This window comes from Eubalaena glacialis, chromosome 2, assembly GCF_028564815.1.
Source record: "Eubalaena glacialis isolate mEubGla1 chromosome 2, mEubGla1.1.hap2.+ XY, whole genome shotgun sequence".
Lineage (NCBI taxonomy): Eukaryota > Metazoa > Chordata > Mammalia > Artiodactyla > Balaenidae > Eubalaena > Eubalaena glacialis.
Window position 1 is genome coordinate 15,733,911 of NC_083717.1, and position 928,376 is coordinate 16,662,286.

Sequence of the window (928,376 nt, forward strand, 5' to 3'; positions counted from 1 at the left end):
GCAAGCAGAAATAATAAAGAATAGAGCAGAAATGAATGAAATAGGGAATAGACAAACAATAGAGAATAATCAATGAAAAACAAAAGCTGGTTCTTTGAAAAGATCAATAAAATTGACAAATCTTTAGCTAGATTGACCAAGAAAAAAAGAGAGAAGACTCAAGTTACTAGAATCAGAAATGAAAGAGGAGACATTACTATTGCCTTATAGAAATAAAAAGGATTTAAAGAGAATACTATATACACTTGTATGCCAACAACTTAGATAATTTAGATGAAATGGACAAAATTTTTAAAATGTATGAACTACTGAAATTGACTCCAAAAAATAAAAGGCAATCTGACTGGACCCTATAACATAAAGAGACTGAGGAAATAGTTTATTTAAAAATCCAACAAAAAAGCCCAGACTCAGATGGCTTTGACACTAAATTCTACCATACATTTAAAGAAAAATGGAAAACAGTTATTCACAACTTCTTCTTAAAATTAGAAGAGGAGAAAACACTTCCCAACTCTTTGTATGAGTCCAGTATTACCCTGATATCAAAATCAAAAACATTTTAAGAAAAGAAAAATACAGACCAGTATCTCTTATGAACATAGGTTCAAAAACCCTCAACAAAATACTAGTACACCAAATCCAGCAACATAAAAAATGAATTATACACCATGACAATGGGATTTATCCCAGGAATGCAAGGCAGGTTCAACATTTGAAAATAATACATTACATCAATGTAGTAAAAAATAAAAGTCACATAGTCATCTCATTAGATGCCAAAAATGCATTTGACAGGATCTAATACCTTTTGATAATAAAGACACTCAACAAATTAGGAATAGAAGGGATCATTCTCAACTTGACAAAGGGCATCTATTGAAAAATCACAGCTAATATCATAGTTACTGATAAAAAGCTGGATATCCCCTAAGATCAAAAAAACATAAAGATATCCTTCCTCACTGTTTCTGTTCAACATTGTAGTGGAGGTTTTAGTAAGGGCAATTAGGCAGGCAAAGGAAATAAAAGTCATCCAGATTGGAGAGGAAGAAGTAAAACTATCTCTATTTGTAGATGACATAACCTTATGTATAGAAAATCCTGACGAATTCACTAAAAAGAATGAGAACTAATAAATAACAAGACAAACAAGTGAACTGAAAGAAACAATTAGAATAAACAAGTTCAGTTAAGTTTGCAGGATACATTATCAGTATACGAACATCAATTTTATTTATATTGACTTGCAATGAACAATCCAAGAATGAAATTTTAAAAATCTTTTTATGATAGTGTCAGAAAGAATTAAATACTTAGGAATGAATTTAATAAAAGAAATATAAATCTTATACTCTGAAAATTACAAAGCAATAGTAAAATAAATTAAAGAAGATGTAATAATTGGAAAAGTTCCTTGTTCATGGATCAGAATACTTAATATTTTATGATGGCAGTACTTCCCAAACTTATCTACAGATGCAACACAAACCTCATAAAAATTGCAGCTGACTTCTTTAAGAAATTAACAAGCTGACTCCAAAATTCATATGGAATTTCAAGTCACCCAGAATAGCCAAAATAATTTTGAAACAATACCAAAGTTAGAAGATGCATACTTCCCTATTTCAGGAGTTACTGCAAAGTTTGAGTAACCAACACAGTGTGGTATTGGACCAAGGATAGACATATAGATCAGTAGAATAGAATTCAGAGTTCAGATATAAACCTATGGTTTATAGGTTTATAAACCTATATATGGTCAACTACTTTTCAACAAGGGTGCCAACACCATTCAATGGGAAAACAATCACCTTTTCAATAAAAATGGCTAAGACAACTGGATATCCATTTGCAAAAGAATGAATTTGGTCCCCTTCCTCACACCATATACAATAATTTACACAAAATGGATTAGTCTAAATGTAAAAGCTAAAGCCATAAAAGTCTTAGAAGAAAACATAGAGATAATGTTAATGACCTTGGATTTGGCAGTGGATTCTCAGATATGACTGCTCCAAAAGCAGGAGCAACAAGACAAAAAATAAATAAATTGAACTTCTTGAAAATTAAAACTTTTGTGCTTCTAAGGGCACCATCTAGAAAGTGAAAATACACCTGCCAAGATGGCAGAAGATATTTGTAAATCATGCCGATATTGTTGACCATGAAGGTGGAGCAAGAATACGGAGAAAGAACTTCTGGCACCTTTGTTCCCATTCTAAGCATGAGGTAATGATAAACAACTGCTATATGTGTTTGAAGTCTGTGGGAAAAGGTTAGGAGAGCAGCAACAAAACCCAAAACAAGCCAAGTCCTGATTAGAATAACAACCCCACACAGTAGAAGCATGACAAAAGAAGAGGTATGCTCATTTTCAGGCATAAATACTATTTACTTTAGTCTCTGCTATTCTACATATGATATCCAGCATTCAATGCAAAATTATCAGACAAAAAAGCAAGAAAAGCCAATCCATAATCGAGGTAATCAGGAGATCCAGTTTCAAAATGACCGAGATGTTAATCTGATAAGAGAATTTAAAATAACTATAATTAGTATAAATCTTGCTGAAAAAGTTGATAGCATGTATGAACAGATGCAAGATTCAGCAGGCTGAAAGAAACTATTTTAAATCTCAAATGAGAACACTAAAAATAAAACATACAATGTCAGAGATGGAGAATTCCTTTAATGGTATCATCAGCAGACCAAACACAGCTGAGAAAATAACTAAATTTGCAGGTACATCAATAGAAATTATCCAAAGAGAAACTCAGAGATAAAAACTGTGGGAAAAAAATAACTCAGAACAGAGCACCCAAAAACTTCAGGACAATATCAAATGGTCTAACATACATGAAATTTGAATCTCGGAAGAAGAGAGAAAGAATGAGAGAGAATAAGAGAATGAAGAGATAATGGCCAGAAAATTTTTCAAAATTTATGAAAAAAAGCCACAGATCCGTGAATCCCAAAGAACCTCTAAAAGGATAAAGTCCCCAAAACACACCTACACACATTAGAGTCAAACAGCTAAAACTCAATGATAAAAAGAAAAATATGGAAAGCAAACAGAAAAAACAAAAAAATACATTACATAAAGAGGAACAAAGATAATAATGTCACCGCTCTTTTCATTAGAAACTATACAGCCTAGAAGAATACGGAATGGCATCTTCTTCACTCTTCTTCAAAGTAATGATAGAAAAATCTCTCAACACAGACTTTGATACTCAGCAAAAATATCTTTTAAAGAGTGAATGCAAAATAGAGACTTTTTTCAGGGAATCAAAAGCTGAGAGAACTTATGGCCATCAGGCCTGTGTTAAAAGGAGTGTTATAGAAAGTTATTTAGACAGAGAAGTATGATGTCGGATGGAAGTTGAGACCTACCTAGAGAAATAGTGGAGTGGAAAGGGTAAAAATAATGGTAATTTACAGTAGTTTTTTTCATAATTTTAGTTGCTTTAAAAGATAATGCAGGGCTTCCCTGGTGGCGCAGTGGTTGAGAATCTGCCTGCCAGTGCAGGGGACACGGGTTCGAGCCCTGGTCTGGGAAGATCCCACATGCCACGGAGCAACTAGGCCCGTGAGCCACAATTACTGAGCCTGCGCGTCTGGAGCCTGTGCTCCGCAACGGGAGGGGCCGCGATGGTGAGAGGCCCGCGCGCCGCAATGAGGGGTGGCCCCCACTTGCCGCAATTGGAGAGGGCCCTCGCACAGAAACGAAGACCCAACACAGCCATAAATAAATAAATAAATAAATTAATTAATTAATTAAAAAAAAAGACAATGCAGAAGAATTAACAGTGCATTGTGTAGTTTTGACATATATAGATGTAAAAATTATGACAAAAATAGCATATAGGATTAAGAGGGAGGGAATGGAAGAATACTATTGTAGGGTTCTTACACTATACATGAAATTATATTTCAAGGTTGACGTACATTCTAAACTCTACAGCAATCACTTAAAAATAATATAATAATTTACCTATATAATACAGGAAATCTCTAGAATAAAAAGTGCTATACTTTTAAAAAATCTTGTTAATTAATGAAGACTGATGCTCTCTTCTTATAAAGCATTTGCTATAAATTGAAAGAACAAATATATTTTAAGTGTTTAATCCTAAAGTCAGTAAACTTTATCTTTTTTCTCTTTACAAATACAAATATAAAATAACTGGGATTAATATAGTAAAGACAAGGACAAGGTAGACAATATTTTGTTCTATATATACTTTCAGCACTATGGAACACAGTAGTGGAAGTTTAAAAGTATTTTATTCTAAGCAACAAGCAATAAGATGAAATGTTCCACTTTCTATTCCTTACCATGGTAGGAAAAATAATAAACTTGCATTATAAAATCACCTTCCAGGGTATCATGTTTCAAAATATACCAGACAGTGTGAAGAGCCCAAGACAATAAGAGGAATTTTAAATGTAGAGCTTTTATTGGAAATAACATTGTTTATTTGTTCCTAATACGTTTTACTTCATTTTCATTTATGCTGATATTTTGGATCCAAAAGCATAGGGAAAATAGAATATTTGTATTTTGAGTTGCCATAAAACACATTCCATTCCAACAAAACAAAACAAAAAAACTTGAGCTTTTAATCCTAATATAAGCCTTCCTATTTTTTCAACTTCCAAATTATAGTTATTGCTGTAATATGATTGATAGAAACACATCAAGCACTGGCCGTTTTCTTGCATTAATTGAACTACATTCATTCTAATCTTTGGGTTGCTAATGGTTTATGCTCTGCATCAGAATGAGCAGCCACTGGGCTAGTTTTCTGAAATTCCCATCCCCCTTTCTTTCTTTTCAGTTCTGCTTCTAGATGCTGCAGTAGATCAAAGCTTTTCAAAAGCAGCAACATGCTCATTGTCTTTCGAGTCATGGTATGATAGAGAGTGACGAAGAGGAACAAGAGTGTTTGGAACAGCTACAATAGTATCCATTATGCATCAATCATAGAAGGACGAACTGAATTGTGCGGAATTGATATGTGCCTATTGTCGAAGCTTTTTCTGTAACATCAGCTAGAAATAATCATTCCGAGGCAGGCTTTCCTGGGAAAGATATCCTCTCTCTTTTGGACGTGTATTTTCAGTATGGTAGGCGGTGCTGCGGTTAATGTAAGGCACATCAAATGAGTAATCCAGTTTCAAAGAATTGGTTTTAATTGCGGTGGCAATGCTAAATGACCAAGCATTGGAATGTATAATACCAAGCATGGAACTGGCACTCCTTTGAATTAGAAATTGTCTATTTTCATATTTATATCTGGCAAGCACCTTAAGTACGGAGAAATGCAAATGCTTCAGGGAGCTGCAAATGGGGATCTGCCAAATAGGTATCCATTAAGAGCAAAATGTCTAGCATTCTTGAGAGTCTTGAAATTCGTTTTCAGAAATCTCTAGATCATGAAAATCCTACCTGGCACAGGCATAATTTGTCTTGTCTTTATACTTAGGGCACTGGATACTTCGCACCATTTTCTCCTGCTAACATTTATAATTTTAATTGATAATGTTCAATATTTTATTCTACTTAATTTTACAATATAATATCTCTGATTATGCTGTACTTCATCGAATGTGCTTCAAAAAGTGAAATTCCAAAGTCTTTTTCTAATAAAAATTTCCCAGGGGATTCATTTTGTAGAAAGATGTAAAAATTTATTAAAAACTAGGGGGATTTTTATAGTTTTATAGGCACTACAAAAAACCCATAAATTTTCTGATAGGCACATTATTAAAAATGTAAGTCAACCGATTTTAAGTTTATAGCTTCTCTGTAAGTTCCCTAATGTTTTTTACACGGAGGGGAAGATCTGCCTCCAGTCTGTTGCAGTGGGTTTTCTTGAGGAACAGAGCCCCCTGAACCCAAGAACTGTGCAGACAGAGAGGAGGTCACCTAAGAATCTGACTACTAGAAGCACTCCCTGTCTTGGCTCAGCTGGGCAGGTGTGGAGAGGTGACTTCTTTCCATGATGGCCATGGTAAAGCTGTCTTAGATTTGGATAAAGTAGAGAAGGTAGCAAAAGAAAGGATTAAGGCCTCAATCTTATGATTTGACACAAACCAGAATGATATGATCTCTCTCTCTCTCTCTCTCTGTATATACACACACACATCTATATACACCCATCTGTATTTGTATCTATAGCTATCTACATCTATCTCTATCTCTATCTCTATCTCTATCTCTATCTCTACATTGTTCTTAAGAGCCTAACTTGCATCAATAGTTTGTTTGCTCCATCATTGCAAATCTATTGAATTGCATGTTGTCTGGACTGAGGACGGTTCCTTTCTCTCCATACAATGTAACACCTATGTACAGACACAGGATAGAATTATTCATGGGCCTGAGTATGCTACTTACCTACCTGGACAGAATTAATCTCATTTAAATGAATACATTTCCTACTTAGCACACTGGGAAATCATTACTAAATTGTGGACACACTTAAATAAATTATTATCATCCTTGATACTAATGTCATTATAATGTCAAGTTCTATCATAAGTCTGCTTTAATTTAGCACTAAATACCCTCCACTTCTTGAAAATTGTTGCCATGTGAAGATTAATAATGAATAATATTGAGACCTTTATTTTATTTATCTTGTTTCCAAGTTTAATACAATTCAGTACTTAAAATGTTTACATCTGAAATAAAAGTAAGGCCGTGTAAATTGATTTCTGAGCAATAATATATTTCCTAATCTTCACCATGAAATGTTTATTAGGAAAGTCAGAGTTAAGTGGAATTGTGTTCATTGGGAACAAATACAATTTGGCAAAGTTAAGAGGACTTGTGTTCTACTATATCAAATCTATGAAAAATTTGGCAAATAAATATTTTTTGTGACTCTTCATGACTTATTTTAAAGAATTTCAAAAATTTCACTCAGTGTTAATTAACCTTCTATGAGTTTTCATTTTTAAAGGTTTCTAAAACTGAAGTTTCTAAAAGTTAACCATCCTGCTCTTACAGTCTGTTCTCATATCACAGAATGCTTTCTGAAAATCTATAAAAATAATATTTTTACATTACTTTAATGATATTTTTATTAAAACAACTTTTCATTGATATGATTAATCCCTAATAATGGACAATATACAGAATGTATCTGTAAAAAGGAATGAAGGAATTACTAGAAAGCTGAAGGGATAGATTTTGTAATCCATTCTTGGTCTACAATCACAGGTCACTGTCTAAATGAAGATCTGAACTTTACATTCTTATTCTATTATTTTCTCAGCCAATTCTTAATATGTTTCCCACACCTATGATCTATGAAAAATGTAACAAAAAACCATTGCAGGTCCCATGTAACAGCACTGTTATGGACTGAAAGTTTGTATTCTCCAAAATTCACATGTCCAAGCACTAACCATAATGTGATGGTATTTGGAGATAAGGCTTTGTGAAAGTAATTAGGTTAAGATGAGGTCATGAGGGTGGGGCCTCATGATAGGATTAATGCCTGGAAAAGAAAAGGCACAAGGAGAGTTTATTTCTCCTTGTCTCTGCCCTAACACAAGGAAGAGGTTGTGTGAGCACACAGATAGAAGGCAGCTGCCCTAATTCCAAGAGAAGAGACCTCAGAATGAAACCTACATTGCTGGCACCTTGATGTTGGACTTCCCAGACTCTAGAACTGTAAGAAATAAATTTTTGTTGTTTAAGCCACCCAGTCTAAAATATTTTTTGTTACAGCAGCTCAAGCTGACTAAGGCAAGCCCCAATTTATGCTTCAGTTGGTTTTCTTTGGTTGTTAACAACAGAAACTTACCCTGACTAACTTAAGCAAGACAAAGGTATATTGCTTAATAGACTAATTCCCATCAGAAAAAAATCAATTAGCCTGCCTGAGAGTTGGTAAAATTTAATCCAGGACTTTGGTATCAATTTTTGTAACTAACATGAGTCAAAATTATATTTTTCTTTGCTATTTGCTATTTGTGATCTCTTGAATCAATTTTTATAATTGGCATTTCCCTAGAAAATTATTAATTTTATCCAGGTTTTCAAATTCATTAATATTCACTAATACAAATTACTTTTTTATAATAATTTATTTTTTACACTTTTATTAAAATATAATTGACATAAGACATTGTATTAAAGTGTATTACATACTGATTTGCTGTATGTGTGTACTGTGAAATGCTAACCACAATAAGTTTAGTTAGCATCTGTCACCACACATAGTTACAGTTTTTTTTCTTGTGATGAGAACTTTTAAGATCTACTCCCTTAGCACCTTTCAAATATGCAATACAGTGTTATTAACTGTACTCACCATGCTGTACATTATATCCTCAGAACTTACTTATAACTGGAAGTTTGTGCCTTTTGACCACTTTTACCTATTTCCCCTACCTCCCACCCCAGCCTCTGGCAACCATCAAACTGTTCTCTGTATCTATAAGTTCATTTTTGTTTTGTTTTATTTTGTTTTTAGATTCCACATATAGGTGAGATCATACAGTATTTGTCTTTCTCTGTCTGACTTATTTCACCTAGGTCACAAACAACCAGAGGAGAAAAAAAAAAAAGAAGATATACAATGGCCAGTAAGCACATAAAAAGATGCCCAACATTATTAGTTATTAAGAAAATCCAAATCAAAACCATAAGATACCTCTTCATAAAAACTAGGGTAGCTATAAAAAATATATGGACAATAACAAATCTTCATGAAAATGTGGAGATACTGGGACCCTAAACATTGCTGGTAGAAGTGTAAAATGATGTAGCAATTATAGAAAACAGTTTGGCTGTACCTGAAAAAGTAAACATAGAGTTAATTTATGATCCACAATTTCACTCTTTGGTATATACAAAAGAGAGCTGAAATCATATGTTCACATAAAAACTTGTACATGAATGTTCATAGCAGTTCTACTCAGAAAAGCCAAAAAGTGGAAACAATCCTGATGTCCATCAATTGATGAATGGATAAAAAAATGTGGTATATCCATTCAATGGAATATCATTCAAAAATGAAAAGTAATGAAGTACTTATACATGCTGCATGATGGATAATCTTGAAAACATTATTCTACGTGAAAGAAATCAGACATAAAAAAGTCACATATTGTATGATTCCATTTCTATTAAGTATCCAGGTCAAATCTGCAGAGACTGAAAGTAGATAAGTGATTGCCAGGGGATTTGAGGAGCCGGGAATTGGGAATGACTGCTAAAAAGCATACAATTTCTTTTGTGGGGGGTGATAGAAATATTCTGGAATTAGTGAGCGATGATGAATGCATAGTAGTTGAATATACTAAAGACCTTTGAATTTTACAATTTAAAATAGTAAATTTTATGGTATATGAATTATATCTCAAAAACATTTAAAAATGCATAGTTCATGAATTATCACAAAGATCATACTTGTGTAACAGCACCTAAGTCAAAAAGAGTAGGGCATTGCCAATATTGCATATCTCCTTTCATGTTTTACCTTCTGGACTTTCACACCTAAATACTGTTCCTAATATATATGATATTTTTGCATCTACCCTATTTTACTCAACATTATGCTAGTGTAATTCATCACTGTTGTTGCAAGTACCTGTAGTTTGTTCACTTTCATTGTTATATATTTTTCTAGCTTATTAATATGCTACACTTTATTTAATATATGTATATACAATGGACAGATATTTGGAATTTTCCCTATTACAAATAATGCAAGAATCATCATTTCTTAATGCACATATGTATGCAATTTTGTTGATTGCACATTTTATTGGATGCATATATTTATTGGATTCACATATGTATGCAATTCCTGAAGAGGGTGAATTGCTGGGTTATGGGGTATGCATATGCTCAGCCTTAGTAGATAATTACAAACAAATTTACACCATCCCCAGCAAGTATGAAGGGTTCAGATGCTTCATTTCCTTGTCATTGTATACTTTGTATAGGCAGCATCCTTGGTATTTGCTCACTGCCTTAGTTAACTCAGGCTGTCATAACGAAATACCATAGACTGGGTGGCTTAAACAATAAACATTTATTTCTCACATTTCTGAAAGCTGAGTAGTCCAAGATCAAGGTGCCAGCAAGGCAGGTTTCATTCTGAGGCCTCTTCTCTTAGCTTGTAGGCAGCCACCATTTTACTTCATGCTCACATGATCTCTTCTTTGTATGCTTAAGGGAGGAGAGAGAGTGGGCAAGCTCTCAGGTTTCTTATCTTATAAAGTCACTAATCCCATCATGAGTGCCCCCCACTCATGACCTCATACTAAATTGTGGGAGAGGGGCACAGATATTCAGTCCGCAACAGCAACATTTGGTATTGTCAGCCTTTTAAAATTTCAGCCATTCTATCTTGCATATAGCAATATATATTAGCCTAACATCTAATGTTACCTAGTGGCACATTTAGTTTGGATTTGCCTGATGACTTATAAGGTTAAGGATTTATTCATATGTTTATTGACTCATTTTCTTTTGTAGACTTCCTATTCAAGTGGCTTGTCAATTTTTTTCTTTTTTCTTTTTTGATTTATAATGTTTTAAAACATATTAGACATATAAGTTCTTTTTTTGGGCTTATGGGCTGCAAATAACTTCTCACACCTTGTGTTTCATTCTTCACTGTCTCAATTTTGTTGAGCAGAAGTTTCTAAATATAATGTCATCCAATTTATTGATTGTTAATTATGGTTAATTTTTTGGTTGTTTAAGAAGTCCTTCCCTTCTTGGAGATAATACTCACATTTTTTTATATATTATATTCTAGGTCAGTCTGGGAGGTTAATTGTTGTGCCTTTTACCTTTACATATACAGTAAAATCCACCTAGAGACGATTTTCATGTAAAGTGTATAGTGGGAGTCAGATTGCCCTTATTTTTCTAAATTGAAACAGAAGTTCGAGCCTATCATTGAAAATGTCCTCCTTTTTGCACTGTTCCACAATGCCACATGGGTAAGTCAGGTACCCATATATATAGTATTTGTTTCTGGGATCTCTATTCTGTGTCATTGGTCGATTTGGTTATCTTTATGCCAACACCACAATGCACTAATTATTCTAACTCTGTATATGATATACAGTAAAGAACTCCTCAGACCATATTCTTTCAGAGTTTCCTGGCTAAATTTGGCCCACTGTGTTTCCATATAAATTTGAGTCAGCTTCTCAGGTCTTAACCATCTGACAGGAATTTGATGGGGATTTTATTGACTTTACAGATTAATTTGGAAAAATCAAATATTGTATCTATTTATAGGCCTATTTTAATATCTCTCAATATTTTAGGCCATATATGTCTTTTGTAAGATTTATTATTCCAATGTATTTATTTTAAATTTATTATAATAGTTTCATTTAAAATAATTTGTTTTCTGTTTGTTCAAGATATATATTCAATTGAACATTATATATTATTCTTGTATCTAACAAACTTGTTATACTATCTATAATGACAATATATTTTTTCTTTTCCAATACATATATATATTTTTTTTTTCTTGTTTCATGTCTTATTTTCTCACTAGGATCACCAGTAAACAGTTCAAATATTTTAAAAGAAGTGGTAATAGTGGCCATTCTTGGCTCATTCCTAATACCAAATTGAAATCAACATTCCCCCATTAAGTATAGTTGTGAGTATTTTTGTAGCCGCTTTTTATCACATTAGGAAAATTCTCTTTTTAGTCTTCTAAGATATTTTTTATTATGAACAGATGTTGTAGTGACCAAATGCTTTTTATGCATATATTAAAATGATCATGTGCTTTTTTTCTCATTCTGTTAATGATTGATTTTTAAAGTTAAACTTAGATTCGTGGAATAAATATGAAAACAGTAATATATTATATTCATAATAAAAAGTATATATTTAGTACTTCACATCTGTTTTTATGAGTAACATTGACCTAAAATTTTCCTTTATTGTGATGTCTTTGTCAGAGTTTGTATCGAAATTTTGCTGTCCTCATAAAATGTGTTAGGAAGCATTATCTCTTTTCCTGTTCTCTTGAAGTGTTTATATGTCTGGCATTATTTATTTTTTTAAAGTATTATAATATTTGCTAGTGAATCTTATGAACCTAGAGTTTCTGAAGGAAGATTAAGTATGGATCAATTACTTTAACTGGTATAGGATTACTTAGGTCTTCTATTTCTTAAGTTTGTTTTAGAAATTTGTAATTTTCCAGGAATTTGTTTATTTCCTCTAGATCTTGATATTTTTATATTTTTGGTTGTAAAGTTCTTTTGTCTTTTTTTTTTTTTTTTTTAACAATAGTGTCATTACCCTCTTATTTCTAGTATCTGTAATGATTTTATCATTTCCATTTCTGACATTGGCTATTTGTACATTATCTTTTTTCTTTGATTTGTTTCCTAAGGGCTTTTTCATTTCATGCTTTATTTCCCCAAAGTTTCATCAGGGGGTTATTACTCTTTTTAAAGAAACAACACAGTTTTATTGATCCACTTCATTTTATATATGTTTTCTATTTTATTAATTTCTTACCTTAGATATTTGAAGAAACTGGGGTGCTAACAATGTAGAGAAGAGTTATGAGATCAGCATCGAGGGGAGGATAGAAGTCCCAGATGGGATGAATCCACATTATATAGAGTGTTTGTTACTTACCTCTCCTCTCATTGTCTCACTGCCTTGTCTTACTTCTTTCACTGTAAATATTTCTTTACAGATATTTGTTGAACAAATTAATGACAATATAGTTATCCTACAGTGACTAATTTTTTTCTTTAGCCATTAGTTTATGGTTAGTGATAGACTAATTGTCTGTTATTAAAAAAATAAAATAAAAAGCTAGATAGAGAAACGAGGTTTCTTATTCCTGATCTCTTATGCTGACATTTCTTTTATTGGCCCCAAATTATATACTGACTGCAGATAATTATGCTAATTTCCTCAGCTGATTTCTTAGTAACACAACTCTGAGAAAATATTATAAAACTCTGAGGAAGTTGTCTTGAAAGGGGCAAGAACCAGGCCTAAATAAATAAACATTTTAAAAATTAGAATAAAAAGCTCTTTATTATTGCTTCCACATTCTAGAGAAGAGAATGTGTTCTTTACTCTCTCAGAATGTTTAATGACATGTATCAGTGTGAATTTTTAAGTGGATCTTTAAGTATCATAGTCATTCATTCATTCTTTTATTTATTTGCATGCATACTTTGATTCATAGTTAATGAGTTCTTTAATTCAAGATATGGCATGTAACCAGTTTCACTGAAATTTCACAAAGTGGGTGCTTGTAGAAAGTGGCATCTTTTCACTTCTAATTATTTAAAGAGCAAGGTCTTGAATTTGATGATTACTTATTTTAGACATTAACCCTTGAACTGGTTTTCTAGATACAATAGCAAAGAAATCCCAAGCATTCTGCAAGTTGATACAAAGAAACGCAGAATAACTACTTTTAAGACTCACAAAGCTGTCATTGTTCAGACAGTGAAATATATACTTGAAATCTTATTTTTTAAAAGGCTTTTTGAAAAAAAATTCAGAGTCCTTTTATGGATGTTCCCTGGTTTTTATTTTTAAGAATAAAGTTTAAGACTACTTATTGCGAAAGACATTGCCATGAATATAGTAGTTGGTTTACCTAAAGTACATGCCCTTAGATGCAAAATACAAGGCGGTTATTATTTAAAGGAGTCATGAATCTTCAGTTCTTGGTGTGATAAATGTGAAAAATGATTGACAGTCATGAAGATGAAAAGGGAAAAGCAAATTTTTACACAATTCTTTCAAAATGCCATCTAAATGTAGAAAAAAGTAGGCAAAGATGATATGGGTATAACAGAATGATATGTTATATTTATATGCCAAGAAAGCACTATTAAAATATGCTTCTTTATCACATATGTTTGCTAGTTTGCTTACAGCTAAACATGCTTTGTCTTATTTATAACATTACTATGCTAAAATTTGGCTGATTCTAGTTAAAATATACATACTGGGAAATATTTTTAGTGCTTATTAGATTTATAGAGATTACTGCTGTGCTATTTACAGGAAAATATTTCAATATTGTTCTAAGCCAGTGCTCTCAGAGAGAACTTTATGTGATGATGGAAATGTTCTCTGTGTTGTGCAATACAGTGGCCACAAGCCACATGTGGCTACTGAGCACTTGGAATGTGGCTAGTACAACTAAAGAAATGCATTTTAAAATTTTATTTAATTTTAGCTAATTTAAATTTCATATTAAATATCCACATGTGGGTAACATAATATACAGCACATTATTTCCATGTATGTGAGTTAAAACACATAAACTACTTAGAACAGTATTTGGCAGACAATTAGTACTTATTAGCTTGTTATTAATGTTGCTATTGTTATTAATATGCTTAAAGTATATTTTGGGAAAGGGCAGGTTGGTCACGTGAATCCAGTTAACAATAAGATATTGTCTTAAATATCTGTGCACTCAAAGTCCTAAGAATCTGTCAGCACTACTCATTAGTATCTGTTCTCCTTACATCCACCAGCTTAAAAAAAAAATTGTTTTCAATAGATTCTCTGTCCATTGTGAAATTTGAGATGTTTTTATGATTTAAAGCTGAGTTATATAATTTGTGGACTCTGTATACTTCCTGTTGTCCCTTCCTCTACTTTTCTTCTTCCTTTGCCTATTTTAAAAATCACAATGGTGCAAATCTGGACTTATATCAAAAAGTTTTTGGAGGAAGAAATATGCAAATAAAAATAAATTTTTTTTCTAAATCTTACATTAAATTATGAAAACAACATAAGCATCTACCTCTTCTACTTATTGGAAAAGAAAAATCAATTTTATTCTTTTAGTATGATAGAATTGCCATATTTGATTTAAATATTCTAGAGCACATTTAACTTGCTCCCGAAGAAAATTTTGAACACTTTTAAGAGTATCTTCATTTTTAGGCTCTGTAGATTTTCTGTCATTAGTCTCAATCAGGAGCTACATATGTTATGAATTCCCTCAATATTCCTATGAAACAAGTCAATTTAAGTTGGATAATCATTTTTATTATCTCTTTTGCACTTTCTCTACATTTTTCATGCAGTAGCTTTGAGGTCTTTACTAAAACCATACCTGAATTTTAATTCACTGCTTCTTTAAGAGGTTAGGCAAAGATCCTGATTATATTTGTTTTGTTTTTAACAAATTTATTGGAGTATAATTGCTTTACAGTGTTGTGTTAGTTTCTGTTGTATAACAAAGTAAATCAGCTATATGTATACATATATCCCCATATCCCCTCCCTCTTGCATCTCCCTCCCACCCTCCCTATCCCACCCCTTCCCACTAGCTATCTATTTTACATTTGGTAGTATATATACGTCAATGCTACTCTCTCACTTCGTCCCAGTTTACCCTTCCCCCTCCCTGTGTCCTCAAGTCCATTCTCTACGTCTGCGTCTTTATTCCTGTCCTGCCCTTAGGTTCATCAGAACATTTTTTTTTTTTTAGATTCCATATATATGTGTTAGCATGCAGTATTTGTTTTTTTCTTTCTGACTTACTTCACTCTGTATGACAGACTCTAGGTCCATGCACCTCACTACAAAAAACTCAATTTCGTTTCTTTTTATGGCTGACTAACAGTGCATTGTATATATGTGCCACATCTTTATCCATTCATCCGATGATGGACACTTAGGCTGCTTCCATGTCCTGGCTATTGTAAATAGAGCTGCAATGAACATTGTGGTACATGACTCTTTTTGAATTATGGTTTTCTCAGAGTATATGCCCAGTAGTGGGATTGCTGGGTCATATGGTAGTTCTATTTTTAGTTTTTTGAGGAACTTCCATACTGTTCTCCATAGTGGCTGTATCAATTTACATTCCCACCAACAGTGCAAGAGGGTTCCCTTTTCTCCACACTCTCTCCAGCATTTATTGTTTGTAGATTTTTTGATGATGGCCATTCTGACCCGTGTGAGGTGATACCTCATTGTGGTTTTGCTTTGCATTTCTGTAATGATTAGTGAGGTTGAGCATCCTTTCATGTGCCTGCTGGCCATCTGTATATCTTCTTTGGAAAAATGTCTATTCAGATCTTCTGCCCATTGTTTAATCGGGTTTTTTTTTTTTTGATATTGAGTGGTATGAGCTGTTTATATATTTTGGATATGGATATTAACCCCTTATTGGTCATGTCATTTGCAAATATTTTTTCCCATTCAGTAAGTTGTCTTTTCATTGTGTGAATGGTTTCCTTTGCTGTGCAAAAGTTAAGTTTAATTACGACCCATTTGTTTACTTTTGCTTTTTGTTCCTTTTGCCTTAGGAGACAGATCCAAAAAATCTTGCTACAATTTACGTAGAGTGCTCTGCCTACATTTTCTTCTAGAAGTTTTATGGTTTCAGGTCTTACATTTAGTTCTTTAATCCATTTTGAGTTTATTTTTGTTGATGGTGTGAGAAAATGTTCTAACTCCATTCTTTTACATGTAGCTGTCCAGTTTTCCCAGAACCACTTACTGAAGAGAATGTCTTTTCTTCATTGTATATTTTTGCTTCCTTTGTTGTTGATTAATTGACCAGAAGTGTGTGGGTTTATTTCTGGGCTATTACGTTCAGAACAACAAAGCTTCTTAACATATATTTTAGCATTATTTTTTATATCTATGTAAAGATAGATGTTAAATGATTATTTGAATGAAAGGAAGTTTAGGATGATAATTTATCACATTCTTTCCAAAATGCAGAAATAAATTTTACTCATGGTTATGTTGTTAGGATTACTATGATTTGTCCACCCACTCCTGCTAGTTAGTTTGTATACTAAGTCAGTTCAACTTTGTTTCTAAGGTCAATGGCATCTAAATAAGCATTTTAAAACTTCTTTATATTCAGGATCTGAAACAATTTGGTTCATCCTTTAAAAAACATAACCATAATAAAATGAAAGGAAAACAAGAAACTTAAGTGGAACATTTTATTAAAATATTCACATATATAATGAAGATAAGGTTCTGATTCAGATTCCATGAAAACATTCAATATATTCCATAAGAAAATTTATTTGTAAATGTAATAATTAGAGTAGTATTCTGAATCCCTCCTATTTTTACTATTGCATGAGTTTCTATCAGATTTCACGGACTGGAATACAAGATCATACTTGATCTTTTTTTTGTTTGTTGGTTGATTGGTTGGTTTTTCTTTTTCTTGCCACACCATGCAGCATGTGGGATCTTGGTTCCCCAACCAGGGATCAAACCCGCGCCCCCTGCAATGGAAGCGCAGAGTCTTAACCACTGGACCACCAGGGAAGTCCCAAGCATACTGGATCTTGATGGTACTATTTGAGATGATTAGATACAGTCTCCAGGCTTCCTGATGTTGTGTCATATAATGGATTTGAGAAGGAGTATATAGAACTCTAAAGAAAAACACATTGAAAAAAGTTACGATTTTAGGCATTAAAATAAGAGACTTCTTTCCAGATCATGGAGATTGAGGTGAATTTTTAGTGGATTTTCACTGCAGTAAAAACTAGAGCATCACCAACTCCTACTTCAGCACCTCCAGTCCACACTGCCTGAACCACTGACACAGGCCTAGTCTTGGTGTATGCCCAGCGTCCTCTGGTGGCATAGGAGCCACTGCCGCATCCTCACCTCTGGTGGGATGGGGGAATGTAGTGGCCAGGATCTTGACTGCTTCTTTCTATGGTGCTGGTTTCTCTAAGTCTGCTGTTTTGATTATAGTTAGGTTAAACAAAACAAAACAAAAAATTTTTAAAAAACAACAACCAACAGCTTTCAGCTCAGAGAATTATATTTTGCAGTGTATATTAGAAAATCTAAAACATGGAAAGTTGTATAGGACAAACAACCTCATTTCTTCAACAAATAAACTGCAAGGGGGAAATAAGAGAGAGAAAATGAAACCTAGAGATTAAAAGAGACTTAAGAGACATGTCTACCAATTTGGATGCATATACCTTATATGGATCATGATTTTAAAAATATAGCAACAATAACAAAGTATAAAACCCCCTACTTACTTATGAGACAGTTGGGGTAGGTTGAACACTGATTGAATATTTGATTGTGTCAAGGAATTATTATTAAATGTTTAAGCGTGTTACTGTGGTTACATATTTTTTATGTTCTTATCCTGGTACAACTGAAGTCTGTACAGGTAAAATTAAATGATATCTGGAATTTGCTTAAAAACACTCTTGTTGACACCAAGAGTGAACCATAATGTAAACTATGGACTCTGGGTGATAATGACATATCAGTGTAGGTTCATCAATTGTAAGAAATCTACCCCTCCGGTGGTGGATGTTGATAATGGGGGAGGCTATGCATGGGTGGGGGCAGGGAGTATATGGAAAGTTTTAGGTTCTGCCCTGAACCTAAAACTGCTCTAAAGAAAATTTAGTCTATTTAAAAAAATATCACCACCATTCTGGTGGGTGAAGGGAATAGGTGGCAGTAGAGGTGAAACAAGAATGACCACGGGTTGATAATTGTTGACGTTGGCTGATGGGTATGTGGTTTTCATTATACTATTCTCTCAATTTCTATATCAGAATATGAGAATTTTCTCTAAGAATGTTCAGAAGAGTATTTTCGGGGAAGTCTATTTCTCTGTTACAATGTCAGAGAAGGTGCACTTAGTTTAATTAATACAAAGTCATCTGTTTCTGAAACAACAGAAATCAAAATAGCAACAAAATTCTAGAGCTATGACAGGATTTCTTCCTTAGCCATTCTTAATGGAAAGAAAAAAACATGAAAGAGGAATGATAAATATAAAAATGTCAAATTTAAAACACATTTTAATTCCTTACATCATTTGTAACTTTCAGATACTAAAAGTTAAACTAAGCTAAAGATTAAAAAGATTAAGTTTTCTTTTCTTTAGTAAAAATGAAAATAGGTTTATATTACACCTTCCTACTTTGTCAAGAAGATGTATTACATTTTGTTTCTTAAATATTCATTTATTTATTTGTTTATTATCCATTAAGTAGGGCTACATTTTCATTTTTATTCTATGACTTGACTGACTTGGCAAATCATCCAAATTAATTCTCTCTGTGTTCTGGGAAATATCTTACTTCTTCCTTTCATTCCTAACAAAACAATACTAAAAGTGTATATGACATCATTATTGAAGATGCAATGCCCTTAATTTCTCCTTTCCTCTTTTTAAGTTATCAGGTAACAGAAATAAAAAAAGTCAAGGGTTGTGTTAGACTTCAACCACATCACTCAAAAATACTAGAAACCACCTGATCTGAAACCTTTGCTACTCGGTTTCAGCAACAGTAACAACTGTTTTTTGGAGGATATTCATTAAAAAAATAATAGGAGAAAATGAAAGCTGGCTTTCTATGTGCTCACTTTCACAAGAGAATGAATTTGATACAATATTTCTAAAATCAGATGTAAGGAAGCTTTCATACAGAAGAAGTGATGTGTTATGGCTAATCCTGTTTTATACCCAGATGGATGCTCATATTACCTATTTAAGAAAGGGATGAGAGAAATTTTATTATACTAGCCATTTTCTCTCTAGCCTACTTCATATTGCACTGATAAGGAGTAGCCCTAAAAAAGGCCAAGAAAGATGTAACACACTTTACTTTCTCCTTTCTGTTTCTAAGTTATCAGGTAACGACCCTCACAGCCCACACCTGAATTGAAAGAGAGCACAGAATGCTATTCTCCCTTTTGTGTTTGGGAATCAAATACGAAGAACAGTCAATGAAGAGTTACTGTGAGTAGATGACTAATACTTTGTGGGTTAAATTGATATTTTCCAGATTTGTCAGCTCTATTTGGGTATGAACAGTGACCACAAAGCCATTTAACAGTGAACTGATTCTACAAGCAGATCGAAACCATCCTGAAATGGAAAATTCTCATTGCATATTTAGAGAGACTGAAACTCCTTCCCATCCCATCTCTTTAGTGGAGAAATAACTCCACTAAAACACATCTTTTAACCATGATATGGGAACATGTCCAGACAACACTGTGTGTGTGTGTGTGTGTGTGTGTGTGTGTGCGCGCGCGTGTGCAGGCTTGTTCCCCGTTCTGAAACAATACAGTTCATTACCACTTACCTCTGTTTTCTCTGGGTTGCTCCAGTTCCCATAAATTTGATTAACAAATGCACAGTTAACACTTCTTTTAGTTTTCCTTAAAGCACCCAGGGCCACAAAAAGAAAAGTAAGTATTAAAATGCACCACAGGACATTTTCAGGCTATTATCTGATAGAAATCTTTGGGAGACACATTATCTAGCCAGTGTACTTATTTTTATGAAGGTATTTTCATAAGTAAAGACTTTTTTGCAGGATACCAAGGCAAACACATTCTTGAAAGCAAATGTAATTTGCCCTCTGAATATTTAAATCCAAAAAAACCCAAGCACATAAAAAAAAGTTGTTCTTAAAATTGATTGCTTAAATATTCAAATAATACCAAGGTGTACAAGATTAGAAAGAACAATGTTATATAAAGTTGAATTGGTTATAAGGAAAGGCCACCTTGAAGTCCCATCGACTTCAAGAGTTGCCAAACCCACCACATCCTGAGGACTATTTTCCACGACAGTGTCTGTCATAGAGATTTGTATGTAGTGCATGTCATAGTATTTAACATTTTAAACAGCAAATTTAAATATGAGCATTTTGAAGAGATCTTTATGTTAGTATTTCCTTTCATGGATCATAAAGAGGCATGTCCTTGGTAATCTCACATACTGGTCTAGATCTGCAGAATTTACTCTGATTAACTGAGCTCCTAAATGATCATTTCCTTTTTATACTTCAGTTACTTAAGAGTCAATAGACTTATCAGAAGACAACTAGCCTTGGTATAGCTGGTCACAACTGATGAAGAAAAAGTGCTCATCACAGGAAATAAATAAATATAACCAGATAACTAAATACATCCTATTGAAGATATAAGGAAAATCCCAAATATGCGCACACACACACACACATACACATGCATGCATACACACACACACGTACACATACACATAGTGGAGAATGGAAGACCGATTCCAGGATGATTGCCAGTGTCTTGAGGAGGCAACCAGGAAGAAAAAATATATAATGCATGACTATTTTTGCCCAGAGTATAATGACAATAAATGTTTGTCAGTAATGTACCCTTAAATCCTAAAAGAAAAGATAATAAAGAGGAAGTCTCACTGATTTACTCTTTGAGAAGAAATTGTCAGAGGTATGACCTCTTATTTCATCTACCAAACCGCATGGTCCTCTTCTAAAAAATAACAGTGTTCATGAGCCCAATAGCATAATCAGGGTAATTGTGTTTGGCTGACAATACATTGTCCCTGTGGATTCAGTGTCTTCTAAGCTTCCTGACCTCCGCTGTTTCTATGTAATTGGCTTAAATATTCAGTAGCTTAACCAGTTCACCTTCATTGCATCTATGTTTTGGTTATTGATGAAGAGGGCCATAGCAGCCATTTTTGTGAGTTATTTTGTGAAAAAAAAAAAAAATCATAGATATACTCTTAAATGGTGAGGCAACAAGTTAATTCCTTAACCACTAATTGAAAACTTATGAGTTGCTCTAATTAAATTGAATGAGTGGTGCTTGATTCTTTGCCTTTTCTCTCTCCAAGACTAGTCATTGTTACGTTCTCAGAGTAGTAAGCTCAAAAATTGGCATAGTTAGAGCAAGAGCCTAGACAGTGCTGCTCTCAAAACTGAGACTAGGTGGGACGTGAAGTGGTGTTTTGAAATATGTCAAAATGTGAAAGCAAAGGCTGGTACAGGAGAAACAGCATGCAGGGAGGGAGGATTAGAACAAAATGGAAATTAGGAACTAGGTAAAGACGGGACAGCCACAAACACTGACAGCTCAGAAAAATTATTCTTGGCTGAAATCAGGCATGAAATCGGGAAACAGGAGGAAACCCAAACCATAAGGCTAGACAGGACAGATGGTCCAAAGACTGGGCAGGCAACCAGGAACTGGAGGGACAGGCTCGGCTGTCAGTTGGATAGAACTGAGGCACATGCAACACAAAAGATTTCGATATGAGGTGATTATTTTTGGCTTTGAACTGCTGAGACCCCAGATGACCTAAACCAATATTGGCAGGCAGAAGCCAAGTAAATTGATCAATTTTCCAACCCTATTGATTCAGCTATTGAAGCTACTTTTCTTCTGAAGGATTTTAAGTCTTAAATAATTTTCTATTAAAATAGAGTGGCCAGCCTTTGGGGATTGCGTGACTATAAAGAAAGAAGGGTGATACATAAGTGTCAGGATACGGAGTTGTAATAAAACAAGAAAGGGTCACAGTAGGAGTAGTGGAAGGTGAGCAAATTTGTTTACTTCAAATTATGTTTATTAGTAATCTCAAACTTTTATTTTTCCCAGATCAAGTGTATGTCTCCCAACATTGGAAATCCCTGAATTGTTGGGCTTAATTCTTAATGTCTTTCCTATTTAAAAGGTAAAATATTACCCACTGCCCATAGATACTTCCATTAAGAAAAATTTTAAATGTCAACTCCATATATTTACCATTTCAAGTTCTATGATATAATTTTCCACCTTCATCAATTATATAAATTCAAACATAAACAATTTTACTTAAAATGATGGATCCTGATATGAGGAAAACAAAATGTTTGACTATGAAGTTTTCTACCACTTCTAACACTGTATGGTGCGATGATAGTCTGCATTAGGATAAAAAATGCTTGTTTAACTTACTGTATCTGTCATTAGGCAGACAGCTCTTTAAGAGCTGAGGTTTCAAAGAATGGAGCGACCTCTAGGAACCAGCAAGGCATTGACTTAGAAGCTTAGAGTAGAGGAAAGGAAGCTGCATGGATCACATGAGTTTTCCTCCCCTAACTTGTGATGAATTCACTTAAATTATTATTAAGCTCTGGCTACATCCAATATGTGCAGGCACTGTATAAGGTGGCATTGTGAGGGGGCTAAACAGAGAAAATATTTCTGATGCAAGTTTCCAATTTAAATTTAGTGAGAATATGAACACCTCTAAAGGAATTGACTTCATGGCTTATTAACTAACAAAATTGTTTTAGTGTTGATTAAAAACATGGAAGTATTTAAAATAGATATCTGAAATCACTGTAGATGGGCAATGAAGAAAAACAAAAAATAAAACAAAACTTATCTATGTTGCATCCAGTAAACATGACTTTCACACACCATACACTTCACCCATTTAAAGAATATAATTCAAGTTTTTTAATAAAATTAATTTTATTAATTTAAAAAACTGTAAAATATATATAACAAAATTTGCCATTTTACCCATTTTTTAAAAGTGTACAATTCAGTGGCATTCACTGCATTCACAGTGTTGTGCAACCATTACCATTACCTATTTCTAAAACATTTTCATCAGTAGAAACGGAAATTCTATGGCCATTAAACAATAAAAACTGTTCTCCTCTTCTTCCAGCCCCTGGTAACCTCTAACTTACTTTACACCTCTATGAATTTACCTAGTCTAGGTACTTCATATGAGTGGAATCATACAATATTTATCCTTTTGTCTGACTTATTTCACTTAGCATAATGTTTTCAAGGTTAATCCATACTGTAGCATGTATAAGAACTGCAATAATTTTTATGGCTGAATAGTATTCCATTGTATGCATATGCTACATTTTGTTTATTCATTCATCTGATGATGGACACTTGAGATGTTTCCACCTTTTGACTATTGTGAATAATGCTGCTTTGAACATTGGCGTATAAGTATCTGGGCCCCATTTCAACTCCTTTGGGTATATAACTAGGAGTGGAATTGCTGGGTCATATGGTAATTCTATTTTAAGTTATGAGGAGGCACCGAACTGTCTTCCATAGCAGTTGTACCATTTTACATTTCCACAAATAATGTATGCAGGTTTCTATTTCTCCACATCCTCACCAACACTTGTTATTTTCTATTTTATTATTACTATTATTGCCGTCCCAAAAGGTGTGAAGTGGTATCTAATTATAGATTTGATTCATATTTCCCTAATGACTAATGATGTTGAGCATCTTTTCATATGGTTATTGGCCATTTGTATATCTTCTTTGAAGAAATGTCTATTCAAGTATGCTTATTTTTTTTAATTGGGTTGTCTGTCGATTTGTTGAGTTGTAGGAGTTTTTATATATTCTGTATATTAAACTCTTAACATATATATGATTTCAAATATTCCCATTCTGTAGGCTGTCTTTTCACTTTCTTAAGACCCTTTGATGCATGAAAGTTTTTGATGAAGTCCAATTTATTTTTTTCTTTTGTTTCTTATACTTTTGGTGTCATATATAAGAATGCATTGCCAAATCCCAGGTTATGAAGATTTACTCCTATGATTTCTTCTAAATGTTTTATGGTTTTAGCTCTTATATTGAAGTCTTTGATCTGTTTTGAGTTAATTTTTGTGTGTGGTATGAGGTAGGGGTCCAATTTCATTCTTTTGCATGTAGAAATCCAGTTGTCCCAGCAACACCTGTTGAAGAGACTGTTCTTTCCTTATTGAATGGACTTGTCAAAAATCAACTGGTCACAGATGTATGGGTTTATATTTGGATTCTTAATTATAACCCATTAGTCTCTATGTATATTCATATGCCAATACCATATTGTTTTGTTTGCTGTGGCTTTGTGGTAAGTTTTGAAATCAGGAAGTGTGAGCCCTCCAACTTGATCCTTTAACAAGACTGCTTTGGCTTTTTGGTGCCCTTGCAATTCCATGTGAATTTGAGGATCAATTTTGCATTTCTGCAAAAAAGGCTGTTGGAGTTTTAATAGGCACTGTGTTGAATCTGTAGATTGCTTTGGGCAGTACTGACATCGTGACAATATTGTCTTCCTATCCATAAACTTGAAATGTCTTTCCACTTATTTAGGTTTTCTTTAATTTTTTTCAGTAATGCTTTGTAATTTTAATCACCTCCCTGGTTAAATTTATTCCCAGGTATTTTATCCTTTTAGATGCTATTCTCAAAAGTGATTGCATTCTTAGTTTTTTTTTCTGATTGTTTATTGCTGGTATTTAGGAGCACACCTGATTTTTGTGTGTTGATTTTGTATATTGCAACTTTGCTGAATTCATTTAGTAGCTCTAGTAGCTTTTTGGTGGATTCTTTGGGATTTTCTGTATATGCATGATCATGTCATTTGTAATAGATTTATTTATTCCTTTCTAATTTGGATGGCCTTTTTTTTTTCTTTTTCTTGTCTAATTACTCTGGTTAAGGTTTCTTATTGGTAAACACATTTATCTCTGCTTAGTGGAGCTATAAAACCTTCATTAATATAAAAATAAATTGTAATGCTAGTATATAAGGCAAATTATTATGGCAATGTTTGGACAGTTTTGGGTAGAGTCTGATTGTCACTTAATGTGAAGCCTTTAGACTGGATAAGTGAATAAATCTTTATCTAGGTTGAAAGAAAAACAAGGTGACAGTGAGCATAGGTGTCACTCTGCATGTTGAAGAATGGCTATCAGGAGGGTTACAAAGAAAGAATGACAAGACAGTGCCTGAATTGTTTTTATTGACAAGTCTATACTTCAAAATAAACATCAATTTACACATATTGTAAGTTTATTAATTAATAATTTTAATCAGCTTTTATAATTTGTCTTACTGAGTATGTCTTATTAATTATTAATTTTATTTACTAAATTAATTGTTTTTGGTTATCAATCAGTGGTTTACTTTCTTTCTGTTAAGAACAGACATGTTTTTCTCCAATTTACTGGTATGTCATTTCGTGTGTCTGAGAAACTACTCACGCTTCTTAGTCAAATCCACCAAACACCTAGTGGTAGTCCCCACTACCATCTCATGGGAGTAAATCTGTCACAATGTATTCATATTTAAAAAAGGCTTAGAAAATGTTCAGATGAGCTCAAAACTTTAGCACAAATTATAAAAGTAAGGTGGAATGCCATTTAAGATGGCCATGCATGATGATTCCTGTTACGTCCACGTGGATTGCATTATAAAACTCTACTGTAAAAACCTGTCTACTAAAAAGTATGGAGAACAACACTTTCTGAAATTGGGTAATCCTAATGCAGCTATCAAGGTGATTTGAAGAGATAAATGTGATAATTTATTTACCAAAAGATATTTGCTGTGCATGTGTGTGTGGAGGAATTTGCTCTCATGCTTCCACTAAAGAAATGATTTCTATATTTGTTTCTAAATGCTGAAGAACATTTTAAGACCCAAGAAATAACTGTCCTGAGTTAAGGGCCTGAAGGAAAATGATGTCTATAATGTGGTGACTCACTCCTTAAGGTGGTGAAATGCTAGAATGCTGATTATGTTATTTATCATCTTTCATGTTTATTTAAATTTATCCAACACTTCTAGGACACATACTATCTATCAAACACTGCATTAGGTCCTATACTTACAAAGTTGATCATTATTTGTTCCTGCCTGTAGAATTTCTTTTGGAGGGTGGCAGCTTGCTAGATTTCTGTCTCTTAGATTAAATTACATTTATAAAATGCCTACCACAAGTAGATGCCCACTAACAGTCCAGTGCTATTCTTTTACCTTCTTTTCTTATTCTCTCCTTTTGTCATTTACATCTTCTTTTAAACTTCCTACTTGTTTCTCCTGACCCCCAAACTTGGGACCAATGAAAGGACATTGGGATAAAGGAAAAAAATAAGGAAGTGGCAAAATTAGTAATAATACTCATTGTAGTACTTTTAATTTTTTAAAATAAATTTATTTATTTACAGCTAGCAAGGACCTTTGCAATCATCTTGTTCATGCCTTTTTTACAGATGGAGCAAATGAGGTTCTTCCCCCACTAGATTATAAGTCCTCTGGAGGATAAGGACCTTGTCTGGTTTACTCTTCTCTCTATCACAGCACCTAATACAGTACCTAGTGCGGCAGGAATCAACTGAATGTTTATAGAAAGAATAACTTAATGAATGCACATAGTCCGAAGGCTTAATGATGGAAAAAAAGCCACTAACCAGCTCTCTACCCTGTTCTTCCATGCCTACTCCCAGCAATATACTTCATCAATACTCAGAGAGAAAAGACATTCATTTTTACTATTGTTACCATGGAGTCACATTTGTATTTAGATTTCTGTTCCACTTAGCCCAAGACTTTAAGTGGGCCAGGAGCCTACTTTTGACCTCTGTCTCTTTCCATTTTTGTTTTTTTTTTTCAGCTGGTTAAGTGCCAGCCCAGAGGAGCAGCCTGGGGGCTTTCCTGAAGATGAGCAAAGTATAATAGAATAGGGATGGTCCTTCTATCTATTTCATTACATGGAAACTGAAAAAGTCATATTATTGGAGAAAAATTAATTTGGTACAAGTAACTCATTTTACAATATTTGAAAAATAAAGGTCTGTGTCCCTTATATCGCATATATATCTCTGAAAAATAAGAGGTATGAAATATCCATGTATAAATATCAGGGGTTGATGTGAGTTTTCAGGCTATGAAGTATTTGATTTGTTACTGCTGGGGAAAAATGTTTTCTAACCATAAAAGTACATGTGACATATTTTTTTAAAAAAGGGCCCATCTAAATTATGAAATACAATCATTTCACTGGTGGAAATGGAATTCATTTATTCTGGGAGTCATGCCTACTATATTAAATTTTGCTTAGCCTGATAAATGGTGAATCTGGAGTGTCTCAGAGAAGTAAATCTCAATTCTTCTCTACTCATTTCCACCTATGTCATTTTAAACTCTTCAATTAGGTTTTTCCAAATGTTTCCAGTCCTAAGACTTTCTATGAAGTCTTTCTGAGTGTGCTAATCTTTCACATAAAGGGAAAATACATTATAAAATCCTAACAAAAATAATATATTTCTGGTCCCCACTTTTACTCATATCTATTTTTAATGTTCATTAAACATATTTCTGTCAAGAAGAGATCTTTTTAGAAATGTTTGTTTCTTAGGGTACTAATAATGTTTTTTTCTCTCTCATTATAAAAATTAATGAGTAATGCTCTAATTTTTGCTTCCTGATTTTAGAACCTATAAAAATGAGTTATTCTTTTTTTGTTTTGTTTTGGTTTGTTCATTTTTAACTTGTAGTAATAGGAGGAGATTGGTGCACTGCATTTCCTGTGCAATTATCAGTGCCAAACGATTCACACACATCATCTTTCTTTTCTCAAAACCTTAGACAAGTTTTATTTTACACCTGGTCTCTGACTGTTTCCAATCCAAATTTTAGCCTGTCTGAATAGACTGTTTTTAAGGAGAGGTATCACACATTTTTAAATTTAGACACTACTTTGTCCTTTTTGTAATGAGAGCAACTTTATGGCAGTTTGCAAAGATAAGCACAATAGAAGAATATAAACCAAATGAGAAGGGACTTCGCTGGTGGTGCAGTGGTTAAGAATCCGCCTGCCAACGCAGGGGACGTGGGTTCGAGCCCTGGTCTGGGAAGATGCCACATGCTGCGGAGCAACTAAGCCCATGCACCACAACTACTGAGGCTGCATTATAGAGCCCATGCTCTGCAACAAGAGAAGCCACTGCAATGAGAAGCCTGGGTACCGCAACCGAAGAGTAGCCCCCGCTTGCCACAATTAGAGGAAGCCCACACGCAGCAATGAAGACCCAACACAGCCAAAAATAAATAAATTTAAAAAAAAAAGACAAATGAGAAACAGATAGGAAGTGGAGAAAGGAATTCTTAGAACTGGAAAATAGAGTTGAGCCAGAGGGAAAGAGATGGGGACAGTATATGACATCGGTATGGTAAGAGTCTATTTACTTACTTAATGTCGGATACAAATTTGACTTTAAGATTCTCCAATTAAAATTTAAGCAGGACAAAAGAATCACATAGGTCACACTTGCAAAAAACAAACAAACAAACAAGAAAAAAAACACAGTTGCTTAGAAGCACATCTTCACCAACTCAGGAGAGAAGACTTTCATGGTATGCATCCTGTCACTATACTCTAGGCTCACAAGGTAACAAGTGCCCACAACATTATTTTAGGAAGACCAGCAATGGGTTTCACTAGGTTGTTTCAACAAATATCTTTCAAAATATCAGACTGAGACTATGACAAAGTGTGCCTCAGTAAAACTATCTAGGAGAGGGTGGTAGCAAGAAGGGAGAGGGATTAAATGGAACACTTGAAGCACAACAGTGTGTTAGAGAATTTGATTTGGGGAGCATTTTTTTTTGGCTGCACTGTGCAGCATGTCGGGTCTTACTTCCCTGACCAGGGATGGAACCCAGCCCTTGGCAGTAAGAGGAAGGAGTCCTAATGACTGGACAGCCAGGGAATTCCCATGAGAGGCATTTTAATATGGTTGTGTTTATCATAAAAAAGCCAGCACCAAGATTACAATTTGTAGTGTGTAATTACAGTGTGGCACATTAAATCTGTTATAAGAATCTATAGATAGTAAAACTGTCACTGTTTGCAGATGACATGATACTTTACATAGAGAATCCTAAAGATGCTACCAGAAAACTACTAGAGCTAATCAATGAATTTGGTAAAGTAGCAGGATACAAAATTAATGCACAGAAAGCTCTTGCATTCCTATACACTAACAATGAAAAATCTGAAAGAGAAATTAAGGAAACACTTCTGTTTACCATTGCAACAAAAAGAATAAAACACCTAGGAATAGACCTACCTAAGGAGACAAAAGACCTGTATGCAGAAAACTATAAGACACTGATGAAAGAAATTAAAGATGATACAAACAGATGCAGAGATATACCATGATCTTGGATTGGAAGAATCAACATTGTGAAAATGACTATACTACCCAAAGCAATCTACAAATTCAGTGCAATCCCTATCAAACTACCCATGGCAATTTTCACAGAACTAGAACAAAAAATTTTACAATTTGTATGGAAACACAAAAGACCCCGAATAGCCAAAGCAATCTTGAGAAAGAAAAACAGAGCTGGAGGAATCAGGCTCCCTGACTTCAGACTATACTACAAAGCTATGTAATCAAGACAGTATGGTACTGGCACAAAAACAGAAATATAGATCAATGGAACAGGATAGAAAGCCCAGAGATAAACCCATGCACATATGGTCACCTTATCTTTGTTAAAGAAGGCAAGAATATACAATGGAGAAAAGGCAGCCTCTTCAATAAGTGGTGCTGGGAAAACTGGACAGCTACATGTAAAAGAATGAAATTAAAACACTCCCTAACACCATACACAAAAACAAACTCAAAATGGATTAAAGACCTAAATGTAAGGCCAGATACTATAAAACTCCTAGAAGAAAACATAGGCAGAACACTGTATGACATAAATCACAACAAGATCCTTTTTGACCCACCTCCTATAGAAATGGAAATAAAAACAAAAATAAACAAATGGGACCTAATGAAACTTCAAAGCTTTTGCACAGCAAAGGAAATCATAAACAAGACAAAAAGACAACTCTCAGAATGGGAGAAAATATTTGCAAATGAAGTAACTGACAAAGGATTAATCTCCAAAATATACAAGCAGCTCATGCAGCTCAATATCTAAAAAACAAGCAACCCAATCCAAAAATGGGTGGAAGACCTGAATAGACATTTCTCCAAAGAAGATATACAGATTATCAACAAACACATGAAAGGATGCTCAACATCACTAATCATTAGAGAAATGCAAATCAAAACTACAATGAGGTATCACCTCACACTGGCCAGAATGGCCATCATCAAAAAGTCTACAAACAATAAATGCTGGAGAGGGTGTGGAGAAAATTGAACCCTCTTGCACTGTTGGTGGGAATGTAAATTGATATAGCCACTATGGAGAACAGTATGGAGGTTCCTTAAAAGACTAAAAATACAACTATCATATGAGCCAGCAATCCCACTACTGGGCATATACCCTGAGAAAACCATAATTCAAAAAGAGACATGTATCACAATGTTCATAGAAGCACTATTTACAATAGCCAGGACATGGAAGCAACCTAAATGTCCATTGACAGGTGAATGGATAAAGAAGATGTGGCACATATATACAATGGAATATTACTCAGCCATAAAAAGAAATGAAATTGAGTTATTTGTAGTGAGGTGGATGGACCTAGAGTCTGTCATACAGAGTGAAGTAAGTCAGAAAGAGAAACACAAATACCATATGCTAACACATATATATGGAATCTAAAAAAAAAATGGTTCTGATGATCCTAGGGGCAGGACAGGAATAAAGATGCAGACGTAGAGAATGGACTTAAGGACACGAGGAGGGGGACGGGGAAGCTGGGATGAAGTGAGAGAGTAGAATTGACAAATAAACACTACCAAATGTAAAATAGATATCTAGTGGGAAGCAGCTGCATAGCACAGAGAGATCAGCTCGGTGCTTTGTGACCACCTAGAGGGGTGGGATAGGGAGGGTGGGAGGGAGACGCAAGAGGGAGGGGATATGGGGATATATATATACATAGAGCTGATTCACTTTGTTACACAGCAGAAACAAACACAACATTGTAAAGCAATTATACTCCAGTAAAGATGTTAAAAAAAAAAAAGACTATTGTACTCACTTTGAATGGTGACAGGTGGTAACTAGACTTATGGTGGAGATCATATTTTAATGTGTAAAAGTATCAAATCAGGTGTGTTTTACACCTGAAACTAATATAATACTGTGTGTCACTTTAAATTAAAAGTTAAAAATAAAAAGGACAGTTAAAAAAAAAGAATCTATAGATAGAATAAAATTGCACATCATAAAGCATTATAAGAAAGAATAAACTGAGTCTATAAATCATCCTTTTCTCATTGAATGTATACTCCTGTAAAATACTGTATTACCTGACCACCACTAAAGAAAAAAGGGAAGACATCATGAGTAGTAAACAAAAATATTCACCTATATAATGGTCTCTATCTTTGGCAAGATGATGACATTTTTTTTAAAAAAAGAATTACAACAAACAATCTGTAACACAGGACAGAAAGAAAGAAAAGAAGCAAGTCAATTTGAAAAAGCAGGGATAATTTAGGGGGGATGTCCATGAGCTCAAGTTTTCATTTCCCAGTCCTTAAGGAAGAAGCTGAACCAAATGTTTTGGGTGAAAAAGTTCAGAAAGAATTGGGTTTGGAAATATAACCAGAAATGCCCCAAAAGGGAGAGGAAAGGATCAATCATCCAGGGTCACAAAACCAAACCACTGGGACACCAAAGTTTGCTAAACTCATTCCCATGATACAGCAGCTGCCATATTTTTCTCTTAGTCTTTTGAGGCAGGAAATAAATATCACTAACCACAAAACATGTCACTGTTTAATACGATCTTGCTGTGGCAGAGTGCTTACATGGGAACATGCCCAGGAACATGGAAGCAATTAGAATGCATAAAGCTGACCCAGGTTCCTGTAGCTTAACCCTAAGGAGACCCCATGTTGCCAATGGGAAGGCAGTCTCCACCGACTTCTAGCACATTCACAACCACCTAACATGAACCGGACACACAGTAGAACACAGACTTTCAAGATGAAAGGTGCATGTACATGTGTGCATATTGATAAAAGTTTGGAAGAAGACACATCAAAATGGTAACAGTCTCTATCTCTGGGTGGTGACATTCAATGTAATTTTTAATTCTTTTCTGGCACTTTGTTGTATTTTCCAAATTCTATTCATTAGGCTGCTGTATATCAGAATCTTGGGAGTGGGGTGGTGATTTTACAATTTGGAAAAGATCATGAGGTGTTTCCCCTGCACGAGCTCCTCGCCTCCACCCTGCCCTGGCTCCTTGTAAATCATTTGCCTGAAAGGTAAGATCCCTACCGCAGTCTTTCCTGGCTCCTCTCTTTTCAGCATTTCTTCTCAACATCTACCTGCCGTCCCTGCTGCACTTCTTAGGGGTTTTAAGTAGGTCATAATTCCTGTTTTTGCTCTTAAATACCCTCCTCATTGGCCAGAGCCTTTGCCAGCTCTGGAGCCGGATAAACCGTTTCTCTTCTTTGTACTCCCCTGTGGAGTGTGCGTTTTACTATCAGGATATATGGTATTTTTGTTAATTGGAATGAAATATTTTTCCCTGTAAATTGCTCCATATGAAAACTCACTCTAATTTCCTTATTGAATTCCCTTAGACACGTAATCTCTTTGCTTAAAAACCGATTGCAGTATTGAAGTTAATTATCAGTCTTTGTGATTTTCCCTATTAATTACCTAGCGACTGGCTTCTTTCTAAATCTTTTGACAATTTAAAGTTGACAACGCTATGTAAGAATCTGTCTAGAAAAATGAACTTAGTTGCATTTATCTATTTACATTCATGTCTCTCCCACTTGAATGCTAACTTCCTATGGGCAGAGATAAAATCTTTATTTTCCAATTTATCTCAGAAACGTTACTTGAGTCCCAGATATGTGCCATGTACTCTACTGCAGAGCTACTCAGAGTGTGATTTATGTATGGTAATGGTCTTATTCTGTTTATGGTTCCGTGATGAGATAAATACAAAAATTGAGGATAGGTGTTTAGAAATGTTTGTAGCTATTTGACAGAGTAAATTTATGTCTGTTGAGGCTCAGAATAAGAAATTTAGACTAGTATTTTGTGTGTCTTTTAATCTCACTTTTCCAATACTTCTTACAAAAGCATTGGTATGTGATGGATTGAAAACAAAACAAAGCAAAACACATCCGGTCCTTCATCACACATAGTTTTGCTGGCTCTGTTCTATTAACACTGGGTGTTCAAATATGAGTAAATACACATTTGCCTGGCTAACTTTTTGCTAGCTACGTCTTCTGAAAATATTTTCTCTTCCTTTCTCTTTGAATGAATGTGATACCTCAAAGTCCCACAGTTGGAAAGGGCCAAGTACTATATAACTTTCTTCGATCATAATGAAATATTTTTTCATGTAAATTGCTCTATATGAAAACTCCCTCTAATTCTCTTATTGAATTCCCATAGACACATAATCTGTGTGATTGAAACTGATTGCAATGTTGAAGTTAATTATCAGTCTTCGTGATTTCCCTTAGCAGTCACCTAGCAACTTGCTTCTTTCTAAATCATTTTAGACAATCTAAAGTTGACAACACGATATGACAATCTATCTAGAAAAACTTACTTATTTCATTATGACTTACAAATACCTACAAATTCCTTTAAATATACCCTATTTTGGATTTATTAATACATTTACTTAAAACTCTCTTTGGTCTATGAATTAGTTCAGCTTATAATACTTAAAATTTGAAAAAAGCAATAAAATTGCATTTTCTTGTAGTTATTTTAGAACAACTTATTTTTAAAACATAAAGAGAAATTATAAGTACACAAGCACATGATTAGCATCCTATGTAGATTTCTTAAAAATAGTCTATCCCTGTTGTTTCTCAGTAAATTTCCTATCATTTTTCCTTACCTGACCTATGTTTTATTCACACTAACCACACCATTCTCCATTACAGCTTGTGCCTTGACACAAGCTGTTCTGTCTGCTCTTCCTCATTTTCATCTTGGGGATTTCAATCCATGAATTCAGACTTGAGTGATGCAGCATATACTCACTAAATCCTTCCTCAATTTCCCCACCATATTATTTTCACCTTTGAAAGAGACTTGGCCTCTCTTTTACCTGTGTTTCTCCAGAGCTTTGTAGGAAGCAACTGCATGTGTTTCATATATGCTTGTTGAAGAATTGACATTATTTGCTTTTCTATATGCTGTCTCCACCAGAGTGTAAATTATCATTTACTTCTATATTCCCAGTGACTAGCACAGTGCCCAGCACATAATAGATGCTTAATAAATTTTTGCCAACAAGTACATAAATGAATCGCTGAGAGTTTCTGATATATGTGTTTCTTTTCACAAAGACAAAAATAAGCTGGTCTTTCAAGTTCTCTTGTCATTCTGTCCTTTGATTCATTAGTGAACTAGAAATTCCAACACAGTAAACAGATTGTTGAACTTGTAAGAGTGTCCCTAAGGATGCTGTTAAGGAGAAATTGTGTGAAACATAATTGAAAGCAGAAAAGAGTCTATCAGGAGGATGGCAAAGCAGTTATGAAGAAAAATTATGAAGCTGATCCCATCTTCCCCTCTTTGAAATTCCCTACCCTCTAGTAACATTAATAAAGAACAACATTTAGAATTCTGATTCTCCAGCAAAAGGAACTAAATGTATTTGCTACATGCCATAGCAGAGCTAAATGATTTGCTAATAGCACACACCTCACTTTTCTTTACTGCCTTCCTGTCCTTCCTCATTTAAACAGGTTACGTCTTTCAAGGAGCAACGCTGATTTCCTACAACACATTCTTCTACTCTGATTGCTTGGATATGAGGAAACACATGCAACATTGAAATATTTCAGGACTGAAATGCTGTCTTCCTGCTAATGTAAGATTTATAGTGAACAGAGAGAAGACGCTGAAAAGGGCCTTGAATCCTGCCCTGGGGACTATTTCTGCCAAATAGTCACCTGTATTAAAATGGCAAAGTAGCTATCTTCAGATCAAATAATTAGAACATGGGGCTATTATACAGTAAAGTGCTCTTTATATTTTTTACACAGAATTTATTTCTTAGACTATTTGGAGTCTGCATCCAATGACAATAGATTTGAAACAACTTGGGAGAGTTTGCAGTGACAACACACACACGTACACACCAATGAAGCTTGCATTATTCCAGACTTACATTCCTGACACATTGCATGTAAGCTGATTTTGCATAATCAAATAATATAATAAATGACCAGGGAACTGGTTATTTAAAGAGCTACTACTTATTTAGTAAAAATAGCAAATCATTTTGAAAGTCATGTGAAATTTCTAATTTTGTTCATTTGATAAATATGAATATTACTTTAAGAGTTAATCTATGTACTCATGAAAGAAAGTAGAATGAGAGTAATAATATCCTTATATATAAAACTGGTAATTAGATTACCAGTTATATTGATTAGATTAGATTGTCAGATGCCAGGCACTGTTTTCAGAAACTTCAGGGTGAAATCTGTCACACATATAGATATCCAAATTAAATGGTATAGTGTGAGGACAATATTGAGAGGAGTGAATATCGTCACTTTTTAAAGTAAGTTGAATTTCCTGCCTCCCTGAAATGCCCAGGTGTTTTGATGCCCAGTTTCTTCCATAGATTATGAATGTTCATACTTATAGGTTTTTGGTATTCTCTAATGTCCTTCATTAATATTCTAGGATGTAAGCTTCTGACTATGGGCTGATTTTGTAGCCCATCATGGACCCCAGTAATGATTTTGCTAAGGGTCACACATGTAGGGCTCATTTGGGATTCCTTTATTTGCTTTCAGCTTCTGTAGAATGGCATGAAGGTCAATCAAGTTAGATTGAAATTCTTCAAGAATACCAAACAATGATATCCTAACTTTAAGAGTCATCTGTGAGTATTCTAGTAGGAATAAATCCTGGAGCATTGAGGCCGAGTAAAATATTTCTTGGAAAATAAAATGTTCATTTGGGCTCAAACATCCTACTGGAAACAGGCTGAGACATTTGATTTAACAGATATTTACTACAATGAATTTCTAAGGAATATCAATATAAATAGGACAAGGACCCTACCACTAAGAGGCTCACAATCTGTTATGGGAGACATCAAATCAAAAGTCAATGTGACGAGGGGAAAACAAGGCTGAGAACAAAGCGCTTTGGAAGCTCAGAGGTAGGAGTGCTTACTTTTTGTCCAACATGACTTGGGAAAATTCGCAGATGACACAACTTCTGTGGTTAGCCTTTGTGAAAGTTTTCCCTTTTTATGTTTTATTTTTATGGCAAAGGAAGAAGTAAGCCTAGCATTTCTGAAAATTTGTTCTATCTTCCTTTGATCAACAAGTTCTTCTTGGCCATTAGAGTCTGGAAAGAGGCAGCTGGCACCACTCATTCAATGTCTTGGGCATAATCAGCCCATAGAGCCTGAATTCCAAGACTCTGATGTATTACTGCAAATCTACAGATCCTAGCCATCTTATTTTTCATCTGCCCTACATGTTACTTATGAAATGCACACTGTGTGTTAGGCAAGGAGCAGAGTAAACAGACACTGCTGTCTCTGCTTCCCAGAGATTTTATCAGTGGATAGAATTATAACCGAGTCCCAGATATTGCTGTTTTTAACCATCAGTCAGTTGCGTGGTCAAGACCACCATACAGAAAGATTTGCCAAGTGCCTGGTTTAATACCGTAAGTTAGATACTTTAAAAATTTTTTAAAATAAGCATTAACTCTCTCAGAATGCAAAGATAAAGGTAGGACACTACTCAGTTACATAAAAGGCACTCCAATAGCTGAAAGGCTTAATGCAGTTACATTACAACAAGGGAATACTCAGGGCCCAAAGGACCAAACTCTGAAGTCTATTTAAAGATAAGTAAATAAATAAAAAGAATAGTAAACATAATATATAGTCATGCCCTAAATTGTGGAGGTGGCCTATATACATGACACACATTTGGGAAAAATTTAGTTCAACTTCCTCATTTTATGTATAAGAAAATACAGAGTGTCAAAATAGTTTTCTTCCCTGTTGCCCAACCTGTTTTTCTTACTGGATCTTTGGATCTCTGTTAGTGGCATTACCAACTGTGCAGTTGCCTAGACATGACATCCTCGGATCAACTTTGACCCCTGCTTTTTCCTCACCTCCTATGTTAGGTCAGTCACCACTGCTCAAGTTCAAGTTCTCACTGTCTCTCATCTAACCTCTCAAACAGGCTTATGTCCTCTAGACTGCAGATCGCTTTCTTAATCTTTTCCTAATCTGTTCTCATGCTCTGCATTCTTTTTTTAACCATAGATATGATCTTGTCATTCTTCTTACATTCTTAAAACACTTCTTGTCATTCTTAAAACACTTCCCTGGCTTGCATCAGTTAAGGCCCTAGCAGGAAATAGCTGACATACTCAAACTGGGAAATTTGAGGAGCGTTTGATCAAGTGACAGTTTGCAAAGGTTTGGCCAGAATATAAAGAAACCAGTAGCAATGGTGCAGTAGGCTGGGCCAATGACATCATGCCTGTTAACCACCCTAGGCTGGAAAGAGGCAGACTGAGAAGGGTACAGCTGTGGAATGCATAGGGGCTCCTCATGGACCTGTCACTGCCAGCAGCCAGCTGGAACCATGCTGCAGGCAGGAGCCAGGGTTATGAATACCCAGCCCCCTCTCTCTTTCCTCCCTCAAGGTGCTCCACTTTGGCCAAACATATTATAAATTCAGATGAATATAAATTCAGCCCATTAATGCAGTGCATAGAGGTCAGGTCTCCAGATCCACCTTCTACCCTCTCCATCCTGTTTGGTGGAGAAGTGTAGAGGGTGGACTTGGGGGGACAGACAGAAGATAGCCAGCACTCAGCCCAATTTTTAAAAATAAGTTGAAATCTCCTTAAAATAGGCATTCAAAACTTTTAACCACCTCTCTACCATATCCTTTTCTTAAGTGTAATCTAATTTGTTCTCCCACCCCCATTCTATAGCTATGTCAGCCAATTTGAAAACCATAAGTTTCCACATTCTCTTTTATTTTCAGGAACCCTCTTTCTTCATCTCTGCCTGGCTTCTCCATCCTTCAAGTCTTTATACGATTGCTACCTTCCCTTTCCAGCCCTCTTCATCCATCTGAATTGCTGGCTCCCCAGAATATATCACCTCTATGTGATATGCCAAGGCTTGCCCCGGTGCACTACTCACTCCACTCTGAATAAGAGGAGTTCTGACTTCATGAAATTCCCGGCCACAGGGTAGGGAATGGGACTCTTCTGAGAGGAGCAGAGATGTGATCAGTTTGGGACAAAGACTCTTTTTCCGTTGAGGCCTCTTTTATGGGCCTGTTCTACCATTTCAGGATTAAAAAAACAAACAAACAAAGGTGAGGATGAAGGGAAAAGTATAAAAGAATAGGCTGCATAAGATTCTTATTTAAAAAAAAAAAGAGAGAAGAAAAAGAAGGAGGAAGAGGAGAAATCATCATTATCACACATGGTCCAATCCCGTTTTTAAGGGGAAGATTTTGAAACCCTGCTCTCCATTTGGCTTTTCTAGCTCAAAGTAAACATTTAGCAGGGTTTGGCGGAGCATGGCCAATGTATGCACAAAGGACTGAGACTGGGGAGTTCGGTTTGTGGATCTTAACAGCTGTACTTCTTGAGGGCAAATGCACATGTGGAGAGAGCAAATGTTCGCAAGCGTTATGAGACGACCTTGGTCATTGCCACTAGTGGAATTCCAGTTTGCTAAGACTAAGTATTCATTTCAGGGATGAAGGACAGGCTCACTAGTGACATTCTAGCTGCAAGAGCAGCTGAATGCCTTGAGGCAGAGAGTAAGTAAGGTTTTGATTTTGACTAAGAATAAATACCCATCGCTGGGTCCAGGTTAGGTCTATGCCAGGATCTCACAATGGAAGAGAAGCAAAACTTCTGCCTCCAAAGAGCCACATTATCATACAGGGTGTCAGCAGTGGGAAAGGGTCTGGGAGAAAGAATAATATTACAGAGATAGATATTTTATTTGGAGGTCAGGGCCACTTATTCAATAAATCTCAAACAAGAACATCTGTAATTCTCATGGGCAGCTGGTATAGCTTTTGGGATCCTAGTAACCTTCTTTCTTATCAGAAATACAAACAACAATCATTCTTTTGATCCTTCTTTCCTTCCATCTTACCCCCAAAGTATTTTGTTTTACATTTCTACCGTTACACATGCCATAGTCAAATATATATTATAATGGAGTTATGAGTCAGAAAGCATATAAGATGATAATCTTATATACCTTTGAGCTTTCTCAAGACTAGCACATATTTGTGGCATTGAATAATGAGGCATTCCCAAGATCACATTCAGGTCTTATAATTTCCTAATCAGCAATCTTTTTACTGTTGCACATACATACAATCCTATGAAATTACTTAGAAAATTTTTAGAAAAGACATAGACATATCTCATTTCTCAGCATAACTGAATGAAATAGGTTTGTTAATTTTTAACTTTTGTTAGTGTATTTATTAAATTAACACAATTCTTTAGGAGTAAGTGCCACAATGCAGCATAATAAACAGCAATTTATTGCATATTTTCCCCCAGGCAAAGATGATATAATCCAAAATAGGAAAGCTGTGGGTGTTATGTGGCTTCAGCAAATTAAGAATAAATAGTCCACTATTTATTTTGTATCCTTTAATCTAGATTTCTAGGTGTAGGCAGGATTGTCACATCTACTTTGTATGAACCACAAACAGCTCTAGAAGGCTGCTACATTTGTTGCTTCCTCTAAAGTGTCATGAGTAAAAATCTGGTGGATTTTGGACCATGGGGACAGGTGTAGTGGATACCTTTCAGAGACCTTTCATGATGACCCCTCCCCCCACCCAGCAGCCATATTTGTACTATTAATCCTGCCCCATAGCTCACCCACAGTTGATTTGACCAGAAATGGGATCTTGACCCAAGTGGGCTAATCAGAGGGTTATCCTTTGGAATATGGAACGGAGACGTAAAAACAAAGATATAGTCTCGTCACAGATCTGGGGACATAATGAGTAACAAACATCCATTCTCTAGTCCACACCTTTTTCTTATATAGACAGAGGGAAAAGGAAGTATGTCTTCAGAGAGAGAACCAACAAGAATGAAGCAAAAAGCAGAGATGAGAGGCAGATGAAGAATACTGCTGGGTCCAGGCCTTCCTGAGGTCTGACCTCTTTATTCCTACCCTTGTGCTCTGGAAGACATGTGCATTGTTACACTAAATTCTTTATTTTGATTAAGGTGCTTGAGATGCTTTCTTCCCCTGCAATCAGAGTGTCCTCACTAATACATTCAATGGCAAGTAGCTAACAGAAAGGTCAGAGAATGTATAATAAAATCCAGGAACTGCATCTCTAAAAACAACTTTAAGAGTCTCGTTGCTGTGCTTAGCATTGTCTGAGCATGCAGTGCTCCATCCTATGTTTTTTGTTTGTTTGTTTTTTGTTTTTAATTAATTAATTTATTTATTTATGGCTGTGTTGGGTCTTCGTTTCTGTGCGAGGGCTTCCTCTAGTTGTGGCAAGCGGGGGCCACTCTTCAACGCGGTGCGTGGCCCTCTCACTGTCGCGGCCTCTCCCGTTGCGGAGCACAGGCTTCAGACGCGCAGGCTCAGCAATTGTGGCTCACGGGCCTAGCCGCTCCGCGGCATGTGGGAATCTTCCCAGACCAGGGCTCGAACCCGGGTGCCCTGCATTGGCAGGCGGATTCTTAACCACTGCGCCACCAGGGAATCCCCATCCTATGTTTTTAAGAAATTAATACAAAAACGTTTCTTTCAAGTCACTGAAGGGCCTCTTATGCTACAGATTCTTTTTATAAAATCTAATGAAAAATCTTAAGGTTAAGGTTTATTTAGAGAGGATGATGAATTTCCTGCTTACATTAATTCCTGCCTATCTCAAAGTTTTGGTATTATTTTCAAGGTGAGTCATTGTTATCATTTAGCCATCTCTTGGCCAAGCATTCTAACTTGCTTTAGGGCTTAAAAGATTTCATGCAAAAAGACATTTTTTAAAAGTTAATGTGCAACATTTTAATTTAAAAGTAATTAGTAGACAGGAGCAATGTCTTTGGTGATGGTCAGAAGTATGGATAATGTTCAATAAAGTATAGATAGCCTTCAATGGGTGTGTATTGGGTATCAGTTATGCATACAATGCTAGAAACTGGGGATGTAAAGATAAGAACTGGTTAATATGGAAACAGTTTAGTAGTAACACTACATAATAGAGCTATAACTGTCATCTTTAGGATAACATGCTGACAACTCAGTGACTAACCCTAAAGGGATGCCAGGATATTTTTGCTTAATATCAAAAATACATGAGTTTGTATAGCTCTGCCAGGCAGAGGGTGTGAAAAGCCATGCACTTTGGGGAAATGGTGAGACTTTTCCCAAGGCTAGGGTGTATGTGGAGGGTGCAGATGGTGGAAAATTAAACTTGGTGCAGTGGTCTTTGAACCCTGCCACTTGAGTTTTCCCTAAAATAATTTAGAAAAATATGCATCTCCTTTTACATTTTCATGTTAATATCTAAAATTTTTATGATAAGTTTAGTGGTTGCAAAGAATATAATTTCTGAAATATTTTATATTGAGTTCTTTAAAATTATGGAATTTGTCTGCCATCTCATCTAAATGACAAAGCCAGTCCTGCTAACTATCCAATCAACCAAATCAGAAAAAGACTGACTTCATTGTTAAACTCAGATGCATATGTTAAAATGTGTCCCAGGGAATCTAAAAGAAAATGGTGCAAATGGACTTATTTAGAAAACAGAAACAGACTCACAGACATAGAAAATAAACCAAAGGGGAAAGGGTGGGGGGAAGGGATAAATTAGGAGTTTGGGATTAACAGATACACACTAGTGTATATAAAATACTGTACTGTACTACTTTATGGCACAGGGAACTATATTTGATACCTTGTAAAAACCTATAATGGAAAGTAATCTGAAAAAGAATATATGTAATATGCACATATAACTGAATCACTTTGCTGTACACCAGAAACTAACACAACATTGTAAAACAATATACCTCAATTAAAAAGAAATCATGATTTCAAAATCTAAGTGGGAAAGGAGAGAAAGAGGAAGAGAGACAGAGAAAGATTGGGAAACTGAGAAGATAAATTTGGCAAAGATTCATCTCCTGTTCCCCTTTCAATATTGCTTATCTCAAATCTCTTTTGCTACAGGAATCTCTTTTTGGTAAGTTTCAGGATAAGTGTAAGGTAATGAGGACATCTGGGAAAGAAGACACAAGAGAGGCAATGCCCTGGGGCCAAATGCACCTTTCTTAGTCAGAAGAGAATCTCTGAAGTTTGAGCATCTGTAAATTGACTCCCTTGAAACTATTTGTGCCACAAATCCTTGAGAAGTCTCTGAGGCCTCAGGGTAAGCCTCCCCCAATCCAAAGGACTGGCAGAGGGATGGTGGCAGCTCTGGGTTGGGTCTTCCCCACCTTTGGGCCGAGGCAGGTCCAAAGTAGGAACTTCCTCACTGCGGCCTCTGGGGCAGGGTGTGCAGTGAACAATTCAAGAGATCACTTACAAGAGAAATACAAATATCACTGTCTGGAGTGATATTTGTTTGGGGAAGTTATAGGGAATAAAAGCACTGTCTTGAGATTTTGGAAATCAGAAGAGAAGGTACTAGTGAGAGAGAAGAGGGCAGGGCGGGAAATCAGCAGTGAGGAGCAAAGAGGAAGAGAAAGTGTAGAATTACAGAAGAATGACAGAAATGGAAGAGAGAAAGGAGAGGTGGCTCTGTCAGGCTGGGCTGTGGTGCCACCAGTGTTCGCCTGAGAGGTCTCTCCATAGCCCTGACAGTACAGGCTGTCCAGTAGGAATCTGGAGAAGGTGTGAAATTTAGGGTTGTTTCTGAGGACTCCCACGGGTTGTGTTAATATGACAGCTTATTTATATACTGCAATGATTAATTTTATGTGTCTACTTGGCTAGGCTATGGAGCTCAGTTGTTTGCTCAAACACTAGTCTAGATGTTGCTGAGAAGGAATGTGCAGATGTGATTAGCATTTACAGTCAGCAAACTTTAAGCAGATTACCCTCCGTAATGTGGGTGGGCCTCATTCACTTATTTGAAGGCTTTATGAGAAAAGACTGAGATTTCTTGAAGAAGAAAGAATTCTGCCTCAAGACTGCAGCAGAAAATCCTACCTGTGTTTCCAGTCTGATAGCTTGCCTGGCAGATTTTGGACTCAAGCCTGCACCATCAACTCTTACTTGGATTTCCAGCTTGCAGGCCTGTCCTGCAAGTTTCAGGCTTGCCAGTCCCCACTATTACAGGAGCAAATTCCTTGAAATAAATCCCTCTCTCTTCATATATTACATTATTAATTTTCTTATTAATACAATTAAAATATAGAAATTATTTCATTAATATTAATAAATATAATTTATATATTTATAAATTTGCTGAGGAGCAATATATTTATATATTGCAATATATTTATATATATATATTATTTTTTATATATATATTATTTGCTGAGGAGTAATAATATTTATTATATATTTATTATATATATTTATATATATATAAATGTAATATATGAATATGTAATTCTTTATATAGAGATATATGTTAATTTGAGATATCTTTATATATTATATATTATATACTGATATATTTAAACATGATAAGACAATATAGTAATATAACAATAGTTATATAATAATTACCAATGTATTAATGATATATATTGTATAATATATTATGTTTATACATTAAGTATATATTATGTATTTGATATTTAAAGATATATATATACACAGAGAGAAAGAGAGAAACAATAGGATATCTAACTAGCTAGCTAGCTTTCTATCTATCTATCTTATCTTTCTGTTTCTCTGGAGAACGCTAATACATGTATTTCCTAGCACAAAACCAGTATTTCACTTAGTAGCTTTGTTTCTGTTTTTCCCCACTACGTTAAGTCCAGACTGATTTTCATTCATATTTGTATCCACACTGTCTGACATATTTTAGGCACATAAGAAACCACTAAAAAATTAATAGGGGACTTCCCTGGGGGTGCAGTGGTTAAGAATCCACCTGCTAATGCAGGGGACACGGGTTCGATCCCTGGTCCTGGAAGATCCCATGTGCCATGGCGCAACTAAGCCCAGTGTGCCACAACTACTGAGCCTGCGCTCTAGAGGCCATGCGCCACAACTACTGAGCCCACGCACAGCAGCTACTGAAGCCTGCGCATTCTAGGGCCTGTGCTCCACAACAAGAGAAGCCACCGCAATGAGAAGCCCGCGTACCACAACAAAGAGTAGCCACCTCTCACCACAACTAGAGAAAGCCTGCGTGCAGCAACGAAGACCCAACGCAGACAAAAATAAATTAAAAAAAAAAAAAAGAATTAATAGATGAGTAAGATCTTCTTAATAGTAATGGATTAAAATGTATTTTTTTTCTAACGAACACTATAATTCTATAATAAATTTGCCTTAATTGATGATATCAAGATTGGTGTCTGTTAATTAACATGATTGCAGACTGGACATCTGAGGAGAATTCAAGTGGGAGGCACATACAAGTTGGCACCAACGAAAATGCAGTTATCCAGTGCTCTGTGACACAGAGATCTGCAGCAAATCTAAATCTCTGACCACAAACTCAGGTGTGCAAGAGATGATGCATTTAAAGGAGGCAAGGACATACAATGGAGAAAAAACAGCCTCTTCAATAAGTGGTGCTGGGAAAACTGGACAGCTACATGTAAAAGAATGAAATTAGAACACTACCTAACACCATACACAAAAATAAACTCCAAATGGATTAAAGACCTAAATGTAAGACCAGACACTATAAAACTCTTAGAGGAAAACATAGAAAAGCACTCTTTGACATAAACCACAGCAAGATCTTTTTTGACCCACCTCCTAGAGTAATGGAAATAAAAACAAAAATAAACAAATGGGACCTAATGAAACTTCAAAGCTTTTGCACAGCAAAGGAAACCATAAACAAGACGAAAAGACAACCCTCAGAATGGGAGAAAATATTTGCAAATGAAACAATGGACAAAGGATTAATCTCCAAAATATACAAAGAGCTCATGGAGCTCAATATCAAAAAAACAGTTCAATTAAAAAATGGGCAGAAGACCTAAATAGACATTTCACCAAAGAAGACATACAGATGGCCAACATGCACATGAAAAGATGCTCAACATCACTAATTATTAGAGAAATGCAAATCAAAACTACAGTGAGGTATCACCTCACACCAGTCAGAACGGCCATTATCAAAAAATCTAGAAACCATAAATACTAGAAAGGGTGTGGTGAAAAAGGAACCCTCCTGCACTGTTGGTGGGAATGTAAATTGATACAACCACTATGGAGGTTCCTTAAAAAACTAAAAATAGGGCTTCCCTGGTGGCACAGTGGTTGAGAGTCTGCCTGCTGATGCAGGGGACACGGGTTTGAGCCCTGGTCTGGGAGGATCCCACATGCCGCAGAGCAGCTACGCCCGTGAGCCACAATCACTGAGCCTGCGCGTCTGGAGCCTGTGCCCCGCAACGGGAGAGGCTGCAACAGTGGGAGGCTCACGCACCGCGATGAAGAGTGGCCCCCGCTTGCCGCAACTGGAGAAAGCCCTCGCGCAGAAGCGAGGACCCAACACAGCCATAAATAAATAAATTAATTAATTAATTAAAAAAAAAAAACTAAAAATAGAACTACTATATGACCCAGCAATCCCACTACTGGGCATATACCCCGAGAAAACCATAATTCAAAAAGAGTTACGTACCACAATGTTCATTGCAACACTATTTACAATAGCCAGGACATGGAAGCAACCTAAGTGTCCATCGACAGATGAATGGATAAAGAAGATGTGGCACATATATACAATGGAATATTACTCAGCCATAAAAAGAAATGAAATTGAGTTATTTGTAGTGAGGTGGATGGACCGAGAGTCTGCAATACAGAGTGAAGTAAGTCAGAAAGAGAAAAACAAATACCGTATGCTAACACACGTATATGGAATCTAAAAAAAAAAATGGTACTGATGACCCTGGGGGCAGGACAGGAATAAAGACACAGACGTAGAGAATGGACTTGAGGACATGGAGGGGGGGAAGGGTAAGCTGGGACGAAGTGAGAGAGTAGCATTGACATATACACACTACCAAATGTAAAATAGATAGCTACTGGGAAGCAGCAGCATAGCACAGGGAGATCAGCTCGGTGCTTTGCAATGACCTAGAGACGTGGGATAGGGAGGGTGGGAGGGAGGCTCGAGAGGGAGGGGATATGGGGATATATGTATGCATATGGCTGATTCATTTTGTTGTACAACAGAAACTAACACAGTATTGTGAAGCATTTATACTCCAATAAAGATCCATTAAAAAATTTCATTAAACCTTATTCTTAGCCCTTACCTTGTTCAGTTTATGGGAAAGTCAATCGCTTTCATTATTGGGGTGATGTGTTTCCCATACAGGTGATGGGAAGATGGGTATTGGGTAGGAAGCCCCAGGGTCCTGAAGGGCACTGTAGGTTGTGAGATCTTAGTTATGCATGAGCCCAGCCCACAGAGGTCCTCCAGGTGCAGCAGCTCTTGGCCTCTGTTCTGTATGTTGGCTAGAACATGGGAGTCTTGGTCTGGAACACGGGTGCTTAGAGCCAGCCTCCCTAAGCAAGTCAAGAAAGGATCCCTTTGGCAGTTCTGCTGCCTTCCCCAGGCACTACCAGAAAGTGGGACATCCATCGCCTCATGCCTTTTTAATTTGGGGAGAATGTCGGATTCTGTTTTCTGGTGTCATCAAAAATGTTCCTAACATAATTGGAAAAGTAAACTTAATGCTTTTTATTTAAAACAAGAGTGATTATCATTAAGTAGCTCTTGCTTTCTACCCAGAAAAATAAATCCATAAAGTATGGAAAACTAAAGTTACCAGTATGTAATATGGGGTGAAAGGAAAATATAGCAAATGAAATGTCTCAGAAAATTGGTCTGCCACAGCAATCAAAGGCATCACTTACCTTACTGGTACTTTTCTCTTGGCAAGAAAACACAAGACCGCTACTGTTATATGAGTCGTCAGGAAAGCTAATCCAATACCCAGGAGGGTCCATATATCTGGAATTTCAAACCAATGAAAAATGTAAATATTCAGTGAAAAATATTAGAGACTCCAAAACTCAAGTGACCGTGGTCACAATGTAACCTACTGTTCTGAGTGTCCGTGAAATCAGCAATGGGAGGGTTAACCTTGATATGGCAACGATTTCCCGTCCATCCTTGTCCACATCTGGAAACGAGATAAAATGTAATAGTTGGCAAAAAAAGAAGTGGAAACATATTTTAGCAGTATTGTCATGGAATAAAATGATGAATGTCAATAAACAGTGAGATACCAGGAATGTGGGTAACTTTGATATGAAACCAAAAATGTTAAACCAAAGCAAAAAGATAATTAAATTGTATTCTTACATTATTGTGTAAGATGATTTTTTTAAAATATTTATTCCTTTCTTAACTTTATCTGTAAGGTGGGGACTTGATTTCTTTATCTATAAGGTGGGAACAAGGCTAATTTCTTGTTTTCAAAAATTGACTTCACTTTTCACCAGTGTCAAATATTACTTTACTTTTTCATTTGACTCAAACTCAAAAGCTAGCACATTTTTCAACAGTGAATGGATTTCAGTTCTTTCAGATACCAATAGAGAATATTCAAATTATAGATTAACATAAATATAAATCAGTATTTTTATTTCTCGTTACAAGGGGATGATCCTTCAAGTTCATAGATTTGGAATCAGGTTAAGGATCAAATTGGATATACCATCAGTCCTAGAGGATTTCACTACCTCTGCTATATTTAGGGACATACGTGATGAAACTTGTAACACTAGGGACATCTCCTCTGATATGGATGGCCTTCAGAAAGTTCAGAATTGGAGACTAGCTTGTGCCTCAAAGGGAGACGAGGTTTATTTCTAAGCAGTGAATGTGTCAGAATTTCTCTGGTGGAATGTGTTTGCATATGAGTGTGAAAGCTTATGTATACATTCTTGTTTACCAAAAATAACAGGATACAAATTAAGAAGGGTTTGGTTGAATTTCCTGCCAAATTCATGGTACATGCTATAAAATAGGATTAAAAACTAGCTTTTGAATGTGTGTGCTTAAAAGTGGTGTGTTAGAAGCAATGCTTCTTCAGCACACAGTTAATTTTTTTTTTCTCAGTCTCTCTTTTGAATTTGAAAATCTGAATGACCAATAGCAATTTCTTCAAAAGAGCAATAGCTTGTCTAAATATAAAAAGCTTAGTGGTTCAAGGAGGCCCATAAGAATGCCTTCTTTCCTTAGTAAATACTCTTTAAAAAGTAGAAATTGAAGATAATTTGATTGTTTTTGATGTCTCTGACATTCAAATTAAAATAAATTAGAATGTTTAAGATTGGAGTATTTGTTTTTTATTCTCATAAACCTTAATATGTATTCCTTATCAGTTCTCAGGCTGGCAATGTGAATCTGCATGTAAGTCCTTCACATTTTGCCTGGACTCCTTTAAAATCTTCCTGAATGGGGTGGGTCCTCAATGCTTGTCTTGGAACACGGAGACCTGCAGTGATGGTATGCTAGAATTGGCACGCTGAAGTTCCTTTCGCTTTGACCAATGGCAGTGAAAGGAGTTTCTCTGGTCCCATCTCCCTGAGGACTGCAAGCTAGAAGTGAAAATTGAGCATCCTGTCTGCTCTACAGTTTGGTGGACTCGTCTCCTCCAAGGTGACCACAGATCTCTATTAAAGATCATTGAGACGTTTTAAAAAGAAAAGGCTAGTCATCTTCTCTATTACTTTTCACAGGCAATCTGGGTAGGGAAGCGTAGACATTTCACTCAACTATTTATTTCTCCTCAGCAAATCAGCAATATTAGCATACCAAAGGAAAAATAAGAGACTGACTTTTCCTGAAGAGATAATACAAAGATTGTTGTTTTTAGTAGTAGCGTGTTGGGTAATATCATAGTTGTTGGGGGTGAAGGGCGAAGGCTCTTGTGGGGAGAAATCAGATAGGGTAAGTGGATGAGATATTGGGAAGAACTGGGTGTGCTTTGGCTAAGTGGACGCCAGCCAACCAGAGCAGACCAGTCCCAGTGGCCATTCCAGGCACAGCCGTGGGAAAGCTGGGTGGCTGTTAGAGTCCGGTGGGTATGGGGAGTGCTGCATAATTGGTGCCAAGAGTGAGGTCCCTAAAAGAATGGGGCAATGAGATTCACCTTATTTGCTTGACAATTAAGGACTAGATAGCGCTTTTTAGGTAATGTTTTAGCTATTTTATGATTAAACAAGATCAAATGCAATGGTGATTCCACGTCTTGTGTAATCCAAAAGGATCCATAAGGACGATAAACATTTTATAATATTTGTGCTAAAGACTAGGATACCTCAGTCTAAATTAGAATGCATGTTCGTTTTGTTTTAATGTCAGGAAAAAAGAAATGTTAGATGTGAGGAAATTATTTTGGAGGTCTTTTTCATAATGAGTCATAAGAATCGGTTTAATGAAAAAAAATTAACTGATAACTTGACAAAAGGGAAGAAAATGACTTGTTTTTATTCAGAAAGCACCCATAAGAAAAAGCTTTTAAGGAAAATTTGATTTATTCTGAGCTAATCTGAGGCTGTGTGTTTTATCACTTATTTCATATACCTGATGAGTGTAAGTCTAACACTGGAGAATTTCAGCCTTATTTTTAGAATGATGGAAGTTCACACTACCACTTAATTATCCCCCAGATTCATTTAACCACCCACGCTCCTTCCCTTCCCTCCACCAAATCATAAGCATTTCTATGGTTTGGTTGGGATGGAACCACAACCTGACCTCTAGAGTTAATCTCATTTTCCTTGGTGTAGCCTTTTGTCTCAGGACCCTGTCCAATGCATTCCTAATCAACAGTGATTGGTTCATAGAGAGACATGGATGTAAGTTTGTCCAGTAAGAATTTTGTCACCAGTGGGTACATATTGATGGATATTTGTGGTAAGAAATATCCTCTGCCCAACTCTGATGTGAAAAAGGAAGAGTATAGCCCTGTGAAGCTACCATTTTGTTACAAAAGCAAGCCTGAGGATAAAACAAACAGGAAGACAGAGCCTAGGAAATCATGGAGAAATGGAGGAACAAACTTAATGGCATTGAAAACTTTTCAATCCATTCCTGTTTCAAGCCTGCTCTGGGTTTAGACCTTTTAGATACATGAGTCAATAAATTCTTTAATTGTTTGAGCCAGTTTGAGTTTGGTCTTCTATTACGAGCACACACACAAAACCAGTTTTCCTACTCTTTCATTTTGATCCCTGAAGTTCTCCTCATTAAATCAATAATCTTTTATTCAAAAAAATATTTATTGAGTGTCTACTGTGTACAAGATAGTCTGCTAGATATAAAAAGGATGGGCAAGACATGCTTGAGAATTTGTAGGAGCATAAACTTGGGAGATAAAAAACACATTTAAAAATAAATAAGAGACAAAGCAGAAAATAAAATATATGAAGTATAAGAAAGGTAAAGAAAAGTGCTAAAGAAGAAGATGAAAAAAATAGCTTCAAGAATCTATTTTTCCAGAGCCAGAAAGTGAAAAAATGTGTAGTCCCAACTAGACATGAACAGAACAGGTGATATATTAAGTTATATTTATTCCAAAGCATTATAAATTTATGTATGTATTATATAACAATGTTTCAGTGAAAAATGGTCATCTAAGTATATAGATATCATCTATGACTGATGGGATCTCGAGAGATATGTTTGAATTATGTTCAGATTATTAATGGGATGCTAAACTAACCTCTGGATTTCCCAATTCTTTACTGCAGTATATTTTTTTTAGCCATACTTACTCTAATTTTATAGTTTTTTATGTCTGTAGAAGGAAAATCCCTTCATAAGGAGCATGCATTTTGAATATAGTCCAGATTAGATTTATCATTTAGCATTAGAGCAGTAGACTTGTTTTTCTTTTTATTAGGCATGTTTACAGCAACACGTTATGATTATTAAAATCATTTTTGTTTATAGAAACCAATATCATCCTACAATGACATTCATGCTTCAGAAAACTACAATATACTAAGCCCCATAGAGATTGAATTGAACACCTGCTGTGTGCTAAACAATATTCTAAATGCTTTAATGTATTACTTGTGAAACACTAATGTTACAAGATACGAGTTATTTCCCCATTTCATAGTTGAGGAAATAAAGGCCCAGAGTGGTTGAGCAGTAAGTCACCAGAGGTACACTCTGAACTAGACTTTAAACTACATCTCTGGCTCTCGTGTGATGCTCTGTTCACTACATGGTTTTGCTTCCCATGGTCTTCCTAAAGTTGGAATATAGTTGTTTATAATAGCAGTCAACTTCGCAATTTTTGTCTGTTAGGAGAGAAACAGTGGGGATATTCCTGAGCCTCATGGTCTGAAAACTCCCATTTATCACATTAAGCTTTACCTTGGAAACATCTAGGTGTAGGGGAGGCAGATGTAGAGCTGGGAAAAGAGTAAGTAATGAGAGTCAGGGCACCTGGATTTCAGGCTAGACTCTGCCACTTTCTAGCTATGTGGCTTTAGGAGAGTCAAATCACTTCAGTTTCCTATTTATAAACAGTAAGACTTACAACTTACCTAACAAGATGTGTAGGAGAATTAAATAAAACAATGCATGTGAAAGTACATTGTTAACTGTAAAGTGTTATCTGTGTCAGGCTCTTTGATACCCAGCCTTTTGCTTTCTGGTGTAAATCATGGTCCTGACCATTCCCTGCCCTAACATACTGGCCCTCCAGGGAGCTGGCATCTGACAACTGCCCTGTCTCCATCCCTGCCTGAGCATCAGTAAGACTTAGGGAGCAGTGAAAAGACATTGCTACAGCTTCTGTTTTCATGACTTATTAATTATGCCATTTAAAAAGCATTTTTACATCTGAATATGCCTGGAGGTTCTTGAGCCAGTTATACAGGGAGGGGAAGGAAAAGCAGGTGTTTAGGATGCTCGCTGCTTGTGATGAACATTTCTTCCCCCCGCCCCGCCCCGCCCCATCCTCTGTGGTTTCTACCCGTCGGAAGTACTCCAAGGGGGAGAAAGTAGTGCCGTCCCAACTTTGCATGAAAGCATCAGCTCAGACCGAGTGCTTTCTGATCCCTAGGCTGAGCCTGTGCCAGCAGAAGGGGAGTGGGACAATTGAGGTAGCCCCTAATGGGCCATCCTTGTTGTCATGGATGAATTCATTTTAACAGAAAACAAGAAAGCAGGAGAAGCCACTAAATAATCTCTGAGTCACAAAGCACTGAAATTCCACATTGAGTACCAGTGATTAATTTGCTTGGACTAATTTCCTCCTTGACTAATTAGCTGCAGCATATTTTATAACATTTAGAAGTATTAGGTAGAGCCCTCTTGAAAGAGAAAGATAAACCTCCCACTCTATCCATGCATAAGGGCCTGTTTTCTTAACACAAACAGGAGAAAGGGAGAAATAAAATGTGATTAGACTCTTTCAGCCACAGCCAACACCCTAATCTTTCCTAAATTCTAACAGGTCTTCTGCTACTAGTAGGTAATAAGTGAGGAGTTATAATAAAATAACAACTTATTTCTGGGTGTGCTTGGGAACACCCATTCATTACTAACACCTGGAACAAAAGATCTCCCATCCTTTCTGCCATTTGTGTGCAGGTCCCAGTTCATCTGTCTCATTGCCAGGAAAAACAAATGAGGAGCCACACATTTTCTAAGAATGTGTTCATGGATTAATTTGGTGGGAACCAGCAGAGGGTTTACTCTGTCCTTTTTAAACTACTTGAATTGTTCAAATAAGTCTAAAGTAACGAAAGACAAATTTTATTTGTCAGTTATTTCATAGCATGTTGATATTTGAATATTTAACTTTAGATTTTAATTAGCTGACCTGATCCAATACTTTTTAGTGATTCAGGATAATGGGGAGAACACACTGGATTGCATTTTTCCTAACAATTATGAAACCCTTTAAAGGGAATCTTAATCTTATTGTGAAATATGACATTCCAAGCATCAGAAAGAGATAAGAATTTTATGTTAAAAAAAAAAAAGATGTATAAGTTTAAAAGTTTCTGAATCCCCATATCCGTTCTCCACTTCATCATCTCAATCACCAAAATTTCATCAATTTACCTGCTAGACATCTCATACATACATCCTCCTGCCCCATCCTGCTTTGGCCACATGGCCAAAGGCCCTCATGGCTCCAGTGCTGTAACAGGTTCCTAACTGGGTTTCCTGCCTATAGACTGATGTCACATCATGTAACTTCCCTGATTCTAAGCCTTCACTGCTTTTACACAGCTGTGAGAATCCTGTCTAGATGAAGTGGTTTCATACAGAGGCTCTACTCCAATAGGGCCTCTTGATGGCACAGCAGGTTTGATCTCAATTCTCCCTTTGCTCACACACCCTTTACTCTTATTTGAAACCCCTTCACTTAAGATACTCTTTCACACTCCTAGGACTTTCTAGGACACCCTTTCTCATTAGCTGGAAGATGGCTTCACTTCTTATCAATCTAGCCAACTCATATTTATCCTTAAGGACACAGACCAAATAACATGTCCCCCTGGAAGCCTTCTTTATGCTCCTGCCTAACTTAAATGGACCATCTTTGGTTCTGGGACACTCTGCAAACTCCCATGACAGCACTTAACACATAGTACTGTAATTGTTGGTTTCCTTACAAATTTTTCTAGACTATAAATTTTTCTAAGGTAAAGACTGTACCTGTTATACTCTTGTATGCTCCAATGAGCACAATCCTGCTCACAGATATTTACTGAAAATATTCACAGTCATCACAATAATGGTAGTTAAGTGGATAATGTGTTACAGTTATCAAAGCACTTTCATTTTAATTGAAGTCCAAATAGTCCAAATGGTATCTTGTTTAACCATGGTAACAGTCATTTACAACTTTAGTATGTAACAGAATCACCTGGAATGTTTGCTAAAACAGATTGCTGGCCCATGCACAGAGTTTCTGATTCAGTAAGTCTGAGGTGACTCCAGAATTCCATTTCTAACAATTTTTTAGGTGACGCTGACTCTGCTGGTCTGAGGCCACACTTTGAGAACCACTGCCTTAGAACACCCCTTGAAGTTAAGTGTTATTGTTCCCAATTTACAGAGAGGAAATGGAAGCTCAGAGAGCAATGGTTTTGTAAGTGGTGAATTCAGGTTCTCGAAACTGCTTCGCCTATGTTCTTGTCATTGCACCATATGAATATTTGTAAAATTCTTACTATATTCCATTTCCTAACAAAAAGCAGCGTATATATGATCAGATTTTGTCCTTAGGGGATGATTACTTGAAAATACAAATCACATGCTCCTGTGTGTCTTTTACTGCTATTTCCACTTGGATTGGTAGTCAAGTTGCACAGAATTGCAAATGTAGGAAGGAAGCACATTCATGTTATTTCAAATTATTACAATAGAAACAACTTTAACTACTTCAGAGAAGAAATAAAGCAGATAAAAATTGTCCTTCTTTTTCCCTTTTGCTCATACATATAGCTGATGTGACACTAAAAAAACCCCAGAAAACTCCTGAAATTGATGTTTTGAGCTTCCCACTTCTGCTTTTTTTTGCAACTGTTATGAAGTATTATTTCCCTGAAGTTGGATGGAAGGGGGCAAAAAGAAAGAAGAAATAGAAAAGAAACTAAATAATTCACAAACTGGGCAACTGAAAATGGCTGCAAGTCAATAGAAACCAGTCTTGTTCTAAGATGAAGAGGATAAAGGCATTAAAGTTTTGCTGTGGAGTGTAAACTAGCAAGAAATAGGTTTCTGAACTTCTTCTCCTGTCATCCTATGAAGTGTGAAAGAATTTTCCTTTAAAACATAGATTGTGACTTAATTCCAGCAAGGCTTTATTCTTGTTTTCTCTCCTTCATTGAATATATGTGCATTGAAATACATACGAAAACACACAAGATGGTAAGGCTGAAAATTAGAAAGAACAAACAATGAATTGTCAGCCTCTGGAAGGAACGTCCACTAACCAGAGTACTCACAAAGCCCAGGGTGAGAATCCACAGGTGTTTAGGACTCGCTTTGACCTTTTGGTGAAGTAACAAGGTCCTCTACTTGCTCAGTACAAAACAAAGAATCTTCTAATGACTTTCCAGTCAACTGAGAAAAAAGTCTAAACCCTGCACTCTTTGTTCAGTGAGTAATTATTGAACACCTTCTGTATGCTAGGCCTTGTTCTAGGTGCATCATAATCTATTAGACCACATGTTGTCTGGTAATGCTCTTCCCTAAACACACTAAGCTTGTTCTTGCCTCGGGGACTTCATGTTTTCTGCTTTTCCTGACAGTTAAGTAGTGTGCCCAAATCTTGGAATAGCTTGAACTTCCATGGAATTGTGATCTTGACTCAAATTACACCTTCTCAGAGAGGCCTTAATCAGCAAGTTTATCTAAAATACATCACTGCCATCATCCCTTCCCCATCCCTTCCTAGCAACCTGCTTACCCTAATGATTTTTCTTCATTGCACTTGTTACTATTCAAATTTAATGCACACATGCACACACAAGCATATATATTATACATGTGTGTATATTTAACATATATTTGTAAGTGTAAATGTTAATATGTAAATATATATAGATTATATATAATGTATATAAAATAAATTTATTTATGTATTATGTGTATATACATACATATTTATATACTAAGCTCTATAAACAGAAACTTGAAAACCTCAATGAAATGAATGATTTTGCAATGATACTATAAATTATACAATTAATGTAAGCAGTAGAAATCTAGAGTAGTTCAATAACACATACGATATTGAAAAAGCCTTAAAAACTGCTTCAAGACCAGGCTATTTGGCTGTTTTGTCCTCTCCAAGTTTCGAGAAAAGGTGATTCTCATGCTTTATGTGCCGTTTCAGAGAATAAAAAGCTACCCAATTTACTTCAGAGATCTAATGCTTGTCTGGTAACAGAACCTCAAAAAATATTATGCACAGAAGAAAACCTGGGAGCAATGTCACTTATAGATGCCAAAATCCTAAATAAATTACCAGCAATCTGAATATAAGAGTACATTGTGCTGTAAGATTTATTAAACACTTGCTTTTCACTGGGTATGTAGTTTTAACTCATGGGTAAAAGGCAAATCAATCTGTACAAGAAGCAGAGGACCCTGTGAGAGAGAAGTAAAAATAGTAGAAGAACCTATTGTTCTAAATTATCCACAGGTTCCTTTCAATAAAGTTTCTATCTCTGAATCACTCTACTGATGAACTTTCTAAAGTTGTTAATGCATAAATAATCCTCATGTTATATAAACTCTTCTAAACATAGAAAATGGATAATAACAATAGAACCATTTTGTTATTAATGAAAAATCTCCTAACGTATTTCTTGGTTTAGATCAATTTACTGGTGAATTCTCTCAAATGTTTAATAAACAGATAATTCCCAGCTAATTATCTCTGCCAATTACTTACCCTCAAATTTCTTTATAAGATTTGTAATTAGAAATTTATAAAATTTCTAATTCCCTTCTAAACATATGAAAAAGGCAGGTTAACTAATTTGTTCCATAAAGTTACATATATCTGCTACATAAATCAAGTATAGCACACCCACAAAATCATAGATCGATCTCCCTCAAAGATGTGCAAAAATCCCCAAATACAATACAGAAAAAAATTATTACCCAAACACATATATTTCCATTGTTTATATATCTTTGTTGTTAGAGTATGTGATGATTTCTTAAAACTTCACACCCTTAGACATAATGAAGAATGATGGTCCTTCATGTGTAACACCTGGTGAGGATGGAGCTCTGGAAGACCACCTCTGTGGGCAGAACCTCTGAATAAGAATAGGGTGGTGCAGCTGGCAACGGAAGAAAAATGACTCTGTTAGAGGCTATTTCACCTTGTGAAAATCTCATAAATTTTAAGGATAATAGGTCGTTAACCACCTGGCTTGGGATACTCTGGGTACTTAGCAGGAGAAAGAAATTGGAAAAAAGAAAAAGTCAGGGCAAGAACAAGCTGGTGATGCTGATGGATCTTTACCAAAGAGATGTTGCCTCATCTCTCCTTAGGTTTCAGCAGTTTCTGTTACAATAAATCCTGATATTAGATGATTTTGTGACACCCCATCTACAGAGCAATAAGCATTTCCCGTTAAATTAAAAAAATATATATAGTTTAAATTATTTCTGAGCACCTTACTACATTTGCAAGGAAATAAACATGCACTAAAAATGGAATTTTTAAGCAATTAGAACTGACATGTAGCATGTATTGGTTGTGATTACGTTACTAAATATTTAACTATTTTAGTAGGATGTTTTATTTATATATATATAATATAAACACAGATTAGTGCAAAATAATTAAATATGTCTTTTCATTAGATTTGCATTGCATATTTGTATTAAATCAAATGTTTTTTTAAAAAGTATTCAAGTAATTGTCACGCTGTATGTCCAATATTGTGTACCATATATTACGCACTAAAATATCTTTTTAAAAATCATTGTGTTGTTTTGAAACAAAGATTTGATACTTAATTCATTTGTTTGAAGATATTTATTGAGGGCCAGGTGCTATGTCCAAAGTGTTGGGATAGCAGCATAAAAGCCAAAGTCCTGCCCTCACAAAGTGTACATTTTATTGAGGGAGGGGGTTGTAGAGAAAGACAATAAGCAAATATATCAGTAACTACGTTTATGGTGGAATTAGAGAGGTTGCAGTGCCAATGGAAGGACCAAGTTGGAGACAGCGAGCGTGGACAACACTTTGAAGCAGATAAGATGGATTTATTGGGAGCTGGAATAGCAAGTGGGAACAAGTGAGGGTTGTGTTGTCTTCTTTTTTTTAAGGGTATAGCTACAGAGCATGTTTGTTGATAATTCAGTAGATATGGAGAGGTTTCTGTCTGATAGAGAGAGAGGGGGTGATGAAATTCTTGGGGTGTGGAGAAGGAATGGGCTCCAGAGCCCATGGGGAACAGGGTCTTTTCTGAGAGAGGATATGGATAAGAATGGGTCATTTGCTGATGGAAAGACTTGGGAGTTCTCTGCTAACAAATCTTATAAAGAAATTTGAGGGTAATTAATTGGCAGAGGTGGTACTTTGGGGTGGGGGGCTTGAGGAAGAGAGGAAAATGCGTGAAACTGGAGTAATTTCTGACTCAAAAAGCACTCAATCTAGAGACATATAACAGCATGTTCAAGCAGTGCTGAGTGCTCATTTGAGGTCATAAATATGACCTCAAACAGTTGGGGTTACGGTTAGGGTTAGTGTGTGTATATGTGTGTGTGTGTGTGTGTGTGTGTGTGTGTGAGATCAGGGGGATTTTGTTATATTTATATTTTCATTACAGTATTGCATGCATATGGTTCAAAAACTCAAGTTGCACTAAAAGTCTTAAGCTCCTAAGACAAATAATTTCAATCTCCTTAACTGTTTCTTCTAGTGTGAACCTCTATTTTTATTAATGATACACATATGTGGTGGTTGTTGATTTATCTATTTTATTGTTATAGCTAAAAATTTCATTGTGTTATAAAACCAGCAGCTCCTTACTCACTGCCTCTTAGAGCCCTCCTCCACCACTCCATATAATTAAATCCATATTCAGGGTTTATAATATTATTACTACATAAATATTGCTGTTAACTGCTGAGCCAATAGTGTATGAAAATTAACCATCTGTTTACTTTTTTTTTTTTTGCTTTTTTCCTGGAGCTAATTATCCAATTTATTTTAATTTGCTAAGTTTTCTAGGCTTTATGGCTGATCCTTAATCTCTCCAATAACTTCTAAATACAATTTTCCACTAGATTAAAATATCAGACAGACTATTAATACACTGTTTCTTTTGGAGACTTCCAAAGTCCCCTTTGGGTTGATTCTTTGGGCCAACCTGGACTGCTTACTCTCTAGACCTGCTTTCCAGGGACTTTTCTGGGACTTCTCTTGAACATCACCCCGGTGTCCTGGATCCCATTTCCTCCTCTTCCTTGGTTTCCTCCTTCATTTTGCAAGGGCACAGACTATGTGGGATGTTCATTTTTTGAGATCTTTTGTTTGAAATACTACACTCATATTCAATTTTTAGTTTGGAACTCAGTTTTGAAAATCATGTTACCTAATAAATAAGCCAGAAGATGTATTGTCTTCTGGATCCCTCCATTCTCTTCTAGTTTCCAGTGTTTCTTGGATTATTCCTCATTCTTTGTATGTGAACTGTTACATTCATGGAGAGTGTTGTGATCCCCAGGTTTTCTGAACTTCCCCCATGGAGAGTCTTTGTAGGGTTCTTTTTTCATTCACTGTACCTGACACTTCATCAATCTGGGGAAGTTTTTGCATTATTTCTTTTACAGTTCTCTTCCTACTTTATTTTCTCTGTTCTTTCTTTCTGAAACTCTTATTTTATAGATACTAACCTTCTGAATTGATCCTTAAATTTTCTTATTTTTATCACATATTTTCCTTGTCTTTATATTCTATTTTTTAGGAGAATTCTCTGCCTTTATCTGCCAACATTTTTATTAATGTTTTAAAATTCTGAGAGATATTTTAAATTTCTTTAAGCTCTTTTTTCTCTAATTATTTATTTTTTATAGACACCGGGTATAATATATTTCCTAACTCTCTGAGCACATTAAATAGAATTAAACATTTTTCTTTAGATTCCCCACACTGTTTCTGTTTCATATGAATTCCATTTTTCTACTTGAATCTTTTGATTTCTTAGTTGTATCTGTCTTTTATATTAGCATCTTTCCTCTACCTTTGGTTATTCTTAGCTTTCTAGGTGTTAAGAGTAAAGCCCTGAAAAGATGATCACTGGGTCTCTAGCATGGGCTGAACTGGTTGACTAATGGGCTACATTTTAAGGCAACAAGCCTCCTTTTCTTGGCACTGCCCTATTATAGAATTTGTACGTCTTTATTCTGGTGTCATTTAGCCTCTCAATTGAGAGAGACTTCAGTCTTTCACTGTGTGGTGGTGGTGGAAGTTTGGCATGGGGAAGATATAAAATTAACTGCTGGAGTTTTGGGGGCTGTGAAGGAAAAGGAAAAGAAAAACAAGGTTTTCATCATTAAAAATGCAAACTGGCAATTCTTGAAGCAGCAGCTCATGGCTGTTCTCTGCTGAACCTACTCTTCTTGCATCCAGAGTGACACAATTTCTCCAGAGGATACATCTCCTGAATGGGTGGGTACAGCTGGGGTTTGGATATCTAACAACTCCTTACAGGCTTTCAACAAGTTATTTTCCAACGCAGTGCTCCATTCTACCATTGAGGTACTCAGTCCTCCAAATGTTGGGCCCTGTTGGGTGTCTATGGGGTAAATGCACTTATGCCTCATTGGAAGCCCCTTCTGCAGGTGGTTAGGCTTCAGCTTGTTCCACTCAGATAAGTCATCCTTCACCTATGTTTCCCTTTCAAAATGTTATCAACTTCTCTTATCTTTTGTTGTCTATTCATCACTGCCTCGTCCTTGTGGATTTATATGGCTTTTATTCTTTGCTGATATTTTGGTGATTATTTTTTTCTCCCTAGGACTTAGAACAGTATGTGCTAATTATACTCTTTCATATTAAAGTAGTCTGTGATTGTATTAACAGATGCTACATTTTTAAGATACATTTTCTTTTAAAGGAAATAATGAAGGAATGGGTGTTGCATTGAATCCATATGTAGGTTGGAAAGTTAATTCAAAACCTCAAATTTTCTATCTGAAGCACCTATTTTGTCCATTGTGGTGCCAGCCATGGTACCACAGTGGTATATGCACTGTTTCTCACAATAGAAAGCGAGGCTGTCTCCCTTGGTTTGCTCTCTGTGATTACATTGTTGTTAATATCAATCTGTCATTTGTTTTCCTTTCTACCAAAGAAAAATTGTTAGTGTGTTAGGAATGATGGCATTGGAATAACTGATGTTATCTACCACCTCCTCCCACATGGAAACAAAAGAACCTGGGGAAAGATAGTTTAACAAGAAAGTCCAACTGTAAAACAGTTCTTTAAAGAACTATGATCACTGTAGCTAATTAGTTTCCTTTTTTAGGAAAACGTAGGGAAGTAGAAAAACCTTCTAGAATTAATGCCACTATTTTCATAGCATGCTATTTTGTTTGATTGGGAGCTTATGGGAGAAAATATTTGATGCTTTCAAGTGATTACAATTACTGTGAACTCTCAAAAGCAAAGCAAACCAAAGAAAAAACAGAACTGTTTTTTTCAAATAGAGAAAGGTGAAGGTAGCTTATAAAATAATTTGGGCATTTTGAAATGATACCTGACTTCGGTAAATACACCTGGTATCCTCTTCTTCCATTTTCATACCCTCATCACGAATATGTAATAACTAGTTAAGAGCGTCTTTTCCCTCCCAGCCTCCAAGGCCCAGGATGGTGGCAGTAGTGACTGTCTTGTTCACTGCTTTATCTGCAGCCTGGGACAAGAGATGCTTTGTGGTCACTCAGTACACACGTTTTGAATTAAACTATGCCGAATGCTTATAACTTCTTGTATGGATATCTCTGATGACCCCCTAAAAGAAGAAAACTCAGAAATCCCAAACTAAAATTGATAGTCCACCTGTTGCCAGAGACTGGGAGAAATTTCTTCAAATAACAATTCAGGCAGATTACAACAAACATACCCAAGCTTCGACATCTTGTGTAAGCAGACTTTAATTGTAAGCTTAGTCTGTGCCTAGCAGAGAACAAGGAGTCATTTTATTACTGCCAAGGTGTGCTTTCATCTCTCTATGTCTTTTCAGTGGAGGGAAGCCCCAGAAAGTACCATGACCCAAAGATACTGATTTTGGGGCACATTATGTCCTGTGAGATAAAGCCCTCACAGCAAGTCACAGAAGGTGACTATGGAATTAGGTAGAAAATCCTCCAATAGCTCAGGCTATGCTGTGCATTGTATCTTAAACAATTCAGCATCAAGTCAGCAACACATTCATCAAGTCGGCAGATCCAAGGGCCAGTTAGCATCATGAAGGAGAGCTGAAAATGGGTTGGCTTGTGCCCATCACCAAACTCCCCATTTGATTGGAGACGGGCTTCATATAACCCAGGCAGAAGGGGAGTGGGGACGTGGGCGCCTGATATACTCTGTTTACTGACCTCAGTCCACAAGGAAAAATAAATATGCCACCTTAAATATTATGTTAGGAAAAGGTGAAAGGACCATTATCCTAAAGATCCAGAGAATGATCTACTGTAAGAAGAAATGGCTTCTATGAAGCAGACAAGTGGTGGAGAGAGAAGAAAATGAAATAAGTATGAACAGGAATAAGATAAGGAAGAGTATGTGGAAATTTAAAACAAAAGAGTTAAAAAATTAAAATTAAATTATATGTTGGAGGTAATGAATATAGAAATAGGCATTTCAAAAAATAGTTTATTGATAAAGAAAATAAATTTGAGAATCTCATCCAGTATGTAGAAGATAAAGATAATTACTTCATTTGTGCTTCAGTTTCCTCATCTGTAAAATACGTAAACATAATAACACCTATACCTTACGGCTTGACTCACTTAATATATGTCAAAGTGCTTATAATTGTACTTGATACATATTAAGCATTCTGTGAATGTTAGCTATTATCATAAACAAATATTGAGCTCCTAATATATGCAGTGTGCAGGGCTAATTATTAGAAATATAAAGGCTAAAGCAACTGACATATTGATGAAAAGTTAATCAAACGACTAGCAGAGCAAATATCAAAAGACTGAAATAGATAGGAAAGAGCTCCCTATCCTAACATGACACTGATGGCTAAAGAGTAAAAAGTAGGAAAATACACAGATGAGTCGTTGTTATAGTCAGTTCAGCAAACAGGCAGATTTCTGCTTTGCTGATTAAAACACTTACAAGATATCAAACCATTTGTCTTCCAGAGTAAACATTTAGCTCAACTGATTTTTCATTTGTTCTTTAAAATATCATGATTGTTTTTAATGGCATTCCTCTAACAAAGCAGTGCAGCAATATGATTACTTATACAGGTAAACTACCAAGAGACATGTAGAGTTTTTTCACATGTGGTCAACATGACAGTGAAAAATAACTGGTATGAAATTAGAGGCTGTGCCGAGTACCATGGTGGGTAAATAGGAGAGGGCGGTAAAAATCCGCACTGAAAGGGCCCTTATTGCTCTTCTGGTCCAAGTTGCTGTCCCCATTCTCATTTATATATAAGGAAATTGGAGATCAGAGAAGTGAATTAACTGCGTAGAAATGACCCAGTTGGGACTGCAGCCATCACAGCCCACAACTCTTGATCCTCAATATCAAGATCTCTACATTATTTTGTCCAGTTATCAAAATAGCCCTATGAAGCAGTCAAGACAAACATTGTCATCCCATTTTAAAGATGGAGAAATGAGTGTTTATAGAAGTCTCACAAGCAATAATAGCAGAAGACAAGTGTCACCTAAACTCTTAGTGAGGGGGATCATGAAGGTTTTTAATGATTCATGACGTGTACATTTTGAAAGTAGTGGTATATTTAACCGATTGTTGAATAAATGTGTATGTAATCTGTAATATTGATTCCTCTCTCTTAATTCCTTTATTTCTAAAGGAAACAAACAAAAACAACTCTTCATTTGTCCTTGCAGTCATTTCTTGGTGACTGAAATGACTAGGTATTTCAATCACCAAGGTGGGGCTTGGTGGGGCTTCACCTCAACTAGGTATCTGGACCACCAGTACAGAGGTCCCGGATGTGGACACTGGAAAATGCTTTCACTGTGTTTTCTGGAGAAGCCACCCTGAACTCTGCATTCTCAAGAAAGAGAGAAGCACAGTTCTGAGGACTGTGTGGGAGAATGCACATTGTTAGGATGTGGAAAAAGGGAATGAATTCAATGAAAAATAAAAATCCAATTAGTGCAAAGGCCAAATCAGTCAACAAAGCAAAAGTTGAAGACAGGTTAAAGAGAAAAAGCATTGGATTAGATGATCAAGGGTGGTTGAACAACTGTGCCAGCACACCAAAAGACACGGGGTAAAGGTATGAAAAGATTGGGAGGGAATGAGGATAGCAGGTTGAATGTACAAATGGAGAAATTTGGTGACGGAAGGTAGGAGATACACAAAAACATCACTAACCATTTTGGCCAAACATTGTTTGATCCATATCTATACTAGTATTATATATTGATTCAGCAGCAACTATTCTCTTAGATTCTATAAATTAAAAAAAGTCTGAAGAGATAGTTCACAATAGAATAGAACTCCAAGTGTTTGTAAGCAGAGTGAGGAAAACCAACTGAGCGAAAAAGATTGAGGATGTCATACAGAGAAGAGTCCCAAAGGAAAATGGTTCATGAAGACAAGGTCAAGAACAGTATTGGGCAATCTGATGGACAACCCTAATGAATACATTGTTGTCTGCTGTAAAATCATCATGCTACACATAAAGCAGGTATATAGCTTAGAAACATTTCCTAGAATGCCAATTTTCTATCTATTTGGGAAGCTATTATAAGATTACATGGAGGTTGCAGATAAACAAATGCATGAGGCTGGAGGTTAGTTTTGAGTCAGACAGAAAAAACAAAGTTCGTGTGTGAAATATTGCCAGAGTTCCCTAGATCACAAGAGCAAAAGGAATACAGAGAATGAATGGTGGCAATTCAGCAAGAAGAAATTGGCCATTAATAGTATTTTAAATTCTATTTAATAAAGAAAAACATTTATTTATAGAATGGTAAATTGGAACTTTAGGTGAATCTGTTTCATTATTGTCTCAAAAAATATTAACTATAAAAGCTATATATTGGCCTTTGTGGACAATACCAAATAAAGCATTCTAAAAGAATTGATCTATTATAGATATTTTTTTCAAATATGAGATGACAAATGGTTAGCAAAATTAAACATAAAAATGACCTGGGATGCTTAGACACTCCAATATATATAAGGTTTAATATTTGGGTCAAGACGTCAGATACTCTGATTTTTGATAAGCTCTGTTAAAGGATAGAGTTTTTTCTTAGTGCCAATCTACCAAATAATTATAATAGCTGCAAGAATCCAGCACTACCTATGTACTTGGCATTGTTTCAGATGTTCTATCAGTATTAGCCCAGTTAACATTTATACCTACATGATGAGGTAGGTGCTGTAACAATCTACAATTTACACATGAAAATAGTGAAGAGAGAGTAATTAACTTGTCCAAACTCCTGCAGCCAGCTAGTATCAGAGCCAGTATATCAACTCAGACACCCTGAACCTTAAATTCTATACACTTAATCATGACACTGTACTGTCTCAAATCAAGTTCACACACAATTAAGGTAAGTGGCCCTCTAGTGGAGCAGACGTGTGCGGAAAACTGTAAGAAGGGAAATCAGAAAGGCGGTAACAGGTCTTCCTACTAGAGTCACTACCTACCTTAAAAAATTGCCTTATCCTACTGGTGTTATTTTCAGCAATGGGTATGACATATGTCTAGATATATCTCACACAGCAATCATTTTATCGCAGTTAGGTATAATGGGAATAATTGTGGATAAAACAATTGTCTTATCTCCACAAACGCACGTGCCATCTTGGGATCTCTAGGTTCTGTGATATCAAGTGTATCTTCAAGTCATCAACAGTTACATTGAAGAAAGTCAGGCTCAGAGTAGTAAATATATGGAGAAATCAAGGCCAGAAATGGTTTATAAAATCACTTCCCTCTTCCTGCATACAAAGGTCAAAATCCTAGAAACAGACCCTTCCAAGTCTTACTGCAGAAATTTAAAAGTCCTTCAATTTGCATTTCATTTTTAGAATTAATTTGACCAGAAGACTGAGGGAGAAGTATAACAACAAACCCCCAAACTGAGGCACATGTTTCCTTTTGATCTCAGGTGCAGCTTCTGTAACTTTTGCAGCATTATTCTGTCTACAAATCCCCACTATTTGTAATTTTTATCCCACACAACAGAGCAAAATATTGACCAACTATGTCATGTTCTTTGTTCTTTAAAACGAGTCTTTAGATTCACATAAATTCTGTGATTATTGTAAAGTTATTACCAGCGGAGAAGGACTGATTCCTTTCTGTTAAATAAACAGGAAAAAAGTTGCAGTTCTTTACGTTCTACCAAAGCCAAATACCTCAAATCTTCATAAGACTTTCGTGTAGCAGGTGGGGCAGGAAGCTGAAATAGTCCATAAATGTTCAAGACCTCAGGCCCAGCACACACTGCTGTGTCTATCTTTTACATTTCTTGCTTGCATCTAATTCTCTTGATAGTCACTTCCTGATTTCCTCTCTGTATGAGGATATTTTCAGCTTCAATTTTCATCCTGCCTCATTTTCTCTTTTACTGTATTCAACGACAGAGGTAGTTTCTTTTGGGAACTTTGTTCCCTAACCTCTTTTTACTTTAAGAACATTGAGTTTTAGATTCATCTGAAAGTTATTTGTTTGCAATTGGGAGTAAGTGAAAGCATACAAATGTAGCCATTTATTACAACAAAGGTTTCCTTTCCAAAATATAGTGAGAACAAGAAACTGCACTATTTAATATGATTCTCCTTTTGGGTTCATCTATGTAGAAATATGGATAATGGTCATTTGTCCCAGCCAAAGACAGCCTTTATATCTGTTTTCCCTGGTGCTTACCATATAAATCAGCAAAGCACGAATAACATGAAACAGGCCTTCACTTAAAGGCTTGAACGATGACTGTGCTTGGTGAAATGTGTTATGCTACACATCTTGCTAATAAGATGCATAAAAAAAAACTCCCCATTTTTGGATGAAATTGTTTTCTTTCCCTTTTCTTAATCTTGGTTTAGTCTTTTATCCATCAAAATTGTTTCTTCCCACCAGGGGGAGCATGCAAGGGGAAACATTACTCCTGCCAGGTGGATGGCAGTGCATATGGGAGGTGATAAATCATTTTGTCATTTTGAGGAAATCACAAATTCATCTGCCCCACAGGAGACAATATTATGCGTAAAGTCTGTGGCTGCCTATTCTTAATGCTGTACATGTCAGGAAGCCACTCAGTATATCCATGATAACCTTGCTCACTGTTAACAAAAATATTCATTAAACTGTTAACATGAGATTATGGTCCCACTTGGATTTACCCATCTGGGTGACTGTTGGAATCAAGGATCGTTTCTCAGCAACAAAGACATGTTCAAATCTCTCTCCATCAAGGATTCCAAAAAAAAATAGAGGAAGGAGAAAAGACCTATATGATATTTTAGGTTCCTTTCTATCATCTATACACGTCTTTCTCTGTATTTCTATTATCCTGTTTCATTCGTTATAAAGTTAGTTAATTAATTAATTGGCTAATTAAACCCTGGACTGTGAGAGCTGTAATGGTGAAAAAAAGTCACATTTATCTTCATGGTTAGCTGCTACGTCAGTGAATTGAGAGGCACCTGGGTTTAAGGGAATGACGCTCGTAATTTGTAGAATATCCAAAGGGTGCCACAGCAAACGAAACTAGCTAAAGTCTTTAGACAACTGAAAACTTTATCCTGCATACATTTGCATATATATTCATAATGATAATTAGGAGCCACCAGCAATGTTGTGGAATTCAAAAGTTTTTTATTATTAATGGAAAAACTGTATTAAAATGGATCACCATGGACCACTAAAGAATAACCTAGATATTATTCTGAAGTGTAGACAGACTGTTCAGAAGTTACCTTTGAATTATCTGCATCGAGGTAAAGAAGAACAAAGTCTTCTTAAAGTACAAAGAAAAAGAAAGGAAATTAACAAAGGTAAACGTGAATAGAGGAGGGCAAATGAACTTTAAACTCTTTCCCAAGGATTCTTCTCTGCTATCTTTTCTTCCCCATTTTTAAACCTACAGAAAAATGCAACTTTGAGGAAAAATCATATTTAGTAATTGTTTAGGTTTATTCTTGCTAGGGATCAGAGGATTCTTTGCATTTTTAAACTGAAAGTAATTTTCATTTTTAAGAAGTGTCATTAGCTTCTAATATTTACCCCATATGTTTTATTTTTGAAACACTTGTCAGGTCTATATCTCATGTACCTTCCCAATTCACTGAGCCTGCTCTATGTAAGGTGGCTGGTAGCATTCTAGTTGTTCACAAGTGGACGATTTCTAGGCTTTATCTTACTGGGCTCTTCACCATTTGACAGTTCAGACAACATTGGTTGAAATTCTCTAAGATTCTCTGGTTGAGTCCTCCCTAGGACTTCATGACATCAACTCTCCCAGATATCGTCCTTACTCAGATTCTTCCTTATATTCTTTTCTGCATTCTGCCCATCCTTTGTGTTTATGTACTGATGATTCCAAAATTAAAACCTCTAGTTCCAAGTGTTGAGAACTACCTGCACATCATGATTGATACACATTATCTTGTTCGTTATATATATGAACCCTAAAGGTAGAAATTATTCTCATTTTATAATTGAAAAACTGAGGTTCAGAGAGGGTAAGTAACTTGCCTAGGTCATGCACCTAGACAATTAGTAGAGTGGTAACATTTTTTAATTACTAGAGTGGTAACTCAAACCAAAGACAGTTTGTCCAAAAGCTTCAGCCCCAGCCATCACACCACACTGCTTCTGATCAAGAATCTCATCTAAGTGGCAGACGCTCATACTGAATTCCTAGAGGATACCTCCATATAGATATTCCACAGGTGCTTCAGAATCAGCATATCCAAGGTGGAATTCAACAAATTCCTGCAAAACCTTCTAATGCACTTGCCTTTCTTAGTTCAGAGACTCTTATTCCTTGCAACCTAGTTCTAGAAATCTGAGTGTTATCTTTTTTTTTTTTTAGCCACACCACAGGCATGTGGGATCTTAGTTCCACAACCAGGGATCGAACCTGTGCCCCCTGCAGTGGAAGTGTGGAATCTTAACCACTGGACAGCCAGGGAAGTCCTCTGAGTGTTATCTTAAGCTGTTCATTTTCACTCATCCCTATATCTGATCAGTTTTCAAGTCTCACTGATTTCTCTTTTACATATTTTTATTTTTGTAGCTTCCTCTTTGTTCTCAGAGCCATAGCCATCATCCAGGCCCTCATCTTTCCCCACCTGAATTTAATTCAGTGGCCTCCTAACTGATCCTTCTTGCTTCAGTGTACCACTGACACACACTCTATTCCCAGAGCAACCCCTATCGTGCATAGGGATTTGTATAACATTCAAATCCAAGAATGTCCCTTCCCATTTCTCCCAGGCTTACCCTCCTATGTGGCACACAGGAACCTTCGTGATCTGGATACTGTCTGCCTTTAGAAGTTTAGCTCCCACGCCTTTCTTACATGGGCCACGTACTTGATCAGCACATTGAGGAAATATGTCTTTACACATTTGCTCCCTTCTTCTTAGAATATGTAACTCCTTGCCTGTTTAGTAAACATCGATTTATTTTTCAAGATTCACCTCAAAGGCACTTCATATAAGAAGTGAGAGGCACAGCACACATCCCACATCCCATTATAGAAATTGAACACTCCAGACTTTTGCTTTTCCAGTTTCCATGGCAGCTAAGATGTCAAATCCTGGCTTTGTTTGCTGCTAATGTTGTGACTTCTTTCAATGTTCTCATCCATAAAATGAGGGTATCTATAGTATTACTCCACAGAGGACTTTTGAGAATCAGTTGAGATAATGCATAAAAAGTGCTCAGCAAAATGCCCGGCGCTGAAAAACTCTAAAAAAAAATCATACCATCTAAATCATATGGATAACCTCCAGGAAAACAAAAATGAGTCTGCTTTCTGAAAATAAAAACCTATATTATCAGAACTGTATTTTAAAAAAACTCATGTAGAAAGGATTCTTGTCACCCTTAATGCAGCATTAATAATGAGTGCTTATTCTAAATGGAAGGCTCACTATTTAGAAAGAGCTATGACAAAATCCCTGCTGGCAATAAACCAACAGAATATGTTGGCAGAATATAACTAGGAATGCACAAAGATATTCACCATCTACTTATATTGTTCATTTTTTAAAAAATAGAAAAGTAAATTAAACCTTAACTTTAATTAGCCTGACTAGAGGATTTGGGGTTTTATGGATCTTTGCAAAGAGCCGTCTTTTCATTGATTTTCTCTATTGTTCTGTTTTCAAATTCATTGATTTCTGCTCTAATTCTTATTATTTCTTTTCTTCTACTTACTTTGGTTTTAATTTGCTCTTCTTTTTAGTTTTCTAAGATAGAAACAGATTATTAATTTCAGATCTTCCTCTTTTCTAATATATTCATTCAATGCTATAATTCTCTCTCTAAGCACTGCTTTCACTGCATCCCACAAATTTTGATGTTATATTTTTGATTTCATTTAGTTCAAAATACTTTCCAATTTCCCTTGAGTTTCCTTCTTTGACCCATGTGTTATTTAGAAGCACATTGTTTAATGTCCATGTATTCTGGGATTTTCCAGTTATCTTTCTGTTACTGATTTCTGTTCTTTCAAATTTAAGGTGTGTTTTATGACCCAGAATGTGGTCTATCTTGTTGAATGTTCCATGTGAGCTTGAGAAGAATGTGTTCTGCTATTGTTGGATGAAGTAGTCTATAAATGTCAATTAGATCTAGTTGACTGATGGTGTTGTTGAGTTCAACTATGTCCTTCTGATTTTCCTCTTGCTATATCTGTCCATTTCTGATAGAGGGGTATTGAAGTCTCCAACTATAATAGTGGATTTACCTGTTTCTCCTTGCAGCTCAATCAGTTTTTGCTTCATGTATTTTAACACTCTATTGTTAGGTGCATAATACATTAAGGATTGTTACGTCTTCTTGGAGAATTCACCCCTTTATCAATATGAAATTCCTTTCTTTATCCCTGATAATTCTCCTTGCTCTGAATGAAGTCTGTTGTGTCAGAAATTAACATAGCTACTCCTGCTTTCTTTTGATTAGTGTTAGCATGGTATGCTTTTCTCTATTCATTTACTTTTAATCTATATGTGTTTTTATATTTAAAGTGGGTTTCTTGTAGAAAACATATAGTTGGGTCTTGTTTTTGATCCACTCTGACAATCTCTATCTTTTAATTGGTTCATATAGACCATTCATGTTCAAAGTGGTTATTGATAGTATTGGAATAATATCTACCATATTTGTTACTGTTTTCTATTTGTTGCCCTTATTCTTTGTTGCCCTATTTTTTCTTCTACGCTTCTGCCTTTTTAATTCAACATTTAAATAACTGAGTTTTCTCTCCCTTCTTAGCATATTGGTTATACTCTTTTTAAATTCTTTTTAGTGGTTGCCCTACAGTTGGCAGTATATATTTGCAGTTAATCCAAGTCCACTTTCGAATAACGGTAAGTGGTAACTTCACGAGTAGTGTGAGTATCTTTTAATAACAAAATAATCCTAATTCTCTTTCCTGCCCCTTGTATCATTGCTGTTATCTATTTCACTTATATATAAACATATATAATAAAATATATTGTTGCTATTATTATTATTATTTTTTTTAATAATGAAGCTGCTTTTCTTTCTTTTTTTTTTTTTAATTTAGGGAAGGCTCTTTTATTTATTTAATTTATTTATTTTTGGCTGTGTTGGGTCTTTGTTTCTGTGCGAGGGCTTCCTCTAGTTGCGGCAAGCAGGGGCCACTCTTCATCGCGGTGCGCGGGCCTCTTCACTATCGCGGCCTCTCGTTGCGGAGCACAGGCTCCAGACGCGCAGGCTCAGTAGTTGTGGCTCACGGGCCTAGTTGCTCCGCGGCATGTGGGATCTTCCCAGACCAGGGCTCGAACCCGTGTCCCCTGCATTAGCAGGCAGATTCTCAACCACTGTGCCACCAGGGAAGCCCTGTTGCTATTATTTTCAACTGTCATCTGTTAGATTAAGAATAAGAAAAATAAAAGTTTTTATTTTAGTTTCACTTATTCCTCCTTTGATGCTGTTCCTTATTTTGTGTAAGACCCTAGTTTCTAAAGTATATTATTTTCCTTCTCTCTAAAGGACTTTTAACATTTCTTATAAGGCATGTCTTCTGGAAACAAATTCCCTCAATTTTTGTTTGTCTGAGAAAGTCATTATTTCTCCTTCACTTTTGAAGAATAAATTCATGGGACCCAGAATTCTAGGTTGGTAATTTTTTTCTCTCAACACTCTATTTCATTCCACTCTCTTCTTATTGTGTGGTTTCTGAGAAGTCAGATGTAATTCTTATCTTTGTTCCTCTATAGGTAAGGTATTTTTTTTCCCCCTGACTTCTTTCAGAATTCTTTATCTTTGATTTTCTGTAGTTTGAAAGTGATATGCCTAGGTGTAGTTTTGGGGGCATCTATTCTGCTTAGGGTTCTCTGAGCTTCCTGGATCTATGGTTTGGTGTCTGGCATTAGTTTTAGGAAATTCTCAGCCATTTGCTTTTTTCAAATGTTTCTTCTGTTCCTTTCTTTGAGTATTTGAGAATTCCCATTATGCATATGTTACACCTTTTGTAGTTGTCACATAGTCCTTGGATATTCTGTTCTGTTTTTTTTGAGTCTGTCCTCTTTGCTTTTTGGTTTTTGAGGATTCTAATGATATATATTCTAGCTCAGACATTCTTTCCTCAGCGGTTTCCAGTCTACTAATGAGCCCATCAAAGGCATTCTCCACTTCTGTTACAGTGTTGTTTTTATTTTTTCTAGCATTTCTTTTGGCTCTTTCTTAGAATTTCCATCGCTCTACTTACATTGCCCGTCTCTTCTTGCATATTGTTTGTTTTATGCATTAGAGCCATTAGCACATTAATCATAGTTGTTTTAAATTCCTAGTGTGATAATTCCAACATCTCTGCCATTTCTGGCTCTGATGCTTGCTATGTCTCTTCACATTGTGTTTTTTGCCTTTTGCTATGCCTCGTAATTTTTTTGTTGATAGCCAGGCATAATACACGGTAAAAGGAACTGCTATAAATGAGCCTTTAGTAATGTGGTAGTAAGGTGTGGGGGGACGGGAAGCATTCTATAGGTCTATGATTAGGTCTCAGTCTTTCAGTGAATCTATACCTCTGGACTGTGAACTTCACAAGTGTTTTTCAGGTTTTTTTTTTTTTTCTCCCCCAGGTGAGACAGGATAGCTAGAACTGGCTGGAGTTAGCTATTTCCCTTCATCCTGGTCAGTTAGGCTCTGGTTAACTAGTTTCCCCGGAGGGCAGGCCTTATTAAGAAGGACTGAGTGCTCTGGAGTATTCAACATAGTTCCTTTTCCCCTCCCTCTGCTGGAAGCATGTGTGGATTTTTCTCTGATATTTATTGTGGGAAACTTGTTGAGCTCCTGGAGATAAATCTCACAATATTGTGGGGGCTCCCTGTGACTGAGTCCCTCTGGAGTTTTCAACTCTCAGACCTGTCCACACTGAGTCTCTGAAAAATCTGTCAATTAAAATTCAGTCTTTCCTACCCCAGCACTGGTTCCTGCAGTGGTTTCTGCTTGTGATTTCTGCTTGGTAAACCTCGACTGCCTGTATTTGCCTGTCTCTGCCATCTTGGGAGCATCAGCTTGCCTTGTCCTCCCCTCTTTTAAGCTCCAAAAAGAGTTGTTGACTTTTCAGTCTGTTGAGCATTTTACTTGTTATTATCTAGTCCATCTCGAATTTTTAACTTAGTATAGGTTCCAAATGTCTGCTCTGCAGTTGTTGGGTATAGCATTCTATAAATATCATTTAGGTTCAGTCGGTTGATAGTGTAGTTCAAATAATCTTTATACTTATTAAATTTTTGTCAACTTGTTCTATCATTTACGGAGTGTGAATTTATCTATTTCTCACTTTAGTTTAGCCACTGTTGGCTTCATGAATTCTGAAGCTCTGTATTAGTTGTACATGTATGTAGATAATTAAATCTTCTTAGTTAATCCCCCTCTTATCATTATAAATGTGTTTCTTTAGTATAGTATTTTTTGTCTTGAAGTCTATTTTATCTGATATTAATAGAACCAAGCTTTCTCATTCTTACTGTCTGTATAGTACATTCTTTCCAATTCTGTTACTTTCAACCTATTTGTGTCTTTTAAATTACTGAGTATCACCTGTAGACAGGATACAGTTGGGTCTTGATTTTCCATCCAATCTGAGAATCTTCCTTCTAATTTGAATGTTTAGTCCATTTACATTTAATGTAATTTTTTTATTAATTAATTAATTAATTTTTGGCTGCATTGGGTCTTCGTTGCTGCGTGCAGGCCCTCCTTAGTTGTGGTGAGTGGGGGCCACTCCTCGCCACGGTGTGCGGGCCTCTCACTGTGGTGGTCTCTCCTGTTGCAGAGCACGGGCTCCAGGCACACAGGCCTCAGCAGTTGCGGCACGCGGGCTCCAGAGTGCAGGCTCAGCAGCTGTGGCATGTGGGCCCAGCTGCTCCGCGGCATGTGGGAACCTTCCGGACCAGGGCTTGAACCCACGTCCCCTGCATTGGCAGGCAGACTCTCAACCACTGCACCACCAGGGAAGCCCCATTTAATGTAATTTAATGTGACTATTGATAATGTTATTTGTTTCCCATTTGTTCCTTCTTTTTGTTTTGTTTTTGGTTCTTTTCATGCTTCATCCCTACTTTTGCCTTCTCTGAATTAACTGAATATTTTTTGGTAGTCCATTTTAGTTCTTCTATTGACTTTTTAGCTATACCTTTAAAAAAATTGTTTTAGTAGCTGTTTAGGGCTACAAATATGCATCCTTAACTTATCAATTTCTAATTAGGGATACTTCAACTTCCACTTCTCAATTAAATTTCCTATTTCCATTTCACAAATGTAATAAACTCACAACTCCGTTTACCTGCCTCACCTGGTCCTTTTGCTATTGTTATTTACCTCACTGTATATCTCTTATTTCCTAACTTATAATCATACTGTTTTGCTTTAAACAGTCAGTTGTCTTTTAAAGAAAAATGAGGTGGGGGGGAAACTTTGTCTTTTATATATATTACTTAGTTGCCACTCCTAATGCCCTTATTTTTTCCCCATAGATGCAAGTTTCCACCTCATATTATTTCTCTTCAGCCTGAATGATATTCTTTTGCATTTCTTATAGTACATAGCTGCTGATGACAGATTTTCTTAGTTTTTGTTTATCTGACAATATACTGTATTTCACCTTTGTTTTGAATGATATTTTTACTGAACTGTTTCTTTTTCTTTCATTACTTTAGATTTTAGTCCATTGTCTTACTGCTTCTGTTGCTTCTGACAGGAAGTCAACCTTCATTTGTTTCTTTGTTTCTCTGTATATAATGCATACTTTTTTTTTCTCTAGCTGCTTTTAAGATTTTTCTCTTCGTTTGATTTTCAGCAGTTTTACTATAATGTGTTTAAATGTGGGCTTCTTCATATTCATCTTGCTTGGGGTTTGCTGAGTTTCTTGAATCTATAAGTTGACGGTTTTCACTAAATTTGGCAAGTTTTTGGTCTTATGTCCTTAAATATTTTTATGGACAATTCTCATGCTCTTTTTCTGGGGCTCTTCTTATAAATATGTTAGATAATTTCATATGTTATACTATTTAACACATCCCTAAGGTTCTGTTCACTTTATTTGTCAATCTTTTTTTCTCCACATTTTTCAGATAGGATAATTTCTATACTCCAGGTGACTGAATCTTTCTTATGCCACCTCTAATCTCTTAATCTTATCTAGGGAATTTTTTATTCCAGATATTGGACTTTTACATTCTATAATTTCCATTCTGTTCTTTTTTATATTCTCTGCTGAGATGCCACGTCTGCTTACAAATTAAGACCATATTTTCCTTTAATTCCTTGAACCTATTTATAATAGCTGCATTAAAGTCTTTGTTAAATGCAAAAGTCTTTGTTAATTGGAGTATTTGGGGGTTGGTTTCTGTTGACTAACTTTTCCCTTGATTGTGAGTTACCTTTTTCTTCATCTCTGCATATCTGTATACTGGGTGTTGCTGATTATATATTGATGAGACTCTGGTCATCTCCCTCTGAAGAGTATTGTTTGCTTTTCTTTTTTCCTAGTAGACAGCTCAATTATTAATTGATTACCTTGAAACTCATTAAGTCTTGATTTTAAGCTGTGTTATGTGTTATGGTTGATCTGTGGGAAACCTAAGGAGTTCCCCAAGCTCCTCTAACTTGGCATGACTCAACCTTCAACTTTCTCTCCTTGGCACATTTGTCAAGGTTTGGTTTTAGGCCCTGTTGGGATGGTTTAGATTAGGCCTTATTCTGAGATGTGGTCCTTAATGCTAAAATGAGGCTTTATCTCATGTCTGATTTTACATATCTCAGATGAATAACAGTGGTGTTAACAAGTTGTTAATGAGGTCTTTCCACTGTGACTGAATTGGACTCCCAACACCCCACCCTTGACTTCTAGAATTTCTTTTCCATTTTTGACCTCATAACAGTTGTTCTCTGGTAATCCTTGAGTAGTTTCACACTGTGCATGTAGAGCCCAACCTTCACAGACTTCCGGACCTCTCATCTTCATAGCTTCCTTCTAACTGGTGCCTTGCTTTGCAAATTCCAGTAGCCTCAGTTGCCCTAATCATCATGCTCTGCTTAAACACCTGCTTTCTGTGCCACAGTTGGGAAATTATGTCCAGGCAGAGAGTCTATGAAATTGTGAGCCTTGCCTCATGAGTGTCCCTTCTCTCAGGGTTTGCAGACCTGTGCTGCCTATTAGTCCAATGTTTGAAAATATTTGCATCATGTATTTTACCCAGTTTTGTCATTGTTTACAATGAGATGGCTAGTCTGGTATCAGTTACTCCATAATAGCTAGAAGCAAAAGTCCTAATATTTTATATTGTTGATTAAAATATTCTATTTAGTATATTTCTGCAGTATTTTTGATACATAAGATATCTATATCCCAGGCTAAATCCTCTTGCTTTACCAGTTGCCCAATTTACTTTGAATTTCCATATATAAATTAGATTACTCTATGTCCTGGTGTGATACAGTAAGAAATATATATTTTGGTCTTTGTCCTTAGTTTCTGACACAGAGTTTCTAAAACCTTTGGAGTTGCCTTAGTAACAGGGTTGACAGGAGCATCTTTTGATATTCATAACAACTCCTTTTGACCACATCTGAGTTTATGCTAATGAGGTGACTCCTGGTGGGCCCTTAGATAGCGTCAGCATACAGTGTGGTTGCCAGAGGAACCAAGCACTGGATTAGATGGTTGGAACTTTCAGCCCTACCCCTGGACCTCAGGAAGGGGAGAGGAGCTGCAGATTTGAGTTCAAACACCAATGGCTAATGATTTAATCAACAATGCCTATGTATTAGAACCTCGATAAAAACCCCTAAATGATGGTGTTTGGAGAGCTTCCAGGTTGGTGAACATATGGAGGTGCTGCAAGGGTGGCATGCCCAGAGAGAGATGGATATTCCATGTCCTTCTCCCATACCTTGTCCAAGACATGCATTCCGTTTGGCTGCTCCTGAGCGGTATCCTTTGTAATAAACTGGTTATAGTAAGTAAAGCGGTTTCCCGAGTTCTGTGAACTGCTGTAAGAAATGATTGAATTTGAGGAGGACATTGTGGGAAGCCCCAATTTATAGTTGGTTGGTCAGAAGTATGGGAGGCCCAGCACTTGTGATTGGTACCTGGAGTGGGGGCTGTCTTGTGGGACTGAGCTCTTTAACTTGTAGGATCTGGTGCTAATTCCAGGTAGATGGTATTAGAATTGAATTGAATTGTTGGACACACAGTTGGTCTCTTGAGAGTTGGAGAAGTGGTTGGTGTCAGGAAAATACAACAGCTGGTGTCATAAGTGTTGTGAATGAAGACAGTTCAGACCTGATTTACCTGGAGCAGTCTTAGCTAATTTATCCTGCTTAAATTGTGCCCACTTTCACATTCCAACATGTTCCAGTTATGAGAATACATTATATGGTCACCTTACTTACCTATACATCCCTGCTCAGGTACAGCCAATCCATAATAGTGACTTTCCTATGGAAAGTTAAATTGCCATGTACTCCTAAGGAGAATGGGCATGTGAAACTCCTTTAGGTTGGTTTTATTCAAACAGGTTGGTATAATAGTGGTGTGCTAAGGAGAACACAAAACATGATAGAAATGCTATACCTAATTTTATGGGCATCAGTTATACTAAAACAATCTTGAAAAACATTATTGTATATATGGAAATAGAGATATACCATGTATGCATCTCAAATTTTGCTAACTTCTTAAAGATAAAGCAGGAGACTATCAGAAAATGTCACATTTGCAGTAAGCTTCTACAGGCTGTACTCCGAAACTTCTCCAGGGATATGCTTTTGTTTCTTTCTGCTACTAGGGCTTACCTCTAGGTCACCTGAGGACATTTTTCAAACCTTATCCAGCTTTTAAAAATCTTGTCTGTGCCTTTCCTCTGTCTGCCCATAGGTCTTTTATCACTCAGTGCTCAGCACAGTTCTTATAAGTTTTCTGTTAAGAACTACATATATGGGGCTTCCCTGGTGGTCCCGTGGCTGGGACTCCACACTCCCAATGCAGGGGGCCAGGGTTCGCTCCCTGGTCAGGGAACTAAATCCCACATGCTACAACTAAGAGTTTGCATGCTGCATGCCACAACTGAGGATCCCGCACACCACAACTAAAGATCCCGTATGCTGCAACGAAGATTCTGCGTGCCACAACTAAGACTCAGCTGAGCCAAATAAAAAAATAAATAAAAAAAAAAGAACTACATATATATCCAGCACATTTTATGTCTTAAACAATAAAGCAGCACACACTTCTGTCCTTTTTTACTCCTGAACCAGGACAAGTGAAAGGCCGTACATAGGTAACCCCATTCAACAAACCAATGGCTTTATGAAAAAAATGTATTATCATTTGCTTTATTATTTTTTTAAAGCATGCATGTGCCAACAGTGCCCTGAGTGCCAGGGACACAGACATAAACAGTACTTAGCTCTGTAACTGAGAAAATAACAGAGGGAAGCTTTAAAACCTACTTTAAACCTAAAATATTTTATATTCTACAAATATTTTGGGTCATTGGTTAACCAAAAGTTGGAAACAATGTAGTAGCCGAGATGTGGAATGAGTTTTCCTATTAATAATCCCAGCCAGCAGCCACATGCCAGCAGCCTCCCTAATGAACTGCTGAAAAAGGAAATGCTAACCTTTGGATGTGTCTCAGAGAAAATAAACAAAAGAAGAAACAGTGTCGTTTTTTAAGAAGAAAAGAAAAGAAAATTGCTGAAAACTGGATCCATATTTAACTTAGCAAAACTTTGCTTTTCCTTGTTTACATGAGCTACAAAATTTGCATTTTAGTCAACAAAGGAAACGCCAATAAAGGAAAACCAGAATTTGTTTTTGTAGGAAAAAAGATACACCATTGTTTAATGTACTATTTAGGAGCTAAGAAAATAATTTGCTTCCTACCCATTTTTTAATATACTGAATTCAGAGATCATTGTTTAAGATTTTACAAGATATAATGGCACCATTAAACAAGAAAAAAGGAAGAAAATTATCTGATAATGTCCTTCAATTAGAACTGATACATAATTTATTCCAAGTTATAATCAGTACAAGATAATTATTTATATATTGTTATCAAAATACAATTTTTACTTATCCCCAAAGACAACGTATAGCTTTATAAATGGTTGCTTTTCTACATATGCACCAGAAGGCTAATTATAAGGGTTAAGGGTTAGGAGAATATTATTTATAGTCAGAATGGGTTTACTTTCTGTTGCTTGTTAGCTGCATGACTTTGGGGAAGATACTAAATGTGTTTGATCCTCAGGTTCATCATCTGAAAACAACACCCTCATGGACTTTCTATTCTTAAAATTAAAAGAGACAGTTGTACCTGACCCATAGTATTCAAAAGTGATGGCCATTTATATTATTAAATGATAATATGTATCCACTAACACAACTGTTTTGGTCTTGTCCTGAGCTCCTGTCATGAGATAAGATCTTGCTAAGTGCTAATTTTTAAGGTGATCCTCACTTAAGAACTCTGTTTTATTACATAGAATCAGATGCTGTCTTGCCTGTAAACATAAAGGCCATATATTTACATAGAGCCCACCCTCCTCCCCCATCACTGCACTTAATCCAGTTGAATGAACTGCTTTCCCTAGTCCCTCTCTGATGCCCACAAGCAGAGCAACTGGAAGGGTAAGTTCCCTTCAACACAGCAGATTGATAGGCAGTTGTGGTGGGCATCTCCTAAGCCTTGTCTCTTTCAAATGAATAACAATGGGGTTTCTTTATTCGATCACTTACCTAAAATGAGCTCAGAAGATAGTATCCCACAGGATCCCTGGTTCGTGTACTTCCAGGATCTATAAGCCTACAGAGCACTACCTTTGAGTCTTCTCCCCCTTTAAAATCAAGATTTGGGAAGGGAAGTGTTCGGTTAGGGTTTTGGCCGAAAACAGTTGACATAGTCCTTTCGGTTCACTGAAGAGGGTTTAGTAAAGGGATATTTTACAAAAATGAAGGCAAGGCTTAGGCAAAGCCACAGGGACAGAGCTGTATATCAGGACAATTAACAGTAGGAAGCTGAAGGGACAAGAGGAGAGAGCTCTTTCCTGAGCTCAGAAATAGAACTGTAGCAGAGGAGGTTCCTGGTCAGAAGCTATGTCTTAGAAGGTACAGCCAGCCTGCAACAACCCAGGAGGTAGGGGTCCAGGAAAATAATCTCATTCTCCTCCTGCTCTCTGCTCTCTACCAGTGCATCCCCACAGCTGAATTCAATTAGAAGCCAAAGGGCAAGGGAGCCTGTTGACACAGTCCAGGAAGGTCAGCATCGCCGGAACAGAGCGTGGGAACAGAGAGTGGAGAATAGATATGGGGGCAAATGGAATACGTGCTGCAATGAGGGGACAGAATATGCAGTATTCCTGGTCTTGACACTGCATGCTAATAAATATGCCTCTTTTCAAAAAATCCTAATGTCAAACATTTAATTTGATCTGTTAGTGGAGTCAGGGGCCAAAATAGGAAGAATGGGTGCTGATTTTCCCCCTCTATTAACAGAATTCATATGAGATTACATTGAAAAGTATGTTACATTTATTGGACAATTTAATCAAGTACAATTTTGGTTAACTGAAGAAATAATATGCACAGTCTTATTCACATAAACTTACATCATTTTATCTTACCCAAATGACTAATAATTACCATACTAGTTGGTATGCAAAATTTTTCCTACAAAGGAGGGAATATACAAAAGAAATGCAAAGGCAAACTAGACTTGACCATTACCCACAAGGAGATGATAAGAAGCTATGTTCACACTAACTACAAAATTCTTACAGCTACTAAGTCACAATATGAATCAAGTTCAGTGAGAGCCTGAAGAGACAGCTTTCCGGAGGCAATGGCAATGGCTTTGTTTGCATAACTCTGAGACCACTCCTTGAAAGCTCCCTCTAACCTCACAGCCATATCCCCTTGCTGAGTAATACATGGGTGCCAATTATCTTTAGTTCTTCCACTCTAGACTCTCAAACTTGAGGCATCTAACCGAGGACTTCAAATTTTAAAAGGCCCAGATCTTCTCATAGGAACGTTACCTAAATTGAACTTGAGGATTTCTGTGCAGATTATATACTTTTTGTTCTTAGCTCTTTCTAAATCACTCAGACTATTGCACCTAGCCTTAGAAATAGGTTTGTTCAGTTGGATTATATGTGTATTTACAGTACTGATTATTTTGATCTTTTTCCCCTGCCATTCTATTCAATAAACTTCTAGCTTGTTTTTATATTGTTTATTTTACCTTTGTTTTTTTTTTTTACTTTTACTGAAAAATTGGAAGTAACAATGTAGGAGAGTCAACTACGTAGGTAGGTAGAGTTTTAAATTAAAAAAAAAAAAACCGTCAATATGTTTGGTTGCTTAGATTAGCTCTTTATAAGTAACTTCTATACCTCTAAATGGATTTCAAAAGAAGCGGCACCAAGCCCCAGTCAAAAATGTATCCATTTTGCTAACTCTGAAGATCACAGAGTTCAATATACCTTCACAGAAGAGTGATAAGATTAGCCACTAAGACAGTCCAATAGATTTTCTGAAATAGTCTGTTATCCTGTTTTTACAATGATTCAAGCCAATATAGGGAGATGCATAAATATACAAACAAAAACATTGTTTTGCTGGCCTAACCCTTAAAAACAAAGTATGTGGTAAAGTTTCAATAAATTTAGTCTGGGGTTGAGTTTGACATATATCATTCAAAAATATCTTAAAACTGTGCCACAAATGATGACAATTAGTTTTAATGTTAAGGAAAAGTATGCATTAACCTTTATTCACTCAAAGATAATCTCCAGTTCCTACCATTATGGGCTTACTTGTTATTATCAATAACAAAAGGACAGGGTTTAGATGTATGGACTGTAATACAACTTGGGTCATTTAATATATGTTAAATGTACAGTTTAACTCAGAGGAAGTCATGTCTAGTGGTTGGGAAATATTTTGTATATATACTTGTAATAAAATTTTGTACCAGGCATTAAAAATCAACTGATGAGCTTGCATAAGAGACAGGCAAACCCACATTAGATTGTAAGGTAGCTACAATGCTCATTCTCTCCTAACAAAGTATTTTCACTCCAAGAATATAACAAATGGTTTCTATCATTCCTTAAAGGTCTTACTTTTTCCGTAATTTGTCTGTTGGATCCTATATGTAATCTGTAATGGAGAATTAGAGCCCCACAAACAAAAGTTCTAAACAAAGTCTAATACTGTACTGGGGAAAAAACATTTGGTCAAAAAGTAAAACGAAACTATTAATGTCTTAAGATGCTGTCTTTGCTTGTAAGAACCATACTCTTTTATAAAGTATTATCCACTGCCATTTCCTTTCTGTATTTCAGAATTCACTTTTCCTTGTGAATGTAAAGCCTTTGTCTGATGATCAAAAAGCAATGGGTGTACATATAATTATTGCTTGGTACTGCAATACATAGAGTTTATTTATAATATCTTTAGTGGTATTCATTATTCACTTTAACCATTTTATCTAACAATAAGATTTTGAATGTTAATTCTAGAATGTCCTTATGTATTACTTGCTGTTTATAAGATTCATCATACTATATATGCTATCATATAAAAATATAACCCACCATCATAGGATTTATACTACATTAAACATACCTTTGGGATGTTTAAATCTGATCATTTTCTCTTTTTTTCTCTTATTTAAACCTATTTTTGTCTTCCTTTGGGACCATTAGTAAAAATGAATGTCCAAGATAAAAAACACAGATGGCATTAAGATGATAATATGAGTAGAAAGCAATTCCTAAATGATTTCTAGTTGGATATGAAAATAAAATGAAAACCACATAGCACTAATTTTTTTTTCAAAGACAAAACTCCATTATTCTGACAAATTCCTTCTTCATCTTTTTTCCTTTTCATATGAAAAACAAAAAATTATTATAGAATTTCCACATCTCAGCTCTTTTGCTGTGTAATACCATGAAATACAGTTATTTCTGGATTGTGTAGAAAGGGGAAAGGGGGAAACTAGATAAGTTCAAGAAACAAAATGACAGGAACTTTTTAACCACAGAGTAACAGTGACCCAGAGAGATACAAATTAGAATTAGATGCTGTTGGATACCACATTTTCCAAAATAGTCTAGTGTTATGAGAATCCATAAAGTATCAGAATATTTTAAGTACAGAATATGGTTAGGGTAGAAAGGAACATTAATAATATGTTGAGTGTTAAGTTTCAATTGTGGTTTTTGAAAGACCCCATAGACGTTTATCTATTTAAAAAATTAAAACAGACTTTCTTTTTCTCCTTCTTCTTCCTCAGGATTGGAGACACCCTTGGATACCGCAACAGGACTTCAGGAAATAGCAGCTGAGGAGTAGGACACAATGAAGCAGTACCCCCTGGTGGGCATCATACTCAATGGGGGAATTACTGCAATACTTTCAAGTTGAGGGGAGGGGAGGTGACTTGCGCTAGTTTCATTTAATTTGCCCAGCTCTACTGTGAAAATCACCTCCATCTCTACTACCATCACTCCTAAAAACATCCTATATATTCTGATATATGTGATATATAGACACAAAACCACACGTTGACTCCTTAGGGCAATAGCAACTGAGGTTTATTTAATGGTGACTCAAACTATATCCTACCCTGCTAAGCTAAAAACATACAAATTATCTGTATTCTGAAAGTAATACGGTTGTTAGCTGCTGGCCAGAGGTGTATACATTGCAAATATGATCAGAGAAAATATTAATGTTCGATTGTTGTATATTCATACTCTTATTTAATGCCTTCTGCCAATGAAATAATTTGTATCTGCCATTTCTCACACTGATTTTATGGTGGAAGACTAGAGATGTATGCTCAGGTTCCTGTGCACTCAAGGAATGGAACACTGAGATCTCAGTGACCCTTTCAGGTATACTGTGGAGGGTCAAACTCGATTTTGAAGTGTTATTTATTTACTTATTTTTGCGTATTTCCCAAACGTATGGTGTGAGCTGGGGAAAAGTTGCTTTAAAGGGTATGGGAACCTCCATGTGTGGTGGGCAGAGTTATTTTACAGGATTCTTGTGGGGATCAAAGACAAGTGCCTGTTGAATTTGAACTACTTCATTTCAGCCATTTTTCTATTCAAGGGCATGTAAAGATGACTACATCCTGCCAGCATCCTAGAGACAAATAAGCACATGAGTTTCATCCATCTATGTAGGATTGAACTCTATTTGGTGATGCGATGGATGCTTTTTCTAAAATAAAAGTGCAGTATCAAGATTAAATGTTTTTCTTTGCTATATAATTTTTTAAAGGAGAATAACACTGTATATTTTTGACACTGTATTTGTTTCTATGTTTGAACTTCTGGACCGTTCTTCACTTCAACATCCTAACTTTTACTTTCTGTATAGTTGTATACCTTATGGAGCTCTGAGCTATTTCTTTTTTTTTTTTTTTTCCCCTCAGATAAAGCAAAGTTTAAGAATTTAGTTTTCATGAGGCTTCAATTAAGAAGAAAAAACCCTAGCCTTCCTGTTACTCTGGTCACCCACATGACAAAAAGGAAGTTAAACTGTTTGCTGACATGTCTCTTATGGTTTGAGTCTGGGCTTCCTTCTCTAGGACTCTTGCCAAACACTCAGCTTCCACAGACAATCTTTTGTGGGAGGTGACCTCATTGGAATCTAAGAGCAAAGGCTAAAAAAAATGCCATAATAATTGCAAACAAACCCTAGTTCTGGTGAGGGATTGGTTGGTTCACATTCCTGAAGTAGCTGGAAATATACTTTCTGAAGATTTAATAGAATAGTAGGTCTCTTCTCTTGAAAACAACTCTTCTAGACTCTCAGGTTCCTGTTTACAGTACCACCACTTTCCAAGTTGTTAAAAAGGGTTAGGGTAATCTTTCATTCTTCCTTCTTCTTTATCATCTATCTCTCATATTTATTTAATTAGTAAGTTCTAAAATCTCTTTTCCAAAATTAATTTTCTGCTACTCCCTTAATGCAGTATCACTTTACTTTTAGGTGAATGGTGTGCCTGTAACTTTTATGATTAATTTCAGTCTCTTTAAGCATTCTCTCCACTTTCATCCCCACCTAACTTTTTGTCCTGTGCCTTTAACACACTTCACATGTTTTCATAGTCCATGGAGAGAAATCAATAGAGGAAAAAATGTGTCCACTGGCATATGACCTTATTCACTGCCTTTGTTTAAACATTTAGCTTTAAATATCCTTGGTTTTCCTTTTGTTGATCTTTAGGACTAAAACTTTTGCCTTCTCTCCTGAATTCTTTGATCTGTTATGTGATGCTGTCTTTCTCGTACTGAGTGGTTCCTCTCTGGGAAAGTGATCCCAAATTTGTTTTGGAGATTACATCTTGGCATACTAGTATTGTGACTTAACCCCACGTGCCCATCCCAGCATGTGGCTGGTATGTTTGCTGATTCATTTCTTATTTCTGTAAATAAAATGGGACATTAACCTTCCTAAAACAGAACTTTGACCATATGACTAATGTGGTTATAAACCATCAATGACTCCCCTTTGACTCTGGATCTGGAACCAGGTAGACCCGATATCCAGTTTTGTCATTCACTAGCACAGTGGCGATCTCCTGAACCTCACTAGGAATAAGTTACTTTATCTAGTAACAATTGATAAATTCAGTTTATGAGTATTTCACTTCTGATTTTTGCCTTTGTGTTTAGAAGTAAACGTGCTCTACACTTCCTCTGATTTGTCCTTATCCATCATTGGTATCAATATTATCCTAAGTCTCATAAAGTAAATAGGATGGTTTTTCTATTTCCTTTTATTTTTCTGAAATCATTAGTATAAAATAGGGATAATTTTTCCATGAAATTTTGGTAAAGCTCATTTTTAAAACCATCAGATATGGGAATCTGCTTTGTAATTGTTTTTTAAATTAACATATGTTTTCTTCAATTTTCTAAATATATGATATATTTCACATTAAAAGAGGAAAGAAAAAAACTTGTCTGGTTTCAATGGCCACTTGATGGGAATACTTTTTGTTTATTTGATTTATCTAAGGTGATTATTTTTGTTTCTTCAGAAGTCATTTTTGAAAATTTAATTTTTTGAGATAAATCCCAATTTTATGTATTTTTAAAAAGGTATTAGCAATGCAACATAGTAATCTCATACTCTAAAAAATTAATTCAATCATGGAAATGAAGTTTCCTTGTAACTTGATCCATTTTTGCTATATGTACTTTGATGCTGTCTTGTTATGTGCATTTAGGTTCATGAGGAATTATTCTTTTATTCACCTTTATTCCTATATAATACTTTTTTTCCTTTCCATTCCTATTTTAATTTTTTGCCTCATTTTTATTTAGTTTACTTCTATAGCAGCTTTATTTTTATTTATTTTTTCCTGGGTGTGTTTTACATCCCCCCTTTTTCTCTTCAAACTTTTTGTATATATCCCCTTAAGGAGCACGTAATTGGATATTTTTTAAACCAATAATATAATTGATACCATTAAATAGTCAATTTTCATCTGTTTAAATGTATTGTGATTACTGATGTTTCAATATTTTTATTATTTTATTTTGTGCTTCCTGTTTAGTATTGCTTTTATTTGTTTCACTTTTTTCTCCTCTTATGGTTTTTGTTGGTTGGTAGACTGCCATTTATTTTCTTCTATCTTTTTCTTGGAAGTACACATTTTATTTTTATTCTTTGCTGGCTATCTTTATATTTTAAAATATATTCATAGTTTGAAAGCAGGAACTCTAACAGATATTTGTATACCCATGTTAACAGCAGTGTTATTCACAACAGCCAAAAGGTATAAGAAACCCAAGGGTCCATTGATGGATGAATGGATAAACAAAATGTGGTAGGTATATCCATATAATGGGATATTATTCAGCTTTAAAAATGAAGGGAATTGAGACACATGTTACAACATAGACGAACTTTGAGGGCATTATGCTAAGTGAAATAAGCCAGTGGACAAATACGATATGATTCCACTTATATGAGGCACCTAGAGTAGTCAAATATATAAGAGACAGAAAGTAGAATGGAGGTTGCCAAGGGATGGGGTTAGAATGGAAGTTATTGTTTAAGGGGTACAGAATTTCAGTTTTATAAGATGAAAAGTGTTCTGCAGATGGATGGTAGTGATGGTTGCACAACAATGTGAATATACTTAATACTACTTAACTCTACACCTAAAAATTGGTTAAATTGTATGTTATGTATATTTACCACAATAAAACTATGAAAAATATATTCATAACTAATATTTCTCAAGCAAATCCTAAAGTAATTTGGAATGTTTATCTTCTTCTGAAATGAAAAAAGAATTTAGCCCATATAACTACCTTCTGAACTCTCTCTTTCCTCTTTAATGTTATTCCTTTCCAGATTTTAGCTCTGACTTTTAAAAACAGGTATTCTTTTTAGAGTTAATAGTTAATAAATTTATAGAAGGGTTTACCAACTTCTTTAATCACCATTGTTTTGTGAATCTACACTTTTCCTTTGCGATAAAGTTTTCTCTTTGTTTAAGTACTTACCAAGGAATTGTTTCTTTTATTGGAAAGTCTATGGGTAATAAATATTCCTGATCTTCATATGACTGACAATGTCTTTATTTCACTCATGCCTTATTTTAAAGAGTTTACTAGGGCATGAAATTCTAGTTTGACAATTATGTTCCCTCGGCATTTTCCATCTGTTGTCATTTGGCATCCTTAGTCTTGAGAGAAATCCATGGTCAATTTAATTGCTAAAGATTTATAAGTACTTTGTATCTTTTCTTCTAAATGCTTTTATCAATAAACTATTCTCTTTCCCCTGATATCCTGCAATTTTTCTATGACTCATTAAGGAGTGGATTTTGTTTTTCTGTTTTGTTTTTCATATTGTGTAGTACTTCATGTGCTAAATTTGAAGTCATAATTTTACTCAAATGAAAAATATTCTTAGCATTTTTACTCTTTCAATATTGCTTTTCTAATATTCTATTTTTCTATGTTTCTAGAAATCATAGTGGTGTATATTGAAGCTCATCAATCTATCCTTCATATATCACAACTATCCTTTCATATCTTTAATTTTTTTGTTTTTCTGTGTTATATTGAGTTAATTTGTTAATATATCTTCCAATTTACTTATTCTCTCTTCAACTGTGTTCAACTTAGAATTGGATTTTATTTTAAATTTCCATGACTAGTTTTCAGTTCATTTTTTGTTGAATCATAGTTGCCTTTTTACTTGAAAAAAATTATTTTGCTTTTTTTTGTGGGTCATACTTCTTCCTTTAGGTTTTTGAGGCTCTTTAACATACCCATTTAAAATTTATTTTAAATTGCTTTTTTATTTCACCAGGAGTATATTTCCAAATTGTTGATTTTCCTTACTCTCTCTCTTATGATTAGGTTTTCTTATTGCCTTAGAGTGTTATTTGGTGAGCTCATCATGAATTAGAGTTCTCTCTCATGATTCTCCCCTGTGTAGTGGTTTTAGGTTACTTTTCTTAAGTTGCCTTTCATTCTCCTATCAAGTCTTATTGTTTCAAGGCTACTGTGCTGGCATGATACCAGAGATCTCAGATTTGTAGTTCTTGCTCCCATAGGTGGCTTGGCCGAAGTACTAGGTGCAAGGCAATCTGTGCTCTTTGCTGTGATAGGCATTCAGCTTTATAAAAGGTGCAGATCAAAGCCACAACTGAAATTTTCTTTTATCCTAATTTCATGAGTGCAGAATCTTGCTTTCATATCTCATTTCATATATTCTTCCACCAAACTGGAAGTATTTCTGGTACTGATTCTTCTTCAGGAGTTAAATGTCCAGTCAATTTTGCCCATTTTATAGCACTTTTTATTTGGCTCTCACCAAATAAGTCTCTGGAACCAAACTCTTCTTACTAAATTTTTATAGTTTACTTGCCTTTTAATAGCATATTATTTCTCATAGCTGTGCAGTCATATTTGAGGACCCTGAGTCTAGTTCATCCTGTTCAATCTGCATATGAGTTCTATGGAAGAAACTTCTGGGCACCATATCTGTTCTCTCCTCATTCCAAAGCAAACAAACAAACAAACAAAACCCTGAAAAATGCCCAACTGAAAACTAGTAAACCTGTGCATTGCACAGGCATGGCTTTTGGAATATAATAAAAATAAAATCCATTTTGTCTTCCATGGTCTTTAAATCTAGTACAGGTAAATAAAAATTCCAGTAGCCCTCATGACTTTCCTGCTCACTTTAGGTAAATCAATAATGTGATGGTCACTTTCAGTGCCTTGTTTTGGTGATTTGAATGCTTAATCTTATGTAATAATCAAAACCCCAAACTTAAACTTGTGTTTCTTCCCCTCCCTTAGCAGGGGCCAGCTTTAAGAGGGCTGCCCCATTGGAGAAAAGGTGAGCTGGCATTTTCTTTCTCCCTCAGCTCCTCCTCTCCCAGCTGCTTCTGGTCTACCTGGCATGGGAGTCTGGGGAAGGCCAGGGGAAAACAGATAAAGTATATTCTTACTTGAGTTGTTCTTCCAGTTCTCTGGGCCTGGCAAGTGTTTAAAGAATCTGGATTTTTCAGAAGGCTGTTTTGCAGTCCTTTGTCTTTGGGGTCCCCTCAGCTTCTGGCAAAACCACCTTGAGGAAACCATTTTTAGAACCACTAGGCTGACATTACTAACATGAGTAGAACATTCTGTCTTCCGGATTTGTATACTTTTGACTTACTTATAAGAGGAGGAATGCAGCTGTTTTCTGATGTCCCCTCTACTGCTTCACTCTGCCCTTACACTGTAGGACAACAGCCACTACCAACCACCTGTAGGTATCTCATGTGCATGACAAACTCCAGTCTATGAGCTCTTAAACGATAGGAAACATATCAGTGCTCTCCAAGAGGTCTCGTTGAAGCCAATTTCACTGTGCTTTGCCTTGAGGGATGGAGTGGGACTCAGCATAGCCAAGAAATCTTCATAAATCCACTCCTTCAAAATTCCCCTCTCAACAATTTTAATAGCCTCAGTGTTGCACAAGGTGTCTAAAAGAATCACAATATCTTAACAACTTGATAATCTTACTTTTACCCCTTAATCTAAACTGCCACTGAATATCTTGTCACAGGTCATTTCTTTGGGAAATGAGACAGATGTGGAAATTGTTAGATGGGGCTTCTGGTTAAGCCTCTTTTCCCCGTCTGTCCTATCGTTTTTTGAGTTGTCTGGAAAGGGGTCATGATGGAGGATCAGGCCCAGAATGTAAGGTCAGAAGAATCATAGATTTGCTTTTGGCATCTTTGAAGAAGTGAAACAATGCCAGTAGTTATTTATCTCCAAAATTTTTATTATTAAAAAATATTTTTTGTCCTTAGGTTTTTAAGTCACTGTAGTCAGATCTGTATTAGTAGAAACTGGATGGGCTTTCTAACTGATACATATACTATTGTTACTGAGTCTAAGCTCGTACTGCTTGCCGCATGACAGGCCAATAATCGAGAGATGAGTTGTCGGGGCAAGGAATAACGACTTTATTTGGAAAGCCAGCAAACCGAAAAAACAGTGGGCTCATGCCCGAAAGAACCATCTTGCCTGAATTAGAATTCAGGCTCCTTTTATGCTAAAAGGGGAGTAAATCAAACACTTCCTGCTTCCCATCAGCCTCCAGAGGAGATGTGTTCATTTCTTTCTCCCTGCAGTCATTCACAGGCGGGCCTGGTCAGGATGTTTCTTGTGAGCTAAACAAAGGTATTTTAGCTTAATGCTCATTACCTGGGAGTCAGGGTTCCCAGAGATGGGCCATTATGTATAATTTAAGCTTATAGGCAACATTCCTTTAGTAATTAGCTTGTTAATAGAATACTACAAAAGGTTCTCCCCTATTACACTATGATAGAGAGAGGTTAAAAGATTTACTGAGGTCACTCTACAGGTCACTCCCTTCTACGCCCTTATCTGTGGCCTGGGATAAGAACCACTATGGGTTACTTCCTTATCTATGGTCCCTGGTTGGCTTTCTGTTGGGTTTAGCCAAGGGGAAACAGAAGTTGGAGTTTGAAGGGCGGGAGAAGAGAGAATTTGCATATGTTTTATCTGTCTCCTCCAGCTTCTCTGCCAAGGCAGTTGCTTCCACAACTCCCACTCCTGCTACAAGGCCCCCTCCCCACAGTTCCAGCTCTCACCAGGAACTGGGTATCTACGACCTACTCCTTGTTCCCTCAGTGTAGCCTTTCTACTGTTGCTAGTCTCTTGGAGTCTCAACATCACTTGTCATTTCTTAAACCTTGCCTATACCTTCATTAAAGTAAGTATTCTTGAAAGTTTTGTTATTTTAGCCATCTGGAGTGAATTGTCTTTTCTGATAGACTCCTGACTAATACTGCTATATAATTATTAAATGTAGTCAAGGCAGATCTTCTAATTATAAGTCCACTCTTTCTTCTCTTATACCTCACAATATTTCATATACTTGACACTGAATAAATGACTAAGTTTTATGTATTGTGATATTTTACCATAAAAATAAATTTAAAAAATAGCAAAATACTTGTCAATATGGATATATATTTGTTCCCTAGGGTGATTTATCCTAGTGAAAAATGTACCATAAAAAGAATATATTATATATCACCTATCAACATATACCTTTTTTTGTATAGAGCTTGTGTCCCTCCATAACCAATAGGAAAAGACAATGCATTATAACTTACATTGCTACAGAGAAAATTCTTGTAGTATCATTTTAAATTCCAACAAAATGGAAAAGAATAATATATGTAAAGCCTTGTTTCCTTTATTGAAGTCTTTAGTCAAACTAAACACATTCTCATTCTGACATTCTAACAAGAGAATAGTGTTTTTCAGTTTTATCTACAAAAGGAAGAAAGCAATTATTAGAAAATATTCTTATTCCAAAATTAGAATTCCCCATATATATTCAGAAAGCATGCCACTTTAGTCCTCTACATTGTCAGATAGTGGTGACACTAAAACGAAAGTTTTGCTGTGAAGGGATCTTATATGTTTTCATTCTGGATCCCCAAGCAATAAATTCAGAAGGGATACATTTCTCTTTAACACCAAAATGCCTGTTCTCTCTTTTATCTTTTTTTCTTGCTACTCCTTTGGTATTTACTCCAGTGTATTTGTGTGGTCAGTCATTGCCCACATAGAGAATGAAAAGGCAAGAACGTCTACCAACACTATCATACTTTCCATAAAATTATTTGTTCCGTATTGTGTGTTACTTTTTCTAGTTTTCATATATCTGACTCTCACAAGTTTTTACGTATCAATACATAGTAAACAGAAGGATAATATGGACCTATAGACTTACAGCTTATATAAAATCTAGCCACTGATAATGAGTAGTGATAATTTAATCCTAAACTTAGAGACATAAACAAGTTCCGTTACCTCCTTCTTCCTCCTGGCGAAAATAAGGAAAATAAACAAAGTCTTTCTCTGAAGAATACAAAGGGATGCCCTACATCTCAGAGTTACAGATGGACAGCAGATTAAGGCAATGGCAAACATAAACTAGGGCTTTCAGAAGATGAGAAAAGTCCCACGGGGGTTTCAAAATTAAAATGCATTGAACTACTTAGATGTGTCAACATTTCACTAGAAAGAGGAAGAAGTTCAAAAAGTTCTACCTCATTTGCTAGAATTTGCTTCTGTAAGGCAGAGATCAGCCACCTAGCAACACCACAAAAGATTCTACTCTGACATAGTTTAACTCATGCTGGTTGAGCAGGAAGAAAAGCTATGTAGGATCAGGGCAGAACTGGATGGCCTGTAGTTCCAGTGCCACTAGGGAGTCTGGTTTGGGAAATTGTGAAATTCAGTCTGAGGAATGACTTTTTGTCAGCATTCTTCGAAGCTCAGGTCTCTGAGCACCTCTGCTGGGCTCTTTCTCTCACATTCAATAAACTGCATTGGAAACACGCACACACACACACACACACACTTATCACGCACGGTGAAGAAAGAAAGGATGTCATTTCCAATCAATGACTACCCCATTAAAGTTCAATTGTGCATATGTTAGGAAAAGTGATAAAGTAAAAACTGTGTCGATTAAGAGGAAACATTTTCCTATGCAGCTATTTTAGGATTGGTGAAGTACTGAGCTTTCCCAAGTTCCTGATCTTCACAATATAGACAGCTATCTCTTGTTCTCTCTTTTAAAGCCAGTCCGTTGGCATTAGATCCTGCCCCAGAAATAACCCACCACTTTTCTTCCAGGAGAAGAGAAATATCTACTTAACAGTCAGGTCATACCAGAGACTTTGGAAAATATCTGGATCACAAATCCCTGTCAGCAACGACCAGTGAACGAAATCTGGGCCATGTCCTTCCTTGGAGGATGTCCTCCCTGGATGAGTCCACAGGTCATTCAAGAGGCACTTGCATCAGATTGTCAAAGCAATGCCGTTTTCAGCTGTGAAAGCTTACAGCTGGCATGGAAAGTCTAAAAACAATTGGACAATTAAGTGTACCAACACATCACGAGGCTTCCTTTCTGGGAAAGGGTCAGAGAAGGAAAATTAGGTATTACTGTGCTTTTGATTTTCATGACTCTCTGGGCGTATGTGAGCGGAGAAGAATCTAGCTCTGGGAGTGAGGCAGGGAGGGAGGCTTGGGGAGAGAGGTTATTTGCTTCATCTTCAATCGCATTCCTGGCCTGCCTGGCTTGTCTGACTCTGCACGAGGCACAAAGTGTGTAATGCTTTCTGACAAGAGGGGAGGAAAACCGAGGGACAGGCACATTTCATCTCAGAGCCACTGCTGAAAGCAGCCAGCTGGCTCTGCCTTTTACTGTAAGAGGTGTTATTTTTTAAATATTGTAACCGTTTTTAAGATCTTTTTGGAAAAATGCGTTTCTAAGCTACTAAAGCAGTTCTTGTTAAAATACAAATGCAGAAACTAAAATATGAAACTGCCCTTTCCTCCAGAGCCAGCCTCCTTCTAGACAGGTCACTGACAACTCTGAATACTTTGATGTGTATGCTGTTAAACTTGTTTTGCATTTTCACATACTTTCTGTCCCCTGCATAGTATTTTAATAAGCATATTATTTTGGAATTTGCACATTTCACCTAACAACACAGACACGTTCCTATGTCAGGATTTATATTTCCATTAAAAAAATTGTTACATAGTATCCTACATATAAATTTGTTTTCAAAATAGTACTGCACAATATCAAAATCAACACATTTATCTGCATATTTCTTGTTAATATGACAGTAGGCTAGATTCCTAGGACTGAGGTGGCTGAGTTTAAGAGTATGAATATTAAAAATCTTGAATGGATATTGCCACTTTGTCTTTCCTACAAGTTTCTTTTCCTAAATGTTGTATGTTTAGTTTCCTAAATATACGGGTTATATTCTTATAATCTGTGTAAAAGACGGTCAGTGTTTCTACATTCTCACAAATAGTAGATATTACTAAACTTCTTTTTTTGTCACTTTGATAGGTTAAACCAAGGTTTCAAAGGTTTAACTTTGCACTTATTTATTAAAGAGGGTTGAATTTTTTTAGATATGTGTTGACCATTTATATTCTTTCTTCTGTGAATAATCTTTGTCTATCATTTATTGTATAATTTTTATTGCTTTGAGGGAACACTACATATTATAGCTAATCCCCATCTGTAGTATATACGGTATATCTTTCTTGTGGCCTGTAACTGTGTTTTTAAAAAATTTTGTTTATGGTGTCTTTCACCATTACTGCAGTTTTATTTTTGTTTAGGAACCATCCATGTGGTCAAATTTCCAAAGCTGTTCATCTTTTCTTTTATGGCTGCTAGTAAGCTTATAAATGACTTCCATTCGCCAAGATTTTAAGCTATCCCCTTATTGTATATTTTCTCTAAGAATTTTTGTAAGATTTCCCTATTTATACCTTTAATAAATCTGGGATTAATTCCTTGGGTATAATGTCAATAACAATTTATATTTTAAATAAATGGCTAACCAACTGTCCTAACACCAATTATTACATAGTTCAACCCATCCACTCTCATCAACTTGAAATGCCACCTATTTTACATTAATTTCACATAGTTACATCAACCTATTAGTAGACTCTTTACCTGTTCCAATAGTCTCTTTGTCTCTTTCTGTCCCAGCTCCACAATATTTATTACCATGACTTTATGACAAGCTTTACTATGAAGTTCAGCAAATACCAATCCTTAACTTTGTCTTTAAATATTATATTTATTTTTCTGGTGAACATTAAGACCCATTGGTCTATTTCAAAAATAAATAAAAATCTAAAACACTAAAAATGTCCTTTGTTAACTGTCATTTGTACACTACTGAATATGGTTAATTCTAGAAAGTAAGTTCATTTGCTTCTTTCTTATCCATTTGATCAGGTCTTTGAGTGTCCTTCATTTGTACCTTCAGTTTTCTTTATGTGGGTCTTAAACATTTACAGTTAAGTGTAGGCCTGTATATATTATAATAACACAGCTATTTCAGAATGGAGCTCTTTTCTAATTATCTTGCTCAATTATTTTTCCTACTGATGAAAAGGAAATTTACTTAGTCTTGCATATTATCTTGTATCCATCTACCTTGCTGAACCCTTTTTATCATTCTAATAGTGTCACAGTTAATTTGCTTGAATTTCCTAGACTGTGAATATCTGCAATAATATTTGTCTTTCTTCTTTTTCAATATGTCTCACTCTTACTTCTTTTTTCTTGTTCCTTTGGTTAAAACCTCTTGAGAAAATAGAATAATCTCAGTGGCAGCAGATCCTTTTTTTCTTATTCCTGGATTTAAGGGAAAATACTTTCAGTTTTTTAAAATAGATACACAATTGGAAGAGAGGGACTACATCTTTGCCTTTTAAAATTTCTACTGTGTCATTTAAGCTACTCAACTTTAATACCTCTGCTTGGGCCAATTTTGGTAATTTATATTTTCCCATAAAATTGTTTCTTCCATGTGTTGGCTATGAAAAAACTACAACCACATGGCCTCTTAAGCTTACTACACAAAAGATATCTAAATGCCCTCCTCTTTAAATTGACTTCTTGAAACTTTGAAATAATTTTCATTTACAGAACATTCAAGTGTTATTATAAATATATTTGTTAGTTCTTAGCACTTGAGTACTATGTTTGAAAAAAATAAAAACAGAGGCCATGACATTAAATTTTGATCATTTGTTCTGTATTCCACCAGTAAAGAACTATTGTTGGTTGTTATGGAGATGATTTCAACAATGTTAAATAAGAAACTGGCAAACGGATTACTAGTGCTTCCCACTTAGATACATTTTAAAAAGTGTTCTTAAGTAAATAAAATGATTATGAATTACACATTTCAGCAGTACAAAAGCTCTTTTCAATTCACAGCTCCATCATGGCGGAGAATGCTGGTTTCTTAGCGAATGTTCATTTTCCCCTCCTCCTTATAAAAAGGTTAGGTAATTTATTCAAAGTCATGGAGTTAGTAAATGGTGGATGGAGTTCATACCCAAACCCAGGTTTACGTGGTTTTAGGGTCATATCCCTGTCCTCTTTTGTATACTGCATACAGGATACGGCTCATATGCATGTGGGTTCAGGAAAATAGAGAGGAGGTTCTACACAAGTTGGGACATAAAAGATAAATCTGGAGTTTTTCAGGTAGTCAAGGTGAGAAAGAGTAATATGGGCAAAAAGGAACAACATGAACACTCATAAGAATACTAGAAGTGCACAGTACGTTAAAGAACAGAAAACAGCCAAATGCAAATAAAGCTTAGTTCTAGAATTTCTTCAGGTATTTGATTCAAATCTATACTCATTGAATCTTGCAATCATAGAATCACGAGCCACCTAGTCAAATCCCCAAAGAGGCAAAATACCACGATGGTTCATAACTTAGGAGTACAGATGCTGGCCAGAAGACTGAGGTTTAAACCTGAACTCTACCACCTTTCTTGCTCTTTGTCTTTGGTAAAATTACTTAATTTCATGGTCTCATCTCCTTACCTGCCAAATTAGACACCGTATCATCTGCTCTGTAGGTTTATGTGAAGGCCAAAGGCGTGTCAAACACTTAAGAGGTGCCTGATGTGTGCCAGTAACATACCTCAGATTTTTAACATTTGCGTCAAATGAAAGAAAAGCCATAGGATGGTTCTAGCAACTATGACTACATATTTTCATTTTCCTTTAGCCTGCCCCAGGCAACACCTGCCCCACACCTGGTAGAAGGGACACTCCTTAACTGTTCCAATTGTACTCTGTTGTGTGGATGTACCATAGTTTATTCAGCCACTCTCCTATATGCGGGCATTTAGGTTGTTTCCAATATTTTGAAATTATAAAAATGCTTACAGCGAGTAACCTTGTGGACATTCATTCTCATAGTACTGGAATTGTACCAACAGTATAAATTCTAGAAGTGGAATTGTTAGGTTCAAAAAGTAAATGAATATGTAGTTTTTTTAGATGTTGCCAAATTCATTTCCATAAAAATTATACCAGTTTGCATTTCTACTAGCAAAGTGCTTATTTCTTTATATCCTTACCAACAGAATACGCTGCTCATCAGAGAGGTGGGGAATAGCATCTTAGTATGGTTTTAATTTGTCTTCATCTCATGAATGAAGTTGAATTATTTTCATATGTTTAAGCATAATTTTACATATTTTTAAACTAATCATCATCCATTTTCTTAATGTGATGTTTGGACTTCCCCATATTTTAAAACAGCTCTTTAAGTATTAAGGATATTTTCATTTTTCTGAGATATATGATACAAGCATTTTCTCTCAGATTGCCAGCTGTCTTTTGATGTTGCATATTGTATATTTTGTGCCATGCAAAAGATTCTTTCTAACCAAACTTTTATGTAGTCAAATTTATCAGTATTATATTTGATTGCATTTGGACTTGAGTCATTGAAAAAAGCTTTATTCTTACATCCAGATTATAGAGGAATTCACCATGTATGTAAATGGTTTTAAATTCACCCTAGTATGTATAGTTTCACTTTGAATTCTGATCTACCTGTGTGTATGGCGTGAGGTATTGTTCTAATTTTTATCTTTTTCCAAATAGCTAACTAGTTGCCCCAACACTGCTTGAAAGCCTATCCTGTTCAGTGACTTAAGATGCCATCTTTACCATTTACTAAATTTTCATGTGCAATTGGATATATTTCTAGAATTTTTACTCTATTCTGTTAGTCTGAAATGTCTATAATGCCTATTCAAGTTCCTGTACCACATTGCTTTAATAATAAGGACTTAATTCTGTTTATACTAGTTGGGCTACTCAGCCTCTAGTAGCTTGTCTTTTTCAGTGTTTAACCAGTTAATTCCATGTTTATTTTTCCATAGGAACTTTAGTACCAAATTGTTTACCCCAATTTGTTGGTATTTTTGTAGGGATTGTGTTAAATTTATAGATTAACCTAGGGAGAACCAAGGTCCTTAAGATGTTGCATCAGCTACCCAGAAAAGGAAAATGTCTTTCTACTTGTTTAAGACTTTTGGGATTGTTTTTAAACATACAGGTTTGCTTTTATTTTTTAAATTTATTCCTAAATATTTTATCTTTTTATTTTTGTTGTGAGTAGGGTTTCCTTTTCCACTCTTTCCTCTAGTTTTGTGTATACAGACTATTGATTTCTGAATGCTAATTTTATATCCTCCAAACTTATTGAATTGATTTTAACTTTTGAATTAATATTTATGATTATTTTCTAAGGTTTTCCAGGTATACTGTCATGATAATTTAACTTCTTTCCTAATTTTTATGCTTCTTTTTTTGTTTCTTTGTCTTGTTTTGTTTTTGGTCAAATTGTGTCGACTACTATCTCTCATAAAAATGTTAAATATCAGTGAAGATAGTGGTCATATGTGCCTTGTTCCTAACATCTTCATGGAAATGCCTTTTGTGATTCTCTATTAAGATGCTGAATTTAGGAATAAAGAATTTATATTTTATAATATTAAGGAAGCATCAATTGGATATCAATTCATGTTTTCCTTAATGCTTTTTTTGAAAAGACTTAAGACTTTTTTTAAAACCCTGGAGAAAATCATAATAGGTTTCTTTGTCTCTCTGTTTTCAGAAGTCTAATGCTTGACTAATCCCTTTTCCTTATTATTTGGTCTTTTTCCCTAGAGGTCATGAGGATATTTTTCTTTGGTTTAGAGCTTAATATTTTTACTAGGCTACATCTTGGAGTTGCTAGGTTTGTGTCAAATTTCCCAGGTAACTGTTGGCCCTTTCATTATGTAAATTCAGGTTTTCTTTCATTGCTGAAAGTTTTCTTGGATTATAGTTTTAAATATTAATTCTGTCCCATTGTTTTGCTTTTCCTTTTTAGGGACTCAAACTGAAGTTGATCTTTGAACAACTTGGGGTTTAAGGACTCCAACTCCTGCACAGTTGAAAATCCATGCATAACTTTACAGTCAGCCCTCTGTATCTGAAGTTCCATATCCTCAGATCCAAGCATTCATGAAACGTGTTGTACTGTAGTGCATATTTTTTTGGAAAAAATCTGCATATAAGTGGACTTATAATCTGCATATAAGTTGTGTGCAGTTCAAATCCATGTTGTACAAGGGTCAACTGTACATCCATATTCTTTGTCTTCCACTTCAAATACTTTCTCTTTGATTCTTTTTACTTTATCTTATTTTCATTCCCTTGGTTATTTCCCCACCTTTGTTCACAATTCCTTAATAAATTTAATTTGAATATGTCCTCCCTTGGGAGAACTGTAATTTAGTCTTTCTTTCTTTTTTATTTAATTTCTTTCCTGAGTTCCATTGATTCTTATTCAATTCTTACTGTTTTGTGGTCCATTTGTACTTAGACTTTGAATTTCTCAATTAAGAATTTTTTTCCAATATCCCTAAATGTTTTTTCTGACAATATTTAATTCACTTTGGAGTTGGGATCTCAGAGTATTTTCTTTTTTGCTTCATCTTTCTTTCTTTCCTTCTTTCTTTCTCTCTTTGGTGGGGGAAGGAGAGTGTTCATAAGCTAAATTTTATTTTAAACAGTGGTTTTGTAGAGATGGAAATTGCATTTATTCTTCATTTCAACCCTAGGGCTGTAGATTTGAGGTAGTTTACAAGATTCCTAGGTTAAGAGCACCCTCTTCTGTCATTGTAGAATTCCCAGAGTTTCTTTAATGGGTGACATTTTTCTTTTTTGGTATCCATGCTGTCCTACAAACTGGAGAGTAATTTCTTTTTAGTATAATGAGCACATCATAGGCTCACTCAATATATTGGGTTGGCCAAAAGATTAGTTTGGGTTTCTCCGTAAGGTGTTATGGAAAAACCCAAACGAACTTTTTGGCCAACCCAATACTTCTTGCAGCACACATAGAAAGTACCCAATAGTTCCTCTGTGGTTGATAGTTTGGGTTATGGTGAGGCCATACGCTCATATCAATAATTTAAGAACATATTTAAACGTATTGATATTTTTTCCTTGAAACTTCAGAACTTTCTATTTGTATTCATTTGTTCATCCTTCATTCAATATATCATTCAAATGGTTCTTACAATGTCAGGTATGAATTTGGTACTAGTCATGAAAAGGTATGGAAAACATATCTTTTGAAGACAATGGTCTTCAGAATGTTTGCCCACACACCCCAAAAGAGTATTTGAAAAAACTTTGTAGTCCCTTTAATTTTAAGTCAACGTTAAATTTTTTTCCTCTTAACTTTAAGAAATTGCAAAGGATGCACTCTCCAGGCTACTATAAATAAAACTCTTAGACCGCTCAAATGTAGACACTGAAATGTAAATACCATGGTGATTGGATACACATCATCTTCCAACAAAAAATACGTGAAGACATTTGCCTTTAATATTTAGAATTTTTAATAGTTCCTTCTCCTCCTTAAACTAGTATTTTGATTTCCCTTTCCAACTGATTTTTATCCTTCATAATATAGATTATTTTTTAAAATTTTCAGTGAGCATAACTGTCTAAGAGTTTATCATTACATATAGAACTAGTAAAAATTGGGAAAAACATTTTGATAGTCATAAAAAATAAAATTGCATTGGAAATATATTTCTTAATAGGATAGGTAGGGCAGGTTTTAAATAGGTAATTTCGTAAAATGAACACTTGTAAAAAAACATAATGAGGGAAGCAATAGCGGAGCCCAGAAGGAGCAATGAGCCATTCTTCCTCGTTGGTATGGGAAAGGATTCCCAGAGAAAATGCCATTTATATTGGATCTTAAACATTAAAAGGCATCTTTTGGGAAAATAAGGTAGAAAAAGAAAACTCTAGTCAGAGGGAACAGTGTGTGCAAAGCTTGGAGAAAGAGGAGAAGACGGCCTGTCAAGGCAAAAGATCTTTTTGGACATGTTAAATGTGTGATGCCTATTAGATATCTAGATGCAATCTGGTGTCTTTTTGGGAACTGAATTTAAGAAAGTGGAGTTTAGTGGAATAGGTTTGGGCTGCTGATAAATTGTATTCAAAGCCAATAAATTAACCCAAGCTTAGATGAGATCATATAGTAAGTGAGGGTAGGAAGGAAGAGAAGAATTTCAAGCACTGAGGATTGGAGCACTACAGTATTGCAGGAAAAAGAAGGAACAAGTAAAGAAAAGTGAGTGATGGCCAGTGATATCCCCAAAATCAGGTAAAGGAAAAGGGTAATTCACTCTCAAATACTCCCATGTAGAGAAGGTAACAAATGAGAAATTACCATTTTTATTGCCTTTTAAATTCCAGGTTAAAGTGCCTTTCTAATATAAGGGCTTCCTAGAAATGGTATTTAAAATTTCCAAAAGGTATTTTTTTTTTTGTCACCCGTCTATTTTTTATTTCTTTTGGATATCTAGGAATTTTTGCTTTCTGTATTTTGTTACTATGTCATTTGATACATAGAGATTTTTGCCTGTTGTAACTTTTTAGAGTGTATCATTTTAATTTAACGATATAGCCTTTTAAAAATGTGCTTATACTATAATTCTGTGGGGTTTTTGATATTAATAAGGTCATTACTGTGTATTTTTATTTTTATTAGCCAAATCATTTTTTCTTACCTTTTGTTTCAGTTCTTCTTCTAGATATATTTCTTGTTTAAATGAAATTATGCATGAAATATAAATATAATATAAAATGTTTATGTAATAAGAATATATATGAAATAAATATATATAGTAAAATTCTATATATGTATGTAATTATATATGTATTTTAAATCTGATGTTGCTTCCTATGTCTTTCTTTTAGCCTGGCTAACTTGATTTTCTTTTCTTTCTTGGAACCTCTTTCCTGCCCTCCATATTAATTCGGAATTTATATTACACAGCTCACTCTATTTTTCTAATAAACATATTGGTATAATTGAAATAATGATCGAGCGTCCTTAAGTGAGGAATAATTTACCTCTTTCGGCTCACGGTTTGCGTCTTCAGCCCTCAAACATGCCAAGCTGTTAATGTTTCTCAAGTAATGGAAAACCATGGTTCACCTAGTAGTTTCTACTCTTGTGGATAATTACAAGCTCCTAGCAACACAAATGACCTTATAAAGTCTCTCTCCTCTGGATTATAGATAAAACCTTAGATTCCAAGAGGAAATCCAAAGGTTTTTGTGAGAGGCTTCCTCAGGAAACCATGAAATTCTTGTATTCACAATGGCCTGGATGAGAGGTGGGCTTTGGCCTTCTGTCCTTACTTCTTTGGGTGACAAAGACAATGAATTCCCACTCTTGGGAATAAGAGAATAGGGCTTGACATAAAGCCATTACCTTTCCACAGTGCCCCAGTTACTCTAAAACTATATTCTAAAGCTGTCTTCACTTAACCTTAAATCCAAAAATGACTACCTGTATGTGACAAATGAACTGGACACTAAATTTAACTGGAAATGAATCTGACACTAAGTGCAATTAGAAACAATTTCATCGTTATTTGGCATTTCATTAAGACACATTATGCTTAAAGTAAGGAATTGTGCAAGGATAAGTCGAAGGATGGGTATTGCAAGATACTGTGAAACAAAATATTTAAGAACCAAATGACCGGGACTCCCCTGGTGGCACAGTGGTTAAGAATCCGCCTGCCAATGCAGGGGACACGGGTTCCATCCCTGGTTTGTGAAGTTCCCACATGCCGCAGAGCAACTAAGCCCGTGCGCCACAACTACTGAACCTGCACTCCAGAGCCCGCGAGCCACAACTATGGAGCCTGCGTGCTGCAACTACTGAAGCCCACGAGCCTACAGCCTGTGCTCCACAAGAGAAGCCACCGCAGTGAGAAGCCCGCACACCACAACGAAGAGTAGCCCCTGCTTGCCACAACTAGAGAAAGCCCGCACACAGCAACGAGGACCCAACGCAGCCAAAATAAATAAATAAATAAATAAATAAATAAATAAATAAATAAATTTATTAAAAAAAAATAAGAACCAAATAACCTGTAGTAGGATTAATGGGGTTAATTAAATGATGACAAGCCCATATATTAAATACTGTATACTACACAGCATAAAACAGTGGCATAGTAATACTGATGGCTAGCATTCCTGTAATGTCTTTTATGTGTGAGGCTCTGTGCAGAATGTCTTACATATATTAACCCCTTTAAATCTCATAACTGCTCTATGAGGTAAGTGCTGTTATTTTCTCCATCTTACCAAAGAAGAAGCAGAAACACAGTCAGATTGAGGGATTTACCCAAATATTAGACAGCTGGTAAGTAGTGGATCTAGAGTCACGTTTACTGACGTGGAAGAACAGCATGATATTTCATGAAGAGATTTAAAAAAAACACAGCACAAAGTATATTGCAAAGTGTAATTCACATTTCGGTAAGAAATAAATGTGTGCTCGTGTGTGCATGTTTGTGAAAGGAAAGCCATATGGATATAAGCCATACTACTCAAGAGTAGGATTTAGGTGTTGGGATTTCTACTTTTTGCCTCATACACTATTTTATGCTTTTAAAAAATTTTATTGCAATACACATGTATCACTTTTGCAGTTCACAATTTAAAGAAATAAAAATCTGAATGAAGAGACTACCATATTATACTATGAAAAAAATGTTCAAAAGTCTTTTTTTTTCACCCCTACATAGCGGATAGCACTCAGTCCAGACAGTTATTTTGATGGTAATTACAGTTATTTAGCTATTTGCAAAGTATTATTTACTATCAAAAGTAACATATTAAAATACTTCATTAGCTTTCTGGTTAGTGAATTCCTTTATACATTTTGCTGCATTCATTTCCTTTCTTTGGTCCATCTCTCTGTCAATCCTCCTGTCACATCTTCTCCCCACATTAGAGTTTTCTCACTTGAGAGAAAGAAGTGTCGAACATCACCATCTGGATTTCAATTTTTAAAGCTTATTTAAGTACATGAGGACGTTGCCGAGAACGCAAAACTCTTTGCTTGCTCAGCTGAGACTAAGTACAGGGGGAGCTTTCTGGTCTAACCATCAGGGTGAGAAGACAAAAATTCAAACGTCCTTACTGTAAACAGCTGACACTAAATAACATTACCCACTCAGTTGACGTTTAATAAACATTTACGCCATCATTCTCAATTTCTTCCAGGAGATTTTTAGCAATTAATATTACTTATTCTGTATTTCCATCAAGTTATAGTTTGTGGTAAGTTAATTTCCATGGAAACCGACACAGGGAAAAGTATAATTTTGCTAAGATGTTGTGAGATAAATTATGCAGTGCATTTGAGAGCCAAATACTTTGAGAAACCCATTAATATTTCCATTTCAACAATGTTAAAACAGTGTTATATTTCATCATAAAATTTTTTGTTATTGTTTTACTTGGTAGAGGTTTTTGCTTTTTTTAGGGATAAACAACTTTTCCTAAAATATGAGTGTTGACTCAGAAGGATATAAGAATCTAAACAACTATTAATCAGTTTTTTTCCAGATACTTCTGTGTGCTTTGTTATGACTTGAGTATCAACCTGAAACCATTTCTCTAATAAGCAAGGTAATATATCCATCGGTCTGTTAGATTAACAAGTCATAAACACTAATATAATGGAATATGCATCATTTCCTTTAGAATTTATGAAACAGTTTGCACAATTTCCTAAAGGGTGAGGGAAAAAAAAATCAAGCCATCTTTGATATGCAATATAAATAATTCCCAGAAGAAATCACAAGGACTGTCTTTGTTTATTTTTGCTTTAAGTATGCAAGTATATTCCTTATCTCTACCTTAACTTTAGCTACTCATAAGCATCCATTGAAAAAACCGGAAAAAGGTTTTATTTATGAATTAATTTTATCCTTGTCTTGTTAGAAAAGAAAAATATGGAATTTGAAATAAAAAGGGAGATAGGAAATACAGACACTAAGCTCATCTGAAATAGGATGATACCCATATAAAACATTTTTATAACCTGATGTAAATATTAAAAAAAGGAATAATGAGTATTATTAAAGCCATATATCCCATACAATATAAAATGTTGAGAGACATAAAATCATGTGAAATAATTGATAATTTTCTAAAATACACTCACATCTTTCTTTCTCTTATTGAGACAGATAAGTGTAAATGGTGTCATTATCCACTATTTTTACCTTAATAACCACATGTTCATTCATTAGATCAGCCTCAAGAAAAATAAGACGACAACAATACATGTTAAAAAAAAAAAAAAAGGCAATGGTTCTTACCGACACACAGGACCGTTTTTCTCCAGTACACAAGTCCCACCATTTCTGCAGTAATCTCTTGGACACTCTAAAACAAAGCATTCGAAAACCCCCAGTTAATTATAAATATTACTAGGAAGAAGGAGAATGTATTACTGTTAGTCGTTGCATTAAATCTAATCATGGAGAGTCAATTGCTTCTAGTTGCTAAAAGCACAGAATTCTTTTAGGTTACTTTCCTGAACCCCCCAAATTTGTTCGATGCCGCCTGCTGTCCTGGACGTGTTCATTCTCTTTACATGCGCAGTGCTTGACCACAAGACTTTTTTCTCCCATGGATTAGGTACAATCTACTTATTTAGAATGTCTGCATGACATATTTGCGATTACACTGAAATGTTTTCTTTACTGAAACATTTCTTCAGCTACACACTGCAGTCACTGTACCACGGCAGACAAATGCTTTGCATGGGTGACTGTCATTTTGACAAGATGTCACTTGTGTGCACGCTCTTGTCCTAGCTCCACGTCCGTGACAGATGTCAGCACAGCTCAAATGGATCCTCGATGCCCTGGTCCTGCTTATTTTGCTGCTCGTATCATTCCTGAGTTCTAGGTTAGCATGAACATTTATTTTCAAAGGTGGTTTGTTTATAGGTTAAAAAGAAGCTAAATAGTTTCATGTAGTCACGGTTGTAGAAGTGATTAGCGATTTCAGCTCTTTCCTTTACACTGTCTCCTTGTATTGTCACTACGAAATCCTGATCCATTAAGACCTGTCAATTTCCTTACTTAATCCGCTAGTTACTCTTCTTGGCTTTTTTAATACCTCCTCTCTTGTAGGAGACCATTCTTCCCTGGTTGGGCTACCATAACCCTAATACTTGATGGAAACCTACACTGCCTTTAATTTGTAATTCAACACATCTATTCTGAGTCCCTGTTCAATGTCTGGCACTTGGCTAGGCACTGGATATGGAATGATAAATAATATAGGAAGCTTACACAGCTGTTAAGGCTGCGGGCACTGGAGCCAGACCACCTGAGTTGAAATTTCAGCTCAATTTATTAGCTGTGTAATACCGAGTAAGGTAACTAATCTCTCCGTGCCTCAGGTTTCTCTCTGTTAAACAGGGTTAAAAACAGTACCTATCTCACAGGGCTGTTGAGAATGTTAGAACACTAGGCTCATAGTATGTGTTTAAGAAATGTTGATCTAAAAATGATATAGGCACAGTCTCTGCTCTCATTGACCTTCCACCTTCATGGAGGATGCAAAAAAGTGACGAGGGGATTAAAATACAGTATTAAAAGTAGTCTAATTTGGGATGAATGTAACAAGGGTAATGGGAACACCAAGGAGAGCACATAAGTCAGAGTTGGGGAATAAGGAAAAGCTTTCCAGAAAAAATTTATTTGGGCAGGTGTGTGTGTGTGTGTGTATGTGCGTACCTGTGTGTAAAGGTAAGCATAGAGACACAGAGGCATGAGAAGAGAGTGTGGTGTACTTGAGAAACTGAGGGAAGTTCAGCCTGGTTGGATTGTTGGCAATATGAAGTATAGTAAGTATGAGAGAAGGTCAGAGACACACAGGGGCCAGATCATCTGGGTTCAGTGAAGAGTTTAAACTTTATCCTAGGAGACCAGGATTTTAAGAAGGGAAGTAGTATGCTTTGTGCTTTAGAAAGATAATTCTGGCTACAGAGTTTACAGTCAACAGAAGGGCCAAGAGTAAAATCTGAGAACACAGTTAAGTCTTTGGTAGCAATCCAGGAATGCCTGAATGAAAGGGATGGGGTGGGAGCATTCAGAGTTGTGGGAATTTATAAGATATTTAAATGTTGGGATTGAAACATCTTGGTGATTATTTGGGAAAGTCAAGGATGATGTTCACATTTCTGACTGGGCTACTGGTTAATTGATGGCTTGATTCCCTGAGTTGGGGGATTTATGGGAAAGGAAGATTTTAAAGGGAAAGATGCTGTGCTGTAGGTGCCTAAGGGACATCCAAGTGGAAGTATTCGGTGGGCAGGATTTGTAGGTCTGAAGCCAAGATGAAATAATAACACACAGAGAGAAGCCATTTACTTGGGTAGAGGAAGAATGATGATCCTGAGGCATAGTAGGAAAGTAAAGAGGAGAAATAGAAACATTATGTAGGCAATATTCATTGAAGGAAAACGTGGGAGGATAGGGCATCTCGAGAGAGTCAGATTGTCATGCCAGTCTCTGAATGTTCAGAAGGGGATAGAAGAGGCATTAGGAAAGAGGAAAATAGGGAAGGAGGGAGGGTGCATTTTGGGAAAAAACTTGAAATATACCATGTGTTTGGTATCTTGTTTGCTTCAAAAGTTTTCAGTGTTTTGCTTTCCCAGGGGTATATTTCCCATCTTGCCTTCCGCAAATCTTCCCATTTAACTGTAAGAGGGAAGTGCAGTGCTGGAGATGAGTGTAAAGACCTACACCCCTCAGGCTTCGGGGGCAGACTCAGCTGAACACAGCAGATGTGAAACTGCCTTCATAAACAAGAAATTAGCTGGTCTGACTAAAAATAGCCCATCAATATGATAAAGCATAAATAGATACATACCTTGTTAGAGAAACCATTTTATGGTTATTTTGGGTCTTAGGTACAATTTTAATCTTCCTCAAATAAGAGTTGTGTTTTAGAAAAAAATCAGTAGAGTGTCTGATACTGCACAACATCAAAATATACACAGCTGCACATTTTTTTCTGGGGTCATTAAAATTTGCTTTGATGCTTGCTTTACATCAGAATGATTCTGTGGGAATCTAAATATGTATTTTCTTGCACGAGATAGTGGAGCACAGTGGAAAGAACACAGGCATTGGCTGCAATAAAGAGTGAATCCTGGTGTTTGGGTGGACAGAAGATTTGTAGATTATCTCTGTGAGAAGTTTTTCTAAGTTTCTGCCTTAGACCCAGGTTCTTTAACCAGAAGATGGAAAGACACAGTACAAGTATTTTCATCTTTAATTTACTCAAAACAATTTACAACAGAGAGCAGATGAAATGGGGAAAGACATGGGTACACTAGCTAGTAATGAAGAGACTAAATATTTTTAGTAGATAATAGTTGGGACCTAGAAATCCATAAGTGCAATATTAGAATTAGCGCTATTATTGTCTCACTGCCTTGTACCCTCTTGAATTGGTTATTATGACCACGTGTCTGGAAGCCAATAGGACTCACAGTTAACTACGTGGAAATATCACTCTGTAAAGGATTCACATTCAATCCCACTCTGGTGTGTTACTTTGGATGAGCAGAAAAACACATATAAGCTGGACAAGTGATCAGTATAAAAACAAAAGTAACTTTTAAGCTTAAATCTAAATAATTTGCAGTTAGGCACACACACAAACATATATATTTTATTTTTTTTCCTTCTAAATTGCATGGAGACTAGGGAAGTGATGGCTATTCCATGCTGGACTGTTGGGAAGACTGATAATCATGTGAGTCCTGGCTTTTCCCTCGGTGATACTCGGTTTAGTTAATGAGTTATGTGTTGTCGTTGGGCTAGGTATTTTAGGTATAAGGTTCATCATGTTTGAAGTGAGGATGACCTTTTTTATAGGACTGTTGGGAGGATAAAATTAAATTTATTTATTACAATTTTACACTAGTGAATGGTATGCATAAAGTATTAAATGATTGTTCTCATCCATCTCTCTATATTTGGAGGTTCTTTGAGCTTGCCATGAAACCTAATTTCTATTACCACTGCTCTCTCTCCAAATTCTTCTCTTTCTTTTATTTTCCCTCTTCTATCATCATGATCACCATCACCACTACTGTTTACTGAAGACTTGCTCTTTGTCAGAGACTGTCCCAAGAGTTTTACTGGTGTTACTTCATTTATTCCTCACAACATCATGTGGTATATCCCATACTTACCTTTTTTTTTTTTTTTTTTACAGAGGAAGAAACTGGTCAATAATATAATTTGCTCAAGTTAATAGCAAGGGAGCACCAGATATTCAACTAAATTCTGGTCCTCTAATTCTAAAGCCTGTTAGTATAAAAATGTCAAATATTATTCAGTTCAGAATTTCTATCACCCCTTGTGTTTCTTGATATTATGGGATCAAGAACCCCTTTGAATTGTATGGTATTTATGCATTGTCATGGATTAAATATATATATATACACACAATAAACTGCATGTCGTTTCAGGAGCTCTATGGATTATAAGAGTTCACCAGAAGCTTGTGCAGCAAACCAAATTCCTCGTGGGCACGGACTGTTTCTTTATCTTGAAATCCCAGCACAAGAACTGCAGGAGGGATTAACCATATATCAGAAACTTGAAGTAGCTTCACAGTGCTTGTATGAGACGTTTTGTGTTATGTTTTGGTTTGGTTTTCAAAAACTTCTGGGGCTTCCCTGGTGGCGCAGTGGTTGAGAATCTGCCTGCCAATGCAGGGGACACGGGTTCGAGCCCTGGTCTGGGAAGATCCCACATGCCGCGGAGCAACTGGGCCCGTGAGCCACAACTACTGAGCCTGCGCGTCTGGAGCCTGTGCTCCGCAACAAGAGAGGCCGCGATAGTGAGAGGTCCGCGCACCGCGATGAAGAGTGGCCCCCGCTCATTGCAACTAGAGAAAGCCCTCGCACAGAAACGAAGACCCAACACAGCCATAAATAAATAAAAATAAATAAATTTAAAACTGACACTGTTTTAAAAACAAAAACAAAAAAATACTTCTGAAACTTTGTTAAGCTATATTGTTATTATTCATATATTAAGTTAATAATATCTCATCCTATAATTGTATATTTTTAGTGCCTTTCCCTAATTCTCCTTCAAACAGGTGATTATCATAATTATAGTATCACCTTAACATAACCTTTATTAACCTCTACTACTGCAAATGACTGGAAAAAGACTTTCAATTTACATTAACTCGGATGTATCCTGTTCAATAATTTTCTGTTGCCTAAGCAACCAAAAGTTGCAGATAATATGCCTTTTTAATGTAATTTGGGAATAGATAGGACTCATTGAAATATACTTAACCTGCAACACTCATGCAATGCCTGAGCTTGATGTTTTTGTTAATGACTTAAACCTTGAGGTGAGGGGAGACCAGATGCTCACCATCTGTTGTGTGACCACTGGGAGAATTACTGGATGCTGTAAGGACTGGCCTCATAAATGTCTATGAAATGCTGACCTTAAAAGAATATGATGCTTGAAAAGAGAGAGGAAGGTGGAATGTGCATGGGCACAGCATGGATGAGACTTAAAGGCTTTCTTAAAAACAGTGACTTTATCATATTTGATTGACAAACTAAAAAGCATAGAAAATATAAATAAGAGAATGCATAATGTAATACGGATCTTATTTCTGAGAACTGTTTCACTAGTTCTTTATTTCATTTTAACCCAATAGCTGTGGCAATATGACCTATAATTTGTAAATGAACTAAACGAATTGGTGAGTGACAGAAATGATGGACAACAAAAATGTGTTCTATATTATTACCTATAGGTTGTCTATCACACAGGATGAATGACAGGTCTTCTGTTTTCTGTTTCTTCATATTTTTAAATATAGAACATGTCAAAGCAGACAATGAACCGTAACATGTTATAATATATTTGTTCTCATATAGGTCTATCCCGAAGAAAATCTCATTTTTATGTAAATACGTTTGGGTACTGGACATAAGTGCTGTGTCTTAATAGTTTCAAAGAATGGAATTATCTCATTAATATCTTTCTTACTCTCTGAAGAGAGTAACAGAATTTCCTTTCGGGTATCTAATCTGATGTATAAGCATGCATAGTAGAGAAGTAATGCCAAAGAGCATTCATCTTCACATATTTTATGGAATCAGATTTGTGCACTTCTTGATTTCCCTTTGTACTCATAAAATTCAGTGCTGCACAAGTACTCATTTTTAGTAGCATTAAAAAAAGATACTTTTTGCACTATGATTTTATTTGAATTATCATGCTTTTGTCACTTATAACATTCTTCTATCTTGAAAGATACAAAAAATATATTCTTTCCTAGTTTTGATATGAAATATCCCCAATTTATTTAGAAAATATGATTGAATACATCTTTTATCACCAATTTATATTATTGTTTAGTTGTGACATTTACATTGCCCCTAACTATCTTTTATTTTATATATCTCCTGCATGAAATAAAAATTCAACTATTCAGGAGAGATGCTAACAATGGACTATAATAAATTAGAGACTATTAAAGCAGTTTTGATAAAAGTATAATCACAAAAACACATTATCAGATCTTATAAACGTTCTAGGGTCAGAAGAAAGAAAAATGTTTAAAAGTTAGTCTGAAGTTAAATAAATTGACTTTTAAGCATGACTAGATCATGCAAATAGGGAGCTCTTATGAAGAAGTGAGAAAAAATTACAATTTAAAAAAATTAATAACATATTAGATTGTGTAGGGGTTTCCCTCTTATAGAAACCAGCAATTTGCATAGAAGAGATTATTAAATGCTAATGATGTTAACTTATATTATATTAAATTAAAATGGTTTGATTTTTATTTCGTGAACATGGTTTATGTAGAGTATACATGAATTCATTATATTATATACTTGTACATTTTTAATAAATGTAGCAAATTAATGTTAACATTCTTCCTGCCCCCAAACCAATAACAGTAATTCAATTATTCCATACTTGATATTATTTAGAATTTCAAGTTTTAATATTTTTATTGTGTGCAGGTTAAGTTATTGGCTTATATTACAAAGAATTTTAATGGATATACAGTACCTAAGCAGCTGGACTCATCAGGTTGGAAATCCATGCAGTCGGCAAAACCATCACAGCGCTTGTGTACTGGGATACAGCTGTTAGAAGAGGCACACATCAAAGCTCCCTCAGAACAGTTTTCATTGGCTGAAAAAGAGAACAATAATTATCACTGTTTTTAAAAAACAAATTTCTTCTAATAAAATAATAAGACAGTTTATTGTTTTACCCCTCATTTTTCTAGCCCTACATTTAAACTATATATTAGAGTTCTTGGTGAAGGAAACTTCAATTTATTAAATTGAAATTTATTAAATTAAAAATTTCTTCACAAAAAGTTTGTCAATAGAATCATCTCCCAGTTGTGCATTATGTAGTATTATTCATGTATGTGTGTATAAAATGCATTGTGTGTACTATATAGTCCAAACTGATTTTAGACTAGAGTCAACTTTAATATCAAGGCAGATCTCTTTGTACTTCTGTTGCTCCCCTAACATCTCTATATTACGTGCAACTGAACTAACAGAGACTGTAATTTGTTTGAATGTTCATCCATTTCCAATTGGGTTATAAGTCATGGGTAGTCACTGGGTATCTGTTAGAGCTGGGTAGTGATGTAGATCACTGCAGCCTAAGGTAATATGAGTATGTGCCTTTATAGCAATGCCAATGCATGATGTAGGTATTTTACTAATTTCAGAGTCTCTTGTTGGCTTGATTTCAAGGGACAAGCATACGTCTTGTGCATAGGACTTTGGTTGTTTCAGAAAATTGTCCTTATCAATGAACCCATCAATGATACTGACAGTTCAATGGCAATCTAGTTCTGCAAAGTACTTGACCTCCCTTGGATGCTACTCTTAGTCCTATAACTGTTTTCTTGTGTTCCTCCCTCTTGCTCTCTAGTCTCTTCAGGATTACAACTTCCTGTAAGGCAGTGGACTGTTCTACACTCCTTTTACAAGTTAGGGCTAAACCAGAACCCTTCATTCCAGGCCACCATCATGCATCTCCAGTCTCCTGTTTGCTTCAGAACCTGCAAACCAGCAGGCCTGGTTCTATTCCAGTTTTGTTCCAGCCCTATATTAATCATGTCCTTGAGCCTTTTTAGGGTCATTTCTTCTATCTAGCATTGTTATGTGTTTGGAGTAGAGGGAAAGTGTCAAAGAATGAACCTACTGCACCATCTTGTCAGGATTTCTGGATTGATTTCAAAAGCACTGAATAATAATGATACTGATCTAAGCTGCATTTCTATTCCTGTTTCTTTGAGCCCTGGGGTTCTGCAGAGATATGTGGAAGGCAGCAGGGAAGAGCCAGGGCTTTCTGGCACTTACCCCAAGTTCAACAAGAATAGCTCTGCTTCTCTCTGATGTACTTAATGGTTTCATATACAATATCTTATTTGAACATTTTAACCCAAACCTATTGCCAAAAATTTAAAAAGGATTGATCTGGAAAGTTACTTCTACTAGAATAAAGACAATTAAGTTCAAATTTCTCAAGCTAAATTGATAGTTTAGAAGACTCAGGAGTAAATATCCCCATGCATGGGTCTTGCACAGATTTTGTCAGTTACGTCACAAATTTTTCTTTTTTTTAAGTTATTTATGGGCTGGAAGGAGTTGTTTATTTGAGTTATCATAGGTTACTGACAAAGTTCAGTTTGAGAACTGCCTATCGAAATTTATTGTCAAGTGGAACATAAAAATGTTTTTTAAGGCACCCCAATGTACATTGCAGCACTATTTATAATACCCAGGACATGAAAGCAAACTAAATGTCCATCAACAGAGGAATGGATAAAGATGTGGTACATATATACAGTGGAATATTACTCAGCCATAAAAGGAACAAAATAATGCCATTTGCAGCAACATGGATGGACCTAGAGATTGTCATACTGAGTGAAGTAAGTCAGACACAGAAAGCCAAATATCATATGATATTGCTTATATGTGGAATTTTAAAAAAGGATATAAATGAACTTATTTACAAAACAGAAGTAGAGTCACAGATATAGAAAACAAACTTATGGTTACCAGAGGATAAGGAGGGGGAGGGATAAACTGGGAGATTGGGATGACATATACACACTACTATATATAAAATAGATAACTAATAGGAACCTACTGTATAGCACAGGGAACTCTACTCAATACTCTATAATGGCCTATATGGGAAAAGAATCTAAAAAAAGAGTGGGTATATGTATATGTATAACTGATTCACTTTGCTGTACACCTGAAACTAACAGAACATTGTAAATCAGCTATACTCCAATAAAAATTAAAAAAAAAAGAGTATGTATTTCCATTGACTAAAAATGCTGGATCTGAAAAATTAAAGTGTTACTCTTCATTGAGCAATTCTTCCTGCTAGAACATTAATTCACACCAAAAAATATTATTGAGGTGCCACTATAAGTAAGACATTATGCTTAGCACTTCCACTAGTGAGTGCAGGAGAGAAATTTTTAAAAACAGTAACCAAAACATATACAGCAACAAAACCAAGATAACAATACAAGAATGATTAATGGTTCAAAATAATAATAAGAGAAATGTCATACAGCCAGGCTTAGTTAGAAAAGCATTGCTAAAGATAAGTATGATAAAAATAAGAGATTCCTTTAGTTTAGGGAAGTCTATAAAGGGTGAAAGTAAGAATAGAGTCTTGAGATATGTTTTAAATTTTAATGTTTCCAGAGAAAAGCCATTTAACAGAGTGGGAATCAAGTCTACAGATTGGGAATCAATAAGTTTGATACTGGAACAGTGAGTAAAAGCAGTTTGCCTCGGACTGGGGAGTCTGTGTGAAGAGGCAGGACAGACAAATATAAAAAATGAGGTTGAAACCGGATTGTAGAAATGGCTAAGGTGCCAGGAGAAGAGATGATCTTTAAGCTTTTCCAAAGGGTGACATAATTTTAGGATATGTAATACATCAACAAGATAAATAATATTCCAAACCAAGTAAACTAAGAAATAGAATAATTTTCCAACTCCTATAAGATGAAGAGATGTTTGTAAAAAATGAATGTGTGAATATATACATGTCTCAATATATCCATGTATGTGTATGTATTCATATTTTTTTATCATTGTTTTTCATTGCAAGGAGCTGAGGGACCATACAAGATAATAGTTTTATGGTTTTAAACAATATAATGTGCTGAAATTTGTATACAAAGATGATAGATACTCATCTACTTGTAAAGCATTATTTTGGACCCTTCTTCTCTCAGAAATACTAATCCAATCCATATTCCTTAACCTAATTGCCAGTGTGACTGAGAGCTTATTTTCAAGTTGACTGTACAATGAAGAGTTCTAACTTGTAAGCGGTATAAATGCTCAACTATGGCCCAAACAGCATTGAAACACATAAAAAGTGTATAAGAAAATAAATGGTTTCATTTGTAGAAAGTTTTACTTTTTCCTTTTAATCGAAAGTTTAGTTTAGATAGTTAAAAATTGGCCTTTCACTTTATGAAATTTGAAACTAAAAGCTTAGTTTCTGTGGCATTTTAAATGGTATAACATTAAAGTTAGTATTTATTAATTTCCTTTTAAAAGTGGGTTGAAAATAAATTATGTATGCAATTAATACTTATTGACACCTATACAGCAAAGGACTGAACGCAACAAAGCAAATGGAATCATTAGTTTCTTTTTATCCTCCATTATTAACACATATACAACAAAAACATTTTCCAAAATTAGTCCAAATAAGTTATAAATAAAATTTATAGGAAGCTCAGGTTTCAAAATGTTGCCCTGGAAAATACCTACTTTTGCCACATTCTCTTTCAAACATTATGGTTTAATGTCTATAAAAATACTTATTTCAATCTGTCATCATCCTAGAGGTTCATACTCTTTCTAATCGAAATAAGGTAAGTAACACAGAGAATTTTATGGCTTTTAGCTCATTCACTCAGGTAGATGATACATTAAAGATAAACAATTCATGAATGGCTCATCGGAGTTACCTCCGTAAAGCAAAATCCCTTTTGAAGATTATAGTTGCTGCGTAAGAAATATACACAAAAGTAAGGCATGTATGACTATGGGTGTGTATCCATTTACTACTAAAATGAAACTCATGTATGTAGCAGATTAACGTTTCTAACAGCAAAGAAACTATGGTCTTGGCCATGGGAATAAAGGCTGCAAGCCCTTCAAGGCAGACACACACCTAGCATGGAGCAGGATGGATATGTATTCTATCCCTGAACTAAAATCAATCACTACTCTTATTGAAATATCTTAGCAGTTTAAATAATTTTAATAGAACTATAAATATAATTTAAAGTGGAAAGGATAATAATTTATTATGTTTGTATTATGCACTTTACCATATTAATTCCTTTAATTCTCCAATACCTCTGTAAAAAAGACTTAATCTCTATGATTTTAATGTCGAGTAAACTGAGGAACACTCTTGTTAGAAGCTGTCAAATGCAGAGGATGATCTTTACAGTGTGATGGAGAAGCACCAAAGGATGCTGAGATCATAGCTAACAAATTGAAAGGCCAATAATAAAACTGTTGATGATAAAGGCTGATCCACAAGTCTTAGGAGCATGATCCATTCCCAATCTTCAGAAGTGACACTCAACTTGATAAGACGTATCCACTACTATTGGAACATAAAGTTAGATAATAGGAAAACTATCCACTTCTCCATCTGTTTTTCCCAGTTATCTCTATTACTGATGGATAATGTGCCTCTCCTGAGCCATTCTCCATCTTCTCTCCCTGCTCTGAGCCCTGGGAGGTTGAACTCTAAGGATACATCAACGTGCTTCTTTGCCTTCTAGCTTTGGTTGGGTTTGGTTGATAGGTAGCACCAGCAAGAGGTTGATGCAGAGAGAAGGGACTGTGAGATCACCATTGGTTAGCTGCTCCGTAACCAAATGCCATGCCTTTTATCAAGTAGCTCTCCTTGACTCTCGATTCAGGCAACTGTTCCCTCCTCTCACATCCTTTGCTCTAGAGATGATAAAAGGCCCCGCTGTTACTATCCCTTATGGTTTCCCTATGCATATTATTTCCCTAATAAATAATCCCTTTATTAAAACAATCTCAAATTATACAATATCAACGTGTCATCTATTTCTTGCTAGGATATTGACCGATACATCTGATGAAATCAAAATCTTCTTGGTGAATAGATTGCTATCAGAGGAATACCTATGAGAAGAATGCTCCTGGTTTTGTGTTATTTTCCCATATAATTAAACCATACTTATTTTTCCATTTATTTTAGGGAAAGGAAATATTTTTGGTAAAAGTATCACTTCAGTTTATAAAAAAACATGTTTCCAGTGGAAAGACAACATTAAATATGAATTATTTTTAAATTTGGACTCATCACATGCTTTGTTTAAGCATTCTGATCACTAAACATGTACTTTTGCAAGAATAAAAGGATTTCAAGTATCAATTGCTATCGATTTTCCTGCACAAAATTGCAAACTTTTCAGAATTCTATTCCTACAACATTTAAACATGTGCAAGCCTCACAAAACAAACAAACCAAAGAACCAAACCTCTTATTTTATCCTATATCCCACTCGAAATGCCAGCTTCTTGAAGTTTTCTGTAGCCGGTTTCCCTCTGCCATTTCCCATCTTCTCCACAAAAGACTGACATCACAATTCTGCCCTACCACTCCAAGCATGTTCTTGCTCCAAGACCACTAGCAACCATTTTTGCTTTTTCCCAGCCTGTATTTTTTAGTCCTTATCTTACATGATCTCTCAGAAACATTTGAACCTTTGAATACTCTCTGATACGTAGGCTTTCTACCTTTGATTTAAGATCATCACTCTCTTTTGTTTGCCCTCCTATGTCTATGACCACATCTCCGTGTCTTTCGATGTTTGGTTTTTCTTAACTGTCCTTTAGGTGTTCCTTAGGATTCTGTCTGCCACCTTACCTTTTTCCTCTCTCCATTATCTCACCTATATCTGCAGCTTGAATCATCGTATGCTGATAGCTATGTGTCTTTATATATCTTCCTTTAGCTCATTCCTGAGCTCCAGACATCCATTTATAAACACATCCTGAACGTTCCACGTGGATGTGCCACAGATACCATAAATACAACATGTTTAAAAATGAAGCTGCATTCTTACCCTAAGAGGTCCTTCTCCTCCTATTTTTCCCAGCTCAAGGAATGGCTGATTAGCTGTCTTGTTGCCCACATCAGAAACTTGGAAACTATTCTTGATTACTTTCTCCTCCTCTTCACTTGAATGTCTCTTAAATCTATTCATAATCTTACCTCATGCCATTAATCTACTCAATCCCTTTATATTTCCACTGTAACATCTCCTAACCAGTTCCCCATCCTCACTGCAATCCATTCCATTTACTACTTAAACACTTCTTCCTGGCATGATGGGGTGGACTCTTCAAGACCTAGTCCCTGCTTATCTCTCCCAACCTATTTCTGCAAAAGTCCCTGTACCACAAACTCTACTCTAGTTATATGGAATATGTTTCAATCAAACAACTTTTTCTCTATTCTTGGAACATTCTCCACTGGAATCAAGCATCTCTACTTGCCTAATGACTACCTGTCTTTCCAAATTTGGCTCTGCAATCATTTTTCTTGTTAAAATTTATAGACTCCCTAGCACCATAGTTAGGCAGTACCCTATGTTATTCAATAACACTGTTTTTATCTCTGTCACAGAACTTATCACATGGTATTCCAACTATCACTAATCTCCTTCACTAATATGTAATGTATCTAACAACCTGAGCTTGTACCATGTCATGTCCATCTGGATCATCAATGTCCAATACAACATGTGGCATAAAATACATCCTTAATTAAGATTTGTGAATGAATGAATGAAGGAAGGAAGGAAGGAAGGAGAGCTTATAAAATACCATTCTAAATAAATAGGTGAGCCCAGAGGGGGGGAAAAAACTGTTATGCTTTCAATTGTTTGGTAAATTGTCACCATCAGATGCTTTTATTCTGTAATTTTGCTCTAGCATTTTGTCCATGGTTTATTTTCATGCAATTTTCCCTACAGAGTCCTAACTCAATAAATATTTTGGACACGGAGAGAAGCAATTCTTTTACAATGCCGTCTATTCCTAATGTGGACTTATTTCCCCTTAGGAGCAGAATTTCGTATATTACTATCCCATCAAACACCAATTTTCCAACATATGTCTAAAAGTACAAGGATACAGTACCTTCCTAAGCTTCTCTTTACATAGCATTGTTATTTGAAGTCAAATACCATATGACTATATTGAACTGATGTCTATCAGCCAAATTCCATTAGAGCCTTGATGGGATAAGTAACTTGGCTTCCTCTTCCTCATTCACCTCCATTTGTTTAACTTGCTCCTAAGAAAATATTATAATACCTCACAAATCGGCTTTATTATAGAAAGAACATACATGTAGGAAATAACAGGGAGATAGAAAGCCAATCTCCAAACCTAAACCAGCAAAATAAATTCACTGATTTAAGGCTAAAACCTTCAAAAATCCAAAAGTCATCTTCCTTTTCCTTTATTCATCTTCACATCTTTTCCAATAGTTATCATAATTATGGATGCCCACACAAAACAGGGCACTGAAATACCCTTCTATTTCTCCCAATATCCCCCTCTTACAGTTACCTTCCAAACTTTACTGCTCCCCACCCCCCCAAAAAAGTGGCCACTAACATAGGGCTTATGGAGCTCTATCATTGCAGCCCAAATACAGTATGATATAATGTGAAACCAAGCAAACAAGTAATTAAATACAATGTTAGTGATGCTTTGACTCCACCATGATTATGAGCTCACCTTAAAGATTTGTGTAATTTGTATAATTACTTAATTAACACTCTTCCTTCCCTATCTGACATAGGCTAATTATAATAAAGACAGAAGTTGACGGATGCAGGACTGGGAATTTTACATGCATTCTCTCAAATCTTCACAGCCCTGTAAGTTAGGTATTACATGGATGGTAAGACTGACTCAAATAATGTTGCAGATTGTACAGGTAGTAAGTGATAAGGATAAGGTCAACCCTAATGTCTCACAGATTTACTTCTGCATTAACTCTTTCTGTTTTTGTTTTTTTTTTAATTTATTTATCTTTGGCTGCGCTGGGTCCCCGCCGCTGCGCGACAGCCCCCCTGACCACGGCGAACCTCCCTGCCGTGGAGCACGGGCTCCAGGCGCATGGGCCCCAGCAGCTGTGGCACGCAGGCTCCGCAGCCGTGGCTGGCGGGCTCCAGAGCACAGGCTCCGTAGCCGTGGCGCACGGGCCAAGCCGCTCCGCGGCATGCGGGATCATCCCGGACCAGGGCCCGAACCCGCGTCCCCCGCACTGGCAGGCGGACCCCCATCTGCATTAACTCTAATGACATAACATCTACCCAGGTCCAGGTCCATCCCCTAGCTACATCTATTCACTACAATGGATATTTGCCCATTTGCTCGAGCCATCTTCATGAACATTTAGGGTGGGAAGAAATTATAATTACACGTCTTCAATCCATTCCCACAAACATTTGTTAAAAAGATAATGGATACATAAGAGCATCCCCTATATGAATGACCCAGTTGTAAATAAAAAAGGAAATCAGACACATTTAACGGAGATTAGTGTGACTACAAATAAAATGTTTCCAGAAATGCTAAGCAAGGACAATATGCTTTGTTTAGCAATATAACACAAACAACTATGTTACTGAGGATACGATCATGGTAATACTCTAGAGAACTTTGTTTTATCTGTCATGCTCTATCATTTCCAAACAGCATTTCTCCCCTGGCACACTGGGTGAATGAAAATAACTCACAGCAGCCGGATTCGTCTTCATTAAAGTGACAGTCAGGCACGCCATCACATAGCAGGAGGGATGGGATACACTCGTTGGCAGAGCACTGGAACTTCATTTGACCGCAGAGCTGAGGAGGGGGGCTGAGAGAACAATCCATTTCATCAGATCCATCCATGCAGTCTTCCTGTCCATTACATTTCCCTGAGAGGGGCACACACTGGAGTGTGTAGATGCAAGAAAACTGATCAGCTTCACACGGTGACGGCTGTATTGTGACAGGACCTAAAAAGAGAGCCAGTCATTTTCACGTTAGGGGAGTTATCTCTCTGTCTAGTGTTGAAACATTATAGGATATTCTCATTCTCGCATAAACATTTAGCTAATTTAAGTAAATCAATTTTCTATTAGGAGTAAAATGAACTCTAACAAAACAGGCCAACATGATTAGAGAATACACCTTATCTTAACCTCAGAAACATTTATATAAAGGGCATCATTACTGTGAAAAAATGATCCTTTCAAATTAAAGAAATTTTGATTCATGCTCTTAAATTTGATCATCAGATTTTCCTTGAGGAGTAAAGATACTTTTATACAGTAAGTTAGGCACTTTGAAAAGTTGCAATCACAATTTAAAAATTTAAGTAAATTGGCATTATGTCATTATATCAGTATATAGTTTAGTAACAGTTTCTTAGTGGCCTCAGCTAGGGGAATTTGGTTCCTGAGAACTTGGGGAGGACTGAGTCACAGAACTGAGGTCTGCTACGGTTTTGTCACACTGCTCTTTGCCCTTGAGTCTTGATCACATTTCAAAGGTCTAAAAAGTGCAGATATGTGTAGCCATATCTAAAGTGCAGATGCAATCATAGTTTAAGCTAAGATATTACACTAGTGAGAATCTTCAAGATAATGTGATTCACACCCAACCAACCCATTTTATAGATGAGGATACTGAAGCTCATAAATTTTTAGCATCCAAAGACATGATGTAAATTTAGTGAGATTTTATCATGTGAAACTATTCCATAGCAATGGTTTAAGTCAACACTTAAAGCATGAGCAAAGAGTGTTGACTTGCTGCTGTTTCTAGAGGTCAGGGGATATCTGTGAACATACAGGATTGCACTAATTTGCTGGAACATTCTTATACTTCGTATTGTGGAACAGTATTCGTATTAGTGGAACAGTTCTTATACTTCGTATTGTCTCTGGGACAGATGTTGATGGGCTCATCAGTATTTTAAGGGAAAAGAAAATCAAAAGCAGTGGGGACCAGTTCAGGAATACCTTATTTTGTGTTTTTTACATTTTAAAACTACTATTATTTATGGATAATATAAGAATGATTTGTTTTATACATAAGGATGGTGGTGTGAATTCATTTTAGAAATGAAATTTAAAAGTTACTCTCCTTTACCACTCACTCAGTAGTGGTGACATATCTAGAATATATTTAAATTCAAACTCTGTGATGAAAGTCATGTATCTAAGACAATCTTTGTTCATGGAAATAAGCATATTTAAGTGGGAGAGGGATAAATGTATGACTTTGAGACATTTGTGTCATATTCTTATTTAACTACCTAAGTCATAGCAGTGCATACAATTGCAGTGTTCCAATGGAAACATTCTGAATTCAAACTTAGAAAGTAAATTGGATTTTAATTTTTATAAATTTACATGTATAACTATATATATCTTTTGATATTTAACTATTTAACCATGGTCAAATAGTTTCTCTTCATTCTTTTTATTAATCTCACATTGAAGACAGGGCAGACATCCTTACTTTCGTTTTTTTCTCATATATTTTATGGACTAAACTTTCATCTTTATATACTCACCTCAAGGTTGAACATCAACTGTAGGTTGAAAAGGCTGAATAAACGTTTTGCATGTGATGAAAATCTAGAACCAACCTTAGTAATACACCTATTACTTAGCTAAGCTAAGGTACCAACCTTTTGTGACAAAACACAAGGGAATAATTTTCTCTATTTCAAGACAAGCTTCTCGCCTTATTCAAAATGAGTTGCATGTGTGTGTTCCTTTATATTTTTGCTTACATCAGATATGCAAAGTAAAGTTCTCTCTTTTATTTGGAGGCAGCAATTCTGTTAAATTCTATAATCATTTATATCAAAAGATATTCAAACTCACTTGTTCTAGGTCCTTCTTTACAAGAAACCTGGTGGGCTTTATTGTCTGTAGTGGATTCTGTCTTGCATTGTCTGGAGTTTTCTATCAAGATCAAGGCCCTCATGCCCCCAGCTGCTGGGAGGTTACCAGATGACAGCTCACAGCTGAGTCTACCTCTAGGATTTTCCCTCTAAAGTCACACAGCCTCGCAGGATCGGCTCCTTTCATTGGCGAATTGGGGAAGATGGTCCAGCCCCTAGGCATCAGTTTGGGACCAATGCAGCTCCCGAGCTCCCCACGGCATCAGCGTGAGACCCCCTATGGCACCTGTATCAGAGTTCAACCCTCCCTCTGCCCAGTCCTGCTTCCTTCACTTCACAGGGGTTGTTCCTGGGAGAATTTCCAATAAACCTTTTGCACAGGAATCAGGGCCTCAGAGTTCACTTCCCTGGGAACCTAAGATACTATCCTACCATCAAAATGCATCTTGTTTTAAATTAAACGCCCTCCCCACACTGCCGAATCGCTTCTCAAATTTTCCGTGGAAATACTTTTGATGCAAGAGGAACTTGAACTTGCACTCCTAAAGGGAGTCTAGGTAGACCCTTAGCCAGAAGTAGTTCTCCATAAGCTCAACATTTCTTTTAAGTCTCTTGTTTTATCTGATGAAAATTCTACATTCTACGACATAGGACATTCAAGTTTTTTCACTATAAAAGACTTCCTCCAGGAATTCAAATAAAATGAATACTCTTGGAAGATGTACTATGTATATCTTCTGAATTGAATGCTTTCTACTGCATACTCTCTTTGAGAAGTTAAGAAGGTTTCCCTAAAATTTTAATATTAACATGTTTATTCTTGGGTATCACCCATGGAGTTACCTAATTAAGACAGTTAATGTCTCGCTCATATAATTCTATAAAAAATGAACGATATTAATTGTTCTCTTTTATAACCTGAAAAAGGTTAGCACCACCTTAAATGCATATTACTAAGCGAAAACAGTCAATCTTAAAAGCCTACATATTGTCTGCCTCCAGCTATATAATATTCTGGAAAAGGCAAAACAGTGGATATTGTAAAATGGTCGTTGGTTACCCAGAGATGGTAGAAAGGAAGGGAGGAACAAGGGGGGATTTTTAGAGCTGTAAAACTCTTCTTTATGGCTCTGTAATGGTGGATACATGCCATGGCACAGACTGAATGTTTACATCCCCCCCAAATTTCGTATGTTAAGACATAATTCCCAATGTGATGACATTTGGAGGTGGGGTTTTGGGAGCTGATTAGGTCATAAGAGTGGAGTCCTCATGAATGCAATTAGTGCTCTTATTAAAACTGGCCCTTGCCCTTTCCACTTTGTGAGGACCCAGCAAGAAGGCACTGTTTAGGAAATAGTTTTGCACCAGACACCAAATCTGCCAGCATATTCGTCTTGGACTTTCTAGCCCCCAAAACTATGAGAAAGAAATATTTGTTGTTTGTAGGCATCCGAGTCTATGATATTCCGTTACGGCATTCTGAACAGATTAAGACATGCCATTATACATGTGTCAAAACTCACAGAAATTGTAATACCGAGAGTGAATGCCAATGTAAACTATGGGCTTTGGGTGACAGGGATGTGTCAATGTTGATTAGTCAGCTGTAACAAACGTAACATTATGGTGCTGGAAGGTTGATTATGGGGGAGGCAGGTATACCCAAACTCTCTGTAATTTACACCTAATTTTGCTGTGAAATGAAAACTGTTTTAAAAAATAAAATGTGTGTGTGTATGAATCTCAGCACCAATATCCCTCAGAATCTACATTCTAGCCCAAGCTCTTCACTAGTGATGGAAAGGGTGGAGGAGAGACACAGGGCAGTGGATGTTGGGTTACCTACAACATGAAGCTGTGATGGAGCTCGCTCTCTCCCCCAACACACAGAGGCTGCAGACTCGAAAGAAAATCAAGAATATATTTTCCGTGCTAGGGAAAATCAAGAGCTGAAGAAGCAGAACATATTAAGAGGCCCCCAAAGAGTTATCATTGTTACTCAGCATCAATATTTGCCACAATGATAGTGAATTCCTTCCTAACTATGAATAGTGATACCACTGCAAATGTCTGTAATTGCATAAATGAAGAATTTTCTGCCTTCATATAACCTCAAATAATCTAAAACATACATGAATGTGGAAACATATACAAAAATATGAAATGTTAGAGCAGTTGCTGGTCATTTCCTTCTTGTCATGAGGCCTGGAACCCAGAGAGACCCCAGAGGATAAGAGATACATTCCTCTTTTATCATCTCCAGATGGTCCTACACTATATTTCCTGGTCTGACATATCTGTGCTGGTATGGCCCCTTTTATACGCAATGTTGGGCCAGGTTATATACTTGACCTAATTTAATGCTATTGTTCACTGATAGCTCTATTCCATATTAACTGAACTTTATTTAATAGTCAAAGAATTCCCCAAATGTTAAACTCTTAACTTCTACTTTAGGGCCAATATTATTAAATAATTCCCCTTTTAATTTCTGCTTCACATTGCTTCCAAAATACATTTCCCAAAGGAAGAATCCTGTTCAAAACTGGTTCCCCAATGCCTCACAGGGTGAAGTGCGCTGTCCTTACCAGATTAAGGTCCACTGTCCTGTGGTTATTCAATGACCAAACTCCTGACTCAGCCTCACCTATATTCTCCCAACAAAGCCTAAAATTGCAGAGGAAATCATGACTATTTCAATTATGACTGTATTGTACTCTTTGCCGGCTGGGATGGGGCAGGAAGGAGAACGCTGTTGTCATTCCTGTGAGTGGGAAGGTTTTCACTTACAGATATCATGAGTGGGTGTTTTGGTGCCTATGATTACATCTTTGTCTCAGTGTAGAAGGCTTGAGATGGAGAGTGGGAAGCTGTCTCTTCATCACACACCACAAATATACACAATTGAAGGAAATCTAAGAGTCTTAGGCAATCTGTCTGTGAGGGAATATTGCCGAATTTCAAGTACACTTTGGGGACACCTGTTTTACATGTCTCAGGCAGGTCAAAGGAGAGAGAGGCAGGTACTGAGATGGAGATATCGAGGTGGGCAGTAGAGAAGACCACTCAGGAGTTAGACATGGCGGTCTCTCAGAGATCTCCCAGCTGTATTGTCTTGACTGCCTCGATGAAAGAGAAACTAGAGAAAGTGGCTGTGATACCCCATAACTTCCAGTTAACAGGGCATCAGCACTAAACACAAAGACAAATACATACAACTATGTTTAACTTAATATTAACTTCTGAGGAATATGAATAAGTAGCTTTACCTAAAGTTTGGAGTGTTCTACATGATTGAATTAGTTTTACTTTTAAAACCACATAATTTTAAGACTAATTTCTGCCTTTCTAATAAAATAATTTAAAATGTATAGCTGTATAGCTGAAACTAACACAATACTGTAAATCAACTATACTCCAATAAAAATTGAAAAAAAGAAAAATAAACTTGAAGTCAAAAAGAACTACTAGAAATAGTAGTTCATTCATTGCTTAATAATAAACAAAAATTGATTTATTAAGAAGATAAAAAAATGATTAATGTGTGTTGGGTTATCTTGCCCCATATGAAACCCTACATGAGGCACACCCAACTAACATTACCTTATAATCAGAAAGAGCAGAAAGGGCAAAATGCAAGATCTGGATATTTTAGCACTTGAACTGACCTCTTAATTGATCAATCATCTGCTCCATCGGGCAGAGAAGACCAACCATGGGCCTGTCATTCCTTTAGACCCCTTTTTATCAAAAACTGGTTATTTCTCTAAACTCATGCTTTCCATTTTGACCAAGTTTATATTAGTGAAAATGATAACTCATACATATAAACCTATTTATTTACTCTTTGTTAAGCCAAGAAACTTGTTTTTTGTTTTCTATTTTCCCAGTTCCAACTATTTCCACAAAGAGTAACTGGTCTTTTCTGGGTAAAATGTTCTCATATGCCAATAAGATGCTATCAGAAAAACTGGTCATTCTGTTGAAGTCACTTGTTTTCAATGAAAAAAAAAAACTTTTCTTAAAACAGATTTTTTTATTGAAGCAGTGTCACTTTCTTATTTTATTTCTTAGGCAACAAACAAACAAGCTTGTTTTCATAAAGTCTGAATGTTTTCCAGATAACAACATATGTGTTCCAGGAAATCAGGAAACCCATAATAGAAGTAGACTTTAATAGCCCAAGAGAACAAAACAGGCCCAGATTGACCTTGGCTATTGAAAAACTCCCAGAATCCCTCAGACATGCTTGGTCTGGTAAAACACTGGCCTGCTGAATATTTCCAAGTAAAAAGAAAGGAGCAAAGGTTATGATAATTTTCAAAAATGACTATATGGTAGAGAAATGACTAACTCACCATACTATATTTTATTTTAAATATACATATATATTTATATACTATGGATATATAAATATATATGATTATGTGGTAAACATCATTGTTCATATAAAAGCATTCACCTTTAAGACAGTGTTGGGACAGTGAACTGTGGTTTATCTTCACATTCAATATGAGGAACTTGTCAAACCCAGGCTAATGGAGTATGGTTCCTACTGGGACTGATTTTTCCATGGTTGTCATTTAGATTTCTTCCCCCTAATTCAAAAAAATTCCTTCCAGCCTGAAGATCAGCAGGAAACCCAATAAGAACCACCTCACAGTATAACAGACAAGCTCCACCAAATGTAGTTAAGAGGGAATCCAGATCTTACTCCCATAAGCCTGCTTGGTATTAGCTTTTAATGCCATTTTCCAGTTCTTGTGTTTTTTCCTTCTAATCTAATGTCCCTTCCAGGAATAAAGGGGAATTACCCCATCATTTGACAAACTGGGAGGACTTCACGACCCTGCAATAATAGATTTAAAACCTAATAATATTCTATAAGCCGATAAGCGAATCAGGATTGACTGATAATCATTTTCATTCAGCTTTTTGTACATTCATCATTATTTGTTTAAAAATTAGGCCCATGAATCACTAACTGAATCAAAATTATAAAAATGACCCATGCGTTAAAACCATGTTCTAAATCATTTATCTACAGTACTATAATATCTCTTCCGATATAAAATGGATATCTACTCTATATCATACACTTATTTCAAATTTATATTTTTATCAATCAACCTAAAGTTAAAGATAGTCATACTCACTAAAATTTTCTTTAAAAGACAAGATAATGACAATGGAGATTTTTCAATGGAGAGGAACTGAAAATGACAGAAAACAAGCTACACTTATCACAAAATACCATGTAAGATATATTACAGGAGAGCTGCAAACTTAAGGCCTTAACAATCTGGAACAGAGTTTGGTTTCCTGCTGGGAATATTAAGGATAAACTCATGAAGAAGGTGGCTTTTGCTTTGCCCTTGAAAGTGAAAAAGGATTTACACAAGAGGAGATAAAGGGCAGGGCATCTCCAGCCTGAGAGCAGTAAGATTAAAGTCAACGAGATGAGAGGACAGAATATGGGACATGACTAGAGAAAGGCAAGAGGTCCTATTTTAAGGGATCATTTCATAACCAGAATCAGAGAGATAAGACAGGAGCTGCGACAAAGGATAAGAAACATATTCAGTAGGCAATTGAGAGCCTCTAAGCATTTTTCTTCTTTATAACTTGTATGAATTTATGTATTTTGATTAGTCTCAGTTTTATTTCATCTCTCACCATTGGAGTATAGATAGAAAATTTATTGTTTCTGGTCAGCTTTGTAAATTGGTCCAAATGGTTGCAGAATATTCAAGCTCGATTATGATTTTTTAAAAAAGAAGAGGAATGGTCGTCAGCCAGAGGTGGCTGATGTGGAAATTAGAAATGAAAGTGTAACGTACAAGACTCTGAAGTGCAGACATATGATTTGGGCTTGGTCAACAGTATGCTTCCAACTAACTCCTTTAATTTTGAGGGAATGACAAAGGGACGGTTAGAGATTACTCATAATGGTGGCAGGAAAGTAGATAGCCCAGCTCTGAAGGAAGTATTCATAGGCAGTGGACTTAGGTAGTTTCAGCCTCTGGTTTACTCAGTCTTACTCACTTCCCACTTATTTTTCTGTCTTAGATTCTCAGTTTTACATTTAATTTTTGGAGCAATCCAATATTCTTTCAATAAACTTATTTTCTGCCTTTAAGTTAGCCCGAGTCAGGTTCTGTTGTTTGCAATAAAAAATTCTTTTTGTTATCGTGGTGAATAAGAAAAATGCAAGGTCTACTTTTCTGGAACTTACACTACAGTAGGGGCTAGAAGATTAAGTCGGTAGTTCCGTGTGTGTGTAAATTAGATAAATCAGTTACGCAGCCGTAACAGGGATTCCGATGAGTAATAAGAAGGCCCTGAAGTAGAGTCTGAGCTGTAAAATGGAACTGAGGGGGAAACAAGAAGGCAGAATCTCTGGTTTCAAAGTGGATATTGAGAAAAAGATAAAGGCACTAAAAAATTGATGACATCTCTTTATGGTTCATAACCAAGAGGTTTTTGAGGCTTTTTAAAAAAATATCAACTCATACAAATGGTACAAATATCCTTATTATGAGATAAGTTTTCATTGGCAAACTCTTCATCCATTATGAGAAGTAAATGTGCTCATTCTTTGCCCTGGACCACAGCCATAGTTTTCACTCCTCTGTCCAGCTGGGAGGAAGCGAGCATCATTAACCCTGAGGCTCCTTCCTCTGACGTGTGTGTATGGCAGCCTGTTGTACTGCTTCGCCAAAGCTGACTGCGTGCTTTTCTTCTCAAATACACCTTCAGTGAGGTCATACTGGCAACCTGAAATTAACCATGCTGGGGTATTTAACCAAGGAAATAGGGAAATGCTACACATCAGGGATTTTTTTCCCCCTTGAGAGCTAGTCTACCAACACACCACTGAATATTTCTCATGAATATTCATTGATGGGGCTTCCCTGGTGGCGCAGTGGTTAAGAATCCGTCTGCCAATGTAGAGGACACGGGTTCGAGCCCTGGTCCGGGAATATCCCACGTGCCACAGAGCAACTAAGCCTGTGCACCACAACTACTGAGCCTGCGCTCTACAGCCCGTGCGCCACAACTACTGAAGCCTGCGCACCTAGAGCCCATGCTCCGCAACAAGAGAAACCACCGCAATGAGAAGCCCGAACACCGCAACGAAGAGTAGCCCCCACTCACCGCAACCAGAGAAAGCCCGTGCACAGCAACAAAGACCCAACACAGCCAAAAATAAATAAATAAATAAATTTATAAAAAAAATATATATATATATTCATTGATGGCTCAATAAGTTACTTCCATATACTTGATGCTGCCTTCAAGTCAAATGAAATCATCTTAGAACTATAGTTTTAGAGCTGAGAGAGTTTCAAATGCACTTTATAATATTTTAAGCTTCCACGTATGCATCATTATCCCAATATGTCCTTAGTTTGTAAATTCCTGGAGAGCTGGCGATAATATTATAGGCACATATGTCCTTCCAATCTAAATCCAGGGCAGCACACAGTAGATTCTCAACTTTGACTAAATGAAGGGCAGACTTACTCAAGTTCACAAATACAGCAAGCAGCAAGAAGTCTTCTGTGTCTTCCTGCAATGACATTTCTGCCATAACCCTAGATCCCTTTGAACTCCCTCCTCATTCTCTCTGGACTCTCTTCTTTTCTATGTCATTCTCTATGCCTTCCTTCTGCCTTCCTGATCCTCTTTTACAAACCAAGTCCCATGTGATCATAAGACGGTAGACCTGAAAGGGACTTAAGAGATTGTCTATATCATTTCCCTGATGACAAAACATGGTCTAAGGACTTTAAATTAGTTTCTTAAAATTATACTAGTATTTAGTGATACAGTCATGATTTAGACTCATGTCTCCAAATTTTTAGTATAGTTGTCATCTTTCTATCACTGCATATAGCCACACAGAATCTACTGGATTCTCTCTGTGTCTCTCTTTGTCTCTGTCCCTCTTACCTCCCAAACAAGGGTTTGAAAATAAGACTGGAGGCAGAGCTCATTGGTGGTAGTGAAAGGAGGTACCATATGTTGATAAATTCAGTTGATGACTTTTACTTATTCATCTACTCATTTGACATATTTCTTTATTCATAGGACATGTTTATTTAGTATCTCCTATATAACAGGACTCTTCTAGGCATGTAGAATACATCACTGAAGATGATATAAATGATGAAGATGATGAAAACAGACAAATGTCTCCATCTTTAAATAATTTGCATTCAAGAGAATATATCTGTCCTGGAAATGCTCCAGAATAATACTTGCTGCTCAAATTCAGAGATGTGAAACAAGAATGAAAATCTCTATTCCAGAATGACGTGAGAGCCACTGTCGTTTAGCAGTGATAATATAAACAAGGAGAACTTGTGGCTGCTTATTCCCCTTGAATGCCTTATGAATTTCATTATTTGTTTGGCACCTTGCTAGTTGCTGTCATTTTATATTTACCAAGTCAATTTAAAAAAGGATGCCCTAGGATAATATTTCTTTTCTTTGGAATTGCATTCACTTCCTGAAGATCATTTTCTTTCAATTTAACAAAAAAATCTAGTTGGAAAGTTTGTTCATAAAGTTAATTCCTAAAACTGGAGTTTTCTTAGATTTAAAATCCATAGCAGCATCCCTTGTTATTTACTGTGTATTTAAATAATGGAGCATCAGACTCAGTACGTTTCAATTAGGAATGTTAATTAGTAGAAGACAGTATGTTGCAGAATTATTCTTAGGTTTTTTTTGACTGAAATAGTTAATGCTTCACAAAACAGAAGTAAAGTCATGGATGTAGAAAACAAATTTATGGTTACCAGGGGATAAGTGGGGGGAGGGATAAATTGGGAGATTGGGATTGACATATACACACTACTATATATAAAATAGATAACGAATAAGAACCTGCTGTATAGCACAGGGAACTCTACTCAATACTCTATAATGGTTGGTGTGGGAAGAGAATCTAAAAAAAAAAGAGTGGATATGTGTATATGTATAACTGATTCACTTTGCTGTACACCTGAAGCTAACACAACACTGTTAATCAACTACACTCCAATAAAGATTTTAAAAAAATTAGTTACTGCAACTCTTTTCAGGAAAGGCACGTTTCCTAAATCTTGATGATAATTATTTCATGGATAAGAAAAATGGGGTCAAATGGGTAGTAAGTGTTTTAATGACAATTTGAACCCAGTTCTTGGTTATAAAGTAGACATCAGTGTTCCCAGTTGTATTAGTTTCCTAGGGCTGCCATAACAAAGTACCACAAACTGGATGGCTTAAAATGATAGACATTTATTCTCTCACAGTTGCATAGGCCAGAAGTCTGAAATTCAAGGTGCTGACAGAGACACACTATCTCTGAAGGCTCTAGGGGAGAACCCAGTCCATTCCTTTCTCTTAGCTTCTGGTTTTCCTGGCCATCCTTGTCATGCCTTTACTCAGAGATGCATCACTTCAATCTCTGCCTCCTTCATCACATGATGTTCTTCCTGTGTGTCTGTTGCTGTGTCCCTTCTCCTCTCCTTAGAATGACACCAGTCATATTATATTAAGGGCCAACCCTACTCCAGTATGACCTCATCTTAACTCGCATCTTAATTACATCTGCAAAGACCTTACATCCAAATAAGCTCACATTTTGAGGACCTGGGAAGGCCATGGATTTGGAGGAGGACACTATTCAACCCAGAACACCAAAATAATCTGCTTCCTACCTATCATTCCCCTTCCAGCTGTGTCTACTGGTATTTGCCCCCTTATTAGACTCCTGAAAAAAATTCTGTAGATATGCACCATATCTTCAAGTATGCTACATTTTCTCACTCACTGTTGCTTCAAATACTGTACAAAGTCTTGTATAGTTTTAAAGGCAGCAATGTCCTACCAGCCCTGTAAAATGTTTCTTCACCAGGGAGAAAAATGTGTTCCTTCTTGTTTCAAATTATAGAACAAAAATAGAAAACACCTTCCACCCCTGGAAACTCACATGGTTAAAAAAACCAGACTCTATGAAAATAAATGCATTTCTCTGCTGACTCAGAATTGCTGGAGATGCTTTATTGCATCAAGGATGTCTCCATTTAGAAAATGTTTCCCTGGGAAACCTGAAGTAATTAAAGGAAGGATAGAGAAGTAATAACGCAGAAACTAAAGATCTGTGGGGTAGGGGAGGGGTCGCCATTATAGGGCAATCTTCTAAATGGAAAGAAAACTACAGGTACTTATGGCGACAAATGCTGTAGTTCTACATCCCTTCATATTATGGGAGAGTGTATCTTATTGGGGGGGTGTGGGGAGAATGGTCAAAACAACCAAAAAACCTAATATGAGGTTGAAATGAAGTTGAGAGTTTTTAATCTTAGGATGCTGTTTTTAATCTTAGGATGTTAATCTGGACATCAGAAAATGTAATATGCTAAATGTAAAAATCTGGATGTCTTATTATAGATTTGGAGAATATTATCTAAGTCAATTTAGCTTGCTTAGTTCATTTGAATCAAGACTGAGCTAATTAAGGAAAGATGGAAGCAGCAAGTATTCAATAGTTTTGATGGTAGAGTATTTTTCACATTCTCTGAGAGCTGAATGAAGAAGGACACACATAGATATTCTACTGGAAACATTTATCTAATCTTTATCTTGCTTTGTTCAACAAATATTCATTGTAGAAGGCCCTGTACCATCTGAATTTTAACATTTTTTTACAACTATATTCCATTGGAAAACTGTGTCCCATCCTGGGCATATTCATGCAATAAAAATAGAATATTTGGAGGGAACTTCATTGAAATTTGATCAGTTTTAAATTTTATGTGATAATAATGCTTCCTTTATACAGCATTACTAGGAAATGAAGTTTTCCCTGCTAAGTGCTAACACTTAAAAGACCATTTTTACCAAACGTTTCTGAGGCATAAATATATAATTGCTATTTTTTTCTTCTTAAAAAACCTTTAAAAATTCCGTGTGAGGAGAGTGACATCAGAAAGATGGTAGAATAGGAGGTCCTTAGCTCACATCCCTCCAACCCCAAACAACAAACTAGCAGTCATCCATGGACAAAAGTGCCTTCGTGGGAGCTTTAGGATCCTGGCAGGAGTTGTGAAACTCTGGTGAAGCCCAAGACCAAGGAGAGCTGCTTTGAGAAGGGAGGCCCATGCTCTGGTGGCAGGTTCACTGAAAGTGGTCCTGGATACAGACCAAAAGTAGCCCCATTTCCCAGTGGACTCAGCTACAGCCATGCTTGGCCACAGTTCTACAACCAGCCCAACCTGCCAAGAGATGTGGGAGGAACCATGCCTGTCTGTGCCCCATTAAGAGGCCGGCTGACCTTGGACTTGACTGCAGATCCTGCAGCAGTCCTATGACCCAGTTCCAGCCCTGCTCTACTGCATTCCAGGAGTTAGTCTTGTCTACACACATTTGTGCCCCTGGAAGCAGGCCCGCTGACGTCAGTCCTGGCTGTGGACCCTGGAGCTGTCCTGTGACTCAGGTCCAGCCCTGTTCTGCCACGGTTCAGTTCCTGCTCACTCAGGAACCAGGAGGAGCACTGTGTGTGCTCCCAGTAACAGGCCTGCTGGCTTCAATCTGACTATGGTCCCTGAGGCAGCCTAGTGACCTGGCTTGAATCCTGCAGCATGTGATTTCCAGAGAACAAGAGAGAAAGAGAAAAAGGCAGAAAGTTTACCTAGAGAAATAATGGCCAAAAACCTCCTAAATCTTGGAAAGTACATGGAAATCCAGACTGATGAAGCTCAAAAGTGCCCAAACAGGATCAACTCAAAGAAGTCTACCCAGATACACATTATAATTAAATCATTAAGAGTCAAAGAAAAGAAAGAATTTTGAAAGCAGCAAGAGCAAAGTAACTTGCCACATACAAAAGAACCTCCATAAGGCTATCAGCAGATTTCTCAGCAGGATTTTTCAAGGGTTTTTTCCTGAGATGAATGGTGACAAAAATAATTTGGTTGCAGATACAGGCACATTTGGAGGAGGGAAAGAGAAAATTAAGGAAGTTCGTTATAAACGGGCTCTATTTTCTGTTCAAAGGATATAAGAACATTGGCAGAGTGAAGAAAGTTCAAGGAAGAGATGAGGATTTGAGGATTGTTGTAGAAAAGTAGTGCCAGGCAATGGTCCTAAATGTGCATCTAGGACTGTTGAGAGTCCAGCTAACGTGATAAGTTGAAATTTTTAGTGGTCCCAATGAGTATGACCAGTAGCAGTTTGGAAAATGCAAATGGCTACGGCTACTGTAAGTCAATTTCAAAGATTGATAAACCCATTATGACAGAACATGAGCTAGATACTTGTATCTATTCTACAGGGATGGCCTGATAAATAAATGTGTTAATACTTGCAAAGTACTTAGCAGAGTTCCTGGCACATAATTAGGACCCAAATTTATGTTAAAATGAAAAAAATAGGACAGAATTCAAAGTGCCTGATTAAGAATGGAATTGAGGTGTTAGATCATTAAATCTGAGACCATTAGGGGAAAAGTATAAAGAGGTCATTTTATGGAAAAAAACAGGAAACATTGCAAATCTAGAGTTGTATTTTTTCTTATTACTTACGTTGGAAAACAGGTTTAGGAGGAGTAATCAAAAAGTAGAAGACATAATGATTAGATTATATTTTTCAACCCTAAATTTTCCGAGGGGATGATAAAGTTCATAATATAACTATGGGAGTTGGTTAATGAGGAAAAATATTTATGAAAGTGACTAGAATTTAAGAGGCCAATGTTTCACACAGTTTGATTCACCTGCAGGTTGAGATTGCCCAGGATTTAGAATCCAGTGGAAAACCATGAGAAAAAGAAGAACCCAGATGTGTGGCTTTAAAAGAGAAGAAAATTTTGAATAAAGGCTGTAAGAACAGAATTTTGAAAGAGGCATGGAGTAGTCTGAAAGGCAATGACCCTACTCTCTAATGTTGATAACGTGAAGAATTTATAAGAGAACAAATAGCCACTTAAGTGGAAGCATCTTAAACATTAGAAATTCAGATTTCAGTTAAGGGGATGATTTCTAAGAAAAGGAGTTACTGACAAGATTTTTTTTTTCTTTATGCAATAGAATAAGAGTTCTAGATTGTAGTGTAGAAACAGAAGGGAAATGGCCCAGGGAAAGGGAAAAGCTAATATGGATGGAAAAGACAGTCTGGAAGATGACAGGTGAACAGACGAATCTTTACCTCGTGCAGTTGTTGTGAACCTTTGGAAATAAAGAAAGTAGACAATAAAGCTATATTGATGGAACTAAATTTTCTCTGGGTTTCTTAAAGAATTTTAGTCAAAGCTATTTTGTTGCCTAGAGGATATGAAAATTTCATGATAAAGTTTCATGGGGAGAAAAACTTTACCTCCGACAGTATATACTGTTCTTTCCACAATGTATGAGTAGGACTGGACGTGAAAAGAAATGCAATGCCTCAGAAATTCCCCATTCTTCTATATTCAGATATTTAAAACAATCCTTGCACATCCCATTTTCTGAAGGGATGGCTTACCTCCAAATATACATTCTGGGGTAAAGGAGATGTCATCAAGGGCAATAAAGATGTTCTCTTTTCCGCTCAGATCAGCTTCAAATGCCACCTTAAATGGACTGTTACTGGAGAGAGGTACATGTCCATACATCCAACCGGTTCTTTTATTGCCAATCACTGACCACACCAGGATGTTTAGTCCAGATTCCTCAACAGTATACACCTAAAAATAGGGAAGAAAAAGAAACAAACAGAGAAAAATCAACTCTTCATTGTTTGGATGTTAGAGGCGTATGGGCATCCAGGTTGTTGATGAAAGAATGGAATCTAGCAATGCGACAGCTCAATAATAATACTTTTAATCATCCTTGATGTACAATCTGTTCTGTAACATAGTGGGCAAGATCCAGCTTATACTCAGGCAAGCTGTGGTTATAAAGTGAGACTATGGATGTTATATTTACTTTGGTGACTTAGACCTTCGTTTAGTTTTGACATATCGATTTCTGTGTACCAAATTAGACACGGCCCCAAACTGTAACTATCTCAAGTATCTAAAAAGCTGGCGGAGGTGTACAACTAGAATTTTTCACCACTTAAAAAAACTTCATCCATCTCGACTAAGGTGTGTTACTGTAGAAAATCCTCATAGTAAATGAATATGAGAGTAAACAAGTCATTTCAGAAACCAATCTGCAGAAAATATTTAACATTTTGACAGACAGAAAATCTACCTGAATTAACTAATGTCAATATTCAGGACTTTTTAAAGTATAAGGACTAACAGATTCAAAAGGAAGAGAAATAGAAATAGAGCTTGTTTTGAAACCAACCACCATGACAAGTTCTGATCCTTTTTTAAACAATAAAAACAATTCAGAACAAAACAAAAACAGACATTTCCTAGTGCTCTTCAAAAAAATCTATTTAAACAACAAAAAATAAAGTTGAAAAGATACTTTCCTACATTTTTTTGCACCAAAATTTTATGATTACCATTTCCTTAGTTGCTATACATATGTATAATATATACATATATATTATACATATATAATGTAGTTTTAAGGTACTTCAGCAATCACTTATACAATCTTTTCTTTTACACGGGAAAAATAAGACTCAGAGTAAAGAAAACTCATGGATGGTAATTTTCTTCTATTGCAATATTCTTTTTCTTCAATGACATTTCCCTTTACTGAAAAATCTTACTTCCTCACTTTTTTCTTAGTGTCAAAATTTATCTACAGATAATTTATCCTATAAAAATCTATCCAAAATTTATACTATTAGAAGGAGAGGACAATATCACTCATCCTGTTACACATGATATTATATTGACATTCTAGGAGTCTTACCAAAAACCACCAAATAATTCAGACCAGAAATTAAGCATATTGTCAATGTGCACCACTACAAAAAGTCTAAGGTCAAGTCAGAAATCCAACTCTTAATGGACATTAAACATAATACCAAAAATAAATCAAGATGACAGACTAAAAAAAAAAAAAAGAAAAAGAAAAAGAAAAACTTGCCTGAAGCTTGGAAACCTGAAAAGTGAGACTTTAACACCAACATTTTGGAAAAGCAGACAGTTCTTAAGTAAAAATTACCTTTCATATTTGATTTCTTGAAAAATAAAATAAGCTAAGATTCAATATGAAAGGAATTTGGGTCAGTTGACTGTTTCCCGTCTCACACATAAGCAAACACTCACTCCAAACAGTCTTCAGTTCCAAGATTTAGTGAATACTTAGTTTTCAAATTCATACAAACTTCCCCCATTTTTTAAAAGTTAAAAATAAATATGTATGAAGCTTCTGACTGACCTTGATAACAGGACAACTCTACAAAACCAAACTAAATTGAGCCCTCCTTTTGCATAAATCCTGGATTACATCACAGAGATTTAAAAAGAAATAGCTTTATTTTATTTATTTTATAACTCTTTTTCTGGGAAAATCATTTCAGAAAACCAAATTTCATGAAAATATAACACAACCTTTTCTGGTTTTATCCAAAACTCTAGCATACGTGTGTTTTATTTATTAATGTATCATTTTTATTGTTTTAACACTTCATTTTATTCTCTACTTTCAGTCTTTTTAATCTTCAATTGATCCTACATGCTCTTGACAAATTCCCTTTCCATCCATTCTCCTTTTACTCTACTTCTCAAAACCCCACCATGACATCTCCTGGCCATCTCTCTTGTACCCTCTCATCATGAGCATTAACTCTCCAATATATGTCAACCTATTTTTATCCCATTATTTCATCCTACTACAGTCCAAATTAATTATGGTCGAGTTTACTAACTCACTACTTAATTTCAACAAAACTTTTTGACAAGTTCATTAGGTGTTTCAATAGTAATATATATTTATGGAACCACCAGTGTATTAAATTGAACAACTGCATGTCATGTAAAGTGATTTTTGTAGCCACAATGGCCAATGGAAAAACTAGAAGAATCGTTTATGGACTCCTTTTAATGCTGGATTTTATTTATGGCCAATGGGACACCCACTAAAGACTAAAATTATGGTATGTATTTTTTGCCTTTCAACAGAAATAATACTCACTGTCTCCTGAGATTTTTTTGTGTGTGTATGTGTATGATAATGCTCAGCAAAGTATTTATTTCAAAAAACTTTTAAACAACTATCACTTTGAAAAATTAAAGTGGCTAATATTTTCAAAACTAATTAATTCTAAATTCCTTTGTTTCTAATTTTGTACTTTATTACACAAATTTTACTGAAAAGCAATTCATGTTGCAATAATAACATTATTTGAAATAGCTTTCTAAAAATCAACTGCTAGATAAATAATCTGGTTACTTCTATTTTGATAGTCTATGTTTTGGTTGAACACTCACCATTAATATAATAATTGTTAACATTATATACTTAAAACAACCATTGTTACCCTGATTTTTATTATAAAAGCAAAATGTATTCAAAGAATATATAAAGATATAATGAAGTTTATATATTGATATTATAATCAAGTTTACATTATATTCAAAGGTGATATTATAATCCAAGCTTATAATGTAGGGTAGGAAAAACTTAAAGAGAACTTGCTAAATCAAAAACATAGTCAGAATAAAATAATATTATACCATTTAAATACAAATATTATAATATTAACCAGTTAAATTTATGTCAAGGATTTGAGAAAGCAACTCCTCAGCATTTATTTAGAATGAACATTCCTCTGGAGGAAAACACTCAGCAACAGGTAATAGAAAATATGGGAGATGATGATTAAATTCCAGAAGAGTATGGCTCTTAGAGACCAGCTTCCTCAACAATATCCATGTATCTAGGTTGTCCAGGTAAAGAATTAAAAGAACTCGACCAGTAGCTTTTCCTAAAGTTCCTCTCCTGCAACTAGTCAGTCTCCAGGTTCCTGAAACATTGAAGGCAGGTCCCAGTGCTGATTTAGAGACTCTGAATGGACACTTTTGGATAACGGAAACATTTATCCATTTCATCACATACTTAGCTCATTAAAGTTAGGGTGTAAAATGCATCAGTGAGAGGAAATCTTGGCTTTACTTGGCCCTCAGTTACTCTCAGCTGTTCTGCTAGGTGTCTGCTCTTTAATCACTACTGATAGGCCAAAGCAATGAACTGAACTGTGCTTAATCCTTAGCAGTGCACAATTTCTCATGGTTTCATTTGAAAACACTCAAATTTTATATGAGAGGAAAGAAAATAATCAAAAGTAATGAAAAGGGAAATTTCCCTCAAAAGGGAAGTTATAGGCTTTACATTCATTTAATAAAGGATATAAATAACAATAATATTGCCCATATTAATAAAATTTAGAACATTCACATATGTTATGTTATATGAACACTACCACATGTGTAGATGTAGGGTAAGACTATTAACTTCCCTTTACAGATCTGGGGTTAGAAATGTAGAGAGAGGTTAGACAACTCATTACATGTGTACAGCACAGACCTCTAGTCTCCAGGACAGCAATGTAAGGAGCTTGGAAATTGTTACTCTAGTCCTCACGACAAGAGAAAAGCTGAATAAACTGAAAATCAACAACTCTTCTTAAATTCTTCAGTGAATTGAGGTCACAGAGCAATCATAACTGCTGCCTCCAAAATTGGAGAGAGAGACAGGTAGATGCTGAGATCACAACTTACTAAAGCAGAAACCAAGGGACAGAAACCCCTGTGGAGACCAGTAATGAGGTCGAAAAGCCTAAACTGTAGTTGATGAATTGCTGGAGACTCACTGTGGACAAGTTTGAAAGTTAAAAAATCTTGGGTGGCAGGGGGCAGTGGGGAGGATCTCCAAACTTTTGTGAGTTAGACCTCCAGGAGTCCTATCAGGTCCTCACAGGGAAAAATCACAGAAAAATTTCCCTCCATTTTTTGGCAGGAGGAGGGGAAAATATACCCAGAAATATACTTAGAGCATTCTGTTCTTCTCAGCAAGGCTTACCCTCAAGACAAATTATTTAAAAAGAGCTTAACTGACTAGGTTCATCGGAGCCTAACCGAATTGGGGAAAAGAAAATACCCAACTCCAGTCCCTGGTAGTTTTCCATGCAGGGGGAAATTACCAATTCAGCTCTCTCTAGTCTTCCTGTATTACCTAAGGAGTGAAAAAAGTAAAAATCTGAGGGGAAATTATAAAGAATAAAACCCAGGGGTAGTAAAGGACTCACTAAAAGACTGAGACCTAATCGTAGCCCTACAGAGAGCTTTCTCTCACCCCACAACTTACCAACATATACGTAGGGTTTCTATGTAATAATAGAGGGATTCAACTTAAAGAACAGTACATTGTAGACCTTATTTAGGAAGAAATCTCTCTGGAAACCCAAAGACAGCAGAGGAGACAAAAACAAGGACAAAAGGGAAAATTAGAGCCCTGATCCTACGGTTAGAGCAAACAGCAAACACAGCTTAACCTCTAGCCAGATGAACATAAAACCTCATACTAAAGGCCTAATTTTTACCCAGTACATCATGTCAGGCTGTCAAGGCACAGACTAAGCATCAGAACCAGATTTAGGTACGGTGGAGATGTTGAAATTATCAGACAGGAAATTTAATACAAGTATGATTAATAAGCTAAGGGCTCTAATGGAAAAAGTGGACAACATGGAAGAACAGATGGACAATGTAAGCAGAGAACTGGAAACTCTAAGAAAGAATCAAAAGGAAATGCTAGAAATTAAAAAAAAAAACACTCTAACAGAAATGAACCATGCTCCTGATAGGCTCATCAACAGACTGGACACAGCAGAGGAAAGAATCAGTGAGCTTGAAAATACATCAATAGACAATTCCAAATCTGAAATGCAAAAAACAAACAAACAAAAGAATGGAACAGACTATCCAAGAATTGTTGAATGGTTATAAAAGGTATAACATGCATAATGTGAATACCAGTAGGAGAAGAAAGAAAGAATAGAAAAAATATTTAAAGTGATAATAAATGATATTTTCCCAAACTTAATGATAGACAACAAACCACGGGTCCTGGAAGATCTGAGAACATCAACACGATAAATACCAGCACTAGAATTTATCTACTCTGAGGCACATGATATTCAAACTGCAGAGAATCAAAGGTTAGAGAAAATCTATCTAATGAAAGAAGCCAGAGGGAGAAAACAACTTATACAGCAGCAAGGATAAGAATTACATCAGACTTCTCTTCAGAAACCATGCCAACAAGAAGACAGTGAAACAAAATATTTAGAGTGATGAAAGAAAAACTCCAACCTGGAATTCCACATCCAGTGAAATTATCCTTCAAAATAAAGGAGAAAGAAAGATTTTCTCAGACAAATAAAAATTGAGGAAATTTTTTGCTAGTAGATCTGCCTTGCAAGTAAAGTTAAAAGAAGTTCCTTAGAGAAAAGGAAAATGATATGGTCAGAAAATCAGATTACATAAAAAAAAGAAAAGTGTTAGAGAAGGAATAAATAAAGGTAAATAAAATATTTTACTTTTCTTATTATTAATTGATGTAACAGATAATAGTTTAGTCAAAATAATAATAACAAGAATGTATTCAGTGATTTTAGCTTTTGGGCAAGTGAAATGTATGGCAGCACATTATGAGAAGGGAGGGAGGAATTGAGAATACTGTGTACTTGCACTACTCATGAAGTGGTATAGTGTTATTTGAAAGTGGACTTGGATTATTAGTAAATGCATGTTGCAAACTCATGGGCAAACAATAAAAAAAGGTTTAAAAAGAAGACATGCTAAGAGAAGAGAAAAAAGGACTCATAAAAAATGCTCATTTAAAACGAAGGAGGCAAAAAAGAGTATAAGACACAGGCACACAAAAAGAACAGTTAACAAATGTAAAACAGTAACATATGCTAGGTATTGACTCAACTATCAATAATCACTTTAAATGTCAGTTTTCTAAATATACCAATTAAAAGACAGAGATTGTCAGAGTGGATTAAAAAGGAAGACTCAACTATGTATTGTCTATAAGAAACTTAAGTTAAATATAAAGACACAGGTAGATTAGAAGTAACAGGATGGAGAAAGATATACCATGCTAATGCTAATGAACAGAAAGCTGGAAAAGCTATATTAATTTTGGGCAAAACAGACCTCGGAGAAAGAAAACTATTATGGATGAAGAGGGCATTACACAATGAGAAAGTGGTCAATTCTCTAAGAAGACAACAATCCCGAATGTGTATGCACCCAACAACAGAACATCAAATACTTGAGAAAGTACAACTTGAAAAGTGGTACAACTGCAAGGAGAAGTAGACGAATCCACTCTTACAGTTGAAGACTTCAACATCCCTCTATAAGTAACTGACAGAGCGGGAGGCATTAAATCAGTAAGGGCATAGTTGAACTGAATAACATCAATCAACTGGATCTAATTCATTGGTAGACTACGTCATCCAGAAACAGCAGAATACACATTCTTCTCAGACTCATAGGGAACACTCACCAAGATTGAAGACATCTGGGCCATAAAACACACTATAGCAAATTTAAAAGAATAGAATCATACAATGTATCCTTTCAGATCACAGTGGAGTTTAACTAGAAATAAGTAACAGGAAAATAGCTGAAGAAAAATGCCAAATACTTTGAGATTATACAACACGCTTCTCAATAAAACATGGGCTAAAGAAGGAGTCACAAGAAAAACTAAAAGTATTTCAAACCAAATGAAAATGGAAATACAATTAATCAAAGTTTGTGGGATAGTGAAGCCATGTTTTCAGGGAAATTTCATAGAATTAAATTCATAAAGTAGAAAGTAAGAAAGATCTAAAATCAATAATCTAAACTGGTTCTTGGAAGGGAACAATAAAACTGATAAACTAGCTAGGTTACCTAAGGAAAAAAAGAGAGAAGATACAAATATAAATATCCGAAATGAAAGAGTAGCCATCATCATTGATCCCCTGAAAGAATAATAAAGGGTTATTAATTATTAACAACTCCATGCCCACAAATTTGATAATCTAGATGAAATTGATCAATTCCTTGAAAAGCACATCTATGAAAACTCACACAAGAAAAACACATAATGTGAATAGGCCTTTACCTATTAATGAAATTGAATCAATCATTAATAAACATTCCAAAAGAGAAAGCAATAAGCCCAGATGGGTTTGATGGTGAATTCTACCAAAATTTTAAGGAAGAAATGGTATCAACTCTCTACAGTTGTATCCAGAAAATAGAAGCAGAGGAAACATTTCCAAATTCATTCTATGACACCAGCTTTACCCTAATACCAAAATCAGACAAAGAGACTACTAGAAAGGAAAACTATAGGCCAATATCTTCCATGAACATAAATGCAAAAATCCTCTAAAAAATATTAGCAAAATGAATCCAACAATGTATAAATGAATTATACACAACCATGAGGTAGAATTTATTTCAGGTATGTTAAGTTGGTAAACATTAGAAAATCGATTAATGTAATCTATCATATCAGCAAGCTAAAGAAGAAAAATCATATAATTTTATCAATAGATGCAGAAAAATCATATGACAAATTTTAACATCCATTCATGATAACAACTCTTAAGAAGCTAGGAATAGAGGGGAACTTCCTCAACTTGGTAAAGAACATCCTACAAAGAACCTATAGCTAATCTCATTCTTATTTTTATGTCACCAGTTTTTATTTTTATTTTTTAATGAAGAACATAGATGTTTTATGTTCTGAGTCCTGTTTTTCATTGTCATCACACATTCATTTACCATTTCATTCATTCAGTTAATAAATATTTATTGAGTTTTGGCTAAGTACCAGGCATTGTTTCACGTACAGCAGAAAAATCTTAGCTCAGTCTTACAGTCTTACCATAGTAGTAAATTTGTGCTATCCAACTTACTTATAAGCTTCTTTTTCAATATATTTAAAGTTAAATTTTTTTTTTTCAATATGTGTCTGAAATTGGAGTTCTTTAAATCACTTCTGCCTGGTATATGGTGAGAAACTGGAGACTTTCCTGTTCAGATCAGGAACAAAGAAGGATGTCTGCTTTCACTGCTTCTTTAAACATTGTACTGAAAAACCGACATAATGCAATAAGAGAAGAAAAGGAAATAAGAGGTATACTGATTATAAAGAAATAAAAATGCCTTTGCTTGCAAGTGACATGACTGTCTATGTAGAAAATTTCAAAGATGCAACAACAATGAAAAAACTCCTGAAACTAATAAGCAATTATAGCAAGGTTGTAGGATACAAGGTTAATGTACAAAAGTCAATTATTTTCTTATATTCCAGCAATGAACAGTTGGATTTGAAATTAAAAACATAATACCATTTATATTAGCACTGAAAAAAGAAATATAAATGTAAAAATGTAAAGTACATGGTCTATATGAAGAACACTACAAAACTGATGAAAAAACTATCTAAGTAAATGGATGATATTCCATGAGGAAGACTCAACATTGTCCAGATGTAAGTTCTTCCCTACTTGATGTATAGATTGAATTCAATCCGAGCCAAAATCTCAGCAAGTTATTTCAGGGTTATTGACAAATTCATTCTAAAGTTTATAAGGAAAGTCAAAATACTTAGAATAGCCAACACAATATTGAAGGAGAAGAACAAAGTCGGAGGACTGACATTACCTGACTGCAAGATTTTCTATAGAGGCACATTAATTAAGACAGTGTGGTATTGGTGAAAGAATAGACAAATTGATCAAAGGAACTGACTATAGAGCCCAAAACAGACCCACATAAATATGGTCAACTGATCTTTGGCAAAGGAACAAAGGCAATTCAATGAGGAAGGTTAGTGTTTTCAACAAATGGTATTAGAACAACTAGATCCATGTGCAAAAAAGTGAATCTAGATTCAGAGCATCCATGTTTCACCAAAATTAACTCGAAATGGTTCACAGACCTAGATGTCAACTGCAAACTATAAAACATCTAGAAGATAACATAAAAGAAACTATAGGTGATCTTGAGTTTTGCAATGACTTTTTAGATAGAAAACCAAAATCATGAACCATGAATGAAAAAATTGGTAATTGGACCTCAATGAAATTAAAAGTTTCTGCTCTGTGAAAGACACTGTTATGGGTATGAAAACATGACCCAGAGATTGGAGAAAACATCTTAAAACATATATCTGATAAAGGACTATTACAAAATATATAAAGTACTTTTAAAACTCAAAAATAAAACAAACAACCCAATTTAAAAATACACAAAATGTCCAACAGATACCTCACTAAAGAAGAAATACAGGTGGCAAATAGGCATAGGATAAAATGTTCAACGTCATACGTCATCAGAGAAATACAAATTAAAACAATTATAACACATATTAGAATGGCTAAAATCCAAATCACTGAAAATACCAAATTTTCTCAAGGAGCAACTGGAACTCTTTTTCATTGACGGTGGAAATGCAAACTGGTACAACCACTCTAGAACACAGTTTGGCAGTTTCTCACAAAACTACACACATCCTTACCACATGATCCAGCAATTGCGCTCCTTGATATTTACCCAAAGGATTTGAAAACTTATATCCACACAAAAACCTCCATATTAATGTGTATCGCAGCTTTATTTATAATTGTCAAAACTTGGAAGCAACCAACAGGGTTTTCAACAGATGAATAGTTAAACTTTGTTATATCCATACACTGGAATCTTATTCAGTGATAAAAGAGAAGTGAGCTATCAAGCCACAAAAAAGACATGGATAAACGCATATCTCTAAGTGAAAGAAGCCAATCTAAAAGGGCTACATACTGTATGATTTTAACTATATGAATTTCTGGAAAAGATAAAACTGTGGACACAGTAAAAAATGATCAGTGGTTGCCAGAGGTGTGGGAGAGGTAGGGAAGGATGAATAGATTGAGCACAGGGGAATTTTAGGGCAGTGAAACTATTCTGTATGAAACTGTGGGCACACATCATTATACATTTGTGAAAACCCATGGAATGTACAGCATGAAGAGTGAACCTTAATGTAAACTATGGACTTTAGTTAATAATAAAGAGCTGGGCTTCCCTGGTGGCGCAGTGGTTGAGAATCTGCCTGCCAATGCAGGGGACGCGGGTTCGAGCCCTGGTCTGGGAGGATCCCATATGCCGCGGAGCAGCTGGGCCCGTGAGCCACAATTGCTGAGCCTGCGCGTCTGGAGCCTGTGCTCCGCAACAAGAGAGGCCGCGACAGTGAGAGGCCCGCGTACCGCGATGAAGAGTGGCCCCCGCTTGCCGCAACTAGAGAAAGCCCTCGCACAGAAACGAAGACCCAACACAGCCATAAATAAATAAATAAACAAATACTTTAAAAAAATAATAATAATAAAGAGCTAATATTGGCTCATTGACTGTAACAAATATACTAGAGTAATGCAAGATGTTAATAATAGTGAAAACTTGGAGCTGGGGTTAATGAGAGTGGGTACGGTGTACAGGAACCGTCTGGGCATTCTGCTCAATTTTTCTGTAAACCTAAAACTGCTAAAAGAAATAAAGTCTATGAATCTAAAGAATATTTTTAAAAACCCAAAATATACACAGTAGAGAATGACAGAGCTAGTGTGGAATTTTCCTGATTTGCTTTGATTCACTCAATTGCCTATTCTGTTGGAAAAACACAATTGCCTCATCCATTTCAATGCCAATTAAAGCAATTATTCAAATGGTCACTTGGTCCTCTAAACACATTTATTCATACTCTCTTTCCTCCCTACCCTCTTTCCATCACACTTTCTATTTCCAATTTTGGACATTTAAAAAAGTCAGGTGGCACATCGCCTCTAAGCTTGCCAATGTCAGCTCCTTTTCCCAACTCCCTCTTTAAGACCAAGCTCCTTTGCCTGATCAGAGGCAAGAATTATCAAAGTACCAGGTATATTAAGCTATCAAAGGAGGCACTTAAGAACTCAGTAATAGCAACTTTCTAGAACTGGGTCCCACAACAAAGGTAATAAAAATGTCCTTGCAATGGTATAAAAGTTTTTTCAAGACCTCTCCCCATTCCCCTTCCTCTGTGTCTTCTTACTCTCTCCTCCCTCCCTGTGCTCTAGCCACAAGACTCCCTTGCCCACCTCCCTAAACCCCACGAACACTCCTGACTTGGGTCTTGGCACTGTTTTTTTCTCTCTGTCTGTTCTCCCACTCCGGGCCCTGTATCTGCATGGCTCACAGCCTCACCTCCTTCAAGCGTTTGCCCTAAGCTTACACCCTTAAAGCGGCTCACTCTGACCATACCCAGCCCCACCAATCCTCTTACACTGCTTTACTTTGTCACAGATTCTTGAAAAAGACTACTCAGCTTACTCACTGATCCCATTTCCTGCTGTTTAATGGCAGTTTCCCCATTATGACATAAATTCTACGAGAACAGGGACTTGTCTGTTTTGTTTATTTATGTATGCCTTGAACACTGCCAGGTACATAATAGGGGCTCAGTAAACATTTGCTAAAGAATGAAAGAATAAAAAAGCTAAAGATTTGAGAACTTTGGAGTTGGACAGGATCTTGGAGATCGTCTAGTCAAAAACTTTACAGGGACTAGAGACCAAGTAACTCGCTGACCAGTGGTGGAAGTAGAAGCAGCATTCTCATTGTTTCTCACTGCACAAGTTCTACCTTGGCAAATTCATCATTTTACCTGATAAAGAAAACGTATCTACTTATAAAAATCAGGATTATTCAGGTACTGCCGTGAGAGCTAGCAATACCCTAATCACTATTTTTTACAAATAGTTCCTTGTTCGCACTAAAACATCACCACAATTTTCTTTCTGGGTTAGGCGGTCAGTGAGTTATAAATAAGCTATGGTGTCTTAAAATTTAAAAATACACCATAGGTAAGTAGGGGAATGGATGATTTTTTTTTAAAAAAAAAAACCTTAGAACAATCAGAATTTGAACTGCAGAACAATCTACATTTCAGCTCTGTCCCTAAAGGCTGAGGAAATAGATCACTCTTTTTTTCTTTGCCTTTCTCATTGGAGATGAGAAAAAGGGAATCCAGTTTGTTCTGTAACATCTCAGAGCAAATTAAATGAGTTCACTGACATGAAAACCCTGTTCAAACTATAAAGGACCAGCCAAATTGGCTGGTGAATATTTGTGGTAAAAGGAGGCATTTCTGGTCCCTCTATCATATTTAAGAAGCATATAACTTTCCTTCAGGGTTTTACCTACCTATAAATAAGAAGGCTGAACAGTGTTATGGTCAGGGGCTAGGACCCAGATTCTAATTCTGGCTCTGCCAATGCTAACTGGATGTCCTAGGCTAAATTATGTAATCTTTTCAAGCTTTGATTTCTCTTTTGTTAAATGGAAGAAATATTGATATCTTCCTGATATGTCTGTTATTAGGTTTAAATTAAAATAATGTATATAAAGTAAGTACCAAGACTAAATACATTTCCTTTTTATTATTATTCAAGAGCTTGCTATTACACATCATATATCATCCATTCAGAAAAAAAGAGTTAATATAGTAGGATAAGTCATGTTAATAAGAAAGTTAACTAGGCAATTTCACCATAACGAGCTGACAGATTCATGGGATTTTAAAAAATGATTTCAGGGCACAATTTCAGGTTTTTCAGATTTTTTACAAACGTATCACTAGGGTGCTTGTAAATAAGGGGAATGAGAACCAGAGAGCTTTAGAAACTCTCTAAATTTCTAGTCATTAGCAACTTAGAAAGCTGGGTCTAGGACCTAGGTTTCCAGTCGATTGCCTTTCCTGAACATCACTTGTTTGCAATAAACATCACTGGCTGTATCAGAGGAAGAAGAGCTGAGAAAAATTACAGCTACCATGCATGTGGAAATTGAAGTGGCTGATTTGTATTTAGCTCTACAACATTAACTTCACATTCTTTGAAAGAGACAGACTATTTAGGAGTAATCAGAAATAAAGCACCAACCAAATGTTTCTCAATAGTAGAATGACCTGTGTAGCATTCAATGTTAGCCTGATACCTCCATGTTTTTTCTCCCAACTAATCACTGTACAGACTACCTTCAAAATGCCTTCAAAACATCTTCTCTCAAAATGAAGGAAATTTTGGACTGTAAAACAGCAAACAGAAAAAAAAAAGGGGAGTTTACTTTTTTAGTGTATTCTGCAAAATTGTAAATATTTGGAAAGATGGTTCCTGGTTCTGACGGCTAACTGAAAACATATGTTTACTTATACACCCCAAGAACGTTCCACTGCAAAGACAGGAAAAATACTGAAAGAAATCCACAGAAGCACAGGAAAATTAGGAGCACATCTACCAACATACAAAAATAGTAAGGACTTTCTGGAAGTTTAAAATCGAATGGAAACTGTTGGTTGAAATTACATAAACAAAACTGAGGAACTTGCAAACATCTACAGGTGAAAAAAAGACCAACAAAAAAGTGACTGTTCCCAGTGGAATTCTGGAATAACTCTAAGAGGTGGACAGCATAGAGAAGAAGCTATGCATGTGTCACTAGCTCATAATTAATCAAAGAACTCCATAAAAAGCCAGATCAGTCCTTATGTTAGGAGTTACTGATGCAGGCATTCATACCTAGGACACACAGGGTGGATAAATACTGCTGGCGTGGGAGATCTGACACAGGAGTTTTCACGAAAGGGCACTGAGACCAAAGAAGTGAGGTGGTGGCCTTGTGACTGCCACAAAGTACCTGTACCTCCCTCAACAGATAAACAAGCCAGCAGTACATCAGAAATGTAAGTCCACTAGAAAATGCATCTCCTTCTTTACACCAGAGCAATAAAACTGGAGATCTTGAATTAGAATGCATATTCACTGCTAGGAAAATAAAATTTCTTACTTGGTCTGATGCAATGAAATACACATGGTAATATTATCCAATCTAGACTCATCCACATATAGGAACAGAAAACCAATAGTAAGTAACCTGACAGTTGAGGAAAATTCTGAAAGACAGGAATTAAATTGAGACCAGTATTGACCACCATGAGAACAACTGCTAATAGAATAAATGGGGAAATATATAAAGAAATGTAATTAATTCCCTTGAGAGATTGAAGTGTCCATCATATCTATAAAATAGAACAAACTAATATGAAAAAGAAGCATTCAGAGTTCTTGGAAATTAACGAAATGATTGCTAAAGTAAAGCCCCCAGAGATGAACTGCATAGCAGAATCGATACGGATTAAATCTCACAAAGTGAACTGGAAAACTGAACCAAGTGATCTTCCCAAGACCACAGTGTCAGAGGACCAAGGGATGAAAAATTTGAGAATATATGATAGAGGATAGCAAGGATAGATCCAGAAGTTTCCACATCAGTCTAATAGATGTTTTTAGAAGGAAATAATTAAATAAATTACAGATGAAAACCTCCCGGAGGTGAAAAATGATGAGAGCCCATCAAATTCCCAGGAGAATTTATCAACTCCAAGGATTAAAAGAATATTTTACCCACTTCTTGCGAGAAAAGTAGGACATGTGAAAATCCTGGAGGAGAAATAATCAGTCAGATAGCTGTCTTCTACATGGCAGATAGATACCGGACATTAGAATACAATGCAGTAGTGCCTTCAATTACTTAAGGAAAAATAATTTTGAACCTAGAAGTTCATACCCAAACTATCTTTCCAGTATGGATCCATGATATGTTTCTTTCAGCCAATCAGGAACTCAAAAAACTTACCAGCCATGCACTGTTTCTGAAATACCTATGAATAAAACATGCTATGGGCTGCATGTGACCCTCAAAGTTCATATGTTGAACCCTAAACCCCAGTACTTTAAAATGTGACTGTATTTGGAGATAGAGCTTTTAAAGAGGTAATTAAATTAAAAGGAGGCCATTAAGGTGAACCCTAATACAATCTTGCTGGTGTCCTCATAAGAAGAGGAAATTTGTACATTGGAGGAGTTATTAAAAATGCACCCACGTAGAGGAAAGACCAGGACATGGTGAGAAAGCAACCATCTGCAAGCCAAGGAAAGAGGACTCAGAAGAAATCAAAACTGCCGACTCCTTGATCTTGGACCACCAGCTTCCAGAACTGTGAGAAAATAAATGTCTCCTGTTTAAGCTACCGAGTTTGTGATATTTTGTTATGGCAGCCCCGAGCAAACTGATATACATATCAAACAAAAAGAATCCAATATAGTGGACTGCAGAGGAATTAATAAAGAGTAGTGAGCAAAGGTAACTGTAAAACATATAGTTTTACTTGATAATTATATACTGGTGAGGTCTAAGGCATTTTAAAGAATACGATTGCTAGGAGAGTAGATGAATTATTTACACCATGAATCTAATGTTCCAACAAATTTTAGTAAGTCATAGAGCTGTTTGGGAGGATGAGCCAGGTCAGTAAAATTTTGCCAAAGGTCTTCTTTTATTTGAGGGGTGGGTAGGTTAGAAGTATGCAATTAATTTTCAATAAAAATGGATAAATATTTTGAATAGATTTACTAAAAATTAAATGTCCACTTTAGAAAAAAGATACAGCAATTAAAACTTACAAACACTGGGAATAAGGAGGAATAAAGGAAATACAATCACTCTAATTAAAGGCAGAGGTAAAGGGGAAAATAATGAAAGAAGAAAAAGACTAATAGAAAACACACACGAAAAATGTTTTGTACATATGTGAAAGCACTGAATTGATTTATTAAAAAAAAACAGAAGCTCAGATTACGGAAAAAAATAATCCAGCCATATGCTGTTTATAACTGACATAACTAAAGTCAAGAGTCATGGTATTGTTAAAAATAAAGGGATAAGTAAGATGTTAAGGCATTTATTTATTTTTTATTTTTTTTAACATCTTTATTGGAGTATAATTGCTTTACAGTGGTGTGTTAGTTTCTGCTTTATAACAAAGTGAATCAGCTATACATATACATATAACCCCATATCTCTTCCCTCTTGCGTCTCCCTCGCTCCCACCCTCCCTATCCCACCCCTCTAGGTGGTCACAAAGCACCAAGCTGATTTCCCTCAGCTATGCAGCTGCTTCCCACTAGCTATCTATTTTACATTTGGTAGTGTATATATGTCCAGGGCATTTATTTTTTAAATGGTAAGAATGTCCATATTATTAACAGACAAAATAAGATTTCAGGAAAATATAAAGGAGGTATTTAATATTGATAAAAGTTATAATTCCTTGAGCACCTATAACTGTCTTGAATCTTCATGCATTCAACCATATGGCTTTGAAATATAAGGGCTGAGACCAATAAGAACAGAAAGACAAACTGAGACTTTATACTGGAGGAACTTAAAATACTTTTTTTCCCTAAATTGACAAATTAAGTAGATAACAGTGAGTAAGGATGTAGAGGATTATGATTCAATTTATCTCTGTGTTTCTATCATCTCTCTGTGCATCTATCTTTGCATCCAAAGAAGAAACAATCATTCTTTCATACATCTGTAGAAAATTTACAAATGCATATATGAACTTAACATATTATGAAAGCATGTCAAATCAACAGGGGGAGGACACAGTATTGAATCAGTGATGTTGGAAGAACGAGCTTCCTATTTGGAAAGAAAATCATGAATTTCTAACTTCTCACCATACATATGCAAAATCAATTATAAGTGGACGAATTAGTTAAATCTAAAAAATCAAAATTATGAGATAACTTAAAAAAAATGAGAATATTTTATTTTATGACAGGAAAGGGCTTCCTAAGCAAAGCATTAAGGCCAAAATCTACAAAGAAAATAGAGACTGACAGATTTCACAAAATAAAAATGTAAAAGAAAAGTTGCTGTAACTATGAATCTGTTAAATATTTTTTTTTTTGGTTTGGTTTGGTTTTTTTTAAGAAGCAATATTCAGCTTGGGACCCAGACTTCTAAGCGAAGCTGACTTTTGGTTCTTTCTCAAGGTGACTTTGCACCTAGCCTGCTTGTAGGCAGGTGTAAGAAATACCTTCTTTTGCAAATTCTCATGTCTCTGTCCTAAAACTGTGACTTGATTTTAATTTTTAGCAGCATAACTCTTCAACTTGAGGTCACTTTTCTTTTCCTGCTTTTATTATATTCTAAATGGAAAGTCTAATTTGAAGGTCATATTCGATTAGCTCCTTCTTCTGAGTGTCACCCTTTGCATCTCATGTAGTGCCATCCCAGCCTGATAATTTATACTTTAATAGAAACTTGCAGCAGTGTTTTTTTACCATCCTGATGTTTATTTTTCTATTATCTACAATAAAAGATACACAGCACATGTCAGCATCGTTTCCTCTATCTGTCCTATCCAAGTATCTTTGCTGTCAAGGTCTGTGTGCCCACCTCTGCTAAGTTAACATAAGCTCATGATTCTCACTACGTAATGGATGATATGTTGTGTTTGACACACTATCCTCGGTGTCCCTCATCACAGGGTCCTGAGGGTCATGCAAACTGCTTGACAAAATGCCTGACACATCAGATACAACCTTACCTTTCTTCTCTTCTATTCAATAAGACCTGTCAGATTAAATACAGCATACTGATATAATATAGGGAGAATCTTGAATCTATACTCAAAAAGGGAGGAAATCACTAAAAAGTACTCGGGTTCATTTTAACTACTGTTCTTGCGTATTACCTGTGTCACATCTTACAAATGACTGCAACACAGCAGTGTGTGTGACACGTTGAGAATTACTGCCCTAGTACATTACTAGCCATGTTTACGCTAAATTAGTATGAAATGCTCAAATGTAGGGTATAATCTAGAGCTTCGACAAGACTGTTTAGAGGGCAGAAATTTGCTAAGTATGCTCAATGACTCCTACACATACTTCCAACCTTTTATGCCTGGGGATATCTGCATATATTATTGTTTCTGCTTTTAAACACTATCTAATGTTGTTCTCAAAAGCTGCCTATGATAAGCAGTGTACCACCACCTGTGGAAATAATGACCATGAGGTTTAGCATGTAACAGGAATGAGAGAGAACTGGTTAGTCTGGGACAGTTAAAATGCATATAAAAAAGGAATAGAATTATTGACCGAATACTGATAGTGACTCTCAACAACGTTCACAATAACATAACATCATAAAAAATGCATTGTTAAATTAAGCCCTAATAATAAAAGGATTAAACAAAAAAATCTGATGTGTAAATTGTCTTAAGCATATGCCATACAAACTAGTAGCTATTTAATTTTGTATATATATTTCTATATGAATACAAGTACATATTCAACTTTTTAAAATATATTTTTTCCTTTCTGAAACTTAACATTTTTCTCCTTTCTCTTTTTACTCCACATATCACTGGAAGAATTTCTAGAGCACTAGTGATAATTAAGAAATGGGCCAGGTCCTCATCTATGTGGTAACATCTCATGTTACCAGAACCAGAACCTTTGGGGCAAGTCATTAACACAGGTTACCATTTTGTAAATTATTACTTCATTGCACTAAGTGGTAACCCAGTGCCCTGATTAAGTGAATGTAAATCTAAAATGCATTTCCTTTGTTAACTAGGAACTGTTCATACACAATATTTCATTGATTCATTATTCAATTATTTCTGATTATATTATTATATATAGTGATAAGGGTAGTTGCTGATTGAGGTATCAGAGGTCCTTTCCAGAATATCTCGTAGTACCTGGCCCTCGCTGGTGTACTGTGCACCATCCCCCAGAGGGCCCAAGGTCATCCTGCATTTAAGAAACAAGGCTGAATTGAAGTGAGACTCTTTTCCTTCTCTGCTAAACTTCCTATTCTGAAGTTCATGAGCCTGGAAGCATCACAGGGAATAAACAGAAGTTCCTCCTGCATTTATCCTAGAAAATGGGCCCCTGAAAGGTCCAACTCTTCTAAAAGGACAGCTATAGGTCTAATGACAAACCCAAGAGGACTCCGAAACTGACCAGAGGAGGCCTGGATCAGTCTGACAAAGAGGATATATGTTGTCTGGTAGCTCTTATCCGTGGTGAACGGCTCATTCACAAGTTAATCATCAAAAACAGCAGCACAAAAGGATTAAATGGTATGTCACACAGGCAATTATAGGAAAAAGAAATACCGATAGCATCTCCCACACCACCTCACACACACTACACATTTAGGGAGCACATTTAGGACGACAATTTAAATAACTGTTACACTAATTTTTTTTGTTTTTTGTTACATTTGTAATTCAAATCAAATTTATACTGAAAACTACAATATGTAGAACCGGAAATATGCAAAGCACCTTTTAAAGAACCAGATTTCAGTAACTATTGGTAGAAAATAAAAGATGATTTTGAATAATAAAATATGGAAAATAAAATACGCCATAAAAAACCCATCTAGTTCTGAGAGGCAGTAAGCATAGTAATTAAAAGCATATGCTGGAGCCATTTCGTAAATAGCTCTGTGACCTTGAACAAGTTCCTGAAGCTTTCTGTATCTCATTTTCCTCATCTGTTAAAATGTAGGTAATGTCATTACTTGCCTCATGGAAGGTGTGAGGATTAGATCAATCAATACATGTAAACGACTTCAGTGTATGGCATACAGTAACCCTCCTATATTATTCTCAGCTTTTTTCTTTTTTTTTTCCTCTGATCTTACTATCTTCCTAAATATCACATTAAAACAAAACAAAGCAGAATTCACAAGCATGCGGCCACCGCAATAATGGCTTCCCGAATGGAATATTTACATGCTAAATTCCATAGGTTTTAGCAGAAATCATGTAGCTCTAAAACTCAACTTTAAAATAAAGACCACTTCAACCTGGTGGCTAACTGTTCTGATATATGAACAATAGCCTTCTAGAAGCCCATTTAGATATATTAACCCATCTGTTAACACTGAAAGAAGTTTTAGGGAATAGTTCATTTTTTCCCCCCTGAGCAATTAGAAATTTCTATAAATTACAAAAAGTATTATGAAAAGTATTAATTATAAAAGTTCACTTCCTTTTTGTGTCTTTAAAAAAATGAGTCTGGAGTAAAACAAGGATATTAGTCATTTGCAGAGACATTCTCTTGTCCTGTGTCAAACTTTACCTCTTTCCATAGATATTAAATAACTCACCTGAGCTAGCATTAAATATCAGAACAAGCCAGAAGCTAGAAAGATGAACTACTGAAACTAAATAATCTCATGGGAAATTAATTTGGTTTCACTTAGGGCTCTTTTGGCAATGTGAATCAGAAAGAGACCAGAACCATTTTAAAGAGTGCTTTTAATTTAATATGTAGGTAGGTAACTGAAAGACAGAAAGAAACTGACCTAGAAAATAAAGTATGTATTAGCATTGTTCCATAATTTGTGAGCCTGTGAATCAAGGGATACTGATGCCTGTATAGATATCTTATTATTCTGAATATTATTCATTCACTATCCTGAATATTATTCACTTATTATACTACCAGGCTTTCCAGTTCCTGTAAAACATTTCCTCCATCATGCAGCACTCTACTTTACAGGCTGGGATAAAACTGAATTGTTTGGCTTTTTACCCTAAAAAGTAATAGGGACAACATAATTGAATTGCACTTTGATCTCATCAACTGTATCTCTTCTTTGACTGCACTAGCTTTATATGATGTCCTTCACTAATATACTAATAAAATTAAAGTGTGCTTTATTTAGAAAATAATCTTAATATGCCAGTGAAGATCTAAGTCTTGTTCATTATTTGTAGCAATTGTTTTCCAGTTTATCTTTATACTCCACTTTAAACCAAGCCATATCTTCTCTGCCGGAGACCCCTGGAAATCATCTTCTAACTTGTCTCCCTGTTTTACTTCCACTTTCTGGTCTCCTCCTACCCCCAGGTCCTGTCCTTTTTCCCCTCAGCAGCCAAACAGATCTTCTAAATTTTCAAATGAGCTGTTATTATCCCTCAATTTTAAACTCTCTGCTATGGACTTAATGAGTCCCCTCAAATTCATATTGAAGCCCTAATCCCCAATGTTTTGGTTTTGGGAAGTAGGGTCTTTGGGAGGTTATTAGCTCATGAGGGTGAGGTCCCTGTGAATGAGATTAGTGTCCTTATAAGAAGAGACACAGAGAGATGATCTCTTTCTGACAGGTGAGCACACAGTGAAAAATCAGGAAGAGGGTTCACAACAGGAACCAAATTGGCCCATACCTTGATCTTGAACTCCTCAACCTCCAGAACTGTGAGACATAAACTTCTGTTGTTTGAGCGATCTAGTCCATGTTAATTTGTTATAGCAGGCTAAGCTACGAGACTCTCCAATGACTTCCCGTGATTCTTACAATAAAATCTAATCTCTTGACCATCCTTACAAGGCCCTGAAGGAGCTGGTTCCCATCTATCTCTTAGCGTCTCTCGTTTCTTGCTTATTTTGTGCCAGCTATACTGGCCTTCAGATACCTCCCACTTTTGAGCTTTTCCATTAGCTTGTTTCCTCTGCCTAGAACATTCTTACTTCAGTTATTCACAAGAATGGATCTTTCTGGTTTTTCAAATCTAAATTCAAACTTCATATTTTTCAGAGAGACTTTCTTACCATTCAATATAAAATAACTCTCTCAGCAGACCATGAGTAATTATTTATAACAGAAAACAGTTTACTTTGTTCCAGAGTATTGTATCACAAATTGAAGTTTTCATATTTGTGTTTTTTTAATTTGTTTTCTGTCCCCCCCTACTAAACAGTAAGTTTTTAATAAGTTAATGTAAGGAGGACAAGTTTAAACTGAATGAAGCTCACTCAAAATTTTTCATTGTTTTATCAGATAATGTCTTCAAAAGATTTGTGTTTTCATTTGGGTGGGCACTTAGGGCTGAGTTATAAAATATAAACTAACATATTTCAAATAGAGGAACTTTAATATAGGCAATGGGTACAAAGTTTATGGAAGAGATGAGAAACTACCAAGGAAATTATGAGGCAACCTCTAGATTAGTATGTACAGAAAGATGTCTCCAACCTGAAAACTAGAGGGTCAAAGGGAGGGAATAGTGAAGCTAACTTGCTGGAAGAAGATGGCATTTGGCAGGCATCCTTGGTGGGAGCCAGAGCCAGGGAAGCAGGGACTCTCTAGGGGAACTGAGTCACAGATGAGATGCAGCAGAAACTCAGCCAGAGAGACAGAGACAGAGACAGATATAGATATAGAGACACAGAGAGAGAGAGAGAGAGAGAGACAGAGAGAAGGAGAGGGAGAAAGACAGAGAGAGGAGGAAGGCTTGTCTCCTCTTTCTGCCCTCAGATCTTTGGCCAGTACCTTCCGTTGGCCAAACTTATTCAGGAATGCAGACAGCAAAGGACTCGGGAAAGTATAGTTCTCTGGGATACAGAACAGAGCACAGAAGGGCAAGGAATACATAGCACTTAATACAATTTCATAAAATTTGTGCTGACAAGAAAGCATTCTCGCACAATCTGCAAGTTGAAATCTCTTTTAGGAATACCTTGTTATTTTTATGGCCTCATAGATGCTCTATCATGAAACTTCACTTTAGGGTTTTTTTTGCCATATCCTTTCTAAAGGATTTGTGTAATCAGTGTAAGAAATAGTTTCAGATTAGCACAGTTATAATCTACCATATGCTCCAGAATTGTATTTGTTATTTATTAACTCAAGAAGTCACCTATTTATGGCATATCCTAGGGCAGTGTCTTTCAACCTTTTCAAACATGAAGACCCTTTAGAAATATACATTTTTCTCATTAGAAAGGTAATACATGTTTAATGTAGAAAAATTATAAAATAAGAGTAAAAGTAATGAAAAAAATCTTTTCATTTCACCATCTAGAGGTAATTACTTTTACCATTTTAGTGTCTATCCTTCCATATATTTTTCATACATATATATATATATATACACACACACACATACACAGATACAGATATTTATTAAATTAATATATAGATATAGATATTCATATGTTAACATATACAAAATTAGATATATTTTTATATGGCATTCTAAAATACATATTTGTTAATTTGGTTACTTTGGTTATTAATGAATCATAAATACCTCTCTTTATCATTAATTATTCATTCATAGAATTAATTTCTCCATAGTATTTCATTGTAAGAGTGAATGTACTATATTTCACCAATTCTTAATATTTGACATACAGGTGGTTTCAAATATTTCCTACTATAAACAACAGTGAGATGAAGAACCTTATAAATAAAACATCATGCATATCTATCTTTATTTCTTTATAAATATTTATAGATGTGGAATGTTTTGGTAGGTAGTATAAAATTTATAAAGCTTTTAATTTCCAAAATGCTCTTATAATTGCATATTGATAGCAATGACTATCTATTTCTCCACATCCATGCCCTCAGTGAATATTATCATTTATTTCATTCTTTAAAACTTTCTTTTTAATATGAAAAAGAGGAGGTTCTTCCTCACCACAAATCCAGATAATATTAGCTGGACTTCTGGTTAATTTAGAAAATACATGCACAAAGTTGGGTTCTCAGACCTTTTGTAAGAAGCTATCTGTCCATCAGACTTGCCAATGCTGTAACTACAGATGGTTCTTTCAAATGCAACACATCAGTGGAAAAACCCCACCGTAGAAAATGTTGTAAAATGTGACACTGTTATACCCAAATTAGAGATGAAAAGAAAGAATTAACTTGCATGTGAACGAACAGCATGTTGCTGGAAAGCCTTGATTTAAAGGGTAAAAAGAACGGGTTTCCACTTAATTGATTCACTCACATATAAAAATATGGCACACTCAGGAAGTTTTTCAGTCTGGGAATAACTCAAGATTAAAAGCAATAGTTGAGAAAGAGACTTGCCACAGGAAATGTGATCAGCCCGAGACATAAGGACACGTTAGGAAAACAGTTTCTCCCTGGGTGTCTGTCACAGTTAGGAATTTTTCAATAGCAAGTAACAAAAAGAATTTTACTGGCTCAGGTAAAGTAGGCTCCAGGATTTAAACAAAGCAGGCACAATTTTGTTTCCTCCTTTTTTTTTTTTTAGTCCTACGTCCCTCTGTGTGCTAGCTTCTTTCTCACACAACCTCTCTCCCCACATTGGGAAAGATGGCTTCCAATAGCCCCAGATTTAGCCTACTTCCTTGGGACTTGCAACACAGAAGAAAGAGAAAGCTTCTTATAAACATTGCATCAAATACTGTAAATGACTATGATTGGCCCCGCTTGGGTCATCTACGGAGGCGGTAAAAAAAAAAAAAGCCATGGTGACAGTCAAACCTACCAAGACAATCTGGAGTAGGGCAGGGCAGTTCCTCTACAAAACCTGGGTGTCAGCCTGACTACCATTGGCCTCCACTGTTCTTTCCAGTAGACCTCTCTGAAGGCAGCCCAGAGTAGAAAAGCATTGCTACACTTAACTGCTGGCCTCCAGTGAGAAAAACCTGTACTCACCAAAAGCAAGCTATCAGAAATCAAGACTTGAGGCCAACATTTCCATTTCAAAGGTTAATTGTAGAAGCATGGATTAAAGCAGTGGGCTGTTTAACTAGGTAACTGAACTAGTTGACTGTCTTAGTTAGACTTTAACATTTGAATTTTGGGAGACAAAAACATTCAGTCTATAGCACTGAATGACCAGCTGGTGAAGAGCTAAAGGATATACGGACACTGTTTTTGAATTGAGGAAGCCACATTTTGTTAGAAAGTGACTGGAATCTGCATGCATTCCATTGAATGGTTCATTGGCCTTTCCATTTCTTATTTGCTTCCGTGTGTAACAAATAACCATTGACTAGTGTCCTCTTCAATTGCAGCATCGGTGTTTTAAAATGTCGGTAAAAACAACATGTTAGAGAGTCTTTTTTAAGATCAGTAGTTATAAATTACCCTGGACAAAATTTAGCATAAGCAAAAGGCTAATCTACTGAATATTCACATACTGTATGTAAAAACAATGAAAAAAAATGCAGTTTTCTCATGATCTACATAGACTCACATGTATTGAAACTGTTAAAAATGAATCTCTTTTACTGTTGTTTTTACTGGCTTCTCTTTAGGAAAATGGACATTTAAATAGAATCCGTATAACTCCTCCACTTTCTTTGCATGTTTTTATTTTTACTTGATAAGAGCTCTCTTTCCTATCAATGGCTAGAATTGATAAGGCCATTTATTCTTTCTTTCCCTCATGTTTCTCCTTAGACATCTCTGAATACTGCAGAAAATCTGAGAAACAATGCTGGATAAAGGATGTCAGACTTTTGAAATCAGATTTTTGGCTAGTTGTGTAATCATGGAAAAATTACTAAGCCACTTTGAGTTTCAGTTTCTTTACTGAAAATTTGGGAAAAAGATACTACCTCATCAGGTGAATGTGAGAATTAAAACTGATAACACATATAAAGTTAAAATGAACAGCCAGAAAGATAGGAATCACTTAATAATAGCTGTTATTATTTATAAGGGACAATGTTTGAGATAAAGACAAAAATTCCAAATTGTATTTATCCCAATAATAAATGACTGTATAATTTCAAATCAATAACACTACATGTTGTGTTCTGATATACAATCTTTTAATTAGAAATTAAGATTTCAAAATTGGTTCCTAATGAATGAAAAGCTCATTCATTGATCTCTCATGCAATAAGAAGTATAAATGCAGCAACTTGTTTCTTTAAAAACATTTGCATTTGGTGCAGATTCTTATATTAAATTAGTTAAAAATGAAGCAGGTATGTTGTTTTTAGTGTGAGCTGATATATATTTATAATCTTAAGTGTGCTTTGCCTTTACTTTGTGGAAGAAAATTCTCTCCATTATTATCCCTCTCATCACATTTCTTCATTGTCCCTATCTAAGTTGTTATTAGAAGATATATGTAGAATCTGCCCATTATCTTTTATCTCTAGATAGTCTTTTAAATAGCATGAGCCATAATTGAGTTCAGGTGGCAGCCGTGAATGAGATAAATCTTGCATGAGATTAAGATGAATGACAGCACTGCTTGCCAAAGTCCCATCGCCCCAGAAAGAAATGAGAAGTTAATAGAATCAGGATGGGTGTTGTCTGACTACTAAAAAAAAAAAAAAATGTTTAAACATATGCTCTGAATATTTCAGTGAAAGACAAATCTCTATCTTCCTTTTGTACCTTTAATACTCCCATGCTCCTGGGATCGACCATGTAGAACCAGAACCGAACAGTACACATTCCGAGGCTTGCTGGGAAGCATTGAGAAGTAGCGATTCTTGCAGTGTATCCTTCTTTGGGGCCAGATGAGTTGACATACAGGAAGTGCTGGCCACTACCTTGTAACAGATGAATATATTTTTTATTTAGTGAAATATGTTTTATAGCATGAGGCAGAATATATTTAAATCAAGTACAGATTTCATTTTTTCCCCAAACACACACACACACACAGAAAATTAAACACAACTCATTTTCTTTTTGTCAGTTATAGATCAATAATATTTAATTCTTTGAACCAATATTAAAAAGAGTGTCACTATGATTATGTGATTCATAAAATTCACCTTGGTATGCGACTTGTGCATAAAGTGATCAAATAGTTGTGTTGACTCTGAAAGTGTATTCCTTTTCTCCTAGTTTGCTCAAACCTGTCTGTCAGTTTCAAGTACATAAAATATTTTGTATGCTGTATGTAGAGCAGGTTCAGAGGCTGCTGGGGCTGATTGATATTGTATCTCATTTTTGGTTGTTCCGATTCCCACACTGACCAAAGTAACAGTGAATGGTAGGCAAGAACTGCAAAGTGAAATGTAATTCTGAAAGTCACCACGTTATTTTTCTGAGCAATAGATAACTTCTGTTCTTCTCAACTGCATTAGTATGTGAAAGATCTCTCCATTTAAACACAACTGGATATTATTTTTCTGCCGACATCATCAAAATTCATCATAGTTATTATTCCCTCTGTGGCATTCACTGGGGGAGAATGAAAAAAAAAATATATATATATATACACTTTCTTATGTTAAATATTTATTTGTAGTTCTAAACTAAGGCTATTAACATATTTTCTAATTAAAAATATTTTTTTCCTGTGGTATTTATTATTGTTACTGAGATATATGCTCTTAAATCATAAATTGTGAGTTAACAGTATGCCTTTTCCAGAGTGTCATATAGTTGGAATCATACAGTACATAGCCTTTTTAGATTAGCTTCTTTCAGTTAGCAATATGTATCATTCAGGGCTCTTCCATGTCTTTCTGTGGCTTGAGAGCTCATTTATTTTTATCACTGAATAACATTCCCTTGTATGGATGTACCACAGTTTGCTTATCCATTCACCTATGAAGAACATTTTGGTTTCTTCTAAGCTTTAGCAAATATGACTAAAGCTTGTGTAAGCATCAGTGTGTTAAGCTTTTGTGTAGACAGAAGTTTTCAACTCATTTGTGAGTATACCAAGGTGCACAACAGCTGGATCTTATAGTAAGACTATGTTTAGTTTTGTATGAAACTGACAACCTGTCTTCCAAAGCTGGCTGTCCCATTTTGCAGTCCCATCAGCAATGAATGAGAGTTCCTGTTTCTTCTCATTCTCATCCACATTTGGTGTTATCAGTGATTTGGATTTAGCTATTGCAATAGCCAATACTTATTGGTGTTCTCTCTTGAGGGCAGGTCTTGTTATTAAGAACACATTGTTCTGGGTAAATTTCAAAATGGCTACTTTTCCCCTCCACCAGCTCAAAGCAGAGAGGAGGTCTCTATCTTCACTGTGAGAAATGGCAGGACTCCTGAAGTTAAAACTTACAGAAGTGTTGAGCCCCCTAACACTGAATCCCCTGGGATTTTTTAATCTCTCAAATGTGTGCACATTGAGCCTGCAACAATTCATCAGTTATAGTTTAGGATTTCCTACCCCAGTTCTGATTCCTGCAGAGGTTTCTCTTCATGAGCTTCTGCCCCCGGAAGCTGTGATTCTGTTTCTCCTGTTTGTCTCCAATTTGGAGGCAGTGGTTTGCCTTTGACCTCAATTCTCTAACAGATCAGGAAGAGTTGTTGATTTTTAGTTTATTCAGCTTTTTGTCTTGTTATGGGAATGGGAATAATGACTTCCAAACGACTTACATGTCAGATGAGAAACTGAAAGTGACTTGTATCTATTTTTTAAAAAATGTTCCTTACTGAAAATATTTCTCTCGCTAAGAATCCTTAGAATGTCTGGCAAAATAAAGAAAAAAATCTTAATCAAGAAAAATAACCAAGGAACATGACATGTGAATTATTATAGCAAGATTTTCCTCAATATAAAAGAGTGGTAGTGGAAATAATTTGAAAAGTTGAAAAGTCTCCCTATTGCATCAGTGAACAGTCTTCTATCTTCATTGTCCTATGAAATATATTTTATGTGCTAGCAAATATTGGATTAGGAAAATTGTACACACTATTTTAATTCAGCAATGAAACAGTTTTCTAAGTTTTCTTTCACATTTCTCTGCAAGGATGTCACTTGTTTGTTTTCTTGTTTGGAAAATGAAGACATATATGTGGCATGCACAACCAAGATACACCTACACTCCATCTGTCAAACCTACCAAGAACCGTGGCTTATTCATTAAGAACATGCATTCTTTAAATCCATGCTATTTTTTAAAATTTAATTTAATTAATTTATTTTTTATACAGCAGGTTCTTATTAGTTACCTATTTTATACATATCAGTGTATATATGTCAATCCCAATCGCCCAATTCATCACACCACGACACCACCCCCGTCACCTTCCCCCCTTGTAAACCGATGCTATTTTGATTAAACAAGAACATCTAAGTTTTCCTTCATCTTATTACTTTTTACACTCTTGATGACTTCCAGTACATTTAGACTACACTTTATGAAACATGCTTTAAAACATTACCCTGAATGAGGAAATATAATACAATTAGCTATAATAATTACTTTTTTATATAGTTAAGACTTTATTGAAAATATGGAATCTATTCAACCTACACTGGATGTAAAGAAATAGCCTTGATCTAGTTCCAAACAAGGTAAATTAATGTTAACTATGTTTGTATGAAACTATTCCACATTTAGTAGCTCAGCTCTTAAATAGTATGGCATACATAATGAGACTGATGAACTTCTAACTCAAAAGCAGATTATGTTTAATTCAGACAGCAAATATATTTCATTCTATGGTTTACTGCTAACCTGATGCTGCAGATCAAATATTTAGGGCAGCGAGAAAAAAGTAATTGTGTTCACTGACACATATTTAATCTGTTTTACAAAGTTAGGAATTCTGATTTAAAACCCTGTATTTCAGTAAATTTATTCCTCTAACTACAAAAATACATTAAAACGTCACTAATTTGGATGTTTCTCTTGAATAATTTTCATCAAAAATATTTAGTTTTAAAAGGTAAATTTTAAGTTTGCCCAGCAACCTGAGTTCAGTCTAACCAAGTTCTCCATTCTTAGTCATTGCCTATAGGCTCCCAGAGTGACTTAGATCACAGCATCCTTAGTGTCCCAATACCTTTTTCACAGCAGCCCAGGTGGGGAGCAATACTGCAGTTTTGTTTATTAAGTATTTAAGTCCAAAGAACTTAATGCTTATTGGTATTCCAACAATATTACAGGCATCTAAAAACTAAAACACACAAACTGAAAACAAATTACTTCATTCTTAATTAGCCACAATTACTTTCTATTGGAATGTGTGCCTACTGGGCACACATTATCAAACCTTGAAATCAGATCGAACACCCTCACCTTCATTCCTTATTTCACATTTATCTTCCCCAGTACTTACTTTTTCTTACAGTGACTACTGAAAAGCAGTTTAGCAAAGATACATCACTGAAAAGAACGTGGGACAATCTGATGTTTCTATTTTAGGGCTATATCATGGAACTCAGTGTAAAAAAAAAAACAGCAAAAAAACTATAGTTCACTGGGGATGACAATTATCCATCATTTCACTGCAGTATACTTATTTCAGTACAAGACAAACAATGTTATATACGGCGTAACATCAAAGTTATCCAATTATTAGTTAGGGGACTCGGGGTGAGTTTCCAAAGCACACCTCACCTGGCCTCTTCTGATTTGCATATTCAATTTTGGTCTTACAAAATCCTACAGTCAAACACAAAAATTAGAAAGTCAATTCCTGTGTGATGTATTAGTGCATGTAAATGTAAAGTTTTATCCATTAAAAAATTTCAGATTGCAAAACCGTGCATGGCAATTTAGAAGCCACCATTGCAAATTTGGTCTTTGGGGATTTTAAATTCTAGAACTCAAGCATATGTAAGTCTGACTTTGTAAATGGAATAGACTTGTTGCAATGTCATATTTTTCTGGAGAATCATCAAGGTGAAAAGTTGCTTAGCCTCTTAAAATTATTAATAGAAATTTATGAATTATCCAGGAACTATGTACTGTATCACAACATTATAAAACCTTACACTGAATTATATTTTCAGAAATAGACTCGTTCTTTATCTAGCAAGCTCAGACTAGACCTGATTTCGAACATTTATAAACTTTCAGTTGCTTCATTGAGAATTACCTGTTTATATCTAGCAAAATCCTTGGGGAAGGTCAATCTAGCCTCCCACACAAAGTTCAGAACTTGTTAAAGCAGATAATAAAACTGAAAAGTCTCAACTGCCACAACATAGTTAGAATTTAATGATAAATCATTAAACCAGCTTTATTTAAATGTAACTATATGGAATGATCGACAACATTCATTCGTGGGACAGATTTCTACAGAAGCAGAATTTTTTGTTTGTTGGTTTGACTTTGGACTGTTTCACAGCTTTCTACTGCGCATTTAAAATGTTACTTAACTCTCATATATTAGACAGTATGCATTCAATTAATAGTAAATAGTAAAATTTGTAAAATCTATCATACTTTAATTAAAATTTGTAAAATCTATCATACTTTAATTAAAGTAAAATTTGTAAAATCTATCATACTTTAATTAAACACTACTAGATGTAATACTCTAGAACATAGGCATTCACTAAATATTTTCTGAATTTTACCTCTCCCCATACTTTCTGCCTCCTGATATTTTCTGTAAATTTTCAGATTAATACTTCAATTTTGCTTGTACAGGTGTAATGATTACAAGTTCTTAAGATTCTTAGGGTATAGCTTTTATATTTCACATCTTATTTAGTTAAAATAAGAACTGGATAGAAATTTCTCATTAATGTTCAATTTTTTACCTTAAAAACTTTAAAGAATTGGACATGTTTTCAAAAATTGACTTAGTGTCAAATAGGGCAAATTCAGCATCAAAGTGTACTTTGTTCAAATCACTACTGTTTCTTGACATTAGAGGCCAAAATATACTAGCCACATTGAGAATCCATCACCATGCTTCATGGACGTTCTTTTTTAACTTTGGTGTCTGTAGAGAGTAAAGATTCTAATTTGTCTTTTAGATGTTATTAGCTACAATCTTGAGTTTTCAAAAATGTTTCATTGAGTTATTATGCCATAAGGTAATAAATTTGACATGTCTTTTTAAAATAGACAGTTAATACTTTCAAAAGAAAGCTGTATTTTTAAAGCTCCAGTGCCCTCAGCAGAATCATACTCGTTTGCACTAGGGTCAAATCATAAAAGACAATTTCCCACTTCAAGTGATCTGAATTCATTCCCTGTTTTAAATTGTAGGCAATTTTCATCTTTTTTTTTCTTGCTCATAAAATAAAGTTGCCTAATGTTTTTTTTTTAAATGCGATGCAATATGTCTCTCTTTCAAGATAGCAATTCTCCCTTCCTCAGATTCAGACTTACTTAGCTGGGCTCTACATTCTCTATAATTTCTACCTGTCTCTCACTCTGAACTAGAAGGGTGCATAATGACTATCGGTTGAAATGCCCTCAATCTCTTTTTTTACTTTCATTCCCCCCGCCCCCAGATTTTCAAGGTGCTGGCTATTTGCATCTGCAAGTTTTACAGCCTGTGAAATGTAAACACACTCAGAGAACAAAAGTTTCCTCAAAGTTGTCAAAATGGCAACCACAGATACAGCGCCTCTCAAGTCAAATGAAATTTTCTCATGGTATTTGATAGACATTGTCTGTCATTATATCACTTCTATTTGCTTTTTGTAGAGCTGTGCAATGAATAGATTTGGCATTTCTTTATTTTTACCCTTTCCAACAGTTTATTCTATAGACATTATTCTCTTGAGAGTCATTATTACCTATTTTTTAAAACACGCTTTTCAGCTGAATGTCTCATTTCAGTACTATTTACTATTACCAAATTTGGTGCTGCAAGTTTTTCCCCTCAGTATGCAATGTTCTGATATAAAAGTGAAGCTTCTAGTTGTGACATGCCAACACAGGGTAGATTCATCTTATTTTGAAAGCTTCTAATTTGCTCAGAAGCAAGAATGTCTCAATCACACGAAGATGAAATATGAATGGAATTGGCTGGTTCTTCCTATAAGTAGGAATTTCAAAGGACTCTGTAGTTCTTAATTCTTATACTAAAAGAACACTGAACAACATCTTTATGTGTCTTTTCTTGTCAAGATGCCTTTGGAAATATTATTGGCTTAATAGCATTTCTGTAACTTGATTTCATTTGCCAAGTTGAGATTAAAAAGTAAAATAAAAATATAAATCATAAACCCTTTTCTTTAGGTAAGTGAGATATGGTAAGAACTTTGATTTTGTTTGATCTATTACATGGAAAGCAAATAAGAAGAGAATATTTATTTTTATGGAAACAGAAAACAGGATTATCATATTCTTTTAATAAAAAAATAGCAGAAACTGTGGGCTGGATATTCCACTAGTTAAGCCTGCAGGTACTGGAGGCTTTGATTCAAATCCTGACTCTTCCACTTATTAGGTATGTGACCTTGGGCAGCCTATTTAAATTCTCTAGGACTCAGAAGCAATAAGATAATTATAGTAGATACTTTAGCCTCATGGGGTTGCAGTAAAGATTAAACAATACACTACATGTAAAGTGCTTAGAACACAGCTGCAAATTATTGTTACTCTCATGAAAAATTTAAAGAATAGATATAAATATGATTTTAGCAGTGGAAATAATCATTTAATAATTGATTAAATCATCAATCACAAGTTACTGATTGGATAACTATTATATAGAAGACACCATGTCTTGCATTTGGATGTTAGGGAGATGGACAAGTTATGACTGGGAAAATATGAAACATACCCAAAAGACTCTAAGAATAAAAGCTAACAATATGTACTATTTAGAAGATAAGCTCTGGGTCAGACTAGCTGGGTTCTAATCCAAACTCTGATACTTGTGAGCTTTATGACTTTGGGCAAAACACTAAATTCCCACTGTCTCTCATATTCATCATCTATCAAATGGAGATGATAATAATAATAATAATAATAATAATGATATACAGCTCATTGGGGTTACTGTGAGCATATAATACCAAGTATTGATGTAGATCATAATTGCTATGCAGTTCAACAGATAAAAGGTGGCTTAAATTTGGTGGCTATAGAAAGACTTCATAAAAGATGGTAGATTATATTAGGATATTAAAGAATACAGTGGAGATGAAGTAGGCAAAGAAAGTTGTATAGGAGTGGGAAAAGATTATTCTAAAAAAAACAACGGGGGAAGACTTCTGGTTTCCAGTCCAGCATGTAAGGAGCTTCGAAAGCATCAGTTTCATCTTCACAGCAACAAAAACTCAAAAAACTCTTCTTAGATCCTTCAGAGAATAGAGATCACAGGGGAAACTGCCGCCCCAAAACTGAAGAGACAACAGGCAGATATAGACAGTGACAACTTAGCAAAGCAGAAACCTGGGGAAAGGAACGGTGGCTGGAGCCTGTACTGGGTGAGGAAAAGGTAAACTGCAATTAACAAATTGCTGGAGGCTCAGTGTGGGAAAGCTGGAGGGATATGAACTCCAGGGGGACCAGTCTTAGGGGCACCCCAACAATGTCACCTCCAGGAGCCCTACCAAGATCTCACGGTGAAGACTGGAGAGAAAAGTCTCCTCTGCTTCTTACAGGGAGAGGGGAAAAAGTAGCCATTTGGAAGTGTGTCTAATTTTCTTGGCAAATTCTAGATTTCCTGTCTCACCTAAGGGGTCTGGGGTGGGGTCGGGTAGGGTGAGAGTAGTCACAGTGAAAGGACGCAGACTCACTAGAAGACTGAGCTCAAACCATAGGACTGTAGAATGCGTCCATTCCCCTGACCTTACACTCAGCACCTTTCCACCCCATCATCACATCCGTAGGGCTCTGACATACTAACAGGGAACTGTACTGAAAGAGCATCATCTCTCAGACCTTATTTAAGAAGTTTGGGGCACGAAGATACAAGGGAGACAAAAACAAGGACACCAGAGGAAACTTTACCTTCTGTCATCTACAGCTGCAGTAACTAGTAAACACAACCTTACTCCTAGCCAGATAAACAAAAAACCTTATACTACAGGCCTGCTTACCTTGATTCCTTCAAACCAATTCATCATGTTCACCATTGACACAAAATTACAGGTCATACTAAAAAAATGATATGGCCCAAAGTTGACATTTATAATACCCAAAGCATATTTGAGGGATAAGAACACAGTTTGTAGAAGAATAATAGATGAAATCAGAAATGCAATTTGGGAAAGAACATAGGAAGACTTTAAAGCCAGTTAAAAGGCAATGAAGAGCTTCTGATGATTTGGAGACTAGGAGTCATTATTTAGGGATATTAACCCTGCATCAATGTGAAGAGTGGCCTGGTTTAGGAGAATATTTGCATGGAGATGAGTTGCCTTGACATGTGCAATAGCCCAGGAGTTAACTAAGATGACAGAGGTGGAGATGCAAAGAAAGAAAAGGATATAAGTGGAGAATGAAGAGGTGACAATTTGCAATTCAGAGAGAATTAACTGTGTTGATGATAATGTCAATAACTGAAATAATAAAATCAGGAGTAGGAGATTCTTTCTTTTTTTTTTTTTTAAACATCTTTATTGGAGTATAATTGCTTTACAATGGTGTGTTAGTTTCTGCTCTATAACAAAGTGGATCAGCTATACATATACATATATCCCCATATCTCCTCCCTCTTGCGTCTCCCTCCCACCCTCCCTATCCCACCCCTCTAGGTGGTCACAAAGCACTGAGTTGATCTCCCTGTGCTATGCAGCTGCTTCCCACTAGCTATCTATTTTACATTTGGTAGTGTATATATGTCCATGCCACTCTCTTACTTCGTCCCAGCTTACCCTTCCCCCTCCCCGTGTCCTCAAGTCCATTCTCTACATCTGAGTCTTTATTGCTGTCCTGCCCCTAGGTTCTTCAGAACCATTTTTTTTTTTTTTTTTTTAGATTCCATATATATGTGTTTGCATACGGTATTTGTTTTTCTCTTTCTGACTTACTTCACTCTGTATGACAGACTCTAGGTCCATCTACCTCACTACAAATAACTCAATTTCATTTATTTTATGGGAGATTCTTTCTTAAAGGAAGGTAAGTATGAGTCTGAATATGTGACTTGGAGATACTGGCAATTGAAAATATGGGACGAGGTTGTGGAAATGAGGGCTACATAAATGCAGGAATGAGCAAAGTTTGAGCACTGAGAGAATAAAACCTCTAAGTAAGCAAAATATGTAGGAAGAGACATAAAAAGGTCAAAGTCAGAATATTGGGTGAGACTCACAATTAGGTCTTAGAAGGAGAAAGAAAAAGCACAAAATATGAATATAACATTAGGGGAAAAATCACAGGCCTCTGTACTGAAAACACAGGTGAACGCTTCAAGAAGGTGTGGCTTGATCAAACGCAGCATTAGAAGAATCAGGTCATTATGATTCTGAAATCAATAAAGTCCTCAAAGACAGCTAGAATACAAGCTCCATGAGGGTCAGGAATGTCTTTGATAAACAATTATCTCTACAGTTTTACATCAGTGACCAATAATTATATGCTGAAGAAATAATATTTTTGCAGAAGACAGATTGTAAGGAGTCAAAGAAGATGTGTGTAGTGAGGTAGGGGATACAAACAATGTGGGGGAAATGGTAATTGGAGATTAAAAAAATAAAAAACAATAATACTTAGATGGGAAACAAAGTTAAGGTTAGGTAGTTAGGTATTTCATTTTGTTTGTTTTTTAAGGTAAGAGAGAATTGTGATGCTTGAAGGCACAAAGTAGTGATAAAGAGGCAATTTAAGGACACACAAAAAAGGAAGTAAATACAAGGAGGCAAGGTTCTGAGAAGATAGAGAGGGATAAGCTTAATGGTTCATTATTTTATTGAGAAATAAAGTCTGTAAATAAATATGCATTTAGTAAATTCCTTTTAGAGAAACTATGATTCCTGGATACTTGTAAAATGATAACTAACCTGAAAGATTTTCAGATTATTTATTCAGGGTTTAATCTTGCCCTACAGGATTCTAAAAGAATTGCTTCATTCACATGCCTTTCACTGAACACCATGTCTCACAGATGATACCTCCTGGCATTTCAAAAAAAAGAAAGCATCATCTGGGTCCTACCTGAAACAATTATTAAGTATTCCTGGAAATATTTTAAGTGAACACAGACAAAACAAAGACAAAGAAACGAAAAACAGAAATTAAGATTTTGTTTCTCCCCAGAGGCAGAAAAACGTTGACATAAATTGGTTGGGGTATTGATTCAAATGGAACACGTGGGGACTTCCCTGGTGGCGCAGTGGTTAAGAATCTGCCTGCCAATGAAGGGTACACAGGTTCGAGCCCTGGTCTGGGAAGATCCCACATGCCACAGATCAACTAAGCCCATGCGCCACAACTACTGAGCTTGCGCTCTAGAGCCCACATGCCACAACTACTGAAGCCCGCGCACCTAGAGCCGTGCTTCGCAACAAGAGAAGCCACCTCAATGAGAAGCCCACGCACCACAACAAAGAGTAGCTCCGCTCGCCGCAATTAGAGAAAGCCCACGTGCAGCAACAAAGACCCAACACAGCCATAAATAAATAAATTAAATAAATAAATAAATAAATAAAACACAAATGGTACATGTGGATGATTGGTAGTGGTTCAAGGTTTGACACCAGCAGTGCTTTTTGGCAACAAAATGGAAATCACTGTCAGCTCATGAGAGTTTTTAAGACACATAGAGGACTTATAGATGATCTGGGCTTGTTCTTGCTGTCTAAACATCACCAAAGTCAAGTTTACCCTTTGTCTCAGAGTAAAATAAGGAAAAGAGGAATAACCCTGGCTTAACCATTCACTTCATGAAGAGAACTGCCCTTGTTTTCTCACTTCATGAAGATGAAGTGAGAAAGAGAACTGCCTTTATTCTAACTCTGGTTAACAAACAAACGATGAGTGTCATTCATTGCCCTTTTGCAATGGTTTAGAGAAATCTAAACCTGCAAGACATATTCTGAGATTTATCAGCCAAAAAAGTCTCCTTGTTTTTTTTCCTTGGCATTGCTGTATATTTGGAGTGGAATGTTTGTAGTTCTAAAAAGTAACACAAGACAAAGAGAGTAGAAATGATACTGAACTGTGGTAAGAAAATGGCAACTAGAGTAAATAAGAAATATAGAAAAAAATACTTGTTTGCTTTGAGCTATTTTATACTGATAAAATGCCATCTTCCAACATTTTTGTGTTTTAGAAGAGCAACTACTGAGTATTCTTCACTTATCTGATCATCACATTTTACATTTCAGGAAGTTTTGAGAATGTCATGTTAAGCCTTAGAGACTAAGGATTACAAATGTAGGCTTTTGCTTTAGAGGGACATGGGTCCCAGTGCTGGATTCCACAAGTGTCTTCTGTGTGGCTGGGGGCAAGTTATTTATTCTCTCTGTGCACCCATTTCCTCTGCTGTAAAACTTCAAGGTATTGTGAGGATTAAACAAGAAAGCCAGAAGAAAGCCAGGGACCTGGTGATCGGCACTCAGTGAATACCAGCTACACAGACACAACAATTTTTGACAACAAGACTTGTTCTATTTAGTTACATTTAACAATTATCAATTTTTAGTAGTAAAAAGAAATAAATGATAACAATAAAAAACCTCTCTTCATCTGTACTGTATGAAAGTAGACTAGTACTCTTTCATTCTAAAGTATATAATTACTGAATTAATACATTTTTAGAAAATATCAGAGCCAAACTACCTTTACAAGATGATATTAAAGGTTACCAAAAGTTATAATTAAGTCAGAAAAATATGTTATGCTATTTATTATTACTCACTTTATCCTAATATTCTGTCTCCTTTTACCTAATGCTTATATGTTTTGGGGGCATCACAGGAGAAAAGTAAAGGGGAAAGAAAAAGGAGGTACAAATAGCAGGAAATGAGAAAAAAATACTAATATTCATAATTTACATACATTCTATAATGCATAACTTGAGCATAAAGAAAAAATATTGACAACGAGAGAAAGTTAGAATAACTACATAAATATTTTGTAGTTATGCTAAACATAAAGGGATCTGTCTAGGCCAAGTCAAAGAAACAGCTCTAAAATTAAGTAGAACAGAGAAAGCTTTCAAAAGAATCTGAGATAAATTCAGAGATCCCACATGATACCAGATCCAATTATGGGGATAATGCTGTCTAATTCATTGTTAAAGCAGAGCATCCAAAGGAAATCAATTTATATGACCAGTAAAGGCCCAGGTGGCTGTGCTGGCCATGCTGATGATCATGCTGATGGTCATAATTGTGGTGATGGTTGTAGTGGTGGTGGCGTTTGAGATTCATGATGCAGTGATTGCCACTATTTTCAACTCAATTCTGTAGTAAGACAAAGTTCTTCCTATTCAAGAAGCTTCAGAATATGGCTGTCTAGTAGTGAAAACCTATAGTGTTGATCCTGTGCAGCCCCATGTATGACCCTGTCTCTTTTTCGGGATCTAATTATCTCATGATAATCCTTTCCCAGGCAGGCAGATGCCCAGTTTTCTTTAGATGACAGTACTCTGATTTTATCCTGGGAGAAAAAGCTACTTCTGTGAGCAGTTGTGTCTGAAACACTGGTCCTGGCAGGGAAATACAAAGGGTGGGGCCAGGTTCCCAGCTCAGCCAGGTGTTCTGAGTGCTGTTCCTCAGTCAGTTACTCTCAACAATTCTTCATAACATTTCTCGGTATTTGTATTAGCTCGGGCTGACATAACAAAATACCACAGACTGGGTGCTTAAACAATAGAAAGCTATTTTCTCACTGTTCTAGAGGCTCAAAGTCCAAAATCAAGGTGCTGGCAGGGTTGGTTTCTCCTGAGGCCTCTCTCCTTGCTTGCAAATGGCCACCTTCACTGTGGGTTCTCACAGGGCCTTTATGCTGTGTAGGTGCCTCCTGGGGTCTCTTCCTCTTTTTTATAAGGGCACAAGTTCTACTGGATGAAGGCCCCAAATTTATGACCTCATTTGACCTTAAAACCTCTTTAAAGGCCCTTTCTCCAAATGCAGTCACATTGGGGGTTAGGGCCTCAACATCTGAATTTTGGGAGGGGGGGACACAATTCTGTCCAGGACAGTGCTTTTGATTTTAATCTTAGAATATTTGTGTAGCTTCCTTGGGAAGATCTACAGTGAACCATGTTTCCCTAGGATGGGATTTCTGCTGTTTTTACTCCATTCTTTCTGATCCCATCAGCTTTTTTTTATTCCCTTCTGGAATACCTCAAACATTTCTGGTCCAAGGATTGGAATTTTTAAAAATGTGTTACAGTACAGTTATCTCTTTCTGCATGTGTATGTATGTGTGCATGAGTGTGTGTGGACATGATTAAAGTGAGTGGTCTGATAAACATGTGATCGAGGGCTGGCTTTTGTGTATAACACACCATATCCCTGACCAAGCCTCCACCCTCCCTACTCTATCAGAGACCAGGGTGAGATGCTGATATAAATCTAGAAGGAATAGAGGTTAACTGGCCCCAGATACGGATGTTAAGGAGATTCAGACAGAGCTGTATAAGGATGAAGGAAGATAGTGATGTCCTGGGAATGGGCTTGGATGAGGCTCCAAACACCAGGGGTTCATTTCTGGCTTGGTTCCTCAGTATACAGGCTCAGAGAAGACCTTCAACTGCTCTTGTTCCTCATCTCTAGTGTAGGAATAATAATATCTGTCCTGTCTGCCCAATAGGAAGCACAGTTATCACCCGTTAGCCTGCAGGGCTCTGTCAACCAAGTACCAACTAAGTTCTGTTTGTTGAACACTTAATACTTTAAACTGCTGTCATACACATTAGAGCATTAGTGTCCCTAAGATTGTTTGTGGGTACTTTTTGACCTTGGGCTGTGAACACAGAATTGCACAACAGTAAGCATGTGGGTTATATCAGGCAGCACATTCCATTCCAGTTACCTTCCGAACATTTACTTAATTCAGTTCCCAACACACTGTGTGTGGTGTTTAGTAGGCACTCAGGAAATACACGTTGCCTTAATTAATCCAAAATATTTGCAATAAATACAGAAGGAGATAGATCCAGGTCACATGAGGCCTACACAAGTATTCATCAAGTGCTATTCAAGTTTAAATGCTGGAGAGAATACAAAAATAGCAAAAGATGTGACTTCTGCCCTACCGGAGTTTACAGTCTAATTGTGGAGATGGTTAATTTATTATAACATTAAAAAGAAAATAAAGTTATGAGGGAAGCGAATAAAAAAGAGACGGCAGCCTTTTGCATTTTACCTCTGTTAATTCATGTCACGCAAATGTCATTCTTGTCATTAAATCCCGTGTATACTAAGCCCAAACACTATTTATTCATGTGCAGACTGGAGAGTGGATTAATGCTTGTAGTTTCTCTCTACAACTTTGGCAATGGCTCCAAAAAGACTCATAAATAGGCCTGTGATGGGCACTGAAAATGTCCTCCTTATGTATCTAATGCTTCATCTTGGTAACAATAAGTGAAAAGATCCATAAATGCAGCTTTAATTAACAGCGATGTTGTGATGCTTAGAAACAGACGGTAGGCTCTTTGAATCTGCTGGCCTTCTCATAAAGAATTTTGTTTTTCCCAGAGGGTCAACATTAATTAGTGTCCTTATAATCTACTTAGCAGCCCATTGTCTCAGTGATGCCTAAACAAGTTTAGTGAGCCGTAGTGGTGTAGCCAGGATGATATAATCAGAGTGCTTTGAAAAGAGCACTCTGCAAAAATATACTGTCTTGTGTAGTGATTAACAGGGAGGATAATAAAGTATTCTGTCAGAATGATTAGTTTTCCTTATCTGTGGATGACATTACTTGTATACCATATTGCATAAATAACCAGATGGAAAACTTTTTATGTGGTCTTTAATGAACTCACACAAGCTATAAAAGTTCAAAAAAAGAAAATAAACACAACTATTAATAGTCCTTAATTGTTGCATTAAAAGGTATCGACAGATTACTCATGTTTGTCTTTTGGGACAATGTGTGGAAACTTTCTCATGTCCATCGATTATACTTCTACTTTTTTTTAAACTGAGCCTACAATACTTTTTGTCCCATTAGTAGTATTATACAAGCAGACATGCTCGGTAATTTTCAAATATTGTCTTAAGAGAAGGAAAGATTGCTGCAGATGTTATCAAAAGAACCCACCAGCATTTGTTATCTAGATGTTACTGTCTGGATCTTAGTAGGAAATAAAGATTGGTTTATTTCTTACAGTTTCTCAAGGAACAGAAACTAATATTTATCCTCAGGAACTATCAGAAAAGTAAAAAAAGTTCCATCTAAATGTATATTGATTACTGTGATGTTTAATATTAGGAAATACTTTAAGAATTTATATTAGATAATTTTATAAATTATGGTATATCCAACAAGTAGAATACTATGATATAATAAAAACTATGTTGCTAAACATATTTCATAACATAAACTTGTTCGCACTATGTTTTTTAAATTACTAAATCAAGTAGAAACTTTCTTTTTATTGGCCAATATGTGCATTAAGAAAGAATGGCAGGATACACAAATATGAAGCTTAAAGGTGGTTATATTACTCTACTGGAACAACTAGGGTTTTCTTTTTTCTGGTTATTTATATTTTAAAAATTTTAGAAAAAGATGTATTACTCAGTAATGTAAAATTGATGAAAAGAAATACTGAAGAAAAAAATAAATATTAAAAGAGTGAAATACAATAGTTCAGGCTTTTTAAGGAGTAAAACTTAAAAATATCCACCACATTTTCCACACACACATAAATGTGCGACCATCATGTACGTTAGAGTTTCCTTTGAGGTGTGATTCCTGGTTTCAATTATTTTCTTTTCATTTTTGGATTTATTCCTCCTCTCCTCTACTCCAACCTTATCACCCATCCAAGTAATTCATGTTAATAAACGAGTATGTATCCTTTTTCATCCTCTTTTCCACGTTCACGTAGTTATCCTGGAAATATCTAGGTATGGAGTTATACATATGCACAGATGGGGGGGGCAGTCATTGTTTGTTTTAGAAATATTAGATCACACCATATCATCATTTTGCATGTTGCTTTACTCCTTGTAGACTATCTTTTGGAAATCCCTGCAAATCAGCTGTATGGCACTAAACTCTCTTTTTAGTGGCTGCGTGATATTTGTGTGTTATGGATGTAACCAGTTATGTTGGCTGTTCCTCTAGGTTCTCAATTTTGGCCCCTTGGGGATAGTTGTCAATTTCTGAAGCCGTTTTGAGTTGTCAGCACCCGGGAGAGGAGTGATGCCGGTATCAAGTGGGTAGAGGCCAGGAATACTGCCAAGCATCACGCAGTGCACAGGGCAGCCGCACAACAATTAATTAGATTACCCGGAACATCACTAGAGTCCAGGCTGAGTCACCCACCAGGCACACTCTGATCGCAGGGTGTTTGGCACTGGCTGTCCCTGGGGCTGGAACACTCTTTCCTTAGGTACCTACCTGTATCACTCTCTCACTTCCGTCAAGTCATTTTTCGAACGGCATTTTCTCAGTGCAGCCTATTCTGACCAGCTTATTTAAATTGCCATCCTCCCCCAACCCATCCCCTGGCCTTCCCAATCCTACTTCCTCTATTCTTTCTTTCCTCTAACTTCTAACAGGCCATATAACTTATGTACTTATTATGTTTATTTATTATTGTTTCCCTCTGTCTAGAATGTGAACTCCACTGTGGCAGTGATTTTTGTCTGTTTTATTCACTAATGTATCCCCAGGACCTAGAACAGTGCCTGGCACTTAATAAATGAACAAATAAAAGAACAAAGGAATGAATAAACGATTGTATGAATGATGCATGTTCATTTTATTTCTCATTTTTTTCAACTGCAAACAATGCTGACGTAAATATCCTTACACACATGTACTTATGTCTTGGTCCTTGTATTTCTATGTGGCCAGAATGCTTTCCAAAACAGAAAATTCCCCATAACCATCAATGAGTATCCTTCTGTTCCCCCAACTCCATCTCTCAATCATTTGTAAGTGGCTTTTGAAAATCTCTTCCCATCTGATTATTTTAATTTGCATTTTTCTGATGAATTGTGAACTTGAGCATCATTTAATATATTTGTTGATTATTTGAATTTGATCATCTGTGAACTGGCTAGGCAAATCTTTCCTGGTTGTTAAAATTGCCATTTCTAATAAGTTTGTGAGAGTTATCTGTATATATAGTCTACCTGTAATATGTAAAGAAAAAAACTTCAAATCTATTATATGCCTGTTGATTTTGTTTATGAAATTTTTAGATCATAGCTATAATTTTATATCTGGGCTTTTGGAAGTTAGATACTGCCTTTAAATTGCACATAGTTTACCCTATGTTTTCTTGGTAAGAGTTTTATTATTTTAATTTGTTACATCTACATCTTTAATCCATCTGGAATATATGTTGTATATGAAATATATAGAAGAAAAACTGGAATTTAATTTCATTTCCTTCCAGGTGGACAACCAGCTATGCCAGCATCATATTAAATAATACAACTTCTTCCCACCGAATTGGCCTTTGTTATATACTAAATCCTCCTAATTACTTACCTAAGTGTCTTGATTCTCTGTCCTGTTCCATTAACCTATAACATGGTATATACTAATCTCATTTTTTTTTTAAGGAAAAAAAACTTGATGAAAGGCAGAAAAAATACAACTTGACAGGTCGAAAGGAATAGAAATATTCAATCTGAAGCTGAATTAGGAAACAGCTTTAAAATGAGAATGAACATCCGTGCTGTAATTGAACATCATGATATTTTCATGGAATATATAAAGGCTAAAATTACTGTTCTCTTTTCACTGGACATAAAATGGCTGAGCCAATCTTGTATACTTTTTCTATGAAAACTTATTTTAACTCCATGTGTTCTTGTTCTTTTTCACTGTTCTATGCCTCAGTTTTTTTGAGGAGGTATTAGCTAGTGTTCTCCAGAGAAACAGAACCAATAGGATGTTGTGTAAATATAGCCAGGCATTTATTATAGGAACTGGCTCATGTGATTATGGAGGCTGACAAGCCCCACATTTGCAGCGTGGGCTGGCAGGCTGGAGACCCAAGAAAGCCAACAGGGCAGATAAAGTCCAAAGGCAGGCTGTTGGTGAGATACCTCTTGCTCAGGGAGGCTGGTCTTTTTCGTTCTATTCAGGTCTTCAACTGATTGGATGAGGCCCACCCACATTACGGAGGGTAATCTGCTCCAAGTTCACCAATTTAAATGTTAACCTCACCCAAAAACACCCTCCAAGTTGACACTTAAAATTCACCGTCACAAATATTTAAGATTATTTTTTATCCCAAAGAAAAGCTAGATTTTATCCCTAAGAAAAGTTTTGTCCCTAAGAAAAGTTATCACTGAAAAAAGTTATTTTTAATTCCTAAGAAAGTTTGATTCCTAAGAAAAGTGTTGAGTATCAGGCAAGATTTCAGGGTAAAAGTAAACAAGAATATAAGCTTCCTTCTACTCTGACTCTATTAATTGGAAAACCATTTAAGATTACATTGATCTCATGTCACAGGCAGGAAGCAAAACTTGTTCAGAGTTTGCTGATGCTCATTCTTTTTATCACCACTTACCTTTTAAATCTCTGCCCCTGTACTTCAGAGGGTCTGGAATGAAATTGGTGGCAAGCTAGCGATCATCGTGGCAGCATGCCAACTGTACACCTTTGCCTACTGCATGCATTAATCTGAATGTCCCCTACTTGTCCCTGCCCCAACTGGGGACTTTTAGGCCACCTTTAGGGTAGGGTAAATAAAATCTGTGAGTCTCTTAAATAGAGTCATTGATTTCCTTGTTGTAGCAATATCAGTTCTAGGTCTATTAAATAATTCAGGGGTTAAATGGAAGGAACTAACTCTCATTTCACAAAGGCTATTGAGCTCTACCCCCACAAAGACATAAGGAAGGTGCTCTGACATTCACTCAAATAGTTAAAGCAAATTTCCAGCCCAGTGAACTACATGGCCTGACTATCTCTACTGCATTTACCTGGTGTGTGATCAAGGTCTGGACTCAATGCTTCAGTAGGAATTCTGCTGCCAATGGCCCAATCCAAGTCATCTTGAGAGTCTTGAGTAAGACTGCAAGCTGTGGTCCAGCTTCCTGAAGTTATTTCAAAATTGCAGCTTCCTGTTGTGCTTGTATACTGGCCTAAGGAAACAAAAATATTAATGGAATGTTGTGGAAATGTATGTCACACTTGATATTACACTACATTTGTGACGATTTAAAATTAGTATTTGCATACTCTGTTTATTTAAAAATTTAAAGAACCAGGGTATTTGCACTTATTGGAAATACCAGTTGTACACTGAAACTTTTTTTATCACAGGGTCTAGAAGCAGTGCATGAATACTGTCATTTAGCCATTAAGGATTTACATGGATTGACTAATAACATTTTAGATGATAGATAAAACTGTATCTACACATGAACAATGCACAAAACATTATGATAATATAGATAATTCAGGTCAAATAAATCAATATTTCCAGTTGTCTGGATGTTTAACTCCGTCCCTCTGTCCACTCTGGTGTTTGAACAGCATAGACCATTAGAGAGGAAAAGTCATTAACTAAAGAAAAGGTGCCTTTGGTAGAAGTAGTAAACCATATAGGATGCAAACTCTCTCAGCATACCATACCCATCACCCACGTACAACATTTCAGAGCCAGTCACTAAATAATGAAAGAAGTTCTCTTCTAAAAGTGTTGATTCATAACTCATTAAAAAATTAAGTTGTTCACAATGAGAAAAATTACTAGATAATAACTGATTGTCTACTACCTAGTCATCTGTGAAAAGTGCCTTCATAATACCCTGATACTGCTTTCATTTTTCTTTAATTTTCTTTTTGCATAGCAGTTATTATTTTTGAGCATTCACTGTAAAAACTGTGTTACAGAGACAGAATGAATTATTGGATGGTTTCATCAGTATGAATCAACTGAGGTTGTCATTGACTTTTTTTTTTTTTAGAAAGATGAAGTTTGTATTATTTTTAATGTTTCTTCTCCAGATGCTTTCTTGTTCATAACTTTTTCTTAACATAAAACTATTATTAGCATATATAGAAACTTGGCCAGCAAGGAAAAACTTGCTATTAAAATGGATGCCAAACATTTGGCAAAACAAAGCTTTAATATTTTTATAGAAAATTTTCTGGATCTCTAAGAGTATTTTCATAAAATCTCAGCATTTTACTTCTCTGGCATGATTGCATCTTATCCTTAAAAACTAGAATCGTTTTTAATTATATACATTTCTTTCATTCATTCTACATGACTTATGCTCCATTGGTTTTTATATGCTTATTTATGGGCTCTGTATATCCTTTTTATGCCATGCTTATACATAGGTTTATACCATGCTTATATAATATGGATAAAAGTGAGGAATGTGGTTCTCCAGGTGTTTAGTTAACACAACCGCAAACATGTAGAATCTTCCAATGTTACAAACAAGACAGCCATTGTGTGTTTGTTAGAATGATGTCACACACAGGTTCTATAGTATTTCTGTGTAACTGACTCCCCAACACATAGGCCCTACGATAATTGTTCTTTTTCTATTCTCTGTGACCACTCTTGTCCTTCCTCTTCCACCGTATTTAATATATGACTTTATCATTGACTCTAAAGATATCTACACAATCAGGATTCATTCTCTTACATTTCAGCCTCTCTAACTCAAATTATATCACTTTTACTTTTCCCTTTTCTAGGGTTAACCTTGGTTTATGATCTCAACTGCTTACCAAACACTGTTATTAGCATTCCACAGCTGCATTTATTTCAAAGTTATACAACTTTTCCACATCTTTCAATCACACATTCTCTACTAATTCCTTTCTTATATTGCAGAGTCAGCTGGGGTGCCCCTCTTGTTAAAAAATTACATAATTAAAAAAAGTCTCACTCTATGTATCTTCACTCATTCTTTCCCATAGCCTTTCATACTTTTGTGCAGATGACCTACAAATCTACAGCTACAATGAAATGCAGGTGTTTATCTACAAATGTTTGTTGAACATTCCACTTGGAATATGCAATTATCATCTCAAAACCAACAAGCCTAAAATGAACTCATCATTTATCCCTCCAAATGGGTTCTTCTCTCTGAGATTACTGATTAATTTCATAGCATGAATCTTCTCTCTTTTTCTAAAGATTCAAACTATGAAGTTATCTTTGATTCTGCATTCTTTATTTCCATATCTAATCTATCACCAACACCTATAGATTCCCCCTTCGAGAACTTGTTTAATTCATTCCTTTCTTTGCAGCTCCATAGTCCCTGTTCCAGCTCCATTGGTTCAAGCCCCTGGTTTATGTTAAGAGCCTCTTTCTTTAGTGTAGCCTTCATCCTATCAACCTTATACACCCAAACCACATTATTCATCTTTAAGACTGCTCTCATGTTATTTCCCTTGCTCAAAATATTCAGGTGTTCACATTATTTGAAAATGCCCTCAAAACCTCTAGGCTTGAATACAATAACCTTTCTGTTGATGCAATGTTTTTTTAGGCTCAAATCTGTCTTGTCTCCAAAACTGCCTCTACTTCAATGAAATTTTTCAGAAAAACTTCTTTTGAATAAAACTGACTTTTTTTCAACTTTTATGTTGAAGTACTTCTCTCTCTCTCTCTCTTGTTTTGCATATGTTCTCTAGCAATTCGATGCTCATTTGTCAGTCCTTCCTTCCCTCTCTTGTTCAGGACAGAACTGCAGTTTTATCTAGGAATTCACCTTCTTTCACTCAGATATTTGTCTGAAGAGCGAAACGGCCCCCTGTAACTCCAGAGGTGGCTCATGGTTTATCTAAGCAATCATGATGCGATGTTCAAACTTCCCTTGTCTTGACTGGTTTAAGATAGTCTTGGGATGCTTTTCTAGACAATGAGACTTACTAGGGAAAAGACACCTAGGAAAAGGTTTCTTTATTCTTAAAAATAAATCAAAAGGAAGAAAACCTATTTGTCCTTTCTCAGGATATCATTGCAAAGATGCGATGCTTGGGACTAAAGAGATTCTATGGGGAGCTGACTTTATAAGAAAATCCATTATCTGAAGATGGCAGAACATAAAGAATGAAGGAGGGCATATAGTTCTATATGTTTGATGACAAAAGTTACTAAATTAACCAACTCTAGAGCTCCCTTGCTTTTGGACTTCTTGCTATTTGAGATAATACATTTTCCTTATTGTCTGTATCAGTTAGAGATGCATTTAGTTTCAAGTAACTGAAAACCCAAATAATAGTAGCTTAAACAGCTACTATTCATTTATCTCAATTAACAATATGTCAGGAAGGTGTCAGTTTAAGGTTGGCATTGTGACTGTGGTTCAAATGTGTAGTTATGAAGCACACATTTTCCATCTTTCCTTTCTGTCATCTTGTCATCCTCATGCTCATTCATGGTTGCAAGATGATGCTGCACCTTCCAGCATTGAAAAATTCAAATATTCAAGGCATTGAAAGGAATGGGAAGAGGAAAGAAGAAAAAAGCATTTTCCTATTCTGGTGCTTTTTCTTTTTGAAAGGGATACCTTCCCGAAATTCCCACGTATATCTCACTGGCGGGCGAGTGCTCACGGGCGGCTACAAAGAAGTTTGGAGAAGATGGTACCTGTGGCTGGTCATGATGTTGCCCTGGATAAAGCTGCAGTTCTGTTTCTAAGGAACAAAAAGAAATGGATAGGCAACAAGCAGGGACTGCTATGATGTCTACACCTGTCAAGGTTGGAATTTCTGTTACAAGTGTATTAATTAATGTATCTTCTCCATTCCATCTAGCAAATAATACTCTTTCTTGAATGTCCAACTTATGTACTATCTTTCTCTTTCCAGATCATGTCAGTTCTCAGGGTCTGTGTGTGTGTTTTATAACAGTAATCACAGTTATTACTATTCGTTTGGCAACTTATTACTTCTTTATTTTGCACTGCCACCTTAATTGTTGTTTACCATTGAATTACTGTAAACATTTCCATGTGATCAGGTATTATTATTGAACTGCATTATATAAGCCGTGATTCCATACTAATTACTGAATGATAGCTGATATGAAGACTTTGTAATATTAATATTTCTTGATGATTAATATGTATCAATATTTTCAAAATGGCTATTGCTTTAGAAAAAATATTTTCCAAATTGTGATCTTTATTATGATCCCTTGAATGGATTCAAAGTATTACTAACACTGTTTTAAACGACTGGCATTTTTCCACTGGTACAATATTCAGCCATATTGTTGTAGGTCAGTATAAATATTAATCAACTGAGTTATATTAAAGAGATGGCTCTGTAATTAATTATTTTTAATTCTCACATCCACATAGCAACCTTATTTTGCCATACCATGATACATAACATAGAACTATTAAACAGTTTCTCCTCATTGTGAAATGCCTTCTTGGAAAGCTGCACTGAGAAGGATTTTGGAGAATCTGGGTACAGTGGGGAAGAGTGACATGACTGACTAATGATGTTTATCACTGTAAGATGCAGGAGAGAAAGTACTCATCCCATTCTGTGCATCCTTAGCCTAGAGTACAAGGCACACTTACTACATGTTTTAGGTAATAATTTCCTCCATGAAAAAAGCATGTTTTCTAACTTAACTGTTTCTTTTAAAAAGAATTGATCTTATTTGTTATCAACCATGCATTTTTGCAACAAGAGGTAGCGATGCAAAAGAAGATTTTATCTTTGCTCATAACCTAAGGCAAAAATTAGTCATGAGGAATAGCTGCATTTATTGTTTGATAAGTATAAAGGACATGTAAATAAGGCATTCACAATGACTGACAAATTTCAAGAGAATATAAAAATAATGGCATGGAAGAAGCTAACATTAATCCTGAAAGACTGAACATATATATTCTTTACATTATTTCATTTAATTCTCAAAGCACTCTGTATGTTATTACACGTACTATATAGATAAGGAAATTGAGCCTCTGAAAATTTAAATAATTGCCCAACAAATGATGGTCAAAGTCAAAATGAAGACTTCAGTTTAATAACCCAAAGGTCAATTGTTTCCTTATATTTCTCCAAAGGTCTCTTTGAAAATGTTGTAATTTATTCCATTATCCACAATAGATTCTCTGCCTGCAGGAATCCAGCCCTGATGCCTCCAATATATCCAAAAGACCATCAATATAAAATATTGATGGAGTCAATTTGCAGCATCAATAAGTCACCTGTATATCTCTGTGTGCTGTGCAATGTTCCTTTTGGAGATGAACAAAATCTATCAAGAAATTTTAAGAAAAGTGATTATTTCATTTGTCAACATATTGCTTTTATTTTAATAAATTCAAATACTTTTTGCAGTTGTCCATCAAAGTCATGGGTAACACTAACAGACATGGATATGTAATTGACTTCAGTTTCTGATAATCAAAACTGCCTTTGTGTGTTTTATATCAATACCTCAAATAGCTGTGGGGAAAAATAAAAATCATATAAGGTACTCTGAGAAGAAAAATGAGTGAAGCAAAAAGAACATGGGCAGCATTCACATTTGAAAAACCAAAATACCTGTAACTCTTTCTGATGTTTTTAGGTCTATTTTTATATTTCATATACAGATGTACACACACACACACATATTTTTCTTCATATGTACTCCCCACATAAGCTGTGATAACCTTATTCCTGATAGCACTTGTTACACTTAAAAAATAATCAGGAATCTTTTCATTTACTACCTTTTCAAAAAGCAAAGAACATTATATTTAATACATTTTTCCCTCTAGTTTTTTTTTTTCCACAGTAGAAAGTGAATTTTTGAAGCCTAACACAATGTCTTGTTCATTTTTATATACCCAATGTTTAGAAAGTTGTTCCTAGCCCTGCTAGGAATAGGAATAAACGGAAGAGTATAATTTTTATATAAACATTTTCAATATATGTACATTTTTACATGAGAGGAAGATATTTACTGTCTGTAATAAGTTTTCTATATGCATGTGATAGCTGTCCTTCTCACCCCACTGGATTATGTATGTCAATGCCATCATATTCAAATTATTTTTTCTTTAGAACCTTCATAAATCTGGCCAACTTTCTAATGTTTTACTGGTGATTATTAAATGCTCTATTTGTTATGTCTTGTGGGGAAAATGGTGATTTCAAAATGCTTCAGAGCATTGTTTTAGAACTCTATTGAAGTCAATTCCTAACAGTCAATATAAAAAATATATATGTTTTTGGTGCACTTAAAAGAAGCTAGAAGTAACACTAGAAAGTATTATTTAATGTATTATAAATTTCATTTGAGAATATATATATTATAAAGGAAATAAATATTTTATGAAATTAAGATTATAATACTGTAGTATTCATAATACAGTTTTAAAAAGTACCAATCATTTTCACTTTCTTTTATGCTTGACTTAAAATTAAAAGATAGGATGAATATTGAGGATAATATAAAGTAAAATAAGTAAAATAAGCCGGTCACAAAAAGACAAACACTGTGATTCCACTTACATGAGGCACCTAGAGTTGTCAAATGCATAGAAACAGAAAGTAGAATGGTGGTTGTCAGGGGCTGGGGGATGGGGAGAATGGAGGGTTATTGTTTAATTGGTACAGAGTTTTAATTTTTCAAGATAAAAAAAGTTCTGGATATGGGTTCTGGATGCCCTCTAAGGGAAAAACCTTTCTGATGACACTTATGCAAGCTGGCATAAGTGTGAAGCTGTGGTGTTGGCTGCACAACGATGCAAATATACTTAACGCCACTGAGCTGTACAGTTACAAAGGTTAGAATAGTAAATTTTATGTTACATATATTTTATGTATACTTTACCACAATTAAAAAAAATAGCGAATGCAAGAGAGAGAAATGAACACTTCAGAAGCAAACATCCCAAGGAATGAAAATAACACTGAGCTAAAAATAAACATTTAAACGTGCCTTGTGTAGTACGCCTTCCCTGTGCATGTGTGATATTTTCCCACTGAGAAATGGAGTCTATTCCCTTCCTCTCTTTGAATCTAGGCTAGACTTTGTTATTTGAATGACCATTAGGAAGAGCCAGGAGGGACATTCTGGAACTTCTGAGGCTAAGTCATACAAACTCTTTGCTATTTTTCCTCAGGCTCTTGGAATGTTTGCTCTTGGAACTTTCTGTGAATGAAGAATGTTGCCTGCCATGTCAGTAAACAAAGGACACTGTAGCCGTCAGCCACTACCACTGCCCTGAGGGAACTCAGGGTAGAAACAACAGGATGCCCGCCATCAAGCCCTCAGTCACTGCAGCCCCCCGTGCACCCTGAGGGGATTTAGGATGGGAAAAACCTGGATGCTGGCCCTAGATAGCTAAGGTGTACAGCAAAGGAATGACTTCACTGAGCACAGGCTCTTGCATCTTCCCAAACACAGAAAAGCACTAAATTCCTTAACTTGAGATATCTGGTTTTCTTTAATTAACAGTAATCTTTTGATGTTTGGGCTCCCTGGTCTTTGCTGCAAAACTCCTGTATATCCTGGCTCCCCCCGGTACCTCTTGGGAGCAATCCCTCAGAGGGATCTGAGAGGCTGCCTCCTGGGCTTACGTCCTCAGAAAGTCTGCCAATAAAACATACTTCTTAACTTTTAGGTCGTGCATTCTTTTACAGTCGACACATGGTAAAAGCCAATCCCGTGTAAGATGTCTGACTAACCTGTGATAGCCCAAGCCACAGGGATTGCCCTGGAGGTTGATTCCATGTTGATCCAGACAGAGGAACCAAAGAGTACACATGTGCCAAACATGTAGGGGATAAAGGCATCTTGGAAGTGATCCTCCAGGTCCAGTTGTACCAGTCTGAGCCATGTGGATCAGAGACAAGCTGCCTAGCCGATTCCTTCCTGAATGAATGATCCACAAAATTGCAGGCAAAAACTTGTTTAGGCCACTAACTTTTAGGGTAGTTTGTTATGCTGCAAACATTAACGGCAACAGGCAGCCTGTATGGTATCAAGATTTCATATGAATGCTCATCAGTAAGATATATGAAAAAGAATTCTTTGGATTTAAATATGTGTTCATATTTAAAAATTACACACTTGGCTTTATACATGAATTTAAAAATCATTTGAATTAAAGTTTGAATAAAAAAACCAAAGTGGTTCTCGTATTCCTCTTTTTCCAGGGCTATGTAATTATTAAAATTAATCATTAAACTAGTATTTATTCAAAGTGTTCTTTTTTCACCTCATCTATAAAATCAGTCATTTTTTTGGGAAAAAGGAATGGAATCAGTAATGAGAACTGATGAAGAAATGTAGGCTCTGCTAGTTCAGTTTCTGACAATTTTAACCGTGATTCTGCACACAGTTCTATATAATGACATGACGGGAAATTTTGGTAACATGATTTGCTATAGATTTGTTGCAGTTTTTAGTCTGGGGGTAAAAAGGATGGAAGGGCTGCCATTTAAATATTTGCATAGAGAAGCTGGAAAGATGTTTTGTCTATTCTAAATCTACTCTGGTGCATGAAAAGAACATTTCTTCTCAGTCATCAATGCCAATAAGTTACTCTGCTAATAAAGTGAAAATCTGTGCTGAACTCGCAGCGTTACAACAGACAAATACACTTACCACAGTGAGCTTCATCAGACCTATCGGAGCAGTCTGGTTGATAGTCACAGACCAGGTGGGATGCAATACACTTCTCGTTGTGGCACAAGAAATCAGTGGCTTCTGGGCAAATCTCAGAAGTCTCTCCCACTGGGGGGAAAACAAAATAACAAACACAAACATCATTTGGTGATACCTGCATCAAATTTGAATACTCCTTTTAGTTCCCACACTATTAGATAAGTTAAAGATTTTAATTGTTGTCCAAGGTAGACGTGTAGACAACTCCCCATCTCTCAGTCCCACCTGGAACTGTTCAGCAAGTAACATACATTGTACTTCCAAAATATCTTTTAATCAGTCAAGGGCTTACCATAAACCCAAACTCCCAATCAAGGCATTAAAAATAGTTTGGTTTTTGGCTCCAGCTTAGTTTTCCAGGCTCATTTTCTGCAACTCTTCTCTTAAGCACCTGCAGGTAAACTATATCCTAGGACTGAGGGCTTCACAAATATGCCACTTGGTCTGCATTTTGCCACGTGTTCACAAATGCTGCTTCCTTTACCTGTACTGACCATTCATTCCCTCTTGTGGTCTTGGTGGTCTGTTCAACCTTAGGACTCAAGGAAACAACTTCTCTCTCTACCCTTGTCTTGCCTTTCTCTTTGCCATCCAAGCCTCTGGTCGGACACTCCCTATTTCATGCTGCCTAAGGATACTTTTATTCCTATATTAAATGCTTACCACCTTGTATAAGAGCTGTTTACACTTCTGTCTGTCCTCCCAGACTCTAAGCTCCTTCGACACAGGAGTTTTTGCTGTGTTTTCTTGGGCCTAACACAACACCTAATATACAATTTGTGCTTTATAAATGCTGGTTATAATAACTGAAGGCATAATGGTTTCATCTAAAGGGGGCTTAGAAAAGCAAATTGACATAGAATTTTCAAAGCAATTCACATGTTGGCATATCATTTCAACTGATATGAAGTCTAATCATTTCAACTGATATGAAGTCTAATGATAATATTTTATAGCTTCAAAGTGATATAAAGGTCTGAAACTATCTTTATCAAATTCAACAAATTAAATAAAGCTTAGCAATTCCTTTGTTACATAGATTACTATGGGTTCAGGATAGGGTGTCTGCAGTGGGGGTAGGTTACTCAAGGTTAGGGAGTATTTTCATGAAGGAAAATAGTAAAACTCTACAGATTTCATAAAAGTGCATTTCCATAGTCTTTCCATAGTCATCCCCAAAATACAATAGCTAAAACCTCAATAATTTCCAGAAATAATTTACCAGTAAAATGTAGTCTAAATACAAAGATTGAGAGAGGGCATCTAAAAGAACAGCCAATATTTATTAGATCGTGGGTATCAGTAAGGTGAAGAACTAAAGGTCGTGTTCTTTGAGTGATTTAGAAACTTTGCCACATAATTTTAATTAACACTAGTGAGAATTTACAGTTAACCCAGAGAACTATGTGGACATTGTTTAGTATGCAAGTCTATGTATTGGAGATTATTTTATTTCTCTATGCCATAGGCTGTAGAGTCATAAAATTACTCCACAGAGGATATGGGTTTTGACTTATAATCTAAATAATTGGTTCTTTAGTTTAAAAAAAATGACTGAAATAGACTCCATCTCTAAATGAGGCTTATTACCTTAATATAGAATAGAAAAAACATGAAGAGGAATCAAGTCAATGCTTTGAATTATAGTAAACTGAGCATAAACCAGAGTATCTATGGTATATGGGTTGCACGGATTAAAAATAAAAAGAGACTGCAATTCTAAGAAAACTAGATCTTCTTTAAGACAAGAATACAGTCAGACTGCTGTTAGCAAAAACAGCATGGTAAATAGAAGAGGAACATTATTTTAGTGAGAATGTCTTGCATGTGTTTAGCCATTTTCAATTTCTTCATTTAGCCAAAATGATAAAAGCAGTACCTATTAACCTGGTCAACAAATATATGAAATGAAAGATAATCTTACATATACTATAGTTAATGATATGTGAATGGAAAGAGCATTGGTGCTCATAAGCGAGTTGAGCGAGTTGAAGATGACCTGGCTGGCAGAATACGGCACATGAAACAGACTAAATATTTATTGTAGCTTAAAAAATAAAGGTTGACAGAGTCCAAAAGACCTAAAACTAAAACATGATAAATGGAAAAATCCTAGGAAGAAGAAAATGTCTGCAAAATAATGTAGCCATAAGAATCGAATATTTAATCCACTAAAAGCATGAGGAACATATAGGACTAATCCACTGTGGATTTGAATACACTGTCCCCAAAGTTAAAGTGACGTCAGTTGAAAACTCACATTATTCTTCTTTGAAATAGAATTTACAGTAAAGAAATCCTTGCCCATATAAATTTGTATTTGGATTAAAACAGCTTTGTGCACAGGATTTATTACATAGAATTAGATATATTCATTCTACAGATTATATTTGTGGGTACACACTTGTTTTATCATCTCCTTCAAGTGATGATATTCAGTATGCTCTGGGATTTCAGACAGTAAATTTCCCGTGGGCACACATTTTTGGCACCTTTATTTCTCATGCAGAATATTACCACATGAAGGACATAAAAGATGTGATGGCAATGGCCAGACTCCCCCTCACTGAAGACCATGTTATTCAGGCTCCTTAGGCTGAAGGAGACTGAATAACCATGACCATGTCATGTCTCCTTAGGCTTCTCTTCACTGTGACAGTTTCTCAGATTTTCCTTGTTTTTGATAACTTTTACAATTTGTACAGTACTGGTCAAGTATTTTGTAGGATTTCTATTGGAATTTGATTTTTCCCCCTTATAATTTAGGTAGGATTATGGATGTAGGGGAGGAAGACTACAGAAGTAAAGTGTTATTTTCATCACATCATGACCAGGGCACATACTATGACACAACTTGTCACTGTTCATGTTGACCTTGTCTACCTGGCTGATGTAGTTCTTGTCATATTTCTCTACTTTAAAGTTACTTTCTTTTTTCTATCTCTTTCAATACAATATTTCTTTGGAAGGAAGTCACTGTGTGCAGACCACATACTGGAGTGGAGATCTATACTTCCCTCCTTGAGGGTAGAGAATCTACATAAATTAGTGTTCTTATATATGGGAGATTGGTCTTTTCTCTCCCATTTATATATTTATTTAGTAATTTATATCAATATGGACTCAAGGATATTTATTTTACAATTTGAGTCATAATACAATGCTACTTTATATTTTTATTGCTCAAATTGGCAAAGGGGAGCTCTTTCAGTTGGCTTCCACGTCCCTTTGACATACTACCATCAATGTAGCCTTTTTTTTTTTTTTTGCACACTGCTTTCTGTTCTAACACTGTAAGTTGCTTCAGCCTTACCTTGTATTTTTCCCAGCCCAGTCCTAGAATCAGCCATCAGTCATTTCTCCGAGCAGCCCTGGTTCCTTTTATTGGAGAATGCTGTTGGAAACCAAAATCTGGGTACTAGGATGCCCCCTGCTACTGGGGTGTCATTGTTTCTATGCTATGATAACTTGAGGAGTCATGCCATTTTTCAATTACAGAAAATGATCAATTTTATTTCTTCAAGTACTATCTTTCCCTAAGTCTCTGTTTTCTATTTCTGGAACTTTTTTTTTTTTTAACATCTTTATTGGAGTATAATTGCTTTACAATGGTGTGTTACTTTCTGCTTTATAACAAAGTGAATCAGCTATACATATACATATATCCCCATATCTCCTCCCTCTTGCATCTCCCTCCCACCCTCCCTACCCCACCGCTCTAGGTGGTCACAAAGCACCGAGCTGATCTCCCTGTGCTATGCGGCTGCTATTAGAAGTGTTAGATTCACTTATTCTATCTTCAATGTCTCAATTTCTGTTCATATTTTTTTTTCTCTTTACCTTGCTGTGTTGCATTTTGGTGAGTAAGCTCACACTTATTTGATGATTTATCCTTCAGCTGTGCCTCTAATCTGTTTAACTTTTCCATTGATATTTATTTCAGTTATAATTTCTGGAAGTGAAATTTAATTATTTTATTTAGTGTCCTGCCTATTTTATTTTATGCTTTCCTTTTTCTGTATTATGATCCCAATAGCATGTGGTCCCAACAGCATAAATTTACACTGGCTTCATGCATTATCCTTGAAGTTTCAGTGGTTCTAGAAATTTTAATATTAATGTGTTATTTTTGAGTTCTCATTCTCACAGCATGTACTGTCTTATATGTGGTATGGCACAAGTTTTAGGGTTTTGGTTTCATGTTGGTAGCTCCTGTTCTGTTTATCTATTTTTCTTTAATTTTTTCCAAGTCCCTGGACAGACAACAAATTTCTCTGGGCTTTCTCTGGAAAGGACCAGGCTTTATGCAAGGGTACATGTCTAGCTCTCCTATTCTGATATAGGTTTAAAACTTCCAGTCTCCAGATACCATTTTCTAAGTCCAGGTTCCCAAGTCCTTTAAGCCACTGGGAAGTTAGCTTCCATCTATGATCTATGTTTGAGTCCCCTCTTTGGTTCTGGAACTGGTATATTTTCTTTTCTTTTTCAAATTTCAGTTTGGAGTATTAATAAGTGCTTTATAAAGATATTTTTATATGTTTGTAGTGAGTGGGAAGCACATCCTATGATACGATTTTGTTAATTTTTCTGTAGTCTAATTTTCAATATAAATTTAATATTTAAAAACTGTTAAAACCTTACATCATGAATTCTAAAAATAATCTCAAGAAAGTCCCATAAAACAATTTTCTCCAAATCATGCTCCTTATTATAAAAAGAAACCCTCTGAAATTGGCATATATCATTTTCTTTATCTTGTGTTCCTATAAAGGTAAACATATATGAACATTTGAGTGCGTTCATTGAAACAGAAACATAAAGATATATTTGTAGTGGCTAGAAGAGGGAATTTTTTCATAAACATAGTTTCTTTTTGTTTGTTAATATATACATTTTCCTTGTCATTTGTCTGTTTTAACTTGTTGATAAATTATCTTTGGATAGTTTTTATTGTAGGTATGCTTCAAAAGTTTTATCATTCTAAGTAAAAGTTTCCCTCTAGTTAAAGCTGGTAATACTGGACAGTAATATTGAATGATTGCTAGTGGAAAGTCAAAATATGTGTGGCCAATGTATTGATCTGAACCTCCATTCTCATGAAAGCTCTGTAACCTTAGGTAACTCATTTACTATCAATCTCTAAATGAAAACAATGGTAATCACTCTCTCATAAAAAGTACTATACCTTTAAATCTAGTGACATCATCCATTTAGTATCTTTACTTATTCATCCTAGAAACATATATTGAACAGTTGTCAGACACCATGGTGGATAGTTCTTACCATCAAAGAATTTATAATCTGGTAGTGAAAAGTTATGTGTAAAACAGGCTGTTTAGTGCTGTAATGGAAGATATTTAATGGCTTGCTGTCAGAGGACAACAAAATGTAGCCCTAGTTTGCACTGGTGTGTTAATAAATATTTAATACATTTATTCAGCGCTGACCTTTCAAAATGCATATCATCTCAGCTTGTCATGTAGCCAATTAGAAAAAGAGGCCAGACCACTCAACTGAGAAGAAGCAGGTCCTTTATAAAACTCCATTCATTTCAGTTTCCTTATCAAGTACATTTGGCCACATGTTGCAAATACAGAAGATTCAATGTTATCTGAAGAATAACACTTGGGTAAAAAAAAAAAAAAGGGGGGGGGAAATAGGCTCAAGAAAAAAATATTTTGGGAAAGATCACGCACCTGAAATCTTCCTTCACAGATGAACTGCTTATTTCACCTGACGGCTCTCTTGTTCTAGAAATAGGATCAGGGGCAAGTTTGCAAATAAAAGGAAATCTCAACACTGCTGATGACTACATATCTCATGACCAGGATTTTTAAATGTCCAGAAAATAACAATAAATACCTTTCATATTTTCTATTCAGGGTGAGCATTTAAATCTATCTTATGTTAGAAAAATTGCTAGGTTTCAAGAAGGTCACTGCACATATCAGACAACTGAGAGCAACACATCTGAATGTGTAACCTCTGTGAGCTCAGTGACAGCAAAGTACAGTTTGTGCCAAAATTATCAGAAGTGTTATCAGAGTTACTGGACCATGTCTTAGAGGATAGCAAGAGCTTAGGAAAATATAAAAAATGCAAATCCACTTGTGCTACACAGAGGCAAGGTGTATACGAAGTGGAAAATATCTTAAAGATCAACTTTTCAGCTTTTTAAGCAAAAAGGTGACTTTATAAACTGATTCTATATTTGTTTGAAAGAAAATTATATATGTCAACCTCTCTTGTCAGACATGCAACTCAGATTTTTATCTTTAGCTTTTTTTTAGATCTGGATATATTTTAAATATCTAGTTTTCTAAATCATTAATTTAAAGGTTTAGACAAAAAACCTTTTTAGAAGGTTTACAATGAAGGAAAAGGAAATAATAAGAAAATAAAGCAAAATCAACAACAAAACTCAGAAGTGATGTATTTGACAATGATCAGTATGTTCTTCCGCTTTAAGAAGCACTTTTAGTGGGTTAGTGATTCAAAAGTCCTTATCCACCCCTCATCTCTTTTCAGGTCCTAATGCTCCATTAAAAGAACCCTTGCTTCATTTTCTGGTAATTTCCTAACTACCATTTTAAAAGAAATGTTGACCCTTCCCATTCTGGATTTTACTTCTGCATCTGATATACCAAAAATGTCTTCCTTTCTGTGACCCTCAATTCCTTTAGCTCCTGGCCACCATATTCCTACTACTCCATCACATCTTAACCCTCCTTCTCTCTCTTGGCTCTTTTTCCGGTCCAGGTCTTTAATGCCAATGCAGCAAATTGTGACCCTTTGTTCTTCTTTGGGCATCACATTTACTGTCATGATTTTACCTGACATCTGGGGGTTGATGACCTGATATCTACAACCCAATCTGTCCCTTTTCCTGAGTTTAGTCACTTAGGATACATTTCCTGCTGGATTTCTCTATAACATATCAGACACACTAAACGTGACCCAAAAATGCACTTTCTTCTCTCTTTTTGCCTCCTACTTTATCTTTCTCTATTTCTTGACTCACACTAAACCTCACAATGCCCATCTGTGGATGGTACACAGAAGCATAACATCTTTTCTCACCTACTTTGGTCCTTACTCTTGTTTTTACGCCTTCATCCTGTCTCATCCGTGGGGTGGAGATGGCTGGCTGTTTACAACATATACCTTCAAATTTCTACAGCAGACGGTTGTTGCTGGGTAGCAGCTGCTCAGCCAGGCACTTGACTTCTCAACACCATGTGCAACCAGGTGGGGCCTCAAGGGTGAGTTCTAGCCAGTGGAGTGTGAGTGGAGGTGATACTCACCACTTCCAGGCAAAGCCACACAAACTTCTACGCACAGCTCGTCACGTTCTTTTCCTCTCTCGGTTGGATAGAAACAACGTGATGTTCACTAGGGTGGACCTTGAAGGTCAGAGACTAAAGACCTGCCTGGGGCCCTGAATAAATGCATGAGAAGAGTGCTCCCCCTAATCTGTTCACCTGCTAACTACTGCAAGCTGAATAAGAAACGAACTTGAACTGTGATCTAGCTGTAGCCTCCCCTACTATAACTGGTATACAATGAGGATGATTCTGTTGATGAATATGGTGGCTCTGACTTTTAAGGAGACTAGATTGCATGTCTCATTCTGTTTAAGCACATTACATATATAAACTCATTTAATTCCGAAGATAGCTCCACGAAGCAGGTACTATAATTTTCTGTCTTATTAAAATTACTGAAGGTCATACAACTACTTCATAGCAAAGCCAGAATTCATGCTTTGACTACAGCCTTTACTCAACCAATAAACCCCATTCCTCCTCTCATCCTGCGCAAATATCCAATCCCATAAGCCATAAGTTAAGTGTTACTCTTTCCAAGTCCCATTTATCCATCCAGCTCTGTTGGTGCTCTGGATAATATCAATTATAGCACGTGGTATTGAAATACAGTACACTGATACATTTCCTGTTGGATTTATCCACTATACAACAGAAAACTAGACATGTTTCTTCTGGAAAAAAAAGGAAAGAATCCTTAAAGGAAGGAACTGTACTGTATTCATTACTACATCCCTAATACATAGCACAGATCCCAGGGACCTTTTGGTGATTAAGTAACATTTGCTGAACTGTGTTTAAATGTGTAAAATTGCCTGGACTTTACCACTACAATCAGAATAGGTGGTTAATTAAACATAAAATAAATTCTAAACATGCTATGAGTACTAAGGACTAAGAATTACATTTAATGAATTTAAACTATATTGGGCAAAATCATTCCTATAGAACTTCACAGTTAAAAATGGTTACAAGAAAACTGTCAACTCTTGAAAACTGTTTAGAGGATAAATAGGCTGCAGGATAATTATTGTCACTGCCTAAGATAATTTCTGAGATGTAATATATACTGTGAGCTTGATAGTCTATATAAGCGCAGGTAATGATGCAATTTATTGGTTTCTACACAGACAAGTAGGCCCATGGAGTGTGATGACACAAGACAGAAAGCAAAGATAATCTAAAGAGAAGTGAGGCACAGGAACCTGGAGTATGGAGACAATAAATACTCTTTGTGAGGAAGACGACTTTGGCGTGAGACATAAAATTGTAAGGAAAGAAAAAAACTCACCCAAGGAAATTGTAATCATCATTCACAAGTGGCCCTTTATTAAGGATGTCTGTCTACATGCTGGATTCCAACTCTAACTTGAAGAAGACCCATAATGGATGGAATATGTCATCTGTTTAGACCTAATTAAAATTTTCTAATTGCTGTATTAAGAGCGGAGTACACACTTTGCTCAAGTTTATCTCCATTCCACTGGAGATGAGGTGTAAGAGGAAATTTGCACATCAAAGCACCAAAGTCATATATATCTGATAGAAAACGGCACAGGAGGCAAATGCAATTGCTTATTTAGCTTTTGTCTCAGAATACTATTTTTTTTCCCTTGCTCAGGTAACTTTTGCATAGAAATTATACAGAAGTACTTGCTGATTTGCTGGAAATATTAGTACATAGTAGGGATACACGCTTATTTAAATATATTTTATAATAAATAGTTGATTCATTTTGACCAAATTGAAAACAACTATTTTTACACATCTTACTACCCAAGTCAGTAATTATCATGTGTGTTTGCTTCTTGTTCTCCTACACCTACTATGGAGTGACAGAATAATCATTAAATTGAGAGGCAATAAGCTGTATTTCTGTTCCCACAGTGTCAAACCTCCAAGTAACCTGGAATGAAATCGTTCAAACACTCTGGATCCCTAAGTTCTTTCCACTCTAAAGTTCTAGGGGTTTTGGGCTTCCCTGGTGGCGCAGTGGTTGAGAATCTGCCTGCCAATGCAGGGGACACGGGTTCGAGCCCTGGTCTGGGAAGATCCCACATGCCGCGGAGCAACTGGGTCCGTGAGCCACAACTACTGAGCCTGCGCGTCTGGAGCCTGTGCTCCGCAACAAGAGAGGCCGCGACAGTGAGAGGCCCGTGCACCGCGATGAAGAGTGGCCCCCACTTGCCACAACTAGAGAAAGCCCTCGCACAGAAACGAAGACCCAACACAGCCAAAAATAAATAAATTAATTAATTAAAGTTCTAGGGGTTTTGAATACTATCTCAAAGACACTTTCTTAGTTAATTCACTAGAAATTCTCTGGTTGCTTTTTAAAAATATAAATGCAAGTACAAAAATGCTGTAACAAGTAATCTAAGATTATTATTTTCAGCCATCCAAAAGCACATTTCTCTTATGAGCTAAAATGTATGATGAAAATTCCATTAAAATTGTTGGGCATTAAAGAGTTAAAAGTTACTCATGTATAATGTCTCAGCTATAGGCTGCCCCACTCCAATATCTATACTTCCACTAGAATGAAGAGATCAAGAGTTGTATAAAGCCCAAGAGTTTACCAGCATTGATCCTATATAAATAAAATGTGGGAATAACTGGAAAAAACCAAAACACTAACATTTTTACATACAAAATACATAAAAATAATTAGGCAAAAAACTTAGTTTAATGAGATGGAGAATGTGGAAGTCTGTGTTGAAATGTAGAGACATATTTCTGAAGTGTACATACCTCCCAAGAGCAGATTATGAATCATCTGTGTTTAATGTGTGAGAATATATCACATGGATATAAAACATGAATAGTTAGGGTCTTATAAAATATGTTATAGACTGATGTTCAAAATAAACACAAGGTGAATGAGCTTCCTGGTTCAAGGTGATGACGCAGGCTATGGCAATAGGTCCACCTTTAACATGCACAGGATCTGCAGTGGACACCCCAGTCTGTAGGTACAATGCCATCTTCATCTCCATAGTCATCTCATAGCTAACCCTGCAGCTCAGGGTATGCATACCAGCAGTGCAGTCCCTTCATGAGAAGACAGAACTGGGGAAGAGGTGCGGAAAGACCCCTGAAGCCAGCTTGGAGCTGCATGATCAGAGTAATCTGAGATTTAGAACTGGGAACATAGGCTCTGAGTGGGCATGTACTTTTAGCTCTCAACAGACTCCTTGCCAAATGGGGCGGGGTGTGGCCTGAGGAAGAACAGAAAAGAGCCAGCTAATGTTCATCACCCAGAATCTCAGTGTGGTGTTACATAGCTGATTGATCAAAGGAGAGATAACCGATTAAAGATAAGCCAACAGGATTATTGCATTTGGGATTGAATGTTGTACCAAGACACACAGAAATAGCAGTTCTGGGGGGCACAGGTGTCTAATGGGCACTTCACTTGAGCAACTTCCCATGAGCCCCTGTTACTTAGGTCCTTGGAGCTTATTCTTTTCAAGGATGGCTTACACAATTGTTTCTTCAATTCTCTGATCCATCCCAGAATCTTTAGAAAAAATGACCTCGATTTATTTGATTGGTAAAATTGGTTTCTAGTACATGCACTAAAAAAGGATATAAACTGTTAATTGCATCTATTATTACCCTATCTTGGTCCCACTTTAGGAGTGCTGCAACAATAATCAATGATATGTGTAATAAAGGAAAACAATACCACTTCGAGGAAATATACGGCCTCCTAAAAATATAAGATTCTAGAACCTCGCTGATATTGATACCATTAATGAGTTTTAATGAAGAATAAGAGATTTTGAAGTGCTGAGCAATCTGATTCAGACTTCTGAATTAGTTTGTCTTGTCTACTATTTGTATAGCAAGGTCACTGCAGGACACTGTTAAATAATTTTCAATTTACATGCAAATTCCAGCATCAAACTGTGATCAAGTTATGTTTTTCTGCATAAAACGAATACAAATAAGTCTAATCACCGCATAATATTATCTTTGACCCTTTCCTTTGAACTCTGCCATATATGTGAGATGTATAAAAATTTAATTTGCACTGTATTTTTGACATAATATTTCATTCAAATCTTTGAATTTAATGTTTACTGAATTTAATTTAATGTTTACTGTGGACTAAAGAAAAATATTTTGATGCACTTTTTAATTGTTTACAAAGAGTTTAGCCACAACAAAGAAACTTTACGATATTTTTTAACAAAATCTTAAAATCTCCCTGAGTAATATCTCTACCAGTTGTGTCATTTGGCTAAATTAATTAATCTCTCTGAGGCTCAGATTCCTCATCTGACGAATGGAGATACTGAAGTTCCAACATGAATAACAGAGGTGTATGAACATTAAATGAGATCATATATGCAAAGTTTTCAGTACATGCTTGACATTTAGTAATTAGTTATTTAATGTTACTTTTTCCAAATTTTTTCTTGATTCTTGAGAACCTGCCCTCTCAGAACCTTAGTTTCTTTATCTATAAAGTGGGTTCTTACAAGATTTAGTGAAAGGACTTCCCTGGTGGCGCAGTGGTTAAGAATCCGCCTGCCAATGCAAGGGACACAGGTTCGAGCCCTGGTCCGGAAAGATCCCACATGCCGCAGAGCAACTAAGCCCGTGCACCACAACTACTGAGCCTGCGTCCCACAACTACTGAAACCTGCGCGCCTAGAGCCCGTGCTCCGCAACAAGAGAAGCCACCGCAATGAGAAGCCCACGCACTGCAACGAAGAGCAGCCTCCGCTCGCTGCAACTAGAGAAAGCTCGTGTGCAGCAACGAAGACCCAACGCAGCCAAAAATAAAAATAAATAAGGAAATAAATAAATTTATATGTAAAAAAACCAAGATTTAATGAAGGTAAAACATATAAAGCTGGTAAAACTGTCCTTGATTTAGAGATATTAAAAGTTCTAATTATTTTTGTAGTCATCCTAGGTCAGCATTCTCTCTACAACAAAACGCTTCTTTGAGAGATCATTAATAACATTTTACACTATCATTTACTTTCTAAATAGTGTTAGAAAACGCTATCAGTATTAAGAGTTATTAATTTTTCACTTACAGTGGATTGGGTACTGGTTTAATCACTTTGCAAGGATTAAATCAATAGATTTCCACAATAATTTAATTGTATAGAAAAGGCATAGAGTGGTTAAGTAACTTGTCCCAGGTCACACACCTGAGAAACAGTGAAGTTAAAATTCAAACTGAGCTAATGATTCCAACGCCTATGATGTTATATAACCTCTAAGCTATTGCTTTTCCAATCAAAATGGTGATGAAAGAATATAATTTAAATTGCATATTCCATGTTTTTAAGGAAATTTGAAAATGTTTAAAAGTATTTAAAAATACAGTATTTCTTGGAATATGAGGTAATTCTGAGACTAGAAACACCTGGAAGCTCACTGGATCCACTGTCAAATTCAACATAATATTTAAATTGCTTAATATGTTACATAAGTTATTTTAAAGATAAACTCACCGAACAGTATATTATGTCCAAAAGAATAAAGCAGGACTTGACATCTTGAGAAAAGATGTACATTTTAAGTAGCTAAACATTAAAAAATGATATAATTTTCCATAAAATACATTATAAAACACTGCAAAATACCTTTGTGTTAGTAATGTATTTTACATTTACATTTTAAAATATTTTAAATAATATTGATAGAAAATCTTTTTTTCACTTCCTTTTTTTGGCAGTATGAGATTTTAGTCACTGTATTAAGGCCAACTGAGAGAAAATATCTACAATCTGTAATAAAATACTGAAATATATTTTCAAATGCAAGACTCTTCAAAGTCAGAAATGAAATGAATTCAGCCAACTGGAATTTCTATTGAAATCTGGAGATAACTTCACGGGCTAAGGACTACCCAGGGAAGGAGATTTATTGGAGGTTCCCACACAAAACTGGAATCAATAGGGTTTATATTTGCAGCTTTAGAGTAAATGAGAAATAAACCTGCCTCTCAGAAGTGGTGGAGATATAGATATACATGAATCACCTGAATATCTATCTCTCTATCTATCTATCCATCTCTATAGATATATACCTATAGGAGATCTCCCTCTCTCTCCCTCTCTCTCTTTCTCTCTCTCTCTCTCTTTCTCTCTCTCTCTATATATATATCTCCTGAATCTAGAATTTATACAGAATAACAAAAGGCTAACAGGAGCCAAGACACTCCTGAAAAAGAAAATCAAAATCAAGAGACTATGTACTTCAGATAACAAAACTTATTTAAACATTATAATAAATAAGAGGTGTGGAATAACAGAGATAGACTCATAGACCAGAGAACATAATAGAAGACCTAGAACTGAACCCCATGTGTTTAGATATTTGATTTTTGGCAGACTTGGCATGCACATCAGAAGGGAAAGAATGGACCTATCATGTATAAGCAGTCTTCAGGCTAAGTTATGGGTGCATCAGAGAGTACATAAAAATTGTTGCAAGGGAGATAAAGGCATACAGTTTTAAGGAAATCAATTTCTAGATCTTCATTTCCAAATATGAAGCTTGAAATTGATGTGCCAAGAATGCACCTATGATCATCTTGGTTCTCCTTCACACACTCTTTCACAACCACACTCCACGCTTTATAGAAGATAGAGCTTTGCATCTTTCCCTCTATTTGACATTCAAAAGTATACATGGCAAGTTGTGACAGTAGAAACATGATAATGTTTAGCTCATTTAAAGCCTCACTTCTTTTATTCCCTATTTTCAAAGAATGTTTCAGCCTGATGGAGTTTCATGAGATTGAAGGGAAAAAATATTAGCATGAAACAATTTTATCATACAATGCTATTTACTAACAACGCATTCAAAACTAAAAATAAAGCTATATTTTAAAATGAATAAATCTGAATATATAAGTACAAATATAAATAACTTTGATATTTTTAAGCTCCCATCGAAGTGTGAAAGTTTGATACAAATTAGCATTGCTCACAGTGGAAGCTAGGGAAACATGCACATCCATAGAAAAATGACTGATGTACTGTGAATAGCCGGAAGTTAAATGTTCATTTCAGCATATCAGAAAGTTGATTCCCTGTAATGACATCACTGTGCTTCATGAATGAATGTGACGGCAGAAGCCATTGTTCAACAGAGTGCATCAAAAATCATGGTAGATTAAAATAATGCTATGCCTTAGAGCAAAGAAAGGTATGTTACTACTGAGATTACAACAAGCGAAGAAGAGCTTGTTGAAATTTAGACACTTTTGCACAAGTATATTTGGACTTACATTGGGAATAAGGTATTTTTATAAATGTTTATATATTTGTATTTACATTTGTTTATTTTTTCTGATATAGCTGCTCAATGACTAAGCAGAAGGGTGCCCTTATTGCTCATATTCATTCCTTTACTCTTTTTAAAAGTATTTGCTTAAAGTTCAACAGCAAAAAAAACACACAAATAACATGGACACAGGACTTGAAAGATATTCCTCCAAAAAAGATACACAAATGGCCAAGAAGCACTTGAAAAGATGCTCACCATCACTAATGCAAAATAAGGAAATGCAAATCAAAACCAAAATGAGGTGTGACTTTACACCCATTAGGATGGCTACTATATTTTTTAAAACCCCCAAAACAAAAAACTCTGGAAAATAACAAGTTTTGGTGAGGATGTGGAGAAATTGGAATGCTTGTGTAGTGTTGGCAGGAATGTAAAATAGTGCAGTCACCATAAATAATATTGAGTTGGCCCTCAAAAAATTAAAAATAGAATTACAATATGATCCAGCAATTCCACTTCTGAACATATACATAAAATAATTGAAAGCAGGAACAAGAACAGATATTTGTACACCCATGTTCATAGCGGCATTATTCACTATAGCCAAAAGGTGGAAGCAAACCAAGTGTCTATTTTGGTTTTTTAAAGATTTTTTTGATGTGGACCACTTTTAAAGTCTTTATTAAATTTGTTACAATGTTGCTTCTGCTTTATGTTTTGTTTTTTTGGCCGTGAGGCATGTGGGATCTTAGCTCTCCGACCAGGGATCGAACCTGCGCCCCCTGCATTAGAAGGCAAAGTCTTAACCACTGGACCGCCAGGGAAATCCCCCAAGTGTCTATTGACAGATGAATGGATGAACAAAAAGTGGTATATACATATAATGGAATATTATTCAGTCTTAAAAAGGAGAGAAATTCTGATATATGGTACAACATGGATGAACTTTGAGGTTATTATGCTAAGCAAAGTAAGCCAGTCACAAAAGAACAAATACTCTTGTGATTCCACTTGTATGAGGAAACTAGAGTAGTCAAATTCACAGAGAAAGAAAGTAGAATGGTGCTTGCCAGGGGCTGAGGGTAGGGGGAAATGGGGAGTTATTGTTTAATGGGTACAGAGTTTCAGTTTTGCAAGATGAAAAGATTTCTTGGATGGATGTTGGTGATGGCTGTACAACAATGTAAATATACTTAATGTTACTGAATTGTACACTTAAAAATGATTAAGCTGGTCAATTTTATGTTCTGTGTATATTGCCACAATTTTTTTAAAAATTAAAAATATTTGCTGATTGTCTACTGATAGGCACTGTTCTAGGAGCAGGTATTATAGCAGAGCCTGACTTCATCCTCTGCTTAAATTTGGAAACATTTTTACTGACAAACAAGCTTTGGATTGCCAAAAACATTTAACCTTGATTTACATAGAATATAGGATGTTGCCATTAAAATGTAAAATACTATTGTCTAGGATATTAAACTTTCATATTTTTAAAAGAGATATATAAGGAATAAGGTATAAATTAATATTCAGCAATTATTGCATCTAGAAGTGGGACAGCTGTCTTGAGGATGTGTATTTACACACTTACGTAAATTTTAAAGATATACTCAGGCTTATTATGATGAAAACCAGCTGGTTTGAAAATGAGAACTATTTTGAATTTTGTCTAAAGCTTTTTCTGCACCTATTGAGATGATCATGTGATTTTTTTTTTCTTTTATTTGTTAATGTGGTGTATCACATTGCTTGATTTGTGATACTGAACCATCCTGGCATGACTGGAACGAATCCCACTCGATCATGGTGTATAATCCTTTTACTGTGTTGCTGAATTCAGTTTGCTAATATTTTGTTGAGGATTTTTGTGTCTATATTCATCAGTGATATTGGCCTGTAATTTTCTTTTTGTGCAATGTCTTTGTCTGGTTTTGGTATCAGGGTGATACTGGCTTCTTAAAATGAGTTTGAAAGCATTCCTTCCTCTTCAATTTTTTTTTGAATAGCTTGAGAAGAAAAGGTGTTATGTCTTCTTAAAAGTTTGGTAGAATTCACCTGTGAAGCCATCTTTTCATGTACTTTTGTTGTTGTTGTTTTTTATTACTGATTCAACTTTATTACTGGTAACTGACCTATTCATATTTCCTTTTTCTTCCTGATTCAGTCTTGGGAGACTGTATGTTTTAAGGAATTTATCCATTTCTTCTAGGTTGTCCATTTCATTGGAGTTTAATTGTTCATAGTACTCTCATAATCATTTGTATTTCTATGGTGCTGGTTGTAACTTCTCTTTCATTTCTGATTTTATTTTATTTATTTATTTTTTTAAATAAATAAATAAATTTATTTATTTTTGGCTGCGTTGGGTCTTCATTGCTGCATGTGGGCTTTCTCTAGTAGTGGCAAGCGGGGGCTACTCTGCAGTGTGCAGGCTTCTCATTGCGGTGGCTTCTCTTGTTGCAGAGCATGGACTCTAGGCGCACGGGCTTCAGTAGTTGCGGCATGCAGGCTCAGTAGCTGTGGCACACGGGCTTAGTTGCTCCGCAGCATGTGGGATCTTCCCAGACCAGGGCTGGAACCCGTGTCCCCTGCATTGGCAGGTGGATTCTTAACCACTGCGCCACCAGGGAAGTCCCCATTTCTGATTTTATTAATTTGGGTGTTCTTTCTTTTTTCTTGATGAGTCTGGCTAAAGATTTAACAATTTTATTTGTCTTTTCAAAGAACCAGCTCTTTGTTTCACTGATCTTTTCTTTTGTTTTTTTTTTTTTAGTTTCTATTTCTGATCTCTATTATTTCTTTCCTTCTACTAACTTTAGGTTTTGTTTATTCTTCTTTTTCTAGTTCTCTTAGATGTATGGTTATATTGTTTACTTGAGAATTTTCTTGTTTCTTGAGGTAGGTCTGTATTGCTATAAATGTCCTTCCTGGAACTGCTTTTGCTGTGTCTCATAGATCCTGGATTGTTGTGTTTCCATTTTCATTTGTCTCCAGGTATTTTTTTTTTTTAATTTCCTCTTTGATTTTTTCAGTGACCCATTGGTTGTTTAGTAACATGTAAAGTATGCTTGAATCATGTGGTGAATAAACTTATTTTATCACAAATAATTGACAAAGGTATATTAAAATTATTTGTTTCAAATTTCTCACATCTTTGAGTATATTATGTTTAAAAAGGAGCCACTAAATGGAAGAGTAAAAAGGATTACTAATAGTGTCTTTTTAAGTCTTGTTACATAAATCATTCTTGGATATTATTCCCAGAAATTGAGAGAATGAATAATTCTACTGACTATATTATAATAAATGCTTTTATAAGTCAAGTGGTTTCTAATTTGTCACTTCCAAAAATTTGAATTGACTTAGTTTTCAGATGCTAGATCAAAAAATAATTTTTGATTATAAAATATTGTGATTTTTGACTTATATTTTTGGCAATCCAGTTCAAGCACTTGAAGGACGATGCTGTAACAAAATTCAGTCTTAACAAACATCACAATCTTATGTGAATAAGGTTTCTTAGCACTTATTTCAGTAAAAGCAAAAATTAGAAATAGAATTAAATTCTTTCTTATTCTAGGAATATTCATTCATAAATACATAAAATTGAGGTAATGAATGAGTCACAGTTTCATGCGTAGTGAAGAATCTCAAAAAAACTTTAGCTAAAAAAGAAGCAAGTCACCAAAAATACATACAATTTTACAACATGACTCTATTTACATAAAGTATGAAACTGGACAAAATTAAATAATATGATTTAGGAATATAGTTATGCCAAAACTAAAATTAAATTCAAGAAGATGATTATCATAAAAGGCAGGGTAATGATTTCCTCTAGCGGAAAAATATATGATTGGAGAAGTGCATATAAGGATTTCCGAAGTACAGGTAATAAGCATAATTTCTGCAGAGTAACTTGGGGGAATCATTTTATTTTAATATTAAGCTAAAAATACACATTTAAAATACACTTTTATATGTATAATAAGGGCTCATATAGCTGGCTGCAGATTAGAATTATCTGAAGCTTTAAAAATTATGGATGCCTGGAGCTCACATCCAGAGATAATGATTTAATTGGTCTGGGAATGGGGCCTGGGAAGAGATATTCTTTTAAGCTCCCCAAGAGATTTTGGTGTGAGGCCAGAGTTAAGGGCCACAAACACTGATGCATTTCACAGTAGGAAGTAAACCTGGTTAAAAAAAAAGAAAGAAAAAGAAAAAAGAAAGAGTGGGGGAAAAGAGAGAGAGAGAGAAAGAGGTTGACCAATCCTGGAAAGTTGGAGATTCTGAATTTTTCAGATCATCTAAACACTGGGGCTATGTTTTATGCCTTTTTGAAGGCCTCCATATGCTTTACTGAGCATACGTTATGTTCTCATGATCTCTTTCAGACATCGCATAACGTATTGGGCAATTGCATCCAATGCTCAAAGAAAGCTGTATTCCACTCAACTTCATTTCAATGTGTTTATAATATTTAATATATGAGATAACTTTCAATGATTCAACCCATAAAAATATATCTAGGCATAAAATAACACACTAAAATGACCTAGAAATATATTAACAAGAGTAAAAAATCAATTAATGAATAATAAAATTATTAATTGATTAATACTTTCATATTTTTGTTTTCTTTTTTTATTAGTTCAATCAACACATTTAGCTTTTTATAGATTAAAAGACCCTTTTAATACTTTGGGCTATGCTTATATTTAAAGCAATTAAGGAAATGAAAGCATCACCCTTCCAAATGAATTCCCATGAGTCTTTGATAATCAGGATAATCACCTAATTCCACATTTTAATTTCCACTAGATTGGGACAATTAAGAGAATTCTAATTAACCACTAAGAACTAAACAACTGAAATGAATGTAGGGTGTTCCCTCAGTGCAAAGTACAACAGATTAAAAAAGAAAAGAGTAGATTACAATATTAGGAAAGTAAAATGTACCAGCATGTTGCAAAGGAAAAAGCAAACAAACAAACAAACAAACAATCTTACAGTGACTTTTCTTTCTGGTAGAACACTTGGGAAGAAGGAATAACCAAAAATATAAAGCATAATTAAAGTTAATAAAAATATATGTGGTGATGAAGTAGTATGGTTCAAGAACATTTAAATATAAGCACCAAAATGTAAAGATGGAAAACAGAAAGAAACATGAAGAGTATTTAATCTCAGGGTGTTTCTTAAGCTAAACAACAAAGCAAACTTATAAAGTAAAATCTTGATTAAATTAGATTAAATAAATTGGATGAGGATGTTTTCATCAAAAGTACCATAAACAATATCAAAAGACAATAAAAAGCAAGAAAAGCATACTTAAAATATATCTTATAAAAGAATGTTTATATAATTAGTGAAGAAAAAGCATGTCCAAATCAATACAAGAAGCAAACAGCTCAACAGAAATTTTTGACAAGGAAATGAATGGTCAGTTCTCAAAAGATGAAATGTGAATGACCAACGACAGGCTTACTGGTTTAAAGAAAAAGATATAACTGCATTATTAACCACACATGTAAATTAAAATGCTATATCATTTGACCTACTAAATTAGAAAAAAACTCCTTGCAGAAATCGAATGAAAACCGATGTTGAGCAGGATTTAAAGAAATAGATAAATTAATTTATCTAAACTAAAAAGGCAAAGCAATCTTGATGGAAGAGATGGGGGTTTAAGAAAGGTTCAAGGTGTTGAATTATGGAGACAGGCAAACATGGCCAAAGGCTGAGGAGAACTAAGCAATAAGCAACCTTAACAGGTGGCATGTGAAGAAACAGCAAACAACAGTGGATGAAGGGTTGCCAGTGGAAATTTACATTTTAATAATCATTCTTATTGACATTATATATTAAAGTCATAATTTTGTATACCCTTAGGCTGGGATATTACCTAGTAGGAACTGGTGGTAGGCTAGTCATTCTCTAAACAAACGTCCATTTCCTTCCTCATCCTTAGTTTTGAATAAACACATTTCCTAGATTTCCCTCCAGTTTGACCATGCAACAAAATTTTGGCTAATTAGTTATAGGTGGAATTGATGTGCAACAGCTTCAAGCAAACCTTTTAAAGGACAGTTGGTATGTGCCCTTTGCTTTTTTCTCCTACCTTATTTTTTTCCTGCCAGCTGGGTGGTTGACATCATGACTGGAACTAAAGCATCCATCCTGAACTAGTGTCTCCCCCCACTAGTTCATTCAGCCATCTTCCCCTCTCTATTTCTGTTGCAATACTCTAGTGCAATTTATTACTTTTTACCTACTCCATTAGACCAGCCATCTATTGGAATAACCAACTCATCTGTGTACTTACTTGTGGAGGTATTGTATTAGTACTTGTTGAATGAATACTATTCTAAGAATACGTGTTCAGTGAGTCGAGAGTGGACTTGTTTACCCCACTCCCTCCATCTGATGACTCCCCCTCATCCCCTCATCCATATGGTCACCAAGGTGGGAGCTCAGTAGGCATGTTTGTACATATCCCTGACATCAGACGAGTTAACTAGTCTGAAGATGGCTGTTTGACCCAAGATAGGTCAATTGTAATCACCTACCAGAGAATTTAGAAATATAACTAATGGGTTTTTGCAACAGTGTTTTGAGGCTCTTGAATCCTGCAGTGTAGTCACATTTTCTGCCTATGTATGGTGAAGCATAGAAAGCTGGTTCCACAGAGAGGGGCCCGAAACAGATGTGCAGAGGGAAGCAGTTAAAAGAGACAAGAGGCACAGAAAGATCACAGCTCAAGTTCCCTCTTTTTAATCCCTGGTTTTAGAACCTTCCTGAAGCTGAACTGCGCTCCTTAGCTTGGGTTTCCTGAGGTTTCTCATACCCTTAAATAAACTCTTTATATTTGACGCTACTGGCGATTAAACTAGACCTAATTAAACTAGAGGCTTCCCAGAAATGATCATGAGGATGTATAAAGACTGAAAGGCCAAAAATTAAATGAGTGGAAAGAAATCCAAACCACAGTTTTTTTTGTTTTTTTGTTTTTTTTTTGCTGAGCTCCTTCCTGACCTTTTAATCAACAGTTTAAAACTGTATTTCCCAGTTCCTCTGAGGCAACTTTCCAAACAATTTGTGTGACTCATTTTGCTCAAATCCCTCAAGAATCCCTTCTGTATTAAACATCTTTATTCCCTTCTTAAAAGAGATGTGCTGGGTCTAGTTTCATGATGTCAACCACAATGGTAGGTGTTCAATATATATTAGTTTCCTTCTATTGTCTTGAAGTTCATGTATGCTACGCAGGTCTCTGTAAAACAGTGAAGTTTGTATGCAACTAATCAGCGAAGGAATTAAGTCAATACAACACAGAATTTGCGTGGATGCCTGCATGATTCTTCCCTCTACAGTAATGTCTTGTGCCTCCAAGGCATAGCAGATGAGAGGGAAGGACACTATCACAGCTGAGCCGGAGAGCCACAGAAGAATGACGGGCTGTTGAGTATACACCTCACCCTGTCTTTCTTTTCTCTGTTTCTCCACATGCTCTCTTTTGGAAATGCTTATTTGTTGTATGTTTTTTAAAATTTTTCCTGGTCTTTTGTCACTTTTCCCATGTCTCCATAATTCAACAGCCTTAAACTCTTTTTTACACCACCCTTTCATCAAGATTCCTTGCATCGTACCCTACCCACCTTTTTAGGTAAAGTAGTACATTTGCTGAAAAGTTCCTCTATTTATTAGGATTTTAAAATGCTTTAAACTGTGCCTGTATTTTTATTATGGTTGCTTTTGTTTATACTAGTGCTATATAACTCGGTTATCTATGCTTATAGTGGTTTGACCTAATCCTGTTTTCCCATAAGCCCTTTTATGTGATCATTCAAAATAGGACATTTTTTAGAAACTCATGCATGCCTCTGTGTATATGTATGTGTGTGTGTGTTTCATCAAATAGACAAAAAATTGGTTTCTGGCCCTGGCCTAATATTTGTGCATGTATAAATACCTGTGGATTTAGTTGAAACCTATTTATGTTTGAACCACCTGGATATAAATTTATTGAGTTCCATGTCTACTTATTTTGAGTACACCTGTAGCTTGCATATCCTATATATATATATACACACATTTGTTTCAGGACTGAAGAGTTTATCTTTCAATAGTGTAATGAAAGAAATATATATATATCAGTGTAAAATGGAAGTCTGATTGATAAACAATATTCATTTTGATTAGAAAATAATTAATAAAACATAATTTAGTAAAAATTGAAATGCCATATTGTCACAAATTCTCTATGTAATGGTCTTACTGACCTAGATATTAAGTGGGGAAATGTTCATTGTAATTGAAACAAATTCTACTTAGAAATTGCATGAATAGAGGATAATGTTAGGATTCAGATTTACAGTAGCCTTCATTTGAACCTAGGGACATTTCAAGGGCTATTTAAGGCTTACTAAAACGTATGCTCAAGTAATTATATTTTCTTAATATTATGAACGAGCCAAGTTATATCATTGTGCTTGATTATAATCAAGTATAATCACATTAATTATAATATTCAGTTTATCACTATGATATGATTACAGTTACATCTTTAAATGTAGACCTTTTGGCATTGAAATGCTAATTTTATCAAGATTATTGAAAGATAAAGTAATATCTGATATTTTCTAGGTATGTAATAATGGTTGCCTTGAACACAACATTAAAGTAATTAGATCCATTCATGGTTTTGATTTTTTAATTTAAAATCGCTGATTAAAGATATAATAAACTCAATTACTTAGTCCTATTGTCTAAAATATGGTCATGGAACCAGGAATAAGAATCTATTCCCTGATTTTACGAGAAGCAAATAACTTGGCTCTCAGGCTTAATGAAGAACAATGTTGTTGGTTGATCATGACAAGGAAGTCTCTCCCCTGAGGCCTGGCTCAAATCAACTCAAGCAGTAAAGCAAAGTGAGGGCTACAGCTGTCAATGACTGGAAGGAGAGGGTTGATGCCACAAGGACTCTCTCTACTTATTGGTTTTGAATTTTGTTTAGTGTGGACTTCATTTTCTGACTATTTTCCCCATAAGACTGGAGTCAGGGATGCTGTTAGATGTTCTTTCTTAACATATTTGGAGTATCAGAATCTGAAGGGTACATATATTTTTTATATCATAGCCCTAACTGTAAATAATATTCTTCTATTTAAGGTAGGAAATTGCATGGTGTGTTAGTTAGAACTGACTAGATTATAAGACACTTAAAAAATAATCTCCATATCTCAAAAACACCATTTTTTGGGTCACTTGCTATATATGTCTAAAACAAGTTGGCAGAGGGACTTTCCTCTACAGACTCAAGGGGACCAGGCAGATGTAGATACATCACCTGGAAAATGAGGTGTCCTCTACCACAGCAGCAGAAGGGAGACCAGGTGGGTTGTACACCAGCTTGGAAATGCTTCAACCTGGAAGTGACACATCTCACTTCCTCACAGCACTCTGGCCAGAGCTTTTTTACACAGATCCACCTACCTGAAAGGGTCTGGGACACATGGGGGAGAAAATGGATATTTCGAAAATAGTAAATATCTCTATAACGTACAATGGTAGGTTTAAAAATTTTGTAGTAATTTGTTTATAAATCAATGAATTGAGATCACCATTCTTCCCTTTTGATAAAGAATTAAACTTTTGAATCAATAAAAATTAGTTACCTTTCTTTGACTGAAAAGTCAAAATGCTTAATTTCTGCATAATATACGGTATATACTTAGTAAGTATGCATTTATGTATGGATGGATATCTTATTGATACTGATATGTAAGTTGGGAGAGGAATATAATCAGGATATATATTAATTATAATGAAATATTTTTAAGCATGACTTTGATACTTTTTGTTAATCAAGAAAAGATATTTGCAGAAATGTAAAGTAGTTACTTCAAGTTAAGACTACTTTTTCATAGTCTTTTTCAGGACTATTTGAGAACCACTGGGCATTTCACCAGCCAACAGATAAAGTTTCACAGAAAGTATCAGGTTTAATTTAAAGATATGAATTGGCTCTGACATATAGAATATATTTAACAAATTACATCAATTCTTGGCAGAAATTTTTAGCCTTATGTACAAAAGGTGTTTAAGAAAACCTAGAATAAAAATAGTTATATATAATCAGATAAAGAAAGAAACTGCTGTGAACTGGATCTCATCCAAGTCCTATAACATTCGTTCATAAAGTCTGTTTTATTTTCCCTCCCTCCTCTTACTGAAAAACTTTCTGAATCCAAAATAAAACAAGTCTGTAACAATGAAGACTGGTTGAACATTAAATTTTTAAAAAACAGGATTTACCATGTTTAAAATATTTCAACTAGTGTTACTAAAACACATCATTGTTAGGAGTACAAGTGATATGTCTGATATTGCCTGTTTTCTTTCAAGAGCATTTGAAACAACTGGCAAACTAGATGTGGCAGGTGTTGTCTGATTGCTTTTATGCCATAGTATTCATCATGATTTTAGTAGTATTCTATGCTGTTATGGCTAAATATGGCTGTTTCTGTGCCATTAAGCATCAGTAAAGAAATCAAGCTGGCTGGTATTATTTAGTGTAACCTCTGGATCCCTCAATTTTCCAGAGTTGTAATGAAGATTAAATTAAACATGATGGTGAGGATTTCAATGATAATCATGTCTAACATTTACTGAGTAGTTACTACGAAGAGAGTTACTCTTCAAAGCTCTTGGCATATATTAACTTGTTAAATCCTCACAATTACCCTGTAAAGTAGGTTCGATTTTTACTGCCATAAAGAAACTGAGATAAAGAGTTGATAAGCACTTATTCAAGGTCACACAGCAACTAAGTGGCAGAGACAGGATTTAAACCTAGGAAGCCTGACTCCAGGGTCTGCTTGCTTACCCTCTGTGCTGTGAGATGATCGTTAGTACAGAGCAGGTGTTTCTGATGACAAAGTTCTGCATGATGAGGCCCACTGCCATCTCCCCACCCTTAGTTCCTCCTGCTCCAGCAAAACGCTCCCTCCTAGTAAGTCTGCCTTGCTGGTCCCGAGACCTGGAGTGCTTTTTTCAGGGCATTTGCGTGGTTGCCTCTTAGTACATTTAAGCCTTTGCTCAACTGTAACTTTCAGAGACTGTTTCTGACTACTCTAATCAGGGTAATAATTCTCCCTCACTTTCTCCCTATATCATTCACAGCACCTAATACTACATGACACAATATTACACATTACTTTGCTTGTTGTCTGCATCAGCCAGCAGAATGTAACTCAATGAGGGCTCTGTTCTGAATTTTCACACATATAACAAGATTTGAATAAATGTTTTCTATCAATCCATCTGTCTGCCCATCTATTTGTCCATCTATCTATCCATCCATCCATCCACCCATTCATCCATCATGTATGTACCCTTACATTATACAGCGCTACATATTATCTAGCCATTAGTTATTAAAAATAAAAGTCACTTTTAATTATTTCATTAGGGTGAGATATTTATTTTTTCTACTGACTATCATCTTCCTTTCTTTTTTCTTTTCTGACACACATTTACTTTAAAAGAAAATTGTGGGAGACCTAAATGCAGCACTTGGAACACTCACGTGTTGAGAAGAAATACAGCTTTTCATCTAAACTAAGTGAAGAAGCTAAGTTTTGAAGTCACTCTACAGGGTTCTGTGTATAGATTTATGTATCTGTGAACTCTGTATAGAGCAATCACTGTTTTGTGATCTCCCAAGTTCAGTTTAATTCAGAGTGATGCTGCCCTGAAATCATTATCATCAAGCCACTATTTTTCACTCCAAATCAATTACTGCTGACAGTACACTTAGGAGTCATACATACAGTTTTCAAGGGGTTACAATAAAAAGGAAAGTCTTTTCAAGTTATGTGTGAAGACAATGTACTAAACATCTGAAATTATAATGATTCTGTCTTCTCTTACTTTATCCCCAAGGTATTTCTTTCCTTTCACATTTAGGATTATCTAGGGAACACGATGTGCTTTGCTCTGTATGAATTTAGAGACAGACAGAGTAGCTACTGTGCTACTGTCTACTTAGAAGATTTTATTGACTTCTGGAAGCATTTGCTAGTCCCTGAATTATTTCTTCCTTTTCCCCCAATGGAAAACTGGTCATCATTCAGCTGGATCTTCCAGATTTTTCAGTGGAAAAGGCAACGTCTTATAATGTTCTCGGCTCCCACCCTGAGGTCCTGGGTTTACCAGTGTCTTGGAGACTGTTCACAGAGCAGTCCTGGCAGCAGAAGGCATGGTGGCGGGGGAGAGGCACACGGGGAAGAGGAGGAAATGCCGGGTGTCAAGAAAGGGGCAGTGAAAGTGGAAATGGAAAAATCAGGAAAGCCAAACGCTGTGTGACACAGGCATTTCAGCCCTGCTCCGAGGAGGTGCACACAGTTCATTGCACAGAGTTTCCTGCAGGCTAGCCAAGCGATAAAGGCTTGCTGGACATGTGAACGGAACAGAACAAGCTTTTAAACGTTGATATGTTTAAAGGTGTTGTCCCTAGAACAATGTCAAGATTTTTGCCAATGTTATTCATCTATATTTTAGCCAAAAATATTCAGTGCTTTCTGTACCCCATGCATTCTTCAAAGTACTTCATATAAAGTAAATGATTTAATCCTTGTGAGAGTTCTTTGAGGTGGAAGCAGTATTCTCACCATTTTCCGGCTGAGAAAAATAAGACAAAGGAAGATTACATAACTTACCTAAAACCATGGAGCAGGTACAAGTGGGTAAACCAGGATTTGCACCTAATGGTCTTGTTGCAAAACTGACATAAATGCTATTTAGTATTAATAGTAGACTCAATAAGTATCAGCTGGATGACTGTATGTAATAAATGATTGCACTTAATAACTAATGTTGATTGAAAATGAGTAACCATTTAAATTTAGAATTGGCACTTTTATAAATTACAGTGATGGAATATTCCTTTCCTCTCTATATGAATTCTCTTTCTACTTTTCTATTCCACAGAATGGTGGTTGCATTTTATAAGATTTTTGTACAAATCATCTTTAAGTCAACTTGAATTTAAAAAGAGGAAATACTGAATTCATAATGTCACTTTTTAAAAATGAATAAGCTACTTGCTTCCAAAAAGGAGATACGCTTCTTAATGTATCTTTGGACAGAACAAAGATATGCCTATTCTTTTACTTTATTTTTCTTTTTAGAAAAATACAATAAATTTGATAGTAAATTGAAGATAGCACCATGATGTGTTCAGAATGCAAAGAAATAAAAAAGCATATATCTAGCTTTATGTTGGCCATGTACTAAATATTATCTAATAAACTGAGTTATACGTTTCTGAATGGAAAGTAAAAAATAAATATGAAGCTCAAGTAGCTTTCTTATTTGCGGGTAAGGTAGATAACCATCAAATATATATCTCATCTATATCCTCTACCTTCTCCACTTTCACTCTTAATCAATTTAAAACTTTGTTCTGCATTACTTTGAAGTCTAAAAAACTATGCAAAGATTACAGAGTTGTCAGAAAGTCCAAGAAAAATTTCAGAGGTAGTCTGTTAGGACCCTAAAAAGGATTATAAGTCTATAGATTCTATATAAATCTATAAAAATATGATGATTTGCTTTTTGAAATTTCCTGGCTCTATTCCCCTCCAGCTCTTTGATGTGGTCTTCACTATCCTTCATCTGTATTTAGTCTATTTAATTTTGATTCTACTCCCAGGGATGCTTTTATTTGTTTGTTCATTTTTTGTTTTGTTTTTGAATGCGGGGCTACTGTCCTAGAAAGGAATCCTGATGGATCCATTTGAGTTTTCATGGGGTCTAGACTGCTCTAGCCCCGCAGACCTAACCACAGACCCCTTGGACCCACTTATTCTAAAAGTGGGTGAAACCCCTCCCAGTTTTACCTGTCATTCTCAAACCACGTGACTGCATTTTTCCAGTGAATATCTGTTGGCCCTTTCGTGATTCTCCTGGCTTCTCTCTTATAGACATAAACAGCATACAGATCCTGTTTATACTGGGTTTTATAGGGATGTATTTTCACTTAATTTTGTTGCATATGTTTTCCATAGCTTATAGGCTTTGTTAACTAGGCTTTGACTTTTTAAAAAAATTTATTTAAAATACTCTTTAAAAATTGAAGTATAATTTACATACCATTAAGTTCACCCATATAAAGTTTACAATTTAATGGCTTTAGTATATTTATGAAGTTGTATTACAATCACAATAAAAATTTAGAATATTTTCATCACCCCATAAAGAAACCCCATATTCATTAGCAGTCACTCCCTACCCCATACTCTTTAGCCTTAAGTAACCACTAATCTACTTCTGTCTCTACATATCTGCTATCCTGGGCATTTCATATAAATGGTATCATACACTATGTGCTCTATTGTGATTGGCAGGATGTGACAGAGAAATGAACACTGTCATTTTTTAAGTTCTTCGTCTCAAGTGGGGAACAGCAACAATTCCATGATAGATTTTATGGTGACCTGTTTGCATATGATTTGAAGCTGGTTTCCTAACATGGGGCGATAAAGCACCACTTGAAAATATGGCATAGTTAATAATAATGATGATGGAATACAACAAAAAATGTAATACATAAATTTTACTATGTGCCAAGACTATTCTAAGCACTTCTCATATATTAACATATTTAACATTCACAGAAATCTATGACGGAAGTGCTATCTTTATCAACCCCATTTTATTGATGAAGAAACTGAGACAAAGTGAAATGAAGAAACTCACCCAAGCTAGTCGGTGGCAGAGCCAGATTCCACATCCAGGTAGTCTGACTGGACACCTTGTTCCTAACCACTATTCTACACTGCCTCTCTGATGTTTAGGTGTTTTGTCAGATACCATTCTCTTCCAAATTGGCAATACTAGAAAACAACATAGGGTAACTTATGCTCTAATTTGCTTCCTGTTACTCATTTTTCACAGCACTGCTATTTTACTGGCATATAATTTAAAACTAGGGGGACAAAAAAAAATCATTGTTTTTTAGTTCCAAACATAGTCTTTTAAACTTTTGCAAAATACTTTTTTTTCCTATCTTAACTAAAACATAATTTGAAAATCCTCATTATTTGTAGCAGGCTGGCTATTTAAAAAATGGTTACTTCTTCCTAAAATATATTCGACATACAGTTGACCATATTCACTACAATTAACCAAAATTTGCCTTTTTACTTATGACAAAGAAAGCCTTAAAGTAGTATATCACTAAATGTATAAGACATTAAAGTATTAGTCAGTACGGTGAATGTTTGATCAACTTGAACGAAATGAGTTATAATCATGTAAATTTTCACAGGACTTTAAGAGAAGAAGGGAAACAGTCCACATTTCTACATGAAACTGGGCAGAGCTGGGATAATAACTCTCAGTTTTCTTCCGTCCTGAATCAGCCCATCCAAGAATCATTCTGCTTCCCTTGAGAGGAAAAGAGTCTCTCCTGTTTAATAAAAGCTTCTTTCTTTCTAAAAATCTTAGAAAAAGCTTTGAAGAATTTTTCCTTTTGCACTTGCCAGAATCATTTATAAGTTGAGTAACAAACTCTAATAGAAATTTTGCATTACTAGGAAAGTTACTAGAAAAAGAGTTTAAAAAGCACGTTCTAAGATACCTTTTCATGATTATATTTTCAGATCCCATTTTCTGTGGTCCAGGAACCCTCTCCTAAACATCTCCAAGCCCAAACCCTGTCTTTTGCTTGACATGGACACCTGGGGCTCTGTGTTCCCCGTGTGTTCCCTAGGGTGCGTGAATTCTGATTTTATGTAATATATTCGTACCTATGTATATGTGTGTGTATGTATGTGTATATGTATGCATGTATGTATATATATATATAGTAGCTGAGTATCAGCTGCCTTTGCTGGAAACATGGTGGGGTGTGTGGGAGAGACTCAAACTCCAAAAGACTGACTTCTAAGCAGAATCCTTTTCACCAGCCCTGGTCATAAAGAGAGCAAATGCTTTAACAGCACCAAAAACCAAAGTCACATTTTTGAACTGCCTTGGTGTAGTGATATTTTAATATGAAAGCAGCAACAGAATTAAACAGCATTCAGGTTTAGCTCTTCAGTCCCAGGGGCTTGCCTCTAAGTGAGTCAGTGTAAGAAACCACAGAAGGCATATCTTTCATGGGCAGGATATATCACACTGTACTATTTTGGAAATCAGATAGAATGACTCCTCAGAAAGAAACTTTGCCAGCTGTGAAACTGTACAAATGTATTTATAATTATTTTTGACATTTTCTGGGTAGTTTTGTAAAGAAAATCTAAGTGTAATTATACTTCACATTTAGAAGCATGATAAATGATAGCATATTTTTTCAAGTTACTATTCACTTGCTAGGGTAGCATTTTAAATCCCTTAAGCATAGCTCTCAATTTAAGTTCTGCTTGAATTATACCTGGTTGTATGTATTTCTTATATATCCACTAACTTCCAGCTTTCTAACTCTTTTTACTGATTCATTTAAAATTAATTAAATTACATAAATGTATGTGAATATTAGGCTTACATTTTAAATTTTGCTGAAAATTAATTCAAAGGACAACACTGCTGCATGTTAGAAAGGGGATGATGCAGAAGGAAGAGAGGAATTACTTGTGTAATTAAAGGAAGAAGAAACTATTCTCTCTTAACATGTAACTAAGTTCAACCATTATGAAATTATCTCTTTCGATTGATTTTTATGTATGTACAAAATATGTAACTGCAGAACAATTTATAAATATGCAGCAAAGATAAAATGGCTAGATTATAAATGTGCTTCCAAACGGCAGCGCTTTCCAGAAACTTACCAGTCATGCAGTTTTCAAATTCAATGTCATCAATTGCAGCTCCTCCTCCCAGATCCCTTGTTCTGATACCTTGAAATATGACTTCAAAATTCCTTAACTTTCCTAGAAGGATGACAGCCTTTTGCCAATGATCACCAGAGTTCTGCTTACTTTCTTGCCATACTTTTGATAGTCCTTTCTCTGTCTGAAGGTAAAGAAGTTTGCATTAAGGCAAATAATTAAACACAAAAGAAGGAAAAAACAACAACAATTATTTAGAACAGAAGCATTTGATCAGTGAAAACTGATTAAAAAAACTGATAATATTCATGATATACTTTACCTCATCAAAACAGAGGCTCATTAATCTACTAAGTATTCCCAAAAGCAATACTAGCAAGATTAGCAGTAAACTTGTTTCGCTATTTTCAGAGACATCATTATTAGAAAGTGGCCTACTCAGTTTAAATCAACTTCTTGCTTGCACACAAAATTCTCAATGGATATTTGATGGAATCTGAACAGTTTACAGAAGCCCTGGGTTTACAGCTCTAGGTACCCTTCCCACCAACTTTCTACTCACATTCTTGAATCATTGGTATTGCACCTTCCTTTACAGAGCTTAAATAACTTACATAAGGAAAGAGAAAAGAGAGATAAGAGGAGGAATATGTGGGAGAAATCACATATCCCTGATGGATATGATAAGAAATTGTGAAGTGAATTGAGCACAGAGGGCAAGTGATCATTTCTAGGACCAGATTTCAAAAGTTCTATTATATGATTATATGATTTTGGATATTTATAAAATTCTACTATAATTATTATATGAGCACCAACAATAATTATTTTATACCAAATTATTCAATGGTAAAGGAAAAATTAATTTTCTAAGAAAACTTGTTTAAATATCTCCTCTTGAGACAAAAGTTTCCTTCAGCAACAGAATACAAAGAAACTATAAGGGATGCACGCATGCACAGTTGGGGCAAATTATGAACAATAAGATACAAAAAGACTGAAACCCAACTGCCACTTCTGAGGTGCCAGGAGCAAAAGCAGGGGACTGTGCATGATTCCTGCACACAGCACCACCAAGGGGGTGGGCAGACCACCTAAGCCATTCCTCCAGCCCGACCCCATACCCTCACGCCATTTAAGGGACCCCCCCCACCTCAGGGAGCGAGCAAGGGAACCTGGCACTTGTTTTCGCTCGCTTGTGCTGTAGCATGAGTCCCAATAAAGCCTTGCCTGAATTTCTCGTCTGACCTCTTATCAATTTCTATTGATTAAATAGTTCAAGAACCTGGGTCAGTAACACTCTGAATGTCTAAGGATGGTCTGCTAGCAGTACAACATCCTAATATACGAACAATCCTGGTATAACATGACATGACATGACAAGATATGACATGCCATGTAGCATAACCCTAATGACACAAAAAAATGATACCAACAGTAAAACAGAGTATAAGTCAGTCGAGCACAAGGGCAAGGCTTAGACTGTATATGTTGCTCTTTGCTATTCTGGGCATAGCCCTTATTGGGAATTAGAGGTTAACACATCATGATGATGGATATACAGCAAAGAAAGAGAAAAAATATATATAGAATTATGTTTATGGTTAGGCCCCCAAAATTAATATTTCAGGGTCCAGTATTGTGTTTTCATGATGAATTCACAAGTAAACTTTGTCACTGAAGCTTATCATCAAAACAGTGGAATAGAAGAGAATATTTAATGGAACGGCATCTAGAAAAGCAAGCAAGATGTTCCAATTGATTTATAGCACACAACAGTGATATACATAATCTACGGATTTTTTTAAAAAATGTACACTAAAGAAAAAAAGAGAAATGCTTGAAGAGGGGTTCCAAAAGAGTTACACATTCATAGATCCATGCTTTAGGGGAACTAATGTTAATAAATGTGGCTGACACTTTGTTCTGTTAAAGGAGATACAGATCAATCAAGCGGCTCTTCTGTAGAATAACAGAAAGTAGAACTCTGTATCAGTTACTCTAAAACTAACTTTGCAAAACAACTAACAGTGCATAGAAAGAGCTTTCAACATCCTCCCCAAAACAACAAACACATTTTTACACCCAGAGACACACGTAGCTTCTTCACTGAAGGGGATGGGAAAGTCACACCTAATTAATGGAATTTCGTATCTTTTTAATGACTAAGGAAGAGAAGCTTTTTCAACGTTAGTCTTTGACTGTCAGTGATGTCTTAGTGATTTGGAACCAAAGGAATTATTAGTTAAATTAAAGATTAAAGTAGAGGGCATCTAACACTTAGCAATATAACAGGCATAGATAAAAGTCTGTTTTAATTAACAAACTTAATTCACTTTGCTAATTTTTCCTATTAGTCGGTTTCAGCAACTCATGCACTATGCCAATCCCCAAAAGGGTTTTCAACAAAGAAGGTTGTGTGATCACTTTAACCAATAAAATACAAACCATTTCTTTACTCTGACAACTGGCTTTCTAATAAATGAGATTTAAATAATATACTCATTGTCATTTTCTGTGGTAGGAAAAAAATGAGGGTTAAGTCTTTAGAAAACCAACCATGGATCAACCTAATGATGGGTTATTGTAATATATCATTCTAATATATTTGCTCTCATTCAACTCTGGATATAACATACCAAATCCTATTCCCATAATTAGCAAAAGTATTAATCCAAATGTGCAATGGAGATTTATTTATTTATTGACTCATCCAGCCAGTGCTTTTCATCATTTATTCAGCAAATATTTGATGCTCACACAGTTGCCATATACTACATTAGACACCAGGAATAAGAAGATGAAAAGAGAGGAAGCCTACCCTGTGATGGTAATCATTTAATAGAGGTGAGTCGTAAAAGTAAATTACCATAAAATTACTATAGAAACATAAAACAGAGCAACTTTTAAAGAAGTGGTTATATATCCATTCCCCCAATTGTTGTTCTGCACACATTGTTGCTTTATTTAGTTAAAATTCTGATATCAATTCTTTCTAAATACTTTAAGAAAAGAGAAAAATCTCTCAATTCCAATCATGACTTTGCTACTGCCCAAGGATACATTTATTGCGTTCATGTGGTTGTTACATTCAAGAACCCAAGGCAGTAAACATTTGAAAAGTGAGTAAACACACTAATAACTGTAAAAAATAGACATTAATACAATAATGGTTAAATTATAGAAATTGAAAAAATACTTTCTTCTTACAATTCAACATTTTACACAACTTTGAATTTATTTCCCGAAAGTATTATGCATATCGATGATTTACCTTATGTATTGCATATTTGTTTTGGCAGTATGCTTGTCTTCCTGCTTTATGCCAGTCTCATTCCCTTTGGGTTATGTAAAGAAAGGCAATAAGAAATGCTAAAAAGATAGAGCCACTTCAAGTTATAGATCTGTATTAATGGAGTATAGCCACTTGGAATTTTTTTCATATGTTTGAGGTAAAGATATAAATTTTCCCCAAATTATGAACCAATATTTCCAAAACCAATTGATCAAAACTCTTTCCTCCACTGACACCTTTAACATATTTTGAACCTGTTTCTACAGTTTCTAGATGAATTTCTGATTTCTATTCCTCCATCAATGTCATACTTATTAAGCCACTAGATTTTCTTCTTCTGGGAAGATTTGAGTGGACTTCCTTTTCTATATTCCTCCTGCTATGAACAACTAAAACCCCTGGAGATCATATATAAGTATGTATAAACAGAAGAAGACTCTGAAAAGTGGAGAGAAGGCAGATTAGCTAGGGACATTGGGACTCAAGGGAGCACAAGGTGGTGAGTTTCCTAGCTTTTCCTTTTGCATCATATATTCCAAAATTGACACAAAAATCTGACAACCTGGAAATGAAACATCAGGAGACTACTTTCTTTAGCCAAGGGACCAGGAAAGGGGAAGTCCAGCGAGAATGAAAATATTTAGGTAATAATAGCTCTACAACAGCCAAATACCATAGAAAAATTACTATCTGACCCCCATTCCCAATAGCAAAGGCTGACCAGAGAGCCTAGACTTTCACCTATATCATGCCTCAAGGGCCCCAAGACCTCTCCTTCCAAGATTTTTTTCAAATGAAGGAAAGCTAAAAGAATACATCACCTGTAGACCTACCCTAAATGAATGGCTAAAGGAACATTTTAAACAGAAAGAAAATGATAAAAAAAAGAAATCTTGGAACACCAGGAAGGAAGAAAAAATAGCAAAAATATTAGTAAATACAATAAAATTTCCTTATCCTCTTTAATTTCTAAGTTATGTTTGATTGGTTAAGAAAAAATTAAAACACTGTCTAATATGATTCTAAATGTATATAAAGGAAATAATTAAGGCATAAATATTATAAATGGGTGAGAATAAAGACACGTAAAGGGAGTTAAGCTTTCTACACTTGAGTTGGTTAAATCTTAATGTTATAATTTAATAGGTCACATTTTTATCCTCAATTTTTTTTTATTCTTTTGGTTTTCTCATACATTCACTCTCCCAAATGAATCTTAGAATAATTTAATGCATAACTGAAATATTTAAATATTGAATTATTTTACCCTGAGATATCATTTATGTTTCAACTGGTTTAGGTCTCTTTTTATGCTACTAACTAAAATTTTATAGTCTTTAATATAAATAACTTAACACTTATTATAAATTTATCTCTAGATATATTACAGTGTGTGTTATAATGGTGATACTTCTCCATTACGGTTTTCGGACTACTGATGATACAAAGAAACAATCATATTGTCAGGATGGTGAGCTAACAATGGCTGGTGGCTCCATCACCCACTATCAATCCTGAAAAACTACAGAATCTACTGGGAAGGATGGATTTGGGGAACAGTAAAAGGAAAAGAAAGGGGGGGGAAGGAAGGAAGGAAGGGAGGAAGAAAGGGAGGGAGGGAGGGAGGGAAGGAGGGAAGGAGGGAGGAAGAAAGAAAAGAAGGAAGAAAGAAAGAAAGAGACAAAAACTGAGAAACACCTGGGAAGGCTATACGTTGTCTTGAACACCGGTGTCGAATAGTGGGGGTGGTGATGGTGGTGGTTTGCAGCAGTCTGGGGAAGAAGGTGGCTGGAAATAGCAATAAGAGTGTAGGTTGTAGTCGAGAGCCCCTGTATGGTCATGTTTTCCTTCCTCCTTGCTTGGAACAATGATTGCCAGACTCTTCAGAAAACAGTAATTCAACTTCAGGCTGTAATATCTGTGAGGTATCAAAGCAGTTAAAAACCTTGCTCAAATGAAGAGGTGATAAGTCCACTCTTCCTACCCAATTCCCCTTCAAATTCTTAGGGATGTGAATTACAATCTACAGAGTTTGCCACCTACACTTCTGCTTCCAATATTCAAATGCTCAAATGATGATAGGAGAAGAGATGCTGCCCAGTGGCAACTAATGGAAGTGATCAATAGTTGTTTTGTGGTACTTAGGTCTCTCTGCTGTAAGGCTCACCCTTCATTCACATTTCCTTAAATTCACCTGGATGGACACAGGTGAATTTAAGCTGGTATTCTGCTTTTTCCTAAATCACCAGAGAGCAACTCACATTACTATAGATGCAAGAGTTCACAGGCCAAAGTAACTAGACTCTGAGAGGCCAAATATCTACTAAAGGATGACAATAAACTGAACAACATATAACATCTAAAGCAGAATTTTAAAAACAGATGGAATCAGAGTCTTAACAGGCTTTGTGCAAGGTTTTCTTTGCTGGGCAAAAGCTTTTAAGTTTAATTAGGTCCCATTTGTTTATTTTTGTTTTTATTTTCATTATTCTAGGAGACGGATCCAAAAAAATATTGCTGTGATTTATGTCAAAGAGTGTTCTGCCTAGTTTTCCTCTAGTTTTATAGTATTCGGTCTTGCATTTAGGTCTTTAATCTATTTGCAGTTTATTTTTGTATATGGTGCTAGAGAATGTTCTAATTTCTTGGATAATGATGCCTTTTAAGATACAACAAAACACCAAGGACATGATCTATGAAAAAAATAATTGTTAAACTGGAGTTCATTAAAATTAGAAACTTCTAGCCTGTGAAAGGCAAAATCAAAAGAATTAGAGACAAGCCACAAACTGGGGGAAAATATTTGCAAAAAATACTTCTCAGAAAGACTGTTATCCAAAATACACAAAAACGCTTAAAACTCAACAATAAAACAAACAACCTGATTTAAAAATAGGGCGAAGACCTTAACAGATACCCCTCCAAGGATGATATACAAATAGCAAATACACATATAAAAGGATGCCCCACATTATATGTCATTAGAGAAAAGCAAATTAAAACAGTAATGATATACTACTGCACATATGAGAAAGGCCAAAATCCAGATCATTGACAACACCAAATGCTGGTAAGGAAGTAGAGCAACAGGAATTCTCAAATTGCTAGTGGAAATGCCAAATAGCAGAGCTACTTTGGAAGACATTTTGGCAGCTTCTTACAAAACTAGTCATACTCTTATCATATGATCCAGCAATCTCACTCCTGGGTATTTATCCAAAGATTGCAAACTTATTTCCATACAAAAACTTGCACATGGATGTTTATAGCAACTTTATTCATAAATTATGCCAAAACTCAGAAGAAACCAAGATGTCCTTCAGTAGGTGACTGGATAAATAAACTGTGGTGCATTCATACAATGGAATGTTTTTTTTTCAGCGCTAAAACGAAATGAGCCATCAAGCCATGGAGGAAACGTAAATGCATATTACTAAGTGAAAAATGCCAATCTGGAAAAGCTAGGAAAGGCAAAATCACGGAGACAATAAAAGGATCAGTGGTCACCAGGAGGAGGGGGAGAAGAGATGAAGAGACAAAGCACACAGGATTTTTAGGACAGTGAAAATACTCTGCATGGTATTACATATACCACTATATACTTTTGTCCATACCCATAGAATGTACACCAAGAGTGAATCCTAAAGTAATGGACTTTGGGTGACGATGACGTATCCAAGTAGGTTTAATAAAAAACCTTAGTAAAAAAATGTATCATTTTGGTGAGTGATGTTGATCATGAGGGAGGCAGGGAGTAGATGGGAAATCTCATTTGTTGTAAACCTAAAATTGTTCTTTAAAAAATAGTTTGTTTTTTTTTAAAAAAGAAACTACCAGAAATCTTAAGGAAGTTTAAGAAGTAGTTGGAATGGGTAATTTGAGAACATGAAGGATTGAGGGATATTAAAAAAATAATTGATTTCAGAAAAAAACTGAACTAGGATTGAAACTTCTAGAAGCCAAATATGAGATATGAAAGATGAAATGGAATTATTATCTCAAAATACAGTATGTGTCATACTGATGTGCCTCCAGTCTCTAAAGTCAGACAGTCAGGTTTAAACCTGAGCTCTGCCCCTACTAGCAGTTATTTCATCTATAAAATGGAGAGTAAATGTGTTTATCTCACAGCATTGCTGTGAGGATTAAAATAAGTAATGTTAACAGAGAACCTACATTAGTTGTTGATATTATATTGTAATAATATTTATTATTAACAAATGCAAAAATGCTAAATGCAAAAATAAAGAGAATTAAACATTATGAGTGAAAAGATAAGAGACGTGAGTAGATTTAGAAAGTCCACATTTGAATGCAAGAGTTCCAGGAAAAAAGAGAGAATAGATTTTGGAGGAGCAATAATCAGAAAGAACAATAAAAGAAAATTTCTGAGATCGGAACAACTCAAGATTTTAAGATCAAGGCACTTCCTGGTGAAATCTCTAAACTCAGAGTTTAAAAGAAAATGTCTCAAACTTCCAGAAATAGGAAGTAGTTTACTTACAAAAAATGAGAATTATATTGGTAATCAGGGTCCTCTCAACTAAAATATTAAGTATAGAAAACAGTGGAGCAAAATTTTCAGGCTTCTGAGGAAAACAAAGCAGAAGCAAAAGAAAACGAAGGATAAACAAAAATGGTGATCCTAGAACCTACACCTAAGCCAACAGATCTGTGTTAACTACAAAGGTAAAAGCATAAAAATTGTGTTCTTGTCCTTTTGAGGTGCTTGTCATTTATTCCTGCTGTGGAAATGTCTAGAACAAATCACACTGCCTTTGCCAATATTCATAGCACCTCTAATGTTAGAAGGATCATTATATTCACTCTAATATACTCCTCTAGAATACCACTGCCATGAAAATTGTCATGACATTCTGGAAAAGCCAGAACTATAGAGATGGTAAACAAATCAGTGGCTGCCAGTGATTCAGGGTGTGGGAAGGGAATTGAATAGGTAAAGCATAGGGAATTTTTTAAGGCCATGAAACTTTTCTGTAGAGCATTATAATGGTAAATGTAAGACACTGAGCATTTGTCAAAACCCACAGAATTTTACAGTAAGAAAGTAACCTTAATGTATGCAATTAAAAAAACATCTTTAGGAGGTTGCAATATCCCAGGAAGGAAGGCAAAATGTGACCAAACTATATAAATGTATTACAAATGTATGAAACAAGGTCATTGAGGTTAAGACTCATGTCTATTGCAACAGAAAAATGATATTAAGGAAAAATAGAAGATCTGAATAAAGTATGGACTTCAGTCACTACTAATGTATTATATTGGTTCATTAATTGTGACAAATGTGTCATCCTAATGTAAGATATTAATAATAGGGGGAACTTGGGTGTGGAGTATACAGGAACTCTGTGCAATCTTTGAAACAGTTACACGAATCTAAAACTATTCTAAAATAAAACATTTAAATAATTGCCATTTTAAAATATATAAATGTATATATTTATATGAAAATATACAGTGTAATTCCCATGAGTAACTAAAAATTATCAAGTCAAATTTGAGAAAGTCAGAAAAAGTAAGAAGTATAAGAACTATTTGATCTCCACTCATTTTTAAGATAATAGAGCACAGCTTCCAAATATTCCACTTAAATAAAACTTTCTTTTTGTGTTTGGCATGTTCGTGAGTTATTTTTGCTATTAATTTTTTTTGAAATTACATCAACTTTTTAAAAATTTAAATAAACATAATGCTCACAAAAGATTAAGCACATAAATGATACATAAAAAAGATGCAATGTCATACAGGAATCATTCTGAACCAAACAACAACAACAAAGTCATTTAATACATGTTTGGTCCTAATCACTGGTATAGCAACCAAATTTTGTCTTCTGCCTCTAGATAAGACTAAAATATTGATTAATGATGCCACATGGTATTAAAACCCTTCATTGCCATAATAAAATATTTTTTAATTATCTTTTAAGAAATGGAAAGGAGTGGCTAGAATTTAGTTATAATATCTGTATCTAGCAGATAAATATTTATAATTCTTTAAATCACCTAAATATTAAGTATTTGAAAAAGTAAATACTAGAAATTTATAGTCTTTAAACCTCCAAACATTTTCAAATATTTAAAGTTTATATATAGTTTAATCCTATTTTGAATTTTCAAAAATAGAATGAAATCAAGTACAGGCTATTTTAAATGTGCATCAAATCTCTTCCACAGAAATATCTTGCAAACAGCTATTTTTCTGGGAGTAAAATCTGTGGTCAGTGGCTCTTGCGTTTACAGGAGGTTTTCTGCCCTGACAGAATGATTTTGAAGTTTTGACTAATATGCTCACTGAATAGACATGTGTGGTTTTAGACGTACGTTTGTTGAAAACATTTTAAACAGTATGTCCTCATGATTTCCTAGAATAATGTTCCTTTAAATTTAAAACATTTATTTCTTGATAATTTTCTTTCAAATTTTAGGCAACCGATATGGGGATCTTAGACAATGTAGGCAGTTTAATGCAAAGCATAGAGATCAGTAAAGCTGCAGTTGTATAATTTCTTACAATCACTTTTTTTTTTTTTTTTTTTTACCATTCCAATCTTTCTGTTTTCCAGGGTTTCCAACTACAGAATCATAACCTCATTTACACTGTACAAGATAGAAAGTTTAGTTTCTCTTTCATTCATACACATACACAAATTTGATATGTATATTTCCCAGTATGAGTGATTATCTTTTTCCCTTCAAATGTCACCTTGGAGAAGCCTTCCCAGGACCTTCAGGGTGGGTTCCATTCTCACTCATATGGCATCACCCTGCTTTAATGTTTATTGCACTTTCACCTCTCATTTTCCAATATCATCTCGTGTTTTAATTATTTCAATAATTCTTCATTGTCTGTCTTCACCACTACAATTTAAAGTCCATGAGGACAAGAGCCTTCTCCATCTTATTAACCTCTGCATCTCCCATGCCTAAAACAAGTTTGGCATTGTGTAGGCACTAAAAAAGCATTTGTTTAATCAATGAATACATACTTAATTCAAACTGGTGAATTAAGATGTTGCATGGAATTGTTAGTCCTAGCTGAAAATTGGCTTCTTTATAAAAATTCTACTGGATTTCAGATTCTTTCTCTGATATAGGTAAAAACTAGTTTTAATGGGTTTAAATTGCATAGCTTGTCATAACAAACATTTAAGAATTCACTAACAGATATGTTCTCTAAACAGTGAGTTACTATATTCATAGAGGTAATTTCCTCAGACATACTGTAATTGTTTTAAATCTTAGTTGATACAAAAAGGAGTAAGAATTATTTATAATAAGAAATAGGCTGTGGAGCTGATTGTTCTGACAAAGTTACATTCAGAATGAGTCTTGAAAGGTCTTTACTCACTTTAAAGAAAGGGCTCGCTAACCCAATTAAGCTTCCCAATCTATGATATTCAAGGTGATTTCCTACTTAGTGGTTGATGGCTTGTTTCTACTGTCTTTCACACTACCTTTGGTTCCTGAAGGAGAAAAACATTCATATGGTTGAACATAGAAGAACAATGGGAAAAAATTTAAAATGAGGAGTATTTAGGAAGCATCTGACAGGTAGAATAAGAAGAGGTGGCAGCAAGGTCTGGAGCAGAATGTCAGTCATGAATGATTGTATGGCACGTTGCCGTTCATGAGGGTTGATAACCACTCGATGCAAACAGAACAGCATTTTATGACAAAATTATTGGACATAACTCAGCTCACTGTCTTCCTCCAGGGGTGGGGAATAATGAGAGAGAAAATAAAACAAATATATGTGTGTGAAACAGCAAATGTGTACAAAGCAATGACAAACCTCAAGGTAAGATCCTTGTGCAAAGTTTTCTTCCAAAAGGGACACTGGTATACAGTGTTTATACAATGTGAATAATGGTCTTTCAGTAGATTATTTAAAAAAATAAAATTCTCAATTTAAAATAGTAAATAGTAGGCACAAAATTATAGGTATAAAGGTATTACTACCCAGAAAAGTATATATTATGTGTGTATAAAGAATGAGAATGTTCTGACTTGCATAAATCATTGGATTCACCAAAACAGGAATGCTGTTTGGTATTTAACAAAGTCAAATATATCCACACTTTTACTCTGAAAATATATTAACGAAATAAAAAGTGAATTGAAAAAAGGATTACAAACCTAAAATCTGAGCATAAAGATGAAAAGATAATACTAGTATGAGAATTAAATCAATAACAAAAGAATAAGTCTAGTCATCAATTCACACAGGATAGGAATTAAGTAGGATAAACAAAGGTTTATTAATTACAGATTAGAACCCCAACATGATAAAATGAATTTATCATTTTTCTACTTACTTAACCCGTATACTGAGTATCAAGTCTAGGTCAGACACCCTTCTACTTGCTGATAAAATGTTATAATGATAGAAACACAACCTAATATTCAGCTTGTTTTACATAATCTCAAAGCCGACATGTTTAACTTGCTCACTACATTTTAATATTCCCTATTGCAAGTAATGAAAGAAATGAATAGCTATGATTCACATGAATGTTGAATTTTAATTTAAATCAATTATTATTAGGTTCTTGTATAGGCCATTAATTGACATGGGTGTCAAGAAGAAAAATAAGAAGCTGTTATGATTTAAGGGACTCACAAATAAATGGAAACAAAACCACCATGCAACTGTTTAACTTGAGTGTGAGCAAATCCTATTATATTACAGAAAAATAATATAGTACTTTGGTGGGGTTGCAGTAAAATGAAGGACCTGTGTGAAATTAGGAAGGTGTAATAAAGGGCATAGCATTTGAAATGGGCTTTGAAACTGAACAGAATATCAACAAGTACATAAAGTATATGAGGACATTCCAAGTAAAGAAAATCACATGACTGCAGACAGTGGGGTATGGAAGTACTGGAATATTTGGGGAACTCTGAATAGTCTGTATGGTCTGTAGACCATACAATGGGAAGTGTCTTTAATTCCATTGTGAGGGTTTAAGAGCTCAATCCTGTAGCCAATGGAAAGCCACCTACAATTTTTTTTTCTTAAAGTTCTCCTAACTAGGGATCAAACCTGGGGCCCAGCAGTGAGAATGCCAAATCCCAACCACTGGACCACCAGGGAATTCCCTACAATTTTTAAATAAGGGAGTAACCTGACCAGATCTGCTTTAGAAAGATCTGCTCTTTAGTAGAAAGAGCTGAAGACCCTGGGCAGGATGGATTCATGGCAATTAATCCTGGAGCTATGGAGGAAAGAAATGGATGCCATATACAAGTAGACTTGGCTAGGGCAGGTGTCATCAAGAAGGTATGAAATGTGGGGAGCAAAGGCTGAGGGGTCTAAGAGTAGATATTACTATGGAATGAATGGGAGACTTACGGGGCTGCATTGAAGACCTAGTTGAAATTGGAAATCAAATTCCTAATGGAACTGATCAATATAATACACGGCTTTCCCAGTCGTCCAAAAGCAAAACTAGAAATCAGATAAAGATTGTGGAAAATGTGGATGTGAAATGTGTAAAGCAGAGCTGAGAAAACTTAGGGCTACAGCATTTGTCAGAAGAAGGCACATGCTTAGAAATCAGCCTCTACATACAGAGTGACTCTGTTTGAATCTTAGCTATGTCACTTACTAGTGTGTGACTTTGGGCAAGTCACTCAATTTATTCCAGCCTCTGTTTCCTTAGCTGTGAAATGGAGATGACAGCAAAACTCATTCACAACCCTTTATTTCAAACCTCTGTGACAAAAAATGAGATTTTTTAATTCAGAATTTTTCAAAATTTAGGCAGATATTATGGTTCACATACTATATTTTAGGTGTATGTCCAGCAAGTTTTTACTATCAATTCCCTAATAAAATATATGAATACTTTGGAAGTAAAATATATGACTATTTACATTCAATGGGATAAATAAAGACTACCAATAGCCTCATGTCAGTTTGTATCAGGTTTTCATGTGGCGTGAGTTAAAACATTTTTAAAAAAATTTCAGAGCTTTTTATATTTTGAATTTATGGGTAGGGTAGTGTGTGAACCGGTAGCACCTAATTCATAGGGTTGTGATGATTAAAGGAGTATGTAAAGTATATGTAAAGGATTTTGAAGATCACCTACCACATGGGAAATGATAGCTCTTATGATGGGGATGATGGCTGTGACCATGACAAAGAAGAGGCAGAGATTAAGAGAATAAGGAGGATTGGGGGTCACCATGAGATAGAAGATAATGATTAGTAATTTGAGAGATAAAGTAACAAAAGGTAGTATTCAGAGATTAGCATTTCAGAGTTAAAGAATTCAGAATTAGAGCAATTTCAAGTAAAGAAATATTTTCTGAGGTGTTGCAGGAAGCAGGTGAACATATTGCTTGTGCTTTATAAAGAAGGAATACCTTTGATGAAATTAACAAAAAATGTAGCATGCAGTGAAAAGTAGGTAAAACTTTTAGAGACTATCCATCCACTCACCTCCTAATCACCAGCACTTCGTCTCCCAAAGGCTCTCTCCCTACCTGAAGAAGACATGAAGGTAGTAATGGAAAGTGATATTAGGTCAAACTGTTCTTTATTCTGTCCACAAGGTGGGGACATTGACCTAGAACAGTTGACACTGGTCGGAGCTTCTCAACAGGTGGTGAGAAAGAGGTCAAGTCTTTCTAGCTCCTGATGTTTCTAGATCAGGAAGTTATTGTATGTGATTTGATATTTGGCCATCTTGCACATGTATGTGTATGGTTCTATGTAGTATACATATGTATCTTTTTGGGATGAACTCATTCATGGGAAATTCCATGTCTTATTTCTCTGTGTTCCTCTATCAAAGATGCCTAGTACAACTTGTCTTATATAGCAGATGCTCAATAAATCATAAAATATCTGATCCTCTTTGGCTTTCATGCGTATGTACTGTATATAAATTATAATAATATTAACATAGGAGCTACAATTATACTGGGGTCTTAGATACAGTCTCTATGATGCTCATAACAATCCTGAAAAGTACCTATTATGAATCCATTTTATAAATAAGAAAACTGAGGCTCAGAGTACTTAGGACTCTTGAGACTGAGAACACATACCAAGAAATATAAGGATAGAGCAGAGGTTGGACTCAGACTTGTCTGAATCTAATGCTCATGCCACCACCTGCTACCTGGAACAGGAAAGCCACGCTAACAAGAGGTCTAATGCCGCATGGTTTAAGCCTCCGCTAAGCCAAATGGAATATTTCTCTTTAAAAAGGTAATAACAACACTCAGTCTATAAATTATTATCTGAACATTTTAGCTGCTGAAATGCCAGGGTAAGAACTAAAAAATGAAAGTTTGATTTGGTTTAGCCTTTCAATTTATTATGCATATAAAAAATATGAGAGACATGCTCATTAAGGTTTAATACAAAGAGCTGTGTATGCCCCTTGAAGCCTCAGGCAACAGTACCGAGACCCAAATGCCCATGAATGGCGGATTAATTACTCAGCAATAAATGGTAAGAAGTTTACTAAGGACAAGAATAAGAAATAATTATTGCATTTATTTATTCATGTCCTTGTTCCAAGGATGAAAGATGGGGATACTAGAGTATAACAAGATGAAAGTAAGTGATAAAAATGTGGTTAAGGGAAAACTCATGCGGTAAAAATTGGGCAAATCCTAGTACACTGACCTAGACGTTGGCCACAGATATTCCTCGTAGCCGCACCTGTTAGTAAACAGAAGCTGCAAACACACACACGATCTAAAAGAGGAGGGTAATTAGAAAAGGGAGAACATGTTTAAAAGGATGAAAAAAACATAAAGTTCTATCCATAGATTTGAGGTGCTAGAATTTCCTCTCATCTATTAAAGACTAGTATTCCAAAACTGCTTGTGGGCTTAGCAGTAACGAATGTCACAGCTTCCAAGAATGAGGTTTGGATGGCAGAACACTGCTGCTTTCTGTAGGTATTTCCTATCCCTTAAGCCACATGGTAAGTGATAAATGAATTAAAATGTCTCACTATTTTCAAACTTGACTTATCTATACTTACTTTATTCTGAGCACAATGGAGTATAATGGAAATAACCCCTATCTGGACTAATTAGGTATGTTTTTCAACCACTACGAGCCTCATTTTCCTCATCTGAAAAATGAAAACTATCATATTAACCTTGCAGTCTTTTGTAAGGATTGGAGATCAAGTGCTTGAAGCATCTAACACAATGTCTGACATAGAAGACATTCACATTTTACCAATATATGTTCATACATGAATATTTTATTAAGATCTCTAGCAAATTAAAAATATATTTTTAAAATATAAATCATAATTGTTTAAACAGTAACATCTCTCACCCTATTTATTTCCAGTGAGATGTTTTGGGAGTGAGATGAAGAAAAATAAAAATAAGAAAAATGTATATATATATATATACATCTTCATACTCAAGGATTAGATTAGTGCTCTAGGATTTGGTGGGGAGGGGAGACTAATGAATGGGCTGGTAGCTTGTGGCTCAAAGGAGACTCTAAGGACAAACAGTTTCTCTGCAATCATCCCACTCCACAATGCCCAGGACCACAGAGGTCTACACGTAAAATCCATCTGTCCTCTCAAGAAGTAGAGCCAAATACCCACTGAAGGTCTTTTCCCTCTTATTTCCCTCTCCAGTTCTAAGCAACTCAGGACAATGTACAGAGCTCTTCCTATACAATAGACAGAAAAGGCACAGAATCATTCATTTTTTGATTCACCCTTGCAGTTCACGACAACTCACCAACAACAGTCACACCCTTTTTCTGATTCCACACGTCAACCTCTAGTTAAAAAAAAAAAAAAATATATATATATATATATATAAACACATGTAGATACGTATGTATACACATACATGTACATACACATAACACCATACTGAGTATATATACACACACATATGTATATCTACCATAACTTATTCAATGCTACTATTTCTTGAGAGTCACTAGAAGCCATTCTTTCTTTCCACAGGGGTAAGGCACTAACAATAAAGGGAAGAAGGAAGAAATCATGAATAACAGGTGAAGTCAAAACTGAGGTAAAAATCAAAATAAACAGCCAAACCTCCACTATTAGGCTAAGAATAAGGAAAAGACTGATTTTTTCTTGACATCTTGATTGGGGTATAATTGCTTTACATTGTTGTGTTAGTTGCTGCTGTATAACAAAGTGAATCACCTATACATATACATATATCCCCATATCCCCTCTCTCGAGTCTCCCTCCCACCCTCCTTACCCCACCCCTCTAGGTGGTCACAAAGCACTGAGCTGATCTCCCTGTGCTATGCGGCTGCTTCCCACTAGCTATCTGTTTTACATTTGGTAGTGTATGTATGTCAATGCCATTCTCTTACTTCGTCCCAGCTTACCCTTCCCCCTCCCCGTGTTCTCAAGTCCATTTTCTACATCTGCGTCTTATTCCTGTCCTGCCCCTATGTTTTTCAGAACCTTTTATTCCCCCTAGATTCCATATATATGTGTTAGCATACGGTATTTGTTTTTCTCTTTCTGACTTACTTCACTCTGTATGACACACTCTAGGTCCATCCACCTTACTACAAATAACTCAATTTCATTTCTTTTTAAGGCTGAGTAATATTCCATTGTATATATGTGCCACATCTTCTTTATCCATTCATCTGTCAATGGACACTTAGGTTGCTTCCATGTCCTGGCTATTGGAAATAGTGCTGCAATGAACATTGGGGTACATGACTCTTTTTGAATTACGGTTTTCTCAGGGTATATGCCCAGTAGTGGGATGGTTGAGTCATATGGTAGTTCTATTTTTAGTTTTTTAAGGAACCCCCATACTGTTCTCCGTAGTCGCTGTATCAATTTACATTCCCATCAATAGTGCAAGAGGGTTCCCTTTTCTCCACACCCCCTCCAGCGTTTATTGTTTGTAGATTTTTTGATGATGGCCATTCTGACTGGTGTGAGGTGATACCTCATTGTAGTTTTGATTTGCATTTCTCTAATGATTAGTGATGTTGAGCATCCTTTCATGTGTTTGTTGGCAATCTGTATATCTTCTTTGGAGAAATGTCTGTTTAGGACTTCCGCTCATTTTTGGATTGGGTTGTCTGTTTCTTTGATATTGAGCTGCATGCGCTGCTTCTATATTTTGGAGATTAAGGCTTTGTCAGTTGCTTCGTTTGCAAATATTTTCTCCCATTCTCACGGGTGTCTTTTCATCTGGTTTATGGTTTCCTTTGCTGTGCAAAAGCTTGTAAGGTTCATTAGGTCCCATTTGTTTATTTTTGTTTTTATTTCCATTTCTCTAGGAGGTGGGTCAAAAAGGATCTTGCTGTGATTTATGTCATAGAGTGTTCTGCCTATGTTTTCCTCTAAGAGTTTTATAGTGTCTGGCCTTACATTTAGGTCTTTAATCCATTTTTAGTTTATTTTTCTGTATGGTATTAGGGAGGGCTCTAATTTCATTCTTTTACATGTAGCTGTCCAGTTTTCCCAGCACCACTTACTGAAGAGGCTGTCTTTTCTCCATTGTATACTCTTGCCTCCTTTATCAAGGAGGCAAGAGTATATTATTTTATTCTGTTTGCTAGCACTTTGTTCAGGATTTTTGCATCTATGTTCATCAGTGATACTGACCTGTAGTTTTCCTTTTCTGTGACATCTTACTCTGGTTTTGGTATCAGGGTGATGGCAGCCTCGTAGAATGAGTTTGGGAGTGTTCCTCCCTCTGCTATATTTTGGAAGAGTTTGAGAAAGATAGGTGTTAGCTCCTCTCTAAATGTTTGATAGAATTTGCATGTGAAGCCATCTGGTCCTGGGCTTTTGTTTGTTGGAAGATTTTTAATCACAGTTTCAATTTCAGTGCTTGTGATTGGTCTGTTCATATTTTCTATTTCTTCCTCGTTCAGTCTCGGAAGGTTGTGCTTTTCTAAGAATTTGTCCATTTCTTCCAGGTTGTCCATTTTATTGGCATATAGTTGCTTGTAGTAATCTCTCATGATCCTTTGCATTTCTGCAGTGTCAGCTGTTACTTCTTTTTCATTTCTAATTCTATTGATTTGAGTCTTCTCAAATCTTTTTGTCTTGATGAGTCTGGCTAATGGTTTATCAATTTTGTTTATCTTCTCAAAGAACCAGCTTTTAGTTTTACTGATCATTGCTATCGTTTCCTTCATTTCTTTTTCATTTATTTCTGACCTGATCTTTATGATTTCTTTCCTTCTGCTAACTTTGGGGGTTTTTTGTTGTTCTTCTCCTTTCTCTAATTGCTTTAGGTGTAAGGTTAGGCTGTCTACTTGAGATTTTTCTTGTTTCTTGAGGTAGGATTGTATTGCTATAAACTTCCCTCTTAGAACTGCTTTTGCCACATCCCATAGGTTTTGGGCCATCGTGTTTTCATTGTCATTTGTTTCTAGGTATTTTTTTACTTCCTCTTTGATTTATTCAGTGATCTCTTGGTTATTTAGTAGTGTATTGTTTAGCCTCCATGTGTTTGTATTTTTCACAGATTTTTTCCTGTAATTGATATGTAGTCTCATAGCATTGTGGTCGGAGGAGATACTTGATACGACTTCAATTTTCTTAAATTTACCAAGGCTTGATTTGTGACCCAAGATATGATCTATCCTGGAGAATGTTCCATGAGCACTTGAGAAGATAGTGTATTCTGTTGTTTTTTGATGGAATGTCCTATAGATATCAATTAAGACCATCTTGTTTAATGTATCATTTAAAGCTTGTGTTTCCTTAGTTATTTTCATTTTGGATGATCTGTCCATTGGTGAAAGTCGGTGTTAAAGTCCCCTACTATTACTGTGTTATTGGCATTTTCCCCTTTTATGGCTGCTAGCATTTGCCGTATATATTGAGGTGCTCCTCTGTTGGGTGCATAAATATTTACAGTTGTTATATCTTCTTCTTGGATTGACCCCTTGATCATTATGTAGTGTTCTTCTTTGTCTCTTGTAATAGTCTTTATTTTAAAGTCTATTTTGTCTGATATGAGAATTGTTACTCCAGCTTTCTTTTGATTTCCCTTTGCATGGAATATCTTTTTCCATCCCTACACTTTCAGTCTTTATGCGTCCCTAGGTCTGAAGTGGGTCTCTTATAGACAGCAATATATACGGGTCTTGTTTTTGTATCTATTCATCCAGACTACGTCTTTTGGTTGGAGCATTTAATCCATTTACATTTAAGGTAATTAATGATATGTATGTTCTTATTACCATTTTCTTAATTGTTTTGTGTTTGTTTTTGTAGGTCTTTTCCTTCTCTTGTGTTTCCTGCCTAGAGAAGTTCCTTTAGCACTTGTTGTAAAGCTGGTTTGGTGGTGCTGAATTCTCTTAACTTTTGTTTGTCTGTAAAACTTTTGATTTCTCCATCGAATCTGAATGAGATCCTTGCTGGGTAGAGTAACCTTGATTGTAGGTTTTTCCCTTTCATCACTTTAAATATGTCCTGCCACTCCTTTCTGGCTTGCAGAGTTTCTGCTGAAGGATCAGCTGTTAACCTTATGGGGATTCCCTTGTATGTTATTTGTTGCTTTTCCCTTGCTGCTTTTAATATTTTTTCTTTGGATTTAATTTTTGATAGTTTGATTAATATGTGTCTTGGCGTGTTTCTCCTTGGATTTATCCTGTATGGGATTCTCTGTGCTTCCTGGACTTGATTGACTATTTCCTTTCCCATATTAGGGAAGTTTTCAACTATAATTTTTTCAAGTATTTTCTCAGTCCGTTTCTTTTTCTCTTCTTCTTCTGGGACGCCTATATTTCAAATGTTGCTGCATTTAATGTTGTCTCAGAGGTCTCTGAGACTGTCCTCAATTCTTTTCATTCTTTTTTCTTTATTCTGCTCTGTGGTAGTTATTTCCACTATTTTATCTTCCAAGCCACTTATCCGTTCTTGTGCCTCAGTTATTCTGCTATTGATTCCTTCTAGAGAAATTTTAATTTCATTTATTGTGTTGTTCATCATTGTTTGTTTGCTCTTTAGTTCTTCCAGGTCCTTTTTAAACGTTTCTTGTATTTTCTCCATTCTATTTCCAGGATTTTGGATCATCTTTGCTATCATTACTCTGAATTCTTTTTCAGGTAGACTGCCTATTTCCTCTTCATTTGTTTGGTCTGGTGGGTTTTTACCTTGCTCCTTCACCTGCTGCATATTTCTCTGTCTTCTCATTTTGCTTAACTCACTGTGTTTGGGGTCTCCTTTTTGCAGGCCACAGGTTCGTAGTTCCTGTTGTTTATGGTGTATGCCCCCAGTGGGTTAAGTTGGTTCAGTGGGTTGTGTAGGCATCCTGGTGGAGGGGACTGGTGCTTGTGTTCTGGTGGATGAGGCTGGATCTTGTCTTTCTGGTGGGCAGGATCGCGTCTGGTGGTGTGTTTTGGCGTGTCTATGAACTTAATATGATTTTAGGCAGCCTCTCTGCTAATGGATGGGGTTGTGTTCCTGCCTTGCTAGTCGTTTGGCATGGGGTGTCCAGCACTGGAGCTTGCTGGTCATTGAGTGGAGCTGGGTCTTAGCACTGAGACAGAGATCTCTGGGAGTGCTCTAGTCAATTGATAGTATGTGGGGCTAGGAGGTCTCTGGTGGACCAGTGTCCTGAACTTGGCTCTCCCACCTCAGAGGCTCAGGCCTGACACCCGGCTGGAGCACCAAGGCTCTGTCAGCCACACAGCTCACAGCTCAGAAGAAAGGGGAGAACAAAAAGAAGAAAGAAAGAAAAATAAAATAAAATAAAGTTATTAAAATAAAAAATTTTAAATAATTATTAAAATTAAAAAAAGCAACCAAACCAATAAACAAATCCACCAATGATAACAAGCACCAAAAACTAAACTAAGATAAACATATAAATCAGAAACTAGTTAGTCACATACAGCAACCCCCAAGTCTACAGTTGCTCCCAAAGTCCACCTCCTCAGTTTTGGTATGATTTGTTGTCTATTCAGGTATTCCACAGACACAGGTACATCAAGTTGACTGTGGGGATTTAATCTGCTGCTTCTGAGGGTGCACGGAGAAATTCCCCTTTCTCTTTGTTCGCACAGCTCCTGGGGTTCAGCTTTGGATTTGGCCCTGCCTCTGCATGTAGGTTGCCCTCTGGCGTCTGTTCTTCGCCCAGACAGGATGGGGTTAAAGGAGCCGCTGATTCGGGGGCTCTGGCTCGCTCAGGCCGGGGGGAGGGAGGGGTAAGGAATGCGGGCGAGCCTGCCGTGGCAGAGGCCGGCGTGACATTGCAACAGTCTGAGGCATGCTGTGTGTTCTCCCAGGGAAATTGTCCCTGGATCATGGGACCCTGGCAGTGGCGGGCTGCACAGGCTCCCAGGAGGGGAGGTGTGGATAGTGACCTGTGCTTGCACACAGGCTTCTTGGTGGCGGCGGCAGCAGCCTTAGCGTCTCATGTCCGTCTCTGGTGGCCGCGCTGATAGCCGCGGCTCACTCCCGTCTCTGAAGCTCGTTTAGGTGGTGGTCTGAATCCCCTCTCATTGCACACCCTGAAACAATGTTCTCTTGCCTCTTAGGCAGCTCCAGACCTTTTCCCGGACTCCCTCCTGGCTAGCTGTGGCGCACTAGCCCCTTCAGGCTGTGTTCACGCGGCCAACTCCAGTCCTCTCCCTGGGATCTGACCTCCGAAGCCGGAGCCTCAGCTCCCAGCCCCCGCCCGCCCCGGCGGGTGAGCAGACAAGCCTCTCGGGCTGGTAAGTGCTGGTGGGCACCGATTCTCTGTGCGGGAATCTCTCCGCTTTGCCCTCCGCACCCCTGTGGCTGCGCTCTCCTCCGTGGCTCCGAAGTTTCCCTCCCCGCCCACCCCTGTCTCTGCCCACGAAGGGCCTTCCTAGTGTGTGGAAACTTTTCCTCCTTCACAGCTCCCTCCCACTGGGGCAGGTCCCATCCTTATTCTTTTGTCTCTGTTTTTTCTTTTTTCTTTTGCCCTACCCAGGTACGTGGGGAGTTTCTTGCCTCCTGGGAAGTCTGAGGTCTTCTGCCAGCATTCAGTAGGTGTTCTGTAGGAGTTGTTCCACATGTAGATGTATTTTTGATGTATTTGTGGGGAGGAAGGTGATCTCCACGTCTTACTCCTCCACCATCTTGAAGGTCCTCTAATTTCTTATTTATTTATCAACTGATAGGAACGCTGAAGCTCAGATGCTCTCCTCAGAAAGTTCAAGATTCAGATTCCAACTATGGCACGGATAGCAGCCAATGGCAAGATGGCACAGAGGCAAATTCCACACCTGTCAACTCTACTGCCTGTTGGGGGGGGGGGTCAAGACTGATTTTTAAAGAATAATTGAAAGGGCTGGGGTTTACTTCACATTGTCATTAGCTGTTTAAGGGCAGGTCACCACTGTCTTGCAAAGCCCCTCTGGCAGATGCAAAGATAGGGAGGAAATAGCCCCCAATCATTTTTTTAATGATGTGATTAAATATACAACTACAATATGTAAGAAGACAGAGCCCAAAATAATTCAGGTCAACCATTCCTACGCTTTTTGGAAAAGTGGTCCCCCTGTTCCAATCCTATCCTCTTACCCTTTGTTGCATTATTTTTAAAATTTTATTTCTTTGAATCTCTTGACATTCAGTTTTAATGAGCCATCCTTTTGTCAGCTAGAGACCCAGACTTCTCTGGTACCTGATGTTGATCTGGTGGCTGGTATTGGCTGCCAAGCAAACTCAGCTCAGAATTTTATCACTTTTGGATAAAGGCCATTTCAAGACTCAGAGAGCAAGAACTAATGTGATTTTTAAAGCAAATGTTAATACTTAAAGCCAACACAATTGGGGCAGTTTTGAGTACAAAAGCAGATTATGGTGAACTGTCCATTTCACAAAAGCAGCAAATACCTTTCTGTAATATTTTAATTGTGGCACTGAAAGTGACTTTAGCTCTGGTTTTTGAAGTGTCCCAAGTAAAGAGGCAAACCTCATGATAATGTATGTTTCTGTGTAGGACAGTCAGTGATGTCTCTTTTTTAGTTTTGTTTGAGTTGAAATCAGTTAAGATTACATTAAGGAACAACTGTCATCATTCCAGAAATATGAGCTAGATTTCCTAACTCTTGGCGCAATTGATTTAACTGACTGTATATTCTAAACAAATTGCTTTTCTTGTTTTCTTTTGTTTGCTTTCTTTTGGCTGTACATGTTACATCAATCTCTTCTGTGATTGGTTTCATCCATATTTTTATGTCATCCCTGTTAGATGAATGCCCAACATAAATGATTCACATGACATAATCATCTCATTTCACGCTTATTTTTCATCCTGTTCCTATGTCAAACTGTGTTCATTGTTAGAATGGTCGTCCTTATGCTGATTGCAATCAGACTTCCTGGTGCATCCTGGCCCCCATGAATGACAGAAGGAAGTGCTTCAGGGTGACATGAAGGTGCAAGGCTTTTTCAGCCTTGTTAATAGTTAGGCTCTTCGCATCACATTGGGAAGGAACACACAGCCTTCCACCCCAGGCCTCAACCCCTGATTTCTCCTCCTTTCATTATTGACACCAAGGTTAGTTGTCTCATCTCTCTAAAAGCATGATGACCTGCCACTAGAGTACCTCAATACTCTGATATTCTTCCATGGACACTCAAAGTGCCACATGTACTATACTTCTTGCAGGCAGAATGACTCAATGCTTACTGCACTTAGTTTAAACTTTAGCATCACCATTGGCATAGAGAACTTCATTGTAGGGTCGTTTTTTTGTGTGATTTTAGTATCATATTAACTTGAAACCCTATTACTCCTAAATCATGATCATTTGAGTTAAACTACCTTAAAGATAATAGAAATAATTATTATGATATTTGTGCCTAGAGTAGTAGTAAATTTCTATCTCCCGAAGAAACAGTTTTACTTAGTAAAACTAAGTAAATTTCATTTTACTATGGAATGGTGAGAATACACAATATCTAGATCTGTGCTTTGTTGGAAGAGTATAAGCAATTACAACTTTATAAAATATTCTAAGCCAGATTTAGCTGAACCTCATACAGCAATTATTAGGCTTCACAAAACTTCTTCAATTGGAATGAGTACTTTTTTTGGTCAAATCTCAGTCTTTCCATTCTAAGGGGCATCTTCCAACCTGACATCATGGCCCAGGCAGCCATGAGTGCAAAGTGAGCACTGCACGGTCTCAAGAATCTCATTATGGGCTCCACTCTCAGGAGTGGATTAGTTACAAACACTACCACTAGGAGCATAGCCTGATTAGTGATGGAATTGCCCAAAAGTGGGACAGAAAGTGAGTGCAGACCCAAACTACTTCTCCTGGGGGCCTTCTTGGAGCACACGAGTGAAGAGTGAAAATGCTATCATTATTCTGCACTTTGCATTTCAGAAATGTCCAGCCCAATTAGTGAGGCTTCATAAACTTCCCACATGGAAAGGAAAATTCAGATGAATAAACTTCAGGAAAGCAATCTAGAGAGAAAGTGAAATCTGGCTTAGAAGATTATATAATGCATTAACTATTTTACATTGTTCCAATAAACCACAGATCCAGAATATTCTACATCTCATCACTAGGTATAAAAAAATGCAATTCTCATTTGGTACATTTCACTCTGAACCTGTAGCTTTGGAGCCAGAAAGCAATTACTACACTATGCACAGATATTATGGGGTAATAATTATCTTTGTCATTCTTAAATTCTCTCTAGCAGGCTGGCTCATAAGCCTTCAAGCTTTCGTTTCATGACTTCGCCAAAAATTGTAGCTATCCTGGTTTTAGTCTATGTGTTGCTGTGTTTATTTTTTGCATATGGCGTTTTTAACATCTAAAAGACATTTATCTTGCTAATACTTTTATTATTGTTTTGTTTGAAATTTATTTCTCATACATTGATTACTATGTTCTGGAATAAGGGTATTTTATTGATCATAAAATTGCAAAGATATTGCAGAGTGACATTCCATCTCAGGGCTTCACCGTCAATTTTAATGAATATTATTAGTGCCAACATGAGGTTAGGAGAGAATGTAAATGTGACGGAGCCCACAGAGAAGCCATAAGACTTTAAGAGTTAAAGAAATGGATTTTCCTTTTCAAAATTTCTTCCTGGAAGAAATGTTATGTTTTCTGCACTAGTATCTTTATCGGTCTTCCAGAGGATTTTGTTCATGACTGGAATCATTCACTGTTCTTTGCTGTGTTTTCATTATTTTTTGTCGCATCATCAAAGGCAATTTGCTACAGATGGGTCCAGTCATATGCTCCTTCCACCCTTCTTCTTGGCACGAGCGCTCTAACCTTGGCTCTGGTCTTTGAAATCCCTGTCTCTAAGCCAAACGCTGGACATGTCTTTCAAGTTAAGGGTTTTAACCCTGTCCTGGTCCAAAAAAAATGCCATAACAATCTGCCATTGAAGACTAGAGATGGATAGGATGAATTACCAAAATATTCTTTCTTACTGACAAGCTGGCACTCTGAGAGTAGAAAAAGCATAAATGGTATTTTTAGCTATATTAATTTCAGTGGATTATACAGGATATTTTAACTAGAGCAGTAATTAATCATTGCTGCATTTGGTCAGATTTGCAGTCATAAAATGTGTTTCTTTCTTATACTTGTCAGTGTGCAAAGCTTTTAAACATTCTCTACTTCTGGAGTAATTACCCAGGGACACAGTAATTATAGGACTTTGGTGTCTGTAATGTCTTGTACTCATTTCACTGTGGCCTCTAATCAAGAATTAAAAGTGCTCTCTTTTACGATTCCCTGTCTTCTCCTACAATGACTTCAGGTGAATCAGGTATTACTTATTATTCCCTATTTAAGTTAGTGAGTTTCTTTACACATCTCCAAAGCCAGGATTATAATGTCAGTGCTTAGAACCAGAATGCATTAGAAAGCCAGGGTTCAAATGCTGGCTCTTATTAGCAGAGTTTCTGGAACATAGTGTATAACAAATTCTAGGTTTAACACACACACACACACACACACTCACAAACACACACACAGACAGAGCCATCAGAAACATCTATGGTGACAGGAAAAGATAACAATGAATATTAAAACTTGTATTCTTCCACTTAATAAAGGGCAGTGAAAGTAACAGATACAATTCTGATTATTGAAATTCCTACAAAATGAGGACTTGCCTTATTTTATACATTAAACACAAGCAAAAGTTTCTTTCAGAGTCACATAGAGAAGATGTCTTCTCCTCTATGTAAGAAAAAAAATGTATATTTCTATTCCCAAAGTCATACCTAGAAGTAGTATATTAGGCTGAAAAATATAACCTTTAACTATTTTTAGTTTAGAATCTTCTAAACCATGGCATTTATGTTTGAAAGCAATGCGAACGTGTGTGTGGCAGTGAGGTGGGGCGAGTGGTGTGTATTTTATCCATCTACCTATCCATCTATCTATGTCATTTAGCTAACTAGGTTACTAGATGGCTAGCTGAATATATCTAGCTCCTAAGCGCAAATATAATGATAGCTTATCAGCACATAGTTATTTTTGGAGATCTACATTTATACTAAGATTTTGCATTCTTTATGATGAATTCATAGGAGTTCATGAATACAGAGAAAGTTGTCAAGACCTTTCATAGGTTAGTATGTTTTCCTTAAGAGAAGTGAATCCATAGGGCAAGGGGGAGGGGGTCTATGCATGTGTTTGCTGTTGTAACCCCAGTGCCACGCACACTACAGGTACTCAGTAACTATTTGTTGAAAGATAAGGAAATGGTATTTCCACTACATCACATATTTACATGATGTGATATGTAACATAATACATGTTACATTACATATATACATATATCTAACATATATACACATATATGATGTATGTACCCTATATATTAGATATAAATTATATATATTACATATACATTTTATATCTGTATCTATATACAGCCACTCTGAATTGAGATCTCTACACTCTACACTGTGGTAAAGGAATGAGTAAAAATAGCATTCAGCAACTATACAAATCATACACAAAAATGAATGATGTCAGTCTAGAAAAAGCATATTGTATTCATTTAAGGATATTTCTTAAAGCATATTCTATCCATTTAGATGTGCTATGTATGCTTACTTAAGTTACAGTGTTAGATATTTGTGCTCATGTGAATTATTATAGTAAGGTTAATTAACAACTTCACTTAGAAGGAAATTTGATTCACTGCCTAGAATTGAGACAGCCTTTATTTTATAGTGTGTACTTGTCCTGTCATATTGATATATTATTTGATTTCAATGGGCATTAAGCACCAAATAGTTCCCTCTCATTGTGTTATGTGTCATAACAAATATAAAAGTGTAAAATGCGTTTTTGAAACTCTATTTACAACCACTCTGGGAAACATAAGTCATATACACATGAAGCTATTATAAAATCAGGGAACTTAAAAGCATGCACCAGAATCAAAGTTGAATTTGTATATGTTAAACTTATTGGAAATTCAATTCATTAAGTCATTTGATGTGAGACAAGGAACAAAACAATCAACATTTAAAGCTATATGAAGAACAAGAAAACATAAGGAGACTCGAATAAAGAGAATAAGGAGGCAAAGATCCTGGAAGAAGAGTTAGGAAAAGATATGAAGAGGAAAAGATGGAGAAGTTAGAGTATAACCATGAAGGTATAGTATCCCATAAGATAAGACAAGGAAAAGAAAGTGTTTCCAAGCAATGATGGCCACAGATGTCAAAGACTGCTGAGCTGCCAAGCAATTTGGGCCTAGAAAAGTGCTAATTGGCTTTGGTGAGATGAAACTGGTAACCTTTCCAAAAGAAGATTCAGTGCAGTTTTGGGAAGATGAATACAAGTTGGTTGAGGAGTGAATATAAGTTGAAGAAATGAGAGCAAGAATAACAACTTTTTAAGAAGTTTTACTGTGAAGGGAAGCCAAGTGAAGAGGTGGTAACTAAAGCAAGAAATTCGATAGATAAAGGAGTTTTAAAAGATTTAAAAAGCTGATTGGATGACGCAGTGAGAGGGTGAGACTGAAAACAGGAGAAAGGGCATCATCATGGGAGCAAGTACAGAAGGAAGGAGGGATTACAATCCAGAACATACCCAGATGCTAACCGGAGAGGAACTGAACGAGTAGGGATGTCAAAGTTGGTCAGTGTCAACAGCTGAGAGTAATACGCGAGCTTTACAGGTTTGGATTTTTTTTTTTTTTTTCAGCTGGGAATGAGGAACTGCTGAATATATATGAGCAAATGAGAACACTCAGCATTTACATCAATGAAGTTTAAGCTGGGAGTGGATATCAGGATGTCCCTGTGGCAGCCAGCCTCCAAAATGACCCCACTCTCCATCCTCTTGTATTTACTGAGTTCTAGCCTGACAGACCTTTGTGTAGCCCCCTCTCACATTGAAGAGTGCTGGCCTATATAACCATGGGTAATTGTGGAAATGACAGTGTGTGACTTCTGAGGCTAGGTTGTAAAGACATTGTGACTCCTGTCTTGTTCCCTTAGGCAAATTCGTTGACTATAACCAGTGCTATCTTAGAAACATATAGTTTGTTTACAGCCAGAAACAAGCCACAAAACATCCCTTACTTAGATTACATTATTTTTCCTTAAAAACCCCATTTCATTTAGTAAGTGAATATCTGAGTACCTCTCTTTATCAAGCCCAATTCCTGATGCTTGAGATCCATCTGTGAACAAAATAGACAAAAGTCCCTGACTACTTCAAAACAAAGTTTATTGTCCAGAGATCACAAAGACCACAAGCACACCCTTTCCTATTGGCAGTATTACATAGCCAGGGTTTTTCACTTCTTAAAATTCTTAAACTATCCCCATAAAACATGAAAACTAAACTAGGATCTTTTAAAAAAATACTTCTGTGAAAGTCTGCAGAAATCATCCATTCTCTAGGATCTATTTCTTAATTAAAAAAAAATACCCAACCATTAACATGGTCTGGTAATTTGTGTATGTTCTATTAAAAAAAAAAATCCTGCTTCCTTGTCGGGTCTACATGTAGAAATGGCATTTTGATTGCCATTTATCATGTTTAAATATGCTAATTAACTTAATTAGCCTGAAGACAGTGTAATAATACATTATTTATGAAAATACAAATCATCTTTAACAGATTCTCAAGAATCAGAGGGATTATATCTTTGAATTATTGATTTTACCTAATAACTCAGAAGGGGAATCCCAATACCATTAACTATTTTTTTTGAAAAGTTTATTTAACCAACCTTCATTTAAATGAATGCAAATCTTCTACAGATCTGAAGGTATGATCAATGCCCAAACAGAAGAATCCTCTTACGGCTGTGTCGTATTAGTATATGTGCTTAGCTGGTTGGCAGTATGTGGGTGGCTACTGAGGTTCTTGTCATGCCCACCCACGTTCCCCATACCCTGCCCATTTCCTGGTGGGCATCCATTAATTTTAGCTCTTTGACTCAACAGACTCGTGGACCACCCTTCATGCCCACAATATCTGATTTAGAAGTCTCCTTCTCATCCAGTCCTACTTCTTTGGTTTTGAAGATATGATGCTATTTTTGGTAAGAGTCCATAGTGTTCCATGACCAATTCCTTAGAGCATGTCTCTAGAACCTCCATAACGTCTTAAGTCCTATGGTTTAGTTTAAACCTCTGGGATGGAGGAACCTGAACATGGGACTGGGAAGTGCCAGCAGTCTGAGTTTCTTATGGAGGGATACCTGCCTTAGGGAGGGACACAGTGTGAAGACCTGGGACTCAGCTCAGAATCTTCCGGCTAAAAGCTGAGGTCTGGCCAGAGACACAAAATAAAACAAATAAACAAAGAATACGTAAATGAAAAAGGAGAATACTGATGTGTCAGGAAGGATCTACCACTGAGGGAGAAAACAAAAAAAACTTAAGGAAAATGCAGAAAAGTAAGATAGAGAAAATCAATCCAAGGGAGAATAAAGAAGGAATTTTTAATTATGAAGGATTAGGGGAGGCGGTTAGTTAGAAAAGTTTGGTGTTTTCAAATAAAAATGTTTCCTTCAATTAAAATCCAAATAAATAAAATGAACCTAATTGTTGGTGTGGGCAATATACCAATACCAAGCGGAAAAAAATGAAAAGTGTTGAAATACAATTAAATAAACAGAAAAGTACAATAAACATTCAAGGACTTTGAGATTGCTCATGAATTCCCTTTAGTCTCCACATCTCTCCATCTACTTTATCACTACCAAAATAAATTTAATTTTCCTCACATGTCAACATACAAAAATAAATCTAATAATTAGTGATGTTGAGCATCTTTTCATGTGCTTCTTGGCCATTTGTATGTCTTCTTTGGTGAAATGTCTATTTAGGTCTTCTGCCCATTTTTTAATTGGGTTGTTTGTTTTTTTGATACTGAGCCCCATGAGTTTGTACATTTTGGAGATTAATCCTTTGTCCGTTGTTTCATGTGCAAGTGTTTTCTCCCATTCTGAGGGTTGTCTTTCCATCTTGTTTATGGTTTCCTCTGCTGTGCAAAAGCTTTTAAGTTTAATTAGGTCCCATTTGTTTATTTTTGTTGTTATTTTCATTACTCTAGGAGGTGGGTCAAAAATAATCTTGCTGTGGTTTATGTCAAAGAGTTTTTCCTATGTTTTCCTCTAAGAGTTTTATAGTGTCTGGCCTTACATTTAGGTCTTTAATCCATTTGGAGTTTATTTTTGTGTATGGTGTTAGGACACAGGACGGGGGAAAGGGAAGCTGGGGTGAAGTAAGAGTAGTAATGACATATATACACTACCAAATGTAAAATAGATAGCTAGTGGGAAGCAGCAGCATAGCACAGGGAGATCAGCTCAGTGCTTTGCAACGACTTAGAGGGGTGAGAGAGAGAGGGTTGGAGAGAGGCTCAAGAGGGAGGGGATATGGGGATATATGTATGCATATGGCTGATTGACTTTGTTGTACAACAGAAACTTAGCACAGTGTTGTGAAGCAATTATACTCCAATGAAGATGTATATATATTAAAAAAGTAAATCTAAAAACTCATCTTATTCAGGGCATGTTTTCCATTTGGTTTAGTCATCTCTAACTCAACACATTTAAAAATCATTGTATCCACCAAAGATTATTCTGACTGTCCCATGTGCTTAATTATATTTTTGGCATTTAAAAGAAAAAAAAGATGTTTTCTATACCTATTATTTTAATTTCAGATGTAGAGCCATATTATGGTTTCAATAGGGTTTTATAGACTAGTTTCTGAAACAAACCATGATTTACAATATTGTTTCTACAGAAAAATGTGTTGCAAGTCCCAACCAGTGGATTTACTGATGATATTTTGGAAAATAAATCATTCACACATTTGAGGCTGCCTAAGAACAATATGATGTCTGAAGTATTTGGCCTGTAGTAAAGTATTAGAGTGCATCAAGATACTCCCTGCATTTTTCATATTTATGTAGTAAACTATGCCATGTATAAATTTTCCAAGCAATTTCATAAGACTCCTATTGTTCAAGAAAATCGCTAGCCTACAGAATTCTTGGGGGGAAGAGGTGACTCAGAGGATGCTGGTTACAATACTGATTATCAATAGCTGTCATTAAGTCCTTACACTTGCCCTATATACTGAAATGTAATCATTACATCCTTTCCCAGAACTTTAACATATTTCTGAGAGTAATTACCAAATTTTCACTTCCAACTCCAACATCTTTCTGGCCACATGTACATAATTCAGATTACAAGCTGTGTGTCACGTAAACACTAAAACACAACCTAACACTAATTCATCAGCTTCGTCCCCCACACTAGGTTGATCTTCTTCCTTATTTCTCTATTCTTCCTACTTATAATTTTTTACCCTAATCACTCACACTAAAAGTTAGGATTGTTGTACGTCTCTTTACCTGGCTTCCCAATTTCAAGTCACAAACCACTTAGTTGACAATGTGTTTTCAAAAATGTATCCTATGGTTTCCATCCTATTTGTGACAAAACGGTTTATCAATTATTTCTTTATGACAGTTTTAAATTACACCTGAATGGATTTTACTCTTTCCCCCCTTATAGTGCATCCCATGTGTTAACGTTACAATAACCTTCTGGAAAAGGAGTAGAGATAATTTATCCAGGAGTCTAATTACTGAACACAGTATGCCATCATATAAAACTCTGCATGGTCTAGAACTAGGAGACCTTCACTGAAAAAACTACTAGATGATGTACCACATTTAAAAGGAAATTGAACTCAGAGGGAAGGAGTTAGGAGCAATGATGGGGAAAGAAACTGGTAAACACTCTATTTAAAAAAAAAAACAAAAACTTGCTGGCTATGTAGTGGGGGTAGAAAAACAAGGAGAAAATAGAGAAAAATAATCTGGTAGATGGGTGGAGAAGTGTGGGGATACACATTAATGTTTCCTAAAATTCTTATATTTTTCATGATTAAAATAGAAATAGTCAAATTAAATTGTGTCCACTAAATAAACAGATATTTAGCATATAATTTTCAAAGCACAGGTCAAAAATTGCAAAAATGAGAATCTCTCAAAATCAATCTAATAGAAAGCAGGAAATTGGCAAAAGAAGCCCAGGGCAAGCATAGTAACTGAGAATTATTATTAAAGTATTTTTTTTTTGTGCTTTCTCTGAGAACATAAATCTATCAGTGTCTCAGACCTAAATCTGTACTGTTGCCAAACAATAAAAAGTTAAAGCCATTTTACAAAATGTCAGTGTAAAATTATTAATAGGCCCCAAATTTCAAAACTATCTAGTAGTAGTTCATTGTTATCACGGGCTATGAAGTCAGAGAGACTTAAAAATTTTGAGCTTAAGTTCCTCATTTGTAACATGGGTAACTGTTTCATGATACTTTTAAGGGAATTATAGTACATCATGTATTGACATATGGTGTGCCTGCACATAGAAGGTACTCCAAAATTGATGTTTATTATCACTTTTTTTCCCAAAAGTTTCAATCCATGTATAGGAGTTCAATTTATAGGAATAAAATTATCTTCTAAAATACATCATACAAGAATGACATTTTTTCCCTGTAAAATGAAACCTTTGATCTACATAGCAATAACTTTTAATTTACTCAATGCATTAAGTATCTATACTTAACATTACTATGAGAGAGAATAAGTAATACACAAATCATGGATTTCCCTAGACAATGAGTAGGATTTTCATGGGAAAAATGGCAAGAGATTACTATTTTTATTAGTAAAACTAACATGATAATTCTTTGACTTTCTAGTGGCTGACTCATCCTCCTCATGGCTCATTTTCCTACATTGATTTGTGAGTTCATTTCATTAGGTTGTGTGTTTAAGTTCTGAATGTGTCCCTATGGGGCTTTAAGTTCAACCCTACAGGTTCCAGTTGTCCTACATTTATTTTAATGCTAATTTCTTAGCTCAGCACGTCTCCATCATGCAGATAGTATACATTGGGATTTCTCATTGAAGCATTTTACAAATCTGGGTTTTCAAGTTATTTTGGAGACCTTTTAGCCCCACACAAGACCCCTGAAAATTGGCAAATTTCCCTGTTGCTTTTCTTTGCTGGTTGACGGAGTTTTTCTAGTACTGTTTTTATTAATTATTGATTCAATTTATGCAGGGTAATTTATGTGAGCCCAAACCCACTTGCCCTTCCTTAAAAGAGTAGATTCCATTCTAAGCTTTTTCTAAGACAGTCAGGTATTATGCAATTTACTTAGGCAATGATCAATATGAAGTAAAGAGATCTGAGAACGTGTGTGTACCGTTCTCCCACAAAGCTCATACTTTCTTTAAAATTCTTTAATATAGTTTTATAATTAAATAGCAAAATTTTCTCATACCAAACTCCAAATCACTGTTATGCTTAGAGAAGTCTAGGAAAGTACTTAGTGTCTCTTGGTTGTCTGCCTGCTAGTTGTTGAGTGAAGGCTGTGTGTGGAATTCATAAATCTCTACATCCTACAAACTGAGAGACAGCCTTATGTGATGGTTAAGAGCTTGAGTCCTCAAGCTGGACTGTCTAGATGTACACTCCAGCTCAACCACTTCCTCAATTTAGCAAGTTAATGCGTACCCTGTAATGTAGTTATCCCATCTTAAGAAGAGTATTACAGTAACACCCTTTTCACTGAGTTAGTGTAAAGAATAAATGAGATAATGCATTTAGTTAAAAGGGTGCTTAGTTAATAGGAAGAGAATAAGAATAGCTACCATTCATTGCTCCATTAAGCACACATTTATGCCTATTACCTGTTAGGTGGTGTTTGGATAATACTGGTATTAGAGAACCCTAGGTAAATGCTAGCAGCTGCTGCAGCTACCAGTTTTCAGAATTAGCTATATCTATTCACAAACCTAAATATTTTAAATTATGATCTTCATATCTTAGCTGAAAAGGGTGAGATGATGGAGTCTAAACAATATCTCCCTATAACCCTGAATTTGATACATTCAGGGCTGGTCCATACATCATGATAGACAATTGCTACAGCATACTTTAAAAACATCCTTCTTCCACTCACTGTTGCCTAAGAGGGTGACCCAATATTCAACTTCTTTTCAACCCAAAAACTGTCCACCATCATACCATACTAAATCATGTACTCATTGACAATACTTTCCTGAAAATCAAATTGTAGCACATTTACCAAAAACTTCCAGTTGAGAGACAGTTAATGAAACTAACCTGGAAAAAAACCTTTATGGTCAAATAACATCAAGAGAGACTATGTTGCTAGGAAACATTGACACCAAGAAGGTTCTTTCTTTAATGTTCTTTTACCAAAGTTCAATTTTTGATAGAGTGGGTGTTCAAGTCTGTAACCTCTGAGCTATCCCACAAGCTAAATGGAATTCTTAGAATAATAAATTAATGATCAATTTGCTGCTATCATGTAACATTTATTCCCAACTATGGCTGGTTTAAAACAGGTCCTCACTAAACACTGGAAGGAAGGAAGGAAGGAAGGGGAGGTAGAGGGAGGGAAGACAGTTCACTAACTTCTATTTCCACTCTCCTTGCTTTTACCAGCAAGGTTATTTCCTGAAGTGTACAATGTTCACACTTAGCTGAGAGATTTAATTTAGATTTCCAGAGGTCAAGAGCCAGGCTTGTACTATGCAATTCTTTTGATCTGAAATGCCTGACTACAGCTTCATCCCAAATGCAAATTATTTCACCTCAAATTTTAAAGTAGTGAGAAGAGTGTCTGTTTCCTAGACTTGACATTCACAAGGACTGCTTCAAGGTTCATTTAGAGTGATTTGAAATGAGGTAAAAAAAATCTAAACTAAACTTGGGTACAAAGTATCAAAAACTATTTACCCAACATTACTAATTTTTTAGAGAAATGAAAATCAAAACTACAATGAGGTATCATCTCATAACAGTCAGAATGACCATCATCAAAAAGTCTACAAATAATAAATGCTGGAGAGGGTGTGGAGAAAAATGAACCCTCCTACACTGTTGGTGGGAATGTAAATTGGTGCAGCCACTGTGGAAAACAGTATGGAGGTTCCTTAAAAAACTAAAAATAGAACTATCATATGATCCTGCAATCCCACTCCTGGGCATATATCCAGAGAAAACCATAATTTGAAAAGATAAATGCACCTTAATGTTCACTGCAGCACTATTTACAATAGCCAAGACATGGAAGCTACCTAAGTGTCCATCAACGGATGAATGGATAAAGAAGATGTAATACATACACACGATGGAATATTACTCAGTCATAAAAAAAAACCAAATGAAATAATGCCATTTGCAGCAACATGGATGGACCTAGAGATTACCATACTAAGTGAAGTCAGAGAAAGACAAATATCATATGATATCACTTATATGTGGGATCTAAAAAAAAAAAATGATACAAATGAACTTATTTACAAAACAGAAGCAGACTCACAGACATAGAAAACAAATTTGTGGTTACCAAAGGGAAAATGTGGTGGGGGGGGATAAATTAGGAACATGGAAGTAACACATACACTCTACTATATATAAAATAGATAATCAACAAAGACCTACTATATAGCACAGGGAACTATACTCAATATCCTGTAATAACCTATATGGGAAGAGAATCTGAAAAAGAATATATATATGCATACATATATGTAGCTGAATCACTTTGCTGTACACCTGAAACTAACACAACATTGTTAATCAACTGTACTTCAATAAAAAAAAACTAATTAATTAAAAAGAAACATTTACCATACTATCAGCTAAAATCTAAAACCCAACATGGGATAATATAGGCAATATGAAAAGCAAAGTGTATGAAAATAATACATTTGAAAATAAGGATTGCTAAAATAAGAGTAAAATTGACCTGTAAGTAGCCACAAATATTATCTGTGTATTAATTTCAGAACATGGCTTATAACAGACATAGAGCAAGCTACCAATTAACCAAAATCTGGAACACCATAAACTAAGATTATTAGTGTCCATTTGTGGTAATATAATGACCTACAGATTCCACAGAGCTAAATATAATGTCATGATTAAGAAGATGGAAATACTTTCACATTGTATAAATTGCAGAGAAAGTTTAGCTGTATATAAAATGAAACAAAATCACCATTTGGATTTGAATCTAACATTTAACGATTATTTTAAATTAAACTTCTTACTCTGAGATAATTGTAGATTCACATACAGTTTTAATAAATAATACAGAGATACCCTTTGCTCAGTTCCCCCAGTGAAAACATCTTGTAAAACTCTAGTACAGTATCATCACCAGGATGCTGACATTGGTACACAACATTCTGTCACCACAAGGATCATTCCTATCCCTCACTGTCCTCTTGTAGCTGCACCCACGTCTCTCCCACCTCTATCCCTTCCTTAACTCTTAGCAAGTATGAATCTGTTCATTTTTTAATAAATTCATCATCTTAAAAATGTTATATAAATGGACTCATATAGTCTACAAACTTTGGGGATTATCTTCTTTCACTCAGCATAATTCTCTGGAGATAGATCCAGGTTCTTGCATATATCAATAATACATTCTTTTATCACTGAGTCAGTATCCATGGATGTACCATAGTTCATTTATCCACTCACCCACTGAAGGACATGTGGGTTATTTCTAGTTTTTGGCTATGACAAATAATGCTGCTATAAACATTTGTGTACAAGTTTTTGTGTGAACATAAGTCTTCCTTTCTCAGGAAGGAACACCTGGGAGTTTAATGACTAGATCATATGGTAGCTGAATGTTTATTTTTTTTTAAATTTGTTTAAGAAACTGCCAAACTGTTTTCCAGAGTGGCTGTACCATTTTGTAGTCTCCTCAGGAACATATGAGTGACCCAGTATCTCTACATCCTTCTTAGCCTTTGGTGTTGACATTTATTTATTTATTTTTGTTTTAACTATTCTGATAGGTATGTAGTGATATTTCATTGTGGATTTAACTTGTATTTCCCTAATAGCTAATAATGTTGAAAACCCTTTCATAATTTTTTTGTCACCTATTATAGTCTCTTTAGTGAAATGTCTCTTCATGTCTTTTGCCCGTTATCTAATTAAATTGTTTATTTTGTTCGTTAATGTATTTCACTAATGTATGATCTTCACTGTTTGAACATACCACACGTTATTTGATGGAGTCTATATATGCATTAGGAGGATAGAATATGTGTGATTCCTTGAAAAGACTCAAAGGAGGGTCAAAACTGAAGTGAAGGAGCAAAGATGGGAACCAGAACGTGCTGAAGGAAGAGCATGTAAGTTTGATATTTGCTTTTCCTTTTGTGCTATGGGAATAGTCATATTCAGTCATTCTTCTATTGACTGACATTTGGGTCAGTCCTAGCTTAAAGCTTTTATAAACTCTCTGCTTTGAATTTTTTTCATGACTCTTGGACACACAAGCAATTATTTCTCTAGAGAATACACAAACAAGAAACAGAGCTGGGTAATGGGATATATGCCATCTCAATTTTACTTACTATTGCAGTTATTTTCCAAAATTGTTATACCAATTTACACTCCTACCGAGAACATACAAAACATTTCATTGCTTGTTCTACTTTCTTGGCAACACTCGGTATTGCCTTTTAAATTTTTGCTCAGAAATTGCATACAAATAATAGTTGCTTGTGTTTCGATTTGCATTATCCTGATTACTACAGTGGGGGAGCATCTCTTCATATGTTTAGTGGCCGTTTGTACCTCCTCTTAGGTGGAATACCTATTTATGTCTTTTGCCCATTTGGCTATGCTTTAGCAATCTGCAGGAATTCTTTATTTATTTATAGAGGAAATAGTGTAAGTTGGTTTAAAGTACAGATTCTGGATCTTAAATCTTGAGACTTAATCCAGGCTTATGTCCAGCCAGGTTTTAGAATGGATGGGGGTACAATCAAGACCAGAGGTAAAGGAGTTAGCCTTCATCAGCTAAGAGAGATCCCACCTCATTTAAAATAGGAAGAAAAGTTGTACTTGTATTTGGAGAAAGAAGGTGGACACAAGGGTTATACATAGAAAACTAAAAAAAAAAAATCTAAAATCGTATTAATCATTAGATTATCCTCCTCACATTCAGTGCTTTATTGGAGAACTGGTACTCTGATAACAAAGTGTGGGCATTGGATTTTTTCTCCGTACAGAGCTACTGAATGAGTTGTCTATGGCACTACATCATGTTAACACACTTCTATGTGTGAGATATGGTGATTATTTGAACATTTGTCATGTGGGAGATGGGGAATAATGTTTTTTTAATGGACTATGTTGGCATATCTCAATGCCCTTCCTTTACTTTAAAAATAAATATCTTAGTTTTACCTAGGTATGTATTTGTCATGAATAACCCACCTCATGACAATATTCTGCTCTTCTAAACATTATCTCCTAAATGACAGACATCCTTAGCCAGGTTACGGGAAGCAAACAATAACAGCCTGTGCTCTAAGCTTAACGCCTGATGGAATCTCATCATGGCTCAGCTATCAGTGAACACAGGCACAAAGTTCTATGCATCCAAACAGACAATGTGTGAAAATAAACACAGATAATGAATTCTGGCATCAAGGAGAAGGACACTTAAATGGAAATAATATGAAAACTCCTGTTTAGACAAGTCACAGAACACATTTTTGGATGATACATATATTCATACAGTTTATTTTTGACAAAAGAACAAAAATAAATACTCGAAATTTTACTTTTTCTCCCTTTCCTAAGCTCACTTTTCATTAGGAATTAATAGAAAAAAATGACCTAAAACTTGTTAAATGCTTTTTAGTTTCCAAAGCACACTCTCACCTATCATTATTTGGGTTTGATGATCCTAAAACTGCTTTAGCTCATATTATGACCATCATTTTATACACATACACACACACACACACACACACACACACACATATATATATATATATATATATATATATATATATATATGGTGGCTCATAGATGCTAAGTGATTTACCCAAGGTCATGAGTAATAAGCGGCACATCTGGGATTCAAATCTATGTCTCTCTCTCTGGCTACATGTCCAGTAATCTTCTGACATATCCTGAAGCCCACTGTGAAATTCTGTCAGTTAAATACCTCACACCTTGGGAGAAGAGCTGATATAAGTTGTGGTGTCTTTTGATCACTCTGGCAAAAAGGAGAAAAAATGCATCCAAAGTCAAGAACAACTGCTATGTTTAGGAGTGGTGTTACCTGAAACTGGCGTCTATCTATGCATTGGAAGGACAGATCATGTGATTCCTTGAAAGGCTCAAAGGAAGGTCAAAACTGAAGCAAAGGAGTAAGACTGAGAACTAATTTTGTTTCCCTTCTTACTTTCCAAAATACTCATTAGATCCAAGCCTTCCGTAAAATCTATGACATACACCTAAGTCTTGTGTTGGTGGTTTTGTTTTGAATGAATGGATAAGATCAAAGGGGAATGTGGTTTTCTATGTTTAGTGAAAACAGCAAGGTAATTGTAGCAGAGCATCAAGTCAGGGGTCTCAGAGTTCCAGACAGAAACTAGAACAGAATAATCAATGGCTGAAAACATTGTTGAGAGTTTCAGGTAAAAGTACACCATGCTGAGAAGCAGCTTGCTGGTAAGCAATTCACTGGGGGGTATAAAAATAATCTCAAAAATATTAGATAATGGTTACCTTTCAAAGGGGAGAGAAAAGGGGAGATGGCCCTTCTTATGAAAATAAATTTCCATAAAAGTAATGATTTTGTTCATGCAGCTCCTTCTACATTCTACTTGTAGTTCTTACTTCCTTCTTCAGATATAGCAAGGAAGTTTTTTTTTAAAGATTCTTTTGATGTGGACCATTTTTAAAGTCTTTATTGAATTTATTACAGTATTACTTCTGTTTTTATATCTTTTGGTTTTTTGGCCACGAGGCATGTGGGATCTTAGCTCCCCAACCAGGGATCAAACCCGCAACCCTTGCTTTGGAAGGTGAAGTCCTAACCACTGGACCACCAAGGAAGTCCCAAGGAAGATGTTTTAAGTATTCTTACCAAATTCAGAAATATTAAGAAAATTAAAGTAATGTCAATACATGCAAAAGATTACCAATGCCTCATTTCCAGCCTCAACTATTCTCAAAAATTAACCTTTTGCAAGATTGATTTTTTTGTTGTCATTATGAAATTCCTACTGAATAAAAGGCTAATTATTTTCATGAATATATACATAGACTTTTTATTCACATGGATATATTCATAGGCCATTACAAGGAAAACATTAGTAAGTTTCTTTCTCTTCTCTGTGTATAGGATTTCATGTATTTTCAAAGCAATTATCATATATGAGAAGGTACAAATGGATGAATTGAGTACTGTGCCTTGTATAATGATTCTGATCTTAGTGATTCACTTTGAAGTTTTTAAATTTAACAGAACTTTTCAAAAGTGCTGACTTAAAAAAAGTTAATACACATTATGTGTGTGCAAAAATATAATATGGAGCTATCACTTCCCCCCAGAGATCTAGGAAAACAAAGTGAATCTACAGTCATCCATCAGTCATTCAAAACCATGCACTGCCATTTATTCAGCTCTAGGTCACTGTCCAGCTATGCCTGCATTTATAAAATTTTCTTAGAAATTTAATAGTATCTAAGCTACTCAGAAAAATCCTTTATGTTTGGGGCTAGAAAGTTTGGAGGAAAAAAATGGGAGATTTTCAAGAAAGCAGGATATCTCAGAAACTTCTAATGTGAAATAGAAAATACCACATCTTAGCTACAGATACATTATCTGGAAAAAAATTATCTGGAGCTCCAGATCAACAGTGTGCCTTTAATCATTTTATAAAGTATAAAAATATTTTTCAAGTACTGAGGTATCTGTTTGAAATATTGTATGAGTTTTTGCAAATGATGTTTATTGCTGTGTGGATAGAGTAGTAATAAAAAAGCATAAATGCCCTATAAAATCACTACTAACTGTATATCTGTAAAAATAAAACTGTTCACAATCTTTCCTCATCTAAGTAAACAAAGTAAATTGCAAAAAAAAAAAAAAAAAAAATTCAACTATATGTCCCCATCATATTTTGTGCTCAAATGTAGAAAGAAAATGAAAAAGAAAAAAATGTCCTCTAACTTTGACTATTTCTTTTTCTTAATTTATCTTCTGTTTAGACATCTTTAGGAAAAAAAAAAACAAACCTCAAAAGGAAAAAAATTGCTTGGCAAAAACTTAGCTTGTTTAGTGCCATTTGAAGTATTATTTTCTGCTTTTCAATATATATGTGTTTCTGTATGTGTGTTTCTGTATGTTTTTTGACTACAAAGAAAAATTAGCTCCAATTTTAATGAAGCTAAGAAAGTTATTATTTTCATCCTAACTTATAACTTTTCTCAAAAATAATTTAAATATCCCCCCCTGGAAAATTGAGTCCTCCTCCTCTAAATTAAATAATTTCCTCACCATTCTGTCATAATTCAGAAGCCATATGCATCTCTAACTTTGGTGAGATTTTATTTGCTGAATGACCCCCAGTGAAGTCAAAAAGAGTCAAGTTAACTCATTAAAAATATGACCGCTAAAAGTCCTTAGGGTTCATGAATGCTGATGAAAAGAAATCCATAAATTCACAGAAAATATTATTTCACCCTTCTCTTTAACCTCAAGTCTCTATGTCACTTCAATTGCTAGCACTCAGAATAATGATCCCTCAGCTCATAAAACTGAAGAAGTATGCTCTCGTGCCACCCGGAGGTTAGCATAAAAGAGGACAAAGCAATGTACAATGATCATCTGTAGGATGTAGTAAATGGCACATCTTGAATTGAAAATAAAATTGATCCGTATTTGTAATCCGTAACAGTCTTCAATGACTCAGTCATGGAAATGTGCATGTTAAAGTCGTGATATATGACTACATGATATAGGAAATAAAATGTTAAATTCTTGATCCATAAAGTAAATCCATAAATAAATGGTCTAATTCATAAAAAGAACAGTAATTCAGTGAAGTCCATGCTTATCTTTCTATTTTTCCATTCTTGAGAGAATAACATCAACCACAGGGTTTTAAATTAGGACCACAAAGGTAGTGGTTTTATAAAGAATAAAGACTCAGTCTAGACTGCATAGATAATTCCATCCTTATGTCCCATCCCAAATTTTCCCCCAGATCTTCCATTTTGTAAATTCCTTTTATTATATACTTACATATTGTTCTCCTTGTTTATATTTAAGTTCATTGAGATATTAGAAATCTGTCTTATTTATTCTAACAAGTATTTTATGTGCCTAAAACGAACTATTTATTATGGAGGAAACAAAAATAAATTGTACTTGTATCCTACCTTCAAGATAGTGGTAGAAAGTGACAAGGGTCAGAAGAATGTAGAAAAAGTCATAGATTTTTAAAAGTTATGGATAATGAAAAGGCATGGATAAGAGCATAGAAGATAAATGTGAATGGATAACATGTGGCACTATTTACTTGATGAGAAATATTTTAAGGGAAAAATTAAGTTTAGCAATGGTGTTAAAAGTTGGAAAGCTTGCCCTTACAAATGATGAAGAATGATATCCCTCACAAAAGAAGAAGGTTCCCAGAACACCACAAATGGGACTTGCAGACAGGCATGTAGGAGGGTACAACATACACTTTTTAATGGGGTTAAAAATTAGTTCTTGGGGAGTAAAATCTTAGATATTATAATGGTGTGTGGCCTTCCAAAGTTCAATGTTACCCAGAAAAATCTTATTCTTCAATATTTAATTAATCTTGTTGGGTTTTTTTAATATCACATGAGCAGCAGTGACACGGAAAATTACATAAAATGTGTGCAAGACGAGTGCTACAAAATGCTGGTGAATAGATGGTTCTGACTGGAGAACCTTCTCTTGATTGATTGTTCAATCTTAAGGTCATATCATGAGAAGTAACCACTGTGGGCCTATTGGCTGCCATTGACTGTTTTGTCAATGCTGTTTATGTTTAAGGCTAAGTGATTTTGTATATAACTTGGTCTATAAGAACTAAATGAAGAATTTATATATTTTTAATTTAAATCTACAAAAGCTATTCAACCCATCATGTCAATTGCTGAAAAGAAAATAATGTTAACAACGCTTGAATGAATATCTAGCAGCTATGCTGAAATGTGTTTTCTCATTCAAGCAGAAGTTACAGTTAAGTTCATTAAAAATAATCTTTAAGAATTTGATTTTTCAATTGATTTTCTTCTGCTGTTCAAAAAGCAGTTTGGGATTATTTTAAATTTGATTAACGCTATGACTAGTGTTTATACAAATTGCTAATCTACATTTATAATTTGGAACATTATTTAATATAAATGTATTACAAGTTACTCAATAAATATGGTTATAAAGTTAAAGCTAAAGATAATAAAAAGTCAGAAATGACTGAAAATTACAAAAACAGTAAAAGTAAGCAATACTGTATTAAATAACAAAAATAAATTCATAGTACCAGATAAACAAATGTATGCTGTAAACTTTAAAGGGTCAAATAAATGCTTACTTTATTATTATCATTAATATTATATCTTTAGTCACTACCTGATAATTGGTAAATTCAGAATCCACTGAATACATCTTAGACTTCTCTACCTTTATGCATTCTTTCATTTGAAATATTCTCCCTTCTTTCCTCTATTTATCCAAATTCTTCTTTCCTTTCAAGATCCAGTTCAAATTTCTCTTATTTCCTCTAAACACTTTCATTCCACAAATATTTTAATAGCTTTTGAATTCCTAGAATATTGGATGGTTTGTTCTCTATAGTTGGCATTTAATTATATATGGAAATCCTGTACGTTCACTCATTCATTTCAAACACCTATTATATGTTATACATGAGGCCCTATGCTACATGCTACAGATAAGACAGTAAACAAGGCAGATAGAGTCTCTGTACCATGAAAGCTCCCTAGCCATCAGACAATAGAGCTCTACACATAGACAGTCAGGATGCAGTGTGGTGGGGTCATGAGATGTAGACTCAGTGGTATGGGAACACATGCCACTCATTTAGGACCCACCCTGTGGACCTCAGAGAGCTTCCTGTTCCAGGAATATGGCACAGCAAGTCATAAGTCATCTTCTCAGAAAGAGGACAACTTCAAAAGAGGGTAATTAAATATCAAAGAACATTCAGTTTTGGTGGGAGAGCTCCAACTGTTTCTGATAGACTGAGTACCACACTGCTGCTTTTTGCCGACAGTTAAGTCCACTCTAAACTCACAAGCTCCATGAGCGCAAGGCATGTATATTCAGTAGAAGTTCACGGAAGACTGATTTAAATGCATGAATGGAAGCAAGGGGTGAAAAGAGTTGGGATTGAGCTTGCAAAGAAAAGTCGTAGTCCTAAACTAGGAATATTGTTAGTTAGCAGTAAACAGTCTAAGTTAGTACACAGTACATCCAAACTGCCCAGCTTTTCTTTATTTACATCTCTCCCATAATGGGATCCACAGAGGAAGGATCACAGCAGAATTTGCTACACTGCTTTGTTGACACAATTTACAGATTATTAGAAAAAATTCCTGACTTCTTTAGAAGATGTGGAGAGATGCACCAATCTGGAAAAAGTAAATTAAATATTTCTTCATTGTTAAAAATAGGTTTTAGGGGCTTCCCCGGTGGCGCAGTGGTTGAGAGTCTGCCTGCCAATGCAGGGGACACGGGTTCGAGCCCTGGTCTGGGAGGATCCCACATGCTGCGGAGCCACTAGGCCCGTGAGCCACAATTACTGAGCTTGCGCGTCTGGAGCCTGTGCTCCACAACAAGAGAGGCCGCGATAGTGAGAGGCCCGCGCACCGCGATGAAGAGCGGCCCCCGCTTGCCACAACTAGAGAAAGCCCTCGCACAGAAACAAAGACCCAACACAGCCATAAATAAATAAAATAAAAAATATATATATATAATCAAAAAAAAATAGGTTTTAAACATTTGTTGTAACTAAAATTCACCAGAGATTACAGATAGGAATGTGCTACCTATTCACCTCTTATAGAGATAAGATTGCCAACATTATTAGGATTTTCATGTTCATTTTGATAATACACACAAGGGTGAATCATAGGGTTTTTCTCTACTCCAATTCTGTGATCTATAATTGGTAAAACATATCACCAACCTTGTAGCAGCCTCTGAGTCAGGCGTGTGATTCAGTTACAGCAGTCAGCCCACAGATAAGCAATTCTAACCAATTTTAGTAGAAACGTGTGTTGCAAACTCCAAAGAAAATTAACTGAGCAGGCGTTAAAAATTAATTGACGAGAACTTATGAGTTCCAGAAAGAGTTACTATCAGGTGCTGAAGACTATTTTAATTTTTCATGCACTGCCTCCACTCCCCCAAATGAAATAAAATGAAAAGGAATGTTTTGCCATGGTAAACTGGTTTTAAACAGTTAAGATGCAAATACTATCGAGAAGTAAGCAAAAGTTGAAAGGAAATTAACCTGCCCTCAGGATTCCTACATAGGGCAGTCCATATACAACAATCGCACCTATGAAGTTTCTGTCGGCAGGTGAGTAAGCAAGTGAAGCTACTGGCCAATTATACCTTAAAATTAATTTAAAAATTAAAGTTAAATTTAAAAATGAGGTAAGTTACAATATTGTTTTTCTACCCTTTCTTCTCCCAGATCTTATATTACACAGAAAGTCAATAGCGTGACTACTTATGACATTTGAAAAGACACTCCTGAATCTGGATGACAAATCTCGCAATATTTTAATCCATCAGCAGTCAGTTTGCAAGTTGCTGACTCTACCTGGCTGTGAGCCTGATAACCAGCGGCTGAAACAGCTCTTTGCTGTGGCAGCACCTAAGCTCATTTAAAACTACCCTGCTCTGAACTTGGTTCAGATTGAATGTTATCTTCATTTTATGTTTATGTTTCAATGCCTTTATGTTTCAATTATTGGGAACTGGAGTTGCTTTTCCATGCAGAAAGTTCCTACTCAGATAAGGTATGTTGATTATAAATGTAAACACTGAACATATAAGGTAGATACCCTTACAAAATAAAAAATTCTCAAGACCCCTTATACACAGAATATTGGTTTTCAAGAGGGTTGGAACATGGATGAGGGAAATACATCTTTATTTTTACTAACTTCAACTAAAATTTGGTATTTTCTTCAATTGTGAATACAGGCAACAAATCATAAGTATTAATAGTACCTGTGACTTTCTCACCAATAATAATAACAAATATTTTAATATCACTTTAAAGTGCCATGATTATCTCAAAAATATCACTTATGCTTATTACCCTTTGAAATAGTAGCAATTATTTCATCCTCTGCTAGATTTTGTCATTTAACACAAGTTTACTAAGTCACAATTTTGGATTTAAAAAAATATTTTAATAATTAGTATTAATTTAACTTGTTTCTTTGTAATTCTAGTATTTTATGCATTTATAACAGTATGCTGAGAAGTAATTCAGAAGTTCATCAGACTGCCAAAGAAGTCTGTAACACACACAAACACATACACAGACTATTGATTAAGAACCCCTGATCTTGAAGATTTCTGCTGTTAATTTAGAGGTCTCAGTTTTCAAAGAGGGAAAAATAGTTATCAAGTTTGATCATACTAGAAAGCAGAGAGAAAGAGAAAGAGAAAGAGAGAGAGAGGGGAAGATTCTGAAAAAATAGATGTTTGCAACAGTTTTAAAGATTTTGTGTTTGAATAAAAATTAAGAGCTTCCATCTAGCTAGTTTTGTTCTTATAAAAATCAAATTACATTGCTTCCAATTCATTCTTTCTTCACCAACATTAAAATGTAACTACTAAACATGACTTTGAAATTTTTGAATTATTTAGATATGAGGTAGAGTGATTTAGATAAATACGGTTATTATTACTAGATGTTGACAAGCTGTTAAAAAACAAACAAATGAAACTACAGAAGCTGCTAAACACAAAGTAATCCCCTCCCCTCTCTAACATGTGTGAGGACAGGCCTGTGGATTTATTAATATGCAGAGATGGAAATCTCTAATTTGTATGATCTCAGAGCCACTGGAAAACTTTGATGAACAGTAATATATTTGCCTCCTGGGTATGAGAATGTTTTAAAATCTAACAGCAGAAGTTGAATGCAGTGGTTTAGAGCATGAATTTTGGAGTTAGAATTGGCTTTAATCCTGATGATACCACTTATTATTTATGGGACCTGGGTCTCAATTTCATGGTCTGTTAAATTAGGACAAAATATCTACCTTACAGATTTACTCTGAAGATTAAGTGAATTACTATGTGTAAAAAAAGACTTAGCACATTGTATAGAAAAAAGAAATTGGCCACGATATGGAAGTAACCTAAGTGTCAATCGACAGATGAATGGATAAACAAGATGTGGTGTGTGTATATATATATGTATATACACATATACACACAAATGAAATTTTGCCATTTGCAACAACATGGACGGACCTAGAGAATATTATGCTATGTGAAATAAGTTAGAGAAAGACAAATACTGTATGTTTTCACTTATATGTGGAATCTGAAAAATAAAACAAATGAATGAATATAACAAAACAGAAACAGACTCATAGATACAGAGAACAAACTGGTGGTTACCAGTGGGGAGAGGGGTGGGGAGAGGGGCAAGATAGAAGAAGGGATTAAGAGGTAAAAAGTACGAGGCATAAAATAAATGAGATACATGGATGAAATGTACAGCATAGTGAAAATAACCAATATTTTATAATAGCTTTTAATGGAGTATATCCTATAAAAATATTGAATCACTCTGTTGTACACCTGAAACTTATATAACACTGTAAATCAACTATATTTCAATTAATAAAAAGAAAAAAGAAATCAGTTAATAACTAGAGGCTTGTCACAAGAGCAGTAGTGGGAACAGAAAGGGAAGTGAAACAGCAGTAACAGTAGTGAGAACAATCTTTAGCGCTGACCATATGAGTCTCTTGAAAAGTAAAACTCTGGGATCAATTTAACTAAGTTGTTAGCATCTTAATAGAAATCTTAATAGAAGGGACTCCACTGGCTGCCTGTGAGTCCTAGTGGGCAGCACTAGGAGGTAAAGGAAGAAGTGAGAATTGAGAAGTTTAGAAAAATCTCACTTAGTCAAAAATAAACCTGGAATAAATATTGCCATGTTCTCTAAGGAACATTTATTTTACATAAATCATGGCATTGTGATCTTGTGGCAACTAATTAATAAAACTCTGGGTGTGTTGATCTCTTGCAAGGCTATAGCTTGAAATGCAAAGATTAACTTTTCTCCCTTGATTTGGTCAAGGTCACTAATATAGTAGCGCCCAAACTACGCAGATTGAATTGTTAACGTGCTGAAACAATTCCAGAAAAGCAAATAAAGTTCTGGTACTAAAGTTTAGTTTAATGGATTTACAGCCCCCAATGCACATGAGAGTCTTTGAAAAATCGATTTTCTCTATCCAGCTTCCATGTATCCTCTCTACCCATATTCTCTACATCCTTTACTCTGAAATAATGAATAAAATCCCAACAACATGACTAAAATAGCATCAGATATTCAGTAGGCTGAAGAGATCAAAAGATGCCTAAATATAAAAATCTGTCTGACATACTCTTAGGCATGTTAGTATTAGCAATTAGTTGTAAACCTCCTCACATTAGGACTGTGGTGAGTGTGTGTGCCGGGGACAGGGCAGTGGTGGGTTAGGATGGATGGAGAATGCCCACTTTTGTCAGTTGACTCTTAAACCCAACTGATGCTCATTGTTTGCTAGGTTGAGGGTAAAACAGAACCAGAACTTCCAGGCTTCTAAGTAGGCAAAGGAATCTGGCCCTTCCTTTGTTGATCTGACATTTTCCACTAACTATTGAACAAAATCTGTATTTCCATATTGAATATGATTTTTAGATAGAATTTCCAGGAAGTATGTAAGAGCTCTGAATTAGAAGTCAGAAAAATTGAATTTACATCTTAACTTTTTTCTTAAAATACATATGAGCTGGGACAAGAAATACAACCTCATAATATTAATTCCTTCATCTGCAAAATGAATAGTTTAAACATATTTCAAAGGACCCCACCAGCTCTAAAATTCTCTGAATCACTAAGCAAGATAAAGCAATAAGCTAATTTAATTACGTTCTTGCAGCATAACTAGGTTGCTATAATCAGGAGGGCTCTCCTGAAATACATTATTTTTCTCCACTTCTGGCTTGAATATATTGTTTTCTATCACGATGGCATAATGGATAGTCCTGAACGCCTTCAGTCAAATAGATTCAAATTCCCTACAGCATGCAGTCATCTTGATTAAAATATCAACAGTTTATCAAAGATGGAGTATTTCTAAAACACAATAATGGCCTTCAGGTAGCAGGTGTTCCTGCATTTTATTCACAGGGCTAGTTGAAAAGATGCAAAGGTCTTTTGTTTCGTGATGAGACTAGATAGACTTTTTACCTATGAAAACACTTTATCAAACACAAGTAAATTTTAAAATTCCCCAAAAATTCTTTTTAGCATATTAAAATCGACATATTGCTCATAATTAATTAACCCCATCAGAAAACAAGTGACCAGAAAAATGTGTAAAATTAAATATATTTGTAAAAACAAGTTAATTTTTATGTTGTGGAACTCTTACTCTACCCCCGAACATTTGTTTCATATTTTGTTTTAAATCTTAGATGGTTTGAAAAGTAATACATTTAAATTTAATGCAAAATTTAATACTGAATGTAAATGAGTTAAATGGTAGGTAAAAATGATAGACGTTATCAAACATACTATTTTTAAAATGAATTATTACTAAATTCAGAAAAAGATATGACCCATGAATTTTAATTTAGATTATGAACTTTCAATCTTCTCTCATAGAAAGACAGAAACCAGATTGTGTAACATTCTAATCTTAATTTTTATAATACCTGAGTTCAAGTCCTAGCTCATCCACTTACTTATAACCTTGGACTTCCTACTTAGGCCATCTGAGTTTTGACTGACTCACCCATTAAATGAACACAGTGGAATGGCAGGGGTCACAAGCAATTCCCATGGACTAAATCCCACTTACAAAGTGGATTGGCCCAAGCCAAGGGTAGCTAATAATCCTTCTACCTGGTAGACTCTTTGTTCTCATTTAAAAAAAAAAAAAAAAAAAGCAAACTATTGTATTTTAAAAAGTAATTTCTCTTGAAAAACTGTAGCTACTTCATTTTATTGTGTGTGCTTTACATTTATAACTAAAGCAGACTTCAAGGAAAGAAAAAAATTAAGGTTAATTTCTCAATAAGATGCTCTTTCCCTCTTCTCAGAATTCACCAATCACTTTAAGACCCAAAGATTACATTTGATTTAATTACATCTCTTTAGTGAAAAGTAGTCTTCACGTGACTGAAAGCAAGAAATATAGAAGGAAAATATAATATAGACAATATGTAAAATAGTACTGTTCTTTACTGAGTGTTTCCTAAAGCAGTAGCTTTGCCTTGCTGGGGTTTCCCTGAGTTCACTCCTTTATAACAGGATAGTTTAAGAATCACACATATCCATTATAAGAATTATTATTCATTTTTCCCCTTAAAAAATGATTCTGTGCAATGAATATGGATCTCAGTAAAACAGAATCTCTATTTCATTATGAAGAGTAGAAAACTCAGTATTATCAGTGAGGAACACTGGGGATAAGGGTGAGGGGTAAACACATAAGTTTGGGATGTAAACATACCTGGATTCAAACTCCCATCTGTCACTGACTGGCTATGTGGCTATAGGATGATTAGGTTATTTCTATGGGACCCTCTTTAGTAAAATGGGGCTCACTTTATTTACCTCAGAGGGTTGTGTTAAGAATTACATGAAATAGTGTGTGCTGGTAAATGTAACTCTCAGTATGTATTATTCTGGTTGTGATCTGTAATTGATACTACCCTTTAAAACTAGATTGTCATTAAATTCTTGGTCAGTGGTTACATGCCTTTTGCATCTGATTGCATGTATATATTTCAGACCTAGATTTCAGATTCTCCAGATTAGACTTTAATGTCGTGCATGAGGCATAACAGCCATTCCTGCACAAGAATTATCTCAGACAAGGGGTGTCCTGAGCCCAGCACCGGGCTCTGCAATCCCTTCATCCAGCAGTCCCTTCTCTGAAGAGCTGAGAGACATAAGGACTAAAGCCTCAAGGCTTTGCCTTAAATATTTTATAATGTATCTATTGAAATAGAATAAATATAAATGAACAGCCAGTGAGCAGGAAGAATTTCTGGAGTTGTAAGGGATACTCAGAAAAAAAGGAATAATCATGGTGGGCAAAAGCGGTCAAGGAATGTTTTGTGAAAGGCTGAATCTACCAGATTGTGTTGGACTTGGTATGGAGGGAAGAGGGGAACACAGAAGGAGGCATTCCTGAGGAAAGGCAGAGGAAACTGGGCCAGGGGCAACATATGCATAGATTGGGAACATTTTAAAAGATGAGGAATAAAGAAAGAAAGAAAAGGTAGCATCCCTGCCCCTACTGTGTTTGCCATCTGGCTAGGACAATTTCCAACTAATGAGCAAGGTAAAAATCCAGCATGGTTCCACACAGAGAGAAGCCTAAGAAGTACTTTGTAATGATGATCAAAAATATGTATTGTTAATTACCAAAAATGAAACAATTGACCTAAAATTCATGGATATAAAATCAATATATATTACGAAAGATTTCTCTCCTTTGTAATAAATGTCACTGAATAATAATAGGCATATTTTTTTACATGTTTTTTTAATACAGTAGGAAAACGGGTCTCTAAAGATGCTGTCAAATGTCCATAGGAATCAACTGGAGGAACCACGGGAGCTCAACGTGACTTGATAGGAAGACTTATATCTCAAAATAGTTTAATTTTGCATTTTATAGTAATATAAAGTTTATTACTATAAGAGAGGAGAAATGTAAATATGAGTGAAACAAATAATAAAAGCAAAATCCAGTGCACCAAGTCCTTCACATGGTACTGTTGAAAAAAGAGAAAAGAGCCTCAAAATGGAGTCACTTGTGCTAAGCCCCATGACAGGAAACTAACACTTAACACTTAACCTAACTGCAGTTTCAAGTTCCCTCAGGACTAATCATAACCAGTCAGCACTAGGAAAGTAATCTGCCCAACAGAACCCTTCCATCCTCCTCCGAAGGGCAACCTTCCCTGAAGCAATGCATTTTTTGCTAGTAATTTCCTTTTTCTGCCCCCTTTCTGCCTTTAAAAACCTCTCCTTTTCCACAACTTGGCAGGGCTCCTTTCTATTTATTTGCTACATGGGATGCTGTCCAATTCATGAATCGTTCAATAAAGCAATTTGATCTTTAAATTTACTCAGTTGAATTTCTGTTATTGAGCAGTACAGACCATATAATCCAGTATCACATTCAATAGAGTACTGGCAAAATACTCTTACAAGAACTTGAAGCCTTACATTTCAGTAAGTTTTCATATTTAAATATAAGAATAAATCACTGTGGTATTGCTGCACATATTTTATTAGGCAGGCCTTTCTGCATTATTATAGAAGAGTCCTAACATATAAAGGTAACTCAGGATTTAGATAAAACATGAACTATGCAGCATTAGCTATTCAGATATATGAGGCCTTTGGTATTCTGGTCAGGCATTTTCTATCAGTGTCAGGGCACTTCACCGAAGCCCATGTGTGATAAAACAGCAACGGCCTCTAGAGCATGGTTTTAGAGTAAGCTTTCTTGGAATTCTAACGAGGTTCTTGAAATGAACACACATGTGTGCACACACACACACACACATACACACACACACACTTATCTGCTTTTTGCTGCTGTTGTAACTTGCCAAAGAGTAAAGGTATATGAACCACGTCTCATTAATATTAATGTATACTTTGGTATTTTGGTCCCTGAACACTGTCACTCTGTTAAACGAAATTAAAGCCCTGACAGAAACATCTAATTAACCCACAGTAAGAAAATGCATTACTGTGTCACAGTTAATAAGCAGTTCAATGTAATCATACCTTCATCATTCTCCTGATCGGTTCTGTCCTTTGCATGGTGTGTGCTTAGAACCAGAATGTCTAATATTAATTCCCTTAATGATTGCTCATATATGAGTTAAAATGGATAGCTGCTCTCCTTTCAGATGTACAAATAATCTAGTTTCTTTTACTGAGAAGGACTGGGAAAGAAATACCTAAACTTGTGTGTCTTAGACTTACTGTTACCATAAAAGGAGTCTCTGGGATTCAGTCATAACCACAGGGTATGACACTGGGCTCAAAGCTGGTTCCCACGTCCAGTTTACCAAACTCCACAGAGCATCTGAACCACAAGTAGCCGTTCCCTCTGATGGGATGGCCAGGTAAGCAGAGTTGTGATAATCTCCCTTTGGCCATGTGCTGTCTCTAGGAAACTTCACTAAGCTCAGAGGCATTGCAGGAGAAGATCCTACCTTAATGAGGACCTGAATGGACCCTGTGGCTTTTGTGGATATAAAATACCAGAAGCTCATGGTACAGGCAGCGCTGGCTTCTTGCCACAGACCACTCTTGAGGTGTGCTTCTTCGCCCCGAAGGCCCACCGGAGTAGCCTCCAGATACAAGAAGTGCCCTGGGAACAAGATGAGATTCAGATAACGCAAAAATGACATTGAGGGGATTATGTTAGCTTTTCCATCTTCGGGTTTTTAATTACATTTCTATGATCTGAACTGCCAAAGGTATTTCTGCTTGAAAGAGAAAGGAAATCTAATAGCGTTGCCTCTGGCTCACTGACAGAACAATTTCCAACTGTCTCTGTTTTAGCAAAGTACTTCACGGTATGCAGATTAACTGATCTGACAGGATATTTATGCCATGGACTCAACAAGAGAGTTATAGAAATTACTTCATGGACTCCCCAAACTCTCCAGTTATTGTAAAACAATGCAAAGATTGTCTATGAAATACAAATAGAGGGATATGACATACTTTCAAAAATTCAGTCATCTGTTGAGTACATAAATGAAATGCTGAGGATTTTAATATATAACACACAAGGAAAGATACTGAGTTTTCTGCTTGTGTATCCAAATATCCAAAACATCTTATGTATGTATAGCTGAGTGTTTGAATGAAACTTACACCTACCTTTCTTTGGCATGGTTGGTCTGGCTTGGAGAGCTTTGTTTTATCACAGGCCTGTGAAATGTCAATATTTCCTACTCTGTAGCATCCAGGAATTCAGGATCTCTTCTTTATTCTCCTAATGTCTGTTGCCCCTTGACCAATGAATCTGAGACCTGACCTCAGCTCACTGTAAAAATGAGCCATACCTAGGACCCTTCACATAGATGATCTTACAGCTACAACTGCACGCCTCTACAGCTTTCTAACTGCTTTCCCCTTCATACAGATCATCTCATTTGGTCTTGACAATCCCTGTTTGGTACACAGGGCAAATTCTATTATCTCCATTGGACAGATGAGAAGTTTGAGAATCTGAAAAGTTAAATGACTCTCTAATGATCAAATGAGTGGCAGAATTCACGGTTATTGATTACAAGTATGTGTCATTTAGGAAAGGTACCTGAGAGCAGCATATATTATCATCTATCTACAATTATCAAAGTAATATTCAATTTTAATTACTCACTGTTATATGTTAAATGGTGTCCCCCCAAAAGATGTGAAAGTCCTAATTCCAGGCCCTGTGACTGTGACCTTATTAGGAAATAGGGTCTGTGCTGATGATCGAGTTAAAATAAAGTCATGAGGGTGGGCCCTAGTCCAATAAGACTGTTGTAATAAAAAGGGGAAACTTAGACACAGAGATAGACATGCATAGAGGGAAGACAATGCAAAGACAGAAGGAGAGTACCACCTACAAGCCAAGTAGTGTCTGAAGCTACCAGAAGCTAGGTGAGAGGCATGGAACAGATGATTCTCCTTCAAGGACCTCAAAAGGAACTAGCCCTACTGACACCTTGATTTCAGATTTCTAGCCTCCAAAACTGTGAGACAATAAATGCCTGCTGTTTACACCACCCAGTCTGTGGCAGTCTGTTACGCAGTCCCGGGAGACAAATACACTTGTTAAACGTTCAACTTAGTTGCCCTGGCACCACGGTGGTGTCGCCAGATGCTCTCAGAGAAGATAACGTGATGCTCACTGTCAATGTGATTAGAGTGTCTGGAACAACCTAATAACCTACCATGTTCATTTCCAAGTGTGTGGTCTCTGGGAGGTCTTAGGCTTTGAGGAGAGCCAACCCCCAAAACCCAATCAAAGTTTTCAGCCAAAGAGTTTTGCCAACCACACCAGCCTTTTTCAAAAGTACAGGAGCTACCGCAGTCATTTTCATCAGTGTAATCTCCACAGTCGTCTATAAAATTACAGCTTTGCTCCGGTTTATAACATTTGCCGTTCTGACATTCCCGATAACCATACGGACAGTAACCTAAAAAACAGAAAACAAACAAAGAAAGGATGAGGAAACACTCCTAACACATTAGTGAGGTTAGAAGGTAGTAAGAGTAGATTCCCTTTAATATGTAAAGAAACATGGTGTCCTTAGGAGTTTGGGGCATCTGACCCCTACCTCTCTCTCTCCTAATCCCCTCTAGGTTCTGGTCTATAGATCACTCACAAGCATCATTCAAAATGAAAAAAAAAAAAATTAAGCATCAATTTATTGATCTAGGAAAGTACCCCAATCCTCCTCAAATACAGCACTTCCTGTAAGCTAGACTCAAAAAATATAAAAGGCAAAGTGAGGCTTTCCATTTTTTATCCTGAAACAAAACCTTTAGGGTAGTAACAGTTTATATATTACAGGGTATTTGAAAGTACATTCCATCAGCATCCTTGCACTCCAACATTTATCAGAAGCCAAACTTATATGATACTTCCTCAGAAGCAGGGACATGAATATACAAGTAATATCCAACTTTCCAACAGATTTTTTTTCTCCAAAACACTTATTTATTTGTCAGTTGTTTGGAATTTTAGGAGCAATTTCCTGACAAAGCAATGTCAACCATAAAGACTTTTCCACAGAGTTTAAGATAAAGAGCAATGCTTTTGAACAACTGAGTTTGAACTGATTCTGATACTTATCAGTTATGCGACTTGGATCATACTTACACTTGATGAGCTTTAGTGTCCCTATCTAAAGAGAAAGAAAAATAGTAAAAACTAGAGAAGTTAAGCTAATTAGAGAGACTAGTTTATATCACCAGTGCCTAGAACAGTGCCTGGCCCTTCATAGGCAATCAGTAAATATTAGTTAAATAAATGAATGAGCCAAAGTGTTTTGGAAATGATAAACCAGTTCAACATGCACAGTCAAGGTACTATTATTGTCCTGCTCCAATATTACAATAGAACATAACCACCACGGGTGACAATATTTCAGCAGGAAAAGTTGTTCCGAGATCCAGCTTGGGACATCAGCTTCACATTTGCTTTGTGACACTATAGTATCTGAAAGTTTTTTCCTTCCCATCTTCCTTGTCTGCCAGTTAGGGGAGCTGGTAATACCACTTTCTACTTCATTTTTAGATGGTAGCTTCCATGGCCTGACGCAGAGTGTCTGAAGATTGTGGACTGGTGTGCATTAGAGGTAGGAAGTGATTCAGGGATTTAATGGAAGGTGTTCTGGGAATTGGAAACTCCTGCTGATAAAATCTCATAGCAAAGCTTTTATGTTCTGGATCGGTCTCACATTTTAGAAAATAGATGGCTAAGAGAGAAGAAGTGGCAGGAGAGGAATGGAAGGCCATGTAGAAACCACTGGGGAAGAGGCTGGTGTTCTGAAGCCTCCTAGCCATTTTGTGTGCTAAACTCTTCTTGGACTGCACGCTCAAGATTGCCTAATTAAATGGCCTTTACACTTGCAAAGCCTTTGAAAATAAGTTTCAACCATGCATTCTGTCTCTAACAAAACTTTCTTGTCTGGGTTAATTGCTACCATTTTCTTTTCTTGCAGTGTGGGATTAAACTATTTTTATTTAGGTGCCCAGTTCAGCTAGCAGATTGGAGGTTAAGACAAAATACCTTTGATGTTTCAATTACAGAGCTTGACTCAGAATTGTAACATTAAAGTATTTTTGAGCTTTAATGGAAATGGAGATCACTTACATTAACCCTCTCATCTATAGATGAGAAAACTGAGGATTATAGATGTTAAATGACTTGCTGATTTTTCAAGAGCAGAAATGCAATTTGGACCCAGGTCTGCTGTCTTCAGAATTATTTTTTAAAAATCCATTGACTTGAAGAGCAGTGATAGGTCAACTATTGCAAACACAAGACCACCGAGGGACAGAAATGGTGGTGTTGACTACTAGATGCAGTATCTCTCATGGATCTGTTGAGAACCTGAGAAATTACTAGATCATTTGATGTTACACGATTGATATTTGTATTGATTCTGTCAATTCCAATTTGTTTGGGGAGTAAAAACAAATTTACTGGTTTTAAAGACGCTTTTCTCCAAAGCAAGTGAATCAAGCTAAAATCCAATTCTTTTAAAACACACAAGAAAATAATTTGGACATGTTTCTAAATGGAAACATAGAGCCTGATATATCCCACAATCAATATAGCTAGTATTTTAAGATAGTCACAGTGATTAAGTTTTATATATCTAAAACATAAATACCTGCATAATTTAAAAATACAGTAATCCGAATATTACCCAAGATTAATTTTGAACAGAAAGCCCTCTATGTTAATAAAGAAAATTTCACTGCTATAATGCATTCTATTCATAAAATAACAAACAACATTTTTTGGTAAACATCAAGGGAAGTTATCAACTAATGTTATTTACCTATTTCTAAATTACTTTCCATGCCTGTTGTTTTGTCCAAAGAAATCAGCTACCTGAAAGTAGGATGTATACCTTTAAATGATTCTGATATTAAGGCTCTTATGAAACTGTGTTCATTTTTACAGAAAAAACTATTGTTTAAATTAGGCAGTGACCCTGTTGATAGGCAGTTTAATTTTGTAAGAAAGAACAAATTATAAAAGTTAAAAACCTCCCATGTAAACCTTAGAGACATCTGAAACTTAATACGCTTAAATTCAAACTCTGATTCTTCCCCTCCAAACTTTCTCACTGAACAGTCTTTCTCATCTGTATTAATGGCAACTCCGGCTATTCAGAGAAAAAGTATCTTGTAAGGAGCTCTGTACGGTAGAGTCTGACTCCACTTTTTGATGTATGACTTGATTGCTGAGAGCCCTTCCCATTGTGTTCCACATCTGGGAAAGCTGGTAAGAAAGTCCAGGTGCTCCCCCTGTTGGTAGAAGATTCAAACTACGCAAGGCCCTACCGGTGCACAGGAATCCTTAGCCAGGCCCCACCACCTAACCACCATAAAACTCTATCCCAGTTTTCTTTCCTTGTTCTCTAAAACTACTTTTGGACATACCTAGGAGCTACCTTGATTTCCTAGAAAGCCTCATTATGTGAGTAACAGACATTTTCAAACCATCTTGGTGTGTATGTGGCGTCATCAGTCTTGATATCTGAACCAAATTTTGGATGACAGACCATCTTGTAATTGAGGATGGCCCCAAGTTCTAGGAGCTGTAATAATAATATACACAACATTTAATCTCATAACTCACATGTAATCTTTCAGTGAATTCTGTCAATTGTCAATCCTACCATTAGAATATATATCTCATTACCTCTACTGTTACTATTTTGGCTCAAGCCACTATCATTTTTTTGTGATTGTATTGCAGTGCTTTCCTTCCTGATCTCTGCACCCAACCCTTGCCCTGTATGGTCCATTAAACAATAAAGAACCATGCTGAGGTTAATAGATATAAGCTATTATATATAGAATGGATAAAAAACAAAGTCCTATTGTTGAACTATATTCAATATCCTATGATAAACCATAATGGAAAAGAATATAAAAAAGAATACGTGTGTGTGTGTATATATATATATATATATATATATACACACACATAACTGAATCACTTTGCTGTACAGCAGAAATTAACACATTATGCATCAACTATACTTCAATAAAAATATTACAAATATTTACAAAAATATTTACATGGTGATATTTTAAATAAATTGAATGTTACTTCTCTGCCCCAAACTCTACGTTATTTAAATACTATTCCCCATTACAAGGAACTAGGTCTTCTTGGGAAAATGGTCTGTTTGGAGCTAAGGAAAAGAAAGTCCAAGATGAGCCTGGGAATTTTTTTGTGTGTGTGCCAAAAATTAATGAAGTTCTCCAAAAATTACATCATTATGATGAAAGGTTGAACTACTGGTCAAATCAGAAATAACTTCAGCATCAAAATACATAATGAGAGGACTCTGGCTCTTAGCACACGTAGTAAGAAAGAGTAAGAAGGTATGAAATTATCCCCAGCCATAAACAACTAGAAACCTGGGAAAAATCTATGAAACAAGTGTTCGCAGACACTGCACAACAGAAAGCACAGGACTGTGACCTCTTAGAGAAAGGGAAAAAAAGGCAAATCCTATATAGGATCATGCCAGACTTCTTCTTGGAGGAACTTTCTAGACTGTAGCTCCAAAATGGTCAGCCCAGCAGAAAGTGAGGTTGCAGTGAGTTGAGAAGACAGAGTCTCAGACAGATAGAATTTGCAAGGCAGGGTGGTGGAGGAACAGGAGGTATGTAGCTAAGGAGATCCAGAGATATGCTTAAGGCTTTGCTGAATTCTAATTTTCATGTTTGCAGGCTAAAATCCACAAAGAGAGACAGAGAACAACTTCTAAGAAAACAATAACTAGGAGATATAAGCTGAATAATTACCAGAATTTACAGAAGGCCAGATATCTTTGAGTTACTGCCAGCCAGAGTGGAGAGTCCTTGGCGAATAAACAGGGCATTCAGTAGGAAATCCAGAAAGGGTACAATTTAGTAACAAGCAAAGAGACTCTAGCAGGAAGTAGTCTCTAGACCACGGATTGGAACTATAGTCTCAGGACCAAATCTGGCCTACCACCTGTTTAAGTAAATAATGTTTTATTGGGACTTAGCCATGCCCACTTGTTTATACATTGATATTATCTATGGTTATTTGCACATTGAAATGGTAGTTGAGTAGTTTCAGTCAGGACCATATGACCTGCACAGCTGAACATATTCACTCTCTGAACATACTGTTCTCTTAACCTCAACTTGTTTTTATTTATTTATTTATTTATTGTTATTTTTAATTTTTTGGTAAGAACACTTAAGTTCAACTCTCTTAGCAAATTAATTTTAATTATACAACACAGTGTTATCAGCTATAGTCACCATGTTATACATTAGGTTCTTAGACCTTATTCATCTTTTTTTTCTTTTAATATTTATTTATTTATTTGGTTGCACTGAGTATTAGTTGCGGCAGGCAGGCTCCTTAGTTGTGGCTCCAGGACTCCTTAGTTGCGGCTCAGCAGCTCCTTAGTTGCAACACGTGGGCTCCTTAGTTGTGGCATGCTAACTCTTAGTTGCATGCGTGTGGGATCTAGTTCCCTGACCAGGGATTGAACCCGGGCCCCCTGCACTACGAGCGCAGAGTCTTATCCACTGCGCCACCAGGGAAGTCCCTCAACTTGTTTTTAAACTAGACTGCTTTAAAAAGAAGACTAAATAAAGTTTCCCTTAAGTTAAAAAAAAAAAAAAATTGACTGTAAAAATTTGCTGACTTCTATCTTAAACCTGTCTTTACAAAAACTTAAAAATAAGACTTAAATGGACCAAACAGAACTGTAAGCAACTTAAGTGTCTCTAGAACAAAGTTCAATGCTTTTTAAAGGAATTTACCAAACTTCAGCACTTAGCAACATAGAATTCACAATGTCTAGCATCAAATTAAAAATTAAGAGCATATGAGGAAGTAGGAAAATGTGATCTAAAACCAGGAGAAAAATCAGTCAATAGAAGCAAATATAGATAAAACAGAGATGATGCAATTATCAAAGAAGTTAAAGCAGCTATCATAAATGTGCTCAATGTGTTCACCTACAATTCTATAAAATCTACAAAAAAGCTATTTGTACCAGCAAGTAAGTTTAGCAAGGTTACATGTCATCAATATACAAAAATCAATTACATTTCCATATGTTAGAAATAAATAACTGGAATCTGAAATTTTAAAAAATCCTTTAAAATGGCATCCCAAAACATGAAATTCTAGGGATAAATTTAACAAAATACATGCCCAGCCTTTACACTGATAACTACAAAATATTGATAGGAAAAGAGACCCTAAATAAATGGAGATACATATCAGTTTTGTGGATTATAAAACTCAATATTGTTAAGAACTCAATTCTCTCCAAATCTAACTATAATTTCAATATAACCCCAATCAAAATTTCAGTAGGATTTTGTATAAATTAACAAAATGATTCTAAAATGTGTATGGAAATGCAAAGCACTTACATTAGCTAAAAAGTTGGCAGACTTACAGTACCTGATTTCTATATACACTGTAAAGCTATAAAAATTAACACTGTATGGTACTGACTTATGTACAGACAGATTGGTTAGTGGATCTGGATATACAGTTCAGAAATAGACTCACAAATATATGATCAACTAATTTCCAAAAAAGCTGACAAGTCATTTTCACCCAAAAATGCATAAACTGAATCTAATTATGAGGAGAAATCAAAAAACATGAATTGAGGGATATTCTACAAAATAAAAGGTCTATACTTCTCAAAGGTATCAATGTCAAAAAAGACAAAGAAAGGCTGAGTAATTGTTATAGATTAAAGAAATCTAGAGATACATAAAAACTAAATGTAATGCATGATCCTTGATTGGATCCTGAAAATGTAGTCAATAGAAGCAAAAATAGATATGACAGAAATGATGGAATTTTCAAAGAAGTTAAAGCAGTTATCATAGATGTGCTCAATGTGTTCATCTATGATTCAGGTAAAAAGCAAAAATTACATAAAGGATATTTTTGGGGCAATTGGTAAAGTCTGAATGAGGCCTATAAATTGGATAATCATATTGTATAAATATTAAATTTTCTGATTTAATCATTATACATTTAAGTGACTGTCCTCTATTTTAGAAAACAGACTATGAATTATTTAGAGGTAAAAGGACATGATGATGTCTGCAATTTACTCTGAAATGACTCAGAAGAAAGTAAGTGTATATATAAAACAAATGGGCCAACTGATAATAATCTGTGAATCTGTATGTAGTATATGTTTGAGTTCTCTGTATAGTTCTTGCAATGTCTCTCTCAACTGGAAACTACTACAAAATTTTTTAAAATATAAAATTTTGAAAGTTAAAAAAGTAAAATCTTCCAATGGCACCCCATCTCACTCAGAGTAAAAACCTCAGTCCTTGAAGTGGCCCACACGTACTGTACAGCCTTGCCCCATTCTCTCTCTGGTACACTGCCCTCCAGCAAAGGACTACAAGGCACACATCTATAGTTGAAAGCAAGCTGGGTTTATTACTCGTAGTGATGGAGAACAAATACCCTCGGGAACCACACGGCAGCTCAGTAAGAGAGTATTAGAAATGACTTATTATAGGATTAGGGCTTTGGTTAGGTTATTTTGGGGAGGTGCCAAGAAAGTGGAGTTTTGCTCCAGATTGGGTGCTGTCAGGAAGCAGGGATAACTGGGTGCTGTCAGGAAGCAGGTATCTTAATAATTCTTATATAACAAAGGGAAGACTAGAATAGGCTAAAGTTATAATTGGTTAGAAACAGGTTTCATTCATATGAGTAAAGATAGGGGAATGTTTGGTCATTCTTTTTGCTGAAACAATGTCCATGTTTTGTCTGTGTTCAAGCACAGTCACAGAGTGATCTGGTTTTCATCTTGCTCCATCATGGTACCAGAATGGCTTTGTCTGATGCTGACACTCTCTGAAATTGTTTACATTAAACAGGAGGAACACCAGCTCATAGCAACCCCAAGGCCTAGCTGACAGTTCCAGGCCAGGTCCTGAATGTCAGGGGCTGCGTTTCTTTTTCTCACTTTGTAATTCTATTTATGTGGCAAGAGAGTTCAGTGGAGCAGCCAAGCCTTCTAGGTGATATGAGGATAGAAAATAAAACCCTTTGGTTATTGACTTTGCAGTAGGTAAAACATGGCAGACCAGTTGCTTTGGGAGATGCTGAAACATTTGAAAGGCCTTCCTATTTGTTATTTTTTAAGCCTCTTGATATTTTCCCAGAGTAACTTGCAGCAAAAACTTGAAAATACCAAGTTGCTGTGGGATCTCCTTTAATGTTAGCATGAAGGAGAGAATACGTGGAAAGAAATTCCATAAAATAGATCATGGTAGCCTTAAAGAATTGACAAAACAAAACAAAACAAAACAAAACAGGTAGAGGAATCATGATTTGCATTAAGAAAACGAGGAAAGCATGGAAGGAAGTCTAAACAGAAAAGAAGCCTCCAGGGTTCAAGGAGAAGGAACTAATGTGATTCCAACTGACTGTGACTGCAGTATTGCTGAGGCTTTAGTTTAGAACAGCAGCATTCCATACTTACATGTTTCCTGGGCAATGCTTACTAGCCATAGGCTCAGCCCTCAACTGGGAATAAACTGTCTTTTAGCCAAAATACTGTGCCTGCAGCCTCCATCTTCTTCATTCCAAATAGTAGCAATCCAAATACTCAAAGAGCACTTTCTAACTGTCTTGATCAGGGTGACAAAATTTGTACTAACAAAGTTACCACTCATGTTCATTCAAAAAGATATTTTCAGAAAGAACAATTTCTCAACTTCTTAATTACTCATTTTTAATACTTTACATCGAAGAAATGTTAGGCTGACATTACATGCTAACATTCACCTACCTCTCTATTAGAAGAGCACACAAATAAGAAATACAAAGGAACCTATAAAGATAAATGTTTCTTAATAATTCTGACTTGGAAAAAATTTCTAATGTATTGGTGGTGAACAATTTGCATACCTTGAGTTTTGAGTGTATCATATTTAGTAAGGTAAAGTAATGAGTTTAATCATTAAGCATCATCATTTTCTGAAGTCTTAAATTCAACTATCAGAGAAGGGACATGAAGACAGTCCAGTGGATTATTTTTGCTGTCAGGAAATGTAAACTATAATAATCCTTTGTTTTCTTTCAGTGTACCTAATAGAGGCTTTGCATATTTACAGAGAATTATTTTTATGTAAGACATCGCAAATGGAGCTGCTGCCATAAGACAGAGCTAGAGCCACAAGTATGACCTAGGGCTAAATCTCAAGATAAAAATCACTTTAGGAAAACTCTATTTTGTACTTTTATGCAGTCGAAGTTTTCAATCCTTCCTTGAATGGTTTTTGACAATCCAACATTAAATAAAAATCTTCCATATGTTTTCTAGTGTTATATGATTACTATATGATTTCATTTTTTAAAAGATTTTAAACCTTTGATGCACCTGAAATTTACTTTGGCTACAAATGAACAACAAGATTTTTAAAGTGAAAAAGAGGAATACATACACAGGCACAACATACACATGTGCCGGTGTATTTATTGAACGTCGCTGGAAAGATACATAAGCAATAAACAATTCCTCTGGAATTAGAAACATAAAGGCTGAAGTCAGAAGAAAATGATTTTTTAATCTATGCCCCTTTTTGGTTATACCGTGTGTGTGTGTAATGAAATAAATATTTGTTTTATTTTAAAAAGAAATAGGCTAGAACAAAGGCCTGAACACGCCAGGGCCTTATCCCAGGTTAAAGAAAGGGTTGAAGTAGTAAAGTTATACTATAATTGGGAAATCCAAAGGCTGAAGCTCCTTTGAGGAGTATTAACCTGAAATGAGCGGCAAGAATGTTGACAATTTTCTGGACACCACGGTTTATGGGAAGTGGAACCCTCCACTCCAGATGGCTATGGAAGAAATGTTGAAATTAAGGGAGAAGCAAATTTCAGTTTTCAAAAGGAGATACAAGGAATGAAATGCCCTGGGAAAATATCTAAGATCTATACTAAATATAGGGTCGTTTATGAGTTGCAAAAGGTAGAGCAAAAAGGGAAAGTGAGTAGTGATAAAAGAGAACCCAAGAGAAATTCAGTAGTCCCCCTTGATTCCTGTTTCTCCCTCATTTCCCATATTCAATCAGTCACTAACAGTTTCTCGTTTTACCTTCTAAATATCTCTTAAATCATCCACTTCTCTCAAGGGATACTCATCTCTCTCCTTGACTAATGAAATAGCTTCCTAACTGATTGCTCTGCATCTATTCTGGTCCTCCTGAAATTCATAGCCCACATTGCAAGTCCAGTGATGTTTTCAAAATGCAAATTGGATCACCATCCTGCTTGAAAGCTTTTCATGGGTACCTATCACAGTTAGGGAAAAGACCAAATTTGCTAAGGTGATGGAGAATCAACTCAAAGTCTGTTTGCTCCTCACCTTTCCAGCCTTCTCTCTGATCATGCTCTCCCCCTCAACTCCCCACCACAAACCTACTGGCCTTTTTCCAGCCCCGCCAGCCACAGACACTTTATACATGCTGGACCACCTGCCTCCTGAACTTCCCTTTGAAAATCTTGCAGATTTCAGCTCAATCTCTACTTCCTGCAGGAAGTCTTGATTGTTCAAATCCCTCTACTATAACCTCTTAACATAACAGGCAGCTCTTCTTCAAGGACTTTAATAACACTGTGTTGTACTTGTCTGCATGGTTATTTGCATTATGACTCTTTCCACCCTAGTCAGTAGGGTCCAGAGGGGATAGAAACTGGCACGTATTTCAAAGGACTCACTATACATTTGCTGGCTGAACAAAAAAATGAATGAGTGAGTATGAACGAACTGAATAAAGCAAGGAGGAGGGCATATAGTGAGTGAGTGAGAGCCTCCTAGGAGATGGTTGACTGGAAGATGAGTTGATATTCTGGTTGTTGGACAAGGATGACAGGGATAGGGCTGTGTTTGGATTGATGAACTTTGAGATACCAAGACGGAGGCTATTATACAGAGTCAATCACCTTGGACCTATTTGCTGTGATGAAAATAAACATTTCTGGGTTTTTTTTTTTCCTTTTGTTTTGCAGAGTAACAGTAGCTATTCAGTTTGTTCAAAAGATACATTTTTTAATACTTTAAGCAAAGATTTACCTATTATGTCTATAGACAGAATTCATTATAGTCACAATCCCAATTTAATACCACCTTTATGCAATTTGATCCTATAACAAAGCAATTTCCATTTGTAAACACTGCTGACCTGGCTAATAAAAATTCTATGTAATGAAACTGAGACAATTATCTAATTCAAAGGGGAAAATAAAACAGACCATCTAAGCTAAATTCTATTAATAGGAAGCAAAACAAATCCACAGTATTTGTGTGCCTAAATGCTACTCCCATTTGTGCAGTATATTATGTTTAAAATTATGTTTGAATTTGTTTTGGTTTATGTATTTTTGACTTAGTATACATCATTCATAGTGAGTAGAGTGCAAAATCCTTTTAAAACAGGATTAAAATATAGGCTCCCTTTCCTTAAAATATGTATCATCTAACTCGGGTAAAACTAGTTTTCAGTATTTGTGTGTATGTACCTGTGTGCATGTGTATGTGTATATATGCTACATATGTGTTGTACAATTCACACATATTACATATATACAAGTGTGTATATCTTGTGTATGTACATATGAAAGTATTACATACATGAATATGCACATATATTAAAATACGGTTAAAATGACTGAAGAGCAATTTTAAAGTGAATGGTAAAATTAATCATAATGATAACTACTATTTATTAATCACCTCCTATATGCTGTGCTTTGTGCTAAGGATTTTATGACTATTATCTCTAATATTCATAACAACATTGTAAGAAATGTTATCTCCATTTTCAAATGTGGCAATTACGGATAAGAAGGCTAAAGTACAATTTCCAATGTTATAAAATCAACCTTGCAATCTATATAACATATACATACATATAGTATGTGTCCGAAAAAATTTCCTAAATTTATTAAAATTTATCACACATGTACAAAACAAAATAATACCATATTAATAACAGGTTGTAATGGCTAATGATCGAATTATCAAATATTTAATTCTGTCTGGCTCTGTGGTAGGTGTTTGCTGTGCATAAATCATGTAATCATCAAAATCACCCCTTTGGCACACTGAACATCTATTACGATGTTGGACTAGACAATGTATCTCATATTATCAAATACCTAATCTGATTAACCCACTCCAATCCAGTATGCTCCAGGGAAAGGCTAAAAGCCCTAATCTCAGATGTCCACTTGAGCCGTGAAGTTTGGTTGCTGTGTCACCAGTGATTCTCAAGAGCCTAATGGGAATAGTATGACTGTTCCATTCCTTTGTGTGGGGATGATAAGAGAGAGAATATCCAAAGCCCCTTGTTTAACACTGAATGGGCAGCAACAATCATCAACATGGGAGCCCTGAGTGCACTGCTTCCAGATTTGTTGGAGAATCTTCCAACAAAATGTAAGAATAAACAAATCAAGGAGCTAAAATGGTTAGGATCACCAAATATTTCATCCGGCCAACGCCAGCCTCTTGTATTGAGGGCAAGTCATTTTGTCTATTACTTTAAAGCCCGATGAGCTGATACACATGACAAAGAATGAATAAACAGAATCTCAGAGGTTGCTATAGGTACATTCTATTAGTATTTTAATATTTTATTTCTTTTCAGTAAGAATTGAAGTGGCCAAATGGGTAAACTGATGGAATCGGAAGATAAAGAGAAACTAGTACAATGAATCTAGTTACAAGCTTACAACACAAAATCATCCTGCAGAGTTATAATAATTGTGCTACAAGAGTAGCACTCTGAGAGTATTATAAAAGCGAGGCATAAGGAATTATAAAATATCAGTATCTGTAAGATTAAAGTCACACTATTTGCTTAGGAGAACCACAGCATTCCCTGACACAAGGTTGTAAAGAAATTTCTCTCATGGGTCTTCAGTATTGTAAAGTATATACATATTAAGAAAATAAAAAAGAAGAAGAAGTAAGCTAAAGCTAAGGAGCTAAGGGAATTAATCTTTATAACAAGCTTTCACTAAGACCAAAAGTATCACAAGAGTCTTCATGCCATTGTTTCATTTACTCCTTTATACAATAAAGAATTAACAGTCACCTCCTCTGTGCCAGGCACGCTGCTTTGGCACAGGGAGCATAGCAGTGGGAAGACAGTGTTTGTCCTCATGGTGTTTCTCCTCCACTGGAGAAGAAAGACAATGACGGAACACACATATAGAGAGAATGATAGTAAGTGGAGTGTGGGTGGAAGAGGGGGTGGTCCTTTGTAGTCATCTTTAAAGAAATAATACTTAAGTAGAGAACCTGAATAGAGTGAAGGAGAAAGCCATGCAAGTTGGCTGAGGGAATCACAAGTTCAAGGTCCTATAGTGGGAAAGAGCTTAGAGTCATGGAGGGTCGTCAAGAAGGCCATATGGCTAGATCCTAATGAGCACGGTTCTGAGCTGTGGGAGTGGATTTAGAGGGGGCCAGGAGGAGGGCTCTATGTTCACAGTAAGGACCTTGGCTTTACTCTGAGATGGGAAGCCATTGGCAGCTTTTGCCTATAATTAATACCACCCAGAAACAAATATTAAAAAAAAAAATCCTTGACTGGCACATGGAAAGAGTAGCATGAATACCTAAAAGGAGACCCATTAGGAGGCTATTATAGTTAGGGATGAAGTAGGTTCAGACTAGCAGGAATAAGAGTATTAAATAAGCAGCGCCTGGAACATAATGAGTAATCAACACATGTGAGTTGTTATCATTGGCATTAGAAGGGTAGCAGGGTTGATGGGGAAAACTGGCTGAAATCAGGTAATATTTTAAAGACAGAGCCACAGAAATTTCTGATAGATTAAAGGTGGATAACCAGCATGGGAGAGGTCAAGAACTGCTTTTAGGTTTTTGGTATGAAAATCTGGCTGAATGATTTAAGCATTTATTCACGTGTGGGTTTTGAGTAAAATCTGAGGCAGAATAAACTCCTATTCCATTATTATTTGCAAAAAAAGAGAAATTAATATCATACTAGACAATAACATAAATACCTTATTTTTATAGAACATTAACACATATTATCTTATATTACCCTCATCTCAATTTCCAGGGAGATTAGAGACCAGGATTCCTTTGTATAGATGAGAAAATTGAGGTTGAGGGAGGTGTAAATGGCTTCAAAGACGATAAATCCACCAAGACATATTATCACGGCATAGCACGCACTGGCAAATATCGACTATCTGCTGTTTTCAAGTGTTCTCTCTGGAGAACAATAATGCTGAATCTTCCTTGAAATTTACTGACAAGTAACCATATATATGATGTATTTAAAAAGAGAAGGGGGAAGAGTCATACATTGTGTGGGATAGGTTGAGAGATGGAATGAAGACTGAAACAATTTAAGTAATGAAGCTAATCAAAGGTAAACAAATAATTTCCTCCTGAAGTTTTTGAAAAATACAAGAAAAAACTTAAGTAACAAAGAATCAATGGAAAAAAAAATCTAGATTTTTTTCAGGTTGTCTGCTGCATAATCGAGAGGTCAAAAAATTTTGATGACTATATGTAAATGCCAGATAGTTTTAGGACTATGAATTCCAGTTTTGGTGAGAGAAAGCTAATTGCTAATAGTTAACTAAGCATAGCAGCTAAAGTCACCACATTAAGGTCAATTCACAGGCCTTAGTGATTCCAAGTCTGGTCTTAATCACTTCCTTTAACTTTCCTGTACAAAATTTTCCATTACTAAAATTGTTGTTAAAACTGACTTCATTTACAAGGCTGTTTTGAAATATAAATAAATGATTGTAAGATGTTTTGGAAAAAATGGATCACTACTTAAATAACTATATAAAACCAAATTTAGGTGAACACATGCTTTGGTTAAAAAAATGAAAACACCGTTTAATAGTCATCACTTTCATTATCATAACTAAAATTAACTGAATGCCAACCAAAGCTGGACATTTTATACATATTATCCCTAATTCTCACAACACTGGAAAATAAATATTATCTTGATTTTACACCAATATTAATTAACTTGTGCAAATTCACATTATTGGTATGTGGCAGAGCTGGGATTTAGACCCAGATGGATCTAACACTGAGGTATGCGTTCTTTTTCATTATAGCTCATTATATAAAATCCTAGGCCAAATAGAAAAACTAACAAATAACAAGAAGCAAAAGACGACATCTCCGTCCTAATAGAGTTTATAAATAAAAACAATGTACACAGTTAAACTAAAGGTTCACTGAGAATACAAATCAGTATATGATGGGAGAACTGAATGGCATAAGTGAATTCTATGAAAGATCAGTGACACCAGGAGACGTAGCACTGGGGTCACCAGCGATGGCTCCACAGAGGAGTGCGGTACTTAACCACCTTAAAAAGAAGAGTAGGATTCATGGAAGAAACATAGAGAGCAGAAAATGCCTTTCCAGCAATCAGCAAGTGCTATGAATAATGAGAATTATGATTCACAGCATGCTTGTGGATAAGAATTAAATCAACCTTGTTTGAGATCCAAACTAATATTTTTGTAGCATTTATAATTTACAGAGCACTTTCATATGTGTGTGTACCTGTAGAAGTGTATGTGCATGTACATGCATGTACACATGTGTATGATGGTACTTATTCTGCATCAAACCTTAAGAGCAATCATGTAGAGAGTAAACTAGTCAATACTGGAGCCAGAACTCAAAATCTGTGCCCTCTCACTCCAAAATTCATGTATGGAATTAGTAGAGATATGATCATATAGGATTCTCAGCTGTCTGCTTGGTGGTCAAAACATTTCCTCACTCCTCTTCTTTAATGGGATTTAGTCTAAACTCCTGTGCACATCATTCAAAGACATTCACATGCCAGTCCCAGCCCATCTTCTAGCATCATTATTTCAAATCCTCACTATACCATCACCTTTTCATTCAACCAGATATCTGTCCATTCCTCTAAACACACATGGACCTTTATGTCCCTGAGTCCTTGATCATGTTCTTCCTAGTTTTAAGTATATATTCCTCTCTCTATTAAAAGGCTACTATTCCATTAGATCAAACTAATCCCACTTTACCAGATCCCTCATTCTTTTTTTTTTTTTTTTTTTGGTCTTAATGAATTACTTTATTACTTTATTTATTTAACATCTTTATTGGAGTATAATTGCTTTACAATGGTGTGTTAGTTTCTGCTTTATAACAAAGTGAATCAGTTATACATATACATATGTTCGCATATCTCTTCCCTCTTGCATCTCCCTCCCTCCCACCCTCCCTATCCCACCCCTCTAGGTGGTCACAAAGCACAGAGCTGATCTCCCTGTGCTATGCGGTTGATCCCTCATTCTTTAGGAAGAAAATATAAAGAAAGAAACTGGGTGTGGTAGTCTGAACAATGACTCATCATAATGTTCCTGCCCAAATCTCTAGTACCTGTGAATATGTTATTTTGTGTGTGTGGGGTCGGGGTGGGGGGAAGATGTGATTTTGGCAAATGTGATTAAAGGTAAGGATCTTGGGATGGGAATATTATCCTGGATTATCCAGGTGGGCCTGATCAGATCACATAAGTCCTTAAAAGCAAAAGAGGAAGGCAGAAGAGTGAAGTACAAAAACTGAAGAAGAGGCAGAAAAGAGTCAAATTATGAGAGGGACTTGACCCACTATTACCAGCTTTGAAGATGCAGCAAGAGGGCCACTAGCCAAGGAATGCGGGTGGCCTCTAAAAGTTGGGTATGACCTGCAACTGATAGCCAGCTAGGAAATGGGGACCTCAGCCCTACAACCACAAGGAACTGAATTCCACCAAAGACCTGAATGAGCAAAGAGGCAGATTCTCTCCTAGAGCCTCTGGCAGGAGTACATCCCTAAAGACACTGTGATTTTTCACTCAGTGGGACCCATGCCAGACTTCTGACCTAAAGAGCTGTAAGATAATAAATTTGTTTTCTTTTAAAGCCACTAAACTTGTGGTATTTTGTTATGGCAACCATATAAAACTAATACAGTGGGACAGGGATGTTGGAATTAGGCAAATATGAGTCTGAATCTCACTTTTATTCATACGCTTTTGGGTAAGTCATATTTTCATTGAGTTATATCATTTGTAAAAGGAAGCTAATCTTACACACACACAAAAATGCATCTAAAATGCCAAACAGTGCCCTGGTACACCATACATGGCAGACTATCAACAAATGATGGCTGCTATCATTATTACTATTACTTTATTATTTGTTTATTTTGGGGTGACTCTTATAACACTGATGTTTATCATAATACTATAGCACACAGTAGGATTTTTAAAAGTCATTATTCATTTACAAGGATGCCTCTTCTACTAAACCCTAAGCTCCTTAGAGAAGAGCAAGAGGCTTATGATATTTATCTTTGCATCACTAGAGCCTAGAACACTTTCATGTATACACTGTCCACTCAATAAACATATGTTGAATAGAACCAAAGTGGAATACCCATCTAAGAAGTCTGAACTTTAACTTTTAGCATAGGAAAGCTATTCAGTAATTCTCAGCAGAGAGTGATGTGGTCAGAGTATTGTTCTAGAAAGTTTAATCTTTTTAAACTGACTGATGAATTGAAATTGGCAGTGACTGGAGGCAGTGAGACTAGTTAGGTTTCAATTAGTTAGTCTCTTTCATTTGATACTTAACATATTAGGAAGCTGACGCAGAGAGGTGAAGGGACTTACTTAAGGCTCTATTTTTAACTCTGAGCTGACAAAGGGCTAAAACTCATTAAAAAAAATTCAAGTCCAATATTCTTCCCACCATATAGCATTGCTACTTGCGGTTCAGAGTCTGATGGTGAACTTTAATGCAGAATCCTAAAAAGCACCTGCCAGACAGTACCCACTTTTCAAAGCATAATGTGAAATTAACCAGGGACAGCCTCCCCTGGTCCAGTTTAATTTCCAAGGAAGCACCAATTCAGAGGACTGAAACTGGACATAAAATCATGTAAAGCTATTCCTGTCAGTATATGCCTACAGTAGTTTCTGGTTACATTAGGTCTCATAAGACTAATAATATTAAGAATAATGAAGAACCAAGTATAATAATAATTACTGGAGGCAGAATTATAAATAGAGATCATCTAACCTAATAGGATTCTTTGAATCAAAGGGAACTGTTGTGGGCCTTAGGATGGTTTTTAGAACAACCAAACCAGAATGCAAATAAACTAGATTATATGTTTCAAATACACTGAGGCAAAATATAAAATAAAAATATTCTTTAAAAATTTTAATATTAAGTTTAAATTCAGCTACAATAAATGATAAATTCTTTTAAAATATATATCTTGAATTGGGGTCCAGTTCATGTTGGACCTGGTAGGAAACGTACAATTTAAGCTATGATCCCTACCTTCTGTGAGCTTAAAGTCTTCCTAGTAGAATAAGACATTCATACATGAAACATAAAATAAACAATAAAGACTTGTTTGCCTATATCTGGTCCAAGGCAAGAGTCTTTTAGAGTAGTTATTGGGGCTGGATGGCTGCTGCCACCCAGTGGACATTATCAGCTTTCAGTTTGGCCAAGCCATTGATAAACCAAGTCCACGCATCTGTGAGAAATTCCTGGAAGGACTACCAGGGTGCCAAGGTAGTCAAGGCTTCCTCTGTTATTGATCGAGGGGGAGATAAAGGTTCTAAAGATGTGCCTGTGACATTTTTACCTAAGGAAGACACAACTGCAGAACCAGATGGGGGTGTCTCTTGAGTATACCATCTCCATCTCATAAGAGAAGACGGTTGAACCTTTCCAACTCCATGGTTAGCACCTGAATGGCCCCCCACGCCGGTATGGGAATATTTGGACACAGTGTTACCTGGAAATCCTCTGAAAGGTACTTGGTCTCCAAAAGTTCCCATTAGCAGGCCGGTGTCTATTTCTTGAATGAATGTATTGGGTAGACCTACAGAGAGGCACTGAGTCCAGTACCTAAAGGGAACCTCCAGGCAGAAGCTGCCTCCAATTGCCAGAGGCTGAAATCAGTTTAGTTATCAGTAACAGATACCTGTAGTTCAGAGGGGGCCCTGGGGAATTTAGGTCCCAAGAGGAATGATGCCGGGACAGCCTGTTGCACTGTCTCTAGCACTGTGTGCTGCTCAAGACCCCAGCTAAAAAGTCGGCACATTTTCTGGTCAACTTGTACAAAATCCTTAGATGAGGCAAACATTGTTTCTAATACCCAAACAGTCGATTTGGTGCTGGACTTCCTTTTTGCTGGTAGAGGGGGACACAGGGCAAGTACATTTATTCTTTCCCATCTTAGGGATCAGTCTCTGAGCCTCAGCTTATACTGTTTCTCAGAATTTGACCTGTATGTCAAGAATTGTGAAGGGTCTGAGATTCTACCTGAATTGCAAGCTAATAAGTGAGCCTGTCATTGTTTGAATGGATGCTACTTATTAGAAAACAGAAGACTCCTGGATCAGAGGTGGACAGTTTATCATTCACAGTAACAGAAGTAGCCAGAGTATCATCACTTTTGCATGTGTTAGTTCTCTGAATCTCAATTTCCACAGGATGAAGTGAAGAAGAATATACAGCACCTGCACAAGTAAAGGGCTGCATTACAAGACAGGAACTCTGAGCATAAACAACCTGAATCTTGATAATGGCAGTAAGCACGCCTGCCCTTTGCTTCAGAAAGAGAAACTCGACATTCCAAGGCTCTTAGCAAACCTGAACTTTGCTTTGGGGGGAGACAATGCTTGTATCTTCCAAGGCTGTTTATTATACAAACATCCATATAAAGATGGTTCAAAACAAAGAACAGAAATGTGCAGAAATGCAAGGCATCCATGGAAAATTGTCTCCCAACATTGGGTGACTGGTCCCTAATATTTCACCAGTACTAATGAGTCATTTCTGGGGTCTCATGTGAGTTAGTATCCACTCTAAAGCCATTGTCATTTATTCTTTTTGAGGTCTATCATCATTATATCATCTATATAATAGAGCCAATTAACCTGTAAGGGAGAGGGCTGTTTGTCCTATGTCTCAGTCCATCCACGGGTGAATTCAAACACTCTTGTTGTTTGCCTGCTTCACTTAAAATAAAATAGGTGAATTCAAACTCTGTTAGCATATTAATTATGTTTTGGAGGCCTAACCAGGTGATGTCAAATTGATCTTGATCTGGTACCAAAGGGATCAAGACAAAGGCATGAGCAATGGCCCTGGTGGCGTAACAGATACTGTCAGTTGTACATTTGCTTCAGTTATAGTCACAATGTCTGAAAAGCTAGGGCTACCTTAGCCACACTAAATTCAACTGGTAACAGTCAACAGTACACTTTTAACTGGGCACGCAGGGTTGATATTTTGAGATACTGCATCTTTCAGCAAAGGAGCTCTGCTGTCTTGAAGTCATTAATGAAAGCTGTGGTCTCCTTTTCTCTCCCTGGAATGCTGTATTGTTTTTAATATAACATGGGAAGCCTATCTGGTGGTCTGTTAGGCACTGGTCCCACTACTGCCTCCCCACAAGATGCTCTTTGCAGTCAGCTAAGCCCCACCTGGATTTGATGAGCACTCACGGGATAAACAGGTAAAACATCAGTGCCAATTATACTTTCGGAGGCAGCCATGGTGGAAGACAGCAAGCGTCTGAATCATCTTCTCCAAATGGTTGCAGTTACTTCCCTTCCTGATTCTATTACATTTCCAAATCCAGCCAAATTAATGCCTGGCTCTCACCTTTCAAGAGAACATGATATTCAAATAACATAAACGTTTGTATCCATCACTTTTTGCCTGTACCCTGTCGTACCTTCACTGGGACGTAGGGTCTTCTGTTTCACCTGGAGATGGGAAACCTGAGGCCCACCCTTGATCTCCCTTTTCCTTGAAAGCTGTCAAATCAGGATATTGGGACCTAGGGTCAGATAGTGGAGGAGCTAAAGGAGTAATTTGTTCTAAGGGCCACAACCTTGCCTTAGTTTCTCCAGTATAGGAAGACTCATGTCTATGGAAGAGTTTGGTCCTACAGAGGCACCTTCTGTTTCAACCAGTTGCACAATTGCCTGATTGGCTTGGATTACAGACTTTGCTGGCTTAGGGGACAGTCTATCTTGATTCTGGGCATCTTTTTGCTCAAAATATAATCAAGCAGGATCCTATGGGGCCTTCTGTGACAGACCCCTTCCTCCATGTCCTCTGCCTGCCTCTTGTTTGTAGAAAGCTGTAATCACAAAAGCCTGGTTCAAGAATTAATGATTGAAAGGATGTGAACATGTAGTGACAAAAGTAGCAGTTGGGCCAGGAGAACTCGTAAGAATTTAAACAGTAAATCAGCCATATGGCAGTCACAGAATCTTTAGCTCCTCCCTGAAGTACCCAGATAACAGTATCTGATGCACATTTCCTGTGTTGTTTTACAGATGCTAAAACCCCCAGCAAACGGAAGTTAACTACTTGATGGCCATGAGCACATAGCCGTTAGACCTACTGAACCCTGAGGGTTGATAATGTTGACTCCTGTGTCACTGCCCTATTACCTCACCATCAACAAATCAGAAAATGGTGTACAAGCTGATCACATACCTTGTGACTCCATTCTCTCACCTTGCCATTAAAATTGCTTCTCTGAAACCCATCCAGGAGTTCGGGTCTTTTGAGCATGAGCTGCTCTGCTCTCCTTGCTTGGCCCTGCAATAAAACTTTCTCGGCTCTAAAATCTGACATTTTGGTGTGTTTGGCCTCACCGTATGTTGGGCACATGAACGTAAGTTCGACAACAAAAATGATCACAGCCTCCTACATAGGGTCTCCTGGTACCTACGACAAATTTAGTGGAGTCCTTCACAATGGGGAGTAGGGTGGTTGGAGCAGATCTTAAAATTTATCAATTATTCTCTGTGTGAGGGACTCATGATCAGGGCTGTCATTCTATCAAATTATGTAGCCAGAATGAAGCAGCTTTGACTAACATCCTCCATGGGATTGTATAAAATTTTACTGGCCTTGGAGAAGTATCCCTGTGTTAGTTATAATATAGTCATAGAAAGAGGAATCCAAAGTAGCGAGCTTTGTTGTGGGGCGGATTCTGTCCCCAACTGTATCATTGTGGCTTGCAGCATGAGGTCATATGTGAGATGACCCAGGTGCTGCCATTCACCCTCTAAGAACATAACCTTTCTCATATTCTCAGAGAGGCACCAGCCAAGGCTCAAACAGCTCTGCAGTCTATTGTCTAAAGTGGTCCTGGATTTCCCTTCCTTTGCTCTAATTATAGGTCAGCATCTCAGTACTACACAGGCACCCTGACATCCAGTGATGGCTCTACACGTGCTACCTCGGAGGCACCTAAGACCTCGGGCTCAACTCTTTTTGAAACAAGCAGCAAACAAGCCAGTTCCTCTCCCCCATGGAGGAACCAGTCATACTATATATAGTCACTCTCTGGTCACTTGACCTACTTAATTGTCTTTGTGACTAGCTACAGAGACTGTTCAACATCAAGGCATAGGTTGGCACACTGAACAAGGACATGAGTAGCGCTGATGGTAGACTTTCTCTCCCAACAATAGATGAAAACTAAGGAGTAGTTGTTGAATTATTTGCAGAAGCAATGGCAAAATGGAGTCAACTATTATCACATGATGCATGCTATGCTAAACTCTACTTTTCTGGATTTTAATACTATATATTGTAATAAAGTTGATAAACTTTGAGATGGCAAAGTAAAGCCAATACAAATACACATCTATAAACTTGAAAAAAGTCCTAATTTTTTAGTTGATTTAAGGGACTGCTTTTTAGTAAAGGATACAAAGTTAACACAAACATTAGTATAAGAATATATGAATTTGTTCCTTTGCCCAAGAGGATAACCAATCACTGCATATGTGAAATGTGCTTATTTGACTCCCTCCTCCCTAAAGCCCAACCCCAACTCCTTTCTTGACACTAAGAAACAGGAAATATAAACAAAACCCAGAAAGGAACCTCCTTTGTCCCTTTCTCACATTTACTTCCTAAGAAGACAACTTAAACCTACTCATCACCTGAGCCTCTTGTTCCTATTACCTTAAGCAATACCCACCATGCTTCATGACTACAAAGGCATCAGCAAAAAAAAACCATCTGATACACAATCAAAATGGGGACTGAGTAAATACAAAATATTTTTGATGTATCATTTAAAACCAACATTCCATTTCTAGGATTGTATATGAGGAATTTGATAGCAATTACAGCTCACATGTGTCTTGCATGTTGTAGGCACTCTAAATACATAAGTTGAACTGCAATCTGGTCCTAAGAATATTCACAATTTTGATGAGAATTGCTTGTTGGTCTTGGAGTAGTCAGAATACACGCAGAAAATGAATAAGATGAAACACAATGAATACTAGTCAAACTATCACAAAATATTTTAAGTAGTGCAGTAGACACATAGAAAACCACTTGGAGAGCTATGATTTTCATTCAATTAGCAAAGACAGCTGTGGAAATCTTATGATTTATTTTGATGTCTTTCAATGCAATTTCCCAAGTGATAAGGGTCATGCTTCCAGTTTTACTATCCATATCAATCATGTATTATTTAAAGAGAGGACAAGAGGGAAGGATGGAAGAGGGAAAAGGCGAGAAAAGGGAAGAGGGGGGATGAGTTTATTTAAAAAAACAAACTTATTCTTAGCTCTTTATTGCTGAAATAAATGATATTAACAACAAAGAGTAACAGTGACATGGTACACAACCACATCCTCATCAATTGTAGTCTTCCTTATTTCTGTGACTTTTGCAGTTAAGGCTTTGGTGTTTGGTGTGCTTTATGGTTCCTAGCTCTCCAGGCACATGAGGCTTAATTCTATTTCCTGTTATGTACTCACTAAATATTTCTCCTCTATAACCATGCCCACCATTTAAGGGTTCTTTTAGAGAAGGAAATGAATGGCAGCATAACCTCAAGCAGGTATTTATCTGGTAGCCTTATACACTGGTTTTAGTATATAAGACAAACTACTCTGTGGCTAGTTTGTAAAAAAGAGCTCTTGAGTGTTCTCCATGGTACATAAAGTCAGAGTGGAGCAATTCATTTACTTCCTATTCCTTTAGTGTTACTGGTCTCTGGGCTGTGCACTCACTTGACAGGACAGCAAAGGAAAGTGTTCTTACTCCCAACAACAGATTGTACAAAGGACTCAGGAAACATTTTTAGAAGAGATTGGAATTAGGAGAATTTAGGTAAAATGGACACATTTAAAACTGATTGAGAGATGCATTGGAGTGGCACCTATTGAAATCATTTTGATAGGCAGTATTTTCATTTCAATTCAGTTCAAAATGTTTTTGAGTTTCTCTTGTGATGTCTTCGTTGAAAACTGATTTATTTAGAAGAGTATGACAATTTTGTATATTTGGAATATTCCAGATATGACAATATTAATGCCTAATTAAGTTCCATTGTGTTTACAGAACATGGTCTGTATGATTTCCATTCATTTAAATTTACTGCGACTAGATTTAGGGTTCAACATCTTGCCGAATGTTCCATGCGCACTTGAAATCAGTGTTTCTTCTACAATTGCATGTAAATTTTCTATTCTCATGTTACAGATTTCCACAAATTTGGCAGCTTACACAACACACATTTAGCTCAAAGTTCTGGTTGTTAGAAGTCTGGACAGGCTATACTGGGTTCTCTGCTTAAGGTCACACAAGGCTGAAGTCAAGGTGTTGGTTGGGCTGGGCTCTTATCTGAAGACTTCGGGGAAAAATATTCTTGGAAGGTCATTCAGGTTATTGGCAGAGTCCAGTTACTTGAAACTGTAGTTGTGAGATCCCAGTTTTCTTGCTGGTTGTCACCCAGGGACTGCTGTTCTGCTCCTACAAGCGACCTGCACTTCATTCTCAAAATCAACAATAACTTCTACCTACCACCCAGAGAAAATGCTCTGCTGTTAAAGGGCTCACTTGAGTCAAGCTCAGAGGGATAAACTGACTGGAGACTTTCATCACACAGGTAAAACACCTGGATTAGTGTTTGACTGAACAAACATGGAACAGGAATCTCGGTGGGGATGGAAGGGCACCATTACAATTCTTCCAGCCACACACTGGGTGAAGGGTCCCATAACTGTGAATTATGACAAAATGGTTGATGATGTTTTATAAGTCTTCAACGTCTTTACTGATTTATATCTCTTGTTCTTTCAATTACTGAGAACAGAATGCTAAAATTTCCTAGTACAATTGTAATTTTTCCATTTCTCCTTTCAGTTCTCTCAGTTTTCCATGTATTTTGAAATTTTGCTGTTGAGTGCATACTCTTTTAGGAATGTATCCTTTTCTTATTAGCTGATCCTTTTGTGGTTATAAAATTTCCCTTTTTACAGCTGGTAATATTTCTTGTTTGGAAATATATTTTGTGTGAAATTATTACAGCCACTCCAGCTTTCTTATTATTAGTATTTTCATGCTATATCCTTTTCTATCCCTTTTTGAAATTTAAATTTTTTTAAAAAAATTATTTGCTTATTTATTTATTTTTATTTTTGGCTGTGTGGGGTCTTCGTTGCTGCGTGCAGGCTTTCTCTAGTTGCAGCGAGCGGGGGCTACTCTTTGTTGCAGTGTGCAGGCTTCTCATTGCAGTGGCTTCTCTTGTTGCAGAGCACAGGCTCTGGGCGCACACGGGCTCAGTAGTTGTGGCTTGCGGTCTCTAGAACGCAGGCTCAGTAGTTGTGGTGCACGGGCTTAGTTGCTCCGTTGCACGTGGGATCTTCCCAGACCAGGGCTCGAATCCGTGTCCCCTGCAATGACAGGCGGATTCTTAACCACTGCGCCACCAAGGAAGCCCTGTTTCTTTGTTTTTAAAGTGAGTTTCTTGTAGCAGCATGTAGTTGGATCTTGCTTTTTAACCCAATACCTGCTTTTTGATTGTTTAGGGTATTTAAAATAATTGACGATTGTACTTAAATCTCCCTTATTATTAATTGTTTTCTATTTGCCCCATGGAGTCTTTCTTGCCTGTCTTTCTCACACTTTCCTTAGCCTCTATTTTGTATTTTCTTTTTATTACACAAGCATTATTTTGCATTTTCTTTCTTGCATTATGTCCTTCATTTCCTTTTCTTCCTCTTTTTAAAGTTTGAGTATTTTTTAATAATTCACTTTATCACCTCTATTGACTTATTACTTTACTATATTTCTTACTTTGGTTTAAAATTATGCATCTTTAACTTATAATAATAGTCTACTCTTAACTAATATTATCTCTGTTCAAATATAAGAATCTTACAAAAGTATGCTTTATTATCCATGCCCTCCCTTGTGCTTGTGTTCCACATATTTTACTACTTTATTGTTGTTTTTGTTCAATCCCACAATTCATTGTAGATATCATTCTCTTAAATAGTCAATTATATCTTAAAGTCTTTTTAATGAGGAAAAATATGCAATATTTATACACGTATTTAGTATTTCTGGTGTTCTTTATTTCTTGTTTAGATCTGAGTTTCTAGATGATATTATTTCCTTCCACTTGTGGAAAACCCATAAACAATTCTGTAGTGTGTCTAGGGTGGTGAAGAATTCTCTCAGCTTTTAAAAAAGTTGCAGTTTCATTTTGATGGCTTTTACAATCCTTTCTTGATATTGTTTCAGCAATTTTTTTACTTATGTCTTAGTGGCTTTCTTTTTATGTAACCTACTTGGTATTCACCAAGATTCTTGAATCAGTGGGTATACAGAATTCACCAAATATGTGGATGTTGTAGATATTTTTTTCAAATTATTTCCTACCCTCTGCTTCATTCTAGGGTTCAAACTACCTGTATTTTAATTCAGTTGATATTGTATTGAAGGTCACTAAAGTTCTGTTTATTTTTTTCAACATTTTTCTCTTTCTCTGCTTTAATTTGGATTATTCCTTTGCTATGTCTTCAAGTTCACTGATCTTTTTTTCTGTCACGTCTAACCTTCTGTTAATCCTACCTACTGAATTTTTATATAGCAGTTTTTTCATCTCTATAAATTCCATTTATTTTTTTCTATGTATCTTCCATTTTTCCTCATTATGTTCATATTTTTCTTTAAAATTTTGATTATTTTTATAACTAATGCCTTCGTTTCCTTCTCTAATAGTAATTCTATTATCTCTGTCTTTTTTGAGTCTGTTTCTATTGATTAATTTTTCTTGTTATTGTTCCTTTTTTGACTTTTTTTAATCATATCTAGTAAGTTTTGATTGCATGATGGACATTGAAAATATAACTTTATTGAGTATCTCATCGTTTCTTTCACTTAAAGAGTCTGGCCTTGAGAGTGGCATCAGCAAGATGGCAGAATAGGAAGTCCTAGCCCTTCTCACCCACAGAAGCACCAATCTGATAATGACATGTGAACCAAAATACCTTTATGAGAATTCTAGAAGCCAGGTAAGTAGTTACAGTACTCCAGGCAAGCACAAAACTGACAACAGCCACGTTGCAATGGATAGCAGAGCAATTTCACTTTACCTGCATCAGCCCCTCCCCACAACTGGCACAGCTCAGTACCAAGAGAGATTGCATTTGCCTTCAATTTCCTTCCTGGGGGAAAGAGAGAGTGGAGTGTGCATCCAGTGTCCTAGCCTTTCCCTGCACTGCCTGAGGGACGGGTTTCTATCTCACCTCACACATAGCATTGATACAACTGGCATAGTTTTGATGTCTGGAGGCTGCTAAGAACAAATAAATGGTGCTGGCAGCTTACCACTGCCAGCATGACTGTGAGATTGGGAGAAGGTGCACACCTTGTGGCTTATGGACGTAGGGAAAGAGTGGAGCTTATCTCCAACATCCTGCCCTTTCAGTGCACTGACCTAGGGACGAGTTTCTGTCTTGCCTCACCTGGAGTGCTGAGGGAATTGGCATAGTTTGGATGTGTTGGAGCAGCTAAAATAAAGTAAAGGGCTGGGAATCTTACTGTATCCACCATGGCTCTGCAAGACTGGGAAAAGGTGCACAACCTTAGGCTTCCGCCCCAGGCAGAAGGGAAAGGAGTGGAGTATGCTTCCAACACCCCATCCTTTCAGTGCACAGCCCAAGGGACTGGTTTCTCTCTCACCTCACCTGAAATGCTGATGGAACTAGCATGGTTTGGTGGGGGCAAATAAAAACAAAGGAAAAGCGACTGGTAGCTTACCATGCCCAGCACAGCCTTGAAACACAGGGAGAAGGTGCAGAACTCAAGGTTCTCCACAAGTGAGGAGGGAGAGCCCACACTACAGCAGTAAGACGTGAGAAGGCACAAGAGATTATGGTATCTTGTGAAAAAAGAAACCAGTACATCTTTCTATTTAGGAATTTATACTCACAAGTCCAGAAATCACAATCCATAGAAAAATTTTGAGAAGCTCCTAGACTCTCTAGCTGGGCTCACTGTTGAAGGTCTTTTCCTGTTGAAACTAGACTATAAGACTGGGAGAGGTGAATATTTCTTCAAAGGAACCAAACAGAAATTCTGGAGCTGAAGAATATAATAATGTACTGAAAAATTCAATAGAGAGCTTCAGCAGTAGACTTGATCAAGCAGAAGAATCAGCAAACTCAGAGAGAAGTCATTTAAAATTATCCAGGTGAAGGAACAAAAAGAAAGAAAACCAGAAAATTCACAGATATGTGGAATTTAACACATTCTTGAACAACCAATGGGTCAAAGAAGAAATAAAAAAAAGAAACTAGGAAATATCTCAAGAAAACTGAAAACATAACAAAATTTGAACTACAGCAAAAGTAGTACCAAGAGGGAATTTAGAGTGAAAAATGGCTACATTATAAAGACCAAAGAATTCAAACAACCTAACTTTACACCTCAAGGAACCAGAAAAAGAAGAACAAATTGAGCCCCAAAATAAGCAGAGGTATTAGAGCAGAAATAAATGAAATTGAGACTAGAAAGAAAATAGAAAGGATCAAAGAAACTAAGATTTTTTTTTAAGATAAGCAAAGTTGACAAAGTCTTAGTCTAACAAAGAAAAAAGAAAGAAGACAAAATCTGAAATGAAAAGAGAAGACATTAAAGCAAACATCACAGAAATACAAAGGATCATAAGAAAGTGCTATGAACAATTATATGCCAACCAATTGGATAATCTAGAAGAAGTTAATAAACTCCTAGAAACACACAACCTACCAAGACTAAATGATGCGGAAATAGAAAATCTGAACAGAGCAATTACTGGTAAGGATTCAATTGAAAACCTCCCAACAAACAAAAGCTAAGAACCAGATCGCTTCACTGGTGAATTCTACTAAATACTTAAAGAAAAAGTATTATCAATCCCTCTCAAACTCTTCCCAAAAGTTGAATAGGAGGAACATTTCCAAACTCATTTTAAGGCCAGCATTACCCTGATACCAAAACCAGACAAAGACACTAAAAGAATAAAACTACAGGCCAACATGCCTGATGAATATATACGCAAAAATCCTCAACAAAAATACTATTATATCAAATTCAGCAGCACATTAAAAGGATCACACACAATGAACAAGTGGAGTTTATCCCTGCAATGCAACTGATGGTTTAAATTATGCAAATAAATTAATATGATATCCTACATTAATAAAATAAAAGATAAAAATCACAGAATCATCTCAGAGGAAAAAAATCATTTGACAAAATTCAAAATCTGTTCATAATGAAAACTCTCAACAAGTTAGATATAGAAGATACTTCAACATAACACAGGGTGTATATGACAAGCCCCCAGCTAACATCATACTCAATGGTGAAAAACTGAAAGCTTTTCCTTTATGATCAGGAACAAGAAGAGGAAGCCTGCTTTCTATCCAACATAGTACATCTCTGTTTTCAGATGGTATGATCTCATGTTTAGAAAACCTTAAAGACTCCATTAAAAACTGTTAGAATTAACAAACAAATTCAGTAAATTAGCAGGACACAAAGTAAAAAATAATTTAGTTGTGTTTTTATACTCTAACAACAAACTACCTGAAAAGGAAATTAAGAAATAATCTCATTTACAATAACATCAAAAAGAATTAAATACTTAGAAATAAACTTAACCAAGGAAGTGATAGACTTGTACACTGAATTTTAAAACATTCATGAAGGAAATTTTAAAAGATACAAATAAATGGAAAGATATCCTTTGTTCATGGATTGGAAGAATTAAGATTGTTAAAATTACCACAAAAAGCAACCTACAGATTCAGTGAAATACTTATCAAAATCAATCCCAATGTCATTTGTCACAAAAAAATCAGTCCTAAAATTCAAATGGAACCACAAAAGACTCCGAATAGCCCAGTCAATGTTGATAAAGAGAAACAAAGTTGATGGCTACATATTTTCTGATTTCAAAATATATTGCAAAGTTCCAGTAATAACAACAGCATGGTACTGGCATAAAGACAAACATACAGACTGAAGGAACACAATGGAGAGCCCAGAAATAACTCAGGCATATGTGTTCAACTGATCTTCAACGTGAGTGCCAAGAATACACAATGGGAAAAGGATAGCCCCTTCATCAAATGGTTTAATTAATTAAACACTCTCCTAAATTTTGCTAAGAACTTATACAAAATCATTGTTTCTCTCAAAAATTTTGTTATAAAACAATGTATTAGTTTGTGTTCTTCCAGAAGGTGACTCAAGACAAGGATTTGCACTGGAGTAGTTTAATTGAGATAATTATTTGAGAGGTAAAGAAAACACCACTAAGTGAGTAGAGAAATAAAAAGGAAAGATAGGCAGGCAATTAAGATGGATAATCAAGCTATTTGCGACTGTGGATAGGAGGTTACTCCCACTCAAGAATATGGGGGCAAGTTTAGAGCATGTTTCAGATATTTGCCCTCCTCCACCGTATGCAGGCAAGAAAGCAGGGTATTTATACACCTGCTCACATCACTCATGGGCTCAGCCTGCTGGGCAGCCAGGCATTGAATTCCTGGCACTACTTACCTGATCCATTGGATCGGCCAATAAATTCGTTTGGTTTTAAGTAAATATAAAAGACACATTTTTCATTTTCACAAAGAACTTTATTGAACGTATTCACTAACCGAATGAACTTTCTGGCCAATCCAATACCTGGCTTCTGTGGTCAGAGGATGCTCACAAGCAAAGCAGTGTAAGTTCTGGCATTTGGAAGCCGGGTTTCATACTCTGAAGTAGTAAGGACAAGGGGTTATGGATAGGGGGCTGTCAGGGTCTACTCTTTTGATTCCTTAGTGTTATGTAATTATTCTGAGTGGTGGACTCTTTTTCACACATCCTTACAGTGTGTACCCTTAGGAGATTTAATTCATCTCTCCAAGATTACTTAACGCTACCTACCTCATGGAGTTTATACCAAGATCAAATGAGAGAATGTTTATCTCAGAGACAGGCACATAGTAAAAAGCTGATCGTTTTTTGACCATCTTCTAATTCTTGTTGAGGGAAGTATAAGGATGTTCAGTATTGGGTGTTGTGATAGATTCTATTGGAAATTTCATGGGTCCCTGCTTGATTTTTAATGAATGATCAAGCAACCTTGGGTGGTGACTAAGTGTCAGCAGGAGAGCAGGAAAAAGCACTATTTTTGTGGTTTTCTAGCTGAGAGCTTCATGTCTGTGCTAGAGGATTTTTGTTTTGTTTGTTGTTTGGGTCTCCTGCCACCCCCTATGTTTGACATGGTAACAGAAATTATTGGCGGCCCTATATTTTGACCTGGCACGATTGTCCAAATTAATTACGAGCAGAAGTGCACAGCCTCTTGTGTCTCCATCCCCAAGTGTCCTCTAAATACCCCCATTGCCTCCTCCATTCCGGCAACTGCTTATAGGAATTAGCAGCTGCCACCTGGCTTCTTCTGGAGTCTCTTCCACTGATGTCCTATATGAGGTGTTTTTGTTCACATGTGTAAAGCATGGGATGAGCTAACCTTTTCTCCAGATGTTCCTCTCTGAAGTACACTGAGAAGAAATTCCTCAGTAAGTCTGGTCTGGACATGCTGCCTGTACCCAGCTTCCAATGCTCATGCAGATTCCTACTCCCCCCCGGCCACTATTCATATTATAGGGACCATGGAAAGAGCATCTGAAGAAGTCTTCCTTTATAATTTTTTAGACCTACTAATTTAAAACATAGTAATAGTGCTATACCATTTTGTACCTAATTCTTCTCTACTTATTTTCATATTAGGACTTGTCTTTCCAACGTTTCTGCAAGTTCCTTGAAGACCAGTGCATAAAGTTATTTTCTTTATATCAAAGTCAAGCACAGAAGTGTTTGTATAGGTACTTGTCAATGAATATTTCATTGATTATATTATATATTCTTTTTGTGATTGAGTGTAAGAGTTCAGTTACATTCTGCTTGAGGTACAATATGCTCTCTTTGTTCCTCTAGAAAATATGATTAAAATGGGCCTTATTTACCATTAACGTTATGGTCTCCAGATAGTACCCACTTTGACTAAAGATGCTATAAATGTGTATGGATCTAGCAATAGATGCCTATCTAAATTGGCTTGGTATTCTAGTATGCATAATAAATAATAGATTGAATATCACTATTGTTTGATTTCAACATCTTGATGATGCCTTGTCAAACTATTATATAAACACATTGGAAATCATCTTAAAACAAACAAACAAAAAATAACTTTGCTTAAGATGCTCTACACCGTTATTACTGAATCACATCCATACTATCAACTGTAGAAATCTTTAGTGTGCTGTTATCTTAATTGAAAATGTCAATATCATATTTCTTCTTCCTTTATGTAACACCTAATTGAACTACCAATATGTCTCTCTTTAGGACATAAAATGTGTTAAGGAACATGTTGGTTGTGTGTTAAACATGTTAAGGCTTAGATCAGTAGAATTTTCACAAATAATTAAAAGAGATGCCAATGGATACTAACATTTAGTTACCACTAAATACCACTTAAACAAAGGATTCTTCAAAAGTAAAGACTTCCCTTGGTGAGGAAAAAAATTGTACCATGCTTCTTGTCTCTCCATCCTATTTCAATACCACCATCATTAACATAAACTTGAATATTACTTTTCAAAAGAATTATGTGTAAAAATATCTGGTCCATACAATCCACATTGGCTTGTCTACATAAACCAATGCACCCAAGGCTTCTTAGCTCCTCTATCCACTTCCCAGTAAGATTAGCTTACAGGAATTAGAAATAACTACTTCTACTAAGCACAATGATCCCTAACAAAGATTCAAAAATAAAGGAACTAACCAGATATTACTTATGTGTCATGTTTTCTTCTTCTGTGTCTCACTTTGTATGGTGTCTTTAAGATCTTAGCACATTAATCAGTTCTTGCTTTTGCCCCTATAGCAGAATGCTTATCTTTACATCTTTATATCCAATGCCCTTAGCTTTATTTTGTGCTCATTTTTCTTTATTTTCCATTTTCAGATACGCTGTATTTTTATATTTATGCACATTTGTCTGACAAAAGAATTTTTAACTTGAAATTGTGACAATACTCCCACGTTCATTGAACTTAGTAAGAAGAGGAACCAGGTAAGAGTAACTTTATGCTATTGAACTCATTCTATCATCCCTGCAACAAACATTAACTTAGGTCTGTTTGTCCAGAACAATGTTAAGCACAGTGGTTAAAAATACAGAATACTCTATTGTAAAACTGGATTTCTCTAGTATCTGGAGGATTACAAGAATTGCTTGTCTCTATAATGTCTTATTTACATTCAGCCGTAAATATTTCTGACAGTTTTTTTAATCTTCCATGCCGGTTATGAGATTGAACCCTATGACTATATTGGAATGGTCATGCTACATAGCACTTCATGGACACAAAATATTTGCTTGATGGCTTCACTGAAAGGTTAGTCATAAAAAATAAAAGAAAATAGCTATAAAATTTGGTGGCCTCATGTTTATGTTTTGTATTAAGCGTTGGCTGTTTTCAGCTTATTCTTGTTGCCTTCACTTCAGGCCTCCTGCCAATTTATTCTGTCCTTTCTGCTTGGCATGCCTTCGTTAGGCAAATAACCCATACAAAAACATTGTTTTGTAAGTGTGTGTATGCGTCTGTCAATTGTTAAAGGTCAACGTTTACCAAATTGTTTAATGTTTTTTAAAAAATTTTTGCAACTTCCTATTGCATCTTGCGTCTTACATACAAAGCATGTCTGTCAGCAAGAAGCCAAACATACGTGACCATCACAAAGGTAGTGGAATTAGCAAAGGTTTTTTGTAGAATATGCTAGGAGGGGAATTGTGGTTTTGCCTCTGTCTTAGCTCTCTTAATCTGTTTAACACTCAGGAAAATGTCTTTGGTAAACTGTAACCTACCAGTGTATTTGTAAGGACTAGTGAAGGTAAATTTTCTAGCAATGTCGCTGTTATAGTTACTCATGTTTTTTCTCCTCCTTCTCTCCTCACATCATTCTGTTGGGGAGGGTATGTGTCTATTATGATGTAACCAAGACTACTCCCATCTAGTTATCAAAAATGCCTCCAGATTTCTGAGGTCACTGTTATGGAAAACCTGGAGATTTCTCTGGATTATAAACATGTGTAATTAATGGATTCCTCACTCACATAAATGCTACCTATTCTCCCTTTTAGTAAAAGTAAAATACAGACTACTATGTTTCTTATGCCAGAAACCCAAGCTTTATCTTGATTATATCCCAGATTCTACCAATCTCTATGTCCAGTTGCTTCTACAACCTAAATATCTCTTTAATCCATTTCTCACCATAGTGGGCAACAATCAACTACTCTCTGGCCTATTGCATTAGGGAGAATTATCCAATACTTGAGAATAAAACACAAAAGAGGACTGTACGCCCTTTCAGTATCATACTGGGACACTAATAAGCCCACCCAAAGATTATTTGATTTTTTAGGAGAATGTATCATTTTTGGCTTTGCTATTTACTATTAAGGGATAGACTCTAGGAAATTACATAGTAACTTGTAGGCTTGTGATCAGTAGAGATACAAATCATTTCTGACCAAAAAAAAACTCACCAAAAACCAAAAAAAAAAAGTTCCAAAAAAGTTCTCTAGTTTTTTGTCCTTTAGGAAATTAACCAAATTTGTCTCTAACCAAAAAAAAAAATTTTTTTTTTGGTTCCTCAAATGCTGTTTGAATCCATTTTAAGATCTTGGTGAGTTCACTCATTAATTTACTGGTTAAATAATTTTGACATTTATTTCTTTTCTATTTCCATGAGAGTTATGTTTTAACTTTTGAAAATTATACTGTGATGACTGTAACAGTCTTTATTGCTCATCCTAATCTGGTTGCCACACTATTGCTGGAGTGATATATCTAATAAGCAAATCTCATCATACATGTATGTGCATATATACTTCAATATAAATATTATTTAAGTGCTTCCTCAAATCAATTATAAAATAAGATGCAACATTAGAGTATGTAACTTCCTCTAAAAATGTACATAGAGCTTCAGAAAATATACTAACTAGATTTGTGATACCTTGAAGAAAACAGCCTATACCATTTGTGCTGCTGGGCTTTATACCAATTTTCAAATCTTTAATGTGAACATTTATCATGAAGAATATTACACTGAAATTTTTTTTTGAAATCCTCTGTCACCTCAACTGAGTGCTTTTTATTTTTTTATTATTATTTTTTTATTGGCATATAGTTGTTTTACAATGTTGTGTTAGTTTTGACTGTACAGTGGAGTTTCCTGTGCTATACAGCAGATTCTTATTAGTTATCTATTTTATACATATTAGTGCATATATATGTCAATCCCAATCTCCCAATTCATGCCACCACTACCCTCCTGCTTTCCCCCCTTGGTATACACTGAAATTTTTATTTTATCTGAAATAGGCTATACCATTAATATAAATTGAAATCTGAGCTGTAGACACTGGCAAGATTATGCAATATAATTTGCAGTATATTAAAATGTTCTCTGTATTATAAGAAAATGGATTTCTGCATCACTACTTTATTGTACCACGCATGCAGTCTAAGTAACTAAAGCATTGAAAGAAATAGTACTGTGTGTTTAGAAATGCAGTCTAAGCCATTGAAAACATTTAAAAAGTAGCTAATGCATGCACATATTTAAATAATCTTTCTTTGGAAAGGCAATAAAGATGCCAAAATTAAAGTCCCTTCACAAATAGCTTCTCAAACAACTTCCTGTGCAAACAATAATTTATGCTAAGTGAGCAGTAAAGAACTGCAATTCATTCAGTTCAATTGCTTTTGCATTATCCAATGTGGGGGAGAAACAACCTAGTAAGAAATTGTTTTGAATTCATAAATGTGTGTTCTTGTATATTCAGTGCAAATCTAACCAATAGAAAATTCCAATTTTTCAGTTTCCATGCTGACCTATATTTTCACTCTGAAGTCTGGGTCAGAGGCACAAAACAGAGTGAAAACTGCCAAAGCTTCTTGGCCAACTGACATTCATAATTTTTAGAAAAACATTGTAAATAATGTCCAGCCTATAGATCCAAGGGCAATTAATTCAATGTGAGGAACAATACATATTAAAGTGTGAAGAAACTTAGAAGTCATTTCCTTAAAAAGTGTTATAGAGATGTTTTCCCTTACAGCTTACCTTGTCATTCATTTTTGGTGTGTGTTTAGAATATACTAAAATGCAAGAAGTAGATTTTCTGGAAAAAACTGAGATCAACTTCTGTCTTTCTTTTCTGTCTATTGAAACAACATAAATTTCAGCAACGGCTTATTTTTTTCCACAAAAGTGTAAATTCACCTTTTTAAAGAATTTTAATCTTTAAAAGTCTACTTGAGAATAAGCATTTGGCCAGGGGACTTTAATTCACAAGCATACTCCTTTTATCAACATCAATGGTCTTACTATAGATTATCTATGAAGACTATAATCACAATGAAAAATACATGGTTTGATGGTAATTCCAGTCTTGAGAAACCTAACGATTTTTTTTAATAACTAGAACAGTCTTATCTATTCATCATACATAACCTCTCTTATCCTGATAAAATTTCCTTTAAATTACTTGTAATTTTTATTAAAATGATACATAAATGGAGTTTTAAAAGTTGAAGACTATTTCAAGTAGCCCATGTCTCGTTCCACCCTCACTATATTGCCTTACTTTGCATACATTCATTTTTAACTCTTTTCTATTTTGTTTGGTATTTTCTGATGTGTCTAAATAAGATATTTATAATGTTAATTCTTGATTTTTCAATTTTAGGCATAATCTATTGTTTTTGTCCTATGGGGAATAAGGATATAAGTCATGCTACTCCCTTCCCCAACACATATATTCTCTTTCCACATATATTCGTGAATTGTTATAATTTTTTGTTAAATTCATACTTATTATATTGTGCATATATGAATATATGTTCATATTATTATAGCTATACAAATATTGTTCTTGACTTAATCACATATGTATATTTACATTTATAATACAGTAAAGTTCTTAAACAATTATTATTTTTCCTGTACTTAACTATTTCCTATTTTTCTTTCACTTGAATATATAAATTAGATATAAAATTCCTCTAAATAGAGTCAAATCTATGAAGTAATTGTCCACTTGTATGTTTTCTGGAAGATATTGCTATTGCAATTTATGCCTCCTGACCCAATCTTAGTTGACTGCCTTGTGGACCTCCTGCATGCCCATATCTGTGGGAGTTCCCCTTGGCTTTCTTCTCAATCTATTTAGGAAATAATTAGTGAGCTCCTACTATGTGACAGGCAGTAAAAAAACAAACAAACAAACAAACAAAAAAACGGGGGCAATTTAAAATATGCTTTTAAAGCAATTTAAAAAATGCAACTTAAATTTCTGTGAGAGGAAATACAAAGTAAATCTATAAATATGTGTGATATATATGCTATGAAAGATGAAGTCACTATAAGAAAAATTACCAAAAAAGGAAGTTACAAAGCAATGCTTTTCATTAATATAAATAATAGATAATAAAGGACAAATATTATATGATTTTCTTCTTCACAGATTCAAAAAGAACATTTGACAAAATTTAATACCCAATCATGATTAAATGTCTTAGAAGATTAGGAATAGGAGGAAACGTCTTTCAACTTTAGATAAAGCTGTACATTAAGCATGCACAGGCAACATCATACTTAATGGAAGAAAGAATGCTCCCTGCTAAAATCAGAAACAAGGCAAAATGTATCTGACCACCACTTATTCTAGATATTGTACTGGATATTCTAGCCAGCAAGAAAAATAAATAAAAGCTTGAAGTTTGGAAAGAAAGAGTAACATTGTGTTTTATCACATGTTCCATGATTTGAAGTCATAAAAAACTTATGAAAAGGATACTATTAGAACTAATATGTCAATTCTGCAAAGATATAAATTTATCACACAAAAATCAATTATAGTTTCATAAATTAGCAATGAACCTCGTAAAATAAGATAAAATAAAACATTGCCAATAACAGTAGCACTAAAACATTTAAAAGTTAGAGGTATTTTTTGGAGAATTTTTGTAAGTGGACAAGATCGATACAATTAAACTACAAAGCATGGTTTAACATCCATGAATCAATCAACATGATACAACACATTAACAAAACAAAGGATAGAAATCATACGATTATCTCAGTAGACAGAGAAAAAACTTTTGACAAAATTCAACATTCATTTATGATAAAAACTCTGAGCAAAGTGGGTATAGAGGGAACGTACATCAACACAATAAAGGCCATATATGACAAACCCACAATTAACCTCACACTCAGTAGTGAAAAGCAGAAAGATTTCATCTAAAATCAGAAACAACACAAGGATGCCCACTCTTGACCACTTTTATTCAACATAGTATTGGAAGTTCTAGCCACAGCAATTAGGCAAGAAAAGAAAAAAAGGCATCCGAACTGGAAAGAAGTAGAACTGTCACTATTTGCAGATGACATTATACCATATGTAGTAAACCCCAAACACTCCAGCAAAAAACTATTAGAACTAATAAATGAATTCAGTAAAGTTGTAGAATACAAAATTAATTAATATCCAGAAATTTGTTGCATTTCTATACATTAATAATGACATATCAAAAGAGAAATTGAAAAAAATCCCATTTATAATTGCATCAAAAAGAATAAAATACCTAGGAAAGATCTGTACTATGGAAACTATAGAACAGTCAGGAAAGAAATTGAAGATGACACAAATAAATGGAAACATATACAGTGCTCATAGATTGGAAGTATCAATATTGTTAAAATGTCCATACTATCCAAAGCAATCTACAGATTCAGTGCAACCCCTATCAAAATACCAATGAGATTTTTCAAAGAACTAGAAAAAATAAACCTAAAATTTGTATAGAACAAAAAAAGACCCTGAATAATCAAAGCAATCTTGATAAAGTAAAACAAAGGTGGAGGTATCACACCACCAGACTTGAAACTATACTACAAAACTATAGTAATCAAACCCATGTGGTACTAGCTCAAAAACAGACACATAGATCAATGAAACAGAAGGGAGAGCCCAGAAATAAACCCATGCTCATATGGTCAATTAACCTATACCAAAGGAAGCAAGAATATACAATGGTGAAAGGAGAGTCTCTTCAAAAAATGGAGATGGGAAAACTGGAGAGCTACATGCAAAAGAATAACACTGGACCACTTTTTACACTACATATAAAAATAAACTCAAAATGGATTAAAAACTTGAATAGAACACCTTAAATTGTAAAACTCATAGAAGAAAACATTGGCAGTAATCTCTTAGACATTGGTCTTAGCAATATTTTTGTTGGATCTGATTCCTTAGGCAAAGGAAACAAAAGCAAAAATAAACAAATGGGACTACATCAAACTAAAAAGCTTTTGCACAGCAAAGGAAACCACCACCACCAACAACAACAAAAAATGCCACCTAATGAATAGGAGAGGATATTTGCAAATGATATGTTGGATAAAGGGTTGATAGCCAAAACATATAAAGAACTCATACAACTCAGTATAAAAAACAAAAACAAAGAAACCAATTTAAAAAATGGGCAGAGAAGCTGAATAGACATTTTTCCAAAGAAGCATGCAGATGGCCAACAGGCACATGAAAACATGCTCAATATCACTAATCATCAGGGAAATGCAGTTAGAAAACACAAGCTATCACTTCACACCTGTCAGAATGGCTATTATCAAAAAGGCAAGAAACAACAAGTGTTGGTGAGGATGTGAAGAAAACAGAAGCCTTTTGCACAGTTGGTGAGAATGTAAACTGGTGCAGCCACTGTGTAAAACAGTATGGAGATCCCTAAAAATTTAAAAATGGAACTACCAAAGAACCCAGAAATTCCATTTCTGTGCATTTATATGAAGAAAACAAAAACACTAATTCAAAAAGATGTATGTACCCCTTGATTTATTGCAGCACTACATGCAATAGCCAAAATACGGACGCAACCTAAGTGTCTATCAATAGATGAATGGATAAAGAAATTGTGAATAAGGGAATTCCCTGGCAGTCCAGTGGTTAGGACTCCACACTCTCACTGCTGAGGACCTGGGTTCAATCCCTGGTTGGGGAACTACTATCCCACAAGCCACATGATGTGGCCAAAAAATAAAATGAAGTGAAATGAAATGAAATGAAATGAAATGAAATGAAATAAAGTAAAATAATAAAGCTTCTTTTTTAAAAAAAGAGATTGTGAATATGACTCAGCCGTGAAAAAAAAGAAAATGAAATGTTGCCATTTGTAGCAACATGGATGGACCTGGAGGGTATTAAGTAAAATAAGTAAGACAGAGAAAAACAAATACTGTATGATTTTACTTATATGTGGAATCTAAAAAACCACAGGAAATGAACAAACAAAACAGAAACAGAATCACAGACACAGAGAACAAATTGGTGGTTGCCAGAGGGGAGTGGGTTGGGTCGAAGGGTGAAATAGGTGAAGGGGATTAAGACATACAAACTTCCAGCCATAAAATAAGTAAGTTATGGTGATGTAATGCACAGCATAGGGAATATAGTCAATATTAGTGTTAACAACTTTGTATAGTGACAGATGGTAACTAGACAATGTGGTAATCATTTCATAATGTATAAAAATATTGAATTACATTAGTTTCATTGTACACCTGAAACTAATATAAAATTGTATGTTAATCATAATACAATTAAATAAGTAGTTGGAATAGAGTTACTTGTGCTAGTACTTTACTATTTGATTCCTATATAGAGTAGGTTTCAAAAATAATATTTTAAAATATTGTATGATTCCACCTACATGAGGTACCTAGAGCAATCGAATTCTTAGAGATAGGAAGCAAAATGGTGGTTACCAGGGGCTGGGAGCACTGGTAAATGGGGAGGTATTGTTTTATGGTTATAGCATTTCAGTTTGGGATGATAAACAGTCCTGGAGATGGATGCAGCGATGATTACACAACAATGTGAATGTACTTAATGCCACCCAACCATACACATAAAAATAGTTAAAATGGTAAATTTTATGTTACATATTTTTTACCACAATAAAAATTAAAATGAAAAAAATATCTAACAGAAAACAATGGCCAAACTAAATCTGGATATCCAGTGCAACTACCTTTCAAACATTTATGTTGAAATTAAAACATTTAATCTAATTAGAATTTACTATCAAAAGATGGTCACCAAAGGATCTTCTTCTAGATATATTTCAAGGAGCAAGGAGATAATTTCAGAAGGAAGATCAGAGATCTAAATAGAAACAAATAAGGAAGAAAACTGGATCTAAAAATTTTACGCCTTTTTCCTTTACTAAAGTTTTTTTAGGTAAGATTTCAAAGAAAGAATATGTATATCTTGACACAAAATTTTATATCAGCAATTTGGGGCTTTTAAATGACATTCTGAATAGATAATTTTATTTTGATTTTCTATCCATATGTCTGTTAAAGCAGACAATGTGCAATAATAAGATCAAATATCAGTTAAAATAATAGCACCAGATATTCTAATTCCCAATATTCTTTCCACAAAGTAATAGAAATAATTTATGTAGAAAAAAATCCTAAATTGAATAAAGGACATGTTCTTGGAACAATGATATAGTTAAAAATTAAACTGCATATCCCTCCTCTACTACATTAGTAGAGTAGAGCCAATGGGCATTTCAAATGAAGCTGAAATTTTCCAACATATTAAGTTCATTGGGACATAAAATATATTTGATTTCACAGGATCATATTTTTCTTCCAAGAGAAATGTAATGTATGTTGTTTCACTTACATTCAACCATTAAAATAGCTTATCATACAACCTTTCTTGGTTTTTATTTAACTAGAATATACTTCGGGGGCTCAAACAGTAAAAAGAGTTTAATTTTGGCTTGATAACCAAGATAATGCCAACAACATTGTAATTTCTAAATTTGCTTATAATATAAATATTTCAGTAAGGATCAAGTTTATGAGAAACACAAACACATATATTATTTAAGAGAATGCAAATGTAGTGTTTTGTTTTAGAGTTCCTATGAACCAAATTGTAAATGTAAAGGAACATATCTAAGATACAAAAGCATATTATTGAGAATTATGTAACAATATCACTATTACCAATCACTTAACAGGAAATGAGATAATCATTACAAGCTAATATATCAGGTACTAAAATTTAAATCATTTCAGTAGTTATTCAACAAATACAGTGTAAGGCATTACCAGTTCAAAGTTCAAAGAACACTGTCTTTAGATAATTCCATCCTTGACTTTCATTATGATCCTAACACTTTAACCAAAAAGAAGTGATTTCCAGGTCCCAATCATTTCTTATTCTCTCATACAAACACTGGGTTTTCCTTCCTTCTCCCATGCTTTTTTTTCTTTTTTCTTTCTGTTTCCCTTCCCAATCTTTTCCATCATGCCCTAGGATTCAATTTGTAAAGAAACTCGCTATATTTTCAAGGCTGGTGATCCTCCAAACTACAGTCTACAGCCAAAGTTATCCTTTCTAAATGGAAGTCAGATCATGTCACTCCTTTTAAAATGTTGCGTGGCTCTTCATTTCATTCAGAGTAAAAGCCAAAGTCCTTATAATAACCCACAAAACCTACCTCCCCATTGTGTCTCTGATCTCCTATTTCACCACTTCCACTCTGATTCCTCTCCAGCTACACTGGCCTCTTTTTATACATGTCAGGCATGCCCTGCCTTGGGGACATTCGCCTTCCTATTCTTGGAATGCCCTTTGATAATGGATTGGCTAATACCCAAGCCTCCTTTAAGTCTTTGCTCAAATAACCTCATTACATTAAATTTTCATTGTCTGTTTTTATCTGTATTATTTACATGATCTGATTAGATTCAGAAGAAGTGAGGTTCTGTTACCATTAGAAGAAAGTTATTACTAGCACTCCACTCTACTCAGTTATCATTTAAATATTACCTGTAGTTACCTAGAAAGCAGTGTTCATTAAAAGCGAAACTGTACAAATCCAAGTGGTAGTTTCCGTAGGACAATGTGCAATGCATAAGAAATTCAGGCATTACCGGAGTGAGCTGGCTACATTGGAGTTTATAGCCAGAGAGTTTATAAAAAGAAATTACTGGCTCAGAACTTTCAGTTCTTGGTTTAAGGCTTGGTCAGAGATTCAGGATGTTGCCGCGATGGCCCTAAAGGAATTTCTTTTTGCCTGTAGGCACGAGGTTGATGTAGGCAAAAATCAGACACAGAGTTTGACTTACCAGATTGTAGAATTATAACAGAGGGTTGAAATCAAAGCTGGCAAGCAAGGTTTTTTAAGTGACATTTGGCACACTGGCTGGGAAGAAGTTCTATCATTAGAATCAGAATGGCATGTTTAGAAAATTCATACAAACACAAGTGATCCAAACAATAAAATCAAACGTTTGCTACCAAATGCTGAGATCAGTCAGCATTTAAAAGCAGATAATACAAATCACTCTAAATATTTAAAACAGAAAGTGATTTCATAGAGAGACTTATATATCTAAAAAACTGTTGAAATAGTTGGAGAAGTGATGTATAGTGAGTTCCCACAGGAATGACTCCCGTAATTGACTCCCCAAGAGACCAACTGCCGATACAGAGATCACAGAACATTGTTCCTGGTGACAGGTGGAAAATTAGAGATCTTCTAAGAGTAACTAGGGACAAGCCAACATCCAAATAAACATCATAATTACATAGCATGTAACAATTGAAAATAATAAGTTCCTTTATTAAGATATACATTTTGGCTGCTGTTCCAAACCACAAGATAAAAGTGACAAAGTGAGAGTTTCTTCCCCTCTCACTTAATAGGGTGAGCTAAACAACCATGGGCTGATGTCCTAGCTCTTTGGTGTTTGGGAGACCAGACTCCTTCTATTTGTTGGGCGCTAAAGAGGCAATTACTCAACCTCATGAACTAAGATCACAACCACATTCCAGCCTGTGGGGAGAAGAGATGGAAAACGGAGGGAATGTCTCTTCTTTTTAATTGTACAACCTATAGGGTGCATGTAGTATCTGTTCAGATTCCACTGGCTAAAATTTAGTCACATGGTCTATACCCACTGAAAGGGAAACTGAGAAATATAGGGTTTTTTTTTTCAAATTAAAGATGGGTTGATAAGAGTATAAGGTCAACATATAAAAGGCAATTATATTTGCATATACCAGTAACAAAAACAAAGAGAAAATAAAATTTTAAGAGACTATTTTTGAAAATCATTTGCCTTTAGCATTTAAAATATTATATAATAATGCTCCTTCCATAAAAACTATAAAACATTACTGAGAAAAATTAAAGATTACCTAAATATGTGTTTATCCTTACCATATACAAGGTTAATATTTTAAAAATCAATTGCTTTTCTATATTACAGCAACAAAAAGAAAACAAAAATTTAAAGATACCACTTACAAAAATTATAATTTTCAAAAGCATAAAAAATATTAAACACCCTTACCATAAATTATAATACATTATTGAATATTTCAATCTACGGAAATAACATGTTTTTCCATTTATTGCAGCAGTGAAATGTTTAGCCATGTGCCTATCTAAATATAGGTATAGCTTACATACTACAAGAAAAATAAATGGCTATTTCAGAACAAATAGCAGACTACCACAGCTTCAGGCTTGGGTGATTCAATAAAAAATGACACCTTGTTTAGACAGCAGAACTTACTTTTATATAGTTAACTTGTACAATAATCCTACTGTAGTAAAGCTATATGAAAGAATAAACTTTAATAAAAATTCATTAGTTGCTTACCAAATAAAGAGAATTTAAAAATTGATATTACGCCAATATTAACTAATATGAATTATAATTAACAATATGCAATATTAACACTTTATTATTACTACCTTATACTAAAACATTCTAAGATTTTTAAATAAGACATAATGATGTCATTTATTTAAATTTTACTCAGCAGCTTCTCCCTCATATGTAATGAGGGAGAAACTCCTGGACAAATATTTATAAAACAGCTTATCAAAATTAATTTTATTATTTTTTTCTTTTTTTTACTGAGGTATATTTGATGTACAATATTAATAAATTTCAGGTGTACAACATAGTGATTCACAAGTTTTAAAGCTTATATTCTATTTATAGTAATTATAAGATATTGGCTATATTTTCTGTGTTGTACAATATATCCTTGTAGCTTATTTATTTTAAAAATAGTAGTTTGTACCTCTTAATCCCCATCCCTATCTTGCCCCTTCCTCCTAACCTCTCCCCACTGATAACCACTAGTTTTTTCTCTATATCTGTGAGTCTTTTTTGTTAGATTCACTAGTTTGTTTTATTTTTTAAATACACACACACACACAGACATAAAAAGATGAAATTTTGCCATTTACAATGGCATGGATGGACTTGGAGGGCATTATGCTAAGTGAAATGAGTCAGATAGAGAAAGACAAATACTGTATGACATCACTTATATGTGGAATCTTAAAAATAAAAAATAAAACAATAAATAAAACCATAACTAATTTTAAATACTCTAAAAATGTTGGCTAGCATTTTCAGGAATGTTCTTTATACAAGTTGTAGAGAACTTTATACAATATCTGTTCTATTATATCTGAAATTAGAAGAAGGATAATTTATAAAATATAGTTATCACTAGCAATAGAGAGATTTGGGACATAAGAAAGAGGAGGGCTGGGCAGGCACCTTGCTACCATAGTGAGGAAATTTTAGTTCTCCTTGGAACAAATATGTAAAAAAGCAGAAGGATTCCAGAAAAAAAAATGTATTGTACTAAAGGAGAAAGGAGAGGCTATAGAGTTAGTTAGGCTATTATTATTATATCCATGAACATGAGATGAGTATTTTTTCAACAGACGTAGGTAGCACAAAAGAAATACAGCTTTCAGACTTTAAAAGTCCCAGTCCAGCTCTGCCAATTCAAATCTGAACCCTCACAAGTCCACGTGCTGTCCAAACGTATCTACCATCATGTCCCCTTGAAAACTTCAAGTATAGCTCCTTCCTACATACCGTTAGTAACGTGTTTCTAAAATTCAATTGTTCTGTTTTGAAATGCTATATCCATAGCCAATTTCCCATTATTTAAGTGTGAAAAATTATAATGCATGACACATCTACCCATCTAACCCCAACTAAGTTCTAAAAATGCAAATGAAACTCAGAGGAACACCAATAAAGGTATTATGTTTACCCCTACATTTATAAGAGCCATAAATTCTTTCAAGCCAGTGATGTCTATCATTTTGATTAGCTGGTGTTTTGAGTCTTCCTTAGACTAACATTACATGTTTACATGAACAAACTTAGTACTGAATGCTTCAGTGAGATATTATAAGAGCTCTTTAATTATTTTTTAAACCTACGTGTTCGAAGCCAGCTCTTTTGTGAGAGTAAATTCTTTGAAGGGAATAGGAGGGGCAGAGGAGGTCTGAACCTTTGCTTTAAGCAATGAATGGAACACGATGAAGGAAAACTAGCAAGTATACAACATGCTTTTAAGAAATTTCAACGTATGCACACTTTAATTTCATAATCCTTTCAGCAGGGAAGAGGACTCGCTGGGAGAGTACATTTACTAAACACTGACTGTATGCCAATGGTTGTTTAAAACATACTATACATGATCTCAACTATCTTTCAAATCACTCAGAAATAGATTCCAAGAGCCCTATTTTTATAGATAAGAAAGATAAGAGAGAGGTTAGTAGATCAGGTGACATTTCATAGGTAGTAAGCAGTACAAAAGTCCAAATTCATCTCTTTAAACCTCAAACACATGCACTTTGCACTAAACATTGTGTACAGGGTCCACTAAATTATAAAGCCAAGTATAATCAGCCAGATTTCCCTAACTCAGGACTCTGAGTTGCTATGTCAGCATTCTCATCAGTAGAATGAATAAATGGATAAATTACTGCCAAGTATTTCAGGGAAATACTTGACCTCAAAGAGAAGCTAATCCATTCAGCCCCCATTGCCTTACATACATTTTCTTAAACAAAAGTTGATTCCCATGTTATATCCCAAAATATAATTGCTGTATAACTCATATTTGGAAATTACTATGGGGATTTAAAATACACATGCACATGCCCACACAAATTAAGACTTGATCCCTGTCATTATACTTAAATTTTTTATTAAATATCTGCCAATAACACAGAGAATATGATAGTGGCTGAATCTGCATATGGACATTTAGAAGAGGAATCTTGGTTATCTTTTTCTTATTAAAATTCTTTAAACAATTATTTTTATCCATCATCATTTAGCAATTAACAAAATTGCCATCAAAATACGCTCTCAAATATAACTTCTAGAGACTCAATAATAACTTAAAATTATTTTTGCTAATAAAACTCTGGGTCTTATTTGACTGATTAGAATCACTGATTCCAGATTCAGTTCAATTGCATCTTCCTAAATATATATGTTTTGCCTCCTCTTGTCTTTTCTATTTTAACCTGTCCTTGACGAAGTTGTTAGCCTACGTACATGAATATAGATGAAAAGTGTGCATGAATTAAAGTCACTTCCAAAAGTTTAATGGATGTAGCTACTGCTTGTGGAACATAACGCCATTTACCCTTCTTTAATCTGTGAAAGTCCCAAGTTAAGTGTTTTTGCAGTAATGAGAAACTGAGAAACATTAAACATTTTAAAGATACACACATACATACACATCAGTCATGACAAATCAAAAATACTGAATTAAAGATGTTTTCAATAAATGATAAGATTGAATGATTACAATGTAATATAAAATAATTATACGTTTGTGATCTCTGCAAGAAAGAAAATTTTGCTAAAACAAATGGTAGAAATATATCCTTAATAAAATGCAAATAATGGAGGCTTACACTCAAATGTCTACTCTATCTAAGGAATACTGGTAAAGATGCCCAAAATATAGGATAATGTAAAATGATATGATTTTTATTGAATAAATGCCTACCATATACCAGACATGAGACTAGGCAAATTATGTAGGCGATTACCTCTTTTTATTTTTAAGAGTCTAAGAATCTAAGAAATAGGTCCTCTCTGCTTTATAGATGAGGAAATTGAGTCTCAGAGAAGTTGTACAACATATAGCTAGTAAGAAGAAAGTCTGAAATTAGTACCTGGTCCACTAGAACATGGTACCTGTGCTTTCCCATTTAGCCTGGGAGTATATTTTTTTGCTTCTATTCAAATAAGAATACAACTGCAATTCTTGAGAATTCACAAATTTTACCCCGACTAATGGAACCCCATTGTCAGGGACAGACATGAAAGTGCCCTACCGTATTCACTTCATCTCCTGTGCTGTCCACTGGGGTAGCCACTAGCCACGAGTGGCTATTGAACAATCAAAATGTGGCTAGTCCAAATTGAGATGGGCTGCAGGTATAAAATACACACTGGATTTAAAGACGTAATATGAAAACAAGAATATAAAATACCTCATTATTATCTTATATTGCTTTTGTGTTAAAATGATAATATTTTGGGTATACTGAGTTAATGCAAATATATTCTAAAAATTAACTTCACTTTTTTTAAACATAACTACTAGCAAATGTAAAATTACACATGTGGCTTACATTTGTGGCTTTTATTATACTTCTGCTAAACGTCCGTGATATTCCTGAATTCTCTTGCACCAACTTTCATTAATATCAATAAAAATCAGTTTGGCTTTTCCTTTTTATTTGTTCAGGATACCCCCCAAATATATTTAAATACATATATCCTTATATACACAAGTGTATACATATATACACTTATATACATATATGTACACATACATACTGCCTTCCTTTAAAATGTCAGAGACTCCAAAAAGAGTCCTCTGAACTCACGATGCAGTCATAGTTTTCCTGAATCATTTCACAGTTTGAGTCTGAAAATGCTTAGCTTTTCACTTCTACCAAGAGAAAGGCATATACTTTTAATTTCTGGAGGTACATAAAGGTACATCGAGTAGTTTTTAGGAATGTTAACTCCATAAGCATTTCTTTTATTTGCTGCATTTGAATGTAAGCATCACAGCTGAGATAGCTATGAAAACATTAAATTATTTCACCTCAATTTTCAGAATGCTCCTGATAATATAAATAATGGCAATTGGTTTTTTCAGTTCATTGGTTTTTTTTTTGTTTTTTTTTTGGCACAGACTCTTTCTACTGCAGCCATCCCTACCAGTTATCATACCTCCTATGAATGAATACTGTCTCTCTTTTTGGCTCACTTTGTATTCTTTCATTCTTTTATGTGTGCTTGTTTTCTAAGACCATTCAATATCCTTTCAGTGTATGTTCATTTTGAGGAAGAAAATTGATATTCAAGGTGGTCCCAGTATAGTTCCCGTTTAAAACCCAGTTTAGCTTTATAAAGAAAATTATCTGAGATACTTCTACACAAGGTCCTGCTTCAGTCAAACTACCCGCCCACATCCACCTCCAAGGTTTGCATGACACAATCTCTGCTCTGCCTAGTGCCTTAGGGCCTGGCCACAGTGCTCTCCCCACCTCATTCATTATATGGTCCGACTGTGCTCACACTTGGTCTCCCTGTGTCGCAAAGGGTTTCCCTTCTATGAGCTCCAAGTGTGGTTCCAAACTCCTGCCCATACTGTGCAGAAGTCTCAAACTAGCTCCCTCCACTGGATGTTTTATCTTCTTTACATCCTCATAAAGTTTTATATATTTCTCCTGGCACTTTATTATATCCAACCTAATATTAGAGTTATTTGAGACGTTTTTCCTATTCTCCATTACCATGTTGAGATATTCTTAAGAGCAGAGATTCTCTTAATTTCTATTCATCAAAATTTTTAATAAACACCTAAAATAGCAAAAGGATATACAAATTACTCTAGCAATATATACCCTTAATTTTATAATTAATATATAATTTATACCACTTTGTATATATTTTTAAATTTTCCTTTTGGAAGCCTTTTTTTGTTTGTTTAAGAAACTTTATTCCAGATTTCACAGATTTAAAAATTTTAAATTCCCAATGAGATTGGTTTGTTCCTCTGACATCCCACTTAGTAGTTGTTCGCTGAAGTTTAAAGTGGTTCAACATAAAACTTTTGCTCCCTCACTACTTGGATGCTATGAGATTACTTTTTATTATGATCAAAAATTTCTTATTTAAAAGGCCAGACCTGTACAAGAGCTAGCATAGCTGCCAACAAACCGCCTACACAGAATGAAAGGTGAAGGTTTTCTCAAGAAAGTAGATTAGGGGTGGAGTCAAGTTGGCATACTAGGAGGATACGGAATTCGCATCTCCTCACAACTAGGTCACCTACCAGGGACCACAGACACCTAAGGGGACAGGAGGAAGCCCCAGTGACCAGGTAGGATGTGGGGCATGGGGGGAGTGAAGGGGGAGGAGAAGTGGAGGCAGGCGTCCCTGAGGGGTGGCTGGGGGAGGGGAAGGGATCCCATGCCCAAAGGGGGAAATTGGGGAACCGTTGGGAGGGCAGAGGATCAAAAGAGACCGTGGCCAGGTTTCCTCTGCCCACTTGGGCCCCAGGAACCTGTTGAGATGCCAGGCCTGATCCTCTGCCCACCTAGGCCCCCTCCAGCCGCACACATCCTGAGGGAGTGGGAGGGAGGGAAGGGGGAGCAAAACTAAAGGCCGGACCTCTGGGATCAGCATGCTTGAGGGGCAGCTAGGGGAGGTGAGGAGTTCCTACACCCAGCGGAACCCACCCACGGTTAGGGGTAGAAGGGCGACGGGGAGACCCTGGGGGAGATGGTGGGGGAGGGGCACGAAGGAACAGAAGGGAACGTGGCCAGTGCTTTCCCTGTCCACTTAGGCACCGGGCAGCCTGTTGGGTTCCCGGGCCTAAACCTCTGCCCCTGGAGCCTCCCTCCTGCCACGTAGAGCCCAAGCCCCGCCCCTACACCCCCACCTAGGGCCCCACCTCTACACTCGGAGACCCCCTCCAATGCGCTGGGCCTAAACCATACCCACATACCCTCACCCAGCGCCTTACCTCCAAACTCCAGAACTCCACACTCCAGAGGCACTCTTTTCGACATGCTGCCTCTCCCCTTCTGCACAGGTCCTAAGCAGAGGCCCCGCCACATACTTGAACATCGCTCCCCCACCTGCCTAGGTCCCGCCTCACCCTAAACCGTGCCCCTGCCTAAGTTCCACCCCCGCCTAAACTCTGTCCAAATAGCCAAGGGTTTTTTTTTTTTTTTTTCCCCTCTTTTAGATTGGGGTTCTGTTTTACCTTGTAGATTCATTCCTATTGATTCTTTTATATATTTTTTCCTAATAAATCTTTTATTTTTCTATTTTATTTTATTCTTTATACTTTGTTCTTATCTATCCTTTTGGCTTGTTCCCCGCCCCCTTTTTAAAAAATTTTTTTTATCTTTTATATTTTCTGTTGTGGATTTATTTTACCTTGTTGCAGTTATTTCCATTACAGTTCTATTTTTCCTAATATATTTTTTATCTTTCTAATTTTATTTTGTTTTTTATTCTTTGATATTGTACTGCTCCTTTTTTTCTTTCCTCCTTTTTTTTTTTTTTTACCGTGCCACGAAGCCTGCAGGATCTTGGTTCCCAGGCTGGATTTGGACTGGAGAGCCTATAGTGGGAGCTCCAAGTCCAAAATGCTGGAATAACAGAGAACCTCAGACCCAAGGAAATATTAATCAGAGTGAGGGCTCCTGGAGGTCCTCATCTCAGCACCAAGACCTGGCTCTATCCAACTGCCTGAAAACTCCAGTGCTGGACGTCTCAGGCCAAACAACCAGTAAGAGAGGAATACAGCACCACCCATCAAAGAAAAAAAAAAAGAAAGAAACGACAAAATAATATGTTACAGAAGAAGGAGCAAGGTAAAAACCTACAAGACCAAATAAATGAAGAAGAAATAGGCAACCTACCTGAAAAAGAATTGAGAGTAATGAGAGTAAAGGTGATCCAAAATCTCAGAAATAGAATGGAGAAAATACAAGAAATATTTAACAAAGATCTAGAAGAACTAAAGAGCAAATAAAGACTGATGAACAACACAGCTGGTGAAATTAAAAATACTCTAGAAGGAATCAGTAGCAGAATAAATGAGGAAGAAGAACGGATAGGTGACCTGGAAGATAAAATAGTGGAAATAACTACCACAGAGAAGAATAAAGAAAAAAGAATGAAAAGAATTGAGGACAGTCTCAGAGACCTCTGGGACAACATTAAATGAACCAATATTCAAATTATAAGAGTCCAGAAGGAGAAGAAAAAAAGGGTATGAGAAAATATTTGAAGAGATTATAGTTGAAAACTTCCCTAACATAGGAAAGGAAATAGTCAATAAAGTCCAGGAAGCACAGAGAGTCCCACATAGGATAAATCCAAAGAGAAACATGCCAGACACATATTAATCAAACTATCAAAAATTAAATACAAAGAAAAAATATTAAAGGCAGCAAGGGAAAAGCAACAAATAACATACAAGGGAATCCCCATAAGGTTAACAGCTGATCTTTCAGCAGAAACTCTGCAAGCCAGAAGGGAGTGGCAGGACATATTTAAAGAGATGAAAGGGAAAAACCTACAGCGAAGATTACTCTACCCAACAAGGATCTCATTCATATTCGATGGAGAAATTAAAACCTTTACAGAGAAGCAAAAGTTAAGAGAATTCAGCACCACCAAATCAGCTTTACAACAAATGCTAAAGGAACTTCTCTAGGCAGAAAACACAAGGGAAGGAAAAGACCTACAAAAACAAACACAAAACAATTAAGAAAATGGTAATAGGAACATATATATCGATCATTACCTTAAATGTAAATGGATTAAATGCTCCAACCAAAAGACATAGACTGACTGAATGGATACAAAAACAAACCCATATATATGCTGTCTACAAGAGATGCACTTCAGACTTAGGGACACAAAAAGACTGAAAGTGAGGGGATGGAAAAAGATATTCCATGCAAATGGAAATCAAAAGAAAGCTGGAGAAGCAATTCTCATATCAGACAAAACAGACTTTACAAGAGACAAAGAAGGACACTACATAATGATCAAGGGATCAATCCAAGAAGATGATATAACAATTGTAAAGATTTATGCACCCAACATAGGGGTACCTCAATACATAAGACAAATGCTAACAGCCATAAAAAAGGAAATCAACAGTAACACAGATATAGTAGGGGACTTTAACATCCCACTTTCACCAATGGACAGATCATCCAAAATGAAAATAAATAAGGAAACACAAGCTTTAAATGACACATTAAAAAAGATGGACTTAATTGATATTTATAGGACATTCCATCCAAAAACAACAGAATACACTTTCTTCTCAAGTGTTCATGGAACATTCTCCAGGATAGATCATATCCTGGGTCACAAATCAAGCCTTGGTAAATTTAAGAAAATTGGAATCATATCAAGTATCTTTTCTGACCACAACGCTATGAGACTACATATCAATTACAGGACAAAATCTGTAAAATATACAAACACATGGAGGCTAAACAATACACTACTAAATAACCAAGAGATCACTGAAGAAATCAATGAGGAAATCAAAAAATACCTAGAAACAAATGACAGTGAAAACACGATGGCCTAAAACCTATGGGATGCAGCAAAAGCAGCTCTAAGAGGGAAGTTTAATGCAATACAATCCTACCTCAAGTAAAAAGAAAAATCTCAAATAACCAACCTAACCTTACACCTAAAGCAATTAGAGAAAGAAGAACAAAAAACCCCAAAGTTAGCAGAAGGAACGAAACCATAAAGATCAGATCAGAAATAAATGAAAAAGAAATGAAGGAAATGATAGCAACGATCAATAAAACTAAAAGCTGGTTCTTTGAGAAGATAAACAAAATTGATAAACCATTAGTCAGACTCATCAAGACAAAAAGGGAGAAGACTCAAATCAACAGAATTAGAAATGAAAAGGAGAAGTAACAACTGACACGGCAGAAATACAAAGGATCATGAGAGATTACTACAAGCAACTCTATGCCAATAAAATGGACAACCTGGAAGAAACGGACAAATTCTTAGAAATGCACAACCTTCCAAGACTGAACCAGGAAGAAATAGAAAATATGAACAGACCAATCAGAAGCACTGAAATTGAAACTGTGATTAAAAATCTTCCAACAAACAAAAGCCCAGGACCAGATGGCTTCACAGGCGAATTCTATCAAACATCTAGAGAAGAGCTAACACCTCTCCTTCTCAAACTCTTCCAAAATATAGCAAAGGGAGGAACACACCCAAACTCATTCTATGAGGCCACCATCACCCTGATACCAAAACAAGACAAAGATGTCACAATAAAAGAAAACTACAGGCCAATATCTCTGATGAACATAGATGCAAAACTCCTCAACAAAATACTAGCAACAGAATCCAACAGCACATTAAAAGGATCATACACCATGATCAAGTGAGTTTATCCCAGGAATGCAAGGATTCTTCAATATACTCAAATCAATCAATGTGATATACTATATTAACAAATAGAAGGCTAAAAACCATATGATCATCTCAATAGATGCAGAAAAAACTTTCGACAAAGTTCAACACCCATTTATGATAAAAAGTCTCCAGAAAGTAGGCATAGAGGGAACTTACCTCAACATAATAAAGGCCATATATGACAAACCCACAGCCAACATCGTTCTTAATGGTGAAAAACTGAAGCCATTTCCTCTAAGATCAGAAACAAGACAAGATTGCCCATTCTCACCACTATTATTCAACATAGTTTTGGAAGTTTTAGCAACAGCAATCAGAGAAGAAAAAGAAATAAAAGGAATCCAAATCAGAAAAGAAGTAAAACTGTCACTGTTTGCAGATGATGTGATACTATACATAGAGAATCCTAAAGATGCTACCAGAAAACTACTAGAGCTAATCAATGAATTTGGTAGAGTAGCAGGATACAATATTAATGCACAGAAATCTCTTGCATTCCTATACACTAATGATGAAAAATCTGAAAGAGAAATTAAGTAAATGCTCCCATTTACCATTGAAACAAAAAGAATAAAATACCTAGGAATAAACCTACCTAAGGAGACAAAAGACCTGTATGTAGAAAACTATAAGACATTGATGAAAGAAATTAAAGATGATACAAACAGATGGAGAGGTATACCATGTTCTTGCATTGGAAGAATGAACACTGTGAAAATGACTATACTACCCAAAGCAATCTACAGATTCAGCGCAATCCCTATCAAACTACCAATGGCATTTTTCATAGAACTAGAACAAAATCTATCACAATTTGTATGGAAACACGAAAGACCCCGAATAGCCAAAGCAATCTTGAAAAAGAAAAATGGAGCTGGAGGAATCAGACTCCCTGACTTCAAGCTCTACTACAAAGCTACAGTAATCAAGACAGTATGGTACTGGCACAAAAACAGAAATACAGATCAATGGAACAGGATAGAAAGCCCAAAGATAAACCCATGCACATATAGTCACCTTATCTTTGATAAAGGAGGCAAGAGTATACAATGGAGAAAAGACAGCCTCTTCAATAAGTGGTACTGGGAAAACTGGACAGCTACATGTAAAAGAATGAAATTAGAACACTTCCTAACACCGTACACAAAAATAAACTCAAAATGGACTGAAGACCTAAATGTAAGGCCAGACACTATAAAACTCTTAGAGGAAAACATAGGCAGAACACTCTATGACATAATTCACAGCAAGATCCTTTTCGACCCACATCCTAGAGAAATGGAAATAAAAACAAAAATAAACAAATGGGGCCTAATGAAAACTTAAAAGCTTTTGCACGGTAAAGGAAACCATAAACAAGATGAAAAGACAACCCTCAGAATGGGAGAAAATATTGGCAAATGAAGCAACTGACAAAGGATTAATCTCCAAAATATACAAGCAGCTCATGCAGCTCAATATCAAAAAAATAAACAACCCAATCCAAAAATGGGCAGAAGACCTAAATACACATTTCTCCAAAGAAGATATACAGATTGCTAACAAACACATGAAAAGATGCTCAGCATCACTAATCATTAGAGAAATGCAAATCAAAACTACAACAAGGTATCACCTCACACCAGTCAGAATGGCCATCATCAAAATATCTACAAACAATAAAGGCTGGAGAGGGTGTGGAGAAAAGGGAACTCTCTTGCACTGTTGGTGGGAATGTAAATTGATACAGCCACTACAGAGAACAGTATGGAAGTTCCTTAAAAAACTAAAAATAGAACTACCATATGACCCAGCCATCCCACTACTGGGCATATACCCTGAGAAAACCATAATTCAAAAAGAGTCATGTACCACAATGTTCATTGCAGCGCTACACTAGCCAGGACATGGAAGCAACCTAAGTGTCCATCGACAGATGAATGGATAAAGAAGATGTGGTACATATATACAATGGAATATTACTCAACCATAAAAAGAAATGAAATTGAGTTATTTGTAGCGAGGTGGATCGACCTAGAGTCTGTCATACAGAGTGAAGTAACTCAGAAAGAGAAAAACAAATACTGTATGCTAACACATATATATGGGGTCTAAAAAAAAATGGTTCTGATGAACCCAGGGGCAGTACCGGAATAAAGACACAGATATAGAGACTGGACTTGAGGACACGGGGCGGGGGAAGGTAAGCTGGTATGAAGTGAGAGAGCAACACTGACCTATATACATTACCAAATGTAAAATAGATAACTAGTGGGAAGTAGCTGCATAGTACAGGGAGATCAGCTCGGTGCTTTGTGACCACCTAGAGGGGTGGGATAAGGAGGGTGGGAGGGAGACTCAAGAGGGAGGGGATATGGGGATATACGTTTGCATATAACTGATTCACTTTGTTATACAGCAGAAACTAACACAACATTGTACAGCAATTATACTCCAATAAATACGTTAAAAAAGAAAAAGAAAGTAGATTAGTGTGAGGTATCTGAAATGCTTTTACATTAAATTCACATAAGTATACTTATCCCTCAACACAGTCTTGAAATGTTTCTTTTCCTCTGTACTATTCCATATAGTGCTGGAAACATCAGGCAAGGAGCCTGGCTTAACTATGTGTCAATGGGAAAATATTTATCTAGAAACCTACTCTTAACCAAATTAAAACACTCCCTTTAAAATGTATGAGGAAGTTATGGCAGAAATGGCAGTGTTCCCCATTCCACCCACCATGTTAAAAGTCAGTACAAACAAATTAGTTCATTCTTCTTAAAGCACTTTTGTTTTTGTTAATTATAAGATATAATTTATATACAAAATTAATGGCACTTTTATTTTCTATTCCAAACTCATGGTTTAAATATTAATATATGTCATATTATCAACTGATAAAATTTGTTTTTTTGTTTTTTGTTTTTTTTGCCACACCATGCAGCATGTGGGAGCTTAGTTCCCAGGCCAGGGATTGAACCCAAGGCCCCTACATTGAGAGTGCAGAGTCTTAACCACTGGACCGCCAGGGAAGTCCCAAAATTTGTTCTTTTGTCATTTTAACACTATATACTGCATTTTCATCTCATTCTCTAATATTTTATATGAGTTAATGCTACTTGCTATTTCCACTTCTTACAATATTGTCACTGTATGTATTATATTGGACACCTACCAATAATCTAATTATTTAGACAAATTACCCCTAAATTTTTACATGAATGGATGGACATATTCAATCATCTAAACTATTTAAATATATAAACTCAACATTCAAATGAATAAAGTATTGGTCTAAAAAGAATAAAGTAAATAACGTAACCACAGTAACATCTAATTAAAATTGAGTAAGTCTGTTCTTGATGTTCTTATATTGTATTAAGAGTGAATTGATATTTACTAAGGACTGAATTCTGAATCAGACTGAAAACAAAGGAGTCTTAGTTTATTGATCTAAGAAGAAATTGACTAAACTAGGAAGTGGGGAACTGGTAAATATACCAAAGCTTGGAGAAATGTTGGAAGGCAAGTTTATGAGTAAAGCCTTGAAAGATAACATTTTAGATCAGAAAGATTTTTCTTTATGAAAACAATGATTTACTAGGTGTTTATGTCACTTCTTTTCCATTTCCTTCCTTCCCACCTACCACTCTGTAAAAGCACCACACAAACAAATTAAAATGTACCTGCTGGAAGAGGCATTTTGAGTTCCTCTTTCATGGAGTGATGGAATGATAGACAGTTCTTTGTAAGCACAATGTCATCCAGTGCAATATCTCCATGGTGGCCTTTCCCAACTCTGCCTTCAAATTTGAGTTGGAAGTCCTCATCACCAGACAGGGATAGTTCTTCCCGCTTCCAGAAATTGCCTTGTTCTACAGTGAGGTTAAGTAGGACCTTCGTTTGGTTTGAGACTGATACCTGGATCAAAGTGAGCGCTCCAATGCCATGTCCATACATGTGATAATGAAAAATTATCTGTAACCAAGAATCAGTATATTATATATAATTAGTATAATTAATTTCACCTTATTTTCAATTATATCATATTGTCCTCTCCTTTCTTAACAGATTCCTGAAGGAAAATTAGATCTGTATGTTCTATTGCTCTGTGAGTACTCTACCAATGAATGAAATTAGGCCAGCCTTAAATCATATGTTGCAAAACATGGAAAATAGTACAATAAGGATCAAAGAGAAACTCAGTTGAAAAATGAGCAGAGTTCACTTCCTTTCTGTGACTTATAAAAGTAGGATTCCTCCAAAAACTCTTAAGATCCACTGTCAAAGGAATAAAAATATCATTAAAAAGTGATGTATTATATAGAAAGGCTTTTCATGATTAAGAAATATCAGGTACTAAAGAAAATCATTTCTAATCTCATGAAACTTAAGTCATTTTCTTCAAAATAGCAGAGTACTTTATTGCTTATTCCACCACATCCTTGCACTTGAAACACATTTTTAGTTCTACAAGATCCTCAGGGCTGTACTATACACAGCAAAACCACCAGAATAGCAATTTCTAAATTTTACTTGAAATGCTTTAGAAGAGCAGACTTGAGAGTTGTACCGCCAAGTAAAAATTAATGTAAGTATTTCCAGGGATTAACATTTCAATGTTTCAAAGAAGGAGTTTACCAGATTTTTAGTGATTGTTACACAGATGGAGAAAGACAGGGGAAATTCTAGGAGGAAGAAGAATATGAGTTAGGAACAATAGGGACTGAGAGTGTTTTTAAGCTTTTGTCTTGTCTTTTTTATGAATGAGGGAAAAGAGTAATGGTGGGTGATCTTCACACAGGAAAATCACATTTTGGAAACACTAGCACTCATGGATATTATATTCTAGAGAAAGAAAAATGAAATGTGTTTAAAGGGTAAAGAATGTGATTGGACAATATATGCAATGCATACTTCAAAGAGCACCAAGAAGAGCTAAGCCATGTAAGTAACTCTATGCAAATTTCCTAGCTGATGAATAATACCTGAATTTCAGGTATTATTCTATGATCCAAAAATGTTTCTTCTATTGATTAATCCATTACTGTTGGAAAACATGAGCTCTATGACCACTTTGGCTTGTTTGGGGAGGACTGGTCAAACCTGAGTGTCACACAGTGAGAAACAAAAAGAGTCTGAGGACAGTCTCTTGAGCAGCGTCAATAGGAAAGAGAGGAAACTACCCAACAGGCATAGCACATGTCTGTCTGGAGCCCTTGCAGTCATAGGTGTGGTCTTCCCAGTATTCTCCCTTGTTTTGTCTTCTTATTTGCACAGAAAGCATAAGGCATATGTTTTATGTCACAGTAAATACTTCCTTATCTTCTTGAGGCCATTTTCTGAATGACGCCATTGGGCCAACATGCAAACAAGCATCTAAATACTCCATTTCTACAGAGAACACTTGATGACAATGTAACCTAATCACAGGGCAACATGAGTGAATAAAAATCTCTTAAGTATTAAATTCTTCTAAGGAGGCATTTTCACTGGAAATTTCAGTTACTCAGAGGTTTGATCTCTACCCTCATCAATCTATGTCTGCATCCCTTCCTGCCTCCCACCCATCCCTCAAAAGGAAGAAAAATCTCCAATATGATTTTTTCTGCCTGAAGTTTTCCACAAGGTCAAGTGACAGAAAGGATTTTCATGAAAATATGGAAGGTCACTCTGCTTACCTGATAAACAAATTTTTATATATGAGAGACCCAATCATTCCCAGCATGACCTTTCCTTACTTCTTTGTATTCAATCTATATCATAAATATTCATAAAGTGAACCATTCATCATTAATTTTTTGACATTTCTCCTAGACATACTTCATTATTCTCACACAGGTGTTTAAAACAGTGGGAACTATAGTGCTGGGACCAGGGAAAAATAGAGATGAATGAGATCCTCAGTAACTACAGTATGAAAAAAAAAATCTTTTGAACATTCTTAGAGGAAGTCTAAAAAGAAAAGCTAAGGAGTCTGTTTTCGATGTCTTTCAAATTACTCAATACTTTCTTGAAAATAAACCCCAGCATACCAGATTTTATATATGTTGAGTCTATATCTATAAATCTATATACCCATAGATATTCTGAAATTTTCAAATTAGTTCTAGTCTTAGAAATCTAATTAAAAATTAAACATGAAATATATACAATTTCAGTTTGACTTCTTTGCTTTTCTAAAACTCAACGTTTGCAAAACTAATTAAATAAAGTTTAATATAATTGTGTATGATTCATTACATCCATTCTGGACTGCTGACTGAGTTATGTCTTTAAAACTCTGAGCGTGTCACTTTCTTGCAGAAAATCTATGAAATTTGCCTGAAGAGAGAAGAGAGATGTGATTACTCCCTGAGAATTAAACTATGAAATCAATTTAAGATGACACAGAAAAGCTCCTAAGACAAACTGAAGGTTTAACATGTATTAAGACTGGGAAAATGGTAGGATGTAAAGGATGGTCAGTATAAAACAGAGAAACATCTGTAATAAGTACAGGTACAGCTGGGGAGCCTTTGAGCAAAGATTTAATATGCTCCCTTCTGGGGTTAGGGCTCTCTATTGTGGAGACAGATACACAAGAATATTACAATTTGAAGATAATAAAGATTTGAATCATGTTATTGTCTCCCAGCCTGATTCTTCGATCGGCTAGCAACTTTCTGAATATAATTTGTTTTCCTTTCAGTGTTCAGACATTGGGGAATATACCAGTCAGAATACATGTGTTCAGAGCTTATGGAGATTGCATTTCTTGCCGTAAATATAAATAAATGGCAAATTTATTCATGCATTAATCTTTTATAAGCAAGATTCTGTGAAGTCATCTCTGAGTGCTTAATTTATATGTAAAGATAAATTTAGCCCCTAGCCTAGCTGACTCAAATCCTTTGGGGACTAAAAATAGACAATCATGCAAACAATAAATAAAGTGAAGGTCCTTGCATATGCATAGTCATCATATGAAGATCCATACAACTCTATTTATACTTTTAACACTCTATAAATGTTTTCTTCAAATTTCCACAGCATAATGGCTAAACCATTTTTTCTTCCTGCCCCTAGAAATTCTACTTTTTAAAGGGTCAATTTCAGTCTTTCCTTTTCCATGAAGACGTCTTCAAACATTTTATCATGGTGCCAACTATGACTCATATTAGTTCTTGGAAATATTTAACTTTATACTATTTCTCATTGTTTAATTCTCTTTCTTATGGTGAAATTCCCATAATTCCAATAAGTACCAAGTTCCCTGAGTGGACACAACTGATATTTTACTTCTTTTGTTCTACCCATGGTTATGGATAATAACCACGACATTTTCCAATGGTTTCCAAAATTCCTTGTCTATGGAACTTATCCACAGGATAAATTCTTCCAACAGCTCTAATGATCCTTCCCTTTCACCCTTACTTCACTTTCTCCCTCCCTCACATATTCCAAGTTGAATACATTCAAACTCATTTGTTGGTCTGGTGCCGGCCGTTTCATTTTCTGTACTTAACTCCATCAGAAGTTGTTCATAATATTTCTGGGTTTCTTCCCATACCTTACAGTTTTTGCTTCTTCCGCTTATGACTGGGCTTGAAATTCTGGCTGCTCTCATGGGCTGCTGAGGGAACAAGCTCTTTATGAAGATGTAATGACCAGATGAATTTCGCAAGGTGTGATCAGCAGCTGGCTCTGTGCCTGAGGCAGGGATGCTGCTAGCCTTCAGATTCCAGTCAAAGTCGTCATCCTGCTCCTGCTCCCAGGAGCAAAGATCGAACTCAAAATCACAGCACCCACTGGAGGTACCTGGAAAACATTTCCCAATTTATGGTGGAGAGAAAAAGGAAATTAGTAGATAAAGCATGCAATCACAAAGTACAGTAATCTTATTAAACACACTCATGTTTCAGGATCTTTGAACTTGCTACTCTCTCTGCCTGGCTTCTTTCCCAAATGGCCTGTCCACTCACTTCTATCAGATCTGTATTTGAGCATCACCTTCTCAGTGGGTCCTTATTTATCAGCGTACGTAAAATCTCCTATCCTCAACTCTGTCCTGCTTCACTTGTTTATTTTTATTTTGGGCACTTTTCTAACACATTATATGTTTTACCTACTTATTTTTTGTCTTCCCCCACTCCTCACTCATCAGAATGCATGTGTTATAAAGGAGAGAATTTGCTCAGTTTTATTGTTATATTCCCAGTGCCTGGCAAATAATTGCTCAATTTGCTGAATAAATAAATGAACTTTTAAAAAAGAAAAAAAATACAGTAATCTTATGTAGCTTTTGTATATAGAATGGATAAACAACAAGGTCCTACTCTATAGCACAGAGAACTATATTCAATATCCTGTGATAAACGATAATGGAAAAGAATATAAAAAAGAATGTATATATATGTATAATGGAATCACTTTGCTGTACAGCAGTAATTAACACAACATTGTAAATCAACAATACTTCAATTAAAAAATTGAAAATATTGCAGTAATCCTGCCACATCATGTAATGTTAGAAACCTTACAATATTATCCTGACAGCAACATTAAAATAGAATAGTTTAGTTTGTTACACACAGCTATTTCCATGGCTCATTTAAGTTTATTTCTTCAATAGTCTGGTCCCTGTGTCAAAATCCATGAGAAAATATTCCAGCATTACACACATTTCCTCCTGCAAACACCTATTTGGCCAATGTAATTTATTTCTTCTCTCTTCTCATCTTTGCTTCTCAGATCTTGGTAGGGAATTTAGGAAGTTTATTATTCTGCAACACAGTTTAGCTGGGAAATACTTCCTAAAGCAAAAGTTATTAATCATTGTAATTATTTTTTAAAACATAGACTTATTTTAGAGATAAGAAAATTGTGAAACAGAAAAGTAAGGTTAAAACTGTAATGATTTAATCTATTATAATAAGTTGCAGAAATTAAATATGTTGAGTTACATTAAATACCAACTATCTCCCAGGTATTTTAAAAATATTTTATTATTAACATTGCTTAAGTTTTTCTTCCATTTCCAGGATAGTAAGAATTCTAAGTCCAACTATGTCCTTATTGATTTTCTGCCTGCTGGATCTATCCATTTCTGATAGAGGGGTGTGAAAATCTCCAACTATGATAGTGGATTCATCTCTTCTCTTTGCAGTTCTAGAAGTTTTTTATGTCACACAGGTTGACATTCTGTTGTTAGGTACATACACGTTAGGGATTGTCATGTTCTTAGAAAAGTGACCCCTTTACTGTTGTGTAATGCCCTTATTTATCCCTGATAATGTTCCTTGCTTTGAAGTCTGTTCTGTCTGAAATTAAAATAGCTATTCCTGCTTTCTTTCGATTCATGTAAGCATGGTATATATTTCTGCATACGTTTACCTTTAACCTATAAATATCTTTATATTCAAAGTGGGTTTCTTGTAGACAACATGTAGTTGGGTCCTATTTTCTATTCAACTGTTAATTCAGTTTTTAAATTACATTTGAAATTTATTTTGAAAATTTACTCTGTCCTAAAATAGACTGTAATTCCTACAGCCTCTTTTAGTTCAGAATACTAAAGTTCTCCTAAGTATCCTCTCAAAGGACTGGGAAGTAAATCTCACTAAAATAATAATGAACCCCAACTCACCATCTTGTTTATAATCTGAACTCTTATCTTGGTTAAGAATATAAAATGAAGTAACTAATTCAGTTGCCCTTATGTTGGAAAATTTAGCAGCCCATGAGGACCAGATTTCCATATAGACCAGCAACTAGAAAGGCCATCTGTATAAGGAAATGATGCGTGTTGCTGAAAAACAGATTTGTTTAAAAAAAAAATCATACAAATACTGCTACATGAATCTCCATAGTGTAAATCATATATTTGCTTTTGATATTTACTATAGTTTTGAAGATATATTTCCTTGGAAAGTTTAATTCTAAAATATCAGTGGAGGAAAACACAGCAAGCAGGCCTAAGCTGTTTGAATTTCACATCACTATGGTAAGAGGGAGCAACTTATAATTTCATTTTCTACTATTTCCCACAGGTGCCATGTGAGACAAGTAGCAAATAGTCTTCTGTGCGGATGCCAATTCCTGGCATTTCATGGAGCAATTAATGCCAGTGCCAGACAGGTGTGCCATCAGGAAGAAAATGATCCCTTTGTCTACAGCTGTACCATCAGTCAAACCAGTTTCTCCCTTTCCAAATGCTATAATTTTTCCATCGATCAATATCTTTATAAGTATAAAAATGTTTCATTTAAAACAGACATAATTTTGAAAGAACACAACCTTATGCCTTTTAAGATCCTACCATCAAATTTTTAAAAGATATCATTCTATTCATTTATTCTTTTCATATAAAATTTTTATTTATTTTTTAAATTGATAGTTTCTGTAAAAGAGTGTATGTTACAGGTGTACAATGTAGTGATTCACAATTTTTAAGTTATACTCCATTTATAGTTATTATAAAATATTGGCTGTATTCCCTGTGTTGTATAATATATCCTTGTAGCTTATTTTACACCTAATAGCTTGTACCTCTGACTCCCCTACCCCTACATGGCCCCTCCCCCCTTCCCTCTCCCCACTGGTAACAACTAGTTGGTTCTCAGTATCTGTGAGTCTGCTTCTTTTTTGTTTTATTCACTAGCTTGTTGTATTTTTTAGATTCCACATGTAAGTGATATCATGCAGTATGTCTTTCTCTGTCTGACTTATTTCATTTAGCATAATGCCCTCCAAGTCCATCCCTGTTACTGCAAATGGCAAAATTTCATTCTTTTTTATGGCTGAGTAGTATTCCATTGTGTGTGTGTGTGTGTGTGTGTGTGTGTGTGTGTGTGTGTGTGTGTGTATACCACATCTTCTTTATCCATTCATCTGTTGATGGACACTTAGGTTGCTTCCATATCTTGGCAACTGTAAATAATGCTGCTATGAACATTGGGGAGCATGTATCCTTTTGAATTAGTATTTATTGAGCATATTCTATAAATAAAGCACATTTAAGAAAATGGGAAACTGCTTGGAAACAGGGCTTCTGTGTATTGAGCATAATGTATATCAGGGCCTGAGTAGTCTCTTCATATGTTTTATTTCACTTAATTCCCACATCTCTACATAATTGTTACTGTTCGTACTTTGGTTTAAGAGATAGCTGGAGTTCAGAGTTAAAGTACTTTGCTTAGTATTACCCTGTAAGTAGCAGAACTATGAGGTGAAGAATGATATGACACAGCCCCTGTACCAGGACTCCCCTTTATAATGTGGTATGCAGCAGTTGGGGATGGCGGCTGCAATAAAATAAATCTACAAACAATGAAGGATAAGAAAATGCATATGTCTATAAAGAAATGCTCTAAAAGACCTCCTCCCCTAGGGTAGGTAGCTACATGAAGATGGCAGTCATCCAGTTTGGCTTGATTCTTCTTGAGGTGGCATGATGTCATTCATCACTTCTTTTAACTCTGTTCATATGAATATGAACGTTCTATGGATGTCAGTTTGCTCTGCAAAGGAAGAATGTTCTTCAAACTTGCTAAGAGAATATGATAAATCCTATAAATTATATCTCTCTCTGAGAGATTTAAAAATACACTAGCATATTAAAGGCTCCATGAATTCCAACAATATAGAAACTATTTCTTTATACAACAAGTATATTCCCAATTTATTTGACTAAGGAACCTTTTTACTTACTTGTTTATTAGAACGATGAACATCTTTAGATTACTACACTACTGATAATGCACAGAGCAAGTTCACAAATCCTCATTAAAAACAAACTAGCAAAAAGCATAATTAGAGAAGTTCATTTCCATCAGTTCTGAGTGGGGCACTTTTCTAGCTATGTGACTTTGGGAATTGTATTCATTTCTTAGGGCTGCTGCAACAAAGTACAACAAACGGGGTGGCTTTAAACAACAGAAATTTATTCTCTCTCAGTTGTTCAGGCTAAAGATCTGAAATCAAGGTGTCAGCAGTACCATGTTCACCCTACCGGCTCTAGGGGAGAATCCTTCCTTACCTCTTTCTAGCTACTGGTGGTTACTGGCAATCTGAGCATTCCTTGGCTTGTCCACACCACTCCAGCCACATGGCATTTGCCCTGTGTGTTATCACATCGTTTTCCCTCTGGGTGACTCTGTTCATATTTCTTCTTATAAGGACACCAATCATTGGGTCTGAACCCACCTAATCCAATATGACCCCACTTTAATTCATTACATCTGCACAGACCCTGTTACCAAGTAAGGTCACATTCACAGGTTCTAGTTGCAATTTAGGGGGGTACACTATACAACCCATTACTGGAATGTTTACATTTTTTAAAGTAAATCTCTTGGGCTTTTAAGGTATATAATCATATCATTAGAAAATAATTATAAATTGCTAAGAGAGAAGATCTTAAAAGTTCTCATCACACACAAAAAATTTGTAACTATGTATGAGGATGGATGTTAACTAGACTTACTGTGGTAATCATTTTACAGTATATACTCATATTGAATCCTTATGTTGTACACCTGAAACTAATATAATGTTATATGTCAATTATAATTCAATAAAAAAGAAAATAAATATAATTTGGTATTCCTTTATTTCATTTCATGTCTTACATATCAACCACGACCACAAAAAGAATACAAATAGTAATATAGTGTCAAGTAGTTCTTGACATGATCTTGATTTTAATGGGAATACTTCCATTGTTTCCTTCTTTAATTTGATATATCATTTTAAATATGTTAAAGTAATACCATTCTATGTATATTATAATAAATGGTTGTTAAATTTAAGTGAATATTTTCAGAACCTATCAGTTTATTGTGACATGTTTCAGTGGCTTATTTGTTACATGAACAGTTGTTACTTTAAAATATCCTTAAAATGTTGCAAGATCCTCATCTCAAAGCAGATGATATAATTATTACATTACTGAATTTAGTTTGCTCATATTTTAAGTTTTGCACATTTATATTCACAGGGAATTTTAACTATAGTTTTCATACTTTTCTGATTTCTGGAGGCTTCACTGTCAGTGATACATTAGCTTCATAAAATAAATTCTATCATTTCATATGGTTGGAATAGTTTATTTGGACATTATCAGTTCATTAAAATTTGATAGAACTCAGCAGTATCTATCCCAGGAGACAAAATTGGAGGACGTTTGTTGATAACTTTATTTGATAGTTAATGGTCTATTCAGGTTTTCTCCTTCATTAGTTTGATTTTGGTCATTTTTCTCCTAAAAAATTAACCATTTCATTGACATCTCCAAACTAGTGCAGTTATTGGTCTCCATATATTTATTAATTCCCCTTTAGCAAACCTGCATTTGTGTTTTTCCTTTTTTAAAATTAAAAAATTGGAGTTTTGTCTATTTTGAAAAATAACATACTCCTGTATTTATCATTTGAATTGGTTTTGTTTCCACGTTAGTATTTCTTTCTCTTGATTTTCTCAATATGACGTTATTCTTTGTAACATTTTATTTTGAAATAATTTCAAGCTCATAGAAAAGTTGCAAGAATAGTATAAGTATTTTCCATCTATTCTTTAACTAAATTCACAAATATTTCTATTTCCCCATTTGTTCTATCTACATATGGATATACATCTCTATACATGCATTTTCAGAAGGATTTGAAAGTAAATTAGAGATAGTCATTTTATCAACACTTTCATGTTTCTTTCCTATAAACAAAGATGTTTCCTTACATAATGACAGTAAAATCGTAGAACCAGAAAATGGGACATTAATATCTAATCCACAGTTCATATTTAAATTTGTCAATTATCCTACCTAATTCCTTTATAGTTATCTTTTCCCTTGGTTCAGAATCCAATCCAAGATAGATCATACATTATATTAAGTTGTCATGAATCTTTTTCTTCCTTTGCCTGGATATATTCCATGAGGGCAGGCCAGTTATTTTAGCAAGTATTTGAATTTGTGTTGGAGGAATCCTTATGATTAGATTCAGGTCATGCATTTTAGCAGGAATACCACCGAAGTAAACTTGGATCCTTCTCGCACATGGTATCAGGAGGCATGATATTAATTTGTCCTAATATCCTTGGTGTTCACTTTGAACAACTGGTTAAGGTGGAATCAGTCACATCTCTCTACTGAAAAATAACTCTTTTTCCTTAAATAATTATTCATTTGTATGCAAATACAGGTGACAATGAAAATATGCTTCCCTTGTCAAATATTTAGCAACTAGTTTTAACTTCCACTAATGATTTCCTTCCTCCCTTCCTCCCTCCCTCCCTTCCTTTTTTTCTTGTGGTAAGAACACTTAATGTGAGATCTACCCTCTTAACAAAATTGTATATGTATAACACAGTGTTGTTAACTACAGGCACTACGCTGTACAGCAGATCTCTAGAACCTTTTCATCCTGAGTAACTGAGACTGTGTACCCACTGAATAACAGCTCCCCATTTTCCCTCTCTCCCTAGATCCTGGCAACTACCACTCTACTCTCTGCTCCTATGAGTTTGACTCTAGATGCTTCAAATAAGTGCAGTCATGCAGTGTTTGCCCTTTTGTCACTGTCTTATTTCACTGAGGACATTCCAGGTTCATTCATGTTATCATATATGGTAGAACTTCCTTCTTTTTACGACTGCATAATATTCCACTATATGTATATACCACGTTTTCTTTATTCATTCATCCATCAGTGTACATTTAGCTTGTGTCTATATCTTGGCTACTGCGAATAATGCCGCAATGAACATGGGAGTGCAGATATCTCTTCAAGATCTTTATTTCAATTCTTTTGGATATATACTCAGAAGTAGGATTGCTAGATTATGTGGTCTACCCATTATTTTCTAACAGTTCATTACACATAAGTTGGTTTTCTAATGTAAAGAAGAGCTTTGCCTTCACTTTATTTATTTAATTACTTATTTAGTTTTTAATTTATACTTATATTTACATTATTTTCACTCTATTCCCAGCCTTAGGGTGAAAGTATTCAATATTTCACTTTAAGTATGATATTAGCTATATGTTCTTCACAGCTCTCCTTTGTCAGTCTGAGGAAGCTCCCTTCTGCAAAAAGCTCCTTGTTTACAAAAAGTTTTATCACGACAGAGTATTGAATTTTTATTGATGCCTTTCCTGAACCTAAATGAGAAGACCACATGAATTTTCTTCTTTCTTCTGTTAAGGTGTGGATTTTTTTCATTATTTCATTTTTTGAACATTAAGTCAAACATATCCCTTTGTAAAATATATTATTAAAGATTTTTGTGTCTGTGTTCATCAGGGTAATTGATTTCTAAATTTCTTTTCTTATAGCTGCTAGTCTGACTTTGGCATCAGCCTTATACTGGTATCATAAAATGAGTTGGGAAGTGTTCCCTTTTCCTAATTTATGTTCTGAGAGTCCTGGGTAAGTTGGTATTATTTTACAAGTTTGATAGATTTCACCCATGAAGTCATCTGAGATTAAATATAGATATGTGGAAAATGTTTTATTATAAATTCAATTTCTGTAACAGATGTAGTCTTATTCAGATTTGTTTCAGTTTTGTCTTTTTAAAGTTTTTGCTCATTTCTTCCAAGCTGTTGAATTTTTTAGGAATGAAGTTATTATTTATAATAGCTATTCCTTATTATGCTTTTAATGTCAGTAGAGTTTGTGGTGATCTTTACTCTTTTGTTCCTGACATTAGTAAATTGTGTTTTCTGTCTTTAATTTTAATCAGTTTATTCAGGGATTTATTAATCTTTCAAATAAACAATTTTGGCCTTTTTAATATTCTCCTTTTGTTTAAATATTTACTATTTTTTATTTGTGCCCTAATCTTTACTTTTTCCTTCCATATAATTACTTTGTGTTTGATTTCATTGTTTTTTTTTTTTTTTCAATCTTCTTAATTTGGAAACTCAATGATTTTTGATCTTCCTCCTTTGTAATATAAATACTTACTGCTATGTATTTCCTTTTAACCACTGATTTAGCAGGAATTGTAACCATATTTTATTCATCTGTGAATTTTAATTATCATTCATTTTGAAATACTTTCCTCTTTATGTTTGTGATTTCTCCTTTGGATGCATTCATTATTTTTCAGTGAGTTATTTCTCTGCCAAAATTTGGACATTTTATAGATATATATTATTATTGATATATCAATTATGGTGTGATCAGATAGCATACTCTGTTAATATTTAATCCTTTGATATTTATTTATACTTGTTTTATGCCTTAGCATGTGGTCATTTGGTGTGAACATTCCATTCACACTTGGAAAAGAATGTGTTTACTGAGGAGTGAGCTATAGCTAAATTAGATAAAGGTAGTTGCTAGTACAATTCAGATTTCCTATATCCTTATGAATATTTTGTCTAGGCATTCTGTGAATTCATGAGAGAGGTGACCAAATTTCTGACCAGAATTGTGAATTTTTATATTTTTATTTTAGTTCTGTCAGATTTTATTTCAGGCATTTTGAAGCTTTGTTTAAAATACATATTTTTGATTGTTAACGTCTTCTTGATAAATTGATTGCTTTATTATAATCCAATGTCCCTCTACCATTTCTTATGTTCTTTTTCCAAAAGTCTATTTTTATATTAATTTAGAAACTATGAATGCCTTTTATTTGCTTTTTCAAGAGAAATATTTTAAATATAAATTCAGAGATAGGTTAAAAGTGAAAGGATATAAAAGTACACACCAAGCAAATTGTTGTATCATGTTTTTTAAAAATCCATTCATAAATCTTGGCATTTTAATTGGTGTATTTAGGCTAGTTACATTTGATATAATTAATGTTATTGCAAGATTTAGATCATTCTTTTATTATTTTTATATACATCCATTTCTTAATTATTATCTTCCTCCTTTTCTGCCTTTTTTGAATATTTTTAGTATTCCACTTCAATTCTTTTTTGGGTTTTTAGCTATATCTCTTTATATTATATTTTAATAGTTGGTCTAATGATTGTAATATGCCTACTTAACCATCAAAATCCAGAGTTAATATTGCTCTTCATGCAAAATTTAAGAACCTTGGTAAAGTTTAGTTCCATTCACCTGCTGTTAATTGTGCTATTTTGTCATATATATCTACATATGATATAAAAGCTTCAATACTGTGTATGTCTTCTTTTAAAAGCATGCTTTTTAAAGAATTTAATGAAAGAAAAGAGAAAAATTTAGTCTTGTATATTAACTCACGTAATTATAAACTCTTATTCTCTTTATTTCTTCCTGAAGATTCAAGTTTCAACCTGGTGTTATTTACTTTCAGGCTGAAAAATATCCATTAGCACTTTTTATAGTGTATGCTGAAGTATGATGGCATCTCCTATTTTCCATTTATCTGAAAATGTTTTATTTTGCCTTAGTTTTGGGAAAATATTTTCACTGGATACAAAATTCTTTGTTGACAAGTCCTCTCTCCAACCCCAGTTTAGCATTTTAAATATATTCTTCTAATATCTTTGGGCCTCCATTTTTCTTTTGACAAGAAATAAGCTATCAAGCATATCATTGTTTCATTTTTAAGTTGTTTTTTACTTTTCTGGTGTCTTTCAAGATTTTCTCTTTTATTTTGGTTTTTATCAGTTGAAATAGAAGGTACTAAGATGTGGTGATTTTCATTTTCTTTGTCTTGATCTTCCTGATCATTTTATTTAAGTTTATGTTTTCCATAAATTTGGAATTTTTTGATAATTATTTATTCAAATATTTTTCTGTTTCCCCCCCCACCTTATGTTCCTTCATTTACATGTATATAAGAATGTTTTATGTTGCCCTGTGGATCACTAAGGCTCTGATCAATTTATTTTCATTTTTTTTTCTTCTTAAGTAATCAGATAACTTCCATTTAGTAGATCTGTCTTCAAGTTCAGTGATATTTCTCCTGTTGTCTCTAATCTGTCTTTAAGGTCATCCAGTAAATTTTTATTTCAGGTATTTCACTTTTCAATTCTAGAAATTCCCTTTGGTTCTTCCTCCTATTCCTTTTTATCCTCCTTCTCCTCTTTTTCTCTCTCACTTCCTCCTCCTCTCTCTCACTTCCTCCTCCTCTCTCTCTCTTCATCTTCATTTTTATTTCCTTGCTGAGATCTTCTATATCTGCTTATTCATTATTGTGATATTCTTATTAAGTCCTGGAACACATTTGTAATACCTGCTTTAAATCCACTGTTTACTAAATCTCAGTTTTCCATCATCTTGGAATCAATTTCTATTAATTTTTTTCTCAAATATAGGTCAAAATTTCCTCTTTCTTGATATGTGTAATTTTTTTTACTTGTATGCTGAAATTGTAGATGATACATTGTAGCAAATTTGGGTTATGTCATGCTCTTTAAATGTGTGTTATATTTTTTCTCACAGTTTTTGAGAGGTCTTTTTAGTCCAATCAGGCTTAGTTTTATTATTTTTAGGTTAGACCTATTGAAAATTTCAACTTATTCCTAGGTTATGTTGCTTATTAATAAATTGGGTTTTTACTGTAGTATCATTTTAAAGCTTGAAGTGTTTAGTACCATCTCAATTCTGGCTGTGCTGGAATTTTAATGTGTTCCCAAATTGCATGCCCTCTAGAATAACTATTGATCTCTCTCTCAGTCCTGCACCATGTCATCTCTCCTCATGGGGTCTCACTCTGTGCATGTACAGTCTAACTCTTAGCCAAGTTAATCCCCATAAAATCTTCTAGAACAGTTGTTTTTGCCCAGTTCTCTTTCCTCAGGTATTCAGCCACTTCAGCAGCCAGGAATTATTTCTCTCTCAGCTTAGTGGCACTGCTACTATTTTGGGGTTCTATCTCTGTTCTGTGGAAGAAGACTTTCATCATAAGAAATGTGACAGTCAGTGGGTGATCATGGAGGTCACCTTTTGCATTCCTGTCTCTCAAGGTCACAGTTCTATGCTGCCTTTTGTGTAATGCCTGAAAACATTTGCCTCATATATTACGTCCCATTCTATTGCTCTTGACAAAGAATAAACCCAGTATCAGCTTTTTCTATCATGAATGTATGCATAAGTCCCTCAACATTATTTGATATTCTAATGTCATAAGTTTTCTGATTCTTTTATTAGTAATCTATTGCCATAATAAAAATCTTATATGATACACTCACACATTGGGGGAGAGAAAGAAAGAGAGAGAGAGAGACTGATTCATATATATATATATACACACACACACACACACACACATATATATATATATATATATATATATATACACACACCCCTCAGGGTAAAAGTATGCATGCATATAATATGTTATGATATCTAACCTTTTCATATTTATTGTTTTCTTTTAAATATACTTTTTATTGTGGCAAATCAAAAAATTTTTATTTCTCTTTTATTCTATATTCATTTAAGAGTATAAAATTATGTATCTAACCGACTCAACATTTTAGCTTAAACTTTTAAATTAATATTTAGTTTTATATTTTGACTGTATTTTGATCAAATAATATGGATTATACAACTTTTCTATATGGAATGTATCGACTGTCTCCTAAATTGTGATGAATCTGTAAATATACCAAATATGGTTGAAATAATGCTTTTATTTATAAGGTCCAAAATTTCATATATATATTAATATATGTATAACTATCATATTTTATTATATATAAATAAAATATATATTTTATATGACTTATATATACAAATAAAATATATATCATATTTATTATATATATATCATATATATAACTCTATCATATTTTTCCAAATATTCTATGCCTTTATTATTTATTTACTTTTGCTTATCTTATCAGCAAAAGCCGACAGGGGATTTTGAAATATGATTCAACAACTGGATTTTCATCTTTTTCTTGTTGTACTGCTAACTGTTTTGCTTCATATATTTGGTTATGTCATTTTAAGCAGAAAGCTTCAAAACTATATTTTCATTCTAGATTTCACCTTTTAACACTCAATAATTTTGATTCCGAAATTAATGTTTAATTGACTACTCTTTAATTGCATCATAAATCTTTGTCCATGTTTCTAGTCTGTTTACATCACTAGCTACACTTTTTAGAGTTCACTAACAACACTCTTTTTATATCATGATTTACTAAGTTCTTACTTTTAATTTAGCTTAATTTTAAGTAGCTTAAATATTTTTAACTCTATGAAAGTTATATTTCTTATATATATTAACTATTATTTATATATATCTATTGTCTATATATATTATATATATACATATTATTTATATTATATATATCCATTGTCATCATCACCAATTAAACATAGTATTAATTCTCATCCCCTGTCATATCCCTTATTTCCTCTCAGTCTTTTCATTTTATTGAATATTTCTTCTTTGTGCTGAGACAGATTTTCAAATTTGTATTCCTTGGCAACAATTCACTTTTCCATAATGTCATTCCAGCGTAAAATTTCATTTAGGATTGTAATTGCTTTACTTATAATTCTTCCTTGTCTTATCCAATTTCATCTTAATCTTTTCTCTCTTATGGTCCTCTTCTCATATTTCACACAATCCATAATTTCTTATAACATGTTGAATACGCATGACATATATATTTGATTTATCTGGGTAATTGTAATAAATACATTTTATAATTAGATCCCTCTGACGCTCCTAATTTTTGTTGTTGTTTTATTGGTCCCCATTTAAATAATGTTCCAGAGCTGGTTTTTGTCAAAAGATGGAGTGTGTAGCTTTCCTTTGGCTCATTTAATATTATTTGTTCATTTGTGGAAGCCCTTTCTCAGAACTATGCCTAGAGTTCATGCACTGTTCACATTGCAATTTCTAGTACACAGTAGATTGTAATTAATGTAATGTTTTATAATAAGGTGGAACTATTTCTTACCCCACTTCCTGGTCTATGACTCTTTAATCAACAGAACACAAAACAATCATAACAGCGACAACTCAACAAACCAGAAAACCTACACTTATAACTTGCACCAATTCCTAGCATGTTCTTGACTGCATCCTTTTTCAATTCCTGTATTTTAAATTCAAATGACAGTCCTCACTAGTCCTGTATGAGTCAAATGCAGCCTCTTCACTTATTTTGTCTCTCACTTCAGGGAATCAATAATTTGGGGATAACAGAAATATAAATAGGTCTTCTTTTGATAAAATTATGGAGGGAAAACTGACTCTTAAGAAATTGGACACTAGTTCATGTTACTAAAAAAAAATGTAGTTATCTTCATATTGACGAGTGTAATTCAAAAGCTGTAGATATATAATTTTATTTCTCTTCATATAGGTAGAGGAAACACATTTGATTTTTTAAAAATATTTAACTGAAGGAAGGTTATGGAGGGTATGTAAATATACAAGTAGACTGTTTACATTGACTACATTAGCCTGGATAAGCTCAGTGATTGGTAGAAACCAAAATAATGGAATTTTAATATGAAAAAATGGCAAATCCCGCCGTTCAGTTTAAAATGTAAATGGTTGAGACAGGTGTGGGCCAGGGTGACTACAGGTGAGGAAGAGATTTAACACCATTACATGTGAAAAGTAAGGTCCAAACCTATATTCCCCTCACATTCTAACACTGACAAAGTGATACCAATTACCTTCTTGTTATTAAATATAATAGAAATTTCTCAGGACTTATATCATTTGATGTTTACACACTTGACAATGTCACATATTTCTTCTTAGAATTATAACTTTCCTGACCTTCTGTGGCACCAATGTCTGTTCTTTTCTTTTCCTTCCAGGCAATCTCCTTCTGTCTGCTTTGTAAGCATCTTTGTCTTAAATATCGGTGTTAGTTGGGGTTCTATTCCTATGCTATTCCTTCTTTTCCCACTGTATCTACCTTCCCTATGTGATATTATCCACTTAATGGATATATATATATATCAATATCAATATATATATATATATCCACTATATATTGATGTTCCCCAATTCTTTTCTTTTTTAACATCTTTATTGGAGTATAATTGCTTTACAGTGGTGTGTTAGTTTCTACTGTATAACAAAGTGAATCAGCTTTATGTATGCATATATCCCCATATACCCTCCCTCTTGTGTCTCCCTCCCCCCTCCCTATCCCACCCCTCTAGGTGGTCACAAAGCACCGAGCTGATCTCCCTGTGCTATGTGGCTGCTTCCCAGTAGCTAATTATTTTACATTAGGTAGTGTATATATGTCCATGCCACTCTCTTACTTCGTCCCAGCTTCCCCCTCCCCATGTCCTCAAGTCCATTCTCCACATCTGTGTCTTTATTCCTGTCCTGCCACTAAGTCCTTCAGAACCTTTTTTTTTTTTAGATTCCATATATATATGTTAGCATACGGTATTTGTTTTTCTCTTTCTGACTTACTTCACTCTGTATGACAGACTCTAGGTCCATCCACCTCACTACAAATAACTCAATTTCATTTCCCTTTATGGCTGAGTAATATTCCACTGTATATATGTGTCACATCTTCTTTATCCATTCATCTGTTGATGGACACTTATGTTGATTTCATGTCCTGGCTATTGTAAAAACTGCTTCAATAAACATTGTGGTACATGACTCTTTTTGTATTACGGTTTTCTAAGGGTATATGCCCAGTAGTGGGACTGCTGGGTCATATGGTAGTGCTATCTTTAGTTTTTTAAGGAAGCTCCATACTGTTCTCCATAGTGGATGTATCAATTTACATTCCCACCAAGAGAGCAAGAGGGTTCCCTTGTCTCCACACCCTCTCCAGCATTTATTGTTTCTAGATTTTTTGATGATGGCCATTCTGACCGGTGTGAGATGATATCTCATTGTAGTTTTGATTTGCATTTCTCTAATGATTAATGATGTTGAGCATTATTTCATGTGTCTGTTGGCAATCTGTATACCTTCTTTGGAGAAATCTCTATTTAGGTCTTCTGCCCATTTTTGGATTGGGTTGTTTGTTTTTTTGATATTGAGCTGCATGAGCTGCTTGTAAATCTTGGAGATTAATCCTTTGTCAGTTACTTCATTTGCAAATATTTTCTCCCATTCTGAGGGTTGTCTTTTGGTCTTGTTTATGGTTTCCTTTGCTGTGCAAAAGCTTTTAAGTTTCATTAGGTCCCATTTGTTTATTTTTGTTTTTATTACCATTTCTCTAGAAGATGGGTCAAAAAGGATCTTGCTGTGATTTATGTCATAGAGTGTTCCGCCTATGGTTTCCTCTAAGAGTTTTATAGTGTCTGGACTTAAATTTAGGTCTTTAATCCATTTTGAGTTTATTTTTGTGTATGGTGTTAGGGAGTGTTCTAATTACATTCTTTTACATGTAGCTGTCCAGTTTTCCCAGCACCACTTATTGAAGAGGTTGTCTTTTCTCCAGTTTATATTCTTGCCTCCTTTATCAAAGGTAAGGTGACCATATGTGCATGGGTTTATCTCTGGACTTTCTATCCTGCTCCATTGATCTATATTTCTATTTTTGTGCCAGTACCATACTGTCTTGATTACTGTAGCTTTGTGCTAGAGTCTGAAGTCAGGGAGCCTGATTCCTCCAGCTCCGTTTTTCTTTCTCAAGATTGCTTTGGCTATTTGGGGTCTTTTGTGTTTCCATACAAATTGTGAAAGTTTTTGTTCTAGTTCTGTGAAAAACGCCATTGGTAGTTTGATAGGGATTGCATTGAATCTGTATTGCTTTGGGTAGTATAGTCATTTTCACAATGTTGATCTTCTAATCCATGAACATAGTATATCTCTCCATCTATTTGTATCATTTTTAATTTCTTTCATCAGTGTCTTACAGTTTTCTGCATACAGGTCTTTTGTTTCCTTAGGTAGGTTTATTCCTAGGTATTTTACTCTTTTTGTTGCAATGGTAAACGGGAGTGTTTACTTAATTTCTGTTTCAGATTTTTCATCATTAGTGTATAGGAATGCAAGAGATTTCTGTGCATTCATTTTGTATCCTGCTACTCTAAAAATCCATTGATTAGCTCTAGTAGTTTTCTGGTAGCATCTTTAGGATTCTATGTATAGTATCATGTCATCTGTCAACAGTGACAGTTTTATTCTTCATTTCCGATTTGGATTCCTTTTATTTCTTTTTCTTCTCTGATTGCTGTTGCTAAAAATTCCAAAACTATGTTGAATAATAGTGGTGAGAATGGGCAATCTTGTCTTGTTTCTGATCTTAGAGGAAATGGTTTCAGTTTTTCACCACTGAGAATGATGTTGGCTGTGGGTTTGTCATATATGGCCTTTATTATATTGAGGTAAGTTCCCTCTATGCCTACTTTCTGTAGACTTTTTATCATAAATGGTGTTGAATTTGTCAAAAGCTTTTTCTGCATCTATTGAGATGATCATATGGTTTTTAGCCTTCAATTTGTTAATATGGTGTATCACACTGATTGATTAGAGTATACTGAATAATCCTTGCATTCCTGGGATAAACCCCACTTGATCATGGTGTATGATCCTTTTAATGTGCTGTTGGATTCTGTTTGCTAGTATTTTGTTGAGAATTTTTGCATCTATGTTCATCAGAGATATTGGCCTGTAGTTTTCTTTTTTTGTGACATCTTAGTCTGGTTTTGGTATCAGGGTGATGGTGGCCTCATAGAATGGGTTTGGGAGTCTTCCTCCCTCTGCTATATTTTGGAAGAGTTTGAGAAGGAGAGGTGTTAGCTCTTCTCTAAATGTTTGATAGAATTCGTCTGTGAGCCATCTGGTCCTGGGCTTTTGTGTGTTGGAAGATTTTTAATCACAGTTTCAATTTCAGTGCTTGTGATTGGTCTGTTCATATTTTCTATTTCACCCTGGTTCAGTCTCGGAAGGTTGTGCTTTTCTAAGAATTTGTCCATTTCTTCCGGGTTGTCCATTTTATTGGCATATAGTTGCTTGTAGTAATCTCTCATGATCCTTTGTATTTCTGCAGTGTCAGTTTTTACTTCTCCTTTTTCATTTCTAATTATGTTGATTTGAGTCTTCTCCCTTTTTGTCTTGATGAGTCTGGCTAATGGTTTATCAATTTTGTTTATCTCCTCAAAGAACCAGCTTTTAGTTTTACTGAACTTTGCTATTGTTTCCTTCATTTCTTTTTCATTTATTTCTGATCTGACCTTAATGATTTCTTTCCTTCTGCTAACTTTGGGGTATTTATTGTTCTTCTTTCTCTAATTGCTTTAGGTGTAAGGTTAGGTTGTTTATTTGAGATGTTTCTTGAGGTAGGATTTTTTTTTTTTTTTTTTTTTTTTTTAGTTTTGGTTTTTTTGTTTTGTTTTGCTTTTTTTTAATTTTATTTATTTATGGCTGTGTTGGGTCTTCATTTCTGTGCGAGGGCTTTCTCTAGTTGCGGCAAGTGGGGGCCACTCTTCATCATGGTGCGCAGGCCTCTCACTATCGCGGCCTCTCTTGTTGCGGAGCACAGGCTCCAGAAGCGTAGGCTCAGCAATTGTGGCTCACGGGCTTAGTCGCGCCGTGGCATGTGGGATCTTCCCAGACCAGGGCTCAAACCCGTGTCCCCTGCATTGGCAGGCAGATTCTCAACCACTGCGCCACCAGGGAAGCCCTTGAGGTAGGATTTTGTTGCTATAATCTTCCCTCTTAGAACTGTTTTTGCTGCATCGCATAGATTTTGGGTTGTCGTGTTTTCATTGTCATTTGTTTCTAGGTATTTTTTGATTTCCTCTTTGATTTCTTCAGTGATCTCTTGGTTATTTATTAGTGTATTGTTTAGCCTCCATGTGTTTGTATTTTTTTCAGATTTTTTCCTATAATTGATATCTAGTCTCATAGCGTTATGGTCGGAAAAGATACTTGATACAATTTCAATTTTCTTAATTTACAAAGTATTGATTTGTGACCCAAGATATGATCCTGGAGAATGTTCCATGAGCACTTGAGAAGAAAGTGTATTCTGTTGTTTTTGATGGAATGCCCTATAAATATCAATTAAGTCCATCTTGTTTAATGTATCATTTAAAGCTTGTGCTTCCTTATTTATTTTCATTTTGGATGATCTGTCCATTGGTGAAAGTGCAGTGTTAAATTCCCCTCTTATTATTGTGTTACTGTCAATTTCCTTTTTTATGGCTGTTATCATTTGCCTTATGTATTGAGGTGCTCCTATGTTGGGTGCATAAATATTTACAATTGTTATATCTTCTTCTTGGATTGATCCCGTGATCATTATGTAGTGTCCTGTATCTCTTGTAATAGTCTTTATTTTAAAGTCTATTTTGTCTGATATGAGAATTTCTATTCCAGCTTTCTTTTGATTTCCCTTTGCATGGAATATCTTTTTCCATCCTCTCACTTTCAGTCTGCATGTGTGCCTAGGTCTGAAGGGGGTCTCTTGTAGACAGCATATATACGGGTCTTGTTTTTGTATCCATTCAGCCAATCTATGTCTTTTGGTTGGAGCATTAAATCCATTTATATTTAAGGAAATTATCGATATGTATGTTCATATTACCATTTTCTTAATTGTTTTGGGTTTGTTATTGTAGGTCTTTTCCTCTTCTTGTGTTTCCTGCCTAGAGAAATTCCTTTTAGCATTTGTTGTAAAGCTGATTTGGTGGTGCTGAATTCCCTTAGCTTTTGCTTGTCTTAAAGATTTTAATTTCTCCATCAAATCTGAATGTGGTCCTTGCTGTGTAGAGTAATCTTGGTTGTAGGTTTTTCCCTTTCATAAGTTTAAATATGTCTTGCCACACCTTTCTGTCTTGCAGAGTTTCTGCTGAAAGATCAGCTGTTAACCTTATGGGGATTCCCTTGTATGTTATTTGTTGCTTTTCCTTTGCTGCCTTTAATATTTTTTCTATTTTATTTTTGATAGTTTGATATGTGTCTTGGCATGTTTCTCCTTGGATTTATCCTGTATGGGATTCTGTGTGCTTCCTGGAGTTGTTTGGCTACTTCCTTTCCCATATTAGGGCAGTTTTCAACTATAATCTCTTCAAATATTTTGTCAGACCCTTTCTCTTCTTTCTTTCTTTCTTTCTTTTTTTTTTTTTTTTTTTGATCGTACACGTTCTCTTTTATCCTTTGGCTCAAAGGTGATACCATTGGTCAGAAGCAGCCTCATGTCCTTTCCAAAAGCAAGGGGTCTTGGTGAAATCATCTTTTGTATGTCAAGAATGAAATGAGAACTGTATAATGTCTACTGCAGCCTTTCTTTTCATCAAATACTCTTTTTTTCTGAATTTTATATTTATTTTTTTATAGAGCAGGTTCTTATTAGTCATCCATTTTATACACATCAGTGTATACATGTCAGTCCCAATCTCCCAATTCATCACACCACCACCCCCACCGCCCCACCGCTTTTCCCCCTTGGTGTCCATACGTTTGTTCTCTACATCTGTGTCTCAATTTCTGCCCTGCAAACCAGTTCATCTGTACCATTTTTATAGGTTCCACATATATGTGTTAATATACGATATTTGTTTTTCTCTTTCTGACTTACTTCACTCTGTATGACAGTCTCTAGATCCATCCACATCTCAACAAATGACCCAATTTCATTCCTTTTTATGGCTGAGTAATATTCCATTGTATATATGGAATATATATTCCACAACTTCTTTATCCATTAGTCTGTCAATGGGCATTTAGGCTGCTTCCATGACCTGGCTATTGTAAATAGTGCTGCAATGAACACTGGGGTGCATGTGTCTTTTTGAATTATGGTTTTCTCAGGGTATATGCCCAGTAGTGGGATTGCTGGATCATATGGTAATTCTATTTTTAGTTTTTTAAGGAACCTCCATACTGTTCTCCATAGTGGTTGTATCAATTTACATTCCCACCAACAGTGCAAGAGGGTTCCCTTTTCTCCACACCCTCTCCAGCATTTGTTGTTTGTAGATTTTCTGATGATGCCCATTCTAACTGGTGTGAGGTGATACCTCATTTTAGTTTTGTAGTTTTGATGTGCATTTCTCTAATAATTAGTGATGTTGAGCAGCTTTTCATGTGTTTCTTGGCCATCTGTATGTCTTCTTTGGAGAAATGTCTGTTTAGGTCTTCTGCCCATTTTTTGATTGGGTTGTTTGTTTTTTTGATATTGAGCTGCATGAGTTGTTTATATATTTTGGAGATTAATCCTTTGTCTGTTGATTCATTTGCAAATATTTTCTCCCATTCTGAGAGTTGTTTTTTCGTCTTGTTTATGCTTTTCTTTGCTGTGCCAAAGCTTTTAAGTTTCATTAGGTCCCATTTGTTTATTTTTGTTCTTATTTCCATTACTCTAGGAGGTGGATCAAAAAGATCTTGCTGAGATTTATGTCAACGAGTGTTCTTCCTATGTTTTCCTCTTAGAGTTTTATAGCGTCCGGTCTTACATTTAGGTCTCTAATCCATATTGAGTTTATTTTTGTGTATGATGTTAGGGAGAGTTCTAATTTCTTTCTTTTACATGTAGCTGTACAGTTTATCCAGCACCACTTATTGAAGAGACTGTCTTTTCTCCATTGTATATCCTTGCCTCCTTTGTCATAGATTAGTTGACCATAGGTGCATGGGCTTATCTCTGGGCTTTCTACCTTGTTCCATTGATCTATATTTCTGTTTTTGTGCCAGTACCATATTGTCTTGATTACTGTTGCTTTGTAGTATAGTCTGAAGTCAGGGAGTCTGATTCTTCCAGCTCCGTTTTTTCCCCTCAAGACTGCTTTGGCCATTCGGGGTCTTTTTTGTCTCCACGCAAATTTTAGGATTTTTTGTTCTAGTTCTGTAAAAAATGCCATTGGTAATTCGATAGGGATTGCACTGAATCTGTAGATTGCTTTCGGTAGTATAGTTATTTTCACAATATTGATTCTTCCAATCCAAGAACATGGCATATCTGTCCATTTGTTGGTATGATCTTTAATTTCTTTCATCAGTGTCTTATAGTTTTCTGCATACAGGTCTTTTGTCTCCCTAGGTAGGTTTATTCCTAGGTATTTTATTCTTTTTGTTGCAATGATAAATGGGAGTGTTTCCTTCATTTCTCTTTCAGATTTTTATCATTAGTGTATAGGAATGCAAGAGATTTCTGTGCATTAATTTTGTATACTGCAACTTTACCAAATTCATTGATTAGCTCTAGTAGTTTTCTGGTAGCATCTTTAGGATTCTCTATGTATAGTATCATGTCATCTGCAAACAGTGACAGTTTTACTTCTTCTTTTCCAATTTGTATTCCTTTTATTTCTTTTTCTTCACTGATTGCCATGGCTAGGACTTCCAAAACTATGTTGAATAATAGTGGTGAGAGTGGACATCCTTGTCTTGTTCCTGATCTTAGAGGAAATGCTTTCAGTTTTTCACCATTGAGAATGATGTTTGCTGTGGGTTTGTTGTATATGGCCTTTATTATGTTGAGGTAGGTTCCCTCTATGCCCACTTTCTGGAGAGTTTTTATCATAAATGGGTGTTGAATTTTGTCAAAAGGTTTTTCTGCATCTATTGAGATGATCATATGGTTTTTATTCTTCAATTTGTTAATATGGTGTATCACATTGATTTATTTGCGTATATTGAAGAATCCTTGCATCCCTGGGACAAATCCCACTTGATCATGGTTCATGACCCTTTTAATGTGTTGTTGGATTCTGTTTGCTAGTATTTTGTTGAGGATTTTTGTATCTATATTTATCAGTGATATTGGTCTGTAATTTTTTGTGTGCGTAGTATCTTTGTCTGGTTTTGATATCAGGGTGATGGTGGCCTCATAGAATGAGTTTGGGAGTGTTCCTCCCTCTGCAATTTTTTGGAAGAGTTTGAGAAGGATGGGTGGTTAGCTCTTCTCTAAATGTTTGATAGAATTCGCCTGTGAAGCCATCTGGTCCTGGGCTTTTGTTTGTTGGAAGATTTTTAATCACAGTTTCAATGTCATTACTTGTGATTGGTCAGACCCTTTCTTTTTTCTTCTTCTTCTGGGACCCCTATAATTCAAATGTTGGTGCATTTAATGTTGTCCCAGAGGTCTCTGAGACTGTCCTCAATTCTTCTCATTCTTTTTTCTTTATTCTGCTCTGCAGTAGTTATTTCCACTATTTTATTTTCCCCATCACTTATCCATTCTTCTTCCTCAGTTTTTCTGCTAATCATTCCTTGTAGAGAATTTTTAGTTTCATTTATTGTGTTTTTCATCATTGTTTGTTTGCTCTTTAGTTCTTCTAGGTCCTTGTTAAACGTTTCATGTATTTTCTCCATTCTATTTCCAAGATTTTCAATCATCTTTACTATCATTACTCTGAATTCTTTTTCAGGTAGACTGCCTATTTCCTCTTCATTTGTTTGGTCTGGCGGGTTTTTACCTTGCTCCTTCATCTGCTGCATATTTCTCTGTCTTCTCATTTTGCTTAACTTACTGTGTTTGGGTTCTCATTTCGCAGCTGCAGGTTTGTAGTTCCCATTGTTTTTGGTGTCTGCCCCCAGTGGATAAAGTTGTTCAGTGGGTTGTGTAGGCTTCCTGGTGGAAGGGACTGGTGCTTGTGTTCTGGTGTATGAGGCTGGATCTTGTCTTTCTGGTGGGCAGGTCCACGTCTGGTGGTGTGTTTTGGGGTGTTTGTTAACTTAGTATGATTTTAAGCCGCCTCTCTGCTAATGGGTGGGGTTGTGTTCCTGTCTTGCTAGTTGTTTGGCAGGGAGCGTCCAGCACTGTAGCTTGCTGGTCGTTGAGTGGAGCTGGGTCTTAGTGTTGAGATGGTGATCTCTGGGAGAGCTCTTGCCGACTGATATTACATGGGGCCAGGTGGTCTCTGGTAGACCAGTTTCCTGAAGTCGGGTCTCCCACCTCAGAGACGCAGGCCTGATACCCGGCCGGAGTACCAAGACCCTGTCAGCAACATGGCCAGGTACATCGGGTGTTTCTTGCCTTTTGGGAAGTCTGAGGTCTTCTGCCAGCATTCGGTAGGTGTTCTGCAGGAGTTGTTCAACATGTAGGTGTATTTTTGATGTATTTGCAGGGAGGAAGGTGATCTCCATGTCTTAGAGGAAGGTGATCTCCACGTCTTACTCTGCCATCTTGAAGTTCCTCTGATATTCCCCAATTCTATGTCTCCTGCGGAAATGCCTCTCCCAGGCTCAGATGTCTATTGGCCACATCTCCATTTTTAAGATCTTACGATATCTCAAACACAAATTAAGCAAAATCACATCTTTTAAAACCTCCTTATCCTTTTGCTTCATTAATTAAGAAGAGTGAATGAAACTGCCAGTTATTCACTTGTCCAACCCAGAAATCCTCCACAGTAAATTAATCATCAGATCTGTAGACTTTTCTCCCAAATATTTATTCACTTCTTTCCATCTTCATTGAATGCACCTTGTCATCATTATCTCTTGAGTGAAATACTGGAATAGTCTCCTGACTGATCCTCCTGCCTCCAAAATTGCTATCATCTACACTGCTCTTCAGAGTGATTTTCCTAAAATCCAAATTTGATATTATTCCTCTGTATAAAATCCTAAAATGTCTCTCTGTTACTCTAAGTTAAAAGACGTTTCTTAACACAGATGACCAAGTACCCCTGCTTGTCTCTCTGGACTCATTCCTAGCTACTCTCCACTCTCAAACGAAACGCTCCAGACATGCTAAGCTTTGTCTCCACAAACTCATCAGGATCCATCTTTCCTCTGGTTTTTGCTACCACCCTTTGTAATTCCTATCATCTGGAACCTTCTTTACTATTCTTTATTTAACCAATTCCCTATTCATTCTTCATAGATATAATCAACACAAGCTAACTTAAAAAATAAAAACTAAAGTATTAAAATTCTTAAGATTTGTGAATGTTATGCAAAAAAATGACACAATATTCTGATAATTTACTCATAATTAGAGTACTGTGGTATTTGCTGAATATTTAATTCCCATGTTTATGGGAAACTTTGAGAATTTAAACCATCCAATGAGAGGGAGACTAGATAATAGAGGCCTTGAACTGTGCACATAAAATGCTACTAAAGGATTCTAAGAATACATATACTGACATCATAACTGTGAACATGAGAAAGGGGAATGTGAAAAAACGTGCAGAATCAATGGTACCTGTTTCTAAATCTTAAAGTTGTATTATTATGAAGAACTACAAGTAGTAAGAAATATTATCATCAAAAACCCATACTGAGCAAAGATGGAAACGTAGATTCAATATTAGGAAAATCATTATATCAAGGGGTGCCTGACAGTTGAAAAGGCTTTTTATGTGAGACAGAGTATTCTCTCCTATGAAAGTGTTCAAACAGCAATCAGGTGATTTTTCCTTTCCCACCTCCATTGTCTGCCAGATCAGAGAAGTTATAGAAATGATTCCTTCATTGGTTGGTGACTCATTTACCAATTCAATCAATAGCAATTCAGTAGATGTTGGAACTGATTCATCAATAAACATGTCTTAGTGGAGTTCTCTCATATATTAATAGACTGTGATAAGTGCTAGGATATAGATAAAAAATTTACGATACATTGTAACTGAGTAAAAGTGAATCCTTCACAGAAGTCTTAGTGTTAGATCCCTGTTTCAAGGAGCATGGAGTAACTTCTTTTATTCTCTCCAACTCTATGATTCTTTGATTTTATGATTCAATAACTTGAACTTTATATCATATTTTGACAAGTTGTTTATACTGTATTTATAAAAAGGTTACTAGCTATACCTATTATTTCTAGATTTTTCTTCTTAATGAATTAGTATTTCCAGTCTCAAAGGAATGTCAAAGAAAAGAGAGAGAAGACACAAATTACCTATGACAGGAATGAAACAGGGGATATCATAGACCCTATGGATATTAAAAGGATGATATAAGAATACTATTAATAACTCTAATGCATTAAATTGACAACTTCTATGAAATGGACCTATTCCTTGCAAAGAACAAACACAAAATGATTTGAGCAGCTTTATAACTTTTAAGGAAATGGAACTCATAATTTTAAAATTCCTGAAAAGAAATCTCCAGGCTCAGATAGTCTCACTGGAGATTTCTACCAAATCTTTAAGGCACACAGATCAGAAAGGAAGACATAAAACTGTCCCAATTTTCAGATGACATGACTGTCAACATAGAAAATCTAAGGAATGTATTATAAAACTTTGAGAACTAATACATGACTCAGCAAGGTTGCAGGACACATGATCTACATATAAAATTAATTGTTTTTATATACCATCACTGAATATGTAGAAACCAAAATTTAAAATGTAATATCATTTATAATCCTTTAAAAAATGAAATACTTAGGTGTAAATCTTATAAAATATGTACAGGACTTGTAAGCCAAAAACTACAAAACACAGGTGAAAAGAAATCAAAGTCTAAATAATGGAGAGACAAACTGCTCATGGATTGGAAGACATCCTATTAAAGATGTTACTTCTCCCAAACTGATATATGTATTTAATAAAATTCTTGTCAAAGTTTCATCACTTTTTTTGGTAGATATAGAGATGATTTTTTTTTAAATGTGAAAGCAAAGCCAAAGGAACTGGAATAACTAAGGCTATTTAATTGAAAAAGAAAAATAAACTAGAAGGACTCTCTCTACCTAATTTTAAGATTTATTATAAAGCTTTAATTTTCAAGACTGTGTGGGACTGATGAAGGAACAGACTCTTGGATCAATGGAACAGAACCAAAACAGCTTCACACAAGTACAACCAACTAACATTTGACAAAGGTGCAGATGCAGTTAAATGAAGGGAGGACAGCTTTGTTAATGGTGATGAAGCAACTGGATAACTATTGGCCAAAAAAAAAAAAAAAAAGACCCAAACTTCACACCTTATACAAAAATTAACAAAATGGAGCATACACTTAAATGTAAAATATAATACTATGCAACTTTTAGAAGGAAAGATCGAAGAAAATCTGGGACCTAGAACTCAGTGAAGTGTTTTTGACCGTGATATCAAAAGCATGATCCCTAAAAGGAAAGATCAATAAACTGGACTTCATCAAAATTACTCTTTCCCTGTAAAGAGAATGTAAAGATAATCTAAAGTCTATGAGAAAACATTTGCCACTCACACATCTGCCGAAGGACTTATATCTATAATATATGAAGAACTCTCAAAACTCAACAGTTTGAAAAATTCTGATTAGAAAATGGGCAGAAGACATGAAGAAACATTTCACCAAAGAGGATATACAGATAACAAAGAAACACATGATAAGATGTTCAACACCACTAGCTATCAGGGAAAACGCAAATTAAGACCCTGATGAGATATTATCCTATACCTATAAGGAGAGCAATAATAAAAATAAAATAGTTACAATACCAAATGCTCGCAAGGATGTGGACAAACTGGATCTCTCACACATTGTTGGTGGTAACGTAAAATGGCATAACCACTCTGGAAAATAGTACTATGGTATGTTACATCCATGCCATGGAACATGAGTCAGCAATAAAAAGGAACAAATGATTTACACACACAACAACTTGGATGGGTCTCAGGGAGATTATGCTGAATGAAAAAAAGACAGTCTCAAAAGGTCACAAACTGCATTTACATATTTATATAACTTTCTCAAAATTACGAACTATAGGGATGGAGAACAAAATAGTGGTTTCCCAAGGTTAGGGATGGTGAGAATAAATGTAATTATAAAGGAATAGCTCAGGGGAGATTTTGGTGGAGACAGAATATTTGATTGTAGTGTGATGATTACATGAGTTTTCACATATAATAAAATGCCATAGAACTATACAGACATATTGAACCATATTGTGTCCTGGTTTTGCTATTATACTCTACTATAAAATGTAACCACTGAGGGAAACTACATGAAGGGTACACAGAATTTCTCTGTACTATCTTTGTAACTTCCTATGAACCCACAATTATTTCAAAATTCAAAAAATTAATGTCATGTGCCAATTATAATTGGGTGACATCATCAGGAAATTGTGATACACTGATTTCCTTTGTATTGCCTTATTCTATGAAGTAATAATAATAAATTCTGTAAACAATACTTTCCAAACTGTTTCACAGAACAATTGTTCTATAAGGAGTATACTTATTTCCATGTAAAAAAAAAAGAGTTTGCAGGTAATTTGGAAAAATCCTATTTATAATACCAGGTTTTCAAAAATTCTCATAATTTTTTCTTCAGTGATGACTACCTGATTTCATAATTCTGAAAATATTACCCTAATGCATGTCACTTTACAACACTGAATTCATGAGAAAGGGATCAGTGTTGATAATCTTGGAAAGACAGTGAAAGCTTTCTAAGCCTCACTCACTAGGCTACAGCCTGCAAATAATGAATTCCTGAAGCTTAGTACAGCAGATCCTTCACAGGAAGCCTGGTTTATTAACGTTATGATACCTGACCTACTTTTGAACATAATCTCCCAAAGAAAACAAAAGCTATTCATAGTGCATGATTAATAAAGTCTCTGAAAATACACTAGCTGTTTTCAAGGTGATGTAAAAATCCATGTTGGCATTAGTATTTAAATACCCTAACTAAATTATTTCCACCTCACCCATCCAAAAGTGCTTTGTACTTATTCTAACTCCTATTTGCAAGGTGAATGTTTATGTACCTATTTCTCTAACTAGACAAGAAGCTCCACAATTCTTCAGGTAATATCTTATTTTTCTTTGTTTTTGCTCCAGGGCCACTTATATTAGAGATGCCCAATGTTTAACCAAATAAATAAATGTCCAGTATGCAAGGCTAGGTCAGGATGGTGTACACTGGTGCCAGTAGAGTCCCACAGAGGCACTCTACACCTTTAAATTCATTTTTTGCCACAACTGAGCACAAATTCTGATATGCTAAAAAGTTTTAGATGGAGCACTGGATATGGTGTAGAAGTAACAGCTATAATATAACCTTACTGTGAGTAAAAATCACATATATATCATAGCATCAAACAATAGCCCCTTCTCCCCCCAAAATTCATCAGTTTACTTGAAACAGAGAGAATTCTGCTGTAACAAATGAGAAAGGGTAGTCAGGATGTAAATGAGTCAACTCAAATATGTCCTGAAGGATAACTGTTCAGGGGAATTACAGTTACACATTCATAGAAATCAAAGGAAATTGTTAGTGATGTGGTTATAATATAGAAAGGACCGTGCTTTAATTATTGCTGACTTTTTAAATGTTCTTGAATTTTTAAAAAATTCATTCAAATACATCAAATATCACTTGGCACAAATCCATTATTTTTCCATCTCTTTTGTTTGTTTGTTTTTTAACATCTTTATTGGAGTATAATTGCTTTACAATGTTGTGTTAGTTTCTGCTGTAAAGTGAATCAGCTATATGTATGCATATATCCCCATATCCCCTTCCATCTTTATTTAAATGTCAATTTCTCAGTGAGAACTTTTCTGATGGCCCTATTTAAAACTATAACCACCACTCCAAGCATCTTCTTTCTCACTTTTCCCTATTTTACTTTTTGCCAGAGCACTTATCATTATGAAATATGCTGTGTTATTTTACTTACTCTGTTTTGTCTGTCCCCTTCCACTACCACCAAACATAATGCAAGCTCCATGAGAGCAGGAAATTTGTCTGTACTGTTCACAGCATTATTCTTAGTAACTAGAACAAACCCTCGCACATAGTAGATGCTCAATAAATATTTGCTGAATAAATGCATGAACGTCAATTCTTTAAAACTTCTTAAAATCGCCAATAAGTTATATCAGGCAATTAAATACATACGTAGGCATTAAATCTTGACTTAACTATAAATGGTTCAATTAAATTCATTAAGAAAATATACACAGAATCATTTTTAATATTTAAAAAGCTAATTATTGCCCCTATTAAAATCCTGATATATTTGTATATGTCAATAAGGAAACAACGAATAAAATAAGAGCTCTTCCTTCTCACCAGGAAACTTTTTCAAATGTTTGTATTGTTTAGATGATTGCTTCTCAAATTTTAGTGCACATATACTTGTTAAAATGCAGTTTATGATTAAGTCTGGGGTGGGGCCTGACTTCTGACAAAAATGCTGTTTGTCTCTAGACCAAGATTTGAGTAACTGAGTTTAGATAATTTTTCAGCAGTGTTAAATTGCACATTGATGTAACATTAAAAAATGATATTTTTAAAAACATTCATCCAATAGGAAAAAATGTGTTTAAAAATATTTGTAATGACTTCAGCAAGGTTACTATAAGTAACTGAGTATAAGAGTTTGATTTATTGTTAATCACGTGTTCTTTCACCAAGAGGGAACCCTAACGTAAACTATGGACTGTGGTGATAATGACATCTCTCGTGTAACAAATCACCACTCTGGTGGGGGACATGATAGTCTGGGGGGGTTGTGCATGTGTGGGGATTAAGTTTTGCTGTGAACCTACAACTCCTTTAAAAAATAAATTCTATTGAAAAATTTAAAAGACAGCCTCCAGAATGAGAGAAGATATTTGCAAATCATACATACGATAAGGGCTTAATATCCAGAATATATAAATAACTCTTACAACTCTACAATAAAAAACACACAATCCTGTAAAGAAAAGCACAAAGAACTTTGACAGTTCTCCAAAGAACATACACAAATGGCCAATAAGCACAAGAAAAGATGATTAACATTGTAGTCATTAGGGAAGGACAAATCAAAACCACAATGAGATTCTACTTCATACACACTAGGATGGCTATAATTTAAAAAAAAAAAAAAAAGAATGAAAATAACAAGTATTGGCTAAGTCCCAGATCTCCTTCAAGAATTTGCCCAGGAGGGGGAATTAGATGAAGGGAGTCCAAAAGTACACACTTCCAGTTATAAGATAAGTAAGCACTAGGGCTGTAATGTACAACATGATGACTATAGTTAGCACTGTTGTATGATATATTTGAAAGAGATTAGATCCTAAGAGTCCTCATTTCAAGGGAAAAAACATTTTTTTCCTCTTTTTATTTTTTTGTACCTATATGAGAAAATGGATGTTAATGGATTACCACTAAACTTACTGTGGTAATCATTTCGCAATATAAATAAGTCACAATGATGTATACCTTAAACTTATACAGGGCTGTATGTTAATCATATCTCAGTAAAACTGGGGGGGGGGAATGAATAAGTAAAATGAAAAAAAATTGTTTAAATATCTTTCATCAGGCCTATCCTCATCAAGCTCCCTAAAATATTGCTATTTGCTCTTCCTCCATTTTTCATCTCCTTTAACTTACTCTATATTTTCTCATAGAAAATGTACCACTTATCACCTTCTGACAAACTCTGTAATATACATACACACAAACACACACACATGGATATTCTGTGTGTGTGTGTATGTGTGTGTGTGTAGAGGAAGAGAGAATATTTTCTGTTTAACACAGGAGAATGGGTAATATGATTTTTGTCTGTTTCATTTATGGATGTACACTAGATATCTCAAACACTGCTTGACATATACCTTTTCAGTAAATATATGTTAAATTAACTTGATATTTTTGTCTTCTCGATTTCTCTTGATCATTCTTGACAGGGTCTTGAAAATGTTATCAGTCTTTCCAAATCCTCTCTCTCTGACATTTGTGTTCTATTCCATTAATTTGTATTATTAGCTAATTAATTTCTTTGGTAAGGATTTAAGTATATAAATTTTTCACTAAGCATTTTCTTAACTAAATACCACAGGTTTTTTAATGCACTATTATTATTATTATTTATTTAAAACATTTTCTAATTTTACTGTAATTTTTTTGGTGAGGAGATGGGTTATTATAAGTGTCTTCTAACTAACAGGGAATTTTCTAGCTTTTGTCTTACAACTGATTTCCAGCCTAATTCAAAAGACGTAATCCATGTCACTTTAATCCATTTAAAATTACTGAAGTTTGCTTAGTGCTTAATAACATATATTCTGTGTGGACTTGAAATAGATGTCTGCAGTTGGGAAATACAGTATTACATGTGCCCATTAGGTTCAGATTCCTTACTAATTATTCTGGTCAAATATCCTGCATCCTTACTAATCACAGTGCAGAATTAAATTATTTTGAGCATGCCTGAGATACTCTTGTGTATCACCAATAAATATGCTAATTGGAAAGTACAGAGAAACAAAAATATGATTGTTTGCCAAAGGAGCCTCTATACCAATGGCAAAATATGTTCAACTAAGATTTCAGATTTCTCAGATACACAAATCACTTTCTTTTTGACTATGTCCTATATTTTAGATATATTTATATTATAAAGCAAAAAAAAAAATCAGTTTAATCTTTCTGCCAAATCTTGCTTTCTGAGCCTGTATTTGTCTACAGAAAATTAAAGCCACAGGTACTTTTGTTTTATAAAGGATTATTTTCTTTTCCTTTGTCAGAGATAGTCTATGCCTTTACAAAGAGCTCAGCAGTTTCATTCTTTCTTCTATTCCTAGGTGGTGTATTTATGCCAAATGATATTTTAGACGTTTTTTTAGAGTTGTGATACATGTTCAGCCTTCACTTAGACTTCTCACAAAAAAAAAAACAAAAAAAACCCCAAACAAACAAAAAACCTCACACAAGTTCCAAAGATCATGAAACGTTAAGCCTAAATTCTTGGTTGGTTGTCAGCCAAACTTCTGAGATCAGTTGCTATGGTGATTTTTTTTTTAAGTTTTTCTTCCTATTCTTCTGGGTCTAATTAAGCATCAAAGTTTATAGTATATGCAGGAAAAATAACAGCACTCATAATTCATATAGCAGGTTCTAGCCACTCTATAATTAAAACATTTAAAACCATTAACATAGGAATACAATTGAATTTTTAAATACATAATAAAATAAGCAGTGTTATATAAAAAGAAATCATATTCATGTAATAAGAACCAATATCAAAATGTGGGTTACTTTTAAGGTTTGTTCTAACTTTTTGGTTGTTTATTTGTTCTAAGGAGCTGAAAAAATTTTCTTCTTCTTATATAATATCTGGAACTAATTCATCTCTCTTCCTCTAGTATTACTGATATCACAGCCCCATTCCAATGTTAAAGTGATTTGGCAATCAGTTCACCAGAAAGCACCTTCTGATAAAACTTTCCTTCCAAGGGCTTGTAATTACTTTTGTCTTTATTTTCCATACAAAAGAAATACCAAGACAATAAATTTCAGCACATTTCTCTGACCTTCTTAGTATATCAGTATACCATCCCAAACACAGATAGAGGATTCCTAGAAATATTCGCAAAGTTATTATCTAAATACAAAGAGTTCAAGGAAAATTTAGCCAGAAATAAAATACTTTAAACACTGAAAAAATTGCATTAAATCATATCTTGGGAAAGAGATAAGTTGGCAACATGACAAATAAAATTCAAAAGCATAATATCTGTTCTGTTCGACTGATAACCTAATAGATTTGTGAGATACTCAAATGAAAATGGCAATGAAGAAAATGTAAAAGCATTTGATGCAGAAAATAACTAAAAATGCAGCAAAAATATTCATAAGATAAAGGTAAAAATTAATACAGGATACAAGATTAGCCAAACAGTTTTGCTTGGTTCATATAATAGTAATAATTGATATTATAAGATATAATCCACACTTGAAGAAACAAATAGTTATTGGATATACACAGGATTTCTACATCTACAACTTTTTTGGTTTTCCTAAGATTCAGTTGTACACAGAGGTGGTATGGTAGCTTGGGCAAAGCAGTGAATCATAAATCAAAGTACTTGGAAACTAGGATCAACTCTGTCAGTACCAGTTTTATGAAATTTGACCAAATCTTAGCCACTCTTGTTCAGCAGCTTTATCCATGGAATGCACTAATAATATCTGTCCCACTTACCCGTCGGGTTTCTGTGAAGATCAAGTGGAGATTAGTAGATAGAAGGGCTTTGAAAGTTAAAAGTTCTACGTAAATGTGAGCTCTTATTATACTGACGTTGTTCTTGTGATTCCAGATTTGGTTTCAAGAGGCAAAAAAGAGATCAAACTGTAATACGCTAGCTCAGAAATTATTATTGGTAATAGTGAAATAATTTGTCAACCTTAATTCTGACAATTTGTATTCACCTCATTTGCAATGAAATGAGGCAACAACGCACTGTGTTCCATGATTTTACAGACTTCCCTGAATGAGCACACATGGCCCATTTAGCTAAGGATATTTTAATAGGTGCCGTTTATTATGATCTCTTGTAACAATATTACACAGCTGATATGTATTTCCCTTAGGAGATCACGTTGTCTATTTTATACATTATCTGGATATTGATTTTTTGTTTTTTTAGCCACTTATTCCAGCTCATAATTGACCCAAGGGAATGACAACTCCCTGAAATCCGTCAAAGCACAAAGGCTTGTCAACCTTGCATGAATTGCCGTTGATGGACGTTTTGCTTGCCTTCTTTCCAAAAATTTATTTCATATGGAAAATACTTGTTTGCATTCCGTTTGTCTTTGAAGACACCTGTTTTCCAGTTAATCTCCAATTCTTCACATACAAACAGAAAGCCATTGATTAGTTTTAAATGACTTTCGGTTCTAAATTAAGTATTGAGAGGGAGAAAGGAATGTATTTAAATGGTTAAATCACCTTACCTGCCTTGGCTGCTGAGTTATATATACTCTGTATTTTTCATCAATGAACCCATTGCACAGAGGAAGGTTGTGGGAGACAAAGGCAAAAGTAAGGAGACAGAACACTTCCACTCACCACAGATGAAAGGAGTCTCATCTGAATTATCAGCACAATCGTTCACAAAATCACACAGCTTGTCCCTGGCAATGCAGTGCTTGTTAGCGCATGTGAATTCTTGAGCCGTACACGTTCTGTCTGCACTAAGTAGGGGGGAACAATCTTGAAAGGAAATATCATCCACTGCTACATCTCCTATGTAACTGATACCACGTTTTGCCCTGAAGACAATCTTTAAAAAAAAATAAAGCCAATATCAGTTGACTCGTCCATCAAGAATTCAAAACTTGGGGCAAACAGTAAATACAGTACAGAACTTAAGGGCTTGAATCTGATAAAAATGATCCCGTAATCACTACGATGAAACTGACCCAGGAAGTTTGAGGGATATCAAAGATCTCTACCACACTCAACAGGCAAAGAATGTGGGAGTGGCAACACCACGGTCTCTTGTCTAGAGTTTTAGGATACAGGGCCTAAGAAACTGGCAGGAGTCACCTACCACTGCAGCCTCTACAACTTGCAGACCCAAAACAAGACCTGCTCACTTCTGACAGCCTCATCACATGTGGAAGCAGGAGGTCAACCAGGTGACGGAATGCACCAAGAGACAGAAGATGCAAGCATATCTTTTACTTTATTTCATCCACTTCTTGCCATTCCTCTGATCTGTTCAACTCAACTATTTGAAATCGAAAACATGTCTAACCTCAAAACTATGAATTTTTTAAATTGGCCACATCTTTGGACTTGAAATGATTGTGATTTGCCTTTGATTAATGTATGTGATGAATGAAATTCTCCTGTGTGCCACTGCTGGACAGTGAGATCCCACTTCTACGGACTTTGATAGAACTGATGAAAAATAGTCACAGGACTCACTAAAGTTTCCAAAGTGAAACTAATTCAGACAGCTTCTATTGAATTTGTCTGCAAGCTAAATAAGTATTTGTGTGTTAACGTAAGAAATATTCATATATTTTAAAGTAAATTTAGGACAATTAGAGATGCGTTAACAAGAAATACCTATTTACCTCCATGATTTTTATACAGAATAGTTATTGTCATCAAACTCCCAAACATCTTTTTACCAAATCTAAACAATTATTTTTCTTGAAAGAAGTAATTAGTTTTTCCTTAAGATGTGTTATGCTTTTATACTATTGTATGAAAACCTGGTTGTTTTCCTTTTAAGATGAGAGAATAGAATAAGTGAAAATCATGCCTTTCACATTATTAAAAAAAAGCAAATAAACGTACAATTTTTATATAAATTCATGTATCAAATTTACATAAAAGGCATACAGTTTTTTTTCTTCAGAGCAGATGTGCTGGAAAAGAAAAATAAATTTGTAAGATAGATTAAGAGCTTGGATGTGATTAAGACGAGGTGAAACTAGAAAGAATAATGACTACAACTCTTTTATAAGAAAATTGAGCCCAAGAAAAACATGGATACACAAATTGAAAAAGGTACTGTATTATCTGGATATATCTGAACATTTAATTTAAATCTGTGAGGCAATGCTCTGTGATTAAGAAATCAGATAATCCAATGCCACACAATGTTGGCTAAGATTCCATAGACTTTAATACTGAATGTGATTAAACTTTTTTTCAAGAGCAATTATGATATTTTTTTTTCCGGTAAAATAAAAGCTGAGTCAATCATTTTGTAAAATTTAGGAAGCAATAGAGCATAGCATTTGTATTATGGAGTTGTAGATGACCTGCCTGTGTTTAAAGCGTATCACTGCCATTGTAGTTATATAAGTAGGGCAAGTTACCCAAGTTCTAGGTATTTCTGTGCCTAATCTATAAAATGCACATAATAAAGGTAGGTACCTCATACAGTTACAGGAGTAAATTTTTTGTTCATAGAACAGAACTTAGCACTTAGTAAGTGCCAGGTATGTGATTGCTCTAGTTATAAAAATTATTATAATTAAATGTTATGTTTAAATTGGGGGTTCCCAAATATAACTCTGAAAACTACCCAATGCTGTATACTTTTACTCAAGGGTTAAAGGCACTCATGTTTCTGAGGCTAAAGGGACTGATACTGTAAAAATGGAAGAACCATGGATAGTATGTGTGTCTCACTACTATTTCTCCAGTGCGTAGTAATGTGCTTGCACATAGTAGGTTCTTGATATGCTTTTACTGAAGGAATGAATGAATCACATTAAACATCAAATATTCAGAAACCACTAATATTTCATTTTAAGATTCAAACAACATGGGCATATTTCTCTTCAAATTTCAATACGTGAAAAATTAAATTTCAGAAAGGCTAAATTAATAATTGATTCCTCTGCTTAAATCCCTCTTAATGTTGTTTTGAACATGATTTTACCATGCAAATATTCTACTTGCACAGACTAGTTAAGAATTCACTGCCCGAAGTGCAAGCCGATGCCTGGCAGCAGCACAGCCTTCCGCACGTTCTTGCTGATGATTCTTCTTGCCTCAGTTAAAAGGTCTTGGAGGTTAAACAGGTGGAATCCTCTTAATGATAAATTTCATACTGTGCAAGGCCACTAAACTGCTGTCCAATCTTTTCTCCTTCAGGTTGAACTTACTTCTTATCCATTTCCTAAATTATCTACAAATGACCCATAAGAAAACTGGGTCCCAGCAAGAGGTCAAAAATACATGGGATTTATTATAGCTAACATTCTAAGAAATTGGAGATAATGTTGTATCAATGCCTTTAAACAGCTGTATCTAGCCGGTGCTTCCAGTGGAGTTGAAAGGGGCTGATCTATCAGATATGGCATGTGATTGTAGAGACAGTTACTGAATATTCACAGCTGATTCGGTTACTCTCGCTACATATTGCATTTCCAGTCCTCTGTATAATTAGCAAAGATATTATACCCTGTATCTATAGATAAGTGGCTCTAAATTCAAGGAATTAAGCCCTGTGCTGTTATGACTAAGAAAAAATGTTCTCTGACATAAATGGCTCTGGATTCCCACTCTCCCTTATCTAATCTTAAATCTTAATAGCCAAGTTTTACCTTCCAATAAACACCCCTTCTGCCAAAAACAAAACAAAACAAAACAAACAAACAAAAACTCCAAAAGCAAAAAACACACACATCCATGGAGCTCCTGTTTTCCTGATAATCCATAAAAAACTAAATTTCACACTAAATATTTTGGCACATAATTACTTTCAGTTTAAACCTTTTACTCTATGTATTACTCGTTCTTTTCCTTTATTTTTAGGTCTTATCCTCCTAATATTATTGTAATCTGCATGAAGACAAATACAGCATCACCCAATTCTGTGCCTCTGAAAATATTTTTCAGTCAAGTAAATCTATTTTCTCTAATAAGGTTCAACAATATAGCGTGCTTTCAAAGGTCTCTTTAATTGGGTTTGAAATAAACTAATGTAATTACTCTGCAGTCTCTGAGAATATATTTGCAAAATAGTGGGAGGTGTTCTTAATATGTAGGAGGCTGATTGTGGAGGCAGGAGACGGCTGTCACTAAAATGAGATGTTCCTAGAAAAATGGTTGCCTCTTTGGGAAAAAAAAATAGGGCATTTCAGAACCACAAATTCCTTATGGAAAATGCTGTATGGAGTGGTAAACGTTCATACAGCACATCAGAAAGGGAAAGAGAGACAAGAAGACAAGGGGTAGAGGAAATAAATTAAAATTAAAGAATCAACAAAACTCAATCATCACCTAAATACTTGGATTACAAACCTGTATATGGGAATGAACGCCTAAAAACACCTCTATTTTTTTCCACTGTGCACCTTGCTGTCCTCTTTGAGCCCACAGTTTAGAAGTAACATTGTCTTTCTTGCTGAGTACCTGCAGAGATAAATCAAGTAAGAAGTGTTGAAATATTTTACCTTGACAAATTCTAAACATGTAGAGTTCTCCCAGTAATTTTTTTTCATTTTAATACCAACATGAATCCCTGAAAGAAAAGCTCAGACATTTTTCATTAGATGTCTTTGTTTTCTAGAACAGCACTGTGCCCCCAGGGTACCTCATGAGCTTTGTGTAATAAAGTTGTGCATGAATATCTGTCAGTCAAGTCTGAAGTTATCTGGGCACCATTTGATTAAGAACTGTTAACTACCTTAGTTTTTAAAAATCTGACAGCAAGAACAATTGGAAGTCTCAATATTAAATAATATTCATGTAGTCACATGAAAAGCACAGAATTATTTACTAAACACAGTTTTGAGAATGACATTAGGTTCAGTGGGGATGGTGATGTTACAGTGGGAGTCCATTCAATTCCAACAGCACGTATGGGTGATGTGAGTGGGCACCTACTCATCTAAGCCAGCAAGAGCTCCCCACCCAACAAACTCTCACCAGTACTACTGGACCCTCATTCTAAAGGGAAATTGAGACTCATCTCAGCAGACAAATTATCATGGCTCTTCTTTTAGAACGACACAAAATGAGCCATCAAGAAAGTAATTAAATAGGGAAGAGCAGTAGAGTTCCACATTTTAAAATAACTGACTTAGATGATGTATTTAATTATTTCACAACACTAATTTTTAACAATACAATGTGTATAACCAATTCATTACTCACATAAAGGGTTTGGGGAGGTTTTGACTTTTGAAAGTGAAGGTAACTTTGAATGCTTTCATGATCAGTTTTTTAAAAATTAAGTGCAAATGGTTATTTCTATAGAGCTAGAGTTTCTAGAGTCATATAAAAAGTCATATGTGGCTAACAAAGATGTCACTAAACTCTTGAATTCAAGTTGAATCAACATATTATTAAAGTCAAGAAAATAGAATTTCTAAAAAATATAAAAATCATTTTTGAAGGATACTAAAAAGAATGTATAGGAATTAGATCTTCTTTGTATGAATACTGCTCTATATACAAATCACTAAGGAAAACTGTGTTCATGCAACATATTAATGCAATATTTAATGTTATTTTACTCAGCTGTGCACAAAATAAGTGTCACATGTATTACCATTTTAATTATTTGATAATTAACTACTTATAAAATTTTAAGGTTGTTTTATAATTTTTCATCTACTAACACAAAATCTTATTTTGAAAAAATGAAAGCCTATTTCAGATAATTAATCTCAACCACAAAATATACCTGGTAAGTAATTCTCATTTTTCTGATGCAAACCCTGTAGTTAGCTGTATTGATTGTTTTGTCTAAAACCATTTTTAAAAACTCAATGCGACACAAATGGTAAATTGTCACATCAATCCACAAGACTACTTGGATGCTTTCAGATTATTAAACATGCACACATACATATACACAAACAAGTTTACTCTTAAACTGTTTTTGGTGAGAAGTTTCACCTATAATAAACAAAACTATTCTTCTAAAATTGCTTTATAAATTTAACATGTTTCCAATAAAAAAAGTAACAGCATTTTAAAAATAAGATATGTTTATCTAATTTGAGGAGGAAAATAATATTTAATATGGCCAGGAAAATCCTAGAATAAGACAGTTAAAAAATGAGAAAAAATACCTAATATTAAAATCACATCAAGCTACTAGGAAAGAAGTGGTTGGTTACGCAGCTGATCTGCAGTCTATTTCTATTTATTGGGGAAAAATAAAGCAGGTAGCCCAAGTGTAATCTCTTTGCAAATATACTAAACATAGACTTCTTGGAAAACAAATTAATGCTATTTGACAGGGGGAGAGACCTTATCTATGGCTGCTTTTAGCGAGATATTCCTGGTCTAAAACTGCTCATGTAAACAACTCTGAAATCTGGGGATTTATTTTTCAGACATGGCTTCTTGGAAAATGTCACGTAAGCTATGAAACAGAGTATAAACGGAGATGCTTCAAAATTGAGTTGGCTTCTCTGTGTAAATGATGTGTCTATACATATACTTACAAACATTATCTATTATATAAGGCATGTCTAATAGGGGAAGACAGGATCTAGGGGATCTGCATTAAAATTGCAGAACCTCTTTCTGTTTTGTCCGTATAACTTGGTCATCTAAAAGAAACCAGGACCCCCTGGAAAAATAGTTACCTCCAGGGATGGAACGGGATAACAAAAATATGAGTCTGGAACATCTTCTTGTCCAGAAAGAAAGGAAATGATCAAAGAATGATTGGACTTGTCAAAGAGACATAGAAGTCAGTTTAAAGGGTCTCCTATAACTGTATCTGGGACAAATTAAGAACAAATAAATAGTAATAGTGTTGACAACAAATTGGATAAAATAGGAATCCATGAGTCCACACTGATATAAATCAATAAATGGAGAATTTTTTTAACAAGAGAAAACCAACCTACAAATGTAGACAGAATAATGGAGTTAGACACAAATAGGCAATCATCATAGTAAAATTAATGCGGCAAAAAATACTAAAGGAAGCAAAAATTAGTGGGTATAATTGAGTTGAGATCAGGATTTTACATACTCTCAAAATATCTCATCGCAAAATATTTATTGATAACAAAGGGAACAAAAGTACTGAGAACAATAGACATCATGTACTAACCAATGGGATGCAATAAAAAGAATACAATATTGGTGATACTACAGGGGAAAAAAATGCTTAACATTGAACAAATCCAATTTGAAGGACATTTCACAAAATGACTGGATTATAACCTTTAAAAGTATCAAGATCATAAAGTTTAGGGGAAATGAAGGAATTACTTCAGTTTTAAAGACACTAGGGACTTCCCTGGTGGCATGGTGGTTAAGAATCCACCTGCCAATGCAGGGGACACGGGTTCCACCCTGGTCCGGGAAGATCCCACATGCCACGGAGCAACTAAGCCCATGCGCCACAACTACTGAGCCTGAGCTCTAGAGCCTGCGAGCCACAACTACTGAGCCCACATGCCACAACGACTGAAGCCTGCGTGCCTAGAGCCTGTGCCCCACAACGAGAAGCCACCGCAATGAGAAGCCCATGCACCATAACGAAGAGTAGCCCCCCTGCTCGCCACAACTAGAGAAAGCCCGCACACAGCAACGAAGACCCAACACAGCCAAAAATAAGATAAAAATAAATAAATTTATAAAAAATAAAAAATAAAAAAATAAAGACACTAGAAAGAAATAACAATGGAGTGTGATAAGTAATTCTGTATCAAACTCAATTTTTCCTATAAAAGATGTTATTGGGACAATGGGCAAAAAACAGAATCTCTGAGTGAAAGGTAGAATGCAGTTGTCTGTGAGATTCTTGCAACCTTTTGTGAGTATGAAATAATTTAATTTCTTTTTTTTTTTTTTTTTTTACAAAAAAACAATTTGAAAGAGAATATTGGAGAATGTAGCATCACTATATCAAAGACAGCATGAAGGCACATCCGAATATCACCAAAATGTGTATATTCATTTGATTGTGTTATTCTCAGAATATTGATACTGAAACCTATATGACATATTTCAAGGGTAAAACAGTGTTACACAGAAGCTGCAACCTCAGAATAAAGACCATAATCATAAATAGTATAGTTTAAAGAAATCCTATTAGCCATTCAGGTCCAATTCTACTAAAGCTTTTTTTCAATCATACTGTTTTCAAACCAGTGAAGTGTTGGTAACTGTCCATTTTCATTTATTAGCAGACTACATATTTTAATAACACTAAATTATACAATATGAATTTTTGTAGAAGAAATTCAGAAAATGCAATTGCCTAAGCAGTACCTGGAGAGAACCAACTGTGGCACCATTCATATGAGTCCAGAACACCAGGGTACATTTTGGTCCCGTGCGTGAAATAACAGGAGTGAGGATGTCAGCCATGTCACCAAACTTTCCATTTGAGCTATCAGCATAGAGGTACCAGCCATCTGCGGTATTTCTGGGGAAAGAATGATGCATTTATCAGGTAAAAAAAGAAAATCATAAAATACAGTTTGTCATTAACCATATTTTATTGTTCTAAAATTTGTCCTAAAAGTATAACAATGTTTTTAGAACAATGGTGATGCATAAATAATTCTACTATTTTGATTTTGAATCCATGTGTCCATTGGTACAATGTACAAAAATTATGGTAAAGGTTGAAATCATTAGGCCTAATATGTAATAACTTGGTTGATTTTTTTATAATAATACTGCTGATACTCTGATCAGTTTTGTAGAGTTTTTTTATGTGGGTAAAATGAGACATTGAAGCATTGAATACATTTAGAAGAGGCATAAAAAGAACAAAAATATAAATAATTGAAGTATGAAAAAGAGAAAGGAAACTGTCTTGGAGTTCTACTCACTGGTCTAAAAGGCTTTCAGGTTCAAATTTATTTTATCTATTAATTTAGGTCAGTTTTACTTAAACATATTTTAATAAGCAGGTAGATAACCTTTTAATGTTGTTTTAAGTAAAGAAGGGTATTTATTGGTTCACATAACTGAAAAGTACAGGGGATACACTAGCTTCAGGCACAGTTGGATCCAGGGGCACAAACACCGTTATCAGGACTCAAGTCTCTCCATCATTTGGCTTAAGTGGGTAGATAATTTTTAAGTGTGTCTTTTTTTTTCCCCTAGTTCCAAACCAGAGAGGGAAAATAATGATGGAAACACTTAAATATCAATGTAATCTTGCCATAAGGGATAGAGTTTATGCCCCCACTTTAATTACCAATTCAAAAAAGAGATAATAAAACATTAAAGACATGCTATGTAACACACAGCTTTTCGAAATATTAAATAAGGAAGTGACTCCTCAAAATTTGGACATTCTGGCACTATTTATTTATTTATTTATTCATTCATTCATTCATTTATTTATTTATTGCTGTGTTGGGTCTTCGTTTCTGTGCAAGGGCTTTCTCCAGTTGTGGCAAGCGGGGACCACTCTTCATCGCGGTACGCGGGCCTCTCACTATTGCGGCCTCTCTTGTTGCGGAGCACAGGCTCCAGACGCGCAGGCTCAGCAATTGTGGCTCACGGGCCCAGTTGCTCCGCGGCATGTGGGATCTTCCCAGACCAGGGCTCGAACCCGTGTCCCCTGCATTGGCAGGCAGACTCTCAACTACTGTGCCACCAGGGAAGCCCCCTATAGCACTCTTTAATTTCTTTGATTAATTATATTTTACACCACTTTTTCACCACATGTGATACTAGTACCATGGAGTTTAAACTTGCTACTTACTAAAACCAATTTGAAACTTTTATCATTTTTTTTTGAGGAAAGACATGAATCATTAATAGAAAATAGATGGAGAGAAAGAGAGAGGTATTCACTCAGTCACCACGTATTTATTGAGTCAGTCTTTCCAGTGTTACTTGTCCAAGGCACTGGGAATGTGCTGTGGGCAAAAGACATGGCAGGGTTGGCCTCTGACCTCAGCACTTACTAGACGGGCAACATTAGCAGGTTATTCAACCTCTCTGAACCTATCGGTTTCTTCATTTATAAAACAGGATAGCTCCATGTTATTACTAGGAGTTAGAAATAAAATAAGTGGACTTTCTATCACAGTACTGGCCCATCTTATATATTTAATAAATGGTAGATGTGATTTGTGATTATGTTTATGTCATTAGTTGCTGCTAATAAAGAATTTAGTGCCCTGTGAACTACACAGGGTATGAATTAACACTGATTTTAAGAGCTAGGATTATTATATTAATTTGTCTGAATTGTGTGTCAATGAATAAAAAGTTCCAGCTTTGTTCCTTGTGTGTGTTTAATATCCCAGGACCCCACAGATGCTGAGAACAAAGATGAATACATGAATTATTCATTGGTTCACAGATTCACTGTGATCCAGCACAATTTTAGTAGATATATTTTCCCCAAAATCGACACACTGATTCTAAGCTTAATATGGAAATCCAAAGGACTAAGAATAGCCAATTTTATCACAAAGGAGAACAAAGTTGGAGAATTTACTCTATCAGATACTGATTCATTATAATGGTAGAATAATCAAGACAGGGTGGTATTGAAGCAAAGGCGGAAAAATGGGCCAGAGAAATGGATAAAAGAGTCCTGAAAATTCTACATATATTTATACATCTGATATATGAAAAGCTTAGCTCTTCAGAGCAGTGAAGGAAAGGACAATCTTTTCAATGTGGATTGAATAAATTAGGTAGAATTGTGGGAAAAAACTTGTGGGGAAAAAACAAACCTTGACCCCTATTTCACAGCATTCAAAAATAATAAATTACAGGTAGAATGTACCTGAAATGTGAAAGGTAAAACAACAAAGCTTGCCTAAGATACGTAACAATATCTTCATGATATGAGACTGAGAATTAATTTTTAATAATATATAAGGATTACTATCCATAAGGGGAAATACAAAAAATAGGACTGTATTCAAATTAAGGATTTCTGTTTATCAAAGATACCAATATGATGATCAAGGCCAACCAGTGAATGGGAGAAAACATTTGCATCCCATTTAACAAATGTTACACTTACTATCTACTATATGTCACGCACTATGCCAGATGTTCAACAATGCCTGTGTGTGTGTGTAGTGTGTGTATGTTTTTATACATACATATTATATAACTACATACATACAAGGAAGAACAGAATGAAATGTCCCCAAATGCTAATATGTTTTTATCTTTGTTTGGGGGCCACGGCTATTTTGTTTCCTACACAGTGCCTGGTTCACAGTAGACTCTCCCAAAGTACTTGATAAACAAAATACACAAGGTAGTTTAAAATCAGTACAGCACATGTGGAAATAAATAGACCAAGGGAGTGACAGAACTGTAGAGTCAGATGAAATTACACAGAAAAAGTTGATAATAATATATTCCAGGCTGGGGGAGAAAAAAACATAAAAAGACAGAACAATGTTAGAGACCATGGAAGAATTAAGTGACTAAAAGTCACAATTCTAGTAATGATAAAAGCATCTACTCAATGGTTCTTCAACTGGAGGTCCCTGTACTAATTTCCCAGAAACTACACGATGAAAAATGTTAATGTTTAATTTCCCCAATACAGTATAACTTGAGAAAATTCAGTCACAATAATAAATTTAAAATAAATTATTGAAACAATTCTTTATAATTATATATCTTTGAAATATATATATTTCAACTGCAAGGAAAATGAAAAAAGGGAGACATGCCAGGAGATCAATTTGAAAAATGCAAATAACAAAACTGCATTTGTGTTTTTACACTGCCCCACAAACACCGTACTAGTGTAAAAGTATATCATTCGGTCGCCAGTCTTTTATGCATTAATTGGGGGCACATGATGTATGTATGATTCCTAATGGAAAAATGAAGAATTATACAAACACTTGCCTATGTCTGAGATGAGATTATCTGAGCATGTACCTGCAAAGGAAATCAACTGCCCTCCTGGGATGAACACAGCAGTAATGATCACACCTAACAGTGCTGTCACTCATAAAATATCAGCATCTCTCTACCAGCCTTCAAATTGTCATTTCTCATACAGGGCTGGAAGTAGGATGTTTTATAGAAATATGCCTTTCCTAACAAAACACATCATAAACCACACAGTAGTAAAGGTTTAAAGAAAGCAGTGCTTTACACTCAGGTGTTGCAAAAATAAAGATCCCAGGCGATGATGTATAAGTCATTAAAAAGCTCATTTATTAAAAGAGATCTGATTTACAGTCCAAGCTATTTTAAAGAAAGTTGCCTAAGCCTCATAGGATAATCAGTTTCTAAAGTCTTAATATTACACAAATTAAGCAATTTAAAAATTGACATTTTTCCCCCTTATTTGAGAATCTCCTGGGTATTCACCCTAATTAAATTAATAAGAAAAAATCCCCTTGCATGGACAAATAAAAATATTCTTGAGTTAGGTCAACTGACCTTTAATACTTGTACAGTATAAGGGACATATTCTTAAGGCTTATCCTTTGGGTTGAGATATAGCCTGTGATTGATTATGATAATGTAGGCTGTTATAATATACCTGATGGGATATGAGCTACTGAAAGTTGTCATGAACTTGATTACTCTCATGAGTAACAGAAAATACAAGCTGTTCAACAGTACAATCCTCCTAGGGGTTTCCATAGTATTACCCTCGTGTCTGTGGTACACCAACCTTGCTATGTGCAACTGCTCCCCGCCCCTCCCACCAACTCCACGGCCTGACCCACCAACTGCTGGAGCTTCTTAAATAAGACGGAACACTCAGAGTTCTTAGGTGGGGTTTTTAGAATATAAATTAAGGAAAAAGGAACATTCCTTCTTGAATGTCAAGGCATGCTTCCCCTCCAACCTCCCACCCCACCAACCAAGGTTTGAAACCGGCTCTGTCGGACTCCAAAATTCCACACACGCCCTCTAGACTCTGCTGGAGTATTGCAGAAGAGACCAAACAAACAAACAAAAAAGTTTCTGTTTGACCTTATTGGTCCTTTATAATATACATCTGATCCAACCATCCTGCTAGAAATCTTCAACACACCTTTACTGACTCAAAGTGAGATCCTTGAACTAAACTGTATGTTCCTGGATTGCAAGTAAATAAGAAGCCTCAGTAAAATACACATCAATTCATTACACACACTGTCAGATCAGCTGACACTTTTTTTCATAGTGAGACTTTCTTGATAATTGAAGCAGTGAATTAATTTGCATTCTGGTGCAAGCTCTTTTATATCGTTATGTATTTGTAACTAACAGTCCACAGGAGGTGGGAGATAGATGGGCCCCTGGGCCAGACAGCTGGTGCTTGTCAAGTGGAGTAAAATTGAAGCTTTGTTCTCACCCAGGAACTCCAAGGACAAAGCTAGTGGCAGAAGCTGAGCTCCGCTGAAGTAAAGAGATAAGGTGTCCACTCCTGAGGTCAAGGAAGACTTCCCTCTGCACATGTGCAGGAAGGCTTCTTGGGGGTCAAAAAGGGAGGGGGGCACCACCCCATAATATGTGTGCATATGCACCCACAGGCCTCTGTGGTGGGATCAATCTTAGCAAAAAGTTGCGCACGCATGTTGGGGAGGGTCCTGGAAACATTCAGGTGTGAAAAAAAGAAACGAGAAAATTGGCCAAAGGTAAACAAAGACCTGGAAGGACTGTCCTGTGTAAGTGATTTAAATCACGTCTTTACGGCACTCCTCATTCAGGATGCCCCCAGTCCCCTCCAGGTGTGTATCCCTGCTTTGCTTCTGACTTACTGCTCTCCTTCTTAGAGAGGACACCATACCCTTTCTCTCTGGGTGTGTATTTCTGCCTTGCTGCTGTCTTAAATAAACAAACTGTTTGTCTGTGTGCTCTCCCACATCTTATGCTGTGTCTCCAATAATAAACTTTGCACCTGTTTTTACAGTTTTTGCCTCCTTAAAACATTCTTGCTTTCAAATGGGGGAAAGAGCTAGGGCCACTTTGCTTCTAGCCCCTAGCCCCTGGTGGTCTAGTGGCTAGGATTCCTGGTTTTCATCCAGGCTAACCAGGTTCAATTCCTGGGCAGGAAACTAAGATCTCCCTTCAGGACCACTCACTGCTGTCTCTCCGAAATCACCCAGAGTGGTCTTTCATACTGAATTGGTATATAACCGGGGTCAGAGAATATTTTTCTGTAAAGGCCATACAGTAAATATTTTAGGCTTTGTGGGCCATACGGTCTTTGTTACAACTATCAGCTCTGTCTTTGTGGCATAAAAGCATCTATGGACTGCTTAAATTAATGATTATAGCCATGTTCCCAATACAACTATATTAACAAAAACAGGTATCAGACCAGAATTGGCCCACAGGCCATAATTTGTTCACCACCATTCTATGGATAAAATTCTCAACTCATCAGGATCTGAGAAATAACTTTCTATACTAATATCCAGCTTCATCTTTCATATATTACTTTACTCAGACACCAAGATTTATACCCATCGTATGTGTTCATGGAGTTACTGGGATACATCATGTACTTTATTTTCTCTGTCTCCCTTACACTGGTCTTTCTCCTGGGCACACATATAACCTCTACTCTTGGTCTTTCCTCTATACTACTTTGATTTACCTTCCACAACATATCTCAAGTACGCTCTCATTTCCAAGCCTTCTTAAATTCCTACACTCAAAATTCCCTGATTGAAAATCACCCCCTCACTTAAAAATTCCATATCATTTTATACATAACTTTTTAGATGCATTTTTCATATTAGATTTTAATTCATTGAATATGAAGTTATATGCCCCACTAGATCATAAATATACCAAGGCACATATTTTAACTTATTTATTAAAGTATCTAGAACACCTTATAAAATGGCTTAAACTCAAGAATATGTTGCTAAATGAGATATTTCTTGCTTTTCTATAACAAAATTCTCCTTTACACATACAATTTGCATCTCAATTTTGAAAAAGGATTTACAATTTTAGCAGCTTTTGAATTTCTCTTTCCTAGTCTTATGAAACCAAAAAGAAAAAGCATTTGTTGAAATTTTATATAACCACCTGTTTTACCAATTCAAATTCAATAACAAAGGTATTACAGTCAACTACTTTAATTAGGACCACCCATGGTTCTTGTTTCAATATTGTACAACATTCACTGGAGAATAGCTCTTTGTGAGGCAAGAAGAAACACATTTAAAAAATAACCAACTGATAAGTTTAAAACTCTAAGAAATTACACAATGTAGTTATATTTATTTATGATCTAATTCCAAAACAGGAATTTAGAAGGCTCACTAAAGTATGTATATTCTTTGTTAAATAGATTTCAGGTCAAAGAAACACTAGCTTCTACAATGTATAAAATATTGGAATTTTTAGAATCAGTCTTTAAATTAGTAAGCCTTTAAATTAGGGAGTATTAAATAATAGTTTATTATTTGATACTCACAACAAACCTAAGAAGATAGGATTATACATTACTATTTCATACATGAGGTATCTAAAATTAAACAATTTCCCAATGGTAATTCCCTTGGTAAATATTGAAGTCAGGACTGGAGTTAGATTCATCTCCCCATATTTTTTACTCTAAACTAGTTGTCCTCTAAGGATGGTGTCTGAACCAGCAGCATCAACATCACCTGGAAACTTATTTAAAGTGCCAGTTCTTGGGCCCTATCTCAGACCTACTGAATCAGGAACTCTGGGGTAGGGCTCAGCAATCTGTTTAAAAATTGTTTCAGCTTATTCTGCTGCATGCTAAATTTTGAGAACCACTGCTCAAAACCACTGATACTAACAGTTAAGAGTATTTACAATTCCAAGTTGTTAAATCAAGATGCTAATCCAAAAGGAATACATAGAAAAACAGCTATTCAAGCTTCATCACCCTTCCTAAAATAAACACTGTGGGGAAAATAACTATAAGATTAAAGAATTTTTTGACATTTGTTATTACAATACCTCATTTTCCATTATGTAATGTGCAGAAAACAGCTCCTATGTTCTAATAGTAGAAGGAGGAGAAGAAGAAGAAGAGGAAGAGGAGGAGGAAGAAGAAGAAGAAGAAGAGGAGGAGGAAGGAAGGAGAAATGAGGAAGAAGGAAGAGAGGAGCAGGAGAAGGAGAAGAAGAAGGGGAAGGAGAACGAGAAGGAGGGGAAGGAGAAGGAAAAGAAGAAGAAGAAGAAGAAGAAGAAGATGAAGAAGAAGAGGAAGAAAGAAGAAGAAGAAGGGGAAGAAGAAGAAGAAGGGGAAGGAGAAGGGGAAGAAGAAGGAGAAGAAGAATGAGAAGGAGAAGGAGAAGGAGAAGGAGGAGGAGGAGGGTATTCTGTAGTGGAAAGAACTTGGGGTTTTAGGAGGAGGAGAAGGAGAAGAAGAATAAGGAGAAGAAGGAGAAGGAGAAGAAGAAAATGGTTGGGAGAATTATGGGTTGAAATTCTTAGTCGAGTGTATTTGAGAAACACAGGGCACAACTCAAGGGTTCCATTTAAACACACACACGTGCACACACACACACACACACACAGTTTGATGTAAATAGTCCTTCAGGAGTTCTGTAGACAAGAACTGTAGCCATTATATTCTTTTTTTTTTTTTTTTTTTAAACTCATGCATCCCTAATGTATTTGAACAACAACAACAAAAAGTCTGGCACATGGTAAGTACTCAATAAGTATTTGTCAGCTGAGTAAATAAAAAATACTAATGACTTGTTTTTGAGAATCACTAAATACCTTTTAATAAAATTTTTTGACCTAGCTTTCAAAACAAGTTAGAATAATTTAAATTTTTGAGAATTTTAAAATTAAAAAATGCATCATAGTTATAAGAAATGACTCATATTTATGCAAGAATTTACTCACATGTAATTGTGAATGAAAACTCTATTTGCTCCAGAGAAAACAGACTTCAAAGTAAAGAAAGTTATCAGGGATAAAGAAGGTATTACGTAATGACAAAAAGTTCAATAGTTCAAGAAGACATAACAATCCTCAACATATCTGAGCCTAACAACAGGTGTCAAAGTGAGGCAAAAACTAATAAAACTGCAAACAGAAATAAATGAATCCACTATCGTTGTTAAACACTTCAACACCCCTTTATCAAAGATGAACACACACAGCAGGCAAAAGAACAGTAAGATACCCATTTGCAAAATAATGAAGTTGGACCTTTACCTTATATCATACACAAATATTAACTCAGACTAACTCACAACCCTAAACATAAGAGCTATAAAACTCTCAGAACAAAGCCTAGGGGAAAAGCCTCATGACATTGAATTTGGCAGCTATTTCTTGGATATGACACCAAAAGCAAAGGCAACAAAAGAAAAAATAGATAAACTGAACTACATCAAAATTAAAGATTTTGTGCATCAATGAACACTATCAACAGAGTGAAAAGTCAACACATAGAATCTGAGAAAATATTTGCAAATCATAACCTGATAAGAGATTAATATCCAGAATATATAAAGAACTCCTACAACTCAACAACAAAAAAACAAGAAACCCAATTCAAAGTGAGCAAAAGAATTTAACAGATATGCAAATTACCAATAAGCACATAGAAAGATGGTCAACGTCACTAGCATTAGGGAGATGCAAATCAAAACCGCAATGTGATATGACTTCACACCCATTATCTTGGATATTGTAAAACAAAACAAAACAAAAAATAAATGTTGTCAAGAACGTGGAGGAAGAAATGCTTGTTATATATGTAAAATTTTATGTTACATATATTTTATCGTAATAAAAATATTTTAAAAGATTTATTTTAATAGGAAGCAAATTAAAGATCTTATCACCTTTCAGGAGAGAAAAAGCATTAGCTCTATTCAAATCCAATATTTAATATCTTCCAATACTTTGCTTTATTCCTCTTACCATAATTATATAAAGAAAACATAAAGACTTTTTATCTTAAGTATCATATATATAAATATACCCTCAAATCTCTAATTTACCCAGTGGATATTACAAGTATTATCATTTTCTATAGGTTCCATGTCATGAAAAAGATTGAGAAGCCCAGCTATATTCCAGCTTCCTTTCGTATCTATTGGCTAATTTAGTTGTAGGAATATAGGAATTGAAAGTCAAAGGAGAAATGAGAGTAAGCAGAAGTATAGCACTCTGTCTCAAAAAAGTAATATCTGTAATGGGGAGATAACAACTGCTTGGAAAATCTTCCTTTGAAAAGCAGTTCGGCTTATTCCATAATCTAAAATCAGTATAAGCCTGCTAATGCCAAAGGGATAAAATCTATGTACAAGCAGTCTATGTTAACAGGTAATAGGCTTGTGAGATGTAAATGACAATCACAGGTACGCAAACGGGTCAGGTTTTCCAGTCAGATTCTGACTCCTTCAACATTACCAGGGTCTGAAAAAAAGTGAGCTGTCCTATGCTCAAAATTTAAATGATTCCTGTATTTGAATACTTTTCAAGATGATTAAAGCTATGGTGCCTTGAGATTAAACACTTCTCCCTTTGCACCATTTTTTCCTAAAACGCCACACTGTACTACAGATTAAATTAGTAATAAAGCATGAGTAAGAAGCAGCTATGATGTCTAAAACTACCTGCTCTCCTGTGTTACACACAGAAAGCTGACCCTCAGATTTGTGCATTTGTAGAGAGAGCAGATGATTTGGTTCTGGTTCTTAACCTCCTCACAATCACATTTATCAAAGGGGATTCATGTTGTGCCATTTCTTCTCTGTGAGCTGCCACCAGAGTTCAACATCAGTATTCTAACACCTGTATACTTTGTTAAGGATGATCATGAATTATCATTCTTTGACCTTTACATTATTCTACAGCATTGCTCATCAGCAATTGCTGTTATCAGTTATTTATAGTATCACTGGTCTGTGATGGAAAGGGCAATCTAAATTCTGAATATATAAAAGATGGAGATCATGTTAGAAGCATTTGAAAATGTAAACAAACACTATCACAGTGTTTTGCGGCTGATTCTGTTTTTCTAATAACGTGAATACAGAATGTCACAACTGGAATCTTTACTAAGGCAATGCTAGTAATGAAACAGAAATGGTACAAGCTATGACAGTTAAGTCCTGTTAAGAGGGAAATCTTTTTTGAATGGAACATGAATAGTGAATGGGTCTAGTCCAGGATAATTCTGGAGCAGATTTTTCCACTTTATAAAAAGCCTCTCATGTCCTTTCATTTTACACCGGTCTTTGAAATACACCAATTCTATTGATTAGAACTACTGGGTGTTCATATTTATGTTTCAGAAATTTTGTTGATAAAAACTGAATTACTGAATTTAATATTTAAATTGAAAAATAATTTAATAGTAAATAAAATAAAACTCATTTAATTTTTAAAATCTACGTTTTCTAATTAACTCACTAAAAGCTTTCCCAGAATACTATTTTGAGTTCATGACATCCTAACCAACAGTATAACAGTGCTTGGTTAGAAAACTTTGTATTTAACTTAAAAGAGACTGAAAAGTAATCCCTGGCAGGAAATTTAGATCCCACTTTAAAGAGAATATGAGAAATTTTTATTTTAAACTTAGTGATTTCCCCAAAGAAATTCTAGGTCAAGATATTTTTCTTGTCTTTCTTCTCTTTTACAAGAAACTGCATACATCTCATGTAAAATATATCCAAAGTTAATAAAAGTAATATATCCGTGCATATGAGTTAAGAATATAACAGATCAGGAAATAATCCATAAAAGCACTATAATTCTATCTATAGCAGCTTAGAAAAGAGAACTAATTTTATCCTCAAAATTTTATTATTGCCACCAATCTCCTCTGGCTTTGCTTTCAGCTTTGCTTTATCTTTTAAGGACTCCTACATTGGTCCAAATATTAAATGTTTCAACTGTGCTGTCTTATCATCACTCCTCTTTTCTCACAGTCACTTGGAATGAGACCAGCACTATGGTAGGTGTTATAAAACAGTCAAATTGTCAGCACCCTTTTCCTTGAGATACTTACAGTATCATGAAGCAGTTAGACAAGTAAATTAACATTGGTGGTATTCCGGGACACGTGCTGTACTACAGCTAATACCCAAAGAAGAACTATTTGGATTTGACTGGAGACAGGGATCAGTGAAAGTTTCCCAGAAGAACTGACTTTCAACTAAGTTTGAAAGGATGGTTAGGAGACTGTCGAATGAAAGTACCATGGCATGACACAGAGTCACATTTAGAGAATAAATAGATTTGCTGGATGAACGGGAGAGTGGGCTGTTGATGATGGGACCAAAATAAGGAGCCTGAGTCAGACAAGAAAACATCTTAATGATGGATGTATTAACTAACCTCACTCTGGTAATCATTTTGCAATATGTACATATATAGAATCATTACATTGTACAACCTAAGCTTACACAATGTTATATGTCAGTTTTATCTCAATAAAGTTGGAAACAACAAAAAAATTATAATACCAAGCTAAGGAGATGAAGAACATCGACTTGGATATTTGCTAAAGAACTCAAAAACAAAATCAGGTATCTTTTTCTGTTCCCACAGAAAGGTCATAATTGGACTTCTGCCAACCCAGGCTTCCAAGTTAAAAACTAACAGTGCTCTTTAGCAGCTCTTTGTTTTTTGCCTTGCATTTCCAATTAATCCAACTGTATTGCATTTATGTGATACATGTATTACATCAAATTATATAGCCTTTCCTCTTTTTTGTCCTTCCTAATTTCCCTCCTTACTCATCACTTAGAGTATTTCAACAATGGAATAGCTACCAAGCACAAAGTGACATGCTACTCCAGCCAGTCATTGTTACCAATAACTTTAGAAAAGCAAATCCAAGCACATCTTTCCCTTCATTAACTGTCTGTTTTATCACTCTACTATTGCAGAATAGCCCCAACTCTGAAGACCGCTATAGAATGAATGCCCCAGGTTCCATTAGCTTCTAACTTCCAATTAGAATTGGCTGGTGTAAGACACCGGCAGAAGACTGAAGGGTGGAAGGAAAGAGCATTCAGGGTATTTATTCCCACAACCCCATCCCCTTCCCTCTCTGCCTCACCATGGTTGTGGCAGGGAGACACAAAGTGAAGAGGAGGTGGGCAGTCCACCCGAAAAAGAATTCAGAGTAATGATAGTAAAGATGATCCAAGATCTCGAAAAATGAATGGAGGCTCAGACCGAGAGGATACAAGAAATGTTTGATAAAGAGATAAAAGCTTTAAATAACAAACAGAGATGAACAATACAATAACTGAAATGAAAAATACACTAGAAGGAATCAATAGCAGAATAAATGAGTCAGAAGAAAGAATAAGTGAGCTGGAAGACAGATTGGTGGAAATCACTGCTGCAGAACAGAATAAAGAAAGAAGAATGTAAAGAAATGAGGACAGTCTAAGAAACCTCTGGAACAACATTAAACTCACTGACATTCACATTATAGAGGTCTCAGAAGGATGAGAGAGAGAAAAAGGGCCTGAGAAAATATTTGAAGAGATAATAAACTGAAAACTTCCCTAACATGGGAAAGGAAATACTCACTCAAATCCAGGAAGCGCAAAGAGTCCCAGGCAGGATAAACCCAAGGAGGAACACATCGAGACACATATTAATCAAATTGACAAAAATTAATGACAAAGAGAAAACTAACATTTATTACTGCTCCATGATGGGTATAACTGCTACTTTATCTTGGCTTGGTGAATTTCTGTGCAGCTCTTTAAAGCCAGCTCAAAAATTACTTCTCGTAACACTTTTTTTTTCTTTGTGTACTATCAACCCTCCTTCTTCTGCACCCAAATAACACTGTACCTTCTGTATGACCCTTGTATTCTGTTTTAAATGATATTTAATTTTTAAAATTTCTCTTATCTCCTAGATTTTAAAATCCTTGCATCTCCTTCTATTACTTGCATAAAGTATTTCTCATAACTGATATGCAAAAATATCTCTTAAATTGCATCATAATGTGTCTTCAGAAGTAACACCTCTTAGGGAATATAAATGACGTCATGAATATAGTTTACACATTTATGAAGCTGTGTATGATGGCACTACAGTCATAAAAATTTGACTAGATATATGGAGACAAATCTGAAAAAAAACAATGATGATACAGTTTTTAAAATCTAGAATCTGACCCAAACATTATCCCAGAATGTATTATTTGTACTGTTAGGCCACAAATAAAATATCTAAATATTTTTAGTTGTCTAAAGAAAACATCATGTATATATACTTGTTCTTTTAATCTTATGATTATAGAATTTTAAGAACTCTTTCTAATTATTTTATGCTGAATAGTAATAATGAGGAAAATGGAATTACTTTATAAAAATGAAAATAGTTATGTCAATAATAAATTATTCCAATTAAAACAAAGTTCACAGAACTAGTGCATTTTAGTGAGATCATTCATATTACTTACACTTCCTTAACTTAATTTTTATTGTTAACTCTCACCTTGTTCTCAAAATGTACTGCTATTTACAAAAATACGTGATACGGTATAACATCATAAACTAAAAGATACATATACACAAATATATATATTTTGTTCTTACCTCATATATACATATGAGGTAAGAACAAAAGAAAATAAGGATTCAGACACTAAATGGAGCCACAGGTAAAACTAGATCACAAAATGCATTCTGTAAGTTTTATAGAATCACTAATATTAGACTAAAATTTTCATTCTTTCTATGAGTCAATATGAACAGGGAAGTATAAATAGTAAAAAAATTCAGAGCCTCAAGAAAATACGAAGCCAAAGTGACTGTATTAGCCTTTGGCATCAATGATTTCTTACAGTCACAGGGAACATTCACACACTCTTGATGGTCTACTTTTCTCAATATGACAGAAAGTTGATAAAGGTAAAAAAATAAGCAAAGTTAGAAACCCATTTTGGAGCCATTCATGTATGAGTACCAGGGCAAAAAAAAATAATCCCCAGAGGTTATGTTTTGGGTTATTGGTATCTTTTAACAGTGTCTCCAGGTAAGTCCAATGTGCTGCCAATCTTGAGAACCAGAGCTTGACTAAACAAATGGGTCTTCAAAGCGTGGCTGCCAGGCCAGCAGCACCAGCAGCACCCGGGAACTTAAAAATGTAAATATTAGGGTCCACCCCAGACCTACTTAATCAGAAATTCTGGAGTGAGCCCAAGATTCCTGTGTTTTAATAAGCTCTCCAGGTGATTCTGATGCATGCTTGAGAACCTCTGGACTAAAACAATCCCCAGCAAAGCAAAATAAGATTGCCTTATACCAACAAAATTTGTGTTTTGGACATCAAGAATAAAAGAAGGCAAGAATGGATTTGGGCACTGGACATTTCTTATTGTTTTCTCTCCAGGTTACCGTCACTAACACTTCACCTATCTTCCCTTCCTTTTTCTTCAGAATTATTTATAGAGTACCAGTTTTCTGTTTCTCCATCTCCTGTGGCATAAAACTGCAATCAAATCAGGTCAGAACCACCTAGAGGGGTGGGATAGGGAGGGTGGGAGGGAGACGCAAGAGGGAGGGGATATGGGGATATATGTATACATATATTCACTTTGTTATACAGCAGAAACTAACATAACATTGTAAAGCAATTATATTCCAATAAAGATGTTTAAAAAAAAATCAAGTCAGAAATCTTAAAAATGTTTGGTTTTTAAGCAGGAGATATTCCCAAGATGTGGGATAGTGTTTAAGAGCACAGATTTAAGCATCTGTGATTTGGATTCAAAGGTTCCAGCTCCCAAGCTTACTAAATAGTGTGCACAAAGGCAAGCTGTTTAACATCTTTAACCCTTGGTTTGCTGACATGTAAAACAGGGATAATTATACAAGCCTGCAAAGTTCACTGGGAGGACTTAATGTGGATTATGTATGAAAGGCATCCACCTAATGCCTATCACATAATAAACACTCAATTAGTATTGCTTTCATTTCTAAGATGCTTCACTATTTGAAAGCTACCACTGCTCATTTGTCAGACCTCCCTGTTAGTTTTGTGTAGTCAAAGAGGACATGCTGGGGAACACAGGCCTATGTAAATATCAGAATTGATAAATTTATAAACTTGGCATTTTCTCCTTTTCATTAACAGCCTCCACTTAACTGTTTAGGTATTATTCTTTGAAATAGGCAAATCAAAGGTAGGTTTTAAGTATAAATTAGATATAATTTTTAATTCTATTTAAAGTTTATTAATCATAAATAAATCACCTGAAGTTTCCAGAGAAAAATGATTTAAAGAAGATATAATTGAACTCATATAACATCCTTCCATTAGCCAATACATTAACGACAAATTGGTGAGCATATTGGCATTAGTACCTATTATGTATAAAACTATGCATGTTTTTTTAATAAATACATTTAAAGTATTTTTTTGTAGATACTTTTAAAATAAGCACCGTGGAGTCAATCTATGAAGAGATATAGTCATTCATTTGGGCATGAAAAGATAATAGTTATTCTATATGTCATACCTCAATCTTTCATTCTTTGGTTATTTGGCCATTAATACAGAACAAAAATAAAACAAATGTTTTTTTGTAAACTATTTTTAATAAACTATTTTTAGCCGATCTGCTCCACCTGAATAACTCAGGCAAAAGTACTCTTCTTGGATAGTAATGTTACGAAGAACTTGAAGAAAATTAGTTCTAAACAGCAAATTTACTGAGCTTTGCTCAAACCATGAGATTAAGGAACTATGTTTTGAATTTCATTATGTCTGCAATTTCTAAAAGATAGACTTTGTAACATCAATGTAAATAATTCTTCGGAGAAAGTCTGTGCCAGATAGGATTACTAAATAAAAACTACCTTTGCTCATAGTTTATGGTTGAATTTAAGTATCATATAAACTCTCAGGAACAATTTATGTTCTCAATGTCAGAGATATTTGAGTGGCTACCTTAAAGTCATATCACCTTGCAAATAAATATCTTTTTCAATATGCACACACAGGCATCACATTTAAGCAAAAACCTTCACACCATAAAGAAAATGCACTGTCTTTCCTTACTTGTATCTCTGTGTCTATTGAATGAACACACAACAAATGTAGGAGACAATAGAGACAATAAAAATAAATAAATTTTTTTATTCTAAAGCCTTATGTAGACTTTGGTAACTCTTGTTCAATTTATTTTAATATCTCAAAACCTAAAGTTTAAATTCAATTCAGTAAATTTCTTTTAAATGGACAGAAGTTTTAAAAAACCACTTTTATGGTAATCCTTTGTGATTGAAAACATTAAACTAAGTTAATAATGTTTACAATGAAGTTCGAAATGTCAAATTGAAAGTAGAACTAAATCAAGCAGGTTCAGGTGAAGAAATGTTTCCATTAGAATAAAATTACCTAAGGAGTTTAAATACAGATTACAGTAAGAGATGAATTTAGCTAAATAGGAAGCCACTTTATAAACTCAAAAGAAGCATCTTCAAAGCACTTTACTTAGCGCTTGTATTTAGGAAAAGGGAAAATACTAAGTGACTGGATTCTAATGAGACTTACAACCTAGTGGAAAAAGGAAAATAAACCCAGATGGATATATGCAGAAAACTCAATTGATGGAATTAATGTTAAATATTTGGAAAGTAACGATAGCCATGAAGAATATCACTGAAATAAATTACAACTCGAAACAGAAAAACGTTTCTCATTCCATCTCAACCACTTCTATCCTCCACTTGCAAATACAGTTTTCTTAACAAATATTCTGAAGTTTAAATGATACTACTTCCTTCCTGGCATCTTGATCACAGCAAAATATGCTCTCCACTATCACCATCAACTTCTGGTCAAGGTTCTCAATCGACTTAATTTTGATATCAATACTCAGTGCCCTTAAACCTTAATATAATGACGTTGCTTTGGGGATTTATAATGTTATTTTCTAGACATATTCTGCACATAATACTTTTTCACACTATTTTCCACTGCCATCAAAGATATGATGCCGACATCAGAAGCAAGTTAACTGTTACTTTCTCCAGAGTGATAACTTGTTTGCATTTTTTTCCTTTATTTTTGTGAATTTTTCTATTCCCTTTTAGAGAACCATTCTCTTCCCCTTATGCCTGATAGTAATTCATAGTGTACTGGGAGTGGAATGTGTTACAACATAGCAGAAAATTCTTCTCTGTTACCCTAAAGAGGCAATCACTCATCATCAGTGTCAAGCAAAATGGCATTACCTCTGCCCTCCTGAGCTTGCGGTCCAGGAAAGACATACAAGGTCTTTACTTTATAGAAATAGTGTTTCTCTCTAGTTCATGTCAATAAAACCCCTTCACACAGTTGGGAGACATAACTACGTACATCCTAAGAATTTTAAGATGTCAAAAATATGATAAACGGTAACAAAAGGCCAATAAAAAATTGGGGAAAATCTCTACAACATTCGTAACAGATAAAAAATCACCTCACTGCTTTAAAAGATCTTATAAATCAGTAAGAAAAAACAAGCACTACAAACTGAAAACCAAGCAAAGGGCACAAACAGGAAACACACACACAGAAATACACTTGGACAAGGTACAAAGAAAAAAAAGAGGTTACCCTCTCTTTGTATTAAAGAAATGAAAACATACAATTAGCTGCTACTTTAACCTATTAAATTGGAAAATACAAAAAAAAAAAAATTAAACATTCCAGTGTTTGGCAAGCATACAGAAAAACAGACACCATCATGCACTGCTTTCAAAAATGGTACATTTTGCAAAGTAACACAGAATTATAAATCAAATGTTTTAAAATATAAATAACAACAAATATAAAAATTCTACTCTGTACTCTCAAGATATAATCTACCATGTGTGTAAAGCTGCATAGTGTTCAGTGCAGATTGATTAAATCTGTGTATACCACAGGGCCCACATCACAAAGGGGATGAGAAACCACCTCACACCAAAGGGCCTTCATCAAAAAGGGGATGAAAAACCACCTCACACCACAGGGCCAACATCACAAAGGGGATGAGAATCCACCTCACACCACAGGGCCCACATCACAAAGGGGATGAGAATCCACCTCACACCACAGGACCCACATCACAAAGGGGATAGGAATCCACCTCACACCACAGGGCCCACATCACAAAGGGGATGAGAATCCACCTCACACCACAGGGCCCACATCACAAAGGGGATGAAAAACCACCTCACACCAACGGCCCACATCACAAAGGGGATGAGAATCCACCTCACACGACAGGGCCCACATCACAAAGGGGATGAGAAACCACCTCACACCACAGGGCCCACATCACAAAGGGGATGCGAAACCACCTCACACCACAGGGCCAACATCACAAAGGGGATGAGAATCCACCTCACACCACAGGGCCCACATCACAAAGGGGATGAGAATCCACCTCACACCACAGGACCCACATCACAAAGGGGATGAGAATCTACCTCACACCACAGGGCCCACATCACAAAGGGGATGAGAATCCACCTCACACCACAGGGCCCACATCACAAAGGGGATGAGAAACCACCTCACACCACAGGGCCCACATCACAAAGGGGATGCGAAACCACCTCACACCACAGGGCCCACATCACAAAGGGGATGAGAATCCACCTCACACCACAGGGCCCACATCACAAAGGGGATGAAAAACCACCTCACACCACAGGGCCCACATCACAAAGGGGATGAGAATCCACCTCACACCACAGGGCCCACATCACAAAGGGGATGAGAATCCACCTCACACCACAGGACCCACATCACAAAGGGGATGAGAATCTACCTCACACCACAGGGCCCACATCACAAAGGGGATGAGAATCCACCTCACACCACAGGGCCCCCATCACAAAGGGGATGAGAATCCACCTCACACCACAGGGCCCCCATCACAAAGGGGATGAGAATCCACCTCACACCACAGGGCCCACATCACAAAGGGGATGAAAAACCACCTCACACCACAGGGCCAACATCACAAAGGGGATGAGAAACCACCTCACACCAAAGGGCCACATCACAAAGGGGATGAGAATCTACCTCACACCACAGGGCCCACATCACAAAAGGGATGAGAAACCACCTCACACCAAGGGCCCACATCACAAAAGGGATGAGAAACCACCTCCCACGACAGGGCGCACATCACAAAGGGGATGAGAAACCACCTCACACCACAGGGCCCACATCACAAAGGGGATGAGAAACCACCTCACACGACAGGGCGCACATCAAAAAAAAAAAATCTGTGTATAATCAAAAGCAACTCAGAAATCAAATAGTGAGGAATTAAATTAGTGAATTATGGTGCATCCTGTTAATGGAAAACTATTGCCCCATTAAAAAAAGTATTGGTAAATAATTGCTTATAGATTGTAAATAAAATTAAAAGCATATTAAAAAAATGTGATTGATAGAACCTATTTTTTGCTAAATATATATGTATATATGCACAGTGCTTTTATCATAGTGGCAAGATTATAGTTGTTAACATTACTTTCCTTTCTTATCTGTATTTAAATATTTCCCTACAGTAAAAATACATTTCTTCTTTTGTGGAAAAAAGGTATTTTTGTAACAATAAAAAAGTCAAATTCTTAGAATAATCAGTAAATGGTCTTTACCCATAGTATTATTTTAGTTCATTTATAGTAGCCACTAAAATTCAAAGTTAGAGAGTCTTTTCAGGTATTATTAAATACAGAGACACAACCAAGTTAGACCCATAGACCTGAGGGTCCACAGTGGGCCTCTCTTTCTGCTGGGCATTACACATCTATTCATGTGTATGCTGGTTTCATGTCTGATTAAGCTTACTATTCGCACAGACCAGATGCTCAGGAAATACATGCCTAATGTAAGAATGAATTGTGTGCCTAGTCAAGGCTACTTCTCCTCCAGACCATAAGGATCTTTGAGTATTTGATGTATCTGCATATACAAATGTCATTAGATCATATTGATGTTGGTTCATATGTGATATAGTATATTCATATTTTCAAGTCCTTGTCTTAATATAAGAATTAAATCTAATTTATCTTTACTTAGTTGAGAAAACATATTTTTTCCTCCACATTTTGTATAACTATAACAATTTTGTGCAGGAGTTGGAATGCAAATAAATTTATTTCATCTTAATGTGGTTAAAGGGAAGGCACATTCAAAAATTATATAATGAAAATGAATTTTTAATTTCTGAATGCAATTGTAACCATGATATAAAAGTTATTTATTTTATTATTAAACAGTGATCTTTGGTAACATAACATAAATCATACAGTGTATTATGAATACATTCTTAAAACCTTACCATGTACAGCAATTATATATTACCTAACCTCTGTATATATATTATTTTAGGTACGGTTTACAAGTATTATTTTCAGCATAGATTTCTCTTAAATTCCATGTTTTCAAGTCATTGTAGTTAATTTTTTAAATTATTATCAAGCTAAATTACACTGAAATAAAATTAAAGTGATTTAAAACAAATTATTGATATGTATGCAAAAATAAAGAATAGGTGCTTAACTCAAGGTCAGTCTAAAATAGAAGCAATTTTTCTTGTGTTTTAGAGGTGCAATTATGCTTTATATTCAGTCCTGTGAAAACACTGCCAGAAATGCTATTTCCCACCAGTATTAAAACACTTAAGAGAAAATTACTACGGTTAATTTTTTTTTGCCTGTTTGCATTTTTATTTTTATTTTAGCAAAACTGTTTCTAAAGCCTGGTATTTAACCATTACTCTGGATTTATAAAACTGGATCTTTTTAGAAATTATATTGGGGGAGTGTTAAGGCATCTAAATCGGCCTATAAAAATTGGCTTACCAGAGAAGGCTCCGAGAAAGCAGTAATTCTGGCATTTCATGTCTGAGACTAAAGCTTCGAAAATTGTTACTGTTGCAGAGCAGAAAACATTAAAATATTTTCAGTTTTACTGAAGCTTTATCCACATTTATATCCAGCACTTAGATACATTATGATATGCACAGTTATGTCACAGAGACAGCTTGCATTATTTATGTGGCTTTTAGTTTACAGTGATGTCAAGCCTGTACAAATGCATAATGTAGATAGGAATGTAGGTGCATCTGCAGCAGCGGGAACTATAACTCATTTCCACCTGAAAGACAATGATCAGTGTCGTGAAATAAAAAGAAAAATTTAAGAAAAAGTACTTCTACTTCATAAACAAGCAGCACAAAATTGTGTTCTATCTAATCTGCATTTTGAATGAGATGGCTCATATTCAAATAGTTTCTCAACAGTCTGTAAGCAAACCTAAAAATGCAAAATATTTAAAAATATCTGTTTTTTCCAGATGATAATAAAATTGGTACGCTTGGTTTTGACCCAAAAGAAAGACCGAGACCATTTTTTAGAGGTAGAGAAGAGAACACATAGGTAAAAAGATTTAAGAGAAATGGCTGGGTGTTTTACAATGAAAGAGGCAGCATAGAGGGTGTCTTGAGTTATTAATAATATTAATAAACACACAAACATTTTCGGAGGTACTTGATCCACGCTTTGAGAAACTTCCCTAAAGTTTCTGTGAGCACAGTTAGAAACTATAGACCCAGAATATGCATACGTACTCTACTAGGCATACTTCCATATGAACAATAAATAGGAAGAGCTTAATCTTGCTTGAGGGAATGATTTAAGACTGCTAAGAGATCTTAATATTAAACCTTATTTAACCAACAGATGGGCATTTACTGCAGTCAAATAAAATGGATTTGAGGGCCAAGGGCTCAAAATGTTGCTCTCCTTAGCTTCCAGCTGTGAAAAGGAAGTTGGGTGAAAAAAAGGCTTTCCTATGAGTAAAAAATGATCATAAAATTTATGGTATTTAGCTACAAGCCAATTTACCAATTTGCATACTAATGTAAAACTGCCTTGGCTTATTGAACTGATTATGGAGGTCAGAGTACAGGATTCTGAGATCTTATGAAAATACAAACCACGAGGAGTCATTACACAACACTTCCAAATCTTCAATGTTCTAAACATATTTAAATTTGAATTAGCTACAAAGCTCAGATGCTAGGTAATCCAAATACCTTGATTCAATGATAAGCAAATAACAATTTTTTAAAACAATTCTCAGCTGAGTAAGACTAATGTTTTTGCCAAGTTTCCTAGTAGTTCCTGGAGCATGAATGGATATAAACTCATTTTTCTTCTGTGATGTGTGTGCGTGTGTCATTGTTGTTGTTGTTTAACTAGATTAGGGTGCTTTTCCCAAAATACCAAGAAAAGAATTTTTCTATTAAATATTCCCTCTCACTGCATAAGTTAGAGGAAACAGAAATTTCATCCAACTCCAATCTCAAAAGAACATGCAAATTGCAGCTGATGATATTTACATTGAAGGGGTTTTTACTTTATTTCTTCTCTGGTTGTAGTTGAGAACAATATTTATTTCTAAATAAACATTTAGATTCCAATCCTAGGGAAAAAAATCATGCCAGGTGCCCTTAGTTGGTCCCTGCTGAGTGGGATGAAGGGAGCATCCACTCACCAAGCCCCGTGCTAAGACCATGGCCGCACAGAAGAAGCCCTAGAAGAAGAGATGACTATTTCTAATTCATATACAAATGCTGAATGCACCAGTTGTATGGAATGGTGTTACTCTCCCACGAACAAACAAGTAAAAAATAAAGATGCAACCCTTAATTTAGACCCAGAGTGCACTTTAGATCCTCAGGTACAAAGAACAGTCCATTAAAGTGTGAACACAAAACAGTAGATTGTGTCTTGGACTATGACTTTTAACTTGTTTTCCATCATGGAAATGAAACGGTAAAAGCTAAGACCTTACCGAAGACTCATCTGCACAATGAAAACTTCCCTACATATTCCTACCCCACCATGACTCTTCTAGATGTTTTATTGCTTCGTTAGGTGTATGAAGTGAGAGAATATTTTGAAATATACTAACGTGATTTTTTTTTTCTTTTGCACTTGCTTATGAATGTCCCTTACCAACCCAAGCCAGAAGCAATCTTTACCTTAGGGTGAAGTGGAATCACAGAAAGTGAAGAGAAAGAAAGAACTGGTGTAGAGCTTTTTGATTTTCAAAACTGGTCTTGAAAACTGTTTCAGACACAGTAGTCTAAAAACCTGGCTTTAAATCTCTAGAGCCAGATACCTGAGAGAGAAAAGCATTTTCTAAATGGAAAAGCTCCCCTTTAAATATAAAGAAAAAAACCCATAATTTGGACAAACTGCGCTTGGAGTTCTACTATAACCCATAGAGTAGAATAAATGATGCATAAGAACTATTTCACAAAGTAAAAAATGTCAGACCTTCCTTGGATGAAGAAAGAACCTAGAGAGAAGGGGAGAGGAAAACCAGAGAAGATAGAAGCTTAGGAACTGCCCCCTTCTCCAGGATTTTGTCATGTAGAGCACATCCATTAAACAGTATCTGATTATTAAGTATTCCTATTTAAAATATATTTAATTTTGTGCCTTGTAGCCTTTAATTATAAAGCATAAATATATTGATCCTAATCATCAACTAACTCACTCAACAAATAACTACTGGGACTTAATACATAATGAGCCTTAGAAATAATGCAATAATGGGAATCACCATCCTTGAAATTCCTCAAGGAATTTGCAGTCTATTGGAGGCAGGGGGTGAGAGTCAGAGACAAGTTAAAAGCCGATTATATTCCTTTGCTTATATGCTGCCATATTTCTGTTTATACTTTTACCACCTAGAAGTGAGATTCTAGTCTGCCTTTTTCTTTACAGAAATAGTTTATTAATGAAGTATGGCTTATTTGCATGAGCCACAGAAACTTTCTGAAATTACCCTGTGCTTTTTTATGTCAGAAGCAGCCCAAGGAAATTTTGTATCCTGAAATTTCAAAAATTACTTGCCAACTGTCAAATGTGATCAAAACAAAGCAGTATGAATATCTACTACTCTATATACTTTGGGCAACCGGGCTGCAGACGTTTAAATAAAATGATGGTAAAACTGGAACCATTTTAATAGAACAAAAAGAACAAAAGGGAGCTCAGAAAGCCAGGGTGAAAAAGTCAGCCCAGGGAAAGAAAAATCATTGTACACTTAAGATAACCATGGTCCTCTTGAGTGCAAGGTCAAGTTGGCCAGGGCAATGATGGACTGGACAGTGGATATACCTTTAGTTTTCTTTGAAGCAGCAGCCTAGGAACTGGGGGTCATGAAGCTTTAACTGAGGAGAAGTGTGAAGGCATAAAGGTTTGGAAAAGATTCTCTGTAATATAAATGGGGATTCCTTTGCTGTCTTCAGTAACATTGCCTTGAAATCAATAAAACGAAAGAGGAAGAATGGGATCTTGTAGGAAGTGAGCACTCAATATATTTGTGGACTACAAAACAGGGGAAAGGTATGAGTTATTAAACCTCGAAAGAAAAGACCAAAATAAATGATGATAAAGAGCAAAGACTGGAAGAAGAGGGAAAGGGGCAAGGTGTTGGAGGAGGAGCTGAAAAAGGAAGAAAAGGAGAAAAGAAATTTGGAGGGGAAGGAATGAATAGATAATTCTAAAACAACTTATTAACAGTGCTTTTCGATGAGTGGTGATATTACAAATAATTTTTCTTTATTTATTCATGCTTTTCTCTGGTGTCTATGACTTTTATAAGAGCATTTACTATTTTTTAATTAAAAATTTTTTTAATTTTGTAAGAAAGAGTACACTTAGCCCACTTATGCTCTCACTTAAACCTTCATCTTTACAAGAGCACTAACTTAGGGTAAGGTGGTGTGGCAGGAATTTGGGAAATGCTTAATAAATAGTCCCTAACAGACATGTTCCAAATGCGTGGTCACTTACGTTGTATGATCCACCGACGGCCTGTGATTTTCCTCCCCATGATGAATACTGGTTCCATTACCAAGTCCCCACCTGAATGTGTTTGAATCTTGAATTACTTTTTCTGAGATTGGCTGGTACCATTTACACAGGCTTCCTTTTTCAAAGCTGCAAACTTCCATAGCTTGAATAGGATGGGACAGAGATAAGATGAGCTAATCACAATAAATGTATTAATAAATGGCGATTTCCATCTGCATCAGCACGTTCTTACTCTTGGGGTTTCTTTAAATTATAATCTAACTTTTAAGCATAACTGAAATAATTAGGCGAATTGTTTACATAATCACTAGAAGAGTTTTAAAGAAATCTAGGTGTATTATATTCAAATATCTATATTAACTGAAATGTGGAGATAAACACACATACTGAAGATTCTGCTTTCATAGAGAAGTGAGATTTTAATTCGCTCTGAAAGCAGCAATTTAAGAATTGCCACTCTCTTCCGACACAGCACTTACATTGCTTATATGACCTCCGAGTTCTGATAAGTCTGTTCTTTTTTCACAGTATTATCGCAAAGCTAAATCCCAAATTCCAAATTACTTAAATTCAAAGCTACAAGATTTACAACAGCTTTTATATTGAACCTCTTCCCTTGAAAGTTTTCAATATTCTTGTAATGACTGTATTCTAATATCAAACAAAATTAAAAGTCCAGTGATTTTTTAAATCCATAAGTTGTGTGTGAAAACAAATGCTCTCTTTTTCTCTCCTCCTCTCTCTCTCCTTCTCTCTCTGATGTGTTCATGTATCTGTCTGTCTTAAATCCTCTACTTCTTGAATAAAAGAAAAGATTCAATTCAATGAGGTCTTGTGTATACAATGGAAAGCCTGGTGTGTACTCCAGGTTTTGTTTAGTTTTTTTGTTTTTTTTTTTTTTAATTTATTTATTTATTTTTGGCTGTGTTGGGTCTTCGTTTCTGTGCGAGGGCTTTCTTTAGTTGTGGCGAGCGGGGGCCACTCTTCATCACGGTGCGCGGGCCTCTCACTGTCGCGGCCTCTCTTGTTGCGGAGCACAGGCTCCAGACGCGCAGGCTCAGTAGTTGTGGCTCACGGGCCCAGTTGCTCCGCGGCATGTGGGATCTTCCCAGACCAGGGCTTGAACCCGTGTCCCCTGCATTGGCGGGCAGATTCTCAACCACTGCACCACCAGGGAAGCCCGTACTCCAGGTTTTAAATGGCATAAACGGTGATGGCATAGGCTACCACTACTATCACTTAGAAACTTGGGTTCATGATTTAACATAAAATTTGAGAAGGAAAACTCCATCAAAAAAAGTGATTTTAATCATGACATTCAGGTGTGTTATTTAATCTCTGATATTAATATTGATCATATAATTATACTTATTTTGTGAAGAGATTTAGAATTCAATAGAATCCTGTTCATCATATTATTAAAAAAGATTTTAAAAATTGTAGATTTTTTAAAAATTAGAGGACATAGAGTTTCAGGCAAGCTAAGATCTGCTGTACAACATTGTACCTACAGTCAACGATACTGTACTGTACACTTAAAAATTTATTAAGAGGGTAGATCTTATATTGTATTATCACAATGAAAAAATTACAAAATATGACTGTAGATGACAAGCAGATTTATCACAATAGTTCATTTTACAAAGAGATGGCGAAGGCAAGACACAATTTGTTCAGAAATAAACTGTAATAATTCATGTTTAATCAAAATAAATAAATATCCCCATGATTTTAATAATTTAATAGTAGACATTCATTCAGGACATTTACAGAACTTACCAAAACTTCCCATCCAATCATAAACGGCACTACTAAAGTTTCAAAGTTGAACTAAGAAGAAAGTCAGTATTTACTAAAGATGCTCACTAGGTGTAATTAATTAGATTTTGTGTAAACTTTTACAAAGACGACTTATGTGTGATCAGAAGAGGATTTTAGTGTCTTCCCATGAGGGAGTCTGAATACCACAGCATCATCCATTATATTATCTTACATCTGTGATGCACAGTACATCTTCCTGACCACCTTGAGTTAATTACTGTCCCATCTTATTCACAGAGTGAATTAGCTTTGATTTTATGAGGTTTTTTGGTCTGGATTAGTTTATTGTGTATTTGTTATTTTTTAAGTTTTAGAATTCCTTGACGAGGCTGACATGAGACAAATTAGAATTTCACTATACGCTGTATTATCTGTATGTTCTAAACTGTCAGTATTATCAAGACACTTGAGCAATATTATGGTAAATTCACATACAACTTAATAAAGAGCAGGGAAGGGGAAAAAAATCACAAGTGTTTATTCCTTCTGATCCTCTGTTTTGCCCATTCAGACACAGACTAATTTTTCTCCTCTCAGTTTGTATCTTTGACTGAGAAGTTCACTTCTAAATTAAATAATTTGCCTTGATCCATTTAGGAGAAGCCATAGATTGGCAAGTGTCAATAAATGAAAACCATCTTTCAACAGTACCTAGCCGTTGAAGTGTCCACATGTATTAGGATTGGTTTTCTTATTCACTCTGCACATGTGACATAGTATTCATTTTATGTGTGCATTTTGACAATGGCAAAATTTGAGCAGATTCATCTAATTTGAGGGTATTATGCTTCTTCCCTAAACATTTCTATTTAGTGATTGTGACAAACAGAGACAAAAAGGGGGATGAATAAAAATGATAAATGATAGCTCTGGAATCAAGCTAAGTCCATGAAAACAAGTATTTTGAATTTAAATATTAATTTAAAGACACCTCTTGTTGGACATGATACAAGAATGTATGCTGATTCTTCTATCATTTTCTATACAAATAGTCTTTATGTTAAGAAACTGCTTTAAGCCAGGTTGAAATTTTCTAACTAGGACACTATGCCACGCTACTTGAGATAACACTAGTATTTTCTTATCAGTTTTATGGCTATATTTAATGCAAAATTTAGGAATTCACGTACCGCAGGATGATTCATCTGATTTGTCAGGGCAGTCATATCTAAAATCACATTTCTGGATATTTTCAACACATTGACCATCAGACCTGCAAACAAATTCATTGTCGGTACAGTTGTGTGGAGGTAAGGTTACTGGAACTGAAGTTTCTGGTGGAGTTGGAAGGTCCACTGGCAAATTACCTTGAAATAATAGACAAGTATCATTTTGCAGATTTTTCCATTTCTTTAAAGATTTCACACAATAAACTTTATTAAGTATGCTTCAACATTATAAAGAATATTTGATAGTATTTGCTAATCTGCTGAACTTCTTTATGTAAGCATATAAGTTGGGGTTCATGGCTTTAGTCATGGCAAATAACTTTAGATATCTTTGATTACAAAAATAAGTGAAGGTGCAGATGGAAATTATTGAACAGCTCTTCAGAGCTCACTGAACAAATGGGAGGCTCAAGAACAGGGCTTGGAAGATCAGCAGGAACCAAGCGAATCCCAGGTGCTGGCGTAGGAACCAGAGTCAAGGTCAGGTTAAACCTCCTCGTCCACTAGGTGAATAAACTTTGTTCTTCCACTGCTACAATGAACTTAACATCTCCTCTTTGTTTCACATATCCCCACACAGTTGGGATCCAAGGTTGCTAGATAGACCCAAACCAAAAGTATTCACCCAGAAATATTTAAATAAGCTATAATTTCTGATATTACAGAGTTTAGAAGAAATTTATAGAAGTTGATTGATTTAGACAGTAAGCTATCCAATAAGCACTTATTAATAACATCTGTGTCATATACATGGTCGATGTAGTGGATTTAAAGCCAAACATGCTGTCGCTGCCATAAAAGAGTTTACAGACTAGTGGATAAGGCAGTCAGGAAATTCTTTCATTACAGTTCCATGGGATAAGTTTAGGATAGAGATTTTAACATGATGGAGGCAAGAATGACACCTATCCCTTAACTCCTGTATTCACATCCACAGACCATGGTATATGGTGGGTACACTATCATTGTGAAGTGAGTGAATAGCTATACAGATGGATGGAAGGATGAAGGAGGGATGGAAGGATGGGAGGAGGGATGGAAGGATGGATGGATGACAGAGTGAATGAATGAATAGATGAACAAAGGTTAAGATTGTACAGTATATTAAGAGAACACAGGAAAAGTCTGTATCAGATGGGGAAGACTTCCTGGCATGGTGATGTTTAAACTAAGTTTTTAGTTTTGGGTTTTTTTAACTTTTTATTTTATATTGGAGTATAGTTGATTAACAATGTTTTATTAGTTTCAGGTATAAAGCAAAGCGATGCAGTTATACATATACACTTTTTAGCTTTAAAGGATGATTTGTTGCTGGGTACATAAAGAAGGGTACAAGGTCTTTTGAGGCAAGGAGAAAAGACTCATGTGAAGACAGAGGAATATATTTTCCTGTTGTTTTCTGGAATACTGTGAGAGTTTGACAAGAAGACTATCTTGGGATATGGTAAGAATGCATCTGATGGAGTCATTAGATACGGGACTAGAGAGGAGAGGGTTATCAGGTCACAGCTAAGTGGGACCAACTAGGATTTTGAAGTAAATATAAAAAGCTGTGGAGAAACACCAAGATATAAAATTTCCACTTCAAGAAGTACTTATCAGGCATTAGCGTGGAGAATGATTTGCTGGTGGCTCTGACATGGGGACGAGAGAACAGCTGAGCTTTTACTTTAATTCCAGGCAACTAATAAACCAAAGCAGAGATGTTTTGCAGGGGACAGCAAAGACCTGAGCAATATTACACATCCAGTGTCTAGAGGACTGGGGATTTGGGTGCTTTGGGGAATTTGAGGAGAGTCCAATAAAGAGTACTTTATTTCTTAGCTCAGGTTTTGAAGCAATTAAGAACTAAGACTGAAGTGTAGGGCAGCTAGTAGATCAAAATATCAACCTTTTTACGGATGAAGTTGATACTGGAAAAAAATAGCCTATATCTGTAGGCAGGTAATCTTTCAGAGTGTGCAACTCAGACATAAACAGACTAAGTTATAACCTGTGCTGGAAACTTCTATACAGAAGCTGACCATTGTGAACCACAGCAAGGAGGAGCTGAGCAGATCTCATGCTTCCTTCAGCTAACTCTCTCCAAAAAAAGAGGAAACTAAGAGACCAGGTATGCATGCGCAGGCTCTCCTTGCAAACTCAACAATCCATTGTTGCTTTTCCAGTTTACATTAGCGTTCACTGTTGGTGTTTTACATTCTGTGGGTTTTAATAAATGCATAATGACAGGCTCCCACCATTAGCGTGTCATACAGAATAGTTTCACTACGCTAAAAAACCTCTATGCTCTGCTTATCTGTCCGTCCCTGCCCCCAATCCCTGGCAAATATTGATCCTTTTACTGTCCCCATAGTGTTTTCCAGAATGTTATATAATTAGAATCATACAGTATGTAGGCTTTTCATGTTGGTTTCTTCCACTTATTAATATGCATTTAAGTTTACTCCAAGTCTTTTCATGGCTTAATAGTATGTTTCTTTTCAGCACTGAATAGTATTCATTGTCTGGATATTAATCCAGCACTGAATAGTATATCCATTGTCTGGATATACCACAGTTTATTAATTTCCTACTGAAGAACATCTTGGTTGACTGGGCATCTTTTCATATACTCATTTGACATCTATATATCTGCTGTGGTGAGATGTCTGCTCAGATCTTTTGCCTGTTTTTTAATCTGTTGATTTTCTCACTGTTGAGCTTACAGTGTTCCTTGTATATGTTGGATAACTCCTTCATCAGATAGGTCTTCTTCTCCCAGTCTGTGAACTGTCTTCTCCATCCCTTAAAAATGTCGTTCACAGAGAAGTTTTCAATTTTAATCAAGTATAATTTATCAATTATTTCTTTAAATGATTTTCCTTGGTGTAGTATCTAAAAAGTCATCACTATAACCAAAGTCATCTAGATTTTCTCCTATGTTATCTTAGGAATTTTATAGTTTTGCATTTTAGATTTAGGTCTACAATCCACTCTGAGTTCACTTTTGCGAAGGGTATAAAGTCTGTGTCTAGATTCTTTTTTTTTTTTTTTCACATGGATGTCTAGTTCCAGCACCATCTTTGGAAAAGACCATCTTTTTCCCATTGAATTGCCTTTACTCCTTTGTCAAAGATTAGTTGACTATATTTACATGGGTAGATTTTTGGCTCTCTATGCTCTTCCAATGATATATTTCTCTGTTTTTTCACCAATACCACACTGTCTTGATTACTGTAGCTTTATAATAAGTCTTGAAGTTGGGTAGTGTCAGTCCTCCAACTTTGTTCTCCTTCAATATTGTGTTGGATATTCTGGGTCTTTTGCCTCTCGATATACACTTCAGAATTAGTTTTTCTATATTCACAAAATAATTTGCTGGGATTTTGATTGAGATTACATTAACTCTATAGATCAAGTTAGGAAGAATTAACATCCTGAATATAGTGAGTCTTCATGCATGTTTTTGTATCCTTATCTCAAACATACATGTTCCATTTAAAATATATACTATTTTGTGTCTTAGAAAATTTTACATAAATAATATTCATATTTATTTTGAATTTGCAATCTTGACTCAAAACATATTTTTCAGATTTATCTCTATTGCTACATACAGAATCAATTCATTCATTTAACTGGTTAGGGTATTCAATTAAATGAATACCTGGAGTCAAATATTTATTGTATGAATAGTCTGTAGCTGGTATATCTCTTCTCAAGCAGAACAGTAAGAATATCTATAAAGTGTGCTACAATGGATGTCTTTGTACATTTCTCTTTGCAAACATATGCCAGAGTATTTCCAAGGCAAGGTACCTTGAAATGAAATTTCAAAGTTACAGGGTATGTAATCAGTCAACTTAAGTAGTTGTTTTCAAAGGTGGTTTATCCATTTCCACCCAGAAACGTGTGCATTTCTCATATTCCAGCCAACAGTTGGCATCATCAGATTTTTTTTAACGTTTGCCAGGGTAACAGGTCTGAAATAATAATTCCTTGATATTCTAACTTGTATTTCCCTAATTATTGAGACTTTTTTTAGGGGCCACACAAGTATCTTACTCTCGTTTTTGACTAACTATTCACATACCCTGCTCTTTTTCTCTACTGAATCCATTGTCTTTTTCTTATTAATTTACAGGTTTAAATTAATCCCATATTCTCCATACTAATCCTCAATCATTTGTCTAAGTGACAAATACGCTCTCCTAATCTAGTCTTTCCATTTTCTATGGTGTCTTTCAGAATAAAAAAACTCTAATTTGAATATATCAATCATTTCCTTTATGGTTTGTGCTTTAAAATTTCACCAAAAAATAATCTTCCCTATTCTAATATCATAAATATGTTTTCTATAATTTCCATAAAATTTTGATAGTTTTATTTTTCATATTTAGATCTTTCCTCCATCTGGGCTCTACTGTTATCTATTATCTGTGATGAGAATCTAAATACAATTTTTTTTCACATGAATGGCCACTTTTTGATCTATTAATCTATTGGCGCAACTCAAACTTCTCTCACTTATCATTTTATATTTTATTATGAAATATATTATACATATATAAGAATGGACATAAAATATATGCCTGGTTTAAAGAAGAAGGAGAATAGCCATATATTTACCTTCCAGTTTATGGAAATGAAATTCACAAACAGTTTTGAACCCTCCAGTGTTTCTCTGCTGACTCCATCCCCTCATTGGCATCTCTCCTGGTTCACAGTACACTGAAATTTGTGTTTTTTATTTCTTTGCTTTCATTTGTGTTTACATCTTCTTCATTTGCATATATACCAAATAACATCTTACAGTGCTTACTTATTAGCTTATGTGACTAAATAACTTATTGTGAAATTCTTAGAATAGTGACCATATACATGGAGCACCATGTACGTCCTTTTTAAATAAATAAAATGTTGTTTAGATTCAAACTTTAGATGAATGGACTCCATTCTCTATATAATCTGCAACTTGATTTTTTCCTGAACATTGCACATTCATCCATCCAAACTAATGTGTGTTCTTGCAGTTTAGCTGTGTTGACTGCTGTATAATGTTTCACTATATGAATATGTAACATATGTTATATAGCCATTCTACCATCAGTAGTTTTTGAGTTGACTCTGAGGTTTTGTTTCTTTGTACATTTCTCCTGCGGTACCTACGTGTGGAATCGCTTGGTCACAGAGGATGCACATCTAACTTTACTAGATAATGCCAAACTGCTTTCAAAAGTAATTGTATCAATTTCTATACTTCTCAGTAGTGTATAAACATTCTGGTCATACCACATGCTCATCATCCACTGGTATATCTAGAATTACCCACACGTTTGCCATTTTCTTTGCTGTCTCTTCTCTTTTGCATCTCAGCCCTTGTTGAGCTCATTCTGTCTCCTTTAAATGTTCACATTTACATAGTTCATTTGGTAGGAGTCTGGTGCAGTGAAATCATTTTTTGTTTGTTTTTGGATGTCATGCTCTGAGTGCCTATTTTCACCCTCATTCCTGAAAGAATTTTGCTTTGCTCTAGACTAACAGTTATTTTTTCTCAGAACTTTGAAAATAATTTCAACTGTCTTCCTACTTCCATTCTTGCTATTGTGAAGTCATCTATTAATCTGATTGCAGTTCTTTTGTAACTGTATTTTAATCTCTGGCTATTTTTACCATAATCTTCTCTTTCATTAAGTTTTTTCTAATTCATTTCCATAAGCCTAGACCTGGATTTATTCTAATATTTTGCATGAGGTTGAATAGGCTTCTTAAATCTTATGTTAATTCTTAGCCATTATATCTTTGAAAATTGCTTCTCCTCCATTTTCTTTATTCTCTCTCTGGAACTCCATTAGCTTTTATGATCTATCCTTCAAGTAAATCTATCCCTTCCATTTTCCTTTTCTATCTCTCTCTGCTGCTCCCTGAAATTTCCTCATAGTTATTCTCCAGAAGACTAATCACAGCATCGAATCAGCTATTTAATTCATCCACTGGGATTTTTATTTCATTGATTTTATTTCTCACTTCACGATGGCCAATTTGATACTTCTTTCAAAATTTTCTGGGTTTTTTTTTTTTTTGGACAACATCATGCTATTTTCTTATGGCTTAGAGTCCTTTAATATTTTAAATTATTTATTAGTTTTCTATTTGTTGCATAACAAATTTCCACAAACCTTAGAATTTTAAACTAATAAACACTTATTATCTCACACAACTTCTGTAAGTCTGAAACGCAGAAGAGGCTTAGCTTGGTGGGTTCTAATTCAGGGTCTCATAAGATTACTGTCAAGATGTCAGCCAAGGCTGCAGTCATCTAAAGACTTGACCAGGGATGGAAGACCTGCTTTCCAAGGGGGCTCATGCCTGGGAATTTAGGCTACTGTTGGCAGAAGGTCTCAGTTCCTGGGCTTTCTCCATAGGGCTGCTTGTGTATCCTTCGGACATGGTGTCTGACTTCCCCCAGAATGAGTGATCCAAAGGAAGACAGCAGAAGCCTAGCTTTGGAAATCACACCCAGTCATTGCCACATGGGTCATTAGTTACACAGGTCAGTCCTACTCAATATGGGAGGGGCCTGGTCCACAGATCATGAATACCAAGAGGTGGGGATTACTGGGGGCTATTTTGGAGGTTGGCAACCATAATGTTTTGTGCTTGATTTTTATGTGAGAATCCTTTATCATCTAGTTTGTAGAAGAGTCCTTCTAGATTAACTTTGAGTTGTTCCTTTTGGAACACCACTGGCACCTCCACCTAGGGATGATATACCCCTTTTGGCCCTCTTCTCTCCTTTTCCTGCCTCTCATCCATCCTATATTCTCTTTACTCCCTAACTTTGGCAATCACATTATGCTTTCTGTTCTATTTTTCCATTTTCTATTTCTCTCATGTGGGCATTTCTCTTTTTTAACCTCAGCTTAACATTTTTAAAAATGCATGTTATATTTGACATTTCTAGGTATATGTAGTGTTACAGTTTTCAGATCATCTGGTCTGCCACATTATTAAAATCAGTAGTCTTAACTGCATCTTTAGGCCTGGTTTCAATTTATACTAGGAAACAGTCCCTCACTTAAGAAGAAATCATAGACATGCGTGGCTATCTTAGAAAAAGGAGGTAGATGAGTCCATACTCAGGAAAAATAGAGACAACTCATTTTCTATCTCACAAATGATCCAGGTAAAATGACCTGGATCCCAGGTAGGTAAAAATATCACTACTCTAAAAAAGAAATAGGAAAATCTTAAAATTCTTTGTCCTTTCCTCATTACTCTTTGTTATTCTACCAGAATTAGTGAATCTTAAAAGATAAGTGTAATATGTTTGTATTTGAGAGCACCAAAAGAATTATTGGAAGAAAGTGTTTCTTACTCCAAAGTCCAATTCTGGAAATGGTGGTATAACTGGAAAGATGGAGTTGCCACTGATTCCTTGGGATCTGCCATGTAGAAGTAAAACAGAGCCCAGACACATGGTTAGACCAAGACATCATTTGGAGCCTGAGGCATGGCAAGGACTGCAAGTCTCCTGACACATCTCTGACCCTCACAGATGGTTTATACTTTCATGTAAGGAACAAGAAGTCAGTTTGTTTTACTCTGCTATGACTCAGAGAAGTATTTCTTATTAAAGAATCATGTTCTTAACTCAGGTGATACAAGAAATGACTTCATACAGTATAAGGATAGACTTCACATTTTGAAAATATATAAATTGTGAACAACCTTAATAGTAAAACATACCTAGAACAATAAGCCCATCTTAGTCAGTCTGGGCTGCTATAATAGAATCCCACAGACTGGGGGGCTTAGACAACAATTTATTTCTCACAGTTCTAGAGGCTGAAAGTCCAATATCAGGGTACCAATGTGGCTGGGTTCTGAGGGCTCTCTTCCAGGTGATGTCCTTACATGGCCTTCCTTGGTACATGCATGCAGAGAGAGAGAGATCTCACATCTTTTCCTCTTCTTATAAAAGCACTAATCCCATCATGAGGGCATCAACTTCATCAACCCAAATTACCTTCCAAAGGCCCCACCTCCAAATACCATCACATTGGGGGTTAAGGTTTCAACATATGAATATTGGAACATTCACTCCATAGCAAAACTTGTGATTCTTTTTAAACCTATGATTGTTTAGAAATGCTGAAGTTGGTAGCAATGGTAGAGTTAATACTCTTAAAATAAAAAACACTAAAAGCTTTGCAGATGAGACAAAATTGAAAGGTGAAATGCAAATAACTGAACACCAAGAAGCAGAGATTAGTCTGGTTTGATCTGATTTTCTTCCACATCCCTAAGCCAAAGGGAAACCAACTCACCTGCACAGCTGTCACCCTAGATGACTCAGGCTCCAGATGGACTCAATGTTCTAATTCCTTGCTCTGTGAATTCCTTGTAACAACTATGATATACTTCATGCTACCCTAATATAATCTTTCTGGTAAAAATATATTTTCCAACTGTTTTATACTAGACTTCCCTCCTTACAGCTATTCCCACACTGGTAATTAAACAAGTAAAACTGATATTTTAACATCCTGAGCCCCTGATAAATTATTGCCAGCTTTAGACATATCACAACTGTGTGAATTACTTGACTAATATGCATGGTTGTTCTTTATCTCCAAGGAACAATGCATATGTTTTTCTTGTGACTTCTGATGTTAAGAAATACATTTAATTTAAAAATCTAAAAGTCTACTTGAGGCTTAAACATAATCAATCTTCAGAACAATAAAAAATTTGAATGTCAATATTATGACATAGTATGAGTGTGTTTCATGTTTGGTAATTGCAATCATTGTTGCTTTTGTTGTGGTCATCCATGTACAATGCTTGGTGTCAGTCTATTTATCTCTTGTAAAAATAAAATACAGTGTGTGTGTGTGAAAAAAAATAATAAAAACATAAAAATAAAAGAGAGGGAGTAAAACTTACCTCTTCATACTATCTTCTTGAGAAAAAAAAAAAAATTTTGAAATATCTACAGCACCAGGAGAAAAGCGTCTCCTAGTTTTCCTATTGCACTTAACATAATAACCTGGAGTTATAACCACAAGCTGAAACGACTATATTTAGCATAATCGTACTAAAGTGTCTGTGCTAGGTCTACTTCCTAGGATAGTAGGTTTTACTGAAACATAGCTACTCTTTGGATATGATTTAACAATTGTGACACAGCTCTTTGCCTCATATTACGCATTGCCTCTTGTTTTTTCTTTCTCCAGTAGCAAATCAGCTCTTTTTGAAATATTTTTGCTCTACCACATGGATTCAATAAAATTTTCCAGGTAGCACAAGATATTTTCCATATTTAAAGACATTCTACTATCTTTCAAAGATAGTTATTTGTCGAATTTTATAAACTAAATAAATTCAGTTATTTGTCGAATTTTATTTTCTAGAAACTTATTGAGTTGGCCAAAAGTTCGTTTGGGTTTTTCATAAGATCTTATAAATAAAATACTAAGTTGCATGGACCATAGGCTTTGGGCAAAATTTTTCCCTAGGTATATGCTAAATCACTTTACGACACTACACCAAAGACACTAAAACCAGAATATTTTAGATTACAATCACTGAGTCTCAAATTTCTTCATTTTTGCCTTGAAGTCTTTTACTGAACTGCAAATATTTCCAACATTTCTAAAATTTTCTTCAGAGTCTGTATTTCCTTTTGAAAAACATGGATAAAAGAGGACCTCAAAGCAAAATGCTTTCATTTAATTTACTACCCTGAGAAAAATGTAATGGATACACCAAACAGCTTAGTATTAGAAGGTAAAAAGCTGCAGGTGATATCTGAAAAATGAACACAAAAGAATTCACACATTTTGCCACTGAAACAAACATTACTCTTTGCAGAAGGAAGGGAGACTTGATCAAGCACAAATAAAGCTGGTGAGATATTGAGGTGAAGGAGGAGGGATGTCAAAAATTCAATCAACTCAGCCAGTTTAGCAATAACAACAACAAAAACCATTCGGTGGGTAGGGGAGGAACATCATAAAAATTGTCAAGCATTCTCTAAAGAGTTACCATACTTTCTCAATTTTAAGGTATCATCAGTTGCAAGATATGCCACTGACTTAGTAACAACTTTCCTGGGAAAAGCAAAACACTAATACCTTGGATAGTGATACTCATTCTAATAATTAGTAGTTCTAGTAACTAATAAATCTAATACGCATGCTGAAATTCTGAAATTTTAACTTCGATGAAAAGTGCATAGGTATTTTTTTTCAGTTTGCAAACAGTGTGTTGTGATGCTATGTCGTCACAGATTTATTTTTCCAAATAACCCAGCTATCTCACCATTAATCTTGGACACAAGAAAGAAAACTCCTGTTGCATGTGTTCTGCTAAAAGAAACACACTCCTTGCTTTTCTGATGGAAGATGGAAGGAATAATGCAAAACAGATACTTCCTTTGGGATAATATTTTAAAATCTGAATGTCTGGCAACAATTCTTCCTAAATAATCTACTCTGAAGGTCTAATTCAAGGTGAAGGGAAAGCTATTTAACTTTGCCATTATTCCGCATCATTATCTACTCTGGGAACAGACAACATCTTCACACACTGATGCAAAGAATCATAGGATTCTACTGCATGGTTAAGATTGTCTACTTTCCCTAGAAATGTAATTAATCTTGCATAAACAGCTGTTTCTCTATTTTCCTCCTGAATTAGATTTAAAATGGTAATCTATGTCATCAAAGTATTGAAACAAAGGAGATTCGATCCATAGTTGAGAATGGATTTGAAAATTGTTAGAAACAACTAGAAGTTAGAAAATGAGAGACACTTGACCTAGAGGAGCAAGTAATGATGGTCTAGGACAAAGTGAAAAGAAACTAAGTTTATGGCATAAAAACTATTGAGGAAAATTAATAAATGTCTGCAGTTAAGAAGCTCAGTCATTCGAGTCAACACTGCTTTGAACCAAGGTCATGGCAGAGGTAATGGAAAAAGTAGAACAGATGTGAGAAATATTTTGGAGTTTAAGGGGAAACTTAAAAGTTTAAGGGGAAAGCCAAAAATGACTATGGTATTTCAATCCTGGGTTGCTCGAGGATACTGAGGTCATCAAAAGGAACAAGGGAGACGTAGGGGAAAGAGAAGTTGATTTTGAGGAAATAGGTAAAAATGAAATAATCTACTCCTTTTTAGTCACTTTTAGTATAAAATAAAATTACAGGTTACAAATCTGCTCTTTGGACATGAGGTCAATAGTTTGTGTTTTTTTAGTTTTTTATTTGTTTTGTTTTGTTAATCAAGGAGGAAACATGCTGTAGATAATGTTCATATTGAAAGCAAATCAATGTCTGTAAGTGAACCTACGCGGACTGATCCCACCTCAGCTAACATGATGTCATGACAAAACACTGACTGATAATCAAGAGCAATATTTCTATTAAAACCTAATTTTTATTTTCGTTTTCATCTTATGGTAAGATCACATCAGCTTCCTTTATGAAACCTATGGCTTCAGCAGGCTTTGTGGTTTCTGCCCAAAGTTTCTTTTGCTATGAAGCCAACATGAAAACCACGCAGTTGAGTCTTTAAAATTCCAAATTTTTCTTCCAAAACTTAAAGCAGAAAATTGGGACTAACGGTGTGTAACTGATATTTCACATCTCTGCCCTTGTTTCTGGCAGCTCTTTTCCCTCTACCTTGGAAACATCAGCCACAGAATGCATGTAGCAGGATAATTAAAGCAGCAACAGTAGCAACAATGACTTGTGTTCCCTTTCTGTATTCTTTTTTGTTCCCCTCTGCCACTGGGGTCACAGCCATTCTCCCTAAGCAAAGAGTGGGAGGCGATTTGGCCCTGAAATCAGACCCCTTAGGTGAAAAATCTCATTCCTACCCTCAACTGTGCATTCTTACCCAGGTCACCGATGCTCTTTAAGTTTAGTTTTTCACACCCATTAAATGGAAATTGCTTTCTCTTCCTTGGGCGGTTAATGTATTTGATGAACAATATAATAATAGTGATAAACATTATGATCCAAAGAAGCAGACATTGTACTCTGCCACTTTATAGCTAGATAGCCTTGGGCTGGTTATCTCCTTCTCAGTTTGCTCCATAAAATTGGGATAACAAAGGCATCCATCCTATTCAACATTCAAGATCTCTTCACCCGTGATGGACCAGGCACTATTTTATACTCTTAAAAGAAAATAGGATTATATGAGATGATACACAGAGTGATAGATGGTATTAATGTAACCATTTATCAGCTCCCTCCCTTGTAAGGACTTTCTGTATTCTCTGCCCCTGCCAAGCTCCCTGTCTGTGGCAAATACTTCCCTGCGCCATTGTTGGGCTTGATCACTTGACTTGCTCTGACCAATGGAAGTGAATACACATGATGCCCTAATAAAAGCTTTAAGTATGCTTTCTTTTTCCAACCCTCTGACTTAAAAACAGAATGTGTCAGACAGGGACTTGGTCCATCAGCCTGGGTCGCATATAGACAGGACCCACAGAACAGAGATACATAGATTGGCACTACATAGAATTATACCGAGCTATGAACAAGAATTACATGTGTTTGCTGTTATTATTCTCGCCAAACGACATACTTAAGAGTAAGAAATAAATGCCTGTGGTTGTAAGCCACTGAGATTTGGCTGTCAACAGAAGCTGACATATAACATAGTGTCTTACATATAGAAGTAATTAACATTTTAACAATAATAATAATAAACTAAAATATATAAACACTTAAAAAGATATGAACATCTCTCCACCTATCCACCCACCTATCCAATAGATGTTTATTGAGTATTACTATGTGTCAGATACTGTTTACTCTACTGAAGGTATGGCAGTGATCAGATAAAAGCCCTGCTCTCATGCCACTAACATTATTATGGCGGAAATAAAATTTGACTATAAGGGGATATGTGTTGTGGAGAAAACACAGGGGAAGGAGACAGAAAATGTCAGGTAAGGAGATAAGAAGAGATTGTGTGTGTGTGTGTGTGTGTGTGTGTATGTGTGTGTGAGAGAGAGAGACACAGATTGAGAGAAGGTTTCACTAGAGAAATTTTCCAGCAGAGATCAGAAAGAAGTAAGGGGGTGAAGGGGATCTCTGGGGGAAATACATTCCAGGAAGAGAGAATAGCAGGTATAAAAGCCCTGAGGCATAAATGGGTTGGAGTGCTCAAGGACCAGCCAAGAGGTCTTGTAGTTGAGAGACATCAATTAGAGGCACATTGGTAGAAGGTAAAGTCAGAGCCGTATGAGAGGGCAGGTCATTTATTCCTTGGAAGTTATTGGAAGAAGTTTGGCTTTTGTTCTGAATGAGATGGGATGTCATAGGAAGACTCATGATAGGGTAACATGAGCTTATGTAAGTTTGAAAAGGATCATTCTGGCTGCTGTTTTGAGAAGAGATTATGTGGTTCAAGGGTAGAAGCAGATAGATCATTTACAAAGCAACCACAATAATCTGTATAGAGACCACAGTGGCTTGGACCAAGGGGAGAGTATCGAGAGCAACGAGAAGCAGTAGACTCCGGATGTATGTGAAGGTAGTGGCTGATCAGATTTGTTGATGAAAAAGAAGCAACTGGAGATAAACTATCATTTACTGAGACAGGGAGGCGTGCAAGAATGGTCAGATTGAGGAAGCAATGGGTCATCAAGAATTTACTTTTAGACACTGAGGGATAAAGGTAAACTTGTTGAATTTTGATTTCCTTTTGCTGGCTTTCCAGAGAGGGGTTTGGCTTTCTGCAGAGTTTCATAGAAACCACTGCACAGAGAATGGTAATTAATCCTGCCAGAATGATGAGGTGGAGAACCACAGGTGTGACATTAGCTACAGCAGAAAGAACTGGAATCCAGCCCTATGATTATGTCTGGGGAGAGGCTGGTACTCCTCTGACCAATAATGCTACACTGTGATGGACCAGGGCTGCAGGTTAAGTTTTCCGCACATGAAAGTGCTCTCCACATGGATTACTGTGATTGATTTTTAAATTATCCAGCCTCTGATCACTCTAGGAAGGAGACTGTGCTTTCCCTTGTCATGCAATTAAAGAGTCTACAACCTCAGTCCCAGGAGTTCGAATTTCAGCCCTTTTAGATCACTATGTACTGCCTAGAATGAGTTTCCCCTGGGGTGTGTTTGTTTTAGGTTATTTTCCCTAGTTATCTTTGAGATGCCTAGTACATCTAAGTTTGGATGTTGAGTAGGTGGTTAGTATCTAAGTCAGGAGTTCAGAGGAAAGGTTGAGGATGGAGATATAAATTTGGAAGATAAGTATTAGATTTTTAATGGAAAGAAGTCTATAACTTGGAAAGGAAATGGCTGGCAACAATCCTCAGGAATATTTAAAGTGCAGCCCGAGAGTAAAACATCACTGAAGGTACCTGAGAGGTTATTAAAGTCTCCAAAACAATGTGATTATAAGGCAACCAATTCTGTTCTTATAACCCCCCAAATATGATGGAATTACAGTTTAACTTCAGACACAATTTCCTAATATTTTGCATATGATAAGACACAAACACAACTGATTCAAACCTCTTTACTATGTTTGCAAAGATTTTAGACTAATTACTAGAAAAGATTCACAACCTTTTCCAGGGTTAATATATTAGTAGAATAGAGTAGAACTGAGAGTATTTTTGAATATTTCTGGAAATGAAATATTGATTTCCTTGGCAGTTTTTTCAAGTAAACAGGTTTGAAAAAACTCATATACTAAAATATCTTTCCTTACCAGGGTAGAGGATGCAGTCCATAAATGACAAATCATCAACTGCAATGTCTCCAGTGAAGCCATCTCCCACTGAAGCTTCCACTGAAATCTAAGAATAATATAAGAAATTTGTTAATACTGTGAAGGAAATTAATTTCTGGAAACTCATGGTTGAAAAGGAATTCAGAATTTACCTAAAGAAAACTCTCTTCTGAACCATTAAAAACATACTTTGCAAAAGTCTCCATAAGTAGGTATCTTGTCTCTACCTGAATACTTCCAGTAATAGGACGCTCCACACCTTACTGGGCCCATTAAATCCATGAAGCCCATTCTGCTTCTGGTGAGTACTGATTTTTTGAAATTTCAGTATATCAGATTGATATCTACTTCCTTATAACTTTCAACCATTAATTCTAGACTGGTCCTGCTTTCTTCTGAGCCTTTAAGTATCTGAAGGCAAATTACTGAACCTTTTCCCACCGTTGCCCCAGTAGTTCAGCTGTTTCCAAGGTTAAACCTCTTCATCCTTCAAGAAACCAAATTTGTTGCCAGAGGTACTCTCTAAAATGCACATTTTGAAGAGCTTTAAAATTTTTCTCCCATCGACCTTATTCTGTAACATTTTATGGAACTGGCTAATTGTTATTAGATCTCCTTCAGAACCTCATTAATCACAGTGAACTCAGGTGACATCGGTGCTGTTACAGGAGCTGCAGTTCCACTGAAACTCCAGTAAAATGTGAAATATTGACAAACCACTATAGTATATGGCAGATTGTGATTAGGGCTGAGATTTACTATAATAGAATTAATCATGATGAATTATTTTAATACTTATGCAAATATGCTGCATACTTACTAGGAATCCTGCTATAATTTAATAATGAAGAACATTAAGCAAACTCAAACCTAAAAAACACATTCCTTTTTTCCACTATTATATGAATATATGTTTGTTTCATTTTTCCTCACAAATGCTATACGTGGACGTTGAAATTTTATTTCATTTTTCAAATTCTATCCTCCATTAAAAGTTGTTTCATACATTATTTATTCCTAATTAAAGAAGATAATTAAAAGGTCAAATTACTGACCTTAAGTCTCTTGACATCTTCCACCAACTTTCTAGGTTTTCTTGAGAATTACTAGAATTTTCTCCTTTATTTGTCACTGAGGAAATGATTCAATTTGGAAAAGGTTTATTCACTTAATTAATGGGCAAATATAGTTCACCTAATACTGCCTGGGGAACAGGCAGTCTCCTACTGCTTTAAAATGGGTCACTGCAAATATAAAATGCACTTCTTTTCACCACCAGCATGATTAAAAGAAATATTATAAGCAGAGAAAACAAAAACACAAAAAGAATACTCAGTACAAAATCATACAATTATTCTAATAAACAAAAAGCCAGCAGTCAGAATTTGGCAGAACATACTGTAATAAAATATCTTCTGTTTTATAGGGAAAAAAAAGACTGCAGTTGGGTGAACAATAGGGAAAAGGTGTAAGCAAGGACTGATTAATAACTAATACACTAATTAATTACAAATACATTCTTTGGATCAATATTTGTCTATCCCAATACAACACAGGACATGGTAATAAAAAGCTCAGAAGATGCAAGAAAAGGAAAAACTAGGATAAATAAAAATAAACACTACCAACGTGACTACACTGCTCATGATCATCTTAGTTTATTCATGAGAAGGGATAGAAAATTGATATAACATAATCTCAAGTCTATGAAAAGCATACCTGTACATATAAATATCTGTAAACTAACTTTAGGGATATATACACATACATAGCTCCATTTGAGTGTGTAGATGGACTTAACTGTTCCAAAGCATTCCTTTTGTTGTCTTTATATGGTCACAAGTTAAAGAATTGGCCATTTGTGAAAGTTACAAATTTTCTCATTTATGGTCTACACCAGGTGAGCAGCATTTCTGAGTGGATGTTGTCTACACAAGGAGTATTTGTATTGGAGTTTACTTCATATTACATGATAAGCATTTTGATATTGCTTCTACTAGCATTCATTGCCAAAGGGAAGACACAGAAGTAATCCAAGGCAGTGACAGTTGGGTCTTGCTCTAAGACACAATTTAATCACAATTTTTTACCAAAATATCTTCAATTTTCTAGTCTCTAAATGGTAGCATTCTTGAGAAAGAGTGAACAATAATTTCAAGCTGAGATACTAAAAAATGTCAATTTGCATATATAACTGCAATCTTAGCCTCTTTTGAATATTTAATTAAGCCAGTCATTAAAAAAAAGCCTACCTGATAACAAATCACACTTTGAGAAAAAGTTATGAATGCTGAAGTTCAATTTTACTTCTGTCCTGTATTTAATTTAGTCTTGCAAAAACTTTTGCAAATTACCCTAAGAAAATAGTCACAAAAAAGAGCAAACCCAAGTGTGTCTATTCTGGAAAATCCACTTTCACTTTTGGTGTTTTTCCAATAAATGGAAGGGTATTAAAACACTAATGTTATTGTATGTGAGGCAGTATTGCCACTCTAGACATTAGGGAAGCCAAATTTTACTCTTAAGTTTCATTAGCACCTTACTGAATGACTTAAAGGGCAATTGAAAATTCCAGTTTGGTCTGAATGACCTGCATTATCTGAAGAGGCCAATTCTACTTACATTAGAACTATTACTGCCGTGGAAGTTTTCTAAAATAATCCAGCTATTCTAAGTTGTTCTTCTCATGGGCTGTTGTATGCTCCAAATAAAGATGGCGTGGCCTTGTCAACTACCTTGGAAATTTTAGTTCTAATATAACCAAAGACTCTAATCTTAATAAGGCTCTAAAGACTTGTCTTAACAGATTTTTTTTTCTATATTTAGGAAACTTTGAATTATTCATCAAAATATTTAAATGATATGAAAACTATTATCATACATATGTAAGACAGAATTTAATCATAATTTTTACCAAAATATCTTCGATTTCCTAACATATATATAATTAACACATATATATATATACACTTATAAATAAAATAGTCTCTATTAACTCATAAGAAAGAAAAATGGAATTGACTCAGCCTGCCACCTAGTTTAACCAACCTGTGTTTGGAAAAAAATATGAAATTCCAGCATAATATACCAATTTTTAATATAACACATCTTCAGAAGGACTTGAAAGAAAGGAATTGTTTAAAATTTATAAAAAGCATGTATCCTATGTGGAGCAACTGGAACTCCAATGCATTACTGATGGGAATCCAAAATAGTACAGCCACTTTGGAAAATGGTTTGGTAGAGATAAACCCATGCACTTATGGTCAATTAATCTATGATAAAAGAGGTAAGAATATACAATGGAGAAAAGACAGTTTCTTCAATAAGTGGTTCTGGGAAAACTGGAGAGCTACATATAAAAGAATGAAATCACAACATTCTCTAACTCCCTATATAAACTCAAAATGGATTAAGGATCTAAATCTAAGACCAGAAACCATAAAACTCCTAGAGGAAAACATAGGCAGAACACTCGTCGACAAAAATCGTAGCAATATTTTTTTTGGATCTGTCTCCTAAAACAAAGACAATAAAAAATAAACAAATGGGACCTAATTAAACTTAAAAGCTTTTCACAGCAAAGGAAACCACTGACAAAATGAAAAGACAACCTACTGAATGGGAGAAAATATTTGCAAATGATGTGACCTATCACGGGTTAATAGCCAATGTATATAAACAGCTCATACAACTCAACAACAGAAAAATAAATAACCCAATTAAAAAATGGGCAGAAGAACTGAATTTTTCAAAGAGGAAATGCAGATGGCCAACAGGCACATGAAAAGATGCTCAACATCACTAAGCATGAGGAAAATGCAAATCGAAACCACAATGAGATATCACCTCATACCTGTCAGAATGGCTATCATCAAAAAGAACACAAATAACAAATGTTGGTGAGGACGTAGTGAAAAGGGAACCCTCCTACACTGTTGGTGGGAAAGTAAATTGGTGCAGTCACTGTGGAAAACACTATGGAGGTTTCTCAAAAAACTAAAAATAGAACTACCATATGACCCAGCAATTCCATTCCTGGGTATATATCTGGAAAAAAAAAAAGTACTGTATTTCTTCTTTGCTAATGTCAGGCTTTACAATATATGGATTGCTAAGAATTTTTTTTTCTTTGAGTGTCTACTTTGGTATTGTGCCAACTGTTTCCTTGGTTACCAAGCAGGAAAAAAGTCTGGAGTTTCTCACCATCAACGACAGAAGAGACTAAATGGTGATGACCCAATTCCCATGAGTTTAGTTTAACCCAAACAGTGCTTTCAAGTAGAACAGTTTGCCAAGTACTTTTAAAGTAGGATATTTCACAAGAAGATACTGCCTGTAGTTGCCACAATCCCCATTACTCCCTATCACACCTAACTCTAAGGCGGAGTGTCAGTTGCCATTAAATATTTTACACCTGAACTACTTCTCTTAATTCACATCCCTTGCTTTCGGGGGCACTTGGGTTTGCAATTCCTTTTGCATACTAGTTAGGTCAGAAACCATGAAGGGTCTGAGACTTTACCCTACTCGCAAGCTAACGTTAGCTTGCCCCTGTTTCATATATATATACTGACAGAAGACACAAGATCCTTGATTTACAGAGATAGCAAAACTCATCAGCCAGAGAAATATCTTCCACTGGTTCTCCACTTCCCACAGGGAAACATGATAAGTGCCAGATGTTTCCCTGCATGAGTGGTGGGTTGCACCATAGAAGAAGAACCCCAACATTAGGAATTTCTAGCTGTTATAGGCTGCTGGCACATCTGAAGGAGAGGGAGGAGGAGAAGGAGGAGGTGAAGCAAGAGGGAAGGAAGGGGAGGGGCAGTACGTAGGTAAATTACTCCAGAATGTAAGCAAATATCTCAGGGTAAACTCTATGCAATACATCCTTTGCTCAGAAGCTGAATAATGCAGGACACAAGAAATGCATGGAGAACTGTCTCCCAATGGGGAAGCTGGACAGTGCTACATTGCTGATATATTTAATTTGTGGAAGTATGATGATCCCTTCACGTATGTGTAAATTGAAATGCTTATCTAAATTCAGCCTCCTTTCCTCTTATACCTCATTTTATACTATTCTGAACTGAATGAGTGTAACTTGTTAAGAGTCTCTCAGAGATGGCCACCCACCTGCTGTTACCCCAGGTCCTCTTCCACCCACAAAATCTTTTCCCATCAGAGCTTCTGCTATATTAAGAGTAGAGATTCTTTTTAAATAAATTTATTTATTTATTTATTTATTTATGGCTGCGTTGGGTCTTCGTTGCTGCATGTGGGCTTTTCTCTAGTTGTGGCAAGCGCGGGCTACTCTTTGTTGCGGTGCACAGGCTCCTCATTGCGGTGGCTTCTCTTGTTGCAGAGCATGGGCTCCAGGTGCCCGGGCTCAGGAGTTGCAGCACGCAGGCTCTAGAGAGCAGGATTTAGGGCACAGGCTCAGTAGTTGTGGCACATGGGCTTAGTTGCTCCATGGCACGTGGGATCTTCCCAGACCAGGGAACGAACCGGTGTCCCCTACATTGGCAGGCAGATTCTTAACCACTGCACCACCAGGGAAGTCTGAGAGTAGAGATTTAAAAAAAGAAAATAAAATCAAGGAGGGAAGGATGTGGCTGAAGAAATAAGGTCACTGAAAATTTCATTCATGTTTCTTTATTTAGACAGAATTTTGTTTTTCATCTTGAATGAAAGAAACCTAAAAAAAATCATCTCTGAGTTATTCAGGTCATATTAGATTGATTTGCTTTCCACGGTTTTAAAGGGTTGGCAAATCACAAAGGTTATTTCTGTTACTTTTTTCTCTAAGCCATTTTAGATGTACAGGAAGGGCCAAAATTTGGGTGAGTTTTTTTCCCCCTCTAATTCTTCACAGTGCCTTTGTGGAACTTGCCTAACTGGATTTTAAAAGGGATAAATGTTGATCAATTTGAAATTAATTTGCTACCTGAAACTCTACAAACTCACATGCTATTTTAAAGCATCTTCCAGGGACCCATATAGCACATAACCCATTTCACATCTCATCTATTATGTGATGAAGACAAATGAATAGTTCTCAATTTCCCTAGTTCTAAGAATTTATACAGAACCTATTTGATTGGACGTTACAAGACGCATTTAATTGAAAAAAGCCTGATCAATATTAGAGAGAGAAAAGGGATGCACGTTTAGAATTACTGACTTAAAAGTTTGGAAAACTGTGTTTTTATTATTTTAAAATGATGCAATAAGGTATAATAGCATTTTTTTTAAACATCTTTATTAGACTATAATTGCTTTACAATGGTGTGTTACTTTCTGCTTTATAATAAAGTAAATCAGTTATACATATACATATTCCCCATATCTCTTCCCTCTTGCATCTCCCTTCCTCCCACCCTCCCTATCACACCGCTCTAGGTGGTCACAAAGCACCGAGCTGATCTCCCTGTGCTATGCGGCTGCTTCCCACTAGCTATCTATTTTACGTTGGTAGTGTATATATGTCCATGCCACTCTCTCACTTTGTCCCAGCTTACCCTTCCCCCTCCCCGCATCCTCAAGTCCATCCTCTAGTAGGTCTGCATCTTTATTCTCGTCTTGCCCCTAGTTCCTCTGACCATTTTTTTTTCTTTTTTGTTTTTAGATTCCATATACATGTGTTAGCATACGGTATTTGTTTTTCTCTTTCTGACTTACTTCACTTTGTATGACAGCCTCCAGGTCCATCCACCTCACTACAAATAACTCAGTTTCGTTCCCTTTTATGGATGAGTAATATTCCATTGTATATATGTGCCACATCTTTATCCATTCATCTGTTGATGGACACTTAGGTTGCTTCCATGTCCTGGCTACTGTAAATAGAGCTGCAATGAACATTATGGTACATGACTCTTTTTCAATTATGGTTTTCTCAGGGTATATGCCCAGTAGTGGGATTGCTGGGTCGTATGGTAGTTCTATTTTTAGTTTTTTAAGGAAGCTCCATACTGTTGTCCATAGTGGCTTTATCAATTTACATTCCCACCAACAGTGCAAGAGGGTTCCCTTTTCTCCACAACCCCTCCAGCATTTATTGTTTATAAATTTTTTGATGATGGCCATTCTGACCAGTGTGAGATGATATCTCATTGTAGTTTTGAATTGCATTTCTCTAATGATTAATGATGTTGAGCATTCTTTCACGTGTTTATTGGCAATCTATATATCTTCTTTGGAGAAATGTCTATTTAGGTCTTCTGCCCATTTTTGGATTAGGTTGTTTGTTTTTTTGATATTGAGCTACATGAGTTGCTTGTATGTTTTGGAGATTAATCCTTTGTCAGTTGCTTCATTTGCCAATATTTTCTCCCATTCTGAGGGTTGTCTTTTCGTATTGTTTATGGTTTCCTTTGCTGTGCAAAAGCTTTTAAGTTTCATTAGGTCCCATTTGTTTTTGTTTTTATTTCCATTTCTCTAGGATGTGGGTCAAAAAGGATCTTGCTGTGATTTACATCATAGAGTGTTCTGCCTATGTTTTCCTCTAAGAGTTTGATGGTGTCTGGCCTTACATTTAGGTCTTTAATCCATTTTGAGTTTATTTTTGTGTATGGTGATAGGGAGTGTCCTAATTTCATTCTTCTACATGTAGCTGTCCAGTTTTCCCAGCACCACTTATTGAAGAGGCTGTCTTTTCTCCACTGTATATTCGTGCCTCCTTTATCAAAGATAGGGTGACTATATGTGCATGGGGTTATCTCTGGGCTTTCTATCCTGTTCCATTGATCTATATTTCTATTCTTGTGCCAGTACCATACTGTCTTCATTACTGTAGCTTTGTATTATAGTCTGAAGTAGGGAGCCTGATTCCTATAGCTCCATTTTTCTTTCTTAAGATTGCTTTGGCTATATGGGGTCTTTTGTGTTTCTATACAAATTGTGAAATTTTTTGTTCTAGTTCTGTGAAAAATGCCATTGGTAGTTTGATAGGGATTGCATTGAATCTGCAGATTGCTTTGGGTAGTATAGTCATTTTCACAATGTTGATTCTTCCAATCCAAGAACATGGTATATCTCTCCATCTATTTGTATCATCTTTAATTTCTTTCATCAGTGTCCTATAATTTTCTGCATACAGGTCTTTTGTCTCCTTAGGTAGGTTTATTCCTAGGTATTTTATTCTTTTTGTTGCAATGGTAAATGGGAGTGTTTTCTTAATTTCACTTTCAGATTTGTCAGCATTAGTGTATAGGAATGCAAGAGATTTCTGTGTATTAATTTTATATCCTGCTACTTTACCAAATTCATTGATTAGCTCTAGTAGTTTTCTGGTAGCATCTTTAGGATTCTCTATGTATAGTATCATGTCATCTGCAAACAGTGACAGCTTTACTTCTTCTTTTCCAATTTGGATTCCTTTTCTTTTTCTTCTCTAATTGCTGTGGCTAAAACTTCCAAAACATGTTGAATAATAGTGGTGAGAGTGGGCAAACTTGTCTTGCTCCTGATCTTAGTGGAAATGGTTTCAGTTTTTAAACATTGAGGACAATGTTGGCTGTGGGTTTGTCATATATGGCCTTTATTATTTTGAGGAAAGTTCCCTCTATGCCTACTTTCTGGAGGGTTTATATCATAAATGGGTGTTGAATTTTGTCAAAAGCTTTCTCTGCATCTATTGAGATGATCATATGGTTTTTCTCCTTCAATTTGTTAATATGGTGTATTACGTTGATTGATTTGCATATATTGAAGAATCCTTGCATTCCTGAGATAAACCCCACTTGATCATAGTGTATGATCCTTTTATTGTGCTGTTGGATTCTGTTTGCTAGTATTTTGTTGAGGATTTTTGCATCTATGTTCATCAGTGATATTGGCCTGTAGTTTTCTTTCTTTCTGACATCTTTGTCTGGTTTTGGTATCAGAGTGATGGTGGCCTCGTAGAATGAGTTTAGGAGTGTTCCCCCCTCTGCTATATTTTGGAAGAGTTTGAGAAGGATAGGTGTTAGCTCTTCTCTAAATGTTTGATAGAATTCGCCTGTGAAGCCATCTGGTCCTGGGCTTTTGTTTGTGGAAGATTTTTAATCACAGTTTCAATTTCAGTGCTTGTGATTGGTCTGTTCATATTTTCTATTTCTTCCTGGTTCAGTCTTGGAAGGTTGTGCCTTTCGAAGAATTTGCCCATCTCTTCCAGGTTGTCCATTTTATTGGCATATAGTTGCTTGTAATAATCTCTCATGATCCTTTGTATTTCTGCAGTGTCAGTTGTTACTTCTCCTTTTTCATTTCTAATTCTATTCATCTGAGTCTTCTCTCTTTTTTTCTTGATAAGTCTGGCTAATGGTTTATCAATTTTGTTTATCTTCTCAAAGAACCAGCTTTTAGTTTTATTGATCTTTGCTAACCTTCCCTTCATTTCTTTTTCATTTATTTCTGATCCGATCTTTATGATTTCTCTCCTTCTGCTAACTTTGGGGTGTTTTTGTTCTTCTTTCTCTAATTGCTTTAGGTGTAAGGTTAGGTTGTTTATTTGAGATGTTTCTTCTTTCTTACAGTAGGATTGTATTGCTATAAACTCCCCTCTTAGAACTGCTTTTGCTGCATCCCATAGGTTTTGGATCATTGTGTTTTCATTGTCATTTGTTTCTAGGTATTTTTTGATTTCCTCGTTGATTTCTTCAGTGATGTCTTGGTTATTAAGTAGTGTGTTATTTAGCCTCCATGTGTTTGTATTTCTTACAGATTTTTTCTTGTAATTGATATCTAGTCTCATAGCATTGTGGTCAGAAAAGATACTAGATACGATTTCAATTTTCTTAAATTTACCGAGGCTTGATTTGTGACCCAAGATATGATCTATCCTGGAGAATGTTCCATAAGCACTTGAGAAGAATGTGTATTCTGTTGTTTTTGGATGGAATGTCCTATCAATATCAATGAAGTCCATCTTGTTTAATGTATCATTTAAAGCTTGTGTTTCCTGATTTATTTTCATTTTGGATGATCTGTCCATTGGTGAAAGTGGGGTGTTAAAAGTCCCCTACTATGATTGGGTTACTGTTGATTTCCCCTTTTATGGCTGTTAGTATTTTCCTTATATATTGAGGTGCTCCTATGTTGGGTGCATAAATATTTACAATTGTTATATCTTCTTCTTGGATTGATCCCTTGATCATTATGTAGTGTCCTTCTTTGTCTCTTGTAATAGTTTTTGTTTTAAAGTCTATTTTGTTTGATATGACAATTGCTACTCCAGCTTTCTTTTGATTTCCATTTGCATGGAATATCTCTTTCCATCCCCTCATTTTCAATCTGTATGTGTCCCTAGGTCTGAAGTGGGTCTCTTGTAGACAGCATATATACGGGTCTTTTTTTTGTATCCATTCAGCCAGTCTATGTCTTTTGGTTGGAGCATTTATTCCATTTACATTTAAGGTAATTATTGATATGTACATTCTTATTACCATTTTCTTAATTGTTTTGGGTTTATTATTGTAGGTCTTTTCCTTCTCTTGTGTTTCCTGCCTAGAGAAGTTCCTTTAGCATTTGCTGTAAAGCTGGTTTGGTGGTCCTGAATTATCTTAGCTTTTGCTTGTCTGTAAATGTCTTAATTTCTCCATCAAATCTGAATGAGATCCTTGCTGGGTAGACCAATGTTGGTTGTAGGTTTTTCTCCTTCATCACTTTAAATATGTCCTGTCACTCCCTTCTGGCTTGCAGAGTTTCTGCTGAAAGATCAGCTGTTAACCTTATGGGGATTCCCTTATGTGTTATTTGTTGTTTTTCCCTTGATGCTTTTAATATTTGTTCTTTGTATTTAATTTTTGATAGTTTGATTAATATGTGTCTTGGTGTGTTTCTCCTTGGATTTATCCTGTATGGGACACTCTGTGCTTCCTGGACTTGATTAACTATTTCCTTTCCCATATTTGGGAAGTTTTCAACTATAACCTCTTCAAATATTTTCTCAGTCCCTTTCTTTTTCTCTTCTTCTTCTGGGATCCCTATAATTCGAATGTTGGTGCGTTTAATGTTGTCCCAGAGGTGTCTGACACTGTCCTCAATTCTTTTCATTCTTTTTTCTTTATTCTGCTCTGCAGTAGTTATTTCCACTATTTTATCTTCCAGGTTACTTATCTGTTCTTCTGCCTCGGTTATTCTGCTATTGATCCCTTCTAGAGAAGTTTCAATTTCATTTATTGTGTTGTTATTCACTGTTTGTTTGCTCTTTAGTTCTTCTAGGTCCTTGTTAAACGTTTCTTGTATTTTCTCCATTCTATTTCCAAGATTTTGGATCATCTTTACTATCGTTATTCTGAATTCTTTTTCAGGTCGATTGCCTATTTCGTCTTCATTTGTTAGGTCTGGTGGGTTTTTGCCTTGCTCTTTCATCTGCTGTGTGCTTCTCTGTCTTCTCATTTTGCTTAACTTACTGTGTTTGGGGTCTCCTTTTCACAGGCTGCAGGTTCATAGTTCCTGTTGTTTTTGGTATCTGTCCCCAGTGGCTAAGGTTGGTTCAGTGGGTTGTGTAGGCTTCCTGATGCAGGGGACTAGTGCCTGTGTTCTGGTGGATGAGGCTGGATCTTGTCTTTCTGGTGGGCAGGTCCACGTCTGGTGGTGTGTTTGGGGGTGTCTGTGGCCTTATTATGATTTTAGGCAGCCTCTCTGCTAATGGATGGGGCTGTGTTCCTGTCTTGCTAGTTGTTTGGCATAGGGTGTCCAGCACTGTAGCTTGCTGGTCGTTGAGTGAAGCTGGGTCTTGATGTTGAGATGGAGATCTCTGGGAGATTTTCGCCATTTGGTCTTACGTGGAGCTGGGGGGGTCTCTTGTGGACCAGTGTCCTGAACTTGGCTCTCCCACCTCAGAGGCACAGCCCTGATGCCTGGCTGGAGCACCAAGAGCCTTTCATCCACACGGCTCAGAATAAAAGGGAGAAGAAAAAGAAAGAAGATAAAATAAAATAAAATAAAATAAAGTAAAATAAAATAAAATCAAGTTATTAAAATAAAAAAAAAAAAAAAAAAAACGGACAGAACCCGAGAACAAATGGTAAAAGCAAAGCTATACAGACAAAATCACACACAGAAGTATACACATACACACTCACAAAAAGAGAAAAAGGGGAAAAAATAATATATCTTTGCTCCCAAAGTCCACCTCCTCAATTTGGGATGATTCGTTGTCTATTCAGGTATTCCACAGATGCAGGCACATCAAGTTGATTGTGGAGCTTTATTCCGCTGCTTCTGAGGCTGCTGGGAGGAATTTCCCTTTTTCTTCTTTGTTCGCGCAGCTCCCGGGGTTCAGCTTTGGATTTGGACCCACCTCTGCATGTAGGTCGTCTCAGGGCGTCTGTTCCGCGCTCAGACAGGATGGGGTTAAAGGTGCAGCTGCTTCGGGGGCTCTGACTCGCTCAGGCCGGGGGGAAGGAGGGGCACGGATGCGGGGCGAGCCTGTGGCGGCAGAGGCCGGCGTGACGTTGCAACAGCCTGAGGCGCGCCGTGCGGTCTCCCGGAGAAGTTGTCCCTGGATCACGGGACCCTGGCAGTGGCGGGCTGCACAGGCTCCCGGGAGGGGCGGTGTGGAGAGTGACCTGTGCTCGCACACAGGCTTCTTGGTGGCGGCAGCAGCAGCCTTAGCGTCTCATGCCCGTCTCTGGGGTCCGCGCTGATAGCCACGGCTCACGCCCGTCTCTGGAGCTCCTTTAAGCGGCGCTCTTAATCCCCTCTCCTCGCGCACCACGAAACAAAGAGGCAAGAAAAAGTCTCTTGCCTCCTCGGCAGCTCCAAACCTTTTCCCGGACTCCCTCCCGGCTAGCCGTGGTGCACTAGCCACTTCAGGCTGTGTTCATGCAGCCAACCCCAGTCCTCTCCCTGCGATCCGACCTCCGAAGACCGAGCCTCAGCTCCCAGCCCCCGCCCGCCCCGGCGGGTGAGCAGACAAGCTTCTCGGGCTGGTGAGTGCTGGTCGGCACCGCTCCTCTGTGCGGGAATCTCTCCGCTTTGCCCTCTGCACCCCTGTGGCTGCATTCTCCTCCGTGGCTTCCGAAGCTTCCCCCCTCCGCCACCCGCAGTCTCCGCCCGTGAAGGGGCTTCCTAGTGTGTGGAAACCTTTCCTCCTTCCCAGCTCCCTCCCACTGGTGCAGGTCCCGTCCCTATTCTTTTGTCTCTGTTTTTTCTTTTTTCTTTTGCCCTACCCAGGTACGTGGGGAGTTTCTTGCCTTTTGGGAAGTCTGAGGTCTTCTGCCAGCGTTCAGTAGGTGTTCTGTAGGAGTTGTTCCACATGTAGATGTATTTCTGATGTATTTGTGGGGAGGAAGGTGATCTCCGCGTCTTACTCTTCCGCCATCTTGAAGCTACTCCAATAGGATTTTAATAGAATAGAATGTAATACTGTCCGAGTGGTTGGTTCACATGTGCCAAAATTAAATTCTTATTTAAGAAACACAGTACTAAAATTCCTAAAGGTTATCTTTCTTCAATTAACACTCATTTTTTCTACCCTCCACATCATTAAAAATAATATTTAGAGGAAAAGGAGTGGAACTGCAATGCATTATTTTAATATAGAGTAAGCCTTTTTATAAAAATAATCACGTGCCCCTCATTCTCCTCATGAAAGGAAGCTCCAAATTTACCCCTACCTCTATGCAGGTGCTTCTTAAAACTGATCTCGACCAAAAGTGAGAAAATCAGATCACACATTTAAACCCAAATGATAACACACATTTGTCCTTTGTTCCAGTTCTGCATCTCATAATAGCCGCCCAATGATGAGTGTCAATTACAAATCCCATTTCAAGTCTCAGTTTAGATATTACTTCCTCAGAAAAGCCTTCCTTAATCACTCAAGCTGAAGGTATTTTCCTTTAAAAACTTCTCACAATTTTTAATTATATCAGTATGTGTGCATGTCAATGTCTGTCTCTTCTTGGAGATTTTAAGGACAAGCAACATGAAGCTCACTGAGGGACACACAAAGCTGTACAAACGGCACCCAGCACCCTGATGAGTGAGCACTTGACTATGTTAGGGAAAAACAAAACTTCTCATTTCAACTAAAACTATAGACGTTACTCTTGATGTCATACTTCATTGCCCACATTTCAAACGGCAAATGATTATGAAAGAGACAAAAAGGTGCAACATATACTGATTTGTCCCAGTATTTCATATGATACACCTAAACTGTTGACAAATCCTGCTTCTTTTTTCTTTTACAACTCCCTGTGTCTTTCTCTTCTTTACACAGCCCTCTTCCTGGATTCCAACTCAGTGTCTACTTGTATTTATATGGTTTTGCTAACTTCTTTCTTCTTTTTCCTAAATTTACTTCTACATTTCCAGACCCTTCTTCCCTTCAACTTCCAGCTATTCCTGAAGCATCACTTTCTACCTGGAATAATACAAAGTTTATTTATTGGAGGATTTCTTCTAAGCTATCTATACACATTTGATAGCTATATCAATTATATGCACACTTATGCAACATTTTAAAAGATCTTTTAAATTATTTAAATTTAAGTGCAGAATGGGGCCTTACAGAGCATTTAGAATCCAAAACCTTTGTTTTCTGTTTGAATGAATGAGACCCAGAAAGTTTAAATAATTCACCCATAGTCTACAGATACGCTCAGTTGGTAAAATAATGTCCAAAACATTAAAAAAAAAAAAAAAAAAAAGTCTCATTCTTGACTGGTTTAAAAATCCCAAATGCTTTAATCAAATTTTCACTTTTCATTTTTCCTTCTACTTTTATTAGGCTTCTAAACTTTTTTACTAATCTGATAGCAATGATAGGAGTTAAACAATGGGGGAAGCTATGCAAATAATACAAGACCAATTCAGGTAGTTCTTTGTATTTAGATAATAATGAATCCTGATTATAGATATGTAACATCTACTAAGTGTTTAGCACTGTAATAATATTAATAATAAAATATCTTCTATATGTGTGACACTTTAAGTTTGTGTGGCACATTAATACTCATTATGTCATTTGTATTTCAAAGTCTTAGCATAGATGAGAATGTCCCATATAAATGTTCTTCCAAAGCAAACACTTTTTTCATTTTAGATTTTTTAAGTATCACATTAGTTAAAATAATTGCTTTTGAAACCAGTGCTTTTAATAACATTTTTTTCTTTAAAAAGTTATGATATGTCATTTGAGATTTATCTTTTAAGTATTTGCTATTGTCAGATACATGTGCATTTTCTAATTGTTCTTCAAATTTGACTTCTTGAAATAAAAATCTGATTTTATAGTTATCTTTCTTATTACTTACAGGGGGAAATGTAAGTATCCCCATGGGGGATAGTAAAATGGTGTTTGAGTGTATTTTGATTGTTAACTTTAACACAATGAGCATTATAATGTAGTTTAGGGGGAAAATATCTAGCTCATCAAAATCCATAATTTTACATATATTTGTGCTTAGGGTAAGGCTAAAGTATATAACAGACCTTGTTACTGAACTGCAGAATTACAAGAACAGCATACAGGAATATCCATAAGTGTTGCAAACTCTTTAACATAGTAACTAAATATCACTCCTTAACTGCTTGGAAAGTGGATTATTTTAATTATAGAAATCTAAAGCAAAATCTACATAGTGTTTTACACCCTGGGAAGTCCTTGCAACCCAAGTTATGCTTGACTATTTAAGAAATATCTTTATTAAGTTATATTATTTCTTACAATAAAAATATTAAGAGAATATTTTAATGAAGCTATTAAATTTTCTATCATGCTACGGGTCATTAATTTCTTAAGTTTTAAATTTTTTTCTCAGTTTGAGAAGATGTGGCAGCTAGCACAAAAACTACTCTTTCAATGTGAAAGCTGTTCAGCTTTTCTATGTAAAAACTCTTTAGACATCGATCTATGTGTAGGAAGAACTTTCTGCATCTTGAGTCTGTGCGATTGGGTGCATTATCTAGTCTGGCCGGGCAAATTCAATTTTCTTGTGCGTGTGTGTGTGTGTGAGTGAGTACTCAAAATTTTGCCATATATTGTTCATAAAAATGTTCACCACGGCTTCCCTGGTGGCGCAGTGGTTGAGAATCTGCCTGCCAATGCAGGGGACACGGGTTCGAGCCCTGGTCTGGGAAGATCCCACATGCTGTGGAGCAACTAGGCCCGTGAGCCACAACTACGGAGCCTGCGCGTCTGGAGCCTGTGTTCCGCAACAAGAGAGGCCGCGCTAGTGAGAGGCCCGCGCACCGCGATGAAGAGTGGCCCCCGCTTGCCACAACTAGAGAAAGCCCTCGCACAGAAACGAAGACCCAGCACAACCAAAAATAATTAAATAAATATTTTTTAAAAAAAAATGTTCACCAAACGGGGTAGCAGCCCTTTTCACTATACACATTTGTATAATAGGATTCCCAATGTTGGTCAAAAGCAAAACAAAAACAAACAAACACATGATTGATACAAAGCCACATCTTCATATTAAACTAAGTGATAGAGAACATCCCTCACTTCTGATGATTTTGCTAACTTTTTTTTCTAAACTCATAAAGCATTGCATTTTTTGTACAAACAAAACTAAAAATCAATTTCTGACAAATTAGTGTATCACTTCCCCTTGAAAACAGGGAATTTATTCTCAAAAGCTCTCTCTTTGCACTCTGATGGCTCAACAGGACAGCTTTCATCCCAGTTCTGCCTGAGGAAAATATCCACACTCAGTCACCTCGTCTACATCTGACAGGAGTTAAGCCTAAGTTTTCTTTTTCGTTCTTGCCCTCTGGTGTCCAGTCTCTGTCCCCAGGTTTCTTTTTAAGAGGATGAGTTAGTCTCCAGCAGTGCCTCAAACCAGAACTGACTCTAGGGCACTGGGTCAGAAATCCCAGATCAATTTCCATCCGGGGTTTTCTCCTTCATACCGAGCCATTCTGCAGCAGAAGAAAACATGCACTAGTGTCTCAAGCCAGCCTTCTCTCAGTGTCTGCTTCCTGACACAGTCACCTTGGGTCTGGTCTTCAGTGACCCAGGCAGTTTCTCCAGAAACTGAAAATAAACTAAAAATGCCAATTTATTAATGTAAAATAAAAACATAACTAGAAATGTGTCTGACTACCTATGCCAGCTGGTCACCAAATTAAGGTCATCAAATTAAGGTCATCAGGAGAGGAAATCTTGAACAAAATCAAGATCAGAAGCATGTTTGGTGAATAGACAGTAGAGGGAAGGCAGTGTGGAATATTCTGAAGAGACAGTATCAGCAAGCTAACACAGTCAGTTGTCTATCAGATAGAAAGGGAGAATGTCCTCTGGCAGAATTAAAAACAGATAAAATCTTCACCAGTAAGCAAAGCTTGTGCTAGAAGTGTAAAACATCATAATTTATTATAATTCAGCTATCTTCTATTAACTACATTTAAGTTGGTGTTTTTAAATACAGTTTAAGAGAGAAAATAGGCCTCTTGATGCCATTTAAGAGATAAGCTTGAATGAATAGTCACACTTACAGTACATCTTCAGGTATTTTTAAAATAAATTCATAAATAAATATAAAATAAATAAATATAAATAATAAATTATTTTTAAAATAAATTAAATAACTGTGACACCTAATTTAGATATCATTTAATATTTCCTAAACTTGTCTTACCATCAGAATCACCAAGGGTTTTTATTAAAAATGCAGGTTCTTAGGACTCTCCTCTGGGGCTTCTGATATAGTACATGTAAAGATTGAGAATCTGTATTTTTTTTTAAATGCTCCAGATGGTTCTGATAATTAGGAACATTGAGAACTACTAATCTAATCCTAATGCTGTGTCTGAAAGGATAAAGTGGATTCCTAGAGAAATAAAATCCCTTGCTAGATAACTTAGACACTTTACACACACACACACACACACACACACACACACACACACGCCTTAGAGATAAAAAGTATTCTACCTAATAACTGAGACAAGACATAGTATATGAATGCCTCTTAAACCAGATTCTGTCTACTCAGTGCTACCAGGAGAATGTACATTACACACAGATTTGTTTCTCAAAAGGAAAAGTTTGCTTTTTCCTAAACTCTGGAGATCTTTAGTTTTATCTTGTAGCCTCCTGTATATCAACTAAAGCCTTGAGAGAAAATTATTTTCAATTTTGATAAGCCCCCTCTTTCTACTTCCTAAGAATCTATTCCTCTAGGTGTCTACCATCACCTCTGCTATACCTAAAAATAATACTGCATCTCACAGTGAGCTCTCAGCACTCAGGCTTATGCAGAATATGAGCGTCCTTTAACGGTAATATTTCAATGTTGAAACAAAATTAAAACTAGCACAATATGCAAGCCACTTAGTACAGACTTCATTTAAACCTGCTTCTCATCTCCAGGATTTTAAGAGGTATGCTGGGCAATGCTGCAAGTTCACGGATAGAAATCAACAGTTACCCTAATGCAATGAACATCAGTTGAGATACCATCCTCACTGCCCCGTCCTCATTGTCCTGGTTCAATGGGGCCTCTGCAGGAGGTACAGACAGGCGTCCACAGGACAGGGACAGCTGTCTTTGTTCTTAACTCACACCCAAGGCTACAATGTTTTCAACAGGTGTTAAAGAGACCAAGACACAAAACCATTAGTCTACATTTTTTCTGGTAGGTAGATGAACTTTGCAATAATTAAGTCTCAAAGTAAATCTAAAATCTAAATATACATATAAAACAGTTTGCTTTCTGAATTGCACGTTGACATATCTGCTGGTTCTGTAGAAAATGCAAGTAAGCAACGGCCTTTAAAAACAAAAGTCATGAGCCCTGAAGCTCTCCTAATTTTGAATCCCATGGAAACCAAAGTTTCATCTCTCACTAATCTCTTAAAAATTAATTTTACATAAAATTATCTAAGTAAGCAAGGGAAGGTAAGACACCTGAGGAAGCAGTGAATGGAGGAATAAATGTATTAAATCATGCATACAAACGGCATGGTGTGACGTGGTAATACAAAAATCAATATCACCTAACATCTTAAACCTTGGGTTAAAGAGACTATTCTTTAAAAACTAGACAGTTTAGGACACAGTGTTAGGTAGGAGAATGGAAAGTCATACCATACAGATTATTAAAAGTGTTTCCTTTGGCGTAATTTAAGGATAGGACATTCACTTCCATATAATTCATAAGAATCTGAGAGTTAAAAATAAGGTTGCCCTGTCAAACCCTCACTTTCATGCTCTTTTGCATCTCCTCCATCCTTGTGTTAGTGACTTCTTTTCAGCCTCTTCTATTAAGCCTTCGCAGAACATATATTTTGTTTTCACCTCATCAGAAAACCATTACTTCACATCCTAGCCTTCTGAGTCGGCAGAAGACCGTTTGTTTTCCAAGCTTGTTTTTAGTATGTATTCCTAAACCTAGATGATTGGGAAGAATTGATACAATTCCCCATATACCTTTCAGTTAATAATCAGTGTGATCTGTCTACAGGGTAAGAGAAAAAAGGCCTGAAAGTGTTGTCTAATTATGCAGTCTTTTAAACAAACGTAAACAAATCATAATGCTTGGAAATATTCAAAAGTTATGTTCAAACTGGTAATTGGTAATGAGGCAACATGAGAAAAACAGAAACAAAACAAAGAATCATGTCTAAGGATGACATACAATTTCTAAGATCAACAACAACAATAATCCTATTTCTATTACAATATTGAAAGAATATAATGATCTTGTGGAATCCATAGTGGCATATTGTAAAGATCAGGGTTCAACAAAGTCATAAAGTTTTTTTTTTCTTTAATTGGAAGCTTCATTAAAAAAAAAGTTTGTTTTCTCAATTGGAACACAGCCATACCAATTTTTTTTCTCTCAATTTGTTTTTAAGTCTCTAAGTTGCCTTCACTCTACCATGACTCTGTTGAGTAGTCACAGAGCAACCCTATGGCTCATGGTGCCTAAAATATTTACTACCTCGCTCTTGACGAGAAAAGTCCGCAAACCCCTGGTATAGATTAAAAGTGTTTTGACTGTCAGAATCAATAACAATTGAAAGGTTCTTTCACAGGCTTTCATTTTTTAAGTAAATAATTTAAAAATATAAAAATATCTTAAATCACTTAATCCTGAATAATTTAGGCTAAACTGTTTTGAACTTGCCGTTTTTAGAAACCTTATTTCCTTTCTATCAAAGTTAAAAAGTTTTGCGTTCAATTTAGATCCAAAACCGGAAAAAAAATGTGTTAGGAATATTTGTAGATGCTGTCAATTTTAAACGCCTTAGATAAACTTTTGAAATACAAAATATATTTTATGTACTCTACTCTTAGGTATAACCTTGGGTGAGCCCTGCTTTTAGGTGAAGCTTACAAAAAGGAAAGGCATAACCGTGACAAGATTTTAAAGTATTTTGGAAAATTATAGCTTAATCTGTAAAGCCAAATTTTCTATATAGTAACCTTCCATTTTATGTGCTTTGGTGGTTTTAGAGGCAGGAGCCTAGGTTTTGGAGCTATAAATAGAATATCAATGTATTTTACCTAATATAAGGTTAAATACTGAAAGTACATATTTTGAGACGTTAACTCAGGAAGAAAGAATGAGGAGAGTGAGACATGGAAGGAAGCAAGGCTGCTTATAAGGATGACTTATCAACTTGGCTATCACTGTGATGGAAACTAATGGGCCATGAAAACAAATGCAAAATGTAGCAAAAGACAAATGAGTAAAAGTTAAATTTATTGTACCAAAAATACCACTTAAATCTGAGCTACTGAAAACACAAACTAAAATTAACTCATATTTTACACCAAACAGTAGTTCCAAGTCGATGTAAAGTTCTCCAACACTGCATAAATTGTGGCAGCAGTATAGCACTATAATTTGCAATATAAGAATAACACTAGGAATTGTAGTTCCAAATGCATAAAGTTGACTTAGCTAGAATGACACATAATACACCTACCTTGATCATTAGCAGTTATCTGAGCAAAGATAATGCCAAGAGTTATAGAGGAAGCTGTCACTACCTATGAGAGCAGAGAAGCCAAGAAAGTAGCAAGAATAAATCTTAGAATGTAATCAAATCAAAGATCCCAAAGTCAGGGACAGCAACATAGGAGGGGCAATAGAGTCTTGGAGGTCAAAACAAGTAGTTACACAACGTATTTGATAAAGAAAAATACAGCCTTATCCTAAGATAGAGCCTGGGTGCTCCCTAGCTTTTTTGACACTTCCTAGTATATTTTAATTGCTTTTGACTGTGTTATAATTAAGATGAAGTTACAGCCAGGAACACAGTGGGCAAAGGACTGCTCTGTACTGATTGAAGCAATAATCGGAGCCCTGCAGTTAAAAGGATGATCATACTTATGATACATACAAATGAAAACCATAGTAATCCTGCTAATAATAGAAAATATATTTATATGCATTTGCCCATATACATATGAGCATGGAGACACAGAAGTATGCAAATAGCCTATACCTGATAAGGATGTATTTATATACAAGGACACACATTCCAGATTTTCCAGAATAGTCCTCATTTCAAATATCATAAAGTAGTCTCTACGAACCTCTCAAAAGTCCTGAAAATTTCAAAGTTTCCAAATGCAAATAAAATTTCCATAGATAGCAACTCGCAGAGAAATTGAGAAGAAAAAAGTCCTTTGTCAGATATTCAGTGTAAAGCCTTTAGGTACTTCACAGAATTCCCCAATAGATCATAAGTTTGGGATTATGGGGACTGACTTCTATTTTTCACCATTTTTACAATTTTTCTCCATCTTCATTCTCCACCCTTAACCCTCCTGGAGACTGGTTCAGGGATCAGTAAACATCTTTAACCTTAAACGTTTTTAAGAATTACATTTATGCATGTTTTTTTTTTCTCCCCTTGGCAGAAGGCTTTATATCATAAAATGTAAAGAACATCTTCTACACAAGTGCAAAATGGGCCTAATCATTTTTAAGTTCAATAAAATGTTCCAGATGGTAACAATGAAATATTGTGTTTCCAACACAAATAATGACATGACAAAGCAAACTAGAATGGGTGTTTGGGTAAAAAAAAAATGTTACTTGGAAGATGATTTCTTGAATTCTATTTCAAGAAATTAGCTTTCAAAAGTTTATAATCAGATTTCAGTTTGGCCATAGTTGACAATGCTGTTTTGAAAATAATTTCCGTACACGTCCTAGAGCAGTTAAAAACGGCAAGCCTGATAAAAGAGGGGGTAATTTTGCGAAGACCAAGAACACTGAGTTTCTTTTAGACACCGAAATTCTGGGAAGCACTAGAATAATAATCACCTACAATCTCCTTTTATCTTATAAAGGAACGTTTTACTAAAAATTTTAATATAAAAATTTGGATTGAACCAAAATCATCAATCTGACATGTTTAAGAAGGAAGGAGGCATTGTGTCCCTAATCTGTTGTGAGTTGATACATTCTATAAACAATTCTGGAAGGAGGCTGCACTCAGAGCATAAATTGGTATATATCGCTTTGTTCTCACAGATAGCGACACAATATTTTCTGCTGAATGCGAAAAAGTTTAAAGGCATAAATCAAGATAAAGCAATCACCTGACAAAGAATTACAGAGAGGTCCCATACCTTTTTCTTGGCAAACACTGACACATTGATGTTCTACTGAAGATAAAAGCCAAAATCATGTGTCATTAATATAAGCAAGCAAAACTATTTGGTTCAATATGTTATACTGTTTAAAAAAATCAAAAAAGAAAACACTTGCAAAGAAAAGGCAAATTTGAAATGTTACACATGATTAAAATAAGTTTGTATCAGCAGAGAAAAACACATTTGAAAGACATTTCATAGAGTTTATTCCTAGAGGGTGAACGATACATCAGAGGGGAATAAACTATTGCTTTTGTTTATCCAGATTAATACACAGACACTGTCTGAATAAGAAGACACATATCCCGTATGCTACCTAGAGAATAGTTTTTAGCAAATAATTCTGCCCTGATAATCTAATGCACTTTTCCTCATATTGCAGCTTCACACAAGTGTAGTTTAAAACTTTCTCGAAAAGAGACCAGCATGGCAGCTGTTAGCATAGCCAGCACTTTTGCGCAAATTCCAAAATGGCAAATAAACCTCACAACTGAGATTTCAACCGCATTCAGAGCCCCTCAGCCGTACAGCCTCGCTAAGGCAAAATTTGCAAAATCAGACACAGCGACACCCCCCCCCCCACACACACACACACACACTGCGTCTATGTTTTCTCACTCCATTTTACCGCTCTAGCCAGAGGGAGGGTAAAAGGATTTGGAATTGGAAGTATGCATGAGTAGAAAGGACCCAAATGGCTCATATATGCAACACCAGGGACAAAAAGAAACCAAACCAGAGACAAAAGCAAACCAAAGCATAGTTACATGAAGTTTCAAATAGGCCACAGACTGAAAAGGGATAAGACACACTGGAATTAAAACATTCATAATTACTATTTTTCTAACTTTTTTTTTTTTAACCAACCGATCAGCAATTTTAAAAAGTTAAACCCAACAACCCAAGTCTGTGTTTCTCTTTCTCTGTTTCTTTTCAGCATGGATTATATAAATATTTTGGATACTACTATAGCATGTATTAATTTCTATCGCTTTCTAAATGACCCATAGTATATAATATATATTAATAATATATATAAAGTATATTTCCAATGTTTAATGACTCATATTAATATTCTACTGTAATTTTGGAGGATCAAAAATATTAGATGCCATTTAGTATTACATAAGTCATAATGAGTAGGATTTAAATAATGGATTTATTAAGAAATTAGACTTGCTTTCTGAACCTTGCATTCTTGTAATACTCTCTACCTAAACTTTTCTTCCCTTCTCTACTCACACATTCTTCACACCAGAAACCAAGCTCATCACTTTGTATCAGGATGTGATGAAGAGCTGACACACAAAGCTGTGGTTATATTTGAATTCAGTGGAAGAACTTAGCCCATGAGAAACTTAAGATTGTAAAGTAAGATTTAGTATGCTGTTCAGTAAGCAACAGATCTATGAGTGTTGCTTACACAGGCTTCAAGCCAGCAGATTCTATTCAAAACCTTTCAATGCAAATTCTAGCAAACTCTACACACTTGGAAGAAAAATGTTATATGAGGCTGCATAAATAATTTATACTTTTAGCATTTCTGTATATAATTTCGCAAAAAGTGGGATCAACTTAACATTATTAAATATGGTCCTATTTTATTTGCAACATAACTTATGAAACATTTTCCCTAGAAGTACTGAAAAATGATGCATCACCTAGGATTTAAAGATATATCCCACATATGAAAAAGTAAATTATGATTACGAATAAGATTTTTAAAATCTTTTCACAAAATCCATTGGGGAAAAATCTCTTTTTCTTTATTACTGAAGGATGTTACCAGAACACTACACAATTCTTTCAGATTTAGTCAGAAAGTTCTGTGGCGTTAAGAGGTCTGGCCAAAGAATATTTTCTTTGAAAGCCCATGTCCTCTCCTTGGGCCTACCTCATACACAAAGATATACTTTAGAAAACGAGGTCATGTCAGGAAAAAGTAAGCAGAAGCTTGTAAATACTGGTTCCTGTGGTGCCAAAGAATTAATAAGCTGCATTAAACAAGGTTTTTTGCAGTACTTATCAGTGACTGCTGCTGATACTGAATCCATGCCAAGAAACTCAATCCTCCAAGACAAAAGCAAAAGGGAGACAGATTTCAATTCTGAATAAGAAAATATTTTCTGTCAGTGTGTCCAAAGGTAGGATGGGAAAACCCCGTGAAGTAATAAATTCTTAATATTGGAGGTTCAAGAGTACAACTCGGTCAAATACTCAGTGAGAAAGTGCTTGAGCTGATTTTATTGTTAAATAATTCAAAATGGAGTATTTTATGATTCTGATACGGTGCACCACCAATAAAGGCTGCTGAAAACATCAGACAATAGGTATTTGTGTGAAACAGTTACTTCTCATTATGTACCTAGACCCTCATTTAAGTGTAAGTAAAAATGTGATGTGTAGGTGAGAGCAGAAATGGTGAAGAATCTCATTCTGTTCCCTTTGTTAGAAATTGTCCTTTCAGCAGGGCAGGAGAATGATCAGTATTATAAGAGTTGAAACCTCTTTAGAAGCTATCATTTGAGTTTTCTTCAAAATAGTTGTAATAAAGTGTCCCTTCTTTCTCATTTTCATTCAGCAACGTCTACAACTGAGCATGGCTCAAATATTTTTCCTCGCTGACATGCGAATATGACCCTGCAAATAGGGTGCTCTATTAACAAGTTCTGATGCATTGATTTTTCATGGAAATTTCCTGCTGATGGTATAAACTCAGAAAAAAGAGAGATGTCTCCTATCCAAAATGCATGCTGGGGAAATGAATTAGCAGGGAGTTCTAAGAAATTCTAAATAATGTTTTAAAAAACTGAAGGAAGTCTTTTTTTTTTTTTGAATTGAAGTATAGTTGATTTGCAACGTTGTGTTAGTTTCAGTTGTACAGCAAAGTGATTCAGTTATACATATAAATATGTGTATATATACTCTTTTCCAGACTCTTTTCCCTTATAGGTTATTATAAAATATTGGGTATAGTTTCCTGTGTTATACAGTAGGTCCTTGTTAGTTATCTATTTTACATATAGTAGTGTGCATATGTTAATCCCAATTCCTAATTTACCCCCCCCTTTCCCCTTTGGTAACCATAAGTTTGTTTTCTATGTCTGTGGGTCTATTTCTGTTTTGTATATAAGTTCATTTGTATCTTCTTTTTTTAGATACCACATATAAGCAGTATATTTGTCTCCCTCTGGCTTACTTCACTTAGTATGACAACTTCTAGGTCCATCCATGTTGCTGCAAATAGCATTATTTCATTCTTTTTTATGGCTAATATCCCATTTTATATATATATATATATATATATATATATATATATATATATAAATATAAATATATAAATATATATATATATCCCATCTTCTTTATTCATTCATCTGTCGATGGACATTTAGGTAGCTTCCATGCCATTATTCTCCTACATAAGGCTAATACAGCATAATTTTTTTTTCTGTATTATGAAAATCTGGAAGTGTCCTCTAAAATATATTTAGGAAACATGTAGGGAAAATAGGTACAATTTCACAACATTCATATATTTTGAAAATTAGCCTTTTGGAATCAATCTATCATTCTCCATAAATAAACACATTTTTCAGACCACCAGGGTAGCATTTGGAGAGTCAAAATTATTAGTTTACTAAATTGTGATCTTATTGGAAAAACAGTTTACTCAAGGAATCACTGGAATTATTAATCTTTGAGTTGTTACATATTGAATTTGAAAATCAAAACATTCAAGATAATATTATATTTTTCCGGTTTCCCAGTACCATTTACTAAAGAGACTATCCTTTCCCCATGTATTCTTGCAACCCTTCAAAAAGATTAGTTGACTATATGTTTGGGTCCACTTCTAGGTTCTCTATTCTGGGTTCTCTATGTGTATGTTTTTAAGCCAGAAACAAAATGTTTTGAATATAAGTACTGTGTACTACAGTTTGAAATCAGGAACAGTGACGACTCCAGCTTTGTTCCTCTTTCTCAAGATTGCTTTGACTATTCAGGGTCTTTTGGGATTCTGTACAAATTTTAGCATTGTTTTCCTAATTCCATAAAAAAATGAATGTCAAGAGAGATTGCACTGAATCTATAGATCCCTTTGGGTAGTATGAATACTTTAACAATATTAATGCTTCCAAATCATGAAAATAGGACATCTATCAATTTACTAGTCTTACAAATTCTTTCAGTAATGTCTTATAGTTCTCAGTGTACAGATCTTTCACCTCTTTGGTTAAATTTATTCCTAAATATGTTATTCTTTTTGGTGATATTGTAAATGGGATTGTTTTCTTAATTTTGTTTTCAGATCATTCACTGTTTGCATAGAAATGAAACTAATTTTTGTATGTTGATTTACTATCATACAACTATATTGAATTCATTGATTAGTTCTAAAAGTTCTTTGGTGGAGTGTTTAGAGGTTTCTATATACAAGATCATGTCATCTGCAAACACAGACAGTTTTACTACTTCCTTCCTGATTTGGATGCATTTTATTTATTTTTATTGCCTAATTCCTCTGGCTAGGACTTCCAGTACTACCTTGGATAGAAATGGTGAGAGTGAGCCTCTCATTGTCTTGTTTCTGATTTTAGAAGAAAAGCTTTCAGCTTTTCATGACTGAGTTAATGTTATCTGTGGACCTACCATATTTATTATGTTGAAGTATATTCCTCCTGTACCTAATTTGTTGAGAGATTTTTAATAAGAAAAAAATTGCTGAATTTTGTCAAATGCTCTATCTGCAAGTATTGAGATGACTGTATAACTTTTAGTCTTCATTTTGTTAATGTGAGACAACTTCGAGCAGCTTAATTTATGTGTAATTGATGTTTCTAAAGGAGAGGAGAGAGAGGAGGAGAAAGTTCTGGGGACTCTGAGTTAGTTAAAGCTTTCTTAGATACAACCCAAAAGCTTGATACATAGGATAACATATTGGTAAGTTGGACTTCACCAAAATTCAAAAGAATATGCTCTTCAAAAAAATCTCTTAAAAGAATGAAAGGACAAGCTACAAACTAGGAGAAAATACTTGTAATTCATATATAACTGATAAAAGGTTTGCATCCTGAAAATATTTTAAAAGCTCACAACTCAATAATAAGAAAACAAAAAACCCCAATTTAAAAAGAGGGCAAAAGATTTGAACAGACAATTGAAACTAGACATTCGTTTGGCAAATAAGCACATAAAAATACGCTCAACGTAATTAATGCTTAGGTCAATGCAATCAATACCACAATGAGATAACCACTGTATACTTGGAATGGTTAAAATTAAGAAGACTGATAATAACAAGTATTAACTAGGATGTGGAGGAACTGGAACTCTCATATTTTGCTGGGAATCGAAAATGGTATACTTTGTTGTGACCACCTAGAGGGGTGGGATAGGGAGGGAGGGAGGGAGGCAGATGCAAGAGGGAAGAGATATGGGGACATATGTATATGTATAACTGATTCACTTTGTTATAAAGCAGAAACTAACACACCATTGTAAAGCAATTATACTCTAATAAAGATGTTAAAAAAAAAATGGTATACTTTGAAAAACAGTGCAAGAGTTTCTTAAAAAGTTAAACATACTCCTTCTATATGATCCAGCCATTCCGCTCCTGGGTATTTACCCAAGAGAAATGAAAGCAGATGTTCATATAAATACTTACACACAAATATTCACAGCAGATTTATTTATAATAGCCCAAACTACAAGCAACCCATATTCTGATCAATAGGTAAATGGAGAAGCTGTGCTGTATCCATATAATGGAATACTATTCAGCAATAGAAAGTGAAGTATTGATATATTCTGTAATAAGAATGAATCTCAAGATAATTATACTGAATGAAATACATCAGAAAAAACGTACATACTGTACTATTTCACTTATAGTATAAAAGTTTGGGAAGTGTACGTTAATGTATACTGAGAGGAAGTTCAGTGGTTATCAGGGATGGAAGTGAGGGCCAGAAGGAGGTATTACGAAGGGATATCAGGAAAGTTTTAGAAATGCAGTACATTTATATTTGAATTATCTCGATTGTGGTGATGGTTTCAAAACTTTCAATATGTATAGTTTATAATACATCTATTATATCTCAATAAAGCTCATAATAAAAATTAGAAGTTTGACCTGAAGTTTTATATGCAATGACTTGCTGACCATGCCACACATAAAAGCAGTGGCTGATTATTTCAACTGACATTCATAAGCCAAACAGTTCCTATACCTGCATGTACAATCTGGTCCTAGCCTATGTATTTCATTTTAAATGAATGATCCTGAAAAATCTTTGAATTTTTCTTTTAAACAAATATTTAATGAGTACCTGTTATCTGCTGGGCATGATACCAGGTAATTTCACTTGCAGGATCACAGTTAATGAAAACGTTCGTTGTTGTTGCTCTCGCTCGCTAGACCAGAAGCTACGTGTATCCATTACCCAATGAACAAACACATCCTGTTGCTTAAACTGGACCCAGTCCTTACTATCTTAAACAAATCATCTACACAGCATGCAAAATCTCTGATTTCACCTTTTCATGCCTAAAATTCATTGAAAAAAAAAAAGAACCCTTGGATAAAATCAAATAGAGCGTTCTGTGTAAGCCAGGATGGGTTTCAAACCTCAATATTTATGTTTTAGATTCACAACCAAAGGATTCCTTGGTTAGTTCCATAGTCAACTGACTCTGAAGCTGTTCCCGTGTCAAGCTGATTTTCTTCTGGAAACCAATGCTCGACTAAATATCATGAGTAGAGTTTATCCATTAAATACTAGTTAAGCCCAAATTACAATTGACCTGATTAGACTAAGAATTAATTTGAAGTGGATAAGCCATTATTAAATAAAAGTCAAAGATCCCGCTTCAATTTCATTTCACACGATTACATGCATCTTACCATTGGGGCTGAACTGCAAGATATCATTATGCACATGGCAGATTAGTTCTCATGATTTCAGCTTATGTCTATCGGGACAAATCACCAATCCCAATGTGTTCTCTACTGAGCACGTACAATGTACATCTATGATGGCATTGATGTACCAGCTGGCCTGGAGCTAAGTTCTTGGCTACAAAACTGTTAACTCGAGACATTCAGATAAAGACAGTGCTTTCAATTAGGGTAACTGAGAAGTTTGGTATATGTAAAAAAAAAAAAAAAAAAAAGTTTAGCGAGTAAAGGTAAGAAGTTTCTTCCAATATATCATACGTAGATCTATTTGGCCAAAAGGAGAAAACAATATTCAACGCTCCTACATGTTACAGGCTGTATGATATATTGGAAGCAGAAAGAACATGAATTAACTAGACACTTGTGGGTCCTAGTCCAAGTCCTTGCTTTCCTGCTTACCATCTATTTGGCCAGGGATAAACAACAACCTGAGTTTTTTCCTTTATATCTATAAAATTGGCAAAAAGGATCTCTGACTTACCCACTTCAAGGAATTGCTGAATCAAATAGATAATATATGCAAAAGTCCTTCACAAAACTGTAAAAGCCACATAAGCATTTGAACTTTCTATTGCAAGTCTGACTTTCAGGAGAAAGTAGGTAAGATTCAGAGTAAAGAATATTCCACCAGGAGTACGAAACCTAGATTCAGACTCTGGTTCTGCCCCAGAATAGCTTTTCCAACAAAGCCTGCACTCTTCCTGGATGTTTTTTGCTTACCTACGAAAATGTGAAAAAGTCAAATGATAGATTCAAAATAACAAATTTGAGACTCTGAACTTTTTGCAGAAGACAAAAGATTGTGTGACACTCTCTTCCTCCAAGTTTTTCATTTCAGCACAACAATTACTTAAAACTGGAGGAACCTGCAGCTGTGTCCAATGCCATGTGTCCAGCTTTAGAGACTTTAATCACACATTATTGTGGGTAGTCAAAAGCAACCTAACGAGCTTTGGTACACCCTTAATTAAATGACAAATGTGTGCCAAAGTAACTAATCAAATTTCACTTACTTTTAATTCAAGAATATAGTGATCTTTCACATTCCTTAGACATCCTGACGCATTTCCAATACACCTTGTGAAGCCCATTATCCATACCTGAAAAGGCCTCCTGCTGAAAATGTTGAGGTGTTTCCTTATCCAAATGTTGCCTTGATTCCCAAATATCTGCCATAGCAGCTGTCCTCTTGTGTTGTTCCAGATTCGCTGGTAGATGGCCAGCTTGTAAATGTGCTTTCCGAACATGTGGTAATAAAAGCGGAAGGTGCAGCCCTCTACATCAGTGGCATTAAGGATCGGGCTGAGTAAAGCAGCTCGGTGTTGGAAAACCTGTGGTTCAGAAGATTCTATGTAGAGATAGTGTCCTTTAGCTGTGCCCAAAGTATTATCCTTCATCGGCCCTGTATTAAGTGTTGACGTTGGACCCTGGTTCCAGGTCCAATCAAAGTCATCTTCTGTATCTTGTTCCCAGTTACAAATTCCATTTTCAAAGTCACATTGAAGTTCAGGTACTGAAATTGGCATGAAATAAAATCAAAAGATAATCAAGGACAAAAATAACTATGAATGGGAATACTATCAATAGTTGATACTTTGCTCCTGCCAAGGTAAACCACTTTACTTTTTTTAATGCAACATTAAAGCAAAATGTTTAAAAGAGTAACTAAATCCTAGATAATACATCAAATAATAATATTTTATAGCCAGAAGGTGGAATTACTTTGCCCATTATTTCCCAAATGCCTTTTCTACCCATCCCTTGCCCACTGTTATTACCATAACTCTATGCAAATGATCACTACCCCATGGCTGGCTTGCTGCAACAAACTTCTGGCTCAGTGGATTTCAACTTTAGCTAAATGTTCCAATCACCAGTGAACATTAAAAAAAAATAACAATAAAGCTCAGAATTCACCTCCAGACATGTTGATTTAATTAGTTCAAATGGTGTAGTCAAACATCAGGATACTTTACTAGCTCACTTGGTGATTCTAACATGCAGGGCTAACAAGAGTCATAATTTAACAAATCTCTCTCTTTCAGAATCCCCTGGGGTGCACGGTAAAATTGCTTACTCCATGGTAAAGTCCTGCACAAATACTACTATGTTAGGTATGGAGTGAAGCCCAAGAACCCATATTTTTAACAAGCACCCAAGATGATTCTGATGCAGGTATTCTCCAGACCTCACTTTGAAATCAAATTCTTCTCTCTGGTTCCATCCTGCCCCAGTTTCAAGCATCCCTCCACACTTGTAAAAGAATGACCATCTTTAAATGGTAGTTTATCATTTTTTTCTCTGTTGAGAATCCTTTAATATTGACTCATTTAATCTCAGCTTAAATATAAACTTCTCTATCTTTCAAGCTTCACTCTTCCCAGATTAAAATAACTTCCTGAGAGGTAGGGGCAAGATGGCGGAAGAGTAAGACGCGGAGATCACCTTCCTTCCCACAGATACAGTAGAAATACATCTACACGTGGAACTGCTCCTACAGAACACCCACTGAACACTGGCAGAAGACGTCAGACCTCCCAAAAGGCAAGAAAATCCCCACGTACTTGGGTAGGGCAAAAGAAAAAAGAAATAACAGAGACAAAAGAATAGGGACGGGACCTGCACCACTGGGAGGGAGCTGTGAAGGAGGAAAGGTTTCCACACACTAGGAATCCCCTTCGCGGGCAGAGACTGCGGGTGGCAGAGGGGGGAAGCTTCAGAGCCATGGAGGAGAGCGCAGCAACAGGGGTGCGGAGGGCAAAGCGGAGAGATTCTCGCACGGAGGATCGGTGCCGAGCAGCACTCACCAGCCCGAGAGGCTTGTCTGCTCACCCGCCGGGGCGGGCAGGGGCTGGGAGCTGAGGCTCGGGCTTCGGTGCTAGCCTGGAGGGAGTCCGGGAAAAAGACTGCAGCTGCCGAAGAGGCAAGAGACTTTTTCTTGCCTCTTTGTTTCGCGGCGCGCAAGGAGAGGGGATTCAGAGCGCCGCCTAAACGAGCTCCAGAGACGGGCGCGAGCCGCGGCTATCAGCGCGGATCCCACAGCAACAGGGACGCAGAGGGAAAAACGGAGAGATTCCCACACAGAGGCTCGGCGCCGAGCAGCACACACCGGCCCGAGAGGCTTGTCTGCTCACCCGCCGGGGCGGGCGGGGGCTGGGAGCTGAGGCTTGGGCTTCGGTCGGATCGCAGGGAGAGGACTGGGGTTGGCGGCGTGAACACAGCCTGAAGGGGCTAGTGCGCCACAGCTAGCCGGGAGGGAGCCCGAGAAAAAGTCTGCAGCTGCCGAAGAGGCAAGAGACTTTTTCTTGCCTCTTTGTTGCGCGGCGTGCAAGGAGAGGGGATTCAGAGCGCCGCTTAAACGAACTCCAGAGACGGGCGCGAGCTGCGTCTATCATCAGCGCGGACCCCAGAGGCGGGCGCGAGCCGCGGCTATCATCAGCGCGGACCCCAGAGACGGGCATGAGACGCTAAGGCTGCTGCTGCCGCCACCAAAAAGCCTGTGTGCGAACACAGGTCACTCTCCACACCGCCCCTCCCGGGAGCCAGTGCAGCCCGCCACGGCCAGGCTCCCGTAATCCGGGGACAACTTCCCCGGGAGAACGCACGGCGCCCCTCAGGCTGCTGAAACGTCACGCCGGCTTCTGCCACCACAGGCTCGCCCCGCCTCCTCCGTACAGCTCCCTCCTCCCAGCCTGACTGAGCCAGAGCCCCCGAATCAGCTGCTCCTTTAACCCCGTTCTGTCTGGGCGGGGAACAGACGCCCTCAGGCGACCTACACGCAGAGGCGGGTCCAAATCCAAAGCTGAACCCTGGGAGCTGTAGGAACAAAGAAGAGAAAGGGAAATCTCTCCCAGCAGCCTCAGAAGCAGCGGATTAAAGCTCCACAAACAACTTGATGTGCCTGCATCTGTTGAATACCTGAATGGACAACGAATCATCCCAAATTTAGGAGGTGGACTTTGGGAGCAGGATATATTAATTTTTCCCCTTTTTCTTCTTTTGTGAGTGTATATGTGTATGCTTCTGGGTGAGATTTTGTCTGTATAGCTTTGCTCTCACCATTAGTCCTAGGGTTAGGTCCTTCTGTTTTCTGTTTTTTTTTTTTTTTACTTAAAAAAAATTTTTTTCCCTAATAAATGTTTTCTTAATAATTTTTTCCTCATTTTCTATTTTTAAAAAATTAAAAAAAATTTTTTTTAATAAGGTTTTTCATATTTTTTATTTTAAAAAATTAAAAATTTTTTTTCTTAAAAAATTTTTTTCTTAATAATTTTTTCTTATTTTTAGTATAAAAATTAATAAATCTATTTTTAAAAATTAAAAAAAATTTTTTTCTTAATAAATTTATTCTTAATAATTTTTTTCTTATTTTTTATTATAATAGCTTTATTTTATTTTATTCTCTTTCTTTTTTTCATTCTTTCTATTTTTTCTCCCTTTTATTCTGAGCCGTGTGGATGAAAGGCTCTTGGTGCTCCAGCCAGGCATCAGGGCTGTGCCTCTGAGGTGGGAGAGCCAACTTCAGGACACTGGTCCACAAGAGACCTCCCAGCTCCACGTAATACCAAACGGCGAAAATCTCTCAGAGATCTCCATCTCAACATCAAGACCCAGCTTCACTCAACGACCAGCAAACTACAGTGCTGGACACCCTATGCCAAACAACTAGCAAGACAGGAACACAGCCCCATCCATTAACAGAGAGGCTGCCTAAAATCATAATAAGGCCACAGACACCCCAAAACACACCACCAGACGTGGACGGGCCCACCAGAAAGACAAGATCCAACCTCATCCACCAGAACACAGGCACTAGTCCCCTCCACCAGGAAGCCTACACAACCCACTGAACCAACCTTAGCCACTGGGGACAGATACCAAAAACAACGGGAACTACGAACCTGCAGCCTGTGAAAAGGAGACCCCAAACACAGTAAGATAAGCAAAATGAGAAGACAAAAAAACACACAGCAGGTGAAGGAGCAGGGTCAAAACACACCTAACAAATGAAGAGGAAATAGGCAGTCTACCTGAAAAAGAATTCAGAATAATGATAGTAAAGATGATCCAAAATCTTGGAAATAGAATAGACAAAATGCAAGAAACATTTAACAAGGACGTAGAAGAACTAAAGAGGAACCAAGAAACGATGACAAGCACAATAAATGAAATTAAAAATACTCTAGATGGGATCAATAGCAGAATAACTGAGGCAGAAGAACGGATAAGTGACCTGGAAGATAAAATAGTGGAAATAACTACTGCAGACCAGAATAAAGAAAAAAGAATGAAAAGAACTGAGGACAGTCTCAGAGACCTCTGGGACAACATTAAACACACCAACATTCGAATCATAGGGGTCGCAGAAGAAGAAGAGAAAAAGGAAGGGACTGAGAAAATATTTGAAGAGATTATAGTTGAAAACTTCCCTAATATGGGAAAGGAAATAGTTAATCAAGCCCTGGAAGCACAGAGAGTCCCATACAGGATAAATCCAAGGAGAAACACACCAAGACACATATTAATCAAACTATCAAAAATTAAATATAAAGAAAACATATTAAAAGCAGCAAGGGAAAAACAACAAATAACACACAAGGGCATCCCCATAAGGTTAACAGCTGATCTTTCAGCAGAAACTCTGCAAGCCAGAAGGGAGTGGCAGGATATACTTAAAGTGATGAAGGAGAAAAACCTACAACCAAGGTTACTCTACCCAGCAAGGATCTCATTCAGATTTGATGGAGAAATTAAAACCTTTACAGACAAGCAAAAGCTGAGAGAGTTCAGCACCACCAAACCAGCTTTACAACAAATGCTAAAGGAACTTCTCTAGGCAAGAAACACAAGAGAAGGAAAACACCTACAATAACAAACCCAAAACATTTAAGAAAATGGGAATAGGAAAATACATATCGATAATTACCTTAAATGTAAATGGATTAAATGCTCCCACCAAAAGACACAGACTGGCTGAATGGATACAAAAACAAGACCCATATATATGCTGTCTACAAGAGACCCACTTCAGACCTAGAGACACATACAGACTGAAAGTGAGGGGATGGAAAAAGATATTCCATGCAAATGGAAATCAAAAGAAAGCTGGAGTAGCAATTCTCATATCAGACAAAATAGACTTTAAAATAAAGACTATTACAAGAGACAAAGAAGGACACTATATAATGATCAAGGGATTGATCCAAGAGGAAGGTATAACAATTGTAAATATTTATGCACCCAACATAGGAGCACCTCAATACATAAGGCAAATACTAACAGCCATAAAAGGGGAAATCGACAGTAACACAATCATAGTAGGGGACTTTAACACCCCACTTTCACCAATGGACAGATCATCCAAAATGAAAATAAATAAGGAAACACAAGCTTTAAATGATACATTAAACAAGATGGACTTAATTGATATTTATAGGACATTCCACCCAAAAACAACAGAATACACATTTTTCTCAAGTGCTCATGGAACATTCTCCAGTATAGATCATATCTTGGGTCACAAATCAAGCCTTGGTAAATTTAAAAAAATTGAAATCGTATCAAGTATCTTTTCCGACCACAACGCTATGAGACTAGATATCAATTACAGGAAAAGATCTGTAAAAAATACAAACACATAGAGGCTACACAATACACTACTTAATAACGAAGTGATCACTGAAGAAATCAAAGGGAAAATCAAAAAATACCTAGAAACAAATGACAATGGAGACACGACGACCCAAAACCTATGGGATGCAGCAAAAGCAGTGCTAAGAGGGAAGTTTATAGCAATACAAGCCTACATCAAGAAACAGGAAACATCTCGAATAAACAACCTAACCTTGCACCTAAAGCAATTAGAGAAAGAAGAACAAAAAAACCCCAAAGCTAGCAGAAGGAAAGAAATCATAAAGATCAGATCAGAAATAAATGAAAAAGAAATGAAGGAAACAATAGCAAAAATCAATGAAACTAAAAGCTGGTTCTTTGAGAAGATAAACAAAATTGATAAACCATTAGCCAGACTCATCAAGAGAAAAAGGGAGAAGACTCAAATCAATAGAATTAGAAATGAAAAAGGAGAAGTAACCACTGACACTGCAGAAATACAAAGGATCATGAGAGATTACTACAAGCAACTCTATGCCAATAAAATGGACAACCTGGAAGAAATGGACAGATTCTTAGAAATGCACAACCTGCCAAGACTGAACCAGGAAGAAATAGAAAATATGAACAGACCAATCACAAGCACTGAAATTGAAACTGTGATTAAAAATCTTCCAACACACAAAAGCCCAGGACCAGATGGCTTCACAGGCGAATTCTATCAAACATTTAGAGAAGAGCTAACACCTATCCTTCTCAAATTCTTCCAAAATATTGCAGAGGGAGGAACACTCCCCAACTCATTCTACGAGGTCACCATCACCCTGATACCAAAACCAGACAAAGATGTCACAAAGAAAGAAAACTACAGGCCAATATCACTGATGAACACAGATGCAAAAATCCTCAACAAAATACTAGCAAACAGAATCCAACAGCACATTAAAAGGATTATACACCATGATCAAGTGGGGTTTATTCCAGGAATGCAAGGATTCTTCAATATACGCAAATCAATCAACGTGATACATCATATTAACAAATTGAAGGAGAAAAACCATACGATCATCTCAATAGATGCAGAGAAAGCTTTTGACAAAATTCAACACCCATTTATGATAAAAGCCCTGCAGAAAGTAGGCATAGAGGGAACTTTCCTCAACATAATAAAGGCCATATATGACAAACCCACAGCCAACATTGTCCTCAATGGTGAAAAACTGAAACCATTTCCACTAAGATCAGGAACAAGACAAGGTTGCCCACTCTCACCACTATTATTCAACATAGTTTTGGAAGTGTTAGCCACAGCAATCAGAGAAGAAAAAGAAATAAAAGGAATCCAAATCGGAAAAGAAGAAGTAAAGCTGTCACTGTTTGCAGATGACATGATACTATACATAGAGAATCCTAAAGATGCTACTAGAAAACTACTAGAGCTAATCAATGAATTTGGTAAAGTAGCAGGATACAAAATTAATGCACAGAAATCTCTTGCATTCCTATATACTAATGATGAAAAATCTGAAAGTGAAATTAAGAAAACACTCCCATTTACCATGGCAACAAAAAGAATAAAATATCTAGGAATAAACCTACCTAAGGAGACAAAAGACCTGTATGCAGAAAACTATAGAACATTGATGAAAGAAATTAAAGATGATACAAAGAGATGGAGAGATATACCATGTTCTTGGATTGGAAGAATCATCACTGTGAAAATGACTCTGCTACCCAAAGCAATCTACAGATTCAATGCAATCCCTATCAAACTGCCACTGGCATTTTTCACAGAGCTAGAACAAAAAATTTCACAATTTGTATGGAAACACAAAAGACCCCGAATAGCCAAAGCAATCTTGAGAACGAAAAATGGAGCTGGAGGAATCAGGCTCCCTGACTTCAGACTATATTACAAAGCTACAGTAATCAAGACAGTTTGGTACTGGCACAAAAACAGAAATATAGATCAATGGAACAGGATAGAAAGCCCAGAGATAAGCCCACGCACATATGGTCACCTTATCTTTGATAAAGGAGGCAAGCATATACAGTGGAGAAAAGACAGCCTCTTCAATAAGTGGTGCTGGGAAAATTGGACAGCTACATGTAAAAGTATGAAATTAGAACACTCCCTGACACCATACACAAAAATAAACTAAAAATGGATTAAAGACCTAAATGTAAGGCCAGACACTATCAAACTCTTAGAGGAAAACATAGGCAGAACACTCTATGACATAAATCACAGCAAGATCCTTTTTGACCCAGCTCCTAGAGAAATGGAAATTAAAAACACAAATAAACAAATGGGACCTAATGAAACTTAAAAGCTTTTGCACAGCAAAGGAAACCATAAACAAGACCAAAAGACAACCCTCAGAATGGGAGAAAATATTTGCAAATGAAGCAACTGACAAAGGATTAATCTCCAAGATTTACAAGCAGCTCATGCAGCTCAATAACAAAAAAACGAACAACCCAATCCAAAAATGGGCAGAAGACATAAATAGACATTTCTCCAAAGAAGATATACAGATTGCCAACAGACACATAAAGAATGCTCAACATCATTAATCATTAGAGAAATGCAAATCAAAACTACAATGAGGTATCATCTCACACCGGTCAGAATGGCCATCATCAAAAAATCTAGAAACAATAAATGCTGGAGAGGGTGTGGAGAAAAGGGAACACTCTTGCACTGTTGGTGGGAATGTAAATTGATACAGCCACTATGGAGAACAGTATGGAGGTTCCTTAAAAAACTAAAAATAGAACTACCATATGACCCAGCAATCCCACTACTGGGCATATACCCTGAGAAAACCATAATTCAGAAAGAGTCATGTACCAAAATATTCATTGCAGCTCTGTTTACAATAGCCAGGACATGGAAGCAACCTAGGTGTCCATCATCGGATGAATGGATAAAGAAGATGTGGCACATATATACAATGGAATATTACTCAGCCATAAAAAGAAATGAAATGGAGGTATTTGTAATGAGGTGGATGGAGTTAGAGTGTGTCATACAGAGTGAAGTAAGTCAGAAAGAGAAAAACAAATACAGTATGCTAACACATATATATGGAATCTAAGGGGAAAAAAAAAAAAAAGGTCATGAAGAACCTAGTGGCAAGACGGGAATAAAGACACAGCCCTGCTAGAGAATGGACTTGAGGATATGGGGAGGGGGAGGGGTGAGATGTGACAGGGTGAGAGAGTGTCATGGACATATATACACTACCAAATGTAAAATAGATAGCTAGTAGGAAGCAGTCGCATAGCACAGGGAGATCAGCTCGGTGCTTTGTGACCACCTAGAGGGGTGGGATAGGGAGGGTGGGAGGGAGGGAGATGCAAGAGGGAAGAGATATGGGAACATATGTATATGTATAACTGATTCACTTTGTTATAAAGCAGAAACTAACACACCATTGTAAAGCAATTATACTTCAATAAAGATGTTTAAAAAAAAAAAAAAGAATCGACAGAAATAAGTGACAGAGGTCAAGAGGTACAAACTTCCATTAACAAAATAAATGAGTCATGGAGATGAAATATACAGCATAAGGAATATAGTCATTTATATTGTAATATCTTTGTATGGTGACAGATGGAAACTAGATATAATACGGTGATTATTTTGTAATGTATAGAAATACCAACTCACTATGTTGTACACCTGGAACTAACATAGTAGTTCAATTATACTTCAGTTAAAGAAATATGTGGACACTGGGAGGAAATGCATCCAAATGGTAATAATAGTTACCTCTGGGGTAGTGGGGAACATGGGTGATTGTTAATTTTTAACTTATGCTTTCATGTATTTCTAGTTGTCAGCAATGAACATGTATTGCTTGTAAAATTAGAAAGAAAATAAATATTAAAAATGAAAAAAAAAAAAAAAAAAAACTTCCTGTTCGTCCCCAACTACCTTTCCCCTTGGCATGCACCAATTTACCAACGTGCCCTAAACCTCTCACCCCTCTCTCTATCTCTATTTATGCTTATTATTATGCTTATTTTGCCAGTTCTTAGCTGTGTCTCCTCAGTGGTAATCTTTTCTTCTCACTGGATTGTGGCTCCTTTGAGCTGGTGCTTTTAAACCTCTAACTCCCTTCAGTCAGTAGAAGAATTCAAAGCACTTTTAAAGAATTGACCAGTCCCTTATCAACTGAATACTCTACGTACATTTGTAGGATATAGGAATGTATGCATTTTTCAAGATGTGATGATTTTGTCGACACCAAGTACTTGTTTAGAATAAATGGGATAGAATATACAAATACTGTATTTGTATACAAATGTATACAAATACATTTGACAGTATTTGGGCAGAAGGGACAGGATTTAAAATTAAGGAGGAGTTCCACATTTTAGCTTCATTTACATAAGTTAATATTTTTGAAAGACAAACATCAGCTGGCCTTTAACCATTCATCTTATAACGGCACTTGGCGCCAAAGTGAACAAATATTCTGAAACAATAAATAAAAGGATGTGTGAATAAATGCAGCCAGGCAAGAACAAATCATCTGTCTCTGAAAACCACAGAACAGGAGCTTAGACCTAATGAAGGGAATCAAGTGAGTAAATGGCAAATGGGAGATGAGCTTTCTTTTGATGTTTCCTCACTTGTGACTAATCAACGCAGCTGGGACGTGAACTGGACCCCACAGGTCCCCTGCAGGTGTCAGTCTTGGGTTGTGCAGAGGAAGGGGGATGTCAAGCTACTGAGGTTTTTGACATAAAACTGGCACTAAAGCCAACAGATTTTTACATTGCCTGTCTTCATACTGACTGCATGCTCAATCTTTATTTCAAAAGGGAAGGCACGTGGCTCCACCCTTAAATGAAAGACCACATTCTAAACATATTTTAGAAAATAGAGCATCAACTTCTGGATGTCTAACGCATTCTATGTTAATAAATTACTATGTCTAGGGACTTCCCTGGCGGTCCAGTGGTTAAGACTATGCACGTCCACTGCAGGGGGTGTGGTTCGATCCCTGGTCGGGGAACTGAGATCTTGTATGCCGCGTGGCGCAGCCAAGAAAAAAAAAAAAAGTAAAAAGGAAGTCTCCATTTAAAAAAAATTACTATGTCTAGATGGAAGGCTGCGAGAGAAACTGACAGTCACTACTATTTCCTTTCACTGATACTTAGTCACAAGAAGTATTTTGATAATCCCATTCTACTCAGTTAATGCTGAGAAGTTTGAAGGATGATTTGCTTATTTTCTGTAACAGATTAACGTTTTTTAAGAAGTGGGATTTGAAGTGCATAAAAAAGATGAAAAGGCTTTCTAAATTTGCAAAAATAAATTACTTTAAGACAAGCAACACTTCTTATAACAGCCATTGTCGAAATCATCAATTTTTTTATATGCACTAAAGGTATTAGCTGTGTAACGAGCTGCATGGTAATTCTGACTTTAATGTGCCTGACTGTATTAAACACCACATATGTGCAAAACTCTCTACAATGATTTGGTTTATGGTAAGCCTCCCAATTTAATAGGCACATAACTTGAATTTAAAGAATTGTTGCTATTTCTGGGTAAAGAAAGATGCAAACTTTTTCTGACTGATGTTGGTAATTAAAAAAGAAAAACATCTCTTAGCCTCTGACTCATTTTCAGGAGCAAATGCACTAGGCACTACCAGGAGCCAGGTTTATTAAATTGCAAGACATACATAATCATCAGGTACGATAAACTTTTTGGTAATTTAAACCGGAAGCTCAGGGCTTATCTTTGACACCTCACTCTCTGCTCCCTATAGCCAGAAGATTTTTAAACGTCTCTACTAAATATCCCTCCTCCAACTTTAGTCCGTCCATCTCCACCACTTGTCACTGTGATACAGGCTGCCAACCCCTCTCCGGGGAACTACTGCCAACGGCCTCCTAGTAAATCTCCTGAATCTACTCTCCTCTAATCCATTCATTACATTGTATCCACAGTGACATTTTTAAATCTGCCAATTTTATTATATTACCTTCCTTCTTAAAAACCTTCAGATGAGGGAAAACTTCCTTAAGACAGTCCACAAAGATCTGCTAATCTGGCCTCCATCTCCATCCTTATGTTGCATCCTGTTTCCCTTTATTGCCTTACTCCAGCCATACTGGGTATCTTGCAGCTGCCATGCAGTCATCTATCAGGGCTTTGCATACATGCATTTACTAATTATTTTTCAGATTTCAGCTAAGTCACCACCTCTAGAAAGTCCAATGCCATAATTATAGAAAGCCATAGCACCCCCATTTGAAACTCCTGTCAAAACTGTCATTTTACATTCATTTTTTAAATATGTGATTATATATCTCCTCAATTGGACGGTAAGCTCCCTGAGGTCAGGGACTCTGTATAATTGTGCTCATCACTATATCTCTAGTATCCAATTCATAAAGGTACATAATAAAGACTGATGGCTTGACTAATTAATCACACATAACATTCATTGACTTTGGAACAATGCTTAGGGCCTTTGTCTTGACTGACTAGAAAACAGTGAACCAATCAAGATCACCACATCAAAATGAGTAAGAGGGACCAGAAAGAAAAGTACTTACCACAGTTGACCTCGTCAGTATAATCACCACAATCATCCACCAGATCACATAACTGAAGCTTTTTTATGCAAGTCTTAGTGTGTAGACACCAGAAATGATCTGGCCCTTTGCAGCTCTTCGAAGGGGGTGGGAGAATACAATTTTCAAATCTGACATCATCAATAGCCGAGACCCCATCATAAACGCCAAGGCTGACTTTATGTAGTGACAAATGGAAGGGCTGAGTAAGGCGCCCAAGCTGAACAGTTGCCTGTGACCACTGGTTGCCCTGGTTATATAATACTCTCCAGAGTACTGTGGAGTCACTGGAATTTTCCATGTGTAGCTGTAACTCAGCGGCTCCCACTGATAGGCCATAGTTATAAAACCTGAACGAGAACAAACGAAAGAAATGGAAATGATTCATGGAACACACTAAATATTTAACTTTTAGACTCTTCCACTCAGTTAACAGTCAATTAAAAATGAGTTATAATAATAGATGCCTTTATTTATTATTGCAGTAATTGTGGTCACCTGTTTGCAAGAGCTTATCTGCAGAGGTGCATATTCTGACTCTCAGGACCCCATGAACCTTTCTCAAGGAGTTTAATCCAGAACACAGGAAGCAGTGTTAATTAAATTATAATCCATTGTTGGAGGGAGAGTCCCTTTCATCTTAAGAAAGAACACAACAAATACTGATAATGTGCTCCTAAGTAAAATGCTAATTGTGTGGATCTAATGCAATAGCTATTTTTAAAGCAAAGCCAGATTACAGGACAAGTTACAATATCTAGTAAATGCAGGAGTATGCCTGGAACCGCTGGGCTGCTAGAGTAGTTGACCATTGTTTTTACTATTTACCAGAAGGAAAGTGTGCATCCAGGTCCTGTCTGGCTGAAAGTGGGGCTCTGGAGTTTAGCAATTTGTGATAAGCTGTTGCTTTTCTTCAGAATGAACATAAAGTGCCCTATTGGGATACAAAAAGAAACCATAAGTTTAATCTACTAAATTCTAAAATGAGACATCTGTCTGTAAACCCTACACTGAAGATTATACAACAATTAAAAATCAATAAAAGTGACTGTTAGTCAAATTTACTCTTATAAATATTAAACTATTATCTAGAGCTAGGTCAAAATTATGCCCAAAACAACTGGTAATTCCAGTTAATTCAGCCAAAAGTATATCTATATTCTATCTCCAAAACCCATAAAGGAGTGGTTCTATGTTGACAACATAAATATAATCGACAATATTCAACTATCCTACTATTTGTTGTAGTAACACAGAACTTTACTGCTTCTCTTTCTCTTCTCAGACCCGAGCAAAGGTAAACTGAACTACAGATCTTCCTTGACTTAAGATGAAGTTACGTCTGATAAACCCATCGCAAATTGAAAATATCAAAGTCCAAAATGCATTTAATACACTTGACCTACCGAACATCACAGCTTAGCCGAGCCTACCTTAACCATGCTCAGAAAATTTACAGTAGCCCACAGTTGGGCAAAATCATCTCAGGGCCTATTTTATACTAAAGTATTGAATATCTCATGTAATTGTTTGAATGCTGTACTGAAAGTGAAAAACAGAACGGTTGTCAGTGTATCAACTGTCCACCGTGGTGATTGCGTGGCTGACTGGGAGCAGTGGCTCTGCCTCTGCCCAGCATCAGGAGAGAGTATCACAAGTATATTGCTAGCCCAGGGAAAGGTCAAAATTCAAAATGTGAAGTACAGTTTCTATGTATCTCCTTTCACACCATCATAAAGTTGACAAATCATTAGGTCAAACCACCGTAAGCTGGGGAAAGTCTGTAGGTACAGAGACACTGTGCATGCTTCTTACCTTGAGATGTGCTGTGAGTGTGATCCCAAGGTGGAGCCTGTTGCTCAAAATCAGCAGAGAGGTTACTTCTAGAGCTCCAGGTCCAGTCAAAATCATCCTCACTAGCTGCTTCGAACCAACCACAGCTATTTGCTTCAAAGTCACATTTGGAAACTGAAGAACAAAAACGTAGCTTTTAGGTTGGCTCTCCAAGGTGATCACACACTTTAAGAAGGGTAGACAACCCTTCTTCCCTTGGAAATCACCTTGTTACTCTTCCCTAAGTACATTAAAGCCACAGTTGATGAAAAAAAGGATCCTATCTGATCCTCCCAAAAACTCAGAATTGTGCTTTTCATAATGGAAATTGATAAGGCAAAATTATCAATTTAAGAATATTTTCCAAATATTCTTTCTAAGAAACAGCATCATTCAGCCACATTGCTTATAGAATTGCCAAGGTCTGCCTAATTTATTTTGACACTCATGTTAGTTTCTCTGCTGCTATTACATCATCTGGAAGACTGCATTGTTCCTACAAAGTATTTTACACTAAACCATGAAAAGCTACTTCTAAAAAATTTAATGTTTGAAAAATTCAGATCCTTTATATTTAATACGAATGTTCACCTCTAATTTTTGTAGAGCTTACTATTTCCCAAAGCACTGAATACATCACCTAATTGGCAGAAGGCAGAATAATTTGACCTACTTTCCAAGTAAATATGAAGAGAAATAGTTAAGTTACACAAATACATTCTGGAGGAGGAAAAGAAGAAAAGAGAGAGAAAGGGAAAGAATGGGAAGTTATAATAATAGCAGTATCAAATTATAGCTAATATGTGGTGAATACCTAATGTAATAGACCCTGTACTGAAGGCTTTATATAAATCTAGCTTTTACAATAGCTCTTGGGAGAAGGTATTATTATTGCTGCTTTACAGAGGAAGAAAGGAAGGTTTAGGGAAGTTTTTAACTTAACCAAGGTCATATAGTTAGAAAGTTGTAGAGACTGATTGAAATCCAAATATTCTAACTCCTAGTCTAATATTCTTTCTGCAACTGTTGACAATAACTTTTAATTGTCATTAGATTGGAAAAGGGATAAACCAAAAAGGTATAATCTGAATTTGCTTACTGTGGATATTCAGGTGTTACTACAGACTCCAGTGCAAAATAAGATTTGCCCCCATTGATGATTACTACACTGGGATCCTTGGCCATTGGATATTTTTATCCAAGGATATAGTAATAAACTATATAGATCTTCCCTTAAAAAAAATAACTTAGGAAGTAAACAATAAATTTAGAAGATAAAAGTATAAAGTAAATCACTCAGTGAGATTAAAAAAGGTTAAATTGTAAAGGCATTTTTACCTAATGATAAATCATGCTTAATTTTGAAAATGCTTCCTTCCACGTGGGGAGGAATGTGAGTTGAGTAGTAACATCATAATCACTATTGATTTTTTTTAAGTTTCTACGAAATATGTGATCTCAAAAAATATTTGTTCTCTATCAGGTCTCCTGGTCCAAAATATGGCCAGCAGAATACTTTCAAATTTTACCAAAAGTCAATGAGAATGCATGAATACATTTTAAAATAAATACTTTAAGAATGTTGCATCAACTTTAATAAGCAAGAGATAACTGTATTTCAATAGAGACAAATAGAAATCAGCAAAATGGAGAGACTACTGTTATACCTAGAATAAAGATTTCTCAAGTTTAGAAATCTGTGGTGAAGCAAAATTAAATGCTACTCAAAAGTGAAAAACAATACTGATAAGACAAGTTAGGGATAAATGCTAAGAATATTTAACTCTTCGTATTTTCAACAGCCATCTCTATAAATATAGATAACCCATAAATATATATAGATTCCAGTATGTAGATGCTATTTCAATCCCAGGGAAAGCAAATACTTTTGATTCCTATTTCAGATAATCCAAAAAAATAGGATCCTGGAGTTTTTGTTATGCAAATAGAGGAAGAAAACAAGTTATTGTTACTATATATCTATCCCATAGATCCCTGGAAAGGGAAACTTATCATCTGCTATCTCAGGAGATATTGCTGTGGAAATAAATGAATATTCAAATAGTAGTAAAATTTAAGAAACTATTGCAGCAATTCTGTAGTTCTCTTAGATAAGGCTCTTCAAAGATAGTGATTTTTAAGAGATGATTATGCTGTTAAAATTCAAATGTGCCTTTCTAGTATACTTTGTTCCTATATATTTAGATTTCTCTACACATTTAAAACCTCACCTTGATTAATCAGAGATGTAATAATCAGATGAAATTAACCTTCTTGTTAGCCAGGAATCAAATATACACCTCATTAGAACAGTTTTTTGAAAAATATGTAATCTTTTACTTAGAAATACAATATCCTGGGTAAGTTTTAATAATTGAGGTTGAAGGATTTTTCGCTGTTTTCTAGAGCAACATTATGGACTTTCTCAATTATCATCGTCATCATCAGAATCGACATTTTGCAATAACAACTGCAGTTATCATTTATTCGAGGTTTACTGTGCACCGAGCTTTGTGCTAGGGGCTGTTACATTCAAAACAGGTTGTCTACTGACACAGAATTTCCAAAAATTATGCTTGTCTATTCTATGGCTATGGATAGAAAGGCTAGTAACTCTAGCAGCTTTGAATTTTTTAAGTAATATTACCCTGTGGCTTCTACTAGTTATGTCAGTATAATTATAGTCTCTGTCCCTGGGGAAAGGGTGCTAGGGGGTATTTGGTAGACTAACAAATAGGTCCATCACCCTACACTATCCCTGCCATTTTTAGAGCTTTTCACTGAGGGAAAAGAAGATGAATTTCTGTAGGAGCCAAGAAAACTTGTGGCGGGGGAAACAACAGAATCAGATGCTGTCTCATTTCAGATTCACTGTTTTAGAACTTCCTTGATGGCTTGGGATGATTCCTACCGAGGTTCATGTGTAAGGAATAAACATGAAGTATACAAAGGTGAAATCTGGCTGACAATTTGGGCCTCACATAAAGACTTAAAATGTATAGAAGAGTACTTATTGGTATTCACCCAAAGGAGTTGAAAACTCTGCACACAGATGTTTATAGCCGCCTTATTCACAATTGACAAAACTTGGAAGCAACAAAGATGTCCTTCTGTTGGTGAATGGATGAATAAACTGTGGTACATCCAGACACTGAAATATTATTCAGTGTTAAAAAGAAGTGAGCTATCAAGCCATGAAAAGACATGGAGCAACCTTAAATGCATATTACTAAGTGGCCAATCTAAAAAGGCTACATACTGTATGATTCCAACTATTTGAAATTATGGAAAACACAAAGCTATAAAGATAATAAAAAAGTCAGTGGTTGCCAGCAGCTGAGGGTGAGGGGAAGGAGGAAGAGGTGGAGCACAAAGGATATTTTATGTGAAAAGACTCTATACGATGCCATAATGATAGATGTCATTATACATTTGTCCAAACCTATAGAAAGTACAACACCAAGGGTGAACCCTAATGTAAACAATTGACTTTGAGTGATTATGATGTATCAGTGTAGGTTCGTCAATTGTAAACAAATGTCCCAGTCTGGTGGGAGATGTTGATAATGGAGGAGGCTATGGATGCCTGGGGGTGTGGGGTATATGAGAAAACTTGGTGCATTTTTCTCAATTTTTCTGTGAACCTGAAACTACTCTTAAAAAGTCTTAATAGTTAACTACTAATTAATATAAGTGCTCTAAAGAAAACACAAAATTTACAGGCGGAAATATGTCCTGACACATCATGTAGTTAAACTTCAAACTCCCTTTGGTCTTAGCCACACAGGCAAAAGATGCCCAAGTTTAGGGGGAAAAAATGGCTAAACATGCAGGTGGTAATTGTAAAAAGTTAGAAAACTGGAGCCTACCACTGTGGATTACAGAGAACCAGCAAAGGCACAAATGCAGTGTGGAAGACATGCATTCAATACGTATGTTAACTTATTTATTCCTCCTGAAATATACATAGGAATATTGTCCCCATTTTAGAGCTGGGAAACATACGGCTGAAAGACGAGTAACGTATAATTTCTCAGGGCTCATTATTGCTGACACAATTCCTTCCCAGACCTTTGATGTCAAAGCCTGTGCTCTTAAAAAAATTATACTGTTTCTAGTAGTTTAAAAAGTAATAATAATTATATCTAACAATTTTTGGACAATTCTTATATGCCAGGCACGTACTATGTGTTTTTAATGCAAGATCATATAAAATCTAAACATCCATAACCACAGGATATGCTCTGGAAGCAGACTCTAAACTATATAATAAGTCCACTAGATTGGCTCTCCCTGTTTATTTTAAGCTTTTTTTTTTCTCTAGCCTTTTGACCTTCCTAAAAGTTCCATGAAGGACAAAAGTTAATTGAGTATTCCAGTATGTTGGCTTCAGTTCACTGAGGTTGTACTTTGTTTGATTAAGCAGAGGTTACTACAAACATCAAATGCATTAATACTATATATCCTATTTTAAAACATGTTCTCTACTAATTATATTGCTTTGAGCTTCAGGCTTTTCCATTCATTCAAATGGTCATATGTTTGGAATTACAATAAGGTTGAAGTAACTGAACTCTAGACTTCATCAATAGTTAATATTCATTAGTTATTTAAAACATATAATTGTAAGGGAATATTTGCAAAAGTACCATGAAATTTTAAAAGTCTATAAAAATAAATAGCAATAATGAAATATTTTAAAGAATACTAAAGCATAAATAACTAAATAACATTTGGCATTCAAAATTACTGCATTTGAAATAAGAATGATTAATTACATTATTCTACATATAATTTTCAGGGTCTCCTGTGATCTGACCAACAAAGACACTGTTGGAAGACAATTCCCCATAGGTCTCTCATATTTCTGCATGTGTTATAAGCTGAGTCATTAACTGTCTATTTGTTCCAAACATCTTTTCAAGGATGTTTAAACAGCAAATAATCATGAAGAATAGAGATAGTGATTCTGTCTACCAGAGGGCAAGTTCTTACCCAATATAATATAATAAAGATAATGTTTCCCTCTAAAGCAAAGGTCAGACAAATTTGTTTGAATCCCACTATAAAAGATTTGGATTCCATAAGCTCAGGCTTTCTTAACTGTAATGCCAACCCACTTTATATGTACATCCACCTGGGCCCCTCTGTGTTGCCCTGGGACTCAGAAAGCAAGAGGAAACAAGGCAAACATGATGCTTATTATGCTGTTTGTTATACTATTAGTAATAAAGTCCTTTGTCTCTGACCCAGGAGTCTCACCCCTCCTGACATCCATAAAACTATGGCAGATAACTTGTTAGCTTATAACTAGGGTAAAGTTTCAGACCCTTCACAGTTGTCAACACAAACTACATTAAACTTTATATGTATAGTACCCACCATTAGGTAGCTTAAAATCTAGCATGGGAAATTTATAAGCAAATAGGCAATTGTAATAGCATAATAACTACCATGTACTCATTCATTCATTCTTCATTCATCTGACAAACATTTATTGAGTACATGCTATATGTTTGGCACAGGTATACAGCCTAAGAACACAGCAGTGAAAAAAAGCGGCGGGGGCGGGGGGGGGGGGGGCGGAGCGGAAGAAACCAGAAAAAAAAATTCTGTCCTCATGGAGATAAAATCAGAGAGGTTACTTTAATTTTTTGGCTTTAATTTTGAGTCAGATTGCAAAAAATTGAGATGTTTTAAGGAGAGAAGTGACAAAATCTGACTTAACCTGATCACTGTGGCTGCTGTACTCAGAGAAGACAGAGTGGGTGGGGTGGGCAAGAAAAGAAGCAAGAAGATAGTACAAAAATCCAGACCTGACAATGGGCCAGAGTGGTTGCAATGAAAATAAGGATGAGTGAGGCGTTCTGGATGTATTTTGAAGGTAGACATGATAGGATTAACTGACATCAGATATGGAGTGTGAGAAAGAGAAATGAATCAATATGATCTCAAAGTCTTTGACCTGAAACAATGGAGGTACCATTTTATGAAGTGGAGAAGACTGTGAATAAGTAGGTTTGGGGGGAAGTAGAGGAAGAGGAAATACTATAGTTTCAGAAGTACTAGAGTTGAGATTCCTATTAGGTATTCAAGAGATCATGTCAAGTAGAAAGCTGGATATACAAGTCTGGAGTTCAGATCAGAAGTCCAGGCTGGAGATATAAATCGGAAAATAATCAGAGTGGCAAGAATAAAGCATAAACATAGGAGAAAAATCAGAAGAGTGGTTCCTAGTGTCATGGAATCCAAGGCAAGTAAGTGTATTAAGGAAGCAGGTAATATTATCTCTGTCAAGTGCTGTTGATGGGTCAGGTGAACAATGAGAATAGACCACTGAATCTAGATCACTGCTAACTTTGATGAGAACAGTTTATTTTGAATAGTGACAGCAAGGCCCCCATTGATAAAAAGAAATCAGAAAAGTTGAAGACAGTAAAATACAATTAATTCTTTTGAGGTTTATACTTTGTAAAGGGGAAAAAATGATGTGATAGCTGAGGAGGAAGTGGGATCAAGAGAAGATTTTAAGTCGTGAGAAATAAAAACATGTTTTTATGCTGAAGAAAAGATCTGGTAGACAGGGAAAATCGCTGGAGCAAGGTTGTTGAACAGGCAAACAGAGATGGATTCTACTTACAAGAGAAAAAGTTGACCATTAGAAGGAGCATGTTATTCAGAGTAAAGGAGAAAAGAGTTTAAAGTGGGTAGAAGGGATACTGGAACTCATGAAAGTCCTTTTCCGGGTGTTCTTATTTTCTCAGTGAAATAGGCTGTAAAAGCATCAGCTCAAGCTAGGGAAAGGGAAGTAAGACAGATGTTGGAAAAGACAGGAGAAAAACATTATTCATTGAGAAGAGGGGGAGGGGGCAGAGGGAACGGAGTGGGGAAGCATAATGTGATTCCTAGGGAGTACGAGATTCCATCTAGGGTTGTGAACATCTATTTAAAGTGAGAACAGATAACACTGTTTTGTTTTCTTCTCCAGCCACATTCCGCTATGCAGATTCTGGCTCTGAGAGGGTTGAGAGCCACATTTAAACAGTTTGTGCTTTAGTGACTATGATATACCAGAAGACACCAAGGCAGTTAAAGGTCAGTGTATGGCAGTCATTACAAGATTAGACCATGGAGTTTAAACTGCGTAAGAAAGGAAGTGAGTGCATGAGGGGATGAAGGATATAACTGCTTTACCTGGAGGGCTTTTTCTTTGGTTTCAGTTTTAACTGTTGTACTTTATTTTCTTTCCTGTGGCCTCATCTCCTTTGTGTCTAAGTGCTTGACAATGTATATAACAAAAAGTAAAATAATTTGGGGCCTAAGATGTTATCGCCCTTCAGTAAGATTTATGTCTGTTTCTGCAGGCACATAGAGTAAATAATACTTGAGGATTACATCAAACTAACTTCAGGGATTGAGAGTATTTGGGGCTGGGTTTGAGGTCCTGTGAGGAACAATAACTTGCAGTTCACACAGACCTCTTGGATGCAGACTTTTAGGCATTACAGATAAAATTCTGTGGAGTATACCAATCCATATTTATACTAAGCCTGGACTCCAATTTCCAAAGTGCTATAAGATTTCCAAAGTGCTATACTCAGATTCCCAACTACTTGTTCCATGTTGGCATATGAAAGTGGTGCTAAATACCAGGTTCAGATATCAAGGTCTTTATTCTTACTTGGTCACTTAATTTGTCCCTTCCTTTTTACATCTTCAGTGAATTCAAGTAGATTTTTAAAAATCATTTTGTTTAGATTTTCTAGTTGTTCTCAGTTAGAGGGTGTCCCGAATTACTCAATCCACCATAACTGGAAATAGAAGTTCTAGCATTTTTAATTTCCATTTTTTAAAATAGTACTTTAGAACAAATTTTATATAATAATAGTATATACAGTAGTCCCCCCTTATCCATGGGGGATATGTTCCAAGACCCCCAGTGGTTGCCTGAAACCAGCAGAGAGTATCAAACCCTACATATATTTACTATGTTTTGTGCTACACATACATACCGAAGATAAAGTTTATCAGTTAGGCACAGTAAGAATAATAACTATATAGAAGAATTATAACAATATACCGTAATAAAGTTATGTGAATATGGTCTCTCTCTCAACATATCTTACTGTACAAATTTAACGCCTTTCCATCTTAGCTAAGCACTTATCATGCATTGTGGCCATGACTTTTGTAGTTTGAGATGCAACAGTAAACTAGAACTAATTTTTTTCCTTCTTCACAATTTCACAGATAAAAGATTCATTCTTACTGTAGATCTTAGCATATTTGCATACATTTTTTTTCTTTCCTTATTAAGTCAAGAACTTTCACCTTTTCACTTAAAGGAAACACTTTACAGCTTCTCTTTGGCATAATCCAGATTGCCAGAAGTACTACTCTTGTGTTTTGGGGCCATCATTAATTCAAATAAGAGTTAGTTGAACAAAAGCACTGTAATACCATGACAGTTGACCAGATAACTAAGATGATACTAAGTGACTACAGGGTGGAATACAGTGAACAAAGGGATGGTTCACGTCCATGGCAGGACAGAGCAGGACAGTGGGAGATTTCATCATGCTGCTCAGAATGGTGTGCAATTCAAAACTTATGAATTGTTTATTTCTGGAATTATCCATTTAATACTTTCAGACCGCAGTTGACCACAGGTAACTGAAACCACAGAAAGTGAAACTGCTGATAAAGAGGGACTACTGTATTAAAATATTTGTAGAGTAATTATGGGTGCATAATGCTCTGGTAGAATTATATAATATTGTGGAATGGGGAAAAGTTATTTTTCCTGATGTCAAATTGTTTATTATGAAATAAAGAACAAAGAAAATATATATGTGTGTCTAGATGTGTATATAAGGTGCAAATTGATCTATATGTGATACACAAATACATAATACAAAATATTCACTTAGTAACTTTCCACTCTACTTTGTGTATATTATGTTAATAGTTAAACTTAATAAATTTTTGTATTTATATAGATTCTAAAATATTTTATTAACAGGTGTTATAATGGGCTCTCTATATCCAAAACAGTAATTACTATTAAATACATTCATAAGATATTAAGTCAAAATGGATATGTAGTCAAACTTAGTTATAAATGGTCTTTCATTTTTGTTTGGGAAAGGAAAAGAGTGAAAAAAGTTGGAAGAGCCAGAAAAAGCTAAATTTGAGCACTTTAGGATTCTTTTAAAGTCAGTGAATTATTAATGTCAATACGTTTTTCAATTTGAGGTCTCTCCCAAAGCTAGAGCTCCAAGAGGTACTAATTCATTTATCCATGAGGATGAGAAATCCTTAAAAATGCACTCAGTCCCACAATGAATACTGAAAAGCCAATAGTATTCCACCACATAATAAAAATTATAATTTTAACAAGGAAATGGGATGTAGGAATAAAATAACTTACAAGATAAGCATACAAAATCAAGGAATAAAAAGGCATCATTAAGAAGTGATACAGATAGGAAAATACTAATAAAACTGGACTTGACTTGCATCTTAAAAATGGATAAAATAATAATATAAGTGACTCAGAAGTGACTGAAGAACAGGATATCTTGGGTACTGAAAGATCCCCATGAATTTTAATGAAATAATCTGAGTTTATTAACTCCACAGATAATTGGGCTCTTCCCCAAAAGTACAAAACATTTGAAATCATTAGGTTAGTTAGAGGAAAGAAATATATTAACTACACAAAGAATATATGAATAAAAATCTAACAGGATAGAAAAAACATTAACCATTTAAAAAAATTCATTTATTTCTGCCTATCTTAGGCAAAGAATAGTACGACCTTTTACAAACCGTATTTTCTGTTCATATTACTGCAGTATACATTTAAGGTGATTATTATCTCAAAAATTGTTCCTAGAAAGTTCAGGTTAGGGAGATGAACATGAGTTTATTACATGCCTGTGCCATGGTTTATTCTTGTTCTGTGGTAGCAGGCACAAAACAAGAGGTTACTGGACATTTTTCCACGTAAATGTGACAAAGCAGAATCTCTGCTCTTATTCAGCAAAAGGTAGGGAGTTCTCTTCATTTATATTTCTGAACTGGGAAGGCCTAGTGATATTCTTGAATTATTACTTAAGGCAGAGCTAGTCTAACACATGGTTATCCTAATCTAAGATTCTCTTAACCTTGCTCAAGTTTTAAAGAGAGTTAAGAATAAGAGAATGAGGCAGAGTCAGGACAGCGCACTAGGAGGACACAGAATTCACGTCTCCTCACAACTAGGGCACCTACCAGGCACCGGTGGGGGACCACGGACACCTAAAGGGATGGGAGGAACCCCCAGTGACCTGCTGCGGGATCTTGGTTCCCAGGCTGGAGGTAAGGCCCAAGCTCCTGAGGTGGGAGCTCCGAGTCCAAACTGCTGGACTAACAGAGAACCTCAGACCCCAGGGAATATCAATAGGAGTGAGGCCTCCCAGAGGTCTTCATCTCAGCACAAAGACCCAGCTCTATCCGACCGTCTGCCAACTCCATTGCTGGACATCTCAGGCCAAACAACCAGTAAGACAGGAATACAGACCACCCATCAAAAAAATAAAAAATGAAATGACAAAAAAATTTGTTACAGACAAAGAAGCAAGGCAAAAACCTACAAGACCAAATAAATGAAGATGAAATAGGCAACCTACCTGAAAAAGAATTCACAGTAATGAGGGTAAAGATGATCCAAAATCTCGGAAACAGAATGGAGAAAATATAAGAAATATTTAACAAGAATCTAGAAGAAATAAAGAACAAACAACCAGTGATGAACAATACAATTATTGAAATTAAAAATACTCTAGAAGGAGTCAGTAAGAGAATAACTGAGGCAGAAGAATGGATAAGTGCACTGGAAGATAAAATGGTGGAAATAACTGCCAAGGAGAAGAATAAAGAAAAAAGAATGAAAAGAATTGAGGACAGTCTCAGCGATTTCTAGGACAATATTAAATGCACCAACATTTGAATTATAGGGGTCCCAGAAGAAGAAGAAAAAAAGAAAGGGTCTGAGAAAATATTTGAAGAGATTATAGTCGAAAACTTCCCTAACATGGGAAAGTAAATAGTCAATCAAATCCAGGAAGCACAGAGAGTACCACACAGAATAAACCCAAAGAGAAACATGCTGAGACACATATTAATCAAACTATCAAAAATTAAATACAAAGAAAAAATATTAAAAGCAGCATGGGAAAAGCAACAATTAACATACAAGGGAATCCCCATAAGGTTAACAGCTGATCTTTCAGCAGAAACTCAGCAAGCCAGAAGGGAGTGGCAGGACATATTTAAAGTGATGAAAGGGAAAAACCTACAATCAAGGTAATTCTACCAGCAAGGATCTCATTTAGATTTGATGGAGAAATTAAAATCTTTACAAACAAGCAAAAGCTAAGATAATTCAGCAGCACCAAACCAGCCTTACAACAAAAGCTAAAGGAACTTTTCTAGGCAGGAAGAACAAGAGAAGGAAAAGACCTACAAAAACAAACACAAAACAATTAAGAAAATGGTAAAAGGAACATACATATTGATAATTACCTTAAATGTAAATGGATTAAATGCTCTAACCAAAAGACATAGACTGGCTGAATGGATGCAAAAACAAGATCCATCTATATGCTGTCTACCAGAGACCCACTTCAGACCTAGGGACACATAAAGACTGAAAGTGAGGGGATGGAAAAAGATATTCCATGCAAATGGAAATCAAAAGAAAGCTGGAGTAGAAATTCTCATATCAGACAAAATAGACTTTACAAGAGACAAAGAAGGACACTACATAATGATCAAGGGATCAATCCAAGAAAAAGGTATAACAATTGTAAATATTTATGTACCCCACATAGGAGCACCACAACACATAAGACAAATGCTAACAGCCATAAAAGAGGAAATCGACAGTAACATAGATATAGCAGGGGATTTTAACACCCCACTTTCACCAAAAGACAGATCATCCCAAATGAAAATAAATGAGGAAACACAAGCTTTAAATGATACATTAAACAACATGGACTTAATCAATAATTATAGGACATTCCATCCAAAAACAACAGAATACACTTTCTTCTCAAGTGCACACGGAACATTCTCCAGGATAGACCATATCTTGGGTCACAAAACAAGCCTTGGTAAATTGAAGAAAACTGTAACGGTATCAAGTATCTTTTCCGACCACAACGCTATAAGACTAGATATCAATTACAGGAAAAATCTGTGAAAAATACAAACACATGGAGGCTAAACAATACGCTACTAAATAACGGAGAGATCACTGAAGAAATCAAAGAGGAAATCAAAAAATACCTAGAAACAAATGACAATGAAAACACGATGGCCCAAAATCTATGGGATGCAGCAAAAGCAGTTCTCAGAGGGAAGTTTAATGCAATACAATCCTACCTCAAGTAAAAAGAAAAATCTCAAATAAACAACCTAACCTTACACCTAAAGCAATTAGAGAAAGAAGAACCAAAAAAACCCAAAGTTAGCAGAAGGAAAGAAATCATAAAAATCAGATCAGAAATAAATGAAAAAGAAATGAAGGGAATGATAACAAAGATCAATAAAACTAAAAGCTACTTCTTCGAGAAGATAAACAAAATTGATAAACCATTAGCCAGACTCATAGAGACAAAAAGGGAGAAGACTCAAATCAATAGAAATAGAAATAAAAAAGGAGAAGTAACAACTGACACTGCAGAAATACAAAGGATCATGAGAGATTACTACAAGCCACTATATGCCAATAAAATGGACAACCTGGAAGAAATGGACAAATTCTTAGAAAAGCACAGCCTTCCGAGACTGAACCAGGAAGAAACAGAAAATATAAACAGACCAATCACAAGAAGTAAAATTGAAACTGTGATTAAAAATCTTCCAACAAACAAAAGTCCAGGACCAGATGGCTTTACAGGCGAATTCTATCAAACATTTAGAGAAGAGCTAACACCTATCCTTCTCAAACTCTTCCAAAATATAGCAGAGGGAGGAACTCTCCCAAACTCATTCTACGAGGCCACCATCACCCTGATACCAAAACAAGACAAAGATGTCACAAAAAAAGAAAACTACAGGCCAATATCTCTGATGAACATAGATGCAAAATCCTCAACAAAATACTAGCAAACAGAATCCAACAGCACATTAAAAAGATCATACACCATGATCAAGTGGGGTTTATCCCAGGAATGCAAGGATTCTTCAATATACTCAAATCGATCAATGTGATACACCATATTAACAAACTGAAGGATAAAAGCCATATGATAATCTCAATAGATGCAGAAAAAGCTTTTGACAAAATTCAACACCCATTTATGATAAAAACTCTCCAGAAAGTGGGCATAGAGGGAACCTACCTCAACATAATAAAGGCTATATATGACAAACCCACAGCTAACATCGTTCTCAATGGTGAAAAACTGAAAGCATTTCCTCTAAGATCAGGAACAAGACAAGGTTGCCCACTCTCACTACTATTATTCAACATAGGTTTGGAAGTTTTAGCCACGGCAATCAGAGAAGAAAAAGAAATAAAAGGAATCCAAATGGGAAAAGAAGGAAAACTGTCATTGTTTGCAGATGACATGACACTATACGTAGAGAATCCGAAGGATGCTACCAGAAAAGTACTAGAGCTAATCAATGAATCTGGTAGAGTAGCAGGATACAAAATTAATGCACAGAAATCTCTTGCATTCGTATACACTAATGATGAAAAATCTGAAAGAGAAATTAAGTAAATGCTCCCATTTACCACTGCAACAAAAAGAATAAAATACCTAGGAATAAACCCACCTAAGGAGTCAAAAGGCCTGTATGCAGAAAACTACAAGACACTGATGAAAGAAATTAAAGATGATACAAATAGATGAGAATATTCCATGTTCTTGGATTGGAAGAATCAACATTGTGAAAATGACTATACTACCCAAAGCAATCTACAGATTCAGTGCAATCCCTATCAAACTACCACTGGCATTTTTCACAGAACTAGAATAAAAAATTGCACAATTTGTCTGGTAACACAAAAGACCCTGAATAGCCAAAACAATCTTGAGAAAGAGAAACAGAGCTGGAGGAATCAGTCTCCTGGACTTCAGACTATACTATAAAGCTACAGTAATCAAGACAGTATGGTACTGGCACAAAAACAGAAATATAGATCAATGGAACAGGATAGAAAACCCAGAGAGAAATCCACTCACTTATGGTCACCTTATCTTTGATAAAGGAGGCAAGAATATACAATGGAGAAAAGACAGCCTCTTCAATAAGTGGTGCTGGGAGAACTGGACAGGTACATGTAAAAGAATGAAATTAGAACACTTCCTAACACCACACACAACAATAAACTCAAAATGGATTAGAGACCTAAATTAAGGTCAGGCACTATAAAAATCTTAGAGGAAAACTTAGGCAGAACACTCTATGACATAAATCACAGCAAGATCCTTCTTGACCCACCTCCTAGAGAAAAGGAAATAAAAACAAAAATAAACAAACGGGACCTAATTAAACTTCAAAGCTTTTGCACAGCAAAGGAAACCATAAAGAAGACGAAAAAACAACCCTCAGAATGGGAGAAAATATTTGCAAACAAAGCAACTGACAAAGGATTAATCTTCAAAATATATAAGCAGCTCATGCAGTTCAATATCAAAAAAACAAACAACCCAATCCAAAAATGGACAGAAGACCTAAATAGACATTTCTCCAAAGAGGATATACAGATTGCCAACAAACACATGAAAAGATGCTAAACATCACTCATCATTAGAGAAATGCAAATCAAATCTACAATGAGGTATCACCTCACCCCGGTCAGAATGGCCATCTTCAAAAAATCTACAAACAATAAATGCTGGAGAGGGTGTGGAGAAAAGGGAACCCTCTTGCACTGTTGGTGGAAATGTAAATTGATACAGCCACTATGAAGAACAGTATGGAGGTTCCTTAAAAAACTAAAAATAGAACTACCATATGACCCAGCACTCCCACTACTGGGCATATACCCTGAGAAAACCATAATTCAAAAAGAGTCATGTACAACAATGTTCATTGCAGGAGTAGTTAAATAGCCAGGACATGGAAACAACCTAACTGTCCATTGACAGATGAATGGATAAAGAAGATGTGGCATGTATATACAATGGAATATTACTCAGCCATAAAAAGAAACAAAATTAAGTTCTTTGTAGAGAGGTGGATGGACATAGAGTCTGTCATACAGAGTGAAGTAAGTCAGATAGTGAAAAACCAATACCGTATGCTAACACATATATATGGAATGTAAAAAAAAAAAAATGGTTCTGATGAACCTAGGGGCAGGACAGGAATAAAGACACAGACATAGAGAATGGACTTGAGGACACGGGGAGGGGGAAGGGTAAGCTGGGACGAAGTAAGAGGGTAGCATTGACATATATACACTACTAAAAAAAATAGCTAGCTAGTGGGAAGCAGCTGCATGGCACAGGGAGATCAGCTCAGTGCTTTGCGACCACTTAGAGGGGTGGGATAAGGAGGGTGGCAGGGAGACGCAGGAGGGAGGGGATATGGGGATATATGTATGCATATAGCTGATTCACTTTGTTATACAGCAGAAACTAACACAACACTGTAAAGCAATTATACTCCAATAAAGATATTTTTTAAAAAAAGATACATGCACCTCAATGTTCACAGCAGCATTATTTACAATTGCCAAGACATGGAAACAACCTAAGTGTCCATCAACATATGAATGAAGTTGTGGTGTATATATAGTATGTTTGTGTGTATATACACACACACACACACACAATTGAATATTACTCAGCCATAAAAAAGAATGAAATTTTGCCATTTGCAGCAACATGTATGGACTTTGAGGCCTTTATGCTAAGTGAAATAAGTCACACAGAGGAAGACAAATACTGTAGGATATCACTTATCTGTGGAATCTAAAAAATACAGCAAACTAGTGAAGATAACAAAAAAGAAACTGACTCACAGATATAGAGAACGAACTAGTGGCTACCAGTGGGGAGAGGGAAAGGGGGAGGGGCAATATAAGGATGGGGGAGTGGGAGGTACTAACTGTTGGGTATAAGATAGTCTTAAGGATGTATTGTACAACATGGAGAATACAGCCAATATTTGTAATAAATATAAATAGAATGTAACCTTTTAAAAGTGTATAAAAACAAAAAATTTAAAACCTTTAAAAATTATATAAACATACAGAATTTATTTTAAATAAGTAAACAAAACTATGTGTAAAAAAAAGAATAAGAGAATTTTTTCATAATTGACTAAAAATTTCAGTAGTAAACTAAAATTAAAAAGGAAACATGCACATTAAAAATACCCATAGACACAATAATCTAAAGATGGTAATAAAATTAAAATTTTTAAAATAATGTCATCTCATAGCTTTCTTCTCTTACTAAAATGGTTTTCTTGAAGAATATTAATGGCTCAGATACCAGCAGTATGAATAGAGGCTTCTAAAATGTATGTATACGATTAGCTGAAAAAAGGTGATGAGAAAAATTTGAAGTTTGCTTTTTCTTTTAAACTGAAAAGTAAACACAGAGAATATTCTCTTTATAATGGAACTCAAAGTGGTCTTTTGAGCACAAAAGATGTTTTCACTTCTAAAATGGTGTTCCAGAAATCTGCTCTATATATGTATTGCCATGGATAGATATAGCATGAGCTTTAGAAACAGATAAGCCAAGGTGGAATTTTATCCTTGCTATTTACTAGATTTGTGATTTTAGTTGTTAATCTCTCTGAACTTCAACTTCCTCATATGTAAAGTGACAATAGCACCAACCTCAGATAAAATACAATGATATATGACAGCATCCAGTGCACTCTCACAATATGTAAGTCCAAAAATGGTAGATATGATTATTAGTTTTCAAATATGGGCAATAAGAGAGGCCATCTCTTTACTAAATCCTCAAATTAAGAAGACTGAGTATTTGGAGAAAATCACACTGGTGGATGGGGTGTTGGTGCTGAGGAAGAAGGGATGATTTGTAAGAAATCTTAGAAGCCAAGCTCATGTAATTGCTTAGGGAAGTAGTGAATTGAGGCAGGAAAAAATGTAGACATAGGTAGAATCACTCAGGGAGAGGTAGAATGAGTCTAGAAGAGAGTTCCTGATCCCTTGACCACTACTCAATAATTTTGTCGCGTACTGAAGTCATAGTAACCCTTTTAAAATCACTGAGAATTTGGCCATTCTGTGGCTCTCCTAGGCCTTCTGTCTGCTACCGTAATAATTTCCTGCTTCACATTTTCTTCTTTACTCAGTTCCCAACCGTACTCTTCTCAACTCCCAACTAGTAAGTCCTCCTCTGTGTTTCACAGGACAACATTCACACCAGATTCTTACACTATCACTTTGTACAGTAATTTTTATTTCACTTATCCTTCTCTTATATATCTCCTTGATGAAGTAGACTCCCCATTACTTCATGCTAAATCCAATCTAGTCCAAGGCGGGGAATCTAGTAAGGATTAAAACAATGTCAGGTGAACAATAAAGCAAATAAAACAACCGTATGTTAATGGTCCACATCACAGTCACTTATAGTTTCTTATTTTCTTTCTAGCCACGCCATCTTCCATGCCTGGTGGTTACCCAGAAATTTGAGAACATAAATCCAGACACTATCATAATAATTACTGACTGAATATCAACTACATTCTAGGCCTGAAAATAGGGTTTGGGAATAAAAGGAACTATAAGTCATGCCCCTCTCCCCTACTGGTTTGCAGTCTGGCAGGTCGTAGCATTATTTCCATTTAACATTTTCCAACTTGATTCTTCATCTCTCTAAAAAATCTCGATTATCCTACTTCTGTCTTACCTAGTCCATCTTGTAAGTCTGATAACAATCCATTACATGTTACCAGAGCACTAACACTCTTCTTGTAAGTATAAGCACAGTAATGATTATTATTATTAATTTCATTGATTCATTAATGAAATTTCACAATTCAAACATAATTATGGGTGTCCCTTAGAGACTCTGATGAGCCTGACTTAACATATATTTATTTAAAAATATAACTCAAAGAAAATAAATTTAGGTTCTTGAGAATTCTTTAAAAATTTAATACGGGTAACTGTACAGTTTTCCCCCGTCTTTTTGAAATATTTACAATAGCTGATTGACTCCTCTTCCCTTAAGGACTCTAGAGATAGAAGGTCCAAATTAGGACTTATGAACCCAGTGACAACAAAAATGTTTTCTTTTTCATTATCAGAGTTTTGCCACTACTCAGTGGCATCTATTCATCATTATTCCTACAGTTTCTGAAATAAAATTTCCACAATTATCACCACCACATCTCCCCACCTTCTAGCATCTGTCTCCATAGATTCCAGCTTCTTTCTGTTACCCTAGATGAAGTGTCCAGGCTCTTGGCCAAGGCCATTCTCCACTTGTGCACTAGATTCCATCCTCTCTTATTTATTCAATAGCATCTCTCCAGAAACACACCCCCGCCTTCTGCATCACACATTGTCCCTCTTCTACTGTATTTTCTCCATAAGCCTTTATAAACTTGTCGTTAAGCTCTCTTGACCCCATTTCATATAACAGCTACCACCTCATTTCTCAATCTTCCTTTAAAAAGTCTTAGAATGAGGTTGTCAAAAGTTATTCTTTCCTCCAATTTTCTACTGAGCTCCCTCAGTAGAATCAGGCTTTTTACCCATCTTATCAAGGTCCACAATTACCTCATACTGTTATATCCAAAGTCAATTCTCAGTTCTCATTTTCTATCAGCAATATTTGACAGTTAACCATGTTTTCTACCTTCTTAAAACATTGTATACTTGGCTTCCAAGAGAGTAAATACTCCAAGTTTTCCTCCTTCTTCTCTGGTTGCTCCTTCTCTATCTTCTCGGCTGGTTTTTCCTTTTACTCTGACTTCTAGATCTTTAGCTCTTTTATCTTCACTAGTTTAAGAAACTCTTCTAGCTCAGGCTTTAAATGCCATCTATATGTTGATGTCTTACCAGCTGTAATCTATCCTGAACCTCTCCTTTGAACTCCAGACTCATATACCTTACTCTCTATTAGACAGCTTCACCTGGATATCTAATTGGCATCTCAAACATGTTCTAGATTTCCTGGGTCAGAAATGGCAACACCACTCTTCCAGTTTCTATAGGCAAAGACCTTGGAGTCCTCTTTAACTCCACTCTTTCTTCCTTCCCCCATATACAATTAACAAATCCTTTTACTTCTACCTACTTTCAAAATACATCCAGAATCTGCCTACTGCCTCCACTGCTTCACCCTGATTCAATTTACCATGATTTCTTCCCTCAGTTTTTGGAATATTCTAACTGGTCTCCCTGCTTCCAACCTTGCTCCTGATGGCCATCAGATGGCAGTTTGCCTGGCACTTTCAGCTAGACCTTGGTGTTGTTAGAATCTGGAAATGACAGGAGGGCTACATTGCTCTTCTGCTGAACAAAAAGATTTTCACATACCACGAACCAAAGACATTCTGTAGATTGAGAAAAAAGAAGATAAAAAGAGGACCACTCTGTAACATGTCTGAGTACAGGAAGAGTACTGTGTGAGTTCAAAAACTGCTCAAATATCCCACTCACCTGGCTGACATGAGTGACTGCTGCATCCTCACCAATTACCATGTTGGTTCTATTTCTCTCACCTCCCAAATAAAATTTATTTAGGTACGCAATGACAGAATTATCCTGCTTCTTGAAAACACCCAATCCAGAGGGAATTCCTGCTCCCTTGAACCCTCCCGCAAATTACACAACACAAGCCTAAACCCAATAACAAGTTCCTCCTAACACTCCTGCTGAGATGCCCCACAGGTCTCCGTGGTAAGCCATTTTCCTTGTTCAGCAAGTATCAATAAACACAACTTCGTTAGGTGTTTTACTGGTGTTCTTTGATTGATGGGCATTAATACCCTCCTGTCTGTTCTCAATATAGAAAGCATAGTGATTCTGTTAAGTCAGATCCCATAAGTCCTCTCTTCAAAGTGCCACAATGGTTCCCTCTCACTCATTTAAAGCCAGTGTCCTTACACTGACCTGTAAGGTCTTAGCTGAATGGCACTCAAACTTGGTTGTATATTAAAAATCACATGGGGAGCTTTAAAATTATTAATGCCTGGGTTCCACCTACAGTGCTTGCAATGTAATTGGCCATGGCAATTACAGCTTTAGAAGCTCTCCAGGTACTTCTCAAATGTCGCCAAGGTTGAGAACCACAGCTCTAGAAGGTTTGCTTATCTCTTTGACCTCACGTCCTATTACTTTTTTCTTACAATCACTCTCCTCCAGCCACATAGATCATTTGCTATTGCTCAGACTCGCCAGGTTCCCTCCTATCTCAATCCCTTAGTTCTTTCTTTCTGCCTGAAAAACTTTTCCCTGAGATAGTCTCCAGGCTTATTTCCCTTACCTTCTTAAGTCTGCTTTAAATCACCTTGTCCTTGAGAGCTACTATGAAAACCCTATTTAAAATTGCCAGGTCCCTCCCTCTATCATTACTTTATTGCCTTCACACTGCTTTATTTTTTTTATAACATATATCCCCTTCCAAAATACTATGCACTTTACTCATTTATCATAGTGTCAGTGTCTCCCTTACTAGGAAGCAAGCTCCAAGAGGAGAGGGATGTCTGTCAGTTTTACTTACCGTGGGATCCATATGCCTAGAATATAGCAGGCACTCAAAACGCACTTGTTAAAAGCATTAGTGACCTTCCTTTTTCCAAAACTAAATTTTTTCTCACTTCTTATTTTCCCCCCAATTCTTGATTCTATTACAGAGTTAGACTACTTAGTTGGTACCCCAATACAAGCCTACTTATCAGCCCTCCACTCCTAATTTTTTTTCACTAGGTTTCTCTTTTGGCATAGTTCCCTAATTGTGTGTTTCTCTTTAAGTTCTACTTGACCTTTTATTTTTCTTATTTATATTTGTATTTAATTGCCTCTCGAAGGAGAAGCAATTAAATATCATACTTCATCTGGAATGGAAAACTGCAAGTGGTGTCACCATTTCCAGAGTTTTAGTTAAAAATATTGGCTCTTAGTCCACTCTCTCTCTCTGGTAAACTCCATCCAATATCAAAGCTTCAATTACCTTATTATGTCAATAAAAAGAATCCAATAATTATTTCTCCAACTCACTCTCCTCTTGTTAGTGCCAGAACTGTCCAAACTACGGACAATAATGATCTCCTCCCTCAACCCTACTTCCCCCCTCACTCTATATTCTGTGACTCCAGATAAAAAGTGGTAAGTATTACTTAAAATACCCCTTTTCCCTTTCTTCCAAAATTCAATCAAGTGTTTCTTTATTCTACCTCATAAATTTTTATTATGACATATCTCTACATGTCAGTTCAGTCTATGATAATTTCTCATATTTACTCTTAAATTCTTCCAACTGAAACCATTACTTCCATACTCCCCCCTTCAATTCATGCTACACACTACCACCAGAGTATAAAAATTTAAAGGCCTTAAAAATTCAAATTTGATCTTGCAACTGCTTAAAAATCCTTACATTATTTCCCTATTATTTAGTATAATGTCCAAAATCTTTAACATTAAGCTAATTCCCAAGAATCTCTGTGCTTCTTCTGCCCTTATGCTCAAGCTACCTTTATTACTTCAGTTTCTTTAATAAATCAAAAATACTTTCCTCCTCACACATTTTAATGCCTTGTCACAGCCTAGTTTTTCTGTTTGGAATCTACTATTTACTTTCACCTAGCTATTCAAATTCTTTCTATCACTTCCCTTTAAAAGTTAATGCAACCCACTTAAATATAGTTGATTGAGCTTGACAAAGGAGAAGATAATACAGTGAAGAAAAACAGTCTTTTCAACAAATGATGCTGGAACAACTGGATATCCATATGCAAAAATAATAAATCTAGACACAGACCTTACACCCTTCACAAAAATTAACTTAAAATGGATCACAGTCCTAAATATAAAATGTGAAACTATAAAACTCCTAGAAGATAACATAGGAGAAAACCTAAATGACCTTGGGTATGGTGATGACTTTTTTAAGATACAACACCAAAGCATAATCCATGAAAGAAATAATAAGTAGGACTTCATTAAAATTACAATTTTCTACTCTGCAAAAGACAATGTCAACATACAGTATTTGTCTTTCTCTGTCTGACTTATAAGTCACAGGGATGTAATGTACAGCATAGGGAATATATAACTTTGGTGTATAATCTATAAAAATATAGAATCACTATGTTGTACACCTGAAACTAATGTAATACTGTAAGTCAACTATACTTCAATTAAAAATAAAAAAGACAATGTCAAGAAAAGAATGAGAAGACAAACCACAGACTGGGAGAAAATATTTATAAAAGACACATCTGGTAAAGGACTCTTACTCCAAATAAACAATAAAATCTTAATACTCAACAATAAGAAAATAAATTACCTGATTAAAATACAGTCCAAAGACTTGAAGACACCTCACCAAAGAAGATATACAGATGGCAAATAAGCATATGAAAATATGCTTCACATTTGTACATCACCAAGGAAATGCAAATTAAAACAACAACGATATACCACTGCAACCTATTAGAATGATCAAAATCTGGAACACTGACAACCAAATGCTGATGAGGATGTGGAGCAACAAGAACTCTCATTCATTGCTGCTGGGAATGTGAAATGGTATAGCAATTTTGGAAGACAGTGTGGCAGTTTCTTACAAAACTAAACATAATCTTACATATAATCCAGCAATCATGTCCCTTGGTATTTACCCAAAAGGAATTGAAAACTTATGTCCACACAAAAACCTGCATATAGATGTTTACAGCAGCTTTTCTCATATGGAGTACTGGACAATGGAATATTATTCAGCACTAAAAAGTAATGCACCTAAAAGCCATGAAAAGACATGGAGAAACTAACACAACATTGTAAAGCAACTATACTCCAATAAAAATTAATTTAAAAAAAAAGACATGGAGAAACCTTAAATGCATATTACTAAGTGAAAGAAGCCAATCTGAAATGTCTATACAGTGTATGATTCCAACTACATGACATTATAGAAAAGGCAATAAATACTATGGGGACAGTAAAAAGATGACTGGATGCCAGCAGTTGGGAGCAGGTAAGGGATGAAGAGGCAGAGCACAGAGGATTTTTAGGGCAGTGAAAATACTCTGTATGATACCTCAATGATGGATACATGTGTTTATACATTTATCCAAACCCACAGAATACACAACACCAAGAGTGAACCATGAGGTACACTATGGACTTTGGGTGATTATGATGCATCAGTGTAGGTTCATCAACTGTAAGAAATATCCCACTCTGGTGGGTGATGCTGTTAATAGTAGGAGCTATGCATGTGTCGGGGCAGGGGTTATATAGAGAATCTCTGTACCTTTCCCTCAATTTTGCTGTTAACCTAAAATTGCTCTAAAGATTATCTTTATTTAAAAAAACGGTTAATGTACTTAAAAAAAAACCTGATATCTTCACACTAGGGCCAAAGAGTCAATCTATAACTTTCATAGGCCACTCTATAACTTTTACATACGTCTCATTAGAATTGGAATTATAGCTATATTAGTGTAATGTAGTTCTCCCCACTAGATTGTAATCTCTAGGACGGCAGGAACTACATTATGTCTTGCTCACTCTGTAAACAGCTGTAGAGTCAGTATAGTGCTTGATAAATATTGAATGAATGAATGAACTAACCCCGAGGACAGCAAGTGTTATACAACACCTGCTTCCTATTATTATCTTATCTCTCCAGACACTCTCCCAAAGCACCCACTCGTCTACCCCAGTGATACAACACTAATGCCCCAGGTAAAAATTTTTCTAGCTAACTTGCCTCACTTTACTTTTAGCAACAATTTGATTCTGCCATTGCAAACTGTGCTTCTAGCCAACTTCCCCTGTGCCTTATGGAATGTCCAACTGAAGTTGGGATTGACATATATACATTAATATGTATAATATAGATAACTATAAGAACCTGCTGTATAAAAAAATAATAAAATAAAATTCAAAAACAAGTATAAAAAAGAAATATGTTTATTCCCAAACTTTTCATTAAACCTTCCCCTCAAGCTCCTCTTCTCAGAATCTCATCCATGCCTATCCTAGCCCATCCTTACTGTCTATGGAGAAAAACCAGCTTTTTCTAGTAGTTACATTTTTATGCCTATTTTCATCTAAATTTAAACTACTCACAGCAGAGCAAATATACTAACATTTTTTCATCCTCTGCACACATTTCTTTCAGCAGGTGTTAAGTAGTTGTTTATTATTATCATTATTATTATTAACTAGATTTGACTGGCAATAGATTATCATGGCTTCTTTTATGCCCACATGTTTAGATTCTCTCACTAGATTGTTTTTCCCTAAAGTAAAACCTCCTTTCTGCGTCTACCATACAAAACTAACAAAGTGTTAGAAACGCTCAAACACTCTTAAAATACAAAGTCAATGGAAATACTAGCCTATTTTAAAGCCTTTCTTGTAAATGCCCATGGGGGTGAAGAGGTTTACATTCTTTGAGAACTTTACAAATTGAACTGCCCTGGAAGACTCAGTAGGCAAAATGAAAACCAACCTGAGGTCCATTTTCCACTCCCACCTCTATCTCTATTGAACTAACTGTGTGACCGTGACCGCAGGAAGAGCCGTGACATTCATTCTCTTTGTGCCCTGCTTTTCTTATCTATAAATTAGTTAATACATATAAATGCATTTCCAACAATGCCAGGTACAAAATAAGTGCTTTATAAGTGTGTGACAGTATTTATATTGAATATCATTATCATACAATCTTTCAGTCTGTTTTTAAATCTAACCCCAAAGATAGGGATTTATATAAACCCTGGAAGGAAACGTAAATCTCACTATCCACAGTGGTAAAGTTCTACAAGGCAAGGAGACAGGATTGCTAAGAAAACCTGGTGTTGAACAGGAGAGGATCATTAAGTCTCATACTTGTCATCACAAACATCACTAACCTGAAAACAGAAACAAAAGGGACAAGAGTAGCAGGTGTGAAAGAAAAGAGAAGGACTGAAGTAGTTTGGGTATACAAGCAAAAAAGAAATGCCACTTATACTTCTAGTTTATAATTTTCAAAATGAAGAAGAACAATGATCTTGCTGAAAAATAAAATCCAAACGAGCTCAAAGTAATGACACACACAAAACCTTTCCACAGATGCTGTTAATAATGTAATTTATTGAAATTTAATCTTAAATGATCATAGAAAAAGACTTTCTTATTAAATACACAGATTTTTATTCTCAATAGAGTTTTCAACTGAGAGAATTTATTATCTACTTTATTGACTATTTTATTATTTTCCCTCTACCGTCCTGATTTCTCAAACAACATAATTATCTACAGCAAAGATTGATCAAAATATCATGGGTTATTTACCAGATTTTACTTGTCTACAAAAATCATTTCTATTTTTTTTTCCCCTCAGTGATCAATGGTTCCACAAATGAGAATGAATGGACTTTTTCTCCACTTCTCAGTTTTATGTCACAGAAATGATGAGCCTTCACCAGAACAAACTTCCCATTCCAGTCTTACAATTACCCCTGTCTAGGGAGATTTTTTTTTGGACTGGCAAACAGTATCTAAATTGTTGAGGACAATATGAAGAAGAGAAAGAGAATCCAGTTCACTAAGAAAAAATAGCAAGATAGCCTTCTTTCTACAAGAATGGGCACACTGATGTGCATTTAATAGAAAAGCAAGATGCTAAATAATTAGCAAATTTAGGTTTATTTTGAGACACTTTTTTCCCTGGAAGTTAGGCCTATGGAAAACAGCATAAGATAGAAAATAGAAAATAGCAGCTTATTTTCCCATCTTTTATTAAAATAAAAAGCAATTTATGGTTATACAGAATGGTGCATTTCAGGAAGCCTTTAATTCTATAATTAAGTTTAAATATGTTCAATCTCACCAAAAAATACCTTCTCAAAAACATTTTTTTTTTTAGAAAATAGGCAGTAAAAACAGAGCCCTAATTAGATCTCTCTCTCTCAAACATACACACAGACACAAACATACACACATTCTCAACAAATACAGAGCAGAAGAAACATAGCTATAAAAAATTCAAGCTTTCTCCCGATGCACTTATGTGATGAAAGAAATTTGTAAGACTCAATGCAGAATATAACAATTACTATTGGAAGGTAATGAATTAGTGAAAAAATACATGGAGATGGCCTCCAAAGCATCAGCACATAAAATCACTTAGCCTCTACCTTACTGTCAGCTGTGGAAATGCCAGTGTTTAATACATACATTTGTATATTGAGCAGACACAGTAGTTTTGGAAAAATATACAACCAGTATTTAAGTTTGAAAAAGCAAATGAGAAAAATAATAAATCACTCCTTCTTCCTATACTGCTCAACCTGCCTTTGCTTAGACTTTATTGAATTCACATTACTAAGTATTGATGTATGTGGTTTTCCCTGTGAGCAGAGAGAAAAGTAGAAAATGAGAAATTGTGTAGATCTATTTTTAGGAAAAAAGCATATGCATTTCAGACTAACCAATTTTTAGACCAAAATAAATTACAGTGCTCAGAAAATGATGTTTGGGAATATTAAAATACCTTTACAACACACAGAGTTGTTTGAAATTTTTTTGGCTTTCTCATCTGTATGATAAACTATTTCTTTTACCAAAATTGGTTAAAACTTACATTTGGTATTTTAGTCTGAAGATATTTCAGAGGCACAGAAAACCTAAATCATAGTAAGTTTAACAACTCTTTTGAGGTAAGCCATAATCAGTCTTATTGTAACGAAAGAGAACTCAAATTGGGTTAGAGATAGTTGTGAAAATGAGAAAATTAGAATAAATTGCATTAGAATACTAATATTTGAAACTCTAGAGTAGCAAGCTTCCTTTTAAGGAGGATTTATGTTTATGGGTAGAAATCCTGAGACTGGTATTGTCTTTTTCTCCTTACAGAAAACCTGTGTTTCTTCCAAGCAATTAAGTTTTCTATGGGGAAATTGACAAGTGGGTTAGTTCATGCTAGACTCTCAGCCTAAAATCACTGTGCTTACTTCTCTCCTTTTTTGCTGTAAAGAAGACAAAAGACTCCTGCTTTTACTCCTCTAAATTCTTTACTGTGCCTTTACCTCATCTCAACTCACTGCTGGAATCTTTACTGTATGAATTCATAAAAATGGGATGAAGAATTAGCATTTCTATGAATAAACAGATTCCCAGCATAAGATTCTAGAGATCTGGAGTTCATCTGCTATTATTTTTTAACTCACTTCACCACGATCATGGGTCCGTTGCCAAACAGTGATCTCCATCTTCTTTTTGTGTCTATAAAACAATATTTTAAGTCCCTGAAACACACTATAGGAAATGAAGGCAATTTACTACATTTCAGATTTATGAAATGTAATGTGATAAACAAAATAATTACTAAAGGGAAAAGTTTAAGGTTTTTTTTTTTTTTTAAAGGACATTAATCCTTTCAAACTTCTAGACAGAATTACTAAATTACCATTTGACATTCTAGGGGCCTAAGAGCATGATTTCTCCTCCAAAAGTGAAATCTTTCACTGGCTTCAAATTCCCTATTGCTCAAACTGATCAAGGAAGCAACTTTTCATTTCGGGCAAGTATCATTTTCAATTTAATGATGACCTTGAAAGGACAGAAAGGTTGCATAATGTGTGGTTAAGAATGTGTTCTGGGGGCAGATTAACCAGATGTAAGATGGGCTTCCACCAATTATGAACTACACAACATTATACACGTGTGCCAGCTCTAAATGTACTGTGTCTCAGCTCCAAATCTACCCTCTCTGCCCTGCTTTGAGATCTGGAGCTGGACGGTGCAAACATTTCTCTTCTGAATAGCTCACACAATGTTTGGCTTCGTTAGTAAAGAACACAGGATGCCACAGAGCATAGCAGAGGAAGGAGCTTCTCTTTTTGGTTCCAGTGTATGTTTTGTTGTTGTTCTTGGACCATGACTGCCAGCAATATAAAGCAACCCAGTTACAGTCACCCTTCAGTGAGTTTTGCGGCATCCTGGTGGATAATTTCTTCCTTGGACACTAAATTGTTAACCAAATCTAGCCCACAGCATCCCAGCAAATTTCTCCACCTTCCAGAGGGTTCCAGTCACACCCTCTCCAGTAAAGTTTAATTCTCAGTGTTACGATGTGGAGGCCACCCCTCCTCCAAATGTATCCTTTCCTTAATTCTCTGTCACAATCCTAGAGGTAGTAGCTGCTCCCTACATTTGTTAATTCCTTTCTTGTCTACTGTTCTTTTAGTTCTTTTTGCAGTTAACCATGTCTCAAAAGGTAATAATTCTTCATATTACATTTTCTCTGTTCCAATTACTAGGGTGGTTTCTGTCTCCTGAATGAACACTAACTGATATGAAAATCTGTAAAATGAGGATAATATTAGGGTTGAATTCTGCGATTTGTTTTGATGATTAAAAGAGTTTATATAGATAAAGTTCTTAAACCATGTACATTTGGTAACAGTCTTAATGTATATCAGGGACAGGCTTACAACTGTAAATCCCAGGCAGATATTTCAATAGATAACTCTTCTGATATAGTAAGAAAAACAGAAAATATTTTAAGAAATTCCTACTTGGGTTCTAACACAAGATGGTGACATAGGAAGATCCTGAACTTAGGTCCTTCCACAGACACAATGAATCTACAGCTACATATGGAGCAATTTTCTCTTGAAAAAAGAAAGAAAACAAAACTAAAGCCTAGGTGAGTGACTCTTACACATTGTGCAAATGAGAAAAAATCCACTACAAAGCGGGTAGGAGAGGCTGAGACACAGTCTTGCCCTAAACCTGACACCCAGCACAGCGATTCACAATCAGGAGGAAACTCAAAACCCAGAGCTTTTCCCCAGGGAGTGAAAGACTGGAACCCCGACACCAGGTACCCCAACTTTTAAGACCTGCACCTGAGAAAAAGCCCCCCAAACATCCAACTTTGAAAACCAATGGGGCTCACATCCAGGAGACACACAGATTATAGTGAACTGAGAAATGGCTCCTAAAGGGCTCACAGTCTCAGACTCACCCCAGGGACCAGTGTAGAAGCAGCTGATCGAGAGGTGCCTACCTTTATGTGAAAGAGGCTTATATGCTTATCTAAAAAGTGTCAGCCTAAAGGGCAGACGTTTACTTTAACACACATCCAGGGCCTGCTGGGGAACTCCCCAGGAATGGAGGCTGGCAGACGCCATCTTTGCACTAGCTCTCTGTCTCCACCCAACTTGCTGTACCTCTTGGAAATGGCTTGCACCCTCCCCAGTTCTTGTGCCTGATGCCCAGGGAACACCTCTAAGTCACCTGTCACTGGCTTATGTCACCAGCAGGGCTTATGCTAGGGGGATCCACAAGACTGTAACCAACAGAGAAGAAGTTCTTAATTAGCTACCACCCCCAGGAGACAACAGACAGAGATACCCAGTCTTTCTACGAAAAAACATATTAGCTTATCTTCATAGCTGTGGCCTGAAGGGCAGGCTTCTAATCACACAAACATGTAAGGGTCCACTCTAATCCCCTCCAGAGACCTCAGAGGGTGGGCAATATCCTCATGTCCTCCCTCTGCCTGATTCCAGAATGCCAGTATCTCCCAGAGAGGAACTGCACAGTGTCTGGTGTCCTGGTTTTTGTGGCTGCCGCCCAGAGGACAGCCCTTGATTGCCCAGCTCTGGTGGCCAGTAGGGTTTACATTCCCGGGTCCTGTTAGACTGTAAGCAATGGAGAGACAGAGCTTGGCAGGCTACCACCCCCAGGGCCCTGTGCAGACAGCAAACCAAAATACACCCCCAATATTTCTGTGAAAGAGGCCTATTTGCTTGTCCCAGACCTTTGGTCTGAGGGGCAGGCTTCTGGTTTGGCACACTTCTAGGGGCCTACCAACGTGGATTCCAGGGATGGAGGTCAGTGGACGCCATCTTTGCAAGCTCCTTCTGCCTTGCTCCAGGTCACATGGTGTCTCCCTACAAGAAACTCACCTGGCATCCTGATTTTTTCAACTGCTTCAGAGAGGACACCTCTAGATGGTCTGGCTATGGGGTCCAGGAGGACTTAGGCTTGCAATCTCACAGAAATGTATATATTTGCATACTTTACAAGTTGCTGCCTGGAGGTCTGGCTGCCTGAGAGTCTGGCTTCCAATCAGCCTGAATCTAGGTGCTGACTGAGAGCCTCTGCTTTGGGACATTGACAGGACTTAGCACACCCTCAACTACTGGGAGCCACTAAAAATAAAATAGGCTACTTGGACAATCACAAATGTTTCAGAGATAACCCAAGAGCTAGGTTAGGGTTGAATCAGAAAGTCCTACACGAGGCTACTTCTTCAAGACTGGGAGAGGTAGCTGTTTTATCCAATGCATAGAAGCCAACATAGAGAGACAAGAAAAGTGAAGAAATGGATGAATATGTTCTGAGAGAAAGAACAAAACCTCAGAAAAAGTCCTTAATGAAATGGAGTTAAGCGACTCATCTCTTAAAGAGTTCCATGTAATGGTCATAAAGATGTTCACCAAACTCAGGAGGAAAATGGATAAACACAGTGAGAACTTCCACAAAGAGACAGAAAATATAAGAAAGTACCAAACAGAAGTCACATAGCTGAAGAATGCAATAGTTAAACTGAAAATACACAAGCAGGGTTCAAGAGCAATAGAAAGGATCAGTGAAATCAAAGACAATGCAGTGGAACTCTCCCAATCAAAGCAGAAAAAAGAATTTTTAAAAAGTGAAGTTAGTTTAAAGGACTTATGGGACAACATCAAGCAGGCCGACATGTGCATTATAGAGGTCCCAGAAGGAGAAGAGAGAGAAAAGGGGGCAGAAAACTCACCTGAAGAATAAGTTGAAAACTACCCTAAATTGGGAAGGAAACGTCCAGATTCAGGAATCCCAGAGAGTTCCAAAGAAGATGAACCCAGAGACCCACACCAAGACTATTATAAATTTAAATGTCAAAAGTTAAAGACATGGAGAGAATTTTAAAGCAGCAAGAGAAAAATAACTTGTTAAATACAAGGGAACCCCCATAAGGAAATAAGCATATATTTCAGCAGAAATTTTGCAAGCCAGAAGGGAGTGACACAATATATTCAAAGGGCTGAAAGAAACTTCCACTTAATACTCTACTTGGCAAAGTTATCCTTCAGAATTGAAAAAGAGATAAACAGTTTTCTACCAAGAGCTAAAGAAGTTCATCACCACTAAACTGTCATTACAAGAAATGTTAAAGGGACTTCTTTAAGCTGAAAAGAAAGGATGCTAATTAGTAACAGGAAAACAAATGAAAGTATAAATCTCACTGGCAAAGATAAACACACAGTAAAATTGGTATAGTCTACTCTTGTAAAGGTGGTGGTTTAATCACTATTAAAGATAGTATAAAAGTTGCAAGAAAAATGTAGTAAAAAAAAAACTGTAACAACAATAATTAGTTAAGAGACACATAAGATAAAAAGATGTAAAATGTGACATCAAAAACAAGAAACATGGGGGTTGAGAAGAGTGAAAATATAGAGCTATAGAATGCATTCAAATTTAAGTTATCATCTTAAAATAGACTTAATAAATGTAAGTTGTTACATGTAAACCTCATGGCAACCACAAAGCAGAAACCTATAGTAGATACACAAAAGATAAAGAAAAAGGAACTAAGCATACCACTATAGAAAATCATCAAATCAAAAAGGAAAAAGCAAGAGAAAATAAAAGGAATGGAGGAGCTACAAAATGGCCAGAAAACGATTAACTTGATGGCAAAAAGTACCTACCTATCAATAATTACTTTACATGTAAATAGACTAAATTCTCCAATCAAAAGGCACAGAGTAGCTGAATTGATAAAAAATAAGACCCATCTATAATGCTACCCACAAGAGACTCACTTCAGATATACAAACTGAAAGAGTTAAGCTTTGGAGATAAGTGATATCAGACAGAATAGATCTTAAAACAAAGACTGTAATAAGAGACAAAGAAGGGCATGACATAATGATAAAAGAGTCAAACCAGCAAGTGGCTATAATGTTTGTAAATATTTATGCATCCAATATAGTTTCTCCTACGTATATAAAAATATATTAACAGACCTAAAAGGAGAAATAGACAGCAATACAATAATTGTAGAGGATTTTAGTACCCCCATTTTTATCAATGGATAGATAATCCAGACAGAAAATCAAAAAGGAAATATTTGGACATGTTGGACCAGATGGACTTAACAGATATATAGATATACATGAAACATTCCATCCAAAAGCAACAGAATACACACTCTTCTCAAGTACACATGGAACATTCTCCAGGACAGATTATATGTTAGGCCACAAGACAAGTCTTAATAAATGTAAGAAGGGTGAAATCATATCAAGCATCTTTTCTAACCACAATGGTATGAAACTAGAAATCAATTACAAGAAAAAACTGGAAAAAACCACAACTATGTGGAGGTTAAAAACATGCTACTAAACAACCAATGGTCAAAGAATACATCAAAAGAGAAATCAAAAAATTCCTTAAGACAAATACATGTGGAACTACAACATACCAAACTTCTGGGATGAGACAAAAGTTCTAAGAGGGAAATTCATAGGGATAAATGCCTATCTCAAGAAACAAGAAAAACCTCAAATGACCTAACTTTACAACTCAAGGAACTAGAAAAAGAACATAGCCCAAAGCTAGTGAAAGGAAGGAAATAACAAAGATCAGAGTTGAAATAAATGGTATAGAGATTAAAAGGCAATAGAAAAGATTGATGAAACTAAGAGCTATTTCTTTGAAAAGATAAACAAAATCGACAAATTGTTAGCTAGACTAACAAAGAAAAAGAGAGGGCTCAAATAAATAAAATCAGAAATAAAAGAGGGAACGTTACAACTGATAACACAGAAATACAAAGACTTATAAGAGACTACTAGAACAATTATACACCAATAAATTGGAAAACCTAGAATAGATAAATTCCTAGAAACACACAACCTGACAAGACTGAATTATGAAGAAATAGAAAATCTAAATAGACAACTATGAGTAAGGAGACTGAATCAATAATCAAAAACCTCCCAACAAACAAAAGTCCAGGACCAGAAGACCTCACTGATGAATTCTACCAAAAAATTTTTTTTCTACCAAACATTTAAAGGAGAAATAATACCAATCCTTAAACTCTTCAAAAAATGGAAGAACACTTCCAAACACATTTTCAAGGCCAACATTACCCTGATACCAAAACCAGAAGAGGATGCCACAAGATGAAAAATTACAGGCTAATATTCCTGATGAACAGAGATGTTCATCAAACACCTCAATAAAATATTAGCAAACCAAATTCAAGAGCACCTTAAAAGAATCATACACTATCATCAAGAGTGGTTCATTTCAGGGATGCAAGGATAATTCAACATCAGTGAATGTGATACATCATATTAACAAAATGAAGGATAAAAATCATATGATCATCATATCAATAGATGCAGAAAAAGCACTTGACAAAATTCAACATCCATTTATGACAAAATCTCTCAACAAAGTGGGTATTAAGGGAATGTATCTCAACATAATAAAGGCCATATATGACAAGCCCACAACCAACATCACAATCAATGATGAAAAGCTGAAAGTTTTTCCTCTAAGATCAAGCACAGGACGAGGATGCCCACTCTTATCATTTTTATTTAACATAGTATTGGAAGTCCTAGCCACAACATTTAGGCAAGAAAAATAAAATTAAAATAAAATAAAAGAGCATCAAAATCAGAAACAAAGAAGTAAAACTATCACTATTTGCAGATGACATGATTTTATATATAGAAAACCCTAAAGATTCCCAAAAAAACTGCTAGAACCAATCAATGAATTAGTAATGTTGCAGGATACAAAAGCAATATACAAAAATATATTGCCTTTCTATACATCAATAATGAAGTATGAGAGATAAATTAAGAAAGGAATACCACTTATAATTGCATCAAAAAACACAAAACATCTAGAAATCAGTTTAACCAAGGAGGTGAAAAACCTGGGCGCTAAAAACTATAAGACATTGATGAAAGAAATGGAAGAAGACACAAATAAATGGAACAATATTCCATGCTCATGGATTGTAAGAATTAATATTGTTATAATGCCCATACTACCCCAGGCAATCTACAGATTTAATGCAATCCCTGCCAATATTCCAGGGGAATTTTTCACAAAAATAGAACAAACTATCCTAAAATGTTTATGGAACCACAAAAGACCCCAAATATCCAAAGCAATCTTGAGAAAGAAGAACAAACATGGAGGCATCTTGCACCCTGATTTCAAACTATATTACAAAGCTATAGTAATTAAAACAGTATGTTATTGGCATAAAAACAAACATAGATCAATGGAACAGAATGGAGAGCCCAGAAGTAAACCCACCCATATATGATCAATTAATTTTCAATAAAGGAGGCAAGAATATACAACGGGGAAAGGATAGTCTCTTCAATAAATGGTGTTGGGAACACTGCACAGCCACATGCAAATAAAATGAAAGTGGACCACTATCTTACACCATACACAAAAATTAACTTGAAAGGGATTAACGACTTGAACATAAGACCTGAAACCATAAAAATTCTACAAGAAAACATAGGTAAGAAGCTCCTTGACATCAGTCTTGGCAATGATTTTTGGATTTGACACCAAAAGCTGAGTCAACAAAAGCAAAAATAAGTGGGATTACATCAAACAGTTTCATCCCTGTTTCTGGCCCAGACTTCCTAAAACCCTTGAAATTTCCGAGGTGTTACGCGTGAAAAAGTTGTCTTTTGTTATGCTAATGGGGTGACTTTGGACAGTATCTAAAGATGGAGGCTGGTTGCCAATGGAGCCAACTATATGATTAGAGGGTTGGAACTTTCAGTCCTACCCCTGACTTCTGGGGAGAGGAGATAGGCTGGAGGTTGAATCAATGGCCAATGATTTAATCAATCATACCTGTGAAATGAAGCCTCCATGAAAACCCAAAGGACAGAGTCTGGAGAGTTTCTGGGTTGGTGAACATGTGGAGGTGCTGGGAGAGTGGCACCTGGAGAGAACAAGGAAGCTCCTCGTCCTTTCCCCATACTTTGCCCTATGTTTCTCTTCCAGCTAACTGTTCCTGAGCTATATTCTTTTACAATAAATGGGTGATCTAGTAAGTAAAATGTTTCTCTGAGTTCTGTGAGCTGCCCTAGCAAATTAATCAAACCCAAGGAAGGAGTCTTGGGAACCTCTGACTTATAGCCAGTCAATCAGAAGAACAGTAACAACCTGGGCTTGAGACCATCATCCGAAGTAAGTGGAAGAAGAGGGGAGGCAGCCTCGTAGGACTGAACCTTAACCTGTAGAACTTGATGGCATCTCTGGGTAGATAGTGTCAGAACTGAGTTAAATTGTAGGACACCCAACTGATGTCCTGAGCACTATCTGGTGTGGGGAACACCCCTCCCTACACCAGAATTGAGTCCTTGGAACACAAAAGATGGGAATTTATCTGAAGAAAACAAAAACACTAACTCAAAAGGATATATGCACCCCCATGTTCACTGCAGCATTATTTACAATAACCAAGGAAAAGTGGTACATATACACAATGGAATAATATTCAGCCATAAAACAGAAGAGAATCTTGCAATTTGTGACAGCACAGATGGACCTTCAGGGCATTAGGCTAAATGAAATAAGTCTGACAGAGAAAGACAAATACCATATGATTTCACTTACATGTGGAATCTAAAAAACAAACAAACTAACAAAAAACAATAACAAAAAACCAAGGTCCTAGTTCAGAGGACAGATTGGTGATTACCAGAGGCAGGGAATTAGGGGGTAGGGGCAAAATGGGTGAAGGGGGTCAAAAGGTACAAAGGTATATTCTAGTTATAAAATAAGCAAGTAAGTCATGAGGATGTAATTTATAGCATGGCAACTATAATTAATAATATTGTATTGCATATTTGAAAGTTAAGAGAGTAAATTTTAAAAGTTCTTATCACAAGAAAACAATTTGTAACTATGTATGGTGATGGGTGTTAACTAGACTTATTTTCATGGTTATTTTTCATTATATACAAATATCAGATCATTATGTTGTACGTCTGAAACCAATATAATGTTATACATCAATTATACCTCAATAAAAATATTTTTAAAATTTAATAACAAAAAAAGAAACATTCTTATTTAAACAACACTCACTTAAGTAACATGCACTTTACATTCCGAGAGTAAACATGCACACACAAATCTTAGTCCAGTCAGTCAGGACTTTCACTCACCACAATTGGCTTCATCTGCTCCATCTGGGCAGTCAGATGTAAAATCAGAGAGCTTGCTGGATGAAATACAGCCTGCATCTTCATGTGGCCCAAATCCAGCTTCAAAATTAAGAGATCGAGAGAATAAAACATCTTTTTTTCTCCAACATAAATGGGATGCATAATTGTTTCATGAACACTAGTTTTTAAATATGCTAAAAATGGCAAGCACAGGAGGATCTCAATAAACCTCTGGCCATTAATATAACATAAGTCCCTATCAGTGGGACGTGATAAGTCCCCTTCCACTCCCGTCCCTAAACTCCTGGCTGGTAATAATACTAAATTCAATGAAGGAGATCCTATAATTGCCTATTGGATAAATTTACAAAAATGGTGAGAAATTTTTTTTTTTCCTTTGTGTAAAATCATTGGTCTTTCAGGAATAATTCATGTAAGTTTGGTCTAATGAGAATTATGCTCTAACCAACTGAGCTGGTGTTCAGATTGATGCACACATAAATGAGTTTTGAGTTAATTTATGAAAAGAATTCTCTGTATGTGAGATCGAGTATTCTCAGAGCCTTCCACTAAGGTTAATTTTAGTGATAATTTAAAATATTTAACCACACTTCTGCTTCCAAATACATTCTCCTCAATGTCAACTCTAATGCCTTCCTACTATTCCAATTCTGCTGATGCAGTATATGATTAGAAGAATGAAAATGTTTAATTAATTAACAGAAATAAGTAATTCTGGTTAACCCTCCAAAACTCATTAATCATTAAATCTGCAGCTTTGCATTCTTTAATGTCTATCAAAACAACTCACATACACAGAGCTTAGAAAGGTTTATTATAAATTCAGGACACACATTCTGAGTAATGTAAATGCATGTTAACACAATACAGAGTTCGGACATAGAATATACAGCCTTACCAATGAAAGATGTCTTTAATAAAGGACTTTTAAAAATTCTTTAACTCGGATCTCAATCCAGAATTGATTCTCCTATATCATCCTTGATTAGTGAGTGCATTTAGCTCCTGTTAAGAATGCAGCTTTTCCTCTCACTAAATATGTTGTTTAAGGAAACATAACTTCAGAATGTATGACATGCCTGATGTCCACATGCAGTTATTTTTCATGTATGGAGAGTAAGAAAAATGAAGTGTTTCAGTTTTCAGGCAACATTTTTAATATTTATTTCTATTTGTTAATAGAGACCTGACTGTAGGGGTGGTCAGAAAGAAACATCAGTTAGTGTTAAAATAACAAAGTAACTGCAGGCACAATGTATACCATTTAAACACACTCTCAGAACTTAAACTACGGTTAGATTTTCAAAAATGCCTATTCTACTATTTGGGATCATTTTTATGACAATATACCTGTCTCTTAACTGAAATTCTCTACAAAATATTTAGTCAGAGAATTAACCGAACTCCATCTGTTTCTTGAAAATATTATGTTCTGAATTTAAACACAGAATTTTAGGGTCATATTTGAAATTTTTCATTGGCCTTAAGTCACTTTTTCAACCATGATAATCTTTTTGAACTCCTGAGTGATTCTGAAACATGAATTTAATTACATATTCACTTGAAGTGTCAAACAAAATTAAAATACAATTGAATTTTTATAGCGGTGTTTTAAAACATGCAAAATATTTTAAATTCATAACTTTTATAATTAAAAAAAATCTGTATGTGACAATTTTAGCCACAAATGTAGAATGTTATTAGAAGAGAGCCTAAGGCCTAGACTGTGATATAACATATTTTTTTAAAAAGGTAAAAATATATTTTAAAAAGGTAAAAAGATATGTTTTAGTTTTCAGGGACATGTGATATAATCCACATCTTGGTATTAGGCATTAGTGAACTATATTATTGAAGGATTCTAATGTATTTTATATTTTTATATCAAGGAAAACTAATTATTTTAATGTTCAAAACTGCAGCAACCACAAGAAAAAAACTTACCTTTGCTTTGGACGCTAGTACTTGGAAGTGTCTTATATGAAATTTCACATTCCTGGGATACACTGATGTCATCTAGAGCAACGGTAGCATGTGATGATAAAACAGTAGCTTCTAAAATTAACTATAATTACAGAAAGATAAACTATTAAAAATATACTATAAAAGTCTTGAAATAACTTTCTAGGCCCAAAATGGAGCCATTCCTGCCCTGGATGCCATGACAGCAAACCAAAACTTAGATAACTTTCATGCCCCTTTAATGCTCCCCTTGACCAAAAACAGAGTATATTCAGCAGTCAATCCCCCAACTTCAAACCAACTCTGGGCTCTATATTTCCTTGTTCCTTCTCACCCTAAATAAGGTTGACTATATGGCCCCAGTCAACTCGATATTTTCTGTTTTACTCTTTCTTATTCTTTATTCTTTACCCTATAAAGCTTCCTGCCTTCCACCCCATTTTACAGTTCTCCAAATAGAGACTGTCTGCTTCATGAAGTGCTGAATAAACCTTGTTTGTACCACCTAAATTGTCTTCTTTAACCATTTTTTAACAAAAGTAAATTTATTACAATCATACTTTTTGGTGTAGAGAAGCTCATTTGTATCTGTCCCAAACTTCCAAACTAATTTTAGAAAATTGTTTGACCAGAACATTCAAATTAGGAATTTATAAAGTCATAACTGCTTTGACAGCACCTTAGGTAACCCTAATATCTTAGGTAACCTTGTTTCAATTAGAAGTTTTAACATTCATCATGACTGAAGGCTGCCTTCCCACTGGAGCCATTAAGAGTCATAAGCATTTAAAATGAGCTCTTTGGGGTAATCAACTGTGTGGTTCACAACTCAGTTTAACTGAAATATGAATTCATTTATAACGGGTTGGCTGAAGGCAACGATTCATTTCTGTATCAGAATATTTAAATACTTATATATATATTATATATACATATATGGAAACCTACTTAGTGAGGTAAATAACCACATACAGGGGTTAATAACATTCATATGCTAAAGCACTTGGAGGCACCTATTTAAGTTTGATTTATTCTAACATTCTAAATAATGACTGGTATAATTTGTTTTCTTTCTTGTTAATCACTCACATTATTATGTTGTTACTCCACCATGGAAGGAAGGAAGGAAGGAAGGAAGGAAGGAAGGAAGGAAGGCAGGCAGGAAGGCAGGAAGGCAGGAAGGAAGGAAAGAAGGATGAATTTATATCCAGAGTCTTAAGGATGCATAGCAGGACCACTAGACCAGGACACGGCTAGTAAGTGCATCTCCACGTAGTCAGGGAGGATCTCTAGTCTCAAAGATCTTACAATTTACTTGATATGATACATTAACAACTAAGCTATACCATAAGTACTATATAAGAGAGAAATATAAGATACTAAAAATCAAAGAAAAGCACTTCATTATTTCTGTCAAGAATATGAGATAGAATTTGAAAAAAAAAAAAAGATTTAGCAAAGAGGTAATGTTAAACTTCAGTTTTAATTGTTGCCTAAGATTCTGTTACCATGAGAAACTGGTAACATAACAAGAAAAAAAAAGGAAATGTGAACATGTAGAGTATATTTAGAAAACTTTGGGCATTGTAGGATGATGGGGTTTAGGACATGCTGTCCCAAAATAGGGCACCTATGCAGCATATGGAATATTTCTAGCCAAAGGAATTTGAGAAATGGTATGTGCAGGATGGACTTTTTGACCTTTCCTCTAAAGCAGATCAAACCCTCATGTGAGAGGAGCCCTCCCTATGCCAGCGATATCCTTATCTCTGAAGACAAAAGGACACAGAGAAGCTGAACAAAGAGGCCTAGCTAAGTTCCCCAGTTTATTACACTCGGCTCATACTCTTTGCCCTATCGTACCTTTCTACAACTATCCACTCTTCATCAAACCTCTCACAAAAACACTCAGGTTTAACTATTTCTTCAGGTCTTCATTTCCTTATGAAGGCTCCCACGTCAGGTAAAAGTAACATTAAATAATTTTATATGCTTTTCTCCTGTTAATCTGCTTTATCAGTTTAATTTTGAGACCCAGTCAGGTACTCTAAGAGGGTCAAGAAAAACTATTTCCTCCCCTATGGTAGGAGTATGGGATTTTTTGCCTAAATGAATTATTGCCTAAATATTTGTTAAGAGAAGAGGACTGATTGCATGAATTGGTGCAACCCAACTGGACAGCAATTTGATGACATCTATTAAAAAGATAAATAGCATAGACTACAAAAATTAAGCCCATCCTCAGGGTTTACCTTAGAGAGACACTCATAGGCACACGTATGAAGACCTGGGCAGGAATGTTTGCTTTAATGTCGGTTTTGATAGCAAATGAATCAGAACAACTCAAATGTGAATCAATAAATAAATGGAGATATAGATCATGGACTACTGAGCCAGTTAAAAAAAAATCTGTCTCTGTATGCTAATATGGAAAGACCTTCAACATAAGTTTCTGAGTAAAAATTAAATTACAGAAAAAATTTATAGTATGGTACTACTTAGGCTAAAAATACACATGGTTCAGATTTCTAGATATATGTGGTACATACATACATATTAATTAAATAGAAAAGGGTCTAGAGGTAAAAATAAACTAGTGTTATAGTTAACTGAAGATACAGACTATGATGGAAGCTAAGGATGCTCAGGAGGGACTATTTCTTTATCTGAAATTTTTGATACTTTATAATGAGATGTATATAATTTTAATGATTTTTAAAATTCTGATTAGAGCTGGTTTCTGTAGAGTCTTAGCCAAGAAATGTGGCCTTCATACAAGAGGCAGAAAATAGTAATAGATTTTAAAGAAGGATTTTGATGAAATGTATACAAGCATTGTGAGAAATAAATTATGCTTAACATCATTAAGTTATTGTAATGTATTTGGACAGCTTTAATTTGGAAGAATTTTTTTTATTCATTATTGTACTATGTCCTACATTGAAGTCAATTAAAGTACAGATGTTTAATTCTTCAAACTCATTAGACAGGTAGTTATGACCACCATATTTGAAGGACTACACTACTCAAAGGAAAGCTGGAAAATGACAGAATGTTTGTTTGGGGCACTTCTGTGTCCCAGGAGAGGTACATGCTCCTATTCTTTGAATGGAGTGGGTGCGCCCTGGGATGAGCTGAATGATGAGATAGGTCTTTAAAATATGGTTACCTCATTTTGTCCGAAGAAAACCACTAGGCTCTTTTATATCTTCATATTAAAATGTAAGTATAAAACAACTCCCAGAGCAAAATAAAGATGATATTAGGTCATCTACATGTCTGCTTGCTTACTTCTATATAATTAAATTCAGGACCATGTAATGAACGATTATAATTTGACCATTAATTAAAATTTTCCAACTTTAAACAGAGAATAATGTTACTTCCTTTAAAAAAAATGTATCTCATATCTGTAAATAATATCACCTGATTATTCCAAAATCATCTTCACTGTTCCTATTTTGTATTACTTGCTTTAACCAAGCTGATCGTTTGATTTGTCACCAAAGGCAGTTCCCTTTGGGAACTACAGTATCAGTTAATAATTGGTATGTGAGCCAGAGGTTGCTCAGAAGAAATGTTTCAATCATTGACAAAGGCAGAGTGAAAACCTCATTTTATAAGTTTCTCAAGGTAATTTGAGAGTTAAAATTTCAAATTATATGTAAATATCTTTCCTTCTAAAACTATTTTTTAGGATCTTGCTGATTTTTGTCTTATCCAATTATATTATATTACTCCCTGAGTGAACAGAATCACTTCTTGTTTTTCTTTCAGGAAGCACAGCAACGTGTAAATATTGTTTATAATCAAGGGATTACTTTTTAGGTCTGCAAAACAGAAAGAAACTTTTCCAGAGAAATACTCAACTAGCATATTTAAATTTTGGTTCTTTGATATCTTGCTTTAAAAAAGAATAATGAGAATGAATAAGTATGAATCTAAGAGGAAATGGAGACAATAGGAATATAGTAAGAAGCAGTAAAGAAAAATTTGACTATAGTAATTTTTGATAAATGATGGTGGTATTAAAAATAAGATCAACAGCAAACTTTTATTTAGAGCTTACTGCATGCCAGGCACGTTCACTTATTTTAACACTGTGAAGATGGTGTTATTTTCTTCCACATTTTAAAGCAAAGGAAACAGAAGCTTAGAGAGTTGAAGTTATTGGTTGAAGGTCACACATATCTAGTACGAAAAATGTGTGACCTGAGCCATGGATGACTTTGCTGTACTATATCACTATCATGAAATAAAGAGATAACTGGTCTTTAGCAGATACTGCAGAACAGAGCTACCTGGCAAAACAAGATTTAATGAAGCCCTAGGTTAAGAAGGCTGAGGACAGAGCAACATTACAGAGACTAGACCAGCTTTTACTTTGTATTATAAATCTCACCCTTCACTGAATCTTCAAATAATATCAGGAAATTGTTATTGATCTATCCCACTGACTCTGATCAAGAGCGAACATGGTATCAATCATTGTGGAAAATTTCACAAAAGGGTCATTTTAAAATGAAATCTGAAATATGACACAATTATGTTTTAGTAGCAAACTCAAAGACAGTAGATCAACTGGAAATCAATGGACAGTATTCAGAAAAAGTACTACCTCTAGATATGAAATTAAGAAGAGCAGTTAGGAAAAAAGAAATTGTAAATTAAATGAAACTATTTGTGTAAAAAGCTGAACATATAAAATGAGTAGGCCCAGTTAAAACAGATTGAAAAAATTCTATTAACTACTTGACTTACATTCTTCCAATAAAAACTGCACAGGAAATGGAGAGAATATTGAAATGTTGTTAATTTGCTGTTCATACAAAATAAACAGTAAGCCTAATCCTCTTCCACTAGGAAAAATGAAAGCCCTACCTAACCAGGGGTGCTGATTTCCTAAGGAACTCAGAGCAATTTGCATTCTGTTGTGATGTGTACAAGAGACATAAAAGGACCACACTGAATCTGAATTTCATGGCTACAAGAGAACGAACGGAGAGGTCATACAAACCTATGCCTTTCTCCTTTCCAGTGTTTATAAAGGATGACGCCATATAAATACATGTTCAGAGTTTACTCACATTGAACTGATGACCAGGCAATGACTAAGGTCACCCTTAAATAATTCAGTCCACTAAATTTAAAGTGCCAAAGGAGCCTGTTTCCAAGAAGATAAACTTTAAATATTTGAATATTTAAAAGCTAGATTGACTATTTGTGGGTATAATCTCTTTTCCATTTGCTATTGATAAAAGAATGAAGTAGAACTGCACCTAGCTAGAATCCTCATGCATATTTCCATAGTTTTGAAAATAGACTTAGAAAAATCAGGTTAAAAACAACATTATTAGAATTTGTTTTTCCTGTAAAGGACAAGAAATGGAATAGAAAATCACTCTCTATATATTTTCTATTTGTTTGAAAGATTTAATAATATATCTAAGTAATATTAATGTATTAAATAAAACCGTGTATATGTATCTGTGTGTGACTGTGTGTATTTATGTATCTTGTATGCGTGTGTATGTGTATAAAATCTGGACTTATTCATACCAGAATGTTAACACAGGCTCCAAATTCCCTCGCCAAAGTCTTTGAGTCCAGCTGGGTTTTGAAATCTGAATAGTTCAGAGTTGAGGATGTTCATCTAAAATGTATCAAGTATATTACTTGATACCCTCAGGGAGACTGGGGGCAGCACTTTATCATCAAACACATCACTAAATGAACTGCCTAACACTGGTTCAGGTCAGGAGAAATTTTGCCTCTAAATTTGTTTTTCAAAAGCTTATTGCTTTCCAAATTTTAATTTTCCAAATTGCTGATTAGAGACTGTGGACTTGTAATGAATGGCCTTCTGAATAGTGACATCTGAGAGAACAGTTCTTATTTTTCTTTTCACTGAACTGTAGTTTCTAAAACAAGCCTGTACTTCGGCCAAGTAACAGGATTACATAAGAAGGAACAGAGGTGCACGCTAAAATCCTTACCTTCTCGGGCTGAATTAAATACGGCTGAGGCTTAGCAAGAACCCAGGACAATTCACTCCCCTCAAAAAGCCAGCACAATTAAGCAGAGGCTGGGAATTCCCTGGCAGTCCAGTGGTTAAGACTCCGCCCTTCCAATGCAGGGGGCACAGGTTCGATCCCTGGTCGGGGAACTAAGATCCCACATGCTGCATGGTGCAGCCACAAAAATACATTAAAAAAAAAAGAAGAAGAGGCCGATTGGTGCTGACTGGGAGCCCCCAGGTAGGAGAGAGAAAAGCCAACACGTGGTGCTGATCCAGCACGGAGGGGAGTGAAGACAGAAAACATCACCAATCTGTGGATACCAAATTACAAAATTCCATCAAACCACTGGTCAATTTAAAAACTAGTTAATATGTCCCCAGATAATAAACAGCAGTCTCAATTTGCACCTCAAAACAAAGCAAGACAAAAACCCCAAAAGAAGAAATATTAAACAGGAAAAAAAAAAAAAAAAAAACCCAGTGCCGAAACTCTTCAATAACGATGGTAGGTTAATGAGGCCAAGAAAGAATGGCACAAGCTTCAACTCATCATATTTCTCAAATAGCCAGTTCTAACAAAGGACATTCTGGGTTTTGTCTTTTGTTTTTTTATTAAGACTTTTAGAGCAGTTTTAGGTTCGTTGCACAACTGAGAGGAAGGTACAGATGGTTCCCACACACCTCCTGCCCCCAGGCGTCCATAGCCTCCTCCATTATCAACGTCCTCCACCAGAGCGGGACATGTATTCCAACCCATAAAATAACACTCACACATCATAATAATCACCCATGGCAAAAGGTTTTCCCCAAAGGATGAGTCCTGTATTCTCTAGCAGTCTGTTCTCTGGGTGGAGCTGTTTGTTCTGAGGTGAGGTATTATTTTAAATACATCTTCTCCAAAATATCTTGTGCTCTCTCTGTTGGATTTCTGTATTTACCTCAGTTTGGAAATGAGTACCAGATGAGGTGTGTTATTTTTCAGAGGCTCCTAACACCCCAACAATGTTCTTACTTCCCCACCCCCATTTACAGAGGAAGAATCAGAAGCACGGAAGGATTAAGCAACTTCCCTCTGACTGGACACCTGGGTTTGAACCCCAGGCTCCAGAGCTCATGTTCATAGCTACCATTTTAGCTACATTCTCTTTAATTCAGATTCCTCTCAAGCATTGCTTTTATTATCACTGTGGCTTTCACAGATTGGAAAATTTGAAGCTCAAAGATGTAATGTACACAATCACTTAACAACCCATGGGGTGAGCAGAGGTGGGAACTCAGACTATGTGACTCCTAAGGCAGTGAGTGTTCCACTATGTTCCACCATCTAATCTAGTTTCTAAACTAGCTCTTTTCAAACATCATCTAGAAGGGAGTCATGTCCAGGAGGGTGGAAGCTGGTGCACCCATTTGATAAGCTACAGTTTCCTTCTTTCATTATTAACCAAGTAAATGACATAAAAGTGTGATAAAATTCTCAGTATTAATGGGCAGCAGAAAATAAGGCAATAGGATTAAAATATGAGTTCAGCCCAGATTTTTTTCACTACCTCATATAATCCACCATCCTCACTTAAGAAAACAAATATTTTCCCGTTAAATTACTCTTCTCTCCACCATCCTATTCAATTCTTATCTCCATTTTTGCTATGCTTCCACAAGTAAGTCTTGAGCAATTAATCAAGATAACCTCTCTACTCATCCCTGATTGTGAATGTTTGCTTTATTAATATCAGATACATTTATGGGATATATGTATTATATTATTATCTGGAAAGATCAGCATTAAATAAGCATCTTCTGCTCAGTTGTATTAATTTCTTACGTGCTTACCTGAAAAGGCAGAGTAGATTCTCCAGCCTTCGCCAACAGATCGATTTTTGCTTGTCTCCACTGAGATTTGGAGATTCCAGTTAGATCACCTTGCTTCCGCAAATCCCCATCCAGTGATGTTCTTGTAAACACCGAGAGATGTGAATGCTGAGACAAACGATACCAAAACTGCACCTGGTGAAAAATGTGTTTGAATGATATAAATATTCCATTTACCTGTGTCCAGTAGCTCTTCTATAGTTAAAAATATCCCAAACTACTTCTTAATTCTCCTTCAAACATGCAGACCCAGAAAATGCTAAGTACATCTTCTGCCAGTCTTTGTATTCTCTCCTTAAAAAAAAGGCTCAAGGTAGCTACATTAACTGATATTTTTAACACATGCCATAGAGACATCTAAAGAAATGGGACACTAGCATCCTGCTCAGACAAGTGTGAGGACATATATTTGTCCACACCGTCGTGGAAGTTTTACAGGACCTTCACTATTGCTTCTTATGAATCTGGGGAGATACACATTCTATATCTGACTCAAAAATTACAAAACCATGTATTACTATTCATTCTCCTTGATGTCTCAATCCAAGAAAAAGTTATCTCAAAAACTTGATTTCTCAGGTAAGAGAAAACTGCTATGAATACTTTTCATTAATTCCTTCTCCATTGTGACATTATCAAAAAACTTGGGAGATTATATAATACTGTTCATCAATAATTTAATCCAACTAGAAAATGTTCTTTTTGAGGCTAGGGAGCCTTGACTTGATCATTTTGGTTCCTACTCACCACCAGTGATGACATAATCTAAACGATCGACAGGTTAACTAGGTAGTGGAGAAAACACAGAGGAGTATTTTAAGGTGCCGATAGCAGTAGCTATAATGTGGAATTCAGCACTATCGTTTATTCAGCAAATACTTACTGAGCATTTACTAAATACTGGGCCCTGTGCAAGGCGAAAACTAATTGCCTCAGTGGTTGGATGACACAATACAAAATATGTCCAAAAAACCCCACAAAAGCAAGTTCAGACACACAGCAATTTTTTCTTCTTCTCATTATGCCATAGAGAGTTCTAATGCTGCAGATTTCAAAGAAAAACACAGTATCATTCAGAGATGAGGCCCCTGAGAAATGAAATCACTCTCTTTGGACTCAAAGTGACTCCTTTTCAGTTTCACTACATTTTAAAGTTTTGGTTTTTTCCTTTGTCATTGGGCTTTTATTTTGTTATGTGGACAGATGTTATTACATATATTATTTATTTATTATCCCATTTATTTCACTGTTGGTACCAATTTCAGTGGAGATGAAAGTTGAAAAAAAAATTTTAATGCTCTTTTAAAAAATTGTTCAAAACATCAAGCATTCTCTGTTCCAATGTGCTACACATTTTTTTTTCAATGTCTACTTAATTGCCACCACCTGATCAAAGCATTCTTTCTGACTGTCCATTTCATATTAGATTTACTACCAAGCTCACCTACACTCAGGCCTTTAAGCAAGAAACGTAAAGTCAAACAGAAGTGTTTGATTAAATTCTATGGAAAGGGAGGATGTATGTTCCTCAACCGCAATTAAACTTTAGATCCCTGCTGTAGTTTCAGCATGTTCCAAGCTTGTAAATATGCAAAATGGAGCTTTAAACCTAGTTGTACAAGAGCTGTGCAAGTCCCTTCAGAATTTCAAGCTGTCATATTGTCACTCAGTACATCACCAGTGCGAAGTTATTTTAATAGTGCATTAAGAGTAAATACCAATGGGATCTATATTCAATAAGATAAGAGCTTAGAACTTATATTTAATTTACTTTTTTAAAAACAGAATTTGCATTGTAGAGATTTAAGGAGAATTCTTTAGTTTGGTATAGACCAAGAAACTTTCCAGAGTCTTTTCAAATTTAATATTGGTAAGGGTAAAATCACTGAACAAAAGTTATAAATACAGCTGTGATTTTCGATAGGAACTTAGCCAACATCCGTGGCTCTCACTGTGATACACACTAGCAGTGGAACACTAAGTCTTAAACTCAGAATCACAATGCACGTTGTGAATTCCTCTTAGAACATATCAAGGCACTTTGTATTTAGTAGGTATTCAGTTAATAGGTATTGAAGAAAAGAAGGACGTTTGAGTGGGACCATCAGCATTCTTGCTAAAGCAAATGTCTATAAACCTTCAAAGAGACACAGAAAGAGAGACCTGCTCTGTGTTATAAAATGTGCAAGGAATTAAGTGTCCTTAAGGACCTCAGAGCTTTATGGGAGAGAGTGAAAAGAAAAGGAACAATTTAGTATAATGCGTATAATGACAAAGGTATGAAAACAGTGTGGCTATTTACACGTAAATGAATTAAACAAAATGAAAAAGTCACTTTCTTGGTTACACTCATCACATTTTAAGTGCTCAATAGCTATTTGTAGCTAGTGACTTCCATAGTGGACATAGCAGAGGAAAATTTCCATCACAGAAAATTCTATTAAAAAGAGCTGTATGTTAAAATTATACCAACCATTTAAAATTTATTTACTACTTTTCATTTTAAAGGAAATTATTGCCTTGATTCATGCCTGATTCATTAAAAAGCAGTTACATAAAATGTTATTATTAAAGGCTTGCTTTTATTTCTCCTCGGTTTTCACTAAGTTGTATATATATGCACAACTTGGGTTGTATGTATAGGGTGACTATGCAAGACCGTAAATCATTTTATTCAAGAGAATTTCCTGTGGTTAAAAAACTTCCAACAAAGCAGTTCCTTTCATTGCAAATTGGAAAGAAAAGAAATGAAGCTCAAATTACTTTACTGTTTCTAATTGTATTCTCTGATTTTATATTATTTGTATGTTTTTAGAAATATTGACTCTGGGACATCCCTGGAGGTCCAGCGTTTAAGACTCCACGCTTCCACTGTAGCAGGCACGGGTTCCATCCCTGGTTGGGGAACTAAGATCCCACTTGCCACTTGGTGCGGCCAAAACACACACACACACACACACACACACACACACACACACACACACACACACTGAATCATTCATTTTACTATAAAAAGAAAGGACACCATACCAGGTGACTTATACTACTAGTTACTGAGTGTAGGTGAATAACTAATCTTGCTCTTTGGTTTCTACAGTGCCCTGTGATATTCCCAGAGGAATGGCCAGTTCTACAAAAGAATGTAATTAGGAACAATCAGTAATTACTAATTAGTAAATCTCTGAGACTAAATTCTGCAAAGGACATTAACAGGACATTATTTAGAAGTTCAAAATAATGTCTTCTTTATTTCTCTTTTCTGTTTCATTTTATTTTGGTCTGTCTCCAGTTGGAACTCTTCAAATTTTCTACTTTTTTCCTCAACTTTCCTATGGTCTTTGTTCCACTTGCTTCCCTATTAGGGAGTTTTTGGTCAGATTTTCATGTCTTTTCTCAGTTATTCTCCAAATTCTCAGCTACCTCTGCCTTCTCTGCTTCATGTCGACCCCTGTCTGGTATTTGCTACACCTGTTATATCTTCAAGATCTAGAATAATAAAAAGAGTAAAACACAAAAAAGTTTAAAAAAAAAGGAAAAGAAACAAGGTATCTGTAACTCCTCAAAACTCAAGTGGAATAAGTCAGTGTAGGGGAGGGGGATCATTCATCTCTCTCTCACACACACACACCCCTCATCATTACCATAGTGATTCTTATGACTCCTATTCATAATCACGTTTGTGCCTATTTTTATCTGAACAAGCTTAAGTAAAAGTTTGCAATCTTCAATAAAATATAATCTGTTTTTCTCATCTAAATGATTAATCTTCATGTGTTTTGACAATGTACAACTGGGGAGAATATCTGCTCAACCTTTCCCCAATAAACCATTGCTTCCTCTAGAATCTATCTCATGCTCTAATACTATCCTTGGAGTAAACAAAACAATCAGAGAACAGATCATGAGTGCACCATTCCAAGCCCCATTGCATATTACTTTTTTTTCTAAATTTCTCTATGCTATGAGCTCATCACTCTACTTGGGGAACATTATGAGATATGGCCTTTTCAAACTCATTGAGAGAGTTGTTATAAGTGGGTTATCACTTATATATATGGTTTATATGTATATATGTGTTATGTTATATATTATATATAATATATATTTATTTATGTTTAATTTATATATTGTTAACATTATATATTATATATACTTACATATAATATTACATATTATACTATATTTTATATTTTTATCACTCTCTGTAGCACTTCACACTGAACTGCTATCAGTATGCCTCACTAAATTCTATATTTTGTTATGGCAAACGTGTTTACATTGTCCCTAGTATATTCCCAGCATTGAGGGCTATGATGAGCACAGAGTAGGGAAGCAATAGGTGTGCACTGAATCAGAGAAAGAACATTTACACTGGTATGTGTGCAAGCAGGGAAGAAGTCTCAGAAGAACTATTTTTGTTTTGTTTTTTACTTCCTTGAATCTGAGCCAAATGAGTTCTCACATGTCTCTCTCTGCATTGGCTGCTGGAAAACTTAGATTCAAAAATGTAGCCTCGCCCTCAAAAACTTTATTTTTGGAGCCAACCTATCTTTCGTTTCATCTGTCTTTTTCCTGGTATCTCTATTCACTTCTTTTTAATTTTATGAATTTTTTGATTAAAGAGGATTAGAATAGCAAAATGAGTTGGGGAATACAAAAAACCAAAAGACAAACACACAAAGTGGCACTGAAAGCGGAAGCTTCATGTTATCAGTCCTGCTGTATTTAATTATGAAGTCCTAAAAGTGAGATATGTCTTTTATACAGTAACTCAAATATGAGAGTGAGAAAATATTAATATCCACATAAATCTCCTTCAGATTTTACATTTCCTAATTTATTAAAAACAGTAACAGGGCTTCGCTGGTGGCGCAGTGGTTAAGAATCTGCCTGCCAATGCAGGGGACACGGGTTCGTGCCCTGGTCCAGGAGGATCCCACATGCCGCCGAGCAGCTAAGCCCATCCACCACAGCTGCTGAGCCTGCGCTCTAGAGCCCGTGAGCCACAACTACTGAGCCCGCGTGCCACAACTACTGAAGCTCGTGTGCCTAGAGCCCATGCTCCACAACAAGAGACGCCACCGCAATGAGAAGCCCGAGCATCGCAACGAAGAGCAGCCTCCAGTTGCCACAACTAGAGAAAGCCAGCTCACAGCAACGAAGACCCAACGCAGCCAAAAATAAAAAACAACAAAATAAAATAAATTAATTAAAAAAAGAAAAAGTTTAAAATAAGAAAAAAACAGTAACAGTATTTCAACAGCAATAAGAAATAGTAGCTTCTGGCTCCCACATGTTCTGTTTGTCCTATCTCCTGGCTATTCCAAGGAAAAATGCCAAATTTCCACCAGTGACCAAAGGAGCTTTTGAAGCTTTTAAATAAAAGTCCACATCTTGAACAATGAGTAGTTACAGGAACAATTCTGCATGTTGATGCCATGTGTTGGTTACATAAAGTACAGGGTAATTCATGCAAAAAGACCCTAAAAGGCGGCTGTTAGAAAAAAAGACTCAAAAGAAAGCTTCATATTCCTTTAAAGTCCTTTCAAACAAATATTCTTAACTCTGTTAGCCTGGTATGATTATGTAGAGAAAAAAATGTAATTTCATAAAATGAAGGCTTTAATCACATCAAAGTGCCCAACTTTGGTTATTTCACCACCCCACTTTACCATTTTATAATAAAGAACATTCGCTATTCCATGAATACAACTATTATCAATCAATATGTTCCAATTAGGAAGATCGGCTGGATTTTCTGATTACTCAAGAAGATAAGAATTTGGTGTGTTAGCTTATTTTGTAACTTTCATGAAAGAAAGAATCCCACATTACCACAAACTTATAAAACAGTAATAGTATATTCTTAGACTACTCCTATGGGAGAGAACTTTGGCCATGTGTATCTCAGACTATAAATAACCTCTAACAATCTAATAGTATTCTAAGCTGGAAAGTACTATAAAGTAATCCAAATATCCCTCCCTCTAACTCAAAGATTACCAACATTCAAGCAAATTCAGATAAAAGGGAAAAAACAAATATTTCTTTGGCAGTCTATAATACTCTTACTTTTCCACAAACCAAGGCAAACCTCTAAATCAGTATCCAAGGCCTTGGAAGGTTGAGGACTTGGTTCTGAGAGATAAACCACCAAGTATCTAAACTGTCCATTGCTTTCACTGAGGCTCCACCCCAATAGCTCCCACAGGTAAGCTCCAAATATAAGCCACAATAGAGAAAAATGTCCTCAAGTAGAAACAATCATAAATTGTGGGTCAATCCCTATGACCACAAATTAATGGCTACCCACATACAACAATGGGAAATGTAGATCATCTTTAAAAAGAAGAAAACTGTATGATTTCTCAGTGAGTCTCAGAATTTTTAATAAGCTTTTAGTGTTAGTGTTCACATTTCTGTAAAAGAGGCAGAATTAACAAATTCTATTCTTTTTTATCCAGTGTCGTTAACGAATTTAACAACAGCAATTGCACTGCTTTGGTATATGACCTTAAATTAAAGTTCAGTAAGCCTGTAAAGTACTTTTAAAGAGCAAGTAAATGCTTCAGGAGTTCTCAAAAAAAAAAAAAAAAAAAGCCTACATCTATCACATAAGATTTAATTAAAATAAACCAAAGGTGGGAGACTCTAGAGTCCATCTGGGTGAGGTAGAAGTGGAGTCCAGGCAGTTGCTTTAATCCAAATTCCCACAGAGAAATGGGCAGCAAAAACCAAAGCGGAAAAAAAAAGAGAAGGACAACCTATTAAGAGTTCTGGACACACTCATTGAGAATTATATCAAGCTGATAGTATAATTAAATTTATACTTTAATTATAAAGGTCTGATGATCTGTAATTTATCATCAGGAATGCCTGTGTTAGTGCTGTAACCCTGCATTTCTAGGCGATGAATTTAGTGCGTGGCACTATTGATCCCTTCATTATTTTCTGATAACCAAGAAAAAAAAAAAAAGCTGAAATCCTAAAGGCTTAGAGACATGTCAGAACTCTCAAAAGGATGGAAAGCAAGGCAAGCTGAACAGAAGCATCTGATAGGCATTCATGTTACGGAAAGTAAAGAGATTATGTTTATTGAACACCTAATACCTGCCAAATACTTTTCCAGGTGCTTTACTTAATCACGTTTGAATTCTCACAACCATGTGAAGAAGGCAGGCTAACACTATGCTTCCAGTGTGGACACTGAGTCTCAAAGGAAGCATATCGTTCGTGGCAGAACTGAGATTGGAACCAGGTGGAACTAGGTCCATCTGACTCCAAAGTCCCTCTTCTTTCTTCTCTGTTGTGCTGTGGAAATGACCTGAGTATTTTATCCCTTGGTCTGTGTTTACCTGGCACCAGAAGGACTAACTGAAAAAATAAAATTTTGGAAATGTAATTATTTTTTCTGCACATATTTATCTTTCTTTATTCATCCTTTCATTTTTCTTTCAGTAGAACTTGTTGAACTGCTTTTATTTTCCTCAGCTAACACTGTTGGCCAAGATAACAAGCAGTTTGGGCAACCTGTATCCACAGCTTTAAATTATTGAAAGAACTACATGGAAAGAATGCAAAATGACAGAAATATTTTTGAATAGGCCCCCCAAAAGAAGGGTGTAAGTTATATACTGCAAATGTCTTTTGGAACAAAATGACATTTCATGTTGAAATAGCTCATATAAATCTCTTAGTTCATTGTGAAAATATTAGTAAAACACAGCAGGCATGTACTAGCTAGAGTAACCCAAGCTTAACAGTTTACAACTACAGAATGGCCAATGGAAATTCCAATAATTGGTTACCTGACACGGGGTAGAGGCATTGAGTGATTTTGTAAGAACAGGACTTCCAAGCTTGGCCACTGCAGGTGATCCATGTGCCCCCAAATAAATAAACGATCCTGCAAAAACAAACATAAAGCCATAGGGATACAAGTTCTACTGTTGGACATTTAGTCGTTCTTTGCACTAACGTGCACACATTCAACTGTCAATCAGATAAAGAAAATTACATTTTTACTTCTTTACCATTAAGCTCTGTAGATAACAAAAAAGTGCTTTCATATGGATAACATTAAATATCTAAAATAAAACCCAACTGATGAAAAACAAGCTCTTGATCTAAATCCTCTCAACAAATATGTTTATTGGCTTAACTCACCTCACAGTTAGAAATCAAATTAAATGAAGCTTCTAAGTTTACAATTAGATATTCAACATACCCTTGCAAAATTCCCATGAGACATTTGCTTGTAAGTTTCTTCAGGATGTACTGAAGGATAGGAGCCTATAGAATGAGTTTGATTTCTCCTGGGGCTTACATGTTTGACACTGTTGTCTGTGCTAGTGGGGATGAAAGCTTAATTAAAGATCTAATCTAGTGTTAACAAATTAACTGCTTTTAGATTTTAACTACAGTGGATGTGCTCATGGCAAATGTACAGGGGTGGGGGGGTGGGGGGGGATAACATCTCTTAGCAGCTCGAAGGATCACACATTCTGAACGGCTGTCAGGGGTAGCTTCCTTGAATAATGAAAATTTACAAGGAAGGTTATGCTAAACAATGTCAAGTCCTGATCCTGCCCTTTGATAATCATAGAGTGATGCAACTTGGAAAGCCAACTATTTTGATGAAAAAAACACATTCAGAAGGTGATTTTCTTAGACACAGATCAATGCTGACTGCACAGAATGAAAAGGATTTCAGAATTAAAACGTATTACTTTATAGATACCACCACATGTTTAACCAAACAACCAAGGTTGCAAGTCAGCAGTGTGGTCTCTGAGTGGGAAAAACAGAACCCAGTTTATATGGGTGTTAAATCTCAAAGCCAACTGGGAAGGATAAAGATCACTGTTCCCAAAATCCAAACTAAGAGTAATAGAAACAGTATATATGAGCTCATTAAATTCTCTATTTCACCTATAAAAGAGTAGAGCAGGAAAAGATGATTTTGAAAAATTAATCCAGCTTAAAAATCCTTTACTTGAGGTTCAAGTAAAACTCAACTGAATATTGTCAAGAATAATTAAAATTCTAAAATTAACATACATTCAAAGATCTTACTCCCCTGGTCATTTAAAACAATATGGATGATTTCAAACAAGCAGTTAATGAAGGATGAAACATATAAACACTAAAACTCCAAAATCTAAAGGAAGCAAAGGGTTTGAACAAATTGATTATGCCACAAAAGTAACTGGAAAAGTGATAGGAAAAAAATCTACCAGAACATATGGCCCTACAGCTGAATATTATTTAATTTTATTTAATTTTTAAAGAATAAATACTTGCACATGACTTGCATATATCTCAGGTCTTAGAAAAATATGGAGAGCTCCCTGACTCATTTTATGATGACAGATATCTCTGTTAAGAATGATGAAAATAGAATAAAAATAGAGCAATATCACTCATGATCATACATACAAAATTCAAATTAAAATGTTTCAATTGCATCTGAAATTCTTATCAAAAAATAATGTATCCTGACGAGTGAGCTTTCCAAGAATAGAGGTTTGGTTTGATTTAACAGACCTATCAACAGTCAATTAGATCAACAAATTAAAGAGTAAAATCATACATTCATATCAACAAATATTGAAAAGACTGTGAAAAACAGTCAGCCATTCCAAATAACCTCAATAAAATACTTTTAAAAAACAAATAATAAAGATTAATGACCAAACACAAAATAAATAACATTTTCAATGGTAAACAACAAAACTATTTTAATTAAAATGAGAAACTACCTAGAGAATTGTGTCACCATTAGTAATTAGAGGATATATGAGATAATATTAATTATCGTGGACTAGGATTATCTTATAAATCTAGTAAATGTGGAAGTCAAGAGAATAAAATTTCTAGTAAACACAACAGAAAAGTAGAGATAGAGTTCCACAAGTATTGCCAATAATATAATTGTAAAAATAGAAACCCCAACAGATGCTATCTTTTAATAAAGACAAGTATGAATAAAAGAATTTAGTAAGGTAAATAGAAACAGAGAAATACTTTTAAGTCATTTTTATTTATTTTAGCAGTAAGACATGGGGTATAGAGTGGTAAGAAATATTCTACTCACAGTTAACAACAATAATACAAAATACGTAGGAATAAATTTAACAAGAATGGGACAGGACTTATATGAAGAACATTATAAAACTCCATGGAAAACTATAAGCCTTCTGATTAAATGAAAAGAGATAACATGTTATTAGATGGAAAGATGATATTATGAAAATATTATGTTAGTAAAAACTGATGTGGACGCTAAATGTAATCCTGAGAGAATTTTAACCAAATATTTGAAAAACAGATAATATTGACTTAAAGTTTATATATGCAGGTTAGGCCTAAAGATACTGAATTCTGACCCCAGACCCATGTACTTCTAGGAATACGTCTCTGGATTTATTTTCTTGCAAGCCTGCTCCACAGAACACACTGACTTAAGAGACCTGTGGAATTACAGTATGCCAAAGAGACTGTTCCTGTTAATCTGAACTGTTCATTGTAAAACTCTTGTACACCCATGCACCCCAGATGGGCTAGCTGACCAGCACAGTATAAAAATAAAGAATGGACGGGTGATTTTTGGCTGTGTTGGGTCTTCGTTGCTGTGCGCAGGCTTTCTCTACTTGTGGCGGGCGGGGGCTGCTCTTCGTTGCGGTGTGCGGCCTTCTTGTTGTGGTGGCTTCTCTTGCTGCAGAGCATGGGCTCTGGGCGCATGGGCTTCAGTAGTTGTGGCATGTGGGCTCTAGAGCACAGGCTCAGTGGTTGTGGCTTGGTTGCTCCGCTGCATATGGGATCTTCCCGGACCAGGGATTGAACCCATGTCCCCTGCATTGGCAGGTAGATTCTTGTCCACTGCACCACCAGGTGTATAGTGAGGAGGAACCAAGATGGCAGAGTAGAAGGACATGCTCTCACTCCCTCCTGTGAGAACACCTGAATCACAACTAGCTGCTGCACAATCATCGACAGGAAGACACTGGAACTCACAAAAAAAGATACCCCACATCCAAAGACAAAGGAGAAACCGCAATGAGACGGTAGGAGGGGCACAATCACAGTAAAATCAAATCCCATAACTGCTGGGTGGGTGACTCACAGACTGGAGAACACTTATACCACAGAAGTCCACCCACTGGAGTGAAGGTTCTGAGCCCCACGTCAGGCTTCCCAACCTGGGGGTCCGGCAACAGGAAGAGGAATTCCTAGAGAATCAGACTTTGAAGCCTAGTGAGATTTGATTGCAAGACTTCGACAGGACTGGGGGAAACAGAGACTCCACTCTTGGAGGGCACACACAAAGCAGTGTGTGCATCGGGACCCAGGGGAAGGAGCAGTGACCCCAGGGGAGACTGAACCAGACCTACCTGCTAGTGTTGGAGGGTCTCCTGCAGAGGCAGGGGGGTGGCTGTGGCTCACCGTGGGGACAAGGACACTGGCAGCAGAAGTTCTGGAAGTACTCCTTGGTGTGAGCCCTCCCAGAGTCTCTCATTAGCCCCATCAAAGAGCCCAGGTAGGATCCGGTGTTGGGTTGACTCAGGCCAAACAACCAACAGGGAGGGAACCCAGCCCCACCCATCAGCAGTCAAGCAGATTAAAGTTTTACTGAGCTCCGCCCATCAGAGTAACAGTCAGCTCTACCCACCACCAGTCCCTCCCATCAGGAAACTTACACAAGCCTCTTAGATAGCCTCAACCACCAGAAGCAGAGAGCAGAAGCAAGAAGAACTACAATCCTTCAGCCTGTGGAACAAAAACCACATTCACAGAAAGACAGACAAGATGAAAAGGCAGAGGGCTATGTACCAGATGAAGGAACAAGATAAAACCCCAGAAAAACAACTAAATGAAGTGGAGATAGGCAACCTTCCAGAAAAAGAATTCAGAATAATGATAGTGAAGATGATCCAGGACCTCAGAAAAAGAATGGAGGCAAAGATCAAGAAGATGCAAGAAATGTTTAACAAAGACCTAGAAGAACTAAAGAACAAACAAACAGAGATTAACAATACAATAACTGAAATGAAAACTACACTAGAAGGAATCAATAGCAGAATAACTGAGGCAGAAGAACGGATAAGTGACCTGGAAGACAGAATGGTGGAATTCACTGCTGCAGAACAGAATAAAGAAAAAAGAATGAAAAGAAATGAAGACAGCCCAAGAGACCTCTGAGACAACATTAAACGCAACAACATTCGCATTATAGGGGTCCCAGAAGGAGAAGAGAGAGAGAAAGGACCAGAGAAAATATTTGAAGAGATTATAGTCGAAAACTTCCCGAACATGGGAAAGGAAATAGCCACCCAAGTCCAGGGAGCGCAGAGAGTCCCATACAAGATAAACCCAAGGAGAAACACGCCGAGACACGTAGTAATCAAACTGGCAAAAATTAAAGACAAAGAAAAATTACTGAAAGCAGCAAGGGAAAAATGACAAATAACATACAAGGGAACTCCCATAAGGTTACCAGCTGATTTCTCAGAAGAAACTCTACAAGCCAGAAGGGAGTGTCATGATATACTTAAAGTGTTGAAAGGGAAGAACCTACAACCAAGATTACTCTACCTGGCAAGGATCTCATTCAGATTTGATGGAGAAATCAAAAGTTTTACAGACAAGAAAAAGCTAAGAGAATTCAGCACCACCAAACCAGCTCTACAACAAATGCTAAAGGAACTTCTCTAAGTGGGAAACACAAGAGAAGAAAAGGACCTATAAAAACAAACCCAAAACAATTCAGAAAATGGTCACAAGAACATATATGTCGATAATTACCTTAAACATGAATGGATTAAATGCTCCAACCAAAAGACACAGGCTTGCTGAATGGATACAAAAACAAGACCTATATATATGCTGTCTACAAGAGATGCACTTAAGACCTAGGGACACATACAGACTGAAAGTGAGGGGATGGAAAAAGATATTCCATGCAAATGGAAATCAAAAGAAAGCTGGAGTAGCAATACTCATATCAGATAAAATAGATGTTAAAAGAAAGCTGGAGTAGCAATACTCATATCAGATAAAATAGGCTTTAAAATAAAGAATGTTACAAGAGACAAGGAAGGACACTACGTAATGATCAAGGGTTCAATCCAAGAAGATATAACAATTATAAATATATATGCACCCAACATAGGAGCACCTCAATACATTATGCAACTGCTAACAGCTATAAAAGAGGAAATCGACAGTAACACAATAATAGTGGGGGACTTTAACACCTCACTTACACCAATGGACAGATCATCCAAAATGAAAATAAATAAGGAAACAGAAGCTTTAAATGACACAATAGACCAGATAGATTTAATTGATATTTATAGGACATTCCATCCAAAAACAGCAGATTACACTTTCTTCTCAAGTGCACACGGAACATTCTCCAGGATAGATCACATCTTGGGTCACAAATCAAGCTTCAGTAAATTTAAGAAAATTGAAATCATATCAAGCATCTTTTCTGACCACAACGCTATGAGATTAGAAATGAATTACAAGGAAAAAAACGTAAAAAACACAAACACATGGAGGCTAAACAATACGTTACTAAATAACCAAGAGATCACTGAAGAAATCAAAGAGGAAATCAAAAAATACCTAGAGACAAATGACAATGAAAACACGACGATCCAAAACCTATGGGATGCAGCAAAAGCAGTTCTAAGAGGGAAGTTTATAGCTATACAAGCCTACCTCAAGAAACAAGAAAAATCTCAAATAAACAATCTAACCTTACACCTAAAGGAACTAGAGAAAGAAGAACAACAAAACCCAAAGTTAGCAGAAGGAAAGAAATCATCAAGATCAGAGCAGAAATAAATGAAATAGAAACAAAGAGAACAATACCAAAGATCGATAAAACTAAAAGCTGGTTCTTTGAGCAGATAAACAAAATTGATAAACCATTAGCCAGACTCATCAAGAAAAAGAGAGAGAGGACTCAAATCAATAGAATTAGAAATGAAAAAGGAGAAGTTACAACAGACACCGCAGAAATACAAAGCATCCTAAGAGACTACTACAAGCAACTCTATGCCAATAAAATGGACAACCTGGAAGAAATGGACAAATTCTTAGAAAGGTATACCCTTCCAAGACTGAACCAGGAAGAAATAGAAAATATGAACAGACCAATCACAGGAAATGAAATTGACACTGTGATTAAAAATCTTCCAACAAACAAAAGTCCAGGGCCAGATGGCTTCACAGGTGAAATCTATCAAACATTTAGAGAAGAGTTAACACCCATCCTTCTCAAACTCTTCCAAAAAATTGCAGAGGAAGGAACACTCCCAAACTCATTCAGTGAGGCCACCATCACCCTGATACCAAAACCAGACAAAGATCCTACACACAAAAAAAATTACAGACCAATATCACTGATAAATATAGATGCAAAAATCCTCAACAAAATACTAGCAAACAGAATCCAACAACACATTGAAAAGGTCATGCACCATGATCAAGTGGGATTTATCCTAGGGATGCAAGGATTCTTCAATATACGCAAATCAATCAATGTGATACAGCATATTAACAAATTGAAGAATAAAAACCATATGATCATCTCAATAGATGCCGAAAAAGCTTTCAACAAAATTCAACACCCATTTATGATAAAAACTCTCTAGAAAGTGGGCATAGAGGGAACCTACCTCAACATAATAAAGGCCATATATGACAAACCCACAGCAAACACCATCCTTAATGGTGAAAAACTGAAAGCATTTCCTCTAAGATCAGGAACGAGACAAGGATGTCCACTCTCACCACTATTATTCAACATAGTTTTGGAAGTTTTAGCCAAACGAGACAAGGATGTCCACTCTCACCACTATTATTCAACATAGTTTTGGAAGTCCTAGCCACGGCAATCAGAGCAGAAAAAGAAATAAAAGGAATACAAATTGGAAAGAAGAAGTAAAACTGTCACTGTTTGCAGATGACATGATACTATACACAGAGAATCCTAAAGATGCTACCAGAAAACTACTAGAGCTAATCAATGAATTTGGTAAAGTTGCAGGATACAAAATTGATGCAAAGAAATCGCTTGCATTCCTATACACTAATGATGAAAAATCTGAAAGAGAATGAAGGAAACACTCCCATTTACCATTGCAACAAAAAGAATAAAATACCTAGGAATAAACCTACCTAGGGAGACAAAAGACCTGTATGCAGAAAACTATAAGACACTGATAAAGGAAACTAAAGATGATATCAACAAATGGAGAGATATGCCATGTTCTTGGATTGGAAGAATCAATATTATGAAAATAACTATACTACCCAAAGCAATCTACAGATGCAGTGCAATCCCTATCAAATTACCAATGGCAATTTTTACGGAACTAGAACAAAAAATCTTAAAATTTGTGTGGCGACACAAAAGACCCCGCATAACCAAAGCAGTCTTGAGGAAAAAAAACGGAGCTGGAGGAATCAGACTCCCTGACTTCAGACTATACTACAAAGCTACAGTAATCAAGACAATATGGTGCTTGCACAAAAACAGAAACATAGATCAATGGAACAAGATCGAAAGCCCAGAGATAAACCCACACACCTATGGTCAATTAATCTATGACAAAGGAGGCAAGGATATACAATGGAGAAAAGACAGTCTCTTCAACAAGTGGTGCTGGGAAAACTGGAAAGCTACATGTAAAAGAATGAAATTAGAACACTACCTAACACCATACACAAAAATAAACTCAAAATGGATTCGAGACCTAAGTGTAAGACCGGACACTATAAGACTCTTAGAGGAAAACATAGGAAGAACACTCTTTGACATAAATCACAGCAAGATCTTTTTTGATCCATCTCCTAGAGTAATGGAAATAAAAACAAAAATAAACAAATGGGACCTAATGAAACTTCAAAGCTTTTGCACAGCAAAGGAAACCATAAACAAGACAAAAAGACAACCCTCAGAATGGGAGAAAATATTTGCAAATGAATCAACGGACAAAGGATTAATCTCCAAAATATATAAACAGCTCATGCAGCTCAATATTAAAGAAACAAACAACCCAATCCAAAAATGGGCAGAAGACCTAAATAGACATTTCTCCAAAGAAGACATACAGATGGCCAAGAAGCACATGAAAAGCTGCTCAACATCACTAATTCTTAGAGAAATGCAAATCAAAACTACAATGAGGTATCACCTCACACCAGTTAGAATGGGCATCATCAAAAAATCTACAAACAACAAATGCTGGAGAGGGTGTGGAGAAAAGGGAACCCTCTTGCACTGTTGCTGGGAATGTAAATTGATACAGCCACTATGGAGAACAGTATGGAGGTTCCTTAAAAAACTAAAAATAGAATTACCATATGATCCAGCAATCCCACTACTGGGCATATACCCAGAGAAAACCATAATTCAAAAAGACGCATGCACCCCAATGTTCATTGCAGCACTATTTACAATAGCCAGGTCATGGAAGCAACCTAAATGCCCATCGACAGATGAATGGATAAAGAAGTTGTGGTATATATATACAATGGAATATTACTCAGCCATAAAAAGGAACGAAATTGGGTCATTTGTTGAGATGTGGATGGATCTAGAGACTGTCATACAGAGTGAAGTAAGTCAGAAAGAGAAAAACAAATATCGTATATTAACCCATGTATGTGGAACCTAGAAAAATGGTACAGATGAACCGGTTTGTAGGGCAGAATTTGAGACACAGATGTAGAGAACAAACGTATGGACACCAAGGGGGGAATGCCGCGGGGGGGTGGGGATGGCGGTGTGCTGAATTGGGTGATTGGGATTGACATGTATACACTGATGTGTATAAAATTGATGACTAATAAGAACCTGCTGTATAAAAAAATAAATAAAATAAAGTTCAAAAATTAAAAAAAATAAAATAAAAAAGAATGGAGGGGTCAGTCTCCCCATGATAAGCTTTCCAGGCCAGCCTCAACCTCACCTTTTGCAAAGGATGCACCCCCTTAATACAATGGCCCGGAAGGGACTCCTTACATGCTGTGAGAACATTTATAATGACTTTATAATGAATTTAGGTAAAAATATCACAAATATTACCATTAAGAAGGAAGAAAGAAATCATAAATAAAACCAACGAAAGGAGGTTTGGATCAGGAATGCAAGGATGGTTTAATATTTGAAAAATCATTCATTTTATTAGAAACAAAAAGGATAATACCATGATCATATGATTATCACAACATATGCTGAAAAAAGCATGTGACAAGTTTTAACATGCTAACATATATGTGTGTGTGTGTGTGTATATATATATATATAAACTTAACACACTATGAATAGAAGGAAACATCTTTTTTTTCTTTTAACATCTTTATTGGAGTATAATTGCTTTACAATGGTGTGTTAGTTTCTGCTGTATAACAAAGTGAATCAGCTATACATATATGCCCATATCTCCTCTCTCTTGCATCTCCCTCCCAGCCTCCCTATCCCAGCCCTCTAGGTGGACACAAAGCACTGAGCTGATCTCCTTGTGCTATGCTTGGAAACATCTTTATCTGAAACAAAACAACCTTTTAGGAACTACAGCATTCAAGGCTGAATTACTGACAGCTTTTCCCCTAAATAGGAACAAGACAAGTACAGCAGCTATCACAAGCTCTATTTAACATTTTTCCGGAAGTCCTATCTAGGGCGATAAAACTAGAAAAAAACAGAAGGCTTAAGATTTAGAAAGAAGGAAGTAAAATTGTCATTATTTGAAGACAAAGTAATTATGAACCCAGAAAATTTGAAACATTTATAAATTCTTAACTATAATAAAAAAAATTAACAAGGTCATTGAATACAAGGTCAGTATTTAAAAATATAATTGCACTTATATATACAGCAACCAAAAAAAAATAAGTTTTTAAAAGGTGACACAGTAGCTGCAAAAATATTAAAAACCTAAGGAAATACTAGCAAAATATTTTTAAGTCTATGCACTGAAAGCTTCAAATATTTAGAGAAATTAAAGATCTAAATAAATTGAAAAATTAGAAACATTTGAAAAATCATTTTTCAGTGAAAGACAAATCAAGGTTACACAGGAAAAATCATTTTATACCTATAGTTTTTTAAAAATTAAGAGAATATAATGTCTATTGATGGTAGGCAAATAGAAAAAAGCACTCTTTTTTGCTGCTGGAATTTTAAGTATTAAAATTTGAGGGGAAAGTACATATCTTTTGGTAAAAAAATAGGAGTCTCACTTTTAGTCATTTACTGCATAGAATAAAAGCTCCCCATATAAGAAAATGCATACAAGTACGGATTTTGCAGCATTGTCATAATATTGTCACTCAATAAGAGTATGGCTAGATATATAATGGCATATCCAGACAAAAGAAATAAAGCAAAAAAACAAAAAGAATTAGGCTTTTTCTGTTTCCAGGCAAGGTTGAGTATCAGGGACCAGATTTAGTCTTCTGTCTAACAGTAGCAAAGAAATCAAAACAATATATACTAAATAATAGTTTTCAAATGTAGGGCAATGGGAATGTAGACCCACAGGATAATGATCTCTGAGAGGGGAAACAAATGAACTAAGCCATACAATTTCCCCAGCTTACTGCCTAAGCCGCGTTTCCAGCTGCCATTCAGGGAGGGGGAAGCCAGGAGGAGTGTGGTGGTCTCCTCAAGTTGAAAAGATAGCACCTGGGGGAGACTCAAGTGGCTATAGTTCATAAAGCAGAGTTCCAGGAGGGGAGAGCTGCAAAGAGAGAGAGCTCCAGAGATCTCCAGAGAGTTCCCCCCAAATTTCCACCTGAGTACTGACCAGGGCATGGATATAAGGAAACTACCTGAGGCTGGAGGAAAACCTTCTAAAAGAGGCAGCTGAAACATTGCCCCAAGGTCACAAAGGGCCAGCAATAGTAGCGTCTTTTCACTAACCAGAGTGGAAATGTTAAATATACATAGGAATTGGAAAGAGTGCTCAAGTTAAATGAAAACTTATATCCAGACAAAACCTGTAGGCAAATCTTATAGAATATTCAAAATCACCAAAATTTAGAAACAACCCAAATATCCTTCCATCTGTGTGCACCCAACTCTAGTAATATGATATATACTCAATAACTGGTTTGAGAAAGGAAAAAAAAAAAACATTACATGAGCTTGGAGGAAATGTACTATTAATACATACAGTTCTAATAATTAATAGTCTCCTTCCTATCATAAACTTTAAATTTAACCCAATCTGTCACAGAATCTTAAGGGAAAAATAAGACTCATTGGCACAAAAGCAAAAATTAAGATCTCACTCCACTGTTAAATAATAAGCTGCATTTATAGTTTTAGATAACGGATGGATAGCCAAAGTCTCCCTCCCATCCCCTAAGATCCTTCCCAACTAACCCCAATTTCCAGTGGCTAAAGACACAGTCAACACTGTTAGTTTTCACATACTTCTTTGGAAATCTCAAAGGAGAAACAAATATAATAATGTCCAGTGGGGTTATACAAGCTTAAAGAGGATCTACAGTACAGTTGTCTTATTATTAAGTTAATATGATACTAATGTACCTTTGTGATGTTATCCAAACAAAACAAAAACAGAACAAAACCCTTCTGTTTTCCTTGGAGCTTCAAAAACCCTTATTGGAATGCCATATGTAGTTATGGTTGCTCTATTTTAAGGGGATATGTAAAAATTGTACTGCTGATTAAAAATATACATGGGCACTTAGGTTGCTTCCATGTCCTGGCTATTGTACATAGAGCTGCAATGAACATTTTGGTACATGACTCTTTTTGAATTATGGTTTTCTCAGGGTATATGCCCAGTAGTGGGAACAGATGAATGGATAAAGAAGATGTGGCACATATATACAATGGAATATTACTCAGCCATAAAAAGAAACGAAATTGAGTTATTTGTAATGAGGTGGATGGACCTAGAGTCTGTCATACAGAGTGAAGTAAGTCAGAAAGAGAAAAACAAATACCATATGCTAACACATATATATGGAATCTAAGAAAAAAAAGGTCCTGAAGAACCTAGGGGCAAGATGGGAATAAAGACACAGACCTACTAGAGAATGGACTTGAGGATATGGGGAGGGGGAAGGGTAAGCTGTGACAAAGTGAGAGAGTGGCATGGACATATATACACTACCAAACGTAAAATAGATAGCTAGTGGGAAGCAGCCGCATAGCACAGGGAGATCAGCTCGGTGCTTTGTGACCACCTAGAGGGGTGGGATAGGGAGGGTGGGAGGGAGGGAGACGCAAGAGGGAAGAGATATGGGAACATATGTATATGTATAACTGATTCACTTTGTTATAAAGCAGAAACTAACACACCATTGTAAAGCAATTATACTCCAATACAGATGTTTAAAAAAAAAAAAGAATAAATATACAAATGAGAAAAAAGGAAAAAAAAAGTATATATGGGGAAGAAGTAAGATTGTTTATTACAAAAAAGCCATAAGAGTGATTACATTGCATTCAAGTATTTGTAGATTTATTTTAAAGATAGTGCTAACTCTCTGTTCTCTGTTCTTAGAAAAAGGATTAAACTATTTTTCTTTCTGTTTTATGAAATTTGGATTGCTCTAAAAAGAAGACAACCCTACTGTACATGATTCAAGACAACTAGAGAAAATTACCAGAAGACTTTTCCTCTCTTCATGCCTTCAATCCAACCTTTTAAAAAGTGTAACAAAAAGTTTTGTTATTAAAACAATGCTCCTTTCAGGAAACTCAATTAAGCACAAATTATTAAGTTGATCAGGACAATTTAAAGCAAGACAAACCAGAGTTCCATTTATAAAGTCTATATATAGAAATGAAAATACATAGTATCATCATTCCACAACAGGAAAGAAAGACAACAATTTTGGGGGGGAAGAAAAAAAAAAGAGGAAAATGTCCTACCATGATTTGTGTTTGTTGTGTTCTCAGCATCAGGAAGATGGTGGTCTACACTCGCCAATCTTTTCACGAATTCCCAGTGTGAATCTTCTTCTGTGAGAAGTGGCTCCCAGCCACAGAAACCAGACTCAAAGCCACACCTGAGATGATTTGCTGTTATGCACGAAAAGAAAACTGGTAAGGAGAAATGAAGGGGAAGCAAGCAGGGAAACACTGACTCTGTTAGCCAATCAACTTAGGCAGTCAGAACTGTCACTCCACTTCGTAAAGAATGTTTCCTGATCATCAGAGTAGTTTTACTTTTTCCAACCTCACAAAGTGTTCCATGTGCTGTGTGAGGCATTGCCCTTCTACACTCTTCTGTCTCCAAGCCTGGCACATTCCACCCTGGTTGGCCATCTCCACTGCATTTAATGACACAGGGTGAAACTCTACAGCTTTTCAGAGAGTAACCAGTTCACCTGCCAAGATGAAAAAGATTCACCCGCCAAGATGGTTAAAAAAAATTTGAAAGGATGGTATTTAAATTAATTCTAGACACCTGAAGAGCTTGAGGTCAGCACCTTAGAATTCATTCTATTATGCTAGTTTAACAGTTTCTCAAAAAAAAAAAAAAAATCCCTAGCCACTTTGCATTGCAGGTAAATTAGATATTTTGAACTTTGCTTTGTTTCCCCTTCTTAATACACATCTAAAAAGTTGAAAAATACTTAAGTTCCTACATTTATCACAAAGTACGACTTCTAGAGAAAGTCGGGATTTGGGGTAAGCTTCCTAAGCACCTTTCCTAGCTTTTTCACCAAATTAGTGAGGAAAAAACAAAAGTTTCAGTGGACTGGGCCATACACCAGAAGTTCTAACAACTTGATTTGTGCTTTCAAGAAATTAGCTTTTATGTGTTTAAATTTTCTTTTCCTGAAATAAGAATCATAGTATCAGCCTATCTTAGTTTGGGGGATAAATTAATACAACTAATTTAAAACATATTTCCAGGTATTCCTCTTAATGCAGACACATTTTCATAACAGATGGGAGGACAAAATAATTCTTGGTCAGAAAACACCTAAAGTTTTGACAAGTTCCCTAACATCACAATTCTATTATCTTTAATAAAAGTAATAATAGATGTGTTCCCACTGAGCTCCAAGTATGTGTCAAGTATTTTGCATATATTACCATTTGTTTTCACAAATACCCTACACAGCAAGCGTTAATTATCCCCAAAAGATTTTCTTTTTGAAACTTTAGCACTAAGCAACTCACCTATGGTAAATTTTAGTAAATGGAATATCCATGCTTTTAGTTGTTTGACACCAAAGCTTATACTTTGAAGCCTCCCTGCACCTGGGACTCTGTCTCAAAATTTAAAAGACTGCTTCACTGTATGCTTGCTCTTAACCATTATTTTCAGTTTTAAATAATGTGAGCGATTTTATCAGCATATTGAATAAGCCCACTATATCTTAATAATCAAAGGATCTTCAAATTTCTATAAAAATGGATGCCTGGTTTCATGACCAGATATTTCATCACTAACATGTCAACTCTTAAAACACTGAAGTGCACTTTGCAAGTGACAGGGCCACTTAAATTTTCTCTACATGTAAATTAAACGTATAGATCTTAGAGCTATGCTTGTTTAGACAGTCATATAATGCATATATAATGAAAGATGTTTTTCTTTACAAGCAAATATTATTTTCCCCTTAAATATATTTCCCAAAAAATAAAAACAAGCAAATTAACTATCATATAATAATGAAAAAATGTTGCACATCACCTAATGGTGAATCAACATGACAAGGAGATGCTGTTCACCCACATAGTACTTAGCTGGAAATCTATTGCTTCTGGATGTTTTTCTTTTCACAGCTCTGGCTACAGAGTTGATAAGATACTGATAAAAAGTTAATTGATAAAAAGTTAATGCTCCAAGGAGAGCCTCTTCTGTTTTGTGACAGTCTTAAGAACCTATGACCTAGCTGTGACTGTCTCCCTGGGCATCCAGAAAATCCTCTGATCCAGTTCTTTGGTCCTCTGTGAACTTTGCCACCTGCTAAGCCACCTCCCAGCTCTTCTAAGTCAGTTGGTAGAATGTAGAAATAGACAAGATTTGAAATTATACTTGACCTCTGAAATGTGCTTGCAAGTTGCAAATTCTTGGTTGTGAACTTGGTCAAGGAATCCTTCCACCTCCCCCACCACGGGTACCCTCAATTCCTAAAGGCACACATCCTTGGAATAGAAAATCTTCCATCTGGGTTGGCCCAGGATTGTCCCAGTTTACACCTGTTGTCCAAGGATAATAACTCTTCTCTCTCCTCTCAAGTGACTCTGTTTGGGCAATAAATTCAATATTGCCCTATTGGGGCAATAAATTATACATTAATTCACAAAGGAAGCAAGTCCATGCAGATAACAATCTTATTGTTATATGCAATGGTGTGAAATAGCTATAAGACCAGTGAGTGTGGAAATTGAAAGTCAAAGTCACCCAAGCATCACCAAACCCTTCCACAGACTCTTCACATCTGTGCCTGTGTCACTCAACTGGAAAAATGTAAAAATTTCAAGACAAAATAACTTTGGATTGAATAAATGTTGAAATTTGGCTTTAGGAGAAAAGTTCAAACCATTTCTTTCATTACCTGGATGTTTTATCAGTTAAAATGTCAATCATTGCACTTTCCACAGAACACTAAACACCACTGTCCTTTGAAAAATGAAAATTAATTTTTAAAGTCCATCACTATAAAGATATATGAAAGCAAAATGGTGCAATCACCTCTGTAAAAATCTTGGTGAACTTCTCAGGTGTTTTTACCAAAGACATTCGTTCCAGTACACTTCAAAGGACTTTTTTTAAAGCTAAATATTCTAGAACTTAACTGCACTATAAAATACAAGTCAAGCTTCAAATCAAAGTTGAAGTTCTTCCATTAATATTTCCCCTACATAATTCAAAACATTTAAGGTGAAGTTATAAATATCTGAAGAAAACCAGGAGGGCCAAACACATTCTGGCAGCTAATAAATGCCTTATGAAACCACATGTGTTAAATGTTAAATGTTTACAAAATCCAAAAAATCATGTATTCATATAAACAAAATGTATTCATTACAAACAGTGATTTTGATTATGTGGTTGCTTTTACTTAAATTTCTGTGACTACAAAACACATTTCACCATCTCTAATCAGAAGATGAGATATGCCACAGTTCATAATTTTAGTGAAATTTCACTGAGTTCATCAGTTAGAGTAATATTTTTAAATTATGACAATGCTTTGTCTTGCATATTTAACCACTGAAGCATACTGGCAGAAGAAAAAGAATTTCATTGTGGCGGCTGAGGAAAATTCTGGATCATGAAAATTAAAATATTTATGAACTCTCCAGTTTGGAAGTAAATCAGTTCTCTTACATAAGAAAAAAGTTTGCATGAGAATGTTCCATTCAATAAGCATATATTAGGCTTTAATATGATTATAATATATAAACATTTTGTTAATATTTATTGAGAACCCACAAGGATCTTCTCTCCACTAAATATACATGTATTTCCCTTACCCTCAGGAAGTATTTTTAGTATTCAATATTTATTTTTCAAAATATGGAAGACATCCAGAGACAGTATCACAGTAAATATTAAATACATTGCACTGGATTCTTGGTTTAAGCTTCTTTCACTTGAATATTGTACCAACTTCTCCTTTGAAGTGTAACAATTTATATTAGTAGGTTAAATGCTCTAACAACTCCTATTTATTCAATTAAAAGAGCTTTATTCTCCATGGAATTGTCCGAATGGTTTTGATTTAAACACACATCTGTCAATCCTGCCATCCTTTCTGGAACATACACACAGTCTTTTTCTGTATGTTATGATTGAAAATTAGATATATATATATATTCAAAATTTTATTGTGGTAAAATATACTTAATATAAAAATTACCTTTTTAACCATTTTTAAGTGTTGAGTGGCACTAAGCACCTTCACACTGTTGTACACCCAACACCATCATGTATCTCCAGAATTTTTCCATCACCCCAAATCCAAACTCCACACCCATTAAACACTTACTCCCCGTTTTTCTCTTCCCCTCATCCCTGGCAACCACCATTCTGCTTCCCATTTCTATGAATTTGATTCCTCTAGGTAAGAAGAATTATACAATGTTTGTCCTATTGTGACTTGCTTATTTCACTTAGCATGTCTTCAAGGGTCAGCCACATTGTAGCATGTGTCTACATGTAAGCATTAGGTATATTTTCTTTGTAAGTTGTTCAGCTAGTCAATGTATACCTTTACATATGTCTGGCACATGTTATATTTTATTAGAAATGTTTTAAAAATATATTGCATATTTATTTTATTCTTAAATTTCCCTATTTTATGCAGGATCATGCTAATAACGATCAAAAATCTATTGTTTCGAATCATGCAGTATTTGTCCTTCTGTGACTGGCTTATTTCACTTAGCATAATGATTCCACTTATATGAGGTATCTAAAATACCCAAACTCATATGTTGTTCAGTTGGTATAAAGTTTCAGTTATGCAAGGTAATGTCTATAGTCAACAATACTGTATTATGCACTTTTTTTGTCAATTGTTTTGCAATACTTAATGCTTTTAAAATACTTTTGCAATGCTTAATGCTTGTCAAAAATACAGCCTTTTGTGAAGTATTTTGAGAAAGGAGGAGCATGAAAAAAAGCTCACTTGTCTGCCACTAACACCGGTTCAGCAGGGCCTTTTTTATGTTCATGTGAACGATGCATTTGAAGCTGAAGGTGCTGTGGAGGACAGGCGTTTCCTGTGCATCTCCTGCACCAATCGTGAGGATGGAGCCTTTTAGGGTGGAATTGGCAAAGTTTTACTGGACAAGAGCGTCTAGACTGTTTAGAACTTTGACGGGTGACATCCTCCACTCGGTAAGGGTTAGATGACTTCGGACAAGTTCTACAAAACTTCTTGAAGTAAACCTCGTGAGCGCGGTGTACACACCTCGCACCTGCACTTTCCCATCCTTGCAGTAATCACAGCCTTTTTCCTGCTCTAAGAACTGGAAACGCCCGCCGCGCTCCTCGCTGGCTCCGGGCTCTAGCCACCACCTGTTCCCGCAGCGGCCGGCTCGCCTCGGTCACGGTCACGGCCGCCTGGGGCCTCGCCACCGGCGGCAGCTGCTTCGGGCTCCTGGGAGAACGCCTCCCCAGGCCTCCCGCGGCTCCCAGATCACCCGCACCAACGTGGCCTGGGCCACGTCCTCCTCCAGGGACCACGGCCATTGGGGCGTCTTCCTCGGCGACACCTCTCCTGCCTCGGGGTGTCAGAGATGGTGGCCCTCCCTCTCCCTCCGGCGCCCCCAGCTCCGCTCGCCCTCTCGGCCCCTTCAAGGAAGGTGATGCGGCGGGAGGCAAGGACTCGGGACAGCGCGGGAAGTGCACGCGTCCCGGGGCACCGCCCTGGGGGGATGCCCTGCTCGGGGAGGTTCCCAACCTGGGTACCCTGCGGGGGAGGCCGAGCCGCCTGCCCCCGCACCCTCAGGTCCGGGATCACAGGGGCAGGGGGTCGCGGGTCTGCACAGCCCCATGTACCGTCCCAGCGAGGGCTGCACCGAGATGTCGTGGCGCGTGTTCACCTGCAAGGGCCCATCGAGGCTGCTAACTGCAGGGCGAGGCGGGGCCTCACCTGCGGCAGTTGGTCCGTGAACCTTGCCCGCTGGGAGATGTGGAAACACTTCGGCGGCCCTCAGCTCACCGTAGCCCCGGAAAGACCACGAGGCTGTGCAGAGGAAGTAGGAGGGTAGCGCCAGCTCGGGAGCAGCCAGCGGCCCCGCCCAGCCGCGCCCTTGGCTTTGGCTGCCAGCGGATAGGGGTAAGGATCCTAGCGAGGGGCGCAACCCGGGTACATGCAACCGTCCAGCACCTCGGCCTCCAGGGCACCCATATGCATAGCCCCACCTAATTAAGAAGATAAGTCTTGCATCAAGTGTTCTTACTACAGAAGGGGGGGGGGCAGGGCAGGGGAGGACAAGGAAAACTTTGGAGGTGAAGGATGTGGTGACAGTTTCACAGGTGTATGCATATGTCCAAACTAATCAAACTGTATACATTGATTTTGTGCCGATTTTCGTACAATAATTATACCTTAATAAAACTATTTTAAAATGTATTGTTTGGAATTATAATGATGCCCTTAGGGATTAGTGAAGTACTGGGAGTTTTGTTTCTATCATGAAAGACCTCCAATTTGCCTCTTAAGACTACTTTTTTTTTATTGCCACCTGTTTTCTCTCTCAGCCGTCTCTTCAATTCTGAAGTCTTTTAGGCACAGTGGTTCTCAAACTTTAATATGCAGGTGAATCACCTGGGACATTGTTAAAATGAAACTCTGGGTTCTGTAAGGCTGGGTTATATCCTGAAGTTCTGCATTTCAAAGGAACTCTCAGATGCTGCCGCTGATACTGCTGGTCAAGGAAGTAACGCTATAATAGCAAACTCTAGCAAAACCCATTTTCCCTTTACCATTAACTGCTTTTGTAAAGGCACTAGGCTACAGGCTCAATCAACTACATTTGTCAAAATAGTATAAAAGTAAGAGGAACTTGGTAAAGAAAGAACACCTGAGTGAATGTGCCTTTTGCAAAAATCACACTGACTACAGATACCAACTGACAATATTCCTGAGTTAATATTTACCAAGTCTCCAGAATATGGTAAGTACTCCTGGTGTATTCAAACTATATCTATGAGCTACACCGTTCTAGAGATTCATCCTATACTGGGATAAAAAGAAGATATAAAAGCATTTTCCTTGTGCTTCATGAACTTTAAAGTTCTATTTTTAAGAAAAATTTGTATAACAAATTCAAATTTGTAAAGTATAAATTTAAAAGTATGTGGAAAATGTTTCAAAGTGGTTTTAAATTTCAAAGGAAAGCCTCTTAATTTGTAATAACATATGTATGCATGTGTATATATGCACAATATGTTAAACACTTTAGTGCAGAAAATATTGTAACATTATATTAATTCTAATAATTCAATTACTATATAAATAATTTCCTCAAAGCAAAAATGATTGTACAAATACATGAAATACTCATGCTGACATCAAAGTATATGGATATTTTGTAATACGTAACATGGCTACCTTTTTTTTTTTTTGGTCACATCCCTTATATAAAGTTGATCTCAAGCAAGCATGACAGGTTTTCTTTGGCCAAATGAGCTTACATTATTTGGAATACTTATCAGACTAAGAAGTAACACTATCTGTTGATAAGCACAGCCATCTGTCCCTGAATTCACATAAAGGAAATAGCAGGATGGTATCAAGATATACCCTATGGGGAAAATGCCAGATAAGTAATCAATAAAACTTCAATAAACGAGGAGAAATGGGAAAATATGTCCAAAATCAAATGCTAAAGTATCTACCAATACTCTAGGTGGAATTCGATTAAGAAAACCAATTAAAAGGAGAGCCTTCACCAGAGGAAAAAAAGGAGAAAAGAAGCTAAGTTTCCATATGTAGAATTGAAAAGATAAGAAATATATTTACTTTCAGTTATTGGAATTGAGAATAATACAAACCATTAGAAAGGTGAATTTCTCCAAAAGAAATGAACCAAATTGTCTGTAAAAAAGCATTTAAATGAAGCATAAAGAGGAATGTGACACTCACATTAGAGAAAATGAATGGTCCTCATATTTTTTAATGAACAAAAAGAGAGCACCGAAAATATCCACAGAGATCATATTGGTAAGGAGATTATTTTGCTTAAATCTATGGTTAAGACTAGGTGTCTGAGGAATTAATTGAATTCCTGCTTACAAACAGGCAGAGGATTTTTCGCTTGCTTTCCCACCTTCTCTTTTCTACACCCCAGTCCACTGCTGTTAATAAAATGCTTACTCGCCCATCAGCAGAAGCATTTTCATTAAAAAGGTGACATTTATCTTACTGACATACTTTTCTCTTGCTCAACAAAATATATCACTAAAATAAAACACTGCAGCAAAATAAATGTCAAATTTTTAATAATGAAAAAACCCTCTTGTGTGTGACATAAAAATTGGATGCATTTAGTCTTAATTTGTTTCTAAAGAGACACAAATATCTTAGTTGCTAAGTTACCTCATATGAGAACCATCATGTAGGTTGTAAATTACATTATATTTCCTTTCTAATACAACTAGGTTTGAATAGTAATGGAATTTCTCGTCATTACTCCTATCAAAGACTCTCCATAAACGGTCTGAAATGAAGTTGTTGGGCTTTCTTGCCTAGTCATGAATACCAACCATGGCTGACATGATTTCTATGTCACCATGGTTGTCTGGAAGGCCATGGCAGCCCTTCTCCTCTTTACCCTTTCCCCACAGCTTCCTACATGATTGGTCAGAATGGAAAAAGCCCTACATTTAATAAAGGTTAGCAATCCATAATATATGTCTCCAAAGAGAAGAGTACAAATAGGTTCCCTCTCCCATCCATTTTCCTCTTTAATCAAAACACACACACACACACACAACTAATCACAACTATTCATTTGCTGAACAATAGAGAGATTTCAAGTGTTAGCAAAAAGCACCAAAACATCATAGAGATGTTAGCATAGAGATGCCCACAAGGAATAGTACTAATGGCTTCAGAATGAGAATGTACATTCATCTTACTTCATACAAATTAAATGTACCTTTCTCAAGACAAAGACTCTTAAATCCAAGCACAGTCATGAATGTGAGCATATGAGTGAGTAAACCATTAATTTACTTACAGCAAGTCGCTGGATCCTCATCACTCTCATCAGAACAGTCCTGCTGAGAGTCACAGACCAGTTCTTGGGCAATGCACTGGCCGCTGGCACAAGTGAATTCATCTGCAGAGCAAAGCTGTCTGGATGGGGCCTGTGCACAGGCGTAGACCCAGAGCTGATCAAGCCCAATAAAACCTTTCTGGCTCAAAATAGTCCCTTCAAAAATAATCTTCAGGGAAAAACAAAGAACAATTTGTGAGCTTACAATCTCTTCAAAAAGACCCAAAAAAGAATAATAGAGATTAAAGAATTATTAAGAAAAATGCCTGTTTAAAGAGCAAGCAAATAACAACTAAGAACAAAGTTCCTATTTGATCAGCTTGACCCACACACATAAGACTGATGGGCACATTAGATCCACTGAGGCCTCTGAGAAACGACCCATGATCTGATGAAAGCATCCCATTTAACCACCGACAATGTCCCTGACTGCAAACTTGTTGTTTGGTCATCTTCACAGCCCGCTTACTTTAATATTCAAGGAAAAGAATAAGTGTTATCACTACTTATACGAGAGCTGTAACTGCATTTGGTTTTTTAACTACTAAAATTAGTTATTGGAATGCATGAAGGGAAATGTCAGGCAGACAGTAAGATACACAATAGAAGAGAACATTTAAAAGAATAAATTTAAAAATCTATTAATTTTTATAAAAGAATTGCTCTAATAATCAAAGAAGCACTAATTAAAGGAAATGAATCTCATTTTCTCCAATCGAATTGCTAGCTTTCTGAAGGTATACAATACTAGCAAGTGAAACAACCATACATTGCTAGTCTAGTGTAAGACAATGTCCAAGTATTAATATCCCTTGAGGTTCTAACAAGAGCAATGGTTAATTAACACCAAGTGTGCAGGAGAGATAGAAATCAAAGACTGTATAGCAAATAACTAATTATTTGCTGTCCAAACCTGCAGTCACTAGCTCCATAGGGCTATTTAAATTTAAATTAACTAAAATTAAATTAAAATTCAGTTCTACACTTCAGTAGTTACATTTCAACTGTTCAATAGCCACATGTGGCTACTGGCTACTATACTGGAGAGCACAGATAAAATTTCCATTAACACAGAAAGTTCTTTGGATCAGCACTGAACTAGATACTGGGTTTTGTTTTGTTTTCATGGGATAGAGCAAAAGTATTTCTTTTTTACTGAAGTATAGTTAATTTATAATATTGTGTTAGCTTCAGGTATACAGCATAGTAATTCAGGTTTTTTTGCATAGATATTGTTAATGTGTAAATAGGATACTAGGAACAAAGACTGACTCCTTTTAGTCTCTTTCAGCTTAAAGTTTCTGACAGAATTTCTTTTCAAAAACATGAGCGATATATATTTGTTTGTTAAGAATTACTTAAGATGAAGTTTGCATAAATATTTAACAATTTATAAAATAATATTAAATTTAAATATTTCATAAGAACACTTTGTATCTTTCTCCATAATGAATATCTTATATGTTAAAATTATTGGACCTACAGCTGTGTATTTTCATAGCAGCAAGATAACAGATATGCAGAAATGATATAAGTTTAGGTTTCAAAAATTTATGCATTTAAACTTTGATCTCAAAAGTCTGCCATTACTGAAAAGCCAGTTACATTTAATATGTACTTGGAAACCTCAGATAACTCCAATATTATTTTCATTATATTTTTTGTTTTATCTTTGAGTTAAGTACAAAAACAAACTTCAATATTCAGCTTATGTAAAAAAGAATAAAGGTCCAATCATTTAGTACTTCTTTCAGAAGTTATAAAGATAGATATCAGCTTAGAAAAATTAAAAGTGTCAAAATTTTAACTCAACGTGCTATGATATAAACCTCAACTCCTCTGAGATTGCTACAAAAATGCTGATTCATAAATTCGAACTTCAGCAGTAAATTGGATTCTAAAAACCTCCATGGTCACAGTTCAGTATCATTTGGGCTCTCCCTTTTAATACCTAGAAAAATGTATGAGTGTGATATTACCTTAAACGAATGAAACTGGTTCCCTAAGCCACACATACAATCAGCCTCATTATTTTACACTCACTCCAGCATAAATATATTTATATACTCTATATACAAAACAAAATGGGTGGAAACTTAGAGTACTACATTTCAAAAATAAAAATCTAAATAGCAATTAATTATACCAGTATTTCAATGTTGATCTTTCTGACGCTACTACACTTTGCAATATTGCCATGATATTAGAAAAGAAAGAAATGACAGGCAAACACTTGATATGAAAGTTTAAAAATATTATCAGATACATTTTTCTGCACAATCTCAGCTCTATATACAACACAAAACCCTAAGTTAATATTTTTAAGAGATAGCATTCCCACTGAGCCTATGTTTATTTCAGATGCATCTTTGTACAGGTAGAGTTACCCATGTGTTATAAAGATATGAATTACTGCATTCAAAACATTTGCATATACTCTACTGATTTTCCAATACCAGTTTATTATTTATCTGCTTCATAATGTAACTGGCTTCCCTGGTTGTACTGCATGGCGTTTGGGGGTCCTAGGGAGGGAACCCATGGAGGATGAGGATGCTTTAAACAAGAGCAGTTATGCTCTTCCTCCTCCACTCAAGAAGATTTGACCTGAGCAGGGCTATAGGTACAATGAAAAGTAATTGCTCTCCCCAGACATACAAGTCGACATCCCTAATTTCAATGCTAATGTAAATGAAGCAATGGGTGATAAATTCATAACTACAAAGCTAAAAATTGAACTCATGATAAAAAAAATACTTGTTTTTCCCTTTTATACCTTAAATGTCTTCAGTCCTTCTGGTATTAACACATCTGCTTTCACCCATTTTCTGTGAGTTGATATGTTGTAGGTCCAAAATATTTCTTCTTCCTTTGATCCAAAGAAAAAGACATCACTCATTCCCCAAATTCTACTCTCATAGTTATATATGTGCTCTCTTAATTATATTTCAGTAGATTTTACCCTACCTGTAGGATATTAAGTACTAAGAAATCTAAAGTATTGGTTAAAAAGCTATATAACATTTTAAAAGAAAAATGAAGAAAAGGAGAGGGGAAGGGATGAAAAGATAGAGCACAGAGGATTTTTAAGGTAGTGAAAATACTCTTTATGATAATATAATGATGGATACATGTCATTCGTTATACATTTGTCCAAACCCATAGAATGTGCAACACCAAGAGTGAACCCTAATGTAAACTAGAGACTTCAGGTGATAATGACGTGTCAGTGTTGATTCATCAATTGTAACATGTGTACCACTCTGGTGGAGGATGCTGAAAACGGGTGAGGCTAAGTATGTGTGGGGACAGGGGGTGTGTGGGGACAGGGGGTATATGGGAAATCTCTGTACCTTCCTCTTGATTTTGCTGTGAATCTAAAACTGCTCTATAAAAATTATTGTTTTTAAAAATAAGGAAATAAAGCATGTCTACATAGTAAAGCTGCCTATTTTTTTTTTCTGATGGAGAGTAAGGACAGAACAAAAATTTGAATGGAATCTTGAATGAAGTACTGCACTTCGAAAAATAAAATTCTAAATAGCAACTAATAAACCAGCTATTTATATCTTAATCCCACTGACATTACTTCATTTTGCAATACTGCCATGATAATAGGAAAGAAAAAATGGCAGGCAAATATTTAACATGAAAGTTAAAAAATTGTTATCAGATATATTTTCTGTACAATCTCACCTTAAATATTTTTTCCTATGGAAGAATTCATTCCAAGTTCCAAATAATACAGTTGTTTTCTGGAGATTATATTTCTATTTGACTCTCCAGTCACTCAATCAAAGACCTTTTCATGTCTTCTAAAGCATGCTATGTCATGCATCTGTATGATGATCATTTTCTAGGTTGCAAAGTGTATCCAAAATTATGTTACTATATACTATGAGGTCAGATATTCGATAAAAGTCTATAATGTACTCCACAATTTTGCCTATGGTACTGGACTTTATGATTTACGACTGTGCTTTTATGTTCTGAAATAATCCTATTTTTCCTTAGATTTAGTGAAATATATGTATAATGAACTATAGTGAAAATGCAGACAGTGGCATAAATATGTCTCAGGTTGAGCTCTGAGACTATCTCTGTGCTCTCCTTCTGCGAGACAGGAAACAGCACTGAAAGGTGACATCTAGTTGTAATTCAAATGACACATGACACTCATACTTTTTCAGACTCTCGTTAGCCTTTATTTCCTCACTTGGTTTCACTTATTTCATTCATACTTAAGGTTTTCTAAAAATGAATCTATTTTTAACTTAGTCCTTTGCCCTTTGTTATCTACTCCAATTTCCAAGTCTGAAGTATTTCAGAAGACAGTCTAAACCAATTAAAATATACTTCATTCCATTACTTATTCATATCAATGGTTAAGACTGCCACAAGACAATGAAACATACATGGTGGACACATCTTCAGCTGATAGCTTCCAGGTCACATCACAATGAAGTGAAGTTATAAAAAGTTGATAAATACAGCAAATTTTTCTTTCAATAATTTCTTATGTAACTTCAATTATTTAGCATCGAGACACTACACTCTCCACAGATGCTTTTAGTGACACTTGGCAAGCTGCATTCACCATGTCCCCTCACTTTAATTTTATGAGGATAATTTACAGCTATTGTGCTCTTTCTTCACAGTGCCTAATTGATTCCCCCCTGTTCTACTTGAAGAAGAATGCATTTACATTTTTTTCAGAAAGCTGAGCACAGTTCTTTCTAAACTTAAATGGTTTTTCACACAAGAAGTTAATGGTATATTGTGTATGAAATCCAGATTTTTCTACCACATTTTCCTATCTGACAACACAAGCAATGAAAAGGAAAAAGGATTTACCCCAACTAAATGAAATCAGCTTTTATTTTATTTTTGTCCTTACTCTCAGACTCTTATCTAGTTACTTTCAACAGGTGTCAATGTAAAAAAGAAAACCTCAGTTCAGAAAAGCCTTTCAAGGGATGTTCTAATTTTCTATTATCTTAAAATCAATCAATCAAAATTATTTAAATGTCTTTATTCCCCTAGACCAGCACCAATAATGCCATTTTACCTTTCAAGAAAAATATTTATCACTAGATCTCTTAGAGATCAGCTTATCCTTCCCCCTTTCAATGAAAAAAATCAAGGTATCAAATTCAAGGTTTTTTTTTTTAACTACTTTTGATTGCATGTGGTGATAGGACCATGTACTGCGGCAAAAACCTTCCTTCAAGGAGAGCTTATTATAGCTTTAAAATCTGTATCATACAAGAAAAGGTATTTTCTAAGGCATTTTCTTTCCTGTACCAACTACGTGTTCCTCCTATTTATTTGCCAGTGGGAATTTTAAAATATGTAAAAGGCACCACAAGCTGGACACCCCCACTATCCTTGGCTCACTGACATGGCAGCTGTCCTCAGGATAAAAGATAGGCCGTTGCTATGATTATTTTCTTATAGATGATGGACAGAGACTTGATCCCAAGAATAGTTCGATGGTACAATCTAGAACTGCTACACACTGAAGCTGACTTTAAAAGTTTCAACTTTTTAGTTAACTTGTCTTTTACCTATTTTCTATTTCTCAAGTTCTAAAGTACTCTGAAAATAAAGAAAATTACCCTCAGCATTCTCACTAGATATTTCTTGGTTCATCAGCACATTTCATCCTAAGGGTTATTTTCGTTATTCTATTCATGGAATATGTAAATGATCATTTTCATCAAGAGCTAATTTTTTAAATGATAGGTTTGAAGTCCTTTTTAACTTTGTGATAAAACATCAACTTGTAATTTAAATGTACTTTGATGCAGTTTGCATTGGTGACCAACGTTTTACGTGTATAGAGCACAGCAATAGTGTCAGAAAAGACTGGACACTGCCTTGCAGAATACTGGGTAAACTAATGGATCAAACATCAGTCAATGCTCTCTAAGATGTACCCCCAATTGGTTCTGATTAACACATTAGGTCAGTTCTCCAGAATTAACTTCTTCTTTTCTTATAATGTGGGAGATGGAATCTTGGTAAGTCTATTCTTATTATATGAGGTGGTATCTGAAGCCAATTTGTTTGCACTTTTTTCTTGTGCAATCCCAGAGCCACCAGAGGAATGATATTGCTCACTTTCAATAATTCAAAACTCCATATCCACATACTGAAACTTAAAATCCATCACTGATGTTCAGGGTAGATTAAAATAATCCTTAGGATTAGAAGATAGAGAACAAGTTTCTACTCAAACTTAGGACAATGATTCATTCAAAATCTAATGACTGTTGATTACCCACCATGTGAAAAACACTACTGTAGGACCGTATATTTTGAAAGCATCTTTAAGTATAATATAAGCTCAACAAAATTATTCCAGACTTTTTTTTTTATTATGTCTTTGTTGAAGAAGGATTTGGAAATTACAGAAAATTTCAAATTGCATGAAAGCTCAATGGGCTCGGTTTACATGGCACAGGTGATAATAACTAAAAGGTGCTTACAGCTTGAATGGTATAACATATACGGATAAAGTTTAACCTATTTTTTTTGTAAAATTTCTCCCAATTATCTGGAAAGTTTGGAGTATTATACAAAGGGCAGGGAGAGGTTTCTGCCCCTCCACCCACCCCACACCATGTCAAATTGAATGAAATATATCAAATAGATTCTAGGGCAGTGGACTGCCAAATATTGCTACAAAAAAATGTACAAAATATAGTTAAAAAATGCTACAAATTGTGTCTCATCCGGGTAACAAAGGACAATGCATTAGGCCATCTAATGAGAGTATTCATTCAACTTCATGCTTTAGAAGTCTGGAAAAGAGAAGTAGAAGAAAAAAGACTGGATATGATGAAAACAACACAAAAGGAAAAGGGAGAGGTGATATGATAGAACTCAGAAGAAAAGGGGAATGGCTCTTGAATGTTCAAGTATCTTGGTAATAAGCAGTCTGATACTTGCGGATTAATTATGAAGTCACTGCAAACTTCAGAAAAGAACAGAAGAAAATGCTGTTGACAGATGGTTAGTGGCACTTGTTAAGTACAGATGACAAACTTTTGTTGAATAATGAATCTGGCTGATGTCATGCAGAAGTTTCAACTGAATTTATCCAAAGCATCCTGAGCCAAAGGAAACTACTTGCTTGGATACTTTTACTGTCTTCCTTTTCCAATGTCAGAATTCCTGCAATTATTGTCAAATGTTTCCCATTTGTAGGATAACTGCTATTTACCCTTATGATTTTTTTACTGCTACGTATAAATAAATTCTTCTTCACAAAAGAAGTTCTCAAAGTGTCTCAAGTGTTTTCCCAATTGTAGAGAATTGTTTTTAGTTAGTTAGGTTAAAAAAAAAAAAAAAAGCATGGATTTGTTTATTCACTAGCATTACCACTACAACTTTCACTCTGCCCAGCACACCACTTTTTTTAATTTATATTACTCATTTGGCTGTATTTAATCAGCAATTACCAATCTTTTAAAACTATCTACTGTACCAGAACAAGTAATTTGCTTCCATCATATTTACAGCTTTAAGTACACAGAGATCAAAAATCCAGAACAGATCACATCAGAGCTTCAGTATAGAGTTAATAATATAGAATCCCAAATATATTATTACACCATAGTTTTTAATATATTTTCATGAATTTTACCAATTTTATGAAATATTTTGCAAACGACCACAGTGTACATGACAGTATCTCCTAAACCAGCTTCTTAATACTTCTTTTTAAACGTATACCAATTAAACAACATTTGTGCTATTGTATAGCACAGGGAACTATATTCAGTATCCTGCAATAAACCATAATGGAAAAGAAAAAAACAAATTCCCCCTCAGAGGCAAAAAAAAAAAAAAAAAAATTAAAGGTATACCAAATAAAGTCAAGATAAGGAATACCTATAGCCTACATGCAACTGAGAAATAGAAACAAAAGTTGCCAAGAATAGAAATTTCATTTATTCAATGAATTTGAAATTAATGCAAGTTTCTTCTCACCTTTTGATTATACAGTCCTACTCTCAGAACACTGTTTTCCATAGAGTAATAGAATTGAAGATGACAGCTCTTGCCCAAGCAGTGACACACAGAGCTATTTAGATAAGCCCTGCTGTCTAAATGGTTAAGAGTAGAAGCATGCTTAGCCCCTACCCATATATAGTAACCTGAAAAATAAAGGGGAAAAAAAGCAACTTAGAAGAAATTAGCTGCTTTCTGTTTGAACAAAATTATTGTATTACTTTTCCAAATCAAGCTTGAAACACAAATATTTTATTTAAAAGAATACGATGTTTTTAAAAGATTGCATCAACTACAAATTACAGATTTTCATTTCCATATTTGATTTTTAAAATGTACTGTAATCTCCTCCTAATTCCTAAAATCAAAGTTTGACAATACCTTCAATATGAAAATTCAATATTCTTATAAAAAGAAATCTACTGATATAAAAATCTCTGAACCACCAAATGATCATTCTTTTAAATATAACAATGCAATCTTTCTTTAATCAAAAATTCCTCATCTTTCTTCCCAGAATTATTTTCCCTTTTGATTATTTTTTCTATTCTTCACAGAAAAACTTTTATCGTTTAAGGGAATATAATTTAAACTGCCCTCTTTCTTACCAAACTACATGGAAGCCTCATATACTTACAGTCCTACTAAACTACACATATGGATTGTACAGTACTTAAAAATATTGTCAATTTTTTCCATCTGATTCTTAAAACCAATTTGGATTACTTTTGAACTCAATAATATATACAATGCAGAGATACAAAGATATTTCTGTTTTATAACTTCAATTTTCAAAGATAAAGTCTTTCAAATGTTTTATTTCTTTGTAAGAGAGCAAATATTCCTGCAACATCTAAAAACTTTGAACTTAAATTCAGTTAAATTTATTTGCTAGACATGTTAGTCTTTAATCAAAGTAGTATATAATAAGTTAATACTTTTCCTCTGACCTATACGTAAGGAAATGATAAATAAAATGAAAAAACATTTTTACAAAAGCAGAGACAGATTAAACAAGACAAAACATCTCAAAAGATAAGGAAAAAATAGATATGCCAAGTGATGAGCAGGGCTGAAACCACAGAACTCTTGGATGTTGGGACCAGAAGCAGGCTGTAGTAGCTAGAATTTTGACTAATTTAAATGTTGCAAAATCCTGGATGAACAGAGTCAAATTCTCTCAATGAGGTCAAAGATTAGGGCTGGCTGTAGGAGCTAGAATTTTGACTAATTTAAATGTTGCAAAATCCTGGATGAACAGAGTCAAATTCTCTCAATGAGGTCAAAGATTAGGGCTGGAAATCCTTCTCGTAAACTGAGGTGGGAAAGGTACTGACCCTCACTGCTGTGGGCTATGGCTAAGTGACAGTATGTGCAAAACTCCAAGCATTACCATCAAGTATGAAACCTTAAACCAGGATTGTTACTCAGATAAGGTTCTGGGTTGCTGAGTAATACCACGATAAAATTGCTGAACAAGGAGGTAGGAACAAAGTAAAAGAGCAGGAAAGAGTAAAGGGGGTTTAGAAAGAGAACAAATCTAATTGAAAAAAAGCCTGCAAAATTTCCAGTTTCTGGACCACCATGTAAGAAGCTTGGAAGTTGTTACTCATGTCCACTTAGCAAGAAACTATATGAACAAACTGAAAATCAACAACTCTTCTTAGACCCCTAGGAAAATTGAGGTCATGGCACAAACCATTGTGCAAGAATTGGTGAGGTAAGCAGATACAGAGAATCACAACTTTCAAGAGCAGAATCCCAAAATTGTATGGGAAAGTACAGGGGTGGAAAAAACTAGATTGTGATTGGCGAACTGCTGGAGGCTCAGTGTGAACACATTTGCGAGTTACAAACTCCAGGCAGTCCCATCTTAGGGAGGACCCCGCTCTTTTGTGAGTTTTACCTTCAGGAGCCCTACCAGGTTCTCACAGTAAGAATCAGAGAAAAATCCTCTTGTGCCTACAGCTGGGGGAGAGGAAAAGTAGTCATTTTGAAATATACCTGGACTGTCCTGTTATTCTTAATAAGGCTTTCACTCAAGAGAAGCTTTACAACCAGCTAACCGACTGGAGATCCTAACTGGGAGAAGTGAGATATCAAATCCAGCAGGTTCTAACCTTCCAGATGACAGGAGCAAAATACCCAGATCCAGCCCCCACTGGATCAAAGACTGAGATCCATTCATAGGACTATAGGATGCTTCCCTTCCTCTCACAACTTATCACCACATCAAAAGTGGTCCTGTATGATAACAAGGAAATATTACCAAAAGAACTGCGGGTCTCAAACCTTATTTCAGAAGATACCTTTAGAGAAACCCAAAGACAACAGTGGGACCAAAACAAGAACACTGCATGAAATTTTAGCCTCAGACATTAACGGCTACAGCCAACAGTAAACAGAGCCTAATCTGTAGCTGGATAAACATAAAAGCTCACATTAAATACCTATCTACCTTAATTCCTTTTATGCAGTACATTATGCCTGGCTTTCACACACAAAAAAATTACAAGGCACACTAAAAGGCAAAAAATATATAGTCTGAAGAGAAAGAATAGACATCAGAACCAGAACCAGACCCAGATCTGGCAGGGATGCTGGAATTATCAGACTGGGATAAATAAGTTAAGAGTTCCAGTGGAAAAAGTAGAAAACATGCAAAAAAGATAATGTAGGCAGAGAGTTGGAAATTCTAGGGAAGAATCAAAAAATGCTAGGGATAAAAAACAGTATAACAGAAATGAAAAATGTCTTCAAAGGGCTCATTAGCAGACTTGACTCAGCTGAGGAATGAATCTCTGAGCTTAAGGATATGTCAATAGAAACTTACAAAACTGAAAAGCAAAGAGAAAAAAAAAACAGTGAAGAAATGGAATGATTCTATCTAAGAACTCTGGGAAAACTACAAAAGGTGCAACATATGCATAATGGAAATATGAGAAGAAGAAAGAGAGAAAGGAAGAGAATCAATATTTGAAGTAACAGTGACTGAGAATTTTCATCCAAATTAATGTCAGACACCAAACCAGAGATCCTGGAAGCTCAGGAAACACCAAGCAGGATAAATATCCAAGAAACTACACCTAAGCACATTACTATATTCAAAGCTGCAATCAAAGACAAGCGAAAATCTTGAAATATTCCAGGAAGAAAAAAATCTTACCTATAGAGGAACACAGATAAGAATTGGATCAGACTTCTCTTCCGAACCATTAAGCAAGAAGAGAGTGGAGTAAAATATTTAAAGTATTAAAAGAAGAAAAAAACTCAACCTAGAATTCTATGTCCAGCAAAAATTATCCTTCAAAAATGAAATACAAATAAAGCCTTGCTCAGACAAATAAAAATTGAGGGAATTTGTGGCCAGTAGACTTGCAAGTAATGCTAAAAGGCATTCTTCAGTGAGAAGGAAAATGATATAGGTCAGAAACTCAGATCTACATAAAGAAAGGAATAGTATCAGAGAAGGAATAAATGAAAGTAAAATGAAACATTTTATTTTCAACTTGCTTAGTTAATCAAAAAAATAAGTTTGTTCAAAACAGTAATAGTCCTAATGTATTTGATAATTAAATGAAATGAATGACAGCAATAATACAAGGGAAAGGAGGGAAGATTTAGGAGTATTTATTATAATGGGCTTGCACTACCCATGAGGAAGTATAGAGTTATTTGAAAGTAGACTTGGATTAGTTGTAAATGTATTTCACAAACTCTAGAGCAACCACTAAAAAAAGTTAAAAAGGCAGCATAATCAATATGATTTTTTATTTGCTACCTTCATCATCACCGCTTTGATCCTGCTGAGGTGGAGATTCTAACACAGAAATTTCTCTTGCTTTTGTGCGCATCCAGGAAGTTTGCCCAGCAGATGTTTCTGATACCCAGTCACACATGTCAAAATCAAATCCACAGGCCTGACACACTAAAGAGAGGAGAAAAAGATGTTGGTGGACTATCACAGTCTACTAGAGTGGCTGCTTAACAATGGTTATAGTTGCAATCAAGGCTTAAACACACACATACACACACAAATTCATATCTGGAAATTTTGATTCAATAAGTCTTAGAGTGTCCTCTACTTTTTAAAAGTTCTTCATTTGATCCAGATGGGCATCCTCTGAATGAGAACCACTACCGCCAAAAAAAAAAAAAAAATGAAGAGATTTCTACTTTTTCTTGTACCACTGCTTCCATTGTGGTTTTTTATATGGCATAATATCTGACCTTACCTACTTTATGGAATTCAGTTAACTTAAATAATTTACTATTCACAATCATGTTGAAATTTTAAAGAAGAAACATTGTATATAATTCCAAGATCTTTAATGTAACTGTTTTACAAAACAACATTATCTTAAATTGACATATTTACTGTCTTTCACTTTTTGAATAAACAACAGACTTGCAATAACACTCCAGCTAAAACCCCAATGATACTCCTGCTAAAACTAAGACACAGATGTCAACAGAGTTTGTCAAGTGAGTATCCCTACTAGAGGCCTGATATTCCTGTTAGGCTTCTGAGTCTCATGGATGGCCTACACACTGACAAGGCAGGAAGACATCTCATTTTAACACTTACACCTCAATCCTTCATCTGTAGAATCAAATCTGCAGAGACTTATATCTGGATGGCATTGTTCCTTCTTGGTATTCAATGTTTCTTGACATGGTAAAATTTCATCTGTAAGATTGGCAAGAAGTGAGATGCAGGTGTCACTAGAAATGATCATTATTTCTTAAAATGTTAACATTTGTTCTACAGAGCATGCTCAACCCAACTCCTCTGTATGGCAGCATCATGCCTTAGGGAGACTCATTACACAGACAGAAAAAGAGAGATCGATTCAGAGAGAGAAGAGAGAGAGAGAAAAACAACCATGCCAGTGCTTCTGGATTTTAATCAGATCTCTGTAAAACTCTTAGAGGAAAACATAGGTGGAACACTCTGACATAAATCGCAGCAATATTTTTTTGGATCCATCTCTTAAAGTAAAGGAAATAAAAGCAAAAATAAACAAATGGGATCTAATTAAACTTAAAAGTTTTTGCACAGCAAAACGATGGACAAAATGAAAAGAAAACCTACTGAATGGGAAAAAATATTTGCAAATGATGACTGCTAAAGGGTTAATATCCAAAATATATAAAAAGCTCATACAACTCAACATCAAAAAAAAAAACAACCTGATTAAAAAATGGGCAGAAGAACTGAATAGACATTTTTTTAAAGAGGAAATGCAGATGGCCAACAGGCACATGAAAAAATGCTCAACATCACTAATTATCAGGGAAATGCAAATCAAAACCGCAATGAGATATCATCTTATACAGTCAGAATGGCTATCATCAGAAAGAACACGAATACCAAATGTTGGCGAGGATGTGGAGAAAAGGGAACCCTCATACACTGTTGGTGGGAACGTAAATGGGTACAGCCACTATGGAAAACAGTATGGAGGTTTCTCACCTTCCTAAATATCTGAGCTTTGAATCTTTTGACATCTTGTTACAGTCATCTACAGACACTGGTGCCCTACCCCTCAATCCCTGACTACTTTACCCGTTGGCTCAATGTCACTCTTTGTCATTTCAATGTTCACATTCATCTTGCCCCTCAATTTCTCGATTTTTCTTACTGATGCTCATGAAGGAGAACTGCTGATGTAAAACAACTTCTGCCACCACTCGGCTGAATATGATCATAACTAATGGTGATAACACTTCCTCTATCTTAATTATGAGGGGCCCACTCCCCAACCATCACCCCTATCTTTCCACTCACTCCCTCTAGTATCTCTACTGTAAAAAATTTTTGACAGCATCAGGGCCTACAATATAATGGTCCTCCAGTTTTGCAATTCCTTTCATCCCCTCTCATGTCCTCATTTCTTTTCTTACTGATGTTAGAAAACAGTCACCTGCTGGCTCTTCTCATGCTTCCACAAACTCAGGACAAAAGCTCTGATAAGTACAATCCTTCACGTAGTGTAAGTGCCTGACAATTAGCTTTCTCGATTGTAATGTAAGTGTCTGACATCAACCTTTTGATTGCTGAGGCATCCATTTCAAAGACATGCACCTCTAATAAACACATTGCCCCTTACATGCTGGATAAAGAGCCAGGCCGTCCCACCCTTTGAAGTTCCCCTTTTCAAAGCCCTTGGTGACCTAGATAACTGAGCATTCGAGTGACCCAGCTTTTCCCTTACTGCACTTTAATTCCCACTTGTATGTTTTAAATTCAACAATAAAAAGTAAAACCGGGAAACCCGATGCACCCCACCCTCGACCCCAACAAAGGCAGAACCCTAGGTTTACTCTCTCTCCCCACAACCTCACTGTATGGCCCTTGGATGTGCTGGGTACCCTCCAGGACCTGTAAGAAGCAAACCTTGTTTTTCCAAAGTTCCCTGATGGTTGTTGCAGAGGTGTGTCTTGTAATCATAAGAACCGCAAGGGCTGGACTAGCCACAGCATCACAACACTGGCTCTGGTCTGGGAAATGTCTGTGGGGACTCACCACATGTAATCTGGGTCCAGGTGAGCGCCTGAGATTCCTGGCAGATAGCATCACTGTGAATAGGCTGAGACCCACACGACACACTCCACCTGCATCCGTGCAGATGAATGGGAGTGATGGGTCAACACCAAGCTGACTGAAATGACTTCATATCCCTGACTACTCACTTCATTGCACTGGGGCCATCCCGCTACATCTTCCTAATTGTTTCCTTTTCTTCCATTTCTAGACAACTGTTCAAAACCCTCTACCCACTCCTTAAACCTCCAACTCCTCCTCCCCCTCAGCTAATCATCTTGCTTTATGTTTCATTGGGAAAATGAGAGAAACCAGAAGAAAACCTCACAAGCCCCATCACCTGCACCGCCACCCACATGTCTTTCCTCCTCTTAACTGTGATCAACCAGTCCTGCTTCTCTCTAGGTCCACTCCTTTCATTTACCCAGGAAATGCATCTCCTCTCCCCTATTTTGCAATCATTCCAGCAATTTCCTCCCCTCTTTTACATCCCACATGCTTTCTTTCCCTTCAGTATACAAGAGGCCAAAATTTCACCCATCTTAAGAAAATCTCTTAAACCTCCAACTCCCTCCAACTAACTTCTCCAAGTTCTGCCTATTCTCACTGATTCCAGCACCACTTCTTCTCCCCCCATTCTCTCTTGCATCTGTTCCAATGAGGTTTTTTTTCAATTTTTTTAAAATGAAGTTAAAATTCACATAACCTAAAGTTCACCACTTTAACCATTTAAAAGTACACAATTTGGTGGCTTTTATACATTCTCAGTGTCATGCAATTATCACCATTATCTAATTCCAAAACATTTCCATCACTCCAAAATAAAACCCTGTACCCGTTAGCAATCACTCCCATTCTCTCCCCCTCCTCAGCCTCTGGCAACCACTGATCTGCTTTCTGATGACTTTGCCTATTCCGCACATTTTATAAAATGGAATCACACATTATATAGCTTCTTGTGTTTAACTTTTTACTTCTCAGATGTTGTCAAGGTTTATTCATGTTGGTGTAACATATATCAGAACTCTATTCCTTTTTTTTTTTAACACCACTGCGCTGAAACTGCATATATCAAAGTTGACCTCTCCATTGTTAATCTACAATAATATTTAATTTTTCCTTCCCAACATACCTGACATATCAGTAATACTGATATAGTTGATCACTCCCTTTTTCTTGAAATGTTTTCTTCACTGGATCCTGGTACATAATTTTCTCCTGGTTTTCATCTTAAATGACTAGCGTTTATTCTCGTCTCCTTGGCTGGTTTTCCCTCATCTCATCGATGTTACACAAGGTAACATTAGCCTTGGATCTCGTCTCTTCTCACAATCTTGTTAATATCACCTAGTCTCATGCCTTTAAAACATTTCCAATGCCAATAACTCATATAACTATAACTTAGGTCCAGACCTTTCACTGGACTCCGACATATCCTGTTGCTGACTTGGCCACTTCACTTGGATAACCAACATGCATTTCAAAAGAAATATGCCTGAAACTACGCATATTTTCTGATTTTCTCGGCCCAAACTTTCTCCTCCCACATTTTGCTCATCTCAGTCCATGACAACTCCATCCTTCTAGTTCAGGTAAAAAGAGTAGAGTCATGTATGATACATCTCTTACTTTCATCGGACATGTCATCCATCAGCAAATCTTTGCTTGATCTATAAAACACATCCGGAATCTCACTACATCGAGGTACTCACTACTACTACCAATTCTCAGTCAAGGGAACATCATTCTTTCTGGATTATAGTTAAAACTTCTTATTTTGCCTCCTTGTCGCTGCCCTTGCCCCGTTATTACCTTTCAATATCCTCAGACTAAAACAAAATTAAACTACAAATCTGGGAAATCCACATTTATTCGGTAATTAAATATCACACATTTAAATAAAACAGACTTTGAAATAACCAAGTATTTTGATCTGAATGAAAATATAACTTACTAAAATTTGTGTCATATAGCTAAAACAGTACTTAGAAGGAAATTAGTAATTATAAAAGTTTTCATTAGGAATGAAAAATGATTGACCTCAAATCCTGTAATTTAACTATCCATTTACAGAAAGAAGGACAAGAAGAACATATTAAAGCTAAATCAAGCAGCAAGTCAGATCATGTCTCCTTTGCTCAAAATCATCACACGGGCTTCTATCCTACAAGAAATGCATGCAAAAGTCCTTTCCATGATCTTCCTCTTACAAACCAGGCTTACTCTTGCTTCAGGACTTTCGCCTTGACACGTGGCTTCCTTCCAATATACACATGGCTTGACCTCTCAACTTTTTTTTTTTTTTGCTCAGAAAATATGTTCTTAATGTGACCATGCCTGACCACTCTATTTAAAACTTATCTCCCTCTTACCTGTGGCACCCTTATCTCAGTTTTCTGTTTTATTGTACCCATAGCACATAACACCACTTGACATAAAGTACATTTTTCTATTTACTTGCTTAGCTTCTTTCTCTTTCTGACTAAAATATAAATTCCATAAACTCAGGGATTACCATTTGTTTTTTCACTGCTTCTCCCTCATGTCTAGAAAAATTCTTGACATAACATAGATGCTCAATATATACCTGTTTAATGAATGAATGAATAAATGACCTAAGACCAATTCAACGAAATCTTTCACAACAGCACAGACTCTATATAAATTGTTCACATTTGTATTGGAAATAAAATTGAAGCAACTGGTTGTGAAAATGATTTATGAATAACATCCATAATCTGGTTTCTCATAATGGAAGCTAACAAATGATGAATATGCAAAGCTTCTTGAACATAAGATCCACTGAAAATAAAACTGCATATGCAATTAAGGGAGTGTGGGCAATAAATGAAACTAAGATTGCACAATAACAATTACCATGAAACAATTAAAACTGTAATTTTTGTAGATTCGTATAATAGCTACAAATCTTCAGCCCCTGGAGCTGCATAATTAAATGTTTGCCATAGTTCAATTAAATGTTGAATATTATCTTTAATTTTTCACTATTTATACAATAACCACAAAAGTACTGTAAACAAAAATAGCAAAATAGTCAATTATAAATTGCATGGAATTTAAAATTCAGCTTGTATCAGTTGCTATTAAATATCTTTCACCAATGTTAACCACTTCTACCACCTTTAGTCCCCCAAATTGGAATTTGCAAGCACAAAAACAATGATATGGGGGGGTTAATAAGTTGTCAATCAACTAATCTCCTGGACAGCTTTTTATTTTAGTGCATTCTATTTCAGAGCTCAAAGCTATTTAAAGATGTCATCTATATTTATATTCATATTCATTTTCTCTCCCTCCCCACACCCTCTCTCTTTCATTTTTATATTGCACCACAATCCTGCAGTAGAAAATTATGTTTGGCATTTTAAAATTCTCCATCAATGATGTACAATCAGCAGGATGAAGCTTTGCCAACAATTTCAAAGTCTCTATATCAATGAAGCCACATGTGTAGAGCCTGCCATCCTTCAAATCTTATCTTGTACAAACAGGTTATGTGAAATTGGCCACATAACTCAGACGGAAGAGAATGAAGTCCAAGCCTCAAGGCTATTGCAGCAAAAGTTATAATTGACATCCACTTTTGACTCCAGGGGCTTTTGACAATTTCTTTATCAGTTTTCTTAAAACAGTAATGAACTTCAATGAATAGTCATTAGATCTTTAACGGTAGCTAGAAGGTAATAAGATAAAAAAGGTAACTAGTTAAATAATGCTTATTTAACTGGATAATATATAAGCATTATTCAGGTTCTCATTAAGGAATAATTTGTGTATTTGGAATGTTTATAAATGAGACTAAGGCAAAGTCCTGGCAAACCAACCTAAAAATATTCACAGAATATTCATGATATTTGATTATGAGCCTTAACATGCAATCTTTATAAAAATATACAGTGGGGTTCCCTGGTGGCGCAGTGGTTGAGAGTCTGCCTGCCAATGCGGGAGACATGGGTTCGAGCCCTGGTCTGGGAAGATCCCACATGCCACGGAGCAAATGGGCCCGTGAGCCACAATTACTGAGCCTGCGCGTCTGGAGCCTGTGCTCCGCAACAAGAGAGGCCACGATAGTGAGAGGCCCGCGCACCGTGATGAGGAGTGGCCCCCGCTTGCCACAGCTGGGGAGAGCCCTCGCACAGAGACGAGGATCCAACACAGCCATTAATAAATAAATAAAGCACACCTAGTATAGTGTAATTTAAAAAAAAAAAAATACAGTAATTTGTTTAAGAAGCAATGTATTTAAGAATCAGTGATTAGCACATTCTTATTTAGTCACAGTCACAAACCTGGGTCGTTTTACACTTTGATAAAGTCTAAACAGGTCTTCCTTTCAATAAATGTACAGTGAATACTCATATCTTGGGAAGGGCAGTAATTAGAAAGATACTGTTTGAAAGTGTGGGAATAATCTAAAAGATTTCTTTAATATTATAAAAAGAATTTAGTTTTATTTTCCATCTTGAAAATATTCAGAAACCACGAAAATACCTATATTTAGCGCTTTTATAAAGAGAGCTGTATTTCTACAGTAAAGAGTAAGTAGAGAGAATCAGTTATGTTTTTTCCCTAAAGATAATACTACACTTAATAATCTATATGGTGGACTCCTCATCATCAGAATTTTTCCAATTGTAAAAAGCTACTATTTCTTTTTAAAATTTTTTTAAAAAATTATATAAGTAAAATTATACTTTTGGGTATTTATTTCCATGAGATTTGACAAACATAGAGCCATGATCTGCAAATCCATCAATATTTCATTTATTCAGTCAGGGCTGTCCCTAGTTGTTTAGTACCTTGCTCTTATGGGCTGAAGTGTACCCGCCACCCCCAATTCATATGTTGAAGTCCAAACCCTCAGCACCTCAGAATGTGACCATATTTGGAGGTATACAGAGGTAATTAAGGTAAAATGAGGTCATATTGGTGGGTTCTAATCCAATATGATTGGTGTCCTTATAAGAAGAGGCATTTAGGACATCGGCACACACAGAGAGAAGACTGTGAAGATCCAGAGAGAAGAGAGTCATCCACAGGCAAGGAAAGAAGACTCAAAAGAAAGCAAACTTGGTGACACCTTGATCTTGGACTTCCAGCCTCCAGAATCATGAGAAAATAAATTTCTGTTGCTTATTAAGCCACCCAGTCTGTGGTGTTTTTTTATGGTGGTCTTAGAAAACATGCACTGACCCTGGGGTGATTAGGGCAGGTACATAGTGACCCAGAGTGTGAAAGCCTAAAGAAGTGGCTGGGGTGGGTGCTCTGGATTGGTTGGTTTGCATTTGAAAAATACACTGTAAAGTGAGCTGTTTTACTGTCTCTAGGAATTGGCTCACCCTGGAAGAGACAGTCCCTCCAGGGTCAGCAAGACCCCAGACATCAAAGCATCAGAACATAGAAAATAAAAACACAGTAATAGAATTGCTCCCTAGTCTCAAAAAAAAAAAAAAAATTAGAACAAATTTTTGAAACCACACTGGTTTGAAGAAATAAGAAAATAAAGAAATCTTGTCAGAAAACCTATATATCTTAGAACCATTTTTATAACCAAAATAACCACCAAAAGACATATTACAGCATTCACTTCCAAGCAGTATTCATTTCCAAATACTATATTTCGGCTATAAAATGACAAAAACACTATGTTTCTACTAAAATATGGCAAATGCTTGTCCCAGATTAATTCACCCCAGATAAAAAATCACATTATATAGTTTGAAGACATATCTTTATTTTTGATACTAAAACAAAAACCTAAAAATAATATAATATTTCTTAGCATAAGTGTAAGTACTGTTCTAAACATATTCCCATGATATTTTATTTAAACCTGCTTTTTATAGAATGGTGCTGTAGCTTAGAGGAAAGAAGAAGAATTCATACAAAATCCAAAATACTTGATATTTAAATAATTGCACATATTCTTTATTCAATCAATTATTTATTAAGTACTTGATCTGCACTCGGGATCCACAAATGAGTAAGACACTAGTAACTTTGCCCTCAAGAAACTCAGCATTTAGTTGTAAAGATAAATTAATACACTGTGTGTGTGTGTGTGTGTGTGTGTGTGTGTTTGTACAGGGAGTGGGAGTGTGGGGGGATTTTCTGTAAGAGAAGGCTTCTCAGAAAAGAGACATTGACTCAGTCTGGAAGGATATCTAGTAGCAGAACAGGCCAAAAATTTTTTTCATGAAATAAGAAGAGGGAGCAAGGTTTGAAAAGATACCCAAGAATGAGCTAACACTGTGTTGCTGGATTCACAGGTAGTTCTTTTTGGCCAGAATATGGGAATTCTTGGGGAAATTAAGAAGGAAGAAGTTGGGCTGGTATCTAAGAGCAGGATCCTGGTGAGCTTATGTCATGACAAAAAATTTCGATTCCATTCTGAAGGCAATGAGAGTTACTGATGGATTTAAACAAAATAGAGATTGGTCACATTTGGATGTTAGAAAGTACAATCTGGTGGATAGCAGGGAGTAGTGAATAGTGGGGTGAAATAGACTGAAACTGGAATTTTTAAAAATCCAAGAGAAAAAAAATGGGGCAAACAAAATAAGAGTTGGATAAAGAATAATGAATAAATAAGTAGAGACAATTTGAGAAATATAAGGACATGCCCTCAATAACGTTTTTAACCAAATTAATGTGGAGATGAGAAAAGAAAAGAAGGATTTAAGGACGACTCCTTGGCTCCTGAGTGAGACCAAATAGACGCCAACGACTAAAACAGAGAACGCAGGAGAAGGAACAGAGTTTGAAAGAAGATTGGAATTTCATTCTAAACATACTGATGTTGAGTTTCTGTAGCAAATATATTTGCGCCCTCAACTTATAAACCTGTTCTCCTTGCCTGCCTTTATTACAGAGGCCAAATCTAAATCTTCAGTTTTCTTAGCCTCCCTAGCAACTAAGGTTGTCTGCCTGAAAATCACCTAGCCGATGAATGACATGTCCAAAACTACGTCCCTTCCCATTCCTTCCTTCTTCCTGCCCTGAATGCAAGAGGTTATTCTATGAGCATAAGATGACAAGCATGAGGGAAATACAAAGGAAATCCCTTGGTCCTTGAATTTAGCAGTATCAGAGTTGAAGAACCTATGCCATAACTGGCTATATCCTCTATTAAGTCATCTAAGCAAACTTTTCTGCTTTCTTGCTTCCAAATGCATACCTAACCCTATTGTCCATTGGAGTAGGGTTTTCTGATGGAAATGTCCAGAAGATGTTGGGTTGTCTCTGTCTGCTTCCCCTACCTTGGCTGTCACCACCAGGACCGCATGAGACTGAAACCACAGACTCTAGTCATCCAGAACCCTGCTCCAGGGCAGTCATTGCCAAGTGCAATAATCAACACGAGACTAGGTCTTGCGGTTCCCAAAAGGTTAGTTCTGTTCTTAAACCTAGGATTGCCTGACTTCACAAAAATTTCCTGAGAACATTACTTTAAATGTAGGCTCCATCCTCAGTGATTCCCATCTAGCAGGTCTGGAGTGAATCCCAGAATCTATCACTCTTCTATGTGATTCTGATGGTTAACTAGGTGTAGTCTATCATGATAGTGCCTGAACTTGACTGGAGAGTCTCATTTGAAAATTTAATGCTACTTAATTTTACCGCCTCTCACATTCTCACCATTTACAAAATGGAACTCCATCCAAGTGCCAGTCCTATCGCATAATGCTTTATCCTTTTCCTCCATTATTAATCCTCATGCTGCTGTGTTTTCCTCCCAGGAGTTTAAATATCCCCTCAATCCTCCTTCTATTTGAAAAACAAAACTCCTGCACTCTCACCTTCAAAGAGTCAAAGAACACTCTGTGACCTTACCTGAGTACTGGCTTTCCCCAAAAAGACACCACTTCCTTTGTAGCTCTCCCAAGGGGAGACTTTCTTTTCCAATGCCCCATAAAACAAAAGGCCTAAAATTAAAATTGCCATCCTTCTAAATCCCCAATGTTGCTTCTATACAACGATTCATTCTTCCATGTTGTAAAAACATCTTGGCCCATGAAATCCAACTTATAGCCCTGTGTCATCCATGCAGGAGATCTGATTTCCATATTCACTTAAGACTTCAGTCTTGGATTTCAAAGTCTTCTTCTCTAGGCCCTTACCTTGTAATATTGTATAACTTTAATATCCATGTAAAAGGCCTGCCCAATAATTTAGCTTTAAAGTTCGTGTCTCATCTTCAGTAAACTTTATTTCCACACCACCTCAAAATAATACGGTGATAACACTACCTAGAACTATTCTTAGAAATTGTAGACTCCAATATTTTTCTATGTGACCACAACTTTTCCTTGAATGTCCAACTTTCTGATGCTCTCACTCCCACTACTATTGCTTTTTTTTACTTCTATAGTGATTTTAAGGAGTTCTTTTAAGTGATAACTAAAAATCTGGCAGTCGTCTTCTGAATAATTATTATGGCGCATCTACACCGGCCTCTGTCCCAGTGTATGGATCATGGGTAATTAGGGAAATGGCTTTGGTTCCCAGAGCCAAAGATGAAGAGTAAGTTCATGTCTGAAATGATAGCAGAGTCCTATTACAAGCGATCTCAAGTCCCAAGCACAACCCAAGCATTCTCCTGTGTAAATCTGCAATGTAAACAAAGTTTCAATGGCAACAGCCAGTTCCTAACTTCCTGATGGTTCAGAAAGTCCAGCCAATAGCTGATTTCACTGCTTTATTCTCCTTTGAGGGTGATCAGCCAGACCGGGCAATAAATAGAACTATTAGGGATCATTTTGTTTGGCAGACCTCAATTTCTGCAGAAACTATAAAACTGAGATATATAAAGGCCCTGCTGAAGTGATCAGGGTCAGGGACTAGGTGTCTCATTAAAAATCAAGCATAAGCAGGCTGTGCTCTGGCCTCAGGAACAACCATGCAGGGTAACAGAAGAGGAATTATTAGGGGACATTTGAATGGCAGATCATGCTTTGTCTGGAGTTAACAATGTATTCTACACTGGTATATTGATTCTCTTCTGATAAATCTAATAAATATTATCTTCTTTTAGTGAAAAGGCACTGATGTTTATACTTAAATTATTTACTTCTAGGAATGGGTGGAGGTTATAGTCTGTTCCTTTAAAGTTCTCCATTTCAATTTACCTATGTTTCAATTTATCCTATCATGATTTCTTACTAACATATACTGAGGACTGACAGTACAAAGATGAAAGAGACCTTCATGTGTTCCAGTGTTTAGAAGGTGCCGTCATCAGCTCCTGTAAAACCTTATCTTGGTTTGAGTGGCAAAAGACACATACCTGTAAGCTCTTATCATAACAGCAGGAGTGCTTTTTAAACATCAAAGCGCAATACAAACACCCTTTTATCAAGTTTCCTTGATTTCTCTTAGGTAGACCAATCCATCTCTTCTGTTACTGGAATTTTTTTACCACGACTACCATATCTTTGTACAAAATTAGAACTGGGCATACTCTCTACAAAATAGCTATCTTTATTCTACTATATCATAATAAAATTTCAAAAGGAAAAATATCTATCAAATATCTATAATCACATATATCTGAATATGTATAGTTATTGCTTATTAGACTAAGTTAATTTTATCATTACCAATTTATATTTTAAACATTGAACATTTCTATTGAGAACAATGTGACTGGTGAATTGAATATTATACAGTTAATATAATCAAGGGACCGATATGGATAACTTTTTAGATCTGTGTGGTTTATTGATCTAGTTGTTTCAGTCTAAATAGAATATAGATTATAATTAATATATTTCTCCATCTGTGTCTTTCAGTGGCATAGTCAAATTGATTCTCCAAGAAGACAATTTCAAGTCTATGGAGGCCAGTTTTCTCCCAGTCTCCTAGAAGGCATAGAGTTTGCTGGGTAAGATTTAAAAACAGTGTAAACGTTGCTACAAGGTTCCAAATATGAGACTAAATTACACCTTTCAGCTCTTTATAGCATCAGCAGTGAAAAATACCGTCTTCACCTCTAGCATAAATCTAGTCATTGTTACACAGTGTATTAGAACAATAGAAAATAGCTCACTCTAAAGCATTAAGTAAAAATAAAGAGCAGATCAAAGTCATTACACGATATTTAAACTGCACTGGATTTATTATACAATAAAGATCAAAATAAGAAAAAGTTCTTACCATTTGCAGGCAAGCAGCCTGAGCTGAAGGATATATCATCAATAGCTATGACTTCATCCTGTTCATGAGTTGAAATCATCTGGCCTTCAAAAACAACCTGGATAAGAAAAACGAAATAAAACAAAAACGAAGAGCAAGGAACATTACTACCTCACAGTCTTATAGCACAGAGCCTACAAATAAGAAACATGTCACTTCCTAGAAGCACTTAAGTGACCATGCCAATTCCAAGTGGAAAGAGATCTAAACATACATTTTGAAGAACAAGAAAATGTACAGTCATCTTTATCCCACATGTCTAGGTTAGGTAACATGTTTGTGAAATGAAGCAACAGTCACCTGGTTTCTGCCCCATATCATCTCCTGAGTTCGGTTCCTATGCGTTCATACTATTTAGTATTTACCAGTTCTTGGACCCATGCTCCAGCTTGAACTCTTGATTCTTGGCATTTTTCATCTGTGCTCCATTTCCACCTCTGGTTCTCTGAATTTTACTCACAGTCCTGCCTTGGATGTCCTTGTGGTATCCTCCTGCACATTTTCTGCCATTATCTAGACATAGTTTGGGACACTGACTGGAAATCGTTGTTCAGTGACTTATTGTTAAAATGACTGAATGTTATATTGTGATGTGAAGCCAGCCCAGTCTCCACCAGGAAATAGTCTGGTATAATGAATCTGAGAAACTTGGAAAGATCAAGTAATCCTAATTACTTAAATCAATAGAAAATTGGTGTGTTGGTGGAAAGTATTATCCCACTTTCACCAATGAATACCAATGATGTGTGAGGCTTAATTCATGGATGCATTAAACTTGTGTGCATTGCTCAGCCTTGTTCATAATATAAACATTTTATTATGTCAAAACATCACACTGCTTCTTAGCTTAACAGATGGTCTGCCTTTTTCTGTGCTGCATTCTCTTTTGTTTCTGTACAACAAGATGTACTAATACATTTCTTCTTGAACCAGGTGCTATCTACTAGTCTATTAAAAATATAAGAAACATCCATAATGTGTCCAGCAAACCGTCAATATGTAGCCCTCAGAAAGTCATCTCCTCTTCACATAAAACAGAATAACCATATGACTAATTATAAGTCAGGACCATGCTGGAAAAGGTCTATCAAAGTTTGTTACATAGGGATATTTCATATGAGGCCAATATAGCACAGTGATTAAAGTGTATATTTGGAACCAGACTCCTTGAATTCAGATCCCAGATACACCACTTCACAGCAAGAAGACCTTGGAGAAGGTACTTAATATCTCTGTGCCTCAGTTTTCTTTGTAAAAAGGTACTGATAAAAATAATAAGTTGGGCTTCCCTGGTGGCGCAGTGGTTGAGACTCTGCCTGCCAATGCAGGGGACACGGGTTCGAGCCCTGGTCTGGGAAGATCCCACATGCCGCGGAGCGACTAGGCCCGTGAGCCACAATTGCTGAGCCTGCGCGTCTGGAGCCTGTGCTCCGCAACAAGTAGAGGCCGCGATAGTGAGAGGCCCGCGCACCGCGATGAAGAGTGGCCCCCACTTGCCACAACTAGAGAAAGCCCTCGCACAGAAACGAAGACCGAACACAGCCAAAAATAAATAAATAAATAAAATTAAAAAAAAAAAAAAAAAACCCACTTCAAGTGACTTTGAGCCAAGGGTCTGTTTTAAAATAATAATAATAATAATAAGTTATTACCTATATGATAAGGTTTATGTAAGGATAAATGAGTTATTACATGTACAATTGCACTTGGCCTATAGTTGGCATTAGTGTTAGCTATTATTATAACAGTTATTAAAATACTTAAGCTATTGGATGAACAGTTTACCAATTTAAAAAAAAAATCTATTCTCTACAGATTAACTTTATTCTTCTTGAAAGCTTTCTCACATAGATATATTCCCTAGTTCTTGCCAAACTAAGCAAATACCTGTAGCAGCCACATTTAAAGAGAGAAGTGGAAATAAGTGTTAACTAATCACCAGTCTCTTCTTTTTTCCTCTACACCCTTCCTGCAAACCCATTCATCCTCAGGGCTTTAACTGTCACCCAGGCTGATGACAAATTTACATCAGGAATGTCAACCTCTCTCTTGAGCGCTCCTCCCACATCTCCATAGCCTGCTGGATATTTTCACTCCAATGACATGAAGTTACTTCTGATTCATAACGTTCTTTCTCCTGAACTTGGACCTCTCCCCTGACACTCAAAACTTCAGAAGACTGCTCAAAACTTCAGTGTTCAAAACTCTAAAATGACCTTTGGAATGACTTTCTCCTCCAGTCACATGTCCAATCAGTCAGGACCTATTAACACCCCCTCCTTTCCATCCTTGTTTCCACTTGTATATCTTCACACCTGATCTAATGAAGTAGATTTTAAATTACCTTCTTACCTTCAATCCTCTCCTCACCAGAGTTTGCAATATGTATTTATTGGATTCAACTGAAGAAATGTTAGTATGAAAATCAGCTGCCTTTTGAGCCCACTGGCACAGAAAGAGGAAACATTTTCCTTAGGTAAAGAACTATTTCTCTAACTGTAGGGAAATTACTAATGGATCTGTGTGGCTACAAAACAGAAGACCCACCAGGCACAATGAGATACTCCAGTTAAATGTATTTAACAAAAAGATTTTCCAGGGATTTTGGCTGGGATCCTGCAAAGAGGGATAGGTTGTATGAGCTAAAGAAAGTGGAACCCCATGGTAATTTTCTAAAAAGAGAGGCCCTATAGTCAGAAGCTGTGTTTGTAATATGGTAGTTGTGTTTCTAAGAAAAGTGATTAACATTCTTTGTTTTCTCCAAAACTTTGGCAAATAAGGACTTCCAAACATCCCCACCTCACTTTTTCTGTGTTAGGTGAAATAAAGAAAAGAAAAGGGAATTTCCTGGTGGTCCAGTGGTTAGGACCCTGTGTTTCTACTGCAGGAGGCAAGGGTTCGATCCCTGGTCAGGAAACAAAGATCCCTCATGCCGGGGGCATGGCCTAAAAAAAAAAAAAAGAATAGCAAAGTAGCAAAATAAAAGCAGATCACAACACAGATAATGGAGTTAGGAGTTTGGCAACATCACAAAGTCAGGTATGGCCTGCACTGATGCAAAAATAAACATGAGACACAGAGACATCTGGGACAACATTAAATGCACCAACATTCAAATTATAGGGGTCCAAGAAGAAGAAGAGAAAAAGAAACGGACTGAAAAAATATTTGAAGAGATTATAGCTGAAAATTCCCTAATATGGGTAAGGAAATAGCCAATCAAGTCCAGGAAGTGCAGAGAGTCCCATACAAGATAAATCTAAGGAGAAACACACCAAGACACATATTAATCAAACTATCAAAAAATTAATACAAAGAAAAAATATTAAAAGCAGCAAGGGAAAAGCAACAAATAACATACAAGGGAATCCCCATAAGGTTAACAGCTGATCTTTCAGCAGAACTTCTGCAAGCCAGAAGGGAGTGGCAGGACATATTTAAAGTGATGAAAGGGAAAAACCTACAACAAAGATTACCCTACCCAGCAAAAATCTCATTCAGATTCAATGGAGAAATCAAAAGCTTAAACACAAGCAAAAGCTAGGAGAATTCAGCACCACCAAACCAGCTTTACAACAAATGCTAAAGGAACTTCTCTAGGCAGGAAACACAACAGAAGGAAACGACCTACAAAAACTAACCCAAAATAATTAAGAAAATGGTAATAGGAACATACATATCGATAACAACCTTAAATGTAAATGGATTAAATGTTCCAACCAAAAGATATGGACCGGCTGAATGGATACAAAAACAAAACCTGTATATGCTGTCTACAAGAGACCCACTTCAGACCTAGAGACACATACAGACTGAAAGTGAGGGGATGGAAAAAGTTATTCCATGCAAATGGAAATCAAAACAAAGCTGGAGTAGCAATTCTCATATCAGACAAAATAGACTATAAAACAAAGACTACTACAAGAGACAAAGAAGCACACAACATAATGATCAAGGGATCAATCCAAGAAGAAGATATAACAATTGTAAATATTTATGCACCCAACATAGGAGCACCTCCATACATAAGGCAAATACTAACAGCCATAAAAGGGGAAATCGACAGTAACACAATCATAGTAGGGGACTTTAACATTCCACTTTCACCACTGGACAGATCATCCAAAATGAAAATAAATAAGGAAACACAAGCTTTAAATGATACATTAAACAAGATGGACTTAATTGATATTTATAGGACATTGCATCTAAAAACAACAGAATACACTTTCTTCTCAAGTGCTCATGGAACATTCTCCAGGACAGATCATATCTTGGGTCACAAGTCAAGCCTTGATAAATTTAAGAAAATTGAAATCATATCAAGTATCTCCTCCAACCACAACACTATGAGACTAGATATCAATTACAGGAAAAAATCTGTAAAAAATACAAACATATGGAGGCTAAACAATACACTACTAAATAACCAAGAGATCACTGAAGAAATCAAAGAGGAAATCAAAAAATACCTAGAAACAAATGACAATGAAAACACGACGACCCAAAACCTATGGGATGCAGCAAAAGCAATTCTAAGAGCAAATTTTACAGCAATACAATCCTACCTCAAGAAACAAGAAACACCTCAAATAAACAACCTAAACTTACACCTAAAGCAATTAGAGAAAGAACAAAAAAACCTCAAAGTTAGCAGAAGGAAAGAAATCATAAAGAATAGGTCAGAAATAAATGAAAAAGAAATGAAGGGAACAATAGCACAGATCAATAAAACTAAAAGACGGTTCTTTGAGAAGATAAACAAAATTGATAAACCATTAGCCAGACTCATCAAAAAAAAAGGGAGAAGATTCAAATCAACAGAATTAGAAATGAAAAAGGAGAAGTAACAACTGACACAGCAGAAGTACAAAGGATCATGAGAGATTACTACAAGCAACTCTATGCCAATAAAATGGACAAGCTGGAAGAAATGGACAAATTCTTAGAAAAGCACACCTCCCTAGACTGAACCAGGAAGAAACAGAAAATATAAACAGACCAATCACAAACACTGAAATTGAAACTGTGATTCAAAATCTTCCAACAAACAAAAGCCCAGGACCAGATGGCTTCACAGGTGAATTCTATCAAACATTTAGAGAAGAGCTAACACCTATTCTTCTCAAACTCTTCCAAAATATAGCAGAGGGAGAAACACTCCCCAACTCATTCTATGAGGCCACCATCACCCTGATACCAAAACAAAGAAAGACAATGATGTCACAAGGAAAGAAAACTACAGGCCAATAACACTGATGAACATAGATGCAAAAATCCTCAACAAAATACTAAGAAACAGAATCCAACAACACATTAAAAGGATCATACACAATGTCAAGTGGGGTTTATCCCAGGAATACAAGGATTCTTCAATATACGCAAATCAATCAATGTGATACACCATATTAACAGATTGAAGGAGAAAAACCATATGATCATCTCAATAGATGCAGAAAAAGCTTCTGACAAAATTCAACACCTATTTATGATAAAAACCTTACAGAAAGTTGGCATAGAGGGAACTTACCTCAACATAGTAAAGGCCATATATGAAAAACCCACAGCCAACTTCATTCTCAATGGTGAAAAACTGACATGATTTCCTCTAAGATCAGGAACGAGACAAGGTTGTCCACTCTCACCACTATTATTCAACATAGTTTTGGAAGTTTTAGCCACAGCAATCAGAGAATAAAAATAAATAAAAGGAATCCAAATCGGAAAAGAAGTAGTAAAGCTGTCACTGTTTGCAGATGACATGATACTATACATCGAGAATCCTAAAGATGCTACCAGAAAACTACTAGAGCTAATCAATGAATTTGGTAAAGTAGCAGGATACAAAATTAATGCACAGAAATCTCTTGCATTCCTATACACTAATGATGAAAAATCTGAAAGTGAAATTAAGGAAACACTCACATTTACCATTGCAATAAAAAGAACAAAATATCTAGGAATAAACCTACCTAGGGAAACAAAAGACCAGTATTCAGAAAACTATAAGACACTGATGAAAGAAATTAAAGATGATACAAAGAGATGGAGAGATATACCATGTTCTTGGATTGGAAGAATCAACACTGTGAAAATGACTATACAACCCAAAGCAACCTACAGATTCAGTGCAATCCCTATCAAACTACCAATGGCATTTTTCATGGAACTAAGACAAAAAATCTTAAAATTTGTATGGAAACACAAAAGACCCCGAATAGCCAAAGCAATCTTGAGAAAGAAAAACAGAGCTGGAGGAATCAGGCTCCCAGACTTCAGACTATGCTACACAGCTACAGTAATCAAAATAGTATGGTACTGGCACAAAAATAGAAATATAGATCAATGGAACAGGATAGAAAGCCCAGAGATAAACCCATGCACATATGCTCACCTTATTCTTGATAAAGGAGGCAAGAATATACAATGGAGAAAAGATAGCCTCTTCAATAAGTGGTGCTGGGAAAACTGGACAGCTACATGTAAAAGAATGAAATTAGAACACTCCCTAACACCATACACAAAAATAAACTCCAAATGGATTAAAGACCTAAATGTAAGGCCAGACACTATAAAACTCTTAGAGGAAAACATAGGCAGAACACTCTATGACATAAATCACAGCAAGATTCTTCTTGACCCACCTCCTAGAGAAAAGGAAATAAAAACAAAAATAAACAAACGGGACCTAATTAAACTTAAAAGCTTTTGCACAGCAAAGGAAACCATAAACAAGATGAAAAGACAATCCTCAGAATGGGAGAAAATATTTGCAAACGAAGCAACTGACAAAGGATTGATCTCCAAAATAAATAAGCAGTTCATGCAGCTCAATATCTAAAAAACAAACAATCCAGTCCAAAAATGGGCAGAAGACCTAAATAGACATTTCTCCAAAGAAGATATAGACTGCCAACAAATACATGAAAGGATGCTCACCATCATTAATCATTAGAGAAATGCAAATCAAAACTACAATGAGGTATCACCTCACACCAGTCAGAATGGCCATCATTAAAATATCTAGAAACAATAAATGCTGGAGAGGGTGTGGAGAAAAGAGAACCCTCTTGCACTGCTGGTGGGAATGTAAATTGACACAGCCACTATGGAGAACAGTATGGAGAGTCCTTTAAAAACTAAAAATAGAAATACCATATGACCCAGCAATCTCACTACTGGGCATATACCCTGAGAAAACCATAAATCAAAAAGAGTCATGTACCACAATGTTCATTGCAGCTCTATTTACAATAGCCAGGACGTGGAAGCAACCTAAGTGTCCATCGACCGATGAATGGATGAAGAAGATGTGGCACATATATACAATGGAATATTACTCAGCCATAAAAGAAATGAAATTGATTTATTTGTAGTGAATTGGATGGACCTAGAGACCGTCATACAGAGTGAAGTAAGTCAGAAAGAGAAAAACAAATATTGTATGCTAACACATATATATGGAATCTAAAAAAAAAAAAAAAATGGTTCTGAAGAACCTTGGGGCAGGACAGGAATAAAGACACAGACGTAGAGAATGGACTTGAAGACCCGGAGAAAGGGAAGGGTAAGCTGGGACTAAGTGAGAGAGTGGCATGGACATATATACACTACCAAATGAAAAATAGATAGCTAGTGCAAAGCAGCTGCATAGCACAGGGAGATCAGCTTGGTGCTTTGTGACCACCTAGAGGGGTGGGATAGGGAGGGTGGTAGGGAGGGAGACGCAAGAGGGAGGAGATATGGGGATATATGTATATGTATAGCTGATTCACTTTGTTATAAAGCAGAAACTAACACACCATTGTAAAGCAATTATACTCCAATAAAGATGTTTTAAAAATAATAAAATAAATAAACAAACAAACAACAAACATGAGACAAATTCCTTTCACACCAAACATTTTAAGAGAAGATGGCTTTTGAAGTGAAGCTTAGGGCTCAGAACACTTGATTTAAATCTTAGAGGAAACTTTGATGGTAGGTGAATAATGGACATAAACTCACTTGGATTACACTAGTAACTACACACACAGAAACCCTTGTAGTTGTAGTTACCGTGTGAAAGTTTTCTTAATTAGTAGTACACATTCAATATTATTTCTCAAGCAACACGTGAAACACAAAAAGATGACAGTAATCCTTTCTCCATCATGTGTTCACACAGTAAGTATTCTTGAATTAAAAGATAAAATGTCTCTCAGATTATGATTTTGAAAAGTTTGAGAGTAACATTAAGTTAACAGTTTATTATTATTAGTAACATCTTTTGTTCATATTAATAAAGCCTATGTTTCTGAACAGGAGAGTGGTGAGAACTCTCTGGCATTTCTAAATGGAATATCAAAGAAATAACAAGTAGATAGTAGCATATTAAAAATGCTTCAGTACCTTTTTAAAATTCAGGCACTGACTTCTCAAGAATCCAGACATTCAACTTGCAAACCATAGTCAGTGATATAATTAGTAACATAGTATTCATTCCTTCCTACCCATAACACCAATAGGTGAACTCCCTTCAAGAACCAGAAAAAAACATGGATGAGGGAATTTTTCACTTGAATTTGAGACTAAATTTTTGCTGTACATTTAGCCTATATTCTTTGCTTCTATGAATATTTGAAGACAATAGTAAAATTAATTGCTTATATCTTCAAATTTGAGAAATGTGATTGCAGTTAATCAGCATCATGCAATGCATAGTAATGTTTCATCTAACACAGCAGACAAAAGAGTATTTAATGAGTCACATTAGATCTGACCAAATCTAGAGGTTGGAATTTTTTTTCTATATTTTATAAATCCTTATACTGCTTCAACATGATACAAAATTATCATGGCTCAGTGACTAAATGATTGAGATCTGAAATCAAACTATCCTAGGTTCTAATCTTGTATGGGATTTGGTAGGTTATTTCATTCTCTAAAGCTTATAATACAAATGTGAACAGTGGGGTAAATTATAGTTCAGAGGACTGCCGTGAAGGGTCAATAAGATAATATACATGAAGGACTAAATGCAGTGCTTTACACATAGTAAGTGATCAATCAATGCTAGATGTTATTCCTTAAACATCTTCAGAAACTTTCTGAAATGCTGCCATCTTTGTGGACTAAATGTGTAAACACCATTCCTTGTTTATTCTCTCAGAAATTAACATATGATTCAGGTTTATTAAGAAATGGACCTAGTCCTTTACAGATGAAGGTGACAAAGCCCACACACAAGAGCCAGATCCAGAGGCTTTCTCAGAAACCCATGCTAAGCCAGGGTCCAGCTGGGATTAAAATCTACTATTTGGGTATTTCTAAAGGAAGCATAAACGGCTTTAAAACTATCAGAAGGCAGAATGGAGGAGAAATTGCAAAAAACAGAATAATTCTCGGAGGCCTGTAAATTTATGAGGCAGCAGATATTGCTTGGAGATGCTGATTACAAAATGCCCTCAAATAAGCCTCTTGCTAAAGCTTTTTAGGAAAGAGCTACTACATGGTGGCAGGCAATATTCCAAGCACTGCACATCTCTGTGGCCCAGCTCAACAAAAGCAAATGAACATCTGTTCACTTGCTGACAGGACAGAACTGAAACATACCTACAATCTTAAAGATTGGTGTAGCCAAAGGATCCCAAGAGAGTCATAGGGTTTTCTAATTTTTTACAAAGCCTTGAAGGTAGAAGCACTATTTTCATGTCAGCAATAAAGTATTTAGAGAAACAAATTAATATGCTACATGTGCATCTGCTTTGGTTAAAGATATTGCTGCATTTTCAAGTGTGCAGGTGAATAACCTCGCTGCCTCTGCTGAAGCTGAAATGCCCTGGAGATAATATATTTGGGAATTTTAACTTTTACGTTTATCTACTACACATATTTAATCATCAACCCCCATAGTATGCTATTTGGGAATGGACAGCTGAGAAAAGCAAAGAAGTTATTTTAAAAGGTTTAACCTACAAGCAGCAAGTTTCTCCTCTGCCCAGCATCAAATCTCCGTTGTGCTACTAATAAAGACCTTGACTGAAAGACAGAGACAGTTAAATATAAGAAGGCACAATGCCTGACAAAGACAGCTTAAGACTCTTTTACCATCCACTCTGTTTCAAAGTTGGAAAAGATGTATAAATACTGATAAAGTTTATACATAGACAAGAGTCCCATCTCAGTCCTTAAAGTTTAGACAAGCGTGCAGAGGGACTTCAGCAAGCCCATCCGTCAGCATCTAGTCAATGTGACTCAGTCCCTTCAAAGGCACTCTTGGCTCTGTTTTGTTGCTCTTGTTGTTATTGAAAAAAGAGAGAGACACAGGGATGTAAAAAAAAAAGTATAAGAAATAAACTAGAAACTTCTCTATAGTAATTAATGACACCTGAACATCCACAACAAATTGGATGCATTATTGGTGGCCGGGGGTTCTCATTCTCACAGCACTCGCCACTAAAGGCAGGGACACAGGGTGTCTCGGCCCCATGCCTGATCAATCCCTCACAGGAGGACTTAAATGCCTGATGGCTTAAAATACCACCTCCCACCCCCATATACACCAATAATATTGGATTTCAAGAGAGTACAATGCCTCAAATGACAGAATTATGTTTCCAACTACACAGTTCTGTTCTCTTTAAGTCCTATGATCTAGGAGTCACTTAACTGCCTACTAAGTGATTTTCTTTCATCTTCTTTGGAACCCCATTTAGTTTTACAAAACCCTGAAAATTCCAAACTTCAGTGATTTTATGACAGATCAATTAAGAAAATGTGCCATTCTTATAGTTTATAATTCAATTTTTATAGTAGAGGTCCTGCTCATTCTCCCATCTTCCCTCTTCGCCACTCAAAATTTAATCCAATTCAATCTCTAAATTCAGGCAAGTGCTAAATCCATCACATATCAGATGATTTTCTATTCCGTATCAAAATTATAAAATTATTATACTATTCTAATAATAGATGCTAAAAGAAACCTACTTGGGTTAATTTGGCTCACAAACCAGGTTTAAAAAACAAATTTGGAGAGATAGCTTCAAGATGGCAGAGGAGTAAGACGTGGATATCACCTACCTCCCCACAAATACATCAAAAATACATCTACATGAGGAACAGCTCCTACAGAACACCAACTGAATGCTGGCAGAAGACCTCAGACTTCCCAAAAGGCAAGAAACCCCCTACGTAGCTGGGTAGGGCAAAAGAAAAAAGAAAAAACAGAGACAAAAGAATAGGGATGGGACCTGCATCTCTGGGAGGGAGCTAGGAATGAGGAAAAGTTTCCACACACTAGGAAGCCCCTTCACTGGTGGAGACGGGGGTTGGGCAGGGGAGAAGCTTTGGAGCCATGGAGGAGAGCACAGCCACAGGTGTGCAGAGGGCAAAGTGAAGACATTCTCGCACAGAGGAACGCTGCTGACCAGCACTCACCAGCCTGAGGGGCTTCTCTGCTCACCTGCCAGGGCGGGCAGGGGCTGGGAGCTGAGGCTCGGGCTTCAGAGATCAGATCCCAGGGAGAGGACTGGGGTTGGCTGCGAGAACACAGCCTGAAGGGAGCTAGTGTGCCACAGCTACCCGGCAGGTAGTCCAAGAGAAGTCTGGACCTGCCTAAGAGGCAAGAGACCATTGTTCCAGGGTGTGCGAGGAGAGGGGATTCAGAGCACCACCTAAATGAGCTCCAGAGATGGGCACGAGCCACAGCTATCAGCGTGGACACCAGAGACGGGCATGAAATGCTAAGGCTGCGGCTGCAGCCACCAAGAAGCCTGTGTGCAAGCACAGGTCACTATCCACACCTCCCCTCCCGGGAGGCTGTGCAACCCGCCACTGCCAGGGTCCCATGACCAGGGACAACTTCCCCGGGAGAACACACAGCATGCCTCAGACTCTTGCAACATCACGCCAGCCTCTGCCACCACAGGCTCGCCCCGCATTCCGTACCCCTCCCTCCCCCTGGCCTGAGTGAGCCAGAGCCCCCAAATCAGCTGCTACTTTACCCCCGTAATGTCTGGGTGGGAAGAGACGCCCTCAGGTGACCTACACAAAGAGGCGGGTCCAAATCCAAAGCTGAACCCCAGGAGCTGTGAGAACAAAGACGAGAAAGCGAAATCTCTCTGTGCAGCCTCAGGAGCAGTGGATTAAATCTCCACAATCAAATTGATGTACCCTGCATCTGTGGAATAACTGAACAGGAAATGAATCATCCCAAAATTGAGCTGGTGGGCTTTGGGAGCAACTGTTGACTTGGGGTTTGTTTTCTGCATCTAACTGTATCTGGTTTTATGTTTATCTTAGTTTAGTATTTAGAGCTTATTATCACTGGTACGTTTGTTTATTGATTTGGTTGCTCTACTCCTTTTTTTTTTATATATATATTTTTCCTTTTTTCCCCTTTTGTGAGTGTGTATGTGGATGCTTCTTTGTGTGATGTTGTCTGTACAGCTTTGCTTTTACCATTTGTCCTGGGGATCTGTCTGTCCTTTTTTTTTTTTTAGTATAGTTTTTAGCACTTCTTATCATTGGTGGATTTGTTTTTTGTTTGGTTGCTCTCTTTTTTCTTTCTTTTCATTACTTTTTAAATTTTTTATTTTTAATAATATATTTTTTACATTTTATTTTAATAACTTTATTTTATTTTATTTTTCTTTCTTTCTTTTTCTCCCTTTTCTTCTGAGCTGTGTGGCTGACAGGGTCTTGGTGCTCCGGCTGGGTGTCAGGCCTGAGCCTCTGAGGTGGGAGAGCCGAGTTCAGGACATTGGTCCACCAGAGACCTCCCGGCCACACATAATATCAAATGGCAAAAGCTCTCTCAGAGATCTCCATCTCAGCGTGAAGACCCAGCTCCACTCAACGACCAGCAAGCTACAGTGCTGGACACCCTATGCCAAACAACGAGCAAGACAGGAACACAAACACACCCATTAGCAGAGAGGCTGCCTAAAATCATAATAAGTTCACAGACACACCAAAACACACCACTGGACGCGGTCCTACCCACCAGAAAGACAAGATCCAGCCTCATCCATCAGAACACAGGCACCAGTCCCCTCCACCAGGAAGCCTACAAAACCCACTGAACCAATATTACCCACTGGGGGCAGTCACCAAAAACAATGGGAAAAACGAAACTGTAGCCTGCAAAAAGGAGACCCCAAACACAGTAAGTTAAGCAAAATGAGAAGACAGAGAAATACAAAGCACATGAAGAAGCAAGGTAAAAACCCACCTGACAAAACAAATGAAGAGGAAATAGGCAGTCTAAATGAAAAACAATTCAGAATAATGATAGTAAAGTTGATCTAAATCTTGGAAATAGATTGGAGAAAATACAAGAAATGTTTAACAAGGACCTAGAAGTACTAAAGAGTAAACAAACAATGGTGAACAACACAATAAATGAAACTAAAAATTCTCTAGAAGAAATCAATAGCAGAATAACTGGGGCAGAAGAACGGATAAGAGACCTGGAAGATAAAATAGTGGAAATAATTACCACAGAGCAGAATAAAGAAAAAAGAATTAAAAGAATTGAGGGCAGCCTCAGAGACCTCTGGGACAACATTAAATGCACCAACATTCGAAATATAGGGGTCCCAGAAGAAGAAGAAAAACAAAGGGACTGAGAAAATATTTGAAGAGATTATAGTTGAAAACTTCCCTAGCTTGGGTAAGGAAATAGTCAATCAAGTCCAGAGGGCACAGAGAGTCCCATACAGGATAAATCCAAAGAGAAACATGCCAAGACACAAACTAATCAAATTATCAAAAATTAAATACAAGGAAAAAATATTAAAAGCACTAAGCTAAAAGCAACAAATAACATACAAGGGAATCCCATGAGGTTAACAGTTGATCTTTCAGCAGAAAATCTGCAAGCCAGAAGGGAGCGGCACGACATATTTAAAGTGATGAAAGAGAAAAATCTAAAACCAAGATTACTCTACCCAGCAAGTATCTCATTCAAATTTGACAGAGAAAGTAAAACCTTTATAGACAAGCACAAGCTAAGAGAATTCAGCACCACCAAACCAGCTTTACAAAAAATGCTAAAGGAACTTCTCTAGGCAGGAAACAAAAGAGAAAGAAAACACCTACAATAACAAACCCAAAACAATTAAGAAAATGGTAATAGGAACACACATATCAATAATTACCTTAAATATAAATGGATTAAATGCTCCAACCAACAGACATAGACTGGCTGAATGGATACAGAAACAAGACCCGTACATATGCTGTCCACAAGAGACCCACTTCAGACCTAGAGACACATACAGACTGAAAGTGAGGGGATGGAAAAAGTTATACCATGCAAATGGAAATCAAAACAAAGCTGGAGTAGCAATTCTCATATCAGACAAAACAGACTATAAAACAAAGACTACTACAAGAGACAAAAAAGCACACAACATAATGATCAAGGGATCAATCCAAGAAGAAGATATAACAATTGTAAATATTTATGGACCCAACATAGGAGCACCTCCATACATAAGGCAAATACTAACAGCCATAAAAGGGGAAATCGACAGTAACACAATCATAGTAGGGGACTCTAACACCCCACTTTCACCAATGGACAGATCATCCAAAATGAAAATAAATAAGGGAACACAAGCTTTAAAAGATACATTAAACAAGATGGACTTAATTGATATTTATAGGACATTCCATCAAAAAACAACAGAATGCACTATCTTCTCAATTGCTCATGAAACATTCTCCAGGATAGATCATATCTTGGGTCACAAATCAAGCCTTGGTAAATTTAAGAAAATTGAAGTCGTATCAAGTATCTCCTCCGACCACAACGCTATGAGACTACACATCAATTACAGGAAAAAATCTGTGAAAAATACAAACACATGGAGGCTAAACAATACACTACTAAATAACAAAGAGATCACTGAAGAAATCAAAGAGGAAATCAAAAAATACCTAGAGACGAATGATAATGAAAACACGACGATCCAAAACCTATGGGATGCAGCAAAAGCAGTTCTAAGAGGGAGGTTTATAGCTATACAAGCCTACCTCAAGAAACAAGAAAAATCTCAAATAAACAATCTAACCTCACACCTAAAGGAACCAGAGAAAGAAGAACAAACAAAACCCAAAGTTAGCAGAAGGAAAGAAATCATCAAGATCAGAGCAGAAATAAATGAAATAGAAACAAAGAAAACAATAGCAGAGATCAATAAAACTAAAAGCTGGTTCTCTGAGAAGATAAACAAAATTGATAAACCATTAGCCAGACTCATCAAGAAAAAGAGGGAGAGGACTCAAATCAATAAAATTAGAAATGAAAAAGGAGAAGTTACAACAGACACTGCAGAAATACAAAACATCCTAAGAGACTACTACAAGCAACTCTATGTCAATAAAATGGACAACCTGGAAGAAATGGACAAATTCTTAGAAAGGTAAAACCTTCCAAGACTGAACCAGGAAGAAATAGAAAATATGAACAGACCAATCACAAGAAATGAAATTGAAACTGTGATTAAAAATCTTCCAACAAACAAAAGTCCAGGACCAGATGGCTTCACAGGCGAATTCTATCAAACATTTAGAGAAGAGTTAACACCCATCCTTCTAAAACTCTTCCAAAAAATTGCAGAGGAAGGAACACTCCCAAACTCATTCTATGAGGCCACCATCACCCTGATATCAAAACCAGACAAAGATACTACAAAAAAAGAAAATTACAGACCAATATCTGATGAATATAGATGCAAAATTCCTCCACAAAATACTAGCAAACAGAATCCAACAACACATCAAAAGGATCATACACCACGATCAAGTGGGATTTATCCCAGGGATGCAAGGATTCTTCAATATACGCAAATCAATCAATGTGATACACCATATTAACAAACTGAAGAATAAAAACCATATGATCATCTCAATAGATGCCAAAAAAGCTTTTGACAAAATTCAACACCCATTTATGATAAAAACTCTCCAGAAAGTGGGCATAGAGGGAACCTACCTCAACATAATAAAGTCCATATACAACAAACCCACAGCAAACATCATTCTCAATGGTGAAAAACTGACATGATTTCCTCTAAGATCAGGAACAAGACAAGGTTGTCCACTCTCACCACTATTATTCAACATAGTTTTGGAAGTTTTAGCCAAACGAGACAAGGATGTCCACTCTCACCACTATTATTCAACATAGTTTTGGAAGTTTTAGCCAAACGAGACAAGGATGTCCACTCTCACCACTATTATTCAACATAGTTTTGGAAGTTTTAGCCACAGCAATCAGAGAAGAAAAAGAAATAAAAGGAATACAAATTGGAAAAGAAGAAGTAAAACTGTCACTGTTTGCAGATGACATGATACTATACATAGAGAATCCTAAAAATGCCACCAGAAAACTACTAGAGCCAATCAATGAATTTGGTAAAGTTGCAGGATACAAAATTAATGCATAGAAATCTCTTGCATTCCTATACACTAATGATGAAAAATATGAAAGAGAAATTATGGAAACACTCCCATTTACCATTGCAACTAAAAGAATAAAATATCTAGGAATAAACCTACCTAGGGAGACAAAAGACCTGTATGCAGAAAACTATAAGACACTGATGAAAGGAATTAAAGGTGATACAAACAGATGGAGAGATATACTATGTTCTTGGATCGGAAGAATCAATACTGTGAAAATGACTATACTACCCAAAGCAATCTACAGATTCAATGCAATCCCTATCAAATTACCAATGGCATTTTTTATGGAACTAGAACAAATTATCTTAAAATTTGTATGGAAACACAAAAGACCCCTAATAGTCAAAACAGTCTTGAGGGAAAAAAACGGAGCTGGAGGAATCAGACTCCCTGACTTCAGACTATACTACAAAGCTACAGTAATCAAGACAGTATGGTACTGGCACGAAAACAGAAACATAGATCAATGGAACAAGATCGAAAGCCCAGAGATAAACCCATGCACCTATGGTCAACTAATCTATGACAAAGGAGGCAAAGATATACAGTGGAGAAAAGACAGTCTCTTCAGTAAGTGGTGCTGGGAAAACTGGACAGCTACATGTAAAAGAATGAAATTAGAGCACTCCCTAACACCATACACAAAAATAAACTCAAAATGGATTTGAGACCTAAATGTAAGCCCAGACACTATAAAACTTTCAGAGGAAAGCATAGGAAGAACATTCTTTGACATAAATCACAGCAAGATCTTTTTTGTTCCACCTCCTAGAGTAATGGAAATAAAAACAAAAATAAACAAATGGGACCTAATGAAACTTCAAAGCTTTTGCACAGCAAAGGAAACCATAAACAAGACGAAAAGACAACCCTCAGAATGGGAGAAAATATTTGCAAATGAATCAACGGACAAAGGATTAATCTCCAAAATATATAAACAGCTCATGCAGCTCAATATTAAAGAAACAAACAACCCAATCCAAAAATGGGCAGAAGACCTAAATAGACATTTCTCCAAGGAAGACATACAGATGGCCAAGAAGCACATGAAAAGCTGCTCAACATCACTAATTATTAGAGAAATGCAAATCAAAACTACAATTAGGTATCACCTCACACCATTTACAATGGGCATCATCAGAAAATCTACAAACAACAAATGCTGGAGAGGGTGCGGAGAAAAGGGAACCCTCTTGCACTGTTGCTGGGAATGTAAATTGATACAGCCACTATGGAGAACAGTATGGAGGTTCCTAAAAAACTAAAAATAGAATTACCGTATGATCCAGCAATCCCACTACTGGGCATATACCCAGAGAAAACCATAATTCAAAAAGACACATGCACCCCAATGTTCACTGCAGCACTATTTACAATAGCCAGGTCATGGAAGCAACCTAAATGCCCATCGACAGATGAATGGATAAAGAAGTTGTGGTACATATATACAATGGAATATTACTCAGCCATAAAAAGGAACGAAACTGAGTCATTTGTTGAGACGTGGATAGATCTAGAGAATGTCATACAGAGTGAAGTAAGTCAGAAAGAGAAAAAGAAATCTCGTATATTAATGCATGTATGTGGAACCTAGAAAAATGGTACAGATGAACTGGTTTGCAGGGCAGAAGTTGAGACACAGATGTAGAGAACAAACGTATGGACACCAAGGGGGAAAAGCGGTGGGGCGGTGGGGGTGGTGGTGTGATGAATTGGGCAATTGGGACTGACATGTATACACTGATGTGTATAAAACTGATGACTAATAAGAACCTGTAGTATAAAAAAACAAACAAACAACAACAAAAAACAAATAATACTAAACTTTCTTTCGGTTATTTGTATGGAAATATGTTAATGTAAATGTTTCAGACATTACATGAAATTTCTAAAAATCTTATATGTTCTGGTATAATATTATAAGTCATAATTCTAGTTATTACTTTAAAATGTATATCTCAGAAATAACTAAATTTCCTTGTCAATTGCATTATTACAAACTTTCATCAACTCTTTAACCATGGTCATTTTTAAGTCTTTTGTCATTTACAGACAGTTCTGGGTATACTCTGATGCTTTTGCAAAAATGTTCCTATAAAAGGGTTTTTTCTTCAAGGAATTCATGGAAAAGACTCTGACAAGTACAGGTTTCTGGCAACTGACTATACTGCTGAACTGAATGAATAAGCATTTTCAGAACTCTAATCGAAAACTGATGAATTCATAAAAGTGCTAACAAAAGATCAAGATGAAAAAAAAAATTAATTACATGGGACTGAGTGAACTGATGAGGATGATTATAATTTTTGTGACTTTGTTTGAATAAAAAAAAAAAAATCCCACAAGGACTCAGAGGCAAAAAATATACAAATCAATTTTCACTGCAAAGTAAAGGAGCTGTTACAGTGGAGGATTGCTGGACTGAATGTCAATATTATGACATAGTATGAGTGTGTTTCGTGTTTGGTAATTGCAATTATTGCTGCATTTGTTGTGATCATCCATTTACAACGCTTGGTGTCAGTTTATTTATCTCTCGTAAAAATCAAATACAGTGTGTGTGTGTGAAAAAAAAAGGGAAAAGACTCAAATCAACAGAATTAGAAATGAAAAAGGAGAAAAAACGACTGACACGGCAGAAATACAAAGGATCATGAGAGATTACTACAAGCAATGATATGCCAATAAAATGGACAACCTGGAAGAAATGGACAAATTCTTAGAAAAACACAACCTTCCAAGTCTGAACCAGGAAGAAATAGAAAATATAAACAGACAATTCACAAGCACTGAAATGGAAAGTGTGGTTCAAAATCTTCCAACAAACAAAAGCCCAGGACAAGATGGCTCGACAGGCAAATTCTATCAAACATTTAGAGAAGAGCTAACACCTATCCTTCTCAAACCCTTCCAAAATATAGCAGAGAGAAGAACACTCCCAAACTCATTTTACGAGGCCACCATCACCCTGATATCAAAACCAAAGATGTCACAAAAAAAGAATACTACAGGTCAATATCACTGATGAACATAGATGCAAAAATCAACAACAAAATATTAGCAAACAGAATCCAACAGCACATTAAAAGGATCATACACAATGATCAAGTGGGATTTATCCCAGGAATGCATGGATTCTTCAATATACGCAAATCAATCAATGTGATAAACCATATAAATAAATTGAAGAATAAAAACCATATGAACATCTCAATAGATGCAGAAAAAGCTTTCAACTAAGTTCAACACCCATTTCTGATAAAAAAAAAAAAAAAAACTCTCCAGAAGGTAGGCATAGAAGGAACTTACCTCAACATAATAAAGGCCATATATGACAAACCCCCAGTCAACATCATTCTCAATGGTGAAAAACTGAAACCATTTCCACTAAGATCAGGAACAAGACAAGGTTGCCCACTCTCAACACATAGCTTTGGAAGTTTTAGCCACAGCAATCAGAGAAGAAAAAGAAAAAGAAATAAAAGGAATCCAAATCAGAAAAGAAGAAGTAAAACTGTCACTGCTTGCAGATGATAATGATACTATACATCGAGAATCCTAAAGATGCTACCAGAAAACTACTAGAGCTAAGCAATGAATTTGGTAAAGTAGCAGGATACAAAATTAATGCACAGAAATCTCTTGCATTCCTATACACTAATGATGAAAAATCTGAAAGAGAAATTAAGGAAACACTCCCATTTACCACTGCAACAAAAAGAATAAAATACCTAGGAATAAACCTACCTAAGGAGACAAAAGGCCTGTATGCAGAAAACTATAAGACACTGATGAAAGAAATTAAAGATGATACAAACAGATGAGAGATATACCATGATCTTGGATTGGAAGAATCAACATTGTGAAAATGACTCTACTACCCAAAGCAATCTACAGATTCAATGCAATCCCTGTCAAACTACCAATGGCATTTTTCACAGAACTAGAACAAAAACTTTCACAATTTGTATGGAAACACAAAAGACCCCTAATAGCTAAAGCAATCTTGAGAAAGAAAAATGGAGCTGGAGGAATCAGGCTCCATGGCTTCCAACTATACTACAAAGCTACAGTAATCAAGACAGTAGCTTTGGCACAAAAACAGAAATATAGATCAATGGAACAGGACAGAAAGCCCACAGGTAAACCCACATACATATGGTCACCTTATCTTTGATAAAGGCAGCAAGAATATACAATGGAGAAAAGACAGCCTCTTCAATAAGTGATGCTGGCAAAACTGGACAGCTACATGTAAAAGAATGAAATTAGAACACTCCCTAACACCATACACAAAAATAAACTCAAAATGGATTAAAGATCTAAATGTAAGGCCAGGCACTGTAAAACTCTTAGAGGAAAACATAGGCAGAACACTGTATGACATAAATCACAGCAAGATCCCTTTTGATGCACCTCCTAAAGAAATGGACATAAAAACAAAAATGAACAAATGGGACCTAATGAAATTTACAAAACCTTTTGCACAGCAAAGGAAACCATAAACAAGACGAAAAGACAACCCTCAGAATCGGAGGAAATATTTGCAAAAGAAGCAACTGACAACGGATTAAACTCCAAAATATACAGGCAGCTCACGCAGCTCAGTTTCAAAAAAAACCAACAACCCAATCCAAACATGGGCAGAAGACCTAAATAGACATTTCTCCAAGGAAGATATACAGATTGGCAACAAACACATGAAAGTATGCTCAACATCACTAATCATTAGAGAAATGCAAATCAAAACCACAATGAGGTATCACCTCACCCCGGTCAGAATGGCCATCATAAAAAAATCTACAAACAATAAATGCTGGAGAGGGTGTGCAGAAAAGGGAGCCCTCTTGCACTGCTGGTGGGAATGTAAATTGATACAGCCACTATGGAGAAGAGTATGGAAAGTCCTTTAAAGATTAAAAATAGAACTACCATATGACCCAGCAATCCCATTACTGGGCATATACCCTGAGAAAACCATAATTCAAAAAGAGTCATGTACCACAATGCTCTATTTATAATAGCCAGGACATGGAAGCAACCTAAGTGTCCATCAACAGATGAATGGATAAAGAAGATGTAGCACATACATACAGTGGAATACTACTCAGCCATAAAAAGAAACGAAATTGAGTTATTTGTAGTGAGGTAGATGGACCTAGAGACTGTCATACAGAGTGAAGTAAGTCAGAAAGAGAAAAACAAATGTTGCATTCTAACACATATATATGGGATCTTAAAAAAAAAAAGGTTCTGACGAACCTAGGGGCAGGACAGGAATAAAGACGCAGATGTAGACAATGGACTTGAGGACACAGGGAAGGGGAAGGGTAAGCTGGGCCGAAGTGAGAGAGTGTCATGGACATATATACACTACCAAATGTAAAACAGATAGCTAGTGGGAAGCAGCCACATAGCACAAGGAGATCAGCTTGGTGCTTTGTGACCACATAGAGGGATGGGATAGGGAAGTTGGGAGGGAGACGCAAGAGGGAGGAGATATGGGGATATATGTTTATGTATAGCTGATTCACTTTGTTATACCGCAGAAACTAACACACCATTGTAAAGCAATTACACTCCAATAAAGATTTTTTTTTTAAAAAAGCAAATTCGTTCAGAATAAAATGCTTTAGGATCCCATTTTTACTGGAAAATTTTGCTTGGCTGTCCAAAATGTTAAAGTGGGCAATACTTTTCCAAGAACTCCCATAATAATTATTAGATTATAATTTCCACCATCCATAAGTTTTATTAGGCTGCATAAATAAGTTTGTCTTTTATAGGCTTGCATTGGCTTTAATTCTTAAATTTATTTTGGAAAATAAAGGCTGTATTGAATAATTTGACTTTCACCATGAAATGAATATGACAATGATTCCACTTCAACAGCATTTGGAATTAGTATTTAAATCAAACTATTTCCTCATTACCTAAGATAGTTCCGTTCTCTCAAAAGCATGAGAAAACTTTGGAAGGGAAGTGATTCTTAAGAATAAGAAATGAAAAAAAAGAGAGGATTGTAATAGTGAGAGTCTTTAAGAAAAGTGGAGGGATTCAAGAAATTAGGAAGAGTATTAGAAGGTCATATTTTACTTATATATCAATATATGTTAATATATAACAGCCTTAGTTTTGATAAATTTAAAACTTTTTAAAATTGTCTTTTAGGGTGACTGGCCATCCCAATTTTCTGACTGTTTGGTTTCAGCACTTGAAGTTCTGCAAATTCCTCAGTCCTCAGACAACTGGGATGATTAATCATCCTGCTTTTAATTCACCTGGTGCAAAACCTCTATACTTTATCGTTTTTCCTTCAAACACAGAAAATACAACGTGCATACCTGAAATCTCTGGGGGCTCTGGATTTTGAGGACAGTCCTCTCCCACTGATTTTGGAGCCCAGCCGTGCTTTGCCATAAATGCCGTGTAGGACCACCACAGGTAGTTTGAAAGCCAACTGTTAATTTGCCATTCATCTGGCTGGAGAAGTAATAAAATGTAATCTGTGAAAAATAATGAATGTCCAAATAATTATAATAAAGAAGTCCCCAAATGTGGAAAGTAATTCAAATGCTGTGTGCTTTCAAATACCTGACAAGCATGTTGGTTATTTGTGGAAAGAAAAACTCTGCTTCGTAAGTTTGAGGAAGGAGAATCCACGTTAGAGACCAATGAGAGGAAGTGAGCTGTTAAAAACAACGGTCAGTGTGTTAGATGCAGAGCCATCACTGGTAAACTTATTTAATACACCAGGCAATAATTCAGGCCTATATCCACATTGGGTCAATATATTTTTGTTTAAAGAATGAAATATTTAACCGTACCATTTATTTTTGCAAATGGTCTGGCTGATACTGTTACTTCAATATATTCCCCAGTAAAATAACTAATTGTGAGTATACTCCCTAAAACACTGTTACGGGCTGTAGTCCATGACCAAATTCATCTCATAACTTAGAAAGTTATAACCCAGCAAAGATGATATCCAGGGAAAACATTATACTGGGACTGCCCACCAAAATAAGTAATTCAATGAAGAATTCAAAAGAGATCCTATTTTGTTGTGTTTTTCTCCGGAAAGAATTGGATCAAATAGTCCCAGCTTTTTCCAGGATATGGAAAACGATACTGAGTCCCGATGCTCTTCTGTATGCTGCAGTACAGACCATGCCGGTCAACTTACTATTTAGAAGCCTATAAAATAAATGTGGAACATTCCCTGGGCTTTCATAGATTTTTTGCAATGCTTGACAAGGTTATAGTGTATAATATGGGAACCACTGTTTCCTGCTCATCTATTTGGTATGCCACTATTTGTCAAAAAGAATGAAAAAATGATGTTGATGATGATTATGATGGCATACCTACCCAAATTATTCAGTGGTATTTGAAAGCTGTCTTGGAAATCAAATTTAATTGTCACATCATTGAGAGACTCAATAGTAAAATTATGAAACCTAAAAAACCTCTTCTTCCCTACAGCTATTCCAAAATTGCACCCTAATGAAGCAGAAAAGAACATTAATGATTGCATATAACATAGTCATAAGCATAACTGAAGTCCCTGCAATAACAGAAAATTGTTCTCAGAATGTACTACCTGGAATAATTTTATAAATATAATTTAGATGAAGAGCTGGTATCATGGTGATACAAGTGGACAACCATTAGTTTGCTCTTGCTTCATATTCAGCAGGGAAAGCAAATGCTAAGCAAGTGAATAATCAAACGAGCATAATAAGCCATATGGATTTATTGTTTGCAGTTTAAATACAATTATTTGCAATACAAATGGTAATAGTATTCAACAGGCCTTCAATTACTGTTTATAAATATTCAGCTACTAAAAAGCATTTGTGATACATACATACAGTAAAAATTATTTTCATTTGTCAAGGAAATCACTTAAATTAACCATATTTATTTTTGAAAGTTTGGTCTTAAAAATCAGATTGATACATTAAGCTATTAAATAATAGAACAGCATTTTCAATAAAATAATAAATTATATGAATATTTAAGCTAGGTGTTTTATAAATACAAACTATGTCATCTGGCACATTTTATGACACTGTAAATTATTCTGTATTTTGTCAAAAATTAAACGAGGTTAACCTTCAGGTTATCATAAAAAGTAAAGTTTTAAATTCAGAAACAACTTGAGATCCTTCAGCATTTGTTCTAGTAATAAGATTTCTTTTCATGGGGTAAAAAAGTATTCAAAATGCACCCAATAGTAATACTTGTTTTTTTGTTTTTTATTTATTTATTTTTTTAAATTCCAATTTAGTGACAATAGCATTCTTTCAAATGCACACTCAATTTTACCTTGCTCCCTATGAGTATAGAAGTTCTTTAATTCACAGTTGGATATGTTCCTTAGAGAACATCATCTTATAGAAAGTTATCTTGCTTTCCCTAGGACTTTAGTTATCAGGTCTATGAGTATAAAAGAAAGAAGCAGATCCTTGGCAGCATAAGTTTTTCCCACATGCCCATTCCCTCATCTGATATCCTCTCCTACTGCTGGCTCTAAGCATCAAAAAGAGACTTTCAAAGCTGATTTAAAAAAAAACAAAAAAAGGTATTCAATATTCTCTCCACACACCCCTCTTAGTCCTTGAGGGAGCCTAGTAACATCATACCACACATACACACAACACCATCCTCACCACATGTCTCCTATTAATCTCTACCATATTCATTTCAGTTTGTTCATATGATTCATAAATTCCCATTTTATTCCTGCATCAATAAAAGCAACTGCATAGCCTGTCTTCGAAACAGATTTAAAACCACCTTGTGGTGAAGTCGTTAATTATTAAAGCTACAAAATAAGAATTATTAAAATTACAAAATAAGACAGGATGATTTCATTTATAATCTTAAATGTTTATGTTAAAGGGCTTTTTCTTCTTAGTAGCTGGGTACATGTAGGAGTAAAACCCCAGAAGTATATAAAATATGAAAGCAACAAAAACCATGAATCAAGTTTTGAGGGCCAATTCAATAACTTTGGCAGTGAATTACACCAATCTTGATCCTTAGAAAAGATAAGGTAGAATTTTCAGTCTCACTTTCTTCAACTACTGATAGGCAGTCTTGCCTTTCCTCCATTTCCCAAGTTCTAAGTGATTAATGGGAATGAATGTAAGCAGGAGAAACAGAAATCCTATTGCATGCTGTAGAGTAACCAATGGGCTCAAAGGAACTCGAAAAACTGAGTATTTTAACAGTAAGATTATATCCAAAAAAATCAGGCTGCAGGAATGGATCATTGTGACAAGATCCAAGGCCTGAAGCAAAGGTTAAAATGTCAAAACTTTTGGAACAGGAAAAGTGTGTTCATTTGTGACAGAAATATGGCTCAGTTCAGATAACAGAGGTTAAATAACAGTCTTAGATACAAACTCCTTCAAGTTGGTAATTTCTATTTATTAAATTCCATTTTTATTGAATCATAAAGTTTTGCCTCATTCCTGTTCATTAAACTAACAAGTTTGACATAAGCACATAATATTTGTTAAAACTGTATCAAAGGATACCCTCAAATAGTAATCCCCTATAATTGCTAGCAATGTGTAAATAAATGCTGCCATACACATTTAAGTCTGCTTCAGTGATAAAGGGCTAGGTGAATCACTTTAGGGAATCATAAAATATGCAATAAAAATGAGAGTGATATTAATAAAAATGTCAATGTAAAGACCTCTGAAATTTTTCTCCTCAATAAAAGCAATGAAAATATTGGCAAAAATGGCCACAGTAAAGCTTACGGCAAACTGGAGACCTTTTATTCAATAAATAACTGAATCTCAGTAAAAACAGTAAATTTTAGGGGGGGTTTTCTTTTCCTTTTTCTTTTTTTAACTTGGCCCTATTCCCACCACTCTCCAGCTCCACAGCAACTATAAAAAATGGCAGCCCACATTCCTAGTGCAGCATGGCAACCACAGAAATGAGCAGAATAGAGTTAAAACTCTTTCAAACCTCATTACCAAATAATTATCAAATAATTATCATTATTTGATATGTCTGGTGTTTCCTGAAAGACACCACTTATAAGGCTGTCTGAAATTGCCCAGTGCAAATAGACTCTTTACAGTAGGCATGTGTTGAAAACAATTACTGCAAGTGTTTTAACTTTACTGTTGCTTGGTGCAGTACATAACATATGGGGCCAACAACAGACTAACCAAAAGCTTAAAGCAAAACTGGAAACTGAAATGTCCCATAGGAGCTTTGAAATGCTCCAACATCTTCCCGCAAACCTATAGAGACACATGCATGCATAGGGCTGTACACATGCTCTGGAAAGACCTGAAAAGGCCCTAAGCTCTCATCTCTGGCTGACTTTGAGGCTCTCTTAAGGTAGGAAGTGAAGAATAAGACAGAGATATCAACTGCCTAAGTAAGTATTGAAGATACACCACAATAGAGCCCCTCAACAAACACTGGGAAATTTACTGGTTCCAGGCATTTAAGAAACTCTCTTTCCAGCTGACCACTTAGCTGACCAAGCAGAGAATTCAATGGACACACATGACAGGAATAAAGACTTTACAGAATTATTCCAGGAAAGTCACTAAAGTAAAAAACAACAAATACAACAAACCACAGCAAACTGTAAAAGTGAAGGAAAAAGATTTCCACGCTTGCCACATTATATTGTTGTAGATGTCCATGTTGCAAAAGAAATTGTGAGAAATGCAAAGAAACGAAAAAATGTGACTCATACAAAGGAAAAAAACAATCAAACAAAAGTGTCTCTAAGAAAGCCCAGACATTGGACCTACTGAAAAAAAGACTTTAAATCAGCTATTTAAAATATTTCAAAGAGCTAAAGGAAACCATGTCTAAAGAACTAAGAAACCATGAGAATGATATCTTACAAAGTAGAGACTATCAGTAAAGAGATATAAATTATAAAATCAATAACTAATCACTATAATTGATTGTTATACTTGATAAAAATCAAACTCAAAATTCAGTGTTGATGGGCACACAATATATTAAGATGCAATTTGTGGCAATAACAGCATAAAGGTGGGGAGAATAGAGCTAGGTAGGACAAATTTCTTAAATACTATTGCAATTAAATTGTACTAATCCAACACAGATTGTTGTAATCCCTAAAGCATCCAGTAAACTAGTTAAAAATATTATATATATACATACAATATATAATACATATAGAAAATATATATGTAACAGAGAAGAAAACAGTAATGGAGGAACAGAGTAACAAGAAAGACATAGACAGAAAGCAAATAGCAGATAGCAGGTGTAAATCCTATCTTATCAGTAATTATGTTATATGTAAATGGATTAAAGTCTCCAATCAAAAGTCTGAGGTTGATATATTGTATAAAAACATAAGCCAACAATTCAACTACAAAAAACAGGCTGAAAATAAAGAAATATAAAAAATATACAAACAACTAAAAGAGAGCTGGAAATTCAAAAAACATATTTTAATGCACAATAAAAATGTTATTAGAGACATAAAAGAACAATTTATAATGAGAAAAGAATCAACCCATCAAACAAATAACAATTATAAATATATATGCATCTAAAAACAGAGCCCCAAAATATAAGAAACAAAAACTAATAGAATCAAAGTGAAAACAGAGAATTCAACAATAATAGTTGGAAACTTCAACACCCCATTTTTCAGAATGAATAGAACAATTAGACAGAAGATCAGTAAGGGTATAGAAGATTTGAGCAACACTATAAACCAATTAGACCTAACAGACACATGTGGAATCCTCTATCCAACAGCAGCAAAATGCATATGCTTCTATTGTGCACACAAAATGTTCTCCAGGAAAGACCTTATTTTAGGCCACAAAACAAGTCTCAATACATTTAAGAGGATGTTAATCATACAAGTATGTTCTACAGCTACAATGGAGTGATTTGAGTCAAGAGCAGAAAGAAATGCAGGAAATTTGCAAACATGTAGACATTAAATAACACACTCCTAATGGGTCAAAGGTGAAAATCAGAAGAGAAATTAGAAAATACTTGAGATGAATAACTAATTTAACTGCATCTCATGCATTTTGAAGCATTGTGAAAATACAATATATCAAAATGCATGAGATGCAGTTAAATTTGTGCTTAGAAATAAATTTATAGCTATAAATTATTAAATTTAAAAAAAAGTTTTAAAATCAACAATCTAAACTTTCACCTTACAAAGCTGGAAGAAGAGCAAACTAAACCCAAAGCAAGTAGTAGAAGAAAATAGTAAATATTAGAGCATAAATAAATCAAATAGAGAATAGACAACCAATAGAATAAAATTAAATAAACCAAAAGTTGGTTTTTGGAAAGATCAACAAAATTAACAAATCTTTCACTAGACTGACCAATAAAAAAAAGAAGACAACTCAATTTACTGAATGAATAGTGAAACAAGGGTCAGAACTACCAACTTTATAGAAATAAAAAGAATTATAAGGAAATATTATCAACAAATGCAGGCTAACAAATTAGATAACCTTGATAATCTGAAAAAAATCCTAGCAAGACACAAAAACTGATTCAGGACCAAAACTGACTCTAGTAGAGATAGAAAATCTGAATAGATAACAAAAGAATGAAGCAGTAACCAAAAAGCTCCCCACAAAGAAATTCTCAGTCACAGAAGGATGAACTAGTGAATTCTATAAAACATTTAGAGAATTAACACTAACTTCACCAACTCTTGCACAAATTATAAGAGGAAAGACTTCCCGACTCATTCTGTGAGGCCATTATTTCCTTGATAGCAAAACCTGGCAAACATATCACAAACATATCAAAAAAAAGAAAATTATAGATCAATATCCCTGATTAACATACATGTAAAAATACTAAACAAAATACTGGAAAGCCTCATCAAGCAAGACATAAAGATATAAAAAGGATTATTCACCAGGACCAAGTGGAATTTATCCCAGGAATGCAAATTTGGTTCAACATATGAAAACCAATCACTATATGAAAACTAATCACTATAAAACACCATATAAATAAAGGCCCAAAATGACATGATCATCTCAATAGACGCAGAAAACACATTTGACAAAGTCTAACACTTTCTCGGGATAAAAAACACTTCATATATTAGTCAGAGACGTGAACATGCTTACCTGATAAATGACATCTACAAAAAAACCCTCAGCTAACATCAAACCTGATGGTAAAAGTTCAAAAAGTTTTCCACTAATGGAAATAAGGATATCTGCTATCACCAATTCTATTCAACATTGCACCCAAGTTTCTAGGTGGGCAATTAGACAAGGAAATGAAATAAAGGGCAGTCAGAAAGGAAACAGAAAGTAAAACTCTCTCTATTTGCAAATGACATAGTCTTGTACATAGAAGGTCCTAAGGAACCATGCGATTACATCAGCCCATTTGAACAGTCGATGATAATCTTCCCATGTTAAGATCAGCTAATTGGTAACTTTAATTACAACTGCAAAGTCCTTTGACAGAAGTACCGAGATTAGTGTTTGAATAACCAGGGGATGAGAATCTTGGGGGGACATCTTTAGAATTCTGCCTACTACAATCAGTAGTCACTAATTTGGTTCCCTTGTTCCATTTGCTATGTTATAAGGTACTGACCAAAATCTATGAGGCCTAAAGCAGTTATGTTCCTACGAGTTCTCCCTTTACTGATTCGGTTGTAGGACACTGAATCAGCATAACTAATCATCAGAGTTGCGAGACTTCATTTGCAGAGAACTAAAATCTTCTGGGTCCTTTCCAACCACTTTAATTGGTAAAAGTCCCTGCCCACTTTCATGTGGCAGAATCTCAGTCTACTGACCATTTGGCTATGATTCAAAAGGTACATTCTTTGAAATTTGGATCATATTTATTTCAATATACATTTATTTTATTTTACGTATTTCTGTTCAGTGTGGATTCAGTATGAGGCTGAATTAATTTGAATTAATACTCATATAAATTTAACAAATAAGTCACCTGCCTGTAAAGATAAAATTTCTGCCAAAAGGAAAGCAAATGATATACAGGAAAAAATTCTATGTCTACAGAGAAATTGTAGCACATATTATTTTTTGGCTCTAATTAGTGAAATAATATCATTTACTTTAAGATAGGTTGACTACTAATTTATGTGGAGTAATTTCATTGATGTCATATCAGTTAATTCAAATAATCATCTGGGTTGTCAATTATGATTCCTTGACTGATATATTACCTGAATTTGAAATAAAAGGAATGAGGAAATAAACAAATATATTATCCAATAAAAAATAAGCATCACATTTATAGAAGAATTATATAAACCTCATGTAGCTTATTTTAAATGCACACACATGCAGGCACACATCAAGAACCCTGATATCATGAACTTGGCAATCAAATAATTTGTGGGAAAGAAAAACAAAAACGGAAGCTCTCTGCAAAACACTACTTGAGGCAGAATGAATTATGAAGTACCAAATGTGTATGCCTTTGAAATTAATTATGTGGTGTGGCTGAGGAGTTGCATTATCCATCAACCCTCTCGTTTCCACTGCCTGATTGGACAGTATTGGTAATTATTGGTAATAGGACCGTCAGCTGTGATGGAGTTTGGGTAGAGATGGGAAAAGAGGGAAGGAAATGGTACTGATGAGCAAAATCAGTAACCTTTGGGTGACATAATTCCTGACATTCCCAAATACACTTTTGGCCTAATCTTCATTTCCAGAGACAGTATTCTCTAGCCATAGCAGACTGCTGTATCATTGCCTGGGCACACCAAGTAACTCTATATGGTCCTTATGTGGTTCTTTCAGTTTGAAATATTTCTTTCACTTCCTTGTCCATTGAAATATCACTCATCTTTCAAGTCCTTTCTCAAATGCCCTTCTCCTTTCCAGTGTCAGAATTTGCCTATAGCCACAGAGCAATCTGCTCAGACTAATATTATAGTACTTTTCAAATTTCTCCCTGTATTAAAATTAACTGGGTTATTCTTGAGAATGCTTTCCAAAGAGATCATAAACACTCTAATATGCAACGTGTATCTTAAAAGTCTTTATAACATTCACAGCCTTTATCATGATGCCTTACACACACTGGGCTTAATAAGAGCTTTTGAACTGAAATTAACAATTGATAACAACATATAAAAATATATGTTCATAAACGTAATAAATTTTTCATCTTTAATTAATTTTTACTTTTAAACTAGTATAACTACAATATTAAAGATGCACAAGTGGAAAAATACACTGTATACCCACTTAATGAACACAATTCTTATTTTTATTTTTATTATAAGAAACAGGCTTAACTACTGTAACAAAAGCTCTTCCATAATTGAAAATTCAGATGAATTTTTAAATAACAGTGTAATGAAGTTGATTTCTTTGCAAAATCAGAGTATAGATCAAAGTAAGCTTCACCTATGTTTGCTACAAAAATGAATTGAATACTGACCACTAAAATTAAGATTATAACTTATCTGTTAGTGGAGGAATTTTATCCTTTACTTATGTATCTCCATTGCATATTGTCAGATGCAAAAATGCTCAATTAATGTTTATTGAACAGACTAAGGGACAGCAAACTATGACCTGCAGACAAATCTCACCTTCCACCTGATTTTGCATGGCCTGAGAGCTAAGGGTTTTTACACTTTTAAATGGTTAAAAAAAATTCAAAAGAATAGTATTTTATGACATGTGAAAGTTATATGAATTATAAATTCCAGTGTCCATCAGTAAAGTTTTATTATAAAATAGTCATGCTTTATCTTTAAGTATTGTTTATGGCAACTTTCGCAGTATAGTGGCAGAGTTGAGTAGTTGGGACACAGACTGTATACCCTAAGAAGCCACAATTATTTACTATCTGGCCCTTTAAAAAAAATATGCAGATCCCTGGAATAGAACATTAATGTTCAGGTTAATGTCTCCATTACTAAATTGCAGCTTCACTGGGGACAAGATCTGTGTTCTTGTTCACTATTATAGCTACACATACACAATGTGTGGAATAATATATATGCCCAATAAAAAGTTTTTAAATTAATATATAAAATAATAAACATTACTTTTTCACTAACATCAAAATAAATGGATATTAAGACTATAAAGGCTATAAAAACTTGATCTACAGAGTGAGAATATGAGACTCTTTTCTATTTTTTGTCTTTTGCTGTTTCTTATTAATAAAAGAATCTAAATCACTGTCTAAATAACACAGACTGCCAAGTAGATTATGGTTCCTAGTGCCCTTCAGAAAGGGCAGCATCGATCAGTTTAGGACATCCTGGTGTTAGAAAACCCAGTGATGAATATAATGCTTATATTAAAAAAACAAGGAAAACCTAAAAGCTTTGGCCTGAGGTTAAGCTACCACTGCAGCTAAAACACTGATAGAAAGGTTGCTATTTCCTTAGCCTGAAGAATCAGGTAAAGAAGCCAGGGACATGCAGGTCCACCATAAATAAAGGGCAGAATTCTAGAAAGAAAAGAGCCAGAAAAAGGGGTGACCCATGTTCTATGAATAAACTCTACCCAAATCTCTGCCTAAAACTGAAGCATGAATGTGCAGCGAACACTTCTAGTAACTAAAGCTAAAAGAGCTGAATTGATATTTGAACTACTGAATTGATATCTAAACTACAAAACAGAATTCTCAATTTGAGTCTAAGCAAGCTAATCATCTACTTAAACGAAATCAATCATAAATACTCTCAATAAATATAACAGAATCCAGAAACTCTACAGTAGTAAATTTACAATGTCATAGATATGATCCAAAATTATTTGACAGAAAAAGGACCAGGAAAATATGACCATGCCATGGGAAAAGACAGTCAACAGAGGTCAATTCTGAGATGAAGGAGACAAGGATTTTAAAATTACAATTATACTGATGCTCAGTGAAGGACAATACACTCATAATGCATGAAAGGATAAGAAATTTAGTAGAGAAATTAACACAATTTAAAAGCAATCAAATGAAAATTTTTATAGAATATCTGATATTTTTTAAAAGATCATTGGATAGGCTTATAAGCATATTAAAGATGACACAGAAAAAAATCACAGAACTTGAAAATAAATCAACTGAAATTATTCAACGTGAAAAAAGAGAAAACAATCAAAATATATAAGACCCTCAATAACAATATGTTAGACATGTTGTCTAACATCATGATGATTGAAGTCCAAGAAGGAGAGGAGAGAAAGAATGAGATGGAAAAATATATCTGAATAAATAAGGGGAGAACACTTTCCAAAACTGGTGGAAAAACAATTTTAAATTCATGAAGCTTATTTAACCTGATTAGGACTTTTAAAATTTCATGCCTAGGCACATTATAGCCAGTTGATTAAAACCAACATAAAAGATCTTGATAGCACTAAGAAAAACAAAGTTATATTAAATATAGCAAAACAATCATTTTAATAACTGTGAATGTCACATCAGGGAATAGGGAGGCCAGAAGACAGGGAAATAATATCTTTAAAGCACTAAAAGAAAAATATGTCTATGAACAATTCTATATCTAATAAGAATATATTTCAAGAATAAAGGGAAAATAAAGACATTTTCAGTAAAGGAAAACTAACAATTTATCATCAGCAGAACTGGACTACAAGAAACACTAAAGGAAATTCTTTACGCTGAAGAGAAATGATACTAGAGACAAACTCAGATAGTCAGAAGAAATGGAGATTATTGCAAGTAATGAATATGATAAAAGAATATTTTTCTCTTAATTTATTTTTAATAATATTTAAAGAAAAATAGCATTGACTTGTAAGATTTATAACTTACATATTACAGATTATAGACGTAATACATGGGATCACTATAAAGTAAAGGACAATGAGAAAGGGATAAATGGCCTATGCTTTTCTAAATTTTCTACATTATAAGGATATTTTACAATATCAATTTTAAGTATACTATAAAGAGTTAAGAGTATATGCCATAATCCCTAGAGTTACCACAAAATTAAATGTTAAGACATACATCTAAAAAGCCATTTAAAACAGGATTTTTAAAAATATTCAAATAATCCCAAAGAAGGCAGAGAAGGAGACCAGAAGGATCAAAAACAGAATGTTCAAACAGAAGACAAATAATAAAATGTTGAGATAAATCTAACAATACCAATTATTATATTAAATTAAATGGATTAAACATTCCAATGAAATGAATTATCATAATGGATACAAAAGCAAGATTCAACTATATGCTGTCTCCCAGAGACACACTTTAAGTATAAAGACACAGACAGGTCGAAAACAAACAATAGGAAAAAATATATCGTAAAAACAACATAAGAAAAGACAGATGACTTGCACACTATTTTATCACCTTAACCTAATTGATAGTTATAGACCCCTATACCCAATAATTGCAGAATACACATTCTTTTCTAATTCACCTGGTAGTTTCACCTAGACAGATTATATGCTGTATCATAAACTAAGTCTCAAAATAATTTAAAAGATTGAAATAAAAGAATGTATTAACCAAAAGGTAATTAAAATTAGAAGTCAATAATAGTATGTCAAAACCCCACAAACATAATATTTGGAAATTCAACAGCACACTTCTAAATAATCCATGGACCAAAGAATAAGTTACAAAGGAAATTAGAAAATGTTTTAACTGAATAGTATATATCAAAACTGGTGAACCAAAATGTCCACATCAGGAAATAAGAAAAAAAAGAAAAAGAAATAAAAGGAAAATCCTAGGTAGAAGAGAAGAAGAGAGGAGATAAAACACAAATAATCAACAGCAGGAATAAGGGGGGTTGTTGCTATACATTCTACAGACATTGAAAGGATAACTGACTCTTAACAACAACTTCATGCCAACAAATTTGACACAGTAAAAATAGAAAAAGTGGATTTCATAAAATTAAAGACTTCTCATTAAAAATATCAATAAGAAGATTAATATACATTCCACAGACTTGGAGAAAATATTTGTAAGCATAAATCTTAGAAAGAATGGGAAGCCAAGATATATAAAAACTGGTACAAGGAACTCTCATTCATTGCTGATGGGAATGCAAAATGGTACAGCCACTTTAGATGACTGTTTGGCAGTTTCTTATAAAACTGAGCATACTCTCACCATAGAATCAAGCAGTCATGTTCCTTGGTATTTATACAAAGGAGATGAAAACTTATGCACACACAAAAACCAGGAGCTGGATGTTTATGGTAGCTTTATTCATAATTGCCAAAATGTGGAAACAACCAAGATGCCCTTCAGCAGGTGAATGGGTAAACTACGGTACATCCAGACAGTGGAATATTATTCACCACTAAAAAGAAATGATCTATCAAGCCATGAAAAGACATGGATGAAACTTAAATGCATATCAATACATGTCATTATACATTTGTCCAAATCCATAGAGTGTACAACGCCAAGAGTGAACCCTAATATAAACTATGGACGTTGCGTGAAAATGATGTGTCCATGTAGGTTCATTGATTGTAACAAATATACCACTCTGGTGAGGAAGTTTTGTAGTGGGGGGAGGCTGTGTGTATGTGGGACCATGGGGTGTACAGGAAATCTGTGATGTCTATTCAATTCTGCCGTGAATGTACTCCAAAATTAAAGCCTATTTTAAAAATTACAACTCATTCATAAAAAACAAGTAGCCCAATAAAAATTAAGTAAAATATGAGCAGAAAATTTACAAAAGAAGATATATTAATAGCCAATAAGCTCATGCAAAAGAGACCAATATCAACAGTCATCAGGAAAATTCAAATTCAAACCGCGGTGAGATACCACCACATACCTAGCAGAATGATCAAAATGAAACCAGTAAATAGAAAATATTAACAAAGGTGTAGAACAACAGGAAGTCTCATAGATTGTGGTAGGAGTGTGAAATTGTACAGCTACCTTAGAAAAAGCTCCGGCAGTTCTCATAAAACTAAACATCCATTGACGCAGCATTTCAGTTCTAGGTATTTACCAAAGAGAGTTAAAAACATATATTCACAATGACTTGTACAAAAACGTTCATAGCAGTTGTATTCATAATAGCCCAAAACAGGAAGAAAACACAGGTGTCCATCAATAGGAGAACGTACGAATAAACTTATTCAATTGCAAACTGCTCAGCAATAAAAATGAAAGAACTCATGTTACATGCTACAAGCTGGATGAATCTGAGAGCAAAGTGAGAAAAGCCTTACACAAAAGGGCATATAATGCACTAGTTCATTTATATGAAGTTCTAGAATAGGCAAAGCTAATCTATGGAGGAGGAAAAGGGATTAAAGCAGTGATTATTTTGGGAGCAGAGGATGGGAGCAAGGATTGCTAGGAAGGGACCTGAGGGAACTCTCTGGTGTGACAGTAATGTTTCACATTTTGTTAGGGGTTTGAGTTGCACAGGTGAATGAATTTGTCAGAACCTATCCAATAGTATTGATACACTTAAATTGGTATTTTCATATAATGTAAGTTTTACTTCAAAGGGAAAAAAAAAAAAAAAAAAAGAACTGTAATGAATACCTAACTCCAGCACAAGGACAAACTTTTTCTTAAGGGACCAAATAGTTTAGGCTTTGTCGACATATGGTCTCTGTCACAACCACTCAACTCCAAGACTGTAGTACAAAAGCAGCCACAGACAATTTGTGAATGAATGGGCATGGCTGTGTTCCAATAGAACTGTATTTACAAAAATAGGAAAATCACCCACAGGACATGGTTTGTTGACCTCTGCGCCTAGTTAATGATACCATGTTGCCGTATTTGCGGTAAAGTTATTCCTGCAACTTTCTCTGAATGCATAGAAAATATGACAGATTGATGGATGGAGAAAGGGATGGGTGGATGGATAGATATTGAAAAACAAACATAGAATAGTAATTTTAATTATATAACCTAAGTGGTAGGTATATGGTTAGTCACAGTAAGTTTTTTCAAACTTTTTCACCTTCTTGAAAATTTTTATAATAAACTCTTGTGGGGGGGACATACAAATAAAAAATAAGTGGGTTCATAGATCCTGTTCATAGCTTACTAGGCAAAATGGAGCTAATATGGCCATAAATTAAGAAACACAGTGTAGATGAAACTTTCAAAGCTATTATGTGCTGCCCAACAATCCCACATGACCAAAGAAATGCCCCAGAAATGGGTCCTGCAGGTGTGTCTGTGGAGAATAGCAAAGGACCTCCAGTCCTAGACTATTATCATCATACCTCCCTAGAACAAAATAAAAAGACTGGATGCTGTTTAATAGTGTGTGTGTTTCATAATATAATATATGGGTTTTAGACCCAATTTAGCCATTGGGTAAAATAACAAAAGTTCTCATAATCCCATTTAAACCTAATTTTAAATACCCAAAAAAGAAAAATAATCTGTGGTATAAAAGGAAATATTAACTTTCCAAATAAATTCTTTTTATCTTTGATAACCTATACAGTTTAGGTTTACAGAGAACTATACCTTTTAAAAACCTCACGTATCACCTTTACCATGAGCTGAATTCTAGAATTATTTAAAACTCTTTATTTTTATAAGAATTAAGAAAAACTCATATTTTATAAGAAAAACTTTTATATTCTTATAAGAAAAACTATTACATTCCATTCTTTTAAAAAAGTTTTACTGGGCTTCCCTGGTGGCGCAGTGGTTGAGAGTCTGCCTGCCAATGCAGGGGACACGGGTTCGAGCCCTGGTCTGGGAAGATCCCACATGCCGCGGAGCAACTAAGCCCGTGTGCCACAACTACTGAGCCTGCGCGTCTGGAGCCTGTGCTCTACAACAAGAGAGGCCGCGATAGTGAGAGGCCCGCGCACCGCGATGAAGAGTGGCCCCCGCTTGCCCCAACTAGAGAAAGCCCTCACACAGAAACGAAGACCCAACACAGCCAAAAAATAAATAAATAAATAAAATAAAATTTTAAGAAAATCAAGCATCCTTCCACCATCATGCCTTTAAAAAAAAAAAAAAAAAAGTTTTACTATCATTGCAAAGATGTATTTGAATTTCTGTAATGATACTATTTTATCTAATTACAATGCTATACACTTTTAAAAATCAATACTACAGCTTAATCACTCTGCCTCAAGCTTTAGTAGACTTCAAATATTGACACAGTGATGTTTTTAATGTTCTAATAGATTTTCAAACTTAGCTCTCAAAGCTTCTCAAGGCATTGATTACATGATGAAAAATATTAATCTGGAGCACTGACAAATTATTTCAAGTGTAAGTTAATCAAAAATTTTATTAATACTCATGAAATAAGGATTGTTGAATGGAGACAAGATTCCACCATGACTATTTTTTCCATAAACATTTTCAAGCACCTTATATCTGAAGGCAAACCATTTGCTTATTTAAAGCAGTCTCTAGGGAAATACTCATATTTTAACATTTAATTGTAGTTATAAGAGATGCATCACTATTATTAAAATCACTAGCCTTCAATTATTACGCTAGGCAACATTTTGCCCCTCTTTCCCTATGAGGCTTATAGTATTATTATTATTTCTATTTTACAGATGAGGAAACTGAGACCACACAGCTAGCAGGCTAGCAGGGCCAGGGTTCAAACACAACCAGTCTGACTCCAGAGATCTTAAATTAAACCAAGCGATATAGCTAAGATAGTGTCTGCCTATATAACATCTCAATTTTGATGTGAATTGGTCCCATTTTATCTCTTTACTAGGCTATCAAAAAATTAGCATGGCAAAATAAGAAAAGAGAAGGAAGAAAGAAAGAGGGAGGAAATGGAGGAGAAAAGAAAAGAGATGGAGACCCTGATGTTGTCTAACTTCAAGACGAGGCGGCAATAAGAAGAGAATCAGAGCCACATATAACATAAAAAGAAAATACCAAGTACGCTGCCCATGATGGAGACTAAGGTAAGTAACTGTACACTGTGAAAAATCTTCTTCTAAGTAAAAGGAAAAAACAGTGAGGAGGTTCTAAAAGGGAAATGGTATCACAATGGCTAAAATTTGGGAAGCAGATTTAATATCACCATCTAACACAACTGTATCCATAATAAATGTTTTACGTAATTCCAGTGAGTCAGTCCTGTTTGTGAAGTCTGGCTCCCCCCGTTTTTATTTTTGGTGATAAAGTTGGCTTATTCCTAACAATTGTTAAAAATTCTTTTTTAAAACTTATTTTTGTCATCAAAGCCAAGGACAATAAACTCCATTTTACTTACATAAGAGTTAAAATTAGGAACACCAAAATTATTCAGAAATGTACTAAACATCAACTTTTATCAGATATTTTATGACAAGTTCTACTTACAATATCTTACTTAGCTCTCAAATCCTATCTTATGATAGATTTTAGAGTTGAGAAAACCAAGGTTTAACAAAGTAAATTGCTCAAGATTATATAGCTAGTAAGTCACAGCACCAGGATTCTAACCACATGTATAGTATTTATGTAAACATTTCCAAACTACTAACATCTAATCGCTTTAAATTGTCTCTAGGGAATACTCATATTTAACATTTAATTGTATTTATTTGAGAGAAGTATAAATTTTATTAACAAATCACCAGCCTTCAATTAGTTATGCCAGGCAAAAGATTACCTCTTTTCATACCATGTGTAAGCCCATCAGATGAAGGCAGACACAGAGTCAGGTTTTGCTCACTAAAATATCTTAATCACCTGGTATAAAATGGCAAGTGAATGAACTTCATTAGTTAACAAATAAAGAAATTAATAAATGTCTGGCTCCAGAACTCGCATCAGAGCTTTCTAGTCAGCCGAAGAAAACAAGTATTACTAGAGAAAGCTAAAATCAGTCTAAACAAAAGCAAAGATATTTGACAAATTAATCTATGTAGTACTGTGTTTAAATTTCACAGTTTCCTTACAGAGTCAAAATAGCTAGAAAATCCCAATTATTATCTAGATAGACCTTTGGGGTCCCAGGAACCCAATTATAAGAATCTAATATGACATTTTAGAATCATAAATATCTTGAATATAGTTAAAGAATGTATAAAATTAGACATTATCATCATTGATATCTAACCATCAGCCATGATTCTACTGTCCTTACCAACCACTTGACAAAAAAAAAAAAAAAAAAGAAGTTCAAAGCACTTACCAGACATATCACCATTGTGGTCATGAAATGGACGTGATGGGCCAGTCATCCCATTCCTCTTTGTCCAGCCAAGTCGCAGACTCTGATCTTGCATCATACTACAGAGTCCATCCTCAAAATCACATCTTTCATAGTGTGAGCCTAATGAGAGAAAAAAGAAATCCACTTTCACAACCCCACATGTTGCTTTTTAAGAAATAAAACAATAGGTGAAAAAGAAAGCTTAGGAACAAATTACAAAGAGATTACCGTCAGGATAATTTCTCACAATTTAAGTCTACTTTATCAATGCAAAGCTTTTTTGCATATGACATTCAAATAAATCACCCCATATTAAAAACCAGTGTGGTCATACAGGAAGAATGCCACACATGAGGTCAGAAGACTGAGGACATAATCTTGACTTTGTCTCTTATTAACTGAGGGCCTTGCTAAACCACTTAACCACACCAAGCCCTTTTCTTCACCTGTGAAACTGAAATAATGGCATCCTGCCCTTTCTCCCTCAAATGACTGCTGTGAGGATCTTATGACATAATGTATATATAAGTACAACTCTTAGGCACCACAAAATATGAGGCATTATTATTAAGGGTACATCTTCAAATCCACCTTAATGTTCCAGCCATATCAGAATTTCAGGTTTGGGCAGACCAATTCAGAGAGGACCCTCTGATACAAATTCAGCCATTGTGGCTGTGATGGACCCCTGGAATTAAGCATAGCACCTCCCTGTTGAATCTCAATGTTCTTGAAATCCCTGGTGTTTTTATCACAGCAAGGCATTTTCTGGCTTTTTTTTTTTTCTTTTCTCTTTCTCTTGGTATAAGTGATCCAAGAGGCTTGGGAGAGGGAGAAAGATTTGGACACTTGGTTGTTCACAATAACCCCCAGGGAGGGCTTTATTCCATTATCCACCATCTGTAAATGTCACTCTCTAAAAAACAGATTAATTCAATGGCAACTATACCATCCCTGGGTTGTAGCTCTTAGTAACTGGAGATGTTCCTTTGACAAGCTTGTTCTTGTGCTAACTGGTTGCATTAGCCACAGTGGTTATTCTGATTAATAGACAGACAGTGCCTGGCAACCCAGTCACAAAAACATAATTTTTATTTAATCACATTTCGGAAAAATATTATTTAGTAATAATACATCTGGTGCATATCCTTGAGAACATCCATGTCAGTACTGAAAGCTGAATTAGAAACTACACTTTTAAACATTATCTAAACCTGCTTTATTACCAATGGTCTATTTTATTATTTTTAGTCCTAGATTCCTTAGTTTGAAAGATTTTACAAAGCAGCTGTATTCTGTAATGTTAACAGGTATCTTAATAGCCACAATTTACTGAGGGAGATCAGTGCTAGGCATTCTAATTGCGGTAGTTTATTTACTCCTTACAAAAACCTTATGAAGCAGGCAGCCAGTGAACGCTGGGGCCAAGATTGGAACCAGGTCTTTTTTGCCTCCAGAACCTGAATTCTTAAAGCTCTGTTCCAAGGTCTCATTGTTAAGCCACTAACCCATTTTTACCAAAGACCTAGAATTAGAGGCCTGTCAGAGTTTCTAATACTGAGGAAACCAGTATTTCCAGGCAGAATTCATGTCATTCTATCTAAAAGCTAAGAAACTTGATTAGTCTGTGAATCATACCGTGGTTAAACTTACAATTGCCTTAAGGCCTTTGAAATATTTAGAATATCCAGAATATCCCAATCATTACCTCATGGACCCCTAGTGGTCCAGGGAAGCTGGTTAAACAGAAAATGAACTAAATTATATAGTTATTTGTATATGAATGTGCATGTCATTCAATTAGTTATGCATGTATCTTCATAAGTATGTATCTGTTTTCAAGTCTCTTTTAGTCCCAGCATTTTTTCCAATGATCTACTTGTGATTACAAAATATTCTAAACTATTTTTTATCACCATATTTCAGCAATTATGTGTATGAAATGTACACACACACTCACATAGGTGTCAAACAGTTTTTAAATACCAAGAAATTACCTTGCATTACAATTACTTAGTTGCTGTCTGTTTCCAATGCTCTTTGTTCTCTTTAATAAACAAGGATAATGATCATGTATTCTGGAAGTGTTAGAACTAGAAAAATAGCTAAATAAAACATTTTTATTTCTGAATAGTCTCAACAGGGGTTCCTTTTGTTACAAAATGAATCTAATGAGCATACATTTTTCAACTAATTGTTATTTAAAAAGCAATCATGAACTTCTATAACGGCCAGATTATTCAAAAATGCATCAGAAAATTTTCTAAGTATTCATTTTCCTCCCAATAGAGAATTGCGTATTTTAAACCATTTGAACAATTTTTCCTGAATTGTGGTTGATTTGCCTTTTATAATCTCATATCCCACACATCTACATTCAAATCTGATAGTACTTACTATACTAAAGTCTGTCTGCGTGGAGATTTTCCTGCTACCACAGCAATGCTGCAGTTGGACAACATATGGAACAGGAGGAGTGGGATGCAGGAACTTAGGAGAATCCATGTTCCTGGGCTTTTTGAACTTGAGCAACTCATCATTTTGTTTCTAATTTTGTGATCCCACAGGTCCAGCATACTGCAGTGAAAAAGAGAGGGTATCTCCATGTTGTGCTTTGAGGTTGCTTGGAAGACCCAATTATCTTCTGAATTGGCTTCCACCACGCCAGATTCTCTCATTAAAATTTTACTGCAGAGCCATTCATGGATTCAATCATTAACACCATAAGTGGAGAAAAATATTAAATGATATCCTCAAGTGATAGTTAACATAGGGCACGCTTCTGAGAAAATGGTAAGGAATAGAAAAAAATTTTAATAGTGGTAGTGGTGAAGAAATTGATGCAGAACTCGGGATTAACTTAGTATGAGTAGATCATCACAATATAAAGTTCTTAGAAGACAGGGAAACTGTAAGAGTTAGGAGAACTCTAAAAAGGAGAGGCAGAAGGTATTAAAAGCAAACCATTTATTTCACAATTTTGCCTGGGCCTATATTAATAATGCACATTTCTTTTCCTACTGAAAGTTCTATGAGGCACAGCTGTAGACTTTCCTTAATGTTAAATCCTGCTTTTCTTGGAAAACTGTGCCAAAATATAAAATGCATCATTTTAACCATTTCACGTATATAGTTCTGTGATAAAAACAATAATTCACATTGATATGCAACCATCACTACCATCCAAGTCCACAACTGTTTCATTTTCCCCAACTGAAACTTTTCATTCCTCCCTTTCCTCAGCCCCTTGGAACCACCATTCTACTTTCTGTCTAAAAATTTGACTATTCCAGGTATCTCATATAAGTGGAATCATGCAATATTTGACCTTTTGTGATTGGTTTATTTCACTTAGTATAATTGTCCTCAAGGTTCAGCCACGTTGTAGCATGTGTCAGAATTTCCTTCCTTTTTAAAGCTGAGTAATATTCCACTGTATGTATCCACCATATTTTATTTATTCATTCACCTGCTGGAGGATACTTGGGTTGCTTCCACCTTTTGGCTACTGGGAATAAGGTTGTTATCAACATGGGTGTACAAGTATCTGTTGGAGTCCCTTCTTTCATTTCTTTTTGATATGTCTCCAGATTCGAATGGCTGTATTATACAGTAATTCTATTTCTAATATTGAATGGAATTGCCATACCATTTCCACAGAAGCAAAAAGGCTTTACATTCCCACCACCAATGCACAAGTGTTCCAATTTCTCAACATCTTTGCCAATACTTGTTATTTTCTTGGGTTTTGTTTGTTTGTTTATAATAGCCATCCCAATAGATGTGAGGTGGTATCTCATTGTGGTTTTGATTTGCATTTTCCAAATGATCAATGATATTGAACATCTTTTCATGTGCTTATTGGACACCTGGATACCTTCTCTAGAGAAATGTCCATTCAGGTCCTTTGTTCATTGCTTGTTTTTTGTTGTTGAATTGTACGAGTTCTTTATTTATTCTGCATGTCAATGTCTTAGATATATAGTTTGAAAATATTTTCTTCCATTCCATGGATTGACTTCTCATACTGATAGTGTCCTTTGATACACAAAAGTTTTTCATTTTGATGAGCTGTAATTTATCTAGTTTTTCTTTGTGGCCTGTGATTGCCAAAAAATCATTGCCAAATCCAATGTTATGAAGCTTTTCCCCTGTGTTTTCTTCTAAGAGTTTTATAGTTTTAGCTCTTACATTTAGGTCTTTAAACCATTTTGAGTAAATTTTGGATATGCTGTAAGGTAGGGGTCCAAGTTTAATCTTTTTGCATATAGATATCCAGTTTTTACCACACTGTTGAAAAGACTATTCTTTCCCCATTGAATGGTCTTGGCACCCTTGTCAAAAATCCTCTGACCATCTATGAGACAGCTAATTTCTAGGCTCTCTATTGTATTTCATTGGCCTATGTGTCTGTCTTTATGCCAATTCCATACTCTTAATTACTGTAGCTTTGTAGTAAGTTTTGAAATCATTAAGTGTGAGGGCTATAAGGTGGTTCTTTTTCAAGATTGTTTTGGATATTTAGGGTCCCTTGAGATTCCATATGCATTCTAGGATGAATTTTACTATTTCTGCAAAAAATATTCTTGGGATTTTGAGAGGGATTACTTTGAATCTATAGATCACTTTGGGTACTATTGACATCTAAACAATATTAATTCTTCCAATCCATGAACATGAGGTGTCTTTCCATTTATTTGCGTTTTCTTTAATTTCTTCCAGCAACAATTTTTTGTTTTCATAACCTTGATTATGTTTATTCCTAAGTATTTTATATTGTTTGAGGCTATTATGAATGGAATTTTTTTTATTTCCTTTTTAGATTGTTCATTGTTAGTGCACAGAAATGCTACTGATTTTTGTGTGTTGATTTTGAATCCTGCAACTTTGCTTAATTTGTTTCTTTGTTCTGACATTCTTCATAGACTTTTTAGAGTTTTCTACATTTAGAATCACATTTTCTGTGAACAGAGATAATTTTACTTGTTCATTTCCAATCTGAATTGCTTTTATTTCTTTTTCTTATCTATCTAATTGCTCTGGCTTGGACTTCCAGTACTATGTTGACAGAAGTGATGAAAGAGGGCATCTTGTTTTGTTCCAGATCTTAAAGTAAAAGCTTTCAGTCTGTCACCGTTGAGTATGACATTAGCTGTGGGTTTTTCATATACAGCCATTTGTGTGTTAAGGTAATTTCCTTCTATTCCAAGATTGTTAAGTGCTTTTATCTCCTTCCCTTCTTGAGGAAAGCTATTTATTACGTAGTCACAAAATTTTACATACATTTTACTGTTCAGAAAATGATTTCCTTCATGTAGATAGCATATAAAAACATTTGTACAAAGAATTATCTCCCTTACTCTCATTTAATGTAAAAATTAATGGCCAGTTCCTGCAAAGGATGAAATAAATTCAAAATAGTCCAATTAAATGAAAGTAAAGTTTATTCTCAAAAGTAGATTTCCATGAAAGAGTGCTATTATTTGGCCTGGCAATTTGAAACCATTAACTAATTTTTATCACGGAAATGTGTATCTTTCACACAGAACTAATTTTATTAGTTTCATTGAGACAAAAACAGGAAAAACTGTAAATCATAAAGGTATGTGATAGCAAATGGAATTAGAACTTCCATAGCTCACACCAGAATTATCTAATATTACTTAAGTTGGAATCTTGTCATATTGTTGCCTTTAATCTCAAGCCATTGAGCACATCTTTGGCAAGAATTTGACACAGATACCATCAGTGTCACATGAGAAAAAGATTTCCAAACCATATTTTAACTTTAACACTGTTTCAAGATTAGTAAATTTCAAAGGAGTCCTCCAAGTGTTTGTAATTGTCTGGTGATTTCTGCAGAAATACTGACAATGTGTGGCATTCACTCCAGCCTGCAGCAGTACTCACGTGAGTATTATAAAAGTTGCATAGCTGTTTGCATACAATTCTCTATTCCAGAGTAGCAGCTTGGCCAAAAGATCTTATGACTTTTCACTAGTTTCTATAATGGTGAATACAGGGCCTTAGGAAAGTTATCTCTCTTGCATAGAGAAAACTTCCATCAAGTAAACTAATTCAGGAACAAATGAACAGTCGTTTTTCCCCCCCTAAATAGGTTTTCAATTTCTCTCAAAATAAGTATTCTTCCAAATCCAATCAAGCATTTTAAGACTTATTCACTGGAAAGTCACAATTATTTCTGGGTAGTAGAGAACATTATATTCTATTCTTGCTTCTTTGATGGAAACTTATTTAAAAGCTGTGATTCAAGTTCCTTGCCTTCATTAAATTGATAACTTTGACAACAGAATGCAAGCCTTCTCTCAGGATTCCTAGTTAAATCTTTAGTGGCAACGTTTACACATAGAAATGATCATCATTGACACACAAAAAAGGTATATGGGATGACAAACATGGCAGGAATTCTATCTATATAGATTGACTTCAGCAGACATTTTGCTTGTGGAAGAAACAGTTCACCATCTGATGTCACTAGGTGTCTTTGAGATTTTCAAGGACAGCTCACAAACTGAACGTCCTTCTTGGATTATGTCAATTTTCACACTTGAGCCACAAAACAAGAACAGACCACACTGCAAGACTGAGTAGTTCTAGCCAATTCCAGGAATGAAAGAAATAGTGCAGATGAGAAATTCAGCCAGTCGGTAAACCAGTAACCAGTCACTCTAATATTTATTGACTCTATGTGTGACTCAGTCTTCTAGGAAATGGGGAAAACTAGGTAAATTTCCTGCCCTAACAGAGCTAACATTTTGATTTTTCATGACCTCCATCAAAATATTAAAGAAACTGTTGGCAGCTCTGGAAGGATGGCATCATTTCATAAAAGCATGACTCCACCAAGTTTGCCCGAATTGTCATATGGCTCCTTTTGTTGAAACCATGATAGAAACCCCGTAGGATGGGTCAAGACAAAATTCAAGTTTTAGCTTCTCCTTTGTGAGAAAGAGTCACCATCCAGACAATTTTCAGAATGCTCTGAGAGTGCCTGATACACTATTATAAACCCACTAATGAAAGTTATTCATTTTCTTATATTTTTCTTATCCCCTTTTCCAGCTATTCTCATTTTTCTAGCTGAACTTGCAAGTCATTTTATTAGAGTTAAAACTTATCCTGGTTATATTTTGTATTAGAATTTAATTAACATGTAGACTGATTTCACTAAATTGTATATATTTACACCATTGAAGCATCCCATAAAGAAACAGTCTTGTCATGAATCTTTCTTCCAGATATCTGTAATTATTTTTCCAATTTTCTTCATCTAGTCTCCCCATATTTATTATTAGATTTCTTACACTTATAATTCTGTTGTGCTATGGATTGAATGTTTATATCCCTCCAAAATTCATATGTTTAAGCCTCAATCCCCAATGTGATGGTATTGAGAGGTGACTGGGTCATGAGGATGGAGCCCATGAAATAGGATCAGTGCCCTTATAAAAGAGGAGAAGAGACCAGAGCTCTCTCTCCCTCTCCCCACGATGTGAGGACACAGTGAGAAAATAGCTGTCTACAAACCAGGAGGAAGGCCCTTATCAGACACCAAATATGCCAGCACCAGGATCTTGGATTTCCCAGCCTCCAGAACCATGACAATTAAATGTTTGCTGTTTAAGCCACCCAGTTTACAGAATTTGTTATAATAGCCCAAACGGAGACATTTTGCTATGATGAATAGGATTTTTAGTTGATAATAAAAAAATATGCTTAAGACATTTTGCATCCAAGGTAGTAGTAAGATAAATATTGCTCATGAAATCTCACATTTCACTCTATTAATGCTTACCTTCAAGTATTTCAATGAACTTCTACAACTACTTTTAAAAGTAGTTGACATTTATGTCATCCTACTGAAGAAACAATGTACTTATTATCATCTGATTAAACACTATCACCTCTCAGATTTTCAGAATGCACCTCTAATGTAATTTTCACACATTTCACATACAAATTTAGATTTATATGAAGTAAAGACCTTTTGAAAAAATTATTATTCCTAAATCCAAAAAAGTTTGCAAAAGAAGTTAGGTAATACTTCAAAACTTCATGATATATTTCATCAAATCAAAGTATTAAAAATAGACCAAATGGAAATGTTCTTAAGCAAGACATGTAGGTAGGGGAGAAATTATTTAACTGAATATATTTTTCCATTTTGAGTCACAGCAAATTTAGCTCTAAAAGTAAATGTATGGAACAGTTAATGTTAATACTAACTTCAGGTATGCTAAAGTAATTATCTAATTACTGGAGTAACTTCTGAGAAAATACTGGAGTATTTTCTGGTAATATTCCAGTGGTAGAAACCCATTGCAGGGGATATATCTCAACATTGTATCAATAGTACAGTTTATAGTCTTATGGTTGACTTGGATCTGAATAGCAACATAAGTAATATTACTGTTTTATTGTTGAGTAAAACTAAAACAGAGTAAAGCCTTTATACATCAAATAATTCTGAGCAATTACTAGAAGAGAAACTAGATTATTGCTGTGCTTAATAGAATGAGGAAGACCAGGCAATGGGGTTCTGTGTAGAAGCAGACATTGCAACACTAGAAACATAATTTTTTTAAAATACCCAGATCAGTACCACAACATGTACTTCCCTGGCTCAGGATATTAATAAATTCTAATAAAGAGAGATTCTTGTCAACATTAGAACCAAATAGTTGCTACACCTAAAAATTATTTTTCTTGCTCACGATTTATTGTGTTCAATAGTGTATAAATAGAATTTATTTCATTGTGAAGATTTAGTCTTTTTAAATCTAATATCTTAAAAAAAATACTGAGTTAAAATAATAGGTTCAAGTATTCTGAAAAACAGGTCCATCATGTAAAATAAAAAAATTTTCAAAAACACTATTAATAGAATCAGTTGCATCTGAAATTCAACTTCAACTATGCCAATTTCATTTGGAAAAGTCAACATATTAATCTATTTCTTTAAAGCTCACACCATTTGGACTTTAAAGAGGGTCACAGATTAATTTTTTTCCCAAAATGTGACTACTGAAACATCATTATAAAGTCAGCTTCAGTAAAAAAAAAAAAAAAAAAAAAAAAAAAAAAAAAATCTTGTCTATAAGTTTAGCATCACAAATTTTCAAGAGAAAAATTGCTTGGCCATCATTATTCCTCCACAATATTTTCCCTCTAGTGTGGTGTACAAAAGAAACTCACGCTTTAAAGCGATTCTCAATTTTATCTACAGGTTATCCCATTTTAAATAAAATACCAAAGTGGAAACTTCTCAGAAATGAACATGAAAAGCGAAAAAGCCAAAAGGTGACCTCCCAGTGTAACATTTAAAATGAAATTTGTTTATTCGACAAATCTGTTCCTTCACTCTCCTCTAAGGCTGGGGTTATTAGTATCTTTCATGCAGCTGAGACCTTTCCCACTCAGCGGCTTTCCCCTTCTTTCGCATTAACCTTTTCCCTGAAGCAGGACTACGCATGTTATCACAGCAACCATGCTAAAGGAAGCTTCAGAGGGATTAATAATGGAAGGGACTTTGCATTTCTTGTCAAACCAACCGAGTGGTTCGTCTTAGCTGCTCACCAAAGAACAGCAAGGGCTTTCCCCAGACAGGCCAGAGAAAGGGCAGCACATCCACATGTAGCATCTCTGGGGAAATGGGACAAATATAAAATGAATCCCCGTCTTAGGAACTGTTAAACACAAAGTGCAATCAACCAGCACGATCACAATCCCCAAACTATGGGCGAAAAATCCTCCACCTGTTTCTTTCTAAAGAGAAGAAATTATTCAGTAATCACTCCTCTTGCTTTAAAGTAATAACAGCTGAATATTTGAATAGAATTCCAATAGTAAAATCAAACATGTAGAACCTTATGTAGGAGAAGAAAATGAAGAATTCTGTAAACACTAATTAATATAGTATCTGAATAAAAAGTAGAAAATACGTTTGAGCATATTGCTCTAAAATACTACTTAGTGCCTCCAAATAATTGAGTCAATAGTTACTGAAAATCAACATGAATGAACCTATTTAATTGTATGATAATGTTTTTTATGCAAGGTGACTGTAGGAAGGGCACTAGTTCCACTGATGAAATGCAGTCTTCTTTCAGGATGTGATATTGCAAATAGAAACTACAGAAACATGCATGTCTCTACCCATATCTTCCCTTGGTGAACTTTTTATTAATGTTATACCTGGAGTATTTTCCCGCCAGTGAGATCAGTTTATCTCACTTCATGACCTCCTAATAAACTGGAGGTTCAAGATCACACAATTAGTAGATGGTTTACCCAGGATCCAAGTCTAGGCCCTGCACTCTCTGATGCTTGCACTCTTTCCTCTGCCTTAGAATCAAAGGATTTAAGTCAGAGTTATGCTCTGTGTATGAGAGGTACCAACTCACTTGGTGGTAGTGTCCTATAAGCAAAAATAAAATCTTCTCACCCAACCTAAAATTCATTTCAAATATTCCCATACTGAACTCAAACTTAAGCTCATAATTTCCATCACAGCATTTTAAAACTGCAGTCACAAGCTTCTTTCAAATCCTGTTTCACTGATATACCATTAAAAGCTACGTTTCTACATTTCACTCCTTCTTTATAATCGGTAAAAACTGATTCAAAATACATCCCATTTAGTTAGAATCTTAGCAATTTGATACCATTTAATTAGAGTTATTTTTATTTGTGGATCTGTCTCTTTCTTAAAAAGAGTATTTTAGTTTCTGACTGACTCTAAAGGCACATAAATGGGATCCGTGCAGGGCCAGGTGTCTTAGCCTCCCCAGGCAGCTCAGCAGCCTCTGGACTAAAGGTGCACAGGACTTGGAGGAAGGAGAGGAAGGGAACTTACATTGTTGTTCATCGCTCATGTCGCCACACTGATCTGTGAAGTCACACACATTGTCAGGAGGCAAGGAGACCCCATTGTCACACTGAAAGGCTTCCATTCCTTGCTGAACCAGTACAGAGGTGAAAATGCAGGAAATCCAAAGGATACCAAAAGCTTCATTCTTTGGGAAAGCTAACATTCTGGCCAGCCAGAGGAGCAGTGCTTGATACGTCTTCTCAGAGATCAGGCCGTTGTAACGGGTGGGTTCATAATTAAAAATATTCTTTCTCTTTTCTCTATTTTTTGATTTCCAGATTTGCCTCTTATGACTGAAACTGCTGGTAACTATCCGCAACTCTTAACAAATGAGTCCAAGGCAGTTCATTTACTCTTTCAGGGGAGTGTCTTTAGAAAATATTTAACTTGAACAGTTGCACCATTTCTCTATCTAGCTAAGCATAGATGTTTATTGCCCTATGTATACCATGTTTAAACAATTTAAGCCCTTATGATAAATTTTTCTTTCAGGAGATAGCATTAACAACTAAAGGGCAGGCACATAAATGGGAGGAAAATTACAATAAAGTTATAAGTAACATAAAAATGTTCTATATTAATTCCTATGCTTATTCATGTTCATGTAATTTAGAACATTATTGTCACTAAAACTTATACAGATACTTCAGGCCCAATTATTAGAATTGTTTCATGAGAATGAAATGCTTGTCCTCTATCACTGAATGGAAACTTTGCATTGCTTGCTTAGATAAACTGAAAACCACAGGATTTTAAAAACTGAAGGGACATCGGGGATCATTATTTTCCAACTCACATTACTTGGACCCAAGAAAGTTAAGGGATACTTATGAGGAAATACAGTAATTTGGTATTAGAAACTGGAATTCAAATATCCTGCTACCGAGTGCAGTGTTTCTTCCTCTGCAGTACACGGATTTTCATGTCAATTCATCTTCATAGGCTTTTACAAGTGAAACATACAATATCAGGATCCATATTCAGAATGAACAGTACACTAAAGTTCAGAACACCTGAACTTTATATTATAAATAATAAAATTTTATGAAGGTGAATAATTATGGAAATTATATGGAGTTAAATATTCAAAATATTCCTTTATACTTGATTTCTTAAAGGCATCTTGAAGTTCTATTCAACTATCTTCTTTTAATTTCTGCAATATAACTGCAAGAGATGGAGACACCAAGACTATAAGAAGCGACTGGAGAATGCAGGGTGGAAAGAACCATAGATCAGGGACAGAAAACCCTTCTGTGCTTTTAAAGAAGATACAAAGAAAGCAGATTTTCCAAATATTCTAAGAAAAAAGACTCAGTAAAAACAATGTTCTAAGGTATAAGCATTCAGGATTCTAGGAGGAAAATCCATAATTTGCCCTATTATAATTGACCACTCCACACAATTTAGCATTTCATTGCTCTGTGCTCCGTTCCAATTTCAGAAATATTTATTCTCCTTACCTCTCTGCTTTGTAAATGAATTCTAAGAAACACATTACCTACTTCTCTCTTTGTGTATCTCTTAAATGTTGACTATCCTTATAGTTCCACATTAGTCCTCCTCTCTGCTCAGATTATACTTTTTTCTAGGCTTTCTCTTCATGCTCATAATTTCAAGTAATATCTATACATTGTTGTCTCCCAAATCTATATCTGAAGTCCTGATATGACATGTTACTCAAACCAATATCTTAAGTGTTCTTCCAGAACACACACACACACACACACAAAACACATAGCCTAACTGACTTGCCTACTTGAATCAAAAGCTAATTTCATCTTCCTTCCCCCCACCCAACCAACCAGTCTGTCTTTACTCCCCTATTCTATATTTCAGTGAATGGCGCCTTCTTCTGTCCATCTTGCCAAGCCAAGAACTTATATGTTGGTCCTGGACTACCCTTACCCGTTCTACCCATCAATCATCAAGTCTCACGCATTCTATATATGTCAAGACTCCATCAATTCTCATCTCAGCAATACCCTGAACCAGATGTTTCCACTACCCAAAACTCATTTCCCATTCTTCAGGCAGAGTGATCATCCTGAAGCATAAGGCCACGCCTACATATTTCTGGAAGTGCCATATTTCCTAGCACAGCTTGCAAACACAGCTTACCTTCTGCAGTTCACTGCTGATTACATCTTCCTCTGTGCTCTCAATCATGATCTTACTCAGTTATTACACTAGCAGTTTTCTGAACATGCCACCTCTAGACTCCAGATCTGAGATCCCTTTCCCACCCCAAGCACCAGGTGAATACTAATTATTCTTTAGTTTCCAGCTTCAAGGACTAACTCTAAAGTATCCTGGCTTATTTTCTCAGGCTGAGTTAAATTTCATTCCTGGGTTCTCTCACAGCCTTCTGTTCTCACTGATCTTAGCACTTCTGGGGCTGGTGTGGTCATCGCATGCTTACTTCAGTGATTCCTCCGTTAGTCTGTAAGATTGGAGCTGGATTGCGACTTTCTCACTATTGTATCCCCAGTTACTAGCAAAGTTCCTGGCAGATAGATGTTGCTCAATAAACAATTCCTTATTGAATGTAATTTATGAGGGCTTACCATCATTTCAATTTTTGCTAGGCACATGTAAATAAATGCAAGATGTGAAATTTTTAAATGCCATTACATAAAAGATATATAATTCTTATAGGTAAGGACAAGAGAAAGGGCCCAAATTTGCTGTCTCACTGAAATAAGAGATATTTATCCAAAAAGAAAAAATAAGATATACATTTCTTGTGTTCAATGTGGCTTTTCTATTTCTAAATCTCATGCTATTTTTAAAGGCCCTTTAGATTTTGAAATTGCAATTTGTGTTTCATTGGCAATGCACTACATCATCCCCCTACACTAAATAAGTAAGGAATGCATCATGTCAAAGCTCATTCCAGGTTTTCCTTTTTAAGGAAGGAAGGAAGGAAGGAAGGAAGGAAGGGAGAGAAGGGAGAGAGTAAAAATGAGAAAAAGTTATAAAGAAGAAGGAAGAGAAAGATGAAGCAGAAGAGTGTAAAAAGGCATGCAAACATAGAAACATTTCAGTTTTACATCCGGATTCTGAATTCAGGTCCCGTAACATTTTATAAGTTCACTATTTTCCATTTAGAAAAAAAATCAGATATTTCATTGCTGTCATAGCTGTTTATTGCCTAGTTTCAGCTGGGAAACTCCTTTATTAACTGTTACCACCTACTAAAAATAACATTACTCTATACTGTTTCAAGTGCCATTCATCATTTAGACAAGAAATGAACTGGAATGGTGGCACCCAAGGTAAATCAGTATAATCCAGTAGTATAACAGTTTATAAAGCAAATTTATATTTTGTTGCCAAAAGATAAAATTATATTCAACTGATAATTTCTTTACCACTTTTTCTCTACATATACCAAAAGGGGCAAAAAAATAAACTGATACTGGTAGCAACCAGGGTTGTTTTTATCTAGTTTATTGAGGAAAGCTAACAAGTCTTAGAGATCCAGTGTTGTAACACTGGGCTGCGGGCATCATACATATTGTCTCATTATGTCCAAAACATCTTGCACTGTTCCCTACTTCTACTTTAAAAAAAATATTACTCAGTTGTCCAAGATCACAAATGATGGAGCTTGACTATATAATTTTAATTGAATTATATTGCTTCTGGATGAGACTTCCAAGAGGCAAAGTGACAGAGCAAATTCATTTTAAAAAGAAATGACATATTGTTTTATCTTTTTTTTAAAAGATTGAGCACCTACTTTACACTAGATATTGGGCGTAGGGAGATAGGAGAGATACAGTGAAAGATAAGACAATATACCTAACTTACAAGAATTTACAACCTGGGAAGTGCATATAAGACCTTTATAAAAAATGTACACACACTGCTTCTAATTTTGGCTTAAAAAGAGTGGATTATATTTTCTATAAAAAAATAAGCCAACTCTCAAGCTACAAAAAAGGTAGATGCTGGATGGAGTGAGATATAAAATGCTTTAAAATATATAAATGAGCCCTGAGCCTACAAAATGCAGAGCAAATTCCCAAGAGTTGAAAGGGAGATAGAAGGAGACATAGCCAATGCAACAGAGTTTATTATTGAATGACCGTCCTAAAGAATATTTTAAGGAAAACTCCAGAATTAATGTGAAATAATCATTGAAAGAAGGTATGAGATGCAAGAAGAAGGGGTGAGTAAATACTGAAGCTCTATTGCAGATTAAAGTGACCCAGAACCCTAATCTTGAGAGATGAACTGAGAAAGGTCATTAAAAGATTTCTATTTACATAAGATAGGGAAATAGAAGTGCTATCACTACAGAAAGCCAGAGGAAGAGTATGCTAGGAAAAAAATTCCTGGCACCTTCAATAAGGATTCCCATAGATTATGACCTTCCAAATAAGAGCTCACAGTGAAAAATTAACCAGCAAATGACAAACAAGACTCTATGACTCAGGGCCAGCACAAAAAAATAAGCAAAGGTACAATTAGATAACTGATAATGTCATATATTGGCAGTATGTCACCGTGAATACAAAATAATTATGTATCAAGTGTTAAAAAGATTAAATTTTTAAAATAAGCACTAGGAAGAAGGGACTAGCCATGCTTTTGTTAAAGTGACCAGGAAAAATATAATCACTGAGAATGAAAGAAAAGTAGATGGTATAAATAGGAAGAAAATAAACAAATGAATAAAGAATTTAGTGAATTGGAAGATATTTTTTAAATGTACAAAATGCACCATAGAGATGTATGCACACATTTTACAATATAGTTTAAGACTGTGGAACACAGAATGGTAGGGTCCAAAATACAACTAAATGAAACTTACAGGGGAGATTTTTTAAAAAGAATGGAGAGGCAGTATTTGAAATAAAACTTTTCCAGAAATGAAGAAAGTCATGCACTCTGAGGATTCAGATGACTGCAATGACTGCAAGTACTTCGAATCCCCTACCCCTCCCCTCCACCTTCCCTTGATAAAAGAAGTAGTCCTTTCAATTATTCCAATTCTCTACAATCTCTTCTAGAAAACAGAAGCAGAGGGAATGCTTCCTAACTTATTCTGTGAGGATAGCATTACCCTATTACCCAAATCAGACAAAGACATTAAAAGAAAGAAAAGTTACAAACCAATCTCTCATGAACATAGATATAAAAATCCTCAACGAACTACTAGAGAATTAAATCCAAAAATGTATAAAAATAATTATATGCCACTGTATATATTACCAAGTGGAATTTATTCCAGGCATGTAAAATCAGTTCAATATTCAAAAATCAATTAATATAATCCATCACATCAAGAGTCTAAAGAAGTTATATGATCACATCAACTGATGCAGTAAAAGCATTGGACAAAATCCAACATTAATTATAATAAAAACTCTCAGAAAACTAGGAATATAAAGAAATTATCAACTTGATAAAGAACATCTACCAAAAACCTATAGCTAACATCATACTTAATGGTGAGAAACTAGGTGTTTTCTCCCTAAGATCAGAAACAAGGCAAGGATGTCTTCTCTTCCTATTCAATATCACACTGGAAGACCTAGCTAATGCAGTAAGACAAGAAAAGAAAAGAAAAGATATACTGATTGGGAAGGAAGAAATAAAACTGCCTTTGTTCACAGGTGACATAATTTTACATGTAGAAAATCTTTTAAAAATCACACATAAAAAACCCCTGGGAGGGAGGGGCAAGACGGCGGAAGAGTAAGACGCGGAGATCACCTTCCTTCCCACAGATACAGTAGAAATACATCTACACGTGGAACTGCTCCTACAGAACACCCACTGAACGCTGGCAGAAGACGTCAGACCTCCCAAAAGGCAAGAAAATCCCCACGTACTTGGGTAGGGCAAAAGAAAAAAGAAATAACAGAGACAAAAGAATAGGGACGGGACCTGCACCAGTGGGAGGGAGCTGTGAAGGAGGAAAGGTTTCCACACACTAGGAAGCCCCTTCGTGGGCAGAGACTGCGGGTGGCAGAGGGGGGAAGCTTCACAGCCACGGAGGAGAGTGCAGCCACAGTGGTGCGGAGGGCAAAGCGGAGAGATTCCCGCACGGAGGACCGGTGCCAAGCAGCACTCACCAGCCTGAGAGGCTTGTCTGCTCCCCCGCCGGGGCGGGCGGGGGCTGGGAGCTGAGGCTCGGGCTTCGGTGCTAGCCGGGAGGGAGTCCGGGAAAAAGACTGCAGCTGCCGAAGAGGCAAGAGACTTTTTCTTGCCTCTTTGTTTCGCGGCGCACAAGGAGAGGGGATTCAGAGCGCCGCTTAAACGAGCTCCAGAGATGGGCGTGAGCCGCGGCTATCAGTGCGGACCCCAGAGACGGGCATGGGACGCTAAGGCTGCTGCTGCCGCCACCAAGAAGCCTGTGTGCGAGCACAGGTCACTATCCACACCTCCCCTCCCGGGAGCCTGTGCAGCCCGCCACTGCCAGGGTGCCGTGATCCAGGGACAACTTCTCGGGGAGAACGCACGGCGCGCCTCAGGCTGGTGCAACGTCACGCTGGCCTCTGCTGCCGCAGGCTCGCCCCGCATCCGTGTCCCTCCCTCCCCCCGGCCTGACTGAGCCAGAGCCCCCGAATCAGCTGCTCCATTAACCCCGTTCTGTCTGGGCGGGGAACAGACACCCTCAGGCGACCTACATGCAGAGGCGGGTCCAAATCCAAAGCTGAACCCCGGGAGCTGTACGAACAAAGAAGAGAAAGGGAAATCTCTCCCAGCAGCCTCAGAAGCAGCGGATTAAAGCTCCACAAACAACTTGATGTGCCTGCATCTGTTGAATACCTGAATGGACAACGAATCATCCCAAATTTAGGAGGTGGACTTTGGGAGCAGGATATATTAATTTTTCTCCTTTTCCTTTTTTTGTGAGTGTATATGTGTATGCTTCTGGGTGAGATTTTCTCTGTATAGCTTTGCTCTCACCATTAGTCCTAGGGTTAGGTCCATCCGTTTTTTTTTTGTTTTTTTTGTTTTTTTTTTTACTTAAAATTTTTTTTTCCCTAATAAATGTTTTCTTAATAATTTTTTCCTTATTTTCTATTTTTAAAAAATTTTAAAAAATTTTTTTAATAAGTTTTTTCATATTTTTTATTTTAAAAAATTAAAAAAAAATTTTAAATAAATTTTCTTAAATTTTTTCTTTTTTATTACAAAAAATAAATCTATTTTTAAAAATTAAAAAATTTTTTTTCTTAATAAATTTATTCTTAATTTTTTTCTTATTTTTTATTATAATAGCTTTATTTTATTTTGTTTTATCCTCTTTCTTTCTTTCTATTTTTTCTCCCTTTTATTCTGAGCCGTGTGGATGAAAGGCTCTTGGTGCTCCAGCCAGGCATCAGGGCTGTGCCACTGAGGTGGGAGAGCCAACTTCAGGACACTGGTCCACAAGAGACCTCCCAGCTCCACGTAATACCAAATGGCAAAAATCTCTCAGAGATCTCCATCTCAACATCAAGACCCAGCTTCACTCAACGACCAGCAAGCTACACTGCTGGACACCCTATGCCAAACAACTAGCAAGACAGGAACACAGCCCCATCCATTAACAGAGAGGCTGCCTAAAATCATAATAAGGCCACAGACACCCCAAAACACACCACCAGATGTGGACGTGCCCACCAGAAAGACAAGATCCAGCCTCATCCACCAGAACACAGGCACTAGTTCCCTCCACCAGGAAACCTACACAACCCACTGAACCAACCTTAGCCACTGGGGACAGATACCAAAAACAACGGGAACTACGAACCTGCAGCCTGTGAAAAGGAGACCCCAAACACAGTAAGATAAGCAAAATGAGAAGACAAAAAAACACACAGCAGGTGAAGGAGCAGGGTCAAAACACACCAGACCTAACAAATGAAGAGGAAATAGGTAGTCTACCTGAAAAAGAATTCAGAATAATGATAGTAAAGATGATCCAAAATCTTGGAAATAGAATAGACAAAATGCAAGAAACATTTAACAAGGACGTAGAAGAACTAAAGAGGAACCAAGCAATGATGAAAAGCACAATAAATGAAATTAAAAATACTCTAGATGGGATCAATAGCAGAATAACTGAGGCAGAAGAACGGATAAGTGACCTGGAAGATAAAATGGTGGAAGTAACTACTGCAGAGCAGAATAAAGAAAAAAGAATGAAAAGAACTGAGGACAGTCTCAGAGACCTCTGGGACAACATTAAACGCACCAACATTCGAATTATAGGGGTCCCAGAAGAAGAAGAGAAAAAGAAAGGGACTGAGAAAATATTTGAAGAGATTATAGTTGAAAACTTCCCTAATATGGGAAAGGAAATAGTTAATCAAGTCCTGGAAGCACAGAGAGTCCCATACAGGATAAATCCAAGGAGAAACACATCAAGACACATATTAATCAAACTATCAAAAATTAAATATAAAGAAAACATATTAAAAGCAGCAAGGGAAAAACAACAAATAACACACAAGGGCATCCCCATAAGGTTAACAGCTGATCTTTCAGCAGAAACTCTGCAAGCCAGAAGGCAGTGGCAGGATATACTTAAAGTGATGAAGGAGAAAAACCTACAACCAAGATTACTCTACCCAGCAAGGATCTCATTCAGATTTGATGGAGAAATTAAAACCTTTACAGACAAGCAAAAGCTGAGAGAGTTCAGCACCACCAAACCAGCTTTACAACAAATGCTAAAGGAACTTCTCTAGGCAAGAAACACAAGAGAAGGAAAACACCTACAATAACAAACCCAAAACATTTAAGAAAATGGGAATAGGAACATACATATCGATAATTACCTTAAATGTAAATGGATTAAATGCTCCCACCAAAAGACACAGACTGGCTGAATGGATACAAAAACAAGACCCATATATATGCTGTCTACAAGAGACCCACTTCAGACCTAGAGACACATACAGACTGAAAGTGAGGGGATGGAAAAAGATATTCCATGCAAATGGAAATCAAAAGAAAGCTGGAGTAGCAATTCTCATATCAGACAAAATAGACTTTAAAATAAAGACTATTACAAGAGACAAAGAAGGACACTATATAATGATCAAGGGATCGATCCAAGAGGAAGGTATAACAATTGTAAATATTTATGCACCCAACATAGGAGCACCTCCATACATAAGGCAAATACTAACAGCCATAAAAGGGGAAATCGACAGTAACACAATCATAGTAGGGGACTTTAACACCCCACTTTCACCAATGGACAGATCATCCAAAATGAAAATAAATAAGGAAACACAAGCTTTAAATGATACATTAAACAAGATCGACTTAATTGATATTAATAGGACATTCCACCCAAAAACAACAGAATACACATTTTTCTCAAGTGCTCATGGAACATTCTCCAGGATAGATCATATCTTGGGTCACAAATCAAGCCTTGATAAATTTTAAAAAATTGAAATTGTATCATGTATCTTTTCCGACCACAACGCTATGAGACTAGATATCAATTACAGGAAAAGATCTGTAAAAAATACAAACACATGGAGGCTACACAATACACTACTTAATAACGAAGTGATCACTGAAGAAATCAAAGGGGAAATCAAAAAATACCTAGAAACAAATGACAATGGAGACACGACAACCCAAAACCTATGGGATGCAGCAAAAGCAGTTCTAAGAGGGAAGTTTATAGCAATACAAGCCTACATCAAGAAACAGGAAACATCTCGAATAAACAACCTAACCTTGCACCTGAAGCAATTAGAGAAAGAAGAACAAAAAAACCCCAAAGCTAGCAGAAGGAAAGAAATCATAAAGATCAGATCAGGATCAGAAATAAATGAAAAAGAAATGAAGGAAACAATAGCAAAGATCAGTAAAACTAAAAGCTGGTTCTTTGAGAAGATAAACAAAATTGATAAACCATTAGCCAGACTCATCAAGAAAAAAAGGGAGAAGACTCAAATCAATAGAATTAGAAATGAAAAAGGAGAAGTAACCACTGACACTGCAGAAATACAAACGATCATGAGAGATTACTACAAGCAATGATATGCCAATAAAATGGACAACCTGGAAGAAATGGACAGATTCTTAGAAATGCACAACCTGCTGAGACTGAACCAGGAAGAAATAGAAAATATGAACAGACCAATCACAAGCACTGAAATTGAAACTGTGATTAAAAATCTTCCAACACACAAAAGCCCAGGACCAGATGGCTTCACAGGCGAATTCTATCAAACATTTAGAGAAGAGCTAACACCTATCCTTCTCAATCTCTTCCAAAATATTGCAGAGGGAGGAACACTCCCCAACTCATTCTACGAGGCCACCATCACCCTGATACCAAAACCAGACAAAGATGTCACAAAGAAAGAAAACTACAGGCCAATATCACTGATGAACATAGATGCAAAAATCCTCAACAAAATACTAGCAAACAGAATCCAACAGCACATTAAAAAGATTATACACCATGATCAAGTGGGGTTTATTCCAGGAATGCAAGGATTCTTCAATATACGCAAATCAATCAACGTGATACATCATATTAACAAATTGAAGGAGAAAAACCATATGATCATCTCAATAGATGCAGAGAAAGCTTTCGACAAAATTCAACACCCATTTATGATAAAAGCCCTGCAGAAAGTAGGCATAGAGGGAACTTTCCTCAACATAATAAAGGCCATATATGACAAACCCACAGCCAACATTGTCCTCAATGGTGAAAAACTGAAACCATTTCCACTAAGATCAGGAACAAGACAAGGTTGCCCACTCTCACCACTATTATTCAACATAATTTTGGAAGTGTTAGCCACAGCAATCAGAGAAGAAAAAGAAATAAAAGGAATCCAAATTGGAAAAGAAGAAGTAAAGCTGTCACTGTTTGCAGATGACATGATACTATACATAGAGAATCCTAAAGATGCTACCAGAAAACTACTAGAGCTAATCAATGAATTTGGTAAAGTAGCAGGATACAAAATTAATGCACAGAAATCTCTTGCATTCCTATATACTAATGATGAAAAATCTGAAAGTGAAATTAAGAAAACACTCCCGTTTACCATTGCAACAAAAAGAATAAAATATCTAGGAATAAACCTACCTAAGGAGACAAAAGACCTGTATGCAGAAAATTATAGGACACTGATGAAAGAAATTAAAGATGATACAAATAGATGGAGAGATATACCATGTTCTTGGATTGGAAGAATCAACATTGTGAAAATGACTCTGCTACCCAAAGCAATCTACAGATTCAATGCAATCCCTATCAAACTACCACTGGCATTTTTCACAGAACTAGAACAAAAAATTTCACAATTTGTATGGAAACACAAAAGACCCCGAATAGCCAAAGCAATCTTGAGAACGAAAAATGGAGCTGGAGGAATCAGGCTCCCTGACTTCAGACTATATTACAAAGCTACAGTAATCAAGACAGTTTGGTACTGGCACAAAAACAGAAATATAGATCAATGGAACAGGATAGAAAGCCCAGAGATAAACCCACGCACATATGGTCACCTTATCTTTGATAAAGGAGGCAAGCATATACAGTGGAGAAAAGACAGCCTCTTCAATAAGTGGTGCTGGGAAAATTGGACAGATACATGTAAAAGTATGAAATTAGAACACTCCCTGACGCCATACACAAAAATAAACTCAAAATGGATTAAAGACCTAAGTGTAAGGCCAGACACTATCAAACTCTTAGAGGAAAACATAGGCAGAACACTCTATGACATAAATCACAGCAAGATCCTTTTTGACCCAGCTCCTAGAGAAATGGAAATAACACAAATAAACAAATGGGACCTAATGAAACTTAAAAGCTTTTGCACAGCAAAGGAAACCATAAACAAGACCAAAAGACAACCCTCAGAATGGGAGAAAATATTTGCAAATGAAGCAATTGACAAAGGATTAATCTCCAAGATTTACAAGCAGCTCATGCAGCTCAATAACAAAAAATGAACAACCCAATACAAAAATGGGCAGAAGACCTAAATAGACATTTCTCCAAAGAAGATATACAGATTGCCAACAAACACATGAAAGAATGCTCAACATCATTAATCATTAGAGAAATGCAAATCAAAACTACAATGAGATATCATCTCACACCAGTCAGAATGGCCATCATCAAAAAATCTAGAAAGAATAAATGCTGGAGAGGGTGTGGAGGAAAGGGAACACTCTTGCACTGTTGGTGGGAATGTAAATTGATACAGCCACTATGGAGAACAGTATGGAGGTTCCTTAAAAAACTACAAATAGAACTACCATACGACCCAGCAATCCCACTACTGGGCATATACCGAGAAAACCATAGTTCAAAAAGAGTCATGTACCAGAATGTTCATTGCAGCTCTATTTACAATAGCCAGGACATGGAAGCAACCTAAGTGTCCATCGACAGATGAATGGATAAAGAAGACGTGGCACATATATACAATGGAATATTACTCAGCCATAAAAAGAAATGAAATGGAGGTATTTGTAATGAGGTGGATGGAGTTAGAGTCTGTCATACAGAGTGAAGTAAGTCAGAAAGAGAAAAACAAATACAGTATGCTAACACATATATATGGAATCTAAGAAAAAAAAAAAAAAAAGGCCATGAAGAACCTAGTGGCAAGACGGGAATAAAGACACAGACCTACTAGAGAATGGACTTGAGGATATGGGGAGGGGGAGGGGTGAGATGTGACAGGATGAGAGAGTGTCATGGACATATATACACTACCAAATGTAAAATAGATAGCTAGTGGGAAGCAGCCGCATAACACAGGGAGATCAGCTCGGTGCTTTGTGACCACCTAGAGGGGTGGGATGGGGAGGGTGGGAGGGAGGGATATGCAAGAGGGAAGAGATATGGGAACATATGTATATGTATAACTGATTCACTTTGTTATAAAGCAGAAACTAACACACCATTGTAAAGCAATTATACTTCAATAAAGATGCTTAAAAAAAAATAAATAAAACCCTGAAACTAATAAGTGATTGAAGTAAGGTTGCAGGATCCAAGGTTAATATACAAAGTAAATTGCTTTCCTATATACCAGCAATAAACAATTAGCATTTGAAATTAAAAACACAGAACTATTTTTATTAGCACCCAGAAAATGAAATGTATAGATATAAATCTAAAAACGTATGTACAAGAGTAGTAGAAAGAAACCTATAAAATTTTGATTAAAAAAATCATAGAAAATCTAAGTAAATACAGAGATATACCATGTTTATGGATAGGAAGACTTAATGTTGTTAACAGCTCTTCCCAACTTGATGTATGGATTCAACACAATTCTCATCAAAATTCCACCAAGCTATTTTATGAATATCCACAAAGTGATTCTAAAGTTCATATGGAAAGGCAAAGACCCACAATAACCAACACAATACTGAAGAACAACAACATTGGAAGACTTCACAACAATGTGAATACACCACCTGACTTCACAAGTTAGTATAAAGCTACAGTAATCAAAACAATGTGGTAATGGTAAAAGAATAGGCAAATTAATCAATGGAACAGAATGGAGAGTCTGGAAATGAACCCACACAAATACAGTAAGTTGGTTTCTGACAAAGGAGCAGAGGCAATTCAATGGAGAAAGAATAACCTTTACAACAAATGTGTTGGAAAAACTGGACATCCACACGCAAAATAATATTAATATAAACACGGACTTTAGAACTTTCATGAAAATTAACTCAAAATGGATTATAAACCTAAATATAAGAAGTTTAACTATAAATTCTAGAAAATAACATTGGGGAAAATCTAGGTGACCTTGGGTTTAGCAATGACTTTTTAGATATAACACCCAAAGCACTATGCATAAAAGAAAAAAAAATGGGTGTTTGATTTTATTAAAATTAAAAATGTGTCTCTGAAAGACTGTTAAGTGAATGAAAAGACAAGCCACAGACTGAGAGAAAATCTTTGCAGAACACTTATCTGATAAGACTTGTAATCCAATATAACAAAGAACTCCGAAAACTCAACAACTAAAAAAAATCTAATTCAAAAATGGACAAAAGAAAATGGATTATAGACTTTAATCTAAGACTGGAAACCATAAAACTCATAGAAGAAAGCACAGGGAGTAAGCTTCTGGATGTTGGTCATGGCAATTTTTTGTTTGTTTGTTTGTTTTTGGATTTGACACCAAAAACAAAGGCTGCAAAAGCAAAACTAAACAAGTGGGACTATATCAAACTAAAAACCTTCTGCAAAGCAAAGGAAACCAACAACAAAATGTTAAGGCAACCTATGGAGTGGGAGAAAATATTTGCAAATCACATATCAGATAAAAGGCTAATATCCAAAATATATTTTTTAAAAAACTCACACAACTCAATAACAAAAAACCCCACAAATAATCCAATTTAAAAAATGGGCAGAAGAACCGAATAAACATTTTTCCAGAGAAGACATACAAATGGTCAAAAGGTACTTGAAAAGGTGTTCAACATTACTAATCATCTGGGAAATGCAAATCCAAATCATAATGAGATATCACCTCACACCTGTTAGAATGGTTGTCATCAAAAGACAAGAGATAATTGTGGGTGAAGATGTGGAAAAAAGGGAACTCTTGTGCACTGTTGGGAATGTAAATTGTTACAGCCACTCTAGAAAGCAGTATGTAGTTCCCTCAAAAAATTAAAAGTAAAACTACCATATGATCTAGTAATCCCACTTCTGGGTATATATCCAAAGGAAATGAAAAATGGATATCAAAGACATATCTGCACACCCATAGTCATTGCAGCATTATTCACAGCAGTCAAGACATGGAAGCAACCTAAGTGTCTGTCAACAGATAAATGGATAAAGAAGATGTGGTATACGTATACAATGAAGTATTATTCAGCCATGAGAAAGAAGAAAATGGTGCCATTTGGGACAACATAGATGGACCTTGAGGGCATTACACGCAGTGAGCCAGACAGAGAAAGACAAATAGTGTATATCACTTGTATATGGAATCCAAAAAAGCTGAACTCATGGAAATGGAGAATAGAATGGTGATTACCAGGGACTGGGGAAGGGGGAAATGAGGAGATGTTGGTCAAAGCATACAAAGTTTGACTTAAAAGGTGAATAAATTCTGGGGATATGATGTACAGCATGGCAATTATACTTAATAATACTGTATTAATAATACCTGAAAATTGCTAAAAGGATAGATCTTAAATGTTCTCATCACAAAAAAGAAATGGTAATTATATGACATAACAGAGGTGTTAGCTAATTCCATGGTGGTAATCATTTTTCAATATATAAATGCATCAAATCAACATGTTTTATACCTTAAACTTACACAGCGTTATACATTAATTGTATCTCCATAAATCTGGGGAAAAAATTTTAATGAGGGAAAGGTATGAATAGTTAGCTCACCTAAGAAGATATACAGATGGCAAATAAGCACATGAAAAGATGCTCAACATAACACGTGTGCAGGTCACTGTGAGTTAAAACAATGATATAATACTACACATCTATTAAAATGGCTAAAATCTGAAAAAGGAGGAACTCTCATCCCCTGCTGATGGGAATGCAAAATGGTACAGTCATTTTGGAAGACAGGTTGGCAGTTTCTTATAAAACTAAACACACTCTACCTTATGATCCTACAATCACACTCCTTGGTATTTAACCAAATTATTTGAAAACTGTGTCCACACAAGTTATTTATAACACTTTATTTATAATCACCAAAAACTGGAAAATATGAAGAAGTCATTCAACAACTGAGTTGATAAACAAATTGTAGTACCTCTATACAATGGAACAGTATTTAGTGATAAGAAGAAATGAGCTATGAAAAGACATGGAGGAAATGAAATACTCTAAGTAAAAGAAGTAAGATTTGATTCCAACTGTATGACATTTCAGAAAAGGCAAAACTATAGAGGAGCGGGATAGCGAGGGTGAGAGGGAGATGCACGAGGGAGGAGATATGGGGATATATGTATATGTATGGCTGATTCACTTTGTTATACAGCAGAAACTAACACACCATCGTAGAGCAATTATACTCTGATAAAGATGTTAAAAAAATAAAGATTTCAAAGTAATTAAAAAACTATAGAGAAAGTGAAAAGACAAGTAGTTGCTAGGGTTCCAAGGAAGGAAGAAATTGATGGGGCACAGAATTTTTAGAGTGTTGAAAGTATCCTATATGATACTGTAAAAGTGGATACATGACATTATGCATTTGTTAAAACCCATAGTCCTGCACAACACAGAGTGAACCCTAATGTAAACCATGGACCTTAGTGAATAATAATGGCAATATTGGTTCATCAGTTGTAACAAACATACCACACTAATGCAAGATGCTAATAATAGGAGAACCTGTGGGGGTGAAGCAGGGGAGAGGCGTTATGCCAAACTCTCTGTACTTCCTGTGCAAAGAGCAATTCTCGGTAACCCTAAAACTGCTCTAAAAAGTAAAGTCTATTAATATAAAAAAATTAGGCTGAGTCCAGGAACTGAGCAAGAGATCATGATTTTTATTGGGCTGACAACCATCAACCTTCTGCACCTCCATTTCTCCCTTTTCTGCTGGCAGATGTGAAGCAACGCCCTCATTGGCTGCCCATCTGTGTTTCCCCTTCCGATGCCAAGCTCTAATAACCATATCCACAACTTCCTGCAGGTCAAGGCCATTCAGCTGCCCCTCTGACCTTGAGGATCATTATGGAATCTCAGTTACAGACTCTTGGCTTCTGGCAGTTAGATCCTGCTACCTGGTCCCTATTACTTCAGGGCCCCACCATTCCCTTGGATAAGAATAGGCCATTCTGTGACCACTTATCCTATCAAAAGGTCTGGACTGCAAAGGAGAGTCACCACTGAACGTGGTGTTGCTGGTGACCTTTTCATCAGCACATTCCTCGTGGTCTTGGTCCGTGATGTGCTCTCTGAGCTCCCCCCAACCCTCTAGCGTGTCTCCCTCAGCAATACTCTCTGCCCCGGAAACTCGGGCACATCTACTTTGTTTGCCTTTGTCCGTCACTTTCTCCAGGCTTGTAAGCATCACCTGAGAAATGAGTTCACCCCACCCCCTGGACTCTTTGCTAGGGTTTAAAATCCTGTGTTGTGAAAAAGTTCTCCCAAGTCCTTGAATTATTGCTTATTCAGGCTAACATTCCGGCACCTTCAAAATCCAGTCCTGGGGCTCTCCTTAGGCTCTGGATGGTATGGCATGTATGACTGATTCTTACAACTTCTATAGTGTATAATTTCTTTCCTTTGTTATCAAGCCCAGCCCATCCACAGCCAGGTTATGCTGGGATTTAACTCTAGTTATGGGCCTGGCAGCCAAGGAGAGGAGACAGGGACAGCTCCTAAGGAGGGCATCTGTTACCTTGAGGAGAGATCTCTGCAGCATCTTGTAGCATGCGGGAAGCGCTGGCCCTTGGAGGGCCCTCTCCTACTTTCCCCCAGCCCCCCAAAGGAAAGATTTCGGAGGGGGTGGGGGAAGAGAATGGGGTAGCATGTGGGGAAAGGAGCACCAACTACAAGAGAAAGTGCCAAGGTGCAGCTGTTGGAGCCGCCCTGGTGAGAGACTGAGTAGAAAAATAGACAGTGACCAGATCACATGGGATGATAGAACTTGACCCACCACTTCTGTGGCAACCAGGCCAGGAAACTAAACCACAACCACTGCAGCAACTGGCACAGAATGGTTAGGACTTGCTCAATAACTGCCAGCTTCTCTCCTTTTATGCCCCTGCTTCCAACTCAAGATCAACCAAAGAAAGTCAAACACGGTCCCCAAACCAATCAGATAACATGCCTCACATTTTATTCATTAGTCCACCTCCGGGCTTCCCCATGACAACAACATCCAATGAGGCCACACCTGAAGCCCTTTTTTTCATTATAAAACTTCCCTACTTCCCTGCCTGCCTTTGAGTCTGTGCAAATGATGGCGACTAACTCTCTTGCTAGACCAAGCTCGGAATAAAGAGCCTCTGTGTGTTCTCATTTGGGTGGTCTTTGTTTATTTCCACATCAGTAAGAAGGTTAACACCCGTTCCCCATGCCTTCATTCTAAGCTGTTCTGCCCATTCTGGGAGAAAGGATGCATGAACTCAGGATTTCAGAGATGAAAGTGCATTAGATGTGTTTAAAGTACAGATACTCAGTGTGTGCAGAAATTTATGTTAATTCTAGCAGCTAGCCACTCTTTTCGTGAATGCCATAGCACTGCCAGCTTGGGGCGGGGACAGCCAGTACACCTGCCGAGAGGGGCTCCCAGCCAGCCCGTTACACCCACAACCAGGACCCCCCCCCCCACTCCCCATGACTCCAGGGTGGAGAGAGAGGTCAACAGAAGGTCAACCTTCCCTCACCCCTTGACGATACCACACCACCCATAGGTTCTGAGGGTTCGGGGCATTCACGTGGATGTTTTCATCTCACGTTTCAGGGTCTAAGGTTTTCCCAGCCAGGGCCTGACCTTAGAATAGCAGGCCTGCCGGCTCTCACTCTGAGCCTTGAACTGCTTGCTAAGGACCTGCAGTTTCTCATCATCCCTCTGCAGGGCACCAATACCACTTAGCAGTAACCAGCCAACTCTGCTGTCTTTGAAAGCTTTGGTTTCAAATAACCTAATCGTTGCATCCTCGAGGGCATTTATTTCCCGGGTCACTGCTGGTAAAATCATTAGCAGTTGGGCTGTCACCTTGTGTCAGGAATTATTTTGCCCCACATACCATTCTGAGTGGTGTCCATTTTACCCACAAGGTCATGAGTGCACCAGTCCCCAAATCCCATCTTACCACCTTTTCTCCTAGACCATTCTTGTTATGCAGGTCTAAGAGCAGATGCTAAAACGGAAGACAAGATACTAATTAGGCAGTAGGAGGGGCGGTCCTCATGAAGAATAAAGGGCTGGGAGATGGAGGAGCAGGAAGAGTCTTCTAACACCTTGTAGAGAAGCGAGAAGGGAGCTTGGATAGCAAGAATCTGGGTCTATAGCACAGAAAAATTTCCAGAAACCATCCCTTCACTGTTTAGACATTATAACAAAGCTAATGACATCACCTTAGAGAAAGTTTTGTGCTATAATAGCCTTTTTTCCCCTCAAACTAAACATATAATTTTTGCCTTTAAGACTCGAGAATGTTTTGCTGACAATTTTGTTCCCACAGGACTTGGGCATATAGTGTGATGATCACATTCTTAGTTGAAGAAGAGCCATCCAGAGACCCTGGCGTAATCAAAATTGTATGATCTCTCAAACTGCGGGGTTCTATTGCTTTCCTCCACAGTGGGGTGGGTGTTTGTTATTACTGGTTTCTGCCATAAAATAAATACAACTCTATAGAGAGCTAACTGTGCAGAAGTGAAGAGGGTGTAAAGAGGTCAGATTTTCCACAAATATTAGAGTATCTCTTTCAAGGTATCTATGAGCACACGGTTAAACTTTTTCTCAACCAAAGTCTTGACAGCAGGTGGAGGCAGGTGATGATCTCAATCGACCACCAACCCCAAGTTCAAAGTCCATCCCACTGAAAAGTGACCTTGCGAGATTCAGGAGCATGTCGGTTCAGGTCCCCAGCTCGCAGTCGAGTTTACTGAAATATGATGCCGTAGTAGCCAGGCTGGACTCTTCTTTCATTGTATTTAATATTGATTTTGATTTTAAGAAGATAACACATTGATTTCAAATTTAAGGGAAAGGGCATATTTTGAAATGAATCTCTTCTGATTACTCTCTATTCAACTACTTTAAGAAAACTTTATTATTAAACTTAAAGACATATTTTCTAAAAATTATAACCAAACCAGAAACTTACCTCGTGGATTTTAATATAAGGGTACTTAAAAATGGTTTCTGTAAGATAACTTTTCATTAAGCTATAATGAGAATATCAATAGTGGTCTCACAGTCTTGCTGGAAATTCATAGGAATTCTAGTTGCACAGTTGCAAAAAAAAATGTTTTATTGGAAATTAAAAGTGATTCTGTGATAGAGTAGGATGGTAGAGAATATCTAAGAAATATCAAGTAGTAAATGAAAGATGAAGGAAATAGGGCCCCTTTTTCTCCTAAGGGTACTTTCCATGAGCAGGATGGTCAGCACGCAGCTTAAGCTGAGCAACCAGCAAGCACTCACTGGCGCACAGATCCCAGAAGAGGAGAAACTAGACTGCTTGAGGTCCAAGTGCAAACTTCAGGATCTCATGCTGAAGCAACAAGCAAGCTTGACGGGAAGCCTCGCCATATTTCCCACAATGGGGACAGCGTATTTGCATAAGGGTAGGATTTGGTAAGGTGGAATAATTGGAGAAGGTAGCCATCCACAATATTATTTGATCTGAGTTTACCTCGTTTATTTAATTTTGTATCAGACTGTGAATGGTACACAGGGAAGAACACTGTTTTAGTATGATAGATATTCCCAGGTAAAAATCTATACCAAAGAAAGCTGATGCGTATATGAAATCCCTAAACTTGGCAATACTGAAACCCTGTTTAGGAAAAGGAATTCTATTTAAAATAAAATTCATATAGGTTTACAAATCTTCACAAAGATATTCTATATGATTTAGAAGAATCTCACTCCAGTCTTCTCACAATTTAATTTTTGTACTTAAACCATATATGTAGGCCTCTAGTACAACTCCATCCTTCCACTGAACAGTTATTGAATATTTGTCTTATCAAAAGCTTTTGTTGTAATGTCTGGGAAGCCAACCCTTGACAAAGACAGCTAGAGAAGAGTGACAACAAATAATCATTACAGAGAGAAGGATTAGAAACCAACATATTGGAAGATTAAAGTAGTAAGGCATTAACAGCTTGGCAACATCACAACAGTGATGGACATTCAGATGTTAAGGTGACCAGTTCAGTTCAGGAAATACATGATTATAAATAAAGAAAACAAATTCATTGGGTGTTCATATGTGTCTGTGTTTAGAAAAAAAAAGTAGAACTTGGACCATATTATGTTAACTAACAAGTGACCAAAACTCTTATCACTCCACATGACATACAGAAGACCTGGCATTGTAGGCTTAAAGATAGAAGCTACACAAATAAATCAGACATGGAATATGCCAAATGTGATTAAATCTTAGTGATGCACGGTTCCTTGACAGTTGCGCTTTTTTTTTTTTTAATTTATTTATTTTTTATTTTTAACATCTATGACCTTTGCTTTTGTACTTGCCTTTTACCCTTTGTTCTTTGGCAAGAGTGCAGAGGTAAGGGTGGAAGGGAGGGAGCCATGGGACAGGCTGCTTGTAATTATTAAAAAACTTCATAGAAGGGTGCTTCAAAAACTTGCAGGGCTTCCCTGGTGGCGCAGTGGTTAAGAATCCGCCTGCTAATGCAGGGGACACGGGTTCGAGCCCTGGTCCGGGAAGATCCCACATGCCGCGGAGCAACTAAGCCCGTGCGCCACAACTACTGAGCCTGCGTGCCTAGAGCCCGTGCTCTGCAACAAGAGAAGCCACCGCCATGAGAAGCCCGCGCACCACAACGAAGAGTAGCCCCTGCTCCCTGCAACTAGAGAAAGCCCACGCACAGCAATGAAGACCCAACGCAGCCAAAAATAAAATAAAAAATAAATAAATAAATTTATTTTTTTTTTTAAACTTGCAAGAACAGGAAGATGTCCAAGTGAGTAATAGCGAATGATTTTTTTCTTTTTTTGCTCTTCAGTGGTAAACAAGGACACGTCTGGTATTTCTCATTCTATTCACCATTCTATTCTCTCTTGAACTACTTTTGCTTCAACCTTTTAAAGGCCTGTTTGTGTTCAGAGTTCTTAGAATTACAGCTGAATAAAATCCAGTCAGAGAATATAAGATGTGAATGGTATGGGTTTGAAGTGAGAAAGCATGAGTCAGAGACACTTGCTGCAAGACACTGAAAGGTACATTTAAGGCAGATGATTAACAAAAGCAAGCAGGACTAAGAGAGAAATTAGAAAGATTCACTAACTAAGGTAAACATAAGATCAAATCATCAATAAGAAGTTGGAATAGTACCTATACAGAAGGCAAGACAACTATCATTGCTTCACTAGTAAGTAGAAAGCAAAATTAGGAAAGGAAAAATGATCATTTATGATGTGTGGGTATGCTGTAGAAACACAGGGAAATTACTTATGAAACAATCCAAAGGTATACAGTTATATAGTAAGTGTAATTTAACGCAGCAAATAAGCGTTGAATAGAGAGCATCCAGCCTGAAATAAGATTGTAGAATATGATTGTTGTAGACAATTCTGTAATCTAATGAAAAGATATATTTTTGTCAAGGCTCTATTTGGAGTACTTAGAGGAAAATGTAAGTGATATTCATTGCTCACTGCCTTTCTTTGGAGAATTGTGAAGTAGTGATGAAAACTAAAGCAGCAGGGGATGGAACAGCAAAACTGACTATGATAGGAGAGCCAAGAAGTGTGAAAGAGGAGAGAATTTACCCACTGGATCTCATGTCCCAGTGGTGTAAACCCTGGGCTGCACAAGTAGGGATGGGTTGCACAGGCGCAGAGGTCTCCAGGTGGCATTAACCGAAAAGCCTCTTGCAGTGTCTTAGTCCGTTTGGACTTCTGTAACAAAATACCATAGATTGGGTGGCTTATAAACCATAGAACTTTATTCCTCATAGTTCTGGAGACTGGGAAGTCCAAGATGAAAGCACCAGCACATTGAGTGTCTGGTGAGGACTCGTTTCCTGGTTCACAGACAGCCATCTTCTCCATGTCCTCACATGAAGGAAGCGGGGAGGAAGCAATCTGAGGTCTCTATAAAAGTGAGGTCTCTGATTGCATTCACTTTGACCAAATCATGTCCCAAATCTTGGGGATTTGGTTTCAACATATGAGTTTTCAGAGAACACCAACAATCTATGGCATGCAGGAGGCAAAAAACAAAAGGTGCAGGGGTGCAGTTCGAAGGCAATGAAGAGCTGAAACAAAAGAGAGTCTCTGAGGATCTGAAATGGTACCCGAGAAAAGCTGATGCAAACAATATTGAAGACCATGATGCAGATGACAGCACCAAGGTAGTGAAAAGAAAAACTTTGAATGCTATTCCACTCCAGCATTTCGAGGTCAGAAAGATAAGGAACAAAAGTGGCAGAGAGGCAACAGTTGGGAAGGTAGGATGAAAGCCATGACAGTGTGGCATTCCGGAAACTAAACTAAAGACGGAATTCAAGAGGAGAGAGTGATCATCTATGTCAAATGCAGCTGAGAGATCAACTGAGAAAAGATGAACAGATGGGTGCTGTAACAACGTGAAGCTTATCAGTGCCTGTCAAGAGCAGCAAAGAGCCTACTCAGAGTTCAAGGCTGAACGGGAGGAGAGGAATTTGGAGAATAGATTACAGGTAACTCTTTCCAAGAGTTTTATCACAGTGGGGATAGGAGTGGGAGAGTAACTGACAAAAAGATGTGAGATCAAAGGAGTTTCTCTTTTTAAGAAGAGAAATGAAAACTGGTTTGGATGCTTATGAGACTAACCCAGAAGAAAGGGACAAATTAACAATACAAAAGAGGAGAAAGTTGCTACAGGAATATCGCTGAGTAAAGGGGATATGCTCTACTATCTAGGGGAGAAGCTGCTGGGACAGTTGATCCCATATCCGCTGGAGGTGAGGCAGAGTATATATATGGATGCAGATTTAGGAGGACGGGGAATTAACAGTGGTGGAGAAACAAAGTCATGAGCTGAGAATGCGTGTAGGAGAGGAGATACTGGAGGTTCGAGGAGAAAGGAGATGTATAAAATAGTCCTACAGGAGAGGAAGGGAGAAGAAATGCACCAGGGACAAGTATGTGACAGGGGGCGGCATTCAGAGCCCACTGGGGGATGACGTGGGGCTTCTGGGCCAGATTCTGGAGTCAGAGAGCTTGAATGAGAACCCAGCCTCCAGCACCTTTCACCTATGTGATCCGGGCAAGTTAGCTAAGCTCTCTCTCTAACCCTCCCTTTCCTGCTCCATAAATCAGGAATAATAATAATACTTTCTCATAGAATAGAAGATTCGCTGATTGGATGGATGGACAGATGGAGAGATAGACGGAGATAAATAGCATAGAAATGTGCCTGAAACAAAGTTTTATATGATAGCTATTATCTATCCTGATGTTAATGACCATGAATTTAAATTCAAGATAAACACCAAAGATCAACATTTATCAAAGTCACTTAACTCCTTCCTCTTTCACCACCGAATGCAATAAGTTACCAAGTCCTGTTAATTCTAATTGAAAAAGAAAACAACTTTAAAATGTCATGTTGTGTCATATAAAATTACTGATATTCAATTGCTGATTTTCTACAGATCTGTATACAGTTCAACCTATTGTGTTCCCTAACTTGTGTCAGACTGACTTTAGATGAGGGACCCAAACCCTAATAGATGGTGGAATTTTTGTCCTGCTTTATTGGAAAGTTCCTTCAAATGCCAAAATACATCTACCTTCACAGCCTTCCCATATCTTTTTCTATGTCTATTCCTATTCTATTCTAGAATCTCAGGACACACACATACATACATACATACACACACACACACACACCCCCTTTCTAAAAACTTTCTTTTAAAAAAATCACTGGCAAAGGTATTTTTCTAAATTGAAGAAAGAGGCATCTAAGCCGGTCAGGAGAAAAATGAGTGATGAGCTCTCATGAGCTGAAAGGAAAGTGTTTGACCCACTGAGCAGAAAGATCAACTGAGGCCTGGAGGGAGCAAAGGGAGCTTCACTAGGGACCATCCCTGCGCCAAGCCTGAAACAGATTTCCCAGAGAAATATCATGAAGATGAAAGATGAGGCGAAGCCCTGAGAGGCAAAAACCCTGAAAATAATAACAACCAAACAAACCCTCTAAAAAGTCAACTCTCATAAAAATATATATATATACCACACACAGAAACCTCAAGCTTGAGACCAAATGACTTGCGTGGTTTTCTTTCAATACATAATGCAATAGGTTCCACTGAATCGAACACTCATCCATCCCGAAAACTTTATAGGATACTGCAGTTACTCCAGTTTCGACCCAAAGAGTCAATTTTTTTTAAAGGAACCTCAACTCTTCTGAACAGGCTTATACACCTGCTGGATAATAATCTACCTTTTTAAAAAATGTGATCACAATTTCTGAAGAGCTGAAATATCATTTACATTCAATCTGCTGCTTGGGTGGTAAGTGAGACTGTGTTTGCAGTACCTCCGAGCTGTCTTCCTTTAAACCAGTGAGAATGCCGGGCAGATGAACAGGCTGCACAGTCTCCCTGGACTCCGTGCTGGAGGAGAACATTTCACAAGCATAATGAACTTTAAAATATGCAAACTACCGCCCATGTTTACACAGGGACAATTTTATTTTCTAACTTAAAATAGCAAAAATAAGTTTTATCTCCAAGAGGAATTCACTACCCAACTACTTCATTTTGAAGCTGAGGTGCCAAGATGCATAATGCATATATAATTTATGTGATTTCTACACATTTTAATTGCCAAATTCAAGTTGAATTAACTGTATTCATGAAAACCCAAGCAGTTTCAGTAACCCTTGGCTTAATCCATATTTAACAAGTATTGACAGGCTTTTTTTTTTATTAGGAAGGCAATAATCACACACCATCTGCTGCCAGTTAAATGGAAATAATTCAATTGTTAAATTACAAATGTAAAGGACTGAGTTATAAATATGTTTGATTAAAACAGACACTGGGCAGATTTCTTTTGGCAGCATCTGGTGCAGCCAACTCTCGATCCTTGAAGGGTGGATAATCCATCCCCTTTCCTTTATTCCCCCTCATGCTTTGCAATTTCAGTGTATGAGCACTTTTGTCAGAGAATGAGCAGAACAAGAAGTGATGAATATACATATATCCCTGCGAGGTATATGACTCCACGTTAAAAACAGTAATAACATTCCTTGTTTTAAATGACAAAAAAGTGAACAAAACGCTAGTCACCTATATGGTAACTATGAAACAGTATTTTTCATTGTACTACAGTGTTCAGATTCATGAATTTCTAGACATAAACATTTAGTAGATGAAATTGTTATTAATCACTGTGTAGTTCATTCAATTCTGAGTCCATTTATGAAATTTATATTCTCCATGAGTCAACTTATAAAAATATCTAAGAATTTTCATCACACATGGCAGATGGTCTCTCTGATCCGTAAGCTAACTGATATAAGGACAAAAGACAAAACTATACAAATACAAAGATATTAGGAAAGGAGATGATAGAAGAAACGAGATCAACAAATTTTGAAAGATGGAAAGTAGATAGAGAAATTGTAAAGGAGTTGGCAGAGAAGAGGAGGATTAAAAAGCTGTATGTCTCACAGAAATCCTAAGAATTTCAGCCATTGGTGGCACTGATGATTTGGAAAGCAGAGCTGAGTTGCAGGAATGAAAATTAGGACTTTATTAAAAGCTGGTATACAAATCTTAGACTCTCAGATCTCTCCCTAACCCAGCACATCAGGTCACTGTCCTCAATTCTAGTCCTTTCTCCCTCCATTCATCATAGAGAAGACCAAAGATCAGCCTCTAAGAAATCCTAGAGTCTCAAATTATATAGCATCATTCACAAATGAGTGCATAGCAAAGGATCACTAATATTTTAAGGAGGCTCAGTGCTAGATATTCTCCCTTTGTCTCTCAGAGCCACCCCCTTCCATCTCTACCCTGCAGTGTGACCAAGGAGGCCAAGCCCTAGAGACTATACCCAGGCTCCTGAATTCTGTCTCCTATGTGGATTAGGTGAATGGGAGGCACCAGCCAGAGATGGCAGGGCAAGAGTCAAATCTCCCTCTCTGCGGGGCTAAAGGTTATCAGTAGCAACATTCCCTTATTAGACAATATGATATTATTTATTATAAGCAATATAATAATGATTTTTTTAGTAGCCTCATTCAGACAACCCTCTCCCCGAGCTGCAGCTATAACTAGTGCTCTCTTCAGGTCCCAACAATTTCTCCCTCCATAGCCCTTTAGGTCCAGGGACATTAACAGCTCTTTGCTGCTGTAAACCTCTGCTTTTCACCATCTCTTATTTACCCTAAACCCTGCAAACAGATCTTCCTAAGTGTGATAATAATATCTTCCAAATATTATTACCTACTAGGATCCTAACTGATACAGTCTCTGACTTGAAAGAGAGCGATCAACTCAAACTAGCTTTTTAGAAATAGCTAGTAACATAGGAACAGAAGATACAAAAAATATCAGAGAAATAAGATATTAAGATAGTACATCTAGTAACAAGAACAGAATGTTAGAGAATAGAAACAATCAGAAGGAAAAACTCTTGGAATTTAAAAATTTAACTAACTGAAATAAAATAATAGAGGTGATAGAAAATAAAAAAGAAAATCTATCAGAAAGAAAATGAAAAACACCAGAACACGAAAATGGGAGAGAAAATAAGGTCTGAGCATTGACCTAGGGTATCCAATATCCCACTAATAAATAATCCAAAAAGAGAGCAGGGAAAACAAAGAGTGAATGATTAAGAATTAAAGAAATCAGGGAATCTGGGTGAGCAATATACAAGAATTATGTGTGTTATTTTTGTGACTTTTCTGTGATTTAAAAGTTATTTCAAAATGAAAAGTTTATATATATATGATATATGTACATACATATATACATAAAATTTTATTTGGCTACATATTCAAGTAAGAAAAAAATGTTACTTACAAAGGATCAACATGGCACTGGACTTCTCAACAGCAACAATGGGGATGTGAAAGCAATGAATTTATAATGTCAGAATTTTGAGGGAAAATTACTTTCAACCTAGAATTTTGAGCCCAGTCAAACTGTCCATCAGGTTATAAGTTTAAAATAAAGAGATTTCAAAAATCACAAGGACTGAAGAAAATTTATCATGGTTGTTCTTTTCCTTAGGAAGCTACAGTAGAATGTGTTATAGCAAAACGAGGTAGAAAACCAAGAGAGGAAGACACAGGATTCAAGAAATAGCATTTCTAACCCTGGGGCTAGACAGTGGAAAGCCCCAGGATGACAGCTGGCAGCACACCTAGAGCCGTCGGTTGAGGTGGGAGCAGGGGTGAACGGCTAGAGCAGGACATTTGTTTTCCAGGGGAAACAAAAAGAAAGTTGTGGGTTAATTGACGTGTTTGAATATTTTGAAAATTATTGGTCTATTGAGTATTTGGTGGGAAAAGATATGTAAAAAGAAAACTAAGCAAATGAATGAAAAAGGAAGAGAGAGATGAGAGACAAAGAGACAGAGACTGCCATTAATTCCAGGAAAAAAAGACAAAAGGCTGTGCCAGAAAGAAGACCATCAACAGTGTTCAAATCATAATAATAATGGTATGCACTGTGAATAATAATAATATGCACTGACTATTGGCATAAATAAAAACTATAATACAACTCATCAAGACGATGGTGTTGGTGGTAAATGAGTAAGATGGTCTAAGAGAGGCATACTGTCAATCACCATAACAGGAAGCAAATAAAGTCTAAACATTAATAATTAAGAAATCACGGGACTTCCCTGGTGGTCTAGTGGGTAAGACTCAGTGCTCCCACTGCAGGGGGCCCGGGTTCGATCCCTGGTCAGGGAACTAGAACCTGCATGCATGTCACAACTAGGAAGTCCACATGCTGCAACTAAAGATCCTGCATGCCACAACTAAGGCCAGGCGCAGCCTAGATAAATAAATAATAAAAAAAAAGAAATCACAACATTTGCATGTTGTTTTAAAACATGGATGTAAATGCCAGAAGAAACAGCAAGGGAGTTAAAGGTTATTGCCTTTGCAGAAAGAGACTAAGGGTTGAATGGGGTTAGGGAGGTAGACCCCTGTTATTTAGGGTAAGCTTGGCATTTTAACATTAAGTGCATACATTACTTTGATAAAAATAAAATTAATAACAAATTAAAATACAATGACCAAGTATTCCTTATATGTCCTATCCTTCATGTAAAATATATTTATATCTATATTACTTATATCTATAGTTATAGCTAAATGTCATTATCTTCAAGGAGCTTTTGGGAAATAAATAACCCATGGAATGGAAGTAATGATATACCTTAAAATCAGTGAGACCCATGCTCATCTGTTCATACCTCATTAGATTTTCCAGAATAGTTACAATTTCAAATATTTAATCCCCCTATTTTGATAAATATGCTTATGCTTTTCAGATAGTGTGACCTAATTTTCTGCTTGAAACTTATTGTTACTCTAACTATATATTTAACCTATCACTAATTGAACTTAGGCATATCAGAGAACTTAATGCTGTGCTATCGTCAACATTTTACACCAGATACAGAAAAATCTATTGCCTATATCTTCAGTGTGATAAATATCACCTTCAGATGAAACAATCATTGTGGTGTTTTAGCCTTGGCATTTAAAGAATTACAGCTACTATTCTAGAAATATAGATCCATTTTGAAATCACCTGTCACCGTGTGCTTAACCTTTTCAGATAGCTAAATCATAAGGTATGTTGCAAGTAAAGTGAAGAGCTTTAAAAGAGAATAAATAAATGGTGGACAAGGAGGCAAAGGGGGAAAAAAGAGACAACAATGTTTTCATATCCATCAGTTCATCGAACTCTCTTAACTGAATGAAGTAGATTACACCTTACAGATGAGGAAACTAAGGTTCAGAGAGGTTTCAATTTGCCAAGGATCATAGATGATAGATCAATTTAACTGAACAATTATTGAACAGCTACTGTATACCAGATACTGTACCACCACACACTAGGAATGTTATGGTGATGGTTTTCAGGGATCTTACAAAGTCAGAGAGGACAGATGACAAAACACTAATGGATAAGTAAGGTACTATGGCAGCTAACCCAGGCTTCCTGGAAAACTAGCAGCTAAACTGAAACCTGGAAAACAGGTAGGAATTATCTGGGCAAAACGTATTAGTTTTCATTCTAAGTAATATTAACTTAGTATTTGTTGATGAGAATTTTAGAGCATATCCAATATATACAACACATTCTTCCCATCTGCTATGGATAAAATGTGTCCTCCCAAAATTTGTATTTTGAAGCCCTAATCCCAATGTGATGGTATGTGGAGGTGGGGCCTTTGGGGGTTAATTAGGTTTAAATGAGATCATGAAGGTAGAGCCCACATGAGGAGATTAATGTCCTGAAAAGAAAAGGAAGATAGACAAGAGGTCTCTCCCACCATGGGAGAACACTGAGAAGGCTGCCAGCCAGAAAGTGGGTTCTCACCAGGAATCAAATCAGCCATCATCTTGTTCTTGGACTTCCAGCCTCCAGAACTGTGAGAAAATTCATTTCTGTTGGTTAAGCTACCCAAAATATCTGGGTTAAGCTACTTAGGTATTTTGTTATGGTAGCCCAAGCCAACTAAAACATCATTTTTTATAAAGTTCAAAATCTACCTAGGAAGGCAGAATAAAACCACAAAACAATATCAGAAACAGGCAGAACTGAATAAAGCGACCTGGTTTTGAATCTAAATTCTTCAAGTGGCTAAAACTCTCCAAAACAGAGTTGTCACATCTCTAAATTAATAATCATATTGACCTCATAGAATTGTTGTAAGGATTAAGTGAGTTAATAAACGTGACGTCCCTGTAAAAAGTTCAAAAAGTGATAACCATCACCATTATGATAACAAAAGATGTCATGAGACTGTCGAAGAAAAATTAATCAGTTGATCTAGAAAAGAAATGGGAAATTTTATTCAAGAAAAATGTGAGGATTATAACCTGGGAAGAGCATCTCAGAAAGCTCCAAGACCTGTTCCATTCATTAGAAGTCAAGGCATAGTTATATAAGCTTTTTGAAGTAGAGGGCTGTGTATTAAATGATGTATTATTGACAGTTCACACAATCCAGATCTAAGTGTCTTGGGCCCCTTAGAAAATCAAGAAGGAATGTTATCTTTTAAGGAGTTGCCTTGTTGCTGCTAGGAGGAGGTTGCTCTTTCTGGTTAAACAGGTATTTCTGCCGACTGGGGAAGGTTTGGTTGATGCATAAAGCAGATACACAATGCACAGTAGAGGGGAGAGAGGAGGTCAAAGGGCAGAGACAATATTTTATGTTTAAATTCCTCTTGTCTTGCCATAAAATATGAATTTTATTTCACAATACCTAATTACGTGCCAAATGATTAATTAGTATAGAAAACATACTCATTTTTCTCTTCAGCATTTTTGCTCCTCCCTCCCTTTGGAACTCACTCCCACCAGCTCTTCACAGCCCCCCACCTCTTATCATCTTTTAGATCTCCATTTAATTACCCACCCCCAGGACTTGGCTCAACTTCCCTGAGCCTAAGAAAGCCTCTCCTTCCTTCCTTCCTCCCTCCTATGGCTCTATCTCAGCCCAGGATTCTTCAAGGACTTGCTACCACATGAAATCACCCATTTTAATTGCATACTTTTCTTATCTCTCTCCTCCTATGATAATGTAAACTTTATAAAACCAAAGGCATTTTCTTAGGCAATGTCCTTAGGCAGAAACAGTATCTGGCACGTAGTAGTGGCTCAATGAACATTTTGAACAAATGACTGACCGCTGTTGGATTAAGAATGCATACATCAGATAAAGAGAATTCAACAGTTTCTTGGGAAGTTGGCATCTATGTAGAACCTTAATAGTATCTGTGGGGGTCACCACAAGGAAAATAATGTTCTATCCAGGAAGCCAGTGTCCACAATTTGGGTAGCTGTCCCCATAGGGCATTAGAATTTATCTTGATCTTGACACACAGTATGTTAGTGTGAGATCTTTACATCTCACCCAGTAGCTCTTGAAAAACCACCCCCTTTGGGAATATCTTTTTGTTTTATTTTCTCTTGGCTATGGGGTATTTTTTGACAAATGTACACAATGAATAGTACCTGGAGAGTTTTGCTGGCACCTAAGGCCTGAGAGTGAGGGATGCTAGATGTCCTGAAATGCAATGAGCAATCCCTCACCACAAAGAATTACCCTGAGGGGAAAAAAAACCCAACACTAGTACTGCTCCCCTCAAAGACAATGCAGGGCAAGGCTTCATAGCTTCCCCAGCTGCTGAGGCTAAGTAGCTGAGAATTTGGTGTTTCTCTTTTTGAACAACTGAACCCGCCTGCTGTCTAGTTTAAGAATTCTCTCCCTCTGCTGACATGTTTACCCTTAGCCAAGAAACTTTTCCTGAGCTGCCTCTTCCAAGAATTCTTCAATTCTGATTAAGGTAAAACTCTCAGTTGTGTATCTCACAACTTTAAATCTGTAACATTTTAGTAAATACCTGAAAAGCTGATTTTTTCCCCATGATCTATGGTCTCAAAATGAGTTGAACTGACAGCATTATAACTCTTAAACAAAATTTAAGAGACAATGGTTTTTTAAAAAAATAAATATACTAAGTTGGTATGAATCCATAATGCTAGGATTTAGGTAGATGTAGACAGCTGCAAGAGGCCGTATAATCGAGTTTTTTATTTACTCAACTCATATTTCTTGAGCCACTACGTGTATAGGCACTGGGCTAGGGATATAGGTGACATAAGCATATGTCTTAGTCAGTTTGGGATGCTATAACAAAATACCATAGACTGGGTGGCTTAAACAACAGACGTTTACTTTTCACAGTTTGGGAGGCTGGAAGTCAGAGATCAGGGTGCCAGCATGCTCACATTCTTGGCAAAGGCCCTCTTCTTGGTTTGCAGATGGATGTCTGCTTGCTGGGTCCTCACACGGCAGAGAGCAGAGAGAAGAAGCAAACTCTAAATTCTATCGTGTCTCTTTTTAGAAGGCACAAACCCCATTCATAAGAGCTCCACCCTCATGTCCTAGTTACCTCTCAACACCCCACCTCCTAATAGTATCACATTGGGGGTTAGAATTTCAATGTATCAATTTTAGGGGGGACACAAACATTCAGTCCATAATAGCATATACGAAGCTTGGTCCTTACACTAATGATATTGAAAGAAAATTCCCTATTGGTCTCTCATGATTCTGCACATCTTCTGAGCAGGGGCACCAACTGCTTTTTGTTTCAGACTATCTTTTCAAAGATGTTTGTAGAGTGAACAGGCTTGGAAGACAGAAAGAACAGAGGGCAAGTTTGTTGATTGTCCAGTATAAAAATATGTCTCCTTTCAGAGAGTCTACAAGACTTATTTGTAGCCCACTGTAAAATACTCCCTAAGTTTGGGGTTCCTCTACTGTGGTACAAAGCCCCTGAGTACAAAGCATCCACCTGGGCTTCTCTGTGTTACTCCCATGGGACTCAGGGAGCAAGAAGAACCAACTGAACAAAGCTCATGCTGCCTGCTATGCCATAAATATCAAAGTCCTTTGACTCAGAAGTCTCATGCCTTCTGCCAGAACCCATGAAATTGTGAATTGCTAACTTTTTAGCAAGCAATTAGGATAAATTCTCAGATTATTCATAATACTTGACAATAGGAAATAGCAATCATGGTATAAACAACCATATAGCATACACCTTGAAAAATATAATAAAATTGCATTAGAAGTGAGAGGAAGAAAAAAGTGTCCTCAGTAGCATTTGTATAAGATCTCATAAACAAATGTTTAAATGAATAAAGAAAATAAATTTCAAACAGGAAGAAACGTCATGTGTAAAAGTACAGAACTGAGAAATAGGATACAAGTTTAGGAAGTGACAATTCTTCTGGCTGGACGAGAGAAGTGATGAAAACAAAGCTAAATATAAAGGCATTGCTTTCTGGCATGCAGTATTTATTCGGGGGCTTAGATTGGAGAATCAATGATCTATTGCCCTCAGGACAATAGCCTAGATTGAATAGTCTAACTCTTGTCCCTTCTGCTTCGGGGAACATCTAGGCTGTTTTCAAGATTAGAAACTAGCTGCATAACTACCTCTCAGACCACATCAGTCCTCACTTGAATGACTGTAACAGCCCCCTAGTTGGTCCCCCAACTTCTACATTTGGCCTACCTACCACACCACTTTCCTGTCTCCATAAGTTGGCCAGAAAAACCTTTTAAGATAGTAAATCAGATCCAATCACCCTTGATTTAAACCTTCCAAGGGTGTCCAATCATACTTGGAATAAACTCTAAATTCCTATCAATCTAGTCCTGGCCTACCCCCCTCCCTCCCTCATTCTGAAATTTCTAAAGGGTCAGTATGGACAAGTCTAAGAGTTAAAAACTCCAAGGCGAGACAGTTAAGGGGAGCCAGGGGCTCACACTGTTTTGAGTTTTACCTCCTGGAGCTCTACTATGTTCTCACAGTGAAGATGAGATAAAAATCCCCTTGGGCCTCAGGTACTGGGAAGGAAAAAGTGACCATTTTGAAATATGTCAGAGCATTCCATCCTTAACAAGGTCTGACCTCAAGAGAAACTATTTTATTAGAAACTATTTTAACGTATTGGGCTTTTATCAGAGCCAAACCAACCTGAGAGGAAGGGAAAATACCCAACTCCAGTCCCCTTTAGCCATCCTATACCACCTAATGGGGGGGGGGGGGGAGCTAAGAAGCACTTGTAAAGTTCATTCCAGAGGCACAGGGTCACTAAAAGACCAAGCCCTAATCATAGGACTCTATGACACTTCCCCTACTCCCATACCTTACCACCACATTACTAACAGCTTATTTACTGCAGTTCATCTTATCCAGTACATCATATCTGGCTATCAGGAAATAATTACAAGGCATACTACAAGGCAGAAAACACAGCTTGAAGAGACTGAGCAAGTTTCAAAACCAGAGTCAGATACAGCATGAATGCTAGAATAATCAGATTGTACATTTAAGACAACTATGATTAATATGCTAAGAGCTCTAATGGAAAAAGTAAACAACCTGCAAGAGAAGATGGAAAATGTAAGCAGAGTGATAGAGCTTCTAAGAAAGAATCACAATGAATGGGTAGAAATCAAAAACACCATAAAAAATTTGTAAATGCCTTTAATAGGCTCGTTAGTAAACTGGACATGACTGAGGAAAGAATCTCTGAGCTTGAGAATATGTTAATAGAAACTTCCAAAACAAAAAATAATGGCCAACGATTCCATAAATTTGATAAAAAATGTCAACTTCTAAAACCAAGAAACTCACCAAGTCCCAAGCAGGATAAATACATGGAAAGCACAATTAGACACATCATAATCAAATGCTAAAATCAAAAGAAAGATTCCTGAAGTAGCATGAGAAAAATTATTTTAAAAATTACTGCTAACTTCTCATTAACAACAGAAGAGGCTAAATGACAATGGAACAACAATGTTTAAGCACTGAGGGAAAAAGAAAACAGTCAACCCAGAATTCTACCTCCAGTAAGACTATTCAAAAATTAGGGTGAAACACAGACATTTCAGATTATTAATAAAATGTAAAAATTCAGCACTAACAGATATGCTTCCCAAGAAATACTAACAGAAATTCCTCAGGCTGAAAGCAAATGACACCAGGTGATAATTGGTGGAAGAAATGATAAGAATATGACTACATTTTCTATAACAGCCTAACAAACCATCCCAGAAGTTAGTAGCTTAATATAAAAATGTATTATTCTCTACCATGGTCCTGTATATTAATTGAGATCAGTTGGGCAATACTTACTTGGGATCTCTCATGTGGTTTCAGCCAGATGATGGCTGAGGCTAGAATCATCTAAAGACACAACTTTAGATGACTCACACCATGGCTGCTGGCTAGAAGCTTACCTGAGACTTCTCCATATAGCTTGAGCTAGTCACAGCATGGTGGCTGAGTTATAAGGGGAAATGTTCTAAGAAACACAAACTGAAGCTGCAAGGCTTTTTATGAGCTATCATTGAGAGAATAACATAACTTCCACTGTATTTTATTGATGTAGCATTAAAGTCAGCCCCAAGTCAAGAGGATTGGAAATTAGACTCCACACTTCAACAGAAGTAGTAGCAAAAGTAAATATTTGTGGCCATGTTTAATCCATCACAAAATATAAAATATAATCAATCACAAAATGCTAATTTCTTTGTGTTATATAATAGTTTAAAACAAAAATTATAACACTGTATTATGAAGTTTATAAATGTATGTAATTGTAAGTATATGGTGCAATGGCACAAGGGACAGAGAGGCAAGTAGTATTACACTGATGGAAGATTCCTATACTTTGTATGGACTAATACAATATTAACTCTAAGTAGATTTTTATTAAAGATGCAAATTGCAAATTCTAGAGTACCATTAAAATGTTTTCAAAGGGGAAGACCTAAAATGTCAACATAATTATCAAAATAGAATATTTTTCAAATATTTGGTTTGGCCTAAAGAAAGTAGGACAAAGGAAGCAAAGGAAGAAAAAAGAAAGAGTTAATAAAGTGGTAGATTCAAATCCAACCATAACAATTATGTTAATTTTAAACGAGCTGAACTTTTCACCAAAAAGGCAAAGATTGCCAGGCTAGATAAAAAAAATCAGGGCCCTATAATATGTCTTTAAAAGATGCACTTTAGGGCTTCCCTGGTGGAGCAGTGGTTGAGAATCTGTCTGCCAATGCAGGGGACGCGGGTTCGAGCCCTGGTCCAGGAGGATCCCACGTGCCACGGAGCAACTGGGCCCGTGAGCCACAATTACTGAGCCTGCGCGTCTGGAGCCTGTGCTCCGCAACAGGGGAGGCCGCGACGGTGAGAGGTCCGCACACCGCGATGAAGAGTGGCTCCCGCTTGCCCAACTGGAGAAAGCCCTCGCACAGAAACGAATACCCAATGCAGCCAAGGATAAATAAATAAATTAATTAATTAAAAAAAAAAAAAGATGCACTTTAATAGAAATGAAAGGGATGAAAAAAAGATTTCTCATGGGCTATATTGACACTGGATGAAACAGACATCAAGACAAGCAGTATCAAAAATAAAAGACTTTTCATCATGAAAAAGAGTTAGTTAATACATCATGAAGATATAACACTTGTAATGTGTATGCACCTAACTACAAAGCTTCAAACTACAAGAAGCAAAAACTAACAAAATTAAAAGGCAAACTAGATAAATCCAACAATATCAGAGTTGGATAGTCTTGTATCCCTTCTCAGCAACTGGTAGAATTACTAGGCTATCAACCAGCTTGATCTTATTGACATTTATAGACACTATACCCTAAAACTGTAGGATATATTTCTTTTCAAAAGCACGCGGACATTCAGCTAAAGAGACCACATGCTGAACCATAAGACTCCAGTCATAATCCCAGCAAGGTATTTTTACAGGAATTGATCATCTATTTCTAAAATTCATATGGAAATACAAAGGACCTAAAATATACAAAACAGTCCTGCAAAAGAAAAAACAAAGTTGTAAAACATATGTTGTCTGACTAAAAGATTTACCATAAAGCAACAGTAATCAGTTTGAGTTTGGAATACAGGTAGAAAATAGAGTCCAGAAATAGACTCACAGTTACATGGTTAATCAATATTTGACAAAGGTGTCAAAGCAATTGAGTGGGAAGGAAAAATCTTTTCAACCAACAGTACTGAGACAACTGGACGTCCAAATGGAAAAATGAGTAAATAACCTCCACCCCTATTTCACACCATATACAAAAATTATTCTGCAATGTAGCAGAGTCCTAAATGTAAAAGATAAAACTATAACACTTTTAAAAGAAAACATAGAAAAAAATCTTTGCAGATTTAAGCAAAGATTTCTTGGAAAGCAGAAAGAAATAATCACAAAAGGAAAAAAAAGAAAAATTAGGCTTTCTCAAAATTAAAAATTGCTCATCAAGAGACATCATTGAGAAAATTAACAGCAAATCACAGACTGGGAGAAAATATTCACAAAACATGTAGCTGACCACAGTCTTGTATTCAGAATATATAAGAAATTCTTTCTGACAAATCAACAGTAAGCACATCAAAAAATGCTCAATATCATTTACCATCAGGGAAATGCAAATTAAACCCATAAAGCATCACTAATGGAAATATAAAGTGGTACAACTACTTTGTAGATATGCTTAGCATTTGTTATACAAAAAAACATACACCAACACTTTAGCCTAACAGCTCCATTCTTAAGCATTTATCTGAGAAGTGAAAACATATGTCCAAAAAAAAAAAAAAAAGACTTAAAGAATGTATATAGCAGCTTTTGAACCATAGCCAAAACCAAACTCATTTCAATTGCACATGAAACATTCAGCTAGATAGACCACATAAAACAATAGCAAATATCCGTTATTGGGAGAATGAAATGACAAATTGCCATATATTCATACAATGGAACACTACAACATGAAGAGGAACTAATTAGTATTAATACATGTAAAAACACGAATGAATCTTACATTGTTCTGAGTGAAAGCAGGAAAAAATGAAGAATCCCTAACATACGGTTCAACTTAGAGATGAAGTTCTAGAACAGACGAAACCAAGTTAAGGTGAAAAAAAACGAGAACAATCATTGCCTGGGTTAGGAGGAAGGGGGATGGTGGCAAAAGTAGATTGCCTTGGAAGGCACTCGAGTGAACTTTCTGGGCAGATGAATGTTTCATATCACGATAAAGACATGGTATACTAAGGTATATATATTTGTCAAAAATCATACAGATAAGATTTATGCATTTCAATATATATAATTTTACCCACTCTCCCCCCAAAAAAGAATTGTGTCCCCACTGAATTATCAAGCACGGGATAAATAGGCTAAATGATATAAGAATGGTAGAATGATGGTAACTGTTGAAGCTGGGTGATTGGTACAAGGGGTTCATTATACTATTGTCTTTACTTTGTATATGTTTGATATTTACTATGATATTAATTTTAAATTATTGTATAGTCATCATTCATTCAACAAACATTGCTTTGTGTTTATGTGCTAGGTGTTCTCAGTTTTGATGATAGAACAATTAATACAACAAACATTGCTACTATCATGGAGGTCACATTCTAGTGGAGGAAGATTTAAAAAATAAAACAGTAAATAAAGAAACAATAAATAAGTTAAAGATGAAGTATAACAGGTGGTCATAAGTGCTTTAAAGGAAAAGTGGAGAGGGGAAATCATGAGTGACAAGGGCCAGTGATGTAATTTCATAATAAATAGAGTGATGAAGGACTCACTGAGTCCTCAGGACTCAGTGAGTCCTCAGGAGGACTCACTGAGATGGTGGTATGTGAGGAAGAAATAGATCATGAGAGGGAACAAAACAGGCAAATATCCCAAAGTGGGAGTATACCTGGCATGTTCAAGGGGCAGCAAAGTGGGGAGGGGAACAGGTCATTAAGGAACCTTGTAGGCCAGTGTAAAAACCGGCTCTTTTTTTTTTTTTTTTTTTTTGGCTGCGTTGGGTCTTCGTTGCTGCGCACGAGCTTTCTCTAGTTGCTGCAAGCAGGGGCTACTCTTTGATGTGGTGCTCGGGCTTCTCATTGTGGTGGCTTCTCTTGTTGTGTGCACGGGCTCTAGGGGTGTGGGCTCAGTAGTTGTGGCTCGCGGGCTCTAGAGCACAGGCTCAGTAGATGTGGTGCATGGACTTTGTTGCTCCACGGCATGTGGAATCTTCCCGGACCAGGGCTCGAACCTGTGTCCCCGGCGTTGGCAGTAGGATTCTTAACCACTGCGCCACCAGGGAAGTCCCAAAACTTTGGCTCTTAATTGTAATGAGATGAGAAGCCATTGAAGGGTTTTAAACAGAGTAGTGATGTGATTTTATTTACATTTTAATAGAAACGTCTGGCTCCTGTGTTGTGAATAAATTTAAGAAGGCCAAGGTGGGAGCAGGGAGAACATCCAGATGAGAGAGAAACTAGATCTGAGGATGTTGGTTTGTACCACAGTGTCTGAGTTATACAAGTTGCGTCAGATCCCGGGCACATTCTTCAGTTAAAGCTGCCAAGCTGTGCAGCTTTATTTCTGAAATCAAAAACGACTCCCAAATATGGCCCTGACTAATATAAAGATGGAACTTCCTTTTTATGGAAATGGGGAAGACTGTAGAAAGAGTAGATCTGGGGATGCACTCCATCCTAGGGGGTCAAGGTGGAATCCTGGGGGTTTTAAACATCTGTCATGGTTCCCCCTAAAGGCTCAACATCAGATCTCACAGGTTATAGGGTTTTTCTCAGCTCTTAAGAGAGGAACTCTTCAAGGCAATCCAAATTTTTCTTATGTCTTGTCCAAAAGCTTCTTTCCAAAGAGGGTGAAGGTGGGAAATTTAGAATGGCGTGAGGGAGAAAGGAAATCCAACTCTGTTCTATGGAATGTGAAGCCATGTGACTCTCAAATTTCAGACTGTAGTCATTTATTGTCCAAAATACATTTTTAGATTCCTAGTGCATAGGAAGAAGGAAGTTAAATGGAAACAGCATTAAGAGATGGTGGAAACAAGAGTGTATCATGGAGAGAATTCAGAGAAATAGAAAACCAAAAAGAAAGGTAGGCAGGGAGGGAGAGAGTCACCAGGATGATATAAGCAATCAGTGTTTTTGTGTCATTTCAAATATCTTGTGGAAAACAAAAGCTAAAGGACCTTTTCCTAACATCTTGCAAGTTTACCTCTGATGGTTGTTAATTATCAGCAGTCATTTCAATCCTCCCCTTCCTCCTTTTTGGATGAGGGTTCCCACTGGAGATACTAAAAATATCTACCCCTCCATTGTCTTGCTTCTGAATGCTGTTGGACTGCTTCCTAATGCTTGGAGCTGCCGAAGCTGTCCAGGGATAGGTGGAAATCATGCCCAGTGATATGAGGAAGACATAACCAACACAGTAAGGATGTCACAGAGGATGGAAAGGGTGTGGGCTCTTGACCTTCGTGCCACTGAACAAACTCAGGGACTTTCTATTTCTGGATTTCTGATTATGCGAGATAACGCTTTCTATTGTTAAATCATCTTCAGTCAGGTGTTCTAGTATTTGTTACATAAAGTAATCCCCACCTGCAGCACTTCCTCTGCACCAGTGGTTCTCAAAATGTGATCCCTATCCTAGCACTCTTAGTCTCACCTGGAAATTTATGAAAATAAAATTCCCAAGCCCTAGCCTCATCTCTGGCGATGAGGTCCAGCAATCTATTTTAACAAGGTGATGCTGATACACCTCCATTCTGGGAATCCCTGCTCAGTATTTTAATGAGCAAAAACTGATGGATTAAAAAAAAATTTTTTTTTTTTTTATTCCATTCCCCTAGATTCTGGCTCCTAAATGCAGGTTCTATCAGGGCAGGGCTGAGAACCTACCTCAGTTGAAAGATCCACGCTTAACATCTTGGAAACCACAAACAAGAAATCTATGGGAATAATCGTGTTAAGTCTGAAGCCACTGTGGTCTTTGCCACAAGTTTATTCTCCAAAGCATAATTATTCAAGAGAGATACTGAAAATCTAGCTACTGGAAGGAGAGGGAGGTAGTAGTTCCTACGACAGGCCCTACCCCTCAACAGGCCACATCATGGTCAAAGCTAATTTCACAGCCGTTGCTAATACCCTTTCTATATGCATATTTTAACCACCTCACCTATAATCCCCAAACTTGGTTCCCACTGTTAAATGTATGTATCAGTTGCTGGCAGCAGCTAAGTTTTTTAAGCATGGCCAATCATATTTCATACACTCTGAATTTAAAACATTTGAAGCTAATTTAGTGGTTATGTCTAGCATTAGATATTTTAAGTGCAGCAATAAACTCTTATTGCTCTCCTGACTGATGGAACATGTAATACAGTTGCCACTGTGTGTGTTGACTGTCAAGATGATTCATTAGGTCCCACATAAAATTTTTTAAGAAGAGAGGGCAGGTTACGTCAAATAACTTGAATAGAAGTTTAAAACCAAGGTCATCAAAGTGCTTGAGACTCCTTTTAGAATTAATTGAAATTCAGGTACATTCTCTGGAATGATTTGAAGTCTCTTCCCAAATATACAAGCCGTCTGAAAGCAACAACTTGCTGCCGCGCTAACTGAGCTGTTAAGCAATTATCAGTGACAGCTGTAACTCAGGGCTACGCCAAGCGGGACCTACACACAGCCAGCTTTGACAGTTACTGGATTAATATTTGACACAGTTCAACCAGCTCCACTTTATTGGTGATCCTGGGACCCCAAGATACCGAGAGCCTCCTACATGCTAAACTCTCTGCTGCACAAATTCACACCTATAATCTCACACTCGTTTTTTTACTACAATTTCAAGCAGAGAAAACCAGAACCCAGAGAAGATAGAGTTTTACCATGACTCTAGGACTAGTCACATATGAATTCAGATGTTTCTGACTCCAAAGTGCTTTCTCCTTGTACAACACGTTAGGGTTTGTGTGTCATCATTTGCCTAATTCTTAAAACCATCTTGTGATGGGAGAAGCCTAATGTGTAAGAAATTAGACATCTTCCATGTTTCACTGTGCATTTTAGAAAGAGCTGTTCCACTGTAAGCCATTCCTCAACTACACCGTAAGTGGTTACACTCTTAAATGGGAAAAGAATTTGAAAAAGAACAGATACATGTATATGTATAACTGAATCACTTTGCTGTACACCTGAAACTATCACAACATTTTTAATCAACTATGCTCGAATATAAAATAAAAAAATTTTTTAAAAAGTGGTTACGTTAATTTCTAGGACCTCTCACTTCCTTCTGTGGGGGAGAGAGAGGAAAGAATGAGTAAAGGAAGATAAGCCAGGACCCAGGCACTTGCTCAACCCCTACCATGTGGTAGCCATCATGCCTGATTATTTACGCACATATTAACTTATTTAACATTATTCTCCCCACTAGCCAGTGAAATAAATATTTGTTCCAATGGTGAAGCTCGGTCTTCAATTGGTGAGATAATTTGCCCAGAGATTACAGGACTACTCAGAGGTGCAACGGAGATTAAAATTGAGTTCTGCCTGATCAAAAGTAATTGCTTTTCCCATTACATCTTTAAGATATATGCACTCTCTCTTCTCTCTCTTCCTGGGATAAAACTCTAATAAAAGAATTTCAGACAACAGGGCAAGTCCCCTATTCCCCACTGTAGACAAATGCCTCTTTTTAGCCACCCTGGCTTTGGTCCGAATTGATATCAAAAAAATATATGACTGCGTCACTCAAAAACTTCATTTGTAGCCAAGCACTTGAACCACTATTCTTCCTCTCTTTGCTATTGAGCTTGGTAGTAGGGTTTCACCATCTTTGATGTCCCCTAGGCATCTTCCTGATGGATTCACTGTGAACTAAGTAAGAGGTGAAAAGAGGAAAAAAGTCAACTGAAGAAGTTTATAGTGTTGTGATTAGAAAATTAAATGGAACTCCCTTACAAAAAAAAAGTACATTTTATTTAAAATGCAAATATTCATTACAGATTGATTTACTTTAAGTATTGCATAGGCATTTTCACTAGGAAACTAATGGTTTATAATTCTTTTGTTGTTACCAAACAGGAAGTTTTCAAAATCTAGGGTGCATTAAAGGGCCTACTTTATGTAACAGAGTAGGAAATTTTTCATTGTAATATTTTTCCCCATTTTAATGAGAATCTCAGCAATTCTCAGGATTGTATTTACCAGTGCACATTTATCAAAATAAAAAAGTTTAGACTTTCACATACGGTTAATCTGCAATGATTGTCAAATGTATTCTAATTGATTTAATGCCCATTAAAATTCTATTTTGAAATATAAAACACCCAAACATGAAATAAATGATCAGTCATCTAGCACAACCAGAAAAACACATTAATTATAAATTATTCAAGTGAAATGGTATCTTAGCAAAATCTTTAGACCATCTCTGAGAATTAGATAAATAAGGAAGAAAAAAATCAAGGTTTTAAATGGATTTTCATGGTTAAATTGGTATTATGCTTCAAACACCCATTAGGAGTTACTAGAAAATAATACTAAAATAAGCCCAATGTTTACATTACTGTTGCTATATTTAATGGAAGAAGATAAAATCAAGAATGTTCCACTAAAATTATGAAGATTATTCATTTTGAGGTTATATGTTAAACAACTACTTTTTCAGGACTGTAATATGCTATGAAATGAATCTTAAATAAGCCTGAAGATATTTTCAAAAAAACAAGATGAATTAGTACTTATGAAAAAAAAAAAGGAGGAAGTCACACAAAGCTTAACAGACTATAAACAAACAAACATACACACACATAGATATAAATAAATTATATAGCTATATCTACATATCAAAGAGAGGCAGGGAGAGAGAGAGGGAGAGAGAGTATAAGAGCATAAAATCTGGAAAGACATCAAAGATTTGGCACATGTGACCATGTTAAGTGTGTTAAGGAACTGGTCAGATGATAATTTGCAAAACGGGACTGGATGAATCTAGTGGCCCTGTGAAACAGGCTGTGTGCTTGCCAGATCGTAACTTTTCAATTACTACTTCTCTTGGGTTATGCTAAATGCACACGAATATTCAGCAAAAAATCAGAAACACAAATCATCTGGCACAATGTATCACATATTCACGTACAGGAATTGATGAAAAAGCTGTGTTAATGCATAGTGTTCATTGTAATTTTGTCCTGCATATATAACTTTCTTTGGGCAAACTCCCTTCCTCTTGTTTTTTTAGGAATGGTTTAACCATACCTCCATACCTGGTTCAAGATGTTCAATCTATATCTGCGGTTAGGGTTAACAGGTTATAGTTATTAGTTCAGAAATGGATGAGTGACTCACTTCCTGTCACTAACATGTAAGAAGTTTACTGTGGATTCTAAGAAAGATGTTTAGCCACTCTGTGAGAGACCTTCTAGATGGGTCTTTCTCTTTTCCTAGCATTGACAAGAAAGCATGTACCCCTGGCAATGATTGGCAGCATCATTACCTAAATGAGGGAGAATGAGAATAAAGCTGACATTGTCAAAGGCAGACTGGAGAGGTATACATGAACTTGACCCTTGATGAACTGAATGAGCCACTGTGTCAAACCAGCGTCAAAGACCCTTTCACTTTTGTACTTTCCTGATATGTGAACCATGAACTCTCCCCACACCCACAGTCTAGGCCAATTTGAGATAGTTTTCTTTTATTTAGAACCAAGTTCATTAAAAATGATATACTCACTTTACAAAGTGTTTATTCAATCAAAACCACTTAGCTTCTACTTTTAAAAAGGAACTAAAATTTATGAAAATATAGAAGGTCATACTTCCAGACTACATCTAGACTATAAAACAGAACTCTGCATCACTCAGCTTTTATTAAGTTACATGAGGGCAACAAACTACCCCAAGATCTCCGTGGATTACAACAATACAGGATCATTTCTCACTTCTGTTGCATGTCCAGTGTGGATCTTCCCCATGTTGTTTTCATTCTGAGCACATAGTGGCTATGGTACCACCCACACGCAGAACCCAGCCTAGAGTCTCACCAAGCAGTGCAGCCCAGCATACAGCCCTGCCTGATTGCTAAAAATCCAGACTCACTCAACTGTGGGGTTCATTTGAAGGCCCTCCCCAACCAGAGAGCCAGACCAGTGACCTCAACCAAAGGCAGAACACAACCAATGGCCTACCTGATTGTAAAGCCCAGCCTGGAGCCCTGCCCAACTTTGGGGCACAGCCTGATGTCCCATCTAACCATGAAGCCTGGCAGATAACCCTGCCTGCAGGGACCTCCCTGGCAGTCTAGTGGTTAAGAATCCGCACATCCAGCGCAGGGGATGCAGGTTCAATCCCTGGTTGGGGAACTAAGATCCCACATGCTGTGCGGCCAAAAAACAAACAAAAAACCCTGCCTGCATATGCAGTCCAGCCAGTGTAAACATCCAGGCAGGGAGCACAGCCTAAGGCCCCACCCACCCAAGAGCAAATGTGGAGCGTGGCCCACAGCCCTGCCCAACTGTGGAATCTTGGCACCACCTTGCCAGAGAACACAGCTTGCAGCCCTGTCTGACCAGAGGTGATTGCAGAGCCCACCTGACTGTGGAACATAGCCAGCAGCCCTGCCCAACCAGGAAGCCCACCCAGTAGACCTACTTGAAAACACAGCCCAGCCAGCAGGCCCACCCCAACTACAGAGCCCTGCTAGCAGCACTCCCTCCCCCGCCCCCTGAAATCAAATCACAGGCTGTGGCCTTGCCCAACTAAGTACCCAAATAGCAAGACTCACCTGCCCACAGATGCTACCAGATGAAACAACAGTACCCCAAGCTGAGTTAATGGTGAGAGTATGTCCCTGCTGAAATGAACCCATAAAGTCTGGGGAAAAAAGACCACTTACTAAAATGCAAACACCAGTGCAAAGATACAAGGATTATGAAAATCAGGCAAACATTACACCACTGAAGGTAACTAATAAAGCCCTAATAACAGACCCTAAAGAAATAAAGATCTATAAACTGAAAAAGAATTCAGAATAATTCTCTTAAAGAAGTTCAGGGAACTACAAGAACACACAGACAACTAAAGAAAATTAGGAAAACAATGCATGAACAAAATAACAGTTTAGACAAAGAAATAGAAACCATCAAAAAATAAAAATAAAAAACCCTAGCGATGAATAACACAGTGGCTGAACTGAAGAATTTCAACAACAGACTCAACAAAGAAGAAAGAGCCAGTAAACTTGAAGACAGATCATTTGAAATTATCCACACGAGCAAAGGAAAAAAAAAATTTTTTTAAAGAAAGATAAGAAGAGTGAAGAAAACCTATGGGATTGATGGGAAACAAGTAACAATACACTCATTATGGGAATCCTGGAAAAAGGAACAGGAAGAGAAAGGGACAGAGAATCTATTTAAATAAATAATGGATGAAAATTTCCCAAACTTGGAGAGAAAAATGGACACTCAGATCCATGAGGCTCAAAAGACCACAAATAGTTTGAACCAGAAGAGATCTACACTGACACACATTATAATTAGATATTCAAAAGTCAAAACCAAAGAAAATTCTGAAGGCAGCAAGAGAAAACTGACTTGTCACATACAAGGTGGCCCCCCATAAGATGATCAGTGGTTTCTCAGCAGTAACTTTGTAGGCCAGGAGAGGGTGGGAAGATGTATTTAAAATATAAGAAAAAAACTCAACGAAGAATTATATTTTTCTGAAAAAGCTGTCCTTCATGTAAATTGTTGCAGCCATTATAGAAAACAGTATGGATATTCCTCAGAAAGGTAAAAATATAACTATTTCATGATTTAGCAATCCCACTTCTGGGTATTTATCAAAAGGAAATGAAAATACTCTCTCTAAGAGACATCTGTATTCCCCATGTAGCATTATTTATAATAGCCAAGGCATGGAAACAACCTAAGTGTCCATAGATGGGTAATTGATAAAGATACACACACACACACAATGGAATATTATTCAGCCGTTAGAATAAAGGAAATCCTGCTATTTGCATCAGCATGGATGAAACTGAAGGGCATTATGCTAAGTGAAATAATTCAGACAGAGAAAGACAAATAATTTGTGATCTCACTTAAACATGGAATCTAAAAAACTGAATGCATAAAAACAGACACTAGGTTATTGCTTGCCAAGAGTGGGGGTATGGGAGAAAGTGGTCAAAAGGTACAAACTCCCAGTTATAAGATGAATAATTTCTGGGGATCTATTGTACAGCATGGTGACAATAGTTAACAACCTTGTATTGTATACTTGAAAGTTGTTAAGAGAATAAATCTTAAAAATTCTAATTACACACAACACACACACACATACGGTAATTCTAGAGGTAATTTTTAACTAAAAAAGAAAAAACGAATTTTCAAAATACCATAGCTATTAAAAGGTCCCACAAGTCTTCAGAAGAAAAAAAAGTATATATATACACAAAGGGTCGAGAGCCGGAATGTCATGAGACTTTTCAACCAGAACCCTAGAAGGTAAAACAATTGTATCAGTGCTCTGGAATTATGAAGTACAAATTTTTAACCTAGAATTCTACGTTAACACTAAACACTCAATTAAAAGTATGGGGAGAATAAAGATTTGCTACCGAAGCAACCTTTCTCAAAAAGGTTGATTATATTGAGAGGAGTTTGGACAGTCTGGTCCAAAACTAAGCCAAAAGCCAAAAAAAAAGTATCTTCCAAGGAAAAAACTGTACATCATGGCAAACATTATTATTGATGCAATGTAGTTCACTTGTCAACAATATTTACATACTATCAATATTATTATATTAACAATATTATCAGAGGGTTGGGACAGGGAACTGCTTTTTAATATTATAAGCCTTATGGTACTACTTGACTTTTAAATTACGACCAGCTATTTCTTTGATTAAATTTTTTAATTTAAATAAAAGAAAATAAGGAAAACAATTTAAATGTTTAAAGTTCTTTCCAAGGTTTTCATTTTATTTTAAATAAGCTTAATTTCCTGTCTCTAAAATGAGAAGCTGGACCAAATTATTTCTATGTTCTCTCCCAATTCTGTTGTTTATTCTGTGAGTCTATGTGTCCATAGACAATTTATTCCATTCCACTGGTGGAGAAGAATTATGAATGTGTAAAGAAATAGAGCATTGAATTCATTTTTTGAGCTCTTTTCTAGAGTTCACATTTGCTGAGTTAATACATTGTTTTTGAGACTCATCCAGGCATCACCCTTAGATTATTATTGATGTAATGTAGCTAATCTTCATCTCTCCACTCCCACCTTTAAGCAGCAGCATATCCTTAAAAGCTGATGAATGTCTGTGAATTTCATGGTAGAATGATCTTTTAAGAAAGAGATGGCTTATTGGGATACAAAGTAGTTCCCATTTTCTGCACTTGCCCATATTTTCCAAATGACTTTAAACACATTTTTGTTTTTTTGAATTTATAGTTATATTTTTGAAAACGAATTTTGTGCTAAGACTAATGTGATAGAGAGAGCCCTGACTGGTTTATGACAAGGTAAATTCCAAAACCAAAGAAGCACAATTTGCTTTTTCACATTAAAGGTCAAATTTACAAAATGTCTCTCAAAGGCACAGGTCTGCTTGTCAACTTTATCAGATAAGACCTAGATGTATTGATTCAATCACCTTGATTGGTAACCCAAATATACAGTATAGGCCCTACTAGGAAGGTTACTGAATGCTATATCACATTCTGCTAACAGATACTAAAGGTAAAAACGCAGAACCAATTTGGTATAGTTATGCATGAAATCTTTTACAGTACACAAGCTTCAACTTTCTTATACAAAGCATCTTAGAACTCAAGAGCAGTTGTATCTGAACCTTCCCACTGAGACAACTAATGCAATATTACAGACGTGATCGTTTGATTTTTGCCCATATTGTTTACGGCTAATTCAATCTATTTTAACTTAATGAATGGAGAAGTCAGTGTTTTTTCTTTCAAAATAGAAAAGCATTTTTAAAACACAATGGAACTGCCTCTGATGTATATTTGTTGTTAAAATATTCTAAGCCAAGGTGAAAAGTGTTGTATCTTATTTAAAATATTTTCAGTCTTAAACAGAAATTCAAACAACCAGAAAAATGTATAAGCTAATATTGAAGTAGTATTTGAGCATCTCCTTGGTACTATTCTATGTTTAGTGAGCCTTTATAGGGCCAACCACAAACTCTCCACAGGTTAGGAAGGATTCCTAGTACATTCCTCCTTCAAAAATAAATCACTGCCCACTTCCATCTATATTATGCTAAGCAAGGCAACATGTGAGATTTGATGCTAAAGCATTCATCAGCTCTGAAATTTGGGACTGGCAATAGTTGGGTATCTGCAGCTATTAGTACTCTTAGTTGTAAAATTTAAAAATCTGAATAAAATTAGTATTTTTCATTTAATAAAGGAAGCTATTGCTAAGACAGCTGAAAAGTCCAATCTAGAATGTGAAGCACTGTCACAGGACTCAGTTTCCTTCTCTCCGATCTGTCCTTCCCTGGATTGGCTTCATTCTCAGATTTTATCCTTGGCTAAGACAGCCATTCTTCTTGATTACAGAGAGCCAAATGGAACAATGAAAGCACATGCGTCTCTCCTCCAACAGTCCCAGCACACATGTTCTTGGCTCTGATGTGGTTTCAAGTCCATCACTAAATCAATCCCTTTGGCCAGTGAAATGTGGTGCTCAGAGGGGCCAAGACTGAGTTAAAGGACTACTACTCAAGCTCCTAGTCTCTGCCCCAGGTCCCTATTAATATTTGGTCTTTGATTCCGTTTCCTAATTTCCTAACACAGAGCTCCTAAAACCCTTGAAATTTCCTGAGTGACAGGAGTATGTGACACAGGGCTCCTAAATCTCTTGATACTTCCTTGGTGTTAGAAGCATCTTTTGTTCCAATGAGGTGACTCTCAGTGGATTCTTGGAAAGGGGCTGGTCATCAGAGATCAAGCCATGATTTGAAGCTTGGAACTTTCAGGCCTACCCCCATTTCTAGAGTGGGGAGAGGAGCAAGAAATTGAGTTAAAAATTGATCATGCCTATGTAATGAAGCATCCATAAAAATCCTAAAAGTATGGAGTTCAGAGAGCTGTCAGGTTAAGAAACAAATCCACTTGCCAGGAGGTGGCACACCCCAACTTCATGGGGACAGAAGTTACCAAAGTTCCCATGTTCAGGACCTTTTCAGACCTTAGCTTAGGTATCTCTTCATATGGCTCTTCATCTGTATCCTTTATTATAATAAACTGGTAAACTATAAGTATTTCCTTGAGTTCTATGAGCTGCTCTAGTAAATTAACAAACCCAAGGTTCCCAAGACCTCCAGTTTATAGCAAATTGGTCAGAAGTACAGGTGACAACCTGAGACTTCAAAGCCCTTACCTTGAGGGATTTGACACTAATTCCAGTAGGTAGTATCAGAAATGAATTGAATTGTAGGACACCCAGCTGGTATTAAAAATTGGCTGATTTGAGAAAAAATCCACACATTTGGTGACCGGACGTAAAGGTACTGAGTGTAATGGAAAGCACAGCTAGATTTTTTTTTCTAGGTAGAGAGGCATATATGGTTCTCCAGAAGATAACAGGTGTATTCTCCCCAGAGAAAAATAAATACCCAATGGCAAAACCAAAAGTCATCTATTAAAGTCCCCATCTGGTCTTCATTCTTTTTCTCCCTAAATATAACTTCCAACTTGCTCCATAAGTCAAGGAAAAATTCTGTATGTATACATACTGTTGTTACATACATTGTTGATTCATTAACATTGAACTCACAGCTAACAGCTGATTCATTAACACTAGAACTCATGCCTGAAAGAAACTTATCTAACACACGTATTTTGTCCATAAGACACACCACTGCCTTCTTGCACTTGTGTATAGTAGGCAGTACTTCAGCACTATCCTTGGGGCCAATTTTAAACAACAAAGTCATCAACAAAAAGCACAAAAATGGAACTCACTCAATCCAAGACGGATTTCCACATGGACCTCTAGGAGAGGGTCCGGATCATGGAGGGTGCCTTCAAGATGACAGAGGAGTAAGAGGTGGAGATCACCTTCCTCCCCACAAATACATCAAAACTACATCTACTCATGGAACAACTCCTACAAAACACCTACTGAACGCTGACAGAAGACCTCGGACTTCCAAAAAGCTTTCCTTTTGCCATTTGTCCTAGGGTTCTGACTGTCCGTTTTGGGGGATTTATTGTTTTTCTTTTTTTTTTAGTATAGTTTTTAGTGCTTGTTATCATTGGAGGATTGGTTTTTTGGTCTGCTTGCTCTCTTCTTTCTTTCTCTCTTTTTTCTATTACTTTTTTATCTTTTACTTTTTAATAATTCTTTTCTGTTTTAATAACATTATTTTACTTTAATTATTCATTTTCTTTCTTTCTTTCTTTCTTTTTTCTCCCTTTTCTTCTGAGCTGTGTGGCTGACAGGGTCTTTGGGCTCTGGCCAGGTATCAGGGCTGAGCCTCTGAGGTGGGAGACCCAAGGTCAGAATATTGGTCCACCAAAGACCTCCTGGCCCCACGTAATATCAAACAGCAAAAGCTCTCCAGAGATCTCTTTCTGAAGCTAAACCCAGCTCCACCCAACGCGGCCAGCAAGCTCCAGTGCTGGATGCCCCATCCATGCAAAACAACTAGGAAGACAGGAAAACAAACCCACCAATTAGCAGAGAGGCTGCCTAAAATGATAATAAGTTCACAGAAACCCCAAAACACACCACCGGATAAGGCCCTGTCCACCAGAAAGACAAGATACAGCCTCATCCACCAGAACACAGGCACCAGTCCCCTCCACAAGGAAGCCTACACACCCACTGAACCAACCTTACCCACTGGGAGCAGACACCAAAAACGACGGGAATTATGAACCTGCAGCCTACGAAACGGAGACCCCAAACAGAGTAAGTTAAGCAAAATGAGAAGACAGAGAAATACATAGCAAATGAAGGAGCAAGGTAAAAACCCACCAGACCAAACAAATGAAGAGGAAATAGGTAGGCTACCTGAAAAATAATTCACAGTAATGACAGTAAAGATGATCCAAAATCTTGGAAATACAATGGAGAAAATACAAGAAATGTTTAACAAGAACCGAGAAGAACTAAAGAGCAAACAAACAATGATGAACAACACAATAAATGAAATTAAAAGTTCTCTAGAAGAAATCAACAGCAGAATAACTGGGGCAGAAGAACGGATAAGTGACCTGGAAGATAAAATAGTGCAAATAACTACTGCAGAGCAGAATAAAGAAAAAAGAATGAAAAGAATTGAGGACAAGCTTCGAGACCTCTGGGAGAACATTAATCGCACCAACATTCAAGTTATAGGGGTCCCAGAAGAAGAAGAGAAAAAAAAGGGACTGAGAAAATATTTGGAGAGATTATAGCTGAAAACTTCCCTAATATGGGAAAGGAAGTAGTCAATCAAGTACAGGAAGCACAGAGTCCCATACAGGATGAATCTAAGGAGAAACACACCAAGACACACATTAATCAAACTAACAAAAATTAAATACAACGAAAAAGTATTAAAAGCAGCAAGGGAAAAGCAACAATTAACATACAAGGGAATCCTCATAAGGTTAACAGCTGATCTTTCAGCAGAAACTCTGCAGGCCAGAAGGGAGTGGCAGGACATATTTAAAGTGATGAAAGGGGAAAACCTACAACCAAGACTACTCTACCAGAAAGGATATGATTCAGATTCAAAGGAAAAATTAAAACCTTTACAGATAAGCAAAAGCTAAGAGAATTCAGCACCACTAACCCAGCTCTACAACAAATGCTAAAGGAACTTCTCTAGGCAGGAAACACAACAGAAGGAAAAGACCTACAAAAACAAACACAGAACAATTAAGAAAATGGTAATAGGAACATATATATCAATAACTACCTTAAATGTAAATGGATTAAATGCTCCAACCAAAACACATAGACTGGCTGAATGGATACAAAAACAAGACCCATACATATGCTGTCTACAAGAGACCCACTTCAGACCTAGGGAAACATACAGGCTGAAAGTGAGGGGATGGAAAAAAACATTCCATGCAAATGGAACTCAAAAGAAAGCTGGAGTAGCAATTCTCATATCAGACAAAATAGACTTTACAATAAAGACTATTATAAGAGACAAAGAAGGACACTACGCAATGATCAAGGAGTCAATCCAAGAAGAAGATATAACAGTTGTAATTATTTATGCACCCAACATAGGAGCACCTCCATATATAAGGCAAATGCTAACAGCCATAAAAGGTGAAATTGACAGTAACACAATCTTAGTATGGGACTTTAACACCCCACTTTCAGCAATGGACAGATCATCCAAAATGATAGTAAATAAGGAAACACAAGCTTTAAATGATACATAAAACAAGATGGATTTAATTGATATTTATAGGACATGCCATCCAAAAACCGCAGATTACACTTTCTTCTCAAGTGCTCATGGAACATTTTCCAGGATGGACCATATCTTGGGTCACAAATCAAGCCTTGGTAAAGTTAAGAAAATTGAAATCATATCAAATATCTTTTCCGACCACAATGCTATGAGAATAGATATCAATTACAGGAAAAAATCTGTAAAAAATACAAACACATGGAGGCTAAAGAATACACTACTAAATAACCAAGAGATCACTGCAGAAATCAAAGAGGAAATCAAAAAATACCTAGAAACAAATGACAGTGAAAACACAACAACCCAAAACCTATGGGATGCAGCAAAAGCAGTGCTAAGAGGGAAGTTTATAGCAATACACTCCTACCTCAAGAAACAAGAAACATCTCAAATAAACAACTTAACCTTACACCTAAAGCAATTAGAGAAAGAAGAACAAAAAAACCCCAAAGTTAGCAGAAGGAAAGAAATCATAAAGATCAGATCAGAAATAAATAAGGAATGAAGGAAACAATAGCAAAGATCAAATAACCTAAAAGCTGTTCCTTTGAGAAGATAAACAAAATTGACAATTCACTAGCCAGACTCATCAAGAAAAAAATGGGAGGACTAAAATCAATAGAATTAGAAATGAAAAAGTAGAGTAACAACTGACACTGCAGAAATACAAAAGATCATGACAGATTACTGCAAGCAACTATATGCCAATAAAATGGACAACCTGGAAGAAATGGACAAATTCTTAGAAAAGCATAATCTTCCGAGACAGAACCAGGAAGAAATAGAAAATATAAACAGACCAATAACAAGCACTGAAATTGAAACTGTGATTAAAAATCTTCCAACAAACAAATGCCCAGGACCGGATGGCTTCACAGGTGAACTCTATCAAATATTTAGAGAAGAGCTAACACCTATCCTTCTCAAACTTCCAAAATATAGCAGAGGGAGGAACACTCCCAAACTCATTCCACCAGGCCACCATCTCCCTGATACCAAAACCAGGCAAAGATGCCACAAAAAAAGAAAACTACAGGTCAATATCACTGATGAACATAGATGCAAAAATCCTCAAGAAAATACTAGCAAACAGAATCCAACAGCACATTAAAAGGATCATACACCATGATCAAGTGGGGTTTATCCCAGGAATGCAAGCATTATTCAATATATGCAAATCAGTCAATGGGATAAACCATATTAACAAATTGAAGGAGAAAAACCATATTAACAAACTGAAGGAGAAAAATCATATGATCATATCAATAGATGCAGGAAAAGCTTTTGACAAAATTCAACACCTATTTATGATAAAAAACCTTCTAGAAAGTAGGTATAGAGGGAACTTACATCAACATAATAAAGGCCATATATGACAAACACACAGCCAACATCGTTCTTAATGGTGAAAAACTGATACCATTTCCTCTAAGATCAGGAACAAGACAAGGTTGCCCACTCTCACCACTATTATTCAACATAGTTTTGGAAGTTTTTGCCACAGCAATCAGAGAAGAAAAAGAAATAAAAGGAATCCAAATCGGAAAAGAGGAAGTAAAATTGTCACTGTTTGCAGACGACATGATACTATACATAGAGAGTCCTAAAGATGCTACCAGAAAACTACTAGAGCTAATCAATGAATTTGGTAAAGTAGCGGGATACAAAATTAATGCACAGAAATCTCTTGCATTCCTATACACTAATGATGAAAAATCTGAAAGAGAAATTAAGGAAACACTCCCATTTACCTCTGCAACAAAAAGAATAAAATACCTAGGAATAAACCTACCTAAGGAGACAAAAGACCAGTATGCAGAAAACTATAAGACACCGATGAAAGAAATTGAAGATGATACAAACAGATGGAGAGATATACCATGATCTTGGACTGGAAGAATCAACATTGTGAAAATGACTATACTACCCAAAGCAATCTACAGATCCAATGCAATCCCTATCAAACTACCAATGGCATTTTTCACAGAATTAGAACAAAAAAATTTCACAATATGTATGGAAACACAAAAGACCCCGAATAGCCAAAGCAATCTTGAGAAAGAAAAACGGAGCTGGAGGAATCAGGCTCCCTGACTTCAGACTATATTACAAAGCTACAGTAATCAAGACAGTTTGGTACTGGCACAAAAACAGAAATATAGATCAATGGAACAGTATAGAAAGCCCAGAGATAAACCCATGCACATATGCTCACCTTATTCTTGATAAAGGAGGCAAGAATATACAATGGAGAAAAGATAGCCTCTTCAGTAAGTGGTGCTGGGAAAACTGGACAGCTACATGTAAGAGAATGAAATTAGAACACTCCCTAACACCATACACAAAAATAAACTCGAAATGGATTATAGACCTAAACGTAAGGCCAGACACTATAAAACTCTTACAGGAAAACATAGGCAGAACACTGTATGACATAAATCACAGCAAGATCCTTTTTGACCCACCTCCTAAAGAAATGGACATAAAAATAAAAATAAACAAATGGGACCTAATGAAATTAAAAGCTTTTGCACAGCAAAGGAAACCATAAACAAGACAAAAAGACAACCCTCAGAATGGGAGAAAATATTTGCAAACGAAGCAACGGACAAAGGATTAATCTCCAAAATATATAAGCAGCTCATGCAGCTCAATATCAAAAAAACAAACAACCCAATCCAAAAATGGGCAGAAGACCTAAATACACATTTCTCCAAAGAAGGTATACAGATTGCCAACAAATACATGAAAGGATGCTCAACATCATTAATCATTAGAGAAATGCAAATCAAAACTACAATGAGGTATCCCTCACACCAGTCAGAATGGCCATCATCAAATCATCTAAAAACAATAAATGCTGGAGAGGGTGAGGAGAAAAGGGAACCCTCTTGCACTGTTGGTGGGAATGTAAATTGATACAGCCACTATGGAGAACAGTATGGAGCTTCCTTAAAAAACTAAAAATAGAACTACCATACGACCCAGCAATCCCACTACTGGGCATATACCCTGAGAAATTCAAAAAGAGACATGTACCACAATGTTCACTGCAGCACTATTTACAATAGCCAGGACATGGAAGCAACCTAAGTGTCCATAGACAGATGAATGGATAAAGAAGATGGGGCACATATATTCAATGGCGTATTACTCAGCCATAAAAAGAAACGAAATTGAGTTATTTGTAGTGAGGTGGATGGACCTAGAGTCTGTCATACAGAGTGAAGTAAGTCATAAAGAGAAAAATAAATACCTTATGCTAACACATATATAAGGAATCTAAAAAAACAAAAAAATCATTCTGAAGAACCTACGGACAGGACAGGAATAAAGACGCAGAGGTACAGAATGGACTTGAGGACACAGGGAGGGGGGAAGGGTAAGCTAGGACGAAGTGGAGAGTGGCATGGACTTATATATACTACCAAATGTAAAATAGATAGCTCTTGGGAAGCAGCCGCATAGCACAGGGAGATCAGCTCGGTGCTTTGTGTCCACTTAGAGGGGGGATAGGGAGGGTGGGAGGGAGACACAAGAGGGAGGAGATATGGGGATGTATGTATATGTATAGCTGATTCACTTTGTTATACAGCAGAAAGTAACACACCATTGTAAAGCAATTATACTCCAATAAAGATGTTTAAAAAAAAGAAAAGAGGGCTCCCCTGGTGGTGCAGTGCTTGAGAATCTGCCTGCCAATGCAGGGGACACGGGTTCGAGCCCTGGTCTGGGAAGATCCCACATGCCACGGAGCAACTGGGCCCGTGAGCCACAACTACTGAGCCTGCATGTCTGGAGCCTGTGCTCCGCAACAAGAGAGGCCACAACAGTGAGAGGCCCGCGTACCGCAATGAAGAGTGGCCCCCGCTCGCAGCAACTAGAGAAAGCCCTTGCACAGAAACGAAGACCCAACACAGCCAAAAATAAAAATAAATTTTAAAAAAAAAGCATAAAAATGTGATAACTCCATACCATTTTGCATAGCAGTGGTACCATTTTGCAATTCCACCCAGTCATCCTAACAGGTGTGGTTTTCATTTGCACTTCCCTGATGACTAGTGACATTGAGTAAGATGTGGTACTAAATAGACCATGAAAAGGGTATTTTTTGTTGTGTTTTGTTTACAGTTTGACAGCTGAACCAAGAAGGAAGAACATCACCTGTTCAACTTCAGTTGAGAACATGAGCTTCAGCCAACTCAAATATTTCACCACTCCGCATTTCCACAAATGACGACAAACGCAGAGTAAGTATTAATTTGGGGGTTACAAATCATCTTTGGCAAGTAGTCAAATTTGCAAATATGATATCTGTGAATAATGAGGATTTATTTTATCTCTTATCCATGAGTTTTTGAGTCCTTTAACTTCTTACTAAGTCCTTGTTTTATTCTCAGCTATATAGGTCAGTATTTTTTATTTTTTTTTTTTTAGTTTTTATTTTTATTTTCAGGCCAGCATTTTATTTGTTGTAAATTTATTTCTCTCAAAGGTTTCATAGTAATTTTAGTTATTCCTCTCTATTTTTTAAGGCTGAACAAAACATGTTTTATTTCTCATTATTTCATATTCCATTTCCATTTTGAGGAACTAGAAAAATGTATATTACCTCATTTGTTAATGCATGACACATTATCTCACTCCAGCTTTTCACATGCCATTTGCTGTTTCTGTATTAATAGCTCATTTCATGCTGCAAATTGGACATTGGTTGTAATTTTTAGTGTTCTATAAGTGGCAGCTTCTGGGTGCTTGAGGTTAAAATGAGATTGCATGATATGGCATTTACAGATTAAAAACTAAGCTGGAATTGAAAGCTTATTTGGGAGGAGCTTCTGCAATACTACTTCTTTCTTCTAAATCTAGATTGAAAACAGAATCAATAGATACCTGAAACTAGAAATATAAGGCCAAGTAAAAACTCTGAGGTATTTCAATCCTCTCCATAATAAATATATTTTTCCTTAACTTTATATTTGAGGACCAGAAGTGTCACAAAACTATTAGAACCTTTAAATCGAGTCCCAAAAATCACCTTAACACCTGCTATAGCTCTTTTCCAATTGCCTGTGCTAATTAGGGATATAGGGGGAAAAGGAAGAAAATAATATCTTAATTTTCAGGAAAAAGTAACCTATAATTTCAAACTACCATTCCTTTTTACCAAACCATTTATTTGTAAGAGATTAAAATAGTTACTTTGTGTACAATCTGGATTATACTTTCAAATATTAGCCTTAATAGATGCAAAGAAAGAACTCTTTGGCTGAAATGGTGTTAACAATTTCTTGAATTTTCTGGATAGCTCTTGACTGTTTCTTAATAGCTTTCTTTTACCATTTCTCCTTCCCACTGACAAACACTATTTTTTTGCCTGGTGTCATTTCACTTGCCACTTAGTAAAACTAAGATTTTATCACCAAGAAGCAGCAGCAGATCAAAGTTCAAATATATGTTGCTTTATCTTTGTTCCTTGTGTCTGAACCTTGGCCTAATAAATCCACAGCACTAATTATAACCACAGGGAAGATCAAGATGAGGATAAGGGTTGAGTTAGTGTTATAAAAGAATCAAAAACAGCATTGATAGTGACTTTCATTTTAAAGTAATCAGTCTGTTGGTGGTTTTTATCTAAGTTGCAGTTTACCAGTTATTAAACTTGGATGTTCTGTTTTTACGTTTTACTATTTGGGGAAACAAATTTCTCTCTTTGCTGTTGAAAATCCAATCTTGGGAATTATTATGGAAATTATTATTTTAGATATCAAATGGTTGTTTATTTAAGGAAGTCAAGTAAATTTGAAATAAGAATATATGCTAGTCTGTATTATCTCTACATAAAAGTCCTCCAAGTTTAAGGTATAATACCACAAAGACAGAAACATCCGTCTCTCAGAGTAACTGGCTTCAGCACAGAGTAAAACCATGGCTCAGTAGATGTATTTCTTAGGTGTTAACCCTTCTGATTTTTCCTTTCAATGTATACAATGTGAAAATCACAAATTGCCCCAGAATCTAATGAGTAATTATTTAGTCATCTGTGATCAAAAAATTATTAGACAAACACTGCTCCAGAGTGTCTGAACTGGAGATCCAGCTTCCTTTACGTTGTTGACTGTCATAGCTGGTCTCAATCTCACAGTCCAAGATGGCAACATCCAAAGAGTAGGATGGAGGAAGGACCAAAGACGAGAAGGAGAAAGACATGAATCTGCTGTCTCCAGGAAAGGATCCCAGATGATTATAAGCTATTACCCAGAATGTGGCCATACCAAACTGTAGAGGGGGCCGAAAAATAATTTTTATCAACTATCTGTATCTATAGATTACATGATTTTCTCCCTTCTTATATTAATGTAGAAAACCACACTGATAGATTATCTAATGTTAAAGTTAAATCATTCTTAATTTTCTGAGATAATTCTATTTGATCATCATGTATTCTTCTAATATATTGCTGAATTATGTTCACTAATATTTGATCTAGGATTTGAGGATGATAATGAGTTAATCTATGTAAAGCATTTAGAAAACTATCTGGCACATAAAAACAGTAACTGTTAGCTTATTAAATTTGTAAGTCAACTTGTCATAATTTTTTCAAGATAATAATAGCCCTTTAAATGCATAAGTTTTTTTAACTTGAAGTTTACATAAGTTTGTATCAGCATGTTCTTTATGAGTAAATTTCTAAATATCAATTTAAATTTTATTTTAAAAAGATGTTGGGGGCTTCCCTGGTGGTGCAGTGGTTAAAAATCCGCCTGCCAATGCAGGGGACACGGGTTCGAGCCCTGGTCCGGGAAGATGCCACATGCCGCGGAGCAACTAAGCCCATGTGCCACAACTACTGAGCCTGCGCTCTAGCGCTCGTGAGCCACAACTACTGAGCCCGCATGCCACAACTACTGAGCCCACGTGCCACAACTACTGAAGCCCATGTGCCTAGAGCCCATGCTCCGCAACAAGAGAAGCCACCGCAACGAGGCACCCGTGCACCGCAATGAAGAGTAGCTCCCGCTCGCCGCAACTAGAGAAAGCCCGCGCACAGCAACGAAGACCCAACACAGCCAAGAATAAAAATAATAAATAAATTTATTTTTAAAAAAAAGGATGTTGGTTTATTCATGGTTTTCTCTTTCTTCATGACAAGTTTTTGTAATGCAAGTTTTTCTAGAAAGTTGTTTATTTCATCTGTCTTCAAATTTGTGAGAAAAAGAACTATCTATGGTATTTTCTCATTGTTTCTGAAATCTCCAGAGTGTTTGTGAGTCATTTTCATTCCTAAAACTCTTTACCTGTAATTTCTCTTTTTCTTTATAATTTTTGATGGCATTTTCTGTTTTACTAGCGTAAATGATTTTATTGCTTGCAACCATACAGTATTGAATGTTATTTTCCCACTGGTTTTTCCCTTCGTAACATCCTGACCTGATTGCATACCATTTAAGTTAGTATACATATTTTTATTTATCTCAGTGATTTATTTTTAAAATATTTAATCTCAAAATTAGTTATCACTATATTTATTGTTATTGTTGGGGTAATTCTTACTGCCTTTTGTTGTAGTCAATAGTTATATAGAATTACTCATATACTGAACTGGTAAATACCAGTTCTCCTTACACATGATTGCTTCTTGAACCCCACTTCTTACTTCTGGGTTCAAGGTCCTGCTTATTGAAGTGCAGTCTTTATCAGAACTTCTGGCAATTACCTGTAATTAAAAGGTTTTGAGTTTTAGGTTCCAACTTCCAAAGATATTGTTCCTGTTGGGACACTCTAGAGTTAAAAGTCTGTTTTTGATATATTTGTCATTTTTAAAATAATTGTCTTTTCTCTGATTGCTTTTAAGTTTTCTCATGTGCCTAGTGTTCTATTGCAATGTTTCTAGGTAGGATCTGTTTTATTTATCTTATTTAAGAATCAGTAAGTGTCTTCAGTTTAGATTCTTGTTCATTCAAGAAAATTTCTACCAATTATCTCTTACTAAATCTGTCTCTCTCTCAGTCTCTATTTTCTCCTTGTAGACTTCTAATTGATTGTATTTGGTGATCTATGTACAACATTTATACTTTTAAATCTTTCATATTTTTTCATTTCTTTGTCTTTCTGTAGTCTATTCTGAATCCCTTAGCTATATCTTCTAATTTACCAATTCTCTCTACAGCATTGTCTAATATTCTCTAAAACCATCAGATTGTTAATTTCAGATTTTGTCAGGTTGTTAATTATAATGAACATAGTTTTCATTTCTAGATGTTCTGGTTGATACTTATAACAATACTGTCTATTCTTTCTTCATCGTGTTTTGCTCTTCACTATAGTTCCAATTTATTTTTTACTGCTTGAAGAATTTCAAACATGTTGTATTCTTAGATTTTATTTATAATCTTGAGAGCATCAATTCTCCCATTATTTTATCTGTTGACTTTACCTTCTGATGGTTCCCTTCCTTGTAAGGTTTATAATTTTTTAGTTGTGAGATAACCTTTAATGCAAGGTTTTCATTGTGAGAGTCCAGTGTGCTCTAGTTCATGCATATGTCCATATATAGACCGTTTTCCCCTTATTTTTCTGGAGATTTTGTTATTTTTCCACCTCTGGACTAATGTTTATGTTTACAGTTTAGCTTGGATTTCGCACAGCAAGTATATTGTGTAAAGTCAGACCTCACTTCCATATCTTGATGTTTGACTTCTCTGATGGAAATTCTGTAACTTTTTTTTTAATGAGCATCTGAGATATCACTACTTAGCCATGGTCCTTAGTTTTTCTACTCTAGCTCACTGACTGGCAAACACTTCCAAGAATTCAACTTAAGACAAATAAAACTGGTTGCAGCTCTCCACTCAGTGCGGAACCAGGGCCATAAGCCCTGTCCCCATATTCTGGTTAAAATTAGAACGTCCTTCCCCAAAGGTCAACATCCAGGTCTAATGCCTCATGGATTGTTTTAACATCAACTATAATTTGCAACTATTCCTTTCATTTTTGTCTTTTGCATCTGGAAATGCCTCCCCCTACCTTGTCTCTTGAACTTGATAATATTTAAAAAGTGTATTGTACTGTACTGTATTGTATCCAGTATTTCTATGTATTTGTACCAGGAGAATACTTATATATCAACTCAAACTATTCTGTTTCCTTAACACAGACTTCCTCTTTTATAAAAGATTTTCAGATTCCCCATTCCCTAAAACACACATGTAAATCAGAGAAGCGAGATTCAAGTGACAGACACCATGATGTATTTAGTATCACCCCACACATGATAACTGCTCTAATTTGTGGCGGGTCAAGATTTTCTGCCTAACTTGCTCTGCCTTTTGGAACAGTTCTCAAGGAGGCATCTCAGTCCCTCAGGCAAGTAGGATTTTAACACACATTCCCTATTAGTTTTCAGACATGTCTGAGTATCACTTATAGGCTAGCATTAGCTCAATCTGGGACCCTCTTCCATACATAGAGATCACCTCACAAATAAAATATGTATGAACAAAGTTAGTGATATGGGTCCTGAATAAAATAGTGTACATCATAGTAAAGAAAAAAAAAGAAATAAGACAATGTGGACTGTGAAGAAACAGAAAGAAAAGGAACACTGCAAAAATTATCTTAGTCACTCTGATTAAACGATACCACAACAATTTCCTTAGTGATAAGGAACTAGACACATAAAAATTCAATACAGGTCTTTTATTTTTCAATCTGGTCTTCTTTCCAGCTTCCCTGTGAATGACTTTATCATCTTTTCAGCTGTGCAACCAAAATCCAACACTGGATTTAATTAATCCTTGGTTATTGGTCATTATCAACCTATGCATGGCCTTACATTTAGTCAATTTAAAAAAAATAATGACCAATTTTAATTTACAACTCAAACTAAGAACTAGTAAATTAACAATAACTTAAATCTACCTACAAGCTCCTCTTCTATCCCATCTCTCTTTCTCCTCCTTTAAACCCCTCCTGGAGATAACAACTAATCTAAATTAATGCTAATCCCTCTATAGATGCCAAACAATACGTTGCTTAGTGTTTCCTGTATTTGAACTTTATATCCAGCACATAGTCTTCTGGGACTTGATTTTTTCTTTCAAAACTATACAACAAATATTATCTATGCTGTTATTCATAATTGAAGTATTCTATAGTGGGAGCATTGCATAATTTATCACTCTGATAAAAAATCAGATTTTTTCCCCCAATTTTTTGTTCTTAAGAATAGGAACATTATTTTTTATTTTTCTTGAAGCATGTGAGTAAAATTTTCTCTTGAATTTATAGCTAGGATTGGAATTGCTGCATTATAGGGTACGGGATTAAAATAGAATGGCCAATGTTTTTAAGTAGTTTTACTAACAGCATAAAAGCTACCAGCAATGTATAAAGGATCCAGCTAATCCATATCTCTAACACTGGCAATTGTCAGCCTTCTCAATTACTGCCAGTACAAGTTTCTCCTTCTGTCAAATATTTATTCATATATTTTACCCATTTGTAGTATATGTGCTGCTGAAGCGAGAACAATTTTACCCATTTTTATGCTGTGCTGTTTTGTGTTAATGATTAGTAGCAGTTAATTAAATAATCTGGTTACTAGTACTTTGTCAGATATTTGTAATATAAATATCTCTTCCTAGGTGTAGCCTCCCTTTTCATGCTCTTCAAGGTGTTTTTAGTAAAAAGAAGTTCTTAATTTTAATGTAACAAATATACCTATAATTTCTCTACTGGTTGACTTGTTTGTCTTAAGAAAACCTTTCTAATGCTAAAGACAGCAGGGCATTTCCTTGTATTTTCTCCTATAAGTTTTAAATCTTTACTTTTCATATTTATGTCTTCAATCCATTAGGGGTTGAATTTTTATTATGGTGCAGTGGAAGGATCCAATTTTATGTTTTCATATAGTTAACCCATTTTCCCAATCTCATTTATGAAATAGTATCTCCACTATAAATCTGTTTTGTCACCTCCGCCAAATATCAAGTGCCAAGTATGCATGGTCTATTTCTAGTCATTCCATCCTTTTTCATTATTCAATGTGTCTACCTCTGCACTAACACCACAGGGTCATAATTACTATAGCTCCAAAGAATCCTGATATAGGGTAACGCAAGTAATTTTTTTTTTTTTTGGAGTGTTTTGACTTTTCTTGACCCTTTGTTCTTCCCTATAAACAAGAAAACTAGTTTGTCCAGCTCCATGAATAACTCTGTTGAGATATTTATTGGCCCTGCATGGACTCTATAAACAGATTGGGAAAAACTGAATTATTAATGATATAAAGTCTTCTCATTCCTGGATTTGGCAGAACTCCCCATTTTCTGAGGCTTATTTAATGCTTTTTATAAAGTTTTATAACTACATATCTTGCTCATCTTTTGTTAGATTCATTTATGTGTTTTCTAGTGTTAGTTGCTACTATAAAAGGTGCTCAAAAAACGATTTGCTGGTGAATGAGGACATAATTGATTTGTTTATATTGACCTTGCTTTGAGTCAGCTTGCTAGCCTTTCCTTTAGATCTAATAATTTGTAATAAGTTGTTAGTAGATTTAAAAAAATTTTTATGTAGACAATTATATCAAACAAAATCAACAATAGTTGTATTTCCTCCTTTCTAAACTTTATGCTTTTAATATTTTTTCCTTGACCTACTGCATAGCCAAAACCCCCAGTAAATTGGTGAATGTAAATAATGGCAAGGGAACATCTGGCTTTTGGCAGATTTTTTTTTTTTTTTTGGCAGATTTTAAAAGAAATGCTTTTAATGTTTCTTCACTTAGAAAGTTGATTATTGTGTCCATATAGTAAGTGCTATTCAACTATTAGCAATATTTATTGCCATTTTATTGTTAGCCACTTTTACTGCATTGACTTGATTTTATACAATTGTATTCTATTCCTTCAAATAAATAATTTGTATATTTTCACCAGTATTTATACTGAATATAGTATTTATATACTAGAATTTACAGTATAATATAGTAAATACTATGTATTATAATATTATTTTTGTCTGCCTATCATCCCTCCTTCCTTCTTCTCAAATATAAACACTTTTCATCACGAAGAACAAAATTTAAATGTTTTGTGTGGGGATAAACTATCACCTGCTCCAAACACAGGCATGAATAACCCGTCCTTCCAAGCCATAGTAATTGCCAGTCCAATAAGAAGCCATCTGAACTGGGACAACAGAGAAAGGAACATTCATCTGCTTCTGAGATCATCGGTGCTAAGAACCATGTAAACCTGCAGTACAGAGTCATCTCGGCTAAGACATAGAGAAAGCCTGTCTGATAAACTACCCAAGGTGAGCAAAGCTGGGAAATGGAGAACAGCAGTCCATTGGTCCTAGAAGGTCTGAAAAATAACCTCCACTTTTCAGTTATGTGCCAAAAATTCCTACCCACATCTATCGCTTTTATCTCCACCATGTTGATTTTCCATTTGTTCTGCTTACAATCAAAAGAATCCTATATATCACACAGATGGTATTTATTCTCTTTATATCCTAGTCCATAAACTAGGAAAACAGAAGCCATATCTATTTCTACCCACAGTACCCACCACAATGGCTGGCACATAGAGATAGTTCATTTTTGAGTACATCAATGACTAGACTAATGAGTACGTAAAAATTGTATTTTGTTTTCTATATAGAATATAAGCTGATATATTTTGTCACATCAACCTAAATTTATTTTGACTACTTAATATTTTATGTACAACCCAATAATGATAAACAAATTTTTATGAATCTTTTTCCATCATTTTAAAATTGTCACTCTTGTACTTTTTCTTTTATTAAAAGGATATAAACTCTTATTACTGGTCTTATTCTCCTCTCCTTTAAGCATTCATTCAACAAGCAGGTACCCAATGCCCATATGACACCATGTTAGATACTCCAGGAGGTTCAAACTGAACAAGGTATGGTCACCACCTCCAAAAATCTTCCCCATGAATTCAAAATGTCTTCAGTGTACTTCATAGAAACAAAGTATAAGTGGGGAAGAGTACTGTGGTCATTCAATAGCTTTCTAGTAATCAAAAAAACAAAAAGCTCTAAGTATATGATCCTGCCTAAGACAAGTGCAAAAGTAAAGAGGAAAAACAATAGCAAGAAAAAAAGTAGCATGATGAAGAGGTAAAAATAAAGAGAAATGAAGACAGCCAGAAGCATGTAATTAGAACTGAAACAGATGCTGAATTACCAGCAGCATCTTTAAAATCACATTTACAAACCACCAATCATTTCTAAAATCTTTATCTTTGAGCATCATTTTTCAGACAAATTGCCTACGTATGGCTATAACTTCAGGAGTTTGCATTTATGCCAGGAGACTCGAGAAAGCAAAGCTCTTACACAGCATTCAAGCTGTTGTTCTTGCCATTATTAATCTGGCCATTTATACTGGTGAACCGAAATACAGCCCGCAAAAAATTGAACTTCAATTTCCTCATCTGTAAATGTAAAATGTAGAATTTCCAACATCCTAATTCACACTGATGTTGGGGAAATTAAAGAAGATGATGCATTTGAAAGTACAGCATACACACAGTGGACTTGATACAATTAAACAGTGAAAACTGAGAGGCCACTACAGCAAGAGAAATATTTTCTATTAACACAAAAGAAGTGTCATAAGTTCTTTGTGCCAGACAAGACTTTTTCCAGGTTACTGTCAAGTCCAGAAGTTGCTCTTTTCTTGCCCAAATCCTATAAACTCCTCCCACTGGCACAGCACAGATCAGCAAGTTCACAAAGATCAGACTAAACTCCACAGTGGATAGAAACCCATTCCTAGGATAACAGGCTACAGGTATTTCTCAGGAACTTTAATGAAGAATCTTCTTACGAACCATCTTTGCTAAGACAGTCACAAGTCAACAGAACGGAGGAGACACCGTTAGCTGATTCTTAGCAACCTGCAGAGACCCTGAGCTCAGATTAGTACTGTTTCCTAGTGGGGCCACCCCAACATCCTGCTAGGTGCCCAGACTCGATAAGCTAAAGCTGAGCTTTCCTGTACATGTATTAAGAGTTGACCAAAAAAAGGGACAATATGGTATGAAGAGGAAAATCAGAGGATGATGGCCCAGGATCAGACTACAGAAGTGGGACTAATACTGCGTACTCACTAGTTATGAATGTGTTAAATATTTGTTATATATGTGATTACATGTATATGCATATGTATATAACATACACAAAATATATATACATAATTGTGTATACATACATTCATACATATGTATATATATTCACGTTTTAGCCAGTTGATAATAAGCTAATTGATAAGTAAAAATAAATAGTGCTTATTTCATTGAGTGGACTCATTCTAAGGATGTTTTTTAAATTCTTACATTAAGAACACCCATATTTTTTTTTCTTAATTTGTCCTAAATGTAGTGCTGCAATTTAAAATGGTGTGTAGGCATCAACACTTCAGTTGTCAGATCCGTATGGTGAGAATATTCAGGAGGGTCTCGACAGCTTGGAGGGAGAAGGCAGGGGAAGAAAGCTACTTAGGAGGAACAGGGAATTATTTGAATATTTCAACAACTACTTGACTGGGTCAGTATGTACTCTAAAAGCACCTCCAATGAACAAGTGCAGTTAAGATTATGGCACCCAGAGTAAACCAACCAAATAAGCAGCATCCCTTACAGCACGATGACTGAATAAGGCCTGCCCCTGCTTGAGTGAAATCTATTATATAGGAGAGGCTGTTATATGACCCAGCAGAAAAATAAAATATTCACTGTAAATACATGCACATTCAATACAACCATGCATGTGTTGCCCAGGTGTTCTGGGCAAGAAGAAAAAAGAATAAAGATACTGTTAACCCACCAAGGATCAGAGCTTAATCCTGTGTTTAAATCTTTTTCCAACAATGATGCTGCTCATGTGTTTGTTTCCAGACTCCTGCAATTTCCCCATGGTAACCAGCCACAGCCTTTTTATCAAGTGGCCAAGAGAAGGTTTCAGCATGTCTTGTGTTCCAACAGAAGTAGACCTTGAGCAAGTATTCAAGTACCAGTAGTTTGAGAGGTGCAGGAAATTCCTATCAAGGAGTGAGGATATAACAGCAAAGGGAAGGCAGCCAAAAAAGGCTCCACCACCAAGCCAGATACCAATGTGGATAATAAATGATGCAGAACACACCCTCAGAGTTATTCTCCAGAGGCCAGGAGTCAGACACCAACAGTCAGTGGTTGAGAGCTTTAAGGGTTGAGAGAGCATTGGTTAATTTCTTGGCACTTCTCAGACTGCAGACTGAACTGCCTTTGGATGCTTCAGAGAAATTTCTCAGACAAGGTGCAGAAAATGGTTATTGAACCTGACCTTTAGGCAAGAAGTGGTGTTTTAGCTTAGGCTGCCACAACAAAATATATAGATTGGGTGGCTGAAACAATAGAAATTTATCATCTCACAGTTCTGGAGGCCAGAAGTCCAAGATGAAGGTGCAAGCATGGTTGGTTTCTCGTTCCTGGCGTGTAGATGGCCAACTTCCCATGAGTCCTTACATGTCTGGGAGACAGCAAGCTCTCCGGTATCTCTTCTTATAAGGGCCTTAATCCCATCATGAAGACCCACCCTCATGACCTCATCTAAACCAAATTATCTCCCAAAGCCTTATCTCCAAATACATTGGGGGCTATGGGTTCAACATATGGATTTGGGGGGTACTCAATTCAACCTACAATATTGGTGAGGTCCTTAAGACAGGACACAGGCTACCAGCATATTTCCAGACCTAACTTGGCCATATGGAAACAGGCTACAATCTTGATCCATTACCCTCCTGTCTAACCATATGCAGTCATAAGATACCAACCTGTGCATTAAGGGCAGACTTGAAAATTAGCCCTCTCTAAAGTGATTAAAATCATACTTCCTCAAAAACATTTTACTTACGATTATTCAGAAATCGGATGAACTGAATTACAATGTCCCCAATTCCCTATGCAAATGTAAACTTCACAAGAATTAAGTGGAATATTTTTTTAAATTTAATTAGCAATGAACCTTGTCTTATCCAAAAGAGTATTCCTTTTTATGATAAAACAAAAAGTAAAAATATCAGTGAATATGGTTTAAATTGGAAAATCATTCACTGTGTAAGAGAAGCATCAAATGGATTTGTAGATGGAAAATAAATGAGCTGGAAATGAAAGAGTCATGCATTAGGGATGTTATTCTTTATGGAATACATTTCTGCATCTGATGGAATCTGAATTGACCACCTCTCCAATACCTCATGAGATGGAAATGCCAGCAAAGAAGAAAAATGCTAGAACTAAAATTCTTATTGTCCAGGGTATTCATTGAACTCTTATCATATGAAACCTTAGAGTTTCAGTTATCTTTCTATGCACACATGTATTATCTTCCTGCTACTAAATTATAAACTGAGGTCCTGGAGGATTAAGGTCCTATCTCAACAAACCATATCTTTCCTTTTTTCAAACCGTTTAACTATTTCAACCTTAAACCAATTAAGAATACACAATGATGACCCTTAGTACAACCAAACTAACACTTGTACATTTTTTGTCTTCCTTTGAATATTCTCATCCATATTCACACAGTTTTATAGTTATCATGATGGCTTACATAGAATTCCATGTTGCCAAGTAGCTAGAGTGTCTTCAAATAATCCATCAAGTTGATTTAACAATTTCTATAACTGTTTCCCTTTATCCCTAGTTTAATCTTTTCAAAATTGTTGTATTACAAATAATTTGCAACAAACCACTCCACAAAATAGATTTTATTTTAAAATATATCCATAGGGTACATTTCTGGAGTGCGATACATTTTCTAAACCAACAACAGTGTCTGAAACTGCTTTGTACACAATACAAATAAATATAAAAGACAAAATTGGAAATACTCAAAGAAAAACATTGAGAGTAATTAAGATCTATGGAGCAGGAAAGTTAACCACTGAAAGACTGGAGTGGGACAGTAAGGATCTTAAAAGTCTACCAATTGAACCCACTGGATGAAAATAAATAGCCTGCATTACCAGGAGGAAGAATATAGGATAATTTAATAAATTGAGGAAAATGAAATTTAGTTTTAAAATCTAAAGATCAAATCCGTACAATGTTTTTTTGATGGTAATATAGTATCGTGTGGGCTTGGGGCATACTGCTCAGAAGGTGGCTGTCCTCTGACCCAAGTCCTGGCCCTCCACACAGTCATCCTTGGGCCTGAACCCTGGGGGTTCCACCTCCTCAGCTGGCTCCCCAGAGTTTCAGTATTAGTGGCTGAGACTCTGCAGTCAAATACAATTAAATCTCATCCCTTCTGGGAAAGTTCTCTCTCTTTTCTTCCTCCCCATTTAAGAAAAACTAGCCAACAAAATAAACTTTTTAATAATATCTTACACCTCTGCTATTCTGGACTCTGCTAATTGGAATTACAGATCACACAGGGTAGAATACTTTGTTATGTCAGTAGGAAAACTATGTTTTGATGGGTAAGCAGGACCTCTTTCATGGTACCTTTCTAAATATGACTTACATGCGACTGCCTGGCCCACCTAATTATGTATAAAAAGACTTACTTTTATGTAAAGTCTATTTAGTATCTCATAAATAATTCTAAATTAACAGCATAAAAGAAAAATAGAAGCTCCTTCACTCTTTTTCACAGTTATGGTATTTACAGGCATATTAAGGAGGCAGAATAAGAAGCTACCTAGACTAGGAGGACTTCAAGCAAGCCCAGGGGTCACTGCACAGCCAAGAAAAAATGGAACAAGTAACCTTATAGATTGCTGAGTGATATAAATTTATATAGCCCTTTTGAAAAACAATTTGATACTACCAACAGGCATTTATAAAATGTTTTCTTATCCTTTGATCCACCAAATTCACCTCTAAGAAAAATCCTAAGTAAATAATCTTATACATAAAACATTTCATGCCCAAAACCTTCTTCTTGGAAATATTTATATAGTGAGAAAATTATAAACAGCTTAAATGTCCATTTATAGAGACCTGAGTATGAATCTTGGTTCTGCCACTTTCTGGCTGTGTAACTGTAGACTGTAGGCAAATTACTTAACTTCTCCTGTGTCTGTTTCCCTGTCTGTAAAATAGGGATAACAATATTACCTACCTCATAGCCTCATGAGATTGTTGTGGGAATTATATGAGCTAATTAGTGTAAAATGCAAAGAGAATGTAAAGATGGCAGATAAGCACATGAAATGATGTTTTAACCTCATTAGTCATTAAGTATACGCAAATCATGATGAGCTACTACTCCACACCTATTAGAATAACTAAAATTACCTTTAATACTAAATTCTGGCAATGATGCAGAACAACTAGAACTCTGATGCTTTGCTGCTGGGAATGCAAAATGATACAGCCACTCTGGGAAAGTTTGGCAGTTTCTTACAATATATAAACTGCTGGGTCATATGATAATTGAAATCTCACTCCTGGAGAAAGGAAAAATTATTTTGCAAAAAAAAAAAACAGATGTGAATGTTTATAAAAACATTTTTTATAATCCCTCTCCAAACTGGAAACATAAATGTCCCTCAACTGATGAATGGAAAAAATAACTGTGGTACAGCCATACAATGGAATACTACCCAGCAATAAAAAGATGTACACTGTCGGGCTTCCCTGGTGGCGCAGTGGTTGAGAGTCTGCCTGCCAATGCAGGGGACACGGGTTCGAGCCCTGGTCTGGGAAGATCCCACATGCCGTGGAGCAGCTGGGCCTGTGAGCCACAATTACTGAGCCTGCGCGTCTGGAGCCTGTGCTCCGCAACAAGAGAGGCCGCGACAGTGAGAGGCCCGCGCACCGCGATGAAGAGTGGCCCCCACTTGCCGCAACTAGAGAAAGCCCTCGCGCAGAAACGAAGACCCAACACAGCCATAAATAAATAAATTAATTAATTAAAAAAAAAAAAGACCAAAAAATCCTTGCCTTTAAAAAAAAAAAAAAAAAAGTACACTATCAATACACACAACAAATTGCATGATTATCAAAGGCATTAGGATGAGTGAAAGAAACCAGTCTCAAAAGGTTATGTACCATATAATTTTATACATATGTTGCTCTACAAAAGACAAAACTAAGTTCAGTGGTTGCCAGGAGTAAAGGGCAGAAGGAAAATTTGACCACTAAGGGGTAGCAAAAGGTTGTTTTGGCGGGTGGGGAATAATGAAACTGCTGCATATCCTGATTGTGGTGGTAGCTACATGAATCTATACATGTGTCAAAACTCCTAGAACTGTATACCAAAAAAGTCACTTTTACTATGTAATTTTTTTAAGATTTTTTTGCTGTGGACCATTTTTAAACTTTATTGAATTTGTTACAGTATTGCTTCTGTTTTATGTTTTGGTTTTTTGGCCGCGAGGCAAGTGGGACCTTAGCTCCCCAACCAAGGATCGAACCCACACCCCCTGCATTGGAAGGCGAAGTCTTAACCACTGGACCAGCAGGGAAGTCCCCACTATGTAATTATTTAAGTCAAAAATAAAAATAGTAAATATAAAGTACTTAGAAATGTACCTGGCACATAGGTGCTTTATATATGTTAGATACTTTAGACCATATATCAAACAGGATATTAAGCATTAATTTTAAATGATGTTTAAATGACTAGATGATATAAGCAAAAGCTTATGAAATCATGTTGCTTAGAAATATTCTTCTATGTAGTATAATAGTAACTGTAGTATAAAATATTTAAATTTTTTGTTTCTTTCTAAGACTTGTTCAGACTAGTTTAACTTCACAGCAAGATTCAAGGGAAGGTACAGAGATTTCCCACACTCTCCCTGCCCCCACACATCCGCAGCCTCCCCCCAACTAACACTATTTCCCACCAGATGGTGCATTTGTTACAATAAATGAGCCTACATTTACACATCATAATCCCCTAGAATCCATAGTTCACATTACAGTTCACACTTGGTATTGTACATTCTATGAGTTTGGACATTCGTATGATGACATGTATCCATCTTTATAACATCATTTGGAGTGTTTTCTCAGCCCCCCAAAATCTTGTGCTCTGCTTATTCATGCCCTTCACCCCCAACCCCTAGCAATCACTGATCTTTTTACTGTCTCCACAGTTTTGCCTTTTCCAAAACTTCTCATAGTTGAAATCATACATTGTGAATATACTTAATGCCACTAAACTGTATGCTGAAAAATGTTGGATAGTCATTTTTATGTTAGTTGTATCTTACCATAGTGAAAAAATCTCAAAAATAAATAATATCACAAGGGTTCTGAATAACAAAATTACTGCTTTGTTCTTAGGGAACACAGATAATAATTTGGTCAAAATACTAGATTAAAAATGAGATTGTTCTAGAAGATGTATTGTTTAAGTGAAGAGGAAGGATTTCTTCATGATAGTTTTTTTTTTTTTTTTTAACAGATCTTTATTGGAGTATAATTTCTTCACATACTGTGTTAGTTTCTGTTGCACAACGAAGCGAATCAGCCAGATGCATACAGATGTCCCCACAGCCCCTCCCTCTTGCACCTTCCTCCCATCCTCCCCATCCCACCCCTCCAGGTCATTGCAAAGCACAGAGCTGATCTCCCTGTGCTATGCTGCTGCTTCCCACCAGCCAACTATTTTGCATTCGGTAGTGTATATATGTCGATGCTACTCTCACTTCGACCCAGCTTCGCCCTCCCACCCCCAGTCCTCAAGTCCATTGTCTAGGTCTACCTCTTTATTCCTGCCCTGCAACTGGGTCCATCAGTACCATTTTTTCTTTTTTTTAGAGTCCATATATATGCATCAGCATATGGTATTTGTTTTTCTCTTTCTGAATTACTTCACTCTGTATGACAGACTCTAGGTCCATCCACCTCAGTACAAATAACTCAATTTCATTTTTTTTATGTCTGAGTAATATTCCATTGTATATATGTGCCACATCTTCTTTATCCATTCATCTGATGATGGACACTTAGGTTGTTTCCATGTCCTGGCTATTGTAAATAGTGCTGCAATGAACATTGTGGTACATGTCTCTTTTTGAATTTCTCAGGGTATATGTCCAGTAGTGGGATTGCTGGGTCATATGGTAGTTCTATTTTTAGTTTTTTAAGGAATCTCCATACTGTTTTCCATGGTGGTTGTATCAATTTACATTCCCACCAACAGTGCAGGAGGATTCCCTTTTCACCAAACCCTTTCCAGCATTTACTGTTTCTAGATTTTTTGATAATGGACATTCCAACAGGCATGAGGTGATACCTCATTGTAGCTTTGATTTGCATTTCTCTAATAATTAGCGATGCTGAGCATCTTTTCATGTGCCTCTTGGCCATCTGTATGTCTTCCTTGGTGAAATGTCTATTTAGGTCTTCTGCCCATTTTTTAACTGGATTTTTTTTTGATATTAAGCTCCATGAGCTGTTTGTATACTTTGGAGATTAATCCTTTGTCTGTTGTTTTATTTGCAAGTATTTTCTCCCATTCTGAGTGCTGTCTTTTTGTCTTGTTTATGGTTTCCTTTGCTGTGCAAAAGCTTTTAAGTTTAATTACATCCCATTTGTTTATTTTTGTTTTTATTTCTGTTACTCTAGGAGGTGGGTCAAAAAAGATCTTGATGTGGTTTATGCCAAAGAGTGTTTTTCCTATGTTTTCCTCTATGAGTTTTATAGTGTCTGGTCTTACATTAAAGTCTTTAATCCATTTGGAGTTTCTGTGTATGGTGTTAGGTAGTGTTCTAATTTCATTCTTTTACATGTAGCTGTCCAGTTTTCCCAGCACCATTTATTGGAGAGGCTGTCTTTTCTCCATTGTATGTTCTTCCCTCCTTTGTCATAAATTAGGTGCCCATATGTGCGTGGGTTTATCTCTGGGCATTCTATCCTGTACTTTTTGTGCCAGTACCATACTGTCTTGATTACTGTAGCTTTGTGGTATAGTTTGAAGTCAGAGAGCCTGATCCCTCCAACTCCGTTTTTTTCTTTCTCAAGATTGCTTTGGCTATTCGGGGTCATTTGTGTTTCCACACAAATTGTAAAAATTTCTGGTCTAATTCTGTGAAGAATGCCATTGGTAGTTTGATAGGGATTGCACTGAATCTGTAGATTGCTTTGGATAGTAGTCATTTTCACAATACTGATTCTTCCAATCCAAGAACATGGTATATTTCTCCACCTGTTTATGTCATCTTTGATTTCTTATATCAGTATTTTATAGTTTGCTGAGTACAAGTCTTTCACCTCCTTAGGCAGGTTTATTCCTAGGCATTTTATTCTTTTTGTTGTAATGATAAATGGGAGTGTTTCCTTAATTTCTCTTTCTGATTTTTCATTGTTGGTGTATAGGAATGCCAGAGATTCCTGTGCATTTATTTTGTATCCTGCAACCTTACCAAATTCATTGATTAGTTCCAGTAGTTTTCTGGTGCCATCTTTAGGATTTTCTATGTATAGTATCATGTCATCGGCAAACAGTGACAGTTTTACTTCTCCTTTTTCAATTTGTATTCTTTTATTTCTTTTTCTTCTCTGATTGCCGTGGCTAGGACTTCCAAAACTAGGTTGAATAATAGTGGTGAGAGTGGACATCCTTGTCTTCTTCCTGATCTTAGTGGAAATGCTTTCAGTTTTTCACCACTGAGTATGATGCTTGCTGTGGGTTTGTCCTATGTGGCCTTTATTATGTTGAGGTAGGTTCTCCCTATGCCCATTTTCTGGAGAGTTTTTATCATAAATGGGTGTTGAATTTTGTCAAAAGCTTTTTCTGCATCTATTGAGATGATCATATGGTTTTTTTGTTGTTGTTTTTTTTTTAAAGAGCTCCTGACTTTATTTTATTTATTTTAATTTTTTGGCTGTGTTGGGTCTTCGTTTCTATGCGAGGGCTTTCTCTAGTTGTGGCAAGCGGGGGCCACTCTTCATCGCGGTGTGCGGGCCTTTCACTGTTGCGGCCTCTCGTTGCAGGGCACAGGCTCCAGACGTGCAGGCTCAGTAGTTGTGGCTCACGGGCCTAGTTGCTCTGCGGCATGTGGGATCTTCCCAGACCAGGGCTCGAACCCGTGTTCCCTGCATTGGCAGGCAGATTCTCAACCACTGCGCCACCAGGGAAGCCCCATATGGTTTTTATTCCTTAATTTGTTAATGTGGTGTATCACATTGATTGATTTGCGTATATTGAAGAATCCTCGCATCCCTGGGGTAAATCCCACTTGATCATGGTGTATGATTCTTTTAATGTGCTGTTGGATTCTGTTTGTTAGAATTTTGTTCAGGATTTTTGTATCTATGTTCATCAGTGATATTGGTCTGTAATTTTCTTTTTTTGTGATATCTTTTTCTGGTTTTGGTATCAGGATGATGGTGGCTTCATAGAATGAATTTGGGAGTGTTCCTTCCTCTGCAATTTTTTGGAAGAGTTTGAGAAGCATCGGTGTTAGCTCTTCTCTAAATGTTTGATAGAATTCTCCTGTGAAGCCATCTGGTCCTGGACTTTTGTTTGTTGGAAGATTTTTAATTACGGTTTCAATTTCATTATGTGTGATAGGTCTGTGTATATTTTCTAATTCTTCCTGGTTCAGTCTTGGAAAATTGTACCTTTCCAAGAATTTGTCCACTTCTTCGTGGTTGTCCATTTTATTGGCATATAGTTGTTTGTAGTAGTCTCTTATAATCCTTTGTATTTCTGTGGAGTCAGTTGTGATTTCTCCTTTTTCATTTCTAATTCTATTGATTTTGTGTCCTCTCCCTTTTTTTTTCTTGATGAGTCTGGCTCATCAATACAAACTGGGAACACTTTCATAAAAGCCTTTGAAAAATATCTGACTACTGACTTTATATATATGTAAAATCATCAATTGAGGTTACACAACAGAAGGTCACCCCCAAAATTGGAGATAACAGGCTAACACAGATGATCACAGTATACCAGGAGCAGGAACCATCCTAGGAGCCAGTAACTGGTAGGAAAACTTAAAGGGTAATTAATGAATTATTGCAAAATGAGCAGGGACGAGATTGAGAGATCAAACTTCCTAAGAACCCAGCCTTAGGGAGATTCCCCACTTCCACCACTTTCATGAGTTGACCTCTAGAAGCCCTATCAGGTTCTTAGGGTAAAGACTGGTGAAAAAGCCTCACATATTTCCAGCAGGGAGAAGGAAAAAGTAACCACTTTGAAATACTCTCAGAGGGTTCTGTTCTCCTCAACAAAGACTTGCCTTCAAGGAAAACTATTTTACCAGATCCTAATTAATGTAGTTTCCACCACAACCTAACCAACTCCAGCCCCCTCTAGCCTTCCTGTCTCTCCTAGGAGGGTGTGAGGGGTGTGGATGGCTGAGAAGCATTTGGACAAGTTTACAGTCCAGAAACACAATCAGACACTGGTATGATAGCAGGTAATTACAGCTCCAAGAACTAGAAATCTCAGACCCTATTTGAGAATTTTCTAGAGAAACCCGAAGACGACAGAGGAGACAGTAACAAGGCCACCAGAGGACATTTTAGCCTCTGAGACCTCCAGCTACAGCAGAGAGTAAACACAGCCTAACTTCTAGCCAGGTAAACATAAAACCTCAAACTAAAGGCCTGTTTACCTGATCTTTTACCCAGTTCATCATGTCCACCTTTTCACAAAATATTACGATAATGCTAAAAATAAGCACATACTGAAGACATAAAGCAAGCATGAGAAGCAGACTTAGATATGGCAGAGATTTTGGAATTATCAGATGGGGAATTTAAAGAACAATGATTAATGTGCTAAGATCGCAAATGGAAATTCAAGACTGAAGCAGAGAACAAAGTCAGAGGACAGGCTCTGCCTGACATCAAGACTTACTATAGATCTACAATAATCAAGACTGTGGCAGAGCCAGAAAAACAAATAGACCAACAGATCAGAATAGAGGGCCCAGAAACAGATATACGCAAATGTAGTCGACTGATCTTTGACAAAGGAGCAAAGACAATTCAATGGAAAAAGGAGTCTAACAAATAGTGTTGGAACAACTGGACATCCACATGCCAAAAAAATCTACAAAGAATTAAGAGATATAAGCTACTATAAAATATACAAAGATGTTATGTACAAAACAATATTTGACAATAACATTAAATGAAATATAATCTATAAAAATATTAAATCATTATGCTGTACACCTGAAATGAATGTAACATTGTAAATCAAGTATACTTAAAGTTTTTTAAAGTATCTAGAAAGAGATTTTACACCTTTCCCGAAAATTAAGTCAAAAATGGGTCATAGACCTAAATGTAAAATACAAAATGATAAAACTTCTAGAAGATAACATAGTATGAAAATCTACGTGACCTTGAGTTTGGTGATGACTTTTTAGACAGGAAAACAAAAGCATGATTCATGAAAGAAAAAAACTGATAAATTAGATTTCCTTAATAAAAATAATCAATTGCCCTCCTAGGTATTTACTCAAAGGAGTTAAAAACATGTCCACACAAAAACCTGAACACAAATGTTTTTTAAAATGCTCTAAAAAATAAAGTATATTATAAAAAACTAAAGGAGTAAAAACAAAATAATTGTGGGAACTGCGTAAGCTATAAAGGGTAACATTAAAATCACCTTTAATAATATCACCCAGAGCCAACTGCTCTGATTTTTTTCTACTTCCAATTAATATATTCTGTTCTACTTATAAATAGGTCACGCCATATATTCATTCCTCTATTCTTTTTCCATTTAACATCACACCATGTTTTACTATGTGTGTAAGATGTGTTTCACCAAGTAAAAATTGTGCAAAAATGTCAGTTTTTATAAATTTTATTTTATGAATGTAAGAGGTTATTCTTTTTCTATTGCTGAATATTTAATTGTATCTTCATATATAAGTAGTATTATAAGCAGATAGGGTAGGGGGTCCCCAGAGAAAGAACCAGGCACGCTTTCCTGACATAAGAGAAGCCATTTTTGACCTAAGCCATTTTGTGATCTAAGCCTGGCTGCAATGATTGTCCTTGAACAGGTCTCAGGAATTAGTGATCTTAAGGGAACAATTAGTGATCTTAACAGAAACAAACTGTTATCAGGAAAGAGAAGTAACAATAGCAAAGATAATGTATCAGTTCTGTTACCAGAACTGTACCAGTTCTGTTTCAATGGTGAAGATTAGCCTGAGGCTCAACTACTAGATCAACTGGTACCTAAGGGATGATGATGTTGACCTTTTCTGACCCTCGTGACTTCAATCAACTAAAGCTTGGAATCTGTCCACCATCCAGGCCCCTTCATGAAAATGCATGAACCCTTAGCTTAAAACTTCCAATTTTGCAGACTGGGGAGACATTGCTTTGGGAAAGATCCCTGGTGTTCTCTTGCTTCAAGTAATAAATCCTTCATTCTCCTGCTCTTTGCCTTGGCTGTGCCTTCTGGTTCAATGACCACCAAGAGGTGAACGCAGTTTTCAGGTAACAGTTTCTACCTATTTATTCATATCTTGAAACAGTGATGTGGCAAAAATCTTTGACCACAATTTTGCCTGTTTTTTTCATCTTTTAAAAAAAATTAATTTATTGAAGTAGAATTAGTGTGGCTAACATTCAAGGAATTACTTAAGAGGCTATGCTGCACACTTAGAAAAAGTTTTATGAACATTTTAACAAATGTGTAAAGCCTTTCACACATAAGACATTACTAGTATCTGGCAAGAGTGTGCCATGTCATGGTCATGCTCTGATTTTTCCCATTCTTTCTCAATTAATGAAAATGTGAAGCTATTTCATTACTCAAAATACAATTGTAATGCCATAATGCTAAATACTAATGTAAATGAAAACTTTATAAATAGCTACATGTTTAAGTAAACTTAAAAAATTTTTTAATCAGATTTTTGACATTGACACTATATAGAGAAATAAATTAGATCAGGACAACTAACAGAGATTAAGCATTCAAAAGAATTAAAACTACAAAGTACCTGGATGTTTTCATTCAGAAAGCTATCAAAGTGTCTGTCACTGAACATTTTCATCCTACTTTAAATTCAGGATCTCCAATCATAACAATCACCAAACTAAAGTGTGCAAAACCATTTCTATTAAAATTTCCTATTTTCACTAGCATATAACTCCTCTGAACCATCTCTGCTGGTTTTACACTTTACCTTTCCTGGTTACAGTTTAATGGCAAATTTGAGAGATGTGGTGAAAATCCTTTCAGCTATAATTAATTTACTTGTTAGATTTACTATCAAATTTTAAAAGTGAGACTTTTCTCAGTTTTTTTCAAATTTCTTGGAATCAGTAACATAACGAGGCATTGATAGTTTGAGGAAGGAAATAAACAAGGAAGATAATGAAAACATATCAGGTAGAAACAGAGGTACTGTTAATGCTTACAGATAGCACTATGTACCATATGACTTTCCAACTGGAGTCAATTACACCAGCAAAATCCATGCCATTCATTCCTTGTATGAATGAGTACTTAACTATTAGCAGAGTACTATGCTGGGTGCCAGGAATTTATGTGCAAAGGCTGATAAAAACCCAGTATGACTTTTCAGTAGGACATGTTATGTCCTTATGGAATGATTGAAAGGTTAAGTCACTTTAAAAGTCATGTTGTCCTACCTTCTCAAATGACAAGGCCCTCAGAGATCAAGCGACTTGCCCAACACATATTCCCCATTTACCAGATGTCCCCAAATGTTCACATCAAAACCGAAAAGTTTCCCATTGATTTCAAATAGTTTACCCCCACCCACCCAAATCCCACCTTGAGATCACTGAATTTTAGCTTCCTATTTTTTTTCCTTTGTATCAGGCATAGTCAAAAGAAAGTAAAATGATTAGTTGGGGTTTCAAAAGGGGTCAAAAATATGCAAGATAGAGAATGAACAAAATCCATTGCATTAGTCATTTTAAAATAAAGACTTATCACAGGAAATCAAAGAATTGGATTCTATTATGTAGAAGCACTTCTGCTCTTACATTAAAGGAAGTATGAGCTCAAGGCAGAAGACTTAGGAGAAGGAAATAATGGAGAAATGTCCCAGCACTGCAAATAAAAAGCAGGTCTTTATCAAATTTCTAGCAGAGGAGAAAAGCTGCAGGTTCTCCTCATTTCTTGTCAAACAACAACAAACCAGGAAATATCTTTGAAAGTGTTTAACTTTCTTTTAATGGTTTTGTCTCAGAGTTTACTACACCATATAGATTGATTAATCAAAAAGGGGGCCTTTACAAATACTTGAATGTTTTCTCACTGTGTAAATATGTCCTCATGAACGTCACCAGTCTCCTGTGCAATTTCAGCATCTTTCCCTTGCCTTATCAGGACCAAGGTTCTGATAATTTTTCACTATCAGTTTTCTGGACAACAGCTTGTCTTCCTTATCAGTAGGTAAATCAAACCCTGCCCCATTAGTCAACCTTTACCTCTAGGGCTGAACTTTTCAAATAAATCAGGTCTAAAGTAATGCTAAGGGCTTGAGTGTCATCAGGCCTTTTTTCCCAGGTCCTACCTACACACCTAACACTCATTTGCACACCTATGTATTTTCTTCACCTGTGTGTCCGAAACTCTACCCACGGCCTAACCTAATAGGGCTTATCCTTCAAGTTAAAAACCAGGGTTCCTAATCATATCTACCCTATACTCCCTAAAAAATCATTATTTTGTAGTTTAATATAATTTCTCATCCTCACAATTAAATTATTCATCTTATTTTGCATTTCTGAGTGCCTAGTATGGCAGTAAACAGTTAAGTACTATTTGGTTGATTTGATCAAGGTAATTCTTCAACAGCAGCCATTTTGTTTCCTGCATGCATTTCCAGGTAAATGGTGGCCTTATTTTATTAAGTGTGGAGAATCAAATTATGTCCTTCTAAGAAGTATAAATTTTAAATTTTCATCTTAATGTGGTATTAAGTAAATTGCCATTCTACTCCTCCTAAGAATTATTTGAAACCCTCCTGCTATTTTTATTCCCAGAAAGGGCAAGCCTGTTAAAGCTGACCCTTTTATTTTTTCCCCTGCACTTCACCACTATTATTACTTTATTTTTCCTTTGGGTAAAATAAGTGTGGACTACCTGACAAGATGTGATATACGTGTGTGTGTGTGTGTACGCTATTTGGGAAGGGGATAAGTAAAATATAATTCTACATTAGCCTTAAGTAATCCTTTTTTGAGTAAATTCCACATAGATGCAAAATACAAAAGACATTTAGATAAGGCTGGGCCTTTCATTTTTCTAAATGTGTACAAAGACATGAAGAATATAGGTACTGAATGATTTATTTTGAATTGATTTTATTGGAAGAAAAAAACTCTTTCGGGCCTAGACCTAAGTATTTATTTCATTATGTTATTTGTTAGAAATATTTTATGGGAGTGTCTTTGGGTGCTACCTCAAATGATTTCAATAACTCTGAAAATTTTGAAAAAAATTAGAAATAGGAGAAAATTACAACTTTTAATATCATAGAAAACTATAATAATTTCAATTAATATTGTTACCGGCAGTTGAGCAGAGCAAAATTATAAGTCTCACAATGCCCTTGCCCACATTTGACAAACAAAATAGTAAGAGACATAGCAGATTATTACTTAGAAGAATACTGAAGCTTGAAGCACATGTATTAAATTTGGGCAGTCTTGGTGAAAATGAGAATAGGTTTCCTCATTGTACAATCTGACATCCTTCACCTAAAACCAAATGAGATAATAAAGAGAAACGAGATACATTTTCTGCATAAAGAACCATATAATCCTTTACCTCATTTAAATAATAGATCCATAATTTTATTCCAAGTAAACTATTCTGTGAAACAAAAACATGCTTGATAATGCCACATGCCCAAAACATACATGATATTCCTGTATTCTTATTATGTGCACAAGTTCTCACATATTTTGATTTTGGTCTAGACAGTTTTATGGAGTTTTTCATGTGCCATATACTATAAACTAGAGGAATAGAAGGAGGTAATTTTCCAAAAATAGGATGATAAACAGTTTTTAATATAAAACTGACAAAGAGATTGAACTGACAATATTTAATGTACCTATTAAAATGTTAAAATAACTAAAGTGTACCATTTCTGGAATATCTCATTTACAAATAGGACTTTTAGTTCTTGGAGATAGAAATAATTTTCAAGAATCAACTCATATTTTTAAAGATTTCATTAAAATGTAATTGTTACTTACTGTGCTTTCTTACGTTTAAAATCTTTTCCAAATTCTGAAGCTAAATAAGTGATAGGCAAATAATATTCATCCTATTAGTCTCTACACTTTTCTGTACCCTTGAAATCCTTCATTATATAGAATTTATTCAATACTTTAAAATTTTTCTTTCCACAACAACAAAATCTCTGAAACTTAGAATTTTACGATTATACCTTCATATTCAAATATTTAATACAAATATATAAACATAAATTTCAAGTAACATAGTCTATTATGCCTAGTACAATATTATACTTTTAAGTATGAACTAGCAGACACATCCCAATCCTATCAACTCTATCAGTTTCTCCCTGAAATTCTTAGAAGCAAATAGGAAGCATAAAAATTAATCAGTTTTCCAAGACTGAGTAAAAAGGGTAATAAAATTTAGTTACCTAGCTATTCCCTCTTTCACATACCCTTTATGAAGACACAAAACACAAATTCCTTCACTCAGTTCAACAAACACTGAATAAAGATAGGGACCTTGCACATATGAATTCAAAAGCTAATGGGGCCATCGTAGTATTACACCAGCCGATACTAATAGAAGTGTTTTCATTAACTTGGTTTTATACTCAATAACTCATATTAAATACAGTTCACTTTTATTGAGCTACATACTCAAAGTTGTAAAACAAACAAAAAAATCTATCTCCAAATTCAAAATGAGGAGGAAAGCGGTTCCCCAGCAGCTGTGAGGTTCTCAACAGCCACAGGTGTCAAGGGGGAATCTTGGGCTCCAGCAAAGGGACAGTAACACTTATCATCCTCTTTCTTCTTCCAGCCCGATCAGCATCATTGTAATGACGTCTACATTACATCCCTCTCTACTCTAAATACCCAAAGTGGTTTCTTTTCTCTGACTAGACACTACTGACTGATAATATGAAACAGATCCTTCTGTTTTATTTTCAATTTATCTGGGTAGTTGGTATATATGAAAGAAACTAGAAAAATATCAACAATATTACAACTATGGATTATTCTTACTGTCATTTCATAGAAGTTGCATAAAAAGGAATGGAAAAACACAAGGTCAAAAAAAGAGTAAAGTTGGGAATAAAGGACAATTGCACAATATGCTATATTACAGACAATTTATCTTCATATTCATGATCAACATTCCCAGTACGTATTAGGTGAAGAGAAAACAATGAGCATTGGGGTGGTCTTTTCCTAAAATAAGTCTTGGCTTGGTATCCACTCACCGACACACAGCCCTTCTAACAAAATCCTTGTCAGTCAGAATAACTGCAAAACACACAACTCTTCATCATACTGTGTAATAGCTGCCAGAAACAGTAAACAAACAGCAAATCTAAACAAGTTAACATATGTAATAAAATTCTACAAAAAAAGGGGGAGTGATAAATATATTTAGGTAGGTCACAAAGTTACTATATTTGAAAATTCTGATGGAGTGTGCAAACATGAAATAGATTGCTCTTATTCTATGAATTTTTTCTCATTGACAGTTTATTAGCTAGGAAATATTAAGACAACATTTTAGTAACATTTTAGCATTCACTCTCCATCAATTTAATGCAACATTTATTGATTTCCCACTATGAACTAGGAATTTCAAATAGAAAAACCAGAATAGTACAACCATCACCTTAAGATTCTCATAGCGTCCTCATTTTCCCCTTTAAACAATGGTCTCCTTAGCTATGTTTGAATTTTAAAATTTGAAACTGTTTCATTTTCAAAGCAGGAGATCTTACTTTTTAAATTTAATATTTTACTTCAAGAATAAAGTTGTTTCTTATCCAATAAATTACGATAGTTTAAAGAGGAAATTTATCTAGAATTAAAGTGTTCATACAAAGACTATATGGCATGAAAATAATGTGTAAAGTGATAGAAATGATAAAAATCCAACGATCTAAATTATTCTTCATTGCTTGAAAAATATATTTATAGTAAAAAACACCTTTGGGAAAACATATTTTTTGATTTTTACTGTGAGTCAGGTACTGTGTTAGACACCAGAGTACAAAGGAGTATGATACAGTTCCATCTCCAAAGTACTCATTCTAATCTATCTTTACATACAAAACTAGTCACTTTAAGACACCTCAAAAAGAAGAATGCAATATTCTTAATAATTGACTATTATTTCCCATACAAATTCATTACCAGATATGCCTAAAACATTGAAATTTGCTCTTTTTGCTTCTCTTCAACAACCTACAAAAGCATATATTCATAGTAAGGAAAAGTATATAATGACTCTGGTTAGTTTGTTTTTAACAAATACATATTATAAAACTCATTTCATAAAAATTACAGCCTTCTTGGAAAAAAAGGCAAAGAAAAAGAAAATGTGATTTAAAAGAGAGCAAAAGGTCACCTTGAACCCATTTTATTCATCCAATGTTACCAAACTTTAATTGGCTTCAGTGACATGAGAAAGGAAATATCTCGTCATTTCAACCAGGTGTTTTGAGTAACTTTTACCTATACTCATTTCCAGTTTCCATATAAATAGTTTCAAAAACACAAAACATTTTTCCATACACTAATCCTAAGGCTCCAAAGTACATGTTGCCATTGACATTTTTTTTTTACATGTTTTTATTGACCCATGAACTTTCAAGTCCACATATAAATCTATCCATTGATAAACAAGTACTTATCACAAGGTTCAGCTTTGCTACAAATTAGCTGATCAGCCTTTGTTTTTTTCTAAACACACAGTACTTACTATGTGTTTAGGAGAAACTACATTAGGCAACAAGCTAGAATATCTATAATTGATTTATTTCACAGTGTGAACTGGATGAGTTGCAAATAGAAAACATTTATTGTTTGATTGATTGTTCATTTAAAAAATAATAATCTGTGGCTTCAAAAATGCTTTTTGGCTTTTCTTTCCCAAGATACCTTAAGACAGATTCCATAATTTATGGTTACTTTAGCATACTAAAAATCAGTACAGATTCTTCTTCCAGTAATGGCAGAGTGGATAACTCTCCCATAGATAACAATTATAAACTCTAGACAAAATGTGAATAAAAAAATCATTCTAAGTTAAGGGACTAGAAAGTGAGCAAAACTTTCAGAATTGAAGGAGAAAAGACTTTTGAAAGAGTAACTGCAGTGTGTGAAATTTATGTTCACACAGCTTTTTCTGTGAGGGCACTTTCCAGCCTGAGCAGCTCAGTACAATGTGAACTCAGATCTGAGAGAAAACTGCCTATGAAGAGAGCTATAAAGGAGGGGGACTAAATCTGTTTACAGACTCTACCCCAATCCTTCTCTGATCCCTGAACTACATGGACTTCAGGTCACCAGGTGAAAGAAATAGGTGGACGCTTAAAGAACTGAGAGGGAATTTCGGCAACTTGCTCACCAGAAAGGTTACAGAGCTGGGAGCTGCAATTCAATTACGTTAAAATGCCTGCTAGGACAAAAGCCAAGATTCTACAGCCCAAGACAAAATCCACAACCCCAACAATATATCAACAGTAATGCCCATTGAACAACAACAACAAAAAATACTTGACATTAAAAAAAAAGGCAAAAACATAAGAAAGAAATTAAACAATCCCATTTACCACTGCATCAAAAATAATAAGATATCTAGGAATAAACCTATCTAAGGAGGCAAAAGACCTGTACTCCAAAAACTATAAGACACTGATGAATGAAACTGAAGATGACACAAACAGATGGAAAGATATACTGTATTCTCAGATGGGAAGAATCAATACTGTTAAAATGACCATAGTACCTAAGGCAATCTACAGATTCAATGCAATCCCTATCAAAATACCAATGGCATTTTTCACAGAACTAGAGCAAATAATTTTAAAATATGTATGGAAACACAAAAGACCCCAAATAGCCAAAACAACCTTACCAGACCTAGAGGAATCATGCTCCCTGGCTTCAGACTATACTACAAAGCTACAGTAATCAAACAGTATGATACCAGCACAAAAACAGACACATAGGTCAGTAGAACAGGATAGAGAGCCCAGAAATAATGCCATGCACTTATGGTCAATTGATCTATGACAAAGGAGGCAAGAATATAGAGAAAAGACAGTCTCTTCAACAAATGGTAATGGGAAAACTGGACAGCTACATGTAAAATAATCAAATTAGAACATTCTCTAATGCATACAAAAAAAGAAACTCAAAATGGATTAAAGACCTAAATCTATGACCAGAAACCATAAAACTCCTGGAGGAAAACATAGGCAGAATACACTTTGACATAAATCATAGCATTATTTTAAATCTGTTGCCTAAAACAAAGGAAATAAAAGTGAAAACAAACAAATGGGACCTAATTAAACTTAAAAAGCTTTTGCACAGTAAGGGAAACCACTGACCAAACAAAAAGACAACCTAATGAATGGAAGAATATATTTGCAAATGATATGACCAATGAGGGGTTAATATCCAAAATATATAAACAGCTCTACAACTCAGTATCAAAAAAACAAAAACAACCCTATTAAAAAGTGGGCAGAAGACCTGAATAGACATTTCTCCATAGAAGATATACAGATGGCCAACAAGCACATGAAAAGATGCTCAACATCACTAATCATCAGGGAAATGCAAATCATAACTACAACGAGGTATCACCTCACACTTGTCAGAATGGCTATCATCAAAAAGAACACAAATAACAAATGTTGACGAGGATGTGAAAAAAGGGAACACTTGTATACTGTAGGTGGGAATGTAACTTGGTGCAGCTGCTGTGGAGAACTGGGTGGCAGTTTCTCAAAAAACAAAAAATAGAACTACCATCTGACCCAGCAATTGCACCCTGAGTATATAGCCGAAAAAAAACGAAAAACACTAATTCAAGAAGATACATCCACCCCAATGTTCACAGAAGCACTATCTACAATTGCCAAGATATGGAAGCAACCTAAGTGTTCATGAACAAATAAATGGATAAAAAACATGTGGTATGTAATATATACAATGGAATACTACTCAGCCATGAAAAAGAATGAAAGTTTGCCATTTGCAGCAACATGGATGGATTTGGAGGGTATTATGCTAAGTGAAATAAGTTAAACAGAGAAAGACATACTGTATAGTATAACTTATATGTGTAATTTAAAAATACAACAAGCTAGTGACTATAAAAAAAAAGAAACAGACTCACAGAACAAACTAGTGGTTACCAGTGGGGAGAAGTTAGGGGGGAGGGGCAACATAGGGGTAGAGGATTAGGAAATACAAACTACTATTTATAAAATAAGTAAGTTACAAGGATATATTGTACAACACAGGGAATCTAGCCAATATTTTATAACAACTATAAATGGAATATAACCTTTAAAAACTGTGAATCACCACATTGTACACCTGTAACTTAAATACTGCACATCAACTATACTTCAATTTTTTAAAACTCTTAAAAATTAAAAAAAATAAATAATGTAAAACTAGTATTTACATCAACCAAAATATACTTTTGAGAACCTGGAATTCATAAGATACTTTGGAGGAAAAAAAAAATCAAAACAAAAAATTGTCCCACAGTCAAGAGGAAAACCAGTCAAGAGAAACCAACTCTAAGATTACCCTGATGTTGGAATTAGCACCTAATTCAGAGTAGCTGTGATAAACATGTTCAAAAATGTAACGAAAATTTTTTTCAAATGAACAGATGAAAATGTTATAAATTTGGAAACTATAATAGTAAACCAAATAGTAATTATAGAATTGAAATTCACAATATTTAAAATTGAAATTTTGCTGGAGAGTCTTAATAGCATATGAGATTCCAAATGGCTAGAACAAACTTGAAGAGAGATAAATTTAAATATTCCAATCTAAGGAATAAAGAGAAAAAAGTATTTTAAAAATCATTGAAATCATCTCTATCGAAATTTCAATGGCATTTTTCACAGAAATAGAGCAAACAATTCTTTGCATAAAACCATGAAAAACCCTTGAATAGGCAACACAATCTTCAGAAAGAACAAAGATGGAGGCATCACACTTCCTGATTTCAACCTATATTACAAATATATAGTAATAAAAATAGTATGGTCCTGGCATAAAAACAGGCACACCAATCAATGCAGCAGATTAGAGAGCCCAGAAATAAACCCACACATATATGGTCAATTAATTTATGACAAAGGAGCTAAGAATATACAATGGGTAAAGGGTAGTCTCTTCAATAAATGATGCTGAGAAAACTGAAAAGCCCCATGCAAAAGAATGAAACTGGACCACTATCTTGCACTGTATACAAAATACAACTCAAAATGGACGAAAGACTTGAACTTAAGACCTAAAACCATAAATCTCCTGGAAGAAAACAAGCAGTCAACTCTTGATATCAGTCTTGGCAATGATTTTTTGGATTTGACACCAGAAGCAAAGACAACAAAAGCAAACTTGAACAAATGGGACTAAATCAAACAAAAAAAAAGCTTCTGCACAGCGAAGGAAACCATCAACAAAGGGAAAGGGCAATCTTCTGAATGGAAGAAAATATTTGCAAATCATATATCTGATAAAGGGTTAATATCCAAAATATTAAATACATAAAGAACTCATACAACTCAATACCAAAAAAAATCTGATTAATAACTGGGCAGAGGATTTGAATAGACATTTTTCCAAAGAAGACATAAAGGTTAACAGATACATGAAAAAGTACTCAGCATCACTAATCATCAGGGAAATGCAAATCAAAATCACAATGAGATATCACCTCATACCTGTTAGAATGGCTATTATCAAAAAGGTAGGAAGTAACACATTCTGGCAAGGATATGGAGAAAAGGGAACCCTTGTGCAAGCTGTGTCTAGCTTATTTCACTTAGCACAATGTCCTCTAGGTTCATCCAGGCTGTCACAAATGGCAGAATTTCCTTCTTTTTAAGCCTGAATAATTTTCCATTGTATATACATACCACATTTTCTTTACCCATTTATCCATTACAGGAGACTTAGGCTGTTTCTGTGTCTTGGCTATTGTAAATACTGCTGCAATAAACATGAGGGTGGAGGTATCTTTCTGAGCTACTGTTTTTAGTTCTTTTGGATAAATACCCAGAAGTGGGATTGCTGGATGATATGGTAGTTCTATTTTTAATTTTTTGAGGAAACTCCATAGTGTTTTCCACAATGGTTATACCAATTTACAGTTCTACCAACAGTGTAAAAAGTTTTTTTCCTCCAAAATCCTCAACAAAATACAAGCTAATAGCACAATTCAACAGCACATTAAAAGGATTACACACCATGATCAAGTGGGATTCATCCCCGAGTTGCAGGGATAATTCAATATACACAAATCAATGTGATACACCACATTAACAGAATGAAGGCTAGAAATCATATAATCAACTCAACAGATGGAGAAAAAGCATTTGACAAAACTCAACATCCTTTTATGATAAAAACTATCAATAAATTAGGTATAGAAGGAACATACCCCAATATAGTAAATGCCATGTATGACCCACAGCTAACATCATCATACTCAATGGTGAGAAGCTGAAAGCTTTTCCTCTAACATCAGGAATAAGACAAGGATGCTCACTCTTGCCACTTCTACTCAGCATAGTACTGGAAATCCTACCCAGAGCAACTAGGCAAGAAAAACATATTAAAAAGACATCCAAACCACAAAGAGTCCAATTTTTTAAGCATTTAAATAATACAAAGTATGTTATCTGACCACAGTGGAATTATTATAAATTAGCAATCAGTAACAGAAAGAAAAATGAGAAACCCCCAACTATTTGAAAATTAAACACCTTTAAATAATATATGAGCCAAAGAATTCACAGTGGAAATTAGCAAATTTCTTGAACTGAGTGAAAGAAATCATAATCTATCAACCTTCAAATAATGTAGCTAAAGTACCCAGATTTGACCACATTAATCTGTAGAACTGTGGCTCAGAGAACCTGGATGGGGGGGCGGAGAATTATGGAACTATGGCTATTGCTATTGTGAGTAATAAACTGTCCTTTGCCTCTGGCTCACGTGACTTTTCTTCCTGAATCTATAAAACTGTGGCAGACTCTCTTGTTAACTTAGAAGTAAGGTAAAATCTCAGAGCCTTCATAGTTGTTGGAAGAGAATTGTAAAACCCAATTCAGAAACAGATCTAGTGTATTTGAGAAGTTACTGTTTGACAAAGGAGGAATTTTATTTCAGTGAAAAACTGACATTTAACAAATGCTATCTGAACAACTGGCTTTCCATCTGGAAGAAAATTAAAGCAGATTCATTCTTTCCTCATAAACAAGTTTTAGAAGAACAAAAAAACTTAAATATAAGACATAAAACAATAAAATCCCTGCACAATATAGAATCTAAGGAAATATTCTTTACCATGGATAGAACCCCAATAGCTATAAAAGATAAACTTATTTGAGCATTAAAAGTTTTACAATTTTGTATGATAGAAGATATCACAGCCTAACAGATGAATAAGATTTTGAAAATATCACAATCCAAACAAAGGATTAATGTATAATGTAGTGTAATTTCTTACCAATAGCCAAGGAAAAGATAAACTACCTGTAGAAAATGCACTAAGGATACAGGAAGGCCATTCACAAAAGATTTCATCCAAATGACATAAGATAGATTAGAAAAAGATGTCCAACTATAGTAGCAGTAAGGGAAGTGCAAATTAAAGTTACTGTGAGATATCATCTTATCCCCGTAAGATTGGCAAAAACTAAAAATTTTTTTTTATCATCTCTTACAGGTATAATGAAAAGGAAAGGGTATTCTGACACACTTTTTATGGAAATAGGGTCTCTTACTACCTTATTGTAAGCCTTTTGGAAAGTAATCTATCAACAACAATTAAACTTAAGAATATTGTACCCCTTCAACACAGCAACCATACAAAGACATATGTATTATAATAATGTTAAATCAGCACTGCTGATAGTGGCTAAAATTGCAAACAAACTGAAATGTCCATTATGGAGGGAATACTGTACAACTTATAGTATGCCCAACCATGATCTAACCTGTAGTCAGTAAAAAGAATGAATGAGAAATAAAGCTTAAATTAGGAGAGATTTCCAGACTGCATTATTAAGTGAGAAAAGTAAAATGCAGACAACTGTGTATATTATGTAATTATTATTCATCTTCATGTACATGTATATTTCAAATGGTTATTTAAGCATGAAGAAAATAGGAAGAAGATGTCTTTAGCACTGGATACCTGTGTTACAGGTGGAGGATCAGAGTGATTTGATGGGAGAGGGAAAAAACGGCAGAGGGGAAGCTCAGAAAAAAAAAGAGGAGGATGCATAATATAACATGAACTTATGGAATGCCCATGTGTGTATGCACATGTGAAGAATTTAACCAAAGAACTGTTTTAATAAATTATCAGAAAATAATAGACTCTTTAAATCACTACAGTAAAGGAAGAAATGTATTCATTTCAATTAAGTAACCTGGCTTCAGATTTTGCCTTTGCCACTATGGCCAAGTTAAATAACCTCCCAGACCCTCAGTTTCTTCATTTGTAAAATTTAATTAGAAATATGACCCATAGAGGTACTTCCACGAGGTTGTTACAAAGGTTTAACTCTATAATGTACATATAATTTTAATAAATTGCAAAATTTGCACTGCATGACTGTTATGGTTGGAATTACATAAATTATGAAAATGTCAGGATGAAATCTATACGTCACTAAAGCCATCACTAAACAGGAATTACCCGGTCTTACTTCCAAAGTAATAATTTCACCAAACTGGAAAATGAAAATAATCATAAACATGGCACCAGACCGTATTGTACTGTAAGCTTTTCCTACAAGTACCACCACCATTGCCATCACCACTTACCCTCCCACATTTTAGGTTAAATACAGGGCAGCCTGAACTCCTTCCTTCAGAAATGCTAGTCATGCACAATTTGTATTTGACCTTGTTCATAAGAAAATGGAATACTTCACATATACTATTTTTCTAACTCTACATTACTACACCTCAAGGACGATCAATGTCACAGGCATCCAGCATCAGGAAGACAAGGCTGCAGCAGCAGCTGGAGAAGAGGGTGAGTGCTATACTGCTCTGGAAACACTTACAGGGACTTGCTAAAGTAATGCGGGTGGAGCTCTTGAGGATGTGCGTGGGTAGGTGATGTTAACAGTCGGCAAATAAAGGATGACTGTTTTTGAAGTGATCCCATTTGGACCCTCCCGCTACCTCATGTACCCTCATGAGACTTGGAGAAATACAGGTTACATTACACAACATTTCTATGTTTTTCCTTCTAAGACAGAATCTGAATGTGGTTAAGCCATTATTTCTTAAAGACTTCTAAATTTATAGGACAAAAGAGCTTCTACGTATTCAGCATATTTGTCCACTTGGAAGCACAAATACAGGAGATTGACTTACATAGTGCTAGTGGTAATATTATAGTTAATGAAAGAATCAGCTTTCACCTCTTAAAGCTATTTTTCCAGGATGACAAAAAATGATTGCTAATGTTATCTTGCTTTTAGACTACATTTTTTCTTGTCAGTGGCAATGAAAGCATACTTTTTAATGGAGATTTTAAAAAGATGTTTTCCATATTCTTAATTGAATTTGGTGATTATATAATCATTTCTCCTCTAAGGGAGACCAACAGCACTGTATTTTTTTTTTTTCCTACTCTGAACTAAACCCCTGCAATCAAATAGGGAGGAGGCAGGGCAAAAGGGTATATTCATTTATAAGTAAAATAAATTGAGCCTTGACTTTTAGAAAGTGCAATTTGAGAAAAGAAAAATTACTTTCTTCATATAATAGCTTGGCATTTCTCATCCTTACATAAATCTGTTCCTTTTAAACTCTTAGCTTTTAGGCCTTGGCTGCTCTCATTATATTCAGGAAAATTGTCTTCAATTACATGACCCCAAATAAGGCCCTGGGCTCTTTACAAATCCATTTCTAATGTGTTGATCTGTATGCCGTACCTTAAGGACTCATATCTCAGACTGAATGGAACTGCATCATGGCGGAGAATTATTATTCCCAGCATCTTAGACACTGAATGAATAGTGAAGCAAAAGAGAATCCTCATGATGTAAAACTGTCCCTGAGAAGCTAAAATACAAGATTTTCCAGATGCCAAATATCAGCTCAACTTCTCCCATCATATAATCTCCCTTACAGAGGGCTTATAGCATGGGTTGTAAACAAGTTTTTGACAATTACTCAAAAAAAATGTATTAAACACCTACGACATTCTAGGCACTGATCCATCCAGGGGGTTAGAACATGAACAAGATATATGGAATTGTTAGTGATTATATTTGTCTCAATGTAACTTAATTGATTCTACCTGTAGATCCAAGAAGAAAATAACCACATATGCCAAATTAAAAAAAAAAATTTAATGAGACAAGGTACCAGTTGTTCTGGCATCAACAACACATGAAAAAGAAAAGTATAAAGTACAGTGTTCACCTGACATTAAGTGTTATTCAGTTCCTTAGCTCCTACTTCTTATTGTACCCCATTTTAAACCATGAATAGAGACAAAAGAATTGAAAGAAGCATGGCCTTCACTCTTCACTGATTCAATAGTAAGTCAAAAGCTCAAGCTGAGGACACAAAATGTTGCTTCCCAAAGCAGAAAACAGTAAACTGGGGAAGCAGCCTTTTTCCTGAACTTAGATTAAAAGTCTTTTACCATAAACACTTTCTTTTCCTTTCATTGAAAAATAAAATTCTAGATTTTCTTGGAATGTATTCCTATTTAAAATTTAAATGTGGCCATAATGTATTTATATGTAGTAACATGTTCTTCACAACAATGTTTGTAACAGTGAAAATGAGAAGCATTCAATGTCCATCATGGGGGTCAGATAAATAAATGTTGGTATGACCACGGTGTATTAAAATCATGTGGAGATTCAAGATGGTGGAGAAGTAGGAGGACTTGGAGTTCATCTCTCTCCACAGATGCATCAGGAATACACCTATAGATGCAACGATTCTCACAGAACACTGGCTGAAAACTAGCAGAAGACCTTGGACACTGGAAAGGACTAAAGATCCCTGCATAACTGGGTAGGATGGGAAAAGGAAGGGAGAAGGAGGAGGAGAGGAAGCAGGACAGGACCTGCACCCTGGGGCAGGGGAGCTGAAGCAGAGGAGAGATTCCCAAATTCGGGGAAACCCCCTCTCTGATAGGGAAATCGACTGGGACAGAAGGAAGCATTTGAGGCTGTTGGAAGAGGATGAAGTGGGCAATCGGTAGCAGACGGAACACAGTGAGAAATACAGATGGTCTGTACCACAGCCATGTGTGCCCCAGACTGGGATGTATGTTCACAGGTGTGAAAGGGGGCTGGAAGCTGGAGTGTGGGATTGGAAAACAGGCCCAGAGCAAGAACTGCCGTCGGCTGTGGGGAGGCGGACTGAGGGGATGGGAGGGAGGAAATCCACAGCAGGGAATGCCTACAGAGAAAGACCGGTCTGTCACGGAAGCAGGGCACTACTGCTGAGTCACACGCAGCAGGTGGAACCACTATTGTAGCCTCTCTCTCCCCACACACCGGCGCCTGCCAGTGAACAATAAAAGAAGCCCTCTCAGGGCTGGCTCTTGCACACCAGCTGCCTAGCAATAAAAAAGCCCCCTCAGGGATGGCCCTCACACACCTGCTGCCAGGCACCAGAAAAAGCCCAGCCAGGGCTGGCCCTCACATGCCTCATTCCGAGTGCCAGAAAAGACCCTCACTATCACCATATCTCTTGTGCCCATGGCCACCAGCTCCCCTGTGCATTTGGTGCTGCCAGCGTTCCCGCAATCCAAGCAGTCATACCACCCTGCGCACTGTCCTCACTGAGGCAGACCTACGAGCTCCAAGGCAGCCTCAGGACCAGACTCCTGTGGGTCCTGAGGTGGGGATAAAACCAAAGCTGAACCCCAGGGATGGGGTGACTAAGGAAGAAGATAGAACATCTTTCCATCAGCTGTACGAGCTGCAGATTAAACCCCCGTGATCAGCTAGGTAGACCCTGCATCTATGGAATATCTGAGTAGACAATGAGTATTCCCACAAAGGAAAATGGTCTAGCTCTGGCAGCTGTGGACTTTGGGGGCAGCACACGCAGGAATTGGGCCAGATCAGAGTGGTCCCCACAGGACCCACAGCAGGTCCAGAGACCAGCCCAGAGGCAGAGGAGAGCCTCTTGGGGGAGGCAGAGGTGGGCTGTGGCTCACAGCATGTGCAAGGACACTTTCAGCTGAGACCCCAGGGAAACATAATTATGACCATTAATTTCATTATGTTTTGATTCATTCTGTTGTTGGTTCTGGGTTTTTGTTTTCTTTCTTTTTCTGTTTGTTTGTTGTTGTTTTAGTATTTTTTTATTTAGTCTTTTGGTATCTTTGTGTTCTATAACATTTTTAATTTTTTTATTTTTATTTATTTTATATATTTCTACTTTTACTTTGCTTTTCTGTTGTGCTGTATTCTTTTCCCTTATTTTTTCTTTTTCTTTAATATATTCTTTAATCTTTCTTATACATTTCCATTTCTACTTTGTTTTTCTGTTGTCCTGTGTTTCTTCCCTATTTTATTTTGTTATTTTTTAATCATTTTTATCAGATTGTTATATTTCCTTGCTTTATCCTTCAGTTTGCACACTGCTTTGGTTTTGTTTTCAGGTTTTGTGTTGTTAGTTTTGATCCTAATTGTTTGATTTCGTTTTTGAGTTCTTCTGTTTGTCTGGTTGTTCTCTTGTTTTTGCTTTATTTGTTTCTGTTTTTGTTTCTTTTGCGTGTGTGTGTGTTTCCCTGTTTCTGTTTTTGTTTGATTTTGTTTTTACCATTTCCCTGGGGTTTTGTTGCGGGTTTTTTCTTTAATATATTTTCTATTTTATTGTTTTTATATTTCTATTTCTATGTTGCTTTTCTGTTGTACTGTCTTCTTTCCCCTCTTTTTTTTTTGCATCATTTTTGTTGGTTTGTTTTCTTTCTTTGCTTCATTCTTCAGTTGGCACTCTGCTTTGGTTTTATTTTTTGGTTTAGTGTTTTTCTGTCAGTTTTCCTTTTAAGTGTTTGATTTCGTTCTTGGGTTCTTTTGTCTGGTTGTTCTCTTGCTTTTTGATTTGTTGGTTCTGTTTTTGTTTCTTTTGTGTGTGTACGTGTTTCCCTGTTTCTGTTTTTGCTTGTTTGATTTTACTTTTTACCATTTCTCTGGGGTTTTGTTAGTCATGTCTTTTTTTTTTTTTTTTTTTGATTCCCTTTATTGCGGGGACAAGTGACTTGTGGGGTCTTGGTTCCTTGACCAGAAGTCAGGCCTGAGGCTCTGGGGTGGGAGTACCGAGTCCAGGACGCTGGACCACTAGAGAATTCCCAGCCCCAAGGAAGATTAATCACCGAGAGCTCTCACGGAGGCCTCTATCTGAATCCAAGACCAGCCTCCACCCAACTGCCAGCAGCTCCCTGCGCTAGACACTTCACACCAAACAACAAACAAGACAGGAACACAAACCCACCCATCAGCACACAGACTACCTAAACTCATACTAAGCTCACAGAAATGCCAAAACACACCACCTGACATGGCCCTGCTCACCAGAGGGAAAAGATTCAGCTCTACCCACCAGAATGCTGGCACCATTCTCTCCCATCAGGAAGGCTATGGAAGCCACTGGACCAACCTCACCACTGGGAACAGAAGCAAGAAGAACTACTATCCTTCAGCCAAGGGACAGGAGACCTCAAATACTGTAAATTACACAAAACGAGAAGACAGAAATACCTTGCAGGCAGTGGAGCAAGATAAAAACCCACAAGAACAAATAAATGAAGAGGAAATAGGCAAACTACCTGAAAAAAAGAATTCAGAGTAATGACAGTAAAGATGATCCAAAATCTCAGAAACAGAATAGAGAAAATACAAGAAACGTTTAACAAGGACCTAGAAGAACTAAAGAGCAAAAACACAGTAATGAACAACACAATAACTGAAATTAAAAATACTCTAGAAGGAACCGAGAGCACAATAACTGAGGCAGAAGAATGGATAAGTGAGCTGGAAGATAGAATGATGGAAATAACTGCTGCAGAACAAAGAAAAAAGAATGAAAAGAATGGAGGACAGTCTCAGAGACCTCTGGGACAACATTAAGCACACTAACATTCTAATTATAGGTGTCCCAGAAGAAGAAGGAAAAAAGACAGGGCCTGAGAAAATATTTGAAGAGATTATACTCGAAAACGTCCCCAACATTGGAAAGGAAATAGTCAATCAAGTCCAGGAAGAGCAGAGAGCCTCATACAGGATATACCCAAGGAGAAAGACGCCGAGACACATATTAATCAAACTATCAAAAACTAAACACAAAGAAGAAATATTAAAAGCAGCAAGGGAAAAGCAACAAATAACATACAATGGCATCCCCATAAGGTTAACAGCTGATCTTTCAACAGAAATCTGCAAGGCAGAAGGGAGTGGCAGGACATATTTAAAGTGATGAAACGGAAAAACCTACAACCAAGGTTACTCTACCCAGCAAGGACCTCATTCAGATTTTTTTTTTTTTAATTTTATTTATTTATTTATGGCTGTGTTGGGTCTTTGTTTCTGTGTGAGGGCTTTCTCTAGTTGTGGCAAGTGGGGGCCACTCCTCATCGCAGTGTGCGGGCCTCTCACTATCGCGGCCTCTCTTGTTGCGGAGCACAGGCTCCAGACGCTCAGGCTCAGTAATTGTGGCTCACGGGCCCAGTTGCTCCGCGGCATGTGGGATCTTCCCAGACCAGGGCTCGAACCCGTGTCCCCTGCATTGGCAGTCAGACTCTCAACCACTGCGCCACCAGGGAAGCCCCCCTCATTCAGATTTGATGGAGAAATCAAAAGCTTTACAGACAAGCAAAAGCTAAGAGAATTCAGCACCACCAAACCAGCTTTGTATCAAATGCTAAAGTAACTTCTCTAGGCAGGAAACACAAGAGGAGGAAAAGAACTACAAAAACAAACCCAAAACAATTAAGAAAATAGTAATAAGTACATATTGATAATTACCTTAAATGTAAATGGATTAAATGCTCCAACCAAAAACAGACTGGCTGAATGGGTACAAAAACAAGACCCATCTATATGCTGTCTACAAGAGACCCACCTCAGACCTACGGACACATACAAACTGAAAGTGAGGGGACGGAAAAAGATATTCCATGCAAATGGAAATCAAAACAAAGCTGGAGTAGCAACTCTCATATCAGACAAAATAGACTTTAAAATAAAGACTGTTACAAGAGACAAGGAAGGACACTACATAATGATCAAGGGATCAATCCAAGAAGAAGATATAACAAATATCTATGCACCCAACATAGGAGCACCTCAATACATAAGCCAAATGCTAACAGCCATAAAAGGGGAAAACAACAGTAACACAATCATAGTAGGGGACTTCAACACTTCACTTTCACCAGTGGACAGATCATCCAAAATGAAAATAAATAAGGAAACACAAGCTGTAAATGACACATTAGACAAGATGGACTTAATTGATATTTATAGGACATTCCATCCAAAAACAACAGAATACACTTTCGTCTCAAGTGCACATGGAATATTCTCCAGGATAGATCACATCTTGGGTCACAAATCAAGCCTTGGTAAATTTAAGAAAACTGAAATCGTATCAAGCTTCTTTTCTGACCACAACTCTGTGAGACTGGAAATCAATTACAGGAAAAAGCTGTAAAAAACACAAACACATGGAGGCTGAACAATACACTACTAACAGCCAAGAGATCACTGAAGAAATCAAAGAGGAAATCAAAAAATACCTAGAAACAAATGACAATGAAAACATGACGAACAAAAACCTATGGGATACAGCAAAAGCAGTTCTAAGAGGGAAGTTTATAGCAATACAGTCCTACCTGAAGAAACAATAAAAATCTCAAACAACTGACTTAACCTTACACCTAAAGCAATTAGAGAAAGAAGAACAAAAAAACCCAAAGTCAGCAGAAGGAAAGAAATCATAAAGATAAGATCAGAAATAAATGAAAAAGAAATGAAGGAAACAGCAAAGATCAATAAAACTAAAAGGTAGTTCTTTAAGATAAACAAAATTGATAAACCATTAGCCACACTCATCAAGAAAAAAAAGAAGACTCAAATCAAAAGAATTAGAAATGAAAAAGGAGAAGTAACAACTGACACCACAGAAACACAAAGGATCATGAGACTACTACAAGCAACTATATGCCAATAAAATGGACAACCTGGAAGAAATGGACAAATTCCTAGAAAATCACAACTTTCTGAGACTGAACCAGGAAGAAATAGAAAATATAAACAGACCAATCACAAGCACTGAAATTGAAACTGTGATTAAAAATCTTCCAACAAACAAAACCCAGGACTGCAGGCGAATTCTATCAAACATTTAGAGAAGAGCTAACACCTATCCTTCTCAAACTCTTCCAAAATAAACTCTCCCAAACTGATTCTATGAGGCCACCATCACCCCGATACCAAAACCAGACAAAGATGTCACAAAAAAAGAAAACTACAGGCAAATATCACTGATGAACACAGATGCAAAAATCTTCAACAAAATACTAGCAAACAGAATCCAACAGCATATTAAAAGGATTATACACCATGATCAAGTGGTGTTTAACCCAGGAAAGCAAGGATACTTCAGTATATGCAAATCTATAAATGTGATACACTATATTAACAAATTGAAGGTGAAAAACTATATGATAATCAATAGATGCAGAAGACGCTTTTGACAAAATTCAACACCAATTTATGATAAAAACTGTCCAGAAAGTGGGCATAGAGAGAACCTACCTCAACATAATAAAAGCTATATATGACAAACCCACAGCTAACGTCATTCTCAATGGTGAAAAACTGAAAGCATTTCCTCTAAGATCAGGAACAAGACAAGGGTGCCCACTCTCACCACTATCATTCAACATAGTTTTGGAAGTCTTAGCCACGGCAATCAGAGAAGAAAAAGAAATAAAAGGAATCCAAACTGGAAAAGAGGAAGGAAAACTGTCACTGAGAGTGATACTATATATAGAAAATCATAAAGATGCCACCAGAAAACTAAGAGAGCTAATCAATGAACTTGATAAAGTAGCAGGATACAAAATTAATGCACAGAAATCTCTTGCATTCCTATACACTAACAATGAAAAATCAGAAAGATAAATTAAGGAAACACTCCCATTTACCACTGCAACAAAAAGAATAAAATACCTGGGAATAAACCTACCTAAGGAGGCAAAAGGCCTGTATGCAGAAAACTATAAGACACTGACGAAAGAAATCAAAGACGATACAAACAGATGGAGAGATATACCATGTTCTTGGATTGGAAGAATCAACATTGAGAAAATGACTCTACTACCCAAAGCTATCTACAAATTCAATGCAATCCCTATCAAATTACCAAGGGAATTTTTCACAGAACTAGAACAAAAAGTTTTACAATTTGTATGGAAACACAAAAGACCCCGAATAGCCAAAGCAATCTGAGAAAAACGGAACTGGAGGAATCAGGCTCCCTAACTTCAGGCTATACTACAAAGCTACAGTAATCAAGACAGTATGGTACTGGCACAAAAACAGAAATATAGATCAATGGAACAGGATAGAAAGCCCAGAGGTAAACCCATGCACATATGGTCAACTTATCTTTGACAAAGGAGGCAAGAATATACAATGGAGAAAAGACAGCATATTCAATAAGTGGTGCTGGGAAAAGTGGACAGCTACATGTAAAAGAATGAAATTAGAACACTTCCTAACACTATACTCAAAAATAAACTCAAAATGGATTAAAGATCTAAATAAATGTAAGGTCAGACACTATAAAACTCTTGGAGGAAAACATACGAAGAACACTCTTTGACAAACATCACAGCAAGATCCTTTTTGACCCACCTCCTAGAGTAATGGAAATAAAAACAAAAATAAACAAATGGGACCTAATGAAACTTAAAAGCTTTTGCACAGCAAAGGAAACCATAAACAAGACGAAAAGACAACCCTCAGAATGGGAGACAATATTTGCAAATGAAGCAACTGACTGACAAAGGATTAGTCTCCAAAATATACAAGCAGCTCATGCAGCTCAATATCAAAAAAACAAACAAACCAATCCAAAACTGGGTGGAACAACTAAACAGACATTTCTCCAAAGAAGACATACAGATCGCCAACAAACACATGAAAAGATGCTCAACATCACTGATCATTAGAGAAATGCAAATCAAAACTACAATGAGGTATCACCTCACACCAGTTAGAATGGTCATCATCAAAAAATCTAGGAACAATAAATGCTAGAGAGGGTGTGGAGAAAAGGGAACCCTGTTACACAGTTGGTGGGAATGTAAATTGATACAACCACTATGGAGAACAGTATGGAGGCTCCTTAAAAAACTAACAATAGAACTACCATATGACCCAGCAATCCCACTACTGGGCATATACCCTGAGAAAACCATAATTCAAAAAGATACATGTACCACAATGTTCATTGCAGCACTATTTACAATAGCCAGGACATGGAAGCAACCTAAATGTCCATCGACAGATGAATGGATAAAGATGTGGCACATATATACAATGGAATATTACTCAGCCATAAAAGGAATGAAATTGAGTTATTTGTAATGAGGTGGATGGACCTAGAGTCTGTCATACAGAGTGAAGTAAGCCACAAAGAGCAAAACAAATACCACATGCTAACGCATATATATGGAATCTAAAAAAACGGTACTGATGAACATAGTGGCAGGGCAGGAATAAAGACACAGATGTAAAGAACGGACTTGAGGACTCAGGGGGGAAGGGGAAGCTGGGACCAAGTGAGAGAGTAGCATTGACATATATATACTACCAAATGTAAAGTGGATGGCTACTGGGAAGCTGCTGCATAGCACAAGGAGATCAGCTCACTGCTTTGTGATGACCTAGAGGGGTGGGAGGGAGGCTCAAGAGGGAGGGGATATGGCGATACATGTATACACATAGCTGATTCACTCTGATGTACCGCAGAAACTAACACAACATTGTAAAACAATTATACTCCAATAAAGATGAAGAAAATAAAATCATGCTGCATTTGTATTGTGGTAGACTGTATTAATTATGTCAATTTTTCACATCTCCCAGTACTTACATCTTTATTTGTATGTTCCCACACTAATTCTGCGCTTAGCCTTGTGATGCGCTTTGGGACAGTAGCAAATGTGATGCAAACAGAAGCCTGACAAACTCTTGTACGCTTCTTCAACTCTGATTCCTGCCTCCACAATTATAACATGCATGAGCTAGCCTCTTGAGATGTGTGAGACACATGGAGAAAAGCCATGTCTTTCTATCTGACTTATTTCACTGAGCATAATACCCTCAAGTGCTTAGCAATGGATGAATGGATAAAGAAGATGGTATAGTATATATATAGTGGGCGAGCTTTCCTTATGGAAATTTAAAATATAAGAGCAGGAATTTAACATGCAGGAAGACAAAAAATAGCCCAAATGGTCGGCTATTAAAATCAACCAAGATCTCTAAAACAAAGGAACCTCAGTTGGGGGAGGCCACCTGGCTCTCTGCCTAGTCATGAACTGGATGCCTCAGCAATCATAGCTTAAGCCAGGCACCTGCTTTATAAAAGCAAAAAAAAACAAAAACAAAACACCCCCCAAAAACTGTCAGGGCTTACACTACAATACAATCTTTATTTAAATTTTCTTCTCAGTGAGTATATTTTCACATATTACTGACAGAATTTTAAGAGCATCTTTAAAATAAAACATAGCTATAGCAAACTTGCACAAGGAGGTATTTTCTCTTCTTAGCCCATTTGTTAAAAGAACATTACGCTACAGCTGATAAATATTTTAGTGAGTTTCATCTGACTTGCAGAACACTTCGAAAATCTAGGAACTTGAAAGAGCCTCTTCAAGGAAGGCATAGTTAAATGGGTGGACAACAGACCTAAGGGTAGATCCCTGGTTGACAGAGTTGTTGATACTATTTAATGGTGGCCCTAATTGTGGTAGATGAGAAACAAGACAGAGCAACACTCAGAATCCTATTGAACTACCTGGGAAATCCTACCTTGTCACCATACTGGATATAAACACCATTTCCTTGAGCCCAGAATTGTCTCCAATATTTGGAGATGTGTCATTCTAGGGCAACTAATTCTTAAACATCTCTATTAAAGAAGTTTCCATTAAGAAACTTGTTACAGTCTGAAAGTCTGTGTCCCTCCAAAATTTATATGTTGAAATCTTAATGCCCAATGTGATGATATTAGGAGGTGGGGCCACTGGGAGGTGTTTAGGTCGTAAGGGTGGAGCCCTCATGAAGGAATTCATGCTCATATACAACACACTCCAAAGAGCTAGTTCATGGGGTCCACTACTTGCAGATACAAGAAGTCTGCATGCAACCTGCATGGGCCCTCACCCAACCATGCTGGCACCCTGATCTCAGACTTCCAGACACCAGAAGTATGAAAAATACATATCTGATGTCTAGAAGCTATGCAGTCTGTGGTATTTTGTTAGAGCAGTGTGAAAGGACAAAGACAAATGTCACAGCTTTTCAGTTAAGGAATCCAGTTTTTTCATCCCAATTTGCTCATTTTCTCAGTCTTTTTTTGAACTTCTATTTTTATCGGTGCAAAAGCGTGAAATGTTATGCTCTCGCAAGATAACTGTGGAGATTAAATACAATACGTAGGGGAGGAAAAAGTGTTCCTCAACCCTCTTAGAGTCCCTGGCTGGGTCTGAAAATTAAATTGGCAAAGAGAGATTAACAGGAGAAAAGTATACAAATTCATTTAATGTAAGACCTACATGACATGGGAGCCTTCCTAAGAAAATTAAGACCCAAAGAAACAGAGCTGTGTATTTTTATGCCATGTTTGATGAAGAGTGGACAGTTATGGAGAAATACAATAGGTAGGAGAGTATGAGGTAAAATGGGTAAACTGAGAGAAACTTATCAAGGACAGTTTGTTCTGATTATTCTTGGTGCCCCTTTGTTTTCAGAGATAAGGATGCTCCTTTTCCTCTGGCTGTAAAGAGGGCACCTTTCACATGAGTGTTTTATGACCTGTTTCAGGGTCATAAAGGGAAGGGTCGGAGAGAAGGTCTGATTCTGCCATTTTCTCAAATTCCTTCAGCTTAAAATATTCAATATGCCAAGGTGCCATATTTTGCAGTAACATGTCCTGACCCCCATTCGGATACCTTTCCCCACTGTATAAATAAATGGAATTATATCATTTAAACACCATTGGAATCCACCAATGAGGCACACAAGCAGACCATCACCCATGTGATAAGGTTTCAAGAAAAGCAGAGATTATGTTTCTGTTCCTCAATACCATCCCTTTTCAGTTATTCTGGATTATTGAAATTTTGCATTACAGAATCATTTAATTGGATTAAAGAATGTTCCTTTAAAAATCTAAAATCCCCAAGGGATGGGGAAGTGAAACCATAATGTGAGAATAGTGAATCAGTACTAGCTATATAATGATGACTACAGTAAACAACTTACTTTTGCCAATTTGCAGAAATCAAATTAGGATGCTCAAAACGTAATGCCTATTACAAAGCCTGGCTGACAGAGAGCAATAAACATCCTGTTGGTCATTCTGACAAGTGTAGTCATATTATAGTAGATTCCTAAAGCGTTTATAATGAGTCTGAAAAAAGTAGCTTAACAGAGGTATAATATATATACTTAAAACACGACCACCAGATAGAGCTGTTAGATAAACTTGTATTGAGGTGCTGCCATCTCCCAAGTACTATAGTAGGCCCTACAAATCCAAAGTCAAATAAAATAAAAGTAACTTTCTCCCCAAAATTCACTCTCTGGGTCCAAAAAAAGTTTAAAAAGAAATAATGTCATTAAACAATATATTAAATGCAAGAGCATACCTAACTGTGTGTCCAGGGTGCTATGAAATTAGCCAACACAACAAAGCCAGATCTCTACACCAGTGCTATCTACTATGGTAGCCACACAGGTGGCTTGGTGAGACTAAAGGGCTGATTTTTTATTTTATTTTTATTAATTTTAAATAGCCACGAGGCTGGAAGCTACCATAAGGAAGAGTACAAATTTAAACATGTCCATCTCTACAGAAATTTCTATTGAACAATAGTGCTGTAGACTAGGGATTAGAAAATTTTATCTGTAAAAAGGCCAGATAATAAATATTTTAGGCCTTGTGAGTCATATGGTCTCCATCACAACTATTCAACTCTGCCACTAGAGTTCAAAAGCCATAGACGATACATAAACAAATAAGTGTGGTTACACTATTTGTACAATACAACTTTGTTTATGGACAATGAAATTTGATTTGCATATAATTTACATGCCACAATATTATTCTCCTTTGGATTTTTCCCAACCATTCCAAAATGTAAAAAACATTCCTAGCATCAGACCATACAAAAAACAAAGAGTATGCCTCACTCGTCCTGCAGACCATCCAATTCCTACTCTAGATGTTCAAGAATGCATCCAAGAGGAGTTTTATTTCGTTGAAACCTAAAGAAGTAGAACTCATCAGGATAATAATATTCTGGAGGAAAAAAAGGAAGCAAGGACAGAGGGAAAGGAGAAGGGAAAAAACAGGAAGAGAAGGAGGAAGAAGAAACATAACAAGATATGAGGATGAAGTATAACACATTCAGAGAACTACAAATAGAACTGCTGTATAAGATATGAATTTGAGTGGATGGAGATAGATGCGGAAAGCAGGAACAGGAACTGGTAAGTCATTGCCATGTCCCCTCTTGTTGATCTTTGAGTTCAGCTAAACCATCAAGCCCACAGGACTGTAATCATCTATGCTTGGCATAAGATTAACTTAGAAGGACACGGACATGCCAGCAGGGCAGTATCAGGCATATTTCCTCAGAAGAAGCCCTCATGGCCTTACAGAGTTTAGTGTTCTTTGGCCCCATCCCAACCAATACCCTGGTGCCAAAGAGTGAGGTCTTATTGGTGAGTGTAGGAGTCACAACAGTTTAGCAGCCCCATGACCCACACAGAAGCCAGTATCTCTTGTAACAGTTCTATAGACAAAGCTTCCAGGGAGCCAGAGACATGTCCAGTTACAAGCACCACCACACTTGAGGAGCCCAAAGCTATGGTTTTCCACTCAAAACTCTCCTGGACGAGATGCAGTATCCCAGTGACAGGCGACTTTACCATTAGAAATATTGCCTCGTAATACAGCTGACATTCTACCTTTACCAAGTTTTCAGGGGGAAGGAAGCACTTAATTCATGATAAATTTCTCATGTAGAAGAGAAAAGAGTTTTGTTAACACTTTACTCACAACCATGCTAAGGAACCTGGTCTTCATCTTACAGGCAACAACAACAACAAATAACAAAAGCAAGCTTGCATTTTAGGAAGAACATTCTGGTAGCAATGTGGAGTAGGGACAGAAGAGGAAGGGGAGGCTTGGATTTTGAGAAATCAATAAAGAAGTTGTTGCAATAATCCACAGGGTCATAAACTAAGGCAGAAATAATAGAGAGAAAATTGAAAGTACTTGAGGACTAATTCAATATGGCAGGTAAAAGAGAGGCATATGTCAAAGATAACCCACACATTTCTGGCTCACAGGACTAAGAATTTAGTGACTTCAGTCACTGAAATAGAAAATATGGATAAAAGAATGCTGCCAAAAGTTGTATTAAGCGTACAAAAGAAAATAATAGCAATTCAGCACCATTTGTAAAGGAAAAACACAAAGCATTCTTGATTTATGTATCTTGTGTGATATCTTGACCCAGAAAGAATGCTTAATTTTCAGCTTAGAGTTACCTAAATATAGAGAGTAGTGCTACAAAATGCACCCACCTAAACAGAATATTTTACATTAGAAGTAAGGAAAGATGGTAGTTTTCTATTCAACTGCTCACCTACAGAATAGATTTCCATAAATCCAACTTGATGTACTAATTTAGAGCCCCCCCATTAACAAAATAAACAATGATGAATCTGATGCTAAAGCCAAGATCATTTCTAGTGCTTCATTCATGTGCACTCATGAAAACACATGTACTCACCCCATATCTTCAGGTTTTTCCTTTTGAATAACACATATGCTTTGCCCTTGAAAGTACCCTTATAATAAGGGATAAATCTTATCATTGTGCTAAACAGGCAATGGTACGGTGTGACTATAACAAATAGTATTATCCTTCTAGACCACAGTTACTTCATAGTCAAGTCAGATCAGCATTTTCCAACCATTTTTCCATCATGATATACCTATAACATGGTCATGTGTACAAGGAATACTGGAGTAAATGAAAGGCCTTTCCATGTCCAGTCTGGCAACTCAACAGTGCACTGGTTTGTGAGTTCTGCATTAGATTATACATGGAATTTTCACTTTCTAGTATCTCTCTACCTTCCATTTCATTTAAGACCCAAAGTCAACTGCATAATCTATTTGAAAAACATTTCTTCAAGGTCTGATGGGCCTGAGCTTTGAGAAATATCCTTGGACCATCACCAAATTCATACCTTTTGTTACTGCTCCATTTGTAATACATTTCTATGCCTTGACCATCAAAGAGGCAGGAAAGTAAGGCTGACTCAAAAAAGGAAGTCTTCTTTTAACTAATATTTCTTATGGATTAATTTATCCCTCATGAATTCTAGAAGGATATACAGAACAATTCTTTCCTTCAGCTAAGTCATACATTGTTATCCACACAGAGTCCATCTGGAATGGGTTCTCTATGCTTTTCAACTTGTCCCACTAGAACCTTGACAATCCAAGGAAGACTTCCATCCTGTTCCTCAGGGTCACCCAGAAACACAGCACCTTTGCCATGCACTTAACATTAGAATGGAAATAGAACACCATCCATAAATTCTCCTAAAGTTCTTCTGACAGCTAACATATTACAACATTTGGGTCTGCACAGATGTGTAGAGCTATCTTTCACTACAGGTTCATGCCACATTAAAATCCATAAATTACCCTATTCAGTTCAATCCATCTGCTTCGTACAAACCTAACAGGCCTTCACTTTCAACTGTAAATATTCCCAAATTTTCTTTCCTCCATTCTCTTTAAAAGGATGTTTCTATGTCCTATAAGCACTTGTTCACTCAGTTTCTTTTCCTCGTCAGTGAAGACATTTTGTCTCCAGCAAACTCTTTTTTTTATTTTTTTCTTTAGAAAGTTGCAACCATATCCAAAAGAATACAGAAAATGAGTGAAAGAGGGAGGAAGAAGATTGGAAGAACTCAGAAGAGAGATTAGTTTCAATATATAATATTAAAAAAAGTTTTAATCTGGGAGAAAATGGAGAATGAGACAAAGATCTACAGTGCAGGCCCCGACATGTGTTGTTCCTGGGGAGTTGTGGATGGGGGCGGGGGGGGGGGCATTCCGTACAACACAGGCACTTCACACAAACCTCAAGGCTTCCTGAGGTTTTTTTTTTTTTTTTTTTAACATCTTTATTGGAGTATAATTGCTTTACAGTGGTGTGTTAGTTTCTGCTTTATAACAAAGTGAATCAGTTATACATATACATATGTCCCCATATCTCTTCCCTCTTGCGTCTCCCTCCCTCCCACCCTCCCTATTCCACCCCTCTAGGTAGTCACAAAGCACTGAGCTGATCTCCCTGTGCTATGTAGCTGCTTCCCACTATCTATTTTACATTTGGTAGTGTATATATGTCCATGCCACTCTCTCACTTTGTCCCAGCTTACCCTTCCCCCTCCCCGTATCCTCAAGTCCATTCTCTAGTAGGTCTGCATCTTTATTCCCGTCTTTAACCCTCTTCCCCTTTGTGACAACCACTCATACCTTGCAGCAGAGCCTGTCTGCCCAGGTTAACTCTCACTGCTGAGTAGCAAACATTCAGGAGCTGTTTCTCTCTGCTCCTGTTGATGCAAACAAAGGGCTTTGTCACTGCAGGTGGGAGTCTGTGGACCACCAGGGAATGAAGAGGCACTGTAAGAACACTTCTGCACAATTCTGCCCAAACAGGTAAACTAGAGGGCTAATTTAAGACTTAAAACCTCACGAAATCCCCTTTCTCTAATGGAAATAGGTTGAGCTATTACTATTAACCATGTTTCCAGCTTCTGCAAACTTGATGTTTTACCATCTGTCCTACATGCATATGCTGGACATGCCTCGTTCTGGACAACAGGACAATGTGCTCGATTCACTTCCACTTGGCCCCCTGCCTCCTTCCGCATCCACTCTCCTTGCAAGGAGTCCTACTCTCAGAGGGTGCACTTTTCAAATACAAACCAACCCATCCAGGGTCCACACGCCCAACCAACTTCCTTTTTGGGCTCTCACATTCCAGGCCAGCATACACCTGCCTAAATCACCCCGAAGCCAGGTATCCAACAACTAGGGACAGCCCCTGTGCCCATTTGCCAATCCTAAACCTGCTTGCTCTGCCTCACCCATTCCCTCCCATGGAAGCCACAGTAAAGGTTCGTGCGCACAGTTCCCCACCCCCACCAGCCCTCCGCCTCATGACCAACCCCGATGCTTCCCCAGGTGGCCCCTCAGGGCATGGCATGCCCTCTCCCCTTAGGAACTGTGAGTAATAAACTATCTTTTTAATGAACATTGTGTGCCGATATGTTAGCCTTACTATACCTCAAGTTTTCTATTAATCCAGAGCATTTTAAAACAGCTGCTCATAAAAAGGAATGAAATTGAGTTATTTGTAATGAGGTGGATGGACCTAGAGTCTGTTACACAGATTGAAATAAGCCAGAAAGAGAAAAATACCACATGCTAACGCATATATATGGAATCTCACAAAATGGTACTGATGAACCTAGGGGCAGGGCAGGAATAAAGACACAGACATAGAGAACGGACTTGAGGACATGGGGGGGGGGGTAGGGGAAACTGGGACGAAGTGAGAGAGTAGCATTGACATATATACACTACCAAATGTAAAATGGATGGCTAGTGGGAAGCTGCTACATAGCACAGGGAGATCAGCTCGGTGTTTTGTGACGACCTAGAGGGGTGGGATAGGGAGGGTGGGACGGAGACGCAAGAGGGAGGGGATATGGGGGTATATGTATACATATAGCTGATTCACTTTGTTGTACAGCAGAAACTAACACAACATTGTAAACCAATTATACTCCAATTAAGATGAAAAAAAATCACAAAAAAGAACAGCCGCTAACTCTCACTATAAGGTAGCATGGAGGAGTGATCACAGTGACTAGGTGGGGAATGCATAAACCAGACACTAAAGCTAAGACATCACTCCCCAGTAACTGTCATTTGGAAGAGAAGACCAGCAGCAAGCAACCCATCTCCCAAGCGGCCCCACGCTTTGAAGCATCACCTCTTCCTTCAGAAGGACAGAGTAGGGTATCAAGAGTCTAACCCCTCAAGTCTTACAATCCCAGACTGGCTCCGTTGCTGCCCTAACATATCTGACCATCAGTTTCCTTGACTGTAAAATATGAATAAGATAATGCTTGCAAACTCATGGTGTGTGTGAGAATTAAAGAAGTAACAGCTGTGAAGTTCCTGTTACATTGCTTCATACACAGTAGGTACTCATTAACAGTAAATGTTATTACCGGTATTATTAACATCACTGTGATTATTTTTAAATTTTTGTTTCATGTCTCATTTGCTGCTGAAATGGTAGTTAAGATCCAACAAGGCCCCACCTTTCTGAATTACTTCAAAATTTTAAAAAATAAATGAGTCTTTCATCAATGAAAAAACACAAGATTTGGCACTTCATCACTCAAATATTCTGACTTGTTTTCACAGTAACCAGCCAGCCTGTCATGTTATAGTCAATAAAACTTGTAAATTGTTCACTCCAAAAGGGAGAGAAATCATAATGATTGTGACAAGGCAAGGCACCATCAAGCATTCAGTAATAAAGAGGGGTGAACCTAACTATGAAATGTTTTAATAAAACATTTAAACATCAATAAATCTCAAAAATATGACAGAATATAGAAACTAGTTATGCATAGTGCTGATGTTATGTCTGATGGTTTCCATGCTGTGCAGATTAATTTTGTGTGTCAACCTGAATGGACCATGGGGCACCCAAATATTTGGTAAAATATTACTCTGGGTGTTTCTATGCAGATGTTTGGGGATAAGATTAACATTTAAATTGGTAAACTAAGTGCAGCAGACTGCCCTCCCTAATGTGGGTAGGCCTCATCCAATCAACTGAAGGCCTGAACAAAAACAGAGTAATAGGCCTGCCTGTATCTTATGCTGAATAATAGAGAATTCCACCTACCTGACTGCTTTCAGAATGGGACATCAGCATCTTCCTACCTTTGGACTCAAACTGAAACATCAGGTCTCCTGGATCTCTGCCTTGCTGATTCACCCTGTACACCTTGGGACTTATCAGCCTCCATAATTGTTTGAGTCAATTCCTTAAAAAAAAAAAAAAATCCTATTGGTTCTGCTTCTGTGGAAAACCCTAAGTAATATACATGCTCAAGAGCATGAAATAACAATGAGAAGAAATAATTACAGAACGTTTACTATACAGCAAGCACTGTCCTAGGCCCTTTATAAAAATTTTCTCATCCCTTACAAACAATCCTATGAAGCAGATACTATTGATATTTACAGCAAACAAAGGCATAGAGAGGTAGAATAACTTGGAAGAGCTCATACAACCAGAACTTGAATCTATGCACAATAGCTCCAGAATTTGTGCTTCTAACCACGATGGTACCCTGCCTTTTATATTAAGAAACAAAATACTTGGGATGAAGCAGACCATCATTGGAAACCCAGTATCACCGTGGATGATTCAATGTGATGTCAGGCCCATATTCCTGCCTTTTAAAAAATAACTCAAAGGATTTCATAAAAATTGAATATTCAATTCACAATATCAATGCCTACCGTATTTTCCTAACAGAGGGTCAGTACTCAGTTGTTACTTTTCCCATCATGAATGAAATCATTTTGATTCTATTTTCATTAACATAGACTATAATGACCTGTGAGTATTTCTTCTCATCAGAAAGCAGTACACTACTATGTGCTTTCATTCTTTCCTTCTTTGATGATGTATTTCCCCATACACTTTCAAAATTAGCAGTAAACATAAAAGTGACCCAATTTTAATACCCACATTTCTATCAAGTTATACTATGCTTTCCATGTTGTAAAACAAATTTTCATAATTTCATTATCATAAAAAGAAAAAGAACTTGCTTTCTGACATTAAAATAATATACCTTCTCTAAGAGCTCTAATTCCAGCTTCATAAATGTGACAGGTTATTTTTTTATTCTGTTCATACTTTATGTGGGGAATTTACTTGCTAGTCAAACTATATATAAATTGCATTGTTCATTATTGCTTACAAGACAGAAACCACAAGTGCTCATAATTTTTGTAACATGTGAATTGGTATCAGTGGCACTAATGTTTTGTATACTTTGCATTTCTTTACAGAAAGCTGACTGCATTAATGTCATTAGTACAGTTTCATCTAGAGAACAGTCAAGGTCATTACATAGGCTCACTTGTCTGCAGCCAAGGAAATGCTTATGTTTTTTCTCACCTTTTTATTCTTACTTGGCTTCAGTTTGAATCTGGATATATAAGCAAATATAATTTTTTAACAGATTTATATATATTGCCATTCAATAAACTATATGTTTTACTATATAATTTGATATGTTTGGACATATGTGTACACCCATGAAACAATCACCACAATAAAGTGATATATCCATCACCTCCAAAAGTTTCCCTCTGCCCCTCTGTAAATATATCCCCCATTTCAGCAGTCCTCCTATCCCCAAATGTGGTGGACAGACTCTGAGGTGGCCTCCTGTTGTTCATGCCCTTGCATAATCTCCTCCCCTTGAGTATGGGCTAGCCCTGTGACTTGTTTCTAACGAACAGAATACGGCCAAGGTGATAGGATGTACATGATTGTGCACATAGATTGTAATGTCCACCTAATCTCTCCCTTGCTAGCCTTGAGGAAGCAACCTGCCAATTTGTGAGCTGCCATATGGAGAGGGCCATGAGGCGAGGAACTGAGGGCAGCTTCCAGTCCAAAACCAGAGAGAAAGTGATGTCTTCAGCTCAGCAGCCTGCAAGGAACTGAATGAACCAACAACTACATGAACTTGGAACCTGATCCTTCCCCAGTCCGGCCTCAAATGAGAGCCCATTCCTGGCCAACACCTCAATTGCAGCCCTGTAGAGGACCCAGTTAAGCTGTGTCCAGACTTTTAACCCACAGAAAGCATGAGATAATAAATGGATGTTGTCTTAAGCTGCTAAATTTTGATGATATTGTTATATAGTAAGAGATAATGATATACCAGGCAACCACTGACCTGCTTTCCATCACCATGGATTAATTTGAATTTTCTAGAATTTTCTATAAAAGGAAACACAGAGTACGAACTCTTTTTGTCTAGCTTCTTTTACTCAATGTACTTGAAGTTTATCCATGCTGTTTGATGTATCAATAGGTCACCCCATTTTACTACTGAATAGTATTCTATCACATAGACACACCACAGTAGATATCTGGGTTCTTTCTACTTTTGAGTAATTACAAATAAAGGTGCCATGAATGTTTATGCGCAAGTCTCTGTATGGGTATACATTTCAATTCTTCTTGGGTGAATACCCAGGAGCGGAATGGATAGGATCATACGGTAGGTCTATTTCATATTCCTACCAGCAGTGTATGAGAATTCCAGTTCTTCTCCCTCCTCACCAGCATTTGATATGCTCAACCTTTTTAAAAGGTGTGTTTAAATTGTATCCATTGTAGTTTTCGTTTGCATTTCCTTAAAGATAAATGATGTTGAACATCTTTTCAAGTGCATATTTTCTATCTGTATGTCTTTTGTTTAAATTGCTAGCCCATTTGTAAAATTAGGTTGTTTGCGCTATTATTGAGTTTTGATACTTCTTTAATATATTCTGGATACAGGTCCTTTTATCAGACATGTTATTTTAAAATATTTTCTCTCAGTAAGTCTTTTCATTCTCTTAATCTTTTGAAAAGTAAACATTTTAAGTTTTGGTGTCTAATGTATCAATTTGTCATTTTATGGGATCATGCTTCAAACTAGTCTTCAAGTTGGTCACAGTTCCAAGAATTTTAACTAACCAGTGTATCTTTCTACTTTTAAAAATCATGATACTATTCAAGTTCTACTTCTACATTGAGACCTAATCCCATCAGTCTTCAGCAATAATGACTTATTTCAAATCTATGAAGCTTATTTGGCTGCGTCTTCTATTTACAGATCACTTGTGCAATCAAATACAGTGATCATCTTATCAACTCTTCCAAGAAAGTAGTGACAATATCTGTTTCTAGTCTCTACTGTATCATAAGTTCCTAAGGTAATATCTGGCAAATAAGTGATCAACATTTGCCTTTGAAAATATAATCTGATTTTGTATTTCTAATACTTAGTGCTAGGTGGGGATCAAATAATGTCAGTTGATGACTATGATTAGAAGAGAAAAATTAGAGAAAGTAGGGAGAGATCTAGCAAAAGAAAACAATAGGATTGGTGGAGAAATGCAGTGAGTGCTTTTTTTCCTGCCAACTTAATGTTCATTTTTTTCCTTTTACTTAATGACCATTGCAATCATTTGATATTGAATTAAGCCCTGTTTTATACCAGAAAATACTAGATGATTTGTCCTTATTGTTGAGCAAAATATTTAAACTCTCATGATCTCGCTTTTACATGGAATCTAAAAAACAAAACAGAAAAACAAAACAAAATGAAAACAAACTCGTAGATAAGGAGAACAAACTGGTGGGTTGCCAGAGGGGAGGGCAGGTGGTGGTGGAGGTAAAATATGTAGAAGGGATTAAGAGGTATAAACCTCCAGGTATAAAATAAGCCACGGAATGTAGTATACAGTGTAAGGAATATGGTCAGTAATATATTAAGAACTTGGTGTGGGGACAGATGGTTATTAGACTTATGGTGGTGATCATTTCAAAATGTATGTAAATGTCAAATCACTGTGTAGCTCACCTGAAACTAACAAAATTGTACATCAACTATATTTCAATTAACTGATATATTATATCAGTTAATATATATATATTATATAAATATAATATATATATTTCAATAACTGATCTCAAAACTGCAGCTTGTGCTTCCTATCAGGTCAGATCAATGTACATCTATTGAGCACTGACTATATGACAGTTGTGTTTAGGTACTGGGGATAGAAGATGAATAGGAATGGTCACTGTCTTTGAGGAAATTTTATTTGCACTGTGGACTTAGAAACATAAGTAGAGGATTCCAATGCAATGTATTAAAGTACAATGAGTTATCAAGACGGTACAACTTCAAGGACTTAAAACCTACATAGTAGGCAAGTGGCTGTGTTGGAAAGATTTGTTCTCCAGGTTTTATCAGAAATATTTCCACATGACTTTGCTATTAAAAATCTGTCACCCTGCCAACATAAGCCCCAAAATCAAAATGTATGAACTACAAGAAAAGAGAATTTGAGAACAAAATCAAGGGGAAAAAATCAAACCAATTTTTTCTTTTATCATCATCCTCAGAGTCCTCTCTCTACTCAATATAAAAGGTCCGTACATTCTGTTGAATGGCTAATGATATTGGAATGAGGCAGAGGAAAAGCCTTCTGATTGTCCTAATGAGATGTTAGAAGTTCAATGTTATAAGTTTTAAAAAAGATATAGGAAAGCTGCGTGTGGGCTTTCTCCAGTTGTGGCGAGCGGGTGCTACTCTTCATTGCGGTGCACGGGCTTCTCATTGCAGTGGCTTCTTGTTGCGGAGTATGGGCTCGAGGCACGCGTGCTCAGTAGTTGTGGCACGCAGGCTCAGTAGTTGTGGCTCGCAGCCTCTAGAGTGCAGGCTCAGTAGTTGTGGCACACGGGCTTAGTTGCTCTGCAGCATGTGGGATCTTCTTGGACCAGGGCTTGAACCTGTGTCCCCTGCATTGGCAGGTGGATTCTTAACCACTGCACCACCAGGGAAGTCCTATTTTTTTTTTTTAATTCTACATTACAAGTTGTATTTAGATGTAGAACTAGAAGAGACACGATAAATGCAGATGAAGAGGAATATAGCACACCAAGCTTCTAAATGGTTCATGGTTTTGCAAAAAGAAAAATGAGGTATGGAGAAAAGTGTTTCACCTTTGTTACAAAAATTAAACTAAGGTCAAAGTACGCACTGTTCATTTTAAATTGCTTTCTTTAAAAATAAATTGATTACAGTTTAAAATCACAGAAAACTCAGATTTAATAACACTAAGCATCCATGGAATAATAAGTTCACTTAGCAGTTGCTGTGGTTCATTTCACTTATAAGTGAAATTTATATTTATTTAGTTCCTGTAGTGACAATGCAAACTCTCCTGCAGAGAAAAACCAGAAAGCTGCATAAAATGTTTTAAAGATCTATAATCAGCAACAAGTGGCTAATGAGGCATTAAAAAAAACCCTGCATGGCCAAGACCTGGATAAAGAGGAATATCCAAAGAGATGAAGCTAACATTTGAGGCTATTTCCCCCCTGGGGATATTTTCTAATTCCAAAAGAGGCAGAAAAGAGGAAGAGTAGCTGAGCAGGGCTTTACAAAGATTCATGAGGCTAGTGGACCAAAAATTGGAGTTCAAGATCAACTAAGAAGGGAATATCAACCTGAGTGCTTTTCCATGGTCCTTCCACCTGACTTGAGCTTGTATCATGCTAAGTGAATTCCAAGAATAAGCACCTTCATGGATAACATGCCAAGAGACTCAGATGGAAGCTGCAAGGCTTCTTGCGACTTAGCCTCAGTAACAATATGGCATTATTTTTGCCATAGTCTACTGGAAAAATTGAGTCAAAGTGTCAGTCTAGACTCAAAGGTAGGGGAATATACAATGCTGTGAATACTGGGGGACATGATTCACTGAGGAGGACATCTTTGGAGACTACTTACTATAGAAGAACTTTACGTCATAGGAGAGAACTTAATTGATCGACAACCCCAGCTGAGCTCCCAACCAGCATCAACTGCTGACCATGTGAGTGAACCATCGAAAACACCCAGCCCAGTTGAGCATTCCAATGATTCTAGCTCTAGTCATCATCTGACTAGAACCGTAAGAGAATCCAAGTGAGAATTCTCCAGGTAAGTCCAGTCTCCACAGAAACATGAGACTAATAATCAATTATTGGATTAGGGCATTAAGTTTTGTGATGGTTTTTTGTGCAAAATTAGATAGCTGAAACACCTTTCATTGTCTAGACATTAAGAATAAGGTAAAAGTGTATGCTGTAATATAATACCTAGGGTAAAAACTAAAATAGAGAAATGACTATATAACTAAAAATCCAACAAAGAGGGGAAGAAGGATAATAAAAATAACCAATCCAGACAAACTTTAGTTTATAGGTATTTCACAGCAGGTCAATGCTCCTGCAGCAACAACTAGTAAAAAATTAATTATTCAAAGCATGTTTTTAAAAGGTACTCAGAATCTGTGGAAGCAAGAGTTAGATGAAATAAAATTCTAAGGAGAAGTCTAAGAAATATCTAAGAGGAGAAATTCTCTCAGGGGAGCTAATAACATCCAATTACTTTTCCCATGGAACATGAAATAATTTCTGTTGTAGACTCAAGGTCTGATTTGTCCAAGTTTCAAGTTTGCCTAAGAACAGAGCCTCTAATGGGGAAAATGTAAAGTGAAAAGCTTTGAGTAATTAAAGAAATAGTGTGGCAAATTGAAAACTTGAGAGAACTAAAACAATAGTTCATATATTCAACAGGAGATTTTCTGAATTTTGAGGCTATAAAGGTATAAGAAGACATAGGTCAAAATCTAGAAGCAGACTGAAATTCTTAGTTTCTCAGTGCTTAGGCACACAAAAACTTGCTTCAAGCACACTGTCAAGTTTTTCTTTCAATATTTGTCAAATTTTGAAAATATGCAGGGTGTGAGCCTGGAGATTTGGCTCTGAAGCACAGAACTGGAACTACAACAATATTTCACACCTAAGAAAAATAAGACCATCCAGGCTCTAAACCAGAGGTCTGGGAGAACCATATCCTTGAACAAAGATGAGCCAGAGGTAGACTGTGTAACTTAAACTCAAAGTCAGCTTCAACCCAGTTCAATTTTGAACTGGATTGAGATAACAAGATTCTCACTCTTATCTGCACAACATAAGAAAGAATCCTCTCTAGTGGAAGTTTGTAACATCAGGAATCTCTAACATTATTTATATGCCCAACATATGTAAATGGTGAACATATAACTTAAAAATTACTAGAACAGCAAAGAAGAAAATGTTACTGAAATTGAAAAAGAAATGGTAAATAGAAATGGAAATACAGATAAACTATAGAGTTAGTAAAGACTTTAATACGTTAAAGAAAGAAAATACGGATCAAATAGATAAAAGAATGGAGAAATTTAATGGAAAATTAGAAACTACAAAACAGAATCAAATGGACAATCTAGAACTGAAAATTGCAAAACAGAATATATAAAATAAAGAACTCAATTGATAGGTTAAATAACAGACTGAACACAGAACATGAGAATAGTAAATTGTAAAGCAAGTCAATAAAAATAACTAGATGAAGAGAAAGAAATGGGGGGAAAAAATAAAAGAACAGAGTAGAACAGGCAAATGGTAAATGCTCAAAAAATCTATCATATGTATAATTGGTGTACGAAAATGAGAGGAAAGAATGGAGCAGGAAAAAAAATACTTGAACAGTTAATGCATGAGCTAACTCCAAAACTTAATATAAGACTTCAATCCACAGATTCAAGAAGCTCTGTAGATCCTAAGCACAATAAACCAAAGACAAATAAAACTTAAAAGTAAACAATGTGGGAAAATATACCTTCAAAGGAACAATAATGACAGAATACTTAACAGTGATGATAAAAATAAGAAGGACGTGGAAAGACAATTCCAGAGGCCTAAGACAAAATAACCCTCAACCTAGAATTCCATATCCATTGAAAATAATTCTTAAAAATAAAGGTTAACGAAGAAATGTGCAACCAATGACTGAGTTTTTCTTCCTTGCAGTTATGAAAAAAAGTAATAGTAATGAGGATTCTCTGGCAGAAGAAAAATTATTCCAGAAGAAAATGTATAAACCAAGAGAAAATGAAGATCACCAGTAAAAATAACTATAAATGAATACTGGATATATATGAACATATAAATAAATGTTAATACTATGCAAATAATATATATGAATGAATAAGGATGAACCCAGATAATTGACTATAATTGTGATATTTTGTGAAATTTTAATTATATGTAGAAAAATGCAAAAGAATAAAAGGTAGAAAGTTGGTAAAAAAAAAAAAAAAGTTAAAGATTCTAAGATTCTATCCATATTAGGGAAATGGTAAAATTAATACTTTTTATTAGTTAGTAATAAGGCAATGATGTATAGTAGCATTTCTATAGTAATCAGTAAAAGAATATTAAAAGAATGTATAATAATTTGTAGTATAGGGAAAAAAACAAAAATAATACAAAAAGAGAAGGAAGATAAAAGGAACATTAAAAATATGAATCAAATAGAAAATAAACAACTCCAAACCTAACTACCAATTAAAATAAATTTAAATCAACTAAACTTATCAAGGATAAGACTAATATTGTCAATCTGGAATTAAAATCAACAAAAATTGTATGTTGCTTACAAGAGATTGACTTTAAATATAAGGATCCATAAAGGCCAAAAAATAAAAGGATGGAAAAATGTATACCATGCAAACACCAGTCAAAAGAAATCTTAACTATTTTAAGAAATTATACAGGTATATATATATGAAATAAATTAACTATAGCTAGTCACAAAAATTTGGATGAATCACATCAGCATATTAGTCAACAACAACCACAGCCACATAATAAACATATGATTCCAATTATATAAATATACTAAAGCTGATAAAGGTGAAACTAAACCATAGTGTTAAAGGTCAAGATTGTGGTTATTTTTAGAAAGAAAATAGGGAGATTGAGAGAGGGCATTAAAGGGTCTTATGTGATGTTGGCAAGAATCAGTTTTTTACTTAGATGGTGGTTATACACTTAGTGGTAATTCCTTAAAGTGAGCATGTATAATTTGTTGGGTGTTTTGGGGATGAGTATGTCAATAGAGAAATGTCAAGTCATAAAAATAGATTTGTTTTTAAAAGATAACATTTTTATGGGAAAGAACTAATTAGTGCTAGGGTGCTAATTAGAAGCAAGAAAACATGAAAAAATAAATCTCATGGGAAAGATAAATATATAGTAAAGGTAGTGGATTAGTCATTTATACAGCTATTATAAAAGACAAACGTAGTATAAAAAAGCTACAGTTACAATAATTATTTAAGGGATACACAAGATTAAAAGATGTAAAATATGGCATCAGAAACATAAAAATGTGGAAGAAAGTAAAAACACTGAACTTTAGAATGCGGCCAAACTTAAGTTGCTATCCACTTAAAATAGACTGTTATAGATATAAGTTGTTATATGTAAGCCTCATGGATTAAAAGAATGTTGTTAAAATGTCCATATTACCCAAAGCAATCCACAGATTCAATGCAATCCCTATCAAATTTCCAATAGCATTTTTTCAAAGAAACAGAAGAAATAATCCTAAAATTTGTAATGGAAACACACACACACACACAAAAAAAATAGCCAAGGCAATCTTGAAAAAGAACCAAGCAGGAGGCATCATGCTCCTGATTTAAAACTACTGTACAAAGCTATAATAGTTAAAACAGTAGGGTATTTGTATACAAACATATAGATTAATGAAACAAAATAGAGATCATAGAAATAAACCCATGCATATATGATCAATTAACTTACTACAACAAAAGGAGTCAAGCATATACAATGGGGAAAGGATAGACTCTTCAATAAATGGTATTGGAAAAACTGGACAGCCACATGCAGAAGAATGAAATTGACCACTCTCTTACACCATACACAAACTAAAATTGATTAAAGACTTGAAACTATAAAAGACCTAGAAGAATTTTTCACTACATCAAATCACAATATAAAAACATGAAAATAAATTGAGGTTTAAGAAACACTTAAGAAAAACATTTTACCAAATTGTTTTTCTCATCCACAGAAATTCATTTGACTAAGCCTGGTGACATAAACAGTCACTATCAAGTATATAATCATGAAATTTAGGGCTGAAAATTATCTGAAATCATACTTAGAAAGTAATATGATTTTGAGAACACCAATATATAATTTTTTATTGGATTATTTGAATGATTGTGTTGGAATTAGGCTTAATGAATGCTAAAGAGAGAGGAGAGAGAGAAACTTCATCGTTATTCAGTTGGACCTTTCCTTAGTGGAAGTGCTGATTACATAAATCAGGACTCCAGAAGTCCAGGTCTCTAGACCTCCAATTCAAATATCACTCACCAAAATAACAGTAATAGCATTTAATATTCCTGACACTATGCTACAGTAGGGAAACAAAAATGAAATACAACATAACGTTATAAAGTGTACTATGTTAAAATAGAGCTATGATCATCTAATTATACTCAAGCAAAAACAATCTGTGATACTGTAGGAAATACATGAGCAACCTCTGTTCCAGTTCATAAATTTAATGATGGTTTCTTGGCTTATTGTGCTTCACAGCTTACAGATATATTACGTATTTTTGTATATATCATTATATATATTTTTAATGTAGCATTCCTAGAGAAATGCATTTTTAGATTAGATTACTGAATTGACATGTCTTTAGATTAATGTGGCTTAGGGGAAATGTCATTGTACCAGCCCTTCTAAGGTCATGGCTTGCTTTTCATTAGACCAACTATGCTAATTACCTGGTCCCAATCATGGGGAAAATCAGCAGCCTCGGCCTAACATAAATTAAGAAGAAAGTAAGAATGACAATAACAGATACTGAAAATAGTAGGTATATTAGATTCCTAGGGCTGCTGTAACAAAGTACCACAAACTCGGTGACTTTAAACAACATAAATTTATTCTCTTACACTTCAGGAAGCCATAAGCTTAAAATAAACTGTATTGGCAACATTGGTTCCTTCTAGAGTTCCTGAGGGACAATCTGTTCCATGCCCCTCTCCTAGCTTCTGGTGCTTGCTAGCAATCCTTGGTGTTGCTTGGCCTGTAAATACATCACTCTGATCTTTGCCTCTGTAGTAACATGGCCTTTTTATAAGGACACCAGTCATTGGATTGGGGACCTCTCTCTATTTCAGTATGACCTCATATTAACTAGTAACACCCACAAAGATGCTACTTCTAAGTAGGGTCACATTCTTGGATTCCAGGTAGACACAAATTTGGGGGAAAAACCCTTCACCCCATTACCATTGGTATGCCCCAAAGAAAGGGATTATGCTTCTATACTAGAATACAGAAAATTCTTAAAATCATCATGACAGTATTGGCAAGTACATTGTTTAGGGACCATTCAGGAAGACAGAAACCACTCCTAATATTTAAAACAGAATTAATTTAATAAAAGTAATCGGCTACAGTGGCATTTGGAAGGTTGAAAAAGCAAACAGGATGATGAGGTGACCCAGACAGTAGCACAGAAGAAGTCCCTCCCACTCCTCCACTGGAGAGACAGGGGAAGTGATGTTATCAGAGTCCAGGGATGCCAATCACCAAGTAGTAGCTAAAGCAACAGTGAGCCTGCCAGGCACAAAGGGGACGCGTGAGGGGATAGAGCAGCTGGCAGAGATAGATCAGGGGTGGGCACAGGGGAGAGAGTATGGGGATACCCTGGCTTTTTCTTCCCACTGCCATCTAATCCCTTCCCACTGCGCCTCCAGCCTCCCATTTGCCAGGCCCAGCTGGAAGCCAACATCACCTGGGGGGGGAAAAAAAAAAAATCAGCCCGACGATGTTGACCCCTACACTGCCAAGCAAGAGAAAGGCTGGGAAGGAATCAGAGAGCAAACAGGCCATGGCCAGCCCAGCAACATGGACAGAGGTTAAAAAAAAAAAGTCAATTCCTCAGATGCCATTAATTCGAATTTAAGATTAAAATTAAATATTTTAGGAGGTAGTCATGGCTTTAAATGCTTCCACTCTCTTCAGTCTTCTCACTGACAGGAAATGTTGCTGTATTATTAATTCTTGGAAAATTTACCATTTAATAAAACAGTAAATGGACTTAGGAAAATCCTTAAAAGAGCTTAGTACATTTTTTAATGTGTGCAGCCTCATATGATAAATATGTTATTGACCTAAAATTCTAAATATCTGTTTTCTAACTTTACCTTTTCTCTAGGCTTGTTATGAGCGTATATAAAAGCATTTTCTGTAGGAGAAGCCACATTAATAAAGCAAGTAACTAACAGTCTCCTTTTCCTTTCTCCTTCCTCCCCATTAGAATTAAGAAAATTAAGGAACATAAGAGTATACTCTTCCTTGAAAAAAAATCCACTTACACATTCTGATTCCAACTCTCCAAGCAATTGTAAACTATTACAAAGCATTCTGATTCTCCTATAGAAGTGCAGAAAAAGTGGTTTCACCGTGCACTGATTTATTAAAAAGTATGAAAATGCTATCAACATTTATATTTTGTGAATTATCTATGACCCGAGTATAATTCAGTATCTCCAGTAACAAAAAGCTTAAGAAAGAAAAAGAAAAGGAAAGAAAAGGAAAGAAAAAGAGTTTTGAAAAAAAAATCCTGCCCTCTTAAAATGCTTACTGATACTTTAATAGCTTTGATGCAAACCCATCCCCACAATGACAGCACAGCAGATGATTAGGATTGTGGCCATTCTGTTGGACTTTAGTGTTAACAACGTAACACACAGAAAGACTGAACAAAATGAGATTTAGTTGGAGGATTTGTAACCTAAAGCTTAGCAAACAACATCCTTGGCAGATGGCACAAAACTGTCAAATCATCTTTGGAAAGTAGCAACAGATTATTTAAAGCTGCCCTTTAGATATTAAGGACTTGGTTGACAGCAAGGACCCACAGGTGTGAGGGGTTTCGTTTTGTTTTTACTAGCTAAGGTTTTGTTGGTCATTTGGCTCAATCTCAGTAAAAGCACGAACAAATGGCTAAAAAAGTGGCTCATGTATTATTTAATAAAGACATTTATGGAAAGTATCAATGAAATGATCTTTTAACAAAAAATGTCCAAAAGTCATTTAGACAAATTTATTGTCAAGTAATCTTGAAGATTTTCTTAAAATTTAAATAAGTAACAAATTTGTGCTTTCAAGCTATAAAAGAGATGTGTTCTGTGCCCTGTGGTCTCCAAAGGTATGAATATACTTGAAGTGCAAATTAATGGACTTTTAGGCCCAGTAAAGTGCTTTCTTTCCCTTTCAGTTGTGAAAAGATATTATAGTCACAATTGTTTTTACACAGATGAAAGTATTCTGAGAGTAAGAAGAGCCAACAGAAGACCCATTTGAAATATAATTTGCTGACCAAACAGGAAATTTCACTATACATTTAAGCATCTGGTTACATAACAAACAATTAAGCATAACTGAATTATGCCTTCGGTTTGAAATTGTAGTTGTTTTAAGGGGTGTCTTGACTGGACAAATACAGGCTCTGCAGAAGTTAGGAATCCAGGCTTTGGAGTCAAGTACACGTGGCTTAGAAACTGAGCTCTGACACTCACCACGTGTGTGACTCCGGGAGTTATTTAAACTAAGCTTCAGTTTCACTGTTTTCAAAACAAGATCCTCAGTGTATCGCATGCGTTTCTTCTAAGAAATAGTGTAGAGAGACTGCTCAGAGCCTGGTACTGAGTAATTGCTCAGTAAGTGATTTTACTGCTGTTTTAATATTATTACTGAGGCATAAGACCACTGACCACATGGTTTTAGCCAAACTAGGGCTAAAACAAGTCAATTGTGTCAGTTGAGTTGAAAAGTATGTCCTTAAAATACCTAAAGAAAATCTTTTATTCCTTTGGAAAGGAGAAAACCCAACCCCTAATCTGAGAACTGTTTGTTGTTCAAATTCTCAGAAGGTTCGGGGAAATAGGTTGGGTTAACCATGGGGCCGGGCACCAGAAGTAAGACGGCAGCTCAGCAGCTGTTAGTGGACAATTTGGGTTTTAGCAAGAGGGTGGGGAGAAACATCTAAGGGCCAAGGTTGTGTAAAGGTCGTACCAAAAATGTTTAGTTGTTCAGGGTCTTTTCAACATATTTTATGATGACAACAAAATAATTACTTCACAACTACTGCACTTACACTAGAGAATGAGCTATAAACTAAGTGAACGTAAACTTGTGGTTATAGTTTTAGGGTTAACACAGAACAAGGTGGAAGCAAACAGAATAGTTAGGAAACAAAATGTGACAGAAAGAGTTTCAGCAGAATATTTAAGGCTGGGAGGAAGATGGCAGGAGTGTTTAAGGTGAGAATAATTCCTTCATGAGGTTAAGGATGAAGCCCCTTAGCCATGAATGGCTAGGGTGTACCTACCCACTCAAGTTATTGTCTAGTTTTGTTTGTCGGCAGATTAAGACCACAGACTCTGGAGTCAAGTGTAGAGGTTTGAAGACCTTGGGCTAACCCTCAGTTTCCACCCTTGCAAAGTGAGAATAAAAATACCTGCCTCATAGGACAGGCTTTGAGGATTAAAGAAGATAATATATAAAAACCCTTGTATGAATTAGTAGCCACTCCAGTGATCACTATTATTTCATTCTGTGTCAGCCATTGATGTGCTTCTATAATTCATGTCTGAACTTCTCACATTTGCATTTGAAAGGAATAATAAAAGACTCTCCACCTCTTGAATTTCCTACATTATCAAGAATAATGCAAGAGCTGTTAGGAACAAAACTAACTAGAAATGACCCATTCATTTCTCTTCTAGTAATATTTCCTAAGGGAATAATCTGAAATATTAGCAAAGGTTTACATACAGACAGGAATATACTTAAAAATTATGCTTACCAGAGTTTTAGCCAGAGGAAAGTTCTAATATTGCCTGTGAAAAATGACTTGGAATTTTATCTGCAGTCCAAATTCAGCTATTTTAAAATGCACAGAGAAAAAGACCGCCTGGAAACAAATGTGCTTTGAAACAGACCTCTAACTTCTACACGATCCCTCCCACCACAGACTTTCTTTTGCACAAGGTGATGTGTTTTTTAGACCTTCTTAGCTTTAGGCATGGGCATTGTATCCTCCCAGGCCAAATGTTGCCTGAAAGAGTGTCTTACATTTTTCAGAATCTTATTGCTTTATGATTGTTCCCTATTATTTGCAATTACGCCTGGCCCAGCTCAAATGGCTGATGTTAAGAGCTGTGTTTTTGCTACAACAGTGCATTGTAATATATGAAGTGGTATTTATCCCATGCGGTAGAATTATTTCTTTGATGACCTTAGAGTAAGATCTAGAGGACACCAGTCCCCCAGCCCCAGCTCTCTCTGAACAATCCTCACTGTCTTCAACACTCTCCAGGCTCTTCCCACCACTGAGCCTTTACACCTGCTTTGTCCTCCACCAGAAACATTCTTCTCCACTTACCTCCCAAAGTCTCATGGCTTTCTCATTCACATCATTCAAATTTCTACTCAAATGTTACTTTCAGAGAAGCCTTCTCCAACTACTCTGTCTGAAATAGCATCCTTCTCACCTTTTGACCACACGTTATTCCTTTCCCTGATTTTTTATTTTTGTAGCATTTATTTATATGATTCAGAGCATTTGTTTTCTTGGGGGAGACTAAGTAAATAAATAGTGTCCAGGTCATATGTAAAAATAGAACTCTGACCCACACTCTGTAGCAACCAGCCCAGGAAGCCAACCTATTTTCTACAAATCAGACTTGTCGGAAGTCAGACTACAATCTCTAACAGCCATTCCAGGAAGCCAAACAATAACCTCTGTAACAAATTGGCCCCTAAATGACCAGTGTTAATAACTGCTTCCCTAATTTTTGACCCACTTCCAACTTAGGGTCAACTGGACAAAGCCAAACATGTACCCCTAGCTAACCCCATAAGGTGTCCACTTTTATTAGCCTGCCTACAGCTTCCCCTGCCAACAGCCTTCAATCAGGGCACGTATGAAGCCTTCCCTTTTTCTCTATTATAGTTTTCCCACTCTTCTGCCTGTCTCCGGGTCTCTGTCAAATTCAAGTGATGGCAGTGGCTGACTCCCTTGCTATAACAAGCTCTGAATAAATAGCCTTTGCTTATTCTGAATTTTCATTGTTAACAATGCAGAAATAAATGAAGACCTATCTATCTCAATAAGTTTATAAACTCCATGAGGACAAAGCATGTCTATCTTGCTTATCACTGATTCTCCAGCATGTAGAGTGGGGCTTAGAGCATATGCTAAATAAAAATGAATGATCAAATGAATAAATGAATGAGTTTTCCTGAATATGACAGCCACAATGCACCCCTTATTTCTCTGTAATCCCATATAAACCAGCCTCGATCACCTGTGTGGACCCTATCAGTCTGCTCTGTAATGTAGTACCTTGTGCCCCTGCATTATCGTCTCCCTACTGTAAATTACTTGAATACAGAGAATGGTGTATTTTTTTTTTTTCCCAAAGTAAAAGCTCATGCTATCCTCCAAACATGCCTCGATTGTTTTGTGCATGTCCATCTCATCTCTAAACAGGACTGTCCTCATTTCTGTTCTCTCTTAACTTATGGCGTGGCCTCAGGTGAATCAGAGCTGCTCTGAACTGTAGCTTGCTTGTGCATAAAAGGAGTTGGTTGGACCACATGACCCAAAGCCCCTTCTAACTCTAACAAGCTCTGATTATCTTCGGGCCTGAAGGTAAAAGACGAAGAGGGCAGAAAGTTCAGGTTTCTAAATGCCTTTCAGTTTAGTGTATTCCATTAATAAGTAAGTTATAAAGTCAGCTGTTACGTATTGCAGGTAAAGCTTATTTATATTCAGAGAATTGGGGAAGTTTCCATGTAGAACACAAGAAATGTCCAGCATGCTGATGAAGTTTCTGTCCTTTGAGGACAATCCAACTTGAATTGCTAGGGGTAAAATGTGTCAATCTTTTATGTCTTAGGGCAAAAACACTACTAAGGAGTTTCCCACCAGATATAAATAAAATCTTTAATACAGATATAGTTTTACAGTCTCCACAAATTATGTAACCTGAACACCGAAGGAAAATGCATTAGTATTAGATGTAGAATTTCTGACTTTGTGTTTAAATTTTTCTTTAAACAGCTACTTGATATTATGTTTTCAAAATATATTTACTGACAATCTACAGCCCAGCTCTGGGCTCTGCATTACTAGCTAAGCGAGTCTGAGCAAGTTATTTCATTTAACTTGTGCCTTCGTCTCCTCATTAGTTGAATGGGGATAGTGATAGAGCCCAGTAGAGAGTTGCTGTGTGGATTAAATGAGTTAATACATACAAAACCCTAGAACAGAGACTAACACACAGTTAACACTATTGAAGTGATTTATATTGTTACTGGTGTTACTGCTGTTGTTCTGTTATTGTTACTTTTCCATGCAAGGCACTCAGCTAAAGATGTTAGAGAATTTAAAAAGAGATGATGGGGGGAGAGAGGGCTGAATAAGCAGAACACAGAGGATTTTCGGGGCAGTGAAAATATGCTGTTTGATACTCTAATGGTAGATACATGTAATTATATATTTGCCCAAACTCAAAGTATAACATCAAGAAAGAACCCAAACGTAAACTATGGACTTGGTGTAATTTTGATGTTTCGATGTAGGTACATCAGTGGTAACAAACGTACCACTCTGGTGAGGGAAGCTGGTGGGGGCTTGGTGGGTAAGGGGTAAATGGGGTATCTCTGTCCCTCCCCCTCAATTTTTCTGTAGCCTAAAACTGCCCAAATAATTGTCTTAAAAAACACACAACATAATATCTATACTTTGCACCTCAAAGTTTGAAGTCATAGAAGTCAGAGGAGAGAACTACTAAAAGGTGAAAGTAATAATGTCATGAGAGATAAAGATAAAATACTGTGAAAACTGAGAAAGAGAAAGGATCACTTGTATAAATTTCCACCTAGCCCTTACCATACCATGTGATTTTTTTTTTTAAACATGCTTTCTGTCCCTCCTACCCAACCCCATTGGGCTGAAAGTCACCTGGAAGGTAAGTACCATGGCTAATCCATCTTTGACTCACTTTGCCTTGCACAGAATAAAACATAAAGGAAGACTTCAATAAATCTTGATTTAATGGGGGTAAGTGTAACTAAGCTCAGTTCAGATAGGTATCATTTGACTGTAAACTGAGCATCCGCATAGAAATTTCTGGCAAGAAGTTAGAAACAGAAATTAAAGTTCCTTGAGTAAAGGAAGGGTCATGTACTGAGATCTGTACTTTAAGAAAATACGGGCTTCCCTGGTGGCGCAGTGGTTGAGGATCTGCCTGCCAATGCAGGGGACACGGGTTCGAGCCCTGGTCTGGGAAGATCCCACATGCCGCGGAGCAACTAGGCCCGTGAGCCACAATTACTGAGCCTGCGCGTCTGGAGCTTGTGCTCCGCAACAAGAGAGGCCGCGATAGTGAGAGGCCCGCGCACCGCGATGAAGAGTGGCCCCCGCTTGCCACAACTAGAGAAAGCCCTCGCACAGAAACGAAGACCCTACACAGCCATAAATTAATTAATTAATTAATTTTTTTAAAAAAAATACTATGATAGTTGTCTGCAGGATGAATTGAAAAGGCAGGAGGTCATTTAAATTTTCCAGTGTTATTCCAGTGTCAAGAAATTTAACTCAACATATTTTCAGTTTTCCCTGAGTTTTACATCTTTAATAAGATTTATTTTAAAAAACACTTTAATTTCATTAATGGAGTGGTATCACTTGGTTCATTATTAAAATTAAGTCAGGACACTCAAAATGTGAGGCTATTCAGCAGATACTGAATTTTACCAGTTCTAAGATAACATTCATGTCGTAGATAGTGTCAGAAAGAAGGATCTTAGAACAGAGACTTGGCTAAGAAAATTTTATTACAGATTCTATAATTGAGATTTTCTATACATCTAGTCCTCTCCATGAGGATTTGACTATAATCTATAGCCCTTAGAAAGTAATTTAGGGCAACAGTTCACAGTTAACAGAGAGAACAGAATTAATGAATCAACCTCTTCTATCCTGCAGGCATTGCAGAAGCTGTGGTTACAGTAAAATGTCTTCTCTTAATGATATTTAGCCATACCACCTCCCAAAATGTTGAGATATTTGCAAAGTACCTTCCCACATTGCCAGGCAATTATTTATTTCCTTTATTTCCTTCTTCTCCAGAAGCTCAGAGTAACTGAAATGTTTCATATATATTTCTGGAAAGACACTGAGACATTTGTTTCTGGCCGTTTGGGAATTAATACTCTGAACTCGCTAGACCAACCTACTGCATTAAAAAATTGATATTTGATAAAATACAAAATCATATTTTTAAAATGCATTGCTCTTCTAAAAAGGAAGTCTGGGAAAATCCCCAAGAGGCAACAAATAATGATGATAAGCTAAAAATAGAGTGATAAAGACAATATGAAGCTGGAAATGTTCTGGTGACAAATACCAACAACAGGAGTCTAGAGCTCCACCATGCTGATATCTGAGGACAGGACCTTTGCAGATGGAAACTGGACAGAAGTCCCCCCCAGCCCCAACAAAGAAACAACCAGAGGGAAAGAATGACTTGACAACTCAGCCCTGCAGCAAAGGGAGCTAAACATGTCTGTCCTAGTCTTGGTTCTAGGGGAGAAATAAAGAAGACAAATGGTCTCTCATAAAAATAGTTTAGTCATGGACCTGCCACCACATGCATCTTGGGCTTGACTTCATATCACACATATGATCTGTGAAGCAAAAGCCAAAATATTTATTCAAGTGGACCCAGGATGATCACACAAATCCTCTCTGGAGGAAAGTATCCTCCACTTAGCTCCCACAGGATTTTCCCCACAGTCAAATATTAGTCCAAAATAATTAACAAATACATATGAAAACCAGTCATCTTGGGTGAGAGCCAGGAGAAACAAAGACAGCAGATTTAGATCCCCGAGGAATCTAATACCAGAATACATAGAAGATAAAAACAAGCAATAAAATGTTTAAAGAACAAAGAATCAAACCATAGCCAAGGATCAAGACACTATTAAAAATGACCAAGCCAATTTGACAAAGAACCAAGAAAAAGGTCTAAAAAAGATAATCACTGAAGTTCAAGACTCAACGGAAGAGTTAAACAGCACATGAAACAAAACCAAAGAGAGAATTAATGAACCAGAATAAATCTGAAGAAATGACCCAGATGCAGTGCAGTTAAATAGGAGAATTTAAGAGGTACAGAAAATAGAATGAGAAACTTTGAAATATATTGAGTCACTCTTCCAGACAGAAAGAATACAGAGATTGGACTAAAAACCATCTCAAGAATGTCGTCTAATGCACACGTAGAGAATGGACTTGAGGACACAGGGAGTGGGAAGGGTAAGCTGGGACAAAGTGAGAGAGTGGCATGGACATATATACATTACCAAATGTAAAACAGATAGCTAGTGGGAAGCAGCTGCACAGCACAGGGAGATCAGCTCGGTGCTTTGTGACCACCTAGAGGGGTAGGATAGGGAGGGTGGGAGGGAAATACAAGAGGGAGGAGACATGGGGATACATGTATATGTATAGCTGATTCACTTTGTTATAAAGCAGAAACTAACACACCATCGTAAAGCAATTATACTCCAATAAAGATGTTAAAAAAAAGAGAATGTCGTCTAAGAATTTTCTAGACATGATAAAACATAAAACACACAAACAGGATTTAAAAATATAGAAAATCACACTCCAGACACATCCCATTAAAAATGCAGAAAACCAAAGATGCAGAAAAGATTCTTTAAAAAGTCATTTGGAAAAAAAAAAAAAGAATAAACCAAAGAAAGATAAAGGAGAGAATCAATAGCAGAATGAAACAGAAACTAAAAATAGAAATGCAAAAATTTTCAATTTATCCCTGTCACACCAATGAACACGTGGCTCCCCAGTGGGGCCCTCAGGAATAAAAAGCCCTAAAATTGACCCTTATATACAAGGAAACATGATATATGACAGGGAAGGCAATGCTGATCAGTAGAGATGAACTAGGAGCTTAAATAATGATGGAAAATGGATTAATAAAACAGCAATGTTGGAATACTGATTAAACACATAAAAAAACAGAAATGGGAATTCACACCATACAGAAAAATCATTTTTAGAAGATCAGATACTTAAATATGAAAACTTTTTTTTAATTTAAAAAGTAAATATAGATGAAAAAAGAAAAAAATGAAAAAGAAAAAGAAGAAAAAAAATATGCAGATGAATATCTTCAGGACCCTGTGAGCATGACTTTCTTAAACAAGACACAAAAGCATAAATCATGATTGAAAAATAAACTTGACTCATTACAACTAGGATCTTTCACCAGAAAGTATTTTACAAGAAAATGTAAAATCAAGTTCCAAACCTAGAAGGTATTTTTGCAATTCATAGAGCATAAATCAAAATATATAATCAAGTCTTGTAAACCAAAAAGAAAAAGATAAACAACCAATTGATGAGCAAGAAATATGAATGCCTTATAAATGAAAATATGCCCAATCTCATTTTTAATCAGGGATATGAAAATTAAAACTGAGAGAATATTTTACATACATCAGATTGGTGAAAACTTAAAAACCTGACTTTTACACATAATGATAAATAAAATGAACAAACAATACACCATTAATGTGAGGTAACCTCAGTCAACAATCTTGGTAAACTTATTTTGCCAAATTATAACACCACTTGCCTGCGATCTACATCACACTCTGCTTTAATGCTTACCCAATATAAAATTGTTTTCTTTCTCTTCTGCCTTCGTGGACAGGTTGCCTGGGTTGGCAGGAGATTTTGTCTTTAGCTACATTTCCTCAACAATTGCAAAAGCAAATCACAGAAAAATACGGAGCAGGATGCAATTTATAGATGGTTCAAGATCCAGAATTAATAAATATATTGTTAAGAATATGTACTATGTATTTTAAAAATGCAACTGACAATGGAATTATAATACAAAAATCAGAATAGATTTCATTGGGAAGGGGAAGAAGAGGATTTGAAAGGAGAAAAGATATCTAGGAAGCCACAGTGTTACTGGTTTTATTCTCCTCCTTAATCTGGATGGTGAGTACCTGGATATTCCACCTCATATTCTTTGTACCCATTATATACTGTTGCTGGAGTTCAGTACATGGGACACCCTTGCCTTGCTGTCTAGACAGAGCAACCCTCTGAGGTGACAACTCCTAGTCCTTCATGTGTCTTGGCACAAGTCACCCTTGCCTCTCCACACCCCTCCCTGTGCACCTCGACTTCCACCCTGGACGTCCCCTGTTTTTGCTGAGGCACACGATCAATGATGCAGGACAGAAAATGCAAGGAAGGTGGCACTCTGACAAGATAAACTTTGACAAATGAGAGGAAGAACCCAATTGATAAATTCTTTTTTCTTGCCCCCAGTAGACTATTTGTTGGACAATAGCCTCATGGAGCCCCTCCGAGGACATGAGGGCACAAATGACCATTAGGCTCCCTGAGAAAGCTGTGAGCATCAGTGACCTACAGCTTCGTGTTTGCTCACCCTTCTTCCCTGTCTCACACGCCTTTGTTCGGTCCCCATAAAGCTTAGCACAGAAAGCTTTTGCCTCAGGCTCTATTCTGCCTGCAAACAAGAACTAAGACTATTATTTTACATCTGTTTTTTATTATTAAAATTTATATTATCTTATATATTTAAGTTTTTATGTAAATCTATATAGTTTCAGGAAACGGTAACAAAATTATTTTAAAACAAAAATAATGCTAACAATATAAAAGATGAATATGGATAAATTGTCCCAGGGAAAATGGGATCCAGAGAACAAGTGGAAAGGTTATTTCAGGAATAACTACTCAGCTCTAGAACTGGATGGAAGGTTGGGATGAGAAAAGAATATGAAGAAATAAATAAGAACTTGGGCAGGGGAGCTCATGTTTCATCTGTCTTTCTCAAACAGAAATCTTGGCCATTTACTGAGATTGATAGTGACAAGGAGAAAATTGAGAATTGAAGGAAAGAGAAGGAAAGTTGCTATTGTAGGTGCAGCATGCATCCCTAGGAAGGGTCGGTTCAGGGCAGGAAGAGTTTCAATGGGAATCTGAAACGGATAGGCTGTGGTAGCTCTTGGGCTTCCACCAGCAGTGATCAGTTCATATATCATGGCAAATTAAGTGACCTGCCAACATGGCAAGGTAGCATGGAGCTGCTGATACCTCTTCCCAAAATTCAACCCTGGAGAATATATAGAATTAGGAAGCAAACAGATTCCAGAACAAAAAAACCAAATCAAGTAAACAAATGTGACAAACTCCCAGTAAGAATGCAAGCTGCCTCGAATTGGGGTGCATTGGTGGGGGAGTGACAGCTGTAGGAGGAAGGCCCTTCCTCTCCCTTGTGCTGCCCTGGACGCCTGTTATGTCCACACTCGCAGGAATTTGCAGCAACAGCCTAGGCCCCTGGTGCCAGTTAGGGAGGGGGCTGTCTAAGAAGCACAAACAACACCTGCTACAGCACAAACAATACCTGTTAGGGGTTGATGCAAACAGGTAGGACCTCCTGCATTCCTCCTCCACTTATTCCAGTTCAAGTCTCCCAGGGCTGGAGAATTAAAACCTGAGAGATCTCTATGGCCCAATGCTGTTTCTCTGTCAAGGAATAAATGTGGTTCTGGGTGTGGATATGCCATGTAGAGTTCCATAATAACCAGTGTTCTCTCATCTCCCCTCTCCTAACAGTATCCCAGAATAACAGGGATAAGATCCTGAGTTTTTGCTATCCCCAAATTCACATTGCCAGAGGGTACCCCAGATAAACACACACAGACAAAAATAACTAGACAACTGAAGCTTAAGATGACGTCAAATGAAATCGGATGAATTAGCAACATATAAAATCTACAGCAGAATTACTGTCAGGAGGACCAAGAAATTGAGTTGAAAAATTTTGGAGTGATAGTCAAAGAAATGACAATTTGAAGGGAGAAAAAGTAGTCACAAGAAGGGCCAAGTGTAATATTAACTATGAAAAATACTATATTTGAAATAATGAATACATAATTTAAGCAATAAGATGAATGTTGTTTTTATTTTTAAAAAACAGAACCAAGATGGCAGAGTAGAAGGACATGCGCTCACTCCCTCTTGTGAGAACACCAGAATCACAACTAGCTGCTGCACAATCATCGACAGGAAGACACTGGAACTCACGAAAAAAGATACCCCACATCCGAAGACAAAGGAGAAGCCACAATGAGATGGTAGGAGGGGCGCAATCAGAGTAAAATCAAATCCCACAACTGCTGGGTGGGTGACTCACAGACTGGAGAACACTTATACCACAGAAATCCACCCACTGGAGTGAAGGTTCTGAGCCCCACGTCAGGCTTCCCAACCTGGGGGTCCGGCAACGGGACGAGGAATTCCTAGAGAATCAGACATTGAAGCCTAGTGGGAATTGATTGCAGGACTTCGACAGGACTGGGGGAAACAGAGACTCCACTCTTGAAGGGCACACACAAAGTAGTGTGCTCATAGGGACCCAGGGGAAGGAGCAGTGACCCCAGGGGAGACTGAACCAGACCTACCTGCTAGTGTTGGAGGGTCTCCTGCAGAGGCCTGGGGCGGGGGGGGGGGGGGTGTGGCTCACCGTGGGGACAAGGACACTGACAGCACAATTTCTGGGAAGTACTCCTTGGCGTGAGCCCTCCCAGAGTCTGTCATTAGCCCCACCAAGGAGCCCAGACAGGCTCCAGTGTTGGGTCCCTCAGGCCAAACAACCAACAGGGAGGGAACCCAGCCCCACCCATCAACAGTCAAGTGGATTAAAGTTTTACTGAGCTCTGCCCACCAGAGCAACAGTCAGCTCTACCCACCACCAGTCCCTCCCATCAAGCCGCTTAGATAGCCTCATCCACCAGAGGGCAGAAGCAAGAAGAACTACAATCCTGCAGCCTGTGGAACAAAAACCACATTCGCAGAAAGATAGACAAGATGAAAAGGCAGAGGGCTATGTACCAGATGAAGGAACAAGATAAAACCCCAGAAAAACAACTAAATGAAGTGGAGATAGGCAACCTTCCAGAAAAAGAATTCAGAATAATGATAGTGAAGATGATCCAGGACCTCGGAAAAACAATGGAGGCAAAGATGGAGAAGATGCAAGAAATGTTTAACAAAGACCTAGAAGAATTAAAGAACAAACAGACATGAACAATACAATAACTGAAATGAAAACTACACTAGAAGGAATCAATAGCAGAATAACTGAGGCAGAAGAACGGATAAGTGACCTGGAAGACAGAATGGTGGAATTCACTGCTGCGGAACAGAATAAAGAAAAAAGAATGAAAAGAAATGAAGACAGCCTAAGAGACCTCTGGGACAACATTAAACACAACAACATTCGCATTATAAGGGTCCCAGAAGGAGAAGAGAGAGAGAAAGGACCAGAGAAAATATTTGAAGAGATTATAGTCGAAAACTTCCCTAACATGGGAAAGGAAATAGCCACCCAAGCCCAGGAAGCGCAGGGAGTCCCATACAGGATAAACACAAGGAGAAACACGCCAAGACACATAGTAATCAAATTGGCAAAAATTAAAGACAAAGAAAAATTATTGAAAGCAGCAAGGGAAAAATGAAAAATAACATACAAGGGAACTCCCATAAGGTTAACAGCTGATTTCTCAGCAGAAACTCTACAAGCCAGAAGGGAGTGGTATGATATACTTAAAGTGATGAAAGGGAAGAACCTACAACCAAGATTACTCTACCCAGCAAGGATCTCATTCAGATTCGATGGAGAAATCAAAAGCTTTACAGACAAACAAAAGCTAAGAGAATTCAGCACCACCAAACCAGCTCTACAACAAATGCTAAAGGAACTTCTCTAAGTGGGAAACAAAACAGAAGAAAAGCATCTACAAAAACAAACCCAAAACAATTAAGAAAATGGTCATAGGAACATACATATCAATAATTACCTTAAATGTGAATGGATAAAATGCTCCAACCAAAAGACACAGGCTTGCTGAATGGATACAAAAACAAGACCCATCTATATGCTGTCTACAAGAGACCCAATTCAGACCTAGGGACACATACAGACTGAAAGTGAGGGGACAGTAAAAGATATTCCATGCAAATGGAAATCAAAAGAAAGCTGGAATAGCTATACTCATATCTCACCACTATTATTAAACATAGCTTTGGAAGTCCTAGCCACGGCAATCAGAGAAGAAAAAGAAATAAAAGGAATACAAATTGGAAAAGAAGAAGTAAAAGTGTCACTGTTTACAGATAACATGATACTATACATAGAGGATCCTATAAATGCCACCAGAAAGAGCTAATCAATGAATTTGGTAAAGTTTCAGGATACAAAATTAATGCACAGAAATCTCTTGCATTCCTATACACTAATGATGAAAAATCTGAAAGAGAAATTATGGAAACACTCCCATTAACCACTGCAACAAAAAGAATAAAATACCTAGGAATAAACCTACCTAGGGAAACAAAAGATCGGTATACAGAAAACTATAAGACACTGATGAAAGAAATTAAAGATGATACCAACAGATGGAAAGATATATATATCATGTTTTTGGATTGGAAGAATCAATATTGTGAAAATGACTATACTACCCAAAGCAATCTACAGATTCAATGCAATCCCTATCAAATTACCAATGGCATTTTTTTACAGAACTAGAACAAATCATCTTAAAATTTGTATGGAACACAAAAGACCCCAAATAGCCAAAGCAGTCTTGAGGGAAAAAAACGGAGCTGGAGGAATCAGACTCCCTGACTTCAGACTATACTACAAAGCTACAGTCATCAAGACAGTATGGCACTGGCACAAAAACAGAAACATAGATCAATGGAACAAGATAGAAAGCCCAGAGATAAACCCACGCACCTATGGTCAACTAATCTATGACAAAGGAGGCAAAGATATACAATGGAGAAAAGACAGTCTCTTCAATAAGTGGTGCTGGGAAAACTGAACAGCTACATGTAAAAGAATGAAATTAGAACACTCCCTAACACTATGCACAAAAATAAGCTCAAAATGGATTCGAGACGTAAATGTAAGACCGGACACTATAAAACTCTTAGAGGAAAACATAGGAAGAACACTCTTTGACATAAATCACAGCAAGATCTTTTTTGATCCACCTCCTAGAGTAATGGAAATAAAAACAAAAATAAACAAATGGGACCTAATGAAACTTCAAAGCTTTTGCAAAGCAAAGGAAACCATAAACAAGACGAAAAGACAACCCTCAGAATGGGAGAAAATATTCGCAAATGAATCAACGGACAAAGGATTAATCTCCAAAATATATAAACAGCTCATGCAGCTCAATATTAAAGAAACAAACAACCTAATCCAAAAATGGGAAGAAGACCTAAATAGACATTTCTCCAAAGAAGACATACAGATGGCCAAGAAGCACATGAAAAGATGCTCAACATCACTAATTATTAGAGAAATGCAAGTCAAAACTACAATGAGGTATCACCTCACACCAGTTAGAATGGGCATCATCAGAAAATCTACAAACAACAAATGCTGGAGAGGGTGTGGAGAAAAGGGAACCCTCTTGCACTGTTGCTGGGAATGTAAATTGATACAGCCACTATGGAGAACAGTATGGAGGTTCCTTAAAAATCTAAAAATAGAATTACCATATGATCCAGCAATCCCACTACTGGGCATATACCCAGAGAAAACCATAATTCAAAAAGACACATGCACCCCAATGTTCATTGCAGCACTATTTACAATAGCCAGGTCATGGAAGCAACCTAAATGCCCATTGACAGATGAATGGATAAAGAAGTTGTGGTACATATATAAAATGGAATATTACTCAGCCATAAAAAGCAACGAAACTGAGTCATTTGTTGAGACGTGGATAGATCTAGAGAATGTCATACAGAGTGAAGTAAGTCAGAAAGAGAAAAAGAAATCTCGTATATTAACGCATGTATGTGGAACCTAGAAAAATGGTACATATGAACCCGTTTGCAGGGCAGAAGTTGAGACACAGATGTAGAGAACAAACGTATGGACACCAAGGGGGAAAAGCGGTGGGGCGGTGGGGGTGGTGGTGTGATGAATTGGGCAATTGGGACTGACATGTATACACTGATGTGTATAAAACTGGTGACTAATAAGAACCTGTAGTATAAAAAAAACAAACAACAAAAAAAAACAAATAATACTAAACTTTCTTTCGGTTATTTGTATGGAAATATGTTAATGTAAATGTTTCAGACATTACATGAAATTTCTAAAAATCTTATATGTTCTGGTATAATATTATAAGTCATAATTCTAGTTATTACTTTAAAATGTATATCTTAGAAATAACTAAATTTCCTTGTCAATTGCATTATTATGAACTTTCATCAAATCTTTAACCATGGTCATTTTTAAGTCTTTTGTCATTTACAGACAGTTCTGGGTATACTCTGATGCTTTTGCAAAAATGTTCCTATAAAAGGGTTTTATCTTCAAGGAATTCATGGAAAAGACTCTGACAAGTACAGGTTTCTGGTAACTGACTATACTGCTGAACTGAATGAATAAGCATTTTCAGAACTCTAATGGAAGACTGATGAATTCATAAAAGTGCTAACAAAAGATCAAGATGAAAAAAAAATTAATTACATGGGACTGAGTGAACTGATGAGGATGATTATAATTTTTGTGACTGTTTAAATAAAAAAAAAAAATCCCACAAGGACTCAGGCAAAAAATATACAAATCAATTTTCACTGAAAAGTAAAAGAGCTGTTACAGTGGCTTACTGGACTGAATGTCAATATTATGACATAGTATGAGTGTGTTTCGTGTTTGGTAATTGCAATCATTGTTGCTTTTGTTGTGGTCATCCATTAAAAAAAAACAAATTAGAGCGCTGGAAACAAACTGAGAAACTGAGAAAATAGCTGGAAAGGATAAAGAGGTGGAAAATTTTTTTCAAAGTTAAAGAATTTGGAAATACATAAGGCAAGATACAGATGTAAGAGTCATGAGAGAAGAAAAGTAAAATATTGAAGGGGCAAAGTATAAGAAATAGAGATAAATGTTTCAGAATTGAAGAGGGGTGAAAGAACTCAGTTCAAAAAGGGCTCAGAGTACCAACTATGAGAGAGAAAAAAACCCCAAATAAAACAAACAACAGTACGTTTTAAGAACATCAAATAGAAAGTTCTAAAAGCCTTTCAGAGAGAAAGAGCTGATCATCTACAAAAGAATAAAAATCACTGAGTGAGGCCCAAGAATATGCATTTCTAACAAGTTCCCAGGTGATATTAATGCTGTTGGTCCAGGGACCACACTTTGAGAACCACTGTAATATATTTCACTCAGAAACTATCAAACAGAAAAAAAAAAAAAAAAAAAAAAATTTAGAGACATGGAATAGCTAAATAAACTAATATGTTATTACATACATACAGAAACTATATCTAACAGTGAACACACATTCTTTTCCAGTACATGAAGGATATTTACTAAAATAAACTATTAGGCCCCAATATAAGGGAGCCTCAATAAATTCCAAAGCAAAAATGTTGTGCACACTCTTTTCCAAACATAATGCCAAAAAAATTTTTTGTAATAATAATTAACTCCTTTAGAATGAAACTGGTGGTGTTGGACTGTAGTCAGATTATCATAATGTTTTTAAGATAGAGAGACAGAGACAGAGGGAAATGCAGATGTGTGTATACATGGGTTACTACATATACGTGTATTTCCTAGTTCTATTTACTGAGGGGTATTAGAAGCAATGAAACCAGTAAAAAATAACACATCTGAGTACTCAAATCCTGGTTTCCAAATATTGATACCATCCTCCAACACAAGGAGCAAGTCCTTAGAAGACTGGTTGATTTCAAGGGTAGGGATTATAAGATTGAGTCTAGAGCATTTTCTGGTGTCAGAAACTAAAGAAGAAAAAGGACGATAGCATATCAAAGAGCACAGGAATAAATCTGGATGTTAAAAACAGGGTATTAGACTCAAAGCATCTCCCCCAAAATACTCAGTAATTTCAAAGGCAAAATAGCTACTTGTCTATTAGAAAATCCTGACAAAACACCTTAACCGAGTGATCAAGATTAATATCACTATTAATATATAGACATTAAAGACCCCTGATACTATGTTCTGATACATCAGTGGTATCCTTCTCAATTATGCATAACCACATTCTAGTCATGCAGAATTATCTTCTCAACCCAGATTGAGGGACATTCTACATGACCCACACTTTTGAAGAGCACTGGTTGAAGTTATACAAGAAAAGACGGAGGAACCGGCACAGATTGGAAGAACTTAAAATACACAGAATTAAATGTGATGCAGAATCCAGGATTGGATCCTGGCAATAGAAATAGGGCTTTACTAGAAAACTGGTGAAATCCAAATATGTTCTGTATGCTAGTTAATAGTATTATACTTGGTCAATTTCTTAGTCTTGATCATTGCTCTGTGGTTACAGTAGATTCTGACGTAGGGGAGCAGAACTTGCCACCCCGAAGTATCTTTTTGGCATGAATTTTATTTCCAGCTGAAAACAATCAAGGCCTAAAAGACTCGGGAAGAATCTTTGACCTTGCCCCTGACTGCCTAAAGAGTGTAGGTAGAGGACCTGTTCCAGGAAGGGCACTCTCACCGTAGACAACTATAATATGAACTAGGTGTGGTAGACAGGGAAGGACCTAGCAAAGTCTGCTAAAATTCCTCTCTGCCCATTGTCTCAGCATGGCCCAGCAAACATTTGTTTACCAAATATTTGCTTTCCATCTCTATGTAAATTGCCTTCCTCCCTGTTGAGGTCCCAAACCATTACCCCCAACATCCTCTTTTGTCTTGAACTGAAGATGGCATTCAAGGTGAGAATTTCAGCCATTTTGGCAAGTTACTCAGTTCTCCTGGGTCTCTCCTGTGTACACATGTTATTAAACTTTTGATTTTCTCCTCTGAATCTGTCTCATGTCAAATTAATTCTTAGACCATCCAGAAGAACCCAGAAGGGTAGAAGAAAGTTTCTTCTTCCCCAACACTGACATAAGAAAAGGCTGAATGAAGGGCATCCAAATACTCTGTTCTATTTTTCTGCAACTCTTCTGTAAGTCTAAATTATCTCAAAATTAAAAGTTCATTAAAAGTTAAGTCATACCTAAAACCTCAACAAAATGGAAAATTTTAAATTTATAGCTGTGCCCATAATGGAATTTAACACTCAAATGCACTTTTTCATTTTTAAATTATTAGTAATTTAATATATACATCAGATTTTTGTTTTCATGGCTTTTCAACTCATTTCACAGCAATTCAAAACCAACAGAAAATCTAAGAGTAAGTATGGAAATGTTTTGTGTTGCCAAAATATTGAAAGTAAAATTCGAGAAAATGTTAAAGAACAGTATTCAATAGGCAGCGTTTGTAATTCTTGTCCCCCACCCCGCCCCCCGCCCCTTGCCTGAGAACCTTCCTTTAGCACCTTCTTGCCATGGCTGATGAAGGCTGGGGTAGACACCTGAGCCTCAAAGAGGCTCCTCTGACTGGCCTGATTCACTCAGATTCTCTCATGTGAATGAAAAATGTTGCCTGCCAAATCAGTAAACAAAAGATGTTGCAGCCATCAAGCCACTACAGTCGTCCCCAGTAGTGAGCCCTGATGGGACTCAAGATGAGAAAGAATAGGAGACTGGCCATACATAATTAAAATACATATCAAAGGAATGATTTCAATAAGCCCAGACTCTTGCATCTTCTCATACATAGAAAAGCGTTAAATTCATTAACTTGAGATATCTGGTTTTCTTTAACTAACAGTAATCTTTTGATGTTCCCACTACCTGGTTTTTGTTGTAAAAACCCCTATATATCCTGGCTCTTCCTTTACCTCTTCAGAGCAGTCCCTCAGAACTATCCCAGAGGCTGCCTCCCGGGCTTGAAGTCCTCAGAAAGTACAGGGAATTAAACATAATTCTCAACTTTTAGGTTGTGGGGTTTTTTTTTGGCGGGGGGGGCCACACCATGCGGCATGCGGGATCTTCCCTGACCAGGGATCGAACTCGTGCTCCCTGCAGTGGAAGCTTGGAGTCCTAACCACTGGACCGCCAGGGAATTCCCAGGTTGTGCTTTTTTAGTTGACACTATCCAGTGATTTAGAGTCCAGACACCAGACACTCTAGTATCACATTTCATTGATGCTAAGATGCACATTTTTGCATAATTTATAAAATCAGAAGGCAGCTTACAGAAGCTTGTGCATCATATTTGATAGACAATATATTTTCTTAGTAATACACAAAGTAATGGTGCCTCTTAAAAGTATTTGGGATATAGTATGTGTCTCCTGTACACTTGGGTGGGAGACCACATAGGTCTGGAGCTGTTATGAAGATAAAGAATGAAGCAAACATATAGAGGAAAGACAGATGAGAGACCTTGTGGCCCCAGAGAGAGACAAGAGAACATTTATGTGGGATAGTAAGAATCGCTGCTTTGGCTCCTGACAATATTCCATTTTGCTTATCTAAGCTTTTGCATGGCCCAGTGGCACTTTCATTATTAGGTTCTGCAAGTTACTTTCATACACTTAAGTTATTCTTCACTAAAAAATATACACTCAGACACCTAGGTTATTCAAGGACACCAAAAAGATTAGTAAATCAGCCAAATCTTCCAGAATTTCAGGAAGAAATTTGTCATATGCATGTGTTTAATGTGAAATGTGCTACTGTTTGGTATACATTCATCTTATCAAAGTGGTTATTACCAGGCCAGAGCTGGACAAAGATCACATAGCAATGTTTAAAGATGAAGCCAAATCTTACTAGGAAAAGACAAAGGCAAAAATAAGAAATTAGGAAGAAAATGCAAGAACATAATTGTGTTATACATAAATTCAATTAAGCTGCTAAAACAAAGATTCCAACCATTATGTGTTCTCCCTTTTAAAAACATTGCTGGGGTAGTGAATTCTTTGCTTCCCATATTTTCTTCCTCTTTCATAACAGTGGTGCTTCTAATCTATTCTGTGGTTTTAGCTTTTCAATTCTATAAGCATGGAGAGTGAATTCCACATGAATTTTACATATTCAGTAGCACCATTTTTATGGGTTGACTTGTGTACTTGAATTTAGAATTGAGCAAATGAAAAACACTCATAGGGCACAAATCATTGAGGAGTTTTTTTTTTCATATACCATCATGCTTACTTGTAAATATCTCCATGATGTCATTGCCATGGAGATTGGATAGAGTGTTGTGCAGCACACATTTTGCATAACAAAATAAGAAGAGCAGCATCTCAAAGGCAGTGATGGAGAGCCCAGTGAACAACTAAGGTTCTCTTGTGTTTAGGAATACTTGAGAACATGATCCTTCCTGCCTTTGCCCTTTTTCCTGCTATCTTGGCTCAGTTTCCCCCAAAAGACAGAATCTGAGACAAGAATTTACATGCAGCTACTTTAGTCTGGAAGGTAATCAAAAGAAACAGAAATGGGAGACTGGGAAAAATAAAAACAGAAGGTATGATCATAAGAAATAAATATTTGGTCTTTGTTCCCAGTTCCTGACAGAACTTCTAAAACACTTGGAAGTTCCTGGGTGATAGGGGTGACAGGAGCATCTTTTGTTATTCATAACAAGCCCCTTTCAATCATACCTGAGCTTATGCTAATGAGGTGACTCCTGGTGGGCCCCTATATAGTGTCAGGATGGGGGCTGGTTACCAGAGGAACCAACCATGTCTTAGAACCTCCAGGGAGCGGAGAGAGAATGGAGATAGACCTCAATCACAAATGGCCAATGATTTAATCAATCATGCCTATATAAAGAAACTTCCATAAAAACCTTTACACAATAAGCTTCAGAGGGCTCCCCAGTTGGTGAACACACTGTGGTGCTGGGAGGGTGGTACACGCAGAGGGGGCATGAAGTTCTGTGCACTCCTCTCCCCTTGCCCTATGCATCTTTTCCATTTGGCTGACCCTGAGTTATATCTTTATGTCAACTACAAATTGGCAATTGCCATCTACCTCTTTCAACACCCCCTGAAAGGAGTTCAGGGTGGAAAGCAGAAATGAGGCATTCTGTGCTCTAGGAAAAACTGGCAGAACAGGTCTTCAGGTAGATATTTTCAGGAGCCGACTTTATGAGCCCAACTCTTGTATCTCCTCATATCTAGAAAAGCACTAAAATCCTTCATGGTGATGTCTGCTCCTCATGACTAGCAGTAACCTTCACGAGACTAGCAGAAACCTTCTGCTTGAGTACATGTACTCCCCCCTTCACCAAAATCACATATATACTGACCTTCCCCCCTACCCTTTGGAGCAGTTTCTTAGAGCTATCTGAGTTGCTGTCTCACAGGCTATAGTCCTCATTTTGCCCCCAATAAAACTTAACCCACAACTCTCACGTTGTGTTTTTTTTTTTTAAGTTGACAATAATATACCAGTAAACGTAAGTATTTCCCTGAGCCATTCTAGCAAATCATCAAACCTGAGGAGCAGGATTGTGGGAACCGCCTCACTTTATACCAAAATGGTCAGAAGTACAGGTGGCCCAGTCTTACAACTGGCATCTAAAGTGGGTGCACTTTTGTAGAACGGAGCCCCTCACCTGTGGGGTCTGTGCAAACTTGAGGTAGTTAGTGTCAGAACTGAACTGAATTATAGGACACTCAACTGGTGTGGGAGAATCCGTTGATGTGGGGAAATAAACCTCACATTTGGTGTGAGAGTGATGGAATAAAAACACATAGGAGGAGGAAAAGCCCATCTAAATGTGCATTACTGAGCTGACCACAACTGTAGGTGGTCCTCCTATCCTTGCTGAATTCACTTCAGAATTGTTTACATGAAGAACAGAAAAGAGAAGTATTCATCTATAGGTTTCTGCTCATTCGTGAAGGGCTACCCCCATGAAGTGTTCATTCTCTCACCCTTGCAGATGTATGCATAGGTCCAAGGGGCTGAGTATACTCCCATGGAATCCAACACAACCATAGCAGAATAGTCCTGAGGCAGAAACATTAGATCAGCTGAGACAAAGTTGTATCAGGTTATACGTCCATACAACCATTGCCACAGCAACAACTGGAGTAAAAAGGTAGGTCATGAGGATATAAACAAGGGGGGAGTGGGGGCAGACACAAGAGGTGAGCAACACTGCTGATTTCCTATCCCTTTTAAACATCATTTTAATTATATTTTCAAATATATGCTGTATTTAATAAAGCTTCAGATGAACTATTTTAAAAAATTATTTCTCTCACTATGCACTAAAAAAAGCAAATATAAGTATATCTTAAAAACATTATGATAATCTGACTAGAGTCCAGCACCACCAGTTTCATTTGGTCTTTCATTTTAGTAGTGTAAGTATCAATGCATTTACTCTTAACATAATTGTGCATGATATTATGGCAAAAGCAATTAGTTTAAAGTATAATCCCAAATCCTTATTGGATGTGGCTGTGTTTGTGATTCACAAGACTCTTTCAACAGATGATTATTTCTCTACAATATTTCTGTTAGTACAAAACGCAGGCTTAAACTTACCATGGACAGCAAGGAGGTAGTTTATGCCAATAATGAAAAGCCAGTAGAACTATACAAAATGGAATGGACTGCTTTATGGAATAGAAAGATCCATATCCATTCAATGAATTACGGTATTATGGCATATCGAGTGAAGGAAATGCACACATAGCGAAATAAACCATAACTGACAGGGAAATGCCATCACAGGTGAGTGCTAATTGCCAGGAGCACAGAGAGAAGTGCCAAGGAATTAGGTATGCTTGAGGAATTAGAAAACCCTTCATGGATGGTGACCAGAATACAAGCTACTCTCACATGACCATCTCCTTCCTCCTCAGAACTCCTGGAAGGTGATGGGCCACAAGAGATGCCCTTGCTCTTACAGGAATCTTCAGGATTTAGCTTTGGCTAGTATTTTCAGTGCCCCATATTAACTTCAATTCCCCCTTATTTGACTCAGTTTCTCCCCCCAAAAAACTCTTCCCATTTTAGATTATTTCATATCAGGTTTATGTATCGTCCAACCTCAACTGTTCTAAAGCTATATTTGCGCTAAAGCTTTTGAAATTGTGCTTCGGTGAACATTTTTAAAGACTTGAGGCCATTCTTTTTGCTCAGTTACTCCAACTCTCTCTCAATATCCAGAGCTGCTTAAAAATCCTGCTACTCTACACCAAGCTAACGTTCACAAAGGCCACTCTACCCCAATGTGTGGAGCGTTTTCTCTACCTTGATTGTGACTCCTGCCCTTTCTTGCTGAGGATGCTTATCAGTGACATTGATAAGGAAGGTGTGAATGTCATATAAATACACGTGTATGAGCACAATTTATCAAAAACTGACCACTAGTTCTGCTTTGGCCTTTCCTTGTGCCGATGCATTGATATCACATTGAATGAGAATTTCTCAGTAACATGTTTTATTTTTCTTAATTCAAATCATATTGCCTATTTTTATGAGAGCCTTAAATACTTTTAGAGATAGGTGGCAACAAACAGGTGGCATTTTTCTTCTGTTTTATAGTCTTTTTTTTTCCATTTCCTCCATTAGAATTTCTTACATGAATGTATGAAATAAACAACTCTGAAACCGAGCAAAAACCTACAGGGACCCCCAAGTACAAAGGCCCCTCCACGTCCCCTGCCTCTTGTTTGTAGAAAAGTTGAAATCTCCCAGGCCCCCCTGAGTCACAAAGAACAGGTTCAAGCAGTTAAAGATTAGGACAATAGGGTCACAGACTCAGTGTCGGATGCACCTTCCTGAGTCTTCTTACAGATACCATAATTGCCACCAGAGGGAAAAAGCTAACTGATGACCAGACTGTAGCCATGACATAAGTTGCTCCATCTTGAGCACTACTGAGTCTATGGCTAACACAATTCCAAGAACTGGCCTCAAGAGAATGGGATTAACACTACTGCTCACAATAATCTGTATCTTTGTGGGCATCAAAATAATTGTAGCTTGCTCTGCCCATATATGTAAGCGGGAAACTGAAATTGTCAGCAAAGAGATGCTACAGACCCATGTCGACATCTTCCACTCTAAGAATATGATGCCCATGTGAGCATGAAGAAGTTACAGAAGACTGCTCTTCACCCCTAATCTCATGGAAATGGAATGATGTCTGACAAGTGGGGATTTGTAAGCAGCTCTTTTGTTCCTGTCTATTCCTGTTCCACTTAAACCTTAATTATAAAAATGAGATCACTAGGTAACATTTAACCTAACTCCTGACTTCTGCTCTACTGAATGTACACAATGCCTTGCCTAACCTGTTGATTCCTTTCCTGGATTAAAAGGGGTAAGAATAAAGAATGAAGTAGTTAAAAGAATGACCGACTCTCTACACCCAGCTTCCCCCTTAGAAAATCTGCAGGCAGACCACACAGGCAAGATAGCATCCAAAGGAAAATCACAAGTAAGCAGGTCTGCACACAATGGAAAAATGAAGACTCTGATCTTCTGCCTCAAAGACTAACAGGTTCTTTCCCCCTTTTTCCCCTTAAAAGTTGTCATGGTTGAGCATCTTTGGAGTTGGTTTTTGGGGACATGAGTCAAACCTGAGTTCAGTAACAACTCTAATGGTGAAGGCAGATGTAGGACATCAAGTGATAATTCATGTTTTTATAGGGAAAAAGAAGTTAAACACTGGGAAGGCTATGTACGATGGTCCATGATATATTGTCAGTAATTCAGGAACCATCTATAGGATGTGGTGGTTGTTTTGTTTTGTTTTATACTCCTCTCATTGAAAGGTAGCGTCTGTGTTCCCTCCCCTTGAACTGGAGATCTGTGAAAACTTGAAAAATATAGCAAAAGCAACACCGCATCTGTTTCTGAGCCCAGGTTTTATGAAACTGGCAGCTTTCACTTCCTGTCTCTTGGCATACTTGCTCTTGGAACCCAGCCACCATGCTGTGACGAACTATAAACTGCCCATGGAAAGGTCCAGGTAAACAGGAACCAGAACCCCAGTCCACAGGACTGATTGAGTTCCCAGACAGTGGCCTGTACCAACTTGCTAGCCATGAGACAAGAGCTAGCAAAATGGATAAAAATGGACCTGCTAACCTCCATACAAGCAGCCCCAGGTGATATCCAGTAAAGATGAGCTGCCCCCTTGCAAGTTCTGCCCAAATTGCAGACCCATTAAGAAAAAAGGGGGCGGCAACATTGTTGTTTCAAGCCACCAAATTTGGGGGTGATTGGGTAACCCCTTAATAAACTCTTAAACGCTGCACAGAATTTTAAAGAATTAAAATTAACAAATAAATACATATACATTTTATGGCCATATGTCAGATATATTTACATATATCAGTTTAAGAGATGTTCATGTGTTCTTGTTATAAATAAGACGGTCACCAAAAGGTTAAGAGATTTGCCCCAAATTAAGAATGTAATGAGGAAAGTCATCAAGATTAAAATACAATCCTCCAGCCTTATACTTTGATGTTTTGCCGATAAGTTGTGCCCCTTTGCAAATGTTTGAAAGGTATTTATTTTCTAGGGCAGGTCTGCACTTAATTGGCATTCTTCAAAAGATAATTCCAGCACTAATCAGGGCAAAGGAAACTAACATCATGCAGAAGTCAAATGCATGTCCCAAACATAAACATTTTAATATCAAAGTTCCTTTTCTAAGCCTTAAGAGTAGTATTTATGAATAATTGGCAACAGCACTCTATCCAAACATCTGGGCAGTACAGTCAATTATACCATTAAGCAAGGAGAACAGAATAGCATCAACTCCAGCAATAACAACAACAACAAAATAGCCAGCCAAATTAAATGTTAAAGGTTAGCAAAAATGTCAGATGATAGGCTCTGATTGTATGCAACTCGAGAATCCACTGATCCATCTGTAAAAATAAATTTAAAAACGTATACCCACCTACCATTCCAGAAAATATCATGTGATGTTTCCACTTTTAATTTACTGAGAAGGGACCCTATGTAACTGGTATTTCCTACAGTGCTTGCATATCATTAACACTCAGTAAATATATAACAACAAAATCAAAGAATACCACGTGGAAGAGGTTAGACAAACCTGGGAAAGCCAAGCACACAAAGGAGAAAAATGTAAGCAGACTATCAATCTTGTTTATATACTCAACGAAAATACTGGAAGCACTGCTCAGGACTCCCTTCCACACCAAGCCAATGAAACAGAAAACCTTTTGTCCTTCTGCCTAGCAAAATAAAATAAATATTTCCTTCTCCTGTCCCAATGTTTTGGTCCAGATGAATCAGATGAATATATAAATCTAAATCATTGTTCGTGTTTCTGGCTTTCCTAGCCAAACAATCTCAGCAGCCAATAGACAATGTCCAGGCCTGGATGGAAGACAATTTCTTTTTTATATCAAATTTCCCTCTAAAAACAACTTCTATAACTGCAATGACAGATGTCTTTTCTGGGGATGTTCTCAGCTTTGATTTCTCTGGCCTTAGCACAACTGTGTCTTCTAAGAGTAGTTCAGAATACGCTTTAAGGATATGTTGATGAAGCTTCTCCCATAAATTTTAACTACCAGATGTAAAACACCCATTATAGATTATACCAGATACTCCATGGATTTGTAATAATACAGTGGTTAACAATTCAGGATTGGGAGTTGGAGAGACCTTGGTTTGAATCCCAACTCTATCTTCTATTAGCACTATGACACTGGGCAAGATACTAAACCTCTCCAATCTGACCTGTTTTTATGAGGAGTAAATTGGATTAAGTACGAAAAAAATTTTGAGGATTTTTTAAATTTGCCCATGGATGAAGAAACAGCCCAATTAGCAATAAAACTTACTCTTGTCTGTCTCCAAAGCCCCACTGTATCTACTGCACAATATCATTTCTAAAAACATGTATGAAATGCATGCTGCAGTACATGGCATAGAGCTATTATTATACGCAGGAATTTTTTTAAACCAGCATTTAAATATATTGTCATTGCAAAACTTCATGCATATGATCACATTTTCTGGAAAATACAGCAACATTGCTGTAAGTGCTTCTCATGAGAAAACATCCCCTCATAACAATTGTTGGAAGACAATTCTCCACAAGGCCTTTACATCTCTGAATGCCTTGCAAGCAAGGTACTAACTGTCCTTTGTTCTGGACTTCCAAGGATATCTGATTAAAAAATAGCCTTGGAAGACAGATAATTTCCCCCTCAGGAGCAAAAGAGAGTAGGTTTGCTCCCTTGGCAGACAGAAATAGTATCTTTCTCCAGAGCAACTGTCCAAAATAGAAGATTCAGATTCCCTGCAGGGTTCCTCTCCTGCAGTGCAGTCCATTATGTTTGCAGGAATCTTCGGACTCTCTTCACAGCACCTGGTAGGAAAGGAGGCTGGGAAACTGGTGTAAAAATGCTAATACTCTGTTACTACTATGAATAATAGCATTATCTCTGACCCAGGATGCTGGTTTGTTCTACCAGCATCCATGAAACTCTATTAGGCTGACTTGTCAGTCTGCAAGTACGGTAACATCTCAGACTATTCACAGCTCTTGACAACAACTTACAATGCATGTTTAATATAATGCTCAAATTTTGATATTGAACTTCTAGGTAATGATAGCAGAGTTAAGCTGGACCACAGATTTCCTCCTCATAAAAGTAATGAAATTAATAAAAAGTAGCAGCAATAGGTATACCCCAAACTCAAAGGATCTCAAAGAGTGATATGTCGAATGGAGAATAGAAAATTCTGGCTCTGTGTGACTGTTAATCTCACTAGCAACCTTTAGAGAGGGTATTGGTGAAAGAAGAGAATACTAAAAACTCTATTATTCTCAATCTTAAAAGAAACCTGTCATGGGAGAAAGATAGAAACCCCCCAAAATGTCAAGAAAAAACTACTACAATCGCTATAGGATATTCATGTTTGCAGTGAACACTAGCAGGATTCATCATTTCTATGACTGTTATGGGTTGGATCGTCTCCGCCAAAAAGATGTGTTAAAGGATTAGGCCCCTGTACTTCAGGATGTGACTTTATTTGGAAATTGGGTAGCTTCAGAGGTAATTAGTTAAAATGACATCATACTGGAGCAGAGTGGGCTCCTAATCCAGTATGACTGATGTCCTTACAAGAAGATAAACAGACAGGAAGACAGCCATGTGACAATGGCCACAGGGATTGGAGAGATGAATCTACAAGCCTAGGAACACAAGGATTATTAGCCACCACCAGAAGCTAGGAAGAGTCCAGGAAGGATTCTACCTGAAGTCTCAGAGGAAGCATGACCCTGCTGACCCTTTATTTTAGACTTTTGTTCTCCAGAACTTTGATTTTTTTTTTTTTTTTTTTTTTTTTTTTTTTTTACATGTTCAGATTGTGGTACTTTGCTATGGCAATCTAGGGAACTGACGTGATGACCAAGTGGAGGAACAACCTGTATCTTGGGGACAACACCCTATATCTTGGGGACTACACCCATGAGCACAGCATATACAAAGCCACATAAAGGCCAAACTGAACTTCAACAGTCCCCCACCTACCATGCCCACCCACTCCATCCTACCACCACCCCAACAAGACAGAAAGGGCATAGGACAAAGTGTGCTGTTCTGCAAATCAGAAAAATAGGTCTTAGGTTAATCTCTCTCACTCCTCACATCCAATCCATCATCAAATTCTCCTGCCATCCAAATACATTCAGAACCCTCCACCCCTCACCAACGCCACCACAATCACCTCTCCCACTTCCACAACTATCTCCCAACTGCATTCTTGCAGCAGCTTTTTAACTGATCTCTCGTGTCCTTATACTCTATCTCTTCGTTGCAAAAAGAGCAATCCTATTAAATATAAATCTGATCGTGTCACTCTGCTCAAAATCCTTCAATGGCCTCCCATCTTTCTTAGCATAAAAACCTAAGTCCTTACAAGAACCACAGGGTCCCACATAATCAGCCATCTGCTACCCTTCGAAGTTCCCTCCTACTGTTCTTCCCCTACACTGGCTTCTTCGATGACCTTCAAACATGCCAAGCCTCCTGGTGTGTTCCTCTGCCCAGAACACACTTCCTCCAAACAGGTAACTTTGTGGTTTATTCCCTCACATTCTATAGATCTCTGGTCAAAAGATCCTTTATCAAAGTTGCATCCCTTAATCACTCAAAAATGGTAAATCTCTCTTCCCTACATTTCCTTACCCTGCTTTATTTTTCTTAATATGTCTTTATATATCTATATCTAGAGATATATTGACTTACTGGTTTATTGTTATATTTTTACTGGTTTTTTATCTGGTTTCTCCTACTAGATTGTAAGCCCCTTGAGGTCAGGGACTTTGCCTGTTTTGTTCATTATTATATCTTCAGTGCCTAGAACAGTGCCTGGAACATAATACCTGTTGAACAAATATTTGTTGTTAAGTAGGTGAAGATCAGTTCCGTGTACTATCTAGTGGTTATCTTTGTAAGAGTAACTAGGAGGTCTGGACAGATGTCCCACATGGGCCGAGTAAGATGAAATGCGCTGTGCTTAAAAAATCAAAATAAAGGAAGGAATACAGCCTACAGTCCTCAGAAGAGGGATGGCAAAAGAGAGAATGTATGTCCTATTCACTCTGACTCACGATTTTTAATATACATTTGTTTAAGTAACTTTGTTTTATGAATATCACACATTTTAGCAATAGTTAGGTCAAAATGGTAATTTATATGTTTCCCTTCCTATAGTCTATAATATCACTCTTTTTCTCACTCAAAACAACCAATATTTGTAATAATTCACTCATTCATAATCCCATTCAGTAATATGGAAAAATTGATCCTATAGACAATGTCACAATAAACAATTTCAATATCTAAAATGAATGCAAATTTAGCAAGTAGCTTTCTTTCAAATTTGATGTTTTACTCAAACATAGGTATATATTCACAGTAATTATTAATATGGCTAGTGTGTTCATTAACCCTCACCAATACATTTTTCTCAGAGTCAAATTTACCTTTTTTAACTTTCATGCTCTTAATAACTATGCATAAACTAAAACAACTGCTAATATTTTACAGTTCCTTCTAATTTTCATTACCCCCACAAGAATGTGTAATACCCCTCAAAAATAATTTTAACAGGCATATAAGTTAGGGAGTAGAATTTACAATGACGTTCTTCAAACTAAATTCTAAAAGTTTTTGAAAAGAGTAAAATATTCTTCAAAACAATGATTCTACACCTTGAAATTACACAAACATAGAATTCCAATGCGTGGCTAAACTAACACATGGCCAATGGGTATGCTCTCCACTGTGTGAAATCCTATTGCCCAAAGTTAATGTATAAACTTGTCAAATATAGTAATGAGCCAGACACAACAGTGTACATCACAAGCCTAGCAAGGCATTTACAAGTATATAAACCGTTGGGATAAATTATTTCCTTTACTTCTTGGATTACAATGTTATTGGAACTTGGCATTTGGGGGAATTGGAACTTAATGAACTTTAGATGAACTGGGATATGGGCGGTTGCCTCTAATGAATCATTGTGACAGAGGCTTCTTTCCTCCCCACCCCCTTTTTTTTTTTTAATAGGAAAGTGAGCTGGGTGAGAGTCACAGTTTATTTCCATCAAAAGCTCAATGAGGATTTGCAAGCCTTTGTTTTGATGAATAGCTAAAAGGGTTCACTGGCTGAACACTAGATATCCAGCCGTTTGCCAAGCATCTAGAAAATAGAACCTTCCACTGTGTTTTACAAAATACACTTGGAAGCAATTTAGAGTACAACGATTCTCCAAAACAGTTCATCAGTCACAAGCAACCTAACTTCCCACTGGCACACTTTCAACATCAACCCAGGGAACTGCCCTTCAGTTCTAAGGCATGAGAAGGTTTTGCTTGAATTTCGAAGAAAGGAATTCCAAGGCAAAATAAAAATGATGCAATTACACAATTCTGGACCTCAAACCAAAAGATACGAATTCTGACATCAACTGACCCCCCCTGAGAAGAATTTCACTTATAAGTGATGATTTCTGTGTACCCAATGTCTGACTCAGAGTATCACACTTCTTAACAAAGGAGACAAATTTTATTCTACCACATACTCAGTTTTCCCTCCTTTTCTCCTTTCCCTCTTCCTACCAGCACCACAGCTGTATGTAAGTTTGCATCCCTATCCATTTGCCTTTGAATTATGGGGTAACAAAGGTACCATTTAAGTCCCTAGAGCAGGCACGAAAACCACTACTAACCATATAAGCAATTAATCTGAGTGTAAGTTGCATAATATCCTGAATATACATAGAGAACTAAAAAAAAAGATCAAGAGGAACATCTTCTTCCTTATGCAATTTTTTTTTACTCTGCTCTACTCCAGATCAAAGAACGATGCTTATTAACGACTGAGATATTATGTAGTTTAAAGTAACATGATGATCTGGTGGACATGCTCCAGGCAGAGCCCGGCACATTTGAATTCAGCATGGCCGAAACAAGGTCTACCTGGCAGTTACAAAGCCTCTAGTTTCATTTCCCCCGAAAGGCTTTTCAGAGGCTGACCCTGCCAATTTATACTACCATTCTCAATCGTACACATCATTAGGTTAGCAGCCTCTTAAACACAAGCAGGCTAAAGTCTGCCACTGATTTCTGAATTTTCTCTGCTTTCTTTCTGACTTAGCAGCTCAGACTACAGGACAGATAGACCCAGATAGGCCACTGCTCTAAATGATGTTGGTGCCATTCACACAAACATTTGCTCTCCTTGTGGAGATGGAGATCAAAAGATAGAGAGGGGTGGGCTGGCCGGTGAGACTAGCAGGCTGTAATTTCTATATCCTTTCGTCATATCACCAGTCATTCTAGTTACTTACGAGTTGCTCTCCCTAACAGACTGTACCAGTTCTGGAGCCAGACCATCTGGGTTGGAAACCAGCTTCACCACTCTCGGGCAAGTCATTTGTCCTCCCTGTAACTCAGTTTCCACATCTGTGACATGGGCATAATACTTACTAACCTCATGGGATTGTTGTTCTATAAGAACTGATTCAGTTATTCATTACAGATCTATCAAATACTTGATGGTGGTGGTGATGTTGAAAAGGACCAAATCTTCGTGTCTATACTCTCAAAGACTCACCCAGCGTTTAATCCGTAAGAGAGACTTGAAAAGCATGCTAATTGTTTAGCCTTGGGCAAGACATTTAAATTCTCTGAGCTGTAGGAAAGGAAAACATGGTAGAGATGCAGGAGAGAAAGCACAAATGAAACAAGATTGGCAAGTATCAGTAATTCTTAAATCTGGATTTCATGGGGTTCCTTTACACTATTTTCCTTATTCTTGTGTATCTTTGAATATTACTCTAGTAAAATCTAAACAAAAAATTTTATCTGAGCCTTGTTTCTTTCACCTGGAAAATGATACATTGTTCTTGTTGGTTATCTATTTTATATATAGTGGTGTATATATGTTAAACCCAAATTCCTAATTTATCCCTCCCTCCACCCCCATTTCCCCTTTGGTAACCATAAGTTTGTTTTCTATGTCTATGAGTCTCTTTCTGTTTTGGAAATAAGTTCATTTGGTTTTGTTTTTTTTTTGTTTTTTTTTTTTTAAGATTCCACATATAAGCAGTATCATATGATACTTGTCTTTCTCTGACTTATTTCACTTGGTATGATAATCTCTAGGTCCTTCCATGTTGCTGCAAATGGCATTATTTCATTCTTTTTATGGCTGAGTAGTATTCCATTGTGTATATATAACACATCTTTATCCATTCAGCTGTTGATGGACACTTAGGTTGCTTCTATGCCTTGGCTATTGTAAATAGTGCTGCTATGAACATTGGGCTGCATGTGTCTTTTCGATCTTACACTCATACTAAGTTGGCTGCCACACTCATAAATGCTACTCTCCACCTCAGGTCACTCATGACCTCACTGCCTATTAAATGTTAGTAATACAACATTTTAGTCTTAGAGTTTTACTCTCCTATTTCACATCTCCACATCATTCTACACTGATGTCCCCTCTTTCCTTTCTAAAGCCATCTTTTCCCTGACATCACACTATTCTGGTTACTTCTTCATGTTCTGGCCTCACCTTTGCAGGCTCATCCACCACTCATTGCCTTTAGAGGTTATAGTCTGGCCAGGCTCAGTTCTACCCCTTTCTTTCACCATTATATGCTCTCTTCCTAGATTCACCAGTATTCCCTAAGTTGACATTTCTCACCCAGAACTCTTCTCTGAATTTCAGAACTACATAAGCACCTATTTGACATCTCTAAGATGTCACAGTTATTTTGTAATATATAAAAAACTGTATTCATCATCCTGCCCTCAACCCAACTTGCCTCCTGTGTTCCCTACAAGACCTAGTTCTACATGCCAAAAAAGAAAGTTTCCCTGACATCTCCTTTTCATTGATTTCTTCATTTCATATACATGCGTGTGTACTTGTACACATGTGTATGTGCGTGCGTGAGAGAAAAAGCCTCCTAGGAGCATTGATGGATAGTTGAGTTTCTATTTTAAGTTTTTGGTAATTAAAGTGAAATCAGTCAACAGAGTATGTGATTTGCTCTAGAAACAATAAACTGCTCAGAGCAAGTACAGAGGTCAAACAGTTGAGTTTAACGGGAGGTTAGGCTTTGCAAGATGAGTATCATGCAAGAAGAAAAGGGCAAGGGATTGGAGAATTTAAAGAGTGTAACTATAATGCTGGATCATAAAATCTATGTTGAGTAGTAGAGAATATAAAAGGGAATAAGGATTGATAGAAATAATGGTGAAATCAATGGATTAGAGGTCTCCATGGAGTCAAAGAAAATGAATGGAACAGGTTGGAGATCATCAATGAAATGCTTAAAACTGAGAGCTTGAGAGGCCAAGTTTTGAGGAAGGAGAAGAAATACGTTAAAGTCATTGTTAACCATGATAGGGGAGAAAGGCATCACCAAATCAAATTCATTCGTTTTTACCACAGCACCCCAGGATATGTTACCATGTATGGAAATGTCCAATAATATTAATACCAGATTATTATAATATACATAATTTTTATATTTACTTCTAAGGGCAGGACCAAAGTTATTTCTAAATTACCTATAGCAATATTTTTCTTAGAATAAAAAATAAGTATACCTACTGAGGATAATATCAATGTTCATTGGAGTCATATAAAAAATTAATAAAATTAAAATGAACGTTACAAGAAAACAGCTATAATATACACATTAGTAAAATTCTGCACATGTAAAAAGTCTGGGAGAAATATCTAAAAATATAAATTGAAAAAGTTATTTTCCTGTAGTAATAGCTTAAAAGGTAAATGTGGATAAGCAACATAATCCTCAATATGTTTTATTCTGCAGAAATACCTTATGGAGACTTCCCTGGTGGCACAGTGGTTAAGAATCCACCTGCGAATGCAGGGGACAGGGGTTCGAGCCCTGGTCAGGGAAGATCCCACATGTCGTGGAGCAACAAAGCCCGTGAGCCACAACTACTGAGCCTGCACTCTAGAGCCCGAGAGCCACAACTACTGAGCCCATGCGCCTAGAGCCCATGCTCTGCAACAAGAGAAGCCACCACAATGAGAAGCCCGAACACTGCAACTAGAGAAAGCCCACGTGAAGCAACAAAGACCCAATGCAGCCAAAAATAAATAATAAATAAATACATCTATATGGGGGAAAAAACTTTAAAAAAAATACCTTATACATGGCATTGTAAAATAATGACACCTTATCTAAGGTTAAAAAAAAATGCAAGAATTTGCGTTGGTAGTAAATAGCTACAGCATGGGAGATGCAACTTAGTGCCTCTCATGAGGCAATAGAAACAATTATGTTTACATTACGTTTTTTCTTTAACCAAAAATATCTGAGTTGGCAAATGAATGAATCATGTAGTAGAAACTCTATGACAAAGTTGGCTAAGACATTCTGGCAGATTGTAAAGATATTCCAACCACTCAATTGTATGATTTCTGGTCAAGTACTGCAATTAACACTTTTATTTTAAAAAATAATATTTTAGAAATAAATGTTTTGTTGTATATAGTGAACAGTAATATTTCAAAACAATTTTTAAAAACCACAATGTGTCCTATCACCTCTAAAGTACATTTAGCTCTCTTACGAATACAGTTCTATAATTCAGTTATGTTAAGATTTCATACACTTTTCAAAATTCCCTAAATTAGTGTTATTAGAGTGAGATTCAGCACTACTGTCTAAATTACTCAGCATAGCACTTACCAAAACCAGCAGTACAAATGTGATTTTTTAGTAATGATATAAAAAATTTAAGCCCATGACCTGCAGACAAAATGATCAGTTTTAAATGTCTACAGAAATGCTTCTTAAGAAAAGGAAGTGTTCAGTTACCTTATAAGCATATCTTTTTAAGTAGAATTATCCTTTTAAATTGCCAGACCTGGATGATAAAATATGCCAGGCCAAGTTCCACCTGTACAGATAAGCTCTTCAAAATACAGGTTTTGCAGTGCTTTGAAAATTTTTTATTTCAATGTAACTGACAGACCAAGAACAGATTCGAAATCCAAAGATATGAGAACCATATCTTATCACCACTTCCCTTGAAGTTTAATCACAGAAACAGCACTGAGAGCACACAGATTGGTCTTTCCTATTTTTGAGACTACATGGGAAAAAGGCATTTTTCTAAGGTAACTAAAGTCCAATCACAACATTTTTTCATTTAAACTCAACATCTCAAATTGCAACCTGGAGGAGAGTCACAAAACTGATATAATGCCTGTAAGCCTCATACTTCAAGGAGATGGGCCAGAATGTCCAAATTAAAGAAAGAGTGATATTTCCCAGATATCATAAGGCCCTTGCCTGAACAGAAAGGAAAGCCTTAAAATGCAAACGATACTTTGTGAGATTGTTTTAAGCACCAAAAAGTGTATTGGGGGAGGAAACTGCAGAAATTATAGAAATGAAAAAAATAACTAAAGTGGTTTCTCTTCAGATGTCAGGTGTTAAAAGCGCTACTGATACAGTATCAATCGTTCAAAAAATTTTTTAATATTTCCTAAATTTTTAAACATAAAACGTAGAGAAAAATAGCATTTCAAAAGTGGAAGTCATACTTTTCCACCCTTTCCATTGTTTGGCTACTCGTTACCAGAGAACAGGTTGGAAACAAGTTAGATCTCAAACCAGGTAAGTTTTGCTACTTACTCCTAGTTTCCAAGAATGTTTTAGGGGTGGTGGGCAGATGTGTCATAGAAAGGATGGCTTATGGTAGAAAAGTGACTAGATGAAAATAGAGAGGTACTTAGGATTCTGGTCTACACCTTCCTGTCCAAATACCATAGAAATATTGTCTTGAATTCTAGTCATCTGATATTTAAGGAATAAAAAGGTAGACACCCTAACTAGATAACACACATGTACTATGGGGCTAGCAGGTCCTAACCACAAGGCAGTACCACTGTGTAACTATCACCAAGTATTGTAATAAAAGGCTTTGACTAAGTAATAATTTTAATTACAGTTAAATGTCTTTAATTCTGTTATTTTTAGATGTTCAAGCTAACTCCCCTACAACAACATATGGAAGTAGAGAAGGGGCTAGATGTGAATAAAGCTTGCAAACACACTTGATTCACATTTGAGTCACACTGAACACTAATTCTTTGTGAAGAGATTCTCTTGATTTGTAATTTTTTTCTTTTTAACAGTGTGTGGTCTGCATTTATTTCTAATTGTATAGATGACTGCAATGTGACATTAAAATAGATGTTTCAGCTGACACTCAAAAACAGCGTTTCTCAGTGGAGATACCACTGATATTTGAGGCGCAATGCTTCAGACTTGGTCTACGAAATCCAGCCTCAACATCTCTGAACTGGAGCAGAGACCACAGGGATGGGATACCAGAGAACTGGGCTTTCAAAGGAAAAGCAATGGACCAACACATCACTTCCTGTTCCCCCTCATTCCTCCAAATCCCCCACTGTGCCCTCAGGCCACTGCTGATCTACCTTCTGTCACTATAGATTAGTTTGCATTTTTTGAGAATTTTATATAAATTAAATCATATAGTGCATAATATTTTTTATCTGGCTTCATCCACTCAACATAATTATTTTGAGACAAATCAGTGTTGTCGTGTGTAATAAGAGTTCATTCTATTTTCCTACTGACTAGTATTCCACTGTGTGAATATACCATGATTTGTTTATCCGTTCATGAGCTATAGACATTTGGGTTGTTTCCAGTTTTTGGTTATTACAGAAAAAGCTGCTATGCTATGAACATACACTTACAAGTCTTTGTATGGATGTATGCGTTCTTTTCTCTTGGGTAAATAGCCAGAAGCAGAATGCACAGGTTATATGGCAGGTATATTTTAATTCTGTAAGAAGCTGCCAGTTTTCCAAAGTAGTTGTAATATTTTACATTCCTATCAGCAGTTTATGAGAGTTCCAGTTCCTTCACACTCTGCGAACATTTGCTAGAGTCAGTCTTTCTAATTTTATCCATTCTCTTAGATACCCAGTGGTATCCCATTGAGACAATTTGCATTGCCCTAAGCACTAATTATGATAAGTATCTTTTCATGTATCTGTATACTATCTGTATAGTTAGTCTTATCCAATCTTACAACCCCTGACTTTTATTGGGATAATTATTCCACACTACTGAGGCAAGACGCTCTGAGTACTCTACTCAGGGCTCCATAATTGTAAAGTTTTCCAGTCTAGCTGATGGGACAGGCACTATTTTGACCTTGATTGCCACATAACTGCCCCAGCTAATCCCTTCAAATGGGTTCTTCCCTCAACTCAGGTTTGTTGGTTTCTCACATGATGAGCTAGTCAATACTCTGCTAAACACTTGCAATAATCTTCTTGCAGATCAAGGATTCTTTCTTTGTATAAGGCTTTTGCAACTCTTTTCCAGGACTCCGCCCCATGGACTCAAGCTGATTTGGTCACCTTGAATTCTCAGTTAGAGTTCTTCAATTCAGGGAGTCAACTGGATTCTACCTGAGTTCCCCCACTCTGCACTACAGCCTAGGAATTTTCTCAAGGCTACTGCAACAATCATAGGGCTCAACTAATTTGTTTTCTGTCCGTCATCACCGTCTCTCCATGCCTGATGCTCAATGCCTTCAAAACTGTTTCATATATTTTGTCTAGTTTTGTTTGTTTCAGGAGTTAAAGCAAATCCAATAGACACAAGACATATTTAATTTTAGAAATTTATGACTTAAGTGATGGTAGGACTTTCTATTTCTTAAGAGTCATCAGATAAGGGCTCCCAGGGTTTTCAGTCAGGGCAGAGGACAAGTCAGACCCACCAAATAAACGTGGAGGGACCATTAGAGAAAAAAAAGAGAGAGAATTACCTTTTCATTATATCCCACAAATTGTTTCTGTTCATTGTACTAGTTATTCAACTACTAGAAAAACTTTGATGACGCTATGTATGGGATTCACTCATTCATGCAATCCTTTACTGCTATTAAGTATAACTGCAACCTCCCTCTATTCAATGATAATTGTGAAACTTTCTCATAGAATGAGGCATTTACTTTGTCCTTGTAAAGTTTACCAGTCAACATTTCCTGCCCATCAGCTGCCACTGGAACTTAAAGGAAACCTGTTACACCCTGGTCATATTTACTGCTCACACAAAAGGATCTGACAATGGAATCAGGCTTCACCTTGCAAGTTGTTTTTGCAGGGTCACAGATAAAAGAATCTTTACAATATCACCAAATTGGATTCTACTGCTCCACACACTGTGTTTGATATTCCTCTGACATAAACCTACCCTGGTCTATGTCTTTGACTCCATGGAAACACTAAGTAAAAGCTTTCAGTCAAGAACTTTTTTGTACTGCAGCAATAAAAATGCTTCCAAAGGCAAGCAAAACATTGACTGGTGGGCTCATTATTGTATAAAAAGGAACCCTTGAGTCCTTTCCTTGTTTCAAGATTTTTAGAATTTTCATTACACTTGAAGCAGCCTAGAAATGTTTAAACACTTGATGCTTCAGTTAAGATGTCTATTAAATATCTATTTAGTGATGGGCACTATACAGTGCACTGAGAATATAGAAGTGAAATAAATCCATTCTGCCTTTAAGATGCTTGTGGTCTGGAATGGGTCTCAGGGTTATATAGGCAAATAAGTGCAAAATTATAAAAATTTGTTTTGTTTCCATAAAAGGTCGTATCCAAGATGAGCTATTACAGAATTTTTAAAGTATAAAATAATCAAGTTTTTAAAAGTCACAGAGATAGAGCTCACTTGTTATCACTCCTCTTAAACTCTACCAAGCAAATTTTCAAGTCTTACACAGGAAAGTGTTATCAGCCCACAGGGTTGGCAAACTATGACCCAGGGGTCAAATCCCACCTGCCTCCTGTTTTTAAATAAAGATTTATTGGACACAACCATGCTCATCATTTACATATTGTTTAAGGCTGTGTCATCCTACCACATCAAAGTTGAGTAGCTGCAACGGAGGTCACATGGTCCCCTACACTAAACATATTTACTACTGACGCTTTATAGGAAAAGTTTGCTAACTCCTACATCAGATGATTAACTCGTCAGACCTGTATCTAAACAAAGAGCTCTACCTAAACAAAGATTAATACTTGGCTGCTTTGAAATCTGTATTAAAGGAAATGAAACAACCCATGAGCCAATTTTATGTTCAACAGTGGCTTTCCTTCCACTTAGCCCATCCTATCTGTTTTGTTTGCTTGTGTAATACCTGCACCCACAGTGGAGGTGGTGAACACTTGACCATTAAACTCTTCATTATAGTCCTCTACATGTTTCTTTATATGCCACCCCTTCCCTCAAAAGCCCAAATATTTCAAGGTTCTTAGAATCATCATAATGCAAAAGACTCAGTGAAAACCTTGACTCCAATCCCACCTGCCACGTGCCTCTCCAAATAAATGAATCTCAGTAAATCGTTTGCATTACCCTGATTTGGTAAATGTCATTAAAAAGTATCAGCTGGGACTTCCCTGGTGGCGCAGTGGTTAAGAATCCGCCTGCCAATGCAGGGGACACGGGTTCGAGCCCTGGTCCAGGAAGATCCCACATGCCGCGGAGCAACTAAGCCCGTGTGCCACAACTACTGAGCCTGCGCTCTAGAGCCCACGAGCCACAACTGCTAAGCCTGCGTGCCACAACTACTGCAGCCCGTGTGCCTAGAGCCTGTGCTCCGCAACAAAGAGAAGCCACCACAATGAGAAGCCCACACACTGCAACAAAGAGTAGCCCCCGCTCACCGCAACTAGAGAAAGCCCCGTACACAGCAATGAAGACCCAACGCAGCCAAAAAATAAATTTATTAAAAAAAAAAAAAAGTATCATATATTTCTAATACTATTTCTTGAGAGGTTTTCTTAGAGTCTTTTTATAAGAAGGGAATTAGTCCCTCAATATCAATTTCTCACCTTCTGCTTTTCTAATTTCACCTTTTGCCAATAACACAGGTGTTCTCATTTGTTTACAAATACTTCTTTGAGATACCAAACAACTTACCATGACACAGCAGATTTCTTAACGCCCTTTACTTTGGAATTGCTTGCATGAGGTAGAGCTGCCTTAAAATATTATCAATTACTCCCAAATCATTAGGCAACTCAAGCTACAATAACTTAGAGTATAAAAAAAAAATCTAAAGAAGTTCAAAAGGAAATAGAACTATAAATAAACTTCCTTAAAAAACAAGAAGTCAGTATTAACAGGTGTTCCTCTTAAAAGTGTAATAGAGAAAATGTTTTTATATATTTCTGTACGGACAGGTTGAAATTGGTAGTTGTCTTAGTCAGTATGGACTGATGTAACAGAATACCACACACGGGAGGGCTTAAACAACAAACATTCATGACTCACAGTTCTGGAGGCTGAAGGTCTGAGTTCACGGCGCCAGTGAGGTCAGGGTCTCGGGCAGGACTGTCTTCCTCGTAGGTCTTCACACTGCCCCACGCCCCGGATGCATGCTGGGAGTAGGAGCAAGTCCGCCTCTCTTCCTCTTTTTATAAGGGCGTTAGTCCACGTGAGGGCCCAGCCTCATGACCTAATTACCGCCCAAGGCCCCACCTCCAAATACCATTCCGCTGGGGATTAGGTTTCAATCCATGAATTTAGAGCGGACACAAATATTCAGTCCACAGCAGTAGTAATTAGCCGCTATGATAAAAATACCCTTAGATAGGAAATCATCTTTACAGACCCCATGTTTTTAGGTGAGCTTTATTTCTGCTTCACTCAACCTACTCCCTCCTCAAATCACTTCTGGAGTCTCAGAGGATACTTGCAAAATGAGATTGCCTCAAGGGTCCTCAGCTGAAGCAACTACACAGAAAGAGTTCAGATTTTTCTATTTATCCAAATGGGTTGATCAGTGAGTAGGCCGACTTCCTCTGTGGCTATTCCCTAGGCCCAGCCACTGTGTTCTTTAAATGTAATTAGAGACATTAAACACCTTTGTGAGTTTTCAGGGGGTTTTATGCTGTTGCTCTTGTAATATTGTACTTTAAATATTTTAAACGAGGTTATGTCTAGTCACTGAATTATTTATGTTACTTCTTAGAAAAGTCAAAAATTCACCCTGAAGCTTCAAAAATAAAATGGCAGAGCTAGTTTTCTAGCTTGTGGTATTTCCTTATTTCAAGGTAATAGGATGCAGTTCAATGAGACATTTTTGGTTACTTTTATATTTTTACACAGCAACACTTACGTACATTATATGGAATAATATGCAATAATAAGACAAATGTCACCACTCCAGCTGCTGTCTTCATTTAATAAATTAATTGCTCCATGGTTTTACCTAAAAAATTCATTCTGTTTATTTGGCAATTAGTTTACTTTCCTTTCCTGTTTCTCTTTTGAACTCTCATTTTAAGTAAATAGTTATCTTTTTCAGTTTAAGTACCATCAGAGCTACCTATAAAAATCCATTGCCTTCTCATATTTCTAGATTTTGTATTTAAAAAATCACTGGATAGAGATCATTAGTCTTCCTTTTATATCTTTTATTTTCTTGACAAGGCCCTCTAATGAGAACAGCTTTAGAATAATAGAGAGAAAATAAGCAGCATAGGCTGCTTTCTCTCCAACAATTTTACATGTAAGGATGTGGTATCCATGACAAAGAAAGCATCACGTAAACCACTGAAATATCAATGTGGCTTGCCAGTCCCTCACTCTAGATACTGACCACAACAGAAACATCAAGGCCTCCACATAAACCCCTTTTGACATTGACTACTGCCCTCAAACTGATTTTTTTAAATGTCGAGCCACTCCCTAAAACAATTCATATTCCAAAAGATTTGTTTAAAGAGTTTTACTGGAAATATTAGCAAAACATATCCATACAGGAAAATATAAGGACTTTTTTTTTCAAGTAGTATTTACTTGTGCAACTCTGGCATCATAGCTTCTGCTTTAGAAATTATTGTTACATCTAGAAAGGATGGAATTTAATAATAATAATGACAATGATAATAATAGCTATCATTTAATAAGCACTAAAATGTGCCAAACTTGTACTAAGTGCATTAAATATAATCTATTTAATACCCACAGCAATCCTATTAATATTTCCTTTTTGCAGTTAAAGAAATTGAGAACCAATGAGATAAATGCAATGACCAAGGGCAGGTAGCTAATAAGCCTCTGAGCTAGAACATGCGTCAGTACCTGAATCCCGACCTCTATACAACGTGGTCTCTCGTTAAAAATGGCTTCACTTGGTTTTAGACTTTTAGAGGTTTCTATATTAGTGGCAAAAGAATAAGCTAAACATTTCAGAGTAACCCCTCATAATCTCTCCAAATTAATATAGTACTGACTAGAATATTCAAATGGCAAATTTATCTTCAGAGTAACCTGAGTCTGTTATGAACATCCCTCACTTACTTTACCATACCGAATGTAAAAATTTAGATTGTTAGGCTAGATGTCTCTTATGTGGGGTTTTAGAAATTTCTGAAAACCATCCGACACTTAGCATCCTCTCCTGAGAGACCTACTGCCCTTTGCTATTTTGCTTACCTTCCCTCTCACTCCTCTGTGAAGGCATTTTCTAGATCATTTCTGTTGAATGCTAGAAGGCAGTATTATAATAAGTTGGTGGATCCACATAGCACTAAGCATTGAATTTTGGTGGAACAAATAATGTATTTAACACATGTACTTATTGCATTTCAAATAGATTTTAGTGATTAATACATTACAAATTATTTGAATGTATTTTAAAATTCACAGCATTTTTGTCATGTCAACCACCATAAAAATTATAAGTAATATAACATGAATGTTTCTATTAATTTCTTACTTTAAAAAGGACTCCTCAATAAAAATAAGAAAAAAATAAATAATTTAAAAAAAGAACTCCGCATAGTGAAAAAGTCAAAAATCAATACACGTCCTTGAACAGTAAAATTTTCTTTCTACCAGGTCTATCATGATTTGAACATTAAAAGTAGTCTGATATCTTTTGCAAGACTACTACTACTATAATTGTGCAAGACTACAGCATTAGACAAAAGAAAAAACCCACAAGCAAAAGAATGAAAAGTCCCCCAAATAGAATAGCTCATTGACTTCACCCAAGAAATTAATGCAAGAATGTAAAAGAACAAAAAGCACTAATACTGACTCTTAGGATACCCCTCTGTCTTCTCTCCCAGCATAAATAATAGCCACTGCTGCAGCCCCTTAATACGAAGAACTGGGATGCAGAGTCTGAAAAGAAATGTAGTCTAGACTGTGTTTCTTCTCAGTTATTAGTATGTGTTTTTTAAAGGACTTAGCAGCATAAAAGTGAGGCATGGATATTTTAGGCAAAATATTCAAGAGCCACTCTTTAATTAACTTCAGCAAAGATATTCAGCGTTATACACCAGTAATTAGAATGTAGAGCTATTTGCTCTGTAATATTAAAGAATGTCAAGACTTCCATTATTTATAAAGCTCTATTTTTTTCAGCTTCTCATTTCACTTCCTCAAATGGTTCTGAAAATATATTTAAAAGTATCTAGCTTCACCATTAAGCAAAATCATCTCAGAATTCCAGTGTGTTTTCATTGCTAATAATGGTCACCCCTAAATAGATACTTACTCCACAAGTAAGTATTGACCTTGATGTGATTGACCATGATGAACACTGACGTAATGTCCCTCCGACAGTTATGTGAGAAACAGAATGCTGCCTGTCGGCTAGTCTTTGATCCACATCATTTCTCTTAGTCTTTTATCCAAAACCAGTAGAAAGAAGTTAACTTCAGAGTTAAATCTATCTGCCAATCCCAGCTCTGTTACCTACCATTGTTTTATTTAAGGTAAATTGTTCAACTTCTTTGAACCCCCCCAACAAAATTTACTTCACTATCTAATGAGAATTACATGAAGTAATGTTTCTTTATACACAACTGACAAAAGCATGATTTAAACCAGCATTGTTTTATCCCCTCAAGTAGCCCACCCCCACTCTCCTAAATGTTTTTTTATTCACATCTCTTCCTCGGCTCTGAACACTCCTTTCAGTCCACACTGCCCAGTGGCTTTTACCTTGCCCATGAAATATGGGGACTAGCTAGAATCAGGTAGAAGCTAAGCAACTTTTCTAAGAAAAATCTACCTCCAAAGTATTTCTTTTAATCATTGCAGTCTTCTGCCTCCCTCCAAATTAAAAATTTGATCAATGTTGGGAGTATATGATCACACCCTGAATCCCTATTACAAGTTTTTGCCTCCTTATAATTATCATTGGCCTATCCTCAGGTTGAAAAAGGAAGGTCAGGAGTAAAGAACTGAGTCTTCTGGCAAATGTTCATATCCAGGCTAATTATAACAACTATATCAAAAATCACCTCTATCTTTAGAGTGTTTGGTACACCAGAAATAGGCTAAATTGGCTAAAACAAGAATAAAGTAATTGCACTGGAGGAATCACACTGGAGAATCTTGAATGCAAGCCAACTAGTTTAGTCTTTATTATCCAGCAATCACAATAACAAAGAACCTTTAAAGAACCTGACAAAGATGTTAAGAACATGTGCATGTGGTCAGGTATCAGTTTGAGCAATAAAAATATAACAAACCTGTAGTAGTCAGTGGTAGGCAAGAGGGATTCCAGGAAACCACAACTATTTGGAAAGGTCCACCTCATCTGTCACAAGGGTCAGGACATCATTATTCCCATTCCAGCCTTCTGCAATGCAAAAATCCTAATAAGCAATAACAGTTGGGTTCACTTTGAAGGGAAAAGACAGTTCTGCATTTTAATGCGAACATTCATAACCACGGAACCACTGGTTTCTCTGAGTCCTTGAACTCATTCTCAAGACAAAACAGAAAAATGCTATTGTCTTTCAATAAGAGCCTCCTGGTAATACACAGGCAAACATTTTTCCCTCAAGGATGTGTTCCAGGCAGACTCTCAAATGTGTTCAACAGCTGCTTTTCCACATCTGCATTTGACAGCCAAAGACACCTGGACATTACTCACTTTGGTGCTAATGGGTTTAGGGCTTGGTAGCTTGAGTTATGTGTCTCTAGTGGTAAAATTTCTGTAGGTGATCACCATTCTCATGTATCCTCACATTTTTCTACCAAAGAACATATCCTAGAAGTGCTTCTCAGAGCTGACTACACTTCAGAATCCCTGTGGTTTTCTTCCACACATGCCCAGGCTCCAATTCCAGAAATTTTGATTAATGGGTTTGGGGTAGAACCCGAGAAAGTACTGTCTTTTCCAAACTCCATGGGTGACTGGTGCACAGCAAGGTGGAGAACTATACCACTGCAGAAAAAAGGTTGATAGTAGTTAACAATTTTTGCATGCTTGCCATGTGCCAGGTGCTTGGCTGAGGGATTTACATGTCTCAGCACACTTGATCTCCATAATAACCTTCCGATACTGGGAAAATTATTATCTCTATTTTTCAGTTAAGAAATCTGAGGCAGAGATAAGTGGAATAACTTTCGCAAGGTCACAGAGGAAATGCATGGTGGAGCTGGGATTTAAACCCAGGCAGTCTTCGATAGAGAGATAGATAGATAGATATTGATATATATATATGTGTTCCTTACATCAAATAAGAAAGAGCAATTTTTTTCTATAGCCCTTGTCATGGCTTAAGATCTTCAATCTTATAATCTTAAAGCTTAAAGACCTTAAAATTTAAATGAGATTGGCTTGAACATCCATTGTATTATCTGTGAAAGTCTTATTACGTTCCCCAAATTTCTACACAGGGTCTTAAAGTGGTGAGTTCTAACTCCAAGCCCTGACCTTCACTGAATTAGTCCATCCTGCCTTTGGTCTTGCCCTTCCTTATGTTTTATTCTTTTTTGGCCCATGAGACAACCACACATGGTAATCGGCCAATTCCCACTATTTTAAAAAAGAAAAAACTAAGCTAAATAAGTCATAATATGTTTAATAAGGCAGTATGTAGCAAACTACTGATTTCTTGGGTGAGACAGAGTTTGCTATTTTTTTTTAATTGCAGGAAGAGAAACAACTTAAAATTGAATAATAATGTTCTTTCTTTGAAATTTCCCCAGCCACCTACTATGTTCAGCCATGCTCTGCTTTCTTCTGTTTTTTTCTCACCTCTCCACTCTCAGGTTCTATCTCATCCAGCCTTTACTTTGTCCTCACCCCTGGATTTCTCTTCATCTCTAAAGCAAGGATATTTAACAAGCTTATTGGTTGCCTCAGGTGTATCCTTCTACTAATACCAACTTCAGGTTCTCACATTCCATCATAAATGATTTATCAATTATTTTCTTATGCAAAGGTAGTGCTTTCTCTGAGTGGTATCTTCTCCTGCCTCTTTTTTTTTTTTCACCTTTATGTACCTTCTCTTTGCCAGGGACTAGGCTGGGTTCATGGTTATACAAAATAAGTTTGAGATACAATCCCTAATCAAAGAGTTGACAATTTAGTGGTGAGGCAAGACCTGTGTAAGATAATTTGATAAGGAATTAATATATAAATGTGTTCTAATACTATAAGGGTATAGTAAACTTGGAAATTCAGATTAAGACAAAAAAACAGACCAGAGATATGGACGAAAATTTTACAGAGAAGAAAACACTTTAGTTAAGTAGGATTCAGATCAGGGATATAAAGTAGGAAGACACCTGTGTCCCACCCCAGATCAATTCAATCAGAATTTCTGTGGCTAGCACCTGGAGTATAGTTTAATTTTTCAAACTCTCCAGGTGATTCTTATACAGCCATGGTTGATCATCACTGTACTATTTAGTGCCTCATGGCTTGACTTGTTAAGAAAATATCAAGCAAAGTAAACGAAATTCAAATTTTGACGAGATAATTTCCCCAAAGTTTTAATTGGGCTTTACACTATACACACAATAGGCTTGAAATATTGCATTTTATAATGCTTTACTAAACATCCAGTATATTCTATATTATAATCAGAATATGAGTCAAAGAAGTCTCCTGAATTCTCATCCCCCAATTTTATTGTTTATCTCTCTTCTAGTTATTACAACAGTAATTACAGCAGCATTAGGAATGGGGTACCTGTCAACCAACTGTGAGATGGACAGAGCTTTCCACTTAAGAGAAATATTGTAGAAAGCAATGTATTATTTCAGCTTTAGTGGATCATGAATTGTTTTTGGTAGAGCAGGGGCAACAACAAAATCAATGTGATTCCACAAAAATGCTGGAGTTTGTTTTGAGGGAAAAAATCAATGAGCTTCCAGACAAAGCCTCCATGAAAGACTTCTACTTATAGCTATGGGGGACTAGCTGCTGTCAGACCATTCTCTACTGAAAACAACTAGAAAAGCTGGGTAGATTTTTTTAAAAAAACAAAAAACCTGAAGGCAATGTGCTACCAAGGCAGCAAGGACTTGAGGAGGAGGAGCCAATATCCCCGAGAAAAGGAAAGTACAAAGAGGTAAGGCCCAAATTCATCGTTATATTTTCCCTTCAGTCATTGGCTTTTTACAGGTGGTGGCCAAGAGGCTGAAAAGTCAAAGAGGCAGCAACTCAGAGGCCAAAAAGCTGAGTAGAATTCAACAGAGAGTTCAGTGGTCTCAGTGGACTAAGAAAATAAAGATGAGATCCCACCAAGGGGAGGATCCTAGTAAACACTCCTAGCTTTCACTTAGGGCTCATCAGGGGCTGTGCTATAGGAATAAGAGCAACTTGAAATAGAATAGTTTTCAAAAAAATTTAAATACAGCTGCAAATCATCTCATTCCCAGATGAGCCTGAAGTACTCCTCCTCTAAATTCCTGCATGCCAGAAGCAAAGGTAAATTCTCTCGGCAGGAGGATAGCACGCAGAGCCTCAAAATCACTCTACAATTTTTCACACACAACTACAAGAAATAGTCATTTCTATAAAATGGGCTAACAAAATTTACCCTATGCTGTAGTTATGAGGCATGTAGAAGAGGTCTGTAAATGTTCTGGCACACAAATGGTCAACAAATGATAGCTCTAATAGTGGGCACTGAGAAAATATAAAGTGTGTCATGTTTTTTTTAAAAAATATGCTTTTATTCTTTCTGCCAGAGACACTGGGGTGTTGACTGATAACTTTGTTATATAAGAGAAAATGATGTGCTGGATTTAAGATTAGATTAACATTAGTATTAGAAACTAGAGATGGACACTTTTCCCTTGTCAATTCCACAGCAAGTAACCAGAAGTCAGCAAAAATGACAGTTCCACATTAATGAAACAAGCACAGCTTGGAAAGCACTTAAACTTGGCTTTTCTAGCCATTGTCACCATGTCATCCCAGGCTGTTCTGTTTATAATTAAACAAAATTTCTGCATACAGCATCACAACCTAATGTTCCATAATCAAGGGAAAATAATTGCCTTTTACTATGGGTGTTCTTTAATGGCTGAAAATGGAAATGCATTATCCATGCTTTCAATGCCTCTAATTTGTACCGCACTTAGAACATCAGAATGTACTATTGATATTAGGAATTAAAGGCACTTCAAATTTATAAAGTGTTTTACAAACATATGTGTTCTTATTTTTATACCCTTAAGTAAGGATTGGGTTTTTATACATATACACATATAAATATGAGGCCTAGGAAATCTAAATGCCAATAATAGCCCCAGTGATACTAAATTGGGGTAAAATTATGGCTAAATTGAGCAGAAATAGTGGTTTTAATTTTCCTTGTGCCATTTAGTCATGAGGGTTTTTTTTTTCTTTTGCCAAATGGCAAATCAAACATTTGTTTTTTTTAACATCTTTATTGGAGTATAATTGCTTTACAATGGTGTGTTAGTTTCTGCTTTATAACAAAGTGAATCAGATATACATATACATATATGCCCATATCCCCTCCCTCTTACATCTCCCTCCCAGCTTCCCTATCCCACCCATGGGGTCACAAAGAGGTGGTCACAAAGCACCGAGCTGATCTCCATGTGCTATGCGACTGCTTCCCACTAGCCATCTATTTTACATTTGGTAGTGTATATAGGTCAATCCTACTCTCTCACCTTGGCCCAGCTTACCCTTCCCACTCCCCATGTTATCAAGTCCATTCTCTACCTCTGCATCTTTATTCCTGTCCTGCCCCTAAGTTCATCAGAACCTTTTTTTTTTTTTTAGATTCCATATATATATGTGTTAGCATACGGTATTTGTTTTTCTCTTTCTGACTTACTTCACTTTGTATGATAGACTCTAGGTTCATCCACCTCACTACAAATAACTCAATTTCGTTTCTTTTTATGGCGGAGTAATATTCCATTGTATATATGTGCCACATCTTCTTTATCCATTCATCTGTCAACGGACATTTAGGTTGTCCCATGTCCTGGCTATTGTAAATAGTGCTGCAATGAACATTGTGGTACATGACTCTTTAGGATTCACGGTTTTATCAAGGTATATGCCCACTAGTGGGATTGCTGGGTCATATGGTAGTTCTATTTTTAGTTTTTTAAGGAGCCTCCATACTGTTCTCCATAGTGGCTGTATCAATTTACATTCCCACCAACAGTGCAAGAGGGTTCCCTTTTCTCCACACCCTCTCCAGCATTTATTGTTTGTAGATTTTTTGATGATGGCCATTCAGACTGGTGTGAGGTGATACCTCACTGTAGTTTTGATTTGCATTTCTCTAATGATTAATGCTGTTGAACATTCTTTCATGTGTTTGTTGGCAATCTGTATATCTTCTTTGGAGAAATGTCTATTTAGGTGTTCTGCCCATTTTTGGATTGGATTGCTTGTTTTTTTGATATTGACTGCATGAGCTGCTTGTATATTTTGAAGATTAATCCTTTGTCAGTTCCTTCGTTGGCAAATATTTTCTCCCATAATGAGGGTTGTCTTTTCGTTTTGTTTATGGTTTCCTTTGCTGTGCAAAAGCTTTGAAGCTTCATTAGGTCCCATTTGTTTATTTTACTTTGTATTTCCATTTCTCTAGGAGGTGGGTCAAAAAGGATCTTCCTGTGATTTATGTCATAGAGTGTTCTTCCTATGTTTTCCTCTAAGAGTTTTATAGGGTCTGGCCTTACACTTAGGTCTTTAATCCATTTGGAGTTTATTTTTATATCTGGTGTTAGGAAGTGTTTTAATTTCATTCTTTTACATGTAGCTGTCCAGTTATCCCAGCACCACTTACTGAAGGGGCTGTCTTTTCTCCATTGGGTATTCTTGCCTCCTTTATCAAAGTTAAGGTGACTGTAAGTGCGTGGGTTTATCTCTGGGCTTTCTATCCTGTTCTGTTGATCTATATTTCTGTTTTTGTGCCAGTACCATACTGTCTTGATTACTGTAGCTTTGTAGTATAGTCTGAAGTCAGTGAGCCTCATTCCTCCCGCTCCATTTTTCTTTCTAAATATTGCCTTGGCTATTCGGGGTCTTTTGTGTTTCCATACAAATTGTGAGATTTTTTTGTTCTTATTCTGTGAAAAATGCCATTGATAGTTTGATAAGGATTGCACTGAATCTGTAGATTGCTTTGGGTAGTAGAGTCATTTTCACAATGTTGATTCTTCCAATCCAAGAACATGGTATATCTCTCCATCTGTTTGTATCATCCTTAATTTCTTTCATCAGTGTCTTATAGTTTTCTGCATACAGGTCTTTTGTCTCCTTAGGTATGTTTATTCCTAGGTATTTTATTCTTTTTGTTGCAATGGTAAATGGGAGTGTTTCCTTAATTTCTCTTTCAGATATTTTATCATTAGTGTATAGGAATGCAAGAGATTTCTGTACATTAATTTTGTATCCTGCTACTTTACCAAATTCATTGATTAGCTCTAGTAGTTTTCTGGTAGCATTTTTAGGATTCTCTATGTATAGTATCATGTCATCTGCAAATGATGACAGTTTTACTTCTTCCTTTCCAATTTGGATTCCTTTTATTTCTTTTTCTTCTCTGATTACTGTGGCTAAAACTTCCAAAACTATGTTGAATAATACTGGTGAGAGTGGACAACCTTGTCTTGTTCCTGTTTTAGAGGAAATGGTTTCAGTTTTTCACCAGTGAGAACGATGTTGGCTGTGGGTTTGTCATATATGGCCTTTATTATGTTGAGGTAAGTTACCTCCATGCCTACTTTCTGGAGGGTTTTTATCATAAATGGGTGTTGAATTTTGTCAAAAGCTTTCTCTGCATCTATTGAGATGATCATATGGTTTTTCTCCTTCGATTTGTTAATATGGTGTATCACATTGTTTGATTTGCCTATATTGAAGAATCCTTGCATTCCTGGGATAAACTCACTTGATCATGGTGTATGATCCTTTTAATGTGCTGTTGGATTCTGTTTGCTAGTATTTTGTTGAGGATTTTTGCATCTATGTTCATCAGTGATATTGGCTGTAGTTTTCTTTCTTTGTGGCATCTTTGTCTGGTTTTGGTATCACGGTGATGGTGGCCTCATAGAATGAGTTTGGGAGTGTTCCTCCCTCTGCTATAGTTTGGAAGAGTTTGAGAAGGATAGGTGTTAGCTCTTCTCTAAATGTTTGATAGAATTCGCCTGTGAAGCCATCTGGTCCTGGGCTTTTGTTTGTTGGAAGATTTTTAATCACAGTTTCAATTTCAGTCCTTGTGATTGGTCTGTTCATATATTCTATTTCTTCCTGGTTCAGTCTTGGAAGGTTGTGCATTTCTAAGAATTTGTCCATTTCTTCCAGGTTGTCCATTTTATTGGCATATAGTTGCTTGTAGTAATTCTCATGATCCTTTGTATTTCTGCAGTGTCAGTTGTTACCTCTCCTTTTTCATTTCTAATTATGTTGATTTGAGTCTTCTCCCTTTTTTTCTTGATGAGTTTGGCTAATGGTTTATCAATTTTGTTTATCTTCTCAAAGAACCAGCTTTTAGTTTTATTGATCTTTGCTATTGTTTCCTTCATTTCTTTTTCATTTTTTTCTGATCTGATCTTTATGATTTCTTTCCTTCTGCTAACTTTGAGGTTTTTTTGTTCTTCTTTCTCTAATTGCTTTAGGTGTAAGGTTAGGTTGTTTATTTGAGATGTTTCTTGTTTCTTGAGGTAGGATTGTATTGCTATAAACTTCCCTCTTAGAACTGCTTTTGCTGCATCCCATAGTTTTGGGTCGTCGTGTTTTCATTGTCATTTGTTTCTAGGTATTTTTTAATTTCCTCTTTGATTTCTTCAGTGATCTCTTGGTTATTTGGTAGTGTATTGTTTAGCCTCCATGTGTTTGTATTTTTCACAGATTTTTTTCCTGTAATTGATATCTAGTCTCATAGCGTTGTGGTCAGAAAAGATACTTGATATGATTTCAATTTTCTTAAATTTACCAAGGCTTGATTTGTGACCCAAGATATGATGTATCCTGGAGAATGTTCCATGAGCACTTGAGCAGAAATTGTATTCTGTTGTTTTTGGATGGAATGTCCTATAAATAACAATTAAGTCCATCTTCTTTAATGTGTTTTTAAAGTTTGTGTTTCCTTTTTTATTTTCATTTTGGATGATCTGTCCATTGCTGAAAGTGGGGTGTTAAAGTCCCCTACTATGATTGTGTTACTGTTGATTTCCCCTTTTATGGCTATTAGCATTTGTCTTATATATTGAGGTGCTCCTATGTGCATAAATATTTACAATTGTTATGTTTTCTTCTTGGATTGATCCCTTGATCGTTATGTAGTATCCTTCCTTGACTCTTGTAATAGTCTTTATTTTAAAGTCTATTTTGTCTGATATGAGAATTGCTACTCCAGCTTTCTTTTGATTTCCATTTGCATGGAATGTCTTTTTACATCCCCTCACTTTCAGTCTGTATGTGTCACTAGGTCTGAAGTGGGTCTCTTGTAGGCAACATATATATGGGTCTTGTTTTCGTATCCATTCAGCCAGTCTATGTGTTTTGGTTGGAGCATTTAATCCATTTACATTTAAGGTAATTATCGATATGTATGTTCCTATTACCATTTTCTTAATTGTTTTGGGTTTGTTTTTTAGGCCTTTTCGTTCTCTTGTGTTTCCTACCTAGAGAAGTTCCTTTAGCATTTGTTATAAAGCTTGTTTGGTGCTGCTGAAATCTCTTAACTTTTGCTTGTATGTAAAGGTTTTAATTTCTCCATCAAATCTGAATGAGATCCTTGCTGGGTAGAGTAATCTTGGTTGTAAGTTTTTCTCCTTCATCACTTTAAATATGTCCTGCCACTCCCTTCTGGCTTGCAGAGTTTCTGCTGAAAGATCAGCTGTTAACCTTATGGGGATTCCCTGTGTGTTATTTGTTGTTTTTCCCTTGCTGCTTTTAATATTTTTTCTTTGGATTTAATTTTTGGTAGTTTGATTAATATGTGTCTTGGCGTGTTTCTCCTTGGATTTATCCTGTATGGGACTCTCTGTGCTTCCTGGACTTGATTAACTATTTCCATTCCCATATTAGGGAAGTTTTCAACTATAATCTCTTCAAATATTTTCTCAGTCCCTTTCTTTTACTCTTCTTCTTCTGGGACCCCTATAATTCGAATGTTGGTGTGTTTAATGTTGTCCCAGAGGTCTCTGAGACTGTCCTCAATTCTTTTCATTCTTTTTTCTTTATTCTGCTCTGCAGTAGTTATTTCAATAATTTTATCTTCCAGGTCACTTATCCATTCTTCTGCCTCAGTTATTCTGCTATTGATCCCTTCTAGAGAATTTTTAATTTCATTTATTGCATTGTTCATCACTGTTTGTTTGCTCTTTAGTTCTTCTTTAGGTCTTTGTTAAACATTTCTTGTATTTTCTCCATTCTAGTTCCAAGATTTTGGATCATCTTTACTATCATTACTCTGAATTCTTTTTCAGGTAGACTGCCTATTTCCTCTTCATTTGTTTGGTCTGGTGGGTCTTTACCTTGCTCCTTCGTCTGCTGCATATTTCTCTGTCTTCTCATTTTGCTTAACTTACTGTGTTTGGGGTCTCCTTTTTGCAGGCTGCAGGTTCATAGTTCCCATTGTTTTTGGTGTCTGTCCCCAGCGGGTAAGGTTGGTTCAGTATCTTGTGTAGGCTTCCTGGTGGAAGGGACTGGTGCCTGTGTTCTGGTGGGTGGGACTGGATTTTGTCTATCTGGTGGGCAGGGCTATATCTAGTGGTGCGTTTTGCTGTGTTTGTGAACTTAGTATGATTTGAGGCAGCCTCTCTGCTAATGGGTGTGTTTGTGTTCCTGTCTTGCTAGTTGTTTGGCATGGGATATCCAGCACTGGAGCTTGCTGGCCATTGGGTGTAGCTGGGTCTTCGCTTGAGATGGAGATCTCTGGGAGAGCTCTCACCAATTGATATTATGTGGGGCCGGGAGGTCTCTGGTGGTCCAATGTCCTGAACTCGGCTCTCCCACCTCAGAGGCTCAGGCCTGACATCAGGCCAAAGCACCAAGATCCTGTCAGCCACACAGGTCAGAAGAAAAGGGAGAAAAAAGGAAATAAAAAATAATAACAAATTTTTAAAAAGATAAAATTATTAAAGTAAAAAAATAAAAAAATTATTAAAATAAAAAAATTTAAAAAGGTAATCATCAAAAAAAAAAAAATAAGGGGCTTCCCTGGTGGCGCAGTGTTTGAGAATCTGCCTGCCAATGCAGGGGACACGGGTTCGAGCCCTGGTCTGGGAAGATCCCACATGCCGCGGAGCAACTAGGCCCGTGAGCCACAACTACTGAGCCTGCGCGTCTGGAGCCTGTGCTCCGCAACAAGAGAGGCCGCGACAGTGAGAGGCCCGCGCATCGTGATGAAGAGTGGCCCCTGCTTGCCGCAACTAGAGAAAGCCCTCGCACAGAAACGAAGACCCAGCACAGCCAAAAATAAATAATAAATAAATAATAAATAAATTAAAAAAAAAAAAAAAGAAGAGAGCAACCAAAGCAATAAACAAATCCACCAATGATAACAAAAGGTAAAAACTATATGAAGATAAACATAAAAATCAGTCTAGAGACTGTCATACCGAGTGAAGTAAGTCAGAAAGAGAAAAACAAATATTGTATATTAACGCATACATGTGGAACCTAGAAAAATGGTACAGATGAACCAGTTTGCAGGGCAGAAATAGAGATACAGATGTAGAGAACAAACGTATGGACACCAAGGGGGGAAAGCGGCAGGGGGAGGAGGGTGGTAGTGTGATGAATTGGGCGATTGGGATTGACATGTATACACTGATGTGTATAAAATTGTTGAGTAAAAAGGACCTGCTGTATAAAAAAGTAAATAAAATTAAATTAAAAAAAAAAAAAGAAGTCAGTCACAGACAGCAAATCCCAAGTCTACAGTTGCTCCTCAATTTTGGGTTGATTCGTTGTCTATTCAGGTATTCCACAGATGCAGGTACATCAAGTTGATTGTGGGATTTATTCCGCTGCTCCTGAGGCTGCACGGAGAAATTTCCCTTTCTCTTCTTTGTTCGCACAGCTCCTGGGGTTCAGCTTTGGATCTGGCCCCGCCTCCGCGTGTAGGTCGCCTGAGGGCGTCTGTTCCTGCCCAGACAGGGCGGGGTTAAAGCAGCAGCTGATTCGGGGGCTCTGGCTCACTCATGCTCGGGGGAGGGAGGGGTACAGAATATGGGGCGAGCCTGCAGCGGCAGAGGCCAGCGAGACATTGCAACAGCCTGAGGAGCACCATGTGTTCTCCCAGGGAAGTTGTCCCTGGATCACAGGACCTTGACAGCGGCGGGCTGCACAGGCTCCCAGAGAGGGTGTGGGGGTGTGTGAACAGTGCCCTGTGCTTGCACACAGGATTCGTGGTGGCGGCAGCAGCAGTGTTAGCGTCTCATGCCCGTCTCTGGTGTCTGAGCTGATAGCGACGTCTCGCGCCTGTCTCTGGAGCTCATTTAGGCGGTGCTCTGCCTTCTGTGAGCAGACAGGGAAGAAATCCCCTTTCCTTGCACACCCCAAAACAATGGTCTCTTGCCTCTTACGCAGGTCCAGAGTTTTTTCGGGACTCCCTGCCGGCTAGCTGTGGCGCACTAGCCCCCTTCAGGCTGTGTTCACGCAGCCAACCCCAGTCCTCTCCTTGGGGTCTGACCTCTGAAGCCCTAGCCTCAGCTCGCAGCCCCCGCCCGCCCCGGTGGGTGAGCAGACAAGCCTCTCGGGCTGGTGAGTGCTGGTCGGCACCGATCCTCTGTGTGGGAATCTCTCCGCTTTGCCCTCCGCACCACTGTGGCTGTGCTCTCCTCCGCGGCTTCGAAGCTCCCCCCCTCCGCCACCCGCAGTCTCCGTCCGCGAAGGGGCTTCCTAGTGTGTGGAAACTTTTCCTCCTTCACAGCTCCCTCCCACTGGTGCAAGTCCCATCCCTATTCTTTTGTCTCTGTTTTTCCTTTTTTCTTCTGCCCTACCCAGGTACACGGGGAGTTTCCTGCCTTTTGGGAAGTCTGAGGTTTTCTGCCAGCATTCAATAGGTGTTCTGTAGGAGCTGTTCCACATGTAGATGTATTTCTGATGTATTTGTGGGGAGGAAGTTGATCTCCACATCTTACTCCTCCACCATCTTGAAGGTACCCCTAGTCATCAGGTTTTTAAGGTGACTTTAAACTAGATTTCAATATCCAAGCATTATTTTGAATAACTGTGCCCAAGATTTTAGATATACCACAGCCTGGGAAGTGTATTGATCTGACAAAATTAAAAAAGAAAAAAATTAAGATTAAAAAAATTTTTCTACTTCCCCCTACCACCCCACTTCTTCCACATTGCTGCCCCAACAGGACCCAGCAGGGCAAGGAACACAGCAGGACAAGGGACACTGCAGGACAAGTCAACCAGGATGGCCTGCGGCCCTGTTCTACCATGGCGCCAGCATCCTGCACCTCTGCTTCCAGGTCACTAGCCCAGACAGCTCTAACAACATCCTTAGCCAGTGGTACCTGGAGGTGAATCAATTCTGTAAGGAGGTGCCCATAATCGTGGGCTGAAAGACTGACCTGTGCAAGGACACGTTGCTGGTGAACAAGCTGAGGTAGAATGGGTTTGGAGCCGGTGACCTACCAGAGGGGCTAGGAGATGGCGAGGACCGTGGACACAGGGCCTTCGTCCAGTGCTCAGCTTGCCTGCACAGAACATCTATGCCATCTTCCAGGAAGTGGTCAAGGTGGCCTTCACCCGCAGTTGCAACCTCTGGCGCAGGATTACGCGGAGTTTTTGCGCGGTAACCCGATGGCCTTGGGCCCTCCCTGCTGCAAAGGACCTGGCAGCGTGGGAAGAAGATGGTCACTGACCTTCTGCCCAGTTGGCAGGGCTGGACGCCATCCCCGCTGTGACAGCTGAACTGCACCTCAAACAGATGGGCACCACCGAGGCCTGGCCCTGGCCCCGAAGCTGGGCTCCCTGGACTGGAGAGAAACCCCACTGAGGCTAAGGCCTGAGGGAGGGGGGTTCCCGGGCCCACCAGTCCTGTAGAGGCTCGGCCCTGGAGTCTCCTCGAATTGCTGACAGATTCCAGCTCCCAGCCCCGGATCGCGCATCCCGGACCGTGCATCCTAGAGCGACCTGTGCAGCCTGGCGCCACCTCACGGCTGTTTCTGGGTCTGCACCTTCAGGACCTATACGCCTAGGACATAAACCCACAACCTGCCCCATTCCCCTTTGCCCTGCCCATCCCAGTGGTAATAGCAACTAAAATGATATCACTTGTCCAAAAAAATTTGTTACATGAAATAAACAATCATTTATTTCACAAAATAAACAACTGTCAGCAAACATGATACCCCAAACCCTACATTGGTAGTGACACACTTGAAAGAGGACACTATATTGGAAGAATTGTGATTACCTGAGTCAAAGCTTTCTTGGTGTTCTTATTCTTTTGCTACAATAACATATTCCAAGAAGTAAGGTGTCCTTAAGTACAATAAAACTTTTGTACTCCATATGATGAGTTTTTCTTTCCCCAAGGCTGGCAAAAATAAATTCAGAAAAATGGAGAGAAGCAAAGAAGGTCCAAGACCTCTGATGAGCACCAATAAACAGACAAGATCTGAAATTAAGAACAAGGAGATATAATAAAAAGGAAATGACAGTTACAAACATTGGCAGTTTTAAGTGGTGTTTGTTTTATCAAGCAAAACTTTTTTATGATAGGAAATAAAATATTGGATTCTTGATTTTTAAACAGTTTCAAAAAGCCACTTACATATTAAAATATATTCTGAGACTTGCAGACCACGATATGATATCATGTGATATAGAAGTTGGATAGTTCAAGTAAATAACAATTTTTGACTGAAGCACTATTTTTCACTTTAAGAAAAATCCAGTTTATAATAGCAACAAAAACTGTAAAATACCTATGAATTAACAGGAGAATTGATGTACAAGAGATATATCAAGAAAGCTATTAAATGTAAACTTTATTCATGGACACAGACAAGACATGAAAACATAGAGAATCATACCATGTTCAGGAGTGAAGGTAAAAATATTGTAAGCCTATTAACTTCCCTTAAATAAATACATAAAATCAAAGCAATCTTAATCAAATTTAAAACAGAAATTTTATGGAACTTTACAGTGATTCTAGAATTTAACTGAAAAACTAAATGTGCAAAATAAGTTATAAAAATCTTAAAGAAATAAAAAAGAATAGTGAAAGAGTGATTCATCTTCCAACTCCAATACCAAAACAATAACAAAAAGTTTCAGTACCTAAGAGAGTATGATTGTCTTAGAAATGGTAAAGTAGATAAATGGAACCAAATACTGCAAAGCAGACCTATCCACACAAGAATAAGTAATATATGATAGTGTTGACATTTCAGATAATTGAGAAAAACAGCATTTAAAAATGTGACTACCCATTTGAAAAACTAAAGATAGATCACTATATCACAAATCCACAAAAATAAATTTCTGTTATACTAAAGGCCTAAATGTAATTGTCAAAAACTACAAATTTTAGAAGAAAATATAGGAAATTTTACTATGTTTTTATAGAAAAAGTCTTCTTAAACAAAACTAAAACCCAGAAGCCATAAAAAATTTGTATAATTTAAGAAAAAAAAATTTTAGTACGAAAAATCCCTTAAACAAAGTAAAAATGAATGAGAGAATAAGGATTATAGTGTACAAAGGATTTCTATGCATTTATTTTTTTTAAAGAAATAGAAATGTCTTTAGGACATATGAATAAGCAAATCACAGAAGAATAAATACAAATCTCAAATCACCATTTATGATCAAATTAGTAAGAACCTTAGGAATTCAAGTTTACCATCAACTTGGTATAAAGTGAAAAAAACTAACAAAATCCAATGTTTGCATGCTCTTATACTATTGGTAAGACTACACAATGTTACAACCATTTTGAAAGACATTTGACAAAATCAGTCAAAATGTAAAAATGGGCACAGATATAGATCCAGGTACTTCAATTCTTCAAATTTATCCCTCAGAAATACTTGAATAAGTGTACAAGGGAATATGTACAAAAGCATTACTTAAAGCATTGATTATAACAAAAAATTAAAACAACTTAAATGTCTATCAATTAAAGAATTTTTATATATCATGATAATCCATTTTACAAAATTACATGTTAAGAAAAGGGAGACCTATGTGTTCTAACACAGAAAATGCTCCCAAAATGTCAGTAAAGTAATTGAGGTGATACATAATGTGTACATTAAAATACAGTTTATGTTTAAAAAATACAGACATATACATATATATGCAAATTAGTAGAAAGCTATATGGAAATATAACACCAATATTAACAGTGATTCATCTTCACGAGAGGTAAATGACTAATATAACCTATTTTAAGTGGTAAGAACTTATAGCCAATCTACTTTATAACGTTGTAATATGTACCTAACAAATATTATACTGTCAATATATAATACACGTGTAACTGATTCTGTATATTGACTTTTTATTAACACAGAAGAAAAGCAATACTAACATACATCCACAAAAATACAATCAATAAAACTACTTTCTTTGAGTTTGCATTTAGATTCCCAGTCTTTTAGAAATACATGTGACAGTTGTTTTTACATGAATAAATAGCTAGATATGGAATCGAAATAAAACCAAGCTTAAAATTATCATCATCCTTATCAATTCTATAATATCAGGTCTAAAATTAATCTTGCCAAAGGTTTGCAAGAGCCAGCCTATATGTATCCTAAAAATCGTTATTTTGCTCTTATGTCTGTAGAGACCCACAAGATAAACTTAAATAATAACTGTAGTTTTGCGGAGTTATTTATTTTAACCAATATTTCAAGGCATTTCAAAAATTTGCATTGCAAGTGTCTGCCATACAACACAAAAAGAAGTCTATGAGAAGGTAAAAACAAACAATTTAATTAACTTATCCAACTGAAGCCTATCAGAATTATTCAGGGACACTGAGGAACAAGTCAAAAAATTATACATTTTTGCTTCATGAGACCAAGCTACCCATTCAGATGTGATCAGAGATGAACTATCATTTCTCTTAAACACCACTCTCAAACATTTTTGTGACAGAATTCCCAGTGATCTCAAGTTGTTACATCCATATTCCCTGTTCCAAAGTCCCCCGTTAGGAAAAATAATATGGACGAAGTGCAAATTGCATTAAGGATGACTGAACAAATATTAAATTGCCTCCTGGGGCAATCAAATCAAGGCATTTCCACAGTATCATTGGAAAGGAAGAAAGATTTGAGTTTCACAAGTGAAAGACCCATTGCCAGTTAGTTGCTATCTGTGTAGCCTTGAATACTCTCCTTGGAGTTTATTTTCTTGTCTGTAAAATGAAGTGATTGGACTAAGTGATCTCTAACATGATCCAACTCTTTATTCATTGAGCTTATGGGCCAAGCCTCCAAGCCTAAAAGCTCCAGAGAAAGGGCATCACTAACAAACATAAAAGTAAAACGGGGATTGAGGTGATGGGGATAAAATTAGTTATCAGTTAATTTCAGTTAGTATCAGTTTATACTGCATAACAAACCACCCAAAACTAGAAGGTTTGAAACAACAAATATTTATTATTCCTTATGATTTTGTGCTTTGGCTGGATGGTTCTTCTGGTCTTGGCCAGCTTGCCTGGGATTGGACGGTTTAGGGCAAGAGTCAAAAAACCTTTTCTGTAAAAGACTTGGTAGACCATGTGATCTCTGTTGTAGTTACTCAACTCTGCTTTTGTAGCACAAAAGCAGCCATAGACAATATATAAGTGAATGAGCATGGCTGTGTTTCAATACTACCTTATTGAAAGGTAGTATACCTGCTATACAAAAGCAGATGGTGAGTTGGATTCGACCCACAGATCATAGTTTGCCCATCCCTGGTCTACGTGGTCTAACACACATCTGGCTGGTTAGCTTAATATCAGCTGGGATGCTTCGGTTCTTTTCTACATTAACCTCTCATTCTCCATGAGGCTAGCCTATGTTCATTCACATGCTGTACTTGGAGTTCCAGATGCAACAAGATAGCAAGTCAGATTGCAAAACATTTTTCAAGCTTCTGCTTATGGTATTTTTTCCCCATTGGCCAAAGCAAGTCATGTGGCCAAGCTCTGAGTCAAGAAATGGTGAAATAGACTCCACCTCTTGATGGGACCAATGGGCAAAGTCAAAAATATAAAGTACATAAAGATGGAAGAGATCTGTTCCCATTTGTATAATATGCCACAGGGAACTATGTAAAATATACCCGCAATGAATCCAAATTTCTAATCATTTAGATTTAACTAACCCCAAGTCAATTAGAAAGATAACATTTTGAGATAACATTAAAAATACTTTATTTCTCCTAAAAATAAGTTTAATCTTGTGATTATTTCAAGCTTCTCCACATGGAAAGAAATATTATCACCTGAGGAACTCCAGAGTTCCTCTGACAATATAAATTGTAATTTACATGGTGGTGGAGATTAGACCGTAAAAGAGTAGATTAATAAAATCTTTTTAAGTTGGATTTTTTCCCCTATCTTTATATGAAAAGAGATGTCTATAGCCTACAGCAGTAAGTGAAGAGTACATTTATCACTTGAGAATAAACATACACACTTCACTCCACCATTTTCACTCCAGTTTGATATCTATCCTCTAGGCAACAGAGGCTTGCAATGATAGAGGCAGTGATCACTTCCGAAACTGACTGGTGTTATTTTATAGCAGGAAAGTATCTGAGACAGTGGTCTAAGAAAATGAAGAAGCACCCATAGAAAGCCAAAAGTGGAATTTCCCCTGAACATTTTGTCAAAAATATAGAAATAAAAGTGAGAATGTTTAGTTATTTGATATGGCTTTTTAAATAATAGATGGACTATTACAGCAGCCATGGTTGAAACTGGTCCTAAGACACATTTATTTTTTAAAATATTTTATTTATATTAAAGTAGATCATCAATTTGTCAGCAACAGAGAAGCAGAAGGATATACAAAATAGACAGGCATTTGAAATAAAAGTGAAAGATTCCTGTGCATGAGTGATGCCTTTTGTGTTTGGCATGATTTTATTTGACATTCTCAATGATTAGCTTCGTGAGAAAACTGACCCCTGCCTACCTTCTAACTCTCAGGAAAGGAAAAATAAATTTTCAGGTAACCCTTTCAGAGAAGACGCAATCAACATTCTTAAGCATGAAAAGAACAGCACGAATTATTTTATAGATTACCTATTGGGGGGAGGTCAGAGAATGGAATGAATTCACTTAAAAACAGGGGCCTTAAAGTGTGGTCCCTTACAACAGCATCAGCATCAACTGGGGATGTGTTAGATATACAAGTTATATGGCCCCACACCCTACTCAGTGAATCAGAACCTCTAGGAGGGAATTCCCTGGCAGTCCAGTGCTTAGGACTCCTCCCTTCCACTGCAGGAGTCAAAGGTTCAATCCCTGGTCAGGGAACTAAGATCCCACATGCCAAGTGGTGCAACCAAAAAAAAAAAAAACTTGGAAAAAACAAAACAAAACAAGAACCTCTAGGACTGGGACCCAGCAATCTGTTTTAACAAGCCCTCCAGTTGATTCCGATGCACATTAAATCTGGATTATTTGAAGATAACCCAATTTGATTATTACATTAAGAGGGACCACTAGAAGCCAATCATGTCTGATGATTTTAAGCTATCTGCTTTCAGCAATCTTCATGGGCCATTCACTTTTTTTAAAATTAGATATTCAATCAGGAATTTCTAGTTACAGGAAGACAAGTTAACTATGGACAACAGGCTTGATTGGCAAATCACCATGCTGTGATTGCCTACACTCATTTCTTACTCAAGTCAGGTAGGATCCGTGGAGCTAAGGAAGCATTAGTTAAATGAACAAAGTTAGGACATGAAAATTAGATAAACTTCCACTTCTTTTTTCACTGTAGTTTTCAGGAGGTGTGTACTTCCTATGACTCCAGGGGGTCAATTTAGATGATAAGAAGAGTAACAGAAAGGTGTCATTCTGGGTCATTCAATGCTATTCTATTTAAAGCATTGAAATCACACAATATAAGTCCAACATATATAGATGAAAAAAAAAAAAAGATTTTCTCACTTACCCAGGAAAGTACAAGTGGTATGTTTCTTGTTTTAAGGAAAAAGTTCAAAATAAACAGACACTTGAAATTATTAGAAAGACGTGGAAAGGAAGATAACAGACTAGATGAAAAAGCAATTTAGGAAAATTGAGGACAAAATGATGGCTGGAGGGTAAACTGGGCATAATATGGAGTAGGAAAGAGCTCCAGAAATTCAGAATGTTTTCACCTATGTGGTGGGCTTCCGTGATTTCACAATTGTATTTAGTTTTGCTGTTTTCTACCTTCATGGAAGACGTTGTGAATAGCCAGGACATTGAAGGTACAGGTAACCTGTTCTTTTCCAACCAGCCCTCCATCTGCAGCTACATTCTACATTCTGTTCTCATTTTTGAATATGGTGTTTTGGTCGAAATCCATATCTCATGGATTTTCTAACAATGAGTAACTTAATTGTAATCGCTTTCCAAATACTTCTCTACCTAATGAAGCATGAGGGTGACATTTCCAAGTGCCTTTACCAGCCTGTGGGAAATCTTAAGCCCAAATAATGTAGGGGTTGATGGGGTTCACGATACCGAAATATGGGGGCTCACTATCCCAAAATATAGCACCTGGGCATATTGAATATTTTCAGCTGAAGGAGTTTGAGAAGATGGCAGAAGCAGAAAGGGCTCTCTGACCTTCCTCTCACTCTCCTCGCCTGAAACAGGTCATAAAACCCTCACAAGAGAGGTGCCTCCCAGTACCCAAAGGAAAAGGGCATCCTTATCTCCAAAGACGGAGGGACTCCAAGCATAATCTTAACACATCAGGCCTTGCTAAGTTTTCTCCAGTTTATTACACATATACTCCTTAACCTACTAAATTTCTACCTGACTACCTACTCTTCAAACCTCACATAAAAATACACAGGTATGACTGTTTCTTTGGGTCTTCATTTCCTTATGAAGGTTCCCATGTCAGGTAAATTTTATATTAAATACATTTGCATGCTTTTTTCCTATTAATCTATCCTTACCAGTTAAGTTTTCAGACCCAGCCAGGGACGCTAAGAGAGTCATGGAAAACGTTTTCCTTTCCAACAAGGTTATAGAAACTCATGAGGGAAAAGGTCATCTTAAAAGCAAAAAATTGGTCTTTTCTGTATGTATATTTTATATAGTTGGTTGTCTAGAACCATAACTAATCAAGGCAGCTTCAGAGGTGACTGTTGCTGGGAGTACGGCTTCCTGAAATAAAGGTGGGAATGAGAGACATTTACTAATTTAGATTACCTCAAACCTAAAGCAAAACATCACTAACTAGTGCTGGTCTCAAATATTCAAAACAGAAATTTCTCTTTCCAAAGTAAGTCTCAAACTTAGAAATGATATTTTATGTAGAATTATTAGAGGAATTGACCTAATAATATGTTCTTCTTTTATACTGCATGAAAGATGATTGGTTTTTACATCTTTAAAAAACAGACGCTATAAAACATTTACACTAATGAGAAACAGGATATTTCATGATGCATTATATTGTTTGACAAGCTTCCTGCAAATAATTATATGCTGATTTTTAAAGCTTTGTACATGAATGACAATAATCTACCAACTGTGAAGACATTAAAAATATAATTTCCACAAAACCAAACGGAGACTGAGAATCCAAATCATTGCCTGAGTATTCCTACTTAGTTAAGTAGTAGCTGTTTAAAAATTGTAAAGCATAAACATGATTTTAACCTCGATCTATGGATGTGATCCATGACTTATAAGCCTTATTGAACTTATTAAAATGAAATTTTTCTCAATTGATCAGCCTTATTGTCTTTTTATTATTTGTATCCACAAATAAAATCTAAGTTACATGTGCTTTTTGTGGAAGGAAAAAGGGGATGTTGAGGTTGATAAAAATCCAAAAGATCAAATTATGTAGGATTCATCAATGTTCATAGCAGCATTATTTGCAATTGCCAAGACATGGAAACAACCAAAGTCCATCAACAGACAAATGGATAAGGAAGAAGCAGTATACATACATACATATATATAATGGAACACTACTCAGCCATAAAACAGAATAAAATTGTGCCATTTTTGCAACAACATGGATGGATTTTGAGGGTATCATGCTAAGTGAAATAAGTCAGACAGGAAAAGATAAATACTGTATGATATCACATGTGAAATCTAAATACAACAACAAACTAGTGAATATAACAAAAAAGAAGCAGAATCACAGATATAGAGAGCAAATTAGTGGTTACCAGTGGGGAGAGGGTGGAGGGAGGGAACATAGGGGTAGGGGATTAAGAATAACAAACTATTAGGTATAAAATAAGCTACAAAGATATAATCGTACCATACAGGTAATAGAGCCAATATTTTATAGCAACTATAAATGGAGTATAACCTTTAAAAATTGTTAATCACTGTATTATACAACTCTAACTTATGTATTATTGTACATCAATTATACGTCAATGAAAAAATTAAAAATCAAAATTAAATAAATAAATACAAATTAAGTAGGATGCAGTGAAAGCAGTGCATGGAGTGAAATTTATGTCAGTGAATGCATATATCAGAAAAAAAGAAAGATCTAAAATCAATAGTATAAACTTCCACCTTAGGAAACTAGAAAAGGAAGGATAAATTAAATGCAGAGTAGGCAGAAGAAAAGAAATAATAAAAATTGGATATCAATGACACTGAAAACAGAGAAGAGCAGTGAAATCAGAAGTTGGTTCTCTGACATCACTTCCCTGGCAGTCCAGTGGTTAAGACTCCGTGCTTCCACTGCAGGGGGCATGGGTTCGATCCCTGGTCAGGGAACTAAGATCCTGCATGCCGCATGGCCAAAAAGAAAAATAAAAGTTGGTTCTTTGAAAAGATCAATAAAATTGATAAACCTCTAGCCAGAAAAAAGAGAGATGACAAAAATTACTGGTATTAGAAATGAAAGAAGAGCTATTACTACTTATCCCATGTACATTCAAAGAATAATAAAGAAATATTATCCATCTCTACAAATCTGATAGGTGACATTGACAAATTCCTTGAAAGGTAGTTTATCAAAACTTGCACAAGAAGAAATAGATAATCTTAATATATCTATATCTATTAAAGAAATTGAATAAATGATTAATAATCTTCTAAAAGAGAAAGCACCCCTCCCAGATAGGTTCACTCATGAAGTCTACCAAACATTGAAGGAAGAAGTTAAACTAATTCTCTACAACCTCTTCCAGAAAACTAAAGCAGTTGAAATAGTTCCTAACTCATGGCCTAACTGAGGCCAGCATTATCCTAATATCAAATCAGACAAAGACATTACAAGACAGGAAAAATACAGGCCAATATCTCCCATGAACACAGATGCAAAAATCCTTGACAAAATATTAACAAATAACAAATCAAATCCAACAATTTATAAAAAGAATTATGTACCACAACCAAGTGAAATTTATTATAGATACAAACTGTTGCTGCTTCAACATTTGCAAATCAATTATTGTGGTCCATCGTGTCAAAAGGTTAAAGAAGAAAAATCATATGATCATATCAATAAATGCTCAAAAATCATTTGGCAAAGTCCAAAATCCAGTCATGATTTTAAAAACTCTCAGCAAACTAGATGTGATGGTTAGTTTTATGTGTCAAGTTGGCTAGGCTATGGCACCCAGTTGGTTGTCCAGACTTCAGTCTAGATGCTCTGAGATCCCCTGGAAAGGAAATTATTCTGCTTCCAGACTGCTTTTAGACTCAAGACTGAAACGTCAACTCTTCCCTGAGTCTCCAGCCTACACTACAGATTTTCAGTCTTCCCAACCCTCACAATCACGAGTCAATTTCTTACAGTAAATATATATCCTGTTGGTTCTATTTCTCTGGAAAACCCTAACTAGTACACTAGGAATAGAGATTAACTTCAACTTGGTAAAGACAATCAACAAAAAAACCTACAACTAACATCATACTTAATTATGAGAAATTGCATATTTTCCCACTAAGATCAGGTACAAGGCAAATATGTCCACTCTAACTTCTCCTATTCAACATTGTACTGAAAGTCATAGCTAATGTAATAAAACAATTAGAGGAAATAAAAGGTATACAAATTGGGAAGGAAGAAATAAAACTATCTTTGTTCACAGATTACATGCAGGAAATCCCAAAGAAGCAACAAAAAACTCCTGGAACTAATGAGTGATTACAGCAAGGTTAAAAGACACAAGTTGATATATAAAAATCAATTGCTTCCCTATATACACAATGAGCAACTGTTATTTGAAATTAAAAACACAGTACCATTTACATTACCATCAAAAAAATGATACTTAGGTATAAATCTAACAAAATATGTACAAGATCTATATAAGGAAAACTACCAAAGTCAGATGAAAGAAATCAAAGAAGAAAGACCTAAAGAAATGGAGGGATATTTCATGTACTTGGATAGCAAGGCTTGATATTGTTAAGCAAACAGTTCTTCCCAACTTTATCTATAGATTCAAGGCAATCCCAATCAAAACTCTGGCAAGCTATTTTGTAGCTATTGACAAACTTATTCTAAAGTTTATGTGGAAGGCAAAAGACTCAAAGTAGCCAACATATCAATATCGAAGAACAAAGTCAGAGGACTGACATTACCTGACTTCAAGACTTACTATGAAACTACAGTGATTGAGACAGTGGAGTATCAGCAAAAGAATAAAAGAACAGATGAATGGAACAGAATAAAGAGCCCATAAACTGACCTAACACATAGAGTCCACTGATCTTTGACAAAGAAGTAAAGACAAGTCACTGGAGGAACGATAGTCTTTTCAACAAATGGTCCTGGAACACTAGACATTGACATGTAAAATAATGAATCTAAACACAGACCTTCCATCTTTCATAACAGTGAACTCAAAATGGATCATAGATCTAAATATAAAATGTAAAACTATAAAACTATACTATCTTCTATGTAGAAGATAACATAGAAGAAAATCTAGGTGACTTTGAGTTGGCAATGACTTTTTTAGACAGAACATCAAAAACACTAGCCAGGGAAAAAAATTGAAAAATTAGACTTTATTAAAATTAAAAACTTCAGCTCTATGAAAGCACTAAGAGAATAAAAAGATAAACCACAGACTGTGAGAAATTATTTGCAAAATACATATCTGGTAAAGGACTGGTATCAAAAATACACAAAGAACTCTTAAAACTCAATGATAGGAAAACAAAGAATCCAATTTTTAAAAATGGGCAAAATACATGAACAGATACCACCCTGAAGAAAATAGACAAAGGTCAAAGAAGCATATGAAAAGATTCTCAATACCATATGTCACTAGGGAATTGTAAGCTGGCTATATGTATACCATTTTGTTATTCACCTCTGTGAAAGAAAAACTTCTGTCAATTAATATATAAATAACTATACAATAATAAATACAATGTATATTACAAATGGACATAAACAAATAAATATATAAAAACAAATAATGCATTTATTACTTAGAACTACAATTTTGCACTAATTGAAACAACTCATAAATACAATACTTAGAAATTGGTTGTTAATTTATAACAATTGTGTGCGTGCCTTAAAAAAAGGAAAAGAGAAATAAAATGGTAAAGATATCCTCAGAACAAAATTTCTTCACATATGATATTGTCCTCTATGCCATCAAGAGGATTGGCGAGACATCATTTATCAAAAGATTATCAAACTTGTCTCCAGAATTTCCTTCCAAGCTGCTGACATTCACCCTGCAACGTTTCATGTCAGTGCTTTCTTAATCTTATCTAAAGATGTCAACAGAAGGATTTCAAACAGCACAGACTCAGATTTCTTTCAAATGATCCTTAAAGATTTGTTGACTGAAACATCAAAGGGTTGCTATAGCCAAATCATGCCACAAAGAATACTAAGCAAGTTGCACTGCTTAGTGGCAACTACATCATAAGTGCTGCCTAGACATGTTATAAGGGATTTTGAATTTCAGAGTAGACAAGTGTGAAAATAATATGCATCTTAGAATGAATGAAACATAGTATTTGGTTTCATTTTCTTTAATGAATCTCAGAATTGTGTTAATGTATTTAAACCCATCTCTATTCATAATTATTACTAATGTATGTGGACATAGTTCTGCCATCATATTTCGTGTGTGTTTAAAATGGTAACAGGAACTTTCAGCTTCTATGCAATCCAACATTTCATACATGAATTTTCTAAAGTCCACTCTTTTAAAAAAATTCCTAATGCATAATAAAAAAATAAAAATATCCTTTAATTATTTGTTGTATCCTAATAGCTCACTTCCTAATGAAATGTAAATTTTTGCTTCAATTAGTGATGGAAAATAAAGTCACCAAATAATTACTGTTTGATGATGATGTAAAATACGCAGATGGGGGGAAACCACACTATTTCTCTTTTTAGTATAAGACATGTACCTCATAAAACTGAAAGGTAAATTCTTCTGAATTGTGAAGTGTCTATATTAGGGTGATTCCTAACAGCAGAATGTACTCCCTATGGGAATACAATATTTGCACTGAGTCTTTACTATGAGTCAATTTAATTCAACTAAAATCCCTCCTGAATGAAATACTTAATATTTCACGTGGAAATGGATTTAATTATCTGTGTTGTCATTTTTACTTTCTGAATAATCCTAATAAAAAGATAAAATTTCAAAAACATTATAAAATTCTAAATCCAAAAATGAAAATTTGTTTGGGTACAGCTTGGAGAGTAAATGTCAGATACCTGCAGGAGATATTAGAATGACTGCACTTACTATTTACTTTAAACTATGACAATGTTTTTCAGGAAACTTTAAGGCAGAAAACAGTAAGTCATTTTCTTTGAGAAAAATGTAGTTTTATTCTGATGGTTTTTAAACCCAATCTTTCTTCAAAAGAACACTTTGCTTTTAAATACAGCTCATGATTATTCCGTTTAAAAAATGCAAAGAATGGTGTGAAACAGGAACAAATTATTATTTCTACTTTGACTATTATTCCTTCCCCTTACACCACTAAATGTGTGAGAAAAGGAAGAACTTCAAGCAGTAAAACAAGCACAGAGATTGAACAAACTATAATGAAAAATAATACACATAGGGCAAGTTTTTTTTTTTCTCAGAATCAGGGTCTCATTAAATGCCATCTAACTTTAACAAGTTTAGTAAGTTGAAAATCACCTTTTGTGTTATCTTACTGTACACCAAATATTCTTTATACACTACAGACTCACTGAATACCAAAAGGCACAGAATCTCCTAGGTTAAATAGACAAAATCTTAGGGAAAAGCCACTGTCCATTTTTCTCTACAAATATTTCAAGCATAGGACATAAAAAAGCATCAGGCCACCCTTTCTTTAATTATTTTGGATTGCAGAAAATAAGTAGATTGCCTATTTCAGGCTTCAGTGACATTACGTAAATTACCTTGCCAAGCTTGGACACTGAAAAGGAGAAAAATTGTTTAACCTCCCATACAACATAGACATAAAGGATGATAGCAAATGGCCCAAGTAAGGTATCGTTCCTTCTCTTTTAACTCATTTTCAAAGCTGCAGAGTGGTCTTCATCCAAGAAAGTTCACCGAAAACAAAACAAGGTTTTGTCTTATTTTTCAATGTATCCACAATGCCTTGCAGAGAGTTGAGTTGTATCGTTAACAAATGTGTGATGTCTGTTGTTTATTGAAAGAAATTTTAAGTGAGCTGACCCAACTATATAGGAAAATAAGGACTTGCCATCTCTCCTTGATTTTTACCTCTTTCACACACACACATACAAACACACACACACACTTTAAAGAAGTCAGCAATAATCATTTTACTTTGTTAGTTCTCTTTTCCTTTAATATAGCAACTACATTTCCATGTGTCCTCACATGCAGCTTTCTACAGTTTTCTAATTACACTTCCAGAGAGCCAAGGGGAAAGAGAGTTTAGTTGAGGAGGCTCTCTATTTGATTTGTGCTATAAATTACCTCTGACAATGACATTCATACTTGCTAGAAATTCAGTTGGGCAATATGACTACCATGGCAGTGTAAATTTATGCAAGGCTATATAATTGCTGATGATGGGGGAAAGATAATTGAGCTTAATATTTAATGAGAAAGACAGAAAAATTATGATCCTTTCTAGTCCCCAATATGCTGAGTTCCCAATTATCAGGATTTGAAGCTGAGTGTCACAATAAAATGAAAAATATAATAACAGTGGGGAGCCTCATCAAGAATTATAACCTAGCCATGGGGAGAGATTAGGGCCTGCTAAAGATAGGTGAAGAATTGGTCCAGGAGATTCAGCCCAGAGAGAAATCAGAATACACAGAATGCCTCTAAATCACAGAGTAAAAGACAAGACTGTAGCTGTAGGAAGGACAGGGAGGGTAGAGGGATGGGGTAATAAAAGGAGCAGCCAGCATGCCAGAACAGCTCAGAAAAGACAGTTTTGAGCCAATGGAGTGTGGAAGGTTTTTCATTTCCATTTAAACCGACCACTGGCCAGTGAATCCAGTCCTGTATGTGCAGCAGAACCCAGGATTGATACCTGGCTCTTGGACTTCAGAGGTGATCAAATCAGCTTCACAGGCCATGATGCTTTGCTCTGGACGTGAGAAGAACAGACCATCCTCGGCATCAATGCACATGGACTGATTCCTCCTTGACAGTAATTCCGTCAATGGACAGTCTTTAGTATTAGTGAAGTATCACCTCCCAAAATAAATACAATTTTATGCACACATCCATTTACTTCAGCCTCCATAAGACTTTCAAATTTTGAAATGAAGGTTTTACTCTGACTAGATGGAGTAAATCAGAGGCAGAAGCTTTGGGGTGTGAATGGGAATTTAGAAGTAAATAAAAGTTAAATATCATCATGTGGTCATGACTGTAGAGACAGATATTTTTTTTCTGAGCCAAATGACGTTCCAGCATGCTCATTTAATCACCACATATTTGAATATGTCCATATTTTGTTTTATACCTTACAAATTCCTGCTAAAAGATATGATACTTTTTTGTCTTTTGCTTGTTATCAAATTCTACCAATTACAAAAATTTGCCCTATGGCATATCAATACGTAGGGCTAGATAATATCTGGAAGTATTTTCTGAGTGATCTATAAGGGTCCATGACCATTTTTTACTTTACAGGGGCCAGAGAGGAGTATTCAGTGGCCTTCTGTATCTGAAAACAAAATTTACCCCAGGACTTGCCCACCCTACTGAGGGAAACACTCCAATCAAAAAACTACAAGAGGACTTCCCTGGTGGCACAGTGGTTAAGAATCCGCCTGCCAATGCAGGGGACACATGTTCGAGCCCTGGCCCAGGAAGATCCCACATGCTGTGGAGCAACTAAGCCCGTGCACCGCAACTACTGAGCTTGTGCTCTAGAGCCCGTGAGCCACAACTACTGAGCCCCGCATGCCTGTGCACCTAGAGCTGAACTACTGAAGCCTGTGCACCTAGAGCCTGTGCTCCACAACAAGAGAAGCCACCACAACTGGAGAAAGCCCACGCACAGTAACGAAGACCCAACACAGCCAAAAATTAATTAATTAATTAAAAAAAAAACTATAGGAAAACCAATGACCAGCCTTTATGTCACGCCTTAGAGGTAAGTGAATAAGTCTCTGTGACTGTAAAATTATGTTGCTAATGGATACAGACTGTAACAAAAATAAGTATGGGGACATTACAAACATTACAAAAATCTTTTATGTCATGGTTCCTTGGATTACCTCGAGGTTAAAAAAAAATCCATTCAGACAGATATTAATCCCTGGCATACGTAGGACAATGGCCTTTGTAGGAAAGTGTCATTGAAATCCTTGAGCTTTAGTAGTGGATCTGACCAGTGGAAAAACCCGTAAAAGCACTCAGACGCATGGGGAAAAAAAAAAAACAAGGAAAACATGATGTTATTTTTATGCTATCCACGCGTTTCAAAAGAAAACGTGATAGCAAGGGTGAGAAGGGAGAATCGCTGTGTAACAGAGAAAGCCAGCTGCACAATTTGCAAGGCCCGGTGCGAAATGAAAATGCGGGACCTCTTGTTCACAAAACTGGCAGAAAGCTTTCTCCTCCATTTCCCCGTCCGTCTCTCAACCAGCCACGGTGTTTTTTACTTGCTGTTTAATGTTGCACTCTCCTGGGAGAGCCGAGACCTCACAGCCCCGCCCCGCAACTGCGCGCATAGGGTGCTTCCCAACTCCAACCATCCCGCGCCCACGTCCCCGCCCCCCTGCCGGTGGAGGCCACAGGGCGCATGCTGGGAGGGACAGGAGAGCAGGTGCCTGAGCGTCTGTCCTGGGAGGCACTGAGGTGGCAGGAGGCGGCCCCCGCCTGAAACAAGGCTCCAAGCCCCTCCCCACCCCCCCGCATATTCCATTGCTCCATCAGAATTCACTTATTTAGCACAAATTCAAAGATTAAGAATTTCAAGGTGGCAATTGCAGAGCATTAAACCTCAAGTTGCCTGCACTGGTCACACACAGGTCCTGATAACTCACAATGGTCCAAACCGAGGGCATAGGGAGTAATTAAATGATGACAAATTAGAGCGGACAGAGCCAGTGGAAGTGGCCACTTTGGCCCAGGAAAATCCTCCTTTCCTTACCTTTCTCTGCTCTGGTGAGCTGCCAGGGAACAACAAAGAAGATTTAACCAAATCTGCAAGGACGGTGAGACTTTCTGGGAAACGCTTCGCGTTGGCTCATTTTTTTTTACTATTATTGGTGATACTATTATTAATAGAGTTCCTGTTACCGGATAACTATAAAATGTTAAGGAAGTAAATCTTTTTTTTTTTTAACCTCTTTCTGCCTCTTTACTCAAGCCACATATTTTTTTGTTCACTGTAGTGCCAAGGAAATTCACAAATTTGAAACAAATTTTGATTGAATTTAATTCTCCCACTAGTTGAAAGTTAACTGATAAAAGAATATAGAACTATGTGCTTGATATATGATAATGAATCAGAACAATTTGCCTGGTTATTTTGTATATCTGCTGGGGCAGCCTAGCAACATCTTTGTATATTGCTGAATTCTTTTCATCTGCTTGGTGAAAATTCACAGTAGAGGGATTGAAACTCATAAATTTCACAAAGAGGGCAGTTAGTGATTTTTTTAAAATTCTAACTTCTCTTTGCCAAACTCAGAGAATCTAGAACACATTAACCAAATCATCAAAAAGATTAAATCCCCAAAGCTAGAGGAAAATGTCAGTAACAAAGGGCTGCCAACGAGATAGTCACGTTTTATCACAACTTCCTACAGTTCTTTCAAAATTATGAAATGATTTATAAGGTTCTGACAAGGGAATAATATAGACTCAAATGCAGTCTTAGTAACTGTAAAGTATCTAATTCTTGAACAGATGCAGTATCCCTATTCAATCATCTCCAGGGGCTAATTCAACACCACAGGGTTTAATTTGAGGGAAAAAGAGAATACCTTTTTGGTTCTTAATATCATAGTTTCAGCCTGCTCTGCTGCTCTGTTTTAAGAAAAGGACACAGGAAAATAGCCCTGTTTGAGTCCCAGCAGCAAAATCACGTGAGAGGATGAATCCTTCCCAGGGCTTTTGCCTATTATTATTTTCAACCCAACTGTAGAAATCTGGGAAGATCAACATAGACTCTACAGTGGATAAAAGCATAGTGAAACTGAGTTTCTAATGGGGCAGACATTCAGCAGGAGACAGGATTCATAATCTTTGCAGAGCCAACCTGCTAACAAAAGATTCCTGGAAAGAAAAATAGAAATTGTATTCTTTAGAATGAGCTCTTCAAAGCAGCCCTAAATAGTTTCCTTTTAATTTCAAGCAGAGCAAACAGAGTAAATAGAATTGTGGACTTATATTTGGCAAGCTTATCACACCTATAATGACAAATAAAGGTGAACCTCAGTTGTTCACTAGATGTGCTTCAGAGAAAATGTATATTTGTGCAATAGCTGTCTCCTTAATCAACATCATTAAAGGAAACATTAGGTGGCTCTGATAATAAAACACAGTTCTAAATTCTGATCTTTCTTGTATGTTTCACATCCCCCAACTCTGACATGGAGCCATTTATTAACTGCTCTTTAGCCTGTGAGACATATTATTATGTTGACTGCAGGAACGTTCTAGAGGAGATTATTCCCTAGAGAGTATTCCCTTCTCTTCAAGAAGATCCATAAAATAAAATTCTCTCGGGCCCATGTACATAGCAGAAATATGGATGTATGACATTTAGCAAGTTATTTCTTTTTATTCTATGATCATTAAAGAGCAAGTAACCATCGTTAATCATCAGGGAAATGCAAATCAAAATCACAGTGAGATACCACTTCACACCCACTTTGATGGTTAGAATCAAAAAAAATCAGATAATAGGGGCTTCCCTGGTGGCGCAGTGGTTAAGAATCCGCCTGCCAATGCAGGGGAATATGTTCGAGCCCTGGTCCGGGAAGATCCCACATGCCGCAGAACAACTAAGCCTGTGCGCCACAACTACTGAAGCCCGCGCACTTAGAGCCCGTGCTCCGCAACAAGAGAAGCCACCACAATGAGAAGCCCGCGCACCGCAACGAAGAGTGGCCCCCACTGGCCGCAACTAGAGAAAGCCCGCGCAGCAACGAAGACCCAACACAGCCCCCCAAAAAAAAAAAAAAATAGGATAAGTATTTGCAAGTATGTGAAAAAACTGGAACCTTAATACACTGGTAATGGGAATGGAAAATGGGGCAGCTACTTTGGAAAACAGTCTGGCAGTTCCTCAAATGATCAAACACAGAGTTACCATGTGATCCAGCAACTCCACTTGGGTATATACTCAAGAGAAGTGAAAACAAATGCCACACAGAAACTTGTACACAGTGTTTAGGGCAGCATTTTTCAAGATAGCTAAAAGGTGGAAATAATCCCATTCATTAATGGAGGAAAGGCTTTTTAAAAAAGCAGCATATCCATATAATGAAATAGTATTTGGCCATTAAAAAAATGAAGTATTGATAATATTCTACAGCATAGATAAACCTTGAAAACATTATGCTAAGTGAGGCAAGCCAGTCACAAAACACCACACACTATGTGATTTCATTCATATAAAATCCAGAATAAGGAGATCTATAGAGACAGAAAGTAGATTAGTGGTTTCTTATTGCTGAAGATAGGGGGTAGGCTGAAGAACCGAGAGGTAAAAGCCAAGGTATACATATTTGAGTTGATGAAAATGTTCTACAATTAACTGAGGTGATGGGTGCACACATCTGTGAATATACTAAAAACCACCAAATTGAATATTTTCCAAGTGTGAAGTGTATTGTTCTATCTCAATAAAGCTGTTAAATTTTTTTAATTAAAAAAGAAGAAAATGATATAACATTTTTATCTCCTACTATGAAGAAGTCAGTCAAACTTGTGTACGACTCCAGTAAATGTATAAACTTTACAGATTATGTTTTTGGATACTAATTTCATCCCAGCTTTACCTGCCATTTTCTTGCCCTTGTCTTTTCATCTCTCCTGTCCCCAACCCTCTAGACTTGATTTATTCACTTATTTATTTTGCATCGATTTAGTCTCCAGGTAAACTTGTACACTGTCTTATTTTCTCTCTGGAATGATCACACTATTCACCATTAATTAAGCTGTTATTATTAACTTAAACTTCGTTCTTTTAACCAACAGGTTTGGGCATACTTAGTCTATAGTAACAATGTATACCAGATTTACAGTTTTTTAGAGGAGACAAAATTAAAATTCCTACAAAAATGTAATTTACTGAGTTTCACATATTTGAAAATCTCATCTTCATTTAATTATAGGGTAATATTTTCCCTTTGTGGCTAATATTTTAAGAACACTGGTTATGTCTGTGCCATCTCAAGGAATTCTGTACATTTGGAACAGAATAACCAAAAGAACTACCAAAAACTTTTACCTTGAAGCAAATAGTAACTTGAAGAATCGATTGCTTAAACTACAGCTATTTTTACGCGTTCTATGACATATTCAGTTTTGGCAGGTAATACAAAATGAGCACAGCCTGCTCTAAAATCAGTTTGCTTTCGTTACAAAAGGATTGTGTAAAGTTAAGCAAAACTTTCACATAAAAATCTAGTATATAAAATTTAAATGGAAGATAAGTTAACACAATTAAGCTTCTTAGGAAAAAAAAAGTTGTACAAGAATAATATTTTTGTCAAAAACGTAAACATCTGCACAACCACATCTTAGTTCTCAAAAATCGGACATCTCTTCCTGCATCCCAACAGAAGGCAGGAAAAGAAAGCTATGAACTTCACAGCAGCAAACATGACTAAAACAACATTTATTATCACATTTTCTTCAGTTTGCCAGTTTCAGCCTCATGTCCAATTTCATAAAAGCACAATGCAGAGATTCTCCTGAAGGAATGTAATTAATCCTACTTACCAGGGTACAAGGCACTTTTATGACTTTGCTTTTTTTACCCTTTTCATATTACTCAGCCACTGCTAACTGTGAGAAATGTTAACACTATCGAAAATCCAGTTAACATGCTCCCTCTGCTGGTAATAGCTGTCTTTCTCAAAGCATAAATTCATCATCTTTTCCTCTCATGTGCGTTTCCTTTCCATATTAGATTTTCTATTTCACGTTTTCTTATAAAGAACCAAGTTACCTAAGGAGGCTGTGAACAAACTAGTAAATGAAAACTTTTTAAAACCATAGGTTTTTAGTGAACTCATTATAAGCAAAACCTTCCTTCTTGCCAAATTCCAACAACTTTGAAGAATTTACTAACACCATCCTATTGTGACCCTCCTTTCTTACATCTCCCACAAACCAATCTGTGAAAAATACTATTTTTCCTTCATTTACAATAGCCACTTCTAAAAACTTCAACTGAAGTCTTCTCACTTCTAAAATAACTAACGACGTAACCGCTGATACCATAGAAGGCTTCCTAAAATATTTGGAACGTTAAACATCAAAATTTAAACACACACAGAAAATGACTCATTGCATTTCATCCATTTAAAAATGTGTCTTCAGCTAATTAATGAGCAATACCTTCCTTTTATAGCTTTAATCTCCATTCCTACAGCTGCCCTTTTAGTCCAGGACGTCTTCATTTTATATTTACATTTCTCTATTTCCAGCTCTTTCCTGGCTCCAATTATTTGTCATACTGCTACCAGGAAAATTTCCCGAAAGCAGGAAAATATCCTTAAACACAGTGTAACCATTTCAGTCCCCTGCTCATAAATAAGTAGTCATTTTGAAACCAACTACTTCTGCTTCATTTCCTCCATTAGTCTTGAAAGAAGTTGTAAATCCCTAAAATTAAATACAAAGTTTTGCATTTGTATACATATACGTTGTTCTGGAGAAAAGACCGCATAGCTTTCACTAGCTTATCAAAAGGACTCAGGACACCCCTCCAAATTGTAAGAACTTCTTCTGTGTCTGCTATACCCCGTCCCTCTACACATACATTAATCCACATTCCACATTGGCCTCTTTGCTCTACTGGGGCTCACACGTGAATGGCCTTTTATTCCACACCCCTCTATCCAAGTCCCATTCTTTTTCAGGACCCACCTTCTGCATAAAGCTTATTCCAATTGCTTCTCAATTCCTATTACCCTTTAAACAGCAGCACTCTACTTTCCCCTTAATTATTCTGTAATAATTCTCCAACCATGGTCAAATAACAACTTCCTAATATTTGTGTCACCTGTATTGGTTTTATTTTCCCAACTAGACTGCACATATGTTATCTTATCACTGAACATGTCTTTTCCATTCATTCAATGTGAACTCCCTGAGGGCAGAAAGCTATTTGTGTATTCATTCCCAATGGCCAGTATTGCATCGTGTAGAGATTCCCTAAATGTGTGATAAACAGAAATACAAATGTTCAGAAGGAAATGTAATATCTCATTATTTTACTTCCTTCAATTATACAGGCATTTCAAAATACACTTATTTATGGATTTTTAAAAGATTTTGTGAAAATAATTACAATCTAAGGTTTTTCTTTGATAATTAATAAATAAATAAATAATTTATTTATTTAAAGAAAGAAAGAAATATGCTGTGTCATGTCCTGGAAGTTATAAGGCCTAAGGCCTAAATACTTCAGTCTCTAAGGAAGGTGCATAGTTCACTACAAATATACACATACACACACACCATGGAATATTAGCCATAAAAAAGAATGAAATAATGCTACCTGCAGCAACATGAATGGACCTAGAGATTATCATACTGAGTGAAGTAAGTCAGGCAGACAAAGAAAAATATCATATGATATCACTTATATGTGGAATCTAAAAATTATACAAAGAGAATGGATAGCAAGACACAATCCCAAATCTTGGTTTTTTGGGGACTATATCCTTATTTCCCATTGATGATGTCAGAGCTTGGTGGTAAGTGCTCAGGTTACAAGGTACAAAGTAATGTCTTATCACATTGTTTTCTTTTTTACCTCCATGAAACAGTTTACCATCTCATTAAAGTCTATCCTATAAAATATAAATTTTTGCATTAAAAAGATATGAGAAGCAACAACAAAAAAAGGCAGAATGCAAAAGATCTCAGTCCTAACTTTAAAACATGAAGGCCTCAGTGACAAACACAATGAACTAACTAGTTATTCTTAAACCTGAACACCATTAGAATCAACTGGAAAGCTTTCAGAAGAATATACATAGCAGGACTCTAGCCCCAGATTTAATTACTCTGAGGTGGAGTCCAGGTTTTTTTTTAAAGCTCCCCAGGTAAATCTAATGTAAGGTTGGATCTGAGAAACTCTGCCCTAAACCTAATCACAATTGTATCTTAGGGTTTACTGAGATAAATTATACAACTCAGTAAACTAAATTCTGTAATAGAGATTCCAAGCATGAATGAAAAAAGGGAAGGCAGGGAGTTAGGAAGGAAAATGAAAAGAGAAGACTAGAAGGTACTAGAGAAGATTGTTTCGGCTGTCTTCAGACCAACAATTAGAAAAAATATTTCTCTAGAATTCTACCACTTCCCATATGTTAGCTTGAGATCTACTGCCTATTCAAAAGATCATTTTATTAAATTGTCTCATAAATTCTTTCTTCCAAAGTCCCTTGAAATTTAGATGACTGGTTCTCAAAGCTAGCCAAATCATCAGATTCGATTCAGATTTTTCTTTTAAATACAGGTTTCTTGTCCCACCTCCACAAGATTCTGATTTGATAAAATTGCAATGAAATTCAAGGATTTATATCATTAAATGTTTCCCAGGTGTTTCGCAGTCAGGATTGAGAATTACCGGTCTATATTATGAGATAATAAACTCTTTTTCAGCAAGAGTGTGCCCATTTCAGGGGTTCTCAAATAGACTTGTTCAAAATACTGTGGGCCCTCTATAACTGCAGGTTCTGCATGTGTGGATTCAACCAATGGCAGATCAAAAACATTTGAAAAAAAATCCAGATAGTTCCAAAAAGCAAAACTTAATTTTGCCTCACCCTGGCAACTACTTATATAGCATTTACATTGTATTTACAGCTACTTACATAGCATTTACACTGTCTTAGGTTTTAGAAGTAATCTAGAAATGATTTAAAGTATACAGGGGAATCTGCGTAGGTTATATGCAAATACTATGCCATATTATACAAGGGACTTAAGCACCTATGGATTTTGGTACTGTTGGGGCTTGGTGGGGGCACGTCCTGGAACCAATCCCTTGTGGATACTGAGGGACGACTGTATACACATTCAGACTCAACCCAAGAGATACTCATTCAGCAGGCAAAGAGTTTGGGTTGAAGCATTTGTATTTTTTTAAAGCACCAAAGGTAATACTGAAGCACCCAAAGTCGAGAGCCCCCAGCATAACATATAAAATTTCAATGAATAGTTGTTGAATAAATCAAAGAATGACTGGCTATAAACCTCTTTGACTTTTGCCTCCTTTTCATCTTATAACTCACCTTGCTTTTGATTTATAATAGTTTTTTTTTTTTTTTTTTTTGGCTGCGTTGGGTCTTCGTTGTTGCGCGTGGGCTTTCTTTATTTACGATGAGCGGGGGCTGCTCTTCGTTGTGGTGCGCGGGCTTCCCATTGTGGTGGCTTCTCTTCTTGCGGAGCACGGGCTCTAGGCGCACGGGCTTCAGTAGTTGCGGCACGCAGGCTCAGTAGTTGTGGTTCGCGGGCTCTAGAGCGCAGGTTCAGTAGTTGTGGCGCACGGGCTTAGTTGCTCCGCGGCATGTGGGAGCTTCCCAGAACAGGGATCGAACCTGCATTGGCAAGCAGATTCTTAACCACTGCGCCACCAGGGAAGTCCCTATAATAGTATTTTTATACCTCTTTCTCATTTCAGGTACAGGATGTTCCTTCACAAATACTGGTCTCTTAATTCATAGGAAGACTTGATGAAAACAAGACCAATCTGACTTAGATATTTTCTTCATGAAGCCAGGACTCCAACTGGTGGTAGATAATATCATGTCTCAATCCTGTCTGAAAGGTGTACTTCATTCTTCAATGAAAGCATAGCAAAATCTTGACATTAGTAGCTATCTTGGAACAAAAGGTGTGGCTTGATCATTCCTCAAGTCCAGCATCAATAAGACAACCAAGTACTTAAATAGTATACATCCTTATCATATTATCCACTTACTAAATCAGAATATTGGGACAGGGGAGAATATCCTGGGACTGGGTTTTTTTTTTTTTAACAAGCACTTGCAAGTAATTCTATGATTAGGCAAGATTTGGAAACACTGAATAAGGGGAAAAATTAAAATCAGTCAAGACATGTAGGAAACAATCAGTGCTTAATCCAATAGATAAGGAAAGGCAGCTGATGATCACATTACCTAATGTAGATTGTAAGTCATTAAAACCATGCCTTAGATGTAAAGAAAGAAGAAGAAAATATTTCACCAGAGCATACAGAATAGTCAATAAATGCAACTTTTAAAAGTAACTTATTCTCATTGAGTCCACCCATTCTTTCCAATTCAAGAAACGACTTGGGCTGGCTAACAATAAAATACAAATACATGGACATTTAATAATTGTTATAAAATTTAAATGCCAGTTTATAAAGATGGAAGATAACAATTAACATCCATAAAACTCTGACGTATGAAAGCTATAAAAACTGAACTCAAAGCTTTGCCCTGAGCTTCCTAGCATCATAAGTAACAAGGAAATTTTGATCTGTTATATACCTCTCCTTGTCTGGTAGGAGAAAGCACATCAATTCATCAGAAGAAACAAACTTTTTCTTAAATCTGAGTGTTATGAAAAATTGGTCCCAAGGGTCTTTATATAAGGAACATTGAGAATGTAATGGGCTGTGAATGCTAAAGCAGTAAAGAATAAAGGATGTTGTTATTCAACATATGGCTATTTTTCAATCAAAGCCTCAGTGAAAGCAAAGGACATAGTAGTAATGATCTTGTAAAGATATGCAGACTTCTGGAAACTTCTTCTAACAGAAGAATGATGAGTATCACATTATCCTCAGAAAATCTTGAGAAATTAACAAGTCCATTAAGCCTGTGTTTCCCCTAGTTAATCATATGTAAGAATTACACAAGAGCAGTTAAAAAATATAAATTCCTATACTGGTCCCTAGATTTTGGAGTTGGGATCAGAAATCTACACATAGAACAAATGATTCTCAAGTGATTGTGGAAAACCACCTCCTAGAATTGCCACTTTCAAAAATCAGTTGCCACTGCTGGAATTGTTCTGATTCAAGGTAGAAGACCCCAGTGAAAGTTTGGCAGGTACACCGGTTGAAAGTAGGAGGAACCATGGTCTCCAAGGTAAGTTTGCCCATTCCTCTTGGTAGCTTCTAAAAATACATATTTTTAAAACTCATCCCAGAGCTGGAGAATCCCTCTGTTAGTGGTAGAATTCAGGAATCTGCATTCTAACTAATACTGCAGGTGATTCTTTGCACAATAAAATTTGAAAAACTTTGTTATAGCCTTTGTATAAATCTTTGTTATATTGGACATATAAATGGGGGAGAAAGGATTAAAAGATACTTTAGTATGAGAAGTAAAGTTCCTGACTTGAAATATGACCACAGGGGAAGCCTGCTGGAAGAATTCTCACAAGTTGTGCCGAGATTTCCTAGAGAGCAATTTCAGATCTGTTCCCATGCTCAAACCAGAAATCAACTGAATGTTGTACCATCTGTGGCAAGTAATTAATTTCAAGTTTCCAGAAACTTTTAGCTGTAGGAAATGTCCTAATATGGCATCAGTGGGCATTGCAGACCTATGCTTCCAAATATAATCATCCTTCCTCTGAAATCCTTCTTAAATAACACTCAAGCCAGAAGAGACTTTCCAGTTTATCTAATTAAATTCTCTCAATTTGCAAATGGAAAAAGCTGAAGACTAGAGGTCACATCCAAGGTGACATGGCTAATTTTGGCACATTTAGCTCAAAACTCTGGGCCCCTGGTACTACCATAACCCAATTCTTTCTATTACACACTTGCCAATGCAAACCATTTTAAAGAAAGGCTTAATTTAGAGGCAATGAAAGCAAGCAGACAATTCTTTTAATATGCTATTTTTCATAAATTATCCTCCATAAATGTTGATTCTCTTTTAGGGAACGCATGTCAAGAGTCTGCTGACATGTAAGAAAATACTTACAATTCCTTGTGCTAAGTGCTAGAAGATGTTTAGACGCTAAACATCTTCTTTTGGTCTTGGTTTTGTCTTGCTGTTTTTTGTGTTCTGTTCTGGGTCGAGAGATAATATTTTGGTTGATCTAACTACTCTCTTTACCCAGAACCTAGGTTTATAAACGTCCCACTGTGAGTACAGGTTAAACCTGGGCTTTTGAACAAACTGACCCCAACAGTCTGCTCATTGATCTTCAGTATAGCTTTGACCTTTGTGCTATGATGTTTTAAAGTCAGAATGGCTCTGGGTCAATTAGAAACTTACCCCTTCATAAAAACAGTTCCCTCCTGACATTTTCTAAAGATACTTCCCACTTTCTTGACATAAATTAATCCTGGCTGTAAATGAGTTTTAGTCCCCAAAAACTCAACTATAAATCTAACCCTTATATTACACATTCTGAGTTTATATTCACAAAGAACTCAGGAAGAAATGTGCTTTTTCTCTGGAGTTTTTCTTTGCAAACGTGTCACCCATTAGTCTTCCTAATGAACTACAAATCTGCTTTTAAGAAATGTCTTCAAAGGGAAAAACTAGAAGTAAACACTAATTATTTTCCAGAGACACTTTAGAGTTTGTGTGTATCTGTATATACTTTTTCTTTTTCCTTTTACCTTTTTCTGAGCAAGGCCTTGTTAGAGTTGGATTGGAGTGGTCCTAAAAGCCTGTTAATGGCAGCTATGAGGAAGAGAGGCATTAACACACATTTTAGAAAAACAGGCTGAGCAAACAAGTCGCTACACTTAACAGAGGATGAAAAGTTCTTCTACTGGAAATGCTGTTTCACTTGAGATTCTATTCAAGGAAAGGACATTTTTACTAAAACACAAGAAAAAGATGTGAGCAGACATTCTTTGTTTAGATTTATGGAATTTAAGAAAACCTATCAAATGGAACAATCATAATTAACAAATACTGCCAAAAAATGTTGAAATTGGGTGTGATTTCTGTAGTCTTGAAAAAAAGTGTCAAGTAAGATAGGTGGAATTTATTTTTTTAAATTTTGGTCCATTATGATTAAAGTTTTAAAAATCCACTTACATTTCAGGAAATATAGTCAAAAATAGAAGTTTTTCACCCAATATATCATTCATTGATTATTTTCTAGCTGCCATGCACTGGTTACCATAAACCAATTGGAAAGAATTTTTTACAGTAATTCAACAACCATTTCCTGTAAGTCTTCTTTGCTTCTGGGACTAGAAACACAAAGAAGAATAATAGCTGAGCTCTTCCTGTCAAGAGTCTGTTGACACGTAAGAAAATAATTACAATTCCTTGTGGTAAGTGCTAGAAGATGTTTAGATGCTAAGTAAGTCCTTGAAACAATCAACTCTTTTCCTGGGATGAAAACAGAGATTTATTTCAAAGCCCTCTTCAAACTGACATTTATAGTATAAGGAGTTGATCAGGATATGTGCACATCCTAGAAGGCTTTCCCAGCAGAGAAAAATCAGGACTACATGTGCAAGGGCAGAGTCACGAACAGACTTAGCATGTACAGAACATGATTAATATTTTGTTGTGTGTGTCTATGTTGAGGAAGGAGATGGTAAGAATATGTAACCAAGCAGGACCCTACAGGGACTTCCCGGGACAGACCCACACCACACACACACACCATGTCCTCTGCCTGATGCTTGTTTGTAGAAAAACTTTAGCCACCTAGGCCTTCCCCGAGTTTCAAAGAACAAATTTAATCAGAGAAGTGAGAAAAGGCAGAAACAAAGAAAAACCATCTAGCAAGATAAAATAATAATAATTTAATCATTAAACAAAGACAAACACCTTTAGTTCCTCCTAAAGGGCTATAGATAATGTTCTGAGCCATACCCTTTATTTTGCAGATACTGAAACCCCCACCAGGTGGAAGAAGTTAACTGCCTGCTGACCATAAGCACATAGACCCCAGACCAGTTGGAACCAGAAGGTTGATGATGTTAACTCCCAATTACCTCACCACCAACCAATCAAAAGAATGTCCGTGAGCTGATCACATACCCCACCCAACCAATCAAAAGAATGTCCGTGAGCTGATCACATACCCCACAAGCCTCTCCCTTACCCTGTCTTTAAAAACCCTTCCCTGAAACCCATCCAGAAGTTCAGGTCTTTTGAGCATTAGCCATCCATGCTCCTTGTTTGGCGCCTGCAATAAATGCTGTGCTTTCCTTCGCCACAACCCAGTGTCAGTAGATTGTCTTTACTGCGCTTGGGCAAGTGGACCCAAGTTTGCCTCAGTAAAAAATGGTAGGAGATTAGAGTAGAAGAGCAGGCAAATGCCAGATTATAAAGGCTTTATATGCTCACTATTCTATATAACTTTTTTTTAACTTTACCCCATAAGTGTTGGGGGTCAAAGGAAGTGAAGATAGAAAAAGATGAGAAACATGTGAGAAGTATTTATATATCTGATTGTAATATAAGATAAACTCTTTAGTTTCACAAAAAATATGACTACGTTTATAAAATTAACACATCTGTGAACATAGGTAAATTTGAGGCTGTCTTACTTTTACTCTTGATGGTGAATTTAATTTAAAACTATAAATATGGGGATGTTTTTGGAACAGCAAATGACAGCTATTATGTCCTAAAGCTAATATTTATGCATTCACAAAACTAAGTGCTTCTATCCTTTCATGCCTGTAGTCTATCTCGGTTCCACATTTTTATCATTTTGTATTCTGACTTCTACCAGCATCCTGCTGCAGTCTGGCTTGAATGGGTCCTGAATCATTACTCTTGCTTAGCATCACCTAGAGATTTCCTCTGTGAAGCAGTTCAGGTGAATGTCAATTGAACACTCACCTAAAAATAAAATAAAAATACATAAATATGCATTGAGAGCTTTAAAAATTGAACTGTAAACACCTAATGCTAAAACAGAACAGAAATATAAAAATGCAATTTTGTAAGGGCTTTTCAAGGTCTTAGAGAAGTAATTCTCATAGAATACAGATTGATAAAAATACTGACTTCCAATGAGGCTCTTCCAGGGCTATTTTAAGTTTCATCCTGTCAATAGATAATGTATCAGTTACAGATGTCAATCCATCCCCTACTTTAACACCAGTTACACACACACACACACACACACACATATACACATGCATGCACATATGTTTACAGTTAATAGGAAGTTATCAGGGCTGGTCAAAATTGTAATGGAAGTGACATGTATATCTTCTTTTGTTCCTCCACTGATTCTTTTTTTTTTTTTTTTTTTTTATTTATTTATTTATTTATTTATGGCTGTGTTGGGTCTTCGTTTCTGTGCGAGGGCTTTCTCTAGTTGCAGCAAGTGGGGGCCACTCTTCATCGCGGTGCGCGGGCCTCTCACTATCGCGGCCTCTCTTGTTGCGGAGCACAGGGTCCAGACGCGCAGGCTCAGCAATTGTGGCTCACGGGCCTAGTCACTCCGCAGCATGTGGGATCTTCCCAGACCAGGGCTCGAACCCGTGCCCCCTGCATTGGCAGGCAGATTCTCAACCACTGTGCCACCAGGGAAGCCCCCTCCACTGATTCTTTAACATTTTTCTCTTTTATGTTTTCTCAGTCCAAAGCTGCTAAGTCATCTCTTTCTCTCACACCTTCGGTCACATTTGTTAGTATGCTATATTGGCTCTACCTTCTGAATATCTCTAAAATCTGACCTCTTCTCACTACTTTCATTTATAACCCCCTTTTCAGAATTTTGTGATAAAGAGATCAGGAAAATGGGATGGGAGGAAAGGAAGTTTTATGATGTGCATGTACTTGGTGAAAAGAAGGTACTACCAAGGGGAAAAAAATTGTCAGTGGAGAAATAATCCATGAAAAAAATTTTAGAGCGTTTACTATTTACTTATTGTCTCCTTAATAACATTTGAGTAACACAAGTAAATATTTTAATTACTTTGACTTAGACTTGGTGATACCTTATGCTGCTGGGTTATCACCCTGCTTTATGTCTGGGCTATCTGAGTTCTAGCTTAGTAGCATTACTGTAGAGTCTTCCTTGGTTGTTTTCAATCATTCCCATGACTTCTATATTCTCCTTATATAGATTAATATATTTATAACTCTAGTTCTGCTTTCTGCCCTGAGCACCAATCTTATATTTTAACTGCCCGCACCTCAAACACAATTTCCTTAAAGTTAATTTGCCAGAGTTTCTTCTCAACTTTCTCCTGGTTTTCTGGTCTCAGTAATAGCCTCTACTTACTAGTTAAACAACACAGACTTTGCCTCTTCCCCTCCTCTGCTCCAACATAGTCAGTTGCCGAATCTTATCATTTCTGCCTTTGCATCATCGCATCGATAGTGTACTGATTAGGTCTTGTCAGGAACTAGGATGACACACTCAAATTGGGCAATTTGAAGAGAGGTTAATAAAGATACAGATGCAATAATGTGGAGGGAGGGGGCAGAATCTGTTACTACCCCTAGGTTTAAAAGGTGAACAAGAGTAGAAAATTGTTAATGGAGAGAGGAAGCTACTTGGAGAAGGCTACCTAATGAGAGCTATGGCTTTGGGTCACAGTAAGACCATGACAATCCCTGACAGAAGGAGCTGGTGGTGGTGTTGGGGAGTGGGGGGGAAGGAGGTGTAAATACCCTGAGCTTATCCTCTTTCATTCCTCTGATGTCCAGCCAGGGCACATCATTGTCTGAACTTAATTAGAAGTCAGAAAGTAAAAATACTCATTGATATAGTCCAAACTGTTCAGCTTCTGGATTCTAACACTCTGTAGAACAGGCTCTGGAGAGACAAATGGAAGGTATCAGCCCAGTTGGCATCCCCTTTATCTCCCTTGTTACTCCATTAATTCAACACCTTGTTTTCTCTTACCTGATCTGCTCTCTTCTAAAGATCTGCCTCCTTCCTCCTAGCATACCAAACGACCCTGCCTTTTATTCCAGAAGACACTATGTCTACTATGTTTATTCTATGTTCACTATGTTTACAAACATCCTGGAAAATAGTCCAGAAGAGCCTAGATCCTCTCAATAACCATGCGTCAGAGGTCTGGTCCCTTGTCCAAGATGGAGTACAAGAAAGCCCAATTCATCTCCTTTCTGGATTTCTATGGTATGCTCTATCCCATGTCGGCTTTTGAAACTATCAAAGGAAGAGCATCTTGGTACCTGAAACTAAAAACTGAATTTATTGTTTAGCTAAGTAAGGGAGAGCTATGCTGACCAAGCACAGTCTTACTGGACAAAATAAATTGCTGATTTTATACAGGGTTTTAAGGAAGCATTCATTTCAGAGCTTTGTTGGTTATGTTAGCAGGAATGAGTTGATGTGGACATGTTTTATTTTGGTTACAGAGATAGGACTGGGTTACCATCAGCCTCTTAGAAGCATGATCATCAGAATGACTCCACCATCAATTGTCCAGTTTTCAAAATGTGAAGCTGTCATTCATGGCTGGCTTTTAGATGTGTGTTTAACTGAAGTGGTTTGTTATTAGCCAACTAAAGAGACGTAAACCAGGTCTGTTGGTTGTTACCATGCCTATAGAATTGTCATTGACTGATTAAACAGGTTGAAAACAAATTTTGTTGGTTTACTAGTTTCCTTGAATATAGAACAATCAGCCCTTTCAGTAAGTGTATCTAATGTGAAATGCTCTTTTTATGCGACTTTTGGCTCCATGACTTCCCAGATGACATCTCCATGGGCTAAAGGCTCATAATCTTGTCTCACATCTGAGGTAACCTTTTTTGAGTCTCAGATATGACTGTACTTCTTTCCTACCATACAACTGATCAGAGCAGATAAGTTAACTTCAAATGCAAGAAACAGCTTTAATTTAACTCAAGCTTTTAGAAAGACTATTGCACCATCCATTTGTCCCTGGTGCAAATCAGAAACTATGCCAGAGGATATATCCTTTCAGGGCATCTCTTGGTCCCCAACCCTGCTATATCACAGCTCCTGCTACTATTCTGTCCACCTTGACTACTGCTCAGTCCTTCAAGAGCTAAAGCGTTTGACAAGAAGATAAAGGGACTGTATTTCAGCAAGTCTAGGAGAGGCACAGTACCACAATTGATAGGTCTCCCAAAAGAAAGGAGACTATAAATCAGAGGGCAATTCTGGAGTGATATTCATCTCGGAATATCTGCTCTTTACAGCCCTGATGGAGTATCAGTGTTTGACTAAACCGGAGAGCCCAGGGGTTTTGCCTCATGTTCCCTTCCATTCCCACTGCCACCTCCTTGCCTATCCATCCTGTGTCCCACCAGACCCTCTAAGTCTGGGAGTCTTCCTTTAAAGTTACAACTCATTCATAGAAATTTCGTTATATAGTACTGAGAATCCTAATAAGGTTGTAAGTTATAAAATGAGTTTTAGAGAATGTTGGGATTTTGGATCTTACTCATCTCTTTCTTTCCATTCTTACATTATTAGTAAGAACAAATTCAGTTCTGAAAATCTTCATAAACTATTCCTGGTTTACCAATTCATGACCACTACATGTCCCTGCATACTTAATAGCACAGGAAGCCCTGATGTTACTAGTGAACAAAACCCATCATTTTGCCAAATAAATGCATGGCTCATCAGCCACTTGAATCCTCCACTGCAGATCACGGTCCAAACTCTCATACTCATCAGAACAGCTTTGTGCAAGTGATACAGAGACCTCAGCTAAACCCTGGAGGTGAGTGACATAAAAGCAGCATTGTGAAACAATTACAGAAATGGAAACTTAGGTTAAATTACTTTTAAATCTATTGTGTTCCATTAAGTCATTTGCAGAAGGCTGAGCATAAGCAGGAGCATAAGTATGCTCTGTGGAGTTATTCAAATGAAACACTTTCTGGCCTAAAGCAGTATATAATTTAATGGAAAGTGAATAAACAAATAAAAAACTGAATAATGTGAGAAAAAGAAAACCTAAGTACAGCTAAATACAATCACCCATCTTCAGTTAAATGCCAGTTCTTCAAAATTTCCTGATCTCTATTAATTTGTTCTTCCTCTCAGAGCACTGTTATAATTTCCTTCATTTGATGTGCCAAGTCGTTAAGTTTTGTGTGATTATTTGATGAATGTATATCTCCTGTGCTGGACTGTAATCATGTAGGTGGAGCCCATGCCTGCTTTTTGCTCACCATTGAACCCTAAAACCTCATTTAGTGCCTGGAACCTAGAAGTACTACTCAGTAAATATTTCTGAGTTAATGATTGGGTGTAAAATGTTTCCATTATATTTTTACCACTAGTTATAACTTTGAAATAGCATCCAATGGTGGAAATAATCCACTATTGTACTGACACTAACTTATTAGGAGACCCTGAAAATATCACTTCCTTCTCTGTCTTTGCTTGTACTTCCTCAGCACCAAAATGAGGATTAAAACCATCTGAATCACCTACCTTTCTTTATATGGTTGCTGTGCCAGTTACTATTGCTGCATAACAAAAGCACTTAAAACTTAGAGGTATAAAATAATTGTATGATGCTCACAGTTTCTGTCGGTCAGGAATTTGAATAGGGCAGAGTGGACTTCATTGTTTCTGCTCCAAGATGTCTGCAGCACACCTGGGAAGACTCAAAGATTGGAGATGACTCTTTGGCTGGGAGCTGGAATTATCTGGAGGCATCTCCACTTACATATTTGGCAATTGATGGTGATTGTTGACTAGAGTCTCAGCCGGGCCGTTGGCCAGAAAAGCCTATGAGTGGTGTTTCCTGGTGTCCTCTCAAGTGGATTAGTTTGGACTTCCTTGCATCAGAGAAGCTAAGTTCCAAGGGTGAGCATCAAAAGAGAACCAGAAAGAATTCTATGATCTACCTCAAAAGTTACATAGCCTCACTTACACACCCAAGTCCGCCCAGGTTCAAGGTGATGGAGTTCACAGACCCTACCAATTAATGGAAGGAGTGTGAAATTCACATTGTAGGAAGAGCATGTAGATTGGAAATATTGTAGCATTTTTGGAATGTACACAGTTGCTTTGATGACCAAAGAAGGTACCAGGAGAAATACCAAACTGCACCTTTAAGAGTTAATTTTTGTCCAAATCTAGACCCTTAGTTAATCTAACAAAATCTTTGAATTATGCATTTCTGAGACTTCTTTATGGTTTTTATTGTTATCTTTATGCTGTTGTATTGGTTCTTAATGGAAATTCAAATCCCAGGAAAGAAATGAAACACTGATTAAAACAAAATAGATGGACATAACTATAAATTAGAAGTGAAAAAAATGGTTAATAAACATGGGAAAATTATTAACTAAAATGTGCAAATAAAACAATAAGATGATTTTTATCTGCCAAATTAGCCTACAAATGACAATGTCAGCAAGGACTCTATCCCAACTGCTGGTAGGGGTGGGTATTATTTATCTATTGATGTGTAACAAATTATTCCAAAATGTAGCAAGTTAAAACAACAAATATTTATTACCTTACTTGGTTTCTGAGGGTCAAGAATCCAGCAGTGGCTTAGCTGGGTGGTCCTGGTGCAGGAGCTCTAATGAGTGGCCATCGAAGTGTTGGCCAGGACTGCAGTCATCTAAAGGCTGAAACAGGGCTGGAAGTTCTGCTTGCAAGATGGCTCACACCTATGGCTGTTGATGGAGGCCTCAGGTCCTTGCTGGCTCTTGGGAGGAAGCCTTAGTTCCTTGCCACGTGTACCACTCTTTGGGGCTGCGTAAGTGTTCTCATGATATGGCACCTGGCTTCCTCTAGAGCATGGGATTTAAGAGACAGCAAAGGAAATGCCACAATGTCTTTTATGACCAGCCATAAAACATTTCTATAATAAAATATTGATTTACACAGGTCAAGCCTATTCATTATGGAAAGAATTAGACAAGGGCATAAATAACAGGAGGTAGGTTTATTTGGCATAATCACCAATAAATTGGTATGACCACACTGGATAGCAATTTTATAATATGTATCAAAAGCCTTAAAAATGTTTCATAGCAGAAAGCTGGCTTTCAAAGAATGTTTGCTCAAGGAATCATTAAATAAATAAACAAACCACCCAGTAGTTTCAATTCTAGGAATCACTCTAAGGAAATAATGAGAAGGAGATGACAAAGATTTATATACCAAGATGTTAATTATACATAAATTGTTACAGGATCAAGTAGAAATAAACTAAATGTACAAATAACAGAATCATCAAGTAAATTATAACACACTTTTTACTTTTTTTGAATTTTTGAATTTTATTTTATTTTTTTATACAGCAGGTTCTTATTAGTTATCCATTTTATACATATTAGTGTATACATGTCAATCCCAATCTCTCAGTTCATCACACCACCAACACCACCGCCACCACTTTCCCCACTTGGTGTCCATATGTTGGTTCTCTACCTCTGTGCCTCTATTTCTGCCCTGCAAACCAGTTCATCTGCACCATTTTTCTAGGTTCCACATATATGCATTAATATATGATAGTTGTTTTTCTCTTTCTGACTTAGTTCACTGTGTATGACAGTCTCTAGATCCATCCATGCCTCTAAAATGACCCAATTTCGTTCCTTTTTATGGCTGAGTAATATTCCATTGTATATATGTACCACATCTTCTTTATCCATTCGTCTGTCGATGGGCATTTAGGTTGCTTCCATGACCTGGCTATTGTAAATAGTGCTGCAATGAACATTGGGGTGCATGTGTCTTTTTGAATTATGGTTTTCTCTGGGTATATGCCCAGTAGTGGGATTGCTGGGTCATATGGTAGTTCTATTTTTAGTTTTTTAAAGAACCTCCATACTGTTCTCCATAGTGGCTGTATCAATTTACATTTCCACCAACAGTGAAACAGGGTTCAATTTTCTCCACACCCTTTCCAGCATTTGTTGTTTGTAGATTTTCTGATGATGGCCATTCTGACCAATGTGAGGTGATACCTCATTCTAGTTTTGATTTGCATTTCTCTAATAATTAGTGATGTTGAGCATCTTTTCATGTGCTTCTTGGCCATCTGTATGTCTTCTTTGGAGAAATGTCTATTTAGGTCTTCTGCCCATTTTTGGATTGGGTTGTTTGTTTTTTTGATATGAAGCTGCATGAGCTGCTTGTAAATTTTGGAGATTAATCCTTTGTCGGTTGCTTCATTTGCAAATATTTTCTCCCATTCTGAGGGTTATCTTTTCGTCTTGTTTATGGTTTCCTTTGCTGTGCAAAAGCTTTTAAGTTTCATTAGGTCCCATTTGTTTATTTTTGTTTTTATTTCCATTTCTCTAGGACCTGGGTCAAAAAGGATCTTGCTGTGATTTATGTCATAGAGTGTTCTGCCTGTGTTTTCCTCTAAGAGTTCGATAGTGTCTGGCCTTACATTTAGTTCTTTATTCCATTTTGAGTTTATTTTTGTGTATGGTGTTAGGGAGTGTTCTAATTTCATTTTTTTACATGTAGCTGTCCAGCTTTCCCAGCACCACTTATGGAAGAGGCTGTCTTTTCTCCACTGTATATTCTTGCCTCCTTTATCAAAGATAAGGTGACCATATGTGCGTGGTTTTATCTCTGGGCTTTCTATCTTGTTCCATTGATCTATATTTCTGTTTTTGTGCCAGTACCATACTGTCTTGATTACTGTCACTTTGTAGTATAGTCTGAAGTCAGTGAACCTCATTCCTCCCGCTCCGTTTCTCATTCTAAAGATTGCTTTGGCTATTCAGGATCTTTTGTGCTTCCATACAAATTGTGAAATTTTTTTGTTCTAGTTCTGTGAAAAATGCCAGTGGTAGCTTGATAGGGATTGCACTGAATCTGTAGATTGCTTTGGGTAGTATAGTCATTTTCACAATGTTGATTCTTCCAATCCAAGAACATGGTATATCTCTCCATCTATTTGTATCATCTTTAATTTCTTTCATCAGTGTCTTATGATTTTCTGCATACAGGTCTTTTGTCTCCTTAGGTAGGTTTATTCCTAGATATTTTATTCTTTTTGTTGCAATGGTAAATGGGAGTGTTTTCTTCATTTCACTTTCAGATTTTTCATCATTAGTGTATAGGAATGCAAGAGATTTCTGTGCATTAATTTTGTATCCTGCTACTTTACCAAATTCATTGATTAGCTCTAGTAGTTTTCTGGTGGCATCTTTAGGATTCTCTATGTATAGTATCATGTCATCTGTAAACAGTGCCAGCTTTACTTCTTCTTTTCCGATTTGGATTCCTTTTATTTCTTTTTCTTCTCTGATTGCTGTGGCTAAAACGTCCAAAACTATGTTGAATAATAGTGGTGAGAGTGGGCAACCTTGTCTTGCTCCTGATCTTAGGGGAAATGGTTTCAGTTTTTCACCATTGAGGACGATGTTGGCTGTGGGTTTGTCATATATGGCCTTTATTATGTTGAGGAAAGTTCCCTCTATGCCTACTTTCTGGAAGGTTTTTATCAAAAATGGGTGCTGAAATTTGTCAAAAGCTTTCTCTGCATCTATTGAGATGATCATATGGTTTTTCTCCTTCAATTTGTTAATATGGTGTATCACATTGTTTGATTTGCGTATATTGAAGAATCCTTGCATTCCTGCGATAAACCCCACTTGATCATGGTGTATGATCCTTTTAATGTGCTGTTGGATTTTGTTTGCTAGTATTTTGTTGAGGATTTTTGCATCTATGTTCATCAGTGATATTGGCCTGTAGTTTTCTTTCTTTGTGACATCTTTGTCTGGTTTTGGTATCAGGGTGATGGTGGCCTCGTAGAATGGGTTTGGGAGTGTTCCTCCCTCTGCTATATTTTGGAAGAGTTTGAGAAGGATAGGTGTTAGCTCTTCTCTAAATATTTGATAGAATTCGCCTGTGAAGCCACCTGGTCCTGGGCTTTTGTTTGCTGGAAGATTTTTAATCACAGTTTCAATTCCAGTGCTTGTGATTGGTCTGTTCATATTTTCTATTTCTTCCTGGTTCAGTCTCAGCAGGTTGTGCATTTCTAAGAATTTGTCCATTTCTTCCAGGTTGTCCATTTTATTGGCATATAGTTGCTTGTAGTTATCGCTCATGATCCTTTGTATTTCTGCAGTGTCAGTTGTTACTTCTCCTTTTTCATTTCTAATTCAATTGATTTGAGTCTTCTCCCGTTTTTTCTTGATGAGTCTGGCTAAAGGTTTATCAATTGTGTTTATCTTCTCAAAGAACCAGCTTTTAGTCTTATTGATCTTTGTTATCATTTCCTTCATTTCTTTTCCATTTATTTCTGATCTGATCTGTATGATTTCTTTCCTTCTGCTAACTTTGGGGTTTTTTTGTTCTTCTTTCTCTAATTGCTTTAGGTGTAAGGTTAGGTTGTTTGAGATGTTTCTTGTTTTTTAAGGTAGGCTTGTATAGCTATAAACTTCCCTCTTAGAACTGCTTTTGCTGCATCCCATAGGTTTTGGGTCATTGTGTTTTCATTGTCATTTGTTTCTAGGTAGTTTTTGATTTCCCCTTTGATTTCTTCAGTGATCTCTTGGTTATTAAGTAGTGTATTGTTTAGCCTCCATGTGTTTGTATTTTTTACAGTGTTTTTCCTGTAATTGATATCTAGTCTCATAGTGTTGTGGTCGGAAAAGATACTTGATACGATTTCAATTTTCTTAAATTTACCAAGGCTTGATTTGTGACCCAAGATATGATCTATTCTGGAGAATGTTCCATGAGCACTTGAGAAAAATGTGTATTCTGTTGTTTTTGGATGGAATGTCCTATAAATATCAATTAAGTCCATCTTGTTTAATGTATCATTTAAAGCTTGTGTTTCCTTATTTATTTTCATTTTGGATGATCTGTCCATTGGTGAAAGTGGGGTGTTAAAGTCCCCTACTATGATTGTGTTACTGTTGATTTCCCCTTTTATGGCTGTTAGTATTTGCCTTATGTATTGAGGTGCTCCTATGTTGCATGCATAAATATTTACAATGGTTATATCTTCTTCTTGGATTGATCCCTTGATCATTATGTAGTGTCCTTGTCTCTTGTAATAGTCTTTGTTTTAAAGTCTATTTATTTTGTCTGATATGAGAATTGCTATTCCAAATTTCTTTTGATTTCCATTTGCATGGAATATCTTTTTCCATTCCCTCACTTTCAGTCTGTATGTGTCCCTAGGTCTGAAGTGGGTCTTTTGTAGACAGTATATATATGGGTCTTGTTTTTGTATTCATTCAGCCAGTGTATGTCTTTTGGTTGAAGCATTTAATCCGTTTACATTTAAGGTAATTATCGATATGTATGTTCCTATTACCATTTTCTTAATTGTTTTGGGTTTGTTACTGTAGGTCTTTTCCTCCTCTTGTGTTTCCTGCCTAGAGAAGTTCCTTTAGCATTTGTTGTAAAGATGGTTTGATGGTGCTGAATTCTCTTAGCTTTTGCTTGTCTTTAAAGGTTTTAATTTCTCCATCAAATCTGAATGAGATCCGTGCTGGGTAGAGTAATCTTGGTTGTAGGTTTTTCTCTTTCATCACTTTATATATGTCCTGCCACTCCCTTCTGGCTTGCAGAGTTTCTGCTGAAAGATCAGCTGTTAACCTTATGGGGATTCCCTGTGTGTTATTTGTTGTTTTTCCCTTGCTGCTTTTAATATTTTTTCTTTGGATTTAATTTTTGGTAGTTTGATTAATATGTGTCTTGGCGTGTTTCTCCTTGGATTTATCCTGTATGGGACTCTCTGTGCTTCCTGGACTTGATTAACTATTTCCATTCCCATATTAGGGAAGTTTTCAACTATAATCTCTTCAAATATTTTCTCAGTCCCTTTCTTTTACTCTTCTTCTTCTGGGACCCCTATAATTCGAATGTTGGTGCGTTTAATGTTGTCCCAGAGGTCTGTGAGACTGTCCTCAATTCTTTTCATTCTTTTTTCTTTATTCTGCTCTGCAGTAGTTATTTCCACTATTTTATCTTCCAGGTCACTTATCCGTTCTTCTGCCTCAGTTTTTCTGCTATTGATCCCTTCTAAAGAATTTTTAATTTCATTTGTTGTGTTGTTTATCACTGTTTGTTTGCTCTTTAGTTCTTCTAGGTCCTTGTTAAACGTTTCTTGTATTTTCTCCATTCTATTTCCAAGATTTTGGATCATCTTTACTATCATTATTCTGAATTCTTTTTCAGGTAGACTGCCTACTTCCTCTTCATTTGTTAGGTCTGGTGGGTTTTTGCCTTGCTCCTTCATCTGCTGTGTGTTTCTCTGTCTTCTCATTTTGCTTAACTTACTGTGTTTGGGGTCTCCTTTTCACAGGCTGCAGGTTCGTCATTCCCGTTGTTTTGGTGTCTGTCCCCAGTGGCTAAGGTTGGTTTAGTGGGTTGTGTAGGCTTCCTGGTGGAGGGGACTAGTGCTTGTGTTCTGGTGGATGAGTCTGGATCTTGTCTCTCTGGTGGGTAGGTCCACGTCTGGTGGTGTGTTTTGGGGTTTCTGTGGCTTTATTATGATTTTAGGCAGCCTCTCTGCTAATGGATGGGTTGTGTTCCTGTTTTGCTAGTTGTTTGGCATAGGGTGTCCAGCACTGTAGTTTGCTGGTCGTTGAGTGGAGCTGGGTCTTGGTGTTGAGATGGAGATCTCTGGGAGACTTTTGCTGTTTGATATTACGTGGAGCTGGGGGGTCTCTTGTGGACCAGTGTTCTGAACTTGTCTCTCTCACCTCAGAGGCACAGCTCTGACGCCTGGCTGGAGCACCAAGAGCCTGTCATCCACACGGCTCAGAATAAAAGGGAAAAAAGAAAGAAAGAAAGAAAGAAGAAGATAAAATAAAATAAAATAAAGTTATTAAAAGAAAAAATAAGTATTAAAAAAAAATTTTTTAAGTAATAAAAACACAAAAAAAAGAAAGAAAGAAAGAAGAGAGCAACCAAACCAAAAAACAAATCCACCAATGATAACAAGTGCTAAAAACTGTACAAAAAAAAACCAAAACGGAGAGACAGAACCCTAGGACAAATGGTTAAAGCAAAACTATACAGACAAAATCACACACAGAAGCATACACATACACACTCACAAAAGGAGAAAAAGGGGAAATATATATATATATCGTTGCTCCCAAAGTCCACTGCCTCAATTTGGGATGATTCGTTGTCTATTCAGGTATTCCACAGATGCAGGTACATCAAGTTGATTGTGGGGATTTAATCCGCTGCTCCTGAGGCTGCTGGGAGAAATTTCCCTTTCTCTTCTTTGTTCCCACAGCTCCTGGGGTTCAGCTTTGGATTTGGCCCCACCTCTGCTTGTAGGTCGCCTGAGGGCGTCTGTTCCCACCCAGACAGGACGGGGTTAAAGAAGCATTTGATTCGGGGGCTCTGGCTCACTCAGGCCGGGGGAAGGGAGGGGTACGGAGTGCGGAGCAAGCCTGCGGCTGCAGAGGCCAACGTGACGTTGCACCAGCCTGAGGCGCGCCGTGCGTTCTCCTGGGGAAGTTGTCCCTGGATCACGGGACCCTGGCAGTGGTGGGCTGCACAGGCTCCCGGGAGGGGACGTGTGGATAGTGACCTGTGCTTGCACACAGGCCTCTTGGTGGCTGCAACAGCAGCCTTAGCGTCTCATGTCCGTCTCTGGGGTCCGCGCTGATAGCCGCGTCTCATGCTCGTCTCTGGAGCTCCTTTAAGCGGCGCTCTTAATCCCCTCTCCTTGCGCACCAGGAAACAAAGAGGCAAGAAAAAGTCTCTTGCCTCTTTGGCAGCTCCAGACTTTTCCCCAGACTCCCTCCCGGCTAGCCATGGCGCACTAGCCCCCTTCAGGCTGTGTTCACGCAGCCAACCCCGGTCCTCTCCCTGGGATCTGACCGAAGCCCGAGCCTCAGCTCCCAGCCCCCGCCCGCCCCAGCGGGTGAGCAGACAAGCCTCTCGGGAAGGTGAGTGCTGGTCGGCACCACTCCTCTGTGCGGGAATCTCTCCGCTTTGCCCTCCGCACCCCTGTGGCTGCGCTCTCCTCCGTGGCTCCGAAGCTTCCCCCCTCCGCAACCCGCAGTCTCCACCCACGAAGGGGCTTCCTAGTGTGTGGAAACCTTTCCTCCTTCACAGCTCCCTCCCCGAGGTGCAGGTCCCGTCCCTATTCTTTTGTGTCTGTTTTTTCTTTTTTCTTTTCCCTACCCAGGTACATGGGGAGTTTCTTGCCTTTTGGGAGGTCTGAGGTCTTCTGCCAGCGTTCAGTGGGTCTTTTGTAGGAGTTGTTCCACATGTAGATGTATTTCTGATTTATTGGTGGGGAGGAAGGTGATCTCTGCGTCTTACTCTTCCGCCATCTTGAAGCTCCCTCCAACAATATAGTTTTGCAAATACAATATTTCTATAATCAGAAATAGTACATATTTGAATGTTCATTTATTGCTCTTCCTTCTCATGCACATTCTTCTCAACAATTCATGCAACCCCACACAGTCTTGACAAAAAAGACATAACTAAAGTTTTGCACTTTCTATTATGTTAATATTTAAATGTTATGCACATGGAGAACTAACTAAATTCCTTATCTTAAGGTCTATGATCACTAGAAAGTCAGCAATCTGCATAGCAACTTATCAAACTATATTTTTGCTATTATAAATCGGGGATCGTTTTTATTTGCATGTCACAAAATTATCTATTCTGGAAAATATTGCTACTAAAATCATAGAAACCACTGTTTGAGTAAATATACAATGAATACCATTTGGAGATAAACATACTTTTTGTTTCTTTTTTTTTTATTATTATTTATTTTCAGTCTGGTGTTTTATGTCCCAGCAATTCTGAAGTTCACTTTGTCTGTTCTGTCTACATGTCATAGAGTCACTAAAATCTTTCACCCATAAATTCTAAATCTTTTTACAAATGGCGTATTAAGACACATATCCCTGCAAGGAAATGAAATAATTTGATTGTATAAGTAAGGTAACACAAGCAAGAGTTAAATGACAAACAGTACTCCCAAAGCAAATTTTGGAAAGCCCTTGAATGAAGAGGCTTTTTCCTGAAAGATCAGCCTCTTTCATCAAGAGTCTTTAGGGCTTCCCTGGTGGCGCAGTGGTTGAGAATCTGCCTGCTAATGCAGGGGACACGGGTTCGAGCCCTGGTCTGGGAAGATCCCACATGCCGCGGAGAAACTAAGCCCGTGAGCCACAACTACTGAGCCTGCGCATTTGGAGCCTGTGCTCCGCAACAAGAGAGGCCACGATAGTGAGAGGCTCGCGCATTGCGATGAGGAGTGGCCCCCGCTTGCCGCAACTAGAGAAAGCCCTCACGCAGAAACGGGGACCCAACACAGCCAAAAATAAATAAATAAATAAATAAATTTAAAAAAAAAAGAGTCTTTAATATTCTTGTCCTTCTTTGCAATTAACCATAAAGAAAGAACTTGAAACTTTGCACTGGAATATTCAACGTGTCCAAAACATCTCAATGCAACAAATGAAAAATTCAAATAAAAATGTAAAATAAGAGCTATCATATTCCATTACACATTAATAAGACCATTTTCTGTTCTTCTTTAAAAATTAATTAAAGCAACCAATCCGTGTTGAAATAAATATATCCTTGCTGTATCTTCCTTGTTTGAAAAAAAATAATATGCTTCAAACTAAAAACCAAGTTAAAAGAAATTATAATTGGGATAAGACCAATAAAATGTTTTCATACATTCATTTTGAGGTCATTAATATTTTATGTCTCCCATCATTAAACTCAGAACAAGTCCAGTCAGATATGATATTAATTAAAATGCTCTACACTTCTATCAGTGTTGATTAGTTACTAATACAAGTGTTAGAATTTTTATGAAACAACTTAAAAATTTACCCCCAAAGAAGATGGAAACCACATATTTAATAACAGATGCCAAATATGAGATTGTTCTCTCTTTAGAAGTATAATTCACCACTTAAATACTAAGAACTGGAGAAGTGATATACTCTTCTCTATGGGTCTTTTTCTGTCTTCAGACATAAGGACTGAGGACTCATCACAGTGAAGCTGAAAACAGGTTATCGGCACATTAGTAAGTTACCCAAAAGCTGTTCGGCAAATTGCCCACCGTATAAAGGAAAATGTGTGGGTTTTGCTACAAAACCTACAATCAATTAATCTAATATGTAGAAAAGTCCTCCTTTGGAGTCTGTATATAGTATGAATCAATCACTTACGTTTACAATTGCAAATAGTAAGTCTGATAAATCGACATCTCAAAATACAAAATTTATATCTAGAAAATATAAACTATCATTTTAGAGGCATTTGAATAAATAGATTGACGTTATCTCTGCTCTTTTAAAAGCAAATCAAGGAAGAAAATTTTAAAACATCTGTCATCATTCTATTTTGAAAGTATATTATCTATCCTTAACTCAAACAATATGCTATGTTGAAGAAACAATTAAATGCTACCCACGGGATAGAGATGGCACTGTCTCTCTTCACATACAATATAGAATTTCCAAATGCTATCTAAATTTCTTCATAAACACGCCTTGTACCCATTGCAGAGAGAGGCAATGGGATTTAGCAGTTAAGAGCAGAGACTACCGTCATGGATGATTATAATAGTACATACCCCATCGTTTTTCCAAGGAATAAATGAGTAATGTAATAAAGAACTTGTTTTACTTATTTATCTTTTGGCTGCCTCGTGTGGCAGGCGGGATCTTACCTCCCCGACCAGAGATCGAACCTGTGCCCCCTGCATTGGGAGCGTGGAGTCTTACACTGAACCACCACGTAAGTCCCCAAAGTAAAGAACTTAGAAAAGTGTCTGCCACATCACAAGTGCTACGTGGGCCCGGCGCCCTGGCCTGGGGCAGCGCGAGCACCCGAACCTGCGGCTGGACACCAAGATGCCCGATGAACAGCAGACAGAGGAGGAGGAGGAGGAAAGGATGCAAGAAGAGATGGTGCTGCTGGTGAAGGGTGAGGAGGATGAGGGTGAAGAGAAGTATGAAGTGGTGAAACTCAAGATCCCCATGGACAACAAGGAGGTCCCGAGCGAGGCGCCAGCGCCGTCAGCGTACCCGGCGCGCCCACATGCATGCTGGGACTGCGGCCTTGCCTTTGCGCGCCGCTCCACATTGGCCAAGCACGCCCGCATACACACGGGCGAGCGGCCCTTTGCGTGCACCGAGTGCGGCCGGCGCTTCTCGCAGAAGTCGGCGCTGACCAAACACAGCCGCACGCATACGGGCAAGCGGCCTTACGAACGCCCAGAATGAGACAGACACTTCTCAGCCGCCTCGAACCTGCAGCATCACCGCCGTCGCCACCCGGGCGAAAAGCCGTACGCATGCGCACAATGCGGCCGCCGCTTCGCGCAGAGCTCCAACTATGCACAGCACCTGCGCGTGCACACGGGCGAGCGGCCGTACTCATGCGCCGACTGCGGCACGCGCTTCACCCAGAGCTCGGCGCTGGCCAAGCACCGGCGCGTGCACACGGGCGAGAAGCCGCGCTGCTGCGCTGTGTGCGGCCGCGGCTTTGGCCACCGCTCCAACCTGGCGGAGGATGCGCGCACGCACACAGGCGAGCGGCCCTACCCACGTGCCGAGTGCCGCCGGCGCTTCCGCCTCAGCTCGCACTTCGTCCGCCACCGTCGCGCGCACCTGCACCATCTCTATATCTACGCGGGCGGCGGCCGGGACTCTAAGCTACCCGCCGGAGCCACTGACACCGAGCGCTGTCCAGATTGTGAGTGCAGTTGAACCGCCATTCTTGTCTCCGCGGGGTGCGAACTGGGGAGGGGCGCGCTGGTATCCCGACCTGGGGCTGCGTTAACCTGGACAACTCCCCGCCCCGACACCTGCGTCTCAGATAGGGTGGGACAGCGGCCCTGGCTGCCCTGGAACTGGGAGACAGGGAGGATCCCCTACCGGGGTCCCTGGAAACGCGCCCACCTCCCCCTCATTACATTCCCTCGGCCCGTGTTAGAGGGAATAAAGTATTATATCCTCACCCCACCCGTGCCTGTGAATGAGGTGGGTGGGGTGTGAATTAGGAGGAAAGTTGGGAGTCTCCCCAGGCTTAGGTGATTTAGGTGAATTGTCATGGAGTCAAGTGGGGCTATAAGCCCAAAAGTGTTCCAGGAACTGGTTTTGTGTGTGTGTGTGGAGTCATTCCACGCTTGGCCCTTGGTTATGTCTTCATGACCTCAGACCTAGAAGGGTCCATAAATTTAGCGCGTTCGTGATCAACAGGCAGTGCATTCTGCAGAGCTTTGAGTGAGCCGGCATGAACCTCATGGAACTCAGTCTAGTAAAGAGAAGCAATAGTGGAAACTTTAGCACTAGGTTAAAGAACTTGAGTGCTACATTATTATTAGCTCATTTTCATCCTCAAAGCATCCTAAAGTTAGGTAACTTTTTTACCTCCATTTCTGCAGGTGAGTAAATAGGTACTGACAGCCAGTGAATGGCACAGTGGGGACAAGTACACAGGCAAGTGCAGTCCCTTGTCATTGGAACTCTAATGGGGGAGTTGGATAGGAGAGGTCTTCAGTGCAATCTTGGAGTTTAGAGAGGCTCTTCTCAGAGGTGGCATTTAAGCTGGTCTTAAGGTCAAGAGAGTTGGGGTTGGGGACGTATGGAGAGAACCCCTGAACCTGCATGCCAGACTTGTTAGAGCTTGCAGATGTCCTCTGGGGTGGAAGGCAGGGACAACAAGCAAGGACGTTGGCAGGAGACAGACCACTAAGGACCCTGGAAGCCAGGTTAAAGGTTCCAAGGCCACAAAGAAGCCTTGAGGGATTAGAGGGGAGGGAGAGATATGGCATATTATTGAGCTAGAATTAATAGGAGTTAAAGTGGACGTGGGGAAAGGAGAGATGGGGCTGATTTCATTTCTTAGCTTGGGTGACCACAGGCAGTGTCACTGAGATGGGGACATGGGATGAGGAGCAGGACCAGAGTATAAAAAAAAAAAAAACGAAAAAACAAACCAAACAAGTGCTACCTGTTAGCTTTTTTTTTTTTCTTGATCATTTCTGTTCTTGTTGACACAACTAGCTCACCAAAACTTCCTGTATTACTGTGAAACCACGCTAATGTGACCTGCTACCCATACATAAATACTAAAATTCCTTATCTGGGATGCTCATTTGGGTCCTTTGTCATACACTGCCATGAATTTCAGTATTTAAGGATATAATTCCGATATAAATGTGAGACAACATCATACCTCATTTTTAGCATTCCTCTCAAACAATTAGCCTGCTTCTCTGAGGATCAGGACTGTGTTTTACTCATCTTTTATCGGAGCCACAGCCAGGCACATAACAAGCACTCATGGAACTGATTTGAATATTTATGATCCCCATCTAAGCCAACATCATCCTATTAGCATATTAGCATCTGGTAACTGACAAAAAAAAAAAAAAGAGGGGGAAACTCTGCTGGGAAACTCATGAAAAATTGCACAAAATTCACTAGTTGATTACCCAAGTTTTGTCTTTGGAGCAAGAGGAATATATTAGAGCAAACACGGCGACTGTGAGCCCTAGCAGCTGTCTTGGTGTCCTGTAGGGAATTCCCAGTGGCCTGGCTTTCACCTAGAAATGTTACACTAATCCCTGTCAAAGGTGTGAGGCTGTGACTCCAGTGGCGACATTGTGACTACTTTAACTTATTGCTGTCCAATGACTAGATTGTCTGATTTTATTTTTCTTTCCATTACTTGGATTGTATTTGAGCAAATGGATTAGAAGTTTGTGTATTGTGAAGCCAGCACCTTGGGGTTCCGTCAGTGCCTTGTCCCCAGCCCCTGCAGAACACTGGGGAAAAGTTCCACCTCAACAAGTCCCGGCAAGCCACCTAAAGAATGTCTACATTCTCTCTAATCTGAAGCCTCAGGGATGGAGACACAACACTTCCTCCTCCCAGCAAGCCCCTCCCAGTGTCTTCCCACATCATACCCTCAGCAGCTCTTTTCAGGACATCCCTAATTTGCTAGAGTATCAGATTGCACCATAAAGGTAAATGACAGATAAAGCCAAAATTATTTTTATACTTGAGGACTCTTATGGTGGAGGATTTGTGTAAAGAATTAATAGATATGGAATGTTTTTAAAACCATTATCGTAAAATACATGTTCTAAGCCATAATTGCTATTCATCTGTCCAGACAACCAATGTAGCCACATCCCTTCCTAGAAGGCTTTGGAGCCACCACTTAAATTATATGTATTTCAATAATACATATAAAGACTATACCACTCTACTATATTTAGTGTTTATTTTCTCTTCTTTACTACTGTTTACTGTTTTCTTTTCCTATTGGTCATTTATACTCCCTTTATGTACTCTACTCTCTTAAAAGTGTTGAACTGTAACTTATTTCTGGAACAATCTCTTTTTCTATCCCTGTGAAGACCCAGATGGAAGTTGAAAGAGGGGACTGTCCACCAACTGGCCATTATGGGAAGATAAGGAGGACATGCAGCCTCACAGGAGGCCTGCAGGGAGTAATCGCAGAGATGCAAATGTGGGGAGAAGGCTTAGCTAGCCCCACCACCGGTAAAGATTTTATCTCAGTGAGTTGTTGAAAGAGACATGCAGATCATCAAGTGAGGCAGAGGCCAAGAAAGTCATAGTAAAAAGTCTGTTCACTCCAGGAGATGCATATAAGGTGATCAAGGGCAGGATAATGGCCACTTTCTGAAAGTGGAGCTGGACAGGAACCACCCAACCCTGCCATCTGCCAAGACATCAGGCTCAATTCCCAACTGCCACTGGGCGCTAGTGCCCTGGAGATGGGGAAGAGGAAGCACCTGTTCCTTCATAGACTAGGACCAGGCAGCAGCCTGGCCACCCGCAGCAGAGACTCAGTGTAAGCAGCCGGAGCATCATCCATCCTCCAGCAACAATAGCGAACTGCCTGGTGCCATGGCCCTGTGCTTTCGCGTGAGATGTCCCCTGTGCCTGGAATTTCAAACTTTACTCCTTAAATTGGAAAAAGTGTATTTATCTTTTAATCTCAAGTGTAACCTTCTCCCTCCACCTCACGGATAAGGTATCCTTCCTCTGTGCTCTGACAATAATCATATTGGAGTTGAATTACCTATTTGTTTATCAGCTCAATAGACTGAGATTCCCTTGAGGACATAAATTTTTTTTCATCTCTGTATCCCCAGAAATGCCTTACACGTTGTGCTCAGTACATACATGTTGATGAGCAAGTGAGTAAGTCAACAAATAAAAGAATGAAAGGATGAATGGATCCTTGAGCACTTGTGGTTTTGACAGAGAGACAACAGACTGTGGGGACCCTTCTGGGACTGAGGGTTTTGGCGGGTGGGATGAAGTGATGATATGGAATCCTGCCATCTCACTGAGCCCGAGCAAGGGACAGAGCTGCCTGCAGGACACCAGGCACCTCAGAAACACAGGGACGGCACCTGGACACATGCATCACCTCTGATAACAGTGACTTCTCAGGGAACCAGAATCTCTTTCCTCTTCTTCCTACCTCCAACCAGAGTTAAGAAATAAGAAACCACATACTGCTGACATTTCTCCTTTAGAGTCTTTTACACTAGAATGGACTTTCCTGCTTGGGAAGTAAGCCCTTTGAGAAATAACAGCAGCTGTATTCTGTGTAGCAGAAAGCACGTTATCACCATGGAGATAACAGCAGTGCCTCTTCTGAGGCTAGTGATAAGTTAGTTTAAACTTCTCCAGAGAACTGAGATTAAAGACAAGAATAATTACAATCTTTGGGGGCAAATCTGTTCCACAATTTTGAATAAGGGAAATAAAAGATCTCAGGTAAAGCCTCTTCAGTCAATGATTTCAATGGTGTTTTATCCTTATTAACGAGTTTATTCTTACACAGTACGTTGAGCTGTATTAAAATGATTGTGGGGAATTCCCTGGTGGTCCAGTGGTTAGGACTCTGCCCTTGAGCTGCAGGGGTCCCGGGCTCAGTCCCTGGTCAGGGTACTGTACTAAGATCCTGCAAGCCACGTGGTGCAGCCAAAATAAATAAATAAAATTAAATGATTGCATTTCATAATGGAGAGAAGGGAATATTGCTACCACAAAGCAAGGATCCGACTCTTTTTCACTTACTAGTTTGTTCAGGCAATGTTTCCTAGAAATCATGTTTAGAAATGTCTTATCTAACTCTCCCATCTCAGAAAGTACCACTCACTTTTGTGCTTTCAAACATCAGTTTGTCAGACCGTATCAGAGAAATTAATAAGTCTAGTAACACTCTCAAGCCTAAATAATAGAAATGAATGAATGGTATTATTAGACCATATGATCTGCATATACGTCTTCATTTTTTAGGGTATAAAGCAAGTTTTTAAGAGTTTAATATCATAACTTAGAACTTAAGGAACCAAGATCAAAGGCTAAATACAATCCACATTCTTCATTCCCCAACCGGAAACACTCTCTAAAGTGACATACACATATGTATATTTTTTGATTATAACAAAAATAAGCCTGATGCTGTTACTCTGTCTTACAGATTTAGAAAGCTTAAGCTCAGAATCATGAAGCAGGATGTCCAAAGTCATATAGTTCACATGCAATAGAATATAAATTTGAACTTCATCCCTTGAATTAGTGAAATGTAAATAAATAGGGAGTTCTGGTAGATGGATAAATTAACTTTCATTGGACTATGGGCATTATTAAAATTCTGTAGGGTTTTTTCCTTCAAAATAAATAAGAACATGATTCATCATAAATGTTAAAAATTACATAAGGAGAGTTCTTCAAATAATGTGAAAAAGCAAATAGGTTCAAAGAAAGCCTCTGCAACAACAATAAAAATTAGGATATCCCTTTGGGCAGTATTTTTCAAACTGTGCTCTTCAGAACACTACTTTCACAGGATATTAAGCGATACTATACAGGGGGGAAGGATTCACCAAAAATTAGTTTATTTCTATTTAATAACAATGAACAACCTCAAAAGGAAATTAAGAAAACAATTCATATTTAAAATAACATTGGGAATTCCCTGGTGGTCCAGTGGTTAGGACTCTGAGCTTCCACTGCCAGGGCCCGGGTTTGATCCCTGGTCAGGGAACTAAGATCCTGAAAGGATCAAAGTTAATAAATAATACCAAAAATAAATAAATAAATAAAATAGCATCAAATTATATGAACTAACCATACTGAAGTAATCATTTCACAGTATATACATGTATCAGATCATCATAGTGTACACCTTAAACCTACACAGTGTTAGATATAATGTTATATATACAGATATATATATAAAATTTACACAATGTTGTGCACATATAAACAACAATTTTGAAAAAGAAGAACAAAATTGGAGTTCTCACACTTCCTGATTTCAAAACTTACTGTAAAGCGACAGTATTCAAAACAGTGTGGTGCTGGCATAAAGACAGACATATACTCCAGTGGCACAGAATAGAGAGCCCAGAAATAAATGTGGTCAAATGGTGTTGACAAGACTTCCAAGACCATTCAATGGAGAAAGGACAGTCTTTCCCGCAAATGGTGCTGAGAAAACTGGATATCCAGAAAAGAATAAGATTGGTCCCTTACCTTATACCATATTCAAAAATTAATTCAAAATGAGCCAGAAAGTGGCTCCTCCCACACTGTTTTGTATCTCAATAAATGGCAATCCCCTCTGACCAGTTGCTCAAGCAAGAAGTCTCAGTCATGGTTGTCTTCTCACTAAACATCATTCAGTCCATCAGAAGACCTATCAGCTTCTAAGTAGATCCTGAATCTGACCACCTCTACTGTCTCCAAGCTAAAGTTTCCTCTCTTTTGTACAGAGATTGCTAACTGGTTTTCATTTTTTCCTTCTCATTTTATATCGTCTCTTTCTTTATACAGTCAATTTTCCTCACTGCAGAGTCATTCCCTTAAAGGAAACCTGACCACGTTTCTCCTCCGGTGGAAACCCTGTCTTGGATTCTAATCTCACACTAAGTAAATGCCAAAGTCACGACAGTGGTCTAAAAGTCCTACACCACTTACACCCCCACCACCCTCCTTAACTCATCTAACACCACTCCTGACCCCATTCACTCTGCCCTAACACATCTGCTTCATTGCTTCCCTGGACAATACCCAGAATGTCTCCACCTCTATACCTTGGCACTTGCTATTATTTCACCTGGAAGTTCTTCTTCCACAGACCTGCAGGCTGTTCCCTCCTCCCCTTCAGGTCTTGATTCTGATATCTCAGACTTGGAAGATTGTCTATGACCACCTTATATAAAACAGGTCTGCCTACAGTGTTCTTTTAGTTTTTATTTGTTTGTTTTTTACTGTGCATACCAACATTTGAAATTTTATATGTATTTACTCGTTTGGGGTCTGGCTTAAAATTAGTTATGTATTTTGACTGTGGCATTCACTGCTAGAGAATAATATATTTTTAGCAAATATTAAAAATTATATATATTTTTCCATCCTCAGGATTTATTTGAAATGGCATATTCAATTTAATTTCTGTCATACCATACCATACATCACAAAAATCCTATGAAATCTTGAATTTCTAGCAGTATAATGTATGCCTCTGATTGACATTTTATTTTGGCTGCAGGTGATTTTGATAAGCACTAAATATCCAATAAAAATACTGACTCCAAAGTCAAATTTGGACAGTCTGGCCACAGAGGAAACATTTTCAATATATCCTTGCTTTAGAGCAGTTTACCCCCAGCATCCTCCCATAAAATAACACAGTAATGATTCTACAAAAGAAGGTTCCAGAAAATAATTAGATGGAGTTGAAAATAAATCCTGCTCTTGTGAAGAAGTGACCAAAGGGTGCTGATCTTGTTCAATCCCTGATCTATCACTGTTGGAGTAGGAGAGATCTTCAGTGGTGTTGCAGAGGAAATTTCACAAAAATCATGTTTCTCGATAGCGGTGTATCAGTTTTCCAGTAGAACTCCAAGCAGGAAGAGAGTCTTCTAGCAAAGCCCATTTAGAATGAATCTTCCATTACCCTATATGAGCTCAGCAAAGGAACAAAGAGGTAAAGAGTCATAGAGTTGATTAATCGTAGAGCCACAACCAGCATTTTATAGATTTTAAATAAGAAAATCAAATACTTCCATACCAATACACTGAAAACCATCTACTATTTCTTCTGTTCGTTCATTGAAAAAAAAATTTATTGAGCACCTGCTGCAGGTCAGGCACTCTTCTAACACTGAGACTATAAATGCAAAATAAGGCGGGGGGGAGTGGTAAACCCTGCTTTTAGGGAGCCTACATTCTACTGGAGAAAGGCAATGATCAATCAACTGAATCAATAGGTAATTAATGTTGATAGGTACTCCAAGGAAAATAAAGGCAGGTAAGAGGACAGATAGTAGTTAAAATGCTGGCAGGGCTCATATGTTTGATAAAGGTTCAGGGAAGGACTCTTGGATCAGGTGTCATTATATAGAAAACCTGAATGAAGTGAGAGTGAGCTATGAGGCGAGCGCATAAATGCTTCTGGCGGAAGCATCCCTGTGTGCCAAGGCCGAGGGCACTTAGCATGATTGAGATGCCACAGGGCCTCAAGAGTGGCTGAAGGCGAGTGAGTGAGGCCAAGATTGGCCAGAGATGCAGATAGAGAAGCAGGTGAAGACCATTTCATAGAGAACGTTACTTGCCATGGTAAGCACTTGGTATTTCATTTGTAAGCTGTTACTGGGGTGGATGAGCACAGAGCAAGAGGAGAAGCTGGGAGACACATTACAAACCTGATGCAACAGTCCAGGTGAGAGATGATAGAGGCTTGGACTAAAAATATTTAATTGATAGCTCAAAATTAGAACATATTTTGAAAGTAGAGCTGACAAGATTTTATGATAATTTGAAATATGGGGCTTAAGGGAAAAACAGATAACATTTGAGAGTCAAATCTCTGGGTCAAGATAAGTCAGTTGAGTGAATATAGACAGAGAAGAGGAAAGATCCAACAACGATACCCTGAGAGACTCCAATATTTGAGGTCTTAAAGCTGAGAAGGATCCAACAAGGACAACGGAGAAGCAATAGTCCAGTAAGGTAGGTACAAATAAAAAGGGAATGATATTCTGGTGACCAAGGGCAGACACAGTTTCAAAGAGGAAGGGGCAGCTGATGCTGTCAAATGCGGCTGCTCCATCAGTAAGATGAGGACAGGGAGTTGACCGCTGGATTTAGGAACATGGAGGACATGGATGAGGAACAGCTGTAGGATGATGTAGAAAGAAGGCCCTGCTGGAGGGGGTTCTGTAGAGAATGAGAAAACAGAAAGTGCTCATTACCATTTTAAAGAAGTTTGCTAGTGAAGGACGTAGAGAAATTGGACAAGACCTGGTGGGAAATGTGGAGTCGAGAAGGTTTTTGGATAGAAAATATTTCAAGCAGCTTTTATGTTTTCAAAGATGTGAAAAGATCCATTCTTATATTATCCCTTGGCAAATATCAGAGTTTTGTAGCTTCATTATGAAGTCAAAGGGGGAAAAAAAGCCAAATAGGTATTTTTCTCAATCCTATCATTTCCATGGCAATCTTTAAAACATATTTTTTAAGGAATCTTTAGGGTACACTCCCGTTATAAAAATGCTAGCCATTTGAAGAAACTATAGTTTTAAATTCTTGATATACATCAGTTAAGCACAAAATTTAACATTTGGCTTCCCACAAAAAATAATAAAATTATTCATGAAATGGAAAAGAAAGAAAATGATTGCTACCAATTTGTTTCTTATTTTCAGGAGAGAGAAAGTCTCCTGCCAGTAACTTCATTAAGAATATTTAACAACATAATGAATATTGCTAAATATTTAGTCCATGTGGCTTTTTTTTAATAACAATCTTCTAAGAACAAAACCTTAGGACATATTTTGTAATTATTTGTGGGAATTTCTACAGAAAATTAATGTCATCTAAAGCATCAATCGAACTTTCTGGTGGTATTATATTAGAAGATCCAGAAAATTCATGATACACTTATCTCTTGGACCAGATCTTTGGAGACTTTTTCAGACCCACACGTGTCCCTCCAAATGGCCTTGAACAAGCCTATCTACAACTGCAGGAGACCAAGGACTTGGTATCTCTGCATACCCTCAACCCACCTGTGGAAATACCAGTTGAGAAGAACCTTAGATGATGACTCTCAGACATGAAGTGTCTTCATCTGTCTTTTGAGAGAAAAGAATAGTATAATCCAGACCAGACTCTCTGACAAGCACCTAAGACACAAAATAAAGATCTCATTTGCTCTAAGTACCTTAGTATGCCAGGGACTAAGTTGGATTGTTTCCATAAAAGTTTACAAACCACATTGGCTGAAAATAATCTCAGTGTAGGCACTCTAAAATGTCACATTTGTGAGGAGTGTCAGAGTCCAGTACATCCACTTTTGGGGAGATGACTATGGTTTAATGGCTTATAAATTCCACTGGGGAAAGTACAAGAATTCTCACTGTATTCCAACTGTTTTATTCATGTACTGCTATATACCACCATATTTCCCATGCTTAGAATGATGCCTAGCTTACAGTAAGTACACAATAAATGTCACTTACAAAATTATTCATTCAATGAATATTTTATTGAGCACTTACAACACACCAGGCACTGTTCTAATATAGCAGTTCATGACTAGAACACTTGGGATGAGCTATGCATAATGGAAATCTGATACTGATAAATTCTACCAAAACATTTTTTGGCCAGAGTTAGATATTGAAATACTACTGGGGAAGACTTAGTCTACAGAATCACTTGCTTTTTTAAAGAGCTCTTTCAGTTCATTTGCTTCAACCTTCTTCATTCGCCATAACAGCCTTAAAAATTGTCATACTCATAGAAACAGAATAGAAAAGTATTTGCCAGGGACTGGGTGGGGAGAGGGGGTGGGAAATAGGGACAGATTGGTAAAAGGGTATGAACTTTCAGCTATAAGATGGATAAGATCTGAGGATCTAATATAAAACATGATGACAATAGTTGATAATACTGTATTGTATAATCAAAATCTCCTGAGAAAATAGAACTTAAACGTTCTCACGGAGAGAGAGAGATAAATATATAAGGTGATGGATGTGTTCATTAACTCAATAGGGGAATCCTTTCACAATGTATACATGTATCAAATCACCACTTTAAATATCTTAAAATTTTATGTGTCAATTATACCTCAATAAATCTGAAATTTTAAAAAAAACAGGCTGATTCTTGGATCATCCTCACTGGGATTTAGCAGCCTCCTCAATGATCATCTGCTCACCCTTTCATACCAATGACCACTTATTTTGTTGGAAATATCAAAAGTCCTCCCAAAGCAAAATATAAAACTGTAGCATTTTCCTCAAATGAACAAGAAAATGAATAAGCAAGTTCACTTTTCAATGGAGAGCATTTTTTATCTGTTTAGACTAAAATAATGCAAATATGTCTCCTCTACCCTCCTATTTCTTCAGAACACTTAGAACAACTGAAAACATGTTTTGCTTAACTTTTTAGAACCATATTGCTTTCTTCCAAATAAAACCAAAAGTAAGTACCCAATAGGATACAGAGCCTTTTCAATTTAATGATTATAGGAAAATGAATTTAAAAGAGAAATATCTGCAGCCATGTATTATGCAATGATGAAAAGAGCTAAGTTCAGGATTCCAAAAGAAATGTCTTAGTTCAGAGTACCTAGTGTGTGCTGGGAAAGATGGAGGAAGAATGAGAAGCTGACACTGAAGCTGAGAAGGGATGCTGCAGCTGAAATATAAAGGATGAAAAGGATATGAGAAGACTTATTTACACTCCTAGAACAAGGCTAAGTCCACTGAAGCTAAAAACACCCACAAAAATGAAATACCATCAGCATCCAGAATTTAGTCAAGTATATTTTATCGAGTTCTACCACTCAGTGTGAAGTGAACTCACAGAGGGATTACAATCCAGGCTCAGATGCTTTAGATCACCAATGGTCCAAGTACTAGGACTTGAAACATTCATCATCATGTTTACTTTAGAGGATTTTTCATATATGCAGTTTCCTAGTAAGCCTGGGTTTTTACATTTCTTCACTATTAATGTACACATATGTTGAATAGAGAAAAATCATTACTAAGAAATAACATCTATCATTATAAAACAAAACAAGGTTGTTTCCAGATTTTGTGCTCTCTAAAGGGATAAGTGTATTATGTCAGTTAAAAACTCATGGATGATCTTGGTCTTAGTACTCACTTAGTTGCAGCCTAGTTTCTTGTCAGTCCTGGGACTTAGCCAGGACATAAGTACACACACACAACTTATATCCAACTTCACTTGCTAAATTTTAGAGCATTCAGAGACAACAAAAACAAAAAGAGTGTCTTTTGGAAATGATTCAGCTCAGATTTAGAAAGTTAATATAGGACTTCCCTGGAGGTCCAGTGGTTAAGACTCCACGTTTCCACTGCAGGGGGTGCGGGTTCATTCCCTCGTTGGGAAACTAAGATCCCACATGCCACACAGCGTGGCCAAAAAAAAAAAAGTTAAAATAAGCACAGATGTTCTACTGCCAGAGAAGCAATCCTATTACAAGTATTATTTGCAAGGCCCACAGGTTTTTACTATCACTTTATTATGGGGATGCTTGTAATGGGCTGAGGCAATGATAAACAGGCACTGTGACTTGAATGCTTTTCTCTAAGTATTAGTCATATTTTTATGCCTTGTAGTACTTTATAAAGTGAATGTTGTGGGCATTCAATAATAATTTTTAAATTATTGCATGGAATAAAATCAGTGTAGCATAAATCATTCACAGATCATGGTGTTCATTTGAGAGAGGCCAAGTAGGCCTGATGAATCAAGGATCAAATTCAAAACCAAACAATTTGTCAACATTTAGTAATGTAAATGCCCATGTCTGCTCTTGCTCACAAAATATCTTCACAAGAAGATGCTTGAGATTCAGGCTTTGAGACCCTTGCTGTAATGGTCATGAAAAACATTAGAAGCAGTTTTCACATAGATGGAGGTATAGAATGCTTAGGTTTAACAAAGCCAATGTTCCTAACAATCTCCCTGGTCTAAAGGGTTAACCACATTTACGCAGACTTCTCTCCCTTGCCATTTAGAGATAGGCAAACAATTTAGATGCTATCCTTGTGACTGAGTAAGTTTGTCCATATAAGCCCTTGATGAATGTTTTAGATCAGCTATTCATTTGCTCTGTCATGAATAGTCTCTCACTAAGTTCCCTGCCACTTACCCTCAGTCTTCTACACAGTTCACCAAGTTTATCTTTCATACATGCACACCAGGATTCATCATACTTCTACTAAAGACTACCAAGTTTCTCCTCTGCCAACAGAGTAAAATCCAAATGTGTTACAGTACTAAACACTTTTAGACAAACCTAACATTTTAGTCTAATATCCCCGTTTTAAATACGCACACGCATATCCAACTCCAGACCCCACCGATTCCTCAGTTGTTTCCCAAGTGTCACAATACTCCTGCTTCCAAGCCTTTGTTTGTGCTATTTTTTTTCATAGAATGACCCTTAAGACCTGAAAACACCTATTCATTCTTCAATGCCCAGGTCTAACATTGTCCTCATTGTGAAGCCTCCAGACTTCCAGGCAGAATAAATCAGAGTTTTCTTTGTTTCCATAACTCTTGGTATCTGTGTCTTGTAGTGAGATAATATAGTTATCTGTCTGTCTTCCTAGCTTGATTTTAAAGTCCTTGGAAATGGAGACTTCATTCAACAAATCATTATTATTATTATCATAATTATTTTTAACATAATTATATTTATTATAATTATTATTCAGTACCTACTAAATGCCAGGCACTACTCCTGGAGATGAGGATATAGCAGTGAACACAACAAACGAGATCCCTACCCTAATGGAGCTTATATTCTAGTCTGAAGAGAGAGATAAGAAACAAAATAAATAGTACAATAGAAAGTGATAAGAGCTATGAAAAGAAAATTAAGCAAAGAAGCAAGGTAAAGAGTACTGGTGTTGATGGTTGCAATTTTAATTTGGATGAGCAGGAGTGGACTCATTGAGAAAGCAATATTTGAACCAAGATACAAAGATGATAAGGCAGAATGCCATGTAGATATTTAGAGGAAACTTACTGGAGGCAGAAGAAATAGCAGGTACAAAAGCCCTGAGGTAGATCATGCACATTCGAGGACCATCAAAGAAGTCAGAGTGACTGGAGAGGAGTGAAAATAAAAAGTAATAGAAATAAAGTGAAAGAGGTAATGGTAGCCAGATCATGTAGGACCCCTTAACCCCTTGTACAGAGTCAGCTGTTTTTCCGAGTGAGAAGTTAAGCCATTGGAAAATTTACAGCAATAAAGCAATTTGATTCTTACATTTTAACGAGCTCACTGTGACTGCTGTGTGTTCACCAAATAATTTTATTTCCTCCCTGTATTCACATTCAATGCAATTTCTTAGCTTCTCTTGCAGTTAGATAAGACCATGTGACTGACTTCCAGCCATGGGAAGCAGTCAGAAGTGATGGATGCAGCATCCAGGTCTGGCAAGAAAACTCACACATTGTCCACATTCTCTGCCACGTGCAGAGAATCCAGTGGAGAATTTCATGTCCTAGAGAAAGATGGAGGAATCCTGGGTCCCTGAATGACCATGTAGGTCAGCACCCCTTCACCCACTCACTGTCATATGAGCAAGTAATCAACATTTGTTGCATTAAGCCACTGAGATTTTGGAGTTGTTACAGCAGTTAATGCCATGACTAACACAGGAGGCTATTGCAATAATCCAAGTAAAATATGATGATGGCTTGGATCAGAGTGCTAACAGTGATAGAAGCAGCCAGAACCTTAATATATCTTGAAAATGAGCCCCATTGGTTCATACAATACTGAGAGATTGTATTGGGGATGGGAGCTTAAGACACTAGTCGAAGATGACTCCAAGATTTTTGGCCTGAGCAACTAGAAGGGTGGAGTTACATCTCTCTGAGCTGGAGAAGACAGAAAGGACCAGGCTGTGGGGAAAATCAAGAGCTCAGTTGAGGAAATGTAAAGTTTGAGATCCAAGTACAAATGTCGTCTAGACAGTTAGACACATAAGACTGAAGTTTAGGGGCAAGGTCTGGGCTGAGATGTTTAAACCACATAATGTATAGCACATATTTAAACCACAAGATAACAATATTTATTATTATTATATGATATTAAACCACAAGACCATATATATCTCCAAGTTTGTTTGTGTAGATGGAGAAAAGGGCCAAGGACAGAGCTCTGGGACATTCCAATTTCAAACCTCAGGGAAATAAGAAATACCAGGGAGTAAATTGGAAAAGAAAGAGAGTGAGGTAGGAGGGATCCAAGACAGAATGAAAAACAAAGTGTTTCAAAGATGGCAGAGTAATTAACTGCAGCAAGAGCCAATGATAGATCACTTAAGAATATTTTTGTCATCTTTTTACTGTTTAGCACAGTACCTGATACACAATAAAAATGAATAAATATTAATAAATTTTGGATGACTCTAAATAATAGCTATAAATTTGCTTCGAGCAATGGGAAAGATGAAAGAATGGCATGAGGGACACAAGAGTCCAGAATTATGCTTAAGGGAAGTGATAAAATGAAATTCACCTAAAAAGCTATCCTTAAATTAAATGGTACTTTCACCAATCCCCAGCAGCAAGACATATTTTTATTATCTAAATGGTAGGAGGGGTTACTTTCTGGTGGGGAGAGAAGCTTGAGAATGCACAAAGTACTCAGTTTTAAGCATTATGATGTATAACCTCATAAATAGTCTTTTTTGTGATGTATAGTATTTTTATTTTGGAAAAAAGGCTGTTTTTTCTTAAAAGCCTGGCTATTTGAAACTATTATATAAAGAATAGTTTGAATTTTACATGAGTGAGTAATTATTTCATGCATAGCTCTGTCTTCTGTGATAACTACCATTATTAAGCTTTCCAATCTTTGCACACTTCCCATTTTCTTTCTCCTTAATTCTCCTCAATATGTTGAAAATACAACACTGAATTTTAAACTAAAATATTCCTAGAGAATTAATACAAAGGTGAACTAGCATTTCCAGAAAGTTGATAATAAGAGAAATATTATTTAGAGGAATTATCTACTTACATATATACCAAGACACAAAGGATATGAAGCACTGACAAGTACTGACAAACTGACAGCTTAATTTAATAAAATAAAATATTGGGTTGGCCAAAAATTTCATTCGGTTTTAAATAAAAATAAAAGACACATTTTTCATTTTTACCAAGAACTTTATTCAAAAACGTATTCATTAACCAAATGAACTTTTTGGCCAACCCAATATAAACAAGTGAATATAAAACAAGGTCAGAAAACTATAAGATAAACCTGAACTATAAGACTAAGCATTAGTATATAGTTATGGATGTTATAGGTTCTAAAGTTATAAAAATTGGGCCACATATTAATTCTAGAACTTCCTGATGGCCAACAAAGGAATAATTTTTAAGTCTATAATTCCCTATATGTGCCTTGGATCTTCCTTACAAGGGCCACTCAGTGATGTAGTAGATGATATCTTCAGCTGCTTTCCCAACTGCTTACAATAAATGAAAAAATACATGCATCCTATAATGTAATTTATGGGAGGGCATATGCAAGAGAAATTTAAAAGGAATTTTGTAAGGAAACCAAAATAATATGGACCACTCTATAGCTCTTTGATGCTCTGGCTTAGTTCACAGAGAAGAATGAGTTGCTTCAAACAATCCTCCATAGAAATCATTTATCTCAGTGGGGCTTAAGAAATACTAAAAATAATAAGTTCTTGAGAATTCATTGTGTGCTGCCTTCAGTTTAACATCTGTCCCAATTGTGTGTCTCCAAATTTCTTGGAGATAAGAACTGTCATTTTAACATAATTATGTAAGTGCCTAACATGACATCTTGCAGGGGCAGAGATTTTCAAAATACAAGAATAGATGCATTCCTTCATCTAAAAACTTTCTTTGACAAAAAAGTGATAGAGTGCCTCCTCTCAGCTAAGGTGGTTGCTTTCCTCATTGTTCACAACTGGTCCTTGATTGTCACACAATGAGAGTAAATGGAATGGAGAGAGATACTCAAATTACCATTCCTACCATGAACCTCTAGAAAAGTGCCACTAAGGCTCTAACCATAAAGTCTTTTTTACAGCTTTAAGCATAAGTTGTAGACTCCATTAGTTCTTGCCCCACAAATTAACTTGAGCTAATGAGCAGAATTGACCCAAAAATAGAAAAGCTAATTTTTTGAGTACCTGTGTTGCAGTCATCACACATATTTTACTTAATCAATATAAATAACAACCCTGGGTAATATTCAACTCATTTTACATTTGAGCTATTTGAAATTTGTAGAGATGCAATGTTTTTCTGGGGCTACATATCTGGTGAACAGCAGAGCTTGACTCAAATCTCCAAATTTACCCTCCTTCTATGATATCAAATACTGTTCTCAGTCTTCCATACTATTTTCTGTTTAGAGATATAAAGGAATGCTTATTAAAATAATACTTTTTTTCAGAAATAGAGCCTTATATAAAATTATCATGCATCTGAAATATAAATGCACAACTAACAAACTTTAATGTGCATTGCAAGAAGTGACAACTTAGAAAAGTTTTATTCAGAAAAAGTAAGAATCTCCTCCAGAATGATACATAATAGGGTATAATTTCAAAATCTCCTTCTTTATTAAAATATATCAAACAAATGTATTTAGGACATTGATAACAGTAACAAAATAACACAGACATCTAAATTAGTTCATTAAAATGCTTAAATAAATCTTTCAGAGCTAAAAATCAACAGTGCATATTTCATTGATATGTATGTTTATGTATGTATGTGTGTGTGTGATCAATTTGACAATCTATAAGTACAGTTATTCCCCTGGGAGATTTGGGAAACAGCTAAAATTGTCTTACATAAGCAGAAGATAGCATGGTGGCCAATGCACATTAGGAATACTGAAGCTCAAACTTGATTAACACCACCACAATATCTGAAATTCAAAGGTTCTATAAAATAAAGTAAAATGACTATGAAATGACTAGGTATCAAATTCCAAAATATTGAGAATAACTTCTCTATTGAATACAGGTTTAAATTGGCATAGTTTAATAATAATAGAGTTAAAACTTTCTATCAATAAGTTCTGTCATTTCTGAAATATTATTTCACCAACCTAGAGAAAAGAAATGAATTGTTCCTTTTTCTTTAATATTGCCCTGTCTCAAAAGATCTTCTTCACAGCTACCAAATTTTGCTTCGTGTAATTTTGAGATCATTTTGAAATACAGATACAGTTTCTAATGTGAACTGTTAAGAAACAGTGCACCCTTTGCAATATAAGCTCTTGTTCAATTTACGTCTTTGGTTTCATTGCAATCTCATTGGAAGCAGACCTCAGATTATTCAATACCACTAAAGCAAAATTTCTTCAGGATTTTCTGTTGTGTTTGTGTTTATAAAGTCTCTTTCAGCTTGTGAAAACATCTTTAGACCCTGAGCTATGTAGTGATTAAGGGATAATTGTTAAACAAGAATTTAAATATTAATGGATATATCATGATAAATTTTTCCAATGACATCATCTGTACCATGCAGTTCCATCTTCTGACAGTAGAGACTGGGTTCCATAACTGATCTTCTAATTCAAAACAAGTTAAAATGATAAGTAAAATATATTTTAAAATCTTTTCAAATGCCTAAGTGCAGCAAGAAAGTAGGGAATATTCAGATGCCAAAAATTAAGTGAGGGCAGAAGCCCAGCTAGGTACTAAGAATTTAAAACAGATTATTCCTTGAAGGAAGCCAATTTCTGAGCTTAGGAATTTTAAGCTTTGGTTTCCATGGTTTTAAAGGTGCAGGAATAAAAAATAATGCCCAAATAAAAGAGTTTAATAGAAGGAGAGGAGAAAGAGAATGAAGTAAAGAAAATATTTGAAGAAATAATGACTTCAGCTTTCTAAAATTTATGGAAGACCCCTCACCACAGAATCAAAAAGCCTCGCAAATATCAAGCAGAATAAAGAGAAATCCACATCACAATGAAACTACCAAAACTCAAAGAAAAAAAAAAGGAGCCTTTAATACAATCAGAGGGGGAAAAAAAGACAGATTACCCTAAAGAGAATCATAATTACTAATAATTACATTGAGAGCTGATTATCATCTATAACAATGGAACCCAAAAGACAGTAGAATTACATGTATAGAGAGTTCCCAATTGATGATGATTTGATTTATGATTCTTTGACTTTACGATGGTGTGAAAGCAATCCACATTCAGTAGAAACCATACTTTGAATTTTGAATTTTAATCTTTTCCTGGGCTAGCGATATGTGATACGATACTCCCTTGTGATGCTGGGCAGTGGCAGTGAGCAGCAACTCCCAGTCATGAGGTCACAAGGGTGAACAACCAATACACTGACAATCATTCTGTACTTGTGCAATCATTCTTTTTTTCACTTTCAGTAGAGTTTTCAATAAATTACATGAGATATTCAGTAAGTTTTGCGTTAGATGATTTTGCCCAACTGTTGGCTAATATAAGTGTTTGAGCATGATTAAGGGATGCTAGGTTAAACTATGATGTTTGGTAAGTTAGGCATATTAAATGCACTTCAATTTAGGATATTTTCAACTTATCATGGGCTTCTCAAGTTGTAACCCCATCATAAGTCGAGGAAGATCTGTCTGCTAAGAAAAATTAGCTGTTAGAATTTGAAACCCAATTTAAAAAATTAATCACATTTATTGATGTAGAATGTATTTAAAATGAACTGTATACATTTAATAAAAACCCAACTCAGTGGGTTTTTATAGATTAGCACAACTGTAAAACAACTGCCACAACCAAACTACAGAACATTTCGATCACCCTAGAAGTTTCCTCAAGCCCTTTTGCAGTATATCCCACCCTCCACCAGTAGCACCTGATAACTACTGATATATATTTTTTCTAATACAGCATTTTCTATTCTTTTTTACATGAATGGAATCATACAACATGTATTTTCGTATCTGGATGCTTTAACTTAGCACAATGATTTTGAGGTTGATCCAAGTTGTATTGTGAATCAGTGGTTCATTCTTTTTTATGTCTGAGTAATATTCAGTTGCATAGATATACCATATATTTTTTATTCATTGATAGACACTTATGTTGTTTCCACTTTTTGACCATTGTTAATGAAGGCTTCTAAAGGAAGTGAGTTGCAGTAAGGGGACAACTAAGTAAAACTATTGCTTTTTAAATAATTAAGGCATAATCTACACACAGTAAAACCACCCTTTTTAGTGAACAGCTCTATGAGTTTTGACAAGCACATATAGTTACGCAACTTGCACCACAATCAGATATAGAACAGTTCCATTACCACCACCCCCAAATTCCCCTTCCCTCTTTGTAGTGAATTCTCCCTACACCCCCAGCCCCTGGCAACTACTGATCTATTTTTTGTCTTTTGAGTTTTGTCTTTCTCAAAACATCAAGTAAATGGAATCAAACAGTATGTAGCCTTTCAAATTTGACTTCTTTCACTTAATTTAATGTATAGGAGATTCAGCCACATTTTTATGTATATCGGTTAGTTTGTTTCCTTTATTGTTGAATTATACTCCATTATATGTGAAACCAAAATTCCAATTCATAAAGGAAAAAATGTGATGAATTAGACTTCAAAATTAAGAACTTCTGCTATCTAAGGGGATCAAGAGGTACAAACTTCCAGTTTTAAGATAGATAAGCCAGGATGTAATGTACAGCATGGAGAACACAGTCAATAATATTGTTTTAACTTTCTATGGTGACAGATGGTATCTAGACTTATTGTGGTGATCATTTCACAATGTATATAAATGTCAAATCACCATGTTGTACACATGAAACTAATATAATACTGCATGTCAATTGCACCTCAATTTAAAAACTTATAACCACATAAAAAAGAACTTCCACTCCTTGAAAGACACTTTTAAGATATTAAAAAGACAAGGCATGGACTAAGAAGAAATATTTGCAAATAACATATCTGACAAAGGACTTGTATGCAGAATGTATAAAGGGCTCGTAAAACACAATAATATTTAAAAATTATTTAATGGGCAAAAGACTTGAACAACTACTGCACCACGTAAGATATATGGTTGGCAATAAGCACATGAAAAGATTCTCAACATCATTAGTTATCAGGGAAATGAAAATTAAAACCATAATGCAATACCACTAAACACCTATAGAATGGCTATGATTTTTTAAATTAACAATAACAAGTGATCAGAAATATGCAGAGCAAATGTAACTCTCCTCAATTCCTAGTGGGAATACAAAATGTACAGCCACCCAATTTAGAAAACAGTGTGGCAGTTCCATTAAAGTTAAATACATATTTACTGTACAACCCAGCAATATTTATCCAAGTGAAACAACTTAGATTCACATTAAAAGCAGTATAAAAATGTTTATAGCAGCTTTATTCATAATCACCAAAAACTGGAAACAACTCAAATGTCCTTCTACTGAGGAATAGATAAAAACTATTATTTTTCAATGATAAATTAGGCCATTTATGGGTACATAACAAGGGTTCCAAAGTTTGGTATATGGACAAGTTATCTCATATGAAACTGTAACCTTAGTTCTACACGACTGTTTTAGAAAGTAAAGTTTGCTATTTTGTTTTCAATTTCTCATTTTGTTGAACTATCACTTCTCTTCAAGGAAACAGTAGAAAGAAGAGAAGAGAGTAGATATCTGGTGTGAATGTATGATATTGAAATATCTGTTGGGCTAAGCAAGATTGTGAGACAGATTACTCCAGATGAGACAGTCAGCCACTGGCACTAAGCAATTCAGCTGTGCCCTAGATTCCAAAAGCAAAGTCAATACTGAGCACAACACTTCTTCAAAAGCTCATGAAGGTCTTATTGACAACTGGGCTCTCACAGTGTGTATCCATTTCCCAATCATTAGGCCAAAGTTGCATGCTATTAATACATTCTTAGTTCAAGACAATATTATATGTGAGCTATTCAGAGTTTCGACGTACCTAGGCATAAACCTAAACTACTTGGTTTTAAAGAAATGCTTGTTGAATGCTATCTTTGTCACCCTTAAGTTTATTTTATTTTTTTTTGGTTATATTTGACATATAACGTATTAATTTCAGGTGTATAACATAATGATTCAATATTTGTATATATTATGAAATGATCACTGCAATAAGTCTGGTTAACATCCATCACCATATATAGTTACAAATTTTTTTTACCTGTAATGAGAAATTTTAAGATCTACTCTCTTAGCAGCTTTCAAATATGTAATACAGTATTTTTAGCTACAGTCACCATGCTGAACACTACCTCCCCAGGACTTATTTATCTTATAACTGGAAGTTTGTATGCCACCCTTAAGTTTAAGTGCTATATTTTTTGTCCATTTCTAATTTTTAATTAATGCTTCATTTTTTATAATTAATTTTTAATTTTCTCTAATTATTATAGAAATTCCCAATTTAATTCTCCACAACCTACTTACAGAAGTCTATGTTATACATTAGTAAGTGCAAAGCTTGTCATCTATGTGTTGTAAAAGCTTTGACAAGACCTGTGTCTCATCTGGTGACAGAATCCTAGGGAGGTGGTTGGCCAGAAATATGAGGAAAAAAGGGACCAGATTTCAGGGAAGAGGGGCTGATGCAAGATAGAAGGTTCTCAACCACATCTGGGGATCATCAGAATGGTTCAAGGACACACACTGGTGGTGGGGGATCAGTTATACATCCTAAAAGGAGTTCCCACAGCACAGTGAGAATGTGAAAACATAAAGCCGTCATCACCTACTGCAGGAGACAGAAGTCAAGCCATCTCAGCGGCTGGTCTCAGGTAACCACATGGAGGCATATTGCATAGATAACATCAGCAACTGAGCTGTGGAGAAATGCTTGACTGGCACAAGCTCCAGGCTTCAGATTCTTAGGGGGCTCCTTAGGTAAGCACTTCAGAAGTGTGACATCCCTGACATCAATTGGAACACAGAAGATACATGGCAGTTTGTGTAATGTCTCAAGGACCACCAATCCCACCCCCAGACGTAGAAAGAACTGTATAGAGAGGCTAGGTTCCAGCGACCCCTGGAGGAGATAAACTGACCTGCGTGGTACCAGGTTCATACCTGATCCCTAGAGTCTCAAAATCCTGCAACCAGGACAGACAGCCATCAGAAGAGTAATATTTTATTGCTTTTTAGTATTCAGCAAAGAGCAGACAGTTCATTGAAGTATTTACTTTATCTATATGCATGGTAAAGAGCTCTCAGAACATGTCTCCCAAAGCAAACTTGGGCTTATCCTCACAAGTAAATGAAGTCCAGATTTAAAAAGAGATAGTATCCAGTGTTAATTTTCCCTGGTCACTTCTTATATTCTTATTTTAACCTCTATAATGTAGTTGGAAACTAATTGCACTTTAATGGTGAAAGAAATTGAGTCACAGGCAATCGATTATATTTTGTCAGGTTGAAAACATATTTGCTGAGGGCACAAGATGAACAGGAAAGGTTAACACACTATTTTGATCTTTCTTAAAAATCAACTACACTGACTTAGGTTTCTCCACAGATTAAACAATAAATGTTTTCCTACCAAGGTTAACTTTCTATTAGAATTTACTGGGTAAAAATTATAGGAGAAAACAGAAGGAGAATTCCCTGGATGGACCAATCTTTTAGAAATAAAAATGGATTGTCTCATATTGTCAGAAGAATTTGAAATTAATTCTAAATTGCATCCATGTTCTAAAATAAAATGGTATTTGGAAATAGGAGTCAACTGAACGACTCTTTTTTCTTTGGATAAAACCATCAGAAAAGCAACATTTTGAGGAGGTAATATACCACAACAGTTAATGACAGTCTTTAAGGTCAGTAAATCTGAGTTGAAATCCCACCTCCTAATAACACCTCAAATTAAGTTATGTCTTCTTTAGCAATTTCCTTCTTTGCTCTAAGCTTCACTTTCCCACCAAGAAGACAGTGTTAATACCTACCTCTCAACTGAGCAAGTCAATTAATCTTTGTGATCTGCAGTTCCTCTAGCTATAAAAATGGGCTGTTAATGCTGGTCTCAGAGACTTATTGTTAGAACTGAATGAAACCGGTTAAAACACATTAAATATAAAGAACTATATAAATATCATAATTGAGTTGCTTCCTATTATTTGTGGAACATGGTGTTGTATAAATTAGTAAGTAATTAAATACTGTTTAAATATAAAATGGAGATCAGACTTGGAAATTCTCTGAGCAGACAAATATTTGGGGGAGATGGGAGAGTGGAGGGGGAGTAGGGAATACCTTGAGACAGTGTAAAATCCTACTTCTGATTAAACTTTTACCCACTAGTTTTAACACCCATTGATGAGTATTACCTGAAATTTTTTTTTTTGCCACGCCGCATGGCTTGCGGGATCTTGGTTCCCTCACCAGGGATTGATTCCAGGGCTATGGCAGTGAAAGCACAGAGTCCTAACCACTGGACCACCAGGGAAGTCCCACCTGAAATTATTATTAATGTGGTGGTTACCAAGTGGTGATTTTCAAAAATTTTTTATCAGTCCTTCTATAATTCATTAACTTGAAATTAATTTGTAATATATGTAAACCTGGTTGATTTTTTAAGATATCACAATAGGTTTATTGATTTTTTGAGAGATAAGTTACATTTTTAAAATTTTTACTGAGATATAATTGACATATAATATTATATTAGTTTCAGGTTTGCAACATAATGATTCAAAATTTGTATATATTGTGAAATTATCACCACAATAAGTCTAATTAACATCCATCACCATAGGTAGTTACAAAAATTTTTTTGCTTTGTGATGACAACTTTTACAATCTACTTTCTTAGCAACTTTCAAATATGCAAGACAATATTATTAACTATAGTCACCATGCTGTATGTTACAACCTCATGACATTTATTTTATAACTGGAAGTTTCTACCTTTTGAGCCCCTTCACCCAGTTCACCCACCCATCCCAAACCCCCGCCTCTGACAATCACCAGACAAAATCATTTAAGCCATATAAGCAAAACTAAATCTAGTTTATTTCAACATAAGTGAAACTTAACTTAGATTATTTCTTGCAAATACCTCTGATAATCATGAAAGAAACTTAAATCATCATCCTAAAAATGGTATAAGATAATCACTTTTAACCAGTCTCCTGCCATATGGAGACCCCTACTGTGATAACCAATCATTGTACAGTTTAATGGACTTCATCATTTTCACTTTATAAGCCATCTTGTAACTCCATGCCCCTGAACTTCATATCAGTTTTGAATTTCAAAGCTCCCAGTTCGAAAACTGTTCTTACATGCACAATAAACTTTTACTAAATACTATTTTATTGATCTGGTAGTTTTAATTTTGCTACTTCTGGAGTTTTGACAATACATATAATTATTAACATAATTAGCAGAATTATCTAGTCAATTGTCAGACAGGGCCTTATGCAAAATAGAAAAGCTGATTTACATTTGGAAATGGCTTGTTTGCACTATTCTTGTCCTTTCATCATTGAGTGGGTTTGTCATGGAGAGAAATGTCTACCAGGCATGAACAGACAAACACATTTTACCTCCTGACCTGGTCAAATATGAATGCAGGTGGGCATGTGAGGTAAAAATGCAGCTGAACCTTGGCACTCACTAGTCCTACTTCATCAGTTTTCACCTCATGTTTCTCCCAAAAGAAAGTTTATTTTTTATTGCTTCATCTCTGCTTCCGAAACCCTAGAGTATAACATTTTCTAGAGATTTCTGCACAGCGATGAGGATTTTTCCCAAACAAAAAAAATGTCTCAGACTTCTGTTGTTCTGACATGTTCTTTAAATATATTTCTCCTTCAGACATCAATGCTAAACTCGAGGGTCACTTTATTTAAACTTTTAAAAAATATTTCACAGTCATATAGAAAATTTTAATACACTTATAATGTCCCTTAAATCTTCATTTTTAATACCCCCATGTGATAGCATTCACTACTCTCACTTTTATTACAGTTGTTAAGGATGGGATGTTATTCTTAAATGGGACTTTAAGGGACTATATTACTATATATTATATATATCTATATTATATGTATAGATACTACTATATTACTATATATTACTTTAAAGTACTATGTTACTGTAGACCTTAAACTTCATTGTGTTCAGGAACTGACAAATTCCTGATATTTAAGTATTTTTATGAGTCTCTGCCTGAGCATGTTGTCATCTTTGGAACTTGTATAAGGCAGGTGTAATAGCATACATAAAGGCAGAATATTTTTAATTTTTATAATATTTAATACATACAAATGTACTATATATACAGTGTAAAGAATAATACTAAAATAGGCACAATATAGCCACCACCCTACCTTTTTTTTTTTTAGTTTTTATTGAAATATAGTTGATTTACAATGTTGTGTTAGTTTCAGGTGTACAGAAAAGTGATTCTGTTTATATACATACATATATATATATATATATATATATATATATATATATATATATATATATATATTCTTTTTTAGATTCTTTTCCATTGCAGGTTATTACAACATATTGAGTAGAGCTCCCCGTGCTATACAGTGTTCCTTGTTGGTTACCTATTTTATATATAGCAGTGTGTATCTGTTAATCCCAAACTCCTAATTTATCTATCCCACCACCACCCTACTTTAAAAATAATATCAATATTTAAAAATTTTTCTCTTTGTCCATTTCATGTATCAATTACATATCCCTCCCTCCTCAACAAAACCTCTGAATTTTATAAACTGTTGTATTTATATTTAAAAGGTTGTGTTATGAATAACTTATCATTGAAAAACACTTGAAATACCCATGGAAAAAGAATATAATATCAAAACATATCTAAAAGCTGTCACTTTCTAAAGTAATTTTACATTTTATATTTAAATCCAATTTTAATATTATAAATGATATGCAGAAAATGTTGAAAGAGAGGGAAAATTACTCACAAGATAAAACAAAATTTACAGGAAAATATATTTCTTAAAGGCAATTATTTTTCCCCAGCTTTATTGAGGTAAGATTAACAAATAAAAATTGTATATATTTAAGGTGTACAATATGATAATTTGGTACACATATACTTTGTGAAATGATTACCACAATCAAGACAATTAACACATCTATCACCTCACATAGTTACCTTTTTGTGTGTTTGGTAAAAACACTTGAGGTCTACTCTCCTAGTGAATTTCAAGGATATAATACCTCATGATTAATTATAGTCACCATGCTATACATTAGGGTTCCAGAAATTACTCTAATTGTAGTATTGGGATAATGCTGACCTTATAGGATAAGTTATAAAGTCGTGCCTCTACTTCTATCCTCTGAAAGAGTTTGCAGATAATTGGTATAATTGCTTCCTTAAATGTTTGGTAGAATTCACCAGCGGGCCCATGTTGGCCTGGTACTTTCTGTTTTGGAGGGTTATTAATTATTGATTTAATTTCTCTAATAGATATAGGCCTATTCAGATTGTCTATTGGTCTCTCTTTTTTGACTGTTCTTTATTAGAATTTTAGTATTTTCTTATCAATTTGCAAAAAGTCCATATTTCTTTTCAACAGCTACTATACTCTGGGCCATTGGAAGCACTGATTTTCATGCATGCAGAACTTAACTGGCAGCTTATTAATGCCAAATTATCACAGGTACATTCTCTAGAAATCTCTTTTTTTTTAATTTTGGCTGTGCTGCGGGGCTTGTGGGACCCTAGTTCCCCAACCAGGGATTGAACACAGGCCTCGGCAATGAAAGCCCAGAGTCCTACCCACTGGACCACCAGGGAATTCCCCTAGAAATCTTAATATTAAAGTTATAATGGACCACACCAACTGACTGATCCAATGCCTTCAGGTTCCAGATGAGAATAGGTCACAAGGCCGGGCCAAAGAAAAACATAAAAGAAAAGTAATATTTGATGAATACTATAAGGGAAACAATTATCACTTAACTTATCCAACAAATATTTCCTGGCAGTATTACATGCCAGGCACTGTGTTAGATGCTGGGGATTCAGACAGCTCTCCCAGACCTTATACAATTGTATAAGGACATGACAAACAACAAACATGTAAACAGGTGGTGTGTTACAATAATTTTAGTTTTTGGTATGTGCTCTGAAGAAAATTCAAACAGACTAGAGGGATAGAAAGTGGTTGGAGAAAGAAGATGCTATTTTGGAAAAGGTGTCAAGCTGGGTCATTCTAAACTGATGACACTGAAACAGAGATTTATATGAAGTGAAGGAACAAGCCATCTCATTTCATCTTAAAAGAAATAGCAAGTGAAAAAGCAAAATCCCTGACCCAGGAATGAGCTTAGTAAGGTTGGAGACAGCTAGAAGGCCAGGGAGGCTATAATGGAATTAAAGAGAACGGTGGAAAGAGAGATGTCTAACCATTTAGAGACAAAGGACACCAAGCAATTTAAGATCCGTGGCCCAAATATTAGCAAGAACATAATGGTCACGTGTCAAATTTTTCCTAACAGAGCATGTATCTCAGTTTTCTGCCTGTAGGCGAGTATGCTCTGCCGGGACCTGAATCTCCCTGGTCACACTTTTGTTGCTTTTCGGAAGAGAAGCTTCAGGTCAGAGAGAGGTTCCCATGAGATGTCCCACCCTTGGGCCAGGACTGTCCAGCAACATTGTTGTTTTTGTTGCACTTTTGAGTCCTGCCACTCAAAAGCAAAATTTCTGAAGCTAATGGAATACAGAGGAAGGCATCTTTTAAATCTAATACAGAATATCAGGTCCTGGTGGATGGTAGAGTGGCCAGCAGGGTGTAGGGATTAGGGACCACTGGATGTATATCCCTGGTGGCTTCATTACTGCCCTGAGGTCCTGTACCATCCAGTATTCCCCAGTGGGTATCTTTATGGGGAGAATGGGGGTATTACAGGCTGATTGGCCTGGTCTAATAAGGCCCTGCTCAATTAGGTCCTGTATAACAGGGGCAATGTCCAACAAGGCCTCCGGATAGGGTACTGTTTTCTATTGGGCCATGTATGTCTGGGTTTTAGATGGACTATCAAGGGACTGGCTCTTCCAGCTTGTCACACCCATCCCTGGGCCCAGACCCCAGGATTTACTCTGGGGAGATCGACTTACTCTGTCTGGGGAGGTTTGTCCTCAGTCATTAACATTATCATTTGTGCCCTTTATCTAAAGGGATGCCAATCTCCAACTTGTCTCCCATTAGGTGGATAGTAGCCCCCAATTTATGTGATATCTCTTCTTATCAGGGGTAGAAGGCATTCAGGGACATACAGGAAGGAATGGGTGAGTAGTGTGTATTCGTCCAATTTGCATTCTAATGACTCTATGAACACCCGTTGTTGGGCCTTCCTTGATAGCTGCATAATTTTACAACTCTTGTGACCGAGTTTGCCAGGATCTGGTGTTCAGAATGGAGTAATGGCACCAGTGTAGACTAAGAATTTGACAGGCTCTCCTGCTATGTCCAGTGTCAACCAGGGCTCCTCCAGGGTCAATCAGAGTGCCTGCTTAGGAGCCCCTTGCCCCGCCATTCTTCATCTATTTGGACCACCTGCCTTTGAGGGTAGTGGCCGGGATCTGCTGTTTCTGTCCCACTTCGGGGGTGGCAAGGACAATCTCCCTTCCAGTGTCCCTCTTGCTTACATATGATGTACCGATTGGGTCCTAGTTTCCTTGGCTTTCTGTCCCTCAGTGGGGGCCGGGGGTCACTCAGCAGAGTTGAGAGTCTCCGTGGGCAGTTAGTCCAGATTCCCATGCTGACCGGTTGAAAATGGAGAACAACAGCCCGGAGACGGGTTTGCCTCCAGGCCTTTGGATCCTCTGACCTTTCCTCCTCTAGATCTCGGTTATTAAACACCCAACAGGCGAAAGGTAGTGGTATCTGGTTCCATTTCTAGTTTCTGGAGTTTATGCCTAATGTCAGAAGTGCTTTAGGAAATGAAATACGACCTCAGGATTGCATTCCCTTCCAATGACTCGGGGTCAGCGGTAGAATAGATTCAGAGGCATCCCCTGAGGTGCTCCAGGAATGCCGAAGGGTTTTCTATTGGCTCCCGATTGACTTCCCCTATCTTATTCCAACTGGTTTCTTTCCAGCTGCCTGGATTCCCTTTGGGATCATATTTTTATCAGCCTCTGTCTCCACCCCTTCTCCATTGTCTTGGTGGTCCCAGTTTGGGTTCGTTAATCTGAAACCGCTTGATCTCCTGGTCTGAAAACAGGATGACCTGCATTGTTTCTGTTCTCTTTGTCGGCTTCCTCTTGGTGGCTTTTCTTCCCCCATTAAGGGTACATTGAGGAGGCTCTGGATGTCAGCCCAGGTGGGGTCATGGGTCTGAGAGGTGCCCCTAATCAGATTCAGGAACCCCTCTGGATCTTCCCTCAACCCCTTACTATGACTTTTCCAGTTATATAGATCAGAAGTGGTAAATGGGATGTGTACCTGGATGAGCCATCCTTCTCCACTGGGGACCTGCCTCAAGGGGAATACCTTTCCTGGCAGGTTGTTGGACCCTGGCTGGTAATTAATCCTACTTCATATACTTGCTGGTCTGGGCTCTGGGGAAGGGGACTGGTATGGAGGGGGCGCCTCGGACCTGTGGCCCAAATCGGGTTATGTAAAGGAAGGAGGGAGGGAGGGAGCAGTAGGGGGAGGGTTAGGCAGGAGATCAAGAAAGTCCTCAGGGGACAGTCAAGGACTGGTGTTACTGTTACCTCAGTGGAGGAGGACCCACACCCCTTCTGAAAGCCTTTGTTCTGCTGTAAGGCCACAAAAATCTGAACATGGGGAATTTCATCCACTTATTTTGTCTCTGGCATAGTAGGCCCAATTATAAAATGGTGTTGTAATTTAGACACCTACTGATGGGCCAGCTTTCTCCATCTCCCAGCAGGTGTTGGGCTAGGCTGTATTATATAGGATTTCTGGTTTGGGAAATTTGGGACCAGCACCAAACTGTTAATGGATTCCTCAAAAATCCAAAATAGGAGGCATCCAAATGGCATGAACTCTGATATAACTGGGGGTCCCCCTTGAGTTTGTAAACAGTCTGTGCTTAAGATAGGTAGTCCCTCCTCAGTCAGAATAACCCACAGGAGGTTAGAGAGGACTGCCTCTGGCCCAGGGAAGCTTAGACATGTTGGTTCCTGACCAACTTGGTCCATTAGGGAGAGGCACCCCAGATCGAAGTGCCAGGTGCAGTATCTCTGCACACACATCATCACCATCTTGAAATGAGTGTTGTGCAAAGCACTTCTGCACGCAGCCCGCCAAGTTGAAGTGTTGGGCGCAGCCATTTCATGTTATGAACTCTGGTCTGAAGTGCTAGGTGCAAAGCATCTGCACACAGCACCCTATGAGCAAGTGAAACTAAACTAAGCACAAAGGAAAAGAAAGAAAGGTTAGACTTTGTTGTATTACCCAGATTCTATTTTTATTTCCCAGGAATTGTTTTTTTTTTTTTTTTGGCTGCATCGGGTCTTAGTTGCGGCACACGGGATCTTTCGTTGCGGTGTGCGGGCTTCTCTCTAGTTGTGGCTCGAGGGCTTCTCTCCAGTTGTGGCTCACGGGCTCCAGAGTGTATGGGCTCTGTAGTTGTGGCGCACGGGCTTAGTTGCCCCTCGGCCTGTGGGATCTTAGTTCACTGACCAGGATGGAACCTGCGTCCCCTGCATTGGAAGGTGGATTCTTAACCCCTGGACCACCAGGGAAGTCCCTCCCAGGAATTTTTAATGGGCTTGGCTAATGACAAGACTGCATGGAACAGGTAGCAAAGGGAATGGAAAACACTGGGGTCATAGTTAACAGACAGAAAGATAGTCAGCACTTCCTTAGCTCCTTTTTTTCTCTCCATGGTTGTATGTACTACTTAAAAAGGCACCATGTCAGGTGGGAGAAAATAGACGCAATACATTGTTATGTAAACCGCTTTTACAGATTAGTTATTATATAAATTAGACTAGCCATTTGACGCTTTCATAAAATGAGTATTCAGTAAAAATTTTTTGAAAAAATGAAAACACAGTTTTACACTTGCACACTTTATCCTCACAAAAATCCTCTGAGATAAAGAAAGGGAAAGTGGCCCCCAGAAGCGATTCTTTCTGATCAAGAGATGTTATCTTTCAATTTACTAGGGGTAAGGGAATCATTTCTAAAATTTTTACTTCAAAGACAAAGGCATTATTTTTTCCTACTGCTTACGGCATAGTTTCTTTCATATCAGACAGACATAAAATTTATCATTTTATAATGTAATGCTCTTTTCTTTGATTAGGTTACTTCTGGGCTTCTCAGAAAGGAATAATAGAATGACACTTGGGTATAATAAATGACATCAATTTTCTGATTAAAAAGTGTGAAAGGAAAATAAAAATGGAGTCGGTATTGCTAAGAGAGCTGTCTAAAGTGGAGCCAGGAGGCATTGAGAGAGTGTAGCTTACACATGTCTCAGCCTGAATGGAATCTGAACTTTGACCACTTATTGTCTTAATGCATGCATCCAGAATATCTGCCCAATGTTCCAGAAATTTATTGAACGCTTACCCTAAAATAACTCGTGATAGCCTATGCCCTAAGGACAAATATTTCCTTTCTTGAATCAAGGTCAGTCATAGTTCTTGCCAGACAACTCTAACAACCTTGTGGCTTTTGCTCCTATAAGCCCCTGACTTTCTCTTCCGCAGAACAGTCTTCTGGTTTTACCCAAATCTGTGTCTCCCAAACTGTGATTATTAGACCCCATATAAACTCTTTTCTTGTTTGCAGCCTTCTGCATTTCTTGGTTGACAAAAGACACTAATTTTCTATTAGAAAGAATTTCAGTATGCATGCTTATACATTTATGAAATACAAAATTATAATGGCTTAATAATAAATCACTTTGTAAGATTAGTGAGTTTTTCACTTAAAAACCTTCAGAATGACAACAATTGATAAATATTAGCCTGATTACTATTCTCTGGTTCCTCAGGACACTTCATACCCTGCAAATTCTTAGAGAGAGGAAAGCGCTCCAACCAGACCACTGTCCCACGTGGTTTACTCAAAACTCCAGGTCAACATTCTCACCATAGAAGGAGAGTCCACTTATTTTTGAGAATATTTTGTCTGACTGATTCCAAATATCATCATTAAAATTTCAGATTTGGGGAGCCAAACAGAGAATAAGTCCATGAAGTTTGTTCAGATACTTTTCAGAGGGTTCCCTCACAGAGTAAGCAAATCTTGATCGATACACACCAAAACTCTAGTTTACAAAAAAATTCACTCCCTAGTGGCCTGAAAGAGTCACTTCAGCTTCCAAATATGATTAAATTACTCCCACTGTCAACACTGGGAAAATTATAACTGATAGGATTTCATGTCTTGAGATCTTTTAAGTAAAGGTTTTTATTTTTATTTTAGAATTTTAATATCTGAATGGATTCTGAATCACTTAATATTTCTTTTCTTGAATTTGCTACATTAAATTTAGACAGATTCAAATAGATACCCGAGTCACTAGATAGCTGGCTTCTGTCCCACGTTGTCCCTATATGAGGTAAACAGTTCCTATATAAAACTGTATATAAATTTAGTCACCTTGAGAATGGTATTAGAAAAGCAATCTCTGGTTTGACAAAGTTCCCCTAAATCTATCCAAAACGTCATAACTAACAACATAATTTCATGGGATTTTTGGATTTGTAATGTATAAATGAATGGCTTTCTAAGAGTAAAATGTTCTAAGAAGGTAAGGTTATGACTAAAGATATTATGGTTTAAACTGAAATTTTCATTTTAAAAATACATAAAGGGGGAATTCCCTGGTGGTCCAGTGGTTAGGACTCAGCACTTTCATTGCCGTGACCCAGGTTCGATCCCTGGTCTGGGAGATAAGATGCTGCAAGCCGCGTGACATGGCCAAAAATTTTTTTAATTAAAAAATAATAATAAGTAAGGAACTAGACCTTTCTGATACAGTAATTATTTGGCATAAGCAAAATGGGCCTTTAAATTCTAGAATTCTGGCATGAGGGGTGAGTGAAATGGGTGAAGGTGGTCAAAAGGTACAAACTTCCAGTTATAAATAGATAAGTCATGGGGATGTAATGTTCAGCATGGTGACTGTAGTCATTAATATTGTTTTGTATATTTGAGAGCTGTTAAGAGAGTAGATCTTAAAAGTTCTCATCATAAAAAAAAAATTGTAACTGTGTGCTGGTAGATGTTACCTAGACTTATTGTGGTGATCATTTCACAATATATATAAATATCAAATCATTATGTTGCACGCATGTAGCTAATATAATGTTATTTGTCAATTATATCTCAATTTTTAGAAAATTCTAGAATTCTGGATACCAATTTCTCATGGATGGTGTATGTATGCAGGTGAATGCATACATACAGCTCTCTCTCTTTCTCTCCTTGGCTCTGATAAGCAATAGGTTTGATGTCTGCTCACGTTTACAGTTTGTTGGAAAGTGAGTAATGGAGGTTAGTCTCACCACTGGCCGTACATGATCTTGAAAAAAATAGCAAAAATCCTCAAAGAAATTAATACTGGAAAGTAAGAAAGTAAAGTCCTTGGAAATCAGATTATTCAGCTCTATGACGACCTTTCTAAACTTTTCACATTCTGAATGCTCCCTGGGTTCTGGGAGGCATCAGTAGCTAAAGTGAAGCCAAGAACGATGTGGTGATGCAGACACTTGGGACTAGAAGGTGACAAGATCTTGACACCTAAAGATCAGCAAAAGCCAAGTGGCCATTGAGTGTCAGAGCACAGGAAAGGCTTGCTGTAGATGCACTGAGCCAGGGAGTGGCGTGCCCCAGGGAAGGGGGGACAGATCTGCCTTTGTTAGGATACTCTCAAGGCTGGCCGGAGTGGACGGAGTTTGAGTGACAGTTGGCTTCTGGATGTTAGTCCTGTCTTATCAGATAGTAACTTGGAGTGAATAGCCCAAGAGGTCTCCCAGAAAGAATCTGGGGTGCACATTTGAAGGTGTGTTGGGGGTGATAGGTTTCAGCCCCTCTTCGAGGAGGAGCGTCAGGGAAATTGAAAGAACCTCAACTGAAGTGAAGACAGTTGGTAGGAAAGAACAGTGTCAAGGATTTTCAGCTTCTGCTGGGTCAGATGAATGGAACCAGTTCTCTTTTTTCTATTTTAAATAGGTCATTTTGTTTGATATAAACTCATTGGTGTATATATATATATATCTTTTAAACTCCCACAAAGTACAAAAAGAAAAATAAACACACAAATTGACCCAAAGGTTACATAGCTCTCAGAAAAGAAAAGAGTACGTGTTTCTTATCTGTTATTGAATAGGGTGTGCTAGTTTCCCATCTTATCTTTCCAGGGTAAGTAAAGGATAACATCATTATATTTGTGAAATCTGATTTTCCCAGGATATAGGCAACTCCCTGGGTTAAGAGACATGAACTTGTTCAGGCCTAGGTGGCAGTGTTTATTTAAAAGCCTCCCTAACGATTTTTTAAAATTAACACATCATCTGCAAATACCAAAATCACTAACTGAATTTAAGGAAGCACAAAAGTGTCTTGGTACTTGTGATGTTGGGCTAGAACAATGCATTCTACCCAATAACTCAAAGATTTTGAGCCCAAAGCTCCAGGACGAAAAGCATTGGATGTTTTAGAAAGAATTTCCAATAAACACTTGTGAGTTTTCACACAATAGTATTTCACAAAAAGTAGTTGTTCCGTCATTCTAAACTGCAACAGTAATTGTAGTTACAGGCCCCCCAAATCTTTTGTTAGCAAACCATTTTGTATCCACCACAAAATGCATATTCACAATGTTTTTGTGCTTACAGTGAGTGTCAGCGTCCATTGACTTTTTTAAAACAAGAGTAAGAATTAAAAAAATTGTTTTTCCTGCAGAAATATAGATCAATGGAACAGGATAGAAAGCCCAGAGATAAGCCCATGCACATATGGTCACCTTATTTTTGATAAAGGAGGCAAGCATATACAGTGGAGAAAAGACAGCCTCTTCAATAAGTGGTGCTGGGAAAATTGGACAGGTACATGCAAAAGTATGAAATTAGAACACTCCCTGACACCATACACAAAGATAAACTCAAAATGGATTAAAGACCTAAGTGTAAGGCCAGACACTATCAAACTCTTAGAGGAAAACATAGGCAGAACACTCTATGACATAAATCACAGCAAGATCCTTTTTGACCCACCTCCTAGAGAAATGGAAATAAAAACACAAATAAACAAATGGGACCTAATGAAACTTCAAAGCTTTTGCACAGCAAAGGAAACCATAAACAAGACCAAAAGACAACCCTCAGAATGGGAGAAAATATTTGCAAATGAAGCAACTGACAAAGGATTAATCTCCAAGATTTACAAGCAGCTCATGCAGCTCAATAACAAAAAAATGAACAACCCAATCCAAAAATGGGCAGAAGACCTAAATAGACATTTCTCCAAAGAAGATATACAGATTGCCAACAGACACATGAAAGAATGCTCAACATCATTAATCATTAGAGAAATGCAAATCAAAACTACAATGAGGTATCATCTCACACCGGTCAGAATGGCCATCATCAAAAAATCTAGAAACAATAAATGCTGGAGAGGGTATGGAGAAAAGGGAACACTCTTACACTGTTGGTGGGAATGTAAATTGATACAGCCACTATGGAGAACAGTATGGAGGTTCCTTAAAAAACTAAAAATAGAACTACCATACGACCCAGCAATCCCACTACTGGGCATATACCCTGAGAAAACCATAATTCAGAAAGAGTCATGTACCAAAATATTCATTGCAGCTCTGTTTACAATAGCCAGGACATGGAAGCAACCCAGGTGTCCATCATCGGATGAATGGATAAAGAAGATGTGGCACATATATACAATGGAATATTACTCAGCCATAAAAGGAAATGAAATGGAGGTATTTGTAATGAGGTGGATGGAGTTAGAGTCTGTCATACAGAGTGAAGTAAGTCAGAAAGAGAAAAAGAAATACAGTATGCTAACACATATATATGGAATCTAAGGAAAAAAAAAAAAAAAAAAAAGGTCATGAAGAACCTAGTGGCAAGATGGGAATAAAGACACCCCTACTAGAGAATGGACTTGAGGATATGGGGAGGGGGAGGGGTGAGATGTGACAGGGTGAGAGAGTGTCATGGACATATATACACTACCAAATGTAAAATAGATAGCTAGTGGGAAGCAGCCGCATAGCACAGGGAGATCAGCTCGGTGCTTTGTGACCATCTAGAGGGGTGGGATAGGGAGGGTGGGAGGGAGGGAGATGCAAGAGGGAAGAGATATGGGAACATATGTATATGTATAACTGATTCACTTTGTTATAAAGCAGAAGCTAACACACCATTGTAAAGCAATTATACTTCAATAAAGATGTTTAAAAAAAAAAAATTGTTTTTCCTGGGCTTACAATAGCATAAAAGAACACAGAGAAATAACACATTTTCAAAAGCACTTCCGTCACACTTTCACCTTCTAATAGTAGCATCTGCTCACGAAGATGACATTTTTGTCTTTGCTTCTCTACTTTAAATTGTTTGCCATCACAGTGTCAATCAAAAGCAAATTTTACACCCCAGGAAGATGCAAAGCGTAGCTTTTTCCATAGTATTTTTGAAGACAAGGAGTCATTTGTCTGTCAGCCAAAGTCTATATACAGTCTTATTCACACTGCAACAGGAACTTGCTTTTCAGAGTTGCTGATAGCCATAGTTACTTCCTGCGTAGCAGGATCGCTCCCTCCTAGACTGTAGAAAGGCTTTTACCTTTACCAAACTGTAGAAAGGCTTTTAGTTCCAATTTTGCCCCCTTGGATCCCCTTGCTTGTTACTACCTGAGCAAGTTTTCTCATAAAAAGTGTAGCATTGGCAAAGCCATCCAGCAGAGGATCCTGCTTTTTAAAAAATCTCAGATCCCTTTGAGAATGCAAGAAAAACTTACGAATAATTCCCTAGAAATAAAAACACAAAGGGGATAATTGCAAACGTGTACGTGGTTTCAGGAGTTCACATATTCCTGAAGTTCACCCGTGGACGCCTGGTTAAAACTCTTGCCCACAGCTTTTGAAATGGGTTCAGTTGCCCAGGGAGGTTATTGTGTGTCTGTTTTATGCTCCCCATGTCTGCTTAGTGGCTTAAGAAGGTGACCAGTGGACAGAAAACATTTGACTATGAACTACTGTTCAAAGTGGCTGGAGTTTCATTTCCCTACAACCAGTCCCCAACACTGCATTCCATTTCTCACCCATAATTATCATTAAGGACCAAGTTTGAGATAGCCTCTTTCTCCCTCTACACACAACCTTTATTTTTAGAAACTTTTTCACCCTTCCAGGAGGCCCTTAGTATCTGTTTTAGCTGTGTTTTACCCCCTAGGCTACACACACGAGAGACTCACTCTCTAACCCTCTATGAATTGCTCTACCACTGCTTCCCCAACTTTCTTTTGTGGAAAAATTTCCCTTACTCTAGATTAACTGCTGGTTTAACACAGAGATTGGCTTTCTTGCTATGTGTCCCTCATAACTCAGTTTTCCTGGTACATCTAGAAAGCATCAAAGAGTCACTGCCAAGCCCTCTGTCAATGTCCTTTCCCCATTCTATCTTGAGGCCTTGACATTGAGAATAAGGATTCTCTTGGTTAATCTATGTATCAGGTCTACCCTGATTTAATTTGTACTGTATTATGTTGTATTTAATTAGTGATTTGTATTGTCTGATTGACTAATCTGAAGAGACTATACTCTGAATAAACCAGCAGCATTTGTTTTTTCTAGACACAAAGGTCTACTCTTAGGTCAAAGGCCAGAGAAACCTGATCTCCTAGGAGTTGATGACGCTAATTGTCAAACTCTCTTCTTTACTACTGTGCAGTATCTGTGGGTTATCAATTAACCAACCAAGAAAAGAAGAAAGAATGTATTCATTTACTCATCCAAGAAATATTTATGTAGCTCCAGACTGTTATCAGACTGGAAGTATGGGAGTAGGGTGGGGAGATAGACAATGGCCCTTCTCTGTGGAGATTACATTCTTGTGGAGGGAGAACAAAAATTAAACAGAGGATTGAACAGGATAATTTCAGATAAGGAAAAATAGTATTTAAAAATAAAGGCCAGGTGACGTGATGTTAACTGGGATCAAAGTTACCCTTAGGTTTGGAAAGCAAGGAAGACCTTACTGGGGAGATAACATTTGAGTGGAGACTGATTAAACAGCCAGTCGTGCAAAAACCAGGGAGCAGGGCTTTCAAGGCAGTGTGAACAGCAATGACAAAGATCTAAGATACGACTGAAGCAGGCAGTTGAAAGATGGTCTGTATGATTAGAACAGAGATTAGAAAGAGCCAGTGGGAAAGTGTCATGAGATGAGCTTGGAGAGAAAGTGTTCATTCTTTTCAGCTTCAGAACAAGAGTAAGGGAGTTCAAATTTTAAATACAAACCAATGGAAAGTTAAAGCAGAGGGTGACATAATCCTATTTACATTGAGAAGATTACTCTAGTTGTTATATGCAAATAGACTATACTGGGGTAAGAGTAGAAACAAGAAATTAGAGAAAATGAAACACAACTACTCTGTACTAAGGAGAAACTATTATTCCTCACCCAATTTTTGAAAAGTGAATTTGCTTGGCCTCCTAACAATACAAATCCATACAACAAAAGTCACCACCAAATCAAAACATTATAATGATAAAAACTCAAATTGTCACTACTGTCTAATGAAATATTTTTGAATATCAAATCAAAAGGGAGGACCCTTTTTGCGTGACCTTGTCAGCCAAGTGTTCCTTGTGGGACCTTGGAGCATTTAACTTTCAGATGCAGACAATTACCTAATGTTAATAGCTGCTTTGCAGGTTTTAATCAGTTGATTCATTTGAAATAAAGCATATATAATATGATATTTTAGTTGTGTTTTGACTATAGATTTTAAGCTTTTAATAACAGTAGATTGCTTATAATATTACATAATTGGATACAAACATTTAGGAGTTTCCAAATTTTATGCAGAACAGGGATCTAAGTCTGGGTAAAATGGTTTCTACTGCTATTACTGTTTCAGTCATATTAATTGCATTTTGAATAGAAGAAACTGCAGGCACAGCTAGTAGTGAAAAACAAGAAAAAAAAATGCAAGAATGTGCTGATACGATAAAACACCTATTTTTCATTCAACACCCCTGAATATCAGAATCTTCCAGATCCACAGTTGAGCTCTTGCTCTGGAAGGTTTAGTATATTTATTTTTGTCCATCCTTCCACTTTCAGCAGAAGTAGTCCCACCTTTTTCATCATTGCCTACTGCCCAGTGCATCCTCATCCTATTTTAGTGAGTTTTTCTCACTGCTGGGAGGAAAACCGGTAATCTAGAATTCTGATGGTTATTAATGTTTAAGATATTCCTCTGTCCTGATAACAAGAGCATTCAGCAACACAAATTATGATGCAAAGATATGTGTCACTTTAATGACAGAAACTGCAGACATCACTGAATATTCCAGAAGCATAGTGATGGAAGGAGGTCCCCCATGCTCTGCACAGATCCTACCTCTAAAGCCCTACTCATGTCCTGCATGGAAAGTTACCTCTATCAATTGCCACGGCCATCACTATCATTCCCACACATAGAAGAGGCTCAGTATTTGAATGTGGATCAGCTAGAGGAGAATCACCATGCAACAAGCACTGCCATATTTTTCTTCCTTACAGTTCAATCTTCCCCCAAAGTGCTATCTTTGTAACTTTAATGACTTCTTCCTCTTACCCAGTCCTTTTCCACACATCCCCTTTCTAAACTCTCAGCTCTTACAATGCCAAACAGCACTGTAAATTTTTTAGCTAATTTTCTAGTATTTTCATAATTCAGATCCGACAGGCCAAAATAAAAAAATTTAATTTCTGTCTCTGATGACATATAAGAAAAGCCAAAATATGGTGAAACGGTGGCTTTGTCAGTGCTTAATGAATACTGCACAAAAGGAATATCCGGATTTTTTTCCCATCAATCAATAGGCACACTCTCCATTTTTATATTAATCCACTCTGCATTCAGACCTAGAATTGCAGATTAAGGCTTTCAAGCCTCTATACTCATTTCCCAACGTGCTCTATTTGGTAATGTGTTTTTCCTAGACATTGAGCAATTGTCAGTCATCCCTACATTTCACTAGCTCTCTGCTAATAAGTTATTTGCTGACATGCTGATCTTTAAGTAATGTATGAAGAGAGGCACAAGTGTGTGTTTTCAATGAGTCACAAAAAGCTTGAGAAAATCCAGCAAAGGGTGGTGAGCAAAGGAACACTAAATTAGTTCAAGCGAAACTGACTCAGAGAAAAATGCTAATTTACTGACCCTACCAGGATCTGATTTTCTTGAGAACAGACTTCCGTGGCTGTTTCATCGAAGCTAACTTTTGACTTTTAAATTACATTCGTGACTATAGACTGTCACAGGCTCCACACTTCAGAGCCAGGATTGGCATGGGGTTGATGACAGAGAAGAGCATCCGGGCAGGAAAGCCAGGCCTGGCTCAATAGGGGCTGTTCTCATGGTCGACCCCAACAGGGCTCCTACGTGGGGGTGGGGGGGAATGTCACCTACAGCTGAGAAGGCATAACAAGCAGATGGGAGCAGCTGAGAAGGCATAACAGGCAGATGCCAGAGTTGGTCCTAATCAAGATGTCGAAGTGCAGGTCTGGGCTAGTTGGTGAAACAAATAAAGGGGTCAATGTGAGGCAGGTTGTGTCCATTTCAGATGCTGCTTGGGGACGAAAGGTTTTCTTCTACCCACGTTGAGGTGACTTCAGGAACCATGGGTCAAGTGAGAATTATATTGTGATCTGAAGGAAATTCTTCCCAGTATCTCTGAAGAAGCACCTGCCTTGATAAGTGAAAGTGTCTGAGGGCAGGTTGACAGGGGAAAACCTGAGGCTCCAGATAAAAAATATAACGAACATTTTCCTCAGAGCCTTCATGGGAAAAACACCCTGCCTGGGTGATTTTCAGTCCCCAGGACTAAATCCCAAGATGGCTGTGTGGGTCTCTCTGGAGTCTTGTCTGTTGAAACACGGTTCTTCAAAATAGGCTGCTCCTCTCCTCCTTCCCGTTTCCTGTGGGGAATTAGCAGCACTGAGGCCTTTGAGGGAAGAGGTGCAGAAGTGGTGGACTGGGGTGGCAGCAGTGCAGTCAGGAGATTGGGATCATAGAAGGCGGCTGAGCAAACAAGTCAACCTATCGGAGTTAATGGAAGCCAGGTTTCTCACTATCGGACAAGGAATTTATAGATACAGAAAGTTGGAAAGCCATAAAGAACCCAGGTGTTGAGTTGGAATAAGGGTTATTGGTGTCAACTCATGACTTTTAATATGTACATATACATGAGAAGAGATGTAGAAATAGACACTGCTGTATTTGTGTGTATGAGTGTGCATATGTATGTATACACATATATACGTATATGTATACACATTTTTTCTAGCCAGTTCTCCAAATGTGGGGCAGGGAAAATATAAGATGGGCACCTTTTGAGGCTAGAGTGTAAGAAAGTACTCGAGATGAGTTAAAAAAATAAAAAAGCAGCAGGATGGGGACATGTGAACAGGATACAGGAGACAACCTTAAAGATCTCCCAGTGCCCAGAGCTGGGAAAATTTGAGCAAAGCAATAAATAGTAGTAGTGGATGATAACACAATAAAATAAATATCCATGACATGAGTAAATGATTGAATACATAAATAAATGGGAACAAAACTTTTTTTACAAAAGGATTCCAAAAATAAATGTAGCAGAAATGACAGAAATAGAAAACCCTCATTAGAATGCCACAGTGGTTATTGCTGCAGGAAAATTCCACTGATGGATACTAAAATTAGTGGGCAAAACTTTAAGGAGAAACAGGATATTAAACAGGATATTAGCATAGCCTCAAAGTATCACCCCACAGTATTTATTAATTATTGTGGTACCTGTTAATTTGTATGGTTCCAGGAGGTGGAATGGGGTCCAGATTTAGTGACTAGCCTCTAATGAACAGAACATGGAATGGGAAATTTTGTAACTTTACAGGAGAGAAACCTGGCAGACACCACCTTAACCAAATGATCAAGGTTAGTGTCAACAGTATGAGTCATGTTGATGTCATGTCCCCATTAATATGTCAAGATCAGAAGGGCACCTTACCTCAGTGGTATTCTTCCCAAAACTCCATAACCCCAGTCCAATTAATCATGAGAAATTGAGACATATTCTACAAAATACCTGACTGGTACTCAGGTAAAAGTGTTAAAATCATGAAGTACAAGGAGGGACAGAGAAACCATAAAAGTTTGGACACTAAGGAGATGTAACAACTAAATGCAATGTGATATCCTCTGTGGGATCCTGGAATGGAAGAAGGACATTAGTGGAAAAGCTGATCAAATCCTAATAGTCTGCAGTTTAGCTAAGTGTTGTTCTGATGTTAATTTCTTAGTTGTGATTATGTATCAACGTTATGTAAGATGTTAACATTAAGGGAGGCTGGGGGGAAGGGTAAACCAGGACTCTGTACTAACTTTGCAATTCTGCACATCTAAAATTATTTCAAAATACAAATGTTCTTTAAAAGACTAGAAAAGCGGGGACTTCCCTGGGGGTCCAGCGGTTAAGACTCCACACATCCAATGCAGGGGGTGCAGTTTCGATCCTGGACCTGGTGGGACACCTAAGATACCACATGCCAGCGCAGCCAAAAATTTTTTTTAAATTAGGAAAAAGAAAAAAAAAAAAAGGACTAGAAAAGCAATCAAGTCACTTAGTATTTTTCAGCGAAAATTTAAAAATATAAACCAAAACACTACACCCTTCTTTGGTTTTTCAAATGTTTCTTGTCACTCTGTTTTAAGTTTCTAATTTAATGTTTTTCTAATTAAAAAAACATTTTTTTAATTTAAAAGATTGACTTAGGTCAGGAGAATGAGAAAACAAGCCACAGACTGAGAGAAATATTTGTATAAGATATACTTGATAAAGGACTGTTATCCAAAATATACAACAAACCCTTAAAATTCAACAATAAGGCAAATAAACTAATTAAACAATGAGCAAAAGAATAGACACCTGACCAAAGAAGATATGCAGATGACAAGTAATCATATGAAAAGGTGCTCAACACCTTACATTAGGGAATTGCAAATTAAACAGCAATGAGATACCACTACAGATCTATTAGAATGGCCAAAATCCAAAACACTGACAACGCTAAATGCTAACAAGGACGTGGGACAACAAGAACTCTTATTCACTGCTGGTTGGAATGTAAAATGGCACAGACACTTTGGAAGACAGTTTAGCAGTTTTTATAAAACTGAACGTACTCTTACAATACAGTCTAGCAATTGTGCCCCTTAGTATTTATCCAAATGAGTTTAAAACTTAAAAAAGTCTAGCAATTGTGCCCCTTAGTATTTATCCAAATGAGTTTAAAACTTAAAAAAGTCTGTACACAGATGTTTATAGCAGTTTTCATTTTTATTTATTTATTTATTTTTATTTTTTGGCTGCATTGGGTCTCCACTGTGATGCACGGGCTTCTCGTTGTGGTGGTTCCTCTTGTTGCAGAGCACAGGCTCTAGGCGCGTGGGCTTCAGTAGTTGTGGCACATGGGCTCAGTAGTTGTGGCTCATGGGCTCTAGAGCTCAGGCTCAGTAGTTGTGGTGCACAGGCTTAGTTGCTCCGTGGCATGTGGGATCTTCCTGGACCAGGGTTCAAACCCGTGTCCCCTGCATTGGCAAGTGGATTCTTAACCACTGTGCCACCAGGGAAGTCCACAGATGTTTATAGCAGCTTTATTCATAACTGCCAAAACTTGGAAGCAACCAAGATGTTCTTCAGTAAGTGGTTAAGGATTTAGTAAACTGTGGGCATCCATACAATTGACTATATTATTCAGTGCTAAAAAGAAAGGAGCTGTCAAGCCATGAAAAGATATGGAGGAAACTTAAATGTATATGACGTACTAAGTGAAAGAAGGCAATCTAAAAAGACTGTATGATTCCAACTATATGACATTCAGGAAAAGGCAAAACTATGAAGACAGTAAAAAGATCAGTGCTTGCCAGAGATTAGGGGGAGGGAAAGGATTAAAAGGTCCAGCATAGAGGATTTTTTAAAAATGGACTTTATTTTTTAGAGCAGTTTGAGGTTCCTAGCAAAACCAAGAGGAAGGTACAGAGATTTCCCATATACGCCCTGCCCCACTCACACATAACTTCCCCCACTGCCAACATCCCCCACATCTGTTTCAATCAATAAACCTACATGGGAGATTGGTTCAAGATGGCGGTGTAGTAGGATGTGCACTCACTTCTTCTTGCGAGAGCGATGGAATCACAACTAACTGCTGAACAATCATTGACAGGAAGACACTGGAACTCACCCAAAAAGATACCCTACATCCAAAGAAAAGGGAGAAGCCGCAATGAGATGGAACAAGGGGCACAATCACAATAAAATCAAATCCAGTAACCGCTGGGTGGGTGACTCACAGACTGGAGAACACTTATACCACAGAAGTCCACCCACTGGAGTGAAGGTTCCAAGCCCCACGTCAGGCTTCCCAACCTGGGGGTCCGGCAACAGGAGGAGGAATTCCCAGAGAATCAGACTTTGAAGGCTAGCGGGCTTTGATTGCAGGACTTTGACAGGACTGGGTGAAACAGAGGCTCCACTCTTGGAGGGCACACACAAAGTAGTGTGCGCATCGGGATGCAGGGGGAAGGAGCAGTGACCCCATAGGAGACTGAACCAGACCTACCTGCTACTGTTGGAGGGTCTCCTGCAGAGGCAGGGGGTGGATGTGGCTCACTGTGGGGACAAGGTCACTGGCATCTTTACTCCAATAAGATGTTAAAAGAAAAAAAAAAATAGTGTATTTGCAATATAGGCAATTTGAACATCACTAATCATTAGAGAAATGCAAATCAAAACTACAATGAGGTATCACCTCACACCAGTTAGAATGGGCATCATCAGAAAATCTACAAACAACAAATGCTGGAGGGGGTGTGGAGAAAAGGGAACCCTCTTGCACTGTTGGTGGGAATGTAAATTGATACAGCCACTATGGAGAACAGGATGGAGGTTCCTTAAAAACCTAAAAATAGAACTACCATACGACCCAGCAATCCCACTACTGGGCATATACCCTGAGAAAACCATAATTCAAAAAGAGTCATGTAACACAATGTTCACTGCATTACTATTTACAATAGCCAGGACATGGAAGCAACCTAAGTGTCCATTGACAGATGAATGGATAAAGAAGATGCGACACATGTAGACAATGGAATATTACTCAGCCATAAAAAGAAATGAAATTGAGTTATTTGTAGTGAGGTGGATGGACCTAGAGACTGTCATAAGAGTGACGTAAGAGTGAAGTAAGTCAGAAAGAGAAAAACAAATACCATATGCTAACACATATATATGGAATCTAAAAAAAAAAATTGTTCAGAAGAACCTAGGGGCAGGACAGGAATAAAGACGCAGATGTAGAGAATGGACTTCAGGACACGGGGAGTGGGAAGGGTAAGCTGGGACAAAGTGAGAGTGGCATGGACATATATACACTGCCAAATGTAAAATAGATAGCTAGTGGGAAGCAGCCGCATATAGCACAGCGAGATCAGCTCAGTGGTTTGTGACCATCTAGAGGGGTGGGATAGGGAGGGTGGGAGGGAGATGCAAGAGGGAGGATATATGGGGATATATGTATATGTATAGCTGATTCACTTTGTTATAAAGCAGAAACTAACACACCATTGTAAAGCAATTATACTCCAATAAAGATGTTAAAAAGAAAAAAAAAAAATTATCATATGACCCAGTAATCCCACTACTGGACATATACCCAGAGAAAACCATAATTCAAAAAGACACATGCACCCCAATGTTCATTGCAGCACTATTTACAATAGCCAGGTCATGGAAGCAACCTAAATGCCCATTGACAGATGAATGGATAAAGAAAATATGGTACATATATACAATGGAATATTACTCAGCCATAAAAAGGAACGAAATTGGGTCATTTGTAGAGACGTGTATGTACCTAGAGGCTGTCATACAGAGTGAAGTAAGTCATAATCAGAAAAACAAATATTGTATATTAACGCATATATGTGGAATCTAGAAAAATGGTACAGATGAACCAGTTTGCAAGGCAGAAATAGAGACACAGATGTAGAGAACAAACATATGGACACCACGGGGGGAAAGTGGGGCACAGCGGGTTGGTGGATGAATTGGGAGATTGGGATTGACATATATATACTAATATGTATAAAATAGATAACTAATAAGAACCTGCTATATAAAAAAATAAAATTCAAAAAAATAAAATAAAAAAATAAAGCTACATTAACACATCATCACCCAAAGTCCATAGCTTGCGTTACGGTTAGCTCTTGGTGTTGTATATTCTAAGGGTTCAGACAAGTGTATAATGACATGTATTCACTATTACAGTATCATACAGACTAGTTTCACTGCCCTAAAAAATCCTGTCAATGTAGGTTCATCGATTATAACATATGTATCATATTGGTGGTGTATTCTGATAGTCAGGAAGGCTGTGCATGTGTGGGAAGGTGGTTTTGGGAGAACTCCCTACACTTCTGGTCAACATTCCTATAAATCTAAAACTGCTCTAAAAAAAAAGTGTATTTTTTAAAAAAAGATTGAAGTGGGGTAATGAATGAAGAAAATTTACCAAGTAAAGAAAACAACTTCATCTTTATTGATAAAGTAGTAGATTTACTGGCATGCAGAGTTTGCTATATCAGGCATATTCAAAAAGCTTAGTATACATAACTTACTTAATAATCGAATTTATTTAATCATCACATTTCGATGAGGTAGCTACTTTTATAATTACTCCGGTACAGGCAAGGAAACAGACCAGGGAGGTTAAGAGATTTGCTGAGGAGGCAGAAAAATATGGAAACAGGTGAAGTCTGGTTCATACTTTCTAAGGAAACAAGAAGACAGAAACTGAGGTACATTAAATTTACAAGAGATTATTTGAGCAAACAACCATTTGAATCAGGCAGTGCCAAATAGAAAGCGGTTAGGAGCACTTTATGGATAGGATCTAGGAAAAAGGCTTTTCTAGGACAGAGCAGAAGTAGAGCAAGGAAATTATCTGATTGGCTATAGCGTACTTGGTTGCTTTATTTGGGAAAACCTAATTGGCTGTTTGTGATCGGTTGTTCCTAAGTTTCCTTTCCTTAGATTCGAGTGCATTGCCTCTGGCTTAGGTTTCTGTTTGCTTACATAGGCTGCCAAGGTATTAGAGCCACCTCAGTCTAATGGTCTCCTTATTTGATTACTTTAATATAATACAGCTAAATTTGGGGGCATTAAATAGAGTCCTACTCAAGCAAGAGTTTGGAAATTTTATATTTTTATACTAAACTGTAATACTGACCAAAGAATCAATTTACATGGAAATAAAGTTGACCCTTGAAAAATAAGGGTTTGAATTGCGAGTCCACATATACGTGGATTTTTTTCAGTAAATGTATTAGAAAACTTTTGGAGATTTGCAACAACTTGAAAAAGTTTGCAGACTAACCGTGTGGCCTAGAAATATCAAAAACATTAAGAAAAAGTTTTGTCATGAATGCATAAAATATAGGTACATACTAGTCTATCCTTATACAGGCATAAAGTGAGTGATATTTAATATAAAATTAATAATGCATCTGTTTTTTACTGTTTTGTAACTATGCCTCCAAAGAATTACATTACCAGCCAATATGCCTCTGCCTCATAATTAGAGAAACTGCTTATCAACCGATCATCACAGGTAAGTGATTTTTTTTTAAATGTAACAATATTTCCAATACTGTATTACGAATATGACTGTAATGCTGTCTGCCATAAAAGTTTTATAACAATTCATTCATTAATGTATAAGCTACAGTGAAGCAATCATACCGATGACACCAGGCGACGATAAAGCAAGCATACTGCTGCTTTTTTGTTATCAATGCATGAATCATTATACCTGTAAATAAATATGAATTTCTTTTTCACATTATCTTTTCATTTTTGTTGTCTAGTGTTGTAATATGTACAACATCTACAGTGTTTTGTATCATATAAGACAATATTGATGTAGGTACAGACAGAATTCATCTTATAAACAGGCTTGGTAAACTTACGGTATCAATAAACACAGTACAGTCCTGTAAATGTATTTCTCTTCCATATGATTTTCTTAATAACATTTTCTTTTTCCTAGCTTATTTTATTGTAAGAATACAGTATATTATACATATAACATACAAAACATGTGTTAATTGACTGTTAATGTTATCGGTAAGGCTTCTGGTCAACAGTAAGCTGTTAGTAGTTAAGTTTAGGGGGAGTCAAAAGTTATATGTGGATTTTTGACTGTGCAGGGGTCAGCACCCCTAACCCCTGTGTTGTTCAAGGGTCAACTGTAAAACAGAAAATCTCATTGTTTTTTGTAGATTCAGAATGCAATTTTCTTTCCATATGTAGTTACCTTAAACTTGTGCTTATTATAGAGTTGTAATGCGAGTACTCAAAAAGGGAGCACTATTTCAAAAGAATGCCTATTTTATGCTAATATAAACCAAAATCCACTAATTAGTTTACATTATCAACATTTGACCCAAGGCCAATTTGATCTACAATGTTTTTATTCAAAAACTAATCATTGAGGAAGCTCAAGTCATTAGAATATGTATTATCGAGGATGTTCTTTTTGCATCTGTCACTGAGAATATGTAGATGTAAGTTAATATCCCCGAGAGTAAACAACCTTAACAGAGGATACAGTGCTCCTTGTGCAGAGAGTTATGGCAAGTCTAGTGAGGCAAAGGGAAGGACTAGGTGGGACTGACCTGGTGCTTTAACGAAAAGCAACCCTTTAATCAGTGGTGAAGATGAAGAAAGAACAGGAGAGGGAATAGAACAGAAAGAAAGAAAAAACAATGAGCTATTTTGCCCCTTCTTGTTCTTAACTTTTGATGGCTTCTCATTAAGAGTAAAATAAATTTCAAAGTCCTTAGCATGTCATGCTAATTCCCTAGGAATCACTAATTCCTGGGCTGCATTGCCAACCATCATTACATAGGTTCCAATTTCAAAGAATTACTCAAATTCTCCAGACTCATTCTTTGCTTTCCGGCCTCAGTGCCTTTGCTCATGTGTTCCGTCATCTTAAAATGTCCTCATTCAAGATCTAATGCAAAGTCCATTCTGGCTGAAAAGCTTTCCTGGATCATATTTCATTCTCCTATTGAAATTTATCTTTCCTCCCTCTTCCAGTATTACCAATGCATTTTATACTTTTGTAAGAACACATCGCATTCTGCCTAATGCAGCAATTAGCTAAGACTGTCCTACCTCCTTTGCAGGGCTGTAATCTGAGAGTAGAGAACACATCTTACTACTCATCTTGTACTTCCCAGCATACCTATTGCAATGCCTGACATGTAAAAGAATCCTAGAACTTTAAGCTCATAGTTGGAGGGAAACTTAAAGATCAAACAGTAAATGTTGTAATGTATTTTAAGAAATGTTTGATGCAAGAGTGATGGAGGGCAGATTGAGGAGAAGGGTTAGGAAAAGAAAACTAGAAAGGGCAATAGTAAGAATAAATATTTATTAAAAACTTACTATGTGCCATGCAATTAGTGTATATTATCTCATTTAATTGTCACAATTCAACAATGTAGGTATTGTTATCGTTCTCATTCTAACAGAGAAGCAAACCATGACACAAAAACGTTAAATAATTTGCCCAAAGTTGAGCAGTTAATGAATGATGGAGCCAGAATTCAAATCCAGGCAGTTTGACTCTAATGTCTATACTTGTCAGTAAAAAACAGTTCAGTAAAGGGGCTTTTCACACATGCCACAAGGAGAAGGAACCTTCAAGAACTGGCGAATGAAATGTAGTTTCCATCTTGCTAACCTTTGGATGCCCACACTAGGTACAATGGGTGTAATTATCTTGAAGTTAAAATCCGTATCCAAAATGGTCAACATTCACATAATGTTATAAAATATTCATATAATATGACATATTCAGAGAACACCTTTCTGTGATTTTTAATACACAAATCTCCATGAAAGCGACACATTTAGTAACCAGCTCAGGATTGTAGCCACAATAGGGGAAACTCAGTGAATTTAATCAAAAGTATGTACCCAGCCATCAAGGCCCCTTCAGGAATGCTTGCTAGAAAAACCACATGTAGCTTTCATTTTCTATCATCTGGCCCTAGCATAGCCCTTGTTTTTTTCTGCTTTGTAATAATTCAAAGCACGTTGCCTGTAGGAACAATTTTTAAAAGACTAATTTTTTTATAGCTTTGATGCTAAGCAAATTTTTAAAATTTTCCCATTCTAATCAAATCTCAATAAAATATTCATAAACTATTGAGGCTGATACTTTATATTTTTCCTTTTTTAACCAAATGGAATAATGCTGAGTATTGATGTCACGTACGTTCTCTGTGGTCACAATATGGAGAAGTTGTTAAGACTATTTGATGGTAGGGAATATGTAGGTCAGCTCAGGTTTCAGAAACCTTCTTAAACTCAGCCCAGTGTAATAGTAGGGCAAATTTTAAAGTTGAGCATGGAAATGCCTCGAAAACTGCAATAAGAAGTATTTGACAAGGAAGCAAAATATGTCCTCAGTTCATCTTCAATTGAACACAAACACACAGACACACACACACACACACACACACACTTTGCCCTGACTCCCTGCCCACCACCATGTTGGGCACTTCTGGGCACACCACTCACATTGTAGTCTAAATAAATGCTCCTACTTTGTGTTCCTCCTTTTCTTTCTTGTTTATAGCCTTTTCCACTCTTTCCCAGTGCCCCCTTTTCCTGGGAAAACTAGATCTCTTGCCTTTCATTCATATTATACAAATACCATGACTGATTTAGAGCTTAAAGATCTACCCTTCCTGCATTATAACGGGAGGAAAAAAAATACTTTGACAAGATTAGAGCCTGAGGCTGAAGGCTTTGGAATTTCAAGCATCAGTTAGCAGGTAGAAGAAAATACCTGGGGATGTCCAAGCATCTCATCTGTAGGGAAGCAAAACTTGCCACCCCAAAATGTCTCTGGCATGTGGATTATTTTGAGCTGAAAACAAACGAGGCCCAAAAGACTCAGAAAGAAACTTTGACCTTCCCCCTTAGCTGCCTACAGAATTTAGATTAAGGGCCTATTACAGGACTAGAGCTATCACCATAGATAACTATAGCATAAACTAGGTGTGGTAGACAGAAAGGAACCTAGCAAAGTCTGTTTGTTAAAATTCCTCTGTGTGTCCCACTGTCTCTGCAAGGCCCAGCAAACATTTGTTTACCAAACATTTGCTTTTCCATGTCAATTGCCTTTCTCCCCATTAAAGTCCCAAATCCCTACCCTCAATGTCCTCTTTGTGTTTAGCTGAAGATGGTATTTAAGGGTGAAGGTTTCAGCCATTTTGGTGAGTTAATCAGTTTTCCTGGGTCTCTCCCATGTATACAAGCTATTAAACTTTGATTTTTCTCCTGTTAATCTGTCTCAGTTCAGTTTAATTCTTAGACCAGCCAGAGGAAGCTAAAAGCATAAGAGGAAAATTCCTTCCTCCCCAACATATCCTTGGTAAAAAATTCTATAGATGAGCACCTAGTCCTCTTATACTTAGCCAGCTTTGCTTCCTATTTTTCATGAAAGTTCAGGGTCCTCCTCCCCTTGGTTTCTTCCTTCCTTCCCTCCTTCCTTTCTTTTCTTTCTTTTATACTGAGAACAATTTTTTTAGAGACTTTATTTATTTATTTATTTATTTTCTTTTTGGCTGCACCGTGCAGCACGCCAGATCTTAGTTCCCTGACCAGGGATCAAACCCATGCCCCCTGCAGTGGAAGCGCAGAGTCTTAACCCCTGGACCGCCAGGAAAGTCCCTGTCCCCTTGGTTTCTGTTGGCGAACTGGAAATATGGTGCAGGGTAAAGAGATATGGGTAGAGAACCAAAAGACCTGGGTCCAGTGTCAGTCATTCCAGCCTCAGCCTCCCCATCCTTAGGCCCTGTATGGGTGGTTGATTCATTTATTCATCCCCTGTTTCTTTTTTTTTTTTTTTTAAACAGTCACACAAATTTAGAATGTGGGACATTCTACAACACAATGGTCCTAGACTTTTTTTTTTTTTTTATTTACTTATGGCTGTGTTGGGTCTTTGTTTCTGTGTGAGGGCTTTCTCCAGTTGCGGCAAGTGGGGGCCACTCTTCATCGCGGTGCGCGGGCCTCTCACTATCGCGGCCTCTCTTGTTGCAGAGCACAGGCTCCAGACGTGCAGGCTCAGCAATTGTGGCTCACAGGCCTAGTTGCTCCGTGGCATGTGGGATCCTCCCAGACCAGGGCTCGAACCCGTGTCCCCTGCATTGGCAGGCAGACTCTCAACCACTGCGCCACCAGGGAAGCCCCATCCCCTGTTTCTAAAGCTCCAAATGTAAAATGAGAATAATAATGACTCTCACAGGGCTGTGGTGAGTTTTGGAATTCACACATGTAAACATTTAGCACCATCTCTGTGGCACTCCATAAATGCTAACTAGTATTGTTAAAGATCTACAAAGTTATACGGAATTTGATCTCTAAAGAAAATGCCCCACAACTTCTTGTTTACAAAAGCTCACATTTACTCTTCCCCAGCTTTTCATTACTCTGTTCCACTGAGATGACAGGACTCCAGATGTTATTTCTCTTCCTCAGATTACATAATACCTTTGACGCCTCACTTTCAATCAGGACTAATATGCTCTAATTGCAGACATTATCGATGCGAATGGCACTGCTTCCTGATAAATGAGCTGCCGGCACAGGGTGTCCGCCACAACATGTAGATGAGCCCAGGGAGAAGCAGTGTCATTCTGCAAATCACTCTTGGCACCCAGGATTTGGTGGATGGCACCTGGCAGTCTCCATGTTTCAGGCTACATGGCTTTGCCAGTCACTGATTGTCATCAAACAAAATACTCTCATATTATTCTACGGTTTGCTTTTACAAAGAGATCATTTCTAAAACAGTCCAGTTGATTCATTTCCAGGCCACTAGCAAACATAATCACATAGTGCAGACAGAATAAAAGAACATTTTGGTAGCTCTCATGTTTTCCAGAATGAAATCAGGAAAAAGTAAAAGACTGTGTTTTGACTAAAGTTTGAGGATGAGAGTTTCCAGGGTCAGAGGAGAGACACAAACATGGCTTTAGAGTGAGAATTTTACAAGGACTTTGAATCCTCTGATTAACCTTCACAGTGAAAATTAAGCATCATCTTTACCACAGAATTTATTCTACAACTGTTTAAAGCTTGAGCATTTAACCTCTCAACTTCCCCAACGTGTTAATATGTCACTGATGCTTCTAAATAAATAAAATGTCCAGGAATGGGGAGTTTGAGCCAAGTATCGATACAATAAGCTCAACCATCAGTGAAACTTGAAAAAGAAAAAAAAGAAAAGAGTGTATTTGATCAACTTCCTTTTCGAGAACACAGACAATATTGAAGAGAGCAGTCAGAATCAGAAAGGAAAAAATTCTTTCATTTTCTCTGTTGAATTTGGAAACTTCTAGTCAGGAGTCTATTTCTTCTGCAAAGCTTCTCTGACCGTGATAAGATGCTGTTGGCAATATTAGGCCCTGGAAGATCCACCTGCCTCCATCCTGGTCTTATATCAGTTCCTCTAACTCATTCAGTTTTTCCTCACCTCAGAGCCATCACACTGGTCCTCCTCTCAACCTGGAACATTCTCCATGCTCTCCCCCCAAAAGCTAACTCCACTTCTCCTTTAATTTCAATTTAAACATCACTCCCTCACAGTGATTATCTCAGACAGCGCCCCCTTGCCCAGGTTTCCTTCCCTCACACCCTTACACTTTCACTATTGCCCCCAGACCTCCTCTGTAATGCTCTTCATACTTGTAATGGTTTTTCAGCGTGGCTCTTTCCCATGACCTATATGGTCCATGATGACTGAGACCCAGTCTTCTTTATCTTTTCATCCCTAACCCTTAACATAGGGCCCGTCACATTTTAGGCACTTGATAAATATTTGTTGAATTAGTTGATGAAACATGAATGGATTAATTCAAGCATGTTGATGCACTTTTACAGGTGGTTGTGAATTGGCACCAGGAGACAGTTGCTTTTAGAAACATGATATCATAGGGCTTTTCCATAGAACATTCCACGTCTAGACACCCAGGCGTATAAATGTGGCCTAAAGGATAAAAGTGAAACCAAAAGCCCCACCTTTTATACGGGGTTGTTTCCACACCAATCAAGGCTAGGAAGGAATGTTCTTTGTTAAAGCACATAGTTCCCGTGCCTTTGGCAGTGAAAGTGCAGAGTCCTAACCATTGGACCACCAGGGAATTCCCTAAAGCACATAATTCTTTATTAAAGCAGATACTTTGACCATTTGTCAGCTTCTAAAGAGCTGAAGCGATCCAATACTTTAACTATATCCTAAAGGGAAAGCAAACAAGCACACAGAATAATATTAAAAATACAGAAGTTTCATATACAAGTAAACCAGTTGTCAAGTTTAGATGGAAATGAGCAGAAATGGAAGTGACATCAATTTCCATGGCACAGATTGCATCTCAGTCCCCTCTGGACTATGTAACCAGATCATTGTGGAGGACGAGAAGAGCCTTCCCAATTGGAGAAAAATGAAAATACACAATCTGTCCTACAAATTGGACTAGTGATACTGTCTCCACATATAGATCAGTCAGAATTCTTAGAAACTGCATTGTGACTATTCCTGGGTATAGTAACCAGGATCTGCAATAGGCTACACTATGGTAACAAATAAAACCTGAAATCTTAGTGGCTTAATTCAAGTTTATTTCTCCCTCTTGCCACATGCCTCTTCTATCCTGGAGTCTTGCCATCTCCTGGCTTAAAGATTAGTTGAAATATTGGGGGAAGGAATAAACCCAGAAGTAAAACAGTTTAATTCTACTTACATTCCATGGGACAGAACTCATAACATGGTGAATCCAACTGTAAGAAAAGATGAGAAATGAAGAGGGAACATGTGAATATGAGTGTTAACTGTCTCTACCACAGTACAGTTTGGTCTTATCAAGCAATTCTGCTTTTTGACACATGGTCTTGATGGTTTAGCTAAAAGGACTATTTCCTTTATGATAATTGGATTTAGTCCAGACACTTTTTAAATATACGCTCAGAAACCCATAGCTTTGCATTTATATTCTTTGGCATTGTATGCTAGGATATACTTAAAGTATCATATTGTTTATTTCTACGTAACAAATGACCTTAAAACCTAGCAGCTTGAAACAGCAAACATTCATTATCTCACAGTTTCTGTGGATCAGGAATTTGGATGTGGCTTAGCTGTGTGCCTCTGGCTTAAGACCTTTCTTGAGCTTGCAGGCACACTGGCGCCTGGGGTGAGGACACATTGGGAAGGTCTGATTAGAGGAGGGTCTGCTTCTCAGGTCACTTATATGGTTATTGGCAGGATTCAGTTCCTCTCCGGTTGTTGGGCTGAGGATCCAAGTTCCTCACTGGCTGTGGGCTGGAAGCCTCCCTCAGTTCCTTGCTAAGTGTGTCACCATAGGACAGCTCACAACATGGGCGCTGGCTTTTCCCTCAGAGCAAGTGAGAGCAACCAAAGATGGAAGCCACAGTCTTTTGTAACCTAACCTCAGAAGTGGCAGTCATATATGTCACTTTCTATTCATTAGAAGTGAATCCCTAAGTCCAACCCACGATCAAGGGGTGAGCATTACACAAGGGCATGAACACGAGGAGGCAGTGGTCACTGGGGGGCCATCTTGGAGGCTGCTTACCACAGGTGTTCTTCCAGGCCATCTTATTTGGGGTTATCCTTTTTCAACTCTTTTATTTTGTTTCATATTTTCTTTTCAAGTTTAGGCCAGTAGGGTCACTTTAGTGCTATGAATCAGATAAGTTTTGGAACCTTGGATGTGACTTTCTTTCCTGGTCATGATGTTGAACGTGGCCCAAAGATGATGGAAATAGTGAAGACTCAGTCTTTGAAAACTGCAGTAGATCCAAGTTGTAAGTCATCTAAAAAGTAAGAAGTAGAGCTTTTCTTCAGCTATCTAGTGCTATGTTATGTTATATATACTTTCCTAATAACTCTCTTACAGGACTTGATGGTTTTTAAAATCCCACCTGATAATTACTCTGTCAATAACAGTATCTTTGGATAAGTGAAATGGCCTATTAGCCAAATTGAACGAAAGTGTGACAATTTATTAGCGATGACATTCAAATGATATTTCCACTCATAGAGAACTTTGTTGCCCCTATCAGGATGTAGGTTATATGGACTAACAAATAATCTTAAATTTTAAGTGGCATAAAACTACCAAGATTCATTTCCTGTTCCTACTGTATGTCCTCCAGAGCTGAGATGGAGGGAATGAGGTTGGGCAGGGGGGTAAAATTTGCTCGTTGTTGCTACTATGAGACTCAAGCTGATTGGGAAACACTACCCCAAGTACTGGTCTCCATGCCAGGGGAAACAGCTCTGGAATATCTCGTATGAGCATTAAAGGTTTGGCCCAGAAGTGATGGGCATCATTTCTACTCTCAGTTCATTGGTCAGAATTACTAATGTGGCTTCCCAATCACAAGGAGTCAGAAAGTCCCATTTTTTTCATGTGCCCAGAATGGGAATGAACTAGAAATGTTTGCAAATAACACTAAGGACAACATTGCCCCCCTACCCCCAAAACCTCAGCAAATATCACTGTGAGGAAACTTTTATCTTTGTTTTCCAACTTGAAGGTCAAATAATCCTACTAATATGTTCAAATTGAGGGTTTATAATAATAACAATTAATATTCTTTCTTAACACCCTATATATTCTTGGAACTTCCAGCCAAACTGCTTAGACCTTCAGGTGCCCAGATGTAGGTTTTGTTGAGGCCTGGACATATTTTCATTTGTCCCCCGTAATCTCAACCTGAGCATCATTGGTGTCTATGCAGTCTGGTGAGGGGCCTGGGTGTTTCTTTTGTACCTAAATTAAGAAATTACTGGGGACTTCCCTGGCAGTCCAGCGGTTAAGACTCCATGCTTCCACTGCAGGTGGGCGCGGGTTCGACCCCTGGTCAGTGAACTAAGATCCCGCATGCCACGTGGTGTGGCCAAAAAAAAAAAAAAAAGAGAAATCACTGTTTTTTATATGTTCTTTAAATTCTAAAATATCATGTGATATATATAGATGTTTGAGTTAGACAACATAAGACAAGGGCTAGCAAGCTTAGAATTTCTTAAAAAGTGTGTGGATTTAACCTCTAAGTATTTTGACAATAATATATATATAATTGTATATAAATTATTAAAATATTTTAAAATAGAATTTTATGATAATTTTTATCACTCTTTACAGTAGAGTTTTATTATCTGGTCTCCATGCTTCCTTTCATTTCCTCCCTGGCCTTTACTCTATCGATGTGAATATTTTTAACACAAATTCAGATTGTACCTTTCCCCTGTTCACAACCCTCCAATATGCCCCAAAAGGCTTGGAATAAAAGCCAAAGTCCTTACCATGGTTTCATATCTGGCTACATGTCTAATTTGTTATCTTACCACTTCCCCTTAGGGGCTCAACAGAATTGGATCATGTGGCTCCCTCCATGATCACTGCACTCACCCAGCATGAGCCTCAGCTTGTACTTACTGCCCCTCTGCACTCTTCCCATAGGTCTTCACATAGGTGTCTCCTTCACTTCATTCATATCTCTGCTTAAATTTTAAAAATCCACAGAGAGACCTTCCCTGACCAGTTTTCCACTCCTATTACCTTCTCCTGTTTTTCTTTATAGCGTGTATCACTGATATTACACCATATGTATATTCTTTCCCCTAAAATGAAAGACTTATGAAAGCAGAAACTTTGTCTGTTTTAGTCACTGCTGTGTTCACAGCACCTAGAATAACTGCTGGCACATAGGTGGAGTAAGTGGACACAGAAGAGCCATTCAATGAAGTAATTTTAGAGGAACTCAAATCTAAAAGGAAACTCCAGAAGGGCAAGGGTGTTTTTTCCCAGCACTGTGAATCCCTCCCCTAACAAAGTGCCATGCTGCATAATAGTTTTTAAACAAGTATCTGTGGCTGAGATGAATGACCAAATTCCTCAATTGAAAAGAATCAGTGCTACTGGTCCTTAAAATGTGTAATGAGATATTTTTCCCAGCTAATACCTTCTACCTGCTTGCTAACCAGGGAAGAACAAAAAAACAAAAGCGAGCAATTGGTGAGAAGCTTGGCAAAGCCTTCAGAAAGGCATAAAGAGATTAGAAATTTGGAATTGTTCATCTCTAGCCTAAACTATAAGCAGAGTGGACTCAAAAAGACCTCTTAGTTGAGCTAGTCTAATCATGCAGTCACATTGTTGAATTCCTCTGAAGAAATGAACTTGAAATCCCTCTGATAATGCAGCCAGAACCCAGACGAGAAGGCAAATTTGTGTTCCTGTCCCTCCTCCCTGCTCTTTCACGTGACAGAAAATGCTCATCAGTCATAGTGTCCTTTCCTTCTGAAGCCAGACTTGGCCCCAGAATCCTCAGCAACGCTCTCTTAAACGCCATAGCTGTCATTACTCTAGACAACATGTATTTGTCATTTTTGCTTATTTTAGTCAGTCTTGGGCAAAATTATCAGAGACTGAGAAAGCACTGTTTTACTACCTAAAACAAAAAATATAGAACACAGACCTCATTACTTTACCTTTATTTTATTACTTTACCTCCCTATTAGTGGAGAAAGAGTGATCTTCATTTGGGAGATCTTTACCTCCCTATTAGTGGAGAAAGAATGATCTTCATTTGGGAGATCTTTACCTCCCTATTAGTGGAGAAAGAATGATCTTCATTTGGGAAGCATGAGATCCAAGCTTTCTGTGGCAGAAAGGTGATCCTCTGTAAAAGAAAGATTAAACTTGAACTCTCAAGTACATCACCTTGGATATTTCAGATCAAAGCTGTGAATGTGACTTGTGTTTAAGTCTGCTCATATGTATAAGTATTTATTGTGTCTGCTGTGGAAAATATATTCCCTGGTAGGAATAGGTTATTAAGAGATGGGAAAGCTAATAGTCCCTGATGGCAACTGTATTCAGAGATGACATTTCATAATATCATAAACTCTTATAAATGATGATTGCTTAAGGAGCCTTATGTAAATCCCATCTTTTGGATGTGACATCCAAAATTCCTAATAACTAAGCCAGGTCTATTCTGAAGTTTAGTTTTGAACGTTCTTTGGGGGAAAAAATGTGTCAGTGAGCAAATTTGCAACATAAAGGGAAATGTAACAACATTTTAACCTAGAGAGTAAGAGAATAATTTTCAAGGACTCCAGTGACATTCATTAAGTCGAAACAATAAATGTCAATTAACAAAAGGTCTTATCTATCCTTTAAAGCTGGTAGAGCAGGATCTACATTTTGGCAAGATAATTAGCAATTTATTCAAGATAACATGAAACTTGAGAACATCAAATATTTTGGACTTTTAAAAAATGTATTGTTCAGGGTTTCCCTGGTGGCGCAGTGGTTAAGAATCCGCCTGCCAATGCAGGAGACACAGGTTCAAGGCCTGGTCCAGGAAGATCCCACATGCTTTGGAGCAACTAAGTCCATGAGCCACAACTACTGAAGCCTGTGCGCCTAGAGGCTGTGCTCTACAACAAGAGAAGCCACCGAATGAGAAGCCCATCCACCGCAAGGAACAGTAGCCCCCACTAGCCACAACTAGAGAAAGCCCGTGTGCAGCAATGAAGACCCAATGCAACCAAAAATTAAATAAATAAACAAATTTTTTAAAAAAGTAATAAAAATAAAAATGTAGTGTTCAGATTTTCCGTTAATGTACCTTGCCTCTCATTCCTGTGACTTTGGATAGGTGAGATGTTATCTGTAAGAAAAGAAATTTTTAAACACATATTGAGTCTTTCAGTTACCAAATAACTAAGAACTTTCCGCAATAGGAAACTTCAATTAAATAGCCAAGAGGATTCAACAGTGCAAAATGAAATCCTGTTCTGCCATCTAGAGGACACACACTAATGGCATAGAAAATATTTTGTCTTTAATGGCCCCTAAAGCTTAAAATAAAAAAAGATATTCTGTTTTAAAAAAGGGTGGAGGGGAGTATTTTGCTCTACGACATTATATCAGATTTCACCATAGAGAAGAAAATAACATTTTTTAAAGCAATTAAAAAAAACCCTGTGGATTAGATATGCACCAAATTGAGGTTTTACACTTTACCAAATTTGCTTGGCCCCATCTGGCCTCCAAGGCATTGGCCACTTGCAAATGCAGCACCCAGGCCACAGCTACATCCCCTAAGAACACATTCCTGGCCACCATAAGGTAAAGAGCACAGCCTTCGTTGTGCCTGCCAGGGGGTTACCAGAGTTATCTGGGGCATCCAGGTTTGACCTCATCAGACTCCATCAGCAATCTCAAATATTTCTGATAATATTCTAACTTGACTCTCTCCAAATGATTCATTCCAGAATTGCGCAGCAATTTCTCATATTGCTAAGTGCAAGAAAACAAGGTGTGCCTGTACTCAGAGAACTTTATAACAGAAACAACAGTAAACATGATCTACTTTAATTACTTCATTTTTCAGTAGAAGAAACTGAGATCAAGAGATTCTATAACTCTAAGATCACACACTAGTTATTAGTGGAGTTTTCATGATAACACACATTGCCTACTCTTTTTTTTTTTTTAATTTATTTATTTTTGGCTGTATTGGGTCTTCGTTTCTGTGCAAGGGCTTTCTCTAGTTGCGGCAAGCGGGGGCCACTCTTCATCGCGGTGCGTGGGCCTCTCACTATCGTGGCCTCTCTTGTTGCGGAGCACAGGCTCCAGATGCGCAGGCTCAGTAGTTGTGGCTCACGGGCCTAGTTGCTCCGCGGCATGTGGGATCCTCCCAGACCAGGGCTCGAACCCGTGTCCCCTGCATTAGCAGGCAGATTCTCAACCACTGCGCCACCAGGGAAGCCCACATTGCCTACTCTTAAATCCAATGTTTTTCATTTCGTGTATCCATTCATCCAACAAATACTTAGCGCTTACCTACTAAGCTAAGCATTGTGATAGACACTGAGCAGAAAATGCCGCGTGAAAAAAAAAACACAGCCCCTGCTCTCTAGAATCTAACAGTCTGCTGGAGATGAAACATTAATCAGAGCCATATGAAATTATGAAAGTACAGGGGACAAAGAAAGAATTTAGTGGGAACAGAACTTGGTCTGGTCCAGAAGAGCAGGTATGATTTCGCTATAGAAGTTACTTTCAAATAGAGATCCAAAAGATAAATAGTTGTTATCTAAGCAAAGCAGAAAGAAAAGTGCATTCCTGGGAGAGTAAACATCACTTGCAAAGGCCTTGAGGTAGGAGGGAAGCTTGATGCTCTGGTGGAATTAAAATATCAGTGAGAAACAGGTGTGAGATAAGTCTGCTTAGGCTGCATGGGGTCTAATCATCTGGAGAAGAGGAGGCCACATGACAGACAATGAGCAAGCTTTGGAGAGTTTCAAGAAGAGGATTTAGATAATCAGATTTGTGCTTTTGAAAGATTGCACTTGATCCAGTGAGTGCAGAGAGAAAGAAGGCAAGAATAGACTGTGCACATGCCCAATTAGGGGACAAATATGACAAGAGCTTGCACTACAGCAGTGCCTGGCTCTAGAGAGGCACCATGGGATTGTGCTCTACGTTAGCAGTGTCTCCTGGATCGGGCAGCACACCCCCTGCACTGTGGCACTGTAGCAAAAGGACAGACTTCTTTTCTTGAATCTGGAGCATAAAAACTTTTTATTCTCAGCTTCATGGGCATATATGCAGATTGTTCCTCCCCTTTCAAAAGCAGGGGTGTCTGGTTTCTCCCAAAAGGATGTGCATCGAAAGTTGTCTCTTAGCAGAACATATCACCAAGGGACTCTCACTAGGAATGCAGGGGTCTACGTGCAGATGGAATCCAGTGGGGGTCTTTGGAAGTTATAACTCATTGGCATCCACTGCTACTGAGGATTTCCCCATTAAGTAACATTTATCAGTGTCAATTGTTTTGATTCTCTTTGTTTTTCTCTATTAGCTCAGATCTGAGTTATCTCCATGTCTCAAGCTCCAGGAAATAAAAGGGGCGAATAGGAGATCAAAATCTTTCCCCTGTTAGATTTCTCCTTATCCCTATATCTTATACCCATCACTGGGGAGCTCTGTGGGTTCTTTGGGGGGAGGATCAGTCACAGCCCTAAGCCCACCCTAGGAAAACTTTGGAGGTAGAAGATGGTCTTAAACACATTGAATGAGAGTGGTAGCCATGACCATATGAAGGTGTTTGTTTCCAGGGGGGAATTCTGCATGGACCAAGAGGACAATGACAAGATGTGGGTACATATGTTCATTCTATTAAGTTGTGCACATTGTTTTATGAACTTTATTAAAGTTAAGAATTCACAAAAAAGGAAATTATAACACTAATGAGGAAGGAACAAAAATGACCTGGTTTACATTTGCTTTTTGTTTTGTTATGAAGCAGAAGAATCCAGAGTCCCTATTTAGCTCAGTCAGGCATACAACTGATTTATCCCCAGAACATGAAATCCTTCTCCAAGCCTTTTCTGACCACAGGGTCTCTTTTTTGAATCCAAACTCTCTTGGCTAGACAAGGGATTTCCATTATGCCTATGCATCTCCTGAACCTTCTTTCTGGGCAAAGCATATCCGCAGGGAATTCTTTCATTTCCCCTTCATTCTGTTGATAGGAGAAAATGAATCCAGAGCTAAAGTTTCTAGAACCTTCTCCATTGATAGTTAACAGCTTTAAAATGACATATACCTCTTTTGAATCCTGGCTCTGCCACTTACTAAACTTGTGACTTTGGGCAGGTCACTTTCCCTCTCTGAGTCAGTTTCCTTATTACAGACTAGGAATAAATACATTTACCTTCACAAGGTTATTGTGGAAAAATGAGTTAATGTAATAGAGTGGATAGCATAAGGCCTGGTGTCTGGAATGCTCAAAATAGTAGATGTCATTGTTAACTTATGACAGTTAGTTATCTGATCCTCTCAACACATTCTTAAATACTGTGGCTTGCATCTCATCTCTCCACCAGTTCCACAGTAACTGGCTATATTTGACTTCCCATCTCCTGTTGGCTCAGCAGCTGGATCCAGTGCCAGAAATAATCTCATTTTCTAGTTAGGCAGAATTCAATAGGCTCTAATTTAAATGGAATGTGAAAATAATTCAGCATAGAATCAAGCAATAGATAGATTAGATGATTCCTATCAAGCTAAGATGTACCCTGACTTTGAGTTATACCTCATCTACCAAAATAAAGTGATTAATTTGAAAGAAATGATGAAATAACCAGCCCCATTCGGAGGACATTGATTCTCTGTCATAGAACTCATGTTGCCTTTGCTACTGTTGCAGAAGAATCCTCCTAGATGACTACAGCACCAAGTCTCCAAATCCCCACAAAAATCTCAGGTCAGAGATCTCAGCCCACTGAAATGGTAAATCAGCTTTGCTTAGGATTATATAATTGTTTTCTCAGTGAGAAGGGTCTGTTTGAATAAAGAAGGGTCTTTTAAACCAAGACTCAATATATGAAGGATTAAGTAAATCAAACCCATAGTATAATGCTTTCGTGTTAGGTTTAAGAATATTCCATGCCTATTTAGTATGTAAAATAGATATAATATTTAAGATTTGTTATATTAGAGACTAACATACTAATTTATGATTCTAACTTAAAATGCATAAATGGATGATTGATGTTAGATTTGTTGATTTTAAGGTAAAAGTTATTAGAAAATTTGCTGAGAGTGAATATTTAAGAAAAGGAGGATCTATTACATTAAATACATGTTAGATTTACTAGAATTACCTAAATATGTGAGAAGGTTTAGTAAGATTTGAAGTATTTACAATATTCAAATAATTTAAAAGTACATTTTAAAATTATTTAAGACAATTCAGCTATGTTTAATAATGGGATAAATAATAATCTTGAAAATAACTGTTAATAGGTAAATAATTTAGTCCATTTTAACAGTCATTTAGAAGATGAACTTAAGATTTATAAGTGGAACTTACAAAGGTGGACAAAAGGTACAAACTTTCGGTTATAAGATAAATGGGTACTGGTATTTCTTTTTTTTTTTTTTTTGTATCTGTATGAGATAATGTTAACTAAACTTTCTGTGGTAATTAAATAATTACCACAATACATGTAAGTCGTTATGCTGTTCACCTTAAACATACAGTGCTGTATGTGAATTATATCTCAATAAAACTGAAAGAAAAAAATAGTTGAACTTAAAGATGTAAGGAACAATTAGGTTTTAAAATTTATAAACCTCAATGTAATACCTACACAGCTTTTTCTGTGAGTAAGAGCTATGGAAACCACAAATTGACTGCTTCACCCAAGTAAAACCTCTGCTAGACCTTCTCGTTCACGGATCTCAAATAGTTTGGGAAAGCAAATGTGGTCCTCTTTTAGTTTCCTCCTGCTGGTGTAACTGATTACCACAGATTTAGTGATAAAAAACAACAAAAATTTTTTCTAGAACTGTATTCTAAAATCAAGGTGCCAGCAGGGCTGCATTCCTTCTGGAGACTTCAGGGGACAAGCCTTCCTTGCCTTTCTCAGAGGCCTCCTGCATTCCTGGGCTCCTAGCCCCTTCCTCACCTCACTCCAAAATCTTGCTTCTTTCTTCACCTCTCCTACTCTTGATCCTGATCCTCCCAGGCCCTTTTTTAAAGGGCCCTGGCAATTACATTTAGGTTTACCTAAACCATCCAGGATAATCTCCTCATCTCAAGATCCTTTTACCATGTAAGGTAGCATAGTCACAGGTTCTGGGGAATGAATCAGTACTTCATGTGAGCTAAAGGAACGTCCAGAATCAAAACTATCTATCTATCGTGCTGGTACTTGGCCACTTTCTGACTCAATTGTAATTTGGGAGAGTGTAGGTTAGTAACCAAACCACTGACCAGAGTTCTCTAGTTTGATTTCCCAGCAGCTATTGGTTGCAGGAGATTCTCTGCATAATCAGCCTAGTTTGAACCATCCTGCGCTTTGAAATGGTAAGTCAGAGAACCTGTTCTGCACTAGTTAGTATTTACATTGGATTTCAGGAGCCAAAAAAGATCTGTCTCTGGTTGGTTGATTCCCTTCTTTGCAGCCCACTTTGTATTCCATATTTTGATGGACCAGAGTTTTAATAAAATGAAAAAAAAATTTTTTTTAAATTAATCCAAAACTTAGAAATAAGGCAAAAAGATTACCATACTCTTTCAAAGTCATACTAGGGCACTGTCCACCAAGTCCACTGAAAGATCATCTCATTTTTCTAGAGGAAGATGTAACTGACTTCTGCTTACTATCACTTAGGCCCCAGACTCCATAAAGTTCGACAGTAATGTGTAGAAAATTAGTTTGCAAGTTTTTCAGATTTATACTCCTTTGAATCAGCTTTGGAGCCTGCTGATTCCTTAATCCTGACTTAAATAAATCTTTAAGTGATCACGATATAATTACATAAGTTGTTTTTAACTTTTTAAAATTATACTTTGACATCAGGCTTCCCTGCTAAGGAAAAACAAAAAATTTTGCTCCTATGAAGTATGTTACAAGCAAGCTTGGGTTCACTATTAGAAAACTGCATGGATATTAAGAGAACTATATAAAAATTACATGTGGAGGCTATATAGGTGTCTGTTAGGTAAATTTAACCATGTGATTAGCCATAATCCACATATTGATGCTCTTATATTTGGTCATCTGTCAATTAAGAAGTAGTGTTAAAAAATAGGCAGAATGTTAAAAAAAGATATTAAGAGAATGAAAAGGCAAGCCACAGACTGGGAGAAGATTGCAAATAATATATCTGATAATGGCTTCTGTGCAGAATAAACAACTCTTGAAACTCAATCATAAGAAAATCCAATTAAAAAATGAGCAAAATATTTGAACACTTTGCCAAGATCTAAAGATGGCAAAAAAGCACTTGAAAAGATGTTCATCATCATTAGTCATTACAGCAATGCAAAGTAAACCCACAACGAGACACCAATTAGAATGTCTAAAAGCAAAGAGTGACCAGATCAAATGTTGGTAAAAATGTAGAGCAACTAGGACCCTTATACACCAATAGTGGGAAATGTGAAATAGTACACTTTGAAAAAGTTTGCCAGTTTCCTAAAAAGTTCAATGTACACTTACCATATGTCCCAGCCATTCCACTACTAATTTTCTTAGTTTACCCAAGAAAAGTAAAAGTAAATGTTTATACAAAGACTTACATGTAAACATTCTAGCAATCTAGCAGCTTCATTTGTAATAGCTAGAAACTGGAAACCACCCAAATGTGCACTAACAGGGAGTACATAAACAAATTGTGATACATCTATACAATGGAATACTACTCAGAAATAAAAAGGAATGAACCATTGATACAATGAAATGAATAAATCTCAAAATAATTGTGCTGAGAGATTATATACAATTCTATGAAAGTAAAGCAACAGAAAGCAACTCAGTGGTTATCTGGAGGTAGGTAGTGGAATTGAAGGGAGGAATTACAAAGGGCACTAGGAAAATTGGAATGATGGATATGTTTACTATCTTGATTGTGGTGATTGTTTCACAGGTGTATACACACCAAAGCTTTTCAGTTTGTTCACTTTAGGAATTCCCTGGCAGTGCAATGGTTAGGACTACAAGCTTCCACTGCAGAGGGCACGGGTTCAATCCTTGGTCGGGGAACTAAGATCCCACATGCCGTGTGGCTCAGCCAAAAAAAAAAAAAATTGTACACTTTAAACATGTACAGTTTAATATGTGTTAGCTATATCGACATAAAGCTGTTAAAAAACAGGCAGGATGAAACCTTATTTGGGTATGTTTCTCAGAAGAGATCGGAATGTTCAGCCACTGAAGTCCTAGAGCATAGCAGAACTCTTAAGTTGAAGTACCTTAAATTCCTAAACTTCCATACAAAATTTGAACTTTGTACATATGTGTAATTCTTCAACGTAGGTATCGTTCATCACATTCTCAGAGGTTTTTGAAAAAAGGAGTTAAAAATCACTACTTTAGAGGAATCTATATGAAGAATATAATGAAAATTGCTTATCCCACACAAATTAGATTACATCTCAACTTTTTAAATAAGAGCACAACTTAAGTACAATGTGTAGATTATCCCAATTATCTGTCAATGGAGTACATACTCCATTGTGTTTTTTTCCAACACCACCAAGCAATTCTCCACTTCTCAGCAGACACTGATTTGATGTCCTATAATTTAACTCAATTCTGACACTATTTACTTGGATATAGCATCAGATCCCACAGCTTACAGGCTGTACCAACAACCTTCAACACCCACTCCCCCTCACATGCCGATCCAGAGTTCAGATTGCTACCTGTGCTTCCAACCGAACATAGGGGCTACTCTTCATTGCAGTACACGGGCTTCTCGTTGTGGTGGCTTCTCTTGTTGAGGAGCACGGGCTCTAGGCACACGGGCTTCAGTAGTTGCAGCACATGGGCTCAGTAGTTGTGGTTCGTGGGCTCTAGAGCACAGGCTCAGTAGTGGTGGCGCATGGGCTTAGTTGCTCCGCGGCATGTGGCTCTTCCCAGACCAGGGCTCGAACCCATGTCCCCTGCACTGGCAGGCGGATTCTTAACCATTGCGCCACCATGGAAGTCCCACCTCATTCTTAATCATAAAAAGTCCTCTCTTTGTTTGCCTAGGTGAGTTTCTATCACTTGCAGCAAGATTGTTAAAACAAATTTTATCTTAAAAAAAAAAAACACGGTTCACGTCATATTGGAAAAGTAATTATTTATTATGACAAAAATAAAACTGTTGACTGAAAACAAATGAATGTTACACTGTATTGCACCATGACTGCAAATGAGCCAAAACCTGTCTAAAAGATGAACATTCCAGAGCAAACAGCATCCTTTCACTTGGGTAAGTAGGCATGCAAGCAACTCATTACAGCATAATTGCAGAAGTAAAAAATTATGAGTACCAGTAACCTAAACTTAACATACAGAAGCATTTTATGACAGTAATAAAGTTATTAAAAATTTAAAACATGTCTTTTCAACAACCCACCATTAGAAGAACGTGCTTTGAACCACTTTCAAGAAGTGATGATGTGAATGCATTAATTTGTTTGTTCTTCTAATTTTATTAATGCTTATATATTGAACCAACAGCACACATCTCAGTTGTTTGGTTGGGTTTAAGAAGCACAGTTTGTGGCTCTGAAAGACATTTTTTTCCTCTGTACAATACCAGGGGACCCCCAGAGAGATACAATTCATAATTTTGGCCTTATTAACACCATCTTCATTTGACCAAGCTGATTAGCTAAGATATTGTTACAGTGTTTGCAGAAAGCCTGAAGCTTGATGGATAACAATAATTTGTATTTAAACCTTAAGAAATGAACATAAACATAAATAGACACTTTAATGTAGTTTTACATTCTGAGGCAAGAAGTATATAGGGCCTGCTGTTTCCTCTTTAATGCTCTAAAGCACCAATTTATGTTAAGATGGCAATGTGTAATTATAATCATTATATTCTGATAGAACAATCGCAAGAGCAAGGCTGTAACTGCTTTTAGTTTTAGTTTTTGTTTTTTTAACCATGCTCTGTACAATAGATGAATAGGGTAAAATTTATAACTATTACATAATTGGAAATATCATAACCGTCATTTTATTTCACACTTTTAATGAAATAGCAGCTCAACTTTTTAAAAAAGTCAAAATGAAAAGTTTTCATAACTACACTGAACAGTTTACTCCAAGAGAACAAAATAGGGGCTGTAGAATCCCTGCATTTCCTGAAGGAAAATGTAAGAAGATTAAAATGATTATAGTCTCTTATGAAAAGGGCTAAAATATGCAAATAAATTATAAACATAACCAACACCAACTGACAGTCATTTGATATCTTACCAACACTGATGGAAATATATTCACAGTATAATAAAATCAATCAAATTTTAGAGTTTTTCCTTTCCCTTACTTGATTTTAATTAAACTGATTAAATATTGACTATGCACTTGCCCATGTGCTTTAATGAAGACAGTATGTGGATCTGCTACACCATGTTAGCCCTGCTAGTGGTAAACAAGAGTAAAAGAAAACAAAATCTCCAAGGAATGCTATCCCTTAGTTGTGAACTTTGCATATTTCAAATACAGTTTGGGTGAAGGGGATTTTTATGGGATTGTGCAACATCCCACAGACTGGAGCAAAGCACCTTATGGACTGAAAAATGAGGTAATTTTTTAATTAAAATTTTACAAGTTTGTGCAAGAGAACATTTCCATTCTTCTAGAATTTTGTTTTCTATTCCAAAAGATATGCACAGCACATTTTATTATTTCTCCATTTCTAGGGAAGAAGGTAGATTACTGGTTTATAAAAATGCAAAAGGTGCCACTCTCTGACTACACTCCCAAATTCTAGAAACCTGATCAGTCTTCAGTCCTTTGGTCACATTAAAAATAATATAGGCCATCCAGTTCTATAGTAAAAGACTGAATTTTCTAGTAATTTTAAGTCCTTGAATGGGGGCAATTCAGTGTTTTCATTCAAATTTTCTATTGAAGATTTTTTATCTCATATTAATCTTTACTCTCAAGTTCTTTGACTTTTGTTTCTAGGTATGCCTCTAAACCTCCAATTAACATTTCCCAAACATTTCACTAGACCTTATACATTTAAAGCTGATTTTAGGTCTGTGGAACACAATATTTTTTCTACTTTCAATATAAAACAAAGTAGCTGAAAAAAGATTTTTTTTATTGGCCTTCTCTATTTAGCTCTGGTTACCTGAAACTCTTAAAAAATACTTTTTGGGAAACTGGCTTTTAGATTTCAGTCTTCACAATAATGCTAAATGAATAAGGATGAGACATTACTGAAAACACTAACCTTGAATATAAACTACTTTCAGATTTATACAGACATTTATAAAATATTGACATCCTCACTGCACTATCCTTTTCAGTACTGGAAAGTCAAACAGAACTGGAGCTTGGGGCAGCCTCTAAAGCCAATAAACTCTGAACAAACTAACCACTTGCATCCAGTTAGTAAAACCCAGGAAAATAAGCAAGATATTTTCTAGAAGAGAGTATTTCCAATATACACTGGTGTTTTATAAGTAGATTAAATATCATCTTCTTAGCAATATGGCTTATTTTCTTATTTGCATTGTAACTATTAGCTCAATTTAAGTGGAGTAGCAGTTACTAGTTGATGCTTTGTTTTCTGATTTGATTGTATTCATATACTAAATGAAATGATAATGAGGTGGGAATCAAATAATAGATAAAAATAAACGTAATTTCATATTACATGTCTTTCCCTCATTTGGTTTGGTTTTTTTGTTTTTTGTGTTTGTTTTTTAGTTTTTAGTAGTAGTGTATAAAGGTTCAGGATTTTAAAGCCAAAAGATGTGTTGGTGCTCTAGTTTAAGTTCCTCAGTATGGGAAAAATAGTAGGAAGGCCATGAACGATAGTAATTGTCTAAGGTAAAACAGGTCATGGCCAAATTAAGATTCAAACCTACTTCTTTAGATAGCCAGCACAATATTCTTCTAGATACAAGTCATCATGCTGTATCTTGAATGACTTTACCCTGACAAAATATAAAAGATCCTTTAGAAGGGAACGAGATATGAAATGTTTTGGATCCAAAGCCATAGATGAAAAGTTAGGCTCATTAAGTTGGTCTTCAAAGATAAATGTCAATGGAATTCATCTATTCTAGGTATAATACCAGTACATTTTTCTACTGGTATTGTTTTACATAGTTAAGAATTAAATGAGTGCTAGTCAGAGACAATTCCATTTATAATTTGTTCTAGGATACTACATCAAAAATATTTTTTTAAAAATAAAGCTTTTATTGTTTTAAAATTTTCTTTGCCTTGTGACTCCCCATAACTCTTCAGAGAATAATGTTTACAGCACTGCCTATATCACTCACTGTTTCCATAGGAAAATAATTATTTTCTCTTTACGCTATAGATAATGAAAGTTAATTTATGCTTAATGAAAATGACTACAGCTACAGAAGTAGCATCCATTTTAAAAATGATTTTTAACAATGAAATTTCAATTTATTATCATTCCTCTAATGAATATAGAATAAAATTATACCTTTAAGCATACTACCAAAGAACCTAAAAGCAAAACTTTGTATTTAATCATGTTATTCAATAGATTATATATTATTTCAAATTTTAAGGAATTAAATTACACTAACAATACAAAATATGCAGTATGTTCCCATATAAAAGGGCTTATTAATTCTAAAAGAGTTCTCAGATGGGCTTCAATAAGAAAGATGGGTTTAAATATGAAGAATGCAACATGTTCAAAATTAAGAAAAATGCCTTGAACTTACAAGGGTAGCAGTTACATTTTAGTTATAACAAAAGGTTTGTTAAAATTTAGTTTCTTTATCTTCAAATTAAAAACAAAATGTAGAATAATCTCCCGAAAGTATCATGGGTGGATCCCCTGCTTTCCACCACTTATTAGAAACTTCGCTAGGCAATTGAGGGATTGATTGGGGAGGGTGAAAGCCGAACTATTTCATTGTTAAATTAATTACCTGCTAATATGACTTCTAAAGAACAGGTATAATACAAAATTGAGAACTTATCTCAAAATATGAATAAAGGCACTAATCACAAATTTACATTTTTCATCAGACAATATCTTATAGTTGGTTGATTTTCAATAAATGTCAGAATCAATGCTTTAGTGTTAGATACGTGCTTGAGTCAAAACATTCTCTTGGAGTAAAGGGTAATCAGTTTTCATATTACTGTAAGAGGAAATATCTAATGAGAACCTATAAAATACTTTTAAAAAGTCTTACATGAATTTTCTAATTGAACTTTTCCCAATCGTTGGCACAAAACCTAGTTGGATGTTGATTTCATCTTCAACACACAGCTAACATAAATTATTTCTAATCCAAAAACAACAAACTGTTTTTCAAAAAGGATTTAGAAAATAAATTGTATTTTAAAAATCAAATTGAAAACTTGAGTTTATACTAGTAGTTTGACAAAATACAATCAACTATTAACACTTTCAATATAATGCTGATGCGGTAATATAAAAAAATAACCATATAATTTGACAGAAGAAAATGGAGCCAGCCAATCTTATTAGATACAAGAAAGATTTCATAACAACAAATACAGGAATATTAAATATGATTTTTCTCAGGACAGAATTCAGAGAATTATCCTCAGTATTCATGGCTAAACTATACAACCAAGATAGAAATTCTGGCAAAGTGTGTTATCATAATTTCTCCTGCCCCACCACCACATACACACCACAAGGCATCCATATTGATTCATGTCTGCTTTTCTCTCATGTTCTTGATTATGCATTATATTAAAAACAAAATTTATCCTCTACCTGGTATAGAATCACTAAGAAAAAGGTTCAGAACAAGGTTAATGAACAACTGCTTCCCAAAGCCCAGAAAGCTTTCCTCTGGTCATTTCCAGTTCCAGGGTGTGCTACCACTAAACAGAAATCAGAAAAATGCTACCACGTTCAACTAAATTAATTAGACTAAATATAATCAAGTATAACTGAAAACAGCAAAATTTAAACCAACTTATGATAAAAAATATTAAAATTAAAGTATTACTTTTGAACAGGTACTGATGTTCTTATGAACACTGAATCCTATTTTTGACCCAGACGACAAAAAAATACTGTAAAAATAAAGTAGTATTCTCTATGTATGTGTTTTATCCCTTTCATAATAGCAAAATCACACATTTGAAATAAAGAGGATCAAAATTACAATACCTGTCCTCCCTCTTAAGGTATGCACTATTTAGATTAATGTTCATATTAGACGACTGCCTTGAAAATGTTTTAATGCTATCCAATAAGTATACTTTTGTTAGATTATGAGTTTTTAACTGTTTAAAAAATTTTTAAGTTGTTAGTGTATTAAACTTGAGTCTCACAGTAATATTCTAAAAGCCATGATTAAATTCAGCAGTTTCCTATTATCCAGCAAAAGATTTTAGAACATGAGGCATAATTATACAAATGTCAGTTGTTTCAAGCGTGTTAC

At 36.3% G+C, this 928,376-nt stretch overlaps 1 protein-coding gene and 1 pseudogene across 1 annotated transcript; one reads left to right on the forward strand and one right to left on the reverse strand.

Moving 5' to 3' along the window:
- Positions 1–17,340: 17,340 nt before the first annotated feature.
- Positions 17,341–625,127, reverse strand: MALRD1 (MAM and LDL receptor class A domain containing 1). Its single transcript, XM_061181405.1, has 41 exons — positions 625,113–625,127; positions 624,135–624,345; positions 613,238–613,378; positions 595,708–595,802; positions 595,458–595,619; positions 572,620–572,716; positions 560,485–560,586; positions 559,678–559,824; positions 555,876–556,042; positions 550,654–550,746; positions 547,839–548,046; positions 539,052–539,201; positions 525,928–526,025; positions 518,081–518,254; positions 510,214–510,334; positions 471,778–471,930; positions 470,791–470,896; positions 469,945–470,312; positions 457,848–458,260; positions 427,196–427,283; positions 412,421–412,597; positions 409,449–409,611; positions 383,965–384,121; positions 380,023–380,133; positions 376,318–376,531; positions 342,283–342,530; positions 338,417–338,708; positions 279,961–280,206; positions 278,221–278,378; positions 224,036–224,219; positions 192,547–192,675; positions 183,929–184,090; positions 164,632–164,789; positions 138,117–138,318; positions 122,434–122,697; positions 113,616–113,741; positions 106,845–106,911; positions 47,811–47,890; positions 47,622–47,718; positions 20,125–20,200; positions 17,341–17,421 (listed from the first exon to the last, which is right to left on the reverse strand). The coding sequence occupies exons 1-41, from the start codon at positions 625,125–625,127 to the stop codon at positions 17,341–17,343; spliced, it is 6,501 nt and encodes a 2,166-aa protein (XP_061037388.1).
- Positions 625,128–853,771: 228,644 nt separating this feature from the next.
- LOC133084836 (zinc finger protein 771-like) lies at positions 853,772–854,659 on the forward strand (annotated as a pseudogene).
- Positions 854,660–928,376: the final 73,717 nt, after the last annotated feature.

Excerpts from the sequence above, each read along its gene's own strand:
- MALRD1 (XM_061181405.1), bottom strand. Across the intron at positions 556,043-559,677 it reads TCAAAGCGGTGATGATGAAG|GTTACTATATATGGGTAGGG; the intron begins GTAGCAAATAAA and ends TTTATTTTTCAG. Across the intron at positions 526,026-539,051 it reads CACAACAAACACAAATCATG|GATCGTTTATTTATTTGGGG; the intron begins GTAGGACATTTT and ends TTGTTTTTGCAG.